The sequence below is a fragment of the Myiozetetes cayanensis genome, unplaced genomic scaffold (genome assembly GCF_022539395.1).
Source record: "Myiozetetes cayanensis isolate MyiCay16 unplaced genomic scaffold, myiCay2020 scf17, whole genome shotgun sequence".
Lineage (NCBI taxonomy): Eukaryota > Metazoa > Chordata > Aves > Passeriformes > Tyrannidae > Myiozetetes > Myiozetetes cayanensis.
Window position 1 is genome coordinate 955,038 of NW_026087378.1, and position 998,425 is coordinate 1,953,462.

Here is a 998,425-nt window from a genome sequence, read left to right on the forward strand (position 1 = left end):
CCCCAACCCTCTTCTGTAGAGTTCATCCCATCGCTGTGACCCCCAGAACAGCTCCATGGGCTCACTCTCTGCCTCAGCCTTCTTCCATGGGGTTCATCCTATTACTGTGTCCCCCTCAACCCTGTTCCATGAGGGTCATCCCATTACTGCAACGCCCCCCCCAACCCTCCTCTATGAGGCTCATCCCATAGTTGTGCCACCCAACCCTCTTGTGTGGGTCCCACCCCTCTGCCACGACCCCCATCCCTCCGCTGTGGAGCTCCCCACAATCACCCCACACCCCCACCTCGAGCCGCGCTGACTTCACCCCGGCAGCGATTTTTATCCTCACATCAAATCCCCCCCTCTCCGAGCCCGGCGCGGCGTCTCCTCGCCATCGCCGCCGCTAATCAGCTGTATTATCTGCGCCCCCATTATTCACGCGCTCGCTGCTGTCGGTGCTGCCCCATCCCACCGCCCTCCTCCTCCCGCGGCAGCCACCTCCATCCTTCCTTCCTTCCCACCCTCCAGCCCCACCGCCCCCCCCGGCCGGACCGCGGCCAGCTGGCTTTGCCTGCGTTTCGGCTTCAGCCTCCCCCAAGGATTCCTAAATCTGATAAGGGAGGGGTGGGGGGTGCTGCTTTCAAAGGAGCGGGGTTGACCTTTGCCGCTGCAACGAGAGCCGCATGGAGGAAAAAAATTGGCTGCAGAGAGAGAGGGGGAGCGAGCGAGCGAGCGAGAGAGCTGCTGTGGTTTTACAATCCCTAAATAACGCCGGGAGCTGAGCTGTAAACACATGGCGGTATTGCCTGAGCGTGTCCGCACCCCCTTCCCCCCTCCCCCGATGGAAACCCAGCCTTGGAAAATACTCCGACCTTAAGGAAAAAAAAAAGAAAGGGAAGAAAACAGCTTTCTCAAAAAAAAAAAAAAAAAAAAGGCAGAAATCTCCTGAATTATTTAGCGAACGGTTCCAATCCGACGGCTAATTCTGCCGGCAGACGCCGGCGGCCGGAGCCTGGCGATGGGAGATGATGACTATCGGCGGGAGCTGGCGGCGGCAGCAGGGTGGTCCCAGCCCAGGGGGGACCCGGCGGCGCCGCGGGGGTGCAGGGCAGAGCAGGGAGCCCAGCCCCATGTCACCCTGCCTGCTGGGTGCACCTCACTCCCTGGGGACAGGGGAGATGTTCCCACACAGCCTCTCTCCTCCGCTCCTCTCTTTTCCCGGAGAGGAAAATCTCATCACCTGGAAAGAGCCCCAGCCCCAGAGCCCCGTCCTCCAGCACCCCCAGCCCCACGGACGCCCCAAAAAGTCACCTCTCCCCCCGGCCAAGCTCCCCGCAGCGCCCCAGGAGCGAGGGAGAGCTGCCACCCCGTCCCCTCTCACCTGTTTCTTCCTTTTTTTTTTTTTTTCGGAAGCAACTAACACTTTTCTTTGAAGAGCAACAGATGAGCGAGACCCTCCCAGAGCCTTTTATGATGTTAAATTTATTGCCTGGCTCCGCAATTGCCATTTTAATGACGAACGCTCCCACGGCTTTAGCGCGGCTGAGTGCTGGCATTGAAAACAGAAGCCGGAGGGGACTCGCTGTCTCCGGTCTCCTGGAGGAGAACGGATTCCAGCCCTTTTCCTGGTCCTTGCACAAAGTTTTGCCAAATAGATAATGTGTTTTATAATTTCCAGTCGGTGCTGTGCTGGTAAGGGAGGCCCTCTGCTGGCACCGGGATGATGGGAGAGCCCCGGGAGCCGGCTGGGAACCACCAGCGAGGCACCGAGCCCGGGAGACACCTCTGGCAAGGGGGACCTGGAGAACCAAGACTGGAGAGCCATGTCCAGCAAAGACACGGCCAAGGAACCTCCATTCCAGAGGTCCTGGAGAGCTCACAGAGGTGAGAACAGGGAACTGAGCCCATGGAAAGCAGCCTGGGAAATCGAGTCTGGAGAACTGAGCTCATCAAGCAGAACCAGGGGACTGAGCCCACAGGGCCACGATCAGAGAGCTGGACCTGGAGAGATGTGTGTGGCCAGAGCAGCCTGGAGGGTCATGTCTGAGCAGATGGGCCCATCCCCTGTCCTGCTCCCACCCCTGCAGCCTGTGCTGGTCCACAGCGAGGTGGCTGTGCACGTCCAACTGGAGCATCCCAGCCCTTCCTTTGGCTGGGAAAAGCCTCTGTACGTCTGCCCTGGGGCAAGAGCTGGGTGGGACCATGCAGGGATGTCTGGGATGTCAGGGGGGAGCCATGGCATGGGTGGGGCTGGAGCTGCTGCAGCTCCCACCGTGTCCTAGATGGGAACAGTGGGTGGGAACAGTTCCACATCCGCTGGGCACAGAGCCCAGGGGTGACAGCCCCCACACCAGGAGCACCCGTGGCCTGTCCAGAAGGGCATGAGGTCCCTGCCAGGAGGACAAGGACAGGCCTGGGGCTGGCGAGGGGCAGGCGTGGCGCGGGGCCAGCCCTGCAGACCCACACCGGGGACCTCAACCGAGGACATCGACTTTTATCAGCAGATGCTTTATTTTTTTTTTAACGGTGCCTGAAACTCAGCCTGGGTTATCAGGGAGATATTAAATTGCTGTTGGAAGCGACACCAGCGGGGCGGAAAAGCCGTGCTGTGCTCTTACCTCTTCCCACAAGGTCGAGCCAGCCAGCCCCGGGGGACGGCGCATTCGCCGCGTCCTTCCTGTGGAGGGGATCACATGTCAGAGCCGAACGAAGCCTTGAGAAAATTAAACCCGTGAGCTCACCGCCCTCCCGAGCGCAGGCGCCGGCCCTCCCTGTGCTCCCCGGGCCCAGGCTGCCAGCTGGGGTGACCTGGCAGCCGGGACGATGCCACCTCCCCCGGGGACAGCAGCGGTCCCCGACAGCGCGCCCGCAGCTGGGGGGCGGGATGAAGGAGCCTCAAACCCCGCTGTGCATCTCTGGGCGGTGGGGAAGGACCTGCCCATGGGAAGAAGCCGTCAGCCCTGACAGGACACAGCTGGTGAAGTCCCCTGAAGGCCTTCAGCCAGATTTCCTCTGGGAATCCAAGTCCTTGCTTGGGCAAAAGGGCAGATAGACAGGTTCAGCTCTGGTGGAATAGAAAAGTGAAAAATAGAACCATGTCTTGTCCTTGCCAGGGCCACTCCCAGACTTGGAGATAGCCAGGCATGAGGGTGGGCTTCTTCCAGGACAAGGGGAGTCCTGTTGCATTATCCCTCTGTGACACAGGGGATGGATGGAATCAGTGAGAGAAAGGCAACACAGTCCCCAGTAGTGCCTGCATGCGTGTGTGTGGGGTCAACTGCAGACCCCCAGAGACCCCAAGCAGGGACCCCGAGCAGCCCCCACCTCTCAGTCATCTGGGACTGGCACCAAGGAAGGGGCACCCTAAACAACCCTGGCTGGGGGGGCAAGACCACCTCTGTGGGAACTGAGGATGAAGGAGGACCAAGACAGGACCATCCATGATCATGGATTGAAAAAGCCCCAGGGCTGAGCCAGACTTCTTCCCAGGGCACCCTCTGCTCTCCCAGCTTTGCTCACACTCAAAGGGGGAGCAGAAATGCAGCTCAGCCTCCATTTTCCCCATCAGCCACTTGCTCCTTCATCACCCTCTTGCTCCTTCATCACCCTCTTCCTCCTCATGCCAACCCAGCTCTTCCCCTTCCCAGCAAGCCAGGAATTGCCAGGGAGTTACACATCCACGCTGGGCACCCCTCACAGGGCACAGGGTTTAGTGGACCCCTCAGCACAGCCCCCAGTTTCATCCCTGGCAAGGCAGGAGGTGCCTCCCCCCCCAACCCCGACCCCCAGATCCCCTCTCCCTGCCACCACAGTCGCCTCCAAGCCCTCCCCGGGACCACCGGGGACACATCCAGCCCTTGGCACAGCCCAGCCCGGGCAGGGGCTGCAGCAGGGACGGCAGCAGGCAGGCAGGAGCCGTGTGGGGATGCTCCAGCAGCTGCCGCCAGCACGGCTGGCGGATGCCCTTTGGCCAGGAGCAGCCAGGCTTTTTTTTCCAGCCCTTCCCAGGAAAAAACCAAAAAAAACCAACCCAAAAAAAACAACAACCCAAGCCCCATAACGAGCTGTAGCGAAGCAGCGAGGAGGCGGCAGATAAGAGGCTGGAGCCCGCGCGGAGGCCTCACGGAGATGAAAGGCGATTGCGAACGAGCCTCCCCATCCCCTGCGGACAAAAGAGCTCCTAAAATATTAACGAGGCCCCGTGCCGCCAGGTCCCCCGGCCCCCAGCGCCGGCAGGAGCAGGCGGTACCCGCCCCGCCGGCCGAGGGGTCCTGGGGGGATGGAGGCACAGCGGGGAGCAGCGCAGGATGCTCATTAATTACCTCCCGCGCTCGGCGCTGGCAAACGTGCCCCCCGCTTCCCTCGCCACCCCGGGGAGCCACTGCCACCTTCCCACCGGCTCGGCGTTTAAAGAGCACAGAGCAGGGGGCTGTGCTGGGGATGGTGGCCCCTCGCTGCCATCTCGGCGCCCCGGGGTACAGCCTCGCCCCCCCCAGCACCCCTCAGGGTGAGTTTGGGGGGACGCCGGGGCAGTTCAGAGGGGTATTTTCACACCAGCGTCACGGTGGGGAAAGGGAAGGGGGGGGACAGTGCTTGTTCCTGCATTTTCGGTGCCTGTGTGTGGTTCCTGCAGATCCCAGGCTGGGGACGGGGTCCCTGGGGTGTGGGAGTGGGGTGTCCTGTGGGAGCAGCTCAGCCTGTGCCCGGGACATCCACACTGCTCCTGCCCCGTTCCCGGTGCTCCAGTGGCTGAGCGGGCTCGGTCCCCGTCCTCGGAGCCCACCCGAGGGCAGCACAGCCAGGCCATGTGCCAAGGTGCCAGCCGGGCTCCGTGTCTCCTCCCTGGGGAGGAGATGACAGTGGCAGTCAGACCCAGCGCCCTGGTGATTCGGGGTGACCCTCTGGCACAACCACCCCCTGAGTCCCCAAAGCCGCCCCGTTCCCTCCTCACTCCGTGGCGCGGCCCGAGCAGAGCCAAGGGTTGGGTGTCAAGGGGACACCGGGGGAAGGGCGATGTTCCCTCTGCTCCGCATGTACCGCTGGAAGGGGAGGAGGAGGAGCGCGGCAGCAGGAGCTCCATCGCCGGTCCGGAAGCGGGTCCGCACGCAGATTGGGGGATTTGCATAGCACAGATGGCAGCCCAGGAATTTCAAAGCATCCCCCTTTGCCGCAGCAGCTGAAGGGCTCGGCGGCCCCGCGCAGCTGCCGAAGGGAGGGAGGCTGAGCTGCCCCGGCGTCCAGGGCCCGGCAGCCTCCAAGAGGACACACGGCACGGCATTCCCGGCACCGCCGCCCCTGGCCCAGGGTGGGCCGCAGGCGGCCACAGAGGGAGGGGGGCGATGGAGGGGGAATGTGGGGGCTGCAGCCCCCGCCGGCGAAGGAGCCGCGTGGAAGGGCTCCCGCAAGGGCTGGAGGGCATGACATGTGAGAGACGACGGGAGCTAAATTTACACGGCGGCGGAGCGAGCTGCCTCCAAGGAGACGTGATCACGGGCTATAAATACCTGCAAGGAAACAACGGGGACAGGGACGGTGAATTATTCACAGGCGCAAGATGGCAGGACACGGAGCGAGCCCGGCCGGGGAGGGGGGAGCTGTTCAGGGGTTCCCCCCCGAGCTGCAGCCCCGCTGTTGGGCATGGGGGCAGCCGGGGCTGGGACACCCGGAGTGCCAGGAGCTCCTCAGTGGAGCTGTGAGGGTCCAGCGGGAGGAAACCCCGCCATGGACCCCCGAGGTGCCTCCTGCTGGCACCAGGGACGGCTGCTGGACGGAGTGGGTGGCCAGGACAGGGGGGTCCCTGCCAGACAAATGTCTGGGGGGGTGACACAGCCCCAGCCCAGCCCCAGGAGGAGCAGGTGAGGCACAACCGGGAGCACCTCCCGCCGATAGAAGCTGGAGCGCTGTGCTGAGGGAAGGTGTCCTGTGTGGAGGTGACACTGGATGAGCCTCGGGAAGGTGCTAGTGAGGCCCTTTTGGTCCAAAACTAAAGGGTCTTCGCTGTGGGGTTGAGCCTCCCCAGCAGGTCCAGCATCCCCCCATCCCGGTCCCGTAGTAGGGGACAGCAATGAGGTGACGTCCCATGCGCTGGAGGCACCCCCAGCCTGCCCTGTCCCTCTCAGTAGGTTTCCCAGAGGACGCTGGGCGGACACAGCGGCAGGACAAGCCCTTTGTGTCCGCAGGAGGCACTTCGGGAAGGATTTAGGGGAGGATTTGGGCTAAAGCATCGCGGAGCACATCTGCTCTACTCGGGCTTTTAACGGTAACAATAAATAAAAATAATAACTAGTAACCGAAGCACTGGCGGGAGCAGGTTCCTAAATGGCGGTGCCGTGCCCCGCAGCCAGCGCGGGGTGCGGGAGGGAAGGGGGGATCCCTCCTCGCCCCCCCCGGCCCAGCCGCGCCGCTTCCCCGGCCTCTGCTGCCCCCGCCCGGCCGCGGGGAGCGGAGCCGCCGGGAGGAGGGACCCCCGCTTGTTGGGGGGCATTTCCCAATTTAGCCCCCGCTGGAGGGATAATTCCTCTTTTCAGCCGTATTTTTTCCACGCGCGCCGGGGCGGTGGAGTTGGGGGGGCACGGTTGGCACGATGGGCACCCCGCGGACCCCCAGCCCACTTGCCCTTGTCCTCGCCTTCCCCCCGCTCCCGGCACACACCGGGTTGGGATTGCCCTTTGTGCCCAGCTCCGCTCCTGGCTGGAAAGCCCAAATCTGCCCCGACAAATCACACCTGAGTGATAAACGCCCCTTCTCCACCAAGGTCCAGCTGCTTCTCCCTTTGCCATCCTGGCCTGTCTCTTCCATGAGGAGGAGAGACAGGAAAATGCTCCCAGGGCTGGAGCCCCTCTGCTCTGGAGCCAGGCTGGGAGAGCTGGGGGGCTTCACGTGGAGAAGAAAAGAATACAGGGAGACCTGAGAGCCCCTTGCAGGGCCTAAAGGGGCTCCAGGAGAGCTGGAGAGGGACTGGGGACAAGGGATGGAGTCACAGGACAAGGGGGAATGGCTTCCCACTGCCAGAAGACAGGGTTAGATGGGATACTGGGAAGAAAGTCCTCCCTGTGAGGGTGGTGAGGCCCTGGCACAGGTTGCCCAGAGAAGCTGTGGCTGCCGCATCCCTGGAAGTGTCCAAGGCCAGGTTGGACAGGGCTTGGAGCAACCTGGGATAGTGGAAGCTCCAGGGTCCAGCTCAGAGTCCATGCCTGCTGCCACCACTCCCAAACCTTGTCCCCACACCTGAAGGGGTTCCAGCATCTACAGAGTGATGGCCCTGGGTTTGTGTTTGCCACAGCCCAGAGCTGCTGTCACCCAGCCAAGACTCGGCCAGGAGGGCATCAGTGCTCAGACACTGCTAATGCAGCTCAGGCAAGGGCTGGGATGGACATGGCCTGGCAGAGAGGCAGCTTTGCCAGAAAAAAAGGAAAAGGGACAGCGGCAAAAAGAAGGAATGGGGCCAGACAGTAGGAATATTCATTCAGTTCATGGAGAGGTGACACCAGTCTTCCCCTCGGGCAGCAGGACAGTGCTGTGTGAGAGGAGCCGTCAAAGCAGGGGAGGCTCAACCCCACAGCAAAGCCCCGTTAGTTCTGTACCAAAAGGGCCTCACCAACACCTTCCTGAGGCTCATCCCACATCACCTCCACACAAGACACCTTCCCTCAGCACAGAGCTCCAGGTGCTGCCATGGGAGGTGCTCCCAGTTGTGCCCCACTCTGCTCCTCCCTGGGGCTGGGCTGGGGCTTTGTCACCCCCTGGACACCCTGAGGAGACTCTCATCTCTGGAGGGGGCACTGACAAGGGGAAGTCTTTCCAATAAGCCTCTGGACAAGGATTTGGGCTTTCCTGTTGGGTGCCTTCCAGATGCTGACATGGCATTTGTGAGTGGTTACTTGACTGAGGCAGGATTTGATCTGAGGGAAGATTTTAGCATTTCAATACAGAGTGTCTGTGCTTACCTGTTCTGTGTCAGCCCAGACTGCAACGCTTGGACTCGATCTTGGAGGTCTTTTCCAACTTAAATGATTCCCTAATTTGAGAAATTACCCCACAACAAACCAAATAAAACCTACTTGGCAAAAGCCCATCCTCCCACGAGGCTTCCAGCGTGGATCTGGAGAAGTTCCTACAGCTTTTCCACCAGCATTTTCCAAGAAGGGATTGCAAGTTGAAACACTGAGTGCTTAATGTTGGTATTTAGGGTTACAACAGGAAAAATCTCACACAGAGCTTTATACAAGAAGTCCAGCAGGGTCAAAACCCACCATCCCAGGCTGTATCAGGAGGGGTTTTAACAAAACTTTCTAAACACTGGCTCAGGAGAAGACACAAGGCAGAGAATCAAAGCTCCCAAGCAGCACAACTGCTGAGGGTGCTCAAGAGGGAGCAAGGAGAGGGTTTAGACACAAAACACCAGTTTTGTTTAAGGGGAAGGTGGACAGAAACCTCTGCAAGGGTTGCTCCATGTCCATCTTTGCTCCATCACACCAAGCTGCTTCAGCTGGACTCAGGGACCACAGACACAGGGAAGTTCAGGTGTGGTGTTTGTGGCTTCAGGACAACCATCATCTATCAGAGGAACTTGGAAAACAACTCTGACATGATGCTTTACACGCTCTCCACATCTGAGAGGACACAGGTCCACAGGGGCTGTTTGGGCTTCTTACCAGTACCAGTGTATGAAGGATGCCACATAATTCAATATTAAAAGAAAAAACCCAACCAAACAAGAAGAGCCCCCAAACCAACCTCCCTCAACCAAAAATACAGCACTCATAGAACCCCAAAATTAGGTTGCCTTTTGAAAAAAAACTGTGTCAAAGACCAGCAAGAAAAAAAGCTCTACAAAATGTTCAGCCTGTGCAGATTAAATTCACTCCAGACAGGACCCAAAAGGAGGGGAAGCAAAGCAGGTGCCCATGTCCAGGCAGGGCATCAGGGCACAGACTGATCCCGCCAGGCTTTGGAAGCTGCTCCCTCTGTGCTCACCATCAGCCAAGAACACGTTTCTCTCCCAGCCATCACACACCAGCAGTTTCCAGGGTAGAAGTTCAGCAGTAGTTCTGGTTTGATACCAGCTCTAACCAAGGATGCCATTCCCAGTCATCCAAGTTCACAGAATCCCAGACTGGTTTGGTCTGGAAGGGACCTTAAAGCTCATCTGGTTCCACCCCCTGCCATGGGCAGGGACACCTTTCACTATCCCAGCTTGCTCCAAGCCCCATCCAGCCTGGCTTTGGACACTTCCAGGGACGGAATGAGCAGGAGTTCACTGGTTATTCAAAATGTAAACTTCTATCTACATCCCACAACTTGCTCTTTCAACCCAAAGAAACATTTAGAGCTGAGCAACAAATGGGTTTGCTCATGAAAGGACAAGAATGGTAAATATATCCAGCTCCCACTCGCCCTGAGATGGTTTCACCTGACTGTAAACAATAAAAACTAAACATTCTCACACAGGGAAGGAAAGGGGGGGACACACTGAGAGGCAGAAACAATAAAATAGATCCTGTGGGTGCCAGATCAGAGGAGGAGTAAGCCATGGGTTGTGGTAACTCCTGAACAGCCAAGACAGCTCTGGCTTCCTTCAACCCCACAGGTTGAAGTCACAAGTTCCAAGAAGGAAGGGGACAGTGTGGGTTTGGTGAGAGCACACATATTTCTGCATGAAGATAGAGGCACACGACCAGCAAGGCCACTCCAGGTCACCCACAAAGCCCTGCCCGTGGCCAGAGCGAGCCAGGCTTGGCAGGGAGCTAAAAAAGCCAAGATGAAGGTGACTGGAGATGGTTGAGAGAGGGACAGCACAGGACTGGAGCATCAGGGAGAAGGGAGAGAGCAGCCACAAGAGCAAAGGAAGCAACACGAGCCAAAATAAATGGGTTAAAAAAAATTTAAAAAGAAATAATAAAAAAAAAAGCAATCAAGCCACAGTGAGTTTGAGGGAATTATTTAATGGAGATCAAATTGCAACACAATACAAGAGTACAGGCAGTGTTAGCACAGATCTAGTCACACACACTTCCAGGGGAGGGCAGGGGCAGCTGCAGGGATCCCTCCCGGAGTCTCCGAGCGCTGTCACTCACACAGGAGCACAAGGTCACTCACACAAGGTTCTGTGTTTATCAAGGACAGCTTTCCTTCCACTCAAATACACCTCTGACTTCCAAGCTCTGCCTGGACATGCCTGGAGCCTGACCCAAGGGCTCCTCCACCTGGAGTGGGAGCACTGAGCACGTTCAGAAGTGGTTTGTTTTCCTGGTTCCTGAGTTGTAACTCATTGGGAACAGTTTTCTTCTGCACCTCCCACATGCCCAGGTCTCCTGCCTTGCTCTCCCTCCAGCATCTGCTGCTCAGGGCACAAAGGAAATCCACCTTTAAATGGGCAAAGCTTCCCATCATCCTTCCTTTAGGCTTCTGATCTTCTCCTGTACATCAGAGCTGGGAGCAAGAACAGCTCTAGAGCTGTTTTGCTGCTGCAGATGACCAAGACCATCCAAAAACACAGCCAGGCATTGCTGTCTGCAGCCAGAAAAACCACCAAGAAAGTCACAGGCCCAGGGTTAGGGAACAGTTTGCTGAGCACACCAGGGACACAAGATCATATCCAACTCAGCCCTGCTGGTTTTGCTACGTCAGTTGATGGATGCAGATTGAACAGAAGAGTCCAAGGACATTTCAGGATGCAGCTTACTTGGAAGCATTGGGAAAGCATGATAATAACTAAAAATATTTTGGGAAAAAAAAAACAAACCCACCTCTTGCCTTGCCAAAAAAGCTGTGACAGAAATGCAGCAGCACATCCTGCTGAAGGACAAGCTGGTGTTTCAAGCACAGTAATCAGGTCTCTAGTTCTGCCCAGGATCAGCTCCATCCCAAATCTGCAGGTCCAGGGAGGTTGGGCTTTGAGCCATGGGAATGTTTAAGCCAACTCAGCACTGAACTAGGAGAGGTTCCAAAATACAAGGGATCATGTTCCTCCTCTGGGTCGCTCCGTGCACTGGATGGGCACTGAGGAGCTCAAGGAATGTATCCAGGCATGTATCCTCTGCTGCCAGAGCTGGGGGGGATCTAAGCAGCCCAGCACTTTTTAACAAACCACATTTCCTTAGCACGTGTAAAGAAAAAAAAAGGGAATTCCATGAACAATCTACAGAATCCACAGTGTAAAGAAAGCCATGCAAGGGGAAGAAGGCAACTTAAAGTACTAAATAATAAAGTTTAAAAACTGGACAGGGATGGAAGAGGTTGGTGACATGACAAGCTCAGAGTTCCTAGAAAGGCAACATCCAGAGCCCATGGCCTCCTGTGCCGTTTGACACTGGAACATATTCCATGTACACCTTCAAAGGAGCAGGTTTATAGTCCCAAAATAGCTAAGCTGGGTCAGGTTTTCAGTTAAATGCTAGGGGAAAAAAAAAAAACAAAAAAGGCTCCTTCCTCCAGTTCACAGTACAACCCTCCCAAACAAATGGCCATCCACACAAGGGACAGAGCACATCCTCCCTGCTCAAACGTCACCAGACTTGCTTTTACTACACAACTGTGGTCATGCCAGCAGCAAAAAAAGTCTCAACTACCTGAACACTTCACTGCAAGTGAGACTCATCCCAACAGGAGCAGATGTGTTAATGGATCATCCAAGCTGCAGCTGCTACAGATTCAGGACTATTTCAAAGCATGTATGGCTTATTAATGTCCTGTCACCTCGTGGATGTGACATCTGCCCCACCAAGAAGGGAAACCACCTCCCTCAGTTCTCTCAGTTGTCACTGCTCCTTTCTCTCTCCCCTCCATACAGGTCTCTGACCTTTTTCAGTAAGTTCCAATGTCACAAAGCCAACCAGATCTGCCTCAAAAATCATTCTTGGATGGCTCAATTGCAAAGCAGGTGAAGAGAATCCCCCAAAACCTCCTCCCTTGTCATTTTGTGAGCCCCTGGAAAAACAGGGGAGGGCAACCTAAGAGTAGCTCAGTTGGTCAGAGCACAGTGCTAATAATGACAAGGTTTGATCCCTGTATGGGCCACTCACTTCAGAGTTGGACTCAGTGATCCTTGGGGTCCCTTCCAGCTGAGAACAGTCTGTGATGAACCAGGAAACTCCCCCACTGAGGTGTCTGCTGAGGGTCCAGCAGGGGCACAGCTGACAGAACCCCAGCCACCAGCCTGCCCTCCAGTTCTGACAACGCCACAGGTGTTCTCCAGAGTCACACCCTGCCTTCCCAGCATTCCAGACACCAACACCCTGTGGATAAGTGCCAAGAGCTGAGGGTGACCAGACCCCAGGCTCACAGCCCTGCACACCAACCTCTCCCCCTCCCCTGGAGCTGTCACCCCTCAGCCAGGACACACGTGCTCCACATCGTTTCCAGTGAAGCCACTCCGTCCCCAGGCCAGGAGAGCAGCGTTCCTGGTGCCTCTGGAGAGGGACACAGCTCCCTGCACGAGGGTCACACGTCCTGCAGCGCTGCGGACACACCGAGAGATGAGACAAGCGGAACAGGTTTAGACCAAAAGCAGTGGACATTTATTCCTCGTTTGTGCAAGAGTGTCAAGATGCATTTGGGAATGGCTGGGACAGACCCTGTGGCCGGAGAGCCAGCGGCTCCAGCCTCTCCTGCCCGATGGCTTGGGTTACAATTCTACTAAGAGGAGATAAACTTGCAGACTCACCTACTGTCACACCAACGATGCTGGCAAATACACTTGTATACAAAGAAAAGTTTCAAACTACATTTTTGTCTTTTTTTTTCACTAGATTCAAGTGAAGACTTTGTTCCAAAAAAAAAAAAAAAAAAAAAAAAAGACACATACAAGTACAATTTAAAACTGTATGAACATTTGCAAATGTTTAGTGCAAAGTAATTATGTAAAAGCTACATTTTATGAAAGTTTGTGCTGATGTGTTTGGTAGGTTTTTTTTTTCATTTTTTTACCCTTTTACATCCATTTTTTTTTTTTAGTTACATAAGGTTTCACTTACCTACAGTACATATGCATTGTGTTAGGTCCCATGCAAGTGGGAGTAATACCATCAGGCTTTGTAAAATGTCACTCTGATTCGCATTTAGTAAACTGCTTATTTGGTTTAACAGTCAAGTTCCTGGCACACTACACATCCTGATTTCATCTAAGTGCTCAAGCTCCTGTTTGCCTCTTCAGGTGCCTTGTGTGATGCAAACCAAACTGCTTCACGACTTCAACCCAAAAGTTGGTTTGTTTGTTTTTGTTTGTTTTTTTTTTTTTTAAAGAGAAATCCACCGTTAGTTTAAGCCTGTAACAAACTGCTCTGAAAATTAAAAGCCTATTCACACAAAGTTATATGTAATGACTGTAGTAATCAGTTTATTACACAGATTAATCATTCTTGAACGTACAAGCTCCAGGGGAGCAGTTGGGTCTTTAAATACACACAAGTTTTCTGTCAAATGGATTTTTTTTTTTTTTTTACCCTTACATCCAGAAAGACCTAAGCAGTTAAAAAACTTAAGAAAAAATAAGAGCTATTAGCTAGGTATTAACTGAGAAACCACATACAAACCAAAAAAAGTATGAAGGGAGGGAGAGAGTTGAAACAAATCAACATCACTTGATGCACTAATAGCTCCAATCCATTTAAATGGTGACCGGTTAAACTTAGACCTTAAACACAGGATGTGGGTACAGTTTCTCATTGGTCATAACATTTACCTAAGGTGTAGGTCCTTCAGAATAAAATGAATACAGAAACAGCTTCAAGTTCTTCACCTTGCTTTTCATAACTGTTATGAGTTTAAAAGGATTCCGCTTAAAATCCTTCATGGATCAGCAACACTGTCCCTAAGAAATCTGAGAACCACCAGGACCTTTCCCATTCCCATCTGATCACCCAATTTAACTCAGCAAGGAATGCTTTTAGGCTCACAAAGTTATGACTGAAGAACCAGCTTTTCACACACACACTTCTCTGCTAGGAGTCAATGTTGGTACGGGGAAATACAGTATTTCTAGTTTGTTGTTCCAAGTATGTACAACACGCAGCACTGCTGTATCAGGTAAACATGTGCACAGGGGAAGATGAGGCGTGGGCTCATAGAAAGCAGTCAAATGGAAATCAAAAGGACTTTCTCTTTCAGAGTTCCCCTATCTTTATTTGTAGAGGTTATCCAATAATTTCTTTAATTACATCGCATACTTCTGAGTCCATTCCCGAGCTATTCTGTTGTACCTGTATGTATAAAAAGAGGATTGACTTAACGTGGCATCTGCACAGCATTCCAGCTCCAGCAGTCCAGTCTACACATGGCATCAACTCACACTCTCTACAGTACACACTGTCATCAATTTGTAACATTTAAGAGCAAAATTGAACACTGAGCAAACAGGGGGAACAGGAGAGCCCAGGGTGCTTCATGGAAAAGAAATACCTGGTCGTGTTTACAACAGGAGTATGAGATCTGTGACTGGAGCCATAACACAGAGCTAGAATAGGGCTGAGGGCTTTACCTGTGCCTCCCCCAACCCACATCTGCTGCATCCCTGGGAAAACTTGCTGTAAGGTTTCATTTGGACATTGTGGAATAGATTAATGTGTCCCTCCCATCTCCTTCTTCCCCTCAAAGTTAAACCAAACACCTGCCATCAGCTCATCTGTCCAACCCCAACAGCCCCGTTCCTTCCTACATATTTGACAGTGCCATTTTTTGATGACTGTCAGGACACAGTGATTTGTCCATCAGAACTGGTTTTGTTCTGAAGGCACAACAATTCCAAACCCCTCCGTGGCTTTTGCACCCAAACACCCTTCACAGCCAGAGGAATCACAGGACACTTGTGTAAAACAAAGCAGTTGTGTGATTAACTGCACTGATGAAAGCTTCTCTCTGACAACAAGCTGTTCTTATTCTACAGAATTAAAAGAATAAGACACTTACAGCCAGAATTGCCCTATAGTTATGCACGCCAAGTTGGTTTGTGTTGGAATTTAGTCCATAGACAACATTCTTTAGCTTAAAGAATCTGAAAATCCACTCCTAACTCTCTCCTTCCCATCACTGCTCAGAGACTACTCAAGCAGCAAGTTTATGGTTAAGCCCAAAATTTATTTCCCTATTTCTGGAGAAAAAAAAAAAAAAAAAAAAAAAAGGAGTCCTGCATACTGTAAGTGCAGACAGTCAGTGTTCACTGCATCTCCAAACAGGTGCTGCTGCTCTTGCAGCTCTCAAAAACAAGGATGCATGAACTTCTCTAACACTGCTCCTCAAGTAGGCAGTAGACAAAGCAAATTTTTGGATCATTTTCCCTCCCCTGACCAGATCTGGGAGGGAACGGAGAGGTAGGAAGTGTTTACAATGGTCATTAAGCTGTTAAAGTGCTCAATAGCACTAAAGCTTCTCTGTACAGAAGCTTGGGAGTCCTCCTACCCCAACCTCTCCACCACTTGTTCTTCCCTTGCGTTGTCAAGTGAAGGAGAAACAAGGAGTTTTTGTTATTTCTTTGTATGATTCCAGACCCAGAGCTGCCACGGAATATTCTCCCGTTGGAGTAACTTGCTCTCCCTCTGCTGGCTATGTGGGATTAAAGCAGCTCAGAGAGTGGCACTACAGATCCCAGGAAAAAACAAAAACACCTCTAAAAAGACCACAGTCAGAGCTCTGATTTGCCTTTTCACTCTTTTCCAAGAAGTGGAGCCTTTCAGTTCCCCTTTAGTGTGTAAGTGTGGACTCTGCCCTGTCAAATGCCACAGTTTTTTTGGCTTCCATACTCACTTTTCTCTATCTGTTTTGTAGATCCGTGCAATCTCAGGCACTAAAGGATCATCTGGATTGGGATCACACAACAGAGAACAGATGGACAAAAGTACTGGGGAGAGAAGAGAGACACAATTAGTTTCAGTGCAGCTGAGGACACCTGCACAGGCCAGTCCACGCCCTTCCTTCCCCTCCAGCCAGTAGCATCAGCAGTATTTATTTAAAATTCCCAAGGAGCAGTAATCCCAGGTACATCAGCTGAGTGATTCTGAACAGAATTCCTTACCAGTGAACTACACAACTTCTCATGACCACAGTGTCACAAGGAGTAACCTCCTGGACAGGTGTGTCCAGCAGCAGCCGTGTCTACCTGAACCCACATCCAAGAGCATTCTGGGAAGACATCCCTGCTTTTGCACCTGAAATTCAGCTTTTCCCTAAACCAGACACCTCACTGTTAAATGACCTGGAGTTGCACTAATCAAAAGTCAAACAGCAGACAAATCCAGCTGAGATGAGGTCAGAAAGGGCTGTTCACAGCTACTTAAGAATCACAGAATGGTTTGGGTTGGAAGGGACTTCAAAGCTCATCATTCCAACCCCCTGCCACAGGCAGGGACAACTTCCACTAGACCAGGTTGCTCCAAGTCCCATCCAACCTGGCCTTGAAGATCTGTTTAAAAATATACCAGTCTTGCAGAGAACTAAGAGGCTTTACCCAATTATTTTCCAAGCATCAGGAAGACTGAGATGGATTAAGTGTAGTGTCATATCCAAAATGACCCGAGAACACCCAGCTCCCTGCACTGCTCCCAACCCCAGAGCCCTGGAACTTGAGTGTTCCACTCTAAATATATAGTGCCTATATCCCAGAGGCCACATCCTGCTCGGCTGAGTGACAACCCTCATCCATACAAGGAGCCAGGAGACTGCTGCAAAGCCACAAATAGCGCACGGACATTCCTACGTTCACACCAGAGAGGAGAGGGGAAGGCAGTGAGTTACAAGCAGAGCACATTGGGACAACACTACGCCAGGCACGGCAGGGACATGTTGCCCCCCTCCCAGAAATGCCAAACATTCCCTTCTCTCCGCCTGTTTGGATCAAACAGTGCCACTCCATATGTCCCTTCACCAATTGCAGCGACGCGCAGTTGTCACAGTGCAGCCTCCGAGCGAGCAGGAGATGACAAGAGTGAGGAGTTTGAAGACACTAAAACACAAATCTGCTCCAATTTCCATCACTTGCAGGAGGCAGCTATCCATGAAAAGTGAAAGGAAACAGCACATAGCCCCACAAAAACAACAAAGGAGTTAAGATGGGTTAAAATAAAGGCCACAAAACAGATCACAGAACGGTTTGGGTTGGAAAGGACCTTAAAGCTCAGCTGGTTCCACCCCCTGCAAGGGGCAGGGACACCTTTCACTAGCCCAGGTTGCTCCAACCCCCATCCAACCTGGCCTTGAACACTTCCAGGGACAGGGCAGCCACAGCTTCTCTGGACAACCTGTGCCAGGGCCTCCCCACCCTCCAGAGAGAAGAGGGAAACAGATCTGATATTTCTTAGAAAGGGAGGGTTTTTTCCAAGTGGGACAAAAGTGAAAGCTTCCCCATGTCTGAACTGAGGGTGCTGCTTGGTGGTGTGAGCACCAGAAACACAGAAAGCCACTTAGTTCAGCTTTCTCCCCGTTTCTGTAGACCCTTCACTAATCAATTCTCAATTTCAAGTTCAAAGCATTTAGGGGAAGTGTGGTAAAAAAGTGGCCTTGATTTAAGTGAACACATTTTTGGTTCTAGAATAAAGAGCAGTTTTCCTTTTCCCAGTTTTCTACTGTACACTTGCGAGAGAGTTAAGGGCTTCATTATCCTCTATCATAATTGACATTTGGGCTATTTATTGAGCTCCCTCTCAGAACAACTTCAGAGCGTGAGGGAGGTCGTAGATGCAACTAGTCCTGAAGTGCTGTCCCTCAGCAAGGGACAAAGCACATGTAGCACCTGTAGTACAGCTGCAGCACCAGCTCCTTTCCCCCACATACACTGAGTAAAGAGTTCAGTAATAGAACTCTTTGACACATCCAGCTGCTCCCAGTCAGTTCAGCCTCAAAACAGCTGTTTCTCCAGCAATTTTCTTGTAGCTCATTCCTTTCTGTCTGTCAGACTCCACTGCTCTGATCACTTGAGTTTCTTCAGCTGTAGGATGAGTGAGACAGCTCAAACCTGTCCCCTGCCTTCACCAGACACAGCAGGAAATCCAATCCAAGTTTTCTGGTCAACTGTTGTAACTGTTCCCTCAAGTTTTATCTTACCACAGGCTTTAAAAACCAAAGGACTATTCTGAACACAATGGCTCAGAACCACACTGCAGATCTGGCCAGTGCTCTCAGCCCACCCTATCACTCCTCTTCCCAACACTCAGCACTTCACTGTTCAGCATCACTCCAAAAACACTGAATAAAAATGGACAGAATCATTTGGCTTCAAGCTGCACTACCACATTCATCTGCTTTGCTTTTTTAAGTCTTCATTAATCCAAACTATTCTCATTATACTTGTTCTTGCTGCTGACTTCCCATCATTCCCTTTTTATCTGTACAGCCCCAGCAAGAAGAGCATTTTTAACCAGTTATCTAAACTGGTGTAATTTTAATATCCTGCTGAACCCAGCTATTTGTCCAAATCAATTCAGGAAGTTTCTCTTGAGATTTTCCACTAGAACATTTCACATATACACATTTTAGACCAACCAGCATAAGGAGCCTGCAGACCACTACGGAAAAACCCTTGGAAATGGCACCTTCTCCAAGTTTCAAGTGCAAGGGTAAAGAGGAAGCAATCAAATATGTCAGTTGTGTATCAGAGTAACTAATTAAACCAACACTATGGAATTAGAGACTCACCAGACCACCCTCCTCAGCAATCAAGTATTACAGCAATGAACTGCATAGCAAAGCCTTGACAGTCTACCACTCAAATGACTACACTATTAGTAGGAGACAATAAAAAGAGTTCCCAAAAAGTTTGTAACCAGAGAATCAAGCTGAATAACTACACAAGGCAGGTAAGTGACATTTTTACACCTTGTCCTACACATCCTGCATGACCACAGGCAAAGCATTATCAGCTTGACAGCATCTCTTGGAGTCTCCCAATGGAAGGGGTGTACCACAAGTGTGCACTCCTTGAATTCAAGTCTGGATTTTTGTCAGTAACTGCAAAATAAATTTTACTTGCCATTGATTCATCCCTTGAAACAACTCTGTAAAGAATTATTTCTCACCTCTTCACTCTTAGCTGTCAGAGTTGCCCAGTCTGCAGCAGAACATTAAGCAACTTAGAACCACTGTCAATTTAAAGCTTCCTTTCACTTCAAAATTGGGTTTGTTTTGTTTTATTTCACCCACCAGGCAGCCTATTGACCTCCAACCCTTCAGCTGTGCTCCCCATCTATCTCTGCAGACAACAAATGCAACTTATTCTTCAGTGTGGTTCCTGCTAGCACAGACCAAGTACTTCTCAATACCGAGGGACTGGGAGAACCAAACTCAAACAGGCTGACAACAAAGTGGTTCTAAAAATAGGCTTAGCTTCCCCACAGAGCAGTGAGGGAAATGCACCCTCATCAGGCAGAACGATCACTGAGCACTTAATATTAAACTGCTTGAGTAACATGCAGGGTAGTCTGCAGTGTAACGCAGCACAAACGGCATCCGAGCTCCCCCTGCAAGACTTGCCTTTACAAAGCACAAAACACTCTGAAGTTCAAGCACAGTCTTTCTCCAGGAAAGAAATCCTGCCCTGGACAGATTGTCAGCAGGATCAGCTACAGTTCAGCACTGCATGATCCACCTCACCTCAGCAGCTGCTGTGCTCTCACACCACCCAGGCCAGCCCACCACCCTCCTGCTTCTGCCCCACCTCAGACTGAAGGTGTGGGTAAGATGCAAATTCCACATGTAAATTCCATGGCTGAGGTTCCTCTGCCATGAAGCAGCTCAGGACAACCCATGACATCAGCTCTCCTCGGGTCCTTCCAGCAGTAGCCAAATGAGCAGTGTGGAACACAATCTAAAGCCCTACTGGAACATCTGTTGGCTCATCCAAATTTAAGAGGCATTTTACACTTCCTGGAACTCAGAGGTGAAGAGACTCTTAAAAGCAGTTGATCTTCACTTCCTCATCTTCCAAACACAACCCCCAGATGATTCACTTTGTCTGCAAAGCCTGACTGGTCTAATATCCACCACTCCAGCCATCTCTGACAGGGTACCAGCCACTACAGATACTGCTCTTCAAGTCTAGCTGGAATTCCAAACAAACCTGCTCCTGTAAAGCACTCATCCATGGGACACTTCAGGGTAAGGAAAAGCAACTGAGGAGCAATGGAAATCTCCAGCTGAATCACAGCAGGGAGATGAAAACACCAATTTTTCCAAGGTAATGAAGCTATCCAGAGGAAACGACTGGTGTGTTCTGATCCAACAGCAGCTTGGTGCAGTTACTGCCCTCCAAAGAGGAGCCAGTTTAAAATCCATCCAGGAACAAGGGTCCATCTCTAAGCAAGCACAGAGACTACTTAACAAACCCTTTGTTGGTGCAAAGTACCAGGAAAGTGCTGAGATGGTTGCTGTGCATGCCAGACTGTCAGGACAGCAGGATGACACTTACTCAGCTCTCGGTCTTGGCTGCAGTCACACACAGCCTCAGGATCACCTTATAATCAAAAAGGTCATGCACTGACACAGAACAGTTGGATAACACAGGGAAGCATTGATTCCTGGCCATCACAGTTCCCAGCAATGGCATCAGCCCACCCCACCTGCTGTCCCAGGGGAGTGATGAACACTGTGCCCAGAAGGTCTTCCTATGGAAAGCCATTTGTCACCTCCTGGAGACCAGGAGACAATGCTGTGCCTCCTGATCCAGCAAAGTCTCTGAATATGAAACTAACAGTTTGTCAGCTCAGGTTTAATTGATTGTGAAACACCTTTGCCAGCAGAAATATGAGCCTTGGACACAACACTGCTGAGGAATTCTGAATTCCATGTTGGGGGGTTCATCCAGCTGTCCTGCTTCTCCCACCAGCTCCTTTCACTGATGCCTGGCAGCCTCCACATCAAGGCCCACTGCTACTTCCACCTCTGTTCCTCAAAATCAGGAAGAAACCTGACTCCTGAAAGCAACATTCTCTTGTACAATCACTACTTTGGAGTTTCAGGTCCCAGACTCTTGAAACTTCTAAGGCACACAGCTGTCAAAGAGTTTTACCAGCACAGACAAACATTAAGCTTTTAACTTTAAACACACTGAAAACATCACTGTCCAACAGCTTCAAATGAGTGGCTCCTCACTGTGAACAGGCGAGATGCATTCAAATAAATTAAAAGAGCTTCAGACTCTGCTCCAGTTAAATCCTATTTCTTAACCACAGTCCCATTTCCAACTCCTCCAGCCTCTTCCCCAGCCCTACAGGAAGTGTACCTTTAAATCTGAGCAGTTTAAACTTCTGGCTTCAAAGCAACTTGAATTCCTGCTAAGTCAGTTCAACAATTTCTGGTGACAAAAGAAGAAAAGTTAAGTGTTGCCCAGTGTATCACAGACTGGTTGAGGTTGAAAAGGATCTCTGGAGATCATCTTGTCCAGCCCCCTGCTCAAGCAGGGCCACCTAAGGCAGGTTGGCCATGACTGTGTCCAGGTGGCTTTTGAGTATCTCAGAGGGAGGAGATCCCAAGGCAACCTGTGCTGGTGCTCAGCATCCTCACAGTAAAAATAAAACACAAAGAGGTGTTTTCTGCTGTTCAGAGGGACCCTCCCGGCCTTCAGTTCATGCCCTGTCTCTGGGCACCACTGAGAACAGTCTGGTTCTGTCACCTCTGTACCCTCCCTTCAAGTATTTATAGACACTGATAAGATCCCCCCAAGCTTTGTCTCCTGCAGGCTGAACAGTCCCAGTTCCCAGCCTACCCCCCAATGGGAGATGCTCCAGTCCCTCCATGGCATTCATGGCCCCTCACTGGGCTCCCTCCAGTACATCCATGACCTCCTGTCTGGGGAGCACTGGATATGTGCTCCAGATCCAGCCTCACCAGTGCCAAGCAGAGGGGAAGGATCACACCCTTCCACCTGCCAGCCACACTCCTCATAGTACAAACTTCCTTGGAGCAACACCTGGAAAATTGCACAAGTGGTTAAACCACAGTTTTGAGAGTTAAAAAGCAAAAATGGGCATTTCCCTTAGAGCCCCAACTCAGCACATCATGTCACACCCACACTCTGTGACAGAGCCACCCCCAGTTATTTGGGTAAGCACTACAAGAGGCAAACCAAAAAGCCAAGAAGATGATTAGAAACCAAGTTGCCAGTTTTTAAAACTGCACTGTGAAGGTCCAGTTCATTTAGGTCACTGGGCACTTGGGAAATCCCACACAGGAAGCCTCACTAAAGCAATTCTTGAAGAGTAGCAGCACAGAAAATTCACAGCACACTGGGCATGGAAGGTTGGACAGGGGAGCTGAACTCTGCCATGAATGAGGCTGAAGTTACTCACTGCCCCTCCAGCACACCCAGACAGGCTCCATGAGTCATTACTTACTAAACATGGGGAGAAGTGGGACAGGACAGAGTGAGCTGCCTGACTTTCACTGCAGAAGTACTTCAAGATTAACTCTTGCACACCCACTTGCCAAGTTCAAGAGAAAGCACGTTTTTCCCTCCCACAGAAATGGCTGGGAACAGCTGTAATTGTGTTAAAATATTTCATTCTCCTGTTTCAGGCAACAGGGATTCTTATTTATACACTCTTGGAGATAATGTTTTTAATTTCAGCCTACACATTCTGCTTAAGCTTTGGAGTTCAAACTGCCCACCAAGGAGTGGTTAAGAGTATTTTGAGATGATTTATTCTCCACTTGTTGTATAAGCAACACTGAGTTCAGAATTACTAATACAAGCAAGCCACTTTCTACTAAAACACTCACTGTTGTTCTCCCAAGCCTTCAGAACGTGTTTTAACAATTCTAGGAGGGACAGAACAAACCCCAAGATGCCAATCACCTGTCACAGCCACTATCACTTTATCAAGTTGCTTACAGAGGGCTCCAGAGTGTGAGGGGCCAAGACCCTTCACCACCAAACTGGGATGATGAACTACCACTGACTAGATTTATCACTGTCTTTTCACCAAAAAGGGGCAGTTTAAATGCAAAGGAAGTCCCTGCACACCCCTTCCCCTCCCTCCTTGGAGGTTAAGGTGTAAAACATGTTCATGTACCACACATTAACTGCAACATAACGCCAAGCCTGCTGACAGTGCTGCCTCCCAGCTGCCTCAGGAGGAAGCTGTGCCTGATAAGCTCTTTCCTAGAAGGACTGTTCCTAGTATTTCCAGATTTCTCAATCAGTAGAAAGCACTTTTTTTTTTTCAGCTGTGCTCTAGTTATCTGCTTACAGATTTTCAATTCAAACAGCTTGCTCCCAGTGGCATCCCACTTAAAGGGTGGCATGATTTAGGAAATACTCTAAGAAATCCACAATACAAATACTAAATTGCTGCTTTGGAAGGGATGTGAGCTTATTGCTGAATGTCTTAAAGTCTTGTTATTCACTCTGAGTTACCTAATCCAACAGCTTTTCCTGCTAGGAACACATCCATTCTTCGATGAGGCTGATCAGTCACCAGAGAGCTGAAACAGCCTCAAAGTTTGTCATGACACGTTCTAACCTGACTGAACACAAGATTTCAGTCCTCAAAGACTCAAGTTGCCTTTGTGCAATTCCTTTACACTTGTTCAAGATGGGAACATCAGGTCTTTGCTTCTGAAGCTGAGCTCTGCTTTCTGTGATTCTGAGGAAAGTATTCCCAGTCTCTATGAAGTCACCTGTAAGGATTTGCTTGGCTGCTTTAATTCCTTCAATAAATGTACCCCAAGGGCACTGGGAACAAGGTTTTCTCCCCTGTTAGTGCTGTATGGATGCTGTGCTCGTGCAGCAGAGTTTGGGCACTGAGTGAACTCCCCTGCAGTGAGTGAGAAGCGATCAGAACTACAGCAGGGCACTCACAGGGGCAGTGGGAGGGACATAGTGACACAGAACAACCAGCCTGAGCCCACTGAACTCCAGCTGAGACAGCAGGATACAGTTTGAAAAGGGTAAGAAAAAAAGGAGTCCAAAGCAGAAAACAGAAAGAGATGCTAAAGCATACTGCAAATGTATTTGGGCAGCAAAATTAACATTAGGATGTATTTTCAGTCCACTGTTGCCCTTAATCAGCCTTGTGAATTCTTGCCCCATCTTTTCCCAACTGTGCCAATTCCAGTCCATCTCCCAGTATTTTCAAGCGTGCTGTCTATCACCCCACTGCCCATATGGCCACTTTAGACTCCCTAAAACAACACACATTCTGCCCAGTTACACAGCAATTAAATCAAACCAGAACAGATGTCAGTGCTTGGTTCTAACTTGGTGCTTCCAGGAGCAGCCAGTACTGATTGAGAGCACTTGTAAGGAAATTACAGCAACCTGACAATCATCTTCCCTTTACTGACACCATTTCTTCCGTTCTTTTAACTCACAACAAAGACTTTCAGTCTCGTGCACGAGCAAATTCACTTCTGACAAGAGACAAGGAGATATTGTTTTGCCTTTCCAACTGTTCCTACAAATGCCTTTTAGCTGGACAGAGAAGGTGAGAACTTCTGTGGGCTCAGGGAAAGGGAGACAGTGATGACGTCCAAGGGATGTACCAGGAATCACCTGCCTAAAATAAAAATTGCCCAGAAACATCCCAGAGCTGGGGAGAAGGACAGGGCACAGGAAAGCCTCAGAGCAGGGACACGATGTGAAGAATAATGTCATCAGCACGGCAACTGCAGCGTTTGAGCACAAGGACACTGGGAAGCCACAACGCAGAGGAGTCAAGACCTGGGCCATGCACAGGGTAGGCCCAAAATATTCCTAAATAGCCACGGCTAGACCTACACACTTGATCTACAGTTTGTAAGTCTACAGCTTCGTTGGCCAGGAAAATCAATAAAATTCCAGCCTGAGTCTTTTTTCAAGCCTTTGAAGCCTTGTATTTATATTGAATATGAATACTGCTTTACCAGGCAAAGGATACATTCCAAGCTAACCACTCAGTTCACAGGGTCCAAGATATTTTTAACTAAATAAAGTCAAGATAGTGCAAGCTAGTTAAGTTTTATAACATGCTTTAGTAGTGCATGTCATTGAAAGCTTTGTTTAAAAGCTACCAGCATGGAGTTATGATGTTTCCTTGACAAAGGATCTTTTAAAACGACAAACAATTAGACAAGTCTATAACTTCTAAAAAACTACAGCTGCTCCCTTACATATTTTACTTGGTGTTTATTTTGAACATTAAAGTCTTTCATTATCATTAACTAAAAACATATAAAATTAAGCCTAGTGTCAGTGTTCAGAGTCTGAGGTGAGGTGGCAGGAGTATGTACTCAGTGTAGCAGGACTTATCTGATCCACTGGCAGAGCTGGGGAGTCTCCCTGTGCCACAGGGAAGGGGGATGTCCCAGCATCCTGCACTCAGGAATTGGCTGCAAGCTCTGTGCAGGGTCACAGGACTGCAGCAGTGACCACAGAAATGGTTGATGCCAGCAGGAATGCAGCAGTTTTTACAGCCCAAACCAGTACTTCATTTCAGCAGAGTAAAATTAAAATGAGCATTGGAGGTACCTTTTGAAATAGTTAGTGCTGGGGACCACTGTGATCGTAGAATATCAAGACAAATGCTGCCATTACTGTTAATATTTGGATGATAGATTCTTGTTGTAAATGCAACCTGCAGAAGAAGGAAAATTTTCAGTGTAGGCTCACAAACATACACATCAGACCACATGGTAAGGATGGATTTACGGTAGAAGCCACTCACCTTAGGTGGTTTGAAGGGATAATCTGTTGGGAAGTGAATTGTCAAGAAAAATACTCCACCTTGATAGGGACTGTCGTTCTGTTAATGAGAAAGAATCATTGCAGCTTGAGGAGTCATTACAAGACAACCCATCATAAAAAGCCATGAGCATCAATTCTCTCATACTTACTGGTCCCATTATTGTAGCTTGCCAATGGAACACTGAAAAAGAGAGAGATTTACTTCAGTTTGGAGAAGCTCAAGTAATGATCTTACTTTCTTCCAGACAAAGCAGCACAGAAAAGTCTATTTTCAAAACAAAGCCTTCTGAAAGGCTGCAGGGAAGGGAGCCAAGGAATTAAACAGACACAGGGCAAAGTACTCAATGCTCCACAGCCCGGGATTGCTGTGGTACCACACGTGTGCCCTGCAAAAATCCTGTGACAATAAAAATCCAGACAGTCCCAGGCAACTTTTCAGATTCACAAGTGTGAGTTTAAACTCTGTTGTCTCTGCTGAAGCAGCTGAATCAAGTTTCCACGACTGCCCTGTGAGAACAAAAGGTACATGATGAACTCAAACCTGCTCTCCTCTCAGGGCCCTGAGAACAAGCCCAAGCTCTGTGTACACCACACATACAGAGGTAATTTAAGCCAGTGCTATCCTCACTGAACTTTTAAGCCTGGTCTCCACAGAGGCCTCAAGATTGTGGATTGTCAAGTGGACAAAAGCTAATCCTCACTCACATGCATCTGTCCAAGAGAACATGAATCTGGTCATACAGAGGACTTGTGAAGAATGTTATGCTGGAAAGGAAAACAATCCAAGCTGATAATCTGTATGGGGCACATTACGGAGTTCTCAGAGTTCCTGCATCTCCAAAGGCTCCAGTGCCTGTGCAAAGAGCACAAATATTTGGGGAAATAGGACCATGGAAGCTCCCCTCAGCGTGGATGTCAGCTACATGGCACCTTCAGACTGGGGAGCTGGAGGTGACTCCAGTTGTTGCAAGGGAAGTCTTCCAGGCACAAGATGAAGCCACCAGCAGCTGTGTGGTGTCGATGGCTGTCAAGACTGCCTGGGCCAGAAGTTAGGAGTGGTGTTACCTGTTCTAATCTAGCATGAGCAGTTTTTAAATTACACATGGTACAGGCATTACAGCTGGGAATGATCTCATACAAGGAAGGAGGAAAAAAGCAAAGTGGGAACAGCCCTGCAAGGCCAGAGGAAATGAGAGTTGGGTTGGAGCAGGTTTGTTTTAATCTAGTCTTACATTTCTGTAGCAATGTGGAAGTTTCTATACAGTTCAACACTGGTGAACAGCTCAGAACTGATTCAGAATGATCTTGGCAGCTAATTTTTTCCTTTTAGAAAGGATACCTGAGCTTAGAGCCCTCAGCATATAAATGGATTTCCCTACTTAAATATCCCCTCTCTCAGGGGCTTGGATGCAGCAGCCTCTGAGAAAATACATTCAATGCAGAGCCAGGAAACCACAACAGCAGCTCCATGTCCATATGTAGCATCCCCCCCTTTCCAAGGGGTTCAGACAGCTTCCCAGGAAGTGCCTATCACCTGCAGCTGGACAGGGAGAAACCTGGAGCAGAGGACAAAGGGGGAGCAGGAACCCCACAGGGAAGATTGTGGCCAGTCACAGCAAAACCATCAAAAATCTCACAGGCACCAGTGGATGCTGGTGGGAGTCACTGGAGCACAGAAAGGCACCACTGAAAAAAGAAGCTCAAATAACCATCTATTTTCTTAAACCCAACAAGAAACCAGAAAGAAAAACATTTCCACAGCGAATCTTAACTTTGTGAGAGCTCCCACCCCAGACCCAAGCAAAGTGCTTGTTTAACCTAAGCTTTAGATCCTCACAATATCCAGGACAAGCCTGATGAACGACAAGATAGATTTGCTCATGCATGGCTTATTCCAATTGATTCTTTCCTTTGAAATCACCCCTAAAAATGTATTTACAAAGGAAGGGGGCTGCTGACTTTCAGTAGCTAAGCACAGGTGCATGTCTGGAATAGCTAAGCCACTGCAAGCACACCAATGTCATCCAGTCCCAAGCACATTTCCAAAACACAGCCCAGAGGTGGGTGGAAAAGGGCTAAAACTACATTGCCAAGAAAATCCCACTCCTACAGTTAACAAGGCAGGAACAGCTCTTCACTTCCCAAAGTTTATGAACTACAGGGATGAGAAGCTTATAGCTGGGGACAGATTTGTATCAGCTGGAGTAGCCACAGGAGAGCACTTTGCAAGAACAGCATGTCCCGAACTCCAGGAAATGTCGCTCTGACAAGGCAGCCGAGGCACACCTGGAGCACAGGGATCTGGGAGAAGGCACCTGTCTGCTGCTGCCACTGCTACCCCACTTACACCCCCCCCAAACTGCTGCTCTCAGTAACTGAAGTCTTTCATTAGGGGTCCTTCAGAAAGGTGGCACAAGAAGAACTTTTAGTAATTTAAAGCTTTCTGTGCTCAGCAGTAACTTTCCACCTCTCCTCTGCCAGACAATCGTCATCACCTTTGATAAGGCTTTGGAAACCACAAAGCAGTTTATCATGGCACAAATCACACTTGCTAATTTAAGGGAATAAAAGCCTCAGCCTGGCTCTCCATCTTAGTCATTTCTTTTCCATGAAACTACAAACCTCTTTGAAATACTATTTGGAGAGCAGAAATAAGTTGTGAAGTCACTAAAAGCTTGACCCCACTGCTAAACACTCTCAAAATCAAGCTGAGCTTCCACTTGTTTGAAAGTTCTGCTGAACAGCAACACCCCCACTAATTTCAGTATTTTCATTCTCAGGTTTCAAGTGGGTTTTTTTTCAACCTAGCCCTACATTTCTGTAGGAATGTGGAAGTTTCTATACACTTCAGAACTGCTGAATGGTTCAGAAATGATTCAGAAAGATCTTGGTAGCTAGTTTTTTCCTTTCAGAAAGGATACCTGAGCTCAGAGCTCTCAGCACACAGCTGGAGGGTTTCCATACTTAAATATCCCCTCTCTCAGGAGCTCGGATGCTTTGCTGACAGGACATAAGTGACAGACCACATTGAAAAGCTGGATTTGCAAGTGTTCTTGTCTCTCTGCAAGCATCCTACTGATCTTGCTCACGTAAGCTATGACAAAAGGTTAACGTTGCTATTAAAAAAATAGTCAAGTATAATTTTACACTTTCTGGTGAAAATGAAGAAGATGGTACAACTTGCAGAACTGCTGCAGGTTAAAGGCCCTCACAGAAAACCACCACAATGTACAGGGCATCAGTTAAGGTGCCTTATTCACAGCTAATAATGGCCTGAAGTTGTGTCAGGGGAGGGTCAGGTTGGATCTCAGGAAAAGGTTCTTCCCCAGAGGGTGGTTGGCACTGAACAGGCTCCCCAGGGCAGTGGGCACAGCCCCAAGGCTGCCAGAGCTCCAGGAGTGTTGGACAACGCTCTCAGGGACAGGGTGGGATTGTTGGGGTGTTCTGGCCTGGGCCAGGAGTTGGACTGGATGATCCCTGTGGGTCCCTTCCAACTCAGGATATTCCATGATTCTAATGCAAGCAGACTGGGGAACACCACTTAGAACTAATGTAAGAACCAGCCACATAAACACCCTGAAGTGAAGTCACACGATGTATCCTGTCCTCCCCTCCCTGGGCCAAAATACAGGCACAAGGTAACAGTTGATCTTCTTACTATAAATCAACATTAGATAAAAAAAAGTCAGGGTAGGATTTTAAAGAGCTGCTTTTTTTCCTGCCTAACACACCTCCTTGAGCTTCAAAAAGGACAGAACAACTGCAAATCACACCTCAGGTGAACAGCCTGGCACAGCAAACACCAGCTGATGTGGAGGTCAAAGAGGCTGTCTGAGGCTGTCCCTTACCAGGAGCTGGCAGGGCACACTGATCTGGGCACACATTACAAACCCAGAGTCAGAATGGTTTGGGTTGGAAGGGACCATTAGGATTATCTTGTTGCACCCCCTGCCATGGGCAGGGACACCTTCCACTAGCCCAGGTTGCTCCAAGCCCCATCCAGCCTGGCCTTGGACACTTCCAGGGTTGAGGCAGCTTCTCTGGGCAACCTGTGCCAGGGCCTCCCCACCATCACAGGGAAGGATTTCTTCCCAGTATTGAACCTAAACCTACTCTCAGTAAGAAGTTATTCCCCCTTTCACTGTCACTACGGTTCCTGATAAGTGTATGATTTAAGGATGCTTCTCCTGCACCTCCTCCCTAAGAACCCATGTCCCAGTCAGGCCACAAGTTAAGTCATGACAGCAGGGTTTGGACATTCTGGTTTTGCTTATTGAGAAAGCCACAAGAAGTATTCCAAGTGGAGTGAAATCCTGCCTATAAATTAAAAAAAAACAAAACCAAAACCAACCAAACCCAACTAACATTACTTCATGATTCAAGTTGTAATTTATCAACATTTCCCTTCTAATCACGTTGTAACCTCTGAACCCCAAGGACTACATATAACTCTTTAAAAAAAAAAAAGAAAAGGCAGTATTACCTAACTGCTGTGTAAAACAGAGCTAGCCCTGACCTTGCTGTACCAGCAGAAGTCTTAGGAGTAGTTTGTTTTAGTCCTACAAGAACACATGACTACACCACGTACAGTTTAGATATCCAAGTGCAGAAAGCTGTGGGCAGGTGCTTGCTGGTTTGGCCACAGAGGTTTCCTAACACCACCCAAAATTCCAGAACAGTTAACTCAAAAGGTGTAATTTAAGATGTTCATTGAGCTGTCCAATTAATAGAGTGGGAGTAGCATCAGTGATACACAAGGAAGGTGTTAAAGGGATACAGAAGAGCAACAAATTTTGGATCAGGATGGGGAGCAGTATCTGGTACTCTAACCAGAAGAAACAGAAAGGTTCTCCTTGCTGAGGTGCTGGACATCCTGTTTGAGAAGGAAAGAAGTGGGACAGTGCAGGTGTCTGCTGAGAGCAGGATACTTACTGTCATCCCCGACAGGCCCTGCTGAACACTGTGCTGGAGGATCACGTGCCAGATCGTTCAACTCCTACAAAACAGGAAGAGTTCAGTTCATTTCGTTTCAAAAACATGTTTTAGCGTGTTATTGCTAAAAAGCTGCTGGTGGCAACTCTGGCAGCATCACAAAACTAACAGCCAGGATTTTGGAAAGTAAAGCTGCATCTTCAACCCAGGAGCCACGTTTGGCACCTGCCTCAGTGCCCTGTGCAGGCTGCCCAGACCCTGAGTCACAGCAATCTCACCACGTCACAGGGTCTGCTGGGTGTGCCTGCGCTGTCCCAGCATTACCAAGGTATTATATCCTCCACTGTCCCCAGGTCACAGGGAGATAAGGTGGCCTCAATCCAACAACTCTCTGTATCAGCCTTATTTTATCCCCTCTACTGTAACAGTTCCCAGACTGCTCCAGCTCTGGTGATCCAGTTTATCACCTGCACAGCCTGCCTGCAGCACACACAGCTCCAGTGACCTGGGGCTGCTTTGCCTCCACACAGACACATCAGTGACCACGGGGGGAGAAATGGAATAAAACACAAGGCCTTCCCTACCTACAGACCTGAATGGAAACCCTCACTTTTCAGTGCCTGCGTCAGTCAAATTTTCCTCTGAAGAAATCCCATTATCAGTCTGAGGGGGCTGAGTAATTCACAGCACTCCTGAATTATATCAAGCTTCAATTTGAAGCAACATTTTAGCACACTTCAGAGAATTACTGTTACCAGCAACTCGCATTAGCCATTTTCTCAGGAAGTGGATGTTTAGTGGGAACCAAAAATAGAGTAAAACTTTAAAGACAAACTTTACCTGCCCCATTTCTGGCTCAGCCACTGACCTGCTTTGCATGATAGGCCCACACATATCAGCTTTGTTCTGTCCTGGGTCAGTCTAGAAAGCTGAACACACACCAGACAAGGATTACAACTAAATCTAGTGCTCAGGAAACACTTCCATGCTGTCCCCGGTCCGTTGTGTGTTCAGCTTTTCACCTCCCAGCAACAGTCCACAGAGAAGTTTCCATACCAGGCTTTTGGCAGACAAAACATTTAAGGACAATGTTTAAGACAAGCAGATTGCAGGAGTGGAAAAGGTTTGCCACTTAATGGCCTTTTGTTATTTACAAGCAGTGAGTGATTAAGCTCTTGAACAGATGATCTCTGGGAATTTCAGCTTCCACTTCCCAGGAACCAGGAGACCACCACTAAGCAAACCCTCTCCAGTTACAACCCTGGAATGCTGCCTTACATCAAACAGGTATATCTCTGGGATCCCCCCTCTGGATGCAGCGCAGATCCAAAGCTTCACATTCCCTGACACACACACACAAGTTTGGTTCAGCTCTCAGGAGCTCCCGACTGCTGAAGAGCCCAGCTGGAAACCTCCTGACTCACCAGTCTATGGGAGCTTTTGCAGAGCTCCTGCTGAGCTTCTTCCACTTTGTGGTTCAGCACAGACTTGCACAGGAGCAGGCACTGCACACACAGCACCTGCTGAAGAGCCCCCTCCATCCTGAAGGTGGAGAGAACATCTCCAGAGCTCCATGTGCCATCTCTGAAGGCTTAAAGCCCTTTGGAGCTGCTCCAGCAGCAGCAAACCAGGAGACACCCTGTAGGGCAGCACAGGAAGGTGCAGACACTACACACACACCTTCCTCAGGGTCAGTCCAGCCAATGAGTCCAGTCTCCACAGGAAAACTTAAAACCAGGAATACACCAACTCTTCCTGAAGCTGCATGGAACACAGTCCACTTCCAAATGCTACTGGACTCTAATTTTCTGGAAAAGACAATTTAATGCTATGGTATTCAAAACCACAAACACACTTAGTAAAAAATCTTCTTTGCCACTTCTCATCCTGTTTTAGGCATCAATACAAAGCATCCACTTGACTAGGAAGGTACAACTGTAAGAATCCACAGCCCACCATGGATTATATTTATTAACACACAACGTGCAGCTTCCCTACTATAAAGGGGAAATAGTTACAAACAGGAGCTTGGCCACACACTTTACCAGTTAGTAGAATAAACATAAAGCTGCCCTGACACTCCCCCTGTATCCTGCTGCCCAAAAGCACTAAGTGCTTCACCAAACTGGATACAACAGTGGGACCACAAGGTAACTCTCCAACAGAGGCAGCAGTGAAGGTCGGGTAGCAGCAACTTCATTTCTCATCAAAATATTACTTCGTTCTCTACATCTCCAGTTCCAGCCAGAAAGGAATACTTTGGTTTTCTGAAGCCCTGGGTATTATCTCAGTGGAAAACCATGACTTACAACAACCACTCATACCACTCGTCTCACTGACAAGGTGGCATTTCAGGTTCTGCTCTATAAATTCACAGAGTGAAAACACCACAGATTAAAATCCGTGTAAAAAGCAATGCGTAAGCTCCTTGTGCCTGGAAAAGTTTTGCACCAACTCCCATTTCAAGCCCCTGCAAGACAAAACCTCCCATGTTTTGTAGAACAACAGCCTGGAGAGCAATAAGGAAGTTTAAGACCCCTCTGGAGCGCAGGCAGCAGCTGCCTCTGCCCACCAGAGAGGCAAACTGGATTTCCTGGCAGGGCATGGATAATCCCATTAACACACCATTCCCTTCCAGCTGCTTCTAAGACTCCCACTACTCCTTTGTCAGAGCTGCAGAGCCAAGTTTAAGGACAGGAGCGGAGCTGTATCTATCCAGGCACACACAGAGGAGCACCCACAGCTGCTGCAGAGCCCTGTCCCAGAGGTTACTTTGCCTTTTGCAGGCTCCTGAGCATTCCCAAGGCACTGCAAAAGCACAACACCCAACCCAGCGAGGCCTTGGCTTCCAGATGTTGTTGCTGAGGGACACTGAGAACCAGCTGGTTTGTGTAATTCTGAACAAATGACTCCAGAGTTCCCATAAAACTGGAGCTCATAGCACGTGGTGGGTTCAGTTACAGTCTGGTACCATCTACAAACCTGCACGGATCTGATCCCAAACTGCTTTATTCCCTTGTGATCAAGGAAGTGATCAAGCCTGATCCTGACCACAGTGATACTAAAACAAAATCTGAAGCCGGTTCCCACTCCAGTTAGTTTCTGGTCCTTAAGCACATGAAGTAGGTTTTGCTTTAGGAGCTTACAAGTGAAGACTCCAGCAGCCTTTAGATCAAATTCCAGTTTGAGTTACTCAGCTCCCAGGGGCTGCCTCACCCTGAGCTGGCTTTGCAGCTGAAGGCATCCTACAGAATTTAAAGTTTCTGCCATCTGCCCTACAGCAAAACACCCCCAGGGCTGGGCCCACTGCTGTGGATCCTACCATTAACCTGACCCATCTCACAGCTATTAATGAGTCCCTCAGCAAAAATGAGGAAGTGGAAGCACAGCACAAAGCAAGGTTCAAGGTGTCCTGCCCAAAGGCCAAGTTGAATGCAACTACTGCAACTAAATCCATGAAGAACATACCCTAAAAACTATAAAAATCACACAAGAAACTGATGTTTAAGCTCCAAAATGAGATTTAAATGCGCTCCAAAGTTCCCAACAAACCAAACTCCTACTCAGGGGTTCCAGGAAAGCATTTTAAGGGAGATGGAGCGTGCTTATGCCACAGACCCCCCAGCTGTGCTTCCCGAGTCATGAAAGGCATCAGCTGCCAGCGAGGCCTCGGGGCTCACGAGCAAACCAGTGCCACCAGCCTTGCTCAGCCCCACACTACCCTCATCCTACCCTCCTCCTATTTCCCAGGAGCCTGTACACTGCCTTGAAAACACACCTCAATGAGGGAGTTCACAAACTGCATGAAGCTTTCAAAGAACTACCAAACCCAAGTGGTTTAGGTCTCAAAGTTTAACCCTGCACATGTTCCAAGTTATAATTGTAAACTCCAAAGACATTTGTTAGAGGAGTTCAAATTTATTCCTCTAGACAACAAATCCCTCCCTAGTCTAACACATTCCTGGTAAAACCTGCTCTGGCCAGAAGACTAGTTTTAAGGATTAAGTTAATGCTAATACAGCCTTCAGTAAGAATAACCAACCTAACTGGCAACATCAAGAAGCCAATCAGGTGAGTAAAAAGTCAGCACCCTTTAGCAGTCAGCTCCAGCAATTTTATTTGGTGCACAGCAGAGATCCTTAAATCCACCCCAAAACACTAGATGTATCCCAAGTCCTCTTAGCTTGGACTCCATGGGCTTTCCACCCTCCTCCAGTTTGAGCTGCTTCCACACTGTATTTTAATCAGAGACCACACCATTAGCTTGATTATAAACCTAATTTCTGCCTGAGGTTGCTGCTGTGAGTGAAACAAGCTTTCCATCTGCCTTTTGCAAGCCTACTTGCCCGAAGCCCCCGAACCCTTCAGCAACAGGCAGTGTAGGGTGATGTTACAAAATCCTGACTTATGTAACCAAAAAGGAACTCGCAGCCACTTAGCCATGAATTGTTCCCAGCTCCCAACAGAGCCAAGCAATAGGGAATGAGGGCCAAAGTCGAATGGATCACACCCAGCCTCACCTCAGGACCACAGAGGGCAGTGCCCTGGGCAGGACCCATGGGGCAGGAGGGTGGGAACAGCCTCTGCACCTTCCCTGGGCCAGCAGCACCTCCCTGCCAGGTGCCAGAGCCTGGATCCACCTGGCATTTCCCTCAGCTCCTCTCACCCAGCAGCACCAGGCAGTGCTCTCAAGGTCAGGCCACCAATTCCCTGCCACATCCATGGGGGCTCTCCTGCCTGGACTACGATTCCAGAGCATCTGCCATTCTAATGCTGCTACCCTGATTAACAGCAGCATTTTAATCCTTCCTTTTTGACAGAAACTGCTTTTGCAACGCTTGAAGTGGCTCAGATCCTCCAACTTTGACTCCTTCCAAGACTGCAGAAGTCAGGAGGTAACTGAGCAGCATGAAAAGATTCACAAAGCACAGCAAGGTACGTGTTATAAACATGCTCTGATATAACTGTCACCTTCCCTTCTTTATTTTTTTCAAAGCCTGCACAGGAAGAAGACCAAAGCAATGTATAACTTCCTCCTGGGGTAGAGTCTGAGTATCAAAACACCTCTCCAGCTAAGAGAAGCCTCCCAGCCCTCCCTGTACACAAGCTCTCCGACACAGATGGGCTGTGTTGGCAGCTCCACGCACACAGCCAGGCCCAACGGAAGAACCCAGTTGCTCCCACTGGCTGCTGTACAGAACTGGGAGCACCGAAATAACACCGAGTTCACTCAGCACAGGTAGCACAACCACAGCTCTGAACACCAACAGCACCACTGACCTCACATCCCACCCACGGGCACGGCTCTTTTTGGCAGAGGCGATGCCTAAGCATCCCTAGAGATCGGGCAGCTCTGGGCTCCAGGACTACAGCAACTACTACCACCCTCCTCCACAGCTGAGCAGGAACTGATGGAAGTCAGAGCTTAGTTCTGTGAAGCATTACCTGGATTTTGGGCCTCTACAGTATGAGCAACAGTAATCCACCACTCCTCTGCTACAGAAAACACTTTACTTGAGCAGGGCTCAGGCACAGCTGCTGCCTTCCCTTCCCCCTCAGCCGCCGATCACACAGGGGAGCCCAGGAAAGACAATGAGCTAACCTTTCCCTTGCTCTCCCATTCAAAGAACTCCAAACGCTGCCCTAGTTATCCAGTTATAGGTATTGCATTCCCTTCAGATAAGGAACACAGATGGGGACGTGGCTGAATCCAAAGTGCTTTGGCTTAAACCTTAAAATGGAAGCCACTCACTCTGGTCCTCCTGTCTCCCTCCCATCCCACCCCTGGATTGCTTCACTCTGCCCTTCTTATGAATTTACCCACGATAAAACAGATAATTGTTATGTACAAACAACTATTAAATTGCTGCACTTCACGGTTATCTCAGGACTCTGCCTGGCAGCCCTGCTTACACCCCAAACAGTTCCACAAGAAAAGATTTCCACTTTCAGGCCTGTGGGCCAGCAAAAGACACCTAAACAAGAATTTGGAGCCCCGCTGCCCAAAATACTGCAGTGAGTAACAGGGGCAGCAATCTGAGAGCAGGTCTCACCCAGGCTGAGCTCTTCTGGAGCATCTGCTCAGAGAACAGCTGCTGCTCCCTGCACACACGTTATCCCAGCACGAGCCTCTGGACAATCCCAAGAGCAACTGTGCCACAGGGACAGGCCGGGACAGACCCTGCAGGTTCCTCTGCTGCCTCACACACCAGCAACAATGAAGCTCACCCAGTGTAAACTCCTGGTTCTGCCCCCTCTTCCAGCCCAGAGCAGCTCACCATGCAAGAGGCCATTTCAGGTAACACTGTATCAAAGGTTTACTCTCGGGATTTTCTCCTCCTTTCCAAGTTCTCTTGCCTATGTCATGCGAGGACACAAAAATTTTGGGAAAAGCGTCACAGAAAGGCCTTTGTGGTTCGGTATAAAACCCAAACTGCCAAGAGCAAGGTCCAGTGGCCGGGCTGAGCCCTGCACGGATACACCGTGACTGATCCCACCCTCAAAAAAAGCCAGAGTAGCAGTTTTCCCTCCCATGCCGTCTCTGTGCTCTGCTCCACCGGCATTATTCCTACCCGACCCACACTCTGCAGTCTCCTGCTCTTGCCACAAGTTGCAACAGCAAAGGTCAGTAGCTGTCTGTCCCCTCCTTATCCTGACAGGGATGGCCACCACACACTCCCAGAGCCCAGCACAACCCGGAGATGATGATAGGAGAGCTCTCCACAGGGTTTAAAATAGCCAGAGCGTAAACAACCAGCCATGATTACTGGAGCAGTCAGGGCCAGACACCCACAGCAACTCAGAGTGCTCCTTCCAGCCTGGAGCTCCACTCCCAGCCAACTTCTAAAGCACCTGGGCTGCTAAAACAGGCAAGTTTATTTCCCTCCACGCAGGTTTTCTGCTGGAAATGCTGCCTCCAGCCCCATCACCTCCCTCTCCTCCACAGCCACCAGCACACTCACTCCACTGGAACTCTCGGTGCTTTGCAGAGCTCACACAGCACTGCTTTGGAGCTCTGAAGACTCTCATAACCCCACACAATCCCAATTATCCCTCGGGGTTCTTCATCCTTGAAAAGCAGCAGGAAGAGTCACTCCACGAGAACCCAACGTTAACAAAGACTCAACACATCCAGCTCCTCTCCTGTCACAAACCAGCCTGGAAACACAAGTGCTCTCAGAGCGCTGACTCCTGACCCTGAGCTCCCACTGAACTACAACCAAGCAGCTTTCCCGAGTTACCTGACAGGGAATTCACCATCCCCACACCAGCCCTGTGTGTCCCCCAGCCACATTTACCCCCCTCAGCATCCACTGCCCTGTCTCCCAGGTCTATCGACCCACTCCCAAGGAGGAAGAAGAAGAAGTCTTCCCAAACACCTGTGAGCCCACAGGCACTGTGGAACACTCCTCACAGGGCCCTGAGGATCTCTAAAGTAAGGGACAGAACACTGCGGACAAGCAGCACACAGCTGGAGCACAACTTCCTTATGTAACTCCTTATGTACCGGGCCCTCAGCTGGAAAAATCCAACACCCTAAAACCACACTCCAAATCCTCCTCTTCCAAGTGCCCCCTATTCCACGAGCAAAAGTAAGGCTTCAAGATCTCTCCCATTTTTCTTCTCCACCACCTGAGCTTTAACCTGACCATGAACCTTCACAAAGCCTCCAAGGTAACCTAAGAGCAAAGCAGAGATGTTAACACAGACCCGACAGCACACACAAAACCAAACAGGGCTACAAACTCAGCTTCAGTGGGAGCTTGGGGGTCGGCAGCTGGTTCTACACAAAAATCAGGTTTAAGTAGTCACTGAGAGCAGAAACACCATGGGAGGGCTATTTTCTACACCTGACCCTTGTATACAGACTCTAAACTGACAGCTACACATTTTGCAGGAAAAAGGATACAAATTCACTAAAGAAATAAAATACAAGTGGACTCTGATAACCCTCGAGCTTTTTTTTTTTTTCCTGGTAAAAGACATTGATGATCAAGCAGACACTTTTCAGACAGCACGGGAGCTGGGCAGCAGCGTTTTCCCAGGAGGCCGGGACACGGAGCAGGGTTCCAGGGAGGGGAAGGCAAGGCTGTCGCTTCCCCTCGGAGCCTGCGGGATGACTCAGGTGGTAGCACAGCTCCATTAGAGGAGCTAAACCACAGCGCCGTGTGACAGCTTCACCGCGCTCGGGGCCGCGATCCGGAGCGCAGGGACAGGGCCCGGCGGAACTTCCAGCGCGGGGAAGGGCCGGGCCGGGCCGGGCCGGGCCCCCGCGGGACCGCAGCGGCCGCCGGGCCCGCACCAACCCCGGCCCGGCCCGGCCCCGCCACCGGCGCCCCCTCGCGGCCCCGGCCCGGCCCCGGGGGGCCACGTTGCTCCGGAGGGGCCCGGCCCGGGCCCCCCTCGAACAAAGCGGGAGCGGCCCCCGCGCTGCCGCCCGGCCCGGGCCCCGCGCGGCGCGGCCGGGCCCGACCCCAGCCCGGGAGCGGCAGCCGCGGGGCCCCGGCGGGGTTATGTAAGGCGGGCGGCGCGGGGCCGGGCCGGGCCGGGCCGGGCGGCCCTTACCTTGTGGATTCTCTTCAGCGCCATTGTGTGCGCGAGGCGGCGGCAGGAGGGGCGCGGGCGGAGGGAGGGGCGGCCCGCGGGACTATTTGCGAGGGGAGGGGGGAGGAGGAGGAGCAGCGCGGAGGTGGTGGCGGCGGGGCGGCGCGGGGAGGGAACGGGGAGGGGACGAACGGACGGAGAGAGCGGAGGGGAGGGAGGGGACCGGGGCCCCCCGGGGCGGCGGGGCCGGGCCGGTGTCGGGGCGGTGGCGGCCGCAGGCTCAGCGGTGCCGCAGCTCCTCCGCTCCCTCCGCCGCCGCCGCTTTATGCGCTGCCTCCGCGCCGCCCGCCGCGGATCACTCCGCCGCCGCCGCTTCCCCCCCCGCCGCGGGCCGCGCTGCCGGTTACCGGCGCGGAGGGGGCAGGATGGGGCAGAACGGGGAGGCCTGAGCGGCACCGGCGGGAGGAGGAGGGGTTGGGAGGGGTGTGTGCGGAGAGGGGGACGGGGAGCGGCGGGGGACTATTTGTCGTGCGGGGCCGCCGTGCAGAACTCTCCAGAAGGGGGAGGGGTGGCGCGCGGAAGGATACGGCGGCCGGCCGGTCGGAGGAGTGAGGCACAGAGCGCGCGCGCGCGGGGCGCGTGACGCGGCGGCGGCGTTGTCTCGCGAGAGCTGCGGGCGGGAAGAAGTCCCGGCAGGGCCGGGAGCGGCCTGAGGGGACCGGGATTGGGATCGGGAATGGGATGGGATGGGATGGGACGGGACACGGCACGACACGGCACGATAGCCCGCCCCGCAGCACCCTGGGGAGCGGCTTGGGAGGGGCACACGGGGTGTGTGTCGTTCAGGGGCGACACGTGCGCACAGTATCGGCGATTCACGGGAGGGCCTGGGTTGGAAAGGGATCTTGAAGTTCCATCTCGTCCCAACCCCCTGCCACGGGCAGGGACACCTTCCTCTAGCCCAGGGTGCTCCAGCCTGGCCTTCGACACTCCCAGGGATGGGGCAGCCACAGCTTCCCTGGGCACCCTGTGCCAGGGCCTGCCCACCCTCACAGGGAACGATGCCTCCCTAATGTGTAACCTAAATCTGCTCCCTTTCACTGTGAAGCCATTCCCTCTGTCCTGCCCCTCCATCCCTTGTCCACAGTCCCTCTCCAGCTCTCCTGGAGCCCCTTCCCAGAAGAATCCCCCCCTCCCCTGCTGCCCACCCTGTGGGATCAGCCCAGCACACTGAGGGGTTCTGGGGCCCAGTTACAAGGCTGGGGCAAATTGAGTGACTTGCCCCACTCTTTTCCCCTCTCTCAGGTTCAGGGGGCAGTGCCTGTTGAAGCAACCTGGACTAGTGGCAGGGGCTGGGACTGGAGGGTCCCTGGTGCTGCTCCCCCCGGGACCAGCCTCCTACAGCAATCCAACCTTTCTGGTGGCTTTTGCACAAGGGCGTGTTTGGAATTAATTTCTCTTCCCTCCTCTGCATTTGGTATGGCAAAAATAAACCAGGGATTCACAAAAATGGCTTTGTGGGTGGGTTTTATTTGTTGGTGGGGGTTTTTCTCAACTGCTTTGGTTAATTTTGTGGCTCTTTTCCCTCTTTTCCTGTTGCCTTTTGAGTTGTTGGACACCCCTTGATTGCTGAACGCCAGGCAGCAACCCTGCCCAGCTCACTGATCTGATGTCCCAGCACAAGGGAGTCTTCTCCTTCCTCAGGAATATCTTTGGAAACAACCTTCTCCTGTTCCTGGGGAAATTTTCCAAGTACCTTCAAGTCACAGCTCTAAGGACTTCACATCAGCCAAGATTAAAGTAACCTTTTTCCCTCTATTCTCAGGAAAAGTGTTGGATTTCATCCCCAAAAAGAGACAGGCAAATAGTTTTGTTGTGCTTCTGGTACCAAGGATAATGATGAGCTGCTGTTTGTTGCCAGCTGGATGTGAATTTCTCCCAGAGATGAGAAATGGGAGCAGAAAAGTCATTTTCATAATGTTTTTCTCACAAGGTCAGACCTGTGACACCCAGGAATGAGATTTCATAGAATCTTAGAATGCCAGGATGGTTTGGGCTGGAAGGGACCTTAAAGCTCATCCCATTCCACCCCCTGCCATGGGCAGGGACACCTTCCACCAGCCCAGGGTGCTCCAACCTGGCCTTGGACACTTCCAGGGATGGGGCAGCCACAGCTTCTCTGGGCAACCTGTGCCAGGGCCTGCCCATCCTCACAGCCAACAATTCCTTCCCAATATCCCATCTAACCCTGTCCTCTGGCAGTGGGAAGCCATTCCCTGTGTCCTGTCCCTCCATCCCTTGTCCCCAGTCCCTCTACAGCTCTCCTGGAGCTCCTTTAGGCCCTGCAAGGGGCTCTCAGGTCTCCCTGGATCCTTCTCCAGGTGAACCCCCCCAGCTCTCCCAGCCTGGCTCCAGAGCAGAGGGGCTCCAGCCCTGGAGCAGCTCCGTGGCCTCCTCTGGACTCTCTCCAGCAGCTCCACATCCCTGTGCTGTTCCCCAGGGCTGGGGCAGCTCTGCAGGGGGTTCTCACCTGAGGGGCTGAGGGGCAGAACCCTCCTGCTGCCCACACTCCTTGCTCCTCATCAGGCAGATGTTGTCTCCCCACTCTGTTCCTGCTGCGCCTCACCCACCCCCCATGGCATTTGAGGAGATATTCCACCTGCAGATTCCTGCCTTCTGTCTCCCAGGGAGGGAGCAGGTCCTGCAGCCCCATCCCAGGGACACCGCTGTGCTCTTGGCTCCTGCTCCAGAGGGAAGCACTGAGGGATCTGCTCCCTGTGCCTGCCAACACCATCCTGTGCCAGCACCTCCCGCTCCCAAACAGCAGAGCATCACTGGGGGAGTTCTCTGAGTCCTGCCTTGTCCTCAGATGACTCCTGTTTCCTTCATCTCCCTCTGATCAGCTCTGCTCCACAGGGTCAGGTTGCAGGGATGTATTAGGGGAAAAAAACCTCTAAGTGGTGAGGAAAGGCACAAGAATTTAAAGGAACACAAACTTCCCAGCTGAGCTGGCTAAATCTGGTCTTTTAGGCTTTGGTGACCACTGAGACCTTTCTTAGAAGGTGGAGAAAGGTCAGTCTAAAGGAGGGAAACACAACTGGGAAAGAAAAAAATCCCCAGTGTTGGGCACACAGATAATGTTGAGCAACGTCCAAAGAAAAAACCTCCCTGCAAAATGGTCCAGGAGCAGCTCCCGTCCCAAAGGTGCTCTGCCCAGCAGCACCACCCCACTCATGGAATCATGGAGTGGTCTGGGTTGGAAGGGACAATAAAGCTCATCCCATTCCACCCCCTGCCCTGGGCAGGGACACCTTCCACTATCACAGGCTGCTCCAAGCCCCATCCAACCTGGCCTTGGACACTTCCAGGGATCCAGGGGCAGCCACAGCTTCTCTGGGCAACCTGTGGAGGACCTCACCACCCTCACAGGGAAGAATTCCTTCCCAATATCCCATCTAACCCTGTTCACTGGCAGTGGGAAGCCATTCCCCCTTGTCCTGTCCCTCCATCCCTTGTCCAAAGTCCCTCTCCAGCTATCCTGGAGCTCCTTGAGGCACTGGAAGGGCTCCAAGGTCTTCCCAGAACCTTCTGTTTTCCAGGCTGAACCATGGAAGTTCTGGAGCAGAGTCTTAAAGATCCTGGGATAAGTTAGCCAGGCTGCCAGCTAAAAAAAAGCCTTTTGGTCCCAAAGGGAATTCTTTGGCACCTCAGCTCAAACCATTCCTGAAAGGAACTTCTGAACTTCCACTACACAAGTTGCCCTGTGTGTCACGAGGAGATTCCCACCACATCAACCACAGCTTGTGCCTCTCCTGCTGCCATTCCCAGGCTTGGCTGTATCCAGATGCCAGGGCAACCATTGTCCCTTCCATCAAGAGACCAGATGGATCAGAATCCACAGGAACACTTATCAAGGAGCTCCTCCTGTGGGGTTTCAACCCAGGGGTCAGTGCTTTGGAAATGCTTTTTTCAGCCTTGTCCCAATCCCGTGGAATTTGTGTCATTGGAACCCGAGGCATCACGACCAGGAAGAAAATAGGTGGAATCATTCCCATATTAGTTTTGAAATTCTGGGTGACTCAGATAGATGAGTCTTGCCATGAAATGATTGGGTTTCTTTCGACACTGGCACAGGCTGCCCATGGCAGTGGTAGAGTCCCCAAACTGGAGGGAGGTAAAGACATGTGGATGTGGCACTTGGGAGCCCCTGCTCCAAAGTGATTTCCCATTTCTGGAGTCCTTTGCCCTTCCTGGGATGAATCCAATCCAGGATTGCCACAATTTCTAAGCCTAACAGAAGTAACTTGTGAAGTGACTTGCTCTTGTTCTCAGTTAAATGTGTTTAAAACTAAGTTGGTCTGAGAAACTGTGAAAACTTTTATTCTTTAAATAAAGCCAGGATTGGGGGGTGGGGCTTTTTTTATTTCTATTTTTTAAATAAACAATGACAGGGCAGTCATGGAATGGTTAAACCTCCTCAAAGAGAAACAGCAGGAGCTTTTGAGGCAGAAATCAGTGCTGACAGTTTTAGGCAAGCCCTGAATTCTTTGTCCCCGTGGTCCCAGGACACCCTCCTGTCAAGGAGCTGTTGAGAGAGAGAAGGTCCCCCTGAGCCTCATTTTCTCCAGACTGAGCCCCCCCAGCTCCCTCAGCTGCTCATGGTGCTCCAGACCCTTCTCCAGCTCTGTTCCCTTTCCTGGACACGCTCCAGCCCCTCAATGTCCTTCTTGTGAGGGGCCCAGAACTGACCCCGGGACTTCAGGTGAGGTCTCATCAGTGCAGGGGACAGTCATGGGACCTGGAGGGGACCTGGAGGAGCTATTCAAGGCATTTTGAAAGCTTATTTTCAAAGAAAATGAAGCACCTGAGATGCTCCAGCCCAAGAAAAAGATGTCTGAGCTCTGAAGCCATCAGTGATTCGGGGAGGAGGAAAGGGCTGGTTCATGTCCCTCCCAGCACAAGAACAGGGACACCCCAACCAACACCAGCCTGTGACAGTTCCAAAATGAGCAAAACTGGTTTCTGCACCCAACACTGATGATCCTTGTGGGTCCCTTCCAACTCAGGATATTCCTGATTCCATGCAACTGCTTGGCTGAGCGAGTGAGAGACGACGTGTGCTCAGGAGCTGGGGGAAGCAGGTCCTGCTGCCACCAGATTTTACCGAGCACATGGTGGCTCCTCACTGCACCAGAGACTGGCCTGGCTCACACACCATACTGCAGAGCACTCTATTTCTGCTATTTTGTGGCAATAAAGCAGCCCCATCACACAGCACCTCTGGGGGACACTGTTGGTGCAACTGCAGCACTGAAAACACCGACTGCAGCACTTTTTAGCCAGGGGACAGGAAAAAAGGGACCAAAGCCACCTTTGACACCAGCCTGGCATCAGAACCCCATCCCTGCAGGTATCCCCAGTGAAAAGCTGTCACTGGGCACCCTGCCCTTGGGGTGGAGCCAGCAGCTCTACCTGCTCTTGCAGGGCAAGGGAAAACAAGGGGATTAAAGGAAGGAAGTGCTGCTGCTGTTCCCATCCTGAAGGGCCAGCTCTGTTATCTGCTGCCTGCCTTCACCCAGGGGATGCCAGGGAAAACGTGGTGTTCCTGGCCTGGCTTTTGGCTGGGAACACTCCATGTGCATCCAGCACCTGCTCTGACCACCTTCAGCCCCCACATTGGCGGCCCCAGCTCCTGGGGTACGAAGGGATTAATCCCCCTCACACCTAAGGCACCTCATGCAGAGCAGCCCATGGGTCTCCAGAGCGCAGGGCTCAGAATTTCATCAAATTCACAGCATCCCCCTGATCTCAGTGGTGTCAGCAGTGTTTGTAGGCTGCTTTACAAAGGGTTGACTCTTGTGCCCAGCTAAACCTCAGGCAGGTGTTGGCACCGGCCTGGTTGGAGGTGCCTTGGTACTGGTCTGGGAAGGACCTTGCTGGGTTTTTTTATGCATCTAAAATCTCTCAATGTCACTCCTGACTTCTTATTCCCTCTGCTCGAGGGAACAACAGCAAACAGGGACAGAGGGAACTTCGATCAAGGCACAATCTGGAAAAGCAAATTGTTGGCCAGAGCAGAAGGCCAGGGAGGACAACATGGGCAGTTTTGGTGCTGCCACTTCTTGTTGTCTGTGCAGGGGCACTGGGCAGCACCGGGCTCTCCATCCCTAGGCAAGCCCAGATGTTGAAGGTGTCCAGAGGAGGCCCCAGAGATGCTCCAAGGGCTGGAGCCCCTCTGCTCTGGAGCCAGGCTGGGAGAGCTGGGGGAGTTCACCCGGAGGAGAGAAGGCTCCAGGGAGACCTGAGAGCCCCTTGCAGGGCCTAAAGGAGCTCCAGGAGAGCTGGAGAGAGACCATGAACAAGGGATGGAGGGACAGGACAAGGGGGAATGACAGAGCAGGCCATGCAAGACCAGCTGGAATGGGACAACCTTTCTCCCAGCACCGGAGGAGGAAGTCATTCTCTTGGTGTTTTAGCCAACCTTTGTGTTGGCAAAGCAAACAACATGTTGGCTGTGCCCACAGGCCCTCCTGGGCTGGGAACACCGGCCAGATGGTTTGCTGGGGTTTCTACGGTGCCACCAAAACAAGCAGCTCACTGCCAGCCCCTCCAGGCTCCTGCTCCTTCCTCCCGCTCTCTGGGTTTGAAAACGCTTGAATTATGTCCAGGGAAGGGCAGTGGAGCTGGGGAAGGGTCTGGAGCACCAGGAGCAGCTGAGGGAGCTGGGGGAGCTGAGCCTGGAGAAAAGGAGGCTGAGGGGGAACCTCACTGTGCTATTCCCTGACAGGAGGGTGGAGCTGGGGGGTGGATGAGCTCTGCTCCCAGGGAGCAAGGGACAGGGCAAGGGGAAACGACCTCCAGTTGTGTCAGGGGGTGGTTAGATTGGATATTAGGGAAAATTTCTTCATGGAAAGGGTGGCCAGGCACTGGCACAGGCTGCCCAGGGCAGTGGTGGAGTCACCATTCCTGGAGGGATTTAAAAGCTGTGTGGATGTGGCACTTGGGGACATTGCTTAGTGGTGACTTGGCAGTGCTGGGTTAATGGTTGGACTTGATGATCTGAAGGGTCTTCTCCAACCTAAATGACTCTAATATTCTAATTAAATGTGACCTGTGGGTACATCTGAATCAAGATCCCAGTGCTGTGGGCCTGCAGCAGCCTGTGGAGCCCCTGGCAATGTGGGTCTGTGGGGACTGCGAGGGTGCCCTGGCACCCAGGGGCATTCCTGGGCAGAAAGCAACGGCACCCAGAGCACATTCTGGACAGACCCCCTTGCCCAGCCTTTATCCACCCAGTTTGGCTCCATGGAGGCTGCAGGTGGCCATGCTGAGGGTTTTGCTGAAGTGAAAGTGCTCCCTCATCCTCACAGGCGGTTTTCCTGCCATTCCAGGCAGTCCTGTCAGTCTGGTGTGATGTGTCCTGTGTAAATCCCTGCTGACTGTTCCCTTCTCATCCTTCAGGTGCTTGGCACTGACTGCTGGGAGGATTTGCTCCCTCACCTTCCCAGGGACAGGGGTGATGTTGGGCAGGCTGCAGCTCACCTGCTGGAGCTGGGTGTGAGGTTTGGCCTCTCCCACTCACCAGGAACATCCTGATTGCCACAGCCTCCCAAAGAGATCAGAGAGGAGCCTTGTCAGGGCATCATCCACCTCCCTCAGTGTCCTTGAGTGCATCCCACCCGCTCCTATGGGCTTGTGGATGTGTTCGCTAATCCATCTTCCTCCAGGAGGGGAATGCCTCACCACTGCAAACTCCCCTGCTCAGAGCAAGGAATGGGGAGGCTTGAGGGCATCCCTGGCTGCAGGAAGCCCCTGTGGTGATGCCAGCACCCATGGGCACTGCTTCCCAAGCCAGCATCTCCTGGAGGTGTGTGGGGTGGGGGGATCCAGGGCTCTGTGAGTCACACTCTCTTTGAAGGAATTTCATTCTCTTTTGCCCCTGGCAACCTGCTGCGATGAATCAATGCAATCTGTGAGATCTGCTGCTCTTAATAAATTAATCTTAAGAAATTCTGGTTTCCTTCCTCATTCCAGCTCGGCTCAGACCGTCCTGGCAGATACTTTGGGGCTTTCCAGGAGGTATAAACTCACGGATATCGAAACCTACCACATCCACCCGGAGCTCCCCAGTGCCTGGATTCCCAGTGGGGTGAGACCTCGCGGGTGCCCTGCGTGGGAGAGCTCTGATGCTCTGCAAAGTGCCCACTGCTGCGGCAGCTCCTTTCATTTTCACTTTTCTGGGCGTGGGAGCCGCGCAGCTCCAGCCGTGGCTTCAGAAGCCTCCGGGTCTGTGTCTGCGGCACCTCCGAGGGGAGCCACAGCTGCCCGGGCGGGAGCGCAGAGTCCCTTGAACCGCAGCCCGGGAAAGGCAGCCCGGCGGCGCTGGGAGCTGGGAACCGCTCCGGTGAGTGCCAGCGCAGCAGGGAGGGCTGGCACCGGTTTGGGAGCGGGGTGGCCAGCCAGGCTTGGCTCTGCCCAGCCCGTTTAGTCCCCCGGAGGACATCCCCGAGGGCGGGAAGCACGGGGGAACCTCCCCGGCAGCGCGCCAAGGGCTGTGCGCTCCGGGGCGCCCCGTGAGTGCGGGATGCTCCGCGCCCGACCCGCTCTCTCCCTCTCCCCGCAGGGCTGCCGTGGGCGCTGGGGACGAGCCGGTGCCGACCCCCGCGTGTGCCGCAGATGTCCCGCGAGCCGTGGCGGCCGAGCCACCCGTGTGCCCCGGCGATCCCGCGGGCGCGGGGCGGGCGGGCGCGGCGCGCCGTGTACCTGCTGCTGGCGCTGTGCGCGGCCGGGCTGCTCCTGGCCGGGGAGCCCCTCGTGCCCACCGCCCGCAGCCTCACCTTCCACTTCGCCACGCTGCAGGTCGGAGTCCTGCTCAAGGGCGCCTGCTACCTGGCCGAGGAGGTCTTCCACCTCCAGTCCAGGTGAGACATTTCGGGGCGGGGGGAGGTGGAGGGTCCGCCTGCCAAACTCCTGGGACCGCCCTGCAGACAAGGGCGCTGCACCCTCCGGGTGTCGTGGGTTTGCTCTCTGTGGCAACGCTGTGCTGTGCCCTCCATCGCCCTCCTGCCTCTGTGGTCTCTTCCTCCCTCTCCTCCTCTCCCCCTCTCCCACCTGCCCACTCCCCCGTATGTGTGTGGATCTCTCCCCTCCCTGGTGTGCCCTTTTCCTGGGGAACAAATCTCGCTCCCAGTCTTTCCCCATCACCCAGCACTGCAGGGCAGGAGGCTGCTGTGTCCCTTTGCTGTCCAGGGTGACACTCCATCTGCTCCCTCTGATTCCCAGGGGTGCTGCAAGGGACCCAAGCCCTCTCCTGGGGTGCACCGGGCAGGGTCCCCCAGGGCTCCCTGGCTCTGTCTTACCCTGTAAGGTTGGTGGCCCTGGCTGGGAGGTGGGATCACTCAGTGCCCCGTGGGCTGCAGATGGCGGGTGGGTGGCCACCAGCCCGACTCCTGTCTCTCTGTCCCACCCAGGCACCACGGCAGTTTCTGGAGGGCCCTGAGCACCTGCCTCCCCCCGCGCTGGCACGGGGCCATGCTGCTCCTCTGCGGCTCAGCCTACGTGGCTCTCCTCGGGGATGGGCGGCCCCTCGGCCTCCACCTCGGCCTGGCCAGCCTGTGCCAGCTCCTCATGCTCGCCCTGGGGCTCCAGGTAAGGCTCCAACACCTCCAGCCTGGCTGGTTTCCTGGGAGCCCTTCAGTGCTGAGCAGCTGTGGGGGCACATCCCCTGCACGCCCAGCCCACCCACAGGCAGCCTGGCAGTGGGAGGAACACCCTCAGCTCAGCCCTGAGAGCTGAGCTCCCTGTCTCCATGCCACCACATGCATTGGCATGGGTGCCATGCTGCCTCCTAATGAGCACAGCCACATCGGGGGGCTGGCAGAGCCCCCCTGACAAAAAATGGGGGTATTTTACATCTGCCAGTCGAGCTGGTGCTTGTGTGGAAAGCACAGCCTGTGTGTTCTCCAGAGGGTTAATTACCAGCGTGCTGTGGGGGCAGAGCCAAGCTCCACATGCCCCTGCAGCTCTGGGAGGGCTCTGCTGTGCCCCTGCAGTGCTGGAAGGGGAGGGGGGTCACACAGGCTGCTTTGGGCACCCATCTCCACCTAAATGAACACACAGAGCTGGCAGGGGCCGCTGGGAATCCTGGTATCACTGGGATGTCTTCTCTCCCATGCTGGGAGCACTGGGCAGATGCACAAGTTGCCCTGGGACACACAATCCCAATGGAGGGTGCAGCCAGGAGAGAGCCCAGCTCACCTCAGCCCCCCTCCCTCCCAGCAGGGGCTGTCAGGGGCTCTGCCCCACTGCCCAGTGTGGTGGTGGAAGGGGTCAGTGGGGTTGCTCACTCTCCAGATCTCTTTGGAGTTCTCCAATCCCTGTGGAGAACTGACTGTCATGGCTCTTTCATCCCCTGGTCTGTCTGTCCTTCCCTCCACAGAAGCCCTCAGCAGTGGAGGTGTCTGAGATGTCCGAAAGCTCCAAGCAGAACGTCGCCCACGGGCTGGCCTGGTCCTATTATGTTGGGTACCTAAAAATAGTCCTGCCACGTACGTAGCTGTTTCCCTGCATTCTCGTGCCTACAGATAGAAATAGCTCCTAATACCAATCCTCCCACTTTTACAGTGCTAGCAGGGAGATGGGGAGCAAGTCAGAAGGCATCTGTACTCACACCAGGCCCCTCTGCCTGATGTTCTCTTCCACCAGGGGTGAAAAAGTCCATGGAGGAATTCTGCAGTGCCAACCCCAACCTGCTGGTGTGCAGGAAGACCTGGAAGCTCCACATCTTGATCCCTCTGAGCTGTGATGTCTATGATGACCTGGAGAAAGCTGACAGCAACATCCAGTACCTGACAGACCTCAGTGAAACCACCATGGCCCGAGCTGGCACCAAAAAGCGGGTCTACAAACACAGCCTCTATGCAATCAGGGATGGAGAAAACCAGGTACAGTGAAAGCAGCGCTGGGAGCATCATCCCAAAGGTCTTCCTGGCCTCAGATCCCAGCCCAGAAGTGGCTGTAACTGCAGGACAGTGTCCCCTCTCCTATTAGATACTCCCACCCTTCAGCAGGCTTCCATGGGAAGGAGAGGTCTTGTTCCTGCATTCCTTCCTCCTGGCTGGCTCCTCCCACCCAGGCTCAGTCCTTACAGGGGTGCTGGGCTCGCTTAACCCCTCCTGGAGTTGATTTAAGTCCAGAAAACTGAGCAGAAAAAAGCAGATGTGGGCTACAGAGCATCAGTTCCCATGGGATGAATGAGTGTTTCCTCGTGTTGTGAAGAGGTGCTTGGAAATGTCTGTGTGAGGCACTGTTTGGCTCTCTCCCTGCCCCCCAGTCACCTCTTTTCCAGGCTGGTGAGCCCTAAGTCCCTCCATTTCACCTTGCATCCATCTCCAGGCAGGTGGGCTGTGCCCCTGCACCCTTGGAGGAGGGAACACCCTGGTGCTGCGCCGTGGCTGTGGATGGAGGTGTGGGCAGAGCTCCTCACGTGGGTGCCCCTGATCTGCCCTTTGAGGGGGGCTGAGCGCTGAGCTCCTGCTTTTAGAGCCCTGTCTGAGGGACCACAGAGCCTCCTCCTGGCCCTGCTCTGGGGAAAATTCAGCCAGCAGCGGGATTTTCCCAGTGTTCCATCTGCCAGGCCCTGCTGAGTCACCCGGCCCCCTGGGAGCTCCAGCAGCTCCAAACCTGGACCTGTCCTGGCCCAGTGCATATTCCCAATAAAATCTGCCCCTCAGCTTCCTGCCCAGTCCCTCATCACAACACAACACCCACCCCTGGCACCTTCTCCAGGGCACGCTGCCAAGGCCAGGAGCTTCCTGCTACTCCACCTTTTCCCAGAGATCCCAATCCTCTTCCTTCTAAGTTTATTAAACTTCCCAGTTTACCCAGTGGAAGACTTACTGGTAGCTGCTCCTCCTTGGAATGTTTGTGGTCTTAACAAATCTCTCCTTGTCTGTTTGATCAGCCTCCTTCCAGCTGTGCATCCACCTTGCCAGTGTTTATCCTCTTCTCTACCCTCCTGCTCTCTGTTAGGATGCTCAGACTTAGAATCATGGAATATCCTGAGCTGGAAGGGACCCACAAGGATCATCCAGTCCAACTCCTGGCCCTGCCCAGGACACTCCAACAATCCCACCCTGTCCCTCAGAGCGTTGTCCAAACACTCCTGGATCTCTGGCAGCCTTGGTGCTGTGCCCACTGCCCTGGGGAGCCTGTTCAGTGCCAACCACCCTCTGAGGGAAGAACCTTTCCCTGAGATCCAACCTAAACCTCTCCTGGCACAGCTCCAGCTGGTCCCTCGGGTCCTGTCACTGCTCACAGAGAACAGAGATCGGAGCTGCCTCTCCACTGCCCCTTGTCTGGCAGAAAAGCCACCAAGGAGGTGTGATCACAGGGAAGGGATGTCTCTGTAGGGGACCAAATTCCCTGGGGAAAATCACCCTCCAGGCTGCAGGACAAAAGCCAGTGGCTGCACCCCCTGGGCAGAGGCAGCTCCCTGAGCCCAGCTGGGCCTGCCAGGCCAGTTGCTCTGCACAGGGCAGGGGGGTCTGGCCCCAGTGTCCCTGTCCCAGTGTTCCAGCACGCAGCACCAGAGCAGGGCAGGCCAAGGAGCTGGCCAGGGGGCCTGAGGGCTCTGCCCCGAGCAAGCTCTACCAGCAGCCCTTTCCCAGGTCCTCCTGTCCCCATGTCTCCTCCTCCCTGCCGTCCCTGCAGCTCTGGCACTGTGCAGTGGAATATGCCACCCCCCTGCAGTCCCTCTACGCCATGTCCCAGGATGAGTGTGCTGCCTTCAGCCGGGAGGAGCGCCTGGAGCAGGCCAAGCTTTTCTACAGGACCTTGGAGGAGATCCTGCAGGGCTCCAAGGACTGTGCAGGGACCTACCGGCTCATTGCCTACGAGGGTGAGTGGGGACAGGGGTTGGGGTGTGACAGCACTTGCTCTGCCAGCCCTTGGGTGACCTCAGATCAGGGCAAACAGGGGAAAGCAGGCAAGGTGTGAGCAGGGCTCAGCTGATCTCCCCACTCAGGGGGCCATGGGGGTCCCTGCTGCCGTGGGAGGGAGGGGCTGCCTCACAGGGAGTGGGAGCGTCACTGAACACCGCCAGCTGGGTGAGGGAGGGGATTGTCCTGCTCTGCTCCGCCCTGGGGCAGCCTCACCTCGAGTGCTGGGGGCAGTTTGGAGCTCCACAGTATGAGAAAGATCTACAGCTGGTGGAGAGTGTCCAAAGGAGGGACATGAGGATGGGGAAGGGTCTGGAGGGGCCATACAAGGACTGGCTGGGGGCACTTGGATTGTTTAGCTGGAGGAGACTGAGGTCAGACCTCACTGGGGTCTGCAGCTCCTCATGAGGGGCAGCTCCAATCTCTGCTCTCTGTGAGCAGTGACAGGACCTCAGGGAATGGCTGGAGCTGTGCCAGGGCAGGGTCAGGTTGGATTTCAGGAAAAGATTCTTCCCCCAGAGGGTGGTTGGCACTGAACAGGCTCCCCAGGGCAGTGGGCACAGCCCCAAGGCTGCCCGAGCTCAAGAAGGATTTGGACAGCGCTCTGAGGGACAGGGTGGGATTGTTGGGGTGTCCTGGGCAGGGCCAAGGGTTGGACTGATGGTCCATGTGGGTCCCTTCCAACTCAGGATATTCCATGATTCTATGATTCTAAGGACTTTTAGCTGTGGGTCTGAGGAGCGTGGAAGGTACTGGCAGTGCTAGTCAGCCCTGTTGAAGTCCTCAAAAGCACTGGGACAAGCTGTCTACCCCTGGGACAATAAGAACACTTCCTCAAGGATTAAAACCAGCAGACATCCAGGGGTAGGAGCAGCTCCCTTCCCTGCTGATGTTCCTGGAAGAAGTGGCTGGGGCTGTCGAGCTCACCCCAGCAGTGGGACGACTGTGTAGCTGGCTCAGTGCCACTCCTCCTGACAGGGGATGGCAGGGAGCGAGGCTCTCCCTCCTTCCCATCTTCCTTTCATCTCCCATCTCCTCACCCCTGCCAGATGAAATCAGCATCTTGCTGAAAGGAATGTTGCTTGTTTTTCAGAGGAAACTCAGCGCTCTCCCTGATGGGGAGAAATATTTCCAATCCACTGAGGCAGTTCCCATCACAACAAGCATTACTGGGAATCCAGCACATAGTGCCTGTAATTTTCCTCTCCTCTCTGCGCTTTGTGCTTTAATCTCTTCCTTCTGCCGTGCTGAAAGAGGGAAGTAAAAGCTGTATTTTGATTGCACAGGATATTCTGCGTATTTTGGGGCATCTCCCAGACTCTGCTCCCTGCCCAAACCCCTGCCTGGGGCCGACCAGTGAAGGTGGGATTTGTCTGTCTTCTGTTCCAGAGCCAGGAGAAGCAGAGACCCACTTCCTGTCCGGAGAGATCCTGTGGCACTTGAGGCAGCAGCACCTCGAGGAGTTCGCTGTGCACGAGGGGACCCCCCCGCCCAGCCCATCCACGGCCCTGGACTCGGCAGAGCTCAACCTGCAGATCAGCGCGTCAGACCTGCCCCTGCCGCTGAGGAGTGACGGCTTCTGAGCCCCTGCCCTGCCCCTCAGTGCTGCCCTGGGACTCTGCTCCCCCTTCCCCAGCACCCTTCCCCTTCCTGCACGTGCTGCCCACGGCAAAGACCCCCCCAGCTCCCACCCACACCTCCTGCGTGCCGCGGTTACTGGAGCAGCTGACTCAGGCCACAGGCCTGTGACATGCTTCCTGTTTTTTTGGCTGTGTACAGCTCACATATTCATCTGTTGGTGTATTATTTTTTTTATATCTACTTTGATTTGGGTCATATAAAGCGTTTTTCTCTGGGATGGATTGCAGCGCCCTAAATCTCGGGCATGGTGTGCCCTTGGATAGGGAAAGGCTCTTCCCCCAGAGGGTGGTTGGGCACTGAACAGGCTCCCCAGGGCAGTGGGCACAGCCCCAAGGCTGCCAGAGCTCAGGGAGCATTTGGACAACACTCTCAAGGACAGGATGGGATTGTTGGGGTGTCCTGTGCAGGGCCAGGAGTCGGACTGGATGATCCTTGTGGGTCCCTTCCAGCTCAGGGTATTTCATAACTCTGTGGTGTTGAATGTGGCTTTGGAAATCCCAGCACAGACACATCACGTGGCTCCTGCCGGCACAAGGAGTGTGTGCAGGACTTGCAGGGTACCCTGATGGACCCACTGCACAGCCCCGTACAAACACCCTCACATCCCACCCACCCGGGACGTGGAGCTGGGAGAAGAGGAAATCAGGCCATGTTGCCACAGAGAGCAGCAGAGCTGTGCCGTGGTGCAGCCTGGCAAGGACACGGAGCAGGGAGCACCCACTGCTCCATCCTCAGCTTCCCCTTCTGCCAAGAGCAGGAGGAGGGGCTCGGTGGCCAGTTCTGCCCTGGGAGGGCAGAGGTTTGTTACCCTCTGATGTTGCCACATCCCTACCCTTTGGTCCTTCCCAGGGCTTTGGCAAAGCATGCGGTCCCTCGGCAGGTCCCAGGTGCCTGCCCTCAGCCTGGACTTCCAGGAATGTGACACAGCTGGGACCATCCTGTAGGATGGGCCAGGCACGGAGAGCCCGGGGGACTGGGGAGTCCAGGGGCCCCAAGGAGGTGACCTGGCTGGGGATGGTGACAGTGCCGGGCCTGGCTCCCTCCTGGCTCCACTCTCAGCTTTGCCTGGAGCCAGACACACAAAAGCATCCTGGGGGATGCTGCTGCCTCTCTGTGGACACTGCGAGCCTCCAGCTAAGCCACTGCCCTGCCAGGGAAGGAGGGCAGAGCCAGGTACGGCTGTTGGGATCATGGCAGAGCTCTGGGTTTCTCTGTCACTACAGGCCAAGGGGAAAGTGTGGCAGGGCAGGTTCACCCAGGATGGGGAGATGCAGATGGGAAGGGCTGGTGGGTGCTGAGACTACAGCCCAGCTCCTTTTAGAACCACAGAATCATGGGATCATTAAGGTTGGAAAAGACCTCCAAGATCATGGAGTCCAACCATTCCCCCAGCACTGCCAAGCCCACCACTAACCCCTGTCCCCAAGTGCCACATCCACATGAGTTTTTGAACATTCCAGGGACAGTGACACCACCACCTCCCCTGTTCCAACACATGACCATCCTTTTGGGGACAAAGTTCTTCCCAATGTCCAACCTGAACCTCCCCCAGCGCAACTTGAGGCCATTTCCCCTTGTCCTGTCCCTTGTTTCCTGGGAGCAGAGCTCGACCCCCACCCGGCTCCACTTTCCCCTCAGGGAGTTGCAGAGGGTGGGAAGGTCCCCTCTGAGCCTCCTTTTCTCCAGCTCCCTCAGCTGCTCCTGGTGCTCCAGACCTTTCCCCAGCTCCATTCCTTTCCCTGGATGCTCTCCAGCTCCTCAGTGCCTTTCTTGAAGTGAGAGGCCCAGAACCGGACACAGAATTCCAGGTGCCTGAGCAGTGCATCTGTCAGGGCTATACATGCAGAATGTCATGGCTCCTCCATCCTTCATCCACGTGGCAGGACACGGTGGGAGATGCCTCTCCCCAGCTCCAGCCCAGCGAGCTTTCAGAGGAGATTTGGCTGCACACTGGGAGTGGGAATTGGAACCCATTTCAGGATGCAGTAAAACCTTAATCTGCAGCCTAATCTCTGTTGCACTGCATCTGTGCAGCAGCCAAAACCGGCAGATGAGAGGGCTGTGAAGGGAGGGTTGGGACAGCAGAGGCCACTGTGAGGAGCCAGCGGGTTCGCAGGGGGGTCAGGGATCTTTGCTGGGGGACAGGGAGACAGGACAGCAGGTGAGGGACCTCCAGCTCGTGGCAGGAGACACCCTGGGAGCAGGGAGAACACTGGGGTGTGGATCCTGATCACCTGAGCAGTGTTCCCAAGGGCATGGAGCAAACATTGGGAGCACCTGCCGAGATCCAAGGGGAATGCCTGGGATCAGGGCTGAGCTCAGCAACATGGGAATGGCCACGTGGGCAGCAAAGCCACCACAGTCCCCAGGGGCTCACACCTCCCAGCCCACCGGGGATGCTCCCTCCACGTCCTCCCTGCTGCCCTGCTCCCTTCCCATTGGGAAGCTCCCTGTCCTGCTGGGCTGGAGGTGCTGATTAGCTCAGGCCACATTAGCAGGGGACAGGCTGAAAGACAGGCACCAGCCCAGAGGAAATGTGACAGCACAGCCTTGTTCCAGCAGCAGCAGAGCTGCCAGCAAAGGCTCAGCTCCTGCCACGGCTCAAGGGCACAGCCAGGGCCAAGGTGAAAGGCTCTGCTGGCAGAGGGAGCTGCAGGATCAGAGGCAGGAGAAGCAAACCTCAGAAATGGCAGCTCGCTGCCCAAGCCGTCAAACACAGCATAACCAGTTTCCCTGAGCTCCCCAGCAGCACAAATAGCTCACTTTTAGCTCTGATCTGACTCAGGACTCCCAGTTGGAGGCAGGTCCATCCCTGAGCCCCGGGGAGCAGCAATGCCACCACCCCTCAGCAGGTCCCGGGGCCACCCCCCCAGCAGCACCAGGCAGGTCCCAGTAGAGCAGGGAGGGACAGTCACAGCCAGGATGAGCTGAGCCAGGCTCAGCAGGGCTGCACCTCCCAGGCTGCTCCCAGCCCTGTCCAGCCTGGCCTTGGACACTCCCAGGGATCCAGGGGCAGCCACAGCTTCTCTGCCCAACCTGTGCCAGGGCCTGCCCACCCTCACAGGGAAGGATTCCCTTCCAATATCCAATATAAACCTGCTCTCTGCCATGTTGTCCTGCAGGAAGTGCTGGTGAGGCTGGAGATGGGCTCACCTCTGGAGGGGAGAGCAGGGACAGTTCCCAGGGCTCTGCTGCCCTCAGCTGTTGTTTTTTACTGATATCCAAATTTTCCAAGTCAGCCTTGCAGTAAGTGGCGCTCCTCAAATGTTGTGGTTGTGCTCCAAAAAAAGGTCTTTGCACCTGTACCAATTTATTTTATTTTTACCTTTCATGTAGTAAAAATCCTGCTTGAAAAGTGGCTGAGGAAATGGAAGGTTCAATTAAGTCCACACCTGCCTCTGGATAAAGTTTGGAATCTGCAAAGCAACAAAGCAGCAGCTCAGCACTCGGCCTTCAGCAGTGCTTGGGCCTAAACTGGCTACTAATTAATATTAATTTCATTAATATTAATGTTCCTGCTTTGGGCTGCACCTGTCACTGCCTCCCCAGTCCCTCTGCTTCCCCTTCCCAGTGCTCAGTGGGAGCAGGATCACACACCCCGGGAATGTATCCAAATTAAGCCTGACAGCCCAGAACCTTCAGAGTGCCTCGGTGCTGCTGCAGCACCCACAAGTGTAACACACACATAAACCCCAAATCCCAGGGTTTAATTAACCTGTGCCCAGCCCCTCCTGGACTATCTAATAAATAATTTAAAGCCATTCTACGTTGCAGCGTCACTATTACAAGGGCCTGTTCGACTCGTTACAGAGCTCTCAACCCCTACATAACATGCCATTAACCATTACTTCTGCCTAAGCAATTTACACCACTTTCTGCAGCTCGAGATCAGCAGGAAGGTCTCCGTGATAAACCCCAGGCTGGAAAGGACCTCAAAGTCCCTCCAGTTCCAACCCCCCCACCATGGGCAGGGACACCTTCCAGCAGACCAGACTGCTCCAAGCCTTATCCAGCCCGGCCTCGAACCTCTCCAGTAAACACACTCTAATAAACACCAACTCTCCCTCAATCCCCTCTGAGGTAAAAGGGAATTTACACGCCCTTGAGCGCCCCTTCCGTGTCCCCCACGGAGGGGGAGCCCTGGGAAGGTGGGAGACGTCCCTCCACCCTCAGACACCCGCCGGGGTGCCCCGACCGCACTGAGGGGCGGCTGCGAGCTCCACAATCCCTCCCAGAAGCAGCCCCGGAACCACCCGTGCGGCCCAGCCTCGAGTCGGGGCGGGCCCGGCCGAGTCTCCTCAGGGGGAGGTGCCTCAACATGGCGGCGGGCGGGAGGGAGGGGGAAGGAGCACCACGTGACCCCGCGCGCCCAATCAGCGGCGGGTACCGCCGGCGAGGCGGGAAAGGGAAGCGTCACGTGCCCAACCGTTAGCCAATCAGTGACCGGGACGGAGAAGGGGCGGGGTCACGTGTCCCCCCCCCGACAGCCAATGGGCGGCGGGCGGCGGCGGCGCCAAGATGGCGGACGATAAGGTGAGCGGCGCGGGCCGGGGCTGAGGGGCCGCGGGGCCTCCCCCGGCACGGGCCGGGAATCACCTCCGTGTCTCCCGCAGGACTCGCTGCCCAAGCTCAAGGACCTCGCCTTCCTCAAGGGGCAGCTGGAGAGCCTGCAGCGCCGGGTGGAGGACGAGGTGCAGGCCGGCGTGGGGCAGGTAACGCGCGGGTTCGCGGCGCTCCCTCCGAGGGGGCGAAAAACAAACCCTGGGGAGAAGCAACCCACCCTGTGCGTCCATCCCCCCGTCCCCCCTCACTGTGCCTTTCTCCCGCGCAGGACGGGTCCCTGCTGGCGTCGCCCTTCCTCAAAGGCTTCCTGGCGGGGTACGTGGTGGCCAAGCTCCGCTTCTCCGCCGTCCTGGGCTTCGTGGCCGGCACCTGCACCGGGATTTACGCCGCCCAGAACTACGCCGTGCCCAACGTCGAGAAGACGGTTCGGGACTATATGAACGCGCTGAAAAAAGGTCGGGACTAGCGCGGAGGAGCCCGGAGGCAGCAGGGACTGCGGGAACGGTGCTCCTCGGGCGGCGGACACACAGCGACCCCGGGGCTCCCGGAGGCACGTCACCCGCACCCTTCTTTTCCCTGGAAAAGGGCTTCGCATCGCAGCACTGCGGCACTCGGGGGCTGTGGTGGGTGTGCACGGGGCATCACGGCGGTGCTGAGCACTCTGCTAACCCACAGTGGGGGCACCGGGGGGCTGCCTTTTCCCCTCACCCTCACCTCCCCTGTGTGGACTGAGGGCTGCTGTGCCCTACCACCTGCTGTGCCCTACCACCCACACTGTGCCCTGGGGACGTGCCCTGTGTGGCTCCCCAGGGAGGCTTTGTAGTTCTGCTAAGGAGAGACAGCGCCCAGGTCTCCTCCTGCACCACGAATGTAGCAGGGAACACCCTGCTCCAGTCAGGCTCATTAAATCCTTGGTTATTTGGTCTCTTCTTCGGTGTTGCAGGGTGAGAGTCTTGTCTGGCCTGTCTGCACTGACAGCTGGAAATGGGAATGCTTGGGAGCACTGCCGAGGGGCCGCAGCGGAGGGGGCTGTGGGTGCTGATGCTGCTGCTGTCCGTGGCCATCTACGGCTCCCACGCCCCCCTCCTGACCCTGTGCAAGGTGGACGGGGCCATCCCCTTCAGCTCCACGTCGGTGGTGGTGCTGGTGGAGCTCACCAAGCTGGCGCTGTCCCTGCTGTCCCTGCTCAGGGAGCCGCCGGCACCCGCCGTGTCCTGGCACCACGCGGCGCCCTTCGCCCTGTCGGCCCTGCTCTACGCCGCCAACAACAACCTGGTGGTGCACATGCAGCTCTTCATGGACCCCAGCACCTTCCAGGTGCTCAGCAACCTGAAGATCCTGAGCACGGCGCTGCTGCACAGCCTGCTGCTGCGCCGGCGCCTGGGGCCGCGCCGCTGGCTGGCCCTGCTGCTGCTGCTGGGGGCCGGGCTGTGCTACAGCTGCGGGGGGCTGCGGGGGCGCGGCGTTCCCGGCGGGATGCGCCTCCACGTCACGCCCGTGGGGCTGGTGCTGCTCTGCGTGTACTGCCTCATATCGGGCCTGTCTGCTGTCTACACTGAAGCCATCCTGAAGGCGCAGCCGCTGCCCCTCGGCCTCCAGAACGTCTTCCTCTACTTCTTCGGGGTGCTGCTCAACCTGGCGGGCTCCCTGTGGGGCGGCGCCGAGGGCGGCTTCCTGCGGGGCTTCTCCCCGTGGCTGCTGCTGGTGGTGCTCGGCCAGGCCCTCAACGGCCTCATCATGTCGGTGGTGATGAAGCACAGCAGCAACATCACCAGGCTCTTCATCATCTCCTGCTCCATCCTGGTCAACGCCCTGCTCTCCGTCGCCCTGTTCGACCTGCAGCTCACCCTGCTCTTCTTCGTGGCCGTGGCGTGCATCGGCCTCGCCGTGCACCTCTACTACGGGGTCACGTAGCCACTGCCTCCCTCCCGTGTGTCCAGGCAATCCCAGCCCTTCCTCAGGGATGGGGTTGGTGCTGGTGGGTGCCTGCACAGCTCCAAGGACCCCCCGACAAGGAGTGCCCTGTCCCTGCGTCCAGGGGGAAGCTGGGACCTGCTCCAGCCTGGCCAAGCTCAGTGCCACAGGGTTCCCATGGGATCAGGTGTGCCCAGCCTCGTGGTCCTGAGCCCTGTGTGGGTGTCTCTTAGTCTCAAGCTGCGCCAGGGGAGGTTTAGGTTGGACATCAGGAAGAATTCCTTCCCAGAAGGGGTGATTAAACATCGGAAGGGGCTGCCCAGGGAGGTGATGGAGTCGCCATCCCTGGGGATGTCCAAGAAATGACTGGATGTGGCACTCAGCGCTCTGGTCTGGTTGACAAGGTGCTGATGGATCACAGGTTGGACTCAATGATCTTGGAGGTCTTTTCAACCTCAGTGATTCTGGGATTCTGTGTCCCATGTCCTCAAACTGCTTCTCCACACCACAGTGGCCTGGGAATGGTCTGGCAGGGGTTGGCCCTGCTGTACCCCCTGCCAGCCCAGAGTGGCACTGGTGCCATTTTGGCTCCCATGGATGCTGCTTCCCCTCTCCCTGTTCCTGGTGCTGCTTCTTGGGCCCTCTCCCACGGTTTTCCACCCCAGCTCCTGCTGGAGCCCTGCTGTCCTCAGGTCCCACTTCCCTCCTTGGACAGAGTGTCTGGAACAGACAGGGAAGGGGGACGTGGGAACTGTTTCACCTTCTCCCAAAGGGGAGACACCTCCTGGATTTGTACCGAGTTCCTGGCAGGCAGAGCCCACCTGGGGTATTAAAGCTACACTTCAACAGCATCCCTGTGTCTGTTCCTTGTGTCTGTCCTGTGTCTGCCCTCCCTGTGGGAAGGGGTCTGTGTCCCTTGGGAGAGATTTGGGGGGTGACACTCATGGGTGAGGGGCACCTGCTTTATTCCACATGGTCCCAGCTGGGGGTTTCCAGTCGAGTGCCCGGCACAGAGCAGTTTTCCCTCCCTGGGGCAGGTTTCCAGAGGGAGCAGCAGCTGGAGGGGAGGGGCATGAGGGGAGGCTGTGCCTGGGGTAACCGCTGGGGCTGGGGTTGGTGACCCTCGTGCTGCCAGGCCAGCTGTCCCTGCTCCCCGGGACGTGGCTCAGGGGGTCTGTGTGGTGGCATCCGCCAGGCACCCCTGCCTGGCCTCCCGCAGGTGCCGGTTGTGCTCGGCGAGCTCCAGGACATCCCGGAGCAGCTCCTGCAGCAGCGCCCGGTGCCGGCGCTCCAGCGCCTCCCGCTGCTCGCCCGCCAGGCGCCGCTGGTCCCGCAGCACCTGCGGGATGCCCGCGCTGTCCGGCACGGCCCTGGCACCGCCGGGAGCTGAGTGCCCAGCCCGCCCTGCCCACCTGCAGCAGGTGCTGCCTGCAGCCCTGCAGCTCCCGCTGGTGATGCCGCAGCAGGGCCTCCAGGTCCCACTCGGCCGCCTCCCGCTCCCGCAGCGCTGCCTCCAGGCTCAGCCCCAGCACAGCCACCTCCTGCTGCCAGCGCGCTGTGTCCCTCTGCGGGGGACAGCGACAAGGGCAGGGCAGCTCCGGGGTGTCCCTGCTGCCTGGGGCTGCCCTCGGGAGAGCACTGCCGGGGCAGGAGACCCGAGGGCAGGGTGGTGGGGTGCGGCTGTGCCCACCTCCCCGCTGTGCTCCGGGGCTGACCCGGCCCCGAGCTCCTGCTGGAGCTGCCGGCAGTGCCGAGCCCGCAGCCGCTGCCGCTGTGCCCTGGCCAGGGCGTGCTGGACCTCCAGCGGTGGGCATGGCTGCCATCGGATCCCTGCCTGGCACAGAGTGGAGCGGGCTGGGATGGCACCGGGATTCAGTGCAGAGCCCTGCGGGCCCCGCACAGGGACCCTGTGAGCTCCCACTCACCGTGTCACCCCCAGGCTGTGGCATTTCACTTTGGGACAGCTCCTCCAGCAGCTTCTGCCCTGCACTGGCTGGAGCTCTGCTGTCCCCTTCCTGGCTGCTCCTGCTGTCACCCTGTCCTGCATGGGGAGCAGGGGAGGAGGATGAGTGCAATGTGGAGGCTGAAGAAAACCATTCAAAAGGAGGAGGGAGGCCTTTCCCACCCTGTAGAGCCATGCTCCGTGCCCACATATCCACCACCCAGGTGTGGGATGCGTGCCTGGCCCCGCATTCCAGAGCTGCTGGTTCCAGGTTGGCACTGGTCTGGGTCCCAGGCTGGCCTGGTGCTGCATTCCCTGTGGAGACCTGGTCCTGTGGGAGCAGGACAAGATGTTACAGGGACACAACCACAATTCAGGGCTTCTCCTGCACCTGGGCTGTCCCTGGGTGAGGAGGCCTGGCCTGACCTCTGCCCACCTTAGCACTGCGCTGGTGCTTCTCACTTGACTGGAGCATCTCAGCTGCTGCCTGCTTCTTCTCCCACCTTTGCCTCTTCAGCACCTGGAAAAAGGGGCTGGGGGTCCTTGCTGGGGTGCTGCAGACCTCCAGGCCTGGCACAGCTCCTGGGACACATCCCAACCCTCCATCCCACCCCCTGGGCAGCCCCAGCCCCAGCCCTCAGTGCCCGACAAGGGCCTTGGCACCAGGATGGAGCCCAGACCTCACCCAAGCAGGGGAATCGGTGCCATCCTGGTCCCATGTGGATCCAGGGGCGTTCCCACACCTGCAGCTCCCTCAGGGCTCTCCGCAGCTGGGCCACAGCTGTCCTCTGCTCTGGGAGAGCAGTCCCAGCCAGGAGCTCCATCCGCAGCTCTCGGATCTCCCTCCGGCGCGCCGTGATCTCCTCCGCAGGGTCCCAGAGCGTGGCAGAGATGGTCTTGGCCAGCCCCTTCACCCTCTCAGCCAGCCCCAGGGCTCCCAGGATCTCCTCCCTGGAGGTGTCTGGGAGAGCAGCAAGCCCTGGGTAGGGGTGGTGGGGGGCCACCAGCACGGGGGGTTCTGGTATGATGGGAATGAGTGGAGCGTGTCCAGCTTCCAGTGACTGTGGGTGTTCCTGGGACTGAGTGCCAGGCACGGGGAGGGGATGGGGGGAAACATCAGGGAGGGGGCACCCCGAAGTGTGTCCCTGTCCCAGGGACTACCTGGCAGTGACACACACAGCAGCAGGAATGTCAGGCTGTTCCCCTGCAGCAGCCGCTCCACGATCCAGGGCTGGCAGCCCGTGTCAGCTTCCCTGCACGTGGGGTGAGAGGCACCCCGGGATGGCACTGGCATCCACGTGCCAGGCAGGCTGAGCCCTGACCCTCGGGAGCCCAAGGATGGGTTGGTCACACTGGGAGGAAGCCCACAGCCCCAAGGGGAGGGGACACCCCTTTGGCTACAAGCTACAGGCTCCCTCTGGGGTGTTGGGGTGTCCCTGCTTCACCTCTGGGTATGGAAGCAGGCACAGGGGGAGCCAGAGGGGGAGCTCAGCCCCGGTACGTACAGCCCGGGGCAGGGCCCGGTGGCTCCTGGGGACACCAGGATCCTGAGGGCCGAGCGCTGGCACCTGCCACCCTCCAGCTCCCGCTCCACGGTGAGAGTGAAGAGGCTGCCGGCCCTGGGGAGAGGCCAGTGTGGGAGCAGAGCTTCCAGAGCCACCCCAGAACCCCACGGCCCGATCCTTCCCTGCCAAATCCCTCACCCCTGCACCGAGCGCCCATCTGCGAGGGGCTGCCCTGCACACCCCTGGAGCAGCGCCGGGATGGCACTCCAGCCCCCTGGCATAGGCACTGATGGCAGCCTGGGCGTCGGGCACGGCGATTTCTGTGGCCTCCTCCACCATCCTGGAAGCAGAGGGGGACAGGAGTGAGCAAGGGGGGCCATGTCCACCCACCCCCTGCATGCCCTGGGGGATATGTGCTTCCCTGAGCACCGTGTTCCCTGCCTGGCCCCACCCTCGACACTGGGGTTCCAGCCCCACAGCAGCACCTGCCCAACCACGGGGTACCAGGTACCTACAGGCCCAGGGGTGTGACATCCATCACTTGCAGGGCTCGCCCATCAGGATGGAGCAGGTCCCAGGCTTTGTCATGGGTGCTGACCTGGAAAGGGGGGCTGTGTTTGGCAGGGGGGCAGGAAAAGGGGCCTGCTGGCATCCTGTGCTCCCCAGGGGCCTGGGCTGCTCAGGGCTGTGCACAGGTGAGGGCTGAGAAGGGCTGATCTCAGGGTCACTCCCAGCTTTTCCATCCCTGGGGCCAGGGAAGGGCAGTGTCCTGGGAACACCCTGTGTGCAGCTTGGCAGGTCCCTGGCAGCACCCCAGAGCCAAAGGGCAGGGCCCAGCCCGGTGGCAGGAGCTGGCATCACTCCTGTGCCAACCAAGGCCACACAGAGGGACCTTCAGGCCACAGGGATCAGTGACCAGCAGGAAAAGCTCAGCCATGAGATGGGCAGGAAGGGGTTTGAGGGCTCCCCTGTTCCCACCATGCTGCTGGAGCCTGGGAGATGCTCCATGGGCAGGCAAGGCTCCCCACACCTGGCAGGTTCTGGAAAGAGGTTAGAAAACCTGGGATCCAGAGATCTCCAGCCCCTTGTCAGCCTCTGGATGATGGGACTGGATGCCAGGACAGAGCAATGTGTGCCCTTGGCACAGCAGGGTCTGGCAGTGGCAGAGAGGGAATGGGACCCTCATCCCATGACACCCTGCCATGCTCCTTCCCTACCTGGACCAGGCTGACTGTCTTCAGGCTCTGTTTGTCATCCCCCAAGGCCTCCAGTTCTTGGAAGATGGTGTCAATCACCTGGGGACGAGCTGGGAGCTGTTGGTCTCACACCAGGCAGGATAGGGGTCCATTGGGTGAGCCAGGAGCCCAGCACAGCTGTGCTGCCACCCCTCCCTGTCACCTCCCCCCTGAGCCCTCACCTGCCAGATGACACTCTGGAAGGGCAGCTGTGTGCCAGGGCCGTGGGGGTCCCACAGCAGCAGGGACACGCTGTAGCCAAGGGGAACCAGGGCCAGCTGGGGTCTTGCCAACTCCAGGACCTTCTCCTGGTAGGAGAGACGTGTCCAGCAGAGCAGGGATGGCATTGGCATGGATCAGGGCAGGGCAACACATGATGTGGCACCGGTATCCCAGCACAGGTATCCCAGTATGGAAGGCACAGTGTGGATGCACAGCGTGGCGTGGATGGCATGGCATCCATTCCCACCAAGAGGGAACAGGGAAGGGATGAGGAACACCCCCATGGGACCAAGCCCCGTGTCCCAGCAGTGCCTGTGACCCCCGAGGAGCTGGCAGTGCCCCTGGGTGTCCCAGCCCATGTCCCTGGCAGAGGAGGACTGTGGGGCTCACGGTACCTGTCCTGCATCCAGGCGGAAAACACCGTCGACAGCCAAGCTGCTCTCCTGGCACAAGGGATAATGTTCAGCTCTCCCCCACCCCAGCACGACCAGTGCAACTAAAGGAGGCACTGGGCACACTGGGATGGAGATGGCAGTGGTGGCACAGAGGGTCTGGCATGGGCAGGGGTGAGGGGAGACCCCCTCCCTTCCCCTGCTGTGTGGGAACCCCTGGGAGTCCCCAGGGGTGTCAGGCAGGACCAGCTCAAGCCCTCAGCACCCACCCGGGTTCCCAGAGTGGCAGGCAGGGGGACAGAGCCCTCTGCTTCCACCTGGTCCCCCAGGGCCCCTCATACCCTGGATGTCCCTGTTCCTGGGGGATGTCCCTGTCCCTGCCACTCTCACCTGGCGCTCCTTCCCAGCGAGGAGGAGCTGCAGGGTGTCCTCGATGCCATCTGCCCAGCTCTCCCCCAGCCCTGAAAACACTGAGTGTAAGGTGGGGTGGGGGTCACCTCTGTCCTGCCCCCCTTGCAGCCTGGGGGCTTCACATCATTCCTGAGCCCTCCCACTGTGGCTCAGAGCCACCAGGGTGGGGATGACACTCCCTCCCCATCAGCCCAGGCCCACCGGCGTGGCCAGTGGCCCCAGTGCCACCACGGCTGTGGCTGCCACCCTGGTCCCCTGGTTTCTGGTGTGGGGGTTCAGGTGAAGGCTCTGGGATGTCCTGAGCTCTACCTGCTGCCTGGTGGAGTCCCACGGCCGCTCGCACACTGACATCCTGCTCGGCCTGCTGGGATAGAGGGGAATGATCCAGGTCCTGCCCTGGGATGCAGGGGGGATGATCCAGGTCCTGCCCCATGCCCTCAGCATCCACCAGGAGCTGGATGAGCCCCCCAGGGAGCTGGGCAGCCCCCTGGCCACAGCACACCAAAGTCAGGGGACAGATCCCTCCAAAGTGCCCTGGGATGTGCCCCATCACAGCACTCACCTCCCCAGCGTCCATGGGCACCTCAGCAGGAGCAGCAGCAGCCCTGTGAGCTGTGGTTTTGGCCAGGGCAGGGGATGGGGTTACACAGGGTGGTGTCCTGTTCTCCTGCATTATTGATGGGATTCAGGCACAGCCACGTGGGCAGAGCCAGACCCAGCCTGCAGGCACTATGTTCCAGAGGCTGAGCCCTGCTGGGCAAGGGGTTGGCAGGACCACGGGAGGCAAGTGGGGGCCTGGAGCCACTCATAGCATTGGTGTACTCCTCTTGGAGGAGCCAGGAGTACACCAATGCTGTGAGTGGCTCCGCTGCAAGTCATGGATGGGAGATGAGGGACCTTGGGTTGCCATGAAGGTTTTATAGGCACAAGAATTGACCACAAATTACAGAATCACATTTACTGGAGATCAGTCAGAGCCAAAGAGCACAGGAGGAAATGCCAAAGCTGAGGAGATGCACATGGATCCCTCCATTTACCACCATTCCCCGTGAAGAAGGAGACCGGTTCCCTGCCTCCCCAAAACCCCCCTCACCTGTGTCTCAGGTGTGAGGGTGATGCCAGGTGGGCCCAGGTGGAACAGGCAGCACCAGGAACTCCATCAGGAGCAGTGCTGGTGACGTGGCAAATGAAATGGGGGCATGTTGGGGCTTGGGCAGTTGGAGTTGGCCACAGGGAAAACCCCTCTGGGAGGGTGCAGCCCTGGGGCAGAGCATGGCATGGGGCTTTGAGGGGTTCCCCAGAACCTGGCTGAGCAAAGCCACAGCAGGGTAACACTGTGGGTGCCTGGACCCCAGGCCCTGCTCAGCCACTCTGCTCCTCCAGCCTTGGGTCTTCCCACATTCTGGTTTCCCCCCATTCCCAGCCAGCCCAGCCCGTGTTTGCTCACAGGTCACGTGTGCCTGGGCACAAACAGAGCAGGGAGGGAGGGACACAGAAAATACCCACGAACTTTACCCATGAAAATACCCAGAAAATAGCCAGGACAGGCCAAGGGGATGAAGAGCAGGGCTTGGCCAGGTGAGCACTGCCAACCTGCAACCAGCCCCTTCTTTTAACAAGGGCTGGAGGGACAGGACGGGGGGAATGGCTTCCCACTGCCAGAGGGCAGGGTTAGATGGGATATTGGGAAGGAATTCTTCCCTCTGAGGGTGGGGAAGTCCTGGCACAGGTTTTCCAGAGAAGCTGTGCCTGCCCCATCTCTGGAAGTGTCCAAGGCCAGGTTTGATGGGGCTTGGAGCAACCTGGGATAGTGGAAGGCGTCCCTGTCCATGGCAGGGGGTGAATGAGATGAGCTTTATTGTCCCTTGCAACCCAAACTGTCCTGTGATTCTATGATTTCCCTCAATCCCCATTTCCCCATGCCTTTCCCTTCCCCACCCACCCCCTCCTTTTGATCCTTCCCATAAGCATTCCCCACTGTCCTGCATTCCCCTGCTCTCCCTCAGAATCCCACGATCAGTTTTCCCCTTAATGTGAGATATTCTCTGCATAACCCAGAACAAACCCCTTTTCCTCTCATCACAAAAAGTTTCTGGTTGAACGTCCTCAGGGTCACACCAGAGGGACTTGTCCACCAGTGCCTCCAGAGCTCAGGTCTTGGCTGCTCCTCCTCGTTGGCATTTGTGTGTTCAATTTAGTAATTTTTCTGTCTTTGTGGGTTTCCTCTTGTGCTGAAGAGCAGCTAAGCAGCGTCCTCACAAACCAAACATCCTGGCCCAGGCACAGCACCCCAGGTGAGGAGAGGGAGGACCAGCAGAGGGGTCACAGAGGCTCCAAGGATGGCTGGATGGGGGGGCTACAAGGTGTTGTGGGGGTCTGGTCAGGGAACACCAGACCCCAGAGAGGTTTGGGGCATCTGAGTGCCACCAGTGGGGATATGATGGAGCTGAATTCTTCTTATCCAGGGCAGGTGACATCACAGGGGCAATGGGGGCGTGTTTGGGCTTGGGGAGCTGGAGTTGGCCACAAGGGAGGCTACAGCCCTGGGACAGGGCTTTGAGTGAGGGGTGCCCCAAAACCTAGTGGGGCAAAGGCACAGGGATAACGCTCCATGGGGCAGCCTGGGCTGGGGACACCGAGAGAGCCCCTCACTTGGGGGGCCTGTGAGCCTTCCCTTGGTGCTCCTAGGGGGAGGCACGGGTGGGAAGGCTCCAGCATCTCACCCTGTGGCAGGGCCTGGCCCTGAGCAGGCAGAGGGCCCCTGCCAGGCCCAGCAGGGCCAGGGCCACGCAGAGCGGGGCGACCACGGCGGCGCGGTGACACCGCAGCGCCGACACCGGCACGGCCGCCACCCGCCAGCCCTGGTAGCCCGGCGGGGACTGGCACGTGTAGTCCTGGGGCCAGCCCTGCCCCAGGTGCCCCCTCGCTGCCAGTGCCTGCAGCCCCCCAGCCCCGGAGCACGAGCAGTTGTAGGGGTTGTTGGCCGCAGTCACGTCCTGCAGGCGCCCCAGGAGCGTCACCTCGTCCCGCGGCAGCTCTGAGATGGAGTTGTTGTCCAGGTGCAGGGTGTCCAGCAGGGGGTAATTCCGGATGGAGGGGACGGCCTGCAGCAGGTTTTGGCTCAGGAAGAGCTTCTTCAGGGAGCTGAGGGAGATGTCCACGGCACGGAGGTGGTTGTGGCTCAGGTCCAGCACCTCTAGGTTGGGAGGCAGAGGTGTCAGCACTTCCTCCAAGCCGGTGTGGGACAGGTTAAAGATCCGGAGGGATGCTGGCCACTGGCAGGAGGAGGATGGGTCTGCCATGAGCTTGTTCTGGCTGAGATTGAGGTTCTGGAGCCCCTGAAGCAGCTCCACTCCCTCACACACACTGTGGTAGGACGTCAGGTTGTTGTGCTGCAGACTCAGCACCTGGAGCTGAGGGAAAGTTCCCTGGCAGAAGGTAGGTGTCAGGCTCCCATCCTCGAGGCTGTTTTGTGCCAGGTCCAGGGTGTGCAGAGCTCTGAACACCTTTCCAATGGCACAGGGCAGGTTGGTGACATGGGAGCTGGTGACAGCCAGCTCCTGCAGGGTCTCCAGCCACGTGCTCAGGCTGGAGAAGGCCTGTTCATTGCCCATCAGCGGGGCAGATGTCACGTTATTGAAGCTCAGGGACAATATGGGCAAGCTCTGGCCATCCATTTCATGCCAGTCACCTGAGCCCTGGAAAACACAGCTGTCAAACACCAGCTCCTTCACGTGGGTGTAGGAGAAGAACCTCAACACACGGGCCAGGAGGATCTCAGGCACCAGCACATCAGCAATAATCACTTTCTCGATGATAAGTGAGCCCAGAGCCTCAATGGCAGAGTCGTCCATCTTCCTGATGGGGAAGGCTATGTATTTCTCCACATCTCCCCCCCGAAACTCCACCACAGTGGCTGCGAGGCACTGGATGATGCTGTCCACAGTCTCCTCGGACAGGTTGTAGCACACACAGCGCTCCTGAGCGCGGTTGAAGTAACACCTGTTTCTTCTGCCCTCTGCCCCCAACAGCCCCAGCCCCAGGAGGAGCAGAACAGCCACACTCATGGTGAACAACCTGAAAACGAGGGGAAATGGTGAACAGCAGCTAAAGGGACGTGCTGGACTCCCATCCTGGCTTGGGAAAGTTCTGCCCTGCAGAGCCATCCCTTGGGGACATGGCACTGTCCTCGTTGCTCCTGCACACCCCACCTGGCTACCAAGGGCTAGCTGAGTGGCTACATGACTCAGGGCAAAGCTCAGACCGGCAGCCAACACCCAGGAGCTGCACCTGTGCCACCCTCTCCGTGCCAGGGAGCCGGTGGCACTGCTCCCATCCCACCCCAAAAGCAGGGTGGCTCCTGAAGCTCTGCACTGTCCTACCTGGGCTGCCTCGCTGCAGGCTCCCGCCCCTAAGAGACCAGGAAATGCCAAGGAATCAGGAGAAACTAGAAATGCTGAGTTAGGGACAGGGAAGCCAGATATGTCAGTCTGACCACGGGAGGGGAGAGCCCCAGCTCTGTTTGTTCCTCTCTAATCCAGGGCAGGAAATTGCAACAGAGGGCTTCGTGTTTTCTCTCTTCTCACCCAGTGATTTGATTCATCACCAGCCCCCAAAAGGGGTGATGGAAAATGACCTCTGAGGGTCCCTACAGGTCCCTGTCAGCACCAGACACTGCTGACAGGACAGTCTGGTCACCACATGGCAAAAAAAGCAGCAAGCAAAGATTAAAGGCTCCTGAAAACGTGCTGGCTCAGCTGAGTAGTGGTGGGGGGTCTTTAGAGGTCCCCAGTACAGCCTCCTGCTTCGAGCAGGTCTGTTGCCGGCACCAGCCCTCATCAGCCACAGCTTTTTTTTGGCCAGATCCCAAAACCCTCCGAGGATGGATCTCTCCCTACCTCTCTGTGTCGCGGGGATGCACCATCCTCCTGGGGAGAAACTCTCCTCCAGCACCTGCACCAAGCCCCCCTCACTCTGGGGGACAGCAGGATCAGGGGTGAGTTTGTCCAGTGACTCACCAGCCGGCTCAGAAACGTTTCCTTCCCTCACGGCTGCTTCCTCTAACCTCTGCCAAATCCAAGGCTGAGATGCCAGAGACTTCAGGTTCTCAGCTCTCTCCGGCACCTGATCCTCCCCTGCCTCTGGCCGGGTGAGCCCCCGGTGCCCGCAGGGGTGTTCCAGCCGCCGATGGCGCTCCCGCAGCCGATCCACGCGGTCGGGACTGACGGACACCTCGGGGCCGGCTCCCGGGCACTGCCCCTGCTCCCTCGGCGTGACTTCCTGACAGGACAGCCCGGCTGTGCCACGGGAAGCCACGCGCCGTGCAGGAGCCGCCCAAGTCACTTCTGCTTCGCTGCCCCGCGGCCGCGGGCTGGGCAGGGCTGCGGTCCGAGTGCCAGCGATGCTCGCTTTCCTAGGAAGGGTGACGGAGCCGAGTGTGGTCGGGATTCCCCAAAGGTAGTTTCAGGACCATCCCTTTCCTTCCAGATGCTCCGGGATCGCTGTGCCTCAGAGCCCCCTGGCAATGAAGAAGAGTACAGGACTGTCATACCTGGAATCCAGACCATCCCCAAGGTTGTTCCACGTAGAATGGGAATGGGACCAGCCCAAGGCTGCACGGGGCACTCCTTCACCCAAGGCAAGCTGGTAGCTTGGCCAGAGAACTCATATCACTTGTCCCGTGCTCCTCTGACAGCTGTGACTGTGCCTGCTCCGAGGGGTTAAGAGTGGAGACCACCAGGAAAGGTCCAGAAGATGTGGCACTCAGTGCTCTGGTCTGTTGAAAAGGTGGTGATCAGTCAAAGGTTGGACTCGATGCTCTTGGAGGTCTTTTCCAACCTCAGTTATTCTCAGATTCTGTGATTTCTCAGGACTTTTTTTCTTTTCCAGGGATTTCTCCGCTTGTGTTGAATTCAGAAACTGTTTCAGGAAGGCAACAAAACTGCATAGCTGGACAATGCAGTTCCCAGTTTGTTGTTGTCAATGTGGTATCACACATTAGTGCCACAACAGATGGGGCTGGAGCTGCCTGTCCCATGCTCTCTGGCACTTTTGTGCAGAGGGGATCAGCAATTCCATGATTCCTCTTCTCCATCCTTGGGATACAGGAAACTCCTCAGCACAGGAAGGATGTGGAGCTGCTGGAGTGAGTCCAGAGGAGGCCCCGGAGATGCTACCAGGGCTGGAGCCCCTCTGCTCTGGAGCCAGGCTGGGAGAGCTGGGGGGGTTCACCCAGGGAGACCTGAGAGCCCCTTGCAGGGCCTAAAGGGGCTCCAGGAGAGCTGGAGAGGGACTGAGGATAAGGGATGGAGGGATAGGAGACAGGGAATGGCTTCCCACTGCCAGAGGGCAGGGATATAGGGATATTGGGAAGAAATTCTTCCCTGGGAGGGTGGCACAGGTTGCCCAGAGAAGCTGTGGCTGCCCCATCCCTGGAAGTGTCCAAGGCCAGGTTGGACGGAGCTTGGAGCAGCCTGGACTAGTGGAAGGTGTCCCTGCCCATGGCAGGGGGTGGAATGAGCTGAGCTTTAATGTCCCTTCCATCCCAAACCATTGTGTTATTCCATCAAACTGCTGCCGTGTGCACCGTGGAAAAATCACCGCTGCCCTCTGAGCTCCCGCCACTGCCCCTTTTGGCAGCTCTGCCAGCTCTGGCCGGGGCTGGTACCTTGAATTTCTGGCCACCAGCTGCGAATCCCCAAATGCCTTCCTGAGGAAGCACGAGCTCCTCTGCCCCACCGCGGTGGAAAATCCCGGGGCCCTGAGACGCGTTGGTTCGCATTTCTGGTGAATCTTCAGGCTTTTTTTGGCCTCAGCACAGACATCCCACCCAGACCCGGCGATGCACACTTCTCCGTGCCCGGGGCGGGCTGGGGGGGCCGGGTTCGGGATGTCCCCGCCCCGGGACCGCCCCGAGAACGGCCTTTTCCTCCTGCTCCTCCTCCTGCTCCTCCTCCTCCTCCTCCTCCTCCTTCCCGATGTGGGGCCGGCGGCGGGGCCGGCGCGGGGCCGGGCGCGGTGCGGAGGAGCTGCGGGCCCGGCGGCGGGAGCGAGAGGCAGGTCAGGGAGGGTTTGTGGGTCCCCCCGTGGGTGGGAGGGACCCCCCCAGCTCAGCCTTGTCGCCTTGAACCCCCCCGGCTCCTCCCGGCCGCGCATCCCGCGGTGCGCGCAGTGATGGCATCGGGGGGTCCTGCCCGCTCGGGGGAAGCGTTTTACAGCTTAAAAATTGAAATCCTCCAAGAATTCCCCATTTCTTCAGCCATCCTCCCGCGATTTGGGTTTTCCAAGATCCCGAGCGTGTCTCAGAAGAGATAAAAGGAGGCTCAGGGGGGACCTTCTCGCTGTCTACAACTCCCTGACGGGAGGGTGGAACCAAACGGGGGTCTGGTCCCAGGGAACGAGCGACAGGACGAGAGAAAACGGCCTCAAATTACACCGTGGGGTGTTTAGCTTGGCTATTAGGGGAAATTTCATCACCAAAAGGGTGGTCAAGCATTGGAAGGGGCTGCCCAGGGCAGTGGTGGACTCACCATTCCTGGACTTGTTCTCAAAAAACAAGTAGATGTGGCATCTGGGGACACGGCTCGGTGGGCCTGGTGGCATTCAGCTGAAGGTTGGACTTGATGATCTGGCAGGTCTTTTCCAACCTTACTGGTTCAGTGATCCTACCTGAGAACCAGCCTCGGGTCCCTGCTGCTGGTCCCAGCTCTGTCCCGCGCTCCTGCCCATTATCCCAGCTATGGATTCCCCCACATCCTTCCCAGGCCTGCACGGGGAGGAACGGGCAGTTTCTCCCTGGGTTGAGGGAGAAATAAGGAGCTCTTGGGCGGGATGGAAAAGCGTCCTGCCCTAGGCGGGTGGTGACGGGTCCTGATCCGATTGCAGCTCTCAGGAAAGCCCGGCGGGAGGAGCAGCTGGTGAGCAAGCGGCTCCTGCGGGAGGACAGCGCGGCAGAGGAGGGGGGACAGGATGGAGCAGACGCCGTGCCGGACCCACTCTCAGAGGATGAGGTGAAGAACATGATGTTCTCTGTGGTGATGGGGGTCTTTCCCAGCATCAGCAGGTGAAGGAGGCTGGGCAAGGGTGGCTTTGGGAATGTCTCTGAGTCACTGCCAGACACGGTGAGGTTCTCTGTGCCCATCTTTATGCCCTGGGTTCCTTTGCCTCCAGGATTAACGGGATGAAATCTTAACGCTGGTGCTGCTGGAAGCTCACCCATGTTTTGATTCCTTGGCCAGGTCCTCGAGCTGCTCAGAGCTGTGCAGAGGGGCTCGGAGGACAGGAAGGGATCGCTCGGCCGCCTCCGCCGGGCTCTGCAGAACGAGGAGACCCAGCAGAAGTTTGTCAGGTCAGCCTGGCTCTGGTGTGGCTGTTACCGTGTCCCGAGGGGCCCTTTGTGCTGGTGGCTGGGTGGGTGAGAGCAGGGTGGGAGGTGACAGCGGCGTTTGTGTCCCGCCAGGCTGGAGGGCAGCGTGCGGACGCTCACGGGGCTGTTCACCAGCAGCCTGGCCGACATGCAGCTGGAGGCAGCGCGTTGTCTGCACGAGCTGTCCCACTCCAGTGACCCCACTGTGGCCGAGGCCTGTCTGCCTGTGACCTCCTACCTCCTCACGTACCTGTCGGGACACAGCGTGGAGTTCACGGTGAGCTCCATGCTCTGTCTCTGAGGATCCACTGCTAGCAGCTGGCATTGACCTCTCTTGGCCAAACCGGCCTCACGTGGGAGTGCTGGTGGGAAGGGGCCCTCTGGGAAGCCTCTGGTCCCACCTTCCCCTTGGAGCAGAACTGTCCCCAGTGCCCAGGTGTTACAACCCACCCCCAAAGGTGTGGTAACTGAGGTTCTTGTTAATGATAGGCCCCTTGGGTGGGGTGAGGGTGAAACGACACTGAATGACTGATGTTTATACATATATATATGTATGTGTATATATATGTATGGCGGGTTTATTTTAGAACAGTTTGGTGGCAATGGAAAGGAGGTATGTAAACGTCTTGGTTATTATCTATAGAAACATAACAATGTAAAAGTATAAAGATATCACTTAAGAAAATATATGAGGAAAGGAAAATAAAAATAAGAGTAGGTAGTGGAGAGGAAAGATATCACCACCAGTGGATCCAGCGGCGAGACTTGACTGTTGCAATTTCAATGCCCTCCAAAGTGGAAGTGATCAGATCCCAACCTGAGCCAGACAGAAAAAGAACAAACTGAAGCTGGCACAGCTGGGAATGGGGTGGTTGGAGAGTCCAGCAGTGTCTGTGTGTCTGGATTCAGCTCCTGCCCTGCTCGGAGGAGGCTGTGGGACCTGGGCCCTGCTGGCTGCCCAGGGGAGCACAGATGGGGTCACGGCTCTGTGTGTTGCAGGAGCTGTGTTTGTACACACTGGGGAACCTCGTAGTGGAAAGTGAAGCTGTGAGGAAGCGACTTCTGCCTCAGGGCATCATTCCAGTGCTGGCATCCTGCATCCAGGTGGGTGAAACAGCTCAGCCACGCTTCTCTTCCTGGCCTGCCCTAGAGACTTTTCTGGCTGACAGCCCTGAGTCAGCAGCCCTCCTTCCAGCCCTGGCTGTGGGCACTAGATCCCTCTGCAGGGAGCTGTTCCCTCGAGTGTGAGAGTCACTCCTGGGCTTTCCTGCACTCCATTTTTGGGGCTCAGCTCACCACCCTGTGCTCCTCTGCAGCTGAATCTCCCCCACCCAGTGGCTTGCTGATTCAGTCTGTAACACAGGGAGCTGCAGGCCTCTCCCCTCTGCCTGGCTCGGGGCTGTGCTTTGCAGCTCTGCATCTGGGCTCCTGGACCCCTACAGCCACAGCCCAGCGAGTGTGGGGAGGGAGATGGCTCAGCTTTGGTGTGGCCAAAGGTTCCTGGGTCCTCCCAGTGCCCTCTGTGCCCCCTCTCCTCCAGGCACAGTGGGACTGTGCCGCTCAGCTGCTGGCCTGGGTTTGGCACTGTGGGCCCCCAGCTCTGCCAGGAGGGATCACCTCTGTTCTGTTTGACTGCAGTCCCCACATGAGGCCGTGCTGGAAGGTGTGGGTTACGTCCTCTCACAGCTCCTCCAAGCCAAGGAATCACCCGTGGAGATCATCCCGTGAGTCTGAGCCTCTGAATCCTGCACCGGGATGGGCCCTGGGGCTCAGTGTGCTATTTGTGTGCCGGGGACATGGGACCTTTCCCATCCCAGTGATGTTAATAGTCCAGGGCAGAATCCCACCAGAACTGAGGGGGTTTGGATGCAGATCAGGGCATGGGGCTTGGCTCCTTTCCCTCAGCCTCATCCAATCAGACAGCTCTGGTATTTTGGTGAAAGCCAGTGTGGAGCAGGGTGGGCTCGCAGGGAAATTCTGGCTGTGTTCCTCCTGCAAAGGAAAAGGATCAGCTTGACAGCCCTCAGTGCCAAAAATATGACCTCAGCCAAGGTGTCCTGAGTGCCCCCAGGCCCTGCCATGGACAGGGAGAGCCCAAGGCTGCAGCCCTTGGCTGAGAGTTTCTTCCAGGTGTTTATTTGGAGCATGTGGCCCCCAGCATGGGGTGTAGCAGCTCCCTGCTCAGTGGCCATGGTTAGTGCCTCCCTGTCAGTGTCTGTCCTACCTGTGCCTCCATTAACTCTGACTTTCTGACCCCAGGCAGGTCCTGGACTCTGTCCTCCCCCAGCACATGCTTCGCCTGGTGTGCTCCGGCCTCAAGGCTGGGCTAGGAGCAGCTGTGGAGTTTGCCTGGTGTCTCCACTACATCATTTGTAGGTAAATCTGCTTTTCTCCTCATTTTGAGTTCCCCAGGGGCAGCCAAACAGAGGCACGAAGGCTCATGGTCCTGTGAGGTGACCTGGATTTCTTCCTCTTGCCCTTTTCCCTCTGCCATCCTGGGTATCCCTGCCCTCATATCTGAGCACACATGGGCTGTTTGCAGGATCCTGAGCTCCTTTCCAGGGTGGTAATGGGTGACAAACCTGAGGAGGCTGTTTCTGGTCCTCTGAAATGCCCCCACATCTCCTCTCCGTGTCTGGAGTTGTCCTCCACATTTCCCAAATCAAGCTCCCTGAATCCTCACACTTCTGGGCTTGGCTCAGTGCCACCCATCCAGGCTGGTTGTGCCAGCAATCCCTGCCTGCCACCGGAGACAAGGAATGTGCGGGTACTCAAACAAGGGTTGGGGCTGTTGCTTCCAGACCCACACAGATAATTCCAGTGAGTCTGTTTTTATGGGCTTTTGAACGTTCTCATAAGCTCAGAAAAAAACCAGGCTATTGCAACACGAAACGAGCCCTGTGGTGGTTCAGGAGGGTGCTCTGAATTTCCAGGCCCTGTTGTTTGCTGAGGGGCTGTGGCAGTTTTCCTTCTCCGAGCTCCAAGAGCCACCCCACTGTCCCTCCCCTTTGCAGGCACAAATCCAACACGGTGCTGCTGGCGCTGGGGGCTGTGCCCGCCCTCACCTCTCTGCTGCTCGACCTGGCTTCCGAAATCCCCCAGGATGCTCCCGAGGGCCTGGAGCTGGTGAGAGGCGGGCCAGGGTGCTGGTGGTTCCTGGGATTGCTGTTCCTGGTTCCAGCTGAAGGGCTGTGTGTGTCCCTCTGTCTGTCACAGCTCATGTGCCCCGTGCTGCGGTGTCTCAGCAACCTGCTGGCAGAGACGGGCTGCCAGGTGCGGGACGAGCGCCTGCTCATCGCCCTGTTCCTCCTCCTGCAGTGCCTCCTCCAGCAGCACCTGTTCCTGGGCCAGGAGTGCCTGTGGCTGCTGAACAACCTCACGGGTGAGTGTCCCCTGGCAAAGCCAGAGCGCTGCCGGGACCTGCCCCGGTTTTACTGACCCGTCCCTTCTCTGCCCCCACAGCGGACGATCCCTTCCTCTGCTCCGCTCTGCTCTCCCTGGACCTGCTCCCGGCCCTGCTGCAGCTCCTGCCGTGCTCCCAGATGGCCTCTGTGTTGGTAAGACCTCACCTCGTGCCTGAGGAATGGTGGGAACACGAATCCCACGCTGACAATGTTGGAGGGTGGATGGGGCAGTAGGGACAGCTTGGCAGGAGGTCTCCTGTTGTGACGGTCACCAGCCACCTCCCTTGAGGCCAATCCAGCTGTACTTACCTCTGGCAGAGCCTTGTCCCAACACAAGAGCAGTTCCAAAGGAGATGTTAACTTGGAGTGAGCCCAGGGAGGCTGCTGACACCTTGCTGTGGGAGACCCCAAAGCTTTAGAGGGCTTGGGGGGGGGACGCTGCCAAGGGCTGGGTGGCACAGCTGGGTCTGCCTGGCATGGAGATGAACAGTGCCTTGGGGTGGGCATGGAAAAGGCTTGTAAAGAGCATTGAAAACCCAGGGGCGTGGTGGGCACATGGCTTTGGACAAGCACCTGGCAGGACAAAAAAATGCTGGAGAGGGACTTTGGGCAAGGGCCTGGAGAAACAGGACAAGGGGGAATGGTTTCACACTGACAGAGGGCAGGGATAGATGGGATATTGGGAAGGAATTCTTCCCTGTGAGGGTGGGCAGGCCCTGGCACAGGTTGCCCAGAGAAGCTGTGGCTGCCTCTGGATCCCTGGAAGTGTCCAAGGCCAGGTTGGACTGGGCTTAGAGCAACCTGGATTAGTGGAAGGTGTCCGTGCCCATGGCAGGGGGTTGGAACTGGGTGAGCTTTAATGTCCCTTCCAACCCAAACCATGCTGTGATTCCATGCCATGGGAATTGTTCCCAGCCCTCCCCAGCCAGTCAGGAATGTGCCCACGAGGTGTTCCCCGCTCCGTGCAGGTGCTGACCGTGCTGTGCAATATCGCAGAGAAGGGACCGTTCCTGTGCCAGCGGCTGCTCCAACAGCCCGTCCTGCCCCTGCTCCTGCCCATCCTCACCCAGCCCGACCCTGAGGCCCTGGGGCAGTGCCTGGAGCTGCTGCACCTCCTCTTCCTGCACTGCCCACAGGTGAGAGCTGGGGGAGCTCCAGGGCACAATAAAAGGGGACAGGGAATTCTTATTGTGAGGGTTGTTATTATGGAAGGGGGATGATTATTATAATTTAAAAAATGCTGCCCTCAGTCACTGCCATGCTACCCCCCATCCCTCAGCACTTCCCTGCCCAAAGGGAAACTGTGATGCAGAGGGTGGAAGCCCTTCTTGTGTCTCTAGGAAGTTCCTTTTCATCAGGGACTGGGGTTTGGGCAGGTTCTTTGTACCCTCTGGGGTTATTATGGGTGGATTCTTTTTATTCCACTGTGCTTGCTTCATTTAGTGGAGAGCACAGGAAGAAATTGTTCCCTGTCAGAGTGGGGAGGCCCTGGCACAGGTTGCCCAGAGAAGCTGTGGCTGCCCCATCCCTGGAAGTGTCCAAGGCCAGGTTGGATGGGGCTTGGAGCAAGCTGGGCTAGTGGAAGGTGTCCCTGCCCATGGCAAGGGGTGGGACTGGATGAGCTTTAAGATCCTTCCCAACCAACCATCAGCACAGTGGGATTTACCTGGCTTGGGAATGTGGTGTCCGTGAGGGCTCTGGGGAATTCCTCCAGCCCTCTTCCTTGCAATGTGTTGGCTGTGGGCAGAGATGATGAGCTGTAGCACCCAGCCAGCTCTCACCCCTCTCCTCTGGCACAGGCTGCTGCTGATTTCACCAGGCAAGGTGGGAACCAGGCCCTGGAGCAGCACCAGAGCATCCCAGAGCTGCAGGAGCGGGCACAGGCTCTGCTACACATGGTCAGGCAGCCCCTGGGAGCCCCCAGCCCCTGCCACACCACACTGCCTGCCTTCTCCTAGGCCTTGCCACCTCCCTGCCCTCCACCATGTTCCAAGGGGGAATAAACTGTCTGTCCACCCCATGCCCAGCTTCCCAAGGGCTCTGGCTCAGGGGAGTGCTGGTCCTTGTCACCATCTCGGAGCCACCAGCCCAGAGCACCCCCAGAGCCTGGAGAGGAGCAGAGCTGAGCTGCTGCTGGTGCCAGGGAGGGTGTGAAGGGCTGGATCAGCCATTCCTTTGGGCTTCCAGCCACCACGTGAAGCTCAGCTCAGGGTAAGCACGCTGTGTTTATGGATTGATAAGTTAAAGATACACATCTGACATTAAAGATCATCAGTCACGTCTCCAGCATCGTGTGTATTCACTGTCTGTCCTCATGCTTGGCTTTTCACAACGCTCTCCAGAGCCTTGGCCACTTCATCCACCGTCAGGTTGTTCAGTGGGACGCTCTTCTCCTTCCCAAACTCTGTGGGAAACATGAAGGGTGAGATGGGGGAGGTGTATTGGCCCTTTTCTGGTGCCAGGGCAACCCAAATCCTGCCGTGGGCTTCCCCAGTGCCACTGGTGTCACAGCCCAGGCTCCCCCCAGCACCCTTTTAGATCCACCACTGCCCAGTGTCCCCCTCTGTGCCCAAGTTATTATTGCCATCTTCTCCTTATTCTCCTGCTTTCCTTTGGAGAGAAGCCAAAGGAGCCAAACACCTTTCCCTGCCTCTTTTTGTTAACTTTGGCTGGGCAGAGACACATCCCAGAGCAACCTCTCAGCCTGCTCTCAGCACCTCAGTAAAACAGTCTGAAAACCCCCCTGTTCCTACAGCAGCCCCAGCCCAGAGCTCCATTTCCCTGGAAGTCACACACAGACAAGAGACTCCACTGGTCTGTGTGCTCACACTGGGAAATCTGTGCTTAAAGGGTCGTTGCATCTCTTCAAAGTAGAGTTTCTAAATTGTTTTGGTCAAGCCTAAATGGCTTTTGAAATAAAACAGAGGGGCTTTTCCGCTCTTTCCTTGGTGTTTCACTGAGAATCCAGTGTAAATAAAGGAAAGTCAGCCAGATTTTTGTGCAGTGAAGGGTAGATCACAGGCACAGGCTGGAAAAGACCTGCTGAGCCAAAGGGTCCTTTTCTGCCTCCCCCCAGGCCACTTCCCTGAAGTGAAACCCTCTCCTGTCCCAAGAGCTCCCTCTCCACCAACATCCATCACTGTAACCCCTGAACTCCCACTGCTGTATCCCACGGGAAGGAATTCCTCCCTGAGAGGCTGGGCAGGCCCTGGCACAGGTTGCCCAGAGAAGCTGTGGCTGCCCCATCCCTGGAAGTGTCCAAGGCCAGGCTGGACAGGGCTTGGAGCAACCTGGGATAGTGGAAGGTGTCCCTGCCCATGGCAGGGGACTGGAATGAGATGATCGTTTAAAGTCCCTTCCAGCTTAAACTATCTTGTGATTCTATGATTTTCCCCATCCCCATTTTCCTGTGCTCTTCCCTTCCCAAACCACCTCCTCCCTTTGAGCGTTTCCCATAAACATTCTCGGCCTTAGAGTCCCTTCCACCCCAAACCATTCCACGACTCTCCTGCTCCCCTCAGGTGCCTCCTCCCGGCGGGCACCCCACACTCACCGTACCGCGCCCAGAGCTTGGGCTGCACACCGGAGCACTCTCGGATGAGGATGGGGAAGTCGGGGTTCGCCTTCTTCAGGGTCACATAGTGCTGCTCGATGAACTCCCTGCGGGGGGAAGGACAAGCGGTGGGTCCCCGGCGCTCAACCCGGGGGTCCCCCGGCTGAGCGGGACCCCCGCAGCGGAGCACTCCCGGACGCCACCCGCGGCTATCCCCGAGTCCCCGCGCTGACCTGACGCCGCGGCTGCCGGCGGAGCGCTGGCACAGGTGAATGCGGAGCTCCCGCAGCCTGAGGCCCAGCCCGCCCCCGATGCCCCTCACGGCGGCCGCCGCCATCTTGTTCTGCTGTCACAACAACACGGGGGGGCGGGACCGCGGGGCGCCTCCGCCAATCGCAGCGCCCGCCTCGCCGCGCCGGCCAATGGGAGCGGCAGCCTCGGCAGGGCTGACCAATGGGAGCGTGCAGCGCGGGGTGCGCCGGGAGGGCAGCGCAGGAGGGCAGCGCAGGGCGGAGGGGCCGCGGAGCGGGGCCGGGGCAGAGCGGAGCGCGCAGCGATGCCGGACCGCGACAGTGAGTGTGGGCACCGGGAACACCGGGAATACCGGGAACACCGGGAATACCGGGAACACCGCGACACGCCCTTGAGGGGACACCCGGCCCTCGCGCGGCGGGTGCTGCGGCGCTCGGGGCGGGTCGGCCCGGTGTGGGGGGGGGCGGTGTAGGCCCAGCCCGGGCTGCGGGAGCGGGAGGGCTCTGGAGGGAACGGGGGGACCCCGGGCTGGTGCGAGGGAGCCCCCTTGCCTGGAAGGGACCTCCGGGGGTGAGGAGATCCCCGGGGCGCGGTGGGGTGGGGGTGTCGGGTGTTTTTGGGGCCGCGGGGCGCAGGACACCCCTGGGAGGGCGCGGAGCCGCGGGGCCGCAGTGGCTCCGGGACGCTCTTGTCCCGAGCACCAGCAGCAGCAGCGGGCTGGGATCCACTCCGAGCTGCGGGTGGACACTGCTCCCTTCCCTGCTCCTGGGCCGGGTGGGTGGGCAGGGGGTCAGTGCCACCTAGGCGCTGTCTGAGCTCTCTCTCTCCCTTTCCCCAGATGAGCCGTTTTCCAACCCCCTGGCCCCTGATGGCCACGACGTGGATGACTCGCACTCCTTCCACCAGTGAGTACAGCTCTGGGGCACTGGGCAGCCCTGGGGTGGGACTGGGACTCACTGGTGCACCCCAGCCTTAAGACCCCACGCCCATCTCTACCACACAGGACCTGCTGGCAAACCCCCTGCCTCCTTGGAAGCTGTCCTGCACCAGAGCTCTTTGGGAATGACGGTTTCTGTTCCCTCTCTCCCTTGCAGATCCAAGCTGACCAATGAAGACTTCAGGAAGCTTCTCATGACCCCGCGGGCTGCGCCAACATCTGCGCCACCGTCCAAATCTCGCCACCATGAGTGAGTAGGACCGTTCCACAGGACCATGGGACAATCCAGGCCTGCTTTCCTGCTTTCCCTCTGAGGCTCCGTGCTCAGCTCAGCCTCTCCCCTGTGCTCTGCAGTGGAGTATCTAAAGGGGTTTTGCTGATGAGTGTGTGAAGAGGGGAAGCACGTGGGTCAGGGCTGCTGTCGAGTACAGAATGAGGTTCCTGGCTGTTAAGACACTTTGTGCAGGAGGTAGATTTGGATTTTGTTTGGTGAAAAGCAGTGCTTTCCCTTCCTCTTCCTGCTGCAGAGTGGAATTAGGGAGAAGTTGGGGAGATGGACTGCTTTTCCATCTTGGAGCTCCTCAGTGCCCTGCTGTGTCTGAGGGACTGTTCTCTGCACCTGCCATCCCTGTGGCTCTGCAGAATACACAAGTGTTTTCTCACCCTCTTCCAGGATGCCCCGGGAGTACAACGAGGATGAAGATCCAGCTGCTCGCAGGAGGAAAAAGAAAAGGTAAATGAGGAAAGCACTGTATCATGACTTGTCATTATACATCGTGTCCCTCTCAAGGAAGCAGACTCTGAGCTCTTGGGCTCCCACAGAGGGATTATTTTGGAGCTTTGAAGAACAGCCTAGCTTGAGGGCCTGTCAGTGCTTGTGGAAACGGCTGTGGGAGGGCAGTAGCAGGATGAGGGCGAAGCTTCACCTCCAGAAGAAGCAGGAGAGGCTCTGTGGGTGTCTGGCAGAGGAGGGCAGTGGTGGGGCATCTGCAGTGGTCAGTGTGTCCTTTGGGGCACATCTGTGCAGCAGGACTGTGCCGGACCCCTTCCCTTTGGAAGGGATGATGGAACTCCTCTTTAGTTAGCTTCAGTGCAGCACTTTCCTTTTGTCTGGTGTCCTCCAGGTGGTTTAGTATGGGTTTGGGGAGGGGGTTGGGAGCAGGACAGACCGGTGTGGGGCCTCATGGGCTGTCACCTGACCCCAAAACCTCATCAGGTGTTTCCCACCCCCAGCTACTACGCGAAGCTGCGGCAGCAGGAGATCGAGCGTGAGAGGGAACTGGCTGAGAAGTACCGGGACCGAGCCAAGGAGAGGAGGGATGGAGTGAACAAGGACTACGAGGAGACGGAGCTGATCAGCACCACGGCCAACTACAGGGCCGTGGGGCCCACGGCCGAGGCGTACGTGAGCTGTGCTGGGGCCTGGGCTCGCCAGCCTCATCCTTAACTGGCTCCTAACTGGCTCCATTCTCACTGCCCAGGGATAAATCTGCTGCGGAGAAGAGGAGACAGCTGATCCAGGAGTCCAAGTTCTTGGGTGGTGACATGGAGCACACTCACTTGGTGAAGGGTCTGGACTTTGCGCTGTTGCAGAAGGTGAGCGCAGGCACCACTGGGCTGCTCTTCCACCCTGCCCTCTCCCACGGGCAGAGGGTGGTAGTTCCAGCTCCAGGTGCTTTGATCTTGGCAGTGTGGATTTCCCCTCGTGGGAAGGGTTGCTGAAGGGTGTGGTGCTGGTGGCAGTGGCCGGGGTTGGCTGTAATGCGTGGATGTTCTCCACATCCAGGTACGGGCTGAGATCGCCAGCAAGGAGAAGGAGGAGGAAGAAATGATGGAGAAGCCCCAGAAAGAGACTAAGTGAGTGGCTGAGGACTTTGGACTCCTCAGAAAGGATTTTGCAGCTGCCTCCCAGAGAGGAGGAGGCAGGGGAGGCATTTGCTTGGCTTAATACTTTTGGTTTCTGTTTTCATTCAGGAAAGATGAAGATCCTGAGAACAAAATTGAATTTAAGACTCGGCTGGGTAAGACCGTGTGGATGTGGCTGTTCCACACCTTTTGTTGTGTTGTGAATGTGGGAGAAGTCCTGGAGGGTGAATGGAGGAATGAAAACCTTCAGTCCTTTGAGGGGGAAGAGTCCTGGATTTGAGGGCTGCAGGAAGCGTGTCGCTTAGGAGGCGATTCTTGCGCTGCTGATAAACTGAACATGCTCTGCCATGGGCTTATCCTCTGCTCTCCCACACTTTTCCTTGCTCTCCAGGCCGCAACATCTACCGCATTCTGTTCAAGAGCAAGACCTACGAGCGGAATGAGCTGTTCCTGCCGGGAAGGATGGCCTACGTGGTGGATCTGGACGATGAGTACGCCGACACCGACATCCCGACCACGCTGATCCGCAGCAAGGCCGACTGCCCCACCATGGAGGTACCCAGCTGGCCTCAGGCTGCCTGGCCAAACTGGTCTGAATGGGCCAGAGCAGTTTTTTCCAGGGGGGGAATCCCTGTCAAGGGAGCGGGATGCTTCCTCGTGGATTTGCCTTTCAGGCACAGACCACCCTGACCACCAACGACATTGTCATCAGCAAGCTCACGCAGATCCTCTCCTACCTCAGGCAAGGCACCCGCAACAAGAAGCTCAAGAAGAAGGATAAAGGTAGGAGCTGAAGGGAACTGAGTAGTAGGACTTTAGTGCTTGGAGCACAACTTGAGGGAATGAGGTGTGGTTTGGATTGTGCCATTCCCTTGCTTTCTGTGAGGCAGTGGGCTTGGAGAACAGCACTTCCTGAGCACTGTGTCCTGAAGGACAGGCTGCTGGGAAATGAGAACTGTGAGGGTGTCTTGTGCTGCTCTGAACTTCTGGTGAAGGCCTAGTTCCCTGGGGAATGTCCCCTGTTGGGGAGGGACGCAATGGCTTCCTGAGGGGGCCGAGTATGATGTGGTGACATCCTCCAGGCCTGCCACTCCATGGGTTTGGAAGCTAGACTGGGGACAGGCAAACAGTGGATGATGTGCCTCTCACTGCTGTTGTGTCCTTGCAGGGAAGCTGGATGAGAAGAAGCCTCCTGAAGCTGATATGAAGTAAGTGTCACCCTGCCCACAGGCTGTGGGGTCACAGCTCTCTGCCTTAGGGAATGTCTTTTTGGCCCACCACGTTTGGAGAGGGCTGGGTTTGGAGCTGCTGGACCTGCAGTTTGTAGGACAAGGCTGGAGGCAAGGACTGGTTTGGATTTCAGGCTTGAGGCAGGTGAGGGCTGTTGCTCTGGACCACAAGATAGAGGTCCAGCAGCAGAAGGGAACAGAAGTGCAGCAACACCTCTGACAGATGTGGAAGCCAGTTCCACATCTGGTGTCCCTAGCTCTCAGTGCTGGTGCTTTGTGCTCCATTACCAGGTTCCAGGTCACAGGGAGGTGATTGTGGCCTCTCCTCCTGCAGCACCCATAACCCCAGGCTCTTTACCACTTGTAGCATCTTTGAAGACATTGGGGATTATGTGCCCTCCACTGCCAAGATGCCACGGGACAAGGAACGGGAGAGGTACCGGGAGAGAGAGCGCGACAAGGACCGGGAGCGAGACCGGGAGAGGGAGGAGGAGAAGAAGAGGCACAGCTACTTTGAGAAGCCCAAGGCTGATGATGAGGTGAGCCTCTGCTCAGGAAGGACTGTCCCACCTGAGCTCTGCCCCTTGGGGAAGTGGGGCTGGGGGGTCACCCTGAGGGCCTTGGGTGCCGCTACATGTGCCAGCTCTTGCTGAGCTCTGTCTGTCCCCGGGGGCTGGTGGGTGGCTGGGTGCTTGTCCTGTCTCTCAGCAACTGAGGCAGGACTGGCACAAGCCTTGTAGTGTTTGTGATTCAGCTCTGAGGGCTTGGAACAGAGAGTCTTAAAGCAGAGCTGCACATCATGCAGCACTGTCACTCGCCTGCCTTCAGCCCTCCCGGGTGACACTGTGTCTCTCTCTCTTCTTTGCAGCCCACAGACATCGACAAAGGTGAGTGAAGTGGTGTGGACACCTGAAAGAGCCTGTACAGGGTTGGAGATTTCAGAACTGCTGTGACAGAGGGAGTTGCCTGCTGTGAGGACTCTGGGGTGAAGAGTCTTGTGTGTGTGGACTGTGCAGAGGCAGCAGAGCAGCTCAAACAGCCTCGTGCTGCCTGTAAGCTGAGGAGGATCCCAGGGAGAAGGCTCCAGGCAGGGCTCATTCCAGTGCCTAAAGGGGATTTATAAAAAAAAGGGAAAGCGTCTCTTTTTGTGGGTAGAGAAGTAATAGGACAAGGGGGAATGGTCTTAAACTAAAAGATGAGAGATTTAGATTAGATATTATAAAGAAATTCTTCCCTGTGAGGGTGGTGAGGTCCCAGCACAGATTGCTTAGAGAATTTGTGGCTGTCCCATCCCTGGAAGTGTCCAAGGCCAGGTTGGACGGGGCTTGGAGCAACCTGGGCTAGTGAAAGGTGTCCCTGCCCATGGCAGGGGGATGAATGAGGTGGTCTTTAAGGTCCCTTCCACCCCAACTCTTCTAACATTCCAGGTGTCCTGGGATCAGCCCTCCTGGTTTGCTGCTGCTCTCCTACCTCACTTGCAGCCTGTCCCAGGGAGGCTCTGCCCAGCTCCTCGTGTATTGCAGTGACCTGTTCCTCCCCCAGAATTTAACCTGCTGCTCTCTCTACCCCAGGACCCGGCTCAGCCAAGGAGCTCATCAAGTCCATCAACGAGAAGTTTGCTGGAGCTGCTGGCTGGGAAGGAGCAGAGGCATATCCTTTACTGTCCGTGCCAGCCTGCCTGGGTGTGGGCCCAGGCTGCCCTTGCAGGCAGGCCCTGCCCCTCCACAGCTGTAAGACTGTCTTTCCTCACCTGGGAACAGGGAAATGCTGCCCAAACCTTGCTGCTCCTACACCAAACATAAGCTCTGCACCCTCTGATTTGGCAGTGTTGGGGCAGGAGGTGGCTTTCCAGCTGGCTGTGCTCAGCCTGTGGCTGTAGGGCTTGTGGTTGTGCTTTCCTTAACTACTGTCACCTTGAAGAAGCCAGAGGACAAGAAGCAGCTGGGAGACTTCTTTGGCATGTCCAACAGCTATGCCGAGTGCTACCCTGCCACGTAAGGAACAGCGGGAGGCTGCGGGGTGGGAATGGGGTGTGTAAAGGGGATCAGGGTGTGCTGGGGGCTGCTGCTCTCTGGCAGCAAGAACTTGAACATCAGCCCCACTGCTTGTTGGGGGAGCAGACCTGGCTTTTTTTGTGGTTACAGTTGACTGTTAAAATGCTCCCCCAGTCCTTAGTCCTACCAGACCTGGCCTTTTCTGAGCTGTTCCCTGCTGTACATGGCTGCTCGGAGCTGCAAACCCTCACAGCCTGGGAGAGGCTGAAGTGGCTGGGAATCTGCTGGATTCTCTGGTAATCCATGTGCTCCTGGAGCTCTGGCTTCCCTCAGTGGAAGAGGAACAGCTTTCAGCCTGTAGAGTCATCCTGGGAGCATTGGAGTGCTCTGTGGTCCAGCTCAACTGCAGGGCTTGCAGCTCTGGGGGTTCTTCTCTCTGGTCCAGGAACTGAGTGCATTTGGTCTGAGACCACAAGACAGGGCTCCCACCAGCTCAGAGGTCCTGATCTATGTCACTCTAAACCTTTTCCTTGCTTTTTTCTGCCCAGAATGGATGATATGGCTGTGGACAGCGATGAAGAGGTGGACTACAGCAAAATGGATCAGGTATTTTGTCACGAGCCTTTAGGAGCAGTCAGCAATCTGGGCACGAGTGCTGGCTGAGAGGATCCCATGGGAGAGAGAAAGCCCTGGAGCTGGGTGATGAATGCCAGGAGCCTGGAGCTTCTCTGGGAGGGGATCCAGAGCCAAGGCTGGTGGGAGGTTGAGCTTGTGGCTGGGTAGGTAGGGCTGTGCCAGAAGCCATGACCAGCAGCCACTGAGGAGCTGCTCTGAGTTGTTCGCTCCCTGCAGGGTAACAAGAAGGGGCCTCTGGGCCGCTGGGACTTTGACACCCAGGAGGAGTACAGCGAGTACATGAACAACAAGGAGGCTCTGCCCAAGTGAGTGCAGCCCTTGGGAAGGGCCCTCCCATATGGGTGGGGTGGTCATGCTGGCCAAACCTGGGTGCTGGGGGAGCTTAAACAAGATGGGATGAGGCCCTGAGGAGGAGCTGTGGGTCCTGGGCCTGGTGATTTGTCTTTGTTCTTGGAATCACTCTTGAGGACTCCAGCCCTGACTTCAGGGGCCCAGGCCAGGTCTGGAGTACGTGTTTATGGCTGGGGAGACACATCCCTTCCTCTGTCAGGCTATGAATTCCCTGCAAGCACTGAGCTGTCCTGCTCCTTCCCCAGGGCAGCGCTCCAGTATGGGATCAAGATGTCTGAGGGCCACAAAACCCGCCGCTTCAAGGAGACAAATGACAAGGCAGAGCTGGACCGGCAGTGGAAGAAGATCAGCGCGGTGAGTGCCTGCTGCTGGCACCTGGGGACTTGATCCACAAGGTGCCAGTGTAGCCCAAGGACAGCTCCCAGCTAGTCCTGCCCTCACTGTCCCAGTCATGGCTCTTTAGTCCAGCCACACACTGCTGGGGTGTGTGTGCAGCAGGGATGGCTCTTGAGCAGCAGGATTTGCTCCTTGCAAGAGCATCAGCCAAATGCTTGGGGATTCGGTCAGGGTTTTTTGCTCTGGGCTGTGCAGCAGATGAATGTGCTTAAACTATAAGTTTGGAGCCATCCAAAGGGGCTTGGAGGGGACAGGGCATGTTTGGTGGCTCCCTGTTTGCCAGCTGGCAGAGCTGGAGGTTGTCCTGGCAGAGTGAGCTAGCCATGGGCACCCCAAGAGGATGGGATGGGATGGGATGGGATGGGATGGACAAGGTGAGAACAAATGGTCTGTGGTGGCCAAAAAGGTGCAAAGGGGGAACAAACTGCTCCAACTGTAGCTCAGCTCGCTCTGGGCTGGATCCAGCTCTTCCTGGGTGTATGTGGGACCCTCCAGCCCTTCTGCTGAGGTTGTGAACAGCCACATTCCCTGAGGGTAATGGGACTTTGTGCTTTCTCTGCAGATCATCGAGAAGAGGAAGAAGTTGGAGGCTGATGGGTCAGTACAGTTGTCTCTGCTCTTTGGGGCCCTCTCACCCTTCTGTGGGGTGGAACTGTGCCCCCTGGTGCTGAGCTCTGGATGGGAGGATGGTGGAGCTGCCTGCCCTGCATCCTCACCACCCTCCTGCCCCTCTCTCTCTTCCAGGGTTGAAGTGAAACGTCCCAAGTACTGATGTCTCCTGTGTCTCCTCCTCCTCCCATTCCTGGAAGCCCATCCTGCTGGGTGCTGCTCCCAGAGTGTGCTGGTGTGCCCTCCTTGCTCCACACACCGTCCACTTTCTGCTCTGGGCTGGGGGGCTCTCCCCTCCCTCCACTCTTTGCTGCAGAGCCTGTGTAAATGTTGTACCCTTAATAAAGTTACAATAAGTTTGCGTCAGCCCCTTTGTGTGGGCAGGAAAAGGTGCCTGGGCTGGGCTTGGGGCAGCAGGGATGCCAGGAGTTCTTTTCCACCTGCCAGGCACTCTTGGGGCAATACCGGCGATACCCCGACCTGGTGAGCCCCTGAACCGGTGATACCCCGCAGTCCCGGCGGGCCGGGGCCGCTCCACGCAGCGCTGGAGGAATGCAGGCGGTCCTACATAAACAAAGGGTCGGTGTTATGCAAACGACGGGCGTGGACAGGCAAATCACAGGGTGCCAGGGCGGCCACCGTGGAGGAGGTGAGCGCGCGTGGGGCTGCGGGACCCCGATGCCCCCGAGCCCCACGGCCCCGGTCCCACGGCCCCGCTGCCCCGGGGACTCCTCGGAGGAGCCGGCGGCGCGGGAGCCGCGGGTGCGGGACACCCCCGAGGACATCTGCTTCGAGGCCACGGGCAACGCCATCGCCCTGCACCCGGAGCGGCCGCTGCTCGCCGCGGGGGACGTGGATGGCGATGTGTACCTGTGAGTGGGGCCGGGGGCGTGGGGAGGGCTCCCGGCCCTGGGCACTGCCCGCGGGCCCCGGCGAGCGCTCCCCGTGCCCGCAGGTACTCGTACTCCTGCACCGAGGGGGAGAACCGGCAGCTCTGGTCCTCGGGCCGTCACCTCAAGTCGTGCCGGGACGTGGTGCTCTCCCAGGACGGGCAGAGTGAGTGCGGGGGGCGGCTCCGGGGGGCACGGCGGGGCTGGGGGCGCTGACGCGGCTCCCCAGAGCTTTTCACCGTGTCCAAGGACAAGTCCATCCACATCCTGACGGTGGAGGAGGGACGGCTGGAAACGCGCTTCCCCAAAGCCCACGGGTAAGTCCGCACAGGCGGCTCATCCCTTCCCTTCCCGGGCAGGCAGAGCCCGGAGCGCTGTTCCCCGTGCTCCGGGAGCCGTTATCCCGCTATATGATCTGTGAAAAATTGAGGAACTGATTTTATTCCAAGCAAATTAAAATGAACAGAGGGTACTAACAAAAGAACTATTTCTGTATATTTACTAACTTATAGGCGTACCGTGGAGACTGTAAGGTGAAGAGTCCTATCTGGACCTCTCCCCAGGGAATCTTTCGCCACCGAGAACAGGGAACAAATTATGAATAAAAATGTATTCCTCTGTGCCATGTGGATACACAGAGAGACCCTCCATGCCTTGCAATGTGAGGATGATGCAAGACCCCCCTGTACGAGCCCAGGGGAGGTATGTTACAACCAGCCAAAAGATAACACCCACTTCCAAAGCAGAGAAATTACCTTTTAAGGCAACAAGCGGACAGTAAAATGAATATTCAACAACTGATATCAAAGGGTACAAAAAGCGCGGTTTTCAAACAGCAGTGTGCTCTTTGTTTGATTCAAAGGTGCACCCAGTACTGGAAATGGGTACCCAGCATTGCAGTAAAAATCTCTTGCTATATTTCTTTGTCCTGCAGGTATTTTTGCCGTCTTCAAAATTCCAGAGAAAAAGTAACTTATAACATGATCCATGACCGTGGGCTCTCTGCAGCTCGGCCCTCAACTGTGTGCTGCCCATCGACCAGCACGTGTTTGGCGCGGGCGATGACGGCGGGGCGGTGAAGGTGTGAGGCCCGGCAGCAGGAGGAATACATCAGTGCCACGGCCGTGGATGGCAACGGGAAGATCCTGCTCACCGCCAGGTACCTGGGGTCGGGCTCCCCGTGCCCACTGGGGGCAGCGCCCTGTGCCGTGTCCCCTGCTCACAGGGTGTCCCTTCCGCAGCGGGGATGGCACCCTGGGCATGTACAACGTGAAGAGGCGGCGCTTTGAGCTGCTCTTGGAGCCGCAGAACGGGGACCTGACGTCCGTGGTGCTGCTGAAGGTTGGCGCTGCCCCCTGACGCAGAGCAGGATCCCGTGGATGCATGTCCATGCTCTGAGTTTCTTGTTCTGTCTCACTGCCCTCCGTCGTGCCCAGAGGGGCAGGAAAGTGGCGTGTGGCTCCAGTGAGGGCACCATTTACCTCTTCAACTGGGACGGGTTTGGGGCCGCCGGCGACCGCTTCGCGCTGAGGGCAGAGTCCATCGACTGCATGGTGCCCATCAGGGACAGCATCGTGTGTGTGGGGTCTCTGGACGGGGTCATCAGGTCAGGGGGAGCGGAGAGACGGGGTGGGATGGGATGGAGAGGGATGGGATGGGGTGGAACAGAGATGGTGTGGAATGGGGAGGGATTTTGGGGAGTGGAATAGGAAGGGAAGGGGGTAGGATGGAGATGGGGTGGGATGGGATGGAGAGGGATTGTGGGGGGTGGGATGGGATGGGGATAGGATGGGAAGGGGGTGGGATGGGATTTGGAGGTGTGCAATGGGATGGGATTCAGAGGGGTTGGGTAATTTCTCTGCTTTGGAAGTGGGTGTTATCTTTTGGCTGGTTGTAACATACCTCCCCTGGGCTCGTACAGGGGGGCCTTGCATCATCCTCACATTGCAAGGCATGGAGGGTCTCTCTGTGTATCCACATGGCACAGAGGAATACATTTTTATTCATAATTTGTTCTCGGCTGCGAAAGATTCCCTGGTGAGAGGTGCAGATAGGACTCTTCACCTTACAGTCTCCACGGTACGCCTATAAGTTAGTAAATATACAGAAATAGTTCTTTTGTTAGTACCCTCTGTTCATTTTAATTTGCTTGGAATAAAATCAGTTCCTCAATTTTTCACAGGTCATGATGGGGGTCTCTGGTGGATGAGGGGCCTCTGATGTACGGGGGCGGGGGACAGGGCTGGGTGGATGGGGGGGCTCTGAGGTGGGGGGAGGTGGTTGGGGGTCCCTAGTGGGAGTGAGTCGGGGGAAGGGGTCACCATAGGGTCCCTGGTGTGGGTGATCCAGGGATGGGGGACATGGCTGAGGATCCCTAGTGGAGGGGGCTTGGGGGGAAAGTGGCATGATAGAAGATCCCTATCCCTGGTGGATGGGGTGGATCTGAAATGGAGGGATATGGTTGGGGGTCCCTGGTGGGGATGCAGCTCGGGGGGAGGGAGGGTAATTCTGGGCTTTGCTGGTATATTTGGGGCTCCTGGGATGTCGGGTGAGGGGAGGCAGGACATTTCTCACGAGGGACAGGCTTACATGGGGTCCTGGAGTGCCTGGGCTGGGCAAAACAGGTCCATGCCTTTCCTGCCCTGTTGTCCCAGGCCGTCAATTAGCCCTTCTTAATTAATTTAGACATTGTTTCTGTTACAAATAAACTCAATGCCTTTCTCTTCCCAGTGCCTTGTGCCCGTGGTTTGACTCTGCCTCAGCAGGTGAGGGTCCTGCCCCAGGAGGGCCAGATGGACCTCCAGGGAGTACAAACAGGCACCTAAGGGTGCACCAGGAGGCTCTTGGAGGATCCTGGGGATCTCCAAGAGAAAGGAGGATGGAACTTGGGTGCTGCCAAAGGGACTTGGTGGGTCCAGAAGTGCATCGCAATGTGCCATGAGTGGGGAGGGTTGGGGGCAGAGGGACCAGGACCACCCCCAGAACTGGCATCTGAACTGCAGCTGAGGCTGCACCTGCTGGGAGGGGACTGAACGAGGCCAGAGGTGCAGAAACGAAACTCGTTAACGCCAACGTAGGAACAGGCATTGCTTTAGTGCCGTGCTGGAATATGGCCCTGGATCCACAGGGGGTACAGCTACTACCCTATCAGCCAGGATATACAAATTATTCAAAAAGGGTTACAATTTGTTACTTAAGGCTGCCACAGAGCCCCAGGGATCTGTTGGGCCTCCTGACCAATTCTCTCAGCTTTCCACTGAATGTTAGTTCTGTGTAACAGGGTGACCTGGACGATTCAGGACCCCCGGCACAGACACGGACCCTCAAGAAAGGACAGAGTCCCCCAGGATGGATATAGAACCCTCCAGGATGGACAAAGGACCCCCAGGACACACAGAACTCACCCTGGGACAGCTGTGAGACCCACCCTGGGACACAGGCCCCCATTGTCACTCCTGGGCCGGGGAGAAGCAGCACGGGGCCATCGTGTCCTGCTTCTTCCACCACCCTCGTGCCCCGTTCGGGATCCACCCGCCTGTGGAGCTGGGCTGGGAATTCAGGAGAGGCTCCAGGGACTGGTCTGTCCCCACCATCACTGCACCCATCCTGCAGTCAGTGGGGCCTTGGAGGGATTCCAGGGGGAATCAGGACCCTTGGCAGCCACCTGTCCCATCCCACTGAGAGGGGAGGTGGAATCCTGCCCGGAGACCCCTGTCTATGTACCAGGACTGCAGCAGTACTGGGGGACCCCTCCCAAACTGGGGGTGTAAGGAGACCCTCTCTGGTTTGATGAGCAGCCCACCAGGCTGTGGAGGCTCCAAATCCCTGTCCTTTTCCCTGCCCTTGCTGATGTGGGGGGAGAGCACCAAGGGATGCTGGACAGGCAGGGAGCCGAGGATGTGGGAGGAAGAGATGGTGTGACACAGCTGGTACTTCCAAGAATTCTTTAATCCCAAACGACCAACACACGTCTGGACCTATCAGTCCTGACAAATCATTTATGGACAGCCGGGAACGACCACGGCTGCTTCCTGGACATGGTGCAACGGCAAGCAACCTGGAGGCACTCTCTTCCTTGGACGGCAGCTCCCCCAGCCCACGGAACATCCGTGGGCACCACGATGGTCCCTGTGGGTGGCCCATCTTGTCCACACCTCCACCCTGCTGGCATCCAACACTGGCAGCCTCTCCAAGCAGCTACTGCTCCTCCAGGACATGCACTGGGCTTCTCTACCTCAACATAAACCAGTTTACAACAAGACAAACTGGGCAAGAAAGCCAACATCCCCAAAACAATGCAGAAGCCTCTCCAAGCAGCTACTGCTCCTCCAGGACATGCACTGGGCTTCTCTACCTCAACATAAGCCAGTTTACAACAAGACAAACCGGGCAAGAAAGCCAACATCCCAAAAACAATGCAGAAGCCACCTGGGGACAGGGCAGCTGCCCTGGACCAGGACAGCAGGCCTGATCCTCCAGAGCTGGCTCCAAAACCAATGCAAACAAGCCTAAAGAAACACTGGAACAGGGCCGAGGGCCTGGCAGGCCTTGGGCACCGCTGGCAGCACCACAGCTGATGACTCCGGCTGGCTCAGTCGTGGCTCTGGCAGAGCAGCTCCTTACATCAGCTGGGACCCTGCAGTGGAGAGGGGAGCGTCAGGCTCTGCTCTCGCCCCAAACCCTCCTCTTGCACCCTCTGCTTCCAACCAGAAATCCCACCCAGAGCTCAGAGCCAGCAGGGGCCCATCCAGCAGGGAGGGGGTAGGCAGTGTTTCAGCCCTGCCTGCCAGGTTGGGCCCCCCCCAGTCCACACTCCCAGGAGACACGCAGGACATTGGGAAAGGTGGGGGGTTGGCACAGACACCACGAGAGGACTCACCAAGGGCTCACCTAACACATGGAGCACATGTGGTGCCACTGCAGCCTTGGCCTCCTCGTGCCTGCTCTGGCCCTGCCCGTCCTGCCGGACCCACGTGAACCCACTGACGGGCATGGGGTACCCCGGGATCACCACCTGGTACTGGAACAGCAGCCACCCGTTGGGGTTCGCCTGGAGGCACTTGGTGAAGAACACGGGCGTCCCCAGGCGCTGCCTCCTGCACAGGGTGTTCAGCTGGTCCACCGCGTTCTCCGCCGCTGGAGGCGGGGCCAGTGGCTTGGGCACTGCCAGGCTCTTGTCCTCCTGCACCTGGCTGGACGGTGGCGTCTCCTCCGACAGCTGCAGCTTCTGCTTCAGGTCAGAGTGCAGCCACTCCACCTTTATCTCTGATCCCCTGAGCCTCAGGTTCCCTGCGAGAGACAGGACATGCTCACCTGCCCTCCAGCATCCGCTGCAGGGATCCCCAGGATTTTAGGGGCAGCCTGGCTTTAGGGAGGAGGTGCAAGATGCCAAAGCCAAATGCTTCTCAGTTGGGGTACAAACGGGTACAAAACAGGACTTTGGAGGTCCGAGGTCCCAGCTGGATGTCTGGGAAAAGTGTCCCAGTGCAATCATGGGAGGGGTAGGGCAGCTCTATCAGGAGGGCTTAAGGGGCACTGAGGGATTGGGCAGCTCCATCAGGAGGGCTTAAGGGGCACTGAAGGGTAGGGCAGCTCTATCAGGAGGGTTTAAGGGACACTGAGGGATTGGGTAGCTCCATTGGGAGGGTTTAATAACTTGGTCAACACTCTGGATGCCCTGGAATGGCACTGGTGATGTTCCTGTTCTGAGCAGGCAACTTTCTGAAGACCTCCAGCAGCCTCTTCATCCCACCACCACTAGGACTTGTGGATCCAAGGGATCAACCACACCAAGAGCAGCTGGCATCCCACAGGGCACAAGGGGTGTCTCAGTGCTGAAGTCACCAGGCAGCCACGCCTGGAGGTGGGGTCAGCCCTTCCTTAGGGACACCAGGAAGCCCATCCCCAGCAGGGGCACCACTCACCTTGCATCAGGGCTTTCTTGGCCAGGGTAGCGGTCTGGTGCGTGCTGTACTTGAGCACAGCGAGCTTGGCCTGTTCCTGGTGGGGGCTGGTGTGCAGGGTGACGCTGAGGACGCCCTGGGTGGCCCTCTGCAGTATGGCCTCCAGGTCCCGCTGGCTCACCGAGGTGTCCAGGCCGTCCACGCTCAGCTCGCGCTTCTGCGTGCTCCGGCACACCATGATGGCCCAGCCCTGGCGCACCTCGTAGTTGTTGAAGGTGGCGATGGCGTTTCTGGCGCCGCGGTAGTTGCTGTAGCGGGCGTAGGCGAAGCCCCGGTTGAGCCCGCTGAAGGTCATCATGAGGCGGAACTCGTAGAGCTTCCCCACGCTCTGGAAGAGCGGGATCAGGACGTCCTCGTACAGGTCCTGCGGCAGCTTCCCGATGTACACCTCGGTGCCGACGGGCGGCGGGGGACCTACCCAGCCTGCGGGCACACAGCCGGGGGGCACCCCGTGAGCAGAGCTGCCGTGCCCACGGGGTGCCAGCTGCCCCCTCACGTACCTGGGGGGGGTCCCCCGTAGCGCCTCTGCCCATTGATCTGCACCAGCTTGACGCCCGTCTCCTTCTCCCAGGCGAGCAGGGACGTCTTGCTGTCCTCGTTGATGCTGCTGGCCCACTTCTGAGGAGGGAGGTGAGTGTGAGAAGTGAAATGTTTCCAGCCTCCCAGCTGGGAGCACGGCAAGCCCAGGAGGGAACCAGCCAGCCTGGCGCCTGCCAGCATGTGGTGGAGAAAACGAACCCCTCTGCTCACTGTCCCAGCCCGCTCCGCAGGAGTCAGTCCAGCAACTTCGTTAGACCCCAAGGTCACCAACAGCTCCCTCCAGCCCTGCAAGGGCTTGGGAAGCCACACAGGGAGCAGCTGGTGCTGCAAGAGGGGGCTGGTGCACAGAGCCGAGGTAACCCACTGTATCATAGCAGATTAAAACTGAAAGAGAGTAGGTTACATTGGATATTAGGAAGAAATTCTTCCCTGTGAGGGTGGGGAGGTCTTGGCACAGGTTGCGCAGAGAAGCTGTGGGTGCCCCAGCCCTGGAAGTGTTCAAAGACAGGTTTGACAGGGCTTGGAGCAACCTGGGCTAGTGGAAGGTGTCCCTGCCCTTGGGAGGGGGTGGAATGAGATGAGCTTTAAGGTCCCTTCCAATGCAAACCATTCCATGATTCTGTGTTTCTGCGAAATCCCAGGCAGACTGGGACCCCAGAAAGCCAACTCTCTTCTACCAACATCCCCTCAGGCTTCTGAGAACATTAAGGAGACACCACACTACGACACACTATGGTCTGAGAAATGTTCATTAGGCCTTGGCCTTGACAAACAGCACCTGGGATAAGCTCCTTTTGAGCTTATCAGAAACACTGACTGTTCCCAGGAACTGGGGCTGTCTAACAAACAGCCTTGGAAACTTGGAAACATTTTTTTCTTGCCTCAGTAAAAACTGAAATGGAATAATATTTTTGTTATCAAACTTCCAAAGAAGGATAGCGACCTGAATTGGGGCCAAACTGGAAAATTCCTATGACTAAAGCCCATTTTCTGTTGACCCTATAAACAGTGGTCCAAAGTGAGACCCTTTGAGCTCTCCTGGACCACAGGGGCCTACTTTAAATCTTGGGACTCAACAGCAGGGTCCTCCACATTCCTTTTCATCCTTACCCTTTTCTATCATTTTCTCCCTATACTCAGGCTCCACATAGATAATTTTTGGGGTTATTTTGGTTTGGATTGATTGATTTTGAATTTTTGTTTGCTTTTTCTTGGTGTCCTTTAACCACCTGGTAAGTAGCAGAATGAATGTTGCCAAAGAACTTTGTCGTGCTGTTTTATATTAAATTTAGATTACATCAAACCTGTCTTTGCCAGAACCTTTCCTAGTGATTCTTTAAGCAACCTTAAAACACTTATTCACAACAAACAGATAGCTGGATGGTAAGTGATGTCACTGACTATTTACAAAAGCATGGAATAAGTCTAAATCCTAAATTCAGAGATATTCTGATGGAAAAAGAGACCTTCTGCTCTAGTCCAAGCAGGGAAACAAGCTTAGAAAAATATACCAGGAACAGCCTGTACAAACCAGAGGACAATTTAACTGGCTGGAATATATTTTAAAGGGCTCTGCTCCCCTGGAAGGAGTTGCACAAAACTCTACAGTCAGGAAATGGAATTCCTACCTAATGGCAGTTGCAGAAGGAATGGAATTAACAGAAGGACCTCCTAAAGTTTCTAAATTACAAATGGCTATAAATGCACATCCACTGGCATTACAACAACCTGCTAAATCCTCACCAGTTTCAGGTGCACCTCCCCTCACTGAGGGGAGGCCAACAGAAATATTTGGTTCACTGATGCCTGAGCAAAAAGGGTAAATGACAATACAAGGCTGTTTCACTAAACATCAACACAAACAAACAAGAGAAGAAGGTGAAGGTAGGAGTAGGAGGGTTAAGAGTAGCTTTTCTAACATCAGAATGGAGCAAAGACGACCTCTGTGGGCTCCTGTGCTGTTTGGGCTGGTGCCACACAGTGGCTCTGCCAATGGGAATCCCTAAATTGGGAATTAAAACTGGCAATTACTTTCGAATATAGCCAGGAAAACACTGTTCAAGATAGGATGGGTTAAATCCCACGCCAAGGATAACAAACCAGCCATAAACTGGAATCAAAGGGTTGGTGGATTAACTAAAATCAGGGAGATAAAGACAGAAGACTCCCTAAATCAGAAATGGCATCAACTGGGAGAATGTTTACATCAGAAACTTGGTCACACTGATGAAGAAGCCATTTATTTTGCTGCACAGAGCAAAGGGTGGTGAAACAGGAAGGGTTAATGGAAACACTTTTACTGTAAACCCATAAGAGCCCCCCTTACCCCCTGTATTTCGTTTACTGTAAGCTGTAAGGCTGTGTCCTGTACTAAGGGCATTAGACCTTAAAGGAACCACAACAAACACCAGACAAAGAACTCAACACACATCAATCTCATCCAGAGGAGCCAAGGTAGACATTTGAATAGGTAAAGTAGGCCTAGAGCCAAGGGTTTCCTCAAGCCTGGACGATCAGGACACGAGAACAATGGATAGAACAAAAGGTCCCGGATGTCACCCGAGGAAGATGAGTAAAATGCAGACCCCAGGATGAAGGCAGGCAGGAACTCCCACCATAATATTCCTCAAAATAGAGACCACGCCTCAATCTCCGCCCCGACTCCACCTGCTATGAATATTGTAATCTAATAATGCAATTATATGAATATGCATATGATTATGTTGTAATCACGATTAGAAACTGCATAAATTGCTTGTTTTTACTGAACCACTTCGGAGCTTTTTGTCCAGCCTGAGCTGGAAGCTGCCCCGATGTCGCAAATAAATACCTGCTGTTTATGGGCTCAAAATTCTGCCTTTAAACAGTTTTCTTTTTATCTGCCTTTTTGGGCATCAGTGGCCCCTAAACAGGAAAACTGGAAAACTTGTGAAACTGTTCTTGCAGAATGTCCTCAGTGTAGATTAGCATTACTATTATATCACCCTAGATCTGGATTCCATGGGGCCACTCAGGCCCTCTGCAGGACACAATACACCCTCTCAGGAGGAGGAGTCTCTGGCCTGCTTGTGGTACCCAAAAGGCCAGGGTGGGCACTGTCATCTTGGTTATCAGGTCTCCCGATTCCATCCCGAGTGATAATGGCTCACATTTCTCATGGAAAGAGGTACACGGACAGGCCAGGAGCGGGATGAATTCAGGAAAGGAATTCAGTGGATATCCTACATCCCATATTGCCCCCAGTCAAATGGAATCACAGAAAGGGCCAACGCGCTATTGAAAAAGAGCCTTAAGCTACATGCGACCGAGCGCAGGATTTCGACTTTCCAGAGCACTCCAGCAACTAAATCATCGGTGTGGAGTCGCAGGGAGCCCTGGGAGCTGAGCCATCTTTCCAAAACCTGCATCAGGTGCTCCTCCTTCCATTAAAGGGGAACATCTGACAGCATTGCAGCCAGGACAACGTGTTATGATAAAATTACCCCAAATTGGAACGGCGCCCCTGAGCCTGACTAAACCTTGTGGCCCACTTGCTTGGGAAACTCCTGACAGCAGTGGTACAAAACATAGGATTTCCCCTTCTTTTTAATGGGGTAACCTCTCTGGGCCAATCCCACCCAGACTTGTATTATTTTACTTTTTAGGAGCTCCCCCTAATAGCATGAATTTGGCGGAGGGTAATATAACCATAATATGTGAAACACAACCTCCAAGCAAAGAATGGGAAATGTACTTGCTCAGTTTCCAATATTAAAACAAAATATGAAAGGGAAGTAGTGGTGGAGGGTAAGTGGGCTAATATATATTGGCACAACAAAAACTAACTTAAACCTCACAATGCTCTTCCCAGGTTCCTGATTAGACTGGACCCTATGCCACAAATATTTCAGCAAGCAACAAGTGCTATTTAATCCTTCACGGTCCCTCAAACGAGTGGAATTATCAAAGCAGGGTAATATTTCAATTAAACCCGTCTGCTCACCGTTCCTGTCTACATCCTACACCGTCACGGATGGCCCCTCACCTGCCCAAAACCATCAAGGACAGATGTGACTGGTATTAAACAGCAGGGATGCTGTTTACCCAGCAACCAGAATAAACTCAATGATCTCTTACTAGCATTAGGAACTGGCCTTTATCAGATATATAATGGGAAAGGATTGATGGAAAGGATCACTTGCTAACGGTGAATGCCACCAGGTCGCGGCACCTCTCCCTGTCCAAGGGGTTTCACCTTTCCTGAAGACCAGAAACCACCTTCGGATGAGGGTGAGGACCCACACCGGCGCGACACGCGGTGAAAGGCGGATGAACGACCAGCCCCGCTACCCCGCGGGGAGCTTCGTGGCCCGGCTCTGTGGCTCCCGCCAGGCGTCCCAGCACAGGGACCCCCCTGTCCCGGCCCGGGGGGCTGCGGGGAGAGGCAGGACCCGCTCTCCATCCCCCCAGCACGCGGTGATAACGGGGCTGCCCCGCTCCCCGCCCGCACCGGCTGCCCCCGGGGGAAGGTGCGGGACGCGGTCACTCTGGGACTGGGACTGGCGTCGTCCCCCCTGAGCTCCCAGCCGGGGCTCGGGGGCTCCGTTCCCCCGGGAAGGGTCTCCCCGGGGTGAGCTGTGCCCGCACCCCGCTCTTCCCGCCCGCCGCGGTCCCCGGGCCGCCCCGCCGGCGCTCACCCTCGCCTGCATCGTCGCCGCTCGTCCCGCGGTTCCCGCCGCTGCGCTCCGCCTGGACTGCCGTCCGAGGGGTCACAGCACCGCCCTCCCGCTCCGCTCCACCCCGGACGGGCCTCGGCGACCCGCGGGCAGCGCTCACGTTTTCCGTCGAGGGTCGTGCCTTCCCTATCCCTCCCTTCCCCCATGCCTTTCCCTGCCTTCCCCTCCTTTGTCTTGCCTACCTTTCCTGCTCGTACTCAAGGCAATTCAAGGCGGGGGGTAAGGGAAGGCAAGGAATTGCTGCAAGAGGTACAGCAGCACCACCGAACTGTCATAACAGAATCATGAGGGTTGGAAGAGACCTTCAAGATCATCTAGCCCAGTTATTAGACCCCAGATAACAATGTCCCAAAAAGATACTCCGGGTTTGAAACCATTCACACTGACAGCCGGAAGGCTTCTTGCTGCTTCTTCCAGTACCTTCTAAGACAGACTAATTTTGGCGGGTCAGAAACCTCTGCTATGAAGAAATCGTTCAAAAAATTTCCCGATGCGCAGGAGAGTGCATTGGCCTAAATCTCCACTGCATTATAAAACGGGGATTAAGAGCGCAGGTGTGTGTGTGAGACACCGAAATGTTAACGTTAATTACTCCAAACAAACCGGCCGATTGTGGAGGCGAACCTGAGAGCTGGGACAGTTTTATCGCGCCGATGATCTCCGAACCTCCCAGAAAGGCCGCACTCACGCGGGAAGTTCACGTTTACAATAGGGCTGTTAGTATTCATCCCTTCTGATGGGCCATAAGTGCTGCCAAGTGAGGGGCAGTGCAAAACTCCCCGCCACTTAAATCCAAACGTAAATTAACCAGCCGAACTCTGTGTTTCGTGGTCTTTCTCACATGAGGTGAGATCTTTCTACTCTTCTCCCCCCTTTTCGTTTTCCTTATACATTTTCTTACATGTTATTTTTATGTTTTTATATTGCTGCATTACTATAGCTAACAACCACAATGGCTACGTACCTGCTTTCCACTGTTCTAAAATAAACTTTCTCTATATGTATTTATAAATAAATAAATATATATATTTATATATTTAACAGTTTATATATGTTAACAGTTCAGTGCTGTTTCACTCTAATCCGACCCAAGGGATCTATTAACAAGAACCTGGGTTACCCTCATCTTCAGGGACAGTGTAGTAGCCTTATTTATTTCTAGCAGGTGAATTCAGTGCCACTGTCCAGGACCTCAAAGAACAATTCCAAACCCTTCACAACACTGTCACTTGCTGGGCTGTACTGAATTATTCCATATTGCCGCTTGGACGGGCTCTGCATCTTCTCTGACATTCCACAGTGCACGATCCAGAGCAGCTTTTGTGTTTCCTTACTGAGCTCCTGCAAGAAACAGATCAGCTCTCAAAGCTCTTGCAACGAGGAGAGATCAACAAAGAGCCTGTAGGATTCACTTTGGAAGGAGACATAAGGACGGTGCAGATCAGTGTGATCCCAAAAGTCTTCAGACTGCTTTATTATTCCTGCTTTTCTTCAGAGAAAAACATGAAGGAGCAGTGCCATAGGATCTTGGAGGTCCAGATAATGACTAATATCTCACAGAACTATGGGAAGAGGAAAAAAATAATACTACAAACCTTGAAGTACAGACACACCAAAGAAATCACACCAAAGAAATGTAAATTGAATACAAAATTATAGTTATAATAATAATAATAAGAATAATAATAAAAAAGTTTAGAAGTTTTGTCCTTTCTTCTTAGGGAGAAAAAAATGGCTTGTCCAGCCAATCTGCCTCAAGTTGTTCTACCTTTATATTTCTAAAGATAAGCTGTTTGGCTACACCACCATCTTGGTAAAAATCCAAGAAAAAGTGGGAAGTGAAATTACTGATTCACATCCACAAGGAAAAAATAAATCACTAGTGATCCAGATTCATAAATACATGAAGAAACACACCTGGATAACCTTCAAAAATGGTACCTTCAAGTGGAAATCCACATTAGCAATGTGCCTATTTGTGCACTGCTGCTATAAAATGTAATTAAGCTTTTGAATATATTGACCAATAACTGATTATTCCAAGAAATTTGTAGCTCTTATCCTCCTATCTAACACCCTCTTGCTTTTCTGAAATGTATCTCAGCAATCCAAAGCGTTGCTACTAGATGGCAAAATGAGACTGAATCTTTCACATGATCTCAAATTTTATTCACTGGCTGGAGATAAAAGAGAAATACATTAATATATTTGTATCAGTTTTAATCCTGTGATATTTCTTTGGACAACAGTAACAGTTGCAGGTGTCCTACTGTATGAAAGGGAATTTCCCATTTTCCACTCATACATTTTAAAGCATCTTTGGAATCTTTCAACAGTCACCATTTTTAACAAATCACCCTGTTATTATAATTAGGCAGGATTTCTCTTTTTCCTCGTGCTCACCCTGATTTCATAAAGGTTTGTACGTTTATAGAAATTTTCATTTCATATCTTTCAATACCAAACCAGATTTTTTTATCACTTTTCAAACCACGTTAAAGAGTAATTTGATTAAACAGACATTTTTGGTGTTAATTGAACAGATCCAACACGTGGTGCAGAAAACAATTTCCCCCCTGTGCTGGCCCATCAGTTTGTACCACACGTGCCTGTCTAGGCGAGGCTTAATTGTCAGAACTGAGCCCAGAGCCACAAGCACTGCCCAAGGCTCTTATTTTGATTCGTCATTGCATGAAGATGTTAATGAAGCGAACTGAGAACGTGTTTTTCAGGTGATGCTGGACAATAGCTGTTTTCTCTGAAGGGAAAAGAATAATTCTGTAATCAGGATTATATGGTTCCTCCAACTGATTAAGTTACTAAATGGGGCAGAATATTTTCAGGACAAAGAACCGACTGACACTGTTAATATATTAATTTTTTTGGAGTGGTCAAAACACACCCGCCCAACATCTCCCGAAGCCAAGCACAGCACGGTTGTACCCACACGTGAGCACAGACAGAGTGGGCTTGTGTGACCCACCAGGGCATCTTGGACATGACCCTTCAGTCATGTTATTTATCAGTAAGAGGGAGGTAGAAGAATCAAGATATTTGACAGAATCAATTCTGCATCACACGAAGCTGAGTTGTGTATTTGCTGCACAGCAGTTCAGGAACGAGCCCAGAACAGTTTCAGGTTTTGCCCATATAAAAAGTCTTTTTCTTATTCCCATTTCTAGTCCTCAAGGTCTCGTTAGAAAATGAATAAATTGTGAAGATCCCCTTTCTCTAGTTCTCCTCTCGCTCAGAGACTGGAAATGTGCAATGTCCAGAGGCCTAAATGTCAATTTTTTCATACTTCCAACTTAATAGTCTACCATGTTTTGTTAATTCCAAAATTAAGCCTCTCACCTGATTTTGGTAACTTTAAAAAATGTGTTCTGAATCATCTGTGCTTATAAGAGACAGCTTATAAATGGTGTTTAGATGAACAGCTCCTTGGATGGAAGACTGCAGGTGTTCTGCATTTTGCCTCCCTGAAGGTTTGTACTCACCAGAACTTCACAGTCCAGCAGTGAGCAGAGATGTCCAGCAGAACAGTGAATGGACTGAGAAAGAGAATCTGCTCCCAGAACCTCAGCTCAGTGACCCTTCTGTAGCAAAAACAAACAAAACTCAACCAACCAAACAAACTGTGTGAAAGACAAATAATTATAATAAAGAGCTGTTCTGTTTCTTCCCAGTCTTGATATCTTATACCTGGTTCACACAAATGTCCAGGAGCTCAAAGGCTTTAGTGAACCTGGATAAATGAAAGAGTAAGAGTGATATGGGATGAGAAACAAGTGGGAGTTCTGCAGAACAGTTAAAAAGAGGCAGTTGTAGGAAATTTTCAGAGCACACAGTTCAGACACTTCAGTGTCTGTCTTCACATTTCTTTCAGTGTCACACCTTGCTATTTATAAATCACTTATAATAAAACTACCTGAAACTAATGCCTAAATATCACAGTGTTACACTATACAGGGGATAACAGTCAAGCAGGAAGAAACACATAAAAAGTGCTCAACTTTCTCTGGAAAACGTCATTTTAATTCTGAAAGTTTAAATCTGAAGCACCAAGTAGCACGTGACCCATCAGCCAGTACAGAACAGGAAAAAAAAACAAACCAAAATAAATCGAAACAAAGACCCACAAACAAACAAATAATAATAATAATAATAAAAAATATAGAAAAAAAGCCCTCAGTTATTGAAAAACAACAAACTTTTTTACACCAATTTGTAGATGTTAAAAAAGGTATTTTTCTTTATTCAGCCTGCTGGAGGTTTGGAGGAGAGCTCCTCTAATGGAATGACAGATGAACAGGGCTTTCTATTCCACATCCTGTCTACATATTCATTAGAAATTCTGGCTTCCTTAACACATATTAATTAGCTCATTTACAGTCCTTCTGAGCTGTCTTCAAGAGCTCGTACAGCAACTTTAGCAGCAGCCCTGTATCCACTCAGTGCCAGGGAATTCAGTAGTGCCACAGATCCCAGCGCTGCTCTTTGGTTTCAGGGGCTATCAAAATGTCATCCACCTACTGTACTAAGGCTCCACCAGGGTGTTGATTTCTCCAGTCCTCCGGTTCTTTTGCCAGTTGATTTCCAAATATTGCAGGGCTCTTTTAAACCCCCACCCCACACACACCACAGGGGGACCATTCAAGCCAGCGGGTTTTTCCTCCCCGTGTTTGGGTTTTCCCACTCGAAAGAAAAAACTTCTTGACTTTCAGAACTCAAAGGGATACAGAGAAAGGCATTTTTCAAATCTAATACTGTGAACCACTTTAATGTCCAGCATACTCTGTATGTTACCCATCAAAATCTGCTCTTCCAAAAACCTCCTCCTAGTTTTAATAATCATTTCTTTCTCCATACTATCAAACAACACCTCTAACTTGGCATCGATATCTTTCTAGTCCAGATCCTGGGTTTTAAATCATAATTTTGAATGCTTTTGCCTTTTAGTTTGGGTTATCTCACAGAGGGGGGTCCACAACCACCCCTCCTTGTCTAGCTCTAGTTCTTCCTGCAACCAGACTGCAATTTCTCTTCTCTCTCTGACACATTCTACCTTTTCTTCTAGACGTGCTAAATCTGCCTCTTCACGTGCCAGTTCCCTTGCAAGATTGGTTTCTGCATCTTGATTATCTGTTCCCCCACCCAACCATGAGGTCTAAGTTGTCCTCCTTATCAGGGAGATGTTTAGAACAATTTTTTCCTCGTTGAACAACAACATTTTAACTGCTTCCCTTGAGTCTCCTTTTCAAAGGCTAACACCAATGGGTCCAAGAGGGTTGGATTCACACCACAATCTTTCTGCTGCTCCAGGTGGTTCTGCAAAGTGCAAACCTCATCCCACTTTGGCTCCCATCTTAAAAACAGCATTAATTGTAACACTGTGTGTTATAATTCAGTGTTCCATGACAGCTACCCTTGATTACAATGCTTAATTCAGTTCTCCCTGGTAGCTGTTCCCCAGGGGGTTCATCCATCTTCCTAAAATGCAGCCAAGTGGGGGCTTTTTCAAAATACCCCCTTCAGGTTGTCCTCTGCCCATCTCTGAACAGGTCCAAAATGTTACAAGATGGAAACAAATACAAATGCAAACCAAAATCAACTGAGAAAACAAAACCAAACACCAAATAACCCACCCAATGCACTGGAAAATCCACACGTCTTGCATGGGCAGGATTCCCAAAAAGAATAATAATAAATAGAAATAATAATAATAATAATAATAATAATAATGAAAATAGCCTTAATATTGACTGGGATCTTATCTGCATCCCAGACTGGTCCAGGGATCTGTGGTCTTCTCCAGGAAAGTCTGGGTGCTGTCATGAAGATCCAGAGATCCCTCAGATCCACAGGAGGTTCAGGCAGGGCTGTCCCATCTGGGGGACCAAAAATGATACCAAAAGGCAGCACAAACAAACTTTTAAACACCAATTTGTAGATGTTAAAAAGGGAATTCTTCTTTATTCAGCGTGCTGGATGTTCGGAGGAGAGCTCTTCTAATAAAACATGGCAAGTGGCAGATGGATAGAGCTTTTCATTACACACTGTTTACATATTCACTAGGTATTTTGGCTTCCTGTATACATATTCATTAGTTTGTTTACGTGGCCACACCCCTGAAGGTCCTTCTTTGGTCTTTCCAGGTCTTCTTCATCATCTTGACCTCGGTTCCTGAGCAGGTACAGCATTGTTGTGTTCCACCACCCAAAACTGTTACGTTTGTTCTTTATTTTATCTTTTTCTTTATTTTTATCTTTATTTGGTTGACATCTTCTTTGTTTGAGTACACCCCTACCGAATTTTCTAGGACTTCTCTAAGATTATGTTGCTCCTTGTTTGGGCGTTCAGGGATATTGAGAGTAAAGTTTCTATTTCTTCCATCAGATACCACAGTTCATTTTCTCAAAACATTTCTGGCTCAGTTGTTCTCCCTAGATTCCAGTCCACTTCTGCCTTCTCTTGTAAAAAATCATACATGTGCTTCGGGAAATAAACCATCTAAAATAGGAATGTAAAATATTTATCTAGTTCTTTCAAACCATGATAACAAAAAAAGTAAACAGTATGTAGTAATTGATGATTAATTTCCCTTGAGATTGACAGGCATATTTTGTTGTTTTAAATCCTGGCATTTTGAAACAAAACCAATTGTTTTCATGCAATGAATAATCATTAGGGAAAACCAGCAACCCTGCATCTCAAAAAAGTCATATTTCACATGGAAATCCGATCATAGAGGAAGAGCTCACATACGAATCACTCCACCCAAAGTGTTAAAACATTAAATAGGAATTAATTACTTACATTATCTTCCTCTGTATTATCATTGTCTTTATGGTCATCACTATCTTTGAACCCAGGTGGGAGTGGTGGCCCAATGAATCACCATCATCATCATCATCATCATCATCATCATCAGTATCCTCAGCTGGACCTTTAGCAGAACTGGGGGATTGCTGGAAAGTCTACTCATAATGCAATTCATGTGTTCAAATTCAATTCACAATTCAAATTCACAATTTGAAATATGTGCAAAATCCGTGTTTCTGAGAAAAAATATCTCCTATTATGAATACACCTGTATTTTGAACACAAGGTCACCCTGAAAATTTGAAAAGCATGGGATGTTCAAGAATTCAGCTCCTTGGAAACTTTGAGCCAGTCATAGAGAGGAACATAAATATTGAAAACTAAACTAACATTCAAAACAAAACTATACCCCAGACGATGTTGGTTACCAGCAGCTTGTTTTCCTCCGACTCATCTGTTTTCTGATCTGAGAAATTCACTCTCAGAAAATTTCAGGATTGGCAAAATCTTTACCCATGAAGGTCTGAAATGAGCACATTAATATAAAAGCTGTTGAATCATTTTTTTCCTTGTCTCAGCATTGCAAAATCACAAATGCTTTCCTTATTGGTCAGTAAGCTGTTCATGGGTATCCATAGTTCAGTTGATGAAAATAACAAAAAATGGGCTGAGTTAAAATAATCATCATTTCTTTAGCTGCAAGAGTAGTTGGATAGACTTGAAATACTGTTTTTTAAAAACCTTGGATGAAATAAAAATCGTTGGTTTTACTGCTGTTCAGTTGTCTTTGCTGCAAAGGGGGTTTTCGGGTTGTTTGAATAAACATGTAACAAAGAAAACCCCACCGGAAAATAAAAGAAGGCAGAGCAGATGGGCAGCCTGCTGTGGAAGCACTGATTGGGAACACCTTGGGCTTCAGCTCCATCTGGGAATAGCAGCTCCTCCTTCCCAAGCTTTGCCTCCTTTTCCCTTCCCTCATCTCCAGCTTCCCCTTCTCACACTCAGCAAAGAGGTTTTTCAGTCTTTCCTCAGTAGACATCTTTGCTGAGGGTTGATGAGGGTTCCCTGCATTTTTTGGCAGCATCTGTAGACAAACCAGACAAATTATGCCATTTATGACCCCAACAGAGTAAGTCACATACCTGAGAAAACAACACTCTTGTTGGAATATCTCTAACAACTTACCTTATTTTTACAGCAAAGAGATATTTGGTTCCCTCTGGTTTCTGAATAGAGTCCAGTTGCACTCTAGTGGCTGTATTTTAGGGTTTCAGGCATTTTGGAATTTCCTACATTCCATCTTGCCACCTGCTCAAAGTAACACAAATCACTGGCAATGGAAAATATTCTTCTTCGAGTCTGCAATTTTTTTTTCCACCCAGCTAAATCTTTACTGAGGGTTGAGTTCATAAAGAGTAATAAGTTCTAATTATTTTTTCCCCATTTAAGTGTCATATCTATAACCCAAGTATCCAGTTTGTACAGTGACAACAATTCCATCCATCCCTTTTCCTGCACTTGGCAGTCACCACTGTGGGACTGTGATTCAGCCACTAGATGGGGAGGAAGCCTCGCAGTCCCACTGCTGCAAATTGCTTTTTCAAATTGGCAAAGACTCTGTTTTTGCCTCTTGTATTAATGCACAGACATTGCAAAGCCAAAGTTAGCACTTGACTGCAAGAATTAAGAGAATAAGGAATAAGGACATGGAGGAGTGGAAAGTGTGGCTCAGCAATTGCTATAGGAAATAAGGAATATATAAAAAAATTGTGATTTTTAAAGGATATAAAACTAAAAGTGTTTTCCTATGTGTTACTGGTAGGACCCACCCCTGAGGGCAGGGTAACTGAGATTCTTGTCAATCATAGATCCCTTGGGTGGGATTAGAGTGAAATGACACTGAATGGAGTGAATGACATATATATATATGTGTGTGTAATGTATAATATATATAATGTATATAATGTATATAAAACAGATAATGTATATATAATATATACTGTCTATCTAATATATATAATGTATACTATGTATATAATAATATATATGTATAAATATGCAATGGAAAGGAAGTATGTAACCATTTTGCTTATTATCTATAGAAATACAACAATATAAAAGTCTAAATTGATCACTTACTAAAGTGTACAAGGAATAGAAAGAAAAGACTAAGAGCACGTAGTGGAGAGGAAAGATATCACCACTACGGATCCAGTGATGAGACTTGATTGTTGCAATTTGGATGTCAGTTGGCCAAAATGGTGAAAAAGCATTATCCCCCCTCGCCAGGGTCTGCTTCCCTTATCTCCCCCATCTGGCTCAAAACCCAGCTTGTTGCTAAACAAAGGTTGTTTTCTGTGCTCCCCCTGCTGTGCCCCAGGGCTGTTCTTACCAAGGTCAGAGGTTTTGCCACCACCCACCCACAAATCTCTCCTCCTCCCCTTCGGTTCTGGGGTGCAAAGCGGGCCCCAGCAAAGCATCTGCTGCTTTTGCAAAGGGCCCAGTTGTTTGAGTCACTGAAGTGAACATTTCAGCCCCCCACAGTCGGATCTGGGCGTGCACCTTGGGATTAGGCATGAGGTGACAGAGGAGAGACAATAGGCTGTCAATGGCAAATATTCCCAGGATAAAAGGAACAATCAACCCAAGCCCTTTAAAAACAGAACTGGGCAGGACAAAAGAAAACCCAAAAAGACCCATTGTGCTTTGGGACTGAGATGAACATGGAGACTAAATTCTTACGGGGTTTGAACTTTTTTTGGTTTGTTAGGGGAATGGACACATAACCCGAGTTATTCTAGAAAAATAAACCGTTCTGAAAACTGTTCAAAGCAAGCCCTTGACCCCACTTAAAACAGGGACAGAACACCACCAGAAAGAGGTGATAGAACGCCACCAGAAAGAGGTGAAACATGTTGCTGCTGTTTGAAGGCAGCAGAATGCGAGCAGTGTGAATTTCCCCCCCTGTGTTGCCTAAAATGGTTTGACTCTCACATTTTCAAACATCAGTCACCAGCCCATCACTGCATCAAAAGAACTGCACCATTGGCAGCTGCTGTTGAAGAGACACATTTGTTATGTGAAGGTTGTGCCACTGCAGGGTGTAAAACGCCTTTAAAACACCAACTTCTTTAAAAAGAGGGAAGGAAAGGTCTCAGTGGAAATGTATGCACCTGATAACAGCTGTAATTAGCTGCCTATTTACTGTGTGCTCATTTCTTAGAATTTAAAATTGAACTCCTAAGATTTGAAGCATGTGATCAGTCCCAGCAGACAATTAGGATTTTCCCCCCCTGAAATGTGTCTTAATTACCAACCAGATTTCTGCAAGTGGCCTGTCAAACCTGACATTCTGCCCCAAGAACCCTCAGTGGCCCTGTCTGTTGGCTGGGGTTCATTTAAATGCCCCAGTGCTCAAGTCTGCCTTTCTTCCTCCAAACAAATCACACGTGGTGGCTCCCAGACATCCTCCCTTACACTCCTACCCGAATCTGACTAGAGATTCTGGCACAACTGGTCATTCTGCTGTTTCTCTCTTCATGTCCATTCTCAGGGACCAGCAGTGTTGAAATTGCCTCTCCAAGCCGAGGGGGAAACAGGAGCATCTGGGAGAAAGTGATAATTCTGGAGGTAACAGCAGGGACTCTGAAGGGAAAGAGAGGAATAATAAACAAGTGGGAAGAGTGAACAGCAGAGCAATTGAAAGAGAACAGAGCAGTCTGGTTGGGACTGGGGGTCGTGACTCGTGCGTGGTGAGCTGAACAACATTTTCCCTTGGCACGTTCAAACACACACATGGATTGTTCCAAACATCCAAGCTGTTTGGAACATTACAGAAGAAGTTGTAGAGAAAGGCAAAGCTCAGGTGCACTGGGCTCTGCAAACTGCATGAAGTGTGTGTGTGGCTGCAGTGTCCTCACAGGGCACAGACAGGATCCCAGCAAACAATAAGAGGAGATGTATGTGTCAGAATTTCTGTCTTAGCTGCTCTCTAGACTAGATTGACTTTAAAGGTGACTGCTTTTCTCCTTGCTCAGCATCAGAATAAATTGCTGCAGCAATTCCTTCTATAACATCACCAGAATAAATTTTGGCCAGGCTAATTAGTTTTACATTAGTACAAATCAGGAATTACACGATTGGAATCGGATCTGCTGCACTGGATTTGTGTCACAGGTTTGAAAAGAGATGCTGGAATTTCCCTTTTCTTCCCGGGGGGCGGGTCCCGTCCCTGTCCCCATCTCCCCATCTGTTTCTTCCTGGATGGGGGGAGCCGGGGAGAGGGGGAAGGTCTCAAGGAAGGGCGGTGGCCTCGGGGAGGGCTGGGAGTCCTTTGTTCAGGGTTTTTTGGGGGGGTTGGTCCGGGATGGGGCAGAGCAGGAGCCCAGCTTTTCAACCACCTCCTTTTCTTTTCCTGAGAGGAAGTTTTTTTTTTCCCCACGGGACACCTCACAGAGAGCAGACTGAGAGAGACTGACCCATCTCAGGGTGAGGTGTTCTGCTTTCAAGACTGCCTGTGGGAAAAAAGAACTTTTTCTTTAATTGCTGGCTGGGAGCAGCTGTTGAACTGCCAGGATTGTCCTGCCTTTCCCCCACCCCCTCCCCGGGTTTGCCGCGGGTTTCTTCCCCCACTTGGGGAATTGGGACTTTGTTTTGTTTCTTCTGAAAGTTTTTGATTGCACCATTTGTTGTTTATTCAGATTTAATAAAAAGCTGCTTCTTTTCCTTTTCCACCCTTCCACCTGAAGTTTCCTAATTTCTAAGTTGTAATCTTGTTAAACTAAGTTCTAGATAGAAATCGGATTAAAGGTAATGAAACACTGTATTAGAATGATCAATGAGAAATTATAGCACAGGTTTCTTCCTGCCCCTGTGCTGTGAGAAACTTGTCTCTCTCTGAAATGCAGAGGATGTGTTGGGATGTCCCAGATGGAGATGTGTAACCTCCCCTTCACCACTGCTGACAACGAGCAACTTCTCCTTTCAAGATTCTTTGACACAAGTTCAGTTTAGTCCCGTTTCATCCCCAAACCTGGAGGTGGTGATATTTCTGTGGTAGTGTCAGGACGTGCCTCAGATGATTCCCATCACTCCAAATAAGAACCCAGGAAACACAGCTGTGCCGTGTGTCTGATAAATGCTACTCTGCTTGGAACAGCTGTGACCAAAATTACTCCAGAAAAAGAAGTAAGCTGCTTTAAATCAGCCTGTGATTTCAGAAGGAAAGCTCTTATATTCACTACCATGAAGACCTGTAAATCTGATCTCAAATGCATGCACTCAAATGCAACACTCTTGCAGATCACAGACCCAGGGTTGGGAGGTCCTCAGTGACTGGAAACAAGAGAGCATCTAATGAGCATTTCCTTGATTATTATAAAGAAGATAAACTTTTCTTTCCAGTGCTTCAGGACTGGGCACCTGTTCTAACTAATACAGGCTACAGATTTTGTGCAGCCTAATGGAGCACTTGGGAGTGGTGTCCTGAGAATTCTCACCATCACAAGAAAAAAAGGCTGAATGGATATTCTCCGTTGGAATTACTCAATGTAATCTCACCTCCTGATGGGAAGATGCCTGAATTGGCTGTACATGGCAGATGAAAGTCCCTCGTGTCCTTCTGAGAGTATTATGGGTTTGTGGATTCTTTTTCAGACACAGAAATCCTCATAAGAGGTAACTGGAAAATGAAGCACTGGAACTGCGGCAATGTAATAATTTTTCATCTAAACTTGTCCTTTTTTTTTTTTTTTTTTAGTTTCACTCAGTGATTCCTTAACTGAAGGAATTCTGACTGTAATTCCATGATTTGTGAATTCTTCCTGTACAACTCCAACAATAACCTTTTATTGCAGTACAAATCAAAGAAAGATACTGGACACTTCAGATGGTGAGGTAAATAGAAGAAGTTTCTCTTAAGTGAACATTTTCTTCTTTGTAGGGGCTAAACTTGCACAGGGAGGGAGTAACCCAGGTCTATGCAGATAACACAACAATATTTTTATGCTGTACAGAGCCTGTAAACACATAAACATTTATCTATGCAATTACCAGCAAACAGGGTCCAGAGGAGCTGACTTACATGCAGCAGGCAGAACATTTTCACCACTTTGCTGTGCTTCCTTGTTTACTTATTTATACTCAGAGAAAGGAAGTGGTGAGGCTGACTGGCTGCAACTTATTCTGAGAAGAGCCCATTTTGTGTCAGAGGAAGCAGCATCTCTCTCTGGGACGTCCCAACAACGGAGCCCTGAAGCTCAAAGAGCGGGGTCTTTGACAGAACCAGCCGGGCGAGGAACTCCTGGACAGGCTGGGAAGGGGTGGCACAGTGGGGGAATCCATGGCTGTTTCATTGACAGCACTGCTATGAACGCTCTGTGACCACCTGGAGGAGAAAAGCTCACCATGGACCTGCGGAACGTCCCCCACCGCTCGGACGTGGTCACCTGGAACGCGGATGACTTGGCAGAGTATTTTAGGACGGTGAGTTGAGCCGCGTTCTGTCTTCGTGTGGCGGAGGAGGAAGCTCCTGTCGGCGTTGTTTGTGCCAGGTTTAGGTGTTTTACAAGGGGCACAGCCTGCAGCAGCACCAAAAGCGCTGTCAATGAAGAAGCTGAGGCAAACTGGGCAGTGAAATCCATAAATGAAGCTTCTTGAAAGGGGTTTTTAAATTGGGTGTAAAGAGAAATGGATGGCTTTACACTTTGCAGCTACTTTATTACTTGTTGGTGTAACGTTAACAGCTGTGGAAGGCACTAGGCGTGAAGATTACAAGTTTTTTGTGTCACCATCAGTGATTTTCTGAAGAGAGGTTTTTTTTTTCAAATTGCTCCATGTCACAAATGAGCCTCAGTGTCTTTGCTAATCATATTGTGGCTGCACTTGTAACACCTGGGACACTTTTGGGCTTCCTTTTGAAATCAGGTGAAGTTTATGTTTTCAGTAGCTCCTATAACTCTATAGAGAGGGTTTTATTTGGGGAGTTGAGGCAAGTTTGATACTAGAATGCAAACCCAAAGCAGATCAAACACAGAGAAGTAAAACTGCCAGCTACTTACAAACCCCTAATTTTAGCGGGCAGGGGTTGGTGGTACAGGAAAGTGAAACCAAAAACTGGAGATGGAACAGATGAGATCATTATCAACAGGTAACTTCAGACAAACACGAAAAACATTACAACTCTGGTGCAGTGTGAGGGGGTTATATCCCCATTTCCAAGAAATTAAGAAGGGAAGTGGCTTCCTGCAAGAGCTGATCATGATATTCTGAACAGAGATAAAGGGATTAACTGTAAATTCTACCATAAGTGAATCTACTTGGTTATGTTTATTTTTTAGTATCTGCCTTCTACTGATTGAGATACCCCCCCAGGATAGAGAAAATCCTGGCATTCCACACTTGGAGAAGTGAATCAGGGCAAAGGCTGCTTTAAATCATTTAAGAAATCTGTGTAAGACAATGCCAGCCTAATTCACCTGTCATAAGTGACCAGATCTCCCCGATAAACTCATACAATTTTCTTCACTCATATCACTAACATTGCTCAAAGTCCAGGATTCAACTCCAAGAGGGAAAAGCATTTTTTTCTCCCTCTAAAATAAACTAATTGCAGAATAATATTCAAAAGACAATCACCTTCCAATTTTCTATCACCTGAAGTGATTTACACATGACACAGGGTATAATTTTCATCAGTTCATTGTTGGCTTGCACCTTCACATGAGCAAAATTCAGGCAGCACACCCATCAGGAATTTATGTGACAATACTATGATGTATGAGGGCATGAATAAAGTCCTCACTGTCTGTCAAATACAAATTCTTCATTCTTATCAATAATAACATTCATGATTCTAGGTGTGTTAACTTAAAGCCTGTGTTAAATCAAACCATGTATTCAAAAGGGGGAGAACCAACAAACCCCAAAATTTTCAAATAGTTTCCAAAGCATTTTATTTATTTGTTTGTTTGTTTGTTTTAGAAAAAGCAAAAATGTTCATATTTGGAATATCCCAGTGGTTACTTTTAATAGCTAAACAGTATTTTCCATCAATTACTTTAAGAAGGAGGTTGGGTCTCAGTCACACTGGTGGGTTCCGCCAAGTGTTGCAGTTGCTCGCCCTGCACAGATTTGTGCTGGCAATGTCATGGTACAAAGAAATGTACAAAAGAAATTGCTCACAGGTTTAAATCCTCAGCCTGCACAAAAGTCTTGATCTGTTACTGTAAAAAAAACATTGTGGAAAAGCTTCCCAAATATTATAAATAATTTCCAGGATTAACAAGTGGAATTTCCATCTGGAACTGGAGGCTTTTTGATCACAGCAGTGAATTCTGTGACTGGGATCAGGCCTTTAGTATTCCAGGTTTTTGCTGTACTTCCTGTTTTCTGCAACTGCTCATCCCTTTCAGTAGCAAAATATCCATTTTCTGAATATTTCTTTGGGCCAGCCAACTGTGAGGAATTCCATGTTCTTAAATGGATAAAAGTCCTCAAGTCCACGGAAGAATCTCTGCCATAAAAATCCATGTTTGTGGAATCAAATGAGCCATTGAGACAGGTCATAACACACAAAAGGGTAGCTGGAAGCATCTGCTCAAAGCCAGCCATATATTAAAGTGTCTTAATTGATACTTACAATTAAGGGTGCAGTAATCATCTTCTTTCCATTGACAGTTAAAGTACAAGGACTGTGAGAAAGTCGTGAGAAAGCACAGCATAAATGGACAGAGGTTTCTGGTAAGTGCAGCTGTAAAATTCCTTCCTGTAAAATTCCAATCAAGTGACTGTTTTTGTCTCCTCTTTATTTTGCATTGAAAGATGCAGAGCCCTCATCTCTGAAGTGGGTACTGAGGTGGAAATTTGGGAAGTAAATGCCTTTGCTAAAATCAGCCAGACTTCCTGCTTTAAATATGGAAAGCTGGGAACCCAAGCATGTTGGTCGATATGCATATTTTTTCAGTATTTTTCAAACTGACAAGTTTTAAAACCATAACCTTGTCTTGAATTCATCTCTTCCTTTATAGGAAGTTCTTGTTTTCAAATATTAAATACAGAGACCCCACAGTTGTTACTTGTCCTCTCATACTAAAGAAGACAAAAGCCTGCTCAGAACGACTGGCCTTGCATTGTAATCACTCTTTCATTCCTCTGGAGATAAAATTAGATTTCTTCTGTAGCAATACACAAAATGAGTGAAGTTTAAGAGCATCAAAACCAGTAAGCAAAGGTCCAGGGGGTTTAAATCAACACTGGTCCATTGTGAATCAGTGTGTAATTAGAAACTTATCATTACCAGTAAAAAAGATGGAAAGAACCAGACTGTCCTCCATGTTCCAAAGAGAATTTGTGAAGCTTTTAATTAACTAAACAAAACACTGGATCAGCTAAATCCAAAGTTTTCACAAGGCCTGAATCTGCCCTGAAGGTGAAGCTGCTCATGCTGGAAGAAGAGAGGGGGTGACTCTGCAGGAGCATCAGTGAAGCTCTGGGACACCACGTCCAGTCGGGAGTGATCTCAATCCCACTGCTGTGTGACGGTTCAAGGGGGAGGAAAACACTCTCCCCCTCCCCATCCCAGTTCCTAAAAAGGTTTTTCTTAGACTGCCAAGGCTCCTCTGAAGTCCAAGGAGTTTTCCAGCTACGTGTCCTCTAGGACATGTGATTTTTGATGTTACAGGTCTTAGAACAAAACTCCAGCCAATGGTTCTCTATCTTAAAATGTACAGTTTTACCCTGAAACTTTGGAATCGTGCCCAAGCTTGTCTGATTTCACTACACAGACATGAAGGCATTCAGTATATCTACTTCTGAAGTCACTTAAATACCATATGAATGGTAATTAATGAGTTTTTATATGCAAACTTCTGTAAGTCTCAGGGTGTTCCATGGGCAATTTCGTGATGTATCCTGTGTTTCCTTTTCAGAACATGTCTGAGAACGACATTCAGAAATTTCCCAAACTCAGAGTGCCGTAAGTAAAGCCAAACCACTTCAATATTAAAATTTATTTTATCTGGCTTGCAGCAAAAACTCATAGGAAATATCAGGCAAATGATTTGTGAGTGATTGAGAAAAAGGGGAATATTCCAAAATACGAGGAGTGTTGTCATGACTGCTCAAGCAGGATGATACCATACAAAAAGGTTGTCTGGGGGATGTTCAGAAGAACTTCTGCATCAATTCTTTTGACTGACAGCAACTACACAAAGGTTGAACTTTTTTTGCAAAAAGCTTTCCTTTGAAGTGTGATTTGACTGTTCACTGCTTAACTGTTGACTTTAACTCAAAGAGAAAAAAAAAAACAAGGCAGGCACGTCCACAGGAGTCAAGGAGTTCAAAGGGTTTTCATGGTGTGGTTTTGCTTTAGGTCGATGTTAAAGATAAATCAGTCTGGGCCATGTGATTCAGTGTTAAACAGCTCTCCTTGGCTCCACTAGGCCTCGAGGAAGTTCCCGATTCGTGTGAGTAGCTGCCAGAATTTCATGGAAGTTACTAAATGAAGAACAGTAATCTCATTAAGCCAACACTCAGAAACAGAGAAATCAGCTGCTTCTGATATTTTAGGGTGGAAAAACGAAGGGGGTTATTTAGCTAAGAGTTCTCTGCTATGTATTTTAGCTGGAGGTTGGAAGGTTCCTGACCGTGAGACACCTGGAGCTCTTCGTGGTCTTCTAAAGAGAAAAGGAGGCTATAAAAAAAGGGAATTCAAGCTTTTCCAACATAGCTGTTTCTTTGTTGCTCATTTTTGATCAGACAGGCAAGGGCTTGAACTTGAAAGCCTCAAACATCCCAAGTTTCTTAAAATCAGATCTGTATTTTCACACGACAGATATCCCAATAACAGGGATTGGTGGTGTGTGATGTGTTAGGAAGGGGGTCCAGATGTAATGAAAAAAAAAGATGCCCTGATGTCTCAGAATTTTTGAGCTCACTGTCAATCAAAAGCAACATCTAACAATTGTGCTGATACTGAGAGACCAGGTTGTCTGTGACAAACTCATCTTACCCTCCCATGAAGCACATTGCTTGTAATTCTCTGAGATTTTGTCCCTCCCTAACAGTCTTTTGGTAAAATTGCCTCATGTTCTTATTGTTTGAGCTTATAATTTTGAGAACTTTTGGTGATTTCCTTTCAAAGTCCTGAGTCAAAAGTGGTCAGATGGGTGTTCTAATAAATCCACGTACACAAGAGATATTAATGCCATAGGTGAGGAGATAAAATAATATCCAAAATGAACAACCTTTTCTGGTCAGGTTTTTTTTTGGATATTCAATGAGAACTCGAAAGAACAAGAGCTTTAAAAGAAGAGTGAAGCTTGGAGCACAGCTTGAGGAACTGAATAAATAAGTAAATCATTAAATCTGAATGAAAGCTCTGGAACTAAGCCTCCTGTTCTCAGATTTCTCCACACTCACAAACAAGGGGAAAAATTCACTAGATTATTGTGAATATACGTGCAAAAAGGTTGGTGTCATGTGGGGTCCTCCATATAAAGCCACTGTTTAAAACAAGACTTTGGAGCTGTAATAGGGAAGAGAACTGGTTCCCATTAAAAAAAAAAAAAAACCAAAACAACAACAACAAAACCGACAACAGTAACAACAACAACAACAATGCCACCAATAAAAAACAAACAAAAAACACGAATCCCAAAGAGAACAAAAACCCCAAGCCACCAAAACCCAACCCAAAACCCCAGGATAAAATTAATGGGAAGAAGAACCTGCCACTTTTTTTACCATTAATTTCATGACTTCAGAACCTCCCCGTTCTCACCCAACCATTTGATTTCTACTAGAACATACTCACAGTTTTCTTTCCTCTCATAATACAAACCTCAACTAGCAGGAAGAGTTTTCCTACAAGCTGAGTGAGCATTAGCATGTTGTAGTTACAGTGCCTGATATTGAACAGCAGTCCTGAAATCCGAGCATATCCTGTAAAAAAAAAGCTTAATTTAAATAGCAAATGTTACGCTCCCAGTGCTGGGCAGTGAGGAAATGAATAAAAGGTCCTTGTAGAAGAGGTTGTTGCTGTAAATGTAGCGGGGTTTGACTGAGCTGCAGGGGTGAGAACAGAACCCAGCGCTGCAACCATGCAGGGTTTGCAAACCACGGCCTCCATCTGCACAGACCTCCTGAGCTGGGTGGGTGGTTTTCACAGACAGAAATGTCTGAGCAAACCTGCTGCTCAGGTCCTGAATAACACCTGAAGAACTATTTGGGGATGGTTCTGTGACTTTTAAGGAGACAAAGCAGCTAAGAGTTGTCATTACAAAGCACGATAGGTCATTTCCTGAAGCTCATTAAAAAACACCACAGGTCTTCTGTTATTACTAAGAGGATTATTATTTTGGAAGTTGATCTCCACCAGCCCTGCTGTGGGTGCACATCTTCATAGAAGTTTTGGCTTGTTTTTAAAAACAAAATGAAGCAAAAAAAAATTATTTTGAAAATTAAAATACTTCTGAAAATGTTTGGAATTCTCCATTAAAAGGGCTGAACACCTGAAGCTTCACAAACAACACACTGTGTCCTGAAAGAGTGAGAGGGACACTGGTTAAACTGGGAAGGGATATGGCATATTTTACACAGAGCAGGCCTTGAATATCTGCCCTAAGCTTTAAATGAAACTCAGACCTAATCATGAAGGTCTTACAAACATTTTGATAATAATTCTAATGAAACAAGAAGCTGATATGCAGCTTAAGAGAAACATGGAGTTTTCCTATTGCTCATTAACACTACTGGCAGTCACAGAGAGTCATAAAGGTTTTGACTTGTGGATAACAAATGTGAATCTTCAAAAATACTTTAAAGCTCATTCAGAATTCAAAAGAACATGCCTTACTTAATGTGGTCAGAATAAGTGAAGAAGAAAAAGCAAAGATCTCATTAAAAATTAAAACCAGCGCTGGTGGTTGGTTGGTACATGAACCGTGATATAAACACTGAAGTTGGTCTTTGCCACTCTTATTGTTTACTGTCTTAGAGAAAAGATTTACAAGTTTTCAGGAGGTCAAAGCAGGCTGTTGATCCCACAGCTCTCAAAGTTATATCCCACAGCACTCCTGAAAACTTCCACTAACAGGAGGACATCATTGCAACATCATTGCACTCATGGCATGTGCCGGCTCAGTAGATGAGCTGAGCTCTGAGTGGGACACATTCAGAGCCTACAAACACTGCACACTCTGAAAGTTGTTCTACTTTCAAAAGAGTCAAAGTACAAACCAAAAGAAGAATTAAGGAGTCTGTGTGACCCTTTGCTTTTTAAAGGGGCGGAGGGGAAGGTGTGTGCACACATTCCCTCAGCTGGGATGCCAGAGGTTGTTGCAAGGTTTAGAACATTAACTGATAATCAGTTTTAAAGCTGATGTAACACATTGCATCTGCCCAACAGACTCTTCTCAAAAGCCAGACCAATGACTCTATCACCAGCTAAACTCATGACAGTGTCACTGTGTCACTGTGCAACTTCCTGGCCCTGAGGACTTTGTATTCCACCTCTCTTACCCATCCTAAATCCTTTATCCCAACACATGTAGAGTGGACTCTACTGACACCAGGATCTGCAGTTAAGTGCACAAAAGCCCTTCTTGGAGGGCAGCTTTGGGGCTGGCTGGCTGTGTGGGTTTCTTTAAACTTCAACTTCCTGCCAGTTTTAAGTTTAGCAACTGGTGGAGGAGGTAGAAAGAGAAAGAGAAGTCTGAGTAACATTTTCTGCAAGTGCTGTTGCTGCCTTATCCTCTCCCATCATCCACTCCCACAGCTCGGAGAGCACTGTGGTTTTGGTACTTCCTTCCCCCCAGGGCAACACACTGAGTGCCCCAACCCCCTGTCATAATGTCACTTGTGAATTGTCACCCTCCTAAAATTCTCTTCCTCCTAATAACCCCTCTGAACCATTGCTTTGGAGAGTTTCAGATAAACTTGGAGTTGTATCTTAAGCAGCAAATGATTAATTTTTTAAAATGAGCAAGTTTTTTCTGTCAGTCTTTCCTCCAAAACCAGTTGGTGTAAACCCCCACAGCAGCCAGTCCAGGTTTAGTCCAGAAAGCTTCCAAAAACTCAGCCCCTTATTTACACCCAGGGAAGTCTGAACTGAAAGAATGATTAGCTCTAAAAGCATTGACCTTCATTTTATTTCTTCAGCTGAAAACCCCTAAATATTATGAAAGACCCTTCCTCTACCTCTTCTACAACGCAGAATAAGCCACACACAAGTTCTATAATCCCCTTCTTGAGCAGAGCAGGGGTGCACACAGAGCACTGCTCACCCCAGAACATTTCCTGGTGTCTCACACAGAATTTATTACTCACAGAGTGACTTCCTCATCCCCTGCAGAGCAGAGTCGGTTCCATGGGAAAGAAGAGCAAGAGGAGCCCTGTGTCTAAAACCTGGCATTTTTCTTGCTTTATACAATTTGCCTGGGTAACAATGTCAGGTTTAGACAGCTTTAATCCTTCTGAAATTATTAACACTTGCCCTTGTGTGCAGTTCAAAAGGGGCAAGTAGGACAATATTGGCTTCAGATCTGAAAATTGCAAACTACTGCCTTAAAAAAAAATCAAACCCAAACTACATTATTCCTGCATATTTTCATACTTGGATCCTTCAGTACATATCCTCAACTTCTCATCCTCATCTTCCTCCTCTTCAGACCTGGAATGGCTTGGGTTTATTGGCTTGTTTTTAACCTTGCATTGCTTGAAAGCTTGTCTTCCTCCTGTCCCAGCCCAGAAGAGCAGTTACACATGAAAGATGCACAGATCAGGTCATTGGGAAAAAAACTAGGGGATTGTTATTGCTGAGTAGCAGAAAAAGTCAGAAAAGGAGAAGAAAAACAAAATAAGAGTGGAAACTGCCTGGCCATAAACAAATATTGTACAATATTGATATCAAGTTCGATTGACCCAATCTGAGATGTTGGGTAAGAATTCTACATTATCAATAAAGTCAGGATTTTACAGAATTCAGAACCTGAGACAAACAGACATCTTTAAGTTCCTGGTTTGTTTTTTTTTTTCATACTGCTTTTATTTCCACAATTACTGTCTCTGTCGGACCTAAATAATATTGTTAACCAGTTGTATGTAAACAATTTGCTTTGATTGTCCCGGGCCTTTCTTGGTCAGACATTCCTCAAACGAAGAAATAAGGACAATCGAGAATCAGAGCGTGGCTCATCCTAAGCTTTCTTAGAGGCAGAATAATCATAGAGGAAAACTTCTTCACTGTCCTCTCAGTGGAGATAATCCTGGGAATCTCAGTAAGGACTGACCTGTACCCTCAGAGCTGCTCTCAGGGACTCATTTAATATCAGAATTCCCAATCCTGGATACCTGGGCTGGCTGTGGGTGCCCCTGGAGGGATCCTGGATTAAGTATAACTTGGTTTCAGGGGAAGGAACACAAAAAGAATAGAGAGGAGACACGGGGTATATTTAATCCCTGCTTTTGTAACCATAAACTCTGTTTCCTGAAGTATTACTTGATTTTTCCACAAAAATCCGACAGAAGCCATGGCCATTGGTTCAAGCAGTGTCCTAGTGTTCATAACACCCAAAAATTCTAAGGTTTGCTGTGTTTAAGGTTAATTCTTAAACATAACACAGCAACATGGGGGTTTATCTGGGTAAAAAAAGTCCAATTTTCAATTGGGTGTGTTGTAGTGAAACTTTGCAATAAGGTGGGAAAGTCAGTGTTCTTACCACATAATAAACAATTTCATTTTAATTTAGTAAATACTGGGGGAAAGCAGCTGAAGAAAATGACTTGGCTGCTTTGACAAGTGACAGGTTTTGAGGAGTTTTTTTTAAAACTGTTTTTGTGTTTCTTTTAAATAGAATTGTCAGTAAATTAAGTCAAGAAATAAACAAAAATGACGGGAGGCTCTCCTTCCTTCCAAAATGGTAAGCAAAACAATTCAGTTTTCTTTCTCAAAGCTTTCAGAGAGATCTTTAATCATATAAAATAAAGCTCTGTTTAGTTAATGTGTTTTCTTCTGTGAAGAAAAGCAAACCCTGAGCACCCCAGATATTTCTGCCCTGTCCAGACCGAGTAACGTGCACGTTTCATTCAACTTTCCACCTGAGCAGATTAATCTTTAGGAAGCCTATGAAGTCCAGACACATAGTGCAATAAAATAATCATATAATAAATCATCATTAACGCATTTCACAGACTACCCATCATTACAATTTTTAATTCTTAATGACTTGCCATTGGATAGAATATTCCTGCAATAGAAAAGGAACAAAAACTGCAAGAACATTGCACGAGAAAAGACCAAGTCCAGTCTACATGGCATAGTTTTGCATCATCTGATCACGTGATTTTACACCTTTCCATTAACTGGAGTCCAAAACTAGAACTGAAAACCATAAAAATATTTCTCAGTTTTCCAAATATTTGTGAACTTGATTTTCAACCCCTTGATCTGAATTAGTAAAGAAAGCTTCTATTTTCAGGACTGGGCCCCTGATAAATGTATTTAATGAGTCTCTTTGCTTCAAAGCACTTGGCCTCTGACTTGAATTCTTTTCCAGACAGTTTATTTACATCAGGTTCCTGTATGTGAAATATGAAATGATGTGGGTTTGGCATTTTTAACAGAGTTAACCTCATCTAGATAAGCTTCATTCTACTTTTATAGCTAAATATTATAACAATAAAAGCATCAAACATTTGAGAATTGCAAATAGAAGGAGTTTATTTTTTTTGTGTCTTTGTTGTAGGGCCCAAACACAAAAAAGTCCTGAAAACCCAGGTAAGTGTGTACTGATAGAGACCCTCTAACAACAAAAAGTGTTATAAAATACTAACCAAAAAGTTTTTAAAATATTAAATTAATACGTTCAGGGCAGAGTCAATTGAGGGGAGTGGGGATGGGAACCAAAAATCCAAACCAACAAATGGATATATGAGAGCACAAAGGAGTTTCATAAAAGAGTAAGGAGTAGATACAGGAGAACAAGCAAGAAAAAGTGCTTTTAAAAAAGAAAAGGTGGTGAAGGAAGGCAAGAGCAGAGACATTTTCAGGAGAATGCCCAAGCTGTCTTTCTTTAACCCAATGCTTAGTATCAGTGTTAATATATTTCTGTCCCAACCCCTCTGCCCCTGCCCTTACTCCCAGCAGGACAGGGTACTAGAGGGAAAGTGAAATTAAGAAGTCTTCTATGAGAGCTAAAATAATGTTAAACAAAGAGATGAGAAGCCTGGGCTCACTCTGAAGACTTTCTGCTTCAAACTGTGTTTAAAACTGCAAGTGCAGGACAAACTGGCAGCTCCAGCACACGAACCATCCCATCCAGGGGGGGCTTTGCTCTCGGTTTTCAATCCGAGCGTTGTTCCCGGCACCCTCCGTGACTGCTGGGCTGCCTCTGGAACTCCAGCTTGCTCCTGTGACCTTGCTCTGAGGTTCAGAAACCTCCTGGGGTTCACTGTGTCCCTTTTTTCTGTCGGGTTATTCCGTCTTTCCCAAAGCTGTGCACGCTGAGGGGTCTGTGGTTCTGCTTCTTTCCGCAGGGTACGCTCAGGATGACGGGGGCTGGTCTTCCTTTGTGAGTATTGGCACGAACAGAAATCCCCCCTGGTTCGATGCCCTGCCTGCTCAGAACCCCACCTGAATTTTATTTACCTATTTCAAGCTCTTCAAAGAGGAGGCCAGTAAATGAAACACGTGTTGCTGTGGTTTTCGGTGGCAAATCCTTGCCATTTTATTCTTTAGGGTTGATTTGCTGGTGAATCGTTTGGTTTAGTCCAAGTAGACTGCAGAATTTGGCATTTTAGCAAACATCTTTACACCTCAGCTGCTGATGCACAGGCTGGGCTCATGGAGATCTCTAAAGTTAACCAGTGCTAAATTTTAGGGGAAAAAAAAAAAAAAAAAAATGGAGAGGCATTTAAAAAACCCAATAAAACAGTTGTTACTAAGTCCACAGGAGATTTGCAGCTATTTTAGGAGCACAGAAGATAAAAGTAACCACTTCTTACTGAGCACTTGGGCTCTGTGCCAATGCAGAGGGCTCTGGAAATTTCAGCCCAGACACCAGTGGAGTGTTTTTTTAGGTGCACTGACCACACTGACACAGTGATCTCACGAGGTCCTGCAAGTCCCACCTGGCTGGTTTGGGTCTGGTCAGTGGAGGACACCAAGACCCAAAACCTAAGACCGCGTTTTTCCCAAAAGCATTTTTAAAAGTTGGGTTGCAGGCTGCAGAATACGTGTTAGCAGGCAAGAATGGATATCAACAGGCATCAGCTGCTGCTCCAGTGTGGTTCTGGGAGCACTGGATTGTTTGCTGGTGCTTTGTCTGTCCCCAGGCAAAGGCCCTGTGCTCTTCAGTGAGCTCTCACCTTATCCTGACCCTCCACTGCACTGGTGTGAAATGATATTTGTTTCCTTTCTGAAGCTCTTCGGTGCTCCCTCCAATAATCTCAGTGTTGGCTCCTTTCCCCATTTTATTTCAATGGGATTTTTTTTTCACTCAAACTGGTTGTAAAACCTTGAGATCCTCCAGAGGCAAAAACACCATAGGGAAAGGCCACAAAGAACCTGCCCTGAAGCTGTTTAGGGCTCTGTTACAGCACCCACTTTTTATGCTCATTTGCCAGGATGATGATGATGATGATGACGACTATGAAAGCCCTGATGAAGACCACGAGAAGGAAGATGAGGCTGACTATGAATCCCCCACAGAAGAACCTGGGGAAGCAGAACATGACAGCGATGGCTACGAGCCCCCTCCATCCATCAACGATGAAGCCCATCACAATGTCATATTTCCTGCCAAGTCACTTCCGAGCAACACGGATTATATAGGTAATTACTGAAAATGAAGCGCCTTTAATGATTTGTAAATTCTATTTCCACACATTGCCAGCCACATTTTAGGTGTAGAAGGTTTGGTGGAAGGTGCAAACCTGCCTTTCAGACTGGCTGGTGTTTCACAGTCACTGAACTGCAGGGCATGACAATAAATAGTGTGGCCAACAGACTGGCAGAGGAGTCACCAGCACAGGGACAGATGGGCCTGTGAGTCCCCACACTGATCATAAAATAGCTGCCAATGACATCCTACAGCAATGTCTTCAGATATATTAAGCATCCAGGTTCTTGCAAGGGCTCTTTGCCCTAAAGATCTAATGAGTATTAAATGACCAAACTCTGTGTCTTTGTTTAGTCTGGGATTTTTGTTTTCTTTAGACAGACCTTCAACAACCAGATCATCACATCAGCCTCCGGTGCCACCCCAGAGACCTGGCCCAGCCCCAGGACCAGCCCCATTTGGGGCAAGAGGTGCTTCTGTATGTTCCTTTCTAAAATGTTTTACCTATTTCCCATGCCAGTAACTTCTTAAAAGTCCAAGTAGAATGACATTTTTAATCAGCCATCAAAACAGATTTGAACTCTGTTCCAGGGTGACCATTTTTTTCAAGCAATTAAATTTCATGGGACAAATATATTCAGTTACTTGGGTAGTATATTATATTACTTGGGTGTTTCCTACACTGGAAATTTATACCTACCTGTGACATATAAATTATATATTTGTAAGAGACGCCTCTCTGTTTCTCTAGTGACATTTGTAAAATAAAATAAAGGTTAATTCTTTCCAAGCTATTCATGCAGCAGTTGTCCAATTGAATTAAGAACACATAAAAGTGTGAGGGACTGTATAATGAGAACCGGATGACCCAGATTTTTTTCCTTTTATTTTTCTTTTTTTTCTGCTGTGAATCCTTCAAAACTGAAAGCTCTTGTGCTGTTGACAACTGGCACTGTAGTAGGTTCAATGCTTGCCAGGACAGATGTGCATTAGACCTACCATGTACACAGGGTAACTCTAGGATGTGATAGAAGGATTTTTGGTCTGACCCAGTGACAGAGTTCATGTGTAGGAAACACAGAGGACTGTTGGGTGTCACGAGCTCTCAAAAGTGCTGTCCTAAAATCTAAGGAGCACATGTTTCTCCTCTCCAAATGTACATCCACTCATTTCAGTGCATTTACAAACCCAACACCTGCTGTGCTGAAGGGGCAAACCCACAGCAGTGGGTTTGTGGGTTTCTTTCCTTTGGCAATACACACAATCCTGCCCCAAAAATGCATCCCACCGGAGTATTCCTTGTGAGGTAAAACAGGTGGAAGCAATTCTGCCATCCAACAAGAAGCCAAGCAGGTGGGGCATTCCTCAGGAAGAGCCCATGGCTCCCGTTCATCCCGCAGTGAGCTGGGATCAGCTGTGCTGCACAGACACCGGGATTGGCACATGTGTGTGCTGGGCTTAATGCACTGCAACTACAGCTGAGAGGGGAGGACGCATTTTAACCACCTGTGAAATGCCTGTTTCAGCTGCCAGCTTTCCCTCCTCCACCAAGCCACAGCGACCTGGGGAGAGACAGGAACGTGAAGCCTTTGAAACGTAAGCAGAGCTGGTGCTGCCCCTGCAAAGCTTTTCCCGTGGGCTGTGGTGCACTTCACTCCTGCCTCCATCTCCTCACTTCCACTCTCTTCTGCTCTCACACAGAAGTCTCACTTGTTATCCTAAGTCACACCAGCTCGTGGCTGTGCAAATTAAAGGTATGTTAACCTGCCCCAGCACATTATCTCACACTGCTGTTGTGTTCAGCCCCAGCTCCTTCTGTCGACAGAAGCACCAAGCCCTCCCTGGACCGCCTTGCCCCCCCTTTCGAAAGAGAGAGCCCAGTAGCAGGTCAGTGTTTGCTGCACTAATATCAATGTGATTGTTTTAATTGTTGAAAATTATCACTCTGAATATAACTGATGCCAAAGAACAAGGCTCGACCAGATGCACTCCAGGTCCAGTCCCATTACAAGGTAATCTGTTAATGAATAAATAGTGTGAGCAGGACTTGTAAAGTGAGGGAGAAAATTGTTTTCAGAGAACAGCAACCCAAGGGCAGGCAGGTGAACAGAGAGACTTTGTGAGATCCCTACAAATTTATTGGTGAGAAGCTTTGGGGTGACACTGAAGTGGATGAACAAGGAGATATTTAGTAGGTTAAAGGAGAAATAGAGAGCTAACTCTGCACACACTGCTGTGTGTAATGTGGCAACAGACTTAAAAGGATGCTGAGAATTGGTAAGACATAGAAGAAAAATCACATTTGTTTCAGACCTGAAAACCACATTATACAAAGAATCTAAAGATATGGCTCTATGATTTTTATTTATTATCTGAACTCTTTCATCTGGTATATGATGGCAGATAAGTATCCAGCAACTCAAAGCTGAACCGTAGAAAATATGATTGTAAAACATGCCACCTTGAAAATGGTTAAATTGGCCTTTAAAAAGAGATATTGCGATTTTGCCATCACTCACAAAGCCAGAACACTTTTCTGCTTTACATCTCAGGAGGCTGAGAGCTTCAGTCTGCAAAATTAACTTCCAATTATGTTCAAAACTCGCTGGTTTCACAAAAGCTTAATTAATTAACTTTCATTTTTTTCTAAATACAAGCTTTTACTATTTTCAGGGAGGAAGCCAAATATTCCTGAAAAGGTAAGATTTTTTTTTTTTTTTTTGTGCTTATAGATGTTTTTTGCCTGTTTTGATACACTTACACACTCAACTTCTCCTTCTTGTTTTCCAGCCTCTGGTTTCACAGCTAAGGTAAGAGTTTTTCCTCTGGAAATGGTCCTCCCAGTGCCAGTTGTTTCTCAAAAAGCAGCTTTTTGCCTGTATTTCATAATTTTGCTCCTGCCTCAGGTCCCTGGGGGAACAGCTGGCGATGATGCCCAAACCTCCTGTCCCACCAAGCGACAGATATGAGAGAGGCAACGTCCCTCCCTTAAGGAAGCAAAGCCCTGGAAAGTAAGTGCTCATTTCGCTGCCATTTAATGCAGGATAAATGAAATTTAACAAAGATGTGGACGAGCAGCTCTGGGGAACATCATTTCACGGGTTCTGTCGCTGGGGTTGTTTTAGGGTGTTAGAAAGGGAAAGCTTTACTTCCCTCCCACTGACTTTGTCAGCCTGCAAACCTCCTTCTGAACAGCCAGTGCCATTCCCCAGCAGAAGCAGATCATTCTCCAGCATTTTCGAGATAAACTGGGGCTGAACAGTGTGACTGACCTTGAAACAAGTTAAGAAAGTAATTGAGGAAGTTAAGAAATTAATTGAGGTCTGTTAATCAGCAAGGATAACTTATCAGAGAAACAAAGATAAAAAAGAGGTCATTTATCAGAGGAACAAAGCCTGGAAGTTTTATGATGGGCTCCAGCAATGTTGCCAGGTATTGTGGGTGATTTCAAGACTTGAAGATTAATGTTTCATCACTGTAAAAACTTGTTTTAAGCTCTAATCTCATAATCAATGCAGCAATTTTCCTCGTTGATAGACTCAAGCTGGGCTAAGGACAAGCCTAACGGCTCAGATTAGGGCTGCAATTAGAATTTTAGTTATTTTTATGAGAATAAAATAAAGGTTTGGCATTCGCTGGGCCTTTCAAACTTACTTTAAATTCATATTCTAGTTGAAAATATGGCCTGCTGCACACGAGTGAATGAATGAATGGGTAGTGTTCCACCTGTGATGAGTGTTTTGTTTCTGTTTCAGGCAGAGTTGGCCACCACACAAAAAAAATGAAGTGAGTATAGTCTCAAAGCATATATTTACAACCATAGGGACTACAATAAAATCAAGTACCTGTATTAACTAGTAATTCTGGACAAGGTAAACTTGTTTCTTTTATCAGCTGTAAAGAACAGTCCTGGCTCTTTCATAGCACAGGGAGTGTTTTTAAGCAGTTCTGTGTCAAGCTCATATTCCCTGAGTATTTTGTCTTAGATAAAGGAAGAATAAAACCAGATTTATTTTTTTTTTTTAATGACAAGGGAGAAGTGATTTTGCTTACACTAAATCTGGGGCTTTGGGGGATTTTTTTTCAGCTGAAGCTGACCTGAAAGTTTCACTCTCAGATAACTCTGAGAGCCTGCACTTGAGGAATGAGGGAAGTTTGTATCTGCTGAGAGTTTCTGAGTGCTTTGGGTCAAGAGCCAGGATGGGACATCCACCACATTGCTTATTTGTAAACAACTTATTAATTAATGCAAGACCTTTAACAATTATTTGGTGTTGCAAGTATTACAGTCTTTATATAACCAAAATCCATCAACATCCAGGTTTTGGTTTTGTGAAATATTCCTAAGATCTGTGCTATAATATGTTGCTAATGTTTATTTTCTTTTGGTTCCCCAGGAAGAAGAAGACAGTAAGTATTTCTACAGTGATTTTTCCAGCTTAAGGTCTTCCTTTGCCTTAGTTCTATTATAAAAAAACAAAACAAACAACAAACAAATTATCTCAGAGTTGTTTCTTCAGAGGCATTTCAAAAGTCAGGTGGCATCTGGTGCCACTCTCTAATGTTATTCACTTTAGTGAGCAGAAGCAGAACTTCTTTCATGTAACAACAGTATTTATAATGGTAAATTCTACAATTAAGTGTAGAGCAAAGTGACTCCATAAGAGCAGCAGAAGATTTGACCCAGTCTGTGTGAATTATCACAGAATTATCAGCCCCTGTAAGAAATCGAAGCTGTGCAGAGCACAGTTACCTGTTCCCCTCTTACTGAAAGGTCAGGTCTGAGGCCACTGCAGAGAGAAAATGTTTTATTTCACTCTGGCAGAAATCTCACAAAGGAATGGTGTTCAAAAGGTGACTCAAATCTGCTCTTCAGAAGTTGGGTACCAGAGAGCACTTGGTTATGCACCACCCTCAGCTCTGCTGCAGGGAAGGCACCTCAGCTGTGGCTCAGCCAAAACAGAAGTTAGGAATGCAAGCGTTGCTCGAGCCTGTGCTGGTTTATTTTTTATTTAATACTCCATTTTAAGCCCAGCTGACCATCTGAGTTTACAACCTGTAACTAACATACCACGGGCTGTTTACAGACTGCTTTGCCCTGTGATGTTTATCCTGTTAAACAGCAGTGATGTGACAGGATTTGTTTGTTTTAGAGTGTCTCCCATCAGATTTCAGCTTCCTTCTCTGCCCCTCCACAGCTGCCCCCCACAGACCGGTGCCCCAGCCGTGCCTGCCCCCCTACAGCTCCAGCTCCCTCCCAGCCAAACCCCTCAAGCCTCCACCTAAGCCAGGATCCAGCAGCCTGCCTGGGCCAGAAAGGTTTGTCTCACTGTTGTTTTGTTATTCCTGTTGGATCCCAATCCTTGGCAATCCAGCAAATAACGGAGCGTGTGGAGATGCAGGGATCTCAGGCACCAGAGGGAACCATGGGGAAGTGGCTCCTTACTCGGGCTGTATCCAGTAAAATAGCCCAAAATCGCACTGAAGTCCCCCAAAATAGAGCCAAATCCAGGCAGAATCACACCCAAAATAACCCACAATACCCCAAAACATTCCTAAATTCCACAAATCCATCAAAATCAACTGAAATCAACAAATAGACCACCAAAACCCATCTAAATTCACCCCAGATCTGCACAAAATCGTCCCCAAAATATCTCCAAATTCTCCTAAATTCCATCAAAATCCCAGTCATCTGGAATTGAGTCAGAAGAAATTTCATCACCCTTGTAATAAATATTACTCTAATGGTTGATAATTCCTATTTAAAATTGTGAACCTGGCTTCAAATTTTTTCCTGTTTCCAGCTTACAAAGATTTGATTGCTGTGTCTTCACTGGCTGGATGGAGGAATCCTTAATTAAATTCTGATTCCTGATAATCTGAATTCTGGCAATCCTAGAGCTGCTGAGTTAGACCGGGCTCCTCGTGTGTCTGACGCACATTTTCCAATCTCTGTATTTTTTTAATGGCTCTTTGATAAATTCCTCCAATTTACCATCACCCTCTGGAACTGCTGCTGCCCCAGCAGAACAAATATTGCAGTAGCAATAGCAAGGTCATATGCAAATGGAACTGTTCCTATGATGAACACTTGTGCTTGTATTCAAACAAGGTGCCAAAAATTGCTGCAGTGGAGGCCCCCATTTGACAGCTTCTCTCCCATGAATCAAACCATGATGGGGTGTTTTTGTTCTGCAGAAATAATTAGCATTTTCATCTCAGAGCCTTTTCTACAGCCCATTGAAGCAGAAGAGAAACACGAGCTGTAAAGGACTAAAAGCGCAGGGCATTTGTTCCCAGTTAGGTGAAGAAACGAAAATAACAGCAAAAATTGAAGATTAGGGCTCTGTTTTGAGAAGTTTTGGGTGTGGGTTGAGGTTGGCAGGGAACTCTGGATGTCACCTGGTCCAAGGTCCCACCCAAGCAAGGTCACCTTGACCAGGCTGCCACATCCAGCATTTGAGTGTCTCCAAGAGCAGACACTCCTCAGCTCTCTTGGCAGCTGCTCCAGTGCTTGGTTACCCTCACAGTGAAATGTTTCCCATTCAGAGGGAGCCTCTGCAGCTTCAGTTTGTGCCCATGGCCTCTGTCTCATCACTGGGCACTGCTGAACAGACCTGGCTCTGCTTTCAGATATCTATGAGCATTATTAAGATACCTCCCAAACCTTCTCTTTTCCAGGCTGAACAGCCCAAACTCCCTCAGCCTTTCCCCATATGTGGGATGCTCCAGTCCTCTTTGCTGCTGGCCCTTCCCAGCCTGCACCATTAATGAGAAATGGCATTTGCATCAACAATGTTGATGAATAATTTCACAGAAGCCACAAAAACAATATGACTCTCTGAGTGGAATTCCACAGAAACAAACATCTAGCAAGGTGTTCCCTGCTTTAGGGGAATAAAGGAGTGAGAAAAATCATCAGGCTGGAGTACTTTTCTGCACTGATCCTGATCCATAATTATTGGTGACCATTACTGATTCCCTCTACCTTATTCCCAGATCTGAGCTCCAGGATTCCATTCTATAAAACAGGCACAAAGTCCCAGTCAGTTGTTCAGAGCACAGAAATGCTGCATAGAAATGTATTTGTACTGACTACTTTTGTTTTTTAAACAGTGCTAGAAACCTGTCTTCAACTGGCTCACTACCATCTCGCTTACATCTAGGTCTGTATCCTGCATTCCTCTTTTTCTTTTTGGTAAAAACATGACTGGAAGTTGAAAGGTGGTTTCAGTGGTTTCAGTGCAGTTAATATATAATATTTTCTTTCCTGTGGATGCTTCTGGTTGGGCTATGAACAGAAAACTATCGAGTTCCTGAAAGGCATTTTGTGCAACTTACTGTGGTCTTTTGGGGTTTTTTTCCATGAAGTTTGGGCTCCCTACCTGGTTAAACCAGTGTCACAGTTTGATACAACCACCCTTTTCAGTCCCAGCAGACAGTGCTGAGAGCTGAGGTGTGCTAATACTCTCATAAAAGTGTTTTCCATGTGAAAACACTGCTTATTTATCTTGTAACAGCAAGTAAAAAATAAAGAAAACACAGAAACAGATTGTTCTGCAGGTAGTTTTTCACATATGGTGACAGTTTTTACTTTCTAATCACTAAGAAGGCAAGGATTGCAAAGAGGCAATGTTACTTCTGTCTCTAAAGAAAACCAAGATGCTCTCAGCTGAGTGGCTGGGGTATGGAAACTAAAAAGGTGCCACCTCTATTTCAAGTTCATCTGACCTTATGGAAGTGCAAGAGTTCCTAGAAGCCCCTGTGCACCAGGGGTGAAATTAGGCAGAGAAGGTGGTGCTGATAGAGGAGCCTGAATGTGATTTCAAATCAATCCCGAACATCTCAGCACCAGGGTGATGTAAACACTTCATGCCTCGTAAAACCGAGACCCTGCACCCTGGATGCACAGATGAAATGATTGCCCTGGCTTTAATATTCAGTTTCTACTTTTATACCTTTGTAGGCAACAGCAGCAGATCCCCCTCAAGAGGCCCGGCTGATGTGAGACCTCCTCTGCCAATTCCCAGCAGACAGAGTGTTCACCAAACAAACCCGGAGGAAAATGAGGTACAAAACATTACAGGCACTGTCAAACCCAGCAAATTCTCTGGTTTCGAGAGGGAACATCTCTCAGGGTTGTTTTTCTAGGCAGTCCTGGCTCTCAGGTTGCCAATCAGTGCTTTCAGTTTCCTTTGCTGGGTCGAATTTCAGGGCCTCGTTTTGTCCTCGCCAAGAGAAACGACAACGGCAAAACCCCGACAGAACAAAACCAGAAAAATGCTTGTTGGCCTTCAACTGATATTACATATTCAGTTCTCCTTCCACAAAAGTTTGATGAGTAGAGAACTCAGCTTTGTAAGTGCATTTTTGTTTCGTGTTCCTTCAAATGGAACAAGCTGAGAACAAACTCCTGGTGATAACACTGCTGGGTGACCACTCATGGTATATTCACAGGAATTCTGCAGGATGGGCTCAGATGATAGTTAAAAAATAAAAAAAAAATTAATTTAAAAACAAACAGATAATCAAAAAAAGGCAAAGGATGCCAGTGTCCAGGTGGACAAAAGAGAAAATGCTATTTAAAATATGGTACTGAAAATATTTGGAAATACCTGTTTATTTGGCTTAACTGCAGCTGTATTATAGTTAGGTCTGCAGTATTTTCAAATTTATCAAAGTGAGCAATAATTTAAAATCCTTCAGTGCCACTTGACCAGACTGTAATAAATACCCTGAAACTCGAACCTTTGAGGCATTCTGCACATAAAAATATCCCTCACACTGAGATTTCTCTCTACTTCCCTGTGTGTTGCTAAAATTACGGACTCATTCACTGACAGGTGACTTTCTCTTTTCTCCTCTCCCCCAAACCATCCTTTAGGGCTCCCTGAACAACGAGTGGTACGTGGCCTTCGTCAGCCGGCCCGAGGCAGAGGCAGCTCTTCGGAAAATCAACAAGGTGCTCTGGGAATGGCAGGGGATCCTCCCACCCCCCCACTGGGTGTCCTTGTGCTCCCGTGGGTCAATAAAACAGAGAGGCTGCAGCACCCAGTGCAGGTGCTCAGGGTGGAGGGTTCTTCTTGACTCTTTCCCCACAGAAAAGTTTCACACCCGGTCCAAGCCACCCTCCAAGGCTGTTGTTTGCCAGCATCCAAGAGAACAGATTACGTGTCTCCAGAAAACAGTTTCACCTTGCCTGTCTTAGGAGGAGTGACTTGTTCTCTGGAAATAGTTTTCTGTCATCAGTGAGGAGTTTGTCACAAATTCCAATTTTTAGGCAGCTTGAATTATAAGATCCCACCCTTTGCTAGGCCATGCTGACCAGCAAAATGAAGCACAGATACAGACAGATGGAACCCAGGCTTATCTGTGCCTGTGGAGATAAAATAAAATTATAAATATCAATGAAATAATCGCTGGGGGAGATGTGGTTACTCCACAGCACTTGTCATGAGCTGAGGGTGACATGTACAATATTCCAATCACTTGGAGTAAGGCCCAGCTTGTGGGATCACAATCCCTTAAGAAAGGGATTTCAATGGAAGACTTGACAAGCCAGATCTGAAATGAAGAAAAGCAGAGAGGGAGTGGTGCAGTATCACAGCCTTTACCTAAATTACACAGACACTATCATTATTGTAGGCTCTCTGTAAATGCATCACATAGGGACCTTGACTGGCACTTGGCAGAAATGAACTTCTTTTCTGGTTACTGTGATGTCAGGTTTGGTCTTTGATATTTTACTTCCTCCTTGAATGGAATCTCTCCCTCACAGAACATCACTCCTTCCTTCCCTAAAAATCTGCTTTTGTAACACACAGGAAGTTTTAAGTAGCAAACTTGCAAGACAACACTGTTGATGAATGACTTAAAACTCTCTCACGGTGCAGTTTCTCTTAGCAGGAAGAAGATTTCAAAAAGAAAAACCGCTTAGAAGGAGTGCTCTAGTTAAGGTTGTTCTACTGATCAAACCCAGGAGTGACTCCTGTTTTGTCACCGGTCATTTTTTCGTCTTTCAGGATGGAACATTCCTGGTGAGAGACAGCTCCAGGAAAACTGTCACTCATCCATATGTCCTGATGGTGCTGTACAGGGACAAAGTGTACAACATCCAGATCCGTTACCAGGAGCAGGAGCACTTGTATCTGTTAGGAACTGGCTTAAAAGGAAAAGAGGTACCATTGGTGTTTTCACACTGATTCTTTTCACTGTGAGGGATCTCTTCTCTCATTCCTGTCAGGTTTTCCTGGGCTGGAATTCTGCTTTTGGTCTCAGAGTTATTCCTGGTAGAATATTGTTATTGCTGGAAGTCAAATCAGACTCTCCTGTTTGCACTCAGGGAATGAAGGGATAGCTTAGAATACCATCAGAAATCCATATACCCGGTCAGGGAATGTTTATTTACCACTAATATACCAGATCAAGGGCAATAAATACAGAACTGAGAGCAAATCCATACCCAGACTGGTGGCTCAGCGACACCAGCAGCTCTGTGTGGGTTTACTGGCACAGGCAAGCCCAGTGAGCCTCACACTGCAGTTCTGATGGAGCCCAAACAATCCAAATTTATCAATCAGCTCTCTGAACTTCCAAGTGCAGAACTGAGCAGAATGATGACATCATGTGTTAAATAAACTGCACAAATTAACTGTAGCTTGTACACACAGTTATTGAGCTACAGATGATGGTAGGAATGAGGACAGTTGATCTGACAGTATTTACTGGACCTAATGTATTTTTTTGTAAGACTGCTAAATATTTAGAGGTTAAAAAACCCCTGCTGGTTGTACTGATTACTAATAATTCTGACATTTCTGCCATAGCCTTCTCATTTTTTTCCATCCCACAGGATTTTTCTTCTGTGGCAGATATCATTGACCACTTCCAAAGGACACCCCTTCTTCTGATTGATGGAAAAGACAGAGGTTCCAGAAACCAGTGCATGTTAAAATATGCTGCAGGACATATTTAAATGAGACCTTAATGAAGATCACACATCGTATTGAAGCCTAGTGAAGTTTGTAAACTTGAAGATACTTCTTTTTTCAGCAGACTAAAATCATGAAGTCATTAAAAATCATTTCATTTCAAGGAAAAAGGATTATGTTATTTTTTAATTATGCCTTAAATGCAGTGTGCTTTAAATATGATTTTCCTACAATGTGTCTGTTATTGTCCACTGATCATGCAGTACATGAGAATTTTTTATTTTCCAAGATGTGGATGAAATTATTTCTCAGTTCTAAAATACAAGTTGCACCTGGTGACCTTTGAAGCAGGAAGAGTTTTCCCCTCACCTTTGTTAAGTGGGATTTATCCAACTCCTTGCCTCGGTTTTCTAACAACTTTTGTTTTGTGACAAACCTTGGTTTGATTTGGTAGATTTGTCACGTGTTTTTTCCTTTAAAACCATTTGTTCCTGCGTCACTTGAAACACTGGAACTGAAATTCAAGGGAGACAAATACCTCCCATGCAAGCTGTTGAGCTTCTGAGACATAATAATCAGATTTCATGAACAGTTTAAATAGATTTGTTTTGTAAATGTTGGCTGCCTTTCTAAAATATTTACAGTTCAAAGTTAGATAATTTCATTTCCGTGGAGCTGTGGGTCCAAAAATAAAGATGAAAAAGTAAAATTTTGAAAGTTCTTCAGCTGAGAAAAGCTGTTTCTAGCCCAATATTTTTTAATCTGGTGAAAGGAAAATCAGTTCTAGTCTACGTTTTTTAAAAAATGCTAAAATTGAGAACAACATCCCCCATATTACCACTGACTGTGAGTTGGAGGCTGTAATTTTATTCCACTGCAATGCCTTGAAAAATGTGACTCAAGAAACTCAGAAATACCTGCCAAGGAACTGTGTTTTATTCATTTTAAATCATCTCACTAGTGCAAGAGAAATGAGATGTAAAACAGCACAACAAATTCTAACACTGCACATTTTATCCAGTAGAATAAATTACAGTTTTATTATTCAGATAAATATATTTGGTAAAAGAAAAAAAAATACACCAAAAGTTCAAACACTTGTCCACAAATAAAGGATGATTGAATATTAATTGGAATGAAGTACATGAAAAGAGTGGCTGCTCAAATTTTGGTTCCAGAAGATTTCAGGGTGCAGTATTTAGGCCCTTTTTTTTGTAGTTAGGGAGTCACTGCAGAAACTAAAACCAAAAGTACTTTTGGTTTTCCAGTAATCTGCTCTCTGGCACTGTTTTTAGAACCAGGAAGGCAGCTCAGATGACAAGTTGCAGTTCCTCTTTCACTGGCTGTTTCTTATTCCATTTTCCTGAGCCCAACTGAGGTAAAAGAGGAATGACTTGACTTGAAGTGATTTCAAATCTTTGGTGCTGGTCCAACATGTCTTTGTTTAAAAGGGGACAACCACATGTGAAAAACTTCGTGCCCAGTTTCCTGACCTTTCTAATTGATTGCATCAGTCCTTCCAGCCCTGGTGGGCTTGATTTGGGCAACATGGACTAAAAAAACCCCTCAAAATCCCAGTAACCTGCTTATGGCTTTTTCCACTCCATATTTCCTGTTTAAAATAAAAATAGTCTGACTGCAGGAAACCATACTGTCATTGGACACTTCAAACTTCAGTCTTTTGAGGGAAGAGGAAGAAAAGAAGAAGGAGAAAAAGAAGAGGAAGAAGAGGAAGAAAAGGAAGAAAATAAAGAAAAAGAAGAAAAAGCGAAAAAGAAAAAGGAGAAGAAAAGAAGAAAAAAGTAAAAGAAAAAGGGAAAGGGAGAGAAAGACACTTCAGCAGTATTAATAGAAGGCAACACAAAAAAATGGATGTTTAATCTGTCAAACTCCACGTCTTTTCTTCAGCTTCTCTTAAGTCTTTGGCCTTTATAGGATGCTTGAAATTCAGAATAAGGTCACAAAGCAGCAGGTGGCTTTCCACTGAAAGACAAAGGGCAGTTGATCAGCGAGGTGTTTACTGAGGGCAGATGCTCAGTGAGGGGCATCTACACACAGCACTTTTGGAAGTGTTCATCTCTCAGCTCATTCACAGGTTTCGAGGGTTGCCTTGTTTCGTTTACTTCAAGGCACTTAAATTTAGCTCAGTAATATTTGTATTAGAAGACTACAAATGTGTCTGCAAAGGAATGACTTCTGACTACTCACCTGGTTCTATTGCTCCATGTAACTAAGAGTTAATTAATATGTCGATTAATATGTCGATTCTATTGCTACATGTAACTATTGTTTAATTTGTTGAACCACCAGCAAATCTGTTGTTTCATTCCATGAAAACACAGTTGCATCACAAAGAAAACGAGCCCTTCACAACCCTCAGAATGCCTTAAACACCTTCTGGTGTAGCTGGAGGAGGAAGGCAGAGTTACCATTGAGCTTCTTCATCTCACTGGACATTTTCTCGATATTTTGGATTGCAGCCTCAAGGTTAAACTGCCCAGCAGCAGCAGCAGCAGTTTTGGTGTCCTGTATGAAATAGGAACAAAACATAACTGGCAGGGTGTATGTGATTCATAAACCCGTTGAAATAGCTGTGAAATTGTTTGCTTTGATTTTCTTAATTAACATTTGAACTGAAACTTCCCCTGTTTTGTAATTATCCACTTAGATATGGCAAATTGCAACTATGGAAAGCAGGTACTAAACGCTCAGGGTAGGGTTGTTTTTTTGTCACTGTTTTTTTCACAAAGAGCTGCAGTGACATGAATCCTGGCTACAATTTCCTCTCCTCACCAGCACTTGTTTCGTTTTTGGTTTTGACCTTTTTCCTACAGACTCAAAATTAAAATGAGCCCAGTGACATCATCAGCCACAAGATGGAGCTACTGTGACATTAATGTGCATAATGAAATGGTCACTGTTAGCACTGAGTGTTAATGAACCTGCCAAGACCTGCCCAGAAACATTTGTTAAATGTTTACTTTTTGTTAAACATTTACTTAAAATCCAATCAAAATCTAGAAACAATTGACTAGAAACCATTTGAATTAAGTATCATTTGAATTTTCAAATTTATACTAGACTCCTTTTTAAGATTCTTTTTTCCCTTAGGAAAAATATTAAAGAGAAGTGCACATACCATGTTTTCTGGCTTAGGTATAAGCACTTTATTTATCATTCAGAAATTCTAAAAATAAAATCTGGGAAAACTCTGGGTGATCCATAAATAACATTCACTATGTGGAACACCTCAGCACCCTGAGAAATATGACCAAAATATACCATACATTTATCACTGACTCTTTGACTGAGTCCCTCTTCCCTTCACACAGTGGCTTCATGGTGAGTTCATCAGCCAGGGCCAAAGATCCTAAAAAGACAGCCCTCAAAATTATTAAGGGTTAATACATATAATATGTATATATGTATATATCTCACATAAAAATATATAATAGCATTGGAAAACTATAATGATTAGACCTCATTTTCATTAGTGTTTTTTGGAAAGTAGAGCCAAAGAGGTCAAACAGGTATTAATTCTTCTCGAGGAAGAATAAAAATCTTGGATTTTGTGTCTTTTACTGTCTTTTTGAGACAGCATTTCAGAATTTTTTGGGAGTTAAACATAAAGTCATTAATAGTGAATAAGCATATACATAGTGATGAAGAATTCCTCAAACATAATCCTATTTTTTTTTTAATGGAAAGCTTCCTGAAAGATCTAAAAAGACATTGAATTTTTTTCTAATATCAATTTATGGAAGGAAAACCTAAAGCACACACGAAAATAGTGACGTGTTGACTGTGATGGTGCATCTCCCCAGGCCACACTGTGATCTGAGATTCTTTAAGTGACCTTAAAACATTGTCTGCTGGTCAGTGACAGAGCTGGGATTAAATACCAGATCCCTGGGCTCGCTCTTCCCCCACTCTTCCTGCTCCTCTCTCCTCACGGATCAGGACGCCCTCAGGCAAGCTGAAGTGTGTGACCTCACTGGAAAGCTGCTTCAACACTGAAAAAAAAAGGGGAGAAAACGGGGTCGTTATTTCACCCTGGGATGTGTTTTCAGAACGTCCCACAGAGAGGGCACAGCTCCTTTGGGCTCCTTTAAAGATTAAAACCCCTGCCATGGGCACCACCCCTGCATGGAACACAGGCACAGAGCCCTCAGCTCCAGGGGCTGCTGCCCTGGGGGTGTCACCTCCAGAGATGTCCTGACTGCTCCTGAAGCACAGCCAGGCCCTCTGAGCACCCCATTCCCTGGCAGGAAAAATCCCAGAGCATCAGAGACTTCAGGGGGATTTTGGTGCTTCTCTCCTGCTGCCATGGAGCTGTCTGGGCTGTCCCTGAGGAAATCTGTCCCCAGCCCCTCATCACATGTCTCTGCTGCTCCTTGTCCCACACATTCTTCCCCTGCTCCTGAGTGTGGTGCCTACCACAGGAGATGGTCTCCCCAGGCTTCTCCAGTGTGTAAAATGGTTTGTGTTGGAAGGAACCATGGAGGCAATCTGGTTCCAAGCCCCTGGTCATGGGAAGGGGCACTTTCCACTGGACCAGGATGCTCCAAGCCCTGCCCAACCTGGCCTTGAGCACTTCCAGGTGCTGGTGGGGTCTGCAGGAGGCAACCACACAGCCCTTTCCACCAGCAGTGAGGACACTGCTGTCACCACAGCCTGGCTGCTTCCTGGCAGGCACTGGGACAAGCTGGTCCCTCCAGTTTGGAACGGCCCCCTTGGCCTGGGGCAGCCCACATGGGTAGCTCAAAGGCTTCACTGCCTGATGTTCATCAGCAGGGAAAGCCCCGTGGTGTGTCCCTCTTCCAGCACCTGAGGGGTCAGCAGGTTGCAGGAGCTCTGGAGGAGTTATGATTTCAGGAGTGGGAGGTGAGATGTAACCACAAATGCTGCAAGGGCTGAAGAAGAAGCGGAGAAGAGAGGGCTGAGGTGTCAAAGGGGAGGTGGGGAATGGTGAATGAATTTCCTCTTGTCCTTTGAGGGCTCATTGCATGTTGCAGCAACTAATTTATAAACAGTCGGTTCCTCTTTGTCATCAACTTAAATTCACGTGGGGTAACTATGATGAGCAAAGCTCAGATCATGAACCTAAATTCAGGGAAGACAAGAGAGGTGCTTTGCTAGACAGATTTATCAATTTAGACTGTGTCTAAACACACAGTCAAACACTGCCCCCCGATGCACGCACATGACTTGAGTTCAAACCAACAAAACCTGCTGACTAATGAGCTGGGCTTGGGAACTGCTCATTTCTTCCCCAGCCTGTGCCCTGCTGTATTTAAAGCCAGGGACACCAAGCAAGGGAATGACTGTCAGCACTTTTCTTTAATTGACTGAAATCACTTTTCCTGCTGCTCAGAATTCATCTGTATTTTGAATCTGCTGTTTGGCACCGGTGGAGAAGGAGTTCCCAGTACCTCAGAGGAGAGTGGAATGACTTGGGTGTGCAGTAGAGAACAGATGGACAGAGGAGCCAGCTGCCTGCCATTTCCTGACTCTGCCATTCTGCATCTTTTCAGGGTGTGCCTTCATAAAAAATTCTTCTTTAAAAGAGAGCATTCTATGTGTATTGGGTTATGGCTGCGGGGGAAGCTGAATTGCAACTCAGAACAGCATTTTCTGGTTAGGCACAATTGAACTGTGATTCAAAAAGAAAACATGATGTGCTGCTCAGATGGTGGGGCTTTCTGGAGATGAGAAATGCAGGGGAGGAAACACTTTACACCTGCACTAATTCCTGTACTCTCAATGTACAACCTCTTGCAGGACCCCAGTGCAAACAAGCTGAATGTGCCCTTGCTGTGCCCCTAAAGAAAAAGTCCAGCAGAACCTGGTGATTTTGTTGGTAAAAATCTAAAGTATAGCTGTGTACAAAAGAACCTGCAATATCTTTTCTTTATAGAACTGAAAAAAAAGTATATATATATATATAGGTACAATAACCTTTCACATTATACTTAAATTCTTCTGTAAACTAACTGCAGAAGGAAAACAGAATATTGTAATGATCAGAAAAATTAGGTTTAAAATACCTACAGTAAACTGAGTTGCCAGAACTCATTGGACAAACCAAAGAGAGAGGGTCTCAAAAGAAAGGCCTTTCTAAAAATAACCTTCAATAATATGAGCTATTAACTAGCAAGAAGACCAAAAGTGCTGGAGGTTGACTGTATGTGCCATTTTCTTTTGAGAAAAAAAAAAAAAGAGAGTGAGAGACATTTAATTTCTACAGTCAAATTTACTTGGAACAGAAATGCTTTCTGGGTTTCTTTATAAGGTAATATTTCAAAATGAAAGTTGAAATGAATAGTTTGAATTATTAAGTTACACCTTTCTGAGCTGCGTTCTCGGCGGCGCTGCCAACAATTTCATATCAGCCTGTCGGTTATGAGCTGCAGTTTCAGCTTTGCCTGAAATAAACCCCCAGGTTTATGTGCAAAGATACACAGAGGTGAAGCTGATTGTACCTCCCTTTAATCACAGGCTGTTCCAACAAACAGCCCTGTGCCTGGAAGCTTTCGGAGAACACGCTCGGTTACGGGAAATGGAGCTGCTCAGGCATTTTATGGACGTCAGATAAAGACAGAATCACTACCAACCCAGCTCTCTAAGGAGGAGAAAAGATTGGGAAGACTAGAAACATATTTGAGGATGTGAAATTAGGATTGTGATGTGAACCAGCAAGCCCTGAAGGCAACCAAAACACAGTAGATCACGTTACAGGAGCACCGTCCTCAGCTCTGCAGCAAAATTACTCTGACTGCGATTTCAGGCAAAATAAAACAGTTAAATACACAACCAGTGAACAGGAGGGTTTCAAAACAAAGGATATGCAAGATTATTTCCTATACAATCACAGATTAAGTAGAAAGACAGAGACAATCTCATATTGTATCTTATGGTTACAAAGACGTTTTAAAGAAAATGCTCTAAAGGGAAGTAGAAAAAAAAATCTACTGACTTCAAAGTCAAACAATATTTTAATATCTATTAATAAACATTAATAAAGTTAATTAATCTATCAATAAACATTAATAGAGTCTGTCTTTTAAGGCAGTCATATTTACAATACCACAGTAACAGGAGATGAGATATAAGGAAATGACAGGATCATCAAGGTTGGAAGAGACCTTCAGGATCATCTAATCCAGCCATCAACCCAGCACCAGCATAATCACCCCTAAACCGTGTCCACAAGTGACATATAAACTTTTACTGAAAATATTACCATTTGCTGTTACCTTGAAAACTGTATCTTTCATAAAAAATGTCCTAGTGGGTCTAATAGGAGAGTTTGAAGTTTCAAGGCGTGTTATTAAACTTTCTCATGAAAAGCTCTGACAAAAGAGAAACTGATTTTTATTGCCTGAGTATAAAAACTGTTCATCCAGATTACAAGGAAAGTCAAGCAGAAACCAAACCAATACACACAGAAGTCACTCATCCTCGACATGTGACAGTTATTTCTGATAAAATAATGCATTTCATAAGCCTTAGAGCACAGGCTGGATTTTGGTCGATGAACACTGGTAAATGCTGATGGTCAAAAAAAAGCCTGACCGGATCATGGTACAAGAGAGTCAAGCAAAAGGCAGACTTTGCCTTTAAAACTTTCAATCCAGGTTGAGACAAAGAGTGACAGGTAGAAAAGATTGCTAAGAAATGGACTTGCCTTAATACACGCTCATGAAATGGGAAGAGTAAACCCTGGGTTAAAATACTGCTTTGTGACACTATAATGAGTGAAACCCGTTTGCCTGGGGAGTTTTCAGCCAGAAAACATCAGGAAATTATGCAACACACTATGTTACATTGCAATACACCATGGTACACTGTTAACACCATGTAATACTCTGCTGAGACTCCTTAAATAAGACTCGATGAGGACAATTTTAATCACTTTTATCGCACCTACAGAACGAAAGCTATCGCAGCCTTTCACTGCTGAGAGCTAATTAAGCACTGATACAAAGAACCCTAAATACTGTCGAGCCCGTGCAAAATCCTCCCCTTAGTTTAGTGAGAGCTCATCTGCACACTTTGGTCTGCTGATTGCTGTGGGCAGAGGGTGCCAGGCTCGGGCACACACAGTTTGAGATCCTGAGTTTCATTGCAGCACACCCTGAACAGCAACACTGCTGCTCCTGCAGCGGGCAGAGAACTGGGCATCTTCCCTGATTGGGAGATAAACAGAGCCCTGTTTCCTTCTCTCACTTGCCCACTCAATATTTTCCTGCTCAGTGCTGTGTTTCTCGAGCTCCCAGAGCAGCAGGTTTTAACATCTTGGATGTTCTTGTCTTCCTCTCCTTGGCAGGGGCAGTTTAAATCCCAACACCGAACCTACAAGGTGCTTCCTGATGCTCTAAAATGTATTTCTGAAAATTATTTTTAAGCAATAAACAGCATAAACTTCTGCCTTGTAGATACTCTGGAAGGACTCCACTTGGTAATCTGGAAAGCTCTTTTATGTAGTGATAGGTTTTAAACTATACCTTTTATTAAATGTATTATTCAAGTTAATTATATGACATGTTAAAGATGTGGATATTCAATAACTGAATTGTTGAGTGAATATTGAACTGAATACTGAATATTGCTAAGTGCCTGTATAATGCTAATACAGATGGAGTTGTGTGCTGAAACTGGTTAGTTGGTATGAATAACTTTTATGCAAAAATAAAGACATATTTGCACATTATAACATTTGTGCTGTTCAGGTTTTTTAGTGAAATCAGATAACTGGCTGGTGAATTCTTAAGAAGATGAACAGTAAACAACAATTAAGTTCTGGTGGGATAATTTGGGAAATTAATCATAAATGTTATCCTTAGTGGAGCTTTGGGAGATTCCCTTATATTTTTGCGTTCTTCATGGTCCACGTGTCAAAGAAAGGGATGAAAGCTTGGCAGGCAAAGTTGGAGCCGATGGAATTGGAAACACAACTATTCTTGCAGGGGTGTTTAAAGTGAAATTCACATCCAGTCACGAGCTGGATGTTCAAGAATCATTTATAAATTCCTCATGCTTCTTGGATTTCACAATAACAGCAATTTCTGATGCCATCAAGTGTTTTCCCACTGATAGTAAAACCACTGCAATGACACAGGACTTGAAGCAACTGTGAACATTTACTCCATCAGCATCTACCCAGAGCCACAGAACTATACCTGTTTCTAGCTCTTAACTGCACTCACATCTTCTTCCCTGCATCCTGTCACACACCAAATGCCATTCAGGAAGATTTTGTTCATCCACCCAGGAAAAACGAGTTCAGAAAGCAAGGAATTGTGAAATTGTCTCCAGATCCTGCCAGTGATTCCAGATTGCCTCTTGGAAAATGCTGAGCCCTTTTGATTGAGATGGCATTATTTAATAGCTCTGGTTTTATAGATATTTCCCCACTGCTGTTTTATCTTCCTGGCTTTTCACAGCAGTAACAGCCCAGTGCCTGAAATGCTACAGGGAGATAGAAGGGAGAGTGTTTCTATCAGTAAGTCAAGTTTATCATTTGCTACACAGCAAATTATCCCTCCCTAATTTAAATTCATTTAATACTATAAACTGTAATGGTTAGAGACAAGATGTAGATATCACAGTTTCTATTAGCTCTCTCTATTGTAATTATCTACATTATTTTCCATTTGCCAGCTTGCATACATTATTACACAAAACACCCTATCAGCAATGGGGGTACAGAAATGAGAATTGAACAAAAGAGTTGTGTTCTGCTCTGGGAAATGTTATTATCATTGTGAAATTACAGGCTTGATTACTTTTGTTGCTTTATCAGAAGGCTGCTTTTTGATTAACTCATGAAATGGCTTCCTGGAATTAAAAAAAAAAATCTTATTTTTTGCAACGATGTTCATACTAAATGAATAGAACTGTGTCACAAATTCCACTGTCAGTATTCAAATCTGAAAGCTGGAGTGGCAGCACAGAGAGCAAGAGAGAAGCCACTAGATGCCCTCCTTCCCACAGCCACGCTGTGTTGGGCAAAGTTGAGAGCAAAGCAGCCTCGTGCTGGTTTAGTCCAAATGGGAACATGACAAGTACGTAATAGATGTCAGATAATTAATGCCACTGCCTTAATAGCATCTTGTATTGGCTTATCCTGTCATGCTGGGGGAGGCTGTAGCAGAGGAGCTGCTCCCACTCTGCGCTGCCAGTGCTTATCCCTCCCAGTGCCACCCACGGCAGGGAATTCAGGCTCAGTCCAACAACCCCAAAGGAAGCTTTTTCCTTGCTGTTCACCACAGGGACAGCTGAGAGAGCTGGGTCTGCCCTTACTGAAGCTGTCTCTGACTGCAGCTTTCACATTTCTCCTGTGGGAAATCTCCTGTCCACGCATCCTGGCTGTGCCTGTGCCTGCACAGACCCCACAGGGTGTGCCCCTGGAGGAGCTGCCCTGTTCATGGAGTCACATTAATTTCTGAAACAAAGAAGTCAATTGGAATACTGGCATTGGATCAGATCCTTTTAGCAGAAGAGAGATTGTGTGAAATCAGTTATCTCAGCTGGAGTTTGACAGTCTCTCAAAGCTGAACAAGACTGCTCTGGAATAACTGAGACCTAAGTTAAAGAGTTATTGGCTGTGATCACTTTGTGCACTAACACCTGGCACTGCCCTTAGAGGGCTTTAACAGATATGTAGGTGTGGCACTTGGGGACACAGTTTAGTGGTGGACTTGATGATCTTTGGACTTGATGATCTTTGAGGCCTTTTCCCACACAAACAATTCTATGATTTTATGTTTTCAAAAATGGGAAGTGAGGCCTTTCTCCCCCTTCCTCCACCAAACTTGGTTTATAGCTAAGAAATTAAAAATAATGTTAAAATTATATTCTTTTCAGGGTCTGTCCTGCTCAGATTGACTTTAGTCTGTCCTAACAGTTTCAAATGGTATGAAGAGGAAATAACACCACGTATCAATTTTACCAAGTAGAATGTGGAATAAAGCTGTCCAGAGTTAATAACACTGGCAACACACTCACCCTGTCAATCCAGGTACCCCTTCAGTGCCCTCACCTCCTTTTTCCCCTGCACATGATGTACCTGCATATCATTCCAGCAGGATAAGAAGCAAATTCCAGTCATCAGCAAGTAATGCAAACTGCCCCTTTGCTCTCTGGGACTGTGTCAGCCATGTGGTGACTCCAGTAAACTCACAAAAAATGTTTTCTGCTGGATTCTACTGGAGTCTCTACAGAGTGACATCAATAAAAGGTTCCATGAAGCTTTCTCCTGGGTTTCAGCAAATCCAGAAGTAATTAATACTTACACACTGCACCTACTACCCTCGTCACAGATAGTCTAAAATCCAGACTGGCTGGGTTCTGTGAAGAATTGCATATTATGTTAATGCTTGCAAGCAGAATATCCTATTCCAGACCAGCAGATGTTTCAGTGACCCCTCAGCAGGAGACAAGACCACGTCCTGAGCCTTCATAAACTCACTTGGTGAGGCTTTCTCCTTTGACATCACAGATATAACTTCTGGAATTGTGACAAAATCCTGAAATACAGGGGTGCTCTGTTTGCTCTATATGACAGCCAGACAGGTCTTGCTTACCAAAATTACCTCACTCAGTTAAAACAATGCTTGGACAGGGTCAGTCAGCCTTGCAGAGAGCACAGCACAAGCATCTCAAGATGCAAAAACATCCTTCCTGCAAGGAATGGTGGGCTCAGCCAGAAACAACACGTTTACAAAGCACAGGACACACCAAGGAAATAAAAATGGCCCATTAGAAGTGGATCTTTGCAAGTTAATTTAACAGAAGGTTATTTTTTTTCCTTTATTCCTTAAGAACTTGAGGAATTTGATGTAAACCAGTTAGTTTAACTTTGGAGAATTCATAGACGTTCACAGATAACATTACTTGACAGGTATTACACCCATTTCCTAATCCATTCACATTATTCCCCTGCACAGTCCTCAGAAGGAATGAAAATAAAGCAGATTATTTCTTAACGCCTAATACTGCTTAATATCTCTTTTGACACATCTGAGACACGTAAATCATTATAAATTTCCTTCTGAAGTTAAATGAGATATACTGAAATTAAGTAAAATGGATATAGTAACAATGTTCTGACATTAATTGCCAAGTTATGCATAATACTGCAAGTTTTCTGCTACTGGGAGTTTTAACTCTAAATAAAGAATCTGTGAAACTGAAAACTTCTTTACCTGTGTAAATATTTCCCTTTTCTGCACAAAATTATCCAATATTTGATTCTCAAAGTCCCTCCTGTAATTTTCATTAGAATTAGTGTTGCACAGAGATATTTACTTTTGACTTTACACTCTTGCAAGGGAAATTTTAAGAAAAATGAGCAGCTGCAAATTAAACTGTTCACTGCTGTCAGGCTCCTTGTTTGTGGTTATAATGCAGGTTTTAGTTTTGGAACTGCAGAGGTTGCTGTGCCTCAGATTTGATTTTCCATGTCCCTGGCTGTGCCATCACCCCTTTCTTTATATTTCACCAGCTTTTTGTCCTATCTTGTTCTCACACAGATGAGAGAGAGAGGCCAAAAGAGCCAGTGGTTGAAGTAAGAGATGGTCCAAGAAGCCACAAAATCTCTTGACTTGAAGAATAAGGGAAACAAATTCCTATCTCTGAGTGGAGTCCTGGACTCAGAGCGGGTCCCAGATTTCAGCCTGGGCTTTGCCTCCAAAAACAGACCCAGAGGGATCCTGGGGAGCTGCCCCTGAACTAAATCCAAGAGAACACAAAAATGGTGTTCAATCAGAAGTACAAGATTTTCCTTTTTTAGCTTTGTGTTAGTGAAGATTTGAATACAGAACAGATTTTGGCCTTTAAAGGCCGAAGTACTTTGTCATTCCAGCAACTGGACAGTTAAAACCTGTCTGTGTCCCTAAAATCAAGGAAGAAAGAAAGGAAGGAGAACAAGTATCACAGAATAAAAGGGCCCTCCTTAAATAATTCCTTTATTCTGGTACATATCCCTTAGTAATACGCATAAATAATTTTTATGCCTTATCATATGATCATAACTTGTGATCTTTGCTACCTTGGCTGATACCAACAAGTGATGACTGAACTTTAGGATCATTTCAGAGCCTGCTCTGTGCTCATCACCTTATCTCCTTTCAGCAGCCACATGCTCTCCTGACTCCACCTTATTACTTACAGGAAGCAATGGGCCTCCACTGAAAGTCATAGAACATTTATTTTCTGGAGAAATGATGACATTTTACTGCCCAAGCTTTTTAGAGCACCCAGGTTATATTGCTCTGGTGGCTGCTTTTTATAGCTTTCTCCTCTAGCAAGAACTTCCAATGCAAATGTTTCAGAAAAATATAAAAGCCAGTAAAGAAAGGAATTTAGAAATGTAAAAGCCTAGTCTGACTCGTTTTAATCATCATATCTCTTCAGAAGAACGTATGTTGAGAATATATTAGAAATCCTAGCCCCTCCTGTAAATCAACATTTGGTGAAGCAAAAATTCATCAGTTCTCTAATATTTAATGTTTAATTACCTACTAGTTGGGTCTCCCCTCAAGAAGTCCATCTTCTAACCATTATAAGTTTGTTTTTGATAACTGTACCACGAAAAAAAACCCTATAAGTGCCACAAAAATATTCACAAATACAATTCTGTAGTTATTCCAAAATACAGTCAATTTACTTCACCAAAATGATTCATGCAAGGTTGTCTTATTACTTTTTTCTTAACAGTTTCTCCCAGCAGGTGAACATTGCCGGGTAGCATGGCCTGGGTCACTCTTTGGAAAAGCTTCCAGCAGCAGCTTTGGTGTCATTATTCATTAGCACGCTGATCACATTAGCAAGGATTTGTTGGCAAACGTTGGTGCACTAAAATACATTTTAAATACCTTGGCTGTAGAGTCTGCTGTGCCTAATCAGACTGGCACTGCCCACTGCTGAGAAGTGTTGCAGGATTTACCACTCTGCCCAGGCACTCTGAGTTGATGAAATCCCTCTTTCCTTGCTGCTGGGCAGCAGAACTGGCAGCAGCAAAGCATCGTTAATATTCCACGTAGCGCAGCTCTAGAGCTCTTGGAATACATAATTTCAAATTTGGGTTTAAAAGCTCCCTAAATTTGACTTGACTTGGCTGCAAATAGGCAACCTGAAAAGGAGCAGGTAAAATATTACAGCTGATGCAGAAGACCTTTAAATTTGCACCTCTCAGTGTACTCCAGTGTGAGGTGAAGTTTGACTGTGAGTGAGCCAGCGTAGGGAGTGTGCCACTGGTAATCCAGGGATGCAGGATCCAGTAGCTGGGAAAGGGACATTCAGTCGCTTCAAATAAAGCTCTGTACACCTACCAGGTGCTTAAAATGTTGGGACAATGCAAACAGTTCGTGCTGTGAACGTTAACCTGATTAATAGGCCTATTAACAACCTATTGAATTGGGTTTGGAAGGGATCAGTCTGATCAGATAATTAACAATTAGCAATTCTGTTGTTCCTATTCATTTTCCAAACCTTAATGGTGTGAGCAGTAAATGAGTTGTTTAGCTGTTGGTTGGACTGTATCTGACATTATTCACTCCAACACTCTGATGTGGTTAACTATTCAAGCAATGAGAATTTGTTCCAGAAACGTGAGTATGGCACTTTGGCTCACTGTGACTCTTAACACAGGAAAGAAAATGGGATAAACTGATTTATGTATTTAAACTTTTCCAGGGATTTCAGGGCAAAATTTGAAATTTGTCAGGGATTGTGTTGCAATCAATTTATTCCAGTGTTCTGCCTTTTTTTTTTTTTCAGGCTCACAATACTGATTATTCCCTCTGTGTCCTTAACAAAGAAAGAAAGGAAGAATGAGAGGTAGGTATTGTCTTTTATGGCAGCAGCAGAAGCTAACTACACTTTTAAAGCTTCTTTATACCAATTAATCCAAGCTACTTAAGGCAAAATGAAGCCTCCTTTAAAGCAAGGTCACCACCTGAAATTAACTATATCAAGAGTGTATTTCCACACCCAACAAACTGCCCCTTAAATTTAGAATCCTGTCAGCTCTTTGTACATTAATAATTTTTTTGTTCCCTGCAAAACCAGCATGCAGACACGTGAGCATGGATTCTGTACTTTTTGCATCACTCAGAGGTGAATTACCTCGAGCAAGATTTTCACTGTGGTGTCTTTATACGATCTGCAAGCTGAGAAGAGCTCGGTGTAGTTCCTGAATCCCAAGCTGACAGGGATCCAGCCATGGGGTGGGGGAGCTGGTGGGACAAGCAGCCCGTGGATTCCCGTGGCACTGTCAGGCTAGAAGTCCAGATTGTCATTTGAGACTCATTTTGACACATTTACACCTCATCAGATCTAATCTTGTGTATCAAAACCTCACTTAAATCACTATCAAAACCTCACTTAAATCATTATTTCCTTTCACTCCCAATCCTATCCGCCTGTTTTGATATAGCCAGTACTAAAATAATTCCACTGTGTTTATTGTTAGCGCTAAGGTATTTAATATTTCCCAGGAACGAGCTCATTAAATAAGAAAATGATCTCACGAGCTCCCCACACCGCTACAATCGGGAACAGTAACCCACGGCTCCCAGCAAGGGGCACTGTGCCACTAAATGTCCCTCAGCACCTCTTCTACACTAAAAAAGAGAAGTTATTGTGCAAGTTATCCGTTTAGCATGAAACTTGGAACCACATACACATCTTTGCCACTTTCAGATGAAGGTAATCACTTTCATTAACGTATTTTTGCCTGATTTTATTCCTCAGTCAACATCTTGTCTGGTCCAGGACTCACAAATTTACTAAATTAAGGTATGTTTTTGAAAAATGAAGTGGAATTTGCTTATTCACAAATGCATGGATAATTCAGAGGGAAATAGAGGTGTGTACACAAAGGATGAAATATATAAAGGATTTACTGTCCAGAAAATGGGGGGGACACTGGAGGGTGTCTGGAGACAGGATTCAGTTTAAAGTTTAGGTCTGATATGCAGGGAAGTAACAAACCCTTTGCATGCTAAACAAAAAGACGGTGGGGAGATATTCAGCAGATCCTTTTAGGGAGTCTGAAAACAAAAGCATGGAGAAGCCTGAAGCAGTGTGCTGCCATGAAAAGAATTCCTGTGGAGATGTTGGTCTTTTCCAAGACTAACAAGTAAAAAAAGAAAAACTTCAGTCATCCAAAGGAGAGATTCTCCAAGAAGGCAGAAAAATGAAAAGGAAGGCACTTTTAATAACAATCTGTGGGAAAACAAAATGCTTGGTGACTGCTGAAACTTGGCCAGTGTGTGGATGATTTTTCCAAATTAGAGGACATGCTTCAAGGAGAGCAACACCATCAACCTTAGCAAACCTTCAGGCAGAACAAGGTTGTCAGCAGGAGCACACCAGTACAATGTTGTCATGGAGCTGAAGTCTTATCTCCCATTTCTTACTTTATGATGTCTCCAGGGTTGTGTGTAGTGCAATCAGATCCAAGCTGCTCTCCTCAAAGCAGTTCTTTGTTCCAGATAAAAACTATCCTGAGAACTTAGAATGAATCATGGAATGGTTTGGGTTGGGAGGGACACCTTTCACCAGCCCAGGTTGCTCCAAGCCCTGTCCAGCCTGGCCTTGGACACTTCCAGGGATGGGGCAGCCACAGCTTCTCTGGGCAACCTGTGCCAGGGCCTCTCCACCCTCATAGGGAAGAATTTCCTCCTAAAATTTCAGAAGTTTCTGGAAAACATGGTTCTCTTATTTTTACACTACAATTTCTTCCCTTCCTTATGATGTTTCCTGGCTGGTTTTCCTATACTTTTGTAAAGATATTAATAAGAAAACACTGTATAAGGACCTCCTGCTCTGTGTGTCTTATTTAATGAATTGGAGAATCTGAGGTTTACTCTGAAGAATAAATGAGTATTTTAAACTAACCAGAGTTAAAAACAGTAGTTCAACACAGTTCAGCTGTAGTAGTTAAACCAGTGATTAAACTGTAGTAGTTAAATACAGCAGAATTCAGGTGCACTTGCCCACATGTCAGCTGGGAAAGGAACTACGACCTTGTTTCTTCAAGCATTTGAACTATTTTAATCTTTCTAACCATTTTGCTTTTGAAACAAGGAAGATGCAAGAAGTCAAATGACTGTCCTCTTACCTCTGTTAGTCTGGGCAACCAACCAGTGTCCTGCAGGCTGTTTAGGTCCCCACAGTGAGGGGACCAGGCAGCTGTGGAATCCTTTGCAAAGCCATAAAGCAGAAGCAGTGTTTGCCAGTAGCTTCTAGCATACCTCCTACCTGGTGTGGAACACTCCCTTTCCCACTCTGCTTTTGCTGGGATGTGCAACTCTACTACCAGAAGTCACCCAGCTGCCCCCAAGATTTCTTTGTTGCCTTGTCTGAGCATTTTCCCACATATTTAACTTGGGATAGGGAAAAAAAGGGCACGTCTTAGGTGGAGAGAATTTCTTCTCCAAAGGTCATTATGGTTTGTTTCCTTCTGCCTGTAACTCTGTGGTGTGGCGACAGCTGAGGTGCCAGCTGGGCAGAGTGGAAGGGCTGCAGAAGGAAGTGGCTCTTCAAGCTTTTTCAGTAGTCCCAATTTGGTCAGGCCTGGGCCTGGAAGACTGATTGGGTGAGGAAGCAGAAGGCTGTGGCTGCTCTATAAGAAAGAAAAAATTTTATGAGATCTTCCCTCTCTTTCTCTCCTCTCCATTTTTACCATTATGGGAGGCTTAGTCTGGATTTCTGACATCCTCACAGATGAGGAGTTTCCATCCACTGTAACAGGAAACTTCCATACTCTTCACTCATGGGGTTCCTTTAATGGTTTCAAGGTTATAGCAACCCTTGCAGAGCTATTTCTGAGGTATGTTCTGATCTACACGACAGAAGCACCATCTCAAACCAATTTAAGGGGATGCTGTTAATGAGATTAAGGCACAGTAAGTGGGTAGCTGTTACACTGATTTTTCTTCAGCTGCTTCTATTTACAGGAACACATGAAAGAGAGTGCTCATTTTTTTGTTGTTGTTTACTTTTGTAGCTCTCTGTTCTACATAAACTCAAAGAAATGAGAATGTGCTCTGTACTTTTCTCATGCTCAGCTCTATCCAAATCCCAGACATTTAGAAGAAAACCTCCAAAAACAGCAGGGGGAAATCTGATGTTTCTCAGCTCTTTCCTCATCTCACAGGCTCAGAGACATAACCTGATGTGAATTTGTGACGCACTTTCATTCAGGAACTCTCCCTCACCAGGATTTATCACTGCAGCTCAGTTGCTGTATGACTCTTCAGGAAGGCTGTAATTTCTTTTTCATTGCAAATGGATTGCCTGGGATAAATAACCTGCCTCTTATTTTGTAGGCAGAGAAGGTCAATAACAGCCTTTACAGGATCTCTCCATAAAAGGTGACAACAACTAACAGTTTAACCTCTAATCCATATTAACAGACTGCCTTTATTTATTGTTTGACTTGTGTGAAGACAAAGACAGGTAATCCAAAAGGAGCAGCTAATGACCTTCTTTTACAAGAATGTAGATACCAGTGGGCAAAAACCATTCCAGCTTCAGCATCAAGCACGGGGCTATTTTGCAAAGAAACACGGTGTGTTAGTTGTTGAAACTTTTTCCTGCATTCCCCGAAACAAACGACACTCTCCCGAATATTTTAAATAAAGTCTTTCATGTTGACAATGCTAATATTATATTTTAAAATAGATTGGCATTTGGGCTTTTCTGTCATTTTTTATTGCATTTTATAAATGCCAAGCGCAGAGATCCACCAAGCTCACTCTGAGAAAGCCCTGATTCTTGGGATAGCATCATGCACTGGCACAGGTGATCAGACGGTATTTTAATATCATTTTCCTGGCTGAATCGGTGGGGAAAGTTATTTCAATCAGAACTGTGGTATCTGAGTGTAGAGGATAGGTCAGGAAGGTTAATTTTAAGGGGTTTTCAAAATAGAATTGTTTCGTACAAATAATTTTCATGGGTAAATATTCCTGATGTGACATAATCTTAAACTATTTACATTTAATTAGTGCATTAAATCTAGATAATCATGGGAAAGATGGGAAGGGGGCAAGAAAATAATTTTGTTAGTACTTGTAATTCTGGGATTTAGCAATGCTACTCTGGCATTTGGGGGACAGATTAGGAAATTACTAGTAAACATTTTTTATAAGGAAGAGTTATGCACATTTTGTGTTCTATCTAATAAATATTTCCTAATGTATGAAGATATGTATGTAATTAAGTTGGTTTTACTTACTTGTATATTTTAGCAATGCACAAGACAGGTAGCTGGAAAATGCTCTTCAACCTTAAGTCAGGTACCTGGAAACAAGAAGTTAATTTTTATTTACAGAAATACTGATCCACATCTGCTCATTATTTAATTTCTTCTTGAAATCCATCCTCTTGTTTAAAAACACCTTAAAAGCTCATTCAATTCATTTTTCAGTCTCTTTTTCCACCGAGTGAAAGAATCAATTTCTAGATGATCTTTAAAGACATTTTCTTCCTCTTCCTACTTTATGAGGCCTAATTTGTCACGAGAAATAGCAAAAATCTCTCACACACAAGGTGGCAGTTGCAGAAGGTGTATTAGAGCTGGAATAATGGGAGAGGTGTTTCCCCAGGGTAGTGAACACAGTTTGTCTCATCTTAGTGTAGGAAAATATGAAAAGAAAGCCACGAGAGTTCTGAGAACGGAAGATTTTAATTTTCTTTTCAATTACTGAAGGATTTTGATCTGTAAATGTACAGATGACATTCTCCAGATTTACTCTGATTAGTAAGAAATCATGACAGATCTCGGCACTCTGGGAAATGCCAGTGGTTTTTTTTTGGCAAGGGGGCCTTGGAAGCACATTGAACCTTCCAAAATAGGGTCACCCAAAACTGCCCCTCTGATTTTCCTCTGCTGTTGGTTGTGCAGTTTAGCTTTCTGATTGTCCCATTTCCATTCTAACAAACTCTCTTACTTGGCACAAGGAGGTCGAGCATAATTCAAAGCCTGAATTAACTGCAAATCTGGCAATTGAAAAATTGATGTAGTACTATGACAGGATCCTCAGTGTAAATATATTGCATTAATGATAAAGTTCAATTAAAGGAAAGAAATGGATATTGTAAGGACTGACAAATTCGAGCCACCATATCTGTAAGACTAATTAGAAGTGTTCACCATCAGAACCGTGTGGAGATTGAACACTGGTGCCTTTGGAAGCTGTATATAACTGCTTTTATAAATATTTTAACTCAGTTTTGAACAAACAGTCATCTGGAAGAACCTTAGGAGAAGACATGTCCTTTTTGCAGCGTTGTTTTGTAATATTACAAGTATTTAACTTCATTGTGGTTGAAATTGTGAAGCCTTTCTACCGAGTGGATTTATTGCAAGATGGTTGCATTATTTCTCTGAACTTTCAAGCAGAAGGAGAACTGATTTCAAATCTTAGCAGCAGCCAGACAAATACAACCTTAATTGTCATATACATGCAATATCAATATGGAACAACTTTTTAAATCCAGGACAATATTCCTGTATTTCTACTCAGTAATTATTCTTAGTTGCAATGGGAAAAAAAAAAGTTGCTATTTTGCTATTCTTTTAACAGGGAAAGGATTTTTTTTTGGTGAAAAATACTACTTTGTACATAGGCAAGGGAATTCCAATAATTATTTGATGTTTAGAAACATGGAAGACCATTGGGGTGTCTTTCCATTGCAAGTCCATAAATCCCATAAATATGGAAATTATACCCCTGAGGGAAACAAAAAAAGTGGTATATTTTCATTATATCAAACAACTTCCTTGACAACTTTTGCCAAACAAGATTTTGGCAATGTAATGCTTTATAAGGCATTTTATAAGGCTGGTTCAAACCAATTCCTTTTCTTAAACTTGTAGCAATTAGGAAGTAAAGGAATGTGAGGCAAAATAAGGTTTTTTTCTGTATTAATCCTTTTTTTGCTGATGAAGGGAGGTAACTGCAGGCAGGCTGTAGTTGCTGTGGTTTCACACACACAGCACACAATTCCATTTGTCACAGTCATATGACAGCTGGAAACAAAAATATAATTGCTCAACATATCCAGAATAGATAACAAGAGGTCATGGCTAAGCTCTGCTCTCCTCTAAGTCAGCGTCAAGGAGAGCCACATATTTAGATTTAAGGGCAAATTCAAACATTTGAATTTAGCTCATCTTTCTTCCAAGCAATTCTGGCAAATGTATTTTCTTTAATGGTTCTCCTCAAGCAGAAATAGACACAGAAATCTAAACCGGCTCATGAAGGGAAAGTAAGATTTTGCTCACAACATTTTAAAAATGATTTGAAAATTTCCTGGTTATCAGAGACATTTCCAAAAATGCTGAAGAATTCTGTTCTGTGATATAAAAATATTTATCTTGCTTTTAGCTCAGGGGTATTTCATAGAAATATCCGAAACTTTGGTTACATTTGCAGGCCCTAAGTCAAAGAAAATACTGATAAGTGTTAAGGATTAGGTAATACAAAATTAGACATAGCCTTAACTTTCTTTCAAGGTCATTAAAATTTTTATGTTGCCTTTTTTATTTTACAGGTTTATATTTTAATGTTTATTTGAAATTAATTATAATATTTAACATATTTAGCATACACTACTGGAAAAGGTCGTCTGCTCTCTGTGTTGAGGGGGTTCTCTTGTCACACAAGAAATGTTAATAATGCTGATCCTAAAAACAAATTGTTTCAAAAATTACCCGATTGAATTGGGAATAAATCTGAGTATGTGTTCAGGTTTCCACTTAGATGCTACAGTATTACCTAATCAGGCACCAGTGGAGCTTCTGCACACACCAAACCATCGACTATTTCGACCTGAGCCTTCACACAAAGTATTCATTTACTTTGCTGCATAAGAGCACAGTTCTGCTGTCACACAGAGCTGCTGTGCTCTGCACTGGAAGGAGGTGTGACAGAAAGCTCAGCAGAAGCACAATTTCAGTGTCATCTGGTTCAGCAGCACCTCTGTAGCTCTGACACTTGAAATATGTTTTCAGCTCTTCAGACAAAAACCGACACTCGTTTTTGCTGAGAAAGGCTTAGCAAGGGAGAGGCACATTGGAAGGGTCACTGGTGTTAATGCAGAGTGTCTGAGGCTCAGTGGACACAACTGAGCCACAGAAATGAAGATAAAGCAAATAAGAGTGTTTAACCCACGTGGTGTCTCTGCAAAGCAAGGGGTAGGGACACTTTTCTCCATACAAAACACTCACCCTTCTATGTCCAGCAACTGGAGCAACTTCTCCAACATATTGCTGGTTTATTTTCCAAACTATGCAAGTTCCCAGGGACCCACACTGATCCACACAGGATCATAACAGCACAGTCTGGCTTCACAGTCCAATGAAAATTAGCCTAAATATCTATGGAATACTTCTAATACTCACAAATTTTTATAAAAATACCATTAACCAGTTCAAGTCACTTCCTTCTGGAAAGGCAGACAAGTGCTCTGAGCCAGTTTTAGGTATTTATTTATCCACTTCCTTTTTTATCCCACCCTCCCAATGAAGTGGAATCCACACTGTTCTCCTTTGCTTTTGGAAGCTGCCAAAATATGAAGTGATCTCTGAGAAGACAACGAACATCACACAACAAAACCTGAACAAAGTTCTATCCTATTTCGTGGAGTACTAAGTCTAGTGTGTTTTGAACTTCCAAAATTTAAGATACATCTGATAAGAAAACCTATTTAAACATCGAAGACCAGTTTTGCTGGATTCAACACATGAAACATGATGTTGCTTAAAAAGACTGAAAGGTATAAATTTTGCACTTATCAATGTAATAATCAGATTTCCTTAAAAACAGATGAACTCTGAATGTCTTTATCATTACCATGCTGGCATTTTCCATTATTTGCATTTACTGGCAACCTTTTTGTCCTTCCAGGAGGGAACACTTGTGCTTATTTACACAAAATAAAGACAGCTTCACTTTCTAAGTTCAATATTTTGGGCAAGCAATAATATAGCAGTGTGCAGGCCAGTCTTAGCAGGAAATAATGCCAGTGCTGATCACAGTGAGATGACTCGTGGTATCAGCTCATTTGGAGAAGTTTAGTAAACATGTTATCTCCAGCACAGGTCTGATGTAATGTTTATGAGTTCAGTCTGCCCTGTTTTGCCATTGTTGGTCATACTCTTGTTACCAAAACAGCCCCAAAGTCTTTTCTTCATCACAACCTTCAGAAGGTCACATACAGATGATGTTTCATCACGACCTAATATCTGAACCACATGTTCAAAGAGAAATCCCTCATGCTGTCAGAACACTTAGGCCTTTAAATCTTACTTACAATGAAGCTTGAACAACCTGGTGCTGCAGAAAGCTTTTGGCTGATAATCTGATCTTTATGTAAGTAGTTTCCATTTTGCCTAAATAGTGAATATGCCGAGTTGTATGGTGGATTACCTGTGTCTAAATAATGAATATGTCAGGTTGTATGGTGGATTATCTATATGACTGCAAATGCTTACTTAACACTAGGGTTAGATGGCCATCTATATTTGTTAACACGAGGACCAACACGTCCTCCAGGACACCTGAGTGAAGTCTGACTTCTAATCACAGAGGGAAAATGTTATGGGGAGTCAATTAGAAGGAAAGAGTAAAAACTATTCAGTCTGTACAACACACTTTATCAAGGTTCTGAAAAGGCATCAGATTTTTTAATACCCTTTTTACACTCAATACTTTTTCTGTTTCAAATGGTGCCTTTGAAGTGCTTAAACTAATCCTTTTCCTTCACCTTAAGTAAGAAGTTATAACTGAATAGGCACATCAGGAGGATCTGATGGATAAGGAAGTACAGTTTGCAGTTATTTTCAGAGTAAATCAACACTTCGAATTTTTCAGCACATTAATGTCCAGGGTATTTATTATATGGAAACTCACAGCTACTGCTCTCACACCTCGGTGTCATAGGGCAAGTTCTCTGTTCAGGATCTTCTCAGCAACTTCTCTAATTACCTGCACAGGCAGAAACTTCTCTCCAAGATGGACTTTTTCAGATTGTTCAAATATCTTCTAGCTTTTCCTACCTTTTGCTGGTGGTTAAGGTCCTTAGGAATTTCCTTCATTACTTCTCTAGGAAGATGCCCATGACAGCTTCAGGGAGAACACCTAATACATTTTATTCCCTATGTATTTCATCTCTTATCATTTTTGTCTCAACTGCTTCAAAAATAGAGGCTTCAGGTCTATGTGCTAAGGGTCAGAGTTGTGCCACTTCAGAAATTTGAGACTACACGAGGAGAATGAAGCCAAACAAAACAATTGCTCCATTGCCATCGTCATTAATTACACTTATCTAAGGATTACTATACTAGTAATTACCCTAACCCATAAGGATTACTACATACCAATATCTTGTTTTAAACAAAGCCATAAAAACAGTTACATAAGAAGTTCCAGTAATGTAACACTGGCAGCTTTCCAGCTCACAGTGTCTGCAGACACTTCTACCAGTAAGACCTCCAAAATATGTGACAAGCCCAGATGATCTGCTGAAGTCACCTTAGATTTTCAATTTTCAGGTCTCTAAGAAGTCAGGACCAAGACAAGTGAAAGGACATGGTAGATCAGGCAGGAAAAGTGCTGAAGAGTCACATGGCCTTGAGGAACAAGCCATACCTATTCTGCTTTAGGGAAAGGAAAGAGACTCCTCAGCTGAGCTCTCTCCACATGGAAAACCTTTGTTTGTGAAAAATAACAGTGTCAGCAAATAGCATTAATTTTCAAGAAGAAACTCATGCTTTTTATGTCAGTAGACCTGCTTTTCAAATTATTTCTAAATACATTATTCCATACTTAAAATTCAGTCAAACTCTTGGGGGCTTTTGGGTTTGGCTGTTTTGTGAAGTTTTTGACTGGTTGAAGGCCTTATCAGGTATAGCCTGATCTGGAAATAAGCATTTGATCATTTAAAAGGAAATGTTTGGCTTTCCATCAGGCAAGCAGTGGAAAATGGAGTTATTTTTGATAGTCAGCCGTAAACACTTCTAGTTCTTTTTTTCCTTGGCTTTTTGCTTATTTGTAGTGGTGTTTACTCATTCTGTGGGCCAATTATTACAGAGAGAATACAAGAATTCTTGAAAATATGTGTGAGGAAGTACAGGATGGAGGGCTTGGGAATTTCACATACAAAAGGCTGGCTAAGGACTATTTATACTATTCTTGGAAATGGACTATTGCCTATTTTTCAGGAATTTTAGAAGGTACCAGAAAACAACATTGGTTTTCTTTTTATATGATGTTAAGAACCCACACTTGTTCTATATTTAATAACACTAATCCCTGTAATGGGGATGGTTTTGAGGATCACTGGCATCAGTCATTCCAGAGATATTTGCTCAGTGAAGCACAATTACAAGTTTCTAGATCAAGGCAGGCAGTCTGGGGATGCACTGCAGGAATCCAGGATTGCTGTTGGAGCAGCTGGAATGGAAATTCATAGTGCAGAGCTCACATTCATTTTGGCACTGCTGTTCCAACTGGCAGTCATTCCCACCTCGCTGCCAGCCAAGTGCTGTGTGCCAAGCACTGCACAGGCTGAAAGGAGCTGCACCAGACACTGCCCTGGCTCTGAGTCCCACTCTTGGTGACACAGCTCAGTCTTGGAAGGAGGGACAGGCAGCAAATGTTCCAAAACTGCGTGGACAAATGGGAAGCTTTGCCTCTGGTCAAGGCAGCAGAAGCTCTGTCAGACTTTCTACTGGCAGAAACCACTCTCAGCACACCCCTGCTTGGAGCTGCTGGCATTTATCTTCTCTGGGAGCCCCTTGGAATAGCAGAAGCACTGTGGAGCAGGAGAGAAGACAGATGGCTAAAATGTCTTCTCCTATCCTGTCAAATCCAAGCCTTACAGCGGCACAGAAACACGTGGGACACAACCAGCTCCTTCCTCTCCTGTTCCAGTCTGTTTGTCTCTGATGAACACGCTGTGCTATAAATTGATCCCCAGAGCAATGAATGAAAAATGAGCAATTAGGCAAAACATTTCACCTAACCCTGTTCCCACCACTGTCCAGCTGGGCTCATGTGAAACAAATTGTTTAAGAGAGACTATTACACAAAGCCACTCCAGTGACTTTCCTTTTCTAATGCTAAAATTATCCCCAACTCTCAGACTCAATTTCTGTCAGTCTTCCCCCTCTTTACAGCACTTGCTCCAGCCCACTTGCAATTCCTGTTTTGCCAATATAGAAACACATTTAGTTCTCTTAAGAAATCACTTCAGATGAGACAGTGCAGAGGGGAGAAACCACCATGCAGCCAGATCTCTGCAGCAGAGGGTGTGTGAGTCCCTGTGCTCCTTCCCACTGTGCAGGGGAGCAGGACCATCACTGTCTCATGACTGGTCAATGCCTGAGTGCTGGAAACAGGATTCTTCCCATTCTGCACGTTATTCCTGTGTTCAAATCTAACTACAACAATGTTTGGGAGAAAGCAACCCTGTTTCTACTCCCAGCCATTGACACTTCTGCACATGATCCTCTAGATCTTCTGAGGAGTTCAGGGGGAGAAATCAAGTCCTTTGCAAGGACTTGGATGCCCAGTTCCTTTTGGAACATCCTAAACATGTAGAAGGCTTTGAAATGCTCATGCCCAAGCTGTTAATTTTCATAAGAAAAAAAAATCATTAAAATATACTTTTCTTTACAGTAACTGCATAAAAACCCTCAAACGTGTATTATGCACCCTCAAGAGGGCAGCATGGGATTTCAAAATTCACCTTACTGAAGGGAATAACGCCTTGACATAACAGCAGGCTCTAATGACAGCATGAAATTAATGCTGTAATCGTTAATTATAAAAAAAAAGGCAAAAGATAAGGTTAGGTCCATGGCAGTATCATTAGCTCAGCTGCCCTTTGCTGCTGTTCATGGAGCACCACGTGGCTCCCAGCAGCAGATGATGCAGTTTCTGTGGCAGTTCTTGCTCAACCAATACCTACTATGAGCAATCTGTTCAAAACAGTGGTAGCCCTGTGTCCAGGGCAAGGAACAGCCTAGTTCTGGGATAATGAAATTCTTGCCTGCTTTCAAATGGTACATAGAAAATTAGCGTTAGAGGAACACTGACTGCAAGGTGATCCCACTCGAAACTGAGTGCAGTTGACTTTTATGGCACTGCATTGTTCTATCCTGCCATCTTAAAAGATTTTTTCCCTCTCACTACCTCTCTTGGAAGACAATTCCAGAATTTATTTGCTCTGACTTTGTATAAAAATTCCACTGTAGATTTATTCTTAGCTGATTTATATCTTCTGGTTCTTGTGTCAACATTATCACTTGGCCCCTGCACTGCCTGTGTTTTGTTTAATTAAACATGGTGTATCTTTCATGCTATGACAAAATCTTCCAATTCTTGATCATTTTACTAACAATTCTCTCTGACTGTTCCCATGTTAATCTCCTTCCTTGAGCAAAGATGAGAGACAATAATTCCACATGAACAATCTCCAAGTCACTGTCCTTAATACTTCTCCAAGTCTATTGGAAATTCATCATGTCCCCACATGTGCCTTTTTGAGCTCTAAGGAGTTAGGGATGGCAATGTTATTGTTTTGCAGACTTGGAGGAGGAATAAACTTGGCAATGAGCTGCAGGTACAGCCTCCAGTTCTGCCATCACTGTGCAACAGGCCAGGACAAACAAGACACATCTCGTGTGTGTCATTTTAGAATGGTGATAATGTCCAGCCATGCTATTACATGGAACTGATACCACAACTATAAAACCATATAGAAATATAATACATGCCATATGTCATAACAGGATACTTTTCATCTCATCAAAGCAGTGTCTGCTGTAATTCCCACAGTGATGTCCAAGGTCAGCTAAGTGCTTTGATAGTGGTACATCACTCCATAACCCACAGTACTTCATGTACTATGATAATTCCTTTTTTTCAGCTGAATTTTCCAAACTAAACCCTCTCTCATTCCAGGATAATGCCTTCTGTAACTGTTCTTTAAACTGGTGTGAGTAGTTTCATCATAAATCCTGTGTACTAAGGAGAAACTGTCTAACAGCACTTCTATGACTCTTGCTTCTCAGCATCTTTCCCACTCCCAAATGTAGTACATTGTAAAATAAAAACTAATTTCTTCCCGATTTTTTGCAGGTATTTTTATTGTTGTTGATGTTTTGGGGTTTGTTTCTGAGAGAGCATTTGACCTGAAACACAAAGGACTACTCCTGTCATCAGAAAAGTGCCCAGTGAAATAATCCACAGCATTTCTCATATAGTCAGGATCTCACATATGACATCCATCGCAAATATATCAAATCTTCCCAAATTATTTGTGCTCAGCACTGTGTGTTTTGATACTACAGCAGATTATCTATGGCTGTTCTCCCTGGGAACATGAAAGAACACACTGCGAAACACCACACCATCCAGACTATCTGCAGGCTCATTTCCTCTATCAGAACCCAACACTGCCTCTTCTCTTTCTGAGTAGGAATTTGTCCTGCTCTCCTAAATTTTATTGGGGGAATCTGTTTTAAGATTTCTGCAATCCAATTAGAAATCTCTTGATTTACAAGGTTTCTTCACATGTTCCATCAATGATTTGATGTGAAATAAAGCAAACACACACAAAAAAAAGCTTCTGGACTGAATCACCTGAGAGTTGAAAAGAGACAAAACACACCTGACTTAAAAAAGTAGCTATATCTTCATGGCTGACCTATGCAAGTGGGCTCTGCAGTTACAGAATTCCTAGGAATTTGTAAGTAGCACTTCTGCACAGCCTAGATCACTGATTCGTTCTGATATTATTTAATGCTCCCGGTACCTTATAAAGTATGGACTGTGCAGATTCAACCTGCAGCCTTGCTGACATTTAGCTGACTCCTGTCAGGTTCTGATCACAGATCAGCTTCCTTGCAGAGAAGGATGAGCACACTCACATCTATGGATTACCTCTGGCAGCCTTTTTTTTTCTAGTTGAGAAAGGAAAACAGAAAACATAACAGACTGTGACTCTTCAGAATGCATCCTTGGCTCAGACCTGCAACACCAGAACAGCTCTTCTGGTCTGGCTCCAGGAAGCTGGGAAAACTTCAGCTGGGAAAGTTCCTTTTTCTCAAGGTGATCTCAGTGTTTTACTGGCCCAGCTACATAGCAATATTCAGCTACACAAAGGAGTACATATTATGCTGTTTGCACACATGAATTCCACCATGGTAGCGAAAAACTACGGAGGTGGCATTACCCACTACTGGTTTATCCTGCTGAGAAGTCTGCCATGAGCTTAGTCCTGAACTTCTTTCACTTCCCAAACTCCTCCTGAATCAGATTCAGGGTGTGACCATTTCATGTTGGACAAAGGCAGGTTGTCAAGAGGCTCCCTGAATCTCTTCCCCAAACCCCAAACCTGGGGAAGGTTAAAGGAGATGGAAATCTGCTTTGACACTTGCCAGATGGTAAAGCTTAAAACTGTATCCTCTGAAAAGAAATAGTAGAAAGCCACATCTCTAATTACATTTTGCTCCATCCCCAACGTAAGTACTGTACCAAGATTACTGTTTCCCGAGGATTGGATACACATTCAGCCTTCCCAGCTGGAAAATGCAAAGTACTTTCTCCTCAGGATGTCCTGTTTCAAACCTGCACTGGGAGTAGCACAAAGCCAAATCAGCCCCTTGTTTCCATGCTTCCTTCCAGGTGCCTGCACTGTACATCCACCTGCATCTCCTTCTCCCAACCCCAAGCTTTCCTTGACTGGACTGTTGGCTCTGTGGGCAGTTAGCAGGTTTTACACTGCATCATTTGTTACCTCGGGAAAAAATCAAAGGATCTTTACTGAAAAAACATTAGGTAAGCCAACAACAGCAAGAAGACCTTTCCACACTTGAGGCATATATTCCATGATTTCCTTAATCTTGATCTGAGAGCTCAGCTAAGTCATTTAGCAATGTCTTCCGTTAAAATCTTTTTGGTATTATTGTTGGGTAAAATTAACTCAAACAGAAGGTTTGCATAGGATGAACAAGATCTTTGGCTGGTGGGTGAAAGAGATAATAAACAGCTTTTGCACTCTGCCTTCCAAAGGCTGAAAGCATCAACTCAGGCCAAAACACTCCGATTGTGAGAGCACATTGGAAAAGGAGATGAAGAGAGGTGGGCTCTGAAAGAATAGGGTAAAATAATACAGATCAACAAATTTCTGTAGGAGTCCTGTTTCTAACATGTGTTAAGATTTCTATCATCACTGATGTTAATAATTGACATGAAGTACAGTGGGAGTTAGATAACAGCAGGAAGGTTCAGGCCAGAACTCATTTCATTTTCCAGAGCTGTGAGGCACTGGGGAGTGGGGAAATGCAGAACCATTTCAGACATGATCTTGCTTCACTGCCTTACACATCGAGGAACTTTATTCTGTCTAGAAAGGTTTGTGCTGGTGTCACACAACAGGACGTGTTCTTCAGAGAGCTGAAAGGAACAGGAAGTTAATTCTGTGCTCATGAAAGTGAGGAATTAATAGCAAAGCCTCAAGTCAGATATAAGCTGCGTGGGTATTGTGCAAGCCTCATCACTCAGCCCAATTTATGATCTGGAACACAGCAGCTTTTACAGCTTTTAGCTGGAACTGCAGGTTGCACCAAAGCACACAAGGATTTTATAAATACAAGGGAAAGAGGTAGAAGCTCCAAATTTCTTAAACTCTTTCACCTGGCTCAAGTATAAGCTGGACAAGCTCTGATGACACACTGCACCTCCAGAGCCTGTAGGTCACATTGCCACTGTTTGAGTTCAGGGTTTAAAGACAGTCACTCCTATATTCCCTGAACTCAGAATGTACATGGAAACCAACAGTAGCTTTATAGCACAAGTAAGTACAATTAAATTAGTAGGATCAACTGTGGATAGGCCATGTTTTAATCTTACTTTTCACCACCATATCTGATACGGGCAACATTTTTATTGGCCTCAGAGAGTGCCAGAAAATCTCAGCCCATGAGATCAGTGGCCTCTGTGTACAATTTGCCAGCCCCCAGAATTCAGGAATTGCTTATCTTTACCCCGGTTCATACCACCAAAAGCCAGCTCAAACCAGAGGTGAATCTACTTTGCGATACAACAAGCGGCAATCGCTCTGATTTGTCCCGTGTGTTCTTATCTCCCAGTTTGCCATTAATCACCACCCTGGCAATCAAACACTGAGGTATTTGTACATTCTCTTTGAAAACCCATCTCAATTTCCTTTTACTTGAACTGCCCTGGTCTCTGCCACACCTCTGTGTGCATCAATGTGCACAGCACACACTGAATATACCTGAGGGGTCTGATGACTCACGGCAGACAGGGAACACGGTCACCAGAGATATGAGACTGGAAAGTGTGATGCAATTAAATGCAGAGGGCTGTCTGGTCATCAGCAAATAGCCACATTTGCATGGTGAAGACAGTTATAGGATGGTGACAGCCATGACTGAAGGCCAGGTTCTGTTCTCAGAACCACGAAATTCTCCTCAGGGTGTGACCATGTCAGCTACATGAGTACCAAGTCTGTTCTAGGCACCAAAATCCAGGAAAACTGTAAAACTAATATCATCTATTTGGTGTATATATACACATTTTTGGTGCATGTTAGCTTAGCCTCTGTGGCTGTTGAAATCTCACTTGTTCTCTTCTATCTGGAGGGATTTTGTTCTTTGCTGAGAGGCCAGTTGGGAGAGGCTGATTTTATGGGAACAGCAGGGCACATGAATTGGTCTCCTATCTCACATTTATAGGGAAGGTTTCCTTGGTTTCAGTACAGCTTCCAGGTACAGTTGAAGGTACAGTTCCTCTGTTCTACCATTAAGCTTAGAGTACTTGGGTTGTAGAACAAATATCTTAGATTCCCAAAGCCATCCTTGTCCCTAATCACATAACCTGCAGGGATTGCTCTGTTACCTCCCTCACATCATGATGGGTTTGTGTCTATTGGTTTTAGTACTGAAATGTTTCTGTCACTCTCTGATGTGTTTCCACTATGAATTAATAAATTTATTTTTCAAATATGAAGAGATTGCTAGGCTACCATGTGTCTGAGGGACAGCCACATTATTGCTTGAAATAGTCTCTGCTCATTTACATTGTCAGCCTTACATTTATGCATCACTTGTATTAATGTGTTGTGAAATACCCCTTCTCCTCAACCAATATGAGGACTGAGCTCTGAGACCACCAAACTTGCATTATGAAGGAAGGAAAATGAACTAACTAATACTTTATTCCAAGTTTTACTGGCAGATTTTTTGTCCTAATGATTTAACTGTTATTTACCCTGAAACCAACACTCAGGATGATTGTAGCCTACGACTCCCAAGGGAGCAGCCACGGAATTTTTGCATTCTGCACAATGTTATGGGTTGGCAACTGCTGCCTTTTGCTGCACAGATCACTTCAATCCCCTGTGTTTACCCTATAAACAAGAAAGTGCTCCACTCTGTTGTGCTAAAGAAAACAGCTGAAAACCAAAGCGGCTCAGTCCTGTTCAAGCTGTCCCCAGACACACCGCCTTCCACGAGCCTTTGTTTCCACTGATTTGGTAATGAAAGCTGGCAGCTGATGCCACGCTTGTACTGAGCACATTAATCACTGAAAGAAAAACAGTATTTCTGCAGCTCTGGCAATTTCTGTGCTACACATAAACGAGGCTTCCTGCTTTCCTGTTAACCCTGTACTCAGTGAGGATCCCCTCAAGCACTTGCTCTCCTTGCAGTGGTGTATTTCTGCCCTAGGAACGTGTGCCTGGTGTGGATTCAGTTAAGATCTGAAAGCACCCATCTGGTGTCTGCTTCAGAATTGAACTCACGGCAATAAGCACAAACACCGTGTGACAGGTGCTGGGATGCTGCTGAGAAATAAAATGCAATCTTGATGCTGGTTTTCCCAGAACAGTGGTAAGAACAACACCATCTTAACAGGACTGACTTGTGGCATTCCTGGCTACACCCCAGCACTCCCAACACCATGTGCTGAATGCCTGTAGGGCACCAGGGAATTCCTGCTCTCTGTGCCATATATGCCCTTCACAGATGCATAACCACTGGCACTCATCCTGTTACAGGGGGACATGAAGGGGTGTGAGTGCAGAGCCCTCCAGAGATTTAACCAGACCTCAACCAGGCCTTTTCTTCTCCCCACTCCACCTTTATGTTTTTTTAATTAATGGTTCTCTTGGGACGACTTTCTCCCTTGAGAACAAGCTGCCCTGCACACACTGTTCTGACAGAAACTGCTTCCAGCTCCATTCTGTACCTGAGAGCTCCAAAAATGTAGGCTCATTGCACCACTCATCTGAGCCAGGCAGCACATGGCACACTGTGCAGAGCTCTCCAGAAGGCAGGATGGCACTGCCTCGGTGGGTAATGGCTGTTAAACCAGTGTTAACAGATTACCTGCTCTCTTCAGCCAAGCTGCATTATTGCAGGTGACAATCACAACATTTATACTGTCATATCCCCATATTCAAAGCTTTGACTGTGTTGCTGAGGAAGAAGAGGAAATCAGAGAAATGCAGCTCGTGCCATGCAGGTACCAATCCACTGAGGGAGCCCTCAAGTACAGGCCTTTTTAAAACATTTTACTGATCAAATAACCCATTATCTCAGATATAATGACTTTATCTCCTGCAATGGAAAAAAAAAATCCCTGAAGTCAATCTATCAAACTCAGGGGAGACATCAGTGATGGATGGAATCCTCCCTGTGATTCTATTATTTACACTTCAGGTGGCACAGGAGGATGGACCTGCCTGGTGACCAAATCAGTTGGGTTGCAGAATGAGGGAAAATTATTGGTAAGAGTTGGGTGTAACAAAAGAGATGAAAAGCAGTCCTTGGGGAAGGGATTGCACATCCTTGTCTACAAAAAATACATTACCACAGAAATCTCTATTTTAAGAGATACAGGACATTTGAAGAGATTTAAAGAGACACAGGAGATTTTAGTGTGTTGAATTAACCATACCTTTACCCCACAACCCTCAGTTTTCCCCTGTCCTGTAGGTTCACCCTAAAGGTAAAAGTTTCTTATCAACAGTAGTTATTACATGAGAGATAGTGACAGCTGCAGCTCTTAGAATAATAATTAGTATTTTTATTTATCCCAGATGAATCCCAATAGAATATCAATTCCCTTTTTAGTTCCTAGTATCTCTCTAGCACAGGAAAATACTGTTTAGAAAGCAACTCCCTAACAATTTTAAAACTAATTTTGCCACATTTCCCACTTAAACCAAGGTGTTCCTGGTTTACTGATGTCAGTACTAAAAAAATTCCTTCAAATCAGACTACAAAAAAATCTGTTATTATTTGCCTAAATTGTTAGCTAAAAAGCTTAAATATACTAGTGGAAAAGGGTTAATTATATTTTATACTAACAAGAAATTTCAAAGTCCTAAGGCCACTATGACCCCAGGCTGCTGCAGCTTCTCTTTGCTTGTCTAAGGCAGGCAAATCTATCTGAGGTGATAGTACCTAATATCAGTGTATCTCGAGTAGTAAAACTTACACAAAGATTTTATTATTCTGTATGTTTGAAGAGTTTGGATACACAAATTAAAATGTTGTATAGAAGTCTGATAACTGGAAAAACCAATCTAAGTGTCTTAAGCAAGGAATTCTTCAATATTCCAAGTCCTAGCTTCAAGTATTTTGATAACCCCCACAATGTGAGCTCTGTTTTGCAAGAGCTTTTTGGGGATGTTTGTTCTTAAGTTTTATTTCTGTCTTCCAGGTACCTGCAAAGGTTGTGAAATTCAGACTGGAGCTGAAAACTCTTGTGATGAAACACCAAGTCTGCCTCACCTCCACACACAATTCCTTTGAATAACAGGTTTTGAAACAATAACTTACTTTTTCTCACCTAAATAGATACAAACTGTTGTCAGAGAAGAAACAGAACTAGCAAATAAGGAGGTATTGTTTCTTACAGCTCCTTTTCCTAGTAAATCTTATACCTTAACTTCTGGGTTTCCATCTGTTTTTTTCTGGGGATATCCCTAACTGGAAATCACACACTCATACCTGTGACTGCAGAAGGGGACTGGAGGCTCTTCAGAGACTTTCCAGTCTGTCATAAGCAGAACAATACTTTTTATGCAAAGAGGATGCAATTGTTTCATACCACATAAGGCTTGAACAGACTGGTTTACAGTTCCAATTCGACTTGTCTGTGACCAGTCTTGTTTAATATCACCCTGTTTGCATGGGGCAATGGGGGGACAGTACTCAGCTTCTGTAACTCAGTGCTTCATACCAATATCCAACTTCTGAATGCCCTTTAAAAGCAATTTTATACCTTTTATACCACAACCCTCAGGGCAGTAAACTGAAACACCACTCAATTTTGTAATTAGCACATAGATCAGAATTATTTTTTTACGCACAGCATGATACCAGAAGCCTGAATTTGCTGCCATTGACACTCAGTCTCATTCTCCCTGCCCCTTTCCCTGAACAGGGATGCTGGCATGCACTTCAGAAGCTGCCTGTGTACAGATGGATTAAGAACAATGAGTCAGCCTTTCTGCCTTAATAAGAAAAGAAACAAACTTGTAAAGACACTGGAGTGATTTTTAGTGTATCAGGCAAGGTTATCCAAATAAAATACAACAGCCTTGTGAGTTAGTAAAGCCAATTACATCTAAATAACCACACACAGAGGTGCGAGCTGTTCCTTGCTGGTTACTCATTAACCAATCTTCATTAATCATAAAAAATGGCTTTACATGATTCTGGATTCTATGCCTGCAATCTCCCAATCAGTGTTCTGCTCAGGTGGCCTTGGTCCAGCTCCCATCCCTTCTTCCCTGGCTAAGATATTTTGCAATAGCAGCTGATGAGTGAGAGGTACAGAGAGAGGCTTGTGCTACACAGGAAATCTTTTGCAGATTAATCTTGACATTTCAAGAGTTAAGATTAAGTTTTATAAAGAGATACAAGAAAAGTTTTCATTTACCAATGAAGAAATCAAAAGATATTTTATATGCTTTTCATCAGAATATTTACAGCAGTTCATTACCAGTGGGAATGTCTTCTATAACACTTTCCAGGCTGAGTGCAAAATGGAAACAAATTATAAAACAAATTAAATGTATTTCCTTTGTTACAAGGACTGACAAACAGAGCTGAGTCAAATCAAAAAGCAAAGCTGTTTCCCCACTTTTCAGATGTAATTGAATCATGCCCCAGAATAAATGGAAAAAATATTAATATTAAAAATGCAGGAATCAAAACTCAGTCAATCCCATGACTCCAGTACCATTTTATCTGTAGCAGCCACCATTCCAGCTCTGTGCTAGGTTCTGTTCCTTTGATGTTATTCACAGTAGAACTTGACTCATCAACCTAATTGACTGGTATCAATCACTAATCGCTTTGCATTTACACTTTTAATGAACTTCCAGTCCCGTGGTGATTTCAGTAATACTTTCCCTGGAGCCCTCATGGCAATCACACTTGGCAGCCCCAACGTGCTCCTCAAATCCAACACCTGAAGCCTAAAAACTTACAGGCCATCTTCTCCTCTCTTCCCAAAGCAGGAATGCCAGGAGCTCAGCCTCGAAGGTTGCTTAAAACCCTGCCCTTTTGCTGCTCTTAACCTTGCAGAGGGGCACAGATAACACGATGTTATCTGGCAGGCAGGAGGTCTGGCAAAGCTGCTTTTGGGAGGCCAAACCAACCAGGAGGACACTGGGGAATACAAAGCTGGTTTGGGCCCTTCCTGTGTCCCAGTATATCAAGGTTTCAGCTCCATTGACTCCAGGATAGTGGCCTTAATCAAGATTTTTCATGCCTCAGAGAGCAGTACAGCTGCTAAACTTTCTTTAATAAGGGTTTTATAGCTGGGGAAGCTGAACTGGAATCAGCTGAAAGGAGATGACTAACTTCTGCCCTTATTAAACAGCAATCTACTATAACTCAAGCTGTACCATTGTTTTGCTCTAACATGAATGAGGAATGTTGGTTTAAGTGATTTAGCCAAGTCATTGAGGCTGTTTCAGTCATTCCCTGCATTTTCTCTTGCCTTGTTTTGAATTCAGAAACCAAATGCACTGTGATCAGTCTCAGGAGAAAGTCCTACATTTCCCATTTCCCATCAAGTCAAACAGATATTCCCAGGTGTGAGAGGCAATATGGTCTTTATAAAGCTCACCTTTGGATTTCATAGCTTTTTATTTTGAATGAAATTCAAAGAATTCCCTATTACCTGATTGAGCCCATTAATGTTAACAGAATATCCTGGTAAAGAAACCACAGGTGATGAAAAGTGGCCACACTCTGGAATCTCAGTGAAGTGGCACTGAAGATTCTTCAAGAGAATACATTTTACCCTTGCAGACCAATTTTATTGTGGTAGAGTATAAAAAATTCTCAGATTAAAGATAAATTTATTCTTTTTAAGTGACATGTGTCTGGTCTTACTATAACTCCCACAGGAATAGTCATACAGTAATCATGGCTCGGTATTTAGGTGACACTTTCCACAGCATCATACAACTACTGTTTTCTAAAAAATGCCAGTTTTTTACTCTAGCTAAAGCTTTCAGGCATACCTACCTAAATTTCATCTCAGGTGCTAATGAAACATTTAATCTTAAGCACATATAGAATAGAATGGAAAGTCTGGGGTTTTCTGGAAGAGCTGAGCATCATCAGCTGTTTTAATTACATTCTGCCTCCTTATCTTACCCTCACTTAACATAGAAAAACCCTCAACTTTTATTTTTTTCTGGGGAAAAGCTTCATGGGGAGATTCTGATTATAAAAGGAACCCCTTCTTGATGAGAGATAACGTATAATAAATAATCATAGACTCATTAAAGATTATGAAGAAAAAGAATGACAACCAAAACAGACAGGAAAATAATCTTCCATTTGAAGCTACAACAGATTCTCACAAACCTGAAAGCCAGTATTCATCTTCGGATATCCAAGGGAAAACTGCACTCTGACAACAACAATAAGACCCCAGAACTATCACTATTTATAACTTCATCCTTTCTGATTTCAACCAACTGAAGTTTTGGAGGACTAAGAAGCCTTATTGCTTCTTAGGTGCAGCACTGTGCCTTTGAAGGATTTGAAGCCCAAGTGCCCCAGTTTGGAAGCTGTGCCCACCCTTCAAGCCTCTAATGTGATCCCAGCTCCTGTCCCACCTGTCTCTGCAGGTGTTGCCAGCACTATTCTGACAAGAATTCAAGTAAAAAAGACCTGGTATCCCTCCCACTAACCAGGAGACTGAGTAGTCCCTGCTGAGGCAAACACAGGAAAAATAGTTCTTTTCCAAAATGAGACATTTTCACTCTGAGTAGGAGGGCCAGGTGATCAGGTTATGCACAGGAATTACACTCATGTGTTAAATCTTGAGACACCTGACCCTGATGGAGCAGGACTGCCAAACATTTCTCCTGTTAGCTTGAAGTTGCTTGATGTTCTCAGCTTTTATCCATTGCCAGGGGTACACTCCAAACTGCAGCATTGTCTCCTTTTTACCTCTCCCTTCCTCCTTTTCCTACACAAAGACAGATCAGGGATCAAGCCCAGCAGGTTGTTTCCAGCTGGCACTCACAGCAAGGAAACAAATCTAACTATTGTATAGCAAATAAGTGCTTTGAAGACTCGGGAGTCTGGAACTGGGGAGTTATGAAGAGAAGTTCAGAATGTGTTGAATATATCTGATCACCTGCATTTACATTTTCCTCCTGTCTCAGCCCTGAAAGGCTGTTGCTTCTCTCGTTTCATCTCATCTCTGCTGCCCCCGCAGGGGGAGAAGGGATCCTGTGAATTGCATGGCAGTGCGAGATGATATCCAGTTCAGTAGCAACTCAACAGCAAGACCTGGAAGTTCATCACATCTGCAGGCATTAAATCTCCTCATGTGCCACAGCCAGTTGCACTGTTTTCTTAGGAACTGCCTCAAAGATTCCACTCAGGCCACAAAGTTAAAAATCTTCCAAAATCTGCCTATGATGAAAGTACATAAATCTTCCACTTGCAAACTGCTCATTAGGTCTATTCCCACTGTTGGCAGAATGTACTGGTGGTGAATAGTGGGTCAAAAAGCTAATTCCCCTGCAGTCCTTTTACTGTCCTTAATGATTACTGAGAGTCCGGAAATGAGAGCAGAAAGTATTTCATTCTTTATTCAACATGAAATCATCTTGATTTATATTCCTGAAAAATTAATAAAATGCCTCTGAGACAGACCGTCTCTGCTGCCAGGCTTGCACAGTGTAGCTGCTTTATCTGCTGACCTGTGCAGAAATGCAGGAGAGAATAAAACTTCTGCTTTCAGGGCTGCATTGACTGTAAATTTCCATTCTTCCAGGAAAATTCGGACAGACAAATTTAGCAGTTCAGGTCTGACTTAAAGGGTACTTAGCTGTTATTTGTTCCACTAATGCTTTTGGGAAAAGGCCTGGCAGTTGGATTCGGTGCCAGGACTGAAGACACAGACAGGGCCTATGCAAGATGCTTGAAAAGCATGGAAAAGATTTCTTTCCTTTAAGCTGCAGATCCCTATAAACTATCCCCTCATCCCTGTAAACCAAGCCCTCCTGAGCTCGCAGCAAAGCAGCACCCCAAGTGCTTCTTCCATGCCAGGGTTCCCCTTTCCACAAATCCCATGCAGGCAACAGCACTTGCTTTCCAGCCAAACAAACAGCATCCCAGTTACCCTGGGCTTTATTACGTGCCACAAATATTCAGTTAAAACCAGCTCAAACTCTTGGTTGTTCTTGGTGGTGATGGCTCTGTTCTGTCCTACCATTCTCAGGAAAACCCACACAGCTTAGGAAGTAGATTTACATCCAGGGTAATATTAACACAAGTGTGAAAAGTCACCATGTTTCTAAGAGGGCAGAATGATCACTCTCTCAGGCCATTTTAATCCTCCTTCACATCGAAAAAGTGCAGGAGGATTAAATATGAGCTCTGGGAGATTGGAGTTGCTGCTTGAATGGAGAAAGCATCTCCCATCCCATCACCATCATTTCCACTCCTGTATTATTGATAATTATTTTTGGGTTTAGAAACAATTCTTGTTTGCTGACTTCCAAATAATCACTGAATAAGTTAATCAGCAGCCAGAACAACACTGACAGTGCAAAGGAAGTCAAGCACAATTGCTGCATCACCTTTGGTACCCTTGCCTTCATAAAGCTTTAGCCCTTAAAACTGGAAATGCTATTTACTGCTCTGCCATGGAATGGCTGTGTGGGTGAGTTAGAATTTTCATGCAGTGAAAATCCTAAACAGAGACAAAATAAAAGGACAGTTGGAAAGCAGTTAATGAGCAATAAACTTCTCTTACTTTACTACACAGTTCTTGAAAAGGTGTCCTTCCACTTGCTCACAAATCCCAATGCTCACATCTGCACCATGCACACCCAAGTGGAGCCTGTGTTTGCATGTTTGCAGATCAATTCAATAACTGCAGCACCTTTATCAGTGAGATGGTGAAATGTCTTTGCAGACCTGTCTGTGACACACTTCAGAAGCAGCTGAAATAGGCTTCTGGTTGCCAGCAGGCTTATCTTTTATCTTTTACCTCTGAATAGCATAGCAGAGCCTCTATTACCTGCATTTTTTTCACAGCGTGATCTTTTAAGCACAATTTTGGGCAGCAAAGACATAAAGCAAATTTTTCTGTCTTTGCCTTCCTCTAAAATAAACACACTCTCTGCTGGGAGCTTATCTGGAAGATGGAATGGAGCTAATGCCTGTCTCAGGAGAAAACCCAACCTGCACAATGAAGTGGATGTACAAAAGGCTCTGAGCATCCTCACTCTGATGCATCATTCAAAGGACTGAAAGGAAAAAATCTTTTGACTCTTCCTCATTAATCTACACTAATAAACACTGCACAGGCATGGATATCAACAGCTCACACAACTTGGCTTCAGGTGCACTAGCAGATGGATAACTTTTTCCCTTTCTATATGAAGGAGGAATTTTGGAGAGGGCTCCTCTCCAGGGACCTCCCAGTGTCCCATGAGCCTCAGTGGGGCAGGAAGGTCTCAGAACATGCCATGATCCCTAAAGAGCAGACACCCACTGAATGTTTACTGTTTCCAATGTCTCATGGAAGTTCAAACGCTTTCACAAACCTCTTCCAGCATTTTGCTGTATTTTCATCATCCTACAGCCAGGACAAACCCCATGAGTGATGCTTCACTCGAATGAGACACACAGAGTGCTGGGTGGGAGACAACTTCCTTTCCTGGGATGTTTTTTCATCCTGAACTTGGAATGCAACAAAAAGCCAAACTGCAAAGTGTCCTTTCCATATTTTAGAAATATTTAATTGGACACAAACAGAATAATTGGCAATATATATGTTTTCATTTCCAAGACTTGCACGGATATTACAAAAGTGCAAAATTTCAGCCTTGCCAAATCAAAATACTGAACTCTGGACCATTTAATCAGTTAATTGATTTTCAATTTGCCCAATTTCAAGTTTCTTCTGTTTAAAGTAGGATGCAGTTCTGACTCTATTAGTTCATTATGCTGTAAATCAGAGAAAGAAGAAATAGAAAAGACCAGTAGGAGAAGGAAACATTATCAAGGTCGACAGGAATGTTCAATAAATTTTTTCCCAACATCCTGTTCAATATCATTTCAGTAATAAGAGTGAAATAAATTCTAGACATTTTGTTCTTTAAGTGAAATGTTACCATTTCGTTTTTCTAAAAATGATTCAAACAGAAATGAAAGAACAGCTGCCAAAAGTTCTTCATTAACAAAGACCCCCTAGGGAGGATAAAAATCCTACACATCCAAGCTCTTGGCATTTATTATCATAACTCCTGTCAAGAAAGGAATGGATTGTTCAGCTGTATTGCATAAGTTTTCAGTGCAGAATCCATAAAATTTAATTCATGGAATAAACCTCTTGGCAACTGCTTTCTGGTTAAGGACAAGTGCTTTATTTCCAGAGTGGTGATCTTGTTTTGGAGGTAATTACATTTTAAAATTATGCTTTTTCTCAATATTACTTTGAAACCTCTCTTTTTAATAGATCAGTACATAAACCCAGGCTTTTCAGTTCTTCTGATAAAAACTTTGATCAATATTTAATTATTTTTGTTACTCTCAAGTAAAAGGCCTCATATTCTGGAGTTTCAGACCAACTTTCACTCTGGTCATGATTCCTCTGAGCCTTAAGTTAACATCCAAAACACAACAAAACAGATTATCAGATTTTTCCTTTTAAGTTTTTTTTTTTTTTTTTAACAAGAATTCTTCCTTGTCCTAAACTGCTGAGCAAAAAAAAAAAAAAAAGTAAAATGTTAAGCAAAAAATATGTTGTTTATCAGAAACACAGGACAGAAAATATAAACATGCTACCATCTGCAAAAATAGCCAGCTAGAGCCCAAGGATATTGAAACAGCAGACATCAGATAGGTCTGAAGGGCAAAAGAGCCTTGGTGTTCATGTAGGATCATGGAATGGCTCCTGGCCATTCCAGCTGAGAGACTGACCCCTCTCGTGGCTCTTCATCTTCACTGGAGATCTCTGCTCCTCACCCCAATGTCAAATATTTACAGAAATAAAGAACCAGTTTGTGAACCTTAAAGTTGTGGTAATCGCCGAATAAATATATAACCAGAGAAAAGACAGGGGAGTTTGTCTTATTTGACTAAAAATCCGAGCAGCCACCGGGGTCTCCAGTCCCGAGTGGAGATAACAGACATTTCCGGACCCACCGGAAAACAAGAGGAACACAAGATGTGACTTGAAATCTTATCTGGCTGTCACTGACTGCGGGGATGGCTTTAACGAGGGCAGGGAAGGTTCCTAAAAGTCTCTCTTCTAAAAGGCGAATGCTCAGCCTGCACCTCCCAGGCTGAATAGAGCACTGTCACAACGCCGTTGTGGAACTTTAGTGACAACACCCGGCAAGAAAAGGAGCTGTTAGAGAGGAGAAAAAGCATTCAGGTCGCTGAGAATGAGACAGGTCATGTTTTCAAGGTGGTTGTGAAAGGGTAGATCAGTTGAGAACAAGCTGCCAAGAAATCTAGAAATACTTTATTCAAGCAAAGGCCTTAATTATCTTGCCTCGATCCCAGCTGTCAGGGAATAGGGACAAAAGTACTGGAGGCAGCACCAGGTGATTTCTGCTTCCCAAAACTTAGTGCACCCCCACAGAAATAGGTGCATAACCACAGAATACATGGGTCTTAGCCAGAATTAATCTACAGTACTAAATTCAAGGAAGCTACCATTTCAAATGAGCTTTTTCATTAAAGATTCAAGCATTTCTTAGTATTAAGCAGGACAGCAAGATCCAGTTTGTTCTTGCCAGCTCTCTAGTACCACATGTAACACCAATCTCATAATCATCCCTTACTATTTGTTTTTGACTCCTTTCATTACTTCTTCTCTGCTTCTGTAGAAATTTTGTTTTAAAATAGCTGATGCCACTGAAAGCCTTGTTGTTGCACCGTGTTCTCCTGTCCCAAAATCTTTGCTTTGGCTCTCCGGTTTTCTCTCTAATGAAGATTTCAATCATGTCACTGTTTGCTTTACTGGCAACCCCTTTGCCTGCCTGTGAGCATATTGAACTCCCTTAACCCCAGAGGAAGCGACTGCAAACCTGTCAGGGTTAATGCTCTATGGGCTGGTGATTTCACTCCCTGCTCTCCCAAAGGCAGCGGGAGAGTCCTGCAGCCTGACCTTCCATGGAGAGGGAAGGAAGGAGCAGGTCTGGCTGAGGGAGCCAGGCACGCTCCTGTGTTTTCAGTAAACACTGCCTGGAAAGTGGGGCTGCTTTATGGCCCAGATTAGAGACTGAGATAGATAGCAGTTGGCTGGGATGGAGCAGCCCTGCGAGGGGAACTGCAGGGTGCACCCGGGCAGGAATGTGCCAGGAATCAGGCCCAAGTTGCTGCAGAGAGATGCAAAGCAGTGTTGGTTTTGCCAAAGGTTGTAGCAGGGGTAGAGAATTAAATTAGTGCCACCCTCTGCTGCCACCAGGAGCTGTGCAGCTGCTCGGCCACTGCACAAAGCTTCCTTACTGCTCTCCAGCCCAGCCTGGGGATCTGAGGCATCTGAGCCTCATTCACTGCGAATTCAGCTCAATCTCTAAAAACTATTTGTGAGGGCTGACCTGTTCTAGTGACAGCAGCTCGTCCAGGAGAGTCCAAATCACCACAGGCACTGTCAGGGGTGTGTTCAAGGCAGTTCCCAGCTCTTTGCTACGAGGCTGCTTTGCTCAGAGGGCTGCAACTCCCTGGTTCAAAGCTTGCTGTAAAAGTCTGCGTGTAATTCCTCCTGACACCACTGTGAGAAGAGCCCAACCCAAACCAATTTGTCTCCAAAAAAGAGCAATAGGAAAGACATTTCCAGGCAAGACACTGCAAAGCAACGCAGGTTGTGCCTGAAGAGATGACCCTGCCCAAGTAGAAGTGTGGGTGGCAATGGCACAGGTTCAGGACGTGTCCTGCATGGTGTGTCCTCTTGGTGGAATGTGATCTCAGGGTACCTCATCAACTGCTGCCTTGAACTCCGCTTTATTTTGGGGCTTTACTCATTTAAGTCACTTCCTGAGTTCATCATTTGTCAAATTAGATTGTATTGTATAAGAATGCTGAGAGGATAAAATCAGTTAATGAGTCTGAGATATTCAGCTGGAGTGGTGGTGCAGTGGGTCACCTGGTTAGACAGGGATTAAAGCTGTGTGAATCAGGGTCTTTTTCAGCATGTTCCAATTTACACCTTTTACTTAATTACTTTAACCCTATAAAAGCTACATGAAAGTAACAAATGCTGTGATTAATTTCCTCTTTTCTTCCCTTCCCTGATTTTCTGGCTAATGTAGCATCAAACATCAAGATATCCAGGATGAAGCAGCTGCTTCATTCAGCCACAGATTCATGGTCTTATCGATCTTCTCAAGATGGTTGTTGAAAACACTTCAGACAATACTGGCCTACTGTTTTGCCACTTTTTTTTTAATTATTATTATTATTTTCTAGCTTCTGGACCACTGCTTTTAAAATAGCTCAGCACTCACATTTTTCCTGAATTTTAAAAATTCTGAGTGGATTGCTTGGTTCATCTGGCAAGGCTGGGAAAAAGCAAACTGGTTTTTAAACTTTTATTTCACATTGCACTGCAGACACGCTGCACTCTTCTCTCTAGGGCCAGTATGTATCACACCCTCACACTTGCTACCCCCAGGAATAAAGTTTTTGCAAACAATAGAATCAGTCTGAGTTCCCTTACAGCATGAACTCCAAACATAGTGTGGCTCTTAGAGCAGAAGTCACAAAGGCAATTTGATTTTCTTCTGCTTGTTTTTGTCGTTCCCATAACAAGAAACTAATTTCACATGCAGGGTCAGAGACAACATCCTGGTCAGTTAAAGCATCCAAAACCTAAACTTCAGTCAGGAATCTCTGAACTGGGACACTGGCAATTGGATTTCACCTTTCAATAGTCACACCAGTCTTTATAGATCCTGCACTCCAGAAGTCAAAGCACAACCCCCCTACTGTGATTTTGAGCAATAACAGAGCAACAATTACAATTTTTTAATGTCATATGACAAAAGTACCCTATATGAGGTGGGTGCTTAGAAGACAGTTGTTTGCTTGGATAAAAAGGGAGTATAATTATTTTAAAAATTAAAACAAGACTGAGCAATGAATGAGGTTTCCAATGAGTAGCAGAAATGCAGCCATAGCCCAGTTCTCACTCTGTGGAACAAACCACTGCATCCACAAATATCTGCTTTTGATTTGAGGTGATTATGACTTTACTTCCCAAGGCATTAACTACCATAGAACCCCTTAGACTGAAAAAGACCCTTCAGATCTTTGAGTCCAACCATTAACCCAACACTACCAAGTTCACCATGAAATCATATCCCTAAGACATCTTTTAAGTCTATTTTATAACTACAGAAGAAGACTTTTCACTGAGGAAATAAAGCCTTCTGGATGGAATGTTCTATGTTTAATCACTCAGGTAACCAGTGAGTTTAGACATTACAGTTAAATATTATGTTTTGTCAGGAGAGAAACGTGAATGTGAAGATTGTTTTGCCTGGTTTGAGAACAAGGTTTTGGAAAGCAGGCAGGACTAGCTGGGTAAATACAATTACCAAGCATGGAGCAGAAAAAACCAATAATTTCCAGGATCTTTAGGCACATGTGGGTATAGGGAGTCACTCAGGATTATGACTTCCTGAATCCATAAAGGCAACATTTCACTGCAAAGAGAGCTCTGTTCACAGAGTGATGTTGTAGGAAATAGCCTGGGGGTTGCTCTAATCCTGCCAGGGGGACTCAGTACAATAAGTCTCAGATTCACACCACTGCACAGGCAGCTGTGAGACAAGGGGTGCAGCAGGTGGGACCAGTGGGAGACACAGCCTGCAGTGGATTTGTGGGTCAGGTCCTCAGCTACTCTAAACAGAGGGGCTCCAGTGCTCTACCTGCCATCCCATCATCTGGTTACAAGCTGTGTGTTCATGGGAGAGGCAGATCTAACTGCCCATTTCCCCAACATTTCACTGCTTCATCCTGCTGGTTTTTCCCAGGAAGTTTTTACCATTTCTTATATGAAATACTGGAGTGTTTCTGAATCTCTGAGATGTCTCATTTTCCTTAATGCTTGTAGCTAACTGAAATATTAAATATATAAAGTGCCAGCCTCTTATTATTTAAAGCCTAAATTAGGATAATTACCATAATTAAGACAAATGCTCTTTTTCAGTCTATTATGTCTCAGCTTTTCCTGAAGGCAGATTCATTATCTGCAGGCCAGCTTTTATCTAACAGTGAAAGCATTATTGAAATTGGTACCATTAAAGTTCAAGACATGAGCATCCCCATTTACCTGAACAGTACTAATTTCTTCACTGATTGTCTGGGGGAACAGATTCAGGGCTCATTAGAAAGACCAAGTATTAATTAAAAAGAAAAGGTGAAATAGCTCAGCCCACAGTGGGTGATACAGTAAAGCCATTCCAGCAGCACAAGCAGAATTTTAATTCCTGCTGTATTCAGTGCATATATATCTCTATTTAAATATATATTTGTTTGATTGTTGCTTTTAGTTTTGCTTTTAGTTCTGTGATTCTATGAAAGCTGTACAGGAAACATTAAAAGAAAGTTACAGAAATCATTAACACAGATTGAAAATGCCAGTGCTCAAAGCCATGAAGTCAAAACTCACTATGTTTCCAGTTTGGAATTTACTTGTATTATAAAAAAGAGGAACAAAAGAGCACACATAGACATTTTTAACTAGCCAAGAGGGATACTAATATGAGATTTGTGGCACAAGCTTCCTCACTGACAGTATTCAAGCCCACTTTGAGATGCACTGAGGTCTGGCCTTGATGGCTTTGCTCATGTCTCTCAGCTTCCAAGATAAACAGAATTAATTCAAAGCATGAAGTTCTGATGGACTGCCCTCCAAAGCTGAATAACCACGAGGACACCCTGCCTGTCACTGATGGAGCTGCAGCACAAACCTCTACACCCAGAGCCACTGAGCATCTCACTGTGGAGTTACCAGCTCCCTGGAATACCTGCAGCCACCAGGACACAGTCTGACAGCTTTCAGCCTTTGGAGAAAATAAAGTCCAGTTCATCTCTTCTTTCCAGCTCATATCACGGTGCACACTCATAAAAGCAGCGCTATTTTATTAAAATGTAATGTCACATTTATGTGAGCAGCAATATAAACTTTACTGCATGTTTTATTGTTACATACCATTCCTTGCAATAAGGGTATCTCAGTCACTCTTTGTGCCTCTGGAAAGGATTGCTTTGCTGTAAGATCAGTCCTGCAACGAGCACACCTCAGGATGCCATTTTCCTTAATACAAGAAAGTCCTTTTTATGTTCCACTACATGTTTTCTCCTTCATAAAAAGCCCAAGGGCCTGCTAAGACTCCCATAAAATGCACTGAGGTGAAACAAGGGAGGTGTGGGGCAGAACATTCCAGAGGATGGGGTGCAGTCACTGCATTGCCCCTGTCCCCACACACCTCCAAGACTTGCAGGTTCCCAGAGCACACATATCATGTGAACAATTCCCCATTCCTGCCACCACCAACCCTTTTGAATCTTCTCTGGCAAACCTGAGCCTTGGCAATCAGATACTCAGAGAGAATCAGCTCTGGCATCAAAAGTGGCCTTCAGACTTCCAAAAAATTTCATCACCAGGCTAAAATTCAGGGTCTATATTTGCTGCAAGCTGAAAACCCAGACTCCACTCTCACTAGCTACCCACAGTCACAGTAGCTGCCCACTGTCAAATCTGTCCTTACAAATTAGTTCTTATCAGAAGTCAGACCACAAGCAGAAAGTTCAAGTGGGGTCTCTTGTGATCTGGATATCTGGTTTCCATTTTTAGGAGTAAAAGCCATTAAAGTATCCTACCCTTATTTTCTTTTCCTCTTTGGTGAGTTTGTGGTATGCCAGGAATGCCAGCTGTTCATTTAATACCACTCATTACTGTATATAGACCATATTTCTTTCACCTGCCACATGATCACAAAGCTCTCTGGAAGCTGACAGTGCAGAGCAGAACCTTTCCATGGCAAAAGGTGCTGTGCACACAAGTGTTGGTTTTCTGCTGGAAATGATCAATCTTTGTGGCAGTCACTTCGTTGGTCCACCTAGAATTATGGTTCATAGGTTTTTCATTTCTGGAACTGCAAGAGTTTTTTAAGCAATATAAAGATTCTCAACTATCCTGACTGTTCTCCAAGGTAATTTTCCTGCCCTGAGTGCTGGAGTAGCCAAAGCCCTTTCACCTTTTCTAGAAGATCAGGAATGAGCATCTTTAATAAAACTCACCATACACACAAAGCTGGGTTTGACAGACTTTATCATAAATCACCTGAAATCTCTATTATATGTGTGTAAGAGTCCTTTACCCCAGCAGACAATTATTTGACTGCTCCTTTTCCACTGAGGACAACCAAAACAGCAGCTCTCATGATTCCACTGCTTACCCCAACAGAGTCTACTCAGCACAGCTGTTCAAACATTTGTTCAATCACTTCCCAGCAAACAACAATCTGGTGCAGAATGCCTGTTCCTCATTTCAACTTAACCATAGCAATATTTATCATGCACTAAAAAACATATGCTGCATTCACAAAAATAAATAAAATTTCATCTTAATCAACAGCAGCCTGCAAGTCTCAGAGGATATTGGAAAGTTCCAGAGGTAAGAAGTGTCTTAAAGGGTGTGAAAGATGAATGGATTCATTCATCCTGAAACCTAACTCCTAAGAATGTGCATGCTGAAGTTCAAACAATCTGACTTTACACTTTGGTGCCCAAAGGCTGGGCCTGATTCTGAATCTATTAATTTATTTTCTATGTATTGTAGCAGAATCCACTATCCTTTAAAAATTCCAGGGATCTGTTGGGATGGACACTCAGCAAACAGGGAAAAGAATGCCCAGCACTAACACATTAATGTGAGCAAATAGAGGCATGAAGTGACTCGCTGAAAGAAAATCAACTATAGAGTGAGTCAGGGAGCAAAATTCAAATTTTTTGGACTTAATGTCCAAGCCCCTGGACCCTTCTGGGTTCCCAAACATGTCCTGATCTCCTACAAAATCTTATTACTGCACCCTTGAAGTTTAGACAAGCAAATTTGAAAAGTTTGTCTCAATTACTGAGCTGTGAGTAAAGAAGTACTTCCTTCCCTGCATCTTTCTCTCAGACAGTTTTAGAGGAGCTGCTGCTGGGCAGAGTATCAGAACCTGCTGCAGTTCTGCACACAGGTGAAAGCTGGAGGATCCACACAGCTTCTCCTTATAACCTTACTATCAGTTGAAACTTCCACATCTTTCCACCTTCCTGTCTCCCTCTATGAGAAAAGCCCAAGGCACTCTATTCCTGATTTTTAACACCAGACAAGGCTGCATTTGCTACTTGCATCGAGTGTATTTGTTTTCCTCAGTGGCTCTCTCAGCTGCCAGGACTTGCAACCATCAAACAGCACCTCTCACTTAGGCAGGAATAAAATTATAAGCACCACATCTAAAACAGGAACCTTATTTCCCATAACTCATCTAAGCCCTTTCCTGTCATGGCAGTCAGTTATTTTACTTTAATGTGATGCATAGCGACATAAACCACTACATATTAGGATTGGTGTAGACACAATAGCATGTTCTTTGTGTTTTACATGTTCCCACATGACATAGAAACCAAAATATAAATGTTATATTTTCTTTTTCTTTATTAAGTATTTGCAGAAAATGCAGACCTCTTTCAGGACAGCTTTTTTCCATTGTAATGTTCTGAATTAGAGGATCTGCCTTATTTTTTCTGGACATGCCACTGAACACAGGGAGATCCCTCTTTTAAGTGAGACTGTTTCATAGTGAAAGGGTTGGAGCAGAAAGCCTCTTGGGGTATCATAAAATGTGTTAAAATTAATACATTACAGCCTAAAAAAGCTATGCTCAGTGTTTAACCCTGGGTTGGACAATGCAAATATTGAGTATTTATTAAGAAAGGCTGCTCTTCTACATTAATAAAGGAGATTTTACAGCTTGTTCTCTTTCAAAACCTCACACAGAATGGACAGCTGGAAACCCAGGCCTCACTGGACTGTGAGATTACCCTGCAAAATTATACAGAGAGATAACTTTGGCTTGAAAGGCCAAACCCCACTCCAAGGAGTTGGAATAAAAATGTTCATGATGAACTTCTGATTCTTACACTCCTGAGGCACCAGGCAAGAACTGCAAAGGGACTGGGGGGAGACTCCATTTGATCAGAAGGAAGATTTAGGATGAAGTTTTGACCTTTGCTGCTGAATCTCAGGGAAATGTTAAATGATGTATAATGCCCAGTCCTGCACCAAGAGAGGCCCTAGGAAATGTTTTCCTGATCCCTGGGGGTTTAGGATGAAATCATCAAGCTCTCTGTGCCGAGTGCTAAAATCTGATATTAAGAGTCTAGGAAAAGGAAAGTTTAAGATCTCCAAGGAAAGGGCTGTGTTGAATCCTAAAGTACTATTAATGCACCAGTTCAAATGCAAAAATTACATGTGAGAGGAGAGTTTTCAGCAGCTTAATCAGGATTGTGAATCCCAGTGGAAGAAAAAATAGTTTAAGTGCTATTGGACAAATGAAGGATAGCAAACCATACCTGCATGAAAGTTCAATTTCTCAATGTTTAAGAGCTCTTTCATCTTCCTAATTGGGAACTGTAGCTCTCAAAATCTGCAAGAAAAGTAAATTACAAGAGAAGGATCCAGAACAGAGTTAACTCAGGAAGGCTGAGGAAGCCCAGGAATCCAGCCTAGCTGTTACATAAACTTGGGTTCAACTTGGCTCAACTTGGCTTCTGCAGTTTTAAATAGAATCTATAAACTAACAAACCCCTTAAAATCCAAAGGAGCTCAAATTCTGTATTTTATATCAGCATTTACTGTGTGCTCACGCTCTGGCTGCTTCACCACATCCACCTTAACAGGGGAAGTGCTGATGTCATGGATTTTTTTCAAGCCTTTTTCATAAAGAGACAACTCTTGTAAAATCTCCGTGGCTGAACCATGTTCCAAGACAGAAGGTGAAAGTCTAAAGGAAAGCATCAGAACCCCTGAGTCAAGGTCAACTCTCTGAGGTGTCTTTATTGTGCTCACAGCCAGGCCTTGGGGAAGGTTGGAGCAAAGCTCGCTGCACTTCCAGAAGGAAAGCACTTGTGACCATTCTGCATCCTCCAGCCACGGTTGGTGAGCCAAATGTCACACGAGTTCCTTTGGGTTCTTTTATTTAGTCTAATTAGATGTGGCTGTGATGGCTTCTCCCATCAGGATGTTCCACCTTGAGCTGAAGTATTCAGCATTCCCTGGACAGTGTCCTTGCTCCTTCAGCTTGGACACAGAGTTACTGAATTTGCAGAAGTTTCTAATGAAAGCACAGAATTCCTAAAGCATAAGTTCCTGCAAATAGATATCACAGCTGTTGTGTACAACCCCCCAAATCATACAGGAGACACTGCAAACAGGGCTTTGGAACACACTCATTCCTGAGAGATGGACAAGACAAGAAGTAGAATTCTTGGATTGATGAGAGTCTTTTGGGATGTGGATCTGCTCCACCAGGAGCTCTGCCCAGAGCAAAACACCCCAGAGACACGGAGGTGGTGAAGACATCACTGAGCAGTCAGTGTGTCACCAAAGGGGGGATTTCCCAAACAGGCTCGTGGGAATAACTTGGTGAAAGCCTGAATGCCCTGGGTTCATTCTGTGCTCTGAAAGAGCTGATATTCAGGTAATAACAGGAGTATTTCACACTGTGTTGAAAGAGGGCCATGCCGATCAAATAATCGCTCCATTGTTTTGCTGATGCTTTCCAGTCCCTCTCCAACACCGGCAGGTCCAGTCTGACAGTTAATCAGTGAAGGAAGAGAGCACTTTGCCAGAGCACTTTGCCGGTTTGGGTTTTTTGTTCTTATCGGGGGTTTTATGTTTGTTATGTTGGTCCTTTCAATAGGTTATGTACTATTTTATTTTTCAGTTAAAGCCCCAAAAAAAGGATTTAAAATGTTTTCTCTTTTCACCCATTGCTACGGATTTTAAATGCTTAACGCATCTAAAATCCCACTTTGGCAAATTAGTTCCAGCCTTACTTCAGAAAATGAAGAATGCAGCCCCAGCACAGGACTGCCTTGATTTGGGTATAAGGAATAAAGCAGGATTTATTTGGCTCTGAGGATAAAAGAACAGTCTTCTTAATGAAATAATTGGGTTTGTACCTGTAGCTAATGTTCCTGTATGAATGCTAATTAACCCACTGTTGAGTTCTAATAGTTGGGTAATTTCAAAGTGCTTCTGGAACTGCAAGTATTTAAGGAAATAGGGGAGATGAGCTTCACACTAGGAGGGAAGATTGTTTATTAGATTTAAATGTGCAGATGGGAAGACATAAACAAGCCAAACAAGGCTTTAGATACAGATACTTGTTGCTGTATTTTGCCTTTTAAAATTTACTTTCTGTTTATGCCACTTTCCCTCATAGGCAGTCCCAGTGTTTTTCAAGTGTGGAAATTAATTTTAAAATTCTGTTTCTAGGACTGGATTCCCACACAAACACATTCCAGAGACCCCCAACACAGTTGTTACAGATAGCACTGCAGAAGCAAAAATCTAACTGTGTAGAATTGGTATTTTTGAGCATTTAGGCTGTTCTCTCTCACTGGAATTTACTGTGACTAAATTCCTTTGAACTGTTTCAAAATTATAAACCATAGAATACACTATTTATCTGTGAAAATAAAAGAAGATTAGACATGGCCCCTTTTAAGACCAGAGTGCCATCCATGACCTCTTACAGCTTTTTATAGAGCTGTTTATTCAGTTTACAGTGTGTATTTTGAGTGTATACACAGCATAAGAACTAGATCTCTGGAGTGATACAACTTTTTCTGAGGACTAAGGGAATGTGATATTGGAAGTTCTCTATGAACTGTTTGGAAAGGTTTTCCCTAAAAGCTTTTTTTTGGGGGGGAACTAAACAGAAAAATGTGTAAATGCAGTTTGGATGTCAGCAAAGACCAAGTCTGTATAGCCTTTTATATTTCAAAATCTCTATTTATCTAGAAACTTGATTTCTCAACCTCTAGTTTGCATGTCTTTGACAACCCTCATTCACACCATATGCAAATACTGAAAGTGTTACTGTTAGGAGTAACATGAGATGATTTATTATTCATTTAATCAGGTGAATCTGTTAATTGCAGAAGCCTGTAGTTTTGAATTCTATCAATATTTGCATTACCAGTAACTGGGAGTCAGCTCAGCATCGGAGTTGGTTTAGATTTATGGAGGGCTATTAGAGGGGGTTTGGTATTTTGCATATTTAATGTAGGCTCCTTTAGGATATCCAAGGACACTGCTGGATTTCTGCTTTTCCCTCGGTCTCTCATGGCCACTGTTGGAGGCAGGACACTGATCTGGAGGTGCCACCACTCTGACTCCACGGAGCTGATTGTATGTTCTCCATGTATTTCATGTAGAAAGAGCAGATAAGGTATTTACACCCTGTATTCCCAGGACTCTCTTCACCCTGAATATCCTCCACTCTCCAAACCAAGACTGTAGTTGGACAAGAACTGTTAAACAGCTAAATCAGTTCAAAGTATGGGGTGAATCACTGTTGCCTCTCCAAGCACAGCACCTTTTTGTTGGCTTAGAAATATCTTCTACTCATTTTTTTGATCTTCTCCTTATTTTTTTGACAAACTCACAAAAGCACGAAGCGGTTGCAGCCAAGCCAATGCCATAAGAAGCATTCCCAGAGCAGCAGGAGCGTGCCCAGGGAGCTGCAGAGCTGTGACAGAGCTCAGAGTGGTGCTGGTGGCAGAACCCCCCCACGCTGGGATCTGCTACACCCCTGAATGCCCCACTGCATTCCCATGGACACGCTCTGTGCTCTTCCCATTAACGGTACATTTTCAAGTCGAAAACCATGAACACCCATCCTTGGAACATTCAATTTGGGAAATTGGGATAGTGTGTTCATCTCCTCTGGCTCCTTTTTCCTCTGTGTTCTTCCTTAATAAGGCCTCAGCATTTCACAGCCACTGAAGAATTCAAGGAATGCCATTAACCAAGATACCACCCTGCTAATTAAAACTAAATACTTGTTCTGAAAGAATTCCATAGCAAATCTCAAGCCTTACACACAGAAACTCCTTTTAAAGCCAAAATATTAAAGCTTTGTGTCTTCCAAGTGATGTCTCAACCTTTTTTTTGCCTTTGCACTCTTTCCCAATAATTACTCCATCACAATCACAAGACTGTATTATTATTCTTTTACAACTTATAAACCTAATTTTTCAAGTTTTTTCAAGAGCTTGTTCTCTGCTTGCTGGGCTGCTTTTAGATTGTGGCTATACCTGGTTTTATCACAGGGGAGAGAAAAGGAGAAGGGAAAGAAGGGAAGAAAGGATTAAAGGATGTGCTGGATGAAATAAATTGCTGGAAATTACATTCACTTGGGGCAAGGAAAGATGTGTTAGTGGCTGAAAAAGGAGGAAACCCCACCAAGATTAGCTCCCAAACACTTCATCTAATTGAAGTGTACATATTTTCTATAATTTTACATTTTTCTGGACAGGCAGATAAAAACTGCAGCTCAGGTTTGCTCTCTGTGAGTTGTCACACATAAAGACTTCTTCCTAGAGAAGACTGTTTAGTACCCCAGGACAGGCAGGAAGTCAAAAAAGCCACCAGCAGTGAAAACACTGCTACATTCACCCTGAGAAACAAAGGTATGCACAACATCTGCAGGTGACTATTTCAGGAACTCTTTCTCTCCTCACTTCAAAAATCTAAGCCATTGTTAATGTTAGAAGGAAAAACTTATTAAATGTCTCATAAAACCCCACTTCCCCCAATACAAGAGACCCAAAAAGCTCAGAAGCTGAGCACAACTTGCTCAGATGTATCTGTTTTTTCTCTTCAATCACAGACAGATGCATGTTCAAATAGTCCAACTCAAGGCAACCCCACAAGATCAAGCAGATTTCTTGCACTGATTAGCCCTAGACCTCTGTGCTTTTGGACACCAGTGTCTTATTATCTCCATTATAATTCTTCAAAATGTGTCATGCCACTTCCAATAAACATGCACATTCCACTTTCCCTCATATCCTCACTCAAATGAGATTAAATCATCATTACAGTCATTAATCACTACATGAAATACCACATTTGTATCCTACAGTCCTATCCTGAGACATGCATTGCTGCTTATAAGCACAATACACCAATTTTATGCCTATCTGAATATAAATAAACTTCTCTGTAGAGGAAAATAAATTGATAAATACAGCCATATTTGATTTCTCCAGTTCTGTGGATTGCCACAGAAGTTCCAATTCCCAAGGCTTCTCCAAGCGTGTTTAAGACTTTACAGAAGGAGGTTGTGAAATAACTAAGCCTGGAGCTCAGAAACGGCATCTCATTTCACAAATGTTTGAAATACTCTCATTTAACACTTTTTGAAATGAAATAGTGCAGGCTTTCAGGTCTGCAACGGCCTTGTCCTAATTTGCAATGCAAAGTTTTACAAAAAGCTTAATGGCTTCAAAAAAAAAAAAGCTTCCAGAGAATCATCCTTCAAGGCTCTCAGAGACTGGCCCTGGCATCAAAAAAAAAGGAGGCTGAAGTACTTAATTTATGTTAAATACTCTATATCAGGGCAGTTTAAGACAGAGGAAACTTGCTGCTGATCAGCACAGTAGAAAATGGTTTGCAGCACTGCCCTTACAGAGACACTGGCACCATCCTTCCTGTGTAACAAATCGCTTTACATTGTGGGAACGTGGCTTTTCAAAAGATGCCGATTTGCTTTTTTTGCATCAAAATGAGCAATGTCTAGTGTACTGTTACGCCTTTTTAGCAGACACATTAAGATTTAACCATACAGCTGAGATAATGACGTCTTTGCTTGCTAGTGATTCATGCTGAAACAGCAAAAGGGGGAAATACGGCTTAAGATTCTCTTTCCCCCCTATTACCAAATACAGAACTCTGCTGATCTGACTGTTACCCCAGCGCTGGAGGTGACACTGCTGCAAAATACGAGGAATTTTTGTTGCTCTTGTTGTTTGTTTGTTTGGGGGGTGTTTGTTTGGGTTTTTTGTTTGTTTGTGGAGGTTTTTTGGTGGAGGAGGGATTATTTGTTTGCTTTGGGTCACCAGGGTTTCAAAATATCTGGCTTGTGCAGACTGAGAGCACTGAGATTTCTGTATAACAAGGGTTAGGATTTATATATATATACACACACACGTATATATACATAGGCCCTGAGATTCCACATATAACAAGGGTTTGGATTATGAATTTCAATTTAATTTCTGCTTTCTCGGCTGTGAGAGCTGCCTCTGCTGCCTGTGAAGCTACTTGGTGCCATCATAAGATTTTCAATCTAAATTCAAACCTGGAGCTCTAACAAGCAAAGATACTCATTTTTGTTTAAGAAGAATGTAAAACTCCGCACCTGAAAAGCACAGCTCAACTCCCCCTAAACTCCCTCAGAGCAAAGCCCCCGCTTTTTTTTTTTTTTTTTTGCTCACTCTTGCTCTCTAAAAGTGAACAGTGAATAATTCAAGCCCTTCATTAATTTTGTAGGAACGGGATAATGTTAAACTGGTACAAGTCTACAGCCTGGAGTGCCTGGCGTGGGTGCAACACCGAAGGTTTGGCTGGGGTTGGAGTTCTCCTCGTGGGAGCTCCCCGATCCCACGGGGGTTTGGGAGGGGAGCAAGGACAGCGCCTGGAGGGAGCTTCCCACACCTGCCAGGAAATACCTGCACTGCTGGAGGAGCAGCAGCGAAAGGCAGAGGCGGCTCGGGGATACCCAGAGCGATCTGCCCGGTGTTGTGTCAGCGGCACAAACATCTTTGCTCCTTTCCCCCTGCGGGAACAGCCTCGTTCGCTGCCCGCGCCATTGCCTGGGGCACAGCGGCTGGGCGGGCGTGAGGAGCGGGACCCCGGCGAGGGGCAGGGCTGGCTCTGTACCTCGGCACACACACGGACTGCCCTCGGTCCTGCTGCCCAACGGGGAACCGGCGGCTCTGGGGGTCCCGGGCGGCTCCTCAGCCCGCGGGCAGGGAAGGCAGGAAGGGCCGAGGGGGTTTAGGGGGCAGCGCTGAGGGCGAAGCGCTGAGGGCACGGCCGGGCCGATGGCGGCTCGGGGGGCACGGCCGGCCCTGCAGCCTCGGTGTCCCCGGGGCTCTCACTCCTCGTCCCCAGCTCAGGGACTGACCCGCACTGCCAGCCCACTGCTCTGAAACTGCAGTGACAGAGACACCAGAACCTCCCTGCAAATCCGCTCCAGGTGCTGGCTACTCGTGTTATGTTTGTAAACATTCACACTCACACACACACACACACACATATATATATATATATCAGCTCTTGGCCTGACTTTGTTTTGAAATTACAGTGGCACAGATACCAGAACCTTCCTGAAATCTACTCTAGGATATTGGCTACTGTTGTTAATCTCTCGCTATATATATATATATATCTATATATATCTCCATATATATGTGTGTTTGTGTGTAGAGACATATACACACACATATATGTAATCTCTTGGTCTGACTTTGCTTTAAAACTACAGTGACAGAGATTCCAGAACCTTCCTGAAAATCTATTCTAGGTGTTTGCTACTCTTCTTATTTACATATATATACATATAAATATATATATATACACACACACACACATATATACGTATATATATATATGAGAGTAGACACAGATGATTTGTTTTGAGAGTTCAGCCTTTGAAGAACAGTGCCTGAAGACTGTGTTTCAGGTGAGAGGTGAGACCTTACCTGTGTGCCCTCATTTCCACCTCCAGACTCCGAGGTTTGCTCTGTCCCCACAGCCCTCACTGGGCACTCACTGCTGTGCTGTTGTGATGGTGACGGTGCCCTGCCAAGGAGAAGGCAGTTAGACTGGTTTGGCATGACTTTTTATCTTGACAAATTCAGGTTAGTTGTGACTTTCACCTTAAAGTTGCTTGTCATAACCTGGAATGAACTGTGTCAGGATTAATTTACTGCTTCATCTTAGTACAACTTAAGCAGCTCTTTTTTTAGTTTCTCATATTCAATCTTCATATTTTCTACTGAGAAAAAAATTACCAAGCTTTTGATCTCAAAACATAACCAAAGACCAGATTGGTAGTCTTTGAACAAGAGAACCTCTTTCAGAGTCTTTCTATTGCCATTGACACAGTTGCCCAATTCATAAATACACACTTGTCCATTTCATAAATACATATTTGCCCGATTCCTAAATATACACTTGTCCATTTCATAAATATACATTTACCCTATTCATTAATACACACTTGTCCATTTCATAAATACACATTTGTCCAATTAATAAATAAACACCCACTAGTGTTGTTATACCCCATTCTTAAGCCCAACCTCAGCAGCTGTAAGGCCACTTTGCTGTAGTAGAAATACTGACTGGACAACAAACTGATGAAAAATGTATATAGGAATCTTATGGAAAAGAGGTTTTCCAGAGGGGATGCCATGAAGGACAGTAAGAGTGACCCAGGCCATAAGGGAGGGACTGGAATTTCTTCACCACATAGTGTCAGATGGAAAAAAATATAAGCAGATTTAATATGTAAAATGATATGAACTGTTCACAGCATTGAAATGAGGGAAATCTGAGCTGCCAGAACAAATGGTGTTGTAGAGACTCTGCAGTGGAGGCTGAATCAATTCCTGCACCAGAGCTGGCTGGTAACGGGGGAATAACTGAAATTTTACTTTTATATGCTTATAGTAATTATATGCAAAATTGTGATTTATGAGAATGCTGCAGTGTTTATTGCCTATCTCCAACTGAGCCTCACAGGTCCTGTTGAGAATATAATAAAATGTAACATTTTGTTCCTGTGCAATAAACACTAACTAGGAAGCAATTTTAATTTTAAGGCAGCTAAGGTCTTGCTGTTTATAATTGCTAACAGAGAATGACTAAGTGTACAGTGTCTATGAATGAGAGATTAAAATTAATGATAATGAAGATAATTAAAATAACAAAAATAAAAGGATTGCTTTTCATCACGACAGGGTCAGCAAAAATGAACACATCCTAAATAGATTTTACAGGTTTAACCACCTATTTCAGTTCCTAAATAGGCAGCACTTGAAGTGATGTCTAAAAATATATAAAATATGATTTGTGTGTTTGTAAAAGTAACTCAGCCTAAATCTTCCACAAATTTTTGGCTTTGAAGTGAATTCAGTGCATAGGAGAGTTGCAGGACTGATGAAAGTAGTTAAAACTATCTGCACAAATACAGATTAGATCTAGAAAAAACAGTTGCACTCTTGGAATTCCAGTGTCTATGCAAAACAGCTAGGCTTGACTGGAATTTTTGAGGTCTGATTTTCCTCAAAAGTAACAAGTGTTTAATTTCTCAACTATATCAGTAACACAATTTAGGATCTTCCTATAAGATCAGTGTCTTACTTCAGTGCATACACTGGATGTGGTCCCTCTTCCACCTTACATCTCCCCTGTCCACATTGTCCTGCATCCTTTGCTTACCATCCCAGTCCACCACACCACCATTTGATTTTCAGCAATTGTCTTTCTCCCCTATCATTCCCGGTTTCTTTAATTTTATGTTTTGTTTTGTTTTAAAATCATAGAGCATAACACATCTCCTCTCTATTGAAGACTTGATGCCAACTTATTGCAAGCTTACAGGTGGTCTTGATGGAGAACCTGTTGTTGAAATACTTCTGTTTTAGTACCTTATTGTCCTTACTCTGCTACTCCTTGTAAATTATCCAAACTCATTGCTGAGGGACAGTCGGTGTTCCAGCTCCCATAAGTTGTTCCCATGCGTGGCAGAAGGAAGAAAAGCTTAAGAAAGGCTAAAAGAAGATTAAAGGTGGCATTTATTTGTAATAACTTCTCTGGATATGTTTCCCTCACTTCAAAAGGAGTTAAAATAAAACCAGCAAGACACTTGGGTTTAAGGCATATGAGTGCAAAGGATCAGAGGGAAGTCACCAATTAGTGATTTTTCTCGTTATGCCTGATCTGCAGCAACCTCAACATCTGTTGTTTAGGTCTAAACATTTGAAAGTCAGACCGTACCTGTCCTGAAATACTCACTTATTTATATTTTAAATGAATGTCTTTCTCAGCATTCCCACACAAAACTCAAACATTTGTGGTCATGGACCTATTTCTGCCCTACCCACATTGAATAATGTGTTAGAAAACCCCCAACTGTTTAGCAATTGTTGACATGTCTGTCATTTCTATTATACTTAGAAGTCTATTCTACTTAGAATCTTTCAAAGTAAAATTCTTATTGACTTTACCTTTAGATTTGTCCCTCTGTGCCCTCCTGTAACTGATGGTGGAGGAAAGGAAGTTCCAAAGACTGACTGGGCTAAAACAAATTGAAGAGGATTCATCAGTACTTTGGAAATTCAGACACACATTGGGCTAGTTTTGATTTGCCTTGAAGGAGTCAGTCCCCTACAAAACCATGCTGATCAAGGCAGAAAAAGCAATCCTAAGAGCAAAACCACAATAAAAAAAGCACTTTTTCTTTTTACTGAAGACTTAATTTTACAATATGGAGTTGATATGATGACCCCATTTTAAGCAGAGCCACTGCTGTAGAAAATGAGCTTTGCAAGCTCGTTGTAAGTACAATTCATGATTCATTTTTCTCCTTTTTAGTCCTGCCTTTTGGGTAAAGGTCTCTTTGGTACTATTGGATAAAAAAAAGCTTTCAGTGCTACTGGTGATGTGTCCTTTATGTTGCCACGTGAAGGATGTCAACAATATGAGGTAAAAAGGCCACCACCACCAAAGAACACCGAAAACCTCCCACCCCAAACTCAATCAAGAAAAGCCATTAAGCTTTACCACAGAAGAAAATTATCTCTTGCTTTACAGCAATCCAGTGTACCTTGTTGAAAGGGGACAATATCTTGGAGAGGTAATGACTCAAATGACTCACTTTTTTTATAGCAGTGAAAATAATTGAGATACCTCAGCGCAACGAACTACTGTTTTGATTAAGGCCTAGATTACCTTGGCCTGTCTGATAACTTCTACCAAAGGGATAATTTTCATAACAAAATTTGGCTTTCAATCAGAAGGTTTCAACGGCCTCCTGGCTGCCTCCTCCTAGGTGTAACCACTTGGGTCAGCTCAGGAAGCAAATCCCCTCTGCAGAAAGGATTCAACTTCCTAGTTCTCTGTTGTCACCCTGTCCCCTCACAGCTTGTTGGGTAGCAGAATGGACACCTGACCAACACCAAATCTCGAAATTCATCTCAGAGACAGCCTCCTCTGAGACTCAGAGTCTTTTAAGCTTTCACAAACTGCTTTCTAGAACATTCACTTGACTGAGTTTCTTCCGTAGCAGACAAGCCAAAGAAAAACTTCTTGTCAGCCAGTAAATATTTAATTTAAATTTCATTGTCAAACTCACTGGATGTGACTGGAAAATGAAACTGGAAGAATTATCTATTATGTTTAAAAATGCAGTTTAAGGATACTGTGTGGAGTATAAATGCTGTTCCACCTTTAATGAATGACCTGAAACAGCTTTTCAGAGGAGTATGAGAAAAATATAAGTTTTTATGACCTATGCCTGTTTATGTTGTTTGGGTATCACAGAGAGAGCATCCACCAGATCAGAGCAACATTCCTGAAGTGGCTTTCCCTCCCCTCATTAATGGAATGTGGCACAGAGTGTGGCACATCAGTAGTGAGGAAGGGACCCAGAGCAAATGTCACCCCGTATGGATGCACTGGCTGTGCAAGGGTTACGGAGCTCTCCAGAATTCCCACGTGGATGCTCTGGGCCAGCTCAGCTTTCTGAGCTCTGCTTGTCCACTGTGCTCTGATCTGTGCCTATCAACAGCCTGCTCATAAATACGAACTTTAGCTTTGACTGGCACTTCACCTTGTGTTACCCCCGGGTAGTTGAGACAAATCACCCTCCTCCTGCCCTGGCTGCATTCCCTGAGCCGGTGCTGTCTCCCTGGGCTCGGGTGCTCCAGCCCTGCAGTGCCCTAAGGCAGGATTAGGCCATTTGTTTATATATAAACATGTGGCACACTCCTCCTGCACAAGTGTTTGTTTTTGCATAGCTGGCAGATAACAGGGCTGTAAATTTTATTGCTGAATATTGTAAACATAGATCTATGGCTTTGCCCCCCCCAAGAACTGTGGTTTGGGCCAGATTCTGATCTCTCTTTTATCAATTTTTTTTTTAACTTGTGACTTAGTCAGGCATGCAATTGGAGTGAAAGTCTATGGTCTGCTTTTCAATAGCACTGACATTACATGGGGGTATTTTTAACATATTGTAAGCAGTTAAAAAATATTAGGTGATTTTGCAGCAAGATGCAAATGTAAATGATTAAAATAATATTTTTATTTCCATAGTTTTCTATTTAATTCCTTATTATATATATCCATACTGTATAATGAACACAACGTTTTTCTGATGATTTTATGATAATAATCCTCTCTGGTTTTCTCTATTCTGTACATTACTGGGTCGTGTCTTTTTCCTGAAAATATCTCTGTCTAGATGACTATTAACACATATTTTTTCCCCCACTGTTTTTCTTTCTAGAGAGTCAGAATTTATCACCACAGAGAGCAGCTATTGCTGCATGGATCCTTCTCCAGGTTGCCTCAAACTGCTCAGGATTTTATGGATTCATTTCAGTTTGTGTCTTTGGACACCACAAGACCCCTTTTTTACACATTCCCTTTCCATTAACAGCACATATGGGAATGGGACATCATGTGTTTCTTTGCACACTGCTATGAGTAGAGGCTTTAAAACCCACAATAATTTCAATTCAAATATCCCTTCTGAAGAATCCATTTCAAGAAAGGAACAAAAGGCAAAACTGAGCACAGAAAATATTAACTCCAGGATGGTTTTAGGTGGTTTAGTCAATATTAAACTGATGAAAATAATCTAAACAGATGTACATCACTTCAGAACACAATTTTACAGATTTATATAGAGATTTTCAAGATGCAAATAATGCATAACTGTCCAGTTCTTCATGCTTCACCATAATTTTCTGCATTCTAAGACCATTAATATGCATGATCCTACCTTTCTGTGCTTGGATTCTTAGGTTTCACATGCTGTTTAAGTCTGCAGTGGCATAAAAATTTATTTTCTTTGTATGCACAACGTCTTCACTTGCCTGTTCTTACATTTCTTCTGTTGTGAGAGCGTTACAAATTGAAAGATAATAATTAATTCAGTCACAAACTACGTAGTACCACGGAGGCAGGAAAATTACAAATGCAGTTACATTTGTATCACCAACTCAGCCCCTAGAAAGCCTCTTTATAAACGTGCATCATCAACACGTGAGGAGTGTCCTAACAGGGTTAAGCTGCTCCAGAGCTCTTCTGCTTTTATCTCACTACCACTACGTGAAACAGGTTGAATTAAACCTGATTTCTTGTACAATTCACCTGTCATACCATAGCAGGTTTGGGGTGCACCTGTTTACCAGCACTAATCATAATTAACTGCAGAAAGATCAGTGCTCCCCAATTTCTGCTCCATTTGGAGAGCGTTTTTTACCTAAATAGCGACAGATGCTGAAAGTTAAAGAGCAGGCAGCTCCTGCTGAGTCTAAAAATCCGTATAATGCAGTTAAAATATATACACACGTTTTGTAATGGAAAGTCTGCAACTGTAACTTTTTTAAAGAGCCATCACCGTTCTGCCTGGTCGGTGGAAAGGTTTGTTAACTCCTTTCTGCAGAAGGGCAAGGAGGGTTTATTGTTTCCTCAGAGGGCTGCACCAAGGAGATAATGACATGCTGTGAGATATAATCACACAGACACAATAAGGGGGCTGGGGCAAGGTGGGATGATGATGTATCCACTGGTACCTTTGATTGCTGGATAGGGAGCTGCATTGTGTTAGAGTTTTAAACCAACTGTAATAACCCAGGTATGCTGTGTCCTTGCCCTCTCTGTGCCTGTCAGCTCCCATGGTAAAACTGCTGCCCAGAATAAAGGGGAAGGGATTTTAAAGTCTCTTAAATGGCAGAAATAAACATGCAGACAGACTTTAGGGGAGGTGTTTTGAGGTAATAGGGTCTCACAGTCAGAACTGGGCATGGTATTTTTGAAATCTCCTTGAGATTTCTAGAACAGCCCTTATGACTGGAAAAGCCATTGAGAACTGTCCTTTTAGACTGTTGGTCTTGCAAACTGTTTAGATAGTAAATAGTTCCTAGGAGAGCCAAAAGGCTTAATGAATGAATGAATTTGAGTTTTTCAGAAGAATAGTATTATGTAAGTGAACATGTACCCACTGTTAAGCAGAATCCACAGCATTAGTGAATTGGTTTCTGTGATACCTTTTGAAACAGAAATAATGCTCCAGAGGAGTCTTCAAATCACAGCTTGTCTTTGCCTCTGCCAGAAGGAGTCCTTACTGTCCAGAATGGCTGCTAGCATTACATGTCAAATTTACACACCTCAAAATGGGTATTGCAGCCTCATTTCTCTTCAACACACACGTGGACTCAAGCCCTGAGTGAAGCAGAAACAGCACTTTCATCCTGGCAGAACATTCTCCTGTGGTCCAAACCCTGATGTACCACATTCCTCTGTACTGCCAAGAAACAGTTAATCTGACACAGAACTATTCTGTTTGTATTTCTGGGAAATTCAGAACAAAATTTAGCTCCTCCAAGCTCTTTACTGTGTCCAGTTTTACATTGCTGTGTCCTGCAATGATCCCAGCTCAGGCTGATGTCCATAAAACCTCAGTCTTCTGCTGATGATGACCTTGAATCTTTCTAGGCAGTGAGCAGAAGAAAAATAATGACTTTCCCAAGTAAATCTCTTGAACAGATAAGAGAAGCCCAATCTGGGCCTTTTAAAAGATGCCCACAGCCTAAGAAAAACCTTAATTCTCACCTTAAATTGCAAACTTCGTTAGTGCAGGCTGTGTCAGCTCCGTGCCTCACCTCAGATATGTCCATTCATTCCAAACCTCAGCTTTCAAATGAACAAAATGCAAATAAATGTGTCATTTGCAGGAGGCTGATGCATTGCAGAGAAGCCTAATGAAGACAATTTTATAACCTGTTTTCCTGCCTTTGGAAGCAAAATGTACACTGGACACAAAGGAAAATATCAGATGTATTTAATACATATAGAATTATTCTCTGTCATGTATTGACATTGTTCAAATGTGAGTAAAAAGCAGACAGAGCACCAAGTTTGTAAAGCCAAGCCATGTCACTGTGTAATTTCTGTGAGAAATTAATTATTCTCACTGCAGTTTTACCAGGCAAATGGAATTTTGTGGATTTCTTTACCTTAACTGAGCTGTGCTGCCAAGTTCAGACCTCCTCTTGCTTCAGTCCCCTTCAGAACAAGCCAGGCAGGAACCTCTAGGAAGAGAAATACAGATAATTTTGTTAGGTACTAAGGAAAAACTTGTGTATCTGAGCAAAAGGCTGGAATGCCTATGAGGGTTTCATGATGCCTTCTGCTTGCCCTCTCCTGGGAGGGAAGCACAGACTGACAATAGATTTCAAATATGAATAGTGGCTTTTTTCAGTGTTTCAAAATTAAATAACTGGAAAAAACTTCTAAAAAACCCAAAACTTCTGGCAGAGTTTTCAAGGTCTCTCTCTGCAGCATCAGACAAATTACTCCTGTGCCCCAAGCGTGGGCAAATTTGGGAAAAGCAGTCCAAGAACTCCGTGATGAAAAGCTGGTTTTCAGGTGCATTTTTTTAGGGAGTAATTTAAAAGAATGAAGATTTTTTTCTTTTTTTCTTTTTAAGAAAAGTGGAAGTAAACAAAGCATATTATTGATTAAAGAGGGTGACTTGGATGAGGTGCTGCAGTCACTACAATGGGCTCCATCTGGAGGCATCTCTGAGGTCTATTTGAATTATTGCAGCAGGAGCAGACAGGCTCCAGCTAAATTTAGCCTGCAACAAGTACAATTAGTGGAACACTAGAGATTCCCAGGCTCTAGAGCTCTGCAGAAGCTCCAGCCAACACGAGTGGATGTCTCACTGTGTGTGGTACAAGCAGATACATTCACTCGACTTCACAAGTTTACCTCAGATTTGAAATGCAGCTTCAGCTACGCTGGGAGTGAACAACCAGCAGTAAATTCGGGCCCTTTGCACCAACTCTGATGCAGTTTCATAGGCAACCTTTAAAACTGGGCTGTTCTTATGTTTGTGTTTAATTACACATGCAGTTAATTTTGTTTGTTAATTTGTGCATGGCCCATTTTCTCTGTTCTGTCAATGTAATTATCCCATTCTCGTAAAAATAACTGTCAAGTCCAAAGTGCCTGTGTCTCCTTTTCAGCCCCAGTGTGCATCTGCAGTATTTGGTTAAAGCTTACAAAGACCCAGAGGACAGAGTGAATCTTGAGTTTTAGCTGCTCTGATCTCAGGTGTGAACCCTGATTCAATGTAAACTGAACTTCTCTGTTCATCAGCTTTGAGACAAAATAGTGAGCAAGAATTACCAATGTTGAAAGTTACATAACAAAGCCCATCTCCCTTGCCCTAACACACACCTGTTTTTAAAACTTTGAGGATTTGAAACAGTTTGGAATGTTCATACATTTTTTGTTCTTGGAATATCTGATGAAATTGTACCATAGAGCAGTTTGCTCAGCCACAGAATTAGTCTGGAATTATGTGAGGCCATGGACGAAACTTTGTGACAGAAGCCTTGGTGGCAATTTTAGTTGAAGTGGTTCCTGAGTTATTTTCCAGCCCCTGCTTATTCAGTTTCAGCCTTGCTGAATAAAATACTGCTCCTGCCATGAAATCCTCCAGCTTTTTATAGGAATGTGTGAAGCAGTCAACAGAGACAGGGTAAAATACAGACCACTCTTGTTTTTTGATTTGGGTAGCTGTTTTTTCCTGACTGGGAAAATATTGAGCTCAACAAGCACATTTTGGGGGGCAATATACCGGGCCTTAAAACTCAATTTTCACAGAACTTCAGGAGTACTTAAAGGCTGGCACTTGCTCTACCTGATATGACTCAGATTTGCAGAATTCTTTGCACATGGTACTCAAACCTGTGTGTTTGCTCCACACAACTGTCCACTGAATTCTAATATCAAACTTTTTAATAAGTTTCAGGTGAAAATTTCCTTTACAAATACAATCTACAAACGCAATCGAGCTGGCAGATGAATAATCTCAATATTGTAAAAATGTAGCAATAAAGCAGGAGATAAGAATAGTAACACCCCACCACCCCAGGAACTCTCAGAGTTGTGCAGAAACCACTGTAACACTGAAATTCACAATTTACAGGAGGTGCTTTGCCAAAAAACTCTCAACTTGGAAAATTCTGGAGCTGCAGACTTTCTGTTTGCTTTCCACTCTCCAGGCTTTAGGCAGCCCTTTCTCTGTTGTGTTTGTTGGTGTTACTCCCCCACTATTTGGCACAAAGGACACTCACCTGTCCCACAGGGCAGCAAGGCAACAAGAGCAGTATTAAGGGATTAATCTGACCACAACTGGCTTCTGTTTCCCTCATGTTCCAGAATTTTCATGTTTCTATCACTGCATTTCTAACTTTGGTTTAGTGTAAGTAGACCTGGCCTGTGCTGTCCACAGCCTGCTTGACTGCTTCATTTTCATATTATCAGTTATGATCAACACATTTTTTTCCCCAGCTATGACCTTATTTTTCCCCTCTGTGCAGGGCTAGGAATGTTAAATACACTTCCATAGAGGGGGGGGAAAAGTCCTGACTGGCAGCACTATGGGGACTTTCAGTCTTTTAAAACTACCTTATTGACTTGGCAGGGGATAAAAGACCAAGCCTCTTTGCATATTTATTTGCATAAATGTTATCTTCAAAAATTGCACGAAGTTACAACATTTGCTTTAATACTAACATCCAAAATCGATTGAATTTACAATGTCTGCTTTAAATAACACATTATATGAAAACCAGAAATAACACATTGCAAGCAAACCTGCAGATAACTTATATTGTCTTATCCTCGCCTGAGGGGAGAAGATTACAAGTTTTTGGGCTGCATCTGTTTTATACCAAAGTGGTTTAAAGATATTAAAGGTTACACATGGTATACCAGGAAAACAATGGGTGCTCTGCATGCTTGTTTAGCACATGTCTACTTAAGATGGAAACAAGATTAGATAAACCCAAATCTGCAGACTGTCTTGCTCCATAACCATCCAGGGGTAGCTCATATTTACCACTTCCAAGCAGAACAGGAGATGGCTTTGTGGCCTTGGAAAAATGCTCAGGCTCTGTGAGCTTTGCATTTTTGCTTGCAACAAATCTGGGATCAATAAAATGCTTAGACCAAATAAGAAGTGAACATCACCTGTTTATTAAAGAGGCCACATATAGGATGTTAAATATGTTCAAATAGTCTTGGTACACACCAGGTTTTTGAGCTGTTAACTTTATGTATTGTCTGCTGCATGAATGGAGGGGACTTTCAGTGCCAAGGGAGACAAATTCCCTGGGTAAGTTCTGAGAACTTGTGATTTTAGGACACACAAGACTAACCCTGTAACAACCCAGCAAGTTTTCTATAGGTGACAAGAAAAGTGCCAGAGAAATTTTGCTCTGAAGATTTCCTGTTCTAGAGAGGGAGAGTGATGAAATATTTGATAGAAATTAGTAAGGATCATGTATCATCCCCAAAAAACAGTAGTTTTCAATACTTGCATTTGCATGCAAGATGAGTATTTGTTCACCATCTAAGTGGAATTCAGTCCATATGAAGAGCCATATGTGTCCTTTAACATGCATGTTTGCATTGTCAGCCTGAGAGATTGCATAGGAGTGAAGCCAATAATATTAAATGAAAAATGATGCTCATTTTATCACTCATCAAAGTATGCCTACCCAATTTAAAGCAAAGAAAGATATGTGACAAGACCAGCTTATTAATATTAATTTTAACCCATCTGGTAGAATTTTGTGATTGAGATATTTCCTATTAAAACGTGTAATATCATATAAAACCCCAGACCAAATCAATCAAACAGAAAAAACCCCAATCTGAAAACGTTTTCACCCTTGTGAAAATGTTATCTACTTCACTGCAGAAGGGAAACCATCATGCAAGTTTAGGGGTTAAAGGAATCTGAGCATCCCAAACATATCCTAAGTCTGACCAAGGAATACTTTTCCCAGGAGAATTACTCAAAACTGAGCTAAATAGAGCTGTTCACAGTTGTGCCAGGCCTAGGGTAGGGAAGGATCTTGGAATGCCCTCATTGCTGAAGCCACACTGATCCCCACAAAGCAACAGACAGTGAGACTGAATAAATATCAAACCCCTCATCCTTTCTTCTTCATACAAAAATTGTGTTCTGTTGCTTTGTTGGTTTTTTTTTTAATAACAGTAAGACCTGTAATTAGAGATCTGCCCTCTTGTGATACAATAAAATACAAGTATGTCCTGTGGGCATGAAGTTTAGGTTGAGTTAGATGATGGCATTATCAGCATTAAATAACCAGGTTCCCAGTCCAAAATGAAAAAAGATATCCCTCCACTTTCTTTGAACTCCTTGCATTCTTAGCATTCTTTCCATAAATCATTTAATAGCTGCCCTATTCATAGGAAAATGTATTGCTGAAGTTAAACAGTGGGTTTTTGCCCTGCACTGTCATTGGAGAGAAGCATAATGAATTACACCTGATTTGCATGCAGGTTTGCATACACAAAACTCCTGTCAAGAACTAGCAAACAATAAGCTGCTCGTGTCAGAACACACCGTACAAACAACAGCATCAAAGAGCTGCTGAGCTGTGAGGAACATGAGTTACTGAGACTTCACCTCACAAATCGACATCTCTGAAAGGCAGCAAAAAGAAATAAGCTCAGCATCTTTGTGTCTCTCATTGTGCTGCAGTCCAAACAACATCCATCCTGACTCCAGGGAAATTCTGAGTCCCAGAGGAACCTGTATGGAGAATGTTTAAAGTACAAAAAGGTTACCCTGATGACACGAGTCAATGTTCCGTGTGCTGCCTGGAAGCCTCCATCCGTTCAGGCACTGGGCAGTGCAGGATTAGCTACTCTGAAATGATCAGCACTACAGTATGGACACCCTGCTCCTGCACTTGGTGGCTTTGCAGGAATAAATAAAGTGGGCCACTAGTCCAGCTGCACATGGCCATGTCATAGGTCACCCTACACACAGTTTTAAACGTGGGAAGAACTCTGCTGACGTGTCATGTAGTTTCCCCAGAGCTTCTGACAGCTCTTCATGCACAGTCTGATTCTAACCCCTGTTGCTGCCTGCTTACCTGAATCACCTTCTGCAACCTGTCAGAGGAACAGAAGAGAACTAATTACTGTAACTCATCACTGGTAATGAGGAGGCAGCAGGACAGACCTTTGGCTGCAGAGGACAGAAGGAGAGGAGCAGGAACAGTTCAGGGCAGTTCCCTTACCAAAGCACATCTAATGTGCAGAACACTGCTGGCAGGCTTTCTCACAGAGGGAAAGCACCTTTTAACAAATTAAAAAAGACAAGTGCAGAAAGCTTCTGTCATCCCAGGGTTTGGGTGCTCCATTTGGATTGCCTCTGAAACGGTTAGCAGAAGTGAAGGACCAATTCTACATCAAGAAACCATGCAGCAGCCTCCACTATTGGTTTTGGCACCCTTTTCTATTTAAAATGCACTCAGCTTATGCACTGCCTGAACTGTCTGTTTTCCTATGAGCAAAAGGTGTGCACAGAGTTCCCTGTTCTGGAGTTCATGAGCTGAGGGAGTTGATTTTGCACCACCTTCTGTACTTCCCCTTGTGATTTCGACTCTTTTTGTGTGACTGTGCTGCCCTACTCCCTGCAGGTCTGATTTGTTTCAATTTATTATGACAGTCCTACATGCCCACAGTAATATTTAAACCACTCACATTCCACATTTTATCTGCCACTGAACTACTTGCACCTGGTATGAAATGGATGTCTCAGAGCTGAGAGCAGTTTTGAGCACGAGTTAATAAGCACAGCTCCTAAACTTACATTTGAAACCCAGCCAGGCAGCTATAACACTGTTAGGGAAATTAAGATATGGCAAGGACAATATAAATAATTCAATTATATGGATCAAAACCTTCTAGCTGATATAAAAAATTATTGGGTACTTAGTTATATGGTTTTCTAGCAATTTAGTATTGCATCACTATGTGCTCACGCTGATCTTTCTGACCCAGAGAAGAACCTGTAACTGTAATACCTCCTTTGCTGTGCTTGTCAGAGATGCAGTTCCAGGGGATTAAAAGTGTCATGGGTATGTCTGTCCTGGCAGAAGAGTTATCACTGTGCAGAATATAAAGCTTGAGAGCCTCAGTACCAGCAAGTGCTTTGCTGCTTTGACTTCAGAGGAGCAGGCCAGGAACTGTCTCCCACATTCTGTGCTAAACCTGAGACTAAAAAATCAGCTGTAAGAGAATGAGAACCATTAGAGGGACAGTTGGGGGGGCAGACACAAGTAATTTCAGAAAGAATATAAGGATTGTGGCATATTTATATTTATTCATGAGCCTAATCTTAAGATTTGACTCAGGTTGACTCAGCTATTCAGTTGTTCTCTTGATTGTTCCAGTGATGGCAATAGATCAAAAATGGAATAAAAGATCAGATCAACTCTGTCATGACATTTTTTTGCTAGGAATTCAAACCCAAGCAGTTAGATGGCCTGCTTGATTCATGGGCATGCTAAAAATACAGATACCTAATGTCAACAGGAGACATAAACTTGTAACCCCAAAAAAACCACCTGTGGCTGTAAAATTGCTGGAGGAAGAATAGAAAAAGGAAGAGCAAAAGTTGAAAATAAGATTTTTATTCATGTAAAATGGGATTATGAATATGTTCTGCTGCAAACACCCACACTCTACAAGTGCTTTAGAGACCTCTAAAGATTCTTCAGCTCCCCATTCGTGTAGTTTCTGCTACTACAAATAAAAAATCAAGTGTGGGATTTTCACATACCACATTCTACACTAGGTTTTGGTGAGGACTTACTGTGCAATGGGTTCAATTTTGGCTCATCTGATGGTCATTTCTGACAAAAGACAGCTATTTTATCTCTGAGCAGAGAAAGATTTCAGTGAGCGGGGAAACATTTTAGAGGGTTATATTCAAATACCTAACAGGAAAAACAGGAAAATCAATCCATAATTAATCAATTAGGCCCCAATCCAGCAAACTACTGTGTCCCTGCAGAGACCTTCTGAAGCCAAGGAGCACTGAGAGGGTGCTGGTGCCCCCAGGATGGCACTTTGCAGGGTGAGACACATCAGTCAGTGTTGCTTGGCAGGCAAGGAGCTAATTAAATAGGGAAACTTGATTAAATCAAGTTTCAGATGAAATAGGGGGGAGTTGGGGTTCTTGAAACCTTGCAAGAGCTCTTAATGAGAGAAGATTTTTTTTTTTCAGGAATCTTTGTCAAAGGAAAACCAAATAGTTTTTTACCAATTAACTTAAATAGGAAATGAGTAAAGTGAGAAAGCAGGTGAGAAAGAAGGTGAGAAATTAGGATTAGCTACTTCTAGAATTGGCTTAAATTACCACCTCCCTTCTAGAATATTAGCAATATAGAAATGAATGTTACATGCTGCACAAGGCTAAAAACACTTCACTGCAGAGACATTTGCAGAGGAACGTTTTTAGGATTTAGAAAGAATCAAACCCAAGCTGAGGTAAAGCACAATTTGCATTGCAATTCAGCCAACACAAGGCATGCAGAAATTCATTTTAGGGAGGTATTCTGAAAATTAATTTGCACAGAATGTCAGCAGGCAGGATAGTGGGCAGGTGCACTCAGGAAGGGTTGTTTGGGTAGCTCTTTCCAAGCTCCATTAAAAGCAGTTGTAGGGATTGCTGCAAAGTTCCATAAACTGGAAGAGTTAGGAATTGGCAAACCTAGTGGGAAGAAGGTAATTATTTTCCTCCCCTGGGAATGCTTTCACATGAAGCAACAAAGAAACTATTGACACTGCTAAACAGTGAAGAATTTCATAATGTGTCCCATTATGAGAGAAAGGTTAGTGCATTGTAATTCAGAGTGAATCTGGCAAAGTCCCCATTGCTATTTATGGGAGAAGTAAATACTGTGAGGGCTGAAATGTGATTTTCCTTTACAGATACCTCTACCACACCTCTTGGTGTCATCTTTGAACAAATTGTAACGCTTAAGCTCTCACCAGTTCATCATCTGGAAGGGCAGGCATTTGGAATTTTGCAGTTAAATACAATAATATTATTAGCTTTATATATGCTTTAGCTCAAATACTTTAAGCTATTTATTTTAAGCTATTTATTTATTGCAGGACTCCAGGTTTGCAACTGATGCCATGATCAGATGGAACACCCCTGAGGCTGTGGTACAAGGGACCTCTGTCTGCCCAGAAAACTCAGATTGCTCCTCTCCCTGGTACTCGAGCCAGGGCTGGAGAGTCCCAGACTGCACTGCTGTAGATCCAGGACACAGAACCAGAAAACTGTGGATTAGGAACCCAGGGAAGGTGTTTCTGATGAGATCAGTGGCAGTAAAGCTGCCCCAGGGATTCAGCAGCAATACACCTCAGATATAATGTAGGAGCTCATTACTTATTTATCATTAATAAAGACACACTTGCCTGCAAGTGGAAGCTTCTAATATTTCCAGACTACTGTGATAGAAGGAAAGCAAGTAGTAACCTATTCTGGCTTCTTTAGGGCTGGATGTGTTTGGGGTAAGATGGGAGCAGCTTGTAAGAGTTAACACTTAAACCAGGGGCAAATAATTGCAGAGTCATGAAGCACAGTGTCCACAGTGGTATGTGAAGGCAGCTGCATCTCAACACAGAACACACTCTAAGGATGAAATAAGCAATTAAGAATCTCTACAGACAAAACTATTCAGAGTTCTTGGAGGCCAAATTCTCCTTGGAGAAGCACCAGCCACTAAACATGTCTGTAAAACAGACTATAGGTCTGTAAATATCAGTGGGGTTTAAAATGCATTTTAGTCACAGGTCCTACTTTAATGGCTTCTTGAATAACATACTTAAAGACAAACAAATAAACAAACAAACAAACAGCCATCCAAACCCCATACCTCGATCATATTGGCAAAATACATAGCTAGGAGCATTACCTTTGACAGAGCAGAGCTGCTGCTCAGATTAGGATGGTTGTTAAGTTTTCCTGACATGCAGCATCTCCAGGAATGTATCAACAGGTCTGGATATCAAAACCAATTCTCCCTGAAAAGCAAAACACCCAGATGAGGAAGAGTGCTCCTCATTTGTTTCATTGCAATGTAATTCTGTTTTGAGGAGAAATAGGATTACATCTCATGCCATCATCTTTCCACTCCTCCTAGAGCAGCAGATGATGTGCCAAACCAGGGCAATGGGTGCAGGGGAACCAACTGATTGGTGTTCAGGGAACCCAGTGGAAAACGTACCTTTGCCTGGGCAGAACTGGCATTTTGGCAGCAATTCCTCCTTGTGCTTAAGCCAAAAGTGGTATTTGGTTGACAGCATCTGGGAAGCAATGAGGCACAAACTCTTGTCCTTTTGCACACCTGTATGGAGTTCTGTCATTTTTTGGGACTGGGAACAAGGAGAGTCAAACAAAATGCTGAGTGACAAAGGAGTTGCTTTTTGCTGTGTGCTGATTTAGCAACATCATTCTTCTTCTCAGCTCTTCAGAAAAACTTGGTGATGGCACAAGGACACCACCAGAAGGTCATTTTCTTTTTTTTCTGAAGCAAAAATATCAGCAGTGCAGGTAGGCTTCAGCTCCCAAGTGAGAACTTATTATAGTGGGTCCAAAACTATGAATAGTCAGAGCAACTGTGATAATGAAAAGCTTAAAGCATTAAAAAAAAAAATCAAATAATGAATAAAAATGCAGAAAAGATTACAGTCATATTGGCTAGTTCACTCATAAAAATTTGGGCTGATTTCTGAAATTTCAAGTGATTCTGTGACCTTCTGTGGGTGTTAAAGTGCTCTTCCTCACACAAATTGCTCAATCAGAGTATTAAGGAGACTTTTAAAGATGTAAGTAGTACAGTACACACACACACACAGGTACACACTCTTCTATCCAAATGCTTTATTAAAAATGTTTCTGGGGTGGCCTGTAACAAAACTATACCCTTGTAGAGTTAAAAAAAAATCAAGGTAAAATGGTATCTATTACAATGCATTAATGTTTTCTATCATTCCAAAAGTCTGGTCAGTGCCCAGATGTGAACAGTTAAACTCGATGTCCATGTATGCAGCAGGTTATCCAGTTACAGATATGTCTACATAAATGTGGAATTTCAGTTAAGTCTTGGTTTTAAAAAAACTCCATATATATTTTGAAATTTTGTTTATGGCTATGGTAGAGTGTAGGAAAAATAAGCATTATTTCTAATATTTACACAAGGACAAATAACACAGACTTTTACAAAATGACCAAAAAAAATACAGTACAGAGACTTTTTACAATCTGCAATTGATACTTGGAAAAATCTAGCCTTTGGAATTGAAACTCAGAGACAGGTAAACTTCTTACCTTCTTTTATTTCTTCCCTCCCTCCCATCCCAGTATTCCAATTCTTTACTCAGTAGAAACAATTAATGTAAAATATTAAGACAGAGCAAATGTGGTTTCTTCTTAGAAAACACATGTATTAAATATATATATATTCAGGACAGATCTTGTTTCCCTTATGTGAACAGATTTGCATGTGCAAGGAAAAAAAATGGACCCTGTAATTAGAATTGAAAGCACTAAGATCCAACTGCACCAGCAGAAGACAATTCCACTGGATTTTGTTCTGCTTCCCTTCAGCTCCAATATTCCTGTTGTGTCCATGGTGATGTTACTTTGCTCCACAGCCACGTTCCCCTGGGGCTGGGAGGGGGTCAGACTTTAGACAGTGTCTGCACTAGTGTGAGAGACAACCAGAGACAGCCCTCACCATTCGAGTGTTGGTTGTTGCTCCCTAGCCAGCAGTTTTTATTCTGGACCCTTCTGTGTTCAGAACAGCTTTGGCCAAATAAGAACTTGCTAAGCATGTCTAGTACAGGCAGCAACAGAGGCTGCTCAAAGATACAACCACATTTCTATCAGCACTCTCAAAAGCACAGCAGTAGCAGTGCCACGCCAGAAAGAGCTTCCTGCCCAAGGCAAGCAGTAACTTCTCAAGGGCATCTGTAGAGGACCCTGGTTGGCAGCAACACAATCAGTGTCTGAGGAGTTTTCACTGTTGTTGCTGTTACAATCCCTGATTTTTCATGTGGAGCTGCCAAATGTGGAGTGTTTGTGATTTCAGTAAGCACAACAAGTTTGTGGCTGTCAGAAGGAAGGGTGCAGAGGGTCCTAGAGACAACAGGCTAATGCTAATCACCTGCCCACGGGTCACTTCCTCTCATAAATAGTTAGAATCCTTCATTTAAACCTCTGTCCCTTCCCTGGAATACAGTGTGTTGTTTGTGCTGATACTGCTGTAAAAGTGGGTGTTAAACTGGTTGAGCACAGAGTTGCTGTGGCCAAGGTGAGGGGAAGGCACGGAGTTGGACCACTCTCCCACCCCGTGGCTGGGGATAGTGGAGAGGGGGGAGTAGGAATTGAAGCCTACCATGTTCTGTCCCATTTTGTCAATGGGTTCAGAGCTGAGTCCCAGCGGCCCCGAGCGGCCCCCCGAGTTGGAGCTGCTCACAAAGGCCGTCATACTGGAGAGGAAGTTACCGAGGCAGGGGCTGCTGGAGGAGGGAGGGGGAGACTCCTTCTCGGGGGAGTTGTCAGTCCCAGGGGATGAGTTTTCCAAGATGTCCTGGTGCTCTGCAGCTTTGGGGCTGCCAGTCAGGGTGCTGTCCTCTGATTTCTCAGCTCCAAGAGTGGCAGCGCTTGCCTCAATGTCAGACTTCCTCTTCCTCTTCCTGCGAAAGTTCCCGTTGTCGAACATCTTTTCACAGTTTGGGTCCAGAGTCCAGTAGTTCCCTTTTCCTGTCAAAGAGAAGAAAAGTACATTTTTGGTATAAAAACATGCACACAGACAGAAAACAGCAGTCATCTGGGGCTTTACAGTGTTTTCTTCCTTTCACAGAAACCGAACAACTGCATGAGCAAAGCACATATATTTTTTAGTCACCCAAAACCATAAGTCTGTTGAATTCTGGGGGGAAAAAAAAAAAAAGTGTAAAGACTTGGGCTTTATTCTTTAGCCCTGACTCTTCACACATGTAAAACTACAAGTGGAGTTAGACACTAGGAGGGCTTTCTGTTTCGTTTTCTTGGTGAGGGAAGGAGGTTTTCAGTATATAGCTGGTCTTCTGAATTTACAGCCAATAGTAATCAAATCCCATATTGGGTTGTTCCTCCAGATTCAGTGGGGGAGTTTTATGTTTCTAACAACATAGAAGCAGATTTTTGGCCCTCTGTTGCAGCATAATCAAATGTGTTTTAAATGCTCCCAATGGTTCTTAGAGGCTATTGATAGAAAACAATAAATTATGGAATGTCTGACAGCATAGCAGCCAAGGGGTCAGAAATGGCAGAGAGAGGTGTGATTCCAAGGAAAGCACTGTTTGCAACAAACAAAATGCAAGCAGCCTGCTCTCTTCTGGAAAATCAATACTGACTCCTTAAAGCTGATGGATTTCTTTGACAAATCTGAATTTTTACTCATCCCCTTGCCATTAAATCCCGGATAAGTTTGACTAAAGTCATGCATTGCACCAAATGGGTCCCGAATGTGCCTTGCCCAATTGGAATGCTCCATTGATCTGTGCTCAGGAAGACCCAGAGCAAGACAGAATTCCCTTCTCTGCAGAGTTCTCCCTGCAGCACTAATTCCCAGCTGAATTATGCACAGCTCAGAACTCCGAAAAAAAAGTGCTGCCCTGTGTATGTCCTCAATCCAGGCTATTACTAAGTGCTTCCTCACACCCTTAAGGGTGGGTCATCACAGTCTCTTAACAATTGGGTGTTTTTAAATCGACCAAGTTTAATTAGAGGGGGAGAAAAGAGAGGGAAAGAGCTGTACCTGGGTCATCTTCATCCCGAGGCACCTTCTTGAAGCAGTCATTGAGGGACAGGTTGTGCCGGATGGAGTTCTGCCAGCCAGCTTTGCTCTTGTTGTAGAAGGGGAAGTTGTCAGCCACGTACTGATAGATCTGGCTCAGGGTCAGCCTCTTGTCGGGAGCCCCGTGGATTGCCATGGCAATGAGGGCAGAGTAGGAGTAGGGTGGTCTGACCAACTTCATGAGCTCCTCTTGGGACGGCAGAGGAAGCCAGCCAAGGTCAGCTCCCCCCAGGCCGTGCACGTTGGGCAGGAGCTGCCTTTGCACCCCGTAGGACTGGGGGATGAAGGGGCTGCCGTTGGAGCCCGGCAGGTAGGGCGGGGGGGTCATGGAAGGCCCGTTCAGCCAGAGGTAAGGGTTGGCAGTGGCGCTGTAATCCCCCGTCTCGAAGGTGCTCGGTCGCTGCGGGCTGGGGACGTTCTGCGGATGGAAGAAGTTCTCGTAGTAGATGTTCATCTCTGGAGGCTCCTGGCCAATGTTTGGGAACTGTGGGCTGCAGCGTGGTGGGGAGTGGGTCTGAGGGTCGAAGAAGCTCATGCTCCAACGCAGTTCTGACACACCTGTGCTCGTGCTCTTTCCCGGACAGGTGCATCACCTGTGCCCTGCCCTAGCTACTTATGCACCTGTAAATGTTTCAGCCAGCGCTGCAGGCTCCACCCCACAGCCCTGAGTGGCTGCAGATGAGGACGATATCCTTTTTGGAATGCTGGCAGTCCCGGGCAGTCATTGATGTCACATCAACCAAATGGGAAAGTTACAACTGGTTATCTTCTCACCTGAATGAAGGAATTTTCCACTAATGTCATACACATAAAGAAAACCTAAGGTGTTAAAGCCTAAGGTGATAAAACTCATCAGAGATCTTCCTCTTCCTACCTTTGCCAGTGCAGCTTTCACATTTAATATTATTTTTAATTTAAAAAAGTAATTTTGTGCTGCTGTTACTAACAGCTCAGAATGCAAAAATCATTGTCACTAGTCAATGAAAGGGTAGGGATATATATGCTTAAAGAAAAAGAGAAAAGAAAGGAAAAGAGAAAAGGTCAGACCTTTTCCTTTTGTAACTTTAATTGCACAGTTGCTTGTACTTCCCCCTAGGCGATCACAGTACTACAGGCAAACTCTGTAGCTGGTTACTCACGTGAGTAGTCTTACTGATAGAAAGGGAATTAACTCCCTGAAGTAAGGATTAATCTTCTGAGAAAAGAAAAAAAAATCAGCTTAATCATCAAACCTTTCTTTAAAGCTTAAATTGGGGAACTGAGTTGGGAAATCATTATGTGCTGCCTCCTCTTTGGTGCAGGATTGGTGCAGAGAGCTCATAAAACCTCTAAGCACAATTTCCAAACAGGAAAGGGGTGGCAGCGTTGGGCTCTGCTCAGCTAAGTTCCAGTAACTTCATCTGTACCTATGCAGACAAAAGTTGATTCCTTAAAATTAGGTAACAAGGAGAAACTTTCATCCCCTTTTTTAAGTTGGAAGAGTCCTTAGTGCCTTGCGTGGGCCCTGCGTGTCTGAAGGAGGAGAAGGCAGAGCTGCAATGTCACCACCACCTGTCTGGGGGGGACAGCTCTTCACTGCATGGAGTCAAACACACTTGCAGTGATATTTGCACATTTTTTTGTGTGTGCTTAAGGCACATCCATACATTTAGAACTTGAGTCAGCCTTAACACCAGTGCCATTGCAGGAGGTCCTGGTATGACAGGGCCTTTCAGATAGCTCTTGTCCTATAGTTTCTGCAGAAACACCAGGTTTCACCCGTGGGTTTGAATTCCTGGCTGCACCAAAGACGTTCTTCCTTTGTTCACACATTCACCTTAATCTTTTGTGCTGCAGCAGCCCCACCAAGATCCCCCCCTCCCTAAACAGCAATGACTCACCGATGTCACATCCATATTTTTGTTGCTTCAAAAGGTATGACAAAAATTCCACTGGAAACACTACTGAAATATTGAGTACAGTGACAAAACTGGCCCATTTGCCAGCTCAGAAATGCAGCTCTGCAGCTGTTATTTTAAAAATACATGCCCTCCCTGCACAGAAAATCATTTGTACTACAACAAACAAGTTGCTACTTTAATTTGAGAGCTCAGAGTTTGTGCAGAGACACATTAAACAGACAACAGTTAAGTGGAACACACTGGGACTGGCTTATTTTCTAAGTGACAACTGCTGTGCAAAAGGTGACTTAAACAAAAACAAGAAAGAAAAAATGATTCATTTTTCAGGAACCAATAATTTGAGTACCTCCTTCCTCAAGAAACTTCTCTGAAGTGATTTTTTTCTCCATGGGAATCTGAGTTACAAACATGCAAAAAGCTGTTAGAACAACATTGCCTACAGCTTCCTAATTAGCTTCCTAACATATGGATATATTTTAGAATTATATGTGTAGTCCTGCAAATATTGTTGCAAATATTGTTGCAAATATTGTTACAATTATTGCTAATAATCCCCCCAACTATTTACAGAAGAGTCCGCTCAAAAAACGTTTAAGAAATGCTCACATGAGTATAAACACTTTTACAGTGAACCAAGAGCCAGAATATAATGAGAAAAGTAAATATAATGAATTTTTCACTGCTCAGCAAATTACATTTTTGCCAAAAAAACCCTTGGAAACAAGAAAAACTTGTAAATTTATTCCAAGAAGTAAAAATTCAGCTGACTGCATCATGGACTTCGATGAGTGACATCTAAATACTTTATTCCCTGAGGTGCTCTGTGTGCACAGTCACAGTTAAAATACCCTGAAGTGGGTGCTGAGTGAACACAGGCTTTGAAAATGTCCCAGGCTGCCCCTTAGAGAGGGGAAAAGGATTAATTCTGCAACCAGAGACTGCTGAAGGTTGTAAAGTTTCCCCTGCAAATGAATCTTTACGAAGTTTTGGTGCGGTGTGTCTGAGCGAGGTCAGCCCGGGCAGGCAGGGGATGCTCAGCACTGCCAGCCCTCCCCGAGGTGACACCTGAGCAGTGCCACACAGAGCTGAGTAAAGCAAGGGCTGGGGGGAAGAATGGCAAACGCTGCTTTGACAGCAAGGAAGTGCAAAGACACCTGTGGGCTTCTGCCTCCGAGCTGGGAAAGGGAGTGCAAAGGTCTGATCCCTCCCTGGCAGACACACAATCCAACAGCACACTCGCCTTCCAACTGGCTGGGCCTGATTTCCTCAGAGCAGAGCATAAACAGTGCCAGTAAAAAGGCACTTTGTGAGTGCTCTGGGCACACCTTGGTGCTGCAGGGGCACTGCAGAACGCGCTCCCGGGCAGCGCTCGTGGGGCAGATGCTCCTCAAGGCAGCAAGGAGGGAATAAACTTTGTTCAAGCTGTGATGGGCTGTCAGAACTGGAGTTAACTGAATATTGCCATGGGGTCCTCAGCACTGACACTCCTCTCCTTGGCAGGGCTGCAAGAAGGCAGCAAGCCCAGAAGTGGAGGAAGGAAAAAATGGTGAGGTTTCCATAGAAAGAGGTTGGAAAAGGCGATGTGCTGACCAAGCTGAGTGAACAGACCACTTTTAGGGCTGAATAACTCTGCAAATAAAAGGCAGGCTGATGCTGGACATGCAGTTTAATGACCATTACTTCCAAGTGCATCTGGTTGGGTGAGGTCTGGTCTGACTGTGCAGGATGCATCATGTTTTTAACATTTCTTTTTGCTCCAGTGCAGTCCTGCAGAGCCCTGAGTGCATGTCCCCACCAGCTGCAAGGCTGATCAGCCACAGATTGTTGTCAAACCAAACACTGTTGACAGCTCCTGAGTTATTCAAATATTTGCTCCTCTCGATTTCTTAAGTGAAGCTCCAAAATCTGCAAGGTTGAGGATGAGCCCCTGCAGAACCATTGCTTTGCATAGGTTTTTTAGGTCAGCTCCTGTGTACCCCTCTACTCCAGCCAACAGCAATATTTCTTCACAATGACTGCCCTTTTAGAAGGGAAAAGATAATTATCTGAAAGCTTGGGCTATGAAAGGTTATCAACTAAGATTCCTCAGCATTTTCATTTATACACCAAAGTAACCTTTACATCCAGTGCTCCTGAAACGCAGTGAGAGGTGTGTACACACCAGCACAGTGGGAAGCAACACCACATGGAGTCAGAAAATAGAGAATAATATGAGGAACACTGTGTAGTGTTTTGGCTGAGATACAACAAACTGCTTTCCTAATCGGATTTCCCAAAATGAAAAAAGCAAAATAAGGCATGATACCTGATAGTCCCACAAGAATCTTCAGGTCATCATGCTGTTTCACAGTGGTTTAGAGAACTCGGAGCAATAAAGCAGCATATCCTGCAGGATGCAAAGTACAGCAGAGCACAAACCCACTCTAATGGCTTAAACAAGTTCAAGATTTTTTGGTTGAAGATTTATCCTGGCAAATCTTATAACTCACTGCACTTCACTTGTCCCTCACAAAGGCAACATCAAGCACTCTGCGTCCTGTACTTCAGCTGGTTAATCAGAAATTAAATTGAGTGTTTACACTTGATTCAGATCATGCAACATATTGCCAGATAATCCCACGATGCAGAGAGCTCCTTCTGCTGAAGATGAAGTTTAGGTTATACTGACAACATTGTGCCCACCCCAGTCCTGATGTATTAGCACAGTTTAACACCTGGTTGAAGAAAAGTTCACACAAACTATTCATGTGGTCACAAAGAAGAGGGGAAAAGCGTTTTTGAAAGAGTTCACATACAAGTCGGTGTAGCAAGAAACCCACCTGGTGTCAAACAATTCCCACCCTGAATTCAGAGGCAGCTCAGTGTCCATCAACACCACATTTTCACATCAGTTGTAGAAGACTTCATGTCTCATTCCAATAACCATCTGCCCACAATCTGCAAATTAAACCACACCATCAGAAGAAACAAGGTGTAGCAGGCAAAGCAATGTCACCTCAAGGACGTTACAAACAGCATAAGAAATGTAAAATACAGCATCACAAAACATTTCTAGAAATGTAGGTTGACCATTAAATTAATGGAAAAGGCAATATCATTTGGAGCTGTGCCATCAATGCTGCAATGCCAAAATGCCCTTAGACTTTTCAAGTCCTCCAGAACAAAATCCCTGTGGATTTTTAAAGCAACTTTATAACTGAGCTTTTAGAAGATCGTGAAATCCTTGTAAGGGCTTGTAGCTGCTTTCTGACCATGAGAACTGTGACAGCAAAAGTAGCTGTAACTCCTGCCTCAACTAAGCCTTTCCACCACCGTGCCAACACATAATAAATGTGGGAGAGGGGAGCAGGTGTCCCCTGGGTTATGTATGGGTTGTGACAGCCCCAGGCAGGCAAGGAATCTCCAGCTTCTCTTTGGCTTCCTGTGGCTCCCATGGGATCTGCTGCACTTGGAGACACAGCCACGCTCAGCCCTGGAACAGGGACAGCTCAGGGCTGAATCACACAGGCTGGAACAAATTCTTCTCATGGCAGAACCCAAGGTGTCCCTCTCAATTATAGGAAATTAATATGAATATAGATATTTAATCAATCCTACTTGGACAGCCTCACTGCTGTTGCAGCTTTCCAAATGCTTCCCTCTTCTGGATTATCTGCTTGTTCTTCTACACTCACACGAAATATTTGTTTACACTAGAAATCAACGGTGCTAAAATCAAATGAGCTGCTGTAAGAGCATCGATGTGCAATTAATCTGAACACCTTTCCAAAACCCTTTAAGGTTTAAATTTTTGTGCATGTCAATGAAATTAATTTGTTTGTTTCAATGCTTTTCAGTGATTTATAGAAAGAAAAAGTAGCAACATGCTAATATTTCTGCTTCAGTCACATTTCAGCATCAAGGTATTTGCTGGGATGGATAAAGGAGCTCCTCCCACTCCATGATTGAAATGGAAATCTGAAATTGAAAAGACATTTTAGAGACAATGATTTTCAGAAAACGTGACTTCCTTTTTTAAGGAAAAAAAAATGGTTTTGTTCAGTGTTCCACAACTTTTTGTACTCTCACAGCACAAACACTCGGGGAAAATTAATTGGCAACTAAAACGGGGGAGTGAATTGGTGCAAGTCAGTGCAGGGAATTCCTCTCTGGGCACACTCAGCCCTACATAAACTTCGGGTTGTTGTAGTGTAACCAGGGTTTAACTGCACCAAACCAAGATAACCTGACGTGCGGAGAGGGTGATTTACAGAGCTGTGAATCCTCGCACTTCCAGCTGCTGCTCCGCTTCGGTCTTCCCGGTGTCCGGGCAGGGAGATCGCTCGCTGGAGTTCCACGATATGGGCAAAGTATCGCGACTGGTCATCGCCCCCTCGTGACGATCGGTGGAAATGTGTGGATTTCGTGCGGCCCTGCCCTGGAGAACAATCACATCTCCCGTCCTGGTGTGATCCTGGTGTCGCCTGGGCAATATCACCTGCAAAAATAACCCTTGGGACATGTAAACATTTTAAATGGTTCCTGTTAGAATCCTTCATTTGCTTTGGAAAACCGTGTGGAAATTCTGGTAAATTTAGAGACTTATGTTGGTTTTTTTCAGTTTTGTTTCCTTTACTTTTTTATTTCCCAGTCCTGATCTCCAACAGTGCTGTTTTCCTGTCCTGTGGAAGAAGTCTAAATGCAGTTGTTAGGAAAGATTTTACAAGTTAATGCATTGTCAAGTGTGTCAAAGCAGCTGAAAGAAAGACTTCCCATTCCTCAGTATTTGCACAATCCAGGTATCCAACCTTAATGTGCTTTAGTGTCAAATAAAATACAACATTCCAGGCTAAAAGAGCTGCATCTAAAGCTATTCTACCCAGGGCTGTTTTCTTCTCTATAAAAACATGTGACCAAACATTCTGAAGAAATCCTTCCCTCAAATATCTGTTTAAGCCATTTTCCAGTTGCAAGATTCCTACCAGCTCACCGAGATGAGCCTCTTTTTTCGGCTGCCAGCCTGCCAGCTCAGGGCATAGATGCCTTACATGAGTCTTTTCTGCTCCCCATCACCTTTCCTGTGCTTTTTGAATCCATCACCATTTCAACCCCACGGTAACACCCCCAACATGCACCTACCATGAGCTGAGCTAATGCAAGTGATGGGAAGACCCATTTTGTGCTGACTAAGAGATCGTTCACACCTCTCATGTGAACCTGGTGTTAAATGCAGGCTGAATACCCACACGAGATGGGGCATCTGGAGCTGCAGAATGCACTGACACACATGAAAAAATCCTTAACACAGGTGCTGTTACAGCACAGACACCCTCAGTGGATCCCAGCAAAGATCCCTCATGGCACAGAGATGATGTCTGCTGGCCTGGAAGACACAGAACTAGGTCGAGAAAGGATAATTCTTTCCAAACCCCAATCAGAACAAACCATCCTCACTTTAAAACCACGATTAAATTTACCTAACATTTTAAAGTTTATGAAATCCGTGGCCTACCCCAGGTTTGTTTGCAGAGCAATTATTCGTTTACAGTGTTAATCTTTAGCACACACTGCAGCTCGATGGCAAATCAGAACAGGAATCACGCACCGAGTCAATAAAGAACAACTCCTCTCCTCACCCCGCAGCAGTAAATGGTGCCAGGGCTGAAGTCCTTACAACTGAGGGCAGCCCCTGGATCGTTGCTCAATGTTCCCCCTCAAAAGGACCTTGAATGCCTAAAAGCAAGCAGGAACTGAGTTCTGGGAGGGAAATACAAATAATTTCTATGCTAGTGACTACTCCAGGCATCCAGGATAGGAGATGGCTGCAAGTTTTTTCATAGCAGGCTTCCATATTCCTCGAGGAAAAAAAAATATATATATAAAGATGGACATATCCACATCCAAAATTAATGAGGAAAGGATCCTTAAACTGGTTTTCCTCCCTCCTCAGAAATGGTTTTAAAAAAAGGGGTGATGCAAAAGACAATTTGGCTTTGAATTGCCCAAGTTCTCTTGATTTCTCCATGAGAAATGTCCTTTGTTTGGTTAAGTTATTCCTTTTCTCTTCCCTCCCTCTGGAGAATTGACCTGTGCTTTTGTTTAAAGCAGAATGCCCCAAGTGAACGATTCCCGTTGTTGTTTGGCATATACTGAGTCAGGCTCTGGGATAAATGTTCCATCTGTTAAACAGATTTTTACTGAAACAACATTAAAAAAAAAAAAAAACAAAACCCAAACAGAAAAAAAAAGGTTCTTTTGTTATATTCATGATAGTTAAGCTAAAATCCTTGAAAACAGAAGAGGAAGTTAACACAGAGAATTGTGTGGTTGGATGGCTGTGAACGTGAGGAGCTTTTAGTGATTTAAGCTGTATCATTATTTCAAAAATGCTCCTACATAGTCAGCAGCTTTGATCCAGAGTCTGTACAGTTGTAAGAACAACAAAATACTTATGGATTTATCCCAGCCCCGAGCAGAAATCCATACTCATTAGTGCAATCCATGCAAAGTCTCATCAGGGCTCTGGGTATAGACTGGAGTGGGTGATTTACCAGCTGTGGAGCTGCTGAGAGACTTCACATTCAAACTGATTAGGTCAAATCAATCTCAGTCCACTTCAGCGTCTCAGTAGTTTGCCATCATTCCAAGTGTTTTCTTTCCACGTACCTGAACTGATTGTGAATGAAAGAGTTTGCTGCACCATTGCCACCAGCCATGAAACGAACACCAGCAAAGCCATGAATATCAAAAGCATTGACCTGCCCATCCACTCCCCCGCTTTTCTTAGAGCTCTGGACAAGTGCTTGGAGCGGGTTTATTGGTTTTTGCCTGCTCAGGTGATTAACTGCCCTTCGGGTAGTTCTTACAGTAAAAGGGCTGCTGCCTTAGGACACTCAATAGAATATTGTACTTGGTGCTAAAACATCCTCATTGACTCTCTGGATACTTTATGTCCTCCAGACTGAGTGAAACTTTCTGCTGTTATTCCATTACAGCTTCCTTCTATCAACCATAAACAGACCAGAAAATTCTTAATTTAAAACTCTGCCCTTCTGAAATTATGAACAAAGCCAATCCTCTCTCTCTGCTGTGGTGTCCCAAGACAGAGAGACAGAATCTGGTTCAATGAGTCCTTAAAGAAAGGGCAGGGACTTGACAAAACAAATTGGGGGAATAGGGAAAAAGCCAAAAGCCAGGCCAAATAATACCAATAAGGAAAAGGAAAACAGAAATCCATTTGTGCCTAATGTGTCTATGGACTCCTCACAGAATAACTAACGTGGCACCAAAAACCCCCACTGGTGTTTGGGACTTTTTAAGGGTCTTTTTCAACCCAAACCATTCCATGATTCTACTCACCCACAATCTCTGTTGTCTAATAAAGAAGGTTACAGGTGTGTGTGACACAGATAAAAGTTCAATGTCGAGCAGTCCCTGAGCAGGTACACAGCTCTATCACACATTAATTCCCAGTCCAGGAACAATGTGTTCCTGAGGTCTGTAAAATCTTTAATAAAACTCTCCTTCCTCCTCAGAAACTTGATCCTTATTGACTTAGACTCTGATCACCTTCCTACAGCTCACACCAGCTAATTTTTATAGAAATTTTAAGAGAATTAAATTCCCTGCCAAAGCGAACAGTTAAGTCATAATTCCATAATGAGGACTCGGGATCACCGCATGGCACAAACAAGGGCAGGCTGGATGCCCAGGGCAGATAAGGACACTCTGAGTACCCTGATGTGGGTGAATGCCAACTTTTGCTGTCTGAGACCAGACCTTGTGCTGCACTGACACAGCAGCTCTCCTGGAGCTGGACCAGCATCCCTGGCATGGTGTTGCACTCCATGAGAGCTTCCCAGGTACCTGAGTCTGTCCAAAACTCAGCCATCTGCCTAAACTGAACATACATCCTGCAGCTTAAATGCATCCCGTGCTGTATCAGCTCCCTGCACGCCAAACCTCAGCTGCAAAGCAGCTTTCCCACCCCCTGCAAACACATCATTAATTACCCACACGACCCAATTGTTACTTTGTGCCACACAACAGAACTCCAGACTGGCACTGTCCAGCCTATTTGAAACACGGGAGAGAAGGGGAATAACTGACACAAAAAACATATGAGAACATCGTTGTTTTTTCCTGACTTGCACGGTGAGAGGTGGCAGGGCTGTACAGATCACAACTGCAGCCACCCCTGCTTCAGTAATTCCCTTAGACAGCACCCTGGAGTAAATCCCTGCCCTCTGGGCTTCACCTCAAAGAATGTGGGATGTTCTGTGCCACCTGAGCAGACCTTCCTCTGCACACAAGAGCTAAGGGCCTGCTGAGCTTGTGACAGAAACGACATTTTTAACCAAACTTTGCCAGATTGCCACACTGGCAGTTTGTTATCCCAGGGCATCAATTGTCCTTCGTGCTATGTTGTTTTTTTGGACTTAATGTCAGTATCCACAGTTTCTGGAAATTGCCCCTGACATTTATTTTTTCTTAATTTTGGTTTTCTGAGTTCGGTTTTCCTAGTTGACTTTCATGATTTCAGGCTTGAAACGTGGGCTGGCAGGTAGAGGCCAATCTGGGGTGTGGGACAACTAATAAAAATGTTGCTGATCTTTAGTAAATGAAATGCAAATCTAAGCCTTCCACCAAAAACTGTACTAAAACCTGAGCAAAACACAAGCTTTCTTTGGACACTGTTCCTGCCTTCCTGGTATTGGTTTCTGGGCTCCTACCTCACTCCCACTTTTCATACTTTTTTATTTTGAGTCGCACTACTTCAGTAACAATTCATAACAACACTTTGAGGTAAAACTCTTATTTTTCCACTCACCTGGAAACAAAGCTGCAAGACACCATGCAAAAGTTAGCCTTTGACAGGTATTTTGACAAACAGTTGCTGAATCATCCTTTTCTTACTCATTTCCAACAGAGCCAAAACTTTTCTTTTAAAAGAATTATTTATTTTGTGACAGCTTTGTGATGTCTGCAAGTAAGATTGGAGGCCAGCTTGGGTACCCTCTCTCCTCTTCCCTCAGGTGTTGAACGTGCACACCTCAACCTCTCACTTTCTCCCACTCACAGACAACATTCTCTACTAAACAGAGGGGTTCTCCCTGGAGAAGCCTTGTAGCTGGTGTTAAAACTGGACCCATTTTGCTGTCTGTGGTTGTTCTGGTGAAAAGCATTTCTCGGTGCAGTGTTCGTTCCAACGGGGAATATTTCAAACCTCTCCCAGGAAACAATCACTAACTACCCCTGTGGAAAACAGCTTCACTCTGACAACTAGCAAAGAGAATCTGAATTCTTAAAATTAATTATTCACACTAAAAGTGTTGATAGAAATACTTATGATTGGAACAAGCTGTAGGTGTCTTTCCATGGATTCAACCTCTCAGCAAGGATTGACTTCAACCCCTTTGCCTTTCCTGTATCCATATAAATGGCAGCAAGGCCAGTCTCCCCCCTCCACAGCACTACAACATGGTCATATTTTATTTACTTTATATAAACCAGTGTAGGTGTCTGACACATAAAAGGGTGAGTGAAGGAAATCAATTATTCATCTTTTAGAAAGCCCCCTGTTCGGATGACTTACCTGCCTGTAGAAAGAACTGACAGGTAATAAGATGCTGACCTGCTGTGGAGCTTCTCACCAGTGAGGCATCATCTTCCAGCTCCACCTCTGGAGCTGGGAAGACACAGAAAATCAGTTCAAAAGCAGAGAACTTGGACTCACAGAATTCCATGTCAGCAAGAAACTGTTCCCTTTTACAGGATGATACCTAGAGATTTCAGGGAGAAAGGTTCAAGGCAAGTAAAACAGACTTTCAACATTTTATTGAACAGCAGAAAATGCAGCTTTTGTTCATCACACTGCCAGATGTCATGCCAATTTGTACACGTGGAAATAAACTCTTGCATGTTTTCAACACGACAGCTGCTGTTCTGAAAATCACTCAGGCAGGCGGTGTCACAGCCATGGCCATCACCCAGGAAGGACTGAGGATACAGGGAAGGTGCTGGGAGCAGCAGAGGGATCTGGGGGCTGGAAACCCAGATACAGCCACGCAGTAAATCGTCAGTGGCTATTTTGTGCTGAGCCATCTGTTGCCTTGACTACACTGCCAGAGGGTGCAGAGACAGCTGGAGTGTGTCTGTGCAAGCTACAGAAAACCAGGGCTCCCCTGCACTTTGGGAAGGGCAGGATCTGCCCCACATCACACACAGAGCATTGCAGGTGGCCCTTCAGTCCCGCTCACTTCCCAGGAACGAGGTTTGTCCCTGGGGATCACACCATTCCCTTCGACCTGTATAACCAGAGGCTCGGTGTCCTTCTGTCCCACATCCTGCAGTGTTTTCTTCAAATGTTATTCCTGTCTCTGTATCCCAAGTATCAGAGCCCGGGAGTGCTGTTCACATTCTCCATCAGCCATCAGTGCCTTTCTTTGGAGTAGATGGTGCTCTAAAATAGAATATATGTCTGTATATATATTTTTTCAGCTGAGCAGTGGCCTTGTAACACAATTAATCACAGATCTGTAGATGAAGGTTTGAAATGGTGCTCCACAGACTGCTTTCCATCCTCCATAACTCTGGAAATGCGCTGCAAAGGAACAGAAGCAGCTTGTCATAAGTTTAAGTGACTCTGTATTGATTCAGTAATACACATAATAATTACCAGCTTGTGGCTTGAAGTTGTAGCTTAATAAAAAAAAAAAAAAAAGGGACATCGACCAAATCCTGGATGTTTTAAATCATTTTCCCTATTCTGCAAAACCTTAAACCCGTATTTAAACCTGTCCACATGATTCCAAGCGTGCTATGAAGCACTTCATAAATGGATTTTTAGCTTTAGTTAGTTCTTTTTCCAGCATGCAAGAAAGGACATTCTGTCCTCCTTATTTTATATGCTGTTTAGGTTTAAAAGTGAGTGGATGAGATCATGCTGCAAAGCTGTAACTCCTGAGTCTGAAAAGAGCAAGTGATAAATTGAATGTAAGTGAAATACTATAGACTTCAAATTAATGGGTTATTCTTGTTCCTACCAGGAAAATATGATTATGAACACATTTAAATGCAGGTTTTCCCAAATATTTCTCTATGGTCCCTGAAGGCACTATCAAATTTTTTTTTTTTTTAAAAGACTGCAGAAAGTAATGGATGAAAATGAAACCTATTCCCTAGAGAAAACAAAAATTAGAAAATGGTTTGCTTTGAAAGATCAGCAGAGTTGATGTGTAGAATATTACAAGTGTCCCAGAAAATTAAATTAAATGGAAGCTGTATGAGGAGGGATGAGGTCAGTTCTGCCTGGAGGAGGCTGAGGGGAGACCTCACTGGGGTCTTCAGCATCCTCATGGGGGGAAGAGGAGGGGCAGGTACTGATCTCTTCTCTGAGTTACAGGACCCAAGGGAATGGCCTGGAGCTGTGTCAGGGGAGGATCAGGATGGACAAGGTTCTTCCCCAGAGGGTGGTTGGCACTGAACAGGCTCCCCAGAGCAGTGGGCACAGCCCCAAGGCTGCCAGAGCTCCAGGAGTGTTTGGACAACGCTCTGAGGAACAGGGTGGGATTGTTGGGCTGTCCTGGACAGGGCCAGGGGTTGGACTGGATGATCCTTGTGGCTCACTTCTCACTCAGGATATTCTGTGATTCTGTGAAATGTCACCCTCCCACTACCTGAAAAAATAGGAAAACTTTCCAATTCTGAATCTTAACAGCTGCACTGAACATACTTTTTTTTTTTTTTGGCTGTCCAGCACAACGTTAAATTCAATAGTTTTAACTTTGTGACTTTTCCACAGAAGCCAGCGAAAGGTTTCTGCCTTTAAAGGAAAGCAGCCTGTCCTAAGCAACACTGGGGACTCCGGCGTGAGCCAGTTCCTACTTTCAAATAAGCATCTCTGACCTCGGGAACCGGCTCACGGGAGCACGTCTGTGCTGTGCTGAGCTCCCTGCGGTCCCAGCGCCCCGTGCCCGGTGCCGTCACAGCCCACCGGGAATCCCACCGGGAATCCCACCGGGAATCCCACCGGGAATCCCACCGGGAATCCCACCGGGAATCCCACCGGGAATCGCCGCTTCCCGTCTGTGTCGGCACCGCGGGGATCGCGGGCCACGCGCGCCCTCTCGTGGTGCAGAGGGGAACTGCACAGAGATCTGCATCCCTGAACCCCTGCATCCCCAAATCCCTGCATCCCCAAATCCCTGCAACCCTAAATCCCTGCATCCCCAAATCCCTGCATCCCCAAATCCCTGCATCCCTAAACCCCTGCATCCCCAAATCCTTGCATCCCCGAATCCCTGCATCCCCAAATCCCTGCATCCCTGAACCCCTGCATCCCTAAACCCCTGCATCCCTAAACCCCTGCATCCCCAAATCCCTGCATCCCTGAACCCCTGCATCCCTGAATCCCTGCATCCCCAAATCCCTGCATCCCCAAATCCCTGCATCCCCAAATCCCTGCATCCCTGAACCCCTGCATCCCTAAACCCCTGCATCCCTAAACCCCTGCATCCCTAAACCCCTGCATCCCTAAATCCCTGCATCCCTAAATCCCTGCATCCCTAAACCCCTGCATCCCTAAATCCCTGCAAGCTCTGCCACAGCCACTTTGCCTCCCACATCGAGCTTCCACCCCACTCTCTGACGACAGCAATAAAAACAAAGAAGCAAAGTTTGGCTTACGATCCTACGTTACCTTAGAAATACTCAATTTTCATAGCAAAGAATTTTTGAATTTTTTGGTGTTGATGTTGTTTTTCCTTAAAGGTACAGGACCTACCATTGTTTTAAATAACTGGTTCACTTTCTTCTTTTTGAAGGTTTTCTTGTCGGTCTCTGAGGTGGAAGGGAACACCGGCTGGCTCAGCCTGTGTGAGGCAATTGTCCCATCGGGTGCTGCTGTGCTGACGGACAGAGTTAGTCCTTGGAACAGAAACATGATGGGTGCACAAAACAGAACCAAACAGAGGAGAGTTAGAGAGTGAGACAAAGCAGAACTCAAAATAATGCATTCAGTAGGGGAAAAAAAAAAAAAAAAGAGGTATTTTTAATCAACGATATCCTTAGAATACAAAAATAAGTAAGGGGGAAACACTGAACTTCATTAGATTGAAACTCAATAGTGGAAAAAGTCCCCAAAACCAATCTGGTCAAAGAATTAAAAATAGATAAATACATGACAAAGAAGTGAGCCATGTTGTGTTGTGTTGTGCTAAACATCTGTTACAGACATCTGGAAAGAGAGGGGTAGGTGAAGTGCAGGGTAAGGAATGGGATGGGATGTGGAAGAAGGGGGTAAAGGACACAGGGCCTGTTTTCTCTGCACCCTGGGCAAGACATGAGCTCCACCTTCAGTCACACTGTCCCCTTCTCTCCCATCCCACCCTCCATCTGTCCAGTGGGCACTTATGTTGTTTCCCCTTCCTCCTGATGTGATGGAGCTTTATGGGATTCCTCTCCAACTCCAAAAGCAGAAGTAGAAACCCTACAATGGGACAACCTCTGGGGATGTTCATCAACAGGAAGAGACTGAGTGTCTCCTGTTCCACACACACTGCCCTCAGCTGTGAGCCCCTGTTTGTGCACACGAGACCTTGCAAGTCAGGGAACATGAATAAACCTCTACTCTTTCCAGGCAGAAGGAACATCCAAACTACACAAGGAAGGAAAATTCAGAGCTCCAGAAGCAACATTTGTAGACTTTTCACGTTGCATGGGCAGCACAGCCCATGCCTGACACACAGCACACACTTTCATTGCACTCCTTGTCTCAGAGGCACGTGGGGGGAGCTGCCTACCCTGCTTGGAGCAAACCCTGCATTGCTCTTTTCTCAGCTCCAGATAAAGAAATGCAGAACTCTCACCCCTGAGAGAGCAGCTTACCTGGGATCGTTGGCATAGAACGACTGACAGTGCTCATCTGCTTGAGGACAGATGTTTTCTGAGGTGCCACCACGTGTTCTGAGAGGTTGGTGTCACTCATGAACTCGTACTTCCTTGAGAGCTGTTTAATAAAATAAAATAACAAAAAAAAAAAGACATTAATGATGAACTGAGAATTAGGTCCAGGTATAATATTAAGTACTGGCTAAAAACGTGTAACAAGTTTGCAGACAATATTTCTCATTCTACATAGAAAAAGAACTATTTTTAAAAAGCTACTGAAGTAATCTGGAACTGTAGGATGGTATTCCTACCCTATTTTTGCCATAACACCATCAGACAGCTCTGAGTGTGATCTGCAAAGACAAAGGAAGTTTTGAAAACATTTTTTGCATTATCATTTCCAGCTCGGCTGCTGTGAGCAAAAGAGGATCCTGTAACTCAATATTCAGTGAAATCCACACAGTTCAGTGTCTGTGTTATCTAACTGAATCAAAAGCCAAAGGTGTTGCTTGGGTTTGTATATCAATGTATTTTGGGTTTCTATATCAATATATTTTGGATTTGTATATCAATGCTTCTCAGAGCATGACTGTGCTTTACATCTCTCTTTTGCATGAGGACACTTAGTGTGAGACAACCACAATCTTGCAGAAGTTCCTGCTTGTTTCCCCAAAGAATCTTAGCTTTCCCCTCACTTCTTTTCCCCTTTGAGGAATCCTTCAAAAAATTTCTGATCAAACTCTTTATGCTCCCTCTGTTTAATTCAACAACCTGTTGAAGTCCTGCCTGACTTTTAAATTTTGACAGGACTTGATCCACAAGCCCTGTGTAGTTCTTTGTTTATTTGAGTTATTATTTATTTTATACAATGCTTATTTGCTTATTAATCTTTATACAAAAAGAAAATTCTCCTGAGAATTAAGCTCTCTCTCTCTTCATATATATATATATACACATATATATACAAATATATACAAATATATATGTATATAAAAGCACAGTGTAAGTTATATAAGTCCTCCTAATGATCCAGCAGTGCCATCAAAGCACTGAGATGATGTATGGAGTGAGAGATGCCACTGCTTCCAGACTCCAGGCTGGCACATTTAAGGAGCAGCGTTTGCAATCTTGCAGTTTCTGAACAGCTGCCTGTTCCACAACAAGGTACAAACTGTCCAGGGCTCATCACTTCCAAAATAGCCCTGACTGTGAGAGCTGCCCTGAGATGGCAGCACAGTCAATTGCCTCTCCACAGGAGAGCCAGTTTAACCCTCCCAGCACAGTTTTAAACGAACCAAGCCTCAGAATTTGAATTGGCAGCTTCAGAGCCATGTCATCTGCCACCATCAGCAAGCAGAGATGTTCTGATTTCCCCTCCTCCCCCCCCATTCCTTTCCTTGCAGGGCAAATCATCTCTGCCTCCTGCACGTTCCCCCAGCCAGCTGGAGTTCTGTGGGATGTATTTTCCCTTTTCCTAAGCAAAGGACAAATGTCCTCTTTTTTTTTTTTTTTAAGGGATTATAAAATATTACTCCAAATCAGTAACATACACATTTCATGTCAGACACAGAAAGATCAGGTGCCGTCTTCTCATCAGCAAACACCACACTGCTTCTTTTTGTTCTTTTTTTGGACTTTCTCATCTTGACTTCGGGATGAGGATTAATTTGTGGAGCGGTCTCCTCTGGTTCTGCTTTGCCTTGCTTTGGTAGCAATGCTTCCAGATCAAAGCTGCAGCAGCAAAAGAAAAAAAAAAAATAAAAAGCTCAAGTTGGGGAGTGATATTTTAAAAGCCACTGCTGCTCTGATGTCATTTCCCCATGAAATATAAATGCAGGTCATCCTTTCCTTCGGCTTTCTGTGCAGCCTGGCAAAAAGTCCAGGATGTGCTTCAGCTGGCAACTGCAGATACAAATAAGATGCCTTCAGGCAGCAAGACATCATCTTAAAATGCTGCAAAGAATGTAAAATATTAAAACTAGCTCAAATCCCTTTTTAAAGATTTGTGCATTAGCTTAAGAACTAAACTAAGCAGAGCTGGAGCTCACATGGCAAGTTGATGTGTGGTGATGATGGTGCTGAAAGCAAGACATGCTATTTTGGTTTGAGAAGAACCAAAGTGGAACAGAGTATTGCTATTTATTGCCATGTTTTAAATGCATCCTCCTATTCATGTCACCATACTGGATAAGAATGCACATACTCAGTGATTAAAAACCAACTCCCTCCTCCCTTCCTCTGATTTTTAAAAGTTTAAAAATTGGGCTATTTCTTATTTAAAAAAACCCCAAACAACAACACATGAAACTGGTGCTGGTTTTACTCCCTTCTCTGTTGATGTAATCAGCCTTTTAAACATGGGACTGAGCTTATTTTACAACATAAAAACTGACCAATCAGGTAGTGTGGTGAATTTCTCGACTTGTGCTTCCTGGAAGCAAATTAGCACCATACCAATTAAGAGTAGGTGCACGAGGCAGCTGCTTAAATGGACTTGTCTGGTTCTGTGGGAGGTGGCCTTTGTTACAGGCACAGGGCTGGCCCTTCTGGAGTGGAGGTTGGAGGGTTGGAAGAGCAGCCTGAGCATCTCAGTGTGTAAAAAATGGTAAAAAATGAACTGGTCAAACATGCAAGAGCAGAGGGGTGCCTTAAGAAAAAAACACTTCCACGTTAAGCTCACACACCACTGGGCTTGTAACAGGTGAACTGCCCAAAAAGGGAGATCAGATGTTTAAAAAAACTAAATAAAAAAAAAATCATAATCAAAAATTGCTCAACAAGATCAGTTTTATATGTACCTTGTTTGGGAAGAAGTTCTATGTGCTCAAAAAATAATTTATAAAGTGAGCCAAGCTGTGGATGACAAAGCTGATCAATACCCCTGTAACTGTTTCTCTCAGATTTAAAAGTCTCTGTTTCCCAGTGCTGCAGTCAAAGCAGATTAGGCAGAGCATTTTACATTACTACAGGCTTTACTAAAAGGCCAAGTTTTTAAAGGTTGTTCTCCTTCCCTTCACATTTTACAGACAAAAAGATGGTAATTAAGTTAAAAGCTGTATAAAGAGAAACTTGCAATAAAACCCCCGATCCTTGTAAATTTGTGTAAGGTACTTTAATTTTTAAAATACTTGTTTTCTGAAAATGAAATGCCCTTTTTTTTTTTTCTTCAGTGAGAGTTGAGTATATTTTGTGTATTAAGGTTGAAACAGTGTAGCTTTCAGCTTGGAATAACTGAGAGCTACAGTTAAATAATTCTGGCACAGTCTGAAAAGACTTCTGGTGGTCTTTATCCTTTAATGCCTTTTTAAAAATTCTTTTAGTTTCATCCCATAAAACTCATAAGGCAGGACTGGGGAAAAAAAAAATAGCATTGCAGTCATAACCAACCTTTCTGAAGCAAGTTTTTTGGGAGTGCTGCACTCTGAATTCATGGAAGCCAGTGAAATAATGGACAACTGACGGTAGGATCTCAGCATTGACCTCGGCCTTCCCACTCTCTTGTCATCAAAATCTGGCTGCAGGATGGAAAAGAGAAACACATGGTGTCAAACAACTTTGTGTGAACTTCATTTCACCCCTTGGCTGCAGGTCTGGAATATCCTACATGTGTTTTAACACTTGGCATGGGAGAGATTATTTACTGCCATGAATTGCTGTGACTGTGTCTTCTGCCTGGGTGCATTTTTACTCCTCAGACCTCCCAAGCTCAATGCACAGACAACATTCTCTGCAAAATTTCTATTTGAAATATTTGAATTGGGGTTTGTTTTGTTGTTTGTGTTTTTTTTAAGTGCTGAAGAGGTCCAAGCATGAGGGAATATTGCTAAGTGTGAATTTTTGCAAGGATGGGGCATGGGAGTGAAAACAAAAATCAGACTGAGATAAATATAGAGAATTTTCATCATACAGGTGTATAACAAGCACAATATTTAGGTTAGAAACTTGTTATTTCACCCCCCCTTCCCCATAACAGAAGAAATAAATCCTGTTATAAAATTATCAATGCTGAAAGTAGCAACACAAAATAAATTCCAAAGAAACCGGTGTTTAATCACAAAACCTGGGCAACATCGTCCCTGCCAGGCTGCACAAGCACAGATAGACTATTTTATTCAAGAATTGTCTGGGGGGTTTGTGCTCAGAAGTTATCCTTCAATTCTCAGATATTTCAGTTTGGTCTCAACTAATATTTATGGTATTATACCCATGACAGGTTTTACTTCACAACACAGCTGGAAGTGGCTGGCACAGGGAGACATCAATTGCACATCAAAGCCCTAAACCACTAAGAAAAGTTACCAAGAGAACAGACACGAGAATTTGCTTTTACTTCCTTAATAAGGCTGAAAAGGCTTGCAATTTTAATACTCATAATAAAACACTCAAAACCTTCCAGAATGAGGAATATTTGAAGTGCCCAGAGAGTTTAATTAAATCTTGGGCTACAAAACTCAGGTCCTGCTGCCTTCAGTCCACAAGCAAAATTAAAAAAAAAAAAAAAGTATCTTTTTTTTAGAACAATATGTGTATTAAATAAAGAGAAATTGAGGTGGAGGCTAAAAGGAAAGCAGTACCAGCTCTCTGGTTCCATATTGTTTTTCCACTTTGACTTTGAGATGCTTGAAACATTCCTCCATCCGGTCATGGAAAGGACGAAGCTTGTCAGAAACTCTTCTTTCATGGATTTTAATTCCAGCCCCAAGGAAAGGTATCTTAAGAGAAAACAAAGCAAAACAAAAAGAATAAAAGTGAGACTATTAAAGTGGGTCCAACAACCTCCCTGGCTCCATTTAAAATACCTGCTAAGTCAGCTGCAAAACTTTTCCTGTGGCTGGCACGTGGATTTGTCTGTTGAGCAACAGCTACAGCATGGAAAGGGCTCATGGAAAATGGGTTTGTTCAGTAAATCTCTGTAAAATGTTGGCTGCCCCACAGTGACTGTTTCCTCTCCTCTGTGTGTTTTGATATTAATCTCATGTGGGATTAAACACACTGGAATTTTGTTAAAAAATCATTCTCCTTTGTCAGAAGCAAAGGTTTGCCTAGCAGAATAAAGAGTAAATAAATTTTCTAACCCCTTTTCCTTGGCTGCTATATTGCTACCGTCATTTCAGCTATAGTGGTAGTGCAGTTATACCCAGTTAAAACCAACCCAAATCTCCTCTTCAAAGATAATGGCCAGCAGACTTTGACATGCTGTTTTATTAATATTAATCGTGTTCCAAAAGCAAAACTTTGTGAAGTTTTGTTACCTTTCAGCCTTTGAAGATGATGACTTATGAGATGTGTGCAAAGTACTTTTAGCCACCCTTCTGCCACTGACCTTTTCTAACTGTTTTACTATTAACTTAGTTATCTTGCAACAACATCTGGGCTTTCTTTTAAAATCCACTTGGATTTCACGGTTCCTTTCTGTGTTCTGACCCCACAAATACTATGAGCATTGTATACACTGGTCCATCCCTTGGCTTGATTGCATTTTATGGAAGTTCAATTTCAATATAACCTCTAAAAACATGGTATTAAAGCCCATCTATTACAGAGAGACCTGTTTGACCCCTTTAGAGGGATTTACAGGGAAAGATAGAAATGACCACTTTATTTCCTAATGGCAGCTGGTATTACAGTCAATCTATACCACTAATCCACTGAGTACTTCTGATGGTCAGAAAGCAGCAACACACAGAGCCTTGGGTGGGCAAGGACCCAGCAGAAAGCTGTGAAGGTTGGCAACTTAAACTAATAACCAAGCTGAGAGGAGTAACAATGAAACAGGAGGAACCTTGAAAAACCTTCAGAAAATAGTGCAAAACAAGTCCATTAAAGTTATTTGGAAGGTTCATTTCCAAGCTGAGAGAGGAATAAATGGTTAAGTTTTGCTGGTTTTCATCTGTGAAGCAGAACCATAGAATCACTGAACAGTTTGGTGTTGGAAGTGTCCTTGAAAGGCCATCTAGTCCAACTCCCTGCAAGGAGCAAGGGACATCTTCAACTAGATCAGGGAGCTTGGAAATATCTTGAGCCATTTATTTCTGATAGTAAAATTCCAGGTGAACCCTCACTATTTGTTAACATCCCCCCAGGCCCATTCATTTATACAGCAAACAGTTCTTTCTCATGGAAATCATCCATATTTCACAGGACTCAGCAGTTTGTGGCTTCCTAACAAACTACCTCTGGGTCAAAATGTAAACCTGTTCTCTCACAGTCATTCATTTTGCCATATATTGATAGCAATGAAATCTATTTGGGATTAGATAATTGAAATAGAACTGATAATTTCTGAGGTCATGTTTTTATCTGCTCCATTATCATAACAAATGTAGGTCAATGAAAAGAGTAATTTTCCCTTGAATCTCAGCAAAAACCAGAGGTTTTTCTGCTACCACCTCCCATAGGTGCATTGAAGACAAAAAGGGCTGGTTGTCTTATCGTGTCTACACTATCTATAAAATCATAAATAGTAAACCCAAATAACCTCAGTGCTGCTATACGGGCAGAATATCCAGTTCTCCTCTGGAGATGAGGCTTAAAAATATTTACTAATGGCCTTCCATGCTATTTGTCACACAAAAGACTTGTAGCAGCAACCTTGGAGAGTCACTGAGCATGAAAAGAATTCCTGGGAACAGCTAACACTCCATTAAGGTTTCTAATGCAAAAAACCCTGCCACAAACAGCAACACATACTCAGTTCTAGAAAAGAGTTGTCTCCCAAGAGAGTTTCTGACATTTGCCAGTGCTTGTTTTCCCAGCAATTCATGACACTGTTGTGACTTTGGTCACGCTCTCCCTTTTGTCTCCAGGAATACAACCTGAGTTTGCAATCCTGGCCCTTTTAACCGTAAATGCATACATTTAGGCTTTCAATGATAAACCATTCCAAAGGATGTGCTCTACAAAGCACCTTTCTGGCCTAATGCTTTCCCAGAACCAGGCAGGAAGTTTGTAACAAGAATTTTCTCTTTCTTCTACCCCTCCCTGCTTTGGGAAACCGGGAAAAAATGAAAGTGAAAATGGATATAAATGCTGTGTTCTCCTGCTGGAAAGGAATGGGACAAAGGAATAGCTGATGAGGCCTCAGTGGCTGCTGTCAGGGAGAAGTTACCTGCCAAGCAATCAGGTCTTTGAGTCTATTCAGCTTTTCTTGATCCTCTGGATGGTCTCTGGCATATTCTTCTGTAAAGAAAGCCTTAGACAAAACAACAACAACAAAAAATATAATTCAGTCCATCATTTTGACAGGTAAAGAAATGAGAGTCAATCATTGAGCCCAGCTGGTGATCATAACATTGGCCATCAAATAAGAGAGACACAGCCATGCTCTTCGGCCAGATGCTGCTGCTGCTAATTCCTCACTCTGTCAGCTGGGAGCTGAGGTGCTCTTCTGTGAACATGTTTTCAGTCTTTATCTAACATTTCTGAGTTTGAAACTCTTATTATGAAACCCAATTACTGTTTCTTTTATTAAGCTTGCAGTGAAACTAAAAAGGCACAGGTTTGGAGCATCATGGTTTATATCAGCTAATACTGAGCTTCAGTCACCCTGGTTTGCTTTCAAAGACAGAGGTGACCAGGAAATAAGGATAAGAGGATTTCTTGATTGATGGATTGACTAATTAATTATGGCTTTCATATTCCCCATCCATACTGCACTGCCACCATAAACTCAAGATGCAGGAGAATTATGAAATGATGTATCGGAATATATTCCTTGCATCGACTTCGAAGCTCTTACCTTCTCATATTTAGCAAAGCCCCCCATAACAGCTGGATCTACAATTCCATTCAGAAGCATGGAAAGTGGATTGATGGGAAGGTTCTCATCACTCTGGTACTGGTTAATCATCATCAGAATTTTTTCATTGGTCGTGGACATGGTCTCAATAGCGTTCTCTAAAGGACTAATTACGGTCTGGAAAGAAACAAAAGGCTTCTAAGGTTCCTACAGAGATAAAAAGGTCCTTTGGGTTTTATAAAACTCCATGTATGTGAACAACAATTCAGCAAACCAACGCAGACTTGTTCAATTTTCTCAGACCCGGGATATATTATTGATCCTGACAGCAGAAAGATAAAACATAGGTAATAACAGTGTTGTTTGTATAAGTAAAAATAGCCATGTGTGATCATTTTGCTAAGAATTTAATACACGAGGACTCAACAGACAGGTGTTTTCTGGGCTCTTGGCATGTTAATACGTGTTGATACACACCAGTGTCGTGGAGACCACCTCGAACCAGCGCAGAATTCCGGGCAGTTTGTAAGCCGTGACAAATGAAGTTCTCTCAATCCACATGGACTACGAAAAAAACAACAGTGGGAGAAAAATCACTCGTCAGGATTCCAGCTTTAATCTTTCCTGCCTTCTGAGATGCCTGAGTGAAATGGCTGTAGATGGAAAACACGTGCATATTTTTGCATAAAAAGGCACTGCAACATTAATCTAGCACAGCAACTGGCACCAATAATTCTTCTGATTTCAGATTAGGTCATCTTCAGGCACAAAGCCTGCACGAAGCAGAGGAAAAAGAAAATTACCCTTGAATATTTTAGTGTCTATTGCTATTTTTGCCATTACAGATGGAATGACTGGGACTAAATGATCTGCTCCTGCCTCTACCTAGACTATCCTTCCTGAATGTTCAGAAGGTATTTCTGCAATTAAAAGCAGTAATAGCCCAATTATTTCTACAAGTAAAAGCAGTAATAGCCCAATAACAACTTTGCCAGCATTCTGACTTTCTTAGTTCCTTTCATTTTCCTTTTCTGAACGAGAGTGGCTGTTGTTATTTTAAAACAGTTTAGTTCATTTACTGCTTCTTATTTTGCAATCTCAGTTCAGCTCAGCTGCCAGTACTGAGAAACACAACAAATGCAATAATGGCATCCTCCAAACATCCCAATTTCCACCTGCATGTTGTCTGTTGTCATCAGCAATGAAAACATCAATGATCTAATTTTTGTAAAACCATTTCAAGGTATATTCATAAATAGGTTCCAAACTCTCTAGCTGGCAAAGGAGGCCACTGTGCATCAAGAGTCTTGATAACACAGAGCAATTCTGGGGTGCCAGGGTAGAATGTGCATCTGAAACCTTAATTTAACAGCAGGTAAGAAGCCCCTTTACATGGAAAATTTGACACTGCTAATCAGCACACACACAACTGATATTGTACATTTTGGAAAGATGTGGCTTTTCCCATCAGGATGACACGAGCACAGCTTTAGCCATGAAGGTTGGGTGGCTTTTCAGAACAAACTGTAAAATATCAGATAGCTGTAAAATGAAAATATAGACACTTCCCACATTTTTATGCACGACACTGAAAAGTAATTTATGATGGTGTAGATTCCTCAGAATATTTGAACTATTCCTCAGCATTGCACCATTAGGCAGGGCAGGAAAAACGAGACAGGCAGTTCTCTGGGCTGTCAGGATCTCACAGGACTGATGAAAGCAGACAGCACACACCTCATTGCCAAGCTGGCAGCTGATAAAAGTGTTGTAAACTAAAAGCAGCAAAGCAGTTGATATTTATTTACATGTCACCTCGTTTCACAATGAAAATCTGTACCAGAAGATGTTACTGCTTAACACAAACACCTGGAATGTGCTTAAGTACAGAACGTTTATCTGCAATTGAAGAAGTGGTGTGTCATTAAGTACTCAGGAGTTATGCTGAAATGAAGAGTCTTGCATTTGTTTTTATGAACCAGATCCTAAATTCAGAGTGTCTCTAATGCACAATCTGGGCCTAAAGAAGGACCTAGGATCAAAATTCACAGTTAGCAGAACTACATCCATCACCTTGTCATTAATTTACTTACAGCAAATTCATTTTCAGGGTCAACAGATCCTTTTCTGACTGGCCTTGAGTAGTGGAACCGCTGCACATTGTTGGATTTGTAAAAACTGAAAGGTTTAAAAAACACTTTTGTAAAATTCAGCACCTGGAAATTGATGGATTTTGTTATGGCAGTGAAATATTTCATTTTGAGTCAGTTGAATTTTTAATTAAAAGCAAATTTACTGCTCAGAAAAAAAGTACTTTACTGGAAACTCAGGAGGAAACTACTTTATCTATAAATCACAGTCAACACACAGTATTTTACAATTATTAAGATTCAGCTTGTGGCTGGGTGTATTTTCTAGGTAAAAACCCCTCCAGAAATTCCAGATTAATGTTCAAACCTACAGAAGAAGGAGTAGAAGAGATTTCTCCTCTGCTGAACTCGTGCTGTAGCACTGGCCCTGCTTGCTGGCTTTTCATGGAGCATATTTTGTTCAAGATAACTGACTGAACAGTGCAGATGTTTTCACCTGGGCTGGATCACAAGTGTTTTTCATCCACATCACAACAAATCAGTTTAATCATGCCCCTGCTCACAATGCAGCACAATGTTTATTCAATCAATTAAACAAATGAAGCCATTAAGAACAATTTTTTGGGTGATATGTAAGAACATGTATATTGTAGAGGGGGACACCAATGTAAGGAATGTCTTGCAAAGTCCTGTTATGATAAATTCTATTCAGCTGCTGGTTTTTTTCCATCATTGTGAACACATATTTTCACTAAACTGGTAACCACTTGGTTTTTAACACTGGCTAATTTGGAAGAAGAGGGACTGCAGAGTTTTGACTGACTATTTTGCTGTCCCCAGAAAAATCTCTCCCTTTGGGTTTTGGGTTTTTGTTTCAAAGATGAATTAAATTTAAAGCCATTTTAAGTAAAAGCTAATTTTGCAGAGGAAAAAAAAAATAATCTCAGGAATCTCTTATAATAAAAATGAGCCATGTTTTGGAAGCCCAGAGAAGAAAACAAATAGAGAAGCCCCAAACAGCTGAGCTAAGCAAACCATGGTGTGTTAGTTCATAGGAACCCATGGCTTGTGATCCAAACTGCTCAGATTATACTGATCAGTAAAGAAAGAGACTGGAAAATGCTGCCACACTGAGCCAGGTCACTTCACACAGCTCCATCTGAAAGGACTGATATTTTGAAGCTCTTTGATAGAATAAATGCACTGCCATCAAATAATGTAACTAACAATTAAATGGCCAATAAAGTACCCTCGTAAAAGTAAATCTCCAGGAGCAGATGTAATCAGCAGTTTGGTTGAATTCTGCAGCTGAGACAAACCATTACAAAATCTCCCATCTGGGCAGAGATTCTGCTTTCTGTGGAGCACTTCACCACACAAAACTGCCACAAAACAGTTCAAAGTGGGACTGCCACTACCATGAAATCCAGTCAAACAGGACCACATTCAGAATCTGCCTTTCTGTTACTGATTGAAAAAATAATCAAGTTGAAATTGGGACCACAGTTTGTTGTGGGTTTTTTGGGTTGTTTTATTTTTTGTTTGTTTCTTTGTTTTGTTTTGGTGGGGGTTTTTTTGGGGGTGGTGGGGGGTGGAAATGTTTGTTTTTAAATCCTGAAGCGCAAGACCTGTGCTTGTATCTCCTTTCCTTAGGTGCATGTGAGGAGGAGATTCTTGGTTTTCCATTCTGAGTCAGCTGCAACTTCAGCAAAGATTCTGCAGAGAAGGCTGCAGACAAAGGTGACAACTGGTTTGGATACAGCTGTCAGCCAGTCTGTGCTCAGAATACTTTGGACAATTCATTTCCTTTATTCCTTTACAAAATCTTGACCACAGTGCCAATGGAAACCATTTTGCCACCATGGATTTTGCACTTGGCAAGACAAGCCATGACAAGGTTCTGTTGTACAAGAGCCTTCAACTCAAGCACTCTCAGTGCCAGTGACCTCCAAGAATCCTCTCTCCATCACTTGTGCAAGCAGATGTGTTGAAAACTCATTAACTTCAACTCAAAGCACAGATTCCACCTCCCTGCCCTGGAACCAGAAGTTGTTTCTTCAGTGGTAGGTGGGTGGATGTTCTTTCATGGAATTCCTTGGGAATATACCTAGGACAGACTGGACAGAGCCCTGAGCAGCCTGGTCTAGTTGAAGATGTCCCTGCTCATTGCAGGGGAGTTGGACTAAATGGCCTCTAAAAGTCCCTTCCCACATAAATGATTCTATGAATACATAACTCAGCAAATTAAGGCAATAAAAGCTCCAAGATTCATTGGCAAAACAATGGTTGTGAGTTTAGGAATATGGGCTGACTTTCATTACACATCTATTACAGAAATCCACTTACTTTATAATTTGATCAGGTACTGCCTTATTTTTGAATCTGGGCTGCTCCTCCAGGACTGGCTGCACTGTAAAACACTGGATATCTGAAATTGTGGAAGTTAAGGGCATGTTATTAACCATCAGTTGAAATACTGCAGGCTGCAGGGGAAATAAAAATAATAATAATAATAGAAAAGACATTTCCTGATGAAAAATCTGCAGTGTTCAGGGTTTTGTTTGTGGAGTTCCTTGGCCAAAAAAGGAAAAATCTGTCAGTAGTAGCCAGTGAATATGTATTAATATTAATTTTGAACTGCATATTTTTATTATTTACTGAGCTTGAATATCTGCAGCTGAATTTATCACACTGACTCATTCATTAAATTTTAAAGCCCAACCAACTTACAAAAATAACATCAACAACATGTGATGTTAACAGTTTCACTGTTTAGCTCTAGGCTTGCATAAAGTCGTGATGGTTAACATTTCATCTTTGAAACCTGTAGTGGAACAGCCCTTTTATTTGAGATTTCCTTTTCCTAGGGAAGTGCAATTTTTCAAATCTGACTACTGTATTTGTAAGTAAATATACCTCATTCTTACATATTTCAGTATAGTTGACTCATGCCTTCAGGGTAGGTTCTGTAGCTTTTTCTTAAGTGCAGAACCAGCTTGTATCTGCTGTTCATTGCAATTAGAGGAGCAAATTCCACCTCAAGGACTGAAACATGTGATCCCAAAAACCAATCAATTAGTTAAGACACAAGACAGTCTCAGGAGAGCTTGGCTTTCAAGCTTAATGTACTATTTTAGACAAACCTGTAACACTCCCACTTCACTCCCAACAGTGTTGAAAGAGCAATATTCCCTTCCTGTTCCAGAAGGTTCCACCAAAATAGATGGAAAAGAACAGGTGAAGCGTTACAACATGGCCTTGGAAATTAATAAAGGAAAATCTACATGTGAAAACAAATGTCTGATACAAAGAGGTGATCTCATATCTGCTCAGTCTGTAATGATTTAAATTAGAAACAAAGAAGAGGATCAGAGCTCTTGTAAACAGGAATAATTTAGGGCATTCTAAAAGCTGGTTAACCAAGTTTACGAGTCAATTTTCCCAGGAAAATTTCCAAGAGTGACTTAAGGCCTATTTACATTGCCAGGAAATACAGGGAGTACTCAAGTGTGGTTCCAGTCAGGGCAATGTTCAAGGAACACATGAATTTCATACCAAGGGACAACAGCTGAGAACGTGAGGTAAGAGAGAAGTTGCTGCTTTAAACTTGGCCAGTTCAAGTGTGTGTCACTGGTTTTGCCATTTGAAGAAAATAGAAGGTAAACCATACATGAACTTCAGCGATTTTTCTTCCCTGAAAGGGTTGTCAAGTCCTGGCACAGGCTGCCCAGGGCAGTGGTTGAGTCACCATCCCTGGAGGGATTTAAAAAGGCTTGCAGACGTGGCACTTGGGGACATGGGGTAGTGGCAAACAAGGTTTATGGCTGCAGTCAATCTTTAGGGTTTTTTCCAGCCTAAATGATTCTCTGATGAATGGAAGAGACAGACTCCTTAGAACTGTGAGGAAAAACAAGGGCTGACATCTTAGGAATGAGCCACAAGACATTAAGGACATGTAAGTAAAACAGCAAACAGAGCTACCACATTAATACACTTCCACCCTTTTTAGGCAATTATTTTTTCACACAGATAAATTTATGCTCAAAACAAGGTTTCTCCAAGCCCCCTTTCATTCTGTTTTCAAGGATACATTGCCCAGGAGAGTTTTTCACATCCTCCCCGGGAGCTGCCGTGGTGTTCATCTCCTCTGCGCTGGGGAACTGGCTCATCAGCTGTGCCTGGAAATCCTCCCTCCTCTCATATTCCTTCCCACGATAGATGAACACTTTGTTCTGCAAGGCAAGAAAGAGCTCATTTCTTGGGCTCTGGGATGCTGAGGCAGAAGTTAGAGATTCATGGTTATCAGCACAAACACACAATGCTCTCCAGATTTTGGAATGAGTGTTGCTGTCTTCTGAATATGAATCAACCACCAAGCCAAACAGCACTTTGACCAGGTGCTGGAATGCAGCACTGACTCTCCAGAGACCCTGGTCTCAAAATTTTATTACTCAGAAAACAGTAACACTGGTGTAATACTAACATATTTCTCTGTTTTTTTCCAACGTTTCCGAGGCAGCTTTGGCTTTTAAACCTGGGACAGCAGGGTCTCTTGTTGCTTTTCAAGTGTGAAGAAAGTTACCCTACTCATTGTTCTGTGTGAGACTTATTTTTTTAACAAGAAAACATCAAATATTCAGGTTAGTTTTATGCTCTGAGCTCACGCACTACTGTGATTTAAACAAAGCAATGACCTAAAAAACTAAATAAATTCCAGTTGTGAACTACAGGTTTCTTGCAAACACAGACCCTTTGGAGTCCTGATTTCCCTCATGGTAGTCAAAAATGGAGGAAAGTAAGGAAAACAGAGTAGATTCAGCACATGTTGAATAAAACCAGTTCAAACTTACCATAACTGTCCTAGGATAGAAACAAGCTGTTGCCATTCAGGAAAACTTAGAGCAGTAGAAGAGAGTTGGTATGAAGATGTCAGCTCAGTGCATGTTTGAGAGCAAAAAAGCAGCGTTAGCATCAGTTGTCATGAGGAAAACAGGAAAATGAAGGAAGAAACATGAGTATCACACTGAACAAAGTCACAGGATATTCACATTTCGAATCCTACACGTGCTTCTTGTCCTGCCAGCTCAGGAACTAGAACTGGATGGGGAGAGAACCAGAATGTTGCAGATATTCCCATTGCAGCTGAGAGGCAACATAAAGCTGAAACTCCTGTCAGTTCATGGTGAGGTGCACTAAAAATACCAGCCCTGAGAGAAAGTGAGATTTGGATTTAATTTGAACACATGTTAATGACATTCTACTACTTATCAACACCCGTGTGGGGACTCATCTGAGAAATATGTGCCCATACCAAATAGCATTTAGCTCTCATATATCACCTTCACCACATCATATATCTTTAGTTTTCACTGTCAAACTAAGAAAGAATCAACATAAAAGCATCTGAAAACATTTCATGCATATTCTTACAAGTAGCAATTCAGATTCACAGTCCTGCATCCAAGCAACAGGAAATCCATGGAAAACATCTCCAGAGACTCACTTGCATTAGTAGAGTGCACTTGCATGTTTAGAAGCATATGAAAATAGGTGAAAAAAAGTAGGAATTTAAACAAGTTTACCCGTAGAAATGTGGGGAATCCTTGGCCATAATACCCAACAGCAAAATAGTCTGGTTTGGGTCTCAGAATTTTCATGATGTTTTCATAGAACTTTGCTTGCTGAATCTGAAAGCAAAACCAACTGTAATCACTTTTTTGGGGAGGGGGTTATCTATTAATTTTTAACCTCCACAGCAATTATCAGTTGATAAACTACAGCCATAGTCAGCACACACAGGCCACTGCTGAGGGACATTAAATATTGTTTACATTTATATGTAAATATAAAATGCAGATAAATGTGCATGGCTTCAACTTTAATATTTGAATCTCAGGCTTATCCTTAATTTAGTAGCATGAAAAGCAAAAACAAACACCAAAGTCACACTTGGCCACTGATAACATTACTGAAACACTACATTTGGAAAAACCTCTTGCCTCAAATATTTCCCGAGGTTTGGCTCAACCCAAATTCTTGCCCAAGCCTCCTGTGAAGGGCACACAGCATGGAAAGAGCTTAGAACGATTTCTACCATAAAATACCAAGTGCCATTTCGGTGTTATGTTCATGAGAATGCAGCACTGCAGCTCAAATGGAACTGGCAAAATCAATGCCTTTTATTTTGTGACAAAAGCAGAATTTATTGGGAGCAAAAGAAGCTTTCTTTATAAACAGCACTGCTCAGGAACATCATGTTTGGATTCCCACGGTTTCTTTGTGGAAGATTCAGGGATATCTATTGTATGAACCCTGAACATTTGTTGAAAATCATGCAAGTGTGGAATATTGGGAGCAGGAAAAAGAAGGCATGTGAGGGGACAGGATTCTTTTTAGATCAATTCAATTTTAATGAAATCAAATAACTGAACATTTTTATCTTCCTTCAAAATCTGACTTCTAGCCTTTGGACCTAGTTCTAATTCCTTGTCCTGTGATACTTTCCAAGTCCTGATTAGGACTGAATTCTTCAGGCTTGTCAAGATTCAAGTTGCTAAAATTTAAAGGAAAATTTAGGGGAAAAATTTATCTAGGTGTTTTTTCTACCTTAAAGCAGTACAGAGGCCTCCAAATCTTTTTGTATTTCTTTCAAACATGGCCTTTAAATTGCCCTGAGTGTTCTTTTAATCTACAGAAATTTCAAAATGCCTCACTAAACAGATTTCCATGCAACTTTAATCAACAGGTCTTTGCTGTTCACTATTTTAGCACTGGACTGTTACAGTGAAACAGCAACTCCTCAACAAATGGATTAAAAATGTGTTGTAGACAACAAGCTCATAGGCTTTTGATAGCTGTCATTGGATAGCTCAGAAATACTGAATTCTGTGACTGAATTAATTTGAAGGCCTCTATATAATCTTACCAGGTTTTGACTTAGAAGCTCATAGTCGAAAACTTCCTTTTCATATTGCTCTGCAAGCTCTTTGCACAAAGATATGGCTTCTTCCCACATCTGCAATGCAACCACACATTCAAAATGTAAATCCAGCACCAACAAACAAGTTTTTAATGCATCACAGTTTAACTACACTTTTATTGATTATGCTCTCTTTAAAGTGCAGTCATTTATTAACTGCACATTTAGAGTGGAAGACTCGAGGCAATCATAAACTTTAGGAAAGCAGATTAATGTGAAAAAATAAAAGTGTTTTATGATTCATTACAGGAAGGAATAAGTAAACCTACTTTATTCTTAGAATAAGAATCAGATACATTAAGGAGAGTAAATCAGTCAGGTGATAACACCCAGAACACACCCCAAGCACAGAGGTGAGGGGACTGACACCTGCCACTCCTTAAAACACCATTTTGTACAACACCCTGCAGCATCCACAGCTGCAGGTACCTTGCATATGAAAAGTCAGATAAAAACTAATTCTTAAATTGCCACTTGCCCAGAGCTGCAGCTTCTTTCTTTCCACACAGTAGAAGGGCTGACGATGACTGTGAGGAGCTGCAGGGCTGCACTGGAGACACCAGGACAGCTTTTCTCAGCTGATGGGGGCACTTCATACAAGCAGCAACCAAAAGTGGTCCTAAAGCAGCTACGAACTCCCTCTCTTGAGGATACTTCTCAAGCTCTCTCAGGCTTCTCACCCACTCAGAATAAAGGAGACAAAGGGGTTTCTGAGCACAGCTCTCTGCTGATTAAGGACATCGGTGGTCACACACATCAGGCCTGATTTCAAATCGTGCCACGTGCTCCTAGGCCAGGTATTTCTGAACCTGGCAGGTGGGTTCAGCTGCTGCAAAGCTCCTCTGAGGAAAACCTGAATGTTGGGTGCTGTAGACAGAAATCAGGAGGATTTGGTTTTCCTGGTACAGAGGATGGGCACTGCTACACTGTAGTTGCTTCAGATACCAACAAAAAACCTCGAAGCACCAAAAATTTCTGCCTTCTGAATTGTAGGAAGGGCTTCAAGAAGCACTAAAGTATTGCCTTCCCTCTTCGTACCTTTGGCTACAGCTGAACAAGACATAATGACTTAAAGGTCTTATTGGGTCATGAGATTAATTATCCAGCACTGCAGAATTTTTCTCTGCTTGCTTTCTTTGCTTTATTTCCAAAAATGCCAGCTCTACTGTACCTGTACTGACAGGTAATTTTATTAACAGTTGGGGTTTTTTTTAAAGTTGAACTAAACCAAGGTACTGAACATCAGACTACTCCATTTTAGGTTTGGGATATAACCCTTAGTTTTCTCTGAAACAAATATGTCCATTTTGAACTGTCTGGTTTTCTTGGAGATAAGCACTGAATGGTCTAGAAACAGAACCTGTGTAGTCCATATTCTTTTCCTGGTAAAGGCGAGTACATTCAACATTTTTTACTGCATTTTATTAGTGCCTGGCAAAAACACTTGTGACAATGTGTTGAAACATTAACCCCCTTTCTTTGTGGATGTGGTTATTGAAAGAACATGTTCCTATGGGAACAGATATTCTCTGGGAATAAGCCTTCAGGACACAGTTTTTACTTGACCCACATTTCAGAGAAGCTTTTCTACACAAACACTTTCAGCAGGGCACGTTCATTCAGCAGGACTATCCAGAGTAGCACAGCAAAGAGGGATTTGGCAGGGGAGGAACTCTGCAGACCTACCTTTCCTTTGTCAAAGTACTCTATGATCTTTTCATATAAATTCTCTTTCAAGTGTCGATAGGTCTGCGAGCACTGGAACTCCGTTGACATGACTTGGGGTGCACACTGTTCATCTGACCACTGGGAACAGGAACACATCAAAAACCCCATGATTTTGGAGTTCAGCCTTTCAACCTCCCACCAGCTCTGGTTCCCTGGGCTCTTCTAAGTGTTTTCTTCCTTTAACCATCCACAGAGAAACTGGGAAAGACACTAGGAATGTATTCACTACCTCTTCAGACAAGTGCTGTATTTCATGGGACAACCAGGACTAGACAGAACATTTTAAAAGCTGTGTTCCTTCCTTCCCCCTGCCACCTCCCCCAAAAATATTAAGATAAAAATCCATGTGACAAAATTACTGAATTCTATTTTAGTGGTGTCATCTTCACTGACTTGGTTTTGATTTTTTGTATTAAAATATTTCTCATACTAAAATCTTTGTTTACGCCAACACATACGACATACCTCATGCATTTCTACAGTCAGAAGAAAAATCAAAATGAAGTTTAAGCAAAGAAGCACTGTGGAAAGCCGAGTTTATATGGTTCTGCACTACAAAAAGTGTCAGATTTTTGCTGAAGAAATTTAAATTTGGAATGTTCCCTTGTAATGGAAATGCATCTTACTGACCATTTCTATTCATAATGTCAGTTACAATGAGAACAAACATTAGTTGTGGTGAAAGGCAATTACCAGCTATGAAAGAAAGCCAACATAACTTGATAGTGTGACCCATATTCTTTAAAATTAAAAGTTAGATGCCCCCCTGTGACAGCTGGAACAAGCTGTTTTTATTTGTCATAACTGTTATGTTTAGGTTAGTAAGAAAGGAGAAAAATGAAAACCACAAAATGTTCTCACTGTAAAGAAAAAAATATTCTTGCTACAATATTTAGCTCTAGAAATATATGGCTCTTAACAACCTATTGAAAATATGTCAATAATTAATATTAATTTTGCATGACCTACTGCAGTATTTTTAAGTAGAAACTTGAATACCCCAATGAAAAATAAGGAAGATTAAGGTAGTCACTTTAATATATAAATTTGAAAACTGTGAAAGCTTAACTATATATTGAGTTCAGGAGATCTAACCTTCAAGAGCCACGTATGGAGCAGAAGGGTATATGCTGCTTCCGTGTAATTCTCACAATCTAAATGAAGATCTCGCAATTTATACAAATACCTGAGAGAGGAGAGAGCGAGAATTAGGCTGAGTGTCGGCATGACTGGAATCCTGAGTGCCAAAATGTTCCAGATAAGAGCAAACTCCACAGATGTCCCACAGCCACTCCCCAAAGAGACTTCAAGGACACTGAGGGAGGTTAAAACTCTATGCATTTGTTCAGGCTTTTCTGTGCTCTTTTGTACACAAACTTTGGGCACAAAGGGAGGAGAAAGAGCCACGCTCCTTCTGTGAGCTGCTGTCAGCTCCACCTTGAAGAGGAAGAACTGTCAGACTCAAGGTCTAAGAGCTCTGAGTCCACTATTCCTGGACTGTTAAGACAGTTGCCTTTCTCTGGAGCATTTCCCACACACTTTCCATGTTGTACAGATGAAACCACAGTAGGTAACACAGGGTAAAGGAGAAAATGGAAAATACCAGCCCAGAGAGACAGAGCCAGTCCCTGTACAACTTGCAAAGTGGTAGAGGGAGGAGAGTTGTTCTAAGCTAAACATTACCAGTGTTCTCCCTGATCCCCAGGGTGGCATTGCCAGCACAACCACTGCCCACATCTCCAGCAGCCAGAAGGGAAAAGTGCGTCCCATCCTCTGTGTTTTGGGACACAGGAGCTCCAACACCTTGTTGCAGCAGTTCAGGGCATTCCCATTCCCAGCTGTCATCCCAGCAGAAAATGTTTCCCCCTCAGCAATGCCCACAGAGGGAAGGTTGTTCCCCACAGCCACTCTGGCTCACGGCTCAAGGTTTAGCTCTGAATCACCTCATTTTTGGGATGCTGGGCTTTGCTCTGCACATTTTGCAGAAGGAGAGCAGAGGCAGGAAATAAGGAGCTCTGAAACAACAAGATCTGCTGCAGCTCATATGCAAAACTCTTGGAGACAGTGAGAGGCCAAATCACATCTGAAAGAATTGCCAGTGTAGCTTTAGCTCTCCCAGAAAATGCCTCACCAGTAACCCTGCTGTGTGTAGGGCTGCATATTGGAAGAGACTGGGTTATTCTACAAAACCTGAATGCTTTCTCTGCCATTCTAAATGCAGGGTACACCCTCCCTCAAACCTCAAATCTGGCTGCATTTTCTTAATTTTAAACAATAAACAACGAACGTTGAGTGATTTGATCAACTAGAAGATAGGGAAAAAAATGCTGCTGCTGAATACACATCATGGATTCCAAATTGCTGGAGGCTAAACAAACAGTGCAGTGAGAATACAGATGAGGCCAGGGTTACCACTGAGTCACTGTGGATGGTATACTAATATTAAGCACAGAAATTCAAGCACAGCAATAAAACCAGAATTCACAAGACAATATTGTTGCCTTCTCCAGAAGAGATCTAAGAGAACAGCTGTCATACCTGATGTACATCTCTTCACGGTTGATGTCCTTGTAGAAATTCTAGGGACACAAAAATTTAAGTTATCTCCTAATGTATTTTAATAAAACACAAGACAAATATAGATATAAATGAGACATGCTGGGACTTTGCTTTTCTTGCTCATTGCACAGCCTAAGAAATAGATTATTTACAGACTATGTGAATTTTAAACCTGGAACTACTACTTCAATTAATATTTTAATTAGTTATATGCATGTGTTATTATACATACATATGTGTACTTCTCCTAGTTCTTTAATGAAATATTAGTGAAAGTTTTTCTGTAGGAGAAGAGGAAAATATACTTATCCAAATGCATTAACATAACAAACCACAGGCTCTGGCAGAACATGATGGCCAGAAAAGCTGGTATGTACTGAAGCAGATATGCAGCTCTCTAAATACATGGCATTGTTGTGCAGTACCTCTAAAGGGGCCAATTCCCTGAATAAAGCCCATTTTTTGTCACCATAACGTGTTTGCAGGTGTACTAAGTTGCTAAGGCTGTGCAAAATGTATGACCAGAATTATCTCCTGAAGAGTTGCAGGAATTTACACCACACTGAGCAGAGATTGCTGAGGAACAGAGAGTATGTGAGTGCAACACTTCAAAGGTGATGGAGCTTCCTCCTCAGCTTTGAGGAGTTCCCTGGGGGGAGCAATCTCTGTATGACATATCCTCATTACAAAAGAGGAATGGAAAAAACCACAGGACCAGATCAGAGACTCAGATCTTCTCAGCATCTCACTGCAAGTGTCCCAGGGTTTCTTCCCCACGTTTAAAAACTGTAGCTGTTGAGTTGCTGAAGCTGCAAGCGGGTTAAGTTCCTCAAGCCCAGCTTGAACCTGGCCAAAGCCCACTGGCAGGCTAAGCCTATCAAAAAGTACAGGCATGTGAGCAGCAAAATTCTTTATTCACCCAACAGAACCAAACTGGATAAAACACAGGGGCAAAGCCAAAGGAGCTGAGGGGGTGTTGCTTTCAGACTTACTGATACATCCATGCAAATAGATACAAAACCTCTTACTTCAGAATTTATATCCCCACTGAGTGTTGTCACCCAGTGCTGTAGCCAGGAAGATTTAACCTTTGCTTTTGGTAAATGGACTGTGACCCTTTCCCTCAGCTCACATGGGGACCCCAGAGGGGCACATACCAGCAGGTTCACGGTGCAGCTCATGCGGTTGTCCTTGCTCTCGTCGTTCATCACGGTCCTGTAGTCCAGCAGCTTCTCCAGGAGGCCTTTAACGAGGCTGACAAACCTTTCCACCAGGTCAGAAATGCCAGGGTGCTCCTGGGCACAGTCTTTAAGGCTGCAAACACAAAAAGCGTTGGTACAATTCGGTGAAAATCAGGGGCCCGTCAGCTGGAAAACTGTTGGGACCTGGAGGCAAAGACCGAGGGAGGGTTAAATCAACTGCAGAATGCACTGGAAACTCCTATTGTGAGTGAGTAATTTAGATATCCAGATGACAGGTGGCATATAAATCAAATATGAAAAAGAGCAACATTTATCTTTCCTGTCTGAAAATGACGTTGAGTTCAAGGGTACACCCACAACTTCAGGACAGAGCAACCTACATCGGTGACATCACAAACTCTTGTCTCTGGAATGCCACACTATTGCAACAAACAATATTGCAAAATACTATAATAAACACTGTACCTTCCTCTCCTCAGCATAAAATGCAACCTTTTCCTTCTTTTTGTACAGTTACACGTGAGTAGAAAGTTCAAACCAACAAAAATTACAATTTTAGGTCAAAAAAGACATTCACTAACAAGGCCTCACCAGAGTAATTTGCCCTGGAGAAATAAGCAAAACCAAACAATCAACTTTCTGCAGATTGAAAAGAGCTGCTCCATCTCCTTTGATAAAAATAGAGGAAAATGAGTTTTACAGAATGGCATCATCAGATTGAATTTACATTAACAAAACATTAGCATATACTGTTTCTGCAAAGTGCTGAAGTGATTTAGGAGTAGATATTTCACTTTATTATCAGAGCTTTGATTACAAAGCTTAACTATTTGAGCATCATGAAGTGATTACCAGTGTCTCATTAAGGATTATTTTCTTTCTTTGCCTGTTTGCTCTTCTTAATATTCTGGTTTTCCACTGGGAAATATGCATTTTATACATATATATTTATATACACACATATATACATATATTTTCACATATATATTATAGATGCATGCATTGGATCTGGCAGAGGAGCAGTTAATTTTCCCCAAGGCAGCCCTGCTTTATATTGGTAGCTGGGAAGGTTCTGACCTCTTAGTGCTTAATACTCAATTGTGATATTCAACTGATATCAATTGAAAATCAAACATTATTGTTTTCAAGACACCCAGGCAAAACTTTAATTTATTACTAATCTTTAAGTACACTATTAAAAAAATTATTATAAAGCGCAATGTTTTAATTAATTGTAGATTTATTTTTTTTTGCTCCTCATAATTCTTTAAACCTTCTTCAGAAAATACATATTTATATTAAGTTCAGTTGCCAAGGAAATCCTGGAAACTCTGGCCCAGAATGGAGCCAGGCTCAAAGTTCCAGCTTAGGCAAAGTAAAACCAGCACCTCAAGTTTATTCCTTGGATTGTACAGCTCCAGTGGAGTTACTTTGCTGAGACAGAGGGAGGGTGTACACAGGTGTCTGAAAGAACATTTACATTGTGCAAGATGTGGTGGACAGATAAAACCCCAACACTCTAACTGCTGTTGTCTGATTAGTCTGAAACAACAGCAGAAATATTTAAATAAATAGCTGAAATATGCCTCATAACATTAAATACACTGCAGATTGGAGGTAAATAATAAATATTGAAGAGCTGACAACTGACAGGAAAGGTTGGAGTGTGTTAAATTATATTTGTGGGAAGGAAAGCCTCAGAACCACGTAGGGATATTATGCAGGACAAATGGTGTTGTTTTACATATCAGAAAGAGGGTGAGACACTAACAGAGGAAAGCACAGTCACCATTCAAGTGACTGTTGGGAATTTTTGCCAAAGGTTCCCTTGGAGTGACAGCAAACGAGGCAGACCTCTGAACATTCCCTGAGTGCACAGTGAACACGAGTCACATGCAAGCAGAAAAACCTTGACATAACCCCCAAGCTATTGCTGGGTCTCACCCAGGACACAGCACATAACTCCAGTCACCACAGAAAGGTGAACTGGAGTGCACATAAAGCAGAACTACAAAAACAACTGGAGAGAGGAACACCTGTCTCTTGAGGGAAGATTTAAAAAAATGTATCGCTCAGCTTTATGCAATAATCCCAATAAAAAGAAGCATAAAACTTCAGAATTTTTTCCCCCCAGGAAGGAGAAAGAAACTTTGATTCTTTTGAACAGAGCTTGAAAAAAAATAGAAGATTTAAAATAAAAAATATTTTAAATAAAGATCAAGAAAACAACTGAATAACATGGGCCACTGCAACGATGGAGGAACTGGAGAGCTGCCAAATGTTGGTTTCTGTTGTGCCTACATTAGTAACTAAAACATGCCAGAATTCATTTTCTGAGCCTGGGGACAAGTGGCATGGCACCACAGAGCTAAACCCTCCTGCTTTTCCCAAAACAGGGCAGCCTTGTGCACTGTGCCTATGGAAAACAGCCTCTCACCTATCCCATGTTATCCCAGCTCCCTCCCCGGTGTTGTCTAGGACAGCACTCACCAGCACAGGTCAGAACCCCACCTGGGGCACACTGACAGGGACAGATGCTTAATTAAACTTCTGCTGAACCTCTTTATTTCACTGGGAATCAGCAATTTCCCAGCACCCCACCAGTGTGGGTGAATGCTGGTTGCAGAGGTGACCATCAGCACACCAGACAGTCACTGACTGCTGCTCGGTGTCTGCATCCAGCTGGCACTGGAACTGTGCAGGAACGCAGTTATGGGAAATCAGCTGATGAAAATAGGACCAAATTAATAACTGTGGAGCCCAGTTTAACTGGGTCCCCATCCAGCTGGGGACAGAGGCTTGAAATCCCTGCCTTGAGAGGTGTGAAGGAAGGAAGATTTAAACCAAACCAAACTAACGGTGAGGAGAGGAGAGGAGAGGGAGAGGAGATTCTACCACAGGTAGGTCACCAACCTCTGCTTCCTTCTGTCCCTCTACATTCAACATCATTCAACAACTTCAAGGATGGAATGAAAAATACTATCTGGAGATAAGATGAAGTGGCATCTTTAGAAATGTGGAAACTTTGAACTTGAAGCCTTGTAGAAAGTGGGACAGTACTAGGGGGAAAAATAGGTGTGTCAAAGCAAGGAGGGTGCCTTGGGAGGGCAGGAGATCAAATGCTCCTTGGTATGTTTGATGACACTATTTGAGTGCACCACTGAAAGATGGGGATGAACTGGAGAGGTGCCACTTCTCCAGAAAAATGTTAGAACAAGGCAGGCAAACAGTGTCACGCAGCTCAGAAAGAGGGAACTTCAAAGAGCCTCACACACACAAGGTCTGAGGGAACCTTTGCTCTTTGCACTGATAAAATCTCAGGTTGATTACTCTCTCCAGCTTCAGGGAAATGTAGTCTTTTAAAACAGATGGAGACATTGTAGGAAATATTTGGAAAAAACACTAACTAGCAGCAAAGTTTAGCACTGCAGTAAGAGTCCCCTGTGCCAGCTGAGTCCCTGGGGTCAGGGGTGATGATCTGCAGTGACCCCCTGTTGGGCAGCACAGCTCAGCATCTGCAGCAGCAGCATTTTTGGATGATACCAAGAGCCACTTTGGGCACCTCTGCCTCACCACCTAAGGCTTGAAGCCAAACAGCAAACACTCAGGACTGAAAAATCAGTTTGTTGCTCTCAGTTAACACAGGCATTGCATGTTAGGAAGTGAAAAGGGTGTATTTCAAACTTCATCTGTCCTTGCCCATGTAGCACTTTCAAAGAATAGTTTTATATTGCCTAGAAAGTGTCAGTACTTTCATGTTTTTCAAGTCTACCTTTCTATATTTTATCTGCCTGCTTATAGGACAGAAGGTAAAGTAAAATAGCAAACATTTAAATTATGGTTTATTTAAATGAAGTTTCTTTTTAATTGGAACATAATCACATATTATATAAATAAGATAACATATGCATATTATTAATTGATTATATAATTCAGTATTTCTTTTAAAAAAAGCTTTCACTGAAAGTGGACTTTTTTCTATTGTGGTGTAACCAAAGCTCTCATGGTTCATCTGGTGAGGGCTGTGACAAACTAAAACACACAAAGCCAGGGACAAACTCTCAGAGGGATGCACAAGGACTCCAGCACTGCCCAAGACATCACACCCAACCTGCCATCAGTGTAAACATGGCTATCCAGTCTGGGAGTAAAGCTGAGTGTGGATGGCCAAAAAGAGAGGGAGGTGCTATATGATGGAGCCTGAGGCTTCAGGATTATCAGAAATATAGAGATACTTTGATTAGACCTTAGCACTTCTTAATATTCTCGTTCCAGGGTAGTCATCTTATTTAAATTCAGACAATAATAGCTTGCAGTCCAATCTAGACACTGAGAAGAGCAACTAAAGCATTTTAAAATGCCTTCTTATTGGTGCAAATAAAAACTACTACTGAGAAGAAATTAACTCTACCCTGGCTGAAATCAGGACAATAGCCTATAAAGAAAAGTGTGGAAAGACTAATAGTGGGGAGAATATTTGATTATGCTTGAAAGTTGTATGCAGAAATGCAGGTCAGGTATAATTTCTTCATAAATTAGCTAAAGCACAAAATAATGAAAAGTAACTCGAAAAATCATTTTGATGAGCAAAACTACAATTCAAACCAGGTGTAGAGAAGCAGTGTGCTGTTTCCAGTCCCTTGAAGAAAAAAAGCTGCTGAGATTCTATTTTAAGTGAGGTTATCAACCTGGTAACTAGGAATAATAAGATAAAAACATATTCTTAAGGTATTTATTCTCTTGCACTACTTACATGGACTCAAACAACTGCATGTAGTGTTCATCCCCTCGTCCTCCTTCCACCTCATGATCCAACTTCAGAATGATTTCGTTTTCAAACTATCAAAGCAAGAAAAAAAACCACTGAGCAGCTATCCAGAGGGCAAACACATTTCAGCATGGCAGGGAAAATGTACCTCTGTAGAGTTATGTTTGTACACATGAGCACACTGAGAGGCCCAGAGAAAGCATTAGTGGAGACCTACAGTGAAATAAAGCTCTGTTGCTTTACATCTAATTATCTAATTATTAATAGCTCTGTAAAAATGACAGAATTCATTACTGTGCTAACACAGCAACTTTCACGTTCCTCTTTCACACAAAATTTCACGCAGTTGTCCTACATGAATAATTCTGTTTCTCCCTGGAGAATTTCTGTGTAATTGAGAGCTTTGGCAGACTGGGATCCAGATCATCCTGTCAGAGAACTGGAAACCTTTCACAGTGGAAAGAATTACTGTAGTATTTTATGCAAGGTACTTTCAGATAACTGCAATGCAAGATTTTTTTTACCTTACTTTAATATATCCCCAGTGAAGGGTTCAGCCAAGGGCTACACAGATGAAAACAGTCCTTTCCCTTAGAACACCAAACAGGTCACACATCTCTCCAGATGTGTTGTGGAAGGGACAACTCCTTCAGTTGTAAAGAACATGACATTCATGACATTTTGTCTGAAAACATTTTACTCCATGCACTTCTTTCAAGTAGGTCATGATTAAAACTCTCCACCCAGAAAAATTACTCAGCATGTTTCAAGAACAAAGGCCAAACGTTGCCCATTGTTCTCCAGCATCCAACCCAGATCTATTGACCATCCTGATCCTGCAAACTGCTCTTCCACAGAACGCTGAGGTGGGTGTTGCTCCTTCTAAGGAGCTTTGAAACAGCAGCCTTGAGCAGCCAAACTTTGACACTCCTCACACAGCCTGGGTGCAGAGAAGCTGGCAGAGCAGATACAATCCTCTCTTCTCTGGCAGGGGCAGGGAGGAAGCAGCAACTTCCACCACTTCATATTCCTCAAACCAGGTCAAAACAACAAAACCAAACCCACAGCAGTAAAAGCATGGAAACAAAATCGTTCAGGTGGTCATAACACAGCCCCAGACAGACAAGCTTCAAACAGAGGGGGTTAAACACGACCAGGGGGTCAGTGTGACACGGCATCTTGGATCCAAGTTGTGTAAACACCACACCATGGCACAGACAGGTCCCTCCTCCAGCCCAGCACCAGGGACAGCACCGCTTAAGGTGAATGAGGAGGAAAGAACTGCTCATGAAAGCATGGATAGTTCTAGATGGGCATGGAATGGTTCAAACCTCTGATGAAGGGGAAAATTGAGACAATATGTTGCTATTTATTACCCAGTGAGATGCCTACATAGAAAAGCTCACTGCTGAGGGTGAATGTGGAGACCTGTGCAGTATGTACCTGAGGAATATCAACAGCAGCACTGAGCAATCCAGGATTTGAGCAGAAATCAGCAGTAAATGTGGTGCACTGAGCTCCCCACTGCTCCTCAAGAGACCTCATGACTTCAGATCTCAGAGTGTCCATTTAAGAACCACTTCCTATAATGTTCTCAGAGTAAACTATAAATTGTTCAGTAGAAATGTTAGGCCTGTTTCCTGATTTGAATAGAAGGACTTCTACATTAGTACTGTTTCTCAATTATTTTTTATAGAAGTGTTAAACAAAAGAGAGCCTTATTTTTTCTGTACAGCCCAAAAAGGACTTTGGTTTGTTTTTTAACTCTTGGTCCTGTTACTTGCAGGTTTTGCTGCTCCAATATTAGTTCTTTCTCTGTAATTAGAATACAAATTAAAGATTGCCTGTGGAACAGTACATACTGTACTAATACTAGAGAATAAAGAGCTATCATTGAAAAATAGCTTAACAAGAAAAATAAAATTACTCTGTCTAGTGCAGACCAAAAAAGAAGTTTAAAGGGCTCCGAATTAATTCCTATGTGTGAGCAGTATGTGTATTAGTGTTTATATATGTATTAGTAATATGGGTAACATAAGTGCACAACAAGGAAATATTAAACAAAAACACCCAATCCAGCGATTTTCTAGAGCTGAAGTGTGTGGATTTACTGCAGTAAGACAGAAATCTGTAAATTTAGTGCAAGTGAAGCACCAGTTAAAAACTGTCCACCTCTTAAATCCTTCCTAGTACTTATTCAGCAGGTCGAGAATTGATTACTTCTCGAAGAGGCAATAATTTCACTTTGCTGGACCTGAACAAAAAAACTCTCCCTAAGCATCTTTCCTGCAGTTTCTCAATAAGTTGCAAAAAAAAAAGAATCAGTTGCTTGGATCAAAACAAGTAAAAAACCTGGCAGAAATACAGAATTAAGTTTTAGTCTTTTTCTGCCAAAATTAAGCCCTGGAATTAAAGACTCCTCTAATTTAAACAGACTCTGCCTTAGTGTCATTGGCACCAGTTTAGCTTTAGACCCACCTGCTCATCTGTCTAATATATCCAAGGAATCTCCCCAGCTCTGAGCACACCTCAATCCCAAACCAAGAGCAGGTCCCTGTTTCCCCCATGGAAGCCCCAGGTTGTACCAATCTGGGTTCTGCTGCTGGGAGGATCTCACGTCCTTCTGAAATCTTTCTGCACAACAAAGTTTCAAGAGCTGAGAGCCAGAAATAAGGCTATTTACAGCAGTGATAAATCACAGGCACCAGGGGGGAACCTTGCTGAGATAAAATACTCATTTAGCAACCTGTGAGAGCTCTGAGCTCAGAAGGATGGGACGTTGCATCAGGATCGCCAGGAATGAGCATCTGTCCTCCAACAAATCTGCGAGTCCCAGAACAGCCCATCAGCCAGCACTGTTTCCTGACAGTCCCACAGCAGTCAGGAAGGAAAGCAAACACACAGAACTCCCCCAGATGGCTCCAGCAGTTTGCAGAACCCACGAGAGATGCTAAACTGAAAAACCCAAACACAAACAGAGCGACTTATTCAAACAAAAACATAAACACAGATGAATTAATCTCTCCTAAGCCAAGTTAAATCCATAAGTTAACTCGAATCCTTGTTTATTTCAATGATATTTTCATTTACTCTGCAAAGAGCTAATTTTTTTTTTCAGTTTGATTTTTTTGTTTGCTTGTTTATTTTTTTTTAAAGCAAGCTCTTGGCCTCAGATTACAGTTAGAACAAAGATCATGAGGTTGCTTAATGATATATTTTGCTTTGGGAAGCCTTAATAAAATGCACACCCTGATTTTTCCAGGAAAGGTGGGTCACCAACATTTGGAGGATGGGACTCTTTTAACAGTGTGTGTCCAACACATAAACATCCTCTATATTTGATGGAGAAAGGCATATATTCACAGGACTAATTCTACCCACAGACACTGAAAGTAACTGGGATAAACTGCCTTTCCAAGATTCCTCACTCTCTGAGCTCATGATAGACAGATCCTTGATGGTTAAAATTAGTAGCTAATAAAGGCTCCCTCCCTCCATCTTCAATTAAAGTTAAAATTATAAACTTACATAACACTGCTTGGAGTGAATGGAAGTTACATGTGCGAAGTAGAAGAAGGGATTGGAAGAAAATGCCTGACTGTGTCAAACACCTATGAATAGATTCCAACCTGTTAAATATATGTGTATAACATGTCATTCTTGAGGTAACTACAGGTGGAATTTTGCTTTTCATTGTGTGCCTCCCTCCCCCAAAAACAGAGTCCTGTTGTAGTGCTGGCCCAGCACAGGCCCAGGGAATGTTAAACAGGCTTTTTGGGAAAGGTTATTAAATCATGTGGGAGGCACCAGACAAGCTCTGGTTCCAGTGCTGGTACAGGCTCAGCTTGTAAAGATGTTTCTGTAGTATTTTTTGTTTCCTCCCCTCTCTCATTAGAGAAGATTAGATTAGAAATAAATTATTTATTTTTTAAACTTTGCAAAATGGGGTTTTAAGCAGAATATCATTCTGGGCTCCTGAGTGCCACAGGTACTCTGGAAATAACTTGTTGTCATTCTCCAAATTTTATAGTAAAGCTTTCAGAAAATATCCTTTATGCTCTAAATGTCAATTTGCATATACAAATTGTGCACTAGCAAAAGCTAGAGTTTGTGTGTTTGTGCATCCAATAATCATCCATTCCTATTAATTATTTTCCCTTCTTAATTAAGATTACAAGAATTTTAAACCATAAATCTAATGTGCTTTTCCTTTAAAATATATGTTTTTAAAAATTCACCAGAAGGGCTAAACTTACAGAGTCAAGTTTATTTATCTTAATTATCTCATCCTTGGGAAAGGAGAGGATAAAACTCAGAATTCCTGGCCAGTAAATGATTTGCAATTCCTAAAGCAGAACATTAGAATCTAATGAGATTATGAAACAATTAACAATAAAAACTACCTCTTCACTCTTAAACTGCAGTAAAATGCCCTTGTTCCTTGGCACTGCAAAATATCACCTGAAACTTCTTTCCATTGGCCTGAGAGGTGATTTAAGGGTCACTGAAGTGTCTGGCACCTCCCAGGCTCCCAAGCTGCTGCTCCCGCTCATCGGGCAGTTTGACGGATGAGTTCTTGGGATTTCTGCTCTGCACAGATCTCTGTGCCTCTCCCAGGGGACGAGGTATAAGCCATGTGCAGGAGAACATTTTTAAGACAGCAAATATAGGACTAGCAGGACACGGAGGGAACAGATGCAGAGAGGCAAAGTGGTTTTTAATCTTGGCCTCGAACCAAAAGCTTTGCACTGCGGAACACAGACCAAAATGGAAATTCCATCTGCTCGTTTGTTCCACACTTAGTTGACACAGAAATGCCCCAAATGATTTAGAGTATTAAACATAGCTGGGTACACGAGATATTTATATTTACATGAGCCTGAAATGATGCCTTTTTGTTTGTCACTTCCCCTTACACACATTGGTTTGAGTTTGTAAGTTGCATAATTACAAAGCCTGAATATTCAATTCAAAATTTACTGGGAAAAGTTACTCTGGAACACAGAATAAGGTGAGTCCATGCCCAAAGAGGCTGATGAGAATGGAGATGTCAGATAGGGAAGAAACCACGGGATACTCACTGTCCAGGTAGGCACAGCAAGCAGTGAGAGGGGATTTAGATTAACATTCCAAGTGCCCTCTCCCACCATCCCTATTTCTATTCCATCAATCAAAAATATTTCATCCTTGTGATTTAAACAATCTTTTTTCTTTTCAAAACGACTGCAGAGAACACCTCAGGAATGTCAGTTCTTCACAGTGGTTATTTTTCTCACAATAAACATTTAGCAAAGTTAAGAGTTCCCTGGGAAGGGTGATAATATGGAATTAACTATTCACTGCTACTTCTGTCACATACTCTGTACTAAATACTGGACATTTCGGCTTATCATTATCTCACAAGGAAAGGGGATAAGGAAAAATTTAGATTACAGAGGATCCCCAGAGGTCATTTAATTCTACCTCCTACTTAACAAAGGGCTGCCTTCAGTGTAAGTCTTGTTGCTCAGAAGCTTTCTCAGTAAAACTCTGAAAATTTGGATTGAGATCCTACAACCTCTCCAGGCCCCTATTGCAGTGTCTTATTGCTGTCACTGCAACAAAAGTTATACTTGAGTCCAACTAAATCACTCTGGAGAGCCCACACTTGCTGCACAAAGCCATCCCTTTGGTTCTTAATACTCAGGATTTGACTTTCTGGGAGCAGAAAAGCCCACATGACACACATTTAACCAGAAATACTGAGCACATGATGTTTTAATGCCTTTCCACACAGAGTGTTTTTAATTACCTTTTTGAATTCTGCTGTCCTCTGATATTCACACAGCATCATGTCAAAGAAAATTGGGATCGTGGCCTTTCGCAGTTCCACTTCTGGAATGAGAGTCATTTCCAAGATGGGTCCCACCATCCCAGGGATGAAGCAGATTTTGTTCTGGCCTGAAGCAAAACCACAAATTGGATATTTGAGGTGAAAAAACCCCACTTTTAGGAAAGCATGTCAGGACATGCAATCACTTAAAGCACTGTTTAAGCCATCTGTGTTGGTAAAGTCTTACAGCTCCTGTCTGCTCCTTCTCAGAGGCTGGGAGAATGTGAATGGACACTGTCTCCTTCCAAAGTGGAAGATTTCAGTGCCAGGAATAGGCTTGGATTGGCTATTCATGCCAATTCATATGAGTTGAGTTGACATTTGTCAGTGAACACTTCAGTTTTTCAGCTTTTGACACCTCCTTATAAATATTTAGAGTAGAAAGTAATAAATAAACCTGCGAAGTCTCCAAATTTTCTCAGTAGGAGAGAACCACACAGCAATGCCACACTCTGCAACCTTTCTGGCTTATGAAGGAGAAAACCATTACTTGCTTTCATTTCTGAATAACATCAGACATTGCAACCAATAAATCAAACCAAGCAATGCATCAAAACTGCAGTAAATAGAAGTGATCAGCCACAAGACTGTCTGGAAGCTTATCAATTCAAGTGTATTTCTATTTCTGAAAGCAGATGACAATCACCTGCTGTGAGGCCAGCTCGGAACTGTGAGATTCTGAAAAAGCAAAAGCCATTAGTTCTTAGCAATTACCTTGGAGAACTCTCTCAGTTTTCTTTTTGTGCCCCAAAATTCAGTAGTGCCCCAGTTGGGCTGGTCCATTTTTTTTTTCTGTGGCTTTTACACAAAACAATTGAGCTTGACAAGGCTCAGAAGGTCTGACCACTCCTACATGTAAATAGGACCAGCCCCCACATTTATTTGGGGTTGGGCTCTTGCTTCTTGAGGGTCCTTTGGCTACGGGCAACAGATCCCTCCAGCACCCAGAGCTGAGGCTCTTCCCACCCCTCCTGAGCCACACTCACAGCCTGACTCATCCCAGGGTGCTTCAAAGAACAACAAACTCATTTTCTCCTGGCTTCAAGAAGGCTTTTCCTATTAAGCAAAACATGAGAGATTTACTTTCTGCTAAACTGTCACTGTTCTTCCCTTCTGGCTCCACCCTTGTCCCACAGCTGCTTCCTTGTCATCCATTTCTTTGGTACTGGGTACACAAGGCAGGGTGTCATTTCCATTGACCACATCAGCCATCAACATGATTTCTTGTTATTCGTCCAGTTGGAAGAAGTTTTCATGTCCCATGCTGGTATCTGAATATTTCCTTCAGATAATGACTGAGTAGTCTTAAAGTTGTACCCATTATGCTTCCCACCCCCATTTGCCACCTGCAGCCATCACCTCAACTCCTAAAACCACACAGAATTCTCCTGGAGCACAACTGTTGGATCAGCTGCCAAAAATTACCCAAATCTGCAAAAAAAACCCTCAACCAGGTCCAAGATGCTCTTCAAACCCTGCTCTGATGTGCAGCAGATCAGCAGCAAACCCAATGACCTGGGCAAGAATGTCAGTACTGCCTGAAGCTTCCAAGGAGATAAAAATATTGTCAGAAACAATTGTGATTAGACTTGTTCCATAACTAAGTATTCTGAGTCTGATCTTCCTCTCCACACTGGTTTTCCACACAATTGCCACAAAAAAGTTTTCCAAGATGAAACAAATATTCTACAGCAGTTCAGTTAATAAGAAATGATCCCAAAGGAGTTAATAAGAAACTCTAAAAGGAGGAGCAGCAGAATGTGGCTGGACAGGAAACATAAAAACACTTTGGAATTTTAACCCAAACAGATTCCAAGTCTGAGTCTCCTAAATTCTGGAACTGTAGGTTCAGGGCTGAGCAAGAACCTTCCCAGGGAAAATCTCTCCAGTCTCAATTCCACAAAATAAGGTTTCTGAAATCCGATTTCAGCCACGTTTGAAATCTGAGAGAAGGTTGTTCTCTTGGAGATGAAAAACTGGCAGTAGTCAAACTGTATCTCATGACAGTTCCAAGCTTAATCACAGGAGTGAAAACATATTTTAAGTTCAAATAGCAGAAATATTTACAAAAGCACTTTGTGTCAGATATTTGTCAATGAATCAAGAAACATGAGACAAATTCAGCGGTCCAAGTACTCACCAAGTTTGTACCACATGTCACGGATGGCAAAGCCAATTAATCGCCTCATATCTCCATATCTGGGGAAAAAAGAAATATAAAAGGTGATTTTATCATTGCCTTTCTTATAATTTTACTACAGAATTAAAGATACAAATTAAATATACATTTTTGCTTACTTGTTCTGGATTTTGTTGTATTTTGCATGGGAAAAGTTTTCCAGTTGTAGTGAATCTTGGGTAATAAAAGCCACAGCCAAATGAAAGTAGTTGTTCCACAGCTGTAAATTGAATATAAGGAAATTATAATAATTTTGAGGAAAGTAGGAAAAATATTAAATGATGCATAATGCAGAATAATTTATGAAACCAAATGGTGCAAGCAATATGAGATTTCTCTATTGTGCAAAGATGTTCATCATTAGTATTATGCAATTAGCAGAAAAGCAAGAAAGATGAATTTTAATAACCACTACTACACATTTGCTTTTAATAACAGAGCAGCTGAATAAATATTGCTAAAAAAAGATTCACAGGAGATTCATTAGCCAACAACATTAAACCCTGAACCGAGGCAGGACTGGGGAAACACAGTAACACTGGTGAATCTTAACTTGGAGCTAAAGGCACCACTGTAATTACACTGCATTTGAGCACCACTTCAAAAAGCATCCACTGTCTCCTCTTTGGATGCTAATTCAACCAGCATTTGTATGAAATTCCAATATAATTTGTGAAGAGCTCTCTACATGAAAGAAGGACAAAATACAGCCCTAAATGACTACTGATGTCATGTACTTGAACAAGATGAAACCCTCTCTCACTTCCAGTGCAGAACCCTTCGTTCCTGAAAGCAAATTATTTGTTCTCCAGACAATCAAAGTACTTCTCACATGTTAAAGAATGGAAAGGGAAAAGAGAAACTTGACTAGGAAACACAAATTTAAGGAAGGAAATACTGTTTTCAAAAGCTTCTAAGCAGTCAGCAACAGCCTCAGGCACTTAAAGACGTAGCTGTATCTGGAAAATAGTGGTAGGTATCATAGAGAGATAGAAAGGCAATGGTAAATATGTTTAGTGTCAATTTAAAGGGTTGAAACAAAACTTGTAACAGAGCTCTTCATTTTGTATGGTGTAACACCACCCTGGGTTGGGAACCCACAGTGGAAATAAAATGTTCCATGAAAAACTGGAGTGACCCCTGTCCTTTCTAGCCTGGAAAAGTCTGGTGTGCAAATACCCAGGAAAAACAGAGACTGACACACAGAAACACACATGGAACCACAGACATTTCCTAAATGAATTATTGTCTATAATGTGCAGAAGATCCTGCAGTTAAATTTGTTCCTCCCTTTGAGGCCCAACCAAAGCTCTCCTTAGCAGAGTTGATCATTTCAAAGCTGGCCCTGCTGCAAACACATCAACTCAACACCATCCTCATCCAGGGCCTTTTTGTCAGGATAAACAATATTTGTGCCCCAAAAGCCCTCCTTTCCTCTCCTATCAAATATATTAAATTATTATTTTGACCAGTGCAGAGCTGTCAGCCCTCTGAGAAGGTGTGTTGATTGAGGTGTAGGGCACTCACTTGGCATGTGTCAATTATCCCAGGAAAATGGAAAATGTCTCAAATCGTTCTAGGTTATAGACAGAAAAATGAAGCCTTATTACTAAAGATACTGGTCTATTTATTCCCTTAATAGCTCCAAGTACAGTGCCACCTTTATCAGAGAGACACAGTACATAAACTCAATAACCTGATTTATAAAATACATTTCCTTTTGTCCTCAGAGTACCCCAAAATGGCTGAAAAAATAGGATCCTTTGTATTTCAATAGCATGTTCAAATTAAGGACTTGCAAGCTTTTAAGCACCAGAACTGACTTTAAGACCCTGTGAGGCAGATTAGCCTCTCAAAGGTAAAACCAGATAGAAACAGATCTTAAAAATGTAAAAAACTTTCCTTATGAGACCCATTTTGTTTTCTCTTAAGCCCACAATAACACTCAAGATGTTTTGGGCATGTGCCCAATTGGAAAATATGGAATTGATTTGGTAGGAGATTTCTAAGTATCTCACAAAGAGGAGGTTTGATAATTATCCTGAAAAATCATCCATAAATAAAGGCTGCTGCCTCCTTCTTCACACACCTCTGCAACAAAGACCTCTTGTGCATTAAGACCACCCTTTGGCCATTGCCCTACAGATATCTCTGCTCAGGGGTTTATTTGGGAAAAAAAAATCCTTTCATGTAGGAGAAACATGAAGTCTTTGTAAGCCTTTTGAATTTCTGACAAATCACTGCAGATGCAAAAGAAACTCAAGCATATCCTAAAATGGACAAGATGACAGTTTTGGTGTTGTTTTTTTTTTCTTGAAATATTTTAGTGAAAGCAAGCTCAGCCCTTGGAGACCAGCAGCCATAACACATTTCAGATGGATAATGGGTTCATTAGTTTGATTTTGGAGAAAAATGCCACTTGTAAACTTCCTGCAAGTATGCAGAACTTCAAGCCATGTGTAGTTAGCACAGCCACTGAGCAAGGTTAGCCAGAAACAACCTTTTGGAACCTCTGAACAACATAAGAAATTATAAACTGATTTCTAGGATATATGGCATCCTCATGTGAGGCTTTCACTTCAGGAACAATCTCTTTCATATACTAGAATACATTTATTTGTAATTTAAAACTAAATAATTTAGAAGAAACATCTATTTATTTTTACTGGTTTTGTGAGCCTTTTGAGTTATATTGATGTAAAAGAATACATCCAGTGGAAAATCAAATTGTAATTTATAATGAAGAAGGTAAGACAATGTGCTTTGCACCATTCAGACCCTCTTTAGCCCAACAGCAGCTTTTTAAACAGGTATATTTAGGGAACTGTTGGAAGGTTTGCAGAGCTTTAATTCACGGAAGAAAAGTAAAGCATCTGCTTGGCTTGTGATTTTAAGTGTCTTATGAAGACTATGAGGGTGCTACAATTCTTTACAAGGCTCTCCTTGTTTACTCTAACATTGTTTAGCTTACTCAGAGCCTGCAGCTGTTTGACAAGTCATGAATAAAAGAGCATTAATGCATGCCCTTGAGCTGCGAGGTGCAGGGTTGGACCACAACTGTTTGGTGACACTTTGGAACACACAGAACTGCCACGGGAAGGAGCTGCAGTGAAAGCTCCACGTTGAACTGCTGCTCTCCCCTCTGAAAGAGGCAGAGCACAGCTCAATAAAACTTGGAAAGACACACATTCTTTAAAGTCTGTGTGGTTTTGGCAGCCTGCACATAGTGATGTCCTTCAGGCCTTTGATACCTGCTTGTAAAAATTACTGGGACATCACTCAGTAAAAAGTGATCAAGGGCTACAGAAATCATAGCTTATAAATTAGTTGTTAATAAACTGATAGAGCCTGAGATATTACATCATAAATATGTCAAAGAGAGTTTCCAACAGGGGTATTTACTAAAAACAAATTTTAAGTTTGCCAGAAGAAACCTTTTTCCCCATGATTCAAAAATCCTAATTAACTTTGTAGATATATAGATATACTTACAAAGTCACATATTTTGAAGGTACAAATGAGGAAAAAGCTCTACATTTCATACTTGGGAACTGTGTAACTGAGTGTGAACTGAATGTTTTAACTTTCTTTTTACTGTTGTCTTTTAAACTCTTCCTGTGTAACCCCTCATGTGGCTGCTCTGCAGCTATTTGTGACCAAGGGGGTTTATGGTGAGGACCAAGAGACAAACCCCAAACAGTTTTTAGCACAATGAGCCTGAACATTCATGTGCAGCACAATGGAGTCACCTAAAACAGATTGCAAGTTGTGAGATTAACTGCAAAGTATGAACCCCAAGAAAGCAAGAAGACAAAACCCTGAAATTCATAGTAAGAGTGCAAGAGAATCACTTTTCATACCATACCTTGTCAGTGTATTTTCTATCTGTTTCTATCAGGCAGCACTTAGTGACAAATCCTGAATCAATAACTGTATTTATATTTTAATAACAACTTAATGAGTGTGAAAACTACAGACATTTTCATCTAAAGGAAGCCAAACATGGTAAAATGCACTACCCAATGTTTAGGTTACAAGGAATGATTTTGAGCAACATAAAAAACCTTGAGCCTTAATTAAAAATTATTTCAGAAGAAACTAACAGAAATAAAGAAATAAAGATAGACTTTTCAGGGAAGACTACAAGTTAAAAATAAATTCTAAGTGCTAAATACTCCAGGAGTCAAACAGAGTTAAGCTTTGTCTGTCCTACATACTGCCATTGTAAAGGCTCCATGCACTATATCCAAGACTGACTTTCTGAATGCTCGTGGCTGGCTAAGACAAAAAATGAGTTTTCTGCTTGCCAGTCCTGACAGAATCACAGACCAAAATACTCTGTTTGGGTGCCTTATCAGAAATAATCAAAGCATGATTCTCATGTCCTAGCAAAGGTGGCCTAATCCTGTCCCACTCCAACCACCAGCCCACCTGGTGCTGATGCACAGGACCAGATGGGGCTCTGCAGACCTGCACACACCACCTGGAGCCAGCTAAAAAACCCCTAAATACTTACTTGGACTTCAAAATTCATATTCTCCAAAAATTTCTGGTTCATCGTCTCCGCAAATTTATTGATGGCTCTCAAGAACACCCTGGAAAAGCAAAGCAGGGGTACAGATAAATGAGTGCAAGCCCTGGCAGTCAATGCCAAACACAAGTGATGTTGGTGGAAGCACATTTAGCACTGAACACCCAAAGGCAGCCAAGTTCCCCCACCGTGTGCCGTGGAGGGGATTTATAGTCTGGTCCCCATAAAGAAAAAACGACACACACAGTTGTCAGGAAGTTTCTCCACCTCTGTTGCAGAAGTCAGACAATGGAATTTCTTCCCTCTGCTTCACACTATGCTGCGTTCCTGAGACAACAGAGCAATCCCTCCAAACACATTGTTCCCTTCTGACAAAACCAAATCATTTACAAGGGTGTCGTTTCCTCCTCCCCGTGGGTTTGACAGCTCGAGGAGTTCCTGTGCTCACATTGTTAGTGAGGAGCTGCCACTGCACTTTTCCCAACTGAAAGACATAAAGTGCAGCTTTTCAGCTTTCTCACAGGTGGAGAAGGCAGGATGACATCTCTGCCCACCTTCCTCTTCAGGTTGATTATAAAAACACATTCAAATCTGAGTTACTAGACAGATATTTCCTCCAAGAGGAAAAGCATGAACATTACCCCTCTAGCCTGAAAAGCAGCACCTAGTTAAGCTCTTGATTAATGCAGCATGATTAAGCCACGCTTCTAAAGCTAATTTCTTTGTCTGACTCCCCACAAGACATTTGTAAAACAAAAATCAATCGTTTCTCTAAATATTTATAAAGTTTATTTTAATAATTCAGTTGTTTTCAAAATTGTAAATTGACTGAAGGTGATCCATTTGCCTCTGCTTCATAGCAGAGCACATTTTTTTAAAACTACTAAGTGGAAATATTTCTAGAGTAAACACTGTGGGGGCAAACAGATGCAATCTGAAAGGTGAAGACAAGGGAAAACCAATCCTAAACATTCAAACACAGTGACTGGCTGTCAACTGGCTATTCCCAATCTGGAAAAAGATCTAATAGTTATAACAGCCAGGTCCAGAAACCCCCAAGTAGCATCAGAGAAAGCAATAATTCAATAATTAGAATCCTTAGAAAAAGATTGAGATTGTAGGATATCCATGTGTTATTGTCAAAGGAATGCCATGTCCTTGGGTCAGATTCCTTGTGGTGTCCCATCTCAAAAAAGATAAACAGATACAAAAAGGAAGAAGAGGGAAGAAAACAAGCAAATAAATGTGACACAGAAATGATCCAGCACCTTTAATGGGCCGTGGCTGAGAACTGCTTTCCTCAGTCAGGGGACACTCGGTGGCTGAGGAGGGAGGTGGCAGGATCTATAAAATCGAAAGTGCCGTGGAGATGAGAGATTGAGTGTTCCCAGCTTCCCAGAGGAGCATCAGAGGGCTCTGAACACAATTAGAATGTGCATTCAAAATAAGTGAAACCAGGTCCTGTGCTCGTCTTGCTCAACTCTGCAACTCATTGCTACAGGATGCTGTAAATGCCCACATTTTATACTGGCTTAAAAGTGATTAGACACATCAAAGACAAAACTGCAGGGAGGATGATGGAATGCCATTGGGTCACTAGGGGCTGGCAGAACACAGCAAGCATGTTAGTCCTTCCCAGCTCTGTTGTTGTACTCGTCCCTAGACAGCAGTCTCTGAGCCGCTACAGAAACAGAACAGGCAGGGAAATGAATTTTAGTCTCACCACAAAAAAATTTAAAAAAACCCTGAAAGCATAATTCAGTTTCTTAATGAGGGAGGGAAAGCAAAAGTTCAGCTTTTGGCAGGCTTATGACAGGGAATCCCACTTAGCAATCACCCAGAGGAGCTCACGGCTTCGTTAGAGCACCAGACCGACCGGAGTGAAACCCCTTGTTATGAGTGAGGTTCTGCAGGAGGAAAAAACTCCTTGCAAGAACTTAAAAGATTTTCTTTTCCTCCACATAACATTCCCCTGTATGGCTGATGTGATCAAGGAAATAAAGTAATTCATGCACAGTGTCAGATCCTGCCAAGTCCTTTTTGTTAATGTGAGCAGGGGGACACACAGTAGCTGGCACTGGGAGGTTCCAGAGCTCCAAGGGTGCTGTGTCACTCCACTGCATCATCCCACAAATTCAGCTGAGCTTCCTCTCAGGGTCCAGGGCATACTGATCTCAACTAACACTAGCTCAGCTAATCTTGCCAGCTGAATTAAGGGGCTGATCTGTGAGAAGTCGAGTGTCATCAAATCACCTCAAGCCCAAGGAATCTAATTTTGCTCAGTGCTGTCCTTGCAGGCTGTGGCCACTCTGCTAAACAACCTCTGTGCACTCACAGAACTCCCCTGTGCACCCACTGCTGTTTCCCAGGCTATTGGACCTGCTCCTCCACCTTTTATGTGATCAGGTCTCATTGTGGAAAATGTGATTTCCGCTCCAAACTGTCCCACGCTGCCCACAAGAAAATAAACACGTTCTCCTCTAACGCTCCACTCACATGGGTACATTTATCTCCTCAAAGCTGCCTGATGCTTGACACAAACAGCTTAAGATGTTGCAGAAAAAGGGGATTCTAAAAAGAGTGGCCTGCTTTAGGCAGCCCAAAGAACCACGCAGCGAGGCAGAATCACAGACACCCACACGCTACTCTGTGTCATCACCCTCATCACTCTTCCCAACAGGAGTTTTAGGGCAAGGCTTTTTTAGTGTTGTGTCTTTCTTGTGTTGCTCTGGATCCTTTAATTTACAAGTCCTTCAGCTCCAGCTGCTCAGGGAGGAGCATTTCTCTTCACTCACGAAGTCTTGGCTTGGAGTAGGAGGAGGGTCCTCCATTTCTGAGGCTTTTTTTACTTCCCAAATTCTGTGTGTTTTCACTACTCCAGCACTCCCAGTGAAACGTGTCACCTAAATATCCCATTTGGGAGACTCTGGGATGGTGCATTTAAAAAAAATCCCACACTTTCAGGTACTTTACTCTTAGCATGGAAATATCATGCAAGATATAGTAGAAATAATCATAACTTACTCATGAAATGCATCAGTGTACATCTATTTTATAATGTGGACATATTCCTTTGTGTCTTACCTTAAAATTTTCATGAAGAACTTGTGGTTTAATGTTAACCATACATAAAAAGCCTCAAGGACACCTGAGAAATACTGAGGTATTTAATGTCCAGTAAAATTTACTGATGATATTAAAAATATTTCCAGGTTTCTATAGAATATCGTTATATGTAATCTGTCTTCTGTGAACATCCCTTTCCCTCTCACAGATATTTTTGTCTGACAGACTGGAATGACATATTTTCAGGGAGCATGCAATATTTCCAGGCTGTCAAGTTCCAAACATTTTCATGCATCTGTATTTTGCCTAAAGGGTGTATCTATTCCTGTCATTGGAAGTCACTTAGGCAGTAGGTTTGAATTCTATTCCTGGCTCCTGCCAATGCCACGTGTCCTGCCTCAGTGATTTCGTTTCTATATGCCTCAGTCTCCCCTTTCACCAAAAAGGGCCATTAATTAAGTAGCCACAAGCAGGAAACTAACCAGGTATTTACAAAACAGTTCGAGATTTTGATGAAAACAAGAGAAAATATAATTTTAGTTGTTACTGACAACATATTCCTATTTCAAGAATTAAGCATTCAATCCAAGAAGAGAGAGAGAAAGGCATTTGACTGGTTATGATTATTCATAACATCAGTTCTCAGTTATAAGTGACATAATGGAGAAGATAGAGGTATAAAGGAGATGGTAAGAGTGTCCCAGAGCAGCTCAGAAGAGCACAATTTGTCCTGTCTGACTGCAGAAGAGATTGAGGCAAATTACTGAAAGGGATGATCTTGTCTCAGTGTAAAATAACTGAATTTCCCTTGTTTCTGTAACAGAACATTGGAGTTTACCTTTCCTCTCAACTCAGGGATTGCTGCAGTGCTTTGTTTTGCAAGATTATACTGAACTGGGCTGACCAAAGCACAGGATCTTCATTTCTCACACAGAAAATGGCATCCCATGATTTTTTGTGTTTAATGTTCACATTTTCCTTTAATTTTAATCATCACACAGGACTACAAATAGGTTCTTCTGGGTATTGAATCATGATAGCTTTTCTACACCCACTTAATATGGAATTAATTTCTCCTCGGCTTAAATAATTGTGATCTAAAAGTGTTGGAATTCCTTTCCCCTCAGTAACTCCCATGTTATATCCTGAGTTTATGGAGATTGATGCTTCTAATGGACAGTTCATATCAAATTCTTGGGCCTGAAGATTCATGGATGATTTTCAAAGCCCAAAGTCTCTGGGCTAAATCTGGGGATACAAAGTTTTGGCTTCAAACAGCCAGAGAATTGCCAAGGATCAACTGCTCTTATTTGCTTTAACTCTCTGTTTTTCCTGCTGCTTCTACTTTACTTTACTGTGCTGTCAGAATATATTTTTTACAAATTTTGGCCTGAAAGAAAGGCCAATTAATAGGATCTTGTGCAATTGTCCAACTGAACAGGCATAGAAAGGTACCATAATTAACATACAGAAATAATTTATGACAGACAAAAAAGTAATTCACAAGTCCCCTTCAAGATAAGGATCTGATTTCTAACTGATTCTCCTTCAAACAAAATAAAACAGAGATGGAGCAAGGAGAAAATTCTGTATCCATAAACAACATGTGGATCAAAGTAGGATTTCAAGGCTATTCCTTACAAGATGATGACTCTCTGTTTAACAGTAAAATAGGTCTGCACGTTGTCCTTGCTTTTGAAGTGTAAATAGGAGATAAACCTAAACTGCAGATCTGGAACTTCAAGTTATTTTTAGCAAACTAGTTAGAATTGGTACATCAGCTCCTTGCAGCATAAAACAAAGAGATGATTGCAGTAAAAAAACCTGAAACACAAACAAACCCCCCAAAAACCCGATCAAACAAAACCTTAAATTCACCCTGAATGTTCTTAGGTGGCTTTGGAAAAACTGGCCTGTTCCTGCACCTTGTTCCAAACAATTCTGAGGCCACCAAATTATTTTGGAAAAGGTGCATAAATCAGATACAGAATCAGAACATTTCCAAAATCACGAATAGACCTTTCCTCGGACTCTGACACATGAATTCTTTTTAAAGTAGTGGCCCAACAGCAGCGAGATGCTTTTCAAAGTCTTTTCAGGTTCACATGAGTAAGATCTGGGAGTTCACTGCTACAACTTTGAGGTGAGTAACCCAGATAGTGAGGTGAAGGCTGAATTAATTCACTCAGGTATTTATGAGATCATCTCAACCTTCACGTTTGCTGGGTCTGCTAAAGCTGTGACTGAAGTGTAATGACAGGTGGAAAAAAGAAATCAAGTACAAACTTCTACTGGATAATCAAACATAGAAAAATAGAGATAAGGCTTAAAAGAATGTATTTCCTGTGTTTTGAAACCTCTTACTGAAAGAAACCATTAAAATGTTGGCATATATGCTGTTTGGCATTTTTTAAATCACATCTGAAAACCAGTGAAAGCAAAGACAGTTTTTACAACTCAGAACTTGTTCCCACAAACCCCAAGTACTTTACCTTCAAGGAGTTTGGTCCCCAAATTCAAGTCAGAAGGAGTTACATTAACTTCAGTTTGGCAGGTGTTTTTGCAATCCCCAAAGCTGATCAATCAGCACTTTCATCAGTGAATCCTCTCCTTGAGCAGATGAGGAGTATGAGGGAAGTCCTTTCAAAGCCTGGGTGAGGTACTGACTGTTGTTTTTGAAGACCTTTTCTGAGTTCTGATAGAGTTGGTTTGGCCACTATGCCAGTTCTAGGAAATCTGGAGCAGGAATAGCAGAGCCAAAATAATGCTCCCACATAAGTTATGTTGATTTATTGGTAGTATCCTCATAAAACTCTGTGCAGAACATACCTGACAGGTATTTTTACATAAAGCAAACACAAGGGCAAAGCAGCTGAAGTCAAATAATTCTCTTGTAGGCTTCTGTCACCTTTTCTTTTCCTTCTTATGTGCCAAGCCAGAAGAAGGCATGTTACATAAAGAGAAGATCCTAAAGTGGGTCAGACCCAGTCCCCAATGCTGATCATTGTCCAGGACTGAAACCCTGATCAGCAACTCTAAACTAATGATGGAAGATGAAAAATGCACAAAAGAGAGATCACACAAGCAATCAGTGTGACAGAAGGGATTAAAACCACACAGGTACTATCTCAGTACCAACAGAAAGCAGCAGGAGGAAGTCTCAGAACTCAGGACAAAAGATAATAATAAAATCTTTACAAAGCAACAGCAGAAATTATCTCCTAATCGCATGGCAAGCAATCATTGATTTAGAAAGGAAGGACAATGCAAGATGGAAACAATATTTAAAAACCTTGTGGCTACAAGAAACCTAGTTATTAAGAGCACAATAATGGCAACACTTAGGAAGCAATACCACTTCCATGGTAACTGGAAAAATATGGCCAGTGGTGCAAAGAAAGCGGTGTAATTTAATCATATTTCTCCCTTGTGTCACCTCAGTTTCACTACAGACTGAAGAATAATTTTTGGTACCATCCCTATTGAATTCTAATGATCAAGTGATTGTCATGTTCCTACATTCGTTTTCAATGCACAGCCAGAGTGTAATCGAATATGGTCAGGAAATAACTGCTTCAAAATGTCTGCTCTCCCTCCACTCTTGTCTCAATTAGAAATTGTTTATGTCCAATTCATTTTCCTTATTAGCATGATTGGAAAATTTACCTTGAGTGCCAAGCCAAGCATCCGATGTACTGCATTCCATAACGTGCCAGAGTTAATTTGACAGCAGCACCAATAAAATCCCAGGGAAAGACAGGAATGTGCAAAGTCTTTGTGCCACACAAGTGAAGCCTCCCCGTGAGATCTCCTGACTTGGCCAAAAGCTCTGTATGCAGCTTTTCCTTCAGCATCCACCTCAACCACGCTTTAAAGACTGCTTAGCTCTCATTTAGGAATCAAAATGCACTGTCAGAACTGCATATTAGGTACATAATTATCTCAAACTCCTCAAAATGTGGTGTTTTGCAGGGTTTAAGGAACGTCATAGCACACAAAAAGCTTATTTGGCCTCCAGGTGACTGAGCCTGAAAGGTACTCTCAGTAATTTTTCTTATGTTGTGAGGTTCCTCTCACTTCAGTCTCCTTTGCTTTTTTTATGCATCCCAGCCAATTTTTTACATAGTAGAAATATTCTGCATTAGAGAAAAAATTAAAATCACATGCTGTCTTCGGTGCCAGATCAAGTCTGGGAATGAGACACAAAGCTGAAACCAAGTTCTTGAAAGATGAATGTAATGACTTTATGTGGTTCCATCAGGATGTCACGCACTAATAAACTCCCACGGCTTCATTTTTGAAGGAGGCTTGAATTGATATCGTGAAATTCCTTCGCCATTCTTCCACTGATTTTTGTTTTTCACCTGCTGGCAGTAATTCACCATTTATATCATATTTGTGTATTGTTTCTATACCATTTAATGTTCACTTCTCTATATCTAAGAATGGTGCAGGGGTGATACTTTGTAAACATATTTTCATGGGTATATCTAGGGACTATTCACAAATCAAAGGATTTAAATTGGAGAATTACATGAAATCAGTGTGGATAACCAACCTTTCTTTTTTTTTTCTTCTCCTCTCCCTCCCCCAGTTGCTCTGTACTTTATTCATAATCTCACCATAAAACTTTAAAAGTGAAATGCAGTTTGGGCTTGGCTTTTCCTTTCCCCTGTTCCATAAGCTTTCTGTGCTTGAAACCCCTTCACTAAATCTGCTTTATAGTTCAACACTGTCCCTGTGCTCCTGATTTCTCAGATATTCATGTTGAAAATATTTAGTGAGTGAGACCTTTTGTCTAGAATACATAATTTCTTTACTTTTAGGAAAGCCTGGCTTTTTCTGAAGCTAAGAAAATAATCTATAATTACAGGTAACCATGAATCTGCCTCTGGTCTAGTCACTGCTCCTGTGAGCTCACCACTTCCCAGCCCAAACTGCATCAACACAGAAGAAGTTGCATTGAATCAGCAGATTATACCTTTTAAAGGAGATCATTATGCAGCAAATGCATAATACACCACCAGCAGGGCTATTTTGTGATGCTGCTGTTCAAGAACATGAAAAGAGCCATTCAAAATAACGTTAAATAGGAGAAAATTGCATATATTTGATTTCCTGAAGATCTTGTATGATATGATGTGCTGGTCAAAGTTAATCGGAAAGGGGGAACACAGAAAAATTCTCAACTGCATTTACAACACCTACTGAAAATTGTGAATACTGAATTTTCAGTCTTTTCTAACATGACATAGAACAGTTTGTGTGGGTAACTCTTCATCCTTTTTTTTTTTTTTTTTTACTAATCTGCACATATGTTCCACAGAAGGGAAAATACTCCTCATTGTCTTAACACCCATATGTTTTACTAAACTTAAAATGCTTGAAAGCAAACAAACAATATTTTATAGCAGCCACGCAGCAAAGAACCTGAAAGGGTTTTTATATGAAGGTCAAAAAGTTGTAACTGGGAAAGTAACAGTTTATTTTACTGACTTTTTGAGAGCATCAGATTACCAAGATGGTTTTTAGTGGGTTGAGTTGCTCTCTCCACTGGAGACTTTTCTTTTAGTTCAGAAGCCTCGTAGCCAAGGAGCAGGAGCATCCCAGCAGTTGATAGCAGGAAAAATGAGATACTCTGCAGTGGGAGTGGGAATGGGATATCTCACAGCATGTTTGCTCTCTGCATTTTAGATAAAAGCCTAAATAAATGACTGCAGTCAGAACCTAACAGGCATCCACTGTGCACCACAACCATGATGTGCAACTGCCTCTCTTGCTGGGAGGATTATCTGCTGCAGCCACCGCATAATGAAGTGTTTGGATTCTTGGTAAGCAGATAATTCCACGACGTGGGTAACAACGGGCACCACGCAGAGCTGGTGCACAATAAGCATCTTGTAGGGGGTGGTGCTGAAAAGATGCAAGGGCTGGAAAAGCAAGAGTTGCACGGGGCAGAGTGCAAGGTGGAAGGGCTGCTCTCTGCCAGGCCTGGGGCTCACAGCAAAGCATTTACTCACTCACACACGTCGGACACAGCTGGAAGTGCAACTCACCGAGGGAGTAAAATTACAGCCCACAGTGAAACAACTGCCTGTTCTCTTCACCTGCCTTGTTGCATTTTTCCAGGACTGATCTTACACTGTTTGCCCCGTTTGCAAGCACTGACTGCTGCAGAGACTGGGAAAGGCACCCAGGAAACAGAAACCTAGATGTGATGGGCAGGAGGCTCCAATTTGAGAGCACTGAGGAAACAGTAACCTGGGTTTAATGGAAAGCTGATACGAATTTAAGAACATCGAGGAGCTTGATACCAAATACCCCAGCGTGGAAAACAGTAAACAAATAAATTTCCCTCTGGAAGAGACTTCATATTAACAGGGAAACTGCATTTCAGCAAGGACATCTTTAGTCTCATAGCAAAACCAAACTGTCCAAGGACACAACCTATTACTAAACTTTCACTACATCCTATTACTAAACACAGTTAAACCTGTGACTAAACAGTAAAAACTGTTTGAATTTGTCGAAACACTTCATAGACTCTTGTGCAAGTGTGCATAAAGGAATGTTTTCATTAGGCATTTATACTTGCTGTTTAAAATATTTTTTTCATGCACTAAACTTACAAAGGTCTGCAATATGCCCTAAGCCCGTGTGTAAATGTGTTCTGCCCACCTGAAAATTCAAGCCCTTATGAAAACAACTCCATTCCTATCAAGGATATTTAAGTCAGTCAAAAGTTGCAGAGGAAAATGAGATCAAAGAAAAGAGTTACTTGTATGCAGCAGATCAGCCTCCAAAATTGGGCCTTATTTGTGCAAAATAAACTGTAACACCATCACCCAACCTTGGTTACATAAATGAATTTTAATTTCCAATATATCTTTTGGGGAAAACAAAAAAAAGAAAAGAGTAAAACTAACCCAAGCTACTCATTTGGGGGTTGTGTTGCAGTTTCTTTTTGGAAATATGACACTCTTTCATTTCTACCTGCAGATAGACAGTGAGAAGCAGTTCTAATATTTTAATTATTTTGAGGTTTTTCTCTCTTATAACTTGAAGTCACAGCATCACAGAATGGTTTGAGTTGGGAGGGACCTTAAAGACCATTTAACTCCACCCCCTGCCATAGGCAGGGACACTTTCCAGGGACCAGGTTGCTCCAAGCCCTGTCCAACCTGGTATTTAACCCTTCCAGGGAAATGTTTCTCTTCCAAGGTCGTGTTCAGAAATAAGCATAGTGTGGAAACCACGTATTTCACAAGTCCCCTTTCACAGGGTCATTCACGGAGGAGCTATGAAAAAAAACCCAAAACAAAACAATCCAAACCCCAGGCCTGGAATCCCTACTGCCCTTTCCTTAAACAGAAATCCCTTGCTGGGCAAAGAGGAACTTTTTTTTGCCTCACTTTGCTGCCTGGCCAGGACCAGGATACCAAGGGAACCCGCAGTGTGAGAGCTGCTGAGGTACCTGGGGGTGCAGGGGACACTGCTTAGAAACCAGAGTGGGCTTTTGCTGAATTATTAATGATACTCCAACATGAGAACCAGGTCTTGAGGGTGTTACAAAGCATTTAATCAGCAAGTAAGCAGCTATTTTTAGTAAATATAACGAAAGAAAATTGACAACAATTCCAGCTCTTTTGCCAAATACCTGCAGTGCTAAAGCTTTCAAGTTAAGACTTAAAAAGCGCTGGGGAAGACTTGACTCTGACAGATGTCTGAAAACACTCAGATACACAGGTAATGAAAACGTATTTTAGAAAAAGCCAAACTCCTGGTGGTAGAAAATACCCTCCAGTGTTATCTCACAGGAGCTTTTCAGCAAGCAGGAGCCGACCTTGAAATGTACTGGTGAAACACTGTTTGCTTTTCTTTTTAAGAGCCTGAATATAACGTGGGCAAGGCTCAAAAAACAACGCAAATGGACACAAATCCAAGTGCTTACTGAGGCCACTTCAGACTGGACAGGGACCAAACTGATACCGGGTACTAATTATGATAAGATCAAATACTTTCAGACTCAGTGTAAGCAATTACCAGTTCAAATCCCAGAGGAAGAGGAGAAAGGGATTTGAATACTTTCCCTTTAGTTGCTCACCCCACTGACTGTTCTTTTACTCAGTGAATCTGACTCCCCGTGCACTTCATGTTGACAATAAGGTACATGAATTTCCTGGGAGGAATTATATAACTCTAAATTAAAATTATGAACAGCTGAAGGATAAACAGACCACATGGTATCACCCAAACCAGCAAAACACTACCCCACAAATGCCATGTTCCCAGGAATTACTGCTTTTAATAAGTTAATAGCCAATATCTAAGTGTCATGAGTGGAATAAAGTGCATATACAAGCAGTAGCAACTAGTAAGAAGTGTGCAGTAAGCAACCTTAATTGGAACAAAAGTTAATTAAACCCACCACTGAGAATCACAAAAATAACTCTGACTTTATCTCCTCATGACCTCAATGATGATATTGTTGTTTCCCAAAGTGTTCTGCCCCACCTAGCATGGCATAAAAAAAATGTTCTTTCCATCTTGCTGTTATTGGAAGAGGAGAAAACAAGCAAAAAAATCAAAAATAAACAAACAAAAAAGGGTATTTTATTCCCCTTTTTCATTCTCTGTTGCACATTGAACACTGTCTGTCCAGTGGGATTGGTACACAGAGCCTCTGCCTCATGCAAATGGGCTTTGGGAATCAGAGCATGCTCTAAAAGCAAACAGCAGGTTATTTAGAAAAGTGATTTAAAGTAATTAGAGTGAAGTCATTCCATCCTGATACAGGCAAAGCTTGCCTAAGTAAGTTTAGTCAATTAAGCTTCTTTCAACTCACCCACCACAGTTCCTCCTGCACATGAACGTGTCCATTCTCCCTTCCTCTGGACACTGTAAGAAGTCATTTTCTCACTCTTTGCCCCTTATCTACACCAGACACCTAAATTTTAGTTGAAATATCCCTGATATCGTTCATGCACTGTCTTTAGTTACATCTGACAGTAATGAGAGTGACCTGCTCGACAAACAGCACCAAACCTGCACTGCTGGTTTTGCTCTTCCCTTTCCTCTGCCTCTCCATAAATGTACCAATTTTACATCTCTGTGCTGCAATAAATCCTACAGCAAAACTCCTCCTTTCCTTGCAAGCTCCAAAATGCAGGAGATCCTGCAGGGGAGGCTCCCAGGCTTTGCTGAATGCCCAGAGGGCACGTCCTGCCACTGGCCAGGTGACTCAGGAGTTGTGCCCACAGCCCTAGAGAAGCTTTTCTCAAAATCAGAAAGTGGAGACTCCAGGTAAAACACCTCCCCCAGAGTGGAAAAAAGGTCTGCATGGAGCCTCCTGCTCACAACAGGGGAATTAAGAATGCAAAACCTGTGCTGTGCTGACACTTTTTGTGTTTGGGGGTTTTTAATTTTCCTTTCTTCTCTGGGTATTATTACAAGAGACCCAAGTCTGATCCCTTGTGACTTTTTCTCTGCTGCTTCTCTGGTTTGGAGTAAAGAATGTTAACAAGACAAATCTAGAAATCTAAATTAGTCTTCAGTTTATTTCATAGAACATTTGTTCCCTCAAAAAACACCGGAAAAAAAGGGAAAAAACACCCAAAATTCCTATAAAGACAGATAAAAATCTTCCCTCCCAGTTGTTGATATAACATAAAACTAAGACATGAAATTAAGATCAATAACTCATTTCCTTATGCATTCTTGAGAACAGCAACATAATCAAGGAGCATAAACAGCACCAAGTCATTTTAGGTAAGCAATGTGCTTACAGAAGAGCTGTTAAATAGGATCTAAATAATGGGGTTTTTTAATGCTGACTTTTTTCTTTACACAGGATGAGGCTTAGAGCAACAAAACCAGCCTGGACCAACCTGTCCCACACAGTTCAGAGTCATTAGGACATGTACAGTCCCACAAAGGGATTTTTCTTGTCAGCACCTGAGGCAATACAGGAACCACCAAGTGAAGCCTCAAGCCCCAAAGGCCTATTTTTGAACAAGGACAGACACTTCTCACCCCTATAGAATAAAATAATCCCATACTTGTGGGTGTTGTAGATGTCAACAGCATTTTCTAGACCAGAGAAACAGTTTTACATAGGAAAGGTTTGATGTTCTTCCATGTGCCAGGTGGTTTAGGACTAAACTGATCCTTTTTCAGAGCAATCCTTGCTATATTAAAAATAATTGCAAATCTCAGCAGCGGCAACTGAGTTAGATTTTACCTTGTAGGCCAAAGACTGGCTCAGACACAAGAACAAGTGGGATGAAACTCCTATAATTTATAAATGAACACATCCACCAGCAGATCTGAACCTGCCCAGCTCGGAGCAGGGGTCAGTGATCCCTCTGTGTGATCATCAGTGCAGTGAGGAAATGAGGCACCTGAGGCCTCCCAGGAGATTATCACCTTCCTCAGGTATCCTCTGGCCTCTCCTTTTTTTACATTATAAAACTGGAAGAGTAAAATGTGGCATTTCAAACAAACTGCATGTGTGGACTTCTAAGTAAATTGAAACCTGTGTACCTTTGAGACTTAATTCTTAGACCAGTCTCTCTGGGACTGCTGGAAAAGCCAATGCTACCACCATTTCTATAAAATTAAAACAATAATAGTACAGGTGACTGTCAACAGAAGTCTTGCTCAAAGGAAAAAATAATTTATTCACTTCATAATCCAACCCAGCATCTAAACTCAAAGTGTTTATTTGAGAATAAGAAGCCAGAATAAGTTCAACTCTAAAGGTAACATCCAAATAAATTAAGAAATGTAAATGAAATGATTCCCCCCCCCACCCCAAATCCAGATTTCTTTCAGTGAGATTTTTAGCCATGACTTTCCACTAAGTAGGAAGAGGAGGAAATCCAGCAAATAAAAATAAAATTTCACAAGGGAAGTTGGTCACATGTTCATGGCCATTTTTTATATCATTTCTCCTGCATACACAGATGATTAGTAAAAACTTCTACGTGTTTAAATATTGAGGAAGCTTTTCCTCAACCTGCAACTTCCCCAAATAAACAAATTGAACTAACTTTCGCTTAGAGCAGCCATGTGCTTGGCTTTGCATTCTCAGTCCCAATCTCCCTAGACTAGAGACAGAAAAAGAACAAAGTCAACACCTCAGAAAGTCCAGGAACAATTATTAAGAGACAAACTCTCTTACAATCCATCTTGTAACTTATCTACTCACCTTTCCTCGTCGCCAAAAGATTTATTTCTAAAACTGATGCCCATAATCAACAAGAAAACTCACACCTCAAGGAAGAACATTTCCTCCCTCTTCAAACAAGCAATATTTAAAGACACCCTGAAGGAATCCATCTGTGCTAAGCTGTCCCAAGCCATCTGTCTGAAACCATTATCAGTGATGGAAGTGCATAAAGGTCACTCTCCTTCCCAATCTGGTATCATATGATACGAAACTGAAAATAAGCTCATGTGGTGGCAAAATCTACATGGCATGAAATTTTGGTTGTGCTGCTTGCAATCTGAACAGCAAGGCAGGAGCAGGAGCAGAGATCACACAATAATTTGAGTATCCCACCATCATTTATGATGACACCAAGCCAGATTATAGCTGTGGGTGTAGGTGTACAACCTGCAGAGTTTATGTCCACAAGATAATCCTTCAGTGAGTTTTAGAGTATAAAAGTACTCACAGAGTGCTTACTAACAGCAAGCTCTCATAGAGCTGATAACTCCTGTTTCGATGCCATCTGCATCTGGCAGAGAGAATACACCTGAGTTCAGAGTAATGATGGAACCCCAAATCATCTGTAGTATGGCAACACATTTCCTCAGTGATGTGAGCTACAGCAAACCCCACGGATCCAACTTCCTCCTGCAAATACTGTGTGGCACCCAAAGATTCGATCTTTATCATCAGATCTTTTAGTAATCCATAATGGTTCAGATATTGGATAGTTTTGGCATCCCAATGAATTTGTTGACATATTAGTGGGGACATTCCCATCCTGTGCAATTGTAGATGTAAGAGTCATTGACCTTTAGCAGCTTGGCTTCTGTTGACTGTCAGCATTAAGACCAACTATGTACTTCCCCTTTACTGTTAAATACAACTTCCTTTTTTTTCTTTCCATCGTAAATGGACTTAAAACACAGGCAACAAGCTATCTAATGGATTATCAGCACATTATTTCAGGTGATCTTTCTGGCATCCCCCAAACTGGAATGATGGAACAGCTTTAGACTGTGAAGCCTTTTGCAAGACATGAAGGGAGTCACTTTGCAAAAGCAGGTGGAAGGTGAGCACTGCCCCTCCATCCCCATTTTACCTGTTCTGCACCATGCTCATCGCCATCCAGTCCGAAGGGTAAACATTCTTCCCAATGAGATCTTTGAACATTATGAATGTTTCCATCAAGAAGTCCTAGAACGACAAAATATTGTCAGGTGGTGGCTGTGGAACACAGAGTTTCTGCTCCCCTTTGCTCCCAGTGAAGCCAACAGAAGAATTCCTGGTGATATCAGCGAGGCCAGGGTTGGAACTGCAGTCTTGTAGAATAGGAGTCTCAGAAACGAAATGTCTCCAAATGAAAGCTAAAAGCCATTACACTGAAGTCATTACCCTGGGATCTTTAGAAAATAAAGGCAGAGATGAACTGAGGAAGAAGTTGTAGTAAACAATTAAAATTGTTGAATTTTTTTAATTAATTAAGCAAACAGTCTCACTAGGCATAAAGAATAAATAGTTTTGAAAAATACCGGATTTTGTTTTATTTAGTCCAATTTAGTCCATATTTAGCATTCCAGTTATGGCACCACTCTGACTTCAAGAAAGAGGGGAAAGTGGTCAGCTCTTGGCAAGTGCAAGTAGTGCCTCCAGGGACAAACTGCCCAGGATTGCACTGATGGTGCAATCAAACCCTTTGTCAACATCCTGACTTACTTCAGAGTTATGTCAGTTGTGTAAAAAGACAGACATAAGACTATGGAACATTGTGACCCCTGGCACAAACTAGAATGTACCCCAAGAGTCAATAAATGATGCCATAAACAACTGGCATACAAGGATGCACTGCAAGAACAGGGAATTTACTGCATTTATCCTACAACATTTCCTGGAGCAGGAATAGACACAACAGTGAAAATGAAAAGTGGAAAGGGGTTATCACCATGAGTGAAGTGGGGAGGGAGGGTTCAACTAGTCGAGGATTGATTTTGCTGGGGTTTTTTGTTGGTTTGGGTTTTTCCCTCCACAAAACAGTTTAACACGAAGATCCTATTTATTCTTGATCATTACATCCCCACCTCGGTGCCAGGGTCAACAAGAGACATTTGTGTCTTTCCAAATTTCTTTCCAACACTTACAACGTTGTCCAATGTCACCAATAGAAGAGGGAGGCAACACAGTGACACAGGGACAGAAAATATACAGAAACAGAATTAATTCTAGGAAGAATCAAACAAGATGCTCCACAAAAATACTACTGCTTTTTCCACAGGAAATGAAATGCTTAAAATTAGTACTCACCACTAGTTCTGAGCTTGTCTGAAAAGTTTCAATGTACACTGAATAATGCTGGTCACTCATCTGGTTTAGGATGGCTGTCATGCACGCCACAAAATGACTCTGAAAGCAAACCAGACACAAATCAGCACACGTGGATCGCTTCAGGTGTTGGATTGTACTCTTTCTGAAGCTGGAGTACTCAAAATGCCTGATAAATCCATTTATCCATGCAAAAATAAATACTGTTCAAGCTTTTGCAAGCCCAGATGAAAGAAACATGCTAAGAACTCGAAAAGGATCATTCAAAAGCTGCCCTGCCACATGGAAACACACACTGTGACAAGAAAACTTTATCTATAACAAAATACAACCCAGTATCACCTTAAGACTGTTAAAAAGCACATAAAGTTGCCCAGGAGTCTTCCCTTCAGAATTCATAGGAAGAAAATATGTTAGCATCAACATTTTCTAATAATTTTAAAAACATAGACTACTGAAAGGAAGAAATAGTGCAAGAAATGCTATTTTTTTTTACATTCTGCAGGTGTTAAAGCAGCAAATACAGAACTCTCAAACTTCCACAGGATCCTGTGACCTTCATATCTCAAAAACTTCTTTCAAAATTCCTCTAAAGGAAATATTTTATTTTTCCCAATTCCCCAAGTCAAAATGCTGAAATCCATAACGTGATTTGTAACCCCGTGTTTTCATGGAATTTACTGAAAGCCACATTCATCTCCCAACAACAGTAGTAAAGATTTGAAATTTTCCTTTCACACAGTGAAGAATCCTCCTTACTGATGCCTTTTAATTTGCTGATGTTTTAAAAGTGAACCTGATTGAAACTTTGTTTTAATGAGCGAGCGAAGTTGAGCACGTAAAACAATTTTCCAGATTTTCTCAAATCTTTTCTCAGCAGTGGGTCAGAATTGCTCCCGGGGGCTCAGCAGCCCCTCTGAGCAGGATTTGATTGCCCCCTGGAGCTGCTCGGGGTCTCTGTTTGATTCACTTTGTCCCTCTGTTCCACCAGGGACACGTTACCATCTCATCTGCACTGTCGCACCCAACCATTTTGTCCCCACTCCAGAGGAGGGAATCGTTCCTTCCTCGGCTCCAGGCTGTGACCACTAGAGGTCTTGTTCTTCCCTCCGTGAGCTGCTGTTCGGTTCGCGCTGCCTGTTTTTTATTTATTTATTCCTACGTGAGCAGACCCAGCACACTTCTTGCCTACAACCAGCGAAAATTGCAACCTAAAGGAGCCAAAATACCTTCTTTTGGAATAACAGTGACGCCCGTGAGAGCCTTGCCTACTTTTTTAAGGCTAAGAAGACACATTTTCTGCAGGTAACCCAAAAGCTTTCAGGTAAGAAATCGTGTGTTCTCGGGTACTGATGCTCTTCTGAAAAGAAATGCTGGGTTTCCCGCAGTAGTAGTTCACTTTTACAGTTCTGGAGCAGACGAATCTTTTCTGTGATGTTCCCTGCATAGCTGAGAGGAATAATGAGCTGCAAGGGATTCAGTGCTGAAATTGTGTGGGGGTTTCCTTCTCGTGTCTTGATTTTTAAAAAAGATAACCAACAGAAGTTAGAGAATTGCCGTGAAAGGCAGCTTGTGTTTTTAGCAGCTAAGCATTCGCTGCTGAATGCCTTTCTAGACTCAGGTTAAATAATCACTGCTAGAAATAAGTAGCATTTCTTCACGAGCATTGAAGGGATGTATTAGGTTGCTTAAAGGCATACAGACTTATTTCCTTTGTTAAAACCAACTTCGAAAAATGTGTCTATATGTGTGATTATGGTACAGCATGAATGTAGTGACTGGGTTTGGTGATTTAAAAATTAACAGACCACAGCATGCCTTGAAAATAAGCAGAGACCACCTATTGCTGTGGTTGCACTCAACCTGTCAAATTCACCTCAGAGGGACTGAATGATACAGTAAAAAAAAAAAAGTGACAGTAAAGATGATTTGCTACAAAAACTTCTTCCATCGTTTCCACATAACTGTAAAGCAGGAAAAGACACAAGTACTGCTTGATCTCGAGGCATTTTCTCTCCAGCAATCTCAGCTATCAGAAATCAGCTGCCAGCATCTTTATAGGTTAAAAGCTTGCCCCTCCCTCCTAATCCCCAAACGCCAGCAAGAAAGATTTGCTTCTCAGAGGCAGCCTCGGATCTCTGAAGTGCCCTCTCCCTCCTTCCCTTCCAGCATTGCCATTCTCACCGCCACAACTTAAGGATAACAGAGGGTTCTTCACAGCTGTGATCAGATCTGCAAATATCTCGATGTATTTACTGAAATTCTCCTCTGTGGGGTTTAAATGCCTCTTGGTGCAATGTGCAAAGAGCATGGACTGCCTGTAAATACAGTAAGTCCTGCACAAGAACCAGCTCTCACACTTGGATCAGCTGCATGTTCACTGGACAGACAGGAGAAATTCAGAGTCACACCACAAGCTAATGCTTGTGATTTAAAAACTTATTAAGTCCAACGTTGTATGTAGGGATTGAATGGTATAACAGAGAAGGCAGAGAAGTTCAAACCCTAACAAGTCATTCCAGCTGCGCTTTGGCTTGTTAGGATTCATCCTGTGAATTACGGCAGAAAATGTTGATTAGAACTAGGTCAAATGGATAAAAAATAAATGTATCAAAGTAAACACTTGACTGCTGAGATAATGCAAAGAGAAGCAAGTCAGCACTACTATGAAGAGATCTAATAAAATGCGTTTTTTCAACTTGAAAACATTCATTTCTATTTAAATACAAAAGAACCCATAACAGAAACAGCACTGAATTCTATTTTTTAAATAATAGATAATTCTCTGACAGCCTTTCAAAAAATGTGTAAGGAAATAAGGAAATCAACAGTATTGAACACTGCACTTCAGCCAGGAGTAAATAGGTAGTCAAGTGAAAGTGAGAGGGGAAAACACGTCAGGAGACATTCAAACTCTCTGTCCACTTAAAAAAATGATAATATTTTAAATGAACTAAAACGCTGCCTTTAGTATAAACACTGCAAAGTGGTGGGTAAGGTAAAAGAAATTCTCTTTTGGTGGAGCGTCTACGAAATACAGCGAAAGGAATCACAGATTGATTCTGTAAAACAAACAGGGCTCGCTCAGGTCAAGCAGGAAGAAGGTGGAATCTCTTCCACGGCTGTCAAAGTGCAGATTAGCTGTGGGTGCAACGTTTTTCGGGAAAAGCAACGGCTGAGGCACATCAGGGGGATGTGAGTAAGATGCCAAACTTCAACACCTAGCAACTAAAGCACACTCTGCAAAGGCACATGGTGACAGGTTGCCGTAGTAACTTCAAATAGAGGACAAGGATGAGGCAAATGCACGAAAAAAACAACAGGATTAACATGGAATGGAGCTATGTTTTTTATTCTAATCTAATAGAAGCCTTTCAGTGGCTGCAGGGTGGGCAATCCTCGTGCTGGAAGTTCTGGAAGGACTTAGGAGGATATTTATTTCATGGGGGCACTTAAGTGACATTTACCCACTCTACCAACACAGAGCCCGAGTGTAAATACATAACCACATGTACAGCATCAAAAAGCAGACAAAATAAAACCATGAATAATTCCTAATAATCCAAAGACCTGAAGGCCAAGATGATGTAGTTATTTTTATATTCCCTTTTCAGCAGAATATTGGATGGTTTTGAAATGCTCATTTTGCTCTCACAACTGCTATAAGGTGAGAGGACTCTTTGCAGAGCACCTCACAATCTCTACTCACTAATGATGGGCTGTGTTAATTAAAGCCCAGTTTGCTGTAGTGGGCAAAGAAACTTATCCAGACAATCCAAAGTTTTTGAGGTGTTTGCAGCAATTATACTACACAGATTGTATTTGATTCTGAACTCCCTTTCAGGTTAAGCCAGAAGATTTCAAAATCCATTGTGTGTTAGAGACAGTGATTTAAAAGTGATGCACAAAAAAAGGGTGACCAAGAATTTCCATGGTTCAAACAGTTCTCTGGTTTGGTTTGGGTTTTTTGTTCAGAAACAAGTTCCAAAATCTTTCTGGAGGAAAAGGGATAAATATGTCATCTAAAATGTAATTAAAGCAAAACTAAGCAACCAACTATTTCAATCTAATGTTAAAAATCATCAATATTTATGTTGGACCACAAAATATATCATTGAGAAGGTCTCAAAAAATCCTGTCTTCACAGAATCATTGAGTCATCACATCTGTTTAGTGTCATGAGCTAAAGAGCAACACAATTGCAAAAAAAAGCATGGCAGATGCTCAGTGATGCCACAAAGAACCACAGCAGCTTGAAGCCACAGTTCCTCAGAAAACCCCGTTAAACCTGGAGAACTGTGGCATATGCAGAGGTTGAAACAAACATCTTGATCATATTATGCCAACACTAAACAATGCAGGTCTGAAAGGAAAAAACAAGCAGAGTTTGAAGTGAATTGCTAATGGAGTAGTTCTGTTGCCTCTCCAGAAATAGATGTCCCTGCCAATGCATGAGCTGTCCTAAAATGTACTGTTTCTGCAAAGGCACAAATACATAAACATTGGGACAGGCTGCTATGCAACAACCTCGTGTGGTCCTCACGTGTGAAGTGGGAAATAGCTCCTCATCCAGCCAGACCTGGAGCTCGCCAACGAACACACCTCACTAATGATTAATTTACAATAACATTCAGCTGCTCTTAGTAGGTCTGAGTTTTTAATTTTCCATTTATACACTCACACAGTTCATTGGTTCTGCCTCCTTGTGTTTCATAGCTGAGTGAACAGGAGCTCATCCCACACCTCACTGACAGCTCTGGATTTCTGACTGAAAACATGCTGGGCTGGTTTAGCTTGTTCTACCCTTTCCTTCACATTCATATGATGTAGCTAAAAGGATGTGCAACTATAAAACCAGCAGCCTACCAGACAGAACAATACAGAACAATCCTGTAACACAATGAGGTAGTAACAGCAGCTGCTCTGTAGGATTTTAAGACATGTTACAAGTTAGACAAGCAAGACAATCTCAATATTGTCTCATTTAAGTCATACCCAGATGTAGATAAAAGCAGCAAAATAATGGTTATGGGTATGGCATACAAGAACCTTGATTTTCTTAGAATATATCCTTTGCCATCTATTTTTGGAGTATTTTTAACTCCACATTTGTTTCCCAGCAATATATATATAAAAAGAAAAATTCATTCTCTGCACTATTTTTGCTGCTGCTGAGTTTTGTTGTTTGGTCATTTTTGTGCCATAAATCCACTCCAGAACTCCTGTCTCTGGCTGGGATGAACACTCTGTAAGTGATTTACCTCGTGCTCAGGTCTGTGTTCAAACACAGTTGTGTAATTTAGTACTTCTCCCACAATATTAACTTCATGTTCATCTTCAAGGTGCGTGTCCCAATAAATGATGGATAGTATTATTTACAGTGAGGTTGGGAGGCAATCACTTGGCATGAGCAATCATTGCTTGGAAGCTGAACTGGCTTGTCCAGATCACAGGTACCAAAAAAATGAGCTGTTTCACCTCCTCTCTTACCCACTGCTGTCACACTCCTGAGCCCAGCCCTGCTGGATCAGACGAAATCTTCAATCCTGGCCTTCAGGGATCTGTGCAGCTTCTTCCCTCCTCCTCTGCAATCCACTAATTACTTCCCCATAATTGCTTGAGCTACTTTCCAGACGGGTCCCACGGGCCAGAAGGAGCTTCCTGCCCTGGTACATGAGATATCCACCGGGAAACCTGGTGCTGTCAGGCTGCTGATTTCCACAATTCCTTGTCTAAAGTGCTATTCCACTGCTCTGGTGCCACTTAACTTGAGGGGGGCACTCAAGTGACTTGTCCTGCCAAGTGTGCCAGTGCACTCACTGCCATGCTGGAGATAATGCAGTCAGGATTCCATAGAAACAATGGAGCTACACACACAAAATACAGGCAAATAATAAGATTAAAAGTACTATCCATGGTTTATTTACTCTAGCAAAGACTGGCCAATCTCTTGCATTTAAAAGGGCTGGAAACCAAGCTGGGAACTTGCAGGAAGGGATGCAGTGGCTGGGAGAAAGGAGTTCCCTGCCTGGAGGGACAAGATTTAACAGCAGGAAATAACCCAGACAGCAGAGCAAAACACATCAGCTGCAAGGGACACCAGCACTGGGGGCAAAAAGGGCAGAAGTGGGCAACTTAAACTCATGAAAGTGCAGTAACATCTTTTATTTCTAAGCTATATATTTTAAATTTGCACCCACTGTGAAGATGAATGTCTTGGATGATGATTCACTTCCTTAAAACTAAACAGAGCCGCCTCCTGTATTCCCAGAACTAAGCCATTCTATTTGATTTTGCTCTTTTTTCAGCTGCACTCACTGAAGACAGAAAAATGAAATTAAATTTCAACTACGATCAGAGATGAGACTAATACAATATATTTGTGAATGGGTAAAACAAAGCTTTATCACAATAGTTCTGCTTAAAACTGCTGAAAGTCAAAACATCCCTCTTACTTTTAAACTGATCTTACAAAGAAAACAAGGCCCAATAAAAATCATTTTCCAACAACTCACATCCATTACACTAAAAAATCTACCCACTGTGTTTGTTTAGGATCGATTAATAGCAAGTAGCAACTGTTGGAACAACTTTCTTCCATGTCTGAATTATTTTTCATATCTAAATTATATCCAATAGGGGTTTATATTGGGTTCTTAGTTCTTATGTGACAGTGGGCTCCACTTTGACCCAATGCAGAATGTCCTGCTAGTGAATATTCCACAAACCACTACCAAATGTGCCTCCTCCTTAGGTGTGGGTCTCTTTAAGGAGCCACTTGTAAGATGTCCCAGTTGGTTCATTCTCAGTGATAATGAAACAGAAACAAATCATCTGGAAACTATAACAACATAGAGAGAAATTTCCCAAATATTGTCTGCACCAAGAATTTGGGCACATGCTAAACTCTTTTAGGGAGATTCTGCCCTACTAACACATTGTCCTGGGCTCTGGCAGAAGAAGGAATGCTCCTTTAATGACTCTGTGCACCAGCCCAATGAGAGCTGGATTTATTATGTGCTTACAAGAAAACTAGAATGAAGATGGGAGGTGGCATTTCTCTGAGTAACTAAATCAGGGCTTTATTTTAGCACTTGGGTTTTCCTCCTTTTTTTTTTTTTTTAAATGAGAAATAGAGAAACCAGTCAAAAGCCTGTAAAAAGTAAGGTCATTAGTAGAGGACATGAACAACCTTCTAATTACACAGTTAAGATACATTTATCACCATATATATACACAAAACACTCTTGTAGAAGCACAGGAGAGAAAATAAGTAACATCCACAGCTCAAGTTAATAAAGAAAACTGCTTGTTTTTCTTAATACAAATGCTACACTCACCAGATACTTGGAATTTGCTTTTAAATATATTACTGCCTTTGACTGCAGTGTTTGGAGAACTGGCTTCATTTGTATGTGCTAGGCAGTTCTAAAGCTGTACCTACTTGGGGAGCTGCTAAACTGGACTCTGGGGCTGGGACAGCAGTTTTGCCAGTGAAGAGAAATGCACATGAAATCCCAGAGTGCCCCAAGACTTGTGCTCCATCAGGAGTGTGAGTGCCCCTTGGTTGCTCCATGATTGCAATCCAGGAGCCTCCAAATCCTTAAAAAAACTGCAAAAGGACAGGACTGAATTGCTCCTGGTGGTTCTCAAAGCACATCCCACTGCTCACAGGTGACACCTCTGCTACCCTGGCACTAAACCCTTCTGACAGCAAATGACGTCCTTAGTCTGAAATTCAACTCACCTCCCTCAGAAAAACCCCAAACATAAATCCTCCTCAGAATAATTGGTTGTTATTCCAGCAGGTCTTCCCAAACACAGACTGGGTTTCAAACAGCTTCCAGCAATTTTGCAAACACAGTCACAAAAATATGATGTAGTGCCATGTCATCTGACCATCTGAACTCCTTCAGAGTATGACAACTGCATGCCAAAAAGACACTTCCTCGTGTTGTTTTACTGCCAAAAACATTCAGGGCTATTTGCTCAGATTTATTTTTCCTAATCACTAAACTAGGATTTAATCCAAATAGATTGCCTTGCTAACACCTTCTCCTGAACAGAGCAAACAAAATAATGAGTGTAAACACATGTTAGTGAACTGCATTCCTGGTAAAAAAACAAACAAAATCGGGATCACACACATATATGAGCAGACTTAGGACTCAGAGGGCCAGAGAAATGGCATATACAGAAAATGCAACTTGTTATGCCTCAGATATTTAGTGTATGCATCTCCTAAACTTAAAAGCCTCTTATTTTTATGATTAGTCACTGCAATACAGAATGTGTGGCAGCATCAGTATATACCTAACAACACATACAGGAAAAAGGTTATGATTAGAACTATTACAACTTACACCTCAACTATATTTTCCATATTAACAGTGTTGGATTTAATAGCAGTTTCAGAGCTGTGTTGCTGAAGTTGTTCAGAAAAGCTTATTAGATCATGGTTGGTAGAATCATCCTTATTACACCCCTCCTCTGAAGGGATACAAAGGGAGTTGTTTATGAAGAAAGTAATTTTTTGTCTTATTAATTCTATAGAACTGAAAGACCAAACACCCTGTAACATCACATATCCAAAAGAATTTTTAAGGTATTTTCACAGAGATTTTTAATGATATCTTGGTGACATAATAAGCAAACTCCTTTCCCATATAAGTCAGCACAAACCCATTAAGCTGAATGTTACATTTCTGCTTCCTGAACCTGCATCTCGTGATTTATTTGTGTAGTTCCTGGTCAAAGACTCTCCAAACTATTGGCTGCAACATTACAATATTAAGGCAAGAGTCTGGACAGCTGGAGAGACTAGAATCAAATTTCCCATTTGGATCATTATCAGTTTTCAAGGCATGTTTATTAAGAAGAAGAAGAGAAAAAAAAGGAACTTGTTTTGCTCAGTTTTTATTTTAAAGGATGCTACTAAGTTTTTTTATCTTAAACCAGGACTTCCTGGACTGCAGGGCATAGTGCCAGCAATGTAGAGTGTTTTTTCTTAACTATCTTTCCTAAAATAAAGATGCCTTTCCCATAGAATTTCTTATATTTAGAAAAGATGTTGAAAAAGAGCATTTACTATTACACCAAGGCCATTTATCTTGTTTGTTTGTTGTTTTTTTTTAAATGGCAGTGTAGTCACATAAGTTAAAAATGTCTTTTATTTAATCTCTCCTTGGTACAACACCTCGACCTCAAAGACTGCTAAAAAACCAAACATTAAAATATTTAAATATTTTTTAGCAAATAGTTATGAATCAGTTATTTAAAAAAAAAATCAAAAAAAGTTTACAATCAAACAAAAGAAGAAATAATACTGCACATAGGTTGATGCCAAATGAATAAGGCAAGAGAGAAGGAGGAAATTCGAAATACAGGAACAGCAGTTCCTTATCCCTTCCAGATTATCATGAAAGTCTAAATGACAGAGCTGCAGTTCCAGGGTTCCAGGACATTAGGTCGGCCTTAGCAGGTTGTAGAGCTCAAGGCACAGATGCTCGGGAAGAACAGAGCATTCAGGCATGAAAACAGGAAACCAAGAATGTGTTCAGCAGGATTTTGGAGCAGAGTAAAAAAGAACTTGCACTCTGTTATATTCCTGACCACACTATCCAGGGTTTCACAGCAGTGTGTAGGGAAGGGGGCTCTTGGGTGGCAAAGCAGCTGAAGAAAATAACTGTACAGGGTAAGGACAGTGGGCAGGGTGGGTTACCCTGGACACTGCCAGCAGCTGGGAAACCCCAAATATAACCCCTGCTCTGATGCATTTCTGTCCTGCTGGCTCCAGTCCTTTAGCAGGAGTGATCCCCTGATAAAGGTTTGGGCACATCAGCATTTCAGGCTGAAGGAGGAAACAACGTGGGGTGTCCTGGGGTCATGCAAAGTGCATGAAATAAGCCTTGTTAGTCTGCTAGTCCTAATTACTGCAACAGAAATCACTGCGGTTTTCTGGAAGCTATTCCCAAAACGAGTAATACCAGGAACACAGACATCTCTATCAATGTATGAAATTTATTAATTTTTTATTTTATTTTATTTTTTTAAAAGGGAAAGGATGTTCCCCCCTTGAACTAGGTCAGTTCCTGTTACACAAGGATACACACGCCCTCAGGCTACCAGTCAGGCAGCCTTATATTCCTGCCTCATGAGTCTTCTTGGGAATTTAGGGGAATAACAAAGCAATCTTGACAGATTACACCCAGCAACGTTTCTGGGGATTCTACCAATATTTTAAAGTGTGGTGTTGTTGTTGTTTTAATTTGACTGGACAAAAAAAAACCAAACCACAAATAAAACAGAGAAAAACTGGAAACACCCCCAATTTTATGTTGTTAACACACTGATAATCCTAACCCAGGCTTCTCTAACAGGTGCTTGGTTGCCTGGCCTGCTCAGCTTTGTGGTAAGGAATTCATTTGTTTTCTTGTTTAACTTTGTCTGGAAAACATTGGGGAAATACACTTCCAGGCATGTCTGGAGTGAGACACAAACCACACCCACCTGCTTCATGTTTTATCTGCCTTCTAAATGACACAGGACCACATTTCATCACTTTCCTTAAATCACACAGCTGCTTACCCAAATTCAACCTGAAGCTACTCCCAAGGAGACCTTTTACAATGAAATTATTCTTTAAAACAAAAAACACCAGTGCACTCTTCTGAAGATAACCTCATTGCAGAGCCACTAGGGCAACACACTGCTCGTATGGTATAATGAAGGAGGGAAGGAACTTCTATAAAATTGCTGATATTACACTAACAGGCCCCAGGAGAACATCCCAGGGATACAAAAAAGAAGAAAGGTCATCTTTGTTCCTGAGACACTGGAGCAGGGCAGGCCATATTCATATTATGCAACTACTTTTAGAGATCGTTCTTTTCTTCTCCAACTCGCTAGAGATGATAAAATCATGTAAAAGGCTTAATTACTCAAGCCATTCTGCAGTATTGTGCTTAGAAGAGGATCAGAAAGCACAGGGAAAGCGATTTTAAGGCAATATGTATCTGCTTATGGGATGAACTTACATATTACTTTCTAAGGATTTCACATATTTCACACCATGTGAGGAACTAAAGTTTCTATTAATTCGTAGAGAACGCTGCATATGTTTTATCTTTCTGTCTCCTTGTGGAAAAATAATTTCAGCCTGCCAAATTATCTTGAAGATACTGATTTCCATGCAGTTTTTCAGTCAGGCTTATTGCAGTTCCCATATATAACTCCTGGACTTCTCCAAACTGCCAGGCTGAGTAAGGACTGGATAACAAATAGCCCAACACCGAGTGACAAGCAAGTGCCACACAGCTCAGGACACTGCAGATTTATTAGACACATCTACCAATTATTAACTTCCCTATCTCTCTAAATAGAACTTCGTAAGCCAAAAATAAAATTTGAATTTATACAAGGCACAAAAATCAGGTATGAGATCCAGGCATTAGGAAATGTGAGAAAAGGCAAAGAAACAAGCAGGCTTTTGTTTTGCCCTTGACATCACTGGGACGTGTGCTTATGTTGGTCATTTGTTCAGCAAGGGTCAGGAGCCCTTGGTGTGCCCACAGATGTTCATCTTGCCTTTGGTGACTCCATCAGCAGATCATTAAAGGGTCACCACCCTTTAATCACTCTGTGGTGTCATGTCAGAAACTCCACAAGGTTAGGCATCACCTTTCCCAGGAGGACAGTGAAATGATCACACTTCTGTGATTTATGGTTTTTTAAATCTTTGCTTTTTGGACACACTTCAGGACAGCAGGAGATATATTTATTTCCATGATACTTTAGTAGGTTATAAGATGATTCTCTCTCCCCTCATTCTCAACACATATTAGAGTATCATCATCTCGCTTTTTCTGCCATTGTAATGAATTACTTTTAACTATGATATGAGGTTTATTATCTCACCACATGCACTATTTTATCCCCTAAGACAGAGTTGCACAGAATTCCATCCTCTGTTTCTATGTGCACTCATGTGCCAAAGACCCCCAGCCACTGAATCCCAGCCCTTCATTGGGAGTGTCATGACATCTCCAATAATAACCTCTACCTGCTCAGTCTCCATTTCTTTACACTAGGAATTTATGTATTCAAGAAATTATTCACATTAATATTTCTGTGATATTAAGGAATAGAGAATATGATTGAGAGCTGAATGTACCAAAGCAATTAGTTCCAAGGCTGATAGAACCACTGTAAATTCACCCTTCTTGTTCTGAGGCTTTTTACCATGTCACCCTAAGCCCTTCAGACATCAAGAGCATTTGGGTTCCTGACAAGAGTCCAGTCCCTATATAACTCAGACTGTTTGCAACTTACTTCATGAAAAAATAAACAAGTTTTGGATAAAGAAGAAACACAGATTTTCTTTCTAAATAGCAAGAAAGTTGTTTGGCATCTTTTTGAACACTCTCTATTCCTACATTCCTCAGTGCCTGTTAGAACTGAGACACTTTTAACTTTCATAACCTGTCCCAAGCCAGCAGTAACCACCAAGAAAAGGATAAAAATATTAATAATATAAAATAATGCAACCCATGATGACAATGTTAAAACTTAGAAAGTGTGAAGAACAAATTAGCCAGTTGTTTGTCTTACCCCAGCGGGGCAAGATTTGACTGATTTTTCATTCTATTTCTTTGAAGAAAAAACCCAGTATCTAGCCATAAATACATTAATAATATAATAATGCTACACATGATAATAATGCTGTAACTTAGACAGGGTGTCTCTGTCAAAGCATGAGCTGCAGAGAAGCTTTCTTTTGATGCCTGGGGCTCCCAGCGTGGGGAGCGGTGCAGAGTTTGGAGAGCAATTGTAAGGCTACATTATTTTTCAGGCTATAAATAATTAACTGAAGTGGGCTTCTTCCAAATCCTCTCCTCACAAACAGCAAAGCTTTTCAAAAGCAACTCTTCTCCACCTTTAGAAAAGGTAGTAGTCAGGCAATAACGGTGCCACAATTCATTTTTAAAGGCACCTGCTCTGCATAATAATAATAATCTGTGCACCTCACAAACAGCATTAAACTGCAGAGTATTAAAATATACAGGACAGAAGTGGTGTATAAAATGACAGAATAAAGTCACAGAGAATTATGGATAAGGTGATGAGGCAGACTGAAAACATGACTGAAAAAAAATTACCTTCATAATGCTCATAAAAAAGACTAAACCTGCAGCTGTTCTCAAGGATTTAAAGAGAAGCACTGCAGACACAAGCACAGCTAAATACACCTGTGCTGTCCCTTCCCATTATTTATCTGCAACATGAAGCAACATTGAACAGAAAATCAAGATACTAAGGGTTGTGCTTTTACCAAATACTTGTAAGTCTTATAAATCTGAACTTTGAGTTTCCTTAATTCCTCCCCTATGGACATTATGAAATAGAACTAAAATTTGCAACTGCAAAGTCAAAGGAAGGGAACAGACACACCAAAAGGCTTACTGATCATGTAATTCTCATCTATTTAACTATAATGCCCCAAAATAGCTGTCAATGAACTCTCCACCATCATCAGGCTGGTGTATTTTGATGTAAAATTACTTATAGCAGGACGTTTTAATTAAGCAGAGGTTTCTCTCTTGCTCTGCTCCTCACCAATCCCTCTCCAGAACGGACAATTCTGTCTCCTGACAGGCTGAGGATAAAATAACACAGAACTCACACAAAACCTGCACTGCCAACCTTGCTGCCAACTGTATCACTGCTTCACTCTGCAAACATTCCAAGAGCACACATGCCAGTGCATTACTGACTTAGCAGACTACACTGCAAAATCCCAAAGCCCGAGAAAAGCTGCCTGTGATCCTCCAAAGCAGCCCTGGTCACAACTGAGAGCAGATTTTCTCAGAGGAGCCCCCAGCTCGTTCTATCCCAGCCTGCTCTCTCCCTCCACCTGCAGCTGCTCCCACCAGAAGTTGGGAGCTTGTGGAAATGTCACTCCCTGCGTCTGCCCTGCCAGAGCCAATAACCGCAATTCCAGGCTCTCCAGCACTCACTGTCAGCCACTTTCTGCTAACCCAGTCTGAGCTGCAGTAACTCAATTCCCCCACACCGACAAATGTTTTGCAAAACTGGCGTCTGGGAAGAGGTGCAGCGAGGTGTGCTCAGCTGAGTACACAAAGCACATCTCAGGAGGATGAAATACTGGCCTGAAGGAACTCAGGTTAAAAAAAAAAAACAAACAAACCCAACAAAACAAACCTCGAGATGCAGATTTGAAATTGCAGCCCTGTTACCGTGATGGGATCTGGCACAACCCTTCCCCCCAGGTTTCAATATTCCCGTAGGAAACACAGAAGCCATGGGGGAAGGTATTCCAGCAAGATCCTGGCATGGTTTCCTCTCTCACTGCCTCCTGATATATCCAGCCTTGTGATACAAGTGAGAGTAACAGTTGACTCCTTACATTTACTGAATACTCCCACGTACTGAAGTGGCAAAAAAAAAAAAGAAAAAAGAAAAAGAAGAAGTTATAGAGAATCACAACTGCAAACACAGTGGTTGCAGGGCTTTACACACAGCTGCAGCACAGCACACTGCTGAACACTCCAGGACTCAGCTCTGTCATGTCACTCTTGCTCTGAAGTGATAAATTAATCAGGAAAAAAAAGAAAACAGTAGAAAAAAAGTTAAGGGGTTGCAGCAAGTACAATCTAAAGTTGTTTTTTTTAGGAGTAAATGAATATTGTAATGATGAAAACAACTCCAGTGTAGAAATCACAGGCTTCAGCAAGTATTTTGTTCTGGTTTTAAGTGGTTTTTTTCTATAGCAGTGTCTCACCAGGAGAAAGAGGGTGGGCAGTGGCAACCTGTCCCCCAGGAACCACACAAATGTAGCTTTGGAGTTTGCTGCTCAGGAAAAATATTAAATTTAACTGTTCTATCAGGCATAGTTACAACTGAAAACCCAAGAGGAAGTTCCAGAGGTCAATTTTATGAACTAATCTACCTGTAACCAAACTGCTGAGGCCTCTGTCATACCCACACAGATGTGTAAACCTGCCTAGGCACAGGCTACCTATAGAACTGTATCATGTATATATCTTTTAGCATTTTAAAAAGCCTGAATATAAACTCAGAGTAAGCCAAGGTGTAAGATGTGTGCATACTGTGACACAAACATCAAGTACTTAGCAGTATTTTTTCACACTGCTAAGAAAGAGCACTGAAATTTTGTGATATGAACCAGCTTTTTGGACACTTTCCAGCTCCCCAACCTGCCACATTGGATAACTTCCATCTCCCTGGAGGCATTCAAGCAGTTCTTCAAGAGAAATTTCTCAGTTTTAAGTACACTTGTCTTTGCAAACTAACACTGGAAAAAAAATGCAGCTTGGGTACTATATATAAATGTGTGACTGAAACACTTTCCTCTTAAGTGAATAAAGAGTTGTATCTTACCTCCTGACACTAAACCTTGCATGAACAATTTCCAGTGTCTGCTCCAGAAGAAATACTGAGATAACAATGTTTCCTAATCCATGAAGCCTTTCTTCCTCAAAAAGCCAATGGAATGTATCGCCTTTTCAAAGGAAAAGAACTTTTATTTTTATTGGAGTAGAATAAAAACTTCAAGTATCGTAGTTCTGAAAGTTGTATTGAAAAGATCATCATGGCTTTATCTTTCAGTGCATCTTCAGCAGTTCGTGCAGAATGGCATTGCATCATCCCAGTCAAATTACAGGCAAACCACCCTCAATTTCGTCCCTAAAACTTGCTTAGCTAAGTCCCTTTTTCTGCTGCAGTAAACATCACAGCATCTTCTCTACCCAGTCTCACCAACCTGAAGTAATTTTCAAATCTTCCTGTAAAATTAACCAGAGACAAAACCCTATAATCTCTGCCAGTACTGAAATGTTCTCTTTTTGAGGACAGAAGGTTACTCATCCTACCCTGTATTCCTCATCTGTGTTAGATCCTCTTCCCCAGTCACCTTCATCCCACCTGCAGGTGGCTCAAAAAGCAAGGTCGGTAGAAAAGTTCATGCCTTTGTCTTCAGTCCTTGTTTCTCAGGCAAACTCAGGTACAGCTCCTTCAGCATTAACCAAAGCAGTGTTGTGGGGAAGATCTGGGCACTCAGAGGAACATGCAGAGAACTCCTCTGTGACCCTGAGCAGCATCAGAACCTGGAATTCTGTGTATGCCCAATTAGAGCAAGTGAGAGAAGAACATTACACAAGACAAGCTGTGCACTGGAGAAAACTCCAGACACAAAGCCGTGCTACACCAATTATCCCATCTCTTACAATAAACACATTCACCTTCATAAAATGTGCTCTATTCTGTGGGACTCAAAGCAATAAGACTCCTTGTGATCAACAACTGGTCCCTGGACACAGAGGCCACTTAAAAACCTCTCTCAGCAGTTTTATCTTTCCTGTTCCCTGCCAGCTCTTTCCTGTGTATCACAATAAGCTGCACATTTGCACTTCTGGGGGACTGATTTTACTTTACAGGCTCTGCATCTGTCATGAATTTCCATCTGAAAATATTGCTCCTTGCAGCTCACCAGTAACTTTCAGCACATTTCCATCCATTTCCCTTGGCAAGAAGGAAGGGCAGGAAAAGGGAAAAGGAGAGAATGTTCAGCATCATCCAGTTCTAATGGTTTCAAATCTACCTCTAGCTCTTCGTGCTAGCAGGTGATTTATGTTTCACTGCAGTCTCTAGGGATTTCAGAAATGTATCTAAACTAATCCTCAACATCCCTCACTGTTTTGAGGAATAAAACCAACATGAGTTTCATAAAAAGAAGAGATATGGCCAAATTAATCAGCTTGGCCAACATCTACTGCTGAAGTTTCTGGTGGAGACAGAAAATGAACAGAAAGCAAAGCAAATCCAAACCAATGCACTTAGAGCCTTAATTCAGCCTTGTTAACTAAAAAAAAAGTTGCATTTCAGGCACTGATTTTTCCTTTTGAAAAGCAGGGGTGAACCTGCTCATGAATGAGAGCTCAAGCCCACAGATCACAAGGGCCCCAGTACATGCAGCCTCTTGTCCCAACAATATTTTAGGATGACTGGAAAGATTTGCAACATGAAGGGAAAGTGACAGTCACAATAATTCCTTAGGAACTGAGGATCATGATTCTCCCACCTAGGAAACCATAATTAAATACATCAAGCTGGCTCTCTAAACTGAAAACGTCCATCTAGCTGCACATCATGGAAAATCTATATTATACAGGATGAAACACAAATCAGATATGACAGAAAACTGCTGAGTCTGAATATGTTATCTTACAGTTATTACAGCTCTGTCAGCTCTCATAGAATCAAAAAGGTTTGGGTTGGGAGAGACCTTAAAGATCACCTTGTTCCAACCCTCTGCCATAAAGGGAATTGGGAAATTCAAAGTGCAGATGCTCAAAAGTAGAAGGAAAATTACACTGATCATCTCCCTGTTGAAAGCTCTCACAAAAAATATTTTTAACCAGTGACATTTAGTGAAGAGAATCTGCTCAAGAAGATTTTTTTTTCCAAGAAGTGTTGGCCTTAAAACATGCATAAAGAAACTCCAAAATACTACAAATATGTCACACTCACTATAAGGAAAAACCACTTATTTTTTGAGCAAAGCAGCCAAATAGAAAATTAAGGTGACCAACTGCAGGTGAATGAGTTTGAAAACCATGTCAAATATTTAACTTTTTCCACAAACTGCAGAAAATGCCCACAAGTGCCACTCTCACACATCTGCACTCTTCCAAAATCCCCACAATGTCCTTTGCTGCCTGGTTTTCCACTTCAGGCAATTCCCCATAATCTCCATTTATCCTGACCAGCTGCGCTCCTCTACCCACAGCTTCAGTCATTAGACTGAAATATGAACCAAAAAATGTGCTTGACTCTCTTGAAGAAATCAGGAAGGCAGAGGCAGGAAAGATGGGGAGAATAATTATAAAGAAAAATACAATTATCTCTGCTGTTGTCAAATTTCTCCTGCCCGGCAGTCTAGCTGAGCTGTGTGTGCGTTTCTAAGAACTCAAACTCACAATCCTCAGGTTGGAAAAGCGATTCCACTGTTGTTTGAGGGGGCAGGATTTGCACCTGGGTCTTTTCCAGGGAATTCATTTGTTACAGGTGCACACTGGAGCAAAACTGAGTTCCCACTGAAGAGCAACTACCACCATTAAGAGATGTGTGCACAAAGCAGGGAGAGACTTTTTTGCTGTAACAGTATCAGCCAAGCCTAAAAGCCAAAAATGCACCAATATCAGTGAGATTGATGTCCTCGAAACAGGGAAAAGCCAAGCACAAAATGTCCTCGTGGGTCAGGAACGGGAAGGGATGGGGAGGAAGAGGCTGGAGAGCTGCACGTGAGGCTGTGGAACCACGGTACACACGAAACCCCAGGAGATTCCTACTACCCAAACTGCTGCTATTATTACAAGACATAAATTCAAAACTCACTTATGCCTTTTGTTACTAGTGACAGAAGTTGAATTAATCCATTGAAAGCATTTCTATAAAATGGATCCTTAGAATTTTTCGTATTTCGCTCTGTGTGAAATCACCAGCAAAACAAGGCTGTAAATTGCTGTGCCAGAAAGGAGTGAGGAATTCCTTCCTGGGTGAGGGAAAATGTTATTTAAACTGAGTAATTGGCAGTGTTACACTGATTTGTTAACTCAGGCACAGACACCTATAACTCATTGATATTCACCAGTTTGGGTTTTCAATCCAAATATTTGAGTGTTCCTACCCATGTGTTTTCTACTTCAGGTTGATTTAATATAAATAACAGCATCAAAACTTTCATTATGATTTGTCTGAACTCCAGACTATTGGATGCCAAGGAAGCTGAAAACCAACAGAGTTAAAATAGCAATTTGCAAATTAAGAATGCAGGAATCTCACTCACATGCCTCTACAGCCAAAGGAGAGAGCTCTCAGAAAACCCTTAAGGGCTTTTTACTTGTATTTAAAACACAAAGGATTAGCTTTCTAAAGCTTCTTTCTGAATTTAATTGGGCAAGTATAAGTTTCAAAGTAGTCCATCTGCCTGGAGCACAGCAGCTGTGGTGGGAAGTGGAGAATGCTACTGCAATATTTGGATAAATTCTCAAACAAAACTGTAAAATGTCCCCAGTAATTAGTGGATGATACGAGAATTCAGAACTTGGCAGTGGAATGTTATTTGCAGAAACTGTTGGACTTGTTTATTGTGGTACTTGTTTCCAGTGCACAAACACCACAGTGATTTCAGTACTTAATTCTTGCATATCATCAAAGTAAAATTTGGTGTTAATGCACGTACTTATTCCCTCAATATTTAATGTGACATTTCTCTCTGCAGAGAAATAATCCAACACTCATTTTCTTCTAAAACTTTATAATAGAATAATATCACATTATTACTTTGCTTAAATTGTATTACAGTGCCTAAATGTTACATGATGCTACAGAACAGTTTGCTATATTCTGTAACAAGATCTTTCCCACTGTACCCATCTCATCAATTCTCTTAAATTAAATATGGTAAAGTCTGTTTAATGCTTAAAACCTTTAATAAAGGGTTCTGAGCTAATGGAAGTGCTAAGGCCAATGAAACAACCGGTGAATTAACAGGGAACAGAGTTAATGGTAAATTAGCACTATGCTGGGAATTTAGCCCCAACCTTGAAAATCACTGTAATCCTAAAACCAAACTCTATTGGATTACTAAAAGTCTCATAGAATATTTCCCACATTTTGCATAAATTTCTTCTCTTATCCCTATTCTTTTGTAGCAACCAGATTCAGATTTAGTTTAACTTAGTAAAAATACAGGGAAAATATTTGATATTCAGGTACATCTCATGTGTGAGTTCTGAAACCGAGCAGTTGAAATCTGCTACTGATCCAGCACATCCTGGACCAGGGCTCAGACTCTTCTGGAATGACTGGGGTAGAAGAATTCACATTTGTGAGGAAGTCTATCCCACATGTAATAAATGGTTACTGGGACCATGTTACTGTCCTGACTGATTTTCAGCAATGGAAGATTTAGTGGCCATTCAAAATGTTCAATGTTTGTTTTTCCATGATGAGCCCTGGACAAACGTGGCAAACCAGAGCCTTCCAGCCCAGCCTCCTGCACACAAACTGAGCATATTCATACATGTATCTCTTTGATTTTTCATCCTTAACAGGATTAAATGGCCATTTTCAACTCTAAGTCTTAAGATCTGTATCTGGAGTCAGGTTCAGGCCTGTGATATTTTATATGCATTGGATATAAATATGTAACTATTTTTTGTGCATTGTATTGCATATGAAAAATATCTTTAGGTACCTTAAAATTACAAAACATTTTTCAGTTTCCCTACAAGTATCTAATTGCCAAAGTTACAGAACCACTGCAGATGAAAAGTTGTTGGGAGACAGCAGCAGAAAATTATCCGTGTTTGCCAGTTTGTTCAGTTACAGCTATTATCTTTTTATTTTTCAGGAAACATTGTCTGTTGTTCTGCATTTGCCAGTTATTTGGTCTGGACCTCTCTTCTGATGCCAAAGTATTCACAGAACTGAACTGACAGAACTGAACCAGACCCTTTGGATATGACTGGCCTTGTATCTGCAAGAACTGCAGTAGCTACACACCAATAACTTCCTCCACTGAATCCCACTGGATGTTGGATTTTCCCCTGGTCAGAAGTGGTTACATTTTGCTTAACTGTTTGGGAAGATTAGTTTCAACTGGAACATTAAAAAGATGGCTGAAGAAGAAAAACTATCTCTAAAGAAAGCAATTCAGTTGGGTATAAAGGGATATATTCCAGCAATACATCTATGCATCAGAAATGAAAACGCCCCCAAAAGTTATGATGCTTCTTGTTTAGACAAGATGCAAATAAAACACATCTGACTGGTCCATCACAAAAAGAGCTGGATCACTAATGGAGAGCTGCTGTCAAACAAGATCCACCAGGAAAGCCATAGACTCAACCTTACCTTTGAATTAGTTAACTATAAGTGTACCAGCCCTGTGGCAGCTTTGTAATACAAAGATCATGTTGGCTTCGGACACCGGGATTTCTGCATTCCCTGGCTACAAGAAAACTTTCTGTAAATTTTCTATTTAATTTCTTTATCTGAGTGTTTGGTCTGATCAGCAATTAAATTCAAAGGAAGATCCCTAAGGAGAGCATGTCAGTGAACAGTACATGGGCCAGCAAAGAGAAGAATGATCCACTCCAGGAGTAAAGTATTAATTTGTACCTCGGGAACAATCTCAACATACAGGTCAAATGACAAATGAAATGGGTCGCAAGGAAACACGTTACTTACAGACTCTAAATTGTGATTCAATGGCCCAGCAAAGCATGAAAATGCGCCCAGTGCTCCTGAAAAGGAACAGCCTGGACTCTGCGGATTTCCTGAGGCACCCCCAGCACCGCAGGACCAAATCCCAGCAGGTCCGGTTCAAGGACGACGGTGTGAGCACCAAGGAGGAGCTGGATGCTCATCCCGCCCCGGGCACGGCTTTCCCCACTGGAAAAACAGAGATATTTAGGGATCACAATTTTTTGCTGACTCGCTCTCCAACTTTTCCAAGGGCTCAGAAGGGGCTTCGGAATATTGCCATACAAACCTCTCCCAGCCTCAGGAAACACTTCCCTGTTTTTAAGAAGAAGAAGCTGACAGTAAGTAAATCGTTAACAGAGATGCCAACAGAGCCTGCACATCCTATCCAGGTAAATGGCAGTCTCTGTGAGCAGGACATGATGTCTGCAGATCTCTGTTACCTGAGGATAACAAACCACATGGAGGATGGATGCAGGAATAGTGAGGGAGATGGGCAGTTGAGTCAAAGAGCACCAAAAGCACAAAGCAACGGGCCCATCTACCCAGATGATTCCTCAGTATCAGAGAAGACAACTGTGTCCACACAGGTGCCTGAATACATACATGTGAGCTTTCCACGGGACAGAAATGTTTCCATGGATGCACCAGACACAGCCACCAATCCAAGTCATTCCCTGCACTCCTCTACTGTCATCCACGGCACTGAGAGCAATGAGAACAGCACGGTGGCCTCTGAGTCTGACAGAGCAGAGCCTTGCCTAAGCAACTCTGCCAGCTGCAGGGAATGTGATCCCCGTTCTGCTGCTTGTGAAGTGGCCAAAAGCGATTCTGAGCTGCCTGCAGCCAGCAGAGATGCCAGCAGCAAGGAACCCGCCCCAGTGTCACCTCCATCAAATCACAGCTCATCTCCTTGTTTCCTCAGAGACTGTCACCAGGCAGGAGAGCACAAACCGGATTCCAGCTGCCTGGCGTCACCAGGTGACCACACAGCCACGTCAGCACCACAACCTGCTCTGTCCTGTAATCCTGAAATCCAGAAGAACTCCACCCAGTCAGATGCTTCCCAGTGCAACAGCTGTTTAGAAGGATTTCACATAAAGTCTTATCCGCCAAGGAATGACATCAAACCGCAAACCAACAAAGAGATTAGTGAAATAAATCAAATTCACTTGGCACATGGCGAACTCTGTGCCCTCCAAGGCAGGCTGCAGTCTGTGGAGGAATCCTTGCAGTCCAACCAGGAGAAGATTAAAGTCCTTTTGAATGTAATCCAAGACCTGGAAAAATCCAGAGCTCTGAGTGAAGGGTACGGTCCATTTTTAATATCAGTAATTCATCAGAGGAGCCCCTGGTGGTCTAGTGGTAAGGGCGCGGCGCTATCACCGCCGAGACCCGGGTTCGATTCCCGGTCAGGGCCACTCCCGGGCAGGTGGGGCTCGTTAGCCCTTAAAGGCAACCCACCTACGTCCTAAGGACCTCACTGCCACCGTCCAAGCTCGCTTGGCCCCGGCAGATGAACCTTAGGATTAAAGGGTGGGCTCAGTTCCGCGCACACTGTGTCTCACCTAAAAAAATCCAATGCGCAGGCTGGAAGGTGGAAAGACCTTCCCCGGATCTTCACTCGTGAAGACTGGCCATTATTACATTAATTCATCAGAAGTGTAAAGTAGATGTTAGCATTCTTTTAACCTTTGCTACTGAAAAATATATCTCTTCGGATGTTTAAAGATGAGTTTGCAGAAAAGGCATCTTACACCATTTTTGTGGTAATTGGGCCTCAACAGAGAAGAAAGTCTCTGCATAGTTTGGCTATAGCTGCCACTGCCTTTACTAATTCCAGTGAGACACAGCTTAACAACTCCCTTTTTCATTTAGATTGATGGTGTTCGATACGAAGCCACTGACACCTGAAAATTATCGGTCTCCAGCTGCCTAAAATCTGAATGCAGGACAACATCAAAACCCAAGAGTTCAATGTACTCCTGCAGTACAACAAACCCACGGCAAGGTCAGATACCCACGCAGTGCCCAGGCAGCCCTAGGGCTGACACAGCTGATGTCACAAAAGCTACCCTCCTGCTCTATAAATCATTTCTATAAATCATTACTACCCCTAAAAACAAGCAGAGGGAGCTGCTTAAAAAGGATTAGAACTAAGGACACAGAGGGAGTAAAGACTCTTGGGAAGAACTCACTTCAGAACCTCAGATTTCAGAGCTCTGCTTTCTGCAGCTCAGCAAGAATGAGTGACCTGTATTTGTGTCAGTAGCTAAGGCTGCCAGCAGCATTTATACACTTATTGATGCATTGTAAATAACAGTAATACCATAAATGCAACTAAGGTCTCAAGAATGGACACCTTCATAGGTTAAAAAGGAATTCTAAATAATTCTGTACTCAAACCAAGTTTCAGAATATCCTAAACAAGCTTTCCACACCATTAACAGCATCTCCCACTTACAGTAAATGCATCTAGGATACACTTGACAGTTCTGCCTGGTTATAACGCAGTACATCCATCAAATAACTTATCTTTGAAAAACTCATAGATAAATCTGTCAAAGTATTAAGAGAATAAAGGTTCCATTTTAATTTATTTTTTAAAAGATTAAACAATGTGTAGTCTATGTTATCATGAACAATTTTATCCTCAGCACAGGCTGCTTAGGCATCTAGAATAGTCACTTATACTCAACTGCTTTGTGCATCAAGCAGCACCCTCAATTTTAAAATCAGATCATGTGTATCAATAGTATTTACTGATTAAAATTAATGGATAAACCTGGATATATGGATAACAGATAACATTCCACATTTCCACCAACTGTGTAAACATTACAAGAAGGCTGCACTGAGGGTTTTGGGTTCAAGTTGCATACAAATAGCACAGAGCACGACCCTGCCTTGCTCACATCACCCAGCATTAGGTCGTTGCACTTGTTCCCACGTGGGCAGGACAGGTTTTCGTGGCTGAGCAGAACTGTCAGGATAGAACTAACTGAGGCCACAATTTTATATGCCCCAACTTTCTTACAGCTTCTGCAGAAAAACAAAGAAAAATCCATTTTGAAGAATTCTTTCCTTTATGAAGAATTTTAGCTGGTAACTGAATTTCTTCTGTTTGTGATGAATTACTTTCCAACTCTCATTCTAAATATGAATCTACACTCACTAAAAATTTTAAAATATATAAATCTAGTTAGCCTGTGATTTTACTCCACATAGATTATCTTTTTTATCTGGAAGCATTAACCAGTAATGCCCATCTGGCTGTTAAAGTGAAAACACTTCTATTAGCTTCCACTGGGCTCACATAAATTGTTATTCCATATAAAATCTTTTCCCAGGTAGCTCAACTCCAGCTATCCCTCTTTGAAGCTCGTTCCATATCATTTTCTACCAACAACTTTCTAATAACACAACAGACAAAACCAAATACTGAGAGAAAAATGCAAAAAAAAAAACCCATTTATAGCACCCCAGAACCCAAAAGTTCAGGTAAGAGGCAAGATCTGAGGCAGGGACCCAAATCTGTGTCCAGTTTAAGCACTCACTTCTCTGTTGTATTCTTCATCCAGCTACCACCTGGAATGTGCTTCCTTCAGAAATGACAGGAAAGAACCCCCACTCCTTCTCCCCTACATGCAGTTCTGCATGAGAGGCTGCACAAGTTCCAGTTACAAATCCACGTTTCCATTTGCAAATCCGACAATAGCAAAGATTAATTTGCAGGGAAGCACGGCCAGATTATCCAGCAATATTTGTAATCCATCTCTGTTCGGTTTCCACAGGGTTCAAAAGAAAAATTTTGTCAAATACCTTGAAGTTTGACACTGGGGTTCAATGAGAAGCTTCAATCCATCTTGCCAGAATCTTCCAGCACTGACATTTAAAATCCCAAGTACTTGTATAGCTGCACATGAAGAACTTCCACTTTAATTCCAAAACAATCAGGAACTTATTTTGGCACCAACTGTTCTCCCCTAATCCAAATAGAACTTGTTAAATATGAGTTACTCATCCTTCAGACTTAATGAACCACCAGCTTAGAACTGTTTCTAACAGTTTGATAAAAAACAGTATGATAAAAATAATTCAGCTCTAGTTGGTGTTAAGTATAAAAATCCCTTTTCTTTTGTTCTCAGCACTCCAAATTTACATGCTATGAGCAGTAGAAATCTGACTTGGTTATACTCAAGTAAGGAAACACAAGAAGAGGAAAGACTGGAAAGCATAAGGGCAAAGATCAGACTGATTCACCAAAACCATGGATTTTTAAACACCTTAAAGTGGGTTTGTAAGAAACAGTTGCATGTCTAAGTGTTTTCATAACAAATATTCACTCAAGAACCAACAACCAGAATCCCAACAGAGCAACGTGGGAAAGATGCGAGACAAGAAATCACAGGGTTTGTGTTTTTTAAAGCCACCTTCTAACTTAGAATTTTACACTAGAATTTTTAGTAAGGATTATGGAAGTGGCAGATTTCTGTTCCTAAAAGATTCAGAGATGTGTTACTGTGGCTATAAACACACTTTACACCAACTGCTTTCTGTTACAGGCGGAACTTCTACCACACTGGCCAAGACCTGAACAACTGCAGCACCTGCCAGAACACTGCCTGCATCATCTACAGGTACTGCCCTCCTTCCCACAGCCCTGCTTGGGCTGGATATCCCCCCAGTGGTACAACACAATGTTTTGCTCACAGCTGTAAAATGTCTCAGCTGTGACTAATCCAGTGTTTAACAGAACACCAAGTGGTGTGAATGAGGTGTTTCCTTTTGTTTCCCAAGCAGAAAACAATTGATGTTGGTGTTGGCTGAGGATTCAAATAGAAACTTGCCACCAAGGTTTCACAGAGTTCTTACTTATGCTTTGAAAACCTCTGATGCCATTTCTGAAGATGAAATTCCTTGGTGTGCTGCATTTTCAAAGCTGGGATTTCTGTAATACATTTAGATCTTGGAAAAGATGAACAGTTCTCCAAATGCCAGTGAGCTACAGCTACAGTTCATGTTCACCAAAATTAAACTCCCACACTTCTCTCTTCTGTAACTATTTGTTATTCATTTAAGAAAGTGCAATTTGACCAGAAAATTTTGCAGCACTGTGTCCTGGAAGCTGTACATGTTTCAAACACCATGTCTGTACAAACACGCTGGAAGAGCCTCCAGCTCCCCAGCCATCCACCCAAAACCAGCAGGTACAAAGTCCTGGTTGTACTCTGCATGTGGCCTGTCCATCCAGCAAGGGATTTTATAAAGCCTCCTCCAATTTATAAACACTCTCTCATCTCTGCAACCTCGTTTATGAGGCAGAGAAAAGAAATCTTGGGTTACTTGATTATATTTACAAAAATAAATGGTAAGAGAATTTCTCTTTTAGGTTTCCTTCATTTCAAAGAACATGGCAGACCATTACCTTTGTCAGTTTGCAAGCAATATGACTTTAATTTTTTAAAGGATATAAGGAATAGAAAATACCCACATGGAAGTGTTTTTCCACACCACATCTTCTACACGAGCCAAATTTGCTAAGGAATTTAATAAACTGAACACAACACTGGAACCTGTTGTTCAACACACAACTCAGCCAGGTACTGATGTCCTAAACCTCTGGCAAGGAAATCCCAAAGATGTCACAAATTAAACACCTCAACTCCTCTCAGACAGAGCTGTTCATCTTTTTCACAGCCCACAGGGTACTCTGGAAGTTACACAACTTATCCAAGAGCACAGACTGTGTCTGTATGAAAAGGAAGATCCAAGACAAAACAGGTTTCCTTTACTTGGTCCTCATCTCTTAACAAACAATCTCTGGGTATTTTATTGGGCTAGACACAAACAGATCACTCTAGAAATTATGTACAAACTAGCATTTACCACAGGCTGAAGAACAAACCATGATGGTTACCTTGTGTTTTTAAGTTTCAGTGCAGGAAAGGTCCTGAACAAGCGGCACAATTATCCAAAGAAAAGGACAGGGGAAATAAGAAAACACTGATGTGCACTTTTGATTTCCTAGGTAGTTTGTAATGACAGTGCTGCCTGAAGGCTTTACAGTGCAATGATTAGTAGAACATGTAGAGAACACTGTTACTCTAAAAGTTTCTAGTTTTTCTAGTTTTAAGAGAGAAACAGGAGACAGCGAGGGAACAACAGTTTTCACTTTACAGAGATGTTCCACAAGATGAGGTTATGAAAAAAGTACTCTGAGTGACTAACATTTGAAGTTAGACAACATTCCAAATGAAATTGTTGTCAGTCTTTGCTCTAGACAAACCCATGTACTTTTTGTTATATTTTATGTGGCCTAAAGGTCTGTGAGAGTATTTTCCCCCTAACACAGCACCCCTGTTTCCATTGATTATAGAATCAAATGTTTTAACTTGCTCCCAGTTTTCCTGCTCCTAAAGAACCCAGCTCATCAGTGATGCAGGATATGGGGTTGCTGTCACTGAACCATCTTTATCACACGCATTTTAAGCAGTCCCTGAGTCAAACAATGCACTAATCTCATAGAAATCCCAGGGTGGATTACACTGATCAGTAAAGTAATAAAGAGCTTTTCTGCCTAACAGTGCCTGTATATTTGGCTTTATTAACTCCCCAGCAGGGATTCCAGACTCGGGATTTTCAATCTAGATCATGTAACACAAATGTTTGTTTATAATAAACAAATGCAAGTAGCAAACAAAAACATTTATCTGGGCATATCACGGGCAGTATTAAATGAAAACTGAATTGACCTCTTGCCTCTGGAGATGATCTCTCCAACATTAAATTAAAAACTCTGAAGAAGGGCAGAAAACAGGACTAGGAGCAGATGCTACCTTTACACGTGCTAGAAACCCAACATTTAGTATTCTTGCCTACCCAAAAGTATTAAGTTGCAGCTTTAGCAATAAGCTGATAAAATGCCAGAGACACTGATTTTATATCACTTTCTTCTACCTCTTTTATATTTATTATGTCTTGCTTCTTGTTCAGAGATCCTTCTCCAGCTTTTCTAAATCAGAATAATCCTACTGCTTGCTTTTTACCAACTGAGTTGTATTATTTCATTAAAAACCCCAAGACACGTGAATTATAAAGAAACAAGCTTCTAGTTAAGCTTAAAGTATTATTTAACAATTGTTATGGATTTCTATATATATAAAAACACAATTAGCACTGTTTGGATATACATATTTACTAACTTAACAGATTTCTTCTAATCAGTGCCAAAATCAATTCAGGGCCTTGAAGGGACATCCCAAAAATCCTCAGATTGTGCTTGGGTTATGAAAAATGCCCCTTTCTACTCTCCCCCCACCTCCTAAAACCTGCCCAGCACACACAGCTGATACAACCCACTCTCCTGGCCAGAAAGGATGATTGAAATAAAGAAAATACACAGAATCCTGCTTAGTCACTGTCCACGGTGACTCTTTTAACCTTCCATTGATTTCTGTGCACTCATCTGCTGTTATCTAATTAACATCTTGGCTCTCATTTGACATTAATAATAATTGGGGGTTTCAGTGGAGAAAATGAGTTCTATTTTCCCTTTTAACTAACAGCACTTACCTCAAAGACTTACATATTGGCTCACTTTGATATATTTTTGCTCCTAGCCTGTCTCCTAGTGGGAGACATTCACATTTAACACAGTTAAGCATGTGAGAGTTTTCAATTAATTCCAAGCATATGACTGTTAGATTATGGTATCAAAACCTGACCTCTGAGTAAAATGCACTGAAAGGTCATTCTGGTACATTTTTGGGTTTTTAAGTTTAATTTTTCTCCCATTGTTTTGGGCAAAATGCTGGAGTTCTTAAGTCACGTAAAGTAAGAGGTTTCCCTTGAAAAAAAATTAGTAAATTAATTTATTGTCCAAGCAGAAACCAAAATACCCTTGTGTTTTCACCAGGTTCTGTTACTGAATAATGCCAAGTTATTCTGATGAGACAAACATCCCTTCCAGGTGTTTTTTAAAGAGAGTATTTCTCACTTACTAGCTTCAATCTCTTCATTTTTCCATAGTGTAGAATATGACTTCAGACAACAAGAAGGAAGATTTCACCAGATTTTGAAAACGCTGGATAATGCAGAGCAAGATTCAGCTTCAGCTTCACCTCAGAAGCCACCACCTGATCCTCCAGCTCCAGAGAAAAAGGAGTTGAGGAGGAAAACAAAAAAGATGAAAAGAAAATGCTTCTGGTGGATTTGACTTCCTTCTGCCTCCTTTTACATTTCAAAAGACACTAGAACAGAAAGAGCTCGGGAGCACAGGCCTGAAATGTGCTATTACAAAGCCACAAAGGTAAAGAATGTTTAATTAGGGTATCTGAAAAAATCAAAATAATTGAATTTAGTTAAATCATCTTACTGAACAAAGGTGCATGAAGATACTATTTTCAAAAGAGAAATTGTTTCTTTCAGAAGGAAGCTCTCTCATTTTTTTTCCAAGGACACTTTCATACGCTTTCTAAAGACCTTTTTTTCAACTTTCCAAAAATAGCAAGGTTCAAATCTCTACTTTAAAAAAAAAAACCAACCATGGTAGATGAAGCTGAGCATGTCACAGAGCCTTCATTTCCTGTTTATAAACAACATGGACTAAAATGCAAGAACTTCACTGATCTTTGAACAAACCACACCATCAAGAACAAATTCAGGGAAACCTATGCTGTTCATACAAGTCTCTCCTCAAAGGAGATAATTATAATTATTTCACGTCCCCACTGAAATATTTTTGTTGCTGTCATTCATCTAATATTGAACAACATCAAAAAAAAAGGAATTTTGGTGTAAGTTTTACTCTGCCCTTTTATTTGTTCATTATGAAAAGCCCCCATTTAGAAGTTCCAGTCATTCAAGAGATTTCTCTGGAAAGAACTGGGGAATCATAAAACAAGAGAAGATGCTGGTAACTCTGGTCTTATAACCCCCTACTCAAGCAAGGTCAGATTAAGTGAACTTGAGTTTTGAGTCCCTGCAAAGAGAAGAACCCCAAACTCCTCGGGAGGGGCTGCTCCAGTTTTGATTCCCAACATCTAATCCGAATTTCACGTATTTTGGCCTGTGCCCTTTACATCTTGCTCTGTCCAAATGCACCTTCAGGAAGAACTGGATGGATAACAAGCCCTCTCTCCTAAGGACTGAACCAACCCAATTTTCACTGCCTCTCTCCTCATGCTCCTGCTGCAGCCCCCAGGCACCTTGGCTGTCTGCTCCAGTAATTTGATGTCTCTCTTCTACCTGCAAGCCTAAAAACTGGACACAGTCCCTCAGATGTCATCACACAATTGCTGGATGAAGAGGAATAACTATTTTGGCTCCTCTCTTACTAAATCACCTGCCCCATCTGTCCATTTAAGACTGCATCACTTTATTAAAATACCCCAAGCTGTGGTTTTTTCGGCCTTAAGGTGTCAGTTGATACACAATACAAAATTGGGCATGAAAATAATATTTTCTGAACTTATCTGCATTACAGAAAAAAATTAGATATGCTGAAAAGATTTTATCAAGTGTCAGTGCAGTGACTTCTTTCCTCTAAAAATAATGGATTTGCCAGCCAGCACAGGGAATGCCAATGGAACCTAATTTAGGGCTGATTATCCTATTATTTTACTCATGAAAAAACGTGGCCACCTTTCACATGGGGGGCAAAGGGGAAAAGGTTTCCCAAAGCAAGTTTAGTGGAATGTACTGCAGACCTTTTCTTAGTGACCCTGGTTCAGGGTGTTCCATATTTTAACCCCTGCATCCTATTTTTCTAAGTCATACTGTATCAATTGTGCAATGTTAATTTAAAATGTCTGTACTTTTTTTGTACACTTCCGTGTTCCTTGAATTCTTAGGGTTAATTACACATTTGAAAACACATTAAAAACAATTTTGCACAGAAGAATTTTGTCTGGAAGAATTAATTATTTTTTTTTTAATAGAACTAGTCTTTTAGAAGAAAGTATGCAATATGTCATGGCTTAATTTATCAAAATTTGAGAGGAGTGACACTTTTAAAAAACAATTCCATGTTAAGTTCAGTGAGTACATAAATGACAGGCAAAAAATTATCATTATTGTAGAGGCTTTTCAGAAGGAAATTAATTTTTACCAGCAAAAAAAACAGATTTAGTGAGACAGAAAAGCTCTTCACTAATAGGTTGTGGGTACAACACAGGTTAGAATTAAATTACTGCATCAGAACACATCATTATGTTACTCAAGTACTCTATAATTGATATAATGAAGGATTTATTAGTGTCTAAGTTATTCTTGTGTATTAAAATAGGATTTTAAGACTAATATTCTCCGAGGTAAAGGCATAATAAGCAGCACCAACAGGTGTAACACTAGTAAAACCAGAAGTTTTTTTTTCTGCAGTGAACTGATTTTTAATAATTTATTACATGAAAACAGTCTTTTTGTCTTTCTTTTGGTTAATAAGCACCATAAAAAGGCTCCTTTTCAGCTGTTTGGTTTTGGGTTTGCACACATAATGCATACGATGCCTCCAATGTATCTTCAAAGGATCCAGATGATTTGATTTAAACAAACCACAGCACTCTGGTTCACCACAGAGCACCAATCAATTCCTGGGGTCAGGAAAACCACGCAGGAACCTCAGTTTAAGAAAGTCTCCCCAAAGGAAGTTGCAAGTAAGGCTCTAAATCTTCCTTAGGACCTGAATAGGCATCAATGCTCCTGAAAAACTGAACTACGCCGATAGAAATGCTTACAGGATTTATATTTTAATGTCTGAGCGTGAGGGACTTCAGAGCTGTGGGCGATTTTTAATCCTTAATCTCCCCGTCAAAACGAGCTTCTGTTTTCCAGATTCTCAAGGCGGTTGTTTTTCAGTTCCCTGTCCCTCATCGGAGCCTGAGATGGATCTGAAATTCCCTTTGTGCCATCTGCACACACAGTGGGAGGGCAGCACTCCAGGTACCCAGGGAGCCGACCCTCAGCTCCCACTGCTGCCACACCAGAACAGTCATTTGTCTCTGCCTTCAGCTTTCAAACTCACCCCCTCCAAGACATCTGTTTTCCTTGAGAGGAAACATGACATTCCAGTGCTGCTAAAGCACCCTCCTCCTTCAGGAAGGTTGTCCTGGAATTCTCTGTTTCAAGACTTCAGTACAACTAAAAAAACAAAATCTTTTTTTTTTTCTTTTTTTTTTTTTTTTTTTTTGTCAGCAGTAGCAGCAACAGTCAAATTCTGGAATATGTATTAATCTAAACTCGGGGGTTATCTAAAACACAGACAGAGCTCCCTCATTCCTTTTCTCGAGGCTCTGACTACCATGAGATATTTTTATCAGGTTTCAGGAGTCAATTAATAATAAACAACATTTAGATTACAGAGGAAGTGAACAGCTGTTCTTTGGATAAAAAGAAAAACTAATTGAAAACTAATAGGCATTTTATGGAATCCCACAATAGTTTCAGTGAAAATAAAGTACCACAGAAGTAAATTATGCCTACAAAAGAAAAAGCATCATGTTTCCACAATCAAACCACACCTACTAAATGCCAGGAGTTATTATCCCCGGTCTGTCACACACAAAAGGCTTTCTGCATAAAACTTTAAAGGGAACATTGGAACAAAAGACTATTTGTCACACTGAAAGGTAACAGTGGGGGTGTGTCATGGATGCATCAGACAAGATCCATCAGCACAAAGGTTACTGGTTTGCTTAGATTTAACATGGAAATTTGTATATCCTAGCAACAAAACAGCTAAAAAATATTGTGGGGCTTCTGAGAAAAATGTATTTCAATGACAACTCTAATATGCTATTTATACAACATTGCACAGAACATGGTATATTCCAAAATTACTGTGTTTGAAATGGTTGTTTTACGGAGTCAGCCTTACTTTCTCTAAAACTTAAGAGTGTATGGATAAAATACTGATTTTTCTATCATATAACAGCAGTTCATGTAGGGCTTCTGACAGTTTTGTGCCCTATAGCTCTTTTGAAAAAGCCACAACACTCAGTAGTCCTGCCAGCTTAGATACAAACCATCTTCCAAGGGAAATTTATCCTCTAATGTATGTTTTGTATATTTTTAGGCCCTTTAATGTGATGTTATCTTTTGCAATAAATTGAGATGTTTTTATGAGGTTTCAGGAGCCAATTAATAATAAATAATGTTTAGGTTACAAAGGAGGTGAATAGTCCTTTGGAAGAAGAAAAATGAATGGAAAATTAGTAGGCATTTATATAATCATTCTGCAGCTTTTCCAGGTAGAACAAGGGTTTAAATTGGAATACTGAGCAACACATCTGTAGCTTTTAGCTAGACTATATTTGAATATATGGGATTGTCCTGTTACAGCAGCTCTCCAAAGAGTTCCTCTGGTCATCATTTCCCCACAGAGAAAGCTCTAGAGCAGTTTTGCTTAACAGAGCACACAGTTTTCTTTTTGGCAAAGCCTTTATGTGTGTATAAATATTGTCTGAAAACTTCTCTGTGTGGTGTGGCTACACTCATTTCATCATGATAAGCTGACACTGTGAGCAGAATCGAGTTTGGAAGTACTAAAGGAAACCTTTAAGTTGTAAATGGTGGATTTATGATATTTCTGTTTACCTAATCAAGCCAAGACTGAAAACAAGTATTGTGTTCTCTGTGCTTTTACATTTTACCTCCATAATTCCTGCAGTAGGACTTCACTGCATCACATCTTTAACTAAACATCTAAATTTCATAAGATATTCAAGATAAAGCTGAATACCCAGTTTCAGACAATAAACTTGTCCCTTTTCACAAGTTCAGAAGCACTTCTACAACTAGAAAGAGTCAAGGTTTTATGGATTTTTAAGTGTGAAAGTAACCAAGCTGTTAAAGCCTTCAACTGCTAAAGCAGCACAATGAAGGCAAGAATGGCACTTAAGTAAATCTTCTCTGCAGCAGCTGCAAAAAGCCAAATTATTGTTCCACCATCACCACCACCTTCTCCTGAAGGGATTATTTCCTCCTGAGCCTGACTCTTCCCAGTAACTCCATGAACATAGCACAGGTAGCACCTTCCCTTTCCCTCCAGCTGGCACTGGCAGCAAGAAAAGATCAAGGAACTGTAACCAGAAATCCTTTTAATGCCTTCTCTGCCAACAAGAGAGAGGACTGTGAAAAGGACACCTGAATATGAAAATTCTTACTCCTGCCAGAAAGTAAAAACAACCACAGGTGAATAAAATCCAATCATCTGTCCAGTGCAAGGCATTTAAACTTCCAAGGAATTACAGCTCTTGTATATTGTAATCATAGTTATTATCAGTATAACATTAGCATTGCTTTCCACACTATTTTCAAATTCTAGAAAATCACACTGCAGAAGAAAACAAAAATACTTGCAATATTCACAAACATAGGGACAGATTTAAGAATCTAAAGAATAACCTTCTGTTCTCCTGGAAGTAACAGATTTATTCCCCTTTGAGATCTGTCATACCTGAATAACATCAGCTACACACTCTGACTGCAGCTATTCCAGGTGTCCCACCCGTGCCTGCAAAGTTCACCACACTTGCAGCAACCTGAGCTCACCTAAACATTCTGCAGGACAAAATTCCTGACCATCTGCTTCATTTTTTAAAAATTAACCATTCAGGTCTTCAGCAAGTTTGACCCTTTCAAGATGTTTTAAAGCAAACCTGAAAATTAAGCCAGGGAACTAAAGCCAGTACACAGAACACGAAAAAAAAAAAAAAACCACCACCTTATTTTGCCAGTTCTTTCTGAATTCAAAAGACTATTTTGTTCACTACAAACAATTTCTTCACATGTGAAAGACCACTCTGTTGAGAGGTGTTGCCTCAGCTGCAGGAAACTCAGTAATTTATTGGAATTCTGCTGTGAAAAACCTCTAAAATGCCCAATAAACACACATGTATAGATGCTTATGAGTATAATTAGCATTCAGAAAGCTGCATTTCAAAAGTCACACTGAATTTGTTCTTTTTAGGTTAAGAAGAAATTACAGTAGATGAGAGGGCAAAAAAAAAAGAAACAGATTTTCCAAGCCATTTCAATTTACTGCAACCAGCTTGTTTCCTAATGAGAAGGATCTTTTATGCAGGATCACCACGGCTCTGTTTTGCTTCTTCCTGTGGTGTTTATGGGATCCAGAAATACTCCCTAACAGACTGATTAAATCATCCACAGCACTCAGATCATGATTTCCTTGTGACACAGAAAACCTCTGCAAACACTGCAGGGAACTGAAAGGTTCACTGGTCTTCATTCCAAGCCATTTCCTGTTGTGACCACGGATAAATGCCCGAGGGTTACACACAAACAACAACAGACCGAGTTCTGATAGACAGCTGACACAATTCTGAGACTTGCAGATGGACCAGCGGGGAGTTTGAAGCAACCACTGGCAAATATTTCCTTTGCAGAGCTCAGTTATTAGGAGACTAATCATTAGGAGACTCGTGCTCTGGCTGGCAATGATCTAAAGCTGGTATTTTGGTTTTCCAACAGAAATAACCAGGGAAACACAGCACAGTTTGAAAGACATGCAGGGTACCCTCATGGCCAAAGCAAACAAGCCAATCCTTAAAGACAAAAGAGTTGACATCCATCTTCCCATCAGGCTGAAGGGCAGGCTCTAGAATTCCTGATGGACACAACTCCCTTGCCTTCTCACAAACAGTCTAAATCTAGAGAAGCCCTCATGGGATGTGTATTTAAATCAACATAAATTGCAGAATCTTTCCTTGAATGTAACTCTTAAAGCGTGGAATGTCCCTCAGAAAGTCTCAGGTGTGTGCTCTGTGCCAGCAGAGCTCCAGGGATTTTTCCATCTGCCAATTATTCATAGAAGTTTTGTTTTTTTAAGTTTTACTCAGACAAGTCCACTTAAGGTTAGTGGAAGCACTGTTCTCAGTGTATTCAAGTGTGCCCTTTATGCAGGTTTGTAAGACATTCTTCTTTTTGCAAATATCAATTAACTTCAGATTTACCATTTTTTCTTTTAAAGAACATCCAAATCTCACAATTACACTGCGAAAGACACTACAGTGGCATGGCTGAGTGAAAGCAGACTAAAGCTTGAGACCTTTTATCTGAAATTAAAATTGAAAAGTTCAGAAACAAGGACTCCAAAAATGCTATATTTACTTTTTTTTTTCCCAGGATAACTATAAAATGAGTTTCAAAGCATTGGAAATACATTAAAATATTACTCACAATTAAGGGATCTCGCCCCATTGTAATAACAGTTCTGTTCACTGTACGTAACAACTGCACCATTATTTCTTGGATATGGTGATAAGTTGAAGCCTGTAAAAGAAACAGAAACAACAGAGGTTTGGTATTAAAACCATTTCTCCTGCAGAAGTAAGAAGAAACCAAATAATTCCATGTTGACAGTTCAAGTTGTGTAATATAACAACCCTACTGCAAGAGCAACGCTAATTCTTCCTGCTCACACTGCTCCTTAGTTGCAGCCATTCCCGTGGAATTCTCATTCCAAGGGGCCACAGTCCAATTTCAGCCTCATCTACTCCACAACTGCTTTTGGTTTCCAACACTCACTTCCCGTCCCTCACTCAGGGGACTCCTGTTCCCTCCAGTAAGTGAATAGTCTGTAACTCAACAGCAACACCCTGGTAACAGTTAATTAAAGCAAATTGTCAGTGCCCTCAGGGCAGTCTGGAGCTCAGGAATATTCTTGCAGTCATAAAGGATACAGTTTTAAAGAACAAAGTCATCTTCATTTAACCCTGCAGCTCTGGGAGGGCACGAGCTGATCAGCCCCACTGCCCAAGTACTGCTCTTGTTGCCTGAAGGACTTTTGATTATTTATTTTAAAACACCGAGCAAATGGGAATAACCTTATATTCACCAGTTTTACTGCCCTTACCCTGATAACTAGACAGCTTGGGAAACCAGATTGCAACAAAGAAAGAAAAAGCCTAAACAAATTTCTACCAGAAAAAGCTAATTAGCTTATACCAACAAAGCACCTTTTTAATGTCAGGTACAGTTTGCCAAGAACACCACAGTCACAGAAGCCATGGGGAGTTCCTAATGTTTTAGGTCTCTGAGATCCAATAACGCCCCAGGAGAAACTGCTTCTGATTGTTTTTCCTCTGAGACATCCAATGTTTTCTCCCTTTTTTCTCCTGTTCTGATTAACCTGGTTCAGGCCACCACAGTTTACAACAGGGACCTTCCTCACATTTGGAAGTTCATTTACTATTACATTTAGTCCTGTTGTGTCCTCTGACTAAAACACCCAAAAGCTTAAATGATCTCAGCTGTCGCAGCATCTCAGAAATTATTATATTCTATAAGTGAAAAAAATATTCCCAAAATAATTTGTGATTGTTTTCTTCCTTAAAATTTCAGAAAAAAATTCAGCAGCCAAAACTTATAAACTAAATAGCAGGGCTTTGCATAGAGAATTAATTTGTTCATTGGTTTCTTTTTTTTTTTTTTAATTTAAAATTCTAAGATGAGGGGCCATATAATCTAACTTCACTGCCACATTTCATTGTGTGCTACACCATTATTAGTAACAGTTCAGGCCATCACATAATGGGTTTGAACATTTAGCCATGACTCCATTATGAAAGAGGAGCTCTACTCTGAATTCATATCCAGCACATAACACACCTCTCCTAAAAAACTATTGGATATGCTCAAGCGTGGAGAGGTTATTTTCTGCCAGACCTTTGAATTTTGCAGAGAAACATTAGCAAATGAATTAAAATGGTTTCTTTATGAAACCGAGACTCCCTTTCTTCTTGAAAAGCTAAGAAATAATTAGGCATTCAATACTGACATTCCTAAATTAACAGAAAGGGTTTTCACACATTGTCTCTACACAAGATTTCAGCTTTTATCTTCCAGTTTCTAGCTTCAGAGCAAAGTGTAACAACCCACTGCTACTTGAGCTCTCTTAGATCATATTTCCCTTCACAAGGATGACATGGGAAAACCCACCATCAACTGGTTTCAGTTCATTTGATTAAACATAACTTTTTTGCAGAAGTTAATTAACAACTTGTACCATATCTAAATGCTCCCTTGGAACACAGGAGTTGTACTATTCCATTTAATGAAGTGTGGCCATCAAAAACATGTGCCTGTCTTCCCTGCTGAAAAGGGTTTGCTGGGTGACCAAGGCATGGAACAACCAGACCTCACCCCGGGTCTGCAGTGGGGAAAATCTGTGTTCCCACAGAGCTCAAACAGATCCATTCTTGGGCTGGATGGCACACATCAGAACATAGATCAGTTAATAGAAAATCCAAAACAAATAATTTCATTCTTTTTAAAGAAATACCTGTGCAGGGTCATAGTTATTGTTTGATTTAGTTTTATCTTCTGTTTAAGCTTCTAACAGGGCTGGGACAAAAATAAGAGCAATTCCACTGTCTCAGAGTCAAACATGCCCTTCAGATGCCAATGGAGGGCTCTTTAATTTGGACAGTGGCACACAGGGAGTAAGGGAATGGCTCCTTTGGAACTGCAATATTACACAACCTGTACTCGAGATACCCACTTGGAGACTCCTCTTCAGTCAGTTCATCCCAGCTGTCCCAGCTGTGTCCTCTCCCAAACCCTTAACAACTCTGCCCTGCTCCCTACGGGGGGCAGAGGAGAAACAGAGACAGCCTTGACCCTGTGCAGGCACTGCTCAGCCACAACTAAAATTTTAATTGCTCCATCATCAACACTGTCCTGGTCACAAATCTAAAACACAACACTGTGTGGGCTGCCACAGAGGAAAATAACTCTATGATGACCAGATCCAGTGTGTTCACTCCCTGGTGCTCCCAGGTCTACACCTTCATATTCCCTCTCTAACATATGTACAAATAAAGGCACAGGTAAAAGGATAAGGATTTTTTTATAAACCATAATTCATAATCATGCATTGTTCTGATTGAAAAGTGTCTGCAGAAGACCTTAAGGTAACTGGCCCTAAAAGAATATGCAGGTTTTCCCTGACTCTGTTCCTTTGAAATTCTCTTTTGCTAAAGTTTTAAGATCCGCCATAGGTTGGGCAAAGCTTAAAAATTTCTGTACCATTCTGAAAGGCTTCCAGGCTTGTTTGCTAAACAGCTTAAAATGCAATTGCTGCCAGTTACTGATTTGGTGCACACAACAGGAGAAGGTTCATGTCTCTTGCACTTACAGTGTCAATCAAGATTTCACTTTAGATTCCAAGAGAAAGCATTTTCCGTTACATTTCATGGTGTAAGCACTATAAATAAGAACTTGTTCTGATCCAGTAAGGATTAAACTACAGGAGGTATGTCAGGTTAGAGACAAAGTCACCTTAGGAAGTCATATTGCACGTATCAAAGTTGTAAAGAGGGAAATGGGAAGAGGTTTTAACTAAAACAGAAATAAAAAGTCACTGATTTCACCCCGGCCTTTATCAGTGACTTAATTGCAGTTCTGAGATTCAACTGTATTTTACAGGTGGCCAAAGCACAGTCTCAAACTACAAAGCTAATTTCAGACACGATTCAGCCAAAACAATGCCATCCATATCCAAAAGCTGTTTGCTGTAAAGGAAATTAAAAATCAAACACAATATCACACTGAGATGCCCAACAATGACTGTCTATTCATATAAACAAAGTCCTTAACATAAAGCAAAGTTTTTTAACAACATCCTTGCTACCTGCAGAACCAGCAGCCAGGCAGCAGCTGAGGAAAACAGTGTTTGAACACAAGAGTCTGATGGTTCACAAGTTCCCACCCGCCAAACGATGTGAGGCGAAACAATTGAGCAGAGCTGGTAACATGAAAAATCTCTTTTTCTTTGATAGAGGAAGTGCATTCTTCAAAAAGCCTGTAACAGCTTCAAAGACCACCTCACAGTATAAATTTTGATCACGTGGAACACAAAACAACTACTGCTGCTTCTTCCCTGTCCTTTCCATATATTCTATTTCTGGGGATTTTCACAGAATAAATCAAACCTAAAAGTATCAAAATTGAGTTGACAAAAAGTTTTAAATACTGATCCAAAATCAGATTTCCCTACTGAGAATGGAACAGCAGAAGAAATAAGGACAAGGTGTTGCTGTTATCAACATTGTAAAGTGATTGTGCTACTAAAGCCTGAAGTTTCCCCTCCCAGCAGGTGAAATCATTCATTTTCCTAGGAAGAGGCTGAGAGCTACAGGAAATGAGTTGTGGAATAGAAAATTACATTCCTCTCAAGGTTGAAGTGCAGTCCCATATGAAAAAATTTGGTTAATTGCCAAAACAGTTCTCTCTATCTGGATCACACTGAATAAAGGCATTGTGAAGGACACTGCCAGAACAATAACCTGACCGGAAAATGAACCTTTCCCATTTGCCTACAGGTAACAAAGTACAGCCCTGAAACAGGAGTTCTCACTTCAGCTGGAAAGTTACACTCCAGAGAAATCTGCCCTGGCTCTTACAGACAAATGACTGTGTGATGCCCCAGATATTGCTGTACTGAAGGTGTTCCCTCCCTTGGCTCTGTTTTTCCTCCTTCAGATGTGTCATCTCAAAAGCAGGATCAGCACTTTGCTAAAAAACAAGACCATGACCCATAGATTGTCTGTCAAGGAGGGGAAAAACTGCTGGTGATAGTCACACATTCACTGCTGTACTTACAAACACCACTCTTACATACAATGATATGTACTTTAACATATTCTAAAATCCATATTGTCTCTGATCAGCAGTTGTACTGCCAGAAGGCATGACAGAGTATGCTCTTTTTGCAGCAGAAGCATCTGGTTCTTTTGTTGCTGTCCCAACTGTTCTAGAATGTTTCTTATACTCAGGAATACGATGCCTCCAGAGGGTTTGGCATATCCTGGTGCCACTGCTGGATTTTGGCTCCAGGGGGAGTCTAAAGGCACTCCAAGGGACTTTTCTCCTTGTATCAAAAATCCATCAGTATTTACACAATGAGTTGGTAACTGCCACCCAAACAGTGAACCTCCAGTTTACCTTCTTTAAAAGAAACTACTGAACTATTTGAACAAATGTCAGTGTATTTGGGGTTTTTTAAATGTGTAACTCCTCAGCAATTCCTCTGCTGTTCTGCCCAATGTTCTCACTCACACCAACATGAGCTACAAACCCATATTGTCAGTAGGCCCTAATGAGTCTTTGGTGTGTCAGCTGCTGTTACTATAGACAGCAACTGTTAAGTTTGAAAATAAACTTAATTTATGTGGTACATATGTAGAAATTGTTACTCCATCTTCCTTCGTGACTGTTTTGCCTTTTAAAAGATACCAGTAAAGAAATTGGTTGCTTTACATGACAGCCTGATGAGCTGATAACTTCAATTTTTGCCCTACCATTTTTCCAGCATTTCTCTGAAGAATCCCATTGCAAATTCAAATGTTCTTTATATATTCAAATGTTCTTTTATACTTCTTTAGTATCACACCTAGTACTGATCCCTCCTCAAGTGCTTACATCTGAAACAACGAGGAAAACAGCTCACAATACACATGGAAAGATTTCCCTGTGCAAGCAGATGAAAGCAAGAAAATTGCTGTAATGGTTTCATTACTAGGAAATGACCCAAGGATTCACAGTGAAAAACTACTGAAATGACAACTTGCCTTTATCCAAAGTGTGCAGAGTGTGAATGTGTGTATCAGAAAAGTACAGTTCAGGAAAAATCAGCAGATATTCACAGGAGAAATTCCCAGACTAATGGTTATTAGGTTTTCCCAGAATAAATCCCTCAAATTATTGAGAAACTTCACTGAATAACCTGCTGTTCATTACAAAGTGAGGGACTGAAAAATGAATTCAATATTCTCTGAAATGAGAAAAAAAAGTAACAACTCATAAGATCGTAATCAACAAAGATCGTAATTTCTGCAGTGTCCCCAAATTTGAGGAGCCTGAGAAAGAAACTACAAACTCCAAGTGTAATATAGTAAAAAATACTCTGCCTTACCCAGACATTGTTGAAAGTGGGACTCATAGCTACAGCATTTATACATGGAAAAGCCTTTGTTTCAGAAACCACAAAGGTTTTTTCTAAAAGAAGCACAGTGATATTTGAAATTTATTCTGAACAATTAGAATAATCACAGAACCACCAAATAGTTTGGGTTGGGAGGGACCTTGAAAGGTCACCTAATCCAACCTTCTATGATGAGCAGGGACATCTTCAGCTCAACAGGGTTGCTCAGATTTCAGCACTTCACCTTTCAAACCTCAACTGCCCTTTAATTTAAGTTTATGAAAAATAGGAGGAAAGTTCAATTTGCCACTGACTTGTATTAAAAATTTAAATGAGATTAATCATCATCAATAATTTACCACCTAATCAGCTCAGGCTTACTACAGGCTTGGGCCATCTCCATCATCATCAATACTCACAGGGTCTTGAGAGCTCAGAACCTCCAGGATACTGTTGAGTAATTCCACACAGTGCTTCTTCTCTTGGACCTGGAGCTGCTGATCGTCCTTCTGCTCCAGTAACTCCTTCAGCTCTTTTGTAATCACAGGGAGCAGAATGTCCCTGCATCCTGAAAGCAAGCAAATTACCTTAAGAACAAATATAAATCAAATATTGCAAATAAGCCTCCCTTCAAACAGCAAAACTCAACATGCTTTAACAGGTACAGTCCCTTCCAACTGTTGATTTCCCACAACTTCCTGACAAAGTTACTCTGTTTCAGTTAAATTCTGGAGGCTGTTGAGCTTATCTCGAACACTTGGAGGCAAATTATTCACTCATACACAAAGCACCTGGAAATAGGCTGTGCTTAAGTAGTGACAGGATTTTAATGCAAGAAAAATACTAATTGTTCTTTCCGAAAATGAGACACAAACAGCAACAGAACTGTTGTATGTCCATCATTTTGAAACACAGCTTCTAAAGGCACATAAAAGAAGGCAGACAAGGAAAAGACTCTAATGAGCCCACCAAACCTGAGAGCAAAAGCTGTGCATAAATTCATCCTTTTTTAAATTCAGGGAAGCTGACAAATATTAAGTTACATTCCAATCTCACATATAGATTGACTTTTAAAGACAGAGGTGCTCATAGGAAATGTCAGCAGGGCAAGACACACAAATGTGAAATATATTTAATGAAGGCAATGTCTGCCTAGGGATAAAAAAAATACAGCAGATTTCTGTTCTGATTTAATTGATACAAGTCACTGATTTAAGTATCAACTTACTCTACAGTGCTATATAATTACAGAGAATACAGCACAACAGTGTGAATAGTGCTGAGTAGATGCTTCAAAGATTTGTTATATTTATGAAGAAATAACCTGGGTATAAAACAGAGCTAAATATGCCTTCAAAGGCTCCACCTCAGAGCAGTATTTGTTTAGAACTCCAGAAGCATTCCCGTCACAATCAGTGAGCTGAAGGTCTTATGGATTTCTACTCAACTGACTCCTTAGTGCCAAAAATCCTTGTCTGTCTGTCTGTCTTAGGGAAAATAATTATATCACCAATTGGGTACTATTTTGTATCAATACCACACATCACAGTTTCTGAAAAAAATAATAGGACTAAACTAGAAGGCCTCATAATTACTGCAAATAGAAATGAAAATGTGGCTTTTTATTTTTCTTTTCAAAGAATGATTTAAAGCATCTCTACCTGCACATACAGGTTGACAAACAAGTGCAGACTGAGAGGAGGTGAAACTTTATCCAATGTGATTTAAAACAAGCCAGGGGCTCAGAATCCCCCCAAAATAAGGGTGCTGGTACAGGAGGAGAGGAGGTTGAGAAAGCAAGGAAAATAATGGAAAGTACATTACAAATGTCTGAATTTTGCAGATGAGGCAAGAGAAGCTGTCCTTGCAGATTATTCTTATTTCAAGTAACAGCTCCAAGCCACATGAGGCCAGGAGCTTTTAATCACATCTAAGGAGCAGCATCATTTCTTGCCTCAGAAATTATCTCTACTCTTGGTAATGATTTCTACAGCATTATTCCAAGCTACGAGACAAATCTTATTCAATGACTAAATTACAAACTCACTTGTAAAACAGCAGCTACAGAACACAGACCAACACAAGACCTGTTTGAAGAGCAGCATAGAAATGAATTTCACACAGCTTACAGTTCCTTTATGTGACTATTTCTGCACACAGACACTTCCTGCACCTAATGCAGCCCACAGATACCCCTCTGATTCTTTCTTAATTTACTCATATGAACCACTTCTAACACCTAATTGTAAATGCAATAATTGTAGTGCTATTAGATTGCTGAGCAAAAACTAAACCAAAGAAACATCATTAGCAATGTTAAAAGTTACATGCAATACCTTATAAACATGCTGAAATATGATAGCACTTTATTAACAAAGGGTTTGCATATTCAGTCAACAAAGAAGTCCAAGTTGTACATTAGATAATTACCTGCCTGCTTTCGAAAAAGCTGGAAACAAACTTTAGTCCTGTTTTCACTGCAGCCTGTGGAAACTGTCCTTCCACAGTGTAGGGTTATTCAGGGGCAAAACAGTTCCCAGTGTGATCACTTCAACATTCTGACCACTCCAAAAACTTTTAAGATAAATTTTGGGTATAACATTTGCTAAGCAAATTCCATTTCGTGTTTGTTAGGAGAAAGACCACAAGTGCATTAGTCTGTTACTGAAAGATGGCAAACGTTTAACACATTTTGAAGTGGGTGGGATGAAATAAAAAGATGGACTCACAACCCAGACAAGCAGTTCAGGTTGGATGTAAAGAAAAACCTCTTCCTTACAAGGACATTCAAGCTGCAGAACCAACAGGCTGCACAGCCTCTATATCCTGGGAGGTTTTCAAGACCCAACTGGAGCAACCTGGTCTGACCAGAAGCAGAACATGGTAGCCAACTACTCATAGCCATGACACAGCAAGAAATTTAAAGGAGACTGTGAGATTTTGAATCTTTGGATAATGAATAGTGACTGTCAGGATGCTGGGAACAACGATACCTCTCTACATATATGCCTGTATACGTAAATCATGACATTTTTAGGGCTTGTCATTTTTTAAATCCATAGACTCCAACATCAAGGTTTGCTATATCAGGAGAGATGATATCAAACTCATTACTCTAAAGACAGAAAGGAGAAACCTATTTCTTGTCATCTTACTTCGTAGCACTCGCACAGCATCACTAGAGAGGCATAAAAACTGTTTCCCATATATTAAACCTCCATGAAAATACACATGCAATATGATTCCTCTTTTCTGACACTCCCATCCCTGTGTTCCTTTCCAGAGTCTCTGACTGTGTACAAGATATGCTGACTTATCACAGCCTAAACCCATGCACTAAGCAAACAAACCTGTCTGCAGTTATATCTGTGTCTACACATGGCAGCATTTTGTGTCACAAATTCTCTGCTCTAAACCTGCTGTGGATAAATGACACTTTTTATAAGGCTGCACAACTATTACTCCAACAATCTGCAACAGACACAGTAACAGCTACACATAAATCCAATGTGAAGAGCCCAACACACTCAGCCTTTCACTAATCTGCAGTGATATGTAGGAATTCAGATTCCAAACCAACAGCATGTCAGAAATTTAGCTGGCAACCCTTTTCCCATGACCACCATTCTTAAAAATAGTGCCCTTGAACATATTTCCACTTCAGAAAAAACATCAGTAGGGTGTGCTATGCTAACAGGCCTGTTCCTCACAGCCAAGTTCAAAGTCACATCAAATGATGTGACATCTCAGCCACTCTTCACCTCTCACAAAGAGGATGGAATGTTATATGCACTTACCGGTTTCACATCTGCCAGGATAAACATACTTACTGCTCTCAGTCCTCCAAAATAATATCCAGCTCAATTTCCAAGCTGTTAAGATGTCCCTTTGAACTGTCTGACAGCTAGCAAATATAAAAATTCCCTTTGGATAGCTTTTAAAGTTACAGGAAGCAACTGGATAATAAAACCCTAGACGTAATGAGCTTTATTTCAAAAGCAAAGGAAGAGAACAGACTGAGCAAAGTCATTGATCAAGAGAAATCCTATATTTTAGCTACAGTCCATTTTAAATTTAGACTCATATAGAAAATAAAAAATGAGGTTTTCAAGGTAGGTATTCTGGGTATATTAAGCATTAAATTCCACCTCACTTCATATGCCAGTGATACTCATCTGATCAATATTTAGGAAGCAGAGAAGAGATCATGAGTTACAAGTTTTGCTGGACACACCTTAAAGAGGAGTGGGAGAAAACTTCACTGAATTTAAAACTGCTCCATACCAGGGGTCAGAGGCCACTTAAAGCTTCCTACCAAAATAATACAAAATACAAAATGCCTGCTGTCGTCTATAACTCATTAAACCCTCCCCCACCATATATTTTGGTGAAAGAATTAAGTCTTTGACATAATTTATCTTCTGCATAAAGCCATTCCACACTTCTTAAACATGGGGAAAGCTGGCCTTCTTGCACAGACCAAATTTTCCCATTGTGCTGAGGGAACAGCTGAGGCAGAAGGTACAATTGATTTCCTCCAGTTTTAAAAGCTAATTACTCTGCAAGCTTCAGTACTCCCAGTTGTACTTGGCAATATAAATTAAAATTTGATCCATATTGGATACATACCGAACCTATTAAAAGGATTTAACATATGCAGCTGGTCAATTATTTACGGTGCATTTTCAGCTGTGAACAATGCTGAAGTGTCAAGCTGAGTGGAAATTCAGAGGTTGTTTAACCAGCCTTAGCTTGTTAACCTGCCATTGATAATAATACAATAAAGATCAATATATTTAGTAATCAAATTCTGCTTCTTGTTGTTGTTGTTGTTGTTAAATCATTTGGTTAACACTAAGTTATATGACTATTTTGTGACTGGCTGCTAGATAAACTCAGCTGGTTAGTTAACACAGGAGAATTACTTTATTTTGTAAGGTACTTCTAGGACACTTCATAAAAAGAAGAAGGGGAAAATTAATTAGCTTTCATAAGATCCCTGCCAGTTAAAGTTATCCCATGTGAGGATGCAATAATTCCAAGAGGTTCTGAAGAACATATACAATCAAAGCAACTGAAAAAGACCAGTATTTATAGCAGTATGTATATATATGGACTGATATCAAGCTCTGGTCTCAGCCTGAGCCTGCAGGTGGATTAGAGCAAACACAAACCTGCAGTCATGCCTTTGCACCTTTGAAACTTCAGCTAAAACTATTTCAATAGAACACTGTGCAAAACATGAAATCCTTCTACCATATTGGGACAAAGGTTATTGAATGGGTGCATAAATTCCAGATTATAATACTAAGCTATCATTGCACAGGTTAAGCAAGCAGAATGAGCCAAGTGCTTATTTGAGCATCAGCAATACACTGACTTGGGAAAAGAGAAAAACAGTTAGGAAAATCATGGCAGTCAAAGTAAAATTTGATGTTGCAGTGTTGGATGATCTAGACTCATCACTGAATGCACCCTCAGCAAGTCTGCAGGCAACACTAAACTGGGTGGGAATGCTGATCTGCCTGAGGGCAGGAAGGCTCTGCAGAGGGGTCTGGACAGGCTGGATTGATGGGTTGAGGCCAACTGGAAGAGGCTCATCAAGGTGAAGTGCCGGGTCCTGTGCTCCAGGCTTGGGGCAGAGTGTCTGGAAAACTGCCAGGCAGAGAAAGGACTTGGCAGTGCTGGTGACACAGCTGAACACGAGCCAGGTAGGCAGGAAGGCAAATGGCACCTGGCTTGGATCAGGAAGAGGTGGCAGCAGGAGCAGAGCAGTGACCGTCCCCCTGTGCTGTGGAGAGGTGGGTGTTGCTCTTTTCTCTCGAGCAGCAATCATTAAGACAAGGAGAAACTGTCTCAGGCACTAGCACAGGCTGCCAGGGCAGTGGTGGAGTCACCATTCCCAGAGGTATTTAAAAGACTTGTGGATGTGGCACTCAGGGACATGGTTAGTGGCACACTTGGTAGGCTTAGGTTTACAGCTGGACTCGATCCTGAGGGTCTTTCCCAACTGAACAATTCAATAAGTCTGTGATTAAGCAATTCTCATCTCCACATCACATCCCATGCCCCAGGAAAGCTCAAGACATGGAGGGGGTCAGATGCATATTTAAGTACTTGCTGCTTTCTTTGCTGCCTGATAAATGATGTGAGAGCATCGCCAAATTATTCTTCCTTAATGTTCAAAAGCATGAAAAACCCCAATATTTCTGACTGGCTTTTTCATTTCTAGCTGCCCCAAATTATTAGAACACCTAAAACATCAGCATACAGTTTGAGCAGCTTGCATTTCCTTCATTGAAGTCTGTCATAAGATATAGTTTTGTACATATTTATCAACCCCAAATTCCAACACATTCCTGGGATAAACTCCCCAGCAGCACCTTCCTCAATAAAGACAGGTAGATTAATTCTCTTAGGTTAAGCATTTATATGGTTTTTATTTTGGGTTTGTGGGGGGTTTTTAACCCCTCTATTCACATGATTCTCCTTCAGGGGATATCTAATGATTTCTGATGTACCAGGTAAGTGAGATTCACACTCTTAAGTCATTAATGCAATAATGTCATTAAAAAGACATCTGGGTCTCCTTCAGCAAAAACCACAGACGGGCTTCATTCCTGACTGCTTCGTGTGTGCAGCCAAAATGGTAATAAAGATTTAACATCACTTTTGTCTCCCTTAGGAAACACTACTCTTGATTCCCTGGCTTGCCTGTAGTCATATCCATCTGTTAGGATGGCTTCATGCCCACTTAAAAACTGGCATGCCAATTTAATAAGGACATAGGTGTCATCTGATCACAGATTTAGAACAAAGCCTTAAAAATAAAGCCAGTGAACAACATTCTTTCAATGAGGAGAGACTTCTGATGGCAGTCAGTGCTCAATTAAAGCACTGAGCTTCCTCACAAAGGACATCTGTTCACAACTGCAGTGATCTTTCTGTCTCAAGTCTTCCCTCTTCATTATTTGCCATTTAACTCTTTGCTGGGAGCCCAAAAGTGGCGAATTTAAAATTGCGTATCTTTAATTTGCTGCTAAATCTAAATTCCAGTTTCACAATTTAGATCAGAGCCTCAGAAAGGGAAGGTACCAAAGGTCACCTACAGGCTCTGCAGCACTGAGCACTGTCAGATGCAGATCCTTTTGGCCTCCTGGAATCTACTTCCAACCTGCAGGAAGGAGAAACACACCCCACTTGCTGGCTGTTCATCCATCAGCAGCTGAGCCCGGACACAGATCCAGCATCGACACTCACAGCACCTCACTGCAACCAGGCACAGCTCTGGGAGCACCTTGAGGCCAGGAGATGGGTTTATCTCCAAGTTTCTCCACTCCTCATGGGAGCTGAGTGCTGCCAGGTATTCCAAGGCAGCCAGCATTCCCAGCACTGTCACTGCTGGAGCCAAAAGAGCCTTCTCAGCATTCGCTGCCTTTTCCAGCCTGCAGTCATTGCAGTTGCCAGCCTGGAACACAGGCTTGTCAGCACATCCTCTCTGGCACACTCACACCCTTAAGGTCCCTTCCAAGCCAGGCCATTCCATGTTTCTATGAATATTGATGAATTCCGACTTGCAAGCTTCCACATTTCAGTCAAATCACACACATATTGTGTCGTATCAACTGCTGGAATACGTCTTTGTTCTCCCTTTTCTACTTGAAGTATTTGTAAACCCAGTTTTACACATACTTTTAGAAGTTTGTTATCCAACCAGTTCATCTACTTTGATTTAGATTTCCCTCCATGTAACAAGTTTTCTTAAAAATGTAACTAAAAAAATGCCCTAATGGGTCAAGTCTAACAAAAAGTTATCAGTAGCAAGATGAGCATGTCACTTCCTCCTCCATAAATAGAAGTAATGGCTTTAATCTACATATGTTCATCACAAATTTATGCAGATAAATACCAATAGATATACCTCTGCCATCCCTATCCATATCTAAATACTGCAGGAATAAAACTGGCAAAAAATGAATAGAGGGTTTGGAGTGATGGTTTAAAGGTAACCTACCCTTGGAAAAAAACCAACAAATAAAAAAGCTAAATACAAAAATCTAGAATGAATCCACAGAAAAAAACCTGTGTGTCTATAGAGAACTATTTCAAAGGAATTTATGAACAGTGGGTAATTTCAATTTTTTCAGCTAAAACCAGGGGAGTCATTAACAATAACATGCATTAACAATCTCCTATGCTCAAACACTCTAAAATGTTGAGAAGTTGTGCCCAAAACATTAGAGGAAGAAAAGTCACAGAAAAAAACCTGACAGAAAACAAAAAAACTGGCTTACAAACTTATGTGAATAAACCTTAAGATTATAATAGTTAAATCAATATTCATAATTCAAATCTGGCCAGAATAATTAAACTGAAAGATGTTTAATCAGAAATTAGGGCTCTTTAGATTTTTTTTTTTACATATAGTTTTTTTCTTAACAGTCCTGAAGGTAAGAGTGATACACTAGGTCAGCAACAGAAAGTACCAACAATTTTTAGGCGGTTAAATTAAATAAATAAAGTATTTCACAGGTAACACTCAGTAATGTAGACACGAGTGTTAGGAAATCAGTCTCATTTTGATGTGTGCAAGCACCAGTCTCGTTTAAACAACAGCACAATACGAAGAGCGATGGAAATAAAACCCTGTAGCCTCAGCATTCCTTGTGGCATGTGGCAAATTAACCCCTGGTGCTGACATATGTCTGCTGCTGCTGCTCTTCCCAAGCCAGCAAGTGGTTTGCATATGCTGGACGTGCCGTGGCTGTGCCCACAGACAGGACCTCCATCCTCAGCCAAGACACTGAAACTCAATTCCCACCCCTGCCCGTGACCATCTGTGTGACCTACTTAGAGTTTTCTGTTCTCTGAGCAGATCTCTCAGAGCTCTCCTGCAGCACAAACCCCTCGTCGGGAGGGGAACACCAAGTCAAAAGCAGCAGTGTCAATAATGCACATTTTATCAGGGGTGGGAGCCTTTGAGATTCATTTCACACCTGTAAAAAACAGTTCTCCCAAGGCTGACTTTGAGCATCATGCCAGTGAATATTTCATGGCCAGCTTAGAAGGAGCATCTACCTCCAAATGTTATAAAATCAGCAACACTAAGCACAATAAATTCTCCCTGTGACTTTGTATGTAGCTATATCTTGATTTGTTGATCTCTCAAAAATGGAGAGAGGTGAGGGAATATTGGCATAAAAACAAACAAACCAACCCAACAACAGTGATGCCTCAAAGTGTTTCACAAAGAAATTAAGCAATTCTAACAAACTTTTTCAGAAGAGAGAGAGAATAATCCATGACACACCACTATAAAAAGAGAAGGATTTATGACAGGAGGCAGTTTCTTACATAATAAATGAGACTCTCAGATCCCATTAGAGGTGCTTGTACAGGACAAGAAAACCATTTCTTGCCCTCTGGGATTTTAAAATAAAAAAAATATCGAGTGATCTGAAAGGAAAGTGTCAAAAATGAAGATTTCTTGTCCTCTGGCCAAAAAGGACATAATAGTCTTAAGACAAAACAGCATAAAAGTCTCTTCCTGTGCTCACACATCCTGTTAGAACATTCCTAAATGTTATGGGGAAAGCGCCCAAGCAGCAAAAACATTCATCTTCCTCCACTCAGCCACTCAAACACCTGAACTACCAGAACCTCTCTGAGCTGTGTTACAGTTACAGAGTGGGAACAAGAAATCAATGCCTCGACAAAAAACCTGGCAACGCAATTTAAAGGCTTCTGGAAGTGCTGTGGGGCCTCTGCAGATCAATCACAGCGGCAGGACCCTGGAGCCTGTCTGATGAAATCACTCTATTCCATGAGTCTACAGTGAAAACCTGGGAATGCACACCAATAAATTCAGCTTGCCCCCAAGGTTTCCAACTTTAGGTTCACATGTAACTTATTTAATAAAGACAAATGTCACTGGTTTTGTGTGGTTTTTTTTTTTGTTTTTTTTAACGATTTCTTGAAAACAGCTTTCCATGATTTCACAGGTCTGTGAATATCAGTGGGTCAAAGAATAGAATATCAATATATGGAATCCAATGGAATTATAAAGACAATACCACTGGGAATGGATGTGAATTAATTAAATTGGAACTGTAATGAACTACAATGAAACAGATTAAATACTAAAATCTGCAGGAAAAAATGGATAATCTGAAACAGGTACCAATTAATAGACTTGACTGTAATTAGCAATTTAGTTAAATATATTCCATATTCATGGCAGAAAAAAATACTACCTGTTCCAGATAAATGTGAACTTTAGTTAATGATACTGTTGGCAATCTCACCTTAATCATCACTCTGGATCCTGTTCTGTGATAGACTACATGTGCTTTCACTCCTGTAAATCACCTTCCAGCTCATCGAGTGCACTAATGAATCAGGTCCCATCCACACCCTCCACACACTTGATTCTTTACTCAATTAATTTTAAAACCAATTGTATTAAACGCAGAGCAAAAAAGCATCTTTGGAATTTTCTGTTTTAAACCACAGCAATGTAAAAAAAAAAAAAAGGGATTTGTTTTCTATTTACTGTGCACAGTATTACAATAGCACAGGAGAGGAACATTTTCACACCACTGTAATATTGAAGATACTTAATTGCATATTGGTGTTTTCACATTCCTCAGTGCCTGCACTTCAGCACGTTGTGGACTTTCCCTTTCAGGGAATTACAACCCAAAGGCTGAAAACAAAAACAGGACTGCAGATAATCAAACAGTATTAGTTAGATAAAAACCACCCTGCAATTGTTATGAGGATGATTTTCTGCCATCAGCAAGGAAGGGGCAGGGTGGGTGAAAGGAAAGGTATGAAAATCATTGCCAAAAAGAGAAATTTTGTTAACAGATATTTGGGTGACACCACCAAGGCAATATTAACATTTTCAGCTGGCCAGGCTGTGTTACAGGAATGACAACTTCATGGAATGGTCCCAGGAAAGGGAAAATATATTTCCAAGAGTCTGTTTGACCTGACTGGGTTGCACTGAGAATGGTGGAAGGGTATGTGTGCCCCCACCCCAGTACAGGAAAAAAACAGTAAAAAAGGAAAACTTCAGGTTCAGGCATTTAAAACTCTAAATAACAGCAATTCTAAACCCTAAGGTGACAAAAGGAAGCTGATTTATTGTGTCACTTCATCAAAATACTGAAGTACAAAATCTTTACCTGAATATTTTCTGGTTATCAAGAATGCTCTGTGGTTAACAGCACCGTGACATAAGCCATGATATCAGTAAAACAACATGTCACAACAATGCTAAAACAAACTGGGCATGTTTTAGCTTTATTTTAAAATGACTTGGATTTGATTTCTCTGTTTTGGACAACTGCTTCAGAGGACTTCTCTTGTTTCAAACTAATACATTTAAAAAAAAATCCATTTCCCCAGGCTCCTCCAAAAAGAACATCTAAGTACTATTATATAATTTTACAGCAAGTATTACATTTAAAAACATCTTAAGAGACATCTTGCATGTATAATCACCACAGGCATAGGAACAAGCTGTTAATCTCGCCATGTTATCAAATTGATCCATTTTAACTATCCATTATTAGTGAAGTTTGGATCAGTGACTCTCAGACATCCAGGATACAGAGGGAAGCAGCTGGGCTGGCACATGGGTTGGGTGGGAGATGCTGCCTTCATGCTCTCAGCTGCTTGGGTTTGCTGTCAAGTGTCTGATGTGAGCAAAAAATAGCAGAGAGGTTTTGGACAATACAATTTTTTAATCTACAAATTCAAGTCTAAAAGAGCCCACTAACTACCTGTCTGGGGAAAATTAAAATGTATTAATTATCTGGTCAGCAGTATGCAAAACCCACCATTTATTGGTTTTATGAAAGGTCCCCAGAATTCAAAAATCCTCTTTGCAAAATTTCTTATTCATTATTCCCCAAAAAAATGCAGAAACAAACCACATGTACCCTTTTTAGAATTCACAATGTATTCTGAGGCAGACATTTTCCACGAGACACCAGCTATATATTTCAAGACATCAGACAAGCTGCATTTACAAGCAGCCAGCTATCTATTATTATTATTTATCTGCAGGCAATAAAAGCTTTACAGAGTATTTTGCATTAACAGACCACAGCTAAAGCAAAGGCTTGTTAAGCACATGGAACCAGCACCACACCAAGCAGAATATAATGGAAACTTTTTGGGAATCCAGAGCCCCACTCTTGTGTCTTCTGGAGCACACAGGGACTGGGAAGAAAGGAGGAAGACACAAGTGGATGGAACTGTGGAGCACACAAGTTCTTGCATGCTCAACTATTTTCCTTCTGAATTTTTATTAGGGCTCTATTCCTCATTATACAAGCATGAGATCTGCTGTCCTGACCAACCCTCCTGATCCATGAACCAGTAACAATTGTGCTCCAGCGAGACAAGTTTCTTACAAGAAAAATTACTGAACCAACAAAAAAAAAAAAAAAAAAGGTTTAGGGCTTACACTTAATTTCTCAGTATTATCAACAGTCAGGGTGACTGACTGAATTCTCTGATCTCAAGAGTTCCAGAGAGTGCATTATTTTAACCCAAGAGTCTTTCAGTTTTGTGAGAGAATATTTCTCCTTCTGGTCTAAATGTTACCACAAGCACCAGAGATAAAACTATGACTGGCACTTCTGATCTCTGAAGCAGCAGCAGTAAAAGCAACTGGTAATGCAGTGATATATCAGACTCTGCTTGTAAAACTGAAATACAGCCAACTACCAGAGAAAACTGTGAATACAGAATTAGAACTGTTTGCAAATTAATTAGTTGGATCTGCTTGTAACAGCTCAGATCAATGTCTGGAGATACCTCAGCTGTAGCTACTTAAGTTTCACCAATTCAAGCAACTGTGAATCTTGCATATAGTTTAAAAAAATCACACCTGATGACTGTGAAACTATTAACATAAACATAGGTCAAAATAATAAAAATTGAATCTAAATAATAAAACCAATTACATTATTTGCTTGTTTGTTTTTTTTTTTTTTATTCCAAGAAGCTTATACTGGTCTCAAAACACAGCAGATACAGCTAATTGTAGTTAAAGTTTAAGATATATATTTCAGTCTCCACAGAATACAACACAGGTCTAAAAATAAAGTGCAGTTTTTATCTGTCTGGGCTAGTTAGAACTGCATCACTCTCCTGGCAACACAATGAGATGAGCAAAGCAATCCTCTCTCAATCTATTTGCTACCCACTGTTGTACACTCCAGTTCCTGGAATATTATCTGTAAGTTGTCAGAAACTGAAACTCTGACAGAACAGACATCAACATTCATCTGAGTAGTCTGTGCCTTTCAGGTTCTGAAGGTTATCTGCACGGCAAGGAGATGCTGAGGGAGAAACAAGTCATCCGGGCCATGAGAGAGGAGACAGAACACTTGGCACTGAAAATGGAGTCAACCATGGCAAACCTGGCTTCTCTAAGAGAATTCCTTCAGCAAAAATTCCCTTTCTGTGAGAATCTGAAGGAAAACTAAGCACAAGGCTGATAAAGATGTTTCAGTATCATTAACACCTCTGAGAGTGGAGAGAGACACGAAGTTCTGATGAAGGTTAAGAAACATCATAATTCCTGTAAGTGCTGCATTGCAGCTGAATATACCCCAGCACAATGAGATTTTTTGTCCTCTCCCCAGGCCCTACATAACAGCTGCCTTCACTTCATTTCCCCATTTCGTTATAGACCTTCAAACGGGTTTAAAGGATGTACAACTCACCCACCCAGCCACTGCATCACAGGAAAACCACCCTCAGAGTTCCTGTGAGCCCCACCTGTCCCTTGCCCTAGGCTGGCAACCACACTGTGCACAACAGCCATCCTGGGGGAAGGGAGGGATCCTCTCCAGAGCTCACACTCCTGCCATTCACACCCCCTCGGCACTCGTTTTACTCACTTTCGAAGGTGAATTGCACAAAACACAAGCCAGTCAACGCTTTCACACCTGTTTATTTGAAGCCTTGAAGGCATCTTATATTTACCTTGCTTTTTAAAGAGGTTGCTGCGGACTATTTCCTTCATGGACTGCACCTTCTGCTTCTGGAGCTTCACCGGTGGAATGCAAGTGTAAAATTCATACAGGAGTTGGCTGCATGTAAAGGAAAAGCGCCATAAATATCATGCAGATGAATCCAAATGCATCACGTGTAAACAAAGATGGAGAGGCAGAGCAAAAGGCCATGTATTTCTAAACATTTATCACTTTTTAATACCTATGTTTACTTGTATATCACAAATATTGACAAGGGACCAATATCCTGTTACGAAGAAAACTTCCAAAAGAAACAAGACCAGGATGAAGTAGATTTTGGCCATGACTACAGACATTTACTACTTTCCATTTACTTTATTACTTTCCTTTTTTTTTGCGTGGTGAAGGTAATTTATCTTGGTCTGAAAAACAAAGACCTTTTTTCAAACTGCTTAAGTCAGATTTGTTTTTTTGCATAGAGTTTATTGTAGGGAGTGGGGGGGGGTAAAAGAAGAGAAAAATAAAAAAATAGATTGTTCCACTTGCTTATGTTATTCACCAAAATATGTGTAAGTATTGGGGCACCATAATGAATTCTGGGGTTATTTAAGTCAGGTGACAACTCCTTGTCAAAAACATGTGCCCAGAGTTCTACCACTCTCTTGATTAGTGACATAACTGATTTTTGATCACTGATCTTTGTTGACTTAAACTGACCACTAAGGATTCACTGCTGCCATCTGGGAGGTGTTCAAAAGCTGCTCACCTCAGCAACTTGGCATCAAAGACCTTTTCGACGTCATGAAGAACCGACGGGATGTACTTCAAGGCAGCCACCTGGAGGGATGGATGGATGTACAGATCATGGGAATGGATGATTACATGTACAGAAGCAACCCAGAGCACACAAGCAAATACACACAGAACAAACTCATAAATTTGGGCTTCTTTCCTCAGACTGAAATTTTGCATCACATTTGAACGTCATTTTCAGCACAGAGGGCCCTCGTGCTGAGGATACACAGAGGAACTTAACTACAACAGTACCCAGTGGATCATACCCTCTCTGCAGACCAGTGGAAGGGTTCAGATTGTCTTTGTAGACAATATCCTCTTTGCAGGCCACTAAGAAAGTGTCATTATGATGCAAATATGTAAAGCAAGCACTGATCAAAGCAGCTCTTTGATCATACTTTGCATCAATTCTACCCCAGAATGTGCCACGCAGGAGGCAGAAGTCAGGAACAGTCACCCACTCCCCCCAAATCTACACTTCCTAGAAGAGATGAAAAGGGGTGTCCTGTCCCGAACCAGCCATCTGCAGCCAAGCTTTGGGATGGTTTACTTTCTCCCATCAGTTTCTGAGGTTTATTTTGACAATGCAGAGGGACAATCAAACCTTACACTGGGCAGGGGTAAGAAAGAGACACTTTACTATTCTTACATGGACAAGAACACTTCAGCAGGCCATTTTCAGGCTCAAAATCTGAAGGTTGATCTCCATAAAGCCTATCTTGCAGTACTTCACTTCACTGTGCAGTTTCAGGGTGTAAATTCCTGCTAACTTTCATGGAAAACCAAGCTCCAGTGATGTGAAGATTTTTATTACCGATCTGATAGAAGCCTATCCAGGTTCAATACTTTTCTGTACCTCTACACAGCAAGCTTCTTATTAAAAACTTCATCTCTTTACTGAGGGCAGGGAATTTAGAATAAAGACAATCAGAACACTGCTGTCTTTGGCTCTCATTTAGACCTTTCAGACACCATAAGTATATCATTTTATTTATATGACCTTCTATTGTAATAGCCAAAAAAAATAAATAAAAAGAACTGTTAAGGTCTTGATTAAAAAAAAAAAATAAAGAATTTGGTCTGCAGCAAGGGTGCATACAGGATTTCAAAGTGGCTCAATGCTGGCTTAAGATGCCTTCAGATAAAGTCATTCCTCTGCAGATCTCTTCCCATACTCAGAACACAAACCAATACAAACCTGGAAAGGTCAAAGGAGCATTTAAAAGCTGTTGCCACTTCAACAAAGAGATTGTATCTTCTACTGATCTTTACCATTATTAGTTTTTGAAGCAGGTTGGGGTGAGAAACTTTGGTTTGTTTTGTTTTGTTGTTTTTTTTTGGTTGCTTGTGTTTGTTTTTAAACAAGACTGTGAAACCCTGGGGCTGTTTAAAACACATACCTGTGATGAGCTAGAAACTCATCCTGGCTCCACTTTTATTTCAGCAGCGTGCTGTTCCTCACTCCTCAAGCCACAAATACTTTTTGAAGACACTGTACAGCAGCAGCATCTGAATTTCATTTTACAGCAATTCACAGTTACTGTGAAAGATGTTTGATAAGGGATAGGGCCACCAGTGGCCACGGAATACTTCAAGCTGTACTCCAGACACTTGGGCTGTTGTGCTCTGCCTTTCTCATATTCCCTGTTCTACACTTGCTCGAGGATGGAAATGGGAAGGACACAGCTCCCACTCCTCTGCAGATCCACAGCACCAACTGAAGTACAATAACAAGTACATCCCTGCACTATTTCAGACTCCCAAGTTTCATTTGCAATAATTGCTTCAAATGATGCACTGTGGACACAAGTGAGCACTGCCCTTAATGAAGTCATAAAACCCTCCCAGTCAGCAGTACAAGATGTTCTGTATTCTTCAGACCTTAAGAGATTAGTTTTTTTGAGCAGGGTACAGATAAACCCACAGCACTGCAGAAAATTATTTCTTACATATACAATGTACTGTTAAATTTATTTTAACCTTTACTCCTGCCCAAGCTTATTTTTAGCTGCCCTCTTTTGCAGCGTTACATTATACATATTCATGAAATTCGAATACCCCTGAGATGAAAAGTACATTCAAAGAAATCATTGGTGCTCCCTTTCTTAATCTAATTTTACTTGCTATCAAGGCAACTTTAACAAGTTACTGTGCCAGTCCCCATTGTAAACAACAAACAAAGCTTCACTGCCAGTACCTTTCCAGCTTTATTCTCTCATAAAAACTGTACAGAGATGCCCAGATTTAAGTTCTTAGAATCTACTGCAGCAACATGGGTGGGTCAAAAACATGTGGGAAGAATGAGAGGAGAAAGGCAGCGTCTTCATACTACATTATCTTCATTTTTTTGAATGCCACACACAATTCCTTCTCCCTGTGTTCCAGTAACCTTGAGAACACGTCATGTAAGGTTCCTGAGATCACACAGAGCGTGGGGAGTTGTGCTCTCTCAGATCAGTGCCTGGGAGCAGGCTGGGGAGAGCTGACATTTGCAACAGATGGGACCATCTGGAGGTCAAACGTGGTGTGGCAGTCGGGGAACGGAACAGTTGGAAAAGGAGCTGGGGCTTGATTTGTAAATTAAGGTTGAGAGCACAGGCTGGTCACTGAAAGGGCACACACACAGACTGCAAGTCAGGAGCCAACAGTGTTACCTACTAAAAACGCTTAATCTGAAATTAAAAATCGTGCATTTTGTTCCCCAGAAATACGGGGTGATTTGCACAGGCACAAAATGCATCTGCTGGAAATGTTGGGTTTGTCCCCCTGAGTGCTGTGGGAAAGGAAATAAGGTACTGACGAGTCCCTACTCCCTCTCACCCCCAGATCGTCCCTTCACCGAACTGTTTGCAGGTTCTGGAAAATTATTTTCAGATTTCCAGATTTCGAGGAGTCCATCCATCCCTCAGAAGTACAGACTTCACGAAAATATATCCCTAAAAACTACCAAAATCCGTCAGCAATGGCTACAGAGAAGAAACATAAATGCAGTAGAGCTGTAACATCATCCCTGCCAAAATAAATTAAAGAAAGGTTAAAGTCTACTATCTAGGAATTGCTACCACCAGAAAGGCAGGGTAAGTTTGGAAATGTTTATTTTAAATAATTGCAAGAAAGATCTGCGAAAAACTCTTAGAAAGAAGGAATCTTTAGCCCTCCCATGCACACTGACACTTGTACTGGTGAATTTATAATACTCCCAATCTCATTTGGATTAACATGGATTTCCAGTGTGCCAAGAATAAATTAACAATTCAGCCTTCAGCTGCTCCAAGCTTACATTAACAGTACCGAGAAACAGATCTAGAGATTTACCCTTCTCAAGGCTCAGGCACTACAAGAAGTCAAAACCTTTATTCACTTCAGTCAGTTTTAGAACAAGGGGCTGAAAAACTAAATCTTTAGCTTTTTGTAAACTTATCCAGCATTTAACAGATTAGGAAGTAAGATATCGCTCAGGAGATAAAGTTAAATTGAAAGAATAAAGTGCTTCTGGCACTGACTAGGCTGTTCCATGTAACACAAAATTTTATAAACAATCTTCTCCTGACTGAATTAATATTCAACACAAGTCTGAGTATGATTCTATCAGTAAAAGCAACTGGGAAATTACTACTGACTAAAATACTGAGATCCACGTTTAACAAAAATAAAAATAAAAATTAGCAGAGACCAATTAGCATTTCAGGTTTCAAAATAATTCTTTAAATCTTCTAAAATTAAAACTTACAAGTCTTTGGACAACCAAGGATGAAATAAGAGTTAAAACTTCACATTCCAAGGCTCTGCAAACTAGTTCATTTAAAGTTTCAACATCCTGAGAAACCCAATTACTTTAGCTTTCTTCAGGGCTCCTAAAACTTTCTTCTCTGATTATCTCCAGTCCATAATCTGCTTGAACACATTCAACTGGTCCTACCAATCTGTGTTCCACTTTAATTCATATCAGTGATAATTTGCACTGTGCCAGATTTAAGGCTGTTTTGATATGCTGATTATTCCTCTATTTTTTCCAGCAGACTGTTTGAACTCTCCTCCCTGGGTAAGTGGAGTGTAACACCTTTGGAGCTCTGGGTGTCTGTGCTGCCCCTGAATAACTGCCTGCCCCTTACTCTGCAAAGCTCAATCTGTACTACTACAGCATCTATCACTGTCATCTGGAATTCCCCAAGGGAAATCAGTGTTGCATTTAGGCAGAGAGGCAGATTTATGAATTTCTTTCTACTCCCTTCTCTTCCATCTCACCAGAAATTATCTCCCTTTTTCTGGCCTGGATCCACCTCCCAGAGCAGGAGTCTGGAGTATCATCATGGAATTCTCCTCCAAACAGGCACAGAAACACACTCTGTCTGCTGTGGAGCTGTGCCTGACATGCCTATGGAGCTCATGATGAAGTGGGGGGACCCTTATTTTATTTTTGTTCCCCCAATAAACTCATTTTCAGCAGCCAGCACTGAACTACAGTGGGACACTTGTCATTCCATGCCTCTCCTGTTAGGATTTTATAACATTAATGCAGTAGGTTTTATTTACTGTGTGTAAAGCAAACTCTTTGCAGGTCTCTTCCAGAGACACAGCTGTATGAGTCAGCAGGAGTGGGAACAAGAGCAAAGTTAGGATATAATCAGTATAAACAGTATTTCACACCTGCCATAAAATGTTCCTGCTAAAAAGCAAACTTATGGTCCCTGGTACAGATTTAGATACCTAAAACCCCAGTAGTGCTTCATGCTTATGAATAAATAGCACCCATTTTTCACAACTGGCAGCACTCATTAGAAAACCAAAATCTTAATTTTCAGTATGGTGTTGAGCAGAGCACAGCTGCTCAATAGCCAGTCTACCTTTGAGCCACACTTACATGCTCTTTAAATTAGCACAGATTTCTTTTCTGTAGTCCTTCTAAGAGCTGCTCACTTCTATTTGCAAGGCTTGTAAGCATCAGCAAAGATATGGTTTTGCTGAACAGGTGTAATATTCAGGATAACATTAAACAGGCAAACATGGAAATGAGGGTAAGCACAGCCAGGATTCCTCAATGCCATCCTGCCACTGGCATTACAATAGCACCTGTTCCCAAACACACCCACCAGCCACTCCAGAAGCAGCATCCACACTTGCAGACCCTTTATTGTGCCCCAGCAACAGCAAAAGGAAGCAAAACTGTTTCCTACAACCACGTCTTGTCACTCAGGAAGAAACTCCCCTGCTCATTAGAGGAAACACAGAGGGACGATCCCACACATCCACTTTGGAGATCCAGGTTCTCCCAAAGAGCATCATCCAAAATCCAATTCTCAGTTTACACACTGATAGCAAAAGTACCATAAGAGCAAACATCATTACAGAAACTCTTTCAGTGTTACAGAAACTCTTTCAGTGTTACAGAAACTCTTTCAGTGTTACAGAAACTCTTTCAGTGTTACAGAAACTCTTTCAGTGTTCCTTCAGAGATGCTTTTTGTTCTCCCCAAGTTCCTCCTGTTTCTGATGCAGCGTCACATGTATCAACTATTCCCAGGAAGGTCTCTACAGAATTATCAAATAATAACAGAGTGTACTTGATTGATTTTCAAATGCCTTTAAAATATTGCTGTATCGTGGCATTGTACAATTAGAGCAGCATTTACTTTTTTGGCTGCTTTGCAGTTCACATTAACACTCCATGCAGATGTCAGATAACACAAATCTCAAGGTCAGGCACCTGAGGTTTTATTCAAGACAGGCTTTTCCCCTGAATTCCCCTCCTGGTCTCAGTCATATCAAAAGGAATCAAAACAAAGAACCAGAGGAAAATTCAAACCCAATAATAATAAAGAATGTATGAAGCATTAATACTCCAGTTGCCCAACAAATCTTCTGCTTTTTACTCTATAGAGAGCCTTGATAGTTCTCTATTTTAATAGAGAAATACATACAAATTATTTGATATTAATGATGTTAATAGCTCTTTTTCTAGTTTTCTTTCAAGGGTCAGATTCCAAAGTGTCAGAATAACAAAGACTGATGTCAGTGGGAAGCCTTGATCCTATTTTCAGTTGTTCAAATAACCTAAATCCAAAAGTTTGACACGATAAAGTTTACTTTTCAAACTAAAAAGGGGGAATCCCTGTTCACAGCTATCTGAAGAAAATTAAGAATTAAATATACATATTGGAGGCTTCAAATCACGAGATTCCTTGGCAGATTCCAGCACCTGTGTTTTGGTTCTTTCACTCACGACATTATTAAAGTTTCTTAAAAGTATTTTCTCCTGACCTTTTCAGACCAGGCCTCAAATTTAATTGGACAACCTGGTCTTCCAATAGAGGGGAATTAAAAAAGAGACATATTGGATAAATTTCCTAAGAGTGTCTTTTCCTCAATTTAAAAAGAACAAAAATTAAAAGGCCACAAATATAAACCCCCAAACCCAACTGGTTTCCAAGCACACACCAACCTGCAGCAAAATGGCAGTTTTATGTTGGCTTTTCATCAGGTTGTTGATGGATTCAAAGAGTCTCCTCATGGATTCTTCAAATTCTGTCTGTTCTTTGCCTTCATACAATCTGTTGAGAGATGCAGCAGGTTACCCTTTCAGAATCACAAAGTTTCATCATCCTAAATGTAACAGATTTGACAAGAAATATATATTTGGGCAGTTGATCCAGTTTTGGGTACAGATATTTCCCCAGTGGGTTATGCCTGTTATTCCCTGTATTATGTAGAGATGGTTCAGTTTGAACACAACATAACGACTCTGAATTGTTTTCAAAGCCTCTAAAGCATGACACCTCCCAGATCTGAGCTTCTAAAACCCATTTCCCTTTCAAAGTGACTTATATGCAAAATAAATTAAAAAAAAATTATTTTTCCCCACTGCAACTGAGCTACTCCAGAATATTGCTCACAAATTATCACTATTTCTGTCTTCTGCTGTTATTGCCACTTTTTCACAAAGCTACTTTTACTGGTTCCATTAACTAGTCTGGTTTTGGGGGAAAAAATAAAAAAAAGAAAAAAAAAGTCTCTATTTGACATTTAAAAGTTTAAAAGTGCATTTCAACTCAGCTCACTCCATTATTTCTTCATTCCCTGTCCCAAAGGTGGAATCTCTCAGATTATTTCTCTTGTGTTGTTCATACTGGCCATCAATACTAAACACTGCCTGAATAAACAGTAAAACCACTGGTGACGTGTGGAATTAGCTGTGTGAAACAGCTGTCAAAAGATAAAGAGAAACGAGATAAGAAAATAAATTTTAAAAAAAAAGCCAAGGCAAGAAGAGCATCCTGAAATGGGAGGAGGACACTGTGAACTAAATGCTGTGCCCTCACTGCTCTGTTTGCTCCATCAGAAGAGAAAAACCCCTTTAAAGTCCTGTATTCCAGTCATGTGCTTTTCCTTTCAGTGTCAAGCGGAGGCTGAGGAGAAATAAAGGCAAATTGAGAGCTTTTGGCTACAACAAGTGAAAATCAAAGCTGCTAAATCAACCCCCAGCATCCAAAACGTTGTGTGGAGAGGAAAAAACAATAAATACACGTATACAGTACACTCTGCTTGAGGGATGTCCCTACTGAGGTGTGAAAGCTGAGTAAAAATGCCAGAAAAATTACATTTGAAAGACACCTGAAACATCTAAGTCTTAGGACAAGCACACTTACATAGAAAATCATTTCATTTATTATCAGGTGGTATTTTAGGAGCTTAGGTTTTGGTCAGGTTATTTCTTTTTTTTCCACAGTGGAGATTGTGGTATATGGGCACAATTTAAAATTATCTTTCAATGGGAGCAAAGTACATTTAAGTTGTAACAATCTCTCAGTCTAAATGTTCATTAATTTACTTGGCTAATGTACTGATACAGCTTTTATTGATCATGCAATGTTGCCACAAAAGTAAATTGAGTGTCTTGAACATATTTTTTAATGCAAATGGAAATTTAAAGTTTCCTTAACTAAAGCTGAGGGACAAGGAGGGAGGCAGAAACAGCACACGTCATCTACGAAACACACTTTTTAAAATTGAAACATGCTTTTTAAATTTACTGTAAGTAGAGCTATGATTCTATTTCCTGACCAATCACCCAGCTTCTATTTAGACAGGATGTTCTTTGTTAAATTTCAATTCAGTTTAAATTTACTGCGTTTCAGAAGCTCAGGTCTGGGAGGTGTCATGCTTTACAGGCTTTGAAAACAATTCAGAGTTGTTGTGTTCAAACAGAACAATATCTACACAGCACATGGAACAGCAGAGATAAACCAATTAAATTCATTTGTTCTGAAAGCAAATTTTTAAAGATAACCAATCATTTGCTTAGAAACAACTTCATCAGTGTCCATGAATTTTACCACCACAAACAACCGTAGGCCAAGGAAAGGAGGAAAATAAACCCTTGATGTTTTCAGAGTCTGTGTTATGCAAACCTTGCTGAGTGCAGGCAAAAGAGTATTGCTTTCCTTATATCTCTGTAGTTTCAACAGCACCCAAAGAATGAAGATTAAAGTAGAACTTGGTTACCTCGATGTATCTGCCTGACAGTGAAATAAAAAGTCTCCTGTTTTATGTCTAATGTTACATGTCATTAATTTAGCTCTTTCCTACACAATCTTTGCTTTGTAATGTCTCTTACCCTTCAAAAAGGCATCTCAGCTTTTTAAGCAGCCCATTGAATGAAGAGAGAATGATTTAAAGATCTGTCTCTGCTCTGTTCATTCAAAATATCACCAAAATATCTTCATTCAAAATGTCTCCAAGGAGGTTAATGTCAACCCTTGGAAGTGAAGTACTTTAATCCTAAATCACAAGTTTTCTCATGGGAAGAAAATATATGAATCCAGGTTTTTAGGTATTTTCTTTTTTACCAGGACCAGTCTGACAACAGGGAATTGAGTGGAAGAAGTTGGATGCCAGCAGCTGTAGCTGGATATCCAGTGTCAGGGGATTCTGGTCACTGGTTGTTTTTGGAGGAGGAGCTGTTACTGCCTAAAATAATAATAATTGCCCAATGAATTTCGAGTTTCAGATCTAGTTAAGTAGCAGCAGATAAATGTAGCTAATCACCTGAATATGCAACATGCTGCAGTAACCTCATTTATGACAAATTATCCAACGTACACCAGAAATTAAAATGGAGACTGAAGCTCTCTCTGAACCCAACTCCTGCCTTCTGACCTTCAGCCACACAGGAAATGTTCCATAATCCCCTACACAATGTTTCCTTCCTCGTGACTCCAAGTGTCCCCTTTTGCCATGACACCTCTTATAAAAATATAAAATGAAGCTTTTGAACTGCCAACCGTGTTCTGTTCCCTTGAGCACCATCTCCTTCCTTATAGAGCTTCACACACTGTTCACCTGTACCCACCTATAAATAGTAAATTCCTAGAGGCAAGGATATTTCTAAGGGACTATCTACCAGCAGCAATTACCTTCTGAATCTACTCTTACTTCAACCAAAAATTAATAATTCATCAAATAGACTTAGTATTAAAAAACTATAAATCTACACGGATTTTTTTTTTTTTTTTTTTTTTTAAAGAAATGGGCAGGAAAAACAGAGAAAAACTGTGTTAGAGCTCCTGTTGAGCAAAAGAACAGAACATCTTTCTGTTCTTCTGGATGCCAACCACAAACAGAACATCCAGCCACTTGCTCTGCCTGTAGACCCGAGTTGGCCACTGCTTGTGTTCTACCACTGCATTCCTTAAACCACGTGGCAAAGGGACATCAGAACAAACATTAGGGAAAACCAGCTAAGGATAAATGGGAAAACCTGAAGCAGAAGGGAGGAAAGGGGTCTGTGGTTTATGGTGAGTCCTTAAGGGCCAGGTGAGTTGTGGGGACGTGTAGTTTTCCTTTTCACCTCCTTCATTCTCCCATCCTCCTTTTTCCCTAAACCTGAGCACCACTTGTCAGTACTACACTACTCTGTTTACCTGAGCTACACACACCCAGTCCGTGGAGCCCTCCCTGCAAACTCCTGAACTGGAGACCTGAAACTCCATATTCAGTTAGAGAAGATGGCACTGCTCTGTGCCCCCCCTGAGCTGCTGAGCGCCGTGTTCTCAAGGACGAGTCTCCAGCCTCCAGCCATCTGTTGCAACGTTTGGCCATCCACTGGTCTTAGGCCAAGCCACCTGACACGAAGAATAATCACCCTTTGAAACCTGCTGCTACTACTAAATACAACTCTGGAACTTACCCTGGGCATCAGAAAGCAGATTTGCGAGCATTCCCTCTCCAAAAAATATCTCAGCAATGCCAATATCTCTTAGGCCACTTGCCAGTTTTATGTTTTATTCGTAAAATTAAAAACAGTTCTGCTTTTTCTGTTTCTCAGGTCTCCTTCTATTTCTGACATTAGACAGCTTGTTAAATGGCAGTAGCCTGGGTACTTACTGTGAAAATAATGTCCTTGATCTAACAATGAACTTGAAAACATATTCCAGTGCTTTCAGAGTTCTTAGGATAGGCTCACATTGCTCCCCTCTGCTGGAAGTATCCAGGTATGTCTTCAGAACAGTCATTAATTTCCTGAAGTTAAAAAACATTTTTAAATAATCTTTTCTCTTTTTAAAATTTTTTTCAAATTAACTTCTTTAACTCGTTTGCCCACTCTAAGTAAATGTTCATGCTCAGTCAAGCACACACCCCAAGTAGCACTGCAAATATTTTTGCATTTATATTGCACAAATTCTGTCAGTACAAACAAATGAGGAGCCAATTCTTAACTGCAGAAGCAAGAAAGAAATGTGAAATCTCCAAACAGCAGCATGACTTGACACAATCCTGGAAACACTTTTATACAAGTTTGTAATGAACATGCAGAAGGTAACACAAAATATTACTTCTGCCTACTTCCACCAAGCAGTGAATAAACACCACTGCATGCTCTGAATTAACTGTATGTAAATATTACAACATTCCAGCACACAGCAGTATTTGCTTCTTTATTTTACTTAAACACTTCTTACTTTGTATTCGAAAGCAACTTTTTGCTCAATGCCACAAAACCTGCCACAAAATGCCAAAGTTCACCTGAAACTAAGGCTCTTAATTTATAGTTCTAGAACCATCTTAAATTATTAAACCAACATTAATGATGTAATCTCGACCTTAATGCAACTGTAAGAACTAAGATTTGGGTGACTGTGTTTTTTTTCCCCCACTACAAAAATTGAAGGTTGTTATCCCCTACCCTAAACAAACAAAACCAAACTCCCTCTCTCTCTGTGCAACTCATACATGTCCCCAGCCTAACTCCTATTTCTGGACTATAATACTGTGTTTGCAGCCTCTCAGCCTTCTGGGCATTACATTCATTGTGTGTCTTTCCATTTCCTCCCTTTTATATCTTCTCTGAGCTGTAACAAAGTTTCTCCAATTTGTATTTAGGGGCAGCTGACTGCAGGTCCCTCAGTGGTCAATGTTAAGTCCTCCCAGAACTCCATAAAAGCCAGGACAAAGGGATGAATAAATAGGAGCTGAATAAATAGATAATTCCAACAGTTTGGCCAACAGACCATATCATAACATGGTTATAATATGTCTGGGACACAGTATTTCCTTCCAAACTAGGAATTAGGCCACCTTCAGCTACTTGTTTGTTTAATAAATGATTCTTGAAATAGAGTAAATCTTCCATGATGTGCTTGGAATCAATAATGCCAAGAAAACTCCTGATGTGGGGAACTATCCTAAACATTATTGTTTTTCCTCTACCACCTTGATTAAATCATCAGCAACTCCCAGCCAGGCAAGTCTGAGAAATATTTGATGCAAATAAGGCTGTTCTGAGAGTTTCTGTACCCATCCTGCTCCTCCTTCACTAGAGTATTAATCTACACATTAAATGACACGTGCTAATTACATATGGAGTGGGAGAGGATTAAAGAAGGACTTGCAGTTTGCCTTTGAGCTTTCTGAGTTCAATAATGCAACTTGAACTTCCCTAGAATGTGAGGAAGGGCTGGCTGTGCTCTGCTGCCTTCCAACTCCAGCAAACTCCTGTCCTAGTGCATGATTTGTGTGACATTTGCTGTTGAGTTAGAACATGCCAGTTCAGCACAGGACACTATAAGATATCCTCAGCTATTCCAAACCTGCAGCTCAAGTCTTCCATGCACTATTCATATCCCAAATTCAAGTTCTGCTTCAATCTGCCACCCCATTAAGCTGCCAGAACCAGACTTCAGGTAGATTATAAAACCACATCCGTCCTGTTAGAACACTTCCCCAAGATCAGCACTAACTGAAGATGTTCCCTTTCTTCATAAATCAGCCACTTTATCCTACAATCAGCACCAAAACCCTTTTCTAAATAAAGTAGGAGTCCAGGATTAAATTTACTGTATAACATGTCTCCATGATTTTTACCCTCTTCTATGAATCCATGCCTTCCTCTCTGGGCATTATCTGGAAGCTCCAAAAATTAAAAAAATACACATAAAAAACCCCACCACAAGCGTGTCTACCTGCCCACTGGCATAACCATGTAACAAATGATAAAACTCCATTTCACATCAGAGCACATAACAAATACCAAAATTCCACTTCACTGCACTGAAACCCTCCTGGTGCAACATCAGACTGAAATGCATAGGAAGACTTGACAGTTCCCAAAGAATATTTTTTTCCCCCTTGAGTTTGCTTGATGTAAAAAAAAACACATGGAAACCTCTGTAAATGGGTTAAGAACATCCTCAAGTCCTCACTTCAGGCTTTTCAGCTCAAGGCTGGGGATATGATGGGAGAGGCTTTACATTAAAGTATCTTTTGATAAACTTGACAGGATACAGGTGAAGTGCTCAGACACAGCAAAATCCAGACCACAGAATTCAATGCCAAAGAATCATTTCACCAACAAATGCCAAGGAACCATTTAACCCCAAATCACTTGCTATTTGTTCAGTAATTCCAGTTATAATCACAATGTGTCTCAGAGGCAGGTTCGTTTCCAGATAAGGAAAAAGCAACATCCAAACAGCAGTCACCATTAATTACATCAGATAAGTCACAAACAGGATTTACTTTCTTTAATGTGGTGGTGGAGGTTTAGGAAAAAGAAAAAGAAGGCAGAACAAACTTACTTGTATGCCAGTGTTGCACTAAAATGCTGTTGGATATAGGCTTCCAAAACAGTGTTAAAGTGCTGGAACTTACGGTCTGCAATGAGCCCAATGATGTAGATCTGAACAGACAAGGACAGAATTAGCTACAGTCACATTTCAAATGTAAATGTTAGCCCTCTGAAATATTTCTGATAATTCACTGTTTAAGAGTTTTTAAAGAAACTCGATTTTCAGTCAATTAGTAATATTCCATCTGCTCTGCAGTGATTTAAAGACTAATTCCCTGAAATGAGCAACTTGATTGCTCATTGAGACTTCTAAGGTTCTTTACTTTGACAAATGAAATCCTTGGTGCTGATTCTTACCAGTGCATCAAAGACAAGGATGTCATACTCATTACTGTGGGAATGTTCCATCATGATGTTAAACAGGGCATCCAGCGTGTCTTGGAGAAACTAAAGAACAACATGAAAGGACAAACTGGTGACCAATTCAGCTTGAAAACCTCACAAGTCATTTTTCAGAGAGTAGACTTGGTTCCTCTCAAATTAGAATTTTAATACCTTTACTAAAACACCACTTTAATTCAGTAAACACTTCCAGGGATTTAGGCTCTAGTTTCTTTAATTTTAAGAACCTACATCCTCAGATACATGAGCAATCAATAATACATGCTTAGCTCAAAGCTTATGGAAAAGCTAAAAATATTATATAAATGACATAACTCTCTAAAACTGCGTTCCTGCTTCCTTAGTGACACAGATTAGTAGTTGCTATTTTCACATATACATGATGATTAAAAAAAAACTCTTCATACTTCTGTGGTCTGATGCAAAGCCTGCTTTAAATCAAAGGAAAGTATCCCAGCGACTTGGGACACAAATCTTTGGTTAAAAAAAATCCACCCCCTCTTTTTCTTTTTTTTTTGAAGTTCTCTTTCCTCTTCTCCAGAGGCATCTAATGCTTATATTTAAAGATACAAATGTAATAGTGTCTTCTATTTTCCGAAATATTAAAGTTTTTTTCACATTATACTCATTAATTTAATAAAGTGCTTCATTGGGTACATAAAACATCTTGGTTTTAATATCAACCTGTAAATTAATAATAAGAACTACAGAGAAAGCAATAGGAACTGTTTGTGATGTTTCAGATAGACAAAAACCACGAGCTGAACAGAGACTGTAGAAAACATTTTTGCTATTATTGCCTTTATCTCCTATCAAGTTTATTTATAAAATTTTCTGCACATGCTCAAAAGTTGTCTCATCACCTACATGTATCTGCCTAAAGCAGCAATGTTCAAAATAATATTCCTGGGATTGAATTTTCCATTCAGGTACAAAATTTCCAGCTAAATAACAGAGAGTAGAAAAGCATCCTAATAAATTAATTACCAGTGAAAGCAGGCAAGTTTTGGTAATAATCTTGCAAATCCCCACAGCCCATAGCCAATACCAGAGTTACTTGAGAGCAGTAAGTAGGAAAAAAGCTGGACAGCAGTGAATAATCCTGTCCAGGTGTTTGCATCTTTGCTCCCTCTACTGCAAAGCTTTGCTGGTGCCCTTTGCAAACTCTCCCTGACAAAGGCACTGAACTTCATGACAACCAAAAACCAAAGTGTAACCATCAGGCTTTTTCACTTCCAGTGTTTGCTGTAACTGAACTTCCAGTTTCGTTTTCTTTTTGAAACTATTTACCATTTGCTCTATGGCATGGAGGGACATACAACAACTATTATTGGAATAACTGTTTAAAGATATACCTTCACAACTTCCTCTCCATCCACAATCTTCAGCTTCTCCAGGTTCTCCTGAAGCAGCTCCGGCTTCATCCGCCACTTCAAGAGACCCAGCAGGCCCACTGAAGGAAAAACAGGTGGACAGGCATTGAATTGAAAATGATTCATCAGCTGGTGCAAATGTCTTCTCTCTAACCGACCTGCTTAGAAGATACCCACCATTCTGAGTCAGCTTGGTAGAACAAACGAGGCTTGAAATGTAAAATGCATCCCTGGAGCTCACTGAGAGCCCCCCCACCACACTCGAGCTCCTGACTAAGGTTGCTCCTTTGTTTTCCACGTGCTGACGTGTAGAGGGTAATGTCAGATAAGCACCAGCATCCTCCATTTTTTTACTGTCCCCCTGAAAAACAACATACCAGCCATTACATACTGCAAGCCACTGGATTTAAAATAAGGCATATTTTGTGTTTTCTGGAGGAGTAAACAAAAATCTCTGTTTCTGTGGACTTCACTAAAGGATCCTCGAGTCCCAGTGTGGCTCCTGGTGTTAGAAAGAAAGGCTGAAATGAGCATGCAGGGAAAATACTTCTCTGCAATCATACAGGTCTGTGTTTTAAGGTGCACTAAGGGACTGTGAGGGGTGACATCACTGGCAGAGCAAAAGTAAGAGCCAATCTTTCCTTAAAATGTCAATACCTATGGAACACAACAGACTATTGAGTACCACCTTGAGGACTGGACCTTTAATATAAAAGATTAAGGCATGGTAAGATTGAATTATAAATCAGACAATACACTGCAGTAACTAAGTGACAAATATCACGGTATTTGTGCTTTTCAGTAGGATGAACAGTACCAGAGAGCCAACAGGTATTTTTCCCTCCTCTATTTCACCAAGTTTTGTGACATAACCCTCACATATTTTCTGTGTCTCAACTTATTATTCCCCAGACAGGAAAGTAATAGGCCAAGGCAATAAAAATCATGTTCCTCACTGTTTGCAGAACTGAGTTTTGCTTTAACAAAACTATTCTAGAAAATTTCCCTGACTAGTTTGAGCTGTCACATAAAGCTACGAGCCCGTGACAGATATGACTCCACTGCAGACCTTTGGTCTCCAGTTGTGCACAAACAAGGAGTTACAAAACCAAAAATCTAGAAACCTGTTTTAAAGCCTTAGGGTTTTATCTGACTCAGTGACCACAGATGTACAGTTCCTGCTTCCTATCAACACAAGAGGTAATGTTAAAAATTGACTATAAGAGACTTGGACAAGAGGCAAAATCCTTATGCAGCAAACCAGAAAAAAATGACGAACATTTCTGATGGTATCAAGCTTGCCAAAGAAGTACTTCTCAGAATTTCTGGAACCAAAAGAAACTCCTGGCTTCCTCTTCTTTGGGACAATTAAGACAGAAAATGGGGAAAAGGCTTGAAATTTTGATCCCAAAGGCTCTCAAAAAGATCCAATGCCTGAAGGCATTAAAAATAAAGTACACTCTTTAAAATTGGCAGTTTTCAAATGACTTGTTTTGAGAGGACAGATGTATGACTGCTTTAAACACTTACAGCTTACAATTACTGCTTTTAATACTAGAATAGGCAAACATATGTCAGAAAATCTGTCTATTTTTCACAACCATAAACTAGGTCAACTCTGTTTAGCATTTCTCATCCATGCTGTCACTTTAGAAAAAATTACTGGGCTGATGCAGAAACAAATTAGGTGGAATTTCATAACCAACATTAACCACACTGTCATATGTGATAGTTATTTTCCTTCCAGTCTCAGTATTTATCAATTTTCAATGAAGAGAAGATAAATAACTACACACTGCCATCAATCTTTTTTTGGATTACCTAGGCAACTTGATTTAGTTGGATGCATCTTGCTTGCTACTGATATTACAGCAAACTAGTTGACTGAAAAGAGCCCTGAGAAGTTTCTTCTGTATTGGGAGTGATTCCTGGTTCTCTGTTCCTGCTAAACACCACTCTCCAAAGTGGGAGGAGAACCCAAAGCAAGGTCTAGAAACATCTGTTTCCTTGCTTCAGCTCACAAAGCCAAAAATGCTCCTTGTGTCCCACCAGAGCCAGCCAAAACTATTCTCCACACCCAAAACCAATCTCCTGAAGCTTTTGCTTTTGTACCCCCTACACAGAGCAGTCTCAAACAAACAATTCCCTAAGACTGCATTCCCAGATTATTCACGGGACAAAGATTTTAAACAAAACAAACAATTGCCTCCCTTCAGCAAGAGTAATGGTACCCACCCAGGTGCTGAGCTTCAGTGTAACTTTCTCTGCAGTGCAGGTGGCCAAACCCAAAAATATCAGTGAAAAAAGTTCTAAGAGTAACCATCTCTAATTGCTCTTCAATAATTTCTAAGTGAAATTCAGAGCAACATTTACTGAACATGGGAGCAGTTACACCATTTTTTTTTCCAGAGGAAAATAATGTTATCCTTGATAGAATAGTAAAATCGATGTCTCACTAAGTAAATATACAAAGCAGTCAAAGCAGTGAAAAAAATAGGTGTGTTATGAGGGGGAAAATGGAAGAAAATTGAGCCAGTACCTTTAGGACTAACAAATCATGGATGCCATCCTGCAGAGTTGTTCCATCCTCCTTCATTAGTCTTATGTAAGCCATGGCAAAATTCTTTTCTCCTTTATCTTTGGCTGCAAAGCAGAGAAAGACTTTCAGTTGGCTGCTCAGCAGTGAATTTAAGTTCACTACAGTAAAAATTCCCTACTTACACTCTTGGGTCGACCTGTGCCTGAACATGAAGCGCAGGTGAATCCTCTGCATGTCTTCGATAGGCACTGCTACCTTTTGTGAAATCAGAAAATAACAGGGAGGGTTATGGGGGATGGGGGTGGGAGGCGGTTTCAGGTGTGAGGAGCTCCTATTTTAGAGTAAATGAGCACCACTTGTGCTGCTTTCAGAACTCCTTTCACGGGCCACTTGAAACTATTGAGCAGCAGAAGTGGTGGCTGAGAAGGAAGACTTTGCTCGAAGTCAAACACACCAAAGAAATGAAGCACAGGACACAGTTAATGCACACAGGTGCTAGAAAATAAGCCCACTGCAAGTTTTGCCCCCTCAACCACGGAATTATCCAGCTGCACTGTGCAACTGTCACATTTCTCTTACAAAAGTTGACAACTAGTTTAACAATCAAGAGAAAAAGGTATCAAAACTCTAGCAAAATAAATAGACTTTTTCTGTGATTAAATTTAGCATCAAAGCCTTGAGTGAAATCACAGCAACTCTCAAGCGGTTTATTCTTAATGCAGCAACTTTAGGGCAAACACACAACAAAAAAGGCCAACTACGTAGGAAAAAGCATGAAATTCATGTTATCAGGTTTATAGTTCTGAACTTTCAAGATTTGCACCGTTTTGTGTCCATTCATAACTCCACTTTACAAATCTCACTACATAACACTCCTCCGTGTTAACTACACCTTTCAACAGGATCTCCTGCAATTGGTTCTGTGCCCAAGTCTGAATTACAGAATAATTTTCAAAAGGAACAAGTAAAGTAAGCAATAAACAGAATGAGTCAATGTTTTCAGAACAACAAATCAGCTTCTGTTGGAAATTACACTTCCATACCCTCCCTCTGCTGCACAATCACAGCAACACACCTTTAGGTAATAATTGCAGACTTGTCATACATGGCTATTTTGTCCAGAAAAAAAATTATCCTTGCTAGGAAGTCTCACACGGGCTTTATAAGAACCATCTCTTGTAGCTTCTGGGCGTTCTCCAATCATTGACATTAAAGCTTGATTAGATGATTATTAGTGTGCCCTTAAAGAAAACCAACACAGTTTTTTCCTCTCTAAAACCGTAAGAGGGGGTGGGTGGGGCATTTCCTTCTGGGTTTTGGTTTGGCCCTGTTTGTTTGTTTGTCTCTTAATTGAAGCTCCTCGTCTCCGTGGTTTCCCCCGCGATAAAACAAATGCAATATTTCACCTCCTGACGAGCCCCTTTAGGACACGAGGTCATCTGAGATGATCTCATTCGTTCTGCTGAACAGAACCTCAGCATCATTTTCTAGGCCAAATTTCAAGGCTCGGTGATCGCGTGTCTCTAATAACTGATGTGTGACTAAGGCTCCTTCCTTCAGCTGTATCAGGGCCAAGATGTTCTTTAGAAAAAGCTGATGCCGTGCAACCTTTCTGCGTGAGATACTCTGAAGTGAGAAGAGTGAGAAGTGTCCCAGCCGTACCTTCAGTGTCTCCATCCAGCGCGGCTGTTTGACCTGGTAGTAAACAACCGATCGGAACTCGCTCACGGGCTTGTCCCCCGCGCCCAGACAGACGGCGTTCTGACAAAAAGAGGGGGGAAAACAGCGCTTAGTGCCTCCTTAATTTGGTGGGAGTTTTTGCAACTTGAGCACAAGCGAAGAATCACCGAAAAAGAGCCTCCCTCGGGAGTCCCGAGCCGGGAATCCCGCCCCGGCTCTGGGATGCGGCTCAGGCTCAGCCCGAGCTCTGCATCCTGCTGCCCTCCCAGCGGCTTTGAATTTAGGTACGGCCTGGTTTAAAATTAAATAGCAATGACAGCACCAACAGAGGGGAAGCGTTGATGTGAAGATACAGCATTTTCCAAGCCTCTGAACACAAGGAAAATAAGCATTTCCCCTGATCTGTGGGCAGGGCCAGTGTAATTGCATTTGGCTGGGGTCACACGGCAGACTCCAAGCAGAGCGGTGTGAGGAACACACAACAGATTTGATTTCTCCAACTGATGAATTTAAGTAACCAAGACATCATCTCAGTTACTTGATGAAACACGCAAAGGGAAAAAGAAATAAATCTAGCTTCATTATTCCATTATTTTACTCCATTCACTTTAAAATACTCTATTCCAGCAGAATCTTGGCTACCACCAGAGCTGCCTTCCAAACTGAACATTGTAGAGGCACAGACAGTAAACACTTTGATTTTCCCACTCTCTAAGGACTATCAGAACTAAGATCCAAGTTCAAGTCAAGTCCAACTAAGGTCAAGTTCAAAATTTGTGGTAAACAAGGAATTTAGTTTTTTTCAGTGACTCTGTGAAGACACTTGGCCTGCATCTGCCTGGGCTGGCTGACCTGTAATGCTGATCACTGGAGCAGCAAGATCCCTGACACCTCAGCAGGCATCAGAGCTGAGCCTGAAGTGCATGAAGGAAGCAAACAATCTCAGAAGGCTGCTTCAAACACCAGGGTGCCCTGCGAGCAGAAGGGTGAGATGCCGATACCTGGGGATGATTTTGTACAGTCTGGTCACAGTGATTTAACAGCAGAAAGCTGAGTCTCATCTGCCTGGGCAGAGATTGTTCAAGGGTTATGCACCCACTTGTTTGAATGTCTCCCGTGGCATTCACTTGGAACAAAAGTTACTTGCACAACAGGAAAACCAGGGCTGGTTCTGCGACTGAAACTATTTTGATGCCTGAACAGAGCCAGTTTCCTGTGTAGTGAGCACCTCTCTGGATAATGGGAAACACCGAAATTACTATCAATTCATGGGTTTGAAAGTTTACTCACTGGGGGTTTTTTAGATGCTAAAAGGGAAAACCAATTACTTGATTTATTACCTGCATTCAACAGCATTTCAATTAACTCCTTAGCACGTTGCTTAAACATGTCAAAGGCACCTGACCCACAGAAAGCTGCTGTGGTGTTTCAGCTCACAGACAGTGTGGCAAATCCACTTTCTCTGACTGTTCACAGAAGTGAACATACAGAATAGTGGAATGCAAGATTCAATGCATTGTAACAGGTTTATTTCTTTAAGGAATACTTTGGTGTGCATGAATTTTAAGCATATTAACTGTGATTAGACAGAATACAGAACAGAGTTAACTTGTGTGCATGCAAGCCATGGTTGGGTGCTGCCTTAGGTACAGGTGGGTGTTTTGTAATCAGGGTTGCAATTTGCTGTGTGGACCTTAAGCATTATGTGGGTTTAGGATTCTCTTCACTCAAGCTTTAAAGTTACATTTTAGGTCACAAAAACATTTCTGCAAGTTGTGAACCACGGTGAGTTACTCCATCTTTATTTTGTCTCAGGAAGTGTCATAATGATTTCACACTCGTGATCACAACAACACAAAGCTCAGAAAAGGAAAGGTCAAAAATCCCCCTGAATGCCAAACTGGTGACAAACCCCGAGGAAAAGAAGAGCTCTTCAAAATGGGAATAGACAAGCAAAAAGACACTGTAAACATTTATGTTGCATGTGTGATTGTTGCCACTTAATTCATTATTTGCCACGTACTTAATTCAAGGGACAGTGACACAAATCCTGGCATGAATCAAGGGTTTGTTATTAGCAGAAATGGGACTTCTAACATTTTAATGTACAAGTTGAATTCCTCTGGGAATTTCCACAAGAAAAACCCCAGAGTAAGAATGCAGTAATTGTCAGAATCAGCATTTGTTCCTTGGCACAGCTTAAATAGGTCATTCAATGTTATTCCTTGTTACAGTTTTATGGGAGACATTTATAGGGCTTTAATAGACAGATCATTTTAAACATCATAAAACTTGTCTGTCACAAGATGTCACAAGCTGACACAAGTAAGGGAATAGCAAGTCTTCGAATAATGGTATTTTATAAAAATGTATAAGTTAGTTAAGTCTTACTTCAAAAATGCAACTTATGTTGCTGTATGTTTTTCATACAGAAAAAAAAAAAAAGAAAACTTACTGGCAACGTTTTTCCTTCTTCATCACAGACACACATTATCACTTCCACATTCCTCTGAGTTGTTTTATTGTATTTATCAAAATCTCCATACAGCAGTGTAATATATATGTCATTTCTTATATCTCCTAAAAAACAAATCAAAAGGTTAAAAATCAATAAAAATGCTGTGAGGCCAAAGGAGCAACTGAACGTCACACAAGTATCTCGGGTTTTTCGCAGCGAGACAGATAAAAATGCATTATTTTCCACCTGAACTTATTTTTTCAGTTCTTGTTCTTAGCTAAAGGGAAACTACGATGTGATGACGAACGAAACAATAAGGAGCTCTCAGAGGGACTCGAAGCAATTCTCGTCCTGCCCCGACACCTGCTGGTGAGGTGGTGGATGATCCATTAGGAAGCTTCCCCAAATTCACAGCTCTCCTTCTAGAGGGAGCTTCGGGTTTTAATTTTCTCCTGACAGCGAATTCGTATGACCTTAAAAAGTATCGAAATTGTACTGAGGTTGTGAGGGAAAGGTTTAAGTTGCTGTGGTTTTTTTTAAAAAACAAACAAACAAAACAAAACAAAAAAAAACACTTCAGGGACAGGGATTTCAGTTGGAAAATATCTTGCCATAAATAAAAAAAAAATAGATTATAAACTCATATGTTTACTCTTATCAAAGGACAATGATAAGTTACAATAAAAACAAGGTTAATTAAAAATTTGAGTGACTTACAGGACAAGAAAACAATGTACAAGGAGACCGAATTGTCCCTCACTGTCTTGGTTTTATCTTTTATTTTTTCTCTTTCAGTACTAACAAATATTTTCTGAGGATTTCACTGTTTTATATAAACCTCTAATATTGGAACAATATTAGAGTGAAATCTAAAGAGCCTCTGAGTAACCCCTCACAGAATTAAGTAAAACTGCAGCTGCTGCTCATTAAAAGAGGGAATGACAGGAAAAAAAATCCCTTCCTATTCCAGAACAAAGCACCTCCTACCTGGCATGATGATTTCAGGGAATCCCAGCTTTCTAGCAACAACTGTGGTTCTGTCTACCAAGTGTGGGTAGTCCTTTCTAGTCTGAATCACATCTCCAACAAGCATTTTCACAGTCACCCAGACACCTATTAAGAGCAAAAAAAAAAAAAAAAATCTGTCTTCAAAAATGATCACCTCTTCCACCCAGCAAAGCAGGGATAAGAATTCACTTTCCCCACTTCCTGTAGATGAAAGTAAAAGTTCTTTAATCCAAAACTGTCTCTAATAATTTAAACAGCCCCTAAGATTCTGCAACAAACTCCTGATTCTTCACTTCGAGCTCCGAAGTTGCCCCACCTCCACGGTGGTGCTACAGCTCTAACACAAAACCATTTGTTGAAAATGCAAACAATATAAAATGAACTGTCACAAAAAATCCTTGTTATTTAAAAGGAAATAATAGAAAGTTTACCTTGTCCCCCACTGTCTCCTTTTGAAGCAGTGATTTTGCTTAGGAGACTGTGTAAAAAGTCATTCTCTGCCACCACCCTGCAGGAGAAACAACAATGCCTGTTAGGAATTAAGTGTTAAATAGATCAGATCAGAACATAAATGACAAACAGCCTCAGTCTTCTTTGCTGGGCTTGACCCTATTGTGATATGTTCTGTAATTTCATTCTCTCTCCCTCAAGTTCCAGCCCACTCCCACTCAATTCTGTGAAGGTGAAGTGAAAGAGATTCAGTCCAAAGCTAAGAATGGCATTTTGGGACAGAGTGACCACGTGAACACACCCACCTGCCCCTCCAGCCCACTCCACTCTCCCTGATAAACAGCTAGATACATGAACTTGGAACTTTTATCAGCTACTTTTGAGTTTAGAAAGGAATTCTCGCACAACGAACATGGTGGATCAATTGACACAAGAGAAATAATAAACCAGTGTGTCATGGCTGGGTCTTTCAGAATTAAATTTATCCTCCCCAGCACACAGCAGCAGTGCCATGTGGGATGCACAAAGATCTTCCCAGTAAATACTGGCATCTCTGCATTTGATCTGTGAGCATCCCATTTTTAGGCAGTGGGTCTGGCATTTCTTTTGAAGATAATGTGTGATAATTCTATTACTTTTTTTAAAGGAAACCCATTTTTTTCTCAGATTTTTATCAAATTCAACACAGAACCAAGCTTATAAATTAGTAGCTACCCCTGCTTGTAAAGTTTACTGTGGGGTATGTGTAACTATTTGGCCTGGATTTGTGAAATGGGCCGTGGTACCAGCTGTCTGAAGGAGCACATTCAGAGAATGATACATTTATTTAACACCCTGTGGACTCCCTGACAAGTCCTAAATGCCTTTTCAAGTCATACTTAAATAATGAACATTATTAGGGCCTAAAATTATTAAAAGGAAAACTTATTCTTCAGCCATTTCAGATTGTTACAGGCGAGGAGACAGATAAATATTCTTGTGCTTATCAAAGAGAGAGCCAGGACTGTCTTACGGGTGAAAGGGAATGAAGTGCTGCTTCTCTTCATCACTTTCAGCTTTCCCTTTTATGATATCTGTAATATCCATGACTGGAGGAAGGAATGAAAAACCATTAAAATATATAATAGCATTGCAAATAGCTCTTTTTTATCTATGAATGATGTTCTTGTGCCTCAAGAGAAATGTGGGGTTTTCACTGTCAAGCAGCCCAAGGGGGGCAGGTTTGTGGGGCAGAGCATTTAGTGCAAAGCCCACACTACAAACCTTGAGCAAAGGGAGAATTCAGGTTAGTTTTGGTCTAATCCTGGGAATACAGGTATGAGTGCACTGGTGATGCTTTTGGGACGTAATCATTGGCTTGATTTTATTTGCAAGGAATTCTCTCATTAAACTCTGGCACTGCACTTTCGTTTGCACTTAGTAGGAAGTTATACAACCAGGAAATTAATGATAATATAATTAATAACAACTAATTGTATTCTTGCATACTTAATTGTATACTTAATAATTGTGTTATCATATATTTAATAATAAATAATTAATCAATAATAATACTGACAGTAAATTCAAAAGCACAGTTCTGATTTTAACTAAAATGCAGTTTTTTAAGTCCTTATGGACTTAAAAAAATACAGAAGATAGTTGATAGAGCTGGTTTGTGTTCTGAGGTGTCTTGGTAGAGATTCTACAGTCCAGGGCTGGCAAATATCCCTTGGGTCCTGCTGGATAGGAGACATCAGGTACCTGCCACCCCAAAAGGCCTCCGCAGTCCTTGGGTGTATTTCTTGGAATTACTGTCCCTCAGGTCCATCTTCCCAACTCGGACTATTTGACAAACTAAATAAATTTTGTCTCTGCTAAGGTCTTTATTTCCAAGATCCTAAGATAGAAATAGAAAAGAATTGAAGTGTTACTTGGGGAAAAATCAAGTTGTGACGTTTAAACAGGACCTCCAGTAATAAACTGAGTCTTTGCAATTAACAGGGAAAAAAAATAACCTACCAAAACCAAACCAAACAAAGTCACCTCCAACAAACAAAACACCCTGAGCACAAAGAAAGGATGAAAACAGAGCCTAAAGTTTGAAGAAAATCTAAGGTAAGATAAATAGAAAAAATAGTAGCAATCAAGAGACACAGCAGATAAAAATATCAAGTCATCAGTAAATTTAAGAGGCAACAAATTCTTCTGAAGAAAAGCCACTGAAGCATTGGCACATTAAAGCACTCAGTGTCTTGCTCTGTTCCTTGCTCATTCTGCAGGAGTTCTGGCAGTGACCACAGAGAAGAGACAACTGGATTTACCAAGATGAAGGAAACTGGAAAACACTTACTGTGAACACCACTTTGAGATTGTTGAGCATATCAATTTCCTTTGGAAAGCCTCGACTCCCCCATCTCACCAAGTAATTCTCACTGTTTTGAAAATAAATATCTCATGGTCATGTGATTTAAAAATTCCTCCCTTACACAGCACAGAACAAAAGCTGCATAACAGGCACTCTGTGGTAATGGTTTAAATCTAATACCAGACTAAAAAGATGAGAAAAACACTGTACAAATATCATCAGTAAGCTTGGAAAAAATAACTTGACTGGAACACAAATTGGTACCTTTTTTTGAGGAAAGATCACCATCATCATAGTCTGCTTGATGGGAATCCTCAATAGAAACTTAATCTGATTTGGAATTTATAATTTTCTCTTATTTTTTTCCATCCCTTCCTTTCAGCACTTTACTCCAGACACCACAATATTCCCCAACAAGAATCATCTCCTAAATTTGCAACAGGCTCAGGCTTCTCCAAACTCTTGCAATGTTCAACCCAGGATCAAAATACTTGGAAACTTAAAATCCTTTAGTAGCAGCCAGAACCTAGTTCTGTCCACACCTAGCTTTGCTTTTGATTTTGTCCCTTTTATTTGTAAAAATAAAATAAAAATAAATATATAAATAAAATGAAAACATTTCTAAAACTCTCTGCATTATTAGCACATTGGAAATTATTTGACTTCATTTGGGCTGGCTGCTTTTGCTACTCCTCTCCAGTGAAAAGAGGGAAGTTTTACCTTATAATTGTTGATTTCTGTGGGTCGTACAGTGACATAAAGAGCTCTGCGTCCTCTCCAATCCGGCAAACGAAATTCCTCACAAACACGTAGAGGCTGTGGGTTGGGGATGACGACATTCGGGAATACGAAGCATAATCTGGCTGATCCTTGGACTGCTCAGAAGGAGGAAAAATCATCAGCTGCATCCACGAATTGAAATGGTGGGATACTACAAGCAGTTTTCACTTTTCACGACATGTAACAGTTAATCTTGAAAAAATCCCAGGAAGTTTGGATTAAAATGCTTGTTTCCAGCAGATAAGCATTGCCCTTTGTTTGTTGCTTTCAAAACTTTGCTTGATTGGGAAGACATGATGGGCAAATAAGGTTCTGAGCCTCCACCAGGCTTCCCCAGGGATCAACAGCCCTCTCTGCAAGGAAGCTGGAGAGTTACCAGGTCTGAAGTGGAGAAGGGACACAGATATTGGAGATGCCACCTTCCTCCCCTGAGCCCTCCCTGTACACAGGGAGATAAAAAGCTCAGACTCGGTTCTTGAAAACACTGAACCCAGAGCAGGGGCCACCCCCTGTGCAAATAATGGCAAAGTTAATGACAGAGATGCCTTAAATCACTTTGGGGACTTATCAGAATGAGTAAGATCTTCCTTGGTATGAGATTCTAAACATATTTCCCAGCAGGGGTCTCCTTTTAGAAATGGAACAGGGTTTATTTTATTAACTTTCCAGGGAACACAACAGCTAAATTGTTTTTCTCCCCTTCTTCCTTCCCCTCCAGGAACCTTCCTATTTTGAAAATCTCAGATTTACTTTCATTCAGGAGAAAAGAGCCAGGCTAAGTTTCACTCCTGTGTATGAATATATTCAAAACCTTCCCTCCCCCAGGCTGCTTTCAGTGGAACTACTCTGAAGTCCATTTCTCACATTTTGGTAAAATACTGTGCCTAAAAGACTTAACAGTGTTTTTGCTGTGCTGCAGCAACTTCAAACCCTTTAGAAGAGAGCAGGGAGTTGGACTTGATGGTCCATGATGATTTCCTTCCACCTTGAGATATTCTATGACTTCCCTGTCAGTTCAGTTCTGCAGCCACCAGGCAGTTACACAAAGGGGGAACCAATCCCACCACTTTTAAAGATGTCAGTGCAGATGCAAGCCTATAAGAATTAATTTTGAACACAGTAAGATGTAGCAGATGTGCAATCCACATCGTGATGGGCTTTCAGTGTGCTGGAAGCACTAGCAAAATGAAAAAAGTCTCTTTGAAGAGGAGACAAATAACATGCTGATATCAAGACACAGCTGAGTGGGTTCACTGACTCAAAAATAGGCTCCTGAATTCTACCTATACCCCATTTCAGCCACCAAGAAGCAACTACTCAACACCTGATGACCATTGTTTGGCTCTATTTTTAAAGCAAGTCACCACTCTTTGTTAAAGTCTGCACCACTGTTGCAGACTCCCAGGTTTAATTTTTTGTCAGTTAGTTGTCGGTTTTGATGTGTGGGGAGCAGCATTTATTTAGTTACACTTAGAGAACAACTCAAAAAGTTTTTTTTCCAGTGGTTTGTCATGGGAGTTATGTAAGTGTGGTGACAACCCAACTATTTTCTGTCAAGTGTTTTACTTGCTTTTTTACACTTTACTTTCTCATAAATGGAGAAAAGAACCAAAGAGGCTTAAAAATCCCTGAAGGGATTTAATATAGAAAAAGGTCAAGGAAGGGAAGTCACCTGCTTTGCATTTTAAAAGATTAAATTTATGCACTCGTCAGCTTTGCTTTGGCACACGAACTTCTGGTGTGCACAAGATTATGCTGAGTTCACCTTAGTTCCTCTTCAGTGAGCTTAAATTCAGCTTCATCAGACTAACTAGCAGGCAGCAACATTAGCAAACAACTAGTGCTGTCACAAGGTCTTGTAAAAACGAGCTGTGGTTACTCGCAGCGTGCAGCTGAACTATAGTGTGGAACTATTCACGATGCAATTCAGCCTATTGAGCAGCCCACAGGGCTGCTGAACTCCACAGATGGAAAGAGGAGATGTATTTCCATACAGGAATCCAAGAATGGATTTTGAACTAGCTTTAGACAGAGGCTTTCAGCCCAGCCTACAGCCCAAATCCAAAATACAATCCCAAACTGAGTTAGTTGCACAAATGCAACTACCTCAATTTGAGGCTTAGCCGTGTTCATTCCACATGAATGTGAATCTACTCTAAAGTCAGAGGCAAAAGTTTCCACCTTTTATGGCAGAAGGTTGCATCCCTCAGCCCTTAGACTAGTTTTCTGTTTGGATTTTAGGAAAGGAAGCTTTAAATTTCCCAGTCATTCCTACCATTTCCTCCTTGATTCGCTCAGTGATTTTATTGGTGGCTTCTTCGTGTGCATGAAACAGGCTGATGACACTGGTTTTGTCTGGATCCAAGATATTTCCATCTTCATCTCTAACTATTAGGTCGAGCTCAAGGATTCTGTGAAAATACAAAAGGCTTAATGGTTGGGTTATTTCCCTCTGTATAAAGGAAGCTTAGAAATGTAACACACGAGGAGACGCTTCAAGTTTTAAAGTAATAAAGTCTAAATAAATGCAATTGTATTTCATTGAAGAAAAATTTAACTAAACCAGAAGCTGTTGTGCAGTATTTAGCATTGAATAGCCTATCACTTAAAGTAGATCCACCCTGCTCATCCAAATCACAGTGAAGAGGTTCAGAGTTTCGTAACATCTTGTGGTCATTGTTTATGTGTAGCCACAGGTTACTGAAGACTTTGAGCTGCACAGAGGCCTTCAGGCCACAACCACCACTGTCACTTAAAATAGCCAAGCAGAGTTTATAAGCAGATCCCATTGCCTGTAAAACCAATACTACAAAGATTTGTTTATCAAGCTCTCACTCATTCCTGCTGATGGCGGAATACCATCAACAGCACTTTTTTTGCCAAAAAATACGTCGTGTTGCAGTGACCTTTCATTAGCAAGGAGATGAGATATTTTGTCAAATAACTATTCTGTCTCTGGTAGTTTCACTTCTGTCATCAGAACTAGAATTCTGCCTGGAAATCCCCCAGTGAATCGGGTGTGGGTGTGGATGTGTGTGTTTGCAGACTTACCATGGTCTGTCAGCACCACTTTTGGGGGTCACATAACACTGTAGACATAGACTGTGTTTGTAAAGAGTGGACAAGTTTTGAGTCCTGAGCACACTGGTGTTGTGTGTAACTAAAGGCCAGTTATCAGACATCAAATCTTTGCAATTAACAAGCTCACATATTTATAATTAGCAAATAAATTAATACTTTGAAAAGGTACTTGACTGTGAGAAACCTGAAGACAATATTCACTATTACCCCAGGATTAACAGGGAGAAGCTTGAAAAGGAACATTCAACACAAAATCACATTTTTGAGTTCCAAAACTGCAAACATGAAAACTTTATCATCATCTCTTTGATGGTAGCTTGAAAATAAATCAGGTTTTCCAGAAGCAGTGTAGGCCACTTACCTGTTACCATAGTCAATTTTGGAAGTGACTTTCTGTTTGAGTTCTTTGAGCTCATCTTTCGGCAAAGTCCCGGACAGGAGCTGTGACCGCCACTCCATCAAGTCAAACATCATGGACTGCACCTGCTGGAACCTGTCCTTCTTGTTTGTCTGAGATAGAAAGGGAAAAAAAAGAAGTTTCAGGCTTCGAGTTGAAGTGAAACATCGGTCTTGACAATTAAATATGTGCCACATTTAATGCTAAACGATTGCAGGAAGCAGGCAAAGTAAATGAGCCTGGCTTCCTTCCTCTTCTCATCCCACAAACTGCTCAGGACAGAATCTCCCATGTGACCAGAAAGAAATGACATTAAATTTAAGTGGTTTGTATGGGGATAGGGAATGATGTTGTTTTTATTTTATTTAATAGTGCTGTTTTAAGATTCTTTAAAAGTCTCATCAAGAGAAAACGTTCCAGAAGCAATTTCCTTCTGTATGAGAGACTGATAAGATCGTTTTGGGAACAACAACATTTGATTGTGGCACTAACACATTCAAGAGAAAAATAAGAAAATGCACAGAATTCACTAAAGCAGTTTCTGCGTCATTCACTGAAACAAGTTTCCATTGTTGACTTTAACAAGCGAAAGAATAACAAGTGACATGTTTCACAAGTGACATGTTTCAGAAAACTGTGCCATATTCAAGATTTCCTTGATCCAACAGAAAAAAAAAGGAAAATCCAACGGCTGGGATCCTGGAACAGTCAGCACAATTCCTGAAATTGTCAACTGTTAATAGCTACATGATCCCAGTAACCCTTGAACAACCTTTGCTCTAGCATTCCAAGAACATCACAAATCTTTTTCACACGCATCTTGGTTATGCTCTATACTCCTATAAATGGAAACTTTTCACCTCTACAAATCAAAATTATGAAAAGTTTGTCACTTACAGGATACTCAAGGTTGAAACAACTGCCATGACGTTACACCACCCCTCAGCAGTGTCAGCCTTTCCATTTACAGAATCACAGGATCTTCAGGGTTGGAAGGGACCTCCAAGACCACCCAGTCCAACTCTGAACCCAGCACCACCACTGCCAGGGGGATGGCTGGACTAGATTTAAAGCCACTGGACATGTAAAGCCACTGAAGAAAATGGTAATTATCTGAGGCACTGAGGAAGAAATTCCTTAAACCCACCCAGACCCTGCCCTGCATCCGAGGAAAACACACAAATTTGGGCAATGTGCATAAATAGGACGGGCTATCAGGCCAAAAGCAGCGTGGCTCAGTGTCCTACCACATAGAGCTGTTTCCAGATGCTTCCCCATTCCCAGAGAGTAGTGGTAACTTCTTGAACTAGAGGAATTTCAGAAGGTATTATGTTTTCTGTATGCCTAGGAAAGAGAGGAGAACATAACACAGAGTCTGTGTTTCATGGGTGTGTGTTATAGTTACTGTGGTTGGGGTATATAAATGCCTTAAAATTAATTCTTTAGCAAGCAAGATCCTCAGTGTGGTACAACAGATAAATTCCATACCTTTTCTTTTCAACAGTAACTTCCTTAATGTGGATGAAGGATTTAGGAAATATTCCCTGTTGAAGGAGAAAAATAAATATAAGTCCAAGAACATTTAAGTAACAGCCACAACTATGAACATAAACTTTAATCACATAAATGGTAATATCCCAATTAATTCTTGGTTATCTAGTTTTTTATTCAAATAAATGCATTCCTCATATAATAGACGTTTTGTCATATCCTTCTCTGCAAATATAAAGTGCATAGGACTACCTTTGTTTGTAAGAAACACCACCTTCCACACTCTTCCCCCAGGAAACAGTACAATTAAATACAAGTCAATACCATATAAGTTAAATTCAGTAAAGAAACATTTTGTCTGTGCATCAGCCCACAGGTTTCACTTTCCTGGACAAAACCACAGTCTTGTTTAGAGGTCAGCTTGACTATGAAAGCAAAGGAGTGACACTGACACAGGATCATTGCATCTGGTAGATGCTGGTGATAATTCAAGCCCCATAATAATTCAATAGCACATGTGCTACTTTACAAAGCCTTTCTCCAAATTAGATTTCAACTTTTATAGCCTTTTTATTTTAAGCACTGGATCTTAATCAAAACACAATCATGTCTTATCAATTCCACATTTTTTCATTAAGATTGAAGTTCAAAAGATTCCATGAAGAAGCCAAGTAATAGAAGAAGGTCACACTAATACTAAATTTAGTGATATCTTAGTACATTAAATTAATAATTCTTCTTAAGGAATTGATCTTGAAGCCCTTCAGCAATATTAGGAATTAGTTAAAAGGAAGTGATTTATTCTGGTAAATATTTTCCCTTTTTAGTTTTTAGACTAAATTTTAATCAATTAAAATAAAAATCTTATGCAGAATAAACGGAAATAGCATTTTGATTCAGAAGAAATGTCAAAGGAGGAATTAAGACAGGTGTGGTATTGGGGAGGATGGTTTGTCACTGTCATGTCCACCCTCAGCTATGGCAGATAAACAAGCTGATAGTCACTACTTTGGGTGCCTGAAATACTGAAATACACTGAAATATTGTGCTGTGTCAAGAACTTGTGGTAACCTCCCTTATCACTATCCTGCCCTTGCCTTCCTGTGATGAGCTAGAAATGGAAGCAAACAAAGAAGGCATCCTATGCAGGTGTGCTGGAGCTCATGGAATGGGAGAAACAACAGGGAAAAGCCTGCACATTGTTGATAATTCCCACAAATAATTATTCATTCCTCGGTCTTGTAGGATGAGGAGTCACTGAGCTATGAAATGAAACAACAACTCAAGCACCTAATGCTTCCAAGAGGAAAGGAGATCTTTCAGCTATCACATACAGTTTGTAAACAGACGCAGATCTCTAAGTTAATTCAAGTCATTTCTAATACCTGCAGGTCACTGAATGCAAAACAGGAAAAAAAATAATGGAGAATTAGAGAACTTCACACTATTCTGGGGCTTTTTTCTGTTGGCATATTCTCTGTCCCTCTGCTCCCCTTTTAAAGAGGCTGTGAAGGTTTTGTACATCCTTTTTCCAAGGTGCAGAGAAGGAACTTCCAGCAAACAGTTTTGCTTTAACACAGGCACGAGTCTCTGACTCCAAATGCCTTTGCATTGCTGCTCCCTAACAAAACCTTATGCTAAGAGCAAGTTATGAAAAAAATGCTTTTCTTCTACAAAAATTTATTTAAAACTAAGAAGTGATTTTCTTGGTAGTTAACTTAGCAGTCACTATACCCAGGGTAAACACTATTCATCTGTGGCTTTCCATCATTAGGTATGAGAATACTGACTTTTTTTTAATTAATAGGATTTTTGTACAGTAGAGATATTTAGGAATTTAAGCCTCATGCAAGTTGTTTATATTGTATGTAGCCTAAAAAAACCCTTAGGAAAAGTACAGAAACAAACACATCCAGCAGCAAATTTACTCAACATTTAATTCAAATGGTGTCTTTTAACCTGAAGACACAGTAATTTCTTCTTCATTGATCTGCTTTTTTCCCCATGCTCACTTCTATTTACCAACTGTCCAGGATGAATGTTGATCATTTTATTCATCTTGAAAGGAGAGAGATTGGACAGAGCTGACTTGAGAGATCAGGACAGAACCATCTGCTAAGAGACACTAAACAACCCACTTCATGCTTTGATCTGTTAAAAACAGTCCCTTAGGAATGAACAGTGATCTTACCTCTGCTCCTTTGTATCTCACCAGGTAACCCTTGTACCAATCTAAAAGGAAGAAAGATCACTTGGTATGACAAACCAAAAAAAAAAAAGGGCATTAAAACACGTACAGTGAAATCATGAGTTTTATTTCATGTGAGAAATATCTGGCATAATGTTTGTAAAAAATTAATGGTTACTTCAGGCTTACGGAGATTAAAGTGAACACCAGGAAGCGCATTAAGCATGACTTGAATTTTAGCAAATATGATTATATGGTCGACTTTCAAGTCTTGCATCGTAAGTACAGATAATCTTACACCGAACTGAACACCCCCACACTGCATGACAAAGGTAGGGTAAGTTGCTTTGCAATGTAGTTTATATCACAGACACTTAGATATCCATCTCAGCTGAGGTGGCCCATGGGACTGGATAGCCATGAAGCTCCTCTGCTTGTGTTCTAGGTGTAGGATTAGCTCAATCCAGCACCTGGTTATTACATATCCATTTTCCTGGTATGTAATAAGACTCAAGCCATCTTTCTGCAGTGAGGAATTAGAGCTTTTGGGCTCAGCTTGAATCAGCAGCTTCCTGGTGTGAAGTTCAAGTTAGAAGCTCAAGACAGTGCAGGACTATTACTTGGCTTGTGCTCTATTCGTAACCAGAAACCCCTTCTGGGAGGCAGGAGTGCTGTACTGCAGTGGTGGCAGCTAAAACACCAAATCAGATTTTATTCCATCTATTCCACAGTAAAGTCACAATAAACTTCTACCAAAAAGACATAAATTGCAGAGTTCAACCCTACTGAATTACAGCAGAGGCCACGACCACTGTGCACTCGCCAACCACACAAAATCACCTCCACAACAACACCATTTAACTCTGTTAAATACTACATGTTTTCATCCCAAACAAAGCATTTTATGACTAAAAGCATACATTTTCTAATGATAATTCCAAGAACAGATATGATCTCTTCGCTACCACCTTTTGTCTCTCACCCTTTCTCTAACAGCACAGATATTTCAGCCATGCAATCAAACCATAAAAAAAAACCACAAACAAACAAAAAAACCCAAACAAAAACCACAAAAAAAAACAGCAACAAAAAAAACCAAACAGTGCTGTCAGAAAGGTGATGTTAAAAGTCACAGGAGGGTGACTGACATCAAAAAAAGACTCAAGACAGATTTTTTTTCAGGTCTTTATGCACTGGTATTTTTTTCACCGTGGTGTCTTGGCAAGTGAAATTCCATCTTTCTTCTAAAACTGAATTATTTGCACATAGCCTCAATTTACAATCAGGTGTGTAAAATCTATTTCCTCCCATTTGCTGTGACAGCCCACATATGTTGTGTGCCTACATTTTTTGCATGCAAAAGCAACTAAAATAGGACATCAAACGAGCACAGGAAAAAACCTGTCACTGCTGGTTACTCCCCAGCTGCAGCTGGCAGCGTAATTTTTAAGATATCTGATAACAGATGAACTTCACTCACACAACGTGAAAGCTTCCACTTCTTCATTGGCAAACACATTTCATAAAGCAAGGTCTGACTTAGTGCATCAAGGGCAGAGGATTCAGAAAAGACTTCATATAAAAAATAACCCCACGAGATCAGCACTCAACTCTCTGGGCTGACAACAAACGTAGCGAAGGAATCAGAAACCTGAAATGCTGCTTCTGCAACTAACACTGAACACAGGGCTAAGGAGGTTTCTGGTTTGCCCATGTACTTAATTCCATAGCCAAAATGCTTAGAATGGAGGCTTAAAGAATTATGCAGACCCTGCATGTTTTAGGAGAGGCCGTGGATCATCACTCATGACTTTGAGAGATCCATCTGTCGCCTGTCTAAGGAGCGACATCGATGTTTTCACCGATGCTTAGAGATACTGAGTTTCTCTTACAAGCAGAAGAAAAACCACGTGCTCCACTGTATTGGAAATGTGGTTTCTCAGATGCTCCTCTCTCAAATTCTTTGTTGTTTCCAAGTAAAGCAGCCAAGAGCTCTCTGCAGTGGGGTGGGCTGGGCTCAAACAGCTCCAGAGTTTGCAGCCCCGTGACCACAACGTGACCACAACGTCCTGAGGGTCTTTCAGCACCAAGCTGTCTCTGTGAGTGTGTAATGCAGCAGCTGGCCCTTCTCTTGAACATAACTACAGTTGCTGAGATATAAAAGACCCATTAGATCAGTAGAAATTTTAAAGATAAAGCAGAAAAGATAATTTTAAAGTTTTGAAAAGCTTTAAGTACTTTATAATTTTTTTTGATTGTTTTTTAATCTGGTCAAGAACACCCCTATGTCATTACTGTTACAATGACACTTGGAGATACTAGCTGCTGTGAGTTAGGTATGCTGATAAAAGCTTCAGTAGCTCTGGCAGATTTAGAGATAATTCAGTCAGATTGTGAAGATATTGACTGTCATGAGTGACTTGACTTGGACTTTTGCTGCTTTGCATGTTCTGTAAGTTGGATGGTTCTCAGAAATGTTTCTATCATGCAGACCCTCATTTCTTTAACATTCTGGATTTCCTTTTGATATAACAAGGGTGCTGAATGTCTCCTAGCAAAAAATATTTAGTTTAGAGGCAAAAAATGTACTCCATTAAACCCTGATGTCCCTTCCATCAGGTATATTACAAGATGGTGCAAACTTCACAAACTCTACGTTCACCTTGATGACTTCCTCATTTGGTAATGGCTTCCCAAAAAACCACATGCACTGTAATATGTCTAATTTTGGCTCTTCAGAAAAGAATAGGTTCTTCCTCAAAATAGATCATTACCAGCACTAAAAATAAGAGTATTAGACAACTACTGATGTAATGGAGGGAATTGCTGTGAAGTGAAAGGATGATGTAATTCACAAAGAAACACACAGTTGAAGGCAAGGGACTTACCTTCACAGGACTCCAAGATATGGACCACATCACCAATCTGAAGAGGTAGTTGAGGTATTCCTGTGCCTTTGAAATTGTATATAGCTGAAAAATTAAAGGATGAAAATACTAAGTTTCAATACAGCCACACACTACAATGAAACCAAAAACCAAACCAATGGTTATTAAGACTCTGATACTGGGATAAGTACAATATGATAGACAAACAGAATCGTAATTCTACCAAGAAGTTCCACTGTCATTGTTAATTTATCTCTTTGCTTGTGAGAATGAAAAGGTGGTGAAAATGGCCTATGCTGAAAACAAACCAAAAAAGTAATCAACAAACCCCACAGAAAACTCAGCAGGCACGTGGGAACAAGCTCTTCATCACCTGCTCTGCACAGGATTTAAGATGCAGGTCTTGAATAAATACACATTCACAGAGCTGGAGAATTGTTTGTCCACAGGTTCAAGGGATTTAAGCACACAGTTCACAGAAATTTATGGCTACACTGATGGCAAAGGGCACAGAGGTTCCTACAGAAACTGAATTTCCTGAATCCTTTCCTGGGTTTAGACGCTTCGATTTAACATGAAACTGTTTCATATGGAAAGAGTATAAAGTTTCACAGTTCTCTGCATTCTCTGTATGACTCTGAAAAGAACACAGGAGCAGTGGATTTTGAAAGTGTTCTAATCAGAAGCTTATCTGTATGTGGTTAAGAACCAGCAGTTTCAGAGAGAATTCAAGAAAATAAGCCTCTTTGCCAGCTCTTAGGTTCTAGGGCTACAGGATGTGGGCTGCTATGGTAACCACATGCCTCTGTCCTTTTTTTTTCTTCCTAGCCTTGGTTATAGACTTGAGCAGTAGCATCAGAGAGTAGAAGTGGTTATTGGAGTCAAATCACACCAGGAAACTCTTAAAATATGTAACTGAAACTCAGTGCAGGTAGGAACAGTACCACTGGCACTAACCAGGACCTGCCTGCTGCAGGAAAGGTGTTGGTCAGCAGAGCTCCCTGCCTTGCTCATGGCAGTGTCCCAATCCATCGACACACACACAGCAACCAAACTGGAAGCATTTTGGACTAGGGAAAAACTGCTCTATAAAGCAGAGCCCACCTTCAGGATATTCCCCCATTCCCTTTGCTCCCCCCTCCAGCCAGGCTTCTCAAGCAGGATATTAAATCTCTGCTAGGCCAAAATGTACACTAATGACACATTTATTTAAACATTTTACTTTGAATTATGTTTAAAGGCTCCAATTAAATTGCCTTTCAGGAAAACGCCTAAGGTGGGAGGGTAGAGCTAAACAGATTGATCCTCTCCACTTTACATGTATTCCATAAATTATGTTCCCTGGGTTTTTTTACATTTGCTATATTCCTGGAACAGAAATTAGAAGGAATCTCAGATGTAAGAGGCTTACTGGACCAAAAATAAGTTCTTTTTGGGTTTTTTTACATGAAGAGATGTTCCCAGCTATTCCTCCTCCTGAGTGGATAGAGCAGGGCTTGAACAATTCAACATAAGAGGAGGGGAAAATAAAGAATAACTTTAGAACTGAGGCTCTGCTGTCCAGATTCAGCCATTAATTCAAGAGAATCTTGAAGACACTCCCTCAGTGATCCTCAGAGGACTGCCTTAGCTCCACACAAAATTGAAATTCAGGAGTAGGTGTGTGTATAGCACATGTGTAGCTACATTCTGAGTGGTTTCTTTTCAAGAAGTGAAAGATGGCCAAACCCTGCTGAGTTACCACGGCATTTAAAGACACATTTCCACGGGGGTGTTTGGGAGATGTGGGGGATTACTGTTGACTACCACATGCTTTAGATTTCAAAATATGCACTGCTCTACTCAGTTGCAGCTGTCTCAAAACACAGATTCAAATTATTGGTCATATATTTACGTTGCATTTTGGTTTTGCTCCCTTAAAAGCTTCATTTACCAGCCACAAATGCATTGAAAAGGGCAGCAACAAACTGACAAAGGAAGTGGCTGTATCAGCTTAGACTTTTCTAAATGAGTAAGTGGAAACTTAACCAGAGAGGTTTTACTGTAGAGCTTGGATTGTTTGGTGGGATGAGTTTAACAAATCCCTTTGCAAAGTTTTAAGTTATAAGCCTATCCAGACATTTTGTGGTAAGAAATTGTGATAAGCTTCCATATACCATTGCAAGAACTCTGAACAGACAATACCATCAGCTACATCTGTGCATCTTATCTACACCTTAGGTATCAGATCTGCTAATTTTTAATTATTAGTTGTGAATGAAAATTTGAGTATTGTATCCAGTGATGTTTTCTGTCAGCAGTAAGTGATGTCATTTCCCTTACCAAGTGGGACCCTCCTATATTTGGGAGATCACCTCAGAGTTCACCTGCCATGAGAAGGGTTCCCTTCCTCCACCCTCTGTGGAGAGGCTGTGTGTGGAGATCCTCAGGGTTGTGTGTACATGGTGTACAAACACACATTTAATTCATTAGCTTCTCAAAAATATGAACACCCAGTAGGGAATTAAGATTTTTTTTTTTTGGTGGGCTACCCACCACAGGTTGTTGACTTTTTAAAAGCAAACTCTCCAATCAGTAGAAATAAAAGCCCTTTCAAATCTGTCTGAAGAACTTTCCTACCTCTCCCTCCCTGGCATCCTCTATCCCAGCCATAAATACAACCTGAGTCAGGATCCTCAAGGCACAGAAGGTTGTTCAAAGACCCAAACATTGACTCTAAATCCCACCAGTAATTACTGACCTCAGGAACACCTGATGTCATGGCAATAAGATTAGTGGGAGAGCTTTGGCTGGCAGATGCCCTCCCCAGCAGGCAGCACCAGGCTGAGGTGCTCCCATCAGCAGTCAATCTGCACACAGACACTGTCAGACTGTCCCAGAAAGGCACAGAGAATTCCCTGCAATCCAGTGCTCCTAAATAGGGACTTCACTGAGAACACAGCGAATTTCCCCTGGATGAGCAAATGAAAACTGCCTTTTTAGAGCTCACCACAACCTCAGTGGTAATTTTATAGCACACATGACAGAAAACAAACAAGCAAACAGCCCAGTGAAAAACTCCCTTAGATTCCAGACCTGAGCTCCCTCGGGAGAGGAGCTGAAGAGCAGAAGTACCAGGGCAAACTGCTGACATGGACAGCTTTCCAAACTGAACCCTGCTCAAGCACAAGTGGGCTTAGAATTGTACTTCAGGAAGATGGAAACAATTCCCATTGTGTCCATGGAGAATGCCCAAAGATTCCTTTCTTGCCCAGCTAAACAGGACCTGCTGTAAGGACAGTGACTGAGCATCACCCTCACCCCCAGAGCCTGAGTGAACACATCTCCCAGTGTCCATCCCAGGGGCAAAACATGAGGATGAGGGCTGAAAAAAATTCCTGTTTCCATTTAATTCCTATTTCTGCTCTTAAAGGCAGACCTGCTGGATATGATATACACATTCCCCCACCTGTGTACAGGTGTGCATGCTCTTCAGTGCACGGGTGGCTGTGGAGCTGCCTCGCTGCACCACACGGGGATTGTGCATCTTTTCCAGAGCAGAGCAATGAAAACCTCTAAAGAACATTTCACCCAACATTCCAAGGTACAAAGCAAATCAAAACAGTCACACCGTTAAGATTGCTATCAAAAAATAAATTCAGCAGGCAGCAAAAAAACAGTTAACATCTTGTAATTGAAATTCTAGGTTCTACTCAATTTAAAAAAGACAGAACAAAGAAATAAAAACTCATCATCCTTTGTGCCTTGTTTGGGAACATTCACACACAAAACACTCCAGAAAAGTCCCAGGGATCCAGGTGACAGAATTCCTTCCTCAAAAAGATAGATTTCTTCAACATTCACTTACTTTTAAGACCCCATATTCTGGCTATTTATATGATTAGCCTCTAAGCTACTGCAAGATGGGAATGGTAAGCAGGGAAAATCCCACAGACATGCAACACTGAAACCCTTTGTTATCCTAATAATCTTACCTGTCTTTGCTGCCTGTTTTCCTTTCATGTGCAGTCCCTGCTCTGCTCTTTATAAGAAATACAAGCACTACTTTGTTTCACTTTGAGACTCACCTTTTAGGAAAAAGCCGTGTTTCACGTTGGTTTCCTTGGCTACCTTCCACTTGAACAGAATTTGAAAAAAATTTCTAAAGTATTGCTGAAGCAGCTCCTAATTTCACTTTTCCATAACAGAAAAACTATTAGGTATGATTTGGATGTAATAACTAATGAAATGTTTTGCATATTCGAACCAATTCTAATTAATAGTCTCAGCAAGGATCCTGTTCTATTTTTTAAATATTACAGCTCCACTTTTATGAGTAATAAACTATATCAACTCTTTATGTTCAGTTACCATTTTCTTCTCATGAAATCAGGGTGAAATCACTCAGCAAGGCCGCTGACAATCCTTATGTGAAAATATTACGCAGTCCCTAAAGGATTTCTTAACTTCTGGAAAGATATCTACGAAATTTATGTTCCAGTGTTCTGAATTAAGGATCCCCCTCCTTAGAACTCACAGAGCAAGTGTGAACATGGACACAGCTCTGAGGGACATTTCACAGGTACCAAACCTCAGGGTGGGCTGGAGGCTGACTTCATTTATTGAAAATCGTGCTCCAAGGGGAACTCCTGAGTTCTCAGGTAACAAGCTGCTATCTCAGACAACAATTGAACACAGATTTCTTCACATGCTTAACCTTGGGGACAGATGGAGGTTTGAGCTGACTTGAGCTACTTATTTTCTTTCTTAAACACAATAAAGCCAGCATGGCTTATAAGAACCAGGAAGTTCTAACGTGCCTAGCTTAGTTGTAGAAAGATATTATCTCTAAATTTTTACCTTTTCATATTAAATACTAGCACAGTCATTTTTCCTAAAAGTCTTCATGAAGAACAGGGTATTTAACTGTGATTTTTCCTTCTCATGCAAGATCGTGGATAAAAAGATTCCTTTCCCAACTTTGTCTTCATCTGATTTCAGTTTTTGTTGTTTCCCAAGCAGCTGAACAGCCTGGTGGGTTCGGGGGTTGCATTTCATGGAGTCAGCCTGCCCTGAACAAAGCTCTGCTCCCTTACAGCTCAATCTATTTAGATTTTAGAGATGTAAAATAATTTTCAGAGGTGTCCAGCAAATGAAATCAGACAAGACAGCCACAGCCCTTCACTCTCAGGCTGAGCATGAGCTTTTCTACACTTGCAAAGAAGTCACCCACTACTCCACCAATTTGTGCTTCAAAGTGACAAACACCCATTTTCAGCTTCAGCAGGACAGGAGTAAATCTGACACTTGAATTTAGCATTCCAACATAATATTTCACCAGCTTGTAACTTCCCTTAAGGACTGACCACAGAGCAAACACTTTCCATCAAGAATCTGCTGTCCAAACCCACTTCTACTATGACTATTCCATCTTGTCTTGTCCACAGAATTATTTAGTTATTTAATTAATTATTATTTAATTAATTATTTAAGCTGATATAGTTAAGCTGTGAATGCTTCAAGACTAAGAACAAGTCTCATGTAAAATCAGGAGCATAAATTTATTTAATTTATGATATAGGACAGAACAACCAGTGGCAGCAGGAGATGCTTGTTTGGGTTTGTTAGTTTGATTATTTTAATTATTCTGGGTGAAAGATTCTCCCACTTTTCTCACCAACTTATATAATGAAGGAATGCATTTAATTTCCAAGATAAAGGAAAATAAAACAAACTGTGAGCCAACAGCTTGGCTAAGAAAAGGAACTCCTGGATGTAAGGCTATTGAATTTGTACACATCTATGAACTTCAAGCAATTGTACAAAAGCAGAGACAGAATGTTCCTACTGGAGACAACCTACCAAAAAGTTACATGTATAAATACTTAAATAACTAGTGTTCTAATATTGCTGGAAAGTCTATTTGATTATTTTTCCCATTTTCCCCATTCTGCTTCGTGACAGACTAAACCACAGACACTGCCACAACTGGGATTTTTAACATACAAGATATAAAGTGTGTTACAATCCAATGTTCAACAGACAACCCTTCATTACCTCAGCAAAAGGACTCAGGGTGAGCAGAGAAGGAGCAAGTTACCACTGTAACCACACAACAGGACAGGCTGTTCAGATTCTCTTTCCATTAAAATCACTGGGTGCTCACAGGTGAGAGCAGCAGGAGAGCAAGAACGGGGCAAAAGAAACACCAGCAGGATCCAGTGTCAGTTCTTCCCAGTGACCTCCTCTAGAGTTTAAATTATATTCTGCTTTGGACATGGAAACAAACATTGCTGGGGTGGCATTAATTTACAAAGTAATATATTTCACAAGGTGGTTTTTATTACATGTGGTTTGGGGTACTTTCCAAACACCAGAGAGACCACTACAAAGGCAAAAATTAAGTGCTTTCTGCTGTTTATAAAATTGAAACAGAAAATATTTACACATCCTTCATTTTGTAATATAAACTGCCACCACAACAGGCTGGTTCCATTTCACAATTCTGCTACTGCTGCACATGGAAGTTGAACACGAAAACATTCTTTTCCTCTTATTAATACCTTGGTGATTCACTTTATTTCATGAAGCTCATTTGGATGGATTTCTTGTTTTTAATGCACATCACAAAACACTATGGCCTCCTTCAAATAAAAGATGTCTTTCAGAAGAATTTAGAGGATTAATAACTCAGTGCTAGTATGCATCTTTTAAGTGCTTTAGTTCTGATTTCTAATTTTAAAGCTTTTTTTAACTAGCAATTCAGTCCTTTATACAAGTTAACATCATTCAGATTAAGAAGATGACTTTGCTTCCAAAAAATACCACTTACCAGCTGAAATACAGATTTTTTTCTGTAAAACTAACCACAAGTGTCAGCCTTGCAGAAGCAACTGCAGGATTCCCCTTCCCCTACATTTGTTCTCCGTAATTTCTGGCTGCTGGGCATTAAACAACACATGACTTACTCAGCCTGGTTCTAAAATACTGAGGTGGGAAGATCTGCATTACTTGAGAGTCAGAAAGTTGACACTCGTGCACTTCTTGCCATTCTGGTCGAAGGATTAAAGCTTTGTACAAAATGGATCATTCCAGTGAAGCCACCAAGGCAAGGTGGAAATTGATCACAGTTAATTGATCACAGCAAGTTAATTGATCACAGCAGAGAAAACACCTGCCCACGTCCTGCTCATGAGTTAGAGACACACAACTCACACGGCAGCTCAGTCACGTACCTACGCCAGTCTTCTCCGTCTTGTGCCATCTTGCCATCACACATGAACCCCTGAGGCTCCAAAGGACGCCCCCCAGCAAGGAATCCCAGGTTTGTGGGCTGCAGCCTTGAGGATGGGTGACCACCAGGCCTGGAAGGAGCCCCGTTCCCCAGCGCTGTCACTGAGGAGCAGGCGGAGGCAGCTGCGAGATTTGCTTTGCCGTTCTGAGCTTCCTTCCTCTTTTCTCAGCTCAAGACATCGTACCCCGTGTCATGGGGGAGGGGAATCCCAAACTGGGTGTTCCTGTTGCTCGACACCGGCGGTAACACATCAGCAGGGCACAGCCCAGGGCAGCGCTCTGCCCTGACCTCGAGGTGTGTGCGCCGCGAGACAACCCCTGACCTCGGCCCCCTTCAGCTCCCAGCACCTCACTAACACCACCCTTGAAAGGTCTGACTTCCCAGGTCAAACATCTCAAAACCTACTCTCTTCTAACCTGTCCTGGAACAAGGATTGGTGGTTTGGTTTTTTTTTTTTTTTTTTTGCAAGTCTACCTCTCCTGAGACAAAGCCGCATTTCGAACCGCACCCATCGTTTCTTATTTCTGTCGTTTTATGTTTGGAGGAAAAAAAGGCTGAAGACTTTCTCTTTAGCCTCTGAACAAAGCAGGGTTTTCTTCAAGACTGATTTTGCAGACAAAACTACCAAAAGTAATTTATGGCAAACTTACAGCTGCTGTGTGAGTTACCTCGCATAAGGACGTTCTGGATGTGCAAAAATCAACCCAAGTTTTTTGTAATGTGGATTAAGGACAATAAACTGAATTGAAGGCAAGTATGTCACCTTCGCTCATCTTCTTGACTTACAGTTTAGACTTAAAAAAACCCAAACAAATAAAATGCTTGCAAAGATCTTACTGTTCGTTTGTTTGATCTCCTGCTTAGTACAACAAATTCACATGACAATCCTGTCCTCTGGATATTACATTGCAACTTAGTAATCACTGTTTAACACTGCCACGCTACATCCCTCGGGATATTTCTGATAACACATGACATTCTATTTCTTGGTTTTAACTAGCAATGATGTGGAGCACAGACTGCCAGTCTTGTCTCATTGCACATGGAATTCTGATACATATTTCTGGAGGAAAATCACTTTAGACTTTACCAGATTTGCTTGAATTGCCCTAATCTTCACCATGTCTACATACTAGCTTAGCAAAAGGGTTTAGCTTGTTACTCTCCCCTAAAATAACATTGAAATTCACGTTATGTTAACTAAAGTGGGCTAAATTCTGAGCACCACCCATTATCTCCATTTACAGAAAACAAGCTCCATCTATGGGTTCTAAATCTTTCCCATCCATGGAACATTCATTTTATATTGTTCTTCTGTCAAAAAAATTCCTTGAGGCTGAACTATTTCACCATTTAGTTTACACTATGGGGTTTGAGCAATAACTTCCTAACCAGTGATAATTATCTTCCTTACTGCTCCTGATCCCTGCTGCAGCAAATCCCCTCTTCCCATTTACTGTTTGGCCTAAAGGTTGACTTGTTTTTATTTTCTTGTTCTACACCTCTCTTCCTTATGGTAATACAACAATCCTGAGGAAATCCTTTCTAGCTTATTTACAAACTTATTTACAAACAGGTTTCCTCATGTAGGTCTACTAAGCCCAGTTAATACCTGTTGATCTTTTGAAAATAAATTACCTAAAACACAGGAATTTCACCTTCAGTCTGAGATCCAGTTGGCCACACTTTGCTGCTGCCCTGCTGTGATTGTGCAGAGCTCACATCCCCCCTGGTCCCACCCCAGCTCCCCACAAATGCCCATCAGAGGACCCAAACTCCCTCAGGCATCGCTGCTTCCCCCATGCCATCCCTTCCTCATGCCCCGCTGGGCATTGCACACATCTGCTCTTACTTCCTCCCCTGCAACTTTCACGATGATGCTTTTGCAACTCCTCAACCAGAACCTGCTGCTGCTTCATCTCCACCAGCTCAGACAACCCTGTCTGGCTGCGTCGGAAAATTCCGAGCTGTAACTCCTGAGAAATGGATTGAGGAACAAAACCCTTTTTCAGCTGCAAGAGGAAAGTGCACCCAGAGCAAAGCATGCACAGTAACCCTAAAATCCTGTCCTTACACCAGAAGACAAATTCCAACACTGGTCTAGACATTTAAGGTGGATAATTGTTACACCCTCTGCCAGTGGAGGCTTTGATTCCAAGTTGGTTCATTTATGTAGTTACCATTCCACATTAATACTCCACAGAAAACAGTGGACAGATTCATCACCATCACATACCTCATCATTTTTTCCTAAAGTCTTTTTTTTCAGAGAGAAGGTCTTTTAAGGAAAGCAGAAAATTCCCTGCTTGCCCTAAAGATGAAACTCTCTGTCCAGGGAGTTCACAGGTAGAGCTTCCCTTTTGGGGGCTGGGAGGACAGGCAGAGGAAGGGAGACAATTCTTTCTTCCTTTAACATTGCTATTGGTTCCACAAAACAAGCTCTTTTAAGATGCTGACTTTTTAATTAGCCAATTTTAGCTGTGCTAATTTCCATCACGCAGAAGAACTTGAGCAGAACACAGAAGTTGCATTTAACAGCCTCTAAACTCCAGTCCATGCCAAGATCTGTGAGCAGCTGCAAAAAAAAGCAACTGATGTGACAAAACAGAACTGAAAAAAGACAATGGAAGGACTCTCAGGCTCAAAACCTTAAGTATATCATGGTCAAACCAAAGCCTGAATGCCAGACACGTTCCCCCACCTGCAAGAGAGGCGTGAGCACACACAGGTTGCATTAGATGATGTTACACACTCCAAGGAAACTCCAGCAGTGCAGGTAAAGCAGTTCCTGAGGGTAAGAGGTAACTGGGATGTCACTGATTGGGGTTTTGTTTGTAGCATTAATTAACAAGTTACTTCAATTTAGAAAAAAATTAGTAATGCCATATGCCAAGTAGCTCAAAATACAATTAACTATAACTCAATATACAATTAACACAACTCAACATACAATTGTCTTACTAGACAATCTACAGCTCAGTACTCCCTCTTAAAGTTCACTTACCTGAGGTTTTCCTTTGAATAGAACAATACCAAACTGCAGTTGTTTTAGGTTATTTGTGTCCCAGTGACAACAAACAAAGGTAACTTTCACCATCTGCATGAAAAAATGCTTTCTTCTCACATTTTGTAGCAGGAAAAGCAGGATTTCTTCAACACAGCAGCATTTAAGTTCATATGTGCAGTCAAAACCAAGAAGAGTAAGAACTATTTGATGGATATACATTTGCTTCCAGTAATGTCATGGAATATCTTAAGAGATAACAAGAAGATATTCTCTTACATAGACTCAATAACAGATTGAAGAATTTGGATGCACAGCAAATTCCTTAGATTAATGGGGATACAATCAGCTTCTATGACACATGGATTTCTGATTATTTTGTTCAGCACCAGCAGGAGCAGCCACCAGGCTGTGCCTAAACCTCCCTGTGCAGAAATGGTCTGATGATGAGTTAGTTCTGCACTGGGAGAGGAAGAGTCTTAAGTGGTCATTTAAGCGACTTTCCCAGCTCTTGAGTCACTTTGCTGTGACTCAGTTTTCCAGTTCAGTGTTGGCTGAGGTGAGTGAGGAGCTAAAGCCACCCATGGGCACAGTCACAGCTCACACAACCCCAGGGCATCACTTCTGACCTGGCACAACTGGGACCAAGCCAGTGGGTTGGCAAGATAGTTCCCCAGTGAACTGTTTTTCCATGATGGATTTAAAAGGAGAAGTCCTACAGAACTTTCATCTTAACTATGAACCCTCTACCTAGAAAGTGGCTAATCTGTTCACCACAGGGAGCTGAAACTGCAGTATGACTCTAAGGAACTACTCAAATTTCCATATAAATGCTCAAAAAAAATCAATGCAATAAGCTTAACAGCTCTCCCCAGAATTATTCTGCAGGAACTTCAGAGCATTCCTAAAAACATGACAACACACAGCACCTGCATTATACTTGCTTAGCATTTATTGATTTTTTTTAAACAATTTCTACAAAAGACCTTGCCTTTCATTTAGAAAGTAGATACATGTTTCTTCTCAAATGCAATACAGACTACATTTTATAAAGAAAGAGAAATAAACCTTTATTTTAATTATTATTACAAATACAAGAAGTCAGAGTTTCAAGTGAATACTGACCAATAAAACACATAAAAAGATTCAATTGCAACCAGGTCAGTCTGAAAACTGAAAAGGTACACATTAGGAGGAAAAAAACATTAAGAATTCTGAATCCAGGAACAGGAAGAAATTCAGGAGCACACGACTTAGTCGAGTTCTCCATCAACAACCCTGCCCAGCCTGTCTTGCTCAGGGTTGACCCTGTCCTGCTATACAATAAAATTAGTGCAGCAAGTGCTGCTCTTCCACAACAGCACATTTACAGACCTCACCAAGATTCCAGACAAGGCAGCACTTGAGGTCCCAGTGAAGGGAACTCCACCAGGGCCCTGGGAAGTTCCCCAAGTGCAGCTTCATTTGCAGCCTCCTGCTCTTCAGAACACAAGGCAGATCAATACCTAAGTCAGGACCCTGTCCACTGGTGTGTGACAGGTTTACTCAGTATTTCCTGCTGAAGCAGGACTCCCAGTTGTCCAGAACTGTAAGTTTTACTGCTGAGCACACTGTGTTTCAGGAGTTGTCTTAGAAGGTACATACAAGGTTGTGTATTTTGTCTTTTTTGTTTTCTTCGCCGCCGTGATTTTATTTTCTTTCTTATCTTCCTCTGTAGGTTCAGATGTGGATTCAGCTGTTAACCTACAGGCAAAGCAACCATTCTAAATACACATTTAGTTTATATAAAACAGGACTAAAGTAACAGTTTCAGGCAGAATCAAGAAGCCAACTGGCACAGAAGACCATCCATAGGCAGAGACAGAGCAAGCAGGGCTTAAGAAGAAAATGAGACTGAAATGAAGCATTTTTATATCAGTCCTAATCACATTTCATCACTTAAAGCCTCCCACACACCTCATCTGCTGAAATGTTGGGTAAAAAAGGTTACTGAGTGTGTTTTCTGGTTGGGATCAGCCTTCCAGCAGCAGTGACTGTGCCATGCACATAAAGGAGATCAAATCCCCAAAACACAACTCCAAGTGCAAAGTGCCAGCAACATAATACAAATATGCTGAAGTGAAGCTTCTTTCTTCTATACCACCAAAAAGACCACCCTTAGAGCAATCTACTAGAGCAGCCTAGTTCTGTACTCCTATTGCCTTTATTTTAATGCCTGAATATCTTAGGTTGCTGCAGGAAAATTGATTTTCAGGCTCTAAATGGCATCATTTGCCCACTGACACGTTTTAATGCTGCTATGAATGTAAATAGGGGTGCAACTGCCTCAGTGTTTGGTAAAGAGACAAGTAATTCTGAAATCAAAACATTGTGTTCAGATCTCATTTTTAACTTAATTAACATGCAAACATGCCAGTAGAACAATTGATAAATAACGATATTTAACCCAATCAAATCACCCACAGTTAGACATAATTTCTTCTGTTGCGAAAATAACCATGGAAAATGAAGTTCCAAATTAAACATGGCTTTATATACCAACACAGATCTATGCTCCTTCATCACCACATACATTAAAGCAATTCTCTAGTGACCTTGTGGATATCTAGTGGTCTCAAGAGCAACCACAGCCACTGATAGCTGATTTCAATGATGGTTTTCCAAACAAAAACAGCTGCTACCCAGTTGTTAAGAGATTTATCTGCAACACAGACCTGCAGCTCAACATGAGGACTATGAAAGGAGCTGTAACAAAACAGTTGGGGGGAAATTTAGCTACAGATTCAAACTAAAATCAAACTATTAGGCATTGCAAGCAATATGCATATTATTCCCTACAAGCACTGTCTCACACTAAAGAGAAACAGGTTCTGCTGTGCACCTGCCCTGGGTCAGTGTTTGCTCCACCAGGTGATTCTGATGGCTGACAACCTTCTCTTTGTGGTCACCTTCCCCCAGGCTGCCCCCCATTTTAAATCAGTCAAAAGTTGTAGCAAGACAGAACACGCTTTTTTCTTCCCTAAGTAATTCCCAGTAATCATTCTGTGGTTTGCACTTCACCTGCAGGGCAGTCTCTGCTTCCCCAGGAGCAGGAATTAGGGATGGGCAGGTTCTGTCCATCTGGTCCTGTGGCAGATTCCCTTCCTTTGTCCCTTCACTCCTCTGCTTTGAAACAACCCCTGCCCAAGGCCATCAAAACCACTGCTCTAATGGCCAAAACCACCAGCAAGGATTGCCTACGAAATACAGAGAGGACTCAAACAAACCAAAAGACCAAATAAACCCCAAATTAACTTAAATATACATTCCAAAGCAGCACAACAGGATTTATACAAAATACTGCCCTTTTACAGAATCAGGCAATTGTGTCAGTGTATGATGTAACGAGTCTGGAAATCAAATTCCCTGTGCCTCTTGTGAGGAGGATATGGAAGCCAAGAATGAAGCTGAGCCTGGGAAGAAGGGCTGGGGCATAGGGGAACAGCAGTTTTCTTTCTCTCTCATTGTCCCACTGCTTTTAATTGCCAAGTTAACCTGCCCCCAGTCTGGTTTGCCCCAATGGATCCCTGTCAGCTTTATCTCTACCCACAAGCTTTTCCCATCTAATGTTCTCCTTCGCCCTGTGGAAGAGAGGGAGTGAAAGCAGCTGGGTGGGCTGTGGGACCCACCACAGCCCTCACTCTGAGGGCTCAGACCATCCCTTAGAGCACCACAATGGATGCTCAAGTGTCAGCACAGGGAAATGGATGGATCAGAAAGAACAGGCACCAGTTAAACACTTCCACTTTAAAAAAAACCAAAGCTATGCCATGATTCTGTATCAAGCTGTGACTGGGCAGACTCCAAAACTGAGTTATAACTGGAGCTCTACCCATTTAAAGCAGATGAACTGTCTCATCAGGTGAAGCTCTGCTTGCCTAAAACCCCAAAGAGATTATCAGTATCCAGATCTCCTGCTGGGCCAAATGGCTGCAGGCATGTGAAGTAGATTTGGTGTATGTAATCCAGCTAAATAATTTAAGGGAGCAAATAAGCTCTTAGGCACACAAGCTCTTCTTTAGATCAAACTAAAGCAAACAACCTCAAATCTAAATGCAAACTAAGTTGTGCAGTAGGTGCTGCACAAAAGTCTCCATTTTCAGGTCCACACTCAAGCTGCCAATAATTCTTGTGCCCAGGGTTTGGCCAAATCTATCACAGAACAGTCCAGAGATTGCTTTAGTCTTTAGAAATCCAACCTCTCAAATACTGAGACTTTATCATGACTTCCTATTTCATAACAAATCATAGCAGATCAGGGTTCAGTAAACCCTCAGTGTTTTATTAACAACATCATGACTTGGGGATTTAGTACTTCATTAAAACCATCAGAAACAAACAGAACTTCCTGCCTGGATTTGCCCTTACCAGGCTCATACCATCATTGAAAACAGCTTATATGGAGTCTTGTGGCAATTTTTCAGTTGTGTTGGTGGTTTTGATTTTTTTAGAAATTGACTTATGTTTTGTTCTTTATTTGAACCAACAGCAATGGGTGCAAGATTAGAAACCTCCCTCTGAGCTACGACTTTATCTTCCTCTTCCACTTCTTCTACTCACTCTGCTTTCAAACATCAACTCCATCAATAATTTCCACTCCCCACCTCTCCATGATTATTCAAATAATCACCTCCTCTCCAGTAGGTTCAGCCCCTCAGTTCACATAAACTGTTTCCAACAACTTCCTGTCAGCAGACACTGAATCTTCCTTTCCACAAGGAATATGAGGAAATAAGTTAAACTTTTCCTACCAGGTTACACGCTACCTGTTCTGGATGTGGAGAGACACTGTCAAAACACACCACCATCACTCAGTCATCCCATCTTTCCTCTCCACTTTCACCACCCACCTCTGACCTCCCTGATCTTCCCTCCTCACTAACAGTCCCTGCACATTTTGGCACAGCTGCTCCAACAGCTGCTCCTGCCATGTTTTTTTCCAAGGCTGTTTCAGAAGATTGCAATGTTTGGCCACTTTAAGTCTGTTAATTACACCCATGCAACCTTGAGTAATTGATCTAAGAGCCAAAGGATCAATCCAATTACTTCTGAATGCCATCAGCTCTGGCTATACCCTACAGATTTCCATGGGTTAGGCCTTCCTCCATCTTCAGAGCTGCGGTCATTTTAGACCCACTAAGTCATTTCTTCTAGCAGACATGAGCTAGTTGTAAGCTCAAAGCATCTAGACAAGCCCAGACTTTTTTCTCCCCTCAAACAAACATGTTTACAAAGATTATGAACAGAATACAAAAAGCATTTGATGAAAGAGTAGAAAATAGAAATCAGCATTCCTTTGACCAAGATAAAAAAATTGGAGATAATGACTGTTCTCAGTTACTTTACCATCTAGCAAAAAGTACCTTAAATTCTCAGTTCAGGGCAAAAATGTGATGTCAATTTGGCAGTTTTCTTTCCAGCTATCATGCATCCAGATTATGCAAGTCATTTGTCTGACAACACAAACAGCTGATTAATTCTCTCTGGTCTTGTCCGATGCGAGTTTTGTTAACACCGAGGTTAAGAATGACTTCAATAATTTTTAGGCTTTTAGCTAAATCTGGAAGTTGATGAGGGCTGAAATCAGGTATCAAACTGAAGCATGATACCTATTGCCTTGATTACCTTGAGGTGTAACAGGAGTGTGGGACAGTTTGGAAGGGACCAAGAAAACAAGAAGTCTCTGAGGTTGGAGCAAACCGAGCGAGCTGTCCACATGCTACCTGTCTTCAAGTAATGGCAAGGTTATTTGAGTTACAGTTTCAAGAGTCTTTTTTATTAGTCACCACTTTAGTCCTCCTAAAAGGTACTGAGAAGTTCAATGTAGGCAGCTGGAGCTGAGGAATGACACGGCATGCAACACTCAGGAAATAGATAAAGAATTGGATAGCAAAGTTCATGCAGCGAAAGAAAAGAGATGCAGGTCTGTGCTGATTGCCTTGAGCAGAGACAGAAGCTGACACTGACCTGAGGGCAGCAGAAGTCAAGGAATTATCTGCACTTCTGCTGTTTGAAGAAAAGGCATCGTGGTTCTCCTCCTGAAACTTAACTCTCTTCCTTTCCCGTTCAGGTTCCATGATGTTCCTTTTTGCTTGCAGGGGGCTGTGGAGGGGGGATGCTGAGAAAGCCTGTCTCAGGGGAGAAGCACCACTCTGCTCCAAGTACTTGGCAGTCACCTTTTTTCCTTCCCTACTTGGCATTTCAGGGAGAGCACTTTCTTTTACTGGAGTACTTTTGCTGTCCAAGTATTCACAAGTAGTGTCCACTGGAATCCTCTCCCTCTTCTTTTTAATTTTAGAACCTTTAGGTAATTCTAAGGAAAAAAGGAATATACTATTTGTAAAGAAGCAAAGCCAGAGTTAACTTGTCCACCAACATGTTCATAATAAAACTAAAAAAACATTTCACACGACTAAAGACCTTGCAATAATTCTTAATAGACAACTTAGATCCCTTAAAGAATATCCCTTCATATAGTCTAATAAGCTCTACAGAAGCCAGCTTGAAAACAGAGACATGATCCACTCTACCTTTTCACCAAAACCTTTAATCAGATGCTCTGAGCTCAGGCTGCTGAGGTGAGCTTTCACAACTAGGATTTGAAAGTCAAATCCTTTGGGTATGGAAAAGAACAAAACCAGTTCACCCATCGGGTTCCCTGTGCACAGAATCCCAGAGTGGTTTGGTTTGGGAGGGATCTTAAAGCTCATCTGGTTCCACCCCTGCCATGGGGACACCTTCCACTAGCCCAGGTTGCTCCAAGCCCTGTCCAACCTGGCCTTGGACACTTCCAGGGATGGGGCAGCCACAGCTTCTCTGGGTAACCTGTGCCAGGGCCTCCTCACCCTCACAGGGAAGAATTTCTTGCACAATAACTAATCTAAACCTGCCCTTTGTCAGCTTAAACAGAATTATCTTCCTGCACAGTCTCCAGCTCCCTTATTTTGCACATACTCAGCTATCAGCCGTTTTTCAGGAGGGCCTCTGTTGTCAAAATTTAAGCCATGTTAACTTGAGCTACTAAAAAACAGTTTCTCCTCTAAATGCTTTGCACTTTATTACAAAGCTCCTGCCAGCTGCTTTCAGAAAACTGAGGCTTCTCATCAACACAAAGATGCTGCTGCTGTTATGAACAGCACCTCCTGAGCATCTGTTCCCACCCACTTGACTATGGCTGTCCAGCTGTACCCCATAAAGCCTCTCAACACTCATCTGTACTTTTTATTCTTCTGAAGTCACTATTAGGACACATTGAAGGGAGGTTCTTGAGCAAAGTGGGGCTTTTCTATTTCAGCTCAGCAGGTTTTAGACCTGATTATTATCAAAAAGGTAGCCATTTAAAGCTTAGTCTACATCTGGAACTAAGATAATGTCCTCCTGTCTGATGTCATCCCATTTGTGAAGGTGCAGAAGATCAGATATTTACTTTTTCCCCAAGTGGAAAAGTTGTATTTACCTTCAGGTTCATATTTCATTTTCAGCTCATCCAGCATAACTCTCAAGCTCATATTCTCACTCTGACAAGCCTGCAAATGCCTCTCACTGGTTAAGAGTTTCCTTTCAAATTCCAGGACCCTTTGGCTCTCATACAAAGCCTTCATTTTTTGCAAGGAGAGTTCATTTTTCAATGTTTCAGTTTCCTTGCTGGGGTGGGAGGAAAATTACAAAGTCAGACTTGGTTTGCTTTGGTTTGTTCTTTAAGTAAAGCAGCAGATGCAAAGTCAACTCAGTACTCAGCAACTTCATGGTAAATTTGTATTTATACACTTGGATCTGAGGGCTTAAAAACAGAGGCCAAACACCATGAACTTGCTAATTAATGAATATTGGAATTCACTAGTCAAAGAACACAACTAGAGAGTCCAATAAAGCATTTTAAGTGTTATTCTCTATCTCCTTTGATAAGGGAAATAAACATATACAGCCCATAGACTAAGAATCTCATACAGTTGCCTTACAGACTAAGTTTTAATTTATTGAAGTTCTCCATTTTTCCTGTATCCAGGAGTGGAAGAAAGCAACAAGATACAACTGTTCTGCTGCTACCCTTGAAAACAGTAAATTGAACTCCAAACCAATCAACTCTCATTCCTATAATGAATCAGAAAATAGAGCCAGGAGCATGTCTGTACATACAGTCAGTGCATACAAACAGTAACAAAAAAGGGAGAATAAAAACAAGTATCTAGAAGACAACCCTGCTACAACCAACTTGTAGGGCTCAGACTGTAAGTACTTACTTGGAGTTGTCAAGTTTAATTTTCAGTAAATCTGCGTAGTACCCATCCTCAGAGTCACCTCCTTTTGAGCTACTCCCAGGTTTGGATTCTTCCACATTCTCATATAAAGTCTGACAAATAAAGAAATGTCAGGTTGTCAAGCAGTGACCTTTCAGAAGCACATTAGCTCAGCCCTAAGTGGCATTTTCCATGCATTTCTATGGAGAAGCCTCATTATACAGGGATTTATACACAGAAGGTAACTCAGCTGCTCTGGGTACCTCCTCGTTTGTTACAAATGTCAAATAGCACTAAAACTGACAGTTCTCTCTCATTCACTTCAAAAAAAATAAAAAAGCAAGTTACCTCAACTGCAGAAGGCTTTGCAATAGCACTGCAGAACTTGCTTTACACTTGAAAACACAGGATATTTAGTTAACACACATGGGTTTTTTTCAGCATTTATTTCTAGCATTTATTTCAGCAGCTGGACCCCAAAGGAACACAAGCCAGTCAAGAGTTAAAATCAAAATCAATTAAATATTTCAGGTGAGGAAGTTAGTTCATAATAAAGATGCCATAAATCTAGTAACATGTAACACTGGGGTTTTTGTTTTGTGGTTTTTATTCTGAAGCAGCAGCAATCAGACTCAATACTGTGACCTACAGACCTCAGAGCCCTCTGTCAGTCACTGACAGATACTTTGGTTGATTATTGGAATCAGGGATTCAGTTCCCTGACACCACTTACTTATGGCCTAGAGACAGAAATACAGAGCAAGCTTATAAATGGCAAAACTGGTAAAACAACCAGGCTTCCTCAATTGCTTGCTAAAATGGGTTAAGCTTGGCTTTACACCACTTGGGTTAAATACAGAATAGAGGAGACTATCCTGGAAAGCATAATCCTACTGCACAAGCTAATACACCCCAGTTTACACTCCAAAGCTGTGATAAGAAAGGGCCAAACGAGTGCAGAAGTGCAAGAATTAAGAGAGGCTACAGTTTGCCACTGCCTGTAAACACACAAACATCAGTAACGTTACACTAGTGCACACAGGGGTCCTCAGGTACTCCTCACTTCCCATAATACTGGCAAAATACTACCAAGTTGCATAAGAGGACTGAAAAAATTGCTTTACAAGGATGATTAAACAAATCAGTTTTGTTAGAGAGGAGTAGGCTTCAACTGCAACGTTAAGACACTTTAAGAAAATAAATATTCAGGAAATTCAATAGAGCTGAGACAGTAAAAAATGCCAGAGCCTCAGTACACACAGTAAAAGTGTGAAATGGCTACACCTTCCAAGAGAAAAATCTGATGTCACAGCTCAGTGAACTTTGACCAAGTAATAGGATTTAAATGTTACAAATCACTAAGATATGAGGGTGATACACACGGGAAACCCACGAAAAAATTGTTTCTTCAACTTTCAACTTGGGTAAAGGTATAAGTAGCTTTGAGATCCCTTTTCAAATCAAAGCAGACTTCAGATAGTTTTCATCATTCTTGTTCTCATGTTTTAGCTTCCACTTATGATTTTCTACTTAGTTACAAACCACATACCTTAAATTTTTCTAGTTGCCTCACTTTCATAAGCAGATCTTCGATTTCCCCATTCTTCTGCTCTAACATGGCCTGTAAACGTTCCAGCTGATCAAATTCTGTCTGAGAGCCTTTCATCTGCAGCAGTGTAGCCATTTGCAGCTGGGAACAAAGGGAAAAAAATAAATCTTTACAACAAGTACTGGGATTAGTGACTGGAAATCTTAGCCTCTTACCCAGAACTGTTCAGGTACACAAGCCTTGTCATTCTAATCCTGAATATAGAAGTGCACTGGACGCTTAAATTCAGCCTTCACAACATAATCTTAGCAATTATCACCATAGAGTGACACTAAAAGTTCCCAGGAGAGCTGAAAACTCCCTGAAGAGCTCAGGCCTGAGTGTCACACCCTCCTCAAACCTATAAATGCAGTGCCAAGGACACACAACATTCCACATTCAAACCACAAACACCCAGTCAGCCAGAACCCAACTACAGTACAGGCTTATTTATCAGAGCTGAAATGAATCTTGAGAACTTCTCACTTGGAAAACCCAGAAATTTCAACCCCCTCCTTTTTTTTTCCACTTCTGATTTTGAAGTATAAACACCACCCTGTTTGCCTTCTGTAATATTAACCCAAGAATTTCAGCCTTTTCTGCTCCTTCAGTGGAACACCCTCTATCATTATGAAGGAGAAGTTTATCAAAATTTTGCCCTTAAAGCAAATTTTTCTGATGGTGTTAAGACATTAATCTCATGCCTACAAAGGTTTTAACACATTGAGTTGCAAGTGATATTACATCAGATAAATGTCTGATTGTTTTGGGGAAACAATATGAAATACAAGCTGTTAAAGACTTCACAGGGTGTCAGTGAACACTGAGGCATTTTTGTCAGTATGGGTAAGGTAACACTGTGGGACACTGGGAGAAATCACAGGGAGAGGATCAAGGGAAAAAAAATTAGACTACAGACTGAGGAACAAAGTGAGAGGAGAGCATTTACCCTATGGAATCTCCTGTATCAGCTCCAGGGTATCTGTACACAAACTGCAGCTCAAGAAAGATGAAATTATCTCACAGCTTCTACAGGACATCAGGGAGGCAAAATTTTACCCCTCCCCAACACTGGCTGACTAAAACTATCCTTACAGTTCCCAGTCACAGACATCTAAACTTCCCCCTGGGACTCCAAGGGCCTCTTGCTATCAGAATTACAAGTTGCAGTTGAGCTACATAAAAACAAACAACAGGAACATTAAGAAACTGGAAGGGATACTCTGGGCTGTGGTAAAACTTCCACAGGAGTGCTGTGGACATTCTGCTCAGGACTCAGATCTTCAGGAGTCACCAGCAAGTACCACACAGAGACATTCTGATAACTAAAGCTGCCACAACAGTTACCTCCACTGCAGGAAGCAGCTGTGAGTGGGGAGATAAGCACAGACTGAGCTTGAACACACAGCAGCACAGTGCAGAGAGGGGCTAACAGGGATCTAGGATGGCAGCTTAAGCAGAACAGCTGACCTAACAAACTACTTATTTCCAATGCTGATATCAGAAGAAATGTTCTGAGTACAAATTGAAATTCCAAATAAAGGCATTAAGTAGCAGAACAGGGATACCAATTTGCCTCCATTTTTGGTGAAATCTTCAGTATTAGGCATGTTTCTCATACATGGAACCAGTATGACTGACTGAGCCTCATACTACAAGGAGAAAAATCTCTGAACAAACTGATCCTACCCAATGACTTTGCTCACTCAAATCTTTGCTGTATCAGGAGATTTTTTGCCTTCTCCTTTAACAATGTTGTTTCAAATGTTTTCAACCTACTCCACAAAAGCTGGGGAACACAAACCTGTACTTCCAGTGCAACTTCTGATCATCACTCTAGGTTTTTAAGCCCTCTCCTCAAACTTCATGACCAAGTGTTTGATCAAAATGAAAGGATCCATTTCAGCAATGGAAAACAATCAGAAGACCAACACGAAAACAGTTGGCAGCTCTGCCATTATCTTGTAAATAAGCTTCTGCCAACAAGTCCTCAACATTAACCAACAGTCTCCCATCCTATAACAGTGTAGTCTAAATTAAATAGGTATGGCAAAAGCTATGACTTATTCTTACATCAAAAATAGAGAAAAGCAGAGAAAAAAAGGGGGCAAAGACAAGAAAGCAACCCTGAGGGGAAAAAACCAAAATCAAAACCCACAGTGTGATGGGAGTAAAAGCCTGTCCTTGTCTCAACATTCATTCCTGACAATGACAGTCAATGCACAAATATGTGGTTCATGTAGTACAAAAATTAGGCAAGAACAAACAATTATCAAGACAAACTGAACGGTAGCTTGACTGACAGGAGTTGTGTTTTACTTCTATCCATTAAACAACTACTGCCAGAGCAAGCAAACATGGTGCCTTCAGTGCAACGTGGAGGTCCAGGATGAAGGAGAAGCAAAACCAAAACGTTGATGTACCGTGGGAGTCAAACAGCACAACACCATCTCACTTGTTTTTTCTCCCATTTCCCTCCCCCCAGACAACTGCACCATATTTTCAAGGTAACAAATCCCCCAGGCTGTGCACTGAAGCAGTGCCCAAGGACACCTGGAGTATTACAGTAATGGTCATACCTTCATTCTCTGCAACTGTTCTCTAGTGAATGCATGCTGTTTTTGGAGGGACTGATATTTTACTTTCACACTGATCAGCTGTCGCTCCATTTCTGCCCTACGGTCCTCCACCTACAGAATATTGTGAACAGTTATTACTGTGAAGTTATAACACTTGTTCTTACTTGGCTGATGAGTTTTACATGGCCATGTTGCCTAGCAATGAGTGTTCAGTCTGCAAATACTGTTTTTGCAGCAACAGTACCTGAAAATACAGGCTATTGATAATACCCCTGTAATAGAAGTGCTATACCTGCTGAAGTGCAACAGGTTTTTCTTTTGTTCTTTTGATATCAAAATAAAGTAACATTTCATATGCTTCAGTGTTGCTGCAGAATAGTTTTGTTCATTGGCATTGGAACAGCTCAAAAGAATATGAACTGTGTACCAAAATCCCTCCCTATGCATTTAACAGCAGCTGAACTCTTACTGGAAAACCAATTCAAAACCCCTCCCAAACGCTCAAACATCCTGACATTTTCAGCATGTTTGTGAGACAGTTTTTATCAGCACCTTTTAGTATTTCACATACCATCTTACACATTAAAGAAGGCTTGTACCAGCTGAACAAAACTACATCAAGTCAAGATCTGCACACAGAACAGTCATGAGCCCTCAGTCACAGCTTTTGACTTGATAGCCAGGTAACTTTAAGTGAGCTCATTAATTTTACTAACTCCCTAACTTGGGAGAGCATAAAAATGATTTTCCATATGTCAGATCAACACTGAAGTCATATTTGAGGAATAGAGATATGTGCTGGCCAGATCAGGTGCAAATACTCTAATATTTTCAATACAATATAAGAAAGAAAACTTAAATATTTTCTTCTCAGGCATCTATGGCATAATTGTACCTCAGCAAAGAGAGAATTGCCTTTACTTGTAGGGTCCAAAGACTGTTGCACTACACGATCCAGCTGAACCTGAAGCTCCTGATTGGCTTCACGAGTTTTCTAGATTAAAGAAGAGAGGATATTGATCATTCAGGCATCTGATGCTCTCCATACATGAATTTAATCAGATAGTTTTATCTCTAATTTCCTATGCTTTAGCACAGATTATATTGTACTGCAGTACTTGAATGTACATACAGTTCTAGTCACTAAGACAAGTTAATTCCATTTCACTAAAAGGCTTACTATTCCACTGTTCTTCATGGCAAGAACACAACTGAAAACCTTCAAGGGTCTGATGTTTGTCAACTGGATTAATGGTATGGAGACCACAGGCCTTGCTGTGTGAGTCAGTCACAAAGCCCCCACTCTCCAACACAAGATTTTCCAAGAAACTTGAAATAAAAACGAGAATTGTGCCAGTGAGCTGTGGGATGGTCACTGAGAGGCAGAACAGTGCTGTGCAGCACAGCCTGCCACAAAACAACCCCAAGGCAGAGGATTTACCAACGGGCAACACCAAACACCAGCAGCCTTGTCTTTCCCCTCCCTCCTCAGAACTCCCCACAGCTCCAGTTCCACCAAAGAGCTGGCACCACAACTTGTGCTATCTGGGGCTCATCTACCAAAGTCATACAAAGTTAGGAGAATACCTCTAATGCATTACAGTAAGAAACAATTTCTTTCTCCCTCTCCTCCTTTTCTGCGTGCAGTCGCTCCAGCTGGTTCTGTAAGTTACTGTTCATGAGTTCTAGTTGTTCTTTACTGTACTGAATCTCATTCAGCTTCTCTTCAACACTGGCCTAAACAAAAAAGTATGAAATAAATAGTATTTAAAACAACTGGGAGAAAAGCAAGCTGTTATTTTCTTTAGCTGTGTACATTGTCTGAATATAAGTCAACCCACATAACACATCTAACAATTAAATAAGAGCAAAGTTTGCTCTTCAATTAGCCTACATTCCTAATGGTTCATAGTGCTACTCACACACCTTCACACTCTCTAGGTCAGTGAGCTCTATCTGAAGGCTGAGCATTTCTGAGGACATGGTCTCATGGACACGTTCAGACATCATATGCAGTTCTTCTGATTTGGCAGCAATTATTTCCTTCTGATGCTCCACTTTGTGTCTCAGCTGTTTCTCTGACAGTCGGGTTTCATCAAGTTCTGCTTTCAGGTTCTCCAACTGAAAAACAGATGACAACCAAGTAGTATCATTTTATAATGAATTCTTGAAAAGCACAATACTTCTGACTATCCCAGTTACAGATTAGAAACACAAAAATAAACCTACACATTGTAACTATTTATTATTTATTTTGCTAATAAGGAGAGCAGTTATAAGTTAAATTTATAGTACCTAAAACGCTACTAACAACCTTTTAGCTACATATGAGTTGTCAAACCTTGTTTCTAAGGTCGTTGATTTCTTGTCCATAGGCTCTGGTCAGTTGTTCCTTCTGTTTTTCCAGTTGCATGTTCTGCTGCTGCTTAAGGGAATCACACTCAAAATGCAAACTTTCCAACATTCTATTCTTGAGTTCAATTTCCCTCTGAAGGGTGTACTTCTCTTGTTCAAATATCTGAAAGAGAGATCACACTAATAAATCTAGATGTAATAGCACATTGTTCCCTAGGCATTTATGAAAAAGTACAGACTCAGAACTGAGATATTTGTAGCTCATGGAGTTCTAATTAGAGAATATTCATATTTTAAAAAAAATTTTAAAACTGCTCTAAAATTATGATTTATTATTGTGCAATATTCTCTTCTTCACAGAGCTGTGTATTTCTTTGCACACAACATGAAATGTGTGGCACCTTTTCTGCAAGTGGCACAAAGAAATGTAGCAAGAGCTTACATGCACTTTCTACCACCATGGAACCCAGTTATCTTAAAAGTTGTTGCAGTCCATCAAGTGTTCCCTCAATGCAGAACAGCTGAGTGCAATGGTTTTTAAAGACAGCTAAATTGTCTGCAGTTTTGTAATAAATCCCATCAACCCTTCCAGACTGAAGAAGGATTTTTTAAACAGCTTCCCTCCCTGCCTGATTGCATGTTGGTTAATTATAAAGGACACTTCCATTCAGCCAGCAATTAAGGAGAAGAAAAAAAATAAAAAGAGGAGAGTGTTGAAAGCAGAAATGGTAATAACAAAGCCAAACCAGTCTAAAGATGCAGGATATTTTCTTTTCGAAATAAATGAACTCTTAAAACACACACTAGAATTAAAAAAGGGAACAGAGCAAAATTAAAAGCTGTCAGGGATCACATTGACCTCTGTGGCCCAGACACAGCTTATCAAGGACAGGTTTAGCTCTCAAATACAACAGGAGAAGAGCTTTAACTCATAGATAAAGACAGTGCACAGGACAGATTTGGGAGTGCACTTCTGGCCACACCTCAGAATGACAAAATTTTAGCAGATTATGTCCACACACTTGTACAGAAGAGCACACAGATGTTTCTGAAAGAAAGTTCTGAAAGAACTTATTTGTGTTCCCAGGAAGTGCTTTGGCTCTCAGGTTCCAAAGAGGAGAGCCAGAGACTCAAAACAACCTGTTGGATAACCACAGTTGCCATACAAGATGTTCTCCCACTGTGTGAAAGCCCACAGTTCCTTCCCTCTGCCCTTGGCATCAGAGTCACTCATTGATCTGGGTCACACAAGCTCTTGGCTCCAGCTTCTGACACAGGATTACAACCCATGGGTGCAGCTTGACAGCACAGGGCTGTCAGCAGGAAGGGATCATCCTGCCCTGCCTTCCTTATCACTTGTGCTTTCAGTGCCTCTCACACAAAGCTTTCCAGTGGTAAACCCACCAAAAGGAGAAATTCTGCTCTTTCAGAATAGCAGAGTGCTACAGCCATCCAGCTGGCATGAAAAAACACACACATACCAAAAAATACACACATTTTATCTCTGCCCCAGGAGAAGGGATGGATGCACACCCAGAAACAGAATAAATGAAGACAAATGGTTGATATGAAACATGGGCTGCCCAAAAGCTAACTTGAAAATTAAAGTCTTGATGAAAAGTGGAAGAGGTTTTTCCTGATTGTCATTTCCTTGAACAATTAGTAAGAAAAAAAACAGTCAACTAAATAATATCTCTATATTTCAGCACTGTACTACTCTTTTTTCTGAGCTGCAAATAAATTTACAAATAAGTTCAGGACCCCTGAGTACTTGAAAAATGTGGAAGCTTCACGCAAAAGAAATCAATTTTAGTCTTGCTGCTAGTGTTCTTCTCACAGCTTTAGATGATGTAAAGTTTACAGGAGAGCACACACGAATGAGTTGCTGAACAGAGGCAAAACACATGCTCTGAAACAAACTCACTTTAGCATTAAGCATTCATTTGACATTAAAGGTAATTAGTCCTACCTGGTACAGAACACTTGATGCATAATTAGCTATGAAAAACCCTGTCTCACTTCGATACAATTATGCTCAATGTCTTAAAGCAGGGGAAAAAAAAGCCCTCTCTACAAGTTCTTAGAGGCTTATTAAAATCAATGTAGACTCTACAAGGCATTTAAAACACCTGTGCCAGCAGAAAATAGCTAAAATAAAACAAAGTTGAGTTTTGAACAGTCATCACCTCAGTTTTCTCAGTCAGTTCACGGCGTGTTTGATCCAACTGATTTTGGATTTCATTTTGGGACTCCAGCAAATCCAAACCATATTCTGCTGCCTTTCTTCTCTCATTCTCTGCCTCCCTGAGTTGCTGTTTAAGACTTAAAATGGTTTCTGTCTCCATTTTCCTTCCTTTTGTCACTTCAACACTGCAAAGACAAAATTGTTAAAGAATACACTGCAGTAAGTTACAGTAGTTAAGGGGAAAAGCTACTGGATTTCCTTTCTTAACCAGGATATATTTTTTGCACGAAGACAAAAAAAAAAAGGCAACCAAAACCAAGACAGCTCACAAACAAACAGACCCATGAACAGTAAAATAATAGCTATTTCTTCATGAATTTGGTAAATGTCTTATTCTGTATTGCATCTTAACTAATAGCATGCAGCAAAAGCACTCCTGAATACCTGGTTTCCTCACCCCCCAGAACCAGAACTAATCTGGTCCAGAGCTCTCTTGCCAAGGCCAGGAGTGGGCCAAGGAATAATCTTATAAAAACATCCATGCACATGGCTGACAACATTTTCTTATGTATCCCAAATCAAGCCCCACCAAGTATAGCACCACTTGTGTACACAAATAACACTTAAGATTCACGTGGGCAGCTGCATTAGCAGGACAGTTCACTCCTAATAACATTAGGTGGGATATAGACACAGATAAAGGCAGTTCAAGGGAAGAGTCAAAAATAGAACCCCCTGTTAAAATGTAGGGAATTTTAACACAGGGATTTGCATTTATTTAAGGGGAGTCTTGCATTGCTGTTTGTTACTTTAAAATTTTGCTGCAGGCAACCTGTTTGTTAATGTACAAAAGACACGAGGTGAGTTTTGCAAAAAGTTAGTCAAAGTAAACCCAACAAACCAAATATTTAGAAAAACAACCAAACAAATAAAAATCAAGTCAAATTAACACCATAAGCTTGTGTGACTGCTTGCTCCCAAATCTACTAAATCAGCATGCTGCCAAAAAATCCTATTAAGAGAGAAAATGCTAAGCAACTTGGCTTCTGAACAACATATGCCAGGAGTTTTCTCAGAAAGCAGGAGGTAGCAGTGACAGACAAACACACACAAAAAAAATCTGCAGTTGATTTTTCAAAGCCAGGGTTCATAGCTGTTATGTAATTTCAGGATTGAATTCTTTGTTGGAGATCTAACTCCTTGCTTTCACATAAGCAATTTATTTGTTGCCATTTCTTATTGGCACATATATTATTCTTGTGAAGGTTGCCATAGCCAGCCTTCTTTTATTTTTGTTTGTTTTTTTTTGCTAATTTTTATTCAACATGGAAAACTCCTTGGAGAGTTTACCCAGATCCCACTAAGAGAAAAAAATAGTGGAGGCATAGTCTGAGGCACAAGATAGAAATTATCAATTTCTGGTTTTTGCATTTTCTTCTCACTTCTTGTTGCTCTCCAGGTTCAACACAAACCAAGAGATTTTATCCAGCCACGCTCTGAAAACTTCACTTTTTCACATCTAACCACTGCAATGCCTGAAATCCTAGTTTTGCACACTTGTGCCAGTGAAAGACAGGAGTTTTGCAAACATGTAACTTAGATTCAACAATATTATGCTCCCCCAAGGACAGACAGACCAGGTACAACTTAATAATTAAATGTTTAAGGCAGGATGTAGCAATGCAAGCACACAGGCAACCACTCCTGGCATGTATTTCCATCGGAGAGAATGAATAAATTCTAGCTCACTTTCAGAAACAGAATTTTAAAAACAGCTTTATTTTCTGATCAGACAGCAGCATAGAGGCAACACAGCTATCTGATTGCTCTGAGCTTACTAAATTAAATGAATATAACGTTAACTCACCTTCAGAAGCTCATTGCAGTCTTTCTTGACTTTATTCTTGCACTCCACCTTTAAAAGAAAATAAAAGCAACAGTCGTCTAGAGCAGCTGAGCCTAAGCTGCCACCACAGCACAGCCCTCCAGAGCAGCCCCTGGTCTAATACTTAACCCCGGGGCTGCCTCATGAACATGCAGATCACAACCTAAAACCCCATATAAATGCAAATCTCATTCAAATCTCAGTTAGGCAGCTGGCAGACAGTTTAGAAACAGCCAGAGCAGGCAGTGCTGCCAAAGGAGGGATGCTCTGCAATTGGCCTGTGGGGCAAGTAGAGAGGCTGCACCCAGGTCACCTACTTCTGGAACACAGGGAATTTTTAAGGGCCGTTCAGGGATTTTTGTCTCACTCCCTCCTAATTCTTCAGTCACTTTGGCATTTCTCCTCCAGTTTCACCTTTAAGCTCTTAAAAAACCATTTACTAGATAATATACATTAAAAAAAAAATCTTGTGTTTTTTTTATTTTATACTTGAAGCATGAAGGAAAAGAGAAATAGCTTTCCTATTTACATTTTCCTATTCCTTGCTGACTATTAGGGAAAACAGCAAGTGTGCCTTTTGGAGCACAGGCACTCTCAACATTCCATTGCCAATTCCAGATGCAGCTACTCTAATTCCAAGTACTTTAGTTCCTAAAGTCGTATTGTTGTATAGGAAATAATTGCCTGCTATTTAATATTGTACAGGAGGCTAAGTAAACTGCCCTGAAAACGTTTTAAGAGTAATTAAATAGGTATCAAGGTGAGCAGGCAGGAGGTGAAATCAGGCTAGAATAAATGGAGAGCGATTTCTAAGAGTTGCAAGAGAGTTCCTCACTTCTGGCTAATTAACACATTTTATGACAGATTCCGGGCTGAGGGCTGCACACCTCGATTATTCAACCATTCAAGTACTCATTAATAAAAACAATGAAGTAGGAGATAAAAAGGCACTTTTCTGGCAGGCAGACTTTCTTCTCCCACTCTCTCACAGTTCTGGTTAATCTGCTATTCCCAAGGGCCACACGTAACAGCTGCCTGTGCTCTGATCCTTTCAGGAGCACCTGCACAGTTTTCTGATCGCTGGCATAATTAGCAGGGTGGTTTTTCTCCCTTTTCCCAGCTATTCCCCTGACAATTCCACTGTTACTCACACAAGCCCATCCCTTCACCTACCACACTGCACACACCCAAGCTAGAACATTTTCAGGGCTAATCCACAAAAAAACCCCACCTTCTTGGGTTAGTGAGTACTACAGAGACTATCTGTACACAGAACATAGCCTATTATACCAAATGTTATATTCCATAGACATATTATATCCTATATGAGATGCTAGATACGTATATATTATATGTCATATTACACGCTAAATATGTACATCTATATCTATTTAGACATACGTACGAATCTATAAAACGCAGAAATAACACACTACAGCCTCATCTTCCAGTCACCACGAAGCCCCGGGCAGGCCAGCAGCTGGCCCTGGGAGCACTTTGTGTCACTAGTGCCATGTCACCTCCGCTCTCTCGCTCCGGACCCGTTCCCCCCCCCACGCCCGGTACGGCCCAAACGGACACCGAGGGCAGGCTCCCCCCGCTCCACCGGGGGCCGTAGGGCAGCAAACCCCCTTCCCCACCCTAAGAGACAGGGATAGGCACCGGCAGCACGACCGCGGCGGCCCCAGAGACAGAGAGCAGAGCCCCTCCTGCCCGCTCCCCCCTCACCGCCCTCACTGCTCGCCGGCGCCGCTCCCGCCGTTCAAATCTCCTCCGCCCCCAGCCCAAGTCTCGCGAGAGCTGCGCCCGCCCGGCCCGCGCGTGCGCGCGTGAGGGGTTTCTGTGGGAGGGTTTTGTGCCGGGAAGCTCAGAGTTATCCCCGTGGGGAAGGGATGGTGTCGGTGCTCTCTCACGGTCCTGATCGCCTTGTTTTTTAGTATTAAATGCCAGAGCGTCGTCCCGAACGCGGGCTCGCAGCGCCGGTTCGCACACCGAGGCGACAGGTTTATGTGTGTTACTCCTGTCCGCGCAGAGCGGGGAGCTGGGTGGTTCCCACAAAACGCTGGCTTAGCGACCATCAAATCTTTACACTCTTTACACCCTTCAACAGGGGCATCGGCATTCCTTGGTTACAAAGTCCATTTCATGAGTATCCCAGCCCATATTTGCTAGTTACATCTCTCATTTCTTAGCCCATAGGTGCAGTCCTCTGCGTTTCAGTCTGAGTGAGGTCTGTTCTGAGTAGGCAGTCAATGGGTGGATGGTCCTGATCTCCCCCTGCCAGAATTCCCTTCCCCTGCTTACTGCTCAGTCCTGCTGACTTCACTCCTGGGGGTTCTCTCCAGACAGCCCCTAATCTGGGGATTGTCCTCCCCTTTCCTTAAAAGATTAGCCAAGCATACAACATTCACAGTGCAATGGCTTAATTGTAACTGTCCATCTGCAGCTACTGATTAACAAAAAAAATTGCAAAGTCTGATTCAAATCTTGAGGGGCTTGGTATCAAGAGTAACAGTGATATCAAGAGTAACTCATCCAGCCAACTCCAGAGAGCCTTACCCACTTGTTCCCTGTGCTCTGAGCTATTAAATACCTCTGGTACAATTCTTTAGCACAGCACCGTGTTCACATTTTCTTCAAGAGCAAGGTTCTATTTGTATAAAGTCTGGGGTGCAAGGGTTGGAAGCAATGGTAAAGGAGGGCAGCCAGGGCTAGTCTGGCTCCCCTGTACTCATTAAACACCGCTCACTGTGTTAAGCCTTCCCCAGTGGGGAAGAACATTTGTACAGAGCCCACGGGAGATTTTCGAAAGAGGGAATGTTCTAATAAAGCTCAGCTCCAGCACTCCAGCCATACCCAGCCAGAGCACAGGGAGGTGTGAAGGACATGCTTGGCTTCCAGAGTCACGGGCAACGCCACCTCACTCAAATGAAACACGTGGTGTAAGCGATGAGAGTCAAAATGTACAGGGTGCTCAGTGTTACCTGGGAAGGCTGCAAAGTCCAGGGGCAATCAGCTCCTCCAGGCAGTGTTCTGCAGGAGAGATTTGGGGCTGGCAGTAGAATGCTGCAAGTGTCTGGTCTCTCCCACTACTTGCTTCCCTCAAGAAGGAAATCCCCTTGCTCAGCAGGGCCTGCCGAGGCTGCCTGTCCCTGAGGAAATGTCACCACCTCATGAGCCAAACCTCTGCTTGGGTGGGTCCTGTGGAGCTTTAATGTCCAAGCTACACAGCAAGTTCGATGCTTGCAGCATAGAATCGTGGAAATATGCTGAGCTGGAAGGGACCCATCAGGGTCATCGGGTCCAACTCCTGGCCCTGCCCAGGACACCCCAACAATCCCACCCTGTCCCTGAGAGCTTTGTCCAAACACTCCTGGAGCTCTGTCAGCCTTGGGACTGTGACCACTGCCCTGGGGAGCCTGTTCAGTGCCAACCACCCTCTGGGGGAAGAACCTTCTCCTGAGATCCAACCTAACCCTGCCCTGGCACAGCTTCACGCTCTCAGCTAACCTCCTAACTTGTTATTTGTCTCCCTAGCTTGCTCTAGTTTCTACTCATTTTCACTTCCTGCAGCAGGGAGGAGTCCCAGGGAGGGATTTCATGGTGTTAAATTGTGCAGTATTCATAAATTCCCTAAGCCAGTGAAGATCTGAGTGATATCCACAAAGAAGAGCAAAGTTCATTAGCAGGAGTGTTTCACCATGCACTTCTGATGGTTATTGGAAAGTCCAGGCTCAGGTATCCATGTACCATTTTATTCTGCCCCAAAAGAAAACCTTAGTTTACGTTTTAACCAGCGGTTAAATTTCTAATCTGTTCTGCAAGATTCACGTACTTTGTACTTATTATTCTATTTGATGTGACATCCCTAACAGAAGCCACTGCACAGAAACCTCTGATAGCAAATTCTGCCTTTAAAGGAACATGCTTCAAGTAATGCAAGATTAAATTCAAGCAACAGGCTGTAAGTAGATGCGAGGATAACAATCCTATTTGGAGCAACTGGGACAGAAATAGATGTCTTAAGAAAAAAGGGGCTTGGAAAATAAGCACATAGTATAAAATTTGGCAGAGGGAGCCAATAAAACACCACTACTACTACTACTATCAAAATGATACCGCTCCCACTATTCTATCAAAATGTGAGTCTGGCTTTTGTCAATAGAAATGGGATTAAAAATTAAATACAGAATGATCTAGACAGGCAAGAATACCAAGTTGATTAAAACAGGGACAGGAAACGAGACAATCCTGTTCTAATCCTGATTCTGCTGCATTCACTGTGTGATTAACCACTCCAAATACCCAGAGCTAAACCCCCTTGTTTTAAAATAAGGATAACAGTGACTTAATTAACAAATCCATATAATTCTCATGACTGTTGGTGAATACATCTTGGAAATAAGTAAAAGACATCATAAATGCTAAGCATTAACATGGTTACTCCACCCTCATAGCATGGTAAATTTTAAAAGAGTTAAAACAGCTGCTGCTTCCCCCTCTGGTTCCACAGTCACATATGGCAGCTGACATGAAATATTTTAACAAACTCCATAACATTTTCCTCAGCTAAGAATTTCCATTTATGCCTTAAAACTCTGCTTAAATGCAAAGTAATTAATTCATTATTTAAAACATGCCATTCTTTTCAGACCTGTTCTCTTCCCCTTGCTGAATTGGCTGTCGCTGGGACACTGTTTTACAGACCACGGTCTACAACTTGTAAAATCCATGTGGTGGTTTTTAATGAGCCAGTAGCAATTTGTCAAGTGTCAGAATGCTCCATGATCGTTCCCTAGTGTTACAGTATCTAACTCTAAGGTAGCCCAGGATTCCTTGGCTTTGGAGCTGGATCTCACTCCCAAGAGGTTGTAGAAAAGCATAGAATGACAAGGTCATTATGTCCATTGTTTGTGGTAATTATGGATTTATGGAAACAAATACTGTTATCCCACTTATCTACGAAAAGGCAGTCACTTTTCAGGTTTCTTTTCAGCTTAAGTTGTATTTAGTCCCTTGCTCTTAGAAACTTTTCTCCTGCTTATGACCTCATTGCCCTACAGAGACTCTACAAATCCAGTGGCTACTGGAGCATAAAGTGTGTAGTTTGTATACTTTTGTTTATTGACATTTTATATTACTAAACGTAATTAAATCTGTGCATTGCTAACCCCGTGTAAAATGGAAATCCGTGTTTTGTGAGTTTTATCTATTCCAGCAGGCAAGAATTCCACATAAGTAAAGGAGTAATTGCAGCAAGTAAATGCGTTGGAGCTGTTTTTCCCCCGAGGAGGAGGCTTGTTGTCTTTATCTAAATAAAAACAAACGAGTTTAAAAAGCCCTCTTAGTCTTTCCCTGCTAATTACAAACAAGGGAGCACCAGCAGCCTGTTGAGAAGTGCTGATTAGGAGCTGTCACTCTGGCCCAACAGACCCAGAGGTCATTATAATAAAAGCTTAGTGGAACGTTAAGTTGTGGTCTGTTTTTTTGTTATTGTTTGCATGTTCTTGCTCTTCGTTATTTAAGAACAGTTAACGATGCACAATTTAAAGTCATATTGCTTCATTTGCCGGTGCAGCTTCAAAAAAGCCCAGGTTTAACTCTGTGCAGATTTTTGGTAAACATGAAACTGTTCTGCACTTTCGAGATGGGACACTTTCACCTCCCATTAAACAGAATCCAGGGAACTATATGTTTCAATTTATTACTGTGAATTCCAAGAGCAGTAACACCAATACCTGAGTTGTTCTCCAAAGAACTCAAGTGGCTCAGTAATTACAGCAGCAGATTGAGGGCCAGTAACTGTTTGTAATCCTCTCTAAACTCTTAGAGACTGACCTCATCCAAATCACTTCATCTCACTATTTCAGTCATCTTAGCAAAACACGTCTTTGCGCTGTATTTTTCTTACCAATCTAACCTTAAATAGCCTTCTGTGGCCGCACAGGATTACTTGGCAAGATCTGTCAAGTAGGTGTGAGAGTCTCTTTCAAATACAAACTTTCAGGTTTGCAACTCCCAAATGAAAGCTTTCCGTGACTTTTATTTAGATTTGTTATGGTTTTTTTTACGGCTTGCTTGAGTGGGTCAGGAGACTCACAGTGAATTTCCTGGATTTATGCAAGCCAGGGGTCCAGTTATGAAAATATACTTTCTTCAGGACATAAATTCAGTGCTAAGTTATGGTGGAAATTTGCATTAAGACTCAATTAGCATCTTGTAGGCTATATTTTCCTTCATTCCTGATTTTATTTTTTTATTTTTTAAATATGATGTGAAACTGGATTCATCTTTCACCTTTTTTTGTCAAATATCCATGGTTAAAGCCACAACTGTAAGATTTTGATAAAAAAACCCCAACAAAATAACAGTTCAAGTGTTGTGATAATAAATTCAGGGCGTTGATTTGTTTGTTTATACCTGGTAACTCAAGGAATCAGTCAGTCCCAGGGCAAGGTTACCAAATCAACATGTAATAGAACCTGGAGTGTACAGGAACTCAGATTCCTTTTAGCTTTTCTTTCTTTAAGGAAAAAGTTTATCTTTTCCTTGATAAGTCACTTGAACTCCCCATCCAGTATAAATGCTGATATCCATTATTACCGCTCTGCAATTTGGTGGTGGGTCAGAAACCCCCCAGCATTTTTCCCTGCCTTATGAGTTCCCTTACTTGACACAAGATTCCATTGGATTTATTGCATGGATATATACAGTTAATTGAGTATTTAAATTCTGCTCTCCTCTTGAGTAGGGAAAGATTTTGGTAACAGCACTGAGTAATTCAAAACCACATTTTGTGACGTAAAAACATACATACAGACACCACCATTAACACTTCTACTTGTACAACCGTCAATTAACCCAACAAGTTCGCTCCTCTCTGGAACTGCTTATAAATTACTGTGACTTATGTGAAATTTTTATATACTCACTGACAGCAGAGCTCCCCTAACTCACTCATCTCCCTTCTGTCATGGTGATTACATACCTGGCATTCCCTGTAGCACGGAATTTTCGCAATCCACGTTTTTATTCCTTCAGAATTCCCGGGCTCGGAGCGCGCGGGTCTCCAGCATCATCTGCCGACCATTCCCGCAATTGCAGCTCCTGGGGCCGCTCCCAGCGCTCCGCTCCGCCAGGAGGGAATCCCCTCCCTGGGAATCAAACAAGTACCAGCCATTAAATATTAATGAGAAAATTATGTTTAATTAGTTAGCATAGCTTCATTTTTATAAGAGGTTTCTTTCCAATTATATTTCATGACTGCTGGGTTGGGGTTTTTTTACAATACAGTTGGACAAAGTAATTGTCTTTAATTTTAATTAAATTTAATACAGGTCATCAGCTACATTCTCGATGATAATTTGAGCACTGTTACTTTCTGTCTCTAGTCAGATGGAGTAAAAAGTTTAATCAGCTCTGCCAGCTGGAGGTCATTAGCTTTTTCACCATCAAAATCAATTTAGCTTTCACCTGGATCTCATTTCAGGCCTCCTATAAAAGATCTTGACTTCCCCCAAGGATATGGCAGTTTGGGTGTCTTGGGCAGGTCAGTATGAAAACCAAAGTTCTGGGGTTTTTTTGTGTGGTTTTTTTACTGTTGCTTTTGTTGGGTTGGGTTTTACTTTTTTTGTGGTTATGGGTGGTGGTTGTTTGTGTGAAATATATTAAGCTACAGACTTTTTCTTGTTTTACCTGTTCTTAGAGAAGAGTTGAAAACGTGGATTTCTTGTAAATCTATGTTTCATCAGTTTATTATCTATTGAGGAGGTTTGAAAGTGCTAGCTAGCGCTTATCTATCTCTAGCACTTGTAACAATCAAGAAAAAAAAACCCACAAAAATCAAGTAGGTAAGTTACCTATAAGAGTTGTATTTCATTTTGACAATGTTTGGCTCAAGAAGTGCATTTTACTTTTAAGGGTAGCTTTTATTCAAAGATTGTGTCACAAAATGTTTAATGTAAAGTTGTTTTTAAAGGGTCAAAATTAAGCTATGAATGTGATCCCCTATTGTGCATAAAATTGCTGTTATAAAATTTGAGTTATAGATACCTTGTAACAGTTACATGGAAATGTGTGAAACCTAATCTGTCATGTCTTCATTGATTGAGCTGAAACTGGAGAATACTCAGTTGGGATTGGGAGTTTAAAGCTTTTTTTTTTCTTTCTTAATTTTTTAAGCTTAGTTGAGTATATTTATCCTAGTTTGTAATAAGGCAGTACAATGGATTGAGCTCTAATAATTTGCCTTTGTTTTAGTTTGAAGCTTCGCATTTTTAGAGCAGCTTTTAACCAATTTTTTTTTTTATTTTGCTACATACTCTTGGTCTCCCCTTTCATGGCGCCCTCTGTCCCCCTTCATCCCCCTTAAAAGGTGAACTCAAATGCTTTATTAGGTAAAACTAGTGGAGGATTCCTTATTATTAACAAATCTTAGCTGCTGCTGTTTGGGACTAAGCCACCCTCTTTCTGATTGTAAAGCTGTAGAACGTGGCACTGGACCACATCAGTCAGGCAGGAATTGATGGTGTAGAAGCTGACCAGATGAACAGTATCTGATATCTGCTTTTATAAAGAAATATCAGCCTGAAAGTTTGGCTTTGGGGGAGGTTGGAGTCCTTTATGCACTAATTTTACTTTCAGCTGCCTGATTACCTGCCACTTTCCAAGGATATCATCAACCACTGCAAGATTCAAATGACTTGACCTGTTGAGTTGCAATAAGATATATTTTCTAAAGCTTCTGGAAAAGGCTCATAAAAAACTGAACCAAACAAACCCCAAACTTTTTGTGATGGTTTGGATTTTTTTTCTTAGTGTAATTGTTTCCCCCTTAAAGTTAATTTTGAAACAATATGAGAAATAAAAGTAATGAAATGAGCACGACTGAGTAAAATGGGGTAGTTTGGGAAGATGAAACAGAAGGGTCTAATCCCTTGAATGTGTTCTTTGTTCTTTCTATTTGCTTAGCCTGGTAAAATATTCTTATATTTAGAATCCCAGCTTCATTTGCTATGTAATTATACTAATTAATAGCTTTACTGGCAGATCAACAGCTCAGAGCCTAATTTTAATTCTAAAGTTCTAAACATAATTAACTTTTGTGTCGTTTTTAAATATTCATGCGGCACCTCAAAATATCAAACCTTTTAATTTCGAGTGCAAGGTGTCACAAAATGCTTCAGTGAAGGTGGCCTGGACCCTATTTACTGCTTTGTGTTTATGATTATAGTGCCCTTGGTAATAGAATTATTCTGTTCCCACAAACTGTGCTACTGAGTGTCCTGCAAGGGGTGCTGCAAAAAGCATTTAGAGGGAAGCAGTGACTCGGGCTCTGCCAAGCCTTGCTTTTCCCAAACTTAGCTAAGATAAACTCCTCAGACTTCAGTGGATTCACCTGAGATTTTTAGGCTCGACAGTACCTCTTGAGCAAACCATTATCTCTCCATGCCAACCCTGCTAAAACAGCAAGTTACAGATATATTCTTGTCCAAGTCTTACCTTGGGCAGTGTTTCCTAGAAAATGCCAGTGTGAATTGGGGTAACTTCCCCTAGAACATCTCAGCAACAATGACTCCTAAATGCTGCTTTCAAAGGAGAAATGCAAGCGGTTCTGAGCACTGAAACACTCTCTTCTTGAAGTATGTAGGCTTCCTTCTAGGGATTGACTCAAAATTAGGAAAAGCTGCAATATAATTAGGTTGTTTAGCACTCAGAGCCAGTTTTGGATGGACTGAGTCTTTGGACAAATTGCTGCTAATTAGCCCAGTGTGAAGGGAAGCAGTACTTCTACTTGGAGGATTCTCACTAAGGAAGAGTAAGGTAGAAGTAATTAAAACATGAATGAATGCTATTAAAAAAATGAAGTGAGAATTTAGTGATTACCTGGGTTCACCTTAAAAATGAGTGTACTCAGTAGGTAGGGAGTGGTTCTATCAAAAGGTTGATTTAAATTTTATTTTCTTGTGCTTTTATTGCTGTTGAAATATTTGCTTATTGCTTTTCTTATGTTTTCATCTTGGGTAGTACCAAATAAAAAAAATATGTATTTATATATTCTAAAGCTACTTGTTAAACTTTTTAATAGTCTTGGTAAACCCTATAAATGGGGTAGAAGTCCTGAGACAGGCATTGCCCCCTTCCTCACGTGGTCAAAATCAGGCACTGGAGTTGCCTTTTCAAGCGTGACAAAGCAGCACAGTGAAAAACTTTTGACTATTTCATCTTTAGCAACAATTAGTATATTCATATATTATTCCTGTATTAAATGCACATATAAACTTGAACTGCAAATTAGGAGAAACACTTAAGCATGTGGTCATTAAATAACTGCTTATTTTTGATCATAGTAATGAGATCATAGTTAACTCCTGTTAGGCATTTAAGGTCAAATGCTCTTTATTTTAATTGTTAACAGATTTTTTCACACTGATTATATCAAAGAATAGCAATTTTAAGATTGAAATAATCCTCCTTTTTTTTCCTGTGGCATACAGAATGCCTTTGTGATGTCTCAGGATCTGGTTTAGATTGTGTGTGCTGATTTGAGCAGCTGGGGTCTGGCTTGGGTTTAAATGATCTTACTTGGATGAGGAACAGGACTTAGGAAATACTTCTGAAAATAGCAATTTTAAAGAATGTCACTGACTTAAGCAATGAACCACTGGATGTCACTGTCTTTCTCCAAGTGCAAAGATCACTCTTTGGTTCTGTGATAAAGGTTGGCAATTACTGGTGGTGACTTTTCTCATAGACATGGCTTGACTTCTTATATTAAAAAAAAGGATTATGAAAAGGCCATGTGGTTACAAGGGCTCCAGACCAGGCATTTCAGCTGGTGGAATAGCAGAGAACTGGTTATATTGTCTGAAAAGCCCAGTGTAGGGACCTTGCTTAGGAAATGGAGAGACAAATTCCTTCAGGACGTTTGACTGCTGAATTGGGCCTTACCTTTCTCCAGTTCTCTGAGTTATCTAAAATTAGAATAGTTATCTTTCAGTTGCATAGTTATGTAAAAAGGCAAGGTTACCAAAATGAAAGAGGTAAAGTTTTAGTCTTTACAGACATTAAACTGGGTCTTTAGTATCCATATCTTGTGAATGTAAACTGTGTTGGATTTTTTTTTTGAGGTTTGCTCCATCCTAAAGTATTTTTCTCTGTAGTAGTATAACCTTGTGTCAAAAGTTATATTGGAGCTGGTTTTAATCTAGAAATGCCAGTAAGGCAGTTCCAAAAAAGCTACAATTAATGCAAAAAGTAGTGGTTACTTCTGAATGGTGTCATGACTTTATTGGTATGTGAATGTGCTTCTGAGAAGTGCATTTAGAACAGGCCTGTTTGTGTCAGGCAGGTACAGCTGCTGCACTTGGGAACTTCAGCCTTCATTGCTGCTTTGGGTTTCAGTGCTGATGAATGCTGTGCACCAGCTTTGAAAGCAAACACTAATTAAACCCAGATGTAAAAAGAGTCATCAATTGCCAGGTTGAGAGGAAGGGATGATTCATTTGGCTGCTTCCACTGCCCAACCTGGGAGCTGCTCATCGAGGAGCTCCCATCACTTCTGGGGAGGGGGGGGGGGAAGTGTTCAAGTCATGTAATTAATTGCAGCAGACATTTATTACCTAATGTCTTCTGCTGAGGGTGGCTTTTTTACACATTTAGTAGATTTTAACACAATTCTTGAGGCGTAGAGTCCTTCCAGTCGACAACATTCATTTACTTAAGCAATTCACTAGCAAGGCAGTGTGACCTTGGAGCATTGCAATCCGTTATCCAGGTGTGTGCTATTCCCTGCTTTTCAGGCCTTGACTCCAAGACTTGCAAAGCCTGTGCTTGAGAACGAAAGCTCTCTTGAAACCCTATGCATTTGTTATCTGAATCTCTGCTCTGGTGCTCCAGTTTACTGTTTGAACCAGATTGATACTCAGAGACTGCAAGAAATTTGTGGCCTGAAGAAACAGATGTTTCTTACAAGTTCTTTTTACTCAAGCTTCTAACAGGAAAATTTAGTCCAGGGGTTATCTATGATTTCAAACTCTTTTTCATTAGTTTTTGAACAATATCTCCCTGCTATTGCCATAATCCTGGAAGATGGACAGCCTAATTTGAGCTTTTGGAATTTAACCATATCACTAGATATGATCCTAAAATGAAATACTTGTCTGTCTTATGCTTATTCTCAATTCAGCTTGTTCTTACAGTTAGGGTTTTCTAATGCTGCTGGTTAGCTGGACAATTAATGAAAAGTATATCAAAACTTGAATTCAGAATTTTTTCAGCACAAAATGTGGCTTTCTTATGCAAGAAGAGCTATGAACTTTTTCCTGTGTATGTGAAATTAGCCAAGATTTTTAGCTCTAGTTCAGTGGATTAGAAACCTGAACTAGAAGAGTTATTGTGCTCGGTGTTGGCTTGAGTTATGAGAGTCTTGCCTCTGGAAATAGTGATTAGATTTAAGCAATTGCTCTGCTGAGCATTGCTTTGTTTTCCATAGTGAGGGAATAGGATGGGTCTACGCTTTCCTTGGAAAACTTTCACTAAGTTATTGGGTAACTTATTCCAAATTCTGTCCTCTCATATTACATGAGTACAATACTCTACCAACTAGAAGAATAACATACATTTCCTAACTTGTAAGTAGTACTTAGGTCCTACCATAAAATTTACATCTCTCCTGATCTTAGATCATTTATATAAAGTACTTCTTGAAATTTGTTTTTTCTATATATATATTTTTTTTAATTTCCAGCAGAAACTGTTTTTGGCTGTTGCTCCCCAGTTTGAGAAAGCCAGCCCCAATTAAGGTTTTTCCTTAGGCAAACTTCTAATATGATGGGAGGAGCAGGAAGACTCATCCACTGAGTCAGTTGTTTACCACAAGTTTTATTTTATTTGAGAGCACTTGTGCTGACTCCTTACACACCTTTGTAATGATAGTTACTTTATTCCTGCTCTTCCTTCAGGGGAATGGAATCAAATGTTCTTAATTTTTAAGCAGAAAACTGGCAAAAGTCGATGTAATTAATACTCCTTCCAACAGAATATGAATTAAAATGAATTGGAGCACATTGGGTTTAATCTCTTTGGCTGGCATCTTCAAACAAGGGAAGTGTTTGAAAGGGTTACATGTTGAGCACCTGCCTCTCCTCAGGAGTCCTGAAGATCTCAGCCTTTAGCAGAGTCACATCCTGGCACGGCTTGGCTGCCAGACAATTGGGTGTTTTCTGATTATTTTTTTTAACTTTTTTTTTAGCCCATTATGTGCAACTAATATCCAGCATACAACTTGCATTATCTCTTAGAGCTGCCTCCTCCTTTGTCTTTGCATGTAGTCATCTTGCTTCTGGATTTACAGGTGAGTGAAGCAAGTTTAGAAAGTACAAGGAAAGCAGCTCTTAGCAACTGGTGAATTTTTTTAGCTTAATTAAAACATGGGTTTGTTTTCCTTGGTGAAAAACTGCTCAGCAGAGGGACCTGAAAGGTATTTAATATGTCAGAGTTGTGAGTGAAAGGCACTCTAAATTATCAGCAATTGCTGATATATATAGTGGAGAATGAATGAGAGGAGAACTTTGCATATAAGTTCCCATTCATAACTTGATACACTTCTTTTAGGTGCAGGAACTTCTGTTGCTTTAACACAGGTCTAAACAGGCAGCTATTTGAAATAAATAAGATATACTTTATTTTGTCAGCATTTAGGATATGACTTGGAATGGCCAGAATGCATGTACAGGTGTGGATTAACTTTAACACCAAGCTGGGAAATGTTGTGCTTACACTGAGTGCAAAGCCTGTATTAGCAAACCTGGTAGCTGAATATTTTTAGTAGCTTGCTGTGTGTTTTTTCCTCAAGCATTTTGTGTTTTCCAAAGGTTAAGGGATAGCTGTGGTCACAAAGAGAAGTGTGGCCATGTGCACATGCTGGTAATGTCTTTGGAATTGTACATGGATTTTATATTTACACAAGTACCAAAAGCACTGAGGATCAGTTTATCCTGGTGGTCTGTCCAGTTTTCAGTACAGTAGGTTGTTGAATGTAAGCAATAACGATGGGAAATGAAACTCTTACTTTGCAAGCACTGTGAAATCGAGGCTTCTGAATGAAATCCAGGTTTAGTGTCTTAGTTTGGTTGAAGAGTTCGCTCAGTACCAAGTGATGTTTTCAGGCAGTGATTTTCACCATGGGAAGTGAAATGCATTTGTTTTCCAACCAACATGGAAATAGTTACCAACTGAAGCAGCAGCTCAGCTCTCTGCAGCCTGGATTGTTTACTCTACAGAAAGTGATGTGGCTTTAGTAACTAATATTGAAGTGAAACTCTTGTGAAATATGATTTTTCTCTTTGATTAAACATCTGCAAACAACTCATGGAAAAAAATCACAAAACTTATTTCTCAATATTAAATGTGCAAACAGGGCTGAAGGAACCATATTAAATATCCAGTGACTTTGCCTTGCAGTTTTTGATGGGGTTAGCTTGTTGACCTTTTTATCATTCTTTATTCCAGTTGAAGTATATCTTTGTCAGACATTTTTGTGTGCTGTGCTTCTCCTTACTTTTATAATTTAGTTGTGGAAAAGTCCAAGCCTGAAGTGAGTATTATGTGATAACATTTCACAAAAAACCTATTTACTTATCACGTGCTGAATACGTGGGTCACATTAAAATATTGTGCTGTTGGCACCATTTCATTTTCTCAGCAAATGAGGTGAATAAAACTGAAATGAAACTGCTCAGAAAGATATCCTTTCCTTTCAACTGAGTGTTATGAACAGAAATGACAGCTGTCCATCAAATGTGATCTTGGTGGCAATGTCATGGATGTATTTCTTGCTCCTGGAATTTCATTATGCCCTCATATCTTGGGATAGGGTTTAGAGGGGGCCCTGTCTCCCTTGGCCTTGGGGTCCACTTCAACCTGGCCCTTCCCTCCCTGTCCAGATGGATTTGACTGACTTGCAGACAATGCCTGGACACACAAGCATTAAACCCACAACATTTCAAGTGTTTAGGTTGTGAAGGATTGATGGGAATTAGGGAATCATCCCAAACAGATACTGTTTCATATTTTTTTCATATTTTCTCAAAAATAAATAAGAATGCAGTATTTCATTAATAAACATTCCATGTATTTCTCCAGCTGGATCCCTTTGCCTCTGAGGTGTGCAGAGAATGTAGTTGTTCACATCCCCTTTGTCAAAAGAAGCTCTTATTCAGAAGTATTAGAGATGGAACCTGAAGAGACAAACATCTAAAAACAAGGGGCTCCTTCAGAGCCTGGTTTACACAAATATTTGTGCCATGAATTCCCAGTTTATAAGTTACACTTGTTTCTCTGGATCAGTCTCTAGAGAGGCCTTTCTGCCTGTTGGTTATAGAAATTCTGAGTACAGTAACTGTTTTGTGGGCTCTGACTCAGAACTTTTTAAACACAACTGTAAGATGTCTTTCCTCTTGCCTAATGCAATGGTATTGAGGTACCCAACTGCCACTTGGAGAAGAGGACTGCACTGAGTGCAACTCACTTAACCCTTAACTTATTCACTTGTTGCCTTCAGCACTTTCCCTTCCCCTTTTAGGAGTCCCAGCTCACTGGGAGAACCCCTGACATTGTTCCTCTATCAATTGCCAGTAGGTAAGGGCAGATATCAGCATCAGTGGTTGTGCTGGGGCTGTGCCATGTGACTGTTTAAGATAAGCTGACTGACAGATTCCTATTTTTGTGTGAAGAAATCTATCAAAGCCTTGGAAGATAAATAAAAAGTCCCAGGTGGTTCATTAAGGTAATAGGTGGGTTATTTACTGTAGTGTGGGTAGGAGTATCAAGGCAAATAACAAAAACAATACCCCCCATTGAAGTCATTTTTCTTCTAAGAGTAAACCACAGGAACAATGAGTACAGGTGGTAAAAGGCTGACAATAGTAACTCCATCCACAGAGCCCTGCTAAAAAGGCAATTTTAACGTTTAGTACCTGTACTGGATATAAAAATAGACACTGTAAAGGTTTGTTATAGTAAGTAATGAAGGCTATAAATTTGTTATAAATGAATGCATGTCATGGCACATATGTGACTTTTCTCAACTCATTAATCTCAACAGATCAATCATAGAATCCATTGGAAATGTTGCCAATACTTTTTCTGGGAAAGAATCGAAGCAATCAGTCTTAGGGATGCTGACAATGACAAGTTTCATACAATAACAGGTACATGCAAAAATGTTTGAGCCCAAGTTTTGCTTTTTATCACTTTGAAATTTTACTTGTGATGTATTAACCCTTCACAACCCTCAACAGGGTACAGTTTAATACTTACATATTCAGAGGATTTAAAAAAACAAAAAAAGAAACTAAGTCCTTGCTTTCTATAAGTGAATCAACTTAAACTCCAAGAATTCTGATAATGGTACTTGGAACAAGTTCACAGGAGCATCCAGAAGCACATGAAAAAGCAGTCCAAGTCATTTTGCTTCAAGTCTTGATACTATCTCAATAGAGTTAGATTCAGTAGTGTCTCATCTAGACAAGCCTTGATTTTCTCCAGCAGGAGGTGGGAGCAAGAAGCTGTGTATTAACCTCTGGCCCAGAGCATCTGAATAGGAAAGAAATAACTCACACATGGTCAGGCTGCTCATTAGGTGAATATGTTGCTTGAGATTTTTGACTGAAGAAATGTGTTTATTATTTAGTAACTCAGGAATATTTGGATGTAATTGCAGGATATTTTTCTTGTATGTTAGTTAGTGAAATGACATTGTCAGGCAAGAAGGTGGTGAAACTCACGTTGATTTAGATCTTCTCTTGCCTGCTGCTGATTTAATGGAATCGATTTAAAGATGGGGTGGAAAGATCTGCACTGGTTCAGTGACATGAATGGTCTCACTGGACACACTCGAGGTGTTTGCTGTTGGCTGCTGTTGGACAGAGGATAATGGGGTTGGGTAACCTCTGGTTTGACAGGCACAGCTGTAAGCAGGAGGGAGGAACCTGAAGTTTAGAAAGAAACAAATGAAAGACCCCCTGTGGCTCAATTATGAACTTTCTTTCATCCAACAATGAAACTTGTCCTCCACCTGCAGGAGTACTGGAGGTGGGTGAAGAGGAAATCAGTGTTGTCCATATGTAGAGTGGGCAGAACTGGGGATTAATCAACCCTCAAAGGCTTCATTGTAGCTTTCTAAGTTTTACAAATCCCCAAAGTTTTCTTTACAGAACAACGCAAGTGAGTTTGTTCTTGAGGTGGGAGCAGCAAATGCTGTCAGGTTCTTCTATTGTCCTCACTTATTTGGGCCTTTTTTTGGTGCAGCAGTAACCCCTGTGCAGCCTTCAATGTTGCAGTTGGCCCTTTGGACAATGTGTAGCTGGCAGTTTGCTTCTGAAAGCCTAAAAAACCATGTCAAGCTCGTTAGCTCAGACTTTTGTTAAGGTTTTGTGTTTCTGTCTGGAGGCAAATCTGGAGAAAGGGAAGTGAGAGGGGGAAAAAAATTCAAGATAACTGCAGTTGTGGTGGGCATGTGATTTACACCTTAGCAGCTGTTGGCCACAGGAGAACGTGTAGCTGTCGAGGTGTTCCTAAAAAACCCACTGCTTCTAACAGTTCTCTTTTTGCCGTAAAATCACCTTTGGATTCAAAATTTTATAGCTTGAAGAACTCCTTGTCTGCCTTCAGCAATAAAGTGTATTTGCTGAAGGGCAGAAACTGATGGTTGGGCTTCACATGGAATTTTCAGCTGATTTACTGAAGTTGGAATAAGCTTCCATAGGCCTGTGACAGGGACTGTAAGGATTCTGTGACACAGATGTGAAAAGATAAAGAGAATAAAAGATCAACAGCTAAATTCTGGTCAAGATGGGTTCTTTTTAACCCTTAGGCACCTTTAGCTACTGTGGTTCTGTGTTCCAGTTCAAGTGTGTTCATATAGCAGAGTTGCTGTGGTATTAGGTATTGATGCATCCAGATATACACTTAATTCTCTGTGTTCTTCATCCATTTGCTTGTGGTGAGGCCATGAGCAAGTAATTCATCTTGTGTGTCCTACAGGTAGGATAAAACAGTTTTTCCCACAGTTATCAGTAACTTCTGGAGACAAATTCAAATTTTAGTGGTGGGTGGGTGGTTTGGTTTGGCTTTGATTTGTTTGGGGCTTTTTTTCTATTTTCATCAAGAGGCCAAAAACCAAGTTCCCGTCTCTGGTCAAGTAATTTTGAATGATAAGCAGCAATTGCTCCTAAATAGAGCTTTCAGAGCATTTAATCACAGTAGGCAAGTTACCATTGCCTTGGTGCATCTGATGATAGTTCTGACCACAAACCAAGTGGAAAGAGAAGAGGTGCATCCAAGGTCATTCTAGAGAATGTTCTGCTAAAAGTGATATCTGAGACACGTTTGACTATTGTGTCTATGAGAAAGTGGTCAAGCCATAGGTGTGTTCTGTCACAAGTGGAGACAAATGTACAGCTGGGAAAAACTCATGTTTTGCATTACCCAGGATATGATTTCTCCTTGATCCCGTGAACTGCTGTAGTTTCCAAATAGAATGAAATCAGAAAGCATGTGGACCTCCATGTGGTGTAGTTGAGAAATATGTTTAGAAAAATAAATCACTAAGAGCTAGTTGGTTTTTTTTTTTTTAGCTGTTGCTTTGAAATTCTCTAATTGGATTATTAGCAGATGGTGCCATTTCTATTGTCTTGCCTCACAGCAGTCTCTTCTGAAAAAGGAAGAAAAAAGGACTTTATTTCTAATTAGAGGACGGTTTCATCTGGAATATGTTGCTTTAGTAATCTGCCTCATAGCTATTGTCAAATAGTGGTAGATAAGAGTTTCACTGATTCATAGATCTTTCCTAGAGAATATGGATTGTAACTTGTTTCCAGTGAAAAGTAAAACTGTGTTTTGCCCTCTGGTCAGTAAGAGTCACCACTGAGAAATGATGCTTCTCCAAGACACATATTTGTGCTGAAGACACTTTGACTTACTCCTCTAAAAATTGGAATGTCATATTAGTTTCCTTTGCATTTGCTAAAAATGTATTATCACAATGTGGTTGATGGAACTTAGGTTGGATTTCTTTTTTTTCATATCTACTTCACTACCAGGGGAAAGCACCCTTGTCATCTGGAACATAAACTGTGTGCCACATGCAGGCAGCAAGTTTAAACCATTCAGGTTTTAAGTTCTGTGGAGATAAAAGTTCTGCTTGTAACTAATTAGTTATGTATCTGATTTCCTGAATGCTCTGTAACTAATCATTTATTGTTTGGGTATATATAGTTAATCTTAGCAAGTGAAGCATAAGTTGGTAACAAGATTTTGGATGTATCCTCAGGCTGAGAAGATCTTGGGTTTAGTATGATGGGAGCAAACAAGCAAAAACTTAGTCCTGAATCAGTTGAGTTACTTTATTCACACCCTATTTAAAGTTATTTACTTATAAAATTCCACTTACTTTGCCCTAAAAGGCTTGATTTTTATTTTTTTTTAAGTCCATTTTGACTATCAGTGTTTAGACTCTAAGACTGCTGATGAGGGTTGATAATTTCACCTGGCAACTTAGGGATAAAACTTCTCCTGTACCTGGAAAAACTTCTGCTGCAAAATACTACCTTTATGAAAACTTCACCTAAGTTTCCCCAAGAAAGCAGGAGGCTCCTGTAAATTTACAGAGTAGAGAGGATGGACAGTTGCCACTTAAGTGTCACATGAAGAGCAGACACATCCCTAAATTCAGAACTGACAACCTGAATGTTCTCGATGTCGAGGTCTCTGAAGCAAAAAATGGCTTAACTGAGTGTTTGTTGCTGAGTGTGGATGGAACCTTTGGAGTCCTGACAGCATTTAACAGCTTTCTGTCTGTCCTATTTAAAGAGCAGCAGGACTTAAACATGTTATTTGGCTCTACTAGCACTGATGCCCTTGCAATGTGCTGTTATTACACTGAGAAGGTTGTGGTAACTCCCCTTGCCAGTTGAAAAATATCTTTGAAAACAAATCCAGCCTTCAGACAGTTCTTGTTTAATAATTTGAGGGGAATTTTTGACACACCTATTCCCTGAAGGGAATAATTTTAGCTTTTCATGTTAGGGATTTGACCTGTTTTGGTTATATTTTTCCACCGAATTGGCCACCAAAACTGTTGGAAGGTAATGGAAATACCTGCAGAAATTTATATTGCTCAAATCTAATCATGTGGATACAGTGTATTATACACTTAATTCATAGAACCTCATGCAGTGTTTGAAATTTCTCTAAAAGACAGGAAAGATTTTTTTTTCAATCACTTATATAGATGTTTTTTGTAATGAAAAATGCAACATTGTAAATTGCAGTTGTTTGCTGGAGGAATATCTGTGATAAAGCTGAAGAGTTGTAGTCAAGTTAACCTCAACAGAAACACATCAAGAGGTTTGCCATTTGTGGTGCTGACCAATAAATAATCCCTCCTAGGCTTTGTTACGACTTCCTAACTCTGTGTCTGGGAAGAGTCTCAAAAGGAAGCACAAAGATTCCTTTTGCTTTAATTGCCCTCCTGTGGGCTGTGAAGTTCCAGCATCAGTGATTAAATGGCAATCACTGTCTGTACACTGATTTTTACAGTGGAAAAGCACTGCTGTCATGGGATTTGTCTGTTTGACCTGCTGCAGTGAGATCCTGCAGGAAAAGGGGAAAAAAAATTCATGCATCCTGTCCTCAGAAGAGGTGGATTTGAGGGCTGTTCCATACAACACATGCTCTTGAGGACCATTTTGTTACCAGCAATGCCAAACACAGGGCAGAACAGGCTTCTGAGTGATCACAGTCAAGGAATGAAATGCAACATGAACTTAGTTGAACAAAGCACCTTGACTTAAGAGGTGGAAACCAATAAGTAAATTCTATTGTACACTGGTGACTTTTTTACCTGCCTGGAATTAAAGGGGGTTACTTGAACTTTACAGTGTCATCTGGTGCCTTCTGAGGGATACATTTATATTTGTTTTGGCCAGCTGGAGCAGTGACATCACTGCTGCAGCATGTGTTTATAGGAATTATCAGGCTTGAAGCATGTTATGAGGGTTTTATGCCTTGGTTCACCGTGTCTGGTTTTAGATTTTGAGGCATGTGATGGGCTCTCCAGGGGTGATGCTGCTTGGAGCTACAAAACTGGCTGTGTCTGTATTGGATCCATATTGCAGATACTGAGGGTTTGGGATGTTCTGTTATAATGGGTTAGGTAAGCAATGTAAGAGGAAGTCCTTCAACTTGTGTTGAATTTCTCTTTGTGTACTAGAGTTGCTTAATATGCTTCTTGGAGACAAATGCAAAGAAGGGCCTACATAAAAGCCAAAATGATACTGTTGGGCATTAAAATGAGTGCCAGTTGTGCTTGTTATCTGTGCTCAACAAAGGGACACTGAAATTCAAATTGAGTGACTTCTTCAGGCCCCAGGGACCTATTGCAGCAACAGAAGTCAACTGAAAATGTACAGAACACACTCAGATGTTCTTTTAGGAGAAGCTTAAGGAGAAAAGCAGCCTGTGCTTGGTAGATGCAGGGGATGAGTGGGGGGAGGAAGGGATGTCAACATCTAAGAGGAAGAAAGGATAAGAGTGAAAGAGCAAAGGGCAGACTCACAGCACAGATCATTCACATGCAGGAGGCAGGGGCTGGGACTCAAGCAGTTGTCTGTGCAGATTGACAAAATAATCTGAAAATTATAAACAGAGAAAAAGGACTTTGTTTGTTTTGTCCTGATCTGCTGCTTTCTGATGACGTGCTGTTTATTAAATCACTTTATTACCATGAAGGAAACTAGTTCACTCAGAATTATCTATTTTACATCTACTTCCCCACACTTCAAGGTGGGGACTTCACTGATGTTTGACAGTCTGGAAAAACTTGATCTAGACCTCTCTTGCTGTCAAATTCAGCCTGAAGTTTGGGTTGGGGTGATATTTTTGTAGTGATAATGCAATTTGAATTAGTAAATCCTAAGCTTCCCATTACTTCTGGAAGTTTGGCTGTTACTGGTAGAGGAGCAAACCTTTTCTAAAGCCTGAATCTTCTACTGAAACTCTGTATTTCAATAAATAGTTCATGAACTATTCATTACTATAAATAGTAATGAATAGTTCATTACTATAATATAATAAATAGTTATTATAATATTATAATAAATAATATAATAAATAGTAATGAATAGTTCATTACTATAAATAGTAATGAACTTTAATGAACTTTAATGAACTTTAACTTTTCAGTGAACTTGAGTTCATTGAGAACTACTCAATCAGGGCCCTCAGGGCACCAACAGGCTTGAATGGTCCTGACTTCAGACCCACACAAACCCTTCTCACATGTGGTTATCAACAGCCACTGCAGTAGAGGAAAATTCCTAATAGAAGCATAACAGGGGTATCAGTTTGTTATATCTTGGTACATACCAAGGCTTTTGGTAGCATATATTTTGGCATAAGTGCTGGTGCTGGTTCTTTATTTCACTTGAACAGGGCAACAATGTTAACATGATAAAATAGAGTGGTTCAGGGTGTCTGTGTCAGACTTTAGTGTGTCTCAGCCACTTCATTTTGTTACTTGAAGAATATTTTCAAATGTTGTTTTATTTTTCTTTCTTTATTGCTGAATTAAGAAAAATTCTGAGTTCAAAATTAATTCTTGATCCTTTATAGCAGCTGACATGGAGTTCATCCTAAATCTCCCAAAGCTATTCCATTGACTCTGCTTTCTGTGGTGGTGCCTTGGAGTCTCAGGACCAGCTTAGTTTCCTGGACTAGAGCAAAATATACTTAAATTAGAAGATGATTACTCAGGCTGACCCTGGTACTGCTACAATAGTGATGCTGTTACTGTGCAGAATTGCTCCTGTGCCATGTAGATGTACCAGCTCACATGAATCTTCATTCTAGAATCATTAAACATCTTTTCTAAGGATAGAGCAACCAGGTTTTTACCCAAGAGAACCATCTGTCTATTCTTGCCAGTCTGACTACATTATTTCCACTATCCTTCATCTTCAAGGGTTGAAGTCTTTTCACATGAGAACTCTCAATTCTTTGAGTCCTTAATGGGGTGAATTCTTTTCAAGCTCTCCAAACTGTGAGAGCTGAAAGGTGAATCACAGACAAACTGCAGTGTCTAAGACAAAGCCAGGTAGAGATATGGATGTGTGACTGAATGACAGTTCTGCTGAGAGCTTATCTTCTGCCTTCTCCTCTATGAAATCCTGCCAGGAACCTGAACAATGAAAGCTTTTCTTCCAGCAGTGAAGTCATGGTGCTGTCCTCCAGCAAAAACTGCTTCTTCCAGGTTCTGGGAGCAACATTCAGAGTGCTGCTGAGTTACTGAAAAGCTGGCACTGCAAAATTTAGGTGAAATACCTGATCAAGCAGTTTAGCACATCCTGAACCAAGTTAAAATGTATCTGTAGCTGGTTCATCTACAAGTGTGTGGTCAAGGAGAAGGGGTTTGAGCAGGAAAATGGGAAGGCATCATCGCTAGCCCCTGTTTTGCTTATCCCTGTTCACCTGGTGTATTTGTATGTGCCAGCAAAGAAGTAGCTGTATTTTAAAGGAAAATTTATTTTGCCTTCATATTGCTGAAGTAATTTGTGCTGCTGCACCACCAAATATCCCAGTGCTTGCCCCACATTCTGTGCTCCCTTGGTAACTTTGACAACTGTGCCTCTTTTCATTGAAGGGAAACTCAAGGATAATTCTATATTCACCAGTAACTTGGATATTGTGCTGCTCTCATACTTTATTTGCCAGTTCCCCAAACCAAAAAGTTAGAGCACCCGTAACTGTTGCCAGAAATGTTAAAAGTCTCCTTTCAAGTTCTGATTTGCTGTTTTTCAGGGCACATTCTTGCTTCCTGGTCATTTTTTAATGTGATCAAGTCCCCCAGGACTGGAACAATTCTTGAGTAGTAGCCAAAAGCCAATTTGAAGACAGCAGGGTTTTGTGCATTTAAACATTTGTTTTAAGACCAGGCCTGGTAGATAGCAGTGCTTCTGCTTTTGAAGCTTTATCTTGCTTAATCAGAATCAGGGCAAGATGAAAATTGTTTTTTCCATGCCAGATGCCCTGACTGGCAGAGATGTCTCCTGATCTTCTTGGGGGCTGAGTGGGTTTTGTCTTTTTTTTTTTTCTTATTGTTTTGCTTTCTTTCACAGACTCTTTAATCATAACAAGTGTGACTGAGGTCTCAAACACATAATACAGAAGTGTTCCAGCACTTATGAATTTTTAAGATCTTATCCATCTTGTGAAAATGTAATTAGGTCTGCCAACTCCTGAATTTTCCTTCCTTCAAGTTTTCTTTAATGTTAGTGGGGGGTCCAAAGCCATTTGCTTTTTGTGTCTGTGGAATGATCCTTTCATCAGAGCGGGTAAAAAACACTGATTGTGTTTCATGAGACTGAAGGCTTGACCATACACAAAATTAATGCCATGGGCAGGGCAGTGACTTAAAACAGGTTGTAAGAAGCAGTAGAGGGGCTAGAAAGGTAGAATAGAGATAGTAGGATGGGGAAAAATGAGGATGAATTTTATTAGCATCATAACAGGTACTTCACTGTAGAGCTGTACTAAAATTTTATCATCAGTTCTTCAATTGCTGTTCCAAATGGACACACCCAACACAGTGTTAAAAGCACTGCATGTGCCACAATGCAATTACTTTAAATAACAACAAGAATCAGTGTCTTTCAATTGCTATGTTCATAGCAAGCCTTTTGTTTAATAAATAATTTTAATAAATAATAAATAATATTGAAATATAATCAATACATAGAAATGTTCAGTTGAACTTGGTAAATTAATAGGAATTAGTTTAGGTTTAGAGAAGGGTGGGGGTGGGATATTACTAGTATCTTTGATATTCAGGTAAATAGTCCAGTGCACACTCGAATGATCAAGGCAAATATTCCTCTGAAGAAGCAGAGAGTAAATGTGTTGGATTTGGTTTTTTCTATCTTAGATGTCAGCCAAATTCAGCCATCTCAACACCACGTACTTGTATTACTGACTAATGTATCACATTAGTATTTCTTTACTTTTAAGGTCTCTTTGATGTGACACTTATTTGGTTTGGTGGGTTTTTGTTTGGTTTTAGTCCAATAATAAAACCCTGAAATCAACTTCCCCACTGGTCAAGTTTTACCCAACAAGTTCTAATAGAAATGTGAACGGGGGAAAATAGAACTCCCATCACCCACCACTAACCCCTGAAAATGATAATCCATGAATTGATTGTTTACCAAAAGGAAAAGGAACCTTTCAGCTGTATTTAAGCAGCCTGTGTCAGCTTTGCTGTCCATGTGCCATGCCCTTGCTTCCCTGATCCCCTTCCTTTGTGCTACTCTGGAAAGTTTGGATCCATGGCAATGAAGGACATGTCCTGGGCACACAGCTGTGGAATGTTAAGGTTATGATGTGAGTGATATGCTCTGGTCTCTCTTCCAAAATCTCTTGTCCTCGAAGGACAGTGCTGGTGATGTAAGTAGAAATGTTTTTTAGAAGTGTCAATAACTTACTTGTGCTGCAAGGTGAACTTGTCACACACAGCCTTCCTACTTCTCCATTGCTCTTGGATATGCACTGGCTGATAATTCCCAGGGAATCCCTTTGGAATTATGGAACATGTAGGCAAATAACTTTGAGGACAGTTCCTGCCTGCTTGGATACACGTTATCCTTGTGTGACAGCACTGATTTCATTGTGAGTCGCTCATTTGATGTGGCATTGCTAATTAAAAGATACATCTTCCGAATTAACCCAGGTGACAACAAAGCCTGTCATCTTTCCTGCATGGAATTCAGTGAAAATGAACAGAATTCTAAACAAACCATGGAGAATCTCAGCTCAGGATCTGCAGGGAAATGTGTTTGACAGTTACCCTTTATCAAAGGTTTTTGCCAAATACCAACGAAATGGGACAGTAGAGATTACTTAATGTACTGCACTAATCTCAGTCAGGAGTGTGCAGTGCTTTGCTCACATTGTTTGTTTGAGTCAACATCTGCAAATCTGTGTGTGGAAAATCATAGATGTTGATGCACAAGTTTAACTGGGCTCTGGGTTTTGACTTGGATCAGTGTTATCCAATATACCTTCAAATGCCATGTGTTTTACTTCCCACTTCATAGGCAAACCTGAGACAGTTAATAGCCAATTACTGTAGTTCTACTTTTTTAGTAACTTTTTTTTTTTACCCACCTGCCCCCTCACTGTTTTCCTCCCCCACCAGAAAGAGAAAGTGACTTCTTGTTGATGGTTTACAGGAGAGGAAGATTGATCCCAAATTACTTGTAAACATGATTTAATCAAGGGTTGAACTTGTCTAATGACAAAACAAAACTTAGGGCGTAGTTTCAACTGCACTGCTCAGAGGGCTTTAATTCGGAGAAATGTTTTCCTTTAATCTTTCCTGCCTCAACATGTGTCCTGTTCTTCTTCCCATCAGGTTTTTTTTTTTTAAATCCTGATAGAGACTTATATGCAATATCCTAAGTTGTTAATATGTTGAGGTTCTGATGAAAGGAAATTGTACGTAAAACAATTTGTTTTGGCAAGAGCGTGTGCCAAAAGTAAGCCCTCCCTTGATGTGTCAGTACAGAAATAAACACAGGAGGGAGGAAAAACACTGGAGAAACAAACACAAATAGACTTTGGACATAGAAACACTATAAGTTTACAAATACTATCTGTTAAACAAACATGGAGGCTGGAAAGTTAAACAAAATGAAGTTCCCCAGATACATGAAAGCCCTGACTGTTTTTAACATAAAACAGAAGATATGAAATCCAAGTGATGAGGTGCCTGTTCCTCTTGCCAATTTGCTTTCTTGGAAGGCTTTAATAGACAAGTTGCTCACGTTGCAGTGGCAGCTTCAGAGATCCCACTGGAGCTGTGATTAGAATCTTCCTGCCTTGTCCAGCCACGAGGCAGCCTTTTGCTTGGTGGAATATTTGGAGGACACGTGTTCTGGTCTGCTGCTTCATATCACAGCAGTGTGCTTGCAGAGCAGGCTTTGGGGCATGTTAAGTTCGTGGCTTCTGGAGACTTGTGTGTCTTGGAGGAGTGTCTGGTCATAGGAGGAGAAATATCTTTCTAGAGAAGGAAATGTCCTGGGGCACATCAGAACAATTAACAAGCCTGCAGAAGCGTCGGGGGCAGGAGGTCAGCAGTGAGCTGATCACACCCTGCTCAGCAGCCAGCCCGGCTGAACCGTGGGCTGAACGGGATTGTCTGCTTTGTGCTTCGTGATTTTCAAGCACAGGGAGAATTCCCTGTGGGACTCTGGAGCCTTCTGGCACAGCTGTAGCAGAAAGCAGTGCCCCTTGCCATCACTCATCTTGGGTTATAATGTACTAAGTGTTAAGGTGTTGGGGCAGCTGAGCAGGTGAACTCCTGCTCTAAGTCTGTGCTTTGAGTTGTAAATGAGTTGAGATACCAATTCTGCTCCTTAAAATGCTTCCAATGCACTACTTGTTAATATAAACCCTGTGAAAACCACAGAAATAACCCATTCTTTGTGCTGCATATCTATGGATTATACCAATAACTGTAGGGCAGATAAACCTGTTGATATTTCAAGCTATCTCCTTGTTTACTGGATTAATCCCTTCAAGAATTAGAAAAAAAAAAAACTCTATTAGTGAACCAATGCTGAAAATAGTTATCCTGTGGTAAATACAGCTCTTCTCTTCCACTCTGAGTTCTGTGGGTATGCTCTCTTGTGTAGTGCTGGGAAATGTGCTTGAAATAAAGTAGAGTAACTTGATTGTTGATAAGGATCAACGAATCTGGTTCTAAAAAATGGTTATAAAATGCATGTGATAGCATTGCTGTGGATGATCTCAATATTCCAGTAGTTGATTTGTACTGAAATCTGGTGAAATATTCTTGTACTTAGTAAATAACATCTATTTTCATCTTCCTTTAACTTACCCTTCTGTTTGGGGCTATTTGAATTTTGATCTGGAGTTGCTGAGATTAAAAGAATGAGGATCAGACCTTTTAGGGAAAATTGCTGGCCTCTGTGGTTGGGACTGAAACTTAAATATGAAACTAGTTTAGTCTGAAGATACATAATTAGACAAATGAAAAGAAATCAGTATAAAAAATTATAATGAAAAGCACAATGGTGTCACATCAGAATCACTTTGTAATTTGAGCACCGAAATTAATCTTGCACTTAATGAAGCAGTTGGGGATAGCGATTATCCTGGTTTTTCTGATGTGTGTGTGACGCAATTTGACATAACTTGGCAGCTGCTGGGGTTTAATGGAGCAGGGTACTCTCTTTAGCCAGTCTAGGCCATCAGAGGACTTGGTCATGCAGTGGTGACAGCACTTTGGGATGTGCTCAGCATTGGAATTTGCTTTTTTCTTTACAGTCCCCCATTCCGTGGGGAGCAGAACTCCTATCCTGTGTTATTGAAAGCAATCATGAGAACATTGCAAAGCAAATCAAAGGACACATAAGCAGTTTCCCCATGATGATCTCTTTTCTCCTCAGGAAGATATCGTGCTGTGACTTGATGCCAGAGGCAGGTTTAGTTTGCCAAATGAATATCCTGAAATTCATCCCGTTGTGTTTTATAGGATGTGTATCTCCAGTGACAAGAAGTTTTCCAATTTGAACACCAAGTGATTGTAAAAAAAATTAGAAATTGAATCTTAAAAGGCAGAGTACTACTCATATTTGCAAGTGTGAAGACCAAAAAATGTCAGAAGCCTGACTTCTCTCTTTATGCTGCTTGCTCAGTGATGTAACTTGACTGACTTGGATTTAACCACTGCAGTGAAAGAAAAACCTTATGCAAAGAGTTCATTTATATTTCTCAAATGCTCTGAGCAGTTCTTTAGCTTGTGTTCCACCACGTGTGGCTGCACCAGGTCAGCCTCTTTGGACAGGTGATAAATAGCCTGTGACTGCTCCATGACCATCATCCTGACTCTTCTCTTTCCTAACTGGTTGTAGGTATCTAGTAGGGTTTTTCCAGCTTGTTGGTTTGAGGCCTCTGCAGAATTGATCCTGTTTCTCCTGGGGCCAGCAGTGTTGGGGAGTGGAGGAGAGTTTGACTTTTGTCCTACACCTCTGTTACAGAGAGAGCATTTCAACCACCACTCATTTATGCTCGAGAGGAATGTCTAAGGTGTTCTCACCTGAGTTGCTTCTAGGGGAATTAAAATATTTAGGAAACGAAACAGGCTGTTGGGCTAATTATGTGCACGGCTCCTTGGGTTTCTTCTCTGACAGCTGCAGCTTACCAGGGAAATACTGGTGAAACTCTTGCTTTCCGTAGTGTCTGCACGGCACACAAGGAATTACAACACCAGGAACTTCAGCTGTGTAAAAAACCCTGTTTAAATCACAGAATCATAGAATCAGCTAGGTTGGAGAAGACCTCTGAGATCATCAAGTCCAACCTTTGACCTAAGCCCACCTTGCCTGCTGGACCGTGGCACTGAGTGCCACATCCAGCCTCTCTTTTATTTACCAACCCCCCCTTATCTGAGCTGAGGGGCAAGCTGTGCTTGGTTTTACACACACATATGACACTCCAAAAGCTGTGAAGGTGCCTCTCTCCTTGAATAAACTGAACTGGGATGATTCAGTTGGGAGGCTGTAACTGCAAAGATGCAGAGCCCTGGAGGAGTGTGAGGGAGGCAGCCCTGCCCTGTGGGAGGTATCGTACCCCCAGAGGAGATGTGAGATCAGCAGCAAGAGCTGCTGCAGAAAAGGGCCCCAAGGATGGATCAAGCAACCTGTGGATGTACCTTGAGCGAAGCTTTTGGTGTGACATTCCATCCCCCCCCTCCCACCGCTTCTCACTGCCAAAAATAAAAGTAAAGCAGCTTTCTGGTTCAGGATTTTTATTAGAAGTGGTTTGGAACTATAAACAAAGATTGCCCTTTTTGATTTCTGCTGTGTTGAGGGAAATACAATAGTGTGATGTAACTATAGAGAAAAGGGTGGCATCAGAGATGCCAGACCCCATTATCTTCCTAGTTGGAACAATATGTAGGCACTGCAGTTTTTGGCTCACTGGGTTGAAAGTGAGATGACTCATATAAAATCTTAGCCTTAGGAGTCTTGTTCATTCTGATAACCAGTAACTTAATTAATGCAAACCTCTGAAAACTAATGAAAAGCAAACAGAAATGTATTTGATTTACCACTCCTGTAACTGACTCTGCTGGAGTAGGAGCGAGCTGAGTCAGTTCCATTGCAAGATGCAACAAGCTGGCTGTGCTTTCAGAGGAGGTGGGCACTCACAGGGATGGCTGAGGCTGCTGGCAGACAGCAGTCCAGAGACTTCTTCAGTGAAGATAGTGAGAGAAATTAATAATCCACCTGTTTTCATTTGCTTTAATCCATGTGTGACTCATGGCTGCAGTGGGGCTTTTACAGCAGTTGGTTTGAAAACAGTCAACAACTGAGCAGGCACATTTACCAGCTGTGGGTGGATGGATATTCCCATACTCCCATCACTGGAATCTTCAACGTGCTGGGTGTTGACTTCCTAATTTCACAGGAATTTTCAGTTTCTGATGAAATTGGTGGTAGAGGGAGGTGTGAGGTCTGGGATATGAAAAACACAGTTCGAATTTCTGCAGTCACCAAATGAAAACGTCTTTCTTACTTTGTATTTTTAAAGCTGCTGTATTGCAAGTTCTTGATACTGAGCTCCACTTCTGCATCTTCAAATTTGGTTTTCAGCTGTGGAAAGAACAAGCTATGAACTTTGTACCTTGACAGGCAGATTTAAAATAACTGTTTTGAAGACTGAAGTACCTGTTTTTTCATATGTATTAAGCATAATGAAATCTAGACAGATGATGTCACAGACAGTGACTGGATGATTGAAATCACCATACTGGCTCTGGTAGTTGCTGTTTACCTGTCAGTTGGCTGTTGACTGATCTTACCATGAGGTTTTCTATTTAAACTCACATCTTTTTAACCTCTATTAAGCATTTAAGACAGATAAATTGAATAAATAGCAAGTCTGTATGTATCTCAAGGTGCTAAACCCTATTTTCTTTAGCTGTTAATATGGGATGGGAAGTACACCAGCTCTGTTTCTGAGTCAGAACTGCCCAAATAATGTGGATTTTTCAAGTATTGCTTGTTTTTTCTTGTGAGATCTTAGTCCCTGCAAACTATACAACAGCTCTCACTTGAGTTAGTTTTGCAGATACCAAAATGTCATCTCCTGGGTGGATCCATCAACTGCAACATTGCCAGAATACTGATGTTGAGAATTCATTTGGTGAAGTGTTAGAAACAGGTCCTGGCTGCAGTGGGCTGTGGTTTGGGAGCTCTTCTCTTCAACATAAACAACTCTTTCCTTTAATTTTTCCTGTCTATCTTATTTAGATGCACAGTAAACTGGGGGCCCGTTATAAAATTTTTGTGTTAGAAATCAATTTAATGTTTTCTCCTTTTCTGTGCCCCTAGTTTTGCCATTACCAAGATAAATTTGTATGTGTTGAACCTCTATGCAAGTCCTGATAGAGACTTTTTTCTCCACTTAACATCAATTCCACAGGGAGAGATCCTGAAGAGGGGAAAGAGTGATGCAAAAAAAAAAAAAAATTGCAGTAACACAAAAATTCTTCAGTGCTCTCTAGGGAGATTTTATGACTCTTGTTCAGTTATCAGTCCTCATCACTTTGCATAAGAAACTGAGTTATTTTCAGATAAATAGAATGACAACAGTGGTGATTTTCCTGTATTTCTTACCTTGGCTTCAGAGGTTGGGTGTAGCTTTCAGAGAGCTGGAATGGAAATATGTTGCATTATCAAATGTATTTTCTTCTCAGCTCACAGTGTTTTTGGGAAGGGGGAGCACATTCTTTCAGCTGAAAGGTCAAAGTGAATAAAAATGTGTGCCTACACTAAGTTTATACCTCATAAAATGGATTGTAACACAGGATCATCCTTTAGTCCCCTTAACACCACCCCCACCCGCCTTCAAGTTTCCTTTATCCTCCAGATACTTTTCCAGGGTTTTTTCTAGGAACTGCAAGTGGAGGAATAAACTGCTAAAATTCTCCTTAGGATAGTAATTTACAGCTTGTTGATCAGGAATGTCACAGGAGAGGAGTGTTCTAAAGTCATAATAAAGCTCTTTGACAACGGCAAAGATGGAGTTTTTAATTGCTGAAATTGGAGTTTAGGCTGAGGAAAACCCATAAATGGTAGTAATTCCTTGGAACTTATTGAATTTAATGTCTGTCTCCTCTCCCATTCTCAGTAAGGAGTTTATAAATAATTCCTGCCGAGTCTCAGGGACGTTGCAGTTCCCAGCATTAGTGGATCACTGCACTTTCAGCAGTTAATTTACAGCTGTATGGACAACTCACTTATAATAATTTAACACTGTGAAGTTCAGCTGTGAAGCCTTGCTCTCAGAAGTTAGACATTCCTTCAGTGATTCTTGGAACACTCTGGACAAAATAAATGCCTGTTAACTCCAAAAATAGAGTCGTGGATCCAGTTGCCCCCAGTGCTGTGAGTTGTGGACACTGTTATCAACCTTTCCCGCTGTTGATAGTAGCTGAATATTGTGGTTCATGTTGAGAAACTTCAGGGGAACCAAAACATTTACGTGACTTATCACAGCACTCAGGAGGCTCCCGAGTGTCCTCCTTGTGTCTCCCAAGGGGGCAGAGCTTTGCATTACAATGCACAGATGCACCTTTTTAATTGTTTGAAAATGAACTGATGTACAGGATTAGAATGCCGCTGATTTCTGCCAGCAAAAAGGAGCTTTATTGACTCCTACTGTATTCACAGAACTGAAATGTGTTTATGGGAGGGACAGTTGAGCTCTTTCATAACTTATCTTCTCACCAGGTGTGCTGATAGATGTCCCTGCCCTTCCCTCCTCCCAGCTCTGCCTGTCCCTCTGCTTTTAGGCTTCCACACAACATTTAACGACAGATCTTTATTTTTAGCTCTTGCAATATGTCTTCGTGCCTAAAACAAATACGTGTCTTTTATTTCTGTGAAAAATGGTGTTGATCCAGAAGCTTTCTAAGGTTTGGTTGATGTGGTTTGGAGCCTAAAAATGTTATCACAGGAAGTTCTCTCATATAACTAACAGCACAATTTATGAACTGTTATTAAGCTTAGTTTTCATATTGGAAGGAATGAGAAACTGAATCTCTACAGCTGCTGAGTTCAAGCAATTGGGTAAAATATACAAGATAATTTTTTATGAAAGATAAAAGAATTCTATGGGCAAATTATCCCCATCTAGTCCTCAGATATTTTTTTTCTGCAATGGATTTTCTCCCTCACTGACTGGAATGCACTGATCAATTGTGAAGGAAGCGTTTAGGAACTGTCTGCCACACGCCCTGTAATGATGATTGCAGTGTTGGCAACTCCCATTTAGCAGAAGAATCTGATCAAGGGATCCTCCAAGGAGAGTGCTGCTGATGGCTCTGGGCAGTGCCCGCGGATTTCAGCACAGAGCTCTGGCTCTGCTCCTCTGCAGAAGAGTCATTTGCAATCCTCTCTTCCTTCATCACCTTCAACAAACCAGGCAGTGTTCCAGAATTTTGGCTGGGCTTCATCTTCATGTCCATTTGTTTTCTTCCAGTCTGTCACTTTAGCGCATAACAGTTAATAAAATAGCAAAAATGTCAGAAAGAAAAATACACAGTCTGAGAGAGGTAGGTAGACTTCCTATCAAAAGCTGAAAAATGAACTCGAGCAGATACTAAAACAAACACAGAACTTCCAGCAGGAACAACTCCTGGGAGCTGGGTGATGGGATTGAAAGCTGAACTTGCTCTTTGGTTGTTTCCTAGAAAGTGTTTTTGAGACACAGTCACAGGAGATGCAACCGGGTTCTCACCTGCCCAGAACACTGGGGAGAGGGGGTGGTGTTGAAACGTTTCAAAACCCTTGGATTTATGGAAGCTGGGAAGATCCCAGCTTTCACTGAACTCTGTACATGCTGTGATTACTTACAAGTGGTGGAAGAACGGTGTCTCTGCAGATTTGGGAGCTCAACAAAGATACTTTGGTTTAAATATGTAAAAAACGGTGAAATGAAAAGTTTGACTCATCTTGGAGCATAAGAACAAACTGAACAAATGTTTTCATTTCCATTGGACATCAGTACTGTTCTAAACTAAACTGGAGGGGCTGTGGATCTGGATGTTGAGCTCAGAGCTTATCTTTGCTTTACTCTTCAAGACGCTTTATTGCAGGTAAATACAGAGGCACGTAAATTGTGGCTCAAATGCGCAGGTTAAGGAGATAACCAGGAGGTCAAGAGCAGTCGAAAATGTTGCTCTGGGGCATCAGAAATTGTGGTTTATCAGGGCACGGACTGAACGGTGCTGGTTAGTGCTGAGCTGAGGCCACCTCGTGGTGACACCCGGTGGAGCTGAGGCTGCTGCGGTCACAGCTCCGAGGTTTAAAACATCGGGCGAGGTTCGCAAATAGCGACTCGGCGATGCTTTTTTAGAACTGACATGAATAGAACTCCCTTAAAGATTACCCCGAGACCGTCGTTCAGGAGTGGAAAACAGTATTCTTTTCCACTTTTTCTGTTTTGCTGCAGAAAAATAGTTACTTGCTGGGTTTTATTTTTCAGGTAACTCAGTAAGTTGGAGGAATTTGCTCAGCTTATGAACAGCAGCTTATTCGAACTAAAAATGTTATTTGTTTGAAGTGTTTGGTTGGTATGCATCAGGCTTGTTAACAAGTCTGAATGCCACCCTCATTTTGTACCAGGGAAATATCTGAAATAAAAACTATTATGTAGCGTTTTCCAAGTTTGAGTGATCACTGGAAATTCAACCAGAGTGTCTTCTGGCTGTAATTTTGGAAAAGACTCTTTCTTAAGTGGCTCTAAATGTGGGTAGCTCCATAGGTAATGGAAATGGCTTAACAGAAACAGCACCTGGTCTATCAAAATAAGCTGTTCGCTTAAAAAAATCCCAACAAACAACAACAACACAACACCCACATAAAAAACCACACAACAATCAGGAACCCTGAATTTCTTGGCTTCTTGGAAATCTCTGGAGTAGCAGTGGGAAGCCAGCTGCATCCTTTGAACTTCTGATGGTTCTTAGTTTAGATATTTTAAGTTTTGATTTGAGGAGAGATCAGTTGCTGCCACTGGAAAGGGAAAAACATTCATTCTGTCAAGGGATGTGCTGCTGCTTTCCTGCTAAATTGAATGATAAGCCATCTTATCTTCCTGCATTTCCCAGTCCTTGGATTTGGGGGGATATAGTCATGCTCAGTACAAATGCTGCTGAATTTAGAGATATTTGATGCTGTTTTCAGTTTTAAAAGTTGACCATATATCTTAGGTTTGGCTTCCTAGTTTTGTAGGATTGGATCTCTGTCCCTAAATGTTGATAGTGAACAAAATTGAATAGATTATATGAGTAATTAAATGAGGATTTTATACACTTCTATATTTGGTGGTTTTCATGTGGCAGAAGCACCTTATGCTTGGATCTTCTTACATGGGTGCCAAAGAACAATTTGGAAGACATGAAGTGTGAGTTAGATGGTAAATGGATAGAGATGCTCTCAGAGGATGAGCCAGAACACAGAGAGTGGTTTGGGGATGGCTGTGAGTGTATCCCTTGGCTTGCTTTCCGAGCACACATGTGTAATCTCTGGGGTGAAAAGGAGGATGTGTAGCTGTGGTAGATTCAAATAATTTGTGCTGGGAGTTTGGATGTGTGAACTGGGCTCAGTGCTGCGTTAACTGAGTTTACACGGCTTTTGGTTGACTCCAAATATAAGCTAAACTCAGTGGAGGACTAGATATACACTGACATATTTGGCTCCATTTGGATTGAAATTTCTAAATAAATTTCTAAATAAATTTGGAGTTCTGGAACTATTTAAATAGATCAGCAAAGGTATAGAGGTGTCCAGAGAGAATTACCTTTCCAATTAACTTTATGATCCTTGAATTTCCTGTATAGAAAGTTAAATACTTGGCTGCTTTCAACACTGTACAGAGTGTCTGACATCTCAGCTGTGATTGTCTTGTTTGAGAGACACAGTGGCCATGCAGGGACCAAATCTGTTTTATTAAATGGCTGTATATGAATGACATCAACTCTGTTGTGCTGTGGATTGAAGACTTGGTGACTTAATGGATGAAAAGTAACAGAGAACAGTGAGAATTATGAGCTTTTATGGCTTTTGTAAATATGTGAGCAATATTTTGAAAAGCCAATTTAGTCCTCCACTGAATATTGATGGTGTGGCATTATTTGAGATCATTGGCTTTATTGAAGTAGAAAGTGACAGGCCATTTAATCTTGCACTGTGCAGCAGAAAAAGCATTATTAACCGATTTTCATCTCAATCTTCTAAATTGTCCTTAAGGCAAATAGTTCAGTTCATCTATGTTTGCACTGTGCAATCTTGCAATTGCTTTAAGATAAATAAAAAGCAAAAGGGCTTTTATGGGACTCAGTTGTAATGATGGGGAGACACTGAACCAGGGCCAATTTAAATGGTCCCAACTGAGGCCAGACTGTGGAGCAGCCAGGGCAGTGTTTGGTCAAATTTACTTTAACACAGATCCATGAAGATGAAAAGCACAGAGTGAAAATGTTGCAGCTGAAAAGTTACTATTGACCAGAAATTGCAAAGTTTAAATCTGGGAAAGGAAAAACAAAGGCAAAAAAACTTGACTTGCCAACTGTTCCATGGATCTCAAGGCTGACAGGTGGTGATGACTTTAGATCCAGTTTGAAGCACCTTGTGCAGAGATGGAATGCTCAGTTGTGTCCTGATCCACTCTGAAACTGGGTACAGAGGAGAGCATTTAAATATCCTGCTTTATTTCATGTGTTACCAAGGCTGCCACATAAATTGGAAGGTCAGAATTTTCACCTGGACTGCAGATTAAGGTGTTCCTGTGAAATCACCTTCAGGTTTAACTATTGTATACAATGAGTTACAGAAACAGACAGGAAAACTACTTGGTTTCTTTGTGCTATGAGAAATAGCAACTAATTTGAAATACTTCATCACAGCTATTAATTTGAATCTTAATTTCAATAGATGTGTTAGTTAAACTTGATTATTCTAGTGGCATTAGCCATGCTTTGCATTCAATATTTAAGCTGTATAAACTATGAAGAAGCCGAAATGATTTTGTGAAAAGAGTGGCAGGGTTTTTTGAAGTTTTTTTTTTTTTTTTTGGATTTGTATCACTTTCCAGCTTGTTTCCCATGATTATAAAAAATTAGCAGAAATTTGGAAGGCTGGTATTAATGATTTCATTCTGCCATGTCAGAATAGCTGTAGTATGTCTGTCTCCTTACATACATGATGGGCAGGGTGTCGCTCCAACATAGAGATAAATACAATACTGGAAATTGGGAAGATTATTGCCATTTGCCAATAAAACACTCCTCAAGAAGAACCAAACTCAGCCATTTCTGATGGCAAAACCAGACTCTGCTGAAGGGCCAACAGATGTTTTTTCATCCTCCATAATTTCAGTGTTTAGCAAAACCCCGGGAGGAACCAGCTACTCGTCGAAGGTTTTGTTATCCTCCCTAGATGAAAAATTACTTTGAAAGTGGGCCAGGAAAATACAAATTTAGTTTGTATAACACAGATTCCGTAGGTAAAAACTACATGGGGCAGCTGTGGTTTGGGGCTTGATTTTATTCATCTTCTGTTCCACTTTTTCAGCTGGCCTTAAATGTACACAGGGCCACTTGGGAGGTCTGCTCCCACCTTCTGTGTCTGAAATTTAGGTAGGGTTTGCTGACCTTCAAATGCAAACACAAAATTTTCATAAAACAATATATGGCCACTTCAAATGCTGAGCCATTTTTATCATTTTTGATAGTATACTTTGGGTTTTGGAAAGAGACAGTTAAGAAGGAATTACTGAATGTTTGTTAATAATAAATAAAAGTGAATGATCAGGAGAGAGAGATCAGTGTTTTAAATAGATTAAATGAATATATTAAGTTGAAATAAAATATAAAATAAATATAATTAAGTTGAAGTAAATATAACTAGGAGTTTATTTTTACTAAATTCATAGTGATATCAGTATGAAGTCTTTAAGATTGTGGTCTTTAACTTCCAAATCGCCTTTAGTTGCCATAATCTAGGAAAAACAAAAAATCTTAGTTAAGTTAAATGAATCTGCCATTATGCTGTACTGTTAAAAAAAAAAACCCACAAAAAAACAACACCTCAAAATGAACAAACAAAATTATGCAAAACCCAGAACCCTGAAGGTTGTCGTAAGAGTATATTTGTAATAGCTACAAGTTAGGATGTTGTGTTGTGTTCTTAAAAATAATAATGTTAGTGATAAAATGACACTATTTGATACCTTTGCCTGATTTTTCTCTTTCTGAACCATTCCAGAGGCGTTCACTGTGTGCCTTAATGTTGTTCCCTACTGACAAGCAACTACTGGAAATAATTAGTGTTTCACTACCTACATTAGAAACTCTTTTTCTAACCCTCAGTCAGGAATTTGTCCCTGCAGTGGCAGGAAGTAACTGCAGGTCCGGTGCTGATTATCCACCCGGGAAAGCAGGACCTCCTCTGTTCTTTCCCGAAACAATCACTTGTTTGTTTATCTCTCTGTTACCTTTCTGTCTATTGAAGTTTGCTTCCCCTTGGGCTGCACTCCCCATTACGGACTCTCACCTGAGTGATGTTTTGCTGCCTCTGCCCTCCCTGGGAGTGGCTCTCATTTATCTCACGAGCTTGATTAGCGTGTATTCAGATTTGGGTGGGTGATTATTCCAGCAACGCTTCAGTTCCTCTGCTGTTCTCTCCCAGAGTGTTATCTCAGGGTTTGTAATCCACTCTTGTTCCCTCACTGCACTGAATTCCTGATTAAGGGTCTGCAGCAATCTGCGCTCATCATTTCTCAGCAGCCATTATATTCTTCCAGATCTGGTGAATTCTGAATTTCAGTATTGCTCCCCAGTGTTCTTTCACTTAATTTCAGATCTTACCAGCTGAATGTTTATGAAGGATATTTGGTTATGGGATTGGTTGAGTGAAACTAAAAATAATGACTGCATTGAATAATACTGGAAGTCTCTGGAGTGCTGAATGAGAGAATGTGTGTTAGTGGAGCAAAAGGCAGCTTGGTGTGTTGGTTTAACCACACCAGGTCAAAACCCTTTAACCAGGAGAAAAATCAATAGGAATCCTATGCAGGGTGAGTTTCTCATGGGTATTTTGTGCCTTATTAGTCTGTAGTCTGATGCCCAAACTGAATCTTAATATTCTCCCCGATTTTCTTACAATTTTCTCACCTCTAAAAATATTCTTTCTTAGAATTAAAAGGTATTGCAGGAAAGCACCTTGAAAGCATTTTATAAATTTTTTTCTGGTTTTTTTTTTGAGGTCTATTCCACGTTTTCTTACTAAAGGAGAGGAGTGGATGTTCCCCAGTGGTGTGTAATTCATCTACAGTCCATGAGAGGTGAATTGTCCCCATGAAGTGTGACACTGGCAGGGCACATCCATGGCTCTGCCTTTAACAGGCTCCTTTCCTGACAGCTTTTCCCACCGCCAGAATTCCTGGAGCTGGAGAAAAACATCCACGATTTTTGCTTTGTTGTGGTTTGTGCAGCTGTTTGTGATGAGGAAAAAGACTTTTAACTTCAAGCTAATGAGTTAATTAGATCTTTAAAATTATTTTCAGCCTGGTTTAGTTCGTGTCCCGAGGCCACAGGAAGAAGCGTTTGGAAATCAATTTATTGGCTGACAATTAACTACACCCTCAAGTGTGAGCAAAGTTCACCTATTCAGTTCCTTGGCAAGTTCCCCTGTACCCGGTTATTCCTCCAGCTCTTTTTTTGTTGTTGTCTGAGGATTTAGGTGAGTTTTCCTCTGTTCCTGTCAATTGAGATGTCAGAATATTGTGCTTGTAATTGTGGTCGTGTTAGGATGCCTTTGGAAAGAATGTGAATTTCCTTATCTTTGAGTAAGATTTTCAGTTTAGGTTGCCTTTTTTTTTTTTTTTTTTTCTTGTTAGGTCCCTCCAGGGTTGCTTTGCTGTGCCCTCAGCCCACAACGTGTCAGTCACTGGCCCCATTTGCTGCCAACCATGTGTTACTGTCTAGTTTTGGTGGTTAGTAACACAATTGGGAACCTCCTCCACATGTCTGTGAAGTGTCTGTAATTTATTCTACACAGATAAATCACCATTAAAAAAAATAAAAATATTTTGAAGCCTTAAACTCTCCCTGATGGATTTCTCCTCTAACTCTCTCATTAACTAAAAGAGTCTACAAGTGTAAACATAAACATGATCCTGTCAGCTTTGAGTCCCTGATTTTGATGAGTCCCCATTAAGTGGAAGAGAATTGATTTCTGGGTCAGCTGGAAATGAATAACTTAAGATCAGCTGAGAAAAAAATATTTATATAGTTTTCACTGTCTTGAGCTCTCTAGGCATAACTTCAGTTGTTTGTTTAAAAAACCCAGCTAAACAATCGCCTTAAATGTTACTTTGTTGTACTTCTATCAATCTGTAAAAATCCTAAATCACCAGAGTTTGTTACAGTGTCATAAATAAATGCAGGGAAGAATATTTTCAGATAGCTTTATTTCATTTACTAGCACATTTAAACTTGTGAAATGGATGAAGGAACAGAGTTACTACAGAAAAGGGGGCTAAATACTTCTGTTCTAGAGCAAGAACAGCAGCATTAATATGTATACATAGTATATATATGTATATGTAGTGTCTGCAGATCCCAAAGCAAGCCTTAAACTAAAAAGTTAGGGAAGTTAAGACAAGGGGAGGTTGGAATATGAAGAAAATGGTTGCAGCAAACTGGAATGGATCAGGGAAAAGAGAGCAATTGGCAAGGGATCAAAGTTTCTCAGAAACTCTTAAACTGTCAAAAACCCCAGAAGAAATAATGAGTGTGAATCCTTTCGGGGTTGAATATTTTGGGGTGCTTTTATCTTTATTGACTTTGATTTTATATGTACTCCAAGATGATACATTTTTAAAGTGTGCTGGTTTAAAGCTACGTTTGTGGGGGGGTTTATTCCATTTCTGCTTCAGAGTTGGGGAAAATGAACTGTGGTGTTTGTGCATCAGTTCCAAGAGCTCATTTTTAAGCTGAGTATACCATAGTAGGACTCTATTCTTGGTTAATGATTTACACTGAAAAAAACTGTCTTTTTTCTTTGTTGGTTTTTTTTTTTGGTTGGTTGGTTTTTGTTTTGTGTTTTGTTGTTGTTGTTTTCTGGGGATTTTTCCCATCCCCACGGAATATAAATTGGAGTAGCAGCTTTAAGAGCTCTGAGCTGGATAAAAGAAGGTTCTCAAAATTAGGCTCACAATTATAGTAAGCAATAGGGCAATAGAAATCCTTACAGCATTAGGTGATGATTATTAATGACTGTTAAGAAACACGAAGAAGTCCTAAATCTCTTAGAGTGAGAAGTAGATTGATTGCTCATGACAATGTTAGAAAAATCCAACCACACTGACCTGTGAATCAGCACTGAGTGTTATTTAGCTGCAGTACAGCAGTTAAATTCTCAAGTATCTAATTAAAAGAAACTTTATTTTCCTGTTCAGTGAAATCCAGGATGCTACTGAAGAAAAGAAATAAGTTCTCAATTCTAGTGTTCCTTGTTTCAGCTGATAACTCAGTGTCTCAAAACTAGATCTTGATTGGTTTTAATCGAGGTTACTTTTTTTTGATTTCTCCAGGAAATTGCTCTTAGTCCTGGTATTAAACTGTCACTGATGTGCTACTTTAGCACTCCATAAAGGAAGTAAACATTTGTCTTGCAGTAACCAGTGAGAGTCTGTGAGTGCCAGCTGGCTTTTCTGGGCCTTCCTCAGGAAAAGGAGCTGGAGAGAAACGAGATGGTTTGATTTTTTTTTTTTTTTTTGGTCTTTACCTGAGATGTGCCAGTAACACATTCATCAGTAATTAGAGGAATGTAAGGATCTGAGAGCTCCTCTCCTTCCCCTTATCGCTGAAGCTGAAAAGCATGTGAGGTATCTTAGTTATTTCCTGGGTATGGAAGCAAGAGGATACTGGCCACTTATATTGAGATGTAAATGATGCAGCAGTTAAACGATTGCACACAGTTAATTAAAAGCAGAAATAGGAGTGCAAGGGATGCTCAGCTGTCCAGATCTGATGGGTTTAACTTACTGTCCAAAATATGTTACCGAAGCAACCACTTCGCCAATTAGTGGAAAGTGGATACCAGAGGGGTTTGGAGAAGCTGTAAATACCTCATGCCACCTACAGTTTCTGAATTTCTGTTACCTATTCGTGTTTTCCCATTGCCTGTGTATGGTCTCATTCCACAGCAAAAGTGAGGGAACTTGTACTCCACCACGGGCTGATACACCACAAAAAGCAGGACCCATCCCACAGAGCTGCTCGTGGCTCTGGGAAGCCCATCAGTTGATTAAGTCACATCTGTCAGATGGGATGTGGAGCAAGAGGAGTCTCTCCCTCAGGCAGCTGCACCAGCTTAGCATGAACACCAAGTAGTTTGAGCCAAGGGACAAGTGCAGACATATCCATGAAGGGGTCAGCAATCAGCTCCTGGGCAGTGCGTTGGAGGGGTGTGCTTTGTGAGCAGAAAGTTTGGATTCTGCAGGATAAGAGCAGAATTTCATTTCTTGCTACAAAGCAAAGGTTGCAGACACATGCCCGAAGCGGGGTTTCATTATGAAGCAGGTTGTCAGGTGCAGACACGAACCAATATTCACATTATGAGCATCAACACCTTCAACTGTCACCTTTTGGGCACTGTCACCACCTGCTGCAGCTCCCCACTGTTTGTTCCAGCGCTGCCGGTGGGGGAGGAAAGGAATTTTAAGCCCAGCATTTCTGGAGCTTCTTTCATTCCCTCCTTTGATTATAGAGCTCTATTATTCAGGTGGAACACTTGCAGACATTAATTTATGGTGCTGGTAGGAGCTGAATGACGATTCTCACACTTGCAGCCATGGCTCTTGCTGTCACTTTGCTCTACACTCTTCTGGGATCATTTCTCATACCCAGACTACTGTATAAGCATTTTTGATGGGAACAACCATCACTCATCGCTTGTTTAGGTCATACTAGATATCTAAAAAAAAAAAGAAGAAGCAAGTTATACATGCTAGTAATTAATTAGAACCTATTTAAGTCTTAAAACATTGGAAGTTTAAGGTTGGTGCATGTCCTGCAACATGACATGGTAGAATGGACTTTACAAGCACTTTCCAACCTATTGTGATCCAACTGGTTTCCATTTTAAGCTGAAATTTCACTCTATTTAAACTTTAAAACTAAAGTGGACTCCTAAAGCTATACTTCAGAGTTCATGTAGATGTCATTCCATATGCAGTCTCCATAAATAAAGTGAGTGATCCTATTAAATACTTAAATTGTGTAAAATATGTCATAATTTGCCCTCAATTTGATCAGCACTCTGGGTATGTCTTTTAGTGCAGAAAGGGACAAATATTTTTAAGGAACATGCAGAACAATTTTACCTTTAACAAATGATCAAGTGTGTTTGTTTTTGGTTTTTTTTTGGTTTTTTTTTAATTCAGTAACACAAGAACTATTATGTCTTAACAAGGAAACAAGAAAATAATTTGAGGCTTGGGGTTGGTGGGATGTTTTCCAAAATGAGTATTCTGGATTGCCTCTTAAGTGTACAATGCTTATAATTTCAGATAATTATTTTGATTTAGTGTGATGTGTACAAGTAGTTTAAGGCTAAGACATGTGCAAGATAAGCAATGCTTTCCATCCTTAGTTCTTTTTAATAACAAAACCGAAGACAGCACAGACAGAGCTCCCATTTAAACATTCTTCTTGCTGACTGGTTTTGAAGTAGCTGGTTTAGGGGGTGAGGTTGGATACCTTGGTGGTTGAACAACTGGCTTCAAAATGAAAGTCAAAATATTCTGACAAGTTTGTCCTCTCTAGAGCCAATGTGTGTACCTCGTCCATCCTGTTCATGTGTGTCTTCTGCCTCCTTCACGGGGGTGTTCTTGGACTGTTTCCCAGTCTTGTCTTTCTGATATCTGTGGGTTGCCGGTAACAATTGTTTTGGATTTCATGTGTGTGTTTAATTTTTATCAGAAGCTACAAATCATTGTTTTTATTATGCCGAACATTCTTTTATGGCTATAAAAAAAATTCACATTTGCAATGGGAGGGGGGAAGGTCAAGTCAGGAAGTCCAGTAAGACAGAATGGCCAAGAGCTGTTGGCCAAATCCTTGGAGCACGACAGTGAATTAGCAGGTCCAATTTCTGGTGGCCAAAATTGGTGAGAAACAGTTCTGTCCACCAGCACAGCAGAGACCAAGGACTCTTTAAACTTGTATTAGTTTCTTCAGTTTAAAGGACAAGCAGATATGTCTTAATTTGACAGGAGTGTGAATGGACTATCATAATCACAGGAAAAAGGGCTTTTTTTTAGCTTGAAATTACCAACACCTGTTGTGCCAAGTTTAATGTCATTAAATGAAGGTCTACTAATAGCTAGTTCCTTCTCCAGGTAAGATTTTATTATAGGGGTGAGTTAATATATCTGAAGACATCAGATCCTCAGCTGAAAGATATCTGTGAATAATGAACCTGCAGCATCTATTTGATCTAGTTTGAGTTGTTTTGAAAGAAAACACCATACTAACACTTTTTTTTTCCTGCAAAAAGCAATTACCTCAGAGCAATATTTAGCCACTACAAATATTCTCTTCCACACTGTCATTATCATGATTTGCTTTTGGTCAGGCTGTTGTTACATAGGATGGTGGCCTTTAGTAATATATTCAGTTAACTTCACCTTGGGACAGGATTTAAGCACTGAAGCTGAGCCTTTCAGTAGCTGTTTTCTGTTATTCTTCTGTAAGAATCATGTTGTTCTGAGGGTCTCTCCTTCAACAGAGAGCTGATGTGCAAAGCCCCTGCTGTGTGCTTCCTGAATCTGTCATTCTGTGTGCTGCTGTTCTACTTCTTCACTGTGGGGCACCTCTGTTTCCTAAATCCCTTACCTCAGTGCTGTGCTGCTCAGGTGAGAAGTGAAAAGGCAGCTGGCTGTTGTGCAGCTTTGTTCAGGACACGTTATTTTAGTTTAAACAGCATTTATGCACTAAGGAAGTGCATAAAAGGGTCTCACTATTCCAGTTGTCCCCTGAATGTGAGATCAAGGAGTGTGTAAGAGCTCTGTGCTGCTGTAACATGTGGTGCTCTTCAAGAATGTGCTGCAGTGATGTAAGGAGACATCAGTCAAACAGCTTGTGCTCATGGAGCTGTGACAGTGCTGTGAGTGCAGCCTGAAGCTCTGGGGATGGGATGCACAGCGGCACAGACCCTGCTCTTGAGTTGGGAGAGGAAACACGGAGTCACATCTGAAAGCACTTGGCCTGTGTGTTGCAGCATATTGAGCTGCTGCAGCTGATTCCTAGAAATTTCCTGTCCCAGAAAATGCATCTGTAAACCCTGGGGATTCGTGACACAGATGAAGAGCTTTGGGGCTGTGCTGTGTCAGTGTGAGTGCAGATGCAGAGGAGCTGCCAGGGCCCAGCAATCCCTGAGCTCTGAGGCAGGTGGGATGTGAGAGCACACTCAGCTCAGACTGAGAGCTGCAGAACGGGTCAGGACAACTGAAACTGGGTAACTGCACCCGAGTGGGTGATGACTGACACTGTGATTTCTAAACTCAGAATGGGGAGTCATCCAGAGTGAACTGAGGCTTAAAAAGGGTTGTGGCATAAGACTAAAGAAATAGCAAATGTAGGAGGAGAGCTCCTGTTGACAGCATTTCAAATGCTGCGTCGATTCCTGGACTTGGAGTTCAGCAAAATGCTCCAAAGGGAACAAGTTTAAGCAGGGAGGGCCCCCTGTGGTGGTGAGAGGAGCTGTTGGAGGCAGGAATTGAAAGGGACTTCGAAAAATTATCTTTTCCCAAAGTTCAGTGAGCATTGTTGATAATCTGTGGTGGATTATTAAATATCTGCAAAGGGGGGTGGGTTTTTTTCACTATTGTGTGTGTATCTTGTCATGCCTCTCCATAAGCCTTTAAAAGCTAAATACCATGTGCTTTCAGTCTGTATAGCTCCCTGAATATTTTGGTTAAAGAAAAAGAGTCTTAAATTTCTTATATGGTATTACTGTGGTGAGCACTGACCACAAACAGCCTGTACTAAACATAAGAGATGAGAATTATTATCAGGGCATTGAATGCATTAATTCAGAAACAAGTTGATATTTCTGCCCTTTTTTCCCCCCCCTCTCATCATATTGAACCAAAACAACTTGGTGGAGAGTGTGAAAAGATTTAGTTAAGATATTGATTTCTGTTCTCACATTGTTTTTAATTTTAAAATGAGTCTAAGGGCCTTAGTTTTTACTAAGGGAACAAATGCAACAGTAAATAACTAAAAGGCAATAAAAACTACATTATATTTTTCACCATGGAGGCTTCAAAAGCTAATCCAGATGGGTGCTTAAATAACTCTGCAGACTTCTATTGGCTGGTGTATTTAATGGGCTGATAGTTTTCTCTGCAATTCAGTAGCACCATTAAGTGGTTGTTATCCGATTTTGCAAAGCACTTTAGGATGAGTAATGGTTCAAGATTTATTCTTTTTGTGTGTAAAAATAAATAATGTACACACGCAGGGATTCAGGAGTTTGAGCCTAAAATTTTCCAGGTCGACATAGTCACCAAGCAGGTAATTCAGATGCAGTGAACTTTGAATATCTTGTTCAGGGAAAGCTTTAGGTGTTCATTATCTGAACAGCAGTGCATTTAATTTGACATGTGAACATTGAACTGATAATGAAAGATAATGGAACTTTAACAGAGTAAAATACAACTTTAATAGTTGAAAAATAAAGGAAAAAAAAAACTACCACCGAAAAAAAATCCGCACAAAAAGTTACAACTCCCCCCAAACTTCTAAAAGCCATTTTTTTTGTTTCTTGAAAGTATTTGCAGTATGAATAAAAGTAGAAAAGTAGTCTTACAGATGTTAGAGTTCTTAGTTCTGAAGAAGTTTAAGTAAAATGTCTCCAAGATTTAAAAAAAAAAAAGAAAAGAGGCAAGTAATCAATAATTACAACCAAAATATTTGCATTAAGTGGATCCAGAACACTTAAGAGAGATTTTGGCAATAATTCCATGGAATGGGTCAGGAGGCCCTACTACAAAATCTGGGTATTTCTGTGTCTGTATACACAAGTAATACCCAAAGTATACAGCTTAACATATTTCATCATGGTTAAATTTATCTTAGTCTGCATTTTCTAACTGTGCTTCTCTCTAAAAATATTCCTTGGGATTCCTTGGAGTAGTTTCATTATTGTCAGGGCACTTCATAATTTTAAATGATCCTTTGTGTAATTCACTTCAGCAGGAAGAACAAATCTTTCCCTTGATTATAACCCCAAAAACTTTGGGGCTGATGAAAATATATGCATTAGAATTACAGGGATTTGAATTTGGATGAGTGACTTCAAAAGTTGATTTTACACAGTTAAAGTTCTCTTTCCGTGAAGGTTTTTGAGGCACTTAATAAGATGATTGAAAAATGTTTCCAAATATTGATTATAAATTATTTTTGAAGAGTTTCCCAGATATAAGAGGAGGATTCTTCTGGTCCTTTCTTTGGGAAATGATGGTCAGAACAGTAAAAAGACAACTCTGAATCCTGAGTTTAGCCAGGATGTCTCTTGCATTTGCTGTCTAGATGATTCCTCTTTCATATTTGTGTACAAACAGAATATACTGTTCAGTTTTCCTCTGTTTCTGAGTTTTTCCTGGCTTTATCTTGGCAAACAGCCCCTTCAGTCAGAGGATAATGAACCACTTGGTATTTAGTTGTGCAGCAGCAAAGAACAAGGCAGAGAAGGTGCTTTCAGAGGTGAAAGTTCCAACTCTTATTGCGTTGAATTCAACCTCGCTCATCTCTTGGAGCTTCAGCAGCATCTCGAGGTGCCTGTCATGAAGCTGTTGAAAAAACTGCAGATTGGTTCAGAGCTACAACCCTTTTTGATGTTGAAAACTCACTGTGGCTCTTGGTTATGTTGTGAGTCATCATTTTGAGGAACTTCTCCCTCTTGATTGCAGTGGGCAGAATTGTGACAGTGAGCCAGATGTTACCAGATGTTCTTAAAGCCTGTTCTGGAGGTCAGATTGAAATAATGCTCAACTGCACCATGGGAAACTGGTGTTCAGATATGAAAGGATCATATTTGTGGCAGTAACGTGGTAACTTCATGAAATTTTTTTTTTTAAATTTAATTTTAGTTCTTGTGTGGAGGATTGAATGTGCATGAGAAGCCCTTTACTCTGAGCATTCCATTCTCCTGCTTCTCTGTCTGTAACTTTGGTACACCAGCATTTTGCTTTTTCCTTTTTCTGTTTTTATTTTGGTTTTTTTGGGAGGTTGTTGCTTATTGTTTTGTTTGGGAGTTTTTGTTTGTTTGGTTTCGGTTTTTTGTGTTTGATTTTTTTTTTTGAGATACTCAGTATTTTCTAAGGAAAAGTGTGAAGTAGATCAGGGCATTATGATCATCACACATCTCTCTAAAATGGTATGAACTGTATGCCTTTCATTTGAGCTTTCAAAAGCCTTTTTCCCCCCACTCAGTCCAGTCTTCAATAACACTTTTTAATAAAATCAATCAAATCACAGACACACAGAGGATGAAACAATGCATTGGCAACAACCCAGAATTGAAGAGCAGCTTGTTCTAGTTAAGAAATAAATATCAGCTCAGGAAAACTGTGTGAGCCCCTGACTACCTGAGATGAATCTTCTCCTTGCCAATGGCTTTAAATGCACATGAAGTGGGTGCTGGCAGTGACAGTGCTGGGGGACCCACCTACAGGAGGTAGATTGATCAAATAACTGGTGAGAGACACACAGAGATGCTCTGGAGTTGCCGGGAATGTCCTTCTAAAGTGAAGGAAGGACCTTGGAACGTGAGTGAGGATAAAAGTGAATGGACAGAAGGGAAACCCTCCTGTTTATTTTGAGTTCTGCCTCGAAATGCACGTGCCTACAGGAGGCACATTTCCCGCTGTCTTTATGTGGATGTGGTAAATTTGACATCACAACAATGTGATGGTGTTAAAATCTGATGCCAGGCTCTGCAGAGAAGTTTGTGATCACAGCAGCTCAAGCTGGCTGCCTGCAAGCATTCTTTAGAGAAAGCCACTGCCATAATAGCAACCAGATTGGATGGGAATTCAAATGTGTCTAGCCCAAAGCATGATTTTGAAATTAGTATGTATATTGCACATATTTTAGGAGCTGATGTTAGCTGAACGCTGGAAAAGTGACATGGGAGGGACAAGTCAAGATAATATTGAGCTTTAATAATAGAAGTCAATACCATAACATGGAAAATGAACAGCAAGAGTTCTTGGCCTTTTACACTTGGGCACTAATGATTTATGTCCCCAGGAATAGACTGGAGGTGTGAGTAACCAGTGATGTTAACCACGACTGGAGTCAAGATGTTTCACTCCACTCCAGCTATGGTTGTGTTCTGATTTAAAAAAAAAACCAAACCAAACAAACCAACACTCTCTTCTGCTCTACAAGTTGGCCTTTCCCCCTGCATGTTTATTCTGCTTAATTACACTGAAAGGATCTCAAATCCAAAATTCTGGGTCAAAAAAAAAATAATAATCTTATGTTTGTGTGAAATGGAGAAGTGAACAGTTTGGGTTTCCAACTGAAGCTCCCAAGCCTTTGTTTGGCATTTGCTAAATCTGCCTCTTGGCTGGTTTGGGTTCTAGAAATGCTACTTCAGTAATAAGCTTGTTAGAAAAATTCCCACTAACCAGATAAAATTGTCCTTGACGCACTTGAACCCATTCCAGGTTGCCTGTTTACAAAAGACAAATCCTGTCCTAATTCCTGAAATGACTTCTTACGTTTTGGCACAAGAAGCTGTTGTATGACAACAAAATGAAGGAAAGATCTGCATGGTAAACTGGTCAAGAGTGAGCAGGAATCCAGGCTTCCTACAGCAACTTTCCACTTCCTTAGTTCATCTTAATACCTTGTAACAGAGTAACTCTATTCCTTCCTTTCTGTGGTCATATATTTTGGATTTTCTCCCTGTGAAAAGATAACTATTGTTCCCTCAAACCTTCAACTCTTTAATGCTTGTATTGATTACAGTCTCCTGTTCCATCCACTTCAGGGAGTTAAATAGCAAGCCCAAGTGGACCAGCTGGTATTTTGTACTCACCACCTGGTGCAGAATAAAGGCAAAGCTGTTGTGGCACAAACAACCCTAATCCTGGAGCTGTGTTGTATCCCAGCTTGGCTGCTTGTCAGGGGTGAGCTGTGTTCCCTGGAACACAAAACAGTTGGGGATGGGATGGGAGGGATCCTGCAAAGTGGGACCAAAACTGCCACTGGCCAAGGGGAGATGAGAGAGAAGAGGAATTAAAAATCACATTAACAATGTGAGTGGAAATAACGATTGGAAGCTGTAAATATTTGAGCTTCACAGTGGTTATGGAGGCAAAAGGCTGTTACCAGGCATTTAGCAGTTGTATTGAAACTTAAAATTCAATAGTTGATTGACCAGCATAAGATAAACTTGTTGTTGTTTGGTGTTTGTGGATTTTGTTTTTGGGGTTTTCTTTATAAGAATCATTTAATGCTCAAAAGATTCAACCATATCAAAGTTATCCTCAGTCCAAGTTTTGTCTCTGTCTTTCAGCAGACCAAGTGATTGTATAATGAATCCAGAAATCACTGGGAAATTACTTGGCTTACACAAAACCCACCCCAAAGCACACAAGTATATGAAGTTACTCTTAGTCTGCATAAAGCTGATCAAAAAAGGATTTTTTTTTTTTTTTCAGCATAAAAGAAATGAGGGAAATGTTGCTTTATAATAAAATTAAGGCTTGGAAATATGATCTTGGTCAAGTGTCCAGTGAGTCTGTACAAAGTGCCTTAATTCCATTATTGTGCTTAGAAGTTTTGCATAGATCTGATTTTGGTTTTCTGTTTGGGTCACTTCATTTGTGGGGTTCTGTTGTGTGTATTTATTGCATTTAAAGTAACCAGCAGCTATTCATTCTAACCTACCTTTAATATTTGTAGACAAAAATCTCAAAGGGACCAATAAAGTATTATTTAATGTTCCTTATGAGAGAGTAATCTACAATAGCATTAGACTTCTTTTAATGGTGTATATATATATATAATATATATGTAGTTCTAAAGCATTCCTCAAGGTTGGGAGTCATCCTGGCTATGAAGCCAGATTTTAAAGTCACTATAGGTTAAATTGGTAGTTTGGCATTCAGTGACAATTTTTTCAGTTATAATGTAAAGAAGTAAAAGGTTAATTGCCTTTTTTGGTAATTTGTGTTCTGTTTGTGAGGATTGTTAAGGATAAATCATAAAATGGTTCAGCACCTCTTGAAGAGGAAATGATAGAGAAGGAGTTAGGTGATGGAATCCTGAGGTAGTTCACATGAAGTTGTTTAATTTCAGGATTTCTCTCGTATTTCTTCCCAAGTGACAGCGAATGATGTAATAAAAATTAAAATGTTTGAAGTCAGACCTATTAGACACGATAGATGCACTACCTGTTGGAGTTCTCAGAGGTGTTTTAAGGGTAGGATCCTGGCATAGGATTTGAAAGGTGTCCCTGGTATCCCTCTGTATCCCTGGTACTGCAGGATTTGGAGATGGATCATAACACTTCTGAATTAGTGGATTAGTTTAATTTGGACTAGTGAACCAATGACTGTCATCCCTTGCAGTGCCAGCTGCGTGCAAGGCCTTTGCTGGGCTGGGAGATTTGGATTCCTGGCTTTGTTACTTGTTCTCTCATTTCTTTCCCCCTGTTCTGTACTTTTATACACTCCATTTGTTTGAAGTGAGAGGAGTGTGGCTTAGTCACCCAGAACTGCTTTTGTGGAACATAATTAGGAGCTTCTGACTCCAAAATGCACTTAGGCCATGTCTTCAGAGGTTGGGTGTTCCTACAGGCCTGAGTGTGGTTCTTTTTTATTTACCCATGACAAGGTGCATTGCAACAGTAGCCACCAGAAATAGAAGCTTTGTTGTCTAAATTTGTTCTTTTGTTTCCAAACATTTGCATGTTCGTTAAAGGTAATATAGTTTTGCTTTAAAAACAATGTTTCTAGACAATGTCAAGTGACTTGTAAAGATAAAAGACAATGTTATCCAAAAGAAGTTTATTTCTAGGCCAAATACGTTATCTGCCAATCTTTTTAACACAAGGGATGTTCATGTTTAAGGCTTTCATTTGCACTTTTAAAATTATTTAACTCTCTTAAAACGTCAAAAGGCTGAGCAGACCAGTCTTTTTGTGTCTGAAAGTGGAAACAGGAGTTGGAGTAACACTTTTGAGGCTTTTGTGTCCATTGACTTCATTAAACTAAGAGCATTTGGCTTTCCAATTAGCACTCATATTGCATACAGACTGCTCCCATTGCAAGGGGTTTACTAATCTTCCATAGAAAGAGAATGATTGAGCTTGAAGACTTCAATTCTGACACCTTGGAATAACCATTACGAAGTCTTGCAGTTTTCTTTCCAAGTGTTGGCTTGGAAGAAACTGTGTGAGAAAACCTGTGCAGCCTAGAAATGAGACAAGCCCTTTTTGCTCTGCCCAGCCTGGCTGGTCACTGTGTTGTCCTGATGGTTCTGCTTTCATTGGGAAATTTCTTGTGCTCTTTTTTTTTTTTTTTCTTCTGAGGGAGGGGATGTGGAATTAGAAAGCCCAAACAGGAAAACAATGAACAAAATGGATGAACTAGATAGGCAAAGCTTTTGAAGTGGAAAATTCAATAAAACACTTTCAGATCTTTCTCTCTTTGGCTTTCCATCCCTTTCATAAAGTGTGCAGAGCAGATATTGAAGAGTACCACTAAAAATCCTATTCTACAGCTGTCCAGATCAATGTACATACATATGTAAGCACTTACAGGGAAAAGCTGGAATTTTCTCCAGTACTTTGCTTTCAATTACCATATCTATTAAAGACATCCATAAGGGGGGAAAAAAAAATTTCTACTGTCAAAGACCACAAAATGTTCACATTAATAAAACATTGCACATTTACAAAATACTTCTAGTTCTTTATATTTAATGTGGACTTTAACTTAGACGGGAAAATAATACTTGAAACATGCTTTGTGAAGCTCAGACTGCTCCATAACTTTGTGTGCATTATAAATCTCTATGAAGTAGTAAATGGAGGCCAGGAGGCTGACTTGCCGAGGTCATAGCCCCTAAGTAACACAAAAACAAAATCCAGGTTTTCTGGTTCCTGCTTTAAGCACTAGATATTTCCTTTCTGTACCCAAAAGAATTTTTTAATGTGAGTGTGTTGGTGTAACAGGGATTTAGCTGCCTAAGCTTTGTGCTGAGCATACTTTTAAACTTCTGATGTTATTGGAAACTTTTCAATGTCAGGGAACCACTATATTATGGATAGATGATCTGAACCTCTGATGGCAGCACATGCTAAATGACATTTTAACTTCTATTCCTGCATCTTGGAAGCAAAAATTCTAGGAAGCCACTTATTCTTCAAAACCAGACAATTCTCGACACATTGAGAACTGTGAACCACTCACAGGTGAGGTAATGGAACATGTCACATTGTGGCAGTGGCACTGCTTATTCCATGTGCCAGTATTAATAACATTCAATCACAATGCTGAAGTGATTAATAACAGCTTTCAAGGCTTTATTTCCTCCCAAGCTGCCAAAACTTTCAGACAAGCTCTGTCCTTCAAGACAGTGTAAGGTAATGAATACTTTTTCCACGTGAAAAGGCTTTATTTAGGGTAAGAGGTTTATGTTGCCCCATCCTTCTGATTTGTATTCCAAACTGAGGAACTGGTCAAATTTTCAAAACTCTAAGTATTTAGGTTGTGAAGCTGATAGTCTCTATCTAAAGGATTGCTTTGTCTTAAAGGATGGAGGTTTTGCTTCTTGCCTAAGAGAAGTACTGATTTCTGGGCCTACTGCTCTGATGATTTTGCATTTAATACACTTCAGTGGTTGAAGCCTGTATTTGAGTTTGTACCTAAGATTGTGCCACTTTAATTGTTTGGGGTTTTTAACAACTGCTGGTGTAGACAGCTGTGAATAATGAATTATTATGCTTGGAATTAAAACAAACGAGAGAGAAAAAAACCTAAATGTCACGAGATGCAGAATCTCTCAAAATTGCTTAATGTCAGTCTCTAGCTGAAACAAAACAAGCTCAAGCTGAGGCAATACTGCTTCATACAGCAGTGAAGGTCACAGATTATTGCCAAAGCCTTCTTCTATACCCTGCACCAAAAGTAGCACTCTCAAACCTGAAAGGATGCCATGCTGTGACCTCCTTAGCCTGTTTACATGTTCCATAACTATTTAGGTTTTCCAACTAATTCAGTACTTCCTTATGGAAGTACAATATGTCCTGTAAACAGAGTAAAATGTCTTGAATATTGCCTGCAAGCCATGTTCTGATTGATTATAGACTTTAAGAACAAAGTACTCGCCTATTAGGTAGATACTGTGTGGTAAAAGCTTGTAATAATGGGCCTTGCTTTGCATTTTTTTTCCTTGTTTTGCCTTTCATTTATTTCAAAGCTGTGTGTGTGAACTGTGAGGCAGAGGTAACTCAATGCTCTACAGTTGATGGAATATGTGGCACAGGAGGTAGCAGAGGGGATATAACATGGAAGGCTTCCTAGCTTGTTTTTGGTGTGTGCTACAAATCTAATATAGAAGAGCCTAATTTAATTTACTGAGCTTTTAGTGGAACTACTTTTTGTTTACTTCGTAAGCTGTAATTTAAAATTCTTTAACACATTTAAAGTGTTTTCAGCAGCATTGAAGGTGCGTGATCCCATCTCAGTGGTGGTTAATCAGCTTTCTGGTGCTTCCCGGTTTGACTTTGACTACCTGAGCAGCAGCATATTAGGAACCAGGATAAGGAGCGAGTGGGTTCAATACCATCCATTATTAGGATTAAACTGACAGAGCAGACTAATTCTGATTTTCAAGGACAACTGCAATTCCACCTCTGAATCCAACCAAGATAGTTTAAGTTTGTGATCTTCTACATACTTACTGTACACAGGAGTCAGGCTCTAAGTGGAAGAAATCCTGTTTAAAGTCTTTGCTGCTCAAAGTTCCTTCTCTTTTTGTGCACTGTGTGGTGATTCCCAGTGTGCCAAGGGGACACAGTGCCACAACTGTTGTTCCATGGAGTCATCTCGGGTATTACCACATCTCCCAGTGGGAATGGATTGATGAGTAAAGGTGTACAGGCTGCTGATATTCATGGGTTTAACCTGGTTGAGGGGCATATAAGGCTTCTTTCCATTATTAGACTTTCTAATCCATTGGATGTTTCATAGCAAGTAGTAGCCTTCAGTAGTGCCTTAGATCTGATGGATGCTTTTGTTTTATGGTTGTAGTATTTTAAAAGCTGCTCATGCTTATTTCAATAAGCAAAGACAGAGGTGAAAACGTTTGCTCAGTTTAACACAGTCTTAACAAAAAAACAAAAATGTTTTTCTAGCTAACAAAAACAATTAACATGAAAACATCTTTATAAAAGCTATTATTCAGTATTTAATTGATAATTAATTTTCCTTTTGAAATGCGAGTAGATAATACCGACATCTTTATCAGACTTGTGTCATGAAACCTCTGAGGGCTCAGACAAACAGTGAAACCCAGCGTGATTCGGTGTTAATCGGTTCTATTTTTCTCCGTGCCGCTGCCATCTTCCTATTGGACATGCTGGCTGTGGGTCACGAACGCGCATTTTAAAACCTCACCGGTTCGAATTTCACCTTTTCGAACGACCTGTGTGCATCAGGTGACGGCCCTGTCGGAGAGAGATGGGTGTGACGGAGCCTGCCGAGGCAGTGCGGGATCATCCGCGCGGGGCCACGAGAGGGCACCGCGACACCGGGCTGTGCCTGCGCGGGTGGCACCGCGACACCGGGCTGTGCCTGCGCGGGTGGCGCCACGGCCGGGTCCCCTCCGGCCCCAAATCCAGGTGTCCCGCAGCGCGCAGGGACCGCGCCGAGCATCACCGAGCGCCGAGACGCCACGCGCTCCGAAATAGGGCGGCAATATTGACATCTGTCGTATTCGACCTATTTCTGGCTTCTAATAAAAATCGAGCGCGAATTCCTCAGCATTGACAGGGTACCCAAGCGCAGCTTTATGTCCTTTTTAGGGAATGTACCGAGAGAGACTTTATTTAACTTGCTGTATGTCATTGCTTCCCAAATGGTTGCATCAGGGACTTCAAAATGAGGCGGGGTTTGAAATGCACACATCAGCTTGGTCACGGGAGGAAGCATTAAGTGATGTGTCAGATGTGCTCGAGAGCTCCTCTTAGAGCTGTTCGGGGAGCCTTGTGACTGATGATAAGATTCAAGGCTTGATTCCTTTGAAGCGATCAAAATTAGTCATTTCTTCTCCACCCTTCTGGTTGCTACTGGTAGCTGTGGAGGCTTTGCAGGTAGTCCTGCAGCACGGGGTTCTGTGATGGCCTTTTGTTGCTTGAACTCAGAGCACCACATGTTTGGATTCCTTTAGCTGGCTCTATTTTTTTTTGCCCATAAACTTTCAGATTTCAGGACTCCATCCAGCTGACCAGGCCATGCTGCAGTTCCCACCAGGCCTCTCAGACCAACTGACTGTTGTGCATGGGAAAAGTATGAGCATTTGGGAGCCATCAGATGAGCTGCACATGTGCAGGCCACATGGACACCACCAGAGCAGGGTGTCCTGTGTTCCTCAGACGTGTCACACTTCCTACCCAGTGTGTGCACATGCAGAACTGCCCGGGAAGTCCCCGGCAAGCAGCACGGTGACGTCATGGATGCCACACCACGTCATTTAGCTTGAAGTGAACTGCAGACACTAGTGCTTGTATAGTTTGTGAAGAACGTGTTGGAGGTTTGAAACTGTCTAGAAGAAGGGGGTTTCTTTTGCTTACCTCTCCCTAGGAAGCTGCCATGATGGTTTGGTTTTACCCACTCTGCTCCCAGAACTCAGCTCTGCTTGACTGTGAGTGGCTTTTGATGGTGCTAGGGCAAGGTGGAGTTGATGAGGATGTCAGTGGTGTGTTCATAAAGAATTGCTTAGGAGACAGCACTCTCAACATCTGCTTAGTAAATGCTCTCCCACGCTAAGAGGAAAAAACAAAACTGCTTTTTTCTCTTACTTGAAAACAATAGATTCAATAAAAATATTGATGTATTTAAATAGTTCCAAATTGAGGCAAAGATATTCTAAGTAGTGAACTACTCATTTTCTAAGAGAAACTGCTGTATTTCTCATTGCAGAAGCAGCAGGCAAGATTTCAGTCCCTGCTGAGCAGACAGCACACCTTTGATAGTCATCTTGTTTGTAAGGGGTTTTACATATATGGAAATGTTGCTAGTGTTGAATACTTGAGGAAACAGCATAGATAAAAGCTGTCCAGCTTTAGATGGCTCCTAAAAATAACTTGTCTAAGTTGGTACAAATACAAATAAGAAACACTTTATCAAATCATTTGAATGTATAATCTGCAGTTTAGTGTAACACATGTTGTGCTGACCTTTGCCAGCTCCATACAAAGAGATGAACAGGGACTTGTTTGCCAACTTCTGGCAATTGCAGGGAGCTGGAAGCCATTGTACAAGTGTGAGTGTGTAAAAAAAAAAAAAAAACCCAAACCAGCAGAGATAATACTCTGCTTCACTGTGGTTTGTGTTGAGATTGTAGCTATCTCCTTTTAAGAGCTGTTTTAACTGGAATGTAGGAAAACATATCTCTTACTTTTTTAACAATTAAATATATTTCAAGGATAGGCTTGGCTTTCACTTATTTTTCTGTCATTTAGTCTGGTTCACTTGTCTTTTTCAGGGAAATGTTGTTCTGAGGGATTAGCAGTGAAGCAAGGAATATACTGACTGCCTTGGATGACAGTGCTGAAGAGGTTTTAGGTTTTTTTTTTCCAGCATTTCTTAGAAATTGAAATTTATCATAGTTATGAAAAAATAACACCAGTAATGTTTGCATTACCTGTAATCATATTTATTTAGTACTCAACTGCTTCTGTCCCTCCGTCCTGAGGCGAGGGGTGTGCTTCTCTTCTTCTGGCCATCTTTGTAGCTGGGAAGATAATCCCTAGTAAACTAGAACAGGAAAAAAGCCTTTCTTTGGAATGATGTTTCCTGGCTGCCAAGGAAAGTTAGGTTCCAACTAAAGTATTTTCACTGCTCGCCTGAGCTCAGGGCGTGCACCGGAGTCTGTGCGGAGGAGACTGCAGAGCTTTTACTTTGTCTCCCTAAGCACTGTCATTTCTGCCTTGCCTGGTCTGAACCAGCTGTTCCTTGTTCAAGAGCTGATCCCTTGTAGACTAACACTTGATGGAGGGCGTTTTCCTCGGAATAGATAGCGCTGAGTGTCAGTGACATGCCTGGAGCTGGCTGGGCTGCTGCCCTCTGGAGAGCTAAAGCAGAGGGACGTGGTTCAGGCCCCTCTGTTATCACTGCAGCTTTGGGCACTGCAAGGCTGGAGGGTTGTGGCTTTGCCCCCTACTTCATGTGTTTATGCTGGTGGGTAAAGTCCTTTTCCTCTGGGAAAGGAGAGGTTAATTCGGGGACCTCCCCAGTCTTTTGGGTTCTGTGGGTTTGGGAGAGATGGGAGGGGGATAGTGTTTTCTGATCTTTCCTGAAGAAGCATAAAGCAGCCACTTGAAGGGGTGACAGCTGAGTCCCTCTGGGCACTTTGAAGCCTGATGTCACTTGCCACTGAGCCTTCTCACGTGTACTGCTAGAAAAGGACCACTTCACTGAGCTTTGTGTTGTCATGGAAGTGGTTCAGTCTTCTGGCTTGATCAAAGCAGTTTCTATACACAAATGCAATTTCTCATGTAAATAATTCACTCTTAAATGAGAAAAAGCACTTTCTTGTTTTTTCAGACAAAGACTAGGAGGGGTGAATGTTAACTTGTGGTCCTGCTTGTGCTCTTTGGCAGATTTGCCTTCACAGGGAAAAGCTCAGGTTCAGAGAAGGCAATAGATAAGTAGCTGCTCTGCTGGCTGTAAAGGAGGACACTCCACTGGTTTGGGCAAAGCCAGCTGTCCAGGTGGGCAGGAATGCCTCAAGTAATTCCAAATCTCACTAATCAAAACATGAAAAAAATATTGCCAAAAATGAACAGGTATTTAGGATGTGCCACTGCACACTGAAAGGCCGTGTCCATACCTTGTGGTGAACCTCTTACAGTGATGTTTTTTCTACAAGCCCTTCACTTAAAATACTAAATATTTATGTATATTTACTAAATATTTATGTATTCATTAATATTATTGAATATTAGGATTCAGAACCTGAGTCCTAATGTAACTTAGCCTTGTCAGATCTTTGGAGAGTCGTGAGGGTTTTGTGGTCATGCTGGCCATGATCCTTTTTGAAAATGTTTCCTTCCTACAGGATCAGAGCCTGGACTCCTGTAGTCACGGACCACAAGTTTGTGATGTAGCTAAAGAACAGATTATCTGTGATTGTCAAGTAAGTTAGGCATAACCATGTCTTTTGAACTATTTTTGAGTGTGCAAAATAAGGAACAAGGTATATTGAAGCAGGCAGGTTTTCACGATGTGCATAACCAGCTTTATTTTGGGTCAGGAGGTTGCTGTGTGTGTGTGCACTACAGAGAGACCCTTCCTGCTAATGGGCCAAGACTTACTTTTTAAAAAACCACCTTTTTGTGCATATCTCAAGACTTGCAATTTTCCAAGTAATCTCTAACCCCTATAACATCTTTAGGGTGTGCTGTGGTTTTTTTGGTCCACCTTAGGTAAAGACCTTGTGAGCCTCGCACTGCACCAAACCAGGGCAGACTCACCGAGCACAGGCACCTTGTTTGGTCCTATTTATAGAAAATTTGTCTGAGTTTTAACTTCGTGCTGAACTTGAGCGCTCGAAGCGCAACAGCGGCTGGGGCGGGGTCCCGGGGCAGGAGTGGGTCGGGCGGGCGCAGGTGAGTCCCGGGAGCACCAACCGAGGTCCTGGGGCAGGTGAGCGGGGCTTGGAAGCAGTGGGAGCACCGGGGGGAAGGTGCCGGTTAAGGAGAGTCCCGGGAACACGGGCGGAGGTGCTGATGTAAGCCCCGGTACAGGTGAGCAGTGGCAGCACCGCTGGGGGCGGTCCCGCTGCAGGTGAGGGGTCCGGCCGCAGTGGAGGTCCCAGCACAGGTGAGCCCGGGGAGCCCCGGCCCAGGCCCCGCCGCCGCCGCCAGGGGGTACTCGGGGCGAGCGAACGCGGGGAACAAAAGGCGGCGGGGCGGGCTGGTTCCCCGCGGCCGGAGCGGGGAAACGCCGGGCCGGTTCCCGGAGCCTTCCAGCCCGCACCTTCCATCCCGAAACCCGAAGCCGGGGGCAGGGGCCGGGCTGGCCCGGGCTCCGCCGGCCGCGTCCCCCCGGAGCGGGCTGTGCGCGGGGACGGCAGGGACGGGGCTGAGCTGGGGCTCAGCCGGGGCTGCCCCCGGGGCTGTCCCGCCGCCCGGCCCCCCTCGGGCCGGTGTCCCCAGCGCGGCCCCGAAGTTGCGGCCCCCGAAGTTGAGCGGGCGGTGACGTCAGGCCGGGCGGCCAATGGAGCGGGGGGCGCGGCGGCCGCTCCATCCCCGCACCGCCATCCCCGCACCGCGCACAGCCCGGCGCCGCTCCCGCACGGACACAGCGCCGCTCGGCCCGCCCGGGGGCGGCACGCAGCGCCCCGAGGAGCCCCCGGCGGCGCCGGTGGTGGCGGTGGCCGAGCAGCAGCCCCCTCGGCGGGGTTACCTGCCCGGCCCAGGTGGGGCGGTGCGGAGCGGAGGAGGCTGTTTTGGAGCGCGCCGCCGCTTCTGATGGATGTTTTGTGTGTGTTTGCCTCCGCTCCCGGGTTCTCTTTCATCTGAGGACGCGTCTGGCTCGAGCTCTGTTAAACTATCTGCCTTCTGGTACCGGCCGTAGATAACAGAAAGAAACCTGAGCCCGAAAGGCAATTCCCCACCTTCTTCCACCTAACGTGACCTTCTCGGGCTCCTTTGAAGGTTTGCTGGTGCTCCGGCGATGATGGCAGTGGTGGGTTCCCTTGGGCTGTACTAAGAGCCTCTTGTTTTCTTTTTCCCTTTCTTAGAGGCATTTCATCTTTAAGGGGCCGGCTGCTCGCGCACACTTTTATACCCACTGAAGCCATCAAGAAACCATGTTGTGTGGTGGAAGAAGTGCGTTTCTGTGCCTTGGAATGATCTTGAGCGTTTGGAGCTCCGTGACTTGGATGCCTGTTGGAGGATGCCCGCATAAATGTACATGTATTGCTTCCAACGTGGATTGTCACGGACTGGGACTCAGAACTGTACCGAGGGATATTCCCAGGAACGCGGAGAGACTGTAAGTAAAACCGTTAAGGGCTCCTCGAGTGCTTGTAGGAACACCTGGGACGAGTTTCCCAACACCTGCCTATCAGTGCAGAGTACTTAGGAACAGGAGTTTCGGTAATCCAACACGGATTAATGTTTTCAGGAGGGAAGGGGAGGAGCTTTTCAGGAGTTACAGCGATCCTGCCGCTGTGCCTTTTCAAATAAACGATCGGTTTCAGAGTTTCACGTTTTTTAAGTTTCATTTACCGTCTGTTTGGGTTTTGCAGTGACTTGCTTGTAATGGAGCTGGGAGCCGTACCTGGAGTGCTCCCCGCTGTAATCGTTGTCAGTGCAAACACCAATTTAATATGCAATTAGAAACCTGGATGTTTTCACCTGGTGGCAGTTTCTCCTCACTGTCTCAGTATGGCGATTTCATCACCATGAAAAAACCGCCTGCTGCCGTAAACTAATTCAAATGGAGAAGAAGTCACATTAAACAGCGTCTGAATTTCTCTTTTCAACTGCTGCGGGGAAGCTGCTTGTCTAATTTTTAATCTGCTTCAGGGTTTATGCTAGTAACGTAACGCTGTGGGGAGCAAGGAGAATAGTGAATGTGTTCTTAGCAATTCCTCCCTGTCACAAGTTCTTACGAGTATTTTAGTCGACTCTTTTTACTTATTAAGTTTCTAGGGAGAAAGCTGAAAGCAAACTTGAGCTCTGTGATAGTGTTCTGGCACTCCGTTGGTGCAGAGGACGGCGTCTCTGACGTTCTTAATGCATAGCAGATGGCACATTTCAGAGAGTGCCCGGTGCTAGATATGAAGATGTCCAGAGTGGAATGTTAAACAGAGCCCCAGCCTGGCTCTGCGCTGCTCCACGCATGACCTCAGCAAAGTGCACTCAGTTGTGCCTTATGTGGATTAGCTGATAACTTCAAATGTTTTTGAACTTGTAAGCAAATGCTGGAGATTGTATGGCCTGACTTCCTGTTTTATTTCCTTCTGGGTCATAGAGTTGGGGAAACTTCAAATTCTCCAGCAGTTTTTTCCTCCGAGGAAGAAAGCTGGATGAGGTTACTAAGCAAACAAAGTTTCTGTGCAGAGAGCACTCCTAAAGGCTGAGTTCTGCCCCGGAACGGAATTTTATAGTATCCTTGGCTGTTTCTAAATGCGTTTTATAGTGCTGAGAGCTCTTAAATGATAGCAATATGCAGCTTTCTCACTACACTTCTACCATCTTTGATGTTTCGTGGCCGTATCAGCCTTTCTTTAACCCCCCCAGCTGTGTGAGCAATCGTTTTCAGATGTCTGTGCTGCAGAAACCTTAACTTCTGCCTGAAACTGTGAAACTGTGTACTCTAAAATTGATGGGTTGCAACCTTGGAAGTTTAGAGTCAACCCCCCCCCCACCAAGTCCTGAAACAACAAACCCCACAACAAACGACAAGCAGAGCAAGCATTGCCAAGGCAGGAGAGCGTGTGTGATAACACGGATGGTTGGGGAGTCAAAGGCTAGGATTAAACTTTTAAATTCCAGGTTAAAATGATTCATGAGTGCAAGGTTAGTTGGCCACCTGAGAAGAACTTCGAAATGATAATTTGTTATTGCTCAAGGTGAGGGGGAATAAATGGATGTTGTTGCCACGTTTCGTTGGTGACAGTGGATGTAATAAAGACCCGAACTTGTCTTGCCTCCTGCAGGAAGCTGAGCCAGGAGAGAAAAGCTCTTGACCTTGGCACGTTAAGTGTTAAAAAGACTGAAGGAGAGTGTAACCGCTGTGCTCTTGGTCTTGTTCTTTTTGGTGTTATTTACAGATTTAAATTTTAGATTAATGGCTGCATAAAGAACAATAGTAGCGATTTCACAATATTCAGTTTGAATATTTAACCTCAGAGATACCACCACTGATAAATATGAAATGGAGCTGTGTTGGATGGTTTGTTTGGTTTGTTTTTTTTTTTTAACAGTGTATTATTGGAGCATTCAGTGGCTGAAACCTTGTGGAAATAGGATCCAGGGGATTGCATACTAACACATTAATCCATATTTTTAAACACTGTCTCGAGCTTTCATCCTGTCAGTCCACTGCGAGCCTTTCTCTGTTTTTATAGTGTTTGCTGACATCTTCATTACATCTGTGTGTTAAAGCTTGTGTCAGTTCTTTCAAACCTAGAGATCTACTAATTGCACTAACTTGAATTTTCTAGAGTAAGCAGAAAAAGACTGAATTCCTCCGAGCCTAATTCTTCTCATGGGTGAAACATCAGTCAGCCACAGGGCATATCAGAGGATCTCCTTTTTCGCTGTGGTCCACAGCAACCTGTAACTATTTATGACATAGCAGTGGGTTGATGTGTAGTCTCTGACTACGCATGTTTAGCTTGTAAATAAGACCAAATTGATTATATCTGAAGCGATGAAAATATTTTTCGTCTCGGAGAGGTGTTTATGTGTTGGGAAAATCATTTTAACAAGTTTCTTGATGACCACACACCGAGTGCCTTTTTCAACTGTTATACTCTGGAAAGGTATTTACTTCTTTCTGCATTCTCTTGAGCTAAAAATTCCACATACCTGTTCAAGTCGGAAACTTTTTGCTTTAATTAGTGAGAGATCTAATGGCACCACTTAAAATGTTTTGCCACTAAACTTTTAGAGTTATGTTTGGACAAATGTTACAGATTGTTTGGGCTAGTGGAGCCAAGTTAAATATTATTCAAATTTGTGTTAATATGAAACCCAGGAAAACTGAAAATACAACATTAAAGAAACAATGGGAAATATCTTTAGGGGGAAAAGAATTTCTTATTGAGAAGTTCTATTAAATGAACCAGCTTTGATTACTGATTCCTCATGAGGAATGAGATGCATATTCTTTTCTGAAGGCTTTGAAGGTACACTTTTTGTAAGGAGTTGTACCAGTGATCTCTATCTTGAGGGAAATCCACAGATTAACCAGTGATCACAGAGTTGTAAAACTATCCTATACTTTTTTTCTTTAACACAGATCCATCTTTAATGGTAGTTTTGCAAATATAGCAAGTGTTGCTAGGTTTGGGTTGCAGTTTACCTTGTTATTACACTCCATGATAGTCTTCTAATTGTGTGGTAGAGATTGAAGCTTTGGCTCAGTTCACTTTCATGAAGAGCTAAAAAGAGGTGAACACCATGTCCTGCTGCACAACCAAATTACTCAGTCTGGACAGTGTAAGTGGTGAAGGAAATACTTGTCACTTCCAGGAGCAGCTTCCAATTATCTCAGTTCTGGAGAAGGAACCCTTGGAACAGCCATCGTCTCACACAGGAAGAGAGACAGCAATTAGGTCTGAGACTCCTCCTCAAGTCACAAGATGTGATGCTCCACAGAGGCCCTTGAGCAGGACGATAGAGCTGACCTTGTGGCTTGTCATTAACATTTACTGGTCCATTCCACACTGGGGAATAGCATCCTACCAAAAATAGGAGTGTATAGACCTTTTGTGTTGAGGAGAAAACTAATAATCTAGTAGTTAACTTGCTTCTTTTATGCAACTGATAAGACCTTCTGTCTTACAGAGACAGCCCATTTAAAGATATGTAAATACATCCATGAAAATCCCAAATATTTTACCTTTCTGAAAAGTTCCTTAGGATTGCCTCATCGAACTCCCCTATTTAGAGTTTGCTTAGCTGTGCTTCAGTTCTTGGTTGTGATTATTTATATAATTTTTCTTTGGTGGAAAACGTTTTCTATCTGTATAAAATATTATACGTGTGGCCTTTTCTGACACTTAATAATGCTGATAGTCAAGTTCAGTTTGAGATGATGCATAAACGCAGCGAGCAGATCAAAGCCACCTGTCTGACACTTGTATTTTTGAGCTCTGAAAGGAACAAGTGATATGGAGAAACTGCTCAGGAGCCTTCTGGGTCAGTGTCTGCTTTCTGTTTGATTGTAAAGCCTGAGCCTTTGTGTTTTCCCTTCCATTCGTGTCTGGTTATCTCCCTGTCTGTTAGCACCACATTATACATGTATAAAAGTTTCTTTGGAGAATTTAACCGTGTTTGAGTTCTTGATGAGTTTATGTTCAGTGGCTTAGAATCTTGTTTAATTGATAGCTCTCCTGTGTTAGTCATTGCTTTGTTTTGCCTTTCATTTGAGGGATTCTTTACCTTGCTGAATTGATAAAGCTTGCAAGACTAATCTGTTCTTTGCTTTGTCTGAGCAGCTAAATTGAGTGTGTCCACATTTAGGTGCAATTTAGAAGCTTAGTCATCTGCTTACTCCTGAGTTTTCATGTGGTCTGGGGTTTCTGTTACACAAATATATTATTATGGTGGTTTTGGCCTAGGTGCATTGAGCTGCTAAAGTCGCACTGGCTTGTAATAAGTCTTCAACTTCCTCAAGTTTGTCTCCAAATTAATTCTAAGCTCCTGTCTTGAATGCTTCCATATTGCTGCAGAACACGCTGTTAAACACATGCAAATATAATTATAGTGACTCTTACACTGACGTTCTGTTTTTCTAGAGCTCTTCCCACTAGGGATTACCACTCATTTGTTTGTGCAGTAATAGTCTCCAAAACCTTGCATGGAGCATTTCTCAGATAGTTTTTTCCCTAGGTCATGTGTCAGTAAGTAGATGTGCATGGCTTTGGCTTGGAAAAGCTCGCTCTCTGAGGGACTGATCCTGGGAAAACTGGGCTGAGTTGCTTAATTTAATGTGGATACTTCCCTTTATTAATGCAATGCTGACTCTGTGTGCTTGGCTGGACATTGCCCTGTGCTTGTGTAGGATCAGTCTTGCACTATTAAATCTGTTCCCTCATTTTGAAGTGATGGAAGCAGGAAGGAGGATGGAATTAGCAGTTGTAAATTGGTAGCTACAGAAGCAAAGAGTGGCCATTGTTGTGTTGTCTGTATTTATTTGCAGAAATTTGGATTAGATTCTGAGATGAAAGACCAGACTACTTCCTGCAGAAATTTTAATGACTTGTTCTGAGATTATTCTGGATTTTTCTTTCATGTTCTGTAGCAGCTAAGTGTTGATTCATGCAAAAGAATTAGGTGAAAGGAAAGTTGCCCTTCTGAAAAACAACTGTTGTCTTTTAGGAAGTCCTAAAACACCAATGATGAGTATTGCTTTTTATCCCTGGAATTTGTGTTTTTATGAGTTTGTCGAAGTGTGTATCAAAGACTACAGGTAGAGCTTGCCTGCAGGGATGGGTTGGGAGGCCAAAAATAACTCAACCCTAGTACATTTTATTGGTATGGTAATTGTATAAAACTTGGTGTTGTATGCTGTCATTTGATTGCTAAGAAATCAATTGATCTTTATAGTCTAAACTACCTGCAATCTTATGGAATATCACTACCAAGTTTGTGGTTTGTTTTTTTTCTTTTTATTAATTTTTTTTTTGGTGTGTGTGTATTTGTTTGGGTTTTTTGTTGGTTTGCTTTTTGTTTGTTTTTTAAGTGTACAAATATTTCCAGTTGCGTTTAAAATAAAACAAAAATAACCTGTCCTGTATGGATGTTAGCTTGTAATATGATTTACTGTCTGCAATTAGGCTATTCCTTAGCTTCCACAGAACAGAAGGAAAATGATTTTCCCAAAGAAATCTCACAAGATGCTTGGGAATAACGATAGGGAAAAAGAACTTGTCTCTAATACTTACATTCAGTGATTGTATGTTAAGAATTGAGCTCGTTTACTGGAGAGACTGTTCAGGAGACTTAAACCAGGAGCTGCTCCCTCCCAGGAACTAATAGTTAAAATTACTTGAAGCTTAATTTTTCCAGAACTCTTGATACAGTTTGTGTGGTGCCCACAGTGCTTGATTTCCCACAGGGTGACTGTGAGCAAGTGGCTTCTCCAGGACTAGCAGATCACGTCTTAGTTCTCAACAGAGCCAACATTCTGCTGCAGGCTGGATGATGGCACTTGTAGGAATCAAAACACCCATCCTGCAGTCCCATAGCTCTCTGAAGTGGCTTCTCTTTTCCTGCCTGGCTTATTTTTGCACTCCTGCAAGACAAAGCAGGGATGTTTGTCCTCTACAAGGTGAGGCACAGCAAGTTTCTAACTTCAGGTGAGGAGGGAGGGAGTTAAAGATAAGTTTGAGGAGAAAAGCTGAAGTGAACCTCAAATGGCAAAGCTTTTTCATGGAAAACAGTGTTGGCAAAGTCATGGAGAATGGCTAGAAGTGTGACAAATATTTCTTCAGGTGTTTGTCTATCCAAATGTTCCTGTGCAGGGATGTACAGGGCAGCAGTGGTGTTCAAAAATGTTGTCATAATAGAGGTCAGTTTTGTTCCCCATCCTTGTGAGGTTCGGGACAGGCTGGTGGGATGTGCTTCCTTGGCTCCTTTCTGGTACTTAGGTGACAATCTCTTCTTGTTGACTCAAGTGCATTAGCATAATTCTAGATGGATTTTGGCCTGGGAGTACTGTTGTCACTCCCATCCCCTTTTATGTTCATTAACAGGTTTTGTTTGCCAACGTAAAGCTACATCAATTTGACTTTTTTGTTTGTTTTTTTTTAAGTCATTTTCAGGATAAGAAAGGGCTGGGTTCTAGTCATATTTGGCTTGCAATATGGCCCAAGCTACTCTGTTTTCACTATTTTCCAAGTCTTTTCTCCAGAGATCTGTAATGCTCCATTTCCAAATCTGTTTTCAATGTTGTGCAGTCAGACATATCATTAAGATCTTGAATGGTTCTCATCAGTGACAAGAACTGCTTCTTCCCTATTAAGAAATGGCTTTGTAAGCAATTGTCAGTCTTTTCTAATGGTCCTAAATACATAAAAGATCCGTCTGCCTATTTACAAAAGGGAACAGGTCTGTGCTCTTGTGCTCAGAGTAAATTTTAGATGAGTTGAAGGCCATCTCTGTAGAAAGAGAGTTTAAGAGGGTGATTTTTACCACTGCCAGTTATTTTCAGCCTTTTTTTTTCCCCCCAACTGAATCTGGTCTGTCAGTTTTCTCTGTCAGAATAAATTTGCCTTGTATCCCAGTTTTACGCCATCTGTTTGATGGCTGCAATCTATGTTTTTAATCTTATGATTGATAGATTTTTGGAGCTCCTAATTAGATTGTGACTTTTCTAACAGTGACTTGCTTCTTTTTCTAAGACCTTAATTTCGTGTCTCAAGTGCAAATAAGAATTTTGCTGTGGGTTCAAATCTCCTTTGCTGTCAGTGGGGAAGGAGCATTTTCAGTAAACATGAGTGCAGTTAAAACGAGGCAGAAAACACTGGTTTAGAGCTGATCTTGTCTTGACTTTGCATCCAGAAATGTGTAAAAGCTGTCTGAAATTTACTGCTCAGTTGTTCACAAGGTTGGTGTTGATCACCAGCCCACTTGTACCTGTGTGTTCCTGAAAATTTGCAATATTATTGCAGAAATGATTCTTAACTTGCTACATCAAAGCACGTGATACAAGGAGAGTCCTTAGGAGACTCCTTGGGAGAGTTTTTCCTGCTGGGATGCCACTATGCCTTCCTGCCTCAGGGGTGTGGTGATGGATCAGCCCTGTGGGATCAGTACCAGGTTATTAATGACCACACCTCTCAAATGTTTTCAGAGTCCAGGCAGCACTGAGGATTTTGGGAGGCAGCATCCTGTTGTTGATATTTTGTTGGCTGTTAAGTTGACCCCTGGTCATTCTGCTTTGAGGTGCAAGGTTTTTAGCAGTGATACCATATTTAGGATAGATTTATTTTTTTTTTTTTTAGACTATTAGGAGAGACTTTAACCCTCTCCTGGCCATGGGGATGCTGTGACTGCATATAGACAGTCACCCAAAAATACAAGACATGTTGCCTGTAATTCTTGATCATGTTTTCCCTGTGCACCTCGACAGCAGTTTGAGTCTACAGGACACAGGAGTGGTGATTCTCTTTCAACCAGGGCTCCATGTAAGGGGAGGAATAAACTGCTCTGGAGGTTAATGATTTGGAGATCAGTAACCCATTTGAACAGCCTGGGAACATGCCAGTAGCAGGTGAGGGGAGGATGAATTCCATTTCTGAAAGACTTTTTTGCTTTATTTTCCCCTTTCCATGTTGGGGTTTTCTTGGGAGGAGCTGTCTTCGCTTTAAACAGAAAGTTTGCTTTGAAAAATTTTAAATTTATTGTAATTTTAATTGTATCAGTTAAAAATATGTCATGCAAGTTAGGCTGAGTTAGAGTTGAGGACGGTGCCTGCTGTACTGATCAGTGCTGTTTCATCTGCCTGTCTTCATCCCTTTGCTCTTTTTTCTTAGCAGAAAACCCTTTGGGAAATCTTTGTTTGTACAGTGCTCAACAGGAGAAATCTTGAGCTACCATAGGTGTGCTTTTAGGCCTGATGACTGAAATGGTAATAAACTGCATATTAGTGAAGCTGAGGTTCTGATCTCCAAAATCACAGCACTATCAAATGCAACTTTTAATGTCTGTCTCCAAACTTTTTTTTTTTTTCCCCAGGAGCTGGAATCTGTCAAGGTTGGCTGCTTTTCTGGGGTGGGGTGTGAGGGAGGCACAAAGTGGAGGGAAGAGTATGGAAATCAACTTTCTCATGAAATGTGTCAAAAGATAAGCATTTAACTATTAAGAAAATAACATTTTGATAGCAGAGGCAGAGGTGCATGCTTGTGCATGCTAATAGTTAGGGGACTATTTCTGAATCCTTGGGGGTTTTGTAAGTTGGGCTCTCTCTTTTATTCCCGAGGCAGGTAAGGAATGTGCTAATTAACTGGTACAAAATCATGTGTTAGCAGACTGTAAGGTATTACTGGTGGGTGTTGTTATGAGACCCTGAGAAATAACCTTGAAAGCTTCAAGAGATAGTCAGGGAGTTGTGACCCTGATGAACCTTCTCAGGTCACGTTAAAGTGAAGTATTTTAAGTCATTCAGCCAAACTGTCCTTCTGAATTGTCCTCTCTGCCATTCTGGGTGTGCACCTGCACTTGTGCAGCTATTTTAGCAGCTTCTTAGGTTCAAGTAGTGCTTGGTTGTCTGTCAAAAATGGTTTTCAGCATTAGCAGAAAGCATGGTTTCATATGTTACATAATTCTCACCTTATACAAAAGCTTGACTTGACTTGGAAAAGCTTTTTCCACAAACAGCTGGTCCCAAAGTAGAAAAGATTCAAATTCCTGACTTCAGCTTTCCTTTGTAGATAACAAAAAGCTCAGCCAAAAGCAGAAGACACTTCCCTAGAATTTTGCAATCCTGTTCCTTGGGACATGCTGTCTCCACCAAGATGAATGAAGGAAGATATTCTCTATGTAAGAATATAATTCACCTTTACATTAATGATCCCCCCCTTACAAGAAGGAGATAACAAACAGCAGTGGGATGGCCCATTCTCTCTGGTTTAGGGTTTTGTGTGTAGCACATAAAGCTCATACAACAGATGGGATTGCATGACATGCAGCCCATCACAAGTAATCCTGTAACATGTGTGCTGGTTGTCCACAGCTACGGGGAGGACACCAGTGTTTAATTAAAGCAGTTGTGTTGTTTAAATACGACTCTGAGACACTTCAGCAAGAAAAAGCCTCGTCCCCAGAGCGGTTTAAATGCCTTGTGCCTTTCCTGTGAGTCCCAAAGCGTGTTTTGCCTGGGCTTTGGTGGGAACCTCATTTGTGGATTTTCTCCACGTTTGTCCTTTGGCTGTGTGATGCTTTTGTTTAGACTGGGGAGGCATTATATTGGGAAGGGTTTTTTTGAAATGCTGATTTTTGGCCAAAGCTGGGTGAAACATCTTGGCTCAGGGAGGGCAGTGGTTACAGCACCACTGAGCAGTGTGGGAGCTCCTGGGTCACAAGCTGCTGTGGAATGGTTGTAGAGGGATGAGGAGAGGCTCTGGCACTCTCATGCTCTTGAAGTGGTAGAGCTGGTGTTTTAAGAATAGAGCTGGGGAGCAAAAATGAGAACTCATTGTGAGGGAAGCAAATGTGCATTTCTGAAATGCCTGAATAAATGCAGCAGGGGAGGTAAGCTGGAGATGGGAATAAAGGGGTGAGACAAAACTTGGAAGTAAAATTCTTGGGCGAAGAAAACTTGTTTCCAGAAGTGGAAATAGATATTGAGAAATAAAGCCCTGAGGGAAAGGCTGGTTCTTCAGAGAGATGAAAACACACATCTGGATACAAGTTTCTCAGATAAGAACGTGAAAGTGTAGAAAACAGCCCAACGAGCTTTTGGAATTGTGAGTCTTGATAGATAACATATGAAAAGACAGCAAAAGATAAGGAGCAGTCAGAGGGTTTACGATCTTTTGAGGGGGGATGGTTGTTTGGTGTTGGTTTTGGTTTTATGTTCATTTTTCCCCCCTGGAAAGTTCTTTAGCTAATTGCTTATGACGGGTTTTTTTAAAATGGATTACTCCCTGTTGATCTGAACTTCATTTTATAGGATAGATGTTTTCCAAGGTTGTTCTTCAGGTATGTAATAGGGTGAGTGCAAAGTGGGTTTATAAGCATGAGTAGTTTCAGTAACTTGAAACATCAGATTTGTGTGCCAAGTCTTCTTTAGGAAAACTTGAGTTTTGAGTTCATTTAGCAAACATTGTGAAATCAATTCCGCTTCACTGCAGCAAGTCTGCTGTTGAAAACCAAAAGTGGGATGAGGATGGGGAGACAAGGAAGGTGGGAATCTACTTGAGAGTGAAGAAAACTGTTTGTAAATTGGTTGTAACATCTGGTTGGTAAATTCAAGTCAATACAAACTCCCTTTAAAATTTCGTTTCACATATTAAAACTGTCCTGTGTGTTTTGCTGCAACTTCTTGGCTTCATCTGCTCCTTAGTGGCCACAGCAGACCTGTTACACTCAATGTGGTGGTATTTGGAAGGAATAGAGTTGGTGAAACTGGATCCTTTATAAATTAAAACAGAAAAAAAAAGGAAAAACCCACCCTGAACAGCAACAAAAAGAAAAACCACAAACATAAACAGAGACCTCTCTTACCTTTCCAGGAAAAGATCTCCTGGGAAGGGTTTCCAGTCTGTGCATGTCTGAAAGGGAGCAGGGTGATGAAATCGAGGCTTGATTTTCATGCCAGACTTCACTAAAATCATTTGTTTGTTGGTGGAACTTCTTTCCAAGTCATCAAGGATTTACAGCAGTTCAGAAGCAGGTGTGAAATATTTCAGGTCCTAAACATCAAGTTGTCTGTATTACTGAAGAGCACCTAAACACACAGCAGTTCCCTCAGTGGGAGATATTCAGTCTCACACCATGCCATTAAGTGAAATCCAGAATTAAATGCGAACATCAGACATTGCCTCTGTGGACTAAAGCAATGTGCATTATGCTGAAGTTGCAGAAAAGTGTTTTTCCCCTGGATGAGTCCAAAAGTGACAAAGATTGAAGCACAGACACTTTTGTCATATCCTGATGAGATTGTCCCTTTGATAGTTGAGTGGAAATTTGGCCCAAAGAGTGTTTGTTTTCTGATTTCTCCCTGTTTGGCTGCTGGAGCTTTGGAATTGCACTGGGCTGATCTAACCACCTGACTGATGTCCATGCAACCAGCTGGTGCCTGTTGGATCTGAAGGATGAGCTACAGTTGTAGGAGTTAAGTAGGAATTGCTCAATAAAATCAAGAACTGAAAAGAAATAAGTAAGAATTTAAAGTTTCTGTATAAGCAGTTGTTATCTTGGTTGGGCTTTTTTAATATGAATTAAAATGATATTTGAGCTAATATGACACAGAACTGTACTTCTTCCTCTTTATAATCTGCACATCCTGGCTTCTTCATAGTAAACCATGTTTCTGTAGCAACTGTATTTTCAAGTTGCTTTTTTTTTTGTGCTTCAGATTTAAAGCTTTCTACTAAGCCCTCAACTGCCCCAAAACCAGAAAACAACAAATATTTGTTTTGCCCTATTCTTTGTAGAAAAGGTAGAACCATAGAATCTTAAAGGTTGAGAGGGACTTCAGGAGGTCTCCTGGTCCATCCTGTGCTCAAAGCAGAGCATGGAATATGGACAGGAAAATGTCCAGTTGGGTCTTGAAAACCACAGCACCTTCATGAAACCTGTTCCACAGCTTGGCTGTCCTGACAGCAATAAGGTTTTGTCATAAACAGCCAGAATCTCCCTAATTTTCAGGTTATGATCCTTGTATCCCTCCCCCTGTGTTGTACCTCGGTGAAGAGCCCTGCTCTGTTTGCAGAGTAACCCCTCTGGAGGGATTGGAAGCTGCTCTTCAGTACCCAAAGTGAAGCTCCCTCAGACCCAGCTTCTGTAGCCAAGCCCCTTGAGCACTTCTTTGGTGTCTTCCTGATCTTGCTCAAGTCCATCAGGATCTTCCATGGACAGAGGGGCTCCAAACTGGACTCAGTATTCCCTGTGTGGTTGAGAAAGGGACTCTTCTCCATTAATCCACAGCTGTTATGTCAGTATAGAAGGCAGTCAGGTTGCTCAAACATGATTTAATTTGGTGAAACTTGATGCCTTTTCTCAGCCATCTTCTCTTCTGTTGGCCCAGAAACTTCTCCCAGTGGCATTTGCACTGACACTCCCAGTAACAACAGGCTGCTCCTGCCCAGTCTGCACTTTGCCATGTCCTGCCTTTAAACTTTTTCCAGGGCAAAGGTAGGATTTGCCTGTATCAGAGATGTCACAGCAAGGCTGTGCTGTATCAGCTAGATCTCTGCACCAGCAGATGGATCTGGCTCATGTGGGTCAGGATTTCTTAGGTGATGCTTGACCTGGTCCTCTGCTACTGCTGCCTCTTCCTCTCCTCCTTGAACACAGACTTGAGACTGTGTCAGTGAACACTCAGCTCAGGGAGGGCATTGAGCACCTCAGGCTGCCACTAAACCATCACATCTTGGTTATTATTTTATAGCTGATAGTCTGCTAGAAGCTTTTCTTGATGTCCCTTGCCAGTTTGAGCTGCAGCTGAGCTTTGACCTTCCTCATAGCATCCCTGCACGTTTGGGCAGTGTTTCTGTGCTGTGAACTGTGTGTTCCCCTTCTCCTGTGCTGGAGCTCTGCCATGAGATGCCCCTTTACCCAAGGTGTGAATTGGCACACGAGGTAGTGCCAGTACCACCTCCACCTGTTTAATTCACTCTGCAGACTCTCTTTGTCTTCCACAAGAGCACAGGTGACACAGCCAGGTGAGATCTGGAGCACACCCAGAGCAACTACAGAAGTTTGGGAACAGAGGTGAAGGACACAGGAGCGTAAAATGGACTGTTCAGCGTTTATTCTGTCAGCATAACATTTCCTTTCTATATAATCAAACCTGCAAACTGTAATAATTAGACAGGAATTCCTGTAGGCTGAGACAAACATGTATTTCCTTGGAAGAAGCAGAGTACTTGAATTACTCAATCCATTATGCTGCTCTCTGTGGGCCTTAGGTATGACTTCCACGAGAGTCTGCTCAACTGGAAATTCAGCCACTGCACAAGCTGTTAAAAGAAGGTTTGGGGTTTTTTTCTTGATGTTTTTTAACATCTGTAGCTTGCCAAGTAATTTCTTTTTCTTTTTTTTTTTTTATGAGGATGAGGACAGAAGCATGTCACCTGCAAGCAGTTCCAGATCATTTGGACAGTAAATATGTGTTATTAACCAAGCACTGCTGTAATGGGCTTGAGAATGGAGAGCTTATTCACAAAATTAGGGCACTTAACCTCTAGGATCCGTTTTCCCATTGTTCAGCCAGAAAGAAAACAGTCTGAGTCATACCTGAAAGCCTCTGTAATCACAATGAACGATCTCACTTTTTTTTTGCGTTAAAAGCTGCGTGGTGGAGGTGTGTTACAGAAGTAGGGTGGACTGCAGCAAGGATTTGCACACTCCTGCTGTTGTGTGGCCACTTAATTACTATTTAAATTTTCCTGGAGGCTGAAACGATCCGGTGTCATGTGGTGCTGCCCGACAACTACAGCAGAAAGTATTATTGTGTTGAATTCTGAGTTAATTGATATTCTGGCTTAAGATGCCCAGATCGCTGGATGCCAGTGTAACTGTGCAGATACACCGTGCAGTTGTTGCTGAACCTGTGCAGAATGTTTAGGAATCTGTTCAGGAGCTGGTGGTTGTGTTTTCTCTACTGATGTTCTGTCCACCTGTGACTTATTCTTACTGCAGATGAGGCAAGGGATGGTCTGCTTTCTCCTACAAACCAGGTCGTTTAAGATCTCCCCTTAACCTTTTACTTGAGTTCAACAGCTCTCTCATCCTCTCTCTGTTCACATGTCACATGCTACATGGAGGGCTTTAAATCTTTTACTTCCATAGAACTGGATGAAGTGCAGTGTTTCAGGGAGTGCCAGTCTTTCAAGAACTCAGAAAAAAAAATTTCTCATGCTCCTTTGCAAAGTCAACTGTTTAAGAAGAGGAAAATCACTGAAGTCTTACAGAGGTGAAATGTATTTAAAAAAAAGAAAAAAGAAATTGCTTCATCTGAATATGATTTTGAAGTTTTTGTCTTTCTTTGCAAGTGATGTTCATACTTGCCCATGTGACTTGGAAACTGCTGGAAATTGTGCATTTCATAAAATCCAGTCCCAGGAATTCATTTCCTGCGTTGCAAAATATGTTAAATCTGAAGATATGCAGATTGTGCTGCCAGAGGGCTTCAGGGTAGCGTTATAATTGAGTAGTTTATCACAGTAACTTTGAAGTTCTTGGACTGAAGGCATAGGAAAATTGCCAAGTGCTTCCTATAGGGAATATGGTCATTTAAGGTTAAGAGGCTAGTGGCAGTCCATAGCCATTAAAGGCAAATTATCTGCATAGCAGAAATCCTGGAAAATGGTTAAAATAATAAAACAGATACTGGGTGTGTAAAGACTGCAAAGGGCAGCCAAAAGCTACTCTGTGGGTACATTCACACATGGGAGTGGATTTTTGTCCTTTTGCTGGTTATGGTTGTTGGTGTGTTCCCAAACTAAGAACTAAAGCACTCAAGAGAGGAGGCTTTACTGAACTACTCGTTGCCTCCAGCTCCACAGGAACTTTCCTAAAAATCAAGAGGGTATTTCTTACGGCTTTAAGTTTCTAGAGTGCAATAGGTAGCCAGGTCAGTGGTGGAAAAAAATGCATTACCCGTGAAAAATGCAGGTTTCTTCCAGCTCAGGTGCTGAGTGTTTGTGTTCATGGTTACCTGGCAGGGTGACTGGGGGCTGGGAAAACAAATCCAACAGGAAAACTTATGACTCAGCTGTCATTGCAGCTAGTTTGGGTTGACACAGTCACAGAATCACAGAATATGCTGAGTTGGAATGGACCCACAAGGATCACGGAGCCCCAATCCTTTAACGGTGTCAAAGCACAGGAAAAGCTTTGTTTCCCAAGAATAGGGGCTGCTGTAGTTCTGTGGAGGAGTTGGGCTAAGGAAAAACATCAGCAACTGCTCAGATTCAGGAATCCAGGTTCAATTGTTATCACTTGAATTTTTAGCTCCCATGTTTTGAATGTTGATTTATCATTTGAAGTAAGATCCCTTGGAATGTTTTACAAATTATTCAGAGCAAAGGATGTGTGCTATAACCTCAAAACAGATGCTCTTAAATTTCTTGGAATATTATTTTTCTTCTGCTCTTCATGAACTTCTGGGTGTTCCATGACTTGTGTCCCAGGTGAGGTTATTTTGATGGGAGTTCTAGCTGGTGTGTTGGATCCTGATCTGTTGGTTCTTAGGGGACTAGAGAGGTTTTTATTAATTTCTAAGTGCATTGTTATGTGTGACAGAAAAATTTTATGCATGCCTTCTTGGAAAATACCAAAAATGAGATGAAGAGAAATGCACCTTCCCTGTAGATTACAGGGGGTGTTGGTTTAATCAAGGTTCCTTTCAGAGCGTTGGGTTCTGGGCTGATTTGTTTGTCCCAAATGTGACCTATGTGTGTAGCTTTGAACTGGTGTGTGGCAGCCACTTTGAAAGCTCAGCAGGAACAGAAACTAAACTTTGTTTGAGGTTCTATGACTCAAAATGAATATTTACCTTACTTGGGAAGCAGTTGGACAGGAAAGAATCCTTAGTGCTGTTTAACTTGGTAAGAGCTGTCTTTTGAAGTCTATGGCAGTTAATTTTTCCTTAAATACAGTTTCTCTGCTGCTCTCATTGAGTTCTTTATTAATATAAACAATCAAATATCTGAGGACTTCAGTGAGGTCTACTGCTCCTTCTCCTTAGATATTTTCAGTATGTATGCATTTTTGTTTTGTGTGATGTTTTCTTAAGTTAAAGAAAAGGGAATTAATAAATATTTTGTGAAATACTGCCCGTCCAGACTTGTGTTTGTCATTGAAATGCAAAATCAGCTACTGCCATGAAATTACTGGGCATCAGAGATGTTCAGTTTTGTTGTTAGGAATGAGACTTCTCTGAAATGGAGAAAAACTTTGTTGCTCTAGAACACTTAGTCATAATAAATGGCTTTAACCAAATGCAGTAATTGTGTTTCTTCTCGAAGGGGAACTAAATTTAAGCAGCTTCTTTTCTGACCAAAAGCTGACAGTGTTAGCTCTGAAGTCTGGTGTTTTTTTCAGACCAGAAAAAAATTGTAACTTAAAAAAAAATTGCACAAAGTAGTAGCTTGTTTAAAGCAAACACACCATTTGCAGTAAGAACATCAGGGTGAGAGTCTTTTATTCACCTGTGAACTTGTGCAGTGCCCAAATATGAGAGACTTCAAAACCAGACCATTACAGAGAGAAAACTGGTTTATTTACTTAAGTAAGACTGTTGAATTTGGCTTCTGTGTGCCTGGAAAAGCTTAACTGGGCAGCCAGAGACAGCTCCAAAATGGGCAGTTGATTAGAAAACTCCAAACCTTTGGAAGAGCTGAGGAATTAAGTCAGGGATTCACCTTAGTGTGTTCAAGAGTTGTAACTCAGATGATGGCCCAAGTTTCTGATTATCCTCGAGACTATAATACAGAGAGGGCTCAGCAAGTAGCAAATGACATCTGACAGTGATAGGAACTTGCTATTACTGGTGTAGCCTTAGAATTTTGCATCTTAGTAGTGTTGGTTTGAATCTTTGCATCCTCGTATATATATAAAGGGTTTGAATTTTGTATAAGGTGTTTTTATTTATATGTAACTACTGAATTATTGAGCTGAAGATTGTGCAAGACTTCAGCATCTGATGGTTGTTGTTGTTGGCTCTTCCTGTCAGAGCTGTGATGTTCATTGTGGGGGTGATGTGGTGTCAAATTCAATTCTGATCTTGTACATCAGAGGAGTGGAGGCTCAGAGCTGGCCAAGATGAGGGTGTGGATTTGCCAAGGTATGTGAGTCTGGAAGGCTGAAGCACCAAGTTTGAAGTGGCAAGTGGATTTACTTCTCAAATCATAAACTTGATCCAGTCCAAGGACGAGGGTGGGGCTGAGATCAGTGTCTGGATGTTTTGGAAGAGCTGAGTGGCTGAGCAGAGCGATCATCAGCTGAAATTTAAGTAACGTAGCAGAGGAAATCTGTGCACTCCTGGCATGATCCAGAGAACTTTGGTGCTTTAAAACAATTAAAAGTCTGTCTTAAATTCACTTGATTGTCTTCAGAGAAGAATGAAAGATGAAGCAATCCAGAGGAATTCTTGGTATGAAGCAGGATTTGCTCCGGTTGCTCCAAGCATCCCTGTTTGTAATAAGTGTGTACATTGTGTGACTCAGTCTTCAGCATCTACAAAATATGTATTGGATTAAATTGTTATTAGAACACAGCAGAGGACATGGTTATGAGTAAAGCTCCCTTTAATAGTTATCTGAACTCACTTTCGTGAGGTCTCGTACTGTTCTGGTCCAATTCATATTTCTATTCCCATTTAAATGATTCTTTCCACATCTGTTTTTTAAAGCTGCCACTGCACCTGCATTGACCTTCACATGTTTTATCCTAAAAAAAAAAAAGAAAAACCAATTAGAAAATGGATTGACAAGAGAGACTGAACACCAAGAGCTTTACTAGAGCTGATATAAATGGCAGTTCTGATTTCTTTTGAAGTGAGTGATACCAACCTTGCTGCTGACACTCCATGAGAGACCTGTATTCTTTAATGGAGTTTTCTTGGATGTTCTCAGATGATGAGACAATAGTATTTGAATGTGAAATGACGGAGTAGTAGCTGGGCTTGTGTATGTGTGTAGGGAGATGGATGTGCTGAGTAAGATCCAAGATCTGCTTGGCCCCACATTGTACCCAAAATGCAGGAATTCTGCACAATAAGAGTTTTATGTGGAATTATTTGATCTGGATGTAGATATGTGTTAAATTCACCTTTGCAGTATTATTTTCCTCATATCTTTGACCCAGCTGATTTCTTTTCCAAGAAATCCTTTTTGGTTCCAACAGTCCTTTTGAACACTGATGGGTTTGAAAGCCAACCAAGGTTGCATGTTAAGGTTTAGCTCTTTGTAGTTGAAACCCACTAGTGAGCCCATAATCAGCTGCCAAACTTTATAAAGGAAACATAAAATATTATGTTGCCCACAAATACCAGCTGTAAACCACTAATGTCTGCATAGGTTCAGTAACTTCAGAGTCACAAAGTTTAATTGACTAATGGGGTAACCTGTGGCAATCTGCTGCTCTGCAGCCAGGGGTTAGACCTACTGTGAGCTGCAGGAGGAAGTTTTACATAGTAGTTCATCACAGTTTTACTCTGTTTTTCTTCAAATGGCAGATAAACCTTGAGGAAAAACATACTGAAAAGGGGCAAATGTTCAGAAGGTAAACACTGTTTTTAAAACAGAGGCAGCAGTTATCAATTAAATCAAAATGGTTTGAGGAAAGTGATCTTCGTGAAGAATGGCTCTCCTAAAGTTGGAGCTTTGTGCAAGTAATTTGACTGACAGAAATGGAAACCTTTGGCTTAGATAATAACCTTGGCCAAGGGAGCAACAGAATGGATATTATGTGTACAGTACAGACTGTGCCAGTCTGCACGAGTAGAGCAAGAAGCAATCTCAAGATTGATCAAGGAATGTGAAAGTTTTTGTCAGAGTAGGGAGCTGCAGATTTCACCAGGGGAAGGATTCTGAGTGTCCTGGGGGCTGAAAGCAGAGAGGAATAGTGCTGGTGTGTGGGATTGGTGCCTGGGACTGGGCAGGAGGAGTGATGTGGTGGAGAGATTGCTCTGTGTGTGTGGCAGGAATGGAAGTTCTTGGTGCACCTGTTCAAGCTGAGTGAAGCAGGGTTGGTGATCAGCTCTTACCAAAATGCACAAAACCTGTGGCCACTGACACTGTGTTGCCCTGTACACCTTGGTGGCTCTTGCCTGCCTCGGAGGATTCCAACCAGCTTCATGCCATGCTTTGCTGGAGCTTCTCTGAGATAAAGGCAAGGGAGAACTTTGGTGGAATGCCATGAAAAGCAGGTGGGGAACAACGTACAAGTCAAACACAGGTTATTTTGTGCGTTGCTTACTCCCTGCAATCAGCTCTCTCTGGTGAACCAGTGAGGGGTTAATGATGGCACCAGAGTGGAAGGACTGAACTGGGAACAGAAGAGGAAATTAAGCTGGAAAATCTGAAAAATGTAGGTAGTGATTCAAAGGTAAAAAACATGATTTAATAGTAAAGACAAATGGAAGAGAATAATTAGTGCAGGCAATGAAAGTGCCCTGTAGGTTCTTTGTGGGTTTTAGTGTTTTTAGTGTTTTAGGATACTGGCTGTCTTGTTCATATAGCTGAACTGTAGGAACTTCTCCCCCATCTTTTCCTTATTTTTATCCTTATTTTCCATCTGTGGTAAAGAAAATGTCTTCCTGACAGGAGAATGTGCTTCTTGTATTATAGGAATATGTCCCGTGCTGAGATGCATAAACTCTTGAAGTTTATAATATCTGTTCTTAAACCATTTTATGACTTAAGGATTCTATTAGTATTGTTTTGATGTCTATCAGAACCCATCAAAAGTAGAACCCAGTATTTTTAAACACTTATTTCTCTAATGTATCCCATACTGCTTTAATCCTGTTAAAGAAAATGGTAAGCTGGGACCTATGACACCAGTAAATATTCATCTGAGTAGAAATACACTTTATAGGTCACTGAACTAACTTGTCCTCACTTCAGATTTTGTGTGGCCCAAGTTTCTTGCAGCAGGTTGGACTCACTTGGTTTAGAATAACCTTGGAGTCTGATTTTAATTTTGGGGCCTAGGACTCCTGTTTCAACTGTATTATACCAACTGGGTCTTGAATATATACAACTGCTTACAAGACTGTAGTCTTTGAGGGAGAAAGAAGCTTTATGCATTTTTTCTTGGAAAATACCAATACTAGAAATAAAAGTGGAAGAAACTTCATGCATGAGAGCAACATAACTGGAGGAGGAGACAAAATGTATCAGTATTGATGACTTGCTTTTTGAGATTTTAATGGAAATGTTCATTTGCACAGTTTGAGCAGCTGGGAGATGCTCCAGTGACTGAAATACTTTCTACTAATGGAATTTTGGGTGTCAGTTAGAGTATCTGAATGCTGCTTTCTTTTTCCTCTGCAGTGATCTAGAAAAAAATAATATCACGAGAATCACGAAGACGGACTTCGCGGGGCTGAAGAACCTCCGTGTCTTGTGAGTGTAACACAAAACTTGTGGGTTTTTTTACAAGACTGTGTTAGTTCTGAGATGTCCATAATTGTAGAAAGCAAATGGTGGTAATTTCTACACATTATTCAGTTGTTGGTGTTCTTTTAAAGCAGGCAACTGGAACAGTTTGTGATGTGAAACAGTAAATTTTAGTTCTGTGCTAAAGTGAGTGCAGTTTCAGAGCTATTTAATACTTTCCTACTGGCTTTTAATAAATACTTTGGTAAAATCTTTGTCCCCTATACAATCATTATGCCTAAATCAGTGATACTGAAACACTAGCAAACAGGACTTTCAGATTTTGGTCACTTTAAGGTACAGGCACATTAATAGCACTTTTGCAGAAGATTATTGCAGGAGTTCATTAAGCAGAGCTGTAGAAGTTGTACAGAAGGAAAGCTGTCAATTGTTCTAGTCTAGTATGCAGTAATACAAATATTTTAGGTGGTGCTATCTCATGATCTCAGAGTATCAGTCAAGAGCTTAACCTTGGTCCTAAATGAGCCTCGAACATTGAAAGGGGAAACACGAGTTTGTCATTCCTGGTTTCACATTTTCTCTTACCTGAATCTCAAACAGCACCACTAAGTTAGTGATGAAAATTTTCCTTTGAGTAGCTTCTAAAATAAGACCTTAAAACTGCAACAGTTGAACTGTTACAGTCATTTAGTGATAATTCAATTATTTAAGTCCTGCTAAGGAAAAGGCAAGTCATTTTTTCTGCTACCTTAACACGTTTGAACAACTTGTCATACACTAAGGAAACAGTTCAAATCTATTGGATGACTTTGTGTTCCTGTGGTGTTTCTCTCATCTGTAGCAGTGGACTTGTTTAGATTTCCCTTGGCTCCCATCCCAACTGTCAATACCATTTTGGGAGTCTATTAAATAAATAGATGAACTATACTATATTAATGCCAGTAGTTGTTTTGTTTTTGTTGGGTTTTTTATACTGTCAGACATTGTCTAATGTCTGTCATTTATGCCCTTCACAATAAGCAGAATGTACAACTGCTGTTCTCATATGACTTTGTTTGTCCTGTGTTCATTATGAGTTTATGTAACTCATTTGCTCAGCCTTGGAGTAGTGTGGTGTTTGCCACAGAATTCATGGGAATAAAACATTCTTCAGATTTTTCTTAATTTTTTTTTGAGTTCTTCGTAATTCTGGCAATTCTACATCACTAAACTCCTATTTTCCCTCTTTTTCCCCCCCACTGTGTCTGTTGGGGGTATGGTGGAAAGCACAAACATGCAGCCTGTCCCAGTGATCCTAGACAGGTATCCTAGTCCTGTTTGCAGACATCAGAATGAGGACTAGAAACAAGTGACCTGCAACAAACAGAACAGCACAGCAGAAAAAACATCTTCTGGTCTCAAACAAACAACATGGAAAATACTCCCTTGTGAACCTTTTCCTTTTACCCCTCCTAGTTCCGTTGTTTTTCCTTGGGCATTTTTTCCTCTCCCTCCTTTTAGCAACGTGCCCCTTTGGTTCACATGTTTGGATTTTCTTCAGTTTTACTTTTTGACCTTCATACACGGTCTGAGCTGTGGAACACTCTCTTTGCTGCCTGTCCTCTCTGCTGCTCTCCAGTTCAACAGCTCTGAGCATCCTCAGAGAACTGAGGGAGAGGAGTGGCTGTTAAGAACAGGCAAGGATAGTCCTTTCTCCCTGGTCTTCACTGAGCCCAGACTTACTGTGTGTTAAATTCTTCTTAGCTTGAGCTAAAACCACATGGGACGTTCAGAGATGTTTGGTCCCTGCACCCAAGTGCTCTTACAGAGGCAGAAATGGGGCAGTGCTGGAAGGCAGCACCGAGGGAGGGGAAAAGCTCAGCTCAGTGAGACTCTGGGTATCTATTCCTTGGCTTCCAATTCACCCCCAGAGCATTTCTGCTGTGTAAATGAATAGTCATCCCCTGCACAGTGTAAATCAAAGAGAAGTCAGTCTCCTTTGCTTATAACTTATCCCTGTCTTGGTTTCAGGGTTTGGAGCAAAGCAGGATCAGACACAGTGGAAAACTGGGGCTCATCCCTTGTGACTTTACACCCTGTGTGACTGAATGAAGTTGTCACACAGGTGCCTTGGCTCTATTCCTGAAGGAGATTGCATCCCTTTGGATTACTTACCAGGGTTTGCTCTGGAGAAAGCCTGAAATCTGTGCAGAACAAAATCTTGACAAAAAAAAGAACATTTCCATTGAGTGAGCTCCTGCTGTGGGCTCCACAAGTCAGGTATCTCGGTTATGTTACAGAGGATCGTGCTGAGGATGTGACAACCAATCTCTAGACCAACACCTTTCTGAGCAAAATGGTTATGGTTATAGAGGTTTAGAAACAGAAATGTTGACAAATCTGGCAGTCAGGAGGCAATTTTGGAGCAATTTCCTCTCAGTGACCAAGAGGAACAATGCTGCTCTGTCCAGGTTTTAAAATAATCTCCAGCTACAACTGTTACTGACACTTCTGTGAAAAGCACTTCTATAACATGTGAGGAGAAGTGGGGAAGCTCTTATATTGTGTTAAAATTAACTGGTATTTTTGGAATTGCAGGCACTTGGAAGAGAATCAGATTAGTGTGATAGAACGTGGAGCTTTTCAGGATCTGAAACAACTTGAGCGGCTGTAAGTATCTCTATTTATACACCTGTGGAAAAGCTACAGTTTTTCTACCTCACTATTAGTGGCCATCCACGATATTTCGTGATTGTGAAATTAACCTTCTTTAGGAAAAACAGAGATGAGTACCTACCTAAATTAAATACTGCTGAATTTATATTACATAATAGCTAATAACTGAAATAAATGTAGTGGTGCTTGCCAAGAAAATAGAACTGGCAGTGAAACCAGAGCCTCAATAACATCATCAAAAGGACGTTATCTGGGCAACTCTTAAAACTGATATGTGGGTGAAAAGATTTTTTTATCATTATTTCAAATTATTATATATGTTTGTATTTTTATATATATGTCTATGCTAATGGAAGTTGGAATTCTCCCCCAGGAGATCCACAGGATTTCTAAAACTGCCTTTGTACTTAGTCTTCTGATGAGCTTCATCTCCCTAAAGCAACATAATGCCAGTGATTCAGGGTGTCATGCCAGACTTGCAGAACAGACTGTAGATTTCCTCTGCTTTTGACAGCAATTAAGTTTACTTAGAAAAGGTGAATATAAGTCTCTTAATCCAGAATCGATTGATAGAAAACTAGTGGCCCTGCCAAAGTATAAACTTAAATATTAAAAAGGACAAAAGTAATGCCACTCTGCTCTGAGCTGGGTGTGCTCCTTGGCATTATCAGGAAACTACACTAATTCTGTCTTCTTATGGTGGGAGCAGAACAAAATCTCTGTAATGCTGAAATACTTTGGGGAATTATTCTTTGTTAGAGGTAGGTGACGAGAACAATATCACAAGATGGTTTGGAATGCAGGGGTTTTTATGCTTGATTGGGAAGTGTTATCTGCAAGGCATTTCTTGCAGGACTCGTTATTTTCTCACTGATGTTTTCTAAAGCAGCTTTCAGGAGTTAAGTACCCACTAGCAATTGTTCAGGAGGAGTCTGGAGTACTGAGCATATGTATTAAAGCTGTTTCAGATGATCTCAGGATTAGATTTGCATTTGAGTTGTTGAACTAGTGCACTGAACTTTGAAAATTAATTTACTCGGGATTTTTGTTGTGCATTAGAAAGCTCCATTTACGACAATAAGGGAGATGAATTTTACATTCTGATTATAAGCCACTTTTACCTATATTCCATTAGAAAGTACTTTTATGAGCAGAGTTTTGCCACAGCTGATTTATTTCAGTAAAAAGAACAACACAGATTAATTTTCTAAAATTAAGCAGAGCCTGACACTGTAGAAAACAGTTTGTTCACGTTCTAGCTCATCTTGGAGAGTCAGTATCCTAACTAAGTCCTAGTTTAAAGCTTATATTTTTGTGTTTATATATATATAATACTACGTCTTTCTCATATTTATATTTAGATAAAGTTTCGTTTAGTTATGAAATGAGTTCTGAAATAATTTCAGGAGAAGGGCTGGCAATCAGTAACCAGAAACGATACTCAAGTGTCATCTCGGTGTGTTTTTCTGCACAACCTGCTCTGTCAGCAAATGAGAACAATATATTTTGTGAAAGCAGAAGTTGGGAAATATGATACCTTTAATAGTGTCTCTTTAAGTCTGTGATGTTTGAAAGTCTTAATTTTTTTTTTTTTTTTTCCTGTGCGAACTCTTAACTTGGCCTGTTGAACATTCTGCATCTCTGCTTCTCTTTTAGGATTGCCTGTCATTAAAATATTTCCTAAATTAATGTAGTATGAAAGGGAGGCCTGGAAACGTGCAACTTTTTGGGATTTTAGCTTAAATCACTTTTAGGACATAACTATAAATCTGGCTTTTTTGCTATGAGTCAGTAGGCTTTGGAGAAAGAACTGTGGAAAGTTTGGCGAAACTTATAAAGGGTAAATTGCAACATTTTAGGTAACATTAAGGCTGTTTTATTAAGTATTGTCAAACATTGCAAAATGCTAATGAAGAAAGCATGCTGGTTGCATTTCAAAAAAACCCAACAAACTGGCTTTTTTCCATTTAATTTCTTTCATATAATGAATAAAAATCACTTATATTGCTTCGATTTTTTTTTTTTTGGAATAATGTTCTTTTTTGATCTGTCGAAGTGGATGCAAAAGCAATCATTAACGTATTTTTAAACAAAGCAGCTGCATTGGGTCAGACTTTAAAGAACAGGAGTAATTTCTATTCCTGGCAAAATACCATATATAAAGGTTTTCCCTTCAAAGTAAGAGGGGAAGTGTGTTGTTCCACTTCTCACCTCATGGCAATCATTTGAAGGGCATAACCTTGGGTGAATGTTGGAGCTCATTATGTTTTCACTTGTCTGGATATTGAAGCAAATGCATTGTTATTACCTGAGCAAATTAGCAGAATTTTGTTTACCGTGTCCTGCATAACCATCGAAGTAAACCTTAAATAAAATGTCTTTAGAGCCAAATGCACCTTAGGGATGGCCCTCCAGTTATTTGGATTTTACTCTGGGTGGTTTTTTTTGTGGAATATCAATGCTCACAATGCCAGTGAAGCAGGATATTGTCAAAATTGTACATTGGCTCAAATTTTGGACATGTATCAGTTGAAAGAAGCACATGATGCAAGGTTTGGTAAAATGACAGCACAAAGCTGAGAAGTGAAGCCTTGAGCAAGGTAGAAGCCACTTCTTGCTTTGGAATGTTTGTGCTCAGCTTTCCAAGTCTGCAGGAATTTTACCATTGCCTCGTGGCAGAACTCAGTGTTTTCAGTGTAAGCTGTCCTGTTGAATCCTGACATTCAGAATCCTTGAGAGTGACCAGCGGTACTCATTGTGGAAAAGCCAAAATGTTTTTAGTGCTTTTATTGCAATAAGTTTTATGTGGTTTTATTCTGGAACATAAAGCTGAGTGGTGAGGTAGCTGACCATAAAAAGTCAAGCAGCTGAGACAACACTAACAGCCATAATTTTTGCACACAGCTTAACTACCCACTTCATTTTACACTCTCACTGAGCCTGGGACCAACCAGCTCCTGGGAAGTGTAATCCTGGAAAACTCGTGGGTCAATGGACTGCTCTGGGTGCTGGAATGACTTCAGTGAGTCTCTCAGGCTGCTCAGCTTCTCCCAGGGTTCTCTGCCCATCACATCTCGTGTGCCAAGAGGATCAAGAAGCAACAGCCTTGGGGTGGGCCCAGAGGATGAATTGACATTTCTTCCAGAGCCAGATGTGTGTGACACGTCCACGTGAAAAATGAGGCAGGATATGAGACACCAAAGTAGCTCTGAAGCTCTTCTTTCTGAAAAGGGCTCCTAATTGATGTGGGATGATAGAGTGTGCAGGGCAGATATGTGCATCTGTTCAGTAAGTGTTTAGGGAGCTATGGAGAAGTTCTGGTAAAACCTGGTTGTACCACTTGCAAATTTTGATAGTCTGCCCTCCTTGCCAGGGTAACAATTTTACCACAGTGTCTGTGCCTGGTGGACAGAAGCTTTCAGGAACTGTAGATTTTTTGTTCCTATTTCTCTTCAGTGATTTTTTTTCTCCTGCTAGTTAGCTGTGAAAGGTCTGACTTCCATCCCCTTTCCTGATGTTGTTTTCTGTGGTTGGATGTATTGTGCACGTGCCCATCCAAACAGAGTGCTGTGCTGGCACAAAGTGTTTAAACCCAACTCTATTTTGGATTTTGGGGGTTCAGTTTCGTGCTTTGCTGTTAACACCGTGTATGGTTTTAGGATAAAATGCTTATGGAACTGCATATGCCGAGAGGATCAAGAAGCCACAGGCGAAACTGGTGGGCCTAAAAGATGAACTGACGTTTCTCCCAGAGCCAGATGTATGTCACACATTTGTGTGAAAAATGAGGCAGGATATAAGACACCAACAGATCCTGACTTTTCCACGGCCAACTGCCAGAAATTGTCACGTAGCTGTATAATCTTCAAAAGACTGGACTTTGGCTGATGGCTGGTTCTTTCTACTCAAATTAGTGTCTTTAACTAGCATAAAAGATCTCAACATCTGAAAGCACTAAAACTGTGTTTTTGTTGTTTAGGGGAGGGAGGGCGAAATGTATAAGCATGGCCAAATCTTCTCAAAGTTGGGAAAAATAATTAGCTTTAAGAAAAAAGCAAAAAGCTAGAATCCAAATTTTAACCCCAGCATATACAATGTATGGTTTTGGTTTTGTCCACGTGAAGACAGAGGTTAAAATGGAAATTATATTTGACTTTTAACTGCAGAGATGCTACTATGTATTGAGTCTTTGTAGGCAGCTTCCTAAATGCTTGATTAGGGTATTAAAGTATGTTTATTTGGCACAGTGTACTGTAAAATTGCTATTAGTGACCAGAGATGCTGAGGAGAAGAATAAGTTGTTAGGTGATGCTTCACAATCTGGATTTCATAAATTGAGGTTGAGCAGGCTTTAAATAAATCATGTAATACAAAAAGCATCTTCCATAATTACCGTGCTGAGAGGAGAGGTTGGTAGGTGCTGCAGAGCAGTCAGCAAAGTAATAAAAGCATTGGACAGTTCTTTGCTGTTCTAAACAAAAGCAAATCTTTGGCAGCCTGGACAAAGCCACAGTGTTTATGCAGGGTTTGCAGCATGTGCAGTTGGGATGTTTTTCTGGGGCTGTGTACACTGCACATTTAAGGAACCATATGGATCTGTAAAGATGTCAGACAGTTTGAATGTAACCTTTCAGAAAAAAAAAGCTTTATTGCTTTCTGTCACCATTTCCCTTTGTCATTATGGGTAGTATATCTAATTGGAAATCCGTGATCATAAAATGCTTATCTGTAAAGGCAGGAGAACAAAAACACACTGAAATGGATTTAGAGCTGTGATCTGATGTTTAATCAGTTTTATTACTTGCCTACTTCCCTCTTCCTTCTCGAGCTACCACAAGTCAGTTGGTGTAGGACCAGGTTTGCTGCCAAACTGCCCGGGAGCTGGTGGTGCTTTAGGAGAACTGCTCAGCTTTTGCCTGTGTCCTGCTGCCAGGACAGCTCTCCACACTCAGCCTTTCCCCTCTGGAGTGTGAAACGTAAATTGGAGGCATCAGGAAGCTCTGGTGTCTCTGCAGGAGGAGGGTCGGCTTTGTTTTTGTTCAAACCAAAGACAGTGGCATCACCTCTGACTCTTTAGGAACTGGGTGTTCCATGTGTCAAAACTTGAGATAGTCTTTCCTGCTGGGCATAATCACTGCTGCAAACCCACCATCGTTAGGGTGGAACAGTCCTGGACTTAGTTCTTGTGCTGCATCTGTGAGCCAGCAATCTGAAGCTCCTTGCTGCATTGGCTGCCTGCAAGTTAAAGTAATATTTATTGAGCTTAGTTAATATTTAATTAATATTGGTAATAACTCTTGTCCCGTGTCTTCAGAGAAATTATTCCAGTCAAAAAAAAAAGAAAAAAAAGGAATCCTGTAACTAATATCTGACAAAGGAGTCTCTCTTACCTTCCATTTTCAAGAAAGTTTAGCATTGTCTTTCAAATGAGTGTCTGTGTGAGTGTTTGCATTGTGAGAATGTCCAGTGTGAGGAGCCAGAATGTTTTGGGTGGGAGTATCTGACAGGGTGCGATTGGTTTTGTTCCTGGATTCTGACAGGAGAGTCCTGGAGAATGGAGCACTCTGTGCTGGGGAATCTTCCCAATATTATTTGAGGCAGTTCCATTCCTTTTTACTCTCCAGTCTGGGGTTTATCCAAGGCTTTGCTTTCAGGCAGTGTCTTTGAAAACAACATGGCAAAGCTGTGAATTTATTTGGAGGGATTACTTGGTTTGCCCTGCATGGTTACAGTCTGGCTGCTTTGCTCAAGAATTGTATTGTTTTGGAGTGTGGGTCTTCAGTTTCAAGTGGCTGTATTGTATTTACTACTTCATGTTGTTATCAATACTTTATCTGCTTAGTTTTCTGACCTTGATAACAATAGAGCAACACCCTCATGGAACAGCTTTCTAAGTTAACAAGTTCCTTCATCAGATTATTGCACAGTTTGATGCTGATTCTGGCTCAGAGCAGGAGACCAGAGGAAGGCTCAGTGTCCTCTCTCAGCTGTACTCTGGAGGGATGCTCACTTACTCTTTCTGCAGAGTACAGAAATCATACTTACCAAAGAGATCTCCACTGAGGGCTATTAAATACACTGAGCCTTCATCCAGATAAGAAAAGGTGGGAAGCTGGCAAAGCTGTAGAGGAGAATCCTACCTTCTTGCCTTCTATAATCTGCATATTGGCACTGGTGGAGGTGGGATACAGATCTGGCTGGATTCTAAGTCAGTTCCTGTACTGGGTGATTTCTGATTTTCATCTGCTGCAAGAAACTGAGTTGCTTATCACCTTTTCCAAACCTCCTTCTGCCTCTACTGAGCTGGCTGACCACCATTCAGGTGTGAGGGATCTGCTGTCCCCTCCATGGAGGGGGCTGAGATGATTTGGCAAGTTGTGCTGCTTTTTCCTGCCTGGAGCAGAGGTGCTTAATGGACTTCCAGCTGCCCTTCATCCCACACAGAAGCTCTGCTCAGGATATCTGGATTTAAAGAGCTGTCAAGTCACCAGCAAGGGATCCCTGTTTCCTGTAAGACTTGCTTAACAAAAACCCAGGCAAGATCAGTAGCTTCCCTGAGGAATGTGACTGATAATGAGAAGATAACAAATAAAATTCACATCTATTATTTTATATATGATGGAAACTGCTATGCAATATGCAAATAGTGTATTACTGGGCTGTGTGATCAGTGCCTCAGTTGACATTTAGAATCACACAGGACAAAAACAGTAGCAAGGACAGGGTAGCCCTTGGTGTACCTACATGGAGGGTGTGTCTCTACAGATAAAAGAATAAAATAGATATGGACAGGCTGAGTGTGAATAGTGCACTTCAGTCAGTCACTGGGGAGGAATGTAAGTACTGTATCATACTGAGTCACATCTTGGCTCAAGCTGATTGCTCACCTTTGTTAATTCTTGGAAGGAAAGAAGGAAGCTCATTAATTTTATATTACTTTTGATTCATCGTTGTGTTCTGCTCTTGGCTCAAAGAGCCAAAATAAATGTGCCCAAGATATGGCTCACATACTTCACTTACCTGTCAATACTGTGCTCTGGCTGCTCTGGAAGATTGCACTGAGATGTATTTTTTTGACACTACTTAACTGGCAGTAATTTAGAGAAATGTTAGTCATTTGTGTAAATGATACATCAGATATGGTCAGGAATGATTATTTTTCTTTTCTGGTTAAAAGAACTCTCTCTCTGCTGTTCCCACAATTCAGATATGCAGTCAATAAACAGAATTGTTGTAAGAGGAGGAGAATTTGCAACTATTAGTGCAAAAAGTCATCCTTTTTGGAAAGCAATGTTGCAAGATGTCTAGTATATACATTTCCATGTAGAGTCAAGCTCCTCCCAACAGTTGAGAATTAAAGAAAATACTCAAATATGACCTAGTTCATGCAGATACCCATTTCACATTCAATAATATATTTCCATCATGTAAATTAATTTTTCAGAAAAGTTTTACTTTATTTCAGCTGTGGTACAGTGATAGTGTTACCACAAGGCTGAGGTATCACTATGACTTCAAAATTAAAGGATTCATGTTATTTTTCAGAAAGGCAAAATAGAAAGTGTTTTTGGGGGCAATTTACTGTAATCCTGGTGATATGTATTGTACTCATGTTTAGAACTCGATAGGATGCAACATAAATCTTCATCATAGCAGGGCTGCAATAGATATACACACATAGACACTTGGGTAACATCCATGTCTTGGTATCTCAGGATTATTTAGTGTTTACCTTCTCCTGTGAATGGGGGCTTGCAGGTAGAACTTGTTTAGTTTTTGGGAGCCACAGTGGTTCAAGTCTAAGCCCAGATCACGAGTGGAGTAAGACTGTGGTGAAAAAAAACCAACATGAAACAGCTCCTAGAAGTGAAACCTGGTCGTTCTGAGAGTCTGGGTTTGGCCTATAGAGAAAGTCAGTCTCCTGTTTAGTGTCTTAATAAAGCTGTCTGTGGTTCTATTCCAAGTGTTCCAGTAGAGTTTAAACCACATTGTGAAAAGGTCAGTTATGCTTTCGGTGATGTTTCTAAAAATTCATTTATAGAAGTGTAAGAAAAAGCTTTAAAACACACACACACAAAAATGTAAGTGGGGCTTTTTTGGAGGTGACTTTGTTGTTCTGTGGGCACTGGATACTTGAGAAACAGTCAAGCTCAGCCCTGTCATGTGCTCTGAGCGTGGTATTACCTCAAACGAGAGGCATCTGCGGTTTGGAGCTTGATGTTGGGCTTTTTTTTTCCTTATATTAAAGCATATAACTTTAGTTTTCATTGAAATTAGTCAAGCATGATTTCAAGCATTGAAAGATGTGTCTTTGCACACAGAGGAGCTGCTGTTTGATGTGAGTACAGGTTATATGCTTGGAAGGGGCTTATATTTCTTATGACGGTTTGAGAAAAAAGTCGAAATTGCCTTGCCTTTGTATTATATGGCAAGCTGTCAGTTTGCCAAACTATTCTGCCATTGCTGCACTTGATGTTTCAGGACTGAAAAAGTAGGTGCAGCTGAATTCAGGGAGGAAATCCACAGTGAGTTTGGTAAAACTTGCTCGGTGTGTGTCAGGTTTGATAATATGTGTGTCCCTGCAGATCAGAAAAATGCTGGGACTGTACTTGATGTGAGTGGCACAGACAGACTTCAGTGGTAGAAATTACCTCCTTCTAGTATTGAGAAGTAGCTTGCATGAGTGCAGGTCTTGTCCAAGCAATCTGGAGATGAAATAGAAAGAGCAGGTAAAAAGGAACAAGTGTTGAGCAACTGATGGTTTGTGAGCTCCCTGCACTACCTCCTGCTTCGGCTTTTTACTGGACCATCTTTATTTAATAAGAATTTTTTAAGCCTCTAGCAGCGATAAATTAGTTCAAAGATTAATGTCTCCCTCTTTCTTGTCCTTGAGTCAAGTGAATAAGAACTACATTTCTTTGTGTTTATTTTTATGGGTCTGCTGTTGAAATAAATTTTCAAGTGGTGTAGTAGCTGTCACTGTCTTACCCTTTGGGGACTATTCAGTGAATAAAATAATGAGAAACCACTTATTCTTTGAAGATGTGTTGAGGTTGTATTTTCTAATTGGGAATGTGCATTTGGGAAAATGATAGTTCCCAATAGCTGTTTATGTACTTTGGACTCCTACAGGGCACCAATATCCTCAAATTTCATAGTTTGCCCTGTCTGTAGCACATAATTATATAGTTATATATTACTCAACCATTGCTGGACAGCCAAGCTCTTGGTTATTGCTGGTCCAGGAGTGAACTTTTTACTTCTTTTGTAAACATTAAAAAAAAAAAAAAAATATAAAAAATTGACCCCTCTTTTCCGAGGGAAGCCATTAGCAGCTCTGTCAATAGGCCTGCACAGGAGGAGTCCAAACACAGGAAAAGTGCAGGAGAGGCAAAGGGCAGCCAACAAGAAAGCAGGATGCATGCTTCAGTGAATGGGGTTTGGTTTGCATTAGTACATCTGACCAGGGCTACAAAACAAAGAGGTTTATTTTAACAACATGAAAATAAACGGACCTGATTGCATCAAAAACATTTTCATAGTAGGTCACTGACCCACAAGAACTCGTGGAAAAACAAATTTGGGTCTCGTTTCTGTTGACAAGAGGTTCTGTAACCACAGGATTCTCGAGCTTCTGAAAGGAGTGGTTACAGAGCAAGTGGAATAAGGACACTTCCACTACAATGTAGCCGTAACTCAGCTGGAGTAGCTGATCAGCACTGGACGTTACATCAGAGTTTTTAAACATTCTTCTTTCCTGTGGTTTGTTTGTTTGATTTTAGTAGGGTTTTTTGTACTTGATGAAGATTTATGGGGGTATTTGCTTAAGGAAAACACTCAAGGATTTAGGAGTCATTTCTTTCAGATCTGTAGGAAATACTCGAGTGTCTGTGTTACTGTTGGGTAAGAACTTCTGCATCACTGGTCTGGAATTATTTGGGTGAACTTTATTTAGCTTAAGTAATTTTATCAAAAGGGTTTGCTTCTTTGAGCTTCCTCATATTAGAAGGATTATGCTGCTTACCATCTCAGAAGTACCCTGAGTGTTGGCTGAATTTCATGCACAGCAATCCTTAAATAATCCTGTTCCCGAGTGAAACGATGATGAATTCAAAGCACTTAACCTCCTTTTGTTCTTGGAGAAGACATGAATATGTTGATCTTGAAGCCTTTCTGTCCTTGGTGAGATTGCTACAGTCTTGATTTTGCTTCTCCTCTGCCACAACTCCCTTTTAACTGTGTCCACTGAACTGCAGCTCCCCTGAAGCTGCAGCTTTCATTCCACGTGGAACAAATCCATTGTTGGCTTCTAGTTGACTTCATGGTAGTATTATGTTTGTAGTTGCTTGGAGATGATTTATTCTCTAGATCTTTCTCTTTGTCAAGGTGTTCTAGTATGAATGCACAAAGAAGAAGAGAGGATTCTGTTCTAGCAGGAGCATCCCAAGAAGAAGAGGGGATTGTGGGGTTCATGCAGGTGTTATGGATATTCCATGCACATTTTTAATACTTGTATTTGATAACTCTGAGTGGGATGAGATGTGATGAGGTATGTTAAGAGTACGTGAGAGAAATGGAAACTCTGAGGAGCTGAAGCACTACAGAAAAACTGACCCCAGAATTTGATAACCTGCTGGGAAAGTGGATCAGAGGAAAGTATCACAGAAACTGGGTGTGCTCAAGACAGATTTTTGTGGCTGGCTACCCCTGTGGCTTCCTAGTGAGATGTCCTCTGAGTTGTGATAGGGAATTCCCACGGTCAAGAGCTGCTTGTTCATCCTCAGATTGCAGCCACGTGCACAGTGTGCTCTTTGTTCCACCCCGTTATTTCCTCGCAGCCATTCCACTGGCTTTGCAAGGTGGACCCTTTTTTAAGTATCCAGGTTGATTTCAGGGAGGAGATGATCCTGCTAGGCTTCCTTTTTTAATAGCTCAGCTTGGCACATAGCCCCAGGGAGAAGGAGCACCCCAGTGCCTGGAGCATTCCTGACTATATATGGAGAGCGTGGTGAGCCGGGCTGGTATGGAGCGATTAAAACACATCCAACAGGAACACTTCTATATTTTCTGGTAAAAACTGCAATAAAAGTTGTACTTGTGAGTGTTCTTGCTAATTATTCACTGCAATTTCTGCCTTCTGGAAATGGTTAATTCGATTAATATGAACTTTTAAGACTTGTCAGCAGGGGCAGAGGAGATGGCGTGGCTTGGAGATGTGAATACTAAAATTTACCTCTTACTTTCTTCCTAAGCTTTCAGCCCTGACCTGAGAGATTACTCTCTGGTGTAAGAAAATGGTTTAACCATGTCTATTTTACTGCCTTTGCAAAAATTGATGAAGTATTAAAAATGATGGGCATTTAGGGATACTCCAATAGATTGTTCCTTGGATCAAGTTCTGTTCTTTTCACATAGTCTGTGGAGTAATAATGAAAAAGTAAACCACTCATTCTGTATTAGGGTTTTGAAGATAAAAAAATTCAAAGATTTTGTGTGAATTCCTTGGTTTTTTTTCAGATTTGAGCTAAGAGAACTTGCTAAAAGCTTTACAAAGACTGAGAAGCAGCTTCAGCAAAGAGCACCTCTGTGTTTGAGGGTTTATTGCTCAAGTTTTTGTGGATTTATTTGAATGATAGTTAAAAGAAATTGTTAATTCTCTTATGTTAAAATCTGCTAAAGGCAGATATAAAATGCCATCCTGCATGAATGTAACTGAGTGGTTTTATAAAGATGCTACTGAGTTAGGAGGTTGGGCACATAGTTTGTGTCTTCTGGATTCACAGGATTTTCTTGCTGTTGATGTTACCATTAAGAAACACTCTGAGACTTGAGTCTCTGTTCTCAGCTTCACTTAAGTTGGCAGTTACACTTATGTCCATTTCTGTACCATGCAGGGCATTGATCACAGTTTTTAGTGACATTTAGTGAATTTTATTAGGCCCTTTTTTTGTTTCTTCATGTTGGTTTTAGGAAAATGTTGAAATTTAAACCTGTTTCTAAAACTTCTTTTGCCAGTGTTTATTCTTAGCCAGAGAACAAGTATGTATAATGCTTATTAGTGGTTCTACCCTCCATCTTGATGTCAGATTTTTTTCATATGAAGAGATCTTTAGGAAAAAAAAGAAGGATTCTTATACTGAAAATCATCAAGTGTTATAGAGCTCCCAGTGTGTGTGCTGCCACTTTGCACAGACACACAGTCTGCTTCTGAGAGAGGGTAGATAATCTTTCTCAGTCTAATGAGAAGTTACTAATAAAGGTTATTACTTCTGACAGCTTTGAAAATGTGAACCAGGACCACCCAGTCTGCTCAGTTTGTAATAAAGGATCTCGGAGTTGTAGCTATTGTAAACAGTTTTCCTTCAAAATATGGTCCCTTAGCAACTTCCAGGGGTATCTCTCCCAGCTTTTGGAAAGGCTTCTGTAATAACATGTCACATGGATAGAGAAGTTCATTTATTCCACACCATAATCCTGTAATATGGTTGTCCTGGGCTTCCTCATAGCAACCCTATTGAAATTCCATTATATCTCCTCTGGCTTCATTTCCTAGGGTAGTAATATAAAGAGGTGATGACAGAAAGTAATGGATAAGGTTGACTTGTTTAATGGGGCTGCATCTTGACTGTTTTTCCTTACGAAGAGGAAGCGATAGAAAACAAAGAAGAAGTTACATTAATGAACACAACATATTTCTGGATGTTAATAGGATTTTCTGGTGAAACCATTGAAGGCAATTGGCTGTGCTCCTGCATTACTGCTTCCCAAGCCAGTGCAGTTAAAAGAGAAAACTTAGTTACTCCTTGGAGTTCAGGAGCTCCTGTCTTTCTGTTTGAGACTCCTGTTATGCATTAAGTCATTTTTACTGCTTCTTGGTCCCTCCCAAGCTTGTGATGTAACTGCTTCTCCCTTTAACTGGTAGAAACTCCTTCAACTGCATCATATTCCCCGAGGCTGTTCTCCAAGGACAGTGCCGTGGAGCTCCTAACAACAAAGGGAAAAAAGCAAGCTTGCTCCTTGCCAAAAATGAGACCCAGATGTTTGGAGCGTGAAATGAAATAAATGACCAAACTGGGGAGTGAACCCGAAGAATAATTTGGATAATTTCTGCATATTAAGGGCTAAAGTAGCAGGACTGTTCCTTTAAAGCTACCCCTTTAAGAAATTGAAATGCACTGTAATTTTGATTTTCTGTTGGAGAACGAGTTGTGCAATAGATAGCAATGTGAATATAGATTTTAAATCAAACATTGAAGTTGTTGAACTTGTGTGGAAAGGAACTGAGTGCTACTTATTTCATGACAAATATGAGTGACTTTGATCTGGTAGTAAAGCTGTCGATGCTCAGTAGAAAAGCAGGCACAGGATTTGGAGGCTGATGGGTATCACACACATTCGTGGGGTTGAAACCAGATAATTACTATGTTCAGAGACAATAAAGCTGACAGTTTATGTCAGAGTCTGTGTATGAACTCAAATTTCTGGGTGGAATGTGTTCAGAAATATGCAAGTGTAGTATTAGTTAATATAATACTCCAAGACACTTTAAATGAAAAGCAGTCAGGGCTTTGCTATGAGATTGTCTGGCAGAAGTCTGGTGCTTTGCTTTTCCCTCATAGCCATGGAAATTTGGTGATTTCTGCTCGTGCCTCCAATATTTGCAGTTTGCCTGAAGTAATTGATATTATGGCATTCAAAACTCTCAAACCAAAGTCAGTGGCTTAATGAGAAATTAAGTTGCATGGGGAAATTGCACAAGTTTGCCAAGTTTGAATAAATAATACTTGCATTGCTTTTACATTGATGACATAGTCCATGGGAAGGAGGTGAGTGCCTCTTGGGAATGTTGAAGAAGGAAATTTCTCGTGGAGTTGGTGAGAAATCCACTCACTGTAACCTTGGAGAGAAGGGGGTTTGGATTTTCTTTGTTTCTTACTCAGGGTAAAACTCTGTGAGAACAAAGCATGAAGCTGAAGGTGCTCTGTTCTCAAAATACTGGAAGCAATTGTGTTTGGTATGATCTGTTATTCTCAGACTCACTCTGAGGTGTATTTGTGCACCCCATGTGTAGGTGAATGAGAGAAGTTGAGAAGGATTGTTCCTGCATTAAGGTTTTTCAAATTTCCAAATTAATTGTATAAGGAATGCACAGGTCTCTGAGATTTTAAATGTTCTTTTACCTGTTCATTTGAATTCTGAACCCTGAAATGCTTCTGAACTTCCTGAAGTCTTCCAGTGGTGCTAAAAGCCTTGGGATATCCTGCATGTGAGTGGTGTCACACTGCCTGCTTGTTCAGGTGTATTCTCCTTTATAATTTGCAGTAGGAAAGAATCTGGCTTAGGATGTTCTTGAAAAAAGATGAAAATGGTTGTGAGTTGAGCAATGTTCTAGTGCTAGTTGTGCTTCCATGTGCATCATCTTGTTTTCCATCTGTGCTGATCATGCCTTTGACAGAGATGAGATTCTGTTTGCTCTTACTGTGAGTGGAGCTCCATGAGGTGACAGCACCTGAGCTGGATGTGACCTTTCCAAGTGTGTGAACATGAGGGATGCAGCTCAAGCCAGTACCCACAGAAAGTGTCTCCTCCAGGGAAACGTGACCTTGAAAGCAAAATGAAAATTTTCCTACAGATATTGAGGGTTTTTTACTCAACCAGAAGTTATCCAGAAGACCAGAAAAGGAATGAAGCAAAAATATGCAATAAATATTAAAACAACCTTCGTGAAATTAAGGTCTTTCCCTCCATTTGTTTCATGGAATGATCTTGATTAAGATCTTCAGTTTACCTCTAGGCTGATAGTGTTGTTTCTTTCCAGCCTTCAGTGGTTGTTTCCTACTCTGTGTTTTAATAGCCAGGGGAATCTTAATAGTTAAATTTCTCTCCTGTCCCAGCTTCAGACAGAGGAAGGAATATGATTAGCCTGGTTGGAGCCAGGAAGGTAGGAATTTCACAGTTAATAACTTCTCCATTGTTTTTTTAAGGGCCCTTGATATTCTGTGATTGACACGGAGGTTGTTTCCCTCCATCCCTTTGCCTTCAGGACATAAAACCCCCCAGTTGGGCAGTAGGCTGAGGGAGGAAGGGGAAAACTGGTACTTGTTATATATATGAACCAAATCTTTTTGGGAGGTGAGAGGGAGTGTTTGTCCTGTGTTGAAACAGTGGGTTTGATGCTAAATGTGGCTGCTCTAAAGAAAACAGTAGTAAACCAGAGGACAGTGTTGATGGATGGGACTTTTAAAGGTCACAAATTCTAGAAATCTGCATTTTAAGCCTTTTGAATAATAAAGCAGAGAAATGCACTTTGTAATACGATAAAGCTGTGAAGTGCAGAAATTTAGGTTTTAATTTTATGTGAAAATAGAAGTCAGCATCCAAAATAACTGGGAGACAGAGGGCTTACCTAGGGGCATGGAAGGGCATAGGAGCTGGGACAGAGGGGCTGTGGCTGAAGTAAAGTGAGGAGGAAGTCATGTCTGTAGAGGTGTAGGCACAGATACATGGATATGCAGATATTTTTCTATATACACATCTACACATATTCCTATCTCTTGGCTGCAGCTGGAATGATGAATTTTTTGTGGTGGGCAAAGATATCGTGCATATATATGATATTATGAATGTTATTATACATGACATCACACATTTTATAGATGTGCTCCTCCAGTACACCAGAATTTCGTACACTGGCTTTTAAACACTGCATTCCTCTAAGATGATTAGGAGAGTGAAATCACTGCTATGCCTGGTTCTGTATGAGGGATTTTGATGGGATGAAACTGTCTTGTATCCAAATTTAAATAAACTCAAGATAAGATTATGCCCTACACTGAATTTTTCAGTTTTCTAAGGAATCTTGGTTTTAAAAGTGTGCCAGTAATTTATAATAATTTGAGAAGAAGTAGTTTTTCACTTTTGCAGTGAATTCCTGCATAGAGAAGTATGGGCTTTTAGCTTTTAACATTTACAGCTCCCTAAACACCTTCCAGCAGAGCCACAGGTGAACATGAGCCAAGTGAGAGAGCATTGTCCCAGTGTGCTGGTTTCATGGATGCCTTGGAGGTGACATATGGACTCCTGGAATTGCTTACACATCAAGAACTATTGTGTGCAGTTGGTGCATGGTCAACTTTTTTGGGCCACTTATGGGGACCTGAGGAGCAGAGTAACAAAACAGAATATGGCAAGTTCTACTTCCCTTGCAGAGTAGTGGTTAAAGTGGTCTGGAAGATGGAGGGAGTTGCAGTGTGTGGAGGTTGTTGACTGTGCAGCCAGCATGTGTCTAATCAGACTTAATAAATTTGACTCAATGCAGGTATTGCCAGGGCTGATACGACTCCTGGAGAGCCTCTCTGCACAGTTCTTCAGCTTCCAGGAGGCTTTATTAGTCTGGACTACATGCTGTGCACATCCAGAGCTGCTTCTGATCCAGCACTGGAGCTAATCTGTTCCGTGGCACAGGGTGATTATGCATCAGCCTGCCCAGCGCTCCGGATTCCCGGAATACTTCTCAGGTCTTATGAGCTGTAAAACATCCAGTTCAAAATACATGGGAGACTGAGCAGCTGCCTTCTCATCCAGCAGTCCCAGGTCAAATAATCTGGAGCAGATCCTGCCTGGCTCTGTGCCCCAGATTCCTTCCTGGCCCTGATGGTACCTGGAGTGGTGCTGGTGGGTGCTGGGTGTGCACACACACACACGTGCTGGTTGCAGGGCTGGAAGTGTTACCAGCGTGAGGGAAGAGGCCACTTCCAAGTTTTTATGTTGCAGTATGCTGAATCCCAGGTGGCATTCCCAGTTTGAACAATCCCAGGGATTTAGTGTGACAAAATTTGTCTGATTTTGCTCGTGAGAAAATGTAAATGATAATTTTTTAATTCTAGTCTGCTCTTCAGATTCACAAAGCTGGCATGTCCATCCTTCATGATACAGCCAGTTGCAGTTGCAAAAGTGGCTCAGATTTAAATTCAATTTCCAGGTATCATATGTTGGTGTTATTCCTATTTTAAGTCACTGATTGAAAATCAGGAGTATCTATATCTGCTAATAAAGTGCAGTCCCAAGAACAACTGTCCACAAAATCATTTTACAAGATTTTAGCTCATTTTGTTTATGAACTTTTTGCAGACCGTTTTTATTTCACCATTGTAATATAAGGCTTCACCATTTCCAAGGTACTTGTTATGAAATCAGAAATACTCCTGTAATTAAAATTGAGCACCTGACAGGATTAAGATTTAGGCAGTAATGTGATGGTGAAAGGCTCTTGTAGGTAACAGGCCTGGACAAGCCCAGGGCATTTCTGTAACTAATCTTGGGGTCATTTGGTGTGAGAAGGGGCTGCAGCACAGAAGGTCCTTCAGTGTTCCCTGTCTGTGCTCTGCACTTTTCCTGTGCTGGCATTCCTGATGTTTGCTTCACTTTGCACTGGAAGTTTCCCTCTTTGTCCCAGATCTTAACTGATAGATGAGGATAAACTGCAGTTCTTTTCAAATGATGTTAGGAACTACCCCACTGCATTTCATCTGTGTTTGGCACTTCTTTGTCAAACTGGAGGAAACTGCTTATAAATGACCATTCAGAACATTTGGTCTTTTCATTAAATAATCTTTTGTCTCTTTTTTTTGGAATTTAAAAACATCCTGTCTGGTACTTTGATACTTCTGTATTGAGGACTTTCTTAATGGCCTTTCTCTCAAGGCCGGGAAGAGAAATAAGAGGTGTAACTGGGATTTTTTTTTTTCCTAGGCTCTTGGTGGCTTACTGGCACATAATAAATATAAGCATGTTAAATGTATCCTATGGCAAGTATGTCTAAGTTTCTATGAGGTGATCTAGTCTTGTATTTTGGTGAGTATTGCAGTACAAGTTATTTACAACTATAATACAGTAGGTGATGTGCAAAGGAAACAAACCACTCCTCGTTCTCTGAGTTCCCCTAAGGAGCCAACTATGAATAAAATGACTTTTGGCAGAGTTTTCACCTTGAAATAAATCTTAGGAAGTGGTGGAAGGCTTTTTGGAGAGTCCCATAGCTTAAACCGGGACATCTGTAGCCAAGGGGACTCTTCAAATGTTTCTTGTTACCTTAATTTTCTTTGTTATAACTTAGTCACGTAGCTTTGCCTTAGAGCTTCAAGCCCTGGTCTGGGGCAGAAATGTTGTGTACCTACAGTGTGTGGGGGTGTATCATGTGCAGGAGCACTAACCAGGACTGCTGGGTTATTTTGAAAATCAAGTTTATGTGAGTTAAAGCAAAGCAAGGATGTTCCTAATTTATTGACCTTGATACGTGGGTTCAGTTTGCTCACTGCTGCGGTGTAAAAACACCTTCATTTATAACTATACAATGTTAAAAATATTAAATAAGTTTAGACCCATATGAAAATTTTAGTGCTAGTCAAGAGCAGGTCACAATGGGAGCTTTGCAAAAGTATCCTTGTCTGGATTTCACTTCATGTAAGATTTGAAAGAAAATCAATATTTACAAGTGGATGAAATCTTCAAATACTTAAGACAATTTAAAAGGGCAGCTGAGAATTTTTTCCGTCACAGGTAGGTTAGTGTTGGGTCATACAAATAATAGGAAACAATTTAAAATGTTTAATCTTCTGGATTGATATGATAGTAAGTTAGGGAAAAAGAATTTGGTGTTATGGAGTTTTTTTCTCTCTTAGTTGTTTGTGCCACTGCAAGTTGTAAATGTTTGACTTCTCAGGTTGAAAACTTTCTAACCTTGAAAATACAGTTTTTTATTACTGGAGATATTGTCTGCTTGTTGGTGTGAAACCTCCTGTTCTAGAAACTTAATCTGATTTTGATTAGTTTCTTTGGCTTAAAACAGTAAGCACAAACTCAGCATTTGTGAAATCCTTGCAAGCAGAGAAAAGAATATTCTTAAACCATATTCCTTGGATGTTGCTTTGAGATAAGTCAGATGACTTTGGGTTGACAGTGGGTAACTGTGTGCACATTGTGAGATCTGAAATGACAGTCAGACACAGGAATAAATATTGGGCAATGTGTGGAGTAGATTCATTTCACTGATAGTTTTCATTCTGATTGATAAATAAGTTGAATATGTTGAGTGTTTCTCAATAACTAGTGGTAGTCTGAGTGAATGAGGATGGAGCTGAGGAGTGCTAAGCCCTACATTATCATAAGTATTTTTGTTATATTTCATCCTGTTACTGTAGGAGATAAAGATTCTTAACTGAAGTAATGAATTTGATGAGGGTTAAATAGCACATTACTATCAAACTTGAATTAAACAAGATTAGGTTTACTTAGGTATAAAATTGTGAAATGTCACGTGGATGTAACTGAATCCAGTTTTCTATCTTCCTATTTCCTTTCCCAAATGTGAACTAGTGTTTAGTATCTCTCGTGTTCTTGGTCAGTGCTTTATTTACTGTTTTGTTCATTTATCTCAGCAGGGAAATTGGGAAGTTGGTAAAAGCACTAGGAAATAACCCATATTTGTCTCTGCTGAAGGCAGCATGTGGTGTGTGTGATGCACAGGCTCTGGGAGCAGGATTGCAGGAGCAGCCTTTGATCTGTTCTAGGTGTCAGAAAGAGAAGTTAATACTCCTCTTTCCTCCATCACCCCTTTATCTTGCAAGACATATTCATATGGTAGCCATGTGAAATCTCTGCCATATGAAACCCCACAACATTAGTTTGATCTCTCAGGAAGGGCTTTCGGTTCCAAAAATTCTTGTACTCTGATAGTGAAATTTCTCAGTGTGCAGGAGAACTGGACACCAGATATCGGGTGTGAAGTAGCAGTAGGTTCATAAAAGTTCCAGGTGTCTTTTGGAGATCAAAACTTCAGCAAAAAATTGATCTGCTATCAAAGTGAACTTGTCAGGTGGATTGGGAACAAAGGGGGGCATAAAGGTGGGCTTATAAATGAACTTACAGGACGCAGCTTCCTGTTTAGAACAGGGACTCTTGTGTGATTAGTTCAGGTCAGCTTCATTAGGATAAAGCAAGAGACTGTTTTTATTGTCAAACAACAGAAGAAGGACTGAAGAAAAAGATTGTGTCTTACAAGTAGCACTGCTTTTAGATTTCACGGGGCTGTCACGCCTTTCAAGGAGAGGAGGCTCACGCTTTTTATAGCTACTAGGCTGGAATAGCTTGTAACAGTTGTTTTCTAAAAACTGGCAAGTTGTCATCAGTGTAAAACTTTGAGTAAGAGGGACTAATGTATAAACATTAATCTGTTCTCTAAAATGTTCCTGGGAGAATCTTCCAGATTAATATTCTATTTCAAGTCACCGAGTAGTGGTCTGGTTACCCATATGTTGTTGTTATGTTCTGCAAGAGTGCTCCTGTTTGCAAAGTGGTGTTTCAAGAAAGTTCTTCAGAAAAAGGATAGTAATTGTTTATACTGTAGAAACAATAGCTAATCTGGGAATAATCTTGGTTGGTTAAGGAGAGAGAGAAAATCCAGAGACCTGCTGGTAGCTGTTCCTAGAGCAGTGTGAGCTGAGTGTGGGATTCGCTGGCATCCAGAGGGGAACTGAAAAAATGTATTTGTGTGCTTATCCATCTAAAAACATTCAGACTCTGTGGTGACTGTTCCTTGACTCTGGAACTCACAAATGTAGGCAGGTGATCTACAGATGACACAGTCATTTTGGCTCCTGTGTGAATTATGTGCACAATGCAGAGTTCATAGCATGTACAGTGTGAGCTTCTTGTGTTTAGGTATAATAGAATAAACTTCTTAAACTGGAAGATAATCTAATTTATTTTTTTTTTATTCCAATTGTTACTGTTTAGGCGTTTGAACAAGAATAAATTGCAAGTCCTTCCTGAGCTGCTTTTTCAGAACACACAGAAGTTAACTAGACTGTAAGTACAATCTGATTTATTTTTCTATTGTGTGTTCCTTACTTTACAGATTTCCATGGCTTTGTTTTGACTGTGGTGAGAGGTTTAATTTCTGTGATATTAAACTGCTAGTTGGTAAGGGCTTTTAAGGGGTGTGTTTGCATGTGTGTAGTGGTAATTGGACAGAGCATAAATATCAGAGGGAAGAGAAACCACAAAATTTTTCTGTTCCTCATGTATTCACCATGATGACGTCAGGGTGACTTATTTTCAACTCTATGTAGATTTATATAAACCATGAAAAGTGGCAGCTTCTCATATCCAGTGCAGTCTAGATGTCCACGAAGAGAGACTCCATATCCTTATATAAAAATAATGCACAGATTTTTTTTTAGCTTAAAAAATTATCTTTTTAATTAAGTAAAGGTATTGCCAGGCAGACCAACCAAGTTTTGGCTGTTGCCTTGTCAGTCAGGAAGATGAGGAAATATGGAGAGGTAAAGAATTTTTTTTCCTTGAAATATAAAAACTGTACTAAAAGATGTTTAGATGGCATCAAGGCCCATGTGATTTGGTCAGTGAAATTGTAAAGTCACTCCTTGTTGGTTGAAAAGTTGCTCCATTCATGTGGAGTTTTCAGAAGTGTTTAAATACCTCTACCTGCAAGCAAACAAACCATTTAGGCAGCGCAGTAAATTTTTCTTCCTGTGGAAATACAAACCACATGGTGATAGTGCAGATTAATTTTGGAGCCAGGACTATTTCAAGAGGCAACTTGGAGAGTGTCGAGCAGTGAGTGATATTGATAGTTTGGGGAATTTCTGTAAGGAACCTTTGGTGTTGTCCAAACTTGCTCACGAAAAGCTGTACAAGTAATTCAATGACACTGTGCTGCAGATTAAAAAATATATAACAATATCGATAATTATAAGTTATAGCTCTGTTTTAGTCTTAAAATCATTGCAAAATCTCGGTTGGACTTGTTTTGCAAGCTTTGTCGTGACTGTTGAGTGCCCTGGAATATATTTGCTCAGTGGATTTGCTCAGGTGGAACAATTTGGTTGTATTTCCTCAAGTTCTTTACATGTTTTTGAAATGCTGTATTTTGAACCTCTTCTTGAGTGTAACGTTGAACAGGTACTTGCAGATGCCTTTGTCTGGTCTCTGGAAGGTGCCAATTGTACTTCTCTGTTAGAAGAGTTGCTTCATGTGGGTTGGTTGTTTATGGAAAAGGGTGATGCTTTCGAGATAAAAACTTTTAGATAAGAGTATACCTGTGTCACTACAAATTCCAGTTAACCATGTTGAAGATCCCTCTGAGTGGTCACATTGTGTGTGGCTATCATGAGGCTGAAAGAACTTTCTGGTAATTTGGGGTTTGAGGGGATGTGGTGTGTGTTGATAACTTGTGCCTCACACAGGGAAACAAACGGAAAATAACTGAGGTTTTCCAATACCAGGGAGTGTATTTTTCAGTAGATCATATAATCATGATACATTATAGTCCTTAACAGCAAGGAAAATCATTTTCCTTTTAGAATATGAAGATTGTAATAAAATTACATAGACTAGGATGATTAATCTGAATGCTGTGTTCTGTAATGCCTCCCAACGGATGCTGTCGGAACATTTGTCTTTATTCACTGACATTCACTCAGTCTTGCTTACTGTTGAACAGTGCATTAGATAGATCACTTTAACACTGTTTGTCAGAAGAAACTTGCTTTTCCTTTTGAAGATACCAGTGTTATATAAATACAGTGTGTGTTTTAAGTAAATAAATCTTAGCGAAGTGAACTCTTACAGTCCCAAGTGTGGTTTGGTTCTACTTTTTGCAGTCATGGGATGAGAATGAGAATTTTTTTCTTACTATAACTTGTTAAAATACACACACACACACATATATATGGTTGCTTTCTATTATTTTGTGTTACTGTTGTGATCCTACTGCTGGTAGAGTCAGAGTTCTAACTGTTATGAGCTGTCTGAAATTCAGCAGTGCCACTCAGTTCACAGATGAGTAAAATGCTCCAGCGAGGATGTTTGGTGCTTGCATTCCTCTCCCAGCTGCTCTGCCCCAGCCATCCAAGAAGAAAGCATAGCTGGGAAAGTGATGAAAGGGAATAAAAGTAGTGAAACAAAGATGGCTAAGACAGACTGATGCAGAGGTGATGGAGATTTTGTGGGGATTTACGAGGAGTGAATTAAAATGAACGTTAAAAAGTGTAGATAATACTCCTTTTAATTTTAGTTATCCATACTACAGCTATATTATTTCTGCTGATGTTTTCAAACTCTTGATTATGGGTTACTAAGCTATTAGTCCATTATTTTATTCTTAATAGTTATAATCCTCATAAAGTAGTGAGTCCAGAACTGAGTATTTTAATTGTGTAAGCTTGCTCCACCTCAAATGATGCAAAATTTCAGGAACTAAACATTGCTGTGCAATATGTTCAAACTGTAAATTTTGGATAGTCTTGTCCATGTGGACACTTAGGAAATAGAGATGAATTCTGTGGTTCTTACAGTTGCTCTCTTCAGCAGGATTACAGTGAATGTAACACACCACAGGTTTGTTAATGAAGTACAAGCTTGATTTTTTAATTTTTTTTTTTTTAATATAAAACCAAACAGAAATATGACATTTTAACTTTGGTAACTTGACAAGAGTGTGAAAGTTGAGCATATTTATTAGCATGAATAGAAATTGGTGGAGATGGAGTGAGTGACCTGCTTAAACATGCAGGAATTTTGTGTGCTGGAGGGTTTCAAGGAAGACCTGTTAATGTTTCTGGAGCAGTTCAAGGTTGCAAAACTAACTGAAGACTTTTCTTGGTGTTCTGTCAGCTGGGCTGAAATCTGCCCGGACTTCACTGGAGGAACCAACTCGATTTGTGTAGCTGAGTAGCAGCAGAACCTCTTCAGCCTTGTTGCTGCTGGAAATCAGAATGTAGGACATTGTTTCTTGTCCTATGATGGGCTTGAAAAGCTGGAGAACAAACCTGTTTGGTGATGGTGGCTTCTTGTGCTGTTTCATCTTCACACAGTTTGGAGGAGCAGTGCTGGTGTCCCTCGTGGTTTCCTTGGGTGAGGGCACGGGGCATTCCCACTGAAATGCAGCCTTTCTGATAACTAAGGAATTGGAATTTGGAATGTTTCTCAGATTATAACTGCTACTTCACCCTTCACTTCACCTCCAGGTACTTTTTACCTCTCCAAGCCTCTCCCAAAATGCTGAGCTTCAGGATATCCTTGTATCTTTTACAGTGCTGGGCAGGCTTGGTTGTCACATCTGGTTGTTATTACAAGCAGGAATATATATAGTGAAATAAACCTTAAGTGGAATGTGAAACATCCCACAAAACGAGTTTCTCATAAGGTTTTGAGCCTTTTCTTCTAGAAAGATTGGCTTGGAGACTCATGGATTTTGTTTGCTTTGGTTTAGATAAGAGTTTTAAGTTTAAGTTGGATGAACCCTTGGTTGTGTTCTCTGGTGGAGATGTTTCTCATTGACTGCTTAGCTTTTAAAGCTTCTTAACTGTTTTATCTGGGATAATTATCTCATAATTCAAAGTGCAGGCACTTTTAATGAGGAAACTAAATCAAGGAAAAGGCATTTTCAATAAATTGAGTATTAGAAACAAGAAAGATTTTTTTTATATATAGTTTCAGATATTTACTAATCTCTAGCCATAAAGTAAAAGGTATTATTAATACAAGTGGTGAAAAAATATAGTGAAATGAAACATGTAATTTAACAGCTATAAACCCGGGTTTTGATTCCAAGGTAATTGTTTTCTAATATCCAAAACAACCAATGAAATTTATTGGCCAAGTTTGTAAACAAAGCTTTGTGAGTGCTGGAATCCTCTATATTCTTTGTGTGCACAGCTGGTGTATAAAATGATTGTAGTGCATCTGCTTTTCACTGAAAAGCAAGTATGCTAGTGGTCCATAAGATACTTATTTATTTTTAAAAACAAAACAAAAGGGGAAAACAGGCCTATTCCCCCACAAAAACCCTGTCATATACAAATATATTGATTTCTCTGTTGAAACTTCCATACCTCAACCAGCTGCTAAGTAGTCAAGGTAAAACTCCTTTGTGTGGGTGAAAAAAAAAGCCTCTTAAAAGTGCTCTAAACTCCAGTCTTTCAGTGATGCTTCCATGAATTTATAGCCATGGACCATTTGGTGGGTTTGTTCACTTTTAATGAACTGTCTTAGTTGTCACTTCACTAAATAAACCAGACTGGAAACTTGGATGCTGAAATTTGACACCAGAAGTATCAGGTTGGTGGAAGCATCCATTAGGCTCTGAAATTGTTTACTTTTTAGGGGAGTATCAGAATGTAGATTTCATATCTAGGTTGAAGGTGGTAGTGTGGGAGCAGAGCCCTCTGATCCTGAGCTCTGAGACAAAACAGGTTCATGGCTGTGTGTCCACAGTACCTTTAAAATCTCATGGTGCTTAAACTTTGTAGTTATGGTGTCCTAATGTTTTATCATATTCATCTCTAATTATCTCCAAAGTAGGCAAAAGTAGCAAGATCAACAAAATGGAGATGTAGATCAGTTATTTGTTCCAATAAAATGTGATGGCCTCTTAGTATCAGGGACAGTCATTGTGTAATAAGTTGTTTTTTGTTAACACAGTGGCAATATTTGTAGCCCTGTGAGATTTGTCAAAGCTGGATGGGTGGGATGCTTATTTCTTGCATAGTGGAATGTTGTGAAAGTTGATTGATGGATGGGTAAAACAGTGAGTAAGTACTTGTAGCATTCGATATAAATTCCCTGAGTAGCCTTAAAAAGAAGCAATGTTCAATTTTAGCAGAATCACAGAAGGGCTGAGGTTGTGTGGTGGGTTGACCCTGGTTGGGTGCTGGTGCCCACCAAGGCTGCTCTATCAGCTGCAAAGGGGTGAGAAAGTCTAGGGAATGGTTTGTGGGGAGAGATGAGGGCAGGAGAGATCACTCACCTGTCACCATCACGGGCAGAACTGATCTGACTTAAGGGATGTTCACTTTATTACCAATCCAGTCAGAGTAGGGTAATGAGAAAAAACCAAATCTTAAAACACCTTCTCCTACCCCTTTCTTCTTCCTGGGCTTAACTTTCTGAATTCTCTCCCTTGTCCCCCGGCAGTGCAGGGGGCAGGGAATGGGGGTTACAGTCAGTTCATCACAAACCGTCTCTGCTGCTCCTTTCTCCTCCAGAGAAGGACTCCTCACATTCTTCCCCTGCCCCAGTCTGAGCTCCTCTCCCCATGGGGCTAAAAGTCCTGCCAGGACCCTGCTCCTGCTTCCCACAGGGTCACAGCCCCCTTGGGGCATCCACCTGCTCTGCCCTGGAGCTCGCTGGGCTGCAGGAGGACAGCCTGTCTCACCCCGGGCTGCACCTTCCAATCTCTCTTAATTGGGAATTCGTGTTTCCCAGGGAGGTGTCAGCGGCTATCAGTGATTGTTTTGCTTTTTCAAGTGCCACTCAAACGTTAATTGAATCACTGAACCAAACTGGGAAGTGAAAGGTGTCACTTTTCCTTTAGGTTAATGATTGTCAGGAGCTGACATCAACCTCCTTATGGAACTGCTGGTTTTGGAAGGATGAGAGAGGATAGCATGTGGAGCTTTGTGAACTTGCTCTAACCTACTGTCATTTGTAATGAAATTTAAGTTGCCTTTTATGTGATTATGTTTAATTTGATTTTAAAATGTTTTCTTCCTGAAATAAGAAAAAATTAATCTTCCTGAAGTAAGAAAAATCTCATCTGTGTTTTATGGCCTATGCATTGTGATCAGTCATCAAAGTTTTCTAGTTTGGGATGCAACAAATGCACATCATAGCTAATAAGGTGTGTATGTTCTGTAAAACAGGCAAATAAATAAATGTAACTATATCTGCAGGAGCAGCAGTAAACATGGAATTAGTATTAGTACTTATTAGTAGTTTTTAAGTGGAGGTTAGCAACAAAAAAGCCCATCTACACAAACATACACAAAATATACCAAATGTTCCTGAAGAATTTCAGGCAAAGTTTGATTATTTAATAATACCTTCAGTGCTTAATTATTCTTCTTGAGCTAGGTGTTAAAACCACATTAAAACTGCCGTGGAACAATGGTTTATCCTGTCATTCCTAAGCTTTGGAAATGGTGCTGAGAAATATGTGTTGCTGTGTGGATTTCCATAGTTCAAAGCAATTTTAGTGATTAACTCATTAGAAACTGAAAACCTGTGTAGTATGTTGGTTGGTCATGTTGGCTTTTAGTTTCATTTTAATGCATTACAGTTTTCCGTCTCTTTTCTTGACTTGTCTCCTTTACATTCCTGTTTGTGTGCATATTTGATTTTCTGTACGTAGTTTCTTTAGATGATTCCTAGTAGGAGTAGCTGGAACTGCTTAGTTACACCTTTACTTATGAGGCTGCCCTGGTTAAACATAAATATACAGTTTTTCTCACCTCCACTGCGTGATGTTGTTCTGTTGTGCTGTGCTGGAGGCGGGAGTTGGGCTGGGTAAGTTGGTGTGTCCTGGCTGGAATTTGACAAGTGGAGTGTGTATTAGATTTTACCAATGTCTGCTTTCCTTTGAGTGCATTTATACCAATGTCTGCTTTCCTTTGAGTGCCTTTATAAGATGTTTATTGTAGCCAGGGGGTTGTTGCACATGGGTATGGTTTTGCCAAGGATTTGCTGCTGAAAGCCTTACTAGAGGCGTTGCTTGTAAACCCTCCTTCCCAACCTGCTCCTCAGCAGGCTCAGAGTATCAAATCATGACTCCTGATCGAATTCAACCGCTTTGATCTTGGGGATGTCATCAGGAGTTGTGTTTGGAAAAGCAACCAGATCATAAATTTTCTTGGTGTCCTCTTTATTTCTCTGTTTGTTCTCTTTCAAGACAGAAAAGCTCTCCTGGGTTGCTGCCTTAGAGCTCCATTATCGTTTCCCATTAAAGCAGGATCCCGACAATTCAATTGTTACAGGAGTTGGAGTTGCAGTGTTGCCATGACAAAAGAGCATGGGCTTGTAACAGGGTGTTTTTGTGGTTTTATCCACATCCAATAATTGTAGTTTTACTGTGTATAGATCACAGCAGGTCTTTTTAGAAGACAGTAAATAATTACAGTAAGTGTTTGCTGGTCTCTGGGGTGCACTTCTGGCTTGAGAAAGATGTGCATTAGGTCAGAAGCTTGTGCTGCAGATAGCTGGATGACATTTACACCATTTATCAAGCTGAAGGCATTCTAGATGATCTTTTGGGCTCTGGTTGTAAATAATGTATGTAACAATTTTTTTTTTTAAAATGCAAATACCAGTTTTATTTGAAGAGTCTAAGGATTATTTTTTGTCTGTCCAAATTAGTGCAGAAGAACAATTTAAAAATATAATAAAAGATTTATTATTATTATTAATATTGTGAGAGTAGAAAACAAAGGAAAACATGTGCAAAAGCCAGAAGGCTTCCTCCTCAGTGCTGCTTTTCCCATGTGTAAAATTGGTTATTTGAAATGATAGTGTGCAGATGTCTTATTTCCCCTCTTAGGGGAAACAGGCATGATTGGGAAAGAAAGGGTGTTCTTTGCAAAAATGACTGCTGGGTTTCAGTGGCGTCTTTCTTCTAAGAAGGTTTCTATTGCCAGCTTCTCTGATCAGGTCATCTTATTACAAAGCTATTTAAGGGAGTTTGTGGCCAAGGATTATACATTTCCAGAAGAAATGCCACACATGCAGATTAAGCATAAGTCTGCCTTGAAAATGCGTTATTTTTACTCTGTTAGCTGAGTAATTACTGCCTTGCATTTCTACTGCTTTTTCCTGTGTTGGTTGAAAGGTGACATTCTCTTTTCATTGATGTTTAGCTCAAAAAATCAGTTTCGGGATTAATTTTCCACTTAATTATCGGCAATTATTTGGTAGCTTTAACCACATTGCTGGGTGTCCATCTTCCTGGATGGTCTTCCAGCACTCTCAAACATATTCTAGTTTCAAATCACATGGCTTGGAGATAACATATTAAAAATTCTTACGCTGTTATTGCCTGCTCAACACAATCCTGAACTGGAAAAGACTCAGTTTATTTTACAAACACCAGTAGTAGCCTTTTAAATATACTAAGTCCAGCCTAGGACTCTGCATCAACAGAGCTGTTGTAAATGGTTTCTGATGCTTCTTAAAATTTGTCTTATTCTTAGTATCAAACAAAGAGTATTGATAAAATCCAGTATGCACTCACTTCATCCAATTAGACATTGATCCCTATTAGAGTTCATTCTTTCCTCCACAACATTTGAGAGCATCCTGGAGATGTTTAGCAAAATGAGGCTTCTCTGAACTTCCAGAGGCTCTTGTGCTGCTCTGAGTTGCAGCAAAGCCAGCTGGATCGGGACTCCAGGGTTAGTCATCACCTACAGAGCTGGGGACGTGGGTTCTGAGGGTGGCCCCGTGTGCTCTGCCAGCTCTGAAATGTGTCCTTATTCACTGGCTTCAACTTCTGACTGCAGAGTGACAAGTTAAAATGGGGGGAAAAAACACAGTGACTCAACTTGTGGTTACGGTGGCGTTCACATGACTGAGAGCTGGCACAGAGCTCTCAAAATACAGAATTGTGGGTGGGCATTATTGGCTTGCCCTTTTCTTACATTAGCCTGCAGAACTTTGGGGTTTTGCTGCTGTTAGCACCAGTTCAAGCACTGCAGCTGGGTACAGTGTTGTGCTCTGGCTCCTCTGGGTTGATTTGTGGTGAGGGCAGGGCTGGGGAGCCGCTGTTGCCCCTGGATTTGTCCGTGGCCCTCCTGGGCTGCTTTCATTAAGCTCAACAGAGGATTGAGTAGCTGTGCAGGTTGCAGTGGGAGATTAATTAGGTTATATCACAGGTATATTATTACTGGAGGGATCCTGACATGATGGTTTATAGGCAGTTTCTTTTCCGGAAACTGGATAACCCTGTTAGTCTGACTGTGCAGCTCGGGGTTTGTCAGAGGCAGATTTACTGCATTTGCTTTGTAGTGTGGCTTTTTGGCCTTGCTGTTAGAGCCAGTCTGCAGATGTCAGCACATCATGGGGTACCTGCACATAAAGTATTGCTATATGAGTATTGCTTTTTTTGTTTAAAAACTTCCTTTTAGTCGGTTAAGTCGTATGTGAATATTTTCTGCCTTTCCCTGTGTGCTGAACACTTCTTCTGCCTTTGCCTGTTGGCTGAAAGGAGCTGAGAAGTGTTTTGCTGAGTGCTTAACTAGTGGTCTGGAGCTAGTGGTCCATGGTTAGAAGAAACAGTGGGAAATCTAATTGTAAATTGTTATTACTGCAACTAGGAGAAAATGCAGAACAAATATAACTGTCTTTTTTTTTTTTTTTTTTGGTGTATAGGAGATGAGAATTGGAGCATTTGACATTATTTTCACGTTGAGACAGTTTCCTTGCACAAAGTGAATGTAGGAACAGATTGAACCGGTGACCTGAAGCACAGACATATCATCTGCGTAACAGGAAAAATATCATAATGATAATGTAAATATTTCTGTTGCTTTCCATAATAGACTGTCATCCTGAGGCCAAAGATGAGTTTACATTCATCGGCTTGTAAAAGTCCTTTCAAATACTTCAGAAATATGTTGCAGATAATGAGAATTTCTTTGAGTGTGTGAGTGGATAGTAGAAATAGGAGACACGACCATTCGTGTCGAGATACTAATGAGGGTTAAATTATAAGTGCTGCACATGAAGTCTTGATTTTGATCATCACCTTCAAAAACAAAAGGCCGACTCTCATCACCAGTTTTCTGGCCTCCAGTTCTCCTGCTGGCTGCTTCGTGGCAGCAGAACTCGGCTTTACCTGCAGGGCCTTGTTTTACAGTCAGGGTGCCCCTTGGGTTAAGGGTTTGGTGGGTAAAATGATGCCAGGCCAAACACTTCCTTGCTTTAATTCTCATTTGGGGTCCTTCTTGAAGTCTGTGATGTGTGCAATGGGAAGCTTAAGTCAGGCTTTCTGGAGCTTTTCCATGTGTTTCACAGGGTAATAGGGCAGGCCTGTTTAAAGCACTTCAGACACTTAGAGGTCACCGAAACCAGTGCTGTTGTTACTTTTAAATGTGCTACGTTTGCTTTTGAAATACAGTCATAAATGATCCAGGATTTCATTATGATTCAAATCCCCTTTGGTTGAGAGAAGCTGTGGGATTGTAGCCTGAGGCGAGTGTGTGCCTGTCAGAAAGGTCAGTGGGGCTGAACCAGGAGGGGTTTGATGTGGAGCCCAATGCAGTTCCATGTCCCAGGTGCAGCCTGCACTGGAAAACTTACAAGAGTAGAAACTATCCGTGAAACCAAATCAAAATAACTTGTGCAAGTCATGAATGTGACGTTGCTACAAGAATGGCTTGGCAGGGGTGGTTTGTTATCATCCTACGACTAAGGCAAGGATGTTGTACGAGGTGTGCCTTTGAGCTGCTTTGATTTCTTGGTGTAACTCACTGAAAACAAAGGCTTATGGCACCTTGTGCTGTACAAGGTCCATGAGCTGATCTTTCATGTTTCCCTGATATACTCTGGAACTTACTTTAGTGAGATTATTCAAATAGACAGCAATTGCCACGGTTGAAGTTGGAGGTTTTCTACAATGGAAATGCAAATACTGTTGAGAAAATTGACTGAAGCATATTTGAAATTAAGTACATGGCTTTTGCTTTGTTCTGTAAACTCCCTGATGGGCTGTTACTAAAGACATATCTGTGAAAGGATTTCTTCAGGAAACAGCTGATATGAATTCACTTCATTCCTGTTGATCTATGAAGGAATGTTAATTTTAATGTTTGGAGTGCTTTACATGCAAGGTACAACATCAGTGCTTGGTGAATGTGAGGGGGAAAATGCTGACAAGACATCCAATATGAAATTAAATGTTATGGCTTCTACAAGTGAGTTACTTTTGTTGAGGGAATCATCTTGTGTCCTACCACAGAGTCACAGGAACAGAGCTCCCTGTTAGTTGTGCTGATCATCACTGGGTCACTATCCCTTCTGTCTAAAGAAGGTGTGAGTGCACTGGAACACTATCGCTCTCTGAGCCCTAAACTGATTTTCCTTCAACTAATGTGTGCATAGAGTAACTGTCTCTTCAGAAGTATTGGGATGGGATTTCTCCTTTTTTCTCCTTGAGCTACTTACATGTGTACCATCTTATTCTCCTTTTCCCCAGTAATTGCTTGATTAACCCCATACCTTAGAGTCCCCTTTTGGGAGCAGAGCTGATGGGATATTTTGCTAGGTCTTTTATTAAGCCTTTTTCTGCAGGAGTGGTGGCCTTTGCAGTGCCTTGGTGTTATTTAATTGGGGAACTTGCTGGTCTGTAGGAGGTATTTCACTTAAGCAACTCCCCTTCCTTTGCTCTGGAGGCCTCACGTGTCTCCTGCCACATGAAATACTTGTGGGGCTGCCAGTGGCTACACCTGAAATGCCCATCCCAGGGTTGTGTGTTGCCATCAGACTGGCTGCAATAAAACACCTAAACCCGTGTCCCTTCCGTGGGTTTGCTGAGAGGACACAGAAGGAATTCATCGTGCAAAGCTCCGTCACTCTATTTTTGGATGTTTGTCCCGTGACGGGGAAATGCCTGATCTGGGGAGTCCACTTAAACCAGTCCTTCCTACAACAGAGTTAGGCCAGCACTGCCCAGGTAGCCTGCTTAGTTTTGACTTTCAAGGTCACATTTGTCAAGTATTTTGATCCAGTGCAATTTACATCCATCAGTAATTACAGGCTCCAGAGGGACTATAGCAATAATGGTTATTTTTTTCCTGACACGCCAGGAAACAAATTTCCCATAAGCCTGGGGAATGCAACATGCCACTTGCCCCAGTTGGTGGTGAACTTCAAAGGAAAACGATGTTTCTTTTTGCTGGCCTTGGGTTTTGCACTATTTTATCTTCAAAACTGGTATTTCGATTGCTGGAAGGGAATTATTTTTCTTCGCCTCTTGTTACCCTTTTTCCCAAATGTCATTGCTGCTTTGCACAAACGAGGACCACCTCACTCTCTGGCAGCTGGAGCTTATTCTAGCTCCTCTTTAATGAGGGAAACCAGTTTCCTTGTGTTTAAATAACACACGAACAAAGGACTGGTCACTGGGTTGGCCTGTGGATAACTGTGGCTACAACGGGCCGTGTGTCGGGTGTCAAACTTGGCACAAACCTGAGCTAGGCTGGTTCCCACTTCGTAGTTAAGGTTCATAAATTGTTCATGTAAATAAATACAATGTTGCAAAAAGCGTAAATTATATACCTTAAAAAGCTGAGACTTATTTACTGCCAGTCTGGGGTTTTTTTGTATCTCTTAATTCACTTCGTGGAGTTGTTCCTTTTAAAATAGCTAAATGAAAAGTGGGAAAGGATTTCCCTCTTCCTTTAGGGCACACTGAGCACTCCGTAATGTATGGAGAAGTGAGGACTTTTCGCTCTAGCATCACTCTGTAGCCTAGTCCCAAGAAGGAGGAAGGATTTCAGTAAGTGGAGACTTCCTGTAGCATTTTTTGTGTGTGTACACCAGTGCTTGGATGTCAGGTTGGAAGGAACAATGTCAGAGTGAGCTTCCTTTGGGCTTTCAGCCTGGCATCTCCCTGCCTTATGGTGACCTGAAAGGAAAACACAGTTAAAAACTGTGGGGAAGCAATTTTCATCTCTGAAAATTTCAGGTATTCCTGGTGAAACAAGCTTCAGCAGTTGCCAGGGAGAATTCAAGAGCTGGAGAACTGTGTTGAATGGCCTGTGACAATACTTCTGTGTAACTTTAAACTGTGCTTATTGAATTTTACAGCAGTTAGTTACTTCACTGAGGGTTTTTTTTCTTCCAAGTAACTTTCCACAATTGAATTCATCTGTCCAGGTTGGGGGGATTAGTTGTGGAAACAGTCAGTGGCATGTCTTGGATCAGCAGTCACTGGGTTGTTTGGGTTTTTTTTTCCCCACTAATGTGCCTGCTTCTTAAGGTTTTCATATTTAGTCTTATGTTGGCCAAGTCATTTGTTTCTTTCTCCTGTAGGAGATTTTTCTGCTTTTCTTGCCAGGAATATAAGAATATATATATACAATACAATATGAGAAAGAACTCGGCATATTAACCTCACTAGCATTTAACTGGCCATGTTTTGAGTGGGAATTTGAACCATATGACCTCAGAGGTCCCCTACAACCTGAAATATTCTGTGGTTAAATATATTATTTACAGTATTTAATGCTAGGGTTTGAAAGCTTTTAGCTGGTGCAAGGTTTGGCAGATACTGTGGATGGGATACTGGACTGTGGAGTTGGTCTTTTTTTTTTTTCTTTTTCCCTCTCCTTCTATTCAGAATGGAAGATTAAACATCACAGACAGGGTTTTGTGGGTGCTGGGAGATCCTGTGCCTGAGAGCTGCAGGACTGTGCCCATCACCAGCATCTTGCAGGAGTGTGAGATGTTGGTTCTCAACTCCCACAAAATTTGGAAGTCAGCAGGAGCCAGAACTGATGAACTGCTGCTGAGGGAACTAAAGTTTAGCTGTTTGCTACCCTAAATTGTGCTGTTTGAGCCCACTTACAGTGTTGGTTTGGGGATCCTTTTCGGAGGTAGGATGTGCCTTTGGTGTTCAGTGGTTTTTACATTTTATCTTCTTGCATCTTTGTGTAGGAGAAACTGATTTGCTTTGTCCATTTCCTGAGTGTGTCTCGATTCTGCCTCAATTAAAACCACCTTGCAAACCTGGAATGCCTGACCTGTGTCAGGGTTGTTACAGAACACCTGCACAAAGGTGCTGCCCAGATCCTCTTAGAGAATAATATAAAAAAAAGGCAAAGAAAAAAAGGCTGTAGAGTATAAAAGGCTCATGTTCTCAGGGTTTTCCTTCCTGAGATCCTTTTTAGAGTGGACTTGGCGTGGATGGAGGCTCAAGGTGTTCTGAGAGGGGCAGGAATTTCCACTTTGGGGTTTTTTTTTGGAGAACCCATGTCCTCCTGCCTTCAGGAGGAAAATCATGAGGTCCCCAGAGGGTGTTTTTTTGGGATGAGGTTGAGAGTTGGCTCCTGTTTCCTTCCTGACCTCAGCCTGGGTCTCGTGGCTGTGTCAATAACTGAGTGTTCAGGGCTTTCAGAACACACAGTCCTGAACCTGCCAAGGCTTTCAATTCATGCTCTGTGGCATTTTTGTGTTTACATCTAATGGTAAAATTTGGAAGAAGGGCAAATTGGTCTCAACCTCACATTATCTAAGAACATAGCTTTTCAATTTAAATGTTATTAACTTAGTTTCAGGTTGCAGCTACAGCAAAAGGATTGTTCTCGTTTTGATCCTAATCTGATGATCTTGATTTAATTTTTGAATTTATTTCCAAATAGTCTCTAAGGTAATGTTACTACAATGTCAGCAGTCTATTTAAATTACAGAAAAATCCCAACTATTAAAAAAAAAATAGTTAAAAGGAAATGTTGTCTCAGTATCCACTGGGTTATGCTGAATTTTAGGCACGTTTTAAGCCACTACAAAATTATGCCCATGTCACAAATGGGGTTGCTCTGTGAAGATTCAAACAGGCCCAAAGAATATATAAAATGAGATGGTGAAGTGACAGAGCTGAGATGACCCTGTGGAGACAGGTGTTGTTGTCAGTAATCTTTAATATTGCCTGTGCTTATTTAAAAATATAAAGTGTATTCCTTAGTGTTTTGGAGACAAACACGTGATTTCCAGCGTGTCTATTTTGAAACTTGTGGTAAAACTGCAGCTAAGGAAAATATAACGCTGTTTCTTGCATGATTCCTCTGATGCTGAAGGGAATGACTTCCTGGTAGTGCCTCCAGAAAGGCTTAGCTTGAATTACTCAATTAAGTTATTGAATTACAAACTTTCTATTTAAATGTGTAAATCAAAAGATTTTTTTTCAAGTAGTGGGGATTTTTTACCCAAAAAATTCTTCCAGAGTTTGTGTGGGAGCTATGTGTATGCAAAATAATACAAAATATTTCAAAATCTACCATTTGTGTCGTGCAGATTAGTTAGTTCAGAGTTCTCAGCTTGTCAGCCAAAGAAATGATTTATGCTGTGGAGACTGTTATGGGAAGTAATTGGTAACTATGGGAATGTGACAAGTACTTGAATTTTAAGAAGGTTTATTTTTGAAGAAAAATGAAAAATTTGAAATATTTTTGTCTTTTATTTGTCTTTTTAATAAAAGACAAATTCAGTTTGTGAGTTGATTAAAACCATTTAATATTTAATGTGCTCCTCATTTTATATATTCATAGACTGAAGGTAGATGTCACCTCATAGCTCTGTATCTTAAATAATTCCAGATAGCATAATTATCCTTAATTATTATTCTTTACTTGGTTAATTTGCAGATAATTTTGAGTCCTCATTTTACCGGCTAACTTCTCATGAATCCATCCATCCATCCCACTTGTTACCATGTAGCAATGATGCTTACTGAAAACAGTACATTAAATTATTGATTACCATTTCATAAGGTTATACATTTTATATTTTGTAAGAGAACACAGAAATGACATTTGAGGTGCAAGGTTCTTATTCCTTTGATTGGTCCCAAGGCACTTCAGCATTTGAATGAAAGGAAGAGTAATGAATTTTTTTGCTTATTGTCAACTATCTCCACTTGCTAGAATGTATGTTTACATTCTTATGGGAATTAGGCCTCTTTTTTTTTTTTTTTTTTTTGTAGGATTTTACGTAGATACTAAAAAATTGATAGCTTTTATTTCACTTGTGCCTGAATAAGAAAGTATTAGAGGACAAAAGAGTGATCCATATACTGAGATCAGGAGGCAGAATGGGGGGCTGAGAGCCTGCTTGGACTGATCTCTTTTATTTATTTTTCTTTTAAACTCATCTTGGAAAATATTAATTATTAGGTAACAAGGCAAAGAATTGCCAGATAAGGGCAAGGAACTCTGGAATGTGGTGAGCAAGACTCAGTGTTCTGGTTGGAATTCTGAGTTGTTGAAGTAAGTACGTTATTTAAATGGCCTGTGCTTTAAAAGAATTGGATGGCATTTGGAACTGAGTAACTGTGTGGGGGTTAGTTTACTGTTAGATAGCCCTGGTGTTAAGAGTTGGTGATTTATTTCACCTCAGGTGGCCAAACATGTTTGTGTGCTGGTTGTTTCACGTGCACAGATATTTTCCTGACCCTCCTGGTAGTTACTTTTTTCCATCTCTGCTGTTGCACGTTGTGCTGATGCCGAGTTTGCTCTTGGAAACTGTTTCTTAGTATGGACATTCAGGCTATTTTTCAAGAAAATGTAATACTTAAAGAAAACAATGTTTATTGCAGCAGCCCAGGCACATTATAAATGCACATGCTACTGTAGATTCCATACAAGTGTTACAATAACGTTCTGTTTGCCTTGGGATTGTTACATTATTGGGATATAATATAAACAGCCAGCTATTGAGATACACGGGAGTCTCTGAATGAAGGGTTTTGTAGACTTAAAAATTGCTGCTTTTGAATTTTAATGGCTATATTGGGAAAATTGGATACTACTTGAATTGTCTTAAGTTGTTAAAGAGTAAGTAAATTGTAAAAAGACTGGGTTGTGATCATTCCTGTTCCTGAAGTACTGATGTTTTTTCAGCAGTTGTAAATCAGTGTTTAAATGGTCTCCTGGTATAGAGACAGGACACAAAGGGTTTAGCTGTGCCTTGCCTTGAAAAGTCATGGAATTCTTTGGTTAAACACAAAGAACTTGGAATGGTGAAATCTAAATATGTGATCTAAGCAATTTTATTTTTTGTCACAGTTTTCTTCAAGACTGCTAATATTGTCCAATTTTATGGCATGATAGAACGACATGGGCAGATCATAAATTGGACTGGATCTTTCCCATGGTTCCTGATATTAATAGAAAGAAATAAAATAAGTCTGAGCTGTTTTTATGCCCCACTGAAGAGAATGGTGTGATGGTGAGGCAAGGCTGGAATTGCAGAGGGGCTGCAATAGAAACAGGCCTCGGGTTTATTAACTTGAGATAAATATTTAAAACTGTCATTTCAGTATGTGCAGAGTGTATTTTTCATATTTAAGTTTGGTTTCCTTTTAAAGTGTGTGTCAGAGAAGAGCACCTGCTCCTGCTGCAGGTCCAAGGGAGCTGCTGCTGCTGCTGCTGCTGGGTCAGCAGTGAGGGGGGGCGGATTTGCAGCCCTGGTGCTGCAGCCAGAGCCGGGATTGACAGCCCAAGGAGACGGCAAATAGTTTCAGTATGGGCTGGTAGGGAAGTTGAGAGGGCAAGTTTTGGAGAATTTCAGCTATGTCATGGGAAATGGCCACAGCCAGACTTGTGATTAGCAGGAGAGTGCAAATCCTCTGGGTCATTGCCAGGGTTCAGGAGGGCAGAACGCTGATGGGCTATCAAATTGTTGCCATACTTCGTTTAAAAGAGAAGGGGAGGGGAAATATAAGGAAAAAAAACAACAAAGAAGCAGATGACTTTTTTTGGTGTCAAATTTGCCATCATTTTAATGCTGCTGACATGTACATCCTGAGCAATGCATGAGGACAGAGAAGAGCTGGAACAAGTGTATTGAAATACTGAAAAGGTATTGAGGAAATCTGAAGAGTTAATAGCTGCTCATTTGGTTTTTTCTGTGGATTAAAAGAATTCTCTTAAGAATTCCCACTGATTTTTCTCTTACAAAACTTACCTACATCAAGGGTAGTTTTTATGTATTACTGATCCCAAAATGGTTTTAAACTGATTTCTCTGAATCCTAAATGGAAAGCAATCATGTGGCATATTGAGGGAATATGGAAAATTATTTTACCATTCTTTTTTTAGCAAATAACAAAAGTATATTCTGTAAGGACACTAATTAGGGCTGTAGGCCAAGAGCAAAGTAGACAACTGAAACGACTCTCAGCGCACTAAAATTCATTGAATGAATTTTTCTGGTGTGAGGCAAAGGTGTTGTAAATACCTGCTGTATTGGTCAGACCTGCTGAGTGTGATTTGTGAGAGCACTCAAGTAGAAGTTTCCTGGTTCTTTCCAAGTCAAACCTCTTTATTCATTCACCTCAGTTAAGTAAACAGAGGCGTTTTGTTTTACCCCTCTGTGGTTGCTTCCCAAACCACAGTGCCAGGGCTCTTGGAGCAGCTCCTTTGCCGAGGTGCAAAGCAGGGTGAGGTTGTGCCACCGGTCCCTGGGACAGGTGGTGGCTGACCACAGTCTTGCCACAGTCGAACCCATTCATTTTTCCCTCACCCCATTTCTTGAATAGCCCTGACTTGTTCCAGGAAGGGGCTGGAGCTGGGATCGATTGTACCAGCGTGTTGCAGTCGGAACCCACAGCCTGCAGAGCTGAGCAAGCCCTGCCTGGATCCCTGCCCTGAATAACAGTGAAATGCGTGGGTGCTTGCTTTAAGCGTCCCAGAGGGATGCCAGGGCTCCAGACTGACTGGCATTCCTCCTATCAGGAGTTTGAGTCTAAATGACAGCGTTGATGCTGCCCTGACCCTCTCCCAGTGGCCGTGGTTGTGGAGCATCGGGGTGCCCAGAGCTGGCTGTGGAACTTGCTCCTCTGGCTGATTAACAGGGAGGAATCGACTGCGCTGAAGGGGTGAAAACAAAGTCCTTTTACCTGGGTTAACTCTTAAGTTATCCAGCTTTGTTTTCCAGTCACAGAGGGCAGGGACATTTGAACTGGCAAAAGCTGATTATGCCACAACTGGAACCGACAGAAGTGCTGATCAATCTGTTCCCAAAGAGTGTGTCAGGTCTTATGTAGTGCTGTGATTTATATTCTGATCACTGGAGTTTTATTTATTTCTTGTTCCCTCGCAATACTAATGACATTTCCAGTTGATCTTTCTGATTTTTCATTTCCTTACGTGTTTCAACTTTCAGTAAATACAATTCCACATTCTTTACTCGTGTGTAAGTTACAGAAAACTTCCCTTAAAAGCGAGTCCCTGCAATTTATATGTCAGTAATTATGTTTTGCTGTATTAATCTGACTGTTTGAAGTAATCTATCCAGCCTATTTCTTCAGTAAATGCAGAGCACTTACAGGTTAATGTTTCAAGAACAATACTGTAAATGAGCAGAGCTTTGCACACTTCTATGCCAAATGCTGTCTAGATCTTGGAGTTCTTTCCCACATAGAGCTGTCCTTCCCCACTCCTCTGCACAGAAGAATGGGAAGCAGCAGCATCGTCCATGACTCATGACACAGAGCTTAGTAGATGCTGTGGAAGCTCAGAGTTGTGTCTGCAACAGCCCCAGTTGTGAATGTGGGACTATTTGCTGACCAGTTGAGAGATTACATGAGGCTTTAAGTCTTCAAAGTGATAATACTGATGATTTTGTATCGTTTAAAAAAACCCCACAGATGTGTGAAAGTAATGTATAAAAAGCACTGTGTGAACCTATGCTGATTTTGATATCATTTTGGGAAGGTTAGCTTGCATATCAGCAGTCTAGTAGGCTGTTGTTAGTGCTTGAGATTCATGTGTTGTCTCATAAAAACAAGAAATTTCCTAAATGAGAATTTTTTCACTAAGAAGTAGCTAAACTGAGTGTAGAATAACCAGGAGCTGCAGTGAAATAAAGCTGTATCTGGTTTGATGGGAGAGGTGTTCATTCCTGAAGGATGAGTGGAGTTGATAAGCCCAAAAATGCAGATGTGTTCTGTATTGTCCCCAGTGCCCTGTGCACTCAATTTACATGGAGTGATATGCAGGGTCTGAAAGGTAGTTCTGAGGAAATCTTAAACCTCTTAATTGAGGGATTAAGAGGTCACCACAAGAACTTCTAGTCACAGAATCCTGGAGTCAGAGGCTGAGGCAGTGCTGTGCTGTATGATGAGTGTGTTCCATTGTAACCAGTGACAAAAGCACACCGGTGCTTTTGGGATGAAGTGGAGGGATGAACACGTATGAAATATGGGACAATCTTCAAAGCATGGAGAGGTAACAGCTACCTGGAGAACACACAGGAATTTCTCCAAGTTTTCAGCATCCTTAAAACCAGAAGAAAGCACAAAAGTGCCCAGATGTGTGGAAGGGATCTGCGGTGTAAATGCATGAATACCATCATGATTGACACACGCGCAGTGACTCTGGAGTGTGGTTTTAATTACATTGTTTTCGTGTAGTGCTGTGTGTGAAATGTTTTGATCTCGCATAGGAAGAAGAGTTAGGTCTGTAACAACCACATGAATGGTGTGAGAGTGCTTTTCAGTGTATTTCTGTGCCTGGAAAAGCTGGCATGTTGTTCCCTGTCATCAGCTCAAGACGTGAAAAGGAAATGTACAACTGCTGAAAGTTGTGCAAAGAATCTGGTGAGGAATCTTCTGTCTTTGAAGATCTCCATATGTGAAGCATCATGCATGTTTTGAAGACGACCTTGGTTCTTGGGATTCCTGCAGGTACTAAGGAGGAACGTGTGTGTTTACCGGGCCTGTGTTTGGCAGCAGTTTACCAGCGCAAAATAAATCACAAAGCAGATGCGTAAATATGCGGAGTTATTGTCTTTGTGAGAATTTAGCACAGTTAGAAAGCTCTGTCCAACTGTGATCTGTGTGGTCTGGCTTCTGGCAGTCAACATACTGCAAGTGTAGAAGCCAATGTTCCAGAAACTGATCTGTAAAGAGCTCCTGATGGGCAAGTGTTGTGTTGTCAGAGATCAGATCACGCTGTTCTGATAACAAAGCATCCATCTTTTTCCTACTGGCTGCCTTAGTTGAGGGAGGCTTAACTTCCAGACTGATGTGTCTTCCAAGTGCTGAGATTACTGAGGTTCAGCTGCTGGAGGGAAAGGCTTGCTCGAGGAGCTGTTTGAGGTGAAAATGCATGGCTTGAAAGTCATGAACGGTTTCTGAAGGGAGAATGGGAAGGAGTAAGTGGAGCTCAGAGAGAGACAGGGCTTTAAGTTGCAACCTTTAATGAGACTGCATGCTGGGCTCAGACCTAGACCTGTAGAAAACAGATAGTGTGTACCCCTTAGGAGCAAGGAGGATCTGCTTCTGTTTAAATACAGTGTTTCTTCACTGCAGCCACCTGGCTGTACCTGCACCATGCAGCACTTCCCCACTGCTCTGCTCAGCAGTGTGCTGTCAGTGTCCATCACACTCCTCCTGCAAACCCTGCTGTCTTATGGCATATTCCTTCCAAATATTCAGTTTTTAGTCAATTCTGGAAACATATTCAGCTGTTTGGTGCAGTTCATGACCTACTTCCATATCAAACCTCATCAAGGTAATTAATTTTCAACAGCTAGTTGCTGCAAACCTTGAGAAGTATTTTGTGTGTGTGGCTCTGAGGGAGTGCTCCAGAGCACAGGGGTAGTGTATATAGAAACTCAGAGATTCCTCCCTTTCCCTCCAGGATAACAGTGTTAAAGATGGAAAGAAGGACCTTAAAAAAAGAGAGGTTACAGTCAGCTTCCCTTCTGATGTTGGTGGAACAGGGATGTTCAGTGACTATGGAGAAAGACTCTATAATGGTGAGAGAGTGAGATTTGCACCTGGAGGGTGTCCTGAAGTGCTGTGCAGATGAACTCATGAGTCAGGGAGTCGTGTTTCTGTGAAGAGGATGCACTAGATTGATTTATTTATATCTTTTTGACATTTACTTGGTTTCATACTTACTTTCCAACTTTGTCTTGATGTTTCTGGGACTGATTTGTTGCTGGGTTTTGCTCTCACCTCGTGGATTGCCGTGTAGGCTTTTTGTGTTGCTTCTGAGATGAGGTGGCCGAGGTTGCCACATCAGAGCTGCTGTCCAAGTAAGAGCCTTCAGAAATCAGAAAGGGGTATGAGGGATAAACTGAGGGGGTTGTGGTGTATCAAAGTGTATTTGCCCATGCTTTTGTATCATGAGCTGGAAGTCTTGTGGGTTCCCAGTGGCTTTATTCTGAACTGAGGTGAGCTGGCAGACATGCAGATTAGAGCTTAAATGGTACTTGAGCACAGCACTTCTGGTGAAGCTCTGCTGTTTTGCCACAAAACAGATGGAGCTTTACTAAGGTGTTTCATAAAAACTCTGGGGATGGCTTTGACAGACAAGATCAGGAGGAGAATTTAGCACTCAGATGGCTCTCAGCTATCCCAGGAAATCCTGAGCAGAATCTTCTCTCTCTGGTGATTAAAAAAGTATCTCCTGAGAGTGGGGATTGTGAATGTTAAATTCAGAGAAAAGTCTGTTGCTTTTATAGTAACGAGACATAATTGCACATAGTGTTTAATTCACAAGAATATTTTCTGAGTGGGCTATAGGAAGGGAAACAGGCTGTACCAACCCAGGTAGAAATGTTCTGCAGAGTAAATCTGATTTTTCCTTCTTTGTAGAGTATAGGCTGGGCCTAGTGGTGAAGTTTACTTACAGTTTTAGTCTTCTATTCAGACAAACAGAAAATTTACTAACTAGATGAAACATTTTATAAGAACTGAGTAGAATAATATTTAAACCCACAAAGATCCTGGTTTTGTAGGAGAGGTTTGAAATACAATTTTAATAAGATTATTGACTAAGTTTGGGGGAATAAAGAAGCATTTCTATTAATTGCAGAGTTGATTTTATTGATTTAGTCTACCAACTCTTATGATAGATAATCTAATTGTTCTGTGCTTTGAAAATCTCATCACACCAGCATTTGGGCAGGAGTTCAAGGTCATATCTGGCTTTATGATGGAGCACATTTCTTGCAATGATTTCTTGCCTGATACAAATAGAGTAGAACAGAGGCTTAACAATAACAGCAACAAAGAACACGCCTGGTTTAAAACCAGAAGTTAATTTTACAATCACATTTTCCATGTTTATGTAGAGATAGTGGAGCTTAAACTTGCCTTCTGGTTCAAGATACGGCATACAGACCAGTGTATATTCAACTCATCTGTGTGCACAGCTCCAAGGCTCAGCCTTTCTGTGAGAGAAGCACAGCTGAGTCAAGATCTTCATTTCAAGCTTTGGAAATCTTTTGGCTACCTTTGAATAAAATAAATAAGTTTGTCAATTGCTTGTCGCTTTAGGTTTGTTTTCTTTTTTTTTTCTTCTCAGTTGACTTGTCTGCCAGCACAGATTGTCTCACAGGCCTGTGTCCTGTGTCTCGGTAAATGTTGTGTGAAATGAGAGTTTTGTAAGCTCATGGTTTTCTTTGTCCATTGCACTGTGTTGGGGGAATGAGAATGAGCCACGTGGTGCTATTTATTCATCAGTGGCAAAGCCTTGTGAAGCAGAACTGCTGCAGCAGATGAGAAAACAGTTGTCAGTAGATGTAAAATTAGAGATAAGCTGACTGGAATTACTGCTTGAGCGTGGGGAAGAGTCTTTGGAAATACAGCAGTTTGGATGGTGAGGGACATGGAGGAAGAGGTGGATTTGGTGTAGAACTTCCCTTGCTGGGTTTGGTCGTGGGCTCACAGCGTGCAGGTGAGCAGGAGTTCCTGTGGAGCATTTTGGTTTTAGTTATGATTCCTGTCTGTGGTTGCAGGATTTTAGTCTTAAATGGTACATGGTATTCCTTTGAGCTCCACAACTTGAGTATGGAGAGAGGTGGTGACTTGAGAGACTGGATGTCTAAAGCATTCCTGGAGTCTTACAAGATCTCAAAACATTGATCTTTGCAAAATCATAGGTGTGGATTTGTTTTAGTTACGCTGACTAAAGCATTATTAACCCCAATGGCTTTGGAAATTCAACTTTAATATTTTTTTGAAACGGCAAAAATAAAATCAAGAATTACTTGCATAGTGTTAGAATATTGGTTATTAACAGCTTAGAGCCAACCTGGTTTTAGAAATGTTCTCCAATATAAATGTGAAAATGGGAAAATATTTAGGTGATAAAAAAAGAGCTGTTCTATCAGGAAGCCTGTTCCTACTGTTAAGGTGTAAGCCATAAGGATTTATGTCTTTCAGAAATAAGAAAGATGCCTGTTCTTTCAGCTGGCTGTATAAGTGTTATCTCTGCTATTTCCATGGTAAGTGGAAGTTGTTTAGCCCAACTTTGACTTGTTTGTAATATTTGTTTGTTATTTTTATGATGTTTACTTTGTACTGTTGAGTTAAAGTGTACATTGCCTGTACTGTTGCAATGCAAAAATCAAAGGTGCAGTTACCACGGCATCTCACTTCTGGATTGGGGAGTGTGCAGCATTTATTTTGACTGCTTGATTTTAATCTATGGCCAGATAAACTTAACATTTTACTTCATATAATTTGATGTACAGTTATTTTCGTGTGTCTATTTTGTGAATTTTACTATATATAGATCTGTATCAAACCAATTCTATATACAATGTGTTGCTTGATTTGTCTGATTTTTTCCCCCCCCCTCAAATTATTTCTTAAATTGTAATTTCATCTGATGGAAGGTAATTGCTGTGTTTTTAGGTACAGGCTCTGTGACAAAAATAACCCTCTTAGCTTGCTGCAAAAAGATTATGCAGAGAAATGGAAAAGTAAATATAAACTTAAAAAGGAGATGAGATTACATCTCTGACTTATGCTTAGTCATTTTAGGAGGAAGCCTGTTCATCAGCTTCACTTCAGAATGGATTTTGCTATTAGTGAACTTGTGATGCAGAAAGCTTCAGTCACTCTTTAAATAGAAAAGAGAGTACAGCTGTTTGGGGTTTTTCTTATCCGAAAAAGGCAGACAGACTTTAAAGCCCAGTTCTGCAGCCTCTCCCTTGTTGGCAGAATTATCAGAGGGGCAGATAAGAGTGAATTTTGTGTGTGCCCCTCCCCAGTGACCCTCACCCAGCTGAGATGCCCTTGGTGAAGGGCTGAGGGGTGGTTTTCCCACTGAAATGCAAATGGGAAGTACTGGGGCAAAACGGTCCAAGGTTGTGCATCACCAACCAGTCCTGCAGGTGCCTGCAGGCAGTGAGATCCTGCCCCTGCTTCTGCCGAGCAGACAGCGAGGCTAAACGAGCTTCTCCCATGGCGTGAGGAACAAACGCTTGCAGTTGAGTGGAAAGCTGTTCACAGACCTGCAGGGGTGGGTGCAAAGCAGCAGCACCAGGGGTAGTTCAAGTGGAGAAGGGTGGTGAGTTAATGACCATTCCTCCGAGGTGAGGAGGGACACGGAGCCCTGGAATGTAAATATTCCGAGTACTTGCTGTTGGAAACCTATGTATGTTTTTCTTCTGGGCTTTTTAAAATCCAGTTAGCCAAATAACCCAGACAATTTTCTTGTACTTATTTAGGCAGGAAGCCAGCTGTTCAATTTGTCCATATTAACTATCTGTGCATTTAGAAGAATAAATATTCAATGTAGTTTTCGCTCTCTTGAAGTACAAAGTATGTTAAAAACATTCCCTGTAAGTGTTTGCCTTACTTTTGTCTACACATCAACAATTTCTAATTGAAAAACTGCCTCATTTCAGGACAATTAATTTGGCTCAGAGCAAATTAATGATAATTGTAACCTTTGGACAAAAGGGTCTGATTAATTGTAATTATTCTGTGTGCAAAGATGCACAAAATTTTGCTGATTACGGAGAGTAGAAAAAAAAGTCAATTTTTCCCAGATGATTTTTAAAATCTGTTCATTTGGTGCATCTTCCTTTCCTGTGAAAAAGCTGCTACTTCTGCCATCTTTTGACTCCGTAAAAATCTTACCCAAGTATAGTGGTGGTATTTATTTGGAAGGCAAATGTTTATTTTTGTGCCTAAGGACAGGATGTGTTTGTGCCTCCCCTTCATGTCTAAGAGGGGAAGGAGAAGAGAAGACCTCAAGTCTGACTGTGGCATTTGAGAATTCATCCCAAGGTTTCAGTCTTAACAGAATTCCTAAAAAGGGGGTGGCTTATCCCATGAAGTCAAACTTGTTACTTTTGGCTGCCTAATCACAGATAATAATTAAATTGACCTGCTTAATACAGGGCAGCTCTGTAGCTGATGTGTGAAGTTGTTGTCAGAAATACCCTGCAATGTATAAGCTACAGAGCACAGACATCAGAAATCCTGCTTCAGATAGGAGGAATACCAGAATATAGAACAGGTAAACTGGGGATGCAATAGGTCTTCATTCTCAGAGATTTATTGGGGGAACAGGAAAGTGGTTGAAAGCAGTTTGTAAAATAATACCTGTTAGGCTAAACAGAAGCTTCTTGGTTTCTATACGGGCAATTCCTACAAATAAACAGTGGTTTGGTTTGTCAGCGGGAGATGCTGTCATTTACACTGACACCTCCCTCTGGGCCATGGAAGGTTGTTCCTGGTGCTGTTTGATGCCCCAGGAGTGAGGAAATGGCCCAGTTCTCACTCCAGGAGCAGCAGTGCCCAGAACTGCATCAACCAGAGAGCTGCCAGGAGAGACCCAACAGCACTGGAGGCTGGAGAAAATTCCAGATCCCCTGACCAACACATTCATGGAGAAGATGGGCCAGGCTGCAGGGAGAGGAAACTGTGTTTTGATTATTGTGTTCCAGTAGCCTCCAACTGCTTTTGGTGCAGAGGTTCTTTTGCATCTCTAAAACTCCTGTTACTTGGGGGTGTGTAGGCAGGTGTGGTTTGATCAGTGAGTTTTTCAATATTTGGAGGATCAGTATTCATTATATAATTTGCTTTAATAAGCAACTGGTTCCTCTGGGCTTTTCTTTCTTCCTGTTTCTTTTTTTTTTTTTTTGGTGAGAGAAATTCCCTTTTGTGTTTGCTGTCCTGGTGTGACACCCAGAGCTTTAGCTGCTGATGTGCTGAGCTGTGCAGGCAAGTCCCATTAGGAAGATTGGGGTCTTTCTCTATAACCTCACACAAGCTGAAATGGAAACCAGCCACTTTAGTTGATTGTATTCCATTTACATTATTTGTTGGGTGATATGACACCTGAAGCCTTGATGTATAAAACCTCCTTGGATAAAGCACGAAGAACAGCAGTGTCCAACTGCTCCAGCAAACTTTATTTACTATTATGAGGCAACTAGTCTTTTTTTAAATATATTTATTTATTGGCTTTGCATTTTATTGATTTTTTGCTTAATTAGGGCATTGTGAATATTTGAAAAGCCATGTCTTTGATATTTGACAGATGAGAATTGTAAAGTCAGATGCATGTCACAAATAGCACATAACAGATTTACAGTGGACTCTTCATCTTCCAGCTACTTAAGAAACTTAGGTAAAGTGACTTTCTGCTGTTCTCTCTAATTACTCACTTTTAGCCTTTTTGATGTTAATATGTAGTAACAGCTACTGAAGACAAATGTCCTTTGAGCTTTTACTAACAGCTGTGGTGATGGTCTTGGCATCACCAGGACCTGCTTTTAGCCATGATGTCTTTGACTTCCTTTGCTGCTGCTTTGTTAGATGTCACCTCACATGAGCAGTGCTTGTCTTCTTAGCCTGAATTATCAGAAATTAAATTATTGCATCACCATCACAGTTGGATAGTTAGCAAAGCTGGCATGCTCTTGTTAATGGAAAAGGAAGCTATAGTTAAATAAAAAGTAGTTAAAAAACCCAACAATAAAACAAAGAAATCACCCAGAAACAGACAGTGGATCTTTATATTGTGCTTACATTTATAGTTAGGCTAATCAGGTTTTATTTACAGTGATTTGAAAGGGAAATGCTCAGGTTAAGAAGCCAGAAGGAATCCTGGGGGCTGTCTGTGTTTGGAGGCACCACAGAGGCTGTCCACAGACTTGATCTATAGTTTCATAGTGTGCAGGAAACGTGTCATTTCACTCAGGGCTGTAAGATCAGTGCTGTAATACATCTCACTCACTGGAGTGTGACGAATCAAATAACTGTCTGACAAGATCTGCTTCTTGGGAGCTCTGCAGAGATGAAATGAGGTCTGAATTCAAGGGCATGTGAGAAAAATACTTCTGAAAAATACCTGGAGATGAGAATGAAATGTACCAAAAGAAGGCAAAATGTTTAATTTTTAAAGGCATATTTGCTGTGTTTGGTTCAATAAGTTAATGTTTTCCATATTCTCTGCTCACAAAAAGAAAAAGCAGAATGTGTGTTCTTAAGCAGTTTCTTGACAAGGGCCAGTCCCGTTTCTGTCATTAACGAAGGATAATGTCTGGAGTGGCAAATGTCCAGAAAAAGCAATCCACTATAAAGGCATATTTACTTCAGTCAGAGAATTTGAGCTGTGGTTAAAGTATCAATATTAGCTTAAGAAAGTATTTGGCAGAGAGAGAGCCCAAAACACAACTGGTTACCTTACTTAGCGTGTTTGTGCTTGGGCGCTTTCCCCCGGTTGTCACAAAGCCACTTTGAAGGGTAAGGATGTATCTTAATTCTTCACTCTGCAAGGGTGAAGCTCTGTAAAAGAGGTTTATTAACAATTATCAGTGGCTGTGTGACACACAGGTAGAACGCAGAGCCCTCTCCTGCTGCTGGAAGAGGTGTGCAGGTGAGGAGGAAGCAGTGTCAGGCGTTTGATAGGACCTGGTTTACCAGTTCCTTGCTGGAATATGAAATGTCTGAGGAGATGTATCACTAGTGGGACACCATCTCCCCTTCTGGCCATCAGTGCTCTCTGTAACACTCCTCTCTCATTATGGGTTTCCTGTAAATTCAAAGCTACAGCATCTGTGCACGAACTGGTTGCTGGAAGAATTCCTTGCCTTATTATTAATACGCTGCTGTAACCAGTTCCAAGCTATCTGCACTCCTTCACACCCTCCCCCCGTGTAGAGATTTAAAAATAAAAATGAACTGAGTCTTGAAGTGGGAAGCATGAGAACCTTTGTGGCTTATTCCAAATACATGAATATATTTGGGGCTAAGTATTGGTCAGATAGGAAGCGTAATTTCAGACGACTCCTTTGGGAATATCGTTCTGGAGGGGAACAGTGCTCTTCTTGATTCAGCTAAGTCATGTTCTCTGTCAGCATTGCTCATTGGCTGTAGATGTATTTCAGATTATTTTAATGTTTTAGCCAGGTTTTACCTCAATTACTCAGCTACAAGAGTGTTTGTGCAGCTTCTGATACCATGGAGCTGAAGAAATTACTTTGTGTTCAGCAATCAAAGCATTTTCTGTCTGGTACAGAAACGGACTGTTCTGACACATCCTTCAGTATTTTCTAATTAGAATTTAATGAAATACAGAAATTCTTGCTTGTAAATAGTTTCTGTAGTCTGATACAACAATATAAGAGTAATTGGAAATGTGACATGTGGGTGTCCCGTGTCCATTCTCATGTTTTAATTCTCAAGAGTTGATTCTGTGGTGAAGAGTCAAGAAAGGTTAATCTTTCCTTAAATGAGATTAAGGCTAGGGAGCAACATGATTCCCTTTGCAAATTAATTAGCAGTAAATGTGTAAAATGCAGATTACTTGCTTTGACTATGATAAAGGATAAGATTATTTTACTGAAAGCAGGATCAATGCAAAATTTGGAATATATGCTGATATAATCATGCCTTAAGTACAGTTAAAACCTGGTCACTGCTGACTTGATCACATTTTTCAATAATTAACAAAATTTCTGGTTTTGTAGGCGTCTTCCAGTTTGGGTTGTGGTGTTTGGGGTTTTTTTTGTTTGTTTGTTTGTTTTTTGTCTGAAGCTTTTACCCCTTGAAGTTTTTTCCTTGTGTAAGAATTTCAAATATGGATTAATTTCATTGCTACTTAATACATCTTATCTGAACATAAAGGTGTTTATAGAAGTATTTTCTATTATTTGAGGGTATTGGTATGAAATACTTTGGGCTTAGATGTTAAAGTTCAGTTCTTGAGTGGTTTGAAGGGTGTTTTGATAATGCAAGAGAGAGGGTATATTGAACAATACTCAACACCAACAGATTTCCCCTATATTTTCCAACTTCTTTTAACTACCCAAATCTCTTGCCAGTACAGAGGGCTTTGGATAACTTAATTAAATTATTAATTTATTAACTTTAGAATTTTATTTACCCTTCTTTGGTGTAGTGTTACCTCTCCTTAGGTGATCCTAATAAGTGGGTACATATTATTGCAGTGTTATCTTGACTTATTTTGTGATAAATGGCTTTGACATTTTCTAGACTTCTCTTTCCCAAAGTATTTAGAAAGATTTTGTATTCGTAATAAACATCTTCATCTCAGAAACTGATAATAAAGGTCTGCTACAAGTAGGAATTGAAAATGTCAATTTGTTTGAACAGCTTGTGTTGTTTTAGCACAAATTGTTTGGTGAGTACACAAGGCTCCAGTTCCATCTGAATGGCACTAAATTATGCTGAACTAATTATATTCTTGCTTTATGTAGCCTGACATTTAATTACAGAAATTAAATTCCATGTGCACACCTCACCCCGTGAGTGCATGACATGGAGCTGTCTTTCCTTTAGCTCCTTCTCACCTGCTTTATCTCCCCATCAACTTCTCATTTGCAATAAAAACGTATTTCCATGACAGCTTTTACCTGAGATGTTGCCTTCGAGTTGCAGTTCATAAGCCATGTAAGCAATTGGCAGAGGTGCCATTTTTAATTATTTTTGAGTGTGTATCAGGCTTAACTGATGGAGTTCTTTTCAATAAATTATGATTTGACCTTTTTTGTTCTCCATGGAAACCATCCTTTTATTAATGCTACTGTTCTCCAGCAGCTTTTATGAGGTATCAGAATCAATGAGCAGATATTAAAGGAAAATAATTCCACACAAACACTCCCTTCCCCCACTGAAGAATTTATTCTAAATTGCATTTTCAGGTAGGAAAATCTGGATGAAGCATTAGATGAATTGGTAAATATATCAGCTGAATCTGTTACCCAGTGCATGGGCTGGTCAGAAAGGAGCAGTCAGCTACCAAGGGATGGTGAAACCTGGATTTGCCCCCTGTTCCAGAGGGAGGAATATTCCAGGTTGCCCCTGCAGTGGAATTAAGCCAGGGCACAGCTGTATAAAAGTACTCTTGCAGAACACTGGTTCGATTACGGCTTTTTCTTAAGGCTAAAATAGAAGGTGTGGCTGAGAAATTTCTCATTTGCCCCACACCACTGGAGCGTTAAAGCATCTTTGTGTTCAGAGGATGTGTGGGCTGGCTCCGGGTGTGCTGCTCACACAGACAGAGCCGGGCTCACCTGGGACAGTGGCAGGATACAGGACAGGATTGGCTGAAAGGCAGTTCTAAAAGCAGGTGGGAATTATTTCTCAGTTCTGTTTCCTGAAGACTCAAAGTGTTTTGAAAGTTAAAAAAACTCCCATGGCATAGAGAAGAAAAACAGTCGGTTTGCTATAAGTACGTTAAAATACAATCAGATCATCAGAAGACAAGTTTAAACGTTTAAAACTTTACATGTTACATGCAGTTTTATAGTGTGGTGATCTCTGGCCTGAAAAACCTCTCAGAAAATTTAAGTCTAATCATTGTCATTATGTTGCATTTGCCTCTGCAGTATTAAATTTCAGATTAAATACAGTATCTAGAACAAAGCTGTGAAGTGTATCTGGATGTCTGTGTGGCACATGAGGAGATCCTCTGGTCATACCTGGAGTTGTTTTACCATATGATCATAATCTTGTCAGATAAGTTTCCAGACCTCAGGGATTAAGTATCTTGTCTCTGTTTCTCTGGGTGATGCTGTGTGCTTTTGGAGATGTCTCAGACTGTCTTGAAGTCTTTAAACTACCCTCGTGTGTAATCATGCAAAAAAGAGGATTTATTTTTGTGTGAGCATGAAGAGGATAAATGTATTTTTTTTTGGTTGGATACTGATGCTTAATCAGACTTGTGCTGGAGTTGCAGTTGTGGATGACATAACTGATGAGAGGGTATAGATTGACATTTCCCTGGGTATGCACAGCCTGCCTTTCCAGGGGAGCTCTCCCTTCCCCAGTGGCTCCATGAAAACCTCTCCACGTGTGAAGTCTGACCTTCGAGTGCCTGCAAAGGAGATAAAACGAGCCTGATTTGCATTGAGTCGGTTACTCTGCCATTGAAGAGTCTGTTTTCCTCCTTTGTTGTGATCACTTTGCAGCAGCGTCCAGGGAATTCTGACACTGATGTTCATGAGGAAACAGCCCCGCTGCAGCTTTCTGCTCCTGGAGGCTGCAGGGAGATAAACAGATGCTTTTCCAAGGTGTCATCATTTGAGAGTGAAAGGCATTAACGAGGACCGAGCTGTTGTTCTAAATCAACCACTCTGTTACTTTGTGACAACTTTATTATTTCTTCATTTACAGAATCGTGAGCTTTATTTGGTTGTCAGTCAGCACCTCGTTAGCTCTAAGATGCTGCCCCAAAGCAGGGCTGGAGGCGTTACAGCTGCTGTGGGGCATTAGCAGTGGGTTGCAAAGAAATGAAAACAGTACCTGCAATTTGGATAACAGCTGAGGCATTTTAGTCTTTTTAAAGTGTTCTTGTGTTTCAGAGAAAAGCTTTTGCCACACTGAGCTCTTCTGTTCAAAATCATCTTAATTACGGTCATCTGAGGCAAAGCACCAGATTCTTTTTTTTTTTTTTTTAATGGTGCTTTAGAATTAACAGCTTTTCCTTTCTGTCTGTGAACGAGGAAGAGAATGAAGTATTCATGATCTAACATATTGCCTATTAAAAAAAAAAAAAAGAATCTATATCATATCACTGAGTGCTTTGTCCAAACATAGTTTTAAAAGACTGTACCACATTATGTCAAAATGCTGCTCTTTGGACTGTATAAAATAACTGAGTGTTTTTCAAGCCTTTTATTTTTGTAAATTCAAGATCTTTTACGTTTGGGAAGGACTGTTACACTCTAAAAAGTAAGCAGCCTGGAAATCACTAGTGTCAAAAGTCTGTTAGAGAGCAACCTGAAACGTGGAGTGACAGCAAAAGCAGAGCAAAATAATTCTGGGCATGGTGAGTTTAATTTGTAACTTGCATTGAGTGCCACACCCCCACCTGATGCTGTGACCTGTTCATTGAGCTGCTCTCTTCCATCATTACAATTGTCTTGTCACAGGTGTAGGACACCACAAAACCTCTTTTACTTACTTTATTATTAAGTAATGTTTATTGACATTAATTTATTGTGGAACACAAAACACGTTGGAGTAGATTTTGCCTTGGGTATTGAACATGCTGAGAGGTGGCTGCAGCCTGGGGAAGCTTGAAGGCCCCTCCTCACCCAGCAGGATGAGTTGGTGATGTCAGAAGCTCATTGGAGGGTGCTGGGAGAGTGGTACTGGCAGAGTTTTGTAGATGGATCTGGTTAAATGGTGGAAAAAGATGAAAAGGGAAGATGGTGATATATGTTCCTAAAGAGCTGGGTTATGAATTGAACTGTATAGTCATGGAAGGTGCATGTTTGGCTGTTGATGAATTTGTGAAGTCAGTGAGGTGCTTGCAGGCAGAAACCTGACTTTGCAGGTCCACTTCTTTTGGATGTTCCCAAGTCCTGTTTCCTGTGGCTGCTGAAATCCCACAGAACAAAAACGTGGTAAGACCGAGGCAAAAAGTGTGAATTGGGGTGATATTTTCCAGGCAGGTTTGAATTTGAGTCACTCAGTTTGTTGCCCTGAGCATTGCACTGAGTGCACAGCCATTGTAATGGATGTGTGTAAGCAGGGACAAACACAGCTCCTGTAATTGCATCTGCAGCTATCACACATGTGCCTCTGTAATGGTCTCTCCTAGCACTATGTACTGACTGGTTCATCCTTTTTATAGCCACAAATTCATACATTTAGGCTGAAATGTCATGTCTTTTGTGGTCACGTTGCTAGGAAGAGCGTAGTTTGCCTTCAGTTTACTTTTTTCTTATCCATGTGTGCCTATTGCTTGGAGATCAAAGTATGGACTATCTTTTCAAATTAAAGCAACTGGTAAATGATGAGAGAAATATTGACCAGCACAGAAATGGCATAAATTTAACGAAGTGTTATGAATCTCCTTGAAGGAATTATAAATTCCCTCATTCTATTCAAAATGAAACCAAAACATGTGTCTTTTTCCTTTTCTGTTGTGTGGTCTAATCTTTAATAAGAGAGGGTTTTTTTTTTTTTTTTGGTGACTCCAATTAGAAGGTTTGCTTGTGCTGAAGATCGATTAGGGGGAATTTAGATGACTAGAGCTCTTCAGTTCAAGTTACAAAACATACAAGGCTGTTCAGTAATTACATTTCCTGGAGCTGCTGCCTGCAGTTGATGCAGGGGTTGGTGTAGAGTGGGAAGGACTCTTGAAAACCAATATCTTGAAAATGTGGCAATTCAATTGAGAGGGGACTAGCAGAGGATTAAGTCTATTTTAGAGATAAAATGGTTATACTTTATTGTTCCTAAGGAGAAAGTACCCACAGAATTATAAAATCTCAGTCCTGATTTGAAAAGATCATAACCTTTCTGTGTCAGAAATGTCAATTAATGTTACAAGAATGAATGAACGATGCTAAAAGCTTCTCAGGAGAGATAATGACATTATGGCATAGCACTGATTAGTTGACACAGGAGGGTTGTGTGATTAATGTGATGTAGGACATTACTTCTGTGCACAGAATATCCCAGTTCTGAAGTTAATATTGAAGGCAGGTTCTACCAGAAAGCCTTACTTTAAACATTTCCAGCCATTTAAAAAGAAAACATAAAATATATATTGGTTTATTTTCTTTGTGACAAGTTTTTCAAGGAATTTGATCAAAATTCTGAAAATATTACAGCTACTTCTTGAGCAGTGATGCTTTTTTAATTTTAAACACACAATCAGGTTATTTAGGTTCAAATTGATGGAAATCTTGGAATAATTCCAACAGCAGTGAAAAAGCCCAAACTACAGTTGGTTTGGCTACAAGAAAAAAATAATTCTTTGCCTTTGGGCAGAAGGATTTTAAGGAAGCATCTAATATGTGCTGTTATAACATCAAGAATTTGTGGGTTAAACATTTTAGCCCTAGAGCCTGACTTGGTGCTTAGACGTACAAGTGCAGATATGAGGCAGTTGTCATTTAAAAACCCAAAGCTTTTTAATGAATATACATTAAGTTGGTTCAGAAAATAGACTACAAGGATCTCTCTCTCCTTTCTTGCCACCACTTCAAGAGGTCTAGTGCTTTTTCTTTAGAGCACTGAGACCATCAGCTAATTCAATTTGGTATCTTGCAAATAATCCAATTTCTGAAGTATTTTTATTGAATGCAACTTATATTTTTCTTCTTAGTGTACATTTTTATGGTGCCTTGAGTTTCAGAAATTTAAGAATACTGCCCTGAGTGAAAAAAAATCTGAGTTCAAGTGATGTCATAAAGAAATGTTAGCTGCAAAAACAAGCAGTGATACTTCTTGCTCAAGTGGTTTTTCCTTTGGATGATTAACATTATGCTATTTAAAAGCAACAAGGGTTTAGCTTTCAAATGTTTGAGGTATTTGATAACTTGAAAGGAGTGGTATCAGAATATGGGAACAGTGGTTCAGAGGACATCTTTCTGTGCTGAAGAGAATATGTGTGCCAGGCTGGGTTTTGAAAAGCTCAGGTAGAGACCAGGAGAGCACCAGTTTGAAAGGCCTTTGAAACTTGCCCAAAAAGTGCCACGTCACCCTTGAGATGGACGTGTCTTCAGTTACAGAAGGAGGGAGAATGAATGAATAGTCCAGTTCTTATTTTGCAGGCAGAAAAGAATTACTCAGAAACCATGTCCAGTCGATTTATGGGAGTAAGTTTACTCTGATCATCTGAGGGTGCTCTGCACCCTGTCACCCTGCCAGCAGGCGTGGCTAACCTACAGTAATTAAGAAGAAATTAAAAAAAAAAAGTTATAATAAACTAAACAAATAAAAATTAATAAACTAAGAAAGAATTTTATTTTTTTTAAATCTACCTCATGTTTAAGAGGGAGATCTCAGTGCTTTGCCAGATGACCAGGTGAAGCCTCAGAGCGTGAGGGTTGTGTGAGTGAGGTGAGCAAGTGTTGACAGGCACTTGTGATGTAGAACATTGAACTCTGTGGTGCTTCCCCACAGAACTGTTCCATGTTAAATATTTGCCTCTGGGTGCTACAGATTTCTCTTCCTGTATGTATTCTGTAGCAGCCTCTTTAGTATACAAGATTTACATTTTTCTCTTTTGATCAAACAGTTGATTTGGGTAGTTGAAGAAATGAAGGATAGAAAGAAGCCCTCTTTGGTTTAATCTCTTTGTATCAGCACATCTTAGAGTGCCTTTTTTCTTGAGCAAGCAGGTGTTTTTATTGAAATAACTGACTGTAGACAGCAGTCCCACTGCAAATGTTCAGGAAAATCATTTTTAAAAATCCAATTTCTGTGTTAAGTTTCTTCATGCTTCTGAGAGGCTCTTCCTGCTAGAACTATTGGTGCACTGATATCCCCCAAGGAGCCCTGCTGTAGGCTTACAGCTGAAATGGTGAACATTAAAGTCCATTATAACATTTAAGGTCACAAGGTTTTTCTCATGTGGTCTCTGTTTGCTCTGGATGCTCCTGTGAGGCTCTGGAGAGTGAAGGGGTGGAAGAAAACATACAAATCCAAATTCCAGGTTGTAGGAGGACAACTCCGGGAAGGTTCCTCTCGATAAATGCTCTCTGCTGTGGATGTCACCGTGACATTTTGGGGGAATGTTTTATCCTTTAAAACCTCATTGTCTCTCTCTTCTTTTCAGCTTCTTCTTATTTTTTTATGTGCTAGTCATCAGATGGTATTCTAGATTCTGGTTTTACTTTCATTACATGGCAGCATGCTTTCTCCATTCCTCTGGCTAAGCACCCTTCCAGACCCTTTAAAGAAAGGTTGCTCATGCAAAAACTATGCTGAAGTGCAAATCTGGACATATTCAGGGAGCTGGTGGATTCATTTTGCTCAAGCTTTCAATTGATTTTAAGGTATGAAAACCTGGGCTTTCATCCAACTGGCCAGGCTTATTCCACCATCTGCTTTTGCAGATATTGCACCTTTCTTTGGATGTGCTGGTGATATATTTGAGGTGTTCACAGACACCGTGGTGAGAGGCACTGTTGTGGATGTCATCAGTGATGAGGCAGTGGGAAAGCTGACTGCAGTCCCATCAGACCTGGGGAGGGGGCACGTGGCTGCCTTGTTTTGTCAAGCCAGTCTGCAAGAAAAGGAGGGTTTAGTTCGTGTTTAGGATAAATGTATCATGAGTGTGGGGACTGAGGCAGAAAAATGAATTTCAGTGTTTGTCATGTGAGGTAAAATGTTTAGCAAAGAATGTGTAAGAATAAAATGATTTATGCTAAACCCCAGATTGGTATTAGTTCTTCATCTGAGCTTTATATGGTGAAAAATGTACTGATTTCTGGGCATCATTGTTGGTGTTCAAGGTTTGGATGTGGTGGCCTGAGCGGATCCAGTCTTGGCTCTGTGCTCAAGTTCTGTGTGATTTGACAAATTGCAGTGTCATTCTCTTTTGTTTTTTGTCACTTGCCTCACAATGTCTGCACCAAAATAGTGTCCACTTGCAACTGTTCTGACATTTCAAGGAAAATACAGACACCTGTGGTCCACAGCCTTACATAACTTTTTCTACCAGGGAGTTTTACACCTGGTAATGTCAAACTACCTCCAAAACATATCTTGGGATTATCTGTGTGTGAAATCCTTGTGGAAAATCAGCCTGTGCACAGCAGAGATGGAAATGTGTGTGCCATAGAAGGGAAGTTCAGAGTTTAGATCCTTGGGAATTTAGGTCATCCTTTCAGCAGCAGGAGGAAGATTTCCTGCAGGTTTCTTTGGTGCCTGATCAACTTGTGCCCAAAGTTTCTCAAGAATTTGGCTTGAGAGCCAGGAAGCTGCTTGTGTCCATCATTAACCTTCCGTGTGATTTCTCGTTTCTGGGGGGTTGGAGCTCTCCTGGTTTTGTTGACGTGCCTGATTATGGAGCCTCAGGAATGCAGATAAGGTCATACCTATTATTGGTAGTCTTTTTTTTTTGTTTGTTCTGGAAAAGAGATTCCTCTCTCAAGATGATCATAGAATGGTTTGGGTTGGGAGGGACCTTCAAGACCATCTTCTTCCACCTCCCCTGCCATGGGCAGGGACATGTTCCACTAGATAAGGTTGTTCCAACCCCTGCCCAGCCTGGTCTTGGACACTTCCAGGAATGGGGCAGTCACAGCTTCTCTGGACAACCTGTGCCATGTCATACCATGCTAAGTGAAAGAAGATGATGAAGTCCGGCAAAAATTGCCTTGGCCAATTGAATAAAAAAATACTTTAAGGGATGAAATCGTTGGGAGATTAAAAAACGTTTATAGAAAAACTCAACATACTGTCTATTTGAATTAGTATTTAACAGAATATCAGATTATTCTTTTCTCTGAAGCTTTAAGCTGCATGTTTCAAATGGAAAGAAACTGGAGATGCAGACTTCAAGATGCAGGAAGGTCCAGGTGCCTTCATGGAAGAGTCAGCCCTAGAGCGAGGGAAAGCAAACACTGTATTGATGAGCTCTGGATTGGAAAGAGTAACCTGAGGATAATTATGCAGAAACAAACATATCTGTCAGTTTGAGACAGATGTAAGACTGGTGGGTTTAACTGTGGTTTAGCAATTAAAAAAATAAAAAAAATCTCTGAGTTGAGTTTGTAGCAGCCGGTATTAAATACAAACCTAACAGGAGAGGCCCAGGGCAACAAGTGCTTTAATTTACAGACTTTGACCCCAGATGAGTAAATTAGTTGGCTTGTGCATCTGCAACACCAGCATTTACCCTGCAGGTATGGAATCAAGGATGATTTGCAGCCTTCCCGAAGTGAACACAGTTACAGCTCCAGCCCCTGGGATCTGAATCCCTCATGAACGTGATGAGCCTACTTTTGATTTATTTTTTAATTTTTTTTGTATGAGAAGAGAATATTTAGCAAAGTGGAGAACACTTGAGCTCAGACTACCAATAGTTTTGTGAATGCCTGCTATGAATGGATGGACAAGAACTGAGAGACCACTTTTGTCAGATTTGGCAAAATGCTCCCTGTGAAATGGGCTTTATTTCACCAACATTTTTTGCTTCAGGAAGGAATGTTGATAGACATTTCAGCATCACCACTTGCCCATGTTTTGACATTCCTATCAGCTATGTGCTATTTGCAGGGTTGTTTGCTTTCAAGTGGTGCTTTTTAAAGCCTTTTCTCATTTAAATGTACTGGTATTTTAAAATTTTGGTTTATAGGGATTTTGGAAGATCTCAAAATATGCAGGTTTTATTTACACTTAAACAGAAGTTCGTTTCAAGATATTTAAGTCCTTTTCTAAGTTTTCTTCTGCCACAAAATTTTACAATGTACAATATGGGGAGCCACAGTGCTTTTCCTCTGGGACTGACAATAGCATACTGCGTGTGGATTTGGGCAAAATGTAATGTTCCAGAACTGAAATTCCTATCTTCAAGATGCATTTTATTTGTGCTACATTAATTCTTTTCCAGCTAACCCACCGTGAACCCTTGAACAGTTAATGACTTCTAGAAAGAAGTTCTTCACTGTTATACACGTGAAATTATCATATTTTAACATTTACAAAAGCTTAAAAATTAGTTTTAAAATAGGGAAATGTTAAAACTTTTTGGGGGAGTGATTGATTAATTAGGAGCATCCATTGTTTTTCACATGTGCAGGTTTCTTTGAATTTCAGTCTATTCTCTCAACTTTGGGAAAAACAGGTCTGTTAAACGAGTTTCAGAAACTGATTCCAGGCCTGATTTCTTCAAGCAAGGGATTGGTATGGGAGGAATGCAGTTATCCTGCATTCTGTGGCCTGGAAACCTCATGAGGATTACACAGTCAGAGGATGCTTTTTTTTTTTTCTTTTCTAAATGTTTCTACACTTTTCATTTGGCTTGATGATTAATACAGGGAGAAGTTGTTTGCTTGAGATATTAACACATTTCTCTTTGGAGCAGTGGCAGTGGCAGCTGATGCCTGATGCTCCTGGCTTGTTGTGTTCATGGCATGTTTATGTGAATTCTCACAGCTTTGAGTTTCTCTAGGGTTTGTCTTGCTCACCTGAAGATATGCTGATAAAATCTCACTGAAACAATGCAAATCTAAGAGGAATCTCTAGGAGCTTTATTCACAAAAATTATCAGTAAAGCATTGCCCAGGTTGTGCCACTGCATTTTGCAAAGATTGCTTATCAAGGAAAGGCAGATTTGTGTGTGTGTGTGAGATTTGAGCCTGAAGAGAAGAAGCTCCCAAAAATACTCCCCTGAACGTTAAGGCAGCCTTGTTTTAATTGCAGTGGTTGCAATAATAACCACGTAAGGAGCAGAAAATAGGCAGTCTGAGCTGAGCAGGGAAAATTGTGGGGTAAGACCTTGACTTCTGTAATCAGAGCATGTAATAGAACTCGACTGTACACAAATTTATACTTATGACAGCCTTCATTTCATGTTCTATTTAAGAGGACCTCTGCATGTGAAAATGAGGAACAGGCCAGCCCAAAAAAAACCAGACTTCACATGGGATGCTGTTTGGCAATGCATTCCCCAGGCAGCCTAATCAGAAGCCATAAATCAATAGGCAAATAGGATGTGCCACTCATTAGTCAGTAGAATATTCCACCAATGGGTTTTCAGCAGAGCCTTGTGCCAAAAAAATCCCCCACTTGTTGAAGGCATCTTTTCAACTTCAGTGTGTGAAAGACAGATCTGGCTTTTCCAGAAGAAAACTTATGTAACTGGTATGAGATTTGTGTCTAACTGGAGTAAACCAGCGCATCACTAACTGAAATCAAATGTTTGGGGAAGCGTCTCTGGGATACTTCTAATCCTATCTGATTTCTATTAGCTGGTTTGTTTTGCAATTTAATGGCTGTCAAATTTGGCCCTTAAAGTCCAAATCCCGTTTAGCCAAACGTCATTGCCAAGGCAATCAAACAAGCAGCGCTCTTGGTAAATAAAATTTGGCAGAAGGTTCACCAGTGCATGTTGTGGTTACACCAGCCCCACTTGGTATTTCACACGTGTGTGAATTCTTAAATGTATCAAATTTATATCAAATAAGCATAGTTGAGTTCGTGATTGCCAAAGTTTAAGAAAATGAGAAGGTCCCCTCGAGTTGAACTCTGCAATATGCAGGATGGAGTCCCAAATACCTGCTCAGGGTTTATGCCTGAAAGCATAAGTAGCCTTTGTGGATGCCAAATACCAATCTAATATAGAAGAAAGTACAAAATAAACATTCCTTTTATTTCACAACTGTGATTTAATTTAAATCAGGTTATAATGTGGTATTTTAGTGTCTGTGCCCAGGTGTTAACGAGGGCTTTTGACGTGCAGGGGTGATCCCTGCAGAAAATATCTTCAAGTCTTTCACTTTCCAAACACAATTCATGTCTTTCCGGTGTAGATATTTGCACACAGACTGCTGTTCTGATGTGCAGTCTCACTGAGTTGCTTCAGAAGTCTTTTATGTTGCTCCATGAGAATTAATATGTGCAATGTGCATACAAAAACTTCTGCTTGGGATGAAAAAAGTCTGTCAAATTAAGGATTTTTCTGGAAAGAGCAAGTGGAAAGGTCTGTGAGATATGAGTTGATTTTAAAGTATAATTCTCCCATTTTTTTTCCTGATATTTTTAAGTTCAGGTACAAACATCTTGATATTTCTCCTTTAGTTGTGTGCTGGGGGATTTTTGTCTTTGGGAAGAGTGGATATTGCATCTCTCCTTACTTCATGTTTTTGTCAGGTAATAATTTGATGTGATATAGGAAGAAAGGATCTGTGAAACACATTGGGGCCTGAGTTTGACTTGTACTGATGCTGAATATCAGACATATCCCAGTGGAACGTGCATAGGGCACTCCAGGAATTGAGGAACTACAAGGACAATCCATAGGATTCAGTGGAGCCTGAAACTGTAAGCCAAGTAATTTGGAAATTCAGCATTACAAAGACATAGAGGTAGTTCTCAAAATGCACTGAATCCTCTTGAAACAGGAAAACAAACAAAAACTCCAAATAACCCAAACCACAAAACACCCTCAACCTTAAATCCATATTGGTGGACTGGCTAGTTCCTCACTCCCCAGTGAACATCTGTTTTATTCCAAAAGACAGATACAAAAGCTTAATCCTTTAGTAAGTAATGTGGATATTGTATTTTACTTGAATAAAATCATGTTTGGTTGAATGCAACAAAAGGTGGATGTGAGTGTGGCACTCTGAAGTGTGTGCTGTATTAAAATAATGATTTAAAGAAATATATAGTGGATGAACAGGAGGTTCTTCAACTCAAGGAAGGAAAGAAACTGGTCCAGCAAAAACCTCTTGTGTTCTTTTATTTATTATTTTTTTACTTGTTCCTGCTTAATCCACCTCTGCTCTTTTCCATGATGCTGGAAATTGGATGTTTTTTTTTCTCCTCCCATGACAGCTGTGAGACTGGACTACGTCACTGGGTACTTCTGGATTGCTCTTGTTGTAAAGTCTGTTAAAAAGATGTACAATATCATAACACAGGCATTGACACATAGCTTGTGTCATCTTTGTCAGTCAGTGTGTGCCTGCAGGTGTGGGAGGTCAGGTGGGCCACTGGGAATGCCCTGGTGGGATAATGAGAGGGGATGGATCCCCTGGAGTGCAGCCCCACTTGTGCTGAGCACTGCTTGGGGCAGAGCTGGCTGACTCTTGTGCAGGGAATGCGAAAAATTTTGGAAATCTCCGTGTTTGTTTGCCTGCAAGAGAGGATTCTTTGAGGATTTCGTTCTTCTGCTTTTGATAAAGTGATTCCTCAGTTTGTGTAATCATTGTGCAACCCAGGCTTTTGTAAATGGGATTTGTTTATTGTAAGGAAGGAGACAGATGTTTCTTGTAAGGATTTCTTTTTTTCAGCGCTCTATAATGTAGGAACACCAAGTTTTTTACTGGGTGCTGTAATCCAAGACCACTCATGCTGTTTGGAACTTCGGGCTCTGGTTGTGTCACCAGTTGTGTGGACATTCCATTGAGAAAACAGAGCAATACTCTCATTGCTGGGAGCTGTGCTCAGGAATTACCATAGTGCTTTTAGGAGCATCTATAGTGAATCCTGAAAAACATCCTGAAGGGGTTTGAGCTGCCAGCTTGACTGTGCTGTTGGGTATTAATTATTCCCTGCATAGCCTGCAGCCTTATTGGTTTTATTGCCTTAGAAAATGTGGGAATGGTGGATCTCGAGTTGCACAAATAAGGGAGGATAAATTACACAGCTGGCTTTAGGAAGAAAATAAATTACTGATTTTCACAAATGACTGTTGCAGTATTTGGCACCAGCATCTCTGAGAGAATGATGATGGTATTTGCAATGCACCCCCAAAGAGCTGTTCCAGGCCTCCTGTCCCTTATTGTTCCATCATCGTGCTCGTTGTAGTGAGAGTTCTTAAATGTGTACTTGGAGCTGTTGGAGTTGCTTTGGGTCCTAGTGTAGTAAAATAATCTCTCTGCCTATTTTAGCACTAGTATTTTGGGGTGAATGGAGTTCCCCTAACAGTTTAATTGGGAGACTCTGGCTGCAGATTTGCCATCTCCCTCTTTCCAAGAGCGCCAGGAGCAGCGGTTGGCAGTTGTCACGTCAGTGGCTTAATCAGGGCTTTGCATCTCTGTACATCTGGAGACACTGGTTGGTTTTCAGTGCCTGTTCCAGGTGGCAAGGAACCAGCTCCCTGTGATCAGAAACCACCCCTACAGAAAGGGCTGCAAACGCTGAGCTTTGTTCCCTGGGTTGCTCAGACACCAAGCAAGGGTAGTTAGAGGAGAAGATTATTTCTGGCATACCAAGGGTATAATTTGGAGGAATAAAGTCTTGCTGTATGTTCTTAGCCATTTTTTAAAATGCAATTTGACATTTCCCTTAAATATGCCATGGGATCTTAAGCTCTGGCAGAAGATGAATACTGTATTCTTCTAAACAACATCAGATACGTGTGCACCCCCGGATGTGGCAACGCTCGCGTTTCCTCCCAAAAACTTCTAAGCAAGCAAAAGCACAGAGTAGGAAGTGAAAAATATCTTCCAGTGAAAGATTCCTGACATCTTTCCTGCTACTAGTGCAAAAAAGGGATGGTCTTTAATCCCTGCTTTTCATGCTCATGCTGTAGCAAACATTTAGAGTGGTGATGCTTAGAATAACTTTTAGGGGATGAAGAAGAAAAAAGATCTCATATGTTACTGTCAAAAAACCGAAATAAGAACATAGCATTGCAAGGTGTGGAGAGGTGTATTTGGGACTGTGAATACAGATTTAAAATGTAAAAATAAATAGACTGAATACCTAGAAATGAAGTGAGAGTGTGAATGATCGCACACCTTGTCAATCTTGTTTTTGCATTCTCTAATTGCTCATCATTTTCCATGTACCTAAACTCTGTTGTTTCACATGACTTTGGAGTCCAAGTTGTCCAGCCCAGAGTTCAGCACTCCTTTTATGCTTCCTGAAGTGTATCTTTCTTCTGAGTATTCAGTTATAGAATTTCCTATCCTGAGGTATTCACTTTAAAAAAGAATTTTAAGGAAAGTTTGAACCTTAATACTCTTGGAATGAGAGAACAGTTTCTTGGCTCGTGGGTTCTGAAATCAAGCTGAAGGGATGAACTTCTGAAATAAATCACATCAGGGGCTTTTTTTGTTTAATTCATAGACACATCCAAACCTTTCCTGGAATAAATTAAAGGGCAAACCTTATCTGAACTGCCAGTCTTTGAGCTCTTTCCCACTACTTTTCTTCACATTTTTATTGAGAAAGCAGAGATCAGACTTTGAATTGTTGGTTGGCCAACATCTGTCTTCAAGCAGTGTAGCACAGGTGTCTGTGAGGAATATTTTAAACAATTAAATTGTATATGTTAGCTGGAGAGTGCATTGGATTCAGCACTGGCTGCAGTTTAGCATTCCTCCCAAGACTTTTCCATGCTCGGGGATCCTGTTCTCTCTCTGAAGGAGTCAGAGAGCTCCCACATGCTGCAGCAGTGAAGGTGTTGACTCCAATCTTCAATTCAGATTATGTGGAGAGGTTTGAAATGCACAGCATTAGTCAGGACCAAGATTCTGAGCTTCATTCCCAATTCTTTCTGGAGTGAATTATCAACTGTAGGACTTTCTAAGTTGATTGGGTTTGCTTTGTTTGTTTTTTCTCTTTAAACAACCCAGTGGTAGGACCAGTGAGAATTGAATATTTGTTGTTCTAGCCTTGGGTTGCCTTAATATGCTAAAATCAAGCAAAGAAGATAAAACACCTTCCAAGTGTACTACTGGAGCATTTATTGTGTGGTTCTGTGGAAGGATGTAACACATCCAGTGTAGTTTTATTAACTAAAAAATCTCACAACATCTTCTGAGGGACATACTGTCATGGTAGTCCAGAGAGCTTTTCCTGAAAGAGCAGAAGAGGAATGACTGAGAATATCACATCTCTGAGACATGTGCCAGCAAAATTTCTGATATATGTCATGTTTCACAGCAGCTGGAGTAGGTTTAGTTTTGTTTTTCTTTTTTTTTGCAGAGTATTTCTCTGCACGTTCTGTCTCCTTTCTGCTTTTTCTTAATGTTTCTTTCCCTTTGCAGAGTGAAAGTACAGTGAAAATTAGAACTTACTTTTCTAAACCACAGTTTTTAATTGAGTATAAAATAAGGAAAAAGAAGTGTGTTTTTTCCCATGTCCACAATGTTTTGGCAAAGGGAGGAGGAAATGATATTATGTGGGAGAATGGGAAGACCTTTAGAATATGAGGAAGTGCAGCAGTTGAGAATCACAAACTAGCTGAGGTTGGCAGGGAGATCTAATCCCACCTGCCTGTGGTTGTGTCCAGGTGGATTTTGGGCATCTCCAAGGATGGAGACTCCATCACCTCCCTGGGCAACCTGGTCACTGTTTAATATCTCTCACTTGGGGTGGTACAGGGGGAGGTGTGTGGAGGACTTGGGGATGGCTGCTCCTGTGTGTGGGGTGACACAAGGCTGCTTTTAGAGCCAAAAATAGCATCATTAAGGAAAAAAAAGGGGGAAAAAGGTTCCAAAGGGCAGCTTTATTTATAGAACACCTACTGCAGCTGTTTGTCATTGCAGACAGCAGCTTTCTTGCTTAATTGCTGGTTTATTTAGGAAAGCACAAAGTTTGTTTGTAGGCCAGACTTTTTGGCAACTTTATTATGAAATACAATGTAGTACAAATTCTGTCCCTTTTAAATGAACTAATTACAATGGAAACTTAAACAGATGTTTGTGTTTATCCGTGGAGATGAAATCTTGATGCAAGACATTTTTAGTCCAACATTAATTGACTTAATAAGTGCTTGAAGTCTAATGAAAGTTCTTTACAGCTTTAAAAAAGCCTTTTTTTTGGTTTTGTTTTTGTTTTTAAATAGAATGATGGGAATCATAGGATGGTTTGGGTTGGAAGGGACTTCAAAGATCATCTGGTTCCAACCCCCTGCTAAGGGCAGGGATGCCACTCACTTGAACAGGTTGCTCAGGGGCCCATCCAACCTGGCCTTAATGTGAGGGATGAATAAGAGAATGAAAATTAGTGAGCAGTGTTTATTTTTAAATTTAATAAGCTTATTAATATATTGAATTATTTCTCTTATCTGTGACTTTTCTTGGAAATAAGAATAATTACGTAAAACTCTTCTCTATTATATATTTTCCCCCTGATAATGTACCCGGTGCTGCAGCAAAACTCTCCTGTACAGAACAGTAATTCAACCACCTGGATGTTAAAGGCTGTGAGATGAATGGTGGGAATTCAAGGCACCATGCAGAACAACTGAATTAAGCACAATGCACAGTTACATAGTAAGTCTGGTGTTAGTTTTGGAAGAGGGTGATGGAGAAACAGGATATGTGACAAGTTCTGAAAGTCTGTCATTTCACAACTCCAACGAGAGTTGTGCACGGGGGCTCACAGAGGAGAACTCTGCCTTCTCCCTCATCTTTTCTTCTGCTGTTTACATCTGTCACAACCAAACTGGTTCAGCCAAAAAAATAGGTGGAATGGTTTTTTTCATCGGTGTAACTGAGCACTCCCTTCTGAAATCAATCTGAAGTCGTGTCTCCTGCAGGAGGGGAGGTCGTGTGTCCATGGCTGGGTCACCCTCAGTTGGCTGCTGAGTGTTCCACTGAAGGAAAAGCAAAACCCAGCAACCCCTCTGCCCTGTCCAAACTGCTCCCTAGGTTAGGGAAGAAATACTGTTAGAAGTGAGATGGCATTTCTCTCTGGAAAAACAGACCTAAAAAGGTGCCAAACCACGGAGTAGAAATCACAGACATCTTCCTCTCTGTGTTTTCTGGTAGGTGGGATAGTGGGAGAGCAACAGCACTTCTAGAAATTTCATTCATGTTTCAGATGCATTTATATGTTTTTGTTTTCACAGCTGTGGACTCTAGGAAGATTTATTTGCTACAAAAGTGGGGAATACCTGTCTTAAAATTGAGCAGGTTTTGGCAGTGTGTTCTTTAGTAACGAACCAGGAGTCTGAGAGTGGGCACACCTCTGTGGGTTGTGAGGCTCTCTGGTTTCTATGGGATTCCTGCAGAAGGATTCTGAACTTCCTGCTGTCAGAAGCCTGTAGTTTTATGCTGGAACAAACCAGAAATATAGTGGTAGGAAGTGGAGGCTAGGATTTCTTTTAAAGCTGGTGACTTGGTGTGTGCAGTGCAGGTAGCTGGTTCCGTGCCCAAGTGTTACTCCTGTTGGTCCCTTTATAATTCTGATGCTTTCCTGTTGTATGAAGATGCTGGTGATTGTATTCAAGATGATGGATTGTTCTAGAGAATTTGTGTTTCTTTTTAAAAACTGCTCTGTAATGCAGATACTCCTTTTGCAGTTTCACAATTTCTGAAGCTGCTTGAAATGGAACCAGGGTTGTGTTTCAGCTTGGCGAGATTTAAATTGTAGGACAGCCACGGCAGTATTTGATGGCTGGATTAAATAAAGTGGGGCTGTAAAATACTTCTCTCCTTCCAAAACAGCAATGAGAAGTTAGCCAGACACTGAATGGCAGTTCTTCTGCAAAAGCAGTTAATCTTTATAGCATGTTCCTTAAAAATATGTAAATGTACTCAGAAATTGGCAAGTGTAAATTTAGTGGTGATTAAGTGAAATCATGTTATACTTTATAATATCTTTCAATCTCTTTTTCTGCTTTCCCTGGGCAGTAGCAGAGTTTTTTCTAGGGTGCCAAGTTTAATTTATAAATTGGAAATGTGTAAGGAAAGAATGTTCTCTGCACTGACTCACTCTGGTGTCTGGTCTTTATTCCAGGCCGTATTGATGACAAACTATGCTATGAATTTAGAACATCTACAGCCCTGGAGAGGTGGCAAATTGCTTTCTGCTTTACTTCCAGTGTTTGCATGCTCATCAGGCTTGCCTCTTGAACTTTTTCTACACCAAGTTGCTCTTGCACAGCAGAGCAGTGGCACAGGTGTGCTCTTTCAGGCAGGAATGCAGCCTTTCTGGGGTATCAGTTTGTAGAACTTTCCTACTTTCCTCCCTTTGCATTCAATAGTATGAGTTGTCTTGATTTTGAATTTTTTTCTATTAACCCTGAGAGCTTATGTGGTTGGTAAACCTTTAAAATGCCATCTACAGACTGCAAAAAAACAACCCACAACCAGACACCTCTGTTTGTAATTTTTGTATCTTTTGGTTTCATGTAAACTGTGCTGGCTAATCAGAAATCACTTCTGTTAAAAATAAAACCTAAACTAAAGTATTTTTATAGTCTTTAATCTCAAAATGGGAAGGCACCAGCATGAGAAATTGGAAGAAAAGCCATGTGAGTGCTTTTAGGTCAGTGTTGCATCTGACCTAAAGTTTTGTTCCCTTTTGTTTTTTGGGAACCAGTCCATTCATTTCTGTGGGATGTACATCCCTGCTCCCTGGGAGCAGCAGGCTGAGCAGCTCCCCTCACATCTTGGTTATTTTATAGGACTGGTTTGTGTATGTAAATGACAGTAATAGTTGAAGATGGAGGAGGGGGGAGCAAGGGATACTAAACTTTGACAGCACATACGTTTTTAAACTGCATTTTTCTTTTCTGTGGTCATTTTTGGTCTTCAGCAAATGGATGAGTGAAGCCCAGCTACCCCCAGCACTGTGGTGCAGCTGGGACTGCCTGGAACTGGGCTGGGCATCACTGGGGTTGTGCTCGTTGTGGTCCTAATGTTTATGACTTAGGTCAGTGGGAGTCAGTGTTGGAACCTTTTTGATTATTCAGTTAATTTTTTCAGTGTTCCAGGTGTCTCCAGCTACTTTTGCTTCAGTTGCTTTCTGCACTTCTTTCCATTCTCAAGCTAATGGACACAGTGCTGACTGAGGACTCAGAGAGCTTCTAGTCCTCACATCCCAAAATCTGTTACCAGTTGGTGGATCTGTCACTTGACAAGTACACAGATAGCCCAGTAAGGAAGTTTCCTTCCCTACTCCAGCATTTTATTTTCGTTATTTGTGTGAGGAACTGAGTTAGCTCCCGAAATAAGTGCCTTGGGTGGTAGACTCTGAGTAGGTCTGTGACAAAAATTTTTTGTCATGCACAATGATGTGCATAAGTGCTCTGTATGTGGGATTTGATTATGCCAGATGGTGCATCAGTGCTTCTGAGAGCTCTGCAATGAATTGGGTTTGTTTCCTGCATCTCTCTTGACTGGGGCAACCAGACAGCAATTGCTTCCCTCTCACTGGTGAGATTCAGGACTAAATAAAACCCAGTATTACACACCTAGGGCAGCAAATTATTTCCATGGTCCTCTACAAGTGTTTTTTTTTCTTGAAGACAGATGATGAGTGTAGGAGAGGGAAACATGTCTGCAGAGAAGCCTTGGTGTCCCTTTTGCAGCTTTACAATGAATAAACTCACAGCAATAATTCTGTCAATCTCGACCTGGAAATTTGGGTTTATTGCTACATAAATATGGAATTGGTTTTGGAGTTGCTATCTTTGCCCTGGGTAATTGTCTGCAGATCTATCAAAATCCTAAAAATAGCAGCTGATAAGATATGGGACATGCTCTTCATTTTTTATTAATCTGAGGTGATGCCATCAAAATAGTAATTACTTTTCCCTGCACTAATTTTATGGTGCCTGAATCTGGAGGTTTTTTCCTTCTTTCACCTTCACCTTTTCCTTACTGGAAAGATATTTTAAAACTTGAAGTAAATTTAATTCTTGCTCTGCTACTTTTTAATTTCTCCGTAGATTTGAACACATTTCTCGTCTGTGGCATGAAGTTCAATTATGTGACTTCCACAAAACTTGAAAAAACTTCTGGGACTGCGCTCGGGCTTTTCCCCGAAGTTGTTTATATTTTTGCCCACTAAAATACGTTTGTGCTATTGGAGGGTTGTTATCTATCTGTACAATTTTTTGCTAGTCCAGTAGAACTATTTTAAGCTCATGGTTTCTCTTACTGCCACGGCACTGTGTTGTTCCAAACATCTATTTGTTGTATAAACAGTTGGCACTGTAATTTTAATGCAAGTCTTACTGATTTAAGGTGATGTGTGAGTTGGAGTCGACAGGTATCCATGGAGCAGCTGAGGAATGTGGTCCTGTGGGGCTGGAGGAGGCTCTGGGAGGCAGGAGCTGTGTCCTGTGACATTTCAGTGCCATCCCCACGTGTTTTGTGTTCCCCGCCGTGCGCAGGTGGAGGGCACGGAGATGGGTAATTAACTTGGAACCAATAAACAGGTTTGAGGGACCGGGGCTTTGAAGAGCAGGAGATCACAAGGACAGTTTCCTGTTGGTTGCTTTGTTTGGGATGCAGCTCCATGTGGAGCCTGAACCCCTCCTGGCACCGCAGCAGCCTGATGGTTGAGTGCTGAGCAAACCTGGCACACAGGACACAGCCCCATCCCTTTGGACCTGGGCTCAGATTCATTAAGGGCTTTTCCTAAACGGAATGGGGTGATTTGTACTGCAGTATAATCTGTTTCTCTTCCAGAGATCTTTGGTTTCTCTTTTGGCAAAGACTGCAAAGTGAAATTCGCCTTTATTGCATCCTTAGGACTGACACCTATATTCATATAGTTCGAAAAACCCAGACTCTTTTCAGTATTTTAACCTGGGGCAAAACCTGGGAGCAAATTAAACTAAAAATATTATAATTCAGTCTTAGCTTTTGATAGTAATGTAACTGCTTTAATCCTAAAAATGAAGCCTTATATACAAAAGTGTTGCCTGACAGTCACTTAGCAGGATCCCTGTCAACTATTCCAAGCTCATCACCACAAATAATTCTCTAATACTGTCCTGCCAACAGAGTCAGAGCCCAGGAGTGACTGTACAGACAGTGAAATATCCTCTCAAACATATATATACACTGTGCATATAGTTATTATATATATGTGTATGTACAGGCTTTATAACAACTCTTACCTGGAAATGTCAGGACTGAAGGTCAGTCTGCTGAGTGCAGCAAATGCACTATAAATTCTTTTTGGATCCGAGTGGAGAATATTTGTTTGCTGCTGTCAGTTTTGAGGTTATATGTATTACTCACTGTCAGGAAGCTCGTTCTCCAAATAATAAATTGATCTGTCATAAAAATTTTAACCTACCTTAAAAATATGTTGTGGGAAAAACAATGTTTTTATGGATTAGCACATGCTTCTTGCTGACTTTGTAAAGGAATTTGAGGGTACACAGTAAACTTTTATTAAGAATTTATAGTTTCCTGGCTCACATTTACTGTGTATTGATAAGAATAATCTCATTGTTTTAACACAGCTCTGTTGGCTTGTATTCTTTTCTCTACCTTCCACTGGTGGTTTTTTTTTTTTAATGAGTCAAAAAGAAACAATATCCCTGGGGAGAACTTGAGAGCAGAAGGTAAAGTTCAGAACCAGAAAATTGTTTTCTTGTCGGGGACAGCACCTGGCTGACCCTCTGTTGTTTGAATGTGGCCTGAAATTCTTTGTGGTTGGAGTGTAAACCCTTGGCCTGCCATTGCCCTCTGGCAGTTGGCAAGTCGGTGCCGAGCTGGAGATTTTTCCCTTTCAGAAAACGAGCAAGTGGGTGGTGGTGGCTGCAAACATCCTCAGCTTTATCCCTCTGAGAAGGGAGCAGGCAGGGAGAATCAGGCAGGTGAGAGGAACAACCTGAACAGGCTGAAGATTGTACCATGGGGAATGTCCTGTGCCATGATCCACCTGAAAACATCTCTTTCCTTACTGCATGGCTGGGAAAACTGTCCAGTATCTGGAGTGGAATGGGAGAATTTCACAGCCCAACTGAGTGGGGTGTTCTTTTTTTCTTTTTTTTTTCTTTTCTTTTCTTTTTAACTTCAAGGCAAAGTGTGACCTTCTAATGCCTTTTTAACCTCTGAGCACTTTTTCAGCACAGAAGCAATTTACTGGCAAACAGTAATTAACCTGCAGGGAAACACATCCTTGAGTTTTATTGTATCTCAGTATATGGGTCAAATTAATAACAGTGCAGAGGTATCATCTGTGGCATTTGAAAATACCAGTAGAAAAAAAATAAGCGGACTTAATTTAAACTGAATATGTTCAAAGATGTAAGGAAGAAAGCTCATTTAAGAGAGCAGTGGTGTTTTGAATTAAAAACCTCTTGGAGGTTTTAAATGCAATTTTATTCTTTTGAGATGGTGATGACCACTCAGGTGAAGTTTTGGAGTTATTAAGGTTTTTGTTTGGTCAGTATGTGGTTTTTCAAAGACAGCTTGTTAGTGTAATCTAACTTTTGCCTTTGGTTTATATGAACAGAGGACAAATTTGCTGTTATTTTTGATGGAACAGAAACCCCCAAAAGTGAATCCACTAAACTCCCAAAACCTAATATTTTCCAAGCCTATTACTGAGTGTTCAGAGGAACTAACATAACTGTTCTCTACCTGGCTTTGGGCATAAGGAGGTTGACTTAGAGGGGATAATAAAAGTGAATCAGAACATAGAGATTAAGTGAAGTAGCATCTTAGTTTTTCAAATATCAGCTGTTGAACAGGTTGAAATCAGGCACAGGGTTCATAGGACGCTGAACTGGGGCTCTCTCTGAGGATGTGCCCAATGTACCTCATCTGTTCCTGGGTTTTGTTCTTCAAAGCACTTTGGCATCACCTCTGGTGCACAAGCAGGGGGTCTGAAGGTAATAGTGAACCAACAGGACTTTGAAATGACTGATCTTCCTGACAGAGAGAACAAGAAAATGGTGGTGGGAGGGCAGAAAGAAATCTAAATTCACTCAGTGGTTTTTTACTACCTGAGAACCCTCTCCCAAGCTATTTATAAAATATTAGTTTGCATTACACAGCTGAAGGAATTCACAAAATGTTAAAGCTGTGACTAAACCCCAGGCTGTTGGGGTTTTTCCCTTTGGTGCTCAGAGAAATGGGAGTTGAGGGAATTGACAGTGAAACATTGCGACTTTTCGGCAGGAATGTAACGAAGAATTGATATTTTAAATGAGGCGGAAGGGAATTAAACCCAAACACAAACTCCAGTGCCATTACCCGAGTAATGTATGGAATGCACTGCTCTGGGAGAGCTCCTTCCCTTTACCCCCCACCCCATCCTCGAGTCCTGCAACTCTGCAAAGGTCAGCTCTCAGAAAAGCTGGGAGGGATGGTAGGAAAAAGCCAGGGCTGGAAACTCTGAAGAAGGGCCTTTGAAAGGGGATCATATTTGTTCTCTGGGCCACACAGCATTAGGAATTTCCATAAGGCTAAAAGAATTTACAATGTGCAGCCTATGCATAACCAGCTCCTGCAGCCTGTAAAACTCGGTGTGTTTTTCCAGTAGTAGGAGCTCCTGCAGGAATCCCGGCTCTCCTCCCTGCCTGCTGCAATCCTGCCAGTCCAGTGCTCTGTGGGAGGGATCCTGGGGTGCTGTGCCCTGGGAGGTTCCCTGGGTTAGTGCACAAGTCAGGAAACTTTCTGTCCAGTTTAGCCAGGATGGAATTGTGATACCCACCACCATAACATAAACCTCCCTCTGAAGCTGAGCATTGCAGAATTATCCCAGTTCCCTGTTAAATGCAGATTTCAAAGGTTTGTTTTAATGTATGGTTAGTTTTGATATTCAAGGAGTATGTTTAGTAGGAACAACATGGGTTTTTAAAGTTTATTGGGACATCTTAAGTAGTAACAGTAAACATGATAACAAATTATTCTTTATTGCAGTGGTGTTTCCAAGAATGAAAGGCAGAAAATATTTGAGGTGAATGTATGTCCTTCATTTTGTAGAACTGAAGAAACCATGTCCCAGATTTCATCCCTACAGTGTGCCCCTCTACTCTTGCTGATGCAGATAATCCACCAGGAGAAATGAGTATTTGGCCTAAAGTGTCCTAAAGGTCACACTAAGATTGACTGGCATAACCAGGAATATACTTTGGAATCTTATTTCCAGAGCTCCATTGAACTCTGAGACCAAGGCGTTTTCCTCCCTCACTGTTTATTCCTGAGTGAGTGGATCTTTTCCTTCAGCAGTTGTGTCAGTGAGCTTCTGCCTCTCCACAAATGTCATGGAGCTTGTTCTTGTCCTTAAAAGCTGCTTCTTCTTCATCAGCTCTAACAGTAGATTTTCAGTTTAGTGTTTTCATTAGGGTTCTTAGGAAGGATTTCGATGATTCTGTCAGTCTGTATTTGTGCCAAGGCCAGGGACACGAGATGATGTTTTCTGCTGGTTGGGCCCAGTTCTTCCCATCTCCACCTCAAAAAATACTTACCACAAGAAAATAAACAGCAGGGAATAGCCCCTTGCTGGTGCTCTTACTGTGTGGGGATGGCAGAGAAGGATCCTCCATTAGCACATGTTGGAGATGGGAAGATACTGTGGAATTATCCAGCCGTGGCCTCGGTTTGGTGGAACTAGGGAAGATTTCAGTCACAGGAACTGCTCACCTTCTGATTAAACAGATCAAAGCATTGGCCTTTCCAGTGCACTGTAGAACAGTGCACGAGGTCCAGAAGAAAAGCACTTAATTTTTCAGCTCAGCAGAATACGAAGGCCAGGATATTTTTTTGAGTTTGTCCTGCTCCATTTCTGAAATGCTTTGTAGTGAGCTGTGGGGCTGTGGTTTCAGAACAGAGCAGTTATTCAGGCTTAGTAACATGAAAAGGGTTTTACGAGGTTGAGTATAAAGAAGTGTTTCCAAGTTATGCTAGGAAGGCAGATATAATTACTTTTGAGACTGTTCTCAAAAAAAAAAATCATTTGAAATACCAGATTGATAGATAGATATAACTTTTTTTTTTTTTTTTTTCATAAATAGCACCATTCTGCAATAAAAGTGCAGTCAGTTGCTTCAGTGATTAAATCTCTGAAACTGTTTAAAGGCTCTGGAATGGCTTTGTCTTAGGGAAAATAACAGTCTTGCATGGGTAAGTTTGGCTTGTTTGGGATAGCTCCTATCAATGGCTTCATTAGCTTTCCTGGTGATAGTAATTTGACTGCAGCACATGCCAGTTTGAATGATGTTGAAATTCAAGACTGGATTTAGGCTGCTGAAAGCAATGAGTCACTGCACAGAACTGAGGTGGTGTGAAAAGCTTTGCTGTGTTTAAAAGCATTTTATAAACTGGAGGGGCCCCTGTGTGATGGTTGTTGTAGGTGGATATGTGATCACATGAGCTTTGTTTGAGAGATCATGTAGTATTTTCAAAATGTAATTTTTCATTCTACAGCTTTATCCTGTAGTAAGATTAATTAAGAACACAGTGATTTTGAGCGTCCTCATCCTCTAACAGTGTTTTCAAGGGAAGTAGTGAGTGGGGTCCTGTCACATTTCCTTTTGGCTCATAGGAGTGCTAAGAAATTCTAGGACATATAAAATGGAATGTGGAATTCCACCTCGGTTTTTGAAATTTAATTATGTAAGAGGACTTAAAAACCTTGCCTTGGAATTAGCAGGCTGTCTGATTTGGATCAAAGTAGTGCTGTGTGCTGCTAGAAGTGTGCTGCAAAGAAAAAGGGAGATAAATCTCAGTTAAGAAAAATATCTGATACCTGATCCAGCCTTGAAATGTGGCTTAGTGATATATTCATCTTGAGCATGGTCTTGCTTCTGATAGTTTTTGTCCTGTGGTTTATTTTTCAATTGCTAAAGCTATTCCAGATGCCAGAAGTGTCAAACAGACAAAGCAGTGATTCCAGTGGACATAAATTCAGATTATTGATTTAAAGGGTCAGTAGCAGCATAAAAATACATTATATATTTAATGTGTGAACTGACATATAAAGTCTTTGAGTGGCATTATTTTGGTGATGGGCAAATATTTAGTCTGGTTTGCATTAAAAACCCACCAGTTTTTGAGCTAAGGTAGGTAGAAGTGTTTGTAAATATTAGTTAAAAATTAAAAAGTCAGAAAGGAGTATGGATTGTTGGATTTTGTTACAGGGATTTGGGACATAAGAACCAGTGTGTTCCTCAGAAATTCATCTTTTCAAGTCAGGTTTCTGGATTTATGGTTGAAGAGAAAGTAAAACACGAGTTATAGGTTGATTGATAGGGAACTCCAGGCCATGACTGCAGTACAAGCAGCAGCTGAGTCATTTGTGGAAAAGCTTTTTCACCATCATGTGTATTTCTTTTCTTTCCAGGTCTATTTAGCCAAAAGTTTTCTTTCACTTGCCTTTGCTCTAGGATTTTTTTGTCCAGTTCTCATGTTGTCAGATGTGAGACACTGCTACCCTCTGTAATGCTGAGTCAGGGCCTCTGGGGTGTGAAAATAAAGCAGAAAACAAAACCATGTTTATTTAGAAAAATTATCTAATATTGATCATTGTTATCTCCTGAGCATCTGTGGGAGATGAACTCATCTTGTATGAGTGGCCTGTGAACTGAAAGCTCTTCTGTGTAGGATTTATTGATTTTAGATGAGCAGTGAGCACTGAAATCAGGGCTTTTGTGTAAGGAATCAACCACCACTGCTGCTCAGACTGCAAGAACCTCCAGTTGTCTGCAGAGAGCTTTGGAAAACCTACTCTAGCCTAAGTGCTGGAAGTATTTTAACATCACCACTCCTGAGAACTTGCTCTTTGGATTGCATCCCCTGCCTCCCTGCCCCCAAAAGCTTCAGTCAGAATGAAACAAATGGCTTCAGCTTTAGAATATAAACCCATAAAACTACGAGTATAATGGTTGGAGGCCCCCCACCACCACACACACTTTTAATTAAGTGACTGTGTTGTTTCCAGATGAGAGGAAAGATGACTCATGTGGGGACGTAGAATGATCCCGATTTTGTAGTGAAAAAAAAGTAAAAACTAAATTCGAAATGATTACTTCAAGTTGCACATTAGCACCTGCATCACAACTGGATGTACTGTGTCTGTTCTCAAAATAAAATGCTTTAGTCTGATTTTTTTTTCCCCTAAAGCTTAATTTCTGGAGTCTGAACCTAACTTTTTAGGTTTAATGAAGTTCTAACCATATAAAAGCGGGGTTTTCTCATGGAAAATGCCTGATTTTCACCAGAAAAATGTACTTACACCTTCCAGTACCAACGTGAGAGGTATTAGGAGTCATGAGTCTTAAAATAGAAAGAAGGAAGCAGCTTTAATCAATACAAGGCACTGCACTGGGATTCAGAAAACTTGGTTTGTTTATAGATTTGCTGGGGTTTAACTGTGTGGTCACAGGCAAAAATCTGTTACTGATAATTGTTGCTGCATCGTTATTTACAACTCTTCCACTGATACCTTAGTGTAGAGCATCTCTTTGGCTTACACCAAATTTAGTTGGAATCTCTGCTGTCGGTGTAGTGAAAATGACAACAAATGCCAAATCTGAACCACTCCTGGTTGCTGCAAAGCTGTAGATTTTCTGCTGGAATACAGAGAAATACCTGGAATCAAGGCTTGGCTTCTGGGAAAAGCCCATAATTGACTGCACACCTCTGCAGAGAGTTGGAAAATAAAAACGTGATGGTTTTGTTGCATAAAACCGCAGTAGTTGCTCAATTCTTCTTTTATTAGAAACTAAGGAAAAGCTTAAATAAACTTTTGCTTTACAGCCTTTAATCTTTGTCTTTAATTAACCTTGGAAGGTGGTTAAACACCTTGGTGTAGTTTTTTGGGTTGACAGTTGCTTATTTGTCAAACGGTGAGCATTAACAATCCCCATTAGATGTCAGGACTTGGATGGGTGCAGAAAGATGTGTCTGTTCAATTCAGTTTAAAAGGGAGGTATGCAAAGGGTTTATTGCACCCTGAAATTGAATTTTTGCGTTACTGATGGTTTACTGAACTTACTTTTCACGCTGTGACTATGGTTATAATAAAAGTCCTAAATAAAACCTTTCAGTAAGTGTGTGGTGTGTGTTTTTATACGTGTAGCACAGTTTTATTCTTTGACTCCCTGGCTGTGTTGCAGCTCAAGGAGCAGGGAGGGGGGAACATTTTACAAAATGATGAATATTTCCTGAGTAAAAATGAGATGTTGTTGGGAATGTATAGAAGGACAGACTAAATCTCTTCTGTTTCCAGCATGCTGTCAGCTGGGCTGAGTCATAAATTCTTCAGTCAACAGCAGCTCTGCGAATGCCGGGAACAGAAATGTTAAAGTCTTGTACAGAGAGTAAAGAGCTGAGACTTGCAAGTGAACTGAAAGGACTATGATTCATTAAAATCTGAGAGAAGTAGAGGTCCACAGGTGAGAACAATATATTCCTGTCATGTGCCCTTTCAGCACAGCCCAGCCATTCATCATCCTGCTCCTTGCTGTAACCAATGTGTTACGAGCTGTGTTTTCCTTCTAGGCATCTTTTTTTTTTTTCCCCTTTTTTTTTTTTTCCTGTCCCCCTACCCCAAAAAAGGCAATGGAATTTTGCTCAGATATTTGCTTCCCCTCCCCTTGTTGAATCTTTCATTAATCTTTATCTGTTGGGTCAATTACAAGTCATTACTGAAATAATTCATTATAGGCTTCGGTGAAGTTCATGTTGTTAAATTATGAACAACTGCACGGAGTTTTCTTCCCTGAAGTTTTCCTTAGGGTTGGCCAAGTGTGTGAATGGGCCCCTGGGGCTGGGGGAAGAGCAGCACCAAAGGAAAGGGGACAGGGCTGGCTCGTGTCTCACTGACCCAGAGGTTTGGGGTTTGTGTTCCTGGTTGGTGCAGCACGGCTGGATGTTCAGTGAGGCCTCAGGAGTGCAGTGTGTGACTTCACAGTACCTGCACCTCTCCTATTTTTATTCTGTTCACACATAAAACAGAGCAAAATCTTTTCCTGTCTCTTGTTGAAGTAGAAGATTCTCTTAAAGCAGAATTTATTGTGGATTTACAGGCACAGGGGAGTGGGGCTTCCCAGCCTTGCTGGCAGAAATTTTCCAAGTGCACAGTTCACTGGTTGGTGTGACCTAACAGGGAGACAAAACCATGAGTCTTCTTAAAGACTGTCTTTTAATTAGCTTTGTAATGGATTCCCATTGACTTCCTCTGCATGAGAACTACTCCATTAGTTCATTACTATGATTTAAGAGCAGCTAATTACAATCATTGCTAAATAATTGTATTCAGGTATTCCAGCACATTTTGGTTCTCATATTAGCAATTTCCAGGCAATGCATCTCACTTGTGTCTCGTTTATAGCCTTCTTACAAATGAAGTGATGGCAACTTAAATGTCTTTCTCTCTGTAAAACAAAAGGGGAAATCAATAATGTCATCTATAAAGAATGTGAGTGTACCAGCATTGAAAATGATGTAATGAGAATGAAATTCCTTCTTGTCCTTTTCTGAATGAGACTATAACACTCTTTGATAACAGTTGGTATCTTCAGATTTACTGGAAAGAAAAGCAACAAACAAAAATACTTGGTAGAATTTCAGCTCCCAAAGCCTTCAGGGTAGAGAATGGCAAACCAAGGCAGAGGTTAAATGACTCTATTTTCACATAATGGGCCACAGATAAATCAAAAGTGTTTTAAAAGTGGAGCTGATAGTGGTTTTTCTTGGTATGATTGTTACTCAGAGTTAATAATAGATTATCCTGTTTGTAAAAGCAACGTGGTAACTGAGCAGGGACTCCTTTCCTGTCTGGTGGAAAAGACAAGTTTGAGGTTGCAAGGAATGTATTTATTGGTGTGGGGGGTAAACTGATGCTTCATAGATGAGCTGTGAGAGCAGGAAAAGGGCTGTAATCTTAGTCATGGAAGAGCTGTTCCTGGAGCTTCCCTGCCCTTCTGTTCCCGTTCTTTTTCTCAGTGTGCACAAGTGCAGACTTGCTGCCTGAGGGTTGAGATTGGGGCTCTTAAACACATTGGTACTAAGTCTGTGGAGCCTGCAGATTTTCTGAGACTCATTTCCTTGTGAGATTTTGCAGTTTCAAGATCTGGTTGGGTGGGGACTTGATGCTTGTTATTTGAGGTTAATAAACCTCTCCCTGATGTGCCTAAAGATGGTGTTATGAGGTGGATATTGAGGATATTAGGATATTGAGTGCTGGGCTTGATGTATTTGAAGTGTGGAGTTCTTTATGACAGTAGCTGTGACAGTGATTTAAAATAGACTCGAGTCTATTTTTTGTGTTCTCTGTAATTTTGGTATGGGAGGTTTTCCAGCAGGAGTATGTGGTGAAATCTCAGAAGGCTTCACTTTGAAAAACCCAAACCTTTGCAAACTGTGATTTGGCTGAGTTTGTATCAAAACTGTGATATTAAATACACATTTCTAGCACAAATGTTTGTACTTATTAATTGACTTTGAGTCTTTGTGCTTCTGAAGTTTTCTGTGTGCAAACACAGCACTGCTTTGGAGTGGAGTCAGGTAGGTTCATAAATCTAAACCAAACCACTTCTGGGTTGCAAACGTGCCTGCAGATGATTTTCCATTTGGGCAGCAATAACAGTTGCTGTGGCTGGGCTGTATCAGAGTACAATGTGTGTCCTCACACTGTACTGCAAATCACCGGGGCTCTTGCACAAACTGTACAGATGACAGAGTGGGAGCAAAGGTTTATAAAGTGACTTGTCTCCTGAGCCACCAGAATTGGGCTGCACCTGCAGCCCCTTGCCCCTGCTGTCACCCCAAACTACCCTGGAATGCTTTGGTGCTCCGGTGGGAGTGTTGGACCTTCACCCCGCTCGCCTCAGCCTTCGGAATTGTGATTTACGGGGTTTGCTCTGTTCAGAAACTCTCTAAAACACCAAAGGAGCAGCACAGGGGGGGATGTTTTTTGAGAAAGACAAAATTACTGTTATCAGCTGCACATTCTCCCTGAGTTTAGGTATTTATTGGGATGATTTGAGGTGAGGGATGAGTGGTTTAGCTTACCTTTCTGACAAACTTCCAGCATAGAATACTTGGAGGGTTTTCCCCCCACCAAAACTGAGAAAAATGATATTATAGGGAGGAGAAATTCAAGTGTTCACTGCAAGTGGCCTGGATAATGGAAGAGCTAGTCTGAGTATTGTGACAAACACAAGGTTACAGCTGGTGTTAGAGCTTAAAATTCCACGTTCATCTAAGTAAAATCTTACCCAGCAGAAGCAGGATGGTTTGTGGTGTGTGCTGAGTTTTCACCGTCGTGGAGGAGGGGATGCAAGTTCCTGACTGCTTCATATACTGCAGTTTATTTGCAATGTGGTTTGCACAGAACTCCTTTTTGAAACACCAAATTGTGATGTTCGAGAACTCACCACGTGGTTTTTGTATTGCAGTTGTAGTACAAACGTGCTCAACTTTCATTTTTAGTGTATCCATGGTTGATGCTGTGATGTACCTCCATTTTGTGGAAAACTCCTTTACCCCTTGTCACAGCGACATGAAGGATAATATCAGCTGTTCAAGATTTAAAAAAAAAAGTGTTTTTTTCTGAAACTTGAATACATTATGTTCAACTTACTGATTAAATAGTGCTTACTTTCAGAGTAAAACTTAGTTTTGCTCTTTCTTTTCACTGTAGTTTGTTAAAACACCGTATTTTCCTACATTTGTACATTCCTTTTCCTACATGTGTACATTCCTTGTACACATTTTCTGATTTTACAGAACAAATTAAAGCCTGTTTTCTTATTACTGTACATCATTATTTATAGTTCTTTTTCTCACTCTATAATCCCAGTGGGATTTTTTTCTGTGCCCTTCAGTGGCTTATGTAACAAGCACTAAATGAATGAATGCATTGCCCTTTGGTAGTAGATAATAATTAAGAAGGTACCTCAGAATATTTCTGGAGTTGAATTTCAAAAAAAGTCTTAATTTTAGCACACAGTTTTCTATTTTTTGATGAGCTCTACGGCCCTGTTCTCCTTCCAACACTTAAAGAATGTGGTCTGCTAAGAACAGATGGTGTCATTTAAGTTTTATACTGATTCTACTTAAACTTTTAAATGAACTCCTTATGCTTTTAAATGTTTAGTTAAGACTTACTGATTGTTAGCAAATTGAGAGAAGTTGGTCACAACTGATTACCTGTTTAGAGACTGAAAGAGGTAATTGTCTCAGTTTTTAAACCTTTGTAGTCATTAACATCATCAGTGGATTCCTGTCATCTTCCTAAGGAAACAGTGGAGCCGGTTCATAAGCTGGGAATCACAGGTAGGCTTGGGCTTTTCCAAAAGCCAGGAAGTGGGAAAACACTCATGTGGTTTGCTTTAGCTGGGAAATTAAGTGGGATTCTCCACCAGTGAGGCTGATACAAATGAGGAGTCACTAATGTGTGTGCTCTGCTGTGACACTGTCAGAACAGACTATTTGAAAGCACAGAAGTGATGTGTTTTTGTCAGCTGTTTCCCTCCCTTCGTGCAGCTACAGAAGCTGTTGTTTGTATCAACTGCCTTTCACATATTTCCCGGGTTTCAAAGTTACTAAAGTATATTGTTCGTAGTTTACATCACTATTTGCTTGGCAACTGCATTCATTCAGTTAGTTTAACTTTCATTTAGAGATCTATGAATGTTCTTCAAGAAAAAAAAACCTCAAAAGCACCAAACCCTCAGAAATCCTGAGTGTGGAGTGCTAGGTGAGGAATTGTCTGCCCAGAGATGAATGAATAATCACAGGACAACACTCTGTGGGATCTGTGTGTTCCCAAATGCAGGGCAATGTGCACCCCATTGCTTTCTCTGGGAGGCTGCTGATAGAAAATCTTGTGATGAAAGGAAAAAGAAGACTGAATGCCAACAGTTGGTCCTGCCCTTCTAACACGGTATAATGACAAAGTTTTCCCCTTCAAAATTTAGCCATTATTAAGATATTGGAACTTCTGCTTTCCATGCCAGGCTGGGCAGAGGCAGGGCTTTGGATGTGTGCTCCCTGCTGTGAAAAGTCAGCCAGGAAAGAGGACTGGACCAAACCCATTGTCTGTGCAGTGGAAGGGATTATGCAGTCCTCACATGATAATTTTTGCTGTCAGGGCTCTAATCTCTGGCAGGGGAAAAGGACAGCCTATCTAACTGCTGCAAATAATTTCTGAAAGGATCAGGTGCTCAGTCATTTCCATCATCATGAATTTGTATCTCAGCTTCTTTCCTAACTCCTAGAACTGCAGAGGAATTTAGGGGTAAACTAAAAATTTCCTTGGTCAATGAAACCTGTCTGTCAGCACGGTCCTGTGTGCCCCTAGCGAGAAGCTGCTGCCTAAGAGTTTTCTGGCTGCTAAATGTGTCTGTGTTGGTTTTTGGTGACACCAGTTGAGCATTTTTAAGGAGTGCTGCTGTCAGGGCTTTTCTCCACAGCTTGTGGTGTTTGGTATTACCAGGGACTTTGTAAGCATGGAGAATTTGCACCAGTAGTCACAAGAGTGGAGTTCATTTCAGTGAGGGGCAGAAGAAATGATTTAGGGTGGCAGAACACGGATGGTTGCGTTGCCACGGGCATTGTGTGGTTTTGCCAATTAAATGGTCTTTGGTTCCATGGGTGTGCTGAGGACCCACCAGGCTGGTGTGGTTCCTTCTGGATTGGCCTTGGCTTCCCTGTGGGAGGGGAGCTGAAGGCCATGCTGCTGCTGAAGAAGTGACTGCACTTAAGGAGATGCAGATGTGCCATCAAGTCCCTGTGATGCAGCGTGTTCTGTGTTGTCTGTTTAAGTAGAATATATTCTCCTTTTGAAATAGCTGAGTAAACTTAATCAGCTGCAGGAAACTAATGGACTGACACTACCAAAGGGGCAGAAATATTGATTCACTCACTAGTAAGAAAAACTTAATAACGAAATGTAGCCTTCTATTAATGTGTGAATGAAAAGCAGATGCTAAAGATGAATGAATGCACGGATTAATATTGGGTTTTGTTGTCAGAATTTATGTTGATGGGAAATGGAGGAAATGTACCCTTACAAAAATATTTTGTAGTGGTTGTTAACACCTTATATTCTTTCTAGGCCTTTACTGTTTCATGTACTGTAGTATAAATGTGTAAACTGTTAACAGCAGGATGAACATTCAGCAAGTTGAACAACCACCTGCTCCCGTAACCAAATCATTATTTAAATTCCCTCTACACTTCACAGGTTGAAACCCTGACAGGGATTCAGATTTACAGTGCAAGGCATCACACACAACTTGCAGTGCCCTGCTCTCACCACTTCTTGCCTGCCTTATGTATCCAGTTTGGCTGCAGGTGGATTGCACTGTAAAACTAAAACTCCAGGGTGGTGTGTAATAGGGCTGGGCATCAAATGGAAAGCAGAGTAACCATCCTCCTAAAGTTATCAGTCCTGAAAAACTTCAGTAGCACAAGAAATTCCACCCCCTGCTTGCCCTGGAAAGTGATTGTAGGAACAAGAAAACTGTTTAAAACAAATTCGAGCAGTAATAATGCTGAGCCCTTCCAAGCTTCACTGTCTCCTCCTCTCTGCAGCTGACAGTGGTGATCTTTCCAAAATCAAGTGGTTGTTTCTCCTAAGTGAATATACTATGAATATAAGTAGTTTTACCTGTAAAGGATAAGAAATATATTGAGTACTTAAATAGAAATTGATTGTAGGCTGACTAAAAAGAAAATTAACAAAAAACCTCTCCTACCCTTCTGTCAAAAAACCCCAACACTTGATTGATTTAAAATAATTTAGTTTGATATAAAAGTTCATGTAAAGCTTCAAAACACTGGAGTTGACAAGCTGCTGTGTCAATAGGCTCTTAGATATGACCATGGTTTAGTGCCATTTCCAGTGCACAGCCACCTTTGCAGCAGCTGCCACCTCTGGGAGACATTTATCTATTAGGGATGTGTATGAATTCAGTGGTTGAGTGGTACCTCTATTTAGTTGGCCCAAATTTGGTAGTCATTTGAAAGAGGGTATGTGTGACACTTAGCTTTGGCTAGTTCAAACACTTTCCTGTATTATGGTTTCAAAGCACTGTTGTTTTGTGCCCAGCTCAGCCTGCTCTGTCTTGCTTTTTAAGCTGTAAAATGGGTGGGAGCAGAGTGTGAAACTCAAAGTAGGAAGGGAGGAAAATCTGGTGCTTACCAGCACATTGTTGTGAAGAACCAGGTAGAAACACGAACATTAATGTTGTGGTTGAGCTGCAGCTGATAAAATCATGATGTGCCTGCCAGAAATTCTGTGACTGCTAGAGCCACACTGAAACTTTTCTGGGTTTTTTTAAAGCTGCTTTCAGGCCTTTTCATCTAGGAAAGAAGGTGGCATCTGCTTTTGACTGGATGATGAGTGTGGCAGTAATCTGATAGCATCGTTTTTCTCTTTTAGTTCTTCCTTTAAGCACAGAGTGTAACTGTTGTGGTTTGGGCCAAGCAGCTTCTACATGACTTTCATGTCCTGACTTTAAGGGATCCTTATCCTGGTATTGGAATTTTCAGCAGTATTCCTAGGATGCTGTAGATCGATTTTTGCCATCAGTCCATCTTTCGCAGAGAAAACGTGCATGTTAGAGGGGACACAACCCCTTTGTATGTTATTTCAGGCTGACTAGAGAATATTTAGAGATAACAAAGCTAGATCTCATTGTCATAGGGCAAGCATTTGTCTGATTTACTAATCCACAGGAGATAAAACAGTGTCTAAGCTAGGATTTGTCAGACCAAAAGCATGTAGAAACTGGATTTGCCACGTGCACAGGATTCTCTTTTGCCTGACAGTTCTCCAGTCTGTGTTTCCAGCCAGTTGGCTTCTCTCCCTCGTGCCAGGTATTGATTTGCAGCCCCAGCCCTCCCAGTGTCTGGAGGAACATCTCTGGATGTGGTGTGAGGTGGCTGCTCCGTTCTCCTGGAGCTGCCCCTGTGTCCTTGTGGGATCTGAAGGCTCAGTGGGGGCACTGAAGCTTTGCTGCCTGCTGGGCATGGAGAAACCAGCCTGGGAGTCCTTAGGGGTGCAGGGAGGTGATCAGATGCCATCTGGTGCTCTCATGCAGAATATTGCTGTGCCCCATCAGTTCTTCCTGCTGCACTCGCTGTTAGAGCAATGAGTTCAACTTCTGCTTTCAGAGGTACTTGATTTTTCCCTGAAGACTTTCCTGTTTGACTCCCATTACCCACCTGATGGAGGGAATTCCTTTTCTTCAGGCCACTGTCCCTTGCAGTTGCCTTTCTGTAAATCTTGGCTTGTAATGTTGACAGAGGGGAGACTGATCCTGGGGTGGTGAGGCTGAGCCTGTTGTGTTCTGGACTGTCAGTTAATGTTGTTTCTGTTCAGGTTCAGTTTGGGTGGGAGAGGCAAAAATAATTCAGAGAAACCTCGTAATCCCCAGAGAAGGAACTAAAGGTGGGATTTAATGGATAGAGAACAGACAAACCCTGAAATCCCGGCAACGTTTAAATGTTGATTGATTTGCTTTGTTTCTAAAAGATACAGCTGACATACTAATGCTGAGATAAAAGACACGTTTAAAAAAACGATTTAGGACATGTGATCTTTGTAATGCTGATGCCCTGTAATCTGTCAGAATGTAAATTGTATACACTTGAATCCCAGGTAATCCTGTACTTTGCAGCTCTTCATACTTGAGCTGCTTTCTTGTGTAATTCAGAAAAACTACAAATATTTGGGTTTAGTTGTATTGCTTTTATTAAGATAATATTTAGAGACTCCAGTGAAGAATGGAGTACCACGTGTGTTCAATAAAAACATGGTTTGTGTTTAAAGGAAATAAATTGGGTAAAGACCCCAAAGTTCTCAAGCAAGCCCTGCATCAACTGCTTCAAAGCAAGGCTCTTGCTCCTTTCAGCTTCGTGCCTCCATCCTGTGTTTATCTTACTGATGAACAATCACGATGTTACCTTTTCCAAGTTGCTCGGTTTGAATTAAACGTTGTCTGCTCTGTCGTGGAGCCCCTGAAGCAGCAGCACGGAGTGTTTGCAGCAGCAACACTTGGCCTGAACCGTTTGCAGTTCTGTTCCCGTGATGCTGGGGCCAGCCCTGTTAACATTATTCCAGGAAATGCCACCTTCAGGTATGCCAGGAGACTCTGCCCTTGGTGTGATTGCAGCCTGTTGTGGATGTGAGACAGCTTAGAATAACTTTGCCAATTTTTAACTCGATGTTTAAATGTTTTACTTTACATTACTTAATTTACTTTACATTCGTGACTGCTCATACTGTGTGGATTCATTTAATAGGAAACACTGCTTCATCTAATCAGGTGCTTTTCAAGCTTTTTTGGTTTGGTTTTTTTTTTTTTTGAGATTAGGAATTCCTCAGTTGACTGCTTTTGTGTGATTCCTGATGTCAGCAACAGGCTCAGTTCCTCGAAACATCCATGCAATTATAGGCCAGAGGTGCAAATGCCCCTTGCCTTGGGAGAAGCAGGTTTCACCCATCAATTAGAGGCAATTAACAGTTCCCAAGGTAATTTAAAGGTTTGCAGCCAGTAATGACAGTTAATTCTCGCTGTTCCAGTCTGAAGGAGTCCTGGTACTGCTCACCCCTAAGCCTCTTCACATCTCTCCAGGTGGTCGAGGCCCATAATGCTGACCCAGGCAAACTGGTTGGTTGGAACTGGTTGGTCTCCAGTGTGCATCAAACATTCCTGCTTGAACCTATGGAAAACGCTTTGTATTAATCCTTTCCAGTTCATGAAAGCAACCATGGCAATAGTTCCAAGGTTATGAAAGATATAAAAGTCAAGGTATTGTACAGCTAATAAAATTACAGGTGTTATGTTTCATTTTTGCTTTCATCCATGTATACTTTTAATAAAGTATTCAAAGTTGAGGACTAAAATGCCAGATTTGGTTTAGAAGAGAAGTTCACTGCTTTACAAGCTAGCTGGAATTCCATCATGTCTCTAATTTGCTATTTCTGAAGCTATTAAATTTGACATTCAGCTCTTCTCTACTGCTGTGCTGTGTCAGGACTAATTCCTTGGGCTGTTCTCTAGTTCTAGTTGAACTGATATTGTTTGGAACTATTAATGTAAAACTACTGGAAAATAAATCTTTTATATGTATTTTTTTGATAGTTGATTCTTGAATTGCTCCTAGTCCAAGACTGCAGTGGAGATTTAACCCAGATCATACAGATACTTTTCTCAGTTTATATTTAGTTGAATTGCCTCTTGTTTGCAGTGGCTGCCCTTGGGCAGTGAGATCAGTGAGTGATCCAGTATTCACCAGGGAATAGCACAGGGTAACCAGGAGGGCAGCTTTTGAGTACTTAGTATATAAATGGGAATTCAGAGGGTTCTGCAGCTTGAAAAGGTGAAGTGTGGCCAGCAGTGAGCACAGGGGCTGACAGAGGTTTTCAGGTGAAGGCATTTGATTCTCTTACCAGTACATAGAGCACCCTTTGCATCCAGGATCCCACACTGGCTGTAGGGATTTCAACAAGCTCATCATAGAGAATCCTACTTGCATTTTCATGCTGTGCCTGATTGCTTTGCTCATCCCTGGGATAAGGAAAAGGTAGAGGATATAGGGCAGTGCTTTGCATGTGGTCCTGTTAGTGTGAAATGCCTGCAGATTTTAATTTAGTTGGGCAAATAAAACAAAACAAACTGGCTTTCTACAGGAGGACAGGATAATTTTGTTGTTCTTTTCACCCAAAGGAGTGGTACAATATCAGCCCAGCTGCTTTGCCTTGCCAGATCACTTCCATTAGTTGATGAAAGCAGTTAATAAATAAAAGGAGAGCATAAGTAATGTGAATATTGAGAGTCTCCTCTATGAATTTTGTCTGAAAGTGGATTATTTGCCAAAGCAAGTGCATCTTCACTTGTACTTCATTTAACCAGGGGAAATCTCATACCAGCTCTGCCAATACATAACAGTAATACTGAGAAGTGTCCAGCTCTCTGCTTTGTTTGCTGGAAGTTTAAGGCTGTAGTGAGGTGATGAAATCCAGTAAGCACTGTTATGTTATACCCTGCACATTCAGTGCTATTATGCAGCCTGTGTAGGCAAGTCTCTGGGTTTGACATCTGAGTCTTCCCTTGGCAAGTGATGATTCTGTCTGTTGATGAGGTAGTTGATGTGGGAATGTGGATAAAATTAAGTTAGATGCCCAAAGAAACACAGAGCTGTAATGTCTGGTTTACACTCAGAAATGGCTGTTGTGTGGACAGACCTCTTCTTGTAAGATATGCATTAAGTACCACATTTCTTTTGAAGTTCATTAACTTCAAAATGTATTTGGTTGTGTGGGGTAATTTCAGTGTAATTTTGTATACAAAGAAACTGAAAGTCGAGAGATAGTGAGGACTTTCACTAGATCATGTAGTGGGTTATTCTGGCCAGAGCACTCAGGAGTTTGACATCAGACCAGACACCACAGAATCCAGGCCTGGGAACCCTTTTCTGAGGAAGACTTAGTGTAACTCCTGGTTGCTGCTGAGCCTGCCTGGGCTCTGCCATGCTTTGTGTACTTGTTCTTACTCAAGATAGAACCGTTTTCAGAAACACAGAGACACCTTTAATTAAGCAAATAGTGCGATTTAAAAAAAAAGAAAAGCTCGGCACCACATCAGCAGCAAACCAAAGCAGCAGCTTTGCATCAAGTGGTGATGAAAGAACACTTCCTAAGGAATGCCTTGATAGCCCTAAATAATTTGATATTTGGTTGGAATGTCTTCCACATGCTCTGGGTTTGTCTGGCAAGGCTGCTGGTCTGACACAGGGGTTTAGAGAGACAGAGGACTCGATGTGGAACCCCAGTGAACGGGGCAGTTGTGCTTTTAGGGTTCTCAAAGTGCAGAGTAATTCCAGTCAACTTTCTTTGTAATCAATTCACAAGAAGGTTTCACTGCAACCTGCACAGGACCTTGAGCCTCGTGGCTGGAAAAAGCCACTTTCTCTGCATTAGCGAACTGCCTGTCTTTCCTTCCCTTGAGATCCAAGTGAGCTCATGGTGGATGGGATGGACCTGCTTTATGGGGTTTGGTTGGGGTTTTAGCACTGGCCCCCATTCAGAAGGTAGGTCTGTGACTTTGAAGGGGAAATCGTTGCTTCTTCTTCACTTAAAACAACTTTAGACCCTGTAAAACTCCTTTATTTGCAGAGGGGATGACCAGTTGGTAGTGACAGTGAAGAATGGGATGCCCTGATTTCCTTTCCTTTTGTTGCACTTTATAATGACTGAGGAGGCCACCAGAAAAACCTCCCACCTTGAAGGGCTTAACCAGAGTCCACAAAGGAAGAACCTGTGATCCTAATCTGTGCATTTAATTGGGTAGGGTAAGTTTAATGGGGGATGGTCTTATGTAGATGGCTACAGATTTTATATGAATCTGTTAAATATGATTTGATGCCTTTTTGTAATAACATTTAAAATACCTTGATCCAGTCCTGGAGGTATTTTCTGTAGCTGAGAGGATAGAGACGTTACAATAAAACATCTGACGTTGATTTCACTGCCTAAAGGAATAGAGGAAAGATGTAGAGGCCTTTGACCAAAGGTTAATTTGCTCCTTTTTGTGTTATATTGCGTTCAATAGACTAAGAAAAACTTGTCTTGTGAAGCTCCAGTTCGGTGGTATTTTGTATTCTAAAAGCAATGAAGAGACACTTTCTGAGAGAGGTGTGTTATTTGTCTTATGATTGTGGTGAAGGTGATTTCTCCTGCCCACGTGAGGGTTTTCAGCAAGGATGGGCATCAGGTGTGTCACACTCATGTGGCAGCACCGGGGCAGGTTCTGAGGAGGGGGAAGGAATGCTGTGATGGACAGGAACGTGATTTTCTACAGGAATTTTTGGTGAGATCCATCCCAGAGGATTTTCTGAGTATGGCAAAACACGTGGATGTCTCTGTTTCCAACCCCAGGTGTATCAGATGGGGCAAATTCTGCCCTTGCAGATCAGGAGAGAGGCTGGATTGGAGTGTGGGGAGGAAAGCCTGGTGTTTGACTGCAGATGCAAGAGAAGGATGCTGAGGATGTGACTGTTCTAATGGGGGTCCCCAGTGATTTCTTATCTAAGGACTAGGAAAACTTAGGATTTTATTCCTTTTTCATCTTCTGACATGTTACTACTTTTGAAACTGTATATTGAATTTCAGCCTTAGGTGTACAATAAAATTGCAGCTGGGCATAATTAAAATTATCTATGGCAGGATTTTAAGGTGTTAGCTTCTCTTTTTACTCTGTGTAAAACTTGGATCAAGGATTTCCTATGAGCTTTTCTGGAGGCCTAATTTCTCATTTTGCTACTTTGATCAGTTTAGCATTGATTTAATTCGTAATGACTGTTTCCTTTATTGCTAGATTGTAAGATAAGTGTTGCCAAATTATCTTTATTTGTGTGTTAAATTGGAATTTTAGAGATGCTTTGCATTCCTTTGCAGGGAAGGTTTGTCACATGCCACTGTAAGTTGTTAACAGATAGCTTATTTTAAGAACTGATGGGCCTGTCCCTGCCCTGCCTGATTATCCCTGTGCCCCCTTAACTGCTGTGTATTGATTCCAATTAACATGACTGACATCCACCACTGAGGGTGAAGTTAATCAGCTAGAGGATCTCCTGGTGTGAATTCATTTCCTCCTCTGAGCTTGTCCTGTGCAGTTGAGCATTTAAAGAGACTAATGCAGACACTGCACAGACATGTCCAGTCTGGGCAACAAGTCTGAGCCTTGGTAACTAAAACAGCTTTTCAGAAGCTGTCCCGGCCAAATAAAGTTGATACACTTTGGAAAGGTCAAGCAAACCCACCTTTTCCTTCTGCCTCGGTTATTGATTGCTGGAAAAGGTCATCAAACTTGGTCAAATTTCAGCAAATATGTTTTTCAGCTAAGCAGTGACTCAGATGAAACAATGGGAGGTTTTGTTGGTGGTGGTGTTGGCGGCATCAATTTTCAATATTTGTGCTGGGGATGTGAAACAGGAACGTCTTGGAAGTTTTGGGGGTAGGAGAAACATAAAGGTTACTGAAGTAGAGACTTTCTTAGGTCATTAGTGTGTATGATGGATAAGATGTTTATATTTATAGACTGAAGTTGGTAACTGTGGTTAGAATGACTGAATACCCTACTGAGCACAAGCCAGGTACACAGGGCAGCAGCTCGTGTTCAGATTGTTTGCTGCTGCCACCCCTTCTTAATCACTGCCCTTGGCCCCAGCTGCAGCTATGAAAGTTAACAACTGGGGGCTAAAATGTCTGTCTGGGTTGGCTTAAATAGTTAAGATAAAAGCAGGGAAGGAATGGGAGACCTGGAATAATCGTAGTGAATTGATAAATATCTTGATTTTTCCCGTGCCAATTTAGCAATTTGTAGCTGTTAGAATATGAGCTACCATCTGGCTTCATAGATCTTTATCTGCTACTAAATTACCATGGCTGGGCCAGGTCCTACTGAATGTTTGTGACTGTGACAAGCAGCAAATAAAGAGAAAACACTGCTGAGCCCGCAGATAAGGTTGATACTTCCCTCTGGAGGAAAAAAAAAATTGCTGGGTTTTGATAATTTCCTACTTAAACACTTAGAAAACTCAGCCCTTTGTATAAACTACAGATCTGCACTGTTTGTTTTTCTAACTGCATAGCTCTGGTGCACTCATGTAGGAATGATGCTTGCTACTGTAGGATGTCATCTGTCAATGAAAATGCTGTTTCCAAGTGTTGGGTTTTTTTCTTCCTTTTCTTCACTGAAGCATTTTCATACATCTTGAGCCAAATAGCAGCACGTGAGAAAGAAATGCAGGATGTAGTAACAGCCTTGTTACCTTGGGGTGGTTTTATGCCTTTTATTTGTCTATGTCTGGTGTGGTTTTGCCTCCCCATCCCCTGGTGACATCCACAGTTGCAACGAACACAGTAATTTTACTTGCCTTGTTTTTTCTCTTTGGCCATTCCTGGTATGTGTAACAGGTATCCAGGAGATTGTTGTGCAGGTATAAACTGTTGTGTGTTATAAGGATCCTCAAGTATTAGAAGGATTACATAACCTGTTGCCCAGCTGAGTCTTGCTAAGTAATTCCTCTGCTCTGTCTCCCAGTTTTTTCACAAAGTTGTTATAAACTATGAAAGATTTGTTACCTACGAGCCCTTTTGTCTCCAACTTCCATGTGAAAACTTGGAAAAAAAGTAGGCTATGGATTGGTCTCTTGCTGGTTAATTCAAGGCAAGATGTTTACCTGAACTAAGTGTGGTCTTGCATAAGTTGTAAGTTTTGTTATTTCTAGTTGAAATAGTGAAAAAAGACGTCATTTTTCTCAAAACCAGCTTTATGCCTAACCCTGAATGATTGTTACATCAGCATTTGAGAGTTAAACACTGTGATGATAAAAGGTTTTATTCTTTCCGAATGTACAAGCTCAGTACTGGATATTGAAACCAGCCCTGTAGAAAACATCACTGAGCAGTGAAGGGATGGACCTTGCAGCATTTGAGCTCAGAATGTTTAACTGGAAATCTTTATAGTCCCACTGTTTATTTTGGTTTCCAGCTTAGCCATGGTGTGTCACCACAGCAGGTACTGCAGTGTGTGTAGCAGCTTATCCAAGCTGTGTATCCCTTAGTAGTGGCAAATTGAGCATGGGGAATTAGCCTTTACTTTTCCCTTTCCTGCTTACTTTTGGAGCATGACTGCAGTTATTATGGCTAGCAAAGTTTGATAACAGATGTGGAAATAAAGGCAGCCTTTATTGCAGCCTTCCAGAGAACCAGGAGAAACAAGCTGGTAATATCTGGAGAAGGAGCTGATGTTTAATACCAGCTTAGGAGAAAATGTCTTTGCAAATGAATAGATTTTTAACACACTTGTCATACCCAGGTTTTCCTGTGCATGCTGACTTGAGGGGTTATATTGCAACTAAACCCATATTCTGTGAAACCTCTTTAACTTGTAGCTGATTATTGGGAAGTTGAATCACCCAAGTAAGCAGGTTTGTGAACACATCTCCAAATTAGTAAGCCTAAATATATCAGGCTAGAGCTGTCATTTTGAGTATATGCCTGCTCTATTTTAAAAAACAGATTATTGCACATTGTATTGTATTGGAAACTTCAGCTTAATAGTTACTCCCTCTTAGCATGTAGAGCAGGACTTAGTCATGGCAAATAGTTGTTATTCTGTTTCAGTGTTCCCTAAATGGAAGGAGAAAGAGACTTCTTTTTTATGATTACCATTATTATTTTGGATGGCTGATTGTTTTTCTTCTCTGCTTGTTTTTGGCTTGCTGTGGGCAGATATAACAAATGATCCAACGTTGTAACAGTGGGAAATGACCTTCTGTTCACCGACTTAGATACTACAAGCACAACCTCCCGAACTGACAGGAGGAGTATTTTCTGTTCTGATGAATGGGTTCAGATTTTATCTGGTTTCCCATGGTTACTGGGAAGGGATAGCACAGTTAGCAAAGCACCAAGGGGGGTCCTCTGTTATTTTTAAGTCCAAAACCTCATCATAAAGATTTGTATCAGTGTATTTCAGGAATAGCAGACTCTCAGAATTACATCTTTCAAGCAGGGGCAAATAGAGGTGGTGGGATGTTAAAGGAACTGGGCAGTCCATCACAGAGTGCCTCAGTAGCAAGATGTCCTTTTAAAAGGAGAGAGAATATTGGAGAGACATAAATCGTGTTGAATGATGGCCTTTTATAAGCAGAGTCAGAAAACATGGTAGATGCTGTGAGGCAGTATGGCTTTATAAATTCAAGTTGCATTTCTTGGTCCTGTAGATTACATATAAGCAGCATCCATAGGCTAAATGTCTACATTAGTCTTATATAGTCTAGTCAGGGAGGGTGGGCAATGATTCTTTCCTTGTGTGGTTCCTTCATTTCTTTCTCCAGTTGGGTGTAATTGTTTTAATTTGGCTCAGTTTTAAAACTTATTTATTTTTTTACAACGTGACCTCTTGTCAGCAGAACGTGAGAAGTAAGAGGGGTGGAGAGAAAGAGGCTTTCTAGATGCTTTCTGAGAACAGGGGTAGGAATCTGCTCCAGTCCTTAATTATCCTCATTCTTCCATGGGCATCATGAAGAACCTGTGGTAGATGTGCCATAGGGCTCCTTCCTTGGGGACAAGTTGTTGCTGGGAAGGGCAGGAGTCATTCCTCCATTTCTGACCTCCCTTCATGTTTGGTGTCAGTCTTCTGGAACCCTTGAAGAGTGTGTTTTGATTCAAAGCTGTTGGGTAGTGCAGTTTATTTTGTGTGCCTCAGGTTACAGTATTTGGCTTAGGACGGGGGCTAAATGGAATCCAGTGGTTTACATCAAAAGCTGAAAGAAATACGAATGTTATTATAGAGTGGCAAGTCATTTGTCAGTATTATCAGCCCTGCCATTTTCTGTCTTTGCAGCCATCTTATGTCTCCATTTAGATAAAAATAAAACCACACAAACATAACATGACTGTAAGCATTGCACTTAAAACAGTTGCAGTTACAGCAGGCGGGTGCTGTGCTTGGTAAAGAATCCTTTTAGATCCTGTGTCTTTGATACCTTCTAATGCAGGGAGTCAACCCTTTGAAATAAATTGATCTTTTAAGCAGTGATTTTAATAATGTAGCTGAGAACTTTTTTGTTATGTAGAACAGTTCTTCCTGGCCCTCAGCTTTGACGATTAAATTCATTTTTCATGAATCCACAGTGCTTCAGGCTCCTGTGAAACCTTGCTCAGCTTCTGAGGATTTTTTAATTTTTTTTCAATGTGTGATGTGAATTGTGTAAAGCCTTTCCATAATCAGAAAGGTAATTTAGGCCTTTCCTGACCCCTTTCCCCCCCCCTTCCTCTGAAGAGGGAAGTTTCAATAGGGTTGGAAATTCTCCAAAGGCTCTTATACAACTGGTACGTTCTGCTTTAACATAATGCAATCCTTCCACATTTTCTGTTTTTCCTTAATTAACGGGCGGATGGAAGGGGTGTTAGATTCAGTTTCACAGAAAGATTTTATGCAACCACACAAGACAAGAGTGAAAATAAGAGAAGGAACTTTGGAGGAAATAGTGTTTTTGAAAAGTCAGCTGCATTCTAGCAGGTTTTTTTTTTCCTGCTGCATGTCATCCAGTGTTGCTGGAAACGCTGTGATTTGGTGATCCTGCTGCCTGTTATGAATTGCCCAAAGAAGAAATTTTTTATGTAACTTATTAAATAGGACATTCTCTGCTGTGTAGTGGGATTTGGGCTGCCCCAGCCTCCATTCCTGAATTTAGGTTGAGCTGCAGTGTTGCTGTGCTGCAGCTTTGGGTACTGTGGTCACGTAAGGACAAAAAACTTCCAGCTTGTGAATTGTAGAGATTTTAACAAACAGGTGCAAATGTGGAAGCTTTTCTGCAAGGCATCCATGCAGAAATTGAAAGCTTAAAAAGTAAGGTTTCTACATGTACAGCAATGCATGTCTGCAAACATAGGGGAAATGGCTGGAGATGAGAGGCAGTAGGAGTTTGTGAAGTTAGGAAGCATCAGGAAAGGGAATATTTGACAGCTTTAACAGATACTAGCGACAGAGAGGGAGTGAGGGGGAGGGCAAAGCAAGACTGGATGGGTGAAATTCTAAGTTGCCTGTTTTTTGAAGGAGTAGGTAGTTCATAGAGCTTAACTGGGGAATAGGAACTGTCTGATAACCTGTGTTCTGCATAGAACACACTGTAGCCAGTCATAAAATAAGTGTTATCTAGATCACCAGTAACCTCTTTCCCTGCAAAGCACAAGTCTGTTAGTGGAAAAACTGTGTATTGCTAGATGTAGTTCTTCTGTGTCTATAACAGAGATTCCTTCTGCAGACAACTGGAAAATGTAAAACAAAAATCCCAGATGGAAGCTAGACCTGAAGGGAAACTTCTCAGCACAGTCTGATCCTGGTGATTACACTGTGGTGTTTGAGTGAATTTCAGCTTGAGGGAATCTTTCATTTGTGTGAAACACATTCTGGTGGTGTGGAAGGGGAAATATGTTGAGCTGCAGATACAGACTCACTTTTCTTTAACAGAACGTCCCCATAGTTTGTGCATCTCACTTCGCTTTAGTCTCAACTTCAGAAGTTGAATTTTAATTCAGAGAAGTTGTTGATGCACCAGATGATTTTGCTGCCATTCAGAGGGACCCCACCAGCCTGGAGAGACAGGCTAATGTGTTCATGAAGCTTGGCATCATCTCGAACCTGGGGAGGGATCATCTCCTGTACGTGCTGGGGACTGCATATGGGGAGAGCAGTCCAGGATCTGAGGATTATGGGGGAGAAGGTGACCATAAACCAGCAAAGTTCCTGGGCTGTGTTAGGTAGAGCATCACCAGTGGGATTTTGGCAACATCCCTAATCTGGCTGTGCATATCCCTGAGCTCCACACTGCAGGTGCTCTTGCTTGAGGAGGGTGTTGTGTTGCATCTCCAGGTTCCTTTCCCATGACTCTGGAAACTTGCAAGGATGCCAAGCCAGCAAGAGGAGAGAGAGCATGTGACAGGCACAACTGCTAGTAGGAAACCATTGTTCAAAGCTGAGAATGTGGGAGATTTTTGAGAAGGGACTTGAATTTTTCCTGGACACACAGAGATAGCAGAGACACTTTGCACTTGGGTACCCTCTGTCCATAGTGCAGAGCTGTGTAAATAGAATCACAGAATCATAGAATCAGATGGGTTGGAAAGGACCTCTGAAATCATCAAGTCCAGCCCTTGATCCACTACCAGCACAGTTACTGGACTGTGATGGATATCTTGACCGGGCAATGTGCTATTTGGGCAGAACAGGTTAAAAAACTTGGAGCTTTCTAAATTAATGTTTTTACTGTAATTTATAATCCACTTATATGAGATATTGTTAATGGCTGCAAGTTCTGGGGGACTGATTGAAAACTTGAGCTGGGATTTGTTCCTCCTGTGATTCTTGCAGTAATTCAATAGGTCCACCCTGACTTGTACTCCTCACTGCCACCCACGTGGGAGACTTGGGTGGTACCAGTTGTTTGGGAAGGTTCTTTGGGTGGTACCAGTTGTTTGGGAAGGTTCTTTGGGTGGTACCAGTTGTTTGGGAAGGTTATTCTGCTTGTGGTGTGAAAGGTAAATACTGGCATGAAACATCTTCCTTTTGCTTTGCTCTTTAACTGCTGAGTTTTGCATGAGGGACGTGGCTGTGGTGCCTGTTCAGTGAGAGGGGGTGAAAATGTGGGTATTTGTTTTCATCTTTATAAAAACGTATTTTACTGTTTCATAAAGTTCAGAGGAATAGTTCTTTCAACTATGAATTAAATATCAAAGCATAACAAACAGGTAAAAGTTCAATTCCCTCTTCATGCATTTTTCTGTAAGACAATTCCTGAGATTGGGCAGAGCCGTCACACCTTTCACTTTTCATCCCTTAATAAGAGAGAACATACATGGAGATCATAAATTTTGGAGGTTCTTTGGGGGTTTTTAATCCCACACCTTTCTGCAAAGCTCTACACGTCAATTAGAGACTTCTCCCCTAGGAGAGGGAGGAGCAGTGGAGATGCTCTTGCAGCTGGACCACAGATGAAGCTCAGTCACAGTCATGCTCTGCTCTAAACATTCATCTTCTGTCTCAGAGTGCAGGAAATGACAGTGCTGAGGGGAGGGAGGCTTTGGGTGGACAGAAAGTGTGTCTACAAAAACACAGACTGTGTTGTGTGAGCAGGATCAGACAAAATTTTTTTCGGTTTTTTTTTTTTTTTTCTTCTTCCAGTTGAATTTATTTTGAAACTTGTAAATATTTGAGTCATTCATCATCCATATAGATTCTAAAATAAGGCATTCCTGAAACTTGGGTGTATTATTTTGAGACAGAAGGCTAACATTCTTATTTAGATTAACTACTGTTTTATTAAACCAATATACAGAGAGGGTGGAGGTATACAAAAGCTAAAAGAAATGTTCATTTTGTTGAACCAAGCTGACAGGCCATGATTACAGATCATCTATTTTTGTGATGCAAACTGGAAATTAATATAAACAGTGTAGACCAAAGCAGGCTTATGTTTTGCTTGTTTTTGTGTGGAAGGGATGTCTCAGTAAATCAGCTCCAAGATTTATTCAGTGATGCCCTGTGAAAACGTTCCAAGTCAAGTCAGTATTCATTTCTGAGAGTGTAACATTTTGCTCTTCAGAGTTTTAACTCTGAGATAGGGAATACCACAGCAGCTTGCATTAATTGTTCATATGTGATGAAGTGTACACTGTGTATAAAATCCAGTGTTCCCTGAACATCAGATCAGAAAACAGATACAATTCCAAATATGTAAAGAGTGGGCAAACTTTGACGACAGGATGATAGCTCCTGTGGTAGTTCCAGCTAAAACAGGCTGCTAATATGCATCTGAGCTCAGGAGATATTAAACTAAATATAGATTCTGCTATTCCTAACAGATTGTTGTTGAGATACCTGACACATTTTTCTGATGTTACATGCATTCAGAAGAGCTGAGCTTTACATAATTCCTGGTTAGTGTTAGTTGTGTGAAAACATATTAAAATGAGTGGCCTAGTTAGGAAACTCTGTCACACAGGCAGAAAGGCAGGTTTGAAGATCTCTGCCAAAAATGCAGAAACTCTCTTGGTAGCAGGCATTCTGCTCTGTGCATTCCTTTTGAATTTGGCCCAGGTGCAAAGTACACAGCAAGAGGTGATCTGTCACAGCAGCCATCACTGGCACACGAGCACACACGAGCAGCTGAGTGTGTTCCCTCTCTGCCAGCATCACCTGGCCAGCCAGGCACTGAGAGGGACCGGGGACAGGACAGCCAAACACCACTCCCAGGAGAAATTACGTACATTTTAGCACCCCTTGGCTAAAAACTGCCCAGAGCAAAGAGCCTTAGAGCGTTCCTCAGACAAGTTCCCAGCAGATGGGTGAGCACGTGCATGCTGAGATCCTTTAGAGCTCAACTGTGTTTGTATTTACTAAACCTAAAGGTGAAAAGATGGTGTGAGGCAGGGATTCTCTGCTTTTATGCTCAGGATTCCAGGGTAGGGGGGTGCTGGACGGGGTGAGGAGGTGGGACATGTTGGTATGACTGATGGAGTGTGGGCTTGTTCCTCATATGGTGCTGTTACTGCTGGAGGTGCCCAGGGCTTTTGGCTGCACGGGTCCAACTGGTTCAGATCAAGAGAGCTGCAGAACCATTCATCATGTGGGCAGACCAGTTCTCTCTAACAACCTTCTGTGAAATCACTTTTGTTGAAGTTTTTAGCTTGTTTTGCGAAAAAAATGTTCTTTTTAATCTGAAAATAGGGTTATCCTCTTCCAAACACTGTGTATTGTCCCTTATCTCTTTTGCTGTGAACTTTGTCTGTAATTTCCAGCATTTCACAAATCTTGGCAAAGCTGAAGATTATTTTCATTATTGTACCTAGAACAGTGTGTTAGGAGTGTGCTTGCAGCCAGAGGATTACTCTGGGCTTTCAACACCTGAAATATGTCTAAGTTGACCTTCCTTTCCTCTTTGGATATTTAGTTGCCTGTCTTTGATAGGTGATGTAATAGGTCAGATGCTGTCCAACTATTTCTTGGTTTTTATGCCTATTTATTACCTTCTAAATGTTTGCTTGGTGGTTCTTCTCTGTTTGCCAGGGGATATTAATCATGGTAGTTTAGATCTAACCTTTAGCACAGAGACAAGAAAGTTTCATATTTTTCTCCCCTGCAGGACAAAACTTGAGGCAAGTGCTCCTGGCCACTCGAGGAGACACATTACTGAGGCAGATGGAGCTTTGTTTTTCCTCCTGTGTCTGACAGAACTGCTTTCAAGAGCTACTGTGATCTATTTCTTGTTTGCTTGGTACACATTTTGGGATGTATGGATTTTCCAGCTCCTTCCTGAGGCTTTATTTAGGTTAACTAAATATTCCAGTGTTCTTTTGCTGTCTCCTGTCTTTCACTCTATAGAGAGGAGTAATAAAGTCATTGAACTCTTGAGAACCATCTGACTTCTGATCACAAAATTGTGTGTTGAGAATGGTTCAACTGGGACACCAGTTTGCTGTTGATTATTTTCACTGTTAGTGTGGTAAAGATTTATTTTCAGAGAAAATCATCTGCAAATACTGCAGTGTGATTATGGAGCCAGCTAGCAGCTGCCTGCTCTGCTAAACAGCTCCAGTCCTTTGCTAGGATCTTACAGGAGATTTATTTGATTTTAGCCACCACAGTAAGTGAAGTGCCAGAGAATGGTAGTCACAGAAGATACTTTTGCAGGCCCATCAAGGAGGGGCTTCAGCTTTCTCAGAGAACCTCTCTGCCTCCCCAGTGTAGGTGCTGTCACGCTCAGAACACCCTGCTGTGCTTCCTTAGAAGTGGTGTTGGGGATATGGGAGTCAAAGAGGAACTGCCTGAGGGATCCTGGGTGTCTCTTCACCTACCTGATAAATCCCCCCATCTGAGGAACACCTTTTGGTGCTCCTAAGAGCCTCTATTCAGAGGAGATGCTGACAGATAGATGACACTGAAGGTCCTGACCTTCTCTTGTGTACCTGACTGATGGCATTTTTGGCAGGATGCAGTTTTTGGGAGGATGCAGTTCTTGACAGCAGTGGGATTTGGGTGTGAACTCACGGTGTGTCCTGCCATTGAACAGACCTAGATTTGTCTAAACAGAGCATACTTAGCTGGGTGTTTGTCTGCTCTGAATTTTCGTCTCTCATGTAAAGCCTCTCTCTAGCCTACATTGCCCATCGAAACCACAAGGCAGGAGTGTGAGGTGCAGTTCCATTTCCAGATTTTGACAATAATCTCAATGGGAAGAGTTTTCCCAGGAGCCCCTTTAAAGGGTTATTGAAGAGGCTGGAGAATAAAGGCACATCTACACAGAAGCAGGGGAACACACTCCATTCCTCCTGTGACCAAGTTCTGGGGGAGCCAGGGTTTGCTCTTGGGGCCAGGAGGGGTTTGAGTGGCACAGCTGTGTGCCCTGCCCTGCTGTTAGGCCAGGGAAGCTGGGACATGGCCAGGCTGTGGAGGGATCAGCCAGAAGAGCAGCACGAGGGGGCATTAAATCCTGCGTGGATGCTCCAGTGTTACAGAATCAGCTCCTGTTATATGTCATCAGGTACAGCTTTGCTTCTGAGATACAATCTCAAAGCCAGGAGAAGTCTTATCAGACTGAGATGTCAATCTTGATATTGGGACTTGGAGTGTGTGGCCCCTGTCCCCCTCAGGTCTTGTGTGAACGTGTCATTTAGCAATTCAAAGCTGCAGTTTTCACCATCTCTGTGCTTCAAGTAGCATTGAAAAGACAGTAATAAACTGAATTTATTTTGAAGGACAAAAGAAAATGTGTGTAATTAAAGGAATCTGATTTTGGGAAGGTAACCAAGCAAAAAACCCCACTCATGCCAAAATATCCCATGATGCTTCAAGAAAACCAAACATAACCAAGGATTGAGTTATAACCTATTGTATCTTTAATCCCTGCTTAACATTTGAATAAAAAGAACATTTCTCTATTGAGAAATTAAATGCTCTATATTTACATTTTCTTTATGAAACGAGAAGGAATGAAGTCATTGCACTGCATTCTCTTTTGCTTGACTGACATTTGATTTCACACTTTTTAGTCGACTCTAGAGTTGTGTTTTCCATAATAAAAAGAGATTTCTTTTCCCTTGCATGATTAAAATCCATTTCTTCCCTTGGATCTTCAGCAAAGGGTTGATTAGGTTGTTGTGTGTGTGTATATATATATATATATATTTAATTTCTGGATTGTTTGGGGGGTTTTTTACTTTTACAGACTCTTCAGACTATTTTTTTTTTATTATTTTTTGAGGGTTTTTTTCTTACTTACATGGACTCTGAAGTTGTTTTAAGCTGTACACTCCATGGAGTTTCTGAGAGTGATTCAGACTGCCATCTTTAAATCATTGGAGCACAAAGAGAGCATAAGCAGATGTTATAAAGCACTTTGATCTCTGTTATGCCAAGAAATTTGGTGGTGGTGATGTAGGCAAGGTCTCAGGCCCCAGACACATAGTTTAGAAATAGTTTGAAGTTCAGACCGGCACTTAGAGCTTCAGGATCTGGGAAACAACTGCATTTTAAGCTGGGAAACCCCACCCAATTCTTTTTTAGCTTTTGTATTTCCTCTCCCCTAGGGACATGTGTTCAGTGGGGAGATTTTTCACCTACTGCTTTCAACCAGCACTGTGAGAGCTGGGGCAAGGACAGGGCACAGCCCCAAATTTCTGTATCAGAGAGGGGTTTATATTTTATTTTATTTTTTTTTAAAAGACACAATCTCTACAGTTTTAAATATCAGAGCTGCCCTGTTTCTTCCTGCAGATGAGTGTGTGATTTCTGAAGGTGTCCCATCCCGTCTCTAACACTCTGCACTTGATGTTTGGCTGGCAGAGGCCACAAGTGAAAGCACTAAATCCTACCCTAAGAACTGCTAATGCCTGTTGACATAAATGAGTATTGAGGGTTCTCAGCAGCACTGAACCGGCACTTGCCACTGCCAGAGGCCAACTTTAAACAACTTGATTTTATTCCTACTTATGTCCCAAGCCTGGAATTTGGATGGAAGCTATTGTTGTTATTTCATAAGCCATGTTTTAAAAAGGAGGCTTCGTTGTTTCTGATTTATTTCATCTTCTTGTCTTCTGTCTTCACAGGGACTTCAGCAAACTGTTCTCATAACTGATTTCAGATGATTTCAGAATATTTTATTGTCATTTCCTCTGGTGAACCAGGAACACAATATTCTTAGCCACTGTGGAGGAATTTTAGGCAGAGCAAATAATTCATGTCTCTGCAGAAACATTTTATTATTGTTTCTATTGCAGAAAGTTACAATTGCCCTATTTTTAGAAATTACATGAACTAAATCTGAAGAGGTTTTCTTAGAAGCGTAAAAAAAGAAGGAATGGTTTTTAAAACCAGTATTCACACAGTAGGAAAAGGGTTGTATCTGTTTTCTTTGCTAAAATTAGATGCTGTGAAATATGTTGAGAATTGAGTGAGTGCAGAACCTCTCCTGCTCTGTCCCTGTTTTGGTTAGTGGTGATACTCCATCCCTTTGCTTGGGGAAGGCCAGAATGCATTGATACTGCTGTAAATACAATGAATTGATTGGCTTCAGTGCATCAATATTGGTAAAAAATAGGCAGTAAAAATAAATTCTTTGGCGTGGCTCCTGTTTTCACTGAGGAGGTTCGTGTGGTCATGCATTTTTGTAGAGCTCTCAACAGAAATAGAGGAATAGAAAAACGAAAAATAAGGAAATAAAAATAAGACTAAAAATAAAAATAGTAATATAATAAAAATAAGAAAAAAGAGAAATAAAAATTAGAAAAATGAAATATTAGTGCAAGACTTTGGACCGAGCCCTCAGGGCAACAGAGTGGTAGAAGTGGAACGTCACAGGAGCGGGTGGAGAAGCAGCTGAAACGTTTCTGAGTCTGCTGGAGGATGGGGAGCCTTGGGAAGAGATGCCCCAAGTACAGTCTACACGAAACCAGCTGTGAGCTGTGTGTGTTTACAGCACAGCAGCTGAGACACACACCTGCTTGTTGGCTTTGGATCTCTCTGCTTATTTTCGTAGCTTTTGGCCGTGTCAGAGGCTCCCTGCCAGAAAAAGTTAAATGTAGAATATCCAGGAGTTGAACTGAACAACAAGCACTGACTGGGCATGGATGAGAATATCTGTGTGGCATAGAAGGGCTCCTGTTAGAAGTGCTGATAAAATTATAACAAAGCTTATTCAGATTTCTCTTCTAGCCCCTTCTTAATGTTGGGGTTTGAACAGAATGAGTAGGAAATATATATGAAGGAAGTTTTACTGTGTTTTTCCTTCTGAAGTAGTGTCTAGTACTGGTTTGGACTGCTTATTTCCTGGAGATTGTGAGGAAATTTTGGTGCTCATTAGGATTTTACAAATTGTGAAGATTTCCAGGAGATGCTTATAACTCTTATAATAGGACTGAGAGGAAGGAAATTATAACTTCTATCATGCTGTCTCATAATTGTATAAGAATATATGAATATAATATTAATAGTATGTGCAGTGATCTTAATAGCATATATATATAAAAGTCAGGATTTATAATAAGAATTGAATAATTATGTTGGAACATACTTTAGAATGGAAAACACAGCTTTTATTTTATCCATATGGGCCAAGAAGACTGAAAAAACCCTTGACTGCTGAAATGTAGGAAATTCTGGAAGTTTTGTGAAGTAGGGTAGAATGTGTTTTCTTGTCTTAACTGTAAGAAGAACGTGATTAATTAAAATATTGTGTGTATTCCCTCTACTTGTAGAAGTGCCAGTGAACAACCATCTATGCTTGCAAAAGTGTAACTGCAGTTTTATGATGGAATACAGGGGAACAAAGCCAATTAAACAGAAGGGTACCCATGTCAGAGAACACCACAAAAGTGACGGGAACTGAAGAGCAGTTGTTTATTCTTCCTGTTTGCCTTTCCTTTCTGTAGCATGTAATGGATAAAAACATCTTTTATTATCAATGAATGGTGAGTCTCGAGTGCACACAGGCACAGTTTTTTTAAGCTGGAAATTTCTGATGTGCTCCAAGAGAGTGGTGTGTGCATTGGACAGCTGGGGAAACAAATAACTCTTCTTCCAGATCAGGTTGAGGCCCAGCTTCCCCAGCTGGAAGAGGCTGTATTTGGGGTTCTTTGCTTTCTGGGCCAAATGGTGTAGAGAGCCCTTGGTCCCATGAAGCAATTGCCTGCTTCTCCTTCCTCCCAACAGCACTTGTGAATGGTGCATCAGAACACGTACTTTTATATGCTTTTGACTGAAAAATGCAAGGAGTAAGTGTTGAGTCTGAGTGAAGAGATGGAAAGGAGTGGAAGATGCTCAGAGTTTCTGATTTGGCTGCCTGGGAGTGTAACAGGGTAAAAAGATCTAGTTTGCTGGGAGGAATTTTCTCATCACTCAGGTAATGCTGTGGATTTTTGCATCCCTCCAAATCCCTGGCAGGAGATGGAAATGAGGGTGTTCAGGGCAAAAAGTGTGAGGGGTTGGGCACCAGGCATCAATAAAGGAGGAGGGTTTAGCAGAGCTGCAGCTCACAGAGCAGAAGCATTAGGGAGTGCTCCCTCCTTCTGTAGGCTTTAGAATGCTCTCACCTCCTCCTTCCCCTTGCTGTTTTCCTTTGATCATTCCCCAGAACTTAGGATAGATGTTCTGATCTTAACACAAACCCTCTGCTGTTTGGCCACTGAGTGTGAAATGACTGTTGAATTCCTGTAGCCCCAGTTACTCAGCCAGGCCACAATATTTTACTTTGCTCTTATGCAATGCCCTGTTTTCCAGCTTTCTCCCATCAGCCATGTCTGCCCTTCCCTGAGCAGTGTGGGGACAGGAATTGGAAGAAGTGGGAAGTCTCTGGAGTAATTCTCACCAGCCTTTTTTACAGCAGCACTCTTGCTCTCGTGCCATGTGGGGGATGAACAGGAGCTGCAGTTGTTTGCTGTGGAGAGCTGGATGAGTTTACCCAGTTTCTGTGGTGGGATACAGACGTACAAACAACTACACTTTGGTTGAAACAAACTTAAATCCAAATTACACAGCTTATTAGAGTGAGTCTGTAAACAGCAATTGCTCTTCTGAAGCAGCCTGACATCGGAGGCCCCAGCTGGATCTATGCCCCTGATATCCTCAATCATGTTATCACTTAGGATTAATAGGTTTTGTATTAATTATATCTTCAAGAAAGCAAGATTTTTTTGTTGTTGTTGAAGAAAAGTAGTTAAGTAGAATCACAGAATATCCTGAGTGGGAAGGGACCCATCAGGATCATCCAGTTCAACTCCTGGCCCTGCCCAGGACACCCCAAAAATCCCACCCTGTGCCTCAGAACGTTGTCCAAACACTTCTTGAGCTCGAACAGGTGGTTTGGCCGTTGACCTGAAGAGCCTGTTCAGTGCCCAAACACCCTCTGGGGGAAAAACGTTTTCCCTGATATGTACTGGAGGAAAGATTACATACAGCATGAGTCTATTTATCCCTATTAAAGAAATTATCCAAAGCTCAAATCTCAGAACACAAGTTGAAATTAGCTTTCTATATTGCCTATAACCATGAACCTGGATGATACAGAGCACCCAAAGAGCCTCCAGTGCCTGCACAGGGGCCCTGCACCATCAAACAGCCTCGAGGAACACCAAAGGCAGCTTCCCAAGGGAGGGTCTCTCCCAGGCTGAGGCAGCTGAGCCAAGATCCCACCGTGCAGCACTTTGGGATATTTTCCACAGCTGGATTTTTTCTTTTTATTTTTAGAGCTTTCTATATTCTCTTCACAGTCACAAATAATATCTTGAGTTCAGCATTCGTTCAGGTTTATGTAGCTTAGCAAAGATGTTTCATTCCTGAGACATTCAGTGAGGGGGGGATTTGCAGACAGAGAAGATTAGGTGGTTTTTTTTTTTTTTGGTTTGGTTTTTTTGGGGGGAGGAGCTTTTTAATGTTTTTAGCTTTGGGCTATGAAGTGCTGGAAGTGCTGCAGAATTTTTTACTTATTTTTATTTTTATCTGTGAGCCAGGCACTCGTCCATGCTCTCTGCCCTGCCAAAAAGGTTTCAGCATTAATGTGACAGACCACCCTGCCCGTGGGTGAGGTGTGTAATTCTTTCTTGGAGCAGAGATCTCGAGCAGAGGCAGCTTGTTATGTCGAAGTGCATGTGGTTTTCTCACACGAGTTACTTGGCAGTCCAGGGAAAATATTAAACTCCACTTAACTTGGAAAGACCAGAAGGCCTTAAATGCATAGTAAAAAAATGTCTGCATTTCATTTCTTCTCCTCCATCTCTGTATTGGAAAGTCTTTGGCAAGGGTGGAGAGAGATCTTCCCTCCCTCTGAAGTACATCCCCATGTTTGAGTTTGCTCTGCCTCAGGAATGACTGCTGGCATTTCTGCAAGGATTTTTTTCTCTTCCATGGTTGCCTATTGAATTTATAAATAGAGATGAAAATGGCTGGTATTAAGAAGGAGGTAAATCTCCAAACCCAATGTTTGGACCTGGGAATTACTGCAGTCTGTTCTCCAGTTTTGCACAAGGCTCCTGGGCCTTGCCTGTGCCACACAACTTATATTTTTAACCTTGGAATTATGAGTATTTTTCAGCATCGGTGTTAGTATTTGTTTTTATAAGTGGGTAATCTTTTCACTTAGTAACTTTTATTAAAGGCCATAAATTAGAGTTCTGAAAGTCTTTCTCCCATTAAAACAGACAAACAGTTTTAGGACTTTCAAACGTAATTATTGGAAATCATTAGAAATTATTTCTTCTGAGGATTAAATTCCTTTAATCAAGTTTCCCATTGAAAATAATGATATTTTTTCTTCTTTTGTGGATAGCCATTTAATGTTAAACAAATGCTGAATATTGACTTTTTCTACTTTCTGCTTTTATAATAATATTGATATTAGAACCGAGTTTTAAAAAAGCGTTCAATTTACAGGGTTCTCTTAGTCAGAATTGTGCCTTTGTGCTCTGAATACTTGTGAGAAAGCAGGGCCTGTTGACATTCCCATTGTGCTCATCTCCGTGCTGCAGCCTGCTGAGGGAGGAGCTGGGATTTGCACCTGTGTACACGGCATCCAGGGGGATGGGGATGGGGATGGGGATGGCTGTGTGAAGGGTGGGGGCAGCCTGCCAGGCAGGGGAGAGAAATTCTCTGCACTTGGGTGTGACAGAACATGAAAGCAGAGGAGGGTGCAGGGGAGCAGGGGTCAGGCAGGTCTGACCCTTCAGCACCCAGCAGCTACCGAGGAGTGCCCAAACTCAAACAGAAATCGTTCCGGCAGCAATTCTGGCGCGTTCTTGGTTGTGCTGCTTCAGGAGCCTCTTGCTCAGCAACTGTTCTCTGGGCTGCCTCTCCCAGTGTGCCTGGGAAACAGCCTTCACGTGGAGCTCCAGATGTTTGGAACAAAGTTGTGACTTGGTACACGCCAAACTGTTAAACAGAAACCCCTCTCTGAGTTCCAGCCATCAGTAAAGGTTGTCGGTGACCAGGCTGCCACTGTGGATCTCCCAAAATTAGGTCCTTCACATCTCGATTAGTTGTTTGTGTGCTACAGTTGTTTGGAAAGCTTTTCCTCTTGCCATCCTGGTGTTGCCAGATTTCCCCCTGGCAGAGCCATAACAGCCCCAGAGAGGGCTCCCACAGCGGCTCCTGGGGCTCGGTGTTCCCTGCTGAGCCACACGGCAGCTGCCTCTGGAGCACCCATGGCCACAGTGGATGGAAGAGAGAGCTCGTGACCCAAATGCTGTGGGGTTCCAAAGAGCTACAGAGGCAAACTTAGCAGGGGACTGGATTCTGAATCTCAAGGAGAATAATAGGAAAAACAGCTGCAGAATCTCCTAACACTTTGTGTATGAGCACTCATTTTAAAATGAAAAATTACCATTTCATCAAACTGACATCAAATTGGCTCGTCAAGCACTGAAAATAAAATGTGTTTTTCCGTTATTTCTCATTCCTTTTTGTTTTTCATGAGGCGGTTCAGTTTTTGGCTTTTCCTTGTAAAAAAAACCCAAACCCGACCACTCCTAGAATCTTTCTGAAAATGAAAGCCAACACAATTCTGTGTGAATTCACAACTCCTGAAACTGAGGGTTTTATCCATCAAACACTGGGACTTGCCGTGGAATGGCTGTCGGTACCCAGCAGGTCTCTGAGTGTGCAGTCTGACTGTGGGCTCTCTTCCTACTCTGGATGAATCAGCCCTAGTTCATTTGAACTGTTAAAAAGCAAAACAGCTCCAAGATGCAGAATGAAGCCAAGACTACATAGCACAGGAGTTGAAATGAGTAAATAGCAAGTAATTCAGCTTTGATGTACCTAGATATGCCTCTAGGACTCTACAACTGCCTCTGAATTCCCTGTTTAATCTACTGTCTGTGTTTGAACTTATGCAGCAGCCTAAATATTTGGGTGTTGTATTTTAACCATCCTGTTTTCACTGGGTTTTGGAATAGATGCTTTTTGTGTGTAGTATTTGAGCATAAGGTGCAGTCGTGCTCTTGACATGTTGATTGGAAAATGGATTTGTAATCTGCCGTAGGAATAACGATGTGTCCATATGTGGATATCAAGTACCACTGGGCTCCTGCTGCATCGTAGGAGCTCAGGACTCCGGTGCTGCTGCGGAAATTGGAAGCATGTTTGGGAACAAGTTATTCCTCTCCCTTGGCCTGCTCAGGTTGTGCACCCAGTGCGTGTTCCTGCCCCATCCTCATCTCTGTGGTGTTTCCCTGTCACGGTGCCCATGGAACAGTCTCCAGGACCATCCCCAGCATGCTCCCAGCTGGACATGTGCAGGGTAGGAGGCTGGATCGTGGTTTGTTACCTGTGCACCTGAATTCCCATCTTGGGCCAGCACTGAATTTCTGGTCTCCCTGTGCTCAGCTTTGGAATACACTCGTGGAAAAATCCTTAATACAGTACATCCTGTTGTAGGGAACTTTAGTAGGTCCTGTTCCAGAGTGATTTTACACTTTTTAGAGGGGAGCAGGTCGCTGGTTGTTGAAGATTTCTGGAGCAAAAAGCTCATCTTGTACAGAAACACAATTCAGGCAATGGGGAGGGAGTTGCCCTGAGTGGATCCCCCATGGGCTGCTGGAGTGCCCTCACCTTGATGCAAACCCAGGGAGATCAGTTCTGATCCTTTGCCATCAAAATGAATTCCTAAGGAGTTGTTTGCTGCCTTCTCTGTGTTAATACTGATGGGCTTTTTTACAAGCATTTCCCAAAAATAGGGTGTTGTATAACACTGGGTGGTCTAACACTGAGGCATGAGGTTTTTAACTCTTCCTGGGTTTAATGAAGATGAAAATGGTGCTATTTGCTTTAAAGCAACTTGACTTAGGTTTGGCCAAGGTACTGAATTTGTTATGGTATATACTGCTAAACAGTGCTCCAGAATTCCAGCCAAAGGCCGTGTTTGCAGAGGTGGGGATTTTGTTGGAGCAAAATTTTATTAAATTTACAGAATAAATTTAATTAAAAGCCAGTAATTTCTAACATCTTATTTACAGTGAGCGTGCAGATTTCCAGCATTGATAGCTTTGCATATTTACTTGGCAATTTGTTAAAGTAATTTACTTTGTAATTATTTCGTGATTACTTACACTTTGGTGCCATGCCACTCTCTGTTAAGTTAAAGATTTTCTTGTTGGCTTTGTGGCTCTCAGATCTTTGTACCACTTTGTGTATAATAGTTCTTCATACCATCTTCTAATCTCTGACTTTGTTCTAACTTTGACTTTGTTCTAACTTCCTTTGCTCTGCTTCTGTCTCTTCCTGATCCATCTGTGTGTGGCCAGCCTAAAAGAGAAAAGATGCTTATTAAGATGTCCTTTCGGACCAGCCTGTGGTCTATTTAGGTGAACAGTGTTTCTCTGTATTTTTTACATAAAAATATTATTTCCTATGCCATAGGTACTTTCCAACCACATATAAAGGGCAGGGGTTTTCCCCAGAGTGTTGTAGTCTCTAGGATTAGCAGAAGTAGAAAGGATGTCCACGTAGCAATTCCCTTGAGTGATCAAGGTACCCATTATGCCCGTATTATGTCACTTGTTCCCTGTGACAAATACTCTTTCTTCATCCCTTAATATGTTCCCCCCATATTAATTCCACGTGGATTTTTAGGTTCAATTATGGGCTTCCTTACAGAGCAGCAGCTTCTGACTCAAACCCCAGCTGATACTGGATTAGGCTGTGCCTGAAGAGAGGAGCAGTGGCAAGTCTTGCACGTGCGCTCTTAGGGGGAAATGAAGCCTGGATGAAAAGTGAAGTAAGGCCAGATGGAAGTGCTGTTAAATATCCCTGGTAGCCCAAGTCTTAAAAGCTCTGTTTTCTTTGTAAAGCTTTCCTGCTATTCATTCAGCTTGGGAAGTGTATCCACGGTGTTCTTTGGTGCAGCCCCTTGTAACAGATGATGTGTTCACAGGCACAGCCCGGCGTGGCCCGTGGAGTTGTGTTCTGCTCCTCAGCAGGGACAGGTTTGTGTGGGATTTTGATGAAGCCACGTCTTCCTGTGTTAGACAAATGTGAGTGTCATTTGGGCAACCCTGGGCCTCCTCAGTGCTGCTTACCTCGGATGGCAGTCCTGCTCCAGACCTGGACTGGACTCTGTTTATCTCTCAGCTCACAGGGTGCCTTTTACTACGGTGTCTGCTGCTTGTCTTGAAAGGAAAGCTTGAAGTGGTGTCGCTTGGTTTTCCTTTTGCTCCCACTTCAGTCTCAGCCTTGTTATTCTTAAACATACTTGAGAAAACTGCTAGAAGACTTGTACGGATCTGCAATGGTTTGTGGGCTTATCTCAGATGCGTGCTTTGGTTTAAAGTATGTGAGATCTCTTCTTGCCCGTTCTCCATTAGATTTAAAAGTTATAGCTTGAAAAGTGACTGCTGGTAATGGCAATTTATAACAGCCTGTGTCCTGGAGCATAATTTATGATGAAAAGAGCAGATTTTAGCAAGTTTAAAACCTCCCTGTCTGTTGCTCTGTTTTAGGCATTGTGGGATAATCTGGGATATGCTTAGTCAGTCACTGCTTCAATCGGAGCCGTATTTTCACTTTGGTACCTGATATCCTTTGCAGACAGCAGAGATAATGTTGCCCTGGGAGGTGGGGTGTGTTCTTACATTTGCCAAGGCTGCAGAAGAGGAGACAGATACCTGGTGGTCATTTATTTTAATGCAGGTCACTGTTTGGCTGGTTTTGCTTGGGACCATGGGCACATTAAGGGACGTCTCCTGTCCAGCTTTTCGGTCGCTGTGAGGTGACAGGGTGGATGTGAAGTTTGGGCCTCGCTCTTTGCACAGTGAGCCCTGCTCTCTTCTGCTCTGATAAAACCATGTCTGGGATGGGTGTGATGCACAGCCTGGGTCTTGCCTGGTGCCCTTGGGAGCCTGGCTTTTTGCTGTCCTGCTGCTTTTTGTCCCTGCACTGAGAGGAGCCTGAAGGTCAGGTACTGGCACAGCCCTGTGTGGCTGCAGCTCTCCCTCCTGCCTGGTGTATCCTTGTGTTTCCTGATGCTTAGGTGAGTTCCGTGTCTCTCTCCCTGACAATGGGAGGTTTTGCTTTGCCAGCAGTGAGGGTCAGCCCTGTGGGGTTGCTGACTGTGGACAGGTTCTGCAGAGGTGGTTCCGTGGATACAATCTGGGAGGAGAGCAAATGTGTTTACATCTCCTTGGTGCTCGCTGCTGCAGAGGACTGACCTCTCCATCAGCCCAGTGTACACTACTGAAATCTCTTTCTGTGGGTTATTGCTTTCCTTTGAGTATCTTTATAATACATTAAACACAGAGTTTCTGTTGCAGTGATTTATGCTGAGATAAATTGCTGGTTGATACACGGGGATTTAGTGTCTCAGTTTATGAGTCTGCTTATTCCCTGTGCATTAAATTACTGCTTCCTCTGACTGGAAGCAGCTGAAATTCAGTGTGTTTTATTATTTCTTGCACCATTTTGACAAACTTACCAATGTGGTTCAAAGACTGAAGCTGTTACTTAAATAATACAGATGTGTTTGTTCATCTTTACATATAATAGTCCTGGTTTCTTTCATGCTCATGAGCAGCTTTGCCTCAGGTTTAAGTATTTTGTTTTCCAGGCACAGGGAGACTGAAAGGATGAGGGTTTCTGCACTTTGCAAGGTCATGGGTCACAGTGAGCCAGCAGGAACAGAAGCCTTGCCAGGGCTCACAGAGCAGCACCCTGTACCAAAATCCTCAGGGTTTAAGAAATTCTGGAAAGCAGCTGGATTTTCCTCAGTGCCTGTGCTTGCTCATGCACCCAGCAGCTTGACAGTGAGAGAACCAGCAGTTCAATAAATAGTATAACTAGAAAAAATGGTGGATAAATTTTCTCCCACCCTCCCCCCTTTTGAGGTGGAGAAATCCTTTAATTCAGTTTCGATAGTTTTAGTAACAGAGCTAGGAGTGAGCTGAGATCTGGATTATAAAGATACTCTGATATACTGGACGCTTCCAAATGACTCCTAAACCTGTGAATTAAGTCTGTTTTGTTTATTAAGATTGTCAGTGTGTTTAGTTTTTCCTCATCTAGTATAAGCATTTCAGCATCTCCACCTCTGTATAACAATTTCAAGATTTTTCCTCTTGCCCTCATTTTACTGAACTTCTTGATAGCTTGATTTATTATATTCCTAATCTTATTTCAAAATTCACGTGGCACGTAACTTCCTTGGAAAGTTAAATGTCAGGTAAATGGCATTGCTGTGTTAATTTAAATTTAATCAATAGATAATGTGCTGCAGCAGGAACACAGAACTGCTCAGCAGGTCTCTGGCTGGAGGTGTGAATTTTCTTACAGAATTTTGGGGTGCTGTGTATCGAATGGATGCTGGGAGGTGCTGTCACATGAAATCTCTGTAGTCAGTGATCCATTTTCAGTTCATTCAGTTTGAGTGCATGTACTTTGCTTTATTATCTTCTTGTAGTGTTTCCTCTGTTCTGTTTTTTTTGCCATGACTATTGTCAATGTTACAAATAAAGCTCCCTTTGAGTACAACCCAGCTTGTAATTGGATTTGGGGAAAGGAATATCGTGCATGTTAACTTTGCTAGCAGCTGTGAGTATGGCTTTTGTGCTCAGGAGTGTGAAACGCTCAAAAACCAAAGGACAGAGCAGTTATTGGATTTGGTCTGAGGGTATAAAATTGGGCAATACCATAGTTTTCATTTGAGAATAGCTGTTGGCCTCTGCAGAGAATACAGGACCTGATACATGGAAGCATGGAGCTCACTGGTGGCTGCCAGAGGAGATGCATGTAGTCTGGGATTTTGGTCTACTTCTGTAATGTGAGATTACTCTTGGCCTATTTTTGATGTATCTACTGGTTACTTTTTCATGGCAGTTGGGAAGTGGATAAGGGTATGGTGGGATAACTGTGAGTGTTTGCACATCTATGGCTCTTAAGTGCCAGTCTGGGAAAAAATGAGAGTGCAGTAATATATTTCCTTTGATAAAGTAAAGAAAGAAGAAACAGCAATGTGCATAAAATAATACAGGAAGAATGCAAAAAAAAAAATGTTATTTTGGTACGGTTTAAGAGGCCTGATATCAATGGACCTACATAAAGCACTATCTGACCCCGTGAGATTTGCCAGAAGCACGTGGAGATTTTATGTTCCCTGCCACATGATGGGACACAACAAAGGGGGTGGCTCAAGGCATGGCCCAGCTGTTCCTGAATGCAGCAAATACAAGTGATCCTGCAAGCAGCAAAGTGACTTAACCAAAGGGAAGCTCTCCTGTCTTAGATTTTGCTGCATAATGACCATGTTATGGGAACACTGTCAGTGAAGGCAACTCTTTGGGTTACTTTCATCTCCATGAGTTGGTTCTGCATGTGGGAAGGAAGCATGGCTGAGATAATCTCTTAAGTTTTCTATTTAAAGGTGCAGATGGAGATTAAATGAAGCAAATTGGTGGGTGAACTCAACAATCCCAAGCTCACAGAGCTGGTATTTCTTCATTTTAAAGGTTAAAAAAAAAAGCAGAAAAGCTGCAAGAGAGGTCTTGAGGTTTAATTGGATGAGTAACTGTATAAAAGACTTGGAACCTGGACAGAGCCACTGTAAGAGGGGCAGGCTCAGTAAAGGTGCTGTACGTCCTGGAAGGTTTGTTACTCAAGTTGTGGGTGTTTTTGTACTGAAGAGTGCTAATAGAAAGTCAAAATAGCAAAGCATGGAAACATGGTAGTTAAATGCATTCCAAGAGAATCTGTTAAGCTTCTTAGAAGTATTTTTTTCCTTCTGCTTGTTCGGCCGTAAATTTGGCACAGTTTTGTATTCCTTACCACAAAACTGCCTGTTGGTGTAAAGAAAACCAAATTCCTTCTTTGCTGGTCACCAACAGCATCCCTCGTAGCACAAGGCTCAGACCTGGCATAGATTTCCACCCTGAGTCATGTATTTAGTAAACATTTAATTCAATTTGGGTATTCACCTGGGGAGGAGATTAAATGAGAGAGGTCAAGCAGCTGCTGAGTGTTGAGTAATTCTATACTTTGGACATGTTGAGATTTTAATAAACATCAAGGTAAATGGTTTGAAATTGGAGCTGGGAGTTGAGACTCCAGAAAGAAAGGCTTCGTCTTTCGGTTTTAATTATGAAACCAAAGAGACCTCTATCCTCGAGTCCTCAAGCTCTAGGAAGGGATAATGAGCTCTGTTCAGCTTTGATTCTGTATGTGAGAATATCCTTCAGCTACAGATTAAAAAGACAAATATCTAAAAATATTTTAAAAATTGTTTTGGAGGCTACTGACCTACTTCTGTAAAGAGCCTGCAGTGTAGTACATGCTCAGGATTTATAGACTGCCTGTGCTACCAAGTCAAAAGAAAAGAGCAAGCAAGACTTGAGTGCTGTGCCTGTGATATCCTCTAAGCCTGATTATGTGCGTGTTATATTTCTAAAGTCAGCCTTTCATTTAAGTTCACATTCATAAATACTGATCTGGACTGAGATTTCCATGTTGGTTATTGCATCATTTATTGAAGAACACGGTTTGGCTTTCTGGTGTCGATTCAGGGTGCTGCTGCAAAGGTCACTGTCAAACTGTTGCTGCCCAGGTGTGACAATTTGTTTGCTGTGACAGGAGGTGGAACCCCTGGACGTGTGTGGTGCAGAAGCTGTTTGTCTGCAGTTGCAGACATCCTCAGAAGTGAGGGTGCAATCCATCATCCTCTTAGCTTGTGAAACAAGACTTTGTCACCCTCAGTTTTGGAGTTTCTAAACAAGTTCCCCCCCTTCTCCCACATTTCCCTTATACTGGGAAGGAACTGAATTCCCTGTAAACACCTACTGAGCCCTCCATTTTTGCTCTTCCACATCTGCCCTTTAAATTCTTTCTTGTTGTGTTTCCTGATGAAAATGTCTGCTAAGATGGTAAAACCCTTCCTGTCACACTGACCTGTGTGAGTTCTGTTCCCTTAGAAGTCCCTCAAATGTCTTCCTTGTGTGCATTTGGTCTGCCTTGTTTTTCACTTGTGCTGCATTAGTCCTTTGCCATCTGAATATCATCCTCACTCTTTTTATCTTTAGCTGCTTGGAGTTCCTGGTGTATAATTTGCAATTTTTAAGCTACAGTGACGATGGATAACGTTGCATCTCTGCTCCAGGAGATCAGAATGGTGCTGTAATAAACCCGAAATGAAAATAATTTATTTTCATTTTCTCCCATGTAATGAGATTTATGTGTGCCTTCCCAGGTGTAACATATACCCTGTGTGACCTTCAGCTGGAAAGTGAGTCTCCTCTGGTTCACAGTTCAACCTTGAATCTATGTTTTATTCAGTTCTAGGATATTCAGGATAACTCATCTCACCATGGGAAAAAAATTTTGCATGTGAAGTTCCTCTGCTCTACATTTCTTCTGCTTGTAGATTCGCTGTGTAGGTGATGTGCAAGGAAGAAAAACCTTAGAGATTTGTCCTTACTTTGTGTTACTTACAAAATACAGGCAGAAAAGCTGTTAGCTTGGTAAAATCTTCATGTGTTTTAGTTTGTTAATAAAACTCTTATGGCATCTCAAGACTAGCTGTTTCAAAGAACAAAACATTCAAAACACCCTTACCTAAACTTGCAAAATCTTTTTCAAGTGCTGACTTTGAAAGATAATTAAGGTTAATACTTCAAAATATGCAGTAATCAGCAAGTGATTTGAACTTTATTTTGTTTTGCTGAATTGACCCCGTTAAAATCCTGCTGTCGGGGGTGATTTGTGTGGCTGAGGCTTTACTGAGCAAACAGAGCTGGCAGCGCTGTCCAACTGGTCAGACCAGAGCTGCTGTGGCCCAGCAAGCCCAGAGCCCTGTGGTTGGTGTGTCAGATGGGGCACGGGAGCTCTGGCTTTACCTGCAGCTCTGCTGCCATCCACAATCACGATACTGAAGATATTCCACACACACGAATAGTAGCTGCAAGTTTCAGTGCTTTAGTTTGGTTTGCTTATTAATTTCCATCCATCTACTTCCTCCCACCCCCCCTCCCTTTGCATCCTAGTTTTGAGAATAAGTATTTTTTGTTATTATTATTTTTATCTCACAAAGTCTTCTAGAAAAAAGTTTTGTACTGCTATGTAAGGTAAGTCTTTTTGGTTTCAGATGCACTGGTGATTTTATTCGCTGTGCTTTGATTCTCCACGGGTGAGAAGTGGTAAAAATAATTCTTGTTTTCTGCTTAATATGACATACAATCTCAGTGTATCCACTCTGTAACTCTTTTCCAAGCTGGAAGTCCACAGCTGTCTCTGTTCTTGTGCAGAAATCATTCCATGTTTCTGAGCTTTCTTCACACAATCATAGAATATCTTGAGTTGGAAGGGACCCATCAGGATCATCAAGGCCAACTCCTGTCCCTGCACAGGACACCCCAAGAACTAACATCACGTGCCTGAGAGTGTTGTCATTATCTTGTGTCCTTATCTTGGTTTTGGAGGCATTTCTCAACTTTGATAAACTGATAAATGCACTTTATCCATAGTCACTTCATATGAGGAGGCTTCCTGCTGCCCTGGGCAATTAACTTATTTTTACAACACTGAAAAAATCTGAATCATCTGCAAGCCTTGTTGCCTCATCCATATCTCTTCATATCATGGAGTTGTTGACCAGCCCTGGTGCCTGAGGAACCATCCTGTGAGCTCCCCATCAGTGTGAATCTGTCCATTTATTCCCAGCTCCTGTGTCTTGCTTTTTAATATTATTAATGCACACAGAGACCCTTTCCTTTCACCCTGTGCCTGCTTAGCCTTTGTAAGTGTCTTTGGTGAAGGACTTTGCAAAAAGCTTTCCCCAAATTGAAACATGCTGTTAACAATAGGGTCACCCTGAAGAACTTGTTGGCTACTTCAGATAAGTTTTCTTTCCTTAATTTGAGTTAAGACTGCATTCAGTAGAGGCCATGCTAGCAGGTTTTCACTGTACTTGGTCAGTAAGTGTCTATTAATCCTGATTCAAAATAATCCCAATTAAATACCAAGATTTCAGGAGTCTATTTCCTTTTCTCCTCTAAACTGCTTCTGAGTATTGTCTTTGTCACCTTGCATTTGTTTCCAGCTGAAGTCAGTCGTGCTCTGGAGTTGTCAGTGCTGATATGTTATGCTGGTTTTAAAGAGCTAAAAGCAGCTGGGTAGAGTAACATGTGAAACTTATCTTGGGCTGGCACAAAAAAAAAAGGCCAAGATACTTGTCAGTCTGTGTCAGAACTACTCTTTGAATGACACCTATTGCAGGTGATATCTCTGTGAATTTTAACAGTGTGGTAAAGCCTCTTCCCCTGCCTCTCTCATTTCTGACAGTTCCTCTGGCTCCCACCTATTTTAAGGGAAAGCTGCAGAGTGGGAACTCACTGAGCTCACTGTAATTATTTACACTCAGCTTTTCTCCCGTGGCCTCAAGTCTCAGGGGTGTATCTGTTGCATCTCTATCCCCTTTCTGCCCTTAGTTCTCTGTGGAACTTTTCTTGCCTTTGAAATCCGTGAAAATAAATATAATAGTACTTTTCATACCTCTAGGAAGTTGTTTCTCATAATCTGCCTTGGCTTGTCTCATTAGTTTTTATTTATGATTGGAAAGCTGGTATTTCTCTTCTCTGAGATCCTTACATGTCTTTAATCAGTCCTTATGCTACTTGAAACGTCTATTTTTAATTATTTATGGTATCTAAACCTTTATATCATCGAAAATTACTTCCTATCACAAAATATAACTGATCTAGGTTAGGATGATTTCTACTGCCAATGTGCATGTGAACATGCTTTTTTGATTTTGGTATGGTTGCTTGTGGTAATTTTGCTCTTCTTAAATTAAGGATTAACTGGTGCTCGCCTCCAGTCTCCTCTGCTGCTTGTTCATTTTGACTCTACATTAAATTAGGATGCTGCAAAATTACTACCTGCAGTGTCCTTTGGTCAAAGAAATTGTTTCAGTGGTTGGAAATTTCGGGACCTATTAATCTAAGATGCTTAACATTTAGAATCAATTGAAGGGCGTATAATCATGTATTTAGATAATTTCACGGGCATATCTTTGTTACTTCACTAAACAGAATTATCTTAATATCCCTGTGCGATCTGGCAGTGTACATAAAACAACACTTACATGGCTCCATCAGTGTAGCACCTGCAGGTTGGAGGATCTCATGCACATGGGTGACTGGACCATGTTGCCTGTGAGATGCAAAGCTCCTGGAGAACAGGGCTGTCAGGATCAGCTTTGTGCTCTTGTGCTGCTGACCAAGAGAAAATAATATAAAACACGTTTAATCAGGTGCTACTGCTCGGGTCAGTGCATCTTGCAGATACTCTGAGTTTAAAAATAACCTGTAGAAAGGAATTTTCAGCTTTCTTTACCTTTCTCTTGCGTGGCTGATGTCAATGGAATGAATCTCTTTACTAAAGGGATGTGTTACAGCTCATCATTTAAAACTTGCCTGTTGCTGCCTTGGCTTCCAGGTCTTCTCATTCTCGTGTGAGGTTGTTACCTGCTGACCTTTGCTGAGGTCAGATTACTCTGAGCTTTATAGCTCCTATCCTGGAGGTTATGTTTGTGTAATACACAGGTAAAATTTAATTGCTGTGTCAATATTTATTTTCAGCTGTGCACAGAGTGGTTGTTTGCCTATCAAATATCTGCAGTCAGCAGCTGAGTTCCATAAGCAGAGCAGTTGCAGTTTTCCTCTGTGCTCACTGAGCTCAGTGTGTTCTTCCATCTGATGCTCCAGCCAGCTTCAAGCAACATTTGAAAATAGAAGGTTGTGCCTTTTTGTGCGTTCGTGTTTGTTTTGACCAGTAACTGAAGCCCTGACAACAGGAGGGCTCAGGGAGCAATAGGAATTTCCCTTGGAGCTCGGGTGGATGACTGGCTGTAATGGGACATGAAGCTGCTGTGTTGATTTTCCAGGAGCCACCTCCTGCACAGGCCACATGAGATGCCCTTAACACACATCTCTGTATTTTCATCACAGAGGGGAAAAGGTGTTTGCTGCTTCCTACAGGATTATACATATCCCTGTGTGGTCCCCTGCTGTGCACAGGGCAAATATCTGCTGTGATTGCTAAAACAGTCCCATCAAGATTATTAATTGCATCATTAGAGTGTATAAATAAAACTTGTCACGTGACTTGGATTCTCTTGCTGAAATTTTAACATATGATGATGTGCTCTGGTAGCATGCCGTAGTAAAAGCAATAATTGAACCATCAGACCACAGTTTCCTGCTAACATATATTTCTTATAATTATATTTTTCCATGGCTTAAGAGAAAATTCACAGGGGGACAGTCTGAGTCTTTGCAGGGCTTGCTGCTTCATAAATCAGTGTCAGCATTTCAACTTAGGGACTCTTCAACCCAGTCAGCTTATTGTGTCTTAGCGGGTGTCTGTGGTGCAGAAAAGGATGAGGAACCAAAAAAAGTAGCCCAGAAAGTTATGCTTTTTCCAGAAACAACAAGGAATATTCCAGGGATCTTACAGCTTTGAGGTTTCTTTGTGTTTCTGGTTCGCTCAGCAGCCTTGCACAGTAGAACACTGAGCTTTGTGTAGCATCCACAGATTTTAGGTTTCCTAAATTATAAATGTACCAGTTTCAAGCCCATGTGAGCAAGAAAGTATCAAATGGAGATAAGAACTCATTTACTCTTGGCCTGCATAAGGAGTAGGACTGGAACTGCTGCCTTCTTCAGAATGAAGCCTTCCAGGGGAGGCAGAACTGGGATTCCAGTGGAATAAATTAGGAAAGTGGCTTGTGTATTTGGTGAATAAAGGATTCTCTTCTCAGGGAAGAGAAAGGAAAGAGCAGAGTTTGTCCTTCACGGGAAGGAAAGGCTCTATATGGTCCTAGATCAGAGGAGAGGTCATGGCACTGCTGAAGCATCCAGGAACCCTCACAAGGTTGGTGTAAATGAGACAAGGGATGCTGGGCAGTAAAAACAAAACAGAAATCTCAAAACAAAGCAACATACCATTAAAAAAACACCCTAGAATAGAGGAGGGGGGAGGGAAAGGGAAGGAAAAGCACAAAAACAAAAAAGGAAAAAAGTCGACAAAAAAAATACAACCTGTAAAAAACCCACAACAAACAGCCCAGACTGTTTTTTAAATTGCAACACAAATATCTAATGGTGAGTATTGAACCTTATTCTTGTCAATGAGAATATTTCACTGCCTAGTCAGTAATTAAGAACACCTTCACTGCCGTTCAGTGTGCAGCCTCCCAGAGTGCCAGTAGTAAATAATTAATACTAAAGAAGTGTTATTTCTCTAAGTGGTGAGTGTTTGTTTTCTCCTTCTTCCACTTATGGAAGCAGGTGGGCTGTTTTCATCTCACATCAGCTTTACAGATGGGCATTCTTTTGTATTGAAAATCAGCTTAGATTTTTTTCAGTATATAAAACCACTTTGAGTGAGACTGAGTGAAGGAAATGCTGAGTGGAAATGGAAATCATGAGAGAAATCAATGTACATTCTCACCAAAACCAGCCCTCACTTTATTGGATGCAAAATCATTAAAATATCTGTGTTTTATGTTACAAATTTATCCTGTAAATTGCTGTTCCTTTTCTGGATGATTCAGCATTTAATATTTAAATCAGAAAAGACCTTTTTATTTATTCTCCTCTGTCAAATTGCCAGAAAAAAACCTATGGGGAATGAAGTCTCCTTTTCTGTGGCTTTGTATTTATTAAACATTTAGGTTGGAGCCCTTTGTTTTGGCTATTTGCACCTGTGCCTTCAGGGAAATATTTTTCTAAATATCCTCTTAAGACTTTCTTGCCACTGCCAGATGAATGTGGATGCTTTAATGGATACACCTATAGAACACATGCAGGTGATGGTGGTTACTTCATGAGCAAGGCACTTTTTTTGCTTCTGTGGTTTTTGAGTTGTCTTAAAGCATTTCTGCTGAGGGGAAAAAAGATGATTATTTTCAGGTTTTTTAAATGCAGAAGTTCTGGCAAATAAATTAACCTTTCAGTCTTCCATGAGGATATGCACTGTGAAGTGTCTAGAAGGGAGGACGACTCCTGCCTTCAGTGAATTCAGAGCGGGATGTCTGAAATGGCAGCAGTGACAAGCAACAGCTTCACTCTTAGACCATTAAACCATTTAAATGCCAGAATATTCCCCCTGAGTTAATGGGCAGGTTGTGATTTATGGAGCTGCTTTTGTGCACAGTGCTCTGGCTCACAAGCTGTAGAGCACCCTTGGGCCAGCGTTGTGTTTTGTCTGTCCAGCCCCAGGATCTGCAAAATTTTGTCTGTCCAGCCCTAGGATCTGGAAACCTCCCCCCTAAACCATGCCCTGTCCTTGCTCAGCATTCACAGCCCTGGGAGGCAGCTGAGCTGTCCACAGCAGGGCCTCGAGGGGATTTGGTCAGCTGCTTTGCTCTCCTTTCTTAATTTTTGAGAATTTTAAGTATTGCACCATGTGCTGTGCCCTTTAATTTTTCTGCATAATTGTTTTCTCCCTCCTTTGACCTTCTGCAGCACATCTGAGCCAGCTGGGCTGTGAGGGCAGTGCTGCCAGCAGCCTCTGGGCAAGGTTTCAGTGCTGTGCACGGTCCCATCTCCACCCAGGTAATAGTGGGGGATGACAACCCTCTGGTAGCCTCTTTGTACACTTCTAGACAAGGCAGTTTTACAGACCTGTTTGCCTTTTTATGAGGTGCAAAGACTGAAAGTTTATAGATGATGGCAAGTTAGTTTTGGACCGTCCTGTAAATGCTGTAGAGGGGCCTCTGTGAATCTGATTGTTTGTACAGTGTTAGTCTCTTCAGTGATCAGATGCAAACACTTTGGAAGAAGAGGATCTTTTTTCACGGGTTGGTAATTTCTTTGACAACACTTACCATGATGGAGACTTACTGCTGCTCAGCTGTCCTAGCAAAAGATGGTCATTATTAAACTTGAAACCACAGTCTCATGAACAAAAATGAAAGATTTTTATAGGAGAGAGAGAAAAGTGATTTATATTTCCTTTTCCCTTCTTTTCCCGCTTCCAATGGGTCCTTTGCCATATTAAAGAGATCAGTGACTCACTGAGCATATGGCAACAAATCTGTGGAGCTGCTAATCCCTGTTGAAGCAGAGGCGATTTCCAAAAGTTGGGTTCAGTGATTTATGAGGAAGAGTGCTGCTTTCTTCCTTTCTCCAGATACTCACATCAAACTCTGTCTGCACAAGAATGCTTTGTTTCCTTTTGACCATTCTGAGCCTGTCTTGTCCCAGTGCTGGAGCAAGACGTGTAACACGAATCGACCCTGGCGGCACACGCTTTGTTCAGAGCTCAGAAATACACTCAGAAATACATGATGCAGTTGTTGCAGTGGAAATGTGTTATCCCTCACCCACAGCAGGCAAAGGTCAGGCATCGGTTTGAGCTGTTCTTCCACCTGCTCCCCCGTGGGTCCCGGGCTTTTTTCCATCCCGTTTCTGAGCGGGTTGCTCAGTTTGGTGATGGGAAAGGCCAGCGGTGTCTCCTCAGATGAAAGAGAAATGAGAATCTGTGTGTGATTTGCTTTTGAAGTCAGCCAACCAAACTGGTCTAGACCAACACAGATGAGCAGTGACTCTGCTATAGATCCCCATTGTCACAGCAGCGAGTGGGTGTTGCTGAGTAGCTCCATCACAGCATCTCAGCTGAAGCAGAGGTGTCTTCCAGCTGCCAGGTTGGTTTTCCATGGCAGGATATCTGTCTCAGCATCTCCTGGTGCAGGCTGTTCAGGTCTTCAGCTGGAAAATGCTTTTTGTGTGAAAAAATGTTCGTTTCTGGAGAATGGTTTTTAGAATAATAACAGTAGAACACTGGAGGAAGTATTTGAATTTAAGTATTACTAGCAATATATGGTCCCTCTGAATTGTTGTGCTCTGAGGGGTGTTTTTTTTCTTTTGTTATTACTTATTGCAGCTTTTTAATGGCAAGCCAGAAGTGCTAGGCTGCGAGACATGGCTTGTATTCTGATAATCACATTAATGAGGCATCAGAATCCTTTGTTAACATCACAGGTTTCTGTGTGGTTGAAACAGTCCTGTAGTTATAAAGTTGTAATTACGTCCAGGTAAAAATAGAGAAGGCATCTGTGATACTGGGTAATGAAGGCAGAGCTCCTAATGTGGCAACTCCCACAGTCCAGGCAGATGTCACCATGTTATCCCAGTCCCATACCCTGGATTTCAGACAGAATGCCCCTTAGCTTGCCAAGAATGCAGGAGGAGACAAGTCACCTTCCAGTTTTGTCCCCAGAAAGAAGGAAGAAAGAGCAAAACCCAACCAGGTGCTTGTGAGTGCTGAGGGACAGTCCCAAATCCACGCTGGTGCCAGTGCTGGCTCCGGGACAGGTATTGGCTCCATGAGCTTTAAACAACTCTCTGCACCAGAACAGAAAAAGAGTAGCTATTGCTAAAACCATCTGGTGATATTAATTCTAATCTCACTGAAGCAGCTTTCATAAAATTCTCGTTACTAGAATCCAATCATTACTTATGAATAAAGCTTTCATTTGGAAGATGAAGCCTTAAAGCTCTAATGGGTGTAAGGGGCTTGAAAACCTGAATGCTTGCATGTGCCAAGGCTGAGAAAAAAAATTATGGAATAAGGTGGTATAAAAGAAATAATGAGATTTTTCCAGGGTTGAAAAATGATTTGGTGAATAAGGTGATATAAAGACAGTAATAAGACTTTTTCTTAGAGGTCCAACTAATAATTTTTCTGTGTTTGATACTGTTGAAGTATGAGATGACTGTTATTATCTTTGATAAACAATACACAAAGCCAAGTCCCCATTTGTGGCACTTTGGAGATTCCTGGACCACAACTGGTTCCAAGATGGGATTGGAAGAGTATCTGGGAGAAACATTTTGCTAAGCATGAATGTGCAATTACCAGAACATTAAATGTAATTTTAATGCATTATTGGAGTTTGTTTTGAACTTTATTTCCGTGTATATATTCTGAATGCACACCATTCAGAAAACTTTATCTAAAATATTGATTTCTTGGCGTGCTGTACTAATTTTGGTTTTATTTTTCGTGTATGGGATAAAGAGTGAAAGTGACTTAATCCTCAAAAGCTGCAAGGAATGTTGGATCTGGCACTGAGAAAGAAAATACTTGGTTTGCATTGGGAATGGTACAGAAACCAAATATTTCTAATGCTTCCTAAAAGAAGAAAACTGAGCAGCTGATGCTGAGAACTTGCAACTTTCAAGCTTTTATCACAAATAACTCCTTAAAAACGCTTACATATTTTGTCAGCCGTTTTTGCAGTAGCTTTGTGCTGTTTCTGGACTAACACATCACCAGCACAGTTCACTTTTACTCAGAGAAAACACAATTTGGCAGGTGTCACGAGCATGTAAGTGAGTGTAACAACAGCAGCATGTTTGTGTGTAAACCTACAATGCCACTTTATATTCTGGATTGACGGATTTTTAAAGTCCCTCTGTGGAGACGAGCTTTAAAGTTGGGACTGGGGGAATTTGCTATAAAGTAGATATTCCTTTACAGAGCTCCTTCAGAAAAACATCACAAGTCGTGTGAATTAAGTTTTATATGAAATTGAACTGGTTTGCTCCCAAGTTTTCATACAGTTGTGATAGGATTTGGTTTGGCTTAAACATATGTTTGACATTTGTGGTAAATCTAATTGATGGTTACTGTTTTTATGGTAGATATCTCAGCATATTTTAGACCGAAATGTAAAGCTGGTTTGTATACATACTTTCTGATCTCGCTTTGGTTCTCCTACAGCATTTTATGGATTATGATTAGGGCACTTCCTGAAACTGGAATGCTCAAAGGTTGTATGGAAAGAGATGGATCCCTGCTGTTCTTGCATTGTTGGTCGTGTTTCTGCACCAGTGACTGTGTAAAGTGTTAAATCTTTTTATCCCATAGTTGTATATGATGTTCGTATTCCTACTAGAAAAGTAATGAAAATCTCTTTTAAATGTCTGAAAGAAAATATTAATGTTATGCTGGCTAAGTATTCCTATGCTATGACTGGGATAATCTAAAAATAAAAGCTACTAATACCACTGGGAAAAAAACACAAGTTTTGAGGCTTCAGGTATTTTGAAGCATGAAAGTTTTGGGTTTCTTCCTCAGTTGTGTCATTACTAAGTAAAAAAGGGTATTTTTCTATAGGCATGGCCTCAATGAAAGGTCATTATCGGCCATAATTTGAGCTGTTGTTGGTGACAGTCTCAATACCAAGGCTACGCTCAAAGTGGCAAGAGAACAGCTATTGTGGGAGAGAAAGAAACAAATGAACTTAAAAAATGGAATTTTTCAGTGCAAGAAGGAGCCAGTCCTTACCATGTTTGTAATGCAGCAAACATCATAAAGCAAGGAGTTGAAAGCAAGGAGTTAAATTCTGTTAATTCTGGTAAAGCAAGGAGTGGTTACAGTCTGCTATGGCTTTTTTGACTGAGCAATCTCCCAAGGGAAGCAGCCTTCCAGGGACATGGCAGGGCAGTGGCTGGTGAGGTGTTGGCCATTTTCTGGGTGCAGACTTGACCCTAGCTCATTCCTGGAATATTAAACTTTTCATATGTGCTCCTGCTGTATCTGGCAAGAGGCCTCAGGGGGTCCCAGTTGGTGCTGCTCGACTCAGGCATTCCATCCTTCCTTCCCTTCATCCGACAGAGCATTCCCAGGCTCAAAGCCAGGCCCAGCGATTTTCTCAGCAGCAAAACATGAGCCTGGGTAAAGAAATCCAGGCAGCTTTTCAGTTACTTGCCTTTTTTTTTTTTTTCCCCCTCTAGTCACTGTGTGTTACTGTGCAAGTCGGTGTGCCCTGGGCACCCAGCAGGGCCGTAAGTCAAACAAATGCTCCTCTCAACATTTCCTAAATCTTTGCAAGTGGCACGAAGATTACACCTTTCCTTTGGAATGATGAAATGGTTTCAAGATGATCTGCAGAAAACACCGGATTATGATTTGCATGCTTAATAATTTCTGTAGGAAAACTTCAAGTATTATTATTTTTCCATGTTCTTGGCCTAAAGGGCGGGTAAGGTTTCAGGCACTTCCTTAGATGAAATTGATACAATTTAGGGAATTAAATTGCAAAAGAAAGGGGGAGTGAAGACTAAATGGCACACATGGTTTTCATGTACCTCATAGCCCGGGCCACTTGACAGTTCTGCATTTTCCTGTGCTTCAGAGTGCTAAGCTTTTTGTACATATTAATTTATCAGATGTGTTGCTGATCGATTTGCACCTGAATCACTGACTGCACACTGTGTGTGCAGAGAAATGGTGTCACCTCCACTGCATGTGTGGCTTGGGGAAAAATAACTTGCAGGGAAAGGAGAACCACACCAAGTGGGTTTATACAGGAGCAGAAAGGCTTCCCAAACTCACAGTCCTCATTCACAGCAGAAAAATATTTGTGTCGTCATTTTACTTTTCAACTGATTCTGGGCAGTGAAACTCAAGCATTATTATAAGTGTTGTTTTGGAAGTAGAATAATTTGGCAATCTTGCGTACCAAAACCTGCAGTAAGATGTCATTTAAATCATATTGTCAGTCAAAATCCAGCCAGCTGGATTGGGTTGACTGAGGTCAACTTCTCTGTGTAAAAAGGAAGTTGGTTTTTTTTTTTTTCTTTAATGTATGGTGAAATATGTGTTGAGTCAGCTGGCAACTCATTTTTTAAACTTTTTTTAAGATCTTTTTTTCTTTCTGAAGTCATGCAAAATTCAACCTTTGCAGTTAACCTTTCAGTTAATTGTCATCAGAAGTTCCAGTGTTTTAAGTATTTTGACCATGGTCAAGCTGAATCACCTTCCCTTGAACTTAAAATCTGCTTTACTTGGTTGGACCTTTTGTCACCACAATTTTTGGTTTCTTCTTCCCAGAATCTTCCAGCTTTATCTGTGTTTCTGTACTTCATGTTCACCCTGGGCAGGATTTTCAGATGCAACTGGGGAACACAGATAGCATTAAAAAATAATGGAAACTTGGCTACCAAATCATACAAGGGTCTTTGCCAATCCTACCATCTTCTGTGCCCAACATTTGATGTGTTCTCCACCATGAAATTTTGCCCTTTTTGCTGACTTGATGAATCTGCTTCTCCCATCACTTTGGGTGGATCTCCCTCCTCCCGTTCTCCTTTAAATGTGGTGGGAAGAAGGGAATCAGAGGATTGCAAATGACAGCCCTGTTTGTACTTGAAGATGTGAGCTGTCCTGAGGTTTTATACAGTTTATATAACGTGTATTAACTCAGACTTGTACCCATAGTGGTAACACACAGAACTCTGATCAAGTGAGAACTGATTTTTGGGTCATGTTTTCCCCTGGATCTCCTCTCAGTATTTGGTTAGCCCTGTTGGGGTTTTATGAAGAACTAAGGATGCAGAAGCGTGTGGTGTGCCTGTGTAACTCTAGATTTCAAGTTTGTGCCAGATTCCTTTGCTTGAGATAAAGACTAACTTTCTCTATACATTTTTTGCTACTACTTCATTGTAATGCAGCAAGATGACAGGAGCATTGAAGTGATAGTTCCTTCCAGCTTTGATGGAGTAGGTAATGTAGGGCAGCCTTTGTTAGAACTTCTTTGCTAACTAAATGTTTCAGAGCAGACAGACACGGCCTCAAATGCTTTAAAATATATACTTTTATCCTCTTCAGAAGTTGCCCAGTCAAATATATGAAGCAGCAGCAGCCACTCCACTTGAACTTAATGCCTGTTATGTAAAAACAAAGCAGGACAGCAGTTTGTCAAGCTCATCATTCTACCTTTGCCTGTGGTCAGGATAGTGCCTGGAGATCCATGTAAGGGGCAAGCAGGAGAGCAGTGTCCAGGGTCCCTGTGGACTCCAGCCCTTCGGAGTCCACAGCTTCTGGAGGCAGCAGGTGACTTTATAGTTAATACTAATTCCAGGAGAATTTTCTTCAATCAGTTTGACCGGTATCTGTTTGAATTCCTGTTAACTTTTGCATCTAAACGTGTTTCGGTGAGAAGGTGTCACTGCTGGTCTGATTTTGCAGAATTGCTTCCATAGTTAGTTTTTTTTGCCCTGGCTGCCTTTGGTTTGAGTGACGGCAGCTTTGGACAAGAAGCAGAGAATGTTTGTACCTTATCAAGCTGTGTCACACATGAATACCTCCGTTGTATCCCTCTCAGTTCCTCCTTTTCCGTCTCTAGTATTCCTGCTGCACCTCATCGTTCCAGTGTGGAGGCTGTTTCTTTTCTGTTGCCCTTCTCTGAAGCTTTCCCAGTTCTACCAGTAGAACTTTTTCCTGTTGAGCTGATGTTTCCATGGTTTTGACTGTTTAGTCCTAGAAGCCTTTTAAAATTTTAGGTAGGTAACCTCTCATCCTGGCAGTATCTTGCTGTTCACTCCATTGATACCTTCTGTAGCCTGATGATGCTGCTGAGGCATTCCCAGCACAGATGTGTCCTGAGATGAGAACCTCCTTTCAGCAGGAGCATGGATACAATGGAATTTTTTTCTGGTTTTTTACTGGCATTACCTCTGAACGTCCCTTATGTGCTTTGGTCATCTTGTGGTACTTTAGGCCTTCTGGAACTGTTCTTGCTTTTGATAAATGAGTAGTATTTCTATTTTCAAGGGTTTCTCTGAGTTCTTTTGTGAGTGTTGGTTTTATGGGGTTGATTTACCCCCACCTAATTGTGTTTTTGCACTTAACCTGTTGGAGTTCATAGTCCTTCCTGTGTCATTTGGACCTTTAGTAAAATGTTTCCTATTTTTGTGGTGTCCTTAACCATAAGCGATGGCTTTCTCTTGGTCCTCCTGAAGTTCCTTTTGATAAGTGATGTTTTCTCTGAATCTTCAGTGCAGTGTCTTTAAACAGTTTCTGTGCTGCCCACTGTAGATTCAGTGCCTCGACTGCCTCTTTTAACTCCTTTTTGAGAATCTAAGAGACTCTTTTTCTTACTTTACTTTTCCACTGCTGCAGAGCAGCTCTTTGGTGCTGCCCCTTCCCCGGGTGCCACGCTCTGCCCAGGGGGAACTGTTGCTCTGCTGTTTGTGGCTGTGCAGCAGAGCTGCTGCTGATCACATCCTCGTGTGCAGGCTCTCCTCAGGTGATGTTATCTGGTTTCCATGGAGGTAATGGAAGGCTCCCATTACTGTTGTGTTTTCATCCTTTGCTACATTTCTGCTTTCCCCCTGTATCTACTTACATGATTCTATTTCTGTGCTTGCTGTTGCTACTGCTGGCACAGCAGTGCCAGATATATTCAAAAAATATCTAGAAAAAGCCCTCTCTGGCTTGAACCTCTGGGGCAACCTCTGGTTATACTCCAAGGAGCTTTCAAAAGATTTAAATTTAAGCAAGAGATGGTGCCTATTAGCTAAAGCTAAATTACAGGACACATTCATGCACTCTCCCTAACACAGGAAATAGAATTATCAGATAACTCATGTCGAAACAGCGACTCTGCTGTGCTTCCCCAAGCTCATTGTACTTTTGTTGCATGTCCATGTGTGCCAAGCTTTGACAAGTGCTGTCATTGCTCGTCAATCAGCATTATCCAGCAGCACCACTGCCAGGAAAGGTTTCCTGTAACAGGAGTCTGCAGCAGTGCTGGGAGCACGGGTGCCTTGGGGCGAGTTTGGCCTCCTTCCCCTTCAGTTGGGAGCTGTGGGTGATGTGACAGCAGGCTGGGCATGAGCCACCAAATCAGACATCTGCAAAGAAATTAATAGAAGTGTGAGGCAGGAAAAACAGGGATGGGGAGGGAGATGAATGTGAAGGAGGAGGAGAATTCCCCCAGCTGTGGTGGAGGGCTGTGGAGCCTCCTCCTGCCTGTGCTGGACATCCATGGCTGGGCAGAGCAGTTTGTACTGCACAGGATTGGCACATTTTTTTAATAAAATCGCTGTTCCCCCCTCCTGTTTGTGGAAGTGCTGCACGTGCCATGCTGTGTATGGGTTTTGATTTGCTATTGCTGGTTGATTTACCATTTACCTTCTGTGGAAGTCAAGGCTACCCTGCCATCTCCACTGGTGTGGGAGGCACTGTGATTCTGACCATCTCCTGGAGGGATTCACACCTCTAGCAGAAAAAACTGGGATCACCACAGGCTTCACAGAATAAGGACAGAGCCTGGTCAAGGACCAGGAGCTTGTTTTTCTTACTTTAAAGCAACTTAAAGCAATGGGATTTACTTTTTAAGTGCTACAACTACTGGAAAAAGGTTTGAGTCTGGCTTGCTGACACAGCAGAGCCAGGTCAGGCAGGAGGGACTCAGCAGCCATGGCCAGTCCTGGTTACTCCCAGGGATGTGCTGCCTCTGCTCCTCCTCTGCTGTATCCCTGAGGAGAAGAGGAATAATTTCCTTGGCTTATTTTTCTCTCTGCAAATCTTTCTGAAGTTGGACAAACTTCAAGGGGTCAGACTAACAAACCTGTGTTTCTGGACACAGGTTTTCTTCCACGGACAGATGAAGGAACTGAAGGATGTAATTTGCAATTAAAACCAGAAGAAATTTACACTTTCAGTTCCTGATGAGTTGAGCCTTTTATTTATATTTAAAGTATTTCCTTAAAAAGAAGGCAAAACCTAAAATTATATTTTCCTGTAGAGCATAATTGCTTTGAGCTGATTTTAGAGGCAGACACTTGAGCCCTGTGGTGCAGCCTGGACAGCACTGACTGCTGACACCTGCCTGTGGTCCCTGACAGAGAGAATGGGGGAGCAGCAATCACAGATTGCTTTGCTGATTAATGAAATCCATATCATGCATCTCAAGTACAAGATCAAAGTTTTGTTAGGGGGGAAAAAACAATGCACAAGCAAGAAAAGAAGCTGAGAGATGAGCCTCACACTGAAGATGTCTGCTCATCTCATTAATTTTTATAACATGAGACTGTTTGGTTTATACTTGTGAATTTTCTTTGCAACAGATTTGTTGCAAAAATTTCCCTTTGCCCCATAATATGCTAAGCTGTTCTCTAAATATAAAATGTATTTCTTTGCAACATGTTTTTTCATGCATTTTGTTTGTTGGGTAACTTCACAGTGCTTTTAATGTAGTTTGTTTGATCTGTCAAGGTAAAAGCAAGAGGGAAAAATGTGTAAGAAGGGTTGGTATTTTAATCTTCTTTGCTACTGAATGTAATTTGCCCTTACTGAGCTTTTATTAAGAAAAGCTTTGCTTGAAAAAAATTGCTAGTAACACAAATTTCCTGGAAGCTTCTCTACCTCTTTTAGCCTCTTTATTCTTATTGCTCTTAAAAAAAAAAAATTAATATATGAATTATGTGTAAATATCAGCAGCTTTTGTTCCACCCATCCTAGACCTTTGGTTTTATGTTTTTTCCACATACATCTGCGATAGCCCTTTCTTTTCCTGCAGTGTAAGAACTTTTTCTGAAAGCATAATGGTAATTTTGGAAAGAAGAGCTATTTCTAAGGTAGCCACTATCTCCTTGGTTGACTTTTCATGTCTTTTGGAAATGAGGAATATCTTATTCATCAGGGCATTCAGGAGCTGCTGCCTGGAAGGGAAGGTACTGGAGAAGGACAAAAGCAGGAAAAGTAAAACTGGACACTCCATATTTTTTTCTTGAGCTGCATGTAGCATTTCCTTGGAAATGATTTGTGCTTTTTCATTCTTTCTTATTTGGATGTCTAACCGATTTAAGTGTGGAGAAATATTTAATTAGGGATTAATGAAAGACCCTTTTGTATTACAAATGAACATGCCTTCGAGCTAATTTCCTCTGTTTAAAAACCCCACATTTCTGAACTTTTAATTAAAAGTTTGAAAGAACTTTATGAAAAAATATATATCTAAATATGAAGCTGCACACAGCTCTGCATCCTTACCATCCCCTGCTAGTGGAGGTAGTACAGGCCTTCAGTGAATTTGTGCTTCATCTGGCTTTTCTTTCACCTCCCTGCAGTCACAATACTCTTACTGTTGAAACCATCCTCTTGTTTTGTAAAGTTATTTCTGGAAGTTCAGTTCCCAGTTTAGCAGTCAGGCTGTGGCTTTGCTCCTCACTGGCCATGCTTATCTCCAGTATCCCAAATGCCAGCTCTTCCCCTGACCTCTGGCACTTGTTTGAACCGGGAAGGAGCAATGCAGGAGTCAAAGCAGCAGCTGTGAGTAACCAGGCTTGGATTTCCAGTTTGCCAACCTTTACTTGAGGCAATAAAAGCAACTGGCAGAGGGCTGTGCTGTTCACTCTGCTGTGTGAATTCTCCCACAGCTCCTTCTCCCTGTCACTGAACAGCAATGGGACCTGGAGTTCCAGTGAATCCTGTATCACTGAGAAGGAATTTCCAAAGAATTTTTTCATGGGTGAAAGAGCATTCCACAGCATGTGAGCTGGGGTTGTACAAATGCACCCACACCGTTCACAACCTTGCTCTTCACAGGACTCTGGAGGAATCTAACCCAAGCTCATTAGTTAATTCTCTCCCTAGAAACATTTCTTTTCCCTGCCCCCTTTTCTCTTTCGTTTTGGTGGGTAGGGAAACCCTTGGATCTGACAGTGAACTTTTGGTCTCAATAAAGCTGTTATACAGGGCCTGGGTGGAATTTCTCTGAACTCCACTAAGAGGGAGAAAATGTGGAAAATGCTTCCTCCAAGCAAAATATGAACAAAATGTTGTGATTCATTAAAGTCCTTCCTATTTGCCTGCAAGTGAGAACCTTACAGTTATTCAGCTGAACGGCCCTGAGGGGGCAGAGCCAACAGAAAGGGAGATGGATTCAGTCCAAAGAGCAAAATGCATGTTTTCAGGAAAATCGGGAAATTTTGCTGCAGGCACATCCCTACTTGCACAGTGAGTTTGTTATGTTGGGATTTTTGTGTTGCTGTTTGCTTTGGTTCTAAATAAGAAACGAGAGCTGCTTTTGGTGTCACCCGGTGTCTGGAGGCTGTTCCACGGAACAGACCATCTGTCCTCCTGGACACCTACTGAAAGATGTTCTGTCTACTAACATAGATTCTGTGATTCTACTAACAAGGGGCACGGGATTGCCTTGGAGTAAAGAAAAAACAAACAAACAAACAGGAAAAAACAAACAAACCTCCCCCAAAAATCCCAACTCAATAACCAAGATCGATGCTTTCCTTGTCTGAGCGAAGGCTGATTCCTGAGACTGCCCTGTATTGGCTTGATACAAAGCTCTCAACTGTCTCAAAAATTAAGCTGACCACCTACAGATGGATGTGGTAAATTCCAAGAGAGACACGTTCCAAAAAACTCCTGGAGATATCACCACATCGGGATTTTACATGAAAACATGGAAAGCCAGTGCTCCCGGCTGCCGAGCGGAAATGCGAAAAGAAATCCAAGTGCCACATGGATCGACTCAGCGTTGTGGGAAGAACGTTGACTCGGCTCCAAATGGTGAGGAGAAAAGGCCATGAGCGCTCTGGGAGCAGTGGTGCTGAAGGAAAGGGGTTTGACAGAGTCCAGGGAGGGAAATGTGGGCAGCACAGGGCCCGGGAAAAGCTGATCTGTGCAGGTACCTCACAGGAATTTTAAACCCTCATGAACCTGAGGGGTGTGAGGGGAAAACTTGACCAACCTGGAGTTAGTACACACAGGTGGTGGAGTTCCTGTTGTCTCTCTTCACCAGTGGTGGATGATGTTACATTATACAGCTCCTCCAAGAGCAAAGGCAAAAATCAATCCTTGTTTTTTCATTGGCTCCTTTGTCTGCAGATCCTGTCAATAGAAGAATCTTTGTGGAGTGTCAGTAGTCAGATCACTGGATCACTCTCAGTCCTGTGCAGATGGGAGTTCTTAGTTTATTTTAAGCTTTTGTTTTTCTAGATGAAAATAATTGTTCAGCAAGTTGAACTCAGTTTTAGAATGAGTTGTCTTGAGTACATTACAGCACCCACATCCTATTGAATCACACTGTGTGTAGGCTCTTGGCAGCAGTGACTTCACATCTGTTTTACAATTTTTGAATCTCTCTTAATATAATAAAGATAATGTTTATGAGCCTTTAAAACTGTGGTGTGGGAAAGGGTCGGCTGACTGCTGAAAAGCTGGTGTGATGATGAAATTGGAATAACAGGAATAGACATGGTCTGTATTACAAAAACATGTCTGACATGAAAACAATGGCTTCTTCTAATCCTTTAGGGCTGTGACTATGGTTTGTCCTGGAGATGCTGCCTTCAACTTCATTTAACTTTGGCTTGGGAAGGGAAAGGCTATGTAAATACACTGAGTTTCTCTTTGGTGGGGTAACTTGGCTGCTATCAAAGGGAAGGAAGACCCCAGAGCATCGCTGTGGGGCAGCTTCTCAGCACTGCAGCTGCTGCAAGCATGTGTCTAGACTCTGCTGATTTAGCTGTTAATCAGGTAGAAGAGATGAAGACACTTAGACATTCAGTGAGCAGTGAAATGGTAAATGTCAAATAATTTCAGTGTGAGTTTTTGAATGTGATCTCTAATATTCGTGGATGAAGTATTGTGAATTAACTGTGCTCCCCTCTGCTGATGTGCATGAAGGAAATGTTAACTGGGTAATGCAAACCAGACAGGTATAATTAACGTGCAGCTCGACTTGGTTAAAACATATGTGAAGGAGTTATTTAGCATAGTAAATGAAAACAGTTGTTTGTTCAATAACAATTTCAGCAATCCTCCTTAACAACAAAATCTCTCTCCCTCCTGTGTTACCCTTTCAAGAAAATATTGGGAAAATGTAATTTCTATTGATTGTCCTCTGTTGATGGGCCTGTTTGTTTTATTTCCCTTGTCAAGTGCTGCAGGCTGTCGGTAATGCTCACTTTCTGGTGAGCTGATTAAGGGACAATTTAGCTACACCTGTACAAAAGGGAAGACTTCTGTTTCAAGTCCATGTTTGCCAAAATAAATGTTCTATATTGATGAGATATCTTTTTGAAAAACAGAGATTTTTGTGTGCTTTTATTGAGAAGAAACAGTCAGCAAAGTTGTTATAATATCTTAATACTTCATTCCAGAGTGCAGGTAGTTTTTCAAGGATTTGTCCATAGCATTTAGGGTGAGTTCTGGCTGCAGCAAACTTGGCTATTTCAGTAAAGTTTAGGACTTTTTCTCTCAGTTACCAGGCTACTGAAGCAACTGAAGTTGGATCCCAGAGTGGGTTCAGGACAGTTCTTTACCTTCCTGTGTTTTAGAATCTCTAAAAATATCTCATTTGTGCAGAATAATATCACGAAATGTTTTTCTCTGCACCTGCTGAGGATTTTGACCTCCTCCTGCCTAAGTAGATTGGGAGATGTATTGGAAGAGTTTTCCCTGAGAGAAGTGGGGCTGTTTTCACAAACAGTTTTTATTCTTTCCTTGCATTTTTTTCCATCTGTCTCACTGTCTGAAAAAGGTGTGACATCAATGCTTGGGCTTGAGCACAACTGAGCCAGGAAAGCTGTTGTTTGCCAGAATGGTTTCTTTCAGGAATGTGTTTTTTAAATTACATGTTTGGTTTTTTTTTTTCTAAAGGGAAAAAAACATGGTTGTGAATGCATGGAAAAAAAAAAAGGGTCATTTGGACCATGAGATCATTCTGACATTGTGATTTCACGTTGTGTGGCAAAGCTGCTGGGGAAGGATCTTGCTCAGCGCTGCACTGAGTTGGCTGTGTGTGCAGCCATATGCCAGGGAGTATCAAGGATAGATCTGGCAGACAAAACCCCAGAGTTCTTTCACAAAAACCTTGTGGAACCAGAGCTGAACATGTTTCATATCAGGTGTTTCCCACCGATGTGGTCCACGCTTGGATGGTGTTTTGTTACCCTTCTGAGAGGTTAAGATGCAGTACTGTGATTATTGCAGTTCTGTAATTATTATAGAGTGCTGTAATTACTGTGGGCTACGAGGGGTCAAGATTTTATTATAAACATAATGCAATTGGAAAACTTATTTGTTTATAGCAAAGTATCACGAGAAGGATCTCAGATGCATTAAAGCTAAACAAACAGAACTGAATCTCTGAGGTTACCCTGCAGCTCAGAGTCATCATTTTTCCTTGGGATTGCCTCAGTTGTTTGGTAAATTCAATGTTCTTTCATGTTATTGGCTGAATTGGAAAGTTGAGAAATGTGAAACTGGAAAGATGTTGATGTTCTTGACATAATGAACGATATAACTCAAAGCTGAGCCCAGCTCAGATAGCAGGTCTGCTCATGTAATTACCAATCCTTCTCTGCTGGACTTGCAGGCGGCTCCTTGGTTGTTTTGCAGCTCAGCACCAAGTGCTGTGTTCCATTTTGTAGCTTCTTACTTATATATGTGAGCATAAATGACTCACTGTTCCTGTTTCAAGAATTTTTGGAGCAAAAGTACCTCTTTAAATCATTTTTTTGAGTGTACACACCTGCCACAGCCACAGTGTAAGCACCTGACTTTGGTGTCCTCGGGTCCTGGCAGTGAGTTAGCGAGTCCAGTGTTGGAAAAGCAGAATAAGCAGAACTAAATAATCACCAGCTTCTGATCCTGATGGAAAAGACACTATCTGTCCTTTCCATGCAAAACATTGCATTTATCAGGAGCAAAGCCTGATCCTTCCAGAGGGGCTCCAGTAGGGAGAGATCCATAGGTGTCAGGTGATAAATGTTCCTAATTAACAGGTGGCCCCCACCATCTGACGTCCCTGCTGATCAGATGATGTATTGCCTGTGTTGTGGCATGGGCCACCGTGTGCTAGAACAAGGAGGTAAAACCAACAGAAATGTATCATTTTTTTGCTTTCAGTGATGGCAATAACCTCACTAAATAAATATTGAGAGAAACCAGACCCCAGTACTTCCCTGCATGAAGACCAAAACCTAAAATTTCGTTGGTTCAATTCAGAATGAAAAAATAATTCTTGGTCAGTTAAGAAAAATAATTCCTTTACGTGGTTGTGATACAAGTTTCTCTGAAAATCTGTATTTGCATGAACAAGGAAAATCATCTCTTGAAACCTGAAGGAAAGTGTGTTTCCCCAAAATGTGCTGACCTATCTACTGCTTGAACTGTACTGCCTACTGATGCCCCCTGGAATTTTAGTGAGGCAAGAGTCATGTCAAAAATGAAAATAGATTAGTTGGCATTATTTTCTTACTGTGTTATTAATGGATATTAGTTTTTCTATTGTATGATGTGTTTCATTTATAGAATACCTTGTCTATCTTTAAGTAACTTCTCTGTGGATAAAATCTGACACAGTGAACATCACTCTAAGAACATTTGTTTTATATATCCAGTTAAACCAAACAATTACTAAAGGACTATTTGTAAATTATAGTGGCGGCAGAAAAATCAATTAGATGCTTGTTGCAAAAATCATTACATTGATTGCATTTTGTTTTTTCATTCTTTTGCTTAATGCAGAATGGGAGTGACAAGAAAATCAAGTTACCACTCTAATAGTTTTTTCCAGAACTAGCAATTATACTTGTTACTGAATTTATGATCACATTCACAATTTCATTATTTTACATTTCAGTACAGGCAGCCAAATGTGACAGCTACGAGGATTGTGAGTTTATGGTCATGGCTTTCTAGTATGTTGCTGTATTCAAATTATTTTAATTATTCATCTTAGAATGGTGATTGTTTCCAGGTTTTGGTAGCTATTAAGGGGGAAAAATAGAGTTGATTCATTTGGATATCAGGTATTTTAGCATCTCAAAAGACTTTGAAAGGAAATTGAAGTGCTGTTTAATCATACTGATTATATATACAAATATATTCAATGTACGTGAGATAAAGTTGTAAAGATGCGTGTAATATTATGGTAATAACCACATACTCCTGAATTTCCTGAAATCACAGGCTGGTTTCTTCCCTTTCCTTCTCCTTAGTGCTAGTGCAGAATCCTGTGTGTTTCTGAACCACTGAGAAGGATATGGTATCCATCAGGGAATGCTGCTATTCCTGCTGGCATTGAAATCTCTCGGATTCAGGGTGGATATTTCCTGTTCATGTGCTTAGGGATGGACCAAGGTAACAGATCTGGGGTTTGTACTCTCTATTAGGCCGTGTGAAGAGGTCAAGTAGACCCAAATTAGGGCTAATTGGGCTCTTATTACTACACCAACTGTTCTCAATCCCAAATTGCTTCAGATCTGTCACCTGAGGACTCACAGGAGCAGCTTTTCTTGTCACCTACAGGAGATAGATAACAGTAATGTTCTGTATGTAACAGTGTAAATACTGTTGGATGGTAAGGGAAAGAGCAACTTCTGAATAATTTCCCTCCACTTCACAACCCTGAGTCATCCTCAGGATGCTTTGTGGCTCTGTGTGCTGCATCCTGAACCTCAGTATCTGGATTTTAAGGCAGAGCTTGTTTTCCATGGAGAGAGCTGAGCTGTGGATCTCAGAGTGCCCAGGCTGTGCAGTCCCCATCCCTGTAGGGTTTGAAGACCACACAGGATAAAACCATGAGCAACCAGGTCTGACCTCAGAGCTGTTTTTAGAGTAGGACATTCCAGGCTTCCCTTCCAACCTGAATTGCCCTGTGGCTGTAGGGCCTTGGGTGATGAGTGGGACGAGACACAGACCCTGTTGCTGCCGCTGTTGGCTGCCCTGCACACGAGATACCGCTCTGAAGACCCAGACATTTGTTCTGGCATAAGTTTTTTTTTACTGATCCAAAAGAATTTTTCCCAGATATTCCTTGTGATTTAGTGTTATTTCTGTCCCTGTGAATACACTTAGTCGAAAGTCATGCAATTAACTGAGTCATCCACATTAGTCACTCCATTTTTATTGTATGAGATTTCCTTACATTTTCCTTTCCTTTGTTGTGACCCTTCTGAAATGACACATTTTCTTTGTGAGAGAAACAGAGAAATGGCCAGTGAATCTGGGTTTATAATGCACTGGGGTTTCAATTAGTTTCTGAACTAATTAGTTTCTGAACTCAGAGACTGATTTCTAAAGCAATCCTTCTCAGGCAGGATTTCTGTCTTACCCTCTCAGCGTGCTTGGCTTTCGTTACGAAACTGGAACTCTTAACTTTTTAATCCAAACCTAGTAGGATGAGAACTTTTTATTTTTTTTTCCTTTGGAGCATGCTTCCAATGCATCTTTCACTTTTTCCATAAGTTGTCTACATCTGTTTTGTGAGATGTTGTTCAAGGAACGGCTGCAGCACACGATGGTTATCTGTCCTGACTGATGGAGTCTGGGTATGGAGTGCACAGGCTCACCATTAGCAGGAATGCCTGTGCTGGGATTACAGCACCACAATGGCATGTTTGACCACTCACACGTCCTGTGCAAGCTCTGCACCTCACACCATGCCTGTTTTTTTGGGCTGTGCGTGGTGTGTCACTTAAAACACAGCAGTCATTTGGAATTCAAACCAGCACCTCCTTCAGTGATTGATTGTGCTTAAAGTGTAGGGAAACAAATAAGTCTGGGCCTTACAGTTCTGATGGATTTCTTTACTTGTCTGTACACTCCTCATTTCCAGTGGGATTAAATGGAGAGATGTGTGAATTTGTCATGTTCGGGCCACATTCCTGTGTTAATGAGTCACCTTGAGTACTTGTGCTGTAATTGCACTGACTTTTCAAATATTTTGTTATTCAGTGTGTTGCAGTCTGGTACAATAGGCTGTAAAATCAAGTTTTGCCCAATAGAAGGGGTATAATGAGTGATTTTAAAAGGAGCTTTGGTTGGTGAGGGGTTTGTTTTGTGTCCTTCTGTTCATTTTTACTCGGAGTGATGGAGACAGAAAATACCATTTGAGTTTTAGTTGTGTTCACGTGGCTTCAAGAGCTGGACATTATTTCCACAGAGGGGTTCAGTGATAGCATTATAATTTCTGATATCAATATCACCTTTGAAAGCTGCAAGTCCCTCAGGCCAGACCTTTCAGCCTGGTTAGACTAAAGCATTCCATAGTTTAGATGGATCTGGTGCAGTGCTCATTGGAGAGTTCAGTTTAATAGAGCATGAAAGTATTGGTGATCCTGCACGTGTGAATGATCATTGAGTGTTTGACACAGAATGCATATCCTTTTTAAAGTCTTACAATACATCATATAAATTAGCAGGAGAAAAGGCTAAAAGAGATTAGACCTCACAAACACAGTTTGGTCTAAAATCCATGGGTAGACTCTTGTTTGGTTTCTGGGTTTTTGGTTTGCGTTGTGCATCTGAATTTTAACTTAAGAAGCACTGATATTTGCTCTCCTTTTTTTCTCTCCTGGTCATCTGAGAATTCTTACATTAAATGATCAATTTAGCTGAATGTTTGTAATGCAATGAAAAATCAGTTTCATTTGCTCGTGTTTAATGGCAATGATGATTTGCTTCATAGGTTCTGCTGTGAAATAGGACTGGGGGAACTCAGTTCTGGGAGGTGCAGAGGGAGTCAGGCAGGAACTAGGACTGCTGTCCTCATTTGTCTTTTCCTTTAATACAGCTTTTGTAGCTGATTCTTGGTATTCCTCTTTAAACTGACAAAAAGAAATACTGGGTCAGAGCTGTGCGTTGCTGTCGGATACATCTGGATGGGGACAGGCCCTGCCCACAGGGTGCTTTCCCCAAAATCCCTGATGGGTAGCTTGCTTTAAATTTGTGTTAATGTCATTAACAGCGGATGTTCAGTGCTCTGGATACCCATGAATTTCTTTGCATGGAGCCTATGTGGCCCGTTCCACTGAGCACAAGGCTTATCAGAGGAAATTAGATCTGTGCTAAGAGGATCTCGATCAGCTGATCGCCCGGGAGCCCGGGGGGCTCACTCAGGGCTGGGTGTGTGGTGGGAGCCTTTCCTGCATGTCCCCATAAATATTTCTATGCAGATGTAAGTGTCTCCTGTAGATCGTGTTGGGAGCAATGTACAGATGTCTGGTAGATCAGTTTACTTTGCAGCCCCACAGACTGCTTCACCAGATGACTCCAAGCCTGTTTTCAAAGCGATGCCTGAGCACACGAACCAGGGGGAGGCCACTTGCTGAGTGGCTTATAGCAATAGAAACAAATGTATTTTGGGTTACTTACAAATGTGTAACTGCTTGAAGAATGAATTTCCAAGGAAAGGGAAGTTGGAATATATGTCTAATGGGTTATGCAGGCTTCTGGCTGGAGACCTTCAGGCTTTGCTTATATATGTGTATCTTATTTGCACTCAAGTGCAATGAGAAGAGTACAGAGCTTTCTTTTTCTGGACTGTGGTGTTAAGAGTTCATTGAAAATGAATCTGGGTAACACTTTGTCATTGCAATAACATTAAATCTATTAAACATCTCTGGAAACATTAAAAAGAAGTTATGGATTAAAACAGAACCAAAGCTATACAGAAAATAGAGCAGGATTCTTTCCTTGAATACTTTTTTTTTTTAACCTGAACTTGTTCCACGGTGATTGTTTTAGAAATAAATTTCAGTAGTAAATATTTGCATATTGTGCATGGTGAAGATATACGGTGAGCTGAAACGGCAGGGTGCAAGTTGAGCAAGTAACCACGTTAAAATTATTCAATTTGAGGAGAAAATAGTCTGCAGAAGGGTAGTTTTGTGGCTGGGACTGGTTGTCTCAACCATGGGTGATGTGAAGAGTTGCCAAATGTGTTGTTTGTGATTCCCATGCCTTCCCCACGCAGAGTCTAAAGAGAAACAGAAAACCCCCAAAGTAAATAAGAGCCGGGTTTGCACAGAAACAGTCGTGCAGCTCAGCACTGCACATCATCAGCCAGGCAGGACGGAGCCAAGAATGGCATTTTGTAACAGATGCTGTGAAAATCAACTGTTTTAAGTGGAGATAGCTATTTAAACATCTTATTATAGAGCGGAGTATTTGCAACAGATCCTCAGATAAAGCAAGTTAAAAAAAAAAAAAAAAGCTCTCTTAATGGTGTTGCCCTCAGTCTAATAACGAACTGACAGCACACTCTGTTGGTGAGACCACGCTCTCTGCAATTTTTTTAATGCATAGAGATGGTACATCACAGCTCATCTAGGTGAAAACATGCAAAGTGCTGAGACAAGTACCTGATAGGAGTATTTTTATAATTTAACATTTTAGGAAGAAAACACCAGCAATCTTAGCAAGTGAATCAAGCAAGAGGGATGTTGCATGTTGTACCTGTGATCTTTGTGAAGTATTTGTCCTCCTTGGTGACAGAAGCATCACAGAGCCCATATAGAAAGATTTCTGGCTGCAGCACTCTGACAGCACATTCTCTTCTTGTTATTTTGCTTTTGTCACAGTGTGGCTCTTTCGTGCAATTAAATCACACAATTAAATTTCATGCAATTAAAGGGAACGAAAGGGAGGATGAAGGCAGGACCGCCTTTTTCTACTGGAATTTTTGGAGAATCCTTGTCTTCGCAAATAATTTCATGGAGTCTAAAGTTAGACTAAACAGTGCATTAGAAATGTATCATTGTATGGAAGATTGCTTCTGCCTCGGTAAACAAACCAGGGATAGAGTTGCACTTTGTTTGATGTGCCTCGTAGCCTCACAGAGTACATTTAATTCTTCCCAGAACGTGCTCGTTGGAGTAGGGCTCTTTTGAAGGTTTTTGTCAATGTCTGTAGCCAAATTACGGAGCGGTTACCAGGCACACACACACACAAACACTCAGGCAGGGCTCACCACCAGCCCTGCTGCTGCTGCTTAAAGCAAGGAAAACATTTATCCTGCTTTTCTCTTCTGCCTGGCTCTTCAGAGCACAGCCTGCTTTTATTAGTTGGTGACTGCAGTTGTAAGTCCTTTCCCTCCTACTCCCATCCCTTCTTGTTTTTCTAGGAGGTTCATGCACCGTCAGAGCCCTGGTGGGAATGAGAGCAGAGGGCTGGCTGTTGGGAAGCTTTGGGGGTAGGGCTTCAGAGGGAAGGGAAAGGGGTTTTAGTACTGTTAGGGAAGAGAATCTTGGGCAGCAGTTTGGGGGGGAGAGTTAAAAGATTAGACAATAAATTTACTTAACAGAGACTAATCTACTGGGACTGAACTTCATATCCTGTTTTGGGATAATATATTTCCTTCTGTGCTCTGGAATGAATCTGTCATCTCAAGTCTAATAATGAGAGGCAGAGGATTTTTAATCTCTGACCCCCTTCCATATAATTTAATAAAGGCTGGTTTCTTTATTTTATTTGGAAGCTAACTTATTAAACTTGTTCTTTACTGCTCTTCTGAAAAACACAATTCAGGATTTTACATTTTCAGGTTTTTAAAAATGGATTTTTTTTTTTCCTTTAGTTGAGGACAATAATGTACTTGCAAATTATTTGTTACAGCCCTGGTTTCAGAGCAGGGTTGTTTGTTTATCTCTCAGCATCTCTGTTGCAGTGCAGGGATGAGAGGCAGAGTCAGGCCACGCTGTTTGCACATTCTTGGCTCTGCATCCTCACCGGATTCCATCCGACTGGGGCAGACAGGGATGGGAGACCTAAAGCTGGCGTGTGACTTTCTGTAGCAGTGAATGCTCGTTATGTGGGAAGCTGAGTTTCCAATGTGGTAACCACATGCATAATTAGCTGTAAAATCCCAGTCCTCCCCCCTCTCCGGCTGCTCCTCGTGTGGCCGCGATCGCCGCTGCCGTGGAGGGGCCGCACCCCTGACCTGACACAGTCACTTTTCTGAGCCCCCTGGTCCTCTGCAATTTGTTGGCAGAAGGTCTCCTCGTCCTTGGGCAGCCCCAAAACAGGCTTTGATTATAAATCACTCTGTGGGCCTGTTGAAAGCTGTTGCTCCCGAGGAACGTGGTGTCAGGTCACGCCGAGGTCTCTCTTGCTCCACCTGAAAGGAAGAGTCCATAAAATGTGGCATAGGACAAGGCTGCCTTCCCACTGCAAATTTAGAAACAGAATACAAAAGGAACAAAGAATACAACCAAGCCCTTTCCTTAAAGGTCTTTCTGAGGTTTAGGTCAGTGTTAAGGGCTGACCTTCCCTAAGGACCTCTGTCCTTAATCCCTAAGGACATCCCTAAGGATGTCTCGGGCTCCTTCAGTGCAAGCCAACCACGCTGTGCTCACCACAGGCATGAATCTGTGACATCCAAGGCCCTTCTGAGATCCTACTTCCTACCTAAGCCTGTTTACCATGGGCTTTCTATAAAAAGCCTTTTCGTTGAGGACAATAATGTACTTGCAAATTATTTGTTACAGCCCTGGTTTCAGAGCAGGGTTGTTTGTTTATCTCTCAGCATCTCTGTTGCAGTGCAGGGATGAGAGGCAGAGTCAGGCCACGCTGTTTGCACATTCTTGGCTCTGCATCCTCACCGGATTCCATCCGACTGGGGCAGACAGGGATGGGAGACCTAAAGCTGGCGTGTGACTTTCTGTAGCAGTGAATGCTCGTTATGTGGGAAGCTGAGTTTCCAATGTGGTAACCACATGCATAATTAGCTGTAAAATCCCAGTCCTCCCCCCCTCTCCACTGGCTGCTCCTCGTGTGGCCGCGATCGCCGCTGCCGTGGAGGGGCCGCACCCCTGACCTGACACAGTCACTTTTCTGAGCCCCCTGGTCCTCTGCAATTTGTTGGCAGAAGGTCTCCCCGTCCTTGGGCAGCCCCAAAACAGGCTTTGATTATAAATCACTCTGTGGGCCTGTTGAAAGCTGTTGCTCCCGAGGAACGTGGTGTCAGGTCACGCCGAGGTCTCTCTTGCTCCACCTGAAAGGAAGAGTCCATAAAATGTGGCATAGGACAAGGCTGCCTTCCCACTGCAAATTTAGAAACAGAATACAAAAGGAACAAAGAATACAACCAAGCCCTTTCCTTAAAGGTCTTTCTGAGGTTTAGGTCAGTGTTAAGGGCTGACCTTCCCTAAGGACCTCTGTCCTTAATCCCTAAGGACATCCCTAAGGATGTCTCGGGCTCCTTCAGTGCAAGCCAACCACGCTGTGCTCACCACAGGCATGAATCTGTGACATCCAAGGCCCTTCTGAGATCCTACTTCCTACCTAAGCCTGTTTACCATGGGCTTTCTATAAAAAGCCTTTTCATGTAACTTATTTTAGCTTCGGAGTTTTTACTTTTTTTTTTTTCCTTTCTTTTTCTATTACAAAATGGCCAAACGTGACAGGGCAGGAATTTCGGATTTGTCACAGTGAATTTTAGAGACTGAATTACAAGGAGTAGTGCAGGCCTTTCAAGTAGCCATGTGATCAAATTCTTAAATTCCTGTCAAAAATAAAAGTTTGGTCTTGACACTGATTAAGCACTTTTATTTTCACACTTCCTAGAAATTCCAGTGTAAGCAGGCAACGCTTAAAAACTAAGTGTTGAAGTAGTTACTTCAGTTTTAATCTTCCATGTTGCTGTGTCCTGTGTTCAGTTCATGTTCTGGACTCTTATGTTTGCTCTGCAGATAGTGCTGAGGAGTGGGAGTTCGAGCACCTTGTATGTGATGGCACACTTATTGTCCTGTGTTACTCTATCCTTTCCAAAAAGGGGCTTTAGAAAACCTGGGCATGGCTGTTACCAGCTCGTTCTTCTGAGAGTTTAAATTCCTAGGATTAACACAGAGGACAGACCTTCCTTTTCGAAAGCTGGAACTCAGAATTCAGCACACTGGAGTCCAGGTTCTCAGTGAAGAGAGAGATGGGTTTGCAACAACTGACATGGAACTGCTGCTCGATACAAGTGTGGCTCTTCTAAGGCTTTCTAGGTGACTTTTTTATGGTTGGTAGCGGATTAGTAAATTAGCAAAATCTTGAATTTAAAAATAGAATCAATTTAGGGATGTCAGTCCTCTAGGGATCATGATTAAAATGTGAATATTTTGTTATAATCACTGGTTTCCATAGTAACAGCAAGTTACAGACTCATCAGATTCCTTGGTCTCTCTTGTATCCCACTGTTACCTCGTTGTTGAACAGCTTTCCTCTTCAGAGCAAAACCCAATAACTCTTATTTTCCATTAGCTGTAACAGGTCCGGTAATTAGAACAGTAAATTTTGTCCAGTAAACAGAGTATGTACTTAGCTGTGCTACTGTGGTTTTACAGCAGAAGAAAAATGGTGACAGTGGCAGTTTTAGAACTGATACGAGTATTTTCATATAATTTAAACGGCAATTATGGAAAAAAAAATAATAGTTTTGCTTCATCTTGATAAATTACATATTATGGATGCCTCTATAGTATTTTGTCTTCAGAGACACTTATTAAAATGTTTTCTATACAAAGGACATTTGCTCCTTCATTTTGATTACAAGTGGGAGAAAAAGCAGATAGATGAAAATTGAGTATTCATGAGTGGTAATGGGAACAAAAGTGCAGGTTGAAAGATGGATGGTGTTTTTTCCTTGGGAAAGGTGATTTTCTGTAGCATAGAGACAAGAACCCTGGATTAGAACATCTGGAATGTTTGGCTTATCCCCATTAATCTTGCAAATCTATCTTGTGACTTCTGTGGATTTATATTTCCCCCCTTTTTTTAGCACTCTGAGTCATTAGATTGTCTGCTTCATTATACACATTAGTACATCACACTCCATAAATCCAAACTGCTGTTCTCCTGAATGTGGCTGTTATTTCTGGGTTTGCTGTCTGTCTGGGGGCATTCATATCCTATTTTTCCCCACACACACACATGCTTTTTTGAAGGTTGCAAACTTTGCTGTTTGCTTGGTAACAGAGACCTAAAGCCACATCAGTGACCTGGAGGGGACCTGATGCTTCATTCAGAGCAGGCAAACTTTCAAATCACGTTTCTGAAGAATTCTTTCAGCTGCTCCCCTATGGGAAACTTGCCTTTCATACATTCCTTTTTTTAAAATAAATATTTTAAAAAATAAAATAAAATAAGAAAAGGGATGGGAAGACCCTGTTTCACCTCCGTGAGGTGTCTCTCCAGGTCAGGTCCAAGAGGCTTTAAATGGGGCTCCTGGGGCAGGTGCTTGTAGGGTTTGTGCTTGTTCTATGAGTAAATAAATTACTTCAGTCTCCAGGACTGTCTCCAGGGCCTTTCAGCAACACTATAAATTCTTATTATCCAGACAAAAATCAAAACCTATTTCTAGTAGAAAAAGCAGGTCCTTTGTTTCGTTGGTTGTTTTTTTTTTTTTCCCCCCTAAAGTCTTTTAAGACAGAAAAAGCCAAGCAAAATTGCCAAAAATATTAAGATATTCAAGCAGATTTTGTTCAGCTCCCTGGCTTAGTCTTCTGTAATTAACTGGGTACCACATGTGGGGTTTTTGAACAGGGAAACAAATGCAAGGAACTCAACATTCCAGGTGTACCCTACAAATAATGTGAAGGGCTGAAGAAATGTAGTTTTCAGTGTATTTCAATTAGCTGGGATGTCTTCTTAGCATTAAGTTTATTTGATTCTACAGCAGAAGAGAGTCAAGTGGTTTATGCTTTATGGTTTTCCCTCACTAGGAAGGGGAAGAAGCCAGAGTAGGTTGATGGCTACCTGGTGCTAGATGTCACTATCTGCCACCAGTCACATCTGACAGATGTCAGTAATGCTAGGTTTTCTCTGTCACACTCAGTTTTGGGCTGTTCTCTTCTGCATTTTTAAGTGAGTGAAACTTCAAATATCAATAAATCATTCTTCAGGCTGGCCAGAAGTAAAACAGAGCATGGGCTAAACTGTGGGTGCTGGAATGAGAAATTATTTTGAATATATTTACAACCATTTTCTTCCAGAGTTTGCATTTGTTGTATTCAGGATGTGTTACAGCTGAAGAGGTTTTAACATTTTGATCTTGAAGTCTAGAGTTTGAAATAAATCTAAAAGTCTGAGCAAGACTGTTACTCATTTCACTAATGCTTCTTGGGAAGGATTTTCCTAGCCCCTGTTATGATCCCACTCTGTAAAAGAATTCCTGGAGGTTAGATGACCTGAGAGCTCCTCATTGCCTTTCTCTTTGTCCTGTTCTGTCCCTAACAAAGTTACCTGTAAGGAAGAGGTTTCTCACCACACACCTTTCATAATTGTCAGGCGACATGGAGGGTTCTTGGTGTAAAAGTAATGAGGCCAAAAATTAGGGAGTTCTTTCTGTGCCATGTGAAATTACCACATTTAAACTGAACTGATGGCAGCTGAATGTTCACTTTTTAGGAATTAAAAACAAAAACACCCCCCCCCCCCAAAAAAACACAACCCCAAAAACCTACAAAGGCACAAAAAATAGTCTTTGCTTTCATAGTGTTTGCTACAGAAAAACGCTGAATCTTCAGCAGTGCAAAGGTAAACATGAGCTCTGACTGAGAAAATGGGCTCCTTTGGAGGGTCTTTTGGAGTGTGATGAACAGAGCACGATCTGAAATCGTGGTAAATGAGGTTGGTTTGCTTCGAGTCAGCTCCCGTGTGTTTGGGGCAGCATTCAAGTGCCTGTCACATCCTCAGCCCTGTAAACACGACTGAAAGCTAAACTTGATATTCAGAGTGTGATTTCTCATTTGAATTACAGAAGAAATGGTTTGTGGGTTTGTTCAGTAAATAAAAGAGACTTTGAGTTCTGTGAGCATTGACTGTTGCTTGCACCAGGCTCTTCAGTCCTTGTGTTACCTGTCTGGAGCTTCTCACAAGCTCAAGAGCTCTTTGGAGAGCTGGGGTGGAAGATGGAACTGTGAGTTTTGGAAGTACAGAGGCACTGACCTGATTTGTTGGTTATACTCTTGGCCATTCAGGCAGTCTTTTTTTTTTTTTTTTTTTTCTTGATTGAGTTTTTCTTTCAGATCTTTTATGGGACTTCTGCATGGCTTTGATTTAAATTATTTTTGTTAAAACAGTGTTCTGTGTTTATAGTAATAATGGGAAACACAGCAGAGTGCAAATACTAACTCGGGAAGGGAAGGAAAAAGTTGTGGCAACAGTGCAAGACAGAGAACAAACATCTTCTTGGGGCAAAAACCCTTGATTTAGGGAGAAAAGTAAACACAAATAGCATGTAACTTAGTGTAGTTGCTGTAGATGTTGCATTATTTCTCAGTGAATATACAAGCAGTGAACACGTGCTCTCTGAGAACTGCCTGAAATATTTCAGCTCTAACTCCATATTTTGGTCACTAGTATGAAAAAAAGGTACTTTTAGTTGCTCTAAGGTGGGAAAAACAGCCATTTGTTTCTCATACCTTCACAACTACAGGAGTCAATAAACTTCCCTGAAATAACACAGCTGAAAAACCTGATATCAAGTTTCCCAGTGTGGTTCACCTTCAAGTATATAAAATATAAATTCTAACCAAAGTAGTGCTTTTCAGCAAGTTTGGAGGATGTGATGTCTGTGTGTTAAAGGAAAAGCTGTAATGTGTCCATCTCTGCCACTCAGACTTCTCCATGCAGCTTTATCCAGTCACACTTGATCCATTAGAAACTATAGTTGCTGGAGAAGTTATGAAAACATTCGCTAATATTTTACAGGCTCGAGTTTATTTTTCCAAGGATTTTACCTTTCATTTATCCCAGAGCCTTTTTTTTTTTTTTTTTTTTTTCAACAAACTGGGTGGTGAAAATATCAGATTGCATTTGAATGATGGCACGTTGGGCCCAGCTTTCCCCGTAATGTGTGATGGATGGAATGGAAGTGTGTGGCCACTGACTCATTAAATAACGAGGGGTGGACCAGCCCTGACCTGTGCGTGGTTCCTTCCCCAGGTGTTGCTGTCCCAGTGGGTGCTGAGGTTGAGCTCCTGTGCTTGCTGGAGAGGAAGGGGGGTGGCTGGCAGAAAACAAATGAACCAGTGATGCAACATGTGTTGGCTTTTCTGTAGATGGATCTGCATCAAACATTAACGATGTGCTTTGTTTGGTGGGTTAAGCAGTATCTCCTGGTTGGAAGCTGGAAAAAGGTGTGTAAATTTTCTCTACCAAATATACGGATCTCCTGTACTTATTGGAGAGATGTTTTACCCCTTGGCACAGCAATTTCACATTATATGTGAAATTCCACATACTGTTGATATTTTTGGGCAGTGTAGGGAGGTAAACGTTGTGTTTTGTTCAGAGTGAGATTTCTAGTAGCAAAATTGTGTATTTGTTATGAATCAGAAAAGAGTTGTATCATAATTATGCATACTTAAGTCTTCTAGTTACAGAAACAAACCCAAAATATATTAGAATCCTATTTTTAAGTCTACCAGTGGTCAAGACAGTTTATGACAGGTTGGTTTGGTTTTTTAACTCCCATGACAGAGAATACATGTGGAATACCTGTCTTAACTACAGTCAAGATGCTGCAAGATCCTTAATTTGAGAGTTAAAAAAGAGATGCTCACTTTACACACGAATTCTTAACTGTGAATATTTGTCTAAAGAAAAGATGTTAATCCAAATTACACGGTGCCTGATGACAAATACTAAAGAACTTATAAATGTGGTTATTGGTTCTGAAAACCTAATTTTAAAGGAGATGTTCCATTTTTTGACTTTGGAGTCATTCACAGGCTCCAGCCAGAATGATGTATGGATTCAATTTTTAGTATTTGAAGCATTCCATGAAATGCTTTCAACATTTCACAGAGTCACTGTCAAAACTATTATTTATGGAATGCAACTGGCTCTTTTTCTTTTCCATTTGATAAACTGGGCTCCTAGAATGAAATACATCAAAAAAATGTATTGTCAGGGCAGGTATGAACCTTTGCAGTGGAACCACTTGGTGTTGAGAACGAAAGAGTCCAGGCGTGGTAGATCCTGAGCTCTGAAGACGTTGCCAGTTTAAAACTGTGAATATTGGTTTGCATCTTGGTTGCTTAAGTCATGGGGTGGAATCCTCCTTACAGTACTTACTTAGGCAGAGGAAGAGCTTAAAAATGTGTTGGTTTATGGCTTTTGGTTTTTGTGATGTTTCATGCACACCCTGGGTGCCAGAAGAGCCGTGAGTAACGAGCCCGTCCGGATTTCAGTCACGGATGGGAACTGTGAGCTTTGCATTTGATAGTTGTGCTGAGCAACCTGCAGTGCTGTCCTTTAATGAGCCTTCACTCCAGTTCATGACTGGGAAGGAGCCCCAGCACTTTCCTGGCAGGAAAGCAGAGGCAGTGCCACGACAACTCAGGGCTGTTCTTTCTCGAAGAAGCTGCAGGATGCCGGTGCTGCTCCAGGAATAGGCTGCTCCATCCCAGGAGGTGGAGCTGGGATGGAGCTTTAATCTGCTTTTGCTCAGCATCTGAACGTGAGGAGCACTGGTGGGACCGCTGGGATCGACACCTGCTGTCCCCACCGCTCCCCCTTTCTCACCGTGGGAGCACCAAGGTGCACCAGGCTCCGTGGCAACAGGGGGATGCAGGGCCATTAAAACTTGTTTTAAAGGACACCAGTTCATGGCCTGGGCGCTTAAAGCAGCTGGCAAGTGGAGTGGGCCCAGCTGTGGCTCCTCCTGGGCTGAGTCAGTGATCAGCAGAGGGCACCAGATCAACACAGCTGCCACCTGCGTGGCGGGGTGGGCGCAGGTTGGCCTGGCCGAGCTCTCAGGATTGCAGGCTGACTTTCATCTCCAGCAGAGGTTCAGGTTCAGTGTACAGGCTTTCCTTGAAGGCTTTTGGACTGTAAACATTATTTCCATCTTTTATTGTTAAAAAGATAATTTCAGGTGAGTAACCTGCTCTGATATCACCTTTCCAAAAGCTCTGGGACCCCGAGCTATGTACTCACAGCATCTGGGAGCTCAGATAATCTGTTCTGTCATTTCAGAGAGATTCAGATTATTCAGTTATGACTTAAAATTCTAAAATATCTACTTGTTTGGTTTTTTTTAAATGAACAAAAGTCAAAACAGCCCAACAGGAGATGACTCTGGAGAGTGAGGATGGTATTAGTTCTGCATTGCCCAGAGTTGCTGCATGGGGAAAGGTATCAGAAAATGACTGAGCAAAGTCCCACCAGCTTTTGGATTGTTTTTCTATGAGAGTTGCAAAGAAATTTAAGTTTATCATCACGCACACCTGACAGAACAAGAAAAAAGATGGATGGAAACAAATTGTTTTGTTGGGAAAACAAATATTTAATTAGTGAAAACGCTCTCAGGTTTCACTGGAAGGTGACAGCTCCTGCAGTGTCCCTTCCCTCTCACAGTACAGCAGAATGTCCTCAGATCCTACTGAGTGTTCCTAAAGACCACAGTGGTGTTTAACTGACATTAAGTATTGTTTTAGTGGGATAAAATGTTGCAGCTTTTCTAATATAAAAAAGGAAAGAAGAGTAGGTGAAGCTACAGACATCAGCTGGGTTTTTCAAGCTCCACAAGTTCACTTTAATGTTTTCACCAGAGTGCATCACCCCACATCATTTCTCCGGCTTTTTATAGCTGTGCTAATGATGTTCTCATTTATTCTATAATCTGTTGCAGTCCTACACATGAGATTCAGTGATGACTTTGCAGAAAACACAGAATATGATGTTGGCAGGAATTCCCTTCCCTGGAGGTACAAGACATTTGAGTTAGGTGAGGAGGGCAGAGTTTGCAGTTTTTCCTGGCGGTGGTTCAGTGCAGTTCTGTATTTATTGTGACTCCAAAAAGGCCTTTTATTTAGTCTTTGCATGAAATGCCTCTTGCTTTTCTTTTGGAATTGGTGAAAATTGAGAGTATTTTATATCCTCGGAGATTTTACATTTTTTTACTGGTGTGAATCAATATAGCAGAAAATTTTGACTAATAATGCCTTTGGCAGGGGGAATACAGGGCCTGAGAGTTTTGTAGTTTATTCAGGGAGAGCAAGATCAGAGTATCACTTGCTAACCTGACTACTGCTACGGGACTAGAGCAATCTATATTTAATTTACTTTTTCTGAGAGGCATATCAAAAGGAAGAAATCATTTTATAGGCCAGACAAATGCGAGTATTATTGTGATACGTTGTCATGGAAATGTTTTAAGAGACCAAACTTATTTAATAATATATAACATTGAAGATAATGCATTAGTTAAATCAATGAGTTACACAGGTCAGTGAACTGAAACTGGTGTTAGAGGGAACTGAACAGAAAATGAATAATTTAAGCTGTTACTGTGTGTGAAGTTGAATATAGGCAGAAGAGATGGATAAATACAGTCTGATGGATAGAAGGAAATGGAGAGACACAGATTACTCGTGTAATTCATCCAGCTGTCACTTACAGTAAATAAGAAAATCTGTTTTCAGTCCTAGATCATCCCTCTTTGCACACAGCTGAGCTTCTGCCCTGCCTCTTCATCCTCTCAAAAGATTTTTTTCAGAGGTTTAATGCCTCAGAAATTTAAAAATCCCCATGTAAGGGGTATTTTAATACCCTGTGTGCTGGGTTGTGGGCAGCACACACAGCCCTTCCTTTGGTACTTGAGGAAATACTCCTGAGTGGGAGGGGTTGGGACAGGATTGTTTGAGTGCTGAGCCTGGGGCAGGACATCTTTCATGTCTGTGCCTTTGCCAGCTCATGGCAAGTTGAACAGTCAGGTGTTTTGTATCTCTGGAGCTTCTGGATTATCCCAAACCAATTTTATTGTTCTTTCTATACCGATTCAAAGTGGAACAAGTCAGTGACTGCAATATGTAAAGTACCAGTAGCTAATCTCCCCCACCCTCATTTTATGATGTTTAAAAATGACTCTTTGCCCACCTGCAGCAGTCAGACCAGTGAAATAATGATTAAAGTAACTGGGGGAGCACAGTATCCTTCAGGGTCCCTCATCAGACACCAGCAGGGCCACGTGGAGCAGATCAGGTGCCAAGTGCTGCTCTTCAGAAGGGTTCTGTGGAGCAGCTAGAGAGTGTTAAGTCTTGCAGACTTCTTTTATTAACTACTTCTTTAGGTAAGCATGGAGGTATTTTCTGCTGTAGCCTGCACACCACCTCTGAATACCAGAAATCACATAAAACCCCTATTTCCTGCCTTCCCAAAGGAGCTGCATTACCTATAAACCTTGTTTACCTTTGGGTCGTGATTACCATTTCCCCAGAAGAAAGGATTTTGGATAGCCTGAGAAGGAAATGCAACACAGTGATGTGTGTGTTTATAGTATCAATGTGAGAAGAGTAAACAAGAAATAAAAAAATCTCTATTTCTGTGATTTGTCATTTGACTTTTTTTTGTTTGCCACTTAACTAGTAATGGATGGGATGAGAAAATATTCATGCTGTGATTTTCAGTGGGGAATAATAAAAACAGTCAGGTTTGTACATATTTCCAGTGCATTTTTATTTTCTTTGCTAACCCACATCCGTGTTCACGTGCCAGCAGAGAACATCTTTGTAAAAGTCAGCTGGTTTTTTTATAAATACCAGAGCATCCATACTATATGTTTCCTATGGGATTTTCCACCACCACGGGATACAGTTGCCTATCCCTGACTGCGAGTTTTGTGTCCTCTGAGAGTAGTTAATACTACAGAAATTTTAGTTGTGGTGCTAATGTGGGAGGAAAAATAAGGTCAGCGAGTGAGGTGGAGAAAAACCTGTGTTTGTTGTGTAGTTGTGTGTGTTCTGGGCTTAAGGAGAAGGCAGCTCCACCTCAAACTTGCTTTATCTCATGCTGCAACACCTCAGGCCACTGTTGCCTGTGGGGAGGGGTTTTAATGAAGGTCACCCTCTCCTCGTGTTCAGCTGCTGCTCATTCTGTTTTAATAAAATATTAGTATTCTGCATAATATAATATACTAAATATATAAATATAAACAGCAGCTCCCCAGGACAGTTCAGCTTCACTTAGTTTGTTATACTGAGTCTGGCATCCTCTTTCTCTGGTAAGAGTATTAACGTCTTTGCAGACCTGAACTCTCAAAACCAGCAGGTACATCAGAGTTATGTTAAAGATGGGATTCAAAATGGAGGGGGGGAGGAATTTGTTCTATTTCTGTGGTTTGGTTTGTTTGGGATGCCAAAAATTGGTATTTACAAAGTGCCCCTATTTAGGTACTTGAGATTAATCCTTCCTCTCTGTACCGAATTCCAGTGACTCATCAGAAAGAAATCACCTTGACAGCCCATAAGTTTGTGAGTTCAGGATCTATTCTTGCTTATGGCTTCCTGATAAATAGTGGAAAATCAACATTTCAGTTTCAGAGATAAAACATATGAGTAGTTGAAAAATCTTTGCTAAAGGCAAATATATTAAATTCTGGCAACAAGCTCGTGCAAATGGCATTAATTATTGAGAGCACAACTTGTATGTCATGTAGCATTTGTTAAATTGAAACTAATAGACAAGATGTTTTGTTTTGTAAGAAATCAGCATCAATGGTTTAAACCTATTGGCCAGGTTAGGTGTCCTTCAAGAGCAGCATTTTTACCTTTCACTCTCATACAGCTAGGCCACAGACAGTGAAAAAATCAAATAAAAATACATTTAAAAATACAAACCAGCACAGAATGACAAGGGGATGCTGTGTCTTCCTCATAGCCAGGTGCCAGAAAATTGAACAGACTTGAGTGTAATTCAACACTGTGCTCGTATTTTAAATTTAGATTCCAGAAACTTTGTACAGGTGTCAATGTGCAGTAGTATGTTTTGTAAGTAAAAGGACGAGTAGTTCTGTTAAATGTTTTGGGGGTTTTGTTGTCATTTGTGGTTCATGGGCATTTGGATAATGTAAAAACACCCCATGTAAGCTGATAGGCTGGTGGTGTCAGAACATCCCTGCTTGGAATTGCACGTTGACAGACAAGCAGATCACTTTCTGCATGAGCTTTTGGAAAGGTTTAAGGAATTCAAAAGTTAGTGGAAACAGCATCTGTCAGCTATTATTGTAGTGTTGCTCTTCCTTGTTTAGCAAGTTGTCAACCACTAAATTGACAGAAAATCAGGCAAATGTATTTTTGTGTGCAGTCCTTGTCAAGTGGTGGAGGCCCATTTGTGTCTTTTCTTGGCAATGACATTGGAGGTTCATGTAAAAAAATCTCAGCAAGCTATTACTACACTGAAAGACACTGGGTTAAGACAATTGAAAATGCTTGCTTTCTGCCGTAATAAATATTTAATATCTCTACTGTAAATAAGAACCAGTTGGAAACCAGAATTTACTAGCAGGATACTTCAGTTTTCTCTGAAGTGAGCTAAATGCTCCTTTTAGCAGTTAAGCCTTTACAGATGTCAGCTGAGGAGAACAAACATCTTCATAATTTATTTATCACAAGTGAAAGCTGATTTGCTACTTGTTCATGTGGATGTTGCTTCCATTTGACTGTCTCCATCATGTCCCCTTTAAAGAAAATCCTTCTTTAAGGATGCTTCTCTTCCCTCCAGGTAGATCTTATGCAAGAAAATTTAATAAAGGGAAAACACTGTCCATCTGCAAAGCTTTTCAAAGAAATGCTCTTTTTTCATTAATTTGCATATAATTTTATGGTGTTGCCTTAAATGCAAAGGAAATTTTTATGTTTGTAAGTGTGTGTCCTTCAGAGATATCAAACCCCCAGGTTGAGAACTAGATTTTTGCAGGCATTGTATTCAGACCTACTGAAGAAGAGGAGCTTGGCCCCAATCTTTCATTTTGACTATTTTACTGCCCCTTCAAACACCTTTTCCACTGGGCATGACCGAAAAGTGTTTTTAAATTCTGGGATTTTAGGACTGAGTGGAGATTTTAGGCAAACTGCAAGAAGCCTTGTAGGAAAGGTCTGTTCAATATGGAAAAGGACAGAGGGAGGACAAGCCCCAAACTATTCCACACTCCCTTTTTCCCTCTAAGATTCCGAGTTGATACTGCAGCGATATTTTTCTTTGGAGTGTAATGTTTACTCGAGGAAGATGGTGCTGAAGAGTAAAATTCCCCCCCTTTATTTTAGCTACAACATTCTTAGGATCACTTAGCTGCTGGGCTGTGCTGTGCACTGTTTGAAAAGAAGCAGAAATTGCAAGATAAGATCAACTGCTCACCTGGGGAGACTTAGGAAAGTTTCATATTTGAAGCACATGTTCCAAACTAGCTAGTCAGGAATGGAGAGCATTAAATTCTTACATCTGGCACAGAGCTGCCTGCTTTTATGTTGGTTTCTTTTCTTGTTTTATTGTTTAAAAGGATAATAAAACCTCACAATAATATCTCATAATCAGCATAGCATATCTCCAGGCACCTTGTGCGTGGTGGATTTGCCAAGAAGAACATAAGTCGTGGTTTATTTTGCCTGCAGAAATGTTGAGGGTTTGCATCTGGATCCCTTTGGAAATAAATTTATGATTTGTACCAGTGCAAGAAAAAAAAAAAAAAAAGAGAAGAGGAAAATATTCCACACTGGATGAATATATGGTAATTCATTTTGGCTGGGTGGTAAACAGAATTAATTATCCAAGCAAATGATGCACCTTTGGCATGGCTTCAGCTGCTGCCATAGGTTGCCATGGATGCTTCAAAGCCAAAGTTCCAGCTATTTTAATTTGCCTTTGGTGTAGTTCTGTGGCTAGTTCTGAGTAAATGGAATGAGTTACAGAGAATAAACCCCAAATCCATCTTCAAATAAACACTAATTCCAATTTTTAGGGTTTTAGTGGAGTTTTGAAGCAGATTTTAGCTGTGCTTCGCACATGCTGATTTTCACTGCTTGTTTTTAGGATTGTAGGAAACAAATAAAAGCAAGGAAAAGAGCTGAATGGGGAATGTTCAGGTGTCTTCATGAGAGCTTTCTCTTCAAAATTCTTTCCAAATACTCTACTCTTTTTTTCCCACTAATTCCTTTTTATTCTAAAATCTAATTAAATGAAATGTTGATGTCAGTGGACTATTCATTGGCTGTGCTTGATTCTTTATGTCAAATGAGTGTCAGCTGGAGAAGTGTCACTGCAGGTGTGCCCTGGTTGTACCTCCTCCCTGGATACCTTCTGTGGCTGCTCTAAAGGGCAGGTGGTTCAGCTCACACTCATCTTGTGCTTCTGTTTCTGCGGCTTCTGCTCTTGATTTTTATTTTTTTTTTTTCACCAGTTCAAATTCCTTTATAATTTTTGAAAGCAACTGTTTCCTTAGGATTCTGAGGGAATCAGTATCCATCCACCTTTTGGAAATCCTAGTCAAAATGCTTCCAGCTGGTGACTGTAGGGTGTTTTCTTCCCTCCAGTTATTTAAGATGGTGAGGTGAGTCTTTCCCTTTAATGCCCCCTTAGTCTGATGCAGCTGCTTTTAGCTCTCTCTGAGGAGAAAGCTCTTCTAAAAGTGTCAATCAGAATGTTATCCCAAGAATGTCTAGATGGTGTTTCCAAGAGGAGGAAAGCCATGCTTTGAGCAGTGATATTTGGTCAGCCACATTTACATGTTCTGATAATCCTTCTTTACTGGAGCCAGAAACTGGGCAGTGGTTATGAGACCTGTGCATCCCCCTTTGTCCTGCATCTTTTTAAGCCTTTTCATTATTTGGCCAGTGTAAATAACTTTGTGACTTGTTTTTTTCCAGGCTTACAGCTTTTCTGTGATGTTTGGGTCCAACCATCTAGAATAGTTGTGCCCTGTTCCATTTTCCTTAATACATAATAAACTTGCCTAAATTACTGAGTTGGGTTTTTTACTCTTTTCTTATAGATAAACTATCTGTGAGACCCTCTGTGAATAGACTGCTGTTCCAAACAGAGTTCTGATTACTAAGCAGTTGTGTTCTTTTCCATCAGCAAATGATCATTCACTTACTAATGTAGTGAACCATTTTAAGAGAGTTTGTCTTGTTTGTCTCCCGTTAGCGTTGGTTATAATCATTTGTCTGATTCAGCCTCTTAACTCCACGAAAATTGCTCCCATCAAATTATATTTTTAAACCATGACAATGCTAAATGCAGTTAATTGCTTATGGAATGTTCTGCAGCAGAGTGATAGAGACAATTTGGATCAATCGGGTGGCTCTAACTGAAGCACACGGATAAATTACTGCGTCACTGCCTTCAGAAATCGTTGGGGTTGCTTTGAGAAGTGCCAGTCTCTGTTAAGGATGTCAGCAGATTTAAGGGGAAGACAGAGAAAAAAAAATCCATTTTAAAACCTTTGTTTAATTGAAAAGTGAATGCTGAAAAGTGTACAATTGAAATTTTATTTTCCTTCTGTTGCACCCACTGATGACTGCCATGAGAGCAATAGGCCAGACATGGGATTAAAATTGTGCTAGTTAAGTAATTTACTGACTACTATACTGCAGTTCTGCTCTTTTTTTAGACTGCTGGCTTGAACTACAGACTTGAGAATTCTTACACCTTCAAGACATTTTACTAAACAAATATGAATTTAATATTCAGAGTTACAGAATGGAAAATATAGCCTATACGGTGCTTACAGTATTTCAAGGGCTGAATTTAATATGAAATGCCATTTTTTGTGGAAACATATAAATAGGATCATGAAGAAATACTTTCCTTCTAAATCTTTTTCTGTAGACAGACAATTTCATCAAGCATGCTCTCAATAGATAATGTGAATGTCAAGGTGTGAACGTGTCTTGAAACAGTTCTTTAATTTGCCATGGGAAGTTATTATGCTGACTGTAAATACTGTAACTTTCTCGTGCTAAGTAAATCCAAAATGAAATTTAGACAGGGCATTAAGGAAATAAAGCTTTGGTTTAATTCCATTGCATTCCAACATTATGAAGAGACACATCTTGGAATTGGAACTGATTGAAACATTTTAGACTGAATATGTTGACAGTGAAATCTGATTATTTTTCTGGAGATGCTCAGATATCTGAACTCACACTTGAGTTGCCAGCACAATCCTGTAAGGGATGTTGACATCTCAGCCAGCCTTCCCCAGATCCTGATCCTGCATGTTCCTCTGGGATTACAGATCAGGAGCTCATGATTAGGAAGCCTCGTCCATATCTGAACAGTTTGGGTTTTTTTAACCAGGACAATTGAGTTGCCCTTTCCATGGTGTGGTCCCCCGCAGTGCCTGGAGAAACACATTTGGTCCCGTTTGTGTTTTGTACAGATCTCCAGCAGTGCCTGAAGTACTTGTTTTATGAGGGGTAGGTCAGGCTTTACAGGGGCTCGTGTCAGCCATCCTCACATCCTCCTCTTGCACAGGCACTTGGGGAGTGCACGTGCAGGACTCGCATGAGGTTTCATTCAGCAGAAGGATGTCTGATATGATTCCTTTTCAGCTCTGATTGTATTTCCTTGTGTGGCTTCCTCACCTAAATCAGTGTTGGAACAAATAAATAAATAAATAAATGGGGTTATTTAAAAAACTTCAGGTTGATTTTTAAAAAATATCTGCTCACATTGAAAATATGGGAGGAAAACAACTTGGAGATGTCTTGTGTATCTTTTAAATACTGTATGGACAAGTGCATCAATTATTTTCCTTAAAATTTGCCATTTATGATCAGTGAGTGTAAGAAGAGTTTGTGAAGAGGCAGCAGCTTAATTTTTTTTTTCCATGACATACATTTGTCTTCTCAACTTGATCAGTAATGAGCAAACTGCTCTCTTGATATTGGAGAAGCTCACACTTGGGAGTTCAAAGCCTGGCCTGTGTCTCTGTGACTCTTGCATCACCAATGGAAAAGGGAAAATATTTTCTTGCTGATAATTTCTCTCATTTTAAGTATTTTTCAGGTGGATTTTTTTCCATTCACTAGAAAACTTAAAATCATTAATAAAGTCAGAAAACTCCGTTTCCTTGGGATTATTGGGATTTTGTTGCTAACCAGCAGAAGGGAAACACTCACTGCAGGTAGAACTGAGCATCCTATGATACTTCCACATGTTGGTGATATGTTAAAATGACAAGTAATTATTATATAAAAAAGAGGATTTTCAAATGCTTTACTGATCAGTGGCTAACTAGGGCTGTGCTGTAAAGAAAGTCTGAAGAGAATTTGAGTGGATTTTAGGCCTGTGTCCATTAGGAACCGATATCAGTTGGCTCAGGAAGAGCATCCATGGTCATTACCTGCTGTTCCAACCAAAGCACTGATGTGTGTCACAGTTAATGATTCCTGCAGTTTTGGTTTGCATCCAAAATGTTTTCCTTTTTTTTTCGTCTGGGAAGCTCTGCTCAAAGGAAAAACTTTTATTTGTGCTATTTATCTTTCTTAGGTATTAAGAACTAAAGAATGATCTCGGTCTTTCTCATTTAAGAAAGAAAAATCCTTGAAACGGCCTCATCTCATGAAGCTCAGCTGAAGAACAGGCAGTTTCCCTGAGTTGGTGTTTTTATTTTGCTGTTAGAGGCTTTGTGGTGGCCAGAGTATATTTTTTAGGCAGTTTTTCTGTGACTGCTCCAAGCAGAAAGCCCTGAGATGTGTTTTATTTGTCAGGTGTGACCAACCAAAGCAAGGGTTAAACAGAGTCCTCCAAAAACGTCAGGTCGTGTAAAACCACACGCCAAGTCTGTAAAGTGAAAGGCATGTGAGAAAACAGGTCATAAATCACTGTGTCTGTAGGAGATGAAGTCTCCAGTATTTATTATTTACACACCATTTTGATTTGTCCATAAGGAAGCTCCTTGTCAGGATAAATACTGTAACTGCAGTGATAACATCCAGCATCCAGCAGTGGGGCACAGCTAAGACAGCAAACATCCTCTCACCATGCTCCCAGAAATGAAGGGGAGCATTTGTCTCATGGTAATTTCTTTTTTTTAGGGGAAACTATATATAAACCATTGAAATAAAAAGCTGAAGGCAGGGGTTGTTAAAGTATCTCAAGGAAACACACGTGTTTCTTTACTTGGTGCATTCCTGAGCAGCGAGGAAGAGCAAAGAGTTTGGTTGTTTTGGTGTTTTTTTTTTTTAAAGAACTTCTGAAAAAAAAAGGGTTTAGATTTCTTTTGTTAAGACAGCTTTTCATATGCATCTATATAAAACAGGTATATTTTGTGTGTGTGTATACGTGGATCTGAGTATATTTATAGCTCTGGCTGGAGCCAAACACGTGAAGGCAGACGTGAGTTCCCCCCTGTACCTCTCCAGACCCACACGTGCTTTCCTACCCCTCCAAATCCTTTGAGGAGAGGCTGCCAGATGGAGCAAAGTGACTCCACACACAGGCATCCAAATATGTAAAAACCCCAGGTTTGATACAAATCTAAAAGGTTTCGGAGTGATCTGAGGACGTTTTAAGGGTTTTCATGAGATCACCTGTTTGCTTTTCCTTTGTTGCAGATAGCAGCTCTTTCGATGCAGTGTGCTGGCACTGCAGCTCAGCTCACTGAGCTGGTTAGTTCTCTGTTAGTCCTCTCTTGTGCTGAATCTTTCTGGCTGTGGAAAAAAACGAAATTGCTCTTCAAGATTGCAATAGTCACTGAAGAAAAGGCCATTATTTTGTGACAGAACAAAGTGTGTATCTGCAGAGCTTGTTCAGCAGGTGGGAAGGATGGGAGAGGGTTGTGTGTTCCCAGCACACCTGGGCCTTCTGTACAAGTGACATATGGGGAGATGAGACTGTGTGACACTTTTTCTACATTACAGTGACTATTCTGAGATGCATTGGCTGTGTGATTTTTCTGTGTTTGACTCTCATTTTGTTTAAAAAATTTTAATTATCAAGTGGGCTTTTATTTAGAATGACACATTCTGATATGTCATATGGGAGTAGTTTATTCAATTTAAAGTAAAACATTCATATATCTCTCTTTTTCCTTTGTTAAAGAAAGAAATATCAGTGTGGAAAGTTTAGGCTTGGTTGGTTTTTTTTCCAATTGTGTTTATTCCTTTCTTCTCTCTGTAAGAAGCTGGTGTGTTCCCTGGGGACAGTGTTCTGAACCAGTATGAACCAGTAGTCCGATAGCTTGGGTTTTATCCCCAGTCTATTCACTGTTTTTCTCCTCAATAACTCTTTATCTTTCTGTGTTCCTGTTTGTCTCATGTACAAAGTGGGAATAACAATGCTGGGGCTTCAATGGAAATGAAGTAGAAATTTCTTTCTGAAAATCAATAAGTAAAATCTATGTGTTAGTGACCTAAGGTGCATTCCCCCCCTTTTTTTTTTTCTCTAAATAAGTTGTCTTGAGAGTTTTCCTCTCAACTTGGATGAGATGCCTGTGAAAATATCAGGTATCTTGTGGAAATAGAGTAAAAAAACGTTGCCTGAGCTGAATGTATTTTTTTGTAAACTGCAGAGAGGAAAAATAGCTTTAGAAGTTTTCTCAGAGATGTGTGATTTCTCTTAGCAGGAGGGGAAGAGAGAATTTTATTCTCTGACCATGTTCATGGAAGTAGTTTTCACACGTCATTTTTGCCAGCAAACGTTCCCCCCCTCCCTTCCCTAATTTTGGGCCTCACAGGCATGGGTGGCTTTTTTTGGACAAGCTTTTCCCAAAGGTTGCAGCAAACCCTTGGGAGGGGCAGGTTGGTGCTGGAGATTCAGGCTCTGCCATTTCCACTCCGTCTCCACCTCCGTCTGGTGTGGCTCCCTCCTGGCAGCACAATTCCCGGGATCTGTCAGAGATGGATGTGGAAGCAGAGGAGCTGCAGCGTGTACGAGTAGCAGAAGGCAGGATGAATAGCTCCTGAGGGTGTGCAACCTGCAGGAAGACAAAGGAGAGAGCACTCCAGCTCCCAGGGAAGAGGCAGCATTTCTCAGCGTGATTAAGTGCTTCCACGGAGCTGCAGCAGCTACAACAGCACTTACATCTGCTAACTTGTAGCTTTTATGGAATGCCTTTGCCAGATTTTTCGGTATTTCAGTGAACACGTGTATGTTTATGTTGGAGAAAGGAGTTTGCTTTAATGTCATCCCTTCCGAGACACCCTCGGTAATAAACAACTCCGGGTCACGCCTCGCGTTTTTTCATCAGGAGTGAACTCAGAATGTTCCGCTGAATTTCAGACTAACACTAGAGAATACACCTGGGCCTTTGATAAAATAAGTGTATCTCAAGGCAGGATTAGTGTGTGAAATTCAGGCTCCCTGAGTTTGTTATTTTCTCAGGTTTAGGTCGTTTGATTTTGTCACCGAAGCGATTGGAGTTGAATGGAGCTTCGTGCGTCCAGGCTGGGGAATGTGAGGAATTGGTGCCATGTGTTTCCCATTGTGGGAACCTTTATGATATCATCGTCAGGAACATGCTCAATATGCCTTCCAGACCTGGCATGCTATTTAGATTGCATGATTGGTTTGGACTGTGTCAGGACAATATTCATGTTTCCCTCAGTGCACAAATATTAAAACATTTAAAGCATTTAATCTGTAAGAGGAAAGATTCCCCCCCCCCCCAAAAAAAAAAAAAACCAACCCAACAAAACAAAAAGACAACATTTATATTCCTGATGAAAATGTGTACAGCATCTCATTTAACGTCTTGACCTTGTTTTGCTGTGGGGACTCTAAGATAAATTCCCTATTCAGTGGAGCACTAATTCTCACCTATCCATCCTTACGTACTCTCAGAAAAACACATTTTTGGTCCCAGTTGCTAGAAATAAAGTCCTCCTCCTGTCAGCATATGGATAACAGCTGTCATTACCACTAGCCAGTTATATTGTCTGCTGTCCCAGTCCTTTATCTGTCCAACTCCAGACACTATTTCAGAAAATCAGAATAAATAATCAAGGCATGTCGAACTGAGGCCAAGAGATTTTATTTACAACACCTGTTGCCTTTTAGAGGGTTGGCAGAGTCAGGCTGAGCCACAGGGCTTTCTGGGTTTCCTAACTGGACTGGAAAAGGATCTTTGTGGTATTTTAGGTAACTCTTGATTTTTATTTTCATTAAAAGGTTTCTTATTTTATTGATCTTTATTCTCACTGCAGTTCCCTTTAAATACCCCTGGATTTTCTTCTTAAAATTTTTGATACCTAGTGAAAGCCTTTCTATTTCCTCAGATGTTTCCAAATTTTACCTTTTTTTTTTTTTTTTTCCTTAATTTCTACCTTCTGAAACCATGTCAGTTTAAGCTGAGATGTTTTTGATGTTTCAAACTAAGCAGGGCTTGCATGTCAATATTTGAATACCAGACCAGGCCAGCCTGGGCTGACTCCAAGTCATGGCTTGGCCATTGGTGTTTTGGGCTACCTGGTCTTTGGTGTTTTGAAACTGTAGTGACCTAGAGCAGCTCAACACAGCCTTTCCAGCTGTGCTTCCTTAGGGGTGATCTTGGAAAAAATCCCTCCTATGAGTTGTTCAAGGCACCACCTGTTTGTTATCTTTGGATGAACTGGTAGGGCTGGAAGTAGAAAGGCTTTGGAGGACACAGAAACTTCATTGGGTCAGACAAATTATCTTGTTTTCCTGACTGTGCTGATTGGTTTAATGATTAATGTTTTATCTGTGTCTTACCTTTGTCTCTAAACTGTCACAAAAATGAAATCTTTAGTCAGAATTTACATTGGTTTTGTGTGTTGAAATGTAGAAAGCTACAAAGAGGATTCAGGTGTCTAACAATCTTAATTTAGAACTCTAGAGGCATTTAGGCTGGCAGGGACCTCTGAAGGTCATCAAGTCCCATGTTCCTGTAAAGCACAGTCAATTGTAGCAATTTTTTGAAAGTTAATGTTATCTCCATTTTGTCACAGGAAAAACAGAAACTTGAAGCCTGAAAAATGGAATATGTTTCTTGAATATGTATGCAGATACACGTTACATGTATACCTACATGTTTTTAGCATGCAGTTCCAGTGTGGTATGGCTGCCTTTGATACCTGTGTTAGCAGAGGTGGTAAATTAGGTACTTGGGTTCCAATGCTGGTGATTTTATGTGGTATTAAAAAAAAATAATTAGTTGTCTTTGTGAGAATGGATTGGTCTCTAAGTCTACAGGTATGCAAGTACAGGACAGAAAGGAGAAATGAAAATGCAGCCTCTTGCTCAGCAATATGCATATATTTATCTTAATTTGAAATAATTGCTTTCTTACATAGCTGCCAATGGTTTCTTATTTCTGTGGGTAAACCAAATTTATTAAAGAGTTAGAGGAGCTAAAATACATTTTGGATAAAAAAGCAGACATCAAAAGTACACAGAACAACCTTTTCTGCACTGAAAGTTTTTGGAGGCTCTGTGAAATAGCTGTTCATGCAGGGCTTTTGCTTATTTTAGCAAGGATGTCATGCAGCATGGGTTATATACAGAATGTACATCATATCTGTCTGTAAACATACATATGATACTCGAATCCAGAGTCCATAGAACAGACCTTTGAATGTTCAATTTCCTGGTGAGATGCTCCAGTGGAAAATGAGCACAGACAGAGTTAAAGTGGTTTCAATGCAGTTTAAGACCAATAGCCTGAGCCTGCATCCATTTCAGTGCTCCTAGGGTGGAAAGTGTCCAGAGGGAAGGAAGGAAACAGGGAGCTGAAGATGTTCTTGGAGTCTACAAACTGCTGCTGATCCAGAAGGAAAAGCTGAAAGGGCTGTTCCAGTGCAAAACTCTTTCATAGGTGCACCATTGCCATTTTCTTATAATGTATTTTGTTTATTAACCTTGGCTCTAGAATATGAAGTGACCACTATGCTTTTTTTGCTCCTTCTTTTTAAATATATTATGTCAAAGAGAGACATAACAGCTTGTGGAGAGAAAAGAAAATGCTTGGAGCTGAGTTCTCACCAAATAGACATAATTATGTTGTATGGAAAGAAGAAAAAGCATCATTGTATGAAATCTGCTTTAGCAGGGCATGTCCAGCTTTAGAAACCATACACACCACTAAAGACAATGATATTCTCATAATTTCTTTTTCTTAAAACCTGCATGCCAAAGTGAAGTAAAAAAACACCTGCCTGTTCCAACATGTCTTTTCAAAGACCATGAGTGCCTCTAAGTGGCAGGAGTAAATAGAGTGGCAGAGTTAAAATCCATGTAGTGCACTCCAAATGGGATTAAACATCAACAAATCCCTGCTGAAAAGATCTCTTACTCTGTAATTTCCTGCATTGGAATTATCATGGTTTTGGGAGGAAAAACCGAATTGCAGACACTGTGTGACATGAACATGAGGAGGTGCTGTGGCTTCCCAGGTGGAGTTGTCTTCAAGACTTCCCCAAACATACCCATTTTTAGCAAATCTGTGAAGGGAATGACCCCTCTGTTTTCCAGTGCCCCTAGAATTACTCATATTTTCATATCATTTATTCTTCAGTCACCGAGACATGGTAGAACAAAATGCCATGACAGTTTTTAATTTTTTTTTTCTTATTTTATGGCCCTACTCTCCACACAGTACATTTCTGGAATGGGCAGCTCGTGGGGGAGGCTGGCAGGGAAGTCAAGTCCTTGACAAACTCTGTAGGCTCAGTGGGTGTTACCTGTGTGTGGCACAGCTCTGGGAACATCTTTGGAACAGGGTCCTCCTGCCTGGTATTTATCTCACAGTGGAGTCCATTTCACCACTGCTCCAAACCTCCAGTCTGATACAGGTACTTCATTTGGTGATGGGATAATTCCTTTGGTGTGCTGGTGCTTTGATCTCCTGAATTAGCCATCAAATCCAACCTTCTCCAACGGGTACAAGTCCACCCCAAAAGGACAGTTCCCTTTGGAAAGCACCACAACCACCCTGGAAGAAAGTTCCCATTTCCTCTAGTCTTGCTAGAGAGCATTGGCAGGTGTTTTTGCTGCACAATGGCTTTAACTAGGTACCTTTTTCCTTAACAGAATTAATATCTATTAGATGCCTGCAAAGACAGTAGAAGAATAAATTTTTCCATATTTAGATTTGTTGCTTTCTTGATAGGAACATTGCCCATGCTCTGTCCCTGACAATTCCTTTTGGCGGTTACGTAACCTTCATTTTGCTCTATAAATTTTAATTTCAAGTTCATGTGTAAATGCTAGTGTAAAACAAGTAATTTCTGAGATGGTTTTAAACATTTTATTTATTTTTACTCAGTAAGTAAAATATGTTCTATTTTAATGACAAATTTGATTCCCCCAACCCTAAAAAAAAAAACCAACCCACTCAGGACTTTGTTTTTCATTAATAGCAGCAGTGGAAGATTTCCTCAGGTTTTAAAACTGTACTTAAGATAAAAATGTATTCTGTATGGTCTCAATTAGTGTGAAAATGTGCAAATGTCACAGATTGTTAATTACTTGAAGCCAGAAACATGGGAGAAGGAAAGGAGGTCCTCTATTTTCCTTTGATGTGGACACGCTCCAGAGGATGGCAGCTCCCCCATAACTCAGTGCTGAATGAAGGAGGGGGGTGTCTCCCAGGTGATAAATTTGCACTCTGGAGCCTGGAATTTATTGTAAGCTGGGGAAGCTGAGATAGTGGCCACAGGGTCAGTTTAGGAAAATGCTGCCAGCAAAACAGTTATCTGGGCCTGGTACTACCAGCATGATATAATTAAATATGTTGTTTGGCCAGCAGATCAGAGTGGGAGTTGGAATTAGGGTATGAGAGTGCCAAACAGGCAGGCTGCAAATCAGCCTTGCTAGTTGAATTCTTCCTTATTTAAAAGGAAAAAAAAAGAAGGGAAGGGATAAAAAAAAAGAGTGAAAAAGATTTGTTCATGTTGTCATTACCTCTTGAAAGAAGGTCTTAGAAAGTCTGACACTTAGAGGAGAGGTAGGAGGACAAGATGGGGTGGAATGGCAAGGCAAGATTGATCCTTGAGAGGCTCAGGGAATGGGGGGGGGGGAACCAAGTTACAAATGGTAATAAGGCAAGTTAAGAAAAATGATACCAGATGTGGCTGTAATGCCAACAATCAGCAAAAAATGTAAACATATATAAAGCTGTAGTAATAAAACTGTTACAGCTGTAATGTTCAGGATGGAAAGAAAAATGAGGTCTCTCTTTTTAACTCGAGCTCTATCAGGCTCTGGCCTCTGCTGATATTTGTTTTTCCCCTCGCCCGTTTCATCCTGTTAGGACCGTGATCCGTCTTCACGGAAATTTGGGAGAGACCATTTCCAACCTTCTGTGTTAAAAACAAAACTCAGCGCTGCCAGCCTCCCTTACAACAAACTTTTCCGTTTATATCAGAGAGCACTTTTGAACTCCTGGGCATATTTCAGAACCAGTTAAATTTCTGAGTGTGTGGAAGCATTTGAAAGCTCATCCCGCTCAACTCCGGCCCTGTGCACCACTGGAACCACGTGTCTGCATGTGCTGTCTGCCCTTCTCTACCCCTGTAAGAGCTTCCTGACCTCCAGTGTCCGCTGGTGCTGGCACAAGGGATGTAGGGCCACCCAGGAGGCTTGCAGGTCTGCCCATGAATCTGGTTCCACATGATCTGCCTGGCCGAGACTTTAAATTACTTGTCTCCCCTTCAAGACCTACAGGACTCTGCCCTGGCAACACTGTAAAACCTCTTGAGAACAAGGTGACAATTTTAAGGCCAAACCTTATTTTCTCATCACCTGTAGGAACAGAGAGTTCTTGTACTTTTTTCCACGTTTTTTACATGCAGGACTACCTTACAAGCGTCATTTTTCAAAAGGCCATGAAATCTCTGTATTCCCATAGCACATGGAGTGATCCATGTCTGCAGAAAGCTTTGGTTTTCACTTATTATGAACTCAGTGATTCAGTATCTGATAATTAAGGCTTCTTTTCTATCAGTCCCATGACTCTTCCTAGCTTTCATGACGCAACAGCCTTTGGATTATTTATCAGTAATGATGAAAAATTTCAGGCCTCTGAATTGTTCCCAGCTTTTTGGGACTGCCTAATAATTACACCACATCAGTCTAGTGAGTTAGTGCAGTCCTAATGCACCCTGAGTGTGAATGACTAAAAAGTCATGTGGCTGTTGTAAGAGCTGTAAATTTTGCGTGTAACTGTGCAAAAAAGAGCAGCCTTTTATGGTCTGCGGTGTTGAATCACGAAGTTTGTACCACACTCCTTTCACTTTATGGGCTCTCATATATATATGATTAAAGGGAAATATTTCTTAGTAAGTGTTTTTGTAAAACTATACTCTGAGCTTACAGGGAATGGATACATTTTAACAGTGCTTGGAGTTTCCACTCCTGGTTATTATACCTTATTGTTCAGTCCTTTCCTTATTTAGTAAGGAAGCTTGTGAGATTGTTATCTGTCAGATGTTGTCCCACTGGGCTTCAGCATTTCATTCACGTGTTCTCTCAGTCCTCATCATGGCATAAATACTTCCTGTCTTCTTTTGTTCTGATTTGTTGGCTGCATCCTTTATTTGCATTCAGGAGGGAAATGTCCTTAAGCACGGGCGAAACGTTGTGATTGTTTCCATCAGGAAGGACTCAAGTTTGGCTCAATTAGCTGGGCTGACTGGGTGCCTTCAGCATGACTGCAGCAGGATTTCGTGCTTGCAGTTGGTGAGGAGTGTTGCTGTCAGGAGGAGCTGGAGGGAGCAGCAGGATTGTCTGCTTGCTCATCTGGGTCTGTGTGTTCCGTGTTGGTTTTGCCCGTGACAGTTTGATTTGCTGCTCCGAGTTCCCACATGGTCACCTTTTCTGAGACATATTCTTCTCCTAAGATGGAACGAGATCTGAAATCTGTGACTTCTACAGGTGTAGTGATGCATTAGTTCTAGTAGATTTCCTTTTTTCATCTCCTCTGCACTGATTACACAAAACACATTCAATAATTCAGATTTTTGAGTCATGCTTGGGAAAGAGTGGATCATCTCATTAGTCATTTATTATTCCTTCCTGTTACTGCTTCTTGCAGAATAGAATCACTAATTCTGCCTGGGACAATTCTCAACTACCTGTGTTAGTTCCTGTTTGCAGTCTTGGAACTATATAGAAGAGGCAGTCTTAAACCAGGAAAATCTTGAGGTGCAACAAATGTTTTTGCATGTTGCTGCTACAGCAATAAGAACACAACCTGTCAGGTACTTCCTCCTTTATGTGAGTATCAAGCTTTCAGTAGCTTCCTCCTCCTCATCAATCCTACAGCAAGCCCTGTGGAGTTGCAGAATAGAGTATTTCTGCAAAGAAGAAATAGCAGGGAGAGGAAATAGGTGTTGGAGGGGAGAAAAAAAAAACACCTTTCCAGAATTGTAGTGAGGCACTTCTCTCAAATGCTTGTACAAAAATATTCTCCAGAAGAGCTTGAGATACAAAAAAAAAAAAAAAAAAAAAAAAAGTAAGGGCTTCTGGGAGCCATTTGGTATTGACTTGAAAATAGGAAAGAAAAAAATATCTTTATGCAACCCCCCTGAAACAACATAACATTGAACCGTGGACAGCAAATGAAGTAGAGAGGGAGACTGCTGTTGTCTAGTTAACTTACTAATTTACTGTGGTTTTTGTTAATCAGAATTATTGTAAATCAATCATTTGAGATGACAGTGTGTTATCACAGGTATCTCTGCCCTTTATTGGAAGGCTGAAATAGTTGTTCAAGATGCACAGTTTATTTTCAGAGAAATAGACCTTGTGATTAGGGCCACCCACAGAGAGAAGCAACTCCATTGGTTGTCTGGGATTACTCGTTCCCTCTCTTCTCTCTGATCTGTGTGAGGCTGCAGAAGCTGCTCCTGCCCCACCTGGTCCTGCACCAGCCCCAGTGAGGCAGGAGGCTGCTGAGATTCCCATCTCCAAGCCCACGGAAGATGCTTTGCTTTTTCCATCACAGAGGAGCAAATTGTGTGGGGGTAATTCAGTGCAGGCAGGAACCCCCTCCAGCCCTTTGCCCTGGAGATAAGAACAGATAAATAAATAGTGACACTGTGGTCAGGGAGGCAGGTTGTTCACAAGGGAGGCAAGAAGTCAAGTGTGGGAGTGTGGAAGCTGGTGCAGATTGGGAGGAGGGAAGAAGAAAGCATGGGAGGTCATTTGTTCTCTTGTTGAGTGCACCATTTAGTTTGCATTTTCACTCTTAGTTAACACAAGCTACAGAAGTCTTCACATAGAGTTTTATATAAGTATATATAAATTACAAAAAAAAATAATTCTTTCTAAAATATTTTTTCTTTTAGTTCAAAATGATACTATAATTGCTCTTGTGTCCCCTTGTTTTCTTTTAGGAAAATATAAATGTTTATGTGAAGAAAACCTTGCATCTGGAGTAAGCAAAGTTTAAAATTTGCATTACCCATAATAAGAACACAAATAGCTGTGTGCTTTTCTTATTTTGGGTGTGAAGTGGTGCTGGGTGACTGCACTGGCTCCTCAGTGCTCAGATCCACGGGCAACAAGTAGATTGGCAGAGATCGAAGTTGAATCAGTCAGTGGTGTTTCAGAAATGAGTTGGACCCCTTGCAGGGTGAAAGGCCCCGTGTGTGGGGTGGGTGGTGGCTTCCAGGTGAGCTGCTCAGGTGCTCTGGGTACCTGAGGAGAGGGAGGGAGCTCTGCTCATCCCGCCTCTCTCTCCCCCAGGTGTCACTGTTGGTCCACAACGTGCAGGTTGGATGCTCCTCCAGCTCCATCACCTGTGGGGTACCTGTGGCACAGAGGTCTGAGGCAGGACATGTCCTCTGTCAGCAGTGTGGCCAGAGTTAGGTGACAGCCACGGAAATACTGCAGGCTATTTCACTGTACATCTGAAACAACACTCTTCTGCTCAGTGCAAGTGGTGGTTTCCATTTCTGAGCTCTCTCTGTCCATCTGCCCCAGAACTGAGCTGTGGACAGAGCTGGCAGGGAGATCGAGGAGCTGTGGAGCCGATATTTGAGCCTGAGGTGGGACCTGGCTGTGCCTGGACCACCACCCCTCTCCTGCCTGTGTCTCCTCAGCTGGGCGAGCGGTCCCCTGGCTCCACAGGAGCCGAGTGCTGCGAGTGAATCAGGGCACAGAAAGCTTTGCAGCTGCCCCATGGCTGCACCCTGTGAATCCCTGGGTCCCCACACAGACCTCCCCTCCCTGGGGTGGTCCCTTGTCACCCTGCTCCTCGTCCACCCAGCCCCACAGCCAGGGCGTCCCTGTGCTCTTCGCTGAGGGGACACAGCCGGGAGCGAAGGGGCACGGAGGAGGGAAGGCGAGCTGGGCAGTGCCAGTGCCCCTGAGGAGTGAGAGCACCAGCACGTCCATCGAGGCATTCTGCAGTATCCCAAACCAAGGTAGGATATTTGGCTTCTAGTTGACAAAAACATAATGCAAATGAAATGTCTCCTGAACACGGTTTTTAACGTTTGTGGGGCCTCTGGTGCCGTCGTGCCAGCCGCCCTCAGGAGCGGGGCCGCGGGCGGCCGAGACCCCGCAGCGCTGGTGGGCGTCCCCTTCAAACGGGGTCTGCTGCCCTAATGGAATAATTACAGAATCCCAGGCTGTTATCCAATTACCCTGACATTTCACCATTCTTTGCCGATAACTGGATTAGGTCCATTGTAAAAGGATTAGAGCTGGAGCAGAGCAGAGCGAGGCGCCTGCGCCAGGGACGGGCCGCTCCCGGCTCCCTGCGATGGCCTGTGGGGAAGTAACTCCTTACACACAGTAACACAAAGTGTTTAAAATCTGTGACGGTGCTGTGGAAATCTTGTGTGTGGATTTTTCTAGTGATTAATTCAGGGGTAGCAGAAAAGAGGAGTGTTTCTGTTTTCTCTTCATAGTTGTTGCCTATTGCCGTCTGCGTTGCCACAGTAGCCAATGTCCATTTCCTGGAGAAACGAAATACCCCAAATATTTCTGTGTTTGAAATGCTGGAATTCATTTTACATATAACAGTTGGTTTGGTGCCATGCCTTCTCTCTGAATTAACTGCTTTTAAAAATATTAGATTGATTAATAATAATTTCAGTAAGTTCGCAGCAGGGTTGGTACTTCTGTAACCCACGGCTTTTAACTTGCATTTTCTTTTCCTTTGCTTCTTCTTTCTTTCTGTCTGATTTGGATCGGTATAAACATTGAGTGGTGGTTGTTATTTAACCAGTCAGACTGTGCAGATTTCGATTTCCAGTCTTACACTTCACTCACATTAACCACACTGTCACTAAATGCAGTTTTACTTTGATTATTATCATTTTCCACACATGATGTGCCTTGGTGTGCTTTCTCCTCACAAAATCCAGCATTTCCGAGGCTGCTGAAGAGCTACTTTTGTGTTGAAGTAAAAGAACTGCATCAACAATAATAAAGAAAAAGAGTAGGGAAAAAAAAAAAAAAAGGAAAAAAAAAGGAAATGGGCTTGTCAGAGTTGAGAAAGGAAAAGAGTGTATTAAAATTGCTTTGAAACTACTTCATTCTGCTTGTGTCTTTCCTGCCAAATCGTGCTCTCATTGAAGTCAATGGGATCTTTGCCACGGAATTAAATAAGGACATAATGGAACACTGCTAACGTCACTGCTCTGGCTTTTCCCCTCCCCTTCCTAAAATGGTTTTCTTCCCTTCTTTCATTTCTTTTTTTCTTTCAATGAAAGCCAGCATAACAATTATCTGGAGCCATGTTTAGGGAGCGTAATTGTAGTATCTTTTTTCCTACGTGTGTTTGCTCTAGAAACATTAAATCTGATTTATTTTAGTTCTGGAAAGGATTTACTATTCTGTAGGCAATACTGGAGGATTTTTAAATTACATTAATTGTTTCAGCATCTTATGAAGCAAGTATTTGTGAGAAAAGAAACAGGTTAAAAGCTGTATATGATGTGGTTGTGTTACCAGCCCAGAGCCTTCCTTCCCAGACCTGGCTTTAGGTCAACACAGTGGTACTTGAAGTCTGGCTGGGGAAAAACTGTAATTGTTTTGGATTTTCTTGGTGGTAGTGTTTGGATTTGATTCACTAGCAAAAATGTCTTGCAAGCGTTGTTGCCGGTGAAATTTAGATATTTCCAATTATTTCGTTCTATGTAATTATTTGGGAAATTTTGAAGTAAAAGTGCTCCAACACTTTGTTGTGTGTTTTTGTTTGTTTGTTTTGTTTGTTGTTGGTTTTGTTTTGGGTTTTTGTTTGTTTGTTTTGTTTAACTAAAAATTTTGCCAAAAATGGAGCCATTCCTGCTGTTTCAGTTTCCCTTTTAAAAGAGAAGCCTATCGTGTTAGGAAGATCTCAGATCTCTTACATTCTGCTATTCCAGTTTCTGCTGCAGACACAGCTTTTGAGCTCAACTAGGCATAGCCATTTAGTCTTTCTAAAGGGGGCTATAGTTCAGTAGTTCAAATTTAGAAATTTACAGCATTTACAGTAAAAACTGCACCTCTTGTGCTTTAGTAAGGCAAGTTCCTCCCCTGATCAAAGCCAATCAGCTCTGAATATATACAGATTTCTTTTTATTGGGTGCCTTGCTGAGGGACTGGGGCTGTACTTCCCTTTAACTGCTGTAATGGAATAGGGGTAGGAAATAAGACATGCAGAAAGAGCTCTGTTGAACTTTTCCCAGATTCCACACCTAATTTTCCTTTCAAGTATAGAGCTTAAGCTGCTCATTTTTCCACTTCATGCAAAATAACCCTAAAGCAAAGCAGATTTTGACAAATTCCTCCTCGTGGCCAATAAGTGTAGCCTTTCCAAGCAGGTTACACTTGACCCTTTGGTAACTCTTTTCCTACCCCTCTCCCTACTTTTCCTCTGCCATCATCTCGTGGTTTTACGGGTCCTGTCTTCCCCATTTCCTAATTATGTCCGTGGAACTTGATCATTACACGAGTAATTGGAGTTGTGATACAGGCTTGCAGCATGCATTACAATGTAATATGAAATGTAGACACTTCTGCTCTAAGTGGAAGTGACAGATCAGAGCTTACAAATTGCGTTCATTCACTTAAGAACCGCCTGGGACCTCTAAATTGATCACATGTGTTGTATGGATCATGTAATATTAATTAGAGTGGTATCCAATAGTGCAGCTGTGGTGCTTTGATGGTTCTATTAAATCTCTCTTTTCAGGGGGTTGTAATTCAGTTCTGCAGGGCTTTCATTTCAAGGGAGGAAAACTTGGAGTGTAATTCTTTCTTCACTGAAACTGAGAAGGGTCAGCATAGGTAGTTGTAAATTTAAGAGCAAAACAAAGAAAAACAGTATTCAGGAGGTCTCAGAATTCCAGGTATTTTTGCACCTGTCCTCAAATTTTATATCTTTAGAATGAAAACTTTTCATCTCAAAGCTGTTTTTTTTTCTGTTTTAATTAAAAATAGGAAGTTATTGCCCTGCTACTGTTGCATTAATTTTTTACATAAGCTGATGATACTTTTGTGTTTCTTGACATATGTTCACAGTTATTATTTATAGCATATGTGTGTAAAATGCAGTATTTATGATTTAAATAGATGGTCATTATTAGAGTAGGGTTAAACTAAGGCATAGGAAGTACATTGTTTGTCTAAGGCAACCTAAAAAAGAAAGTTGAATCTGTAAGGTCGCTCCTCAGTCTTCTTAATTTCAACTTTTCAGCAATATTGTCCTGATGTTAAAATACTTTTATGAGGATATGAACGTGCTGCAATTATTTTGTGCAAGGTTTTGAGCTGCTCCCGGGTTGGGTGCTTTTACTGAGCCGTATATGATGTCAGTGTTTTGAAGATAATTAGAATCACTCACAAAAAGTTAATTTTTGCTCAAACTCACAAGGCAGCATTCTAGGGCTGGTTTAATTTGCAGTGTGAGTGGTACATCTTCTGATTTCACACCTTTAGGCTCCAGTCTGTCTAATGTAAACTGCGTAGTTGTTGTAACACAGAGAAACAAAAGGACTGTATTAATGCCCTGTAAATTATATTAAGGATTTAAAAATGACATTTGGGCTCTTCAGGGTGATGAGCCTGACTGGGTAGTTGATTTTATCTGCAGTGGGCCTGATACTGGTAAATTCATTAGTGTGGCCTTTTTCCTTCATATGTAACTTGAAGTTCTGAACAAGAGCAAACTGCACCAGGCAGGTGCTCCCAGCACTTCCCAACTGCTGGAGTAAGAAAACTTCAGACCCTGTGTGCAAACCTTGTTATTTAAGGTCTGCATAAATGCTTTTTATATATTAAGAAGTTTCCTATTCTAGTATTTAAGAATAAAAATCTGTCAGTATGGAGCTATTTGGGATTTTTTTTCTTCCCCTCAAAACATACATTATCAGTTATGTTGAAATTATATGTTATATCTCCTTTTGGATCCTCTTTTAAAGGAGCAGTGCCCACATTCCCTTTCTCTTCCTTTAACATATTTATTTATTTATTTATTTATCTATTTATTTATTTATTTATTTATGTTTGCCCTGAAGTTTAGAGCAACTTTTTATAAAGCAGGTTTTTCCCTTGCAGTTCCTCTCAGTCCCTTCCAGCCCCAGGGAGCTGCACTGCAGAGTCCAAGCCCACGTGCAGCACACTACTTATTTCTTAAAGCAATGATGCTTTTTGCATTTCCAAAAGCATTTCAAAGCAGTCTTCAAAGCTGTGGGGCTCACCTTTACTCTAGAGACACAAAAATAGGATTTTTTGTTTTTGTTTTCTCCTCTGTTTGTACATCACTTTAGTTTCAGTGTGTACAATGTAGTAAAAAATGATATTTATGTTTTTCTTTACACAAGAAAACCTTGGAATGATGCACTAAAGCGGGAGAAAGGTTGATGTTTTTCACTGGGGTCATTTAATTTGCATCATGTTCTGAGATATTTGATCACAGGATATCAGAGATGTTACATAATTTTAGAGTTGGTTAGTAAGCAGATTTCTTGTTAGCTACTAAATAAAAAACACACTTGAAAACTCATGCCTTTTTCTAGGGGATTTTTGTTGTTGGGAGGACGGGATTTATCTGCTGATCCATGTATTTATACTGTCAATCTCTGTAATTGATAGAGAAAACTAATTTTGTTTTAATCTCTTGCCGAGTGCAAAAGATTATCCTTTTGTTAAAAGGAGCTCCTTGATTATGAGTGTGAATTGTATCACCTGCTGAATTAAATTTTAGTTATATCACAAAAAGTAATCAGAAGCAGAATGAGTTCTTACCATCCTTTAGTCTTCATATTCTGAATTCATTTTGGCTTAGTTGTATTTTAAATACGAACAAAATGACTTTTTAGAAACGAACTTTTAAAAAAACACACCTTTTGAAAATGCTTAAAAAAATTACTTGAAAACCTTCAGTAGCTTTTTGCCAATAGGAATATATTAGTTCTGCATGCAAACCCCAAGTATTACCTTATTCAAGGGAGCAGTGTTTCCAGGAGTGTTTTTGTTCAAGTATGTACTTAATGGGTTTTATTTATTGGAGTCACTGCAGCTCACTGCTTACCCAACCAGCAGAAAGTCTGAATTCCATTTATGTCTTGAATGTAAAATGTGATTTTCTTCTATTTTAATTTTTTTTAATAATCCTCTCTTCTGGAAAAAAAACAACACAACATAGAAGGGCTTTTATTATTCCTAAACTAAATTATAAAATGCTGCTTTGGGTGGCAGTTTTTGGATGTCTGAAGACCGTGGATTACAGATGTTCAGGGCACCTGTGTGCTGAGAAGGTTGGGGCTGTGCAGCCTGGAGAGGAGAAGGTTGAGTGGAGACGTCACAGCACCTTCTGAGATCTGAAGGGGCCTCCAGGGCAGCCAGAGAGGGACTTTTCATCAGGAACTGTAGCCACAGGACAAGGAGTAATGGGTACAAACAGAGGGGAGGTTTAGGTTTAATATATGGAAGGAATTCTCTCCTGTGAGGGTGGTGAGTCACTGGCACAGGCTGCCCAGAGAGGCTGTGAATGCCCCACCCCTGGCAGTGCTCAAGGACAGGTTGGATGGGGCTTGGAGCAACCTGGACTAGTGGGAGGTGTCTTTGCCCATGGCACGGGGGAAGCTGGGACTAGATGATCTTTAAGGTCCATTCCAATCCCTCCACATTCTCTGATTCCACGATTTTAGGATTTAAGCCTGGGGAGGAACTTGCTCTGCCTCTCACTGGCCCTTCCCAGGCCAGCAGGACTCTACAGGGAAGAGCTGGTCATCCTTGGTAGATACTGGTGCAGAATTTAAACACTTGTGTAGCAGTTAATTTTCTCTCTCACTTTTAGACACACTTTCCATCTGTGTGAGTAACTTCCACTTCTATGAGCCTTTTTATTTAAAAAAACTATTAGATAAACAAGCTGGATGGCAGCATTTTGGAGCTGTTGATATGCTGTATAATCAACCTGGAAATGTGTGGAAAAGACCTTTTAGAACTTAGTGAGCAGGTCCTTCTATTTAATATAGTACTGAACCTCACAGGTCCCCAGAATTACAATACTGTAGCATTTTCATTACAAAATTATCTGTTATTTTCCTGTTTTTCAACTTATGCTTACCTAAATTGAGTATAATTGTGTGCATTTGAAATCCTTGTCTTTTTTTTTTTCTTCCTTAAATTAGTGATGAAGTAATTTCATATTCTTCTCTTCCATAAATTTCAGAGTCATGAAAGAGCAGGGAATATTCCTGTTTGCAGAATTGTTTCACTGCTGCCCTGCCAGCAGGTATCTTCTGAGTCTGCCCACCCTCAGCCACGTGCATGGAGAAGGTTATTTTCTAGGGAGTCATTAAAACATGGTCTAAAACTGTTCTGTCTCACTCCATTGCTGCAGGTCCTAAAGCAGCTTTACCATAAAATCCAGTGGATATGTGGATGTTTTAATCATCTGGCTTAATAGGGTGGCTCTTGTATTAAACACTCTGCATGGCTGAATGTTTGAACCATATTGTCCTGCTGGAAAATCCGTCTCTAATGAGATTTCACTGGAAGTTAACAGAGTGATAGAAGGAAATGAAGTTAAAGGGCAATTTAACAATCTACTGTTTATATGAAATCAGAACTTTTTTGAAGAATAGAAAGTTTTCTCTTTAAATGCTTAATGAAAGAAATGAATCAAGCAACCTTTTGTTACTGAGAATTTTACTTAATCCATTTTTGATATCTCAGCAGTTTAATTTTCATAAAACTTCTTTATTACTAAGCACTGAATTAAGGCATTCCATGATTTTTTCTATATGAGACTTTAAGGCTATTTCTGGAAGGGGAAATATGTTGATTGTGAGGTGTTAATGGTATTTCCAGTCTGGTTTGTGGAGATTTTTGTTCAAAATACGTGATTTTGAAGCATCTGAAACATGCTGAAACATTGGAAGATCCTGGAATCATCTAAGTGCTTTAAGAGACACATCTTTATTTTGATTAACTTGGTAGATTTGATCAAGACTATACATTTGATCAACACTAAGATTTCTCTTGAGATATTAGTTTGTGGTTTTTATACCAACAGGATTTATTCAATATAGTTTTAAACTCTGTGCATATTGAGAATAATGTTTCATCATCCAGCATAGATATAATACCATGATTTTAGTTCTTAAACGATAAACAATTTTTAAAGAATGACATAAAGTATGAAGTAATTTATTGTGTCCCTTGCTAAAGGCAGCAGAGAGGAAATGAACCAAAAGAAATGCTATTATGCATGACAAATAGGCAAGGCAACACTATTAAACAACTAGACCACTGGTAGTTAATGAGCAAGCCACAGTGGATTTTAAGATGATAAACTCAATTATTTTACTAATAGTTATTTGGTTTTCTCACTGTCAAAGCTTGAGTATTTAACCCAGGCTGTTTTGCTGTGTGTGATAATACCATTTGTTTTGCTGTCTCTTACTCAGGGTCAGTTCAGATGTTTCCAAGTTTCCCAGCCCTTTCCTGTAGCTCCAGTTAAATGTCTGGCACTGGCAGTATTTATTTCTGCTCTTTCCACCTGCTGGAAATGCAGGGCAGGTGAGTCAGTGGTGCAGCCTCTGGTGACTATCAAATTAGTTCCACTACAGTAAGAAAACCTTTTTTGTGACTTTTAAAGGCCAGTTTTGTTGATATGGAGAAAGGTTCACATACCTTCAGCCTTGTCCTGTGACCAGTCTTGGTTTCCTGTGGCTCACATGCAGTGTTTGGATTAGTCAGCTGGGACAGTCAGGGCTGTGTCAACAGCTCCTTGCTCATCCTCATCTTTCTCAGGTCACTAATACTCAGATGAATAGTGAAAAAAAAGAGATGATGAAAAGTGGTGATGATTTCCAGTGTTGTTCCTTGGCTCTCTGACAGAATTTCTAATTTTCTTTGCCATGCTCCTCCTGGCACCCAGTATCACCCTCTGTCTTCTCATTTCCCTGAAATGTGAGTATCTGAGCCCAGTGTTGCTCCAAGGGGAGCTGGAATTCCTTCCTGGCAAATCCTGCTCATTCCAAACAGCACCAGGTCCTATTTACCTGATGATTTCTTATTATCCAGACAGTTCAAAAATATCAGAGATACTAGAAGTACTAAATTTAATGTATCTTCTCCTTGATTAGGCATTGTATAGATCATTTATTCATTCAGATACTACACATGAAAACTGAATAGATTGTGTAATCTTGCAGCAAAACGGGCCATTCATGTATCTGATATATAATGCAATTATTTATAATTTGACTTGAAAGTCAATTTTCTTTTAAATATATCAGTCAGATATGGTCACACACTGTCAACAGCTCTGTGGAAGCTGAATGGTGTTCACCTCACGATGCTGATACTTGGTCAGTGATGTAAGATTTCCTTGGATGAGCTCCAGCAGTTTCTTGTGTACAGTTGTGTCAACAAATGCCAATATACCACCACAGTGCCTTTGTGGGCACCAGAGTTACTCAGCCATTTGAAACTGCTTGGCAATTCAGCTAAACTTTAGGAGAATTTTTCAGGCTAGCTCTTCCTTTTAGGCAAAATCCAGTGGAGTGAGAAACCCCATCAGACCTCCCTTTGGCTGAGCGAGTGTTCAGTCACATCTCCCACTGCCAAGGCAAGTGTCCCCTCTGAACTGACCTGCTGTCCTGCCTGGAGGGACTTCTGCATCCCCAGAGAGTATTCAAATATAGGTAGTGATTTCTCATTGAGTGTGACTGGCTAAAGATACATCCCAGTCAAACTCCAAACTTCCTTTGTCCCAGGAGTAGCAGCAAAAAAGCCCGGAAATGTTTATTTACCAGCAGAAGTGGAAACAAACCCAGCTTTTTTCCTGCAGGCACTCGTGTCACATAAAAGTACTTAAAACTATAGAGCTGCTGAATCAGGCCTGTGATAATGGATGATTTTGCTCTTTTCACCTTTAACATTAGGCAAGTTGAGTGGAAGGGAGTGAGAGTGCTGAAGAATTATGTGGCACTTGCAAAATGATGCTTTGTGTCCCCTTCTACCCTTTGCAATATTGCTAAATATTAGGAAAACTCTGTAGCTGTGGATGTCTAAGACAGTTTACTGGAACTCTAGGAAAAATACACTTTCCATCAGACTTCAATTAAGCTGCACTTTTTAATAATTAAATTAACAAATATGACTTATTAACTTGGCTCCTAATCACAGCATTTATACTAAATAATACAAATAGTATTTATATTATAATAGTAGTAGAAATAGAAGTCTTCATCTTGAAATGCATTGTCTTTTGTAAGCAAGGAGCTCCCTGTTTGTCTCGGTAAAATGAGTGTTGCAGATTCTTCTGGCAGGATGAGGTCCAGCCTTCTTGGATATTTGAAAACTTTGACTAAAAGTGAATTCTCCAAATCCAGCCTTCCTTCCTTTTTAAAACCCAGGGACAGCATTACAATTTAGGCCCACTGAAACATCGGAGCTTTCACTCTAATCTACACTTTAGCTTTAAATATCTTGAGTTAAAGTAATTAAGATTAATAGAATTCAATTCCGAGCAAGACAAGGCGTGCAAGCCCTGAACTCCTGCTTGTCTCCTTCGTTATCCTCTTTAAGGGATATTAAGAGTCCTGCATGGATTCCCATGAAATAAAGTGTGTGTAGTTGTACTATTTTTTGCTTCTTTTTGAGGGATTTTCTGAGCTGCACAGGCTATTTTAGATAACAGAAATTACAGTGACAGGCAGGATATTAATAGACGTATTAAAAGTGAAAGAATTGCTTTTGCAAACTGATTTTATAGCTTTAAAAATATATTTTTCTCTTTAGCCAACTCACAAATGCCTCAAACATGAGTGTTTTGTACTGTTAAGAAGAAATATGGGCAGGTAGAAGGTCTATTGCTTGTCAGCTAAAATGTGTCCCTTGGCATACACGGGAAAGTACAGGTTAGGAAAAATTAAATTTCTGGAAAATGTCATGAGTGGAGAGATGGCAGAAAACTGTGTTGGTATTAAACAACAGTTTTAGTTAATAATTGAGGAGTTATTTAAGGAACATTGTTATATGTTACCTGTATGTGTATGTTACTGCTGATGTAAAAACTGCTGCAGTGTGATTTTATCTGATTGTTAATGCTCGTGGGAAGGGACCTTAGAAGGCCCAGGGCTTTCAGGAGAGTAAAAATTGCAGCTAGTACATCTTCTGGCTCCTGGAGGATTTAATAATCCATTGGGTTTCTGAAAATAAGGCTCCTTTCCAGTTGGATGATGAGCAGAGGACAATAATTCCGATCCCTTTCTTCCCAAGGGAGCACAAAGAGCAGTTTTTGTGTTCTTAAGAGAGACAGATTAAGATTCTCGAGTAAAGGAGAGTTTGGGAGTGTTTTCACAGATGCATTATGGAAAGCATATTTTGCCATATGAGATTTATAGTAACCCTCTAAGTGTTTGCTCTGATTTGGGCCTGTTGGATTTCAACAGCAAATCCTCTCCGTGGCAGTGACAGGAGAGGGTTATGATATCATCTCCAGAGGGCAGGAGGTGACACTCTGTGTGTTCAGGAACTCTTGGCATCAGAACATCCACAAATTGCATATATTCATAGTATCTCCCAGGCAGACCCCGGGAATGCCCCATGTGAAGGGCTCTGCCTGCCCTGTGTTTCAGGGAGTCCCCAGGGAGCTGCTTGTCATCCCTCACAGTGAGTGTAGATACCAATCACCTCCCATTTCATCCTCTTCACCAAGCTCAGAAAGCAGACCCCTGTTTTATTATAGCTCAGCACTCGTGCTCGTTTGAACCCTGAGAAAACAGCTCTTTATTCCAGAGTGGAGCTGTAGTTTTTGCAAAGTCTCCTGCATTATACGAGGCACTAAAGGAAAGAAATTTAGAGAAGTAGTAAAGTCATGATAACTGAACAAATTGTTGAACTCTTTACTTGCTTTCCTCATCTTCAGGCTATTACAAAGTCAATTTAAATGGAAAAGCAAGCACGTAGCAACTGTTGTGTGTGCTGAGAGGAAATTGTGTGCTTTCCAATTTATGGTGATTTCAGGAGTGGGATGAATCCACATCTTGGGCTGTGCTTGCAGTGAGCACTGCAGAAGTGACGTGTCCTTGGTCAAAGAACACCCACTCATGTGTTGGTGTTGCCTGCCTACCTGTCTCCATTCTCCCCTTTGCCACGAGGCAGAGATGTTGTAGGCAGGGAGAGTCTTCCAAGGCTCAGGTGGGTGTTTGAAATAAACTGCTTTTCCAGTGTCCAGCTCATTCCTTGAATGACTTAAGATTCTGTATCCTGTTGTCCTGCTCTGACAGAATCACCGAACGCGCCGAGTTGGAAAGAGACCCACAAGGATATTGCAAGAGTGTGCTGATTCATCAGAAAAACCTTTATTAAAACACAAAAGAGGTGTTGAACAAATTTAATATAAGGAGGTGATTTTCTGCCTGATGTTTCTCTCTTGTGGGACCAGGTCACAGCAAAATCTCGTCTTGGCAATGCAGAAAACTAGGCTGAGTTAGTAGCTCTATGTACTTATTTGGACCCCTGAGCTGAGATCTTTCATTTTAGGCAATATTTTTTAATTAATGCAAGGGGGAGAAAACACTTGAGAAAAATCACTGCTGGATCTTTGGAAGCCAAGACTCCAATTTTTAACTAGCTCTGCCAGTGCTTTGGTGTGCTGTCACTGATAATTCAGGGTCTGCATCCATGGTATGTGAAAAATAATACCCATGAATGTCATAAAGTTTATTTTAATGTTATTACAATATTTGGATGCCCTAAATTAGTTGCCTGGAAAGGCAAGGTATTGTAATTATGATATTTTGATTCCTGCATGTCTGCACACTGGAGAAATCCCTATTAGCAGGCGCAGTCTCGTAGTAAATAGCACTGGGGGACTGCAGAGGAAGTAGATGTGCAGTAGCAGGAGTGCCAATGTAATTATATTTTGCTCTTCTGTGTGGTTCCTCCTAAGGGAGAAGGAAGTCGGTAATTGAAATGATTAGGCACCAATATTGTTGTGGTATTCACTGGCACACAGGCAGCACTCAGAGCTTTGTCACTCTGTAGTGCAGCTTTGTGTATGATTTACTCAAGGTAGAAGTATTTAGAGTAATTAAGGGGAATGGGAGCTTAGCTGTTTAGGGGTAATAATGACTGTAGGAGTAGCAATAGTAATGATATTTTGAGACACCTGGTGACAATCTGGCCCTCTTTATTTCTGCATGGGTACAGTCAGAGCTCCTGGTAGCTTTTAAAGCAACTGTATTACTTCTCTAAGTGACAGACCTTATGCAATCAAGCATCTTATGCTTAACCTATGGTTGTATTTCCCCTTATTTTTTCCTGACCTTGAGTAAATGATTGTCATTTTATGTTCTAGCCAAAGCCCTTGAAATGTTCCTCTCCAGAAAAGGACTCAATATCGCTGTTCTGTTCCCTGAAGATTGCTGGGTACTGTGAGGGTGGAAACCATTTGCTATTACTTAATGAAAAAATGTCCTCCATAAATCACCTCTTCAAGTGGAGCTCACAGTGAAACAGCGTGAGTCTTTAGCACTGCCAGCACTCTAATAGACTTATATATCCTGGGTACTCATTATTTGCTGGTTGTTAATTATAGAGTGTGTTTAAGACAGGAAATCTGGTGTGCTTCTTAAGGGAAAAGCAGCATGCCCCATCCTACAGATGAGAGGGAGAGGGAGCAGGCAAAGGAGGGGAAGGAAATGTCTTTGGGTTTAATTTAGAGGAATGGACTCTGTACTTCACCTACAATGAAACACATCTGATGTTTTAAGGCATGTAACTGGCTGAGGTTTTGTTTTTGTTTTTGTTTTTTTTTTTTACTTTTTAACCCTGAATGTTGAGGCTAAAGGATTGTAAGACCTCAAGAGAGGTTATTGCTGAGGCAATTTGGGTGCACCTTTGGGAGGTTTTGTTTGTCACCATGGTATAAAAACCCCAACCCTTTGGTTAGGTGTGTGAAGGATGTCCCTGGGGGAGGAAAACGAGAGCTTTAAGATCTCTATGCAGCTCCATGCTTATTAGATCAGTTAATCTAATTAAGTGGTTTACTCTGACTTCACACAGGCATGAATCAGAAGCAATTTATCTCAGAAGTCAGTTGTGTGCAGTCATTATAGTGGTGGTGGGAGACAAGGGCTAAATCCAGTGCCTGTGAAATCACCTCTGCTCTCTGCTCCAAGAGATCACTTTCACATCTATGGCAATGGATATGTAAGTGTATAAATAGCTCTAGAGCAAGAATTGAGAACTCAAGTTTTCCTTCCTCCAGGCGACTCTTTTACCTGCCGGTTTCTATTTCTGACTTTCTGGAAGGTTTCTTTTTCCTTCTGTCAATGGCACAACTTCAGTGGGGAGGCCAGAAGGGACTGCTCTTGCTGCAGAGCCACTACTTTGCTGTTCCTGACTCCCCCTTCTGACAGGGAATGGCAGGTTTGAACCCACTCCACCAGAAAACAATGTCTGATTCTAGTTACCTGTTTTCCAAGCTGCTTTATATAAAGGAAGAGTAGAAACCTCGGTTGTCCTTCTTTGGCTGAAAGATGGCTTGCTCCTGTTTGAGGGGGAAGATGTGGAGGGTAAATGTGAAAGGAAAAGATGGGAAAAGTGGAGCACAACTGGGCATTGTAACCAGGCTTTGTCTCTCACCTCTTCGTGTTCGTTATCAATAACAGTAAAAAACCACGGAGTAGTTATAAATAAGCTATAAATAAGCTCACATGTGATCTTGGAAATAGTGTTACATTGAGATATGGGGGAATGGAAAACTCACTGCTCTATTTGAGATGTGCTGTGTGAAGCTGTCACACCCGTGGGAGCAAAGGAAGTAATTGGAACAACAGAGGCTTCTCTTGATTTCTTACTGGCTAATGATCCTTATTTGTCAAAATCAGGGAGGGAGGGACAGAATTCCTTTCCTCAGGAAAAATCTTCCCGTATCAGAATTTCTGATAATGTATCCACACTCTGTCCAGTGCACGTTGACTCTCAGAGTTTTCTACTCTATGTCCTTGGCTCCTCTCAGATATCATTGAACATGGAGTGTTCTTAAAAACTAACTGTGCTCCTGCACCATTCTGCATCCTGTGCAGTCCATGTGTTGTGCCTTGGAGCAGAAAGGAGCTGATAAACACCGCTGACAGACTGTCTCTGTGCTCAGATCCTTGTCTTCCTGCAAGACACGGGCTGTGCAGAGTCAAACCGCTCTATCAGACCAGCAGATCTTCTGCAAAAGTATGGGCTATGACTTGAGTGCTAATTAATGTAGTGAGTTCCTTCATGTAACAGTTTTATTGTACTATAAGTTTTAACAAGGCTAATTACATGCAATTTATATCAATAATCTGTCAGGCCTGAAGACCAACAGTATTAGAGAACCCATATTAGAAGCCATTATTTCTTTAAGAATACTTGGCACCTTTTCTTGTTTTGAGATAATTGATGTCACCTGGCATTTTATTGATATGTAAATGTATATTTATATTGATAGGACATAAACTTTATTAATATAATTTTGCAGGAGGTGAGTGACTTTCCAAAGTCTTTCTAGCAGGGGGAAGGGTATTAAGACTTACCTTCACCAGAAGTGGTGGAAGAAAAACTTTTCAAATGGACACAAATTGAAGTACAGAAAATGGAGCAATTTGGAAACTGAGCAACCTCTTTTACATGGTCCTATTTTGAGAAGGGAGTTTGAATTAGATGATCTTCCTTCCAAACTCTCCCGTGACCAAGATGACTCTCTATTTGGTGATTGTGTATCCAGCTCTGTGAAATGAACGTGAGGATACTTGGTAATATTTTTATTTTCCCTTTACTCCTGTGTGTTTCTTCACCTTTCAGTACTGCTTTTAGACAGAAAAATGTAGAGGTCATGTCCTGGCCTAACAGTGCAGTAACATGTTGCTGATCAGAGGTTCACCCATATCTCCTGCCCTGAAGGCTGCTTGTTGTGAAGAGCCCTCTTCTAAATATTTTTATTGCTTTATGGCCTTGGTGAAGAGTGGGAAGCTCAGCCTGCCAGTTCCAGAGCTGTTGCTCTGTGTTCAGCCAACCACCAGCTGTGTAACTACTGCTGATTGCCTAAGATCTCTGCAAAAAAAAAAATCCTAATTTTGTAGCAATTTTATGACCTTTGCTTGCTCTTCACCTCTGTGTTGGTTTCCAGACGCCTGCACTCAGGTCCACTGGTTGAGCTGATCATGGAATGTGTCTGCTGCCTCGTTCAGCACCATTAGCTTAACCTGAATAAATAAAGGCAGTGGGCAGAGCTTACCTGAACCACCTGGGACATTCCAGTGGGGACACTAATCCCAGATGGGACAGCAATGGTGAGCAGCACTGCTGCTGGTGAGAAAACAAACCCCACCCTGTGCCCGTCCACAGTGACTGCAGGAAACACCTGCTCACCTGTCTCATAACCAGGTGCAGCTCTCCTGGCAAATTCATGGAGGTCAGAACTGTCATAAAGCAAGCTGGAAATTCTGACAAACCTCAGGGGAAGGATTTGGAATGCTGAGGTTGGCAGTAGCACCCCTGGCGCTGGGAAATTGCAGTGGGAGTTACTCAGACCTGTGGCAAAAGGCAGTGCTGCAGGCGAGGCATCCCTGCAGTTGTTGGCAATCCATGATAGTCTCCTAGAGCAATCTTTCCAGCAGTGTTTGTGAAGGGACTGCTGTTTGCAGTCTGAGTTCCTGAAGGAATGCTGCAGATAAGGAGACTGGAATAATCAGGTGACACAGGGAGCAGCAAAGAGTAAACTCTCTTTTCCAGTGAATGCAGAACGTGGAAAGGACAGGCCAAGCTGGAACTTGAAAATAACACTGCAGGGAGAGAAAGTGGAGTGGAGCCTTGTGCCCTGCAAACTCTGCTGGAGGAAAATCTGCTGGTTTGCACTGCTCTGTTCCACCCTCCCAGCTGGAGGGGAGCCTGCTTATCATCCCACAGCAGGGTCTTACTGAGGTGAAGGGCTTAGAGGAAAATTATTTCAGTTTCAACTTATTTTCTGGCCACAAAAATAGCATCTCTTTAAGGGTTTACATAGATAAGAAAATTCACCTTCGTTCATTTTCTCCTCAGTAGAAAAGGTTAAAGGAAGGTGTCTTGAAACGTTTCGGATCCCGGCACTGAAGTACTTGGCTATGACCACAAGGAGGCTGAGGGTCCATCCGCTCTCCCATGTGCTTTGTGTTGTCACAGCCTTTGGATAAGGAGCAGAGACTGGCATGTCTGGTGTGGCACATACCTCTTCTCTGCAAAAAAATTAAATATTTGCCATGTCAAGCCCATTTCTGGCAAACTCACAACAAGCAAATAAGAAATGTGTCTTTTCTAACTAAAAACATAGTGAACATCAGCTCCAAGTCCAGCAGTTCAGAGTCTCCTATTTAAATTTTCCTCAGAACAAAAAGATACCATGAATAATACCTTTTTCTGTTTCCCAGTCAGGCAGAGATTATCTTTCTTTTTTTTCCCCACAAACTCTTCCTGAAACATGCTTGAAGCACTGGAAAAAAATTAGCAGGCATATGATAAATGGCCCACAAGCGGCAGATGCAGTAATCTGTGTGCCTTCCTAAAATAACTGTCTTAAGGGGAACTTTTATGTCGTTATTTCGTAGCTACTCTGGTTATCAGAATGGCTCTGCACAGTGGCATATATCATGCTTTTATTTTAATTAAACATATCTCGAGGAAGAAGGGCTTGTGAAAACGTAGCCAGAGGTATTTTATAGGGTTTGAACTTGAGGTCGTTTTGTTCTGTTCATCTCATTTGCATTCAGCAGCTTCGTCACGTTCTCTGTGAGCAGAAAAGGCAGCAGGGCAGAGGGTGTCAGTGTGGGTAAAGATCACGGGTTGTGCAAGGTGGCCTTTTCTACTTCACTGGACTTCTTTGTAATGTAGCTGCTGTCTGATACTTATTTAGTCTTTTACAGGGGAAGAATGGTCATTTATTTTAGGAGTTATGCCCTTTCATTTTCCAAAGCAGGTTAATGTATTTTCTCACACATCTTTTGGTCTACAAGCCCCATCTGTATTTTCCTTTGTGACGTTCCCAGTCAGCCTCCTCAAACATTAAAGGGTAGTTTTTCATGGTGCTGAAACATTAATATTTCCAGAGTCACCTTTGAGAAATGTTTTCTGTTTTATTCCTTGGTAGCAAAGAGGCAGATGAGCAAAGTGCCCAGTTCCTAAGAATTACCTGGGAGACAGAGCTGAGTGCAGTAGTTTCAGTTCAAGTTAATATCGAAGTGAATGGACTCAATTGAGCCTTAGTGGAAGGAGCATAAATAAAGGGACATGTGAGAGGGTGCATTAAACGGACTTGTGTCAAGATTCATTTGTTACATTTGCTGGGATTTGCCTTTGTATGATAAAGTTGAAGGCTGAGAGATCAACCCCTCTGTGGAAGAGAAACCTCATTCAAGCAAATTTATTTTATTTCTAAGTTGGCAAGTTACAAAATTAATATAGATTTCAAAAGCATTTTGGGTGTAGTTGTACAGTATAAGAGACAAACAGATAACACATTTTTGTCCTACTAGAACCACAGGTATCCTTCTAATCCATATTATTTTAGTATTATGATATTTTAGTATTATAAAATATGAAAGAAACCTTACAAAAACTGAATGATTCTTACGCATGAAACCTGATCACACTGGGTGTGGGTCAGGAATCTAAGTTCTGGATGACCCAGTGGTTCCGTTATAGCAGAGCTGAATTTTTTCACAGAGATATATTTAGTCTGAAATTTTACAACAGTGTAGTGTGATTATTTTTGATTTTAAAAATATTCAAGAACCCGCTGGACATGGCACTTACGCCATGATCTAATTGACTGGTGGTGATCAGTCAAAGGTTGGACTTGATCTCAGAGGTCTTTTCCAACCTAAATGATTCTGTGAATAATTTTCATAGCAAGTTTAGGCTTGGACCTGCAAAGTTAGCAAAGGACTGGTTTAGTTTTACTAAAGAGTGGTTGCCCCTTCGTGAAATGCAGCTGTTCCATGTTTATTTTGAATTAGGTGTATTTTAGAGCTTCTAATTAATCAGATGGGGTCTGTGTTTTATCAGTAGCATTTGAAATACATCTAGTTTCTATCTGCTGTCTAATAGTTGATGTGGTGTTTATGTGTGCTCACACATGCAGGTGTGTGACAGGTAGGGAGGGGAAGATGTGGGAGCCACTGTTACTGAGCTGGTCCAACCCTCACCTGAATTTCAGTCACCTTGTCACCATCTAATAACGTTCTGATGAACAGTGGAGAGCTCACATTATTGAGTTTGGTGATTTGGGGGCAGTTTAAATTCTGTTTGCATCTTGTGAAGCAGGAGCAAGTCCTATGTTAATGGGATCATTTATCCTGCTGCTCGGTGTTTCATCCTAAGCAGTGCTTGCTGTGGTGATAACCATGTGTCCCTTTTAGTTTTGCTACACCAGCAACGGGGCTGCTGATTCCAGAAAGCCCAAACTTGACCATCCCAAAGAGAACACAGAGTAATATTCAGCAGAGCCACCTCTCCTCACACGAGGAGAAGCATGACTGGGCAGTCAGTGTTTGAAGAGATGTCTAGTGCTCCTTGCAATATATACAGTGTATATTGTTTTATTATATATAAAACATGTATATGTGTATATATATATAAAACATGTATATGTGTGTATATATATATATATAAAACATGTGTATTTGTATATTTATATATAAACATGTATATGTGGGGTTTTTTTCCAGACACTCATCACCCTCTAACAAATCCATAGGAAAATACAAATAATTTCAGGTGGCTCAAGCTGAAAGAGTAGTGAGTTTTTCTGACCCATTGATACTGTTCTTGACAGAGTCTTACCTTGCTCTGGGCTAATAATGCACATCACAGCACTCCCAGCGCTTTGTGGTTCCTTTGGCTCCTGTGAGCAACACAGTTGGACTCCTGCATCCCTTTTACCTTGTTGAAAAAAAAGATCTAATTGGTCATTAAACTGCATTAGCATCTGTAGTGAGCCCAGGCATCCCTTTTCAGCTTTTTCCTTGCCTGTGTTCCAGAAACCTCTGTCGGGTTGTTTCACACAAGCCTTAAGGACACAGCCACGCAGTTAAATGCAAAATCTTGTTCTAAGAAATGGTGTGATAAAACTGTAATTCATCTTGTCATTTTTTTTTAATCCCTTCAACAGAAAATGAATAATTTTTCTGGAACATTTACTGTTGTATGGATTTATTTAAAGTCCTGGTGCTTCCATGATAAAATGAATGATTTTTGACTTACTGGAGTAAAATGCATTTTTCTATCTTCGGTCAAAAGAAATGTCTCTTACATTGAGGGGGGAGGGGGAACCCAACCAAAACTAAAAAGAACTTTGCAGAGCTGCAACGGAAATCAAATGCTTCAGTTTTGCTTGGAAAGCTGTAAATCCCTGTGGCTGTTACCTATGTTTTAGGGAAGTTATAAATCCCTATGCAGTTGCTGATGTTCTGAGTCTCACCTGAAGTGGTCAGAGTCCTGAATGCAATGTATAGGAACTGTAACATGAAGTGACCAGGTCAGCATTCAGGATCAGTTCAAGGTTATATTTAATTCAGTGTCCATTTCCAGCTTTCCTCTTCTTTGTTGTTAGTTAGTACCCCTGTTGAAAGGCATTTCACAGCCTCTATTTGCCAGTTGCTATTTGGCCTTCAAATTGGCCAAAAGAGCTCTACCAAAAGTATCTTTATCCTATTGTCAAAGCATAGAAAGTTCCACATGTTTCTGTTTGTTTGTGGATTTTTTTGGTTGATTTGGTTGGGGTTCTTTTTTCTGTCTCTGTCAGATTGCTGTTGGTTTTTTTTTTGTTGTTTTATCTATGAATTCTAACGTTATTTATCCTGCCCAGTGAGGGTTTTGGGGTTATTCTTAATGACTTAAAGCTGTTCCGTGTGAGAAGGGAGAGCCATGCTAACTAAATATACAAAAGATATATTTTTTAATAATAAAAACAAAAATGCCAGGGAGTGTTACAGCACTGTTATAATACCAGTACTCCCACCAGAGACCTCATACATATGCATGATAAGAGACCACCACGTGGGAGAAACACTGTGAGCATGGGGGAGAGAAAATGAATATTGATAAAACATGTCACAGACTGTGAAACAGCCCACAGGAAAGACAGAATCTCAGTGGGTCTGCTTGACTGAAACAGATTAAGATCTAAATCCATGCAGCTGATAATGTCTTTTGTCTTGAAAGGTCAACTGGGTATTTGACGCTCCTGGTCTCACCAGAAACCTCTGGAAAAGGCATTGGGCAGGGTGCCTTCAATCCATTTTCTTTAGAATGGACATTTACGGCCGGTCGTTGACCTTGGGATTCCATCAGCAGTAATGAAGGGCAGTCAGGAGTGCTCTGTGCCCAGCAGGGTAAATGATGCATATTCACAGATGAGAACACATCCCTGCTCCACGCTGGGCTGGGATAACCATGGCACTGGCACTGCATCCCTACTGCCAGCCAGACAAGAGGAAGCAGTGGGACTAACGACAGCAAGACTGCTTTGGAAATATTTTCGGCTTACACTGTGCTGGAGTTCTGCTTTTTTCCATTTCCCTTCTTCCCTCACTGGTAAAACACAAGCCAAAAGTTCTGCTTCTTTACCCAAAAGAGGACAAACTCTTTATGCCTGATCACACATGGAGTTTAGTTGAGTGCTGTCATAAAGATGTATTACTGCGATATTAAGCACCAAACAGTGTTTCTAGAGCACCCTTACATCAAAATGTTTTAAACTCCAGTTAATCAGAAAGTTTCAAACTGGCTCTGGGTGACATTTATTGTACCAGAAGCACAATGGGTCAGTAAAAAGATTATCATAGAATCACATAATGGTTTGAGTTGGAGGGGACTTTAAAGATCATCCAGTTCCAACTCTCCTGCCATGGAGCTCATCACCATCACCATCACCATCTCTGAGCTCAGCCAGTCCACCCCAGTGGGCAGGAATTCAAGCAAAGGTTGGCGAGGAGGGACAGAGCTTGGCAAAACTCAGAGATAAAGAACAAGTATTCAAGAGATGGCAGCAGGGAAAGGTGACCAGAGAGAAATCCATAAATACTGAGTGTGTGGGATGGGCCTGAGAGAGTCATCCCTGTGCCTCTCCCAGTTACTGTTCTTGTTTATTTGTAGTGGGATGTGAGTCTGGTTAGAGCCCAGGGAACTTCAGAAGTAAATGAAATCAGCTTCTTCATTCTATGGCTCCCTCAGCCTCATGGTATTGTTTAGTTTCTGATAATAAGTCCCAGTGTCTTAAGTTAAAAATACTGGCAGTGATTGGGCTGGTTCATATATGATGAAAGCACAACAGAAAAAAACTCCAACATATTCTAGGCTGCAGACAATCAATCTATGATAATGGTCATTGAAAATAAAATATTGCACTCCTCATTATCATATCTGGATTCAATCTGAGATAGTTTTTTAGTTCTCTTAATTTTCTTCCCTATTCCCACTAATTTATTATTCATGTCAGAAGTTTTGAGTGTGTGTGTAAGGCATGGTGTGCTGGTTTTGTTCCTGTTGGTTTCTCATAATAAAATATTTTCCATACGTCCCAGAACATGAAATTTCATATATTTAATTTCAATTTACTAAAAATATGTATATATAATCTGATGTACTTCAGATTCAACACTTCAGTATAATCTTTCTTGAAAGGATATAAGGACCCAACTTAAGTATGAAATGTAAGCTGCTCTTGAACTGTGGAGAACAAATGAAGTTACGAGTTTCGTATTTGAGTGACTTTTATTAATTGCTTGTCTCTTCTGTCTGCACTTGGATAATATTTGCCCAGAGAAAATACCTCAGCAAAAATTTGTTTAGCTTAAAATACTACTTATTCCTAACAGAGTCACCCAAAACCATGGATTGTTCTTGCCCTCCTTTCCACCCTTGCTATACAAGTTATTTAGAATGAAACAGTAATTTTTTTGGGATAATCACTAGAAGACCCCAAAAATTGGCAGTGTCAGCAAATTAAAACCACAAAGATAGTAGGCATTCAGGCTTTAGAAAGTCCATTGTTTTCTTAATAGGATAGGCTGCAAATAAAAACAATAAAAGTTGACCACTGAGATTTCATTGAGCCGTGGCAATGTTGGCAAAAGGATGGAGGCTTTAAAGGTCATATTGGATAAATCTTACTTTCAAATGTAAAGTCACCTGAAAATCATTCATTTCCTTGAGAAAAGAAAGTTTGCCTTTGGAAATGAGGCTTGCCAGCCTCTTGTCATCATACCAAGCTGAAAAAGCAACTGTGAACCCCCTCCAGACTCGTTTTCCCTTTCAAAACAAAAGAGGGAGAGAAAAGAAGATCTGCCACCACCCAAGCAGCAAACTTCACCTGTGGTCTGTTCTCCAGCAGCTACCACCAAAAAGGCCTTTTTCCTGCAGCACAGGGGTCATTTCCTCGTTCTTTTGGAGGCTTTGCAGCGCTCCTGCTCTGATGGCATTCCTGCTCCAAGTGGCTGTTGGCAGCTGTGGAGCTGGGTGAGGTGCCTGAGCCTGGGCTGTCCATGAGACAGCAAAGCTCAGGATTAAAGACCCACCTTTAAACAGGGGCACAGGGGGGTTGGAGTGCTCTGACCTTGCCCTTTGAACATGGTCCCCTGCTATAGCCTGGGTTTTTCGGAAGCCCTGTGAAGAAAGTGTGAGGAGGCAGAAGTGTGAAGTCTTGACCTCTTCTTCCCCACTGACCTGGAATGTGGCAGGTCAGGCTGCTACAAAGACCTTGCTTTAATTAGTTGCTCTTTTTTAACATCTTCTCTCATGGAAGGAGCTGAACCTTTTTTAATTTAGGCCTGCTGAAGGTATCTAAGGAACCCTTTTTTGGCTCATAACCAGGAGTTTCTGAAAACAGGACTCTGGTAACCACGAGATGTCTCTGCTTGGTGTTTTCTAAGTTCTTAATTGCATGTTGAATTTCGAGCTTCCCTGATAATAACCTGCTGGAATGCAAGCTGGGCAGGACTGGGACTGCACTTCTGACTCTGGATCAAATGCTGAAAGTTACCTTTTGAAGTGGCAAATAAATGCTGTCCCAGGTTGGATGTGCTGTGCTGGTGCTGGGATGTGAGGCAGGGTGGGTTTGACTTTGGCACAGGTAGGCAAGAGTTGTAACACTCTCTATATGGAGCAACTCTGACCTGTTCTGTGAGCAGATCCCCCCAGGAAGGTGGAGCTCACTGGGCAATCTTCTTCCTTTTTACATTAGTAAATATGGAGTCAATCCCTTATCCTATAGACACTGGCTGTGTGCATCCTTGGCTCACTTACTCTTAGCTGATTTGATTAAATATAAAGTATTTAGTATGAGTTTCACATTGCAAATATTTTCTTCGTTTTAGACAATATTTGTAATATGTTTTCTGTTTTAGCCTACAGAACTTAAGTGAAAGTTTTTACATGTTAAAAACCTGTTTATTACTGTGACTTTATTTTCTGTATAATAACACACTTAGATTTGAAGAAACATCATTATTATTTTAAATATAAATACACTCACAAGATACATATTCTCTAATTATTCACTCTTAACATGCATGTTTTTAATAATAATTTGGCATTTAAGTGAAATACACCTCTTCAGCTTGTAAAACTTAAAGTAACAACTAATTAAAGCTGCAGTTCTGTTTTATTTGAAGAGCAGTTATTTCTTTTGGAAAGTGTTGTAAGCCCAGTTTTGAAGTAAATGAACTGTGTTCTCTGTTTATAAAAGTGAAGTGTTCCATTGTGAGGTCTGAATTCGAGGGCACTGCAGCAGTTGGGGGGTGGTGTGAGTGGTGGTGCTCTGGGAGGCCAGGGAGACCCGGGAGGCACTTGCAAACAGAGCATCATTTTCTTTTTGAAGGTGTGTTGTGATAGAGGTGGATTAGTTTGGTCTTTTTTTTTTTTTAAAAATACATCGCTGATGCTTGCAGGGTCAAGTTAATGTGAGGCATCGAAGGGCTGGAAGAACTTGCCCAGAAAATATTTGCTGATGCTTCTGCAGGATGGTGGGTTGTGGTGTTACAGCAAAACTGGGTTTCCTGCAATTTGGCATTTTAAGAGAATACTGCCTTTGAGATACTGGTATAAAACATGAGAGCATCTCAGTAGCTGAGTTTCATTCTGAACTGTCAAAAGAACCCTGTAACTTATTTTGTTATTAAAAAGAAAAAAAAAATCCTGAAAAACTTCTTCAGTATTGAGAAAAATCTGCTCATTAGGGCATTCTAGCTTTGATTCTGTAGTTTCTGTGATTTGGAGTCAGCTGCCCAAATCTTCAGTCTCGTTAACACTGAGGAAAAAAACCAATCTTTTTGTCTCAAACGATTAGCTGTAATCAGTCAAACATTTAAAGAGCCTAAAATGACTTCTCTGTTAAGGGTGACTGATGGTCTGGCTCTGCATAAGGTCTTTTGATTAGATGCTTTTCTTTTCTTTGAATACATGTGCCTCTCTGTGCATCCTTTTCCAAGAAGAAAACAACTTGTGTAGTTGGTTTAGAGCAAGTACCCAGGAAGAAAAATTAAATTTGTTCTCTCATAACCAATGAACCCCCCCCGTTATTTGTCAATGTGCAACACTTCAGTAATTACCAGGAAGTTCAGCTTCTCTTTGCAGGATTGCTAGAGCTGAAACCAGTGCTGCTTTTCATTTTTAGTGGATGAAAAACTTGGGAAATAAATGCCTGTTTAAAAGTAGCAGATAACCTGGCAATTTTTTATATTTTGTTTCTTGAGTTCTGACGTTGCTTAGGAAAGCTAAGACTTCAAGTAAGTTCTGATAATCCTGTAGATACTGCTGTCTCTAATAACAGTGTATTGAGATGTCACATCTGTCAGCCATTTTTAAAAGAAAGGAAGTTTAGGCTTAAATGACGTCAAAAGTAAAAGTTTAATAGTTTTTATTCAAGTTACAAATATTACTTTTGCACCTGCAGGTTCAGGACTGACTATGAGAATGACATTTATGCATAAATGAAAAAGGGGACATATTTTGAGGATGTACCAGGAGATAACAAACCAGTTTAATGCCATCAGTGCAGAAAAAGGAGGAAAAAAAACCACCAACCCAATATGAACATTGAGAAAAAACATAGTCATTATGCTCTGAGGTTTGGAAGCAGTATTTAAAATAGTATGTCAGGGCTTAAAATCAACCATTAAAGAGAAGAATGAACTTCTTTATTAAGGATGAATTGCATTATATAGAAATACCATGTGAGAGTGGTGCCACTTTTTTCACTGCCAGGCAAAAGCCTGCAGCAACAGCAGGGCACAGAAACTGTTGCTGCTCTTGACAAATCTAATGACACTTTGCTCATCTGTCAAATTCTGCATTTAACTGGGCAAGAGCAATATCCCAAAGCTGCTCTTCATCTGCAGACAAAGCAGAACCACCACTCAAATAAGCAGCAGGGTAAGACATTATTATTATTCCATAGCCCAGCTCAGTGGTCTCTGATTTATGGCCAGGTGTAAAAGGGGTGCAGATCAGACACATTCACACACACGCTGTAATGAAGAGGCTCTGCTTGTGGAGAGGTCACAGCAGATAAATCAAGTGGAAAGCCTGTGACTCTTTTCTTTTATAACATCTGATTTAGGCATCAGCTGGTTGCAGTGGGTTGTTTTTTCCTGAAATGTAGCTTATTAGATATAAATTTAGGAATGTATAATAAACCAGCTTCAGTATTTCTTTAGCCTTGCCTACTGATACCACAGTAAAGGGATGAGAAGCCCCACTGGAGTGGTTTGCTGAGATGTTCAGGATGCACATCCCAGGATGTAAGTGGTGCTCTAAGCAGAATAATGCCATTTCAGCAGATGGCAAGTGGTTGGGGTTCACCTGTATGAAGAAAAGAGTGGGGTTATGCTCATCAAATCAGAAATTATTTTCTATTTTATTTAAATAATGGTGCTTCAATACATGAAAAACGCTGCTTTAAATACAGCAAATTGCTGTATTTATTTATTTATTATTTATTATATTATTATTTATTATATATTATATATTATATTATTTATTATTATATATAAATTAACCAACTGAAAACAGTTCAGATCTTAAATATTTGTAAGAATAGAAGAGAGGTAGGATGAGGCTTATACAAATTATTCCTTCTCTTCTTTCCTGACATTTCAGCCATTGTTCTTAAGATTTTTTTTTTAACCTAACAAACTGCTTTATATCAAGGAGTTTATCCTTCACTGTCACAGAAGATACTGCCATGGAATTCAGCTAAAGAAATCGATTTAATGTTTTGATAAAGGAGAAAAATGAGATTGACATTACAGAGAAACATTTAATAAGGATGAGAAATAAAGTCCAAGCACAATGCTTGTCTCTTACCGTGGTTCAAGTGTATCATTTAAAACACTGTTGGTAACTTTGGGCTGGAGAAAAGTCTGGAGAAGCTGACCAGAAGTAAGACATTGATTGACCTGAAAAAGCATGTAGCTGCTACAGTTCTGAGTTCTGAGTGACCACTGTTGAGTCAAATTTGGCCTTTAATTACAGTTTTAGTAGGAGTTTTTACAAAACTCAGTACAGTTCATACAACGACTAAGATAAATACTTTGCTCAAGTATTTACAGGCAAAATCTCCTTGATGTAGAGCTTGAATGTAAAATATAAGAACCCGAAATTTAAATTATGCAAAGGCTTGAGCTGGGTATTATTTTTGTAATAACATTCAATAAACTGTTCAGCTGAAAGGAAAGATGAAGGAATAATAAATGCTCTTATTATACTTAGAGGTTTCTGTACTTTAAGCTCCCTTGGAATGGTTTTTGCTTTTCCTGTATTTGTTACCAGGCAGCAATAGAAAATCCCATGTGAACAGAACTTTTTCCTTAGCCTGTTTTTGGCAGGGGAAAAGGTCCTTTTTGTTGTCTGGTCACCTGCAGTCCTGCTGAGGGGGGTCTGTAACATTCCTCAGTGAAAAGACACTCATTTGTAATGTGGGGCAGGTGATTCTCACCTGTAAAGGAACAGGTTCCTTGTCATAAAATATCCTGAGTTGGAAGGGACCCACAGGGATCACTGAAGTCCAGCTCTCATATGCAAGAGAACTGAGTCACCGAGAGAGCTGATGGCTTTGTCAAGGTTGCAGAAGTACATTTAGGATGGAGCCAGGAATTCTGCCGGGAAATGCAGCATCCAGTGCTGCTCTTGAACTCAAGAAATGGTGGATTCAAAACTGGATCCAGTCCAGGCTGGGAGTAGAAGTCCCCGTGCCTGTGGGGTAAGATCCTTGCTCTTCAAGGCATTATGCTAGTGTAGTGTGATTGAGAAGTCTTTATAGTAATTGCATGTCTGCAGAGAAAAGTTTTGCTTCCTTTTTACTTGGAGGAGAGGCATCATAGTGAGCCTCAAAGGGGAAAGAGCCCTATAATCATTTAGGTTGAAGTGCTTCTTAATTCAAATGGTGTGCCACTTAGAGAGCTTGATAAGAAGGATTAGAACTGGAAGAGAAAGACATTTTTAAAAGCAAAGCTATTACAAGGTTCATTACTTTATTTATATGTTCTCCAAAATCACATGAATGAAGGGAAAAAATGAGGGGAAAAAATACTGGCTTCGGTTCAGAATGTCAATTACTACTTTTTTAATCCTCTTTTCACAATTTATTTGACATCTTGAACAGTAGCCAAAAAAGCTATTATAACTATAAAACATATTCATTGGTATAAATCTCATTAAGCTGAGCAATTTAATTAAGGTATTGACATGCTTAATTGATACGTGCAAGGAGAGACCATTTTCATATCTAATTTCCATACGTTTTCTGCTTTTAAAAAAACCAGCTCCGTAAAAATGTTATAGATTCAGCTAAGCCCTGTCATCCCAAAGGAGCACTTGCTGCCATTTACCTTGATTTAGAGCCAACTACTCTCCTAAGTGGAGCTCCATTAAGTGGATGTGATGTATGCCTGACTCAAACATGCGTCAGCTTCTCTTATGATCAATAGTGGAATATTTATATTAATAAAGCACCAAGTTAATTAAATAAAATAGTCTTCTGGGTAAACTTAAGATACTAGGGGATGGGCAGAGAATCAATATACTCTGCCATTTGAACATTAACTGTGTGCTCTGAAATTTTATGTTATGGTAGCAAAGATGCTTGCGGTGTAGGAGTCTGGGATGCACAGAAGCTCCCAGGGCAGGAACCTCCCGAGCACCCCTTGCTTATCCAGTTAGAGAAAAACCAGCAAACCAAAAGCCTTGGATCTGTTTGGCTTCTGTGACTTCATTCCTGCAGACACATCAGAAATCCTTTCTTCTGGATTAGGACTGGACACAGTCAAGTGGGTGTTTTCCCAGTTGCCTGACTTGTTCCAGCACTGCCAGGGAAGGAGTGTGAGTGAGATACTTGCCCAGTCAGGTTTTCTCAGTGTCAGTAAAGGGTCATAGGTCACCCACAAAGACATTTTAAAAATTGCCTTTCCAATCAGTGTGCCACTCATGAGTGTGTCCAGTTCTGGTGTGTTCCATGTCCCAGCCCAAAGCACAGCTGTCCCTTAGCCTTTCCCAGCTGCCGCCACCCCCGTGGGCATTGTCCCCTCAGACAGAGCTGGCTCAGCGATTTCTACATCAGTGAGTGACTTTTGACCACTGTGGAAACCTACCCCTGTTAGAAATGTAGTCCCAAGTCTCAGTCACAGATTCATGTCACTGTTTTGCTCTGATGAACAGACCCTGCTGTCCCTGTGGCATTGTGCTATTTCTATAACATGCAGATGGCCTTCGAGGGAAGCAAGTTCCCTCAGGTACTGCTGCAATCCTCTGATACCACTTCAGCCTTCCTTTTATCTATGTTTTAAGGCTTCAGCATGATAAAGTGGAAAATAAAAAGTGCTTTTAAATAATACTGCAGCTTTAAAGGAATGCCTGGCTTTGATAACCAAAGGAGATGCTTGCAAGGCAAAGAAAATCTTAATTCAATATTAATAGTTTGTTCAGTCAGTTTAGAACTTGTTCTGTGTAAATATGCTTCCATCTCTTTAGTCAGGGGCACTGTGACATTGCTAAAGACACTGACACCTCTGGTGGTTGTGTGCCAGAGCCCTCAGTTCCTGAGTTCCTGCTTGCAGGTGTTGCTGGCTGGCACTGGGCTCGTTCCTGCTCCCATCTCACATGTCCTGGGGTTGGTTTAAAGGCAGGGAGTTAAAACTGAGGGAATAGAACATGTTCACGTGGGCCTTCTCTTCATTTTAAGATCTCAGGTGTGCTGGGCTGGGCCCTTGCTGGGTGATTGCTGAGCACACAGTGGTTGCTGAATGTCCTGTGACTGCAGCCTGGGGTCAACGGCTCAGTGGAAGATTTCTGTGAGAGTCTTTGCTGACCTCTGTGTGACAGACACCACCCACCCTACAAACTGACAAAATCAGCATGGAAACCCACGGGGAGGCAGCACATGGAATAATGTACAGAATTTATTACAGTAATCAGTAGTGGTGCTTCTGGGCTGCTGCAGGAAAAGGACACTGACATTTTCCTGTGATGTGTGATTTTGACCTGGTTAAAATGTTTCTAATTACCAGGCACAGGGGAAAAGCTGAAGGAATAATCTCCTTTGTCTTACAGTGAATTTTTGTCTTGCAGTAGCTTATGTCAGCATTTACTGAAAATACTTGGTTTAATTCCTGGTTTTGCATTAATGTAGAGCCTTCTAAAGAAGACACATGTATGGTGTGTTTAATACTTCCAAATATGCTTCATATATGAAGAAATAAACTTTGCCTCTTGTTTAATATTAGTAATCAAAGCATGTATGTTACATCTGAAAGTTGAAAATGTTTAATACGTGTAAAACTGTACTTCTGCTGTATTATTGTGTTTGGTAAAGTGTTGGTAATGCATCCCAACCCTACCATTTAGTATTTGTTTTGCCTTTCTTCTTTTATATCCTTCTTATGTTCTGTGATTTAGAAAGACTGAACAAAGAGTGCAAGCTCGAAACAGCATTGGAACCATATGTGTTATAGTTGCATATAATCTATGTCATAATTTAACAGGGTGGGATAGCTTTAGTTAGAAAACCACTTTCTGTGTCAGACATAGAGTTGTCTTTCTAGAAATTAGCTGTTCAAAGAAAGGGAAAGTGATTGCATCTGAGCTGGGATAAAAACAGATTCCACCATGAATTGCTTTCTGGAACCTAACAAAAACCTTTGTGTGTGGAACTGTGATGCAGAAATTCTCGCATGTTTTTTGACTGACTCTTGATTGTTGGTTTTCTGTTTGACATCTGGAAGTAATGAAGTGAATAACTAATATCAGAATGTAAACTTTCCAACTCTTATAATGAAGTTAAATTTCCTTTTTTGATAAGATGGAAGTGCTTGTGTCATATGACACATGACACCCCCTTAGCTAATTGTTTTTTCAAAAGCTTGCTAAAGAGGTGTCAGAAATTGAAAAAACTTGTGGGATAATAAGTCAAGTGTTATTGTCGGGCAGAGTTTCTCCAGGAGACTCAGATAACTGTAGTGGACTTTAAAGAAAGTCATCATCATTCCCAGCAGTGATGAAATCAAATCACTCTGGAATTTGATGTTCTTTGATTTGAGAGTGCCTCAACAATGAAACAGCGATGTGAAGACTTTTTTCCTGCTTCCCTTGGGGTCTGTTGTGCAGGAGGCACTCCTCCCTCTCCCTGGTCAGCTTTTTTACATTTAATTTAATTTAATTTTCTGAGCTGACATTGTCAATCTGAAATTCAGCAACATGCTTGACAGGGAGTCGGAGGAAAGCCGAGTTCATTTCTGGAAGTGGCTTTATGCAAATAAATCCTGCCGTGGATCGCTGGGGCAGCGCATTTGCTGATGAATCAGAGCAGTGCCCTTGTTCCCTTGTCATTTTGGGAATAAAGCTCAAAATGTGCCAAAAGAATCTCTGAGAGTTACTGTAAACCTTTCACCCAGGTCTCCCTAGGAGTGTTTTGGGTGTTTGGGGATAAAAGATGGATTTGTTTTTCAAGTAGGATCTGGAGGTTTTCTTTATGGGGTGTTTTATTGGCTTTGGGGAACTTACCCCAGCTTGTGACTTGTTCGGGCCAGCCTGGTTTGTAGGTGGCAATGAAGTCCTAGGGACAGTCTTAATTCTTGGGAATTGTCTTCATTTTAGCTGAGTTTTCAATACAGGTTTAGGTCCTTGGTGGATGATCTACCAAAACATTAACATAAGAAAACCCTCAGTAGGATGAGTGGCACGATTACAAGTATAGCTTCTTTTTTGGAAGATAAATTCATTAGCTGCAAGCTAATTTTGATTTAATCTGTGGCACGCTAGCACCTTTGTTCTACTAGTGCACTTTACTGTTTTTTTTGGTATTTAAAACACTTCTATTTAAATACCTTTTGCTAAATCACAGCACTGTGGAAGGATAAACTTTCTGTGCATAGAGTGGGATTCTTAAAGGTGTTTTGCCTACATGGATAGTCATTGAAAAAAAAAAGTTACCAGGTTATGTTTCAGTGAGTCTTTCTCGTACCTGTGGATAAAGGAGGGGAATGAGGTTTGTAGGGGTCTCCTGCAGCTGTGATGGTCAGAGTGACCTGCTCTGAAATCCCTGGATAGTTTGTGGCTTTGTGGATCCTACTGTAAAATGGAGAAGCTGGTATTACTTAAACAGTTGCATCTTGCATGAATGTCCCCAATGGAGTTAACCACTTTGTGGTATTGCATCTTGGTCTAATAAATCTGGATGTCGTATCCTCACAGCAAAATGAATTAAGGCTGCAAACCCATCTGAAGTGTCTCTTCTGCTGCAGTGTTTCACAGGGGCTTGCAGGGACTAAATGATCCATGGCAGGAAAGATATATAAAGGTGAGGCTGTGGAAGAAAAAAAGAAGCTAAAATATTATGAAAGAAAGAAGGGACAGGGTGCATAGAACTCTTTTGTCCTTTTTCTAGGGCTTCAGTGCTTGTTCATGGAGTACAGTCTGCTGAATATCACTGCAGTATGGTAATTTATTTTTAAAACCTGTATTACAGCTAAAGCACTGGTGTGCCCCTTTTACACTGGGCACTTTTTACCACTGAACAGCCCCTTGACAACCAGGCCTGAGCTGGGAACTGTTCTTCTCACTGCAGTGGATTCAAATAACTTGCAGCTTGTTTTTACCTCACTGGAATAAATTGAATATCACTGTAGTTGGTTTTAGTATCCATGGATTCTCTAAAATGTTTATTGCTTTTTACATAGCCACAGAAATGTCTATGGTGATTGTGCAAACAAATTAAATAAATGGCCTCTTTAACTTTTTTAAAAATAAAGCCTAGATTTTTGCATGTGCAATTGCTGCTTAGTCCTATGAAAACTGTCTTATTTTCTTAGCCAAAGTACAGGATCATAGCCTGAATTAAATAAACGCTGTTGTGATTATCATTTTAATTCTACACTGTGATGGTTACTTACACAAAAATGTAATGGTCAGGGAGATTTTTTTTTGAATATGTCAGTAAAGTGCAAAAAATTCTTTACTATAAAAATATTCATTATTGCCAAAGGCAGAGCTGTGTTAGGAAAGATCATTCAAAAGAGAGCCTTGCTCCAGATGTGGATCCATTATCCAGTGATGGTGCAGGTTATTAGCTCATGTTTTGTAGTTTATGATTTCACACGTTTATCTTCTAAAATAAGAATTCATCATATGTAAAAACATAAAATAAATTATGTGCAATAATCTTTTTGCTCAGGGGTCAGGCAGGGCTTAAGCAGGGGCTCATTTCTGCTTTGTGGAGATGAGAGGAGGGCACTGTTGCCTAGTGTTGTTTAGAATTTGCAAATGCACAGCATTGTATAAACCAGAAAACAGGTCAACAGTATAAACCAGTTTGTTTTTTTTTTTAAATTAAGTTAAAATAGGGGGGTCTCCATGTAGCTCCATTTCCACTTCAGAAAGTATTAACATTAATAAATCATTTATTAGTCAGAAGCCTTATCTTATTTCCAGTAGGGTGCTTCTCTTCAAGGGTTTCTCCTGAACCCACTGGCTGCTACTTTCCAGACCCTGACATAATCAAAGTTGAGTATGAAGACTTGGAGGACAAATTTCACTTTCATTGCCTGTGTTCCAGAAGACAAAACAGATGCTGCTTTCTAAAATGAAACCTCACGATCAGCCTCAAGATGGGTGGTTATAAAATAAGAATCTCCTGAATGCTGTCTGATCACTGTTTGCTTGGCATTTTGGAAATGGCAGGAGGAGGGAGGGAGAACTGTAAAAGTCATAAACATGCCTTTGATTTGGGCATTGGCACAGATTAGTTTTACAGTTCATTTAAAATCATAGAAAATATTTACTAATCTTCCTAGAGATATTATGATAGATGTAATTTTTTTTCTGTTTTGAGTGCATCGATAGAAAAATGTTGTAACACTGTGTCTAATTCAGTGAAACAGAGGGGGTATTGTTGTTTGGGTGGTTTTTTTGAAGCAACCAAGAATTTTAAAAGCCTCTAATGAAGCGTGCACTAATGTGTGTCCTCTGTTCTTTTAAACATTTAAAAGACTTCAGCATGTGCTGTGTCATCCCTGCAGTTGTGTCAGGACAGAACTCATGAATCTATAAAAGTCCATGCAGGTCAGATCCCTTAAAGGGTCTTCATTAACAGATAGGATTTAATTTGTCCTTGGAGAAGGTGGAAGATGATGCTAAAATAATTATCTGTTCCTCCTTGATTGCTTTGTGAACACTCCTCCCCAGCCGTGAAGCTCAGGCTCTGCTCAGTGTCCCGTTCTTCCCAACAAAAGCCTGTGTATGTGACTGGGGTTAATTAGGTTAATTAGGCCACGTGAAGCTTTGGGTAAATGTTGAGGTACAGAAGTATAGAGTTAACATCTCTCACCTCACAGTGAAACCGGATCAGCAAAGCAATCGTGGTGTTTATCTTCTGGAAGCTTAGCAGTAGTGCTCGTGCAGTAGTGCGTGACTGTGTGAAAGCAGCGAGGACTGGCTTAATTGGAATTTTTGAGCTAAATTCCCTCCTCAAAACAAACAAACCAAAACTAGAGTTCTCCCAACAGCCTCCCAGAGCACGGGTTGATAGCCAGCTGTGCCTTGTTTAGCAAAAACACAATCACCTTGCCTGGTTCAGGGCTCACAACATCCCCAGGACCCGCTCTTGTTTCGCAGAACTCTGAGCCTGTCACCATCTTTACTCTTGGTGCAATAGTAGTAGGAAGAAATTTTTTTCCTTTTAGAAAACCAGCAGTGAGGCCAAGTTTCCACAGAGTAATGCTCTACAATCCTGTTGTTCTTAAGCTCTTGCCTTGTAGCCCATGGGCAACGACACTTGTCCATTTTTCCTTCAGACAGAGCTGGAAGTGCTGCTTTACAGTAAATACCATTTTTTACACTGAACCTACAGAAACAGCAAAGCCATTGCTTCACTGAGGGGATAAAGCCCTCCTGAGGACAGAGGTGCTGATGAGTGTCAGACTTGCCACAGCTTGTTCTAATTACTGTTGGAGTGAGCTGATTTGGGCAATGCATTTCCCACCTGGAAGTTGATAAATATCTTGAACTTACCTTGCATATTTACAAGGCTCAAAGTTTCTGAATTGTCCTTAACAGCTAACTCAGTTATTTGTTAATCCATTTGGAGGACAGGAAAAACTTTAATACTGAGGAGTTTTTGGAAATACTAGGACAATAACTCCTAGGGAAGAATAATATTTAGTTGTTGAAAATGTTTAATATTCTTCTTTTGTTCTTTGCTTTAAATAAAATGGTAGCTTAATGTGATACAAGAAAAATAAATAAATGTGGTGGAACATAAATACAGAGCCTGTTTTCACCTGATTTGAACATCTGCATCCTTGAGCTTGTGTGTGTTGGTGCTTTACCTCCAGATTCATTTCTTGCACACCTCAAGCAAGGTTAAGCAAGGTCTGAGGTGTTGCAAGTTGTTGTGGATTGGAATAGAAACTCTGCAAGACAAAAAGCTTCCTTGGCAGTGCCAAGCATTTGGTTAAAAGAAAAACACATCATGAGTGTTAATATTCTGTGCTGGAATTGTTATAGATATAATAGAGTAAACTTCTTTTTTTTTTTTTTTCCCCTGTGGATTTCCTTGGTCTTTCTGCCTCTTCGTGCTACCCTTTTTTCTCTTGCAGACTCTTCCTCCAGCTCTGATCCCTTTGCCCTGTCTCTTCTCTGACTTTAGGAGTTCCTTTCCCTCCAGCTCTTGCTCTATGAAAAAGCTGAGCTGTATCATTCCTCACTTCATTGACTTGCTTATCTTTTATTATGTGTTACTTAGAGATACCTATTATCTTTGGATTATGCTCTCTAATTTTCCCCATCTGTTACTCTTTAGCTCCTTAATTGTGTTACTTAATTCGGTAAAACATTGTAGGATAGAGTTTATGTGTAACATGTTGTACAAATTAAAACTAATTCTAATGAGACAAATTGCAGTGACCAGATTGTGTTAAGTATGTGACCTTTAGTGGAGTAGTTCAGTCTGGTTTTAGTCCAGTTGTAAAGAAAAGTTGGGTTGAAGAACAGTCACTAAACTTAAGTGCACAAAACCTCTGAAACATTATTTTATTTTTTTATTTTATTATTGTATTTTATTTTAATCACTGGATGAGACTGAAATGTTTTAAACCCAGAAATCCTATTTGGTAAAAGAATGTAAAAAAAAAAGCTACCAACATGGATGAATTAATTCTCATTTCTCTCAGCTGCTCATTCTGTGGCTGAAATGAAGTTAGCGGGCACAGGGCTTATTTCTTAGCGTTGGTGGCAGCTGACACTTTCTTTAAGTCAGCATTCATATCTTTCACTTGCTTTATTTTGCAAAGCAAGCAAACCTCATTAATTTTCCCTGTTATTGTGTCAGGAAGAGATGATGGGAAACAACCTTTTATTCTGCACCCTCAAGCCCCATATACAGTCCAATCAACCAGTGTTTGCCTTCTGGTTTTGTATCAGCTGCTGCAGAGTGTTGTGTGTGAGCTCTTCTTTGTTACTGCAAGAAGCAGCTGAGTGGTGGATAAGCTAAAAGGTGCTTGGAAGGAACCAGTTTTGTTATTCTGGATTTTTCTTTCATTTCAGCTAAACCATTGGTTCCATGTGTTAATGGTTAACTCTGTGAGTCATGGAATCAACATGCAGTAACATACTGGGAAAGATACATATTTGATTGTGAAGCATTTGCTCTTGGGGACTGTTCTTTAAGTCTTTGTACTAAACTCTTTAGACATTAAAGGCAAGCCTGGTTCTTTATTGGATAACACTGCACTGTGATCTCTGTTAGCCCATTGGGGCGGGAGAAATAATTAAAGAGTAGTGTTCAACCACAATAAATACTTCTTAAGTTGGTTTTCAGGCAGTTGTGCAAAAACAGTCTTTCAAAATTTTAGAAGCTGTATGTCAAAAAAGGTCGGGAAAATAATTTGTCAGCGCTCACAGAGTGGGGTTTTTTGCTTGTATTTGAAAGGGGAGACAAACGTATGCAAGACTAAGCATAAAATTCAGCATGATGTTATTACTGTCGATTTTTAAATTTTCATATAATATATGGTATTTCCAGTACCACTGGAACTTTGCAGGTTGTATTAAAGTAGCTGCTTTCATGTTTTAAATCTGTAGTTCAAATGAAGACACTAATTTTATGAATGTTCGTAGGGTCTGTGTTCCAATTAACTGATTTATGTTCTGTCACTGGCAAAATAATAATAAAAAAAAGGTCTTAATGTATTTTATTGCTCTGTTAGAGGGTTGAATTTTCACTTGGGATGCAATAGGCAGTGTTAAAGCAGGAAGCTAAAACCAGCACTACGGCAAAGACTGCAGAGGCACTTAGGAAACGTCAGCACTTTTAGGTGCTTTTTTTTCCCCTTTTCCAATCCTTTTATCAGTAAGACTCTTTCAGTGCACATTTGAAGATCAGGAAAACAGTATTAGACTTGCAGAGGGAGTTAATCTGTGTCCAAAGGGTTTTAGCAAAATTAAAATAAAAGTTAAAAAATGTATTGACTTGTGCCAAGTCCCGTTCGAGGCTGGGTTAGACTAACGTGTGGTCTGCCGTGCTGGGAGGGCACGTGAGCCACAGCTGCTGGATTTTGTTAGCTCCCACTGCTCTGGTTATGCAGATTTGAGGTCCAAGCTCTTTAATATCCCTGTGGCTCCATTTCTCCATCTCAGAAAGGAGAATGCTGCTTCCTCTGGGGGTTCACCACACAGTGCAGGCTGGGGGAGCTCTTGGTTGAACGTGTCCAGTATTGCTGCCTGCTGTGCTGTTCCCCTCACTGGTTCCTCTGGGATCGCTGCCGAGGCCTTTCCAAGCGTGTTTCCATCAGAAACCTGGATGAGGGAGCCAGGGGTCACTGCACTGTATTGAGGCAGTGGCTGGTTGCTGGATCTCTGTGCCTGTGGATTAAACTGGCTGAAATTTGCCTGTATTTGTCAAAATAACAGGAAGAATAATTTAATCTCAAAACATTTACTTCGCTCAGTGTGTCTATTTTATCATGAAGGTGTTTCCTTAGTGTTGGGCTCGTTGCTTCCTCCACAGAGGAACCTTTGTGAAGGAGGGTGATGCTGATGGGCTGGCACATTTCAGTTTGTCCTTAGGTCAAGTGCTTTTGGTCAGCTATCACTGCTTGTTAGGGGCAGGATTTTTGGAAGTCTTTTCTTCTCTAAAGCTGGAATTTTTCAGATTTCCTCCTCAGGGTACATCATGCACCCGTGCATTGCACTTACCTTCCATTACAGATTAGGTAGTTTGAAATTTCTGCCTAAGAAATAGGAAACGTATTAGCAATCATAATTTATTTTTCTTCAGATTTATTTTTTCTTGAATACTGAATATTCCCACACCCCCCTTTTTTTTTTTAATCTTTTAAGGGTTTTGTTTTACCCTCACCTTAGTTTACCTGTTTTTCTGCAGTTACTGTGAATAACTAATATTAATTTCACATACTGTCAATGTGTGAGCTTCTCATTTTGCCTGTAGGGAGTGAAAGGCTGGAAATTTAAGGTAAACTCAGTAGACAAGTTGCTTGTTACGGCCTTCTGCTTTCTCAGAGCAAATTTTGGGAAGTGCCCAGGCTGAGCCTGGTTGGGGTTTGCTTGTTTATGAAAGATGCTTAACAAAGGTTTGCCACAGTCAGGAAGTAGAGAGAAACACTTTCCCTGGCCATTTCAAAATGGGGTGATTATAATTGTGAGAAGGCAGTCAAAGAGAGCTAAATATGCATTGGTGAATTTTCTTCCATGCTGTGTCATTAGGGCCATGCAAAGCTGGCAGCTCTTCAGCCCACTGGAGAGATTTATGCAGTACTGGTACCTAGAGAAGAGTGCCTAATAGAAAATGAAAATAATACAGTTTACTGGAATGGTTTTCGTAGAAAATGGATGAACTTCCTACAGTCCCTTGGTTTTGCTGATTGCAGGTTTAGAGTTGAGCATAAAGGCAAAGCAGATAGCAAAAACATAAGTTAGCCCTTTCAGAACACAGTAATGCTAGAAAAAATAATTTTTAAACCTAATTTTTTTTTAAACATGATTTGAAATAATGCCCAATAAAATGCCAGACAAATGCAATTCGAGATGTTGGTGGATTTCATGTGGTTTTCTTTGACCACGCAGTTCTACTCTTTCAAGCCCTTTTTTGTTCTGCTTTGCATGCGTCTTCCTTTCAGATCTGACTAATTTTTGCCTTCCTAAGCCATTTTGTCACACTTTTCCCACTGGCTGTGGCTCTGCTGTGCCTCACTGTCACACCAGAGTGACTCCCTGTCATGAAATCGGTCTTGAGCAGAAGACTTCCTTCTTCTGGGTCTGAAATACTCTTTCCTTTCTCTGGGTTGCCTGATCGTTTGTCTGGGTTGAAGGTCTGTCTTTAAAGAACTAATATTTTGTTGCTGGCAAAATAAAGGGGAGGTGAAGGAAAGGTCAGAGTGTGGATCAGTGTTAAACAAATTGTGAAGGTCACAAAGAATTTTAATCTGACTTGAAAAAGGGACTTGTGTCCAGCAGCACATTTTTGTTTGTGATAGTCTGAATGGACAATTGTGGCTACTTTGAGAATTTGGTGTAGACTGCATGACTGGTATAAATTGAATTAGTCCCATGACAAGGACATAGTCCCCTTTTTTTCTTATCTGCCTGATGGAAAGCAGAAGAAAGGCCTGCGTGACACATCTTGACCCGCAGTGTCAATGTGGGCTTTTGTGACAGGCTCTGATTTCTGGCCTCTCATTTGATAAAGCCAATTTGGGGGAGGCTAGAAAGGGAGCTTGCTGCAACACTAAATGTACTTACAGAAAAGAGTGTCTGGGGGTGAGTACAGACTCCTGCCATTCCCTCTTAATAATAGTGATTAGAAATCCAGAGTTTCTTTCTGAAAAGGGGGCAAAATCCTGGGCTTGTGTAACACAGGGACACAGTCCCCCCAAACGATGCACTGTGTAATTCCCTGTGCTGCAGTGTCACCTTTCTTTGTCCTTTTGTCCAGCCATCCCTGTGCCTTCCACTTGCTCATTTCTTATGTTTTTCTTTCCCACTCATCAGCCTTCCTGTCTTCTCCTCACACTACTCCCTTACCCCCCGCTTTGTAACCTAAACCAGGCTGGAATTGCTCCCTCTCCCCCACGCTGCCAGGGCACCAGCAAGGAAATCAGGCTGAGTGCTGCTTTTCCTTAGCATGAAAACATCCCAGCTCTCTGGGTTTGTGTCCATCTCCCTCCCATTCCTGATGCCCTCCTTCCTGCCTCCCCCTGCACTGCTGGAGGGTTGCAGATTTGGAAATGCTTAATGCTGGGGGAAAAGCACCTGAATGCAGGTTGGGTAACAGGAAACTGTAACCTGAACTCACAATGTAGATGTAATAATTTAAATGGAAACATTTGTAATGTTTAAATACTAGAAAGGCTTTTTGACTTGCAGTTGGTTGTTTGGCTTTTGTTGTTGTTTGTTTTTAAGCAAGGTTAAAGATTCAGTGGTTGCCATTGATATACAATGCAGTGGGGTTCTTAATGTGGTGGATTAAGATCTTTTCACTGTGAATTTACACAGCTTACAAGAGAATGATTGTCATGCTTTTCCTGAATATTAATTTCAAATAAGAGGCTGTAATATGAGCAGGGGTAGCCAGGTATTTTTGCAGTCAGTAAACAAACAGGAGCATGCTGAGGAAATTTCATTTGCACTACAGGGTTGCAACTCCAAGGCACAAGATTTGGCTGCAGGTACTCTGACAGCAAGTGCTGCATTGTAACAGTGTCATGACCACATCTGAGGGATGTTTTCTGGAAGTTCTGTCCCTTGTATCACAAATTCTAGTGGGTTTTGTTGTAGAGGCATTTCAGCTCATACCACAGAGCTCTAGAGGAGAAAAAGAAAATGGAAAACATCACGTGGTGTAACAAATCCAGAAACATCTACTTTTCCAAGCACGTGGGTGCTCCATTATCTCATGCAGATTTGAGAAATATGTTCTCTTTGTTAATACAGTATTTTTTTTTCCCTCTTCCCTTATTCAGGGACCTGAGTGAAAACCAGATAAAAGGAATCCCTAGAAAAGCCTTTCGAGGAATCATCGATGTGAAGAACTTGTAAGTGACAACTTCGTTAATATTTGTGGTGAAAACCATTCTCCCTGGGTTACATCTGGCTGTTATTATGTGTTTGGCTACCATTTCTTTTGTGCAACACCAAAGGGACCTGCAGACCCTGCAGGTTTTTGTCAGGGGCCTCCTCACAGGCTACTTTGGTCCACACTGGGAACACCCCTGGGGAAGTTTTGAGCAAAGGAAAAAAAGTGTTCTTTAAATGCTTTACCCGTTCCTGCATTATTGCCCTGAAGAAAGACATGCATAGGGAAAGTGCTGTTAGAGTTTGGGGATGAAATTGAAATGTTTCACAATAAATCTTCTGTTCCACCACTGGTGTGGACAATAAATATGACAAAATGTGGCACACAGGCACAGTGGTTGAGTGCAAACATCAGAAAATTAAATAAAAAAATAAATACTGTGGGCAGTTAGCTGTGCGTGCTTTGACAGTTTGTACTGAATATTAAAATAATTTATAAAAGCCATTAAGGAGAGAAAATAGGGCGTTATTGTTGGTGCTGATGAAGCTAGGCTGTCCTAGCTGTTTTCTGTAACATTTATTTAGTAGAAGAATCAGCTAAAGGAGATCTAAAAGGAAGCCCTTTTGTACAAAGTCTTGCACGTATCTGTGTTCTGTTTCTTCTGAGCACTGTGCAGGTTCCTTCGGAGGCTTTGGGACATACAGAGTCTGAACACTTGTAGACATGATATAACTCAGCAGTTTCTGCAGTCATTCAGCACACTAAGCTTGTGTTTCTTCAGTGGTTTGTCACTCACTTTGTGCATATTCGAGAGTGACTTTGGCTTTTCTGGTAAAAAAAGGCCTTTTTACTTGAATACCATCTTGAGAAGCCACTTGCCCTGATATTCCTCTTCTTCAGTGGAGGAACATCAGAGGACCTGTGTGAGCAGGTCTAGTTTTCGAGACACAGGAAAATATGAAGAATATAGTTTATAGTAGGAAAAAATTTGTGGATTTTAGACAGAAGAGTGGCTTTTTTGTCATGTTAGCATGAGCTTTACTTACACTGTGTGATCTAGAGGAACAATAGATGGTGTTTTGTTTCAGAAAACCTATCTTTCCCAGCTATAATTCATTGTTAGTTGTCTGACTTCATTTAAAATAGCAAAGTTTGCATTCAGAGTTGAGTTCACCTCTGGCAAGCTGTCACAACAATCACAGGTGTTTTGATTTATGCACCCACTCTCAGTGCAGAAGGAACCAGGGTTTCTCCTTTCCCTGAGGTGATATCAAGGGATGACTGGCTGGAGTGCTTACAAGGAGCTCTATAAATGTCAGGATTTAAAACTTCAGCAAAAAAATTGTGACTGTCAAGTTAGGCAGTATCTATTATTTTGCTGTAAAAGAGTCAGTATCAGAACTACTTCCCTGTAGCTACTGTTTCTGTTCTCTGATGAGTACTGAATTTATCACAGAATCATAAAATAATTCTGGTTTGGAGTGACCTCTGGAGGTCATCTAGTCCAGCCTCTGGCTCAGCAGGAGCACAGAGCTTACTGGTCTAACAGATTGCTGATGTGAGCCGCGAGCACTGATTGTTTAGATAAGTAGCAGGAGAAGCAGACTTTTCCCTCACATCTGTAGCCATCCTTTTTTGATAAGAACTGTGTGAGTCGTGTACCCAGGGTGGTTCATTAGAGCAGGTGACTCTTGTTTCCAGACACAGACTGGTGGCCTGTGAGTTGCTGAGAGAAACATGGCAAACCCTCGAGCCAACTTTCTGCTGGAAACACATTAAAATTTCTACAGCAATAACTGTAAGGGTGTGATGCGAGTTGAACCAAGTTAATATTTAAAGCTCTTAAAACTTTAAGCAGTGGCTTTAACATGCCAGTTGCCATTCTAAGTGTAGACTTGGCTGCCAAGTCTCTCCCTCTTGAGTCCCAGGGATGACCACGCCAATGGAGGAGGAGAATGAGCCTCTTTTGGTGCCATCCAGCTGTTCCAGCACCTGCAATGCTCATGCCTGGTGCCTCTGCCACGTACACGCTGAAGGGAGAGCAGCAGGGCTGGCTGTTTCTATGGTTATGGCTCTGCTGATTTATTGTACTGTCTCAGAGTTCTCCCACCCTGTAAAGCACGTTTGTGAGGGATCTTGGAGACTTTGAGACGTAAGAAATGAAGCTACACGTTCTCCCACACTCCCCAACCCTTTCCAATTTATATTTAAAATTCATAGAGGGAAGGGCTGGCATGGAACGGGCTCTGTTTTCGTGGCTTGACATTTAAGGTGACCTCAAATTCTCCAGGTCCAACGAAAAGTGTCCCGATGTCATGGCAAAAAAAAATAGCTCTGTAGATGTTATAACAGGGACACAGCAAGTGCTAGACCAGATGAAAGTCTCTAGATTAATGCAGTCTTTAACAGCAGCTGGGAAAGCTTCCCTCAGGAAAGAATGCAGAGTTGATGCAACAGACCAAGCCAGGGCATGAATTCCTTTTGGACACAAGCTCTGAAATACTCAGCCTGAAGGCTCAATATAAATTACAGTGGGTGCCATTTGGAAACCCTGTGAGAATTACCCTGTCCCAGCGTGGTCATAAGTGACACCAAGTCACAGGCTGTGTCCAGCTGGAACACCCTAGTGTAAAAAAAATCAGTTTGGTGAATCAAGGGCAGAGGTGCTGCTGTGTGTGCAAAACACTGAGAGTCTTTGGTGGTGTCCCTGAGCACCGGGGCTGCAGAACTGGCTTGTGCCAATATGATTTTTGTCATTTAAAAAAGTAAATGTTAAGATGATAGAGGCGGAAAAAAAAGGTGTTATAAAAAGCTATGTTTCAAGGTATTTTTCACCTTGTCTTTCTCTCTAAATGGTAAAAGCTCTCTATCTTTTGTCATTCTTTTAGCAGAGAAGTGAGCCCAGGAAAATGGGCTTGGATGAGGGCTGTATTAAAGAAGAGCTTTTAAATGTCAGGAAGGCCACTGTTTTTGCACAAAATGAAGCCAAAGCAGAGATTAGAGGTTTTCAAACTCCCAAGTGGGGAGAATTTTGTTGTATGAATTGTTTTCATATGAAGTGTTTTCTGCTGTTTGAGTACAAAATCAAAGGAAGAATCTGCAGACAAAGAATAAATTAGTGAGTCCATTTCTAATTGAAATACAGAAATAATTATACAGCTTTTAGAAAGTGTCACGAGCACATAATGTCCATTACCAGCAGTGAATTTATAAGATAATTTGGCAAAAGCTGACACTTCAAACATACTGTAGAGTAGATGCATAAATGCTGCCCAGCGGTCCTAAGAGCTGAAGAAGGAAGGACAAGAGAGGGCCAGCCTGCAGAGTGCACCTGTATTCAATTCCTGTTCCTTGGTACTTAGAGAACAGAAAATGTTTCTTGCAGGATTTTAGCCCCATTTATTCCAAGAATTAAAGTACATGGGTTTGGGTCTCGCTGAGCTTTGGGTTAACTCGGCACTGTCAGCCATGGCTTTCCATCATAAACATGTAATGGAGCTGCTACTTGGATTTGTGCACGTTTCCCCTGCTTGTATCCCATCTTGGCATTCAGGGGAGTGCTTCTCTGGTGAGGCATTCCTGCAGCTGCTGTTGAAACAGCCTGCCCAACCCACCTTACTGAGGGCAGCCAGACACCCAGAAAAGGAATGTACAGAGCTGATGTTAGGGAGAAATTGTTCCCTGGGAGGGTGGGGAGGCCCTGGCACAGGTTGCCCAGAGAAGCTGTGGCTGCCCCATCCCTGGGAATGTCCAAGGCCAGGTTGGACAGGGCTTGGAGCAACCTGGGATCGTGGAAGGTGTCCCTGCCTATGGCAAGGGGTGGGACTGGATGAGCTTTGAAGTCCCTTCTAACCCAAACTATTCTGTGAGTCTATGAAATCTCCCAGCCAAGGAAGTTGAACCATTCACAGAAAAGGAACGAGGAATATGCAGTGCAGATGTGTGAGGACAATGACAGAGCAGCAGAGCAGAGGGGGAGCCAACCTGGCTGAGAAGCCACCCCACTTGAACACCACTGGAGCCACAGGGAATGACACACTTATTGCTTCTCCTGTGAGGATTTGTTGCCATTTCTTGTTCTTGGTTCACCAGAACTCAGTTCTATACATATTCAGCTTCTGCCTTTTCCCTCTTGTAGGCTTTGGCTATTGGATTCTTTAGCATTGAGAGTCAGAAAAACACAAGCTCAGAGGTTCTGATAATCCAGGCTCATTGCATTTCTGTCTAAATATTTCTCAGGCACACATGAGATAATAGCTCATATCACTAGACCTGCAAGCTGCTTTCCTGGCATCCTGGGGCCACTTAGCAAATTGTGGGTAATATCCTTCTTGATAGCCCTAAAGGTGCTTTTGGAGGGAGAAATGAAGCATTGAGATTTATTTATTTATTTATTTTAATGCAGGAATACATCAGCACATATGTAACATTTAACACTTCTGCGAGTCAGTACACATTTATTTTCCTAGTGGTTACATTACCTATGCAGTGTGAAAAAGCAGAGCTCTCAGAGTACTGTAAAATATTGTTGTACCTATTAGTTTCAGTTCCTTGTTTGTTAAATGGCTTTTCCTGGAAGATACTCTAACTTTTTCTGCATGCATCTACTATTAGCATCGATCCATGTGACTTTTACAAAAATTAAACATCTAGATTGCACATTCAGGTTTTGGAAAAAGCTGAAGTTGCTCTTTACATTAAGAGTTATTTTACATTCACCTACACAAAATATAGAAATGTTCCTGTGGACTTTTTTTCTTTTAATCCATCACAGCCAGCACTGGAGAGCATATTTGTAATTTTTGCCATTCAGCCATAGAAATAATTAAACATACCTGTCAAATTAAAATAACAAATAAACCCAAGAAAATAATGGTTGATTTGTGTGTAGCTGTTTCACCAGCAGAAAGCAAGGGATTGTGAGTTGTTTGCCCTACATAAATATGCAGTAGATCTTAATGAAATGTTACACTACAAAAAGTGACTTCTTTAGTCTGGGTTCTCTAGGGAAGCTATTATCCAGGCCCCTCTGAAATTCCTGCCCTTAGTTTCTTGACATTTGTGTAAAGTATCCACTGTTGCTGTTGCACTTTGCAGTAAAATAAAACAAAAGCAGGGAGATAAACAGTTGGCCAGATTTTCCACTCCTTTGGTGTAAAATCTGGAATAAGTCTGCTGAAGCCAGTGGTTGGATTTAAATAAAAGAAAAGGAATGCCTAGAGGAGAATTGATTATCACTTGTTGGCTTGTGTACTTGCTTATGTATCTTTCAGTGGTCTGAGCAATATGTGTCTGTATTTGGTGGTGTGCGTGAAAAGCACAGTATATTTTAAATATGAATAATGAAAATTTAAGGAAAGGATACGTTTCTGTTATGGAAGAGATTTCAGGTTGTTTTGATCTCAGCTGGTATTTTTGAGTGTTTTCAGAGCTGGCAAAACAGGTCAGAGGTATGGAAACAGCTGTTTGAAATGTTGGAGGCAAACCTTTTTCCTTCTTTAGGGGGCGAAAAGATCATTTTACTTCAACCGTAAAAATTTGTAAATAATTTTCCTTCCCCTTCCCCATAAATTCACGCTGCACTCAATGTATTCCAACAGTGTATTCCTTTCTGTCTCCTGTAATTAGTCTTCATTGTGATAGTGACCATAATGAATTCAGGAGAGATCTCTGTGGCCATCACATTTGCTTTCCTAGAAATTTCATTGTCATGCAGCATTATTATAACATTAAAATAACACGTTACCCACTTACCACCTTCTATGGAGAAACACCACCTGCAGCGTCAGTTAATTTTATGAATACATTAGTTTGAGCTTTTGCCATCTGTTCTACCCCTTGTAACAAATGCAAAAAGCATCTATTTCACAATTAACTCATTAAAAAGATATGATTGATTGAAATGCACATGCATGTTCCCTGCACAGTGCACGATGCACTTGAGGTGAGATGTGCAAAACCAGCCAAGAGAGACACTCTGAGTGGTAGCAGAGGACATTTTGGGAGACAATCACGTTCATCTCCTCACACCCTCACAGTGAAGGGCCAGACACAGAGCTGGCTGCTTCATTTTTCGTTGGGACTCATGGCCCAGCTTTGCAGGCCCTGCCTGGCTGCCTGTTCTGCTCTTGGCTCTACTGACTGAGGTCACTTGGTGGTACATCATCCCTTGGGTTTGTCTTCTTCATTCAGTTTCATCATTTCTTCATTCTTCAGTTTTTGTTCATTCAGTTCTGAATCACTAACCTTTAAAATCTGCCTGCGCTGATCTTTCTAAATAGCACCTCTTTTCTCTCTGATAGTAAAAATCAGAGAATAAAGCAAGAAAACCTAAACACTGTGCCTTAGGGGCTTTGGGCTGGCAAGAAGGTGTAGGGGGGAATTGTGTTTCCCTTTGTCCCAGCTGAAGGTGCTTCCTGCTAGCCCTGTTTCCATCAGGAACATCATATCTGCTGCAGCCGTAGCCGAGGGAGAGCCTGTTAGGAACAGAGAGATGAAAACGTGAAATTTAATTCAGAAGCTGCATTCTTTTAATCTCGGTTTCTTCTCTGCCTCCAGTGAATCTGCAGAGCCTTTTTCCTCTCTGTCTGTGCTGTGCTGGGAAGGGAAGCTGATGCAGATTCCATCTGTACTTCCTGAAGGTCTGTGGGAGCACAGGATCCTGGACACAGGGGTGTGTGCCCTGCTTTCAGAGAGAGCCATCCTGGTATCCCTTCCCTGCCAGGAGAGCCTGTGCAGGATGGCTGAGGGTGAGCGAGGGCTCTTGAATGAGAAGTTAATTCTGCATTTTGCTGGAATGTGATACACAGAGGCAGTGCCTTCTGAATAACTGTGCTCTCTGCCAGTTTATCAGAACTGCCATGAAACACCGTGCATTTCAAGTGTCATTGCAACACTGAAACTTCTGCATGAATCTCTTTTAACATCATGAGGAGTAGGCATTATTCAAAATTACCTTAGTGGGAAGAAGGTTTCGTAGGATTTCTGCATTGTGCACTGGTGCTGAGAGATGCCAGTTCAGCAGTGATCTCGCTAGGGAGGGAGCAGTTTCAGGCTTGATAGTGCATTTTTGCAAATGTTTGGCAGTAGTGTTATATCAGCTCTGCAGGGGACCTTTTACAAGGGCATGTGGTGATAGGACAAAGGGGAGTGGCTTTAAACTGACAGAGAGCAGGTTTAGATGGGATATTAGGGAGAAAATCTTCCCTGTGAGGATGGGCAGGCCCTGGCACAGGTTGCCCAGAGAAGCTGTGGCTGCCCCATCCCTGGAAGTGTCCAAGGCCAGGTTGGATGGGGCTTGGAGCAACCTGGGCTGGTGGAAGGTGTCCCTGCCCATGGCAGGGGGTGGAACAAGATGAGCTTTAGACCCTTCCACACCAAATTATGAGAGTCTGTGATCCTGTGATTCACATGGTCAACTGCAGGATTTGATCCAGTATTTTATGAGCAGAGCTGCCACTGGGAATGCTGCTTCCTTGCATTGCTCCTGAACAACCTGGGATGGTCCCATCTGCATCAGGGAGCAACAGAACAGACACGTACAGACTAATAACCTGCAAATTCTGCAGCACACATGAGAAGTACTGGAAAACCCCAAAGCCATTTCATGAAGTATTTAAACCTATGTGGTATTTGGTAGTGTGATTAGACTACACTTGCCTTTTTTAAACACTTTTTGGGTTTTGTAATCCCCTTTCCCATATCCTTTTCTAATAAATAAAACACAAGGTGGACTAAACCAGCACAAAACGATCTTAAATCTGTTGAATGTGCTAAACTACGACTTGTACTTCTCTTGAGATTGATTGCACAGATTGAAAATGCACCACTGATTTTTTTTTCTTCCCTTTTTTTTTTTTTTTTTTTTTTTTTAAATGAAAACATCTGCATTAAGTAGAGTGGATGTCTGCTCTGTTCCCCTGTCCACTTGCATTTCAGGAAGTATTTGTTTCATGGATGCCTGTAGTTGTGGGCTCAAGTAGCCACAAGGGATCTGTCACTGGCAACTTATTAAAAGCTGAACCATCACTCCCGAGAAACAGATTTCCTCACTGTAAAGTTCGCTTTCCCCTGAGTAAAATGTCAGATAAATAAAAGCTGAAATACCTCTTAAGTGTGTTCTACCTATAAAATAGAAGTACATGAGCCAGCACTGTGTTGTAGTGGAGGATGTATGTTTGCTGGCATTTAATATTTTTTAAATTTTTGTCTGTCTGATGTCAGTCACAGCTTTCTACCTCTGTAATAAGGTTATACATAATATTGATTTACTCAATTTCTCTATTCTGTATATGTTGGTTCCAATATAAATTTTTGGGCAAACTGTAGATTTTAAAAATATTTATTTTAGGTGTAAGACAAGCATAAATACCAGTTATTATTTCCTTTTCTGGAGATGCATCTGAAGCATTCTTTAAAGGCTGTACTTTAATTGTTTATATGCTAAAATCCTAATACTGAGGACAAGAAAGATGAAGTACACCACAAAGACCCAAATCATCCCTTCCATCTCCTTCAAATTCTGTTGTGATCTTCCCTGTGATTTTATTTTGCATAATTTATTGCCTTTTCCTGCCTAAGAGGGAGCAACCACGAGCAATGTAGCTCTGTAGGCTGGTCATCAGTGGGGCTTTGGAAGAGGGACATGGATGTGCCATGTCCCATCAGGAACACGGCACATCTGGCACAGTGACGTGAATTGTTTGCACAGGAGACTGAAAAAGTTCAGTATTTGGGTGTGAGAACCCCAGGTTTGATGATCACTTTGAAATTTTCTGTTTGATTAGGTGAAAAAAAAGTAAAATCTATGAGTCTGGAGATTTAAGTTGAACATAATTTACTTGCTTAAATGTAACAATGGGGGAAATTTTTAAATGACACCACAAGCTCCAGGTCCAGAGCTTGGTATAAGAAAACTTCCCCCCTAAGTTTGAATGGGATCTTTTATCTGGGGTTTGAAATCTGCTACAAAAAGCCAGGGTGACTGTTGCTATTTCCAGAGATTATTTATCTGCTTACTTAGTTCTCAGGGCTCTGCTCTGTGCTTTCTAGGCTCGTTATTCTTTTACCCTAATAAAGCACAGCTACGTTTTGGTGCAGCACTCAGGCTGCAGCCCTGCTGTTGTAGGGACAGTAATGAATAGCAGATTTGGCCCTTTTCTGTTTTAACAGTCTTACAAGAGTCTCTTTGACAGAAACAAACTCCAGAAAATACCTCGATTTTAAAACAGGCTGTGTGGTATTCTTACTGTCCTTTTGATATAAAACTTGATTAAAATGGGATGCGACATCAGTTGAAGAAGTATGGAAATCAAATTTTCTTTATTACGTATGTGTTTAGGTTAACCTGTGCCTACAGTTTGTCTTTGTATAATTTATGCTGTCTTTGTGCCATACCTTAATTCTGAATACATTTGCTGAAGATTTCCTGCAGCATCCATCTGTGATTGTCAAGAGGAACTTTTATTCTGAAAAAAAGAGACAGTTCTGGTTTTAATTATGAATCTAAATAGCTTCATAACCACTGTGAACTCTGAATTTACATCATTTTTATGATAGCCTCACCATTCCAGGTTTATTGATTTTGTCATTTGCTTCATTACATTTAATGCAAACCTTTTGTATGGAATGATTCCGGTGCTGTGCTGGGCACGGAGGGGTCAGTGTGTGCAGTCTGTAGCCAAAACAGCCCAGCAATATCATTTTAGTGCAGACTCCATGGCTAAAGGGGGGCTGTAAATACTGTCCACCAGCAGAACAAAGTTTGCCTTCTCCTCTTGACCTTCCCAGCTGGACAAAGTTAAAACCATAGCTTGAGTTGTCTTTTTTTTTTTTTTTCCCTCCCTTTCTTTCTCTCCCCCTGTGTTTCATTTTGGCTTTTTGGTCAGTGCAACACATGTCTGTTAGAGAGGACCAGCTCTGTACCCACTGGAGATGACCTGCTGCTCAGAAATTACTTTGAAGAGCCAATATGGGTTTTGGCTTTCCAGGCAGGGACACTGTGGATTTCTGGGATCCTCAGTTGTTTTACCATTTCACTGGGATTAAGTTTTGATGTTTCATTTTGTAAATAGGCAACAGTGTGCCTGGATTTGCTGTAGCTTTTAAAGGGGTCCTGCCTATGGCAGAGGGTTGGAACTAGATGATCTTTAAGGTCCATTCCAACCCAACCCATTCTGTAATTCTATGAGTAAAATGTCCTCGGTTCTTAATTTACTGCATCGCTTTTCTGGGGAACACTATTATTATTTTTAATCCATCTTCATTTAAAAAAGCGATGCAAACACTACTGCGAAACAGGTAAGTAAATGGATCCTTGTTTTCCCAGAAGGCAATGAATTGGGCTCGAAAATTAATTTCAGTAATTGATTGGGAGACTGGATTTCCTGTAGCACTCTTCCTCGACCACGAACCGAGATGGATGTCCCCCCTTCTTGACCCCAGCCCTCAACTCAGCTGCAGCTTTCTGTGTGAGAGCAGAGCTGGGTATTTAAAACAACAATCATGATGAAGCCTGGGTAGTTTCTTGCCACATTTAGAGCCCAGAAGGGAACGATTTTGTTTCCCATTCAATGATTCAGTCTGTTCCACGGCTTCGCAGTTGGGTGGCTCCCTGAGATGGAGTGGCTGTAGGAGAACGAAGCCACCTGCACTTCACTTCAACTCAAAATTGTTATGCCTTGAAAGGAAAACATTTTTGGAGGAAAAAAAATAGGATTAAACTGTAATGGGATAATTGTATTTTACAGTCCTTGTATCACAGGTTGGTTTTATATGAACATATGCTCACCGTGTTTGTACAGTCCTTTTAAACAGCTACATCGCAGCATCATTTGAAAATTTCCTCAGAAGAAGCTCAGATCATGTAAATCCTACATGGATATTAAGAAGATCCTGTGGAGGATCCTAATTTTATTAAAAAAAAAACCAACACAGTGTTTGTGCTTGGAGCTGCAATGTTTTCTTCCAGTATAAAATAAGGATCTAAGCCTGAGCAAAGCACAGAGGGATTCTCAGGCACTCAAATATATGTTATGAGATTAATAGAAATAGTGTAAAGTTGATTATCTAGGTGCAAATCTGAGAATGGCTTTAGTATAATAGTTTTGAGGTAGGCAAAAATAAATCCCTTTTGTTTAAGACCAGATGACACAGGGAGAGTGTGAGAGCAGCAATAGAAAAGGGCTGTGAGATGATGGTCTCATTTGTTCAACTGATTTCTGCTATGGAATATCATTTTCCTCCGCTTTTTTTTTCCCCCTACCAAAAGCCTGTGGGATCTAATTTTGCTTTTGTTTACCCTTTAGTAGTCCCATAAATGTCAAAGAAAGAAACAAGAGCATTCTATCTTCATGGGGAAGTAACCTCTGCTCCAGTCTTTTGTGGTTTGTTTTTTTAGAAAGCTCTTTTTGGAGTTATTTTTCCAACTCATTGAGCAGTAGTACAGTAACACTGTGAGATATCTGTACACAGCTTGTCTGAGGTGCATTTTCACACTTAGTATTCTTCTTCCTTTCTCCTGTTTTACTGGGGAACGTGAGGATTCCTGTGTTGTTCTCTTGAAGGAACATAAGACTTGCTTGAATGATCAAAATAATTTCTGTATGTAAAGTCTACATCAAAATCCTGTCAATCACCAGTTGTTTATGAGGCAGTCATAATATGTTAGTACTGGAATATAGAATGATGCTTTAAAAACCAAACAAAAAAACAACAAACCCAAGCCCCTAAACCCTAGAATTTAAGGAGCTAATGGGCTGTATAAAACTGTGGTGTGGGGAACAAGAAATCTTCAGGCAAATGGTTTGCATTAAGGTCCCTGTAAGCAGTTCTTGCTGCTTTTCCAGCTACCCAGCATAGGAGCCCCCACCCTGCTTCTCAGGACAGCGAAACAAGGCTCTGTCCTGCATATTAGAAATTGCTTGTCATGACGTGGGGTGGGAAATGGAGCTTTTTGGTGTGAAAATTACCTTTAGAAATGAGATTGATTTTTTTTTTCCCCTTTTTTATTTCTTCCTTCTACTTTCTTTTGTGACCCCTCAGTAGCCCCTGTTTGCGAGTTTCACCCTTGAACCCGCTTTATTTTGTATTTCATTTATATGCTTAAACTCAGGTCATAAGCAGCAACAGCTATTGATTAGGTCCTGCTTTTAAACCCAGCCTTACAGGGAAGATGCTGCCAGGAGGTCAAGTGGTTTGCCTGGAGTGATTCACTGAGTGGGGAAGGGGGAGGGCTCACAATGATCTGAAGCGTTTTAGCGGGGGTTTGTGGTTGGGGATGGATTTTTATTTTGCTCGGATTTTAGCTCTCTCTGCCTTGAGCTCTCGTTGCGTTTCAGAGATGTGGTGCTCTCCCTCCCTTGATGAGGAGCAGCTGAAAGCGTAATTAAGGGTTAATGTTGCGGCGGGTGGGGTGGGGGAGCAGCAAACCCTTTGCAGTAAGTTGGGCAATAAGCAGCTCTCTCAGCCTGAGAAGGATGGGAGAAATGTCCCGTGAAGCCAGTGGCGCAGGTATCCGCTTTACCTACTTACAAAACAGTTGTTGCTTCGATTGCCAGGGAGAAAACTTCAGGGCCGGGCTTTTCTCGGGCCGTTTTATTTCAGCGCTCTCACAGCTCAGAGGGAAATAGATGTTTGAGGTTTGGTGTAAAGGGTCAGGTAAGGTAACTGGTGTGCTCTTGTGAGCCAGACTTGCTGCCTAATCCTACCAGGGAGGGCAAGTTTTCTTGCACACGACTGCCTTTTTGGCATGACGATCCTGGCAGCTGTCTCTGCTACGAGTGTTTTTATGGACTAATGTCAGGGAAAAAATACTAATCAAAGTATGCCACCTAGCAAGGAAATGTCAAGGCCGTATGGATTAAGTTAATTTTTAAGTTCCTTTGTTAATGGCTTCAATTTTGTGTGTCTTGTAGAATCGTTATTCAGTGGTCAGTAAGTAAATGAATGAATCTAAGTAAGTAGTTTAAGTGAATTACCAGTTCAGATATATAAGCATTTGGATTTAAGAAATCACAATGTCTAAGGTGACCTGAAGGTTGATGTTAAAATATTTCCTTTTTAAATCTTTTAAGGAAATAATTTTAAAAGAAATAGCAACTTACTGAGAAAAATATTGAAGCCTATAACTTCTAAGAAATTCTGCATATAAACCTGCCTCTGCAATATTTCCTGTTGATGTCAGATGTAAGGTGCAAAAATTATTTAATAATACTAACCATATTTCTAATAGTAAGCTGTCTTCTACCTATATCTATATTTTTGTTTTTAAATTGGGCATGCAGTTATTTCATGATGCTGTTTTTACCCTTTTTTAATGGAATAATTCACATTTCTGTTCGTTACAAGTCCTGCATTTATAGATAAATTCAGACTTCTGAGTTACTCAAGTCTCCTGTAAGATGGAATAAATTCCTTTGGAGGTGACCTATCATCCTGTTTTTGCAATGTCTGTTGTCTTGGAGATTATGGTTGTCCCTTGGTACTTGGATTTCTGAACTGTGAAGCTTCAGATCCACAGTCAAGTTATTCCTTGTCTAACACTTAATGTCTCCAGGTGATTAGTGATCCAGAGGGAAAGCTGAAAAACAGGCTTCTCCACCTGTTAGCCTGCTTTTCAGTTCTCCCCAAGAATTAAGTTTTTGTGAGGATATCAAGCTATCAGTAGGCTTTTGATGATGTTTTTACTTTCGGGCACTGCAGTTCAATAAAACACTAGTGCTGTTCTATGTGTTTCACCTGTATCTTAATAAATGCACTTTGTGACAATAGTAACATCATCAATAAGTGTTGCAGTGAGAGGTGGTCAGCACTTTTGGTGTAAACTCTCCCTGTTCTGTCTTTTAGATTGGTATTTACATGTCCCAAGGCCAGGGAAGAGTATTTTAAATTGGAAATTATGTAGTTTAGTGGAACTAGAAGGGACACGTTCAGTTCCTGATGACACTGCTGACAGCTGAGCATCTGTGGGGTGGAGGAATAAATATGTTAAAGGGTGAGGGACTCAAATGCAACAACCATCACATGAATGGCAAAAATAGATGGATGCCATTTGCTTTTATGAATTAAAAAAAAAAATAGACCTATGCTTTCATGTAGGTGGAAAGAAACTCCCTGGTGAATATGCACAAGAGCTGTCACATATGCTCCGTGTCCCGTTCTTGAAGGGTACGTGGTGGTGCCACATTGGTTTGGTAAAACATTGTTCAGAGAGCTGAAGATCTGCGAACAAAAACTGAACGTAGGGATCCAAACATATTGGGTGCTTATGGTTCATATGGGCGTTCAAGTGGGAACATTTGTTCCAAAATGCTTGTAAACATAAATCTGCAGGATGGATTTGCTGTCCTTACCCTGGGTGACAAACGTTTCACAGATGACGTGAGTTTAGCTGGCTGGAGAACACTGAAGCAAAATGGCTTTTTTTTTTTTCTTTTTTGTCAACTGCAATCCAGTTTGCTGTTAATTCCATAGCAAAGTATTTAAAAATGGATGCAATTACTTGGTGCCCAGATAACTAAGAGGATTATTTTTAATTCCCATTTAATCTATCAGGTAATTGATTTATTTTTGGTTCTTAAAATCTTTTCTGGGTTTTCTTTTGATTGACTTTTCTTTCAGGTTCTTAATTCTTTTTTTTCCTGTCTAGAAACTAGTTATTCTTTCCAAACCCTTCTTGCTCTGGTCAGTAATGGGAGTATTATTTCCTTATGTAGAAGTAAGGAATATCTAAGTGCATGTATAGGTAACTACCCAAGTTACATATATAAGCACAGTGAGTGCCCAGAGAAGTGCAGAGTAGTATTTTTATGAACTTAGTACAAATATAAATAAGTAGATAGAAGTGCAGAGCAAGAACTCACCCTTTCAGTGAAGTTTTTGTGGCAGAAGTGGATAATGCAGAAATCCAAAGCACATATTATGTTAACTTATTTGTTTGAAATCATGTAGGAGAACAAGCAAATTTGTGGCAATGAGGCATAGAGTCAGACTGTAAGAAGTAATTCCAGTGGGAATGTGGATGGGGAATTTGAATTCACTGCCTTGAGCAGTGAGAATGAAGTTTGATGTAAATGCCTTAAAAGCTCAGAAGGTTCAGACTGAATTCTGATGTCTCTCTCCCACCCTTAGCACCGACTCATCTAAACTCACCCATATGCTTATCTAGTATTGATTACAAGTCAGCCACAGATCTGACTTGCAAAATGAGATGTGATGCTAAGAAATGACAAATAGAAAGACTTAAAATCAGAGGGTCATGGCATTGCATATGCATTGGAGCAACCACTGGAAACAAATTTCAAATGTTTTGCCAGTCTTGTTTTCTGTGAGTAAGAGGAGAACAGCACAGGAGTGTGGTTATATGATGTACTTGGGTCTGCTGCTCTTTCTCAGCTGGCCTGAGAAATTATGTACCTGCAAAGCAGACAAACAGGATGAGGAGTCAGAATTTGGAGCTGTATGTCATTTAGGAGCATTTGTGTGTTCAAAACAAAACCTCTGATAATACTCAGGTCACCAATGAATGACACAAAGCTTTAACTAAGCCAAATGACTCCTTGTCTTAAAGTAATTAAAACACTTCTGTTTGTTTGGGATTTTTTATTAATTATTATTTTTCAGTGGCCAGTTTTACAGCAGAAACCACTAGAATGACATGAATTCCATGTTTCAAAAGCAAGCTGCTGTTGGCCTGATCAGTATTGGAGAAAAGGGGGAAAACAAACCAAAAAACCTGGAAGCACAGCTGTACAGCCCTCACCTCTAATCATCTGGAGTGCCACTTGCTCTCCTAAAATCAGAGCCCACAGCTGTGTTAAAGATGGAGTGGCCTGCTTTGAAAGCCCTTAGAAAAGCTTCTGAACCTGTGCTAAGCATGATCAGTACTGGAAACCCTTACCAGAGTTATCTAAAACTAATGCAGCATCTTGAAATATGTAGTACTATTTAACTATGCTCTGGTGGCTGTGGGATATAGTTAATATTTTACCATCTCTTAAATGTGGAGGAGTTGAATAGAACCCTATTAAAAAAAAAAAAATCTCCAAAATGGGGCACTGAGATATTCAGAACTGTACTTCCTTCTTTAGCTTTAACTTGTTTGTTTGTTTGTTTTAAACAATCTGATAAACCAGGATCCAGTTGAAAATTTGTAGGTGTGTTATACTAAGAAGCTACCATTTATAAGTGCAAGCTTATATTCATCCACAGTCTTCATATTAATTTTATAGTTAACAAAAAAAAGTAACCAAATTACAAAAATCTACTGGTTTGCCCAAATTTACCAGCCATGCAGCAAGGCTGACACTGTGCCGTGACTTCACTCACAGCATTTACTGGTTTGGTATTATTTCCTCCTAATTTGTGTCTTAAGGGCTAGAAAATACATATCTCAAGGCATTGTATGACTGGGGGTGATAGAATTAATCTAATGTACTGTGGGGTTTCAGAGGGGACAGATGTCTGGAGATCAAATGTCCAGATTTCTTTTTGCTCTGTCATCTCCCTAACCGTGTAAAACAGGCACTGCTGGAGGCCGGGCTGCCCAGAGTTCCATTCATTCTCCTCCACAGCCTCTGCTCCTCATGTCATTCTCAGGTTTGCTGATCAAGTCGAAGCCTCTCAAAGGCAGGAGAGACCAAATTTTCCTCTCAAACCTGATTTTTACAAATTATTAATAATAAAAATGTGTAAACAGTGAAACACCAAAATTAAGACACTTTGCTAAGCAACCCTGTTAAAGAACCAGCCTGGGGACTCCTGGGGAGCTCTGCACAGCCCTTGGCAGAGCTGGGCTCATGGGCATTCCCGGGGAAGCCCTGCAGTGGTGTCCTCAGAGCAGCAGGAACGTCATCCATGTGCAGAACATCTCCTCTCCCGTGCTGTGGGCAGAACCAGAAGGGTACTAACCCTGCCTTGCATCCCTTCCAGAGAGTCTTTGCACCCCTGTGAGCCCATCTTAGAAACACTGGTAGCTCCAAACAAATGTTGTCTGTCTCTGACAACTGTGAGCTGATACAGTTTTTACCAGGAAGGGATGAAGCATTCTGTGTCTTCCTTTTTGTTTCTAGGTTTTGGTTGTGTAATGAATTTGTTACGACACGGAACATACGCACGGAATCATTTTCAAGAAGAAAACCCAAATCCCGGCTGATGCCGCCGCATTGATCGGCTGGAACAGCTCGCCTGGGGGGGCTTATTTGTTTTGCCTTCAAAAATGAGCACGGCTTATGTGCTGTTAGTTCCACAGAAGTGATGCCTTGATGGTACCTGAGCCTGTGAAAACACTGCCCTTGCTCACAGAGCACGTCTTGCCTCGTGCCTTGGGCAGTGGGGCGAGGTTCACTGGTGTTCTCAAGGCACAGGTGGATTCACTGTGCCCTGTGGATTCACTGTGCCTGGGTCTCCCTTCCCCCTCCCAGGAGGGGAAGGAAGAGGCTCAAGGTTTGATAGAAACAACAGGCACAAATGTGTAAACAGAGGTCAGGAATTGCTGCAAGGCAGAGGTGGAAGGTACCACTTCCTTAGTGATCCCATTCCACCTGGGATGAGTGGGTGTAACCACCTGCACCTTCTCCACCTCTCTTGGTACATTACAAATTTCTACTAAATTTCGATTTAATATCTGATTTTTTTTTCTATACAAGTGCTCTATATGATTTTCCAGTTTCATAGTCATGTCCCTAACGATATGATTCCCTATTAATATTCCTAGTCTGATTCCCTATTATGATTTCCTATTAATAAGGTAACTGATTAGTAACAGTTCGGAGCTAGAACTTTTCTTTACATTTGGTATTTGATACTTGTGAACTGAAAACAACAACAGATAAAAATGTAAGGAAGTCCAAACCTTCTAAAAGTGTAAAAACCACCATAGTAAATAACTCTTGTGTTCTTGAACACCCATTTTATCTCCCTCGTTTCTTCCCCTTTTCCCCTTTGGGGCTATGGCAGAGGAGAACAACAGATGGTTATCAGTCAAGAGTAACTAAGGAAACCACAAAACCTGCCCCAATTGCTATGGAGACAGCCATTTCTGTGCTTGGTATGCACTATTTGTTACATCAGCAACCAGAGAGAGTTTAAAAAAGGGGGAAAAAAAATTGTTCTAAAGCACCTGATGCTGAAAGGAAATCTTGGGGGTTCGTGTGTATTTGTCCTTGTGGGAAGTGGCAGGAGCAGTTCCATGTTTGCCGCTCGGGTTTTGCTTTAAGCTGATGTGATGGCTGGTTTTTGACAGCAGCATTTTGATTTGTAAGTTTATGTAGTACAAACACTCAGAGTAAATATTTAATACTTCTGAATAGTCTACAGAATAATTATTTATAAGCAGCTCTTCCCCTTCAAATCCGGTATCCCTCCCTCTTTGAATTTAACAACCTGGCAGCAGAGGTCGGGTGTGAAAACTGAAGAATGTGACTGTGCCCAGTTTTTTCAGGCAGAGGGGCTGTTTCTGCACAAAACCTCAACCGTGGCTTTTGGCAAAACCAAAGCAACAAAAAAGCAATTCTGGAACACGTGTAGAAGTCTCGGAGGGAGAGACTGTAGCTTGATCACAGCAGCTGTATCAATTTTTTTAATTTTCTAATATAAGCAAGCTCTTATAGAATGATTTTAATGAGGCATCAATAAAGAATAAAAAATTAAATGTGAAAAAATGCATTAAAAGCCACTTTGAAAGAACTTCATATTATTTTAGTGTCATTGAATTTAATACTACTTAAAAGAACCATCTTCTCTCATTTATTGGGACTTCCTTATCAATTAATTTGAGGATAAGGACTTTAGATTGGTATGTGAAAAGTTTTACACAGATGTGTTGGTGTCACTTTCCTTTGAGGTTTTAATATTCTTTAAGTTACGTTAGGACATTAAATGTTATAGAGTGTATCTAATTCTTACAGGTTATTGAAGAGCTTAGGTATTATAGTGTAAACTTTACAGGAAAGGGATGGCAGAGACCCAGCAGTCTGTATTAGAAATGAAATGGAAAAGGCTTGGGAAAAATGATGCCCAAGCAGAGTGGGCAGAATGATTTCATTCATCATTATTTTGGAGATATAATTAACAAAATTAATTCTTTTTCTAACAATGATTCTCTAATAAGTTACAGTGAATTTGCCTTCCTGTGAAATGGCTGTTGACAATTCTTTAAATGCTTTAGTGCTACAATACTTTTAATATGGATATTTCTGGTTAAAAATGCAAGTCTTTTATTAATGAGGTAATGGCTCTTGCCTAATTTCAGATCTACAACAGTAGATATAATCTATAACAGTAATTTTGTACCTGTAACTGCAGAACCTTCTTAAATATGCAACTATTATAATGCTGCTTTTTTATGCTAAACATACGAAATGTGAGAAGCAAAGAAACCTGAACAGTATTTATTATGATAATTGTTAATGCAGGCTTTTATTTAAGTATTTAACTAGATTTTGGGCAAAATATAGAAAGAGGTTATAGTGATTTAACTACTGCCAGAGTATAATTAAACAATAGATTAGCACTTGAGCTCTGTAGTAGCCTTGGTAGTGTTTAAAAATGGGAAAAAAAAATATCCCTCACTGAATAAGGTACAAAACACTGCTTATATAGTTCATTATTGTGAAATGTTGGTGCTTGAAGGGCTTCTTCTTCACGAATGTGAGTGTGGCTAACTGGAGAAAAAATACTGAAAGCTCTTATATAGGCACAGGTTAGTTGGTGTACTGTGAGGAAACCTTGCTACTAATATAAATGCAGGGTTTTAAACACTAACTGATTAGTAATGTTAATAAAAGATGAGATTATTTCAGTTTTGGAAAATTTCACCCTGCATGACTTGAATTCTTTCATATTTTAGAATAGTTTTATGTTTTAAAAAAAAATCTTAAAACTAGTAGCATGGTAACAATTACATCAGCTTTGTTGCTGGGGATTTTTGTCTCTCAAATGCATTTCAAAAATTAAATATTCCTTATGGTTGTGAGCAAAACCTTCAGGGCTCAGTATTTAAAGGATTATTTCAAGTGGCAAAAGAATATCAACATTGTAAAACCCTATTCCTTATGAATATTGTTGTAAATTTAACTCTGGTGTAAGATAGATAATGCACAAGTCTAGATGGATAAGCTGGAGTTAAATCTGTCAGGGAAATGTTTTAGACATTTAAAGTGGTGTCTTGGCCAAGCCTTAGACTCTCCTGTGATATAAATCCATTAGGACACATTCCTCATTTCTTAGAAAGGTGATTTGTATCCAAGTTGTTTTGTTTTTTTAAAGAAACATCAATTTTAAGCTTGACAGTGATCAATCCGTTGCATACAATGTAGTCACATAATTTTCCTGCTTTTTAATAAAAACTGAGAGTTGGTATTGAGCCCTGCTTAGAGGCAGATCATAATACGTGTGGCTTTATGTGTTATAGCTTTACTCTGTGAAAGATGCTTTTTCCTCTGAATGGTTTTATAAATTCTTGCATTGTTTATAAGCATTTGTCTGTGTCACACTCCACCTAAATCCCATTTGCCCATTCAGTATTTTCCTTGCTTGAGTGCTTTGCTCCCTTCTCTGAGGTCTTCTGGTATTGCTCTTTGTTATCTGTTCGCATTGTCTGGTTGCTAATTGCCTGTCATGGAGATCTGGGATCCCTGGAGCCTCTTAGGTGAGGTCAGGGATGATAATTCAATCACAGGGAGCTGCTGGGTTTCCCAGGCTGGGATCTCAGCTCCCTGACGTTGGAGCAAGGACCTGCTCTGGACACGTCACCAAGTCCAGTTCTTTGTGTGTGATCCGTGAGAGGTTTGGCATTTAACCCAAATTTCACTTTCACCCAAATTGGAGTTCGTTATCCATGTCACTTAGCAAAACTTGGAAGTTCAGGGTCTGGTGGTGTTTATTTATTTATGCCTTGGCTTGTATCTCTTGTGAGGTGCCACTGCGTGGCTGTTTCACACAGCTCAGTGACTGTGGTTTCATTCACCCTTCAGCCTCTTTTAAACACAGTGGCTCATTTTTCAGCATGAGAACACTGTTTTCTTCAGAGGCAGTTGAATCATTTGGTAGTTTTAGGTAAGATCTGAGCTTAGAGCTCTATTCCTTCAAAAGAGAGGAGTAAATGGAGGTAGGAAAAGTGATTTTGTCCATTTTAAAATTGCCTTAAACCTGAGTTTTTGGCATCTGACCCTTTGCCACCAGTACATTGCACCTCAATGTACGTAACATCCTGTTTGTAATCTTCAGGAAAACTTTTTCTGGAATGGCTATGAGTGCTGACAACTAGAGGTGGCATTTAAATCTGAATCAAGGCTTCTGCTGGCCAAGACCATGTTTTAAATTTCCCTGTAAGCCTGGAGCAGCTGATCTGTGACTTACGCTCTGTGTGTGTGAGTGCTCTGTTCAGAAGGCAGCAATGGAGAAATAGGAGCGGTGTCACCTGTTCCTCAGGGAAATGTATGTGCCTCCTGTTCTGAAATACTGGCCCTTTTTTCCCCTTTTTTTTAAAATTTAAGTTGAATTTTTACTTTCTCTGCATATGGTTAGTTTTACCCAGGTAAGATGTTCCTCTCAACAAATGTCAGGCATGTCTGTTCTGCCCCTTGAGGAGCTGCAGATACAGCCTACCCACACTGGGTATGTGATCTGGCTGCTGGCCCACATCACAGGGGTTTTATTTTGTCTTCATGGGTGTAAAAGTATGTGCTGAACACCTGTCTTTGCCTTTCTGTGAGACTTTACCTAAAGTTTTCCCAAATCTTTAAACTTAACACATTGTCTTGGAAAGAAGGCTGTGTTTAGATTTTAAACTCTCAAATCTCTAGCCTTGACTGAACCACTCACCAGGGTGTTGCACAGATGCAAAGAAATAGGATTTCCATCTTTACACATGGAGAAATAAATGGGGAGGTGGAGGGTCTTAAAACAAGCCATACCTGATTTTAAGACAACTAACAGTTCTATTCCTTTTGAGAAGAAATTCTCATGCTTTGCATTAAAGGCAGATGTGAAAGTGTTGGTGTGATAGATATCAGGAGACGTGAGCTCTGGGACAGAGGAACACTAAACGTGTGCATCTCTCCCAGACACTCTGCAGACTTAGTTCACAGGCCACAGAACCAGAGTGCCTCACTAATGAATATTTTCCCTATTTACTGACCATCCTGCTAAGTGTGTGTCTTCTGAGCATGTGGAGGTTTCCCTTGCTGTGTCCTGTGCATCGATCTCGCAGACTAAACCTGGTTGTTAGCACCGGCATGACTGGACCTCTGGAAATATGATTAAGATGATCATTACGCTTCTCCAACAAAAATCAATCTATGAGAGTAGTGTTATTTTAAAAAAACCCGATACCCACATAGGAAGCCCTTTAATCAGAAGGCTTTGTGACTAGCACACTGGGTTTATTTGCTTATTTTACTGTATTTGACAGAAAAATCAATATTATAACTCAAATAAAAATATGCAGTATACAGTGCTTCCCGTAGGAGAGGGAGAGGTGATTCTCAAGTTGAGCTCTCTTTCTCTTTATCGTACTAGCATGTGCCAACTTTGTGCCTTAATAAAGCCAAGTGTAAAATACTTAGTCAAACAGTTAAATATAAATATAAACATTAAATAGAAATATGAACATTAAATATAAATATAAAGGTGATATATTGAACTCATTTGAAGTTTATTCCTCTTGAAAATGCACCATCCTTTAATGTTTGAGCCTCAAATTTTTGACAACCCACACAATTAAACAGGGATATTAGAAGAAGCCATTCAGCAGCCAAAGGCCCTCCCAGCATTCAAAAATATAGAGGTTTTAGCGTCTTTGTTAGGTGGTCAGGGTTAACAGAGAGAACATAAATATGTATGATTACATTTACTTACAGATGCATATATGCTCTGCGTGAACTCTTACAGAAAAATCCCTTTTGGTGGTTGTTTGTCCCGGTGTCTGTCGGCAGAGGAGACATTGCTGGAGTTCTGCCAAATTCACAAAGTTCTCCTAAGTTACAAGAGCTATGAGAAACCCTAGTTGGGCTTTATGCTTCCTGAGCTTTTTAGTAGACCTTAGAGTGTCTATGGGTTTTCCTGTGCTTTAAATCATAAAAAACATGCTCTTCATTGACACCACACTACAGCACAAAGGGTGAGTTTCCCATAGGTGTCAAATACACAGATACTCAAGATGTTCGGTGTCAGCAGATCAAACTCAGTCTTTAAAGGAAATCATAAAGATTGTATTTGCTCTGCCTGTGCTCTATTGTATATTAAGATGACAAATCTCTATGCAGACCAAAAATTAGATACAGCAAATAAATGGAAAGAAGTTGGTCAAACCATACAAATATATTATACATGGGTGTAATAGATTTACTATATTTCCATATATCCATTTAATAGAAAACAGGCACAGCAATGCAGTCTTTGTATGTTTGTTCATAATATTTTACATGCACAGTACAATAGATCTCTGCCTCACCAGATCTAAAGTTTATGCTGTGCAAAGGGCAATATCATATAAAGACAGGAGCTTGCCTCTATTTTTTTCATGGAATGCAGATATTTTACTTAGACGTGGCTAGATATGCAATTTTATTTCTTTAAGTGTAAAATTTAAGGGATCAGATGTCAGAAAATGTAATCACTAGATTTTAAATTCCAACTTTTAATTTTTTTAAGCAAAAGAGACAGATGTAGCTGCACTGCTGTGTCCACATGTATTGCAAAATACATTTAAATCATGAGCGTACAGGGAGACAAATGAGAGAACTCCACCATCCAAATATTAAATTACACATTTTGAAGCAAAATAGTGGTTTAAGTGTACATGTGTATAATGCTTTTTGTCACTGGATTGCTCTCCCTGATGCAGTTAGACAGGATCTGTATTTAGTCAGAAATCTTTCAATAGAACGGGCTACCAGATGGGACCAGTAACAATGCAGAGAGGCATCGAACCACCACAGACATTTGGTGCTTAGAATAATAAAAAGACTATAAAATTAGATTAGTTGGGTCTAATTTGGAATTGGTATATTCCCTATGCACTCTCACAGCTCTTGGGTAGATAAAGCCTGGAGATTTAGTACTGTCAGGACAGAGGACTCCAACTTCCAGTAAAAGAAAAAACGGCATTCTGGGAGGTCACGGAGGGCAGCACAGTGACCTCCAATGATTTACAGGCCTTTAGCTTAATGAAATTGTTTCAGTGACATGACGGTAAAAGCTCATAATGGATTGGATGCCCCTAATGTAATGAAATTACTCCCTTCTGCCTTTAAAAAAAAAAAAAAAAAAAAAAAAAAAAAAAAAAGGGGAAAAAAAAAAAAAAAGGCGCAATTAATATTTACTGAGACCTGACAGGCTTCAGTGTGCGGCATCGTGCAGCGCTGTCAGACAGCCGCGAGCAGAGCCCCAGCAGCAGCGTGGCAGCTGAGCAGGCGCTGCGAGGGGGTGGAGGGACACCTCGGTGACGGGGAAGCCCCAACCTGGCGCTCCGAGACAGCTCTGCCCGTTGCCAGCCTTCATCCTCCTCTCCCTTCCTTCCTGCAGGCAACTGGACAACAACCAGATCAGCTGCATCGAAGATGGAGCCTTCCGAGCCCTGCGCGACCTGGAGATCCTGTGAGTTGACTTGGTGTGCGGTGCTGGGGCGGTGGGGGGGGTGGCTGTCCCCGTGCTGCAGTGCTGACTGAGTCTGGGGGCTCCCACCTCGGCCCCCTGGTGCAGGTGGCAAAGCCAAACCTCACACTTCCCCCTGGGCTGGGGTTATTGGCTAATTAAAGCACAATAGACGAGTTCTCCGCTGCCGCTCCTGAGGAGCAGAGATATTGCCGTGCTCGCTGCTGCGTGGAACAGATGGGCTTCAGCGGCATTCCCAGTGCGTCCGATGGGTGCTCTGCGGCCACTGACCCGCCCGGGGCTGCCTAATGCCGAGCAGCGGACGGGTAACAGGTTCGTGGGGAGCAATATTATGAGATATCTGACCGCTGCCCTAGACAAAAAGCTGTTTGAAAGGTGTTCTGTATGTAAGAGGGAGGAGAGACGGGCGTTTGGCAGGCTTGTTCAGTGCAGTCATTGGCTTTTGGGGAGGATCCTTCTCTGAGGGCTGAAATAACACCACGTTGTGCTCTTCATGTACCACAAACTTTACACGTCGGCTGTTAAAGCTGCAGCACATACCGGGGAAAGAGAGGCAAAGGCTTTGACACTGCAAGCTGCCTCTAACAGAGAAGCAGCATATTAGATTTAGATTACAGTCATTGTAATGTAAATCCAGTATTACCCAGAACTCGGTATCTGAGCAGATAATTTGCTTATTACTGATAGTTACTCGTTCACTTAAAGACCTTTTCTGGAATAGGTTTTCACTGTATGAACTGATATAAAGGTTTTCCTGTCACCTCAAAGTTAATCCTGCAATGCTGAGTGTTAACACTTGTGAAAGCACAGAGTTCTAAGCCAAAATGGAAGGGGCTGGTGGTGACACATGACCCCTCCAAAACTGAAACCCTCGGCGTGTGACCTGGAGTTGGTGCTGGACCAGCACTGACACAGTACACACTGAAGTACAGCAGGGAAGGCCTGCCCAGACTGCTGCAGAGCTTGCCCTTAAATTACGTGGGATGAAACAGCAAATGGTAGGTGGTTAAAATAAGCACCTGCCTCACACGCTCCTGGCACCTGGAGACTCAGCAGAGTCACGACATTGCCTTTGGCTGCTGAGAGCAGGCAGGGCAGTGGATTGTACGGGCAGGACAGTGGATTGTACGGGCAGCTGCTCCCACACACCACAGGGGGCTGAGTACACGTGTGACAATACAGGGAACTCTTCCCCAGGGGCTCTACTCACTTTGTGCTGACGCTCAAGGGAATTCTGCCACCAGAGTCATCACCAGCTCAGTGGTCTGAGGGACCCAGGAGTGGTGGCTGTGTCTGTCACAGCCAGCTGAGATGCCTTTGGCCCCTCTGTCTCCCAGGCTGGGACATTGATGTTGATCAGACAGTATGTGTTGCTCATATTGAGTTAGCAGTAGGTTTCTGACGAGTTTCTTATCTGGGAACTTATGTTTTCAAGAGGATTGTTCGAATTCGATATTAATAGCACTTTTCAGGAAAAGTAATGCATTACCACTATGAAGTTGTACTTGTCTGTCAGATTGAAAAGTCTACTGTGTGGTGAAAGAAAGGAAGAAAAGAAAAAAAATTAACTCCTTTAAAAATTGCCTTTTTTTTTCTTTTTCCTTTTTTTTTTTTTTTTTTAATGGAGTGGTTTTCCATATCTGCAGAGAGTGAATCAGTCCTCCCCTGACAGCAGACTGTGCTATAACTTTCACCGAAATAGGCTGGACAATAAATGGAGCCTTTTTCTGTAAAATACTGAGTTCTGCAGGCTCTGCAGAAGTTGATGGGAATGCATCCCTTCTCCCCAGGATGTATGAAATGTTGAATTAGTTTATTTACCTCTCTGCTTTTAATTGGTTAATTCTATGGCAGTTATTTTAGGGTGGCAGAAGAGGAGGATATATAAAATACATCTCATAATCAGTTCTTTAATGCATTTTTAATTTCAGCACAGACACACTGCTACAGGAAAAATCAATCTCAATTCTAAAAGATGAGAAAATTGATAGTATCTATTTCTAAACTTATTTTTCTTGCAGTCACAAAATGTGAGTTTTATGCTTCCAACCTAATACGATTTTTTTCCCATGTTGTTCTTCAAAGTCTGAGCATTTGATCTCTCTATCAAAATAAATTTGCTAAATGCCCCAGAGAATATCATATCTTCAGTTGTAAAATAGCTCTAACTGTTAAAATTTAAAATGATCTGAACCATCAAAGAACCTTAACAAGTGAAACCACATTTCATCATTTCAGATACACCGTGCATTTTGCGCAGTTTAACCTATAATGCAATATGTAGAAAATATTTAACGATTCTGGCAAAAAAACCCATAATTATTTGTTTGAACAGTTTGCAAGGGTAACAAAAAATGTATTTCCTCTTTATCTTATTGAAATCTCGTGATCTTTCTGATATCGAATGTTTCCATTCCTGCATCTTTTCCCTGCGCGAGCCGCCCGTCTACAGAATTCTAAATTCTGTCGAGAACTCGGGGCAGAGATGAGGTGCTTTGCGTTACTCAAAAAATAAACTAAGAGTGCTTTCTGTAGAAACACTCTGGTTTCTGGATCACACTTCTCACTCACCTTGAGTTCCTCAAAAATCATGAGTGCAAGGAGCTCTGCCGTTCAGTGGGTGGAGGAAGAGAAGGAAGTTGTGCAGTTATCCTTCAAAGTGAAGAACACGCCATGGTCCGTGTTATTTCTGTTTATCCACAAGTTTTTATTTTTATTTTCTTGGTTTTGTGTTATGAACATGCTCCCGTATCAACAAATAGCACAGAGGTAGAGATGAAAATGACACTGAAATTTGTGCCTAATGTCAGTACTTGACGTGGTGCAGGGAGTTGCAGCTTGGATCAGACCAAGGCAATGCAGCTCCCGGTGCAAACACAGGCTTTTTGTCACTTGTGTGTTTATGAGCCTCTCTGTTTGGAATGCCATGGAAGGTGTCCCTGATCCTATGGTCACCTAATGCAGGTGCCAAGTGCTACTGCTGACTTTGAGTTTTGGGTTAAGAAACACAAAAATGTTGAGTATGAAGTGCTTTGGTGCGTTCTGTGGATTGTCTTTGTCCCTGCAGCAAGGTGAGAATGATGCCTGAGAGATGACACGCAGAACTGGCACACTTACTTAAACATCCTTTCCTAGTAGTTCTGCACTGGGGCTGGTTTTGTTCATTTTTGTGTCAAGATTTTATCCTCATGAAGGTTTTAGTTTCTAGCTGTTGATAAAATAGGATTTTTCATGTTGACGTACTTGCTGTCCCCCTTTTTATAAGATGATAAAGCGTATTTCAGTGGGTTTGGTCTTGCATTCCAAGACGTAGAAAAGTGTGTGCAACAACTAAAACAATAATAAAATGTAAAAGGTGCATATATTCATAAATGATTGACAAAAACTATTAACTATCTTATGACCTGTTGGAATAGAAATGTGCAGAAAAGTTGAAGAAAACTGGTGTGAGACCTTCACTAACTAAAGCTTTTTCAGTAGGAGAAGGTTTTCTGCTCTGCTTCATTTTTACTTATGTCCTGTGGGAATTACCTGGCAATAACAGTATTATTGAGAAATATGTATTAGTGTAGCCATAAGCATGATTAAAAGTTATTAAAAAAACTCCAAAAAGATTATTAAAAAAAAAAACACACCCCAAAGTAGTCTTCAAAATGAACTTGGCCAGTATTCTTTATGGTGTGTGACCATATCGTTCATATCATTGTAGACTAGAAATTAGTCCGTAGCTTTATTTCCAAATGTGCAATATTATGAAGGATAGGAGATAAAACTCTTTGAGAGTTCAGAATTTCACGTCCAGTCCCTTAGGATACGTGAATAAAAGGAATTAATTTCAAGGTGGTTCAACAAGCTCAAACTGGATAAAGTAGTAATATCGAGTGACTGAACACGCTATTGTCATTAGACTGGAAGAGCTGAACGGTTTTTCTCAGTAAGAAACAGAACTCAATTTAGCAAAAACCCCTTTAATTTATTTATCATTGTTTTGTCTCTCTGGGGTAGCTTGAAAACTGTGTGGTGACATGGCAGTTATACCATGCGGGCAGCACAGAAAGAATTACGAGTCACTGTTGACAGCTTAGGTGGAGTATTTTCTTTCTTTTATATTGTAAAAGCTGTTTTTGCTCCTGCTTTATAACGATAGCCAGAGGGACCGGAGGTTGAACACATTCTGTTTGTTGCACAAGATTTTATCCTACCAAGAGCTAATCCTGGGAGGTCTGCGGGTAGGATTCTATTAAAGACACCAAATGAGTTCTTGCTGTACAGAGCTAGCACAGAGTGATTTGGGGGGTTTGTTTGTTGTTAGTCATGTTAATTGGAGGTCTTTCACGTAATAGCCCTGTGTCTGAAAATCCTCCTTCCTGAGCTCACCTGCTTTTTGAAGTGAACGAACACGGAGTCCGTAGCAACAAACTACGCACACGGGGTTCCACCGTTCCCCTTTGGACACTTGAAAAATTGTGGCAATTCTTTCACAAATAATACTGAAAAAGTTCAAATAGAGACATCCAAATATTTGCAACTTCAATTCCAAATGAACCTTAAATATTTTATCTTAAAAAAAAAAAAAGTTTAGGGTTTTTTTTCGGATTGCAAAGTGTAATAAAGGAAAACACGCCACCCTTCCATCTGCGAAACCTTGAAATGAAAATGATTGGAGTCTTAGAAAGTTGTCATGTCAGTGTTTGTATATAAAACCTTATCTCTCTGAATAATTCTACCTCACTCCTGTTCCTGCTCCATGACAAACCCACAGAAGCACAGAACTCCAAGGGCTGGTGTTTCCGAGCTCTGCTCCGGCCCCGAGCTGTGTTCAGCGGGACACAGCACGATCTGTCAGACCAGTCTGGTCTGCAGCCCCCAGTTCTGTGCATTGTCTGACACACCCAGTCAATGAAGCATCTTACCAGTGGAATAGGGTTATTCCTACTTTCCTTGTCTCGATCCGATGCATTGCTGTTATAAAAGATTCCGTTTCATGGAAGATCGAGTCCAGTTTCTGATGGAGGTGTCATGGATGGAGTGTGCTTATGATGCTCGCTACCTTTTGTTATAGCAAACTTTCAAGAACTTTTCTGAATAGGAATTAATATTTTGTGCTAGAGCCAGGATTTAATTGTTCCTGGGGTTACCTCTGTATGCTGAACACTCAGTTATGTAGTCAGTTTTACTTATTTGCAAACTGATATTCTGGGCATGTCTTAACTAGATAGAAGGTTTTTATTTGCTTTTCCAACCTGGAGAGACAGGGAATGAAAGTCATGACATAATTCTAAATATATGAGATGTCATTGCTTAATGAAAGCCTGAAAATGCCACGCAAATGTGATTTCCTCCTCTGTTTTGCTGGAAATTACGATCGGTTGAGGCAATCAGGATCAAATTTGAACTCTATAAATTGTGTTCCTATAACTGATACCAAAATGCCTAAATACAATAATGAAAATGAGAATTCTATCTAAAATGATGTGCATACCTGGTGTACTTCTTCATACAGTGAAACTGAAATTATGGGGGTTTTGGTTCAGTTTTCTAGTGGGTTTGTTTTTTGGTTTTGATTTTTGTTCATTGGGGTTTTTTTTCTCTTACCCAAGGGTGTGTGTTAGCTCAAATTTATGTAAATTAATAAAAGTAATTTAAAATCTTTCTTTACGTCATCAGTCAATATGTAAATAATATGTGTAGTAAAAAGTAAACTAAAGGGAGTAACTGCTGGCAGTGTATGAGTAATTGAAGTATCTTTCTGTCAGGTAAAATTAGGTGAAAACCAAGGAATTTGGCATCTGAGAGTATCCTCAGCTTTCTGTGTTGAGCTTGTCTCACAGACAAATTATACCAGAGGAAGAACAGCAATTGGTTTGGCAATTGAGAAATGGTGCACTCAGAATAGAGAGGTGTCAGTGGGCAAAGGGGAATTTCCACTTTTTCTTGCTCCGTTATTTATTAGACTGTCCTGGAGTTTATACCTTTCCTGTTCTTCCTGTGTCGCCGTAGGTCTGTAAGGGAAGGAGAAATGCTCCTGAAGAACCTGGCTGCTGTTATTCCAATTTCAGTTGTATAAATCAGAGATAAGATTAACTGCAGAAATACCTTTTTCTGGTGAACTTTTAGAAAGGCACTGCCCCCCCAGCACTGGACCCTAGGGAAATGAGATGCATAATCACCAGAAAGAATTGATGGAGGGGAGATGGGGTGCTTGCATGGTTGCTTGATAAGAAATGTTTTTATTTGCTGATGCATGTCCGTGGGAGATCGGGTGTCGCCGCTCGAGATGTGGAAGTGAAGGCTGAGATAACCTCTGTTTGCAGCAGATTACAAATGGGAGGTTGGAAGTACAGCCTGGTGAAGGGAACACTGTCCAGATGGCACCGTGGTGACAGGCTTTCTGTCAAAGACCAGCCAAGATAAAATAAGAGTGTCTAAAAGAGGGTCTCTGAGAATCACTGGTGCCTGTTACAGATGTAATGTAACTCTCTCTTTTATGGGGAGAATATATTTGCATAAATTCATTGATCGGTGATTTTGCTAATCCTGCCGCATTCCAGGCATGTCCTCGCAAATTGATGAACATTCCTCTCGATCCTCAGTGCAGGTCCCTAATTGTGTTACATATTTAGAAAAGATGGATTTTTCCCTTCCTGGAGCATATGTAGTAGTTAAATGCTGTGCTCATTCTCCTTCCTTGCCCCATTAGGTTGGAGGGTTTTTTTCCCTTTAAGAATAGCCTGGAGCCGTACCGGCTGCAGAACTTATCAAGATAAGAGCAGTGCCAGGTTAGAATTATTGGTTTCATGAATCACTGACCAATATGCTTCTTGAAGAAGCCCAGCCTTTATGGGTTGTGTGGTTTAAGCCCTTCATTGGTGCTGCAGTCACTGCTCTGAGATTCCAAAGTCAAAACTCCAGGAGACACAGAGATTTCTGGCAAACCTTCTCTGCCATGATATTAATTGTTTCATTTGCATGCTCTGCTCATCTTGTGACCTGCCCTCCCTCCCCTTTGACTATTATAGTTTCCTCATCAGTAATATAAAAGATGTAGAACAAGCATTTTGACTGTTGAAAGTCAAATGAATGTGAACGACTTAATCCGGAGGACACTCAACTGTGTGTTTAATGCAGACACGCAGCTCAACACCTTAACCAAGAGCTGGGCTGAGGACTAGGGTGGGAATAAAACTCCTTGCTGGTAAAGTTGAGGTGATGACACGGTTCTGAGGGAACTTACTGAGTTCAAGGCAGATAAATAGTCATTTTATGCCGTACTTTGCAGTTGGTTGTTTATGTGGCTCCCCAAAGCAGCAGGATGACGGTAGCTGGATGTAATTCTGTCAGCATCAACAGCCTCTTTGGCTGGGGGAGGAGGAGGCTGCACGTCTCTGTAGCACAGGGTTCTGTGATATCAGTATCAGATATCCCAGGATGTCCTCAGCCCTTCTGTGGCACTGCTCGGGGTCCAGAGCTGGTGATGTGTGCGGGAATCCCTCTTACTCTGGGGTCAGTTGCCACAACAGTGAAAAATGAAGATCTCAAAAAATGTTTCAGATCACTTAATGGTTCCCTTCTCTTTTTCTGTGTGCAATTAAAGGCATTGGTTATACATAAACATTTTCATCTTTCTCAGAGGTTGCTTTTGTCCCTCTACTGTGCTAAGTACAACAACATGGACAAAGGCTCTGAGGTACAGCCAGTCTTTATACAAGGGAGGACTCAGAAGTCTGTTTTTCTGGAAAGAGAGAGTAAGATTATGATGGGAGCTCTGCATACCAGCATTGCTGAGCTCCCAGTTCAAGCAAGTTGTCAAATATTTAACCTTAAACTGTAGCTGCAGGGATCAGCATTACTTATTACTGGCATAATCCAATGTTTTAGGCTGGGACAATAATATTGTGCCTATAGTAAATTAGAAATTCAGTCGATAATGTGTAGATAGTTAGCTTGGAAGTGAGGTAGATAACCACAGCTGCACCTGAAAAACAAAGCATTGGTAGAAACTTCTCATCTAAAGATCAAATTCTGTCTTCTTTTCCTGCTGTTCACAAGGTTCTGCATATAATATAAGTGTATATGTGTGCAAGTGTACGTGATGACAAAAACATGTATGTTATGCTTAAATAGGGAAAAATAATTTTTAAAACTTGAAAAAGAAAGGCATATGATTAGTATAAATTATGTACTTTATTTATGTAACATATCCAGTTCTGGGTTTAAGAAAAAAAAGAAAATTTAAGAGCTGATTTAAGGGTGGAAGTATAAAACAATGTCGAAGTCATTTGAAGACAAATAATCACAATTTCTGTGTTAATTAGGTTACCATAAATGAAGCAATTTTACGTTAACTGGTTCGATATTTTTGAAGTGGAATGACATTTCTTACGTTTCTGTTTTGGGGTGAATAATCAGAATGCATTGTTTTTGGCTGTACGAGTGATGGATGACCATGCTTGGGACATCTGCAGATCCTTAGAAACAAATTTTAAGGGGCTCTAAGGTCATCCAGAAACCTTTGCTGTGACATACCAGGTTGCTCTTCATTGTTTTAGAGGTATGGGAAAATAGCTCAGTCAGTTGAAAAAGCATCAATGGCTGCATAAAACCATTGAAGGGAACAAGGAACAGTCGTGCCATTAATTCCCAAAAATTGCACACATCCTCTTGTCTTCACAGTGCTGGGTGGGGTTGAGACATCAGTGGTCTGCAAGTGCCAGACTGTTGCTCAGAGTGGGATTTCTTTTAGGGTACAGTAGAAGAGAAGCTGAAGGGGTGTAGGAGCACATACCCAGCAAGATCTCGGTTCGCCATCAGAATCTTGGGTTGTGCCTGACACCACACGGGCTTTGTTGGGAGAAGGGAGTGTGGGAGAGCAGATCTTGCTCGTGGCTCCCAGCCTTGGCCTTGGCTGCCGCGATCGATAAATTGCCGCAATGCAGCATCTCTGCGGCGGCGCCCGAAGGCCGCCGAGGAGCCCCCGTTGGTGCAAGAGGCGGCTGCGGGCTGGGCGGGCTCTGGGGAGGGGGTAGCCCCCGCCGCAGGCACCCCCACGCTTCCTACTGGCTCCTTGGGCAATTTCAGCGGTGTCTTAAAAGGGTTGGGTCCATTCTGTCTGCGAGACACCCCGTCTGCCCGTCCACGGGGAGGGCGTTGAACCAGGTGAGGCACTTCCATCGCACTTAGGCTGAAACGGTTAGGACAGACCATCCACCATGGCAGGTATATTTTATTTTGTGTGCATGCAGATATTGCAGAGATACAACCATGTGTGGACAATGTCAGAGTCCTTTTATTTAGCTAAGGTAGAATATTCCTGAACAGATCACGAGCACGTCGAGTTTTTTCTTGTGTGTGTTTTATTTTGTGCTTTTTCACTCTGTGGACTGAACTCAAGTGAAACGCTGTGAGTATTTGCTATTCCAATTGTTATGGTTTCTTAACTCTATTGCATAGGCATGCATGAATATGAGCAGGTAGTGCTGCTTCTCATGGGTAGGTGGTGTTTGGGAGAAATGTAAAAATTGGAAAGGTAGGCATTTTTAAACGTGTTGACCTTTTTCTTGTGTGATGCACACAAGCGCTGTCTAATGTCTTATTAAAATAAAATCCTGACGGAAAGCAGATCCCTTTCCAGCTTCACCAAGAAACATGTAATTGCCCTTGTCTAGAAACTACGTGTAGTCTTTGTTCTTTCAAAGCATTTCTTTCCTCCATAAATGTAACTTTTCTTTAACAACTATTCATACATGCAAGTCTAAGTTCGCAGAGTGTGTGTACATTCCCTATTTCATTCATGTGGATTTAAATTAGCCTTAATTTTCAGTGTGTGTGATTTGCAGGTAGAGGCATCACATACTATTAGAATATAAAATTATTCCACAAATATCTTCTGAGTGTCTTGCATTTTGGAGAAGCAATTTTGGCAGTCAAGGTGAAGTGTTCTGTCTTTGAAAGGAAGTGTTCTGTCTTTGGTTCTTTTCCTTCCTCTGCTGTCCAAAGCCAAGAATTGCCTTTGCAGTTCAGTGCTGCACCATGCCCATTGTCCTCTTGCTGGAGCAGTGGAAGATCTCTTCCTGCTGCTCTCTCCCAGTGGAAATGCCATGGTCTTGGGAGCTGAGGGGCAGCTGAGACACTGAAATCAGAGCAGCTACTCTGACCAGAGGAATAAGGGGCGTTATTTTGCCTGCAGGACCTGGTAGTTCTGCTGTTGGAGGAAAATGCAGCTCTGAGGTTCTGTCGGCCCCGTGAATTCCCATCGCCTGCCTCGTGCACGGCATTGGGAAAACCTTTTCACTGATATTCAGTCTAAACTGCCACCAGTGCCGTGTCATTTGCTGTGTGTGCATGTACCTGTCACGTGTGGGGCTGGTGGCTCGTCCCTCTTTGTTCCCAGTGGCCAGCCCTGGACCTGCAGCACCCGCAGTCCCGCGGGCGGTGCCGCATTGCGGCAGCAGCTGAGGTGGCCACAGGCTGCCCCAGCGACCAACCCAAGGAGACCCAGTGTTGTCACACAGCCCCTTCCATGCAGAAGACCATTTTTGTCACTTTTTCCAGCTTGGAAAAGACAACTAATTTCTGTGTGCCACTTGGAATGGCTTTTGTGTCCGTGGGGTGTGACACGGACCAGCATGAAAGGGCTGCAGTTATCATGGAGGGGGAGGCTGTCAGGACAGAGGCTTTCACTGTAAGGCTGGAGCATTAAGGTTGCAGTGTACTCAGGGTGGGACAAAGTAAAACACTGTTTGGAAGAATGGCACTGTTCGTTTCTGATCAAATTTAATCAGTTTCTTTAGAATTTCTTTTGGTGGAGTCCTGTAAGAAAACTGCAGCACTCAGCTGACTGAATGCTGAAACCTTTTAGCCTGGAAATCTCCATCATTAAATGCCTTCAGCCTGAACAAATGACTGAAATTGCTTGCTCCTTTCAAATTATGGAGTTGAACCGTGTTAGTTTGAATTGGATTATGTTTATAAGGTTTCTTCAGCTTCAGAAAGAGCTAAACTGAAACAACTCTTCAGGCAGGGACCTGAGAAATTGTTTTATTTTGCTGAAGAACCGATGCATCTAACTTAATGTTTGTATAATCTGACTCCATCTTGTTGATTCTTTTTCATCTTTTCCATAAATGCAGTCTAGTAGGGTTTCAGACCTCTGTATTCATTGAGAACCCAGTCCAGTTTCCATTGATTTTGTCAGGAGTAGCACAGAATCCATAAACAACAGTACCTGACGTGCATGCAGTTGGGCAACACCAAGAGTCACGTTTAGTATGAGACATCTCTCTATAGCCTAAAAAAACCACCAAAAAACCACATATCTACTTAACAATGAATTTATAGTAAAGTAAAATAATTGTATTTATTTTAAGTTTAATTATATTAATTCATGGCACAAGAGGTTTTCAAATGAATCTACAAGAAAAAATTTTGGGTAATTGGAATGGAATACAATTATATTTTTGATTGCCGTGGCTCCTGTGAAACTCTATGCCTAAATAAATAGATTGCAGTGACTAGATTCACTCCCTGCTGAAATCAGCAATGGGATTTGCTCTGCCTCCAGCAGACACTGGTCTGGGTATTATGACAATTGGACTCATTCCCAGTGGTTCTAGGCAATAATGTCAGCCCTGAAATTTGGTACCGTAGAGAAACATCAAAACTACACTGATGATGCAAAATGTTTATACAGTGTTTGCAGAAATACTTCTCTTTCTCTGAGTCCAAGTAAAAATTCTGGATGTAATTGGGATTTAGAGCCACAGCAGGCATTCCCAGTACAGGGTACTGAAAAACGTGGAGCCTTTGGACAAAGACTTGAGAAATTTTCTTGATTAAAAAGAAATAACCCAAAAAACCTGACAACCATTCATTTGCCATTTTTGAGTTTAGAAGAATAACTCATTGGAGAATCCTTAATTCAAAAATAAAGTAGTGGCAGAATAATTTCAGCCTGCATTCTGTTGTCTTTGCACCAATGCTTTTGTATTTCCATTCAAACTGAATTCAGTTTGTATTTTCTGCCTAGAATTGAAGTGCCATGTAAAAGATTGAAAAGCTGATTGAAATTTCTCAAAAAAAAAAGCTTTTTCAACTCTCCCTGGGCAGAGATGTTAGAAAGAATTGGGGGATGCAACTGGTTACCTGTATTTTATACAGCTAATAGAGGTGATTTGATTGGGGGGGAAAATAGCTATATCTTTCTGTATGCAGAAAAAGCAACATCCTTAAGGGGAAGCAGTGAGACATTTCATGTAAGAACATCTAACATAGTACTCAACCTCAATGAATTTTGTACCTTCTTTCTCTATATAACCTTTATTATATTTTATTTTACTCTTCTCCTCCCTCTTCTCCCTCTTCTTTCTCCCTCTTCTTTCTCCCTCTTCTTTCTCCCTCTTCTTTCTCCCTCTTCTTTCTCCCTCTTCTCCCTCTTCTCCCTCTCCTCCCTCTCCTCCCTCTCCTCCCTCTCCTCCCTCTCCTCCCTCTCCTCCCTCTCCTCCCTCTCCTCCCTCTCCTCCCTCTCCTCCCTCTCCTCCCTCTCCTCCCTCTCCTCCCTCTTCTCCCTCTTCTCCCTCTCCTCTTTCTTCTCTCTCTTCTCTTGGAAATTCAGGCATAATGATATTTATAGATGCACATCCATCATAAATGCAGGGCTAAAGGTAACACTGGAAGTTTGGCCATAAGTCACCAGAATCCTTAATTTTGCTCCTGCTTGTGTAGATACAACAATAAAACCTTTTAATTGTGCAGGCCAGTATGATTTTTTTCTGGTCTCTTTTACCTATTTATGCTGATTCCTAGTCCCAGTCTCTTTAGCCACATAGTTTACCCAACATTTTCATAGCTAAAATTCCTCCCTTTCCCTCTCCCGTGCTCTGAGCTTCAGCTCCTGAGTTCACCAGTCCCAGAGATTCCAACCAAGGCACAACCAGACTCTAAGACGAGTTAATTCAGTAATTACAGTTAATATACCCTAAAGTTATCACTGTGGGCAAATGTGATCGTTCTGACTCTTGCCAGGTGAAAAAACCAGGCATTTTAAGCAAAGAATTTGTTATTATAATAACTGAGTTTCCCCAAAAGCCTGATGTTTTTGAAAGTAAACTCACGCCTTCAAGGGGAAAAAAAATCTGCCATAAACATCTGGCCTTTATAATAGGCTTAAATAGTTAAAATCTGACAGTTATATGCAAATTAAAATTAGCCACAGAATGGGAAGAACTGGGCAATTGTAGCGGTAAACACTGCTGGCAGTTTTGTGCATAATTCCATGCTAAGCTTATTTATTTTATTTCTTCCATACATCTCTAAAAGGAACATTTTCTTTCCTCTGTGTCCTTGAGATAGTCATATTTCTGATGTCTGCTTCCCAAGTTAACAATGCTAGAGCCTCTCACCTTGCTGTGATGAGAACACTTGTGAACACATTGTCAAAAGACTCATACTAGAACAGAAACCACAAATTGGCAACTAGTTATTTTTATTTCAGTGGATTTTGCTTGTCACCTGGAGACTATTTAGAACGTTATTTGCCTGGGCTAACATTGTGTTTAAAAATAGCACTTAGACAGTGCCAACTCATTTTAGAGTTGGGTACAAATATTGAGACAAAACCCCAGCTGTTATTGCTTTTGCTGCTAATTTGAGGTGTCAGATCAGAGCTCTGCTGCTGTATGTCAGTGAATAAGGCCCCTTGTGAGATCATTATGTTTTCTAACAGTCGAGAGTAACGGATTAATCAGTGCAGCATCAGTTGCTTTCATTATCTGCCCACATGGTAGTTGTGGGCTTTAACTTAAACAGTCTGTGGGGAGATCAAAGGCTCGAGTACAAGAGGCACTCAGGACTCCCCAGAACTCTGAAGAGACCCAGTTGGGTTTTTGGACGTTTCCTAATGAGCAAAGCTTGGATGCCTTGAAAGTCGAGGGTTACTGTACTCAATGCTGAGGGATAGAGTGCCAAAGCCATTTTGCTTTTTATCAGAGCCCAAAAGAAGGAGTAAATATTTAATTAAATGCAAATTCCTCCTGACCTACGTGAAAAATAGCTCTTTACAGCTATTGGAAATATAGCTCCTTTTTGCCCTGCAATCTGAAAGTTAATTACCAACATTAATTATGGCAACGTATAAAATTCAAGTCTTGGTTTTATTACTAAATATAGATTTAGATTCCCTTTTTGGACTTGCTGCTGTTAGTTATATTGGATGGTATGTAAGGGCTGGAAGGGGTTTGAAGTTGTCATCTGCTGTCCTGCTCTGGGCCCATCAAATCTCGTGCCATGCCTGACAGGAATTCATTTAGTCTTTTATTACAGGTTTCACCTGCTGATGACTGTACAGCTCCTTTCTGTATTTTTCCTGTTCTTTTTGTAAGAAATATTTCCCCTATATCTAATGAAAATTCGCAGTTCTGAAATTGAAACCTGTTACTTTGCTTAACCCTTGTTTGAATACAAAAACCAGAGAATGTCTTTTCCCTTCACAGTGGCTTTTTATGTAGTTGAAGGGAGGCTTAAAAGCAAATTCCGTGGACGTGCTAACACAGAGATCTAAGGTACTGTCACTGTTAGTGTTAAATTTTGCTGCAGATGCAGTCACCCAAGTTTGTTTCATCTCCAGTATTTCAGACAGACCCTTAGATCCTCCTTTACAGATACTGATGGTGATGTCTAATCTTGCAGAGGCTCCACAGTCTCAGCCTACATCTACAACTGTGAAAAGATTCCTTCACGTATTTTTATTTACCAACACGACATACATGGCCTAAAGCTTTGGGGTCTTGGAGAAGTTGTGTTTCTGGGACTGCCAGGGACAGACTAGTGTTGCCTTCTGAGCTCCACTGGCAACTTGGGGTGGACTGTTCAGCCTATTTTTGCATCAGTTCACCCACTTCTGAGTAGAAATAACATTACCAAGAAAACTATTTACGTGAGAGGCTTAATTACGCTTGGAGATGCCTTGGTTAAGTCTGAATAAATTTCCTGTTCTCATTTACTGGATGTATGGTTGCACTGGGGACGGGAGCCTGGAAACCAGGCAGTTGTGGGAGAAGCAGTAATCGGGGAGTCTGACAGTAATTCACTCCTGGGAACGTTACAAGGCTGCAGACACACCGTTTGTGGCTCTCCATTGCATGCACACAGATAATAATCTTGCATTAGGCCCAATTACATGGTGTTATGGACACACAACACGGGGATTACACACCCAGCCACCGAGCACCCCGTGATAAAGCAGTGGTGTAATTGGAGGAGACAGAAGGAAATGTCAGTTGTTAGTGCTGCAGTGCCTGGCACTGCTGTGCCCCACCAGCCCCGTCCCTTTGCTTTGCTGCTCCATTTCAGTGTCTCACTTTCAAAACACAGGTTTATCACAGATAAAGGTAACTCAGCACCTTCTCCTTTCCACAGTGTGCTGAGGGAGTTTTGAGCAGGAAAAAGGAACTGGGCATCACTGTTTAACTTAGGTTGAAGCCCACAGACACTTGGAAACGTGCTCTGCCAAAGGAGGGTTGGTGTTTGCAGGATTCCTGCTGTCAAATCCCATGTGTTAGAAACCGGTAAAGAATCTACAGTGCCCAAACATAAAGGGCATTCAAACCCAGAAATCTAGTCTATGAGCTGGTGCCTTTGCAGATCTTTCTCCCCGTTTACCTATCAGTAAATGAGTCTGAATATTTCCTTCTAACTGAGAATTTTGCAAATGCTGCAGTGTCCCGTGGTCAGCCAAATGTGACACGAACGCAGCGTGGCGTGGATCACCGAGCTGAATGACCAGCACAGCAGGCCTCCAGTAACCATGGGAGATGCTTCTTAAGGCTCAGGGAAAAGTGTGTTCTCAATTTGAATTAAATTTGAATTAAGATTTCTCAATTTGATTAGCTGCTTTGCTAATCAGCTGCAGAAATGGAATGGGAAAGAAAATCAGTCTCTGTTACCGTCAAGTAACAAGGAATATCTTCAGCATCTGACAGGTCCCCCTGCCCCTTCCGCTGGAATCTTTTCAGACCGTAAGCGAGAAGCATCACTGCGGGTATGGTGCTGTACTGATGCACAACTGGTGATCTGGGTACATTATGAAAATGCCTTGTACTCACAGAAATGGACATCTGCATAGTAGTTTTTCCTTTTTGCCATGAAAAACTAGGATACTGTAACTTTTTGTTTTTAGATGGGATGTACCAGGTGGTTTTGTCAGCTAACAGTGTGGTGTGTTTAACAAAATATCCAACCCCCCCCCCCCTAGATTTTCCCACTTGAAGTGTGACTAGAAAACAATTAGACAGTCACTATTTTACAGAATATTTTAGATAATTCTGTTAAATTGTGTAACTTTTTCTGACATCATTGCCAGAATATCCTTTTTGTTCATGTCTACTAAACTGGAATATAGCACGCAGATGTATTATACTGAAAGTAGTATTTCAAATGGAAAAGTTGACAGACATTTTGGTATTTATTTTATGCTCTTAATCACATTAATTGAAGTCCAAGTAATAGAAACAAAATCTCTGTGTACTCTGTGATTTACAGAATTGATGGTTGACTGTTGACCTCTGAATTAGTCCGAGGGACATGAAAGGATGTTTAGAGTTCCTGAGTTTTTAAAATAAAATACTTTATTTTAAAAGTAAAGTATTACGTTTTTAAAGTCAAATACTGTAATATTAGTAGGATTCAAAATTTATGTATGTATACTTTTTCCCCCCCAGGTTCTCTTACATAGAAGTTTTGTGATTTCTTCTAGCATTAGGAGTATAATTTTTTTCTAATTCTCATCTGGTCCTGAACACTTGTATTCCTGTACCACAGGGTGGAGAAAGATGTGAAGAATAATGCATAAATATTATCTAAAAGCACAGACATGACAGTCATTTCTACACGTTAATGATTTTAATGTCATTACACTGAGTCTGTAATTAAGACCTCTTTGTCAGGGAAATACAGTGGCGTACATGAATTTGGAGCAAGCCAGAGCAGAAGAAAAATGTGCACCAAAAGTTTGAGGAAGAAGATAAGTAATTGTTTTCAAATCATGACAGGATTGCAGAGTGAGCATTCTTTCCTGTAGAGAAGTTCTGATTAGTAGGGGCTATAAATCAGCTTTATTCTTCAGAAGGAGGAAAGCAGCTCCACACGTGGCTCTAACCAGTTTGGACAACAGGCAGAGGAGTGAGCGAGGAGAGCAGTTCCTCTGGGGCTGTAAATTGGAGTCAGTGGGACTGTGACAGCTCACAGTGGTGGAGGATGTACCACCTCAGAGATTGCTGATCTCACGTTTATGCATCTTCCAAGTAGTCCTTGGAGGATCCTCGGCTCTGCTGCAGTCCTGCTCCTGCTGAGCTGGCAAGATCTGACAAGGATCACGGCCCAAGGTGGGAAGTTGGCTGGCATAAATAATATTGTCTGTAACCTCAGTTTCCTGATTCAGCATTTTGGATGTGAATAGTTTGCAGGGAGAGGACTTCTAAATGAGAGAGAGGATAGTGCTTTTTCAAGGGACAAGGGTTCTGGAAGAGACAGGAGGTATAAGGCTGGCGAGAACTCAGCAGAATATAATTTTCTCCATATGATGTTGGAGGAGTCAAAAGATTCTGGAAGTTTTCTCCTTCTCCCAGCTTCCTGGTGTTTGTGCATCCCTGTAGCTCTGAACCTTAGGTGGATCAAGATGAGGCTGGGGCCTTGGAGCAGCTAGCAGATGACAGGAGCAGAGTGTATTTTTCCCTTCACGTACTAAAATGCTGCTGTACTGTGTACTCACCCTTATCAGGACACATCCCTTAAAAAATCCTTGCTGGGAAGGCATGATGGAAAGCTTTGCAGAATATCTCTGGAGCACACCTCTACCTGAGCACGTTGCCATTCCAGAGCCAATGAGTTCCCACTGCGTGGGAGCTGCGTGCTCTGCAGGGGTAAATTCCTGCAGCTCCAGCTGGGCTGTAGTGCAGGCAGTTCACTGGCAATTAGTGCCCTTTGCAGTGTTTGGCCTCCTTTGTTCTGAAATAATTGCTGTTATCATAGATGTTTTATTGCCTTCATTATGGTTAACATTTAAATATCAATGAAATAGTGTGCTACTAAGTCATCTGTGCAATAGCTGTCTGCTAGAGTTATCCCTGAAATTTGTGTTTAAGGAGTATATTAATTCAGCACTGACTTAGGATTCTTAGAAGGAGGGTTGTATATTTGTTGATGAACTATGGGAAAATGTTGCTTATTTAAAAATAAGCAAATATTTGAAACCTTTGGAAAACCTGAGCTGCTCTCATTTGGTGTCTTGTGAGCAGAAATACTCTGTGATTGGAATAATGCTCTGACTGTTAAATGGAATTTTTTAAGAAATTTAAAAATACTTTTGAATCATCGAGTCAGACAGTAAAGGGTGACCTTTCTGCATCCACAAGAAGAATTGCACTGGGAGCCAGGGATGTGTTCTCTGCAGAAGGAAGCTCACTGTCACAGCCTATTCTGCCTGAATCCAATCCACGTCCCTTTGAAATCAATAGAAAACCTCTCTTGAATTCCTGTGGCCTCCACTGACTCCTGTGGCACCATGTGTGACCTATTCAGACATCAGCTATGGATGGGATTTGATTTTTGTGAGCTGACTTTACATGTGTTTTTCATTTATCACTCTATACCTAAGTTCTTCCATCTGACTTCATAGCTCGTTTTAATGTAACAGGCAACTGAGGCAGAAGTTTGCCTCAGAATTATATTTTTATGCTTAATGAAGAAAAAAAAAAAAAAGGTGGTGCAATTATAAATTCCATTTGTGAGCCCTATTTGAACTTCCCAAAAAGCAAATAAATAGGGATCCGGAGGGGTGGGTGTGTTGATGTAAATATTTATGCGCTCTTAATGGGTTTGTTCACTTTCTGAAATTGTTGTACAGGCTTGTTTTGGCTCCCTGGCCACACAGGACTGTGGTTGCATCACTGGGTAAATAAGGCAGTTGAGCAGTAGCAATGGTACGGCCCAGAGGTTCATTTTGCACCATAAAATCCGCCACAGTGGGACATGTGTGTTGTCATCATGAGATGAGCAGGAGTTCCCAGGCAGAGCTCCCAGCCCTGCAGATGTCCATTGGTACTGCCTGTGTCGCTGCCAGCACTGCAGCCACGGCACAGCAGGATGTGCAGACTGGGATGCAGACAGGGCTGATGGATGTGAGAGCTTGCTTGCAGCTTTACTGCTCAGGTTGACAGTGTTTCCCTCTTCATCTTGGCCAGTAAATTTTTAATAGGCTGTGGTTGACTCCTTGCATGTTGAGGAAGTGAGTACACAAACCCGGTAGTTTGTACACGCAGTGATCCCAATACTTATCTACGCATTTCTTGCCTGATCTCTGATAGCCCCAGTTTTCCAGAGGGTCTGGAATGAATACTACATGTTATACTATAAGCCTTGCTGTGCTCAGACCTGCAGCTCTTATCAGCCTGGTGTGTGAATGTGTGGGACTCGACTGACACAGATCTCTGGCAGCAGATCTCACATGCAGATCCCAGATTTACAAGACTCTGCTTTTACTGACTTAACTCCCTGTGCTCACAGATTTGGAAAGGAAGGGGAATTTTGCTCTGTTGGTGCAGTTTGCTGTCATGGGTACGTCAGCCCCCATGCTGGCTCCAGATTGCCAGTGTATCCATCTGGAATACCAGCTCTGATCCTGCTAACAAAGTGGTTGAGTGCTTTCCTGCTGGGATGCAGTGCAGCAGCAGCAGCAGCACAAGCACAGTGCTGGCAGTGTCACAGCTGCTCACACCCCTCTCCTGAGCTCCTGTGCAGAGCTGGGGTACCCTGCAACCTCCTGGCTTTGCTGATATGCCTGTGTGTCTTTCTGTGTGCCCAAAAACCAGTCTTAATAGGATATAATCTAATTAGCTTTAATCTGCTGATGTAGACGGTGGCTCTGCCAAGGGATTTCTAGGCAGAATTGTAAAAAATGTTTTTAAATTGGCAGATGACCAAGAGGGCTGGTTAACTTCTGTAATACTCTCCTAGAGCTTTTGATTAAATATCCTATGTAAATAGGAATAAGTAAATAGTTCAGGGAAGGAGAACATGCCTTTAGGTTGCTTCAGCAGGTATTTTCTTCAGCACATAGATAAACATACACCATAATCATAGTGTCTTCTACCAAGGTGACCCTGTGGAGTGCTGTGCCCCTTGTAGAAAGCAGAGGTTGCTCCATGCCCTGGTGCTGTGGGCCCCACACGTTTCAAATAGGCAGTGGCAGGACTGGCCACGCTGGGACGCGGAGTCGCCACCAGATCCATCCATTCTCACGACAAACCAGCCTACGGCATTTGCAGGTTTGGTGCACTTGCAGCGTGGCAATTACGCCCTGTTGGAGTGCTTTCCATTTCCTGTGCCATCTTGATAAACTTTATAGCTTCTAATTTGCTAGAGAGTCATTGATATAATTAGGAGCCCTGTAAATGGGAGCAGCACACTCAGCTGATGGCAATCGAGCCAGTTCATTTTCCATAAGAAGCTCTAAGGGGGTCCCTCCCAGCAGCAGAGATTATTTTCTCTTTAGGCTCAGCTGATAGAGCAGCAGCCATCCTTACATGCTTGGGTCATGACATGTTTTATTGCAGCCCCTTCCACTACCCATATATTTTTTCATAAGGAAGCCGAGGAAAGGGAGCCCATCCGTCCTTTTGTTTCCGAAGAGCAATTTGAGCTGTCTGTCCATGTCAGCAGGCTGTGTTAACAAGGCTGTGAGAGCCAACAGCTCTCTTTTTGTGAGATGAGCCCTGTAAGTGCAAAGCTTTCACGCTGCTGGGTCCCAGCCTGATGTCCCTCCACTCAAGTTGCACCAGGTTTTCAAGCAAAGTGGCAGCTTAACCGACCGAGTCTGGGGCTGTTCCAGCAGTCAATAAAAACATCTCCTGCACTCCTGGTTACTCCAGCATGGTAAACACTAACCATCAGCCATTCTCATGCTGCTGTTGGTTGTTTTCCCCTAATAATATCTTTCATGGTATGTCACAAATTGTCAGAGGTATCGGGGCAGATTTATTACCAAGGATTTTAACAGTCTGTATCTGTAAATAGTGTGTTGGTGAAGAAATGTAAATAATTAACCAACCTATTATTCTCTTTTCTCTCTATTTTTTTTTCTCTTGACAGTACCCTCAACAACAACAACATCACCCGCATTCCTGTTACCAGTTTCAATCACATGCCAAAGATCAGGACTCTGTGAGTAATATCTTCCAATATTATAACATAATGCTGGTGTAAACCAACTCTTTGGCTCTTTGTTGTATGATAATCTCATTTCAGTCTCTCAGGCTGCCTTGGAGACCTGGGTGGCTGCAGAGCTGTGGAGTCCAGGCAGGGGTGTGAAGGTGCTTGGTGCCCTCAGGGCCCTGACAGGCATTGTACAGGATTTATCCAGAATTAAAATACAGTTTTATCAAGAATTTCAATTTACCCAGAAATGAAACTGGCAGGTTTGGTTTTTTTATTTACCATGGGAAAATCCATAATGTGAAATGTTTTCCAAGCTGGAACATCAACAAGATCATAAAAACTGCTCAGATAGATCAAATTATTAAATTTTGTTAATATCCTAGTCATTCTTTTCAAATTCAGAATACTAATTGGTGAAACAGGACATTTTTAAAGAACTTGAAAAAGTCTCTTTTCCAGATACTCTCTGAAAAAAAAAAGTCACTGATTCTGATGCATTTTTTAATAAAAGCTTTTCTTACATAAAATCTATGTTCTTTTTTAGCTGGATGCCATTGCACTGTAAAAGCTTTAATCTTTAGTAGTCCAAAATACAAAGATGTGAAATTAGACTGAGCATTTGTATAATTTAGCCATAGTCTACCAAAACCATTTTCCTTAAGTACCTTATTCCTTTAAATTGCTTTAGGCAAGACACATCTTCAGTAAAAGTCATGTTTAAACAAAGCATCTGGTTTTCCTCCAAAATCTCCAACTCAACAAAGATGTGTTTAGCTCCAAAGGCAAAGAAAGGCAAATAGTAGCTAGCCTGAAAATATTCTGTGCCACTGAAAAAAATGAAATGCTTCAAGGATGCTGCATGTGCCTGTGTAAAATCATATTAAATAAATTAACAGAACTGAAGAAAAACGGCCCTTACTTATGTCAATCTGTGCAAGATAACCCCTGACTTAAATTTCCATTCTTCATTAAATGATGGCATTATTAAATCTAAATAGTATGTATTTAAATGGCAATGTTTGTCTTTTAGAAGAGAACGGATAAAGAAGATAAAGGTGTCGAGTTGAGGTTCCCGGAGTTTTGCCTTTTCTTACTCAGTCACACTGCTCCAGAAAATTTACCTGGCTTTTCCAGATTAGCCACCCTTGCCTGTCAGCAGAGCTCGGTGCCTTCTGCCATTTTCCTCTTAGTTTAATTTCAGAGATGGCTTTGTCTAGAGCTCCCTGGAGACTTACACTGACTAATCCCCCTCTGCTGTAATTAAGGGGAGGAAAAAGAAAAAGAAAAGAAAAAAAAAAAAAGGGAAGGAAGTCATAAATAGGATTTATAAAGGGAAGCTTTTATATTGAATTCTGAGAGCCACGTTTTATACAACATGAATGCTGACCCACTCTAAAAGGATTTGCTGGGAATTTAATTTAGGGTCTATGGCTAAAAGGGCAATTTTAGCAAACTTGCATTTGTATTCCTTCACCTTATGTTCTTTCAAGGTAGTTTCATCAATATCAAGGGACGTGTTTCAGTCTCCAAAGATTGCCAAGTAACACACAGTACCCTTTGCAGATCAATGTATGAATTGAAAAGTCCTGTATAAACAGATGGAAATATAGTAAAATGTTTTGGGCATTCTATCTGTTTCAACAGAGGCAGAAAAGTCACCAAAATAGCAATTAATAGAAGATAAATCCTGGAATCGAATAACATTTCATAATTTTTTCTGCTGCTCCTACATATTAAAAATTCTTCCTCTACCCCAAGTCATCTTAGCACTTTTCCCAATTAATGCTTTATCAATTATAGTTATTAACAAAATAAGTTTTCATCACTACATATTACTTGATATTCTCTGAATATCTTCTGTTCAGGCTATTACCTGTTCAGGTTAATATAATTTTGATTTAACCAAGTTTTAAGTCAATGGATAGCTCTGCCCTAGTAACTAACACACAGCTGAGCATATGTAAAACATCAGTTTTTGTTCACCTCTGTAAAACGTTTATATAAGGATATTATTTGGGGGAAATGTTAATGTTAATATTCTCTGTGGTTTCCTGAGCTTTATCACACTTGATAGCCTGTTTCTCCTGAGTTAATATACAACCTCAGTGAAGAAAGGAGAAAGCTGTCTGAGGTGTAACAGCTGAAATAAATTTACCATTTAATCTGTTGGCTGTTGATGCAAATTCAGTCCAAATGGATCTTGAATGATGCTCGCTACAGTTTGATGACTGTACTCTTTTCTTCAAGAACATCATCAGCCTGCACACCTTCTCAAAGAGCTTCACACTTAGGTGTGCTTTTTTTTTCCCTTGTAGGAAATCCCTGCTCTGAATGTTACTTAAGAAGGGATGAGCCCTTTATCCCTCAGCTGAGGCCCAGGGGCTGTGGATATTTTCCCTGTGTGTCCCTTTTACACTCTAGTGAGATCCATTAGCAGGACATTTGAGGCTGCATCTGTAGCAGCTACATCTGCTGTGATGGTTCTGTGGATAAATAGCTTTTTCTTCGTGGCTCTCAAAACAAGCTACTCATTTTAGAGCTGAGAAGGAAAAAATAAAAGGTATATTCACCTTCAGCATGACCTCTGAGGGGAAAGAATGAAAAAAAAAACCCTGAGAAAAGTGCCAAGAAATTTTGAAGCACCTGAAGAACTCTTTACTAAAATCAGCTCTTCTGTGCTAACCTTTTTTACTTAACTGTCGTTTCTGCTGTTAAGTTTCATTGATCTTTTAGCCTTGATTGGAAGTGACAGGAATTAGTTTTTATTGATCTGCTTTCCTTTGCTTGAAACAGCTTTATTTATGGTAAAGCATGTCCCCTGTATCTATTTGCTTAATGGTAAATGTGCTGTTGTCTCTGCATGTGTGAGTGACTGCTGAGACAGGTAATTGCATAATTTCTTTTAATTTTTTTATTTGAAGGTAAACTGAAAATGTGCAAAATCACTTCAGTGCCTTTCATGTTCACAGGGAATTGGTGTGTAATGCTTTTGAAGTACTGTGAGAAGTCTTTTAGTGGCTGTATTCATTAATATAATTATCAAAAATATATTCTAATGGGCTTCTTTGTAAAGATTGATAGGATTTCCAAGTGGTCTCTTCTCAAAGAAAATCGTATCTCTGTAAAAAAACTTGAGCAATTACAAGAAGGGCTCTGCTGAGGCAAGGCAGTGGTGGTTTGCTCTACTGAAACAGGAAACCCCAGGGCCCATCTTTATCAATTTAGTGAGGGGAAAAAAGCAACTCACAGAACTGGAAAACTGCCCCTTTTTGTGAAATTTATTATTCCTGCCTGCTTTACGTTCCTATGCAGGGGATGCAGGGAATGGCATGGGATGAACTCAGTTCCAGTTCCTGACTATCATTGTTGACTGCTGTGGGAAGGATGAGACCTTGAGGATTTACATGAAATGCAGACTCTCTCAAAGTTAGAACAAAGTCTTACTTAGGGTTATTTCTGGCTAAATGATATTTATGTATTTATTTATTCTTCCCTTCAACAAAAAGGCAGGTTAACGGTTCATATTAACAAAACATTTTATTAGAAATCCAACTTACTGCAGCTTCACTTAAATAGCTTCACAGTCCCTAAACTCAAGGTCTTGTAGCCATCCTTCTAGAACAATTACATGTTACAGTGCTCCCAGGAGAGCAGTGCCTTCCATCTCTACAGGATAAACTCTCAGTTCCAGATTTGTGGGATTTTTTTTTTTTTTACCATGCCTGCCCACCCCAGACATACAAATCTGGGGACTGTCAGCCCGGGCGCCACTGCTGAGCTGTGCTGCTGCTGTGCAGTACAAACAGCTCCCAGGCAGACAGTTAATTTATTTGGAGGATGGACAAGGCTAAATCCGGTGCACACCAATTGTGTGCCTGCAACATTAGTGAATAATGCTTTGTCTAACCATTTCTGACAGGATTTTCAATCTGGCTTTTTATCATTTCATTTGGTGTAACACTGCAAATCTATGACTCATTATGAGAATGAAATAATTAGTGTCCTGGGCTTTTGTTTTGACCTAAAGTTTGGTAGCTATTAAAATTGCCAGATTTGCTCCCTGAACACATCATCATTGTGCTTCTCCCCACAGTGTGATAATGCTTCTGCAAATCCCTGGTGCCAGGCATGGAGCAGGCTGGACAGGGAGCTGCATGGATAGATCCTACATGAGTTAAAAATTCCTGTCTAGGTCCTGCATATTTGCATTAAATTACCACAGTAAAAAGAGCATTGATGAATTTGTACAGGCAACACAAAAGGTGTCAATAGACTCTGATGTGGAGGGGCTTCTCTCTTCCCTCTCTTCCCATCTCCCCAAAGAAGGCAGAAGAGGGAGGAGTCACCCATCAGCCTGTTTCTCAGCCTGGTCCTCATGTTTAGGCAAGCCACTCTTTGAATTGACTCAAAGATATCACATTCATGCAATTCTTTGTGATATAAAATCACAGGCAAAGTGTTTACTTAGCACAATCTTGAACTCTGCACATTCTTGTCTCTGGAATGACCAGCTGTAGATGGGTCATTATTGAACTTCATTTTTCCAAGCCCTTATAAATAATAGCACTAATTTATATGTGGCCTTTGTGTCACAGAATCACAGAATATGCCGAGCTGGAAGGGACCAAAAGGATTATTGAGTCCAACTCCTGGCCCTGCACAGGACCATCGCCAAGAGTCACACCTTGTGCCTGACAGTATCATCCAAATGCTCCTTGAGCTCTGGCAGCCTTGGTGCTGTGCCCACTGCCCTGGGTAGCTTGTTCAGTGCCCAAACACCCTCTAGGGGAAGAACCTTTTTCTAATATCCAACCTACACCTCCCCTGGCACAGCTTCAGGCCGTTCCCTCGGGTGTGTTACAGGGCAGCATGGACAGTCAAGCCCTGACTCAGCTGCAAGCAAGAACCTGCAACGATCCTACTGAAACTGCAGTGAAGAGCCTGGCAGACTTGTACTTGATTGCTCTGTTTGTGGCTTATGTTTTAAAAAAACTGCCAATAACTGAAGGTTTTTGTGTCTTTTGCAGGCGGCTCCACTCCAACTTCCTGCACTGTGACTGTCACCTGGCCTGGCTGTCGGACTGGCTGAGGCAGCGCCGCACCATCGGCCAGTTCACCTTCTGCCTGGCCCCCGTCAGCCTCAGGGGCTTCCTGGTGGCAGAAGTGCAGAAGAAGGACTTTGTCTGCTCTGGTAATGACACCAATTACTCGTTTCTCTATCAGCTGATGGGTTTATATCGCTATTCACGTAAAAAACAGCGAGTGGAAAACGACCGTGTTGTGTTCGGGTGCCATCCTGTAGCCATCCTGGTTTTATCACTGTTAAAATGCATGGGAGCAGATCAAGTTGTTACGTTTTTTTTTCAACTTTGGAAGAATTATTGGATTCCAGTTAACATTTCACTTCTCACATTATTTTTTTTTTTCTGCTTTAACATTGCCAATGATATCAACATAAGAAATCAATTAAGCGTGGAAAATGTGGTGTTTCTCAAGGGAAGAGCCCTACAGCTGACTGGAAAGAAAGAAAGAAAGGAAATAGAAAATGCAAATCTGAGTGTGTTGACAAATGATTGGACAATAGAACATGAGGAGCAGATTTTATCCCAGGGACTGAAACAGGATTCTTAGGGAGCCAATGCACTTTGCTGTTCTGCAAGTTTCCACACTGATAAATGAGGCAGATGATACATGGCAACTCACAAACCATGTGTCTGTGTGCTGGGCCTATTCATCAAGTCTCCAGAACTGCACTTGGCTCTTGTGTGATACAAATAGATTTTCCTAAAAGTAGAAGAAAAAGAAAGAAAAAGAAAGAAGTAGAAGAATTGGAAAAGAGAAATGTCTGAATTGGGTTGATAGGAAGGAACTGGTGGAGGAGAGCTGTGGCAGTGTGTATGCTGTGAAAAAAGATAAAAGCCATAGGCTTGGAGGTAATTTTGTAGGCCTAGTGGAACACAGGGAGCTTGTTATGAAGCTGATGTGAGTCCTAATATGGGTAGACTGAATCTTATGCTGTTGGGTTCTCTTCATCTCTCACAGCCTGTGAACCCTAAAGCTCCATCCTAGTGGTACATGGGTTGGCTGATGGAAATACAGTAGAATTGCTTATGTAGAAATGTTTTTAGGAATACCTTTTTTGTGTAGTTTCATTTACATGTGACAAAGAAAGAGAAAAAGGGTTGTACTTGGAGAAGAATGGTTTGACCCTGCTTAACTGCAGTTGAATTTGTGCCCAGGTTTGCAGAAGTGTCATGGGCACGTGGAAAATGAAGCTGTGCACGAGTGATCTTTGAGACATGATAGTCAAGAGTGCTGAGCAGCTTCTATGCAGTTGTGGAGATGATGCCCAGAATATCTGATAAGTTACATCAAAAGTTTAACTAAAAGAAAAGTTTAGAAATGTTAACAGTCTTGGGAGAGGAAGGATAAAAGAAATGGATAAATGAAAATGAATTAAGCTATTAGCAGAAGCTAATTTTACCAAAGAGGTAACCACAGCTTTTTTTTTTCCTTAAGAAATGAAGTTTTAGATAGGGTGTGAATTTAGCTATTTGGATTTATGACATGGTGAATGAGGGAAAATGAGTTGTTTAAATCAGGAGAAGAGATAATAATTGCTGAATGAGAAATGTAACATGAACAGAACCCATTTAAGTGGGGGTTTCTGTGCAGACTGTGACTTCCAAAAGAGACAAGGGTTTTAACAGTTGCCCATTGCATCAAAACCATATAAGGGTACTCTCAAGATTTGCCTGCTTTCAAAAATATATAAAATAATGAAAATTCAAGGAAAGAAATTTTCATTGAGACAGTACATCAACTGTATCCATGTAACTCTCATTTGGGAAATGAAATGAAATGTACTGAAAAAGAAATTCATTTGAAGAGTTCATTTTAGTGGAGGATTTAGCTGAAAACTCAGCTTAGTACATGCTAGTTCAACAAAATCTACATGGACAGCTAGTTTAAAGAGGATATAAATCTTCCCTTCTCCTTATTACAGTTCTTATTCCTAATTTTACAGCATAATTTGTTAATGTTTGACTATGAAGTCAGACTAGGACAGATGGTGAATAGTGAACTGAACTTGTCCTTCTGCAAAGGAATTTTATAGAAGTTAAGCTTGTATGAATCACTGTAACTAGCCTGGAGCTGGCAGTGAGAGCCACCTTTGCATCACAGTTATGAAGTAGCTGAAATACAAAGTAGTGAACAGTAGCTCAGAATATTATCTTTTGTTTTTATGACAGCGGGAATGTCATCACAGGAAAAGGAAACTCAGCTTTTCCTTCACTGTGAAATGGGCTTCATCAGAGCATTCCAGTTCAAAACCTGTGCTTCTGGGTGCTTCAAAGGAGCAAGAATAGAATCATGATTTGGGGAAAGAAGATAAACAACATTGCAAAACTGACTTCTCTTTATTCTTTGAGCCCTGTGCAAAAATAGTGGTGTTTTATAATTTTATGGGAAATACTTTTGTGGAAGCAGGTTTTGAATGCTACATACCAAGCTGGAAAAGAAAAACTGAAACAATGGCAGAGAAGTGCCATTAACTGGAACCCAGATTGCTCGACATGCTCGACATTGCTCTGGACATGTCCCGTGCAGTGATGTTTATAAGCATTAGGAGCAAAGCATCTCAAGATAATGTTGCTGAAGCCAGAGTTATATGCAGATATACCTGGGTAAACTGAGTCATACCTGTGTAACCTGGGAGTCAGTCTCCCAAAAATGTTATTCAGCTTATGCCCATAAATTACAAAAGTGCTGTTTCAAATGGCCCTTGTAGGCCAACTGTGAGCAGCAGAGGAGCTGTTCCAGGACTCACTTGCTCAAGCCCATGAGCATTTGGCTCAGAGCTGGCTGGCTTCTCCAGCAAGCTGTCCCCTCCTCACTGGAGAGTCCCTCCTCCAGAGCCACCCCAGGCAGAGCAGCCTTCCTGGGCCTTTGCCTTTAAGGCCATCTGTTCTCATGGAAAACTCCAAACACACTCTTCCTCCTGCACAGTTGGTTTTTGAGCTCTGGGATGCATTTGGTGAGACAGTGTCCTACAAGATAGTGTGTGCAGAGGGGGAAATTGTGTGGCACCAGAGGATGAGCCCCTTGCTGATGTGCTGCACGAAGGTAGCAGGCTGTGTTTTATATAGATAACATGCTGTATTTCACACAGGTAGCAGGCTGTATTTCACAGAGATCAAGAAGTGTATTTTGCATAGGTAGCAGGCTGTATTTCACACAGATATATTTCACCTAGGCAGCATTTCTTCTCTCTCCACCATTCCCGTGCCATTCACTGCCATACTGCTGTGACAGGAGAACATGGTACACTAAGTAAAGACTTAGCATGAGTTGAAATGCTACCTGTATTCTGATCTTGGGTTCTTGTTTATTTTTATGTTCCATTAGCTAGCAGGGAAGCATCTGGGGGTTCTGGCTTATGCTCAGTCCCTCTTAGAGTCTCCCAGTCTTTGCCTGGATCAAACCCAGCTTCCTTCCCATGCTCAGATGCTTCACTGTCCAAGTGGCCTTTCCTTCTCTGTCTCTCTCAAACACATTTCATCTCCCTGCCTATTTGTCTGTCTCTTGTCCTCCTCTGACCTCCTTATGATGGTAATTTTATTTCATTTTCCTCTCATATGCTTTATTATAGCTCTTTGATTTTTCTTCTACTGGCTCTTTACTTATTGAAGTTGAAATTAATCTGCATATTGATCAGTTATGTCAAGTCATAATGTGTTTTCTCACCTGCATCAGCGTGGCTGTAAAGCTTTGCCTGCTGAAGCAATGGGTTTGTGAAGTTTTGCAGTTGTACCATCAGCAGCACCTTGGTCTTTTCAGGGTTCTGTGCAGGAGCCACTGAGTGACCCCATTTAGATTTTTTTTTTTTAAATCATTCTGGTTTTCCTAAATACATACATGAGGGAAAAAAATACCTCTGAACTGCCTGTCTAAGAATAAAGCAGCTGCATTTAGGAGCATTGTATCTCATACTGGGACTGTAGCACACTTCAGATGCTGTCCAGGTTTGTTGTAATTTTGGCCAGGAGCTTGATGTATTTTACAGTGGACAGTGTTTGAATTGAAGTATGAACATTAGATGAGATTTCTTAGAGTAGACCAGAGATCGATTTCTCTAAGAGTTGATGAAATTTATAAGTGTAAAATATGTGATTTTTAAGTACTTTTCTAAGATAGGGTTTTTTTAATAATGAAAGAAGCATTGTAGAGAAGGAAGGTAGATCAATACGACATTCTCTTTTTTATTAGAAACCATTTTCTCTGATCCTTGATCCTTAGTTGCCATTCAGAGGGTCTCCAAGAACCTGAAAGAGGTCAAGATGCATAATTTGGATTAAATAAGTTAAAATTCAGTCTGAAATTGACTCAGGAGAGACATTTTTACCATAGACAAGTGTCCAGTGATTTCTGCCTGTATAAACAGATACTGATTTTAAGAAAACAGTGGATTGACCCAAATCTCAGTTGGAAGATCTAGAGTTTCTGATTCATGTAGTGAAACTGCAGCTGAGGTGTAATAAAGAGAAAAATATGTTAGCTTCCTGCTGCTTCATGCAGACTGGGAGCCCTAATGAGGCAGCAGATTTATTTGTTTAGGTGAGGTCAAATGGCCTTAAAACAAAGCTGTTACTCTGTGGCCCAGACCAAGGAGCTCAGGAGATTGTCTTGCTCCGTTTTTCAACTAATAATTTCAGAACATATTGTTGAGGAGACAACCAACAATGAGTAACTAATAAAACAGCACTCTTCAAGCTCGGTGTCTTAACGAGAGTGCTCAGGAGATGCCAAAGGAAAAGCGCGTGGGGAGAGGAACCCCCATCTGCTGCCGTTTGAAACGCTGTGCCTGGTGTGTCTGTGGGGTGGGGAGGTGCTACCTGCAAACTACAGAGAGGGAAGGAGTGCTTGCTAACGCTGCAGGGCAGTGGCAGTGGTTCCTGGGGGTTTCTCACCGTGCTCTCCATCCCAGCTCAGGCACAGAAGAGCTGCCGATGGCCCTCGGTTCTGATGGTCACAGGAACTGGATGAGCAAACTGGGAGGAGGATGAGAAGGAGGCCTTTTCCCTGCCTGTGTCAGTGGTCACTTTGTGCCATGTGGGACATCCTCACTGTACAGCTCTTTTATTGCTTTCAGAAGTGAGCTTGACCATTTCATCCAACTCTGGCCTTTCTCCACAAGAGTCACCTGTGGGTCATGTCAGACACAGCATCTTCTTCTTTCTCACTGTAAAGTCAGTTCTTGCTTTTTCTGACCATTCAGAGACCCAACAATAGACTCTTACAATGAATGGGGTCTAGGCAGGACTTACAGCATATGACTTTTAAAGCCTTTTGGTGAAAATCATGGTTTAAATTTGATCTTGGGAAATTTCTGTGGAATGCTGATAGAATTTTTACCTCCTGTTACAGTTTGCTACCACAAAGTAACATTAATGACTAGTCTAAGGAAACACTTCGATACTGTGCAGTTGTTAGTTGCTCCTCAAATGAAATCCTGTAGGAGATTTGGAGAGATACTAATCACTATTTATCAGTTTGTTTGTTTTTTGTTTCAGTTAAGTTTCTAATAACAAACTTTACTCCAGCACTAGCAGTTATGTTGGTTTAGACTGTAGGAATTTACTTCTTGACTTGCTTAGTATGTAAGATGCCACATATGGTGCTTTTCATTTGGGGGACCATCTTGTAATTCTGAGGGATAAATATGTATTTATTAAGGCACTTAATACTTCTTTGAGGACCGAAGCTGAAAATTGGCTTTTAATTACAGTAAATTTAGTTTTACTGTTAAAAATTATGTCTTACCTTTCAGTGTAATTAGCTTTTTTTTTCCCTTGGAACCCTCTGTTCCCCAGAGCAGTATGTATAGTGCCTTAATGCTTATTTAATGATGGTGGGTTGGGGTATAATTATTCAGCCACTGAGCTTTTGAACTGTTGCTGTAAAAATAATGACATGGTTAGTTTTTATGTTAATGTCCAAAGCCTGTTTTATTACAAGTTGTGTTGGTAGTATTTTGGTACAGAAAAAAAAGCTTCATGGCAGTACCACAGCCGTGCTCAGAGGCAGCTCACAGAGAGCTGTGGTGTTAAATACACAGGAACAGGGTTGACTCTGAGTATGTGGACAAGCACTGCAGGAAATCTGTAGAGTTTCTTCTGTCCAATACATGTATGTGATTGGCAGCTCATTTATGGGCACGCAATTAATAAGAGTAATTAAAGCAGGCACAGGGCTGCTTTATGGACAGTGAAATTAGTGATGTTATGTAGTTGCATTACACCTGTGGTGGGTTGGCAGTGGCCCACCCACCACCAGCCCCCCTGCTGCTCACACTCCCCCTCCTCACTCTTCTCTTCCTGGGGTGAAACCAGGATCTGCTCCAGCACCTCCTCCCTCTCCTTACTCTCTGAGTTTGCTGCTTGCAGGACTCTCTCTCACTTTTTTTCCTCACTTCCTACTGTCTGACACAACTTTGCCCTTTCTCAGGTGCACTCTCACAGAGGCACCACCACCTTCACAGGCAGGCTCAGCTGTGGAGCCAAAAGGAAGTGTCTGGAACTGCCCCAGCCTCTCCTCACAGCAGCCTTCCTGGCATCTCTGGGCACCAACAACACCCTGTACCCAAATTCAAGGGATCTCCTGGCCCATTGAATTAACTCCTAGTAATGGCAGGCAAACATGTTTAGGTCAGGAAATCTGTAAGAATTTTATTCTATAATTTCCAGACACCATAAAGAGTTGGAATGCACCAGGGGCCTCTTGCAAAAGACCAAAGGCAGTGACTCCAGTTTGTCTCAGGACAAAGGCAGGAAAGGCCACTGTTACCCCTCCTTCCTTAGTGTGTTCCAAATGTCAGAGGATTTGGTCCATGGAATCCTCAGGTGGCCCTGGGAAGGGGATGATGCTTCACTTTTCAGTCCTTGCCCACTCAACTGGAAAAAAGTGTTCCCTCACTGCAGATCTGGCCATGGGGGAAGCTCATGACCAGGCTGGACCCCTTGGATGTCACTGTCAGGAGAACAGTCACACTCTGCCAGCCATCTCTGAACAGTCTTGTCAAGCTGTAATGCTTCTGGCTGGACTGAATCCCATCTTCCTCCTCCTCCTGAAGAGCCCAGCTTTAGCTGTGACAGGATCAAACAAAATCACGTGGTATTTAAAACTCCTTTTCAAGTAGCAGCAAAAAAAGCCCAGGGACTCGAAGCAAAGTCTTAAACTTTTCCTATTTCTTCCAGAACTTCATCAAATTTCCTTGTGAAACAGTTCAGGATGGATCACCTGTTTAGAACTGTACTCCCTTTGTAGGCTTACAATTGATCATGACCATTATCTATCTTTTAACCTCGTACAGGTGGTATCCTTTCACTTAAATAATTGATCTTCCTCTTCATTTTTATGCTTGAATATATTTATAAGTTCTCTGCATTATTTCTGGACCTATTTCTAAGTGTCAGTTCATGAGCACCTTCGAGACCGCTGATAAAAGTTGTGGAATTGGCATTAATGTGGTGACTGTGCACGGGCAGAAGCACTACATCTTTTAAGACTTTTTATTAGCATTATTTTAGTCTTTGACCTGCTTTGGAAGAGCAAACAATACACAAACACAGAGAACTCTTTTAGGAGAACATGCCTGTGTTGACAAGGCTGGAGAAAGACTTGAAAAAGAGGCTCAGAGTGGGCACAGGGCATAGGAAACATTCTACCTTTTCAATCCCTCCTGTGGAAGGCTTAGGTGGAAAAAATCTCCCTGAGAGAAAAACACCTTTGTCATTGTTTTTCATAGACTTCAGTTGTCTCACAGATTATGTTTTATTAATCCTTCAGAAGACCAAATCTACCTGTTCAACCTCAGTGGTTACAGGTGAGAGACTCTTTCTTTGTTCTACTTTTTTTCCATTTTGCTTAGAACTATTCTATGTAATTTTGGTGGTGTTATTGTTAATTAAATAATTGGAATACTAGTGCTTTTGGGACAAGGCAGTGTGAAGTAATGTCTGACTTTCAATGGTGTTACTTTACTGATAAGAGTTTGAAACATGCTAAGTAGGATTTTGTGCAATAAAGTAGATTTCATCCATTAAGCCAGACCTTCCTTTCACTGCAATTGGATATTCCCAGTTTTACTCCTCGATATTTATTTGTAAACTGATTAGTGTTGACTTTTGCTCACAGAACACTTGTGCTCGTGTGCCAGGAATTTTTAACAGATACATTTCCTGTTTGGGAACGTTCAGCAAAGCAGTGAAGTTGAGTCAAATAATGAATATTCATGACTAACAAATTTTTGCATACCATGAACTTGATGGTATTAACACCCTCAATTAGGGGCTCAAGTTACTAGTCAGAAATCTTAAAGCTGTGCTCAGTGAAAAACTGTTGAACAACCATAGATGGAAATATTTGCATAAAGCATTTGCTGCCCATTTATTGTAGAATAAACACATTTGTGCAGATTTTGTCCATTAGGGGAATATTTGCCATCCAGAAGGGATGTTGGCTTTGCAGAAGGTCAGCTGTGATTCCCTTGCCCATCCCTCTCTGCAGGACTGTGTGCTCAAATGTACCTTTATGCTGGGATTCAGACACCAGTCAGGAGCAATGCAGCTGGTTTAGGTGGCTCTTTATATCACTGGGAATTTAGTGCAGACCAACGCTCATGCAATAATAATTGATTTCAGAGGTCCCAGCGTTGTCAGAAGTTCCCATGGGTTATTTAATTAAACCCAAAAAGGTCACACTCTATCCATGGATCAGCAATACTTACAGTGTTTTGTTTATTGATCAATAATTTCATGTCTGGTATACTTAAAATTATGTTAACTCGCCACAGATTTTTAACCAGTAAGCCCTGTCAGATTTATCTTAATATTCATTAATATTTTGTACAATTAGCTGTATTTTGCTGGTGGAAAAAAGCTGCTGCAAAGGCGACTGGATAGGTGAGGAGGTAATAAAACACACTACTTCGTGTGCTGTAATTGGGTGTCAGCACAAATGAGATTATTTAGTTTATTTAGTAATTGCAAAATTTATTTTAGATGCCTGTGACATTTAAACTGTCCATTTATACACCATAACCATTCTATTCTGATAATTGTAATATCAGTCTGTTTGCTGCTTTTAAAAGGCTAGAGGCTAATGAGAAGCTTATTTGGAAAAAGCATTTAATTTCTCTGTAAACTGCTGGCTCCTAAGTCTCTCCTCTTTCCTCTCTCCCCCTAACCCATAGTCTGAGACTAAAATCAAGTGGTACCAGATATTAACTAGTCATAATCATTGACACTGTCATTCCATGACATCAGGCACAAAAAGCATAGTAATTTTTCTTAAATCACGTTCCTGTTTTAGCTTCCACATTTTGTTAGTGTTTTTCTTATAGTAAAATGTATAATTGAGTTGATGATTTTTATCTCTTATAGAAAAATATAATTAATGTGGTGAACTAGGGCAGCTATGTAACACAACACAAAAGATCTGAGATGGCAAGATGACAGATCATAAGAACATCTTCAGAAGGGAGATAGATAATAAAAATACAACTGGCTTGTCTGTGGCCATTTCCTTTTGCTGCATCCACGCCATAAGGAGTTTACTGCACTTGTGGAGGGCACAAAGAATTCCAGAAATAATTCTGCCTGTCCTGTGTCTTTCCTTTTGGAGAAGTATTGGCAGCAAAAGGAAGATTTATTTTTAGATTTCAAATACCTTTCTTTAGAGGTTGTGTTGCCTTGGGGCCCTTGATGTATCTGTATGCTCATACTCAGCATACCTACGAAAGTCATACCCAAATTTTAATAACTTTATATTCCATAGACTACTTAGACTTGTTTTCTTGACCAGTCCTTTCTTTACCAGCTCCCCACAACTATAAAAACTTTCAACTGATTAATCTCTCTTGGATTTTTTTGTACTTTAATTCTATAGATCTGATAACAATAGATCCTCATTTAAGTGGAGCTGTTAAATCCAAATCAGATGTTGGAGTGTGTGTGTAATACAGTATTTTGTTCTTTACCAAGGAGAAACAAGAAAAAGCATTTAATAATAATAATAATATATGTCCAAAGTCATTTTAGCATTAAAGTTTTCAGAAATCTACAGTCTAGATCTGCTTTTGCTCATGAAGAAGCAAGAATTTCACCAGCTCTAAAGGGCTGTGCTCGTAGTGCTTTGGGACATGGTTTAGTGATGGAACTGCAGTGCTGAGTTAATGATCTTAGAGGGCTTTTTCAGCCTTAGTAATTTTATGAGTCTACTCTTGCTACCTGCTTTACTGCCAGACAGACTTGTCTTTCTATCCTTTCTCTTTCTTTTCAGATTGCTTTATATAATCCCCTCCTTTCATGCCATTCCTCCAGTGCAGATCACTCTGCAGCGCTGCATCACACAAACTGTGGAGGTGCTGAGCAGAGTTCCACTGACTCTTCTAGTGCTGATTTGGATGCAGTAGAGTCAGAAAAGACTCTTTAAACTCCAACTGGCAATACATCAGGTGTTTTGATGTTGTGCCCTAACAAAAGGGAGGGTTTTACTGCTCCCCTAACCCACAGTGATACGTGGTAGTGTTATAACTGTGCAAAATGCATTTTTCCCCTGCTACAAAGCCACTTCAGAAAGCACATCAGACGTGTGGTGAGAAAGGATGTGAGGAAGATTTGACCTTGCAGCCAACTTTTTGCCTCCCAGAGGGCAAGGATTGCTCTGAAGTGTTTCTTCCTAGTTTAATAATTTCTCCCTATCCCTAAAAGCTTGCAGTAGCTCGTTTGCACTTCACTCCTCCTTCGTTTTGTTTTGCCCATGGCACCACAAAGTAGGCAGGCAAAGAGAAAATGTAAAATATTAGCAGTCAGGTTCTAAGAGCAAATCTCTTGTTCCTAAACATAACAGAGAGCAGTGCATGTTTTGAGGCAATATAAACTACTTTTGGGAGTAGCCACAGTTAAACTATAACAGAAACCTTGGACTTGCCTTAGATTGGCAAAGCTGGCAATGATGTTTGAGCAGAGCTGTGTTAATTTTGCAGGAATTCTGCTCATTGACAATGATTCCCTGCACTTCTGTGGCCAGAAGACAGACCCAAGAGAGCTGCTTGCCCTGCCTGTTATACACGTACCTGTTTAACTAATGGAATTGTTTTGTCTTGTTTAGTTCCAATAGCTACCCCTTAAATACTACATTAAATGCGTGGTCGTGTATAGACTGTGTGAGGACAATAATAAGATTTTGAAACTGGGCAAGTCAAAGCTCAGGTTGCCTGATAATTATAAATTTGTTTCCTTGGACGGTATGCATATGGATTTAGATTTGTAATTGCATTATTGAAGTATTTTTTACGGTAGATTTTTACCCAGATGATTCTTGGGGGTGACACTGAAACCAACTGTGTGTTAAGATGAAAGAGTGTTGATGGTAAACTCCTTATCTGCAACTGTCCCTGTGGTTGGAAAGCAGACTGTAAATGAGACAGGATATTTTAGCAAAGAGAAAGGATCATTAGGATCACCTCATGATGAAAGCAGCTGCCCACTCTCATAAAGAATGCATTTGACTGCTGCCCATGCTGGAGTGAAAATTTCCTGTGAGATCCTTTTTTTCCTAGACGGTCACTACCTCTGAAAATCTAATTTCTGGATGCCTGAATTGGAGTTCTGAGGCCTGCTCTGCCAAAGTGCAGTCACTCACAGCTCTGATTAGCATCAGTGAAAGCTATATTTAAAACACATACAGTGCCATGAAAGCCACAGTTTTCTCCTGCTGTCCTGACAGAAAGTCAGGTGGTGACCCAATAAAAACATTTCAAACCCCGGACTTGAATTTGGCAACACTTTGCACACGGTTTAAATGGTGATCTTACCCTGAAACTTGGTAGTGTATTTTAATACAAGGCAGTTCTGTCATCCCTGGTTACAAAATAATATTGAAAGGGGATGACAGCTTGCCTGAACTCAAGGAAATTCAGACAAACTGCAGAGACTTCCCATCAGAATTCCGTACCTTTCTGACGGAAGGCATGATTTTGCAGTAATTGCCTTTTGCTTTGCAGCAAGTGTAAAGTCAATCTGTAGAAGTTTTCAGCTGATGTCTTTTCAAACTGTATCTGCCTATCAAAATAATGATACTTAGAGGTGCCACTGAATGTCTTTCCAATGGTGACTTTTCTGTGCTGTTTACAAGGCTTTGCAAACAGGAACGTGGGTAGTCTTGATGCACAGGTTGACATTGTTGTGCATAGTTAAGGGCTAAACTGAGCAGGTATGGAGGGATAAATCAAGAGAGACAATTTATAAGAATGTTGCATTTTTATAGCATTTGTCATAATGAGCATTGGATGGCAAGCTGATGCAAAAAAATATTCTTTTGACTTTTTGTCACCTGCAGTTTTAATTCATGGAAGTATCTATCCTGGATCTTTTCCAAGACAAATCCCAAGAACGCACAGATTTGTGTAGAGTTTTTAATGGTCTTTCATGTATTTGTGATTTGACAACTCTGATAGTTTAGTTTTTCCAACCAAAAGGCCAATCTGTTATGATTTTCGTCACTTCCTACCAGCTCAAGCCTTTACGTTTAGCTCTCTGTGTCGGGTACCTGAGGTTCCTTGTGTTACGTGTACTTTGGAAATAGGGCTCATTATAAATAAACCAATAACTGCTACATCTTGATGACCTCCAGTAGCATAGCAAACCCATTTTATCTGTGGCTGAGTGTATGCATATAGCAAAACTTCCAGTGTAAGAATCATAACCATTTGAGTAAAATTGACATAATTGCTACAGTTTCAAAAAAACCTTAATGACACCTAATTAAACCTGAATCTAATGAATTGACTATAATGTATATAGAGCAGTGTCCTCATGCTACACCTTTGCTCTGTGAGAAGCTTTGTGTCTCTCCGTGGTTATTACTAACTTAAGGAAGGGTTTGAAGGTTTGAACTCATATATTTCTAAATTCTTTTTGTGTTTCCATTAGCTGCATTGTCTAATCTTGAAAAAAACTGTCTGTTTCCAGTCTGATGCCATAACATGTTACCTCATTTCAAAAACATAAGTCATCATTGATGACAGTATGTAAAAACACTCAAGAAGTGTTTGTGTAACAGAAACTTCTAAGCAGAGATAACTTTTGGAAATACTGCTTGATCCCAAGGCTTAATTTTGAAATCTTTGAATAAATTGATAGGGCTGATCACGGAGGAGACCAAAGAAGTGTCCATGAGGGAAAGAGATTGATAGAGTGGAGACTAAGGAGGAATAAGACCACAGTAATCTTCTACACATTTTTCTCTGCAGTTGATGTGTAGCACATTATATTCACTAAATCCAAATCAATTATTACTTTATATAGTAAAAGGATCTTGGAAAACTCTGAGCCTGATGTATTTGGTTGTTAAAATTTCAGCCGATCATTTCTTAAAACTAACGTTTCATGTTTTCTTTCTGTCTCAGGTTCCCAGTCTGAACCTCCCTCGTGCAGTGCCAGTTCCATCACCTGCCCATCTGCCTGCACCTGCAGCAACAATGTAGTGGATTGTCGAGGAAGGGGCTTAACAGAAATCCCAGCTAACCTGCCAGAGGACATTTGGGAAATGTAAGTGCCAGTGTAATGCATTCTTTTCCATGGCTCTCCATTTTTATTCCATATCTGAGCCTCCTGTGTGGAAGAAAGGCACATGTTTTGAAAACTGTTCTGTTATCAGGTATGGTGTAGTTGTTCTCTTTGCTTTTGTTCTTTTCACCTAAGAGCTCAAACCATTCTTTATTGTAATTTAGGATATTGTTTGATGTTGCCCTACCTAAAAGCAAGATGAAGTTCTTGGTGTATTAAGTTCAGATTGTGTTTACATCTCACAAACCTGGAATTACAGTTCTGTAGTCAGTAAAAGAAACACACAGTCCTTTTTTATTTCTAGATAGTGGTTTCCCCATGAGATGGAAGGATGTCTTGATAGCTTGGCAGAAAGCATTTATAATGAATTAGGATATCAGAGCACATCATCCCTGCTGATCTTACCTTCTATTTCTTGTCTTCCACATTTTGTTATTCCCAATTCTTTAACAGCTTTGTGACTTGTGTGGTGAAATCAGATGCTAGTTTTACAGACTCATTTGTCTTTACTGCCTTTAGGAATTGGTATCTTCTCTTTCTGTGTCTGTGACTTCGTACTACTGTGGTCCTGAAATACTGTTACATTAAAGCAGTTTGCTTTTGGTTAGTCCATAGGGAATGCAGATCAATTCTTTTCCTATTGAGGTGCTTGTCTCACAGAGTTTTCTGACATCCAGCCAGCTTTTACAGTCTACACTGTATGAACTCAAATGTTTTTGTAGTCACTGGACTCATCCAGCTGTAGAAGTACTGCTACATGGCAAAATTCACTACAGTAAAGAATAAATTCATAGGATAATAGAATGTTAAGGAAGGGATCCTAAAGACCATCTCTTCCCCCCTGCTGCCATGGGCAGGGACACCTTCCACTATCCCAGGTTGCTCCAAGCCCCATCCAACCTGACCTTGGACACTTCCAGGGATGGGGCAGCCACAGCTTCTCTGGAAAACCTGTGCCAGGGCCTCCCCACCCTCACAGGGAACAATTTCTTCCCAATATCCCATCTAACCCTGTCTTCTGGCAGTGGGAAGCCATTCCCCCTTGTCCTGTCCCTCCATCCCTTGTCCCAAGTCCCTCTCCAGCTCTCTTGGAGCATCTTTAGGCACTGGAAGGGGCTCTCAAGTCTTCCCAGAGCCAGCTTGGTGCTGTTGGCAGTCCTGCTGAGGATGCACTCAATCCCACTGTCCATGCCAACAGAGATGTTACTTATCTGCTGCTCCCAATACCCAGCCCCAAGGAACGTTGAATTCAACTATTTCTTGTATTTCCCTTTAACTCAGTATTTCTTTATAAGCCAAATTGTGTCTGACAAGAACCCTTGACTGACAAACTGTTCTACAAAAGTGAAACACAGAACTGTTGCTCTAACACGGTTATTAAAGGTGACCTACATTTCACTCTGTTTCAGTATTAATTAAAGATCTTTTATTCAGCCTTCCTACTGTTCTTCATTAACATGGGTAGGCAGAAACTTCTCTGACAAAGCTGCCAACAAGTCCTAGAACTGTTTTTGTTGATAAAACCCTGTCACAAAACAGGTAACTCACTTGTCATGGGACATAAATCAAGCATCATATGACACTTAATTTCCCCTTGCTGCTGACCTCTGCCTCATGTAACTTAGAAGTCTGTTGTGTTACTCTGTTACCCCTTTCCTCAAGGTGAAGATCTTCATTTCAAGAATGTTTACTCTGAAATAAAAAATTTAGGAAAGCCAGAAATCTCTATCCCAGACTTGTTTTTTCATAATTTCATAAAGTAGGTAGCAAGAATGTACAGAATGCAATTCATTTTTTCATAAAGCTTCTTGTTCAGTGGGGAGCTGACATCAGCAGCCAAATTGACTGAGGAAAAATGAGTTACAAGAAATTGAAGCTGAGGAATACAGACTGTGTGCTGAATGCTATGAAAGATTCTCTGCTTACAAAGTGGTTCTCTTGTGCTTTTTAGAGGAGAAATGAACAGTGCATGTTATAGAGAAACACATGAGAATAAGCAGAGGAAAGTTTTGCATGAATACTTGGATGAAAACAAAAGTCATTAAGCACCTGGAGGCATATACTGACAAAGAAATACCAAAACAAATATGGCTTGGTGGTTTGCTGGAAATGAACAATTTCACTATGTTGAAACAGCATCTACAATAAAAGGAGAAGTTGCATCTATTAAGAAAGGGTGCATGCAAGGTAAATGAGGAGCTTAGTGTGAATGCAGAATGGACTTGACCTTGCAGAGATACAGGCAAGGAGAGATGACCAGCTAGTAGGAGACAGTCTCCAAAGAATCTGATTTTCTGCTCAGACTTCATTGCAGCCTTGCAGCCTGTGCCTGTCAGGCTGAGTGACAGCTCAGCCCATGGAGACAGCAGAGCCAGGCTGGAGCAGAGACTTGACTTGTTAAACCCAAAGCTCCCAGCTGTGCCTGCAAGAGTCACTGCCCTGCAGCTCGTGGGAGCTGTTGAAGAATGTTGTGAGTACAGGAGTGCCCCAAGGGTGGCTTTCCCTCCATGTGTGGTTTGGGCTGCTGTTGGCTCAGGACATGGGTCCAAGCTCTGGCACTGCTGGGTTTATGCCAGGGAAAGGACAGCTTTCCTGCACATCCAGGTGTGGGGCACTGTGGTGTTTCAAACAGTACTTCCTTCAACATCCTGCCTGCCAGGTCTGTTTGATGCCTCCAAGTACTGGAGAGAGATCAGTAACTCCCCAGTAATTTTTTCCCCTCTTGCCACACTTTCCCTCTGCCCTTTCTTTAGAATGAAGTTTTCATGCTATTTGTCTCTCTCAGACCAATCTATTCATTCTTTATTTATCACCTCAAGCAAGGCTGTATTTTAGGATATTAATTCTGAACAGCTTTTGTCTGAGAATTTTGTACACTTTAAAACAATAGTGTGGGGACTACCACTCCTACCTTTGTGCTTTATGATTGTTAGTGCAGGACCCTCCTGAGTGAAAACAGGACACAACCTCCCAAAGCCTGGTCCTCCTGCTCCTGGCTGGTCTGGAGGGTGCTCATGCTGAGGTGCCTGAAGGTGTCAGAGCAGCAACCACTGGCACTGGGCACTGCTTCTCTGAAGGTTTTTAACATTGTTTAAAAGAAGAATTGATGTAATTGCTAATGCTAAAGGCTGGATTGTGATTGAGATGCTTGAAAGAACAAAAATTAGCTGGGCTAGTATGGAAACTGTTGGGAAAAGAAGGCTGAATTCAAATAAGGAAACAGCCAAACACGTGGAGGAGGATTGGGAACAAAGGAAATGAAGACAGGTTGAGCAAAGTGCTGAGAAGTGAGGAATATTTGGTGATAAGGCCTGAGATTGCTGTCAGTGAGTCTGGGGCACAGGCTGGGCTGTGGGGATACAGCAGGAGGGCACTGGGGTGGGGCAGGGTTTGGGGCCAGGACAGAGTGATGCAGGTAGAGATGGAGCCAAGGAGTCTCTTCCCACTGGAAAGCACATGGATCTTCCAGAGCCTTCCTGCTTTGTCACCATGTACTTGGGAAACCCAACAACAATTTGTGTGTCTGTCCCTGTGCACTAGTGACGATCTAGGCAGAGATTAACTATTAAACTCTCCAGAGAGATTTCCTGCTTTCACTGCTGCTATTCCAGTTAGCGCTGCAGAGGTCTGGGTCTCATGCTTATGTTACACCTAAGTTTCCTTGTGATAGAATTAGTTATTTTGGCTTTTGGTTATTAATTAAATATTAAATTATATTTTAATTAAATATATACTTTTTAAAAGTAAAAGGAAAAATTAGAAAATTACAAAATGAATGTTTTTAGCTACAGTCTTCATTCAGAGCTTTTGTATACATATGTTGTGATATCCACTCTAACAGCATAGTCTCATGTTGCTGGTAAAAGCCTGGATTGATTCCTTGCTGTCTAGGGATGCATCATGGATGTATAGTGAGGGAACCTGTGCATATAGGGTCTGTTTACTTGTTGCAGAAACAGGAAAATTGTAAAATGGGGACTGAGGGAAAGATGATCTCATGAGTGCTGTTCAGAGAATTGTGTTGTCTCTTCTTGCCAGTGGTTTTATTAATTGATTCTGGGCAAGTGACTTGCACCAACTTTTCCTGGGTGGTCACTAGTGATGTAATCCCCGGGCTGTGGCTGACTCAGCTGAGACATTCGCTGGTGCTGAGGACTCACAGCTGCAGCAAGAGTCAATAGGAGCTGTGCTGTGAACACATTGTGCTGTGCAACGCTAATTACTCTGAAAAGCCAAGTCTCGATCATCTGCAGACTTACAAATCACACTCCACAATCTGCAGTGTATCCTTAGACCTTGAAACTGATCTTAGATCAAACTTGGGCTTTCTCACATCAAATTTGCTTCATTACTGTTACTTAACCTATACCATGCTCCCTGTCTGGTGAGATTAAGAGGAATATAATTATATAAGGCAAGGGTAATGCTGGATAGGATGTGTCTGAATCAGACACGAGGACTGTTTGGTTAAGTGCTGATGTAATTGCTCCAGACAGAGTAAAGAGGCTGTCAGTCCCTCAAGGAAAAGTGCTGCTTAGGCACCGTATCTGGTGAGATAACAACCACAGCTCCATCTGACAGCTGAGCAGAGTAAACCAGGATGGCAGCCTTCCCACCAGCACCTAGGTTTGGCTTAAGGTCAGTGTTAGTCACTTGTTCTGCGGTGGTTTAGTTTATCCCTCTCACTCTTGGGAGCTGAATTGGTGGCTGATATTTTTGTAGGTGTGAGCACTGCATGATTTTGGTGCATAACTCCTACACTTAGGAAAAAAATCAGGAGTTTGAGCACACAGGAAGGATCTGTGTTGGTTTCCTAATGGTTCTGGCAAAAATGAGCACAAACCTAATTGTCTGCAAGGCAATCACTTTGAAATGCAATGTTCTACTTGTTCTAACTGTAATGACTGCTTTCCTGACAAATTTAATAGAGAATTGCTGTCATGAGGGTACCACTGTGCTGGGCAGTGTTTCAGACAGACCTGTGGATGGACAGGTTTGCTCCGATTGTTGTTTCAAGGATTGTCTCAGGAAGGAATTCCCTTCTCTGTTCTTTAGTACCTGTAGGAGTGTGTATTCCAGGAGAGGTAGGAACCTTTATGAAGCTTTTGTGATTTCAGGAAGGTGATGAACAATTTCTGGGCATTTAAATTATTGGTATGTTGGAAGTGAATTTTCCACCAATTAAAATAAAGTCAGGAAAGCTGTTCTAAAAAGGCTGAGCACTGGTTACTATTTGTTATAGTAAGATTGTTTATTTTAATATAAATTCTAAATTAACTACTCCACAACATTTTCATGTTTATTAACAACTAACTGTGAAGTTCTCAGCTTCTTACAATAAGGATTTTTTTCTTTATCCAAACTATAAGTGTGTAGAAAATGTAAACTTTGTGGATAAAGGAATGACAGTTTTGCCTTTAACACTTTTCTTCCTCCTAAAAGAAAATTATAATAATTTTCCCAGGCTTCCAGTAAATACTGCAGCTGAAGCCAGCACAGTATTTTTGAACACTGTAGTAAATGTTCCATAATTGCCTCTGGTGGCAAGTTCTCTGGCTGGGGAATCAGGTTGGCTCCTGTAGTTGAATCATATAATATGATTTTCATTCACTGCTGTAAATTGGCTCTGGACAGCTTCACATGTCAGACTTGACTACTATTTTCTAGATCTCACCAGGCAAACTGTGTCACTCACTCCTTGCATTCAATAGAGGTTTCTGTTGTTGGGCCAAAAAATATGTAGAAAATATTCTATGAGATCAAGACAGAAAAATAATAAAGAAATAATAAATAAAATATTTTAGATTCAGAGTCAACAGAGAAATAAATATATGAAAAATGATAATAAAGGTGTTTTCTGTGCTGAGAATGATCAAAGAAAACAGAAAGCTGTGTTTTAGAAACAAGCAGTAACAGCAGGGAGTTTCTGCTGCAGGACCAAGGCAGGATTTATTTCTTACATCTTTACTTTCATTCCTAAGATTAAGTGTAACTAATGTCATCTGTAGACACAGGAAGATGCTTTCATTTTGATAAATCTAGATTTCATACACATGATAATTTCCCTTTTGGCTGTATCATTTTTTACCCTCTTCACCACTCTTTAGAATTGTGAGATTTCTTCTCAAAAAGGTTACGTACAGGTTCATTTACTCAGCCAAGCTGTGTAGGAGTAAACTTACAGAGTTTGTGGGTTTAAGATTGTCTTGGCTTTTTGGTTTGGGTTTATTTTTGGGTCTATATCTATCTTTGTGTGTGTGTGTGTTCTCTTTTCCCCAGAGGCATCACTTCAGTCCAATAGCAACATAAATTAATAATTATTAATAAAAATGAACGGTATAACCAAAAAGGCACAGATCTTTTATCTAACACAAATTTCACTGCAAAGCTCCTGTGTTGCCAAGCAAAATAAGGAGATTGTAATGTATAATGAGTATATACATCCTTAAAGCCAATTATGAAGGGGAGAAGCAATCACAGAAAATAAAACAGGGAGCATAAAATCTTAACTTTGACATAAAATATACTAATCAGGTTTTTTTTACTGGATGAAACTCTTAATTGTTTTTTGGCTTACATGTGTTCTCCTGTTTATTTTGCTTTAAAAAATTAAGAAAAGAAGGAAGTATTCGAGGAAAGTTTATAGTCAAATGCCATAATCTGTTTTGTTGACAAAATATTACAGGTGGCAGAACTTCAACTACTGGAAAGCTGTTTAATTTTTCTACTAATTTCTGGTGTTCTGCCTTTTCTTTGTCAGCATTTGTAAATGTGTAATAAAAATAGATGTTACAGAATGTATGGAGCTCTTAACAGTAAGATTAGAGATTATTAGAAAATAATTACTTGTTTTTCTTTTCTCTCAGTTAACTTTCTTCCATTTCCAGCAAGTCTAAAATTATATTTTTGTGTTACAACTTGACAAATATATTGCAAACCAACTTGAAATCCTCAGGTCCCTGAGATAGTGGTAGCACTGTGACAAAATTTGGAGAGTGGTCTGGGCTGGAATTTTCTTGAAGTAATGGGAAGCCAACAGAGGCTGGTCAGGACTGACCTACTGAAGCACTAATTAAATAATAATGGGATGTGTTACGGGGTTAGTCTTTCTGGGACCTCACAGAGCAAAAACTTGTTCTCAGTAAGACAAACATTCTGAGTCTGGTTTGTTAAAAACCATTCCTGCTGGTTTACATTCAGGAAATGTAGCCATAGGTGAGTGATTGCTTTCCCATAGGCCCTGTAGTAACCATCTTTCTCCCAGATATGACTTAAGGCTTCAGAAAGAAAACAAACAAACAAACAAAAATAAAACCCCAAACAAACCACAAAAACCCCACCTCAAACCAAAACAATCCCCCAAAATCCAATTAAAAAAATAACAACAGAAAGTGCTCAGCAGAGGTCTAAGGTTGAGTCGGGCTCAGAGCAGATGTGGGATGGTCTCTTTGGAGCCTTCTGAACTGGAATCCTGAGGGGTGACAAAAATCCAGGAGTGGGATCTCTGTTGCTGCTGTTTGCTAGACCACAACACCTTGGAAACACAGGTGTGTGCTGGTTGGATGAGGTGTGTAAGTGGGCTACATTTCAGCAGCAGCTCGAAATTCCCAAATTTCTCCAACCTTAAGGACTCTCTGTTCTGGATTTGTGCTCTCAGCCTGTGTACAGGTAAAATTCCTCCTGTAAACCCTGATCCCAAGTCCAGTGACCCAGTAAAGTCTGCTGAGATGGGAACAGGGAGGCATTGTTTTGTGTTCTGCCCTAAAACAGCTTCTGTTAAACCTTTAACATCCTCACTGGGGAGCTCAGCTGGAGTCCCTGGTTTTACATCTGGGCACAACCCAGAGCAGTTCCTGCAGTCGTGGCATTGCAGTGGCAGGTGCTGGGTGAGGCTCTGCACCCTCATTCCAGGGATGCAGCAAGGAAAATACATCAATGAGACTGTCAGGGGATATAACAATGAGAGGCTGTGAGAAGGGCCAAAAATTCCAACCAGGAATGTGGAGTGTCACAGTGGTGGATGGAGAAACCTTGAGGTTTGGCAGTGTAATGCTGCATTCTGGTGTTTATGTGGTTACAGATACATTGCCGTGATGTCAAAAAGTGTTTTGCAAAATACAAGTCTGAGGGTTTCTCTGGTGTCTTCCTGTTTGTCTGTACTGCAAATTAATGCAAAATTAACGTGCTGCAAGAGAGCTGATGGATTCATAATGCAGCTGCCATTACAAATTCAGCATTTACCAGCTGATACCTGACCAAATGCTGGGTTACACAGCTGTGACAGCTGAAACCAGATTCACTGGAGTATGTTAGAAGATCCAGTATCACTTGCACTACTTTCAGATGAGCAGGGAGCATATCAAAACATCTGTTTTCATTCTGAAAGGTGTCTTTTGGTGAGCAGAATTATCTGTGTAACTTCCTGGGTAGATTTATGTTGACAAGCCAGTTCATTGTTGGTAGGATTTTGTCTGTTGAATATTTGCCCTCAGGTGAGTTGTTGAGAAGCAGCCCTGTCTAAAACTATAGCAGGAACTCGACAGCCAGACCCATGACAATCAGCACCAAACAGAATATGAAGGGAAACTCAAGTTGTCACCTTGTATTAATATAGGTGGATGGTTTACTGGCTCTCAGCTCTCCAGTTCCTAAGGCAGACTCAATGAGAGGGATCTATAATGCTTATTATTAATTTTATTTGGAAGTCATTCAGGTGCTGGGATGAAAGGCAGCACTATAAAAGTCTTGGAGGACCATATGTGTTTAGAGGTTTTATAGTGATGGTAGAGTGTCTGGCTGGGCAGAGGCTGAAGGCTTTGACTCTGTTGAAACAAGCAGTAAGCACAGACATTTAAAATGCTGAATGTCCTGACAATCCCCAAACTCTTCATTTTCTACCTTAGAACTGAGGGGTGAGAGACACAAAAGGCTGTTCCTTGGGATCTAGGTCCATAAATACTTTATAAAGCAGCAGGACTGCAGGGTTTTTGCCTTGCAGAGTGGTGTCCTGTTCTGGGGTTTAAGGAGTGACAACTGTGGCTTGAATGTTTTCCTGCTGAATGAGCCACAGGTTCTGACTGTAACTGCAGGGCAGGATTCCTTCCTTCTTTCCCAGCAAGGGTGCCTCCTATCCAGGACTTCTTTGGGTAAATACTTCAGTGCAGCTGCCCAAACCTGTTGTGCATGGTAGGAATAAAGCTTGTATTTCAAAGGAATAGGCAAGCAGGGCATCAGGGCAGGGACCAGATCTAGCTCATATTTGTAGTAAGAAGCTCAGATTTTAAGTATGACTTATTCATCTTAAATACTGAAGATAAATCTGTGGGCTTTTCTTCATCAGAGTCAAAAATATAGGATAAGATACGAAGCACAAAATATGAGAGAAAGGTGAAATAATGGTCCAAGCAGTTTTTTTAATCCAGTTGTTTTCAGTCCTTGACAAGGAGGAAAAGTCTCTCTTGACTGTTATGTGCTCTAGAAATTTCCTCCTTCCTAATACAAATGGTTCTCCTCAGCCCTGGGCTCTGTCACTGTGGTGGATGCACACGCTCCTTGTTTTCCCCCAAACAGTCCCTGCAAATCCCTGCTTATAGGGCAGGGGAAAATAAGAGGCAAAGGGTGGGTTCTGCCCTTCCCAACAACCTCCATGCAGGCTGTGTATGTGTCCTGCCAGGCACGAGTGTGCCACAGGTTCCTGCTGCACACTGAGCTGATCTTACGCTTTCGCCCTCTCAGAGACTGCTTTGGTGCTTGGCTGCCCGAGCAGTGCGAGCTCCAGAGAGCCCCGTCCCTGGGAGCAGCCTGGCTCATCCACTGGCTTTCTGCCTCCCAGCAGGGAAGCCGGTGGCTGCCCAATGCAGGGGGACGTTTGTGACAGTCTCAGGCAGGAGCTCGGTGGCACCGTTAATAGAGCGTGGCTGTCTCATTTGTAGGCTCTATTCATCTGACAACTGAGTATTATCAGTACTGATGCCTCGCTCCCTCTCTCTTTTTTCTCCAAGGTAGTGATTTGTCTATGTTATGGGTAGGTAAGCTTGACAAAACATTACACATTAGCAGCTGAGACGGTGTTTGAAATGGGAAAATTGCTGGCAAACTGCTCCATTAGAGACCCAAATAACAAATTCTTTCTTTCCCTCCATGAAAGGGAGATAGTTAAGGCCCAAATTAATACATCTGTCTCCCCCACTCTGCAGGGGGAATCACTCTTCAAGACAAATGGCTTCGTCACTCCTAAGTGTGAGCTGGCTCTGCTAAGCCCGCGTTAAGCAGAGTTTTTTTTATCCTTTGTGTTTTGCCATCCTGGGCTGAGCAGTTACAGGCACCACAGTGAGGTGGTGATGAAAAGATTTGCACCTCGGTGAACTCTGAGATGGATTAGCATGGGAATTTGAGTGCTTATTCTTTACTCTGGGATAGTTTTTCATCTTTAACTGCATGGTTTCCCCCTGTTTGTTTTGGATTTTTTTTTTCTCTTTGATATGTTTACTTTTTGCTGTCATTGCTGCAAAGTCATTTAAAGAGAGTGGGAAGAGGGAGGACTTTACCCTGTCTAACATCATGTTGTTACAAGAAAAATGTATCTGAATCCGTTGGGCCCTCATGCTTTCCAATCTCTTGATGATATATTAGAGAATAGAAAGGAAATTGTTCTTGTCCTTTGATGTTGTTGTCAGAGACTGTAAAATAAAGCTTGGAGAGGCAGACAGAGCATTGCTGGGTGTCAGAAGGGGGGAGACACGCTTCAATTCATCTCAGCACTCAGCTGGCAGCAGGAGACGTGGCACAGGGAAACCGGGAACCGAACGGAGGAACAAAAGCTGCTGGGAGTGTGAGCTGGGCCAATTTATTGTATCTGTTTCGTGAATTCTACTTAAAAAGCAGATCTGAGTATGAAATACCAGAGGAGAATGGAGGGAAATTTTACTGAGTGGTAAGAAATCTTAAATGGTGGGGGGTTGTAGTTTAAATTATCAAAATTTAGCCTTGCAGGGCTGTGTGTCTTGTACACGTTTCTCAAATGTGTTGTAAAATTATTTTATGGTAGATTCTGATAATACTCCCAAAAAATGAACTCTCTGATGCTGCTTTGCACTAGCACAGATGGTTTTATAGTGTATGACAGCACTCCGTGGTATACAGAGATGGACCATGAAAAGCACAGTTTTCCAGAGGTCATGTTCTAGGTAAACCAGGTAACTTTCTCTGAAATGAAATGTGGCTGTAAAATTTAGATTAACTGTTCACTTTCTGGAGGAAAAAATGCCAACATTAGGTAAGGGCTGTGTTTTTCACTTTATTTCAAAGATGGCACCTCTAACAGCAGTTTCCCATTACATCATGAACAACACTGTTTTGTAATTAAGGCTTCATCACCCTGCAATTGCCAACACCCCTTCTGGCAGAACCTAGTGTTTCTTGAGATTTTTAATCCTCTACTGTCCTTGACATGTCATTTATGAGCTCAGATGAGGTGAAAGCACAAAATATTAATCCAAACAATGTGTTTTCTGCTATTTTAGTTGTGTAAGTGCATTGTGTTTTTCAGGCTATGCCTGCCAATCTATAATTAAAACACGTGCTTATTTAATGCAGCATGTTTAATGCAGCACAAGCACTTATTTAGTGCTCCAGGATTGCCTCTGTTTTGTGCCCAAGCTGGAACCCACCTGCAGTCACACTCTGATGAGAGCCCGTGGTGCTGCCTGTGCTTCCCTGGTAGCATCTGCAAGATGTAGTGCACTGGGCAGGATGGGTTCTGTGTAGTGTTTAGTCCTTCATTTACAAAGAGCTTCCAAAACGTAAGGTCTAAGGTGAAAATATAGCAGCAGATGACACCAGCCTTGTCCATCTATTTCTGTACAATCATCTACTCTAAATCCTGTAGGAATGGGTGAAGAGTTCAGGAGTAGCTTCAGAAGGCAGCTCTCTTGAAGAACTCCTGTTTCTGTCTTCCTCTCCACCTCTTCTAGAAATTTCTTTGGGGTTTTTTTTATTACTTGGAACATGTGGCTATTCCAATTTTGTATTTTTTTCACCTTACAGGAGGAAAATTCTCTGTGTATTTCCACTTTTGAATCACTAAAATTTCCTTGGAATTTTAAGTGATTACAAAAAAGGACATGTTTTCCCACACCCCCCATCTCTTTATTTGAGTTTCCCTGTAGGGACTGCTGTGCAGGACGTGTGATCCCCGAGTTTCCATCCACAGGGCCAGAGAACTGGGCAGGCACGGCCCTCTTTTGTTCCTCGAAGTGTCTGCACAGAAATACTTGGGAGGAGTGAAACACCCAACTGGCAGGCTGACAAAAAGCCTTTATGGGAAGAGTGTGTGTACTGCTAATTCTGGTGACAAACACCCAACAATAGTGGTGTGCTGGAGCTTGCAGCAATTTGCATTTCACTGTGGACTTGCCAGAAATGAAGCGTGGTATATTTAGACCAACTGGAAGGGAAATCTCAGACACTAATTCAAATCACAAAACAAGGAGTAGAATTAACTCTGATCACAACCTTTAAAATAGACTGCTACAGAAATAAAAGAGGGGCATGCACGTTGGCTGTGCAAGTTGACTGTGCAAATATCACAATATTTGAGACTTAAATAGCTTCTTGGAGTGTAACTGTGCTGGCAAATCATCTTATTTTCAAGGGGATTTTTTCTCTTGCCTATGGAGGCACAGATCACCAGAAGGATACACTGTGCAATAGAGAGCTGATGGGCCTTGCACATTTTCTCTGCATTATTCCCAAGTCCTTTACAACCCTTGATTTATTTCTCCCTTCTCCCATTTCATTTTATCTCCATTCCTGGTTCTAAAATTTTTTCTCCCCTCTGCAATGCTGCAGCAGCTCCAAATGACTCGAGTGCTTCATTCCATCATTGCAGTATGTTTTTGTATTTCAATTCCATTTCCAACCGCAGATTTTTTACTATTTAAACTCTTTCTTTTTTTATGACACTTTGGGGAAAAAATACACAACATTTGAATAATAAGTAAGAGCAAGGAAAAATCACATTTTACTCTCAGTTCCAACTCTGCAGAATTTTAGCTGTCGTGGTCATTGGAATTTCTTTTATGGGAATCTACTTTTACATCTCTAATTGAGATGAACACTTAGAGTTCATCTGAGGAGAAGTTATTCCTTTTAGCAGGAATTCAGGGAACTTGCTGACAATTGAAAGTACTTCTGGGAAGGAAGAGAAATTAATCTTAGTGGTTGCTGTATGTGGTATCTTAAAGCTGCTTACATTTTATGTTAGTGAGACGTGCATTTATGATACTTCATAAAGAATACCTCTTTCAACCAAATCTTAGAAATAAAAACAGCAGCATTTTCATGTAGTCCAGAGCATATTTTAGAAAACCTTCAGCATTTGGTAGTTAAAGTAGGAAGATACTGTTCTTTTTTGTACTGCTTTAACATAAAGCTTCTTCCCCCCTTCCTCTTGAAAATCTGGACTCATCTTACAGTGAATTAATTCACTTTGGGTTTAGCATGTTCCCATAGATTGTTGCTCCTTGAATTGTTCTGATAGAATTATTAATCTGCTTATTAAGCTGTCACAACATAACCTAGCTTTTAGTTCGGATGGCTATGTTCTATTTACAACACCTAGTCAAGGAAAGCGTCTGCATTATTTATTTTCTACCTTAACTTTAAAATATACAGACTGTCATTTATTAATTCCACGAGCCTTAAAGGTGCAGTTTCTCTAACCTGTGAACTTTTTCCTGTACCAGTTTAGTGCAATCACAGAGATTGTTTTGTTTTCTAAGTTATTTTCTCAGCATTTTCTCCATTTAGTGGATTTCAAAAGAAAAAAATGTGTCTTGCATAAACATTAAGTTGGTTTTGTATTTATATAAAATTTGCTGTCATGTTTGATGTGATCCCCGCCCTATAGCTGTGTTGTTAACATGTATATTGCTTTGTTTGTTTTCAGACGTTTGGAACAAAACCTCATCAAAATCATTCCCCCTGGAGCTTTCACCCAGTACAAGAAGCTTAAGAGAATGTAAGTTTTAATAAAAGACCAACATCCAAGGGCAATCGTGGATCTTCCAGCTTCAAGTTCAGTATCTGTATTTTAGAAACATATTGGCATTTCTATGTTGAAATCACTGGGGATTGCACAAATAATCTCTTCAAAGTGTAAGCAACAATGGAATTTGGTTCAGGATGCCTAACAGTGCATGAAATCCTTAATAATGCTTAATTTCACTTCCTATTATAAACGATGTGATCTAATTAGTTGTTAGTCTGTTCAAACTTCTAATCTGCTTCCTCAGAAAAGATTTGAAGTCCCGGGTTTTTTTTCTCTCTTTTGTTCTGGTGTCTGTTTGCAGCAGTTCAGTGAAGTTGACCCCACTTAGAGCAGGAGTGAGGATTTTTTTGTAGTGCCTTCAGTGTCCTGATGTTGAAATGCTTTGACTGTTTACAAGAAAACAAAGAAATCCGCTGCTGGAGCTTGTTGCTTAATCACCAGTTGATACCCAGACAATTATTTTTGTATTAGCCCTTGTGTTTTCTTTTTGGATTTAAAAAAAAAACACAAAACAACTCTGATGTGTAGCAGCTCTGTCCTGCAGATGACCCAGGCATTCCTCCAGCTGGGTTTTTTGTTTTGTTTTTAAGTGATATATAAGAGATGATGTGACAGTAGCACAATGACACAAACAATGGTAAAGCAATTTACTCCTGGTTCTCCCCAGCATCAAGAGGTTTATGGTACCACCGGACCAGTAACTTCCAGGAGTCATCCTGGCTCTGTAGCTCAGTGCTAACACCACTGAAAAGGTGCTTTTGCAGTTCTTTTCCGATGTGAACAATACTGGGATTAAGAGAGTGTGAGCTCATTTCAGAAGATAGTGGATGAGCAGATAGCTCATGCTTTTGGAAACTGAAATGAGCTATTGCCATACCAGTGGGTAAAATGACTGCATTTCCCAGTCCAAACTCACCCAGTTCCCAGAGCTGAAGAGCTGTAAATATGGATCTTAATATTTAACAGGTCTAATCATCAATCTTAGAGGGTCTCCATTCTTCTGTCTCACTTTCAATATAGCTGTATGTATTTTTAAAGAAGTCCTGTATTGGATAGTGAGATGGTAATTTCAGTGAAAAATGATGGATCCCTTACCAGTGACCTAACTTGTAATTTTTTCATTATTAGAATCACTACATAGTTCTTTCTAAGGTGTGACTAACTTTAGATTTTGGCAGTGCTTTACTGTCCTTTCATTTGTCTTGATTGGTGAACTCTAGTTTTATGGGAATTGACCAGAAAAATGTTCTTTAATGTGAGTAGCTGCTCAACCCAATGCAGCACTTACCATGTGAAATGATTAATGTTAGAATTTCACAGGAGAATTCCATTAGCAAGTTGTGTTAACAGCTTTCTGGAGAATAATTGGCATACTCATTGAGATCTGAACTCATAATTAAATAATAAGTTATTGTGCCAGATGATCTGTGTCAAAGCTTAGTTAATGTAAGAGCGTTTTCTGGGAGAACTTGGGAGAAGTAGTTGGGCTGGAGAATGTCCCATAACAAACATGATGTTTTGCCGTTTGGTTGCTGACCTGTCTCCTTGTTAAGGTTTTGTTCCTGCTGGATGAGGAGGTTTAAACTGAGCAACATTTTGGTTACACATAGTTTAATTGAGGACCTTTTTCTCAGTATTTGAAGAGATTATTGACATTATCTTTTCAGTGTGCAAGATTCCCAGTAGTGTCAACACAAAAATAAACTTTAGTCAAAAGACTATCTCTTAAAACAAAAGAATTATCCTTTTTTTTTTTTCCTTTAGAGGAAGGGCATTTTGATATCACTGAGCCTTTCTTCTTTTCTGTCACTTTGATTTCAATGAGCAGTGCCATAGCATGAAGATTATCAATTTAGTTAATTGATACTCTGCTCAGGGCACAAATGAAGAACATTAATATAATTGTTGTTATTGTTACTATTAACTATTATAATATTTTTATCTACTTCAGAGGAATATTAACATACCACTGTAAATTGCATTTTTCTCCTGGTGAATAAATATACAAGAATGGTATGGGTAATAGCCTTCTCACTTTCAGCACTCTGGATTTTGATTGTTTACTGAGTATTTCCTGCAAGATTCTACAATTTTCTTTTCTTAGCTAATTGGATAACTGAGATTAATTTTTAAGTAAGAACCAATTGTCCAAGATAATCTTGATAGGCCTTGATATTAATAGGTCAAGATGATAGCAGAGGATGGATGTTAATTCACGTGCTATGCTTGCATGTAGCTGAAGCTTGCCCTTTAGAATGTCTCTTCAGTAACTTCTAGGATGGGAGAGTTACTTTGGTGATTCAATTTAAGCTGAGGAGCTGGAATTTTGTATCTTGGCCTTAATCATAATTGCCCACATCTCTTCACACAATTAATGACATGAAGCTAAATGTATCTGTCTCTTCTGAGAAGGAAGATTTGACACTTGAGGATTCAAATATGCACTTGAATTATATCATTTGGGGTGATGATTTCCCTGATTTTGGGGTGGGTGTAACCCCAGCTCTGTGCTCAGTTATTCAAGGGCTTCAGAAGAGGTTTCAGGGGCTTGGAGGAGACACATCCCATCTCCAGAGGTAGAAGTTGTCATCATTGCATGAAGTATCCAAGCCCAGACAATCCATTTGGAATTAATTCACAGAGCAGTTGTGCTTCTACCATAGTTCTGTAACTTTTAACTAACAAGTTTGTAGCGAGTTTGTAGAGCAAGACTAAGAGCCAAGTACACAGAACCACTTTGAAAGATGTCGAACCTCTCTGATGCTTGTAGTGACATTTCATGTTGTCAGATTAATTTTACCACATATTAGCAGAAAACACATTGAGATTTCACAGGCTTCCCAGTAGCTCTGTGGAGTTGCTACTTTTGCTAAGCAGCTTCTAAAAACTAAACCATATATGACATGGAGTTTGCTGAGTTACTCTTGTCAAATGAGAACAGTCCATTTTACATGTTAGAGATAATCAAGTAATCTGTTTCTAATAATGTTAGTCAACAAAGAGCACATTCATCCAATGCTAATAATAGTTTTGCATGTGGCTGCATCTAAAAATAAATCTGTTTTGTTTCAAAACCTTTTACAGTAAAGACATTTAAGCCCTACAGTTGCATGTGGCACAGTGACTCGCAGGGTATCCTTGCTCCCCTGGTGCAAAGTCAAACCCAATTTATGTCCCTAACTGGTAACTGAGCACAGCCACCCTCCAAGGTCTGTTCAATAACCTTTGGAAAGATTTCTACGGTGCTGCCAGAGGTGCAGGGAGACAAGTGTGAGGTGACTCATGTATTCCCTGCCTGACTGGAATCCTGGTAATTTTATTACATTTCCAGTTGAAGAGCCACACTTTCCCTGAGGGATTCAGAGGTACCCTAAGCTATGAAAATGAGCCTTATGTCATCTCAATTGTCTTTTACAATAACCTGCATCTCTTTGTCTTGATGTAAATCAAGCACAGAACAGGACAGTCTTACCCAAGCAGGCCAAACGAAGGGAAGAAAAATGCAAGGACATAATTGAATCCCTTTCCCTCAGTCAAGTCAGATGGAGCCTCCTTATCCAACAGCAGAGGAACTTGGGCTCTAATGGAAAGGAAATAATGTGTCTAATTATCTTCTAATGCTGATTGTAGTGCATCTGCATGAAGTGAGTGAGTGTCATCACCCAGCATGGCATTTCTGCACATTCAGGCACCATTAGTTATACACTCATTAGTGTCCGGACATGGGGAGAGAGGAAGGATGGAGATGTGGAAATGCAGCCAATCAATAAAATAGTGCTGAAATCCTGGTTTCAAAAATTAGATGCCCCTTTCAGATGCTTGTCACTGTTCAGCAAACCCATCTTTTCATGGGATTCTAATAGATTTTAATGCATTGCTTGATAAATAGATAGAACTGATCCACCTCAGATTTCTGCTTACTAGATAAAAAACAGCAATGAGTCTAAACAAGTTTCCCAAAAACCTGTACAAAATTAAATATTTCTACTTTCACTGTGACAAATTTGGCTGCTGTAAGTTGAGCTGAAGAACCAGAAACCTTCCATGAATGCTGTCCTGGTAGGCAGGATGTTGTAATAGAAAACAATTCGCAGAGCAAATTGGTTCATGAGCCTTATAAAATAATCAAATCTTATAAGGGAGCCAAAAACCTGCAAAAATCCCACTTTATGTAGCTAGAGGACTAACAGTTAGAGGACTGCATTAAAATTTTAACCAACATAATTATGTATAGAATGGAAAACCTTCCTTCTGATTATTAAGTTCTTGTTCAAGTGATGTTTATTTAGAGTCTACTTAGCATGTGCCCCAGTGGAAATATCAGTGAAGATGTACATGAAATACTGTATTACTGCAGTTTCAGCTATCAGTGAAGTGATTTAATGCTAGTGATACAAGCTGATACCAACTGTCAGGAAATGCAGTGAGGGTGGCTGAAAGTTGTCTCTCAGCTAAGCACTTGGTTGAACTGATTGACAGAAAGTTTGGGTGGCAGTGACAGTCACGATAAGGCTCTGAGCATCTGGGTACCAAGTGGAGTAAATTGGTCTCCATATATAAAGCTGCTGTGGCATAGTCTGCATTCATCTTTGTGGGTTATGATTAGAATTGAAGGGTATTTTCCAAACCAGGAACACACTTCCCTCGCAGATGACAGCAGGCTGTGCTGAATTCCACTCACACCGCAGCTGAAAGGATGGAGTCTTGCTGGGCTCCCTGGCAGGGTCTGCAACACTGGGTGTTCCCACAGTGCTGCTGGGCTTCAGAGCTCCACAACTGCCATTCAGGTGCTCAGAGGCTTTCCCCAGTGTCTGAAAACTCTGGGCAGACCTGCCAGTGCTCTGTCAACCCTCTTCTCTCAGCTGCTTCTCCAGAGCAAGGTCATGCTGGAATTCTGCCATTAAAACCCAGACACCGCTGGTCCAGTGCCGAGCTCCTCAGTGGCACTGGGGCTGCTTTGGGATCAGGGCTGGCCAGTCTGTGTGATCCTCTGGATTGTCATTAAGTTGGCTTTCCATGCCTGCATTTAAACATTCCAGCAACCTTTATGCTTTGTCATGGGCTGCTCCTCGTGCTTGAGGGCCACCCCACAGAGTCGCAGTGCGGGCTCCAGTACTAATAGCTCTTGAGATGGTTTTATCAACATCACTGTTGTGCTTCAAAGCTCTTCATAAAAACCTTTGTTTGTAATGGCCATAAAATGAAAGACCTCATTAACAGGAGAGCTCTGGCTGTTGAGGCTGGTGGCTTGTCACACTGACTGATGTTTCCTGATCCTTCCTGGAATTTGCCTATCTGTGCCCTGACATCATTTCTCTGAGATAATATGATCTTTCACTTCTGTTTTTATATCAAGTGCATTCTTCCAATAAACTACATTTAGAATCTTTTCATCAAATTCCGGTTTACAATCATTTTTTTAATCCTCCCTTCTCTTTACAGAGACATCAGCAAGAACCAAATAACTGACATTGCGCCTGATGCATTCAAAGGCTTGAAATCTCTCATTTCATTGTGAGTAGAAAATAGAACTGAATGGGCATTTGGGGAGAGCTTGCATGGAAGAGAAATAAAAATGATAATGTTCTGTCTAGGGGAACATATGTTTCTGTGTGCAATTGCCAGCTTGCGTGAAGCATCTGATCTTTTGTAAATGAAAAAATTGGTGATGAAGTTTAGGAGAGACTGTTTACAAGTCTCTAGTAAGCTCTTTTATAGATCAACACCCCCAGGGTTGCTGACTTGTTCAATTCTTCACATAAGTGCATTAGTTGATCTTCATGTGCACCTGCAGTCTGGTCCATTCACCCCTACTGCTCATGGCACACAAAAACCTCACCACAGCTCACACACTGCTTGGTGGTGTGGAGGAGTTGGGAAAATACTTCCATACTGAATTTTTCTTCCAGAGTACAGAACTGAGATTGCACTCTCTTAAGGGTTTTCTGGTTTATTTGGGGGTATTTTGTGATTTGTTTGTTTGTTTTTTGTTTGAGGCTTTTTTTTTCAAACTAGTTAAGGAAGAACCTAAGCTTGTAAGAAAATGTTTATATATATCTTAGCTGTAATTACTAATTTATTAAGCTGGAAGGGGACTAAAATATGACTTCACACAAAAGGTAAAAAGAAGGTAGGATCTCTTGACAGCCATTCATTTCTCTTTATAGAGCACAAAATCTGGTTTAGCACCAAGTTGAACTTACTTGCAGCCATATTTCAGCCCAGGTACTCAGAGCACTATTAAATAGTGGAGCTTTTAATGGGTAAAAGGAGCAGTGCAAGGTCAGAAACTGCATATGGAGGATGAACTAGAATAGAGAGTTAGAAAGAGCCCAGGCTGAGATAAGAGAGTAAACACAACTAGAATGTTTTTATTTATATGCCTGTGTTTATTTTAAGAATAGTTTCGAAACAATTATTAATATTCATATAATAAAGCTCGATATTTTTAAAGAGTGTAGTTTATTTCTACAAGCTGCCATAATTTTATTCACTGAATACTGGGTAATTCTGACAAACTGGATAAACTTGTTGACTAGTACTAATATTAGAAGGTTATTAAGTATTAAACTTACATGTTACAGTAAACCTCTGAGCCAGAGTTCAGAAGGATTGGCCCTTTTTTGTGACCTGAATCCAGCTGGGAGAATGCCAGAAATATATATTAAGTGTTGCTGGTGTTTGTTGAATAGTTTGGGCAGTGTTATTCAACGTGGTGTGGAAATGGTCAAAATCCCTCAATGCTGTCTGGAAACAATTCAGTGAGTGAGTGACATTTACTGAACGCTACAGTTTTGGCTTAGTATGAAACTACTGCTGATGCTGCAGTGCTACAGCTTTCTGGTCTTGGCAAACCTCCTGGTTTAGGAGTGAGCTGGACAGGCAAGACATTTCCACTGGGATTGACCTCCCAGTGCAGAAGTTATTCAGCTTTAGCTTTAGTTAATTCAGATACCCCCAGGTGGCCTCAGGAGTGGGATGAAACACATCAGAGTGGACAGAGAGGAAATGAGAATATAAACTGGGCAGGAATTTATAGTGTTTTGACTTTCATACAGAAGCAAGTGAAATGACTGTGTATTCTCTGCCCAGTCACCCAAAATGATATTTTAAGTAAATGATGTTTAAATACGTTTATATCCAAGTGGGTGAAATATTGCTGAAGTTAATGCTAAGAGGTTACAGGGCAGAAGAGAGAGGGCAGGGAGATGAGGCACAGCACAGGAAAAGCTACAGCAAGGGAACTGCCTCTGAACACTGAGCTGTCCTTGGCTCAGTGTTTGTCTCTGCCTCAGTTTCCTTCTACCACAGACACAGAAAGCTGTTGTAACACACGGTTTCTCTTTGGCAGACTTGTTTCTAGGACAGTATCAGCTCCAGTTCTGAAACTGTCAGCCTCCTCTTCTGGGTTCAGCTGTCCACTATGCTTTTGCTTTCTTTTGAAAGGTTTTACTCTTGTTTTTCATTGCAGGTAGGTCTTATACAGATGTTTTCCCTATGGTTAACAGGCAGTGGTTGGTTCCCTCCTCTTTCATGACCTGTCACCCAGACCTTTGGCAGATTCCTCCCTGCTGGTCACATCTGTAGTTGTTCAGTTTCTGAGCCCTAGATATCTTTATGGAGCAAGATTATCTGCTGGTCTGCAGAACCTGGGTTTCTCTGAAGAAACCTTCCCCAGGCTTCTACCTCTGAGAAGCAGAGGATCTTCTTTCCTCTGATCTCTGCCCCAGCCATCAGTCCAGTCCTGTCAGCACAGAAAGACAAGTGTAAGAGAAGATGAACCCTTTGAAGTGCCAGCCCTCCCAAGGAAACTGCCAAAGGGGGAAGAACAAGGAGGTAGAAATGAAGTGAGACAGTTGCTTGCTGGTGTTTTCCCTCTTTATCAGCTCACTCTTTCGGTGCCCGAGGCCCCAGTGACTTTAGTCAGCTGCATGCCCGGAAGGAACGCTGCTCTGCATACAGTCCTTCAGCCCAACTGAGAGCAACTTTCCTTGTCCATAAACCTCAGTCAGCTGTGATTGGGGCATACATTTTAATGAGGCACCACCGAGGTTTAATCTGTGAGCAGAGCAGCTGGACTTTGCCGCTATCTGAGTTAAAATCAGAGGAAAGGAGGGGGAAATATTAATGCACAAATGAAAGTAAGCAGCTTGGTTTCCATTAAAAATGAAGTACTGCTGTACTGCCTAAAATCCTTGCCCTTTCTCCTCTGTATTATTCCCATTTTCTGCCCCTCCCTTTCCTCCCTGCTCGCGTGCAATTGCAGTGCTCCCTGTGGGTCTGAGAGAGTGAGAGTGCTTGTCTGGCAGGCAGCCAACATTGTTAGACTGGCTGGCTGATGGAGCCCCGTGTACAGTGGGTTCTACTCTGCTTTCTTCTGAGCTGAGCTCAGGTTGGTGTTTCCAGGCAGAACTGCTTCTCAGAGTGCTCTGCCTATTGTGGAGATGGTGGGAAAAAATTGGGTGTATTACAGTTTTCAAAACACAGGAATGTTTATTACGGAAGCTGTTTCCCCTCAGATGTATAAAACTTAAATCTTTAAAAAGGGCTAAGTGATCCATGTGCTAGCAGGTCATAAGTTTTTATTGTAAATCTATATATTTCCTTTAGCAAGAAATCCACCTATGGGAGTCAAACAGGTCACAAAATCTTTATGCTTCAAAGTAGTCATTTCTTCCTTGGGTTTTCTCTGCGTTCAGCAAAAGAAAGGCAAGTTTGTTCTTGTAAGGACTCAGGACTTCTCCATTCCCCACACAGGAAGAAATAAGTTATTTTTTCTATGCTCATTTTTCAGTGGGATTTCATTCCCTATTCATATGACTCTGTGGAACAAGGAATTTCTACTGTTTTTCTTAGAAACATTTGGACATGTACATAACTTTTTTAGTTCCTGATTGTTACAAGAATAAACAACCAGAATCATTGTTCTTTAAGAACTTCTTTTCTTCTTCCTAGAGTTATCTGGCTTTTCCTTTTCTCCTCGTGTCACATGCAGGTCAGCCCTGGGTCTGCATATTCTGAGGATTTAATTCTGTTACAGTGTCTAAAGTTCTCTTTCAATATTTAGGCATTAGGGCTTAGATCCTTAGCATATTTTTGGTAGGAACCTTCACAGGTTTGATATGAAGCTTCAAACCTGCTTATGGACAAAACTGGGGCTACAGTAAGATCCAGGCTCTGGATTTGAGAGAACAGAGTTGTGGAGAGCTTGCTGTAAAGCAGGGAATGGAGGGTGTTGTGGAGCAAGGAGTGAGAAAAAGGGCCTTTAGCCTTAAAGATGCCACCGTGGGATTAGGAGGAAGAGTATGTGATGCATAATGTCAGTGACAGCTGCTGGGCAAATAAACTGCTTGTCTCTGGCAAAGTCTCCCCTCTTGGAAAGGTGGAAGCACTTCTTTGTCTTAGAGAGATTATATTTGAAGGTGCATATTTGAAGGCTGTGAGATGTGTTGATGCTGCAGCACTTGGACCATATGATATATCCAAGATGAGAAACGAATAATTAGAATTATTTGAATCCAAAAAATCAGTAATGTGACCATGGTTCTCATGGTGGAGGGTTCATTCTTGCCATCCAATGATTCTTTCCATATAAACATGAGAGCAGACAGTACCCTTGCACTGAGAAGTGTGGCAAGATTGGCTGGTTGGAAAAGAATGTGTTACCTGAATTTTCAGCATTAAAAGTTTGAGAAATACTCTGTTTGTGGTACTTGGAGTTTGTGTTACGTGGTGAGCATCGCCCTGTGCCGGAGCTGGGTGGTTAATGACTCAGCCCAGAGCACAGGGGCCAGGTTAGGAAGAGTTTCGTGTTTCAAGATTGCTGCATGCACTTTCTGAAGTAAATTAATTTTCCATTTAATCAGGTCAAAATCTGTCTAATATCAGGGAGAGGATTGTATCAGCATTTCGTTATTGTTAATAGGATCGCAGATAAATGTTATTCTTGGGGTCTGTTTGGAAGGCCATATCCAGACTGTCTGGGGACATTTTATGAGATATGACAAAACAGTCTAAGCCTGCAGGGTGTTAAACTGCATGAATAAATTTTAGACCACTGCAGAGGGAGAATTCCTTTGGTTTTGTTCATATACTGAATTAAGCTAGGGAACACTTTAAAAGCTTAGATCAGCCTGGGCACAAAGACAAGAGACAGCTGAGGTTTTGACATAGCAGTCCCATTTAGACCATCATCTCCTGGATGATGATGTATGAGGTGTCATTCATGGTGATTTGAAATCTGCAATAAAACACTGTCTATTGCAATAACTGCCAAACTTATTTTAAGGTAACAAATTGCTTTGGATAGTTTTACTGTGATTTATTTAGCTTAACTTGTTCTGAAGAAATATGAAATAGTGCAGGGGGAAAAAAATTACATGTCTAAGTTTCTTTCAGATATTAGAAATTTATTGCTGTTTTTATCCCTATCAATTCCTCCTCTTTTGAAAACCTGAATTCTTATTGAACCTGTGCCATTGTACATAGCTTGGGAAATATAATTCTTCCTAGCAAGAATTGTTTTCACAGTCTGAAGGAAAGTTAAAAGCATTCTGAGGACTGAAAAAGACATTGCATAAAGTCACAATTTGACACTTCGGTAAGAATGTTTCAGCCAAGCCAAAATAAAGGAACACTTAGCTGGAAACCATATGGTCTAAAGTAAGGGATTCTGTGCTAGGCTTTCATACCCCAAAAATCTCAGTGTCACCTTCAAGGGAAAAAAAATATCTCAGTATTCTGTGATCTGACTTAATGAAGCAGCTAAATTGCAGCTACATTTGCAAGGTGGGCTGAGGAACTGCAAAAGAAAGACAACACAGCAATTATTGTTTCACACCCTTGAAGGTGGCGTGGTAAACTTCAGTGAGTATGAAAGACCATGTGTTGGTAAAATTAGTGCAAATTCCTTCATTTTAAAATTTTTCAAGAGGTTAGAATGGATAGAGGCTGTGAAGAATCACTGAGAATTTTGTTTCAAGACCCTGCTGCTGAAGGTTTGATCCAGGCTTAATTACCTTCTCATCCAAGAAAATACAGTTGTGGTTACGTGCGCTTCCAGTGCTCCCTTTGTCTGGTGTGTCCCAGGCTTCTGGATGAAGCCATGCAATGACTGTTTCCACTGTTTAATCTTTATTTTTAACTACTTAGAACACCAGTTGGATTAATCTGCAAAACCTGAAGTTCAGTAGTAACAATTAATTATTTAACTGGAAATTTAATATCTAATTGTGTCTTGGAATAGATGCACTGTTGGGGGAATATTGAAACGTGATGCCAGAAGCAGGCTGAAGAAACATAACGCCTCGTTATGGCTGTTATATATTTGTGTAATTTCTTCATGCAGATCCGTAATAACTCTTCAGGGTGCTTCTTCCAGGGATCTCCTCCAATGCTCACACTGCTGCCAGGGCTCTGTGCTTTATGTGGTGTCGTATTTGTCAGGCCTGGGGCTAATTTGGTCTCCTAAAATTGAGAAGCAAATGACAAATCAGGAGCGCACACGAAAAGTTTTAGTAATTTTTTGGTGTTCTAATAAAAGTTGTTCTAATTCACCGATTCCCTGTCTATTGGCAGCAATTACTGAGCTAATTTGATTTTTATTACGTATTAACTTTGTTAGTGTATTTTTAATAAGAAAATATTTTGAGTCTAAAATTTCAGGTGCTCTGGGGTAGGAGAAGGGTTGTGTTCCTGTGCCAGGCCTGCACTGTAGCCAGGCCACCTGCATGTCCTGCAACGTGTGTGAGGGCTGCAAGTCAACAGACGTTTTGAGAGCTTGTAATGCCATAGGCAAATCTCCTAAAATTTCTCTTTGCTGGTAGACTCACTGAAGATTTAAATGCAGTTCTTGAGTTGATTTGGCTGTGTTTCCTGTTATATGTTTGTTGTTTGTTTGGGTTTTTTTTATTAGGGGCTTTTGTTTGGTTTCTTTTTCCCCCGGAGCTGCAGTTCTGGGAATGTTGAGGTGCTGCCAGTGAGATGGGCAGCTGGCAGGAGGAGAGGAGAGTGGCTGCAGTAATGCCCAGCCTGGCAGATCCTGGCCAATGGTCACGTTCATTGGGATGAGTATGAGGATGACTTTTCTGTCTTAAACAGGGATAAAAAAAAAAAAAGAACTCTGAGGAAAGCAAATTTTCTGTGCTTTCTTTTAGAGTGAGTGGCCATAAGGAACTCCAGAAATGGGGTGCAGTGCATTTGGATCTCCCCTTCCTTTGCCTCTCCCTGCAGGCCCCTTTGACTCCAGCCCTGGCATGGCAGGCAGACGTGGCATTAGCTAATTTGGCTCTGGGTAGTGCTGAACATGAATATGAATTAGAGACAAGTGCCTGAGCTCTCATACTGACTTTTGTTTAGCTGTTAATCTGTTCCAATGTTAATGTGCCACATGCACATAAGCCCAATTAGGTTGGGAAATGCTTATTTTCCTTTTCATGGCTTCTAAAAATCGAAGCTTTGTTTTATTTTATAAGCTATTTTAATCTGTTTTATTTTGCTGAAAATAATAAAGAGGATGTATGAACACGTCCAAGGTTTAAAACTCAGTAACACGCTGCACTATGACCTTCTGACTCTTAAATTAAAAGTAAATGAAGGAATTACTCTGAGAGTCTTATTTTGCATTTAGTTGTACCATGGGTAACAACTGCACTGGGTGTGAGCAGAGATTTCTTTAAGGTTTTACTTTATATAAGTGTTTTTGCCTCTACAGGCAAAATAAGCCTTAGGCTGGAGTGAGGATGTTTTTACTTTCCATGGGCATTTTATAAACTTTGTGTTCTGAATTCCTTCTTATATGATACACTATTCTGCATTATTGATCACTATTGATGATCCTGCAGCTTCCCAAACTCAGGAAGGTGTTTCTCAAATACCTCAGAGCTTGTAAACTAAACTCGGTATGTAGATGATGCACTTGCTAAAGAAATGCTTTTCAGAAAGACTGGCAAGTGAAATGGGTGTAAACTGGATTCTGTGGGCATTAAATTAATGTTTTAACCTTTTACAAATATTTTATTTGTGGAGGTTTTGCTTTTGCTTCCTGATACAGGTGCTCACATCAGTTAAAGAAGTCTGTGAGTCAGCCACTCACGTTGGTTTAGAGCCCAGTGAAATTCAGAGACTTGAATGTTCTCCCATAGTTTCAATCTGCATCTAGATGGTCCTGTTGAACCTCTCAAAGTTCAGCCACCGTTTCTCTCTAGCTTTGGGTAGAGTATAAAAGCCTATGTGACTTGCATGAAATTTTATTGAAGTAGGAAACTGTGTGTGTCTTGTGAAGCTGAAGTTAAGAAACAATTAGGAAGATTTACAAGCATTCATTACCCACAAAATACAGTCACTGGAACAGCACATTAAAAGCCAACCTCCTGACTCTGCAACAGATAAAGAGAAATCATGTTGCATTTGTTTAGAGAAAATATAATGCTGGGTGATCACTGGTTCCTTGGGTAGCACTTCAGTTCCTGCTAGACTGCAAAAGTAATGAAAAATGAAGTTTCAAGTTTGGATTTTCATATTTAAGTGGTGTTATTTTATTTAGATTCATTTCACTGAGGCTCAGAAATGAGCTGACCTGGGAAGGCTCCCCCAGGGGTGATAGACTTGCAGTGACTGATGAAGAGTAAACTGAAGTGGTGATGCTCTGGGAGGGCCAGAGGGTATTGGAAAGGGTCTGTCGTGGAAAAGAGTTTGTTTTTCAGTATGTCCAACTCTTCATAATATTTCAAATGTTGTAAGACAGGGTAATTGCAGGATTTCAGCCAGCATTCAAGCCTCACATGCCTGTTTGATTCATTGCTGGGATATTGTTCCACTTGAAAAAAATAGGGAATTAATCACTTTAGTGACACATAAGCACCAAAGTTTTGGCATGAGCTGGTTTATAACCATTTACCATGTCCTGTGTAGGGCACAGGAATTACATTAATGCTGTTTTCCCCAATTTGAAGCCTATTAAAGTGTTTAGGTAAGGGAAAATATTTTTAGGGGGACCCTAATCATCGTCCCTTTTCCCAGGACACCCAGAAGCTCCTCACGCATTTTCTGGTTTTGACAAATGTTACCAACTTGCAGAAATGACATAAGTAAATACTTCAACCATGATTGAAATTCAGGTGTTCTGCCAAATGTGATTTTGTTCTGATCACTGGGTAGCACATCTCAGCATAATGGTGGCTCTGTCCCTTTTCCTCTTTAGTTCAGTTTCCTGAGGATGATATATGTGCATTTTTCCATTAAAAATGAAATATTTTTTGATATTAAAACTGAATCATGGATATCAGGTCATATAGTTATGGTTGAATAAATATATACAGTGACTCATTTTTATTATTAAAGCTTTACCGATTTTTATAACTAAGCCATGCCTAAATTATTTTTGAGTTTCTGAAATAAATGTCTACTTCCAGTTCAGGATAAATTTCTTTATATTAGCTCGCTGAAATGGTAACAGCAGCTGGTGAAGCCATAATATTTTATCCAATGATGCCTGTGTCACATTTCATGCCAATTACTATATCTTAAGAGACTCCGTTATATGAAATTTTATCTACAACCAGCTTGTGCTCCCTGGCTTTTAAATTCAGTATTGCTGAGCGGAATTCTTGGTTTTTGCGTCAGACAACATGCCTTTCAGTGGTTAAAATATTTCTAAAAAAGGGCAGGGAAAAAAAAAAATCCCTTAACAGAATGAAAAATATTTCAGATACAGTTTTTGGATGATGTCCAGTTTCTACATTAAAAATGCTTTCCAACACCAGACGAAGCCTGAATCATAACGACTCATTTAATACCATGTGCTCTCTGAAAAGAAAATGAGATCAGTGGTTAAATGAAATGCCCACAGATCCTGGGCATGGTGCACAAGATCAATAAAGATGATAATGCAGAGATGTGGGAGGACACTAAACTGGGCTGTTATTTAAGATTTATTTTGTCTTCCTGAATCTTGCAGAGTGCTCTATGGAAACAAGATCACGGAGATTCCCCAGGGCCTTTTTGATGATCTTGTGTCTCTGCAGCTGCTGTGAGTATGATCCCTTCCTCTCCTTTATTTTACAGACTGGCTAGATTTACTGGTTTTTTCAGCTTCTGACATTAATATAACCACCTTTTCCACTGCAAACTCACCGGGATGTGCTAGTCTGTTGTGTCTGTGTCAGGCAAGAGGGAGTCAAGGGCTGAAAAAAAAAGGAAGGGAGGTGTCAACAGTTTTATAGCACAGTGTGTATAATGGATAATAGACACAGAGGATTTGAGTGTGGGGAGGAAATGAGAGAGGCAGTGAAGTCCAAGAAAGGAAATTTGGTCACTGGCTGATGCGTGGGCGGGGATGCCATCTGATTGTTTTTACACGTTTAGCACTTGTGGTTGAATGTCTGGATCTTTGTGCTGCAAGTACCTGCACAGGCAAGGGAAAGGGCACTGTGAAAGATCTGATTGTTGCGACTCCTGCTCAGCTCCACATTCTTCTTACGTCAAAAGGGGCTTAGCTGCAGGAGAAATGATTTCACAATATACTGTGATTTGAGAGTTTTATGCCATGTGTGATTTAACATGATCAGGGGAAGTTATGTATGTTCAGTGCATATTAATGTAGCAGACAAAATTTCCTGAGCCAAATGTGAAATTGCAAATTTCACTCCTGTCCCCATAATCACACTGGGAACCAGTAGCTCCTTCAAAGAGAAGTGAATCAGTCAGTAGAGGGAGCAGAAGTGAAGTGAGTTTATTATGTATTCCTAATGTTTTGATTACCGTCATGGATGAGGCAGGCAGAAATTAAAGGTGATGTGTCATAAACTAATCAATTCTGGTTTGTATCACACACAGCACTCCACTCCCAAACAATAGCTCATATAAAATAGAGAATATAAAGCACGTTCTAGACATGTTATTTTAAGCCTCTCTGATGATCTTGACATAGCCAGCAATGAATATCCAAAAGCTCATGATGGTCATTGGGTCTGTCACTCTGTGATTGCAGTCTTTGCCGTCCTTATAGTGCTGTATAAGAGTAAGCATAGATTTACTCTGGAAATTCATGAGCAAAGCCAAAGAAGTAAAATGAAATAGTTACTCTGTATGTTAAGGGAAGGACTACTCAGACGTGTAATTTATCCACAAGATCTTAATTGCAAGCATGGACCACCCTGCTCTGGACCAGGACACGCGAGAGCAGCTGTGGTTTGGCTGTGACAGCCCCTGAGCTGCAGCAGTGGGAGCTGTTCATCTCCTGCTCACGCTGCCAACCATTTTATCTTCACCTTTGGCACACACGTTTCTCTGGCAGCTCCTTTCCTCTCTCCTGACCCAAACCTGACAAGTTTGTTGTACCTCAGTGTCTCCACGGGCAGCGAGAGGAGATGATGTATTTAAGGGGAGATAGTTTGCCACCTGTGAGGGCAATAACCGTGGCAGTGCCGAGGAGCTGGGACTGGGTGTGTGCAGAGGCAGCCAGCAGGTTAGTCCTTGTCTAAACTTTGTGATAGTCCTTCGCCCCACATGGGGTTCGTGGTTACAAGTTTGCAGTGATACACAGTTTCTCTGTCTAACCCTGGACACTTTACAGATAGGATCTTTCCAGTAGGAAAAAAAATAATAGAAAAAAAAACCCCAACTCATCACATGGCTCACAGTGTCCTATAAAAATAAGGGTCTAGAACTTTTCCAGAAGGCGTTAAGCAGTTTTCAAGACCTTTATACCACAGTCCTGAAGTATATATTTCAGCCAAGATGAAGTAATTTTCCAGTCAGAATTTCAGTTCAAGTGATGCCTTGTTGTAAAGGAGGCAAAACCTACATGCCAGAGAAGCAGAACCATTGAAAGGGGTTGTGCTTCAACCATTTAAATGTTCTCAAGCTGAGAGGATCTAAGCAGGTTGCCCCGTTATGGGATTCCCAGAGCATTGATGCTGAAGCCTTTCAGGGTCTTCTTGAATGTGTTTGTATGTAAAGTATCTTCTGGCAAGGAGATCACTGAATGATCATCCTTTAAATGCAAACAAATGTTTGCACGGTTTTCTGATTGTGGCTTTGAAGCAGCTGTTAGGAGATTGCTTGTAGTATTTTAATGGGTAGTAAAAAAATAAATGGCATTCGTTGGTCCTAGACCTGCTGTTGAACAATTGGAAGAGTGCCCTGTGATTAGATCTAATTTAGTGTTCAGTGGGCACTAGATTGGATTTCTTCTTATTAGTCTGGAGACACACTGATAAGAACGCTCTGATTAAGGTATCCTGGTAGCCTCTCTGATTTCCTGAGCTGGAGCAGGAGCATTCTTGAAAGTGTTATGATAAAGCAGAACACAATGAGAAAAAGGGAGTCCTTGTGGGTCCTGTGTTATATAGAAGGGAAAAAAGTCACTGTGAAATTGCAATGGAGAATAATCTTATTAATTATTTTGGATAAGACTCATCAGAGTTCCTCATAAATATCCTTGTGTTTAAAAATACTGTCACAATATAGACCCAAATTATTCCACTTGTGTTTTGGCTGAATTGTCCTGTGTAAGTGCCTTACATCTGCAGACTGTGCTGCTGATGTCAGGAGACCCATAGCTGGGTAAAGTTTTCATCATAATTAGCTATCTTAAGTAGTCGACATTCCCCACGGAAATAATTGCAATTGAATTTTTGTTAAATTGTTGTTTTCACAAATATGAGGTCTTCCTAAATATGCAATTGTACCTAACACAGCAGCAAACATCACTCTACAATCTTACTGCAGATCTCTTCTGTGAAGCAGAGGTTGGACCATGTAGTTTTCCATATCCTGTTTGGAGTTGCCCAGGGAGAGGATGCTAGAAAGCTACTGCAGCTACTGAGCCCTGTCCTCATACATTCTTTTCAGCGGGTTGGATCAAGTGTCTTCTGAGAATTTTAGGTCATTTTGCGTTTGAGAGAGCTATACTTTTTTCCAGAAAGGGATAACTGGAGTCTGATTTGTTAGGTTGTTTTTCATATACAGTGAACTGAAACTTGCACTGGGGGAGCAATCCATCCAAACTGTGACATAATGTTTGACTAAGTAACATTGTTTGTGTATCTTGCATTTGAACATCCAAAGAACGGTGAGGGCCCCAGTTTAAGGTGGAAGTTTTCGAGTAACCGTTTGCTGTGGTCACAGTTTGAACTCCTGCCCAGGAGCCCTTCAGCTGACCTCGCTCTGTCTGGAAAACTGGAACATATTTAAATGCCCTGCTCACCTGTCTTTCAACTTTCCTGGAATGTGGACAAGCTCTTTCAGGAGCCCTTGAGTTTGCCAGAGTGCCTGCCAGTCACTGCCCAGGGGGCAGAGCACAGCAGTGTGACAGGTCCCGCTGATGGCAGGGACTCAGCGCGGTGAGCTGGGGGGGACGGGCACCGCCTGGGCGAGCCGGCGTTTGTCACAGCTCAGTCAAACACTCCCTGCAACCAGATTAAAACAAACATTCTGAGAGCCTTTTCATTAGAGTCCTGCGCCCTGTGCTTCGCAGGGCTCTGCTTCCTGGAACGAGGAGGGGTCATAAAATCTCTGCTGCTTCAAGAGACTGTGCAGCAGAATAATATGGGGAGAGGGGTGAAGTCTCGTTTTTCAAATGTCTGGCAAGTGTCAGTTTTCAATAAGTCCTTTCCTTGAGGAAATTTACCTTGCATAGTTACCAATTATAAAGTGCTCAGGCGCGTTGATCCTAAATCTTATAGTTGTGATCCCCATGGCTTAGTGGGCAAGAAAGAATCCCCCCAGTGGGCCCTGTTTTGGGTGTTGCTAAATGTAGATCTCTTCCTAGGGTGCAAATACATTGAAATCAGAGGTTTGTTGTATTCCTTTCTCAGGAAACAAAGCCGAAGGCCAAAATCTTACAGCCTTCTCCTCTTTCACCTAATATTGATCATTAGGGGAAATTCAACACTGTGGTTGAAAAAGACCAATAATCATATTGGTGCCTGGAGTTTGACATATTGACAGATAAAGTAACTTCAAAAGTGGTGAAAAATTATCACTCAGCTAACCTGGGTTAAGATTGGAACTTGATCTAATATTTACAACTTCGGCTGACCTTTACTTAAAGTAGACTTGTACGAAGTCACAAGTCATGTGTGCACTTTCAGGAACTGCTGTTATCAGCCTTCCCAAAATTCAACCAGTCAAACTTTGGGTTGAGTTATTCTCTTTTTTAACTTGCATTTTATGCTGGTTCTCCTGGTAGGAATAAGGAGATACTTAGTACTCTCATCTCTTTTCTGGTGAGGTTGTTTGGAAAAAAAATTTGCCAGGTTTGAAATGGTTGTCTTGATTTGTAACTGTAAATTGAATCCCACTACTGAAGACCTTAAAACAGGATCTACCAATTATTTATTGTATGCTCATTTGAAACTCAAAGACAATCCAGAGATGCACAAACCCATACATATTATTTTAAAAAAAAGAAAAAAAAGAGTGTACATCAATTCCAGTCTTTGGCATTGTATACATTATACTGTTGTATACATAAGTATCATTAAACAGCTATGTAAATAGTATACAAATGTCAGAATAAAGTTTTCCATTTACAAGTTCTTTATAGCACAGTAGTCTCTTCTCCTCCCCATAGTGATCTGGGCTTTAAGTGATATTTCAAATCTTCTTGCTCTGTGAAGTTCTTAATTTTTTCATGAAGAAAGACAACAGGCAGTTAAAAAAGAGACCTTCTGACCAGATGTAAGAGGAAATCATTTTCACAGCGATGTCGAGTAGTTGGAATAGGCTGCCCAGAAAGTTGTGCACTCTCTGTCCTTGAAGACTTTAAAGACGGAACTGAATAGAGCTCTGAGCAACCTGGGGTGACCTTAGAGCTCATCCTGTTTTGGCAGTCTAACAAGACGAGAAACCATTCAAGCTTTCTGCAATTCTGAATTATCCTCTGATCTGGTGAAATAATTATTTCTCAGATAAAGCACTTATCTGCATTAACTATGCATAAATCACCTTTGAGTGAGGTTCAGACCAGGTAACCTGAAGGTCCTTTGCAACCTGTGTCATTTCTGGGTTCTGTGAATCCAAATTCTTAGTAAAATGACATACGAGCTTTTCTCTTGATGACTAAATATTTCCGGCTACAGCAGAGATACTATGCAACCCTCATCCTTTTAGTCCAGGACAGAATGCTCTCTGCACAGACCTGTTTAATAGCTTTAGAATTGTTTTCCAGCCATTTGCCTCAAGGTTTTTTCCTTCAGATTTCTGCATTTAGGCTGCTATTGTGATAACGTTACTAAACTCAATAACTGCTGTTAAAGTGAGGGAGCAGCATCTGCCAGACTCAGAAATACAATTACAGTCAAGCACTAATGAAAGACTGCAACAGCATCTGCCTTTTCTGTGCCACTTGTGTAGACTGGCTGATGCAGGTTCCCAAAACAACCACTCGTTCCTACGTCAGTGGGACTAATTCATTCATTAGTTCCTCTGATGCCAGTGCTCCAAGATGGACCCACCTGGCAGAAACTCTCCTAGTTATCATAACATCAGAAACTAACTTTCTGATAGTGTAGGAAGCTGAGGAAATGTGTTCATTCTGTGGCGCATCTGAATTGTCGTGTGGTTATCTAGAATCAGCTGTGACCTTATCAGCAGGCACAAGTTAGACAATACTGAATTTTAAATAACAGAAGCCTGGGTGCTGTGACAACATGTGCTTATAATTCTCCAGGTAGTAACATGAGTTCCACAGGACTGTTTTATGGAGTTGCAGCTGGAGTTGCAGTTTTTTGGATCAGGAATAAAATCTTTCTTTAAAATCTCTCCAAAATAGGACTGTCAGACTGTCAGACTCCGTGCTTCCTTCTCGACTCATTATCAGCTTGTGACTTTTCCTTTTTAATTTACTTTGAATACATTTGTTATCGCCGTCATCCAGCTTCCTGAACATGGAGAAACACTTGAAGCTGTTTCAAGCAAGCATGATGATGATTTCACACTGGTTATTATCAATTCAAGCACTGACAGACTCTTCAGTGGTCAGTCATCACATTAGAAAATGTAAATTTTAGTAGATATCTAAGTATCTTGACACAGTGAGAGGCAATCAGAGTGTTCCCTGACAGTCCAGGCCAGTTTAAAACATTCCTGAAACCTAATATAATTATTTTGCCAATAAGTAAGCAGGGGCACACGCGTTTCTGTCATTAGATGTTGCTTGTCATTGACTGCTGGGCTGACCGAGTACTTGACTAGATATTGCCATATTGACACTTGAGCTCTTCTCCCATGGTAAGTCATGTTAAATCAAAGATGACACTTGGTTCCCTATAAATGTCAGGAGAAAATGCTGAAAAATACATGGTTTTTTGGGGTTTTTTTTTTGACTTCTTATGCCATGTGTTGTATATCCTAAGGAAAACTTCCTGCTGAGAGTTCTTTCCTTGCTACCCTATAGTGCCTTTGAATGTAGGTGAAACTTTTGACTATTGATTTTCTATAAAGGTCACGTCTGTTCAATTTGTATTCCACTCTTACCCATGCAAAACTGTTACCCAGTTCTCCTCTTCCAAACAAGCCTCCTCTGCCTTTTATATCTGCCTTTTTCTGGTGAGTTCTCATTTTCCCCAGTGGAGTCTGGCATGTGGGATGTGCCAGCCAGTTCACGGGATGCCAAACATTCTCATTCTCATCATGTTGTCGCTACTGTCAAAACAAAAAGCTAGTGAAAAAGGAGGAGAAATTTTTTCAGTGCCTCTGTGAATCTTCTCTTCCCAGCACTTTGTTTTTGGCTCACTAAGGTACCTTGGGTGGTTCCTGGTCCATCCTGTAGCACCACAGACCAGCCTGCAGCCCCCAGACTGTGCAAAGTTGCTCAGCTGCTCTTTGGTTCTCCAAGTTCTGAGGTTATTTGCTGATAGTTTGATTACTTGACTTCACTGAGATAAAAATACAAACATTGCTAGGGGTAAAAGCCATATAACCATTCCCATTTGCTCTTAAAAAACAATTTTTTCAATCATTTTGGGTTGGGAGTTCAGAATGTTATTTAAATGTTAATCACTTGAAACTGTGCTTGGGCATATAATTCAATTACGGGACCATCTTAATTATGCAGATGGTGCTTATGAGCAGCTGATACAATTACAGAGCCAATTCAGTGCACATACATTTCAAGGGCTTAGCTGAAACACATTATTATTTCAATGTGTGTGGACAAATCCACTTTTTCAGGAAATGGGTTCATGGAATTGTAACTGTGCTCTGCTCAGCTCGCTGCTCTCAATGGCGTGTAAACCACAAAGTCTTTAACCATCCTCCTGTATTCTGTGGTGGTCCAAGCCTTGAGAGAGGTTTCTTCATGTTTTTAACATATCCAGAGGGATGAAAATGGAGGCTTGGGTTAATAATCCATCATCCCTCTGGGCAGCAAGCGGTTTTATTTCTGCTTGAATTTTTAACCTCCTTTTGAATGCTGCCCCACATCTGGAGGCCGTGTGTAACTCTCATCCAATCAAGCTGATAACAAAATAGGAAAATGAGTGGAATTTACTTTCACCATGAATTGGTGCAAAATAAATACCACGTAATTCCTGCTAAAGTAAGACTCAGCTTTTAATGCTGTGCTTTCTCTATAAGTCCAATAAAAGAACCCTTAGTATGTTTTACAGACTGGTTCAGTGTTTAAGAAAGATCAGTGTTTCTGCTTCCTGAAATATGTTTTTCTCATCTGCCTTTGTGTTAGTTTAAAGAAACCTCTCATAGCCACTTTTAGCTCCATGTGAGGCCAGCCTTGTATACCTAATTAATAATTAGATGCCATTAGGGGGGCTGGGATAGTGAAGAAAGATTAAGTAAAGAACTGGAATTTATCGAGGGGAATATCCACAGAGGAGATATTTTAAAACAACTGAGGGGTTTTAAAGGAAAATGAACCTTAATGCTTCTGGCCAATAGTCATCCTCTAACTCACAGTAAGTAGGAGGAGAAAAATTTTAGGGATGATTTATTCTGCTTTCTCACAGTTTTTTGCTTTAGATTAGATTAGGTACTGCACTCGTATTGCATGGGTGATACACAGGATAGGTATTGTCACCTCAGAAAAGCTCTGTAGGACCTGATTTCCCACTTCTGAACAGTCTTCACAAGCATTTTCCTCTTCCAAATTCCTCTGATGCTTAAAGGAGAGTGTGAGCCTCCTTATTTATGGCTTTATAGAGAATCAATTGCTCTCATTTTTGGTGTTTGGCTCTTAGGAAAATGTCACGGATTTTATCCCCATGAACCCAGGCATTGAAAATTCATGCCAGGAAAACTCATCACATTGTGAATTCTGTTTTCCAGCATTGGGTTTATTCATGTTTTGTTGAAACCAATGAGAGAACGAGTCTGAATCCAGTGTATGAACAGCTTATCCAAGCTAATGTGTTACCTAAAATCACTGTGGGACCGGTGCACAAGGACAGGGGGTAGAAATCAAAAGATTTGTAATCCTAAGAGCATGTCTGGTGGTGTTGTTCCAAACTCAGCTCGTTCTGCCTTCTCATACCTTGCTAACCTGTTCTTTATGAATAAGAACTGTACCAGCTAGAAAGAGAAATGCATAATATGTGAGAATGAAGAGAGGAAGAAAATTGCTTTGGCTTGGAGACATGAATGGCTATAAGAAGCAAGCAGGAAGGGATGACGTTGCTCTTTGCTGTTGGAGCAAAGGAGGGGGAGCTGTTCCTGTAGCCTAATGTGAAAATTACCCTGTTACTTCTGGTGGAGCCAACAGGAGTGTGGATTAGGTGTCATGGAAATGCAGATTCCAGAGGGGTCATGCTGGTGCTGCTTATGATTTCATAAAATTGTTTTGGCTATTAGTTCATGCAAAAATGTAACCTCATTTATCCATCATTGCCTTCTATGGGATTTTGTCTTCAATAATGTCAAACTTCATTTTCCACAACATGCAGAGGAGAGAATTCAGGTAAATCGATACTGACTTTTCTGTGGGTGAGTTCTCCTCCAAAGCCCTCTCATTCCAGAGCATTCCTGTTCTCCTGGAGTTCTCCACACTACTCAACCATGCCTCCATCTCCTGTGCAGCACAGTTACTGGAGCCAGTGGCTGCAGTGATGAGGCTCTGCCAAAACAACAGCAGAGCAGAGAACTGTGACAAGTGTTCAATGTTCAAAAGGTTTCAGGAATGCAAAGGCAGAGGAAGCACCTTCTGAATTATTTTTGGAGCAAAAGAAAGGCCTCATGTGCAGCTGACAATGATGCAGTCTTAAGCCCCTTGAACTCATTGACAAGGGAAGAATTCTGTACCCAAGAGACCTGAGTTAACAACATACATTGTTTGCAACTTCCCATTATTCCTCAGGCTGAGAGTAGTCAAAAGATATAGATTTTGGCTTTTGTAAGAAGAACAGGTTATTTCCTGCCTCTTTTCCTTCTGAGTGTAAGATACCAGCTATGCAGATGAGGGTAACAATTTAAGTGTTCTTGTGTTTGATTGTCTCAGCAGGAGATCCAGCTTGTTGTTGGGTTTGTATATACTTGTTGTACAGGACAGAACTCTGGCTGGGTGATCTAAGAAAACTTACACAAGTCCAGAATTCTCTGGACTGATTAGTGTAGCTGTACAAAATATATTTTAAAAAATTATTTAAATTGCCTTTGTGCTGCTTTTCCACAACTGCACAGGGGTATGGTGTGACTGGAATGGAGGAGGTTCATAGAACTGTAGAACAGTAGAGGTTGGAAGGGTCTTCAAGTGATCACTAGACAGTGAGTCTGGAAAGCCCTTGCTTAAAGCAGAGCCACCTCATCAGGTCAGAGCAGGTTGCTCATGGCTTTATTCAGTACTATCTTGAAAACCTCCATCACCAGAGGCTGCACAGCTCCTCTGGGCAGCCTGGTCCCCTGCTGATCTGTCCTGAGATGGGAAATGAGATTGCCTTTCAGTAAGTTTTAGTCCAGACCTTCCACTTCTCTTCTTGTCTCTGAGCAGAAGCACTTTTTTTTTTCCTTCCTTGAGCAAATTAACTCTGCACTGCTTATCAAGAGATTTCAAACTGCCAGAATTTCAGTTAGACTTAAGACAGCTGCTGGTAGAGAAAGCTGGAAAAAAAAAAGGGGGGGGGGTTTCTTCTCACTGTGGACTTTGTGTGTGAGTGGGTGCATGGAATAGTGAGGTGGGGAGTATTTGCTGATTCTGTGTCTATTAAGCTGAAGGCTTCCTTAAATATTTGTGTAGAATTTTGAGCAAATTGGGAGGGGGCTGGGCATACAAACCCCCCCAGTCTTTGCATATTTTAAGATGGCTGTCACATATATATACATGTATGTACACACTGTTACTGGATATTCCCCAGCTATGAGAGTACTCATGTTGACTGTTTTTTCACCTTTTAAATGTACCAGGCAAACGAAACCCTTTACATGTGGGTTGGCTTTGGTGACTTGGTTAATAATTTTTTAGACTTAACCCCGAAGCCCAGTCTATCTTTATTTGATTACTACAAGATGAACGAATTCTAAACCTTTCCTCTGTTTTCAGGCTTCTCAATGCCAATAAGATCAACTGCCTGAGGGTGAACACGTTCCAAGGTCTGCATAATCTCAAACTGCTATCTCTTTATGACAACAAACTGCAGACCATCAGCAAGGGGCTCTTTGCACCTCTGCGATCGATCCAGACTCTGTGAGTATGCAGGCGGATCACAAATGACAGCTCTCCCTTTTCCCACCAAAGATGTTGCCTGTCTTTGCAGCTGACATTAAGGCAATTTGGAAGAGACATCAGTGGAGCAGCCCCTCCTTTTCTCAAAGAAAGAAAGGGAGCAAGAAACAGAAGCATTGCATCAATTCAGCCATTGATAGCAAGGCCAGCTATTGACACAGCCTGCCCATAGTGACATAAATGTCATAAGTGTGCTAAACTTGTACTGCTTTCTGGGAAGACAATATGTGCTTTTGGCTTGTAAGACATATTAACAGCAGATTCTATTAGAATCATTGCCTAAAAGTTTTGATGAGCTAATGAGTTGGCATCTCTCCCTTCTGGGTCTGGGTCCTGCTGTTTGGCTATGGAAATGATGCCTGTGCTTGTGTATATTTATATATATACATATATAGTTGGAAGATTTAGGACATGGGCATGGCATAGATGATATATTTCAGCTGATATTTCACTTCAGAGGAATAATATGTTGTGTTAATTGATCCATTTAGAAAATCCACCGAACATTTTCTGACAGCCTTTGAATTTGGAGGCATTAGAATAGGGATCAGAAGCAAAAGGATAGGAATGACTCAATATTTTGGAGAAGAAGGTCTCATCCTAGAGCTGTGAGTTGTAAGATAATAAGGTAAATAGTACTCCTTCAGAGCTGGAGTTGGCAGCCTGCTATTCCAGTATTAAAATATTATGGGTATGTGTATACACACATAGTGGAATGCACAGGCACATTATATATGGATATGCACACACACACTGTAGTACTGGAAATTTTTATATACAAATACACATATATACTTTAATACTGGAAATGCATTGGCTGAAATAGTTTTGTAAATGTTTTAGTTCACACACAAATGAACTAGTAGGGATGATTTCTAGCAGCAGTGTTTCTGCCACATCCTCAGGCAGCCACAAGCACAAGCTGAATTTTCCAACAGGTATCTGGCCAGTATGTACTGCTGCCAACCACTGGAATAACCCCCTCCAGTTCTGTATATGTACAGAGGCCACAGAGAGGGTTCATTCACAGAAGTATATAGGGTTTGTTAAGTTAAACAACACCCTTAAGGCATAAACATTTCCCCTTGAATTTCCAGGGTATTGTTGGCATTCCTGGTGGCCCTTACTTAGAATGGACTTGTTGCTCCATACCAAGACACTTTGTCAGGAAATGTTTTGATTTCTGCTCCCATTTTTAATGCTCCAAGTGATTGCCCTCTTCTGTCTTTATTCTAAAGCTACAAACCAGACCCATTTTATGTCTCTCTGTGTTTTTTTGTCTTTTGGACCTTTCACACCACAAATGGCTCTACTGCAACGCTCATCTTGAGTTTCTTCAGGCCCTCTCTGCTGTGTGTGCTTTCCCTTCCCACTCCTGCACAGCCATTGGCCTGTTGTGTTTTATACTCGTCCTGTTAAATGACAGTTCATAAATATAACTACAAACAGAAAAGAAGTTTCTCCAGGTGGAAAACAGTAACAGAGGCTATAACTTTACACCTCTGTCCAAACCAAATCAAAACATCTGTCTTTTCTTAAAGTGTCTTTGCAGTTATTGGAGAGCTGTGTCCTGCTCCCTTGGAGGTCAGAGGGACTGATGCAAGTTAACTGAGATCAGAACCCAGCTCTGGGAGAGACCTGACAGACTCTCCTGATACAGTGCTCAGCTGTGCCATGCAGCATGAACCAGAACAGCAGCAGAGAAATGCTGTTTCTCTCTAAGATGCTCCAGCAGATTTCTGTTACCAAAGTCTAACTACCCAGTTAAAATCAGTGCTATAACACCTACTGCCAATTGCATAGGAAACAAGTTGTGCAAATTTTGGTGAAGGAGAAGTTCTACCTTGCATAAACAGTTCAGTCTTATAAATAAGACTTTTTGCTCCAGGAAAGAGTCCATATAAGGAGAATACTTTTACACATGATGAGTATATGGAAATATTAATTTCAATCTTGTGAAGAGAGTCCTGGATCTCTTCTGGCTTTGCCCGAAGGTCCAAGAAACTTTACTAATCCACGTTTTCATCCCTAAGAAACTGAGCTTGCTGATAAAATTTCTTTTAAACCAGGGTACAAAATGATCTCCAGGTAAGGTAGGTTTCAAAAGGCAGCATGTCAGGCTTTCAGAAGGAAACACAGGACTTGGTGACAGGAGGTCTGTGTCCTTTAAAGCGGGCTTTGCTATCTTAATTTTTGTTTCCTCCCTCAAAGCACTTGCAGGAGGCTTAACGAGCTGCGAAACGTGGTAGCTCACAGAACTCTCCCATTCATGAGCAACTCTGTGTGGTTTCCGCCAGGCCTGGGGATCGGTGGGTGGTTTTCAGTTTTGGTTTGTTTTTTTTTTTTTTGGTGGGGAGCTTATTCAATTACTCCACTGCTCAGGTTTGCGTTTTGTGAAAAGCGGTGATGGAGCACGGTGTCACGGGTCACTTGTGATTAAACATGCCATCCTTCTCGCAGACATTTAGCTCAGAACCCATTTGTGTGCGACTGCCATCTGAAGTGGCTGGCTGATTACCTGCAGGATAATCCGATCGAGACGAGCGGCGCTCGGTGCAGCAATCCCCGTCGCCTTGCCAACAAACGCATCAGCCAGATCAAGAGCAAGAAGTTCCGCTGCTCAGGTAATTCGTTTATCCAGCCTGTGCTGCACTTTCAATTCAGAAATAAGCAGGTCCAGAGAGCCTGCTAATCCAATCTGCGGGACAGTGTTTGCTGTAATGGATATTATGGAGCATCTCGTAAAATTAAATTTGGGAAATTCGGTTAGGTTGTCCAGAAAGCCAATTAGCTTATGGATTAAAATAAAATAAAATATTAAAAAAAAAAAAGAAAGAAAAGGCAGTCTATAGCTGTCTTGTGCGTGCCTCTTAAAAACAAAGAGAAAAGATAACAGTTTGTGATATGTAATTGTAAAGAACGACTAAGTTATGAAATATTTAAGGAAAATAACAAAGATGTGTGTGGCAAATGTCGTGGCTGGATTGTCATTTGTATTCAGCCAGAACTCTTAGTGACCTAATGAGAGCTGAGCTCGAGTAAGTTCTCAGGTCCTAAAGGCTGAAAACAGCGAGTGAGATTTTTATACAACAAGCAGTGGGCATTTCTGCTCTGGGGGCGAGGAGGTGGCATCGAGTCACACACTTTCATAGACTTATTGTCTTTATATCCACAAATAGTGTGCATTAATTCAAGCAAAACTGTTGGTAAGACTTTTGGTTTCAGAAAGTTTTGAATCAAAATTTGCATCATAATTTAGGCAAAGGTTTTGTGTTGTGAGCTAAATGGAAAAATGTTTGCACTTGGAAATAACCTCCAAAGTCATATAAACAGCTTTTTTTCAACCCTATCTCCTTTTTATGATTCAGCTGTCGGTAAAAGGACATTTGTGTCCTTGCACAGAACAACTAAGCAGATGACTGGTTCTTCATGTGTTTTTCCTATTGCTTATATTGGTTATATGTATTTTAGATGACTGCATTTTTTTTTAATATTGTAATGACAAGCAGGTTTCAATGGGCAAATCTATTAGTGTGTACTGAGAAGAAAAATGACTGTTATTGATGGAGTACCTTGCAGTGTTTTCTATGAAAATTACTATGCTTTTTCTCTTTTTTCCTCTGAAAAGAAACATGATTAATTGTGTTCCTGGTAGTAAAAGATTAACGATTTTAGGTGGGGATGCAGCATGAAGCTGAGTGGCAGCAGCCCAAACCAAGCTGTTGTGCTTTGTGCATCTCTGAGAGCAACATGCCGAGCTAAACCTTCCCTTTATGGGGAAAATAAAATAAAGATAACTTCATTTGCAGCCAGCTTTTCTTGGGCAGGCTTGTTAAGGTCTTTAATCCCTTGTGACTCAAGCCACAAAATTTATTATCAGACCTGAAATTATTACGTATTTTGTCTAGGTTTTTGGATTGTGTCCATCATAGTAACAAGATAATTAGTCGGTAATATTCATATTTAAAGAAACTGGAAATGAAAATGCATAAATATAATTTAGAAAGGAAAGTGGACTGCAGAAACAGATTTGTATAAACCTGTACCCAATTTGCCATTGTTATTTTCTTCTGCTTTTATTAATAGGCTGGAGAAATTAATGTTATGTATGTGCATGCATGCTTTGAACAATGGTGCAGGGGATTGGATAAGGCAAACAGCATCTGATATCACTTAGGAAAAGTCCTAGCTAAGAAGAGCTACAGTGCAGAACACAGTACCTGGTGATGCTGAGAAGAATATTTTGTGTGAATTCTTATCTTGGGGGTCCTTTCCTTGAGGCATTGGGCTGTTTTTCCCTTGGTCTGCAGCTCTACATCTATATCAAAACCACATGGAAAAGGCATAAACCTGACTTACGAAGGAGGAGAGCAGGGATTGCACAGCTTCAGAACAAAGATTTCAGCTGGATGAAAACTAATGCTATTCAAAAGCTCAATAGAGAAGATATTTTTGCCTGTAGAGTTTCCAGATGGCGATGAGATACATTGAACTCGACTCGCTGTCTGCTCACATGAGACAGGGGAACGTCTAATGGTTTAGAAAATCTGAGTTTGTAAATCAATCCAGAGAACAGACATCCTTGGCACCTGTTCTGCTCAACTTGTCCCTTTGAATCATGGCTGCTTCAGGCTTGGCATTTAGCAGGAATTTTCCGTGTTTTCATTTTGAGGAATATGTTTCATCCCGGGATTTAACACAGCAGTCTCTGTGCAGAAGTGTCCATGAGGTATGAATCTTCATCACTCAGAGTATTGAGCAGTGCTTTGTGTTATCCAGGGATGAGCCTGCACAATCCCACTGGGATGGCAGTGCTTAGTAACTTGTCAGTGTCCTTGCTGGCTGTGGGATTTTCCCTCTCCAGGTTTTACATCTTTTGCTTGGTGAATGAGAAAAGAATTTTTATTTTAAAGCCTTTTGTAAACATGCATCTGTTTCTCAAAAGATTCTTATTGCAGGATCCTGATATTTTCATGTAGTTTTTTTAATACACTTAGTACATTTCAGTGGTCAGAAAGTTGGATTTGGAGGTGGGGGGAAGCACAGGGAATATGAGGGGTTAGGTAAGGAAGCAATGGGAGAGGTTTTATCCCGATCTGGTCTTTGACCTTTGAGAAGAGATGAGGATGCCCAGGAAGTGGGAGCTCTGTGGGAGCAGAGTCACTCAGCCAAGGTCAGGATCACACCAGTGAGCAAGTTAATTCTAGGTGAGCTTGACACTTTGACACCAGGGAAAGGACCAGTTTTGAAGTCATAAAATTCTGAGGTTGTCCTGAAGCAATTCATGCGTTTTCCATATTCCATTTTACAAGGGCATGTAGTGACAGGGTTTAACCTGTAAAATGGTCAGTTTAAATTAGATATTAGGAAGAAATTGTTCCCTGTGAGGGTGGGCAGGCCCTGGCACAGGTTGCCCAGAGAAGCTGTGGCTGCCCCATCCCTGGAAGTGTCCAAGGCCAGATTGGACAGGGCTGGGAGCAACCTGGGCTAGTGGAAGGTGTCCCTGCCCATGGCAGGGGGGTGGAATTTTTAAAGTCCCTTTCAACCCAAGCCATTCTATGATTCAGTAATCATAAAGGAGACTGTCAGAAAGGACCTGGAATGAGAAAAAAATGTGACTGTTCAGTAAATTAAGGGAAGAAAGGGAAGTGTTTTTTATACAAGGTTAGGAGAGAGGAATGGTTAATAGGAATAGGGTTGAAAAGCTGAGATGTTTGAAGTTTCATCAGTCAAGGAGCACCAAGAAAGTCATGTCAAGAGGATACACTCAGAGATGCAGATGGACTAAATGGAACTGTATTTAATAATTAAATGAAACAATGGGGACAAAACTATGCAGCATAGTAAAAAAAAAAAAAAAACAGATCTAGAAAACTTCATTCTGCCCACTGCTTTCTTCAGTTTTCATTCCAGCTCCCCACCATCCTTTAAGATAGTATTTAGCCTTGTTTTTTCAATTGATCCCTTTTTTCAATTGAGGCACTTTCCCCAGATGCCATTTCCTCCCAGCACCAAATGACTCAAGCTTTTACTGATAACAGTGCAGCAGCATCTGCAGAGGTTATGATGGCCACAGGAAGGAGGTTCTGGGCAACAGGTAGATAATGTACATAATTCTTTTCAAAAGGAGAATTGGAAGCATTATAGCATGAAATGAAAGAACAGCAGGGAAAGGGCCATGTTTTTGCCCAGGGCTGTGAGACAGGCAGAGCTGTTGAATATACCATCAAATATGTTTAAGCATCAGATTGCAACAGATACTATTTCCCGTGATTTTCTGCTTTCCATTTAATACAATGCACCAAAATAATAATAAACCTCCCTGTTGCTCAACTGTCTCCCCACAGCTATCGAATCTGAGACTAAAAAACCTGAGACTTTCTCTTGACAGAGAAATTGGAGGAACAGGCTGTGACTAATTCTCACTCTCTTCTGTTTAGAAAAGGGAAATACTGTCATTTTCAGTGGCAGTAGTGAAATTCTGATGATCATTTTCTTCTTTTCTGCATCTGCCCACCACGACCACCCATGGATCCAATGGTGCTTTCCAGCATTAGGGCAGTGGAGGCTCCCATTCTTAGTGGGAAGAAGAGGAGAAAAGATCAACACAAATATCCTGCCCAGTAGCATTTGATTAAGTTCACTACACAGCAGTTTTGTTTTCTAAATCAGCACTGGGCTTTAGGAGGAAGGGAAATGAATCTATGAGCAGATTGTGTTGTCTCTGTGGTAGCTTATTGTCACTTCAAGAGTTGGCAGGATCCTTGATTGCTGTGTGACACTGTGTATGAAATAGGTTTTGGAAAGAATTGCCCTTGTATTCAGCTGCATATCTATTTTTCCCTGTGATATGTTTGCATTTTTTTTTAGTGTATTGTGTATTTCAAAAGCGATGGAAGTTCCACCTGCTGCACTGACACAAACCCTCTCTGATAATGATCAAAGCAATGTGTATCTACAAATACCACATCACAAAAGCTTTTTATCTTCTAATTCTTAGAAATAAGACTCTTATAAAGAAGATTGTTGTTTGAAATACTATGAAGTAAACCTGTCCTCCTGCCTCCTCCTCCTGCATCGGGGCATACGTTGTATCTAAGTGACTTTAATTAGTTACTTCAGTTCCGGATTGTGATTTACAATCAAAAGCACAGGGAAGAAAAGGAGGCCAATGAACTGTCTGCCAACTCTATTCTCTCTTTTTTTGGACACTACTACTTCTTAAGCCAACCCAAAGCAAAGTCAGCCTCTGTAGTACATAATGGATCCAGAGCTTGCTAATTTAGGGTTAATGTAATTTCTCTCATGTTATCCCCTATTATTTGATTGTAATGCAGTTGCTTTTTGGTCACTCATAATTTTTTAAGGCATTTGATTAAACCACTCCTTACTAATGGCATTTTTTTAATCCTAATTCTGTGTGTCTTTTCCAGTCTCTGTCCTCATCCTTACTCACCTGCCTTGAGTTACCTGTCTGCTTTGGAACAGAGTTACTGTTCTTTGTAATCACCTTTTTCTGCCTCTCTCTTCTCTGCATTGTTGCACCCTTTGAAGCACAGAACTGCAGTGGCTGGAGTCAGGGGAGCACAGGTTGCTCATCAAGGCGTTTTGTCCAGTCCCTACAGCAGTTCACACATTTCATGTCCCTTGGTCCCCCAGGGTTATCCCCTCCTCTGCTCTCAGTGATATGTGAATACTATTTAAGCTCTTTGAGCTCTCAAAATGAAAGCTGCAATGTGTTGTTACTCCTCGACCAGTGTTTAAAAATCATGAAAGGTGGGTGAATTTAATCCAGATCTTGCACCATTTATCTGATGGAAACACTCTCCAGTTGTTCCTGTAATTTGCCAATCACTCTGATGACAACTTTACAAATTCCTCCCATTTTTAGTAAGCAAATAGTACTTACAAACCATGCATTCATCTTCCTGCCCTTAGCATTTTCTGTTTGATGGAAAGCATTGATATCTACTCATGCCTGCCTTGTGCTACAGGGACAAGGGCCAAGCTCCAGCACTTTTCTCATCAGGGCTTTTGTTTGAGTGGAATGAGGGAAAGGAATACAAAACACTGCCTATGATTTGGACAACTGGAAAATTGACTGCATTCGGATTTTTGTGTTTTGGTTTTGAGTTTGTTGCTTTTTGTTTAGTTTTTTATATGTGCTTTGTTTTTATTCAGTTAAATGCTGTGTGGTTTACCCTTTTTTCCCCTTGAAAGACACAAAGACTCAGCAAAGGTACCTTCAGAAATGCTCTGAATATACCAAAACTGAGGCTGTGTTTGTGGTGCATAAGAGTAATTCTCTCTGAATGGAAGGTTGTTTAACAGCAACAAATCACCAGCAGATTAAATCCCACACTGAATTCACAATTATGAATACGATTTTTTCACTGCACACTGCAACTGAGTATGTTTGAGCTTTGGTTTGCTTGAAATCTTTCTGAAGCTGAAGTCATTAGGGAACACAATGCAACTGCTATGACTAATGGTAATGGAACTAAATTCCCTTGTACTGTAGTTCCTGTTGTTACAGTAATTTGGCTGTACTGGACAGTGATTATAGCCCTCCCTTTTCTGCACATCTTTGACAGCAATTCAGATCTCCACGTTAAAATTTGTGTCAGTGACTCTCAGCCTTCACTGGCTCGTGCTGAACACGATGGTGAAGGGTTCCTGCAGTGGGGGGAAGGTGGGCAGAATGAAAACCATTTCACTCAAGGAAGCACAAGCTTAACATAAAACAGGTGGGTCTGTTTGGCAGAGAGTGTGGTTCTTAATAAGGAAGTAAATTGGCGTGTTCCAGTTAGAAACTATTTTAGGCTGTGCCTCATTTTATTTTTGAGTTGAAGTAGCCTTCAAAAAAACCTAAACATGCAAACTGCTTTGTTACCCACCACCAGCCTTATTTACAGTGACAGTAAAGGGGCAATGAAAAGAGGGAGGATGAGTGTTTAGTCACAGATGCATCCATATCACTAAGGCATCCAAATAACATAGCTGTCCTAGATTCCCCATGCAGGCAGAGTACAGAGCTATTCAGACTCCTCACTTGAGATCCAAATTGTCCTCTGGAGGTGTCTTCATTAGCTGTGGCAGAAAGCTGAGTGATTGATTACTCTTGTAACCTCAAAAACTAAGGTGGGACAAAATTTGCTCTCTTCTCTCATGTTGCCATTCCACGTGTTGAGATTAAGCTGAGCAAAACTTTGACCAGAGTTGCCAAGGTAGCACTTTTTTGTGTGTAGTGGTCACTTGAATAGGATAAAGAAAATAATTGGAGAGGAGCTGGCATTAAGAGAGCTAGGCAGCTAAAACCAGTGCAAGGATGTTGGTGTCTGCAATTGGACAATAAATTTTTCACCTGATTGTTCTGAGACTGCAGCAGCCTCTTGAGGTGGTACAGCTTGATGGGGCAGGTAAAAATAGGATCCTATATACAAATTCTTAGCAAACTGCAGATTCAGTGACTGATCAACAGAACTGGGATTACAAGAAGTGAACTAACACTAAGAGCAAGGCATACGATGCTGCTTGGATGCAGAGGGTACCTAAAGGGAGGGGTTTTCATGAAAGCTGGCAAATATCTGGAGGTAGGATCATTCCTTTTTCAGCTTCTTTTCTGCAAACATTTGTTCAGGATGCTCTTATGTACATCCAAAGGCTAATGGAATTTATTTTATTAATGGAATTTACAAAACAGTGTGTTTTCCCAGTACTTTGCCTCTCCTGTGTTCTAGGGACATGAATTTGGGTTTTGACAGACTTTTCTTTGTGTGCTGGTACCTCTTGTTCATTGCAGCTGATGATTAGCTTAGGCAGTTATTGTAAGTGGTGTTTAATTAGTGCAGCAAAGGAACAGAGACTTGTTCAAAATATTCTCATGGGTTTTCTCAGGAAGAGATATTTGCAGAGCTCTGACTGCATTTGTTTCCAGTAGGACTGAAAGAGTTCATTGACACTGAAATTACTGGGTATATTACAGATATTCCACTTAATACTGTAAATCAGTATATAATATAAAAGTCTTTGGAAGATATGAACTGTTACTTGTCACTGCTTAACAGAGTACTGTGGATGAATTTATTTGAAGAGCCCAAGCCAGAATTGCTGCTTTATTAAACCCGTGTAGGAACAAGGATATAGAGTTCTGCATCCTTCTTCACTAGAGCCATACAAAACTATTGCCAGGAATGCTAGTTATAAATATAATTTCTGAATAAATGAGGTGTGGATTCCAGGCCTATACATACTTTGAATTAATAAGGGGAGAAAATTAGTGCCCTTTTGTACCACTGAACCACAAAAGAAAATTAATAATCCAATGTTTGTATCAGTTTGGACTCTGGCTGGTTTGGCAGCTTGCAGAGATTGAAGATTTATTGTGTCAAGATTCCCTTAAAAAGCTGGTTTAACTTTTCTCTTATATTGTAAAGGTAGACAGTAAATCACATTGTCTCTCAGTGCTGTACCAAACCCACAGAATGGGGTGACTAAGTCGACACTGTACTTATTTTCTGGCGTTCCCAGGTAACTGTGTGTTGGCTTTTCTGCATTATAAGGTTGGATCGTAGCAAAATGGTGAAGCAAAGACCCTTCTGTATTATCTGGTCATCTCTGCTCAAGTACTTGTATTGTTCCTCATGTAGGCAGTGAATAATCTGCTGGATGCTGACTTTGTTCTTCGGGCAGTGCAAAGCCCTTACTAAGGGAAGTGATGTGTTTTTAAAAGCACAAGCACTGACCTTCACTGCAGTCCAGCAAAATGTTCTGAGCAGTTGCAGAGGACAGACACTGCCTTCCTCGTTTGTGAATCCTGCAAGAACATTTGAGATGTGACTTTCAAAAGCACTGTCCACTGGCAGACACTGAAGTCAGTGAGAGTTTTGTTTCAGAGAGGGCTGTCAAGCCAAAACTGAACGCCCTGCTTTATGTGTCAGAGTTGCAGCAGTGAGTTACAAGAAGCAAAGCTGTTTGAGATAATCCAGGATGCTGGGAAGAGAGAATGCTTGGCTTCCATCAGCAAATGAGGTACCAAACCCAACAAATATGTCAAGCAACAGAGTAACAAAATGCATTTCTGCAGTGGCACGTGTGTGCTCCCTTCCTATAAAGTGCAGTTGAAATAAATAAAGAAAAAAAGACAAGAAAAGCAGTGGTGATTACAGATGTCAGTGTAAGTGGCCCCAGCATAAAAGGCTCCTGGGAGCTGAAATCAGGCTCAAAGGGCGCTCGGGGAGCATTTGATGCCAGAGCTTGGCCATCAGCTCAGAATCTGCTGTTATTAATATGGGCTGAGGTATTTCTCAAGTTGCATTTAAATAAATGGAGCAAACCAAAATGGCATTTGCACTGAAAGGAGACACCAGGAGAGAGTAAGTAATAAAAAGCAGCGTAGATTGGGCATTCACTACGTGGTGGAAGTTGCACATCCTTCCTGGAAGGAGCTGTTGGCAGTCCTTTGGCAGTATATTTTCTATGGGAGCAGTTCTGTCTGAGTTCACCTGGGCTCTGTTCGTGTACACACTAACCCCCATTGTGCTCCAGGGCGTTCCTGCAGTGGTAGCCTAAAGGATGACCTCTTGTATCCAGCACCTTTTTGCATGGGTGGAGTGGAGAGCAGCTCCCCGTGAACCTTCAGCTTGTGCTTCTCCATGCTGCTTCCTCTCAACGCTCCTCTCTCTCTGGCGCTGCCTAACTCTGACTCTGGCTGTCCATGGGGTTTTCCTTTGTGCTTGATCTAACCATGTGGTAGAACAATACAAATGGAACATGGTTCTGTCAAGCACCATGGAAGGCTGCATACTCCCTGCAGCATGGCATGCTCGGATACTTCTGCTGGTTTCAGAAGCATCAAAAGGTGAGAGATTCCCCTTTTCTCCCCGGAAAAAGATAAAAAAGGTGAGGTGTTGCTTAACCAGGCTCCTGGGCACGGAGGGGGGGAGCCGGAGTGATGTTTGGGACAGACTTTCCACAGGGCTTGCATGCAGAATAACCATTTCTAAGTAATTAATCTGTTTAATTGCTCTTACAATGGAGAAGTTAGGCATTCTGTTGGTTACTGTGATTCAAGGGTGATTCCAGCCGTACCTACAGAGGTGAAAAATCAATCTTCTTCCCGTATAAATAATGTAAGCTGCATCTGTGTCTTTGAACTGTCCAGTCCTTCTACTTGAGGTACTTTGGATGCCATTTCTGTAACAAGAGGCCTACAACTTAATGTGACTTTGGACCTGATCTGAGCAATCTTAATGCACTGTGAAGAAATATCATGCAAAAAAAACTTCAGAAGAGTCTGCAAAGCGCTTTTATCTCTTGAAATGATATGGGTGACATGGTCTGTGTGAAAATACTGTTATCCAACAGTTCCATGTGACAAAGCTGAGTCAGTAGACACAAATGAACCATTTTAGCCTTGACAAATCTTTAAATACTTCTGCCTAACTTCTCCCCTACATAATGACACCTATTCACAAAGGACTTTAGGAGCCTCATACAGAAGTTTTCTTATATGGAAATAGTGTCTAATCTTGCAGATTTGTCACATATCTGTTGTGGACCCATTAGAAGAAGGACATGTGATATATCTATAATTACTGATAAGAATTAATAGCAGCAATGTGAAATGATCACAAACAATGTACCTCCTTTTTTCCTATGAGAATTGTGATCTTGTGGTTACATGAAGAAGTAAGTATTGAGATTCTTGGGGTCTTGTCCAAGTTTTAGACCAAGTGATCTCTGTGGTCATATTTTTGGTGCCAAATTTGAGGCAGCTGGATCATTTTCTACAGTGAATGCATCAGGTCAGCTTTCAAACCCCTGTCGAGACAGCCTGATGTGTTGCAGAGCAGATCATCCAGCACTCCTTTTCAGCCCTCTGGGCAAAGCTAAGCTTCAAGAACTGAATTCAAGTTCGCTAAACAACGCTTAAAAAGAAGAATAGGACAAAAAGGTATTTCTTTCTGTTGCTTAATTTCTCCGTGTGTGTATCAGAAAGGCACCGAAAATTTTTGAGCACTTGGAAATGTGGTGTTTCTTTATCTCGATACTGCATGTGTGTTTGTTTTATGATACTGAGGAATTGCACTGCCCTGGTGCCTGACAGTGGTGTCACATTGGTTGTGAAAAGAAAATGTTACCAGTAACTAGCAATTCAAATAACCACAGCTGCCCTCAGTTAAGCACAGGCGTTGCTGTTGCCTTGGCTATTTGTTTTACAGCAAACTTAATTCTTCCTAATTTTGGAAATTACTAGAAACTCCTAGTTAGTGTTCTGTCCTGCATCAGGGATGATTTTTGTGCAAGAAATGCTTCATGCATGTGATGGTTTAACTGTGCTTCCCGAGTCCTGTTGTGCTCTCTTGGAGCCCTGCAGTCCTGCCCTGATAAAGCCCTGTGTGGAGGAATGGATATGTGTGCTTAAACAGTTCTGCAAGCAGATGGCTGAATTTCACATTGCTATCCCAGATGGGAATATCTTAATAGAGCAGCCACCTGTCCAAGTGATCTCAAGGCTCAGGTCAAACAGTAAATTTTATCTGGTCTTTGGCAGGTGATTCCTGCTGTCTCGCAGGCCAACAGATGACTGAGTGCTTGCTGAGCTGTTGGTTGCTTTTGACTCAGAGCTTACCTGGGTAACTCTTATTTAAACTCACTTAGAAAAGCAGGAAAAAAATAAAAAAGAAAATAGAAAAAAGAGAGAAAGAACAAAAAGTATGAAGGGGATGTTTGCTCCCTGCCTCTCCTGCTGAGCTGAGAGACCTTTTCCCTGTTGCAAGTGTGGTGGCCATGGACCAATGCCCAGGCAGCATCACCTTCTTATAGCTGATGGAGTGTGGAAAGGTTTGTGCCATCAGGAGAGCAGGAGCCAAGTCAAAATGTGGTGAAATTCTTTATTTACTTTGCCAGAATGCTTGAGAGAAAACCAAAACCTGATTTTCAACCTCTGACGTTATATACTCCTCCTTCTCCTTCATAAAGCATCCCAGTTACTTTGCCATCCCTTTTTCCCAAAGGAAAATGAATCTTATATCCATCAGCAGACTGAAAATTACACTTAATAAATTTTTACCCTAAGTAACTTCATGTTGTTTGTGATTTGTTTTTTTTTCAACAAGAGCTTTTACTACAAAAATCAGAAGTGCCTCTTCAAGGGTTAATTTGGGAATTTCCGAAACACTTTCTGATTACTGAAAAATGTTAGTGGGTTTTTGAATGTGTATTGTAATTGTAGCAATTTTAATAAACTCTGGTCCTGATAACTGTTCCTCTTTGGTGTTATTTCCAAAGGATCATAAATGACTACCAAGCTTGGAATTGTCAGGACTTGAAATCAGATGTTGGGGTTTTTTTCCTAGAGGATGAGAGTTTAAATGATGGTGCTATGGGGAAAGGCTTAGACTGTATTTTTATGATGCTTTAAAATGTCCAGTGGTCCTATTATTGTAAGTGCTGTGCTGTCAGTGAAGTCACACTTCAGATGTATAATTTACAATAAGCACAAAGCCCAGCAAAGTATTTAACACCACTGAAGTGGTAAAGTACAGAGCTGTGTGTCAAGCTTCTCACAATACAGTTTGGAATTACAAAACTAAACCAAAGCATGTCTGTGGAATCAAAATGTTAGATTGCCTGTAGAATTGCTTGTGTTCCCTGCATTGCTCTGTGGAGGTAATGTGCAACATAAATTAAAATAATAGTGGGTTTAGGCAGCTTCTTTTTTCTTTCAGAAAATAGTATGTGGTCATAAAATGAGCAGTGGAGTATTTATCAGTCTGGAAGGGGAAGCAGGTGATGAATGTCATCAAATCTCTGAAACCAAATTTCAGCTCAGGTTTAAGGTTTTATTGATGTTTTTGGGTTCTTAGATAATTTGCTCAGCCTCTTCCCAAGAAAGCCTTTCAGTTGACTGTTTAAACTTCGGAAAAGAAATACTTCTCGGTAGTTACAATCACTGGGCATTTCACGAGGTTGCTGAGACAATTCTGGTGCTCCCATTATGAAATACGAAGTGAGTGGGCAGGAACTGCATGGCAGGGGCTTGGCAACACTTTGCTTACATACACATTTATTAATACTCCTGGTTCCTTGAAGCCCTGAGATCGAGTTTCCAACCTGCTGTTACTAAATGAGAAAAACCAAACCTGAAAAGGACAGATTAGTTCACTGAGCCTAATTGGAAAAGCATTTCATTAGAATGGGTCAAAAACCTAGTCAAAGAGGTCTGGCAATCATGGAGTAATGGTACATCAGGGAGTGCTTCTCACTAAGTATGTTCTACCCGTTCCTTAATTAAAATGAAAATGATTTAAACTGCTATTACTTTCCTTTGCTGTTTGTTTAACATAGTTCATAAAGGTATCTAATTGTTGGGAAACTGACAAGGTTCTCTAATAAAAGGTTGCTCTAAAAAATAGCTCTGAGAGCTGAGGTCTGAACATTTGGGGCTTTTTAATGACATCTTTAAAAGTCTTTTGTCATTTGAATTCTTTCATGAGATGCCTTTTCCTTGTTGCTGGACTAACTTCCAAATGGGAAACAGTGTCTTTGCTGGAAAATACCTTAACAGGTAGGTTTGTTAGACAAGGAATTAATCTAACAGGGAAAGAGCGAGAAAACAGAGGCTAGTCTTGGGATTTTAAAAAGCACTGAGCAAGATTCCTTGGCAAGCATTAAAATGGGGTGCAGGAGCTGGGAGCTGACAGGAGGCAGTGTTGAGGATAGATTCCATAAAACCTCTGATCGCCGCGGTTATCAGCAGCTGTTTGCTGGAATGTGTTTTCCTGTCATTGCAGGGTCGGAGGATTACAGAAGTAAATTCACCGGGAAGTGTTTCATGGACCTCGTGTGTCCCGAGAAGTGTCGCTGTGAGGGAACAATCGTGGACTGCTCCAACCAGAAACTCACCCGGCTGCCCAGCCACCTCCCCGAGTACACCACTGATCTGTGAGTGGGGCTCTCCAGGGGGTGCTTGGCTTTCCTGCTGGCTTTCCTATTTTTAAAGGCTGTGAAAGGGGTTCAAACAACTGAAGGCACCTCCTACTTCATCCTTGTGTGAAAATGGGGAAGCACTACAGCTCTCATTTCCTGAGTGTTCGTGCCAGCTGTGGGGATGGGGCAGGAGCCATGGCCCCATGCACCAGCCAGCTCCTCTGTGTGTCCTCTTAAAGTCCTGTGATTCCTTTCCACTCAGCCTTGGAGTCCTCTCTCTTTTGCCTTTGGTCATTTCTATTTAAGAAATGGTTTAACTCTTTTGAGCAAACCTGTGATCAGGAGCTTGTTCCATCTCAGCAATGCTGGCTACTTGGGTGAAATGGCTCTCACTAAAACTAATGTATTCTTAAGCTGCAAGTAATTTTATGCAATTTATTTGCTTTTTGAGATTCTTCAGAATTCCAAGCATAATACATTGCTAAAGAGAGTCTGAGAAAACATGTTTATTACTTAGTAACTGAAGAATCTGGTTATTTTCTTGCATTAGTATCCACTTCAAACAGAATTTTCTTTTTGTGTTAGCATTGTATTTATCCTACTTATTCTATTTAAACCCCCATAAAAATTTTTGGTCTGGAGTTAAGATAGAAAAATATGAGAGACCTCCAGAAACACAGCAAAGCCTCTCCATAGCAAAATGGAGCTATGTGTAATCAGAGAAAGAATTTTGCATCCCAAGCCTGCCAGGACAGTGGCCTTCACATTAACTTTGAAGACCAGTAGACTTTGACAGGAAAGGACCTAAAATCAGATCCCTTCTGTTTGCATGGCCCACATCTCCACTTGCATGTCCTGTGCAGCAGAACGCTGAGGGAGATTCAGTCACGCAAACAAGGTTGTGTGTAATGGATAAGGTCAATAATTCCTTATCCCGGGCCTCAGAAGATGAAGCCACTCTGACGCTGTCCTTTGGCATTACGCTCTTAAAGGCATCCTAAGCTTTTGCTCAAGATGCTCTTTTATGTTCCCTTCCCCTCAAAGCTAAATTCTTTTAACTGTGGGAGCCTGAGAGACGTGGCAGACTGTGCCTTGCTTAACAAAGGTCATGGTTCCCTGTGTGGCACAGAGATATCTCTGCAGGCATCTGTGAAGTACCAAATCCCTCTGTTTGTTCCCATCAGGCGCCTGAATGACAACGACATTGCTGTTCTGGAAGCCACTGGACTCTTCAAGAAACTGCCCAACCTCAGGAAAATGTAAGTCTGAGTCGCTTGCATGTTGGAACACACAGTGCCTTGGATTATAAGGAAGGAGGAAGCGGTGGTTTTTTACAGTTCAGTGCTGCAGTGGTAGAAATCCCTTTTTTAATGTGAGTTTAAAGAAACTGAACGAGTTGCCTCGTAGATGGACAGACACAGTTAAGCCACATGGACAGATGAAGATCCCTAGGCTGACATTTCATTAGTTTGTTGGGCTATATTTCTTTGAGTCTTTGAATCATAGAGACTGACAGGAATTCTGTCCAGAGTTTATTCAGATATGCTTATTGTTAGAGAGGACGACAAAGCTTAGCATTTTGGTTTGGTCTTTCGAGTGTATTGCGTGACTCCAACTGGGGTATTTTTTTCAAATAGTCAAAGGAAAATTATGTTGCAACATATAGATGATGGCAGCTTTGTTCAATCATCATTGTTTTGGAGAGGAGAATCAATTAGCAAACTTAGAAATCAGTCATTCAAATGTATTTGTGTAATTCTGTTGACAGCCTTAGTCCTGGCACTGTGCAGTATATATATTTAATAAGAGATGTGTTTTGGGAAGAGGATAATATGTCACATACCTCCTGATAGTCTTCAAAATGGATTTTTTCTGAAGTTATTTGAAGTTTTGACCCTATGCTAATGTCTCATTTAACTGTTTACCTTTAGTAAGATTTTATTGCCTGAATCAAAGTAATTTAGGGTAACCAACCAAGCCAGGCTGTTTATTCTGCATTCATTTCACGTGGTTTCTGCCAGCTGGAGCTTCCCAGCCATTTGAATCCATGTGAATCTCAGGGATCCTTGGAGGCAACTGTAGTAGGGTTCTTTTGTCAGTCTTATTTCTGCAGGAGTTTCAGATGCAGCACTGCAGGTTTGGGAGGGAGGTTATATTTGTGCAAGTACAGACCACCAGACTTGGGGAATTAATCATAAACATTAGCCTTGTATTTGGTGAATGATCCATAATTTGAAGCTGCAGTGCACTTAGAAAGGTCATTGACGCTGCTGAAGTGCTCTGTTCCCTCTGGAAGAAGACAGTAAATGGCAATGAAAAATGCATGTTATGTAAGTGTGTACACAAACTGGAGAGCACCTGTCCTCATCAAACCTTCAGGATTTATATTTGGAAAACTGCAAAGGTGTGATAGCTGGAATAATTTCTGTGGTTTCATTTAAAATTGACTGCAGGCAAGTTATGGTGCTGCCCTTCACGTTCCCACCCATCACTCAGGGATGCCTTGATGGGCCTCTGTTGTGAGGCATAAATGCAGCACAAAACTGTTGTGGGAGTTGTTTTAAGAGTTTTTTCCCTGTGAAAGAATTTTTTATCTGCCCTTGGAAGGTGCTAAGAGCTGAGGTGTGTGGGCACAGGTCAAACACATGGCAAAAGTCCACCCTAAACCTCAGAAACGTTGTCTCAATCTGTGTGTGGCAGAAATGTGGTTTGTGTGGTCTTAATTGGGTCTTATTACTGCTAGTAAATTAAAGAGGAAGAATATTAATCCAGTCCCCATTTTTTAGTGTGTATAAGGGACAAGACTCTTTACCACTATTTGACTGACAATATTGACTCAGTCTGATCGTATTCCTTGTCTGTTCAAATGTTAAAGGCAGGTGGAGGAATCTGTCTGGAAACTGCACTGCTTCCTAGGCTTAGGAAAACAGCTCAGAGCTTTGCAGTGGCAGAACATTTGCCTAAATCCCTTTTTTTTTTTCTTTTTTTCTTTATTTTTCCTCTGTAATACTCTGTTGTCTGAAATGAATCGGAATATCTGGATATCTGAATGGGTCTTTGAATTCTTGCCCTCCAGTTGTAATTCAGTTTAGGACTAGTGACAGATCCGTGTCAAGGAATTTTACAATGAAACATCAGTTGAGAGTGCCGTGGTTCCACTGGGGCTGGCACAGCTCCAGCATAATTCCAGGGAGAGAGGAATTATCTCTGCCTTCCTCTTGGTGGGTGTTTCATCTTTTAGTGCCTCCCCATCTTACATTACGCTTGTGTAGCTTTGGTTTATAACATGAACACCCTGAGGTGGGTTGTAAATTTGACCCTAAGAAGGATTTCAGACTTTGCTTGTGTTCTCACCTTTGTCCTTTTGTCCCTCAACTCTGTCAGGTGTCCGTGTCTGTAGCTGTGTTGTGCCATACAACAGTCTCTTGGGTTTTCCAGTAAGATTTCAGAGGGAAGCAGTCATAGATTTGACATTGAGATAAGATTATCATAGTTGTGGGATATACATTATTTTTATTAACTTTATTTCCTGGTAAAGGTGAGCTTCCTTCTTTTATTTAAAAAAAAAAAGCAAAACCAAAACTAAGAAGTATCCATCTCTAAACGTGAGGAGGACATCTGACAGTTCATTGTTTTAAATCTTGTCTGTGTTATAAAGCAAATATGAAAAAAAAGAAAAAGGAATTGTCAGACCACCTCTGCAAGAAGTGGTACTGCCAACCCCACCTCTGATATGTAATTAGCTTTTGTGGTGCAATTTGTCTGTAAATAGTCCTCCTAAGCTGAATCTTATTGTAGGATGTGTCAGCCCAGGATTTAATACATTTTAATGCAAAACAAAACTGAATTCCTGATGTAGAAATATAAAGGTCAGAGATTCGTAATGCAAAGTGTTACCACATTTTATTTAGGAATCAAATAGCTAAAATTACCCTGCTGGTTTTTAAAAGGTTAACCTGTCTGCATATACCTTAAAAAAAAAAAATCAACAATAATTAGCTGCAAAATCTCATATGCATAATGCTCTTTTCCTAACCTAAATTTGAATTCATCTCTGTGGGTGATGCTTTTTACAGTAGAATAAAAAGCCTGATGTAGATTCTTCTAGACAGATTTAACCCAGTCCAGAAGTAATTTTTTGGGTTCTCCAGAGAACTCTGTGTTGCTTTCATTGCATTCTTACCACATTGCCTCCCCTCACCTTGCAAGTGTAAAGGGAAGCCTTGTCTCTGAAAGCTGAAGTCCCATCACAGTCACTTCCAGGCTCCAAGGACTGTGCCATTAGGATTTTGCAGGGTGGTTAGAAAAGAGCACTTTGAATCTGCTTGAAGTGCAGGAGAAATACAAGGATGTGTTTCTGAGCATTTGAAGGGTGGGAGCAGCTCCGTGACTTGGATTTCTGGGGGTATCCCATCCCCATGGGATAGAAAGGCTCCAGGACCTGCTTCCCTCCAGCCCTGGGAGCTGGAAGGCTCTGCCTTTCACAGGTGATTGTGTTTCCAGTGGGAGATGTTCTCACTCAGCACACCAAGGTCTCTCATCAGGGAGGGTGAGGGGAGACATCACCATCCACAAGTTTGGACTTCTGCTTGCAGCAAGTACCAAATTCAGCATGAAGCAAACACCAGGGACTCCATAACTCCTGGGACTACTTCAAGTTGTTAATCAGAGAAAAAACCCTCCAGTGCCTGTGGACTCCTGTGGCAGTGGGAGCCTGGAGGGGTCTTCTGGCCACAGAAAAAACCCTGAGTACCCAACTCAGCGGGAACAGAAACCCTTGCTTGAGATGGGATGCTGACCCACAGGGAGAGGCTGCAGCCCCCAGACATTATCTCATCTCCAGAGCCTGCTCATGCCCACAGGAAATCAGTGGGACTGACCATTCCCAGTGAGATCCCAGCAGCTGTTTCAGGGGAAAAAAATCAGCGATGAGCTCAAATTCGAAATATAAAGGTGAACTGCCACCCTTCATGCAGTGCTGGGGAGAAAGGGGACTGACCTCTTTTCTTGAGGACAAGAGCAATAAAAAATATTTACCTCAGAAACCAAAAGGGTCATCTAACAGTTCATCCTGCTAAGTCTTGCTTAGTTACAAAGTGAACATATAATATGGTCTTATAATAAGGAGTGTCAGGCTGTCTTGGCAATAGCTGGTACTGCCAACCCACCTCTAGGATGTAATTGCCTTTGGAAGCTTAATGTGTAAGTATTTCTGCTGGATTGAATTGTATGGAGTGTCAAGACAGTGTGAGACCAGGATTTGAAGCATTTTGCATGTCAAATAAAATTGAATCACGATAAAGTTTGCAGACTTGAAGTCAGTTTCGAAACCAGAATCTCAAGTTTCCCAGGGAGGCAGAAGTAGTTTGTGTCCTTGGAAAAAGATGTTACCTGCTGTTCTTTCCCCTGAGCGTGAATTTTTCCGTGGCAAATGAGGTTGCAGTCAGCTGTCACTTGTTATACAGAAACAGACTTTATTTTCTGGAAATCATATTGCAAAGTGTGTTGTGGTTCGTGGCATTTGGGCTCCTCATGCACCTCCCTTTTTTCTTCAGTGAGGCCATCAATCTGCTCTGCTGAATGAGTGTAGGAGTGTCACTGGGTGCAATTCACTGTCTCTCTGTAGTATTTAAGACTTTCAGTGCCATCCTGCTTCTGAAAACAGCTCACACTATAAAAACCAGCCAGACTGCTGGTGAAGTCTGTAAAACCTTCTCAGCATCATGCTGAGGAATGCAACAGCACTGGGCTTTTCTTCCTGGCAAATACTTGAAGATTCCAAACACATCACCAGCAGACAGAAATATTCTAGGGAAATCCCACTCAGAACATGCTGTTTTTTATGACAAAAATACAGGGTTTGAGGTGAGACCAAGCAGAGCCTTTGCAGTCCTCTGGATGGGAAGGTGTGTCAGTAACTCAGCAGTGAACACCACCCTGGAATGTTACCATTGACCCAGCAGGTACAGCAGGATTGCTTCTGTTAACTCTGAATAGAATCCAGCTTGGTCTGTGTTGAACTTATGAGATCAACAGAAATAATATTATTATAAACTTTAGCCATAAAGTAAACGAAATCTGACTGAAAAGTGAGCTGTGTGAACAGCATCACCTTGATAGCTTCTTGATCTGTTCATTTCCTTTTCACAGCCCCCCATAAAGTAGACCCAGGCTTTCTGAAAATTTATTTTGACCTCTTGCCCAAAATAAAAGTCTGGAAATAGGATTAAATGTTATCACCAGGGTAAATCAGGGAGTCCTTACAATAAGCCTTTGGGAATGACCAGGTTGACTACAGGTTCCCATTTGGGTCGTGCCAGAGGGCAGGAATCTCAAGGCTCACGTTCTTTTCCATTGTCTTCCAGTATTACAAGAAGAATTCCTTATAAAAGCTTAGTGTTGCAAGAGGCTGGGGCTTTTCTGGAAGTGGGAGTTTGCTATGAAGTCTGTCAGTAGTTTTCTTCTGCCGAAACAATTCCTTGTCAAATGTGATGATCACATTTGAAAGATTCTTTTAGGGCTGGGAAGGACAGAATTAGAGGTCTCTGAGTTGCAGAGCAGGAAAAGTTTCCAGTGCTTTCATTTTTCAGGCTTTGTATCAGCTGATTATTTTTGCTGGTAATTGCAGACTGAAAAGTGTGTGATTTCTCATGTTTATTATTGTAGCTGTTCAGACTTTAGGAGGAAACTCTTTTTTTGGTGAATGAGTGTTGTCATCTACCCTTTTTTTTCTTGTGACATTCTGATACGGGGAAACTTTAATTCAAGAAGACAAATAACAAAATCCAGACTGGCAGAACATCTGCTTTGACAACACTCCAAGCAGGATGGCAGGGCAGTGTCATCTTTACCTATTTATTATTGCAGAGTTTGTCTTTTCTCTGCCTTGCAACTTTGATTTCACTGTAGCATTTAATCTTGGCTTTTCAAATCTTTTGCATGGGAAAGGTATATATAATTGGCTTCTCCTGAGACTGCTGGCATATTTTTGGACAATTTTGTGTCATTGATCTGATCAGGCATTATTAACTCAAATGAGTGAAGTTGCCTATCAGAAGTTCTGTGGCAGCAATTAAAATTCAGATGGTTTGCAATGTATGAAGGTGCCAATTCCCTTGCAGATGGTGACCAGCCTCTGTCTCCAAGATTTGCTCTTTCTTGCCTTCAGCATCTAATAGACCATTAAAATCGCATCCATGTTTTAATATATGCAACTAAATGTCTTTTAGATGGTAAAACTTCATAACTACAAGTGTAGGTCAGTGTGCAGTCTGTGACTTGAAAGTCAAAGTCTGTCTAATAAAGTAACTCTCCCTCCCTTCCCACCACAAACATTTACTTATTTATTCATTCGTTTTTCTGCAAATATGCGTTGTGGCATGATCTTTACCAGGAAAAGGGATCTGTGGGAGCATGTATTTATGCCAGCATTCAAAAGAGATGCTGAGCTATAAACATTTCCACTAGAGAAATAGCTGAGCCCCAAAATTAAATGCATATGTCAGAATATCCTTCCTTGACTTGCTCTGACACTGAACATAAACTCTTCATGTGAGCGTTAGCACAAAGCACTAAACTTCTGGAAAGCAAAATCTGCATGTAAGTATTTCTATATGGTTTTATGTTATTTTTGGCTGATTGCTGGCATGCTCCTATTCTTTCTGATCACAGAATGCACAAGAGGTGATGGGCCACATGCTGTAGGGCCCACTCTCTGACAGTTGTTCAGCAGACATAAACCAGTGTACTCCAGTTTCCCACATGAAACATATCTCCAAGACTCAATTTCTTTTTTTCTTTTTTTCTTTTTTTTTTTTTTATTAAGAGATGACTTCTGCAAAGAGCAAGACCCCTGTTATTTCTATCTGAGGCCAAGCTGTCTCTTGCCATGCCTTCTGTCAACTTTTATCCCAGTAAGATTGCCAGTTCTTCTGAGCAGAGTAGCCCAGGTGTTAATCTGATACCTTGTCATTTGTTTTATATCACCTGGAATTGAATTTTGAAACTATTACTCATGCTGTGTGTGTGCTGGGATCATTTCTGGAATAATGTGCTATTCAGCATGAGTAATGGTGTTGGAATTTGGCATCTTCTTGGGAGCAAGAACGTGTCTTGTGCTTTCCCTCTTTTGTTGTGGATAGTGAAACAAAGAATAGTGTTTCCTGTCATAGACCCAAACAAATAGGATTATTCATCACAATCTATACAGGACATCATGGGAGACACTTAAAGGACTGAGGCCCAAAGTTTTAACGTGTTTAAGGCCTTCTATATAAATGTTTTAAATAATTAAATGCCATTTATTTTTATGCATCTCTAATGGCACTTTTATCATTCAGAAATTGTCTGTTCCCCGGGGTTTTCACAAATATGAAATATTCAAAAGATTAATTTTGCATTTCAGGAGAACTTCATTTGACTTTGTACATCAGAGTTTTCCAATGCTGATCTATAAGCAAACATCTTGAGGTGGTATAGGCAGAGTAAATACTTAGAAAATAATTCTATATATTGCAGTGGCGGTGAATTGACGGTTAAGTGATACTCATTTCATTTTGAATGGCAGTTTAGATTTAAGTGCCTGGGAGTTCATACGTGCACATACTAGAGTTTGTATCAGATACATGGGACATTAAATAAAAGAGGTCTGTATTTCCACGTGTGACACCATTTCAATGGTAGTAGCATTACCTGATCCTCACCAGATGAGAGCACAGTCCCAAGGTTTGCCCATAACTTCATGGACATGAATCAGATGTTAGAAACTCTCACTTATTGCATTTCTGAGACACATATAAGAAAGAACCACATGAGATGTTAAAGAGCTGGTAATTCCATTAATTTAAATTATCTTGATGTATCTGATTAGCCGTGCTTTTGATGTAGTTTCTGGATGCTCTCCTTGCTGAATGAATATCTCTTTAGATAAGCACTAAAAAGGCACAGATTCTTCCTATCCTCCTCCTTCCACTGTGGTGATGTATGTTTGGAATAGAACACCACTGATTTTCTCATTGTGACTGGTCGTGTCCTTCCAGAAATCTGAGCAACAATAAGATCAAGGAGATCCGAGAAGGCACGTTTGATGGAGCCTCAGGAGTGCAGGAACTGATTCTGACGGAGAACCAGCTGGAATCAGTGCACGGGCGGATGTTCAGAGGCCTCACAGGGCTCAAGACCTTGTAAGTGCAAAGATGTGTCTTTGTTCCTTTCTGAGTGCAGTGGGAGTGCCCAAGGTTAGTGATTCCTGCTAAAATATCTGCTACTAGACCACAAGTGCTACTGCTGGGTCTTATAGCATGGTTATGAAGCCTTCAGTATATTCCTAGCTCTGGGCAGGTTTGAGATTTATCTGCTATTTCTGTAAAATAAAGAGATTTTCAAGAATTTTGAGCAGCAAAATGAAGGTGAACCTGGCGTGTGCTAAATCTGTGCACTTGTGATCATTGAATGCTTCTGTAATTTTGTTATTTCCTGTGGAAACAAGGCACGTGGGAATGTGTTCTCTCTCGTAGTCCATCCTCCCACTCCTCCTCCACCCAAATTGGAATTGTTGATCTGCTTTTAAAAAACCTCATAGTGGAATAGGAGCTGACAAAGGTAGTGGGCACTCACTCTGAAGTGAAAAGTACCCCTCTTGCATAGTCTGCCCTGCTCTAGAAAGCAAGCACTTGACTAAGTGAGGGCTGTCAGTAAATAGACTCTAGGAATCAAAATGCAATTAAAATCTGCAATTTATTCATTAGCCACAAATGCTTCTTAAGTTGCAAGGTATGGCACAATTACTTCAGCCCTTACTCAAGCATAAAAAGAAATTCAAGTTTCATTTCAAGGACTTTGGTCTGTAATGACAAATATGGAACTTTGGCTGTTCCTTTAACATTTTTTTTTTGGTTACAGCCATCTGTTCTTTAATTTAATGTATGCACTTTACTAAGGGATTTGAAAATACTGCCCACAGATATTAAATTAATTTTTATATCATAAAGCAGCCCGTGGCAATGCTCCTAAACAAAATTCAGCATTTTTTAATAAAAAGATACTTAACATTCAAGCTATCCTGCTGACCTGACCTACATTTCCCCCAGCTGATAAAGCAGTCTAAATATACACAGCATGATATGAGGATCTGTGAGTATAAGTTTTCTTTCAGGAAGGGCACACAGTGCATGGTGAACCGTGATATGAAACCAAAGAGTTTGGCTTGAGGGGCATATGTTGCTATCCATTAATTGACTTTCTTTCAGCATTAGAATAGTAATCTTTTGCAAAGGGTCCGTATTCATAAGGGTCAAGGTCCAGCTTTTAAAAGACTGTATGTTCCTGAAATGTAATAAATCACTGTGCAAACCATTTTGGTGTCCAAATTTGGCCTTCCCGTCTTGCAGCTCTACGTTACCTACAGAGCTGGGGAAATGTTTCCTACTGCCAGCGAGCCACTGAGAGCCTTGCTTCCCTCATTTACTGCCCTGTTCATGGCAGAGCTCGTGGTCTTGACCTGGCTTTCAGACAGCTCAGTACTCCACGTGTAAGCTGTGTGTCTCTGTGTCCTGTGAGTCTTTCCTGACACAGTTTCACCCCAGCTGCAATCCCAAAATTTCTGAGACCGTGGTGCCTCTGATGGAAGCTGCACAGAGAGCAGTAACACAACAGCAACATCGTGTTCAGCCCTCAAGCCTGATGGCACTGAATTTCTTCCCAGCCATGTTTAATCTCTGTTTGGTGTTTTTCAGGTATTACTGATGTAGCATTTAAATGCCCAATGGCAGATACCAATCTGAAATTTAAATCCAGACTCCTCAGGGAGCCTGAATTTTCATTGTCCACTGCATGAATTTGATACCAAGATGTTTAACCCTCCTCAATTTGGAGGATCAATTCACTGGAACAGCAGCGTGAGCTGCATGTATTTTGTGGATTTTTGCTTTAATTACTAAATAATATTTCACCTACGTAGGAAAATCACAACAGTGCAGTGGTGTTTACAGACCCAGATATTGATTGGCACACAGTGTAACAAATACACACGAGCCTTTTTTGCAATGGAGTGAAACAAGATACTCCAGTCTTTCAGATTAATTGGGCTCTGTCGTGGAGTTCATTGTTACCATAACAACTCCGAGAGATGTCTCTTCCAAAACACAGCACTGATTCATCTGGTACAAGCACTGAGCAAAAATCATTTTATAGGATGATTACTGTTTTTCATCTTCTCAATTAATGATGATAATGACATTTCAGAGCTTGTGCTACGTCTGGGAATCTTTCCTAAGCTATTCCTTGATTTCTGCTGAGGATGCCGTTCCCTTCCATACTCTTGCAGTGTGGATTACAAAAAACATCCATGATGGTAGCAGAAGTAATGCAACTAGTATTGTTACTGTCACACACTTCTGGCAGTCTTTCTCAATTGAATTCTGAAATATGTCCTGACTTATGATTATCCTGACTCTGATATTTACTAAATTGAGCCTTTAATTTTTGTTCCAAGTTTGTCACTAGTTATAATTGTAATAACATACTGCATTCAGATGTGGATCTCCCCATCAGCTTCTAATGTGGTGTGGAAGAGATGTGTTTTAAATTCACGAGACCATGTTTACATGAATCTAGCCCTCCTCTGGCTGGGTTCTCCTTCAGCAATCAATAAAAACAGAGTGCTTTCCAAAGCATCTGTTGATGCCCTTGGTAAAGGACCTCCTATCCTGCAATTATACCCCCTCCCAGTGGTTCTTAATTCCCTGTTTTAATCCTTGCAGGATGCTGAGGAGCAACTCTATCAGCTGTATAAACAACGACACCTTTGCTGGCCTGAGCTCAGTGAGGCTCCTTTCTCTGTATGACAATCACATCAGCACTATCACCCCTGGAGCCTTCAGCACACTGGTCTCCTTGTCTACAATGTAAGTCATCTTTTTATGGTACAAACATGCCATGGTGCTGTTACCCTGTGCTTTCCTTTTGAAAAGACAACCTTTCAGCTTATATCAAAAACCTTGTTCAGGGAAAGAAAACTCTGTCCCGGGTTGGGGGGATACAAGGTGTGATTTAGAAAAACATTTGAATTGCTTCAGCTGGAGTGGCTGACAACGCTTGGAGGCTGGCAGCCTCAGGCAGGATGACTGTGGGTTTTGCTGTGTCCTAGCCCAGTGCAATGTGCTGCAGAAGTTCACATGAAACAACCTCTGCAGATTCAGAAGGATGTAGCTTATCATGCACTTCAGCTCCCTGAAGCTGCTTTAGTTTCAGTAGAATCTGATTTTGTGAGAACAGCTTTCTTGGATTTCAGTTAAATTAGCTAAATATCAGAAGAAATCTACTAGCTAATGCCTGGATTTTCAGAACAAGTGAAGAACACAGAACAGTCAAGTCTTACTGAATGTGAATTTGAAAATCCCAACCTGAGCTTTCTGTTAATTCTCTTACACTTCTCATTCCTCCTTTGGAGGAATGTTTCTTACATACTTTTAAATGCTTTTTGTAGTGTGAACATTTTAATAAAGTGCAGACTGATAGCTATGGAAAGAAAGTCTGCCCTTTGTTTCCAGCTGTGAGTGGGGACCCTGGTGTTGCTGTTAATGGAAGTTGTCTGTCCTGAAAATACAGCCTGATTGTCCAGTCAAAATAAACTAGTGGTGCTATTGCATTTCAGGTTTGGAAAACATTCTCCATCATGTTTGGGGGAAGAAAGAAGTGTTGAATCTCAGCTGCTTTGTTGCTCACACTTTCGTTTTGTTGTTATAACTTTTCACCAGAAAATCAGTTATCGTTTTGGCATTAGCTCCGTGCAGCATAAGGAACACAGACTTTTCATCCATTTACATTCTGTGATCCCAAAAGTCTCCTTGAAATTGATGGACAAAAAGAGAAAAACAACCAGATTGTTTTTACTGACTGTTTTCAAGTCAGTGGTCAAGGCAAGGGGTAGTTGCTGAAAGCTTGTTCTCACTGTGCTGCAGTTGTACAGTGGTCTCTGTGCCTCCTTCCATGATTCCTTTTGTACTTGGGACTCTATGAGTCAGTCTATAAAGCCTTGCATAGAATTGTGTTTGTCATGTTTTGTTAATAACCTATTTTCTTATTTTTTCAGCTGTGGAAAAGAGATTATTGCACTTTCTAGCAAGAGCAATTAAAGCTGCTGCTAATTAGAATGCATTGCTTTGGCACTGACTTGTAATCCTGTTGGTTCCTGGCTGTGTCTTGATGAAAAAGTTTGTTCTTTGCCACATTTTCGTTCTGTGTTTGATCCACAGACAGAAGAGGTGTGCTTTTGGCTTCCTTAGGCATTGGTTTAAGGCTATAGTGATTTTTCACATATAAATGCAAAATTCAGCTGTGTTCATTTCCCACCAGTTGTAGGTGGATATATTAGATGACAACACTGCTTGAAGTTTGATAGTATGACTGCTTTTCCTGTTCAACCCACACTCTGGGAGTTAATTGGGTATTGTAATGGCTTTATTTTTACATCTATTAATATGAGCCAAAAATTCATGCAAAATTCCATTTCCATTTTTATATTGGCATACTTACAGCACTAAAAAATATTGCTCCTTTTGTTCTTACTCTTTGTGACTCAGCCTCATTGATATTCTCAAAACACGGACAACTCTGACAATAATACCCTGACTAATGCTTTCCAATAGGGGAAGAACATCTATTTTGTAAGTTATTGATAAAAAATAGCAGGTTTTTATTTTTTATTAGTCAAACTAGCTACTGTAACATCTTAATTTGAAGTGTGCTTGGACTTGTGCATTCAGAGAGTGCAGTCAGGTCTTTCAGTCCTTACACAGCCAAGTGGACATATTTGCAAGCAGAACTGGTTTTCCATGGATTATTATTCTAATAGCTGCATGGAGCTAATGCCAGAATGATAACTGGTTCATCAGAATAACATGCCACTATTCTAGTATAAACTTAATCTGAATTCCAGAATATATTTCCAGCCTAACTTCAAAAAAAACATCCAGATGTGTTTCAGCATGTTTTTTTAACAGGTCACTAGAATCCATTTAAATAGTTAATATTCTATGGCTTCTTTGCAATTTTGAAGAGACACTTGTAGTAGGATATGCATATTTCATTCCTCAAGACTTCTATTTCCCCTTGATTTTAAAAATATGTGTGTGTCCTTGAGTAAACACTCCTGAATTTACTGATAGTACAACATCTCTTCTAGAAGTTTGATTGCTATATTTCTGTTTAAGTGGTTAAATCCCCATCTTGTGTGTAGGAACTCTGATTATTAATGATGAATTTTTACATCAGTTTGTCTGCCCAACATTACTGTTGGTGATTTGAGAACTCCACTTGAATAGCCAGATTGGACAGTAAAGCTTTTGCATATAATCAGCCTTTCCAGACCTTACATTTCAAGCCAGGTAGGGAATCTCTTTTCCCATGTGATACTTTGAAAAGAGTCTTGATCTTACATTTTAATCAAAAGTCGCATCACAGATTTGCCATGGAAAGAGCATTTATGTATAGACATGTACACTGCATTAAAGCAAAAAAATCACTGCTCTGCAGTTGGAAAAGCATAGAATTTAGATGTGGCAAAAGTAGCAGGAGGACGTGTGCAATTGCTGACAAGATAAATTTGTCCTTTTTGCCCAGAGTTATTTGAATTTCAGAATGGTAGATTTGCTTATTTGTTAATTTTATATGTAGCAACCCATTTATTTCTTTCTTATTTCCTAAGGAAAGCATAATCCAAATTCTAACCTAGGGATTTAATGAATTTGGTCATATGTTAACCTGTGTTTGCCAAGAAGAAAATGAGGGTTTGTGGATAGTTACTGCTGCTCAGCAGCATATCAAATCAAAGCAGTCTCTCCTCTCTAGACAGGGATAATTACTATTTTTGGAGCATTTTCTCAATTAAATGATGGAATGTTTCTGAAGCTTTTTGATATGTGTCAGTAAGATGCTCTCTAGATGTGCAAAATGTCCTTTACAACCCAGAGCTGCTGGCTTTCCAGAAAGCTGACTATACACACCTGCTGTTTGTTTCCAGTGCTGGATTATTTAATTCTGGGGATTTGTGTCACTGAGGTGGTTCTGTGAACACGATCCCACTCCCTTCCACCAGTGGAACAAACGGCCTTTGAAGCGTTGGCTCCCTCAGCGTTGGCGGTTCAGGCGTTTGGTTTGAGCACTCCGTTCATGCCAAAGTATATCAGCGTGGAAAATACACAAGGCATCCTGCATGTGGTCCCATTATGGATTAGAGAAAAAGGAAAACAATTCAGAAGGAAAGCAGCTAGAATTAGAGTCGTGCTTTCAGGGCTTTTCTGCACCTCCTGTCTGAAAGCTCCCGTGTAACCTCTTGGTTCTCTCTCCTCTCTGCAGCAGGTTTGAATCCTACTCAGCATGGAGCAGGTTGAGTTTTGTTATTGTTGAACATTATACTGAGTTTTCTGCTTCCCCAAGCTCTCCTTCTCCACAATGTCCAACAGCCTGTGCTAGATCCACGTGTGATTACAGCCCAGAGCTCCAGGCCAGCACTGATTGAAATGGGCTGCTCTGCAGTGCCAAGAGCAGCTGTAAATCATATTGTGGCTCTGTGAAGTTGGCCTAGAACCTATAGAATTTAGGAGTTGGTTTGGGTTTGTTTTCTCGCTGCCACACCTCAATTGAGCCATATGTTTTTGTCTTCAGCACTCTTGTTTTCTGAAGGAATTGCTTGGCTGAAATCCTAGTGTGATTTTGACTTCATCTTTAGGTTTGTGAAAGTGTGTTGCAAGTGAAGAGTCCTCAGCTACTGCACCTGCATTTGAAGTACCTGTTTCTTGGGCCTTAAAATTTCTTGACTTGAAAGAAATTCTTGATTTAAAGAAATTTCATTATCATCTTTCTTTCTGTACTACCAAAATAATAACTCTCTGACATACTCACACATGACGTGCAAATTCCATCAGTGTGAGTTTAGATACCTCATTTTCCATACAGGGGCTCTGACAGCTCATTTTTCTTCAGTGAGGCAACCTCAGACTGAGGCTATTTGTTCTCCCTGTCTCTGTACATAACATAGGCAGCTTCCTCTTTTTTACAACTGAAACATTAAGTACTTTGTTTTATAAATATATCTATAGATATATAAAAATTACAATCCTAGTCCTAGTATAAAACCTGCATAGAACTTCCCTGATCTGAAGGATACAGGAGGGATCTCACAGAAACAGATGGCAGGGAAGAGCCTGGACTTGGAGCCCCTCATCCTTGTGTAGTTATTTCAGTATTTCTGTATGTTCATGTGTAATGCAGTCGTGTCTTGTTCCCCTGCAGTAATTTGCTGGCTAACTCCTTTAACTGTAACTGCCATTTGGCCTGGCTGGGAAAATGGTTGAGGAAGAAGAGAATTGTCAGTGGAAATCCACGCTGCTTGAAACCCTTTTTCTTAAAGGATATTCCAATCCAAGATGTAGATGTCCAGGACTTCACCTGTGATGGTAAGAAAATCCAATTTAATTTGGCATTTGTGATGATGTTGGCAGCTCTGTGTGAGAATGTCCCTTCATATCAAATAGTACTGCAGGAAAAACATTTCAGTTTAGTGATGAGCAAGACAGCCACCTAGAGATGATCATTGTTCTCTATCAGGAGTTTATTTTTAGTCTTGGTTTCCAGTTAGTGAATTTATACTATCTGCACCTAAATATAAAAATGAATTTATTGTAGATAAATTTTCTGCTTTGTCTAGTCCTATGTATAAACCTGGGCCTTCCTTCCACTTCCTTATTTATACACTTAGTTAACACTCTCTGAAGTGACAATGGTGCTTGCTTGGCAAGTCTTTTGGTTTTGGATACTGTTCAGGGTCACCAGTAACAGGTATGAATGCAGGGAATTAAAAAACTTAGATATTATTTGAAATGATGCAGTGATGCTTAATACTTTGTTGGGTCTATATTTAAAGGAAAATATCCTGACATTTCTTTCATTCTCCAGGTAGTTTTTTTGACTTCTGATCAAGCATATTTTAGAGAAAATAGTAAGGAGAATATTGCCTGATGACTGCACTGCTAACTTGGCTTGTAGCATGTTAAGACCAGATAGGCTGGAGTTGCAGTTAGTCATAGCTCTAGAGAGACCATAAGAGTGATAGAAGTTTCTTACTAAGAGTAAAAATTAATTCCTATCCTAGTTGAACAATCTGGCAACAGCCCCAGGTACTTGAGCTCAAAGCTCAAGGGACCCAAGTTCAGTCATTAAAGAGTAATTTACTTTTAGTTTGGAAGGGGGGGAAAAAAAAAAAAATCCTGGTCCCCAAAATGACATTTCACAGTTGTGAGGAAAAAAAAAACAATTCCTCGTGCCCAAGATGTGATGATTCCACACTTGGGATCTTTCTCTGTCATTCAGTCACTCAGAGCCGTGGGGAATGGAAGGCAGGTGGTGGCAGGGTGTGAAATGCAGAACACAGGGGAAAATTAAATGGGCTGAACAAGCATGCTCTTTCTGCAGGTTTATGAAGGACTTTGAATTTTGTTTCCAGTCATTAAGCTCAGCTGGGGAGAAAACTAAAAATAAAAAGTCTTCCCTGTTCACTTCTAGGCTGGTGGTGCCTCCCCAGCCCCCTGAATGCAAATGATTCCCTACCCGTGCAGTTCGGGGGTCATTCTGTTATCTTATATCAGGGCTTTCAGTCTTGTTCTTTAACCTCAGTGCTTGTGGGTGCCTCCAGCAGAGAGAAGAAAGGAACAGATCTGCCTCAATTAGTCCTTGCAGCGGCTGAAAGGCAGGACCGGACGGCACACAACAACAGCAGGCTGCGTGCTCCGTGTCTGTGCTGCCTGTGCTCACACACAGTCGGGTGGTTCCTCTCCCTGTCATCCCGGGAATGTGCCACTAAGTGTTTCCTTTCGTGTGCATCGTGATCCTGCCCCATGCATGTGCCTTGTGTTTTGCAAAGCCTGTTGCTTTTGGGGAAAATCCACGCTTTAATGTTCTCAGCTTCAAAGGGTTGGTTTCTTCTGCAGAAACCCTATTGTTCTTCAATTAAAAGATTTAATCTGCTGTTTATGGACCTTGGAAACCGCTTTTGGAGAAAGTAGATATTTTTATGTGTGCACAGATGGATTGCCAGCAGTTGGGAGTATTCTGCTTCACGTTGTTGTTTGCCTGGCTATCGTTGTCAAAAACAACAATTCAGATGATAAACAAAGTGCCAGGCCGACTTTAAAAAGTAAAAAAAATAAACATCTGAAAGCTGAATTTTAAAAAAGTCTTCCTAAAGCAGGGTAGGTAATGAATATAATTTGTTTAGATGAATTTAAGGGCATCTTAGATGGTGGTCTTAAATTCATCATAATTCATTAAATTAATGGTCAAGTTCTCCATTTTCGCTGGGACATTGTGGGTGGGGGAAGGACCTGGGATTCACACAACTGATTGGACTGCGGTTTGCAGAATTACAAAGTAGATTCTCCTTAAAAATGTGGCTGTTCAGTGTATGATGTGGTCATGTTGCCTGAAGAACCTGTCTGAAGGCTGACCCAAAGGTTCCCGTGGATTCAGAGATGCCTCTTCTTGGTCCTTGTCGGCAGTTTTAGCTTCAGAGGACGACGATTTGGCCTGGAAAACTGAACTGCTCGTATCCCACCTCTGTCTCTGTGCAGGTAATGATGAGAGCAGCTGCTTGCTTTCACCTCCTTGTCCTTCCCAGTGTACCTGCGTGGACTCCGTGGTTCGCTGCAGCAACAAAGGGCTGCGGATGTTGCCCAAAGGAATTCCCAAGGACGTGACTGAGCTGTAAGTTACCTTTTACCTCGCCCCTTTTCATCAGAAGTTCATGAAATTACATCATACTGAGGCTTTGTGGGTCCCTGGGGGTTTGCCTTTGACTTCAGTGATTTTGTGCTTTGGTGCTTCCCATATGTTCTGACCGTAATTTCTATACTTATTTGTCCCTTGACTGAATAAATTGCTCTGTAATGGGAACAGGGTTTATCTGTCCTTGTACCCATTAATTCTGGGTGTAGGGAGCAAATGCATATATTAGTATCAAGTAATCCTGTAGCACTTGTGCAAAGCCCAAGCTCACAACAGGCAGTTTGAAGGGATGATGGAAATAAGTTCCTGAGTTACGCAGCTGTGAGCTAATTATCCTCTGAGGAGACTGAAAAAAAAAAAAGGAAAAAGTAAGCTGGTGATGGAAACAAGGAATTCTTTTCTCCAAACCTCATGAAATGGCTAAAATAACAGACAATTAGATTATATGGTAAAGTAAATTCATCCTAGTTGAGAACCATCTTCCTTGTTGTCTTTTGGTCTGCTTTATACTGGATTTTCTTTCCATGGAAAGAAAATACACTGGTGGAACTGCTTGGCTTAAACAGTTGGCAGTAGAAATACTGAGCTTTTCCCCTTTAGGCCCTTATTCAAATCTATCCCAGGTGAGTCGTTACTGAAACTTGTTACAATCTCATCAACATTTCTATGTGAAAATAATTAGTTGAGTTAGTTGTATGTTCAGTGAATTTTATAATGAATTAAAATCTGATTCTGCTATTTTCTAGTATCTAGGATTATTTTTACTCCCTTCACAGTGGGAGAATGGGGTTTACACTACTTTTTGTACCAGTGTTGTAGTCAAATATAAGACTTTGCTGCTGAATGAGAAGGGTACTGGAAGTGCTTGTGGGAACTCAAATTAACATGGAAATTTTGCATTAATGAATACATCCTTGGAACACCATTGACCAGGGCATGGTTAATAGTGGTTTGCATTAAAAGCCACATCCTGGCCTGTAATCCCTTACATATTGCCATCGGTGGTAAGAAGTCTGCAAGGTGGTTTCTGCTCTGCTCTTGTTCAGGTTTCATTGCATTCAAATGGGACTTGCCAACACTAAGATATCACAGATGTTGCTTTGATTTCCACTGCCACACTGAGGAATTTTTATGTTTGAATTTTGCATATTGAGTATTACTGATATTATCTGATACACTGACAACGTAATTTTCACAAAAAGAGTGAAATTAATCTCACATTCTTGAAGACTGCTATATTTCTTAACTGTTTCTTGGCAAATGAGGCAATAGCCTGGAACTGAGCAGTTTGAGTTCATAGGAGTTTACGTGACTGTCTTCTTCAGTAGGAGCCTCTTGGCTGTGCAAAACTCTAGTGCAGCTTTCTGCTTTCCATCCAGAAATGTGTCAGCAGAACACAGTCAGCCACGGACTGCCTGGCTCTGAATATTTCATGTTCTGCAAATATAACCTTGAATCTGTCCCAGCTGTCTCAAAATTCAATCCTGATCTCACTCTCAACCAACAAAAATTGAGCTCCTTATTTGTATCTATACCAAAAGATGGGCTGCAGGTACTGAAGCAAGAACTTTCATGTGTTTGTGGAAACTGTGGCAAGAATGAAGCAAGTAAATAACAAATAATCAATCTTACTTGCCTTTCTTCTGCGTCCAGATTGAGATAAAGATGTTGCCCATCATCTAGAAAGGACTATATCATGCAGGTTCTAAGTTACCAGTGTGAACTTACACGTTTTAATTGTTCTGTGTTTGAGAATTGCTATTGCTGATGTGATAAACAGCATCTGCTGTGCAACTGCACCTCTTGCACTCCTAAATTCCTTGAAACGTCTCCTGAGCCTGGAGTATCCTCTAGAGGCTGTTTTGTGGTGGCAGTGGATATCTGTTTAGCTCTTGAAACCAGAATGCTCCTGAGGTACCTGTTGCAGAAGATCTTTAGAGAGAGCCACAGCAGCCTCCAGAGCAGGGCTGCCTTCACCTTCCTCCCTGGTACAGCCCTCAGAGGTGCTCAGAGACACTAAAATCCCTTCCCATGTTACCAGTGCCCCCACTCTCCTTCCTCACTCCCACATTCAGGATCTCTGGGCAGTGTCCTTGGGTCCCTGTGCTCCCACCAGGCACTCGCCCGACCCCACGGCCGCTGAGGACAGAGGTGGTGACAAGGGGACAGCAAGGACATGAAACCCCTCCTGTCCTGGCGGCCCACAGCCCCCTCCCTGCAGGAGACCTGAGCAGGGATAGCATTCAGGGGAGCGTTTTAGTGCAACTTTTACGAATGTCACCAGCCTGACATTTATAAACTTCCACTATTGACGTGTTCATTTACCGGGCGCATGAGCTGCAGTGCTTTTTTATTAAACTGCAGTGTTTTTATACAACATGGCTTAAGGGAAAAGAGCTGCCACGTATCTAGTTAAACCAGTCTGTTGTGGCTGAATACAGCCTTCTCAGAAGTTCTTTTAAATTCTTTTAGAGGTCTTAAAATAGTCTTAAAACAGGAATCCTTTCCTCGTAACAGCTATTAAATAGCAATGTGCAAAACCGAACATATCTCTTGCACAGGCACACAGGGAAAACGTTACCCTTTCTGGGTCAAATTTCACTGTACCTAAGCTCAGCAAAAAAGATCACCAGCAAAGTTTTATTGCATGGTGGACTAGAGACACAGGCTCACTCCTTCCAGCTTTCTTCCAGAGTTTCTGGTTTGGATGTGTATGTAGACAAGGCATGTGAAAACCATTATCTCCTTCATATTTGGAGCTTGGAATGACAGGAGACATCCCTGTGTTTGGTTTGTACCACCCCTGGGAGGAGGGATTACCTTGGCAGGGAAGGCTTCCATCTAGAACAGAGCTGAAAAGACCACTAAGTCTCCTGGCTTTTTAGAGGGATGATGATGCAAGAAATTTCTAATTCCCATTTAGTCCTTCACAAAACACCATCGTCATGGGCAAGCTTTGTTCCAGCTTCTTGGGAGTACGAAAATAATTTGTTGTTTCTTGCAAATTCCTTCGCTGTATATTTACAAACTGCCTGCATTTTTTCCCCCACTGCTTGCCCTGAAGAGAAGTCTTGGGTTTTTTGGCCACACTCAGTTTTCTAGTCCAGATGTTCAGAAGTAAAACGTTCATGCAATGAGCTGGTTTGGAACTTCGCCTCACTGCTGCTTAGTGTTTTAGGCTTTCCTTTCCTTCTACTTTTTTCCCCCAATCTGTTTGAACCAAGCTTCCCATGCTCTTTTTCCTTCTATCTATTACCTCAGTGTGTGAACACTAGTTTGTTGGTTTTTTTTTCTTTTTTTCCCACAAAAGTATAGTCTATTTCTAATAAAGTCTTATCTGACAGCATCCAGCTGCTTTTATGGACCTACAGCAAATAATATTTTGCACTGGGGAAAAACACTGGAGGCAATTATGTGGACGGCGTGTGCACAAGCTGTAACATAATGAGCGTGGTGTGTTTTAGAATAAATATGTACTCATCATGTCATCTTTGGGCTCCAAATGTTGTCATGACACTGAGCTATAGGATTGCACTGGTGGGATTGTTAGGAAAACCTGCATCCATAGATCATTGTTAGTGATTGTTTTTCTTTCCATTTATATTAGTGCATACTAATATTTGCGTTACTTTGGCCATTTCTCTTTCTCTCCTCACAAACCTTCCCTCTCCCGTTTCTGTGTCTTGTTCTTTGTGGTAGGCTCCTGTGCTTGACACATCAGTTTTCCCATCTACCTGGAGGTATTTACCACCAATCTCAACCTTCCTTTCCATCTCCCAAGGCACTTGTGATTTCTTTTGACTTGTGACTAAAAATAGTGGCTCGTACCTGGGCCATGCAAATTGGTGCCATAAATATGCTCAGAGCAGTTAGTTATGGTACATGTAGAATATTGCAAGAGTTTAGGACCATTTTTCAGTTTGCCTGTGTTGCTGCTGATCAAAGGGAAGCTCTGGAGTGAGATATCTGATGAGAATCATCTGCCTGAGAATGCAAATGCTCCTGCTTGTCTGGAAATCCACTCTTTTACACACTGACCCTTAGCACGGGCTTCAGTGAATTTTCCTGTGATAATAAAGGAGAGAAAGAATTTAGATCAAAGCTTAGGCTTACCTGGGTCTGTGTCACAGGAAGTTTTACACCCTGCTTAATTCTCTGGAGGGCCATTTTCCCACTGAGAGAAGGGATAGCTCTGTAGAGGTTATTTTAGTTGCAGATGAAATACAGGACTTATTCTGCATTTCAGATCTGATAGTTTAGAAAAAGTAAATGGTTATGAATACTATCAAATCAAATGTTCAAAGACTGGTAAAGTTTGAGTAAATATGAGAAATGTGACATTAGCACTAATAGAGACTAAAAGTATGTTTAACTTTAGGGCCTTCCCTTTCCTCAAACACATTCATGTGTCTGTGTGTCAGACATGTAGGTTGTGATCTGTACAGCAAATACAGCAAAATCTGGAGTCCAAATTTACCACAGCTTAAGAAAGTTCAAGATCCAGATTTGTGCCTAGATCCACACTTGAATTTTGGTTCTTCTCAAGAAACTGTAATTGAAGCTCTTAAAAGTCATGCCTTGTGGATGTTTCCTCTTTCACAGTCCAATTCTTTTCTAGACCACCATTTTTAGGAACTTAAACTTGACTCAAACTGTTAGGATATTTGGTATCTGCATCCAAAAATTTCAGAGTATAACTTAATTTTATAGCTTCGTAAGATTGTCATCTTTTTTTGTGTGATGTAGCATTTTGTATGAAATATTTAAAGGCATTAAAGGACAGGCTTTGTGCCTTTTCAATTACTGCCCAAGAACTGATTTCTCCCTCTCCAGTTTCTTAGCACAGATTGCCACTGTGAGCTTGACTTTATGGCTGAATAGACATTTCAGTACAAAAAGGAGTCCAAGTGATTCAAATTGTTACATGATGCTTTGGCACCTTGTGCTGGTTATATCACCTCCAGTCCAAGTGGTTTCGGTACGAAAATAGACCAGTTGGAAAAAGAACAGCTGTCATCTTTTATGCATAGTTTTAAATTTTTTATGGGCAATGTTAGTGTGTGTGAAAGGTGCTGGATGAGCCCTGGGGCCATTCCCACAGTGGCAGCCATCCTGGCCACTTACCCATCTCCAGCCATGTTTTCCAAGAAGCTTTTCCAGGTAGGAAGGGGATGTCTTTCTATGAGAACTGAACACATATTTGGGGGGATTTTTTCTGTTTGTTTGTTTGGGTTTTTTCAGTTTTTGCTTTGGTAATTTCTTGTTGTCATCATTGAGACTTGAACATTCCCAGCAGCATTCACAGGATAAAAAAGCAATTTCCAATCTGATATTTAACCTAGAGTCTAAAAACTTCAGGAAGCAAATGGGGTTGTTTTGGACACTATTCAGTGTCTGTATTAAGGTAACTGACACTCACTCTTGACTCTGTATATTAATAAATTGACTCCAAGCATTAAACTTAGACGTATATTTTTTGTTCATACCAGAATTTCTTTGTGTATCAGATGCCATGGACATCATCTTCCTTTGGCTAAGAACTGAAAAGCATTTAAAATGTAATCTTCCCTCCACATCCCTCTTTTTTTTTGTTTGGGCAGGGGGTCTGTAGCTTCATCCGTGGTATTTTATTTGTATATATGTACACATATACAAGTTTTGCAACTCTCTCTGCCCATACACCCTCAGGGATAGTTCTGTTATTCACTATGTCCAGCTTCCAGCCCTTCTGCAGCCTCCATCCATCATGTTTAGCCCAGCAAGCTGGGGAGCTGCTGCCCCTGCACCCCCCAGCTCTGACAGAGGCCTGGCCTTCACTGGCAGCAATTGGTTTCTTCAAATATTGCAGCTCAGATCCTCCTGATTCTTGGCAAGCTCTTATGCCCTAAAAGCTCAGTGTTTTGTGTTTTTTTTTTTTTCTTCAAATTCCCTGCATTTAAATGTGCTTTCAGAATGAAATGCTTAGAAAATGCTGCCATGCTTTGGATAATGTGGTGAGAGGTTTAACAGTGGTGAATTGTTCTTGTGCGTGCATGAAAAGTGTGTTATTGGTACTTTTTCTGAGTAAAATTGTGTTTGTTCAGAAACTGTACCACTGGTATAAGTATTGCAGTTTTCTGCTAGCACATTTATATAACCATCAAATTGCTGCAGTGCAAATCCAGAGCTATTCAAAGCAGATCTTCTGTAGGAGTTTAACTCCAGGGGTCTGCATGTCTATGTTAGTCTGAGTCATAAAGCACTGGATTAAAATGTGCACCCTTGACTTTTGAGTGCACCAGAAAGCAAAATAGGAGGGGAAAAAAACCTTGGCTCACTACCATCAGTTTGTTTAAATTGCAGGCTGTTTCATATTGAGATCAACAAGAGAATATCCTGAAAAAATGTTTCTGAAGATTTCAACATATTGCAAGAGCTGAGTCTCCTTTCTTAAACGAAAGTCCTATATAACTTCCAAATACATAATACATGACCTGCTTTTGATTTCCTTTGGAAATCCTTTGGATTTTACATTTGAAATAAAGGCTGGAACCTTGACCTACCCTCTTGCCTGGGTTTGGGGTTTGAGATTTTCTGGGATGAAGGAGAAGGCACAGACTCCCAGTAACTTTCTGCGTCCATAGCAGAGCATGACAGGGGGAGTGAGACGTGGCTTGCCCTGTTTAAACAGTAACACGTGTGGCTGAATTCTGAGGATCCACATAACAATTTATGCTGTGACTTCACCAAGGAACTCCGCTTTTAAAATAATTTATGACAAATTTAGCCAAAATGGAGCAAGTGAGTTTACACTTGCTGACTGTGGATGTCCATGGGAGGTGTAACTGTGGCACAACTAACCCACAGTCTGGCTAGTGGCAATCTCTGCCAGCAGAGCTTTTGGATGTGCAACACTGTCGCTCAGTGCTTATGATCACTGTCAGTGGAGAGATTAATTTGTTCAGTGGGCTTTTTTCATTGAGAAAGAAATGTGCTTTTGGTTAAAAAGTCAGAAGCCAATAGTCCTGCCTTGCCCAGCCTAATCCTGGCAGGAATTAGGAAAGCTGCAGTGCATGTGCTGAGGTAACTCTGCCTGATGGCATCCTGTGCACAGGCAGGAGGGATAACTGTGAGGCTGGTTGGAGTAGTTCAGTTGGAGAAGTTCAGCTGAAAAGAGATCTGAAGCAGCAGCAAAGGGTGAGAGGGCGTTATGCTGAAATACAAGGGGAGAAAATGATGTGACAGTTATAAAATGTCTTATGCAAGAAATACTGTTAGTGTTTATAGGCTTTTATTTTTAAATGATGTAAAAATAAAGTTTGTGGGAAAATTTTCTTGGATTTAGTTTACACAAGTATCTCTGTGTTGTTACAGTTAATGTAGGGGGGAACAAACAGCACCATAACAATCTATTATTATTGTTGTTTGCAGTAGTAAAAGCAGAATAAGGAGGTCTGTTGCCAAAGAAAAGGAAATTGTATGTGTGGAATAAAAATTCTTAACATGATTATCAGATTCTGTTTTCGGCAGCAGAGGCAGCACATTAAGTGTTCTGGTGTCTGTGGGCTGCATTTCCTGGCTACACTTGATTTTATTTCAAAACATGCCACATCAATTGCATTGTCTGTCTATCTTAAAAAAAATCCCACCAAGTATCTTTTAAGGAAGGGAAATATCATTTCATCTTTTATCCCCACCTGTGGAGGGAAAAATCCCTTCCTCCTACACAGTGCTTTCTGAGAAGGCTGAATTTGTTTCCCTGGTAGATGTGGCTTCTGGCAGATGTCTGGAGGATCCCCTTGGCACTGCCAAGGTCACTTCCCACTGGAGACTTATCCCTTTGGTATCCTCCAGTGATGCACTTTCACCTAAAAGCCAAGGTTAAGGAGAAAAACTCCAGCTCTGTCTCTAGTTTATTATAATAAACAGGAACCCCCCCACACCCTCCATCCCATTGCTACCACAGGTCAGCTGTGGAGTCTGGAGTATCCATGCTCTCTTCTGGGCAAACTGTTTGAAAGTATTATATTTGTTCAGGGTTTTTCTCTTGGTTACTCACTGATTGTGTTTCTTTAGTGAAGAAAAAACTGCAAAATGCCGGCACAATATGCCTGTGTGATGACATGGGGTTATCTCAAAAGTCTGTGCATGCAAATGCATAGAGACACATTCGGTGGTGTCTCAAACAATTTCCATGCTGGAAAAACAAGATGTTTTATTAAATATACTTAGTGCCTGTAGGAGGAACCTCTATTCAAAGAGAGCTTGGTCTTTGGTCTTCAACTGACACCAAGTTTTCCTCCTGTACCAGCACACTGTGAAAAGGAAAGGTGAGGAGGGTGTACGTGCCACAGTCGGAATTGCTGTGATGGACGTGGCATCAAACTTGTGGATGTTTCTGCTGACACTGGAATAAGTGGGACTTTTTGCAGCCCAGAGGTCTGGCAGTGCAGCTCCTCTTCCCGTTCTGACTGTACAAGGAACTTAAACTCACAAGACAAACCTTCCCTAACAGGGTCAGGGAGCAGTCAGTGCTGTTACACAAACTTGTTAAAGGTAACTTTAAGTTCAGGGCACAAGCCGTGCAATTTTTCTCCCTTCCTTCAGTTGCTGTCATAGAAGAACCAAATGGTCATTTCTGTTTGCTGTAGGCCAGAGATCCTTTATTCGCTTCCAAGTCTTAAAACAAATAAAATAAATCAATACACCGCTGTCATGCTTTGCATGTGGGGTAATTCACTTATAAAGGGAAAACTGCTGGAGTTTCAAAGCAATGAATCAAAGGAAATTTCATTAGTGACTGACTGTATATTTTCTCATTCATGGTGCCGATTGAGTGACAAAAGTTCTTGTTAGTATGTGTTTGTGTAATTGTCAAATTGTCAAATCTGACTTTTTTCAGGTACTTGGAAGGAAATCATCTGCCTGCTGTGCCGAAGGGGCTCTCTGCCTTCAGACACCTGACACTGATGTAAGAAACACGTGGTTTCAATGGCAAGAAAAATGACATGGCTCTTTCTGCACTGTGTTGTTGGTGGAAGATAAATAATTAGTATTTGAGGGGTGAAAAAAGCCCCACAAACCCCCCAGACCTTCTGTAATTTGAATTTGGAAAGAATTTCACAGTGGCCACTGCTGCCAGTAAGTGTTCATAAGGAGTGAGGTGCCTGAGAAGCCCCTTGCTCTGCAGGAGCTCTCAGCCTCTGTGAGAGGGCTAAACTCACCCAAGCTGCTGCAGTTGCACTTGGCAGATTTATCTGTGCAAAGCTGTAAAGGTCATTAACAGAGGAGATGCATTAATTTGTGCTAGGTGAGGCAGTATTTATGGTGCTAAGGCAGCGATAATTTGCATGGCTGTTTCTGCTGTCAGCTGTCATAGAGACAGAGACACAGCAAGACTTTGTTCAGTAAAGCCCTGCCTGAAATACACAGGAGTGAAATTCCCTCCCTGGACTATTTATCAGAAATTTTCAAATGCTGTTGGAATCAGCTGGGCAGGTACTCAAGTCAAATGGGCAGAACAACCTCAGAGAAAAACAACACAGAGGAAAAACTGGAATCCTCTATTTTAAGAGAGAGTTTTATTTGGCAACATCTCTAATTTTATTTGTTTTCAAGGAAGACCAACAACAAAACAAAATGTTCTGGTTGAGCCTAAAAGACTTTTTAAAATGAAAAATGAAATTTTGTTCTAGTAGCTGTCAGTGTGAAGAGCATATGGAAATTGTGTGCCCGGAATAGATTGCAAAGCAAGTTGGGACAGTAAATATTCAACACTGCTTGTATCCTTTATTGATTTATCCTTCTTCATTGAATGTTATATGCTGGAAATAAGTCTTAATATTCCGAGTCTGAGGCTTTTTAGTGGAGTCTGATCTGCTTTTCCTGTAGACCTTATTCAAAGCTGGTTAAAAAATACAACAGTTGATAAAATGTGACTTTTCAATTGCTGCAAGCATTCTGCTGTTCACATATTATGTAATCCTTTAAAAAAGCCTTATATCTCAATTCATACATGCAAATGGTATTTTCTCTGTTTCCTCAGTGATTTGAGCAACAACAGCATCAGTGTGTTGGCCAATCACACCTTCAGCAACATGACCCAGTTATCAACCCTGTAAGTGGCCCAAGGTTTTGGTATCAGTGTTAATTGCTTTTCAGACACCATCTTAGGTGTTGAGCAATTAATGTATAACTTTTTAGTTAAATGTGTGGCTTTCCATGCTTCCCTGTGGTTGAATTGGAAGTGAAATAACCAAAGATATCCAGGGTTGTAACTCTGCTGTCTCCTTCTCCAGCATCCTGAGTTACAACAGACTGCGCTGCATCCCCGTCCACGCCTTCAACGGGCTCCGGTCCCTGCGAGTGCTGTAAGTTCCAATCCTCCCATGAGCTGAACTGCAGCTTGTTAGGATGCAGTTGATGGCAGGGAGGGTTTTAATGAGCAGGTGGCTTTCACTTGATCCAGTATTCATGAATACTTTCACACCACGAGCTCCAGTGTACTTGCACTTGGGTGCAATATGTCCAGTAATGACTAGAGCAGGTAAGTGCTAAACTTCTAGGGAAGCAATTTGCATATTTGCAGGATGAATGACTTTTCTCTGATAGCTCAGGGACAGGAACTATCATGAAAACAGGCCTCCAAGAAACTGCACAGAGTCTTGTCTCTTCTGCTTGAACAGTGTTTTGGTGCCCTGAGGGCTTTTTTCTTTGTCTGTAAAAGCTTGATCATCTTTCAGAGTGCAAGTTTCCATTGGATGCTTCAACAAGAGAGTCTTAATGGAAAACTTGGACATTTTCAGAATATTTTCTATTGATTGAGATTTATGCAGGCAGGCTTTTACATAAAAGAATGCAGTCTGAGGGAAGTTAGAAGCCCCCACACTAAAACACTGAGTAAGTCAGTGGCTGGGCACCAGCAATGTTGAGATGCCTGTCTGAAATATTTTTGAGTTGTGAATGAAATTTCACCTCCTATTGACTGTGGCATACTCAGAGATATCCATGTGTGGGTTATTTCTTGGGAGGTCCTTTTCTGCACTCTTTCTTTCCAGTGTAGCTGCTTTCACCAGCTTTCTGGATTGAACAATTTGCTTTCAGTCTCTTCTGGAAGTCATCTTTATATTGTCTCGGAGTGTGGGCCTGTTCCTTTCAGCAAGCAGCCCCTTCCCAGCTTTCCTTAGGCATCTTCTGAACTGGTTCCTGCTTCCAGGTTGCATTTACTGCCTCTCACTTGCCATCAGAAACAAACCCCGGGCTGGGTTTGCTCGGTTGCTTTGGTGGACAGATGCTCCAGGTGCAGCTGTCAGGACAAGGTGGAGAAGCCACTTTCCTTCCTTCTCACAGCCCAGAAACACAAGTGGGTCACCACAACTTGCACAGTAACTCGAGGGAATAAATTAAATAGCTTATCTGTGTTGAGATTATTCAATGTGCTGAAGGAGAATGGGCTTTGAACACCGAAAGGTCAGGACAGAGGAGTTGAAGAAAATGTCCTGAGTGCTTTGGAACTTCACATTAATATTTGCTATTTTGTTTTGTTTTGTTTTTTTAAAGTTAGATGTCATTCACATGCAGAAGGATATGTTAATTAAAAGAGCAGTGGGTGCTGTGCACTGACTCCATAAATGTGCAATCAGAGCGTTGACATGGGCAGCCCTGCGACTGTGGGAGCAGAAAGGCAGCGCTGCTTGGCCGAGACCTTTCACTGTGGTTTCAGTGGTAAAAGAGATATCTAAGTTTCAGCCTCCTAAATTACAAGGCAGCTCTGGATTCCCAGTTTTCATTAGTAAAAACAAGAAAGATATGTGATTTGGATTTGTTGCTTTAAGTTTGGCTTGGGAGCCTGATTTCCAGCGCACCAGGACGGTCACATTTGAGCTGTTACATGAGACCTGAAATTCAGCCACAGATTAATATATTCTGTTTCATGGCCAAATAAATTATTCCATATGGAACTGTCTTCTGGCCTGCTTCTGATATGCAAGCTAGCTTGATTAAAGCTAGTGTGGGGCTCTCTCCCCTGAATTACAGTGTAGATAAACCATCCCTCCCTCTTTCCAATAGCCACAATTTGTCTTTTCACTTCTACCCTTGCAGGCCACATATGGACAGAAACAAAGGGCAGTATTTTAATAACAACTGTAATCTTTTTGCTTTTTAAAATTATTTGCTAATCAAATTGAAAAAATATCTTCCTCCTTCAAGGGAGAATCCCCCCCACACTGTCTTGCACAGAGCAGTGAAATGAAGCCTAAGTGGGAAGCTCTGCCTCATCTCCCTGCATTTGGAAGCCTCCAGATTGATTTGATTCATTATGGCCCACAAAACTCTGGTATCAGCTACAACTTCTGCCACGTGTCATCAGTGTTGTTACTAAAAATCGATTCTCCAAAGAGAAAATGGTTTCCAAGCGACAGTATGAAATCTGTTATTGTCAGTTATTTATTATCCACACTCTCAGGGGAACTTAAAGAGAAAACATCAGCAAAACAATTTCCACATTTTTTGTGATAAAAAGAATACAGGGATCTCATTACCTTTGACTGTACATGCCTTTGAAGGTATCAGAGCCTTCTCATGCAGGCTTCTGTCTGCCAAATTACATTCTCTTTATTTTGGCCTCTACAGTAAATACAGTAAATATGTCTTTGAAAATCAGAATAATCATGCATGTATGATGCAACTGGTCCTTGACACATATTTCATCCTGTCCTCCCTCTCTTACACTTTTCAGCACAATCCCAGCTGAGAAAACTGCAGAGTCAACATGTTTATGTCTCAGCCTTAATATCTATCAGTGTTTACACAATCAGGCCTTTAATCTCAGTCTTCCCATGGTTTATCCATAATGGCAGCCCAAGTGTGCTGGGGACCACACGACACAGAGTCTGGAGAATTCTTTTAATAAGCAGAAGTTGATATCAGTACGTTTTTGTGCCAAAGCTATTACAGTGAAAAATTGTGGGTTTGTTTTTCAGTTCATTTGTCCAAAGCTAGTCTTCTTAGAAATTAAATGTAAACAGATAAAGGAAGCTGAGATTGAGACAAATTTTAAATATTGGAACTTTCTGGAAGACCTGAACAGATTATTTTAAAGATTATTTTTATTGTGTAATCACATATTTTTATATGTGATTCAGTTAAGAGGTAAAGAACAGAAATCAAAATACTTTCTCGGGTCACTAAATAATTTTCCATATTAGATTTTGGGGAAAAAAGAATAAAATGAGCTACTGGATATTCTACTCAGATGAGATATTCTACTTTTCTGAAAGCTAATGGATATTTACTGCAGTTCAAAGCTGAAACAAACAGTAATATGTGTGATGATAAAGCTCCCACTAATACTCTTTGGGCACAACTGGTTTTTGGAATACACTTTAGCTGCTGGGTGCTGCACTGATTTGACCTAACACAAATATTTGGCTGGTTTATTATCATTATTATTATTATTTTACATCAGAGAATGACTACTTGTGCCTATCCAGACGATCTGTAAAAGCTCTGCAGTTGTGAGCATGGAACACTGAGGCTTTCCCACTTTCCCTGGCATCCAAGCTGTGCTGGTTCCCGCGGGTTTGGCATCCTCAGGGGTCACTGTCAGTGTTTGCCCCTGATGGGATGTGGCTCTGTGAGCTCAGCCAAGCCTTTGGCCACGTTTGTCTTCCCTGAAAACACATCCCCTCTGTGCCTGCAGTAACCCAACGCTGCGGACAATGGGCTGGCAAGGCAGGACGTGGGAAGGGTTAGGGAAAGAAAAACAACCAAAGAACCCCAGCCCAGAAGGATGTGCTGAATTCATTTCCCTCCCTGAAGACAAAGGAATAAGTTAGTGAGATTAAGTTTTGACTTCAAGAATTAGTGTGTTTTGTTACTCTGTCCTCCAGATGAGATCCACATCACCTCAAATCCACACCCCTGCTGCTTACCAGTGTTTAGACAAGAGGATCCCTGGAAGTTGTGCTTTTGAGGGAGAACACACACATCAGTGTGTGAGCTTTAACTGTCCTAGTGTTAAAAGATTTTATTTGACCATTTGCTTAATAAGGATTTTTGATATAAAAATGAGCTCCTGTTGGTGATCCAAGAGTAAAAAGCTTTTGTTGCAGTATTGAATTACCTTGCCACTATTTATTATTGTGAGTTTTAAGTTTGTTAGCATTTGTCATTTCATTTTAGCTGCCTGGGTGATGATGTTGCTGACGTAATTTTTTTTATTAAAATGCAGGCATTTGCATCCGTGAAACATGGATCTCAAACATCAGTGTTTGAGATATGTAATAAAGCCAGTCATTTTTAAATGGGTTTTTGTTTTTGCTGGGATTATCTTCTTGCTGATAAATGGTTATGTCATTCTTCAGCTTCTCTTGGACGAAGTTTCCAGTACACCTAGGAAAGAAAACATCCCCCTTCACAGAACAAACACAACTGATACAGCATGAAGATAAATATAAGTTCTGCTATCTGTTCACAGAGAATCATCTTGCAGATCTTTAAGCTGTTTAAAAGATCAGAAATTAGGAATGGCTGCTTATTTAAATATGCTTACCTCATGGAAGTCTGAAGGAAGGAAAATTTTGATGACAGCACCTGGTCTTGCATCCTCATACCAACAAAACCACTCCTTATTTAATAGCTGTGGGGTTTGTCTCAGTCAGTTGGTCATTCTGTATAGAATTAGAGTGTGTTTTATCTGGAGTTACTGTGTGGGAGCTCATATCCTTCCTGTTCCTGGTCAGATTAATTGCTTGGAGATCCATCCTTTTATATGCCAAGTTATTACTAATAGCCAAAACCAAGGTGTGCTTAAAAGAAAATTTCAAAATCAGGATGTGGGGAAGGGAAGCTTTTGGCATACTGGCAGTGAGAACTGGAGAGAAGTGCCAGCAGGATAACTCTGCTGCAGTTTTTGTGGTTTTATGCTCTGCAGAAGGACATTGCAGCACAGTGAGATAGAAAATGCAGCTGCAACGAGCTGTGAAACGTGATTGTGGTGATGTTGCTTGTGCTCACATAGGTCACAGACCCAGGGATACAGGACAAGGAGGATCTTCCCCTGGCAAATTTGTCTTTTCCTTGCTGTGTGTGCTGACATAAGGCAGGGTGTAAAGGTAGAATTCATAACAGTTATAAGGTATCATGTAGATCCTGGTGCAGGTTATAGTCATGTTAGGGAAGGAGGGATGCAAAATAAGATGCTTTTGGTTTCATTTGGGGTTCTTGTGTTTTTCTGTGGGTCTAGATTTGGTTTGTTCTAAATCAGCTTAGTGTTTCAAGATATGTACTCTGACAGAAAAAGTGTGACTGCACTGTCAACAAATCACCAGGTAAGTTAGAAAATAAATGACTCGAGGGCAAGAGCTGCTACAAAACTGACACACAGCAGCCTTCTGTCTTCCAGCCTCCTCTGCCATGTCTGGAACACTGACAGTAATTCCCATTTATGCTTCCCTGTGTAACCCACACATAAATGTATTCCTTAGAAAAGAGATAAAGTGGATGCTTAAGTTGCCCTGGAAACAGGGGAGAACTCTTGCACAAGGGTCCTGAAAACCCTGCTAGAAAAATGTTTTAGTTTCTTTGCACAGGGTGAATAATGTCCTAAAACAACTAATTTCAAGTAGCACAAATGTATTTGTCAAATGGGTTTTAAAAACACCACACATGGAGGTATTTCCTACTGTAAGAATGGGACACTAGAAGGGGAAAGCACAGCTATATTTGCCTTCAGGGACCCTTGCTCTCTCCTAGGATCTCTCTGAAGTCAATATTTAATTTAACTTTCACAGTTCTTATTTTCCCTGTTCTGCTTTTGCTGTGTTTCTGGCCAATGGGATTCTATGAGAGAACACAGGTCTGGATGTGAGGGTCTGCTTGTCATCAATACATTTTTAATGGCATAAATAATATGTCACCTCTTTAATTTACAGCCGTAGCCACCAACCATTCTGATTGCATCATTGTTTTAAATGCCAGCATTTAGAAGTAGAAGTAATAAAGCATAAAGTGTGGAAGCTCAAGAGTTGTGAAGCTCATAGAAACTCTCAAAGAAACAGAATTAAATACCCTTTTTAAGCATTAATCCTTTTACTTGTGTAGCAAAGGGAGCAGGGAGCAGACAAAATACTGTGGTTTGATACCTTCCTTCTTCTCTCTCTTCCAGGACACTCCATGGAAACGATATTTCCACTGTTCCTGAAGGTTCCTTCAATGACCTGGTATCCCTGTCCCATCTGTAAGTACTTCTGCCTGGGTTCATCTGTTTGATTGATGGTTTCAGATTTATAAACCAGTACATGTTATTAGCAATTTAGGATTGCGTAGCTTTTCTGGTTTTCCTGCTCACTTTTCATATTGTGCTCTGGATATTCATAGTGCATCTGTTCAAAAGAAACAAAAACAAAAAAAAAATACTAGAACGTGTTGTGATTAGTTACAAAAATATTTTCTTAAGGAAAACCAAATGAGCAAGTGTGACAGTTTCCTTCTCTGTGGGCTTTGTGTTTAAGGTTTCCTTTCAGCATTGTTGATGTGAAATGCAGAGTGTGTTATGGTCTGAGAGTGAGACAGGAAACCTCCCACAAAGAGCAAATATTAAGCAAATGTGAATTCTTCCCTTAATAAGTGTCATATGTTTTGCATACTGGAATGTTGTCAGTATATGAACTTGTTGATGAATCACTACTTCAGACACATCTATTTAATCACTTGAAAATTGGTCATTTTACAGCATTAATACTTCATTCCACAATTTGCAAAAATTCAGGAAATTACTGTTGTCCTGGTGGGGGTCCAGGATATTTTTAAATGCAGTTCAGTTGATGAAAGAACTGTACAGACAAATAGCTGCAATGGCTACAAACTCAACCTGAAGCATTACACTTGGTGCTTTTTCAGTGAGATAGCGTGTGATGCTTCTCATTGTTAAACAATACATGTAAAGGAAAACTGATTTTGTGTAGCATATTCCTTGATTACTGTCCTCAAGTTATCAGAGGCTTGGGCAGGTCTTGGTCCCTGTGGGAAGTGGACCAGTTTCACAGGTTCATATGGATGTTTTCTGCTCTGCTGCTGATGGACACACATATTGAGGCATACAAACAGTTATGTGTGCATTTAGCATAGGTTTAAATCTATCTATTATCGCTTTGTAACCTCCAACGTGCCCTCCAGAACAGTTCCCTGAAGACAAGATTTAGTTTGTATTTATGTATTTTCTGTATAGAAGATATATCCTCAGACTGTGTGTTTCTGTGTGGCAGCTTTCTGCCTCTGTTTCTCTCCGGACAATGGAAATTAAAAATAGATTGGTGGGGGCCAAAATCATGTGAGCAATCTGGGTAACTTGAGCTGAGAAATAACCCTATTTGTTTCCAGCTTACACCTTCATATCATTTGATTTGCTCAAAATGTATTTGTTTTTCTCATTCCCAGTATAGTCAAGTCTTTTTGTGTGTTGTTTAGACTGAGCTGAAGCCCTGTGCCTCCTTTTGGAAGTGCACTGACACCTTCCATACTGGGGATCTGGCTTCTGGGGGTATTTTTAGAATAAGAGATAAACATATCGTGCCCCATTTGTTTGGATTTCCCTCGGGGTTCACTTTAAATGAAGTGCAGATACAGTTTTTTCCTGGGTAAACTGGTCACCTTAGGGAGTGATAAAACCCCCTTTGGCCCAACACAATCTCTGCAGTCTATCTGTTTGGATATATGTGCTGCCAGAAATGTAAAATACACAAAGCTCAAATGAACAGTAATAAATAGGATCCATAAAATAAATAAGACCTGTCTGGGGTGTAATTTGCACAGTTGAACAGTTGAATTTTACAGTGCAGTTGTGCTCTCCAGTTTCTTACAGAGGATCCTGAAACTTTTAGCAACCACGATGGATTTGTTCTTCACATGCCAGAAAAAGCTGTGCTTGCTCAAGCTAAGTCATACATAATTGAAAATAAATGCATTTTGAGCTCTTCCTCATATATAGGTCTTCAAGGGAAGAGCATGCACTTGGAGTCAGTTTGAAAATTACACAAGGAGTTGCTACTCATTGAACTCTTAGAGCAGGGGAGAAGGAAGTTTTATCTTAAGTGTTCAAGCTGTGTGTGCAAGGGTGGGATAGGTGTTATGGCAGGAGGGAGGTGAGTACCAGGGATTTGAGCCTGGGCCTCCTTTGTCAGCAAAATTAACCCTTTAGAATTGCAAAGAAGTATTTGTGTTGCACAGACAAAACTTTTGGGTTTAGTCAGGGTCTTTTGTAACACCTTTAAGTTGGTCTGTAACTGGAAGAACAAAACTGAAATCTAGATACTTCCATCACTTTCTCCACAGCTCTTTAAAGAAAATGTTCACCACATTTCCTTTGCCTTGTAAAACATTATATGGCTGTAATGCAAATTTTGTAACAAACTCTGTAGCTGATACAGCTCAGTGAAGTCAGGGGAAGGTTTGTATGTGCTGTCCACACACTGCTTTTGTTCACTATTTATTACTTTATTTACTTGAATCACACAGTTGTCTATTTAAGCCATGACTCTACTAAATTTTGTAGTCCATGCCAAAAATGCTACAGCACTCCTGGAGGATCAAGTGTAATATTACTGAATATCAACACAAAATCCGCTGGGGTGGAACTGAGACCTTTTGAGTTAGGTCAGTTCCTGCACTTGTCCTCACCATTCAGAGATCACCCAGCTCTGCTACTGATTCAGTGTCCCAAACACTGCCCACACATGAACTGCCCCCTTGGGGGGATTCCACAAGCCCTTGGTAACAGGTGCTGGGGACAGCAGGTATTTCCAACGTATTTCCTATAAACAGCTCAGATTCCTAATCCTGTTGAATCATGTCATCTTTACTCAAATTTACATTAATTACCTATAAAAATAACCCCTCCCCTTCTTTGGTGTTTTTTGTTGGTTGGTTGGTTTGGGTTTGTTGTTGTTGTTGTTGTTTTGTTTTTCCCACATTATCATGGATGAATTTATTTTAATGGACTTTACTGAGTAGCCTCAAAACCTGCCCAGCATTTTGAAAATGCTGCTGGTGGTATTTCATTACAGCACAAGATATTTTACATTCTGGAAACGTTTTGCTGTAATGTGCAAAGAAATTGAGAGAATATGTTAAAACTCATGAATGAAAATACAAGAATTCACTGGAGTTTCTAGAAATAATAAAAAACCCCAACCACTAAAAAAACAGCCAAAAACCCCAGCAAAGCACAAAACACAACCAGAAGAACAGGAAGATACATGTAATAATTTCTGCAGTTGTCAACAGTGTTATTGGTAATAATTTCTAGTGTCTATAGAGCAGTTTTATTTCTAATGTAGCTTATAAATATTAATTGACATGGTAACTAGCTCTGTTGTCCTCCCACTCTCATTTTTCATATGGCAGTTGCTCAATGCTGAAGTTGATTTCTCAATCCAGCTTTCACTGCTGCATTTTATTTGACCTTGGACAAGTGAGCCAGTTGATCACAGTTACAGGGTCAAAGAGTCAACCCAGTAGTTTTTTTCCATTGCAAGCAATGGATTTACAGGAGGAGTGGTTGGATATTTTTTAATGCTGTGCTGCACTACACATTTAATTTTGATGAATGAGGCCCAGACAGGGTTTGAACCTCTGAACTCTCATTATGAATCTGTCTAGGGCACAGTGGGTTCATTAGTCACTCCAGTAGAAATATATCAACAAATTTACTGAGGTTTCTGTCTTAATATCCTGTCTGATATGTTTTTATTTGAAAGAAGCTTCAGTTTAAAGTACCATCTTAAAAATAGTTTATAGCATATGCAGAAATTTTAAAGTCTAAAACCCAATTTGAATTACTGGTTTCTTTACTATCTCTTCCCTGTGCTAATCTTTATTTAGTTCATTTTCTTCCCACGGCAATTCAGGTGTTTTATGGTTAATGTCTTGTGTTTGCTTTGAGCAAAATAAATTCAGACACTCAACATGCATTTCCACACACTTTCAAAAATCATTTGAACTGACTTTTTTGAAGTCTGGACTCTGTCTGTAATTGACTGATTGCCTGAAAAGACACTTTCTCTAAGAGAAAGAGAAGTATAAATGAGTCAAGGCAGCACCTAAATTTAAGGTGAAAAGGTTTGTTTTCTTTTGGACAGATGTCCATAAATAAAGAAGAAGTTCTGAGAGTTACCATTTCACCACATAAATGCATCTTCAGCTATATGACCTAACTCAAATGACAGGTTAAGCAGCAAATGTGTTTTCAAAGCCATAAATAAACTTAGCAGACACCAGGGTGCAGTTCTGAAAACTGAGGTTATCCTCTGTGTGTGTCTCATCTGGAGAGGAGTCATTAACATGAGTCATCAGGTCCAAACTGAATTACACAATTCACTGCTTGAATATGCTCAGGAAGGACAAAGAATTAAATAAAGGAAAGCAATGTGATAAATTTTATGAAAGCAATGTCTGGTGGCATTGCTGGAGCACAGGTGTTTAAAAAAAAGGGATTTCTTGTTAGATATTTTTACAACTTCCCTACCTGTAGTGACGAGAACACTTCCTGAATACTCATCAGATCTTTCCCGCAGGACAAAACGGTGCCTCGGTGAGGTCAGAGCTGTTGTCTTTGCCAAGTAACCTCTGCTAATTGTTCTACCCCCCCAGGGCCCTGGGCACCAACCCCCTGCACTGCGACTGCCACCTGCGCTGGCTCTCGGAGTGGGTGAAGGCCGGATACAAGGAGCCCGGCATCGCCCGCTGCAGCGGCCCCGAGGCCATGGTGGACAGGCTGCTGCTCACCACCCCCACCCACCACTTCCAGTGCAAAGGTAGGAGCCATCCCCGAGCTCCCTGCCCTGTCCTGCTGCCTTCCCTCACAGGCACAGCTTCGTTTTTATGCTCTTGGGTTTAGGGTGCGCTTGAGGGCGCGTTGGGTCTGGCTTTGGCTTTCTGAGCCATCACGGTCCTTCCATTTTGCGTTTCCACAAGGTGCAGTTGTAGCTGCTCCACTGGAAGGAAAGCCAGGGAACCTCACTATATATATATATATATATATATATATATATTCCTGTTGCTCACACCAGATTATACAGTGGCACATTAGCACATGGAGCGCTAGAACTTATTGGAGCAAATAGATTGGTCTTGGCCTGTGACCTACCCCAGATAACTTGGGTAAAATAAGTTATTTTAAAATGTAGAGCACTCTAGTTACCATATACATGCACTTGAAAACTGAGAAACTTTCTAGAAAGCAGGTGTTTAGCAAAAGCACATTTTAATTTGTGCATCTGGAAGCTGTTCTCATCAGCACTGTATCAGAAGCTGCAGATTATGGAAAACTTGTCGTGTTTGAATGGAGGGTGCATTCATTCAGGAGAGGGTTGAGGTGCAGCTATGAACCATTAGGGGTACTCAGGGATAGGAGTGTGCTACACTAGAGAGCAGTCAGACAACTAAAAAGGAGCACACTTTTTTATAGGTAAAGTAAGTAGCTCATTAGTGACTGAAGATTTGGACATACCTCTGTGTTCTCATCGTAAAATAAGAGGTTTAGGAGGTCTCCTTAGGTTCCCAGCAAGTACTTGAAGGTGGAGGTGTATTTATAGTGGAAAAGATGGCTCAGTGGCCTCTCTTAGAAATGGAAATGAGGGCATAAAGCCTGTTTTTATGTGTCTCAGAGTGCCATGCACATTTACAGTACTGCTTGGCAGGGTGGTTTTATAGATGCTGGGATTAAACTGCTGAACAAACAAATAAAGGTGTTGAGGTGGGTTTAGAACACAGGTTCCCAAGGCTGAGCTGAATTTGATGTCCTTTCAGATATATCCTTAATAACTGTAACCTTACAGTTTAATTACTTTGAAATTTCAGTCTCAAAACTATCAGAACTCTGACTGTAATTATCAAACTACAGCCTTTACAATGGTCTCTCAAACATGAAGTACAAATATACCCTAAGTACTAAAAATACCAAATAATGCACTTGTTCCCATGAGGTGAACCACAGAAAATAATTGCATTTATATATTAAACAGGATCTGTAAATTAATCCAGAAAGAGAAGCTGGATGCTTTCTTCATTCTGAAACCAAGATATATCCATAGTTATGCTCACTCTCTCCCAAAACTAAACAAGCAGCTCTTAGGCTAGAGAGAAGTCTATGATCCAGGATATTAAAATTAGCTGTATGCTTTTTATGGAAATATTATTTCAGTCCACTAGAAAGCTGGTGGACTTCTAATATCCCAAAGTGGGACTTCCTACTGTCTCCATGGCTTGCTTTATCTGAATAGAAAAGGGACAAGAAGAAACTGCTGATGGTCTGGACAAGTGGCAGTAGAGTCCAAGAAGCATCAAGCCCTAGGAAAAATTCACCTTTGCTCATCACAATACATACATTTTGAAAAACAACACATGATTTGGTAGTCTTACTGCACGCATTTCCCCTGTGCATGTTTAAGGCTCATGCTGGGTGCATGTGCAGCTCCAGTACTGGAGCTTAGGGAGTGCTGAACCCTCTGAGTCCCTGTGTCACTGTGGCAGGAGTTGGCCCATCCTGAGCTGGGCACTGTGAGATGCAGTGTAAAGGTCGTGCACAGATGTCCTCTGTGACCTCCAGGAACTTTTATATTAAAAAAAAAAAAGAAGGTAGTTTAACTTATTCTTGTTAAAAGTGTGTTTTCAGCCTGTGACTGAGCAGGAGGTTATGTCTCAGCAGAGCCAAGAAAATAAAAGTGTGTAATGTGCAAGTCATGCAAACTCAGCTCTGTTTTTTATTAACTTGCCCTCCCAGCTATGCAGTAGAGGAAAGGAATGTGCTGGGCTGAGGGCATTTTGCTATATGGATTTATAAATCAAATCCACAAGGGCAAACTAATGAACTACTTGACTGCTAGGAACTAACACTGTTCTTATTAGCTCCTACATTGATTAGCTTTGATCTATGCTACAGGAATAAATGGAAAATGTACGCGTGTGTATTATGAAATAAATAAATAATAGAACAAATTCTTGCTTACTGACCTCTAAATCTGGAAGAGCAGCACTGCTGCCTGGCTCATGAGCTCTCCAAGGAGCTACCTTAGTTTATTCTTTGTATATTTTACCATCAGCACACAAGTAGCTCAGATATGTCGCGTTCCAGCCCCTGTCAGTGCCAGAAATTCAGGTGTGATTTCCTCTTGCTGCCCCAGCTCCAAGGTAAAAAGGGTGGCATTTAGTTAGATATAAGCACAAAGACAGAAGAGGATGACAAACAGTTGTTTATTAGGGTGTGGGTTTTTTATTTGTTACTTCTTGTGTGTGTTTTTAACTCGTTACTGAGTGGCCTGAAGGCACCACCATCAGTGCAGGACCAGGGCACAGCCCTTACCTGGCAGGGGCTCTTCAGCTGAGACCCCTTGGTCCCCATTTCTGCCGTGTTCTTATCCCTGTTGGTGCTCTGCAGGTGTTCAGAGTGAACAGAGAAGGTTTTTAGCTCATGCAGGACGATTCAGAGCAAATGCCTGACTGGAAGGGCTTTTTCATCCCTAGTTCTGGTAACTCTGGAGCTCCACCTTCTCCCAAACATCAAGTATAAACTTCTTTTTTTCACTTTCAGGATGTTTCGTAATGCTTACTACTTATAATGCAATATCAGAAGCTCTTTGCCCACTTCTGATGAGTACAGGACCTATTCTAAACTATTTTAAAGCATATTTCCTTAAAAATGAAACAAAATTATTTTAATATTATTTGATATCATTTAAGCCCTTTTAAAGTACTAGGCTTTCTTTTTTACATGTAAAAGCCAATGAGTTAATACTCATTAATAGTTGAAAGGAACATATTTTAAAAAAATCACCATTCTTTAACTATGAATATAACTGTCTAAATTAACTTTATGTAAAATCTCAACAATAAAATAATGATTGACTTGGGACCCCAAGTGTACTCAGTATTGTTTTGGTCTGTGTTTGTTTTCCTGCTCACCCACAAACATCACTATTTGTCTGGAAGATTTCTGTTTATTTCTGCAGATTCTGAGGTTTATTAAATGTTTTAAATATGGCCGTGTGTATTTACCTGAATACATTTACATCTTTGCATATTTGGCTTTTTTTGCATTTTGCCAAGGTAGCTGAATGCTGATGATCATTCTTCTGGGCAGAATAGGGAGAAAATAAGTTTTTAACTTAAGTTAAAATTAAGAATGGTAGAACCCTTTGCACCTAAATATTCCCATAAGCCTCTAACTAAATCTTTCTTGTGCATGTTTTTTATTTATGCTTTTGCATCTGCACTTTCATTCTTGTTACCAGCCATAGAAATGTCAGGTTACAGTTCCCTGGGGGTTGCTGTTTCAGGATTTCCAGCACGGAGAGAAGGAAAAATTGCTGAAAGCCAAATATATATATATATATAAACCCCACTCTCTGGAGGTTCCCAACATGGTATTTTTGTGTATGTTTGCATCTTCAGAATATAAGCATCATTGAGACTTTCCTAGCACTTGATTTAAGCACTTAAAGCCTCTCTGATCCCTGGAATCCCAGGCTGCTGTGTTTGTGCGTCTGTGCCAGCACAGGGTGAAATCTGCTTAGGAAAAAATGTATGAGTGTGCATGGGAAGTGTCAATTTTGCACTCCAGTTCTCCATTAATGCAGTGTGTCTGCCTTTCCAGAGCCAGCAGATCTCAGTGTTGTTTCCAAGTGCAACCCCTGCCTCTCCAATCCGTGTAAGAACAACGGGACGTGCAGCAGTGACCCAGTGGAGCTCTATCAGTGCACTTGCCCTTTTGGTTTCAAGGTATGACTACAAATGAGCTACATGAAAAGCAAGAGCATTTCCCCTTCCCTGCTGGTCTTTTAATTGTTGTACCGTGTCAAGTTTAATTGTCACGCACCACGCCAATTTTACAGGCGGCTGGGCTCAAAAAATCCCTCACTGAGGCACACTGTGTGTGACATTTCAGCTCTGCCCCTCTACAAATTCTGCCCCCTGCTATTGGAATGGCATTGCTTTCTGCTTCAACCACACAGATCATCCTGAGCAACTTGCTTCAGCTGACCCTGTTTTGAGCGGGTTGGTTGGACTGTAAACTCTCCAGAGGTCGCTTCCAACCTCAGGCGTGCTCTGATTCTGATTCTGTGATGTAATTTCATCCTTATGAAATGGCAAGTTGGTTTTATCTTCCTTTTAGTTTCTTTTCTTTTGCCAGCAACAGGGCAACCACTTTATAGGCTTCCAGGCCAAAGAGGAGGCAGTTCAGATGAGAATTAAGAGCCAGTTTGGTCCATGGAGACAGAATGTTGATACCTGCTAGTTTGCATCCATCTCACACAGACTGACTAAGCAGAAAGGTGATCATTGACCAGACAAAACCCCTAACTCAGCCTGTCTCTGTCTTTGGAGCACTGATGTCCACAGAGGGATCTGCACATGTGAGTCCTGTGGATGCCAGGCGTTGTGGGCATGCAGTGCCAGCTTCCTGATGACACTGGGAAATGGGGAAGTCGTGTCATTGAGTAATGGAGGCCCTTCGGCACTGATGTACAGCTCCCCTTGCTCACACTGCATCGTGACAGCTTGAGGATACCAAGACATTGCCTCAGAGCTGATAGAGCTGGAAATCTAACTCAGGAGCCAGTAGCTGAAGGATTAAGTATAAGTAATAAATGAGGCATATGATCTGTTCACAGCCTGGAGGGTTTGGATGTTATGGCCAAAGAAGTAGGCTGCATCCTGCAGACTGGGATTTTATTTGCCTCTTTGGATGTTTCCTACAGTCTTGGTCAGTTGAAGCAGATGCTCATAAAACATAAAGTAATAAGAATTATTACTTTGGGGAAAAAAAGAAGGGCAAAACCAGACATACATGTGGGAAGTAAGCACAAGTATCCATGTGTTACATTTGAGGTAGGATTTAGGAATTAATTGGTTCTGATGATATCACCATTTCCCTTCTCTGTTTGCCTGGGATACATCCCAGAGTAATTGTGGTAGATCTCTGAAACACTGGAAAAGGGAAGATGTCAAGCACATTTTTCCTTGGCCCCCACACCTACTACTCAAGAATAATAACAGTTCCCCTAAATAATTGAAAAAGCCATTGGAAATTTCCTGTCATTAAAAATCATTCTACCCATTGGCATATCAACCAGCAACTTTTCTGGGATCTTAAAAGACCGTATTGTCAAAAATTCATTTAACTGAAACTGCTTGATAACGATCTGTTTATCTCCTCGAGTTAATAAAAGAACAGCCATTTTAATTTGATGTTTAACATAAATTAGGCTGAATTCTACTGATGGGAATTTGAAAAGTAAATTACTTCAGAATTAGCAGGAAAATACATGAATCTTTGTGTATGTCTTAATCTGTAGGGCACGTATCATGGCACGTATCATGGAACAATCATCCAGATTATGAGCATCTTCTTTTTTTGTGCTTAGCTTTTTGTTTGGTGGTTGGGTTTTTTTTTACAGTACTTCTTATTCACAAATTCTCTGGTATACATTCATTTATACTGCTAAAAGTTTATTAAGTTTTTATTTATGAAGGGAGGATTCATTATCAAGAATCACCCTCTGGTGATATTGGCACATTTTGTTGTGCACTAAACCTCAGGATGCATCTTTTTCCTTGGAAAGGGTTTTGATAAACGCTTCAAGTGACTCAGTTGAAAGATCTCAAAGAGCATCCAGCTTTTCCCCTCTCTCACACACTTTCTCAGGTGACATCAGTGTATGAATGAAAAACCCAAAACCACTTGTGAGCTTGTAAGCACCGAGCTGTCAGCCAAGCATGGCACGGAGCAAACAGACCAGGCATGGCACTTGGAGCAGGGTTTAAAAAATACTGCCTGGATAACAGTTCAGGGAGAATTGGTGGAAATTTAATAAGGAAAAAAAAAAAAAAAAAAAAAAGAAAAGAAAAGAACTGTGTGTCTTTACCACAGGTTTTTGAATAAAAATGAAGTATGACAGGTCCAAATGCAAACCATATGAAAGGAGCACTCTATCTACCACGCAGTTCTCCACCAGAGATTCATGCTAATTCAATAACAATACCTTGCTTCCTTCTCACCAGCCAGCACCAAACAGCTCCATCCATCTGGAAGCTATTTCCCAGACCTTGATAAATTGCCCTAAATCTGCCCTCTCAGCATTTGTTTTTCCTTGTTTGATGTAGATTTTCAAAAAAATCCTGTGTGGAAGAGTGCATCAATAAAGTGAAAAACTCACCCATTTTTTTTTTCAAATGAAAGCTGATGGCTTTATAATGTTCCCTGGGTAGAGACAGGGGTTCCTGTGCTCATGCCAGCCTTCAGATAAAACCAGTAGGCCAGCCAGCAGAAAGAGTCACCTAAGTTTCCAGTTGCCAAAGTGGTGCCTGATGAATCAGGACGTTCTGTCAATTAACTGCGTTCTCAAAGGCCTGTAGTCTGATTTTCGGGATCACATTGATGATGACTCCATGTCTGACTTTTCATGCTCACAAAAATGTTTTTGCTGTTGGATGTGTATACCTTTTATGGGGCTTTTAGCAATGTGCAGTGCTGCCCTTGGTGGTCTGAGTAAATTTAAGAGTGAGATAAGCCATGGACCACCTGAGCTGCGAGGCCAGAGGGCCCCAGTGGTGTTTGATGAGGACAGAAATAGAGATTGCTCACTCAGGAAGGGGCAAGGCTGTGCTGATAACAATCTTTGCTGCTGCTCTTTGCTTAAAATGGGTGATGAGTGTGTTTGCTGTAGATAAGCCATGGTTGAAACAGTGCTGTTGTGGTTGTTCTTTGGGCAGGAAGCCCCAAAGAGTGGGAGCTGGTGGGAAAGTGCCACCTCTAGCAACTGCCAGGATCACGAGCAGGAGCTCCAGGGTGCCACCAGTGCTGGCAGGAGGTGGCTCTTCAAGTCACAAAACTCGTGTTTTCATATTAAACACAGGCATAGGTGTAATTATCCAGCAGGCTTTTTTTTTTTTTTTTAACTCCATAGCATTCTTTGAACGATTATTTAAATAATGTGTGTGGTTTAGATTGTGAAGTGTGATTGCAAGTAGAGAAATGGAGCTTTCTTCTGCTGGAAATGCTGCTGGCCACCTGCAGAGCCAGTGTGTGTGAGTGCAGCTGGGGGCTGGTAAATAGATAACAGCACTGTACCAATCCATTTATCCTGCAGAGTGTGTGGCTTTTAAGTATTCCCATTGATATTGCAAAATTGAGTCTATGGGTGTTAGAATTCAACAGAATAATCAAACTTGCAATCAATAAGCCATTGAGAAGGGATTCACTTGAATAGCTGTAGTAAAAACTGAGGTAAGTGAGACCAACACAATGTATTTTGCCATTGCTGCATTCTGAAAATGCCCTTTTGGGGCTTTTTGGCTCATTTTTGTGTCCTTTATACATTGGGGTTTTTTTTTCTTAAAACTGAGGTAAGAACAAATGAAGGAGAATAATTTCCTTCTTTCAAACAGATTTGTAGAACTGAGGAAATAGTTTAAAATACATCTTTGTTTTATCTGAAATGAAAGAACATTGCCAACCCAGAACAGGAAACACAGCGCCTGCCTACAGGCTCTGTGATTGCTCAGGTAAAGGAGCCAGAGCTGCTGGGATGCAGGGATGTTTCTCAGCTCATGGGTTCTGCTGTTACTGAAAGCTGTCTGAAAGGAAAAGTGAAGATAGGTGAAATTAGCACAGCCCATATCCCACCATCAGCACCAGCTGCTGCTGTGTGTCTGTGGTAGTGTTGCTCCCTAGATTTTATCCAAATCTGTTCACCTCCCTGTCGAGTTCAGCCAGTGTCCTGACTTTTCCAGCAGCACTGCAGTATCTGGAGGGTTCAGGCAATTTCACCAATCATCCAGAATGACAGATACAGTTGGAAAAATCCTGGGTAAAGCTCTTGGGCTCTGGAGAGACAGCACTCTTTGCAGCCAGACTCTTGTGGTGGGAGGCATTTTAGTGAAGCCAGAGTGATATTTATTGAGGAAGCTGGCTCCAGAGTTCTGCTAGGAATTTGGCTCTTCCCCCTCTCCACCCCTTAGGCCAGTTTTTCATCCCTGAGAACACGGTTAGAAACTGGGGGTCTCAGAACCGAGAGTCTCTGGGATGTGCAGGATTCATGCTTATCCCATGTTGTGCACAGACACAAGGTATGTGCCAGCACTCGGGTGGATCAGAGCAGCTGAGCAGGAGCTGTGGCTGCTGAGCACAGGTTGTATCAGTGCTGAGTATAGTCTGTGCCACTGGTGCTGCACTGACTGTGTCATTCCCATTGTGTTTGCACTTTGCCATGTCCATGTTCTGTAGCACTGACAAATAATCCATCAGAGACCTACAATAATGGCAGTTTAAAGAGAATTTACCACAGAACTAAGGTAGGTGTGGTGGTGTTTGCTCATCCACAGACACTCAGGGCACCTCTCACAGCCCAAGGGTGAGACAGTGAGGTTATTGCAACGGGGCAGTCTCTCAGTGATGCTGATTTGGGTGGGGTTGTGTGGATGTTGTGTGAGTCTGTGCTTCCTTTATTGGGCTAACACTGCATGCAAATGTAGCTCCATGCTGTTGTTCCTTTGGGTCTGTTAACATATCCATGTAACTCCCATATACATCTTGCAGTGCACAAATAAATCCCCAGGCTGGAACTGCAAAGGGAGAAGAAATTGGAAGGAGCTCTTTATCCAGCCTGCCCTCATCCACATCAGCCAGGAGAGCAAACGCTTCTGCCTTCATGTGTTGCTCTGTCTTGGCCTCTTTCCTCTCCCAGTGTCAGGATTGGGGGTCAGGCAGTGGAATGTCAGATCAATGCCAAGTTTTCACGTGGAGAAATAAGTGCAGCAAAATGCTGCTTGTGTGATGTGGTTCTGCCTTGAACTTTCATTCGAATAAATTCTCCCGGAGTGCGTGTTTGTGTGATCTGGGGTGTTTTATTTTTTGTTTGGTAGTTTTCAGCATACTAAAAATACTTATTAATGAACGTTGAAGAAGCATTTTCTACTCGTAGTAAAATAAAAGAGAAAGCCTTTAGGGATAAGAGGTAATGGGTGGCCACATGAAGTGAGTAGACCTATATTTATGTGTGGATTTCCAAGGCAAACACCAGTGTCAGCAGTAGGTGGTTATAATTTCATATAATGCTCCTAGGGCAGAAAAAACCCTGCAGAAATCGCAAGAATTTCCCATGTATGCTTATTCTGTAAAACTTACCCTGCATCAGTCAGACTTGTGTTTCTTTCTTTTTGCCCCTTTTGTTTTAGTAGGGCTAAAGAAAATACAGATTTACATGTAGAAGAGCATAGAAATGAAAGGCTTAGGGAGGGATTACCACCCCAGTTGCTGGCTGAAGGTGTCGAGGCATGAACACACCCACCACAGGCCCTGTAAAAACACACTCACGTGGTGTGGCAGGCCCTAATGAGGACTCTTAACAATAAAGACAGCTCTGAAGAAGTATTTCAGTTTTTGCCAGGCCAACAAGAAAGCAGATGTTGAGCAGCTTCAGGCATTTGCTGTGTTTGTGCAGGGCTGTGTCAGAAGTAGATGCTCAGCTCAGGTGAATGACGAGCTGTACCCACGGGTGGGCACTGTCATGTTCATTTTCATGTGGATTTTTCCCCCTCACTCTGTTTTACTACTGTTTTTCTAGTGTAGTTTTAAATGCTTGAGGTGGCCTGTCATCTAATCTTTCTTTTCCTATGGTAAAGGAAAAGTTTTTATTGGCATTTAATTTGAATTTCAGGCTCTTCTTCTTATGTTTGCCTGGTCCTATTACACTAAACAACAATTTTTCTTCCTCTATGGTTTGCCTGTAATTCAGGTGATTGCTGGTTGCTACAACTCTGCTTAATCAAGTTCTGTTTAACCAGCTCTCAGTTTTCTGCATCCCACCATTTCCGCATGATTGAGTCGGTTGACATCGTTGGCCACGGCTCAAAATCCTTATTGTTAGATTTCCTTGTGATTGTCTGTCATCTGTCATCCTTGAGGCTTTCTTGGCACTGACTGCACTTGATGATATGGCTTTTGGGTTTCTTTTGTTGTCCAAGAAGACGAGCAGAGATTGTCCCTAGGATTGCCTTATTTTCTCCTTTCCTTTGGGGGTGATGGAGTTGGTGAAGTCGCTGCAAGCAGGCTAAGATGAAAAGAAAACTTTATCATGTGAGAGTAAACTCTCTCTTGTTAAAAGAAATGGTCTGATGCCAGAGTAGCTTGAGAATTAGTAGGTGAGTGAGTAGGGGTAAGTGCAGAGACACTACAGGTGAAATTGTCCCAAAGCTCTCTGACAGTGCCAGGCTCCAGCTCTGAGCTGGTGCAGGGCAGACCCCTCACCCCACAGGGTCCCCTCCTCGTGCTGCTGAGCACCTCTGAAATAACTGCTGTGTCTGTCTCATTGTCACAGTGGGCCTGTTTCATTTCTTTGATAGTCTGAAAAACCCCTGTGCATGTTGGATTGTGACATCTCTGCTGCCTGCCTGGGTTACCTGTCACTTCCAGCCACTATCAGATGGATGCTAGAAAGGAGTGCCGGTATCTCGGAGCTGAAGCCTTGTAGGGGAAACTTTGCAGAGCTTCCACGAGCAGAACAGATTACTATACTGGCATTTTTGCTGATATAACTTGTATTTCAGTGTGAGACCCTTTATCAGCACAGAGCTGTTGCAACCCAAAAGCTGAATCCTTAACAGATAACCAGCAAAAGGATCTTCAAAGGGACTGTGACTCTTCCAGCATCTTTAGCTCTATTTATTTCAGAAGTCTAGTGAGCTCTTTGGAGAGATTTTTTAATCACATAAGTCCATGTTAGGTTTCATTGGGTTCCTGCTTGTAATGTGTCCCTCCTCTCCATATTCAGCTTAAGCATTGGGCATAGTTAATTTAAAACACCACAGTTATAATTTATTTTATTTATTAAATGTCATTGGTAGTATTTTTGTTTTCTATACAAATATCCAGTCTTTGTAACTTTCTCTCCTGAGTTCATGTTAAAAATGGGCCATTGAAAGGGAAAGTTTTATCACTGCAACATTTATTTTAAAATAAACAGGCCCTGAAGGTGCTCAAAACACTGTTCTCAATCATGACTCTTGGTTGAATTAGGGACAACCTATAAAATATTCAGTGTTGGGTTTATAGCAAATATTTTGGGTTGGATTTTATGCATAGAGTCCACCCTGGACAAAATTAACTACATTCATTGTCCCTGATTTTCTTCTACATCTCCCAGAATGTTCACACAGTGGTCTGCATCAGCCAGTTGTAACCTTGGAAGCTCTAGAGCATCTGCCCCATCCAGTTTGGCACCTCCAGACTCAGTTCAGACATGTGCCATGTGAATTGGCTCCGTGATGGATTAATGACATTGATTAAAAGCCCAAAAGACCATTGAAACCCAAAGTGCTTATGTAAGGAGAGGTTTAGAAGGGCAATCAGGATTTATGTGGTAATGAATATAATTACAAAATAAACCCCAGATGTCCACAGAGAATTAAATCCCATACTCACAGGAGAAGAACCAGAGTTTTTAAAAAATGATACGATGAATCCTTGCACTTTGACTTTGACAGGCACATTCCTGATTACTCGCTACAGAGGTAATGGAAGGTGTATTACACCCTGGAGGATCATAAATCTTTCTGATTTAAATAAAATGAGGCCTAAGAGAGCAGAGTTTGCCTAATTTACTGTAAATTGACAATTGTGATTTATTAACAAGGACAAGGGAGTCACTAAGAAGTGCTGCTGCCATGGCCAGTCATTGTTTAATCAGATGCCAGGTGAACCTAGACTGGCATAGGAGGTAACTCTACAGTGCTGAAGATGGGGGGTTATAAGTGCTATCTGTGGTTTTGCTTCAGACAGTAACACTGGGAAGGTTTGCAGAGGGAGTTAAATCAGCCAAGGGGTGGGAGGGGCAGCACAAGAACAATATCAGAGTATCTTCTTTTCATACCCACCTTCTGTGCCACTTAGCAAATAGGATCTCTCGTGATGGTTGTGAGCAGCAGGAAACTTTGCTGTTGTTTTGATGTGTCAGTGCAAGTGCAGCTGTTATAAACAAAGAGGTACTAAAAAAAAATAAATCAGATTATTCTAGGTAAATTCAGATAAATGTTAGAACTCTTATCTCCAAACTACAAGTGGATGAAATTAATTAATTTTTCGTGTTAAATTAATTGTATTTTAAGCAGCAACCCTCAGAAGGTACATTTTTTACTACCCCATTGGGACAGGTAACTGAAGAGAAACAGTTAATTCATCCCCACTGTGGGTGCACTACACTAGAGGCACCCGAGGTGTGGGTGTCTGTAGCAAGGTCTGTGTTCTGAAGGAGGAGTCACAGATTTCTGTGAACAGCAGATGATCAAAATCTTTCAACTTCCACCTGGCAATCTGAAAGCACTCTGATCCAAAATTACTGTGATATTATCCAAGCCTTGCCAAATAATTTGTGTATGTGCCTAAGCAGATGGGTCTGATGTACACCCCGCCAGCTCTTCTCGTGGTTTGACCTTGCCAATGAGCTTCATTTTATCCAAATTGAGGTTTAACCATTATGTCTATGGCAAGACAGAGCATAAACAAGGAAACAGTATCACCTGGACCTACTGAAGAGCTTCAAACCACTGTATGTAGGTATCAGGGTGTCAGCTGTCTACACATCTCTTAATATCAGTGCAATCAGGAAATCAGTCTCAAATGGCTCCGCTGGTAAAATAAGAGTAATTCCAAATGCTGTCGTCTTTAGCCCTTCCTGCAAAATAATTTAATTTTATATTTCAAAATGAGTTTCATTCTTCACTCAATTTGCAACATCTCTGACTGCTTGGTGTGTTCCCCTCCCGAAGCTGTGCTTGCTGAGGTGTCCATCCAGCCCTTCCTGCTGCAGTCAGCTCAGCATGGCATGCCAGCTTTCATACCTCCCTTTGAGATTTGCATGTGAAACTTCTCCTTTTCATAATCCCTTTATAGCAAATCCTGTGTTCCTCTGCCTTGAAAGTTTCTGAAATACACAGTTGTGATTAGACCTGGGGAGAATTTTTCCTAACAAACTTGTAGCTTAGTGGATTGGCTTTGAGGCTGAATTCACAGCATTGTGTTGCCTTGGTCAGTGGGGAAAAATTCTTCTTGTTTTTTTCTTTGTATTCATGGCTGCTAAATGTACTTATCACAGGGGAAACTGTGAATGCCTCATTCTTATTTCCTACCTTAACTCTCCACTGGAGTTGAAGTTTATGTGATAAAGCTTTGTTTGTGACATATCTCCTTCCCTTCCTGGCCTGGAAAATTTCAATTTACTCTCCAATTTTGACTATTTTTGACAGAGGGATAAAGGTTTCAAATGGTGAAAGAAGACACTGCTGAAAATGCCATTAGTAATTAGCATCAGTTTATGCCTTATTGGATATCTGTATGACACAACTTTTGAAAAACCTATGATCACAGTTCTCACTTTACTAAGCATGAAAGAAGTAGAACTAAAAAAAAAAAAATCCATTCAAAAGTTCAAACTGAATTATTTTTCTGTGCTGAGTGTCCATGTCTTCTGTTATTTCTGGGGTTTTGTCCCGCTCTCCTCTCATCCCATCTCATCTCATTCTTTTATATGAAGGATCAGGAATCATGACTTGTTTACATACCATGGTTAGCCCATCACTCTGCTTTTGGACCTGTGCAGGTCCAACACATGAGCAGGTCCCACTGGCACATGCAGATGTGTTTGTAACACTCGAGTGTGTGTAAATCTCTGTACACCAGAATAGTGCAGAAAAGCTGATGAAATACTTGCCAAGCTCTGTGGAAGCAGAGCACAGCTCTACATAGTGCCTTCAAATGTCCATTTATTCTCATTTCACAAGATTAGGAGGCTGAAATTTTAAAGCTGTAAGTTTGATTAACATCCCTGAATATGCTCATGGAACACGTTGTACTTCTCACTTATCCTTCTGTGAATTTTCCTTCCAGCCTATCACGAAGTGGAAGATTTACTAAACTTTTTCCTTCAATGTAATGATTTCTTTTTAACTTCTGACCAGGACACCCATAAGACAAGTGTTTCAATGTTTGTGAGACAGAGAGTTGGATGTGGATGCATTACTCCCACTGTTAGGAATGTAAAGGACAGAGTGTGCAGTGCAGGATCTTCGTAACTGGTAATTTTGTGTGTTTCCACTAAAAGCTTTAGCTCTATTTAGACCCTGATAATTAAGTTGTTTATGAAAACTTCCTAGTTCTTAATTTAAAGTCTCTATCAACTATATTTGTCTTCATCTAGTATTTTTACTAAACACATGAACGCTCCCATCTGTTCTCCACATATACCATCTAAATAAAATTTATTATGAACACATTGTATGTTGTTAACAACTCGAATAAACTTTGGTATTTCTTTTGTATAGCTCATTTTTCCAGCATGCTGGGAAACATTGTAGTCATTGAACAGGGCTGTAATTAGCTGGAAAGAGGTCTCCCTATTCACAAGCCATTGAAGTTGGACAGACTTCTGCCTGTCTGCAGGTGTCTTCCTGGCTGCCTGGATCACGTTTCTCCTGCAGTCAGCAGTGATGGTTTTATACACCAGGAGGTTTCAACCTTCTGCCCGTGGTGAGCTCTGTGCTGCTGCCTCTTGACTGTGCCCACTGCTGTTAGAAACGGGTGAAGGATCATGATAAGATGGACAGAGTTCAAATCCCTGCCACGTGAATGAGGATGAAGCTCTCAGTCTCCACAGACAGTACTAATTAGTGAAAATTAATTTTAAAAATATCATTGCAGTAGTTGAAGCAGTGTCAGAGCAAATGGGTGCTTTTTTAACTGCATTACCCCTTATTCTTCCTGCTGAGGTCCTTATGAGTTTTTTGCTACTTGTTCTTGGGTGTTGTACTGATTATGGTGTAAATGTTCCCAGTATTGGATACTTGTAAAGGCTGGAATTTGGCACAGCAGTGCTGAGGAACAGCTTGTAGATACACTAATGCCCAGTACGGGTAATTTCAAACAAAGAACTGACACTTCTTAAGTGTGGTGGACAGTTCTGTTCTCATTCACTGAAATATGGAGCTGGAAAAAGTCTGGACCAGCTGAGCTACTTCAGCTTTGAAAAGACAGCTGGACTCTGAACATATATGTCTTCTAAAAAGTTGCAGAAATTTCCTGTTTCAACGCCTAAACCGTTCCTCTCCCACAGAAAATGAGAAAAAATATATAAAAGTGTTTTGGATCTGATGCCTTCCTATCAGACTAGACAAAAATTTATTGAATCCTAAAAAAGCTCTAGAAGTAAAATATTGCACACAGAGGGACCTTCATCCTCTTTCTGTGAATTGCTGAGACAGTCCTATCTTCTTGCCTGTCCTTGAAACAAAGTCTGCCCCTCTTTTTCTGGTTCAGACTTCATTAAAGGGCACTTTAGTTTTGAAGGAAACAGACAATATTCTCCTTTGTAACAATAGTTATTTCCAAGTAATGTAATTCAAGGAGTATTTCCCAACTCACAGATAAATTAATTTTAGTGATGCTTGACAGCAATTCCATTTTTCCAGTAAGAACAGCCTTACTGTAAATTGAGACTAGAGAATTGCATTATTCATTTGAAAGATGTTTCTAGAATGTCTTTGGGCTCTTCTGGGTAGTGACAGTCTCGTATAGAAATAAAGTGGCCTTGCTGTGCTGTAGATTTATTAGTACCACTATTTTCTGCAGCTTCTCTCCTTTCAGAATTCTTTGTTTTCATAGTCTTCTGTGTTTGGGAAGTTGTACTTGTTTTGTGGGATCACAATGTGCTATTGATAAAGTCAGCTCAGAGAAGATAATCCTTGGAGAAGGATTAAGTGTTGTTTGCCCGTTTATTACAATGAGTAAACTGAGTCAGGGAGTCTCTAATTTTCCTAAAGCCACATAGCAACTTAGTGTTGCAATTAAGCCTGGTTCAGCAGCAGATACTGATGGATTTCCATGCTGCCTGAGGCCCAAGAAGCAGATAATTCAGCCATTTTCTGTACAGGAATGAGAGCTGAGTCTGTCGTGCAAAATTTCATGTGCCAGTTTGAGAGACTTGCTCTCATTTTAACATTTGTCTTTATTAAACTTTTACAAGAATATTGAAATTAATCTAAGGAATTACAGTAGAACTGATGTAGGACTGTTTTACATGGTGTTCAACTGTGACAAAAACTTTCAGAAAAACAAATGCTTTGCTTCTTGCTATGCTTGGCTGCAAAGGGATTAATATTTTAGTGACACAGGGATGAAGAATTCACATGAAACAGAAGTAACTGATGTCAGAGACAGGGACATGGGAGAAGTGTAATAACCAGCATCTCCCAGCTACACCACAATGAGGTGGTAAAGAGCCAGGCTTCACAAGACAGATGGACAAAAGAGGGGCAGTGTTGGAGAAAGGTGGGAGCAGAGCAGTGTTGGTGCTGCATGGCTCTCATCCACACGGTGCTGTGGGGCCACATGGTGCCAAAATAAAACCTGCAGGAGCTCCCCTCGGCGCCTTCCCAATTCTTCCCTGAGACATTTGGGGACTCAGGATTTCAAATGGAGAAGGACAGGCTGCTTGGCAAAGGCAGCATGGACGAAGCAGAAAGCCTCTGTGCCAGGGCTTGGGTGAGGTCCTCACGTGCTGCCTGCACTGCTGTGCTGGGCACGAACTCACAGCCAGGCAGGGGGGTGGCCAGGTCTTTCTGTTGTTCTTTGGAAATGCTTCTCTTTTGATTCAGCTGTGGAAAAGGCTGCCCCTCTTTTCCTTGTGTTTGCAGGAATTTTTAAAATGCAAAGCTGCTTCTCCTCGCTCTGGGGAATGCTGGAGACAGAGCCTCAGGAAATACAGCCCTGTTAACAAAGCTCCTCTGTGGTGCTGGATGAAAGTATAACATAACATGTAAAGTGTAATATGTATAGTGCTGAATCCATGGGCTGAGGCCAGCACTGTGAGCTTCAGTAAGGTGAAGGGCTGAATCCTGCACTTGGGTCTCAACAACGCCCTGCAGCGCTATGGGCTGGGAAAAGAGTGGCTGGAAAGCTGCCTGGCATGGAAAAGACCTGGGGGTGCTGGTCAGCAGTCGCTGAACACGAGCCAAAGTATGCCCAGGTGTGCAAGAAGGCCAATGGCACCTGGCAGAGGGCTGTTGATAACAGGATCTTTGGTAGGAAGAGTAGAGCCATTGCACAGATCTCTTAAGTGTTGAGACTTTCAGGTGGCTTTACTTCACTCTACTCTGTGAATAACTGAAAAGCAAGACCAAACTCTTCGATGTATTTGCCAGTTTTACAAAGATCTTGTTCTAATCAGCAGAATACAATGATCAGAGAAATATGTCTGCCTTGAAGGGCCAATCAAAAGTAACAGGGGAGGTTGCTCAAGCTGGTGAGGCTCAGCTGGAACTGATGGATGATTTAAGGCACTCTTTAAGAAGGGAACTGATTCAGTGATGATATCTCAAACAGGATTCGGTGTGATCTGTGCAGAAATTCAAACTCAGCTCCCACAACATACAGGAACTTTCCCCTGTGGGTTCTGACAACTCTCAGTAATGAGCACAGTGTATTGTTGCAGTGTTTAACTGAGCACTTGGTAAATGCAGTTGATGAGTGCTGACTCCACGTGGGCTTGTGCTGTGTGTGGCCTTCTGCTTACCTCTGGTTGTGATTCTTTCTTTTCATTGTGACCAACATGAAAGTGTGTTAGAGTAATGGTGAAAGCAGCTGCTTCCTCAAAACAGCCTAATGAAAGAGTTCATTAAAATCCTGAAACTGAAATGATACCAAGATACCCACCAGTCCCCCTGGTCAGAACACTTGCCCTGCCCAAATTCTCCCTGAAGTGATGAATGTATCTGATCATCAATAAAGAACGTGAGATGATGTGATGGGTCTGAAGACCACAGACCTCCTGCAAGTGGTGCCATGAGTAGAGTGAGGGAGCAAGAGACATTGATTCAGATGGCATGACTCCTACTAACCTTGTTTCTTTTGAATTTTCCCAAATAGGGTCGAGACTGCAGTGTGCCCATTAATTCTTGCATTCAAAACCCATGTCAGAATGGAGGGACCTGCCACCTCACCGAGGCAAATAAAGATGGATTCAGGTAGGAGCACAAATTTCATTTAAAATGAGATGATGAAATGAAATGTGTTTGTACTTTGCATTACTGAGCTGTGATGGCTACTTTGTAGAAATTGCTGCACGTGACACTTATATTTGCCATACAGATTAATTATTCTGGTTTCATTGGTGTGACATTTCCTGTGAAACCTCCTTACTTCTTCCTAATGGAATATACACTTAAGAGCTGTTTTGAGCAATCTCCCTGATCTGCATTGTGTTATCTGTATCCTAATTTTCCTTGGGGCATTTCAATCCCACATCTAGCTGTTTTTGTATTTGTAAAGTGAGCATCTGTTGCCTGACAACCTGATGCAAAATGTTTTCATAACTGAAGAATCTTGTAGACAAACAGGCTTTAAAGAAACAATTAAAAAGCATGGGGAGATTGCCACATCTTGAGTGTTGTGCCTGCAGGAGAACAACCTCTGCAGCTGGACATTGCAGATTTTAGTTTGCCTGGTTAAGAAAGTTGTAACATAGGCGGGGATACTCCAAGAGAAGTGCAGAAATTTTCATGAGGTAGCTGGGAGATCTGTGCTGCTACAGGCACTATTTCACAACTCAAAACATACAAGTTTGAGGCTTTGGTCACTGGTTGACATTAAAGTTCATACAAGATTTCTTTTTAAAGAAGAGCTGCTGAAATTTTCATAGATCTGGTCCTCAGCATTTATTGTGTTTCTTGCAAAACAAGAAGCAGAAAATGGAAGAAATGCCCCAGAGCTCCTCTGTCTCTGTGTGTGGTTGTGCTGCTTGACAGACTCCACAGATTTTGGTGAAACCACTGCTCTGATCTGATGTACCTCCTCTTGATTCAATTTTAGCAGGTCCAGCAATTTTTTGGAGTAACTGTTCATGTTTAGTTTCTGCTTGAGAGAAATAAAGGTCTGGTGGTCTTCAGTTCCAGTTCCTTTTCTAGTCACCAACATGGAATAATGTTTAGATAGCTTTTATCAGCTTGTGCCAAAGCAAAATTGTACCATATTAGAATATCTGGGTTTTGTCACTTAGTACTCATTTTTCAAAAATACAGCTGATACTAAAAGTGCAGTAGTAAAACATTTTAAATATCCATAATACGAGAATGAAAGGCTCCGGTTTATATTTTGGATTGGGTTTTTCTTTAGCTTTTTTTTTTTTTGTCCCGTGGTAGAAAATAAAAAGATTTGAATGACCTGAAATAAAAAGCTACTTCTGAATTTTTCTCATGAAGAATTTTACAATTTCAGAGGCTTTGCCTCAGTTCCAAATGAGCATTGTTTTTGAGATCCTTTATAAAACTGCAGGGGTGGTTTTGTTGCTTAACAGCATTCATGGCTTTTTAGGGAAGGTTTCTGCTTTTATAGTTATTTATATAGTTTCAGTTGGTCTAATAAAAGACACATAAAACCGTATCTCATCAAAATCTTGGTGCATAAAATTGAATGTTCAGCATAGCTCTGTTTTCTCCTTGTTTTTCATTCAGTCAGCCTACAGCCTCTGTGGGTCTGGAGGACTGTGGAGAACTGTGGTGTGGGGATGGAACAGTCAGTGACAGGGAAGAAGAAGAAACATTTTGAGATTGAATTTGGTTGGTTGGGTTGGGGTTTTTGGTGGGAAATCTCTCCAGTGGATGGCAGCAGTCAGAGTTACATGCACATAAATTGTGTTCATCAAGGTGGGAAAGCGTTGCCTTAGATTATAGGCTGTGAGGAAGCGGATGTCAAAAAACATTTTCATGAGAGGCCTCCTTGGATTTTTTTGTTGTGTGGCCTGTAAAAGAAATTATAATCTTCTGTATATTCTCCTCCCTAGGGAAATATATTCATACACAAGCCCTGCTGCCAAACTTGTCAAATCTTTACTCTTGTAAAAAGGAAACTTAAGCCAAAGCTTTCTCCCTGTGAAATGCCAAGCAGTTTAACTCTCAAGTTTCTGTAGCCTTAGATGAAAAAACTACCATTTTAAATAATGCTGAGGTGGTGATGTTCCCCCAAAGACAGAAATCTCTTAGTTTTTGCTGAGATTCCAGCCCGACTCGCCCCGCTGTGCCTGCTCCCCACAAGGGCTCAGATCAGCAGGGGATTGAGGCGCTCAGGTTTGCTGGGACAGCAGATCCTGGAGGGACAGCAAAGGGCAAAGGTTCAGCTGGAGTTATTCCATCTTCTTTTATCCTTACACTTCCTCAATCCTGAGTAATTTCCAGTTCTCTTTCTTCAAGTAGGCGCAAACTCTGTGCTTAAGAACAGATAAGTGGCACCTGTGGCTCAGAGGACCGGAGACATCAAGCTCTTCCTCCCTTTGACTTGTTCTGATCTAATCTATGTCCTCCTTGACAAAAGGTTGCCAAAAAAAAAAAAAAAAAGTTGCTTATGGAGACTGATAAAAAAAGATGGTCAATCAGACATGTCCCGGTGGTTTAGCATTCCTGGGAGTGAGGCTTTGGCAGGAGGCAGAGCTGTCAGCTCTGCTTCACTTAGCCACAGGCAACAGCTGATCTCCGATAACCTGCGGTGCTGGGAAACAACTCCTCTGGGTTATTTTAACTTTTCTCCACATAAAACCTCCCTCCGTTTCCCAGATCAGGGTTGTGGGTTTTTTTTAGCTTTTTCCACAAACTTAAAGTTCCCTCGTAAATGTAAAATCCTGGAACTGATTAACTGCCTAGTGTTAATTCTGCCTAGTTCAAGCAAAAACATTGCACTTCCAGACTTACAGGCTACTCCATTGGGATATAGACATAAAAAGCTTCTTTACCAAGAAATTGTAATAGTCTTGAAAGTATTTACTATCTCTGTTTAAAAGCTGATTTTTTTTTTGAAACTTGATACACTGTATGTATATATATTTTAATAAACAGATGTTAAATGATTTCATTAGAGTTTATTAAAAAAAATTGAATATAGTAAACTTACAAAATTGCCAGCTTAAAAAAACTGTACAAAATACTTCAGCTCCAAAAGTTCACCCCAAAAATGTTCTCATTGAGTTTTGTATTTCCTTGGACTTTCATGATGATTGTGGAATTTTATTTTGTTCAGGTTTTTTTGGGAAAACACACCAGTCCTGAAACAGGATGGATAGGGAATTTGAACCTTTATGTGATCACATCATCTCTAGGAAACTCTTCTTCCCAGCATGGCTCCATTATTTCCAAGGTCCCCATGAAATGCTGTCTCACAGGGCTTCACTGTTGAGTCACTACAAAGTTTTCATCGTTGTCCCTGAAATTAATTTTCTCTCTCGGTCAGCTGGAACCCAAGTTTGATGACCTTCCAGTCACTCAGCAGGCTTCATTTTTCTTCTAGGCCTTTTCTGGGAGAATACATACAAACAGTCCCAAACTGCAGCTCTTTCAACATGTAGTTCAGTCTGTCCCACGTTGAGTGCTTTATCTTCTAATTTCAGGCCTCGTATCTGGCACATTTGAATGCAAATCAAAATAAAGAATCACACGTAAGCAATAAAGTAAAAACTCCCTATAATACATAAGGACCAGTAGCCAAATGCCATCAATTATTCTGACATTTCCCTGAGTATGGAATGTGTCCTAATATTGAGCAATTGTGTATCAACAATCCCCTATGAATTGTTACTAATGGTAACTCCACTGAGTTGAACCATTACTGTGATAGTATTTAATAATGTCATTTTTAATTGCATACATCCAATCTGTCCCAATCCTTTTGTGGAAGGAAAATGGTGTTATATTCATACCAAAATCACCAGCACAAAGCCACTCTTGTTGCTTTTCTTTAAATGGAGAGAAGAATTTCTGCTCCCAAACTGAGACCTTGTCTTCCAGTTTGCAGCCTGGAGCATATTTTTATGACTGAGTTATAAACCCCTGAAAATGGGGTTTTGTAATCAAAAAGGGAGACATGATGAATGTCTCACTGTATTTAATTAGATGTCTTTAACCCCCTCCTTGACACTTGCATTGCCACAAAAGATGGTGTGCCAGCTCTTCTTTCTTATCTGCCTCCTGTGATCCTCTGGGCCATTGCAGGGTCAGCAAGAGGACATGTTTTATTAGCAATAATGAGCTTGAGACAGGAAAAGAAAATATTCCTTACTGATTTATTGTGTCCTAAATTGGATTTATTTGAGCAGTATGGTTTTTGGTTATTCATGGTGAAGGTTTTCTAACTCTCATGACCTGTGGAATGTCCCTGCAGAGCTGAATGAAGGTGACTGTGCCTGTGCCTGGTATCCCTGTTCTGTACCCATCTGGGAGACCTTACTGTTGTGGTGGCTCAAGACACTTCTTTGTCCTCTTTGTTGTTCCCTTCTGAGGTTGCACATCGTGAAGAATCTATCTTAATCCTCAGGGTCCAGCCTAGGACTGCTGAGGGTGGATGGAAAACTCTGTGCCATCCCTCCTGTGGGAGTCCCTGTGCTCTGCTCAGTCTGTGGCACGCAGGAGGGAGGGAAGGCAATGTCACTCTGAGAGCAGCCAGTCCAAAAGCCCTGCTGCAGCTTTCTTCACAGATTCTGAAGATCTCCTAATTCTCCAGGGCATTCCCCATCCCAACCCCATGACACCTCCATAAAGCTGGATAACCACCTCGTGTCCACTTTGTCCATCTGAGCTGAAAAGAGTACCCTGCAGTTGTGTCTGCACTGGCAGTTCTCCTGGTTTCTGAAAGCAGTGGATGGCCATTAGTGGGACTGCTCTGGTGCTTTCTGGTTTTCATCCTCATCCATCAGTGGTGCTTTACATTTTGTTCAGTTCCTTTTCTGCCACCAGAGCTTGCATGGGAAAGGAAATGAACAGTTGAGTGAATGTGTAGTGAATGTGTAGTTTGGAGTGGGACTCGAAACAACCCTTTCTGTGACTAGTGAGTGAACAGCAATGCTGGCACTTCAAAACTGACACTTCAAATACCCTTCCTGGCTTCTTACAAGCCACTGAAATGACCAGAGCACTTAACACATGTTTTTAGGCTCTCTTTTCGGAAACTCTGGCCTCAACCTCTTCATCACTTACATATAGTTTAAAATATAAAGGTTCTGTTTGTAACCATAGCTTCCAGATCTAGAGGGGAAAGGAAATGGAGGTTGAAAAAAAATCAAGTCATTCTTCAACCATTTACTTTGTTACACTCCCCCTAGGGACCATACATCACAGTCTTGTGAGATAAAATATTTAGTGCAATCATTCTTCACTGGTGTCCACATCCTCACAGAACCATTACCAGCTCTGCCATGGTCTGTGTTTTAGTTGAATTATCTGGGCATCATCAGCCCTTCTACAAACTCCAGATGTTGGAAGAGCTGCAGAAGTACTGAAACCTGACTGCACTTGTAAAAGCAATCATTCCCAAGCATTTCTTGTTTGGACGAGTGACAAAGCGGTAACGAGAAGAAAATGCTCATGTCTGTAAACTCAATTCCAGTTGTTCTTTGAAGAGAGTGAGCTACCTAAAAGCTGCCAAGTTGCCCTGAGATTGTGCAGCCCTCAGTAGGCAAGTGTCCACATTCCCACAAAACCATTAACAGAGAAGCCAAGGACTTGAATATTGCGATGAGTGTTTACTCCCTGCCCAGGAGTTGCTTACTTCAGTTCAGAGCTGGAGTTATCAATGAAGAAGGCAAAGTGAGCACAGAAGAGCCTGGCTCCTGCTGGTGCTTTTATGTCTCATGTAAATGATTTCCCAACCCCATGAACCATCAGACTGCATCCTTCACCAAACACACAGGGTTAAAGTGCCCTGAACCTCACAGCAGCAGCGAATCTGGCTCCAACAACTCACTTCTATATGTTTTCAGTTCAGTTTTATACCTCAAATCTCCTGCTCCTTCAGATCCATGCTAACATTTATTAATTTTTTTTTTTCTTTCTCCAAAGCTGCTCCTGTCTTCTTGGGTATGAGGGGGAGAGGTGTGAAATAAACCCAGATGACTGCGAAGATAATGACTGCGAGAATAACTCTACGTGTGTCGATGGGATCAACAACTATGTTTGTCTCTGCCCTCCTAATTACACAGGTAAGGAAGGGACACAACCAAAGAGCAAGAATCCATGAGAAGTGCCTGATGGGAAAGGTCCAAATGCATGTTTATTTTGTGCATGAGCCTATAATTAACTGAAAATCTAGTCTAATTTTAAGGCAGCCTGGATTTCTTCCTGGATTGGTTGTCGTTCTACTAATATTGCAGTACATGTGCTCACAAATATGGCTGCTTTTCTGAGTCAAAATATTGATGCCTCATTTTAAAATACAGTGTTTAAGGTGTTAGTAAATCTGTACCTCAGCACAGAAACTCTCTAAATGTATTTCAGAAATATTCCCAGTTCTGAGCTGAGTCTGATATACACCTGTTCTGGAAAATCTTGGCTTTTAGGGCATGGCTTTCCCCTGAGATCTCTGAGGTCTGCATTTATTTAGAAAAAAAAAAATAAAAAGAGCCTGACAACGTGCTGCTTGAATTCATGACGCCCATTTCACCAGTGGAGAAGCAAAGGCTGTGTGAGAAGCTGTGGGCTCAGGTGTGGCCTTCATTGTGCACCCTTGGCAGGTGACAGAGTCCTCTGCTGAGCCCATGGCCACAGAGGGTGGTGTCTGAGCTAGAAGTGGGTTCACTTTTTCCAGCATCCATCCTGCATTTCAGATAAATTCCTTCCTAAACCTTCTGCGAGAGCAGAAACCCTCTTAACAGGAATCTAAAAGCGCTTTTTCTCAAGTCATTCTGGAAGGGACTCATTCACATGGTGTTAGCCCAGCCTTCCTGGCTCAGCGTGGAGGGGTGAGGAAACACCTGCAATAGTTCCTACTTCCAGCCTTTGAAATGGGTTTATTACCTTCAGAGCATGGAGCAGTAATGAAGAGCTTCTTGTACGCTGGAATATATTACATGTCAGGGGATTTAATGAGGATCAAGCTTGAGTGGCTGAGTAAAGCAGGAGGAAAGCTTCTAGAATTTCCAAACTCTTAAAATACTTTTTGTGGCTGATACAAAGGAGGCCCATGTAAATCTTCAGCTGAGAAAAGCCTTATGATTTCAATGTACATTTATTGGAGCTCTAAAATGATGTTTCTGCCAAAAACTAAAAAAACTTAAGCTTAGCAGAGTAAAGAGTTTTGCTTGTAGTATGCTGAGCCCACTGTGCTTACTTGTGCACTATTTTTGTCAGCTATTCTTGGGTGGTTTCAAAGAGGACTCGATATAAAGAGGCAGAGTCTTTACATTTACAAGGGGAAATATATTTGCCCAGCCAAGAAAACACATCTCTAGTAAGGAACTGAATCCAGCATATATGCAAATGTGCTTTCCTTTCCATAGGATTATTGCAGAATTACTTTTTTTTCAGATTAAAATAAGGTAGGAAAGAAGTAGATTGGGATTTTTTTTCTCAAATGGCCATCTGGATAAGGGCAAAAGAACTCGTGTGATACTTCAGAACCAGTTTTGAAATATTTTTAATCATCTTCCAGTGTTTTTTGGGTTGTTTTTTTTTCCTCTTCACCTGAATTCTGTCTGTGCTGTGGCTATGCTTATTAGCAGGAGTTTGTGAAATACCAGGCCCGTCTTGCCACATGGGATCACACACACCTGTATATGCCACACAATAAGCATTTGCACACATAAGCACCTGCTAACAGTGCAGGCAGTAAGTTGGGCTACAATTAAACAAAATTAATTTTTGAAGAAAAGAAGGAAATACTCCTGGAAAATATGACGTGAATCATAAGTGAAAAAGTTTGCAAAAATAGGAGGGTGTTGCTTAAAACAGAATCCAAAGGGTCCCAATAGTTCATGTTCTTAAAATAGGAAGAGTTTAGTGAACTGTCATACAAGGATTGCCTTCACCTGCTTTCCCTCCATTTTGGAGGGGGATATTTCATCCAGCCTGATCAATCAGCTGGAAGCACTGACTGCAGAGCAGCTGCCTGGGCTGAAACACCCTCAGAGCCACACCTGGCCTTGGAGCACAAAGGAGGGAGCAGCATAAAATGGTTGGGAGAACTGAAGCCATCAGCCAGACAAAAGTACATATGAGCCAAGCAAACCTGAGCTGTGGTTTTGAGGGTCCTCTAAGAGTTGAATCCAAACGTGAGAGGTTGGAAATCATGTGAAGTTGCTCAGTTGGCTGAGCAGCAGCTGAGGAAATGCCATGGAAGCACAGAGGCAAGTCATGGAGATACACTTTGGAAGGGTTTGTGTGCCTGACCTGGAAAGAGAGGGATCTGTTGACCAAAGAGTTTGACTGAAGTCTGCTGTGACATCCAGGGCATCTCTGTGTATGTTCCCTTCAGATAAAACCTTTTATAGTGAAGGAATATCATTATCCATTAAAAAAAAAGGAAGTAGTTGCAGGTGACTTCAGTGCTGCACAGGAATGGTAGGAATGGAGAAGCTTTGTATGGATTTGATCTCTATTTGAATGAACAAAGAATGGATGGCAGAGAGCACTGTCCAGGGAAGCAGTTTTCCTGTGAAGTAGCCTGGGGGACAATGAGCTCTGGATGTGAGACTTTGCCTAAAAGGGCACAGACATCCTTAGTCAGGGTGTATCCAGTAGGACAGAAAATGGAGGTAATATCCCTTTGTCTTGTGCCCAAATATTATACTTAGTTCTGTTGTTCACAAGGAGTAGGTAGACAGAGCAAGCTTTTTTTTTCTCACCAGCACTTGCATGGAGAATGGAAATTTCTTTAAAAGGGTCACTGGCTGGGCTTTGTGGCTGAACAAATCCAGACCATACATTTTTATCAGTGTAATTATGCAAGAGTTGTTGGTTCTGGGTACCAGTGGGATTTCTCAGCAGGTGCTGTAGTTAAACCCCACGTTAATTCAAGAGTGATGTGTTTTGCACTGGAGCATTTTGGTGCTGATCATCTGGAGATGTTTGCAGTAACGTGCAGGCTGTTGGTTAGAGGTGCCCAGCTCAGGTATTGCAGATTCCTGCTTTTTTCAGCTGGAGAGGCAGGCACCCTGAATCCCTCATCACTCCTGTGGGCTTGGATGCCACAATTCTGGTTAAGACTCCAGTGATATTTCAGTAAAGGCTGCATGTGTGGAACAAATGTATGTTGTAATGCAACAAATAGCCTGACTGCAGGCAGGAGGAAGATCCAAGAGCGTGTGTGTGTGTTGTTCTGTAAGAAATAGTTCGGGTCCCCCTTGGTTTAGTTGAGTAATGGTTAAATCACGATAGTAAATCTTGTGTTCCTAAATGAAATGCAAATTAAAAATGTACGTGTTGAAAATTTTGACTGTTGACAGGGTCGCAGTATCCAGGCTTTGCTTTTTTTCCATACCTCAGTATTTTCCTGCTCTATGTTCTGTCTGTCTAGTTTTACTCATTATGGCCTTTTTAGGAAACAGTATCCCAAATTATGATGCATGAATTTTGCTTTCACTGGCTGGAATAATGAAGGCCAAAAATCTTTCTTCAATTAATAACATTTTGCAGTGTTTTCCTTTAAAATTCTTTGACAGTCTTTCTCCCTGCTCGAAGTAGATGAAAAATGGCCAATTTGTTAAGTGACTGCTGAGGAGAGAATTTCCCACACTCCAGCCCATTTCACTTTCATTTAAAAGAAAAGAAGACAAAACCCACACCAAAAAGCAACCCACGCTCACAGAGTTCTTTTCCTAGTTCTTTTCCATCTACTAGCCTCGAAACAATGTGGAAATACAAATAGATCCCATGAAATAGTAATTCAAGTTAAAGAAGACAAAACTGAGAGGAGGGGAGGCAGAGCTAAATACCATAAGAACATTCCAGCCTCTGCCTGCTCCACCAGGTTTCCTCACCGTTCTTAAAGTCAATGTTTTCAGTGTTTGTTGCCTGTGTTTCAATAACTAAACCAACACTCGTGCTGTGTAGCAGAGTCCTGATGGCTTTTACTGTCAACTGATGTCTTATTTTTCCTCTGCCCAGCTGGTTATTTTAATCCTGAAGCTAAATTATAAACATGTATTTCCTCCAGCATAATCATGCACCCAAAATCCAGTGAGTTCTGAGCAGTGTAGCCTGGTTTATAACCTGGTTATACCCTTGGTGGATTAGAGCTCCTCCTTCCAGCTTTGTAGGTTTTCTTCCTCTTAAAAAAAAGACATATATAGGAACATCAAAAGAGAAAGCTATGGGTTAGATCAGCCACCCCAGTTCTTTTCCTTTTTGTATTTTTTTCCAATTTCTGCCTTATACAAACGTTCTCTCTCTGGCTTTAGAGTTTAGAAATGTAGGGTGAAATTCATAGAGCTTTTCCCTTCCACTCCTTTTTCCTATTCATTTCTGCCATAGACCTCCTGGAGAGCCATCACTGTTTGCTCATTGTCCTAGATTCAGATACAGCATCTCTTACCTCCAAAAGGATCCTCTCCTCAGCCTCACTTTCCTCTGGGTTTCCATGTAAAGAGAAGTCCAATCATATATAAAGGAACAAATGAGCTGCACCAAACATGTACTGTGTGCTTTGAATGGATTTATGCTTTACCTGCTGGTTTATTTGGGACTTTTCCTTCCTCCTGTCTGATTTTAGCCACAAGCAGAAATACATAACACTTACACACAAAAAAATACCCCCAGGAAATATAATCCTACTTTCTAAGGATCCTAAAAGGCCTCAACAAATACCCACTCCTCTTTGTTCTGAAACCTAAAAAAATAATAATTAGTGGCTTCTACTACTTTAAATAGGTCTTTCCTAAAATACACAGAGAGTGGAGGGGAGAAAGTGTTTTAAAATAGTTTATTTCCCTGGGAAAAAGCTGCAAGCAGTTTGTATCACAGAAAAAAAAATCTCAAAATAAATAATCAAAAAAAAAAAATAGCTAGAAACTATTTCTGTTTTGATGTGTTTGGAAGAGAAGGCTAAGATCTGTTTTACCTTAGGGGACCTTGTGGTGTCCTGTGGTAGATGGTATCTGAGATTTTTGCAGCTATGCTGTTTTTAGACAGAGCAGAATTCCCTGTTAGTGATTGTGGGCCCTTTTCCCAGTTTATCCCGTTGTGGTGACGCTGCCTGGCCAGAGCCAAGCACCCAGACCAGCCAAACAGCCCTAGGGAAGGCAGCTGTGGGGTGGCTGACCCTGTGCTGGAGCTCTCCCACCACGACCGTGGTGAGATGATGTGACACCGTCCCCAGGACAGGCAGCAGTGACCGCTGGACGGGGCTGAGGTGGATCGTGGCTCTGTAGCTGCTTTTTCCACCCTGTGAGTTTTTAACTGCATGTTTGATAGAGAAGCAGGAAAGTTTGAGGTAGTGTGGTTCAGCCACAAGGATATGGACTGCCCAATAAACGCTGAAGATTTAAACAAGTACTTAACTATCAGCTTCTTTTAGATTTTGGAGCTTTAGCTATAACTTCCCCGAGACAAACAGTGAAAACTGTGGTCAGAGTTTGGTGTATTTTCTTCCTTTTATTTGAAGGAGTGCTGCCTTACATGGAAGTGTCTCAGTTTTAGTTACTTGGCAAATATGAAGTGTGTTTGCTTTCTGTGCAGAACATAAAAAGGCACCCACGTTCCCCAGTTGTGTAACTAGGAATGAGAAGTGCTGGAAGAGTTGGAAGGTTTTGGCTTTGTTCAAAAGCCTAAGCCCATTTCCAGCCCTGTTTTTCTAGAAGAGAACCACATGTCATTGCTATCAGATTGGAGTCTCTTATCTCATCTACTGGGACTAAAGGAGGAAGCAGCACAGTAACTGGCAGAGCTGCAGCCTGTCTTCAGCCTCAGTATGGGTGTCCTGTTATGCTGGAGTGTTCCAGCTCCAGGATTTCCTCTGGTCAAATTCCCATCTGTAAAATGTAAAGTGTCATGTTTGTGGAATAAGATATACCAGACAATTTCTCTTTGTTCATCAGGAAACAGCATATCTATAAGAAAATGGAATGTCAGCTACTGCTGTCCTAAAGGATGGGTGGGATGAAATCATCCTCAAATGGGATGTACAATTCTTTAAATCCAATCTGGGAAGAAGCACAGTGGGAAAGAAGCAAATCTTTCTGCATATGAAGTGTTCTTCAGAGACCTCCCTTGGTTCAAGGACTGTGTTGGGTTCACGTGGCAAGGTTTTGGTGGCAGGGGAGGAGGGAGGCTGTAGGGGTGGCTGCTGTGAGAAGAGATCAGGAGCTGCTCCCCTCTCAGACCTGCCACTGCCCAAAGCTGAGCCCAGCAACAATGCTGATGAAAAGATGTGAGAGAAGCAACCATGCAAACAGCAAGGCCAGTGACAAAGAGGAGGGAAGGCTCCCATGAAGGCCACAGTGAGGCAGGCTGTGCCCCTGCAGCCCAGGGAGAGCCCGTGCAAGGAGCAGGCTCCTGGCAGGAGCTGCAGCCCATGGAGAGGAGGAGCCCAGGCAGGAGCCAGGTTTTCTGGCAGGAATTGTGTCCCTTCAGTCTGCTCCTGAAAAACTGTATCCCACAAAAGGGACCCATGATGGAGCAGTTCTTGAAGAACTGCAGCCTGAGGGAAGGACCCACGTTGGAGAAGGTCACGAAGGACTGTGTCCCATGGGATTTAGCCCATGCTGGAGCAGGGGAACAGCATGAGGAGGAGACAAAGAGTTTTGAACAGACCACAACCCCAATTCCCCATCCCCATGTTCAGACTATATGAATCTACAGTGTGTCCAGTGTCCTCCCTGCCAGCTCTGGAAGGACATCTCAGATAACATGCTACATCTCAGGTGTGACTGGATGCACTGGATTGTGTGAATAACTGAATCAATCCCTGACAGATTCCAGACAAATTGGAAGGTATACATATAAAGAAGTACAGCTCACAAATTTAGGGAGTCCAGCAAAATCAGGATCTATTACAGTCACAGTGGTTCTGAGGGATAATGCACCTTGTAGGAGCATTGGAAATTGTCTGGGTTAGTTACTGTCTCACAGACTGCATTGTGTGTGTGGCATTTGGGATGTTGAATATGGGTTTTCATGCTTTGGCACTGCATAGAACTAGAACACATACCTTCTTCAGGATTCTGAAATAGTGAAAGGATCATTATTTCCATCCTCAGATCTTGTTTTATCCATTATCCTTTTGTTAAACCTCAAGATTCGAGGTAATTGCTCCTTGATTCTGAAAAACAAGCCACTGTGGGAATCCTGATGTGGAATCTAACTTCAGGTTCCCACTTAACAGGTCAAAACTTGGTAAGTGAAAACTCTGGAGATTTTAAGAACTAACACAGGATAAAAAGCACAAAGTAACTCTTAGTTCCTTGCCTACTAAGGACTGTGGGCAGTGTTGATCAAGCAAGAGCAAACTTCAGTAATCCTGCTGAAAGAACTCTGCTAGAGTGCATTCCAGGTTATTTCCTTTATGTTTTGATATCTAACATGGCAGCCTTTGCTACAGAAGGATTTTCACAGAGTTTCTCGTTTGTTCTTTGCAAGTTGAAACAGCTTGGAAGTAAAAAAATTTCTTTTTTTTTGTTTTAAATTTATTTTCTAAGATGAGTCTCAAATCAATTTCATCAAACATCAACAACATTCCTTACTGAATTACATTCCTGGAGGAACATCCTATGTCTGTTCCACCCAACCATTTTTGGGTTCAGTGTTCTGAAATTTCCAACTGGCGCTGACTTCTTTTTAATGACCGAAAAGAGAACAGGGGAAAACAAGATAGGGAAGACATTTCTTCCGGTACAAATTATTAGATATCAACTGAGTAATCTCTTAGAAGAAAAACACAGGATTTTTTTATTAGCAGTAAAGACAAGAGTTCCATTCTGACTTACCTGGCAAAGTTCAGAACGTTGCAACGCACTATTTAAGCATCACCCTGTCCAGCCTGGAAGTATTTTCTTTGTGGATACAGGCCAGGCTTTCCCCATCCTTTCCTCACTGCAGGCACGTTCCTTTTCTTGAGTAATATTGTGAAATTCTTGACACTGTTTTTACTGCTCATCTTCCCAGTCCTGCTAAAATTTACTTCTTTAGCGTTAAGGACAGGAATATTTTCTCTGTTGCTTCATCAATTATTTCTTGAATGCTCTGAATGACAGAACAAAGTATCACCCGAGTGACATATGGAACAAAAGAAAAATCATTGAACTCATTGGTTGCAAACTGGTACTCTGAATTGTCTTTTCAGAACTGCAGTTCCACTTACAGATAAATAAGTAAAATACTTCTACTGCATCCAGTTTCTCTTTTACTGATTAAGGAGAAATAGTGTAACTTGGATCCTGGCTTTAAAAGTCTAATGGGGCATGAAATAAATAGCTCTCATGACAGCACAGAACGGAAAAAAGAAAGATGATTATTAAACTGTGTGTAAAAGTCCTCTTTATTGCTCTATTGTTGTTTTGGCTTCGTTCTGAGACGTGGGGAAGGCTATAGAAAAGCCTAAGCATGTTTCTTGGCAGCTGTTCATAAGCAGTGAGCCCTGTGGAAAGCCCCGTGAAATTCAGGATTTTGCTGAAAAATAAGACCAGGAAAATGTTGCATGAGGCAAAAAAAAAAAAAGTTTTGCTGTGGTTTTTCAAGACAACAATCAGTGCTGGTGAAGGGGACAAGGGAGGTAGTTTCAAAAGGGCAATACCTTTGCTATTGTTTGGAGATTTTTTTCCCCTTTTTTTTGGTAATTCATGAGTCAGCAGCAATGACAGATCCACCTGTTACTGTTCCACCTCTCAGTATACCTTGGTTCCAGTCTGAAAACTGCAGTTTTTTTTTTTTTTTTTTTTTGTGGTAGATCAGAGTGCTTCCTTCATTATTTAAGACTAAAAATGCTTAACTGATTAAAAAAGAAATATAGCTGTGGTTTCCCAGTCCATTTTATATAAGCACTTCAAAAACCATGCATACCCAAACTAGAGCTCTGATTTGAGAATGTGTAGGAGAGAGGAAAAGGGGGAGGTTGGATTGTTTTCCACATTTGGGAAAGCATTACACTGAAGTTTTCTCTTGTTTTAAGCACAATCAGATTATCTTCCACAAAGAGAATCAGTGCTGCTAGGAGCTGGACTAGGCTGAATGTCCAGTTTGTTTTTAGGTTTTCACATAACTCTCCACTGAGAAACTTGGACTGGCCTTTTCATTGCTGCACAGAGAAGCAGCTCTGTGTCACTCCAAAAAAACAGAGGATCAGATTTTTCCTCTGATTCTGACATTAAAGAGACCAATGAATGTTGCACTCTCAGGTCTGAGGGCAGATTTTTTTGGCCCAGATATTTTCTGAGTGAATAAAACATGGGAGGGAAAGACTTTGTGTAGCTGGTGCCTTGGGTTGTTTTTTTTTTTTATTTTCAGAAAGTGTTTTATTTCCCTGGCATGCTTTCTGCAGTGTCTACTGAACACTGGTGGGGCCTGCAATAATGACCCAGAAGAATTCTCTTCCTGAGATGAGGCTGCTCGAGTTGCAAGGCGTTCCCAAGTGAACTCCCTAATGAGTGATAGATGGGAAAAATAACAGGAAGGATCCTTAAATGTTCCAAGTTTTGCATGAAAAATATCATTTTTTTGGATGCTGTGTTTGGTACCTAGCCTAGAATTCTCCTACATTTTGATAGTGGTGTCTTTAGAATGACACGGTGAGTCATAATATTTGACATTTGGGGAGATTTTTACTGGATCTCTAAGCACTTGTCAAGACTGTTCAGAAGAATACTTTAAGAAGAATTATGGTTTCCTTTGAGAGTTTTGAAACTGTTCATATTTTTTTAAAGCCTGTTTCCTTTTCTTCAAAACAAAGCAAAACAGAAAAAAAAAAAGAAACTTCAGAAGTATGTATTGTCCGTTTTCAGTGGGAGCATAGTTGAAGGCATCTGTCCACACTGTATCCAGGTATTCAATGGTCTTCCAAAAATATTTCCAGCTTTAGCTCATTTTGTCCTTTTAATGTCACCAGCCAATTAGGGTTTTTTCATGTTTATTTTCACATAAGATTCGTAGCACCCCAGGGAGGTGGGGAATTCCAAGATGACAAACTGGAAGTTGTTCCAAGCATCAGAGCAAGGTCTGACCTGCTGCTCTTCAGGTCCAAGGGAGTCCCCTTGCTTGTTAGTATTTGGGAGGGTTGGTGGGCTGTGGATTTGGGGATTGCAGTAAACAGACCTATCTCCAGTTCTGCCACTTCAAAGTGTCAATAGCTGTCCCCAGCGACAGACAGGTTTATTGTGGTAAGCCTTGAGCATCTCCAGTTGCTTTTGAGGAGTAATAAAGTACAGTGGCAAACCTCAAGGCCAGTGAATGCTCTGTTTCCCTGGTTCCCATGGATCTGCAGTGCTCAGTTTCTCTGGCATTTCCCCTTTCCTGAGCTGGATACCTTTGTTACGTTTGCCCAGGATTTCTGCAGGGCTGTAAAAAGTCTTGGTAGTGTTTCGTGGTGGTGACTTCCTGGGATTCCTTGGCTCCAGATGGAACTGGGTGTCTTAGAACTGATACTATGAACAATAAACTGCAGGTTGCCACGCCAGACCTCCCCACTATTGCCAAACCCAGCCCACTAATGAGTCACGAGCGGGATGTGGCACATGGGTACAGGGTCTGTGCCGGTGGTGCCCCCTCTCACGGCTTGTGTTCTTGCTCCACTGTCTCATTTATGCCTGAGAGCTCTCAAAAAGAAGGCATAGCAGATATTCCACGTTTGAAACACACAAAAACAATTGGGTAATTTTTGCAAACACATATCATACTTCCCTTCTAATATGAAGGGTTTTACCAAGAGAGATGTAGCTTGTACTGTAGGGAGGCTGGACATGTGGGAGAAATAACCTGACTGAGCATTAGCAGCTGGGGCAGTTAACAACTTAAACCATACCTATCAGCACCGGAGTCATCCTCAAAATTGTGCTCTCAGACACCCCTGCCACATCACAAAACTGATAAGAGATGGATGGTTCTCATTTGCGTTTTCCATCTGAATTTTGACCTTTGTGGTTTGCTTGGCTTGTGTTTTCAAGTGTTTCTCCGTAGCCACTGGAGTGTAGAGAAACGTAAGGATTTTTGAGTTTCTTCCAAGGCAGGTGGAGCTGCAGCTCCGTGAAAATGCTGCCAGAACACTGCCAGCCCTCCAGTGCCTCCCACGTTATCCTTTTTCCCACACTATCCACTGTTTGCTTATGTGATGGTATGTGCTGTGTACAGGCACAGAAAAATCTGTATAACCCTGAAACGCTGCAGATGTGCTCTTCTGATAGAGCTGCACATTGGGACTTTGGGACTGCAGCTTTTGAGGGTTTCCATGTTGAGACTACCTGACCTTTGCTTTTTCTGCAAGGCTCTGGGAGGTGTGGGGTAGGTTGGATTCTGGGGAAGGCAACAATTTCTGTGGTCTTTGGCTGGATCTCAAATCCTGGGGTACTGAAGTGTGACCTAATAATTTAGGACTCAGAGAAGGATTGTATTTAAATAAACTATCTGGGTTTGAACATTCTGCAGCTATTAATTATTAAAATTTATACAAATCCAGGGAGGTTCATGGCATGTTACACACCATACCTAGAAACAGCTGAGCTGAGCTTACATGTGATGGATTTTTTTTTTTTTCTGAAAAGACATCATCCCCTGTGAGCACAATGGAGCTAGTACTTCTCTTATAAATAGTGAATGTTTTATAATTACATGCAGCCCTAAAGCTGGTTCCTATTATGGAGAGTCACAGAGGTTCGGGAGGGGGGAAGCTTTGTGGGTTGTTTTTCTTCTGCAGAGTGATGTCCAATTGACTCCTTTGGCAGAGGATTAACTGTGGCTAAAATATGTGTCCGTGTGAAAATGTTACGGTCTAATGAGCAACTTCACTTTTGTGTCACTTCCTCGCTTTGAAATAAGAGGTTCTGGGTCGGGAACTGCCCATTTGATCCCTTGTCTGTCTCCGAGTGGAGTTTACATGTCAGTATTTTCTATACCAGCCTTTCAAATCCCTGGGACAGAAACACTGCGGTCACTGTAGGTCAGAGGAGCCCAATTTAATGAAGTCTCAACAAGTTGTGTTGTCACTTCCAGCTGAACTACTGAGCTGTCTCCACTGAGGGAGATTGGCCATCCCTGGATACCATGGGAGTTTGGGGTTGTCCAGGTTGTGTTACAGCTTTATTGCTTTTCTCTTTCCTCAGGTGAGCTGTGTGATGAGGTGATCAACCACTGTGTTCCTGACCTAAACCCCTGCCAACATGAGTCCAAATGTGTTCCCCTTGACAAAGGAACCAGGTGAGCACACTGGGCAGATCCATCCATTGGCTTGGCTGGGGTTGAACTGGCAATGAGTTGGGGGCAAAAATGACCAAAATTAACTCAAATAATGCAAGACTATATATAATCCAGACCGTGTCAGATTTTATCTTTAATGAATACATACATTTCTAGCTTTCTGTGGTTTACTTGAAAATAATGAACATACCCTCAGAGCAGAGAAATTATTCTGGAAGAGAGCATGGCAAAAGGAGAACTTACAGAACAGTCACTGCAAAGTATCTTAACCTGCTTCAGAAGCCAAGGACAGTTTCCTTATGTGTTCCTTACTGCATTTATAAATTCAAGCAGCATAACAGGAGCCTTAACAGATCCAGAGCTGGAGGGCTCTCACTCAGGACCCACCTTTTCCATTGGCCTTGCTTGGCTCATGTGGGATTTGTTGAAGTCTGTGTTTGCATTTACCTGTTGGCAATGACACTGCCTGTTTCACAGGGGACAAAATAAAGGCTCGTGTGTTAAATGGCAGTAAAACATCTGGAGGGTTGGGGAGTTCTGAGAGGTGCACAGCAGCAGTGCTCATCTCTTGTGTGGAGAGGGAATTTCAGAGCAATTTAGCAAATGGAGACAGCCAGTTGAAAAGCCAAGCTCTGTGGAAAGTTTGTCAGGAAAAGATCTTTGAATCAAAGTAAGAAAGAGAGACAAATCCAGGAGAGTGCAGTGCAGGGTGAGCTGCATTCTGCACCTTCCCCTGAGCTTGTTCTCCCAGCCATCATCCAGTCCTGGGTGCTCCCTCCTGGGATTCTATGGAGCACACCCAGTATGTCCCAGGAGAGGGGTGGTCTTTGGCCTTCCTGGTCACTCACAGCTGGGGTCAGATTGTGTCCTGTGAAGCCACCAGACTGTCAGAATAGTGTAAATTGATACACAGGACCTTTCAGGAGAGCTAAAAGGAAATGAACCTTAATTTCAGAGATGGTGGGCAGCTGGGCAGTCAGGCCTTTCTTTTGGGTGAAAAGCCTCCAGGCAGAAATGTTTCCAAATCTTGAAGAAGATGAAGCTATTAAATGATTAGGGTGGTTCCTGAAATGACCAGGATAAGGAGCTGTGTGCTGGAACATAAATAGTCCCTGCTGTTCTTTCCAGGTTTCATTCCCTGTTAATCCAGCATTTGGTTAATCCAGTAGCTGCATCATGTTATGAGATGAAGGAAGAGATGGAGACAGGTCTGGCCCTGAATGGTTTTACTCTTGCTGCAAGCATTTTCATACCTGCCACCCAAATAATTTCAGCAAAGAAGACACTTTTTTTCAAGTGCTTGCTAGAAAAGTGTTCTTCACAGTGGGGCCATTAACCCTTGAGGGGGTTAATAACTACTTATGAGTATTTTCTAAATATAGCAAAACTATATATAGAAATAATATAGAAAATTTGTTTTTCTAAATTTAGAAATATGATATTTTTCTATGCATAGAAATATGATATTTTTCATGTTATTCCTTCCACTATTCACAGAAGTTGCATAAAAATCCCTGATTTCTTTACTCCTCCTCTCCCATTTTGCTTTCTAGCAGCCAGAACTGAGATGTGAAGGTGCCTGCCCGGCCTTGAATGTAGAGTTGTGCAAGTATTGCTATTTCTCTCATGCTTTAGTGGCACCAAACCGTTCAGAAATGGGCTGAGAGCCCTCAGCAGTTCTCGCAGTGAGCTGTGGCTGCTGCTGGGGCTCACTGAAAGCAGCAGCTCTGGTCCTGTGCTGTAGCTGATCCCTTGGGCAGCCTGATCTGCTGACCTGGGATGTTCCATCCACTTAGCGTGTCATGGTGCAGGATAATGCTGCAGGCAGAAGGAGTCAAGCTCAGGTACCAGTCCTCTGTCTCCTTCCAGAGGCAGGGAATATTAATGGCAGGATTCAGGCTTGATCCTGAGCTGTTTGTGCCCTGGGCACGTGAGCAGGACACACCAGTGAGGGTGGCAGCAAGGACACCAGTCAGTCTGTCTGTCCTGCCCTCAGCTCTAGTCAGTCCACAACTCTGCAGAGGGAAGAAAAGATGATGAAGACGGGGAAAAAAATAGGTAGCCAAGTTATTTATTGATCTGGGGAGGGAAATTCTATTCTGGCCCTGCAATAGCAGCCATGATTCACGGCTTTAATGCAACAAACATTGAGTGCAGATGCAAATGCCCTTGGATAGGCCAAGATTTTAAATACTACTGGACGTGGTTTTAGGCTCTCTCTGATACTGGGAGTGTTGCCATCACCACAGAGCTGTAACAGAACACAAGATTTCAATGGTAGTGCTGTCAGATGGTCACTGGGAAGTGAGATAACTGATCTAATCACATAAATTACTCTCTTACCAGGATTTGAACATGAAGGTTTCTTTGCCACCCTCTTTACTGCATCATACTTCTACTGATTGATACCTAATCCCTTGCTGGCACTGTGTGGGATAAGGATGGAGCTACCATGCCATCATTCCCTGGTGGGGGAGACACCTGGGGTGGTTTTCTGGGAAGAGTCTGGGTGAGGAACTCATGGGGTGAATTTCTCACCTGCTGCACTCCAGGCAGGTGTTTTGTGGTAGCTTCAGCCTAGCTGGGACACACCAAGAGCTCAGTGGAGACTGACACAAAAGGAATTCCACCTTTCTAAAGGAAAAGCCAAACTTGGAAGCAAACTGGACTATTTCAGTGTCTCTTTGGCTGCACAGAGCTCTTTGTTTTCTGAGCTAAAATTGCAGGTGGCTTTTCTCCCTTCCAGCCTCCACATCTTTATTGTGCTGTTACTATAGAAGAAGAGTAGCTTTCTGTATGCCAGAAAACAAAACAAAACAAAAATCAACCAAAAAATACTATTTAACACAATGAAATTACTTCCAAAAAAAAAAAAAAAAAAAAAACCACTTCAGAAAAGGAGCATGTTTTTCCATTCACTGTATTGATGTTGGAGCATGGTATAAATATAGTTTATTATTCTAAAGCTTGGAATTATTACCTGACAGCTTAAAATGCTGATTTAATGCAGCCCTGCAGAGAAAAGTGGTGGTTCTGTCATTACTGAGATAGCCAATACACATCATAAAATTGATGCATGGCAGCCCCGAATAAGGAACTGCACATCGTTCATTATTACATCACTTTATATTAGGACTGCAGGGATCAATAAAAAGCAACAGGATTAAACGCTGCCAATTCCCCCTACAAAGTCCTTTGATTGACATTATTTCCTTGCAGGTGTGACTGCAATGCTGCCAGAAAATGCTGCCCACTTCTTAGGGTTTGGGGAAGGAACACCTTTTGCTTTTTGCTCTGTTTTGTCATCTCCAGGATGTTAATCACAGTATTCCCTGAGCCACCAAGGTGTAAAAAAGGCAATTCAGGTGTGCAGAGCTGGGACATCAACCCTCCTGTGGCTGTGGAGGGTTGTGGTGGGACCTCTCCTGCAGAGAGGGAGGAGATGAGAAGTGTATGGATCTGGCCCAACCTTATCCACCTGACAGCCACAGATGCACAGTTTGCTCCCCTCCTTGAGCCAGTCAGAAGCCACATTTTGAAGTGGAGACTGCAGGTCACATTCTCAGTGGCTGCAGTAGCCCCAGTGCTGTGGCAGCTGCTCCGTGGCCATTGGCACACACAGGACACGCTGCTGCACTCTGGCAAGTGCCACCCCCCTCACTGCCTTGCCCTGGTGAGCTGGGCAGTGGCCAGGAGCCACACACTGTCACTGGGAACCAAAGTCAGCACAGTGACTGCTGCCTGCAAAGTGGAAATATTTTCCCTCATGGCTCCCATGTGTCCAGTTCCTCTGAAGAAGGTGCTTCCTCCTGCACTTACCCCACCAGGCTGCTGGCAGGGAGGAGGAGGAGGAATAGATTGATGGAGCAGTAGTTTTGCTCCTGGTGCTGCCTCCCTCAGTTTTATAATGTCTCTCCTCTTTCAGCTCTCAGTGGCAGCCACTCTGAGTCCAACTATGAGGCTCTAGCAAGAGCACAGACCTCTCTTTTATTGCTAAATTAACTGTAGCTCTTCCCTTGTTTTGGTTGAAGTGGTTTGCCTTTTTTTTTCCAGATGTGCAACAACATCCAACTGGGAGGAGTAAAATTTGTTTTATGGACTAAAGAATGTTCATGACTAAACATTGTCTGCAGTATAGATTCAAAAAAAAGGCTGCTCAGCAATCCCAAAAGATCAGATCCAAGTCAGAGACTTTGGGATGCATTTTCTATTGTCAGGTTATAAACTTCTGCAAGACTTCTTATAAATAGAAATGCTGACGCAGCCTTCGTGCAGCTAACTTGAGAATTGTATAAAAACAAAAGGCAATGTCTGCAGGCTTGGGTACATCCCATGGTGATGTTCCTGTGAACAGTGTTCCCCCACAGCAGCAGGTACAGGCTTTGCCTGAGTGTCACCACAGGAAAGGACTGGCTGCAAAGACAACTTTCCATAGCTGCAGCAGCGTTTTGCCTTGCAACTGAATGGCAAACAGGTGGTGGTCTCAAAACCAATAGTCTTTTCCTTTAGATTTGCTGAATTTTATGGCCTGTTTGCAGACTGCTTCCATTTGGAAGGCGGGACCTTCCTGTGCTCTGTGGAGCTGCACAGGGTCAACCTCAGACACTCAGCACCCGCAAAAGCATCAGAGCCACTGCCCTGGCAGAATATTGCCCTTCGAGTCTGTGAGGTTAGGGAAGATGTTGTCATCTTTAGCACAATTGGGAGACAACTGTGTGATCACCCTTCTCCACAGACTTGGCTGAGGAAAAGCTGTAGCAGGGTGTTGCTTTGCTCAGCTTGAATTTCAGCAGATTGCCGAACCTCAAGTGCAGCCAGCCAGGAGGGACCTGAGCGCTTCTGATGGCAGGAATCCTGCTTGGTGCTGCCAGGAGTAATTGCTAACCCCTCCCCACCTCAGATCAGACTGGTGCTGGGCTGCCTGCGTGTGCTGTTGTTGTGAGTGTGGAAACAAGCCATTAACAGCGACCCTCTTGCCTTTCAGATGCGAGTGCTTGCCGGGCTACAGCGGCAAGCACTGCGAAGTCGATGATGATGACTGCGTGGGCCACAAGTGCCGCCACGGAGCCCTGTGTGTGGATGCTGTCAATGGCTACACCTGTGTCTGTCCCCAGGGCTTCAGGTAGGCGGGAGGCAGCTCCTCCCTGGAATGTCCCATGGAGTTTGGGGGCGCTTTCTTTCAGTGCTTTCATCCTCAGGACCAATCAGCCTCTGGTTAGAGCGTTGATCTGTCCTTGCCTGTGTGAATGGGTGGCTCAGTGCCCCAAGTTCTGTACCTGAGGGAGGTCTTCACGAGTTAACTGGGTCCAGGGGTCTGCAATTCTGGCTGGGAAAGCAGCAATTTGCCCTTGGAGCAGTGCTGTGTTAGTCTGCCTGCCTGCCCCTGGTACACGAGGTAATACACCCACGTGAATCCTACAGAGATAAACCCAGCGTGTGCAGAGTGGGCAAAGAAGAATAAAATTGCACGTATGAACCCTCAGACCTGGCTGCAGGAAGGTGTGAGTCTGAAAATTTTGTGCCAGTGCCTTCTGGTGGATGAGCTCAATGGTGATTTGGGCTGTAAATTTCCAGTCTCTCATTCTGACAGCTGCCAATATATCTGACTCCTGGAAATCTCTCTGTCTGTCAAAGATAAGTGTGCTCCTCCAAATGGATTCACTAATCATTGCCTGAGGCTGGATACTGGCTTCCTTCCAGCTAAACCTTGTCTGTGTTTGAAATACACACAAGACAAAGAAGGAATACCTGAAAAGATCAGCCTTGACAAAGCAGAAATTGCGTGAACACTTATAAATCATCTTCTCTGCTTTGTATCTGCAACTGTTTTCATTCTTCTTGCTTTCATCCTTGCTGGTTTGGGATTTTTTTCCCCTCTCAACACACATTTTTGTTGCAAAGCAGACAGTTTTCCCTGAGAAGGCATTGATATATAGCATGATGTCAGCCCATGGTTCGCAGAATCAGACTTGTTATTTACAAGGTATCAGATATCCTCTGAATTTCAATTCATACCCTTTTCTCCATGTTTCACACTCTGCTTCAATCCATTTGATGGCCTGGGGGATCTTGAAGACTGGTGACTGGTAAGGCTAACATGTGACTGTCCCACAGTGGGATTGTAAATCCTCAGTGTTATCTAATTGTTAGAGTTGAGAAATGGGATTGCACAGCCATGTCTGGAGTCAAGGGTAACTTGAGCCTGTCATCAGATGGAAGTGACTCGGAGGCTTCAGCTGCATGTCCTCTGATTTTTAAGGCCTGTCAGTACTAGGCAGTGATGAATGTGAGGATTTTTTTCCGGGAAAGCAGAGTTGGGCAGACATGTTTTGAGTTGTGACACCACTGGGTGGAGCAGCAGGGGTCCCTTGCCATCTACCAAACAGCTCTACTGGCAATTAAAGCAGTGCCCCAGCTTGACTGGTCTCACCCCAGGGGCTTCAAGAGCAGAACAAGAACAGCCCAGCATTGCTCAAATGATGGGGCTTCATTCCACTAAAACTCCTCTAAGTAGAGGAAACATCTTTCTACACAAAACTCCAAAACTCAGCTGCCAGCTTAGACAGCCCTTCATAGCCCAAGGCACTGTGGGCAAGCAAAGTAATCCTGCTGCCTGTCATCAGCACAGCCAGGATTAACTTGAGTTCTCCTCTTTGCTTTATTTTTTTTTCCACTAGTCCATGCCCCCTCCCTAAATTTCCTGTGCAAGATGCAAGGGAGACAAGGGTCTTTTGGGAGAAAAAGTGCTACCATGTTCCCTCTGCCAAGGCAGAGAGCAAGCTGGAGCCTGTGTGTTCTCCATGCAGAATAGTCCCTGCTCGTGTTTGATTTCAGGATTAAAATTCTGCTGACAAAATACGATCTCATTATTCTTCCCATGACTCCAGCCTTTTGTAGTTTAAAGGCCTGCTGCTCTGAAGGGGGTTCTGAGGTTTGGGTTTTTTCCCTGTTAGGATTACAATTGCAAATGTGGTGATTGACAGAGTTCAGCCTTCTGATGTTCAGGGTTACAGACTCCCCTTTCTCAGAGCTGCCTCGGGCACAGGGATGTGTGGCAAGGAGATAACTCTGCAAGTGTTTGAAGGCTGCAAGTGTTGATGAAAAGGAGAGAACATAAGGAGTGGTCTGACAAAGGTAACTAGAAGACCTAAGATGATGATTAATGAAGTTTTTTTGGCTAAGTATCAGGAATCATTTCCCAGCAGTGAGTTTGCAGAGTGCCCTCCCAATTATCCAGAGTTTATGCTGTTGTAATAAGTGCACAGACCTGTAACAATTTTATGGTTGTCACTACACTGTATGTCAAAGCCATTCAGAGCCACATATTAATAAGGATGTTAAAACTTACATCCTCACAGGGCTGAACAAATGGCACTTGGGTGATTTTTAACAGTGTAGGTAGGGCCTCACACACAGTGACACCTCTCTGATGACAGCCCTGAAAAGCAATAGTGCCAACATGCACGGACTTGCTTTCCCAACTTACCGTGTCCAATTCACTGGCCAGATGTACTTGTGCTCCTCACAGCACCTTTCCTTAGCACTCAGCAACCTCTTGCAGCTTCATAACATACTTAACATCCTGAAAAGTTTTTGGTGCTTTCTTCCCTAAATAGCATTCGTTTACCCCCTGCAGACGAAAACATTTGAGAGAACTTGTGAGCCCTGCTGGATAAAACCCAAGTTCTCAAAGCTTCCCTCCAGCAATCAGCCTCACAGTAGTGTTGCCTGATAAATGCTGCTCTGGTGGGGAAGCACACATTAAGCTGCAGAGCCTGATGGAAGCGCTGCTCTTCCACGGCGCAGATGCTTCTGAGCTCTCCACTGGGACAGATTGCTGCAAGAAACTCAGCAGTGATTATTTAAATAAAGGAGATCATACCAGGCAGAATGGACTTGGCCGTGTCGGGCTGTGCTCCACGTTCCACTGGTGGAGAAAAGAAGTCACGTTAATTATTTCTAAATATGTACCTTAAAAAATATTTTAACACTGAAAAAGAAAAAGGGCTTGACAAACACTGTTGCTGCTGACATTTCTAGGTGCCACTATCAGGACAGAAGCACTGGTAAAGCCCCTGACTGAAGGGGTTTCAAAGCAAGGAAGGGTGTGCAGGAGCCATACCAGGAGCTTTGGGGAATCTTTCAGAGCAGCACCAAGCACAGACACACTGGCTTCTCCCAACATTTGCTTTCTGTTAGTGGAGGCTGTCGCGGGTCGCGTGGATTTTTTTGTTATTATTATTTTTAACTTCCGTGAAATTAGAATTTTATACACTGAATTTTCCTTGTGTTTTCTCCTTGCTGCTGAAGACAAAACAGAACAGTGGGCATTGGGTAGAACCAAGCTCAGGGGCTGGGTTAGCAGTGCTCTGTTGTGCCAGGCACCTCTGGGAAGCATTTCCAGCTGAGCCCAGGCCGGGTGACAGCCACCTGTGGGGCTGAACCTGGTCTGATCCCTTTGCTGGCTCTCCTGATGTGTTTTCCAGCCACAGATCCCAGCCCTGGAGAGGGAGATCACACACCTAATGAAACCAGGCTGTGAATAGGAATGTGCTCTGGTCAGACAGTCCCCTTCCATGCCTGGCTGGTCCCCAGCTCACCAGCTCTGATGGATCTGACTGTGCTGGTAGGAAACTGCCACAGTAACTGCCTTAAACTGGCAAGAGTTGCTTTCTGTGTATCTATCTTCTCATGAGATTGTTCCTTTTTTCTTTTTTGTGGTAATATTCCTTTGTTTTTCTTGGAAAGGGGAATCCAAGCCATCTCTTGCTGAGTGGTGGTCCTGTGCCCCCGAGCTGCTGTGCTCACCCTGCAGGAATGGGGGCCTCTGGGTTTCTGCCAAGGAGCTGCAGCAAAGGATCTTGCCCCAGAAGAGAAAGTCTCTGAATCTATAACTAATTCATAGTTTAGGTGTGTCCACAAACACATGTTCCCAAGAACAAATTTGCTTTGAGAAACACATGAGACTGAGCAAAGACAAGTGTTTCCCATTGTGCTGGGTTCACCAAAGGGGAGAGAAAATGTAATGAAAGGCTGTGGGGTGTGATAAGGGCAGGGAGAGATCACTCACCAGTTACCATCACGGGCAAAACAGGCCTGACTTAAGGAAACTTATTGACAATTAAGTCAGAGAAGGATAATAAGAAATAAAAACTAAAAACACCTTCCCCCCAAAGCTTCCTGCCCCTTAGGGCACCAAGGTGGGGATGGTATGGCATGGGGAGGCAGCTGTAAAATATCACTTGTCCTTGTGGTGAATAAGGAAATGTCAGGGCAATGCAACAAGAAAACTGTTGAAATGCAGTTTTGGACAAAGTTAGGATGCTGGTAAGGTATTCCATGCTGTATAGAAGCTGTGAGGAAAGGAGAGCTTTTCTGGCCTTCTCCCAAGTGCAAATCCCAAATGTTTGCATCTTTCAAGGTATTCTTCAAGATTGCCTTTCATAGAAGTTAGACCCTATGTCTCTGCTGTCAGACATGATAGAAAAGCAGAGCAGCTCCACTGCCTCTAACTCAGTTCAGGATTTATCCCATCTGTATTTTGTTGTGTGTTTCAACCTCACGTTTCCCAGAGGCAGACCCAGAGAGTGGCGTGTGTTGTGAGAACAGGGGCAGGGAAACACAGCACTAAAGATAGAGCCATGGTGCTCTGTGCAAAATTTAACATGAGAAAACATAAAGGAAAATCAATCCTCTGCATTCCCTGCTGTTACACATGCAGCATGGAGTATGTTGTGGCTGGTTTATTTGCTGTTCTTGCATGTCTTGTAGCAGTGCTATTTACTGCAGGGCCATGGCTTGGGTTTCCAATCTAATTGTATCTAGGAACGTTGCCTAGAAATTCCCTGAGCTTCCATGTCTCACCTGCCTTGCTGGAGAGGAGTGAGGGTTCTGGCATTTTTGTGCTTTGTTTTTATAAGAGTGCTGTTACTCCACAAAGTGCTCCTCGTGGGACAAGTGAGATTCCAGGACTGGGCTCATGGGTTATTCACTGCATGAATGGGTCTGCCACAATCCTCTCCTGGAAAACCCTCCTTCCCATGCTGGTGAATGCTGTGCAACACAGAGAGAGGGTGTAAGAGCCCTTGCCTACAGTTCTCACCACAGCTGTCCATCCCACAGCATTCCCCAAAGCTCTGCAGCCCCGTGGTGTTCCCCACAGCATGTTCCCTACCCACCAGCGTGTCACCATTTCACCGTCTACATGTTGTCAAGCAGTGACGGGTCTTGATGCAAAGGGTTTATGTTCTCTCATCAGTACAGAAAGGGTTTGTTGGGTTTGTGCAGTGGCTGTAATGAGGGATTTGGGATATGTGCAGCCAGCCTGCCCCAGCCCCTTTGCATACCCATTAATTGCAGAGGCCATCTGGAGGTACTACTGGGCAGAGGTTTTTCATTTACTTTTTGCAGTTCGGTCTGACATATGACTTCAGTGTGAAAGAAGGCTTCAGCTTTCTGCTCTTTCTCCCTTTCCCCTGCCCTTACACAGTGTCAGTGCTCCTCTGTGGCTGAGCCACTGCAGCCAGTGCCCTGTGAAATGTGCAGCCACGCTGAGCTGGGAGGGCAGCCCTGGGGCCTGAGCCATCCCTGCTCCTGGGTGTCATGGCCCCAGCCTGGGAGGTCAGAGGTTCCTACACACGGGCTTTGCTCAGCCTCTCACACAGTAAAGTCTGAAGCAGAGCACTTTCCTCCAGATCTCAGTGTGATTCCACTTCGGATCTGGCATTTGGTTTTCAGCTGCCTCTGACTGGGGGAGAGCTTCCTTTCCTTTGCCTTTTCCTGATCATTGCCAATCACAAACTCAGCTAACATAAAGTTAACGATCCTGCTGATGTTGGAAACCATCAGTTCGGGGGGGCTGCCCAGCAGATAGTGTGGTAGCAGTGCATTGCTGCTGAGGCCTTTAGCAGTTGTCCATCTGTTGGTGATACACTCTAATATACAGTAAACAAAGTGAGGGGGCTGTAAAAACCGCTCAGAACAGAGGTGCTTGCCACTTACAACAGCAGAGTAGACTCAAATCACAAAGCCAGTGATGGGGAAATCTCAGGTTTGGGTTTAAATGGCTCACAGATATCACTGGGAACCTCTGCAGGGCACCGTGTGGGTGGGAGCTATTTCAGACAGGCTGTGGTACCTTGCAGAGCTAAATAACCAGTGCAAAGGGCAGTACAGATTGCTTTCAGTATCTGAACTGGCTCGTTCAGGGCCAGCACAGGGATTTCTGACAGCATTAAGCTGTAAAGCTTTCACACCGTACAGCAGGTACGTGGTAGCTGAACCTCAGTAGCAGTGTGATGGCAGCATCCGAAAACGCTTCCTTCCCTGAAAAAACAGTGATAACTGAGGGTTACTTTTTCTTTCCTTTACTTCTGCAGTGGACTTTTCTGCGAAACTCCTCCGCCCATGGTCCTGCTGCAGACGAGCCCCTGTGACAACTACGAGTGCCAGAACGGGGCGCAGTGCATCGTCGCCCACCACGAGCCCGTGTGCCGCTGCCTCGCCGGCTTCGCGGGCCAGAGGTGCGAGAAGCTCATCACCGTCAACTTCGTGGGGAAGGACTCCTACGTGGAGCTGCCATCAGCCAAAATCCGCCCTCAGGCAAACATCTCCCTCCAGGTGTGTCAGGCAGAGCAGCCCAGGGGCTGTTGGCCAAGATGCTGAAAAAGTCAGAGTCAACAAGGGCCACTCGCCTGCTCTAAAATTACTGAAATGGGAAGGAGCAACCAAGGTGCACCTTTGTGGGCACACATCCTGCCTCCAAAATCTTGCCACTCTCTTATTCCCAGACTGGCAGTGCAACCAGGGATGATTCAGGAAGCCTCCCTGTCTTCTCACTGATTCACAGCACTGCGTTCCATCCTGTGGAAATCAGTGCTGAATGTTAGGACACTTAATAAAAGAGGCTGCTCTAAATGGCCTCTCCAGACAATATTTTGCTTACTCTTTTGCTGTGCACATTCAGCAGATAAAAGGCCTGGGATTTTGGTACAGGCCTATTTGGTTTGATGTTTAAGTTCAGAAGGCAATTGAAAACAGGTATCAAAGGTGCCAGGCCACTGCTGTCTTCTTTGTGGTTGTGGAGCAAAAGTATCTTGGATACTTACTCCACTACGATATTTAAGTGATTAGAAATTGCATTCACAGTCTAGTAAGCATTAAACTGATTTTTTTCCCCTTAATATTTCAAAATTAGTGAGGGAATAATTTCTAGTTTTGTATGTTTTCTAATAAGAAGATGGTTATAATTAAAATAGCAATGTCAACACATGGCAAAGAGGACCGAATTTCCACATTAGGAATAGATTTTTAAAGGGTGGTTCCTGTAAAGTTTATTCTAGTGACAAAATTCCATAAGTAATATTTATCTTTTCTCTAATAGCTTGAATATGCTGCTCACATGAAAATTAGGCTGATTCATGTATATTTGAAACTCCAGCTTTTTCTTCAAAACCCTCTATTATTTAATATTACAAAAGAGATTCTAAAATATAGACACTCTAAAATATGGCTCCCAAAAGGCTCCAAATATTGTAGGTCTACTTTAAAGCTGGAAATCTGAACAAAGCACATTACATCAGCTATAGCTTCAAGAATAAAACTGATTCTTAGAGAAAACACATGCAGATGACATTCTCACTTGTTTCCCAAGCTTGATATTATTCTTGTATCCAGTAATTAATTACTAGTGAATTAAAATTAGAATACAACATTGATTATTAAGAACAGATAGAAGAAATTGTATTAAAAAGTTCACAAGAAAAATAAAAGCTTCTAAGGGTAAAAGGATACTATTTAAATATATGTATAAATCCAAACAGATTTTTAAATTTGCTGTTTAGTTTTTGCATTTAACAGCAGGTAGGTTGTATTCAAAAATCCTATTTTGTCAATTTTTTTGTACTACAGGGACATTTGAGAGATGGAGACTGGGAAAGCGAAGTCCTTGTTTTTTGATTCAGCATTCCAGTTTTTTCCCCATGATGTACACAGAAGCTAGAGGGATGAGGGCTGCTCTATTCCTCCTGACTCTCTAAATGTCCCATTTGAAATCAGCATGAGTCACTAATAACTGAGTAAATAAATGTGAAATGTGGGAACGGGTCCTTCTTTCCTTCCTCATGTCCACAGCAAGCCTGGGAGGAGCTCAGCACCTCCTGGCTCTTGCTCTCGTTGGCGCACCTGTACATGATTTATTAAATTATACTTGAATTGCACATATGATTTTGGTTTGATTTTTTTTTTTATTTTTTTAAATATAGGCTTATTTCTGTTCTAATCATTCCCAAGCAACCTTACCTGGTTATTAATGTTTCACAGGTAGCCACAGACAAGGACAATGGCATCTTATTATACAAAGGAGACAACGATCCTTTGGCTCTGGAGTTGTACCAAGGACACGTGAGGCTCATCTACGACACACTGAATTCCCCACCTACCACAGTATACAGGTAAATAGATAAGCTTTGCCAAGACAGTTGATTTCCAAAACAGATGGAGAAGAGGCAAGATTTTTTCTAAGAAATGTGCATGGGAGAAGAACCTTTTATTTTACTTTGAGGAATATCTTTTATGCGCGTAATTAGATAAGAAAGAGTAAAGACTTAGCTAGAGGCTGCATGGTTAAAAATTGACATTTATTGGCAATACCAGTGATCCTGTGTCCTACTGTAATTACAGAAAAATCTATTTTTTGTAAAGATTCAGTTTCTGGTGAATTTTGTCCTTGAAATAGTTCCAATTAATCATTTTCTTTGTTGATATCTAGCATTAATTTACTCACCAAGACAGAACAGTGACTGTGCGACTGCAGGGTGAGACTGTGTCAAATAGGAGGAGAAGGGCTGAATTCCTCTACAGGGTGCATATTTTTAGAGGAACTCTTGTCTGTATCAGTAGTAACTACACAAACCATGAAAAAGCACAAATTGCAAAGGTAAATTGCAGGGTAATTTGGCCTTCAGACACTTGGCTTCTGAGGGTACCAAACCCACAGGTTTCATTCGTTAGTCACAAGACAGAAAAGCAAATGTACAAGTGAAATCCACACACAGAGGTGTTTTTGGAGTAAAGAGAGATGTGCTGCTCTTGTCATCCATGGTTCCTTCAGCAACCCTCTCCACAGGTTAACTCCCCGCTCGTTATTTTTAATCCCTGTTGCTCCAGTTTGTTCTGGGCACACGTGCAGCTGTGACCACATGGAGTGTTTCGGGTTCAGCACGGACTCATGGCATTGAAATTCCTACAGGAAGAGCATCCTATTAGAGCAAGGGACAGGACCACATATCACCAGCCAGGATGGGCCTTCCACTTTTCCCAGAAAGTTTTTCTCAGCACTTGGTAAAACTTGACCCAACTTCTTTAGGGGAATAGTGGCTTATTTAAGAAAATGCAAAAATTCTTTCTGTGTAAAAGGAAACTGGATAGTGCCAGTGCAGGCATGTCACCAGGAAGAGCACTGGCTTGGAATGAAGGGAGTGGTTTGCTCGACATTTCCACCAGCTGGATGGATAGGTGTGAAAAGCTCCTCTGTGTGTGGCTGCTGATCCTAATTGATTTTGTGTTAGAGCAAAGCTGGAGTTGTTAAACAGTTTTACGCCGCTAATTAGAGCGTGGGGAAAGCTCGTTACGTGTGGGCAGCACGGGGGTGGCAGGGGGGTCAGTGGGGATGTTTGCTCACTGTTGGCATGGCAGAGCAGTGTGGTGACAAGAGCTGCTGCCACCATCACAACAACGCTTTGTGGACCCGCCGCCTCCTGGCAAAGCTGCCGGGGATGGCGAGCGCCGGTGTCCTCATTATTCCCTCGCCCTTCGCATGGATCAAGGAGGAGGTCTCCATTCACACTGACACCTCATTACCATAAGATTAATGGCCTGTTCACTGCATCCTGCACTGCAGTGATCTGTTGAGATGGGAAAGAAGCTGCTTAATACGATGCCCTTTCCGAAATGTCACTCTAATCTTTTATTAGTTTAAGGAGTGGAGCAAAATGGGATTAGCATGGAGCTTGATGGGAAAAGATTAGGTTGATTGAGAAAAACTGCAGCTAAAGAATGTCAGAAAGGGCCTCTAAATAGATTAAAAGACTTGTTTTTCTTAAGGGCTGAAGAAGGAGGGGGAAATCTGCTTCCCTCCTTACAGATCTAGGATTTAAGGGTAGAAGGCATGAGTGGTTCTGGTTTGACCTCCCTGTATATCCTGTTTGACTTTTAGATAAGGTGTGAGCTCTGTTTGGCTAAGAGACAACTTCCAGCTTGGCACAGAGTTTTGACAGGAAAACACCAAATAATGGAAAATCCCCCATTTCCTTTAGCACTTTGGACAATGGTCAAATATTTCCCTTATTCAGGCATTGGCCATCATTTCTAAGTGGTGTCACTAATACCTTCTGGATGTTTTAGAGGGTTTCTCCAGGGAAATGGAAGTCCATTTATATCCTGTACTGGCTCCCATGAGTTTATCTGTACTTTTAATTGCATTGTCTCCTAACCTGCATTTTGATAAAATGAATAGCTGATTCAGTGTGATGTATTTTATGTCAACCTGAAGAAACTCTTTTCTGCAACTTCTACAATTTTGATTTTTCATTAAAAACAAGGTTGCTAGGAGAACCTGTAACATTCAGGTCTCAGCCTCACCATTGATAAAATAGTTTTCCTTCTCCATTGCTTCCTCCTTGCTGTTTAGATGCCTCATTTAAAGTTCAATCTCAGCAAAAGTGGACTGTTTGCTTTGAGAAGCTCTGTTGAAGGACTATTAGGTTAATTTTCATGGGCAATATCACATTCTCCAAAGGAGTCCACTGCTTGAACTAGATGAACAGGACTTTGGCTCTTGTTTTATCTCAGAAGAGTCTGCCAGAAGAGGAGGAGGCCCTAAAACACTGCCTGGTGGGAGCTGTGCCAGCTACAGCTGCAGGAAATCTGACCTGGTCCTGGGCTGTAACTGAGATGTTTTGTTGGCTATTTCAGGTACTCCCAGGATGGGATGTGGGATTGGCAAGCCACAGGATCTGTAATTCCTCATCAGAGTCTCCATGATAAGATTTATTAATGGTACTTAAGAACAGTAAAATTAGCAAAATACTTGGCTAATACAGATAATATCCTGTAGGGATAAGATAAAACCCCTGGTTTGGGAAGCCAGCAGTGAGTAAGGCATACTGGTGGTAGTTTTCCATAGTATTCCACAGAAGGATGCTGGCAGGATGAAGGAGGTTACACGTTCCAGTGCCACTCTGTGAATGCAGATTGTCCCTGGCTACCAGGACCTGTTCCTGTATCCGAGTTGCTCCTCTGAGCAGATTGAAGTAGAACTGCAGTGCAAAGCCAGTCTGGAAGAGCCCGAGATTGACTGCACATTCAGATTTGCTTTACATGTGTTCATTCCCATGGTGGGTTTGGATAGAAAGGTTAAAGTTGACATTGGACTTCTCTTTCATTCCAGTCAGATGAAGGTCAGCACAAGTCCAATGGAAACGACTACCTAAGATACACTGTCATTTATCATCAAGTAAGAGAGAAATGCAAGTTAATGCATGAATATGCAATGACTGAACTTTAAAGAACTTTAAAAGAAAAGCTGACTGGTCTGTTAGTGGAACCCCTCACTTGTGAGCTGCAGGAAAATGGTTTCCTGGCTGTCATAGTAAAGCTCTTACAGAAGGCCCATTTTTGAAGCAGGATTCCTATTTGTTTTATTCTATTTAATTATTCTATAGAGGCACAAATGAGAACAGAAATCTGTTTCTGAGTGGTTTACTGCCCCCCTGGTTTCTGCACTGTTGGGATTTACTCTTTCATACCATGACAGTCCTTGGTATCAGGCCAACAGTGAGTTCCTGAAATAAAGTAAACCTTTTACACAGATACCCTACCTCAGTTTAAAGATGCCAACTGGTAAGGAGGAACATGCTGCTTTTATTTACCACCACACTCCAACTGTTAAAAGTTTGAATTAACAAAGAGCAACTAATTCTGTAGTTGCAGCATTCAGGCATTGACACTGGTTATCTGTTTAACTGTATTCTGTAGGGAGAGCTCCCTCTTTTCAGTCTTTTTTTCCCACAGCTGTTCCTTGAGCCAGAGATAAGACCTTGTAAATTTTCCTCCGACATATTTTATGCTGCTATACAGTCGTATTGATTTGGATGCTAAATTAATCCTTCCTAATAGAAACGGAAAATAGAAATTTGACACAAACTACTGATGTAATTCCCTCCAGAGTTCCCAGATTGCCATGTTGCATGCAGACTGTCATATCTGGTAAAGAGCAAGATGCAGGCGTCACTGGTGTAAAATCATATGTTTTCATGCAGGGTTTCTGACAGCAGTGAAAAAGGAGGCAGTTAGTAAAAGATAAGAATTAATTATATTTGTCTTTCTGCAGAGCCTACACCCAAATTACATTATATTTCCTTTTAAGAGTATCCTTGCATAATCTGCTTTCAAAAATGCTACATCATTAAAAATATTCCATGTAGATTGTATCATGCAGTTCCCATGGTCTGGCTGATTCTTACATCGTGTAGATGGATGTTCTTGTGGTTAAAGCAAAAGGCCTGGAATGAGGGAGCTTAAATTCTTGCTGTATCTGTTTCAGATGTGATGACTGCAGGATGACAAATTAAATCCGACTCTGTGCACACAAAAAAAGTACAGAAATGCTCGAAAAATGGAAAAGGTGTTTCAGAAACGTGCTGTGGGTCTCTGGAGGGTGAGGTTCCTGCTCCCTTCTCCCTCCAGGCTGTGGAGCAGCACAAGGATCTTATCCCAGCAGCATCTGCAAACTGCCTGTGCCCTTCCACTCCCTCACACTTGGTGTCCAGCAGAGTCCCTGGCCATGCCACTGCTGAACTCACATGGCATTGCTCCAGGACTTTGGTCCTCTACTCAAATTTCTTCTGGTGCTAAGGTTGAACAGTTGTTTTTGGTGGTACAAAAGCTTCTGCATCTTCCAAATAGATGGGAGGTGGGATTTTTGTGCAATCGTCTCTTTAGCTGCAATTGCTTATCTGCAAAGTAAAAAAAAAATAAAATTAAAAAAAAGCCTGGGAGGCTTCACCATTAATTCACTGCCTTCTGGGGAGGAATGTGCTGGAGGAGTGAAAGCATTAATTATTCTTAGGATCATTATTAGAGCTTGTCAAACTCAGTTTTTACCATAAGTCTCTTTGCAGAGCACACTGCATGACTGGTCCTTTTTCTTCCTAATACCTTCACAGTCTGCAGCCTGTGCCTGTCCCTGGTGGGATGCCTGTTTGATACTCTGGATGGTCTCTAAATAGACTGTTTTTCAGAGATTTCTATGAGACATCACTGAGCTCTTAATAATTCTGCAGATTTGGAATTCATTTTATTCTCTCTATCACACTCTCTTATTTTTTCAGGTGCTCCTTAGGGATTCTGCATCAAATATAATGAAAGAAACTGGCATTAGACTCTGACCTGCACAGTAAAAACTGTAAAATTTGAATGTACTTATACATCTTGCATGAGCCAAGGCAAAGGACAGCTGAGGTTATTTTTTGCCTTTATAAAGGGCTCTGGTGTGCTTAAATGGGAGAAAAATGGCAAGTGTGTGAGTTCTTGTCAGACTACAAACATTGCATTTCCCTAGTTTTTCCTGGATTTTTTGTGTGTAGTAGGACAGTGAAAATGTAAGGCCAAGACCTTAAAATATCATTTAACTTTTATCAGGATGGTTCAGAATCAAATATTTGCTTTCATGAATTTCAGAAACTTTCTTCTGCTGAGCTGAAGCTTAAGAAGGGTAAAGTTTTGTCCTTCAGGCTGCCAGAGGACTTAGCAGGCAAAATCTTGTTAAGCTGAATTAATTTTATTTTCCTTGTAAATCTCTCCAGTATCTCTTGCAAGAATGATAGTTTTCCATCTCTCCTATCTCTCCTCACCCCTGCCCAGCTAATTCTTTTCGGTGCAGTATCTGAATACCCAGAAGCACTGCAGTGCAGCCCCACAGCTCCAGGTCTAACCTTACCCGTGTGGGGGGTGTTTTGGAATGAGGTGTTTTACCAGAGGAAGGCAAAACCTTCCACAAAGTGAGTCAATGCTGCTATATCTGTACCAGGTACAGGAAGTTGGAAATAGCTCATCTAAAGCCACTTGCCCTGTGGTAGTGACAGAAATAGAAATCACATTCCCTGAGTCCAGGGTCATCTCCTTCAGGACCCAAAATCTGGGTCTAAGTTGCACTCAGACATCCCCTGTCAGCCGAGGCTGGGCTGGAGAAAGGTGAGCAAATATGTTTAAAGGGTATTTTCTTGTTATACCACAGTTCATTGTTCCAGTAGTACATTGCCAGAGTTGGTTAATACTGAGGAGGGATGAAGTATTCTCATAACAGACAGTGATGGGACAAATCTAATCATAGTCAAAATGTCTTTATTAATGTCCTGTGCACTAATGACTTGCTCATGTCTTGAACTGTGAGGTTTTCACCTTACAACAACATGTGGCAAGCTAATATGTTTATTTTCTACCTATACATTTCTTGTAAACATGATGAGTAACACAGAGTTTAGCTGTGTGCCGTGTGTGATGGATTCACATCCCATTTATCCCAAGCACCCAGCTCTGGATCCAGTCAATCTAGCTTCTGTCAGAAGCAGCACACGCAGATCTGGTGCTGAGGGTGATTGTGGAGGTGCAGGATGGGGCTGTGCACAATTATTTCAGTGCTTCTTCCCACTGTGGAAATGTCCCAGAGCTCTGTGTTTGCTGCAGTGAAAAGGTGGGCATGGCAGCTGCTACTGTGGCTGTCAAATAGCAATGGATGTGGGTTATTTCTGTGGAATTAGAGGCATCCAACTGTAGGTTGTTGACATAGATGAGGTGAAAACAATTTCATTTCCTGACCATGCATCAGGTTTCTAAATAGACATGGATTTCTTTTGTCTTGGGGCTTAGCCTCTAATTTCAGATAAAACCTGTCATTCTGATTGGACACCCTGTTAATTGTATTGTTAAATGGTGTGACCCTGCTCCCTGCTGCTGGATGGCAGATACCTCCATATTTTCCAGAGCTGAAAAGGGGATGGATCATGTGAAGTATTGCCTGATGAAATTATCAGTTTGATACTGATGTTAAAAAGTGACCCCAAGCACCCTGCTCTGTTCCAAGCCCTGGCAGGGCCAAGGACTGTGCCACAGCCTCTCCTGGTGTGTCCACACATCTGCACTTGTGCAGTGCTGGAGAGGATGCGGCACTCGGTGCTGTCACCACCCTGCTGCTGTGCCAGGGCCTGCCTTCCTGTCTGCTCTTTGCAGCGTCATTTTTATAAGGATAACAGATTTAATACAACCCAGTAGCACCACAGAACCTCTGACTGATTGTTTTTACACTCTGTGTTCACTGGGTTTGTTATTTTATATGATGGCTGTTACAGTAAGGACACAGAGATGCAGTAGCTGGTGGCACCACACTACAATGCTGTGTGTGATGTGCCAACACATCCTGATGGGGAGGGTGGGAAGGGAACAACGCTGTGATCTGCACTCAAGAGAGACACAGGACTCCAGGAGTGCATTCAAGCTATTTTTACTGCCATTAACAGATTCTCAGCAGAGTGAAGTATCCAGCAGCTTCAGCTCCCAGCAGAGGGGCTGGAGGAAGGTGTGGAAACCTCTCACACAGGCCACGGACACTGTGAGAGTTCACTGCAAACAAGCAGTGCCATGAGCCTGACCCTTTCGTGAATCATCTAGGGAAAGGGGTCAGGATTGTGTTAATTGCATGTTGCAGGGGTATAAAAATAAGGTGCTTGCTTTCCCCTTAGAAGGTCTGTAATACAATGACTTTCACTGCTGGCAGGGGTGCTGCAGGAATTGAATTATGACTGGAAATTAGATATGCACAGCCTGGCCAAACGATCATTAAGGGAGATACAGTAATCAGCTGCCAGTGTTCAAGGGCTGTAAACACCAAGAAGAGAAAGATGGTTTATTTGGGTGGTCTATGGACTAGGAGAAAAGGTATAAAACCAAGCAAATTAAAATAGAGGTTTCAAGCAAAAAAAACCTGAATGTCCGAGTGCCCTCAGCCTAGAAGACCTAACACTCAAGCCATGTAAAACAGGATTGAACATAACAAAAGAGTTTATTTCAAGCTGAAAGCGAATTTGAGTGCTTTAATATCCCTTTCACCTCTTATTTCCCTAGTCCTGTGTTTCATTAGCATTTTTCATACTTTTTTCTCAACATGTGGTTTTTATTCAGCTTCTGAAGATGATAGTGCTTGAAGTGATGTGTTATTGTAGAGGTAACACAAACACCACTCCAATTATGATTTTGCCTTTGTTGCCATGGAGAAGTTTAAATCTATTTTAGGCCAAGGACTGATTATAGCTGGAACTAAGGGTAGGAGGTAAGTGTAGCTTGGAAAGGTGAAAGCCCATCACTGCTGATGCCTGCAGTCAGCCTGGCACAGTTTGAGTTTCATATCTCCCAAGCTGACGCCTCACTGTGGTTCCCTGCAGCTCTCACCTTGTGTTTCTTGATTTTGGTACCTCTTCTCTGGTACCTGCTCCTCCCATGTGCTGTAAGCTCCTTAAGTTCTTTTGGACATATATTTTTTGTTTATTCCCTTCTACTCTGAATGTTCTCAAAGCTTATCTAAATTCAGTGTTCCCCATGGCCTTCACTCCCCAGTCTCTTATCATCCTCGTGTTTCCTTTGTTCTGTGCATCAAATGAGGCGTGTCCCCATTAAGACAGAGGTCAGGAAAATCTGGAGACTGTAGCTAATGAATTGATGTTCTCATTTGCATAATTGATGGTTATACATTTCTTCAGTGACATGGTTTGCTGTGATACTTAAAGCTATTTTTGTTTTTGACTCCTCTGCCCTGCTGTTCTCTGCTATCTACACTAAAGGTATATTACTTGTCAGTGAAAAAAAATAACCTGACCCCAAAGCCCAAATTTTACAAGTTCCAATTGAATGCTTTAATCCTTTAATGCATTTCTCTTCGCTGGCATATTTATAGTGGCTCAGCTCTAAATCTCTCATGGGTATTAGAGGAAGGGGAGTCAGTGTTTATAACATCTGTGTGTGCTTGGGGCTGGACTAGAGGGGAAAGAATATAGGAAGGAGAAGAGAAATAGTTCAAAAATGGGAGTGCAAATCAGTTCTTTCCTATATTCCTTGTGGGTTTATGTTTAATTCACATCCCTTTCTCTTAATTTCTTTGCATTCTGGAGTCTAAGCCCAGAGCAGAGGCCACGTCCATGGCCTGTGTGCAGTGCCCTCTGCAGTGGGTCCGTTGGCTCATCGTGCTGGAGTTGCTCTGACGGGTGAGACCAGCTCCCTGCCAGCTGAAATTGTCAATGCCTCTTCCACAGAGCCCTCTCTAGTGGCCTCCATTCGCTGTGAGGACAGCTCTGAGGGAACAGAAGGTGCTGGACCCAGGGCCTTCCCATGAGCTTTGGAAGCTGAGCTCTCCTCACATGCCCAGCATTTTCCTTTCTTTTTGGCCAGATCTGGTCAGGTGCCATGGCCAAACCTCAGAGAGGGTAACCTCAATGAGAGCAGCGTGATGGACTGTGCAAGGCACGTAACCTGGGCTATGGGGAGATGGGTGGGGTGGAGAAGGGAAAGGTGAGGGCTGCTTGTGGGTCGAGGAGCAGCAGGTGTGTCCCTTTTGCTGGGGACACAGGGCAGTGAGAGCTGGCAGCTGCCCCTCCTCAGCCCCGAGGGGCTCCCAGAGCAGCCAGCTCCGACTGGGACGTGTTGGCTGCACTGCTTGAGCTACACAAACCCTCCTGCCAGCATCTGGCTGCACCAAAGGCACTGCCTTTCCTCAGGATAGAGGCTTTAAGGGACCTGAAGTGATTCCACCTGGAAAGGAACTGAGGTGGTTTCTCAGCATCCAGTTTGTGACGCGGCTCCAGTGACGGTGCTGCAGGGACTGAGCACAGCGGGTGAGATGCTGGCAAGGTGGAGTCCTCACCTTCTGCCGAGCACACCCCAGGAGCAGTGCCTGGGTCCTGAGGAGTCCTTCTGTGTTGTATGAAACTTTTGACCCCTTTTAGTGCTTACTTTTTTGCAAGTTTACCCATTAAATTCTTGAAAATCCTAGCTTACACTTCCAAGCATATCCTCTCCAAACATCATCCCTCTTTTTTTTTTTTTTTTTTTTTCAGCAAGGATATACCGTAAACTATATGATATCCAACGGTGTTGGCCCAAAACGCTCCAGCTGGAAGCCAGCTAAACATTCCCGCCCGTTATTAACGCCTTGGAAAGGTGCGGGAGCGGGGGCATCGTTCGGGCAGCGGGGGAGGCGGGCGGCGCGGAACCAGCGGCCCTTTGGCTCTTCCCGCCGCTCCCTTCCCCTCTCCCTGGTTCTGCTCACACGTGTGACCGTGATTTGGCCATACAGCCGTGGCAGACGGGGCTGTGCGGGGTGCAGGGGCTGTGGGGGGTGTGCGGGGTGTGAGGGCCGGGGGTGACCGCGGGTACCGGAGCCGGTGACGGCGGAGCGGCCGCTGCGCTCGGCGGTGCCGCGGCGCCCTCTGCTGACCGAGCGCCGGTACCGCAACCGCCGCCGCTGCTGCGCCCCGCATTCCCTCCCGCCCGAGCCCCGCATTCCCGACCCCGCACCCGGCATTCCCACTCCGAGCCCCGCATTCCCACCCTGGACCCCATGGTCCTGGCCCGCGCTCCGCATTCCCGACCCCGCACCCGGCATTCCCGCCCTGGACCCCATGGTCCTGGCCCGCGCCCCGCATTCCCGGTCTGAGCCCCGCACTCCCAGCCCCGCAGCCGCATTCCCAGTCCGAGCCCCGCATTCCCGCCCCGGTGCGGGATGGCCGGCGAAACCCCGTAAATCCCGAGCCGGGGCAGGCATCTCCATCCCGCGGGCGGCTCCGGCAGGAAAAGCAAGCCCTGTCAGAGCACCTGATCCCCAGGGAGCGTTCAGTTGAGGTTTTAATGAACCCCTAACAGGGCCGGGGCCGCTGACGAGGAGCCGAGCGGTGCTCGCTGCGCTGCTCAGCGGCTGCCCGCCCTTCATCCCCGGCCAAGCCACTGTCTCCAGCTGTCTCCGAGCATTGCCGGGGCTCCTCAAGGCCCAGAAGAGGCTCTAAGGAGAGTTCATGTAGCATTTCTCTCACCACCGGTCTCTTCCCCCACTGTTGTCTCCATCTCTTAAGATCCAAAGGCGTCTGAATGCCTGTCCATCAGCAGCAGCAGCAGTAAGTACTCTCACACAGGTCTCTGCTGCCTGGGGATTTCCTGCCATCCTGGCTGTCCACATACAGCTTTTTTATCATATCTCTGTGTCTTCTCAAACAGCAAATGAGTGCTTCGACTGTTCTGACTTTATCTGCTTTACAAAACTGCAGTGTTGGGTAATGGCTGTGAGTTATTTTGTTTCTCAAAGTCCAGGCACTGATTATTTTAATTTGGAGTTAAAAAGTAAAAGGGTCAGAACAGAGTAATACTCATCCACGTGTACCTGCAGTCTGGGACCTCTCACTCCTTCTACAGCAAAAATACCAGCTCTGGGTGTGCTGAAAGGCATGAGCACCATGTGGGGTGGCTGCTTCCATCGCCAGGACTCACAGACTTTTGTTTGCCTGCTAGTCCAAGGCATAATCTGGAAAAAGCACACCCTGTGGAGAAGTAGGTGATGAATGCCTGTGAAATCCTGGCCCTGGGAAGAGCCAGCCCTACCAGATGTGATAATGTTGTCCTCTGACAAATGGCCATAGGCTTGGCCTTCTGCAGATAACTGTGGTTTGTGTGTTAGCTCCAGCTATTGATCCCACTGGGGAAGGGCTCCCTGCCCTACAGCCATCCATCCCACCTCCGCCCTGCTCGGCTCTCACAGCCCATGGGCTTTGGCTCTGCTTCTTCCTTTCATTGGCACTTCTGCACAGACTAACAATTACAAATGTGCATTTCCATTTATCTCTCACCTTTCAGCTGCAAGTCCAAGTGCTTCCCCGGGGGAATCAGGCACTGCAAGGCAGCAGTGAGATAAGCAGGGAGCACACAGGGATCACCCAGTCGGCGCGTTGCTGTAGCACAGCTGTTCCTTGTAACCCAGCAGATACTTAGCAGAATTCCAGAGTATCTAAACAGAAAGCTTGGACCAGCTGTTTTCAAACTTATTTGAGTTGTCAATCCACACAATAGCCTGCTGGAGGTGTGGTCCCTACACAGTGACTTGGCTAACAGTGAGGACAGGCCTGTTCTTCTGAGGGGCACACACTGCAGCACCTTTGGCAATGAGTCTGGAATACATCCTACACCTCTCACCCCGGCCCACACAACTCACTGCCCTTGCCAGGGCCCTGCTACAACTATTCTGAGCCAGGCTGTCTCCTGGATCTACTGGATCTGCATTTCTGTGCAATGTCAAGCCTTTTTTTCTTTAAAACACTTTAAACAGTACTGCTAGCTCCAGGTTCTTGAGTTCTCCCCAGGGCTCTCTCACCATCCTGAGCATGGGCAGCAGCCACAGCCCAACACTTTCCTGGAGGTCAGGAATGAGCAGTTCAGCCAGCAGAGCTTTCCTAAGAGCTGCTCTGTTGCAGAACTCACCTCTTGTCTATGTAAAGCCACACTTTACGTAAAGGTGCTCAGGGACTGCTGTCACCTTACAACCTGTGTAACCTTAGGTAAACTCTTAAAGGCATATGTGTTCGTGATTCATCCCAAAAACCTGTGGGGAGAGCAGCACTGCAGGCACATTAGCTCAGTTCTGAATCAGCAGTGTGCTCTTCTTAAACAGCACATCCTCAGAAATGCCTGCAGTGCAGACTTGCTGCCTGACATTGCTCAAGTATAATTGGTTATGTCAGGTCTACCATAAAACATTCTAAAAATGAAACTTCTTCCAGCAACGACTGAATCCTGGTAATCTCCAAAGCATGTAATTTGTTTCTGAAGTCGAGGTCTTATTTCCTTGCTACAATAGCTTTACACATCAGCTATGCAGGACTGGGCATTAAAGAGGGGCAGCATGTGTTCTAGGTTGAGATGTGGACACATCTGAAAGGTGATTCATCCTTGGAGATGCATGTGTCTGTTCCTCTCCACTGACAATGAAGAAGGTTTGGGTAAATAGCTCAGAGACATTGACCTTGCAGGTTTGCAAAACACCTGAAAGGAATCTGGCCTGTGACTCTGTAACTTACTGAGAGGGGATGCTGAGCTTGTGGGCCATTGGAACGAGCAGAAACCCATTCTTAAAACTAACCTTTTACATTGTAGTGTGGTGAGTACCACCTGTGCAGCAACTCCAAATCCAGGTTGTTGCCTAAGCAGTATCTCAGGATGCCCAAATCCCACAGTTGGTGTGTTCTGTCTTTACCTGTATGTACCAACACCCCCATGGTGCCATGGTCTAGTTGACAAGGTGGTGATCTCAGTCTTTTCCAACCTATTGATTCTGTGGTTCTGTGAAAGAGCTGTTGAGTTATCTAAGTCACTGCAGGCTTCGTGCATCTGAAAAATCAGTGTTAAAAACACATGATGAGTAAATACAAGGTGCTTTTAATAACTTGTCTGCTCACATGGCTGCCTGGTCCCTATCCCCCTCCTGCTGTCTTACTCTCAAGACTGATCTACACGTAAATGTCTCCCAAAGAGTAGCAATTTGTCAATTTTCCTTTTGTTCAGGTATTGCTGTCTGGTAGTGAACAAAGCACCCTGGTCATTTATAAGCCAAAAACTCCTGAATTCCTTCTGTGGCTTTAAGAAACTCAGCCTGTCCTTATTCCTTAGTACACAGTCACAAGCCACTTCTGCCGTGAGGAAATGCTGGTTTCAGAGGCCCCTGCTGTCTTACCCAGACTGCAGTCCCTCCCTGCCCCCGTGAAATAATTTGAGTTTAAGCTAACCATCCAAGAAGCAATCATTCCAGTGATCTGGCCTGCAGCATGGGCCCACCAGGCAGCAGGACAGAGGGGCAGCAAGCTGTGGCTGAGAGCACAGAATGGGATTTTTAGGTAGTTTTGTTGCCAGTATGTTGTGTAACTCCCCATTGCTTTTATGCCCTGGGAAACACAACTCCAGTAGCTCCTGTCCTGATTAGCTGTTTTCTCAAGCATCACATGTGTCAGCACTGCCTGCACAGGCATCAGCAGTGTGTCAGTCTGTACCTGGAGGAAATGTTGAGGACACGGTGACCGCAAAGGAGCACGGAGAGGAGCTGTGCTGTGCAAGGTGTGCCGGGACACAGGATGTCACAGAAGCAGAGGCTGTTCCTTGTTCATCTTCTAATTCTCTTTTTTGCTTTTCCTTTTAGTGTGGAAACAGTAAATGATGGGCAGTTTCACAGTGTGGAACTCGTGATGCTGAATCAAACTCTGAACCTGGTGGTGGACAAGGGGGCTCCCAAGAGTCTGGGAAAACTCCAGAAACAGTCCTCTGTCAGCCTCAACACACCCCTCTACATTGGAGGTACTGTGAGTTACTCTGGACTTGAGATTTTAACATGTTTTCTCAGAAGCAAACCATCTTCCATCCCACGGAGAGGGCTCTCCAGGGCAGGGGGTGGGAGCGGGGGCACTACCAGTTTGTCTTTCCCCTCAGCCAGAGGTTGGTTCCCTGAACATAGAGCCTGGAAACACCACCTCTGCTGCTGTGCTTTGTGCTCCACAGCCCCCTGGCACACACCACAGGGCCAGCACAGGCAGCTGACTCAGCACAGGCAGGTTCTTTGTCACACAGTCATTGCAGGTACAGTCCACTGGTCATTTCTGAAGCTTTCAGAACTGGCTGGCACCAAGGTGTGGTGGCTGAAGAACACAGTGGAAGTATCACAAGCAACTACAGCAGAAAAGCAAACCAATAGTCAGTAGGTTTAAATATACCACAACCAAGCAGTATTTCTGCTGGAAATTTTATAAAGGTCTAAAAACTGGGGGGAAGGGGATGTGTGATTAAATAACATATTAACACACAGGCTGACTAAGAATGTCTTGGTTAATAGCTTTCTCACTGGAAACTGAAGCCAGAGCTTCAGTATTGGGGAGGTATTAGAATTGACCAAACTTCAGTTAAGAAGTTTTTTCACATTAAGGACTGAATTTGGGGGGAATGAGCAGCCAAGTGGGGTGGAGAACAGATGCCCAGAATAATGACTATCCCACTGATTAGGTGTCTGGTTATGAGAGACAGAACAAAGGCTGCTCTCTGCCCAGTGGATTTGTTTTTGCCAGAACCCCCTTAGCTGTATTCTGGACTGAATGTTGAAATCTCTCAGTGACACAGAGTTCTTGAATTTTCAGTCAGCAGAATAATAACAGACTCAGAAAGTCTTTGGGCTTTTTCTAATGAGATCATTGAAGCCAGTTGTAGAAATTCTTACCAACTTCATTTGGTGCTGGTCAGGACTTTTGTAAATAATTCCCCTTAATAACACTTTTCTAAAAGAACCCTGAATATGGCCCTTGTAAAACAGAAAACTGGCTAATCTTGCTTTGTACAGAGCTGAAATTTTATAATTGGCTCCTGTTAAGAATGTCACAGGCTATTAAAGAGCATTGTGCATCAAAGATAATCTGCTGGTGCAGAGGCCATCACATTTTCTCCCTCTAGCACAGCATAAAAGATACCAACCCTGCAGCAGTTTTTACACAAGGAGCTTGGGAAATAATCACATGTTTTGTTAATGGATGAGCACAGTGGATCAATACTAATTCTCAAAAGGTGTCTACAAAAAAATTCTCAGGACAAACCTGAGACGTGGAATGAAGGACTATTGGAAGCCATGGGTTCAGTGGAGACTTTTTCATTGCTTATTAAAATTCTTCTTGCTTCTTTCTAAACCCTCACTGTTCTGCATGTGCCACCTCTCCATGTGTAGCATTGCCATGGATGCCATCTGCCCTTCCACTGCAGGTGGTCCAGTTAAAGTAATTGATTAAATTACCCCAGAGCAATTGTTCCTAACCTATAGTAAGTGTTAACACAGAACCTTCATGTGCCCACAATTTTTTCCATCTCCCCAACTACATGACCTGGTCTAGCAACTTGCTTCCTAATGCACAGCTGAACAAAGATGCTGGGTTAGTTTTAAGACCACCTTTAACCATGGCATTACTTATGGATAACAAATTCTGTGCAACCTTACACAGGTCCTATGCAAATTAAGTCTTTAAAGATTTTAAGGGGCTGTGACAAAAGAAACATTACCAATTTTCATTTATGTATCATCACTGTAGCTGTGAGTGAACCTTCCCCTTTTGCTTTTATCTGCAGGGATCCCCACCTCTACTGGATTATCTTCGCTGCGCCAGGGTGCAGATAAGACACCAAACGGTTTTCATGGATGCATCCACGATGTCCGCATCAACAACGAGCTGCAGGACTTCAAGGACTTGCCACAGCAGTCACTGGGAGTCCTTCCTGGCTGCAAGTCCTGTAACATCTGCAAGCACGGTATCTGCCGGTCCCTGGAGAAAACGAGCGTGATTTGTGAATGTCACCCGGGCTGGATGGGCCCCCTGTGTGACCAGGAAATTGGAGACCCGTGCCTCAACCACAAGTAAGCTCAAACAAGTGCTGATGGGAGGGCAAAAGCTTTACAGCTAATGCATATTTCACGTTTCATCTTGTGAAACCACATCTGACTATTTTCGGAGGTGCTGGGTTCCCACGTGACGTTACTGACAGTTGTGAGTCAGCAGCCGTGGCAGCTCTCAATTTCCACTGCTTGTTCCGAGGCTGCTGACTCTCCAAAGGACATCATGAGCCTGAAGGAGGTCAGGTGTTAATGCTGCAGGTCATGCTTTCAGCAGCGATTCTACACATTAAAATACAAAACCTCCTGTTAATGGGTATGGCTTAACTCTGAGGAGGTGAGCCACTTACCCAGACCGGAGCTGCCTGGGAGCATGAGGTACACATTTAGGGGTTTGCTCACAGCAGCACTGAACCCAGGCTTCAAACTAACCCCCTGAAAACCATTATGCACTCCAATGTGAGCAGTTTTATATTTCCCAAATAGTTGACTTAAACACCCCTTCAAAGTGCAAGTTTAAAGGAGAATGTGGCGTTGCATGCGAAGGGAGTGTGAGTGTAAAGCGTTCGCTGTTCAAAGGCTCGACAACCACATCTCCATCAGAAACACAGGATGAATGGCTTTCTCATGGCAAGCACAGAGGAAACAGCCCTGTGCAGAGCAGCAGGCTGCATAGTTCAGTGCTGTTTCATGAGCAGATGGAAGTACTTTTGTTCTAGAAGCTACTTTGGTTGCACTGTCTGTGGAAGGGGCTTTTTACAAGCACATGCTTTTGACAGGTAAATTGACACAGTGAATAATCACTCTCTTAAAGGGAAAAAATTTAACCTCATAGAGGTACCATTTTAGACTTGTTTCTGGTCTAATTCTGCAAAATACCGAACCCTGGAAGGTGTTGAGAAACACCTGAGAGTTTGATGGCCAGTCTTCGCGAGCGAAGATCGGGGGAAGGTCTTTCCACCTTCCAGCCTGCGCATTGGATTTTTTAGGTGAGACACAGTGTGCGCGGAACTGAGCCCACCCTTTAATCCTAAGGTTCATCTGCCGGGGCCAAGCGAGCTTGGACGGTGGCAGCGAGGTCCTTAGGACGTAGGTGGGTTGCCTTTAAGGGCTAACGAGCCCCACCTGCCCGGGAGTGGCCCTGACCGGGAATCGAATCCGGGTCTCCGCGGTGATAGCGCGGCGCCTTTACCACTAGACCACCAGGGGCTCCACACCTGAGAGTTTACAAACCAAAGTTATGGAAACCCAAATATTTCCTTGAATTTCCGGTGTCAACACAAAGCTGTTGTTTTTGAACAAGAGAAAAATAAGGGAGTTCCAGATGTTTACATGATGAGGGATTGTTTCTCTCATAATCCAGGGAGGGTGAGGCAATCATGAATGTAGCCCCTTGCTAAAGAAAGTAGCTGTGTGTATTTCTAATGCTCACACACTGTCCCACCTTTCATGAATCACTTGAGCTTTTTTGGAGCTGTCTCTCCTTAAAGCCAAGTCCTGTGTGTCCAGGGAATCCCAGAGTGCTGCAGGCAGGTGTCTGCTCAACACTCACAGGTTAATCTCAGTGAGGAAATGCACCTGTAAAGATCAGGTAACCTCTGGTTAGCAGGGCAGAAAATACTGCTTTATGTAGACTGTGACTCCTTGTATTATTTTGCATGTCTTGATCTGACTGAAACTGCTTTTACTATTTGTGCTTTTTAGTTCAAAGCTCAAAAATTAAATGTACAAGAATTCAACGTAGACAGGGAACAATTTGAAAGTACTGGAAATAAAATAAGAGAGACGTGGGTTTATGTCATGTAGGACCTGTTATAGGAAAGATTTATAAGCCCCAAGCACTTTTCCCTTGGCTGGAGAGTGTTGCCTTCTTCCCTGTTTTCAGTCCATTTCAAGTCCCTGCCCCAGAAGTGGGGATGGTGTCAGAGAACCTGCTAAGGATCAACACCCCACCCTGTGGTATTCCTTGGAAATGCCAAAGCTCAGTGCAAATCACAAGATCCAGGGAACCCTTCAACTACAGCTGCCTGCCGATAAGTCTGTGCATAGCCTTTCTACAGGCACCTTCATTTATCACACTGGTTTTCATCACCTGATATCATTGGTACAGTAATTCTGCTCAGGAAGCCTGGGCATGCAGGTTGATTGTTGGCACTTAGTCCCACGTGCTGATGGTGTAAGTGTGAGCTGTCTCGTGTGGATGCCAAGCGTTGGTCCATGCTCACGGAGAAGCCTAAAGCTTTTTAAAGAGATCCCTTAGCTTCACAAATTCTACATCCAGTATTCACTGAAAACTCACAGGTTCTTCAGAGTGTTTGACACTGAACTGCTGTCTTTGGATTAGTGTCCTGGAATTAAATGGGCAGAAGTGCCAAAACCAATCATTTCTGGGAAAAGGAACGTTCCCATCTAACCCAGGCCAGCTCTGAATGCTTCTCTCTCTGCAGGTGTCTGCATGGTAAGTGCGTGGCAGCCAACGTTGCTTACACCTGTAAGTGCATGGAGGGCTACACGGGCATGTACTGTGACAAGAAGAACAACTCCTCAAATCCCTGCAGGACTTTGAAATGCAACCACGGGCAGTGTAAAGTTTCGGAGCACGGGGAGCCCTTCTGCGAATGCGACCCCAACTACAGCGGAGAGCTCTGTGACAGAGGTAGGACTGGCCACAGGCCTGGGGTCCTGCTCTGCTGCATTCCTGCTTTACACCTCTGTTTGTACCTCTCTGCCATGGGACTTGTATTGGGAGTAAATGGCAAATGGCAGAAGATAAAGCTAAGCCAGTCTCTGCAGAGCAATACAGGGAGGAGAAAAGAACCACACAACACTTAGGTGGCTGCCATCCAAACATATGGAAAGGGGGGACGTGTGCAGTGAAGGGTTTTATTCTCTGTCTCCTGAATCCTCAAGGTTTGCAGCTCCTGGGATTCAGGTGGGATGTTTAAAGGAGAAGTTGTTGTGAGGTTTACCCTCAGCAAGCAGGAATCAGTTAATTGCAGTGCTGGGAAAGGAGGTATCCTGCATACCAAGGAGGTGCTGCTCACCTGAAGCGGTGAATGATTCTTGGCTTGTTCCCTTGGATGCAGCTGAGCAGGTCTCCTGGGGAATCCCACAGATCCTGCTGGACTTGCCACTAGGGCAGCTCTTTTTCCCTGCCCTGAAAAGACTCACTGGAAACTCACTGAGTTTCAACTCTGTCCTTTCTGCCTTATTTTTGTTACTCTACAGAAGGAAAGAGCTGGCTTATATTATTTTTATTTAGGTTGTGCCTTTCCTGTGAATGAGCTGCAGACTTTTCAAATTATACACATGTACAGCCTCACCAAAGTGTGTCTGGCTGCTGCACAGTGACTGCAGAACAGCACAGACATTTTCAGGTATCCCAGACCACCAGTGTCCTGCAGAGCAGGCTGACCTTTGCTCCTGGGGAGCAGACATGGTAAAACTAATTCCTACTTTGCAGGAGTGTTGCAGGATTCAACACTCAGCATTCATTAAAGCATTTCCAGAACTGCTGATCAAAGCCAGCAGGCCTCTTGGCCTCGGCCTCGCACCGGATATTACACATTTGTGGAGCACAAGCTCTGTTTTGATGGCAGGTACAAAGCAGTAAAAGATTAGGGTCCTTCCCATGCCATCTGTTTTTGAACCACGTTAGGAGTACAGGGATGTTTGCTGATGTTTCAGGGAATATCTGGCAAAACAGTTACCACTTTTTTTTTTTTTCTTTATATCTCTCTTGTCTTCCCAGAGAATCTCTGCCAAGGAGACATCATTCGAGAAGTAGTCAGGAAGCAGCAGGGCTACACATCGTGTGCCACTGCCACCAAAGTGCCCCGCCTGGAGTGCCGTGGCAGCTGTGGGAGCGGGCAGTGCTGCGTCCCTCTCCGGAGCAAACGGCGGAAATACTTCTTCCAGTGCGTGGATGGCTCCACCTTCACGGAAGAACTGGAGAGGCACGTGGAATGCGGCTGCTCAAAGTGCTTATAAAGCCATTCTCCAGTCTCCTGCCACTTTAATCGACTCAGAAGCGCTATCAAAACGGGACCTATTTACTTGCAGAGTGAAGAAGAAGAAAAGAATTATTAAGTATATTGTAAAATAAGCAAAAAATAGAACTTATTTTTATTATGGAAAGTGACTATTTTCATCTTTTATTATATAAAGTATCGCACCACTTTGGGTATATGTATCATATAGTGAGCTATTTTTACCATGAAACTTTTTTAACAGTTGTAAGAAAAAAAATTTCAAAAGTTAAAAGTTAAAAAAAAAATAAATATATATATATATATATATAAAGAAAACATAGCCTAACAGGAGGAATGTGGGGTGACTTTATATGTATGCACAATGAACAAACCTAAAGGTGTTCCAAGGACCCGCCGCCGAACTGATACGGGCTGAAGGAATCTCCTGGTTGGGTCTCCCAAGCGAGTGGATCCCTGTGACCGACTGCAGCCATCTGCCCGCTCTGGCACCCGGAGAGCCTCCCCTCAGCCCCTTGCTCTGCCCAACACTGCCAACCTCGGTTTGCTCCTGTACAGTGGCCCCGCTTGCTGTTCGTGAACTTGTTCCCCAGAGCACACAGGCACTGCCGTAGCTGGAGGCTAATTTCATTATTTGACTATTGTAGTACTATAATACATTTTTTTGCTGTGTATGTTGTATTTATCTGTGTTCACGTTATATTCTTGAGCAACTGTATCTATAGAGCACAGGCAGCTTTATCCAGAAGGAGGGTGCGAAGGGAAAAGGAAGTGGGGGAAATTTATGTTGCTTTGGGTAATTTGGGGGCGAAATGTGAAAATAAGTGCTAAGTGATGCCTAATAAATGACACAGTACTTTTGTGTAAACTCCTCAGCTATGTTATTTCCCAAGTTTGTGCCTTCTTGCTCCCAGCCTTGAGCCCTTTTTTTGTATATGAAATATATGGAATGCACTGCTACGTAATTTGTCACACCTTGACACTTTAAATTGCAAAGGTTGTAAAGAGCATGAAAATACTGCAGGTGCCAGAAACGCACCTGCAACGTATCAGCTTTTACTCCCGCTGTCACTTGAGCCATGGGTGTGAGCTGGGCTGTAGCTGCTGTTCATCCACACTCTGGCTGCTTTCCCACAGCTTTTTAAACGAGCAGAAGTTGCACTATGTCCACGTGGAGGTATCCGGCCGACATCTGCCCGCCTTAGCAGCACCCTCTGCTCCGCACAAGGACAGAGGTGCCACGGCTCCACTGACCGGCTCGGCCAAAGCTCCTCCCTCTGCAGCGCTCCGTGTCCCACACTCCTGGCTCCCAAAGGACCCCCGCTCACCTGAGCTGTGTTCAGACCAAGTGCTGAATAGGAAATGGAAACCAACGCAGGGAGAAATCCTCACTGTGGATGCGAGGCAAAAATTGACTCTGGGAGTGAGTTTGGTTTTTGAAGGGCTTTTGTCAGGGCTGCCTTTCGGGGTCAGTACCTGCGTGCAGAGAGCACCACGGATACCTTGAAATTTCTCTTACTGTAAGTTTCAAACGTTTCCACCACCAACTGTTCCATTATCTGTGTAATTTCTTTCTTTCCCTGATACAGCAAGTATTATGGTCCTTTCTTCAATTTCTTTCTCTAAGAGAGAGACTCCGAGTAGAGATGCTTAGCAGCCATAAGGTCCTTCTAGGAATGCTCACTGGTCCCACCAAATGGATTTCAGATTAGGGGCTTCAGCAAAGGACGAGTAGGAAAGCTGAATAAAGAAAATGGGCTTTGTTTTTGAGTCGGGCTTTGGAAAGATGCACAGAATGCAACCCTGCCATGACAAATACAAATGTTTATTTCCCATTAAAGCACAGAGACCATCTAGCTATTATACAGCCAGAGAGCTCTAACATGCTTATTCTTTTGCTATGCCAGTCTCTCCTCAACTGCAGCAGTTCATTCATATTGCTTTGTTATGAGCAACATGAGCAGAAGGGACATAACCAATGCAATAGCCATCTCCCAAAATAAGTATCAGTCCATGGAGCTGGCAATCAGTGAAACATAATCACTGCTTAATGTGCCAAACTCTGATTGATACAGTACAGCTCAAGAGCCAGGGAAAAACTAACCCTGATTACAAGTATTGTGGTGTGGGCTGCTTTTTATTTTTAATATAATAAGAAGCTCATAGCAGCTGGGATTTGTGGTGTAGAACAAAAATCACCTAAACCCACAACTACAGGTTTTAAAAATTCATGCACAGTAACAGCAAACACTTGTGCAAATATGTGCCAGGCACACCACTACCATTAATGTTTCATTCCTGCTTAAGACATTCTAAAGAAAGAGCTGCTGTGGTGCCAGGCAGAGGAAATCCAGACTGAGCAGTGGCTGACCAGCTCTTCAGTTTGTAGCCACTGGGCTGCCCAGGCCTGCAGAAACAGCCCCTCTTGAGCACTGCCCAAACCTGTCTTCACTTCGTCCCTGCAGCAGCAACACTTGTGAGAAGGAGGGTGACATTTACTGGTGGCCTCGCACCTGCTGGAGGGTGCTTTGAAAGGAATGACCTGGCAAGGCAAAAGCTATCAACATCTTGTTAACACATCACTCTGGGATTTACTTAAAGCCTTGCAGCAAAGGGACCAGCAACAACTCAGCAAGGCCGGTCCTGTTCCTGGCCCTTTTCTGTCACGGCACTTCAATGTTAAGAGTTGGGATAAAGAACTATTTTGTAACCAAATGATGCCATTTTTGTATGCTTTTAGGCAGCACTTGCCATTGGATAGTGATGCTTTATGTCCATGATTCTCTGACTTGCTATAGAATTATTTTATGTTAAGAAGAAAATAAAGAGCATTCAGATGTGCCAAAAATGTGAGGTTAACCGAAGTGTAATTAGCTCTGAAAGTTCCTCTGTAACCTGCCTAATGTTACACCAGATTTCAAGAACTGTGGGTACAATGCAGTAGTTTTTACCTCTCTAAAGTTTTAATATAAAGTGAAGAAAGATGCTTATCCTAAAAAAATGGCAATGCAGACTGGTGTGAACTGATGTATTTTATTATTAGATTCTCATTGTGATGTAAGTTTAAATAAATTGTTGGGTTATGGAAGATTGTAACGCCTTGTGATGCAGATTATTTCTGTGTGTATTTGAGGTGATGAGACCAGCCTTTAAGAGTATGTGAAGAGCTACAGGCATTCCTCTTGGACAAATCAAGTCAGAGAATGACTGTAGTTAGAGGTGGTATGAATAGTGGTTACATATTTTTACAGCATACCAGCCTAATCTTTTGGGAGTTTACAGGCACGGGTGAATTGAGCCACACAGTTTTTGATCCTGGGCATTTTTCTTAAATTGCATACTTTATTTGCTACTCTTTTTTTAAACTTTGAGAAAGGCAAAAATGGCACTCATTAACTAATGTTGGAATAAATGAAGAAATTTTGTGAATTGGACTCGGAGAAGGGTTGGCTAAGGAAATGGAAGTCACACAGCCCACAGTGGATGACAGGGATCCTGTGATGTCCTGACACATATATTCCAAATTGGCTGCCACACTGCTGTAGCTGATTATTGTTATTATTATTATTGTTAGTGACCCAGATGTAACAGACCTCTGTTGTTCATTGCATTCCAGCCTTAGCACGGAATAAAATGAAACTCCCACCGATTCCCCTGCCTTCCTCACCCATGCCCCTGTGTAACACTCACGTATTGCAAATTATGCTTCAAACTATAGCCCTTAAGAGTTGTCTTTTTACAATTCCAGCAAAGCTGGTGACAGCACTCAGCCAATAAAAACACTCAGCCTTAATGAGCATCATTAAGTCTGAACTATGAAGGTTAATTACATAATTGTAGCAGATGGTAGCATTTTCACCTAAAGCAAACCCAGCTGAGCCCACTAAAAAAGCTAGCAGGGAAGTGTTCAAAAATTTCTGGGCAGTGGCTGCACTGGTTTGCTCAACAGGTACTGCTTGTGGCTTTGCAGCACGTGGGTCCCTCGGGAAGCACTCGGGCAACTGCAGCCTCGGGATACAGTGCTCTGTTTGTGCTTCTGCCTGCAGTGCTCCAGGTACCGCTTTTTAGCAAACAATGCTGGGAAACTCGTCTATCCCGTGTTCCTTTAACTGTGTTTTTTCTAGCCGGCAGAGGATAGTCAGAGGGCATTTCTGTTTGCAGGGTGGTTGGCTGTGGGGTTTGCACTGTTCTCCGGGGTCCTGTCACTTGAGGTCTCCGTGACATCCCGATTTCTTCTGCTGCTCCAAGCAGGCAGCCTCGCGGTTCAGCGGGATGGACGGGCGGGGTTGGCTTAGATTTTCCACGCCCAGGGTGCTCCCGATGCCTTCGGTTTAAGCGAAATGTGAGACTGGACCACTGGGTGGCCAGTCCTGTGTCGTTCTGTGTGTGCGCTGCGCCAGGGTGTTTTCCAGGGTGTTTTCCGGGATGTTTTCCGGGATGTGTCCTTGCAGCTTTCGGGGACAGCTGAGGGGACGGGATCCGCCACCAGGTGGTGCCGCTCCGCCAGCCCGGTGTCAGGGAATAGAATGGAACGGGATGGGATGGGATGGAATATTTTAGTGGAGAGGGACCCACAACAACCATCTGGTTCAACTGCCTGAGCGACTCGGGGCTGACCGAGTCACCGCCCGTCGCTGAGGGCGTTCTCCAAATGACCCTGCCAAGTCTGGTGGGTGACCACCTCTCCAGGAAACCTGTTTCAGGGTATGGCCACCCTCTCCATAAATAAATGTATCCTGATGTCCAGCATAAACCCCTCTGGTGTATTTTCAGAGAGAGGGAGGCTGCAGGGTGACCTCATGCAGCTTCCTGTGAGGAGAGCTGGAGAGGGAGGTGCTGAGCTCTTCTGCTCAGGATCCAGTGACAGAACACGTGGGAATAGCTCAAACTTGACAAGTCCAAAGTCGTTCTCACAGAAGCACACGTGTACATGATATATGGATTTTCTCGGGAGTTTGAAACAATAACTCCTCAGGTTTAATTGATCCTGTGCTATCAACTTCCTAGCATTGTTCACCCATGAGGACAGGAATCCCCACTTGTGGGACAGGTGGCATGGAGTCACTGTGGCCAGCACCCCGAGGTTTGCCTGCATGAGGAAACTGCATGAACCAGCAGCAGGAGGATGACCCTGCTGAGCCCCAGGAGGGCGTGTGTGGGATCTGAGGGTGTCTGATATTTCATCAGCACCATCCCTTGGCAGCAGGACAATGGCTCCACGTGCTGGCATATGGGATAGCTTGTGCCTATGCACAATGGCAACCTCAGGACAGTGGTCTGATGGCAGTGTCACTAGGTTGTTGTTGATGATACCTAGTGCTAGCAGCTTATGTAATAACAACTGATTCTGCTGTTTCTACCCCAATTCTGCTGCTGTTTCCTCACACACTGTGTGCCTGCAGTTTATTATCCAGCAGGGCTCTACTCCGAGGTGCACACCCTGCAGCCCATGGTACCTCCTGCCTATGAAGAAAGCACAGCTGTTCCTCTGAGCACATTCACCCTCAGAGACCCCTGCAGGCAGCAAGAAACTCCTCAGGCAGGGAACGGAGCACACACACAGTACAAGCAGTACTTATTAGTATGAGGAAGCTTAAACTTACACCATGACGCAGGGGGACACCCCGTGGTCTCACAAGCAGGAGGAACAGAAGCTGCTGCGAGACTTGCATAGCTTTGTATCTTGTTCCTATGTGAGCTCTTGACCTTCTCCTTTCCCAAGGCTTCTGTGCTTTCAAAGTACAGGAATGCTCAAGGTAGTCTGGGGATGACACTGCCTTCTCCGAGTGTCTGTGAGGCTTCTCCCCACGGCACAAGGATCACTCCTTTGCTGTAAAAAATAACCTTTTACAACTGCTGTGTCTTACCTGGGGAGGAAAAGTACACATCCTACCTCAGAGGTGTGTGGAAGGGAGGAAAGCAGGTGCTCAGAAGATAGCTCAAAACTCACAGGGAAGTCAGTACATTTTCAGTGGTCCAGACTTCCAGCTAATCTTCCACCAGCAGCATTTAACTGTGTGCACATGATGGAACCCTGCTCCCCTGGGGATGGTTCAACACTTATCCACCCATGGGAATTAATTCCTTGTTTTGCTTTGCTTGCATGCACACCTTTCACTTTCCTTATTAAACTGTCCTTATCCCAACCCACAAGTTTCCCAGCTTTTACTCTTCCGATTCTCTCCCTGATCTGCTGCTGGGGCACTGAGTCAGTGGCTGTGTGAGGCCTGGCTAGGGTTAAACCATGACAAGCAAATGCCTCAGCCCTGCCTTAGACACTTTGCTTGCAGAGCAAGGTTACAGGAACCAAATGCCACAAGGTAATTTAGGTGGGGACTTTGCAGCACAGGAGATAATATCATGCTTTCACCTAGCATGTGATAAGAGCATGCACAACAGGCAGTGACTATAAAGGAGCTTAAACTTCCTTAATTATACACCAGCACATTTTGCACCTCTTAACCTGCCCTTGTTTCTCCTGATAAAGCACTCACTGAACTGTTGGGGGATGGGGGGTTTTTATTTTTTTTTTTTTATTTATTTATTTGCTATGTTGAAGTAAATACCAAAGTACGGTTTAGGTCATGAAGACATAGATTAAATTGGTCACACCAATAAATAAATGAGATTCTTATATAGCAATAAAACAATTTTTGTTTTGCCCCAAAACATCTTTGTAAGTAATATTGGTTCAAAAAAATATCCTCAACTTCAGATATATCATTCAGAAAGAATACTCTCCTGTGGTTTCATTCCCCACAGACACTGGGTAGTACTTTAGGACAGTAGTTAATAACTACTGCTTGGAATTGGTTATATAAGTGTGTATATATATATATATATAAATACATATATACACATTTATATTTAAATAGCAAATCATACATTCACCTTCAGATTGATTTATTCTTAGGGGCTATTCCAAGCACATGCTGACTGACATACAAATAACTCCAATCTAAAGTGCTCATAACCTATAAATCAATTGATCTGTAAATTAAGGAACGTTCTGAGCCTCTCACATGCCTGTGCTAAGTTTTCAGTTTGAGCTAAACCTCTGCTCTGAGATGGACTAAAGATAGCTGGGTGTTGATCTCACTTGGGTTTGTTTTTTTTTTCACATTTTGTATTAGCTATGCTGTTCAGATATAACACTGCAGCTTCTTGTGAAGAAACCAAACCTTCAGATTTGCTGATCTTGTTTTTAAATTGAACAGCCCTCAGTTCATTAATTATCACAGAGCCCTTTATTTATTCCCATATTTTTACAAGGGGAGATGAATTAAGAGGGTTTGCTAGACAAAATAGCATAAAGTGGGCATCCAGTGTATTCAAATTCAGAAGTTGCTCTCAAAACTTAGTCACAAAATATGTATTTTTTTGTCCCTGACCAAAGTCAGAGGTTAGGAAAGCAGTCAGTGAATCTGCATTGCTGGAAAAGGAGATCATAATTTCCTCAGTGAAAGGCTGGGTCAGGAACTTTTCTGTCTGTTTCTAGACAGCAGGAATTGGACAGCTGTCAGGCTGTAGACTAAGTTTTTTCTTGTTTCTCTGGTTTGCATGTATATATTTATTGCCAGCACTTCCCAGGGATGATATTTCATTTCCTCTCGAGTTAGAAGGTGTGTTGGAAACACAGAGTGTAGGCGCTGGAAAAAAAAAAAAGCCTCGGAATTAAGGTAATGAAAAATCTCCCTGCAGATCTGTTTTCCCCAACCCCACCAGAGATGTCTGCGAGACACCGGATAGCTCATTTTACACCAAACATTCCACGCTGCATAGTCTGGTGACAGGCAGGAAATGAAAGACTCTCTTTTCCAATCACAGTGTGTATTTATGAGCGGGCACAAGTTAACTTCCAGGTAGCAGCTAAATTCTGCTATTCCCTAACATGTATGTAAATGTTTGCGTTTTGAATTTCATTAAGAAACTACTTTGCAGTGAAAAACCACAAAACCACACCAAAGTTTCCTCGCTTTATGAAGAACATGCTGGAATTTCCACAGTTACATGTAGCTTACAGAAAGCGAGAAATTCTGCAGCCTTGCTGATACACCCTGAACTTCCTTTAAAGGACAAGAAATAAACACTAAGAAGCCTTTAGAGTAAGTTTTCCAAATACAGACATTTCAGAAATGAAACGTGATAAATGGGAGATGGCCTCCACATGAGAATTTTGGCTTTTTTAATGTAAGATTCTGGATTAAAATGAAGAATAAATCCTTACATGGGAGGTTTTAGAATGACAGACAATAAAAATACCAACAAAATACCAGTGCTCAAAGCAGACAGAGAATCACAAAATGAGGTGCCTGGGCTGGTAGTCAGTGGGGGGAGCAAAGCTCTGCTGGCACTGAGGACAGGTCTACACCTGAAAACTTTCCTGCTAATAGGGTGGTAAGTGAACACCACCCTCTTCTGGGATCTGACATCCAAAATCCTTTCCTGAAGGAAAGCAGTGACCAGGGCTAAGCAAAGGTCACTTGGTATGGGGTAAAAGGGTTCTTTTGTGCATGTTTAGGGGCAGCTGGGGAACGGAGGATGAAGAGACGGGGTTCCTGTTTCTACACAACAGGTTTGGGAGTAAACCCCATGCCCAGGAAGTTGAGGATTTAGTCTTTCCTGGGTTTGTGAAGGGTTATTTCAAAAGAGACTTTTGCCAAAGCAAAACTCCAGGAAATTTCAGCTTCCAAGACGGAGCTTATGCCCAAATCCTCCTCCCAGATCAGAGCTTTTAGATCCATCCAAGATCACAGTAACTGATCTAGAATTACTTAGCACTTTATCACACAGGACAGGAGAAAACAGCTGGTCACTCCCTTATGAGTTCTTGCTGGAAGACCTGGAATTGCGAGGAGTAGGTTGGAGATCTCAGCATGTCCTGCCACCATCAGTGGGCTTCCCTCCAGCTGCAGACAGTCAGGAGAGACTCCATAACCTCATACAGGGCAAGACATATACTGAGTGTACTCATACACACATGTACTGAACGTGAGCCAGCGTGCACCCAGGTGGGCAAGGAAGCCAACAGCCTCCTGATCTGTATAAGGAATAGCGTGGCCAGCAGGACCAGAGCAGGGACAGTCCCTCCGTACTGGGCAACACTGAGGCACCTCAGGTGCTGTGTCCAGTTCTGGGCCCCTCAGTTTAGGAAGGACAGTGAGGTGCTAGAGCATGTCCAGAGAAGGGAACGGAGCTGGGGAAGAGTCTGGAGATCCAGGGATATGAGGAGCAGCTGAGGTTGCTGGCAGGGCTCAGCCCGGAGAAAAGGAGGCTCAGGTGGGACCTTCTCACTCCCTGCAACTCCCTGATGGGATGGTGGAGCCAGGTGGGGATTGGGCTCTGCTCCCAGGGAACAAGCGGTTGGACAGGAGGAAATGGCCTCGAGTTGTGCTAGGGGAGGTTCAGGTTGGACATCAGGAAGAATTTCTTCACCAAAAGGGTGGTCAGGCATTGGAAGGGGCTGCTCGGGAGGCGGTGGAGTGCCCGTCCCTGGAGGTGTTTAAGGATCGACTGGACGTGGCACTCAGTGCTCTGGTGCGGTTGACAAGGTTGTGTTGGGTCATAGGTTGGATTTGAACATCTCAGAGGGGTTTTCCAACCTAATTGATTCAGTGATTGTGCTTCTAAACATCAGTCCTCTTTCTACCGGGTGAGGAAAAGCTTCCCGAGGACTGACGCTACTGGTGCAGTTACTGAGTCCAGACACCAGCAAAGCGAAAGGAGCCATTTCCTAAACGCTTCAGCCGCAGCGAGGGGAAACAAAAATAAACTGCAGCTTCCTACGTTATTGAGGAGGAAGCTCAATAAATTACCGAGCGATACGGAGCGCCGGTGTGGCTCCCGTGCCCCGTGAGCCGCACAGATGCCCACCGGGCTGCACCGTGAGGGTGCCGTGAGGAACCTCCCCGTTCCCCCGCTTAGCCCGTGCCCCACTGCCGAGGGGCGGCGGCGGGGCCGCGATTGGCGGCGGGCCCGTGGCGTGAGGGGCCGGGGGCCGCCGGGAGCTGTAGGCGCGGCCGGACTGCGGCTCCCGGCTCGCCCCGCGCCGGGCGGGGGCAGCGCTGCGGCTGCGGCAGCGACAGCGGCGGGGCTGGCGCGGAGCCGCCCCGGCCCCTTTGTGTGCGCGGCCGCGGCTCCGGCGCCGCCGCCATCTTGTGCCGAGTCCGCGCCGGGGGCTCCGCGGGCAGCGCCGGGGCCGCTCCTGCCCCCGAGCGGGGCCTGTGCCCGTGCCGGGGCCGCCGCTCGGCTCCTCCGCTCCGCTCCGCCAGCTCCGCTCGCGGCGCGGCCGCCCCGCCCCGTCTCCCCGCCCCAGCGCCGATGCCGCGGCGGGAGCGGCCCCAGCCCGGGCCGCGGGCGTAGCGGCGGGCGCGGCCAGCGCCGCTCCCCGGGAGGCGGGCGCGCCGCGGGCGACGAGCATCAGGAGAGCGAGGCCCGGCCCCGCCGAGCCGCCGGCGCTGCCCGCCCCATCAGGCGAGGGACAGGAGACCCGCCCCGGCCGGCAGCGAGCCGGGCCATCGCCGCAGCGCCATGAAGATCAAGGATGCCAAGAAGCCGTGTAAGGCCGGGCCGGGCCGGGGGAGGGGGCGCGGGGCCGGCGCTGCCCGGCCATGGCTCCGGGAGGTGCCCGTGGAGACCATCCTCGATCCTGTGCGTCCCGCGGAGGGAGGGCTCGGGGCTCGCGGGGTCCGCGGGGGGAGGGCTTCGCTCTGACTAGAAAGGATATCATCGGCTCCTTGGGTGCGGGTGATGTGTTTGATGGAGATGGCACTTAATCGCTGTGCCGAACACCTGCGCAGGTGGCTGCAGTTGCCACAGTTTTGCTTTTTAAGGGCTAATCAAATCCTGATCCTTTTAAGAGAGAATATTTCCTGTTATTCGGCTGTAGGTCTTTAATTAAAATACGCTGGATGCTCCCCTCTAATAAGCACAGCTGTAACAATATCCTTACTATTTATTGGTTTTGAGCACGTATTTGTTTTGGAGGGCACAACCGTGGTTCAGACTCAGGTGAAAGCAAACAAAATGCCTTAAGACTACAGGTGCTTCTTTGTGGGAAGAGAGGTATGGATTGAGCAAAGTTAATCTACATGCAAACGATGTACAGCTGTGCAAATCAACACACCTGTCAAGCTAATACAGGTGTGCCTTGGCTGAAAGGGATGCAGGTATTGCTCCACCGAATTAAGCATCTTTTTCTCTGTCATCGTACTTAAAGGAGTACTTTCAGGGTGAGTTACTGCGTAGAAAAAATGTCTAGTCCCAAATTTCTAGGCCTGCTGTGTGGCCCTGTGGCATGTCTGGCAAATGAGCAGCATACAGCTAAAAGAGGATCTTGAAAGGGGATGTTTTAGATATATTGTCTGAGCAGCCCAATAAGAAAACCATCAAAGACTGTATGTAAAACAGGAAGTGTTAGTGTAGCTCTAGAAATAGCTATAATAGCTGTGAAAGTACCTTGTTTCTTGTGGTCTCTTGGGGAAAGCCTAAATGTGCATCTTGTAGCACCCAGTTAGTCATCACCTCTTGTTAGTGCCAGTGTGTGGAAATTCCTGAATTTACTGTAGTGATGTTTATGAAGAATACAGTTCAGACAGCATTTTTTTTCCTCTGCTGGTATAATATTAAGGAATGTTATCAAGACTCTGAAGCAATAACTGGCTGTAAAATGTTACAGTGGTTTGGTAATTAAAATTGTGAGAGTATGGCTGTTCCTACTGCAGAAACATGCTCATTTCAGGAGTGTCTCTGCTGGACCTCAGAGATTTGTTTTGTGTAGTGGTGGATTTAAACCTCCTGGTTAAATACCAATGCAAATGTTACCAAGAAGTTTTAGCTGCTCAAATATGCTACAGTTGTAGTTGCACTCTTCCAGTTCTTGAACCTGAAGTTTGATGTTGGTTTCATGATGGGAATTAGAAACAGTTGGAACTGCAGAGGCAGGAGGGGAAAAATACAGTGTCAAACTATGTTGTTTATATCTTCTTGACTCTTGAACATACTTTGAAGTTGGTGGCTTTTTTAAAGAAAATAGCACTTAGTTTCTTAGGCAATGAACTTTAGACTCGTTTTGCTGATCTCTGGTCCTGGTTAGTCACATTGACTGAAGTGGGAGAGCAGCTGAATGTTTGAAGAGCAGCAGATCCACAGAAGTATTGAAGATGGAGAAGTTCAGGGGTTCTGGTGCCCAAAATCTACTTTCAGTTTGGCTCAACTACTCACACTGACATGAAAGCTGGGCTCACGGTACCACTTTTAGACTGTTTACAAATTATTTGTTTAAGAGAGTTGTAGATAATTTTCAACACAATTGCTGAGTGGGTATATTCCTTAGACTGTGTGAGTATCTAATCATCTGTGCTGGAGCCAAATTTGATGCAAGGGAAAAATGGTTAATCATTATTTAACTTAAGTATGTGCAGAGTTGAATTGAAAAGATTACCTTAGCCTACCTTTGCTTTCATCTGTGATGTTTGGCATCAGGAAGAAAGGCGTGATTGCACTGCCTGTCATGTCAGTCATCAGAGAGGGTAAAATGGAGACACCCAACCAGTTCAGGGCTTCTGATGTGGATACAACTGCCTAGACATGCTTGTGTGGTCCTCCCTTGCAGATCTTCACCTGGCTAGGGATGTTGCTAATTTGGTGGACTGAAAACTGAGAAATGCAGCTGAATTTGTGGAACACAGCTTCTGAGGTTGGCTGTCTTGGAAGAGGCTTATAAAGGGCCATTTAAATCTCAGCTGCTGGGGATGGGAGGTGTCAGCATTTGAAAGGAGGAGAACAGAAATTCACATCGGGAAAGCTTTGGACTAAGTTAGCAAGGCAGTGGAGAGGTTGTGGAGGCTCCATTCTTGGAGAATTCCTGAAAAACTTCAGAGGTCTTAAAGCCTTGGCTGGACAAAGCCATAGTTGACCTCATCTCGAATTGGCAGTTTTCCTGCTGGTGTGACGGAGAGGTCAGACCAGATGACCCCGGGAGGAACCTTCCAAGCAGCAGTTGCGTGATAACTCTTCTGAGGAAATGCCTCTGGGGGAGAATGGCTGGCAGTTTTCAAGGAAACTTCCAAAGGTTATTTGTGGGTTGGTATGACAAATGTGAGAGCAGGCAGTCTTGCTGCTGCGTGGGATCTGCCTGAAGGGAAGAGAGCAGCCACTCAGTCAGGGGGAACTCTGTGTGTTGGCGGGGAGGGCGAGAGGGACAGTGCCAGCGTGCTGTGCTCTCCAGGGGAGCTGGAGCCCTTCCTCTTGGCTCTGGAGTGTAATGCACTGCTGAAGGAAAGGCAGAGACTTCCAACATCGAGTACACTGTGTATGTTACTTTTTACAGTGCGTTCCTTTTGATTGTTTATTGAAAATAGTTTGAGAACAAATGCCTTCGTTTCCCTTGAGGCGATTTGAGACACACTCAAGATGAACATACATAGCAGAGATTTGCAAAGTGCTGTATCAGTATAAAGAAAAGATGAAAATCTCAAGTTTAGTTTCTCTAATGTGGTTCTCTGGACACATGTAATCATTGTGGACACAGTGATTCCATGCAGGATTAGTGTAGTAAAATTGATGAACTTGCTGCATAGTCTTGGGTATCCTAGCATTTTCTTATTAGTCCTTGAAAGCTGATTACTAGCCAATAGCAGATGTTACAGGCCCTCATTTGACTGCAGTTGAAAAGTGTGTTTCTAATAATGGATTAATACTGCCAGGCACAGTTTATACTGTGTTAAACACAGTGTATCTGTGAGTGTTAAATTATGCCTCTGCATGCTGTATCTCACTGTAATTACACCTATCCCCAAAGACATGGCTGCTGAAATGTCAACAAAATTAAGAGAATGAGCAAGGAGAGAGAAGATGAAAGCAGTGATGTTTTGTCTTGTGGTAGCTTTATATGGCATCCACTTGTGGATTTGGTGAACCTCATGAAGAGCAATTGCAGTAATTGCCCATTCCCACCTGTCCTCCCACTGGTAACTGTGGCTGTTATGGAGCGTGATTAGAGGAGGCTGAGTGGGAAAGTGCAAGGAGTTTGTGGAGCGTGATGGAGAAGTTTTCCCACAAAGAAAAATGAGAGGATGTGCCAGGGTGTGCCAGATACACTTAATTTATGCGTTAATTCTGTCCAGCTCAAATGTATTTTGAGCTGGACTTGGGATAATGGAACCAAAAACCTGTTACAAAACTTGTTAAGGAGAGAAAGTCTACAGTGCCTCAAGGACTAAGGACATTTGAAGTGCAGTTTTGCTCTGTAGAGGCTCATACCCATGTACATCCCTGGACATGGGTGCAGCAGAGGCACTTTGCTGCCTACCCATCAGGTTAATCCTGCTTGATGCAGCAGCTGCACAGCCCTTGGGGTGCTTTCCCTTCCCTTCTCCCATTGCACACGTGAGCTGCCTTGGCCTGCCAGCTGATTCAGCTGATAGTTTGCCATCAGGTTTTACTCCACTGCATGCACGTGTTTCAGGGAAGGACGGGAAGTGTAAGAATGGATGTATGTACACAGAGGAAAATGCGTTTGGAGAAACTGCAGGGTACATTTTAGTTTCTGTGTAAACACTTTAGTGTGTAGTAGTTCAGTATAACTTTTAAATAGTTGTTTGCCTTGTCAGTATTCGGGTAGGAATAGGATCAAGGTTTTATTATCAAAGGCTGAATTAGAAGATAAGTTTTGGGTATCATAACTGATAATACTGCATACTTTCATAAAGAGCTGTTGCAGTGCCGGCAGGAGTAGGCTTAAGTTTTCATGGCTTTCGTGATCATTTTCCTTCCCTCTGTTTTAGGGCTGTATAGAATCATGAACTTTGGCACCCTTTGGCAGATTTTTGCCGGGGTTCATTTGTGTTTGAAGTGCAACAGTCTTAATAATACATAAGCTTTCTTGCAAAGGTGACACTAAATGATGTAGGCTGCTCTCTGCTGTCACTGACAGCTGTGAATTTGTGGGGTTTTTTTCCCGTGGTGCAGAGCTCCCAGCTTGAAATAGAAGTTAGCTACTCTTCTTTGAAGGTTGGTTCTTGTTAATTTACACCAGGGTTGACCCAGAATGTTATTTTATCTTACAGTGAGAAGGAACTATTTGAAAGGTGTTTGTGTTTCAGATGTGTCATTACATTCTTAGGGAAGAGGCTGACAGGAATCTGTTTCTCAGTCTTTAAAAGCCAAATACAAACAGAGCATTAAACTGAAGGATCTTTACTGAATAAGGGGGAGTAGTTAAGTCTTTGAGTTTGTGCTTCCTGCAGCTTTGGATCCAAAGTGGGTGTGCAAAATCAGAATACTAGTGTGTGGCCTGGGTGGAGAGTTTCGAAGGTCCTCTGCTCTGATGAAGCAGAGCCCATGGAAAAGGAAAACACTTCAACCTTTGTGTCTATATTGGCATGAGAGACTTTTCACTAGAATTATTTCCTTTGGCATATAAATACCTTATATGATAAGATATAAATAACATTAAGATTTCTGCCAGTGACTGTGTACACCAAGAACTTAAAAAGTGCAGACACAAGAGAGTGAGGCCTCCCTGTGTATCTCTAAAGATTGTTATGGTTTAAAAAACAACCAACAGCCATCAGCTTGGGGTTTTGGTTTTCTTACTCAGCAGAACTGCTACATCATTGCATGAACACAGCGCTCCTCCCTTGTGGAAGGTGATTTTCTACACTGCAGGAAGCAGTGCTAGGGAATCCTCTTAAACATCTGGATTTTTTGAGGGGTTGCCCCTCCAAGCTTTTTCATGGCATGTGTGGAACAATCTGTTGCTTTATAGCAAAGGTTCATGGTTGCTGTGTCTAGGTAGGGACCACAGTGGCTCCTGACAGAGCTGGGGAGTGAAAGAAAGCCTGGATTTGGAATTAAGGAGGTTGTATATTATGATTCTCCTCTTGCTGTCCTGGAGACAGTTAAATTTTGTGTGAAGTATCACACTAAACACCATATGGGTTTTGATTTCCCAGTTAGTGTTCTACTTCACGTATCTGTCTCTTCTCAGATAGTAAAAATCTGTGTTTTGTGTATTCTTAAATAGATTTCCTAAAAGCAGAATGCATGTTTTTGAAGGAATTTTATATAGTCTATCCAACGCAGTTGGGCTTGTTTAATAAAAAGTCAGTTTTACTTTTCTTGTTTTCAGATTGTTTCTGACCTCTGCAGAGATGAGATGAACTTTGAAAGATGGGCCCTGGACTTGTTCTGTGAATAGCAGTCAAATTCTCAGCAAGGAATACTTCTAATCTGTGCATCACTTTTTGTGAAATCTTCCTAGGAATAAAAATAGTTACAAAGAGGAAGAGCTGAGAAAAATCTTTTAATGACCTAATCCCCTAGAGCTGTGGAAAAAAAGCCCATTTTTAATGCAGAGGAATTGATTCTCCTTAGGAAGTGAAGCTTTGGAACGGTGGTTACGGTTGTGCAAGTCCTTAAACCTGGTATCTGCAGACCTATAAGCTTGAAAGGAAGGTTGTGTAATTGGTACTGGTGTCATCCAGGCACATTTCTTTAACTGTGACTGCTGAAAGGATCAAGCTGATGTCTGGGGATATTTTTTTCCAAAAAGATTCTTTTGCTGGCATTCTCCTACATCTCTCACTTAGAGAAGCATGACCCACAGATACAAGTATAAAAATACCTTTTAGTCATTGCTGAATTCTCAGCCCAAGGTACACACCACGCTATTTTTGTCGTGTTCCAAGCCAGCTTTCAAATACACGACTTCCTGAGAAATCTTTGAGAGACCGATACCAGCTACTGATGCAGATATGCTGTGCAAGAGTGAAAACTTGTGCTTCAAACACTCCTCAAAGAGCAGCAACCTCCCCTTAAGCAGAGAGCTTGTATATGTGGTTTAAAATGATGCACAGGTTCCTTGTATGTAGGGCAGGACTTGAAGTCTGTGTGTCCTCTGTCAGGATTAGCCTGGCTGCTGGAAATCTTGTAGGAAACTCTCCATAGTGCTCTGCCTGTTCCTCCATCCTGAATCTCTCTGGCCTGATTTTAACCCCGCACATGAAAACACTTCCAATAACTTTGTGTTTCCGCGTGGGTTCCTGTTTCCTTCAGTCCTTCTGCATCCAGACAGGATGGATTCTGAGCCAAGATCCTCCCAAAGTGATCTGATTTGAAGGCTGCAGCTATGGGAGGTTTCTATTTTGTGTCCAATTATATTAAAATTCAGGAAAATCAGTGTATTTCCATTACTTAAAGGCAGCTCAAGCACAGATAAATCTTGTATCCTTGCAGTCCCAACTAACTGATCGTGCTCTTGCCACATATGTGTATTCCCTTCTGTGTTTGGAGCACAAAATGGCTGTTATTTTTCTGGCTGCACCTGTAATAAAATCAATATAAATCAATCAAGAGTGGCTTACATGCACAAGAATCCTTGGGTAATTCCTTCTTCTGGGCTGCTTGTATAGGGAGTAAGTTAACAGGACGTGGGCCCGCTTGCTTGTCAGGACTCCTCCACCTTGCAAATGAAACTTGAGCAATGTACTTACCAGCCAGATCTTGACAAATTTTCAATAGAAAAATGTGAAACTTCTTGGGGTTTGTCACAGAGGTGAACGCTGACCTATTTCTTCAGTTTCAAAATCCTTAAATGGCTGTTAAGATCATTCAGTTAACCCAGAAAACTGATACTGTGCAGCATCATCCCATTTTTCAACATAAAACATGTTCCTGTTTGCATTATGGAATAAACTTACAGTTCAGTTGTTCTTGTTTTTTGATATATAGTTGATTTATAGGGATGTGACTAATGCTGTATTTGCAAAAACCTCTTGGATCATTTAACATGGGATGTGGTGGATCTTCTGACAAACAGGCATGACTTGCACCAAATCTTCATTAAGCTCATTGCCTGAACTTTCAGCTGTTTTCCCTCTCTCCTGTTGTGGAGGACTAGATCCTAGTTATCCAGTAGGCCCGCTGAGCAGAAAGAGTCCCAAATATTTTAGGTAGTACTTGGCTTGCTGTGTCTGAGTTAAATTCTGAATGGGTTGGATTGACTCCTGCAGAGTTCTGGTCTGATGGGTGAATCAACTTCCCTTTTTCGCTTTTGATCTTGTAACATCGTTTATGGAAAGAGGCTGAAACTTGGTGAAGTCATTTAATAAGTCATCAGCTAATTGCGGTCAAACAGGAAGGTGACAAATTTTTTTATGTCCAGAGTCACAGGGTAAAGAAGTCAGGCAGTTGTAGAATCAGGTCATGTGTGGCTTTATGCTTAGACCTCAACTTTATGAAACATATATTAGGGTTATAGACCTTCTTTATTTCCCCTTGGAGCTAGATTTTGCTCACAGAACTTACTCTTGTATTTAAATTCAGTTATTCAAGATAAGTAAGGTAACCAACTAAATCTTTTTTGTTAATATCTGACAATATTCCCTGGGCACCTATTCCTGAAAGTTGAGGCAACTTTGAAATTTCTTTTGGTTTTAACTCTAGCACTCATAAATGAACTGACACACACCCAGCCTTGCCTAAATATGTTAAAATATTTTTGGTAGATCATTCTTCTCAAGGATGGGTCCCATTAGTAATGTAAATTCAGTATAATTGCATCTTGCTCATGATGAACATGTTAACATCTTTTTGGTTTTGTCCCTGAGTGTTATGTTTGTGTAAGATATGAATTGCATTGAAGAAATAAATTGGAATTCTAAAAAAAAAAAAAAAAAAAAAAAGGGCAAGCAAAACAAACAAGCTATAATGTCAGTTAGAAAATAAAACCATGAGCTTCCCAGCTGGATATTCAGAATCTTTCTTATATGTACAAATTAAATTTTAAATACTGTTTCTGGGAGATGACAGTGAGAAAACTGTCAGATGAGGGTGTTGTCTTTGCTGTAGGGTTACTGAGTATCTGTTGCACTGCACATGGTTGGGAAAATGTATTAGTACAGGCATATTCAAATCATGGTCCTGCATGTCATAGACCATAAAATCCCTATTAGGAACTGCAGTCATCCCACAGAAGTGACAAAGCCAAAGCATTTTGGTTTACTCTTGTTTTGTAGGACAGAAATGCCCTCTTCTAGCCAAAAGAAAAAAAGCAAAAAAAAGAAAAATGGAACCTGGATTCACTAATATTAATTTTGTGGTTTGCTTGTAGTTCTTAACAGAAATTCTTGTTAGCCTTTTAACTTCAGGGGATATAAATCGGGTGTCTTAACTGTGCCAATTTTTAAAGTGCATGCAAATAAATTAGAGCTTCTCTCTCAAACATGTTGTGTGAGGAGCTGTTAGAGGAGGAATATTGTCCTGCTCTGTTGCCAGCTCTAATGTGTAACCTGCTTTCGTCCCCTGTGCATTGCTGAAGTGCGTCAGAGCTATTATTTTAGAAGGGAAGGTTATTTTAATCTTTTGTTCTCAGTAAAAAAAAAAAAGTGGTTGAATTTTGTTTATGAGTTGGTCTGAAAGATATGGTATAGTTTGGGTAGTTTTAGTTGGGCTTTCTGAGCACGTGTAATAGCATTTAAATACATGGAGTTGCTAATTTTCCCATTTTTACTGATGGCCAGAGGGATATTTAAGGTCATGTAATCAAAATGAGCACTAATTCCTCACTCCCGTGAGGTTTGTTGTTAATGTCTTGTTGAAAAAGTAGTACAGCGTTGGTTTAACTCTCAAGTTCCATGTGTGGCTTTGTCTCTCTAACAATAACTCTTGTACCTTCACAGCTTTCCCATGGTTTGGCATGGACATTGGGGGAACACTGGTGAAGCTTGCCTACTTTGAACCTATTGACATCACTGCAGAGGAGGAGCAGGAGGAGGTTGAAAGCTTGAAGAGCATCCGCAAATACCTGACTTCCAATGTAGCCTATGGATCCACTGGCATTCGGGACGTCCACCTGGAGCTGAAAGACTTGACCATTTTTGCTCGAAGAGGAAACTTGCACTTTATCCGATTCCCAACTCATGATTTGCCTACTTTTATCCAAATGGGAAGAAACAAAAACTTTTCGACACTACACACGGTGCTCTGTGCCACCGGCGGTGGCGCGTACAAGTTCGAAGAAGACTTTCGCACAGTAGGTACCCTGGAGCTGATGCCAAAAGCATTGCTGGTGATGGGATAAATAATCAGTATTTTGAAAAACTGTGCAATGCTCAAATATTCTTAATTACAGACTGCATCAAGTATAGGAAATTACAGCCTTCATGGAATCCACAGCACCTGTTAAATTGTCTTTCTGCTCTATGAGAGAACGGCAGCTTAAATGTCACGTGCAAAACTGAGGAAGAGCTGTAGTGAGCCTAAAGCCCCTCAGAATTTCTGCCCTGTGGTTTTGTGATAATCCTTGGAACGTTAATGAAGCTGCAAGGATAGTTAGTGTGATTCCATTGAGCTTTTTATCTGCTGACATCCTAGAAATGACTGTTTGACTTGTAAGATGGGGGAGGAAACCCACAAACCTTGAAAAGATGTGCAGATGTGTGAGTTTCACTAAGGTAGCACTTGGTGGGGCCTTTAGGGTATTTGGTGACCTTTTTTTGGATTTAAACCAGTGGAAAATGTTGCTAATTTTTCAATGGGTTAATGTCTTAGTATCTCAAAAGTTATCTTTGATTTGAGCTTACCAAAGCAGATATTTTTACTACCTGTCTGTTCTTGACTCAGGTCTGAGATCTAGATTTATAGTGACATGGCTTTGCTAATTGATGTGTTCAGAACTTCTTTGTCGGTTTCATACTGAGATTGAAGTTCCTGAATTAGCCACCTGAGAGAGCTTCCTAAAGTTGGGCAGTACAAATATTCTCATAAATTTGTAGCATGTTTGTGCAATGTTAGAACATGTTGACACAGTCTTTTTTTCTTTCTTAACACAGATTGGAAACCTGCAGCTGCACAAACTGGATGAGCTTGACTGCCTTGTCAAAGGCTTATTGTACATAGACTCTGTCAGCTTCAATGGCCAGGCAGAGTGCTATTATTTTGAAAATGCCTCAGACCCCGAGAGATGCCAAAAGATGCCTTTTAACCTGGATGATCCATACCCACTGCTGGTGGTTAACATTGGTTCAGGAGTCAGCATTTTATCAGTCCATTCCAAAGACAACTATAAAAGAGTAACTGGAACAAGGTAACTTAAAAACCTGAGTTGGGGTTGTTGCTCTGTGGGACAACGAGCCTTCTCTGTTTGAAGTGCATCCTCTCCCTGATTCCCCCACCTCTTCTTTTCTTCACTCTGTAGTATGGGAAAGTATTTTATGTGAAAATTAGAGTTGCATTCTTTGAAGCCTGTTCCCATTGAGGAGTTTAGTCTACCTTATTCATCAATCAATGAGTAATAAAAGTGCTCCATAGTGAGAGTTTTATAGGTTTTGTTTTAAATTTTGATGATGTGTGCAGTGAACCTGTGTTCCTCTTGCTCCATAAGAACAGATGTGTCAACATGTGTTTTACAGTAAATGATCAAGGATCAGTCAGTGGCATGATGTGGTTATTTAAGGAATTTGTCTCTGATTAAGTCTTCCAGCTTACATTTTGAGAGTTTATATCTATTTGTTAGCTCTTACCTTCTTGTAAGTGACTTAAAATAATGTGAAATTGATTGAGAGTTGTTTGTGAAGTGAATCTTACGCAGAAAAGCAAACAGCTCGGTATCTAAGTTGGAGGAGTTTATTTGTTTATTTTGTTAGTCAGATATAAGAATCTTTCATGTGAGGAAATACTACTTAAAAGCAACTAGTGTCCTTTGTCCTTAGTCTAGGTGGAGGGACCTTCCTTGGTTTGTGCAGTTTGTTGACGGGCTGTGAAAGTTTTGAAGAAGCTCTGGAAATGGCATCCAAAGGAGACAGCACACATGCTGACAAGCTGGTTCGGGATATTTATGGAGGAGACTATGAAAGATTTGGCTTGCCAGGGTGGGCTGTAGCATCCAGGTAAGCAGGAGTCTCCTTGTTGGTTCTTTTGTTGGTTTGAGGGGCTTAAAAAGCAAGACTCGAACTATTAATGCAGAGAAAACTGCTTTTTCACAAACTTTTATTGTAGTCAAGTTATTTTTTTTATCCTAAAAGTATATATCCTCAGCTTTTTAGAAGGTTTAAAGCCACAGGCAACTGCAGGTGCCTGCCAGCTAGATACTGAAGAAACCTCGTGTGGTATGTCCTACACAGAGAATGTGAGGTGATCACAGGAGTGGCAGGAAGGAAGTGCAGAGGTGGTGTGGTTTAACCTGACAGGCAGCTAAACAGCACACAGCCACTCACTCCCCCAGTGAGATGGAGGAGGAAAGTAAAATTCCTGGGTTGAAATAAAGATTGTTTAATAGGACAGAAATGGAACAGAGCAGAATGGTCCTCTCCCAACTTCTGCACCCTACTCTGCTTGCTGGTGGGCTGGGATGAGAAGCAGAAAAGGCCTTGACTCTGCTCAGCAATAATGAAAACATCCTTGGATTACCAACAGTTTCCAGCACAAATCCAAAACACAGCCCCAACTAGAATAATACCAAAGAGTAAGACTGCATTTTGCTGTAGATAATTCTTCATGGAGGTCAACCTGAACAAAAATATTTTGTGGGGGTCATTATTGTAACAAAAATTGAGTGTTTACCGTAAATGAATAAATGCACATGTAATGTTAAATTGCTGTATTTAACACAGACTTTGAAAGGGAGCTCCTCAAGAACAAACATGAGACTTAACTTTTGTTACAGCATAAAAATCACATTCTGAAATTACTACTTCAAATGCACATAAATCACTTTTAGTTAACGGAAATTTTTCCTGTTCTAGTTTTGGGAATATGATCTACAAAGAGAAGAGAGAGTCTGTTAGTAAAGAAGATCTTGCAAGAGCCATATTGGTCACCATCACCAATAACATTGGGTCTATTGCCCGGATGTGTGCAGTAAATGAGGTAAAAACTGACAAGGAAGTGATCTATCCACAGGTCTTTTATTTGTTTTCAGATTAAATGGCTGCTAAAATAATGTATAATTTTAAACCTTTCAGTACAGTCTCAGATGGAATGAGGACATTCATGTAGTGTTTTGTGCCCACAATCATCCTGGTTTAGCAAGGAGACTTCAAGTCCTTCATCACAACATCGTGTGCTCCCCTACTCCCTCACTCCCCTGCAGGCTTTGGGCTCCATTCCCTAACAAAGCTGGTTTGAGGCACTCCTTGTCAGGTTACCTTCCCCACTGGCAAAGATATCCATGTCCCAGTTCTCCAGAGGCAATCAAAATATTCTGAACCCACTCCTAGTACTTTAATCACAGAATAGTTAGGGCTGTAAAGGACCTCTGGAGATCATCCAGTCCAACCATCCTGCCAAGGCAGGGTCACCTAGGGAGTGTGTCCTGCCCTGAAACATGGGCTCTGTCCTTGGAGAGTTTCAGAATATGTGACCTGGGCAACTGCTGCATTTGAGTTGCTGCAAGACCTGCTTTGAGCGGTGTGTGGGATCTGATGGCCTCCAGCAGTTTCTTCAAGCTGAAATCATTCTCTGATTGAAGCCTGTGGAAAGCCTCGCTTCTAGTTAAGCATTATTTTTAATTTTTACTGACTCTTGAGACTTCAGATTGTTTTGACACCTGTCACCTTACTGGTTGATACCAGGATGGTTTCCTGCCATCTTCTGTTTCTCAAAGTCCTGCTGAACAGAACCGGTGCGTGTTCAGTTTCAGTAGGACCAAGAAGCTGTGGAACAATACTGAATTTAGGCATAGAAGGCATTAGGTTCTGAGCACCAGGGATTTCCTTATTCATTATGAACAAACTTTGGATAAAATGAGGTTTAGTAACAGCTTTCTTGGAGAAGACTATGAGTAACTGTATTTAGAGCTCTGCTTAAAATCTCTGGATGTGATGATCTCAGAAGTACCAACAACCTTGTTACCTGCAAACCCCTCCTTTTGCTTGGAGCCAGACTAATACATGTTTCTGGTTTTAATATTGCATGGTCTCCCTCAGTTTCATTCTCTGGCTTTTTCTCTTGTGTGTCTTGGAGAATAAGGTTTATTTTGTGAGTATTAAATTAATTTTGGCTTTTTGCTTTATGGCAAGACTTGATAACAAAGGGTTAAAATGAGGGTGAAGTTGATAGTACATACTAATAGAGTAAGACAAATGTATGAACTTTGTATTTAAGGGTGGGAGTAAAGGAGGACAAATCAGAACTTGTAAACTGCACAAACTAGCTTTTTTCCAATTTTTTGGTGTCATTCCAGCTATGTCACAGAACTACAAATTATAAGGAACAGTTACTAGGGATATACAAACTAATATATTGAACTGACATATAAAGTTGGATGTCATTATTTTGGCTTCCATCAGTAGAACAGAATTATGGTTTTGTGCCTTAATGGTGTATCTACTTTGTCTTCAGTAAGAACTAATCAAGATGGTGAAAAACAGTCCCATGGTAGTCAGGTTGAATTGTTACAAAAACTAGTGTGACAACTTAGATACAATTAATGTATTTATTGATTTAATGTAATGAAGTGCTTGTCTAAGCACTATGCTAAGAACTAACAAAATTAAATTTTCTTTGGTTCTTCCTCTTTTATCATTAAGCCAGTGTTTAATGTTGCTTTTGCTTAATATTGGGTTTATTTCATCAAATGGGGGAAAGTTAAATGATTTTTCACTTCTTTACGTTTGACCTGATTAAAATTCACAGCTCGCTTGCAGTATTTAACTCTTGGTCTGATGCTGTGCCGAGGTGTATTGAGTTCTGAAGATGAAAGGAACACCTGCCATGTCTTACTGTCTTCGGCTTCTTTACAGTGCTGCCTTGTTGCATATGGATCAAGCAGCATTGTACAGGGCTATGAAGGCATTGAGGCTTCCCTGCCAAACAGAACTATCTTTCATTTCATTTCACTTTTAGCTGGCCTGTTTCTTTGGCTTAATTACTGAAAGTGCTCGCTTTAATTTGCAACACAAATGCTACTTGTCTGTAAATTAAGTCCTTTAATTCCTGTGGGTTGCGCTGACTTTCCTTTTCCCCGAGTATGCCATGTTTTAAATTTTGAAACCGGGTTTTAATTGTGGGTTGCTTGGTTTTTGTGCCTTTTTTTTTTCTTGCTCGAGACAGCCTGCTCTTTCATAGCTCTGTTTCTCAAAGCTGTGTTAAGCAGTGAAAAGTCTTAATCCTTTGCTGGTTTTCTCTTTTCTTTTTAGAAAATAAACAGAGTTGTGTTTGTTGGCAATTTTTTGCGTGTGAATACTTTGTCGATGAAGCTTCTTGCGTATGCACTGGATTACTGGTCAAAAGGCCAGCTGAAGGCCTTGTTCCTAGAACATGAGGTATGCTGTGGTTCATTTATCTGTGTGTGTTGTTCCACCATAAATCAAAAATGTGTTATTGAGTAGCTCTCGTGCGATATCCTGAGGCTCTGTACTCAGTAAACACGAGAAATAAGAGGAGGCTTGTCGTGCTGAGTGGGTTCTCTGGGAACAGCTCCCTGCCAGGGAGGTACTTCAGTCACTTTGGGGTAACTCAGTTCACTGCTGTGGATCTTTGGAGAGGGACAGGAAAATCTTAAGCTCTGTGCCCAGGGTCAACAGTCTTTCTTAAGTTTGGGTGGAAACAATAGTAAGTGTTGTATTTCAAAGAGTCCAGAGATCTAAAGCTCGAGCTTTTGAAACGAGCCCATTGTTCTCTGCTGGGCTTGAGCAACATCCTGCAAGTCGAGACTGCCTTTGACAAGGCCAGCTTTCATACCACCACAGACCCCTCAGAGCTCTTGGAGTGACTCTGTGCTCTCAGACTGACCTGCTTTGGGGCAGCTTCTGCCATCTTCATCGGTATGGAATGCTGAGAGTTTTCACCTTTTTTATTTAAAAGATAAGCAAATTACAGGTGCAGCAGTTGTGAGATTTGTAGCTTCTTGGCAGTGGATCGGCAGTTTTTGTCCTCAGTTTGTTGGTCTGTAAATATTACAGCATGAGATCTGTTCCCCTTCAGTTGATTCTCACAGCATTTTTCCTTTATTGCTTATCCCAGGACTGACAGTCAGTGCCAGTGTCTGCAGTAATCGCAGAACGGTTCCTTGTCAGTTCTTCATTTTTTTCTTGGGTAAATTATGAACTCTTGCATTTAATCAAATGTATATTCCAAAGACTTCAGTATTTCACAGTTATAGGGAGAGGGAACGTTTCACTCCCCCATAGGAGGGAAATGTAATCCAACAGGAAAACATGGTCCTTTGTGTGCAGGTAAGTAGTCAAAATTTGTGAGGTGCAGTTAATTTAAGAAATTCTTAACTTTTACTTTGGGAACAGTGTTGCTGTGGGTATTGAAGTGGCAACCAAAATATGCAGCTCCTTTAGGAAAAAGGAACCAAACATGATTTCCATTCTTTAGGATTCACTGTCCTAGAAGCCCTGCAGTGTATGGTGAGGCTTGGTGTGAAATGCCCCAAAGTTAATCTAGGCGAGAAGGACAAAATGTTCATTTCACAGAACTTTAAAAAATTAGGGATTATTATATATTAAAAGTGTATGGTGTGCTTTCTGTAGCATTGGTCCATCAGATGGTGATTGTCACTAAAATGTGAATAGTGCAAAATTTAATACCCTACTTAAACTTGAATATTTTTTTTTTTTTTTTTTTAACAGGGATACTTTGGAGCTGTTGGTGCTCTGCTTGGGCTGCCCAATTTCAGTTGAGATACCAGATGTCACTACACTGAACTATTTTCCACCTGAACAACATCTGTTTATGGCAGTGGGAATTAAATCTGGGGAAGGGAGAAGAAAACAGCCCATTTTCTGTAACTGTTTATAAGAAGTGATTAGCTACTGAGTATTGCTGTTCTAAGGAAGGGTTTCACTCTGGGCATTGGAAAGTGAACTGTTTGTGGTTATCATTTATGTTCTTTGGTACTTGTAGCCAGTGGTGAACTCATAATATGCAATACGTCCTCTGAAAACAACCTTCCAGAAATCCCAGACAAAGGAATGCCAAACCGTTAAGTGCTCAACATGAAAATATTGCAAGTTTACTCCTGAGGCTTTAGGCCCATCAGTTTTGCATATAATTAATGAATGAACAATTATTTTCATTAGTTATAGTATAGCATGAGCACAATTTCCCCTGTGTACTTAGAGAAAACAACTTTAAAAACAACAAGGTACTATCTACAAGATGAGAGGAATCTGTAGACCATTCCTTCCCACAGTTAAGAACAGTAATTATTTTATTTTTCTATCTAATGATAATAATATTAATGCTTTAATTTTCAGTGGGAAGAATAGAAACACAAAAAATCAGCCAAAGCAGCAGATTAAGCATCTGATGTTATGAAAGTTTCATGAAGATATTCACTTGCTCTCTTCATTTATTTGAAAATTCAGCTGGTATTTTGGGAAGATCCTTCTGTCTTTGATTGGATTTGGAAAAGAGTTTAGTGATTAACGAAGGCAGGTTTTTTCTCATTTTTCATTATTTTTTGGATTTTTTGAGGGCATGACTTCCAAAATGCCTTCTGGATTTTTTTTGTCTCTTTTATCAGTTCTGCCATCATGAATCATTATTTGTAAAGGTACCACAAAGCCTGAGAGAATTGTGTTTTCTCATAGTTCTGAATCAGAATTTCTCATAATTCTGATGACCTCAGGACCTCATAATTCTGGTGCTTTGGCTCATTTCTGTGGAGATTTGGGAAATTTTGGCTACTAATTCAAAATTCTGAGTTCTACTTAATTTTGTAGGAGTTAATCAGAATCTAATTAGATGTTGAAAATGAAAGGTTGCTAGCTTACTTTTGGATTTGGGAAGTTTGTTTTTGAAAATTGAGGACAGCATCAGAGTTTGTATTGCAGCACCAAATGGACCAATATTTAGTGCACTCGCAATATGGAAACATCAAATCGTGGCCTTGGGATAAAATCCACCCTCTGGAACTGATCTTTGGGGTTTTCTGTAGACTTTTAAAATTTACAGTTGTAATTATTGTAATAAGTTTAGTCCTGAAGCCAGGGCATGAGATCTTAAACTTACAAAACTATTATACAATCATTAGCTACGTGAATTTTTGTGGACTAAAGAGCTACCCAATTTTATGATATTTTCATGTTCAATATTTCCTGTATGTGCATGAGGAGCAACCAGACTAGAACACATTGATATCTCGGGGTTTAAGGTATTTTTAAAACTGATTGCTCGAGTATTCCACAGCATGGCTGTGTTGTATTTACAGATACATCCACCTAGTGTGTTAGAAACCCTGTGTGCTATTTCAGTCTTCTCTTTCTTACAATTCAAAGCCCCATACTAACATCATATGTTATCTTTTTAGATTTTCTGGGGTCCTTTAAGAGTACAGTACCTTAGGGCAGGCAGCTCATTTAAGTGCAGCTGCCAATTGCCAATGCAGTTCCATTTATTGTTGCTTTTCCCGGTACTTGTACTGCATTTCTACTGTGCTTGCTTTTGATGTTTCACTTTAGACATAAACAACTAAAAATTACACCCACAGTTCAGCTGATCTAATGCTAATTCAGAGCACTTCAGAAAATAAGCAAATACGATTTTTATAGAATGTCTTTATAAATGCTGTATACGGCTCTTTTGGGTTATGGTTGACTATCAAAAGTAAACTTTATTTGGTTAATAAAACTGTGTGAAAACTTAATTTTCTGAGTGTTCTGACAGCCTGCTGAAAAGTTTGCAAACTAACTGCATATTTTATTTGCAAAGCGAGGTACTTTAAGACATATACTACAGCTCCGTCAGAAACAGTTCCTTTAGACCATGTCTGTTGCTACTTCAGTTCTCTTTTGGTGATACTGAGAGTCCTTTTGAAGCAGTAGTTAGAAGCTACTTACATATTAACCAAAAGCACACATAACAGATGATTTCCTAATATCCATGGTTCATTAAACCAGTTGAAGCTGATGTGACTTAAGATACATTTTTTTCTAAGTAAATTGTTACAAAATAAGTGGAATAATTCTTGAATAGCTGTACTGTATAGAAACTACTGTGAGAATCAAAAAGCGTGCCCTACCTCTGGTTTACTTCCCTTGAGCTTCTAAAAAAATTGGTTTCCTATTCCTGGTTTAATCAGCACAATTGGTACTTCATTACAAGAGCAACCAGAGCAGTTGTCAAGCCCTACTGTAAAGCCCAGGGGTCCTGTATTTATAAGCCACATCTTTGGGTTTCATCTCACTTTCTGTCAGCTTAGAGCTTGTTATTAAGAGTCCCCAAAGATTGACTCTACCACCAGGAGAAATGATAGGCATCACAAGTAGTTGCAAGATAAGCCTTAAAGTCTTCTCTTTGAAATTCTCTTCTAAATATGTTGAAAAGGATTGTTTCTTTTATACAGATCACTGAAGTAGCTTGCTTTTTCCTGATCCTCTGTTTTTTCTTTCACCCTTGCCATTTCCTCAAAGCCAACTGGTTGAAGCAGCTTTAGGGTGAATGGATACAAATGAAAATTTGGAGTTTTCTCAGGACTACTGTTGTCTTCTCAAGTGGAACCACTCATCTAGAGGAAAGTTCTGTGATACTTCTTCTAAAGTAAAATGCAAAATTCATTTTGAATGTGTAATCGTTTTCAGCTCAGTCAGCCATGTGAGTGCCTTTTAATTTTTTCATATAATGCCAATTTTAATGGTACTGGGACTTTATCCATGAGGTTTCCTAATGAGTGTTACTTACCAGCGAAATGGCAGATAATTTTATTTGCCATGGAGATGGTCCCTTCAATCCAGTGTAGCAAGAGATGCCAGGAGAGCAGCATCAGGTTTCTGGCTTCCTATCCTTTAATCCTGGGGTAATGCTTTTGCATTTCTTGGTCTCATCCCTCCAGCTTGCTTGTTTCAAGTATTACACACAGTTTGGTTGTATCAGTATCTCCCTAAAACTCATGCAGGTTTGTAATGAGATAAGTACTGTTTATTTCTGGACAGAGAAGTTCAGTTTTAGATGAAGTTATTCCAGGCTATTAGACCTAACCACTTTCACCTTTCTAATTCTGCTTAGCTAACTGCAGTTTGATTGAGAGAGGAGCTCCTACAATACACTTGGAGTATTTAGCAGGCTGGAATGAACACATCCTCAGTGTTCTTTACGTGCTCTAAGCCTGTATGTTAAGAGCAGAAGTTCTGTTCTGGCTTCTGATAACCCTTCAGAAGTACTGTGAGGTTCCTGCTTGCACTGAGTTGTTGGTAGTTCACATGCAGGCTGTAACACTGACTCCTTGTCTCTGTCCACTGTAGGTCTGCAGGAAGCGCCTGCTTCCACATAAGCTGCAGTAGCTTCTCATTTCTCCATGTTTCAGAGTAACAGTGGGGTTTTAACATTTGGAACTAATCAAAGTGTCTTTTTCTAGAGCCAGTCTGTGCTAGATGAGGACTAGATGGTGTCTTTTGCATTCAGTCATTAACTTATATTAATGAATAAATTTACAGTCAACCACTGTTCACATTCTGGATATCTGGGTATCACTGTAATCCTGAGGAGACAGTTCAGTCGAGTTGAGAGCAGAGGGGAAGGTCAGTGTGGTTCTGTTGAGCTAGTTCTGATCAGCTTTTTTATCCTCAGTCCATTTAAACACATAAGGCTAATTCTTTCCCATCCTTGTTTTCCTGTCTGCATCCTTTTTATGGATTATGTAGGCTTAAAAACTGTGTAACATGTTAACAAAGCTTTGCTGAGGTTAAAAAGTGAACAAAAATCTGTGGGTCAGATTAGAAGTGTTTGACCAAGACCTGTAGGTCACAGAGCAGGGCTCAGGACATGTTTGACACAAACAGTAACTGTTTGGTTGTTGTTTTTTTTTTTTTTTATTTCCTGTTAACACACAGTCAGAGGGGGTAAACTTCACAATCATTGTGGATAAAATGGGTGAATTTAGTCCTCAGACATGACCATGAGAGATTAAAAAATGCTTTATCACAGAGGGATAAATCCTGCTTGCATTCCTTTAAGTTTTACTGATGTTTTAAAGTACATCACCAGTATTTTGTCATCTGTGGTAAAATTCTCTAAGGTTAAAAATAGTCTTCAAAATAAGCCTGTTTTATTAGTTTTGTTTACTTCACACTTGTAAAGCATATTAAGTATTCTAAAAAACACACTTTCTGAAAACATCTCAAAAGATGCTGTAATCTGTTTGTAATTACTAACGTGCTAATGGAATATGTTTGAACAGTCTCACTTTGCATGACTGAGTGCCAAATCCTGCTCGCTCTTAGTTACTTGAGTAGATGATCTTTTTAAACTAACGAGCAAGATTTGGCCTCAAGGTCTTCTGCCTGGGGAACACAGTAATGATACTTTGCATATTCCTGCTGGTGCTAAATCATTTGTTGAAAATAAAGATTCTAACTAGAAATTGTAAATAAAATATTTATGGCCTGGTCCTTTTGACAGACTGAAAATTTTATCATTTGCCAATACTTTTTGGCCTTATTTCAAGTTTCCCTTTTGGGTTTGTTGGGATTTTTTTTTCTTTTTTTCTTTTTTTTTGGAACATGTGGACTGTGTTCATGTGGCAAGTCATTGGCAGGTGTGGCTTCCTGTGCTGCTTTCTGTAAGGCCCATAATGTTCCCGTGGTGCATTAGGATACAGAAGACTCTTCACTGCTGTATTTCCATGTTATCCTTCATCTTGTTATTGTAGGTGTTTGCACAAGTAGTATTCTCTGCTAAAACTTCAAGAAATTCAGCCATTACTGAAAGCTTTTGGGGAAGCTGCTGAGAACTCAAAAATACCCATTTGAAGTAATTTTCAAATCTAAATGTGCTAATTAGCTTTGCTTATGAAATGAACTGGAATATCGTGTGCCAGTTGCTAATCTTTGCTATAAATTGCTAGCATTTCACAATTCTTCTGCCATCAATTTAAGAACGTTGTAAATACAAGCTTTGGGAGGAGGTATATTAGTTTGTGCATTGCAAAAGGGTTTATAAGACTAGTGAATTAGTATTTTGAGACCTATTAAGTTACAACATCTAGAACATGAAAATGAGTGTGCTGGTGTTAGGGCGTAGAGGGCTTTTGATAATCTGCACTTCTACATTCTTGAGTTTTGGCATTTTAACAAACAAGCATTTAATTTTCCGTCTACTGTCTCGTGATACGCAGGCCTTGTGATCACCAGTTGCTGTCTCCAAACATTTGTTTCAGTTAGCAGAGCAGGCAGGCAAATTTATGACTTGTAAACCCTTGTAGGATGAAGTTCTCTGAAGAGCCATTTGGTTAAGTTGCCTTATTCTCTTACATTGCACTCATGGTATGTCTCTGCTTCCTTGTTTATTGTTCAGACACTGAAGATGTGATGTAAAAATACGTGCTACAAATTTTTATTCATAAATTACTGATGAATACCTTTGTGTCACCTGTTAATACAGCTCTTGTAAATGATGCCTTTTATGCCATCTGTAATACAGCTCTTGTAAATTGTTTAAATTATTTTTCTTTTTATAGATCCTCATTATTGAATGTACAGATTAGATCCCTTTAATATGTCGCTGAATAATTTGATTTGGGCCCAAATACGGCCAATTCTGTAATTCATCCCATCGAAACTGTAAATAATTCTTTACTGCTTGTTTGCATGAATGAAGTTTGGATTTCATTTGCTTTGTCATAACCCAATTCCTCTGTCATGGGCCTACTTTTTACAGTTTATTTTCCTGGGTTAATCACCATTTGTTCTGTACGAATGTTGAAACAGTCCTTTGTCTTTTCCTAATAAATAATTTGAGATTGTTCATTGTTGACCTGCATTTCTGGGGCCTGGGGAGGGATTTCGGGGTGTTCTCATTCAGCATCATAAATTGCTGTGATGTTTGATACTGGGGGTTGTGGTGGAATATTTTTATACTGCAGCAACATGACTGGTGTGGTTTCGTGCTCTTCCTCTAATAAGCTGATATTTCACAGCTCTAAGATTCAGGTCCTGTTTTTAGAAACACTGGATGCCCTAAAGAACGTTTAGTTTCACAGTATTGAAGGATAAAACTGTGAGGGCACTGTAAGCTTTGGCTTTCCAAACTGACTTGAGAGCACCTGCTGCCTCCTGCACATGGCTGGGTGAATCAGAGAGGCATTTTACTGTTGAATAAAGTACTTCATGTATAAACTGCACATTATATATAAACTGTAATTACTTCTCTGCTGGAGTTGCCCTTTGCTTATGCTTTCAAAGGCCAAATTGCCTTGTCCTGAAGTTGTTTTAACTGGGATGCCCATGAAGTTGTGAGACACGAAGCCTGTGCCACAGCACAGAGTGCTGGCACTGCATCTTGTGACAGGCTTGCTGTGTCAGAGGTGATTGATTCTTCAGGGTTCTGTACAAATATTTTTGCCATCCAAACCACAAATCTTTGCTTTAAACTGCCAAAAACGAAAATTCCCTTTTGTGTAGTATCTCCCCTGAACCTGGCAAAGAGGAGCTCTGCACCACGCTGATATTTCTTAAGAGAAATGAGCTTCTAAGAAACACAAGTTGCTTTACAAGTTGAGAGAGTGCTGATTTGTTCAATGCAGAAATACCTCTAAGAGTGAATTGCAACAGCCTTTTGAGGAAGCTGGTTTGCATTTCAGCTGGAGTCCTTAACTGATTCCTGGTACAGCCCTTGTGCAAGCTGAGGGGACAGGACAAGCTGTGTGTGTCATTTACTTCTGTTTTAGCTGTTCATCTGATTTTTTTTTAAAAGTTTCTGTGAAACAAGTGACTTTCTCTTGCTGTAGGGCTATTCAAGCCATCTGTATTTGCATTTTGTTGGACTCAGAAATGCAAACCCCTAATTTAATAATACTTACAACTTTCCTCTTTTTAGAACTACAGGTTAAAAATAGTTTGCCCTTTTATCCTAGAGTGAAACCCCCTAATCCAAAGGCCTCTCTGTCCATCAACAGCTGTTCAATAAGTAGATCCACTTTCTGCCCTTTTGGGCTACAGCACAAAAAAGCAGCAGTCACCTTGTCCCCCATGTGTGGGAGTGCCAGGGGTGGCCACGTTGTGCTGTTCCCAGCCCTGGGGGAGCAGGCAGATGTTGACCAAGATCTCCAGGTTTATGGCTGCTCGGAGATCAGTCTGCAATCTGTGAGTAACACCATGTTTTCTTCCCTTTCATGAAGGGGCTGTGTTAAATGTATAAAAGGTTGAGTCTTTCATAACCTAGGTGTGTCCAGATAATGCACATTATCGAGCTGCCTCTGGCGTAATCTCTTCATGTACTTTTTATATCACAGGCTTGGTCTGGTTTGTGGATGTCATTGGGTAGCAGACAATACAAATTCCCAGGAAAATTCCCTTGTAGGTGTACAAAGGTTTACAGCAGTAATTTAAGAGGAAAAGACATCACTTCTTAAGGAAGACTTTCCAGGTCCCTGTTGGAGAGCTGCATGCAGGGCATGGGGAGCACGTGCCTCTCCCAGTGTGTTGCTGTTACTCACTTGCCCCTGGTTAAGCAGAGACTTTGGGAATGGCTTTACTTTTCATGCTGTGTTGATGCTGAGCACATAAGGATAAGGCTGGAAAAAGGTACAACCCAAACAAACTCAAAACTCCAGAGTCAGTAAGACCCCATACTTTGTAAGTTGATACCAGGGGAATTGCAAGTGTGCAGCATCTTAATAATCTGATCTCCTTTCTGGCCATTAATTTTATTTATTTTAAATTTGCAATTGATTCAGCTTTCAGTCTGAGGTGTTTAATGGCAGCCAGTTTTTAAGACAGCCACCATTCACCATCCTCTGGAAACCAGTCTGGTTTTCACAGCTCTCCCCGCTTTCCCAAATCCATTGTCCCACAGCTGTTGGTGTGAGTGACCCACAGGCAGGGCCCTGCTCTAGACTGAGGTGTAACATCAGCTGCTGGTTCACCCAGGAAAGGTGAGTAATTTCAACAGTTTTACTTAAAAAAAGGGTCCCAGATCCTCTCCAGCCCCTGCAGCCACTGCGTGCATGGGGTGTATTGCTGACAGCTGGAGGCCAGAGCTCTCTCAGCTTTTCCCAATCAATCTGTTATTACCCCTGAATTAACACCCCACCTGTCTCTGGCATTTTTTGGGTGATTTTCAGCTCAACTTGAGACCTGCATGTGACAGGAAAACACTTTGGTCCTGTGGTTCTCGCATCCTCTGAGGATTGGGGATTGATTCTGCTACCACAGGTAAACATGACGTGGAGTAGGACAGAGTAAAAAAGCCTTCAGACAAATAGATGTTCAGTCCTGTTACAGGGCAGTTTTTAAAAAATGTGTTCCAGTCCCACCAGGAATGTCTGTAGATGTTACAAAGCATTTTTCACACCAAACACTGCTGCTCTTTGCTCTGAAGGGTGAGAATGGAACCTCTGGGGATCTCACAGAAGGGCTGTGATTTCAAGTTCTCCATTTTCAGCTGCTTTTCTCCCTCGCACTGGGACCTTGCACAGGGAAGGGGGGCAGAGAGTTGCCAATGCAAACAGCTCTGCTGCCAGACCAAGAGAGGAGCTTTAGGCAAACATTGCAGTATGCAGGAGGCTGCCTTAGCACACAGATATGGTTACAGAACACTCCATAGCGTGTTCCAGCCTCAGACATTAATGTGGTATTAATTAATGTGGTATTAATTAATGTGGTATTAATTTTAAGCTGTTTGGTGACAGCTTACTCACTGTGGTTGTGCTTTGGCTCTGTGTCCTTTTTCTCTGTATCAACTAACAAACCCAAGATTAATCTTGACACAAAAATAACTGCTCATTTCCCACCCAAGGCTCCATAGGCACTGCCTCAGTGTGGAGATTTTCCCCGTAGGATTGGTTGGGGTGGATGGCAGTCCCCTCTTGCCTGTAGTCCAGGATAGTTGCAGTAGATGCTCACCCCATGTGGTTTTGTATCATAAAGATGTGTCACTTGGGGACATGGTTACCTGTGGGCTTGGCAATGCTGGGGGAATGGTTGGACTCAATGATCTTAAGGGTTTTTTCCAACCTGAATGTTTCTGTCTTCCATTAACTGGAAATGTTCAGAAAACATGTAGATGTGGTGCTTATGGACATGGTTTAGTGGTGGACTTGGCAGTGCTGGTGAATGGTTGGAGGATGATCTAGAGACATATATTTCTGATTTAGCTGCCTCTAGCACTTCTTCTAGAAGAAGTTTAACCATGGGTGTTAAAAAAATATCCAGTGATCCATTACAACCCCTGGTAATTTCTGTGAAACCTAAGTTACCCTTATTATTACACTTTGGTACCTTGTTTCAAGTCTGCATCTCCTTATCATCATCTCCACGATTAAATTTATGTGCCAACCATCAGAGGAATTTATACTTTGACCAAAGCACATTTTTGAAAGCAAACTTTCACATAAAACTGTGGTGGTTTTTTTTTTAACCAGCCCAGCCCACACTCGAAGTTTCTTGATAAGCCAGAGTTTGATTGTTTTACTCCGAGTTAGAGGAGTCTCAGCTATAACCCCAGTTCTGGAGTCCTGCCTGAAAATTGGCATGTCCCTGGTCTGTACTTGCAGTAGTCATTCTAGGTCTTCTGGAGCAAGGAAACTCAAAATTGCCTCAATCTTATCTGTTGGTTCATGCTGCCTTCTGCAGCTCCTCCTAGACAGGATGGGCTTTGTTTGGAGCCTGAAACCCCTAAAGAAGTGAAGCTATTTCAGAACCATTCTGAGGTTACTTTAAAATAAATTTGCTAAGTTTTATCACACTACATTTTATCTGCTGGACCTGGGAGCATTACCATGGGGGTTTGGGGTATCCCATTGCAGGTGAGGGCTCAGGGGGGCTGCACCTTGTGCTGCCCCTGGGGAACCTCTCCCACATTCACAGGGGTGGTACAGCCAGCCAACAGCAGTTAAAGATCCAGCTCAGGGGCATTTGACCTGAGACCTGCAGTGACTTACAGAAACAGGTTTAATTTCTCCTCAGAGCAGGCAGGACGTGTAAGCAGGTGTGTCAGGTGCTGCTGCTCATGTTCCTGCTCTCAACAAATCCTGCACAACAGGGGTAGAGACTGATGGGTGGAAAGGCTGAGCCTTTGCTTCTGGGAGGTGAAACACTGGCACAGAGTCCGCCCCTCGTGAGCAGACATGGTGGTGAAGGTAAAGCTGGGTTCAGGACATGGTGTTTAACCTAAAAAACATGTTATAGTGCGATGTGATGGCACAATAAGTCTTTTGGTCACTCCTCACAATATTGAATTAACAATGTTTAATTAACACATCACTGTCTCCAGTCACTGTAGTTGCTGGAACAGATTTTTCCAAATCAGAGTGTCAGCAAAATACTAAGAAAAACGTCACACTCAAAGCCTCCTTCCCAGTTGCTGCAGCTCACGCTGATGGGAAGTGTTGCTGGAGAAAAAAAAAAGCCAGCATTTTCAGAGAGATTTCCTAACAGCCCTTTCAACAGATACGAAACTAGACGTGTTGAAATAACACTTGTCACTTGCATGTTTGTTTGAAATATGATTCTAGTTTAGAGTATCATTCATGATTTCATTCAAATGCCTGTGTTCCTACGAGACTGCTCTCCTGCCCTCTCCAGCTCCCACGCACACAACAACAGTATTTTACTCAAAGGGAGTATCTCTTTCAGACTCTAATAACTTGCTGCTTGGCTCTTCATTCTCTGTCTTCAGAGACATGTGATCCTATTGAGCTGCCAATTTTTAGCCTGGTATAGGCTTATAAATGTGTCATTCTGAGGCTATGAAAACTAAAGGGGTCTTTTTTTTTTTGCACAATATTTTTCTTTTAGAGAATTTCCTGGGAAACTGAGTGCATTTTACTTTAAAAATAAATTAAAGAAATCATTCCTTCAGCTCTTAACTCTGCTTTCCCAGCTACCTCTGAGTAAATTGCTGGAAAACATACCTTCATTCTTAAAATATTATTTTTCAATCCCTTTCTGTTAAAAAGGTGTTGGGATTTTTTGTTGGGTGACTCCCTCATGCCTTCATGGAGCAGCTCTGCCCAGAGTGTCACTGGTCATTCCTCAAGGGCAGAACTGCTGCTGTGGGGCTGGTGAGCACATCTGTTCCAGTTTATTATTATCTCTGGCTGTAGCTGCTCCTGAGAGCCTGCAAAGGCTGAGTGCCTGCAGCACTGCATTTTTGGGCTTGGCCCTGGCAGGGCACACATCCCAGTGTTCACCAGGCCTGTTGAACCCAGATCTGGCCCTGCTGGAGCTCAGAGCTGCTCACAGCACCCACCACGGTGCCTTCAGAGCCGGGCTGTGACTGAGCCTGGGCTGTGCTGGGACGTGAGCATGGTTTGTAGGTGGGCCAGCTGGTCCTGCCAGGACTAAATGCCCCTTGGTGCACCCTGTGCTCGGCACAGCTGTGTTTCTGTCTCATACAATGAATAATTTGGGCAGTGGTGCCAGTAGAAGCACTTGTGATCCCGACATGGTGCGTGTCAATAGGCAGAGAGAGCAGAGGGAGGTGTGGTGGGCTTGGGTAATGCTGGGTGTTGGGTACCTCCCCTCCCCACAAACCCTGCCCTTGGCAGGGTGATGAAGTGAAACTGCTCAAACAAGTCCTCTTTAGTGATTTAGGCTTAATAGAATCTTCCTTAAGCCTCTAAATCATTTCCACAAAACCCAACGTCGTCCATTGCCGCCCTCAGCTCTGGTGCTGTTACTGATGTGGGTCTGTGTTCCCTCACCACAACACCACCCTGGCTGGAGTTAATACCTTTCCTTCTAGGGCAGCAGCTCCTCGTGCACGTCCAGGGGTTCTGGTTCAGGGAAATGCCTCGTGCTGGAGCTGAAGGAAGTGCCTCCAGCTGGTGCTTACATTCCAATGTTTGCACTAGCATGTTCCCACTAGGCTGCCTGAACAGCAAAATATTGAGTTCAGTGCACTCTCACTACTTGATGTTTTTATCGTTTAAGGCTTGAGACAACTTGTAAATGCTTAAAATAGCATGAAAATCCCTGTGCTGGCACAGACTCCCAGCCTTATTGGAAGCCTGTCTGCTTTTCTCCTGGTGTGGAAGTTTCATATATTCCAGAGAACAATTATGGTACAGCAAAATTTTAAATAACCAAAGCTATGTGGCAGTTATCATTTAAAAGCAAATCCATAGCTTAAGGGTGTCAGAATAGCAAGCTGATTTAAAAATCAGAATTGAGGAGCAACTGTGAGTACCTTGACTTCAGAGTATTCCGTTATAGGATCACCATTGATTTCCACAATTTTTTAAAGGTACTAAATGAAAGTTGGGGGTTTTTTGTATAAACTACAAAGAGCTGCACTATTTCCACATAGTGTATGTCCCAGGAATGTAATATGTAACATAAACTTTGAGTGAAGGAAGGAGGAAGAGGGGAGAAGGGTTATGAGGAGCAGCTGAGCATTTGCTCCCAGTGGCAGCTCAGCTCATCCTGGAGCAGGGAATTGAACCTTGGCAAGTTCCTCATGCTGGCTGCCTTTACCACTGTGGTATTTTAACCAGTGTTATGGACAACAGAGAGCAGCTTTGCTCTGAGAGTGAACCTTGACTGGGGATGTCTGATTGAGTTTTAGCTTCCCTCTGCCAGTGAAGCCTCTCCCTTGGCATGGGCTGTTTGGGGAAACGACAGCTTCAGCTGTTAGACTAGAGTGGGAAGGAAATCTCTCACACTGGTGTCTGGCAGTTGAGATGGCCAAATCTACATATAAAGGAGAATCAGAAATCTCTCTTCCTGGAGCCTCTCAGCACGTCCCAGTGCCAATGCCCAGCCCTGCCCATGACTGACACAGGACACCTCTTGACTCTCTTGGACAGCGTGCCATGAGTGCTGCCAGAGGCCTTGGGCTAAGTGATAAGCTGCTTATCTTCCAACTGTCTATTTTTTTTTTTATTTAACTCTGAATAAATGCTCCTCTGAGCTGGCTAATAAAGTTGTCTCTTTGGGCAAAAGAATGACTGGAGTTTAACCTTAGCTGTTAAATCACTCTTTATCTTTTTTTAACAGTATGCACATGATCACACACCACGTTAAATCTTTCTGAGGGAGAATGGCAGTATCCAAACATGTGGTTACCAGCTGCAGCCAGCAGCTACAACATCACATCCATACTCTCTTCAGGTGCAGATGAAATCCAGATGCACAAACACTCGAGTTCTCCACAAGGGAGATGCTAAATGGTGCTTAAAACCCATGGTATCTTGGCCTTTCATGCTATGGACACATTCAAATTATTTTTGCTGCTAATCTAATGACTAGTTGCTGCCTTTTTTTTTTTTTTTTAATATGTATTATTTTACCGTTCTGGATAATTTAAAAATGCCAAGGTGACTGAAGTGCATCTGCTGAGGGAGGATGTTTGCCTCATCTCGAAATGGCCTGATGTTTCGGGAAATGCTTTGGCCCTCACAGGAGTCCCAAGGCGGAGATGTGAGTGTGAGAAGCTTCTAGGAATGTGGAGCTCTTTGCTGCTTTTTCCTAGCACAGCTTTATTTTTAGCTCTCCTCATGTTAAAAGGCTGTGTCTGGGAAACAACAGGAGGTACTTTAGCTCCTTTATGTGAACAGCCTGACTGTTCATTCTTGGTGGGGTTTTTTTGCTTTATGAAACAGATTTTCTTCTCTACAGCTGTGATATCTCCGTGAAATTATGGGTGACTGCCACAGACCCGCTGGGCATCGAGTTAGAAGTGAAATGAAGCAGCAGCACTGAGAGGTACCAAAGCCAAAGCTCACCCTGTGCTCCTGGGAGGAGCAGTTGCAGCTGCTGGTGATGCTTTTCCCTTCTCCTGGGCAGCAGCCACATCCAAGGGCTGTGTGATGTCCCCAGCTGCCATGGGCCTGGTGGCAAGGAGCTCTGCTTTGCCCTTGGAGGGTTCAGGGTGTCCCTGTGTGTCCCCATGCAGCTCACTGGACACAGGGATGGAAAATGGCCTCTTCCATATGTGTGTCTGCTGTTGGGCTTTAGGTGGCTACTTATGTCATTTTTTTAAAGCTAAATACCTTCCTCATGTCAAGTCTCATCTCTGTGGAAGGCTAATTCCCTGTGATGCATCCCGAATGTGGCCAGGGATCTGTCACCAGTCCAGGAGGAGCAGGGAACAGCCAGGACACTCCTGCACTGATAGCTGGGGATTGCATTTGTCTGAAAACAAAGAACTTGGATTTCCTTCCTCTGGGGGATGCTAATTAAGTTGTCCTAATCAGGACTCAGGCTTGCAGCCTCAGACCACAAGTTGAGGAATCAGCTTTAGAGTCTCCCAGATGCTCTCAGAGCTCCCCTGGATGCAGTTGTGTGCTCGGTGAGCAGCACCCAGCTGTGGGGGGTTGAGGTGCCAGCTGAGGGACAAGTGAGTGTGTGTGCCAGTGACACACGTGCTGGAGCAGCTTGGGAAGTGTTCCTGTGTGCTGAACTCACATCAGCAAACACCACTGAACCTCGTTCCTGAGAGGTACCAACCCAACCCTGCTGCCAGCAATACAGGTAGGTGGTGGATGTGTGAGACCTGTATGTGACACTATCCATCATCCATAACCACCTCCCACTGAAGTCATCTCCCCATTATTTTCCTTGCTTTTCCAGGACTGATTTTGCCAAGGAGCTTCATCAACGCTGAGCTACGTGCCAGGTATTTGCTTTTTGTGCATACACAGTGGCTTCCATGGCAAAGGTGTTTCATTCTTGCATCCCAAATGGGGAGGAAACCTATATTTAATGGTTAGATGTGCCTCTACTTATTCCAGCATGCTCTTGGAAGAACATAACTTTTGTGGGCACCATTTCCAGGGGTGTAACTGAACAGGTGTGTGGCAGAGGATTTTTTGTAACCCTGTTGCTGCTTAGAGAGTGGACAGCACAGGAGAGAAGTGCCTTTGGAGCAGGATGGTCCTCAGGTGACGGATTAACCCAAGTCCTGGAGGTCTTTTCTGTTTAAACGTTATCCACACAAAACCATCCCTTGGGTAAATCCCCTAAGACAGGAAAAACATCCTATTCCACTTCTAGGCCAGGCTGCCCTGTTCAAAATAAATCCAAACCGAAAACCCAACAAAACCCACCCCATATAACAAAGATCTCCAGTCCTGGAGGTGGCAGGCATGTGACCCACTGCACAGACCAGGAGCGAGGGAGCTCTGGGAGGCGGGAGAAGCCGCTGAGCAGATGGTTAACGCAGCGGGTTGGGAATGCAGAGGTGCAGAGCTCCCGGGATGTGCATGGCCTCGCTCCTTATTTATCCTTCTGCGCGCAGGGAGCAGCTGTGTTTACAGGAGGTAAAGCCAAGCTCGGCGCTGGGCTGCGCTCCGTGCTGGGACCCCGGCGGGGGAGGCTGCCCTGGGCTCTGCTTCCCGCTCCTGCCAGAGGGATGTTCAGGAATTACCTGCAGACTCCTTCTGTGCAGAAGCTTTTCCAGTCGGGCTCTGGAGGCGAAAGCTGGGGGAATGGCTTTGCTGTGGTCCTGAGGCGCTGCAGTTGCCCTCCAGAAGGCTGGATCCGGGAGGATGGCGGCGCAGGGGAGACCCCGCCTGAGGCGATGCCTCAGCGACCACCCCGGGGGCTCTGCCAGCAGGGCCTGGGACGGCTTCTGGAGAACAGCCAGGGAAAAACGCCTCACAGGTCAGTCCAAGGGCAGCTTTAATCCCGTACTGGTGTGAATCACACATCAGGGCTACAGCCTTGATCAAGGAATGAAAATCCCTTTACTTTTTTGGGAAGTGTGCTCCTTCAATGATGCTGTGTCATGTGTTGCACCAGAGTGTTGGCTTTGCCCAGGCTGCTTTTTCACTGGTGGGATGGGTGGGTGTTTTGAACTGATGATCTGTATATAGAGCTGTGAATATTCAGATTTACATAGACTTTGATTTTATACTCTTTCTTCAGCTGAAGTTACGTGGACACTTTAAAACATGACCATGTCCGTCAGCCACGCAGTGCCCAACAGCTCCTTCTCAAGTCACCTGAGTGACTTTTAAAGTTTCATTTTTGGTGCTTACAGAAACATGTGAACTTGAACCCACACAGTTTTTCAGGAAGCCTTTCTGGGATGTCCAAAATAATACCTCTCTTTGTCCAGCCACCTTCCCACAAGCCTTGCACTCTGAGCTTCCCAGTCATGTGTTCACACTTGCAGAGGTGGGCAGAGCAGACCCTAGGGATGATGATGGGCTGTGGGGTGGCAGGTGTGGGGCTGAGCTGGGACCCTGCTCTGCATGAGGTGATCAATGGGCAAAAGGCCTGAGCTGTTCTTCCTCTCTGGCACGTGGTCCCCAGCAAGGATTTGGCCCTGCCTGACATGCTCCAGTTACTGAAAGTGGCTTTCTAGATTCTTTTTCTTTCAATCACCTTGGTGGGGTGCACACAGCCCTTTCCACCAGGGATTTGTGCTCATCTCACAGAGATGGGGTTTTTGTAGCGGCATTTTGACTCTCCAATCTCTGGCCAGGGGGGAGTCCCTCTCTCCAGCCCTAAGAGAGTGTTCAAAATGAGACAAGAGCCCACAGTCACTTCTCTTGTTATAAGCAGACCTCTCAGAGATGCCAAGGGGCTGGACTGTTATTGTAAATATCCCTGTTCCTGTTTCAAAACAAGAAGCAAATTGCTCTCTGGGCTGAGGTTACCTTTCAGTTCTCAAGTTCATTGATGCTTCTAGCAAGGTTCTCCTCCCCTAGGATGGAGCAAAGAGGCTGTCATATGAACTGGGGACTTTCAGTGGAGGAACAGGACATTGGGAATTGCATTTGTGTGGAGGAACTATGATTTGGGGTCTCCAAGGCCCTCAAACTGCTTTGAAAATCCTATATTTAATTTGAGTGGGCTGGTCATGCCTCTGGCATTGGGGCACCAAGGTGTTTGTGCTGGGCTGAGGGGCAGCACCAAACCCAGTCACTGCTGGCAGTCCAGCACACTGGACCAGCACTGCAGTCCCCTGGAAACACAGGGGATTCATCACATGCTGGTACAGGAGGTGTTGGTCAGGAGGAGTGTTGAGCATGCCTGTTACTGAGGAGCAGAGTTCTGCCAGGTGGATGGTCTCTTTCTTCTGGAAGACAGGAGCCAGAACTTGAATTACAGCCCTTCCAGACAGTGTGAATAAGGCTCAGCACCACCAGGGACCCTCCACTCCTGGAGCAGGAGCATATCACAAAGATCAGACTTCAGGACTCTCTTACATTTCCATGTTTCCAGAATGGAGTTGTAAAACAGTAGGTCTGGTAATAACTGGAAAACATGTATGCACTCATACACACAGATCTTGAGGGAAATAGCATCTAAAAATATTTTTTACTTTCCAAAATGACACTTTAACAAATAGGAACCCTTTCAATAGTTCCCTATCATGAAGTGCATACTTCTGATTGAACTCATAAATGCTTAAAAACCCAAGCTACAGTTACTTTAAAAACCTATACAGATCATCTCCTATTTCAAATGCAATCCAATGGGCTTTTGGATATCTGGACCTCCAGTCTTTAAGTTATTTTAATTTTACTGAGCCTTTTATGACAGCAGTCCTGGCACTTTCTTTGGCCACACTGTTCCCCCCTGTCATCTCACATACACCAGAAGCACAGACCTTCATCCTGGGGGCTGTGCCAGTACCTGTGCTGTTGTTGGTGAGATGGGTTGGAGCTGAGGTTTCTGTAGATATTAAATATGATCTGTTACTTACCAGAGGAGAAAAATTATTTTTAATACAGTGTTTTTGATAGACTTGCAATACAGAAGGGTGGGGGGAATTAGGCATGACGAACTCCTTGCTTTGTCAAAGTTAAACATTCTTGAAAGTGTAACTCTGTTGTTTTCTGTACAGTTACAAAGGCACTGTAAGTTACTGTGACTGAGTTTAATCACGCCTGAGATATTATTAGTTCTTCTGCTTAATGGTGTTAAAACTGAAGGTGACACCAAGAAAGCAGCCATAATCAGAAGAACAAAAGATACGTTTCCTCTGCCTAATATTATTGCATCTGTTCTCTTCTAAAAACAGTGTTGTGATAAGGGTTTACAATGAAGAAATTAGGGATCTCTTATGTCATATTTCTGAGGCAATGCAGAGGAGAAGAAGAAAATAAAGCCCCAAGAATTACATTAGACCATTCTGGGATGGGGATCTGTGTAAGCCTTTTCCAGCACTGCATTCCCAGCATTGGGAGGGCACGGGGTGCTACAGCAAGACTGGCCATGGGAATCCCTCAGCAAGAAGTGGGATCCCAGGAGGATGCCAAAGGCAGAGCTGTGTTTGCCCTGTTGTGTCTCCATTGCACCTTGAGGTGCAGGCTCATTTGGAGAAGGGAGGAACTGTGCAGTGAGCTTTGTTTCCAGCCATTTGTTTCTATTTTGGGATATAACGTAAACCATGTGAGAGCTTTTGAGGGAGTGACAAGCCAGAGCTGTTTGAAACAAACCACATTGTGCCAGTCCAACCAAGATGCCCCCTGGGCTGAGCCCACACTGCTCCTGCTCCTCCTGGCACAGCACCAGCACTTCTGACCTGCCCAGCCCTCCCTGTGAGTGTTTTAGGGCCAGGCCCTCCGGACATGCTATTTAGGGAATGTGGAGTGGTTTGACTCCATATGGGTTGGGATTTCCTCCCCCCTCCCCTTTCTAGTCATCACCAGAGGCTTGTGCTGGCTCAAGCCTCTTTCCCAGACACCCCTTCCCTGCCAGTGTGTAGGAGCTACACACAGCTCCTCCCAGCCCTGCTTTGGGATGGAACATCTCGTGTGACTCACTTTGAGCCGGGTGACCTTCCAGAGCACGCAGTTGCACACGAGTTGTGCTGGGCTGTGAGAAAGCAGCATGTATGTGTTTTTCATAAATACCAGGGGCAGAGCTGTGGGTAGAATCTACTGCCCTACACCAGGTGCCAGAGCTGTAATACAGCTGCTTCTTGGCTTGCCCTGGGCTCTGTGAGGAAGAACAGGTGATGGCTACCTGGGATGAGCCTTGTCCTGGCTCCAGCACGCAGCAGGACTGGTGTGTCCCAGCTGGAGAGCCTCAGGGTCTGAGGGTAGGACAGCAGGGCAGTGTGATGAGTGTCAAGCAGAGCTCATCCATGCACAGCCCCTGTCCCTTCCACCACGGATGGGTGTGACAGGGCTGAAAGGGTGTTTGGTGAAGGTTTGTATTGTTGTCCATACCAAAACCTGCTAACTGAGCAAAACCTCACCAACTCCTAAACACTGGCAGAAGGGCAGGCAGCATTCATTGGTGTTACAGCATGGGCTTCAGGGCACACCTCCTGAACCAGGCCAGCAGGCACCTCTCTGGTGTCCTCTATTTACCCATCACTGGCCAGGTGCAAAAAAAATACCTGACAAACCTGTTCCAATTGAAAAGTATTAAAGGTGTGAGGATATGGTGTAAAGCCCTGGGTCTAAGCCACACCTTGCCCAGGCAGTTTACTTATATTTAAGACTCCAAGAGTTCACACACACAAACTCTTGCAAAGCCTTTGGGTCTTCAATACCTTGAATTCATGTAAAGAGAAAATGCTATACAGTTTTCCCCAAGAGACTTCTTTTAATTTAGTGAGAAAGTGAGCATTTTGGCAAAAGGTTCACGTGAGTAACAATCAACCAAGGAAAGGCATTTCACAAAGCACCCAGCAAACACTGACCCACAACTTAGTGAAAGTACAAGTTACCCACAAGAGATTAAGGAAAGAGGAAAGAGGAAAGAAAGATATTGAGAGAATAAAGAAGGAGTAAAGAAAGAGGTTAGAATATGAAAATTTGTATAGCTACCACCAGAAGGTCACTTGTGAGCACCAGCTCCAGGTGACTTCATGGAGGACCTCAAGAAGGTTGGCTACTCCTTCAACAGCAAGTGATGCCATTACTTCTGAGCTGCTGTGCTTAGCCCAGGCATCACACCCAGTTCAGGAAAGAAACTGGTGAGATGGATAATGCTTCCACTGGAGACCACGTAAAAGGTCCAGCTGCTGGATCCCTGTGGTTCCTTCTGGCTTCGTGGTCTCCAGCAATGACAGAGGGGACCAGCAGGAGCCTGTAGTGCTCCCACACTGGGTTTCCAGTTAGGGGGGATGCTGAAACTCTCAGCACTTGGAGGAGCCCCAGAAGAAGGGATTTAAAATTTATTGAATTTTTATTAAAGGAAGTTTATTGAAGTTTATTAAATGCTTATTGAAGGGAAAACAAAATGGTCATGTTCTGCTGGTGTATTTTCTGGTTCTCCCTCCATCTCTGGTGCCATCATGTGCCCTGGCAAACCACCTCCGTGCTGCTGCCCAGGTGGCTGCCAGCTGACCCCCTCACTACACAGCTTGTGCTCTCTCACTGCAAGCCACACACACAAATGTATTGCTCTGTCTTTGTAAACAGGCTAAAAATACCGTGGTGCTTCTCCTCTGAGGGCCCGGGAGCTCAGAGAGGCTGGGAAGGAAGCCGGGGTCAGGCAGCCCCCGGGGAGCAGGCGTCACATGGAGGCTCAGAGCCACGGGATGGCTCCTGCAGCTCTGCACACGTGGGGCTGGCTGGAAGAGAGGCAGCACATCAGCCACAGCACTGCTGTCCTCCTGCCCTGGCCCTGGCAAGCCAGGAGTGCCAGTCTCCTTGGATTAGTGTTCCTGGTGTGAGAGTGCGGAAGATGTGACCTGGAAAGCCCCAGGGCTTTGTGCTCCTCTTTTGAAGAGTAATTTTTGTCTTTTCTGTGTGACTGCATGTGCTGGGTTTGGTGGTGCAGGGACCAGTGTCCTGCAGAGTGCTGGCCTCTCCAGGCACTGCCACCCCGGTCAGCCAGGAGTAGCATCATCTGCTGGGCCCTTTTTCTGAGGGTGCCCTGGGTGAGGCTTGTTAAAAAAACTATTCCTTCGGACATCCTATTTCAGAAGGCATCAAAAGCAGATTTCTGCTCTCCTCACACCAGTGTACCTCGTTAAGGTATGTGATTATCCCAACCACATCCTGCTCAGAGTGACCAGAACCTGAGTCAGGATGTCTCCCCACCACAACTGCCACAGAAACATGTTCCAGCCAAAAACCTCGTCAGGAGGTATTTCAGCTTGCTATGTGTGTCTGGCAGGCATTAGGACCTGGAATATTTTTTGGATTTTCCTTCATCGGTGCTTAACCTCGTTAACCTGGTGTGAGACAGTGTGGCACGGAGTTAATCAGCACTGAGCTCAGGCATCTGCTGAGTGCTGTGAGTGGCTGAAAACAGAGGCCAGGGCACAGCACTGGTCTCATGGCAATGATGCAATGGTGGCTGTGGTCTCTACTGTTGTACCTTATCTTGCTTTCTCTATCTCTCTGCTCTCCTGTAAATTTACATATCACCTACGAGAGCTATAGAGGTGGGAGCCAGGGTGTGGCTGCTCTCCCTGGTCCGTGGGAGCTGCCTGGTGTGGGCAGTTCACTCTCAGAAGAAGAGGGAATAGGTCCAGAGGTGAATAAATGGACGTGATGGGCAATAAACACATTAAACCCAAATATGCCTTTAGCATCCTCTAGTCTCCACCTTCCTGAAAACCTAAGGGAACCCCAAACCACACAGCACTCAGGTGAGCTGGCATGAAGGTGGGCACTGCAGTTATTTGTCACCAGGTGGGACAGTGCTCAATCACCTCACCCTAGCTCTGCTGATGAGAGGGAAATTCAAACCATGATCAGCTGCCTCTCATTCAGACAGAACAGATTCCACAGAGAGATTATATTTTAAAGAAAATAACCTTCGCTGCATAAAAGAATTTCAGTATCACAGAGTTTTGGTGTAAAAGCACTGGATTTGGCAGGTGTTCCCCATTGCCTCTGGCAAAGCTGAAGCAGAGTGTCAGGGTGGTGTCCTCGCTGTAGCACTCTGGAGCCTGCTTTGCACTGAGCTCGCTCTGCTGGGCCGTGCTCCAGCTGATCAGGATTTCTCACTGATGTAACTGGAGTGCTTCGAGTACCTCAGCGTGTCCCGCTCGCCTCCATCCCGCAGCTGATTCGAACCAGGTGCATCCTGCCCTTCTCCTGCCGGTGTTCCTCGCTGGGACCCATGCCACCTACACCTTTGGCACCGCCAAACGCGACCCCTGTCGCAGACTCAGTTGCAGATGGTGATGTGAGACGGCAGCCGAAGGGGCTGCTGCTGAATGCCGAGGGGGAGAGAGAGGAAACGGCCTGTCAGAGCCCCGCCGAGATGTGCAGAGCGGCTGGAGGGAGCTGTGACCGAGCTGCTCTTTCCCAGGGAGGATTCTCCACCCCGTCCTGGGTGGGATCTTGGCTGTCCAGCTTAAAGCCGAGCAGACGGGGTTGGAGTTCAGTTGCCCCAGGCAGGACTTGCTCGCTTGCAGGGACATAGGAATAACTTCTGCCCAGGACAGTGGTCTGCTGCAGTTCACTCTCCCCATGGAAGGTAGGAGGAGGTTTATTTTTTTTTTCTTGATTAGTCTGTTTCTGTAAGTTTTTTAAGCCAGAAATTAAGCTATAATGCTATTAACCAGAAAACAAGGCATGGACTGTTTTGGGAGACGGAACAGCAAAGGTGTGGGTCTGGCTGTTCCCTCCTGGGATGTGCTGCCTCTATTTGGGCTAATTTAACAGAAAACAGAAAGTTTTACAGTGATAGATTTTGTTTAGGACTTAGGGGAAAAAAATAAAAGTAGTAATTGGAAATGTTGTGATGTAACACTTCAGCATCTGCAAGTCCCACAGTGGGCACTCAGTGGCACAGCACAGCTGTCCCTGTGGGGAGGCAGCACAGCAGAAGGTCCCTGGCTGGCAAAGGTTTCTCCTCTCGAGGAGAGCAGCTCCCCATGCTGCTGCCACCCAGCTACCTCCAGCCCTGCTTCCTCCCAGGGATCGCCAGGACCCTCAGTGCTCCCATGGGAGTCTCATTCTTGTGGTGTATGCACAGCCAGGGTAGGGGAAGGCTTTCCCACGGGGGCAGAGTGGGGTGGTGGAGCTGGGAAAGCAGCAGCAGTGCTGTCAGTGGGGATGGCATGTCAGCCCTTGGGAAAACCTCAGTGTTGGAGGAGAAGTCACCCTGAGCAATGACTTGTTTTCACGAAAAGTGATAGCAGAAGTGATCTGTTTTCTGGGAGGAATGAAGGGGAGAGGGGACCTTTGGGGTGGGTGCCTGAGCCTGCAGCAGTGCTGCCTGGCACCCAGCAGCTCCCCAGCCCATGGGAGCGGGTGCCCCATGCTGGGGCAGTCCTGGCATTGCTCCTGCCATCAGCTGGGCCAGCCCCAGCTCCTGCCTTCGCCGAAGGCTTGCTCTGTAACGCCGAGAAAGCCCTACAGCAACCCCGACAGCTCCGTAGGAGGGCATTAAGGCTGTGTCAGATGGTGGCCTTTATTTTATTGCTTCATGTACAACACTTCGTATTCTCAGGGCAGGAGAGGGAAGTGTTACGGTGAATGCTTTCAGAGAAGGAATTAGTGTCATGTTGTCCCTTCCCAGAGATGCTCCCCTGACAGACGAACACTGGGGCCGTGGCTGCCCAGCCCCGCCATCAGCTCTGCTCTCACACGGGCTTGGAGGACTGTTTGCCAGGGCCACAACTGGGAATAGCAGTGCATTTCTTGTCCTTTGCCTCTCTATAAAATAAATCAAGCTGAGTTTTCAGCCCTCTGTTTGCTGATGCTCTCCAGCCAAGTTTCGAGTCAATTTGTTTCTCATTGCTCTGCGTCACCCTGGCGATGTGCCGAGCACGAGAGCTGAGAAGAAACACAATTAGCTTGCTGCCTTCGAGGCCAGGGCTGAGCATCCATCTGTTGGTACACATGGGTCCTCCAGGTGGTGGAAGAAATGTAATTTTTTAAGGTAGAAAGTTGTGTTTCAGAAATTAATAAATTGTTGATATAAGCTAAGAGTCATAAGACAAGAATGGGTTGTGTTGCTGGATATTCCATAAGATATGGAGTGCTGATACAGTGAATACTGTGGGAAGTGACCCAGGGGGTGATGGCTGGAGGGCAGGAGGGGTCAAGCCTCTGGCCATGCCATGCCCAGCCGCAGGGAAGGACCCTGCTTGCCCGTGGCTGCTGTGCCACAGGGGTGCTGGGCAGGGAGAAATCACCATCCTCCTGCTCTCCTGTGCACTGCATTCCTGGGTGAGAGCTGCTGGCAGAGCCAGTAGGAGTGCCCAGCATGAAACCCCACCTGAGGTGGGCAGCAGGGCCACCCAGGTCCCAGCAGTACCTCTGGGGGTGTGCAGAGCTGGGGTGCTGCAGAGGACCCCAAGTTATTGTGTGGCTGCTGGGTCAGCACTTCCATCTCTGAGCAGGGGCAGCCCCTGTCCCCAGCACTTGTCCTGTGGTTAGAGAGCTGTTAAGAAGAGGGGAGGTGGTTCTGGAAGTGTTTTCATGCAAATTGCTGTTCTTTTTGGTATAAATTTGCTGTTTCAGCTTCTGAAGTTCACCGTTTAGGAACACTTCCAGGGTTAATGTCTAGCTGACACCTACCAAAAACCTGACCCTCCAAAAAATCTGACACCTGCCAAAAACTGGTCCAGCAAGCCTTGTGCAACAGGGGCTGAGCACATGCCTGCTGTACCCATCCCTCCTCCTTCTCATCCTGTTTCCCTCGATGCTCCTGGGAAAAGGCAGGACCTGGAGCTGTTGGAAGGAATGTTTGTGTGGGAAGGGAACTTGGCTTCTCTGGTGAATACATCATATAGAATAAGTAACCATTTATGCATTAAACAAAGCTTTATGAGAGACAAATTGAAAAGAGAGGCCCTTTTGACAACTCAGAGAGTTTTACTGTGGTGCCTGACGTCTTCTGGCACTTGAAGCCTGGGTACCACTTGTGGGTCTCAGTCTGGTTCGGAGACCTTTAAGCACCTGAAGCAGGATTGGTGCTGCCCACCCTGGTTTCAGCTTCCTGGGGCTCTGACACTGCACATCTTGCTGCTGTTTCCATCATCCCACAGGACTGGGACAAGAGTGGGGTGTTTGTAGGGCACAGGTCTGTACTGGGTGCACAGAGGGTGCTTGTGTGAAGAAGCTGGTGCTCATGTGCTGCACAGCAGCTTCCCACTTTCCTGCCCAGCTCTGAAGGAGGATCAAGAGGATCCTCTTGAAATTTGACCTTTTTTTCTCAAGTTTACTCCTCATATTCAGTGTCTATTCACTCTGCCCTTCTTTCACAAAGCAGCCCAGTGATCAGATGACATCCCTGACTCATGCTGCCCAGATGTGCATGATGGGGCCTTTTGATTTGTGAGAAAAAGCCTATTGATTTAATTTCTGTATCCTTATTCAAGCTAATATGGAATATGTCACTGATGGTGATGCATGAAATCGAACAGAGTCTGAAAAAACCCAGTGAAATATTAAATAAACCTTGCCAAAGCATGGTGAGGAGGTGAATGTGCAATAAGGCCACATGGTGCCGTGGCTGCTGCCCCACCTCTCTGGCTGTATAAAGGCTGTGTGTCCCTGGCTTCTGGGACATGTTGGCAAGGCCACCTGAGCTGGTCAGACACCAGCACTGGTCACTGCTGGGGGACAGGGGTGGAAAGCCATGTCAGATATGGCCAAGCTTGTATCCAACCCCTTCTAGCTCCTATGCCATGGGGAAACGGCAGCTGTGGTCCTGGAGGTGATGCTGGCAGAGCAGTGCACCCAGTGGCTACCTGGGATGGGAAGGGGACAGGACCTGTCCAGGGCCTGTCCTACCTAGAGCAAGGAAGAAGAGAGCTGTCTGCCAGGGTGGATAGACTGTTCCTATCAGCAGCACGCCTCAGCCTAAGCACCACCAGCTGTCATTCTCACTGTTACACATAAATACATATTTATGCATCCAGAGACACCTGGAGAGCGTGTAATAAAGCAGACTCAGCTGGGCTGGCTGTCCAGGGGCTGTGGGAAAAGCCTGTCAGACTCAGCTTTCCCTGGGCTCTGGGGTAACTTGCCACTAGATGTCACAGTGTGCTTGGGTTTGCAGGGACCAGGAGTGCCACTGGACACTGGGGACCCCCAACCAACCCACCCAGCGAGGGGCAAAACTGCTCCCTAAAATCCCTCCAGTTGGACTGGAGCACCACAAATAGCATCTTTATGCCTGTTCTTGCCCTTCAGAGCAGCTTGGAAACATTCCTAGCTTTCATGTGTCGTTCATCAAAGCCTGAGAGACCAACAGGTGACTGGAGAGGTTCACCTGGTGCCAGCCCACGGGGGTGAACCTCGTGGGACCCCTGCCCTGGCCAGTGTCCAGGGGTCCTGCTCCCACTGCAGCAGTGTCCCCCCCTGGTTAGCAGGAGGTGCTTTGGCAGGAGCACACTGTGTGTGTCTCGAAGCTCTTGCTCCAGGGGGGACATGCTTCGCCATCGGTCCCGTTCCCTCCGGCACAAGGGGATCAGGAGCCAGCACTCATACAGCTGTGTGGAGCTGACCTCTGCCTAAACCATCCCAAATGGCTATTTATAGGCACACAGGAAACCGTGCTGGACCATGCACTTCCTCTCCCATCCGAGCTGAATCTTTAATCAGCTCGGCAGCACAGGGAACATTAATTTTGTGTGCTTTCTCTTCGAGCTTTGTGCTGGGCGGTGGTAGAATATGCACATGGTCACCTCTGGGCAGGTTGCTGATGAGATAGATAAGTCATCTTCTGAACTTGTTACAGCTCTATAAAAATTGTATATTTTGTATTGTTAAAAGACTAGGAGCAGATTAGGGTGTGGTGCATTTGCTAAATAACTGAAGGAATGACAGATTTATAACCTCCTGTTTGAAGTGATTTATGTACAGACCCAGACTGGTGAGGCCACCTGCCCTGCACCCAGGCAGCTCCTGGGGAAGAGTAGCTGTTGAATTAGTGATGGCATCACTGTGCTGCCCTCATTTACCACCAAAAACGAGCATGGCTTCACCAATCTCAGACTGAACAACTGACACTGCCAGGTGCTGTCTGGGTTCAGTGGGATTCTTTCCTTGTGTTCAGTGGCATTGCTGATCCTGAGATCAGGATATGCTCAGCCTGAGCAGGGATCTCGTGCTCTGGGCACTGGTCCAGCCTGGAGAGGCTCCCTCCTTGCATGCAGGGATGTTGGGTGGACACAGGCATGTGGCCAGGGGGGCAGAGCTTGTGCCCTGCATGTGCTGGGAGAGGATCCACTGCCTGTACCCCCAGAAGCTGGAGCACTGTAAATCAGAGCTGGTGACCTGGCTGTCTGACACCGTGCTGCCCGTACAGCGAGGAGTGTGCTGTCTCTGCCTCAGACAAGATGGATGGGGTATCGCTGCAAGACACCCGCTGCTATTAATTTTCACCACATGAATCTTCCTGACCGATAGCACATTATTGTTCTGCTTTGCCTGGGATTGCCTTTCCCTGTCTCCCCTTGGCGCCAGTCCAGAGTATCTACAAATCTTACTTAGTCACACTTAGTGACTGTGCCTTAATATTAGGAGTCTCCCAAAATATTGTGCTGCTTTCTCCTCAGAGAAGGAGCTGAGTCTCCCTGTCATTCCTACCCCACCTGCAATAGCTATCACAGCTCAAGGTGCCTGAGCAGAGCTGGATGCTCCTCTAGAGGGCAAGGGTTTACTGGCTTAGGGCCACCCTTTGGTGCTGGGGGGGCTGTAGCCCAGTTTCAGCCCTGGGGAAACGGTGTAGCCTCACAGCATTCCATAAAAGCATCACCACAAACTGGCCCTTGCTCCAAGCAGCCAGAGCCAGGTGAGGCCACCTTCCTGAGACCCACAGACATCCAGAGTGTGAGGAAGGAACCTTCTCCTTCCTGGAGGTACGGGTGACATGGGAGGATGGATTTATCTAACAGATTCACTGCTGTAGGATAGTGCTGGGGCTTAGAACAGCAGCTCTTTGAAGAAAAGCCCCAACTTTACAAAAATTAACATAAATCTAATTTTCTGCAGTTATCACCAATCTTGGATTAATTCTGAAGCATGACCAAACTGCTGCAGGTCCCCACAATAGTATGTTAAATATGTACCACTGTATATACTCAGTGTGATCTCCAGACACGTGAGGTCTTTGGGGGAGAGTGCAGATAAGTGTGGGCTGGGAGGCAGCTGCCCAAGAGCTCTGCAGGAGCAATCTGTGGGCACAGACACATGCAGGACCCTGAGTTTCCTTTCACTTGTTGGGATCTTATTTCACTCCTATTCTGTTCTGTCACCCTCAGGTGTGTCAGGTTTTGGTCTGCACCAGCCAAAGAGCTGGATTTGGAGCCTGGCCATTAAACCTCCCCAAGGAAAGTCCAGGGCACGCTGAAGAGCTGTGTGGCTGTTAGCCCAGGTCTGGGGAAGACCCAGCAGTGGGGCTACAGGGCAGGTACCTTGCTGTCCCACAGCCAAACATCCTCACAGCCAGAGGGTTTGACAGAAGCTTCAGCACTCTGCTCCTTCCCTAGGGCTCTGTGGATACTCTGGAGGTGCAGTGCATTAGTTTCTCCACCTCCTGAAGGCAGAACCAACTTTTTCTCATTTATTCCACTCCCATGTTGGCTGGGAACAGAGCACAGACTCTGCTGCATTCCCTGTGGCTGAGCACAGTGCCCCAGAGCTGGGATCTGCTGGTGCCAGGGGAGTCTGCACTACCCACAGCAGGGAAGGTGCCTCCAGGCTCTGCTTCAGAGCTGCCCAGCTCGTTAACATCCTAAAGCCGTGTGTGAATGGAGTTTGTCCATCCAAATCCCTGTGCATGGTGCCTGTTGAGGGCAGCACTGCTCTTCCGAGGAGAGGAGTGGGCAGTGGGCAGTGCTGGATGGTGGGCAGTGCCCTCGGGCCCCCCACCCCGGCACCCCACGAGTGTCTGTGGGTCCTGCGGTGGGGTGGGGCTGGAATGGGTGCACACACAACTTACAGGGCTGCTGTGCCTGCTGCATCCAGCATCTTGACAGCAAGGGACTGTGATCACAGGCCAGGCTCCTGGGGTGTAGAGCTTGCCCAGCTCTGGGAAAGAGAAATTCCTCCTTGGGGCCTTTGCTGGAAGTGGTTGGATGGCAGGGATTCTGGTGGCTCTGCTTCAGGGCAGTGATGATGGATGCCCCACAGCCAGCAGGTCTCCAAATGGGAACAAGCCCCAAAACCATTCTGTGCCCAGTGAAAGTACAGAGGAGAGGAACTACCCAGTGTCTACCTGAATTAAGTGTCCAGCTCAACATGAGACCAGCTGAATCAAGGGGCATTTTTCCCTTGATGGAGATCTCCACAGCCAGCCAGGACCTGGGATCCACCTACATGCTCAGGCAGGGCAGAGAGCTGGAATGAGGGGGTGTGAAGAGTAAGGACTTGGACAGGGATCCCAAGACTGCTGAGTATTTCGAGACAACCCCTACACAGAAGCAGAGCCCACCTACAGTCCCAAGGTATGGGATCCACCCTCAGCTTGTCCCGGAGTCGCCACAGCAGCTGGCACAGGAGGGATCTGCTGCTGCCAGGAGAAGGGAGCACATGATGTTCAGAGAGGAGAGGTCAGGTCTCTTCCTGTTTAGATGTTTTCAAAAAAATGCTTGAGCATTTTAGTGGAAAAATGACTGAGGGAACCATCCAAATTAGGAAACAGGAAACACTTCACAGGCGTAAATATAATTTTGACAGCTGAAATGAGAGGCAAGTGGCTGCCAGGTAGGGCTGGTAATCCTGCTGCTGGGCCAGCAGCTCGTGTTGGAGCTCAGCAGCCGAGGGGCATGTTCTCACTGCCAGGCACAGGGACATGCCTACCCAGCAGTGTTGTGCCAGGTACCAGAGCCAAGTCACTGGGCATTTGTCATCCTGGATTCCCCCAACATAGTGCCAACAGTCAGCAAGATTTGTCCTTCAAGTGGGGGACTCCTAATGTTCCCAACACTGCATGCTGAAAACTGGCAATAAAATTAGAAGTTTTATGGAGTATAAATAGTTGCAGAGTTCCTAGTGCCAGGTTACCTGTGCAATATTAGCTGTTCAAATCTAATGTCAGCCGTGCTCTTGACTCTCTCTCCCCTGCAGCAAATCACTGAACCTCCCCAAGCCCCTTTCTAGCCATATGTTAAGTTGATGTAATGCTGCTTTTAAGTCTGTGCAGTTACTCAATTACTCCTGCATCTGATT

General features: G+C 42.7%; 17 protein-coding genes and 1 long non-coding RNA gene across 26 annotated transcripts; 10 read left to right on the forward strand and 8 right to left on the reverse strand.

Annotated features, from left to right (window-relative positions):
• Positions 1-12,477: 12,477 nt before the first annotated feature.
• On the reverse strand, positions 12,478-39,312 carry UBE2D2 (ubiquitin conjugating enzyme E2 D2). Its single transcript, XM_050312059.1, has 7 exons — positions 39,122-39,312; positions 30,557-30,620; positions 25,774-25,805; positions 25,605-25,682; positions 25,409-25,514; positions 15,721-15,814; positions 12,478-14,180 (listed from the first exon to the last, which is right to left on the reverse strand). Exons 1-7 carry the CDS (start codon positions 39,143-39,145, stop codon positions 14,135-14,137), a joined length of 444 nt encoding a protein of 147 aa, XP_050168016.1. The 5' UTR covers positions 39,146-39,312; the 3' UTR covers positions 12,478-14,134.
• A 1,230-nt stretch (positions 39,313-40,542) lies between these two features.
• Positions 40,543-53,896, forward strand: STING1 (stimulator of interferon response cGAMP interactor 1). Its single transcript, XM_050312053.1, has 8 exons — positions 40,543-40,577; positions 47,135-47,249; positions 47,724-48,021; positions 48,571-48,748; positions 49,539-49,647; positions 49,805-50,043; positions 51,812-51,998; positions 53,428-53,896. The coding sequence occupies exons 3-8, from the start codon at positions 47,777-47,779 to the stop codon at positions 53,619-53,621; spliced, it is 1,152 nt and encodes a 383-aa protein (XP_050168010.1). The 5' UTR covers positions 40,543-40,577; positions 47,135-47,249; positions 47,724-47,776; the 3' UTR covers positions 53,622-53,896.
• A 4,277-nt stretch (positions 53,897-58,173) lies between these two features.
• On the forward strand, positions 58,174-59,171 carry SLC35A4 (solute carrier family 35 member A4). Its single transcript, XM_050312060.1, has 3 exons — positions 58,174-58,212; positions 58,293-58,391; positions 58,511-59,171. Exons 1-3 carry the CDS (start codon positions 58,198-58,200, stop codon positions 58,706-58,708), a joined length of 312 nt encoding a protein of 103 aa, XP_050168017.1. The 5' UTR covers positions 58,174-58,197; the 3' UTR covers positions 58,709-59,171.
• A 30-nt stretch (positions 59,172-59,201) lies between these two features.
• Positions 59,202-61,007, forward strand: LOC126638294 (probable UDP-sugar transporter protein SLC35A4). Its single transcript, XM_050312055.1, has one exon. The coding sequence runs from the start codon at positions 59,227-59,229 to the stop codon at positions 60,154-60,156; it is 930 nt and encodes a 309-aa protein (XP_050168012.1). The 5' UTR covers positions 59,202-59,226; the 3' UTR covers positions 60,157-61,007.
• Positions 61,008-67,826: 6,819 nt separating this feature from the next.
• CD14 (CD14 molecule) lies at positions 67,827-72,072 on the reverse strand. Of its 2 annotated transcripts, none has more exons than XM_050312052.1 (2): positions 70,882-72,072; positions 67,827-69,940 (listed from the first exon to the last, which is right to left on the reverse strand). In XM_050312052.1, the coding sequence occupies exon 2, from the start codon at positions 69,928-69,930 to the stop codon at positions 68,548-68,550; it is 1,383 nt and encodes a 460-aa protein (XP_050168009.1). In that variant the 5' UTR covers positions 69,931-69,940; positions 70,882-72,072; the 3' UTR covers positions 67,827-68,547. The 2 variants fall into 2 exon arrangements, with proteins under 2 accessions (XP_050168009.1, XP_050168008.1); XM_050312051.1 differs by having other exon boundaries at positions 70,762-72,072.
• A 768-nt stretch (positions 72,073-72,840) lies between these two features.
• Positions 72,841-79,918, forward strand: TMCO6 (transmembrane and coiled-coil domains 6). The gene is made up of 12 exons (XM_050312050.1): positions 72,841-72,922; positions 73,748-73,872; positions 74,101-74,210; positions 74,322-74,505; positions 75,228-75,332; positions 75,867-75,952; positions 76,488-76,604; positions 77,243-77,354; positions 77,445-77,610; positions 77,691-77,785; positions 78,601-78,768; positions 79,432-79,918. The coding sequence occupies exons 1-12, from the start codon at positions 72,841-72,843 to the stop codon at positions 79,588-79,590; spliced, it is 1,509 nt and encodes a 502-aa protein (XP_050168007.1). The 3' UTR covers positions 79,591-79,918.
• NDUFA2 (NADH:ubiquinone oxidoreductase subunit A2) lies at positions 79,839-81,547 on the reverse strand. The gene is made up of 3 exons (XM_050312061.1): positions 81,419-81,547; positions 81,186-81,292; positions 79,839-80,036 (listed from the first exon to the last, which is right to left on the reverse strand). Exons 1-3 carry the CDS (start codon positions 81,520-81,522, stop codon positions 79,945-79,947), a joined length of 303 nt encoding a protein of 100 aa, XP_050168018.1. The 5' UTR covers positions 81,523-81,547; the 3' UTR covers positions 79,839-79,944.
• A 124-nt stretch (positions 81,548-81,671) lies between these two features.
• On the forward strand, positions 81,672-89,816 carry IK (IK cytokine). Its single transcript, XM_050312049.1, has 20 exons — positions 81,672-81,757; positions 82,276-82,342; positions 82,532-82,624; positions 83,048-83,107; positions 83,608-83,775; positions 83,856-83,970; positions 84,161-84,231; positions 84,349-84,395; positions 84,632-84,795; positions 84,915-85,023; positions 85,409-85,448; positions 85,837-86,008; positions 86,338-86,356; positions 87,041-87,118; positions 87,382-87,463; positions 88,012-88,069; positions 88,316-88,404; positions 88,696-88,804; positions 89,409-89,443; positions 89,591-89,816. Exons 1-20 carry the CDS (start codon positions 81,742-81,744, stop codon positions 89,616-89,618), a joined length of 1,620 nt encoding a protein of 539 aa, XP_050168006.1. The 5' UTR covers positions 81,672-81,741; the 3' UTR covers positions 89,619-89,816.
• Positions 89,817-90,109: 293 nt separating this feature from the next.
• Positions 90,110-93,170, forward strand: WDR55 (WD repeat domain 55). Its single transcript, XM_050312458.1, is given in 8 exon segments — positions 90,110-90,327; positions 90,411-90,511; positions 90,575-90,662; positions 91,354-91,428; positions 91,430-91,504; positions 91,587-91,686; positions 91,782-91,974; positions 93,076-93,170. Coding segments are annotated over 8 exon segments (921 nt in total). The 5' UTR covers positions 90,110-90,133.
• Positions 93,171-94,918: 1,748 nt separating this feature from the next.
• On the reverse strand, positions 94,919-97,028 carry DND1 (DND microRNA-mediated repression inhibitor 1). The gene is made up of 4 exons (XM_050312459.1): positions 96,809-97,028; positions 96,270-96,731; positions 95,236-95,634; positions 94,919-94,981 (listed from the first exon to the last, which is right to left on the reverse strand). Exons 1-4 carry the CDS (start codon positions 97,026-97,028, stop codon positions 94,965-94,967), a joined length of 1,098 nt encoding a protein of 365 aa, XP_050168416.1. The 3' UTR covers positions 94,919-94,964.
• Positions 97,029-114,624: 17,596 nt separating this feature from the next.
• LCP2 (lymphocyte cytosolic protein 2) lies at positions 114,625-138,288 on the forward strand. Its single transcript, XM_050311936.1, has 21 exons — positions 114,625-114,868; positions 117,062-117,124; positions 118,312-118,358; positions 124,237-124,302; positions 125,128-125,159; positions 125,918-125,952; positions 127,007-127,214; positions 127,599-127,699; positions 128,748-128,817; positions 129,025-129,108; positions 129,895-129,920; positions 130,012-130,031; positions 130,128-130,232; positions 130,977-131,007; positions 131,619-131,631; positions 132,420-132,540; positions 134,341-134,390; positions 135,191-135,294; positions 136,109-136,186; positions 137,247-137,402; positions 138,077-138,288. Exons 1-21 carry the CDS (start codon positions 114,791-114,793, stop codon positions 138,197-138,199), a joined length of 1,611 nt encoding a protein of 536 aa, XP_050167893.1. The 5' UTR covers positions 114,625-114,790; the 3' UTR covers positions 138,200-138,288.
• Positions 138,289-142,079: 3,791 nt separating this feature from the next.
• On the reverse strand, positions 142,080-201,945 carry LOC126638465 (uncharacterized). Its single transcript, XR_007628614.1, has 5 exons — positions 201,867-201,945; positions 199,087-199,157; positions 196,555-196,654; positions 157,408-157,472; positions 142,080-142,168 (listed from the first exon to the last, which is right to left on the reverse strand). It is a non-coding gene; the product is annotated as an uncharacterized LOC126638465 (long non-coding RNA).
• An 11,969-nt stretch (positions 201,946-213,914) lies between these two features.
• Positions 213,915-217,403, reverse strand: FOXI1 (forkhead box I1). Its single transcript, XM_050311879.1, has 2 exons — positions 216,808-217,403; positions 213,915-215,768 (listed from the first exon to the last, which is right to left on the reverse strand). Exons 1-2 carry the CDS (start codon positions 217,379-217,381, stop codon positions 215,215-215,217), a joined length of 1,128 nt encoding a protein of 375 aa, XP_050167836.1. The 5' UTR covers positions 217,382-217,403; the 3' UTR covers positions 213,915-215,214.
• Positions 217,404-223,106: 5,703 nt separating this feature from the next.
• On the reverse strand, positions 223,107-389,398 carry DOCK2 (dedicator of cytokinesis 2). Of its 2 annotated transcripts, XR_007628557.1 has the most exons (53): positions 389,260-389,398; positions 382,046-382,129; positions 379,161-379,201; positions 376,967-377,022; positions 376,726-376,822; positions 375,443-375,591; positions 374,276-374,411; positions 371,941-372,095; positions 371,206-371,287; positions 370,617-370,752; positions 369,886-369,961; positions 368,855-368,931; positions 368,403-368,528; positions 367,413-367,537; positions 364,940-365,038; positions 363,460-363,532; positions 363,278-363,381; positions 360,916-361,099; positions 360,721-360,818; positions 359,321-359,410; positions 358,974-359,074; positions 356,284-356,418; positions 352,343-352,451; positions 345,876-345,946; positions 345,120-345,226; positions 331,532-331,680; positions 325,367-325,459; positions 288,842-288,940; positions 287,643-287,737; positions 272,248-272,326; positions 267,851-267,951; positions 267,693-267,751; positions 265,472-265,620; positions 259,666-259,751; positions 254,868-255,024; positions 253,690-253,730; positions 252,247-252,337; positions 251,110-251,229; positions 249,370-249,459; positions 248,027-248,131; positions 246,535-246,676; positions 244,791-244,872; positions 242,448-242,532; positions 240,832-240,918; positions 240,355-240,531; positions 239,725-239,808; positions 237,191-237,328; positions 236,004-236,131; positions 234,167-234,347; positions 232,614-232,734; positions 231,511-231,653; positions 228,322-229,329; positions 223,107-223,224 (listed from the first exon to the last, which is right to left on the reverse strand). XR_007628557.1 is itself a non-coding variant. In XM_050311875.1 (52 exons), the coding sequence occupies exons 1-52, from the start codon at positions 389,294-389,296 to the stop codon at positions 229,255-229,257; spliced, it is 5,505 nt and encodes a 1,834-aa protein (XP_050167832.1). In that variant the 5' UTR covers positions 389,297-389,398; the 3' UTR covers positions 225,058-229,254. The 2 variants fall into 2 exon arrangements, 1 of the variants encoding a protein (XP_050167832.1); XM_050311875.1 differs by lacking the exon at positions 223,107-223,224 and having other exon boundaries at positions 225,058-229,329.
• Positions 289,986-320,581, forward strand: INSYN2B (inhibitory synaptic factor family member 2B). Of its 2 annotated transcripts, none has more exons than XM_050311877.1 (4): positions 289,986-290,183; positions 309,315-311,477; positions 314,734-314,808; positions 318,205-318,339. In XM_050311877.1, exons 2-4 carry the CDS (start codon positions 310,114-310,116, stop codon positions 318,209-318,211), a joined length of 1,446 nt encoding a protein of 481 aa, XP_050167834.1. In that variant the 5' UTR covers positions 289,986-290,183; positions 309,315-310,113; the 3' UTR covers positions 318,212-318,339. The 2 variants fall into 2 exon arrangements, with proteins under 2 accessions (XP_050167834.1, XP_050167833.1); XM_050311876.1 differs by having other exon boundaries at positions 289,988-290,183; positions 318,200-320,581.
• A 3,883-nt stretch (positions 389,399-393,281) lies between the features above and the next one.
• Positions 393,282-412,968, reverse strand: SPDL1 (spindle apparatus coiled-coil protein 1). Of its 4 annotated transcripts, none has more exons than XM_050312160.1 (12): positions 411,173-412,580; positions 409,307-409,490; positions 407,107-407,283; positions 406,692-406,886; positions 406,353-406,502; positions 405,661-405,759; positions 404,766-404,876; positions 402,148-402,288; positions 400,602-400,711; positions 399,818-400,005; positions 398,329-398,674; positions 393,282-394,065 (listed from the first exon to the last, which is right to left on the reverse strand). In XM_050312160.1, exons 2-12 carry the CDS (start codon positions 409,463-409,465, stop codon positions 393,918-393,920), a joined length of 1,824 nt encoding a protein of 607 aa, XP_050168117.1. In that variant the 5' UTR covers positions 409,466-409,490; positions 411,173-412,580; the 3' UTR covers positions 393,282-393,917. The 4 variants fall into 4 exon arrangements, with proteins under 4 accessions (XP_050168117.1, XP_050168115.1, XP_050168116.1 ...); XM_050312158.1 differs by adding an exon at positions 412,919-412,968 and having other exon boundaries at positions 393,934-398,674; positions 411,173-411,220; XM_050312159.1 differs by adding an exon at positions 412,928-412,958 and having other exon boundaries at positions 393,934-398,674; positions 411,173-411,220.
• A 58,969-nt stretch (positions 412,969-471,937) lies between these two features.
• On the forward strand, positions 471,938-944,637 carry SLIT3 (slit guidance ligand 3). Of its 2 annotated transcripts, XM_050312542.1 has the most exons (37): positions 471,938-472,314; positions 472,401-472,654; positions 493,071-493,142; positions 495,714-495,785; positions 516,585-516,656; positions 711,958-712,029; positions 736,536-736,607; positions 757,764-757,835; positions 762,857-763,020; positions 776,302-776,443; positions 790,410-790,481; positions 795,954-796,025; positions 805,468-805,539; positions 816,001-816,144; positions 818,644-818,807; positions 831,981-832,131; positions 833,301-833,375; positions 841,155-841,298; positions 843,876-844,019; positions 848,407-848,570; positions 850,740-850,872; positions 859,775-859,843; positions 860,918-860,989; positions 861,171-861,242; positions 867,041-867,112; positions 871,522-871,685; positions 875,522-875,646; positions 889,841-889,938; positions 895,789-895,928; positions 907,965-908,058; positions 913,043-913,180; positions 919,437-919,677; positions 921,379-921,509; positions 935,333-935,487; positions 937,291-937,576; positions 940,000-940,208; positions 941,304-944,637. In XM_050312542.1, the coding sequence occupies exons 2-37, from the start codon at positions 472,470-472,472 to the stop codon at positions 941,540-941,542; spliced, it is 4,563 nt and encodes a 1,520-aa protein (XP_050168499.1). In that variant the 5' UTR covers positions 471,938-472,314; positions 472,401-472,469; the 3' UTR covers positions 941,543-944,637. The 2 variants fall into 2 exon arrangements, with proteins under 2 accessions (XP_050168499.1, XP_050168500.1); XM_050312543.1 differs by lacking the exons at positions 471,938-472,314; positions 472,401-472,654; positions 493,071-493,142; positions 495,714-495,785; positions 516,585-516,656 and adding an exon at positions 632,045-632,077.
• Positions 944,638-951,931: 7,294 nt separating this feature from the next.
• PANK3 (pantothenate kinase 3) lies at positions 951,932-974,234 on the forward strand. 2 transcript variants are annotated; one of them, XM_050311893.1, is made up of 7 exons: positions 951,932-952,099; positions 961,224-961,576; positions 962,376-962,629; positions 963,255-963,431; positions 964,287-964,410; positions 966,681-966,806; positions 968,121-974,234. In XM_050311893.1, the coding sequence occupies exons 1-7, from the start codon at positions 952,072-952,074 to the stop codon at positions 968,169-968,171; spliced, it is 1,113 nt and encodes a 370-aa protein (XP_050167850.1). In that variant the 5' UTR covers positions 951,932-952,071; the 3' UTR covers positions 968,172-974,234. The 2 variants fall into 2 exon arrangements, with proteins under 2 accessions (XP_050167850.1, XP_050167849.1); XM_050311892.1 differs by lacking the exon at positions 951,932-952,099 and adding an exon at positions 952,137-952,191.
• The last annotated feature ends 24,191 nt before the right edge of the window (positions 974,235-998,425 follow it).

What these genes read in the sequence shown, in the direction of transcription:
- UBE2D2 (XM_050312059.1), bottom strand. Translation starts at nt 39,145, where the DNA reads ATGGCGCTGAAGAGAATCCACAAG. An exon ending in AGCACTAACTATTTCAAAAG is followed by an intron (nt 15,815 to 25,408) that starts GTACCTCCAATG and finishes TTCTCTCCCCAG; the next exon opens with TACTTTTGTCCATCTGTTCT. An exon ending in TACAAAACAGATAGAGAAAA is followed by an intron (nt 14,181 to 15,720) that starts GTGAGTATGGAA and finishes TTATACATACAG; the next exon opens with GTACAACAGAATAGCTCGGG.
- STING1 (XM_050312053.1), top strand. Translation starts at nt 47,777, where the DNA reads ATGTCCCGCGAGCCGTGGCGGCCGAGCCACCCGTGTGCCCCGGCGATC. An exon ending in TGCTCGCCCTGGGGCTCCAG is followed by an intron (nt 48,749 to 49,538) that starts GTAAGGCTCCAA and finishes TTCCCTCCACAG; the next exon opens with AAGCCCTCAGCAGTGGAGGT. An exon ending in TCAGGGATGGAGAAAACCAG is followed by an intron (nt 50,044 to 51,811) that starts GTACAGTGAAAG and finishes CCGTCCCTGCAG; the next exon opens with CTCTGGCACTGTGCAGTGGA.
- SLC35A4 (XM_050312060.1), top strand. An exon ending in TGCAGGCCGGCGTGGGGCAG is followed by an intron (nt 58,392 to 58,510) that starts GTAACGCGCGGG and finishes TCTCCCGCGCAG; the next exon opens with GACGGGTCCCTGCTGGCGTC.
- LOC126638294 (XM_050312055.1), top strand. Translation starts at nt 59,227, where the DNA reads ATGGGAATGCTTGGGAGCACTGCCGAGGGGCCGCAGCGGAGGGGGCTG.
- CD14 (XM_050312051.1), bottom strand. Translation starts at nt 70,787, where the DNA reads ATGGTGCATCCCCGCGACACAGAGAG. An exon ending in CATCCCCGCGACACAGAGAG is followed by an intron (nt 69,941 to 70,761) that starts GTAGGGAGAGAT and finishes CCTCGTTTTCAG; the next exon opens with GTTGTTCACCATGAGTGTGG.
- TMCO6 (XM_050312050.1), top strand. Translation starts at nt 72,841, where the DNA reads ATGTGGGGCCGGCGGCGGGGCCGGCGCGGGGCCGGGCGCGGTGCGGAG. An exon ending in ACCCACTCTCAGAGGATGAG is followed by an intron (nt 73,873 to 74,100) that starts GTGAAGAACATG and finishes TTCCTTGGCCAG; the next exon opens with GTCCTCGAGCTGCTCAGAGC. An exon ending in CCCAGATGGCCTCTGTGTTG is followed by an intron (nt 77,786 to 78,600) that starts GTAAGACCTCAC and finishes CGCTCCGTGCAG; the next exon opens with GTGCTGACCGTGCTGTGCAA.
- NDUFA2 (XM_050312061.1), bottom strand. Translation starts at nt 81,522, where the DNA reads ATGGCGGCGGCCGCCGTGAGGGGCATCGGGGGCGGGCTGGGCCTCAGG. An exon ending in GCCGGCAGCCGCGGCGTCAG is followed by an intron (nt 81,293 to 81,418) that starts GTCAGCGCGGGG and finishes TTCCCCCCGCAG; the next exon opens with GGAGTTCATCGAGCAGCACT. An exon ending in CAAGCTCTGGGCGCGGTACG is followed by an intron (nt 80,037 to 81,185) that starts GTGAGTGTGGGG and finishes TGTTTCCCACAG; the next exon opens with AGTTTGGGAAGGAGAAGAGC.
- IK (XM_050312049.1), top strand. An exon ending in GCTCAAGAAGAAGGATAAAG is followed by an intron (nt 85,024 to 85,408) that starts GTAGGAGCTGAA and finishes GTGTCCTTGCAG; the next exon opens with GGAAGCTGGATGAGAAGAAG. An exon ending in TGGCTGGGAAGGAGCAGAGG is followed by an intron (nt 87,119 to 87,381) that starts CATATCCTTTAC and finishes TAACTACTGTCA; the next exon opens with CCTTGAAGAAGCCAGAGGAC.
- DND1 (XM_050312459.1), bottom strand. Translation starts at nt 97,028, where the DNA reads ATGCTGGCAGGCGCCAGGCTGGCTGGTTCCCTCCTGGGCTTGCCGTGC. An exon ending in CTACGGGGGACCCCCCCCAG is followed by an intron (nt 96,732 to 96,808) that starts GTACGTGAGGGG and finishes GTGTGCCCGCAG; the next exon opens with GCTGGGTAGGTCCCCCGCCG. An exon ending in CAAGAAAGCCCTGATGCAAG is followed by an intron (nt 95,635 to 96,269) that starts GTGAGTGGTGCC and finishes TGTCTCTCGCAG; the next exon opens with GGAACCTGAGGCTCAGGGGA.
- LCP2 (XM_050311936.1), top strand. Translation starts at nt 114,791, where the DNA reads ATGGACCTGCGGAACGTCCCCCACCGCTCGGACGTGGTCACCTGGAAC. An exon ending in TAAATGGACAGAGGTTTCTG is followed by an intron (nt 117,125 to 118,311) that starts GTAAGTGCAGCT and finishes TTTCCTTTTCAG; the next exon opens with AACATGTCTGAGAACGACAT. An exon ending in CTCTTCGGAAAATCAACAAG is followed by an intron (nt 136,187 to 137,246) that starts GTGCTCTGGGAA and finishes TTCGTCTTTCAG; the next exon opens with GATGGAACATTCCTGGTGAG.
- FOXI1 (XM_050311879.1), bottom strand. Translation starts at nt 217,381, where the DNA reads ATGAGCTTCTTCGACCCTCAGACCCACTCCCCACCACGCTGCAGCCCA. An exon ending in TCGGGATGAAGATGACCCAG is followed by an intron (nt 215,769 to 216,807) that starts GTACAGCTCTTT and finishes TCTCTTTGACAG; the next exon opens with GAAAAGGGAACTACTGGACT.
- INSYN2B (XM_050311876.1), top strand. Translation starts at nt 310,114, where the DNA reads ATGACAAATGAAATGGGTCGCAAGGAAACACGTTACTTACAGACTCTA. An exon ending in TCCAGAGCTCTGAGTGAAGG is followed by an intron (nt 311,478 to 314,733) that starts GTACGGTCCATT and finishes TTTCTGTTACAG; the next exon opens with GCGGAACTTCTACCACACTG. An exon ending in ACTGCCTGCATCATCTACAG is followed by an intron (nt 314,809 to 318,199) that starts GTACTGCCCTCC and finishes ATTTTTCCATAG; the next exon opens with TGTAGAATATGACTTCAGAC.
- DOCK2 (XM_050311875.1), bottom strand. Translation starts at nt 389,296, where the DNA reads ATGGCAAGATGGCACAAGACGGAGAAGACTGGCGTAG. An exon ending in AAGAAGGAAAAACGTTGCCA is followed by an intron (nt 365,039 to 367,412) that starts GTAAGTTTTCTT and finishes TCTTTTTGTCAG; the next exon opens with AACGCCGTCTGTCTGGGCGC. An exon ending in GCTTTGCTAAATATGAGAAG is followed by an intron (nt 239,809 to 240,354) that starts GTAAGAGCTTCG and finishes GTTTTGTCTAAG; the next exon opens with GCTTTCTTTACAGAAGAATA.
- SPDL1 (XM_050312158.1), bottom strand. Translation starts at nt 409,465, where the DNA reads ATGGAGACAGAAACCATTTTAAGTCTTAAACAGCAACTCAGGGAGGCA. An exon ending in GCAATTCTCTCTTTGCTGAG is followed by an intron (nt 404,877 to 405,660) that starts GTACAATTATGC and finishes AATATTCTGTAG; the next exon opens with GTGGAGGACCGTAGGGCAGA. An exon ending in AATGAAATATGAACCTGAAG is followed by an intron (nt 398,675 to 399,817) that starts GTAAATACAACT and finishes TTTTTTCCTTAG; the next exon opens with AATTACCTAAAGGTTCTAAA.
- SLIT3 (XM_050312542.1), top strand. Translation starts at nt 472,470, where the DNA reads ATGTTGTGTGGTGGAAGAAGTGCGTTTCTGTGCCTTGGAATGATCTTG. An exon ending in TTCAGACACCTGACACTGAT is followed by an intron (nt 859,844 to 860,917) that starts GTAAGAAACACG and finishes CTGTTTCCTCAG; the next exon opens with TGATTTGAGCAACAACAGCA. An exon ending in CTCCGGTCCCTGCGAGTGCT is followed by an intron (nt 861,243 to 867,040) that starts GTAAGTTCCAAT and finishes TCTCTCTTCCAG; the next exon opens with GACACTCCATGGAAACGATA.
- PANK3 (XM_050311892.1), top strand. Translation starts at nt 952,152, where the DNA reads ATGGCTCCGGGAGGTGCCCGTGGAGACCATCCTCGATCCT. An exon ending in GGGTGGGCTGTAGCATCCAG is followed by an intron (nt 963,432 to 964,286) that starts GTAAGCAGGAGT and finishes TTCCTGTTCTAG; the next exon opens with TTTTGGGAATATGATCTACA. An exon ending in CCTTGTTCCTAGAACATGAG is followed by an intron (nt 966,807 to 968,120) that starts GTATGCTGTGGT and finishes TTTTTTTAACAG; the next exon opens with GGATACTTTGGAGCTGTTGG.